The 1,144,578-nt window shown below is 40.2% G+C and overlaps 5 protein-coding genes, 3 long non-coding RNA genes, 1 other non-coding gene and 6 pseudogenes across 13 annotated transcripts; 8 read left to right on the forward strand and 7 right to left on the reverse strand.

The window, feature by feature from the left end:
- The first annotated feature begins 134,823 nt into the window (after positions 1 to 134,823).
- On the forward strand, positions 134,824 to 187,524 carry LOC122211222. The gene is made up of 3 exons (XR_006198569.1): positions 134,824 to 135,062; positions 184,999 to 185,210; positions 186,839 to 187,524. It is a non-coding gene; the product is annotated as an uncharacterized LOC122211222 (long non-coding RNA).
- Positions 187,525 to 191,141: 3,617 nt separating this feature from the next.
- On the forward strand, positions 191,142 to 196,969 carry LOC122211223. The gene is made up of 2 exons (XR_006198570.1): positions 191,142 to 191,190; positions 196,748 to 196,969. It is a non-coding gene; the product is annotated as an uncharacterized LOC122211223 (long non-coding RNA).
- An 8,153-nt stretch (positions 196,970 to 205,122) lies between these two features.
- On the forward strand, positions 205,123 to 283,138 carry POTEA (POTE ankyrin domain family member A). The gene is given in 19 exon segments (XM_042924386.1): positions 205,123 to 205,327; positions 205,330 to 205,372; positions 209,949 to 210,063; positions 210,225 to 210,398; positions 216,394 to 216,424; positions 216,427 to 216,499; positions 238,953 to 239,095; positions 239,322 to 239,444; positions 242,494 to 242,707; positions 244,710 to 244,905; positions 245,106 to 245,243; positions 246,938 to 247,046; positions 265,902 to 265,961; positions 267,642 to 267,730; positions 267,733 to 267,918; positions 268,451 to 268,493; positions 268,496 to 268,668; positions 269,849 to 270,073; positions 282,944 to 283,138. Coding segments are annotated over 19 exon segments (2,535 nt in total).
- A 57,407-nt stretch (positions 283,139 to 340,545) lies between these two features.
- SPIDR (scaffold protein involved in DNA repair) lies at positions 340,546 to 820,168 on the forward strand. 2 transcript variants are annotated; one of them, XM_042923261.1, is made up of 22 exons: positions 340,546 to 340,669; positions 369,387 to 369,542; positions 370,213 to 370,279; positions 374,134 to 374,319; positions 381,736 to 381,899; positions 514,507 to 514,751; positions 530,838 to 530,938; positions 556,938 to 557,151; positions 559,069 to 559,132; positions 560,048 to 560,166; positions 682,724 to 682,919; positions 684,361 to 684,608; positions 753,078 to 753,218; positions 786,912 to 786,999; positions 788,415 to 788,558; positions 788,649 to 788,708; positions 796,522 to 796,708; positions 797,413 to 797,565; positions 812,958 to 813,051; positions 814,108 to 814,222; positions 814,513 to 814,566; positions 819,778 to 820,168. In XM_042923261.1, the coding sequence occupies exons 1-22, from the start codon at positions 340,637 to 340,639 to the stop codon at positions 819,940 to 819,942; spliced, it is 2,994 nt and encodes a 997-aa protein (XP_042779195.1). In that variant the 5' UTR covers positions 340,546 to 340,636; the 3' UTR covers positions 819,943 to 820,168. The 2 variants fall into 2 exon arrangements, with proteins under 2 accessions (XP_042779195.1, XP_042779196.1); XM_042923262.1 differs by lacking the exons at positions 340,546 to 340,669; positions 369,387 to 369,542; positions 370,213 to 370,279; positions 374,134 to 374,319; positions 381,736 to 381,899 and adding exons at positions 468,957 to 470,786; positions 476,666 to 476,759 and having other exon boundaries at positions 514,589 to 514,751.
- LOC122210540 lies at positions 351,858 to 352,617 on the reverse strand (annotated as a pseudogene).
- On the reverse strand, positions 356,261 to 359,439 carry LOC122210796 (annotated as a pseudogene).
- On the reverse strand, positions 419,533 to 420,571 carry LOC122210538 (annotated as a pseudogene).
- On the reverse strand, positions 420,856 to 432,504 carry LOC122211242 (annotated as a pseudogene).
- Positions 698,153 to 701,091, forward strand: LOC122211243 (annotated as a pseudogene).
- On the forward strand, positions 740,991 to 741,094 carry LOC122211361. Its single transcript, XR_006198658.1, has one exon. It is a non-coding gene; the product is annotated as a U6 spliceosomal RNA (small nuclear RNA).
- Positions 820,169 to 821,552: 1,384 nt separating the features above from the next.
- On the reverse strand, positions 821,553 to 822,538 carry CEBPD (CCAAT enhancer binding protein delta). Its single transcript, XM_042923263.1, has one exon. It carries the CDS (start codon positions 822,472 to 822,474, stop codon positions 821,653 to 821,655), a length of 822 nt encoding a protein of 273 aa, XP_042779197.1. The 5' UTR covers positions 822,475 to 822,538; the 3' UTR covers positions 821,553 to 821,652.
- A 33,018-nt stretch (positions 822,539 to 855,556) lies between these two features.
- LOC122211214 lies at positions 855,557 to 863,030 on the reverse strand. The gene is made up of 3 exons (XR_006198562.1): positions 862,885 to 863,030; positions 862,599 to 862,671; positions 855,557 to 855,931 (listed from the first exon to the last, which is right to left on the reverse strand). It is a non-coding gene; the product is annotated as an uncharacterized LOC122211214 (long non-coding RNA).
- Positions 863,031 to 876,040: 13,010 nt separating this feature from the next.
- On the reverse strand, positions 876,041 to 1,090,631 carry PRKDC (protein kinase, DNA-activated, catalytic subunit). Of its 3 annotated transcripts, XM_042923148.1 has the most exons (86): positions 1,090,478 to 1,090,631; positions 1,088,937 to 1,089,013; positions 1,088,752 to 1,088,844; positions 1,086,299 to 1,086,373; positions 1,085,210 to 1,085,318; positions 1,084,537 to 1,084,649; positions 1,084,348 to 1,084,447; positions 1,078,107 to 1,078,162; positions 1,077,996 to 1,078,026; positions 1,077,351 to 1,077,508; positions 1,072,632 to 1,072,778; positions 1,070,897 to 1,071,061; positions 1,070,284 to 1,070,452; positions 1,064,207 to 1,064,256; positions 1,063,214 to 1,063,339; positions 1,061,530 to 1,061,682; positions 1,059,933 to 1,060,048; positions 1,059,237 to 1,059,396; positions 1,058,183 to 1,058,269; positions 1,057,613 to 1,057,732; positions 1,057,017 to 1,057,176; positions 1,043,407 to 1,043,510; positions 1,040,772 to 1,040,862; positions 1,039,812 to 1,039,975; positions 1,038,948 to 1,039,100; positions 1,034,349 to 1,034,456; positions 1,031,604 to 1,031,830; positions 1,023,560 to 1,023,654; positions 1,021,758 to 1,021,857; positions 1,020,512 to 1,020,645; positions 1,016,536 to 1,016,790; positions 1,012,264 to 1,012,487; positions 1,011,341 to 1,011,552; positions 1,010,784 to 1,010,916; positions 1,010,191 to 1,010,346; positions 1,009,143 to 1,009,346; positions 1,001,982 to 1,002,167; positions 1,001,508 to 1,001,606; positions 1,000,258 to 1,000,425; positions 997,074 to 997,201; positions 991,018 to 991,225; positions 988,057 to 988,235; positions 986,243 to 986,411; positions 985,932 to 985,997; positions 984,528 to 984,600; positions 983,287 to 983,435; positions 980,637 to 980,774; positions 980,085 to 980,204; positions 968,080 to 968,223; positions 966,403 to 966,554; positions 965,708 to 965,839; positions 964,103 to 964,214; positions 961,306 to 961,430; positions 961,071 to 961,220; positions 959,462 to 959,635; positions 958,693 to 958,791; positions 957,469 to 957,676; positions 955,331 to 955,520; positions 953,517 to 953,729; positions 948,303 to 948,415; positions 945,959 to 946,090; positions 942,853 to 943,032; positions 938,103 to 938,308; positions 935,831 to 935,969; positions 934,769 to 934,957; positions 933,844 to 934,068; positions 932,505 to 932,613; positions 930,815 to 930,926; positions 915,479 to 915,668; positions 910,218 to 910,392; positions 908,603 to 908,793; positions 907,639 to 907,819; positions 906,680 to 906,840; positions 899,452 to 899,663; positions 895,607 to 895,694; positions 895,361 to 895,504; positions 890,846 to 891,050; positions 890,370 to 890,437; positions 884,102 to 884,322; positions 883,704 to 883,796; positions 880,780 to 880,869; positions 880,493 to 880,564; positions 880,216 to 880,417; positions 879,175 to 879,363; positions 878,474 to 878,613; positions 876,041 to 876,572 (listed from the first exon to the last, which is right to left on the reverse strand). In XM_042923148.1, exons 1-86 carry the CDS (start codon positions 1,090,629 to 1,090,631, stop codon positions 876,368 to 876,370), a joined length of 12,393 nt encoding a protein of 4,130 aa, XP_042779082.1. In that variant the 3' UTR covers positions 876,041 to 876,367. The 3 variants fall into 3 exon arrangements, with proteins under 3 accessions (XP_042779082.1, XP_042779084.1, XP_042779085.1); XM_042923150.1 differs by lacking the exons at positions 1,084,537 to 1,084,649; positions 1,088,752 to 1,088,844; positions 1,088,937 to 1,089,013; positions 1,090,478 to 1,090,631 and having other exon boundaries at positions 1,086,299 to 1,086,371; XM_042923151.1 differs by lacking the exons at positions 876,041 to 876,572; positions 878,474 to 878,613; positions 879,175 to 879,363; ... (10 more) ...; positions 906,680 to 906,840; positions 907,639 to 907,819 and having other exon boundaries at positions 908,633 to 908,714.
- Positions 903,053 to 904,397, forward strand: LOC122211245 (annotated as a pseudogene).
- Positions 1,090,632 to 1,091,323: 692 nt separating the features above from the next.
- MCM4 (minichromosome maintenance complex component 4) lies at positions 1,091,324 to 1,108,412 on the forward strand. 2 transcript variants are annotated; one of them, XM_042924107.1, is made up of 17 exons: positions 1,091,324 to 1,091,413; positions 1,091,575 to 1,091,658; positions 1,092,047 to 1,092,211; positions 1,092,542 to 1,092,705; positions 1,092,800 to 1,092,901; positions 1,093,095 to 1,093,190; positions 1,093,270 to 1,093,365; positions 1,094,314 to 1,094,452; positions 1,096,808 to 1,097,028; positions 1,098,885 to 1,099,005; positions 1,101,240 to 1,101,499; positions 1,101,943 to 1,102,308; positions 1,102,758 to 1,102,885; positions 1,104,107 to 1,104,314; positions 1,105,335 to 1,105,563; positions 1,106,066 to 1,106,199; positions 1,107,738 to 1,108,412. In XM_042924107.1, exons 2-17 carry the CDS (start codon positions 1,091,589 to 1,091,591, stop codon positions 1,107,828 to 1,107,830), a joined length of 2,592 nt encoding a protein of 863 aa, XP_042780041.1. In that variant the 5' UTR covers positions 1,091,324 to 1,091,413; positions 1,091,575 to 1,091,588; the 3' UTR covers positions 1,107,831 to 1,108,412. The 2 variants fall into 2 exon arrangements, with proteins under 2 accessions (XP_042780041.1, XP_042780040.1); XM_042924106.1 differs by having other exon boundaries at positions 1,091,384 to 1,091,443.
- The last annotated feature ends 36,166 nt before the right edge of the window (positions 1,108,413 to 1,144,578 follow it).

Here is a 1,144,578-nt window from a genome sequence, read left to right on the forward strand (position 1 = left end):
GCATGGAGCACAGTGCAAGTCCACATCTCTCATAGCTGGGGTCATTGCTTACACATAGCCAATAGCAGAAAAGGAAGAGAGACAATTTAGTGTATTTGATAACATTACCATAAGCATTAAAAGTGCTCCAATTCTGTGGGCTCTTGTGTGGCACAGTTGGTTCAGCGTCTTACTATTTCGGTCCAGGTTATGTTGTCAAGTTTCTGGAGATCAAGTCCTACGTCAAACTCTATGCTGACAGCACGAAGCCTGCTTGGGATGCTGTCTCTCATTGTCTCTGATCTTCCCCATCTCATGCACTTTCTCAAACTAAAGAAATAACCATGAACACAAAAGGAAAGAAATACCACAAAACTGTAAGCACACACCCATAGGCCATTCTGAAACAGGAACTCAAAATAAAACTGGGTAGTAAGCTACGTGTCTAGCACTTTTATTTCAAACCTCCTGCATGGCAATGGTAGACGTTTTCAGTGCTCATTTCAGACCTCACCTCCACAAGGAACTTGTCATTTGTTGGATGGCATGGGCCATGAAGGACAGCACTGACACCCTGGACACACGTACATCTTACAGACCAAAGAAAATTGGGAGGAGTATAGCAAGGGGATCAATAGTGTTTCCTTTCACATGATGGGATGTCAGTATTTTCAAGGCTTCTAGATGTAATAATCTTTATGACAAAATGATTCATGAGGAAATCTAAGAGGATTCTTTTCCTAGGATGAAATACACCTTCACATTTAAAGTTGCATTTCGTCAAGGACAAATTCCAAAGTAGACATGATGAATACAAAATCCTAGTAAATACACGATGGGGATTCTGGCAGAAGAACAGATTTTCAAAGAGGCAGACAGTGATAAATGGGCTGACCTTCAAACAATCAAGAGAGGCCAGGAGACTCAATCTTGACATGCAAGGCACTTCAGGCTTTCCACGACTTTCATTAACTATCTCATCTCCCTCAGGATCGTCTCTGCTGGAAAGACAAACCCCCTGTAACCCATTTGTTCCCTGCTCCTTTTCTGTGCCATCCTTGGTCCCCCTAGAGAATGCCCAGCTGCAGCACAGTCCATAATTACTCTTCACCCACAAGCACACGCTTGCCTCATGTTCAATCAATAAAACCTCTGACTAGTTCCTGAGCTGCCCCACCAGTGTCTTGATGGTTGCTCTGATTCTTCCTAGCTGCCCCTGAAGACCTGATGCAAAAGTTTCCCAGCACAAAGGTGGAGGAAGCACCCATAACTCTTCCTGAGGTAAAGATATTTTCTGTACCTGAAAGAGCACGATTGCTTTACTTTGATTTCAAGGGAATTAAGATATGAACATCTGTGCTTGGCCATCTGTGAGGTTATATCCAATTTATTACTGCTGAAGGTTTTTCCTGTGATTCTATCACCAACTGATGTGATTTTCCTAAGGGAAAAAAGTAATAATTACACCACCAGTGAGAAACTGTATGGTAGTCAGCATTTGTCAGGAGATCATTTTCCTCTGTGGAAAAGAATTTTGTATGTGCTGATTAAACTGACTTGGGAGATGTGACCTTGAAAACGGAAGCCTTTTCACAGGTCACCTTTGTATGATTGTTTGAAGTCATTGACTCAAAACCTGCATCCCGACTAGCTGCTAACATCACCAAGAGAACAAAATCCATGTGTAAACCCTGTGCACAGTATGATGTGAACCTCATACTGTTGCCTATTCTGTAATTACAGGGTGAAGCCACAGTAAACGTTCATGGTATATATTCTGGAATTGGAAACTTCTTGAGAAAGACTCTCGATGACTCTGAGGGTGAGGCTTTCTCATCTGTTTTGGTCTGGAGAGAATCCCTGATTTCTGGGTTCCTGCTGGGAGTGGCAGATGGGGTTTTGTGAGGAAAACGGATTGTACGGTAAAACAAAACCCTTGTTCTACAGGTATGGACAGCACGTAGACCATTTAGCTGGTGTGTTTTTTGTGTATGAGGGTGGTGGATGTTTCTCTGTGATGTGTGTGTGTGTGTGTGTGTGTGTGTGTGTGTGTGTGTGTGGAGTGGGTGTTTCTTCAGAAGATATGTGCTACTCACACACAACAATTCAGGTGACCAATTTCCAGGACTCTAAGTCAGGGTCAGTGCACACTGCCTACAACAGTACATTCTTCCCTCAGGACAGCTACACCTGAAAGTTTGTTTGGTATTCCCTCTAGGGAGGTGGAGATAAAGAAGAAAAAAAAATGGCCCAACATCTTTCACACTTAACAGCATCTCTCATATGGGGTCTAGGCAGCGAAGAATCAGGAAGATTTCTACTCAATTTCATAACAGTATCATAAGCCTTAGGAAGTACTCAAACCTTGGCGTGCACACTGAAAGGACCGTGGTAAACAGGAACCCAGAGCAAACTTTGGTAGTGAGGATTGTTCCCACCACCCTGGTTGCATATGTCCTGCACAGTCAGGGCAAACACATTGTCTTGAAAATGTCCGCAATGCAGGATCATTTCCTGATCTTGAAACAAGCATTAGGATCATTGGAATCCATCAGCAAAACATAGCATGCATCTCACTGTTTCCAATATTTCCCATTGATTATATTCCCTGCAGCGAAAATTCACAGGCCTTGTTTCCATTTGCTTCCCTGCTCCTTTCCTTTACCTTCCTTTATGTACCAAGGATGACCCAGCAGCAGGTCAGTTGATACTCAGGAACCACCGGTCTCCATATACTTGTGTCAATAACTCCACGAAGCAAAAACCAGGGAACACTCCTGAGCACTCCCACTGGTGTCCTGAAACTATCTGTGTATCTTCTTAGGTTCCATCAGTGACCTGAATGATGGAATTTCCATGGAGAACAGAGATGGAGATTCCACATCGACTTCGGAGGTAAGCTTCCCTTTCCTTATGTAAGAATGAAGATTATTTTCTTTCTCCTTCAATAGAATTAAGGTATATGACTCTAACCGTGTGCACACTGATTGTTATATACCACTTAGTCAAAAGTGACAATGTCCAGTGACAGTCCATTACCAACAGATACATGATTACAAAGGTGTTGAAAAATAGCAGAATCAGTTACTGTCTGCAGGATCCTGAGCTTTTCACGAGCATCCAAATTACATTCTTGGATATCATTTTTCCTAACCAACTTGTGGAGTGCATGGATGGCCCAGTCTGTTAAATGCCCGAACTTGGTTCACGTCATGATGTCACGGAGCAAGAAGACGATCCCTGCATAGGGGTTTGTCCTGAAGCTCAGAACCTGGAGCCTACTTTGGATTCTGTGTATCCCCGTCTCTAGGCCCCTATCCTGACCTCACTCTGTGTGTCTCTCCCTCTTAAAACCAAAACGCATTAAAAAACAAAATTTAAAAAGGACTAGAAACGCACATCCTGTAGGAATATATATGATATCTTTGTCTGTGACTATATTTGCTCTGCTCTTACTTTGAGGTTCCCTGGCCTCTATCACTCTTTCCCATCTGGTTTTTTCCTGTCACTAACATAACAAAAGAGATGTGCAAAAAAACACAGCATGATCTGTTCCTCATAGTGTTTTCTGTTCTGACACTGCAGAGCACACTGCGGGAATGTGAATGGGGAATGTATTCTGCAGCCCCTACCTATGTGAAGAGAAATCTGGAATATGAGAAAGGTGGGGCTGTTTTGCAGGCTTATTGTGCAGGGCCACTATGATTATACCTCCTTTTGGAAAGAGAATAAGGGACATGGCAGTCCATAGGGGTTTCCCAGGAAAAGAACGATGGTCACATTGGAGTTTTTCTCACTTGGGAGTGTCCCTGGCAGCACATTAGTGTCATTAGGTGGTGTGAGTTTGTGTGCAGGGAAGTAGGTGTGTCTACATGTGAATCCATGTGCTGTAACTCTCATTGTGTGTGTGTATGTGTGTTTCTGCCTGTGTATGTGGAGTTTGTGTTTCTTCCCAAAACATCTGCAGCCTCCAGAGCCATAAGAAATAAATTTCTTTGGTCTATTTTGTTAGAGCAGTCCAAATGAACGGAGACACCACCCAAACAGATGTTGACAAGTTTAACAAGATGAGATGAAGAATGTTAATGTAAAATAGAATTACAATAAATGCATTGACCTCAATTTCAGGTTTTTTTTAACGTTTTATTTTTGAGAGGGAGAGACAGACAGATGGACAGAGCATGAACACGGGAGGGGCAGAGAGAGAGGGAGACACAGAATCTGAAGCGTGCTCCAGGCCCCCCACAGAACCCAACTCGGTGATCACACAAACCGCGAGATCATCACCTGAGCCAAGGTCAGACGCTCAACTGACTGAACCACCCAGGCGCCCCATTTACAGTTTTCAAAAAATGTAAATTACAGTATACATCTCCACAACTGTTGTGAGGATTTGTGGGTTACCAGGAGCCCTTGTCAAAAGATTTTAATGTCACTGAAAACTCAATGTGAATCTCTTGGCTTATCTTATCTGCATATGACAAGGTCCACAGGAGGTTTGTGATAAAGCCAGTCAGATCACATCTATAGAAGAGAGTGTCCTGAATGTTCAAGTAAGACACAATCGGGAAGACATAGGAGGCAAGCCAAGGGCTTCATGACAAAATATACTTACTGATGAACTCATTCTTTCTTAGTAGTGCACCAACAACCCAGCCCACTTAATTAAAGCAGCTCTAGAATCAATCTCTGGCAACAGGATCATAAGAAAGTACAACACAAATACCATACAAATAGACACCAAAATGATCTCACAGATCTCACAAAGATGCAGTACAGTACCTCATGAAGCCTATTAAATGGACAAAGAATCTGGCAGTTCAGCCATAATAATGACCCAATAGATGCTCAAAGGAAATGGTAGCAAGAAAGAAGACCGAGAGAAGCTAAAAGAGGGCAGTGAAGGTAGAGGGTTCATTACTAGAGCAACTGATTCTGGAAATATATATACATATATATGTACATATACATATACATATATATGTGTATATATGTATGTATATACATATGTGTGTGTGTGTGTGTGTGTGTGTGTGTGTGTATGTAAAAGTAAGACAGTACCTAGAGGCGCAATCCAGACATAGGCAATCAGAATCCTAGAAGTGTCCGCTGATGAACATAAAATTGCCCAGATTCTTCTAGTGTCTTCGGAATAGCTGTTTTGTTTTGTTTTCAAGACATGGTATTGTTCCTTCCAAGGGCTGATTTGGACTGCAGAAATCTCATCCAAAGTACAGTTGTGGAGGAACTGAAGGGAAGGATGAGGTGTGCCTGGAACCCGGCTCACCTCCTGCTGTGAACTCTCAGCTGGGTCTAGAGGGGAAGGTGGGATTGTATCCTTTATACATGCCCTTGCCTCAATCCTGGGATCCTTGTGCGCCTCCCCCAAGAGGCCACGAGGGGCGCCATGGTCCTGCTCTCGGAACCCACAATGTAGAAGCAGGCACCCAATGTTCAGTGCGTGGAGATTTTGCAGGCAGATGTCATCCTGAATGCCCGGGGCTTCCTGACTCTTGGTCACCCTTCCCCCAACATTGGCCTAAGACCTGTCATGCCTAGTCTTGTAGGGGGAAGGGTCTGGGGGCAGGTGGCCATGAATGCTGCGCTCCCCAGGATCTGATCAAACAGGGAGAAAGATTAGTGCTTTTCTTGCTGGTGGAAAGTTTTCCTTCATCTTCCCCTCAGGCTGACACAGCATTTCCTGTGTTGGCCTGTGTCAAAGAAGACTTCAAGGCGGAGCCAAGCAAACCTAGATTAGCAGAGTACCTGTGCCTGCCCAAATGGAGCTGGTGGCCATGAGCAGATACACCTGCGCTGGAACAGACTGTCTTCTCCCTCAGCCCACAGTGCCATTGGCCTGTGCATGTTCTTCCCACCTGAGTTTTCATTTGCGAGATCACCTCCACTAAGCACACTCCGGCTATCTGCAAAGAGCTCCTTATCTGCTTGGTGAACTCACACTTCACGGACTTTGAGGTCCTCTTCTGCTGTGCTGGCTTGGCATCTATGTAAGAGCCTCCAGGCCTTCAAACCTAGAGGCTGCACTGAATCCTTGCTTCTATAAATTATTATTATTATTATTATTAATATTATTATTATTTACTATTGCTGGAAGTGTCTCACTGCTGCTCCTAGAAAAGGAAATTTTTGGCCCTCAAAAAAGTGGAGTGCGAGAGGGGCTCTCATCCTCAGCTTCTTTTCCTCCCACATCCTCTATAATTCCATCCACCCCAACATGCCCTGATTCTGGGGATTCTTTCCTTTTCAACTGTGGCTCCCCAAGACTAAGCCCAGCTCCCTCAACAGTAGTCAAATACATGTCTTGTGGTTCTGGAGAGTCAGAAGCACAGAAATTTTCCAAGAGAAAAGGAAGAGCATGCCATGTGGGGTCAAGGAGTCACCCTGCAGAATCTGGATCTAGAATTCCCAGGTCATTCTAGGTTGATATTTGAGGTCAAACTTGATCAAAAGAAAATCCAAGAAGATCTTTGGTCTAGGTCATTCCCACATGTGATAAATTGTGCTATGAAATCATCAACCATGTGACAAGTCACAGGTCAGTCACACCTGGCTGGCTCCATTGATAGAGCACGTGACTCTTGATCTTGGGGTCAGTGAGTTCAAGCCACACATTGGGCATAGAGCTAACTTAAAAAAATAAATTCACAGATCATTCTTCACAAAGGGAAAGTGGATTGTGAGTGCCAGTTCCGGAATATAGACAAAACTGAGTTCGAGTCTGGAAATGCCCAGGTAGGATAAGCTGCTGAGGCCAATGACTGAGTGAGACCCACATTAGTCAGCTTGGGCTGCCTTCACAGAATACCACATATTACATGGATTTAAGAGACAGTTGTTTTCTCTCAATTCTGGAGGCTGGAAATCTAAGATCAAGACTGGAAGTTCTCAGCAATTCAGGTTTGAGTGAGAGCTCTATTCCTGTCCTCACAGAGAACCCTCTTTGCCGTGTGGTCTCATGTGTCTTTTTCTGGGGGCTTGTGCTCGGGTGGGAGGTGGGGAGCTTAAGCTCACTGTTTCAGAGACATTAAACCTATTGGATCAAGGGCCCCATTCCCTTAACTTCATTTAATCTTATATCTTCTGTAAAGGCCTTTCTGCAAGTACAGTCACACTGGGCATTAGAGTTGAACGTATGAATTTTAACAGGACACAGTCAATCCATACCCACTCCCTCAGCCCTGGCCCCCCTTAAAACTGCTTGCAGCACACAGCTCTGATCCCTGAGAACCTTTGAAGCACAGGATCCTCAGATTCATCTCACCACAGATTTTCTCCTTCTCTCTCCCCAATTCAAATGCCTCAACACTGGTACGTACATGGTCTTTCTTTCTCTTTTCCCTTTCATTTAGTTATGTTCTGGTAAGTGTATACACATAATACTGAAATATGCTGAAAAATGACAATCTCTCCTCATAATTTCTGCAGCACCAAGCACAGAGCTGAATGTATTGCTTCCTTCAGGAAGGACAAGCCCCGTCAGTCACTCACGGTCTCTCTGAACTGGCCACACTGCTGATCTTATGTAGAATTTTTGGGAAGTGTGGAGTTCTGGAAATGGTGAATGTCAGGGACATAAATGAGCTGGTGTCAGCTGCTGACAGGTTGGCACTCAAAAGCAGTAGACTAAGATGTGGTAACGTGCTGATTTACAGTAATGCGGAGACTGCATTGATTGACATGCTTTAGAAATGTGTTCACTGATGGGGGTAGCTATGGTAGAGTAGAGCTTCCCACAAATGTCCACATGATCACCCCATGAATTTGGTAATATGCTACTTTACATGGCATAGAGACTTTTTAGTTGTGATTAGATTAAGGAACTTGATCTGAGGAGATTAGCCTGGAGGGGCCAATGTAATCACAAGGGTCCATGGAAGTGAAAGAGGGAGAGTCAGTGTCAAGATACCGTATTTTGAGAGTAACTGATCAGCCATGGCCAGCTTTGGAGATGGAACGGGCTCTGAGCTGATAATGTGGGCATCTTCTAGAATCTGGAAGGGACAACAAACAGATACTTCCATGGAGCCTCCAGAAAGAAACGCAGCCCTGCTGCCTTGTTGACTTTAGTGCAGTGAGCCTCATTGTGGACTTTTCATGTTCAGACCATAAGAATAAGTTGGTGTAGTTTTAAGAAACTAAAACTGGTAATCTGTTACAATAGGAATAGGAGGCTCCTAGAGTGGTCATTGACAGATACAGATGATTGAAAAATGAACCGAGTCCCTGAGAACTTTCCCAGGCTTTGGACATTTCAACGCAGTCTGTGTCGTCCTGCTCCTGAATTCACAGCCACTCTTCCCTGTTGACTAAAAGCGCTTGATGAAGGGGAAAATCTCCTGAGATCTAAGGTCATACCTCAGAATACATGTGTCCCAAGCTCACCAGACCTTGAGTCACATCTCACAGGAAACTGGCAGGAGGGGGAACTCCCTGGTCTTGCCTGGTACCTGCAAGGCACACCGCCAGGGCTGGGACATTTTTGGATGGGGACTGCTGCGACATCCAGGGTTGTACAAAAGCCAACAGATACCATAAGCAATTCACACGAAGGGCCTCACTCATACTTCCTGCCGCTCCCAGCCTTTAGGTACATTAGAGCTAAACACAGACCAATGAAATAAGAACAAATGGACCAGAGGCCCACTTGGAACACTGAACTACAGGACAGAGAAACCTGAGGGCAGGAGGGGAAGGCAGAAACAACGTGCACAGAAAGTGGCTTCTGTGATCACACAAAGAGGCTACATGAGAGCTGTTCTAGACATTGGACATTTGAGCATAGTCTGTTTCCATCCTGAGTCTGTAAAACGAAGCCACAGTCCCCCGTTCACAAGTATCCCATGATCTAGGGACAATTCTCGTGTGATATAATGCCAAATCTTGCAAGATCTCACTGTTACTCTCAGGAGATTTTGGGCCAAATCTCCCAGGAACACAGCAGGAGGGGGAACTCCCTAGCCAAGTCTGCTTTGTGCATGGCAGGGACATTCATGGATTGGGGACACCTAGGTGAACCTGGGTCCCACAAATGTCTTCAAACTCCACCATCAAAATGCCATAAAGTGTCTCACTAGTAGTCCCTATCCCTCCCAGCATTCTAGGAGCAGTGGGGGTAACAAGGACCACTGACCTAGGAGAGAATGGCTGTCAGAAGAAAAACTAGGAAAAACAACAACAACAACAACAACAACAACAACAACAAGATAAAAGGGACCAGCCAGATGCCTGAGGCTGCATGCTTCCCATGCCTTCATTTGGCTTCTTCTGTAATCTTGTTTTCCTCCTGCCTCCACCAACTATCCATGTAGCACCACTAGTAAGGACCCCTCTATTTTTCCATTGTCTCTCAACTGCCTAGCATAACAGCCAGATAAGGAGGTGAATGCCAAGGTACGGGGCTCAGCCTTTGGAGGTGACTCTGCTGGGGCGTCATGGGTGCACAATAAACAGTTTTTCTGATTCCCCGAGTTCTGTGGCTTGTCTCTTTCTGGGCACAGCATTTGCTGTAACAGCTGGACTTCATATTGTTCATGCTAAATAAGAGGTGATACAAAAAGGAGGTCAGGAGGTACAGAGAGAAAGAAAGTGCCGCCTCTTCTGAACACACAGGCAGTCTGCCATTGCACCTCTTAGGGTGCAGGAACTTCAGGGTATTCTGTGTCTCTCCTGCCGCCAGAGAACACAGCCACCTTGTCCCTGTTGACAAGTCTCCTGTGATCTAGGGGCAGATCTCATGAGATCTATGGCCAAATTTGGCAAGATCTCTTCCAACCTCCTGGGAACTTGACAGGAGCAAGAACTAGGTAGCATAACCTCTTTTGTGCAGGATAAAATAGTAGAGTTGTGATATGCCTGGGTTGGGGACACCTTGGAAAACCTGTGGTCCCACAATAGACCCTGCCATGTCACCAGCACCAAGACACAAGGGGTCGTGTTCATATTTCCTGTCTGTCTCAGCATCCTAGATGTGGTGGGTGAAACACCTGGACACAGAAACAGGGGCTGCTGGACCAGACTAGCCTGCTATTCCCAGTAAACTAGAGGCACAAGACACAGGAGAGAAGGAGGAGTGGGGTGAAGCACAGTGCACAGAAATTGATTCCTGTGAACACAGAAAAAGTATCGCTGAGTGCTGTCCTAGGCCATGGACACTTAGTGCAGTCTGTGTCTGTTGTGACTCGAAAAGATGCAACCACCTCTGCTCTGTTGACCAATCTTATGAGATCCCCAGGCCAAATCTCATGAGATGTCAGGCCAAATATAGCCAGAAGGAGGCAGGCATGAGAACTCCTTAGTGTAGTCACCTTTATGAAGTGTAAATAGGTAGGTTGGGACACTCCTGGTTTGTGGACTGCTACCAACACCCAGGGTCCCACAAACAACCCAAGGCCACCACCAAAAGGATAGGAGGTCCCTGGCTCATACTTTCCAACTCATCCAGTATTCTAAGAGCAGCGGGGGTAAGAACCACCACTAAAATAAGGAAGACTTGGCCTGGTGAAGCTAGAGGGGATTGAAACGGGAGGTGAGGAGGCATAGGGGAAAGGAAAGTGTGCAGGACCTGGCTCCTCTGAACACACAATAAGCCCTCATTGATTCTCTCAGGCTATGGAACCTTCAGGGGAGTGTTTCTTCTCATCTCAGAGCAACGGGCCAACTCTGTCCTGTTGATAGATGTCATGAGATATAGGGGCAAATCTCATGAGATCTTAGGTCAAATATGTAGAGATCTTGGGCCAAATCTTACAGGAAGTTGCGGCAGCCACAACTTCCTTGCCTAGCCAGGTTTGTGCAGGGGAATTAGGGAGGGTTGTAATATTCCTGGACTGGGGACACCTAGGAAAACATGGGGTCCCACAATAGCCCCCTCCATGTCACCAGCACCAAGACACAAGGGGGCTCCTTTGAACTTCCTCTGTCTCTCAGCATTCTCACTACCCAGAGATCATGACCTGAATAGAAACAAAGAGTGGGGTGCTTAAGTGTAAGTGAACATAGATATATGTAATTATTTCAATTTAACTGGCTAATTGTGCTGGAGTTTCAATATTTACACTATACTTACAGTCAAGTGGTTTAAAGAGTTTTCATACTTGAAAACAATTTTAAGAGGCACTTAATTGATTTCTCAACCACCAATCGTTTAATTCATACTGTCATTTATCTTAATGTAATTTCTTTAAAAATTTTTTAATGTTTATTTATTTTGAGACAGAGGGAGGCAAAGTGTGAGTGGGGGAGGGGCAGAGAGAGAGGGAGACACAGAATCTGAAACAGGCTCCACGCTCTGAGATATCAGCACAGAGCCCGATGCGGGGCTCAAATCCACAAACCATGAGATCATGATCTGAGACAAAGTCAGACGCTCAACCGACTAAGCCACCCAGGCGCCTCGATACTGTCATATATCTTAATACTATATGTCTGTAAGCTCACTAATTCTTATTTTTAACTTATTGTTTTACTAATTATTCTATTTAAAAGTCAATGATCATTCACTTAAAATATTCATATATATTCATTAAACGTCATATTCATTAATATGTATAAATCACACACAAACATACACATATATTTTTACTCTTCTTATTTCCTTCATAAATGTTTACTGGAGGGAGAAAATTTTCCTTCAGCTCAGGAATTACCTTTTGTATATTTTGTGGTGCATATCTAGGGATGCATTTTCTATGTTTTGTGGGACATAGTTTCTCACAGATCATTACTTAAAAACCCTTGCCTTTAAAACAAGGAATGAGTATAAAGGCAGATATTTTAGGCACTCTAGACCTGGCTGATAACATGCTCCCATGTGGATTTCTTTGTTCCCTTTCCCCTTTATCACCCCTTGTGCCACTGGTTGTGGAAGTACCTGATATCCTCAGGAGGGAGACGGGACAAAATGGAGGAACACTGGGTTCCTGAATGACCATATGAAGAAGTTTAGTCTCCAATCTAAACACGCACCCAGCACTGTCATGTGAGGAAATCTATGGGGACAAGCTATTGAAATTTGGCCCATTCTCTGGTAATTCAGCATAACTTAATGTACCTACAAAATGTTAACCTTTAAGATAACTTAGAAATCAGTCTAGTTCCATTAAAATTGCCTGTTTCACTCAGCAGGGCATGAGACTCTTGATCTTGGAGTGTGATTTTACACCTCAAGTTAGGAGTGTAGTAGACTGAAAATATATAAAATAAAATAAGTATTGAAAAATGACCCAAGTAAATCAGGCTATAATGACTGGGCTGCTAAATGGTGGGATGGATCCCCTTACCTCTTCATTCAGCCACTGGGAATGAACATCTGAGCATTCAGATAGTGCTAGTGCTGGTAAGGAAGCCAGGCCTTCCCTCTAGAAGCTCAAGATCTAGACAGGAAGATGGAAAGAACATGAAAGAAAAATGTGAATGACATGAGCAATGACTCCATAGAAAAAAATCAAGGTGCTAAACAGGGTCCTGAGCTCCACCAGGTGAGGGTCTGACAAGTCTGTGCTGAGGAAACATTAATACCTCCTGCAGCAGTGCAAGAATGAGTCAGCCCTGCACAAATCCGAGTATATGCAGCCTGGCAGAAGGCACAGTGGTGCAGACCTTCGGAGGCAGAGGTCGGTGTTGTCAGGGTGGACATGTGAAAGGATACCAGGGAGACCGGAAAGAGCTGGGGAGGAGAGCAGAGAGGGAAGGTGAGGAGGGCCAGGGCCTGGGGCAGGAGGACATTTTCAGTACTCTGCTCTAGTGCTGTGTGACAATATTCCCTCACCCTTAATGGCTTCCCCATAAACTTACCATCTCACAGGCCCAGGGGACCGGGAATTCAGCAGTGCTCAGCTGAGGGCTCTTGCCAGAGCCTCTCAGGACATTGGGGCTGCTATCATTACTGAGACAGAACCTGCTTCACTCAACCCCTGAGCTCACTTCAGGGTGGTGGCAGGATTCAGTCCACATTGAATGCCTTAGTTCTTCCCTGTCTGTTGTTGTCTCTCAGGGCTAGGGTGTGTGTACTGTCTGTGTTATTACTCAACACAGGCGTTGTTCCCCAGTGTGAGGATCCGAGAGACAACACAGAGAGTAACAGTGTGCACGTGGCTGTGTCATAGACATTTTATCATCAAACTTGGGTGGTGTGGGGGGTCACATTGCCATCTTCTTTGGAACATAAATCAAACACTAAGTCCATACCACACTCCAGGGAGGAAATTACACAAGGATGTGTTTACAAGATGTGGGGATCCCAGGGAGCCACTGAGTGGAGGAGAAAGTGAAGACCTTTCCAGGGTCAGTGCCTTGCCCAGAACCAAAGACTGGTAAAAAGTCCGAACCAGGCATGAACCCAACTCCATGTCCTCAAAATGGGGTCCTTGACTCGACCCAGGTTTTCTGAGGGGGCTCTGGAAAAGGTTGTGTTACTGTAACTGTGTGCAGACATGGAGGTGGCGTGGGGGTGAGGCTGAAGAGGAGTGTAACAGGAGGCATTCCAGCATGTTCTTCTCTGAGGAGCACTCCAGGCTATGGCAACCCACTGAGTACAACCCTGTCCCCACTGTACCCAGTGGAATGGGAGGGAATGGCTCATGGCACACAACTAACAAAGTCTAGGTAAATTGAGTTCTGTCATACTAGACCACAACTGCAATCCCATCTGTAGGGATTGCTTTAGAAATTAGAGAACCTAAGCTTTTAAGAAATTTTTGGCCATCCTTCCCTAGGTGGGGATGTTGTCTTCTGGGACTCCAGAAAATGAGCACTGGTAAACACACATACACGCACACACACACACTTGCACGCACACACATATGCACACACGTATGCACACTTGGGATCAGAGGAGCAGCAGAATCAGAGGAGGTGAGAAGTTGAAGTAAATGTGGTTGGATAAATTTCCAATGGGTGACACCACTCCTCCAATTTCACAGGTATCATCCCACATATGCCTGAGGACATCCTAAGGAAGTACATGCTAGAATTATCTCCATTGGGCAGAAAAGACATGGACCATACCTGAGAAGCACAATCGCGAATCTGGGACCAGAAAGAGGTAAGAATGAAGAGTTATGTCTCAACCCAGATATGTCTCACGGCTGGGACCCTGGCTGCCCCTATACCTTTCCAGGGGGCTGTGGAGAGGGGTGCATTGGTGTAACTGTGGACCGATGTGACAGTTCATGGAGAAAGGGGTGAGCAGTCAGCAAATAGAGAACTATTTGCATAGGTGTTATCCTAGGAGGGGACCATCTCAGGAGGTGGATCATAGGCAGTGCCATCACTTTGTTCACAATAGGCCCCAGGAGATCTTGGGACTCCTGTAACCTGTCACCCATGTTCTAGTAAGGTCCCATACCAGGCTCACTTGTGTACAGACACAGAGAGTTTGGGATGTTCTCTTGTTGTTTTCCCAGGTACCGGGGCTCTGGATACCAGAAACCCCAGTGTGCAGTATCATTTGGATGTTGGAGAGGGTTACTTAACCCACACTGGCAATGTCTCAGGATGTTTTCCAGGAGGTCACATAAGGTAACACAGAGCACCTAGAGCATGGCAGGTCAGGTCAGGTCAGGACACAGCTATGAGCCATCTCTGGGCACCCCTATCCCCTCGAGTTCAGTTCCAGGGAAAGGGGGACATGTGAGGCGCTCCTCTCCTGGACTGAGGGAGGTTGGATGGCAGTGGATGACCTGGTGGACCCATCATGGCCATGTAGATGTGATGCTGGGAAGGAGGGAAAAGGGATCTCTTAGATGCCGCTAGCCGATTACAGGTTTAATCCAAGGTCCTCAAACCACATTGCTTCTCCTTCTTGGGCGAGGTGTGTGCACACTGTGGTGTCATATCTGGAATGAATTCACATGGGTCTGAGGAGAAGCAAAAGCAAGCACACAGGGCTTTGAGGACTCCTGCCTGCCTGCTGGGCACTGTCTTTACAGAGCCACATGACACAGATGGAGGAGAAGCTGAATGATGAGAGCCCCTGCTCTACTTCCCTGAAGGACAGGAAGAAGCCCCATGCCATCAGGAGGATGCTGCGCTGGTTCAGGGTGAGTGCAGGTACCAGGGAAACCCAACACCCAGGCCCCCAGGCAATGAAAAGAATCCCAGGGCACAGAAAACACACTGCTACTCTCCTGGTATCTCTCGTAGACTCCTGTTCCCAGATGAACCTGGAACCCCATGTGCTCCCCAAACATGACCTCATGGCCCAGCCCCTGCCATGGCCAGATGCAACGTCACTCTCCACTTATTTGTAGGAATATCAGAAAAGAGATGTGAAACCATTTCACGTCCCATTCTGTCTAGAATATATTGGCATTGTCTTACATGTTTCCTCAACAACTGTTCCCAGGTGTCCTGGTTCACCTGACCATCCTTCCACAACTTCTCCATGTCTGACACATGTTCATGATGAGCAGGGAGATTTTTACACAAAGGGCATGGGGCTCATGGTATTATGTCTACTGCTCTGCACTTTGGTTGCCAAGGAACACACGCCTGGGGCCCCTCCAGATCAGGAGCAAAGGCCTTACCACTGAGACTACATTCTGGAAATGAGATCACTTACCTCACCCATTCAGCCCTTCACAAATGCGGGACTGTGACATGATTCCCTCTGTTGCCATGTTACAGTGCTGCACTGAACATCCTACATGTCCTATTATCCTGACCCAACCTCTGCCAGGTAATGTTCCTGTCTTCTGGTCCCTAGAAAGGGCTGTACTGTTAGAAATCACAGGGACAATGCTGTTAATGCAGGGGGATGCTGTCCATACTCATCTAAGAATCTGACTTGAGATCCTAACGTGTTCAGTCATTCCCCACCTCAAATTCTCGTGTGAATGCCAAGATCCTTTTTCCTACTCTGGGCACCCAGGTCTCACGCTTGCCACAAGTCACTGGGGTCTGGGGATTTGGTCTGCATTCTGGACTCCAACCCTCCTGTTGGCCATAGTGCTGTGTCTGATTCTGTGTCCTTCCTGTGTTCTACCTCAGGGTACAAAGGTCACACCCGGGAATGAGAATGAGAACTGTGTGGGGTGGACCATCGAGGCAGGCCTGCTGAAGCAGCGAGTGGAGCACCTCGTGCCTGCCTTCCTGGGGAGAGACCCCATGTATGTCTCCACATTCATGGGCACGTACACAGCTTTTGCTACCACCCAGCAGGTCCTGGAACTGTTGTTTATGAGGTGAGCACCTTGCCCTTCACAGCCCAGTGTGATTCAGCCCCTTAAAGCTTTGAGTCTAAGGAAAGTCACCAAATGTCCTTGAGTCTGATTTTTTTCCTCTCATAAGAGTAGAATAACTCCAGGCACTCAGTGGGGGCACTGCAGGGAACGTCACCCTGGCCCTGCAGAAATGTCTGCTGGAAGGGCTGTGTCTGTGCTGGGTGATCTTTGTCCTCTTCCCCATGATCAAGTTTCTGCCTCATCCCTCACTGTCACCAGGTGTTGTGTTGTGCTGTTTCCCCATTTGAAAAGGAGATTGGAGGTTCTATCTGTGTGTCTGAGTCCTGGGTCAAACCAGTCAAGGATGCCCAGGATAAGCAGCAGGCCCAGACCCACACCAATATGTGTGATGGAGCTGATTGGGGCCCTATCATTCATCAAACATACAGGAAGCCCCACTACATGCAGGCACGTCTGTAGGAGCTGACTGGGATCCAATGCACAGAGCAGACAGCACCCTCCCCTCCAGAGCTCCATTCTAGTCAGCAGTCAGTGACTCTGGATATGACAAGAGGTAGTATCCACAGGACAGCTGATATGATGTCCTTCTGGCCTCCTCCAGATATGACTGCTTCCTTCCTGAGACTGAGGAGGATGGCGGACCCTGGGAGCAGGAGAAAATTTGAGTAGGCTGAGCTCATGCTGGAGGGCCTTCCTTCTCCAAGATTGCAATTCTGAGACTGTGCGTGGGAGGGCCTGCAGGACCCAGCATCCCACACATCTGAGAGTCCTGTGAGAAGGCAAAGGCCTGAGGGCTTCTCCTTGGAAGCAAGGAAAGGGGTCTTGTCCTGTCTGGTAGAGGATGGGCTGTGGGCACAGTGAGACAGTAGACAGCACCAGAGGACAGCATCAGCCCCTTTGAGAGTCCAACCCCATCCCTTTCCCACTCACAGCCTTGCCTCCACCCCCATCAGGGGACCCAGATAAAGGTTTTGGGGAACATCACACTCACCACCTTGTAGAACATCAACAGTGTGTGCTTAGCATGAGTTCAGGAGACACAGTGAGGGTTCAAGGAGCACATATCACCCACACTATGGGAGACCAGTGTCAGTGGGAGGACACCCACATGTGCACTGAGTGAATGAGGCAGCATAGAGGCACAGGTCGCCACGTTGAAGGTATGAGGAGGGTCCCAGCAAGCCCAGGTAAGAGACAGAGTCCCTTTGTCCCATATTTGTTCAGATTTTCATGGAGCGCTAAGGTATGCAGTGAAGGCACTGACTCATCCTGACACAACCCCTTCACTCACGCACGGAGTTGAATTCTAGTAGGAGGTAGGCAGGGGGACACACTGAGGAGTCTGGCTGGCTTCCCCAAGAGGGACAGACTTGGCCACATCATTGGTTAAGGGGTTCCCATCAAACAGAGTCTTGACAGTCCCTCTTCAGTGACCAGGACTCTCTTAGGTGGGACTGCCAAACCCCAGGTGGACAAGGTATAGAACCACCCTCTGTACATCCAGGAGCAGGAGTATAGAGGCCAGGCCCCACAGGGCTGTCCTGAGACATCAGGGAAAGAGGAACACCCCATGTTGATTGTTCTGGCTACTTTTGTATCCCCAGAGCCATGTCTTCCATCCTGGGCACCTGGCTGGACCACTACCCGGAGGACTTTTTCCAGCCCCCAGATTTCATCAGCCGTAAGATGTTGCAGGAATATGTATGGGTCCACATGCCAGGCTCCGAACTGCAGCACCACACTCGCCTTCTCTACTCATTGTGGAGAAACCATGAGCCCAATGAGCCAGAGTCCCTGGGTGAGGAGGACTCTGGGTGGGAGATGTGGGGATGTGGAAGTGACAGGGTATGCCACACAGAGCACGTTTTTTGAGACTGCGGGTGGGCTAGGAGTTGTGAGTAGTCTCAGATCACTGTTCCATTAGCCTGCCATCTGGGAGATTTCCTCCTGGTGGGTTCTTTGACTCAGTTGACAATGTCTATGGGAGAGGTTTCCTTTATTTGGAAGGGCCATGGAATGGCAATCACGGTGATGACACTTTCTATTCTTGAAGCTATGACACCAGCTCCAGAGCAAGATCCAGACATCACTCAGGAGCTAGCCCCCACTATCTCTGTGGTGCCCACTTCAGCTTCACAGCCCAGGTTGCCTGAAGCCACCACTCATCCTGGAGCTCAGCAATTAGAAGCAGTGATGCTCCCTGCAGAGTCACCACCAGTGCAGGTGGTAGTCCCAGCTCTGCTTCACTGTCAGGAGCTGGAAGAGCCACCTGCCCCTTTGGTGGACTCACAATCTGAGCAGCCTCCAGCCCCAGCTGGCGGGGTCACGGAAGGGCTGGAGCAACCACCTGCTGCAGCTGAGCAACCAGCCTCTGCTCCCAAGCAGTGGGTCATGTTGGCTGCAGCCCCAAACAATGAATTCCCTGACCCTGTCATTGTGTTCTTTGTAATTTTTGTGGTTTTTATAGAGGTATTTACTGTCTTAGGTATTGTTTTATAAATAAAACATAAATTAACTTCCAAAAATTTACTCTTATCCTTTTAATTTACAAATTCAAATCTCATTACGTACATTCGCAGGATTTTACACCTGTGACCACTATGTACTCGAACATTTGCATCACAGAAAAACGTATACCACTAATCACCCACAGCTCATTCCCTCACCCCAGTACTCTGAAACCACCTATCTAGGTTTCTGCTGCTTTAGCTCCTCTAAAATTTTCAGGTGTGTGCAAACACACAACATTTCTTGTTGTGTCTGGCTACATAACATGAGAGCGATTAATAATTGGTTAAATATTTAATGAAACTAATATTTTTATGACAGAGGAATATTCCCAAAAAGACAAAGATTATGTGAAACTCCTACTTGAAATATCTTCTTTATCTGACATGGGGACCCTTTGAGGTTTGACACAAGAGCAGAAGCCAGAAGAGAAATGTGTGGACCAGAGTGATACCTTGAAAATCTTTCATTTCCCTGGACAGGCCATGTTGATATCGGTCTAATGTGTATATTATAAGAATACCCAAATGAGATATTCAATATCCCATTTATGCTAATCTATTAGGCAATAAAGTATAAAGTTCTTAAAGGTTTTCTATAAGTGACGTTTAAGTAGTAAAATTAAGATTTAAATAATGAGGACAGGCACCAAGGTGGCTCAATCGTTTGAGTTTCCGAGTTGAATTTGGCTCAGGTCATGACCTCATGGTTCTTGAGATCAAGACCCAAGTCAGGCTCTGCAATGACAGCTTGAAGCCCTGGTCAGGATTCTCCTTCTCGCTCTTTCCAAATAAATAAATATGAAAAAATAAATAAATACGGAGAAAAAAATTATATTATTCAAAGAAATAATTGCCCATAAGACATGGTGTCATCTTCACAGTCCTTTTGCTTTGAGTGTATCAGGTGTCTGTGTTTGTGTCTACGAGTGGTGTGACAGGTTGGGCGTGTAAGGATCCAGGACTATGGTCTTGTAGTACGTGATGTCCCCACAGTGGGCAGGCACAGTCCTGTCCCCTTCTTCATTCTCAGTGGCCACACATCATCATTTACTCTGCGTTTCCAGAAGCTGAATGACTGGGCCCATTCCAATATTTTGACTCTCATCATTGTACAAAAGGTTACATCTGTACCACAAATCTCTCTTTCTTTAGGCATGTACACCGAGCACAATTTTTGGAACATTATTCATATCCATTGTTCGGGTGCTGCTTCCACTTTCAAATATCTACAGACTCTTTATACATTGGGGCCTTATGTGAAAAGCAGGGACCCCTGGGACTGAGTGGATACCTGAAGAAATAGGAGGACAAGCCAGCACTGAGGCCATCAGGGTACTTAGGAGTGACCCATGGGGCAGGAAAGAAACCACACTCCCTCATTCTGACCTTCTGCACAGCACCCCTGCCCCATGTCCTGGAACACACTCATCCAGGCCCCATACCATGACAAACCCCAGCCACCTGTGCACCTCCTGTTCCATAGCTCTGCTTCTCAGTAGAGCAGCCAGTCCCTGCTTTCAGGCCAGTGGAGGATGCAGGCTGGGCCACTGCTGTCTGCTTGCTGGCCCTCCACCCAGGCTGTGTCCCTTACTCTCTGGAAAGTACCTGTAAGTGCAGGTCAGGTCAATGAGTTAAAGACCATGACCTGAATGTGTTCATCCTGAGGATTGAGTGACAACAGCAAGAACCACTTGAACCTCGGCAAGGAAGAGAGTCCTTTACAAAGCACATCAGGAGCTCAAGGAGACTGCAGGATGGAGACTCAGTCAAGGGTTTGATACCGAGTAAAGCCCCTCCACCCTTCAGGCTCCTCCAGCAGTGACGCCCTGCACCTGCCAGCCCCATCTTTGGGGAGCAGTGTCCTTGTCATGAGCAGCTACACGACACCCTCTGCTGACCACAAGACACACAGGAATATTTCAGGGCTCCCTGATCTCTCAGCAAAGAAAGTGCCATTCCAACTTAGACATCCTCAGAGGATTCCAGGCAGATCACTGTAAAATTCAATGATTTTTCAGGTGCCTTTCAGGAAGCCTATGAAAAATATAGGTCTCTTCCCAAATGCAGTATTCTGAGATGAATTCACTGAGTGGTTGAGTCAGGCACTGGGTTCCAGGACAGAAAATAGAGACAGGGTGGCTACCTCCCAAGATGCACAGGGTGTGTTGTGGGAATGTGTTGGGAAGCATATGCCTATGTTACAGCTCTTGTGTCTGGTAAAAACAAAAAACAAAAAACAAAAAAACAAACTTATATCCAAACAAACCTTATTTATGGAGTTGTTTGATTATATCAACCACAAAACATTTCAGAAAATTTGTATAGTATCGCTCCATATATCTGCTTACTCTCGTCTAAATTTGATCACATCATCCTATATTCCCAGATAACATTTCACTTATTAGGAGTGCATGATATGCTATATAGAGACTGCAGTGACTCTAGAACATTACTGGTAGACCTAATAAATGATTTCAGTAATTAAGATATGTATGTTGATGTATATAATGTGCTTCATTTCTATACATGAATCAAACTATCAGAGATAGAAATTAAGAAAATAATTTAAAATCACTCCAAAAGAATAAAATATTTAAGAATAAATTTAGCCTACAGGCACCTGGGTGGCACAGTCAGTGAAGCATCTGACCTTGGCTCAGGTCGTGATCTGATGATTTGTGTTTTGAGCCCTGCATTGGGCTTTTTGCTGACAACTCAGAGTCTGGAGCCTGCTTCAGAGTCTGTGTCTCCCTTTCTCGCACCTCTTCCCCACTCATACACGCTCTCTCTCTCTCTTTTTCTCTGTCTCTGTGTCTATGTATCTCTCTCTCTCTCTCTGTCAAGAATAAACATAGAAAACTCAAAAAAGAAAAGAATGACTTTAACCAAGAAGATGAAGACCTCTGTACTGAAACCCAGAAATCAGTGGAGAAAGAATTTGGAGACAGAAATAAGCGGAAAGACATTCCATGCTAGTGGATCCCAAGAATTAAGATTGTCAAAATATTCACACTACTTAAAGCCATCTGCATATTCCCTAGCTATGATCCCTATCAAAGTTTAAGCACGTCTCCAAAACTAGAATAATCCTTCAATGCAGACAGAACCACAAAAGGCTCTGAATACCAAAGTAATTTTGAGAAGGAAGAACACAGTTGGATGCATCATGCTTTCTGATTTTCAACTAGCTCTCAAAGCTACAATAACCCAAGCAGTACGGTATTGGGGTAAAAGCAGACACACAGATCATTGGAACAGAACTGAAGGCCCAGGAAGAAACCCACACATATGTAACCAATGAATTCACAACAAAAGAATCAAGAATATTACATGAGGAAAAGGCAATCTCCTCAATAGGTGGTGTCAGAAACACTGGGCACAGAAAAACAACACGCAAAGAAAAACAACTTGACGCCTATTTAACAACACACACAGAAACGAATTCAAAATGTATTAAAGACTTAAGGTCTAAAACCAGAAATATCCTGGATAAAAACTTGGGCAGAAGGTGTGGGATCACACAACTATGTCCTGAGTTAGGAGATTATAGGGAAGGCTTTGCAAAGCAGATCACTGCTCTCTGGCCTTGGTGCAAACAGCCAGCAGCAGTTCACTTACCTAGTTGGTGTGTATCTGGGGGGCAGGCTAGACTTCACTGATCCAGTGGATGTGTATCTAGGGGTTGGGTTCTGCATGTGCTCACAAAGTGTTTAGATCATGTTGTTGCATGGAATATTTTATCTTATCTATATTTGGTTTTCACCATGTCTTCACTACTTTCTTTCCAATATGTGGCCCACTAACGTGTTGTACGTTGTATGTAGGCTTAATGAATAAGGGAGCTTGAGAGCAGCTCATGGAGATGTCCCTTAAACTCCCTTTCACCTCTCTTGACTTGCATGAAGTCTTAAGCAATCCTTTCTGCTGTCCTTGGCTCTGCTGGACAAATCCAAATGCCGAAACCCGGACAATGTTTTTCATCTCAGTCTAAACACTGAGTTTTTGGATTCGACACCAGAAGCCAAAGGTACAAAGGAAAAATAAAGAAGTGGGACTACATGAAACTAAGAAAAATGAGTTCTGCACAGCAAAAATATCTTCAAAGGAATGAAAAGGCAACACAGTTAATGGGAGAAAATACTTGCAAACTACATACATGGTAAAGGGTTAATACACAAAAGATATGAAGAACTCCTACAGGACAACAATGTAAAAGCAAAGAGCAATGATGAAACTGGCAGAGTCCTGAAGAGGCATTTTTCCAATGAAGACATGCAGATGGCCACCACATACATGAAGAGATGTTCAATGTCACTCCACATTAGGGAGATAAAAAGCCAAAGCCAAAGAAATATCACCTGAAACCTGTCTGAATGATCTTATCAAAAAGACAAGAAATTACAAGCGTTGGGTAAACTGTGGAGGAAAGCAAATCATTGTGCACTGTTGGTGGGATTGGAACTTGGTGCAGCAGCAGTCGAAAACATATAAAGTTTCTTCAAAAAATTCAAACTAGAACATCCATATCATCCAGCAATTTCCCTCAATAACCCCCCTAGGTAATACTCAGAACACATGAAATCACTAACTCCCCAAAATACCTTCACACCTGTATTATGCCACATTGTTTTTAATAGCCTGGAGGGCATTATGCTAAGTGAAATACATCACACAGAGAAAGGCAAATACCAAATGCTCGCACATATATGTAGAAACTGAAACAAAAATAAGAAAACAAAATACAAAAATCCTCAAAACATAATAAAACAAACTCATAAATACATAAAGATTATTGCAAAGGTGAGGAGCAGGAAGGAGGGAAATAGACAAAAGACATAAAGGGCAAAAGACATCAGCAAATAAAAAAAGACCATGTCAACAGGGAAATAGAGAGTAAATATGACTTCAATAGCTCAAATTCTAGCTTCCTCTATTTCAAAGACCTTAGTTCATTCCATTACATTCACCAGACCTACCTGAATAATAAGGAATTATGATGACTCAGAAGTTTTTGAAAGATGATTTCTTTACTTAGTATTTCATATCAAAGAGGACAGAGTGCTTAGATTACTAGCTATGTCAGATTTGCAATTATTTTTATGGTGTATTGAAGTATCATTATATCAGAAAAATCTCCTTAGATCTATGTGGACACTCTCAACAGTCAACATATGTACATACCACTAAAACAGTACAATAAAGATAAGGTACATTGTCCATCGCACAACAGTGAGTTTTTCCTCCTTGTTGTAGCGAGCATTTTGTGATGAAAACATTTCGGGTATCGAGCACATGTATCAAATTCCATGCGATGGGATATGAAGAAAATAGCAATCATGGTAATCATGAAAATAACAATATTCAAGATAATCATAATCTCCTTAATTTCTGAGAGAGACAACTTACCCTCCCACCCCCCAAGGACAAAACAGATGCTTAGGAGCAGCTGCTGCTGAAAGTGGCCTACACCACACCATGTTACTGAAAACCTAAAGTACCAACCATCTTGATATGTAAGTTTGTGAAAGCCTCTGCTCTTAGGCTTTTGCTTTCAGTGAGGTCATGGTGCTGCCTTCAGGATGTTTTCAACCTTTGAGACAAGATTGGAACAGTCTATTGAATTGAGATATTCCCATGCAACAAAACAGTGTCTTTGGAAAGAACTGGGACCCTATCGTGGTCCAGACTACATACAGTCCACAACACCACACACATACACACACACACACACACACACACACACACACCAACAAACTGGGAGAGGGAGAACCCATGGAATGAAAGAGCATTTGCTCAAGAGCTGATTTCAAAAGGAGGCTGAGAGGTGAGCACTGCCTGCTGACATACACATGCACTGGTTTCTAGGGACATGGTGGTCTCAGAGTCAATTCTCCCTCGTGCTGCCTGGTGAGTCCCAGAGGAGATGTGATTCCTAAGGTATGAAACTCTTGGAACACGGGATGAATGCAAGAGAGGAGGCGCTCCACAGAAACATGAAACACCACGCCCCCCAGATATGAAGAACAAAACCGACAAGTCTGCCTGGAACAAGGAGCTTTTCCATCTGCCTTCCTTGGGAGACTGTGAAGAAGACGTTCCCACCGAACTTTTCCCAAAGATTATTTTGTGCTGAATCCCAAAAACCCAGTCCTCTCCAGCACACAACTCCAAGTATGAAAGAGTCTGGACCACCCTCTAAAAGAACGAAGCTCCACTTGTTCATCACCCATTTGCTTTGAGTTCATTGATTGAATGCAAATTGCCTTCAGAAATGAAGAGCTCAAAGAGAGTTGCACAACCCCTAATTCAGACTCCATACCCCATAGTCCCATTAACTCCCATGTTAGAGGACCGCCTTTAGCCAAAAGCAGGGTGGGATCTCCCTGCCCCATCAGAGGGTGCAACCTTGCTGCCAGGGGCGGGGTGGGGCAGGGCAGGGGGTGTGGAGGGAGGAGGCAAGAGGCTTGTGTTGACCTGCCGCTTCCACTCTAAATGGCTTCAACAAGTTCCCTGGCTGGGCTCCAGCAACTCAAGCCCACCACCCTGACTCTCCCTGGAATGTTTCTCTGCAAACTGAGGTCCCTGCGCTTCATTTTCACAGGCAGGATTGTTTCATCCTGCTCATGACTGTGACTTCCCTGGCCCTGCCTTGACATTTTCCGACAACCGCAGGTCCACGCGTTCTTTCCTTCGTTTGTTCGCACCTCCACCCTCCAGCCACCAACCCAGTCAGAACTCCAAGGGCACTCAGGGCGTCCCCTCTCTGTACCTGTGCTTCTCTCCACCACCGGAGCCTAACCCCCTACTCCATCTCGGACCCTCCTCCTCCAGGGAACCAGGGTACAACCCATAAAGGTCACTCCTATGACCGCAGCCAGAAAGGAGCCCAAGAAGAACCCCGTAGCATGAGGGAGGGAGGTGGGGATGAAAGGGGAAGACAGAGAGGGGCAGGGGGAAGTCCACATGGCACCTTGTCACTAGGATCCCTACCTTGGCAGCGCTGCGACTGAGGCAGGTCTTGGAGGGAGGCTGTGGGTCTCAGCTGCTCCACCTTTAGGCTTCTCCAGATGGTCTTTTGGGGGCACCTGGGGGCATCGCATCATGCTCAGCCCCTGGCAGTGTTGGTGCTCCAGGAGCACAGCTGCAGCTCAGAGGCGCCTTTGGGAGCACGTCCGGGGACTTGGCCTCTGCCTCCAGGAGCAGCAGGAGCAGCAGGGCCGCCACCCTCCGGGGCTGGAGGCTCATGGCTCCCAGTCCTCCCTGCAAGTGCCCCACTACTCTTACCTCCACAGCTACCTGGACACAGGTGCCAGGCAGCAGCCATGTCCCTGGTGGGGGAGTGGGTGGGCAAAAGCCGCTGGCTGGCAGAGACTTGGGAGCTTGGGGTGGCAGGTGGTCTGGGAGCCAGGATGCACAGCACAGCTGCACCCTCAGCTGCATCCCTCACCGGGTTCCGCTCCTGACCCATGCGCCTATGCTCACCCGTGGGCTCACTCCTGCACACCTCTTGGATCCAGGATCCAATTCCCACCCCGCCTCCCCCTCCCCCTGCAGGGGACACAGCTGCTGGGCGCCAGGGTCTGCAACACCACACCTCTGTGCGCCCACCAGATGGTATGATGGCCTGCCCACCAACCTGACAGCCAGGAGCCAGAGAGAGGGCTCCAGAGACCAGGCTAGTGGGAGAGGGACTGTCAGGTGTCTCTTTCCCAGGTGGAGACCTACCTGTCATCCCTGAAGAGACCCAGGAAGGTTTTGAAAAGCTGGTTTCACAGGGAGGTGGCTGTACATGAACCTAGTGCTCCCTCTTGCATCCTAGGCCTCTGTGTTTGTTCCTCAGTCTCCCTCAGATTCCTGCTAACTAACATCTGCAGCTAACATCTGCAGCTGTGCACCCTCCCCACTCATGACTCATGACTGAAAGGGCAGCCCTGAGGGACAGGGAGACACTCTGGGAATACGAGACTCCTTCCACCTCCCTCCTCCTTGAAATGTCGGTGCTTTTCAGCTCTGCATGCCTTTCCCATGGCTCTACCTGGACTACACCACCATTAAGTCCACCCTGCCATCGCTGACTTTGTCATGTCCTTCAACTCCGTGGAACTGCCTTTCCACCTCCACTACCTCCAACCCCCATGTTTTCTTCACAGTGTGCCTCGGATCCCAACTCATCCGTGTGATTTTTCTTTTCTTTTTTTTTCAATTTCTTTTCAATGTTTATTTATTTTGGTGACAGAGAGAGACAGGGCATCCTACGTGCAATTTTTCAACAAGCATCTATTGAACGTGTAAGGTGTACCAGACCCTGATCTGGCGGACCAGTGTGCAGAGGTGGGCAAGAAAACTTATGCCTGAGGTTTCAAGGGTAGCCACAGGACTACCATACAGGGTGAGGAGGAGTAGAGAGACCAAGTAGTCAAGGGTTTATATGAAAGGAGCATCAAGGGCATGAACCTACGCAGCACTGGAAGGAGAGCAGGGAGTCATGGAAATATAGATCATCGAAGGCTAGTCCCAATCTCCAGCCTTCATCACATGTCCTCACCTGAGGACTTGCAAATAGGCATCCCCAGACTGGACAGGTTAGAAACAGGACTTACAGGAAAAACACAAAACTCGTCTGTGGACATCATGGTCATGGTAAGGGCACCATCACACAAGCCCACCAAGGGACTCTGGACTCTGGCAACTTGGACATACTGTGTACAATGAGGACCTGTTAGGACTCTTTCAAGTGCACAAGTGAAGAGAAAACTAAGCCACAAGCCTAGGAGAATAGGGATGCAAAACCTTTCTCCCCCCAGGGGCAATGTAAATGATCTCATGCTATACAAAAGCCAATGACCTCTGCTAGCATTAAAAACTTTACCAGTTTTCTGCCTCATTTATCAGTCTCATCCCAGAAGTGGACTCCTGCTTCATTGGCTCTATACACAGCATTTGCCTGCATTCTTCTTGGAAGCAGCTTCCTACCTACCAGAACCCTGACGTGTGTCTCCATGTCATGGCACGTATTGAAATGTAAGTGAATGATGTTTCCATTTCATTTTGAACATTATGCTGATGCCTGCCTCCTGGCTCTGCATCTCCACTGAGAAGACTGTTTAGCTGAGTTTACTTTGTGTGTGTGTCTGTGTGTGTGTGTGTGTGTGTGTGTGTGTACGTATATATGTATATATGTTCTTTATCACTGTGTAGGGCTCCCTAGTGTGGATGGAATGCTTTGTTTATCCATTCGAGGGACATTTTGTTTGCTTTCAGTGGTTTGGCTATTACACATTACCCTGCAGTGAACATTTGTGCTCAGTGTTTTGTGGGATTTTAAGTTTAAATTCTCTGGGATAAATAAATGTCCAGGAACCTGACCGCTAGCTTGTAGGGTTTATGTTCAGCTATCAAACTGTCTTGCAGAGTGGCTGTGCTATTTACATTCCCACCAGCAATGCATGAGAGAGCCGCCTCTTTCCAACATTTTATCTTTTCACTGTATTAGTTGAACTAGCTCTTCTAACAGGCAGGGAGTGATTACTCAGTCAATTGTCATTTGTATTTACCTCATGGCTAGTGATGTAGAACATTTTCTCATGTGCTTATGCCACCTGTATGTTGTCTTTGCTGAAATGTTTCTTCATGTCTTTTGTCCATTTCCCATTTGGAAAATGTTTTCCTTATTATTTTTTGTTGCATTCTGAATTTTTTTATACTGTGTAGATATAAGTTCGTTGTCACATGTGTAGTTTGCAAACATGGTCGCCTAGTGTATAGCTTGCATTTTTATCATATTAACAGGATATTTTTTTAATGTTTATTATTTTTTTTGAGAGACAGAGTGCAAGTGGGGGAGGGTCAGAGAGAGAGGGAGACACAGAACCTGAAGCAGGCTCCAGGCTCTGAGCTGTCAGCACAGAGACTGATGTAGGGTTCGAACACATGAACAAGGAGACCTTGACCTGAGTTAAAGTCGGACACTTAATGGACTGAGCCACTGCCCCTACATTATTTTTAATATAATTTACATTATAGTATCATCATTATAATTATAATAATTATATTTATTATTTATATAATTAATAAAATTATAATATATGTTATATTAAGTTAGCTAACAAACAGGGTCTTTAAAGAGCATAATGTTCTCTCTCTCTGACACTCCCCCGCTCATGTTCTGTCTCTCTGTGTCTCAAAAATAAATAAACATTAAAAAAAATTTAAAAATGGGGCACCTGGGTGGCTCAGTCGGTTAAGCGTCCGACTTCGGCTCAGGTCATGATCTTGCGGTTCGTGAGTTCAAGCCCCGGGTCGGGCTCTGTGCTGACAGCTCAGAGCCTGAAGCCTGTTTCAGATTCTGTGTCTCCATCTCTCTCTCTGACCCACCCCCGTTCATGTTCTGTCTCTCTCTGTCTCAAAAATAAATAAACGTTAAAAAAAATTTAAAAAAAAAGAGCAAAATGTTTTAATCTTGATAAAGTCCAATTCACCATGTATTTTAGTTTCTGAATCTTGCTTTATTGCAATGTGTAAAAATGCACTAAGTTTAAGCCAATGGATAAATATCCATAATGCACTTTCTTACAGTTTCTAGGATAGAAATCCAACAAGGGCACCAGTGTGGTCACGTTCTGGGGAGACTCATCTTCTTGGCTTGCAGATGGCCACCTTCTGGCTTTGTGCTCACATGACCTCTCTCTGTATGTGTGCATGGAGAGAGTGTGCCAGCTCTCTGGCATCTCTCCTTGTAAGCATGCTAACCTCATCATGATGGTCCTTAACTTGTGACCTAACATAACCTCATTACCTTCCAAGTTCCTACATGCAAGTTCATGGGGATAGAACTGGAAAATTGTGAATGGGGTGGGAGCATAGTGTAGTCCATAGCATGTTTCTTGGTGGACTTCCTGAGGTTTCAACTCTTTGGTATTTACTCATTTTCTTAGATCATTAGGTTCACCGAGGCTTCTAGGGACAATTCCTGGATCTGTGCACAGCAAACCCCAATAATGCAAGAGGTTATGGGTCATCTCAGAGGCTTGTTGCCATGTTGAAATAAGCAAACCTATGCAAACTTTTAATTTTCATGTAAGTTGTTATGGACTAAAATGCTGCCACAGGGTTAATACTGTAAATGCTAGCTGTCACTATTGTTGGGTTTTAAATTGTAATTTTCTTAGATCCAAGTTGCCCCAAAGCAGCCAGAAGACCTCCTGAGCATGCTGTCCAGAGCCACATGATGGAGTATCTTGCCTTCAGTCCCTAACACCCCTGGGGGCAGGCAGGGGACAGGCTGTTGCATTCAGTATACAGGTGAAGAAGCTGAGGCTCGTGCAGGGAGTGTCCTCATCCCCAGGGGACACTGCTCAGGCCCTTCCAGCCTGCCTGAGTGACCCTGACATCTACCAATGCAGCTTCTATGTGAGGGGCTGGGTGGGGGGGTGTGCAGGTGTACAAATCCCACCACTCCCTTGCTCCCTCCAGGACTTTCAGGCTCTGAAGCCAAATAAAGCACCAAAGCTCTCTCAGAGCATGTGGCCTGGACAAGGGATACGAAACAGGGTTTCTTCTCTCCCAAATCCAGAGGGCTGGTGTCTATGGGAAAATCCCTAACTCTGCTCACCAAGTAGCTGCAGGTACACACACAGCTAACCTGACTCAGCCACCCCTGGTCGAGTGGACAGACACTGCATATAGCCCACACTAACCCCTGTTGCGTGCTGACTCTGCCACTGTGAGCGGAGCCCACGGAAGGCCAGCCCTCATCAACAGTACCCTTCCTCCCTTGAGGAGGTACCAGTCCTGGGTGGGCAGAGGACCCAACGGGGCACCTGTCTCTTCCTCTACAGTCCATAGGCCCCACCTGGACCACGCCCAGACCCACCTGGGCAGGCTTGATCGCCACTGTGTTCCCAGCAGCCAGACAGTCAGCCGTCTTCCAGGAGAGCATCATCAGGGGGTAGTTCCAGGGGATGACGATGCCACAGACCCTGTGGTACAAAGAAGTGGGTCTTCGTTTCTCCACTTGGCCTGGGTGCCAGACTGCACCTGCCAACTGCTTCCTCTCCCCCAGCCTGACCCCTTTTCCACTACAAGCATCTTGATATGGTGCCCAAGGTCCCCCTGAGAGAGTTCACCCCTGGCCTTCCAGTCCCTGATGGGCAGTATGTCCGGCGTGGCAATAGCCCCTCTTCCTGGCAGGGCACAATGCCAGGGAACATGTTTCTCATTGGAACTGTCAGACCTGCCTAAGGACAGTCCAGTAGGGCATGACACCAGGCAGTGAGGGGTTGACAGCAGGCAGGGCCAGGGAGAAGGACAGGGATCACCCAGGTGGGCAGAAAGAATATGGGAGGGAGTTGGAAATGGGTGGGCCAGGAGGAAGTCAGCTAGGGTCCTCTTGGGTGAGGCCAGGGTGTAGTTCCATGGAGAAAAGGAAGCAGTCAGCTGAGGAGGCCTAACAAGGCTTGTCTGCTTTGCATTAAGAGATGGTACCCAGCATCTCTGTTCCCCCTTGGTCCCAGAGAAAGCCTCTGGGGGAGCAGTGTCTCCATCAAAGCGAAGCCCCTCATGGTCCTGGGGGGCCTAATGATGACACATGTGGTCCCAGCAGCCTACTTTCCCCTGACTCCTGTAAAACACAAGGCACTGTCTTTATCAGTGTCAGACAATTAATAAGCCCATCCACACAGAGCTGCTCAGGCTACCTAGCTTGTATTCTTCATCATATTAATGATCATCATCACCACAGAATGTTTCCCAAAAGAGGACTTAGCTGAATGCAGGAAGGGGGAAGATCGTGTGTGAAGGCTGAGGTCAGGACAATCTGGGGACCAGCACACCATCCTGGGAACAACATGGTACACTCAGGGGTTTGGAGAGCCACTCCCCACCCCATGTACATCCAGTAGACCCAACAGGACGAGAAAGAGGATGGAGCACGGTGAGTGTGTCTAGAGAAGAGGGTGAGGTCATCAGGATTGTGGAGGCTCCAAAGGAGAATGGACGTCAGAAAGTCCCACTGTCATGGCTGAACTGTACTCCCCAAAATTCGCAGTTGAAATCCTAACTCCAGAATGCCCTTATTTGGAAATTGGGCCATCCCAGATGTAATTAGGTAAGACGAGGTCATACTGAAATAGGGTGTGTACCTAACCCAATAGGACTGATGTCCTTCAAAAAACAGAGCCATGTGAACAGACAGACATGCACAAGAAGGACACCAAGTGAACATGAGGGCAGAGATTGGGGAACACCCAAGACTGCCAGTAAGCCACCAGAAGCTGGGGGAGACGCCTGGAGCAGATTCTCCCTCATACCCTTAGAAGAAACCAACACTCTGACAACCAAATCTGGAACTTCCAGCCCCAGAATGCTAAGGCAACAAATGTGTGCTGCTTGAGTCTCTTAGTTTCAGTACTTTGTTATGGCAGCTCTAGCAGACACATAAACCCGCCCATATAGGGACAGCTTTCCCAGTCCCCCAACTCCCTGGGAGGCTCTGCATTAGTATCCTCCTCAGTCTGATGGGGACAGACTCCTCAGGAGGCATCTGGAAGAGCAGTGACCATGAAAATTCCTGTGACTGGCAGCCAAGTGGGCCCTGGTCCCCCTGTCCAGCCCTTCTCAGGCCTATGCCCCAGGAAAGGGCTCCAAGCACATGGGCTATGCAGGGCTCTCACTCTACACTCTGACACCTGGGCAGGGGAGTTCCTCCAAAAGTTCCTTTGCAGCCTTCCCATTTTGAGTAGAGACCGCCCCACTACAGTCTCTGGAGGGTCTCCCACTAAGGGGATGTCGCCTCCTGAAGCCTGTTGCGTGTTTCTACTTCTCATAGTCTGATCTTTCCCCTCGATTAGCCCCAAATCCTTCCAATTCTTCCAAACAATGTCACCTGCACGTGCACATGATGCCATGTCATAAAGCCCTGAAGTAACTATCACCTGAGCACGCCATTTGGGAGGCTCAACGAGAACTGAGTAGGATTGTTCACTGTCAACTTTGTTGAGCTGTACCTCTGCCTCCAGCATCCTGTCTACAGAAAGCACCAGGGGGAAGGCAGTGAAGCAACCACCATCATCCCAGAGGTCCTCAGGACAGCCATGAGGAAGGGCAAGTGTGTGGTGCCACACAGGCTCAGCCTCACTCCCATCAACCTGGGCCACCACCAGATGCTTGTCTGTGAACCTAAGGAAGTGTCTAAAGAAAAGGTGACAGCTTCCTACAAACTCTGCCACCAGCTCTTGGTGGCCCCACTCTGGCAGCTGTGGACACTAGCCTCTAGGTTCCTGAGAGGCTCTATCTTCTCCCTCAATGGTTCTTGCGGCCTGTCTATTGACTTTAACTACTTTTCTGGGTTTTTCTTCCTAGTATCTCCCACAATTGCATAATGTCTCAACCCTCTAATGTATTCTGTATTCCATAATATGTATCCATGGTGGTCTAGTTTCCTCATTGAACCAGGGGCTGCTCCATTCTGAACCAGCAATGGGTGAACCTCCACCATGGGGACTGGGAGATTGAATGAGGCAGCAAGGCCAGCACCCTGCTTGTTACCACAGGCATGGTACACCCTCCCTGCCCAAGGGCCCAGAACCCAGGCAACCCTGTCCAGACAGCTTCCCTTCTGGGATTCCCCAAACAGGCCTCAAGGTGGTAGCAGCTCATGTTTCTGCCTGAGGATCCCCTTGTTTGTGTCCCCACACCCGGTATACTCCTTTGTCAATTATTTTCTTTAAGCTACCTTCAACTGACCCATTTGATTGTGCTGTTTTCTGCCGGCCCTGAGGGATGATATAGGTAGGGCAAAATGGAAAACTGAGTATGCACCTGTAGGAATAAGTGTTGTTTCAGGTAGGTGTGTGTATGTGTGTGTGTGTGTGTCTGCGTGTGTGCATGTGCGTGAATATGATATGTGCATACTGGGTCATGACATAAAAAGGCCAAGGTCCAGAAAGTCTGACAAACATGGGATTCAAGGAAGAGTTCTCAACAGTGGAGTGTCACATATTCAAGAAGGGAACACCCATGTTGAGATTATTGTTGACACGTGGAAGGGGAAGGAATGGCTTCATTTCTTCCATGGGGATGTTAGGTCTGGTCCCAGTCTCTGAAGCAGGCTCCAGACCTTTGGAATCCTCCCTCCTCCCAGCTCCAGCTCCCCTCTGAGCCATTCCTGTGGAAGGAGTGTAAACTGACTGCAACCATTCTGTGTGCAAGTAGAGGCTCCTTAATCCAGCATCCCAGACAACAGGTGGAGTAGATGAGAGAGGAGGCCTTGCAGGGGGAAGGTGGAGGGAGAGCAGGAGGGAGTGCAGGAAGTGTACTTACCCATCAATCTGTTGGGTTGACGGCCTTCTAGGTCTTGGCACCCCAAACACGTCCCAAGTGAAGAGCTCTGGGCATCTGGAGGGTCAGCTTTTTCACCACCTTTTCCACCTGGGAAGGGAATTTTTGCACAGATTTACTGCAGTGTGGAGTCTTCACAAGGTGCATTAGTGACAGATATGAACCCACAGAGAGACACAGAAAACACAGATAGATAACCACTCATGCACACATGTGCGCGCACACACACACACCAAGGGGTCAGGGCTCAAGGCCCCTTGGCCTTGTCAGGTCTCTTTAGCCAAATCCAGTCCTGCTGCCCTCCTTATCCCAGGGAGCTGTTATGTAGGCAGTGGTGGCAGCTGAACAATAAGAAGCGATGATGAGCATGGAATCTGAGGTCAGGCTGCTTGGGCTGCAACCTCTGTCCTGCCACTTACCCGCTGTGTGATCTCAGACTGGTTGCTAGGCATCTGCAAGTAGGAAGTGCCAGCTGGCAGACAGACACTTGTGAGTCACCAGACATGACACCAACTCCATCGCTCATTTCCCTGTAGACCTGAAATTCCAGACGGAATGGCATCCTCTGAAACACCATCTGTCTCCTGAAATCTGTTCATCAGTCATCTGACCACAATCCTAAGGCCAACCTGGTATCCATCCTGGCCACCTACACTTTCTTCATCAGCTTTTGATCCAAACAAACTATCCCAAATTTAATTCCTATGGCAGCTTGTAGCCTGCCAAGACACCTCAGGATGATTTTTCAAGAGTTTCTTTTAAAAATATGCTTGCAGGGGTGCTTGGGTGATCTCAAGATTCGTGAGTTCGCGCCCTGCATTGGGCTCTCCACGGTCAACACAGAATCTACATCAGATACTCCACTACCTGCCTCTTTGTCCCTCCCCGCATACTCTCTCTCTAAAAATTGAATAAAATGTTTAAAAATTAAAAATAAGTTTGCAATTATACCATCACACTTCCATATATGCAAGTTGAATGTATAAGATCACTTGTTTCCCTTATTGGGAAAATGTTCTCAATTACTCATTCTCTGTCTCTTTCTCTCCTTCTCTTTCCATATAGCTACCTCACTCTCTCCCTTTCTTTCTTTTGACGTTTCAACAAAAATAATTTAATGCATGCAGTTCGTTACAGAGGTGATGAAAGAGCTGAGAAGCTATGAGTCAAACCAGAGATTGATAACAGCAGGAAACCCCTGTCATTAATAGATTAAAAGGACAAATGGAGGAAGTGGTGGTCCCAGAACTAGGGTTTAGGGTCCGCCAGCAAAACTAGAATACTGGAAGGGTGATCTGGCAGAGGCTGGAGCCACAGCAGCGAGAAGGCAACTACTTGGAAAAATCACCATAGGACATAGAGGGTAGGAAGTACTCTGTAAATGTCACTTCTTAATATCCTACTCTCATATCTTTGGGGGTCAAAATTTGTCCCATAGACAACAATTTCCTCTGTTGCATTTGCCTACCTGTGCTGGCAGCCTCAGGCTATCAGGGTTACCAGGGAGAGTTTGGGACATTGAAGGTGGGCTCTTGAGTGCCCTGGATTCTGGGATGCTCAGTTTTTCCCCATGTGTCATTGAGATCACGGATGTGAGTGTTTGAGAGGTCTTCAGGGCCAAGGCCACATGGAGGGTCCCAGGACTCACATAGCCAATGATTCACTCGCTCTCTTTGTTGTCCCCTTGTAGCTTCCTCACTAATAGTTGGATGAAGTCCCCAAAGGTCGTTGCCACATAAACATCCTCATTTTCTAATTCCAGTCCATCACACATCTCCTTCATTTCCTCAACCAGTCTGGAGAAAAGAAGATGGGAAAGTGGGTGCATGGAAGAGGCTTGGCAGACCTGCGTCATTCTAGCGGCAGAGGTTATGGTGCCAAACATTTACCCAGAAGGAAACTTCATCTCAACAACCAAACTGTCGGTGTTAATCTTGAACTGGGGTTAAGAGCCCAGTCCATGGATTCACAAGGCCCTAGTTTCAACCTATGGCTCCACTACTTACTAATACATGACCTTGCACAAGTGGAAAACTCTGAGTCTTAGTTTCTTCACCTGCAAAACTACAATAATAGCTCCTCTACTATTTTCTGATAAGTAAATGAGATAATCTACATTTTGAGAATAATCAATAGCAGATTAAGAATAGTCATTGAAAGATATGTTAAAAGAATGAAAAGGTTGACACTCCTCAGCAGCTCAGGAGGTTAAGAGTTCAAATCTTGATTTAGGCTCAGGTCATGATCCCAGGGTCATGGCATAGAGCCCCACACTGAGTTCTGCATTGAGCGTGGATCCTGCTTAAAATTCTGTCTGTTTCTCCCCCTCCGCCCCTCTCCCCCAATCTCTCATTCTCTCACTCTCTAAAAAATAATAATAATAAAAAGAATGAAAAGGCAAACCACAGTTTGGGGGAAAATATTTCCAAATAAAATATCTAATAAAGGATTTTCACTCAGAATATATAAAGATGTCTCAACTTTCAATACTAAGGAAAAAACAAACAATCCAAGTGAAAATTGGCAAAAGATTGAACAGATCCTTCGCCAAAGAAGAAATGCAGATGCAAAAAGCATATGAAAATATGTTCAACATCACAAGTTATTAGGGAAATGCAAATTAAAATGACAATGGGATATGTCTACACACTTACCAGAAAATCTAAAATTAAAGTCTGACCATATGTATCACTGGTAAAGATACAGAGCAACTGAGCTCTCACACACTGCTGGTGGATTTGTTTAAAATGGTACTTTGGAAACCATGCTGGAGAGCAGTTTGGCAGTTTCCCAAAAATTAAACATGTACTTCCCATTTCACTCCCAGATATTTACTCAAGAGAAGTAAAAACCTACCTACAGAAAGAAAATGGTAGAGTAGGAAGCTCCAAAGATCCATTCCTCCATGTAAACAGGTATTGAACTGGCATAATTGTCTGAATCAAATGTTCTAGAACTCTACGAGTCAGTCAAACATTGTCAACACCCAGGGAAGAAGATGATGAAGAGGCTGATAAATGTTAGCAAATTTCAGCATTTGGTGGGGTGTTACTCCCCATCCTCCTGGTAGGAGGCATTGGGGGAAGCTGAACTTGTTCCTGGTACAGCTTTCTGGAGCCAGGGTGGGCAGTAAGGACCTTCCCCTCCCTACATCTAGATTGTGTGTTCTTCGGGCCCATGTTCCTTTTGATCACTGAGGGGCCAGCACAAAAACTGGCAGCCGCAGTTTTAACCCTCAAAGACTGAAGCAGCTCCCAGGAGATTTAAAAGGCAGTACTTTCCCCATGCTCTTTTGGGAGTCAGACATTTAAGAAAATTGTTTTTAGGCCACTGGCTGATCACAGAGGTAACAGAAAATAAACTTCAATTACTACATACAATGAGGAATAGACACTTTACAAAAAAAGAAAAGAAAAGAAAGAAAAAGTTTGGAAAAGTCACAAATGGATAAATTCAACCCTTCACAAGCAAGACTTAGCAATCACTGAAGGCTGAGAGGATTACTTTTTCAGAATTACACAACACTCAAAATGTCCAGTTTTTAACAAAAAATAGTAAAACATACAAAGAAACAGGCAAATACAGCTGATTTACAGGAAAAAATATAAGAATTTAGAAATAATCATCCTCTAGGAAGACTAAATATTAGAATTATTTGTCAAAGATGCTAAATCAACTCTCTTAAAGATGTACAATGAATTTAAAGGAAACCTTGGACAAAGAACTAAAGGGAATAAGGAAAATGATGTGAGAAAAACAGGAGAATATCAATAATGACATAGGAAATTTAATAATAAACCAAACAAATTCTCAAGCTGAGTACAATAGCTACAACAAAACACTCAGTAGAGAGGTTCAGTGTCAATTTGAGAAAGCAGAAGAAAGGATTGGTGAACTTGAAATTATCCAGTCTGAAGAAAAGAAGGAAAAAAAAGGATGAATAAAAATGAACAGAGTCTGTGAGACATCATCAAAGTCATCAACATTCTCATTTTAGGAGTTCCAAAGAAGACGAGAGATAGAAAGGGCAGATAAAATATTTGAAGAAATCACATTCCAAAAGTTCTTAAGTCTGAGGAAATAAATGAATGTATACATCCAAGAAGATCAATCAATTCCAAGGAGGATAAACTCAAAGAGATTTACACCATGACACATTTTACAGTCAACTTGTTGAAACATTAAGAAGGAATTTAGAAAGCAGGAAGAGAAAACTAATTCATCACCTACAAAGGATCCTCCCTAAAATGAAGAGCTGATTTCCCTTGGGGTGCCTGGGTGGCTCAGACGCTTGAGCACTGAGTTTGGCCCAGGTCAGGATCTCATGGCTTGTGGATTTGAGCCCCATATCAGGCTCTGCATTGACAGTGCAGAGCCTCAGAGCCTGCTTGAGATTCTGTCTCTTTCCCTCTCTCTCTGCCCCTCCCCCACTACCAGTTTCTCTCAAAAATAAAATTTTAAGAACATTTAAAAAGTTATACATACGAAAAAGGAGCACTAAAGAGAATTTCTTGGGCTAAAATGGAAGGACATTAAAGAGTATAACTCCAAGTCATAAGAAAAAAGGTAAGGTTACCGTAAGAACACTGGTAAAGGTAACCACAGGGGTAAATATGAAAGCCAGTATTAGTGTACTTTTGGTATCATTTGCAACTTCTCTCTTTTTCCTATATAATAGCCAAATGCAGAACACAATAATTTTAAATCAATATTAATGTCTATGAAATGCATAAAGATTAATCTGTGACAATACTAGTTGGGGTAGGAATAGAGACATACAGGATCAGAGTATACACTATTGAAACTAAATCAGCATTATGTAAATTACACTGTTATATGTTAATTGTAATCTCTAAGGTCATTAAGAAATAACTTTTAAAAAGGGAATCAAAGTGGTATAGTACCCAGAAAAGGGATGGCAGTAATAAAGAAACTGAGGAACAGAAAGCATAAAAGATGTACTAAAAACAAACAGGTAAAGAGAAGTAAATCCTTCTTTATTAGCAAACTTTTTAAATGAAAATAAATCTCCTATTAAAACATAAATTGAAATGTGGGATAAAATACATCCTCCATCCAGATGCTAGACATTCACTTTAGATGTAAGTACACACAACAAATTGAAAGTAAAAAGATGGAAAACGTATCTCATGCAAAGAGTAACCAAAAGACAGCTGGGTTTCTATATTACTATCAGAAAAAAATAGACTTTAGGGGCGCCTGGGTGGCTCAGCCGGTTGAGCATCTGACTTTGACTCAGGTCATGATCTTGGGATCCAAGAGTTCGAGTCCCACTCGGGCTCTGTGCTGACAGCTCGGAGACTGGAGCCTGGAGCAGGTTTCAGATTCTGTGTGTCTCTCTCTGCCCCTCCCCCACTCATGCTCATGCTCTCTCTCTCTCTCTTTCTGTCAAAAATAAATAAACATTAAAAATATTTTAAAAAAGGAAAAAGAAAAAATAGACTTTAAATCAAAACAGGTTATGAGAAACAGAGACTATTAATAAAAGGTTCAACACAACAAGAGGATATAACAATTATAAACATACAGGCACCAACAACACAGCCCCCAAGATATATATAGCAAAACCTGAAGGAGAAATAGACTTTTCTACAATAGTAGTTGGAGATTAAAATGCCTAACTTTCAATAATGGATGCAACAACCAGAGAGATGATAAAGAAACAGAGGAATTAAACAATGCTATAAACCAATTGTATACATACAGAACCAACATATACAGAATACTCTACCCAAGAAGAGAAGAATTCACATTCTTCTCAAGAACACATGGAATATTCTCCAGGATACTATTTGTTAGGCTATGCAATAAGTCTTTTTGCTGTGTTTTATTTCATTTGTTTATTTTTCTGAGAGAGAGAGATAGAGTGCAAGCAGGGAAGGGGCAGAGAGAGACACACACACACAGAATCTGTAGAAGACTCCAGGCTCCGAGCTGTCAGCACAGAGCCCGACATGGTGCACAAAGCCACCAATCAAGTGATCATGACCTGAGCCAAAGTGACATGCCTAACCAACTGAACCACCCAGGTTCCCCAGGCTACACAATAAGTCTTAATACATTTTAAAAGATTCCAAACTTATACAACATCTTTTCTGATCTCAGTGGAACACAGCTCGAAATCAGTTGCCAAAGAAAAATTGGAAAATTCACAAATAGGTAGACATTGAATGGCACACGCTTAAACAACCAATGGGTGAAAGAAGAAATGACAAGGAAAATGAAAATGCCTTTAGTCAAACACAAACAAAAACACAACATACCAAAACTCATGGGCTTAACAAAGGTAGTGCAGGGAAATCTGTATCTGTAAATGCGTACACTGAAAAAGATCTCAAGTCAATACCGTAATTGTACATCTTAAGGAATTTTTTAAAAGGGTAACCTAAACTCAAAACTAGTAGAAGGAAGGAAATAATAAACATCAGAGCAGATACAGATAAAAGAGAGAATAAAAGGACAATACATAAAATCACTGAAACCAAAGTTGGTTCCTTGAAAAAAAAAAAATCAACAAAACTGACAAACAGGAATGACCAAAAAAAGAAAAAACAGAAAAATACTTAAATTACTAGAATCAGAAATGAAAGTGATTATACCAATTATACATAAATAAAAAGGATAAGAGAATACTGTGATAAATTATACACCAAAAATTTGATTACCTAGGTGAAATGGACAAATTGCTAGAAACATGCAATCAACATAAACTAACTCATGAAGTAGTAAAAAATCTGAATAGACCCATAAATAGTAAAGAGATTAAATCAATAATCACAAAACCCCCAACAAAGAAAAGCCTGGGGCTGAATGACTTCACCAATCCTTCTCAAAATCATCCCCCCCCATAGGGGCGCCTGTGTGGCTCGGTCGGTTAAGCGTCCGACTTCGGCTCAGGTCATGATCTCCCGGTCCGTAAGTTTGAGTCCCGCATCGGGCTCTGACAGCTCAGAGCCTGGAGCCTGCTTTGGATTCTGTATCTCCCTCTCTCTCTGACCCTCCCCCGTTCATGCTCTGTCTCTCTCTGTCTCAAAAATAAATAAGCATTAAAAAGAAAAATTTTTTAAATCATCCCCCCCATAAAAACTGAAGAAGAATGAATATGTCCTGATTAATTCAATGAGGGCAAAAATACCCTGATACCAAAGCCAGAAAAAGACACTACAAGGAAAGAAAACTCCAGGCCAATATTCCTGATGAATAAAAATGCAAAAAAACCTCCATAAAATACTAGCAAGCTGAATTCACCTTGAACAAGTGGAATTCTCAGTTGCAAGGATGGTTTACCTTATGGTCAGCGGGGCAAGGTTTCAGTTATACACGATGAACAAGTTCTAGAGATCTGATGTACATCAGATTGACTATAGTTAATAATATTGTATTGCGTACTAGAAATTTGCCAGAAGAGTAGCTCTCAGGAGCCCCTGGGTGGCTAAGTCGATTAAGTGTCCGACTTCAGCTTAAGTCATATTCTCTCAGTTCATGAGTTCGAGTCCCACATCGGGCTCAGAGCCTAGAGCCTGCTTCAGATTCATTTCCCTCTCTCTCTACCCCTCTCCTGCTTATGCTTTGTCTCTCTTTGTGTCTCAAAAATAAATAAATGTTAAAAAAATTTTAAAAAGAGTAGTTCTCAGATGCTCTCACTGCCAAAAACTAAAAGTAACTATGTGAGATGAACATGTTAATTGGTTTGATTGTAATAATCATTTAACTATATATATATATATATATATATATATATATAACTATATATATAATCATTTAACTATATATATATAGTTAACTATGTATATATGTATATATATAACTATATATATAATCATTTAACTATATATATATAGTTAACTATGTATATATGTATATATATAACTATATATATATAACAATATGTAGTATAGTATATATATATAGTTATATATATATACATAACTATATATATGTATATATATCTTAAAGTATAATATTTTATACCTTAAATATTTACATTTTATTAAATAAAGTAAAAATAATAAAATGACTTTTATGCTATGAAGCAAGAAAAGGCAGTAATGGAGGAAGAAAGGCTTATTTGCTCACATAAGAAGCACAACTGGGTTCTGTCCTCAGTGCCTCTTTCACGGTCAGAAAAAATTATCCCCAGTTTTTTTATTTAAGGCAGAAATCAGTTTGCTACAGCCTATTTTTATAAATAAAGTTTGATTGGAACACACACATGCAAAGATTTAACATCCTCCCCCCGCCCCCCCCCAAAAAAAACCCGGCATATTATATATTTAAAAAAGAAAACTTGACATATTATTGGTGCTAAAAAGCAAACACCACAGTGTTTCAGGGTATAAAAGCAATATGTGAAAATCAGTAGCATTTCTATACAGTAGAAATGAACACTACAAAAATGAAAGTAAGGAAACAATTTCACTTACAATCGCATCAAAAGGAATAAAATAGCAATAACGTACCAAGGAGACAACAGAGTTGTGCACTGAGAACTGTAATCTATTGCTGAAGGAAATTTTAGAAGACCTGAATAAAATGAAAAAAAAATCTTCATTTCCCTCAATTAGAAGATTTAATATTGTTCAGATGAACCACTACACAAAGTGATCTTCAGTTTCAATGATACCTCTATTAAAATCTGAACACGTTTGCTGGTTTTCTTTTGTTTTCCTTTGTTTTGTTTTTACCTACCCAGGCCCACTGATTACCCAAGACAGCTCACAGAACTCATGATACAGTCATACTTGTCGCTCAGATTTATTACACGAAAAGGAAATAAGGGAAAAATAGCAAAAGAAGTAGGCATAAGATCAAAGCCAGGGGGAAGCCAGGTGCAAGGTGCCAAGGACTGTCTCCCAGTGGAGTCACAAAGGCAATGCTTACTTCTTCCAGCAATGAATTGTGACAACACAGGTCTTTACACCGTGTCCCCAGAGACTCAACACCTTAAGGTGCCTTCTAGCCATCTAGACACCCGCTGCCTTGTACTTACCAAAACGACTCCCCAGTGCAAGGCAAGTGCTCAGCATAAGCCACGTTGTTTGCATGATTTAGAGGCGATTGATTGTAGACTTCCAAATTTTGGTCCAGCATGTAAAGAGTTAGGAGGTCATCACTCCCATTCTCACAAAAAGAAAAAAAAAACTTGAAATCAAAACTCTTCTAGGATCCACAAGAGAATTGAGGTCACAGGGCAGAGTGCTGCCCCCAACACAGAGTGGCACACAGTTTACTTGAGCAGAAAGGCACAAGTAGAAGTTGCTGACAGGAACACTTTAAACCGTAATTCAAGAATTGCTGGAGGCACCACGTGAATTAATTGGGAATTAAAATTATTGAGAACCAAATAAAAGTAAGTTGAGAACTAGTTGAGAATTAAAAACTCCTGGGGATCTGGTCTTATGGAGGACCCACGCTTTTGTGAGTTTTACCTCCAGGAGTCGCAAATCAAGTTCTCATGTGAAAGATGGGAAGAAAATCCCTTAGTGCTTCTGGCAGGAGGAGGGGAAAGTAACCATTCTGAAATACCCCCTCACAGCATTATGCCCTTAACAAAGCCTGCCCTCAAGAGAAACTATTTTATTGGAAGTTAACAAACCTGAGGGAAGAGTAATACCTATCTGTGGCCCTCTCCGCATTTCCTGAAACCCCAGAATAGAGAACTGAAATAAAGATACTTGTGAAGGTCATAACCCAGGGGTACAGAATAACTAAAAGACTGAGACCTAATCATACAACTATCCAAGGTTTCCTTTCCCACCACATCTGAACACTGTATCAAGAGCACTCCTGCAAAAATAATAGGGGGTTATTGTGAAAAGAAGGAAGCTTCTCGTTAATTAGTCTCTAGGAAGACCCAAAGACAACAGGGAACACACAAAAAAAGATGCCCCCACAGCCTTCTGCTCTTAAAAAGGCCTGCCCTCAAGAGAAACTGTTTTTTTGGAAGGTAACAAATGTGAGCGAAGGGTAATACCCACCTCTGGTCCTCTATACCTTCCCTGCAATACCTCTAGACCTTCCCTGCAATACCATAATAGAGAACTGAAAGGCACTTGTGAAGGTCATATCCCAGGGGTACAGGCTCACTGAAAGACTGAGACCTAATCATACAACTACCCAAGGTTTCCTTTCCCACCACATCTTAACACTGTATGAAGAGCACTCGTGCAAAATAATAGGTGGTTATTGTGAAAAGAAGGCAGCTTCTCTTTAATTAGTCTCTAGGAAAACCCAAAGACAACAGAGAACACCAAAACAAAGATGATAGAAGTTTTATTCTTTGACACCTACAGCTATAACACAGCCTAACCCCTAACCAGATAAACATAAAACTTCACACTAAAGGCCTATGTACTCTAGTTTCTATCATTCAATATTGTACATCCACCTTTCAACAGAAAAATACAAGCCATGCTAAAAGTAAAAATAAACAGTCAGAAGGGACCAAGAAAGTATAAGACCCAGACTCAGATATGGCACATTTTGAGAATATTATATGCGAGAGTTAAAGATTAATATATGCAATATGATAAGGGCTTTAATGGGAAAAGTGGACAATGTGCAATAAAGCAGTAGCAATGTAAGCAGGGAGATGGAAACTTTAAGAAAGAATGAAAAGGAAATGCTAGAAATAAAAAGTATAGTAACAAATGAGGAATGCCTTTAAGGGTTCATCAGTAGACTGGACAGAAGGAAGAAAAGAATCAGTAAGTGTTAAGGCAAGTCAACAGAAACTTCTAAAACCAAAACACAAAATGAAGAAGGAATGAAAAAGAGCAGAATGTCCAAAACTGTAAGACAATTACTAAAGGAATAACATAAACATAATTAGAATATTGGAAGGAAAGGCGAGACAGGAATCACAGAAATATTTGAAGTAATAATTGCTGAGACTTTTCCAAAACCAAAGAGAGACACTAAATCACAGATACAGGAAGCTCAAGGAACACCAAATACTATTTTTTTCAAAAACTCCATATATACATAAGCACATCATATTCAAAGTGTAGAAAATCAAAGATAAAGAGAAACTCTGGTAAGAAATGAGAGGAAGAAGTGTCTTACTTATAGAAGAACAGGGTGATATTTACATTGGACTTCTCTTCAGAAACCATGCCAGTAAGAAGAGAATGGAGTGAACTATCTAGAGTATTGAAAGAACTTAACATAGAATTCTGTATCCAGAAAAATATTCTTTTTTTTAGATGTTTATTTATTTATTTTGAATCAAAGAGTGCACACATATGAGCAGGGGAGATGCAGAGAGAGAGAGAGAGTGAGAGAGAGAATCCCAAGCAGTCTCTGCACTATCAGTGTGAAGGCAGACATGGGGCTAAGCCTCATGAAACCATGAGATCATGATCTGAATCAAAATCAAGAGTCAGACGCTGAACCAACTGAGTCACCAGGCACCCTGACAGCAAAATTATTCTTAAAAAGTGAAAGAAGGGGTAAGTGAGTGGCTCAGTCAGTTAAGCTTCTGAATCTTGGTTTTGGCTCAGGTCACGATCTCATGCTTAGGAAGACTGAGCCCTGCAATGGGCTCTCTGCTGTCAGCATGGAGCCTGCTTTGGGATATTCTCTCTCTCTCTCTCTCTCTCTCTCTGTCCCTGGCCAGTTCTTTCTCTGTCTCACTCTCAAAATAAAAATAAAAAAAAAACTTTAAAAAATGCTTTGAAGTGAAATAAAAATAAAGACTTTCTCAGAAAAATAAAAATTGAGGAAATTTGTTGACATTACTTGCTTTGTCTCGGAGTCCCTCACACCCTCATGATAATACACACAGATATACTAGATATAGAGGGGGGAATAAATATACATAAATGTGTGTGTGTGTGTGTGTGTGTGTGTATGTATAGATAGATAGATACACATGGGTATATATACAGAGTGATAGCTATAGATCTATTTTCTTCTCTGTCATCTGGGAGAGCCAAGATACAATACTACATGAGTAGAGAGGAGCACACTTGTCACCCATATCTTGGTTTCTAATTCCATTCTCCAATAAAAGGAAACAAGGGTCCTAGGAGAAATGCCTGATTCCAGGGCTATGGCAAGGAATATACAAGAACATCTTGTAGTGCCACAAAGAAAGAAGAGCTTGGAAAAAGATGGGGGACATGTCAAAGGTATACAAGAGACAACTGAAAGAGCTTGCATTAGACAAAGCTTAAACAATCTGAGGGGGGAAAATCAGTAAATTAGTATTGGATTTAACCCAAGAATAAGACATATTTAAAGCTCCATACTGATATAAATAAATGACTGACTGAATAAATAAATAAATAAATGGGAGAAAAGAGACAACTCTCCATGTAGGAAATTTTTAAATAATTTAGGTAAATACTCTGTTTTCAGGAGCCTTGAACATGGGCTGCAGATAGTAGCTTCCTTCCAAAGAATACAGTATGGAAATGTGAGGAAAAGAGTCAGTTCACAGTAGAGACACCGACAAGCATGAACTCAGCCAGGTGATTATGGTCACTATCAACAGTGATACATCGTGTTGATAGCATGCTCCCTTGATATGTGAGGAGAATGACACTTGATCTCTGTATTTTCTCAAACCCATACCCCTTTCTAATTATGAGGGAACACATCAGATAAATCTCCACTGAGGGATAGTTTTAAAGGAGGCCAAGATGGCTGAACAGCATGGATGTTCTCAGCTTCTGAAACGCAGCTACAGCATCTCCAAACCATTTTGCCTACCTAGGAAATTGATCTGAGGATTGACATTAACAATCTGCATAACTTGGCCTCAGAATTCAGCAGGTATGTGCTCTGGAGAGGTGAACTGGGAGAGAGAAGCCATGGAGGGTAGGGAGCTGTTTTTTCAGCAAGAGGACAGAGAAGGGGGGGAGGGTATGGTACAAAGGGACAGTACAGGAAAAGTACTCCCCACAAAAGTAGCTGGACAGAAAGAGAAAGAGTAGAAACAGTCACAATGGACTGAACAAGAAATATGTTCCCCAAAACCACTGACAGTGATAAAGGAGATAGTTTGAATACCATTAGGACTCTATAAACAGGGGAGTGCAAAGTCAGAAATTCTGGAGCTCAATACCAGGTGGTTCTCTGGTGAGGAAGCAAGGCAAATCCTCAGAAGCACGCAGTGAGATCCAAGGGGTCCATAGGTCACATGGGGAGAAGCCCTTCCCCTGCATGGAGGTCATTTTTTATTTTATTTTTTGAAGGTTTGATTTTTTATTTTTTTAATATTTATTAATATAATTTATTGTCAAATTGGTTTCCATACTACACCCAGTGCTCATCCCAGCAAGTGCCCTCCTCCCTGCCCATCACCCACTTTCCTCTCTCCCCCACACCCCCATCTACCCTTAGTATGTTCTCAGTCCTTAAGAGTCTCTTATGGTCTTCCTCCCTGCCTCTCTGTAACTTTTTTTCTACTTCCCCTCCCCCGTGTTCTTCTGTGAAGTTTCTCAAGATCCATATATGAGTGAAAACATATGGTATCTGTCTTTCTTTACCTGGCTTATTTCACTTAGCAAAATACCCTCTAGTTTCATCCACATTGCTGCAAATGGCCAGATTTAATTCTTTCTCACTTCCAAGTCATATTCCATTGTATATATAAACCACATCTTCTTTGTCCATTCACCAGTGGTTGGACTAGGATCTTTCCATAATGTGGCTATTGTTGAAAGTGCTGCTATAAACATTGGGGTACAAGTGCCCCTATGCATTAGCACTCCTGTATCCTTTGGGCAGATTCCTAGCAGTGCTATTGCTGGGCGATAGGGTAGTTCTATTTTTAATTTTTGGACTCAACTCCACACTGTTTTCCAGAGTGACCGCACCAGTCTGCATTCCCACCAACAGTGCAAGACAGTTCCCTTTTCTCCACGTCCTCACCAGTACCTATAGTGTACTGATCTGTCCATTTTAGCCACCCTGACCAGCGTGAGATGACATTTCATTGTAGTTTTGATTTGTATTTCCCTGATGATGAGTGACGTTGAGATCTTTTCATGTGTCTGATGGTCATCAGTATGTCTTCATTGAAAAAGTGTCCATTCATGTCTTCTGCCCATTTCTTCATTGGATTCTTTGTTTTTCGGGTGTGGAGTTCGGTGAGTTCTTTGGAGATACCAGATACTAGTCCTTTATCCAATATGTCATTTGCAAATATCTTTTCCCATTCCATCCTTTGCTTTTTAGTTTTGTTGATTGTTTCCTTTGTAGTTCAGAAGCTATTCATCTGGATGTGGTCCCAATAGTTCATTTTTGCTTTTAATCCCCTTGCCTTTGGAGATGTGTCAAGTAAGAAATTGCTATGGCTGAGGTCATAGAGGGTTTTTTTTCCCTGCTTTCTCCTCTAGAGTTTTGATGGTCTCACATTCGGGTCCTTCATCCTTTTGGAGTTTATTTTTGTGAATGGTGTAAGAAAGTGGTCTAATTTCATTCTTCGGCATGTTCCTCTCCAGTTCTCCCAGCACCATTTGTTAAAGAGACTGTCTTGCTCATTGGCTCCTCTTTCCTGCTTTGTCAAATATTAGTTGGCATACATTTGTGGGTCCAATTTTGGGGTCTGTATTCTATTCTATTGGTCTATGTGTCTGTTTTTGTGCCAATACCATACTGTCTTAATGATTATAGCTTTGTAATAGAGGCTAAAGTCTGGGATTGTGATGCCTCCCACTTTGGTTTTCTTCTTCAATATTACTTTGGCTATTCGGGGTCTTTTGTGGTTCCATACAAATATTAGGATTGTTTGTTCTAGATTTGAGAAGAAATCTGGTGCGGCAAGGTGAGCCATGCAGTGTGCAGGAGGAAAAGGTGGTCCTTTAGATCACCGGGTTTAGAAAGAATGCATGGCCTGGCAACTTGAGAGACAATAAGAAATGAAAATGAAATAGGTCAGTTTGTGTTCATGGCTTAGCATTGCATTTAAATTAAAACACAAAATCATAGTCTTTTTTTTTCCCCCTTGTGGTCCAGCATGTTAACTGGTGGATTACTCCAGCTCACCCAGGGGATGGATTGGGGGGATGAGGTCAGCATGTGACACATTCCGCCTCCTTTTTAGGTTCACTGAGACCCAGTGCAATCCTTCCAACCGTGGTCATTCCTAAGCTCATGAGGAAGGAACAGTCCAGAGTCATTTCCTCCATCCAAATCTGGCTGCAATGCCTGATCCCGCACAACAACTGCAGGCATCTTCCCAGGGGTCTGAATTGAGAAATCTCTCCGGAATGCATGGAAGTTGTGAGTTTGGGTCCAGAACACTGCAATAAAATGAATGCCACCACAAAGCGGCTCAAATGAATCATTTGGTTTCCTAATGGGCATGAAAGTTATCACTAGACTGGAGTCTATCATGCACAATAGCATTATGTTGAAAAAATAACGTACATACCATAATTAAAAAGCACTTTATGGTTGTTAACATTTTTAATATATTCAGTTTACTCTTGAAAGAGAGATGGATGGACAACAGGCACATGAAAAGATGCTCAACGTCGCTCCTCATCAGGGAAATACAAATCAAAACCACACTCAGATATCACCTCACACCAGTCAGAGTGGCCAAAACGAACAAATCAGGAGACTATAGATGCTGGCGAGGATGTGGAGAAACGGGAACCCTCTTGCACTGTTGGTGGGAATGCAAATTGGTGCAGCCACTCTGGAAAGCAGTGTGGAGGTTCCTCAGAAAATTAAAAATAGACCTACCCTATGACCCAGCAATAGCACTGCTAGGAATTTACCCAAGGGATACAGGAGCACTGATGCATAGGGGCACTTGTACCCCAATGTTTATAGCAGCACTCTCAACAATAGCCAAATTATGGAAAGAGCCTAAATGTCCATTAACTGATGAATGGATAAATAAGTTGTGGTTTATACACACAATGGAGTACTACATGGCAACGAAAAAGAATGAAATATGGCCCTTTGTAGCAACGTGGATGGAACTGGAGAGTGTGATGCTAAGTGAAATAAGCCATACAGAGAAAGACAGATACCATATGTTTTCACTCTTATGTGGATCCTGAGAAACGTAACAGAAACCCATGGAGGAGGGGAAGGAAAAAAAAAAGCGTTTAGAGTAGGAGAGAGCCAAAGCATAAGAGACTGTTAAAAACTGAGAACAAACTGAAGGTTGATAGGGGGTGGGATGGAGGGGAGGGTGGGTGATGGGTATTGAGGAGGGCACCTTTTGGGATGAGCACTGGGTGTTGTATGGAAACCAGTCTGACAATAAACTTCATATATTGAAAAAAAAAATAGACATGGGAAAAAAAAATAAAGAGAGATGAAGCATGAGTGGGGAAGTGACACAGAGAGAGGGAGACACAGAATCCAAAGCAGGCTCCTGGCTCTGAGCTGTCAGCACAGAGCCCAACACTGGGCTCGAACCCAGGAGCTGTGAGATCATGACCTGAGCTGAAGTACATGCTTAACCACCTGAGCCAACCAGGTGCCCCTTAAAAACATGTTATTTTTATAAAAATATGCTAACCTTCACCTGAGCTTTCAGCAATAGGTAATCAGTGATTGTAGATCACCAGAGCAGATATAATAATGAAAAGAATATAATAAGGGGCAAAACTTAGCAGAGACCTAGAGGCAGCAAATGCTCTAGGAAAAGTGGCCCCCATAGACTTGATCTACTCATGGTTGCTACAAACCCTCAATTTGCACAAAACGTAGTGTCCTCAAAGACCGAGAAAGCAAAGCACAATAAAATGAGGTAGGTGTTTCCTGGGTAAATTGGAGGGGGAGGAGTTGTCTACTTCCTTATTTGGTTACTTCAGGCCCAATAAGGTGGAGGCACATCTCTGCCGATGTCTCCTGCATCTGCTCTCAGGGTATGGGGTCACCATGGGAAAGAGAGAAAGTGGGGGGAGATGAGTGGGGTTATTCTGGAGCTGGGGTGCAGGGAGAGGAAGAATTCCCAGTAGGTAACTACATACTTGACCACTGGCTGTCCTTCTGGCCCATTTTTGCTTGTATCATGTCCTCCTCATTTATATGGGTCCTATGAAGACACTTCTTTCAGATCGTGAGTGGCCAGCACAGATGCATGGACACTCTGAGGGACAAGGGATTTTGCAAGTGTTTCTTTTGTAAGCTCCTGGTCTAAGCTTGGATTTGCCAAGACAAGTGAGACATTAGGTGCCTTCTTAAGGTGAGATCCTGAGTTGCAGGCAGGGCACAGCTGAGATCCCCTCTGCTGTGAACTGAGTTGTGTTGCCCACAAGCGCCTGTGTTGGAGCCCTAGCCTCCAGTGGGAAAGTATTAGGAGGCAGGGCCTTGGAGAGGTGGTTAGGGTGGAGCCCATGGGATCAGCAGCCTTATAAAGTCAGTACACAGCTTGCTCTTTTGTTTTCTCTTTCTCAGCTGTGTGAGCTTTCCCCAGAACCCAAGCATGCCAGTATGCTGGCATCCTGGTCTCAGACTCTCAATATCCAGACAGTAGGACACCTTTTCCCCCAAACCAGAGGACCCTACCTCTGTCAGGTCCTAGAGAAATAATTTAGCTAAAGGACAAGTGAGGTGAGACCACAGACCACACAGAAGCTGCATGGGTGGGCAGGAAATTGCTTCTGCCTGACCTCTTCCCCCAGCTTTTGCGGGATGAGGACTGTCTGACATCTTGTGTGGGCTACCATGGGGAGCTTTTCTGCTGCCTGCTGAGTCAGCAAGAAATCTTGCAGCAGGATAGGGAGTGCACTGCTTCAGAGACCCGCCCCTTCACTGTCTGATGATCCCACAAATTAGAAAGGTCTTCCTTGTTCTAAGTCTTAGGTTCCAGGTACTCACCTGATGCACCAAGATCAGAATCACACTTTGGCAATTCCAAGTGTCAGGTTCTATCTCGAATCCCCAAAACCCTATGGCTCACATGATTAACCCTTACAGCCCTTGGTACAGATGACGTATCCAAAGCATGCAATAGGTTAAAATTGATCCCAAGCTGTGTGGCTTGTAAGTGACTGCCAGGCAGCCAGGCTTCTGGTGGTGCTCCCACTCTGCACTGGGGTGAGTACCAGATGACCAAGGACTCTTAGCTGTTTCCTCCCAGTAGGCCCATTTGGTTTTACTTCCCTCCTCTGCATAAGATGCAAAAGGGGCAACAGTAAACAGTGACTGTTAAACAAGAGAAGATATGTCAATTCTAGGTATGAAAACATATCAAGGGGAACATGGGTGGCTCAGCCAGTTAAGCATCTGACTTTGGCTCAAGTCATGAACTCATGGTTCATGGGTTTGAGCCCCACATTGGGCTCTGTACTAACAGCACTGAGCCTGCTTTGAATCCTCTGTCTTCCCTTCTCTCTTCCCCTCCCTCTCCCTCTACCTTCCCCTCCCCCTCTTCCTCTCTCTCTCTCTCTCTCTCTCTTTCTCTCAAAACTAAACACGCCAAAAATAAAAACACACCTAGCATTAGGAATCATGCATGTGCTGGCAAAGGAAAGTCATATGTGTTGGGATCTGTGTGCTGTATGGAGACAGGACTCAAAGAGAACTCCAGATGTGTCACAGACCTGTATAGGAGAAATCACACCACGCCAGCTGAACAGGCAAGTGAGACTTTATTCAAGACTCCTGCAACAGGGAAGAGAGAGAGAACTTTACTTTGAATACAAGATGGGTTTTACAGCCACAGGCAGGGAAAGGGAGTGGATGGAATATTACCCAAGACTGGGCCTCCTGGGTGGCTTCCGACATTGGCTCAGGTCATGATTTTACAGTTTGTGGATTCAAGCCCTGTGTCGGCTGTGTGCTGACATCTCAGAGCCTGGAGCCTGCTTCGGATTCTGACTCTCTCTCCCTCTGCCCCTCTCCAGGTCATGTTCTAACTCTCTTACAATAAATAAATAAACAAATAAATATTTGAAAAGATAAAGGAAAATGATCCAGGTCAACCTGAGGGGCACTTCTGTCACTAGCCTGTGTGTCCACTGGACCAAATACATCATCTTCATGCTCAAGGACCCTGCCCCTGGGAAGGGATTTTATTCCAATATTCCCATTTCACCATCCAGGAGCTCTTTAAAGAACAAAGAAGCTGTGGAAGCTGAGGGTAGTCTTCATTCTGTAGGTCATCAAAGGCAGTCTAGGGTAGATAACTGTCACCACACACACCCTTGCTGTGTGCCTGGATTTTACCATGCCATTTATGGGGCATCACTCAGCTGTGCACTTCGGTGTTCATTGTATGGAGTGAATGAGCTGAGATGCTGCTTCTTTCTCTAAGCAATTTGCCTTCAGGAACTCCAGAGAAACAGAACCAATAGTAAATAGTCATCTATCTATCTACCTATCTATCCATCCATCCATCCAACCATCCATCCATCCATCCATCCATCTATCCATCATCTATCTATTATCTATCACCTATCTTATCTAGCTTCCTATCACCTATCTATCACATATCTATCAATCTAGCTAGCTAGCTCTCATCCACCTGTCACCTATCTTTCTTATTCTTCTATCTATCTATCATCAATCATCTATCAGCTTATCTATATATCTACTATCTATCTATGTATATATTATCTATCTATTTATCTATCATCTATCTATCTATCTATCTATCTATCTATCTATTGGAGATTCTTTTAAAATAATGCACTCTTGGGGCTGTGGAAGTTTGGTGAGTCCTACGGTTGAAGGGGAAGTCTTGCTGGCTGAGGACTCAAGAGAAAGTTGCAGTTCAAATTCGAAGGCTTTCCACCATGGAACTGGGAAGAGCCAGTGTTGCAGATGGAACCCAAGGGTACTCTGCTGGAGAGAGCCTCATGGCCTGTGAGAGTTTGGCCTTTTATACAGACATTCAACTAATTAGATGGGGTCCACCCACAATGGGAAGAATGGTGTGCTTGACTCAATGTCTACTGATTTCACTCATAATCTCATCTAAGTATCATTCGCATTGAAACATTCACAATGATGTTTGAACAATTATCTGGCCACTTGGCCCAGACAAATTAAAAGCAATCAACTACACTGTTTCCTAGAGCATGACTGTTCCAATTGGAGCGACTTCTCCTTTTCTCCCTCTTGGCTTGGCATCCCTCTGGATCCATTTACTTTGGGGACCTTAGCATGCTGCATTATTGATATATTCTTCTGATTTTCCTCTCCTTGATTTAGCTCCCATGCAATGATTCCCCACAGCAGAGAATGGATTTTGCAAAAATGCAATCATGTAGAATGAAATCTGTTCCTCTGGCATGCAAGTATTCTCTTTATGGCCTGTCTCTGAGGCCATTGAAACTCTGGCCACATTTGGGATTTCCATGCCTCCCTCTCCCACCTCCTTGTCTGATGCACACAGTGATTTTCGTGCCTCAGTAACCCAACTTTTCTTGGCAGATTGACAATATTTTACTCATCTTTCTGCACTCTGAATGTCTGTGTTCCCACAAATTCATCCATTGAGATGATAACCCCCAAGGAGATGATGTTAGGAGGAAGGGGCTTTGAGAAATTAGTAGGTCATGAAAGTGAAGCCCTCATCAATGAGATTAGTGCCAACTTCAGAGAGGTTCCTGAGAGATCCCTTGTCCCTTCCACCGTGTGAAGACACAGCACGTAGTCAGTCATCGGTACCTTGAAAGAGGGCTCTCAGAAGAACCGGACGTCACATTTCCAGCCTCCAGAACTCAAAGAAATAAGCCGATTTTGTTCCTAAGCTTCTGTGGGCCAGGAACTGAATTGGTGCTCATGGCCACCTGAGATTTCTTCAGGGAGGAAGCCAGAAGTTTGTCCTGACAAGTACAAGGCTGTATGGCTCTGCGGAAACTCATCATGAGTCCAGACCTCAGTCTTTCAGAAACGCTTGGCCACACCCTGGAGCCAAATGCTATGCCTGACCAGAACACTAACACGCACCCTCAACTCACTCCTCTGGGAAGGTTAATCCCTACACGGCTGTTATTTCTGAGGCTATGTCCTCCAGTGGCTTGATCCTAACCCTACCCATGGTTTTGGCCCTCAGGGGCACACCCACTAGGTCTCATCAAAGAACTGAATCAGGACCCATGCCAGGCACACAATGATTCAGTGAGAAGCCCAGAAGTTCTTCATGCCACATCCAAGGCAATGATGGGCTAGTAAATCTTTACTAGACATTGCAGAGGAGATACCAAAATAATACCAACACAATATTCATGAATCACAGTAAACTGAAGGGTGCTTGGGTGGCCCAATTGGTTAAATGTAGGACTCTTGATTTTGTCTCAGGTCATGAAATCAGGGCATGTGAGATCGAGTCCCGTGTGGGGACAGCACAGAACCTGCACTGGATTCTGTGTCTCTGCCCCTCCCCTGCTCCACACTCTCTCTATCTCAGGTGTGACCAGACAGTTTGAAGGAATGAAGCCCCAGGAAACAGCAGCCAGATACCTTGCTTGCAAGGTTCCCAGCAGCCCATTCAGGTGAGTGAAGGACCCACTTCTGGGAAAGTGCCAGAACTTCTGGATATTTTGGAGACCTTGAGAAGAAAAGAGTGAACCCAAATCAGTGGGAACTGTAGGCAACGTCTGATGGCAAGTATCTGGCTTGGCCTCTGCCATTGAGCAGCTGTTAGAAATTAATCTGAGATTTCATAGGATAAGTTCCAGCAAAGTGGGTTGAAAATAGCCTGCATGATCGAGGGCTATCCTTGTTGCACTTATGTAAAGAACCAGGACAAGAATCGTGAAAATACACTTACTTTGCAAACAAATTCGTCTCACTTGCACCATAGTTGGAAGTAAGGGAAATAATTTAGGATTTCCTAGTTGTGATTTCAGCATTTACCATGACCTGAGTAATTGCAAATAGAGTTTTTTTGTGTACCGACCTTCCTACAGTTGCTGTAAAGAAAACCCTCAATTGACAGAGACAGAGGATGAGTGGACACAGTACCACGGTCCTCAGTCCCCACAGGCAGGACGGGGATCACAGAAAATGGAATTCAAGTCATGACAGAATGAGTTTGGAGACCATTAGCATGTATATTTGGGGTGATTAACTTAAGAGAACAATGAAGATTCACCACACAGTCGTGTGGATGTTGGATTCTAAACCTGTTCACTGTAAACTGTTTGCTGTAAACTATGTGAGGGCTGGATCCTTCCAGGCTCTTGCAACATCTCACAAAAAGTCTCCAAACCCATGTGTGCAATTTTCTCCTATTTCTGATTTGGAATCGCTGAGGACTAAACTGGCCTTTTCCCAAAGCCATGCAGGCTGAGGTGGGACAACAGGAGGCTTCCAAACCAACATCTAGTAATTTCCACATGCTGACTTCAGAACTCAGAACTGGGGTTATAATCTGCCCCAATATTTAACCTTTGTCCTTTTGTTTCCACGGAAACACCCCTTAACATCCTGACACAAACATGTACACCCCAACTTTGGTGCACCTGCAGCCCCACCTCCTGAAATGAGACACAACCACAGGGCGCTGACCTCTTTGTAGTACTAAATAACCTGCCTTGATGACAAAGGAAACACCACGACTGCAGGGCATGTCCAACCCTGTTTACACCACATCTCCCAGGGCCTGTGAGCCTCAGGTCACTGACCTCACCTCCAGTTTCTCAACTGGGACAGGAAGGCTGGGCCACAGGGGAGAGAAAGCCAGGCTCTGTGCTGAAAGAGGACGCTCAAGAGGCTGTCGTGTGTCCTCTCTGCACTGCGGATCCAAGATGACCCCTGGGGGAGGAAGGGAGGAGGGCCAGGTGAGAGCCACCAGGTGACTGGACACCTGGTTAAGATCAATATGAGAGGCTCTTAGTGATTGGGCAAGTGAGCAAGATACATTGAGAACTTCCTCTTGATGGATACAGGAGTGACACCAAGATGAGAGCCACCTGGTGATTGGACACAGGAGTGAGCCCACCCTGAGAAAGTAGGAGATAGAAAAGGGAGGTCCACTGTAAGTGGGGAAGCGCTTATAGAAGAACTTGAACAAAGAGTCTGGGTCTTCTTAAGAATGTATATTAGGGGGAGTCAAGCTCCTTCTTCCCCCGCCTTGCCAGAAATTGCTCTCTGGGACTGCCACGGAGGCGGGGGTGGGGGGGGAGGGGTGGGCGGTCCCTGCTCTCTGCTCCCTGTCACTGCTCCTCAGCCAGCCAGGTCCAGGCTGCTCTGCCTGCTGAGGAGCCTGACACCGTTGCAGGTTGAGGCCTGGTCAGGCAGCTGCGCCCCACCCGCAGTCTTGGTGCTGCTGTGGGTGGGGGCTGCTGGTTCTAGTGGCCCCTGGTGAACCGCCCCAAGGAGCCCATGGAGGTGCCAAACACAGCTCCAGGCATGCATGCAACTTCATGTACAACCTGCACTCCAGAGAGGAGCTGGCTGCTGAAGGAGCTGCACCCCTTCCATTCCATTACCATCGCCCAGGAAAAATTGGAAGCGCCATCACCCACAACAGGATGAGAGAGGTATTCATCCACATTGCAATATCTTTCATAGTGCTTGGCTTCTTGGATAATGCGATTACGATTGTTGCAGGCATATTGAGATGTCTATTGGAATTTTGGGGGAATATCAACTATGGCAGCTGCTGCTTTGGGAAATCTTGTTGTCAGATTTATCTGGACTAGAATTTGCAGGCACAGTTGAAGCTTTTGCTTCCAGATTAGGCTTGTCAGTTCCTGATTTTACACCAAAACAAGTGGACACGTGGTAAATACGTGTTAGTAGAAACATAGCAAAGCTGTTGGTGTGAGTATTCTAGGAATGTTTCCTTTGTTTTTCTTTGGAGGAGGTGAAGAAGGTTAAAAACTGGAAAAGAAAAATTAACCCTCTTAGATTATCTATAAAAAGATGTAAACTAATGTATCCTAGTTACTAAACATGCTGTCACAACATTTAGGATTTAACACAATAACAGTGTATGGATATGGGATCAAATAATTCAGCATGTTTAATGGAAAACAGTAACTTATTGTGGCTTGGTTTTCACAGGACATCTTTTAAAAAAAATGTTTAGTATCATTTGTATGAATTGGTGAAATGCTTTTTTATCAATGGCAGTCAACATTTTAGCTTTTCTTTATATATCAAAATATCATTTAAGTATCAGTCATTGATGTACTGTACTGAGTTGGGGTTTCCTTATTTGTTATTTCATGTGTGTGCATGCATGAAAGGGTCTTCCTTTGTGGCTGTTGTTCTCTAGTTACTATTCAACCTTGAGACATTTTTCCACAGTACTGAAGATATTTAGTCTAAGTTAAAGGTTTTTCTTTTTTCCCCATTTGACAACATCAATCTTGTACTGTTTTAGAATAAACATTTATAATCATATAATTTCAGTCACTTTATTAACTCATCCTATTCAAGATAGATGCACACTTCAAGTATTTTACGTATCTATTACTCATTTTAATTTTCTGACCTCACTATCTCAGGAGCCAGAGGTTAATCAGAATGAGTTATTATGTGCTGTCCCTACTACATAAAAGTATAAATGTTAATAAGTGTATTTTCAGTTGATTTTTTTAACCTTTAATTTCTCAATTTTGAGTCAATACATGGTCATTTCTAACTTCTTAGGTGAAGAAAATGATTACTTTAGGGTCTTTTATAAATGAGGAGTATAGAATTAGGGTGAAATAAGGGGGTTGAAATGCCACTGGGAAATTAGGACTCTAAAACTTTTTTTTTTTTTTTTTTTTTTTTTTTTAGAGAAGAAGAAAATGGGAACTGTTGAGAAAGCTTATGGTATAAGCGGTGAAGTTGTGGTGTTTAGAGGGTTGATGAGATAAAATTATATTGTTTGGGATGGATTTCATTTCCCCAAAGTGTCTTCTCATCTGCTTTGAACGATTCTGAGTACTCCATACTCATAATCCTGGTGTCTTATCTCATTTAGTGAATTTTATTTCTGGATAATTACATGGAGCTGAAAACTATATATTTTATATTTTTCTTTTTTTCTATGAATAGTCTAGTAGTCCAAGTGATGTGAGGAGAAATCTTTTTTGTCTTCTTTTTTCTTTTGTGATGTTCAAGTAATGTTCTAGGTTGAAATTACTTATGTTCAGCCTTCCATACCTGAAATATAGCATAACTATATATGAATCATAAGTTTTACTTTTAGCGTACGCTAAAATTACTCTTAAGTAAACACCATGGAGAAGAAAAACTGAAGTGAAAGTTACTCTTTGGACTTTTAAAAACTGAGAACAAACTGAGGGTTGATGGGAGACGGGAAGGAGGGGAGGCTAGGTGATGGGCATTGAGGAGGGCTCCTGTTGGGAGGAGCACTGGGTGTTGCTTGGAAACCAATTTGACAATAAATTTCATATTTAAAAAAAGAAAGTTACTGTTTGGGACACTGAAATTATTTATATTCTAAATAGAGACAACAGAAGGGACATTTCTAAGAAGGATGTATTTTCAGCTACCTTATTTTGAAGTTTTATTTGCACATAATTACTTAGACCTCTTATATTCAGAGGGGCTGTTTTTTTTCCTACAAAGCCATTTGATATAATTTCTGATCTGTGAGTTTCAAAATAATTTAAAGCTATCCTTTAATCATAGATTTCAAGTAAAAAGAAGAAAATAAATCATATAATGTAAAAATTAATGTATAACTTTCTTATTATGAACACGTAATACAACAGACTCATTTGATCAAATTAGAATTACAGAACTTGACTCCTTAAACGGAATTGTGGTTTTATCTTCCACCTCGTACTACACACACACACACACACACACACGCACCAAAAGAACTTCTTTGTTACTTTAGGTGATAGGATCCAAGTGCTTATTTAAACAATTTGGGGAGTGGGGGTAAACATATACATGCTTTTGTTCCTAACTTGTATATTGCCAGTCCTTTCTGTTTTCTAAAAAGTATTTTATTGTGATACTTAAATTTTCTTCTTATTCATTAGATCCCATATCCAGAGTCCTTGCCTGTGAGTATAGAAAGGGCTTTTGATTGTTGGTTTCCACTTTTTGCTCTTGAAAGTAGTCCTACAGAAGCTTTCAGCTGAGCTAAATGTCTGCAGAATTATTTGAGGTGTCAGAACATAGTATATATTTCCTTCATGTTGAAAGATCTTTTAATTTATTAAAAGAAAAATTCAAATCATTCAAATAATTAATTTTCAAAAAATGGAGCCCTTTTGTCTTAAGTTTACATCTTTTCAAGATCTTGTTCTAGATGAGTATTGGTGCTTTGTAACTTCTGAAAAATGGTACCCTTTAAGATAATGATGTCATAAAATCATTGTTTCATGGTACTTGTCACAAATAACCTTACTTCAGATTGAAATTGGAACCTTATTTCTCATGTTAGCTCTTTCTTTGTTGAAAACACCATAATTTTAGTTAAACAGAACATGAGCTACTTTAGTACTGTTTGTTCAAAAATCATGTATTACGATTTGTTGACGTGTTGATTCATGTAAATTGGGTGCATTGTAATTATCAGGGAATACTATGAAAAATTATATGCCAACAAACTGGACAACCTGGAAGAAATGGGCAAATTCCTAAACACCCACACATTTCCAAAAACTCAATCAGGAGAAAATAGAAAGCTTGAACAGACCCATAACCAGAGAATAAATTGAATCAGTTATCAAAAATCTCCCAACAAGTAAGAGTCCAGGACCAGGTGTATTCCCAGCGGAGTTCTACCAGATATTTAAAGCAGAGATAACACCTATCCTTCTCAAGGTATTCCAAAAAATAGAAAGGGAAGGAAAACTTCCAGACTCATTCTATGAAGCCAGTATTACTTTGATTCCTAAACCAGACAGAGACCGTTACGAGACCGTTTACGAGACAGAGTAAAAAAAGAGAACTACAGGCCAATATCCCTGATGAATATGGATGCAAAAATTCTCAAGAAGATACTATCAAATCGAATTCAACAGCATATAAAAAATTATTCACCATGATCAAGTGGAATTCATTCCTGGGATGCAGGGCTGGTTCAACATTCGCAAATCAATCAACGTGATACATCACATTAATAAAAGAAAAGATAAGAACCAACTTATCCTGTCAATCGATGCAGAAAAGGCATTTGACAAAATTCAGCAATGTTTCTTAATAAAAACCCTCGAGAAAGTCAGGGTACAAGGAACATACTTAAAGATCATAAAAGCCATTTATGAAAGCCTACAGCTAACATCATCCTCAGTGGGGAAAAACTGAGAGCTTTTTCCCTGAGATCAGGAACACGACCGGGATGTCCACTCTCACTGCTGTTGTTTAACATAGTGTTGGAAGTGCTAGCATCACCAATCAGACAACAAAAGGAAATCAAAGGCATCAAAATTGGCAAAGATGAAGTCAAGCTTTCACTTTTTGCAGATGACATGATATTATCCATGGAAAATCCTATAGACTCCACCAAAAGTCTGCTAGAACTGATACATGAATTTAGCAAAGTTTCAGGATACAAAATCAATGTACAGAAATCAGTTGCATTCCTATACACTAATAATGAAGCAACAGGAAGACAAATAAAGAAACTGATCCCATTCACAATTGTATCAAGAAGCATAAAATACCTAGGGATATATCTAACCAAAGATGTGAAAGATCTTTATGCTGAAAACTATAGAAACCTTATGAAGGAAATTGAAGAAGATATAAAGAAATGGAAATACATTCCGTGCTCATGGGTTGGAAGAATAAATATTGTCAAAATGTCAATACTACCCAAAGCTCTCTACACTTTCAATGCAATCCCAATCAAAATTGCACCAGCATTCTTCTCGAAACTAGAACAAGCAATCCTAACATTCATATGGAACCACAAAAGGCCCCGAATAGCCAAAGTAATTTTGAAGAAGAAGACCAAAGCAGGAAGCATCACAATCCCAGACTTTAACCTCTACTACAAAGCTGTCATCATCAAGACAGCATGGTATTGGCACAAAAACAGACACATAGACCAATGGAATAGAATAGATACCCCAGAACTAGACCCACAAACGGATGGCCAACTAATCTTTGACAAAGCAGGAAAGAACATCCAATGGAAAAAAGACAGTCTCTTTAACAAATGGTGCTGGGAAAACTGGACAGCAACATGCAGAAGGTTGAAACTAGACCACTTTCTCACACCATTCACAAAAATAAACTCAAAATGGATAAAGGACCTGGATGTGAGACAGGAAACCATCAAATCCCTAGAGGAGAAGGCAGGAAAAGACCTCTCTGACCACAGTAGTAGCAATTACTTACTTGACACATCCCCAAAGGCAAGAGAATTAAAAGCAAAAATGAATTACTGGGACCTTATGAAAATTAAAAGCTTCTGCACAGCAAAGGAAACAATCAACAAAACTAAAAGTCAACCAGCGGAATGGGAAAATATATTTGCAAGTGACATATCAGACAAAGGGCTAGTATCCAAAATCTATAAAGAGCTCACCAAACTCCACACCCGAAAAACAAGTAACCCAGTGAAGAAATGGGCAGAAAACATGAATAGACACTTCTCTAAAGTAGACATCCAGATGGCCAACAGGCACATGAAAAGATGCTCAACGTCGCTCCTCATCAGGGAAATACAAATCAAAACCACACTCAGATATCACCTCACGCCAGTCAGAGTGGCCAAAATGAACAAATCAGGAGACTATAGATGCTGGCGAGGATGTGGAGAAACGGGAACCCTCTTGCACTGTTGGTGGGAATGCAAACTGGTGCAGCCACTCTGGAAAACAGCGTGGAGGTTCCTCAGAAAATTAAAAATAGACCTACCCTATGACCCAGCAATAGCACTGCTAGGAATTTACCCAAGGGATACAGGAGTACTGATGCATACGGGCACTTGTACCCCAATGTTTGTAGCAGCACTCTCAACAATAGCCAAATTGTGGAAAAAACCTAATTGTCCATCAACTGATGAATAGGTAAAGAAATTGTGGTTTATATACACAATGGAGTACTACGTGGCCATGAGAAAGAATGAAATATGGCCCTTTGTCACAACATGGATGGAACTGGAGAGTGTTATGCTAAGTGAAATAGGCCATACAGAGAAAGACAGATACCATATGTTTTCACTCTTATGTGGATCCTGAGAAACTTAACAGAAACCTATGGGGGAGGGGATGGAAAAAAAAAAAGAGGTTAGAGTGGGAGAGCGCCAAAGCATGAGACTCTTAAAAACTAAGAAGAAACTGAGGGTTGATGAGGGGGTGGGAGGGAGGGGAGGGTGAGCGATGGGTACTGAGGAGGGCACCTTTTGGGATGAGCACTGGGTGTTGTATGGAAACCAATTTGACAATAAATTTCAAAAAAAATTTTTTAAATTGGATTCATTGTGTTGCTACTGTATATTAAATGGTGACCAATGTTTTTACAAAGGAATTGAACAAAACATCTTCGAAGAAATTTGAAGGAAAAAAAAAAAAGAATGTGTATCAAGGGCTGGTGATTTTTTTTCCCCAGGGATGATGAAACCAAGCAAAAGAAACAAATTTTATGTGTTTGTCATCAACCTTACATGTGCACAAACCTTAAAATACCAGTCAGGAGTCTACAACAGTCAACAGTATGTTTTCCTACAGGCAGCCGCTTTCAACCTTTGCTACTTTGTGAGCTATTTCGTCATTTCTCAAAACAACTTCTTATGCTACCTTGCACCTTTTTACTCTTGGGTGTTACCTTTGACCACAGTGTTTTTAAAACAATCTGTTTATGTATCTGCCTCTCCCACTATATGGGCCCTTCGATAGTTCAGATATTAAATTTCTTTATATCTCCAACTCATGGTGGTGTCCTGTAGCCTCAGTAGATGAGAAATGAGGGCACTTGTCTTAAGCTGTTTTCCAGACATGTGTTTCCCAGTACACCACGGCCACAAGCTTCATGACCACTTTACCTGGACCGAAAGTGCAAAGCCAGGATGCAGTATAAGACACCAGCTTCTCACTATAAAACTGACCCTGCTAATGTTAATTGGATTGTTTTAGGAAATGCCCTACAAATATGAGACAGCATTTTACAACATTCTCAGTTCCTTAGGTACATCTTTTAATTAAGGGAATTGATTCTGGAACTGGATTTGTATCATGTTTTAGAGTAAGAGTTCAGAAGAGTTCTTTCCTTCTCTTACTATGTCCATGCTGTGATTTTTTTCTGAGCACTCAACTCATCCTGTATTCTGGCTATTGCACCTATTTCTTCTCTAGACCAGCAGTGAAACAGGGGACCATGTCTGGAGGACATCTGTCTTTGAACTTACACATACAGGTTATGGATTGCCAACTTGCTGATTTTAAGAACATTGAAAATATAGGGGATTAAAGTGAAATATAAAAGGAATTTTTTTTCAATCATTATTTCCCAAAGTGACCAGTTTATGCCTGGTTACAGAATTAGGTTTGACTATCTAGTTTCCTTTCATGCAGTGCCTATAAGCACTAATTTATGATGTCTTTAATTATCAATGTATTTTTCAACTGGTTATCAAAATTTTGCATTTTTTTTGAAATCTAAAGCTCATTTTACATAAATGGTAAGGGAAAGAGTTGAGTAAGAAATAAATTCATGAACATTGACAAAAGGAATCTAGAATTTATCTTTTATTGCTTAAAGCTCTTTCTGAAAAGAAATTTTCTGAAAGTCATTTCTGGGTTAAATTCTGAATAGATCTCATAAGTTTGACTTTTGCTCTATGGTAATAGAAGCTCCTTAGTAAGAATGGAGTATCTGAAAGAAGTGTTTAGTTCACATTTACATGGGATGAAATAATGACCTTTATCTTTCTCTTCCTATGTGCAGGAGCATGTGCAGTGGCATCATGGGGTTAGGGTTTGGTTCCCGGAGGTGGCAAGGGGAAAACAGCCAGCTGTGCAGTGATCTCCAGGGCAGGGTGAGTTGGGGGCAATGTGAGGGTGCCGGTCAGCCTTAGGATTTGGGTTCAGGCTTTGGTTGATCCTGTGGGAAAGGCTTATGCTTTAGCTGGGGATCCCTTTCTGGAGCTCCACCCCATACATGAAAATGTCATGGTGATGTTTCCCCTTCTTCCCTGACAAGATTTGCAAGGTCATGGGTCTCAATTCAATTGATTCTTCAGAGCTAGGACGAGAGACACCTAAGGCCAGAGCCAAGGCTATGGTTAGGGTAGGTCCTGGGCGGAGACATGATCCAAAGCAACAGCACGCAGTGGTTCCCCAGGATGCCAGAGATGAGGGGAGGTTCATGTTGCAGTTCAGGCTGAGAGCTTGGGCTCAGGGGCCGGCCGAGTATGTGGGCAGTGTGTAGGACTGAGTTGAAACTCCCCTTCTGTAGCCCAATCATTGCCTTGGAGGCAGCATGGGGAACGTCTTGGCTTCTCACTCCATCATTCTGTGCCAGGCTTGGGCCCTGATTCTGTTCTTTTCATAGATCTAGCGTGTGGGAACCCTGAGGGAAAAATACATTGTTAGGGTACGTGTATTTCTGGGACACAGCACACCTCAGGGTTCCCCTTGGCATACCTGCCTTCTTGAATATATGGAATCAGAGTGTGACCCAGTGGGTGGATGAGAATTCCCCTCCCTGTACTTACATGAGCACAGAAGGTGATTGTGAAGGACAAGTGCCTTGACCACTGCAGTGTAACCCCTGTACTTCCCAGTGTTATAATTAAAGACTCTCAGTCTTAGTGACATAAACTTCAAAGTTGTCCCAACATAGAAAGGGTTAAGGGCATTTCTGGTTTTACCAGACCCCTTACACAAATTAGTATTAATAGTATTAAAAACAAAGAAAGATGGAATGAAATCCAAATAGAATTAATTTAAAACACTTTGACTTCAGTGGTTTTTTTGGAAACAGAACTATTATTTTAACATGTTTATTGAATATATTTGGCTTACACTTGTGAAAACAAACAAACAACAACAATAAAACAGCAAACAAAGTTTTCCTGGGCTAGGTTTAAATAAGGAAGGGATGTATCAATATAACAGGTGTCCCTGGTGGAGAACCTCATCATTGATTACTTAACTGTGTATCTATGGGTGCCTATCATTTACAACAAAATTGTATTATATGCAAAGAAAAAGAAATCTGTCTAAAACTATTTTTTTATTCTTTAATTTTTCTCTGTTCTCTGTTAGTAACTAATTTCCCCCTTCCTGTCCCCAATGGTTTTCTGTTAAGTTTCTCAAGATCCACATATGAGTGAAAACATATGATATCTGTCCTTCTCTGCCTGACTTATTTCACTTAGCATAATGCCTTTCAGTTACATCCATATTGGTGCAGATGGCATGGATTGGTTTATAGAAGCACATTCAGCAATAGCCAAATTATGGAGAGCCTAAATATCCATCCACTAATGAATGGATAAAATAGATTTGGTTTGTATATACAATGGAATGCTACTTGGCAATAAGAAAGGCTGAAAGCAACCAGTTCATGTGTACAGGGTTAAGGAGTTTCTCCTCACGCTTAGGGGAAACAGCATCAGTTCATGTGGGTTGGGGCTAAGGATTTCTCCTCACACTTAAGGGAAACAGAATCAGTTCATGTGTGCGTGTGTGCCGGGTATAAGGAGGTTCTCCTCAAACTTAGGGGAAAGAGCATCAGTTCATGGGTGCTGGGGGTAAGGGATTTCTTCTCAGAATGAAGAGAGACAGCATCAGTTCAAGTGTGCCTGGGGTAAGGATATTCTCCTCAGACATGAGCGAGACAGCATCAGTTGAGGAAGCCAGTAGTACAGAGTTTCTCCTCAGACTTAGGTGAAATAGCATCCGTTCATGTGTGCTTGGGGTAAGGAGTTTCTCCTCAGATGTACGGGAAACAGCAGTAGTTCATGTATGCCCTGGGTAAGGAGTTTCTCCTCAGAATTAAGGGAAACAGCATCAGTTCCCATGTGCAGTGGATAAGGAGTTTCTCCTCAGACTTAGGCAAACAGAATCAGTCCATGGGTGCCGGGCATTTTGGAGTTTCTCCTCACACATACGGGAAACAGCATCAGTGCATGCGTGCTGGGGGTAAGGAGTTTCTCCTCAGACTTAAGGGAAACACGTTCAGTGTTTGTGTGCTTGGGCTACGAGTTTCTCCTCAGAGTCAGGGAAATAGTATGAAGTCGGGTGTGCTGGGGGTAAGGAGTTTCTCCTCACACTCGAGGGAAACTGCATCAGTTCATGCGTGCTGGGGGTAAGGAGTTTCTCTTCAGACTTAGGGGAAACAGCATCACTTCATGGGTGCTGAAGGTAGGGAGTTTCTCCTTAGACTTAGGGGAAAGACCATCAGTTCATGTGTGCTGAGGGTATCTTCTCCTCAGACTTTGGGGAAACCGCATCAGTGCATGCGTGCTGGGGGTAAGGAGTTTTTCCTCAGAATGAAGGGAAACGGCATCACTTCATGGGTGCTGAGGGTAAGGAATTTCTTCTCAGACTTAGGGGAAGCAGCGTGATTTCATTTGTGCTGGGGTAAGGAATTTCTCCACACACTTGAGGGAAACAGAATCAGTGCTTACGTGCTGGGCATCAGGAGTTTCTCCTTAGACTTAGTGGAAGGATCATCAGTTCATGCGTGCTGAGGGTATCTTCTCCTCAGACTTTGGGGAAAAAGAATCAGTTCATGTGTGCCATGAGTAAAGAGTTTCTCCTCAGATTTAAGAAGCACAGGAGGTATAGATGTAGGAAGAATGGAAGTTCTTTGATTAGACTTTACTTAACTTCTTGCCCTGAGAAATGGTTTGATTTTGAATAAATTCAATTCATGGTTTGTGATGTATTCAATTCATGGTTTGTGATGTATTGCTATAAAGACTCCAATTAATAATTTATTGCCTGTATGAGCTGGGGCACCAGGAAGGCACGTGACCCATTTCCCCTTAACGTTTACCTATATATTTGTAAATGCTTGATATTTTACCTTCAGAACTTTCATGTGTTGCTGGTTTAACCTCTTGATGCTTATGGAATATCTAACTATTCCTTTATTAAAAAAAAGAAGTAAGGAAAGGAATAGAGGAATAAAGAGAGAAATAAGAGGAAAGAAGTAAAGAAAGAGAGAAGGAAGGAAAGAAATAAAAGGAAAAGAAAAGACCAATCCTTACAGAAAGATGAAATCCTAAGTATCTCTTGAATTTCCTCATGCTCAGAGAACCAACAGCTATGTTTGTGGCTAGGTCCTTAAATTTGTACACACTTCTAAAAAGGTGTCTGGAGGTCAAAATAGTGAAAGTGTGAATAACTGAGTTAATGTTGTAATGGGCGATTACATTGCAGAGAGTTAAAATATTTACTGTTGCACCAAAAAGAATAAAATACCTAGGAATTATCTTAACCAGGAAATAATAGCTCTGCACTCTGAAAACTGTAAACACTGATGAGAGAAATTGAACACAACACAAACAAACAGAAAAATATTCCATGCTCATGGATTGGAAGAATTAATACAGTTAAAATATCCACACTACTGGAGCACCTGGGTGGCTCAGCTCATTAAGAGTCTGACTTCTGCTCAGGTCATGACCTTGCAGTTCATGAGTTTGAGCCCTGTGTCAGGCTCTGTGTTGACAGCTCAGAGCCTGGAGTCTGCCTTGGATTCTCTGTATCCCTCCCTCTCTGCCTGTCCCCCATTTCTCTCTCTCTCTCTCTCTCTCTCTCTCTCACTCTCTCTCTCTCAAAAATAAATAAACATTAAAAAAAATGTCTACACCATCTAAAGTAATCTGCAGATTCAGTGCAACCCCTATAAGATGCCAACAGCATTTTTCACAGAATCAGAACCAATAATCCTAAAATTTGTATGAAACCACAGCAGACCCTGAGTAGCCAAAGCAATCTTGAGAAAGAACAAAGCTGGAGGTATCACAATCCCAGATTTCAAGATACATTACAAAGCTGTAGTAATCAAAACAATATGGAACTGGCACAAAAACAGACATGGAGATCAATGGAACAGAATAGAGATCCCATAAATAAACTCACATTTTTATGGCCAACTAATCTATGATGAAGGTAGTGGGGAAAAGAGTCTTTTCAATAAATGATATTGGGAAAACTGGACAGCTACATGCAGGAGAAACTCAACCACTTTCTTATACCATGCACAACACTAAACTCCAAATGGATTAAAGACCTAAATGTTGAGACCTAAAACCGTAAATTTATTAGAAGAAAGTATAGGCAGTAATTTATTTTGACATGGTCTGTAGCAGCATTTTTCTACGTATGTCAGAGAACAAAAATATATTATAAAATGGCTCTCATTGTGTCTTGTTGTTTAGATACTGTCTTTAATCCTATTTCTAGCATTCTTCTCCTCTTGGTCATTTGGGCAACCTGTCGACCTGTTTACAGGCTGGGAGGGTCCAGCTGAAGCTAACTAGGGGCCTTTGCAGCCCCCTGAGGACCCTTTGCTGATTTGCTATATTAGAATCTATTCTCCGAAGTAGAAAAGATGTATTTTATCACAAAGGCCGATATTCTCATTTTTTCTTACTATTATTTTTATTTAACAACAAAAAAAGCAGGAAACAGCAAAATATTAAAATAATTGCAAAATCACTTTCTTTAGACTCTAAGTTCTATGGAGGCTGAGACGATGTCTGTTTTGTTCTCTACCTTCATGGCCTCACACAGCACCAGGGTCCACGCATACTTAGGAAATGTTTGTTGCATGAATTAATGAGTGACGTTGTCCAGGTAAGTATGGTGAAGGCGTGAAGGTGGCACAGTGGCTTGGCAGGCAGAGAACACCACTGTGAAATGCGATTTCAAGCTGTCAGCCGAGCATCCATGTGTGTTGTCAGAATGCGAAATGTATGGATGCCCAGAACTGCCTGTCATAGGTGGGTTTGGGGTCAGCAGGGTTGTCGGCCAAGCACCTGGAGCCTGTAAGGCAGACTTCACCTGCCTAATTACAGGTGTCTGTCTAGCCACTGGACTTCTCCCTGGCTGTAATTATGGCCTTTGAAGCCACTATACTGCCAGGCCAACTAGAAAGACCTAGCTTGGACTGCAGAAGGACCTATTTTGTTTTTATTTTTAATTTTTTAGAACATAAATCAAACCAGAGTACTTTCAATTTCCTTCCCATACTGCCCGAGGCCCTCACCAGACTGTCTTGCCTTAGAAAATGAAAAATGATAATTTCTTGGTTTGACTGGAGGAAATAATACCCTCTTGTGATCTGTTTCCCTTGTATCAATCTCTCCTTTGAGGTTAATTTAAATCAGCCTTACACTCTCTCTCTCCCTTACTCTCTTCCCACTATTTTTATTTGGAAATTATATATTATATATCATGGGTCATATGTACCTATGATCCAGATAGAGAAAACGCACATTTCTGGTGCCTTTGTAGCCCCCTGTGACCCTTTGCTGATCTTGTCTTCACCATTTATCCCCAAAGGTAACTACTGTCCTGAATTGTGTGTTGTTTTCTCCCATTTCTTTATGATTTGACCACCTGTATGTATGTTTCCCTAAATAATACATTTTTTTACCTACTTTAATTTTCTTTTCTTTTCTTTTCTTTTCTTTTTTTTTTTTTTTTTTTACTGTTTATTTATTTTTGAGACAGAGAGAGAGCATGAGTGGTGGGAGAAGGGGAGAGAGAGAGAGGGAGACACAGAATCCGAAGCAGGCTCCAGGCTCTGAGCTGCCAGCACAGAGCCCAATGTGGGGCTCAAACTCACGAGCCGTGAAATCATGACCTGAGCTGAAGTCAGATGCCTAACTAACTGAGCCACACAGGCACCCCTGTTTTTACTTACTTTTGAAGGTTTATTTAAGTGGTAACATCCTATGTAAATTATTTTGTAGTTCATGCAGTGTTATATTTTTGAGATTCATCCATATTGATGTGGGTGGCTGTAGTTCATTCATTTTCTATTCCATTATATTAATATATTAAAATTCATTTAGGTATTCTATTCAGGATACCTGGGTCATTTTTAAGTTTTTGCTATCAGAGACAATACTGTGTTCTGGGGCATACTTGCTTCTACAGTTTCTTTAGGTTTCTTTTCGTGTGGAAATGATGGCTCAATATTTTTGTGTATGTTCAACTTTACTAGGTAATGATAAATTGTTGTCCAAACTATCATGCCAGTTGCTGCTACCACCAGACATGTTTACGGTTTCCAATCGCTTTATAGCTTCATAGTTGGTATTATCAGACTTTTACATTTCTGCTAGTATGGTGGGGAATGCTTCCTTGGAGTTTTAATTTGTATTTCTCTGATTATTAGTGATATTGAGAAACTTTTTATGTATCTACAGGTTTTTGATCACTCCTGAAAGATAGTTGTTCATTACTTTTTAAACTTTTGCATAGCTTTTTTCTAAATCTTATAGCTTCAGAGTCAGTTACATTTGTTGCAAATATCTTCCCCTAATGTTTATATGAGGCTGATATTTACATTCTCTCTATGGCCATGTGTTAAATAGAGATCCTAGGATTGAAACGTGTGGACCTAGAACATGTCATTTCACACTGTTGGGCGTCTGTTTCTGTTCAATCAGGTGAGCGTCCTGATGCATTCCCATCCTACTCACTAACAGAGAGTGATGGCGGGAGGGGTTTATATGCATGAAAACCCACTTTGAAAGTAATGCACCATACACATAGATGGAAAGTGTACTTTTTTCTACATTGTCAGTCTTCATTTCTATACCATAACATCATCTCTAGAAATCTTTTTTGTTGTTGAGTTGCTTTTTTTTTTTTTAATTGCACTGGGTGCCTTTTGAAATTATTATTGACATTTTTTTCACTTGTTATCTATTTGCTTTTCTATTTTTATTTTTTTTAATGTTTATTTTTTTGAGATAAAGAGAGACAGAGCATGAAAGGGGAAGGGTCAGAGAGAGGGAGACACAGAATCTGAAACAGGCTCCAGGCTCTGAGCTGTCAGCACAGAGCCCGAAGCGGGGCTCGAACTCACAGACCGCGAGATCATGACCTGAGCCAAAATCGTCCGCTTAACCGACTGAGCCAGCCAGGCGCCCCATCTATTTGCTTTTCTAGCATACAAGCTGCAGAGGGCAAATATTTTATCTTGCTGGGTTGTCATTGCATTCCTGACAATCTGGATTAGTGCCTGGCACAAACTACGTGCTCAAAAATGTGCAGTGAGTTTGAGCCAGTGGTATTCGTAGCAGTCATGGTATCATCGCAGTGTGATCGTCCCAATGCTGTATTTAGGATTTGCTCCCTGTTCAGATAACTTTCCAACTTGTGTAGGGCATTATTCAGTGTATTCTCTGGCCTTCTTCTTTCCAGGGAGGGTAGGTGGAGCCAAAGGAAGGGAATTGCACCCTTGGGAGCAGAGAGCTCAGTTTTTAGATTTGTAGCTCCGGCCCCTGGTGGGCTGGCACTCCTCTGAGGGCAGATTGCTAGGATGAGGCCAGAGTTTCCCAGCATTTTTTCTCTGCCCTTCTGCATGGTTGCCATCAAGTTTGCTGCTTTTTCAAACCCTGTGGGTTTTGCTTTGTTGCTATAGAAACCAGAGCTGGTAGTTTGGGGAAAATGTTTGTGCATGTGAATTCTGGGGGAGGGGTGTCATGGAAGTGGCAGAGCTCCAGAGCTGGGTGGTGGCCCAGGACACAGAGTGAGGACCCTGCAGACCTCTCTATGAAGGCCCTGCCTGCTTTGGAGGGCGCTCTCCTCAGACAGCTTGTGATTTAGAATGGTGCACACTTGGGGAACAGGCGTCCCTTTGTAGGCCTGCAGGGCTTTCCTGGAGCTGGTCCAGCCATTCCGTGGAACATCTGGAAAGACTTGGCCCCTCCTGGTGCCAAAGCCACTGAGCCCTGGAGACAGAGATCAATGAACTCTTCTTGGCTGCTATTTAAGCTGTGTCCCAGACAAGTGCTTTTCTGGGAACCAGTGAGTAACACGGATCTTTGAGGCCAAGGCTTGTGTGCTGTGGCAGTGACTGTCACTTTTGATCAAAGGGTGGGGGCAGAGAAAGGGTCTGTGTGGGGAGAGCTATGAGAATTTGGCTTTGTAGGAAATCAGAACCCAAGTGCGGAGCCCTGCTTCCTACTCACTGGTTTTCCAGCTGGAAAATCAGCAAGCTGAGCTATTGCCTGATGTTAATGTTCCTTCATGCTGGGGCTGGTATGAAGGGTGGGAGTGGGTTTGAGGCTACAGACTAATTTGGTTCTCCCCCACAGGCAATCCTTGCAACCCCTGGGAGAGAATTCTAAAAAAGTGCAGGGTGATTTTTTTTTTATGCACATAATTTCATCTCACACTGGGTTGTGCTGAAGACAGTGAAAAGAATTTATGATGTATACTAGATTGGGGTAAATATGCACCTGATATGCACTGATGTTTCATAACTCACATGTTAGAATGCACATTTAATATTTATAATAAAATATATATGTGCATGAAATAGAAAAATATATACAAAGAGTAGAAAGGCCCTGAACTCATCCCTCAATAAATGGTCTCCTCCTTGTTGGGGTCAGTAGCTGAGGATCAGTTTACTTTCAGTGCCATTAAAATAAAAGCTGTTTTATTTTACTGCTTCTGTACACATGGTAAATGCTCAGTAAGTTCCATTTGAACTGTTGGTAGGAATGTACTTGGAGTTGCCCCTGACCCAGAAATTCTTCTGTAGGGTTATCCCACTGGCAAAGACAAATTGCTGGATTTGAAATAGCAGACTATTGGAAGCAAGCAAAAATCCTACAGCTAAGGGGCATTCCATACCCTCCTGTAATGGAATAAGCAACCATTACAAGTTTTCAGGCTGATTTTTATATAGTAACAGGGAGAGATGTTCAAAACTAATGGTTGAGTAAAGTAAGTAAGTTGAAATCATAGATATGGTATGACCATGCAAAAAGAAACACACACACATATACGTGCTGGACATGTGTACACACACAAAATTTTACCTCTGACAAGTTGGAATGGGAGCAAAGGACACTTTCCTGCCCCCATGTCCTTTTTATCTTGAGCATATATTTGTAATCTGCTCATCTGCACTCCTCACCATGTTGTCTCCTAGCATACATGACTACTACCTCCTCCGTCACATTTGCAAGTTTCACCCCCCCCCCCCCGCCATAGCACCCCGGGACCCCTCCGCAAGGTGCAGCTTGGCCTCATTTCTGAAGCCCCACAGGACTCTCTGACTACACAGCTTAGCAATACATTAGGCCTCTCTTAGGTTGTTCTCTGCCTTATTTCACGGTTATCACTGCTCTTCAAATAGACTGTCAGGAGAGAAAATGACACTGTACGAGGAGACATCAAGTTGCAGCCTGAGTGGCAAGGATCTCTTTGCCTGGTCCTTTGGGCTGTCTGTGCTCCTGGAGCTGGACTTGAGTCACAACCTCTGAGGCCCATTCCCAAGAGCTGCTGTGCTGGGAAACGTATACTACCTCATCCCCTTACAGGTGATAGGAATAAGGGTGCAATACCCAGGGCTTTGCTTGCTGCTAGGACTCAGGGTAGGCAGCCAGTTACTAAAGTCAACTGTGTTCCAGCTCCCAAGACTTGTGCTTGTACATGCTTGTGCACATTCACGCACACACACGTGCATTCACAGTTACCTGTGTGGTGTGCCCCTGGGCTCCAAGGTTGCCAGATGCCATGTCCTCCGCAAGCTCTACAGAAGCAACATTGGTGCTGGAAACACAGGCACCCTCCCACCCCAGGTCAGAGCGTGATGGATGAGAACAGTTTTGCAAAGAACAGCCTTCTGGGGCTCTGCTGGAGGAGAAGAGAGAAGTTGGGGACAGTGTGTGTGGTTTGAGGAGCTGTGAGGCTGTGGGAGAGGGCAGACTGACCTGCAGTTTGTCCAATTAATGTGTGTTTGGGGTTCCTGAAAGGTGGTGTGTAGGATTAGGCTCCCCATTTCCTGATATCTCGTTAGCATTCAGCCTAGACCCTATGGCTACTTTGTTTGGAAGAACTTGACTCTTCAGGAAAATGGAGGGTCTTAAGGCCACCCGCTCTATATATAACACCTATACAACATGGCCCTTGGTACTTCTCACATAAAGATAGGAAACTCACCTGTGTCCTCAGGGGCTTAAAGTTTAGTACTGGAGATAGCCTTGTCTGCAAACACAATACCAGGGTAAACTAACACTTGCAAAGGCCTGAAGTCTTCTCCATTATTAATCTCCACAGTCTGGAGTGGTGTCTGGCCTCCCTGCCTCATCGGTTGGTTGAGTGCTCACTGGTCAACTCTGGGGATGCAGAGATGAGGCACATGACTCTACTCGCAAGGATCTCATGCTTTTAGTTGTGGGAAAAGGCATTACAACAGTCAGCGCCAGAGTGTCATTGATTTAAGACTTCTTCCTGTTCAGGATTCATTGAGGCTTCAAGGATGGGCTGGCCAACACTACCCAGCTTGGAATAGAGGCTTGGAGGCAGAAATGGGCTTTCCCTGGTCAGGAGGCGACAAAGGGTAATGGATGGCAGGCTGTGACTGTGTGGGAGATGGGCTCTAAAGGGTGGGCAGTAAAGAGAGAGAGACCGGTGTGCCTGGCAGTCCTGGAGCTGTGAGGAAGGCAGAGTTCTTGCATCCTAGTATGCAGGAGATGGGCCAGTGGAAAGGTCGAGTTTGACTGTCACTGGCCCACCTAGACTAGCCTCTCACTGTTCTGGATTTCAGTTTCCTTACTCGTAGATGGCAGCAGTAAAACTGGCCTTCCTGCACCCACTTTTTCAGTGGAATATGAATCTCTGATTGTTGTTTAGCTGGTGAGAGAATAAGCTAGGATTTGGCAGGGGTCTGAATGGTTCTGTCCTGGAGACAGCTGCATTCTCTTCTCTCTGCCTGCTTTCTGTACCGGAATAGGCATCCTCAGCATCATACCCATTGGCCTAAGGGCCTTGACTCCTCTGACACTGTGAAAAATTTTATGTACATTCTGGACACGCATTTTAAAGGCAGAAGGTCTTTGCTCCAGTTCTCAGAAGAATTCAAGACCTCAAAAAGCTTAACAGGAGCTTCTCCGGAGAGTGGTGTTGGGTCCTCCCATGCCATCCTAGAAGGACTTTTCTTCTTGTGCCCCTCCTCCACCTCCCCATTTTAGGAATGAACTATGTGACACAATAGACTATTCTAAGCAATTCTTTTTTGCTTGGAAGAAATGTACAACATTGTAATAGAACTATTTCTAAAATGTAAACTTGGGTGCCTTCTCAAGGAGAATGTATGGAACATCACCGACATGTTTAGTATCTTGGATGCTTTTATGAACATCAGTTATTGGCCTATACTTTCCTAAGGATCCCAGGTTGCTTTGTTTTTAATTGCACTCCTTGCTTTCATATGTCAAAGAGAGTTAAAAAGAGATATCTTAATTTATGTAGAATTGTTTGTGTAGAAGCCCAAGGATGGCTTCAGCTTCTCTTTTGAAGTGAAGTGTTGTTTTTGTAAGCAGTACTTGCTGCTTGGGCAATACAGTCAAGTTCTAGACTCCAGAGCAGTGGGTCTTGAACTAGAATGTGCATCAGCATCACCAGGAGGGCTGGTAAAAGTACAAATAAAGCTTGCTCTGCCTGACCCCCAGCGTTTCTGATTCTGTAGGCTTGGGATGAGGCTCCAGAACTTATACTGTTAACAAGTTTGCAGCCCAAGGGTCCTGGTCAGGGGACCACACTCTGAGAACCACTGCTTTAGAGTAGTACTCCTTAAACTTCAGTGTGCATGTTCAGTGTGCACCTGGGGAAGCTTGTTAAAATGTAAATTCTGATTCAGAAGGTCTGGGTTGGGCCCCTAGATTCTGCTGTTTTCAACCAGCTTCCAGGTGAGGCTGGTCTGTGGAAGATGCTTTATATAGAAAGACTTTTAAGCAGTGCTTCTCAATTCAGACTGCACATTAGAATCACAAAACGAGCTTGTGGAAAAATGGGGAAGGAGCAAGAGGAGGAGGGAGAGAAAAAGTTATCTCCCCAAATCCAGATCTCTGGGAGTGGAGTCTGGGCTCATCAGGTGATTGGATATGCACTCAAGGTTAGAACCTGGTTGTCAAGGTTGTGAAGTTGCTGAAAGTCCCCAAATTAAATGAAGTGTTACAGTTTTGAGTATTTGATAGACTAGTGATTGGTTTCCAACCGTGGTTTCACAGTTAAATCATCTGGAAAGCTTTAAAAGATATTGGTACATGGATTAAATAATATGTTTGGGATTTGCTTTAAAATTTTTTTTTTTTCCAACATTTTTTATTTATTTTTGGGACAGAGAGAGACAGAGCATGAACGGGGAGGGCAGAGAGAGAGGGAGACACAGAATCGGAAACAGGCTCCAGGCTCCGAGCCATCAGCCCAGAGCCTGACGCGGGGCTCGAACTCACGGACCGCGAGATCGTGACCTGGCTGAAGTCGGACGCTTAACCGACTGCACCACCCAGGCGCCCCTGGGATTTGCTTTAAAACAACATGGTAGTATGTTAACTGGAATTTCAATAAAAACTTAAAAAATGAAAAACGTGGTGGGGAGAAATGGGTGAGATTACTGATCTGGGGTATCCAATACATAGCCACCAGCTGCCTGTGACTTTTTGAATTGAAATCAACTAAACATTTTTAAAAACTAAAAAAGCAGTTCCTCCACAAAGTGTTTTAGTTTTTTTTTTTTTTTTTTTTTTTTTTTTGGGACAGAGAGAGACAGAGCATGAACGGGGGAGGGGCAGAGAGAGAGGGAGACACAGAATCGGAAACAGGCTCCAGGCTCCGAGCCATCAGCCCAGAGCCTGACGCGGGGCTCGAACTCACGGACCGCGAGATCGTGACCTGGCTGAAGTCGGACGCTTAACCGACTGCGCCACCCAGGCGCCCCAATTTTTTTTAATGTTTATTTATTTTTGAGGGAGAGAGACAGAGCATGAGCAGGGGAGGGGCAGAAAGAGAGGGAGACACAGAATCCGAAGCAGGCTCTAGGCTGTCACCACAGAGCCCGACGCAGCGCTCAAATCCACGTACTGTGAGATCATAACCTGAGCCGAACTCAGACGTTCAACGGACTGAGCCATCCAGGTACCCCTATCGTGAAGTTTTTTAAAAGATACCCAGGCATTAGGAGTGGGGCCCAAGCCTCAGGGGCTTTTGGCAGCTCTCCAGGTGATCCCAAGTTTCAACCACTGGACTAATTGAACAGGTGGGCTAAGGCATCATGAAAGCCAGCTGTGTTCTTGACTCTCACAGTCTTGGCTCCATTGCTTGGTGCTTGTCTTCGCCCTCTCCTCTGGTTAATGAGGGTGGAGATTGTTGTCTTGTTTTCCTCTCAGACATGTAGCAAATCTGGAGAAAGAGAGTTGAAAAAGCTTTGAAAAATATGAAGCACTGGGTACAATAACAGGTTTGTTACTTTGCCTTGTCTTCCTTCCTCCCACCCCCAGTCTGGCTTCAGTGAGGCCTTGGAGTAGGGTTGCAAGATACTGCAAATAAACATACAGGAGCCCCAGGTAAATTTCAAATTTAGCTAAAGTACAAGTTACTGTTAGGATGTCCCTGGAGGGAGACGGCCCTGTCGCCAGCCCGCAGGAAGAAACATCGCCAGCGGGCCAGAAGAAACTGAAGGGCAAGCAATCACCAAGCGCCAGCACAACCCAGCGGAGAGCCCCCAGCGGCTCTCCAGAACAACTGAAGGTCAACCAATTACCGAGCAACAGCACAACCTGGCACGAGAGAAAGACCCACCGGAGCCTAAACCCAGAACTGCTACAGCTTAAAAACCCTACCCCACCATACCTGGGTGCAACTTCCCTGACTCCCTCCTTGAGTCATGGAACCTCGCCTGGAACCTTAGTTCCCAATAAGGCCTTATACTGCAAAAATTGTTTTGACTCTCACTCCTATCTTTACCCCACACAACGCCTGACACTAACAGTTACCTTCTAATTTTTAGTGTAAATATGTTCCATGCAATGTTTGGGACGTATACATACTAAGCACTTGTTTGTATTTTATATGCCTTCCCCGTTGGGCACCTCTTTCCCTGCCACAGCCCACAGTAGGCAGAGGGCCTGAACTTTGTGTTTGTAGCAGCACATCCATGGGGCTACATCTGCTTGGAGATTTTGTCTGTTAACTATTGCTACAATTTGAGATCGGGGTAACAGAGGGAATTGGAGGATTTTCTCTTAAAGTTCAACGAAGGAATAGCCATTTATGTAAATCTTTGATTTCTTTCATCAGAGGTTTATAGTTTTCCTCCTATAGATCATGTTAATATTTTGTTAGCCTCATATCTGTTTATACCTGAGCATTTTTTTGGTTTTTGTTTGTTTGTTGCTAATGTGTTTTTAATTTCAAATTCCAATCGTTCATGACTAGGATATAGGAAAGCAATTGCTTGTATTAGGCAACCTTGCTCTAATTGCTTATTAGTTCCAGGGTTTCTTGTCATTTGGGATCAGTGGTTCCCAGAGGGTGGAGTTGTGGAGGGGGGTGGTAGGGAGGAATGAGCAGGTAGAACACAGGGGATTTTTAGGGCGGTAAACTATTTTGTATACAGTAATGATGGACACGTGTCATTATATATTTGTCCAAACCCATAGAACATAATACAGAGTGACCCCTAAAGGAAGCTGTAGATGCTAATGTATCAATATCGGTTCATCAGTCATAACAAATGTACCACACTAAGACAAGATGTAAATAAGAGAGGAAACTGTGTTTCTGGGGACAGGGTGTTTTTTGGAACTTTGTACTTCCTGTTTAATTTTCACATAAAACTAAAACTACTCTAAAAGCTATTTCAAAGATGATAGAGGGCCTTGGTGAAATTAAGGTGCACAGGGTCGGCATCTAATTTTGAGTCATATCAGCTGAGAGGCTGACCTGCCACATTATTTATTCCTGTGATGAACCTGAGTTTCTTCAATTTCTTTCTTGGTGTTTAGGCTAAGCATGCTGTGGGTTTTTTTTTTTCTTTTTATCCCTGTCTTTGAAGACTTTAGTGTGTTTACAAGTGCTAGCCTGTGTTTCTAGAATAAGAGGTAAAGAGATTACTGTCATGGTTGCAGCGTTCCTAAAATAAAATGCCGCATTAGAACCCATGTCACAAGGAGAGTGGCTAGGAAGGGATGGAAGTAGTGGAAGCCTCCGTTTCCCCATCTGAAAATGGGGATGGCAATTCTCTCCTCAGACTAGAGTAATTAAATGAGGTAAATTATGTAAAGTGCTGGGCACAGTGTGAACACTCAGTGATTACAAAGACCCAGGATCTTTGAAAAGAGTAATCCCGGGGGACCAATGGCACTTAGGAAGAACAGGCTTTCCAGAAGATGGAGAGTGAATGCCCTATCCCCAGAAGCATTTGGGAAAACAGTGGACCTGGGGTCCCGGTTGTCTGGGATGTTGTGGAAGGGACTTCTCAGAGAGTAGAGTGCCTCAGGGCCTTCCAGGTGCTTCTTGTCTTGAGATCCTCTGGGGTGTCCTGCTCCTCTCAGAGGGAATGCCATTGGATGTGGAATGAGACAGCAGACATCCCATGAACCACAGAGATGGAAGAGACCCTCTCTGCCCCCCACCTCCTACCCCAAAAGAGAAAGTTCTCATTTGTGAATGGCTCTGCCTTTGAGAGTATTTCATGACCTCCATGATGAGGTCAAATGGAAGGTCCAGCAGGTTCACACACAAGCCTGCAAGTGGGGCTCGAGATCTTTGTCTGAAGGTGAATTTGCCTGGGTAAAACCCTTTACCTGTTGGAGATTAAATGCTTTGAGACCCCTGGTTAGATAATCCAGCACTGAGGAAAAATATGAATAATTGCTCTATTGCTTTGTACTTCTCTTGATGGAAATTAAATCCTGTTTTCTCAGCAGCAGGGTGATAAAAACATTTTCTGAGGAGGAGTTGGTGTTCCCCACCCCCCCCCCCCCGAGTCCTTGAGAGCTGGTTATTTAGTGGCATCTCTATAGGAGATTAAAAGGAATTCAGGCAAACAGCTGAAGGGTTTACATGGGACTTGGTTTTTAAAGACATCCTAGGGGGTAATTTCCTTTGCAGAGATGAGGGTGCACAGCAGCAGCTGTGGAAGCTGGGGCATTTGTGAGGAGCGGACATCTGTGCAGTCCCCTCCCAAGACCGTGCCCAAGCTATGGGGATGGGCCTTTATCATGCCTTGCTGGAATTGTCCCCTTAGGCCTGAGATGTTTGCTGTCTGGGTCTGGTGACCAAGTGGAGAAGGGGCCACCAGAAGACCTTGGACCAGCTAGACCAGTGACCCGCAGAACTCCTTCCCTTGTTACACAGATGTGTTGACCACCTACCTTGTTCCAGGCACTGTAGTAGACCCTGGGGCTGGACCCTGGACAAAACACAAAATCACTGCCCTCGAGCGCTTACATTCTGGTTCGGGAGACAGACCGCGAACAAGATGAGGGATCATTACCTAATTGTAACTGCTAAGGAGAAAACATTAAGAAAGTGGGATATGAATTTTAGGGGTTGGCGGACCCTGAGATGTTAGGGGACCAGGGAGATCTTTGGGTACATTCCTGAAGGAAATCAGGGGATGAGTTCTGCGGAAATGGAAGAAGAACATTCTGGGCAGAGAGAACAGCAAGTGAAAGACTGTAAGGGAGCCTGTGTGACTGGAGCAGAGAGAATAAAGAGGCAAAGGATAAAAAGCAAGGTCAGAGGGCAGCAGAGAGTCCGCTTACATAGGGCTTTGCAGATTACAGTTGGGACTCTTGCCTTTGCCCTGAAGAAAGGTGGGGGGTGCGTGGGGAGCCTGGAATGTTCTGAGCAGAGGAGAGGTGATCTGGGTTTTAACAGGATCCTTCTGGCTGCCGTGCACGAGTGGAAAGCAGAGGAGCAAAGGCAGAACCAGAGTCATGAGTCAGGCCAGCAGTGGAATGGTGTGGCCTGGATCATGGTGGTGAGGATGATAAGGAGTTGCATTTGGGGTACATGTGAGCATGTAAGTTGAAAATTTTATTTATATGTTGGAAGTTGCAAGATAAAAGGAGAAATCAAGGATGATTCCAAGATGTTTGGTGTGAGCAATTGCGTGGATGGAGTTGGCCATTAACTGATATGGGAGAGACCGAGAGGGATGGTGGGTATTTTGGAGCTCTGCCTTTGTTACGTTTTAGTTTGAGATGTCTGGGAGATCTTGAGGGTAGGCATCAAGTAAGCCACAGGATATATGGCTCTGGTGCTCAGGGAATAGGTCCAGGCTGGAGATATGAACTGAGGAGTCGAAAGCAGGTAGGCAGTCTATGGAACTGTAAGTCTGGAGGAGAGCTGGAGGAGAGCATGACACCTGGGAGCTTTTTTTTTTTTAATACTTATTTATTTTTGGAAGAGTACAGCAGGGGAGGGGCCGAGAGTGTGGTGGGGACAGAGAATCCGAAGCAGGTTCTATGCTGACAGTAGCGACCCTGATGCAGGGTTTGAACTCCAGAACCTCGAGATAATGACCTACAGGGGGTTTGGGCAATGCCTGGAGGGTCGAACTTAATGAGTTCTCAAAGGCCTCACAGCCATTTTGGAAAGCGAATGACATAACATCTCTTCCCAGTTAAAAGTGCTAAGTCTTTTGTATTTCCCACCATGTTAGCAGATACCTAGTCCTCAGAAAATGCTAAATTAATGTTTGCTAATTAATAGTACAGTGGGTAGATTTTATAATTTCAAAATTAAGCAATTTTCTACAGTTTGGTACCATGGTGGGAATAATCTATGGGTGCTTGAAAATCCATTTCTGCTTCTCTGATTTTGGTCCCTCTAGGGAATGTGAGATAATAATGCATGCTTCTTGGGGTACCTGGGTGGCTCAGTCAGTTAAACACCAGACTCGATTTTGGCTCAGGTCATGATCTTAAGGCTCTTGATTTTGAGCCCCCCATTGGGCTATGCTCTGACAGTGCAGAGCCTGCTTGAGATATTCCCTCTCTCTCTCTTTCTCTCTCTCTCCCTCTCTCCCTCTCTCCCTCTCTACCCCCTTCCCTACTTTCTCCCTCTCTCAAAACATATAAATACATAAACTTAAAGAGTGCTTGTTTCTCTGTACAATGCTGAGTATGAGAGGTAGTAAGAAAAATGACAGTGGCTCTGAAATCATGAGTGGTCTAACTCGTCTCCCTACTTCCATTCCCCCTCTTATTTCATCTTCCACAGTCATGCCTGATTAGTTTTAAATGCACTTCTCATCAAATTACTCTACAGCTTAAAATCCTTCAACAGTCTCCTATCACCTGCAATGTACAAATCTACATTCCCTTATCAGAATACAAGCCCTCCATCATCCCTGTGGTTCTTCCCAGGTCACTTTCAGCTTATCCTCACCTCTGAAATCATAGTTGAACCACACCATTTCACAAATGGACCAAGGTGCCCTTAGAAGCACTAGCTCTTTTATTATTTGTGCTTAAGTCGATTGCATTGCAGCTTGAGATCCTAGATTGTGTCTTGTGTACTTCTTCCAATACTTTTCAGCCATTTAGGATAAATTTTGTTGTTCTTTTCTGCCTGCACCTGTGTGGAGTGGCTAAGCCTACACCTCCAGCTCAGTTAAGACTGTATTTCTTTTTAATCTCTACACCTTTCCACACTGACTTCCTATCAGTTGGGCTTTCCTACTGCTGGTCTTTTGTGTATGTTATTCTTTCTGCCTGGAAAACTATTGTTGGCCAGATCAACTTCTGATTCTTTATATTATACATTGTCTCTTGTGAATATCATACTGCGGAATTTTTTTAAAAAATCCAGTCTGATAGTTCTTGCCTTTTAACTAGAATATCTCTATCTACTCACATTTAATGTAATTGCTGATATATTTAGATTTAAACCTAACATTTTATTCTTTCTACATGTACCCTGGTATTTTAACCTCCTTTCTTGATTTTTTTTACCATTTTACTTTTGCCATTTAATAGTTTGGAAAATGTCTTTTTCTCTTAGTAATTACCTTGGAAATTAACACTTAATTTTTCAAACTTTCAAACTTTAAAGTTTAATCAAACTTTTACCCTCTTTTCAGATAATACGAGGCTCTTAGAATAATTACACTTATTTTCCCCATGCTCATCTTACATGCTATTTATTGATGATAAAAATTTTAATTAAAGGAAACTATAAAACATTATTGTTATTGTTTTACATAGCCAATATTTTGTTGATAGTACCACATATTTATCACTTTCTTTGCTCTTTGTTCTTTCTTATACTTCAAGTCTATCATTTAGGATACTTCTGCCTAAAGTACATCCTTTGTAATTGCCCTTACAATTCACATTTCAGTATGCTGATGGCAAACACTCTTAGTTTTTTAAAAAATATTTTGATGACCTTTATCCTTGGATGATTTTGTTGCTTTCCTTGGTATAGAATTCTAGGTAGGGAGTTATTTTCTTTTGGCACATTAAAGGAAAAATTCCACTATCGTGCATTGTCCTCACTGAGAGGATACCCGTCAGGCTGTCACTATTGAAGGTAATATGTTTGGCTTTATTTCAGGATCCCTTTAAGATTTTTCTCCTTATCTTTAGTGGTGTACATTTTAATCGTATTGTGTTAAGGTTTGGCTTTTTATTTTTTCCTTCTTAGAACTGAATGAGGTTTTAAAGTTACATATTAATGTCTTTCAAAAGTTCTGGAAGGGCACCTGGGTGGCTCAGTCTGCTGGGCATCTGACTTTGGCTCAGTCATGATCTCAAGTTTCGAGCTCTGTGTCAGGCTCTGTGCTGACAGCTCTTTGGATTCTGTGTCTCCCTCTCTCTCTGCCCCTACCCCGCTCATGCTCTGTCACTCAAAAATAAATAAGAGACTCTTAAATGCCGAGAAAAAACTGAGGGTTGATTGGATGGGGGTGGTGGTGGAGAGGGGAAAATGGGTTATGGGCATTGAGGAGAGCACTTGTTGGGATGAGCACTGGGTGTTGTATGTAAGCGATGAACTGCAGGAATCTACCCTAATAGCCAAGAGCACACTTTACACGCTGTATGTTAGCCAATTTGACAATAATTATATTAAAAAGTAAACATTAAAAAAAATTTAAAAAGGGGCACGTGGGTGCCTCAGTGGGTTAAGTGTCCAACTTCGGCTCAGATCATGATCTCACGGTTTGTGAGTTCAAGCCCCACGTCGGGCTCTTTGCTGATGGCTCGGAGCCTGGGGCCTGCTTCGTATTCTGTGTCTGCTTCTCTCTCTGCCCCTCCCCGACTTGTGCTCTGACTCTCAAAAGTAAATGTAAAAAAAATTTTGTGATTAAAAAAAGAAACAAAAATTCTGGAAAATGATCAGCCTTTATCTCTTCACGTATTACCTCTACCGCATCCCCTTTTCTCTTTCTGAGGTCTTGATTACAGAACACTTCATTTTCTCTTCCTCTGCATTCTCTATCCTGTCTTCTGTATTTTCCATCCTTTCTGTCTTTAAATGGTATACTCTGGATAATTTAGTCTGATTTTTCAAATCTCTCCCCAACTGTATCTAATTTGGTATTAAAATCTTGAGTTTTAAATTGTTGGTACTATATTAATTTCTAGATTTCTATTCGGTTCTTCTTTAAATCTTTTAGGTCACTGGTTTTCCTATTCCTGGTACATATTTTCCAAGTGGTCTTTTTAAAATCTTCCCATGTTGTAAGCATAGTTTATGGTCTGACAGTTCCAATACTTGAAGTTTTTGTAGTTCTGTTTTTATTATTATTTTTTTCAACTAGTTCTTACTCATGGTGCTTCTTTCCTTATGGACTTAGTTATCTTTGGTTTTTTGTGCTGATTTGTATTTGGGACCTGTTACGAAGGTGCCTTCCTCTAGTATTTGTTTCTGCTTAATGCCTCATATCCAGAGCCAACTTAAGCCAAGTTTAGGGCTGGAGTCTCTGTCTTATCCCATCAAGGCTGCTATTTCTGTCTTAGTTTCTTTGGGCTGCTATAACAAAATACCATAGATTGAGTGGCTTGTAAACAACAAATTTTTCAGAATTGGCAAATACCCTCAGGGCAAAAGTGGCTCCTTGTGTTCCTATTTCTCTGAAATTTCCCTAGTTCTTCACTACTATCTCATCTACACTTTGATGCTTTATTTATTTATTTTTTGTCTCAAATATTTATTTATTTATTTTGAGAGAGAGAGAGAGAGAGAAAGAGAGAGAGAGAGTGCTTGCTCACACAAACAGGGTAGGGGCAAAGAGAGAGGGAGAGACAGAATCCCAAGCAGGCTCCACGCTGTCAGCACAGTGCCAGACGATGCAGGCTCAATCTCATGGACCACGAGATCATGACCTGAGCGAAAATCAAGAGTTGGATGCTTACCTGATTGAGCCACCCAGGCACCCCTATACTTTTCAGTGGTTTAAAGAATAATTTTATCTGACATTTTTTTTAATCTGCTCATTATTTTTGGTGGTACAGTTGGCCCAACTACCATTACCTAGTCTACCATTACCAGAAAATGGAGGTCTCACTTTGGATGTCACTTCTCCAGCAGAGAATTGGCTAAGGCCAGTGTCCATTATGTCTCTTCCATATACACTTTCATAACCCTGTTTTTATCTTCATACATTTATCTCAATTTGTACTTTTATGTGTATTTTCATGATTAAAAAAATCGGCCTGGATGGCTATGTGGGGGCAGAGAGTGTACGTATATCAGTGTCTAGCACAGCGTCTCATTCATAGTAGGTGCACAGTAAATATCTGGTCTCTAGGAAAATGAATGCAGCGGAGTATTTGTTGGGTCTGTAGGTTCTGGCTAGATGCAAAGGACTATGGTGGTTTGAATACAGTTCTATCAAGAAGCACCATTTGTCACATTCTCATGGATCAGTAAGTGAGAGCTACATCCTAAGGGCTTGGAACAGGTCTTTCAAGATTTCAGAGACTGCAGCTGGCATTTGAACATGCCCACCTTCTCTATGCAGCATCTGCCAGAAGAGACCAAACCACAGAATCAAGGCAATCCACATATAAGACATGCTGTGTTTGAATTTTGTCCCGTACATCCTGAAAAACAAAGGGTGAGCACATCTGGAAGTCTAGGTGTACACCTTTAAAAATATCTAGGTGTACACATTTCAAATCGACAGAATTTGCAGGCCTCACTAGTATATTTTGATAATGCATAGCACCAATAACCTTCAAGTACCCGAGTCAGAAATTTATGAATATAGTTATTATTGCAATTTAGAAGCTTTTGTATTCACAGTCCTTAGTAGGCCCTCAGTGCATTAAGCAATTCTAGCTAATAATGGCCAGTGCTTAGGGCACCTGGGTGGTTCAGTCGGTTGAGCGTCTGACTTCGGCTCAGGTCATGATCTCATGGTTTGGGAGTTCGAACCCCACATCGGGCTCTGTGCCAATGCAGCTCAGAGACTGCGGCCTGTTTCGGATTCTGTGTCTCCCACTCTGTCTCTGTCCCCTCTCCCCCAACTCATGCTCTGCCTCTCTCTCTCAAAAATAAATAAACATTATTTTAAAAAAAATAATAGCCAACACTTATATCATGCTTGCTATATCTCAAGAAGTATATTAACTATGTTCTATAAATTTATCTAATCATTTCAATATTGTGGGGTAGATGCTCTTATAATCCCCATTTCTATAGTTGAGGAAACTGAGGCCCAGTGTGATGGAGTAACTAGATCACAGAGTAAGAGGCAGCATCAAGATTTGAACAGAGTCCTTCCCTCTGGCTCTGATGTGTGTCTTCTTAATCTCCCACTCTAGTGTTGCAAGGAACAAGATTGAATTCTAAGTGGCTTTTCTGAGGCTATCCAGGGCTGTGTGACACTGTGCATGTGAACCAAAGACTAAGAAGCTCAGTGGTAGCTCCAGGACCTCTGGAGCTCTGTGCATCTTTATGCCATGGCCTCTGCAGGGGCATTTTCCTGCCTTCCATTGGATTTTTGAGTTATTTCAAAAAAAAAAAAAAAAAAAACTAATGTGTCAGGTCTGGCTGGCTTAGGGAAATGACATTTTTCTGTGGAAAGAAAAAAAAAACAAAAATAAGTATTTTTTTTTAACGTGTAAAGAATAAATGGCTATGTTAGAAGGGGTTCTCTTCTTTGGTGACATGTCTTGCCTACTTCCTTTGTATTTTGTGGGGATGCAGTTACTCCTCTGTGGAGAGCAGGTTCCAGCTTTCATGGTGGGGCTGTCGCATTGTACATGACTATGTAGAAGCTGGGAAGGGACATGTGGGAGTTAATGCAACAGCTTTGCCCTGACAGTGTAAGTCACACAGCGATCTGAGGCTGTGGGATTCTGAGGATTTCTTCGTTGGGAGGGCTACTCTGTGGTGTTGGGTCCTCCTAAAACAGCTGGGCTCCAAGAATACAAAGAAGTCTTGGGGATTTGCATTCAATGATGGGGGAAAATGATGCTTGGAAAATTTCTGTTGTGGGATAAAAAGTCATTGATCGCCTTTTCCCAAATGCCTTTCCTCACCTTGATATTTTGGTGGGCATTTTTCTTTTCCTGCATTACCCCCAAAACCAGCCTAATTCTCAGCAACTCTCTGACCCTGGGGACCTGTCCACAAATGGAGGAAAATGATGAGGAGGAAAGTGAATGGAAAGTGCCTGGTGAGTTAGAGTTCAAGATTCCACCTGCCCCTTTGGAGCCTGCACTGCACTTTCTTCTGAAGTCTTCATGTGGCACCTCTGAGTTCACGGGTTCCTGGGTATCTCTGGCTTCTGTCGCTGGCCCTGGCAGGGCCAACCTGTGTGGAGGAAAGCAGGCTTCCTTCAGAAGGACTTGGATATTGTTAATAAAGCTGGCCACCATTTGGAAATCTAAAGGTTTGCCATTTGCTCCTCCAGACCTGGACGGAAACCACATGCCACAGCAATGTGTAGCAATGACCAGTCACCACAAAACTATTTGGCTATCTGGGCTTTAAATCTTAGTGTGGAGAAAACAAAACGAAACAAAACAAAACAACTCACATATACAAGTGAATGTCTTAGTCCCAGTCTTAGGTATTCACTGTCACTGCTGTAGCCAGACACTGTGCGTGGTCATTGTGTGTGTTCACAGCATTTCAGCTGGCCATGTGGGGGCTTCCCTACAAGATTGCTCATGAATAGAGCCAAGTAGAGATTTTGATTTTGTAGAGATTAACTGGACATTGAGTTTGCATTGATTGGAAACTGTAGAGCAATTGCAGGGCACTTGGGAGAGGACTCTGAGGGCCCTGCAGGGATGACCCTCGGCTGGCCCCAGGGTGTGGGTGAGGGCCACAGGCCCATTACAGGATCCTGAGCTGTGGCCAGTGGCTGATGCCCCAAGGGAGCTAGGCCTCAAGTGTGAAAGGTTCCTGGGGTGAGCTCCCTGTGTGTTAGGGTTACAGATGGAGCTACTTCCCTCTGCATTGGCCATTCTGATGGACTCCTCCTCCCGGCTCTTCTGGATGGGGTTTTGCTTTTCCTGGGCAGGAGGAATTAAATTTATACTGTACTTTTCACACATTTATAGCTGTTCTCATGGCATGTGCTAAAAGTGAGCCCGTACGACTGTAGTGCCTGTCTCCCATCCCTGCGCGGATCATGTCCGGTCCATATCTTAGGAGGGACTTCTCTTCTCTCCCTGTCACACTGTGGGGAAGGGCAGGTAGGGCTGGCAAGTCTGTCTCTGCACAGCTGGAGTGGGCACTGGAGATCAGGGCATAGCTCAGGCAGGGGAATGGGGGAGACCATCATTCTCCCAGCATCTCCTGGAGGAATGTGCAGGCTCCAACTTTGGGGAAAGGTCCTGAGAATCTTTCCTTGGAAGTTTCTGCCCTAATTGTCAGTGTTATGCAGAGCTGAAGTTTATTTTTTCCCTTCCTGCAGAGCAGCTTGGAATCCTTGAGCTTGCTTGAGGTCTTCTGGGGCACGGAGCAGATTTTAGGCAAATGCTTTAAGAGTGGGTGACTCTGTGGATGGGTTATCAGCACTTGTCCCTGCCATGAACGTTCTAGGACACGTATTTTTGAAAATCAAGACTGTTGTGAACATCTGGGCGCCTGAAACCAGCCCTGTTTTAGGTGGAAGGGACAATTGGGAGAGATGTCTGGAATAGCAGCCAGGAAATGGAGTGAGAGGGCTTCTGGGTTCAAGTGCTGTCTGTCCCTGGACAAGAAGTTACTTGACCTGAGTTCAGTTTTGTCTTTAGTAAAATAAGCTACTATTTACTTATTTGTTGAAAGGATGCCTATGATAATGTCTCCATTTTATTGATTGGTGGTCCAAGACCCAGACGTGACCTGCACAAGGTTTCCAGAATGAAGGCAGGATGGCAATGATGCAGTTGGCCTGGGTTCAAGTGCAGCTTCCCCAACTGTAGCCCCTGTGGCCCCGGGCAGGACATTTAGTCTTCAGAACCTCCATTTCTTTATGAGTGAAATCAGAGTAGTGTCTTGTCTTGACACCTATGACAGTGTTACAGGAATAAAGGGGGGCAGTGTAGGCCCTGGAAACTGTAGGGAGTGTTACAGCTGTAGAGCGTTTCTAGCTTCATAGCTTCCTGGTGACTGAGCAGGGCTGAGACTGAACTTTCTGGGATTCTTGGCCTCTGGGCTCTTAAAGTGATTTTTAAACATATGTTCATGGCTAGTTTTTCTACTATAAAAGTAATACTTAGCATAAAATTTCAGCTAGGACAAAAGGGTGTAAACTGGAGAGGGAAAGACACTTCTCCCCCAATCTGTTCTATTCTCCAGAGATGACTTCTGTTTACTTCTTCTGTAACCTTCCAGAAACTGGGCACATGGACACACACAGACATTAACTTCTATAAGTTATGTAAACAGATAATCTCTTCTATATGGGCTATGATTTTTTTCCACCAGGAGCCCAAATGATGAAAACCCAGGTCACTCCCTGGATTTGGTTATTAAGAAGCAGTGCCATAATGAGCAGAGATTTTTTATCTTGGTACCTCTAGATTTTAAAAAATGCTGAAAGCAGTTCTTAGCAGCTCACCACTTTCAGAATTATCTCCTTTGCACTTGGCAGAAAGAATCTCTCCTCAAAAAATTATGTTGTTAATGCTATGGTTTTCCACTGGTCCACCCAGTTAAATTTAATCACACGATGTGACATCCAAATAAAATGATGTGTGTGTATGGAGGGAAGGACCTGACAAAACTTCCCTTTTTGGATCCGAGAGAATATAGCAAAGCTGTCTTCAGGCAGCCCTGTTTGCAGAGCCCTCCTTCTTGGGACATTTATATTTCCAGCTAACTCTTCAGTGTCCTTGGATAAAGCTGTTGCCATTAATTGGATCGTAGAAGATGGCTGCATGTATTTTTAAAACATGTCTCTCTACACACAAATCTAGCCAACTTTGTTTTAAAAATCAGTTAATCTACATGAATTCATGTATCCCTTTGATTGTATTGGACCTGCCTGCTCTTTGAGCACTACACAATCATCCCCTAGTCTGACTTCTTTGCCTGTCATTGGCAACAAATGGGGTTTAGTTCCATGGTTAAAGCAAACACTTCACACATCCTAAAGTGAATATTTTAGGGTTAGAACACCTCCTAGGATTTCATTTTGCAATGTAAAATGTTTTCTCTTATGGCTCAAAAAAAATCCATAGATTTACAGGGTTTTGGTGCTTTGGTTTTTATGTTATTTTCCAAAAATGTTACATGTAAGACCATTTAAAAAAGCTAAATCCTATTTTAAATGCGCTAGGGAACCTTAAAGGAATCCTGTTGAGTTATGTGTTTTGCTTTGTCTCACTGAAGTCTTTTTGGTAACATAAGTGCAAGAATCAGGTGTGGAGACACTGTTGGGCCCACCCCCTCTTTAGGGTCTGGATCCTTTCCTCAGGGCTCCCTGATCAGAGACCTCCCCAGGGGCCTCCCTTGGCCTCTTGTGATGGACCCAGCTCTTGCTGGCAGGTATAACCCTTACCTGCCATAGCCCATGGGCTCTGGGCTCCACTCTGTGGCTGACTTCTGTTCTGGGTCCTGGAATGCATGGTGAGTTGATTTCAGAACTGTCCTCAGCCCAGGGAGCTCTGGCTACACGACTCTCGGTCCCCTTCTGTCACTTGTCCCAATTCCTACCCTGCTGCTCTGCTGCACACTGACAGCACTGACCTCCTTCCCCTTGGTCTGGCCACTGCCTGCTTTCCTGCCTGTTAGTCTAATTCTTCCCAAGAACTCCTTGCCTTGTGGCTCTCTGTTATCTTAGAGCAGCACTTTGAGATTGTGTCAAGAGCATTTGCTTCAAGGGGTCATGGCATTTTAAGGCTAGCAGTGATACAAACCTGCCATATTAATTTCCTGTTGTGTCAAAAACTGAAGAAACAGGAATGATTCTTGCTTAAAAACAAAAACAATAGCAACAACAACAAAACACAAACAGAGCCATGGAGGTACAGGAAATATTCCAGCTATCTTGTGGGACAGCACAAAAGGATAACTGACCTGAAAATAGTAACCCTGCGATGGGTCTTGATAGTACTGTTGAAATCAGATGATTTTTGAGAAAAAACAAACATACAAAAAACCTTTCCAATGCTTGGCTGTAATCTAAAGGAAGCATTGCACTTTATTGCTCTGATTTTCTTTTTATGAGGCTCATAAAACTTTGTCTCTAAATTCCAATGTGCTGAAAAGTTATGAGTATTAAAGATTTAGCCAGTATATTTCAAAGTATGGAAAATATACTTTTCTTGGTTATGATTTCTGGATCCTAATAATAATTAGTAGTAATAAATACCACCCTTCAATAATAATAATAATAATAATAATACTCTTCTTCATCTCCCACCAACACCCTTCCCCCTACCCCACCCCTGCTGCCCAAAGACCTTTCAGGTTACTCTTCTTTTCTGTCTCCCTTTGAGGTGGGTGATGTCACTGCCCCCACTGGGAAGAACAGGGGGTCTGCAACTCACAGTTTAAATGGCATGGGTTGCAGTTAGAACCCAGGTATATTTCTTCTTCTGGTAAACTCTGCTGCCTGGGATTTACATGGTTTCAACTTCTGGTGGCATGCAACATATAGTTGCCACTCCAGGAGTTTTGGCATCATTACTTACTTGAGAGGCAGGCATCTATGTCGACCGGACCCAGGATGCACGCTTGGTTTCAGAAGGCCAGGTTTTCATCATTTTTCCCACAGTCATCCATACAGGAGGCTTCCTGCCTGGATGGAATGTAGTCTATGACTATTTAGAATCCCAGTCATTACAGTGCGACTGAGAGGTTAGGTCATCCTTGCAGGAACACAGAGCTGGAGTATGGATCAAGATTCAGTTTTAGGAAGCAGAATACTCTATAGCAAACTGCAGGAGGAAGGGATTTGTTGCAGGGAATTGACTGGCTTGAATTATTAAGAGTTCTTATGACGCTGTTCTCCAGATCGAGGTTTCACAACTGAGTGTCCGAAAGCCATACTAGAGAGCTGGACCACCAAGGAAGCTGCTACCTCTTCTACAGTGATGGAGTAGCATCCCCAGGACCACGTTGGCACTGCCATGCTTAAGAGGCTGCCTCAATCAAAACCACCCACACTGCTGTGATCTATACCCACACATGGGTGTTTTAGTCCTGCTCCTGGCACCCATGAAGCTGGCATCTTCATGCTGGAACCTTGGCTAAAACCATCATAGAAGAACTGAGTGCCTCTTGGACTTGGCTTGCTGTGGAAGGAGTGACAACAGAACTATGACCTCTGCCTCACTTTTGCTTTCCAAATTTCCCAACAGTACATCTAAATGGCCCCGCTCAACTCACATCTGGAACCTTAGCCCTGACAGATCTGGGAGATGTGGTTCTGGCTTTGCATCCCCTGTAGAACAGGTGGGCACACTGGGAGGAGAATAGCATGTGTGCTGAAAGCCAATCCTTTGCGTCCTCCATGCTTGATGGTCAGTAGAAATGGGCCTTGATTTTTGAGTCAGCTGACGTGGACAGAAATGAAGTTATAGCCAGAGCATGGAATCATCATAAATCTTTCGGGGTTTATGTGTTAATGACTCCAGATAACAGATGGAAAGGAGTTAAAAGCAGCAAAGGCCACAGGTTTGCCCTCTGGTTTCTGCTTAGCTTCTTTGGGACTATTAAGCTGTAGCTGCAACATCCCAAGGGGGAGTTCTAGAAAATTCTAATCTCACTGGATGCTATTAGGGGAAATGATACATTACAGTCCTAGTTTTAGTCTTTACTATACTAATATGTGTGTGAATCTCTCCTCAGCGAGAATACAGAATGCAAGTTTCTCCCAACTTGGTCACAGGAAAGCCCTGCTTTTAAGAGACATAGAAGTAGTGTTCCCTAACATATGTGGGGGAACACACATTCCTTCTAATTCAAAGAGGAAGCAAGGGAGTTCCTTGGAGGAGGGGTTTATTTCATTTCCAAGGAACTGAACCTTTTCTGTAGCCTCAATCAGGAACATTTACCATCGAAATGATAGGGTTTCCTAAAGGTAGGGTGATGCTGTGTCCTTCAAGGAGAACCAGAAAGGAGGGGACATTCACCTGCTTCGTGAAATGAGCCTGTGTGGACAGAGAGGGTTCCCTTAGGCACCCAGATGGCACATTTAGGGGCCTCTAAGGAAGTAGGCTGGTAATCACTAGAAGTTACAACAATAATACAGTGTTAATCAGCGATAGGCCACATCTCATGTGTGTTGATCTGTTACACAAGCAGGTGGTGCTGCAGGGAAGGAATTGCATTTAGCTCAAGGAAAATAAAGTCAGCAGGAGAGGGAGCTCAGAGTCTCTGCTGAGTGTCCTGGGTAGAGAGGGGGAGGCAGGGATGAGTGCAGGGGACCTCTGTGAGTGACAGCTGCAGCTGAGGGCAGGGGCAGACAGACCCTGCTTAGAAGAATTTGCAGCCAGGATGGCGGCAAAATCCCAGTGATGGAGATGAGGATTGGACCAGTAGTAAATGTAGTCAGTAAGCACCTTCTGAAACTCCAGTGATGCAGAAGAGGGTAAGAGGAGAACCCTTCAGAGATGGACTTCTCTCTTATAGCTCATCTTCCATTGATTTTAATTTTCTGCCTTTACCATCTGACACAGAGGTCATCTGTGGCAAGGGTGTGTCATTCTCAAGCCAGCCCTTTAGGAAGTTTCGGTCAAAGCACTGAAATGATGCACCAGGTTTTTTAAAAAATCTCAGTGTACACCTCTGTTTCTGAACACCAGGTGGGTTCCCACAGGAGGTCAGTCCGCCATGCCTTAAGTAGATTTATAGGCAGCTTTCCCAGGGACGGGGACATGGGATTTACAAGATCAAAAGGTGGAAGTTACGTCTCTGTGGTCGTGAGCATGTTTCTGACTCCTTATATCTTTACGTGCTCTGGTTCACTGACCCTGAGATTACGGGATGGATGGCAGTTTCTTATGTCTACAAAGGTAAATCACGGGTATCAGTCATTCTCCTCCAAGTCACCCTGAGGAGCAGATGGGGCAGGGAACTGTATGCACTACACAGTGGGTATTGTCACCACTGCTTCCCCTTGGTGTGCTCTTTGGGCTGAAATCCCTCCATGCTGATTCCGTTACTGAAGCACTATCTCCCACCTCCCACCCCTGTAAGCTCTTTAATAAATGGAAGTTTTTGCATTATGACTAAATGTAAGCTTTTCCTAAATGCATGGAGCTCGCTGCTTACTCTCCATCCTGAGCAATTATCACACGGTCATGGGAGATTTCAATCCCTTCTCCATTCATGCTTAGACTCTCAAGACAGCCATTAAATGTTGATATCTTGAATGTTTTAAGGTTTTTTTGTGGAAATTTTCAACATCAAAACTACAGAGAATAGTAAAATAAATCCCATGTTGAATCTATACTTGTACGCAGTTCTTCTTTCCCCTGGATTATTTTGAGGACAAAATTATTAAATATATTTTGATGTTACTCTATCAGCCCTCTTCTTTCTCTACCTTATCTCTCAATATTTTTACAAAAAATTTTCCAAACATTGCATCATTGTGGACTTTTAACTCCTGTGAGAGGCTTTTCAGATTTTTCCCAGAGTGACTAAATGAAATTCAGATCCTTCTGTAGGTGTATCCAGAGTGCCTGCCCTACCCACAGAGTTGTGCTATTGTGAGAGTGGGCCAGGTTTTGATGGGTGGGGTAGAGAAAGGCAACGGAGGTAAGTTTAAGAGAAGATGTGGGGGCGCCTGTGGGGCTCAGTGGGACTCTTGATTTCGGCTAAGGTCATGATCCAGGGATGCAGGATCGAGCTGCATGTTGGGCTCTGTCCTGAACATGGAGCCTGCTTAAAATTCTGTCTCCCTCTGCCCCTCCCTACCCTTAAAAAATGTGGGTTCTGTCCTGGCTGCACCTAAAGCCTAGTCAGTGTATCTCTGGCTGATAGAAGTGAGTACAAAGGGGGTACCTAGTGAGCATCTGTTCAGAGGAGATAGAAAGGTTCAACTGACAAGAGGCTGTGCCATCTGGGTGTTTGGGGACAAAGGCTTTGAGGAAGGGCACAGAGAATGGATTTGATTTGATTTATTTTATTTTATTTTTTAAAGATTACATCAAATTAGCATATAGTGCAACAAGGATTTCAGGAGTAGATTTAATATTTTTACCAGTATGATTCTGACTAAAGGAATCTGTTGGGGGCCTATTGAGTAACTCAGGAATCTCCAGGCTGAAGCAGGGCTGGAGAACCACAGTCTGTCAGACTACAGGAAGCCCGGCCCAAGTCAAACCACAGAAGCTCTCTGGCTTGATTATGGCCCCAGGTTCAGCCCTGATCGCTGCTGGATGCCTCCCCTGGGACTGAATCCTAAACTGTCCCTATGTCCTTGTCACCCCTTGAGTTTTGCAGTTCAGGTGGGACCATCTGGGGGAGGTCATACCTCTGAACATAGGCTGCCAAGGGGAGAGGGAGAGGACAGTCTGTCTCCTTCAACTACTCTAGAAGATACAGGCTCTGCCTTCCGTCAAGAAGCATGCGATGGGGTGGGGGATGTTCTTCCGAGATAGAAAAGGGTTTCGATGCTAAGCCCCTCAAAACAGAAGTGTCCACTCTGAGCATCACTGTCTTCATGGACTGTTCTCTCTCCACTGCTCTCAGCAGGGACACAACACCTTCCTTTTCCTTAAGAAAGCCATTTACATTCGTCACTCCTGTTTTTCTGTTCCCATGGCAACCTCAAGAGCCCAGGGCCCCCTCACCAGCAGGTGTCTCAGAGCATCTGAGCAGGTTCCTTCTGGTGGCTCCCACCTGCAGGCCTCCCACTCGGGGCCGCTGCTGCACCCATCCCCACGAAACAGCACGGTGGCTCGAAAATTCTTTGCTATCCTCCTGTTGCCTGGGGGATGAAGACTGACTCCTTCCATTGGCCCTGCCTTCCACAGTCGACATCTGGTCTCCATTTGCAACCTTGTCTGTCATTCTGGAAACTCTTCTCCCTGACTAAGCAGGTCCCCAGGTACACCCTGTGCCTTGCTGGCTTCATGCTTTGTCCACTGACTGTTCTGTTGTCCAGAAGACCTTAGTTGCTGCTGCCTACACAGCAAAGTTCTCTTCCACTCAGGTTCCGTGTACATCCCCAGAGAGAGGGGACTGCCTGCATTTAGCCTGTGGCACGTTTGTGCATTTACTGGGCCCCTTCATGCCCCACGTGTGTTCATGTAGACTGATGAGCTCATCGGACAGCATGCTGCAGCTCCTTGTATTTCTCTTACATTCCAGCACTGTGCTGAGCACATGGGAGATCCCCAGACATTTGATGCTTTGTTTTTTCAAAGAAGGAATGAAGAGTGGAGGGGACATTAGACGCAGGGAAGGTCAAATGTAAAACGCAGAGGTAGAAAACCATGAGCCTAAGTTGAGGTCAGGCAAGCTGGCATGGAAGGTGAGTTTGGGAAGATGGGGCGGTTGTGTATCTGCTCTGTTTGTGGAGTACACTTGGGTTGTGTGCTCCAGGCGTACTCTGAGCACCACCTGGTTTGAAACGATGTTCTGAAGGAGGCCAAGAGTCCAGCAGCGAGGCTTTCTGGAGATTTCAGCATGTTTTTGTTTAGATAGAGGCAAGAGTGGCATGTGCTCGAGCAACAGTGGGGAACTTTGAGATAGATCATTGTGGTCTTTGCAGCAGGAGGGTTCAGAGAGCTCAGAAATGCATAGGTGTCACTAATTCACCTTCCCACTCTGCTGGCTGGGCTTTCTGATGACAGGTGACTTCTCATGGGCAGCATCCTCAGGCATTCAGGAAATCATCTTGACACAGTCCAGGGCCTTCTGCCCACTTTCCCATAACTCTCATTCATCTGTCCAGAAAAGTGTTTAAAGGGGGCCCTCAGTTTGGGCTGATGATTTACATCCCTCACAGAACCCTCAGGGCCATGTCCACAGCAAAGATCAAGTAGGGAGGAATGAGAAGGAAGAGTAGGGGCACCAAGAGAGTGTCGGGCTGGGCAATTGGTGGAAGCAGAGAAGTGACCCGTGCCTCCTGAGGCCTGTGGTGAGTGGGCAGTGGAAGGAAAGGCCCATGAGAATGACTGCCATCCGGTGGGGTCAATGTGCTGGGGCTCTGAAGTGAGGTTGTCCTTCAAGATCAGCCTCTATCTCCTTCATCACAGCTGGCTCGTGTCTTTTCTGCTCAGGGCCTCCCCAGAAGCCCATCTTCTCCTGCCTCAGGGGCAGGCCCCTTCTTTGCAGACAGCCATTCATCCCTCTGCAAACACTCACTTGAATTATGGGCCCTATTTTTTTCAACAGCCAGGCTGGTGCTTGGAGCCTGGAACTGGCTTGTTCTGTGTATGCCCTAGGGTACTTAGCACTGTGCCAAACAGCATGGGGGGAAGGGGGAGGGCCCAGTTCTAGGGCCATAATCCTGCCTCTCTGCTTCCAGGTGAAGATCTTTACCTTCAGTGTGTTCATTTGTAAAAAGGACACACATGTATCTCATTAAAGTGGTCAACCTATAGTGGGCATTCAGCACATGCTGTCCAAATGAGCACCCTCTCCCCTCCCCTGAAGCCCATACAGGTAACCACACAGGTTCCGTGCATAATAGTTGTTCTGTCGATACATGCTGGTAGATGGTGATGAGAGTTTAATGACATCTGTTTTTGAAGGTTTCTTTTAGGGCTCTGACTTCATCCTGCTAGCATTCGGATCTAGAATCACTGGGGGGACCTGGAACTTATGCTGAGGGATTAAGGATGCAGGTTTGATGATAAAGGAAGATTAAGGTAACTAATTGCTTTGCTGAGAAATGAATATCTGGTGAATGCCAGGTAGAGGCCTCTTAAGAGAGAGGAAGTTAATCATTCAGTAAATGGAAAGATAAAAATTAATAGGATAGGGGCGCCTGGGTGGCTCAGTCAGTTGAGCGTCCGACTTCAGCTCAGGTCACGATCTCACGGTCTGTGAGTTCGAGCCCCGCGTCGGGCTCTGGGCTGACAGCTCAGAGCCTGGAGCCTGCTTCTGATTCTGTGTCTCCCTCTCTCTCTTCTCCTCCCCGTCCATGCTCTGTTTCTCTCTGTCTCAAAAATAAATAAATGTTAAAAAAATTTAAAAAAATAAATAAAAAATAAATTAATAGGATAAACCTAAGCAGAAGAATAGCTGGGATGCATAAGGCAGCCTGGCAGGGTGTCAGGGAGGCAGCTTTCTCACCTTTTTCAGTGTGCCAGCTGCTTTTATTAACCCTGGGGTGGGGGTAATTCCAGTGCTCAGAGTTGATGCGAATACAGACTTGGCTGTGTATGTGAGACACTCTCCCCATTGCCTGGCACACACAGTTTGATGATGTGACCACTTCCCTCTGAAGGGGAAATACCTGACCATTTTCAAAGTGGGTCCAATCCTGTTATCCATGCTCCTTTCTGGGTCTGGGTAGACTCAAGAACTTAGACGGACAGGAGTGCCTGTTGACAGAATTAAGTTGTAAGGGTTTGGCTGCATGCTGAGCAGAATGTCTGCCAAGAAATAAAACTTTTGTAGCATAAAGGGTGTAGATTGGCTGTGTTTTCACAAGTTGATTTCTGTTCTGGTTCATTTTCACTCGTGGTCACACGATAGAGTGTTGGTGTGTTCCTCCAGAACACAGACAGCTGCGACGGTAGCTCCCCAGCGGCGGTGAGAGTAGGCCTGGCTGTCTCCAGGTACTCTAATGGCATTTGACTGCCCTCAGACTGTGTGGGTAAATAGTGCATGGGACCAAGAAAGACAGCCATGTGGTGATTTTAAAAAGAGTAACTGTAGGACACGAGGAAGGCCTAATTCATTCTTTACTTCTTCAGTTTGGTTAGGAGAAAAATGCTTCTCTGAATTTATGCAAAGTGATCATGTTTTATTCATCATTTGGTAGAAGTCACTCTTAAGGCATGTAGGGCGGGTGATGTAAGCTTTGCCATCTCAGCTGAGTCACATGTTACAGAGCCCTTCTGCTCTGTTAAGGGCTGGGGAACCCAAGTGGAGGAGGGCACGCTTCCCATCCCAGTGTGTCAGGGAACCAGGACTTGTCTTGGCAAGATGAGATAGGTACAGGGGTACAGAAGTGCTGTGGGGCACGGAGGATGGAGCCACTAATATGGAAAGGTGGGGGCATGAGCAAGGGTTCCAGAGGAGCCGGTGTGTGGGCCATGGCCAAGGCTCTCTGCATGAATATGTGTCCATGAGGAAGGCCTCAGGTGTCGAAGGCACTTGACAGAGAGTCACAGCACTTTAGGATGGCTGTCCTGGAAATGTCTGAGCCGGGGCAGTCTGCCACAAAGTTGTGTTTATTACATGGATGTTGCCCCTGCATGGTGCCCAGCACCGTTACCTCATCTGAGTCATGGTAACCTCTTTCAAATACATGTAGCTCTGCCTACAGGTGGTCTACACAGGCTCAAGCACCTCTCTGCTCCATTCTGTCTCCTGGGAGTCTCACCTTCTTATCCTTCTTCAAGGATAGTGTGACCAACCACCTGAATGCTTGTTTTTCCCCTTCAGCTTCTTTTCTGTATTCCCCTTCCCTGGCTTTGGATATATATCGGATTTATACTTTTGAATCAAGACATTGGCTTTTTTAAACTGGCAAACAGCACAATATATATATTTTCCATATAAGTGTATATCAACTCAAAATTGCCTCTTATCAAAGGAGTAAAATACACACACATTTTTATTTGAATGGATTATGGAGAAAATATACACACTTGGTAAATAATCCTGAGATAAATATATACGTGTTTGTAGGTGACCAGCAGTGAACCACTGTGGCCCATAGCTTCATGTGCTGCAGGTGTATACAAGAGAAAAATAATGACCATTAACTGGATTGGTAGTATCATTACATGTAATATTATGTCCTTTGAAATAGCTAAAATTATATTAAACATACATTTAAATAATTTAGCAATTTTTTTAGTTCCATAACTAATATAGGCATTTCTATTCGTTTCATCTATCCATCCATCCATCCATCCATGTAATGTGAGCATCCCCCAGATTCTTATCTCCTACCTTTAGACCTCTTGTAGGATTTTCCACAGAACACTGCCTGGTAAATACTGTTCAAGGCTGCATGTCCATGGGTCTGAGGAATCAAAGCTCCTCCTTTTGGTCCGCCTGCCCATCTTGGTCCATGCCAAGAGAAATAAGTCATTTGGTGGCTTTTATTTAAAATTTTTATTTTACAAATCAGAGAATGAGTTTATGTAGGCTAAAAGGATGAATGAATAACTAGTGTTAGAGAATAGCATGCAGTTGACGATCTTCAGAAGAAAAAGGTGCATTTTGTCCAAGATAACTGCTGTCTGTCGTGAGGGGCACCAGAAGATGGTGCCACATTTTCTACAACTGCATTTGGGGACTTTCATGGCAGAGATTACCTCTGCCTCCTCCCCTGGTCTGTGCAGCTGAAGTAAGAGGAGCCAAGGGGAAGCTTAGAGGGACATAGATGAGAGGGAATATTGCAGTATGGTGTATGATTGGAGAGAGATCCTTTCTCAGCCGCCCAGATATCTTTTTGTTAGTCTTCTATAAATTCCACCACTAGGGATTCAGTTCATTTAGAATTGGCCATTAATGATTCTGATGAGCACTGCTGTTAGCCAGGGTATGGTGGGAGAAACACCCTGATAAATTGCTAGAAGGATCTAAATTTGCCCAATATTTTATGTAATTTGGCAATATGTATGTCAATCATTTAAGAAGTATGTGCGTTTTCTTACCCAGCAGTTGTACTTCTATCAATCACCGCTAAGGACATACCTGGGCAAGCACATAAGAGCCACATGGATGGCTAGCCACTGGTGATAGCCTGAATCTCTTTAAAAAATTAAGTATATTTTGTGTACCTATCCAAGAAAATACCATGCACATAGTATGCACTATTCCACATATTATTCTAATTTTCTTTGACTTGAAATATTATTCAGTATTGTTGAATGATCAAGCAGATTCCAAGTAATATGAGTTCATTTTTGTAAGAAAAACATACACAAATAGAAAACATGAAACACTATATATTAAAATGATAAAATTAGTTATCTTTGAAGGAGAATATGGATAATTTTTTTAAATGTGTCTTTTTTCTCATGTATACTTAAAATTCTAATATAAGCATACTTTAATGGTATAAATATAATTTTTTTTATGGACAACCTTTCTTAAAGTATAGTCCCAAAGTGGCAGAAAACTGTCTTAGGTACCTATCGCTGTACAAAAAAAAAACTACCTTCAAACTTAGCTACTTTACACAAAAGACATTATCTTACAATTTCTGTGGGTCAGGAATTCAGGAGCTTAGTTTTGCTGGTTCTCACTCAGGGACTCTCATGAGGTAGTCAGTCTTCTGGCTGGGACTGCAGTCATCTGGACGCTTGAGTGGGGCTGTTGGATCCACTTCGCAAACACTCTTTCATGGATGTTGGCAGGAGACCTCAGGTTTTGCAATGTGACCATGTCCATAGAGCTGTTTGAATGTTGTCACAATATGGCTGTTGGCTTCCCCCACCGAGAGTGAGCTGAGAGAGAGCAAGGAGGAAGCCACAGGGGCTTTTATGACTTAGTCTCTGAAATCACACATCATTTCAATTTATTCATTAGAGGCAAGTCACTGAGTCCATCCATCCCACACTGAAATGTAGGGTAGTAAACTCCCCCTTTGGAAGAGAGGGGTATGAATTTGTGGACATATTTTTAAAACAACCATGAACATGTGAGATCATTCACAGTCATTAGTATGGTTAGGATCTCTTCACTGGGAGCCATCTTTCCTCTCAGAGGGTAATTGAAGATATTCCTAAAGAATGAGAGTTTTGGTTTTGAGATTAGTATGTGCTTGGGTAGTATTTAAGGAATAAGAAGCCACTAACAAGAAAGAGGAGTGAGTTTTTGGAATCTAGAAACTTGGTTCTACCATATATTCCTCACATACCATTGGTAAATCCAGTTTCTCTTTGGTTTTCCTGTCAGGTTATGCCGTGGATCAAATAAACTAATGCACTTGAAGGCCCTGTGTAAACCATAAAGCAATAAAGGAAGCTGGTTGTTGCTGTCATTATCACCATGACCATTGTTGTTGTTGGAAGGAGGTACTGCTGTGAGATGAAGGAGTGGGGCATAAAAATGGACTGGGGATTGAAAACTATTCTAACCAGATTAGTATTCCCTAGAGCTGGCTCCAAGGCAGGAATGGAGAAGGCCTGTCTTGACCATAAACTCATGTGAGACTCTGACAGTTATAGGAATTTCTGTGAAGGACTGCTGTCTTGGTCTTTACAGAACACTGAGGCTTAGTCTGTGAGAAAGGGAACAGTTGGGATAGAAAGTACCAAGAAGGCAACATTGTCTCACCTTTGGAACCAGAAAGCCCCCAGTTTTCTTAGACTTGTTATCCATACATTTATTGCTTCAGGAAATATGTATTTATTCCCAGCTGGGTATCAGGCCCTCTACTAAGGGATGCGGCAACATGTTTGTGTAGGCAGGAAAGACTGATATGCAGTCATTTCGAGAAGACTGAGCCTTGACTGGTGGCCTCACCCCTGAATCCTAGGTTTGAGTTGCAGGAAATAGTTTTCTCAGATGGCCATATACTCTCAGAGTTCACATAGCCCTAAAAATTTTATGTCTTTAGAAATTAAACCTTTTTCCCTCTGCTGTTTTTTCTGGGCTCTCATAGTGTCGGGCAAAGATAAAGCCAGGCAGTTGCATTCAGATGGCCATAATTTCACTCCTTTTTCTTTCCAAGTCTTAATGACCCATACCACACCATTTCCAGAGGCCTTTTCATGCTCGCCCACAAGTGACAGGCCTGAAGTTAATGCTGCACAGAGCAGCTACTGCCTGAGGTCCCTCTTGCTGTTTGCTGGGGCTGTTTGACACTAGTATGAGGAGAAAGCTATTCAGCAAGTGGTTCTCTTTACTTTCACTTGCTGGCAGGTATAGTGTAAGGTGAGTCTAAATATTCAGAAGTAATCCTGTGCTAATTAGCTCAGGCTGACCTGTGGAAGTTAAATTATTTTTGTTTAGTGGCTTGTGACTGCTGACTATGCACTAGGTGGTAAGCCAAATAATGTGCAAAGGTTGTTCTCATTAGATCCATTAATCTACAAGAGACATAAGGAGGAACAATTGGTGCAAGTAAAATGCAATTCACAATCCAAAATATGAAAAACCAAAACAAACAAACAAAACAATGGAAAACAACAAGTTTCGATGATGAGAAATTAGAAGCCGGTGGAAAACAGAATGATGTTTCCTCAGAAAGTTAAACCTAGAAACTACTGTTCTAGATTCAGCAGTTCTGCCGCCGAATGGACACCCCAGGGGATTGAAAGCAGGGGATTGAGCAGATACCTGCACACTACTGTTGATAGCAGCATTATTCACAATAACCAAAAGGTGAAAACAATTCAAATGTCCATTGATAAATGAATGACTTGAGAGGGTGTGGTATATGTCTGTAATGGGATTCTCTTCAGCCTCTAAAGGAAGGAAATTCTGGCACAGGCTACAGTGGGGATGATGCTTGAGGACATACTGCAAAGTGAAACAAGCCAGACACAAAGGGACAGATCTTGTATCTCTCCACTAATATGAGGTACCTAGAGTGGTCACATTCATAGAGACATAAAGTAGAATGGTGGTTTCTGGTGGGGGGTGGGGGAAGGGATGGAGAATCAGTGTTTAATGGGTACAGATTCAGTCTGGAAAGATGAGAAGGTTCTGGAGATAGACAGTGGTGATTCTTTGCACAATAAAGTGAACGTCCTTAATGCTTCTGAACTGTATACTTAAAATGATTAAATTAATACATGCTATGTAATATATATTTTGTCACAATAAAGTTAAACGTTTTTTAATGCAAGTGGTTTACAAATTGATGCTGCTAGGCCCAGACCTAGGCACTGGAGACACAGCATTGCACCGAACATTCTGCTGTGGGTCCCATAATTGTTGGGAATTTTTACATAAACTAACTGGAAAGTCGCTGGAAAGCTGATGAAAATCAAGTCTTTCTCATCCCCGGGCATTTGGGTCAGAGTTGGGGCTTCTGCCAGGGGAGTAGTGACTGATGTGAGGGGTACACTGTGCATGGCTCAGGAGACAAGTCTGAGATTGATCTTTGATCGTTCATGGTGCAGGAGAGAAGCCAGCTCATGGCTCTTCTAGGGAAACCGTCCATCCGCCCACCCCCAAAATTTGCAACAATTAGAATATGGGTGCATGAATAGACATAATTCTGTCAACAAACATTTACCAAGGCCCATTGGATGCCCAATCCATTTTGCACTAAGTGGCTGTAGTTAAGCAAGACGAGTCTTGCCCCCAAATAGCTTCAAGTCTGGTTGGAGAGCCAAAATATATAGAAATGAAAGAATCAGGAAATAATAGCTAAAAAAATCAGGATATGTGGATCATATCAAGGCAAGCTATCATATCAAGGCAAAGCAGGATACGTGGATCCCTCAAGGCAAGCTATATGTGTCGACAATAGGTTCTGATTGAAAGATCAGATAAGCAAGGAATGGTCACTTTGGGCTGGAGAGGTATGAGGTCAGGGACCTTCTCAGAGCATGTAGAGCTTGGAGAAGGCCTTGACAGATGGCCATAACTGAACAGGTCTGTAAGCGAGGCTAGGAAAAGACTTTGGAAGAACCCAGAAGAACCCCGGATCCAAGTAAGGAATAGAAATACTAACTCAAGGGTTAGTTGTTAGTTAACGCAAGCATTCATCTGTTTCTAATATCTAAAGTGTTATCTGTAGGGCTCATAAGTATTAAAAGGGGGAATTGGAGACCAGTGGGCTCTGTGGTCAAATAAGTTTGGATAGTGCTAGAATAAGCAAATGAGATTTTCCTTGCTGCTTTACTCCTCAGGCCTTTTATATGATGACATTCACAGTGACTTTCCCAGATGGGCATACATAACATGCAGTTTCCTGTTTATTTGACCACAAACCATGTATTTTCTCCAGGAGGTTCCTGAAGGAATAGGGTTGCAAAGAATGTAATTGAGTTGGGGAAATGCTAACCTAAATGATTTTACTTCCATGTGTTTTTTTTCAGTGCAAGTCACTAGCAATAAAGTCATGTTTTCAGTGGTCTGAATGCCCAAGTGGATTCATTGGAAGGATTTTAGAGGGACTTCATTTAAAGAAACCAGCAAATAAGTGGCCCTTCAAGGATGGAGCTTGGATTTAAATACCATCTTTGTTCAGAAGTTATTCCCCAGGATATGAATACACACATAACATAGGCTTCACAAAATATTGTTTCTGTTACTGTTATGCCCTTGCTTCTCTTAAAATATGGGGAAGAATTTTGTATCCACAGCATAGCCTCACTATAGAGACAGAGCTTTGGAGGTTAGCTGGCACAGAGGACTTGCCAGATAAAATACAGGATGCCAGCTACATTTGAATTTCAGGTCAACTCTGCATAATTTTTCAGTATAACTGTGTCCCCAATACTGCATGGGACATAATTGCACACAAAAATTATTCATTGTTACCTGAAATTGAAAGTTCACAAGGCATCTGGTATTTTTATTTTCTAAATCTTACACTCTTGTCCGAGATGCTCGGGGAGCCTAGCCACTCTAGGACCAGAAAGTGGCTAACAGTGTAAAGGCAAGGTAAAGTGGATGTATGCCAAGTTCCTGAGAGCCTAGGCCCTCCCTCCAAGGAGATGTGTGACTACAGCCTCAAGCCCCCTCCCTGCGCTCACCCCCATTCTCCTGGGCATGGGAGAGTTTGTATGTGAGAGGTCATAGCCTTTAGTTGGTTCACACAATTTGGCAAACAAATGTCACTATCAAAAGTTTACTCCCAAAAGCACAGATCTGAAAATGAAAAAAGCCAATAGTTTTGTAGGAAGAAGCCAGTTGTGTCTGAACCTAAAAGTCTTGAAACCAAAAGAACTGTAAATTGGAGGTTGGCCAGGGAGAGCTATCCTTGGTTGGGATACACAGACTCTGGTGTCCCTTTCCCTGTTGAGAAGTGGAATATCTCTGTTCCATATTTAGTGATGGGATGGTTGTTACTAAAAGGTCAGGCCTTATCAGCGGTCTCTGCTCAGGGATATCATCAGGAGGAGAAAGAATCAAACCAAATTCTTTGTGGGAAAGGTCTCCCCATGACCTGCTGGGTAGCTGGACTGCCTACCACAGCTCTCCTCCTCTTCCTGATGAAGTCATCAGGAAGATGACTTACCCCCCCCCCCACTTCCTCTCTGCCCCAGGAGCCCACCTTTCCCCAGCTGTGTGTGGGACATGCTCCTGACAGCAGGGACTTATGAGGTTGGGGACAGCTCCTGTGCAGTGAATGGGTGTTGCTGGCCCTGAGTGAGGAGTCAGGGAACACTGGGAAACTAGGCTGTGGGGGCCATATATGAGGGTTGGGGCATGGAGCTTCTGTTGATCTTTGAACAGGCACTGGCATGGACTCCAAGTCGCCTCTGCAGGCATTGTGACACACTGGTGCCACCCATGTTAATCACACCACTGGTGCTTGCTGTATCCTATGGCAATGGCAGCTGCTTGTTAATTCAGTGAATCTGGGGCCAAGCAGTGGGATAGGCCACTTCATGTGGGCTCGGGGGAAAACCCTGGATTATGAGCATTCTTGACTTATGGTCAAGCCCCAGGAAATTCTTTGCTTGTTCTTCAACATCCCTGCTGCCCCACACCACCACCCGTTTTGGAATTTGGTAGTGGAAAGAGAGGGGAGCTCCAAAAAAGTTTATTCCAGAGGTCAAGCTGAATCCTAAATAATGAGTCCATTAAATTCCACAATCAATATCCCAGCTTCTAAACATGATGTATATTGATGAGCTGACTGCTAGGAGACTAGTACTAAGGGAATTGGAATCCATTTTAGTGGGGCCAAATTGGTTGTTGATGGGCCATAGTAGACCATGACTTTATAGTCAGCTAAATATATCCTGAAGTCTAGCAAAACACAGCTCCTGCACATTGGAGCCCTTTGTGCTTTCCTGAAAGCCTGCCAGAGCAGGCTGAGCTGAGCCCTGTATCATGACCCTGTGGGCTCTTCCTAAAAGACAGAGGTGTTGGCTTGGGCCCCAGCTGAAGCCTCTGCAGGTACTGGGGTAAACAGGAGCCTGACATGAGGGTGGAGGCTGGGGGCAAAGCCCCTCAACTGTGATGTGAAGGCAGGATGTGTATTGAAGGGCTCACGGGGACTGACTCTTGCCCCTTGCAGTCCAGAAGCACATGTCTTTCCCTGAACTGCTTCCCCAGCTCTGTTCTCAGGATCCCAAGCTGGGTGAGACATTGCATCTACACTGGAAAGCCATTTCCTTTAAGGCCATTATTCCAAGAGTCTCAGTGGGAGGAGGGCAGTTTGTGCATAGCATGATGTGTGTGCATGTGTGTGTCTGTGTGCGAGTGTGCATGGGCTGAAGGGAGTCTGGAGGAGGGCTGCCTTCAGTGGAGCTCCTCCCACCTGCATGACCCTAGGTCTGGAGAGTGACATTCTTTGTGGTAGTACGTGGGAATCTCATATGGATTCTCCTAATTAGCTGTGCCATGGACACTTGAACAGTCTTGGCCCCTGGACTATTGGGCAACTCCTGCCCATCGGGGTCACTGCTAGGCATGACGATGCTGAGTCTGAGAGTCTAGCCCAGCTCACAGGGTACAGGCAGCTCTGCCTGGGCCGAGACCGCAGGGCCAGGTCACTGCCAACGTTTACAGAACAGGTTTCTGGAGGCAGGAAGTTGAAGGTAATTAGGCTAATTAAACCCCTATAGCTCACCAGCTGCAAAATTGCTCTGAGAGACTCTGAAGATTTAAAATTGTGTGTTTACTAAAAGAAAGCCCAAACTCCCACAGTTAAACCAAGGTGAGCCCTTTCTATCTGTGGGGCTATGCACGCCTTGGTTTAACACAGGTGGGAAGGAGGGTGCAGGGTGCGTGTTTTCCCTGATTGTCTTTCACTTGGTTCTGAACACAGGCCTGGATGGTGTTTATCTCTGGGTCACCCCTCGATCTTACTTCTGGGAAGTAGGGGGGGTGGCTGTCTCTGCCTTGACAGGGTGGTGTGCTCCTCCCCATGTCCCTTGATTAAGGGGCAGCAGGAGCAAATACCATGATGTGTTGCTGCCTCTGCCCCTGGGTGTCAGTATTCCAGCAGCTTCCAAGATGTCTGGCTGAGCATGCAAGCCTGGTGGAGGGGCCCAAACCAGCACTGACTGAAACTCCTGTTGGAGACTGTCCCACCATTGGCTGGGGCAGGGTTTTGCAAGGTGTCTGCCTATTGTCCTCCATGCAGGCCACACTGGATTCTGCTGGTCAGTCCAGATCCAGAGAACCTGGTTGGGGGCCCCTGGTGAGTTGTAGGGGGCACATAGGGGGAAATCTCTCATGGCTCCCCACAGGCTCCATGTGGGGAAGCCTCCTTGGTCAGCCCCAGAACAAGACAGGGGAGGTATGTGGTAAGAGACAGATGAAAGGAGTCCAGGGGGCATCTGGGAAGTTAAATTGCTCAAGAGGAAATGTCAAATGATGGGCTCTAGAAGTAACTGGATCAGCAATGGAGGAGAAAGCCTGAGAAAGAAGAAAGTCAAGGCTTACATATCACAGAGCATCAGACTTGGAGTAACAGGGTTTTAATTGGATTGGCAGTTGGCAAAGGGAAAAATAAATCAACCCCCTGTTGAGCAACTTTCAGGAGTCAGAGGCAAGAGCAATTAGATACTGAGGAAACATTTGAATGCTCCAGATTGGATTTGGGTTCAGAGGTCAAGAACTTCTTTGAGGCTGTTGTGTGTTTTCTAAAGAGCTCCTGGGGGTCACTCTCCTGTGCATTTAGGGAAAAAAAAAAAAAAAAAAAAAAAAACTAAACTTGCCTGGATTTGTCCCAGACCAGGTGGTAGCCAAGGATGGAGCACATTTCTCTGAGGGCTTCCTGGTGGAGGAGGATGAAGAGGGTGTGGCTGACCTTTATCATGCATCTTGTGTATTCCCCCAGCCTGAGAGCCAGTCTAGACAATTGTCAAGGCAGGACTCCTCTCTGAGTCCCTGTGGAACACCAGCCTGGAGCTCCACCTGGAATCACAGCACCCCTCTGCCCGTTTCCACAGGGGTGATCATGGGCAAACTCCTTGACTCTGGGTCTCCGGGTCTCATTCTAAACCAGGCCCTGTTGTGCCAACTCAGGTTCAGTATGCTTAAGGTGCTGAGAGCTGTGCCCTCAGCCTATCTTAATGGATAAAACACCTTGTCCAGAATGATCTGTTCATCCAAGTTTTCACTTTCTGTAATTCTGTTTCATCTTCTACAAACCTCTAAGGTGTGGAGGGACTTTCACCCCATTTTAGAGATGGGGAAAACACAAGGGGACTTTGGAGAACTTGCCAGAGTGTCCATGGTTGGTTAGTGGATGGGCAGGGTGGAAACCAAGGACCCGAGCCATCGACCATACCACCTTCAGAGGGGAAGGAATTGCATCCGAGTTTCTCTACTTTCCCTCAGTTTCCCAGTCTCGTCATCCACTGTAGGGGCCCAACACCTGGGCATGGGATGAATACAAACTAACAGATGAAAAAGTCAGTCCTAATCACCTGGAGGAAGTAAGTGCCCAGGAAGCAGCCAAGCCCCTGATGGGGGAGGGGACTGCACTGCAGGCCAGGCACTGCACAGCCTGTAGAGGGGACCAACCCCATAGTCTAGGCTTAAAGGCCCAGGGTGCAGCCTGCTCCCAACTGCTAAGGAAGTGTGACTGGAAGTGACCGCTCCAGCCCCTCAAGTTCTTTGGACAGAGGCTTAGTGAACAGGAAAGGTGAATTTCCCACAGCACTGAAGAGGCTGAGGTCACCTATTATTCCTGGGTGGAGAGGATGAGAAAGCTGATCTGGCCTATGGGCTTCTTGCCGAAAAGTGGCACACTCCGGGTGGTGCTCCTGCTCTGTACCAAGTGATCAGGAGGCAGGGGCTTCCAGAACTCATCAGAATCAAAGCAGGTGGGAGAAGCTCACCAAACATGAGCCAAGGAGTGCTCACCCCATCTCCTACCCCTTGGGTACAAGAGCAGTGCTTCTTGGACTTGAATTGTACTGGGGGAGCCCGGGCATCACATTACAATGCAGGTTCTGACTCAGTGGGTCCAAGTACATCCACAGGTTCTGCATTTCTCCCCAGCTCCCAGTCTTGCCCATGCACTGTTCATGGACCTGGTCCAGTGGTGAGGGTGTAGAGGGTGCATGGGCATGGGCCGGATGTCTTTTCCCATCAGTGTGCACTGCTTCTATTTCTGTTGTGCATGGCTTTTATTTTCCTTCTTGGGCTCACAGGTTTCTCAACACCAGCCAGATGGGAACAACTCACTCAGGCTGGTGAGGTCCTACTGGTGAAAAGTGGAGGACCTCTCTGAGAGCGTATTGCTCTGCTCTTCCCAAGAGGGAAGGGTTATCCTCCAGGGCGGGTGCATCCCTAGAGAGAGGGGAGTGGCCTGGCTGTGCAGCTTGCAGATTGGTACCTCCTGCTCCATCCTCTGAGCCCTGCAGTCATCTGTTCAGGTAGCTTTCTACTTAGCGCTCTGATTTCTGTGTTCAATCAATTGGCCACACTTTGTGCCACAAAAAATGCATGACTGAGCTTTGACCTTGAAGCCAGCCAGCCAGCCAGCCAGCCATGCAGGTTTCTGTCTTTCACTGTCTCTTTGAACTCTGAAGAAGGTTAGGGAGGAAAAACAGCAAGCTGTTTGACTAAAATAACGTCATTAGTAATGCAACCTAATTGCATTAAACCCTGCATTTATTAATAATACGATATAATAAGATATAGCACTCTTTTCCATTTGTCAGTTATATTCTATTTTACAAAGCACGTTCACCACCATTATCTTATCTGATACTCAAAAAGCCATTATGAGATAAAAGATTATCATCTTCAGGAAACTGAGGCTCAGATTGGTTTATGAGCTTGCCAGGATCACAGGGAGCTGGGGGAGACAGAATTGGGATGTGGGTGCATATTCATATGGAGTGGAATTAGTTGAACCAGATGCTGATCCCCTGGGTCATAATTCACCCCAGCCCAGGCATCGTGATGCCATACCAGAGACGACACTCATAGTGTGGCCTTCCTGCAGCTGTGTTAAGAGTCTTCTTGAAATGACAGTGGTCACATTGTTGCTTAAGTGCATAGCTGAGAATGCTCTGAAGTTTAAAAAAGTGTTTTTAGAAAAAGTGAATAGAGTGAACAAAGTCAGAGAAAACCAAGCCATAGAGAAATAAGCTAGAAAACGTGTTATAAGTTAGTTGTTCTCTCACTTTCTCTCAATTTCACATGTGTGCACACACACTTTGCCTGGTTTTCCCGGCAAGGTTGACATCCCTCAGGGAAGCATTTAGAAAAGCCAGGCAGGGGGTCATTTGTGTGGTGCATGTTGGACTCCTTTCTGGAATGGTTCCTCCAGGTCACCACACCTTTCTTTTGCCTTCAGGCAGGCATTTCAAGCCACTGGCCTTGACAAGGTGGGATGGACATGTGGCCAGCCACAACTGAATTTTCCCCAAACCTTGTTTAGGCTATTTCACATGCTGCTTCCAGTTGCCATAGAGACCGTCTACTACCTTCTCCCTCAAATAGAGCTGGAATGACACTTGTGAGTATGTGCAAAGTGGAAGTGACAGAGCTGCATGTCTGTGAGCAGCCCCTGCTGGTAAACTTGCCCCCATCCGAGTGCCCAGGAATGTGTGAGCAGGGCCCTGAAACTCACCCCACAGGGTACTTACAGCAAAACAATACACTTGAAAACCATCCCTTCTAAGCTTCTTTTGTAGTTTATGATTCCAGGAAAGTACTGCTAAGTTGCTGTGTAAAAAAAAAAAAAAAAAAAAAAAAAAAAAAAAAAAAAAAAAAGTGACCAAGCACAAGGAGAGCCTCACCATAAAATGGGCTCTGAAGGCCACTGTTACTGGCACCCAGTTCTTTTGGAGTCCCTACAACTGCCTGCACTGTTCCAGGTGGGGTAACTGGGAAATGAGAGGAGGTGGTGGTGGGGAATCTAGAGAGTACTCAAACAGGAATCCTGCTCTGAAAGGATTTGCCATCTGGAGGGAAGACCATAATGTACCCATTCTCCAGCACTGCATATGGGTTCCAGCTGTGCAGTGGAAAGGAAACTGGGAGCGCCTCTCCTAGAGGCAGGCTGTGGATCAGATCATAAATCTTCCACTCAGGAGCTCAGGGACTTTGTTGGCTTCTTGGTACCTGGGCGCCTTGACTTCTCAGTCAGGTGGCTACCATTGCTAAGTGAAATGGTGCACACTGAAGAGCCTAGGATGGTCTTGCATGTAGCAGGCCCTCCCTGAACACTCCTAGTTCCATCCTTCTTTTCCTTCCCACCTATCAGAGGAGGGCAGAGCAGTGGCTGAGGGGGAGGAAGGGTGTAAGGGCAGGGGAGAGTTGGGAGTGGGGAAGGGGTTGGAGTGGATCACTGTTTTCCACATTAGCTGCACCAATTGCTGTAGGTGGCCCACAGCAGTGCACTGTTGCTCAAACCTAAGCAAAGGCCTGTGTCTTCTGCCTTTACCAAAGAGATATGCACCTTCAGCACTGTCAGCCTGAAGGGATTTTCCTTACAAATTTCCTCTGACTGGAATCTAGGGAAAAAGCTTATGAATCAACGTTAGGAAGTGATGCATTCTTTAAATAACAAACAAACAAAAAACCCTGTGTCTTTTTTGCTGTAAGCACCTTCCCCAGCCCTACTGCTACACAACCTTCCCCAACATTTCTCAAAACAAACAAAAACAAAAACAAAACCAATGAATCACTGCAGAAACAGGCCCTAGGAGTAGATCACGCCTGCAGAGGGCTAGGGGATGAGTGTGCTGCTGGTTCAGAAGTGCATTATGGATGCAGAGCATGATGGTCCCTTGGGACAATGGGTCACCAAATCCTAAGTGTGATTAGAAGCAGCTGTGACTCCAGTCCCGGCAAGGCCATGCATGCTCCTGGGCTGTATGTGGTTTTGTTTCCCCTAAACCCTGGAGGCCAGATGAGAAATTGATTTTAAGGAGTATTCTTTGTAAGCCCTGCCCAACGGCAGAGGATGGATTGGTTAGATGACCACTCAGAGCCTCTGTGCATTTTCTGAGACTTTGGGAATCTGAACTGCTAATGGTATCTGGCTTCAAGGACTGGAGGCAGTGTGGCTCAGCGGTCACAGGAATGCACATTGACAAAGAAAGTAGAGAAAAATAGGGAATGTTTAGTTTGCTAGGGAGCCAGGAGAATATTGCCTAAACCTATTGGTAACTGAATTTAAGGAAGAACCCTGAGAGTGGCTTCTCACTAGTGGGGCATATTGGTCATAGCAATACGGAAAACACCTGGATGAAAGCAAGTGTTTCCCAAATGTACTCCTAATCTCACTGGATCCTTACAACACTCTGAAAGGCAGGAAAGGTGTTATCTTGCATGATAGATGAGATGCAGGGTACTTGTTCTACCTGAAGCCATCAGGCTTGTCAGTGACAGATGGAGGCCCGATGATCCATGCCACTCTACTGCAGGTCAGTGGCACTTCCCTCTGAGCATGCTCCAGGTGCAATGAAGGACAGAGAGGAAGGAAATCACATACAGCTATCACCCCCACCACCTTTCATCTGCTTTGCCTTCAGTTGAGGGAGGGGGGCACTTTGCCTTGGAACCTTAGCTTCCTGCGGGGTGGGTGGGGGCCAGGTTCTGCCAGACACTACAGAGCCTGACTACAGAGGGGTTGAGACTCCTAGCCCAAGCCTTTGTCAGAGAAGAAGTCATCTGACAGCTCCTGGTGGGGGTGATCATTCAGGAGGCTGGAAAGAGCCTCCATGGGGGCATTTGAGAGACAGGCTTTTCAGGTGGCCTGGAGTGGCCTCAGAGACCCATCTTAGAAGCATATCTCACCAGAAACGCTACTGGAGGAGCCAGGACCCATTCTTGGCCCCTGGCTTCAGCCAGGTGGGGGCTTCTAATACAGAATAGCTTTCAAAGGAAAAGCTTTAGAAAGTCTGTGACGTGGAAGGTTTGGAAATGACAAAACAGACTTAGTTAGCTCAGGTGTTGGGAAAGGACCCACCTGTACATTTGTAGTGTACTGCCTGGGAGCCTCCTGGGGGCTGCCAGCTGACTCCCACCAGAGCTGGAGTGAACATCTTGTTGAAGTTCAAACCAATAACTCACTGGGCCACTCAAGATAGGACAATAGCAGTGATGTTGCTGCACTGTACGGAATCGGCACTCAGGAGCAAGTTAATGAGGGAGCTAGACAAGTACCCCATGATATATGTACTCTCTAGCCCCTGGATTTATGGAGAAGACAGAGCCTGTGTTTGCTTTGTGTAAGGAGAGATCATGGTCGGACACAAAGAGGATTATTGGGTTCTGGTATTCATTGAATTAGATCATCTCATCTGAGAGCTTCTTGAAGTGTGAGGCCAGTTTTAATCTCTACAGCCCATTTTTAGGACTTAAGGTGGAAAGGCCTACTTAAGAATCAGTAGATCAGTTTTTTGTCTACTTGTCCATCTACTCAGTCAGGCAACTCTAATACATTGAGCACAGCTCTGGGCTTCTGGGACTGTAACCTGTCGTCTACCTAGTATATAGTCATGGAAAGAAGCCAGGTGTATAAATAGACATGTGATTGTGCAATACACTGTGTACCCCTCATCTGTGATAATTCCAGGACTATAGTGATAATGCCGCAGCCAAAACTCGAGTGTTTATTCAAGTCCTAGGAAACAAGGATCCCTCACCCCCCACTTTTTTATTTCTGAGATTTTATTTGTGACCTACAAACTTAATGGAACCTAGTACTTTTCTTCCAAGTAGAAACATGAAAAAAGCCAAGAGCTACTAGTGGATGCAGTTTTCTCTGCGTTTGCAGCAAAGTGTGATTCACACGCTGGTTTCTGAAATAACTTATTGGTGACTTAAATTAGAAGTGTGGGTATAGTTTAAGTGTTCTGAAGGCATTAGGGAGTTTTACTACATAACTGTTAGGGAGATAATAAATCCATATGTGAATTCAACAAGTAATGATACAGGCCGGTGTAGGATAAATGCCACAGCCCCTCAGATAGCTAAGATGGGTGGATTGCAGGTCCAGGGACTGAATATGGGAACACAAGAAACAAATTATGTTCAGTCTGTGAAGTTGGGGGTGTCTTGAGGACAAAGAGCTAGTGGCTCTCTGGGTCTGGAGCTTTGAGGAGTGTTCCATGCTGTCGATCTAGATTTGGGAACTGCCAACATTTGGAGAATCCCAGTGTCAGATGGTCAAGGAAGTGTGTGGAGAAGAATCTGAAAAAAAGCAGGAGTCTAAGGAATCTCCAGATGCTTGGACAGGGAGAGGAAGAAGAATCTCCAAAGGAGGAGGGCTGACCAGAGGAGCTGAAGAAAAACTGGGAGGTGGAGGTGGGGGCTGTTCCCCAAACCAAAGAGCTTTTTGGCACAAAGAGGTAGCTAGTTTCTGATGTTCATGAGGGATCCAGATGACAGCAGGGCAGCAACACCTGTTGGAATCTAGCATTCTGGGTGAGAGACATGTCAAAAGGAAATTGAGGGCAAGGTCAGGTGCACTGAAGGGACTAGGAGGGACCACCTTCAGGACTGTAAGGGGAGGAGAAAGTACAGGTCAGAGCTTTTAATATCCACCACCCCCCTGAAGTGGGGGCTGTTGTTTTCTGATTACAGAGGAGACTAGGCCCAGAGAGTTGAAATATTTTGTCCCTTTTCACATTACTATTACAAACAGAAACCCTGCTCTCACACACCCCCTTAAAGGTTATTCAGTGTTTCCCAAACGTACTACAAACAGAACATGGCGGCGTGGGGATTCAAATCCCAGTATGTCTGGCTCTGAAGTCTGGGACTTTACTACTCAAAGTGTGGTGTGGGGACCAGTAACATGGGCATCACTTGGGACCTGATGAGAAATGCAGCTTCTCAAGCCCCACCCCAGACCTACTCAGAATCTCCTGAATAAAGTTCAGGTGAGATACATGCACTTTATTTTTTTTCTTTTATTAATATTTATTTATTGGGGGGAGGGGAAGAAAAAGGAGGAGGGGCAGAAAGAGAGGGAGAGAGAGAATCCCAAGCCGGCTCCACGCTGTCTGGGCTGTATATAGCACAGAGCCTGGCACAGGGCTCAATCCCACAACCCCAGGATCATGACCTAAGCATAAATTAAGGGTCAGACATCACAGACCAAGCCACCCAGGTGCCCCAAGATTAAATTTCTTTGAACTGCTAAGGGGCCTGGGTGGCTCAGTCAGTTAAGCATCCAACCTCAGCTCAGGTCATGATCTCATGGATATGTGGGTTCGGGCCTGAGTGCTGACAGCCCAGAGCTCAGAGCCTGCCTCGGATTGTGTCTCCCTCTCTTTCTGCTCCTCCCCCACCCAGGATCTGTCTCTCTCTCTCAAAAATAAATGTTAAAAAATTATTAATAAATAAATACATTTCTTCAAACTGTTAAAAGGTCACCTGTTCCCTCCTTCTTAGAAAGCTCAGCCTCAGTGGTAGAAAGGCTTGGATGTGAATCCCAGCACTACTGCCTATTCAAGGTTTTGACTAGGTATTGACTGGTTAAGTTACTTTAACCACTCAGAGCTTCAGCTTCCTTCTGTAAAATGAAGACACCTGCACAGGGTTCTTATGAGAATTCAGCGATGTGACACTGGTTAAATGTGAATAGATGCTCAATAAATGCTCCCTATAATTGTAGAAGGAATTCATCTTTTGACCTAGTTGCCTCGAACAGAACTCTGGAGCAAAGAAAATGCTTAGTAAAGGAAATAAACAGGGATATGTGCCCTACCTGCCTGAGGCCTCCTTACTACAATTCTACCCCTCTCTCCTAGATGAACAGTCTTCCCATAAACATCTCCCTGTCAATCCATAATGCTCTCCTTAATCCACTCCTATTTTGTCTGCCTATCCTCCAAAATACAGCTTAGCTCACTCAAAGCCTCCCTCCTCTATTCTATTCCCTGAGGTTGTGTGCTTCCCATTTTAATATGAAATCTCTTGGCCTCCACTGTCCCATGGCTTTTCCTTGATCTGAAGTGAAAATGCTGGAGGGCAGAGATTTTATTTTGTACCTCTTTTGTGCAGCACCCTCTCAACCCTCATTTCTCTTCCCCACCCAGAAAAAGACCCAATAGTGTTAAATGAAAACCCAACAAATAATTAGTATTTAATGCAAGGCAGGGGGGGCAGGGCAAAGACTCCTGTTTTATATAGGATGAAGAGGTGACCACCATGTAGCAAAAAACCAAAACTGGCGACGGTTGAAATCTCCCAGAGAAGGGGAGTGGTTTATGTTTACTGGGTACAGTTTCAGACCTGCAAAATGAAAAGAGTTGTGGAGACGATGGCTGCACAACACTGTGAATGTTCTTAATGGTGCTGAACTGCACACTTAAAAATGTTTATGAGGCTGGGGTGCCTTGGTAGCTCGTTGATTAAGCATCTGACTTCAGCTCAAGTCATGATCTTGTTCATGGGTATGAGCCCCACAAAGGGCTCTGTGTTGACAGCTCAGATCCTGGAGCCTGCTTCAGATTGTGTCTCCCTCTCTCTTTGCCTCTTCCCTGCTCATGCTCTGTCTCTCAAAAATAAACGTTATTTTTTTTTAATAATGCTTATGATGCTAAATTTCATGTTATATATGCTTCGCCACATACAATTATTCTTTAAAAATATTAATTAATTTTTTTAAATAGTTATTTAAGAGGTGCCTGGCTGGCTCAGCCAGTGGAGCATGGGACTCTTGATCTCCAGGTCATGAGTTCAAGCCCCACTGTGGGCCTAGAGCTTACTTAGAATTAAGTAAATAAAAAGTTAAAAACAAAAAGCCAAATTAAAATATCTAAAATTCCTTTCTAACATAAAAACAATGAAAATTGTAAATTAAAAATTTTTACTTAAAAATTCTCTTAAAATACTGAGGAAAACGTAGAAAAAAAAACAAAAATCTCAAAGCTCCTGGAGAAAAATGAACTGACCAGTTGTATCTCCGTCTCTACTCTAAGACCAGTCTTTAACTTGCTCTTCCCTGTATTCCTAATACCTCGCATGCAACAGTCGATTCTGCATACAGAAAAATCAGTGGATGAACACATGGTACATCAATGAATGCACGATTAGTAAAGGTACCAAACTTCACCGCAAATGCAAGCTATCCCACCAGTCAATACCGTCTTGTTAAAGAGTTTCTCACGCCGCATTTGGTTGTAAACAAGTATCTCTAAAATCTCTCCTCCCTGTTGCAGAAAATGGTATGCCAGAATGCCAAAGCCCCCCCCTCCCCCCCGCCTAGACTAAAGTTGCTGACCACGAGATGTTTTGAAGAGACCGAAGAGCCTGGGCCTAGACAGGCATCGTTCTTCCTCCAGTTAGAAGTCTAAATTTAGCAAACTACTCATTCAAAATAGCCCAGCGAGGGGCAAGGGTAGGAAAGTGAAAGAAAGATTATCTCATGAAGACATACGATGTTTGGTCAGATCATCTTATTCCACCACCTGCATGCCCCCAGCTTATTCTGGACAGGAGATACATGCACTTTAAAGTGTGAGAAGCACTGCTCTGCACTTTCCTCCATACCACGTGTTAATAATCCAGGTATCAGGTAAGAAGGACACAAACTACCTTGGGAGAAGAGAAATGGAGCAAAAGGTGTGCATTTCCCTTCTCTGAACAGTGTGAAAAGCTGCATATGCTCAGGTGGCCTTGAGGAGCTCCCTTTACCAGGAAGGGCATGCACTGGCTACCAAGCCATGGGACTGGGGCCACGATGCCCACCTTGACCAGACACTGATGGAGCACCCTGGGCTCTGGGTGAGTTTTCCTGCATTTTTAATTAACAACCATTTTCTTCAAATAATAATTCAGATGCAAAGGAAGGAAACACGCTTTCCATTGCTAGTGTAATTGAGCTGTGTAGATTAGCCTGATCTTTGTTGCCTCTTCAAAGCTCTCCAAAGGGAAGATAACTCTTGTGCAAGAGGTGTGTTCAGATGTTTTGCTTCTGAAAGATTCTGTAGGTGCCTACCTATGAGGGGTTTTTGGGGTTTTGCTTGCTTGTTTTTGTTTTGTTTTGTTTTGTTTTGTTTTTAGCAGCCACCTCCTTAAATACTTTTTTTTAATGTTTTATTTACTTTTGAGAGAGAGAGAGAGAGACAGAGTACGAGTGGGGGAGGGGCAGAGAGAGAAGGAGACACAGAATCTGAAGCAGGCTCCAGTCTCTGAGCTTTCAGCACAGAGCCCAATGCAGGGCTCAAACCCATGAACCATGAGATCATGACTTGAGCTAAAGTCGGATGCTTAACCAACTGAGCCACTTAAGCACCCCTGAATATTTGTTTTTTGAGTGAGCTGTTTCCTTCAGGGTTCTTCCTGATCCCTTCTCATCTATACCTAAAGCAACCAAACCACACGCAAAATTACTGAAAGGATGTGAGATTTTCAGTATTTTTCAAAGTGACCCATAGTTGGTTGTGAAGTGAATTTAGTGAATCTCAAAGAACTTTATACACACAAACACACACACACAAATAAAAATAAAAAAAATCAAAGCGCATCATACACAGTAAGGGCAACATTTGTTCTGTGAAACTTCTCTTTCAGTTATATAAATGTGTGTGTCCTGAGTTTCTGTGCCAAAAATAGTTTTTCATACTCTGGAGTCGTGATCAAAAAGTATGGGAGCCACTGACCCGTTTCATTGGCTCCCTATTTGTACAATCATTGAAATCAGATCATTTTTTTTAATTACCCTATTTCCAGGCTGATATACACCCATTGTTTTCAGTAATTGGTATTAGAAAGCATTCCCAGAGAGCCCAAACATCAACCATGTTGAAGATCTGCTTGTCTGCTTCAAACTCGCAGCCAGAAGAGGATCCCCTTTTATATTACTTTTGGCCAGTGATAACCAAGACGCTGGATGCCAGCCTTTCTCTTCCTGTTTGCCAGCAGGTATGTGCATGAATAGCCTCATTTGTAAGCTGCTTCCTCACAGAACAGCAGGTATTCCATGCATTGTGGGATGCACCTTCTTGTTAGAAACTTATCCTGGGGGTTGACCCAAACCTGGCTTGCCTAAAGCTTTCACTCTGACAGGCTTTGGTCAATCCCCTGGAGCTCTACAGAGTGAATCTGTCATGCCCTTCACACAGACAGCCCTGCAAAAAAGAAAAAAGCGGGTTTTGTTTTCTCTGAAGCTTTTCCTTTTGTTGACTTAAGCGATTCAGGGTATTATGGGAGCAAGAGTCTTCATGAGCCTACCTTAGCATCTCTGAACCGTTTGAACTTTTTTGAACGTTTGTCAAAAAGAGAGCACACTTCACTAAATGCAGTTCAAATTAGTGCTCTGAGCGAGGACTTCTGCTTCTGTCAGTGCTAGTGATATGACCCTGGGTTAGCCATCTCATCTCTGGGCCTTGGTTTCCTCATTTGTAAAGTGAGGTTGCTTGGCTGCGTGACCCACTTTACAAAGTTCTGGTTTTGGGGTTAACTAGGAGGAGGGGGTATATGACTCTCAACATCAAATATTATTCTCAGTTTCCTGTTAAAGTGGTTGATGAGCCATAATCAGATTAGGAATTTTTTAAGAGTCCACAGATTCTTTCATTGATGGCAAATTATTCAAGTGTTGCTTTTATTGCCTTGACATACATAGAAATGAATTAATACCATGCATAGCTCTCCCAGAGCACCCAGCCCTGGGGATTACACATGTAAACTCAATAGCGAAATCTTTATTGGGCTTCCTTCCTCAAATTTATATTTCCCCTTATTATCAGCCACCAAAAAAAATATACATTTTTCTTAGGATTTACCATACTGTATAATTTCAGACTGAAGAGATTTTTTTTTTGATGTTTATTTATTTATTTTGAGAGAATGAGAGAGAGAGAGAGACAGAATCCCACGCAGGCTTCTGGCTGTCAGCACCGAGCTCAACATGGGGCTCAATCTCAACGAACGTGAGAGCATGACTTGAGCCTAAATCAAGTTAGATGCTTAACCGACTGAGCCACCCAGGGTCCCCTCAGACTGAAAAGATTTTTGTTCATTCCCTGCACCTGAAGTTTTGTGCAAAATAATTCAAAACAATGGAAGAGTAGGGCATGCTGTTCTTTCAGCCCAATGAGAGTCTTTATTTTTTTTTAAGGAATGAATAGATGTTTTTTTTTTTAAAGTGTTTAGCTTGTCCATCCGTTGTTAACATCTAAACACATCTTCAATATCCATGCTATGAATTTATAAAAAGAAAGGTTTTAAATATTAATGAAATTGAGAATTGGCTGTTCTTATGAGTATTCTAGAATTCACTAAAACTCCAGTGAACCCTAAAGAACTCAGCCCCTCATCATTAGAGATTAGGTCCCCCTGGGACCTCTCTAGGAGCAAGCATTTTTTACATGAGGAGTGAAAAAAAGGGCAAATGAAAGTCACCGTAGCCTCCTAGAGATGGACTTAGATTTTCAAACCTTCCCAAAGTGGTACCAAGCCCACACCATCTTTCCACATTTTCTGGTTAGCTCAGCGGGGGATGGTGATAGTGGGGCTGTGTCCTGGCCTTGTTTGGGTGTGACTCAGCCCTGTGTGCTCTTGGTCTCAAAGGGGAGGTCACAAGAGATGTGGGTGGGATGAACAAACCTGGGAGAAACTTTTCCCTAACCCCCCTCTCCGGCAATGGAGACCTCTGCAGCATCCACATCCTCTTAGAATTGTCATCAGCCAGAAAATGTAAGACCATGTTCCAAATCTTTCTAAAGGAGCTCACCCTTTACTGTGAAAAGAAGGTAGAACTTGAAGAGTTTAGGGTGGTTCTTGGGCTCATGAGAGGAGAGGCCGCCAGGTTGAGAAGGAAACGTAGACACAGAGAAGGACCCCTCTGCTCTATGGTGGGCTTGTGGTGGTCTCTTCCTGCATGACTTACTTTCCCTTGAAAGTTTTCTAGGACGTAGTATTTTTATGGCAGGAGAGTGTCATGGGTTTCTTCTGTTTGCATTGGGGAAATTTCTTATTTGACAGATGCATGTCTGCAGTAATAGCATTTTATCTGGGCAATTTCCACATCCTCTCACACTGAGTTTTTGTTTAGCCAAATAGAGAATGTTCAATGTTCTGGTCTCTCTCAGCTATACTTTTATAAGAACATACTGTCCCAACACAGTAAAACCCCATCTTGTTATTCATCAGCTCACTTAATATTGCACATGCAACCTTGCCTGCTCTCCATGGAAGGGGTGGGTGGGCACGTCTTCCCCCAACCTGTGAGGGAGGAGGTTTGTAAGGAGGCTTCTAGCTTCACCTCTCTGTGTCTGCTCTCTGAAAGCACTTCTCTCTAACTTTTGTTCAAAATCACAACTCCTGTATTTTTAATGAAGCTCTGATCATTGTACCAAACATGTTGCATTATGCCTGTATTATTTGGTTACCATTGTGCAAGGACTGTGGAACACAGCATGACCAGAACCAAGAAGTATCTTGACTTGTCAAGGAGCCACGGCAGAGGTAGCTCTTCTTATGTGAAGGTCTGTGAGTATAAACACACGTACGTAGGTGATGACCATAAAGGCTATGTGGGATTAAGGACCAGAAAAAGGTTCAGACAATAAATGGAATTTCAGGAGGGAAAATCACCATAGAAATCATTTTTAGGTTTCTATAGTTCCTTTAAAACCAGATAATTAAATTCAGTCCAAATCCCTGAAACTTTCATGGATTTCATGTGTATAGTAAACCAATCTGTACACCAGCTGGAAAGTAAAGGCATATATAGGAATTATTTTCCATGGGCCATGTTTATTGCCAGCTTGAGTCCTCTGTGGCAAGGCTGGCCAAGGCTGACAGAGGGGTGGGGCACACAGGAGCCTGTTGGGGGGCAGTGCAACGCCTCTGAGCCTGAGTCCCACAAGCCTGTCTGTGTTTTTGCAGAAGCCGAGAGGACAGACACTGTTGTTAGGCCAGATGTCAAAGAAGTTGGAAGGCCTCACAGCTCTTTCCAGGGCCCAAATTATGTTGTCCTTCCTCTCAAACAGCCCTTGTCTTCAAGGAGCATCCTTTTCAGATAGGTATACAGGGAGGGCAGAATTGAAAAGCTAAACAAGGCAAGATCTGTGATGTGAACACATACACAGATGGCCCTGAGAGGAAATACTTCCAAACACTAACAGTTCTGTGTTTGGATGGTGGAGTTTTTGAATAGCTTTTCTTCCACACCTGTTTAATTGGCCAGATTTTTTCGATAATCTTATATAGTGTTCATGACGGAAATAAAAAGGTTGCTATTCAAGAGATGTCACAGACAGATGAAAATGAATGTCAGAGCAGGTGGTAGGGACAGGCCAGTAGAGAGAGGGAGGGGGATGGAGTGATTGTGGGCCAAGGCCCCAGGAAAGGCATCTGTGGGCTGGGCTGGAGAAGGGGGGTTGGGGCTGCTAATGGGTGCAGAGGGAGGAGAGTGTAAGCTACTTAAGGGCCCTGGAGACTCTCACTGGGAAGAGCTGGCAGGATGTGGCAGTGGCCAGCATGTCCCAGTGGGAGAGACAACCACCCAGAGAGTGTGTCAGAACAGACATGAAGCCAGCTGGTTCTGGCTTGAATAAGGCTTATGTAAATAAAGGTGGCTCTGCAGAGATAGCTGGTTTCACTTCAATTTATTTGAAAATGGGAGCACATCAGGACCCAGAGAGGAGGAAGGGAGGGGGGTGGGTGGACCATGGGAAAGAAGCCTGGTCTGAGCTGGGGGCAGGGGTGATGCAGCACAGAGAGCCAATCCAGAGATCAGAAGCAGAAGCAGGCTGACACTTGTCAGCACCAGTTTCCTCTGGAAGACCAGCTGTGGGCAGGCCATGTTGGATCTTCAGGCACTGGCTTGGACTCAGAGACCCTCTTCCTTTCCAAGGCATGTCATCTCCAAATTACTTGGTGAGGGAGGCCGCAGGGAAGCCCATGTGTGTGAAGGTGTTTGCCTCTACCCTCCAGTCTGGCTCAATATGCTCGACCTGTGTCTGTCAGGCATGGGAAGGCTTCAGACGGGTGAAGGAGAGACACTGGTAAGGGGAAGAGGAAGGCACTTGGAACCAAGACCTGGCTTGTGTCACCCCAACCGTGCCAGTTGCCCGGTGATCTCAGGCCAGCCAGCGGGTCTCAGGCTTTGTTTCCACATGCCTGCATGGTGGCCAGCCACGGCAGTCCACCCCTGTCATCTTCATCTCCTGCAGCCTCAAGACTGGTGGGGCAGGGGCCAATGGCCCCCCTGGGAGGTAAGGACACTGCTTTGCTCTGCAGTGTTAAGGCAGGGTCTGAACAATCTCACAGTCAAGTTTCTCTTTGGCAAGAGAAAAGCTTCATTCCTAAGGTCTCATGGAGGAAGTAAAGTGACCTTAGCTTGAGGGTAAAACTTTAGAAGGTGAAGGGGTGTACACTAGGGCTTCAACTTTAGGCTTTCTAAATGGCAGCTTGATAATTAATCACATAGGGGAGTGTAAATGGTGCAGCTGCTTTGTAAATGGTCTATCAGTCCCTCCAGTGAATAAACAGAGATGTACCTGACCCAGCAATTCCAATTTCTAGGTATGTTCCCAAGAGCAATGAAAACCTATGTCCACACAAAACTTGTAATGGTCTTCGTGGCATTATTCACAATAGCCAAAGAGCAGAGACAACACACATGTCTGTGAGCTGTTGAATGGATAAGTGAGATATGGAATATTCATACAAGGGAATGTTATTGAGCCATAGAAAGGAATGAAGTATGGATACCTGGTACAGCATGAATAAACTTGAAAATATTGTCTAAGTAAAAGAAACCAGACACAAATACTGGTATTAGAGAATTCCACCATGTGAAATGTCCAGAGTAGGCAAATCTGTAGATAGGAAATGCATTAGTGGTTGACTAGGCTGGAGATGGGGAATTGGAGAGTTATGGGGATGACAGTTTAAAAGAGGCTTTTTTTCAGGTGAAAAAGTGCTTTAAAATGGACTGTGGTGATAGTTGCACAAGTCTATATGCATTGCAAAGTATAGTTTAAAGGGATGAAATTATGGTAAAACGATCTGGTTACAAATTTATGAAATTTGTAAAACGATCAACTCAATAATAGTTCCCTCCCCTCACCTTGCTTGGGCCTATGGTTAAACATTTCTAACAAGCAGCCAGACACTCAGCCCATTCCTGCTAAACTGAGCTTCAGAAATGAGAGACGCACACTCTAAGATGGACGTCAGACACGAGGAAGTCTGCAGATGGCCCCTGCCCTAAAATATTGACTTAAAAATATATCACAGAAAAGAAGTCAAATGATTGGGCAGAGGTCTTCAATGAAGCAGAGGCTATTGAAGAATATGGGCCAAATACAGCTGTGTGCGTGTTGGGGGCTGGGGGGGGGGCATCTTACATGTCAAAGCCCATGATAGAATCCCCCAGTTTTTGTAAATAGGAGATGTAGTATATGTGGGGTTGGAGCTGCTGAAATTCCTATGTCCTCCGAGAGAAACTGACTGGGGATGATAGAAAATATAGATGAATAAGGTGCAATTGCCTAAAAAGAGTTAATGGGATCCCCTTAAAAGATGGGGAAAATTGGTGATTGTTGGCCTTAATGGAACACTTATGCTTTTCCAGACACTGTTTTGTATGTCTTAGTGTATTTGTTCCTCACAAGCCAAGCCAATGAGTTATTTGCTATTAGCATCCCCGTTTTCTAGATTAGGAAACTCAAATAGTTGGGTCACTTGCCTAAGATCATACAGCTGGCAAGTGGCAGAGCTAGGATAAATTGACAAGCCGGTCACAGTGGCCAGAGCCCCTGGCCTGCTGTCTCTGGCCATAAGCAGTTTCCTCCAGGTACGTGTATGTGCTAACCAAACACTATCATTTCCCACATGTGCCATTCCATAGCAAAGGTACACTTGTGTGACACCCCTGGGCCATAGCCCTTCTGTATGACCTTGGAGGGCACATCTGGTATTGTCTTCATTTTGGTATCTCCTCCTGGTGTGATGCCTGCTGGCTTAGAGAAAGGACTCGATACATAATTTGGGTGTATAACAAATGAAGGTGGTTAACTGATTTCTAGATTGGTTTCTATATTTGTCAGCAGAGGGGATAGAAGTATAATTATAAATTATATATATATATATATATATATATATATATATATATATATATATATCCATTTGCACCCTTATATAGGAAAAGTGAGCCTAAGATTCAAACGATATTATAAGTGGGCAGGTACTCTGAGATCTCAAAAACCTTTTCTGCACAGAAGACATCTTCCGTTTAGGGACTTGATTTTCTTAAGGATATCAGATGACATGTGTGTGGTTGCTAATGAGCTATTGTTCCTCTGGGAGGTCACACCGAAAGCTGTGGAGTGGAGATGGCATGAGTGTGTCTCCAGTGACATCCACTTGAGGCTGTTTCTGACTCGGGGGGGCTGCAGTAGCCTGGATAATTAAAATCCATAGAATTGGTTCAGGACAGGGAACAGTTAAGCCCTATTTCAAAGGAACTGTCCCCAAGGACTCCTCTGGATTAATGTAAATTGTTTTTCCGATACTTTTCATTGCCCAGCTTTTAGGCAAGTGGTTAGGAAACTGGGCAATGGAAAAAAGAGACTCCAGTCTCCATTCCATTTTCATACAGGTTTGCGAGCCGCCTGGTCCCTAGTTCACATTATATCATACATTGGTCTCTCTCTAGCTGAGCACCCCTTGGGACAGGTGTCTTGATCTATGATACTATCTTTTTTTAATTTATTTGAGAGAGAGAGAGAACACAAGAACGTGAGTGGGAGCACAAGTGGGAGATAGGGGCAGAGGGAGAGACAGAATCTTAAGCAGGCCCCTTGCTCAGTGCAGAACCCAACATGGGGCTCGATCCCACAACTCTAGGATCATGACCTGAGCTGAAATCAAGAGTGGGGCGCTCACCCAACAGAGCCACCCAGGCGCCTTGCATAGTATTAATACTAGAGCTCCACAGACTTCTTGCAGACACCCATTTTCTCATTTAACCTTTGCAGCAACACTGGGATGAACAAGGCAAGTACTTATTATCCCTCTTTTATAGATGAGATTTGGAAAGCGTTTTTTTCCCCTGGTTCTAGAGTTGGTGAGTGGTAGTCTGATGTCCACCCCAGGTATCCTATATTCCAAATCACAGCTTGCTTTCTGATCCTATGTTCTTGTTGCTTACCCCTCAGAGCATCTGGAAAACTTGAGTTCCATAGCAATCTGTTAAATAGTGGTTTCAGGAATCCCTATCAGTTTTACACTTAGGTTTAGGTGTGGTCCAATGGAAAATAGTTGCAGTAGAGGCCCCAAAATTCTTTGTACTGGCTGAACGACTAACCAACTCTGAGACCTTTCTGAAGCCAGGGTCCCCTTGCGACCTCAAGGGGTTTAGTGTCCAGACAGGGAAATGGAGGAATAAGAAGTTAAGTGCAAGGCAGTGTTACAGAACCCCTCGAGGGGGTTAAGTGCCCTCCCTGGAATTGTAGCCAGTGTCTCATTTGGAATTCCTTCCTTAAATTCCGGGAAGTCTGCCACCCACTCACTTCCCACTAACTGTCATCACTAAACCCTTCCTCCTGGTATGCCCTCACCCCAAGCCTGTGTGCCCCACCTCTGCCAGTAATTGGGGCTGCCCAGGGCACCTGCAGTGCAGACCTGTGCTAAACAAGAGGCAAGATCCTCCAGCTTGTGTCGCTAAGTAGCTGGCTTTTGGTTGCCTGGAGATTATCATGGAATTGAGGCCACAGGTGGGTATCTCATCTGGTGCTGGGATATGCTCAGGTGCCTAAAACCCACCAAACCATTCTCTCACAGGTCTTCTTTTATTCTAAATCCCTATAACTTCAGGGTAGGTACATCCTTCATGTACTTGTCATTGGAAATAGCAAGTACACAAAAGATCGTGTTCGATATTACAGGGATTGGTGATTCTTCAGGACATAAGAGGAAAGCAAATACCACACATTTGTAAAGCAGGATAAAGGAAAGAACCAGAAATTGAGTGGTGTGTGTATAAAGGAGGGGAGGGAAATGGTGCTTTTGAATTTTCCTCAGAGTGACTATTCATTTGTATGGGGAGGAATAAGCCTCCCCGAGTGAGGAGCATTTCAGGAAGGTTCTGTTGGAGAGAGGGTGGCACTAAAATTATTTTAGAAAATGCAGAATGTATAGATCCCTGGCCCCCTGAGCTGATAGTTACCTCTTCCTGAGGTTTTGACAGCTTTCAGATATGCAGATAGGAGGGCTTGATCATTTGGGAGGATTTAACTAGTCCTTTGACAGACAAATGTGCCTGTGTGCCCAGAACGGCACCTTAATGGGACAGCTGTGAGCCCAACTCCCTGAGGCTCACAGAAGAGGGCCCGAGGATCAGAGGAAGAGATACTATGTGGGGTCAGTAGGATCTGACCGGCAAATTGCCGAGTTGACACCATTTTTGACTCTGTGGAAGATACAGAAGCGTAAGACACTTGATTTCTATCCCTAGACTAGTTGAGAAGACACATGTAAAACAGTGCATGAAGGTGTATAGTTATTTCAGTGCCGACTTGTGTAGCATGGACTTCATGAGGTAGGAACCAGATCAGGGGCTCTTGCTCAGACTTCACAGGGTTGGTAAACCTCCATGGGGGAGGTGGGGTTAGGAATATGTGGGAATCTCACTGACCAGAGCTGAATGTTCTTGGGCTCTGTGCTGAGAGTGGAGAGCCTGGAGCCTGTTTCAGATTCTGTGTCTCCCTCTCTGCCCCTCCCCTCCTCATGCTCTGTGTGCCTCTCTCTCTCAAAAATAAACATTAAGTTTTTTTTTTTAAATAAAAAAGTGCACTTTTATATACATCATCCAGTTTAATCCTCACACACACACACACACACACACACACACACACACACACACACCCATGAAGTAGGAATTATCTTCATTTTACACAGTTGGGAACTGATGCATAAAATTAATAAATACCTCCCTCAAGGTCACCTGGGAAAGTCATATGAATCCAGGCCCATATGACTCAAAGGCTATCTTTCTATAGCACCTTAGTGCCTAGCCAAGACCAAGCATGCTATGTGCCAGTCTGTGATGGCTGGTCCACAGATATGCAGCCTGGCATATGTTACTGGATTCTGTGCCTCAGGCAGAAGGACATTAGAGAGAGGAACTGCAAACCAACAGGAGGTACCATAGTTCTCCTCTATGCTGGTATGTTCTCTTGCAGTGGATTTGAATATCTGTCTTCTCATTAAACAGATAGGCATAAAATTGCCCGCTGCTGATACATGCTGAGAAAAAAATACACCTTTATTTCTCTTCAGTTCTGGAAAGACTTTTCTGTAGTGACTTTGAGTATTTGGAGACCTCTGAGGTTTCATTCAAATGCATGTCTTCTGTAGTAACTGCTGCCTGGTACATAAACTATAACCTGTTCGGGGGGGGGGGGGGGTGGGCAGGCAGGGGGACAGAGGGAGGTGGGCTGAAGCAGACTTATCTTCCAAGAGCCCAGGACCTGGGGAAGGGTGTTTGGCTTTTGCATGTTCTTTGGGGCTCTAAGACAGTGTCACGCCACTAAACTCCTTGACTTTAAGATTTCCTCTCCATTCCATCTCTAAGTTCTAGTTCTAGAGTATCTTACTCCATGTTGTGACCTCTGAAAGGAAGTGGCTTAACCCCTGTGTCCGCCACAAGTTTTGCTTTGGGTGTGTAGTCATGGATTACAGTTCAGGCTCCTAGCATTAATGCTTTGCATTGGAATGTAACTTTAATAACTTCCTGGACACATCCATTATTTCATTTTAGTCCTTCCACAACCCTGCGTCTAGAATAGATGGTAGAGAAAAGAACCAAAGTGGGGTTTACTTTTGAGAGAGACAGACACACAGAGCACAAGCAGGGGAAGGGCAGAGAGGGAGAGAGACACAGAATCCCAAGCAGCTCCAGGCTCTGAGCTGTCAGCACAGAGCAACATGGAATTTTCTACAATTGTTGGTCTATTGTTTCCTTAATTTCTGAGAGGGATTTGATCCCTTAGAATATAGTCAGGGATGGCAGGATTCCCTTGCATGTAGTGAGGCATAAAGAAGTGGGGGAGGGGAGGACTGTGCATAGATGGATTCTGAGAGCCCTCCTGCCTTATTTGTACCACCCTGGACCTCACATGGGATTCCCACCCAGGCACCCCAATCCTGGTATTGATCAATTAATAAAGCAATATAATTTAATTCTACCTGGAAAAATATCATATATATGAAAATAACACAGACACATATGACATATAAACATAAAATAGAAAACACCCCACCATAAGAAAGCAAACATATTTAGCATACTATAGAATGGAGTGTTCCTTGAATAAATCCCATCACTATCTTATCTAGGGTTTTGTAAGATTTCATGTCTACCCACAATACACAGACACATTATAGAGCTGTCATGACTCTGTTTGTTTTGATGATCTTCAGAAAGAGGTTCTTCTGTGTCTTTCATGCCAACGGTGGTTCCTTACATATCTCATCAATATCAACTTTGGTACTAGGCCTTGTTAGATTCAGTTGAATTATGAATAGAAAATGCCTAGTACTCACCAGTGTTCTGAAGCCCATTGTTCACAATGGACAATTGGTAATGTTAAGATACTCAACAAAGTGGCTCTTTCATTTCAATCTGCAGTCATTCAGATAAAAGGAGTTTACAACCATTTCCAAAATTTTGTTATAAAGGTTCCAATGCCTATATTCCCATATAATTCAAATAACCAGTATCGTGTAAAGACATGTCAGCTTCTTTGCATATAATCCTACGTTGTTGTCAATGCTAGGTACCCATAGATTGACATTTAAGTAAACCATGATGAGGTTTTCCACCAAGGTCACCTATCTTATTTGTATATCCCTTCCTTTATTTACACCTACCCCAGGAAAACAGTGTTTGTAGTTTTTGTTTATTTGTTTGTATGTTTTCACAGAAGTCAGCCAAATATATTCAATAAATGTTATAATAATATTTCTGTTTCCAAAACAGACTGAAGAAAAGGTGATATAATTTTACTCTATTTGGATTTCAATACAGCTTCCTTTGATTTTGAATTCTATTAATACTGTTTTTTGTTTGTTTGTTTGTTTGTTTGTTTGTTTGTTTGTTTGTTTTGCTTTGTGTGTGTGTGTGAGTGGCCTGGCGAAAACAGAAATGTCCTTCATTTTTTTCTGTGTTGGAAACACTCTGAAGTTTATGTAAGTAAGACTGAGAGTCTTAATGATAACAGCACTGAAAGGACTGGGCTTACACTGCAGTGACCCAAGCACTTGTCCATCTGAAACACTCCGTGCTCACATAAGTACAGGGAGGGGAGTTCTCATCCACTCCCTGCCTCCCACTCTGTTTCCATATATTCCAGGAGCAGATATGCCAAGGGGAGCCCTGAAATGTGCTGTATTCCAGAAATACACCACAGCACTAGGGGCGCCTGGGTGGCTCAGTCGGTTAAGTGTCCGACTTCAGCTCAGGTCATGATCTCACAGTCCGTGAGCCCAAGCCCCACGTCGGGCTCTGTGCTGACACCTCAGAGCCTGGAGCCTGCTTCACATTCTGTGTCTCCCTCTCTCTCTGCCCCTCCCCTGCTCATGCTCTGTCTCAAAAGTAAATAATAAAAACATTGTTAAAAAATTAAAAAAAAAATACACCACAGCACTGTGAAAACTTTAGTATAAACATATCAAAATGGATTGAAAATAAGCGCCCCACTTCATCAGATGTGTGTAAATATCCTCTCTATGTGGATGCCTTTTACTTCCCTTTCTTTCTAACTTTACCCTATATCTGTGTTCCTAGCTTATCAAAGCATCTGACACAGGTTGTGTGTGTGAGTGTTGGTACTTACACATTTCTATGATCATGGCTCCTAACTGAAAAACTGCTGTAGAAAAGTGTTTTATATTTCTCTTTCATAAAAACATTAAATTATGTTTTTACCAAAGAACCAGTTGTACCTAAAAAAGAAAACCATCCCATTTGTTTGTTTATGGTGGTCAATAGCAAGCCAAAAAGATCATTTTGGAAATTATTATTGTTAATTATGATAAATTACTGAATTCTTGTTGAAAGCCACAAATTGATATTTTGTGCCTGCCTGCTTCTTTTTGCAGACTTGAACTTATACATAAGACACCTTCAGGAAAGTAAATGCAATTGAAAAATCACAAATTACACTCTTCAATTGCCAGCTACTTTTAATTAGAATCCAAGATTATTTATTTATTTGAGATAGAGAGATAGAGCAGGGGAGCGACAGAGAGAGGGAAGGAGCAATAGAATCCAAGCAGGCTCCACACTGTCAGAACAGATCCCGATATGGGGCTCAAACACAGGAAATGTGAGATCATTACCTGAGCTGAAAGAGCTAGGCGCTTAACTGACTGAGCAACCAAGGCGCCCCTTGCAGTGCATATTTTTAGTACTGAGAGTGGTAAATTGGGCATTTAGACACACACGTCACAAGTTTTGTGTCAGACTTCCCACTTGATGTGTTCCAAGAGTTTCAGTGTGTACTGTTAGTAGTGTTAGTGCACATTAGTGCACATGCCAGCATATGTACTTAGGTCTGCTGTTGTGTGTGCTAATGTGTCCTAGGTGTGCCAATGGGCATACAGCTAGTGCCAGTGTGTAAATGTGTGTATACTAGTGTGTGTAATTGTTTCTTTTATTGTGTGCTAGTACGTGTTCTAGGTGTGCCAGTGAGCCTACAGCTAGTGCTAGTGTGGAAACTTTTGTATACTACCATGTGTACTTGTGCCTGCTAGGGTGTGTGCTAGTATGTGTCCTAGGTGTGCCAGTGAGTGTACAACTTCTGCTTGTGTGTGTTCATGTGTATACTAGCATGTGTACTTGCATATGATTGTGTGTGCTCATAGGTGTACTCGTGTGACTAATATTTGGGAACTAGTACGTGTACTAGTGTGTGTTAGTGTGTATGAGATGTGCTAATGTATGCTAGTATGTACTAGTGTGTATACTAGTCGATGCCAGTGTGTTCACTAGTGTGCACTAGTACTAGCATATGTGCTAATGTGTAATAGGTTTGCAAGTCTGTGTGCTAGGTTGAGTATAGCATGTGTGTTATTGTGTATTGATGTGTAGTAGTATGTACTGAACATACTACTATGTGTACTGACATACACCAGTTGTATATTAGTGTGTACTAGTGCGTGTACTAGCTGTGTACTTATATTTGTCCTAGTATGAGTACTAGCTTGTGTGCTATTGTGTGCTAGTGAGTAGTAGAGTGTGCTAGACATGCTAATGTGAACTAGTCTGTGTACTGTACGCCCATGTTTATACTAGCATTTACTAGTTTGTGTGTGCTACTGTGTGCTCATGGACACTCATTAGAATAAAGGAGGATTGCATCACAAATACCATCTGGCAGCATCCCAGGCGGATGTCCAGTGCACACATGATGTCATAGAGGACCAGCCAATCAGAATCTCCCCAGCCTGGGGTTCTCAGGTGGGCAATGATGTTTGGAAGTGAAGACAGAGGTTGAAGCAGGAGACACCCGCGCCCCCCCCCGGCTCCCACAGTCACAGGCTCATGACCCTCCCCACAGCAGGGATGCTGGCATAGCTCCTGTGGTTCTACCACCTGGAATCCCTCCCTCCTACCTCCCTGCATGGATCCTGGCAGCTGAGTTTGCAGTTACCTGCTTCAAGTATGTTCCTTTTTAGGGAATGTCCATCACTTGTGCTCTGAATTAGTTTTACATGAAATACCTGAGACTGAGTCTTTGCACTACCATGTGCTGTCTTAAGACAATTTCTTAATTTCAGTAAGCCTGAGTTTCATTCTCTATAACATGACATCATGTGCATATCTTGTTAGGGTTGTGTGTGGTTTAAATGAGATCATGCATATGAAACCCTGTGCACAGTGTCTATCTTTAGAATGTGCCCAGTCAGGATCACCATTATTATTACCTTCAATGTCACTAAATATTCATGTTCTCACAATGTATCTTCTCACACATTACATAGTAGTTTCGTTTGTTTTTCAGATATAATTGGTATATAACAGTATTAGGCATACAACATAATGATTTGATATTTCTATATAGTGTGAAAATATCAACAGAACATGTACTTAATATTCATCACCATGCGTATTTACATTTTTTCTTCTAGTGAAAATCAACTCTCTTAATATCTTTCAAATAGACAAGATCATTAGCTATAGTCACCATGCTGCATGTTAGCTATATGCCCAGGATTTGTGTGTCTAACTGGAAGTTTATACTTTTTGACCACTTTCACCCATTTTACCCACATCCTGACCCCACGTCGGAACTACCAATCTCTTATTTGTATCTAGGAGTTTTATTGTTTTTTTTTTTAATTCCACATATAAATGATAATGTGTATTTGTTTCTGACTTACTTCAGTTAGCACAATGCACTCAAGGTCAATTCATATTGACACAAATGGCCAGATTTAATTATTTTTATGGCTAAATTGTACTCGTGTGTGTGTGTGTGTGTGTGTGTGCGCGCACATGCGCGCGTGATGTTTTCTGTACCCATAATCCATCTATGGTCATATAGGCTGTTTCCAGAGGTTGGCTATTGTAAACAATGCTGCAGTTATTGTGGGTGTGGATATGTATTTTAGGATTAGCATTTTTGTTTACTTCAGATTAATACCCAGAAGTGAATTTCTGGAATGTATGTTAGTTTCAGTTTTAACTTTTGAGGAAACACCATGCTGTTATCCAGAGGGATTGTACCAAGTTATATTCCCACCAACTGTGCACAGGATTGCCTTTTCTCCACAGTCTCGCCAACACTTGTTATCTCTTGTCTTTTTAGTGAAAGCCATTGGGATAGGTGTGAGGTGATAGCTCTTTGTGTTTTTTATTGTGATGTTCCTGCTGGTCAGCACTTTCCATGGTTTCATTGGATGAATGGTTGTTTTGCTATTGAGTTGTAGAAATTATTTTATTTTTATATTTTGGAGAGTAGACTCTTTTTTAGATTAAAATTTGAGAATATTTTACCAATTCATTAGGTTGCCTTTACATTTTTATTGGTGGTTTCTTTCGATGTGCAAAACTCTTTAGTCTGATGTAGTCCCACTTGTTTATTTTTACATTTTTTTACTTGTGGTGTGAAATCCCTCCAAAAAATTCATCGCAAACACTGATGTCACAATGCTTACCACTTACATTCTCTTCTAGCAGTTTTATGGTTTCAGGTCTTATGTTTCACTCCTTAACAAATTTTGAAGAGACTTTTAGGTGTGGTTGAAGATAGGGGTCCAGGTTCATTTTTCAGCATGTGGCTTGCGATTCTCCCAGCACCATTTATTGAAGAGACTGTTCTTTCACCATTGTGTGTCCTTGGCTTCTTTGTTGTAAATCATTAACTCTATGTATATGGGTTCATTTCTATTCTCTATTTTCTGTTCCCTTGATCCGTGTGTTTATTTTTATGCCAGTACCATGCTGTTTTGTGCACTATCTCTGTAATTGGAGCTTATTTGTGATTTTTATAGGAGTTATTTTATGAGCATATAGTGAAATTTAGTAAGTGGCACATGGTCAGGTTGTCTCCTTAGTGATTCCCTTGTCTGGCTCACAAATGGAAGATAGTCTCATGGAAGAAGAGTCATTCCTGTGTACAAATAGTCACTTCTAACTGCAGCCACCATCCCCACATCCTAAATCCTGGTCTTGTGGATTTCATGCTGTGTATAAAAACACATTTGAGCATGAATACAGTTGAAAAATGGATGTGTGGTTCAGGCTTCATGGGCAAAAAGCATTTCCTGGTGGAGTATACATTTATAAAATTTGAGATAACTGATTTAAAGCACAGAGGGACCTGTTCTGTCTAGGAGGAGGATGGGATACATTTGGGGTGTGCTAAGCCATAAAGCAAAGGGGTGAATGGGATTTAGAGTGGAGTCTAGCTTTGAGGTGAGGTGGCTCTCAGTCATGAGTGTTTGATGAAAGATTGGCCCTGTAAAGTCATGGCCAAAGCTACCACCAGGGCCCTAATACTTAAAAACCTTTAATGGCTATGTGTTGTTCTGAGATAAGGTCAAAAGGTAGTCTCCTTGGCTCTCTGTGTTCCACTTTCTGCTCCAGACCCAATCCCTCCTCCTCTGGCCAATGAGAGTTTTTTTTTTTTCCCTTTGGGCTACCAAGCACCTCCCCCAACTCATGTATCACTCCCACTGTAAACATGTCCCTGGTGCCCTTTGTAGCACTTACCAGTTAAACAGGCTCCATGAAGGCAGTGACCAAATGTGTCTCCCCTGCTCCTGATGTATCTATACTGTTAATACAATGGTAACAGATAGCAAGTGCTTGATGCGTGCTTGCCAAACAGAGAAGGAACCAGTTGTGTGTCAGGCTCTGTCTTTGGTACTGACAATACAGAGAAAATAGTGTCTGTCTTCTAGGAGCTCCTGACAGAACAGTGGAAGAAACAGATAGCTGACAGGCAGTTGCTGTGCTGTGGAACAAGTGTTCTGATAGGAGAAAAACCAGGGTATTCTCAGAACACACATGGACCTGGCTGTCAAAGACAACTTCCCAGACAACAGGAAACTCAAAAGGGCATTTGGACATAGCCAGAGGAAAGGGAGGGGAAAGATGTTACCTGTAGACTCCCTCTGCTGGTGGGTAATCATCCACCCTGTCTTTTCTAAAGAGGTACCTTCATGGCCACATTCTCATTTCTTGTCTCCTTACCTGTGGTCTCTTGAAGCCTCTATTCTACTCCCTCCAGTGGCTTATGGCATCTGCTTGCAAGCTTTTCATTTCTATTAGTTCACTGTCCCCTGTGGTCTCCGGTCTCTAATAATAATAAAATATATAAGCCAAAGAGAATGGTGGTGCATCCATACAATTGGGTAGTGTTCCACAATGAAAAGAGATAATATCTCACATGGCACATATGAACCTCAAAAGTACATGATATTAAATGAAATAAACCATATAGAAAAGACCATATAATGTATGATTTCCCTGACAAAAGTTATACATTAAAATAATCCTTCAAAAAAGAATGTAGGTTTGTCCAGCTATGTAGGTCAAAATATTCTAAGTTTATAATCTTGCTATGTGAGTCACTACACATTTCAAAAGCATTGAATTGGTTTTTTAATATCTGTGATTGTATTTAAATTATTGATTAATAAATCTAATAAAATAAATCTACAAATACACTTAAAGCATTGAACTGATTATGTTTTGCTATATTTTAGATTCAGTTTATTTTGAAATGAATTCTTAACATTAAACTGATCCTTTTAACATAGTTTTGTGTGTACAATGTATTATTGTTGAATATAAGTAGAATGTTGTACAGCAGCTTTCTAGAACTTAGTATCTTGCTTAAATGAAATTTTGTGTTTACATGCTCTTGGTATCATGTATGAAATAATTCCCAAAGATAAAATCATCAAGTTTTTCCTCTATGATTTTTTTCTAGTAGATTTACATTTTTAGGGGTTTCATTAAATCTTAATTAGTATATATTTGTGTTTATGTATAGTATAAGGAAAACGTGGGATTTAATTCATTTACATGTTATTATTAAGTTTCCAAAAATATATTTGTTGTGGAGATTTAGCTTGGCCATGATATGCTCTTTAACCTACTGTCAAAGATCAATTGTCTCTATATGTGTGCATTAATTTCAGAATCCTCTTTGGTCTATCGTGTATGTCTATAGGCCAGTGCTACACTTTAGCCTGTAATATATATTGAAAAGAGGAAGTGTTATTCCCCCAATTTGCTTCTCTTTTTTCAAGACTGATTTGCATATTCATTGTAATTCATGGTTCCAAAAAACTTTTAAGTGCATTTTTTTATGTGTGTAAAAAGAGTCATTGAGGTATTGATAGGGTCTCTGCTGAATGTGTAATTTACAGTGTTAGTACAGACATTTCGACAATATTGATTCATCCAATTTATAAACCCAGAATATATTTCTAACTATTTCTGTCTTTTTTAAATTTTGCAATGTTTTATACTTTTCAGTGTACATACAATTATTTTCCTCCCTGTATAGGCTTATTCACAAGTATTTTACTCTTGTTGATGCTGTTGAAAATGGGATTGTTTTTGTGATCTACTTTTCAGATATTTCATAGGTAGTATAAAGATTTTATGTGTTGACCTTGAATCCAGAAAACTTACTAAGTTTGTTTATTGATTCTATGTATAATTAAGTGAGCTGCAAATAAATATTAATTTAAAATTCCCTTTCAGATTTGGATGCCATTTATTTTTTTGATACAATTAATTTGACTAGCAATAACCATATGATATTGAATAGGAGGAATGAGAATGGGGAATTTTGTCCTTAGTAAAATTATACAGGAAAAATAAAACTTCAGTTTATCACCATTGAGCAGGAGGAAGATGTGAGGTTGAGTTACATGGCATGTATTGTGTTGTGCTGACATACTACTATAAATTATTTCTTGAAAATTTTTATCATGAAAGGGGCTGCATTTTGTCAAATGTTTTATCTGCACCCATTGAGATAGTCCTGTAATCTTAATCCATATTTCTTTAAAGTTTATTTATTTATTTTGAGAGATAGCAACAAAATGAGTGGGTGGAGGGGCAGAAAGAGGGGACAGAGAGACAATTCCAAGCAGGTTCCACACTGCCACCACAGAGCGAGATCCAGGGCTCAAATTCATGGAGCTGGGAGATCATAACCTAAGCTGGTATCCAGAGCCAGTGGCTTAACAAACCAAGCCGTCCAGGTCACCCCTCCATAATTTCCTAATGTGGCTTATCACACTGACTGATTTATATATGTTGTGTATTAGGAAGATATTCTGCTGATCATGATATATGAATATTTTTATGTGCTGTTTGTTTTTCTTCTATTTTGTTAAGAATTTCTGCATCTATGAGCTCCTTGGTGTCTTAGTCGGTTAAGCATCTGACCTCAGCTCAGGTCATGATCTCAGGGTTCATGGGTTTGAGCCCCGTATAGGGCTCTGTGCTGATAGCTCAGAGCCTGGAGCCTTCTTCAAATTCTGTGTCTCTCTCTTTCTCTATGGCACTTCCCAAGTTGTGTTCTCTCTCTCTCAAAAATAATTTAAGAAAAAAAAACATAAAGAAAAAGAATATCTGCATCTATGTTCATCAGGGTATTGACATGTAACTTTCCTATTTTGTAGTGTAATTTTCTTGCTTTGGTATCAGTGTAATAATGCCACATAAAATGAGCTCAGAAATGTTTCCTCCTTATCATTTTGGAAGAGCTGAGAAAGAGTCAATGTTAAGTGTTGCAGGGAGTATGGCTGGAGTTTCAAAAAATGAGTCCGCAAACAATATGCAGTTAAGTGAAGGTCCTCATACTGGAGTCAGAATGAGGCCCTGACTCCAGAATGGAGTTTCTCTTTATTAGGATAATTGCTAAAGACTACGTGAATAAAGTCAGCTAAGCAAGTGTGTTAATCAGTCTAGCAGTTTAGCTTTTCAAGGTTGAATTTTGAGTTAATTGGTTTCTATAACACTAGGAAGGGTCAGGTATGAAGGAGAATCTGGCCCTGGAGGATGTTAATGTCTCTAGGCCACAGCCAAGTTCAGCTATGTAAACATGTCCTAAGGCCTTACACCTTCTCCAGCCCTTCCCTTTTGAAGTCTTTTCCTTTGATGCTTCTCTCCTGCATCTCCCACAATTAAGTATTTTTAAAATTATTTAATAGAATTATCCTGGAATATATATAGATTTGGCTTTGGTTTATTGAAAGATATTTGATATTGTTTCATTGATTATTATTGGGTTGTTCAAACTTACAACTTCCTTTCAATTCAATCTTGGTAGGTTTTGTGTTTATATGAATTATTATCTTTATCTAAGTTGTATACATTTTTGACATGTAGTTATAATAATCTCTTATTATATCTCTCCTTCCTTCCCATCCTCCTTCCATTTATCCTTTCTTTCACTCTCTGTCTCACTCCAGGAAAAACAAAACAAAACAAAACTGAAGCTGCTTATATTTCCAAGAAAAAAACAGATCTCTTAATTGGATTGATTTTCCTTTTTAAATTTGTCATTGTCTTTTTGATATTTATGATATACACCATGTTAATTCCCTCTGCCAACTTTGACCTCAGTTTCCTCTTTTTCAAATGTTGTGAGATGTAGGCATCTTATTTATTAAAATGTTTTTTTTTTAATGTAGGCGTTTTCCATCTTTACTACTTTTTTATGTTGAATCTCATAGGGTTAGTATGTTGTGTTTTAACTTTTTTTTTTTTTTTTCATGGTCTGGAGACAAATTTTCTTCTGTTATTTTATTTTACCCTCGTGTTTGTTCAACAGTGTGCTGCTTAATTTTCATATAATTTTGAATTTTCTCTTTTCCTTATCACTATCATTTTTCATTTTTTTTTTCATAAAAGATCCTTGGGATAACCACATTCCCTTTAAATCACTTTATATTTGCTTTGTGACCTAGTATGTGATACAATTTAGGCAATGTTTTATTTAAGTGTGCTTGATAGGAAGATGTATTTTGCTGTTGTTGGGTAGAATGTTCTGTATGGAATTGATTCACACATTTGGTTTATATCTTTTTCAAGTCTTGTTTTTAAAACGATTATTATATATAGTCTCTCTGGATGATATACCAATTATAACAAGTGGGTTCTTGAAGTCTATTATATATGATGTTGCTGTCTATTTCTCCCTGCAGATGTATCAATATTGGCTTTAAATATTCAGGTGATGGGGACACATGTATTTATAACTGTTGTATCATGCTATTGATTCAAACCTTTAGTCATTATGTAATGAACTTGTTTTCTCTTGTGGCAAATATTGACTTCCTGTGTATTTTAAGCATAGCTGACTCCCCCTGCTTTTTACTACCCCTGTTGTAAAATTTGCATAAAATATCTATTTCTGTACCTTCACTTTAAGATTTATGTGTTTATAAATCAAAGATGTTTCCTGCAAATAACATATTTTTAGTTTGCTTTTGTTTCTTTTTCATTGAACAATCTATATGTCTGCATTGATTGACATAATTCTCCATTTACATTTGAAGAAACTACTCAAATGTAAGAACTTATTATTTCCATTTTATTAACAATTTTCTTTATATTTTGTAGTTCTCTTGTTCCTAACTAGGTTCCTCCTGTCTTTCTTAGTGGTTTGATCATCTTTGGTGATACAATTTGATTTTTTTCTCTTTAACCTTTGTGTATCTGCTATTACTGTGTTGAAATACAATATAAAACTATTATAGACATAAATGTCTATTTAATCTGGTAACAAGATAACATCAATGTCATTAAAATACTGTGCACTACTATTAATCCACATTATTTAAGTTCTGATAGCAGAATTTATTTCTTATGTTGTGTATATATTAAAGATTTTGTAGTTATTATTATTCCCAATACATTTGCTCATTTTCTCGTTTACTAGTATTATAATTGATTTACCCACCACCATAAAACTATTTCAATATTCTATTTATTTATATATTTATTATAATCAGTGATATTTTTACTTTAATAAGATCTTTTTTTTCCCTGTCCATTTATTTCAATTAAAACTATTGCTTTTATCCCATCTTTAAATCTAGTGGTGATACATTGCATCAAATTTTGTTTAACGAGGGCAATTGTGATATCTCCTTGTTTAAAGGACAATTTTGTCCTATGTTTGATGGACAATTATTCTGGTAATAATATTCTTGTTTGGTAGTTTTCTTTCTCCTAGGATTTTCCACTTATTATTCCATTCCCCTCTTGCATTAAAGTTTCTAATGTAAAATCTGCTGTCTCACTTGTAAGGGATTGTTGGATGGTAATTTTATTATTATTATTGAATTATATTACATACAATACTTTATTAGTTTCAGGTTCACAACATATTGATTTAAAAATTCTTTTCATTGTTTTATTCTCACTAATATAAATGTAGTCAACATCTTTAATCATACAGTTTTATTACAATATCATTAATTATATTCCCTATGCTGCACTTTTTAAATCCCCGTGACATTTATAGTATAACTTGAAGTTTGTATCTCTTAATACCCTTTACAAATCCTACCATCACCACTTATGTGGCAGCCACCATTTTGTTCTATTTATAAGTCTGTTTGGTTTAATTTTTTTTTAATTTTTTGAATTTCATTTACTTTTGAAAGAGAGAGACAGAGCATGAGCAGTGGAGGAGCAGAGAGAGGAGACATAGAATCTGAAGCAGGCTCCAGGCTGTGAGCTGTCAGCACAGAGCCGGATGCAGGGCTCCAACCCATGAGCAACAAGATCATGACCTGAACCTAAGTCAGACATTCAACCAACTGAGCCACCCAAGTGCCCCTATTTGGTTAATTATTTTATGTTCATTTTTTGTTTGTACGTTTTGTGTTAAATTTAATGTAATTAACTAATATGGTATTTGTCTTTCTCTGATGTATTTCACAATACATGATACCCTGAAGGTCCATTCATGTTGTTGCAAATGGCAGGATATCATTATTTTTTATAGCTGACTAATATTCCACTGTACATACACCACATTTTTATTCATTCATATTTGGATGGGCACTTGGTTTCCTTCCATGTCTTGGCTACTATAAATAATTCTGTAATAAACAAAATAGTCACATATATTAGAATTAGGTTTTCGTTTTATTGTATAAATACTCATGGTGGAATGACTAGATCACTTTGTATTTTCTATTCTTCTTTTTTTGAAAACTCCATACTGTTTTTTATTGTGGTGGAACCAATTTACATTGCTGTCAACAGTGTATGATAATTTATACACTTTTTTCCATATCCTTGTCAATATTTATTATTTCTTACAATTATTTTAGTCATTAAAACAGGCCTGAGGTGATATCTCATTGTGCTTTTCACTTGCATTTTCTGGACAAACACTCATGCTGAGCAATTTTTCATTTCATTTCTTTTCATTTCATTTCTTTTCATTTCATTTCATTTCATTAACTTTTTATTTTTTGGTTGTGGATGTCTTCTTTCTAAAATATTCAGGTCATCTGCCAATTGTTTAAATCACTCTGTGTGTGTGTGTGTGTGTGTGTGTGTGTTAGAGTTGAGTTGTATAAGATCTTTGTATATTTTGATTATTAACCCGTGTTTTTGAAATAATTTTTGCCAATATCTTCTCCCATTTGGATGTGGTCCTTTTGTTAAATTGCTTTGTGTGTGTGTGTGTGTGTGTGTGTGTGTGTATGTGTGCATGTGGTTTTAGTTGTGCACAATGTTTATTTTGATACAGTCACAATTGTTCATCTTTGTTTTTATTGTCATTGAATCCCATGAGTCATTTATTAATTGTTAATGTCAATGTCTAGTTTACTCCTGTTCTTTATTTATTTTAGGAGACTTATAATTTAATTTTATTCTATTTTTTATATTTTTATTAAAACGTATTGTCAATTTAGCTAACAAACAATGTATTCAGTGTGCTCCTAGTTTTGGGGATATATTCCTGTGACTCACTGCTTACATACAACACCAAATGCTCATCCCAATAAGTGCCCTCCTCAATGCCCATCACATATTTTCCTCTCTCCCTGACTCTCCTCCCCATCAAGGGGAGTCCCCATCAAGGGAACTCTCCTCCCCATCAAGCCTCAGTTTTTACTCTATATTTAAGTGTCTCTTATGGTTTGCTTCCCTCTCTGTTTGAAACTCTATGTTCCCCTTCCCTTGTCCCATGGTCTTCTGTTAAATTTCTCAAATTCCACATATGAGTGAAAACATACGATGTCTGTCTTTGTCTGATCGACTTATTTCACTTAGCATAATACCCTCTAATTTCATCCACACTGTTGCAAATGGCAGGATTTCATTCTTTCTCATTGCCAAGTAGTATTCTATCATTTATACAAACCACTTTTTCTTTATCCATTCATCAATTGGTAGGCATTTGGGCTATTTCCATAATTTGGCTATTGTTGAAAGTGTTGCTATAAACATTGGGGTACATTTCCCTTGAATCAGCACTCCTGTATCCTTTGGATATATTCCTAGCAGTGCTATTGATGGGTCATAGGTAGTTCTGTTTTTAATTTTTTGAGGAAACTCCACTCTGTTTTCCAGAGCAGCTACACCAGTTTGCATTCCCACGAACAGTGCAAGAGGTTCCTATTTCTCCACATCCTCACCAACATCTGTTGTTTCCTAAGTTTTTAATTTTAGCCACTCTGGGTGGTGTGAGATCGTAGCTCAGTGTGGTTTTGATTTGTATTTCCCTGATGATGACTGATGTTGAGCATCTTTTCATGTGTCTGTAGGCCATCTGGATGTCTTCCTTTGAAAAGTTCCTATTTGTGAATTCTGCCCATCTCTTCACTGGATTATTTGTTTTTGGGTGTTGAGTTTGGTAAGTTCTGTATAGATTTTGGATACTAACCTATTGTCTAATATGTCATTTGCAAATATCTTCTCCCATTCCATCGGTTGCCTTTTAGTTTTGTTGATTGTTTCCTTTGCATTGAAGAAGCTTTCTATCTGGATGAGGTCCCAATAGTTCATTTCCGCTTTTATTTCCCTTGCCTTCAGAGACATGTCAAGTAAGAAGTTTCTTTGACCGACATCAGAGAGGTTGTTGCCTGTTTTCTCCTCTACAGTTTTGATGGTTTCCTGCCTCCCTTTTAGGTCTTTCATTAATTTTGGGATTATTTTTGTATATGGTGTAAGAAAATGGTCCAGTTTCATTCTGCATGTTGCTACCTAGCTCTCATAGCACCATTTGCTAAAGAGACTGTCTTTTATCCAGTGGATACTTTTTCCTACTTTGTCAAAGATTACTTGGCCATACATTTGTGGGTCCAATTCTAGATTATCTATCCTATTCCATTGGTTTATGTGTCTGTTTCTGTGCCAGTACATACTGTCGTGTTGATTACAGCTTTTAGTAGAAGCTCAAGTCCAGAATTGTGATGTCTCATGCTTTGGTTTTCTTTTTCAATGTTACTTTGGCTATTTGGATTCATGTGTAGTGCCATACAAATTTTAGGGTTGTTCTAGCTTTGAGAAGAATTCTGGTGCAATTTTAATTAGGATTGCATTGAATTTATAGATTGCTTTGAATAGTATTGATATTTTAACAATATTTGTTCTTCCATCCATGAGCATGGAATTTTTTTATTTCTTTGGATCTTCTTCAATTTCCTTCATAAGTTTTCTATTGTTTTCAGCACACAGGTCATTACATCTTTGTTACATTTATTCTTAGGTCCTTTATGTTTCTTGGTGCAATTGTAAATGGGATCAATTTCTTGAGTTCTCTTTCTGTTGTTTCATTATTGGTGTATTGAAATGCAACCGATTGCTGTACAATGATTTTGTACCCTGCCACTTAGCTGAATTCATGTATTAGTTCTAGAAGCTTTTTGGTGGAGTCATTCAGGTTTTCTATGTAGAGTATCATGTCATCTAAGAAAAATGAAAGTTTGATCTCTTCTTTGCCAATTTGGATGTCTTTTATTTCATTTTGTTGCTGATTGCTGAGGGAGCCTAGGACTACCTACACTATGTTAAACAACAGTGGTGAGATGGACATCCCTGTAGTGTTCCTGATCTCAGGGGGAAAGCTCTCACTGTTCCCCTATTGAGGATGATATTAGCTGTGGGCTTTTCATATATGGTTTTTGTCATGTTAAGGTATGTTCCTTCTATCTCGAATTTCTTGAAGATTTTTGTTAAAAAATGATGCTAAGTGAAATAAGTCAGTCAGAGAAAGACAGATACCATATGTTTTCACTCCTATGTGGATCCTGAGAAACTTAAGAGAAGACCATGGGGGAGGGGAAGGGGAAAATTATAAACAGAGAGAGAAGGAGGCAAACCTTAAGAGACTCTTAAATACAGAGAACAAACTGAGGGTTTATGGGGGGGTGGGTAGATAGAAAGTGGGTGATGGGCATTGAAGAGGGCACCTGTTGGGATGAGCAGTGGGTGTTGAAAGGAAACCAATTTGACAATAAAGTATATTAAAAATAAAATTTTAAAAATTAAAAAAAATCAAGGATGCTATATTCTGACAAATGCCATTTGTGCATCTATTGACAGAGTCATATGGTTCTTATCTTCTATTAATGTGTTGTTTCACTTGATTAATTTTGTAATTTTAAAGCAGTCCTACAGCCTAGGAATGAATGCCACTTGATAACGGTGAATAATTTTTGTGTACTCTTGATATCAATTTGATATTATCCTCTTGAGAATTTTTGCATCCATGTTCATCATGGATATTGGTCTGTAATTCTCCTTTTTGTGAGGTCTCTGTCTGGTTTAAGAATCAATGTAATGCTCACTTTATAGAATGAGTCCAGAAGGTTTCCTTCCATTTCTACTTTTTTGGATCCTATCCTTCTCAAAGAAGCAATATTAAATCTGCTTTAAATGTCTGGTAGAATTCCCCTGGTAAGCTAACTGGACAGGACGCTTATTTTTTAGGATATTTTTTATAATTGTTTCAATTTATTTGCTAGTGATGAGTCTGTAAAAATTTTCTATTACTTCCCATTTTGAGTTGTTGTAGGGTGTGGGTGTCTAAGATTTTGTCCACTTCCTCTAGGTTGTCCAGACTGTTGGCATATCATTTTTCATACTATTCTATAATAATTGATTATATTTCTGTGGTGTTGATTGTGGTCTGTTATTTTTCATTTGACATTTCATCTATTTGGGACCACTCTATTCTTTTTGAGAAGTCTAGCTATACCATTATCAATTTTTTTTTCCTAAAGAAAAAAGGCTCTTCGATTCATTGATCTGTTCTACTGAGTTTTCTTGTTCCTTGAGATAGGAGTGGATTGCAGTGTATTTTCTTCTTAGGACTAACTTTGCTGCATCTCAAAGGAAAAGAAAAAAAGGAAAGGAAAGTAATTGAAAGGAAAGGAAGGGAAGGGAAGGGAAGAGAAGGGAATGGAAGGGAAGGGAAGGGAAGAGGGAAAGGGAAAAGGAAAGGAAAGAAAAAAAAGAAAAGAAAAAAAGAAAAAAAAAGAAAAACGCTGGTGCTATTTCCACCACACTAGAGCTGATAATTTGGAGCACTTTATGATCAGAAGACTTGGTGCATCCATGACAGGAAGGACTGTGTTGGTTCCCTGGGGGAAATGTCTGCTGGCAGAACTGTCCTGGTAAAGAGACCCCGCACGGCATGGGGGTGGTGGGTGAATAGAAGGTGGCTGATATAAGCAGCCCCAGCCTCCACTAGGGGTGTTGCATTGCTCTCTGAATTCTGACCTTGCAAGTGGGCAGTGGGTGAAGAGTGAAGATGGCATCACCCTGCTCTTCTGTCCCAGGTGGGAGATCTCACACCCACTGTTGTTCAGGGATCCCTAACAGAAAAGCAATCTCCTCTTCTATGCCTCAGGTTTCCATCATATCTCTGCCCTCAACTCATCTCTGCCCTCAACTCATCTCTGCCTGGGACATTGACATGCCTGGCATCACAGCTCTCCTGTGTTTTATCTCTGGTGCATGGCAGGTATTAAAAACTCCAAATCTTACAGGACTCAGCAAGCTGTGGACCCAATCCCCTCCTCTGGAGGAGAGCTTCTCACCACTACACCTGGTGCAGTTCTGTGCCAGAAAAACAATTGCATGCCCGAGCAAGGGCCTGGAGTTTATGGTAAAGCACAGGGAATTCTGTGACCAGGTTATGTACCCACTGTGTGGGACTCTGTCCTTGCTGTTGAACAGTTGCTCAAAGGTACCAGGGGGTCTTTTGTTCTTGAGAGACTATAAACCTTCTTCCAAATGTACTCCAGGAAGGGGAACATTCTCTGCCAGCGCAAACCAGGATTTCCCCCACAGCATGCTTTCTGCTCTGGGCCTCTGCCCCAACCCCAGGAGCATCACATCCCACCATGTTTGATTCTGGAATATGACACACACTTATGAAATCTCATAATTTGTACTCCAATGTTTGCAAAAATTTGCAATATTAAATTCCTCCCAATTCCCAAGTTAAATTATTTTGGAGGAGTGCTTTGATTAAGTGAACCCAATGCAGTACTCTCTCTCCCCGTCTGTCTTTCTCCTCTCTGCAAAAAGAGTTCTATCCCCTCTTTGACACTGAGGCTTTTCTCACCCCCAATTTATGTCTCCACACAGAATGGCTGCCACGTCTCTCACTCAAATTATGTACATTGCTTTCTTAATTATAAGATCTATTTCCTAGATGTTCAAAATGATTTGTAGTTGATGTAGCTGTGTACTGTGTACAAGGGAGAAGACAAGTCCAGGGTCCCCCTACTACTCTGCCATTTTGACTACTTTTGCTATTTAATATCTTATGAGTTCATATTTCTGTATGTGGCCAAAGAAAGAGGCCCATTCTTGGGGCATCTGGGAGGCTCAGTTGGTTAAGCATCTGGCTTCAGCTCAGGTCACGATCTTGGAGTACGTGAGTTCAAGCCCAAGGTCAGGCATTGTGTTGCCATCTGAGAGCTTGGAGACTGCATCAGGTTCTGTGTGCCCCTCTCTCTTTCACTTTTCCCCACTTGCACTCTGTCTCTCTCCAATTAATAAACATAATCCCTATGTATATAGATAGAGATAGAGATAGAGATATAGAGATATATTGATATATAGATATATACATACAGGAGGATCCAGGCGCTGAACCCACAGCAGGGCAGGGGTCTCCCCGAGGGCTCAGTTGAGGGCACAAGGGAGGGTGCTGGTCAGGATCAGTCTTTGGCTGCCAAGGCCACACAAGTCGGTGGGCACTGGTCGGGGAGGCCTCTGGAATCCTCTCAGGCAGCTGCAGCCGGGCCTGGGAAACAACATGCTGAGCTTCCAGGTTCCATACCGGGTAAGCCTGCACTGCTTCTGGACCCCAGGCGCGTGGTGTTGTCAGATTTTGGGATTGGGTCCCCATGGGGAGAGAGTCTTAACGAAGGTTAGGGTTCGGTCCAGGGACGTCGCCAGGGCCAAAGCGGATCAGGTCTCATGATCTCCCTCGAGGGCTGAAGTGAGGGCCCATGCGATGGGGTGGCTCAAGTGAAGGGTTAGGGCTCGAGACTGGCTTAGGTTTTGGTGGAGTGTTCTAGTTCGGGATAGGTTTAGGGTTAGGATCAGGTCCCAGGAGGCTCCAAGCACTGAACCTACAGGAGGGAAGTGGTGTCCCCGAAGGGCTGAATTGAGGGCACAAGGAGATTCCAGTCAGGATCAGTCTTTGGCTGCCAAGGCTGCACAAGTCAATTGGTCCCTGGTAGGGGAAGATTCAGGTATCCTATCGGGCAGCTGCAGCCGGGTCTGGGAAACGACATGGTGAGCTTCCAGGTTCTCTGCCGAGTGATCCTGCACTGCTTCTGGACCCCAGACCCGTGGTGTTCTCCGACTTTGCTATTGGGTCCCCATGGGGAGAGAGCCTTAGCTAGGTTTAGGGTTTGGCCCATGGAGTTCGCCAGGGCCGAAGAGACTCCGGACTTGTGATATCCCTCGAAGGCTGAAGTGACATCCCATGCGATGGGGCGGCTCTAGTGGAGGGATAGGGTTCGAGGCTGGCTTAGGTTTCGGTGGAGTGTTTTGTTATTGGGGTAGGGTTAGGGTTAGTGTCAGGTCCCATGAGGCTCCTAGTGCCAAAATCAAATCAGGGCAGTGGTGTACTGGAAGGGCTGAGTAGAAGGCACAAGGGAGGGTGCAGGTCAGGATCAGTCTCTGGCTGACAAGGCCACACAACCTGATGGGCCCCTGGTCGGGGAGGCCTCAAAATCCTCTTGGGCAATTGCAGCCGGGCCTGGGAAATGACATGGTGATCTTCCCGTTCCATGCGCAATGAGTCTGCACTGCTTCTGGACCCCAGGCACGTGATGTTGTCAGACGTTGGAATTGGGTCCCCATGGGGAGAGAGCCTTAGGTAGGGTTTGGGTTCAGTCCATGGAGTTCGCCAGGGCCGAAGCGACTCCAGACTCGTGATCTCCCTCGAGGCCTGAAGTGAGGGCACTTGTAATGGGGTGGCTCAAGTGGAGGGTTAGGGTCGAGGCCGGCTTAGGTTTCAGTGGAGGGATCTGGTTCGAGGTAGGGTTAGGGTTAGGGTTACGTCCCAGTAGGCTCCAGGTGCGGAACCCACAGCAGGGCAGTGGTCTCCCCAAAGGGATGAGTTGAGGGCACAAGGTAGGGGGCCGCTTAGGATTAGTCTTTGGCTGCCAAGGCCACACAAGTCGATGGGCCCTCGCCGGGGAGGCCTCAGGAATCCTCTCTGGCAGCTGTAGCCGGGCCTGGGAAACGACATGGTCAGCTCAGGTTCCATGCCAAGTGAGCCTGCACCACTTGTGGACCCAAGGCACGTGGTATTGTCAGAATTTTACATTGGGTCCGCATGGGGAGAGAGCCTTATCGAGGGTTGAGGTTCAGTCCAGGGACGTCGCTAGGGCTGAAACGACTCCAGTCGTGATCTCCCTCAAGGGCTGAAGTGAGGGCCCATGTGACAGGGCGGCTCAAGTGGAAGGTTAGGGTTTGAGGACGGCTTAGGTCTCGGTGGAGAGCTCCAGTTTGTTGTAGGGTTAGGGTTAGGGTCAGGTCCCATGAGGCTCCAAGCGCCAAACCCACAGCAGGGTAGTGGCGTCCTCGAAGGATTGAGTTGAGGGCACAAAGGAGGGTGCAGGTCATGATCAGACTTTGGCTTCCAAGGCCACACAAGTTGATGGGCCCCTGGTCAGGGAGGCTTCAAAAACCTCTCAGGCAGCTGCAGCCAGGCCTGGGAAACCACATGGTGATCTTTCTGTTGCATGCCAAGAGAGTCTGCACCGCTTCTGGACCCCAGGGTCATGGTGTTGTCAGACTTTGGTGTTGGGTTCCCATGGGGAGAGAGCCTTAGCTAGGGTTAGGGATCAGTCCAGGGACGTCGCCTGGACCGAAGCGACTCCAGGCTCGTGATCTCCCTCGAGGGCTGAAGTGACTGCCCATGTAACGGGGCGGCTCAAGTGGAGGGTTAGGTTTCGAGGCCGGCTCAGATTTCGTTGGAGGTTTCTGGTCCTGGGTAGGGCTAGGGTTAGAGTTAGGACCCAGGAGTTCCAGGCGGTGAACTCACAGCAAGGTAGTGGTGTCCCCGGAGGGCTGAGTTGAGGGCACAAGGGAGGGTGCTGGTCAGGATCAGTCTTTGGCTGTCAAGCCCACACAAGTGATGGGCCACTGGTCAGGGAGACCTTAGGAATCCTCTCTGGCAGCTGCAGCCGGGCCTGGGAAACCACATGGTGAGCTTCAGGTTCCATGCCGAGTAAGCCTGCACCTCTTCTGGACCCCAGGCACGTTGTTTTGTCAGACTTTGGGATTGGGTCCCCATGGGGAGAAAGATTTGTCGAGGGTTAGGGTTCGGTCCAGGGACGTCGCCATGGCCGATGCGACTCTGGTCTCGTGATCTCCCTCGAGGGCAGAAGTGAGGGCCCATTCGACGGGGCGGCTCAAGTGGAGAGTTAGGGTTCGAGGCCGGGTAAGGTTTCAGAGGAGGTTTCTGGTTCGGGATAGGGGTAGGTTAGGGTCAGGTCCCAGGAGGCTCCAAGCACCTCACCCACAGCAGGGCAGTGGTGTCCTCGAAGGGCTGTGTTGAGGGCACGAGGGATGGTGCAGGTCAGGATCAGTCTTTGGCTGCCAAGGCCACACAAGTCGATGGTCCCTTGTCGGGGAGTCCCTAGGAGTCCTCTGGGGAAGCTACAGCTGGGGTGGGAATGATATTTTGAGCTTCCAGTTTCCATGACGTGTGGGCCGGCATTGCCTCTGCACCCCAGGAGCGTGGTGTTCATAATTTGGGATAGTGTCCTTATGGGGAGAGAGCCTTAGCTAGGGTTATGGTTTGGTCCAAAGACGTCGCCAGGGCCGAAGCGACACCAGTCTCATGATCTCCCTCAAAGGCTGAAGTGACGGCCCAAGCGACGGGGCGGCTCAATGGAAGGTTAGGGTACGAGGCCGTCTTAGGTTTCGGTGGAGGGTTCCGGTTCGTTGCAGAGTTAGGGCTAGGGTTAGGTCCCAGGAGGCTCCAGGCCGATCCCACACCAGGGCAGTGGTCTCCCTGAAGAGCTGATTTGAGGGCATAAGTGAGGTGGCCACTCAGGATCAGTCTTTGGATGCCAAGGCCACACCAGTCGATGGGCCCTTGTCGGAGAGTCCCAAGGAATCCTCTGGGGCAGCTGCAGTCAGGGTGGGAAATGATATGGTGTGATTCCAGGTCCCATTAGGAGTGATCCAGCACCGCTTCTGGCCCCCAGGCGCATGGTGTTGTCACACTTTAGGATTGGGTGGCCATGGAGAGAGAGACTTAGCTAGGGTTAGTGTTCGGTACAGGCAAGTCGCCAGGACCGAAGCGACACAAGTCTCGTGATCTCCCTTGAGGGCTGAAGTGACGGCCCAAGCAACGGGGCGACTCAAGTGGAGAGTTAGGGTGCGAAGCCCACTTAGGTTTCGGTGGAGGTTTCCGGTTCGGTGTCGGGTTAGGGTGCGAGGCCCACTTAGGTTTTGGTGGAGGTTTCCGGTTCGGTGTCGGGTTAGGGTTAGGGTAAGGGATAAAGAGTTAGGGTTAGGGTTAGGGTTAGTGTTAGGGGATAGGGTTAGGGGTTAGTGTTAGGGTAAGTGTTAGCGTTAGATTTAGGGGTTAGTGTTAGGGTTAGGGGTAGGGTTAGGGTTAGGGTATAGAGTTAGGGGTTAGTGTTAGGGTTAGGATTAGGGGTTAAGGGTTAGTGATTATGGTTAGGGTTAGGTATTGGGATGGGGGTTTGGTTAGGGGTAGGTTCCAGGAGGTTCCAGTCGCGAAACCACAGAAGGGCAGTGATCTCCCCCAAAGGCTGAGTTCAGGTCGGAAGGGAGGGTTCCAGTCAGGAACAGTTTTTGGCTGCCAAGGCAACAGACGTCGATGGGCCCCTATTCGAGCAGGCCTACGGAATCCTGTTGGGCACCTGCAGCCGAGCCTGGGAAATGACACGCTGAGCTTCCAGGTTCTATGCCAAGTGAGCCTGCACCGCTTCTGGACCCCAGGTGGTGTTGTTTTCAGACGTTGGAATTGGATTCACATGTGGATACAGCCTTAGGTTTGGGGATCGGTCCAGGGATGTCGCCTGGGCCGAAGCGACTCTGCTCTCGTGATCTCCCTCGAGGGCTCAAGTGAGCGCCCATGCGACAAGGCACAAGGGTGTGTGCCGGTCAGGATCAGCCTTTGGCTGCCAAGGCCACACACGGCAATGGGCCCCTGGTAGAGGAGGCCTCTGGAATCCTCTCAGGCAGCTGCGGACGGGCCTGTGAAACGAGATCTGAGCTTCCAGGTTTCCATGCCGAGTGAGCCAGCACCGCTTCTGGACCCCAGTCGCATGGTGTTTTCAGACGTTGGTATTGGATCTCCATGGGTAGAGAGCCTTAGCTAGGTTTAGGTTTCGGTCCAGGGACTTCACCAGGCAGAGCAACTCCGGACTCGTGATGTCCCTTGAGGGCTGAAATGAGGACCCATGCGACATGGTGGCTCAAGTGACGGGTTACGGTTCGAGGCAGGCTTAGGTTTCAATGGAGGGTCCAGGTTCAGGTTATGGTTATGGTTAGGTTTAGGTCCCATTAGGCACCAGGCCCCGAAACCACAGGGGGGCAGTGGTCTCCACGAAGTGCTAGTTGAGTGTACAAGGGAGGTTGCAGTTGAGGATCAGTCTTTGGCTGGCAAGGGCACCCACGTCGATAGACACCTGATCGAGGAGGCCTCCGGAATCCTCTCGGGCAGCTGCAGCCAGGCCTGGGAAACAACACGCTGAGCTGCCAGGTTCCATGCCGAGTGAGCCTGCACCGCTTCTGTACCCCAGGCACGTGGTGATGTGAGACTTTGGAAGTGGGTCACCATGGGGAGACGGCCTTAGGATTCGGTCCAGGGATGTAGCCAGGGCCGAAGCAACTCCGGTCTCCTGATCTCCTTCAAGGGCTGAAATGAGGGCCCATGCAACAAGGCGGCTCAAGCAGTTTTAAGGTTCCAGGAAGGCTTAGGTGTCGGTGGATGGTCCCGGTTCAGGGTAGTCAGGTTCAGAGTAGTTAAGGGTAGGGTTAGGTCCCAAGAGGCTCCGGGCACTGAACCCGCAGGAGGACAGCAGTCTCACCGAAGGGCTGAGTAGAGGGCACAAGGGAGGGTGCTGGTCAGATTCAGTCTTTGGCTGCCAAGGCCACACAGGTATATGGGCACCTGGTCGAGGAGGCCATCCCAATCCTCACAGGCAGCTGCAGCCACGCCTGGGAAATGATATGGTGAGCTTCCAGGTTCCATGCCGAATGAGACTGTACCGCTTCTGGACCCCAAGCGCGTGGTGTTGTCAGATGTTGGAATTGCGTCCCATGGGGAGACAACGTTAGTTAGGTTTAAAGTTCGGTCCAAGGGCGTCGCCAGGGATGAAACGACTCTGGTCCCCTGATCTCCCTCGAGGGCTGAAGTGAGGGCCCATGCGACAAGGCGGCTCAAGTGCAGGGTTAGGGTTCGATGCAGGCTTAGATTTTGGTGGAGGGTCCCGGATCGGGGTATGGTTGGGGTTAGGGTTAGGACCCAGGAGGCTCCAGGCGCCAAACGCACAGCAGGGCAGGAGTCTCCCCGAAGGGCTGAGATGAGGGCACAAGGGAGGCTGCCGGTCAGGATCAGTCTTTGGCTGCCAAGGCCACACACGTCGATAGGCCCCTGGTCGAGGAGGCCTCCAGAATCCTCTCGGGAAGCTGCAGCCGGGCCTGGGAAACCACATGTTGAGCTTCCAGGTTCCATGCCAAATGAGCCTGCACCGCTTCTGGACTCCAGGCGCATGGTGTTGTCAGACGATGGAATTGGGTCCCCAAGGGGAGACAGCCTTACCTAGGTTTAGGGTTCTTGACAGGGACGTCGCCACGCCGAAGCGACTCTGGTCTCGTAATATCCATCGAGGGCTGAAGAGACCGCCCATGAGACAAGGAGGCTCAAGTGCAGGGTTAGGGTTGAGGCAGGCTTAGGTTTCGGTGGAGGGTCCTGGTTCAGGGTAAGGTTAGGATTAGTGTTAGGTCCCAGGAGGCTCCAGGCGCCGAACGCACAGCACTGCAGTAGTCCCCCCAGAGGGGAGAGTTGAGGGCACAAGGGAGGGTGCGGGTCAGGATCAGCCTTTGGCTCTCAAGGCCACACAAGTCGATGGGCCCCTGGTCGAGGAGGCCTCCGGAATCCTCTCGGGCAGCTGCAGCCGGGCCTGGGAAACGACATGATGAGCTTCCAGGTTCCATATCGAGTGAGCCTACACTGCTTCTAGACCCCAGGTGCGTGGTATTGTCACACATTGGATTTGGGTCCCCACGGGGAGACAGACTTAGCTAAATTTAGGGTTCTTAACAGGGTCGTCGCCAGGGCCGAAGCGACTCTGGTCTCATGATCTCCATCGAGGGCTGAAGTGAGAGCCCATGCGACAAGGTGGCTGAAGTGCAGGGTTAGGGTTCGAGGCAGGCTTAGGTTTCAGTGGAGGGTCCTGATTCGGGGTAGGTTTAGGGTTAGGGTTAGGTCCCAGGAGCCTCCAGGTGCCGAGCGCACAGCAGGGCAGTAGTCTCCCCAGAGGCCAGAGTTGGGGGCACAAGGGAGGGTCCCGGTCAGGATCAGTCTTTGGCTGCCAAGGCCACACACGTCAATGGGCCCCTGTTCAAGGAGGCCTCCGGAATCCCCTCGGGCAGCTGCAGCCGGGCCTGGGAAACCACATGCTGAGCTTCCAGTTTCCATCCCCAGGGAGCCTGCACCGCTTCTGGACCCCAGGCACCTGGTGTTGTCAAAAGTTGGAATTGGGTCCCCACAGGGAGACAGCCTTAGCTAGGTTTAGTGTTCGGCCCAGGGACGTCGCCAGGGCCGAAGCAACTCTGGTCACGTGATCTCCCTCGAGGGCTGAAGTGAGAGCCCATGCGACAAGGCAGCTCAAGTGGAGGGTTAGGTTTCGAGGCAGTCTTACGTTTCGATGGGGGGTCCCTTTTCGGGGTAGGGTTAGGGTTAGAGATAGGACCCAGGAGGCTCCAGGCGCCCAACCCACAGCAGGGAAGTAGTCTCCCCGAAGGGCAGAGTTGAGGGACAAGGGAAGGTGCCGGTCAGGATCAGCCTTTGGCTCCCAAGGCCACACACATCGATGGGTCCCTGATCGAAGAGGCCTCCGGAATCATCTCGGGCAGGTCCAGCCGGGCCTGGGAAACCACATACTGAGCTTCCAGGTTCCATGCCAAATGAGCCTGCACTGCTTCTGCACTCTAGGCGCGTGGTGTTGTCAGACGATGGAATTGGTCCCCACCGGGAGACAGCCTTAGCTAGGGTTAGGGTTCTTGACAGGGACGTCGCCAGGGCCGAAACAACTCTGGTCTCGTGATCTCCATCGAGGGCTGAAATGAGCACTCATGCGACAAGGTGGCTCAAGTGCAGGGTTAGAGTTGACGCAGGCTTAGGTTTCGGTGGAGGGTCCCTGTTCGGGGTAGGGTTAGGGTTCGGGTTATGTCTCAGGAGGCTCTAGGCGCCGAACGCACAGCAGGGCAGTAGTCTCCCCGTAGGGCTGAGTTGAGGGCACAAGGGAGGGTGATGGTCAGGATCAGTTTTTGGCAGCCAAAGCCACACACGTCGATGGGCCCCTGGTCGAGGAAGCCTCCTGAATCACCTCGGGCAGCTGCAGCCAGGCACGGAAACCACATGCTGTGCTTCCAGGTTCCATGCCGAGTGAGCCTGCATCACTTTTGGACCCCAGGCGCGTGGTGGTGTGAGACGTTGGAATTGGGTCCCCACGAGGAGACAGCCATAGCTAGGGTTAGGGTTCGGCCCAGGGACGTCGCCAGTGCCAAAGCGACTCTGGTCTCGTGATCCCCCTCGAGGGCTGAAGTGAGGACCCATGCGACAACGCGGCTCAAGTGCAGGGTTAGGGTTCGAGGCAAGCTTAGGTTTCGGTGGAGCGTCCCATTTCGGGGTAGGATTAAATTTAGGGTTAGGACCCAGGAGGCTCCAGGCGCCGAACGCACAGCAGGGCAGTAGTCTCCCCATAGGGCTGAGTTGAGGGCAGAAGGGAGGGTGCCGGTCAGGATCAGCCTTTTGCTGCCAAGGCCACACACGTCGATGGGCCCCTGGTCGAGGAGGCCTCCGGAATTATCTCGGGCAGCTGCAGCCTGGCCAGGGAAACCACATGTTGAGCTTCCAGATTCCATCCCCAGGGAGCGTACACCGCTTCGGGACCCCAGGCACGTGGTTTGTCAGACGTTGGAATTGGGTCCCCATGGGGAGACAGCCTTAGCTAGGGTTAGGGTTCTTGACAGGGACGTCGCCAGTGCCGAAGGGACTCTGGTCTCGTGATCTCCCTCGTGGGATGAAGTGAGTGCCCATGCGACAAGCAGCTCAAGTGCAGGGTTGGGATTCGAGGCAGGCTTAGGTTTCGGTGGAGGGTCCCGGTTCGGGGTAGGGTTAGTGTTAGGGTTAGGTCCCAGCAGACTCCAGGCCTGAACGCACAGCAGGGCATTAGTCTCCCCGAAGGGCAGAGTTGAGCGTGCAAGGAAACGTGCCAGTCAGGATCAGTCTTTGGCTGCCAAGGCCACACACGTGATTGAGCCCCTGGTCGAGGAGGCCTCCGGAATCCTCTCGGTCAGTTGCAGCCGGGCCTGGGAAACCACATGCTGAGCTTCCAGGTTCCATCCCCAGGGAGCCTGCACCGCTACTGGACCCCCGGCTCGTGGTGTTGTCACACGTTGGAATTGGATCCCCATGGAAAGACAGCCTTAACTAGGATTAGAGTTCGGCCCAGGGACGTCACCAGGGCCAAAGCGACTCTGGTCTCGTGATCTCCCTCAAGGGCTGAAGTGAGGGCCCATGCGACAAGGCGGCTCAAATGCAGGGTTAGGGTTCAAGGCAGGCTTAGGTTTCGGTGGATCTTCCCATTTCGGGGTAGGGTTAGGGTTAGAGTTATTCCCAGGAGGCTCCAGGCGCCGAGTGCACAGCAGGGAAGTAGTCTCCCCGAAGGACAGAGTTGAGGGACAAGGGAGGGTGCCGTTCAGGATCAGCCTTTGGCTGCCAAGGCCACACACATCGATGGGTCCCTGATCGAAGAGGCCTCCGGAATCCTCTCGGGCAGGTGCAGCTGGGCCTGGGAAACCACATGCTGAGCTTCCAGGTTCCATCCCCAGGGAGCCTGCACCGCTTCTGGACCCTAGGCGCCTGGTGTTGTCACAAGTTGGAATTGGATCCCCACCGGGAGACAGCCTTAGCTAGGGTTAGGGATCGGCCCAGGGACGTCGCCAGGGCCAAAGCAACTCTGGTCTCGTGATCTCCCTCGAGGGCTGAAGTCAGGGTCCATGCGACAAGGCGGCTCAAGTGCAGGGTTCGGGTTCGAGGCAGCCTTGGATTTCGTGGAGTGTCCTGGTTCGGTTTAGGGTTAGGGTTAGGGTTAGGTCCCAGGAGGCTCCAGGCGCCAAACGCCCAGGTGGCCTGTGGTCTCCCCGAAGGGCTCAGTTGAGGGTACAAGGGAGGGTGCGGGTCAGCATTACTCTTTGGCTGCCTAGGCCACACACGTCCATGGGCCCCTCGTCTAGGAGGCCTCCGGTATCCTCTCAAAGAGCTTCAACCGGGCCTGGGAAACCACATGTGGAGCTTCCAGCTTCCATGCAGAGTGAGCCTGCATCGCTTCTGGACCCCAGGCGCGTGGTGTTGTCACACGTTGGAATTGGTTCCCCACGGGGAGACAGCCTTAGCTAGGGTTAGGGTTCGGCCCAGGGACGTCGCCAGGGTCGAAGCGACTCTGGTCTCGTGATCTCCCTCGAGGTCTGAAGTGAGGGCCCATGCGACAAGGTGGCTCAAGTGCAGGGTTAGGGTTTGAGACAGCCATGGGTTACGTGGAGTTGGTGGTTCGGGGTAGGGTTAGGGTTAGGGTGAGGTCCCAGTAGGCTCCAGGCACTGAACGCCCAACAGGCCAGAGGTCTCCCCGAAGGGCTCAGTTGAGGGCACAAGGGAGGGTGCCAGTCAGGATCAGTCTTTGGCTGCCAAGGCCACACACGGCAATGGGCCCCTGGTCGAGGAGGCCTCCGGAATCCTCTCTGGCAGCTGCAGCCGTGCCTGGGAAACCACATGGTGAGCTTCCAGGTTCCATGCCGTGTGAGTCTGTACCGCTTCTAGACCCCAGGCGCATGGTGTTGTCACACGTTGGACTTGGGTCCCCATGGGGAGACAGCCTTAGCTAGGGTTAGGGTTCGCCCCCGGGACGTCGCCAGGGTCGAAGCGACTCTGGGCTCGTGATCTCCCTCGAGGCCTGAAGTGAGGGCCCATGCGAGAAGGCGGCTCAAGTGCAGGTTTAGGGTTCGTGGCAGGCTTAGGTTTGGTGGAGGGTCCCAGTTCGGGGTAGGGTTAGGGTTAGGGTTAGGTCCCAGGAGGCTCCAGGCACTGAATGCACAGCAGGGCAGTAATCTCCCCGAATGTCTGCGATGAGGACACAAGGGAGGTTGCAGGTCAGGATGAGTCTTTGGCTGCCAAGGCCACACACGTCGATGGGCCCCTGGTCGAGGAGGCCTGTGGAATCCTCTCAGGCAGCTGCAGCCCGTCCTGGGAAACCACATGCTGAGCTTCCAGGTTCCATGCCAAGTGAGACTGCACCGCTTCTGGACCCTAGGCGCTGGTGTTGTCACACGTTGGAATTGGGTCCCCACGGGGAGACAGCCTTAGCTATGGTTAGGTTTCAAGCCTTGGACGTCGCCAGGGTTGAAACGAGTCTGGTCTTGTGATCTCCTTCGAGGGCTGAAGTGAGGGCCCATGCCACAGGGCGGCTCAAGTGCACGGTTAGGGGTCGAGGCCGGCTTAGGTTTCGGTGGAGGGTCCCAGTTTGGGGTAGTGTTAGGGTTATGGTTAGGTCCCAGGAGGCTCCAGGCGCCAAACCCACAGCAGGGCAGTAGTCTCCCTGAAGGGCTGAGTTGAGGGCACAAGGGAGGGTGCCAATCAGGATCAGTCTTTGGCTGCCAAGGCCACATAAGTCGATGGGCCCCTCGTCGAGGAGGCCTCCGGAATCCTCTCGGGCAGCTGCAGCTGGGCCTGGGAAACCACATGCTGAGGTTCCAGGTTCCATGCCGTATGACCCTGCCCCGCTTCTGGACCCTAGGCGCATGGTGTTGTCCCGCGTTGTAATTGGGACCCACGGGGAGACAACCTTAGCTGGGGTTAGGTTTTGGCAGAGGGACGTTGCCAGGGCTGAAGCGAATCTGGTCTCATGATCTACCTCGAGGGCTGAAGTGAGGGCCCATGCGACAAGGCGGCCCAAGTGCAGGGTTAGGGTTCGAGGCAGGCTTAGGTTTCGGTGTAGTGTCCCAGTTCGGGATAGAGTTACGGTTAGGGTTTGGTCCCAGGAGGCTCCAGGCCCCAAACTCACAGCAGGGCAGTAGTCTCCCCAAAGGGCTGACTTGAGGGCACAAGGGTGGGTGCCGGTCAGGATCAGTCTTTGGCTGCCAAACCCACACAAGTCGATGGGCCCTGGTCGAGGAGGCCTCCGGAATCCTCTCGGGCAGCTGCAGCCGGGCCAGGGAAACCACATGCAGAGCTTCCAGGTTCCATGCTGAGTTAGCCTGCACCGCTTCTGGACCCCAGGCGCATGGTGTTGTCACACGTTGGAATTGGGTCCCCATGGGGAGACAGCCTTAGCTAGGGTTAGGTTCGGCCCAAGGACGTTGCCAGGGTGGAAGCGAATCTGGTCTCGTGATCTCCCTCGAAGCCTGAAGTGAGGGCCAATTTGACAAGCCGGCTCACGTGCAGGGTTAGGGTCCGAGGCCGCCTTGGGTATCTTGGAGTTTCCCGGTTCGGGGTAGGGTTAGGGTTAGGGTTAGGTCCCAGGAGGCTTCTGGCGCCGAACGCAGAGTAGGGCAGTAGTCTCCCCGAAGTGCTGAGTTGAGGACAGAAGAGAGGGTGCCGGTCAGGAGCAGTCTTTGGCTGCCAAGGCCACACACATCGATGGGCCCCTCGTCGAGGAGTCCTCCGGAATCCTCTCGGGCAGCTGCAGCCGGGCCTGGGAAACCACATGCGGAGCTTCCAGGTTCCATGGCGAGTGAACCTGCACCGCTTCTGGACCCCAGGCGAGTGGTGTTGTCACAGGTTGGAATTGTGTCCCCACGGGGAGACAGCCTTAGTTAGGGTTAGGGTTTGGCCCAGGGACGTCGCCAGGGCCAAAGCAACTCTGGTCTCGTGATGTCCCTTGAGGGCTGAAGTGAGGCCCCATGCGACAAGGTGGCTCACGTGCATGCTAAGGGTTCGAGGCAGGCTTAGTTTTCAGTGGAGGGTCCCGGTTTAGGGTAGGGTTAGTGTTAGGTTTAGGTCGCAGGAGGCTTCAGGCACTGAACGTACAGCAGGGCAGTAGTTTCCCCGAAGGACTGGTTGAGGGCACAAGGGAGGGTGCCGGTCAGGATCAGTCGTTGGCTGCCAAGGCCACACACTTCGATGGGCCCCTGGTCAAGGAGGCCCCTGGTATCCTCCTAGGCAGCTGCAGCTGGGCCTGGGAAACCACATGCTAATCTTCAGGTTCCATGCGGAGTGACCCTGCACCGCTTCTGCGTCCCAGGCGCGTGGTATTCTCACACGTTGGAATTTGTCCTACAGGGAGACAGCCTTAGCTAGGGTTAGGGTTTGGCCCGCGGATGTCACCAGGTCCGAAGCGACTCTGGTCTCGTGATCTCCCATGAGGCCTGAATTGAGGGCCCATGCGACAAGGCGTTTCAAGTGCAGGGTTAGGGTTCGAGGCAGGCTTAAGTTTCGGTGCATGGAACCGGTTCGGGGAAGGATTAGGGTTAGGATTAGGATTCAGGTGGCTTCTGGCGCCGAGCGCACAACAAGGCAGTAGTCTCCCCGAAGGGCTGTGTTGAGGCACAAGGGAAGCGGTCGGTTAGGATCAGTCTTTGGCTGCCAAGGCCACAAAAGTCGTTGGTAACTTGGTCGAGGAGGCCTCTGGAATCCTCTCACGCAGCTGTAGCCGGGCCTGGGAAACCACATGCTGAGCTTCCAGGTTACATGCCGAGTGAGCCTGCACCGCTTTTGGACCCCAGGCGCGTGGTGTTGTCACACGTTGGAATTGGGTCACCATTTCAAATATATGTTCCAACGAACATATATTTTCACTAAGTCAGAAGTGTTTGGCAACCTAGCAGGCAACCAGAGGGACGTTGCTCTAGGCAGGCTGAACTCTATGAAACAACAACACTGTCACAAAAACATCTTTCAACTGACATCTAGTTTCACTTAGAAGGGTTGGGAAACCTAGACCTAGAAGTGCAACCTTAAGGGATGCCACCTTTCCACTCAGTGGAAGCCACCTTTCCACTCAGTGATGGTTTCACTCAGTTAGAAGTGTTTCAGAACCTAGACCTAGAAGTGGAATGAAGGTGCCTTATACCCAACTCTCTGAAACAACGTTGTGGAGAAACCGTTTTTGAAAACAATAGCTTGTTTCACTAACAGAAGTGTTTGAAAACTGCTGCAGGTAACTGTAATGGAAGTTCTGTGCACTCAACTCCGTGAAAACACACTGGTGAAACCATCTTTCACTAACTGCTTGCGTCCCTCAGAAGAAAACCTAGGCCTAGAAGTATAAGAAACGTGTCATCAATTCAACTCGTGTGAAACGAGACCGTGGAGAAGGCATCCTTCAACTAACTTCTTGTTTCACTCAAATAAACAAGAAATCTGTGTGGACATCTGTGCAGGGAACTACGAGGAATGTGTCCTATACTGAATTTAGTGAGAAAACACCCTGGAGAAACTGTCTTTCAACTAACGTCTTGTATCACTAAGGTAGAAGTGTTTGGAGATCCATGCAGGTGACTAGAAAGGAAAGTGCCATACACTTCACTCTGAAACCGCCCTGTGTGGAGAAACTGTCCTTCTACGCACAACTTGTTTCATTCACTAAGTTTTGAAAACTTGTGCAGATAACTGTAACGAAAGTCCCGTGTGTTCAACTCTGTGAAACAACAACGTGGGGAAACCAGCATTCATGTAACATGTTGGTTCAGTAAGTAGGAAGTGTTTGAAAACCTGACGGGGAACCCTAAGGAAGTGTCCATAGCCTCAACTCTGTGAAGCAACATTGTGGAGAATGCATCTTTCAACGAACCTACATTCTCCCTAAGTTGCAATTGTTTGAAAACCTAGTGGCGAACTGGAAGGAAAGAGCCAAGGACTAAACTGTCTGAAACAGCATGGTCTCAAAGCATCGTTCCGTTAACTCGGAAGTATTGGAAAACCTAGGCCGAGAAGCATCACTTCAGTGACATTTGCTCAACTCTGTGAAACCACACTGAGGAGAAACGATCTTTCAACTGACTTCTCGTTTTACTAACTTAGAAGTGCTTGAGAAACCTACCGACACAGATGGAGAACTATAAGGATAGTGGCACATACTCATCTCTGTGAAACAACACGGTGGGGAAACCATCTTTCAACTCGGGTTACCCACATGAGTTTCAAACACTTCTCACCAAGCGAAACAAGATATTAGTTAAATGAGGGTTTCTTCACAGTGGAGTTTCAGATTGAAGTATATGGCACTTTCCTTACATCCCTGAATAGGTGTTCAAAGACCTCTAACCTAGTGATACAAGATGGTAATTGAAAGAATGGTTCTGTTTTCCCGAGTTCAGTATGTCATATACCAGCGATCTTTAAAGTTCCCTACATAGCTTTCCTCCCATTTCCAATGTAGTGAAACAAGACGTGAGTTGAAGGATGTGTTCTCTACAGTGTTGTTTTAGAAACTTGACTACACAGCACTTTTGTTATAAAGCTACGCCTCTCTATCCCAACAGTTCTAACTCGGTGAAGCAAGAGTTAGATGTTCAATAACGTTTCCGACACACTGTGGTTTCACAAAGTTAAGTTTGCGGCTTTTTGTTACAGGTCCCCGCATAAGTTTTCAACCACTTCCTAGTGAAACCAGACGTTACGTGGATGACGTGTTCTCCACAGTGTTGTTGCAGATTGAAGGATATGGCACTTTTTCTTATGCTTTCCTCCAGATTTTAGACCTCTGCCTTACAAGTACAAGATGTTAGTTGAAAGATGGTTTCACCACAATTTTATTTCACGGTATTGAGTATACACATTCCACTTTTCTTTATAGTTTCCCACATAGGCTTTCAAACCCTCTGACTTAGTGAAACAGGATGTTAACTGGAAGATGGTTTCTCCACCATGTTTTGTCCCAGAGTGAGTATTGCCCACTTAGGCTATTCCTACAGGCCTAGGGTCTCAAGCCCTTTTAACTTGAGTGCCACAAGAGGGTAGTTGAAAGATGGTTTCAGGACAGGGCTGTGTCACAGAGTTTAGCATATGGTAATTTGCTTCTAGTTCCCTGTTAAGTTTTCTTACACCTCTAGCGTAGGGAAGAAATACATTTGCTGAAAGAGGCATTCTTCCACAATGTTGCTTCACAGGGTTGAGTATATGGACATTTCCTCACCGTCCCTCCCATACGTTTGCAAACGCCTCCCACGTACTGATTCCAATGTGACTTGCATGGTGGTCTCTCCAACACTGTTGTTCCACAGAGTTGAATATATGGCACTATTGTTGCCATCACCCACCTTAGGGTTCAATCTTCTAACTGAGACAGGGTGTTCCTTGAAAGACGACTTCTTCACAGGGTTGCTTTGCACAGAGTTCAGTATAGGACGCCATCCTTATAGTTCCCTGCTCGGCTTTCCACACGTTTCCAATTTAATGAAACAAGATGTGAGTCAAAGGATGGTTTCTCCACAGTCTTGTTTCACCGAGTTGGGTGTATGGAACTTTCATTAGAGTTACCCGCCAAAGTGTTTCAACAGTTCTAGCTTAGTGAAACAAGTTATTAGGTTGAGAGATGTTTTCTCCACAGCGTTCTTTGACAGAGGTGAATAAGCAGCACGTTCCTTATAGTTCCACGCATATGTCTTCAATCACTTCTAGCATGGGGAAACCGTATGTTAGTTGAAAGCTATTTTTTTTCCCGCTGCGTTGATTCACAGGTCACTTTCCTTATAGTCCCCGCATAGGTTTGCAAACACTTCCAACTTAGTGATCCAAGATGATAGTGGCTAGAAGTGGCTAAAAACTCATGCGGGGACTACAGCCAAAGTGCCCAGTACTCAACCCTGTGAAACGTTTGCGTGGTGCAAACATCTATCAGTTACCATCTGGTTTCACTAGCTTAGTGTGCTTGAACACCCATGCGGGGGGCGACATCACAAGTGCCACATACACACCTGTCTGATACGTTGCGGGGGAAACCATCTTTCAAGTGACAGCCCATTACGCTAACGTTGAAGTGTTTGAAAACCTATGAAGGGCCTAAGCGGATGGTGCTAAATGGCCATCTCCCTGTGAAACAACACTGTGGGGCAACCGTCTTTCAACTAGTACCTGGTTTCACAAAGTCTGAAGTGTTTAGAAACACTTGAGTGGCCTCGGCAAGGTGCCATATACACAACTCTGTGAGGAGACCACTGTTCGATTAACATGTGGTTTCACTAAGCTTCAAGTGTTTGGAAAACTGTGCTTGGGATACATGAAAGTGCCATATACTCAATTCTGTAGAGCAGCAGTGTAAGGAAAACCATCGTTGAACTACCATCTTCTTTTGCGAGGTTCGAAGTGTTAGAAAATCAATGCAGGGCTTATGGTGAAAGTGACACAATCTCAACTCTGTCAAAATACACTTTGTGGAAAGAGTCTGTCAATTAACCTGTCATGTCATGTAGAAGTCTTTGAAGGTCTAAGTGAAGGTCAGCAGGTCGTTTCCAAACCCTACTGCAGCTGCCCAGCAGGATTCCTGTGGCCTGCCTTATCAGGGAACTATCGACTCTTGAGGCATTTGCAGCCAAAGTCGGATCCTGACCGGCACCCTCCCTTGTGCCCTCAACTCATCCCTCTGGGGACACTACTGTCCTGCTGTGCGTTCGGCCCCTGGAGCCTCCTGGGACCTAACCCTAACCCTAACCCTACCACGAACCAGAACACTCCACGAAACCCAAGGCTGCTTCGAACCCTAACCCTGCCCTTGAGCGGCCTTGTCCATGGGCGCTCACTTCAGCCCTTGAGGGAGATCACGAGACCAGATTTGCTTTGGCCCTGGCGACGTCCCTGAGCCGAACCCTAACCCTACCTAAGGCTGTCTCCCCATGGGGACCCAATTCCATCGTCGGACAACACCACTCGCCTGGGGTCCAGAAGTGGTGCAGGCTCACTCGCCATGGAACCTGGAAGCTCCGCATGTGGTTTCCCAGGCACGGCTGCAGCTGCCCAGGAGGATACCAGGGGCCTCCTTGACAAGGGGCACATTGACGTGTGTGGCCTCGGCAGCCAACGACTGATCCTGACCGGCACCCTCCCTCGTGCTGTCATCTCAGCCCTTCGTGGAGGCTACTGCCCTGCTGTGCGTTCAGTGCCTGAAGCCTCCTGCAACCTAAACCTAACCCTAACCCTACCCCAAACCGGGACCCTCCACTGAAAACTAAGCCTGCCTCGAACCCTAAGCATGCACTTGAGCCACCTTGTCGCATGGGGCCTCACTTCAGCCCTCGAGGTATATCACGAGACCAGAGTTGCTTTGGCCCTGGCGATGTCCCTGGGCCGAACCCTAACGCTAGCAAAGGCTGTCTCCCCGTGGGGAACCAATTCCAACGTGTGACAACAACACGTGCCTGGGGTCCAGAAGTGGTGCAGACTCACTCGCCATGGAACCTGGAGCTCCGCACGTGTTTTCCCATGCCCGGCTGGAGCTGCCTGAGAGGATTCCGGAAGACTCCTCGACCTGGAGCCCATCGATGTGTTAGGCCTTTGCAGCCAAAGACTGATCCTGACAGGCATACTCCCTTGTGCCCTCAACTCAGCCCTCAGGGGAGACTACTGCCCTGCTGTACGTTCGGCGCTTGGAGCATCCTGGGACCTAAACCTAACCCTAACCCTACCACGAACCGGGACATTCCACGAAACCCAAGGCTGCCTCGAACCCTAACCCTGAACTTGAGCCGCCTTGTCACATGGGCCCTCACCTCAGGCCACGAGGGAGATCACGAGACCATAGTCGCTTCGAACACGGCGACGTCCCTGGGCCAAACACTAACCCTAGCTAAGGCTGTCTCCCTGAGGGGACCCAATTCCAACGTGTCACAACACCACGCGTCTGGGCTCACTCGGCATGTAACCTGGAAGGTCAGTATGTGGTTTCCCAAGCCAGGCTGCAGATGCCCTGGAGGATGCCGGAGGCCCATCGACCAGTGGCTCATCGACATGTGTGGCCTGGGCAGCTAAGGACTGATCCTGACCGGCACCCTCCCTTGTGCCCTCAACTCAGCCCTTCGGGGAGACTACTGTCCTGCTGTGCGTTTGGCGCCTGGAACCTCCTGGGACCTAACCCTAACCCTAACCCTACCCCGAACCGGGACCTTCCACCGAAACCTAAGCCGGCCTCAAACACTAACCCTGCACTGGAGCCGCATTGTCGCATGGGCCCTCACTTCAGGCCTTGAGGGAGATCACGAGAGCAGAGTGTCTTTGGCCCTGGAGACCACCCTGGGCCGAACCCTAACCCTGGCTAAGGTTGTCAACCCTGGGGACCGAATTCCAACTTGGAACGACACCAGGTGACTGGGGTGCAGAAGCGGTGCAGGCTCACTCGGCATGGAACCTGGAAGCTCAGCATGTGACTTTCCAGGCCCGGCTGCAGCTGCCCGAGAGGATTCCGGAGGCCTCCTCGACCAGGGGCCCATCGACGTGTGTGGCCTTGGCAGCCAAAGACTGATCCTGACCGGCAGCCTCCCTTGTGCCCTCAACTAAGCCCTTCGGGGAGACTACTGTCCTGCTGTGCGTTTGGCGCCTGGGGCCTCCTGGGACCTAACCCTAACCCTAACCCTACCCCGAACCGGGACCTTCCACCGAAACCTAAGCCTGCCTCGAACCCTAACCCTGCACTGTAGCCGCCTTGTCACATGGGCCCTCACTTCAGGCCTCGAGGAAGATCACGAGACCAGATTGGCTTCAGCCCTGGCGATGTCCCTGGTCTGAACCATAACCCTAGCTAAGGCTGTCTCCCCGTGGGGACCCAATTCCAACGTGGAACAACACCACGCACCTAGGGTGCAGAAGCAGTGCAGGCTAACTCGGCATGGAACCTGGGAGCTCAGCATGTGCTTTTCCAGGCCCGGCTACAGCTGCCCGAGAGGATTGCGGAGGCCTCCTCGACCAGGGGCCCATCGACGTGTGTGGCCTTGGCAGCCAAAGAATGATCCTGACCAGCAGCCTCCCTTGTGCCCTCAAGGGAGAGACTCCTGCCCTGCTGTGCGTTCAGCGCCTGGAGCCTCCAGGGACCTAACCCTAACCGTAAGTCTACCCCGAACCGGGACATTCCACGAAACCCAAGGCTACCTCGAACCATAATCCTGCACTTGAGCCGCCTTGTGGCATGGGCCCTCACTTCAGGCCTAGAGGGATATCACGAGACCAGAGTCGCTTTGGCCCTCGCGACGTCCATGGTCCGAACCCTAACCCTAGCTAAGGCTGTATCCCTGTGTGGACCCAATTCCAACGTGGGACAACACCACGCGCCTGGGGTCCAGAAGTGGTGCAGGCTAACTCGGCATGTTACCTGGAAGCTCAGCATGTGGTTTTCCAGGCCAGGCTGCAGCTGCCCTAGAGGATTCCAGAGGCCTCCTCGACCAGGGGCCCATCGACGTGTGTGGCCTTGGCAGCCAAAGACTGATCCTGACCGGCACCCTCCCTTGTGCCCTCAACTCAACCCTTCGGGGAGACTCCTGCCCTGCTGTGTTTTCAGCGCCTGGAGCCTCCTGGGACCTAACCCTAACCCTAACTGACCCTTAACCGAGAACTTCCACCGAAACCTAAGCCTACCTCGAACCCTAACACTGCACTGGAGCCAGGCGCTCACTTGTCGCATGGGCGCTCACTTCAGGCCTCGAGGAAGATCACGAGACCAGAGTCGCTTCAGCCCTGGCTATGTCCCTGGTCTGAACACTAACCCTAGCTAAGGCTGTCTCCCCATGGGGACCCAAATCCAACGTGGAACAACACCACGCGCCTGGGGTCCAGAAGCCGTTCAGAATCAGGCATGGAACCTGGAAGCTCCGCATGTGGTTGCCCAGACCCGACTTCAGCTGTCCGAGAGGATACCGGAGGCTTCCTCGACCAGGGGCCCATTGACGTGTGTGGCCTTGGCAGCCAAAGACTGATCCCGACCGGCACCCTCCCTTGTGCCCACAACTTAGCCAGTCGGGGAGACTCCTGCCCTGCTGTGCTTTCGGCGCCTGGAGCCTCCTGGGACCTGACCCTAACCCTAACCCTACCCTTAACCAAGACCTTCCACCGAAACCTAAGCCTACCTCGAACACTAACCCTGCACTGGAGCCGCCTTGTCGCATGGGCGCTCACTTCAGGCCTCGAGGAAGATCACAAGACAGAGTCATTTCGCCCCTGGCTACGTCCCTGGTCTGAACACTAACCCTAGCTAAGGCTGTCTCCCCGTGGGGACCCAATTCCAACATGGAACAACACCATGCGCCTGGGGTGCAGAAGCAGTGCAGGCTAACTCGGCATGGAACGTGGAAACTCAGCATGTACTTTTCCAGGCCCAGCTGCAGCTGCCCGAGATGATTCCGGTGGCCTCCTCGACCAGGGTCCCATCGACGTGTGTAGCCTTGGCATCCAAAGACTGATCCTGAATTGCATCCTCCCTTGTTCCCTCAACACAGCCCTTCGGGGAAACTCCTGCCTGTTGTGCGTTCGGCCACTGGAGCCTCCTGGGACCTAACCATAACTCTAACCCTACCCCGAACTGGGACCCTAAAACGAAACCTAAGCCTGCTTCGAAAACTAACCCTGTACTTGAGCCACCTTGTGGCATGGGCCCTCACTTCAGTCCTTGAGGGAGATCTCGAGACCAGAGTCGCTTCGGCCCTGGCGACGTCCCTGTTCCGAACCCTAACCCTAGCTAAGGCTGTCTCCCCGTGGGGACCCAATTCCAACGTGGAACAACACCAGGCGCCTGGGGTGCAGAAGCGGTGCAGGCTAACATGGCATGGAACCTGGAAGCTCACCATGTCTTTTCTCAGGCCCGGCTACAGCTGCCCGAGAGGATTCCGGAGGCCTCCTGGACCAGGGGCCCAAGCACTTGTGTGGCCTTGGCGGCCAAAGACGGATCCTGACCGACAGCCTCCCTTGTGCCCTCAACTCAGCCCTTCAGGGAGACCACTGCCCTGCTGTGGGTTCGGCCTCTGGAGCCTCCTGGGACCTAACCCTAACCCTAACCGTACCCCGAACAGGGACCCTCCACCGCAACCTAAGCCTGCCTCGAACCCTAACCCTGCACTGTAGCCGCCTTGTCGCATGGGCGCTCACTTCAGGCCGCGAGGGAGATCACGAGACCAGAGTCGCTTCGGCTCTGGTGACGTCCCTGGTCCGAACCCTAACCCTAGCTAAGGCTGTCTCCCCGTGGGAACACAATTCCAACGTGGAACAACACCACGCGCCTTGGGTCCAGAAGCGATGCAGGCTAAATCGGCATGTTACCTGGAAGCTCAGCATGTCGTTTTCCAGGCCCGGCTGCAGCTGTCCGAGAGGATTCCAGAGGCCTCCTCGACCAGGGGCCCATCGACTTGTGTGGCCTTGGCGCCAAAGACTGATCCTGACCAGCAGCCACCCCTGTGCCCTCAACTCAGCCCTTCGTGGAGACTCCTGCCCTGCTGTGCGTTCGGTGCCTGGAGCCTCCTGAGACATAACCCTAACCCTAACCCTACCCCACCTGTGACCCTACAGCGAAACCTAAGCCTGCCTCAAACCCAACCCTACCCTTGAGCCCCCTTGTGGCATGGGCCCTCACTTCAGGCCTTGAGGGAGATCTCGAGACTAGATTTGCTTCGGCCCTGGCGACGTCCCTGGACCGAACCCTAACCCTAGCTAAGGCTCCCTCCCCGTGGGGACCCAATTCCCACGTCTGAGAACACCACGCACCTGGGGTCCAGAAGCAGTGCAGGGTCACTCGGCATGGAAGCGGGAAGCTCCACATGTGGTTTCCCAGGCCCGGTTGCAGCTGTCTGAGAGGATACCAGAGGCCTCCTCGACCAGGGGCCCATTGACGTGTGTGGCCTTGGCAGCCCAAGACTGATCCTGACCGGCACCCTCCCTTGTGCCCTCAACTCAGCCCTTTGGGGAGACACCTGCTTTGTTCTTTCGGCGCCTGGAGCCTCCTGGGACCTAACCCTAACCCTAACCCTACCCCGAACTGGGACCCTCCACTGAAACCTAAGCCTGCCTCGAACCCTAACCCTGCACTTTAGCCGCCTTGCCGCATGGGCCCTCACTTCAGGCCTCGAGGGAGATCACGAGACCAGAGTCGCTTCCGGATGCCTCCTCAGCCAGGGGCCCATCAACGTGTGTGCCCTTGGCAGCCAAAGACTGATCCTGACCTGCAGACTCCCTTGTGCCCTCAACTCAGCCCTTCACGGAGACTTCTGCCCTCCTGTGCGTTCGGCGCCTGGAGCCTCCTAGGACCTAACCCTAACTCTAACCCTACCCTGAACTGGGACCCTACAGCAAAACCTAAGCCTGCCTTGAACCCTAACCTTGTACTTCAGCCGCCTTGTGGCATGGGCCCTCAATTCAGGCCTCGAGGGAGATCTCGAGACCAGAGTCGCTTCGGCCCTGGCGACGTCCCTGAGCCGAACCCTAACCCTGACTAAGGCTGTCTCCCCGAGGGGGCCCAATTCCAACGTGGAACAACACCACGTGCCTGGGGTCGAAAAGCCGTTCAGGATCACTCGCCATGGAACCTGGAAGCTCCGCATGTGGTTTCCCAGGCCAGGCTTCAGCTGTCCGAGAGGATACCGGAGGCTTCCTCGACCAGGGATCCATCGACGTGTGTGGCTTTGGCAGCCAAAGACCGATCCTGACCGGCAGCCCCCCGTGTGTCCTCAACTCAGCCCTTCGGGGAGACTCCTGCCCTGCTGGGCATTCGACTCCTGGAGCCTCCTGGAACCTAACCCTAACCCTAACCCTACACCAATCCGTGACCTTCCACCGAAACCTAAGCATGCCTCGAAACCTAACCCTGAACTGGAGCCGCCTTGTCGCATGGGCCCTCCCTTCAGGCCTCAAGGAAGATCACGAGACCAGAGTCGCGTCGGCCCTGGCGACGTCCCTGGTCCGAACCCTAACCCTAGCTAAGGCTGTCACCCTGTGGGCACCCAATTCCAACGTGGAACAACACCACGCGCCTGGGGAGCACAAGCGGTACAGGCTAACTCGGCATGGAACCTGGAAGCTCAGCATGTGCTTTTCCAGGCCTGACTTCAGCTGCCCGAGAGGATTCCGGAGGCCTCCTCGACCAGGGTCCCATCGACGTGTGTGGCCCTGGTGGGCAAAGAGGGATCCTGACCGGCAGCCTCACTTGTGCCCTCAACTCAGCCCTTCGGGGAGACCACTGCCCTGCTGTGGGTTCGGCCTCTGGAGCCTCCTGGGACCTAACCCTAACCCTAACCGTACCGCGATGCGGGACCCTCAACGGTTACCTAAGCCTGCCTCAAAACCTAAACCTGCAATTGAGCCGCCTTCTGGCACGGACCCTCACTTCAGCCCTCAAGGGAGATGACGAGACCAGAGTCGCTTCGGCCCTGGCGACGTCCATGGCCAAACCCTAACCCTAGCTAAGGCTCTCTCCCCAAGAGGACCCAATGCCAACGTCTGACAACGCCACGCGCCTGGGGTCCGGAAGACGTGCAGGCTGACTCGGCATGGAACCTGGAAGCTCACCATGCCGAATCCCAGGCCCGGCTGCAGCTGCCGAGAGGATTCCGGAGGCCTCCTCGACCAGGGGCCCAATCACGTGTGTGGCCTTGGCAGCCAAAGACGGATCCTGACCGGCAGCCTCCCTTGTGCCCTCAACTCAGCCCTTCGGGGAGACCACTGCCCTGCTGTGGGTTGGGCGCCTGGAGCCTCCTGGGACCTAACCCTAACCCTAACCTTAACCCGAACCGTGACCCTCCACCGAAACCTAAACCTGCGTCGAACCCTAACCCTGCAGTTGAGCCGCCTTCTGGCATGGGCCCTCACTTCAGCCCTCGAGGGAGATCACGAGACTGGAGTCGATTCTGCCCTTGCGACGTCCCTGGACCAAACCCTAACCCTAGCTAAAGCTGTCTTCCCGTGGGGACCCAATTCCAATGTGTGACAACACCACGCGCCTGGGTTCCAGAAGCGGTGCAGGGTAAATCGGAATGGAACCTGCAAGCTCAGCATGTGGTTTCCAAGGCCCGGCTGCAGTTGCTTGAGAGGATTCCGGAGGCCTCCGGGACCAGGGACCCATCAACTTGTGTGGCCTTGGCAGCCAAAGAGTGATTCTGACCGGCACCCTCCATTGTGCCCTCACCGCAGCCATTCGGGGAGACTCCTGCACTGCTGTGCGTTCGGCGCCTGGAGCCCCCTGTGACCAAACCGTAACCCTAACCCTACCACGACCCGGGACCCTACAACGATACCTACGCCTGCCTCGAACCCTAACCTTGCACTTGAGCCGCCTTGTCGCAAGGGCCCTCCCTTCAGCCCTCAAGGGAGTTCACGAGACCAGAGTGGCTTCAACCCTGGCGATGTCCCTGGAGTGAACCCTAACCCTAGCTAAGGCTGTATCCCCGTGGGGACCCAATTCCATGTGGGATAACACCACGCGCCTGTGGTCCTAAGCGTTGCAGGCTCACTCGGCATGGAAATTGAAGCTCAGCATGTGGTTTACCAGGACCGGCTGCAACTGCCTGAGAGGATTGCAGAGGCCTCCTGGACCAGGGGCCCATCGACATGTGTGTCCTTGGCAGCCAAAGACTAATCCTGAACGGCAGTCTCCAATGTGCCCTCAACTTAGCCCTTCGGTGTAACTCCTGCCCTGCTGTGCGTTCGGCGCCTAGAGCCTCTGGGACCTAACCTATCCCTAACCCTACCCCGAACCGGGGCCCTCCACCGAAACCCAAGCCTGCCTCGAACCCTAACCCTGCACTTGAGCCGCCTTGTCTCATGGGCCCTCACTTCAACCCTTGAGGAAGATCACGAGACCAGAGTCGCTTCTGCCCTGGCGACGTCCCTAGGCCGAAACCTAACCCTAGCTAAGGCTGTCTCCCCGTGGGGACCCAATTCCAACGTCTGACAACACCACGCGCCTGGGGTCCAGAAGCGATGCAGGCTCACTCGGCATGGAACCTGGAAGCTCAGCATGTGGTTTCGCAGGCCCGGCTGCAGCTGCCCGAGAGGATCCCGGAGGCCTCCCCGACCAGGGGCCCATTGACGTGTGTGGCCTTGGCAGCCAAAGACTGATCCTGATCAGCAGCCTCCAATGTGCCCTCAAATTAGCCCTTCGGTGAAACTCCTGCCCTGCTGTGCCTTCGGCGCCTGGAGCCTCCTGGGACCTAACCCTAACCCTAACCCTACACCGAACAGGGACCCTCCACCGAAACCTAATCCTGCTCGAACCCTAACCCTGCACTTGAGCCGCCTTGTCGCATGGGCCCTCACTTCAGCCCTCGAGGGAGATCATGAGACCAGAGTCGCTTCAACCCTGGCGACATCCCTAAGCCTACCTAAGCCTACCTAAGGCTATCTCCCCGTGGGGAACCAATTCCAACGTGTACAACACCACGAGCCTGGGGTCCAGAAGTGGTACAGGCTCACTCTGCATGGAAGCTGGAAACTCAGCATGTGGTTTCCCAGGCCCGACTGCAGCTGTCCGAGAGGATTCCGGAGGCCTCCTCGACCAGGCGCCCATCAACGTGTGTGGCCTTGGCAGCCAAAAGCTGATCCTGACCTGCACCCTCCCTTTTGCCCTCAACTCTGCCCTTCGGGGACACTACTGCCCTGCTGTGCGTTCCGCACCTGGAGCCTCCTGGGTCCTAACCCTAACCCTAACCCTAACCCTAACCCTAACCCTAACCCAACCCCGAAACGGGACGCTCCACCAAAACCTAAACCTGCCTCGAACCGTAACCCTGCCTTGTCGCATGGGCCCTCACTTCAGCCCTCGATGGAGATCACGAGACCAGAGTCGCTTCGGCCCTGGCGACGTCCCTGTCAAGAACCCTAACCCCAACTAAGGCTGTCTCCCCGTGTGGACCCAAATCCATCGTCTGACAACACCACGCGCCTGGGGTCCAGCAGCGGTGCAGGCTCATTCGGCATGGAGCCTGGAAGCTCAGTATGTGGTTTCCCAGGCCAGGCTTCAGCTGCCCAAGAGGATTCCGGAGGCCTCCTTGACCAGGGCCCCATCGATGTGTGTGGAGTCGGCAGCCAAAGGCTGATCCTGACTGGCACCCTCGATTGTGCCCTCAACTCAGGCCTTTGGGGAGACTATTTCCCTGCTGTGCATTCAGCACCTGTAGCCTCCTGGGACCTAACACTAACTCTAACACTACTTCGAACCGGGACCCTCCACCAAACCCAAAGCCTGCCTCGAACCCTACCCGGCATTTGAGCCGCCTTGTCGCATGGGCTCTCACTTCAGCCCTCGTGGAGATCACGAGAACAGAGTCGCTTTGGCCCTGGAGATGTCCCTGACAAGAACCCTAACCCTAGCTAAGGCTGTCTCCCGTGGGGACCCAATTCCAACGTCTGACAACGCCACGTGCCTGAGGTCCAGAAGCAGTGCAGGCTCACTCGACATGGAACCTGGAATCTCAGCATGTGGTTTCCTAGTATCGGCTGCACCTGCCCTAGAGGATTCTGGAGGCCTCCTCGACCAGGGGCCCATCGACATGTGTGGCCTTAGCAGCCAAAGGCTGATCCTGACTGGCAGCTTCCTTTGTGCCCTCAACTCTGCCCTTCGGGGAGACTACTTCCCTGCTGTGCGTTTGGCGCCTTGAGCCTCCTGTGTAATTACCCTAACTGTAAACCTCCCACGAAACGGGACACTCCACTGAAACCTAAGCCTGCCTCGAACCCTACCCCTGCACTTGAGCCGCCAGGTCGCATGGGCCCTCACTTCAGCCCTCGAGGGAGATCACGAGACCAGATTCTCTTCGGCCCTGGAGACGTCCCTGGGACGAACCCTAACCCTAGCTAAGGCTGTTTCCCTGTGCGGACCCAATTCCAACGTCTGACACCACTCGCCTGCGGTCCAGAAGTGGTTCAGGCTCACACCGCACGGAACCTGGAAGCTCCGCATGTGGTTTACCAGGCCCGGCTGCAGCTGCCCGAGAAGATTCCGGAGGCCTCCTCGACCAGGGGCCCATCGACGTGTGTGGCCTTGGCAGCCAAAGGCTGATCCTGACCGGTACCCTCCCTTGTGGCCTCAACTCTGCCCTTCCGGGAGACTACTGCCTTGCTGTGCGTTTGGCGCCTGGAGCCTCCTGGGACCTAAACCTAACCCTAACCCTAAACCAAACCGGGACACTCCACGAAACCCAAGGCTGCCTAACCCTAACCCTGAACTTGAGATGCCATGACGCATGTGCCCTGACTTCAGCCCTCGAGGGAGATCAAGAGACCAGAGTGGCTTCGACCCTGGCAACGTCCCTGGACTGAACCCTAACCCTAGCTAAGGCTGTCTCCCTGTGGGGAGCAAATTCCAACGTGTGACAACACCACGCGCCTGGGATCCAGAAGCGGTGCAGGCTCACTCGGCATGGAACCTGGAAGCTCCACATGTGGTTTCCCAGGCCCGGCTGCAGCTGCCTGAGAGGATTCTGGAGGCCTCCTCGACCAGGGGCCCATAGACTTGTGTGGCCTTGGCAGCCAAAGACTGATCCTGACAGGCATCCTCCCTTGGACCCTCATCTGAGCCCTTTTGGGAGACTACTGCCCTGCTGTGCGTTCGGTGCCTGAAGCCTCCTGGGACCTAACCCTAACCCTAAACCTAACCCTTCCCCAAACCGGCACCCTCCACCGAAACCTAAGCCTGCCTCGAACCCTGACCCTGCACTTGAGCCGCCTTGTCGCATGGGCCCTCACTTCAGGCCTCGAGTTAGATCACGAGACCAGAGTCGCTTCGGCCTTGCCGGTGTCCCTGGGCCGAACCCTAACCCTAGCTAAGGCTGTTTCCCCGTGGGGACCCAATTCCAACGTGTGAGAACACCACGCGCCTGGGGTCCAGAAGTGGTGCAGGATCACTCCGCATGGAACCTGGAAGCTCAGCCTGTGGTTTCCCAGGCCCGACTGCAGCTGCCCTAGAAGATTCCGGAGGCCTCCTCGACCAGGGGCCCATCAATGTGTGTGGCCTTGGCAGCCAAAGACTGATCCTGACCGGCACCCTCCCTTGTACCCTCAACTCAGCCCTTCGGGGAGACCACTGCCCTGCTGTGCGTTCAGCACTTAGAGCCTCCTGGGACCTAACCCTAACTCAGACCTTACCTCTGAACCGGCATCCTCCACCGAAACCTACCCTGCCTCGAACCCTAACCCTGTTTTTGAGCCGCCTTGTGGCATGGGCCCTACCTTCAGCCCTCGAGGGAGATCACGAGACCGGATAGCCTTCTGCCATGGCAACGTACCTGGACCGAAATTTAACCCTAGCTAAAACTCTATCCCCATGGGGACCGAATTCCAACAAATAACTACACCACGCGCCTGGGGTCCAGAAGTGGTGCAGGCTCCCTTGGCATGGAACCTGGAAGCTCACCAGGTTGTTTCCCAGTCCTGGCTGCATCTGCCTGAGAGGATTCGGGAGGCCTCCTCAACCCGGGGCCCATCGACGTCTGTGGCCTGGGAAGCCAAAGAAGGATCCTGACCAGCACCCTCCATTCTGCCCTCAACTCACCCTTTGGAGAGACCAATGCCCTGTGTCGGGTTCGGCGCCTGGAGCCTCGTGGCACCTAACCCTAACCATAACCCTGCCCCGAACAGGGACCCTCCACCGAAACCTAAACTTTCCTCGAACCCTAACCCTGCACTTGAGCCGTCTTGTGTCATCGGCCCTCACTTCAGCCCTCGAGGGAGATCACGAGACTGGAGTGCCTTCAGCCCTAGCGTAGTGCCTGGATTGAACCCTAACCCTAGTTAAGCCTCTCTACCCATGGGGACCCAATTGCAACATCTGAAATCACCCCCCGCCTGGGGTCCAGAAGCAGTGCAGGCTCCCTTGGCATGGAACTTGATAGCTGAACATGTCGTTTCCCAGGCCGGGCTGCATCTGCCCGAGAGGATTCCGGAGGCCTCCTCGACCCAGGGCCCATCGACGTGTGTGGCCTGGGAAGCCAAAGACTGATCCTGACCGGCACCCTCCATTTTGCCATCAACTCAGCCCTTCGGGGAGACCACTGCCCTGCTGTGGGTTCGGCGCCTGAGGCCTCGTGGCACGTAAACTTAACCATAACCCTGCCCCGAACAGGGACCCTCCACCGAAACCTAAGCCTTCCTCGAACCCTAACCCTGCACTTGAGCCGACTTGTGGCATGAGACCTCAATTCAGCCCTCAAGGGAGTTCACGAGAACGGAGTGCCTTCTGCCCTAGGGACATCATCTGGATTGAACACTAACCCTAGCTAAGCCACTCTCCCCATGCGGACCCAATTCCAACATCTGAAAACATAACGCACCTGGGGTCCAGAAGCGGTGCAGGCTCCCTAGCCATTGAACCTGATAGCTGAACATGTCGTTTCCCAGGCCGGGCTGCACCTGCCCGAGGGGATTCTGGAGGCCTCTTCTACCAGGAGCTCATCGACCTGTGTGACCTTGGCAGCCAAAGACTGATCCTGACCGGCACATCTCCCTTGTGCCCTTAACTCAGCCCTTCGGGGAGACTACTGCCTTGCTGTTCGTTCGGCGCTGGAGCCTCCCGGGACCTAACCCTAACCCTAACCCTACCCCAAACCGGGACCCTCCACCGAAAGCAAAGCCTGCCTCGAACCCTAACCCTTCACTTGAGCCACCTTGTCGCACGGGCCCTCACTTCAGGCCTCGAGGGAGATCACGAGACGAGAGTCGCTTCGGCTCTGGTGACGTCCCTTGGCCGAAACCTAAGCCTAGCTAAGGCTGTCTCCCCGTGGGGACCCAATTCCAACGTGGAACAACACCACGTGCCTGGGGTCCAGAAGCGGTGTAGGATCATTCGGCATGGAAAATGGAAGCTCAGCATGTGGTTTCCCAGGCCTGGCTGCAGCTGCCCGGGAGGATTCCGGAGGCCTCCTAGACCAGGAGCCCATCGACGTGTGTGGCTTTGGCAGTCAAAGACTGATCCTGACCGGCACCCTCCCTTGTGCCCTCAACTCAGCCCTTCGGGGAAACTACTGCTCTGCTGTGTGTTCGGCACCTGAGGCCTCCTGGACCTAACACTAACCCTAACCCTACACAGAACCGGGACCCTACACCGAAACCTAAGCCCGCCTCGAACCCTAACCCTGCACTTGAGCCGCCTTGTCGCATGGGCCCTCACTTCAGCCCTTGAGGGAGATCAAAACACCAGAGTCGCTTCGGGCCTGTCGACATCCCTGGGCCAAACCCTAACCCTAGCTAAGGCAGTCTCCCCGAGGGGATCCAATTCCAACATATGACAACACCACACGCCTGGTGTCCAGAAGCGGTGCAGGCTCACTCAGCATAGAACTTGGATGCTCAGCATGTGGTTTCCCAGGCCCGGCTGCAGCTGCCCGAGAGGAATCCGGAGGCCTCCTCGACCAGGGGCCCATCAACGTGTGTGGCCTTGGCAGCCAAAGACTGCTCCTGAACAGCACCCTCCCTTGTGCCCTCAACTCAGCCCTTCAGGGAGACTACTGCCCTGCTGTGCGTTCGGCACCTAGAGCCTACTGGCACCCAACCATAACCCTAAACCTACCCTGAACCGGGACACTCCACGAAACCCAAGGCTGCCTCGAACCCTAACCCTGCACTTCAGCCGCCTTGTCGGATGGGCCCTCACTTCAGCCCTCGAGGAAGATCACGAGACAAGAGTCGCTTCAACCCTGGCTACATCCCTGGGTCGAACCCTAACCCTAGCTAAGGCTGTCTCCCCGTGAGGACCCAATTCCAACGTCTGACAACACCAGGCACCTGGGGTCCAGAAGCGGTGCAGACTCACTCGGCATGGAACATGGAAGCTCAGCATGTGGTATCCCAGACCCGGCTAGAGCTGCCCAGGAGGATTTCGGAGGCGTCCTCGACCAGGGGCCCATCGACGTGTGTGGCCTTGGCAGCCAAAGATTGATCCTGACCGGCAGCCTCCCGTGTGCCCTCAACTCAGCCCTTCGGGGAGACTACTACCCTGCTGTGCGTTCGGCGCCTGGATCTTCCTTGGACCTAACCCTAACCCTAACCCTACCCCGAACCGGGACCCTACAACTAAACCTAAGCTTGCTTCGAACCCTAACCCTGTACTTGAGCCGCTTTGTGGCATGGGCCCTCACTTCAGGCCTCGAGGGAGATCACGAGACCAGAGTCCCTTTGACCCTGGCGACGTCCCTGGGCCGAACCCTAACCCTAGCTAAGGCTGTCTCCCCGTGGGGACCCAATTCCAACGTCTGACAACACCACCCGCCTGGTGTCCAGAAGCGGTGCAGGCTCACTCAGCATGGAACCTGGAAGCTCAGCATGTTGTTTTCCAGGCCCAGCTACAGCTGCCCAAGAGGATTCCGGAGGGCTCCTCGACCAGGCGCCCATCGACGTGTGTGGCCTTGGCAGCCAAAGACTGATCCTGACCGGCACCCTCCCTTGTGCCCTGAACTCAGCCCTTCGGGGAGACTACTGCCCTGGGCTCCAGAAGCGGTGCAGCCTCACTCGGCATGGAACCTGGAAGCTCAGCATGTGGTTTCCCAGGCCCGGCTGCAGCTGCCTGAGAGGATTCCGGAGGCCTCCTCGACCAGGGGTACATCGACGTGTGTGGCCTTGGCAGCCAAAGACAGATGCTGACCCCACACTCCCTTGTTCCCTCAACTCAGCCCTTCATAAAGACCACCTTCCTGCAGTGGGTTCGGCGCCTGGAGACTCCTGGGACCTTACCCTATCCCTAAACATAACTGGAACCGTGACTCTCCAATGAATCTTAAGCCTTCCTCGAACCCTAACCCTGCACTTGATCCGCCTTTTCGCATGGGCCCTCACTTCATCCCTGGAGGGAATTCAAGAGACGAGAGGCGCTACAGCCCTGGTGACGTCCCTGACCGAACCCTAAACCTAACTAAGGCTGTCTCCACATGGGGACCCAATTCCATGTTTAACAACACCACGCGCTTGGGGTCCAGAAGTGGTGCAGGCTCACTCGGCATGGAACCTGGAACCTCAGCATGTGGTTTCCCAGGCCAGACTGCAGGTGTCTGAGAGGATTCCGGAGACCTCCTCGAATAGGGGCCCATCAACGTGTGTGTCCTTGGCATCCAAAGACTGATCCTGACCGGCACCCACCCTTGTGCCCTATATAAGCCCTTCCGGAAGACCACTGCCCTGCTGTGAGTTCAGCGCCTGGAGCCTCCTGGGACCTAACCCTAACCCTTACCTACGTCAAACTGTGACCCGCCCCTGAAACCTAAGCCGGTCTCGAACCAAAAACGTACACTTGAGCCGCCGCATCACCTGAGCCCTCACTTCAGCCCTCGAGGGAGATCACGAGATCGGAGTCGCTTCCGCGCTGGCAACCTCCCTGTTCCTAACCCTTACCCTACCCAAGGCTCTCTCCCCATGGGTTCCCAATACCAAAGTTGACAACACCACGCGCCTGGGATCCAGAAGCAGTGCAGACTCACTCGGAATGGAACCTGGAAGCTCACCATGTTGTTTGCCAGGCCTGGCTGCAGCTGCCCGAGAGGATTCCTGAGGCTTCCCCGACCAGTGGCCCATCGATATGTGTGGTCTAGCAGCCAAAGACTGATCCTGAATGGCACCCTCCCTTGTGCCCTGAATTCAGACCTTCGGGGAGCCCATTGCCCTGCTGTAGGTTCGTCGCCTGGAACCTCCTTGGACCTAACCCTACCCTAACCCTACGTTGAACAGGGACCCTCCACCGAAACCGAGCCAGCCTAAAACCCTAAATGTTCACTTGAGCCGCTCCATCGGCTGAGCCCTCACTTCACCCCTCATGGGAGATCACGATACCAGGGTTGCGTCTGCCTTGGCGACCTCCCTCTTTCGAACCCTTACCCTAGCCAAGGTTCTCTCCCCATGTGGTCCCAAAACCAAAGTTGACAACACCATGCTCCTGGGGTCCAGAAGCGGTGCAGGCTTACTCGGCATGGAAACTGGAAGCTCAGCATGTGGTTTCCCAGGCCCGGCTGCAGCTGCCAGAGAGGAATCCTGAGGCCTCCCCGACCAGGGGCCCATCGACTTGTGTGGCCTTGGCAAAGACTGATCCTGACCCGCACCCTCCCTTGTGCCCTCAACTCAGCCCTTTGGGAGACCACTGCCCTGCTGTGGGTTCAGCACCTGGAGCCTCCTGGGACCTAACCCTAACCCTAACCCTACGCCGCACCGGGACCTTCCACCGAAACCTATGCCGGCCTTGAACACTAACTGTACACTTCAGCCGCCCTGTCGCATGGGCCCTCACTTCAGCTCTCGAAGGACATCACAAGACCGGAGTCTCTTCGGCCCTGGCGACATCCCTGGACCCAGCCGTAACCGTAGCTAAGGCTCTCTCCCCATGGGGACTCAATAGGAAAGTCTGACAACACGCCCCAGGGGTCCAGAAGCGGTGAAGACTCACTCGGCATGGTGCCTGGAAGCCCACCATGTGAGCTAGACAGGTCTAGCTGTGGTGAGCTCTCTCAGCTTTTGTTTGTGAGGGAAAGTCTTTATTCTGCCTTCATTTCTGAAGACAACTTTGCCAGTTAAGTCTTACTTGTTGGCAGTTTCTTTCTTGTAGTACTTTGACTATATCACTGCACTCTCTCCTGGCCTGCAAGCTCTCTGCTCAGAAATCTGCTTTAGCTTTACGGGGTTTACCTGGTATTGGAGTTTTGTTTTGTTTTGTTTTGTTTCTCTCCCATTGCTTTTTAACTTATTTCTCTGTCTTTGATTTATTCAGTTTTATTATAATGTGTCTTGGAGAGGATTTTTGTGGAATGAAACTTCGTAGTAATTTATTTGCTTCATAAACTTGGACGTCCAAATCTCTACCCAAGTTTGGGAAGTTCTTAGCCATTATTTCTCTGAATATGCTTTTTTATCCCTTTTTCTCTCCTCCTTCTGGGACTCCAATGATACATTGTTTGTTTTGTTTTTTGGTGGGGTCCTTCAGTTTCATAGGTTTTCTTTATTCTTTGCCATTCTTTTTTTTCCTTTTACTCTCCGATTTGGATAATTTCTGAAAAAAAAATTTGTTTATTTATTACAGAGTGAAACAGAGCACGAGCAGGAGAGGGGTAGGGACAGAGGGAGGCACAGAATCCAAAGCAGGCCCAGGGTTTGAGTTGTCAGCACAGAGCCCAATGGGGGAATCTCACAAACTGCGAGATCATGACCTGAGCCAAAGTCGGACATTTAACTGACTGAGCCACCCAGGCGCCTCCTTATTTGGATAATTTCAAATGATCTGTGTTTCAGCTCACTGAGTCTTTATTCTGCTTTGTCAAGTCTGAGAGTGAAGCTCTCTACTGAACTCTTCATTTACTGCATTCCACCAAGTCCCAAAGTTCTTATTGCTGTATTTAAAAATATTTTCTAACTCTTCGTTGAATTTCTCAGTTTCTTCTTGTATTGTCTTCCTGATATTGTTAAATTGCTTATATGTGTTTTCTTATAGCTCCATGAACATCTTTAGAACAACTGCTTTGAATTATTTGTTGAACAATTCTTGGATCTCCATGTCTTTGGGGCCAGTTACTGGAAGTTTAGTCTATTACTTTGGCGGAGACATGTTTCCCTAATTCTTTGTGATTCCTATAGCATTTTGTACATCTGTGCATTTGAAGAAGTAGTCACCTCTTCTGGACTTTATGGCCTGACTTTGATAAGGTAAGACTTTCACCTCAGAGTGGGCATGTTGACACAGGACCCCAAGTGTAGGGTGTGGATGACACTGGGTCTTTGGCTCAGGCCACTGGGATCCACAGCATCTACAACACTGTGGTCCTTGGCAAGCGTTCAAGGCGTCCATAGTGGTTTAAAGGGCAATTGGGGCTCTCAGTGGCACCTCCACATATCGTGGTTAGGGACCAGGCAGGTAGTGGTGGTGGCCAGAACTTGTGGTGACATACTTGGCTTCAGGGTCCAGCTGTAGGTGCCTGGGTAGTGTCATGTACCACTTGGACATGCATTGTAGTGGTGGGGGTCAGGGTAGGCATGAATGGACGGACCTAACTACAAGTCACTGGCATGCATACTGTGGCTGCTGGGTATTGCCATGGGTGTACAACAGTCTAGACTGTTGGCAGAAATCAAGCCTGCGGTGCGTGGGTGCACAGCTGGAGAAACTAGCTGCAGGTGATTATAGTGGCACAGGCCAGTGACAGAAGACAAGGCCTAATTCAAGCCCACAAGCAGTTGCAGAAGCCCTGGTTTTTGGTGTCCTCTCCTGTGCCTCCACAGTCTTCCCCCAAGGCATGCACACTACAGTGGAGGACAGTGACAGTTGGCAGGCTGGCTGTGTGCAAGTGCACAGCAGAGTGGGCTAGCCCAAGTACACACCTGGTGGTGGGTCAGCCTCAGGGGCCTAGGCTGGCTGGCATCTTACACTTGTGCAACCACAGAGACCTGGGATGGCTGCTGGTGCAGTTTCCAGGCCCTTATGGGAACAGGACAGGGGAAGTAGTGGGAAGAGACTCAGGAAACTGGTATCAGTGAATGCCAGTACCTGTGGAGTGAAAGCTGATGAAAACTGCAGGGGTTCCATGGAGGCTAAGTTGGTCACTGATTTCTTCAGTGGCAAAAGCTGCTGGGTTTTTCTGGAGAGTAGGTCCTGCTGCGTGGCTTCTATGAGTAGTTTCTGCACTTGTTTTTTGTTCCTCTGTACATGTCAGCTCTTTTGGTCTCTGGGTGGGATGAAACTGAAGTGGGACCTTCCAAAAGGCAATGGAAACTGGTCACTCACCCTGCTCTTCTTTTTCTGGTAAGTGGGACTCTTGTTAGCTGGGAACTTCCCTCTTGGCACTGAGCAGTGCCAACTTGAGGGATGAGATGATGCAGGCAAAATGAAGTGTCCTTTTCTTTTTCTGTAGTTATTCTCAATTTGTTTTTGTTTTTTGTTTGTTTGTTTGTTTGTTTATGTTTTGTTTTGCCCCACTGTGTTGCTGAAGTTTCTTAGGAGGACTCTTGGGCTCTTCCAGAGCCAATTTTTTGTTTTTTCATGGATAGCTGTCTGTTGATCATGGTGATGGGATGGAGGTCTCCTACATTGTTATTTTGGCGACATCACTCCCAAGTTTCCCAGATCTTAAATTCACTCCAAAATTTGTGAATGATTATGCTAGATAGTAAAGAAGGGAGAAGGTAAAAACCATGTTTTATTGATCCTGAGTTAGCACAATTCACCATATTCACACTCATTACAAACTGTTACATTATTTAGTTATCATCACTGTCACCGTTACAAATTAATTTTGAAAATGAAAGCTGAAATGCTTTTTATTATTTCCTTTATGAAGCACTAGAAGACCAAACCGCAGTCTGGGGAATCAAGATGATTGTCAGTCAAGATGATCAGCTCCTCTCATCACCAGACCATCTCAGAGGCAGCAGGGGAGGCCCCTATAGAGCATCTGTTTGACTCCTGTTGACCCATTAAAAGTGCAGCACATCGAGGCTCACAGCATTGGAATGTCTGATGGAGATCTCACTGAATTGGACACCCTTCTTGGCAAACACCACTGGAAGAAACAAGCCATAAGGGGCTCCTGGTCTGAAGATTGGATCAGTGAAAGGCAACAGTGACCACTGAAATCTTCAGTGGAAATAGCAGGCCTCATTAAGTTACTTCTGATGATGTCCATGAAAAGATTCTTCCATCTTTGCACTAGTGAGACAGTGTAAACAGCATAAGTGGTTGGATCTGCCCATTCTAGGAAACCTGGAGGCTTGGGAAGAATCCCAAGAATTTGGCAGAGGAGCTTGGGTTCGCAGTTTTGGGTCTGGGGTAGCCAACATCCATGTTGTCATCAGTTGAAACAGCAATCTCAGAATCTTAGGAGGCTGTATGAAACATTTTCATAGTCTGCAGCTTTAAGGAAATCCCTCCAGCTCCCAGTGGAAGACACTGCTCATCATCTGGGCCCAAATCACTGCAAAATCTGGCCTATACAGCATCCTGTAGAAGGAACCACACAAGCTACCTATACAGGAAAGCATTTGTAATAGCTTCCTCAGAACATCTAAGGCAACAGCTAGAATCAGCAGCCACAGAGGGAACAGTTAAAACTTGGGGTCCCCCCAAATAATACTCATATTCTGTGGAAATGGACTCCACTACCAATGGATGGGCAAGATCCCACTCACATGTGAACCAGTATTCAGAGAAAAATCCCAGGAAACGGCCAAGTTGTTTCTCCAGTATAAGCCCATCAGTCTCCTTGAAATAATGGAGAATGGCCATGAGCAATTTTCAAATCCTGAAATAGTCCAATCTCTTTTTTGTAGACCCTAAGTATCTTTGATGACTGTCCGTAAATACTGGGGCATTTTTCCTAATGCCATATTAGGTTCCTCAGTGGAAGACTTTGCTGCTGTCCACTGTGCAGGGGTCATTTCCCTTGAAGATGCTGTGAAGGTGATCCACCGCTAGAGCAGGTCATAGGCAGAGGCGGATGGAGGGAGAATGTTGGTGGTCAGAAACATTCCTGCAAAGGAGATTTCGGAGGCGCTTTTCTCTCTTTCCATAAAGGTGTGCATTGTATCTTTAACAGTTCTAGTTCATGTACTCAGGAGAAGCAAAAGTTATAGTCAGGTGTGAAAAGCTAGCTGAGCATTTTGAGAAAAGGAATATATTTCTGCCCATCATATCAGCTCTAGCTGCTTATCATAGTTACATAATGGATCCCATACTCAAGCATGCACTGGGAATGGGGTGAGGATGGAATCAGAAATGGAAATCATTTCAACAGTTAAAAGAAAAAGAGCTTCTGGAGAAGATTTTGCTATTGGCAAATATAGGTCTAGAAATGTTTGAGAACCAATTGCTTTCACCCAGGTTATCACAGCTGCAGTCAAAGGAAGGGAAAATGCTGTATTTGTCGAAATAGCTCTTAAGAGAGGACTCCAAAGAAATAGGGAAATCTTAAGTGGAGAAATACTAACTTTCCTTCTCTAAAACCAATTGAAGAGTATGAGACTCTTTTTGATTTGGTAAAATCTCTATCTGAATTTGGCTACAACCATAATTGGCCATCCTTTTATGAAGGTTTGAAAACAATTCTACTAGGTTACCTAAAATATCGGTTGGAACACAAATATCTTAAGACTTATTTAAAAAGCCATTCAGCTGTAGAACAAAATTGCTTACTTCAACATCCTCTTATTGTCGTGCCAAGGCAGCTTAGATTTTACCTGTTTCATAACTCAAGAGAGAACACCCAATGTTTTTTTTTAATTAATTACTTTATTTTTAATTTACATCCAAGTTAGTTAGCATATAGTGCAACAATGATTTCAGGAGGAGATTCCTTAATGCCTCTTACCCATTTAGCCCATCCTCCCACTACCCCTCCAGCAACCCTGTTTGTTCTCTATATTTAAGAGTCTCTTATGTTTTGTCCCCTCCCTGTTTTTATATTCTTTTTGCTTCCCTTCCCTTATGTTCATCTGTTTTGTATCTTAAGTTCCTCATATGAGTGAAGTCATATGATATTTGTCTTTCTCTGACTGACTAATTTCACTTAGCATAATACCCTCTGGTTCCATCCACGTAGTTGCAAGTTTCAAGATTTCATTGTTTTTGATTGCTGAGTAATACTCCATTGTATGCAGATATAGATATATAGGTATATATAGACATATAGATATAGATATAGGTGTAGATATAGATATAGATACACACACACACACACATACATACATACCACATCATCTTTATGCATTCAGCCGTCGATGGACATTTAGGCTTTTTCCATACTTTGTCTATTATCGATAATGCTGTTATAAACATTGGGGTGCATGTGCTCCTTCAAAACAGCACACCTGTATCCCTTGGGTAAATACCTGGTAGTGCAATTGCTGGGTCATAAGGTAGTTGTCTTTTTAACTTTTTGAGGAAGCTCCATACTGCTTTCCAGAGTGGCTGCTCCAGTTTGTATTCCCACCAGCAGTGCAAAAGAGATCCTCTGCATCCTCACCAACATCTGCTGTTGCTTGAATAGTTAATGTTAGCCATTCTGACAAATGGGAGGTGGCATCTCATTGTGGTTTTGATTTGTATTTCCCTGATGATGAGTGATGTGGAGCATTTCTTCATGTGTCTGTTAGCCATACAGATGTCTTCTTTGGAGAAGTGTCTATTCATGTCTTTTGCCCATTTCTTCACTGGATTATTTGTTGTTTGGCTGTTGAGTTTGAGAAGTTCTTTGTAGATTTTAGATTCTAACCATTTATCGGATATGTCATTTGCAACTTTCTTCTCCTATCCCCTTGGTTGACTTTTAGTTTTGCTGATTGTTCCTTCCCTGTGCAGAAACTTTTTTATCTTGATGAGGTCCCAATAATTAATGTTTGCTTTTGTTTCCCTTGCCTCCAGAGAGGTGTTGAGTAAGAAGTTGCTGTGGCCAAGGTCAAAGAGGTTTTTGCCTGCTTTCTCCTTGAGGATTTTGATGGCTTCCTGTCTTGCATTGCGGTCTTCCATCCATATTGTGTTTATTTTTGTGTATGGTGTAAGAAAGTGGTCCATGTTCATTCTTCCGCATGTCGCTGTCCAGTTTTCCCAGCACCACTTGCTCAAGAGACTGTCTTTATTCCATCAGATATTCTTTCCTGCTGTGTCAAAGACTAGTTGCCCATACGTTTGTGGGTCCATGTCTGGGTTTTCTATTCTGTTCCATTGATCTGAGTGTTTGTTTTGTGCCAGTACCATACTGTCTTGATGAATACAGCTTTGTAATACAGCTTGAAGTCCGGGATTTTGATGCCTCCTTCTTTGGTTTTCTTTTTCAAGATTGCTTTGGCTATTCAGGGTCTTTGGTGGTTCCAAATTTTAGGATTGTTTGTTCTAGCTCTGTGAAGAATGCTTGTGTTGTTTGAAATTGAATGTGTAGATTGCTTTGGGTAGTATTGACATGTTCGCAATATTTATTCTTCCAATCCAGGAGCACGGAATAGTTTTCCTTTTGTGTGTGTCTTCTTCAGTTTCTTTCATAAGCTTTCTATAGTTTTCAGTGTATAGACTTTTTACCTCTTGCTTTATGTTTATTCCTAGGTATTTTATGGGTTTTGGTGCAATTGTAAATGGGGTCGTTTCCTTGATTTCTTTCTGTTGCTTCATTATTGGTGTATCGTTCATTGATGTTATATCCTGCTACTTTGCTGCATTAATGGGTTAGTTCTAGCAGTTTTGTGGTGGAATATTTTGGGTTTTCCATATAGAGTATCATGTCATCTGGGAAGAGTGAAAGATTGACTTCCTCCTTGCTGAATTGGATGCCTTTTATTCCTTTGTGTTGTCTGAGTGCTGAGAACTAAGAGTTCCGATACTATGTTGAATAACCGTGGTGAGAGTGGACATCCCTGTCTTGTTCTTGCACTTAGGGGGAAAACTCTCCGTTTTTCCCCATTGAGGATAATATTAATGGTGGATCTTTCCTACATGGTTTTCATGATTTTGAGGCATGATCCTTCTATCCCTGCTTTCTTGAGTGTTTTTGTCAAGAAAGGATGTTGTATTTTGTCAAATGCTTTTTCTGCATCTATTGAGAAGATCATGTGGTTCTTGTCCTTTCTTTTATTGATGTGATGTATCACATTGTTTTGCAGATATTGAACCAGACTTGCATCCCATTATAAATTCGGCCTGGCCATGGTGAGTAATTCTTTTCATGTATTGTTGGATCCAGTTGGCTAGTATCTTGTTGAGGATTTTTGCATCCTTGTTCATGAAGGAAATTGGGTCTGAAGTTCTTTTTAGTGGGGTCTTTGATGTTGGAATCAAGGTAATGCTGGCTTCATACGGTGAGTTTGGAAGTTTTCCTTCCATTTCTATTTTTGGAACAGCTTCAAAAGAATAGGTGTTAACTCTTCTTTACTGGAAAGCCACCTGGCCCCAGACTGTTAGTTTTTGAGAGATTTTTGATTACTAATTTGATTTCTTTACTGGTTATGGGTCTGTTCAAATTTTCTTTTTATTTATTTATTTTTTTAACTAAAAACTGTAATGCTTAATTATTTTTGAGAGACAGAGATGGAGAGGGAGAGAGAGAGATAGAGTGAGCATGAGCAGAGGAGGGTCTGAGAGGGAGACACAGAATCGAAAGCAGGCGACAGGCTCTGAGCTGTCAGCATAGAGCTCGACCGGGAGTTTGAACCCATGAACTGTGAGATAATTTCCTGAGCCAAAGTCAAACGCCTAACCTATTCAGCCACCCAGCTGCCCAGTTCAAATTTTCTATTTCTTCCTGTTTCAGTTTTGGTAGTTTATAGGTTTCTAGGAATTTGTCCATTTTTTCCAGACTTCCCATTTTTTTAGCATATAACTGCTCATAATAGTCTCTTATTTTTTTTATTGCTGCAGTGTTGGTTGTGATCTCTTTTCTTCTTGATTTTATTTATTTGGGTCCTTTCCTTTTTTTTTTTTTTTTATCAAACTGACTAAGGTTGTATCAATTTTGTTCATTCTTTCAAGAACCAGCTCCTGGTTTCTTTGATCTCTTCTGGGTTTTTTGGCTTTGATAGCATTGATTTTTTTCTCTAATCTTGATTATTTCCTGTCTTCTGCTGGCTTGGGGTTTTATTTGCTGTTCTTTTTCTAGCTTTTTAAGGTGTAAGATTACACCTGAGACCTTTCTTCCTTCTTTAGGAAGGCCTGGATTGCTATATACTTCCCTCTTATGACCACCTTTGCTGTGTCCCAGAGGTTTTGGGCTGTGGTGTTATCATTTTCATTGGCTTCCATGTACTTTTTAATTTCCTCTTTAACCTCTTGGTTAGCCCCTTCATTCTTTAGTAGGATGTTCTTTAGTCTCCAAGTATTGGTCATCTTTCCCAGTTTTTTTCTTGTGGTTGATTTCGGGTTTCATAGCATTGTGATCTGAAAATATGCACTGTATGTTCTAGATCATTTTGTACTTGTTGAAGGCTGGTTTGCGTCCCAGTATGTGATCTCTTCTGGAGAATGTTCCATGTGCACTTGAGAAGAATGCGTATTCTGTTGATTTAGGATGAGATGTTCTGAATATATTTGTTAAGTCCATCCCATCCCATGTGTCATTCAAAGCCATTGTTTCCTTGTTGGTTTTTTGATTAGATGATCTGTCCATTGTCATAAATGGGATGTTGAAGTCCTCTACTATCCTGGTGTTAGTGTCAGTGAGTTTCTTTCCGTTTGTGATTCATTGATTTCTATGTTTGGGTGCTATCACATTTGGAGCATAAATGTTTACAATTGTTAGATCTTCGTGGTGGATAGACCCCTTAATTAAGTTATAATGCCCTTCTTCATCTTTTGTGGTCTTTATTTTAATATCTAGATTGTCTGCTGTAAGTATTACTATTCTGGCTTTCTTTGGCGACCATTAGCATGATAGATGGTTCTCCATCCCCTTACTTTCAACCTGAAGGCGTCTTTAGGTCTAAAACGTGTCTCTTGTAAACAGCATAGAGTTATATAGTGTTTTCTTATCTATTCTGTTACCCTATGTCTTTTAATTGGAGCACTTAGTCCATTAACGTTTATAGTGAGTACTGAAAGGTATGAATTGATTGTCATTATGTTGCCTGTAGAGCTGGAATTTCCGGTGCAGAACACCCTATGTGTTTGAGCACAAAAACAATGAGACTCCTTTGGTTCCTCATTCCTGGTTTGTGGAACCTGGTCTGGCCTATGTGATGGACAGGTACTTCCATGAACCTCTGAGTACATATCAGATAAGCGTGGATTTCTTAGTTCTCTGTGTGGTGAGCCAAAACGTCTTAAATATAAAGATGCAGTTGGAATCAGGAGAAACAGAAACAAAATTTGACATGATCTCTTCAGCAACAGCAGTTTATGCAAAGGAGGAAGTTAAAAAAAACTTAGAGTGAAAAAAAGCATATTTCCCTTGGGAGAATCTTGCAACTGTGTTTGTTGATTTTGGTGATAAAGTTTATGAAATACTCTTCTATGTTGGTTTTCAATATGGTACCATTTTCAAATAGTTCAATATCATTTTCTTTTCCTTCTTTTTTTGTAATAAATAATAAATATTTAATATATAAATATTAAACAACACACTACTGCGCAAGCAATGGGCCAAATAAGAAATCGAACAGCAAGTCAAAGTATGTCTTAAAATCAAAAAGAAAACACAATATTCCAAAACCTATGGGATGCACCAGAAACAGATGATAGAGTGTAATGGATACCATAAATGCTTGTATTAAGAAAAAACGTTCAGGGGCACCTGGATGTCTCAGTTGGGTAAGTGTCCAACTTCAGCTCAAGTCATGATCTCATAGTTTGTGAGTTCGAGCCCCACATGGGGCTCTGTGCTGGCTGGCAGTGTGGAGTCTGCTTGGGATTCTCTCTCTTTGACCCTCTCCCACTCACGCTTTCTCTCTCTTAAAATAAATAAATAATAAACAAAAAAACCAAACTTTAAAAGAGTTCAAATAAGCATTGTACCATTACACTATAAGGAACTATAAAAAGAAGGAGCTTGGCTGAAATTTAATAGATGAAGGAATAAGAAAGAAAAATCAGAAATAAAATAGAAACTAGAATAAACAATAACATATTTAAAGTAATGACCATTTTTTCCAAAAACAAACAAACAAACAAACCCAAATTTTGGCAATGTTTTAACTACACTAAGCAAAAAAAGAAAAAAAAGAAAAAAAAAAAAGAAAAGAAAAGAAAAAAAAGAAAAGAAAAGAAAAAGAGAGAGAGAGAGAGAAGACTCAAAAATGAAAATGAGAAATGGAGGGAAAAACAATAGAACAGATAACCACAGAAGTATAGTGTGATTACAGATTACTATAAGCAGTTATATAGTAACAAATCAAATAATTTAGAAATAAGATAATTCTTTAAAATGTGCAAATTACCAAGATAAAATCATGAATCTTGAATCCAAGAAGTAAGAAATCTTCTTAGACCCATGACAAGAATGAAAGTTGAATTAGGAATCAAAAATCTCCCAGCACAGAAAATCCCAAGACCATCTGGCTTCACTGGTGAATTCTACCAAACATTAAAAAGAAATAATGGGGGAACCTGGGTGGATCAGTCAGTTAAGTTCCAACTTCGGCTCAGGTCATGATCTCGTGGTTCACGAGTTCGAGCCCCGCGTCGGGCTCTGTGCTGACAGCTCGGAGCCTGGAGACTGCTTCCGGTTCTGTGTCTCCCTCTCTCTCTGACCCTCCCCCATTCATGCTCTGTCTCTCTCTGTCTCAAAAATAAACACTAAAAATTTTTTTGAAAAAAAAAGAAATAATGGATGACAACCTTAATCAAAATCTTACAAATAATGGAATAGAGGGGACACATTCAAAATCATTCCACGAGGCCAGTTCTACACTGATAGCAAAGCAGGATAAAAACGACAAGAACAAAAAGTCTAGTTTGTCCAATATAAGTATCAACCCTTGGGCTTTCTTTTGACATCCATTTGCATGATAAATGTTTTCTCCAACCCCTCACATTCAATCTGGAAGTGTCTTTAGATCTGCAGAGTCTTGCAGGCCACATATAGATGGGTCTTGTTTTTGTTTTTGTTTTTTATCCATTCTGGCACCCTATGTCTTTTGATTGGAGTATTTGTTCCATTTACTTTCAAGGTACTTATTGATAGATAGGTATTTATTGCCATTTTATTGCATGTTTTGTCATTGTTCTGGAGATTTTCTGATCCTTTCTTGTCTTTGACACTTTTGGCCTCTGCTTTGCCCTCAGAGTCCCCTTCAGTCTATCTTGTAAGGCTGGTGTAGTTATCATGAACTCCTTTAGTTTTGGTTTGTCTGGGAAACTCTTTATCTCTCATTCTATTCTGAATGATAGCTTTGCGGGATGAGTATTGGCTGCAGATTTTTCCCATTCAGCACTTTGAATATATCATGCCACTTCCTTCCTGGCTTGCCAAGTTTCTGTTGAGAAATCTCCAGCTAGCCTTATGGGTTTTTCTCCTGTAAGTGAAGGACTTGTCTTGCTGCTTTTAAGATGTTTCTTTTATCACTATGCTTTATAAATTTAATTAGAATATGCCTTGGTGTGAGCCTGCTTTTGTTGATTTTGATAGGTGTTTTTTGTGCCTCCAGGATCTGGATGTCTGTTTCCTTCCCCAGATTAGGGAAGTTTACTGCTATTATTTCTTGAAATGAATTTTCTGCCTCCTTTTCCCTCTCTTCTGATGGGATTCCTATAATATGAATGTTATGACTTTTGATGGAGTCACTGAATTTCCTGTCTATTGTTCTGAATATTCATCTTCCTTTCTTTTGTTCAGCTTAATTTTTGCCCATTATTTTATCTTCTCGGCCAATAATTCATTCTTTTTCCAGTCTGCTGTTCATTGCATCAAGCCTGTTGCCAGTCTCATTTATTGCATTCTTCATCTCTGATGGATTCTTTTTTTATATAAAAGTTATTTATTTATTTGGAGAGAGATTGAGACAGCGTAAGTTGAGGAGGGGTAGAGAGAGAGGGAGACAGAGAATCCTAAGCAGGATCCATGCCATCAGCACAGATGGGGCTCGAACTCATGGAACTGTGAGATCACGACCTGAGCTGAAACGAAGAGTTGGACGCTTAACTGACTGAACCAACCAGGCACCCCAATCTGATTGATTCTTTTTTTAACTCTTTGATCTCTGTTGTTAGCGTCTCACTGATGTCTTCCATTCTTTTCTTAGGTTCATTGAGTATCTTATGGTTGTTGCTTTACATTCTCCAATAAACATGTTATATGTTTTGCTTAGATCTCTGTCCATGGCCTTTGTCTTTTTCTTTCATTTGGGATAAGTTCTTCTGGCTCGGCATTTTGGCTAACTCTCTACCTTCTTCTCTGGGTTAGCAGCTTTCCATTTTATTTTCTGATGAGCTAATGGAAGCCATAACAACCATCAAAGTTAATAAAGGTCTGTAGAGAGAAACTTATGAATTTCATATACTTTAGACTACAATGTTAGACTATTTCTTAGAAATGACAGTTGTCATGGTCACAAGAGAGAAAAATTGGAGGAAAACTGGTGTTTCATCAAAGACAAATTGACAGTTTTCAAAAATCTGGAAGGGGAAATGAATATATAAAGGTCGTCGAATGTAAAGAAAACTATTTGGAAGGGTGTGGGTTCTTTATGGACAAATATGGTTACATTTTAGCAAACCTAGAAGAGATAAGATTCATGTATAGTAAACAAAACACAATCTAATGATACTTTTCTTCTAGAAACCATTGGAAACACGTATCGCACACTGAGATGCATGGGGCTGGTGAAGTGCTTCTATTACTAATTCTAGCTGACGTATTTGCAATAGCTCAAGAGATTACAAAATATTTGCCTTATGATTCTGAGTATGTTAGGTTTCAGGAACGAGAAGCAAGCCAAGATTCTGAGATGATAGTAGGTGATAAGATAAAGACCGAAATAAAAGACTCTGTCATCTTTTATTCATGTGTGGAATTAAACAGCTAAGTGAAGAAATCCCCGGTATACGTCTTCAGTACCCACCAACGTGCTGTGAGGAATTTCATCAACTTATTTTGGCCACAGAAGACCAAAGTGCTGATTATTTTGTGATAGTAATCTATTCTTATAAAGCAATGAGAAATTTGGGTCACATTATTCCAGGATTTGTTCTCTGTAGCCTGACAAGTGTCTCTTTGATTGAAGTGCCAACAATCACATTTCAGATGATACATATTAAGGATACAAGCCCATAAGACATGGCAAGTATAGCAGAAGCTGTTATTAAATGTAAGGGGAAGGATTATCCAGAACTCTATTGATCAGAGTAGATTATTTACTCCTGAAACCAGGTGTACTCTCCTTGGAAAGGCTTATGATAGTAAACCTCACAAAGGCAAACAGAACTCAGATGTCTACTCACTACACCTTGGATCCCTACAGTGTAGGGGAGGTGACTGCTGAGACAGAAAGGCACAAGCACATTGCTCAATGATCCGTTGCGGAAGCTGAGACTGATAAAATACGTGTCCACTCAGATTATTTTCCTGTCAGCACCTCCAGCTAACATTTCAGCAATATTTTATATGGGGCTGATGACACAATAGAGAAACACAAATTACTGGCGCTGAACTTCAGTGGTACAGTTACAGCCATAAGCAAGGATGTTAGAGAACTGAAGACTGGTGATCATATTGCCACCTCTTTTCCTGTTGTGGCATCATCAAAGGTCTTAATTCCTGACCTCGTGTGTTTTCACAGCAAAAATTTTCCCGTTAGAAATGTACCATGTACATCATATTTTATAATAGCTTGGAAAATTCTCACCCAGATATTACCAAATGCCAGGTGTCTCTCCATGCTTGCTGTTATGTCCCCATAGCCAAGGTCAGTACTAGCTGATGTGCTGACTTTGGCTGCTAGGGAAGTATGTTGGAGGTGGGGCACTCTTCTATGGCAAAAGGTAGAATGTTACCAAGCACTTATTTTTCGGTCACCTCTAGAGAAACTCTAGAGTTTTTCTTCAAAGAAACACTCACTGTCCTTCCTTATGTCTCGATGCTGTCTTCCTAAGTGACCAATGCCAGTCTGCAGTATACAGCAGTCACTGCATAATGGTAACTATCATGCCCAGATCCACATTCTAAATCTTAGCCATCATGCTAAATAGGCTGCCCTGATAAAAGTCTGCATGCAAGGATTTCATAAGAACAGAAAGAAAAATCCATGAAGATCTTCAAGGATTCCATCAGAAACACACAAAAAGTGGCCTGCAATTCTGGACAGTCATACTGAGAATAATTAGATTATAATATGCATGGTTATAGATTTTGGCAAAGCCAGGTTGGCCATAAGGTAGTACCAGATAAATGTAAATGGCTACTTGTTAAGAGTTTCCATGAGATAACCCATCATGGTAGGGACAAATTGGCTGTGATACAAAATAAACATGGATAGGGACACTTTTTTTAACGTTTATTTTTGAGAGAGAGGGGGGAGGGGCAGAGAGAGACAGGGAGGCACAGAATCTGACACAGGCTCCAGGCTCTGAGCTGTCAGCACAAAGCCTGATGCAGTGCTCAAACCCATGAACCATGAGATCAAAACCTGAGCCAAAGTCGGACACAACTAACTGAGCCATCAAGGCGCCCCCTGATGCGGACACTTTTTAAGGAGGACAGAGGATATGGACCACTCATGTCACACCTGTAAACCAATACAATTATGGAAAAGCAGAGAATTGTGAGTCATGGACTAGTACCATGTCTAAAAGGCCCCTTGAACATCTCCAGATAAATTTCCTACAATTTTCTCTTTTTAAGGTGTTGAATATCTGTTATTAATGCAATATATATTTGGGAGAATGCTGACTGATCTCCGAGCCATAAGTAAAATCATACAACCTATGGGGTTGGCCTTCCTAAGCCTGGCCTTCCGACGCCTGCTGCTATCCCTGGAGATTGGAAACTTATAATTATTGATCTTAAGGATTGTTTTTTCTCCATTTCCTTAAACCCTAAAGATTCGTAGAGATTTTCATTTTCTGTTCCTGTAATTAATCATGAGGAACCCATAAGCAGATTTCAATGGAAAGTTTCACCTCAAGGAAAGTTAGATAGTCCTACTCTTTGTCAGCTTTTTGATGCAGAACCTCTCCGATGTTTATGATCTCAGTTTCCTCATGCTAAGATTATCCATTACATGGATGACATCCTACTAGCTTTACCCAAGCGACATGATTTACATGCACTCTTTTTAGCAGCTCAGGCAACCCTCTCAAAATATGGCCTCATTATTGCAGAAGACAAAATTCAATTTGAAAATCCCTTGTTCTATTTAGGTCAAAAATTAGTACAAAATTCAATAATGCTTCAAAATGTTCAAACTCGTAGAGATCCTTTGCATACTTTGAATGATTTCAAGAAGTTATTAGGAGACATTAACTGGTTAGGTCCTACTCTAGGTATACCTGCTTATCGACTGACTCTTCTTTTTGATGTACTTAAGGAGGATTCCTATTTAAATAGCCCTAGAAAATTAACTCCGGAAGCATCACAAGAATTACAATGGATTGAACAAAAGATTGCTTCCAGTCAGCTTCCTCGAATTGACTCCTCGCTACATGTTTCCTTGTTCATTTTACCATAACCTCCTTCTCTTACAGGAGTACTTTGGCAGGCTAATGGAATCATAGAATGGATATTTCTTTCCAACAAAGCCTTTAAAAAATTATCTACATATTTAGACAAAGTAGGAAAGTTAATTTTTCAGGGTGGGGAGAGACAAGGAAATAAAAACCCAAGGGCCTGAGACAATTATAGTACCTCTGTCTCACGCACAAATATCCATGGCATATTGGCAATGCATTTCATGGCAATTTGGAGTTGCAGATTATATAGGTCCTCACAGAGACAACCATTAACCTAAATCCAAATTAATTGAATTTATCAAAACCACCTCCTTTATCATGCTCGAGTTGTACAATCAGTACAGGTACTGTACAATCAGTACCTGTAAATTCCATAGGATGATCCCTCTTTCCCAGTTTATGCAAATGATTCAGCTTGGTTCCTTGGACCTTATGATAATAGAGGTCCATTTAAACCAGAAGAAGAAGGAAAAGTAATCCCTGAATATTCTGTAGGTGCAAATTGGCCACCTATATGATTGGAACAGGCAACACTGTGTTACATTTCATTCACAGGCATGGATAGCAAAAATATGCAATGGGACGGTCTCTACATTGTACTTACTAAAGGGAGTCTCCATGAGAAGTCAAAGAATTATATATGAGCACCCTCCTTAATTGCCTCGATGTCAATTAAGAAAGATGATAAATACTGAGGAGTGGGTTAATTGGGAGCTCTGTCGAGGAGAGGTTGGTAGAGTTCTTCTCAATACTTCTAAAGGAAGCGTCTTTAATCGGGACTCTGTGGGCTCTGCTCGGACCAAATGCTCCAAAAGAGAGCTCTCATGGCGTCGATATCAAGACGACATCATTTCAGATGTAACATCTGAACCCACTGTATGGCATGAAGGAGGGAGGGCTCCCCCCTGCCCACGTTTACTTGATGGGCCATTTGCAGAACTTTGGAAAAGTGGTACTAGATTATTAGGCAAGGCCACTTGGAAAGGCCACTTGAATATTTCAAATAAATTCTCCATCTCTTTTAGATTAAATGAGACTCATAAAATTCAAGCATGTGTCAGACTTCCTTTTCTGTTTATGTTAGGCATGCCTCATTGGGACCCTGATAACAATCATCTTACTTGCCATAATTGTTCTTTTGATACTTGTCTTAATTCTATTATTTCTTTTAGCCAGGAAAAGTAAAACTTATATATCCTTAAGGCACGTAATGGGGTTTGGATGCCTGTATTCATGGATCGGTCTTGACAACACTCCCCTGAAATGTATCTCATAGATGAAATATTGAAACCTGTCTTCCACCACACCCGAAGGCTTCTAGCTTTACTGGTAACTTCTGTACTTGGAATTATAGCTATTACAGCTACAGCAGCAACAGCCGGTTTTGCGCTGCGTCAGACTGTATAAACCACCCACTTTGTACAAAACTGGGGTCAAGATTCAGAAAGGCTGTGGAACAGCCAACGGCTGATTGATAGCCGAACAGAGAGCCAATTATCTGACTTGTAACAAGCTGTTCTTTTTCTAGCAAATCAATTGATTAGTTTACAACAACAGAGAAAACTTCAGTGTGATTGGAACATAAAACCTTTTGTGTCACCCCCCCTTCCCCCCCCCCCCGTGTATGTAATAAATCTAAGATATGGGACCTGGTGCATCGACACCTTCTTATTCAAGGTAACACCTCTGCTGATATAGCTCAATTGCAAAAGGATATCTATGAAATGTTCAAAAATAAACTTGAGATGATTTCTGGTGCCCCTTCTCTATCTGAGATAACTAATCGAATCTTAGAATTAAAACCAATGAATTATATAAAGCCCTTAAGCTTTTCTGCCATTGGTATTTTTATATTAATCTTTGTCTTATTACTTTACATGTACCTAGTCTGGAGAAGAGGACAGCAACAAAGCTGAGACTGCCTCAGGAGCCTCTGTCTTTGCTCTCCAGGTTTTCCAAAGGGGGAGAGGTGGGAGGTGCAGGAGAAAAGCATCCAAAGAAAAGACTTCAAAAGGGAAGGGCTGGAGAAGGTGCAAGGCCTTAGGACATGTTTCCATAGCTGAACACTGCGGCTTCTAAGGAACGCCTAGAGCCTTTAACATTGTCCAAGGTGGGACACATCTGACCTTCACACCTGACCCTTCCTAGTGATAGAGAAACCAGTTAACTCGAAATTCAACCTTGAAAAGCTAAACCATTAGAGTGATTGACACACTTCTTAGCTGACTTGATGCACATAGTCTTTAGCAATTGTCCTAGTAAAAAGAAGCTTCGTTCTGGAGTCGGGGCCTCGTTCCGACTCGAGTATGAGGAACTTCACTTAACTGAACGTTGTAGACTCATCTTTTGCGACTCCAGCCATGCTCCCTGCAACACGTGTGAGGGAACAAAATCGTAATGACTTCATGGTGTCCTTGTACTCTACAATTGTACTATACTTTAATCATTTAGGTTGAACTTTTACATGGTTTCAGTGTTTTGCTGTTAAAATGAGCACATTGGGGGCTGGGCAAAGTGGGCGAAGGGGAAGGGAGAGACAAGCTTCCAGTTGTAGAATGAATAAGTCAGAGGAATAAAAAGCCCAGCATAGGAAGTTTAGTCAGTGATACTGTAATGTAGTGTCACATAGTGACAGAAGGTAACTACATGTGTGGTGAGCATAGCATAATGTGTAAACTTATCAAATAACTATGTTGTATACCTGAAACTAATGTAACTGTGTGTCAGCTCTACTCACATAAAAATGTTTAATTACGATAATAAAATCAGTGATGTGGTGATCATCCTAAGGTCTCAAGGTTTGCCCACATTCTTAAATAACTCCTTAGAATACACTGGAAATTTACTCATGTGTTTTTTATTCATTTATCTAGATTCCAATTCTAGAAATGGAATTGGTGAGTTAAAAGGGACATTCCTATTTACATTTGGTTTTGTGCTACGCACTGTCTCTACTGAGAATGTTCAGAAGTTCCTAGAACTACTTCCATGAGTCTGCTAATTTAGGGTTCATTTAAGTCAAGATTATAACATCATAAAGAGCGTGTTTAAAACCATAAAGTAGTTACACTTTTCTTTCCAGTCACAAGGGGTATTGTATAAAATTGTGGGAAAATTCTCAGCTACCAAAATATATTCTATAAGAAATTGATACGGTGAGGAGTTAAACCAGCTAGGAATAACATGGGCAACAAAAGGGGACAGTCTGAAGGGTATTTTTCCGCTTTCTTTTAAAGAGTGTTTTATGTTAAAACATGGCATGAATATAGTTTTTTTGCCTTTTTAAATATAGTCTGAAAAGTTCAAAGTTGTGGAAACCAAAGAATTCTGTTATTTCAATTGGAAGAACGGACAGCGGTTATGAAAATTTTCAAACACATGAAAAAGTTTCAAAGCTGTAGACATAAACTCCTTTACATCGAAAGCCTTTGGTATGCATTACCTAAGACAAAGCATATTTGCCCTAAATAAAGAGAATAATTTATCCTACTAAAGAAAACTAAATACTATTTCCTTAATATCTGGTACTCCAAGTTTTTTTTTTTCAAATTTTCCTCAAATGTCCCTAGAATTTCTTATGTATGTTTTTTTATGAAATATCATCAAGTCAAGGGTTCGGGCATTACATTTGGTTGGTCAGTAAAATAAAGTTTGATCAGTGTAAGTCTAATTCCATTAACACAAGCTCTATTATTATCTTTATAAACAATGGTAATATTTCATTCCACCCTGTTTGTGGTCCTTACTTGATCGATATCTCAAGAGACCAGTTAGTTTTACATGTCCTTTATTTCTCTCCATTTATATGTCCATTTTAAAGTTGATTTATTAATTACTGTATATGCAAGAGACTTTATCATTAGAATCCTGATTCTAAAGGAAGCTTTCCTGCAAGTTTTCAGATAAGTAATACTTGAAGATAAATGTATGTATAAGTGCTTTTAGGATGAATGTAAAATATGAAATACTAGAAAGCATAATCACTTTGGGGCTAAAGGAGGCAAACTGGAAAACAAAACACATGAAAAGGTTACAGACTCAATAAACACAGATATCAAGCTGTACTATTTTCAAAGATAGGTGAATTAATTTGTTAAACCAAATATGTTTCTTATAATAAGGATAGTTTTATAAATGTACATAAAAGACTAAATATGTATACAGAATTTTTAGATGAAATTCAGAAAATAAAAAAATATTGTCTGTGAGTATACTTTATCAGCTTGTGGTTAGGCTAGGAACAATTTACGTCATAATCTGAAGGTTTATAAATCATGTCTGGCAACTGTACATTTCTTTGTTTTTCACAAAGTTATTTAATTTAAGAAATTTTGTGATTTGTCCCGTTGGCAATATTAATAGTATATTTAATGGCAGTTTTGGCTTTTTGCCTCTAGATTTTAATAAAGGGAACTTATTTTGTAGTTGCAGTGAGATATTTTAAGTGCTATTTGAGGATAGCGTTTTCTTTTGGAATGTCAGTTGTCTGTGAAGAGCTCTTTTGGAATTTTAATGGTGTCTTCTATTTTCATAGCTGTTCACCCAGAAATCATAGCTTTAGGTATTGTTGGCTTCTCTGGAACAGAGTTGGAGAATCTTGTGAACCAGGCTGCATTAAAGGCGGATGTTGATGGAAAAGAAATGGTTACCATGAAGGAGCTAGAGTTTTCCAAAGACAAAATTCTAATGGGTAGGTTCTTTGTTTCCCCTGTCTTACACTGTTCATTATGTTAGATAATAAATTCTTTTTGAGAAAAAGTTTGTAAAAAAGAAAGGTACAGGAGCAAGAAGATAAATATATGCTCAGAAATAGCCATACAATTGGGCTTCTTACGGAATAAATATAGTTTGTATGATTATACTGTGGGCTTCAGGGGTGTCATGTGTTTACTCTTATCTGACATTGCTGATAAAAGAGTAATTTAACTGGGGCGCCTGGGTGGCTCAGTCGGTTAGGCATCTATGTCTTGATTTCAGCTCAGGTCAGGATCTCAGTGTTCGTGAAATCAAGCCCCCAGTGGGGATCTGCCCTGAGAGCACGGAGCCTGCTTGGAATTCTCTGTCTCCCTTTCTGCCCTTCCCTTGCTCTCATATACCTGGGGTCTCTCCTCTCTCTCAAAATAAACTTTAAAAAAAGAATAATTTTACTAATTTTCAGTATTTGACTTTAAATCTTGATTGACTTCAAAACAGGTTAGGACATTCCTGTTAAATTCTAAATTTATTTTCTAGAATTAAACTTCCCTGGTTGATAGGAAGGATTAAGATGATAGCTCTTACGATTTTGTCTTCTGAAGTGTGCAAGCCGGCTTTTTTTAGCATTATTGCTTCAGTTACTAAGAAGTGGCAGATACCCAAACTCGGATCCTCACTGCTGGGGTGTTGTGGCCAGGCGGGTTTGGCCTATCTCCAGCGCTAGTGTTGGGCTCAGGAGGTAGTGGAAAGGGAGGGTGGGGTGAAGTCTCTGTGGAGCCCGCAGGGTTCGCAATGAAGAGGATTTGGGGGTTCGGGAAGGAGAGGGGCGTGTCGCCCTTGGGCTCCACTTCTGGCTTGCAGAGGCAGGGCAGGGGCATTGGGCAGAAGAACAATAGAATTGACAACTTGCTGCTGGGTTACCATGTCCAAGAAACAGATCTCAGAAAGATCCGCAAGGCTGCTTGCGTGGGCAACGCAGCGCAAGGGCAACAGATTCTGTTCTTCGGGGAAATGGCGTGGATGATAGAGACAAGATGAACAGGTATTAGGGGCTTGGAGGCTGGCAGGGAGGAGGCGGGACAGACGTGGAGAAGAGCACACCAGGCCTAGCTCTACCTGTGCATCTGAGCCCTCCCTCGGGGAGCTGGGTTCTCTTCCCTCCTGAGGTCCCGCTGCCCCTCGGTCGTGGGAACCCTACGTGGTCTAGCACCAGGCCGACAGCGTGAGCGGCAAAAACAAAGTCTTCAGCTGCCCTGGCACGTACCCGTTAATTCCTGAATAGACCATTTGACTCTCAAGTTTGACGTGATTTACCCAAATTTCAATAGTAATACACACGAAATGAAGTGTCGACATGTTGTTTTTAATGGACTCATTTTCATAACATAACGTCATAGAAAAGTGCATAATGGGAGAAATAATTCCTGTAATCAACTTCTGGGCTAGAAATTCTTGGGACAAAATCCAGTATCCAGTTTATGTCTGTGTACACTTAGGTATGTGTGCTATTTCCTGAGGGACCTTGGAAGGACATTTTCAAGTGGAAGTTGGCTTTGAATAGGAGGACTCCTTTTTCTCAAAATGTGTACCCTTCCTGTATTTGTCAGTTTTAAGTAAAGCAAATGAAAGCATCCTGGTTTTAAGAATTTTGAGCTACACATGCTCTTCTTTGATGTCATTAAGGAAATTTTTGGACTCACTATCTTGTACATCTGAAAGTGATAGAACACTGTATGTTAACAAACTGGAATTAACCTAAGAACTTAATGTTTTTGTATAGGAGGTAGATTTGCCCTTCCAGATATCAAAATGTACCTGAAATTTCCACAAATTATTCATTTACAAACAGCTGAAAAGACCGATAAAGGAGTGGTGCAGAGTAGAACATGACCAACGCTCAAATATACATAAGACTTTTGAATTTCATACTGGTGACATTGCATATTAGTAGGAAAAGGTGAACTATTCGTAAGTAGTGGAGAAACAGCCGATTTGGAGAAAACTTGTTAGAATTTTATCTCCCTAAAATAAGTTCCAGATGGGCTATAAATTGAAAAATTGTAATATGCAAAATAAGAAAAGTAACAGAAAAAAATCCCACAAATGCCTATTTACCCATCCTAAGAATGACTTGAAAAGCAAGACTTTTGGGGGGGTGCCTGGGTGGCTCAGTCAGTTAAGTCTCTGACTCTTGATTTCGGCTCAGGTCCTAATCTCAGGTGTTCGTGGGTTCAAGCCCTTCGACGGGCTCCCTGCTGTCAATGTGGAGCATGCTTGGGATTCTGTGTTGCCTCTCTCTCTCTCTCTATTTCTCTCTCTCAAAAAAAAAAAAAAAAAAAAATTTGGGCCCCTGGGTGGCTCAGTTTGTTAAGCAGTCTGACTTTCGGAGTCATAATCCCGTGCTTTGTGGGTTCGAGCCCCGCTTCAGGCTCTGTGCTGACAGCTCAGATTCTGTGTCTCCCTCTCTCTCTGCCCCTCCCTTGCTTGCACGCTGTGTCTCTTTCTCTCAAAAATAAATATTAAAAAATATTTTTTTAAATCAAGAATTCTGGAGATTTATTTAGCAACATAAAAAACTAAAAGTCTCTATCAGAAAATATTATTAAAATAAAAGACAAGGCACTTGCAAATATTTACAACATATTTGTATCCGGCAACAAAATTTATCTTCATTTTACAGGGAAGTCTTTGAAAACAAAACGTACAAAAATCTGTAATTTGAAATCGTGCAAAGTATTTCTTTGCATATCTACAAGGGGCCAGTGGACATAGGGAAATACAGTGTCCGTGGGAAAAAGAAATCTAAGTGAAAAAGGGACTGAAATAGTTTTTCATCTACAACCTTTGTGAAAGAGTGATGTTGCTTATACTGCGGCTTAAAGTTTAGGTTGTTTTCAACTTCCCAATAGACAATTTGGTGTAAGTACCCCTTTTAAAAAATATGTATTCCTTTTACCCATCAATTTTAGTTCTACTAAAATATCTTTAGGAAATCACTAGAGATAAATGACATATATTTTGCTTTTCTCAGCACTATTTAAAATAGCAATGTTTTAAGAAACACTCGTACTATGGCTTTTATAAGTAAATGTCATTACATCCATAAGATGGATCTGTGATCATTGAAAGTGGCATAGATAATAAATATACACAGAGATGCAAAGCTGTGCTTTAGTTTTTCAAGTAAGAAAAAAATCAGTGTGATCGTAGGTACACAGCCCAAAAATGCACAAAATGTGATGACACTTATTTCTGAGCCTTTGTATTTACATAGATTTTTCTCTGCCTTCAAAGAAACTCTGTGCTTTCTACAGGAAAAGGTGTATAAAGGTCCTATTAAAAGTTTATTATCAACAGAAAGGGTTTATTATCGTTGAAGTAACCCTGGAAAAGAGCAAGAATATAAATCTTATAAACATAAGAATAATTTCTCATTTTGATTTAAAAAATATTGTTGGATTTAATATAAGCCAAGTGAGTTAATTAAAATGTATTTTGAAGATTGGCATATTTGGACAACTTTGTGCTTCAGAAGTAAAGTGAGTATTTTTATTTGCACTTGTAGATTTTATTATGCATATATTAAGAAGATACATGTTTTCTGTTTTAGGTAGCTTTATTACATGTAATAGGTAAATGATTTATATTAATCATGAAAGTAAAATATATTAGTTGTGTGCTTATGAAAAAAATAAGTCCTAGCAAATATAAGTGATTATTTACTGTTTCAGAAGTATGCTTTCCTTTATATACATTTTCTTTAAAAATTTTGAAGTCTCCTACTGTATTTATCCACTCTTTCCATCCATTTATTTATCAACTAGAACCTGCACATATATTATATAGCGGACATAGTCTACCCAAGATCCTTTTCTCAAAAACTTCATTTTGCACAGTATGAGCAAGATGAGATATTTTGTTTTTTATTTTCTAAAGATTTTATTTTTTTAAGTTTATGTTTTGAGAGGGATGGGGTGGGGTGGGGGTGGGGGGAATAGAGGGACAGAGAGAGAATCCCAAGCAGGCCCCATGCTGAAAGCAGGAACTTTTCCAATACACTTTTCAAAAAGTCCCAACACGGGGCTTGAGCCAGTGAACATGAGATCGTGACTTGAGCCCAAATCAAGAGCTGCACGCTTAACGGACTGAGCCACCCAGGTGCCCCAGCTTTTGTGTACTTTATGTTTTAAGTGTTATTTATTGTTGAGGGTGAAAGCATGAGCAGGGGAGGGGGAAGGGAGAGGAAGGACAGAGCATCTAAAGCAGGCTCTGCACCAGATTTCATTTTAAAGTAATCTCTATACCCATCGTGGGGCTCAAATTTACAACCTTGAGATCAAGGTCCTATGCTCTACTGACTGAGCAAGCAAGGCACCCCTAAGATGAGAAATTTTACATTGAAGTATTAAGACTTAATCTCAATGGGAAGTTTTCTTCCTTCCTTTCAAAGTTTCTGAAGATAGGAAATTGTAAAAGATAACCTTTACCTGCCCTTCTGAAATTTATGAGAGTAGTTAGTACTAATATTGATCACTGGAAATGATTTTCGTACAATCTGTAGACCTCAATATTTAATAAAATGAACTGTTCCTAGTCATTGGAATCCTGAGTTTCCTTTGTCTTAAACTTTCTTGAGAGGCAAAGTAAGAAATCCTTAAAATTTTTTTCTTTTGTTAATTTAGTCCTATTTTGCTATAATGCTTTTCAGAACTAAAATTTATTTAAGTGCCAATCATATTAGAACTGCAATAGACCTATTGTATATACCATCATTTCACATAATGGAAGGCACGAAGATTCTATGGTATCCCACTATTTTATATACCAAAAATTTTTTTAAAGACCGGCCATTTACAATTGTAAGACAATTTGAGTTATAAATTGCATTACAATGTCAGAGATATTAAAATGTGACAAAATGAGCATCTTAGAATCACTGAAACGCAGTATTCTTGCTAATCCTTAAAACTTGTCTGCAAAGTAGGTGTAATTGTATCAAGATACCTAATTGAAGTGTTGTCTATGTACAGCAGTAGTAATGGTAAAATTATCTTATCCAACAACTATTGAGATGTTATTTGTGCTAGGAATTGTTCTAATTACTTGCATAGATCCTCTTTTAAGCATCACAACAAGGTCTTGTGAGATAACTACTCTGTATTTCATTTCATTTCATTTCATTTCATTTTATTATTTATTTTTACTAATCTCTACACGTACTGTGGGGCTTCAAACTCATGACCCTGAGATCAAGAGTTACATGCTCTTCAGACTGAGCTAGCCAGGTGACCCGAGACAACTACTATTTTTATCCCCTTTTGTTGAGGACATTGAGGATAAGTCTAAGCAATAACTACTGAGTGACAGAGTTAAAACTAGGATTCAAACCCAAGCGGAGGTGAATCCCGAGGACATGTTCTTCTCTTCAAACAGGCTGTTCTTTTATTAGTGTGATGAGTAATCACTACTAAATATTGTATTTTCTCCAGGGGAAAACTGAATCTTTGTTTTGGAGGCATAGGAATAACATGCTACTTAATGTTTACAAATTCCTGAATTAACTGCAAGTTTTGAGAGAGTGCACTATCATTTCCTAAAAAGTCCTCTCACTTTTTTAGGACTTCTCTCCATTTGGCCTGTGCCAATGGCCATCCAGAAGTGGTGACCCTCCTAGTAGAGAGGAAATGTCATCTTAACTTCTGTGATCATGAAAACAGGACAGCTCTCATGAAGGTATGTAGTAGCAGCTATGTCTGCCTGAGATAGATTTGATGTCCTTACTTAGAATGAAAATGAAGTTATTGCCTTGAAACAAAACTAATTGGTGAGAACCGTGGCAAGCTTACTTTAAATTCTCAGAATTTACACTCTGTTTATTGGCATATCACTGACAGGCCGTACAGTGCCAGGAAGAGAAATGTGTAAACATACTATTGGAAAATGGTGCCTATCCAAATATTAGGGATATGAGTGGCAACCCTGCTCTCCACTATGCGGCCTTTGGTGATAATATATCCATAACAGGGAAGCTGCTGCTGTACAATGCGAATACTGAAGCAAGAAATAAGGTAAAGAACTAATTTATACAGTATTTGAAATTTTATATATATATGAATATTTTAGCCTCAAAATGTTTTATTTCACACACACACACGTACACTCACTCACTGAATTCTATACATCAGGCCCTGTCATCATGGAAATAACTCCAATGCCAAGTCAGAGAGGGCTAGAAAAAGGTAGTGCCTACAGAAAGGGCAAAGTTTTATCTCCCAGCCACCCTTCCACCTCAGAAAGAAAATGTTTCCATTAGTGCCTACAAGTGGATGGTAGTCTCAGAGCCCATAAAGGGCTAAAAGGTCTAGAGGGGAGTGAGGTGATGATGGAGGCTGGGTGCTATGCAGGGGCTTAGGCAAGGGATGCTGCTGGGGATAGGGGGGGGGAGGAATAGAGACCCAGACCCATCAGGGAGAGCTTGGATGTGTGCAAGCGGGAGGAGAAAGCAGGTTGTAGGTGCTGGGCACTGCAGGCCCCGGTGCTCTGAAGATGAGGGCATTGGGGTCAGGTCATGTCTTGACATCCAGCAAAGGCATCTACTTGTGTTAGTAGCCACTCGTCCAGCCATGTACCATGTTGGGTGTCCCACTTCAGAGAGTAGCTCCTGCCCAACTTTGTGTAGCTCCTCAGCAGGGTTGTAACTGTACATGGGGAGTAGATGATGGCCACACTTGCTGGCCCACCGGCCTTTTCTTTGACATGCATTACCTCTCACTGTTGAAGCCCTTAGAAGAACACCTTTGGTTGACAAGGGTAGGGTCAATTTTACGTATTTGGAAGTTCAAGTATTCCCTGAATGAAAATATTTGGCAATAACTTATTTATCTAAGATTTCTTTGTTTCTTTTTTCCTTATTATTTTTTTATTTATTTTTGAGAGAGACAGAGACAGAACAAGAGCGGGAGAGGGGTAGAGAGAGAGATGGAGACACAGAATCTGAAGCAGACTCCAGGCTCCCAGCTGTCAGCACAGAACCCAATGCAGGCATGAACTCATGAACCATGAGACTAAGACCTGAGCCAAAGTTGAATGCTCTACCAACTGAGCCACCTAGGCACCCCTAAGATTTCATTTTAAATAAGGATACTTGTAAAGAAACATTAGAGAATTCTACTTTGTTTTCTGTTTATGGCGAATAATTATGAAAACAATATATTTGTTAAAGGTAAAACATTCCGTTTTCAAACAATTTCCCATCAAATTTTTTTATTAGTGGAAAACAACACGGGAAAGCAAAATTTTCCCTAAGCTTTGTCTTAAAACTCAAAGAAAACAAATGTATTTTACAATAAAAAATATTGCTGCTGTTGACAAGTTCCTATCTGATAAAAAAGTGATTTAAAAAAATGGGATTTTTTTATTGGCCAAGGCTTAAGAGAAAAAAGGGGAAAGGAGGGAGCAGTCAGAACTAAGTAGGCCAATTTGGAAATTTGACAAGTGAGAAAAAATAACAAGAAGAAGTTGTTTATTCTATTTTTTTTCCCCTTCATTTCAAGGAGTCTTCAATTTTTGAGGGGAATAATTGTTACTTAGGGAAAGAGTGAGTTGTAAACCTGCCTAGAGACCAAGTGTAGGAGGACTCAGAGGAAATCAGATTGGCAGTGAACAGGTGGTTGATTACAAGTGGGCAAGGAGAAGAAAGAACAAATAATTAACTGTCATATAATCCTATTCTGGCAGAAACAGCCACTTAAGAGTCTAAACTCTGCTCTGAAATCTAGAATATCTTGGGAAGTAAGAAGTTTAAAAGTAATGAAATCAAGTTGCACTTTGACTTTACATTTAGTCCCTGTTCTACCTCTGCTCAGGGAAATTAAATGCAGTTTTGATAAGTCATTCTTTTGGCTAAATCTTCAAATGATGGAGTTGGCCACATAGATGAGACTGATGTGATTGCTGCACCAGCTCTCAGCTAGAATTGTGGTGGTGAATCCCCGTGCCCTGGGGAAATTTCAATTTTTTTTAACAAGCCTAAACTCTCCCCTGAAGAGTTTGAGTAAATCTAGTAACATGTATACATAGACATGGATATTTAGAAATATTTTTTTTGAGACTGTGCTACAACTCTTGGGTAAGAAATACTGGGGTGTGTGGGTGGCTCAGTCAGTTAAGTGTCTGACTTCAGGCTCAGGTCGTCATCTCACAGTTCACAAGTTCTAGCCCTGTGTTGGGCTCTGTGCTGACAGCTTAGACAGAGCCTGGAGACTGCTTCATATTCTGTAGTCTCCCTCTCTTTTTGCCTCTCTCCTGCTCGTGCTCTTTCTCTCTCTTCCACAAAAAGTGGACATTTTAAAAAAAAAGAAAGAAAAAGCTACTGAATGGAGAGGTACCCAGGTTGTTCGGTTGATTAAGCGTCCGACTTCCACTCAGGTTGTGATCTCATGGTTTGTGAGTTCGAGTCTCACACTGGGCTCTGCACTGATGGTGCAGACACACATGAGAGTCTCTCTCCCTGCCCCTCCCCCACTCGTTCACGCTTGCTCTCTCTCTCCCTGTCTCTCATATTAATAGCCATTTGGTTATTACAAGCAATGTTTTCCTGATTGCAATAGGAGAAAATCTTGATTCTTCTTTATTTGTTGAAGATATGTTAACGACTGTCTTATGAGGTCTGTTAAATTCATATAGGCCTGGCATAATCCAAATGGTAGTTTTAAACTTGGAAATGTAGTTAGTGACAATACAGTTGAGAATTCTTTTCATAATTTAGTTTCAGCATAGTTTTGAACTAATTTGTCTATTTGATTAACAGTCTGGGAGAATTAAACACAGATTGCAGTTTTAATAAGCGTTGGAAAAATTCTTAAAGTAGGTGCTACGTGTTTTATTGTTGTGATTCTTTTAGACAGAGAGTGAGTGGGGGAGAAGGGCAGAGGGAGAAAGGGAGAACATCAAGCAGGCTCCAAGCTCAGTGCCAAGCTTGATGCAGGACTCAGTCCCACAACTCTGGGATCATGACCTGAGCTGAAGTCAAGCATCAGATGCTCAACTGACTAATCCACCCAGGCTCCCCTCTTATGAGTCTTAATAGCAATGTTTATTACATGTTGGGGCTTAAGATTTTGGTAAAGGTGATACTGATACTTCAGGAAAGATTTACATACATAAATTTGCTTTATACACAACCAAATTACCCTTGGCCTGACTAAATTTGGCCACTGGGTGTGTTTCGTTTCCTCCATAAATTGAGTCATTTAAAATTATGACACTCATGCAGAAATCTGGATTTCAGACTTTTCTTATACAATCATACCTTGTACTTTGAGTCCATACCACTGTTTGGTATGAATTCCAGTGGCTGCCCTTTTTTTTTTTTTAACGTTTATTTATTTTTGAGACAGAGAGAAACACAGCATGAAAGGGGGAGGGGCAGAGAGATAGGGAGACACAGTATCGGAAGCAGGCTCCAGGCTCTGAGCCATCAGCCCAGAGCCCGACGCGGGGCTCGAACTCAAGACCGCGAAATCGTGACCTGAGTTGAAGTCGGACGCTTAACCAAATGAGCCACCCAGGCGCCCCGTGGCCGCCCTTTTTATATGAGGTGTGTCTCCAGTTTGCTATTGTCCCCACTTATGTTCTTCACTTACTCGAGTCACCTACTTTGCCTCCATAAGCATTGCGTTTACAATTACTGTTTTATGATATATATATATACACACACACAAACACACACATATATTTATACACACACATATACATATATATATTTTTTAGACTGTGCTAATCAGATCTCTTTTGGACACCAAGAAACCTTGGTAATTTTTTTTAAAGTTAATTTTGAGAAAGAGAGAGAGAGAATCCCTAGGAGGCACTGGGTTTGAATTCATGAATCATGAGACCTGCCTTGAGCCAATATCAAGAGTCAGATGCTTAACTGACTGAGCTACCCAGGCGTCTCTCTTTTATGGTCTATTTTGATAAAGATTTCAAGGTTTTCAAGGCAGTCCATATTGATTCATAATATATATTTTGTATTTTATGTTAATATCTTCGGAATAAAATTGAATTTTCCAAGTTAGACTTTCTAAGTTGTTTTTGTATTGTATTTGTTTTTTTTAATGTTTATTGATTTTTGAAGGAGAGAGAGCACGTGCATGAGTGGGGGAGGGGCAGAGAGAAAGGGAGACACAGAATCCCAAGCAGGCTCCAGGCTGAGCTGTCAGCATAGAGCCCAATGCAGGGCTTGAACTCACAAACCATGACATCATGACCTGAACCGAAGTCAGCCTTTTAACTGACTGAGCCACCCAGGTGCCCCATAAGTTAGTTTGAAAAGACAATTTTCCTTCTGTATACTATAAATAATCGTATTCCTGGGGCGCCTGGGTGGCTCAGTCGGTTGAGCGTCCGACTTCCGCTCCGGTCATGATCTCGCTGTCTGTGAGTTTGAGCCCCGTGTGGGGATCTGTGCTGACAGCTCAGAGACTGTAGCCTGCTTCGGATTCTGTGTCTCCCCCTCTCTCTACCCCTCGCCCACTCATGCTCTGTCTCTCTCTGTCAAAAATAAATAAACATTAAAAGAAACAAAATTTGAATAATCGTATTCCTATTGGAATATTTGCAAACCGTATTAGATTAATCATGGTTACAGTTGAATAGGTTATGCCTATTGCAGACAATATTCTCTTTCTCCTCAGCATTGTTCCCTAAAAATGCAAATAATGTAGTCACTTTCATTATGCTAAAAATGATCTGTATAAATCAGTGTTTGAATTTTTATTGATAAGCCATTATATTTTTATTTCCGATTTATAGTTTCCCTAAAATATAAAGTAAGTAGCTATTCCAGTGGAAACTGGAATACAACTAGAATACAAACAGATTTTTTTAGAAGTAGATACGTATTAGGGTCCCAGGATTATTATAATTGACAATAAAATTTCATATGGAGCTTCCTAACAGTTAAGATAAAAATTTAGCATTTTATAATACGAGAAAGCCCATGGGCTATTTAATATTAAGTAATCAAAGTTCATTTGAAGCTTAACTCTTGGAGTTCTGAGCCCATCCCCTTAGTGACCCATTTGGAGCAGTGATGCCTTATGTTGACATCTCAGATGTCAGTGGATCCTGATACCACTGACAGAAGACAAGCAAGTTTGTATAACTTGGGGAAAAGCTTCACCTTTATGGAAATCTCTCCAAACTATATCCCTGAAACTCTGATTCCTCAAATGTGAATGTTTGCCACAAAAAGGATTGTCAAATGGGGACTGAGCAGATTTACATGGATTTCTGTAATGCCAGACATATAATGCAGTTTTATAATATATCTCAAACATAGATGATCATGAAATCTTTCCATTGGGACATAGTACTTACCTTCTGGGAAAGTAGGTATTCTTTGGAAGATAATTTAAGAAACACTACTCCAGAGATCGTCATTTAGGTTATTAATTTAGTAAAAGTACTTAAAGCATTTACTGCTGTGTTTTGGAGTTTGGAGATATACAGATAAAAAATAGTCCCTGCTCTCAAGAAGCTCTTGGTTTAGATAGGGAACTATACATTATACCATAAGTGCTGTGATAGAAGCAACGATCTTGGAACAAGTACTGTTTGAAGTGAGTTTGGGAGAATGACTTCATATAATCTGTTGAAGAAGGTGGAGAAGGGCTATTTAATTAAAAACAATTTTTAATGTGTATTTCTTTTTGAGAGAGAGAGAGGGCAGAGAGAGAGAGAGAGACAGAATCTGGAACAGGTTCCAAGATGTGCGCTGCCAGCATAGAGCACAATGCAGGGATCGAACTCACAAACCCTGAGTTCATGACCTGAGCTGCAGTTGGTCCCTTAACCAACTGAGCCACCCACGTGCCCCAGTGGAGGAGGGCTATTTTAAAGAGAAGCAGCAGCAAGTGAAGCACAGTGGTAGGAGGGAAGAGGCCATTTTTTATTTACTTTTTGTATTATATGTTTAAGTTTAGAGGATATTTTGCATGGTTTAAAATTCTGTATGGAAAGGTGTCATTTTGTAAATTCTAAATTGTTTTTGCTCTTTTACAGGAAAACATCACACTACTTCTAGTTGCTGTAAATGAAAAAAACAGCAAATAGTGGAAGTTTTAGTAAAAAAGGCAGCAAATATAATTGCAGAGGATAAATTAAAAAGGTAGTTTTCTTTTAAACCTTAGTATGGTTCTAGAGTGGTAATAAATATTCAATTCAGGAAGATTAACTTCAGAAGATTAATTTATAATTATATAGTGAAAAATGTCAACACATCACCAGTTAGGCAGAAAGCAGTTATTCTGACTGGGCAAGATGAAGAACAGGGTATAGCAGAATTCATATTCCTTGGTGATGTTGACTCATGTCATTTGCAGTGTTTAAGTAGGTTCCATGTTTGGCGTGGAGTCCAACGCTGGGCCTGAACTCATGACTCTGAGATCAAGACTTGAGCTGAGGTCGAGTCTGATGCTTAACCAACTGAGTCACCCTGTTGCTCCTGCAATGGTTTTTTTGTTTGTGTTTTTGTTTTTGTTTTCTGCCACATGATTTTGTGTTAACTAAAGGGATTTCATTTTAGTTTTATAAAGGGTGGACTCTCAGCTCTTAATTTACTTAAGGGCAAAATATTGGCTTTATTAAACCTTTTATGGTATTTTTTAAACTTCTACTTCATAGAGGCACCTGGGTGGCTCAGTTGGTTAAGCATCCGACTTTGGCTCAGGTGATCTTCTTATGGTTCGTGGGTTGAACCCCACATCAGGCTCTGTGCTGACAGTGCACAGCCTGCTTCAGATTCTCAATCTCTCTCTGTCTCTCTCTCTCTCTGTCTCTGCCCCTTGCCCACACTCTCGCGTGCACTCTCTCTCTTTCTCAAAATAAATCATTAATTAAAAAAAAAAAAACCTCTACTTCATATACATTTTTCCTTCAAAGATGTATACTGGGGTGCTTGGGTGTCTCGGTTAATTCTATGACTTTGGCCGTGGTCATGATGTCATGGTTCATGGGCGCGAGCCCCACGCCAGGCTCTGTGCTGACAGGTCGGAGCTTGTAGCTGCTTTGGATTCTGTGTATACCTCTCTCCCTCTCCCTTGCTTGAGCTCTGTCTCTCAAAAGCAAATAAATGTTAAAAAAAAAGATGCATATTAAACATAAATAGGAGTTGTGTCTTTTGAATGACTTTTTTTAAATTGCTTTTTTTTTCTTTTTTGAGTAAAACTGATGTCGTTAGGTGATCTCTAAGTGATGATTAATTACTATTACCAAGTCTCATCAGGTTTTATCCTTTTCATGTCCAGTATATGTATTTTTGATTTTATTTTCAATTGGTAGGAGTAGAAATATGAAAGATAACTTTAACTCTATAGACTTTTCTTTTAATGAGGATGTTATAGGTGGGTGATAAAGAAGGAAGAGATGTGCTTTAGATTCACACAAGACTAGGTTCATTCATAGCTTTCCTACTGGCTAGGTGTTGTGACCTTGGGAGTGTTACGTATCATCACTAAATATGTTTCCTGATATGAAAAGGAGGATAATATTCTATCCTTCAAATGTGGTTGTGCGTAAATAATATTTTATATACATAGCATTTGATTTAGTGCCTACCATATGCTTATCAGCATCGTTAACTATAATTATGCCTATTTTGTTAGCATTCACATTAAATATTATCATTTTAAGCCTGCAGATAGTTTTTATACTTACTTGACCTCTAGATGGCTTTGAAGTGCACTATATCAGATTAAGGAAGAAATGAGGAATTATTTTTTTAAAATCTTTACCTATACAGATAAGTGACTTAGCATAGTTTCTTGTTTATCAAACGACTTTAAATTAGTAAGCCTATAATACATTACCCAAGTGGAACAAGAAGCTTCTTTTTTTCCCTTCATTTTAGTCTTGGAGATCTTTTACACAGATGAACACTGAAACATGTAAATGGTCGATTCTGAACAGATAGGCAAGATATTAACCTGTTAAAGTATATCAAATTAGCTGTTTAAATAACTCTAAATTCCTAAGAGTGAAGTTATCTGTTATTTTAGAACAGCCTTCATGTTTGCTGTAAATTATGACTCAAAAAATGTAGTCAGGCTTTTTCTTCTGCAAGTTATTGACCTCTTTCCTCAAGATGTATATGGATGGGCTGCAGATGAATATGCTTATATTAAGGGTTTTAATCTGTGTATTAAAATGCTAGTTATTACTAAACAGGTTTAAAATAATTTAACTGTTAACTTCATAACAGATGGGATTTCTTAGTTTGGTCAGGCAGTTTTGGAATGGCAGTCAGTCTACAACAGCCAGAAATCAAGAAAAGGACTAGAATAGTTGGAAGTAGGAAGGTGTGCAGGATTCTTTATCTCAGGACTTTTGAGACCTTTATCCTCCAGGATCCTAACCTAATCCATTTCATTTCAAGTATAACCCCTCTGCATGGGACACAAATAATGTTTCATCTGTGTTTTCTAACTAGTAACTTGGGTCTTGAAATGTTCAGTTTTGTAGAAGACCCTCTACTTTCCTTTGAGGGCTATCTCCTGTACTCTGTCCCTTGAATTTTCCAAGAACACAAGGAGCACCCTAAGACCAAAGAGACAGTCCTCTTTCACAAGTCATTTAGAGGGGAAAAAAGTCATCCTGAGCATTCTACAGTATCCTTTGATTCTGTTGCTGCAGCATTGCTTTTGATATTCATGATGCAGTCTTGTCATGATTGACCTTAACTCCCAGGATTCCCTTGCTGATCCAGAGTTTTCAGTCTTCATGGTGATCCACACTTGGATTTCAAAGCCACAAAGTTTCTTTGTTCACTGCATATGCACATATGCTCAGCAGCTATCCCAAAGACCCGGCACCCTGTTGGAGCCGCTGGGCTTCCTGGCTTTTGCCATACACCCCTGTCCCTCCACACTGAAAGACTTTATGTGGAACTCATATCTTAGCATAGACTTTCTTTATGAGTTACCATTTGAGGATATTTGTCTTTTTTTTTTTTTTTTGCCAGAAAATATTAGTTGGGACCATTCTAAGCTCTCAGAGAGGTTCAAATGATGCTACAGCAAGAGATCGGACTTCCCTTTCTCCTATGTTAGTAGATCTGTACCCGTGCCTTTTTTTTAAAGTAGGCTCCATACCCACCGTGGAGTCCAACATGGGGCTTGAACTCACGAGCCTGAGATCAAGACTCAAGCTGAGATCAAGAGTTGGATGCCCAACGGACTGAGCCACCCAGGTGCCCCTGGACCACCGCTTTAAATCCTGTGGAGCATCGTTTCTGAAGTCATGGAAGGTCTCATCTTGCCCTTCCCAGAGTAATGAGCATCACCTAAGAGGCCATGGCTTGATGTCATGTTTTGGGTATAATTTCTCACTAAAAACTCTTATCAACCTTGTAAAATAAGGCAGTAATTTCCCTTCTTTTATAGAGGGAGATTTTGAGCCAAAGAGAAGTGGCTTCTCCAAGAAAAAATAGCTATAGGTTATAGAGCTAGGATTCTGAGTTCCAGACACTTTCCATTCTGGCAAGCGATTTCTAATTATTGTCATTTCTATTTGATGTGTATTTACTTTTCGTAAAGGGAGACGGAGTACGAGCTGGGGTGGGGGGGTGGTTGCAGAGAGAGAGGGAGACACAGAATCTGAAGCAGGCTCCAGGCTCTGCATTATCAGCACAGAGCCCGACATGGGGCTCAAAGCCATAAACCGTGAGATCATGACCTGAGCTAAAGTTAGAGGCTTAACTACCCAGGTGCCCCTGGCAAGCTAGTTCTAATTTACTAAGCTAGAATGACTTCAATTCATGACTGGTTCATCTTCCTGTTTTTTTCTTCTTTAAGCACAGACCTGATGAAAATCTTCTAGAACGTACAAATTTGAAGTGTATAGGGTAATTCAAGTTTTGATATTTGTTCTGATATTATTTGAAATACTCTAAGAATTTGATGTATTTGGTAAATGTTTTTCATATCAGCATTAAAATAGTAATATTATTTATCACCCTTTTTTATACATAGCAGTTACAAAATAATTTGCCGACATAAAGAAGAAATCATGCTTAAAATTCTTTGCAAACAGCAATCCTGGTAAGACTTTACATAGTAAATTGTTCTTGGTGGTCCTAACATAAGTCAGAGTAACCGTGTTTGATAATGAAAGAACAATGAAGAAAACACCAGTGTGTAAATTGCATGTATATTTTTTTTCTTAATGTCTTTCTTTAGAGTCTAATGTTCAGAATGATTTAAGAAGTTAATTGTAGGTAATTGAAAATATGAGGCAGTATTATCTGAAAAGAAATTCATTATTTTAGTCATGACCCCGAAAATACCATGTGACATCTTTGTGTAATAAATACGAAAATGCTTTAACTGTTTATTTAGAGAGAGAGAGAGAAGGAAAGGGGCAGAGGAATGTAGACAGAGGATCCAAAGCAGGCTCCACCACTGACAGCAGAGAGCCCATTGTGGGGATCGAACTTGTGAGCTGCGAGATCACGATCTGAGCCAAGGTCAGATGCTTCACAAACTGAGTCACCCAGGTGCCCAGAGAAAAAAAAGATTTTTTAGTATGTTTTATGTTTCCTCCATAAACATATTATAACAAATTGCACTTGCTATAAAAATTGATCTTTTATAAAATGTTTACAAATGGATTATATTTAGTAAATATTGTTTCCTAGCGATTTGTCTCATTAAAAAATGAACCAGCCCTAAAACTGGGAATTCTACGGGAGTTTCCTGGTACCAGAAACAAATGGCAAATTAATAACTGCAAATCTTAGCTAGTGTGCAGCATTGCCAATGAGATTGTTTTTTACAGATAGCTTCCAGGAGTACCGAAGAAAAGCAATGCCTTGATGAGAGGCTTACGTTATTTCACATATTGTATCAACAAGGTCTCACCTTTGTCAACTTCACTCCTCATAAATCAAAACAGAATGAGAGGGGCGCTTGGGTGGCTGCGTCAGTTAAGTGTCCAACTCTTGATTTCAGCTCAGGTCATCCATATCTCACAGTTGGTGAGTTGGTGTCCTGTGTCAGACTTCTCTGTCGGGCTCTTTGCTGACAGCTCAGAGACTCTGTGGCATTTTCCCCTTTCCTTCTCTCTTTGCCCTCCCTTGTACATGCATGCTCTGTCGTTCTCTGAATAAACATATAAAAACAACAGAAATCCAGAATGAGATATGTTGACTTCATTAGAACAATGTTTTCTTCTGTTTGTTGGAGAATTGTCATGACACTGTAATTTGGTTAGAATAAGATAGTCTATTGCCATTAGTCAAAATTTTATCTTCATAAGTATTCATATAGGGCAACTTGGGCTCCAGAAATTATAACTGCACAAAGATGTTTCACAATCACATACACAAAAATTGGTACAGTTGCTCTCTAGTGGTGGCACCTAATGCACTGTACAATGTGAAAAGTAGGAAGAAAGCTTTAACTTGGTAGACTCTTACCAAAGAACTTCTGTAGGTTAGTTTTGGAAGTTACAGGAAAGTCAAAGAACAGACAGCGTTTTGATCATTAAGGTGCTCATGACAGAATAGAGCTGTCCCTGTGGTTTTTGAAACAGAAAAGTTTCTGTCGTTTTTAAAAATAATTTTCTAAAGAATCATTTTTATTCATGTAGATTTGTTCACTTCACAAGTAACTCTTAAGTGCCTGTTAGCTACTGTTATCTTGTTGTAGAATACAAACATTAAAAAACCAGTCTCTGCACCCCAGTTTTTTGTTACCACTGCCATTTTTATTATTTACTCTAGTGCTTACTAGGTGCCAGAGTCTCGTAGAGCTTATAATTATCATTGTTATTTTGTATTGGCATTTGTTCCAGTTACCGTAAGTTCACGGTGAGGAATCCGTGTTTTCAGAGACTGGGTAGAATCTACCGTAAGCGTGCAGAGTGAGTAGTTCAGTTTGCCAGGTAGAGAGGCAGAAGGACAAACATTTGTATGTTTGAGACTATTTGTAAACTATCATGATTAAGTGTTTGGGGGAGTACACAACAGTGCAGAGGCAAAGGTTTACGAGTGAACTTAGCAGGATTTATGAGCAGTTGGGTTTTGTTGGTAGAAAACGTGTGCTATGGCCATGGTTGGGATTGAGGTGAATACATAGGTAAGACAAGCTTATGGAAGCTTGTTAGTGCTATAGAAAGGAGTAGATCTTACCCGATAGGCCTTGGGAAATTTCTTCGGTAGAATGCTTTTAGCGGCAAATAGGTCACTTCTAACAGTGACTAAAACAGTAGGAACCAGAAATATTTTGATGGTTCAGTGATGTCATCAGGGTCCCAGCCTTTCCTTGTCCAGTTTTGGAGTTGGTGGTATTTTTATTTCTCTTTTCCAGGGTGGCTAATTAGCAAGAGCTCCAGGTATCATATTCTCACATGGCAACATCCAGTGGGTGGGAAAGACTGCTTTTCTTTAGGTGTTTCTTTTCACTAGGAAGAAGCTTTTTGTAGACTTTTTCTAACATTTTAAAGACTAGGTTACATCACACACTCATTCAACTGGTCCCTGGTAAATCAGGTACTGTGATTAGCTTAGAATAATCCTTACTCTTTTTGAAGCCAGGGTGAGGCCACCTTCTTTGTGTATGGAGACAATAAATATCGAAATAAAGTTGTGATTCTCTAGCAAGAGTGAAGAATATGGAATGGTTCTTAGGGAGGGGGCCAGCAGTATTTGATGCAGGGATTTTGGAGAATTTGAAGCAGAAGACTAATAAGATTAGATTTGAGTTAAGACACTCTGGTTAATGCATAAAATACAGATTAGCAAGCCTTTTTCCTAAAGAGCCAGTGAATATTTTAGGTGATGTGGTCTCTCAGCTCTGCCCTTGTAGTGTGAAAGCAGCCATAGCAATATGTAAGTGAAGACATGGGACTTTGCCCCAATATAACATTATTTACAGAACAAAATGGCAGGTTGGATTTGGCCTGTGACCGTGGTTCGCTGAACCCTCATATGGAGAATAGGTTATAGGAAAACACATAAAGAGACTGGGAGGAAAAGGAAGCTCTTGTTTTCTTAGCCTAGTATTAGTCCATTATGAAACTTTCAGCTGTGAAGATTGAAAACTTCAGAGGGTTCAATTTATTCCATTATTTTTCTTTTCTGGGCCTTGTGTCTTTCTCATTTGTTTTTCTCAATTTTTTTATTCGTTTAAGAAATAATAGTATTTGGTGGCTTTTTTTTCCCTGCGAAACTCATCAGTTAAGAACTCATGTTGGACTAAGGCAGCGGCAGCGGAAAAATAAAGCAGAGACCGAAACAATATAGATAATACGAATTTGTGATTCCTGAATATAAAAAGTTCGGGGGTTAGAGAGAACTCTCAGAAGATTCAGAGGTTTCCAGGTTGTGTGCAGGCATATAAATTGGACATGAAGAATGTGTACGACTTTATCATATGAACAAAAGAGAGCAGCAGGAATGAGGACACAAGTAATTATGACTTTTTTATTATTTTGGCAGTAACTACCTTTAATATATGAACTATATTTTTAATTTTCTAAGAAATTAGGGAAAAACAAACAAAACAATATAATCAGTAGTATGTTTTTATACTGCGTCTGATCTGTTTTTTCTCGAAAAATCCCTGTTACTTCTTTTGATTCCTATATGCCAGAAAAATGAACTAAGTCCTAGTTAGTTGGAAAAATTAACTGATTTTTCATATTTGAGAGGAACTTGTATATAGTAGAACATAGTGGCAACCACCAGGATTCTCTCTTTTTTTTCTGAGTAAAATAGGATTGTTTTTTCACAATTTCTGACATCATGATTTCATCTATGCCTTTTAAACCTTTCTTCAAATGGATATATAGGAATGTAGGAATTTTCAAGGCAGAAACCAAGAAAAAGAGTTTCCAGGAAAGGTATTCTGTGACATAACCTTCTGACTGTAACCACGTGTAAGACATCAACCCAAATAATAAAAAATTCATAAAATGCATTTGTCCTAGAGGCACACCAACGACACCCAGAATTGATTATTCACTAGAAGATCTCACAGGACTCAGCCTATAGTTGTTGCCTATGTTTTGTTATGCGGACAGGCTAGAAAGGCCAATCAGCACAGAGAAAAGGTGCATGGGGTGAAGTCCAGAGGAGACCAATCACAGTCTTCCAGGAATCCTTTCTCTATGGAGTTAGCAGGATGTGCTTAATTCCTCCAGCATCAATTTAGGACAGCAAAAGTGAAATATCTGCCAGTAAGAGGCTTATGGATACTCAGTGCCTGAGGTTCTCATCAAATGCTAATCACATAGGCATCTTCTTAGCATGTCCCAAAATTTCAGGTTTCCAAAAAGAAATCAAGTGTATGGCCTTAAGCACACTGATTTTACCAACACAGGCGCAGTGAGATTCTCTTACCCAGCTGGGGAATGGTAGAAACCTTCCTTAAATCCAAGATCCCAAGGAACATCACAGGGCCAGTCATTCAAGCACGATATTCTGAGGCTAGCCATTTTTGGCCTGCTTGATGAAACCTTTTCTGCATAGGAATTACAGCCCTCACTTAATTTTTGGCGGAGTCTTAAAATTTTATTTTAATAGAAAGTAATATGGTTAACATGGTACTGGTTTCAGTTTCATCATCCATATGAAGTAGGTATTTGTACAAAAAAACGGGCAATATTAGGTCATTATAATCTTTTTTTATGTGATTAAGCTTTCATTATGATTCTTAGATACAATGATAATGATTTTTGATTTAAAATTAGAATCAAATCTCCTAATTATATGTAAAACCCAGGTTTGATTCATATGGTGCTGAATCCCTGTTTATAGTTATAAGATATTGGATCATATTCATCAATTGTTTCTTGCCTAAGTATATATATAACTTCTGGATTTTTGTATTTTGCTTTATGTGTTTTCATATACTTCCATATGGGAGAGAACCCTATTGTGGTACTTTGATCTCTATCTTAATGTTCAAGGTGACTGTTTCATGCGTTAATATATGGTAAGAGTAGCTTCAATGGATACCGTGTTTGGTTTTTTACTTTGTTTTTTACAATTAATGAGCCTTATTTTTTCAGCAGTTTTAAGTTCACAGCAAAATATAATAGAAAATACAGAGATTCTCCATATACCATACCAGGCTCCCATACATGTCTAGCATCCCCTGTTTTCAACATCTTGCAAGACAGTGGTCCATTTTTAGTAGTATTTTTTTCAGTTTCTTTGTTTAGTTTTGAGTGAGAGAGCATGTATGCGTGTGAGCAGCCAAGGGGCAGAGGGAGAAGGGAGAAAAAATCTTGTTCTGTCAGCACAGAGCCTGATGCAAGACTTTATCCCCTGAACTGAGATCACGACCTGACCTCAGATCCAGACATGGAGGCTGAACCAATTGAGCCACCCAGGCTCCCTGACAAGAGTGGTGCATTTTATATGGACACTAACTCATCAAATTCAGGCAAAGTCTCTAATTTGAATTATTGTTAAGCCTTGGTGTTATACGTTCTGAGTTTTAACAAATGTGTTATGATGTGAATCCACCTTTGTGGTATCGTGTGAAAGGGTTTCACTGCCTTAAAACTCCTCTGTGTTTGGGCGCCTGGGTGGCTCAGTCAATTAAGTGTCCGACGTCGGCTCAAGTCATGATCCATGGGTCAAAAGTTCGAGCCCCATGTCGGGCTATGTGTGAAAGATCAGAGCCTGGAGCCTGCTTCCGATTATATGTCTCCCTCTCTCTGACACTCCCCCTATTCATGCTCTGTCTCTCAAATAAATAAAGGTTAAAAAAAATTTTTAAAAGTCCTCAGTGGTGTGCCCCTTTTCCCCTACATTCACCCAAACACTTACCTCCATAGTCTTGCTCTTTCCAGAGTGTCATATAGTAAGAATTATACAGTGGATATCGTTGAATGTTTAGAAAATTAAAATTCCCCAGTAATTGAATGTAGGCATTCAAGATTTCTTTGCACTTTGATTTGTTTTGTTGCTCATCAGTAGAGGATCTGATGATCTCTGTCTTCCATGAAAAAAAGCATGATTTCTCTAGATGTGTGTCACCTAATGGGGAGGGTTGAGAAAAATGACCTCATGAACCACTACAGAGCACTCACATTGGGATCATCCTCCTCTGTGATGTTCAGTGGGTCTAGATAGACTCTCTAGCAATAGAAATTAGAACTTTATCAATTGGAAGGCCAAATCCTTTCTACTTACCTTGCCTTTGGAAATAAGGCCAGAGAGCGTCTGTTTGCTATGGTTTGGCCATGCTGCAAAGTACCATAGCTATATAGAGCATATTTGTGAGGGTTTTTTTCATCCTAAAACTGAATATACTCTACTAAAGGACTGGGGAAGTTCTGCCGTGTAACAGCAAAATAAACAAACTCTCTTTTAACTTCTCTAGGAGTGGAAGTCCCGAAAAATCATGATAGTTTCAGTTTGACATTGTCAGTTTGTGATATTCTCCTAATGATAAAATTTTCCTCCAGTGTCATAGAGTCGGTCAGTGATGGTTATTGTAAACATCATTTCACCTGTAGGTGTCAAATTCCGATAAAACCCATTCTTGCTTTTGGTCAATGTAGAAGAGAAAGTAAGAATTCTTAGTGCTTTAAGCCTATCAATGGTATAATTACCATATAGTGTAGTGAAGTTTTCCAGGTGTGGTTCCAAAGCAATACTTTTTAACAAATCATAAGCCGTACACTTGTAATTTCCTGTATTTTCGATTGTTGATTAAACAAGTATTTTGCTTTTTTCTTTAGGAGCAGATAAGAATGCTTAGGAAGACTCTATAACCAGGTAGTATTTTTATGGATTTGTAAAAATGACATTTATTGGGGCACCTGGGTGGCTCAGTCGGTTAACGATGTGACTCTTGATTTCAACTCAGTTTTGTGACTTCAAGCCTCATGTCGGGTATTGCGCTGACAGCCTCCTTGGGATATCTTTCCCTCTTTCTGTGTGCACTCACACTCAAAGCATAAAGGAATGAAATGAAATGAAACGGAAAATCAAAGGAAAGGAAAGGAAATGAATGAACTGAAAATTATGTGTCTTCTAAGGGAAGGCAGAGAACAAAAGCAGTTTTTGAGTGTTCTACCCTGGATTAGACACAATATCATATGCTTAACATCTGTTCAGTTAAATAGTCATTGCATAGCTTTGCAAAGGTAGCTGTGTTATGTTAGCCTACTTTTTATTAGTTTGGCAACTGTGGTTCAGGGAGGTTGATTACTTGACCCATGATTCCATAGTTAATGGGTAGCTGAGGGGCTTTGCCTGTCAGCCTGTGTAGCTTCCACATCCATTCTCTGGTTCCTCAGCAGCACTGAGATGAAGATACAAATCCTAGGGCAGATCAACTCAGAGTGTCAAAGGTAATGATGTCGGAACTCTAATTTAGGGTTTTCTTAAGAACCCAGGTTAGTCCAAGCATTTGCCCTTATATATTTGACCACTAGTGCTAACAAAAGTCATTAGTGCAGTGGTAACTAGTCCCTTGTTTTTACCATCAGAGATTTTGGGGTGGATGTCAGCTATGGTCATGGTGTCACGGCTTTTACATTAGCAAGATCTCCTCAGGCAGCTCCTTAGATGTAGGGATATCCCCTCTTGAGACAGATGAGTTTTCTGTAAGGGAAGGTTATCTAGTTGTAGACCCTGTTACATTAAATTCTGCCTCTATTTCGAGGATATTGCTATATGATTCTCTGTTGCCTAAGTTCCCAGTCTGGTTTCCCTTTGGGCTAGTACACTTGTCTAGTTCTAGGAAGCTTTTTCTTTTTTTTTGGAGATTTTTTTCCCATGAATTTTTTGTACTATTTTTGCCTTTTTGCTTTCTTTTCTGGTTTTCTTGGTATTTCTTTTTTTTTCCAATAATTTTCCCACTTCTGCCAGCTAAGGACTCTACGTTTTTCCAGAGGCCCAATCAAAAGAACTTAGAGTCTCAAGATTTAGGTAACCTCACAGATTAGTTCCTCAAAATACCCTGTGGTAGGTCAACCTATGTTTAACCTCCTTGCCCAATGGTTGTTTCCATGGAGAATTTGAAACTCAAAAGAGATTGAAGTGATCTATTTGGATATAAGTGACAGAAATGAGATCAAAATTATAGTTTTCTTTCTTTCCTTTGTTCCTTGTTTTTTGTCTTCATCTTGCAGGCAACTGTTTAAATAATAGAAAGCTGGAGAATGGGTCTAATGAATACAGTGAAGGAGGGTAAGAATCGAATTAGCAGAAGAGACCAGGGTTCAAGAACAACAATGAGTTGGATAAGTATAAGGGTTTTAGCAAAGATGTCAAACTATGGGGGTTTATGCCAAGTGAGGTAAATGTGAAGGACAAGAATTAAGGACCCAGGATTAGGGGAGTTGTTTAGAAAGGCATATTCAAATAGAGAGTTCAAGAGGGTCCTGACCAGGTTTCTGCTTTTGTGTGTGTTGGTTTCATTGAAGGTGCGAGCATACTTCAGATTTTCTGATGAGAGAGATTAAAAATCATTTGAGCTGCTGTGAAGAGTCTGTTTACAGCAAGTAGAAATATATCATCTACTTCCACCCCAACTGAGGGAGGATGGCTTAGATCCTCTGAAGGAATTGGGGCTGGGGGGGTGGAGATTCCAAACAGCATAGATGTATGGCCCAAGGCAAGCTGTCTCCTCACTCCACCACTTTTCCTAAATCTGTGATGCCCTTCCCATGTACTTGTAGGGCTCGGCAGTGGTAGGACTGACTTGTCAAATCAGTAAGGGAGCTTCATCTGGATAGGTGATAACATGCTTATGTTGAGGTGACTGTGTGGATGACTGAGACTCCCAATTAGCTTGTTCTCCAGGAGCAGGACATGGCTCCTACCCTCGGTCATTTGAGCCCATCCTTGTAGGAGTCTGTGCCTTCATAGGCTAAAGATTGAAAGGTTGGGGAATGCCACAGAACCGTGCCGAAGAGTGATGTAAGAGTGGGAGTTGATAGGGAAGAAATTATTCAGACAGTGTATAGAGAAATAGCGGCACAACTACCAGGACCATTTTTGATCCTTGGGTAGTTGAAAATCCCTGAAGGTTTTGAAGGTCTTGCTAGTTATTATGGACCTAAATAAGGCAAGGCCAGTGTAGGAACAAAGTTGGCCTTTGGAACTTTTCTTCTTTTAATCTCTAGTTAGCACTTCCACTCATAACATAGAGACCTAAATTTTGATATATTTACTTAAACTGAGGTCTACCTGACACACAATGTAATATGTGATGCAACAACTCTAGATGGTCCACCATCCTCGCCAGAAGCGTAGCTCCCATCTGTTAATGTATGATGCTATCATGATACCACTGACTAGATTCCCTATGCTGTACCTTTGAGCCTTGTGATTTATTCATCCTATAACTGGAACCCTGAACTTCCCTCTCCCTTTCACCCATTTTGTCCATCCCCCCACTTGCTCTCCTTTCTGGCAAGAGTCAATTCTCTGCATTTATCGGTCTGTTTCTGCTTTTTCTCTGTTTGTTCATTTATTCCCCTTTTTATATTCTACACAGAAGTGAAATCATATAGGATTTGTCTTTCTCTGACTTATTTCACTTAGCTTCATACCATCTAGGTGTATCCATGATGTTTCCAGATGGCAAGATCTCATTCTGTTTTATAGCTGCGTAATATTCCATTGTGTGTGTGCGTGTGTCTGCGTCTGTGTGTATGTGTTTGTGTGTTTGTGGTCTGTTCATGCATTGTGGACACTTGGGTTGCTTTCATATCTTGTCTATTGTAAATAATGCTATAATAAACATAGGGGTGCATTTATCTTTTCAAATTAGTATTTCCATTTCCCTAGGGTAAATAAATAGTAGTGGAATCACTGGATCCTATGGTATTTGTATTTTTAATTTGTTGAAGCCCTTCCATACTGGCTTTCACTGTGGTGATACCAATTTACATCCCATGACCGGTGCACAAAGGTTGTTTTTTTCTCCACACCCTGAGCAACCCTTGTTGTTTCCTGTGTGTTGAAACAGAGCCATTCTGACAGAGGTGAGGTGAGAGGTCATTGTGGTAACGTTTATACATTTAATTTTCAACAATTTCAGAGAATTCCCTGCCTGTCACCCTTGGTTATGGAAACTCAGACTGGGTCTTTCCTGGAGATTTCACAGGTTAGGAGAGGTGGAGGCAAAATAGAGAACTGAAAGCTTTTTTAAAACATTGTCCAAATTTTGAAAGACCTGTACTCTGGAAACCGTAAAACCCTGATGAAAGAAAATGAAGGTGACGGAAAGAAAGAGAAAAACATCCGATGCTCACGGGAAGAATACATATTTTTAAAGTGTCTACACTACCCAAAGCAATCTAAAGATGTAATGGGATCCCTGTCAACATACCAACAGCATTTGTCACAGAGCTAAACAATCCTAAACGTTGTATAGAACCACAAAAGACCTTGAATGGCCAAAGCAATATTGCAAAAGAGGAAAACTGGAGGTATCGCAGTCTCAGATTTCAAGTTGTATTCCAAAGCTGTAGTAATCCAAACAGTATGGTGGGTACTGGCGTAAAAAATAGCCACATAGCTCAGTGGAATAGAACCGAAAACCCAGAAATAAATCCACCACTGTATGGTCAGTTCATCTTCCACAAACAGGAAAGATTATCCAGTGGGGAAAGGAAGTCTCTTCACCAAATGGTGTTCGGAAAACTTGACAAACCACTTGCAAAAGAATGAACCTGGACCAATTTCTGTACCCTACACACAAACTCAAAATGAATTAAAGACCTAAGTGTGAGACCTGAAACCATAAAAAATCTTTGAAGAGAGCACAGGCCATTTCTCTGACTTTGGCTGTAGCAACATTTACTAGTTATGTCTCCTGAGCCAAGGGAAATAAAGCAAGAATAAAGTATGGGTACTCTATCAACTTACAAAGCTTTTGCACAGTGAAGGAAACCGTCAAAACGAAAACGCAACATCTGGGATGGGAGAACATATTTGCAAAGGTTTTGCAAATCCAGTAAAGGGTTAGTATCCACAATGTATAAAAAATTGATACAAGTCAACATCCCTCCAAAAAAAGCCCAATTTAGAAATCAGCAGTAGACATAACCAGATATTTTTCCAAAGACAACATACAGATGTTCAACAGACACATGAAAAGATGCTCCCCAAAACTACAACGAGATACCACATCACACCTGTCAGAGTGTCTACACTCCAAGACACAAGAAGCAAGTGTTTGTGAGGATGTGGAGACAAAGAAACCTCTTGCACTTTTGGTGGAAATGCAAATGGGTGCAGCTCCTGTGGAAAACAGTATGGAGGTTCTTCAAAAAATTAAAAACAGAACTCTCCTATGATCCAGTTATTGCACTACTGGATACTACCAAAGAGAATACAAAAACAAGAATTCCACGGGACACACACACCCCTGTGTTTATTGCAGCATTATTTTCAATAGCCAGCTCAAGCCTCCATTGACATTGAGAGAACGAAGAAGAAGCCCTGTATGTGTGTGGATATGTATATCCATACACACACAAAAAAACATATTACTCCGCCATAAAACAATGAAATCTTGCCATTTCCAATCACCTGGATGGAGCCTGAGAGTAGTATGGTAAGCAAGGTCAGGGAAAGACAAATACCATATGATTTTACTCATGTAGTACTTAGGAAACAACGAATTAGCAAAGATGAAAAAAAAGGGGAGACAAACCAAGAAATAGGATTTTCACTGCAGAGAAGAAACAGAGGGTGGCAGAGAAGAGGTGATTGGTGGGAGGGGTGAAAGAGATGATGGGGATGGAGTTCCCTTGTCATGATGAGCACGGGGTCAGTATGTAGTTGGTGAATCACTATATTAATAAAAAAAATAACCCTGGATGTTACTATTACTGGAATTAAAATAAAACTTAATGAAAACACCAGAGGCCACCTTTTAATTATACCAAGAAACTTTGTTTAATAAACAGCTGAACTTTCATTTAATTTTTGAAATTTTGTTTTTAAATAAATGAACATGTTTTTGTTGTATATTTTTGCTCTAAATGCTTTCTGACAAAACTTGTCCTGATGATTCATGGCGTACATCAGCTAGCCAAGACTTAGATTTTGGTACCAAGGTAAAGTACCCTCCTGTGAAACTCACTTTCCTATGCTGAATTTAGTTTTCTCCCTTTTTTACTCGGAAAATATGAGAGTAGCCTGTGTATCATCATTTTATGTGTGTAATGGAAAGTTAAAAAAAACCACTCTACAGATATATGACGTGATGAAAGTTTTTTTTGTTTTGTTTTGTTTTCTTTTACTTTGGTAAATCCTAGAGGTAGAGGCTGATAAAAGAATGGGCTGGAAAATATTTAATGACCCTCAAATTCTATTGGGAAAAGCTTTCCCATAATGGAGGAAATATGACATTTGGTTAAGGATAAGGATTCTTACTGTGATAGTAACATGACTGATAATAGTCATGCCTAAATGAAATCTTTTCGGGTCCTAGTATCTATTGTAGGTTGCCCCCCGTCCCGGGCATGTTTTATTTTGGTGAGATACAGGATTTTCCTTTGGCTCTATCTTTTGTTCTACATTTAGACAAAAATAACATTAGAAAATGTAGACATTTAGATGTTTACATTATTTCTCAACAATTACCTTACAAAGGTGTTCCCTTGTTTTGAAATAACTCCATGAAGAGTAAGTTAAAATTGTGCATCTCCCCGAAGAATACGTATTTTGCTGAAATGAGTAGTTTTATGAGCAGGGGTTTTCATAGCCAAGTTGTCAAATTTCTAATTTCAGAAATCTTTCCTATTCTAGTTTTGAAAACTATCTCCTCTTTGTCCTTGTGTCAGATTCTAAAATTTAAAGTTTCAGACATCTGATATTTATTTCAATATTCATTTCAAAGCCCCTAAATCATTATAAGCTCCTGGAGGTGAGGAATCACACTTGTTTGACTCCTGGAGCTCCTAGAATAAAGTCTTGCTTGGAAAAAGCAATGTCATAGTTGTTGAATGTGAATAAACGAGTAGGGAAATGGAATTCCATAGAATGGAATTTGAAAAGTAACAAAGTACGCATGATATATCACAAATATGTGAATTTGAAAAGCAAGGCTTCAGTTTTTATTCCGTTTTAGTGTTTAGCATGTATACATGCAAATGAATTCTATTGAGGAAATCAGGAGTTACATAAGAAAGAAGGTTACAGTATATTTTTGGTATTCTCCCATTTTGAGCTTAGAATTGCAGAGAAAAAGTCCTCAGCCTTTGTTTTTTTAACCCCTTCAGTGTCCCATTACATAAAACCTTTGAAGGTCCCTATTTATTCCTAGAATTCTCATTCCCAATTCTTTCTCCATAGTGAAAGATGATGTGTAAGGAACCTCTCTTTTTCTTTTTTTTGTTAGTCTAGTAATAATTTATAGCTTTTCGGAAGTGATAGGTGCCATTAATTGAACAGTTTATTTTATAGTGAAAAAAATTAAATTCTTTATTTCAGTATTTATAACAAGATAACTGTAGAGTGATAAAAGTCAGTATTATTAGGGATAAACTCCGGGTCAAGGCCTCTGTTTTATGTATAAATTATATATATCTTTAAAAGGTTTAAAAGAGACTATTGTTCATTGTATATTCCCAGTAATACTTATGAACCTGCTGAAAAGTGTGTTTTGTTTCCATTTACCTTACTTGGCTCACATTTCCCATTTTCTTCCTTGTCTTAAGCTCATGCTTGATTGGTCATGTCTTATTTTTTTTCCTATTTCCTCTTCTCCCCCCATGATTTTAAGGTATTTTTGATGTTTTAAAGTTTATTTCTTTTGGAGTATGAGAGAAAGACACAGTGCAAGCGGGGTATGGGCAGAGACAGAGGGAGACACAGAATCCAAAGCAGGCCCCAGGCTCCGAGCTGTCAACACAGAGCTCATGTGGGGCTCAAACCCACAAACCTAGAGATCATGACTCATGAGCTAAAGGCGGATGCTGAACTGACTGTGCCACCTACGTGTTCCCCGCACCATGCTCTTTTTTAATGGTTTACCCCTACTTTAATTTTTCCTTGCAGAAACCATTCCTTTAGTATCTGTTCTTTTAGTTCATCACTTTCTGTCAGCTCCACTGTCAACATATTTGTTATGGAATTCTACTGTCTGTGTGTGGTTTTCATCCAGGACTCATTGCCCCACAAGGTTTATTCTTTTTTGTCTTTCCTGGAAGAACCTGAGAGAAATTTTTTTGTAATGTTTGTATTTCTCTTGGAAAGGGAGGGAGAGAGAAAGAATGAGCAAGTGCTCATTGTGATCTGAAAATATGCAAGATATGATCTCTGTCGTTTTTTATTCATGGAGGGCAGTATTGTGACCCAGGATGTCACTTGGAGACATTGGAGAATGTTCTATGTACACTTAAGAAGAATGTGCGTTCTACTGCTGTTGGATGAAAAGATCTTAATATATCGGTGTTGATATCCATGTATATAAATGTATATATTAGGCCAATATATATCTATGTATATCTGAATACATCTGGCCCAATGACACATTGGATCTGTGTGTCCTTACTGATATTCTGCCTTGATGATCCGCCTATTGCCATGAGTGGAGTCTTAAAGTTGTCTACAATCATGGTATTTGTATGTATACATTTAATCATGTTTGTGAGTAATCGATTCATATGTGTGCGCATTTTACTTTGGGGCCATAAACATTTGCAATTGTTAGCTCCTTTTGATGGATAGACCCCCTTAATTATGATCCAATGCCCTTCTGAATCTGTTACTACAGTTTCTGGTTTAAAATCTAGTCTTTCTGGTGGAAGTGTGACAACTCCAGGTTTCTTTTGACTTCTAGTAGCTTGATAGGTGGTTTCCCATACCTTCACTTTGAACCTGGAGGTGTCCTGGGGTCTAAAATCAGTGTCTTGTTGACAAAATATAGATGGATCTTGTTCTTTGGTTTTGTTTTGTGTTTTATCCATTCTGATTCCCTGTGTCTTTTGGTTGGGGCATTGAGTCCATTCACATTCAGAGTGATTAGTTAAAGATATGGATTTAGTGTCATTGTGTTATCTGAAGGTTTCATGCTTTTGGTGAGGTCTCTGGTCCTTTGTAGTCTCTGCTGCTTTCCACTCATAGAGTCGCACCTTAGGATCTCCTGCAGGACTGGTTTAGTGTTCATGAACTCCATTAGGTTTTGTTTGGGAAAGCCTCTCTCTCTCTATTCTAAATGACAGGCTTGCTGGGGAAAGGATCTTTTGCTGCATATATTCCCATTCAGCACATTGACTGTTTTCTACCCCTCTCTTCTGCCCTGCCAATTTTCTTTGGACTGGTCTGCTGCTACCCTTGTCTTCCCTTGCAGATTAAGACCTGTTTGTCCCTACATGCTTTCAGAATTCTTTGTTTATCTTTGTATTTTTTCCGGTTTCGCTTGGTATGGACCTGGTTTTGTTGATTTGGAAGGGAATTCTCTGCTGCCAGGACTTGGATGCCTGTTTCCTTCCCCAGATGAGGGAATCTCTCAACTATAAGCTGTTGGTATAAAATTTCTGTCCCTTTCTCTCTTCTTCTGAGTCTCCTATGATGTGGCCATTATTTCATCTCACCGAATCACTTAGGTCTCTAGTACCTGCCTCGTGGTCTAGTATTTTCCTTTCTTTCCTTTCTCTGGTTAATCTTTGTCCACATTGTCTCTTTTGTTTCACCGATTCTGACTGCTGCTTCTCCCTTCCTTGCTGACACTGCATCTAATTTATTTTGTATCTCGTTTACATTTTATTTTCAGGATTCATGGTGACGAATCCTTATGTCCTTGATCTCTGAAGCAGTAGATTGCTGTCTTCTATGCTTGGTTTCGAGTGCAACTATGCGTCTTATGCGTATTATTCCAAAAACATGCTCAGATATATTGTTTCTGTCTCTTTTGAGCACTTCTCTGGCTGTCCTTCCTGGAATTTTTTTGAGAATTCCTCAATTTCATCGTTTTGGCTAGATTCCTGTCCTTTTTGTGTTTTAATAGCTTGTTCTGTGTCCCACACCTGCGAGTACTACTATAAAAAAAAAGGTCCTACACGGTCCAGGGCCTGGCCGTTAAACCAAAGTTTTTGGAGTGTGTTGTGTGCACTCTTTTGGTGCGTCTTTGGCTGCTTTTCTCGCTACTTGGATTGGTGGTTTTGGCCTTCCACTAAGTGTGCTTTGATTTGTTTGTTGAAGTAATCTTGGAAAATAGAAGAGAGTGGTGAAGAATCAGCCCAAAGAGAGAAATGACAAGAGTGGAAAAAAGATCAGGCAGTGACTCAAAGGAGCTATAGGGCTTAATCCAGAAAGAAAAGGAAGAAAATGAAGAAGGAGATCTGGAAAAGCATAGAAAAAAGGTTCGATCAAACAATCAGAACAGAGGAACAAAGGAAAAAATATATATATATAATTAACTTTGACTCAAAGTCAATTTGATACTAGTAGGGTGAATTCAAAGGGAGAAAGAGGAAATAGAGTAGAAAGAGAAAAAAGGGAAAAGAGAAGAAAAGGAAAGCAAAGGTAAGAAAAGATGGGGGCCTGGGTGGCTCAGTTGGTGAAGCGTCCGACTCTTGAATTTGGCTCAGGTCATGTTGCTGTTGATGGATTCAACACCCTCATCAGGTTCTGCAGTGAGAGCCTGGAACCTGCTCGGAATCTCTCTCTCTCCCTCTCTCTTCACCTCTTCTGCTTGATCACTCACTCTCAAAATAAAGAAATAAACATTAAAAAAGAAAAGATAAAAAAAATAATACAAATGAAAACAAACTAAAATAGAAAACCAGAAGATTGTTGTCTACTGGTGTCTGGTACTGGTGTCTGTCCCGGTCTAGAGGAGGGGCTGTCCTGTCTCATCAATGTCAGTCTCACTCCCATAGAGAAGCAGTTACCAGGCACAGAGAGGCAGGGTTTGGTATAATGGGCCTGCCTCCACAGAGTCTCACTGTCCATTCCCTGAAGCCGCACGACGTTGGTCATGGGGAGAAAAATGGTGATACCCCAATCTTTCCTGCCCACACGAGGTGTCTCAAAACTCACTGTTTAGGTCGTCCTCACTGAATAGCCTGGAGGGCCGGCTTGCCTTGGTGCACAGTCCCCTGTGTTCCCTGAGCCTTGAGCTGGGTTTCAAAACCCTGTAGCATCCCGCTTTGCTCGGACCTGGTAGTAGAGTTGCACCACTCTTCCCAGTGAACAGAGGGCTTCTGGCTCGTGCCTGCAGGGTCTTTTCCCTTGGGCGGGGCAATACTTCCCCTTTCCACCATACTCAAGGTGTTCTCTCCCAGGGTAGCTCTGAGATTGCTACCAAGCCTAGGGGCGGCTCCCTCCCCACCAGTCATGGGAGGTGGCAGCTCTTTTCTAGAGAAAGTCTGGCAACCTTGAAAATTCTGTTTTTTAGCTTCGAAGGCTGTTTTGCAAAGTAGAAACTGGCTCTCTGGACCTCTCTTTGGTCTGTGGTCCGGACAGGTTTTCTCTTATCCAAATAAACTTCCCACAGCCTCTCTCTCTCTTTCATTTCTCCACCAAAATGCTTCCCCCACTCTATGTGCAGACCATTTTATTTCTCCCAATTCGCATACACACCCTTCCGTCCCGCCAAGCTGTCTCTTTGCACCTGTGAAGATATTTCTGTCCCTCTGCGGCCTGTATTTCTCGTATTCCAAATGTTGTGACCTCAATACTGCTGTGTTTGAGGGACAAGGGAAATTCTGATCCCACTCCACTGCCATCTTTTCTCTTCCCACCTCCTTTACTTTCCTTTTCACAGTTTCACAGTTCTGTGTAGGTTTGCATTATTATCAGTTTAATATGTTTCATAGAGTGTTACAATGGGCTTTTCATACTTGAACTGTATTGATCTGAATTTTCTGACTTTTTTTCAAATTTTATTCATTTATTAATTGGAGAGAGAGACAGAGAAAGCACACGTGGGGAGGGGCAGAGAGACAAAAAGTGAGAGAGAAAATCCCAAACAGACCCTGCACTTTGCAGAACGAGAAGGGGGGCTTGAACCCATGAACGATCATGACCCAACCCAAAATCAAGAGTCAGGTGCTAACTGACTGAGGCATTCAGTACTTCATATGCTCTATTTCTGAAAATCACTCTGTACCTTAGGACTATCCTTTGGTTGGTAGGTTCGTTGGTTATTTATTTATTTACTTAGTATTTATTTACTATTGAGAGAGAAAGAGACGGAATGCAAGTGGGTTAGGGGCAGAGAGGGAGACACAGAATCCAAAACAACCCCCTGGCTCCAAGCCTTCAGCACAGAGCCCGACGCCGGGCTCCAACCCACAACCTGTGAGATCATGACCCAAGCCAGCGGAAGTTGGACGCTCAACTGACTGAGCCACCCAGGCGCCCAGGGTTATTCATAATCCCAGGTTTCATACGGGCCACCTTCTGGATCATCTGCAAGTCCCTTTGTTCCGTAATTGTCATACTTTTCCCACAGAAAATAGAGCATATGAAGTTCTCTACTGCTTGCAGTGCTTGATACTCCAAGTAAACTGTAAAAATTCTGATCTGTGCCCACTAAAACGACCATATACACTATTAGGAAACAGAATTACCCTTTTCAGGTCCCGGACATAGTCATTTTTGTTGAAACAGACTCCCGTCCTTTCTCTTATACAAGTTCTGATGGAAGTGAACATTCAGGTATACAGCTGGTTCCAGCTGAGAGATTATGCAGGTTTGAGAACTTGTGTTCACGTTACTCCAAGAGCGGAATCAAGCATCATGAAATTTTCTCCAAAAATGTCAATCTGTGTAGGTTCAGTAATCTCCACTTCCTCAGATCACAAAAGATATCAAAATACTTTGAAGAATCTAAACTTCTTAACATTCTTTTTGTCCTTTCTTCCTTTAATACTAAATGTCTAAATCTCCTTACCAGCGAATGGTCTCTGGCTCATTTCTAACTCCTTGTCATGCAACCAAAACATACGTTTGTAAATTATAGTGGTGGAGAGTAACAAATATTCAGACTAAAATAAACAACCAGAGGAAAATCGAGAACATACTGTCCAATACCACCATGGGACAAGTGGTTCTCCTGGAGTCCTTCTCAGCGTGGGTGTGGTGGACTTGATCTGCGCCAAGCTTCAGGGCCAGGTGGAAACTGCCGGTAAACACAATAGGAAGGATTTCTGGCTGCCATCAGCCCAGAATAGGATGTGGGGAGAGGGGAAGGATGGGGACATCCCATGAAAGAGACTGCTGGCATATGAAGTCTCCGGCAGGACTAGGGTGAAAAGAGCCTGAATAACTGCGGCTTAAGTGAGAGAAACGGTCGCAAGAAGCTGGGAAGCGAAGTCGGAAGAAGGGTGATGATGTAGGTAGTGAGAAAAAGATGGGGAGCTAGAACACACAACTCTTGGCAGGGGAGGAGAGGAAGGGAGGGGAGACAGGTGCACAGGCATTGGGCTCTCCCTTCCAGAAGGGCCCATGACTCTGTCACCGCCGCCGCCTCGGGCTCCAGCAGAGCCCGGGGCCCAGCCCAGGCCCACCTCAGTCTAGGCCTCCTACAGCTATCTACAGCTACTCCCCCATCTTCAATTCCCGGCAGGGGGCAGACCACGCCCCCACCCGTCCAAGTGCCTGCTGTGCGCTGTGAACAAAGAACCTGCTCTCCAGTCACTGCCAGGGTTGGTCGGGGCATGGCGGGGCGCTCGAGAAGCTGGGGGAGGAGAAACAAAGGCAGCAAGAATCACTGCACTTCCCTCTTCTTTTTTAATGTATACATTCAGTGCTATCAGTCTTCATGTGAGTGCTACTAAAGCAGGACTCTACAAATTCTATGTTTTCATTTTCATTCTGTTCAGAATCCTTTCTAATTTTTTTTTATTACTTCTTTGACCTAGGGGATATTTCGATGTGTTCTGTAGTTCACAACTAGAGTATTTTCCAGAGATAATTTTGTACTTGATTTCTGATTTGATTGCTTTGTGGTCAGGGAACACACTATTATGACTTCAGGCCTCTTGACTTCTTCCTTTTATTAAGATTTATTTTTGACCCAAGACCTACTCTTTTGGTAAGTGTTCCATAGATCCTTGAGAATAGTGGCAGCCAATTCTACTATGCCCTTGATGTTGAGCGTGTTGAAATATCAGACTATAATTGTGAATTTGCTATTTCTCTTTTCAGTTCTATCAATTTTTGCTTCGTTTACTCTGAAGCTATTAACAGATACATGAACATTTAAGATTGCTCTTAATTGACTCTTTTATGATTATACAATGACCTGTTGTTTATTGCTGGTAATAATTTTTTGCTTGAAACTGTTTTGTCTGGTATTCATATAGCCACTCTAGCTCAGCCTTCTTTGGTCAAGTGTTAGTGTGGTATATCATATTTCTGTCTTTTGAATAAATTTCTGTCTTGACATTTAAAGTGCATTTTGTATAGGTGGCATATAGTTGAGTCTACTTTTTTATCCATTCTGACAGTCTGCATTTTAGTTGAGGCTTTTAGACTGTTTTCATTTACTGTGATTTTTGAGATCGTTGATTTTAATCTGTCATCATGCTGTTTGATTTGCATTTGCCCTATCTGCTCCTTGTTCCCGTTCTCTTCTTTTTTCCGCTTTCTTTTAATCGAGTAATTTTTATGATTCAGTTTTATCCATGTATTTATTTACTCATGTATTCATTTATTCATGTATTCATTTATTCACTTATTTATTTAGGCTTCCTAGCTAAAACTTTTCAGTTTTGCTGCTTTAATGGTTGGTTTAGGGTTTGTAGTCTATGGCTTCAGAATCACAGTCTCCCTTCCAGTAATGATATACCACATCGCATATAGTTTAGGCAAATTACAAGAGTTGACTTCCAATTCTCTTTCCTAAACATATCCTTCCTGGGTCAGTGGGAATATAGTTTTCATGAAGTTTAGGAAGATTTGGGCCATTTTTTTTTTCCTGTCCCTTTCCCCTACCTCTTTGGGCAATTGTATATTTCCTAGTTAAAGTTTTCTCCCAGGTTTCCAATGTTAAACTTCAGTTTTGTTAAACTTTTGTTTTGTGATGTCTAATATGTGTTTATTCCTACCCATCGTATTGTTCATGGCTAACATAATTTACATCTCTGTAAGTGCTATTTGGTTTTTAAAACAATAGCTTCTATGCCTCTAGTTATCTTTTCATGCTTTGTTTGCAGATATAGTTAAGTTACTTACAAACAGTTGGATCCTTTAGTCTTGCTCTTACGAATTATTGGCTGAATCCAGAGTGGTGATCAGACTAAGGCAAATTTTGAGTTTTTCTATCTTAGCTAATGTGAATAGATACTGTCCCTCGTGCTGTGGGAGCACCAGGCAGTGTTTCCTCTACTCTTTTCAGATTTTTTTTCCCTTGATGACTTCCTTCCATGTATGCACTGGTTGTTACTCTGCTGAATAGCCAAAGGGGACCCTGTGCAGATGCCCAGGGTTCTTTCTGTGTCCTGCTTTCTCCTCTCCTGGATGCTGACCTGTCGTCTCTATCTGTCTTGACTTCACCACACTCTCAGTTTTGCCACCTTGACACAAGGAGTATGGTGAAATCTACTTAAATAATTTATGTCTCCTGTGTCGTAGCCTGAAAACTCTCTCAAGGCAGTGAGTTTGGGCATACGTGTTAAGCTAACGTGTTTTGTTTTCAGGGATCATTGTCTTTCATTGCCTGAAGTTCTGCGTCTTGAAAATCATGTTAAAATTGTATTTTTTCTGTTCTGTTTTTGCTTGTTTCAGGAAGATCAATCAGTACGTGTTACCCCATCTTGTCCAGAAGCAGATTACAGTGGAACTTCAGCACATGCTCTAGACTGTCAAGAGTGCTTGTCTTCCTCCTTTGCTTAATTGCCTCCTGCTCATCCTTCATTCCTCAGTGTAGTTATCTTTTCTTCAGGGATATCTATCTTCCTTGGGCCCAGTCTAGATCAAGTTATGATCACAGAACTCTGTCTTCTAATAGGAACTATCTGAATTTAGAATTACCATTTGAGTTGTCTTTCTCCTTCACTAGACTTTAAGCTAATCGAGAGCCAAGGGTCTTCTCTATTGTATCTGTAGAGCTGAGTATAACATCTTCCATTGAAGGTATATATTCAATGTATGAATGAGTGAAATGAAGTTGCACAGGCCTGTGTATGCAAAAAGTACTCATGTATTTTATTTCTGTTTCTTCTCTGATGCAGATTATGCTGGCTTCTTGAAAATCCAAGATATTCGTGTTTCCTATGAGAAATTAAGGAAACTTAACAAAAATCACTGTAAACTTCTTATGGGAAAAATGACAAAAATGGACAAAATGGATAGCGCACTACAAAACGAGCTACGAGAAGCCAAAGACATGATATCACGGTTAGAGCATCAAAAAGTGGAATGGGAACGTGAATTCTGCAGTTTTAGGTATAGCATCTTGGCTTTAAGGAAATGTTTCAACTGTTTCTTTTATACTACAGATGTGTAGGGGCAGTTTTGTAATTGCTGACTTACCTTATGGGATTTTCCTGGAAAGTATTCTTGTTTAGTGTTGTGAGGTGCGCGATCTTGGAAATAACACAGCAAGTTCTTAACAGTGAATACTTATAATAATTTAATGTGTATTCCAAATCAAAATTTTAATGGCCATATAAAAGTCCACCATAGTCCAAGAAACATTATTTAAGAGATTGAATTCTGCTTGTTTTTCATCTTTCAGTATTATTTAATCCTGGCAGGAATGTCTTTTATATAAATCTGTTTCTACATGTCTGGTTACTTACTTGGAATCAATTCTTCAATATAATATAATCTGGTTAAAGTATAAAAATTTTTTAAAAAGTCATTGATCCATATTTTTTAAATTGTTCTCAGGAAAGTTTATATTACTTTGTGTATCTACCAACAGATTATAAAATGGTCATTTTTCTCAAGACAGTAAAATTCCCCCAATTTATTCCGTTTGCTTCTTAACATGCAGGGGTTAAAAGGTAAAGTGGGGCTGCCTGGGTGGCTCAGTTGGTTAAGCATCTGGCTTCGGCTCAGGTGATGATCTCGTGAGTTTGAGCCTTGCTTTGGGTGAGCACGAGCCCCGCGTCGGGTGAGCTCCTCTCTCCCTCTCTGCGCGTCGTGGGATTCTGTCTCTATTTCTCTCTGACCTCGCTCACTTGCGCCATCTCTCTCTAAAAAAATTTAAACAAAGTAAAATGGGGGCGCCTGGGTGGCTCAGTCAGTCAAGCGTCCGACTTTGGCTCAGGTCATGATCTCAGGGTGCGTGAGTTCGAGCCCCACATCGAGCTGTGTGTTGTCAGTGCAGAGCCCACTTCGGATTTTCTGCTTCCCTCTCTCTCTCTGCCCCTCCTTTGTTTGCATGAACTCTCCCTTTCTCTCTCAAAAATGAATAAACATTAAAAAAAAGTAATACGGAAAGTGATTACTGATGTTTTTTCAACATCTCTGTCATAGGTAGATAAAATTAATTCAAAAGTGTAAATTAATTCAAAAGGTCATATTACTCTTTATTGTTTATTTAATACGTATCCTGTGTTCTAAAAGGGATGTTTAAGTGATTCGTAAAGTAGGTAATCACCCTCAACAAGGTAAGTTGCAAGTGTTGTGGAAGAAGAAACAAAAAGTATAGGCAACAGATATTAGACTCGTCAGCGTAGTCTTGGATGACAGTAATCTGCATGTGTATGTTGTGTAAACAACATCCACAGATGCTCTCTTACACTGCACATCATTTTTGGAGGTACCTGTAAGGTTTCTTCAAGTGGAAATTTTATTTCCAGTGAATTGATAAACTTGCTTATAGACAGCAAATTCTCTTTTTAATGAGAAACTGAATTATCTGTCCTATGGAGGAATAATTATACCTGTGGGAAAGGGGGTAATTTTCAACTCTAACTTTCCTGAATAATTTTGAAACTTCCTCTCCTACAACATCTACCAGAGTTATTACTGACTAAAACTAAGTTGCATAATGCTTTCTCCTGGCTTTTTTTCAACTGTATATACGGTTTGGAAGAGATTGAAGTGACAAATTAAAAACGTGAGCCCTACAAGGAAAACAATTGGAGAACATAGAAATTTTTCATTTGGATAATAAGCTAACTTATGTGGAACCAGATCATAAAATGAAATTTTTATGTCTAACAAAACAAATTTTAAAAGAAGCACATGTAGGGGCGCCTGGGTGGCTCAGTAGGTCGAGCGTCCGACTTCAGCTCAGGTCACGATCTCGGGGTCTGTGAGTTCGAGTCCCACGTTGGGCTCTGGGCGGATGGCTCAGAGCCTGGAGCTTGCTTCCGATTCTGTTTCTCCCTCTCACTCTTTGCCTCCCCCGTTCAAGCTCTCTCTCTCTGTATCAAAAATAAATAAATGTTAAAAAAATGAATTAAAAAAATAAAAGAAGCACATGTAATTGCAGATGTACCTTAAAACAAGAAAAAGAAGAAAAAAGAAATGCTGATATGTTATATGAAAACATTAGGGAAAAGTTAAGAAGAAACGAAGACGATTATAAGAAAGAAGTTGAAACAAAACAAGTTGAACTCGCTCTTAGAACGCTAAACATGGAATTGAAGGCCACAAAAAATCAGGTAAATCAGTTTTTGATAAAAACTGTATTTCCATCATTATTACATAGTGCAATACATATATGTTTTATAGTATACATTTCACTCAATATATATTATTTAGGTTCAAAATAAATTAAAACAAGGGATCTTGTTCTTTTGAGCATTTTTTTAAAGTTCTCCTCTTCAGTTTTTGACCTTTTTTTTTACCGGTGTGAGACCAGAATCATAATGAAATGTGTCTCCAGGTTGTAGAAGAGTGCAGTGACACTCAGTGACAGCTTTCTCCAGGTCAGAAGGCCAGAGTCTTACAAGATGGAAGTCTAAACAATCACATTTACAAGCAAAAGGAGCTAGAAATGGCTCATAAGAAAACTAATTCTAAGGTATCTTCTTTAGTTATTTTGAAGTACATGTGTGTATGTATTTGTATACATTCTATTTTTTAGTTACTATTACTTTTTTCTCCGTGTGTGTATAAATATATATATGTATATATGAAACTGAACTCTGTTCATCATGGAAAGTATAAAGGATTTTAAAAGCACATATATTTTGCAGAAGGGCATGGGGGATGGTGGCATTTTTGCTTCACTGGATAAAATAATATTCTTGATTAAATGCATTTGTGTGCAACAACTAGTGACATTCATAATGTCCTCATCCAAAGGAGAGGCTTTTATTACTTTCTTTAGGCATTGATGAGCTTTCCCTAATCTCAAAACTATTTCTACTGGCAATATGTGTTTTGATTTTGAACAGTTACTTCACTGCCTTGATACATTACTAGGTTAGTTGAGCACTTCTGCTAATGGACAGGAGGACGAATGTAGCCAGTTCACTGGTCATATTTTCGGCATCAAGTCTCCAACTTTTGAGAAATATAACAGTTTTGCTTCAAGTAGCATCCTATTTCATTACAAGGAACTTTTGATAACAATGTTATGCTGTGGCATATACTTAATGATAATATATTGATAGGTATTGTATTCCTAATAAAATGGTTCAGTGTATTTCCCCACTTTTATATTTATTACTGTTTTCAACATGAAGAGGAAATACAAGTTATTGCAGCAGTAAATCCTCTCATGATTTTCTAAGAGATGTATAAATTTCACCTTATTTCCTATGAGTAGTTTGAAATACAAGACTTCTTTCGTACTTGTGTATTTACACTAGAGAAGTGGCAGTGGTTGGTGCAAGAACACTAGTTGTGGAGTGAGAAGACCTGGGGAAAGTCCTGCAGCTCACTCTTTTAATCTCTCCATTCTAGAATTGTTATAACCAAATGAGTTCATTGATGTATGTAGAAGGGTTTGTATTATACTACAGTGCCTAGATTTTTCAGTTATCAATAGATATAATTCTTATAACTGACTACAGAAATGGTAGCAAAGTAGATATCTCTGGAATATTCTCAGGAAAGAATAATTTTAGGAAATTTAATCTGTCCTAGTATATGCAGAGCTAAGGATTTTACTGTGGGGTACCTGTGTTCGATATCTACCATAAACTCAATATTTAAGTGTAGGCTGATGTATTAATCTTTTATTTTAGGCCTTCTGGTTTGTTGTAAATCAGAGAAAGCCTTTTCCAATTCTAAGATTCTGAAAACTTTTCTCACAAATTCTTTTTTACTTTCATGCCTTCTTTATCTTCAGTTAAAGTTCTGAAATTTTGGGAACTTATGCTTGTATAAAATTTGGGATTTGGAGCCAAAGTTATTTTTTTCCACTTGGATATTCACTTACTGTAATCTTCCTTCCTTCCTTTCTTTTTATGTTTCTTTATTCATTAGAGAGAGACAGAGAATACAAGCAGGGGAGGGGCAGGGAGAGAGAGAGCGAGAATTCTGAGCAGGCTCCTGACTGTCAGCACAGAGCCTGATGCAGGGCTTGAACCCACAGAATGTGAGATCATTCCCTGAGCCAAAATCAAGAGTCAGTCACAACCAACTGAAACACCCTGGCACACCCGGCAACCTTTTCATTGTTTAAACATAGATTATACCTTCATTTCAAAAAAAATCATGATAATGCCATTTTGAGTGCTATCTGAAAATGTGCTTTGTTTTACTTAGCATTCTGATAATCATGAGAAAACCCAAGATCTGTTGCATAAAAGCCACATGCTGCAGGATGAAATTGTCATGTTAAGACTGGAGACAGACACCATAAAATCAGATAAAAGTGTTATCAGAATCAGATAACAACTTTTGTGTCCTTAACTGAATTCAGTGAACAGGATTGTGTGTTTTACAAAAAGACGGTGAAATGATGTATGTGTTGATATTTCTCAATGTATGCATGTGAGAGTTGTCTATTATTAACATAATTTAATAAGAGGATTTAGAAAATCAGTAAAGAAATGTCTTATTAGGTAGGTGTGAGACAACTTCAATAAGAACTGGCTGATACTCTGAAAACACAGTATATGTCGGGGGCTTCCCCAGAGGTTATGTCACATCTTCTTCTGGAAAATGAAACACGGGATCTCAAGAATAAATTTGGTCAAATCAGAAATCAGGTAACAAATGTAACCTGTAAACAGCTAACTTATAGGTGGTTAAATAATATAAAGTGTTTTAGGATAATAATGTCCATGGACCGCTTTCTTTGGTATTTTCATTATAATTAATTTATTATGATTTTAGTATCTTTACAATGCATTTATTTTGTAAAATCTGCCTTCCCTTCTACTATTTGTGTTATACATTTTTTTCTTATTATACTCTTAAGAAAGTTGAGGCTTTTTTATCCTTCCTCACAGAAATTGAGAGACTTCTTTCATTCTTTAATTTAAAATTTTTTCAGTTTTTTAATTTATTTTGAGAGAGAGAGTGTGTGCGTGCATGTTAACAGGGGAGGGGCAGACAGAGGAGAGAGAGAGAATCCCAAGCAGGCTCCATGCTGTCAGTGTAGAGCTAATGTGAGGCTCAGTCTCATGAACCGTGAGATCATGACCTGAGCTGAAAGAACAATTGGATGGTTAACTCACGTAGCGGCTAAGGTGCCGCAAGAGACTTTTGTCCCCTACTAAACAATGTTTTTTAACGATATCTCTATTACCATGATGAGGTGAGCTAGATCAAATCAGAAGATAATGTTTAATGGAATGTTTCAGATAACTGTCTTAGTTCTCATCTTCACTTTTGGGAAGAATATGTATTGATTTCAGGATGACTTGTACAGAAAGATCACTTCACAAACCACTTGAACTTAGGCCTTTCCTTCGTTTTCTTTTAGACATATTGTCAAAGCACGGAAATATTCAGATCATGTAGAGTAAGGAGGACCAAAAGCGAGAATTAAGAACACTGTGTCCTGCCATTGAGCACTTTTGAAGTAAAATATACCATAAAAATCACCCATTTGCCACGCACAGTTCACTCTCTCTGTGTACACTCATGCAACCATCACTGCCATCAAGTAGAATATTTTCCTCGCCCTGAAAGGAAACCCTTACACGATGCCCCAAGCCTCAGGCAACCACCAGTCTACTACTTGGTCTCTCAGTGGAGTTGCCTCTTGTGAATATTTCATATAAATGGAGTTACACAACGTGTGGTCCCTTGGGAGTAGCTAGCTTCACTTAATGTTTTCTGGGTTCATCTGTGTTTACAGCTTATATCAGTGCTTCATTTCTTTTTATTGTCAAACAGTACTCCATTTTGGGCTAAGGCCCTTGTTCATTCATCAGTTGATGGACCTTTGGGTTGTGTCCACTTCTTGCCTATTAATACTGCTGCGTAGTTCTTGTGTGGACAACCGTTTTCAATGTATCTGCCGTCAGATTTATCCTCTGAGTTAATTGTGTTGATTTCACCATCTCTCAGCCGTTACTCATGCTGTCCTTACTGTCTTTTTAGTTTCTGTTCCTCTTGAGTAAACCTGTTATTCGGACTTGGCTCACAGTCTCCTTTCCAATGAACTTTCTCTGACTCTTTTAACTCCCATTAGCTTTAACTCTCTTGACACTTGTCATCTAACCTGTGCAGAACAATTCAGTCCTTTATTTGACATTGTTTTTATTTTTTTCGTGACAGGTAATTTCGTCTTCCTAAGTATAAATTTAAGGGATAATAATAATTGATACGTGTGGTACTTATCCTTGCATAAATTGAAAATATTTTAACTTAACAGTCTTTCCGATAAAATTAAGTGCTTTATACTGTATCAATAAATTCTTCTTGGAAACTTTGGTATAACAAAGATTTTTTTTCTAAATATATGTTAAGAAATGAAATACTAAATTGAGGGGTGACGGGCTCCAGTCGAATCAGAGTCTGCCTTTGGCTCAGGTCATGATCTCCACGTTCTTGAGATGGAACCCTGCAGTGGGATTTCTGCTGTCAGCAGAACCTGCGTTGGATCTGTTGTGTCCTTCACGTTCTGCTCCACTCAGACTCATACTCTGTATCAAAAAATAAAGGTTAAAAAATGTGGGTATATCTCTATAAACACAAAAAACTTATATAAGTAAAACTATTAATGAAAGTACTTTATTAAATAGAGGAGAAATATTCAATCAAATGTTTATTTTTTGTTTCCCTCTCACTATGATAAAGCACGCTAAATTTTCTTTCTTCCATACACAGCCAGGAAAGGGATTTACAGATTTATAGCACTTTACCAACTGCAAATATCTGGGGACAGCTTTTCTGATATGCTGTACAACAAAGCCTTAATCTCTTCATCAGATTAAGAAAAAGAAATATCTGCTCCCTCAGGGCCTTACCTAGTAACATAGTGCTCCTACCATTGCAAGTTCAGAAACTCATTTTTTTCTATTCACTTGAGTTAATTAGCCTTTCAGAGATTTCACAATTCAATATCAGAAAAGACTAATGTGCCATTCAGGATTCTAATTTATTGATATATAGTGAAACCCCAACTGTTTTCCAAGCGGAACAGTTAATGTCATCCCACTCTCACTTTCCTTTTTAGGATTCACATTGTAAATCCTAATTGGGAGCAATGAGGTAGATACACTGACCAACTCTTTTCTGTCAGTCACACAAGCTATATAATATATATGCAAGTTTCATTAGAACTATACCTGTCAGGGGAACTAGAACATTCTGTTGACTTGTCCTTTTTGTAGCCGAAGAGACATTGAAAATTATTTTCTTTTCTAGATGTCTTATAAATGAGCCAATTTTCATGCAACATGACCAATCTGTTGATCATTCTTCTATGAAGGAGAGTGCTAAGCGTTGTCCTGCTACTATGCCCTAAAGAAATAATTAAGGTCTCAAAAACTAAAATTTGTAAGATTATCCAAAACTGATGAAGCTTATTAAAGAATAATGAGGGATTTTCTGTAGATCACTATAGAAAGGAATTAGGGTTATGGCATGAAATTTTCTGCCACTTTAAGGTCTTTCTTGTGAAACAAAAATTTAGCTTTCAGCCAACTCAGTCCATAGCTCTGACTTCTCTAGAAGGTTCTTATCTCCTGAATCCCCAAACAAGGGGCTACCTGGGTGAAAATATTTGATGCACACAATTTTGAGGTGAAGATTCTGGATTGGGAAGAAGAGGTAGCTCTAGCCAACTTAACCTTCCTAACAGTATAGTCCAGTAGGCGTCTGAAAGGAACTTCAGAAGACTTCCGTAAATTCAAATCTCTATGTACTAAGAAATTACTCAAAAGGAAACAAAGGCAAACCAGTGATCATCCAGCCCTTGAGATAAATGTCGTGTTATAAAGAAAAGCGAGACAAACTATGCTGGTCAGCACTCTAAGGGCAAGGGTGTCCCCCAAGACTCAATAAGAAAAACACACTCAAAATAACACTGAAAGAGTCTAAATAAAATGTACACGAATAACTGTCTACAAAGGTAATCCATGTCAAATAATGATTTTTGAGTGTGCGGTTGAGGATGTTGTCTACGAGCACCTAGACGCAAGAACGAAAAGTACACAGGGCCTAGGTAAAGGGGTCAATGCTGGAAATGTGAATTAGGGAATCTGGTTTTGAAGCCTCTAGAGCAATTCAAAACACAGATAGCAAGGCGCAAGGACTTAATATCAGGGGTTGCCATCCTTTAGAAACAAGGTGGGGTCAGAAGAGCAGAGGGAGGGCATGGTCATTTTTCTCAGCTGCTGCTGAGAAGCGAAGCAGGATAAAGACCTTAAAAAATTAAAAAAAAATAAAAAAGAGGTACTTGATGACCCTCAAAATATAATAGTGGAATGGTAGGAGTAAAAGTTAGATTTTAGTGTAAAAGAAGGAAATAGGTGAAGAAGAATCTGTGAATGAGACGATACATTAAAGAATGTTCGAGTCCACTGCAAGGGGAGAAGCAGCGTGATAGATGGACAAAGCCTCAAAAATTAAGCAAATGGTTAATAGGAAAGGAGAAATTGAAATCTTTCTTTCTTATGCAGCCAGTGCTGAGATTTACAGATTTATAGTACTTTACCAACTGCAAAGCTCTGAAGACAGCTTTTCTGATAGGCTGTTACCACAAAGCCTTAATCCCTTCATCAGAGTACCTGCTAAAGCAGCCTAACATAAACAGTATGGACATGAAATGATTGAGGCACTTTGTTTTAGCAAGACTCCATTATTTCCATGTCAGTGACTTTCCCTTGCCTCTACTGGTCACGTAAAGCATCCATTACTCAATCTAGGAAGTGCTATTTGTACTGTAGTCCGTGAGTATTGTCCACTGTGTAGTATAGAGAGGGAGTTAGTTAAAAGTATTATAAGTGGAAAAAAAAATACTGTTTTTTGGTAGCATTGGCGAAAGATGTGTGAAGTACTGAGGAGAGATTCTGGGCCTCATGCTCCCCATTTGCTGCCACTTGCAGTGGTATGAAGAATGACGTCAGTATAATTTGTATAGAGGACCACTTGTATTGGCATGCCACCTGCCTAAACTATTTCATTGTATTGGAACGCAAAATACAGCCACAGTAAGCATGCTAAATGCATACACTTAGAACTGACATTGTGTATGTACCCTTCTAAGTAGTTCATGTATTATTTCCTAATTTTAAATTCCCAAGATCCCAGTGAGGTAGATCCTATTATTATTTATGAGATCAATTTTATAAGGTTCTTTATTTTTAGAGAAAGAGAGAGAGAGAGAGAGAGAGAGAGAGAGAGAGATTGCCAAGCAGGCTCCTCGCTATCCACACAGAGCTCTATGTGGGGCTCAATCACATGACTCTGAGATCATGTCCTGAGCCGAAATCAAGAGCCAGACGCTGACCCGACTGAGCCACTCAGGTACCCCAGTGGTACTGTTATTACCTTCATTTTACAGATGCAGAGACTGAGACACCGAATTTTAGGTAGTGTGCTCAAGGTCATACAGCTCATAACCAGCAGAATTGGGAATTCAGACCCAGGCTTTCTGGCTCCTACTAAGATACTGCTTGTCAAACTCTTCCATGAAATATTTTGTAGTCACTGAAAACAGCATGTTCAGTTTCATAATCACGAGAATACCAATGTCATTCACCTATGTGAATATTTAAAATCATAGTTGATATGGTGCTTGGAATATGAAAACTGAAATGTTTACCATAAGGTAAATTCCTATATTTCCTCCATTTGACCAGTAGATATATGTCTATCTGATCATATGTAATTTAAAAACATTAACAACGTTATGTTTTGTAGGAGAGTAAGATTTGTAAACTATTCTGTAACCGTATTGAGATGTTTTCATCTCAGGTCATAGTTTCTGTTGTAGAAGCTCAACTCTTGTTATGACCTCATACTAGCCATCGATCAGCATGTAGAGGAGGGTGTGGCTGGGGCCAATAAGATTTTAGTTACAGCGGCACTTGGACGGCTTAGTTGGTTGAGCGTCCTGACTCTTAATTTCCACTCAGGTCATGATACCAAACCCGACATCATGAGACCGGTCATGAGACCGAGCCCCACATAGGCTTCATCCTGAACTTGCAGCCTGCTTACCATTTTCTCTGTCTCTCCCTCTGACTCCCTTCCCACTTGTTTGTGCCCTCTCCCTCTCTGTCTCTAAAGTTAAAAAAAAAATTTAGTTACAGAAATAGGTGATGGTGTTCTACAAGATCAGTATTTAAAATTATTTTTCTTTATTTTAGTTGCAAGAAGCACAGGAATGACATGCCGAGGCCATAAGATATGCTAAGATGAAAGATCATATGCTAAAGTATAATTTAAACCTAACAGAAAATAGCTTATTTTTAAAGCAGATAAGCAGTGTACTAAGAGGAATGTATTACTTATGCCAGTATATCATTGTTAAGCTGGATACAAATTCCAGATTTGACCTATTTTGAAATGCAAAAATTTGGCATCTTATCTCTCAATTCTGCACCATTACCACAAAACACGCGAAAATTGGCACAATTCCCAAAACTTCCTCTTGATACAATTTTAAGAATTTCTGAAATACCTTCATTTGTTCAGAAATTACACGATACTGTTTTAAAATTATGTGTGAGAATAATTATCTTAAGATCTGCATTTTAGGCTAAAGGTTAAAAATGCCAGGCAAGAAGAAACCATCAAACATCAAGCGGCCCAAATTCAAGATCTTCAGAGCAATATGCTAAAGGCAAAATTGGTAAGTCGATCTCTTAATGCCTGTCTTACTGAAAAGGAATCCTTATTTCACTAATCATATGGAAAATCTCACTGACAAAAATATTTGGTTGATATTGTTCCTCCTTGCTACTAGTGATGTAATTTTTCTATAGAGATGAAGCTGATTGAATTCATAAAGCATTGTTTGTAGTGAGATTTAAATAAAAATATTGTGAGAATCCAATAAAAGCAACATTTTATATATACTTCAATGAGCATTTGGTTTAGTCCTCCTTTTGGCTACTGTATATAATGCTGCTGTGAACGTTGGCATACAGATGTGTGAGTCCCTGCTAATATTTTTCAACGTGTTTCAAACCTCTGCACACTTTGAGTGATCATTTCATCTTGAATTTTGACTTTCTCTTGTAGTCTCAACACTTCAGTGAGAGTTTGAGAAAGGGTTATGTCAATAATGATTAGTTGTAATTCACAATTACACGTTTGCAATTTATTGTGTTCATCAAGAATTACTTAGCAGGTCGTTATGCAAATGTCCTTCTCAAAGGAATGGACTTTTTGTATTTGGAAAGGAAAAGAAATGCCAGTAAAAATTTAGAAATGTGTGCTCACTAAGGGCCTTACCTAGTAACATAGTGCTCCTACCATTGCAAGTTCAGAGTTTTCACTCACTTGAGTTAATCAGCCTTTCAGAAATTTCACAAATCAATCTCAGGAAAGACTAATGTGCCATTCAGGATTCTAATTTATTGGTATGTAGTGAAACCCCAACTGTTTTCCAAGCGGAACACTTAATGTCATCCCACTCTCACCCTCCTTTGTAAGAATCACTCTGTAAATCCTAAGTGAGAGCAATGAGGTAGATACACTGACCAACTCTTTTCTGTCAGTCACACAAGCTATATAATATACATGCAATTTTCATTAGAGCTATACCCGTCAGGGGAACTAGAACATTCTGTTGACTTGTCCTTTTTGTGGCCGAAGAGACATTGAAAATTATTTTCTTTTCTAGAGGTCTAATAAGTCACATTGTATCAGGGAATTTTCATGCGAGTAACATGACAATCTGTTGATCAGTCTTCTATGAAGGAGAGTGCTAGGCGTTGTCCTGCTACTATGTCCTAAAGAAATCATTAAGGTCTCAAAAACTAAAATTTATAAGATTATCCAAAACTGATGAAGCTTAAAGAATAACGAGGGATTTTCTGTAGATCCCTACAGAAAGGAATTAGGGTTATGGCATGAAATTTTCTGCCACTTTAAAGTCTTCCTTGTGAAAAAAAAAACTTAGATAGCTTTCAGCCAACTCAGTCCATAGCTCTGACTTCTCTAGAAGGTCCTTATCTCCTGAATTCCAAAACCAGGGGCTTCCTTGGTTGAGAAATTTTTTTGTGGTGGGCGCGCGTTATTCTTGTTGTATCTTTAGTTTTTATTTTTTTCAAATTTGTATCCAAATTAGCATTTAGTGAAGCAATGATTTCAGGAATAGATTCCTTAATGCCCCTTACCCATTTAGCACACCCCCCCCACAACCCCTCCAGCAACCCTCAGTTTGTTCTCTATGAGTCTCCTGTGTTTGTCTTCCTCCCTGTTTTTATATTATTTTTGTTCCCCTTCCCTTTTGTTCATCTGTTTTGTCTCTTAAAGTCCTCATACGAGGGAATTCATATAATTTTTGTCTTTTGACTAATTTCACTTAGCATAATACACTCCAGTTCCATCCACGTAGTTGCAAATGGAAGGATTTCATTCTTTTTGATTGCTGAGTAATAATCCATGGACTATATATACCCCATCCTTTTTTTTAATTTTTTTTTAACGTTTTACCCATTTCTGAGACAAGAAGAGACAGAGTGTGAACAGCAGAGGGTCAGAGAGAGGGAGACACAGAATCTGAAACAGGCTCCAGGCTCTGAGCTATCAGCACACAAATCGACGCGGGGCTCGAACTCACGGACTGGGAGATCAAATGACGTGAGCCAAAGTCAGCCGCTTAACCGACTGAGCCACCCAGGCGCCCCATACCACATCTTCTTTATCCATTCATCCATCGGTGGACATTTCGGCTCTTTGCATACTGTGGCTATTGTTGAGAGTGCTGGCGGTGCATGTGTCCCTTCAAAACAGCACACCTGTATCCCTTGCATAAATGCCTAGTAGTGCAATTGCTGGGTCGTAGGTTAGGTCTATTTTTAGTTTTTTGAGGAAACTCCATGTTTTCCAGAATGGCGGCACCAGCTTGCCTTGCCACCAGCAATGGAAAAAGATCCTCTTCTCTGCATCCTCGCCAACATGTGTTGTTGCCTGAGTTGTTAATGTGAGCCATTCTGACAGGCGCAAGGTGGTATCTCAGTGTGGTTTTGATTTGTATGGCCATCGGGATGTCTTTGGAGCAGTGCCTATTCATGTCTTTTGCCCATTACTTCACTGGATGACTTGTGTTTTGGGTGTTGAGTTTGAGAAGTTCCTTGTAGATTTTGGATACTAACCCTTTCTCTGATATGTTATTTGCAAACACCTTCTCCCATCCTGTAGGTTTCCTTTTAGTTTTGATTGTTTCCTTCGCTGTGCACAAGCTTTTTATTTTAATGAGGTCCCCCTAGTACATTTTTTCCTTTGTTTCCCTTGCCTCCGGAGACGTTTTGAATAAGAAGCTGCAGGCAAGATCAAAGAGGGTCTTGCCTGCTTTCTCCTCGAGGATTTTGATAGGTTCCTGTCTTCCATTGAGGTTTTTCATCCATTTTGAGGTTATTTTTTGTGTGATGGACACCTTTTTATGTGAACATGTTTTGATTTCTCTTGGGTATATACCTATAAATACAGTTGCTGGTTCATATGGTAACTCTGTTAAATAAACTTTTCTGTTTGTTTTTGTTTTGTTTTTTCAACTTTTTGAGAAGGGGCAGGCAACTGGGTGGCTCAGCCAGTTGCGTGGCCGGCTCTTGATTTCAGCTCAGGTCATGATCTCAGGGTTGTGGAATCAAGCCCTACATTGGAGCCTGCTTGGGATTCTCTCCCTCCCTCTCCTCTGTTCCTCTACCCCACTTGTGCACTCTCTCTCAAATAAGTTTAGAACAATTGTTTTTCTAGATTAACCTTTTGAGGAACTGCCAGACTGTTTCCAAAGTGGCAGCAACATTACATTTTCATCAGCAGTTTTTGAGAGTACCCATTTTCCTGATTCTTGCCAATATTTGTCATTATCTGTTACTTTTATGATAGCAATTCTAGTGGGTATGAAACGGCTTCTTGTGGTTTTGGGTTTGCATTTTCTTAGAACTAATGCTGTTGAACATGTCTCCTTTATTTTTGAGACAGACAGTTTGAGCAGGGGAGACGCAGAGAGAAAGGGAGACACAGAATCTGAAACAGGCTCCAGGCTCCCAGCTGTCAGCACAGAGCCTGATGCGGGGCTCGAACCCAAGAACCGTGAGATCGTGACCTGAACCCAAGTCAGAAGCTTAACTGAGCCACCCAGTCACCCCGAACATCTCCCTTTGAACGTTATTATCCCTTTCTGTATCGTCTTTAAAGAACTAATCCATTCTTTTGCCCGTTTTTCTATTGGATTGTCTTTTCATTATTGGAAGAGTTATTTAAATATCCTACATACAAATCCCTTAAGAGATATGGGATTTTCAGGTATTTTCTCCTATTTAGTCACTTGCCTTTTCACTTTCTTGATGGTGATACTTGAAGCATAGTATTTTTTAATTTTGATGAAGTAAACTCAATCTGCTTTTGTGTTTTGGTGTCATGTCTAAGAAATCATTGCCAAATCCAGTCACAAACATATACATGTAAGCTTTTTTCTAAGAGTTTTATCATTTTAGCTCTTAGATATTAATTTTTTATATATGCTATGGGGTAGAGGTCTGATTTTATTACTTTGCCTGTGGGTATCCATCTGTCTCAGTACCGTTTGTTATAAAGACTATTCTTATTCTAATTGTCTGGCACCCTTGTGGAAAATCCGTTCACTATAATGTGAGAGTTTATGTTTAGATTCTCAATGTTAATACATTGATCTATATGTCTGTCCTTATGCCAGTACCATATCAAATTTTATGAAAACTTTTTCCTAGTTATCTTGCAAATTACCAGTCACTTGTGTAATAATAAAAAGTCAATGTAGTAGAACTTAACTTTGCTCCTACAGAGATTTTTGCTTCTTGAAGGACACTTTCGCCAGCCTATGCTGGCTACGCCAGCCATTGCTGACCCCATGACTCAATGTGAAGTCAGGCTCAAAAAGATAAAATGCTCTTTCTTTAGTGTGTTCAGACTTTTATCTATTTATTTATATTTATATGTATTTTTAGAACATGCACAAGCAGGACGAGGGGGTGTGTGGGGAGAGAGAGAGGAGAGAGAATTTTTAGCAGGCTTCACAGTGTTGAGGCTGACAGTGGTCTTGGTCCCATGACCTTGGGATCATGACCTGAGAGGTTGAGGCTCAACTGACTGAGCCACCCAGGTTCCCCGCCTGTGCAAACTTTTAGTGTCTCAGTGGTGCCCACTTTCATTTCCATCAAATCTTGGCCATAGGATCTCTTGACTCAGTCTACCGTTTACTTCATGTTTTATTATCTCATTATAATGCATAGACTCATCCATAGTTTTCACCATCTAGGAAGGAAAAATTAACTCTGAGCTATTCCTCTTTCCTGTTAAGCAATCTTGCTAATCCATCATCTTGCATTTCACAATGAGATCCTCTTCTGACCTGGTTCTTTTGTGTAACACTGGTGTTAATCCTGTTCTTGGCACAGATCCTACATTCTTGGAAACACAGTAGTCTGTATCCCCTTGTTTCACTTAAATAGAAAGATATGCATAGCTATAGGTTATAGCTCAGCATATAATTAATGGAATAATCATTACATCATTCAAATAATACAGCTGTACATAGTGAGTTAGTATTAAGTTGATTTATCAGAGACAGATAGTAAATTGGTAATTTGAATGACAACAAACTTTGAAGCCAACTTGTATGATATGGAGAAGCATTGTGGGACAAGACAAAGAGGTCTTTGTGGTCTTACCTCCCCACAAAAACAAGGTTGGAATAAAGTAAAAGAGAATGTGCAGTTAATTTAAGTAGTACTAAAGGACAGTACATTTGTTTTGCTACTGAAAAGATGAAAAATGATTCTATAACATTCTCTTTATTTCCTCACTGAGGAAAGGAGAATGAAGATTGAGTATTCAATGGAATAAAAAATACTAAAAGCTGCCTATTTCCTTTAATTGAAATCAGATCAAAGGCCCAGTTTTGGTTATCACATTGACTCTTTATAGTTTTTCAACTATTGTGCTTCAAATCGTATGTCTCTGTGCTTCTACCTTGGGAAATTCTAAAGAGGCATTTCTGCCTACCTGTAAGAATTTTGGAATTGAAGGGAGTCTTAGCAAAAGATCTTAGAGACAGGAAGATGGCAGAGGAGTAGGAGGACTCTAGGCTTCCCTCATCCCACGAATACAACTAGGTAACAGTCAGCTCACCCTAAATACCCCAGAAATCGACCTGAAGACTGAGAGAACAAACTCCACAACAAAAGAGAGAAAAGAGGCCACATCAAAGAAGGTCCTTGATGCAGAAATGTCGCCTAGAAGAGAAACAGATCCTGGCTGCTGCAGACGGGAGTCGAGGTTGTGGGTAAGGATGAGAGAGAGGAATGCACAGGGGAATGCACAAAGAGAACATATCCCCATACCCACTGGCTTGGAAAACAAGAAGGGCTGCATTTCGTGAGTTCTTGCAACCAGTAGTGCTTCAAGTCTGGAGTTTAAAAGGGTATCCGGTTTAGATGGCTTAGAGCCCAGAAGTACTGCACTGCTCTTCGACAGAAGGCAGGCAAACAACGTGGGAGCATACAGCATGGATACAGTGGTCTGAAGAGTGCCTGGGGCACACAATGAGGAGATTAGTTGCTCTTCTCAGAGCACGTCCCTCAGAGGCAAAGTTCAGAGAGACCTGTGTGTAGGAACAAAGCTGCTGGCTGGCAACATCTCCTTCTGCCCGTCACCACAAATATAAAGTCACCTGCAGGAAGCAGTGCATTGCTAACACTGGCTACCTAGCTTGCTTACATCAAGCACTACTCCCTTGCACTCTGGTGGAACTTCATTTTTTAATCACTCTTGCTTGAGGTCCAGCACAGCAGACCCATCTCCCAAACCAAGAAAAATGCCTGCCCACACCACATCTCCCAGCCAGAGAGTTTCCCTTGGCCTCAGTTCCAGGAGAGGTGGTGACAGGTCTCATTTCATAAGCAGACCAGAGCACACCTAGTTAAAACTCGCTATGTTCAGGCCAGGGACCAAACACTCACCAGACCAGGCAAGGAGAGCCTCTGCAGACGACTGGCCTGAAGGATAGCATAGCCAGAACACAACAGCAGAACACATGCAGCACACACTGGTGACACTCCCTGAAGTGCTAGACCCTGGGCATTACATGACGTCTTTTTCCTAAGTCCATTACTTTCTGAAGCAGGTGACATAACTGGCTTCTCTAACACACAGAATCTGGCAGACATTTAGACAAAATGAAAAGACAGAGGCATTTATCCCAAATGAAAGAACAGGATAAGGCCATGGCCAGAGACCTAAATGGGACATATGTAAATAACACGCCTAATGGGGAATTTAAAAGAATGATCATAAGGCTATTCACTGGACTTGAGAAAAGAATGGAAGACATCAGAGGGACCCTTGCTACAGACATAAAAGAGTTCCAGAATCAGAGATGAAGAGTGTAGTAAAAATAAACAGCAAGCTGGAAGAAGCAGAGGAAAAAATTAATGACTTAGAAGACAAAGTAATGGAAAGCAGTGAGGCTGAAGAAAACCAAGAAGAATTATCAATGCAAGAATAGACTTAAGGAACTCTGTGACTCCATCAAATATAAAAACATTCATATGATAGGAGTCCCAGAAGAAGACAGAGAGAAGTGGACAGATAATTGATTTGAAGACACAATAACTGAAAAATTCCCTAATGTGGAGAAGAAAACAAACATCCAGATCCAGAAGGCACAGAGAACTTCCATCAAAATCGACACCCAAGACATGTTGTAATTAAATTTGCAAAATATACTGCTAACATCTTTGTTTTTAGTGTTTTCTTTTTTCTTTTTTTATTTCCGTGACAGAATGCAGACACAAGCAGGGGAGGGGCAGAGAGAGAGAGGGAGAGAATCCCAAGCACTCTCTGTGTTGTCAGTGGAGAGCCCACTGGAGGGCTTAAACCCACAAAATGCGAGGTCACAACTTGAGATAAGATCAAGTCATGCTTTACCGACTGAGCCACGAAGGCGCCCCACTGCTACAAATCTTAAAAGTAGCAAAACAAGTCATTAACTTCCAAGGGAAAACCCATAAGGCTAGCAGGAGATTTTTCAACAGAAACTTTGCAAGGCAGAAGGAATTGGCATGATATATTCAAAGTGCTGAATGAGAAAAATCTGCAGCCAAATACACTCTATCCAGTAAGGCTATCATTCATAAGAGAAGAAGTGATAAAGAATTTCTCAAACAAAAATGGAAGGAATTTGTGACCACTAAATCCGCCTGTAAAAAATATTATAGGAGACTCTGAGTGGAAAGGAGAGATCAAAAATGACAGTATAAAGGCAGGAAATGTAAAAGTAAAATATATATTTCTGTAAAAAAAAATCGTCAAGGAATGACCCAAAAAAGGATATACAATATAATAGCTTATCAAAACATGGGGAGGAGAAAAAAAAATGAGCTCTAACTTAAGTGACCATCAACAATATAGACTGCTACACACAGAAGAGGTGATATACAAATTGCCTATCAACAACAAAGCCCACTAATAAGCATGCAAAGAATAAAGAGAAAGAAATCAAATATATCCTTAAAGCAAATTAGAAAGACATTGAGAGAAAAACAATAAAGGATTTGAGAAAATCTCCAGAAACAACCACAAAAGTAGTAAAATGACAGTAAATACATAACTGTCAATAATTTGGATATAAATGGAATAAACACTCCAAACAAAAGACCTAGGGTGACAGGATGGATTAAAAAACAAGACCCATCTGTATGCTGCCTATAAAAACCTCATTTTAGACACAAAGACACATGCAGACTGAAAGCGAGGGTATGTTTGCACTGTTGGTGGTAATGCAAACTGGTGCAGCCGCTGTGGAAGAATGTGTAGGTTCCTCAAAACAATTGAAAATCAAACTACCCTACGACCCCTCAATAGCACTATTGGGAATTTATGCAAAGGATACAGGAGTGCTGATTACTAGGGGCACATCTACTCCAATGTCTCTAGCAGTGCTTTCAACAATAGCCAAATTGTGGAAAGAGCCTAAATGTCCATCAACTGATAAAGAGATGTGGCTTATATATACACCGGAATACTACCTGGCATGGAGAAAGAGTGAAATCGTGCTATCTCTTGCAATGTGGCTGGAACTGGAAGGTGTTATGCTGCATGAAACAAGTCACAGAAAGACAGATATCATATGTTTTCGCTCATTTGTGGAACTTGAGAATCTTAGAAGACCCTGGGGGAAGGGAAGAGGAAAATTAGTTACAAACAGAGGAGAGGGGCAAACCATAAGAGACTCTTGAATGCAGAGAAAAAATAGAGGGTTGATGGGGGGGCGGTGGGTGAGAAGGGAAAGTGGGTGGTGGGCATTGAGGAGGGCACTAGTTGGGATGAGCCCTGTGTGTTGTCTATGATGAACCACGGGAATCTACCCCCAAAACCAAGAGCACACTGTGGCTTTGAGCCATACAGAGAAAGCAGATATCATATGTGTTAACTCATGTGGATCCTGCGAAACTTAACAGGAACCCATGGGGGAGGGGAAGGAAAAAAAAAGAGGTTAGAGTGGGAGAGAGCCAAAGCATAAGATAATCTTAAAAACTGAGAACAAACTGAGGGCTGATGAGGGGTGGGAGGGATTGGAGGGTGGGTGATGGGTATTTAAGAGGGCACCTGTGGGATGAGCACTGGGTGTTGTATGGAAACCAATTTGGCAATAAATTTCATATATTTAAAAAAAAAGAAAGGATACAATATGACTTGAAGGACAGAGAGGACCAGATTGGACTTAAGAGATTTTTTCAGAACGTTTCATCCTAAAACAGAATACACGTTGTTTTCAAGTGTACATGGAATACTTTCAAGAATGGATCACAAACAAAAAAACAGGCCTTAATTTTTAAAAACAATACATGCAAGTTAAATAGCGTGCTACTACACTGGAATGGGTTAAGCAGGAAATACAAGAAGAAATTTTAAAAATTACGTGTATACAAATGGAAATGAAAAGACAATGTCCTGAAACCTTTGAGATGCTGCAAAAATGGTCCTAAGAGGGAAGTACAGAGCAATATAAGCCTACTTCAAGAAGCAAGAAAAATTTCAAACAACCTAACCTTACACCAAAGGAGCTAGAAAAAGAACAATAAATGAAGCCCATAACCAGCAGAAGAAAGCAAGTAATAATGATCAGAGCAGGGGGACTTTGGGTGGCTTACCTGGTTGTCTGACTCTCGATTTTGGCTCAGGTCATGATCTCACAGTTGTGAGATAGAGCCCCGTGTTAGGCTCTCTGCTGCCAGCATGGAACCTACCTGGTATTCCCTCTCTCTCTCTCTCTCTGCCCATCCCCCACTCTTTTGTGGTCTCTCTCAAAATAAAATTTAAAAAAGAGATTAAAGCAGAAAAGAATGATAGAGAAACAAAAAACAGATAAAACTAGAACAGATCAATGAAACCTAAAGCTGGTTCTTTGTAAAAATTAATAAAACTGATAAGGCGTTAGCCAGAGTAATCAAGAAAATAGAAAAGACCGAAATAAATAAAACCACAAATGTGAGAGTAGAAATAAGAACCAACACCACACAAATGCAAATATGTATGAGAGAGTATTGTGAAAAAAATGTATGCCATAAATTTGGACAACTTAGAAGAAATGAAAAAATTCCTAGAAATATAAAACTTACCAAACTTAAACAAGAAGAAATAGAAAATCTGAAAAAAAAATCAATAACCAGCAAGGAAACTGAATCAGAAATCAGAAAACTCTCAACCAACACAAGTCTAGGACCAGATGACTTCAGACGTAAATATTAACATGTAAAGAAGAACTAATACAGGAAAACAAAAAGAAAAGAAAAAAGAAAGTTTAACCTGTCCTTTTCAACTTTTTCCAGAAAAACATAAAAGGAAGGGAAACTTCCAAATTCATTCTATGCCAGCTGTACCCTGATACCAAAACCAGATAAAGACACCACAAAGAGAATTACAGGCCAGCATCTCTGATGAACATGCAAAAATCTTCAACAAAATAAGCAAACTGAATCCAACAATACATTTAAAAATCATTTCCGGGGGGCAGGGGCAGCTTGGTGGCTTAGTCAGGTAAGTATCCAACTTCAGCTCAGGTTACAATCTCATGGTCCGTCGGTTTGAGCCCAGTGTCAGGCTCTGTTGACAGCTTGGACCCTGGAGATTATTTCAGATTCTGTGTTTCCCTCTCTCTTTGTCCCTCCCCTGCTTGTGCTCTTTCTCAAAAATAAATAAATATTGAAATTATTATTCACTATAATTAAAATTAATTATTCACTATAACCAAATGGGATTTATGCTTGGTTTGCAGGGGTGGTTCAATATTTGGAAATCAATGAATGTGATACCTCATAATAATTTTCAAAAAAGAATAAAATATTGCAATATATGCAGAAAAAGAATTTGACAAACTATAACATCCATTCATGATACAAACCTCAACAAAATAAGCTTAGAGAAACCCTACCTCAACATAATAAAGGCCATATATGGAAATTGAGCAGCTAATATGATCCTAACTGGGGAAAAACTGAGAGAAAAACTTCTTAGATCTTGCTTCTAGTTATCTGCTTCTTCTCATTAGCACCATTGGTTGTTAATAAATTAATCTTAACATTCATTACATCCTACTTTAATGGAGACCAATTTCTCCTATACAGGTTTATGTGTCTTCTCTTTTTTTTTAATCCACTTTTCAATTTATCATTTTTGTTTTTTTCTTAACAAACTCCCCAAAGATTAAATTTCTTTTGTTCACAAATCTGTTAGGAAAATGTGGTCAGGACAGCTAGTCTCTGCCCCGCTCAGCTTCAGGTGGGGCAACTGAAAGGTTTGGGGCTGGATCCATTTGAAGATTTGTTCACTATCGTCTGGTGGTTGATGCTGGCTGTTGCCTGGGACTTCAGTTCAGGAGGCAGCAGAAACACTTAAACTGACACACTTAGACCCTCTTTGTGGCCTAGACTTCCTCACTAGATGGGGAGCTAGATTCCAAGTAAGCAGCCTGAGATACAGAGCAAGGCAGGAGCTGTATCGCCTTTTGTCACCTAGGCTTGGGATACACACAAGATCATAGTCACATATTCTGTTCATTAGGAGCAAGTCACTAAGGTTGTTCCATGGCCTTTTTTTTTTAATGGAATTAATATTTAAAACCTATGGACACCTTTAAAAAGCAGTATAATTTACCCACTGGCCACAAATTTTTGTATTCCTCCGACTTGAAAAATACATTCACTCCCCTCCCCCTCCAATACCTCCTGCAAGTCTCAGTTATCATGGCATCAGCTTCAGGGCTTGAGTCCAAGATCTCACCATCTTAATCAGGTGCAGTGGGGATAAGCTGCCTGGGTTATGGTATCTAAAGTATAGCTCCTCGAGTGCAAGTGTTCTCAATATGAGGACTTGAGAACGAAAGAGACAGTTATTTACCACTCACAAATGCAACATTCTAGTCAACTGCTGAAGACTCTCCCATTCAGAAAAAGAAGATGGGAAGCACCCTAGTCCATAAGAGTTTTGAAATATAGCCTGATGCATGCTGTCAATTCTTAAGTTGGGACGTAGTCCTAACCACGGGAATACTTTCTCCATGTCTCTTCCCTTTCTTTACTCTTTAAGCTCTTGGTTCCTTTCTTTTCATAAGGAATGACCTGTATTTGCAGCTGTTTTTTCATCCTGCTTCCTCCCTGTGGGACTTCTAAGACCCAAAGGCCTCTTTTCATTTTGCACTAGTTGGTCTCTTTTAGTCCAAGGTGGCAAATAGTATGTTTGCTACTATAAATCCCTTACCTTTTTTTTTAGTTTCCTGTAAATATTACTGGATTTCATGCCGTGTTTTAGCAAAGCGACCCTCCCAAGTCCTTTTGAGATAAGCTTTTCGCTTCAGGTTTCCTGTGAAGCTCTTATAGGACAATGCCTTTAAAATTTGTCTACTCTTGGGGCTCCTGGCTGGCCCAGTTGGTAGAGCATGTGACACGATCTCTGGGTGCTGAGTTTAAGCCCCATGTCGGGTGTGGAACCCACTTTAAAAAAAAAATCTTATACTCTTAAGATCCTTAAAGAAATTGGAGGCATACCTCAAATCTTTCTGTTTTCCTGATAGCACCCTGGATTTTCTCTTAACCCAAAAGCCATTTCTTTATTTTAGCATTATTTGACAGTTCAACATGTAAAGAGGCCGTAAATGAGAAACAGATACTTGAACCCAGTAAGTCCTGGTTCCTTTCAGTTGCATAGTCTTTCTTTAGTTTCTCTTTCCTATCCGTTTTACTTTCAGGTATTTTGTAGCATGACTTCCCTTTCCTCCAGTGTCATTTTCTTTACTTGCTTAGAAACCCTTGCTGTCAGCCTCTTCACAGGCCATCAGGTTTCCACTAAGAGTCTTGTGGAGGCCGTTTTTGGGTCTTATTCTTACGCTTTTCTACATCTTTCCAGGTTCCACCTACCTCCTGGTTCAAAGGAAGTTTAGTTTTAGGTTTTTTTGAATAGCAGCACACCATTTTTAGTATCAGTATCTGTGGTAGCAATTTACTGCTGCATAATAAGCCACCTCTAAACCTAGTAGTTCAAAACAGCATTTATCTTGTTCACCAATCTTTAGACAGAGTAGAGCAACTCATTTCTTCTTCATTTGGCATCAGCTGGCATAACTGGAAGCTGGAGACTAGAATCATCTAAAGGCTTGTTCATGCACGTGTTTGGCTGTTGAGGCTGGCCTTTGGCTAGGATGTTGGCTAGTCTCAGCTGGAGTATCTACATGAAGACTCACTAGGTAGCCTGGGATTCCTCACAATGTGGTGGCTGCGTTCTAAGTGTGAGGTTCCCTAGAGAAAGAAAGTCAGATGGAAACGGTATCACATTTTCTCAGCTGGCCTTAAAAATCACAGCAGTTCTGCATATTCTGTTCACTAGAAACGAGTTACTGAAGGCAGCATATATTTAAGGGGAGGGATTTTCACAGAGGTATCAACAAATTTATAAAACGACCACATCCACTCACCTTGTCTTACCAATCATATAGAATGAATGGAAGTCCTTCCCAACTCAGCATCACTGAAACTCTAGCCAGTTTTGTTGTTTTTGTTTAGTATGATCTCTTATTTTCTAGAAAGTAACAAAGGATTACAAGATAACAGTATTGAAATAAAAATTTTTTTGCCTCAAAAACATATGTGGATCATCCAATTAAAGTTTTATACTGGGAGATGTGATTTCTTAACACATCCTGGAGAATCATTTCTCCTGGGAATGCAGTTCAAATTAGCATAAACATTTGCAGTTCAGAAACAGGTCGTGGCATTAGAATCATTACTTATAGATTCATGAATTAGTCTTATTTCCAGAGTCTTATCATGGGACGTATTTTTTGACTTGGGCATACATAAGTCAATATGATATTGCTAAAACTTCTTTAAAAATTATGGAGTGTTAAGATGGGGAAGGGCTAAGAGATTTTCTCCTAAGAGGGGACTTATTTTATGAAAGAAAGATATGGAAAAATCATAGAAAGATAAAAGTATAGAATGAAGTGCAAATATTGTGTAGTAAAGACAATGATAGCAAAAATCTATTTCAGAAACACCTGATGGCTTTAACGTGTCTCTTGATTTTCTGAGTTGTTTAAGGTTCCAAATTCTAACACAGGTAAAATTTTGTTGCAAATGAGTTTATTTAAATTTTGAGTCCCTGGCTGGCTCAGTTACTCTTGATCTTGAGATTGTGAGTTCATGCCTCACAGTGGGCTTAGAGATTACTTAAAATCTGGAACAAAATTTTGATAGTAGTTTTTAGTTAGAGACTGTTTTCACTCCAATTCCAAACTATATTGTTTTATTCATGCAGGCTGATGTCATTACAACGGAACTGGAAACTACATCATAAAAATGAGTTTTGCACCTCAATGCAAAATATCAAGTTCTTCAACAAGAGTTATTACCAATGAAATCTTTCAAAGAACGTGAAAAACTAGAGAGCAATAACAAGAAGTGAGCAGTAACAAGAAGTTACAGCAAGAAGTAGTCAAATGGAAACAATTTATGGAAATGAATATGGTAGAACGCAGTCAAGTGGAACAGTATAAACGGGATATTGAAGAAAGAGCACGACTGGACATAGTCCAGAAAAATTACATAGAAAAATGACACGAAGTCAACATGTTTTTACAGGTTAATTTATTGATCTGTAATGTGCTTTAATTCATTTCACTGAAAATTACATTTTGGATACATGTATTGTATGTGTTTCCTCTACTTGCTTTATGGTAATTTGTAGATTTCTGGAGGCATATGTTCCTGCCTTTAAAGATTTGTTTTCATCTTTATTCCTACTAAATCAAGAGGATAAGAAAAAATGATGATTTAAACAACTAGTCTCACTATTAAGAGGAAAAGAAAAAATGTGATTTAAAATTTGCATTGTACTTGGATTATTCTTAAGTTTATTGTTGACTTTTAAAATTTTGTCATTGATTCTATTATTTGAATTATCAGATTGCATGAATACTAATACAAGAATGATTGAACTTTAATTTTATAAATCATGTTTAATTCAGTTGACATTGATGATAAATATTTTATACTTGAGCTTTTTTTCATTTAAAATTGCTCTCTGAATCATTGACTCAGAACTAAAGGAAACATTTATAATTAATTTTTCAGATTATAGCTATTTTAAAACTATCCTATTAATTTGCTTTAGGCACAAGCAGCAGCTCAAGAAAACTTGGACAAGTTAAGGGAAAATGCTCATGCTCAACGAGAAGTCAAATGGAACTTAGAATTAAAGATCTGAAATCTCAGATCTCTACAATGAAGACTCAAGAAGATTCTACTAAAACAGAGTTAGAAACCTACAGGCAACTCTACCTAGAAGAATGAAAAGTTAGAAAGTCCTTGAGAAATAACCTGAACACGTAAGTCAAAACAGAATCATAGAAAAGAAATTAACTTATTATTTTGCCTCTAAAGCATAATTTCTGTGGAGCCAAGATCATGAGATGAGTTGGAAGTGAAAGCCAACTAGATCGTGTCATTTTGGAAAATGATGTTTCTAAGTGAACTCACCTTTGAAATGTTAGTGCAGGACAGTTTGCATCCCTCCTCTTTTTTTCGGTTTTACAGGGACTCTTCCCCCACCCCCACCCCGCACCCCCCGCCCTGTATATTTTCCATTGATCGGATCTGCTAGTCTTTAAGTGCATTGTTTGAAGCTTTCTCATTTAGAAGCATATTATTATAAAATTGCTTGTCAGATTTACCCTAAATAAAAATGTTGATGAGTTTCTTTTTGGAAGATTACATCTTTAACCTAAAAGGTCAAGTACTACTACTCATCCTGGCAGCTTGGTTCATTTATTCTCTTGATTGTGATCTTTGGTATGATTACTAGAGTGGGATTGAGACAAACTATGCTTTATGCTTTTTCTACTTTACATAAAGGCATACAGGTGAAATACAGAAAGACTCACTCAGGGCTGGGGGTAGTATAATTCCAATAGTGGCTAAAAAGAGCACCATAGTGGGAGGGAGGTATTTGGAAGACTGAAGACAGGGCAGATTCTGCCTCCAGTGCCTCGGTAACTGTTACAAGCTAATTGCCTCTGTGGCTGTTTTAGTTCTTTCTGATCACACCTCTGCCATCTAATAACTCCTCAGTGTCAAATTCTCAGTTTCTTTGAGATAATAAGTGAAATGTACAAGAGTGGTGAAAGCAAACGCTTGAAAATGTCTTTGAGGGATGGTTTAATTTTACATCAGAAAAATGTTTATAAATATATGTATATATAATGGCATCCTGAAGGATCCTGTCAGTACAGCCATTCCAGAAGAAGCATTATTTGTTAAGCCATGTACATCACTGATAGCCACTTCTCTCCCTTCCCTGGTTTGAATTGTTAGGAATCCCCCTGGAAACATTATTTCTTTAGAACAATTTTCAAAGTATAATTTTAGATAGTAGGTGTGCTCTGTCACATGTTAAGTGTTAAAACACTGTTCAATGGCAAATGCTATTTAATATTACAGAAACTTAAAAAATATAAGGAATTTAGGAAAGATTTTGGGAAAAAGAAAATGTATTTGGTTTTGTAATCTTCAGACTAATGAGTGACTGTCAGAGAGCAATACAAAACTTCTTGTGGAGAGACAGCAGCACCGAAGTTTACTCAGGACTCTTATGAGTCCAGGCCTGGAACCACCTTATTATGGACATTTTGAAAATAATTTAGTGCTCAGTGGAAACCTTATTCCAAGAGGAAACTTAGTGATTCCTACCTTAAACCCATGGACGTCATATGACTACAGGGAGACTTCCTTGTGGAAGGTTATTTATATTATCTGTTTCATTTTGGGTTTCATATATCTTATATAATTGTTCCTTTTAATTTGGTGAAATTCTGAGTTAACTAATACATAATAAGTAAAAGTCATAATTATGTGTGCTAAGAACTGAGGTAAAATTTATATATATATAAATGTATATTTTCTATATATTTCATAATTTCCTCTCTAACTGCCTGGTTGACTCATTCATTCTTTAGTAGGGTGTTCTTTAACCTCCATGCTTTTGGAGGTTTTCTAGACTTCGTCCTGTCGTTGATTTCAAGCTTCATAGCATTGTGGTCTGAAATTATGCATGGTATGATCTCATTTCTTGTATAGTTATTATAAAGGGCTGTTTTGTGTCCAGTATGTGATCTATCTTGGAGAATGTGCCATGTGCATTCGAGAAGAAAGTATATTCTGTTGCTTTGGTTTGCAGAGTTCTAAATATATCTGTCAAGTCCATCTGTTCTGATGTATCATTCAGTGCCCTTGTTTCTTTATTGATCCTTTGTCTAGATGATCTATCCATTGTTGTCACTGGGGTATTAAAGTCCCCTGAAATTAACACATTCTTATCAAGAAGGTTGCTTATGATTGTGATGAATTGTTTTATCTTTTGGGGGGCTCCCGTTTTTGGCGCATAGACATTTTTAATTGTTAGCTTTCCTGATCGATAGATCCTGTAATTATTATATAATGTCATTCTTCATCCTTTAATATATAGTCTTTAATTTATTAATTTATTAAATTAATAGTCTTTAATTTATTAACTTAAGTTAAATTAAATTTATTAAATTAATCTTCAGCCTTTAAATTTATAGTCTAGTTTGCCTGATATCAGTATGGCTACTCCAGTTTTCTTTTGAGTTCCAGTAGCATAGTTTTCCTTCCCTTCTCTTTCAATTAGAAGGTGTCCTCAGGTCTAAAATGAGTCTCTTGTAGACAGAAAATAGATGGGTCTTGTTTTTTTATGCATTCTGATACCCTATGTCTTTTGGTTGGAGCATTTAGTCTATTTACATTCAGTGTTATTATAGAAAGATATGGGTTTAGAGTCATGATCTCTGTAGGTTTCATGCTTGTAGTGATGTCTCTAGTACTTTGTGGCCCTTGTAACATTTCACTCACAGAATACCCCTTAGGATCACTTGTAGCGCTGGTTTAGTTGTGATGAATTCCTTCTTTTTTTGTTTTTTTTTGGGGGGGGGGTGGAATACCTTTATCTCTCATTCTATTCTAAATGACACTTGCTGGATTAAAATTCTCGGCTGCATAGTTTTCTCTTCATCACATTGAAGATATCCTGCCATTCCTTTCTGGCCTGCCAAGTTTCAGTAGATAAATCTGTCACTAGTCTTATAGGTCTCCCTTCATATATTAGAGCATGTTTATCCCTAGCTGCTTTCAGAATTTTCTCTTTATCCTTGTATTTTGCCAGTTTGACTATATGTGATGCAGATCGATTCAAGTTACGTCTGAAGGGAGTTTTCTGTGCCTCTTGGATTTCAATGCCTTTTTCCTTCCCCAGATCAGGGAAGTTCTCAGCTATGGTTTCTTCAAGTATACCTTCAGCACCTTTCCTTCTCTCTTCCACCTCTGGAATCCCAATTATGCATATGCTATTACATTTAATTGTGTCCCTTAGTTCGCTAATTCTCCTCTCATACTCCTGGATTTTTATCTTTTTTTCTAAGCTTCCTTTTTTCATAATTTTATCTTCTGATTCACCTATTCTCTCCTATGTCTCTTCAATCTGAGCTGTTGTCACATCCATTTTATTTTGCACCTCACTTATAGCAATTTTTGCTGCTCCTTTTTCTTAGTCCCTTGATCTCTGTAACAATAGTTTCTCTGTTGTCCTTTATGCTTTTTTAATCCCAACTATTAATTTTATGACTATTATTTAAATTCATGTTTTGTTTTATTGCTTAAATCGTTTTTGATCAATTCGTTATCTGTCACTACTTCCTGGAGTTTCTTTTGAGGAGGATTCTTCCGTTTCATAATTTTGGATAGTCTCTGGAGTGGCGCAGAACTGCAGGGCACTTCCCCTGTGCTGTCTGGAATAACTTGTGTTGGTGGGCGGAGGCACAGTCAGACCTGATATCTTCCCCCAGCCCACCGCTGGGGCCACAGTCAGACTGGTGTGTACCTTATCTTTCCCTCTCCCAGGGGCAGGACTCACTGTGGAGTGGTGTGGCCTCAGTCTGTGCTAATTGCTCACTGCTAGGTTTGTGGTGATGCTACTGCAGGATCTGGCATATTTGCCGAAGCAGATCTGCAAGGTGCACAGGGCGGAAGGGCAGGCTTAGCTCGTCTGCAAGATTTTTGTCTTGCACTAATTTCACCTAGCATAATACCCTCCAGGTCTATCCATGTACTTGCAAAATGCAAGATTTCATTCTTTTTGTTTGCCGAGTAATTATCTCTCTCTCATATAGATTAGATATAGATATAGATAGATATAGATATAGATATAGATATAGATATAGATATAGATATAGATATATAAAGAAGATTATATACATATAATCTTATCTTCTTTATCCATTCATCCGTCGATGGACGTTTGGGTCCTTTCCATCCTTTGGCTATTGTTGATAGTGCTGCTATAAACATGGTGGTGCTTGTGTCCCTTTGAAGCAGCACACCAGTATCCCTGGATATTGCTTAGCAGTGCAATTGCTTAGCAGTGCAATTGCTGGGTGATAGGGTAGTTCTCTTTGTAGTTTTTGAGGAACCTCCACATTGTTTTCCAGAGTGGCTGCATCAGCTTGCTTTCAACCATTCATTCTTTAGTAGGATGTTCTTCGGTCTCCAAGTATTTCTCTATCCAAATATTTTCTTGTGGTTGATTTCAAGGTTCATAGCCTTGTGGTCTGAAAATATGCACGGTATGATCGTTATCTTTTTGTACTTGGAGAAGGCTGATCCATGTCCCAGTATGTGATCTATTCTGCAGAATGTTCCATGTATCCTGGAGAAGAATATATATTCTACTGCTTTAGGAGGAAATATTCTGAATATATCTGTTAAGTCCATCTGGTCCAGTGTCTCACTAAAAGCCATTGTTCGTTTGTTGAATTTCTGTTTAGATGATCTTTCCATTGCTATAAGTGGGGTATTGCAGTCCCATAGTATTATGGTATTATTCTTTAGCTTCTTTATATTTGCGATTAGTTCATTTATATATTTGGGTGCTTTCACATTTGGAGCATAAATGTTTACAGATTTTAAGTCTTCTTGGTGGACAAACACCCTTAAGTATGATACATCTTTCTTCATCTCTTGTTACAGTCTTTATTTTAAAGTCTAGATTGTCTAATATGAATAAGGTTACTCTGGCTTTCTTTGGTGACCATTACCATGATAGATGGTTCTCCATCCCCTTTTTTTCAATCTGAAGGTGTCTATAGGTTTAATGTGAGTCTCTTGTAAACAGCCTATAGATGGATCTTGTTTTCACCCCCCCCCCACTCTGTTACCTGTGTATTTTTATTGGAATATTTAGCCCACTGACTTTTAGAGTGAGTACTCAAAGATATGAGCTTATTGCCATTATGTTTCTTGTAAACTTGGAGTTTGTGGTGGTGTTTTCTTGTGCTTTCTAGTCGTTGGTGTTCTTGGTCATTTTTTTTTCTTTTTTCATTTTTTCACCCCCCAGAGAGTCCCCCCGAAATTTCTTGAGGGCATGTTAAGTGGTCTCGAACTCCTTTAAATTTTTTTTGTCTGGGAAAATTTTAATCTCCTTTTATTTTGAAAGACAGCCTTGCTGGATTAGGAATTTTGTCTGCATATTTTTCTGATTCAGCACATTGAATATTTCTTGCCCCTCCTTTCTGGCCTGCCAAATTTCTGTGGATAGGACTGCTGCAAACCTGGTCTGTCTTTCCTTGTAGTTTCCTGCCTTTTGATGGTTGGCTTTTGTTGAATCTTATGGGAGTCCTCTGTTCTTCCTGTGTTTTGAAGTCTGTGCCTTTCCACAGGTAAGGAAAGTTATCCACTATGATTTGCTGACATAACCCTTCTACCACTTTTTCTCTCCCTTCATCTTCTGGGACTCCTATGATTCTGATGTTTCTTTTTAATGAGTCACTGATTTCTCTAATTGGTAATGTTTTTTTGCATTATTGTCCCTTTTTTATTCTGTTTCAGGATTCTCCATAAGTTTGTCCTATCGCTGATTTCCTGTTCTGCCTTATCCATCCTTGCCGCCGTGGCATCCATTGGAGATTGCACCTCAGTTAAAGCATTTTTTTATTTCATCCTGACTAGCTTTTACTTCTTTTGTCTCCACAGAGAGGGATTATAACCTATTTTCGGCCTCAACTGGTATTCTTATTATTGTGATGTTAAATTCTGGGTCAAACATCTTGCTTGTTCCTGTGTTGATTTCGTCCATGGCTGTCTTTTGTTTCTGCTGTTTCTTTTGGGGTGAATTCCCGTTTTGTTGTTTTGAAGGAAGAAAAGGAATTAATAAGGTAAAAAATTAAAATTAAAAAATTAAAAACTACACACACAAATCAAAAAAATGCTACACCCTAGGTGTGTTTTTTTCTGGCTATTGAACTTGATAGATTAGATTAAACATGAGGGGAAAAAGGAAATCTTTGGAAAATTTGAGAAAATGAATATATTGAAATAAAATGAAATGAGGGATGTAAAATAGAATTTGAAAAGAAGTTGCAAAAGTTAAAAAATATAGCAGAAAATTAGCGAAAAATATTTTTAATAAAAATGACAACAAATATAATTTTTTCTCTTTCTGTATGAAGAAAAAAAAAGATTCTAAAAAAGAGAAAATTGTATAGATGGACCAGCGAATAGACTGAAAAACAATTGATATTACATTGTTTTCCCTTAGAAGTCAAACGAAGAATTACTTTGTAGTCCATAAACTAAGCAGGTGGAGAGATTTGTGTTCCTGAAAAGTGAGTTTGGCCCATTCAGGCAGGGCTTAGTGTAACGGATCTGTTCTCCACTAGATGGTGCTGCTTAGCTTACTGAGGTGGAATATTGTGGCGCTTGTTGGTGTGTATGCACATACATGTGAAATTTGAAAATGCTCTCACCCAGCTACCCAATCTCTAGTATCGGAACTCTGTGTTCTTCCCAACCGGCAATTGCACACCCATCCTTTCTATTTTCTCTCTACTCCCCATTTAACATTATTCATGACGAAGCCTTTAAGTTTCCAGGCGCCGCCTCCCTCCTGAGTTTCATCTAAGATGCAGTTTTGTTTCCCAACCCCTCACTCTGAGGCACTGCAGTTTTGATCTGCTCAGATCCTCTGGGGGATGGTCTCACCGAGCAATGGCTTGTTTCCAGCCACACCCAGGACCATGTTGCTGCCAATGCCCAGATCTGTGGCTGGGTGCCAACCCGCCCCAGAAAACGTTCACCTGATCCTGTAGCAACGACATTTCAGGAATTATGGCAAATCACCACACATCTGGCACCAGACTTCACATTCAATGACCTTGTTCCAGCAAGAGCGAATGTGTTCACTGGGGTCTCCTGGGACCAAGTGGTCACACAGCCTCTACCAAATGTCCTTCCAGCAGTGGAACCGCTTCTCCATGGGTGGCCTGAGGACTTCCCAGACCCCACTCTAATCCTGGGGATTTGCCTTTCCCACCAGAACACTGCCAGGTATTTTGCTGTGGAGTTTCAGACTGTGTACTCCCCCTGTTTATAGAGTGTTAATGGATTTTAGCCCACTCATTTCTCCCTTTGTATTTCAGTCCCTGTGATGCTTTCCACTTTTCCTCTATCTCTCTGGCTGCTTTGAAGGGGCTGCTTTTCCCGTAAGCTCCCCCCATCTCTGTCCTCTCTCCAGAAGCCAAAACATTTCCCAGCACTCTGCAACTTCCCCCTCCCCCGTTCACCTATTTGCACTGTGTACCTGCTGAGTTCTGTTGTTTAGGTTATACAGATCATTGTGTTAATCTTCAAATAAGTTTTCTAGGCGTGCAGGATGTTTCAGTGTTGATCTAGCTGTATTTCATGGATGCAAGACATACAAAAAACTTCCATGCTGTTCCACCATCTAGGCTCCTCCCCTAGTTGGCTAGGTTTAAAGAGCAAAGTTTGTAATTTTTTGGTCATAAGCATAAGGTTTAGATACCACAAAGCCCATATCTCTACTAAAAACTTTTAGCCCATCATATTCTTACCCAGCAGAGTTTTCTCTCTTGTAAGCCCAATTAAATTATACCATTGCTCTGCTTGACAAGCAGGATTAGCTTCCCTTTATCTCGTAGGTTGGAGGATAAAATACTTAATAGGGTTTTATACTGTTCAACAATCTTCCAAATCTTTACTCTTGCCTGTTCGTTCCCCGTCTTTTCAAGCTGCTTGGTCTCATTGAAATTCCTACGTGCTAATATTAAATAGGGGGTGGTGCCGCCCTGCTATCCTACTGCATTTCTCTGTTCCACTCACCTACATGACTGATCCATAACCTTCCTTCATTCCTCCAATCTCTAATACAACAGTCTTTATTTTTTAATGTTTATTATTTTTGAGAGATAGAGAGAGATCAAGCAGAAAAGAGGCAAAGAGAGGGGAAGACACAGAATTTGAAGCAGGCTCCATGCTGTGGGCTTTCAGCACAGAGCCCAACACAGGGCTTGAACTCATGGACCGTGAGATCCATGACCTGAGCCAAAGTCAGTTGCATAACCCACTGAACCACCCAGGTGTCCCTCTAATAATACATCAGTCTTTGTCATTCGTCTCTGATTCCTTTGTTCTCTATTCCACTGAAAAAGCAGATTAATTAGTATGTATATCTTTCTGCTCCTAGAGAGGAATTGTCCATGCTCCTGCCCGATGCCAGCTCCTCCAGCCTTACATTAGATCCCATTAGATTCACGACCTTCAATTCCTTCCCCTTTCCTTAGGATGTTGGCAACTCTCACCTCCTTGGCATGGTCAATTTTCCCCTCTTGACTGCATCATCCCTCGAAGCATATAAACATGTTTTTTGCTTTTCCCCTAAGAAAAATATTCCTCTCCTGATCCCATTGGTCATTCTTAGATCCCATTCCATGTTTCTATTCCCCTTTCTCTGCCCAAAACCAGAGATATATTCATTTTTTCCAGTTTCTCTCATCCATGACCTCTAGAATCTAGTAAATTAGGCTTCTTTTTTTCAACGTCACCAAAGACCTCCATATTGCTAAGTCCCTTGGACAATAATAGACTTCTTTATTCCCAGTCTTCATCTTACTTGACCTATCATTATTTAGATCAATGCAAATGTTCATTGTTAGGGACTGAATGTTTATGTCCTACCCTGAATTTATATGTTAAAACTCTACTCTCCAATAAGATGGTATTAGGAGATGGGACGTTTAGGAAGTAATTAGGATTAGATGCAGTCCTTAGGATGATGTCTTTAGGGATGGGATTAGTTGCCCTTGTAATGAGTCATAAGAGAGCCTGCCTCCTTCCTCTGCTTCTGCCACATGAGGATACAAAGAGAAATATGTACCCTAGAAGAGAGCTCTCACCAGAACCTGACCATGATGCTCCTTGATCTTGGTCCTCTAGAATCGAGAACTTTGAGAAATAAGTTTGTATTGTTTATAAGCCACTCATGTGTGGTATTCTATTAATCAGAACTGACTAAGACACTCTCCTTGAATCAGCTTCATCACTTAGCTTGCAATATACCACATCGATCAAGTCCCTTCTACCTCAGGGTTTACTGGTTCCTGTTGTCTCCCTAAACCTTAAATATTGGAAGAACCCCATCTCAAACCTCACAGCTTTTCACTGTTACCACTCTCTTAAATACTTTTTCCCCTGATGATCCTCAAGTTTAAATCACCAGCCCAGACCTCCCCGTAAACTGCCATCTCCTATTTCTCCACTTGATGCCCTTGCTTGTATGACTAACAAACCTCTCAAACACATTATATTCAAAACCAAAATCGTGATCCTCCTACAACCTTCTCGTTCCAAATTCCTCTTCCCATAGTAAATATAAATTCTGGGACAGCTGGGTGGCTCACTCAGCATCCGACTTCAGCTCAGGTCATGATCTCTTGGTCGTGAGTTCAAGCCCCATGTTGGGCTCTGTGCTGAGAACTCAGAGCCTGGAATCAGCTTTGGAGTCTCTGTCTCCATCTTTCTGCATCTCCCCCACTTGCACTCTGTCATTCTCTTTCTCAAAAATAAAGAAGCATTACAAAAATTTTAAAAATATATATAAATTCTATTTTTCTATGTGTAGGCTTTTAATATCTTGTAGTTTTTTTGACTCCCCACTTTGTTTTATACCCTACCCTCATATCCAGTCTGTCAGCAGGTACTGTTTGCCATACCTTTAAAATATATCTAAATCAGACTTCTTTTCATCCTCTCTGAAATGACCACCCGGGTCCAAACTAGATTCTTCATCTAGAGCATTGTAGCTGTTTCTCACTGTGATCCTCCTTTATCCTTTTTGACTCATAATTTGATCATAATTTTAACCCAGAAGCCAAAATGCTCCTTTAAAAACTGAAGTATGACTATGAGACTCTTCCACTCATAATTCTGCATTGTCTTCCAGCTCTCTCAGAGTAAAACCCAAAGTCATTACACTGTGGCCTATGAGATCTTATAGTATCTGCCCCCATCCTTGCTAGTCTTTGACCTTAGATGATTGACCTGATTTTTTTTCTTGCTTTATTGAGATAAAATTGACAAATAACAGGTAGGTTCAAGATGTACAATGTGATTTGGTACAAATATATATTGTGAAACATATATCACCATAGTAAGGTTGGTCGACACATCCAACACCTCACATCATTACCTGTTTGTGTATGTGGAGGTGGTAAAAATACTTTATTAGCAACTCTCATGTACACAGTACAATATTGTTAACCGTTGTCTCCCTGAGGGACAATCCCCAGAACTTACTAATCTTATACTTAAAGGTTTGTGCACTTTGACCAACATCTTTCCAACCCTAGCCCTTAGCAATCACCAGGTTTCTCTCGTTTTCTATGAGTGAATATGACTTTTTGAGAATCATAAGTGGTATTATACAAGACTTGTCTTTCTGACTTTTCACTCAGCATATTGTTCTCAAGGTCCATCCATGTTGTCACATATGGGAGGATTTCCTTTGTTATGGCTGAAGAATATTTCATTTTATATATGATACTCATATTACATATCATATATCCATATGATATACCATATATATAATATATAATATATATAATATGACATATATTAATATGTATGCATATAATATGTATGCATATATATAAATCACACATACACACACATTTATTTAAACACACACATATATACGTGTACCTATACATTTTTACATGTAAACTTACACACATATACACACATCACATCTTCTTTATCCATTCATGTCTTGGCTATTTTGAGTAATACTGCAAAGAACATATAGGGGTGGATATCTCTTTGAAGTAATGATTTTGTTTCCTAAGAAAATAAACAGATTTAGTTGTAAATCCAGACTGGGTTTGCTGGATCATGTGGTAGTTCTATTTGTTTTAAGTTTCTTCGTTGTTTTTTTTTTTTTTTTTTTTTTTTTATGCCATCTCTGCATCCAGCATGGGACTCAAACTCATGAACCTGAGACCAAGAGTTGGATGCTCCAATGACTGAGTAAGCTAAGTGCCCTGGTAGTTCTATTTTTAATATTTGGAGGATCCTCCATACTGTTTGCCATAGTGGACATACTCATTTATATTCTTAACAGCAGTGCACAATTGTTCCCCTTTCTGTACATTCTCATCACTTGTTATTGCTTGTCTTTTTTTGTAATAAGAATCCTAACAGTTGTGAGACAATATTTCATTATGTTTTGATTTGCACTTTCTTGATGTTCATGATGTTGAGCACTTTTCATGTACCATGGTGTATCTGTGGAAATATCTTTGGGAAAATGTCTATTAAAGTTCGTTGCCCTTTTTTAAATTGGATTATTTGTGGGTTCTGCTATTGAGTGAAAGCGGTTCTTTATATATTTTGGATAGTAACCACTAAAAGGACATATGATTTGTAAATGTTTTCTCTCATTCTGTATGTTTATATTTGATTTTATTGAGTTTCCTTTGCTGTGAGATGCATCTTAGTTTCATGTAGTTCCACTTAATTTTTATTGCTTGTGCTTTTGGTGTTACATCCAAAAAATGTTGTCAAGACCATTATTAAGGGCCTTTTCCTGTTGGTTTTATTCTAGGAGTTTTACAGTTTCATGTACAAAATTTAAGTACTTTGAATTAATTTTTGTGACTAGTATAAAGTATGAGTTCAATTTCATCCTTCTGCGTGTAGCTAGTTTTTCCAGTGCCATTTATGGGAGAGGCTTTCCTTTACCCAATGTATATTCTTTCCTTCTTTCTTATAAGTTAATTTACCACATATACATGGGTTTATTTTGGGGATCTTTATTCTGTCGGTCTATGTGTCTTTTTTTATGCCAGTACCATAATGTTTTGATGCTGTAACTTTGCGATACAATTTCAATAAGGAAGCATGATGCCTCTAGCTTGATATACTTCCTCAAATTGATTTGGCTCTTTGGAACCTTTTGTGGTTCCATACTCTTAAAGAACCAGGCTGGATCCCTGGAGGAAAAACCAAGCAACACTTGGAGATCTTGGTGGATCGGAGATTTATTTAAACGGGCGGGCTCAGAGGAGATTTTCTCCAAAAATCTGAGCACCAAATGCAAGTGGGGAGAATAATTTATAGTCCTCACCTTCCACATCTGTCGGAGCTTTCCCATGAGCAGCAAACAAAGGAATAAGAACACAGAGGAAAGGTGTCCAAGCCAGAGACCAGACAGAGTCCATTTTAGCCCCATTATCTTTCTTTGGCATACTTTATTCACTTGTGCAACAATACAAATTTTATGTTTTTTTTTTCTACTTATGTGAAAAGGCCTTTGGAACCTTGATAGAGATTGCATTGACCTAAAGAGGGCTTAGGTACTATGGACATTTCAATGGTATTAATTCTGATCCATGAACATGAGCTATCTTTTCATTTTTTTCTGTCTTCAATAATTTGTCATCAAAGTTTTATAAGTTTCTGTGTACAGCCCACTGTCTCCAGAAATGTGGGTGCTACTGGGTCCTATAGAATATGTAGATCCTTCAAATGTCCCACTCATTCATGTAGTGGCCCCTGTGGCCAAAGAAGAAATGGGGGAAATTTCCTCTGATGCCTAATATACAGACAGGTATAGCTGGGGAAACCTACAAAGAGGAACTCAAGTTGTTATTCAAGCCAATACTGACAGCATTTAGATGGAAAAAGGAACAAGCTAAGCAGTCACTGGGCTGAACTCAGAGGGGTTTCACTGGTGATCACTCATGAGCTATAGTAATTAACCCTTTACACTGATAGGTAGATGTTCTAAACATCTAGAACACTCGGTTCTAAGCCCAGTGGTATCAGGATATGGTATCAGGACATTTGGGCTCACCTGCAAGAGCCTGACATGATCCTCACTGTTTTCCAAGACCTGGCTAATAAAACTCTGGTTGGTAGAAAGGAAAAACAGAATATTAAAGGAGATTAAATTATTAACGGGTAAAACGACGTTGGCCCAGTGTACTAATGTTCTGTCATAGACTTTAATGCATTTGATTGATCAAACAGTAAGGTCCGTGCCCCCATATGCCAGACTAGGAACCCCTGCTGAGGCACCCAATATTTTAAAGGTATAGAAGTCTAGGGAGATAGTTATGGCCGTGCTGAGAACACCAAAATGTGTTTTCTACTGGAAATTGCCATGGGATGTCCCATATAATAGGTGAGTTACTTTGTATCCCTGGGTGAGGGGAATCTACTCAATCTCTAATGGGATCCTGTTGTTCTGCTGAAAGGCAGACCTATGGAAATTCACTATACCTGTAATGGAGCATAACACATTGAAAAAGGGGAGAAAATGGGGGTCCTCGTCTGGCATATTCTGCCCCAGTCTATATTCTCATGCCTAACAGTGCTGCTTCCTTCTGCCGACATGTATGGAATGCAAAACCAGGTTAAGTTCCTAAAGCTGCTGGTGTCCCTCTCCTTCAAGGCCATAACGCACTGACACCCCCTGGCAATCAGGAGGCTGATCCCTAGCCTGGGTATAAGCCCTAGCAACTACTCTGCAGTACATACAGCAGATTAAGTGAAACTACTGTAGAGCCTTGGAATGGATGGAATGGCATATTGCCAGGATTTGCCCTTAAAATACAGTGACTTGGTAAATGTATGAACAGCATGTACTATGTTTCTTTCTTTCTGTATTTCTTTTCTGCTGGAGCCTTTGTGATTTCTCTATAAAATAAGATCACATTATTTGCAAATGGGTGATTTTACTTCTTCCTTCTTGATTTGGAAGATTTTATTTTTCTTGCCTGATTGTTGTAGTAGGACATCCAATACTACGTTGAGTAGAAGTAGTGAGAGTGGACACCCTTGTCTTGCTCCTGATCTTATAGCAAAAGCTTACAGATTTGACTACTGAAAGTAATATTTGCTGGGGGCTTGTCATAAATATCCTTTATTATGTTGAAATAAATTTTATATCAAATTTATTGAGAATTTCGAATTTTAAGTTCTTTTTCATCTAAGTCCTCCAAGTCCCTGGGTAAGTAGTCAAATATGGCCTGGGCAAGAAAACACTGACATCAGCAACCAAGGTGACCTTGTTTTGATTTGTGATTCTGTGAATCTGTGATTTGATTTGATTTGATTCTGTGAATGAACTGGCACTAAATGCTGTCCCTCAATTCTTCCTAACACCATTGGAGAAGACTCTGGGGCCAGAATCTCCCTCCTGGTTCCAAGGTCCCTGGCTGACTCCTTATGCCTGTACAAAAACTAGGACAAAGAGGTCAGGGGGTACACTCCTGTGTCCGGCTCTGCCTGCCTTTCCCATGCCCTGATGGAGGGTGTTAGGATGTCCCTGGAAGGGGACGACCCTCTCGCCAGGGCGCCGCAAGAAACTGAAGGGCTACCAATCACCAAGCGCCAGCACAACCCAACGGAGATCCCTGAACAGCGCGCTGGAACAAACTGAAGGTCAACCAATCACCGAGCACCAGCACAATCCAACGGAAAGCCCCGAGCGTCTCTCAAGAACTAACTGAAGGTCAACCAATTACCGAGCAACAGCACATGGCACGAAAGACCCACCCGAGCCTAAACCCGGAACAGTTACAGCTTAAAAACCCTACCCCTAAATACCCAGGCGCGACTTCCCTGACTCCCTCCTTGAGTCACGGAACCTCGCCCGGAACTAATAAAGCCTTAAACTGCAAAAATTCTTTTGTACTCCAACTCCTATCTTCACCCCGCACAACGTTTGACAGTAACAGAGGGTAAAGCCAGGGCCAGAGCTAATGGGGTGGATGGGGAAGGGGGAATAACCACACACACACACTTTCTCTCTCTCTCTCTCTCACACACACACACACACACGTTACAACCTCCTCCTGCCATCTGCAGCTCTCCCAGCTGCTGGCCTGTGATCCTGAGCTGACCCTTCACTCCATCCTTGAAGACTGAGATTATGGGAGGATGAGAAAAAAATGGGTAGAGGGAGCTGAGCCTGAGGTTGGGGGAAGCACATATTGTCTCTTGCTCACCCACCCCAAGAGTCACTCTTGAGGTGTCCCCTATGCAGCTGCTCATTTTTGATGTGCACAAAAGTACACATGCACAGAGAAAGAAACAGACACCACAAGCACAGAGTCACACAGCCATGGAACCACGCAAAGCCTTCTCTGAGGACTCAGGTATGGGGTTCGTGGACAGGCTCACACACAGACCCCCACTGCAGACATAGACACCCTGAGAGGATATCTCTCTCTCTCTCTCTCACACACACACACACACACACAGATACAAACATTCAAGGACATGGGCAACTCTCCCATGAAACACACCCTACACATACTGGACACACAGAAAACACACACACACAGGGTTGTTGATCAGAAACACCCAAAGTGAGAGCAAATTCGCACATGCAACCAATACACACAGAGTAACGTAACACAGATACACACAGATACTCCCGCAGGGAGACATGTACCCAAAAGAGACAGTACTGTCACAGATACAGAGATTTGCATAGTGGATATATGCTCATTCAGAGACACAGGCACAGATACACAGGCATACAAACAACATAAAAATTATGAGGGATCATGAGGCAAGCTGCAGGGCCTCAAACCACAGCTCCCACCCCCAGGTGGTATATGTGTGATATCCCCTGGGCACTGCTGGCTGCCCAAGAACAAAGGAAAAGGAAAAAACAAATGGTTAACTGATAGAGATCATAGTCCTGCAGAGCCTTTCTCCATCTATTTACAAATAACTTAATAAATCACAAGAAAAACACAATCTTAATAGAGTAATCTCCAGAAATCTATGGACATGGTTTCCTAGAACCCCAACATCATCCCTCCATAGTGATGTAGGAAACAAAGGCAAAAGGAAATGGCAGAGAGAATGAAATTTCCTTATACCCTGCAGCCAATTGACAGATACTTGAGGCCTACAGACTAAAATATTTCTCTAGGATCTCCCTTTGTCTTGATGCTAATGCTTTGTTAGAGGGCAAACAACCTTAGTTTGACAATAGATAGGCCTCCAGTATCCTGGGAGTCTCCTTTAGCATATGAAAGTCTCATTGGAAACTTCCCCGGACCTGACTTCCCTCCAGATCCATGTATTACTAGTCTTTCCTCATGGTGTCTGGCCAGCCCTTTGGCCAAGAGTCCTGTCCCAGAGGTTTAATGAAATCACCTTTTTGCAACAAAGAGGACCAAGAATTCTTTCTTGGCCGTCAGCTCCAGACACTACGAACCCCATTGTCATCCAAAACCTCATCAGAAAACATGGAAACAACCAGATAACAGGAAATTCATGTCCACAGTCAATATACCCACACAGAACTCAGACTCACAGGTGCATAATGCAGATTACACACACTCTCTCTCTCTCTCTCTCTCTCTCTCTCTCTGGGACAGCTCTGGTGCTCCAGGACAGGACATTACAAGAAGGGGGTCCAGAACCTGGCATGACCTGTCCTCTCGAAGTTGTCATGGAAAGGGGTGTTTTCCTGGTTCCAACTCTGGGCTGGTCATCAGCCCCATGTCAGTGCTTTATGGAGGGTTGTGCCCAAGCCTGGATTCCAGAGATTGGCCAGGGTAGGGTGGGCACAGGGACAGGGGACAGGGAAGAGACAGGGTACACTTAGAGTGGGGGTGTTGCATGGGGCCAGGTCAAGTGAGGGAGACAGACGAGCCTCTCCAGAATCCTTGGGTGTTTCAAAGTGGGCTGTACTTGTAATGCCCCCGATTTTGAATCCGAGAAACCACCAAAGAACCGATAAGATGCAAACACACGAGGGTTTATTTACAAGCTCGAGCTTGGGCCCAAGTATACCCGACACAGTGGAGCAGGGACTTGGACCTTAGATTAAGAGGTGTTGCAGTTTTTTAGGGGCCTGTGGCCAATGAGATTGTAACACACAGAGAAAGTTGCATAGTCATGTCAGTCCACACGCAGGTGGCCAATTGAATTACAATTTACCCTATACTGACTGTTTGAACTAGCCTATCACTCTGGTCAGAATTGGCATGCAAGTTTGGCAGGCAAGAGACGGGTTTACATTCTTTGGCGGTTAGGGGTTCCACATTCCTATATGAGCCGGTTTCCAGTAAGGGTGTGCTCAGCAATTTGACTAGGGTGGGGGAGTGTCTTAAGCAATAAGGTCATGTGGGGGTTATACATAAGATGGTGGGTGTAGCACAAAATGGAGTTAGTCTTGCTCTGTTTGTCCAGGGATAGGGAATTTTTGTTAATATCCTTGGGTCCCACACCCCATCTGTGCAAGGGGTTAGAGATGGTACTGCCGCTGGGCCCTGAGCGCTGATGTCTGCAAAGGCAAAGTTTTGGCACAGGCCTGCAACTGGAGGGAACTGCGGTTTTCACCTTTGTTGCCTTTAACAGCGGTGCAATTTTTTAAGGCACCAGACTGGGAAGACCAGGCCCCAGGGAGGTGATGTCGTTGATATCCACTAGTGCTCAGCACTTGCCTTCATCTTGTCCTCAGCACAGTTCTGGACAGACATGGACACTCCCGTTTTACTGAAGGAAACCAGCCCAGGCTCACACAGATGGTAAGCTGCACACTGGATTTCAAACTCTAGGCTCCTGGCTCTGCTGCCAGAGGCAATGAGAGGCTCCCCATATAGGAGGCTGACATTGGCTTTGGGGACACCTCCACGAATGATCTCACTTGTTCAAGGCTGCCACAACTCTGTTCACTGCCTCTACTTTCCCTGTTACCTCCTCTATATAATAGTGTGACCCTGGCCACCCCTCTTGGAATTCCCTAGGTCCCCTTATAGTCAAGGCCTCTCTCCCATTCACTTTTGGGCCAGGCGGACTTCACCCTTTCTGGAACTGGCCTGTCCTTGTATAACCAGGACAGCCCAACACTGGGGCTCTTTAGGCAGACAGCAGGATCTAAAGGGAATGTAACACTATTGGTTTTTCACTCCTGTTTTGTTTTGGTTTTGGTTTTGCTTGTTTTGTATCTTTTCTTTATACTTAGGTTGGAGACCTTGCTTTGCTCTTTTAGCAGCGCCAGAGTGATTCCTGTTACAATTTATATAAAGTGAAGGGATTATAACAATGTTTTTCAGATGGGTAATCATTGAGTCAATGACGTAGAGAAACTAGGAAGCTGAGTTCAGGACAGAGCCCAGGAGAGATGACCATAGTAGGTTTGTCTAACCATCTGGGTCCCTGGCCCCTGCCCAGCTGCTTGGCCCTTCCCGCTCATCACACCTGGTGCTGCCAACAATCTGGGTGTTGTTGTGGGTCCCCCAAGAGAGAAGCAGATGAACTATTTCTCTTAAAATGCTGTCATTCCTGGAGATCGCAGGAGATCCCTTGTGAGATCCCTTCTGACGACCCCTCCACCCCTGTAAAGTTCATAATTTACAGCCAATGCCAATAGGTAGGAGGGTCACACAGATAAGTGACAAATCTACCACTGTTTGTGGTGTTAAAATGTCTAGGTCAGAGATGATTTGGGGATGAGACAGTCTTCTCCCACCAATATTCCAGAATATCGCAGGCCAGGAGAAATTTTGGATTACAATTTCTTCATGCTTCTATCATTCAGGTCAAATAGAGCTCTGTTTCTTTGGGATTTCTTGACTCATATTCTACTAGAGGAATTTTTTCAATTTTTAAGCATATGGGAATTTCTAGTTACCTCTCTATTAGTGATTTCTGGCACATTCTAATACCAAACCATGCTTTGTGTGATTTCCTTCCTCTCAAATCATTATATTCCTTTGAAATTTCCCTTATGGCCATAATAAATAGGGTGAATGTAACTGTATGCTCTGTGCCTAAAGTGAATGTGTCCTCTGCAGTGTTATGTCCATGTGTACACATATATGGATATAGCTATGGGATTCAGATGGTTTGCTATCAAGTTCTTTGTCTTACGGATTTTCTATCTGCTTTGACTTACTGAGAGAGGGTTAAACCTTCCTGTCTGCGTATTTGTTCTCGCAGTTCTGTCCTCCTTTGCTTCCTCGGTGGTTCAGCTATTGCCCATGGGAGATGGGAGTTCAGAAAGGACCGAGAGAGCACTCAGAAGAGGTGAGAGGGAACTGGGTTAGGAGGGACCAGTAAGCAGAAGGTCAGCCATGTTTCCAGAGAGGAACTGTCGTTGGGATGGCACGTGGTGATGCACCAGGTGGGAAGTCGCTTTTTAAAAGTGAGGTCCCATGGGGGTGTCTCTATTGCTCTACCGGGTTGGTACAGAGAGTATAAAGGTTCTGAGTTGCTAAGGCAACACCCAGAAAGGTCAGAGCTTGGAAAAACAAGGATCTTCCTCTGCTCTACCTGATTTTGAGAGTCCACTTAACCTGCTGTATGTGTCCTGCTCACCTAGTGATTTACTGACCTGCTAACCTACTAACCTGTCTGAACCTTCCTCCCTCCCCTCTTGCACTTGATCTGATCCTGGTACTGTCTCTGACCCTCTTCTTCTCCTGACACTCCCCTTCCCTAACCCCACCCTGTTTTTACACTCCTCCCACATCCCCAAATACCACCCTCCCTTGTTTCCCACCGTTCCCCACTCCTCTCTTTCCCACAGACACCCCATCCCCCATGTCCACCTCCTGCGTGGAACCCTAGAGTCCCCTTAAAGGACAAGGACAAGAAGGTGTAGAGGCTGTGTTTCTAGCTCCTTGTGCTTAGGTGTCCGGGTTCCCCACAAATGTGAGTAAACATGGGACATCGTTGGATTCTTCCTTCCTATTGGGTTCTTTCACCCTGGTTAAACAACAGCTTTTTTATGGGGCTTTTGATGGGAACTTCAGAAGAACTTCATTTCTTCTTGAAGACTGAGGACCAAAGGGCAGGTTTCTCCACCAGCCTGAAGTGGTTGTGGCCAAAGCTGCCCACATCAAATTCTGTGTCCTGTCTGTGCTACTTGGTCCAAAAATAGCAGTGTGGACAGGATGTAAACCCGAACATAGTAGCTTTATAGTGTCAAAAAAGAAGGATTTGTGAAGATACTAAAAGCTATTGAGTTGATTCACTGAAATAGGTGTTTTTATGATATGAATTATTTCATTAAAGTTGTTTTTAAAAATGTCAAAACTCTTCTTTAATAGGAACTAAGGGTGTGGGACTGTCTCCTGAAAACCCTGTTAAGATCCTGCTTCAAGCTTGTAAGCTTAGGGTCCATCTTATATGTAGTTCATTTTCCTTTCAAAACATTGTTCATATTTGTCATGTTTGGTAGGCTTGGGAACAATGATCATTGGATTGGTGTTAGTACTAAAGTGTTAAAAAGTGTAATGACTTTGGGCTCCGTACGTCCCGGTGTGTTGACTTTTAGCAACTTCTGAGTCACCCTTTTGCCTCTGGTCTTAGAAGCTTCCCCCAGGGACTGTGTACAAATGTGTTGGGAGCCTTATAAGCCCAGCAGAAATTAAGTGACTGCATCTTGCTTGGACATTTGCAGTAGGAAAATCGCTAGGAGCAACATGATCAGGAAGTGAAAAAATTGTTGTCCTTTCTTTAGCTAAGTATGTGCAGAGTGTTGATTTACTCGAAACAAGAAGGATTTTGAATGTCCTTGGGATAGTCCAAATAAAATGTAATACCTGGTACCCAGTGTGACTAATCAAAACTCGTACCCCTAGGAGAGTGAGAGAGGCAGACAGGGAACACCATAGAGATAAGTAGGTTTTCTTAGATTGGCATGTACCAGATCCGTAGAGAGAGATCTGAAAAGTCCCAGTAGTCAGGAATAACCCTAGCACTGAGACAGAATCATTCCACATGAATGCCTCCAATCTAAATGGAATCAATTCTGTTTCTTTTGAGACTGCGAAGCAGGAAAATTCTTGATCGTCTTTATTAGAATTTCCCCCCTGTACCTGCCTCTCACAGATAGGTTCAACTCTCTCTCCTTACCTCATCTCTGAACTATTCCACCAACTAACTTGTCTTGCATTTCCCACCTCCAACTACTCATGGCCATTGACTATGAGAACCTAGTGTTATTGGCTCCAATGGATCTAATCTAGTTCACTGTCAACTACCGATATCAGTAGGTAGACAGTGGCCAGATGAGCCAAGAGTGCCCACAGCTGAAGATGATTTACCTTCGTGACAAGATGGCCTGTGTCTTTGGTGCATTTGAGCCCCATGACCAACCATTGTGCTGACAGCTACTGCTTTCTTTCAGGCACTGGTTAGACAAAGACTGTGTATATTTCCCACCATTACACATTTTTGTGACCTCACCTCTGACAGCTGAAGATGAAAATGTTACAGGTTTCAGAGGCTTCTTTCTAGACGTGTTCATTTGAACAAAATTAACGTGGTTTGAGAATTAGTGTGAATTGCATTGTGAGTGTTTTGCTCCTAAAGTTCTTCTAAGTCCAGTTTTTGTAGAATGATAGTGTTCTGTTGTTTTGGTGACCATATCCTGGAATTTTGTATTCTTTATTAAAAAAATTTTTTAATGTTTATTTATTTTTGAGAGGAAGAGACAGAGTGTGAGCAGGGGAGGGGCAGAGAGAGAAGGAGACAAAGAATGTGAAGCAGGCTCCAGTCTGAGCTGTCAACACAATGCCTGATGTGGGGCTCGAACTCATGGACTGTGAGATCATGACCTGAGCCAAAGTCAGTTGCTGAACCAACTGAGCCACCCAGGCGCCCCTATGTTCTTTTAGAGATCAATTTTCAGAGTTGCTATGGATTGATTTTAGCACAATACCATGAAATAGAAACATGAATTCCTTTCACTGGCTATCTGGAGATGTGTGTTCAGGATACTTAAATTCCCACATATATCATCAAAATATACATCCTGATTAGGCAAATCTTTTTTTTTTTACCTCGGAAATCTGACTTTTTCAGCTGTGATTCAGAATCAAAGCGAACATTGAAAGAAAACATCAAAAAGTGAACCATAATGTGTAATTCCTCTTCTTGGAAAAATAATCATATATTAGTATAATAAGAGTTCCCCATCTCTCTCAGATATATCCGTATCTGTAAATATCTTTCTCTAGAACAATCTCATTTGCCTCACTAGTACATTTTTTGTTTTTACTTTCTTCCATTATTCCATGAATTTGGGGCATAGTTTGGAGATATTCCAAAGGATTTTATCCAAGTATTTCGTGAATGTACAATAAAAGTCATTGACTTCTTATCTACTATAAATTTGCATTTTCTTAATTATTCTACTTTACATTGGGTTACAAATTCTTACTATTAAAACACAGTTCCAATATGTTTGTCAGCAAAATAAAAGGTCTCAGTGTTGCCAATTATATCTTTCCTACAGCTTCAGTGTCGTATACTTTGTATAGAATAACAATACTTTTTTAAAGAATACAATTCATTGATATTTGACAAATGGTAAGCAAGAATGAAACCATGACCACAGTAAGATAGCAAACGCAGTCATCACCCCCATAAGTTTGTTCCTGTTCCTTTGTAAGCCATCTGTCCTCTGGCTCTTCCATGAGGAGACATTTAAGAAGTGTGTTTATTAACCTCCTGGAAGCTGGTAGAGGGTTTATAAGGATGATTATTTATGAGAGATATATTGTAAAAGCCTTTAAGATTCCTCATCATCTCCAATATTATTTCAGCCTGTCCATATTTTGCCTGACCATTTTCCTCTGGGCTGTGATGTGTTTGAAATTCACTGGAAACATAGCATTATTCCTTCCTCCATGGGAACTAATGCTTGTCTAATTTACCTCTGGTGAACTGGTTTTGCTGTGTGTATACCAAAGTGCCTTACAGATAGACCTGTAATCATAAGCACAAAATTCTATACTAGATGGACCTTTTATATTCACTCAGTATTACAAATTTCCCTCTAATAAGTTGAATTTTCATTATTATTTAGACTAAATATGCTAAAATTTCTGCAGAAATGTCTTCTTTGAAATATATGGACTTTTTAAAAAATTAACTATAATTAACATACAGTGCAATATTAGTTTCAGGTGTTCCATATGATTCAGTGATTTCCTGCAGTTCTCGTGCTCTTCACAAGTGTATTCTTGATCTACTTCACCTATTTCTGCCATCCCCCCACCCAACTCCCCTAGATCCATGTCTTTTTAAGAAGGTTGTTTAATCTCATTTTTTTTGTCATTGTCCAACTAAGAACTTTTTGTTTTTTATGTCTAACTTGAGTGATTTGTGGTCTGAGAACATATTTCCTATGATTTTGTTTACTTTGTTCAGATCTCTCGATAACGTCTCAAGTACCTGTTTAATTTTATAATGTCTTCAGGGAATGACTCCAGTCAAGGAAACACCTTTTGCACTTTCTGGAAACTTTTGTTTTTATTTCTGTTGTTGCTTGTGTGTTTTCTCTAGCCATCTCCTACTTCCTTTCTGATTTGAAAACCTTTGTTGTTTGTGATGTGGGAAAATCATAGGACCTGATTTGACAGAATTGCTTGTCAATTCAGAAAATAGCCAACTGCAGCAGACATTTCTCCAGTGTTTCTGGTGAGTCAGAGGCATCTCTTAGTCCAAACATTTTACCTTTACTTTTGTTTTGTCTGAATCTCTGAGATATTTGTGGTTCTTGTTTTTATTATGGCTACTGGACTTGACAAAAAAGAATTGGAAGTAATTGGTGCATTGGTTATTAAAATAAGTCTGCGATTTCCATTATTGAAGATTAGTAGTTTTGTATCTGTTTCATAGAATGGAAACAGAGCTTTTGGTCAAAAATAAGATATCTACCTTAATTCTCTTCCATAGAAATGGTTGTGGAAATATCAGCAAGTAGAAAGGAAATTATTTCTGTAGGTTATTCTACATCTAATGTTTTAGTATGCTAGGTCATGGGTACACTTTTCTAGAGTGTTTCCTGAGGCAGAGGAAATAAAAACAAAATTAAACTATTGGGGCTACATCGAAATAAATCACTCCTGCTCAGCGATGGAAACAATCATAAATCTGAAAGACAACCCACTAAATGGGAGATGAGATTTGCAAATGACATAGGTGATAAAGGGCTAGTACCCAAAATATACGAGTAAATTATACAACTCAGCCAGAAAACAATACAATCTACAAATGGACTAAAGTCACCAACAGATATTTCCACGAGGAAGACATTCAGAAGGGCAAGAAACACATGAAAAGATGCTCAACATCATTCATGGTCAGGGAAATGCAAGTCAAAACCACCACGTGATATCACCTTACACCTGTCAGAATGGCTAAAATCAATAAGACAAGAAAAAAACTAGCATTGGCGAGGAAGTGGAGAAAAAGGAACACTCATGCACTTCTGCTGGGAATGCAAATTGCTGTTGCCATTTTGAAACAGTATGGAGTTTCCTCTGATAATTAATAGAACTAATCTGTGAGGCAGTAATTACACTACTGGGTATTTACCCAAAGAATACAAAAGAAGAAAAAAAACTACTTCTACAGGATATAAGTACCCTGTATGGGAAAAGCCTAGGAATCCCCTGGGCTTACGCCAATGGGTTAACAAGGCACAAAGAATACAGTCAATATAATACAACTGAGTTTGGGTAAACCAGATTGGCACTCCAAGAATGGGGGGGGGGGCGGTGCAAAGACACCCTGAGAATAGGGAGGAACAAAGGTGCCGGTAATATGAAGGTGCAAAAGTATCCGAAAATAGGGAGGGGGTGCTGAGCCCCCAAAATATATAGAGGCAGAGGACTGAAACAGAAATGGCTCAAAGATGGCCAATACACAGAAATAACAATATTAGATATTCCGGGTGAAGCACCCCAAATTTATTACTATAGCAGAAAGCTGCTTTCCTAGCAGAATAGGGCCAGGATAGGTATATTGGTGAATTGGACTTTGGACCACTGCGATACAGGCAAAGCAGCCTGGAGTGGAGATGGTTAACAAAAAAAAGGCAGCTTATTAACTCTGAGGTTATTCTCCCTATCTGTCTCATCCCCTAGCCTGGCAAAGATAAACAGACACAGCATCTCCTGTCTGCTGTTAACAACCATCTATCCATCTGCCCAGTGCCTGGATTTTGTTTTATGTCAAACCAAACCCCAGACACTATATATCCTCAAAATCCCCTTTTCCCCCTCACATCCACCAGTTAATGTTCTCAGTTTCTTTGTCTCTTTGTACACACCCATCACGTTTGCAATCCTTCTGATCTGAATAAATGTGGGGCAAGCACCCTTATTCGGGGCTCTTGTCCTTTTCCTGGACATTGCCATCTCTAGTTTGAATCCTGCATCTGCTCTTTTGCTGGCCAAAAGAGAAGTATAGACTTAGAGTCTATGTCATACCCCTATGTTTACTGTAGGGTTATTTACAATAGCCAAATTGTGGAAGCAGCCCAAGTGTCCATCCATAGATAAGTGGATGAAGAAGAAGTGATATATACATTAACACACACACACATACACACACTAGAATATTACTCAGCAAAAAAATGAATGATATCTTGCCATGTGCAACAACACAGATTGATAGGATATAATGTTCAGGAAAGATAAATACCATATGATTTCACTCATATGTGGAATCTAAGAAACAGAGCAAATGAGAAAAGGGGGAAAAAGAGAGAGAGAGACGAACCAAGAAACAGATTCCTAACTTTAGAGAACAAAGGGATGGTTACCAAAGCGGAGGGGGGTGGGGGGATGGGAGAAATAGGTGATGGGAATTAAAGAGTACACTTACCAGGATGAACCCTGAGTAAGGTACAGCATTGTTGAATCCCGATAAGTGCACCCGATCAAATATAACACTGTATGTTAACTATACCATTTGCAACAGTTACAAAAATTATTTTGCTGAATCACCCTTTATTTTAATGCACATTTGATTATGATTTTGACACTGTTGTCATGAGTTATACTTTTATAAAAAATATTGTTTCTACATCAAATTTAATTTTCTTTATCTCTCTTCTAGGTAGAATCGAGTATATGAAGGTAAGATTTCAGGCTTCTATTTTCCTTGTAATCTATTGTTTTTAAATTTCTTTTTAAAAGATTCAAAAGCCTGACGCGGGGCTCGATCTCACAACCCATGAGATCATGACCTGAGCCACAGAGTTCGATGCTCAACAGACTGAGCCACCCAGTTGCCCCTTAAACTTTTTTTTAACACAGTTGTTCACCGTGGTTTCTAATTCAGCTAGAAGTAAAGACATTGACTTATCAGGTCTAGTTAGTCCCTTAACTTTACAGTGACTTTTCCTTGTTTGCATCCTATGTGATAACACAGATTGACTTGCCAGCAACTGAGACAGGTGACAGAGGAAAAAATCAGACAAAAAGAAGTGGGTGAATTTAACTCTGGTCAGAAATGTTTAAGAATCCAGTGGCAGGAGTATTTTGACATGACCTGCCTACTGGGGGAAATATACAGATTAAGGTACTATCTGAGCCTGTCAAGAGGCTCAAGGCTTAGAGAAGAGGTCAGATATTGCCAGGCCACGTGTGTCACTAGCGAGGTATAAACATGTGTTATGAGTGCTAGGTGGAGAGAGCCTTTAATGCCAGTGGAAAATGTGTGGAAGTGAACAAGATGCAAAATGGGGCTAATGGATTGTGTATGGGCTTCATGGACTGTGCTGATTTAGTGACCCGGCATATACTGGGTCCTCAACTGCTGGTGTTGCTATGGAGAATACAGCACTGCTGGTATAGACAAAGGTGACCTCAGGGCAGCAGAGCTCTCACATTGTACAAATAGAAGGTAAGCTTGCAACTTAGGATCAAACAATAGAATTCAATGGCTGTCAGAAGATTCTGGAGTACTGGGCCTTGTTCTAGGTGCTTTCCATATGCTATCCACGTGTAAGGTGAGTTTTTCCTGCATGCATGCTGTTTACCAATAACGCAGATGGTAAGGTTTGCATCTTGGGCTTTCATCATCTTGTGATTTGGGGACATGAGGAGTTATCCATGGTTCTAGCTACTAAGCAGTCAAGCTGAGATTTTTACCCAAGTGTGTTTGATTCCAAGGCCATATGCACCTGAGCATCCCACCCTGGGTCCCATGGACGGGACTCTGTGGAACAGCAGAAAAACATTGGAGGCCTCTAGTGCCAAAAAAGTGACATTTAGAATAATTTCTCTCTCAGTATTTGTTTAAGTGTTTATTTACTTATTTTGAAAAAGAGAGTGTGTACAAGAGTGGTGGAGGAGCAGAGAGAGAAGGAGAGATAGAGAATCACAAGCAGCCTCCATGTTTTCAGTATAGAGCCTCACATGGGGCTCAATCTCACCGACGGTGAGATCATGACCTGAGCCAAAATCAACTGATCATGCACCCAGAAGCCTGTCTTGTTGTTTTTATAGTTATAGTTACAGTTGTTATAGTTATTTATGTATCCATTTATTTAAAAGATTTATTTATGAGAGTGAGGGTGCAAGTGAGGAGGGGGCAGTGGGAGAGGAGGACAGAAGATTTGAAGTAGGCTATGTGTTGACAGCAGGGGGCCTGATATGGGCTGAAACTGGTGAGTGGTAAGAAGATGACCTGTACTGAAGTTGGATCTCAATTGACTGAGCCACCCAGGAGTCTCTTTATTTTTAAAGTGTGAGTGAAAGTGGGGGAAAACCTGGATGAAATTAGGTAGGTTATTTTTTCTGTTTGACTTTTGTTTTTAAAGAAATTGCACTGATTTGTTTATTTGATCATGAAATACAGAATATAAGTATGTAGGATACTTTATTTTCTCCATTTCTCCTCCAGTGAAATCAGGGATATTTGAAGTGTTCATATATTCTAAGAATAATCTTGCTTAATAATGGCATATTAGGGGACACCTGTGTGGCTCAGCCCGTTGTGTATCTGACTTTGGATTTTGGCTCAAGAAATGATCCCAGGGTCATAGGATAGAGCCCTGACTTGGACTCCCGCTGAGTCTGGAATATGCTTAATATTTTGTCTCTCTCCCTACCTCACCCACTCATGTGTTCTCTCTCTCTCTGAAAGAAAAAGAAAGAGGAGAGAGACAGAGACAGAGAGAGGAGAGAAAGGAGAGAATGCCACTAAAACTTGCTTTCTTCAGGGACCACAGAAATGCCAAAATGTTATATGTGACCAAAGTGCTGGATCATGTGCCTTTCTGTTGACATAATGGGTAATTTGATTTTACTGGTTTTGGTAATAATCTTAAGAAATTGCTTTATTAATCTTTTTGGTTAATTTCGGTCAAATTTCTGAGAACATTAAGTACTACAAAAGGAAAATGCAAAATGTTCAGAAAAAAAAAATATCCATTTGTGAACCGCACGTATAACCATCCCCCCCCCCGTTTTTTCATTTTCATGATTTCATCTAGAAGTGCGTTCACTTATGGTTCACTGATTTTGCCATCTCCTCTTTTATCCTGATGTCCCATTTCAACCCATTCTCTACCAGGCTAAATTCAAAGCAATCATCACCTATGTAAAATACCACATCCTTTATTTCTGTAATGACTTACCCACAAGAGATAGGTTTTATGTCAGCATAATTAATGTTTTTTGAATTCTGAATCCTTTATTACATATTTGTGTAGATCAATGGAGCAAAGAAATGTACTCAAGAAACCATATGGAAAAATAATCTTCCCTCTTATGAAGCACGTAGATATAAGATAAAAATCCCTTCTTTGTCCTGGGGCGCCTGGGTGGCTCAGTTGGTTAAACATCCAACTCTTGGTTTCAGCTCTGGTCATGATCTCATGGTTCATGAGTTTGAGCCCTGCATCAGGCTCCATGCTGATGGTGGGGATCCTTCTTGGGATTCTCTCCCTCTGTCTCTGTCTGCCCTTCCCTTGCTTGCTCGCTCTGTCTCTCTCTCAAAAAATAAATTTAAAAATGTATAAAAATCCCTTTTTTGTCTTTTAAAAATGGAAGTAAAAGTAATAAGTATTCCTGGTGACTATGTGTTTTGTTGAAGAATAACCGTGAGACACTTGAGCGCACTAATGAATTTTTTAGGACATCGTTCCAAGTGTGCACGCTTTGTTGCAGTCTGAGAGAAATCAGAATGTCAAGAATCCGGGCTTCCTGACCTACCATAATTTGATGTTTCAGCCCTTTTGGTCATTGGGTGAATTGAGCCCCTCAACCTTCCATGCTGTTCACTGCTGTTTCAAGCAGTAACACTACAGTACCTCTCTTAGGTAGGAGTGAGGAAGAATTTGTTTTCATAACCCTGGCTTAAGTTTTATATCATTCATTTCTTTCAGGAGAGACCACTAGAAGTTTCTCGCCATGTTGAACAGTTGTGTTCCTCTTAATTCCGAGAATTTTGAAAGTGAATGTGGTGACAAAATTTCTCTTCTGTAAAGAAAAGTCATTCATTGGAGTTTTTTGGTTTGAAAGATTTTACACTTTCTTCGCTTTTTCATTGTCATCCAGTCACAGTTCCATTGTCTCAAAATCAAGACTGTTGCTCTGAAACATTTACACCTTCCACCATTCTCCTCGTCCTTCATTTATTTATGTGTCTGGCTTTTCCCTTTGTCCCAAACTGGATGGACTGTTTTTAATGATACAGAGACTGACGGTGGGGCATGTTCTATTGACAATGCTTCCTGGTGACACATTGTCCAGTGTATTTTTGGAAAGCCTAGTACACGTTTTGTTTCTATCTTACTTGCAAATCAAGGAAAGGAAAAATCTACAAAGAACTTGAAAGGTGCTAATTTAGTAAATACTTCAGAAGTTTCAGAAGTAAATTCCCTCTAATTCCTGAAGAATTTCCATTGTACACTTTAGCTTTGAAGAAAAACAAATCTTCATGTCTTAGAATATTCGATTTATATGTGATTTACTGAGTGATCTTGGGAAGAATTCACTAGAGAGAATATTTTGTTCAGGTTCACCTCTCCTTTAATGAAGTTGATACCAGCGAAGTGAAATCGAAACCTGAAAACAGCCTCTGCAGAAAGAAAATGGTCAGTTTAAGATCCAAAGGAATCAGGTAACATAATTTACTATCAAATGTTATAGAAATCAAAGAAATGAATATCATTACTTTCTTAAGCTTCTCTTCTTTATGGTAAAATACATGCATTAGAAAGATTCCTATCATAAACATTTAAGTGCACATTTTAGTATTGGTAAGTACATTCGCTATACTGTATGTTCTTCTATAGTCATTCCACCTTTCTCAAATATGTCTTAAAGTCAGGAGACACTACTGCATGCATCTAGGATTTGATGCAGGGAGTCTTGACGCCTCATAATGTAACCTGAAATAGGTGTTGCTTTGGGGAGGAGAAAACCGCACTTGGTAGAATGAATTTGCTCTGGGAAGGTAAAAAGTGGCTTCCTGTTTTGGGAATCTTGTCCTTTCTCCTCACCCCCTTCATGGCCACACTCGTGGAAACAGGTGTGCACACTCAAGTAAACTGATTTGTGCCTGACAGTCAGCAAAAGGCAACTGGGGGACAACCGTGATGCACTTAGGTGTGTGAAAGGGACAAAGGACACCAAATGGGACACGCTGAAGAGGAATATAGACGTTCGTGATGGAATGTATGGACAAAGACAGAGGCTCTCAGAAAAGTAAGATTTTCAGGAGTTAATTGTTACAAACACTGTTGTAAGAACGAATGTGTCAGACAGTGGGGATAATTTTCTTTCGTTGAGCACATTTAACACCAACCATACTTTTACTGTAGTAATAAGTAAAGAATTAAGTTTCTCCCTTCTGCCTTGATTTCTGTGATCTGCACCTTCCTTCACTTTGTGGAAACCTCAGGGTTCATTTTTATTGTCTCTTACATTTCAGCCCCATCGTAGCGACATGACTGCCATATGTATATATTTTTTTGTTTAAACTCTAGAAATTAGGTAGGAAATATTGGGAGGAAAATTCAGGTGTACTGTGATGGTATCTTGCTGCAGATGATATGGGAGTTATGTCTGGTAGGAGATCAGGAGTGCCAGCATTACTGAAACCTGTGAACTCAGTTTTCCTTCCTTTCCCTCTTTCCCTTCCCTACATTCCTTTTTCCAGCAGACAATATTATGAAGGTGTGCAATTCACATCATTTTCTTTTCATCAGTGTATTTTACATTCTTCTCAACTGGTGTATTTGAGGCAGGAGGCAGCAGTTCCCTCGTGAACTGTAGAAATATCCAGGAGGTCATTGTACACTGTCAATGTCACCATGTCCTGGAAAGATGTCTCTATGGCAATGTCACGGCCCGAGCCTTGATTGAAAGTTCAAGGCTCTTTGGAGAAATCAGTCAAGTCAGAAACCCCTGCATCATCCTTATGTGTTTAGTTGTGATGAGTTGACCAGGCTCAATTTTGTACATTGAACAGAAATACAATTTTGCCATCCCAATCAGAAGAGCCTGAGACTGGAAGGGCTCTTAGTGCATCTCATGTGGGCTTTTTATATTTATGTGTACTGAGTATGAATAGAGAGCTGTGAAGAGAAGTTCAGAGATGCCAAACTCTTGCCCCCATGCTGGAGTTGCGTTTGTTTAGATCCTTAATGGGGGGCATCATTGCTTACCCCTGGTTTGTGCATTTAGATGGAAGTAGAGAGGGGACATTTAAATCCTGCCTTTAGATTTCAGGGAGAGGGAATAAAGGCAGAATTTTACATGGGTTACCAGGTAATATATGTTTCTTTCCCCTCATAGGAAGCTGGGACTGAAAGAATGGGAGCAGTGGAAGGGGAGAAGCAGCTATCAGCTACAGAGGAGAAAGGGAAATTAGCTGCAGAAGAGCTTCGGAACTACAAGTGAGTTCAGCTCCTACCAGCAGCTCACACGACGGCCAGTGTATTACATTGAATCTTTGTACAGTGTTTAGAGCCATGTAGCACTTAAATGTACACAAACATCCAGGAGACATTCATTTCTATAGAGACTTCAAGAGAGATGTGACATTTTCCAGATGTTAAGTTAAAACTACTAATCTAAACAAGTTAAGTAACTAAAGATTTCCTGATCCTCAATCCTGGCCAGACTATGTGGAAATGGTTCCTGAACATGTTTCTGGAGGTGCTGGAAATGATTACAAACCTCAGGAAGCAGTTTGGTCGAAGACAAATCACAGCGACAAGTATGAAGATCCCATTTTAGAGACCAACTTGTAACCATAAGAAATATAAGGATACAAGGTAAAGAAGATTTGAACTTTACAAAGAAAGACCCTCACTGCAGAATTAGCTATGACCACAGTTGAGACAGTGTCAACATGGAGCCCCACAGGCATTAAATAATAAATCCAAGGTGATGGGGCGATGGCTTTGAGCTTTCTGTACTCTCCTCCTCATGTGAAATGTATCTTCTATGATTGGGTCATGTGTATGAGAATTCAGTTCTTATAATGGGAACGTGGGCCAAAAAACACCCTCAACATGGTGCTTCATCTGATGAAAGCCATTGCACACCCAGAAGAGTAGAAGAACCACAAGAACAGCTGCAGCAGTCAGAGCTCACCTTTGGATACCAGGTAGCCTGCACTCTGCCTAATAGTTCCTGAGTGCTTCAGCAGAAGATCTAACGCAGATGATCATAACAGGACACTGAATCTCTTCACATGGGTTTTATTGATGTGCTGACCGTTTCACATTGCTCTTTGTGAGAAGGCATTTCAGGACAACAGGTAAGAATATTTTCTCTCCTCTTGTGCACACCGTGCCACAGCTAAACGTGGATGTGTTTCTCTCTCCAGCTCAGGGCTCATGATCTGGAGAGGGCAGTGGCGGAGCAGAGCAGAGAGGTCGCCTACTTGAAATGCAGGTACAGGATTTTGACATATTTCTTTTAAGGGCGCTGTGATGTTTTTAAAAAAGGCTAAACCGTTTGGTGTCCAATAGAGGCCTGGTTGTGGTAACTCAGTGAAACTGATTCATCTTGATCTTCACGACTGGAAGTCATCCAAAGACAGAGGTTTCCAGAGGAATTTGGGAGGCACAAACCAATGACACGAGGACCTGACAAGGAGATCCCTCCATGGAGAGGTACAGAGCACATTGTGAAATGCAATAGCTTAACTTCCGCAGCAACACCCGCACAATCAGCTTCTTTTTTGAGTGGGTGTCATTCGTCTCATGCAAAGAGTCCCAGGTGGTTATAGAGGGCACAGGTTATCTCACAGTGGTGACATGACACTAGTTCCCTCAGACGCACCAGCCAGAAGAGCTCTTTGGGTCTGTCTCTTTTGTGTGGTGAAGCTCACACCCCTCCACTGACTGTGGGTCCCCCTGCCACCTCCCAATTACACTTAACTGGAGCGAGGGTGCTAGAACGATCGTGGGTCAGTGCCCCTTCCACCTTGAGAAAATGTTGAAGGCTGTTTATTTTTTTTCTCATGAATAACGTGAACAACAACATGAATTGGAAGCTGTATGTCCTGATGAGCTTTCTTGAATTGGCTTTTGGATAAAAGTCCCATAGAAAATATGCTTTGTATAAAGAAAGCAGACATTTCTTCCTCTGTTTAGAGGTCCCTTTATTCTTTAATTATTTTTTGTATTGTGAATAGTACTCCATTAGTAAAGAAAAGTCTTGTGAAATTTCTCTCCTGTAATGTTATTTTATTAGTGTAACTCTGAAACTTTGCCGCTCATTCCACATAGCATTAACCTTTCCCTTCCTTATTACTACAGTATTAGTCTCTTTAAGGTCATTTTTTCATGAATACTTACAAAATCCCTTGTCAGATACATAAGGCAGATAATATATATACAGTACACCACTTGAAAAATCCCACCCATGCCTTGCAGAAAAGGGCAGTGTGCTGTTCACGGTGACATTTGCAGACATTATCCTAAGCCATTCATATTTTAATGTTTAATCTGACAAATTGACGTTTCCCATGATGTGTATTAGGAAACCCTTCTTTTGGGACACTTGGGTGGCTCAGTCAGCTGAGCGTCCGACTTCAGCTCAAGTCATGATCTCGCAGTTTGTGAGTTCGAGCCCCGTGTCAGGCTCTGTGCTGACAGCTCAGAGCCTGGAACCTGCTTCGGATTCTGTGCCTCTCTCTCTCTGGCCCTCCCCTGCTCATGCTCCGTGTGTCACTCTCTCTCAATAAATAAACATTTTAAAAAAAAATTTAAAAAAAGGAAACCCTTCTTTTAGTGTTGATTTCCAATGAATTGAGCCCTGACCTGTCCGCAGTTGGCTGATTAGAAACTATCCAAACAAAGCCTTCTGGTGCCTTCCTCAAGGCTCCCCTGAGTCCCAAGGAGACTCAGAAACCCTCTTAACAGAAACCCTTTGTTTCTGGTAATGGACCTGATTGTAGGAAGTGGTGCAAGATGGTGGAGGAAGGCACAAAGTTTCTTCTGTTTGTTTTTTCATGCAGTCTATGCAAACTGGAATAAACCTCCATCCCTTCTTTGGCCTCTATCAAATGCAGAACCTCGTGCAGATTCTGTAACAAGAATTCAGTCCCTATTATGGACACAGAGAAGGTCAAGGGAAATGATGTGACAATTTTCAGTTGTAACTCTCTCTCTGGAATCTTTTGTCTCTTTATACGGCACGCTCTCCTGGTGTTGTCTCTAGGTTGTGTTATTTACTTTACCAAGTAAATAACTTGGTAAAGTATTTACTTGGTGTATTTACTCGATGGTGTTATTTACTTTACCAAGAATAAAACTCTTTCCCAAGAGCTTACAGACCTTTCTGTTTTTAGCTTGTCATCTTTGGTGGTGCCTCCAGAAGCCATAAGTGTTTAGAGGCTGAGGACCACAGGGCAGTCACTGTGAGTTTGTGGAAATAACATGAGGAGGATGACATCTCACTCCAAATTTACGTCTCCTGGCCTGACTCGCTTCTTCCAGACCTCCTTTCATGGGAATATTCCTGAAAACTGAAACAGTTTAATTGTTGTTATTTTACTCCTTTTCTGTAGTCATTAACCTGGTTAGAACATTGGTTGTGATCCTCGCTAACTGAAAAACACGAAAAGTCCTACTTTCTGAGATGTGCTTAGCAATTTTGAATGCTCTTAGTCAAAGGTTATTTTTTTTCCAATTTTCATAATTCATCATTTTTCCCTTCTCTGGGAAATGTGCTTTTGCAGAGTCACTGCAGCTGTTCATGTAGTAAAAATATGAATTCTCAGGGAAGACATATTTGCAGAATACTGCAATGTTTGCAGTGAGTAAACCCTGCATTAATCCAGATGTTGTCGACTTTTCCCAACCATCAGCTACCTCGCAGTAGCACCAATCCAGGTGGGAGCTGAGGTAGACTTATGGTAGTAGTTTTTGGGGTGAGACGTATGGTGTCTCATATTCCTCCCAGTGTTTATTTTTTATTTTCTTTGCAATGGTTGTTTATTTATTGAGCAGGAGAGAGAGACAGGACACAAGAGAGAGAGGGGCAGATTGAGAGAGGGAGACACAGAATCCAAAGCAGTCTCCAGGCTCTGATCTGTCATCCCAGAACCTGATGAGAGGCTCAAGCTCATAACCCATGAGATCACGACCTGAGCCGAAGTCAGACACCTGACTGAGCTACCCAGGTGCCCCCCCCCCCAACTGTTTTCTTAGTGACAGCTGGGCAGGGCAGAGGTCGAAGACATGATACCCTTTCTTCCCTCATCACCAAGGCGGGATTTTTTGTAAGCATCAGGTTCTTTCCAGGTCTTCAAAGCCCATGCATTCTGCTTTTGAGCCCCTGATGCCTGCAGGGCCCTCCTTCCTCCCAGGTTGTGGAGGCAACCAGCCTTCCAGCAACTTTGGCGTCATGGCTGGGCCACCAAGGGGTCAAGGTCTGGCTGTCCAGATGCTTTCCAGGAGTGGCTTGGAACAACAGTGCTGCAGTACAGGTCAGCATGAGCAGCTTCAGTAACAGGATTCACATACACTGTGATGAGTGCCTGGGCTAAACATGACAGGAGAGAGGAGGACACAGGATATGTGGTGCCATGCTTCATGGACAAGGCTGCATAGAACAGAAGGATGAAGGTCTGGGGAGAAGCAGAGAAAGAGGGAGAGAGACACTGAGTCAGTGATGGGGGAATTGGGCATGTCTGAAGGAGTGAGAGGAAGAAACAGAGGGAGACGGGAGTAGAGAGAAGCAGAGACAAAGAGGAAGCAAGGAGGAAAGGATGAAGCTGGTCACAGTGTGTGGAGGGGGAGATGGGCCATGCAGGAGGGGCTCTGTGACGATGCTCTTAGTTTTGGAGACAGAAAGTGTAGGAACCCTGGGTATGACAATTCACTGAGTGCAAGGCTCCAACCTCACTGGGGCAACCTCTGTACAGGCCATTGCCTTTGGGAAGATGCGTGCCCCACATTTTTCCTGGCATGTTGGGGCCTGTTATGCCCAGAATTTGTGATCCCCAAAGACCACCAGGGAGCCGAGTCCGATGCAAAAGCAAAGAGCCTTTATTCGAGCTAGCTAGAGCTCAATCCCCTACCTGCACCGATGCAGCAGTGAGATACCGGGGAGAGAGAGCAGGTTTCAAGAGCACAAAGGTTTTATAGGGATCGTGGCCTTAGCCAATTGGCTGGAGAAGGATCAGAGTGCCTTCACAAAGGTTGCCGGGTGTGGTTTGATCAGGAAGTTTAAACAGGTGAGTGGGAAGTACTCAAGGGGAGGAGTCATGGTCTGAGGTTTGAGCAGGAATTTCTTTACAGAACAAGATGGAGTCGGCCAGCCTAGGTCTGCTCTTTCATTCCCCCCTTGTCATGTAGCTTGCGAACCCAATGATGGGACTGGCTGCATTTCTATTTTGTCCTCTCCTGTTATTAGGGGCTTGTACTGAGCACAGAGGACCAATAGTTGTATGGCCCTCATGCGGTCCCTGAGCTGGTGTCTATGATCTGCCAGGTAATGTTTTGGAGGGTGTGGGGACTCCTGGCAGCATGAACAATGACAAGCAGACTTAACAGAGTTACCAATATCAGGTGGGTCGAATGTGCTGTAACTTGACCTTGAGCGGGTTGTGTTGGTCCCGATTGATGGCCCATTGTGTGACGAAGTCCTTCTGGATTGAGGACGGGTCCACTGGCTGAACGTGGGTGTGATGGACACAGGTCACGATGCCGTCTACTTTGAGAGCGGTGGGGGTTGTCAGCACCATGAAGTAGGGTCCCTTCCAGCGTGGCTCGAGGGTCTCTCGATGGTGCCTCTTTATGTAGACCCAGTCTCCCGGCCTGTACTGATGAGGTGTTGGAGTTGGGCCAGCCTTGTAGATGGCACGGAGGTGCGGCCAAATGTCCTCGTGTGCCCTCTGGAGCCCTCTCAAGGAAAGAAAAAGTTCTTGATCTTTAAACTCAGCAAGAAGTTCAGCTCGAAGTTTGGGAATAATAGGGGGTGACCTGCCAAACATGATCTCGTAGGGAGTAAAACCCAGAGTGTAAGAAGTGTTTCTAACCTGGTAAAGGGTGTACGGTAGGAGAGTCACCCAGTCCCCGCCAGTTTCCACGGTTAATTTGGTAAGGGTCTCTTTTACGGTTCTATTCATTCTACCTGTCCTGAGCTCTGGGGCCTATAAGTACAATGTAATTTCTGGTTTGCCCCCATAGCCTTGGCTATTGCCTGCATTACTGCGAGATAAAAGCTGGTCCATTGTCTGATCCTACCATGGCAGGAAAACCATACCTGGGTAAGATGTCTTCTAGTAGCTTCTTAGCCACCGTCTGGGCCGTTTCATGCTTGGTTGGGTATGCCTCCACCCAGCCAGAGTAGGTGTCTGTAAATATTAAAAGATATTTATAACCATACTTTCCTGGTTTTTCAGTGAAGTCGACCTCCCATTGTGTTCCCGGTCTGGTGCCTTCGAGCCTGGTTCCTTTTTTGATGTGTCTCTAGCATTGGTGAGTTGGCGGGTCTCATAGGCAGATACAACTTTCTCTATTTTGGTGTTCTGTTGGTGAACCTTGATTCCAGCATGTCGGATTAAGTCTTAATTTTTGTGCCCCCATGTGAGTAGACTGATGCATGTGCTCTAATACTGAGACTCCAAGCCGGTCTGGCAGCATGAGCTCCTTGTTAGGTGTATACCACCGTCCCTTTATCTCCTGGACCATGGGGAGTTTCTTGATCCTCTGTAACTCCTCCTGGGAGTATTTGGGCTGGTCTGGTAAATCTGGGTCTCCTGGGTCTGGTAGTTGTATTGTCATGGTGGGGACTGAAGTAAGGGCTACTGCCTTGGCTGCCTGCTCAGCCTTTCGATTGCCTCTAGCTACCGGGTTATCAGTTTTCTGGTGCCCTTGGCAGTGGATAATGGCCAGCTTGGCAGGAAGCCAAAAGCCATGTTTTATAGTTCATCCTTCTACCATCAGTAACCCCCTCTCCTGATAAATTGCCCCATGAATATGAGCTGTGGCAAACACATAACGGCTGTGTAGATGTTAAGCTGTTTTCCACCTCCCAGCGTTATCGCCTTGGTAAGGGCGATGAGCTCTGCTCACTGGGCTGATGTTCTGGAGGGTAGTGCCTCCGCCCATACAGTGTCCGTTTCAGTGACCACCGCTGCACCCGCATACCTGTGTCTGTCCCGCACAAAGCTGCTGCCATCAGTGAACCAAGTAGCCTCGGCATCAGGGAGGGGCCGGTAGGTCAGATCCATCTGGAATCCATGTACTTGCTCCAAGATCCCGGCACAGTCATGTAGTGGAGCATCTAGTTCAGAGTCGGGCAGCAGGGTTGCAGGATTGAAGGCCGCACTGGGGTGGAACCGCACCCGTGGAGGGTTGAGTAGGAGGCTCTGGTAATGAGTCATATGTGTGTTGCTCATCCATCTGTCAGGAGGCTGTTTCAGGACCCCTTCAATGGCGTTTGGGGTCGTGATCCAGATCTGTCCTAGGGTCAGTTTGTCTGCGTCCTTGACTAGGAGTGCTGTCGCCGCAATAATTCTTAGGCATGGTGGCCAGCCGGCAGCTACTGGGTCTAGCTTCTTGGACAGGTAAGCCACCGGGCAGTTCCAGGGGCCTAAGGCTTGAGTTAGAACCCCTTTTTCTATTCCCTTGTGTTCGTCTACAAAGAGGTGGAAGGGCCTCATAATGTCTGGTAGACCCAGGGCTAGGGCACTTAGGAGGGTCTTTTTTAACTGATTAAAGGCAGTTCCTTCTTTTTCAGTCCATTTAAATGTTTTCCCCTCTTTGGTAGCTTCATATAGGAGCCTGGCATTCTCAGCAAAACCCAGAACCCAGAGGCGGCAGTAGCCAGCCGATCCTAAGAATTCCCTTACTTCCCTTCAGGTGGTGGGAGTAGGGATCTTTAGGACAGTTTCTTTTCTGGCATCTGATAACTGCCGCTGTCTGCCCCCAGGATGTATCCCAGGTAACTTACCCTCTCCCTGCATATCTGAGCCTTCTTCACGGATGCCCGGTACCCCAAGGCCCCCAGGGTAGCCAGCAGGTCCTGGGTCCCTCGCTCTTAGCCCTTGGCCATGTCAGCAGCAACCAGGATGTCATCTACATACTGTAGAAGGGTGAGGCCAGGCTGCTCCTTTCTGTACTCACCGAGGTCCTCGTGTAGTGCCTTTTCGAAGATGGTGGGTGAATTTTTGAACCCATGAGGCAGCCGTGTCCAGGTGAGTTGTCTGCTGTAGCCCTCCTCTGGATCATGCCACTCAAAGGCAAACAAGTGTTGGCTTTGGGGTGCCAGCAGCAGACTGAAGAAGGTGTCCTTTAAATTTAGTACAGTATACCAGACCCTGGAGGGCGCCAAGGAGCTCAAGAGAGTATATGGGTTGGGAACAGTTGGGTGTATGTCCGTAACCGTCTTATTTACTTCCGGGAGGTCTTGTACCAGTCGATAGTCATTTGTGTGAGGCTTTTTGACTGGCAGTAGGGGGGTGTTCCAGGAAGACTGTCAAGGAACTAGTACCCCTAGGCTTCATAGTCTCCAGATGTGTGGCTGGATCCCCTTCCGGGCCTCCTGAGACATGGGGTAGTGTTTGATCCTTACCGGACCTTCTCTTGGCTTGAGCTCTACCAGGACCGGGGTCCTATGAGTGGCTAGTCCTATTCGCCCCCACACCATTTCTGCCCAAACCAAGGGAAATTCTTGTAGCCATCTCTTTATATTATCCTCTCTCGGGAGCACTTCCTGGTGGAGGCAGTATTCATCCTCTAGTTTCATGGTCAGGACCTGGATGGGGTGGCCCTTGCCATCAGTGACCTGAGGCCCCCCTTGTCTGAAAGTTATCTGAGCTCCAGTCTTGGTCAGTAAGTCCCATCCTAACAGTTGGTAGGGTCATTCAGGTATTACCATAAAGGAGTGGGATACCATCCCGTCCCCAAATCTACCGTTCTTCGGGTAGTCCATGAAAACTGGCTCATACCAGTTGCCCCTTGTACCCAGGACTTCTTGCTGGCTAGCTTTCCTTGTGGGGTGCAGAGGACCGAATGTTGCGCTCCAGTGTTGACAAGAAAGTCAACAGGCGTCCCCTCCACTTTAAGAGTTACCCTGGGCTCAGGGAGAGGGTCCGGAACCCTGATTCCCCTAATCACTCAGCTCATCTAGCTCTAAGACTTTTACTCGATCAGTCTTGCTTCCCTTCCCGCCGGCGTTTTTCAGACACTCTCGGGCCCATTGCCCTATCTCCTTGCAGTATGTGCACTGATCTTTCTGCAGCCTCCGCTTCCCCCCCCCCCCCTTGGTGGTTCCTTTACCTCCTCTTGAGTCACCTGCCAGCTGCTGGAGACGGCAGACTCATTCCTCGGGGGAGTCAGTGGTGGTAGCTAGTAGTATTCTGGCCAGGTCTCGAGTCTGCTTCCTGCTGGCAGCCGCCATGGCGCGAGACTGCTTATCTTCAGGAGGCTCCTGGTTATATACCTTTTCGGCTACCACTAGTAAGTCCTGCAGACTTTTTTCTCCTAGCCTATTTTCTGTAATTTTTTCCTAATGTTTATGGCCGATTGGTTTACAAAGGCCATGATAACAGCTGCTTTGCTTTCCAGAGCCTCTGGATCCATGGGGGGTATAGGTACAGAATGCCTCCATGATCCGTTCTAAAAAGGCAGCCAGAGATTCATCTTTTCCTTGTTGTACATTTCCTACCTTGGCCAAATTGGTTGGCTTTCTAGCAGCCTTTTGGAGACTCCCCATGAGAGTCTGGCGGTAGACCCAGAGCCTCTCCTTACCTTCTGCCGTGTCAAAATACCACTGGGGCCAAGTAAAGGGGAAGGAGGCATCTATCTGAGCCTTGTTGGTGGTGGGATTCCCGTCTGCACCTGGAACTAGTTTTTGGGCCTCATTGAGGATTCTTTCTCTTTGCTCAGTCGTGAACAGGATCTGCAAAAGCTGCTGGCAATTGTCCCACGTGCTGATGGGTGAAAAGAACAGAGTCTAATAACTCAATAAGCCCTGCCGGTTTCTCAGAAAACTTAGGATTCTGAGCTTTCCAATTGTAGAGGTCACTAGTGGCGAAAGGCCAATAGTGATAGGGCTGATTCCCCTCTGCATCTGGGGGTCTAGTGGCTCACAGGGGCAGAATAGTGGAGTCTGTGGCAGAGGCAGATTGCTCCCTCTGAGCCTTTTGTCTGGTAAAGGGCGGGCTTCCCACCGGAGTGTTACCACCTCGCGCTCTTGGAACAGTGTCTGCCTCCCCTGGAGGGGGAGGATGGTGTTCTTCCGGCATCCTAGGGGATTATATGGGGGAGGAAAAATTAATTCTTCTTCAGTCCCCCTTGTAGGACAGGGTAGAGGGGTGCTGAAGGCTGGGTAAGACTTTTCTTGTTCTCCTTCTTCTCTGTCCCCTGCAAAGCAAGAATGGGTTTTGGCTCCGGAGGGCATGGGGCTAGAAAAGGCTTAAGCCAAGAGGATGGGTCTTCTACAAGGTCCTGCCAAGTGATAATCTAAGGGAGCTAATCAGGATGGCCCGTCTTTGGCTGAGAGATGATACCCCTGCCTTGGTGGATTGTAGGGAGGTCGAAGTTTCCCTCTGGTGACCATCTGACATTGAAAGCTGGCCACTCGCTAAAACAAAAAACCTGTCACCGACCCTTTTGGACTTCCACACTGAGATTGTTAGCTCTTTAGCTGACATCCTTAAAGTGATCATTCATAATGGTTAGAGGAGTAGTCTGAGTCTGTCCCATAACGTCCGTCCAGTAAGTCCACAGAACAAAACAGAGAAACAGAGAAACAGACAAACAGAGGGCCCTTAGAAACAGTCTTCCTACTCCGTGGAAGCAAAACCAAAAGGTAGACGACGGCTCACGCCGACCAGCGGGAGCGACCCACCTCGTCTCAGACCTTTGAGGGGATTCCACGTCCCTCCAGAAGGGAGGATCGGAACGTCTTCCAAAACTCCCAGCCCGTGGTCCTCCAGTGCATCCACTTAGACCACTCCAGGCACCACCAGAATTTCAGAAATGAGCTCACACAGAAGAGACAGGGAACGAACAGACACTAACCTTGGCCAATCAGCCTCTCCGGGTCGGGGGTCCCTCAGGGGTCTTGGGGATCCCAGACGAGCCCCCAAATGCTATGCCCAGAATTCATGATCACCAAAGACCACCAGGGAGCCGAGTCCAATGCAAAAGCAAAGAGCCTTTATTGGAGCTAGCTAGAAGTCAATCCCCTACCTGCGCTGATGCAGCGGTAAGATACTGGGGAGGGAGAGCAGGTTTCAAGAGCACAAAGGTTTTATAGGGATCATGGCCTTCGCCGATTGGCTGGGGAAGAGTCGTGGCCTCAGCCGATTGGCTGGGGGAGAGTCGTGGCCTCAGCCGATTGGCTGGGGAAGGATCAGAGTCCCGTCACGCAAGTTGCCAGGCATGGTTTGATCCGGAAGTTTGAACAGGTGAGCAAGAAGTTACTCAAGGGGAGGAGGCGTGGTCTGAGGTTTGAGCGGGAACTTCTTTATAGAACAAGATGGAGTCAGCAGCCCTAGGTCTGCTTTTTCAGGGCCCAGTTTCAGTATCAGACTTGGAGAGAAATGGCTTGAGGCAGAGTGCACAGCTCGTTAGCAGGTAACGTCCAGAGTATGCCCCATGGCACACTCCAATTGGAGCTGTTAACCTGGGAAATGAGGGAGAATCCCTCACATCTATTAAGCAGAGGAACAGGGAGAGGCAGTGTCCACTTTTAGTCGGCTTCTATCTCGGCTAGACCAATCAGGGCCTTTCTGGAGGTTCTTCCTGATATCTGCTGTGTTTTTGGGACTTTCTCTGGTTGGGACACTTATTCTAATGTCCTTTCCCCTTGCAGTAGGATCATTGACCCCTTGCTAAGGAGGTTCTCGGCCTTCCCCTTTGCTGCTGGGCATAATTATGGCCTTATAAGCCCCTTTTTGTGATCTCCCTGAGACCCTCTTGATACCAGCAGATGAGGACCTGCATCTGGAGAGCACCTGCGCCAGGTGGGGGCACAATCTGGCCACAGGGCATTGTGGGGGAGTGTTGTCTGGCATGGAAGCGGAAAAACTAGGCGGCTGCAGGGGCAGCACCCTGGCTGGGGAGGCTGCAGTAGTGGCAGCAGCCAGCCTGCCGGGGGAGGAATTTCAAGCTCAGGGGAGGGGGGGGGAGCCTAAAGTGTCATGAAGAGGGGAACATTAGGGGAGCAGTCTGTCGCTTCCTTGGCTCCCTGGGTGAGTCTCTGGATAAAGTGGCTAAAACCTTTGCCTGGTTCTCCTTGCTCCATCCCAACTCCACAATTCTCCTGTGAGGTGGAGTCACAAAGAGGCACAGGGGCACCCCCTCCAAGAGGAGACCAGCCAGATGCCTGCCTGACCATGTCCTGAAGGAACCAAGGTGACAGCCCCACAGGTCCCAGCCTTGTGACACACGATTGGAAACCATTCTGATACCACCACAGACCAAGGGCCATTCATTATGGAATCCCAGACAGGCCCACTCAGTCTCCATGGGCCCCTGGGGACTCCAAGGTTACCTGTCTTTGGAGCCACAGAATTTTACTCAGCAGGCAAGCTAGACCGAATCACATATTCACATTCACATACATACCAGAGGTTATTATATTCCCTACCATAGAATAACTACCTATGAGACTTCTGAAGTCTTGGGGAGTGATTAGGTCACCCTTCCACTCTTGTGAGTGGCCCTGACTAGATTGGGTCCCAGCCTTACCGGTTCCGACCTTCAGGTCCAGTACCTCACCTGCCAAGTGTCTTCGAGTACGGTGGGAACAGTGGAGAGGTGCTGGCCTGAATGGGACAGAGAAGGAGACTGCTGACATTTAGGCAGGTTGCTCACTCTACCTTGTGATCCCTCATTCCGTCACTGCCTCGCTGTTCTCCCAAACCCGTGGTAACAATGAGCCAGCGTGGTTGGGTTTCCCTGGTGAGCAGGGAACCAAATTTGTTATGGGACCAGGCTGGAACACTGGCGGTAAAACCAAGTGGCACTCAGAGACCTTGAGGTATTGGAGATTTATTTAACACCAGCAGGCTCAGAGGAGACCGTATTTCTCCAAAGATCTGAGCCCCGAATGCAAGCAGGAAGGGTAATTTATAGTTATCAGCCTCCATATTTGTGTGTGTGGAGGGGCGGTTTTCAAATGTGCAGCAAAGGAAGAAGAACCCAGAGGAGGGGGTCTCTAAGCTAGAGACTAGAGTTTGTTTTAGTCCAATCAGCCATCTTTAGTGTCTTTTCTCCACTTCTCCAACAGAACTAGTTATGTGCAACATGATAGTGTGTTGCTATTCTTACATGTACTGCTGATCTCTGGATTCTGGATTGTAAGTGAGCAGTTTAAAACACCACCGCCTTCTCTTACATGAAAAGAGAAACCTATGTCTTCACCCAGCCTTCCTCTGATTGTGAAGACATGGCAATTATTATTTGAAGGCACAATTATCTACCTATGAGTCTGATGGAAATTATTTCATCCATCTTCATCCCTAAAGCACTTTTCATAGAAAATATTACCCATATAGAGGCAGGAAATTCATAACAGATGTGTAGCTCCCTCTAGGTATGCATTCTGACCTTGTCACATTTGTGTCATCAAACATATTATTGACAACGTGAAAAATAAGCTCTCAACATCAAGATGGTAACATTAGAGAATATGGTGTCAAAGGAATTTCATGTGTTCTCAATTAGAAATAAATTTTAATGGTGGAGGAGAAAGTTAAAGTATTGTCAAATTTTATTGACATATAGTAGACACACCATATTGTATTAGTTTCAGGTGAATAACAGTGATTCCGTGTATATACAATATGCTCTCTATATACCTAGGCAAGCGTGGTTATCATGAGAAAGCATGCAACACTTTCTTACAGGATTGACTATATTCCATAATCTGTACATTGTATCCCAATGACATATTCATTCCATAGCTGGAAACCTGTATCTCTTTCTCAAGGGTGCCAATTTTTTATTCAACCCAAGAATTTTCATGGTAAACACCACTGCTTGTGGTTCATTCAGCATGTGTCAATTTGCAGTCTCTATTTCTGGGAATGTTGCTTAAAGCATTACAAATTACATCATTATATCAATAAATTCGGTTTCATTCCTCATTCAGTAAAAAGGAGAAGGAAAAGATTTCTTTGTGTCCCAGGCCCTGTCACTAAGACCCTTCCCAATCTGGAGGACAGGCTTAACTGGACCAGCTACACCCTCAGTACCTCCAGCTGAGCGGCCATGGCTTTGAACAATGCAGGAATTCCCAGGGCGACCAGCAGAGGGAGCGCACACAGCACGCCCATGGAGGGGCCGGTCCTCTGCAGGCTCAGCGATGGCCAGACAAGGCGTCCATTAGGCTTTTCTGATCCAGGGTGCCTCAGAGCTGGAAAGGCTTCCTTGATACTGAGGACCCAGTGCTTCTGAGTGTGGGCAAAGACACAGAGCTGGGTTACCAGCAGGCTCTGCCCCTGGGCCTGGGGGGGGGGGGGGGGGGGGGGGAGACTCTGGAGGCTTCCCAGCCACTTGGTGTCTCCTCAGTGGTGGGGCTGAGTACCAGGGAGGGGAGCTGGGCAGCTTCCAGGAAGGGCTGGATGGTCAGTGAGCAGCACAGTCCCTTGCATTGTCAGGGCTGTTCCGTGGTTTTTTCCTCATTTCCCCTGCCAGTATGTGAACAAGATGTATTTCAGTCAAGGATCTGTGGATTCAGAGGGTCCCACGATGCTACGTCACAGAGGCTAGGGTTTTTTTGTTCCAGATTCAGGTTTGTTTTGGGGGAGAAATCCTGTCACAAATTCAGAGGAACAGGAGTCGCATTCAGTTTGGAAGTAAAGACACCAAATGTTGACTCTCGGGACCTTCTAGAAGAAACAGTTGGGACCCACTCTCCGAGTCCTGCTGGAACCAGAACCAGAGGTAAAAACACAAGGTGCCCTCCACATCATACATGCTTTTATTAATTTTCAGTGGGTATTTTTCCACCAACAATGTTGTAGTCGCTGAAAACAACTGAAAATCTGACAGGTACCTTGTGTCAGGTACCTCCCGTTATTTGTTCAATATTATTCCTGCGACAGAATTTGTTACAGTTATCTTTCTTGTCTTCGTTGGAAGGAATCTCATCAATAATATCTTAAGAACATACTAGTTACCTTATCTCTTTTTCAGTTGAGACTTGGCATGTTTTCTAATTTCTCATGAACTTGTGAAAAACTGAATACTTTTAAATTGCAGATTTTACTAAAAGCTGATTCACGGCATCCGAGACTGCTGCTGGTCCAAGAACTTACAAAGACCACTTCTCAGTGTGAGCAAGATTATACTAAGCAAGCATTGTGAATCAATTTTACAAGAAAAAGCCCAAAGATAGTTTGTCTTTATGAAAATGGATGCTTAGATCCCCTGTCTGATACATTTCCACTTTTTTTTTATGTTTCTTTTTTTGCCCATTTTCTCTTCAAGAGATTCGTAGACTTGCCTCAGTTTTACATTCACCACCCACTTTATGCTGGTGGACTATTTTTTTAATACGTTGTTAGACTCTGTTTGCCAAATCTTGGTTGAGGACATTTGCATCTGTATGATTGAACGATATGGACCCCTAGTTTTGTTTTTTCGTGGTGTCTTTATCTGATTTTGTTATCAGGGTACTGCTGAATTAATTTGGATATTTTCCTTCCTGTTCTATTTTCTGGAATAGTTTGACAAGTATAGGCATCAACTTTTCTTCAGATGTTTGATAGAATGTGCTTGTGAAGTTGTCCGGTCCTGGTCTGTTAGGTGATTTGTGATTACTGAGCCTGTCTCCTTGCTAGTAAACCATCTGTTCAAATTTTTTATTTCATTCTGCTTCAGTTTTGGTAGGTTCCATGTTTCTAGGAATTGATCCATATAATCCAGTTTGTCCAGCTTGTTTGCATATAGTTTCTCATAAAATTCTCTTACAATTGTTTGTATTTCTGTGGTGTTGGTTGTTCTTCTCTGTCATTGTTATTTATATGCATCATTTCTGTTTTCTGATTAGTCTGGCTAGGGCTTATCAATTTTATTGTTCTTTTCATGGAAGCAGCTCCTAATTTCATTTACCTTGTTTCACTGTAGTTTTAATTTCTATATCATTTATTTCTCCTCTGCTTTTAATTATTTTCTCCATTCTGCTGTTTGGGGGTTTTGTTGTCCTTTGTCTGGCTTTTACAGTTATAAGGTTATGGAGTTTACTTCAGTTTTTTTTTTCTTTTTTTCCTGAGGCAGACCTGTATTGCTATAAACTTCCCTGTTAGAACCAGTTTTCTTGCTTTACAGAAGTTTGGATTGTTGTGTTTTCATTTTCATTTGTTTCCATGTCATTTTGGATTTTTTCTTTGATTTCTTGGTTGACCCATTAATTGTCTAGGAGCATGTTATTAAACTTCCATGTTTTTGTGTCTTTTCCAGATTTTTTTTTTGTTGTAGATTTCTACTTTGATAGCATTGTGGTCTGAAAAGACACATGGTATGATGTGATCGGTTTGATTTTGTTTTGACTTGTTTTATGACCTAATATTTTATCGAGAGTGGGGAATGTTCCATGTGCACGTGAAAAGAAGGTGTATTGTGCTGTTTTAGGATGGAATGTCCTAAATATATCTGTTAAGTCCATCTGGTGTACTCTATCCTTCAAAGTCACTACTTCCTTGTTGATTTTCTGATGGAATGATCTCTCCATTGATGTCATTAGGGTGTTAAAGTGCCCTACAATGATTGTATGACTATCAATTATTGACTTTAGGTTTTGACTGTTTTGTGTATTTGGATGCTCTCAGGTTGAGCGCATATATGTTTACAATTGTTCTTTTTTGGAGTGTACCTTTTATTATTATAGTGTCCTTCATTGTCTCTTGTTACAGTTTTCATTTTAAATCTATTTTTTCTGATATAGGTATGGCTACTGCAGTTTTCTTTTGATACTTTAGTTCTATAATTAGTCTCTTGTAGGTAGAAGTTAGATGGGTCTTATATTTTATTCATTCTATCATCCAGTGCCTTTTATTATGAAGAGAGAGAGTACAGGCATGGGATGGCGGGGTGGGGGAATGGGGGAAGATAGAAGGAGAGAGAGAGAGAAGGAGAGTGAGAATGTATCTTAAGCAAATTCCAAGCTCAGTGCAGAGCCCAGTTGGGGCTCAATCCCAGGATCCTGGGATCATAGCCTGAGCCAAAATCAAGAGTTAAAATCTCAAGCAATTGAGCCATCCAGGTGCCCCTATCTGTCGCCCAGTGCCTTTGATTTGAGCATTTATTCTGTTTCCATTCAAAGTAATTGATAGACATGTACTTGTCCTTTTATTACTTGATGTTGGTTGTTTCTGATCTTTCTGATCCTTTCTTCTCTTTCTCTTTTTTATGGTTTGCTGGGTTTCTTTAGTAGCACAGTTGAAATTGCTTGTCTTTATGTTCTGCATATGTATTAGCGGTGTTTGATATGTGGTTACTATTAGATTTATAACTAACCACTTGTGCATACAGAAGTCTATATTAAGTTGATAGTTGTTTAAGTTTGAACCAGTTCTTTAATCCTCTCCTTCCCGTGTTGTAGCTATGTAGTGTTCCTATTTCAAAACTTTTCATATCGTGAATACCTTGGTGAAGTACACATATACTCATTTTTATTGCTTTTGGGTTTCACACTTTAATAATGTGACTTTAGGTGTTTCTTTTCCACTTAAAGAGTCCCCTTTAACATTTCTTGCAGGTGTGGTTTGTTGGTTGTGAACTAGCTTAGTATATATTTGGGAATCTCTTGATCTCTCCTTCCATCTGAATGATAATGTGGATAGACTCTCTTAGGCTGCAGATGTTTTCCATTCAGCAACTTTACCATACCGTGCTGCTCACTTACGGTTTCAAAGTTTCTTCTGAAAAACATCCAGTGATAACCTTATGGGGTTTCTTTTGTAGGTAACTGTCATCTTTTTTTTCTTGCTGTTAAAATTTTTCTTTACCACAACATTTTGCGTTTTAATTACTATACGACTTGTGGATCTGCTTCTGTTGAACATATTGGGGGTTCTTTGTTCCTCCTGCTTCTGGATCTGTTTCCTTCCCTGCATTAGGGAAGTTTTTATCTATTGTGTCTTCAAATAAATTTTTTGGTTCTATTTCTCAGAAATCTGAGAATGAGAAATAGGACAGGAAAGACCTATTGAAGTTTCTCTGATGAGTCACTGGATTTACATGCATGGAAGATACATTTGGGACTCAAATGAACAACCTACCTTTAACTTTAAAGAACTAGAAAAAAACAACAATCTGTGTCCAATGTTCTCAAGAAGGAGAAAGTAATACATATGAGAGTGGAAACCAATGAAACTGAGACCATGAAATCAATAGAAAATATGAAGAAGTCCCAAAGTGGGTTTTCTGAAGAGTGAAACAAACTTGTCAAGATTATACATAAACTATGCTAAGACAGAGAGAGGACCCAACTCAAAAGAACTATAAATAAAAGAGAAGACATTACATCTGATACTAAAGAAACATAAAGGAGACAAAGAGGAAACTATGGCCAAATTATATGCCAGCAAACTACCTACCTAGAAGAAATGGATAGGTTCTTAGAAACACACAACCTACCACGACTCTATCAGGAAGAAAGAGAAGGTTTGCACAGACCCATTAAAGGAAGACTGTATGAAAACGAGAAGATAACCAATGCAAGTAAATTGAATCAGTAATCGAAATTCTCTCAGGGAAGAAATGCCCAGGACCAGGTGGATTCACTGGTGAATTTGACCAGACGTTGTAGAAGAAAATAACAGCAGTCCTCTCACTGATTAAAAAGGAATAAACACCTCCAAACTAATTTCATGAGACTGGAATTACCCTGGTAAGAAGCCAGAAAGGATACTACCTGAACAAAAAACTATAGGCCAGTATTCCTGTGATGAATATAGATGAATTGTTCCCAATAATATACAGGCAAACTAAATTCAGCATCACCTTACAAGGATCATTGACTGTAATGAAGTGTTTTTTCCCTGTGAAGGAAGGATGTTTCAGAAATGCAAATCAATAAATGTGACCCCTCACATAATTGAAGGAAAGAAAAAACAACCAGAAACCAGACTCTTAAGTATAAATAGCAAATGGAGGGTTACTAGAAGGGAGTTGGGCAGGGGGATGGGTTAAATTGGTGATGCGCTAAGGAGGGCGCTAGTAGTGAAGATCACTGGGTGTTGTAAGTGATGGATGACTACTTTCTATACCTGAAACTAATGTTACACTGTATGTTAACCAACTGGAATTTAGATAAAACTTTGCAAAAATAAATGCTAAATAAATACATAAGTAAATTTAAGCTAAAAAAAATAAATACATTTTAAAATTTAAAAAGAAAACTCATGTAACGATGTCAATAGACACAGAAAAAAAGTTCTGAGAAAATTTGGTACCCATTTGTGCTAAAAAAAAAAAAACTCTTTAAAATTCAGTGTAAAAGAACACAGCTCAACATAAGAAAGGCCATGTAGGTGAAGCCCACAGCTAATATCATACTCAATAGTGAAATTGTGAAAGAGTTCCCTCTAAGATCAGGCACAAGACAAGGATGCCCTAGATATTTGAAAGGGATTGGTTGATGCAGGCTTCTGGTTATTGAATGAATAAATCATGTAAAAGATATAGCATAGGGAACATAGAGAATGGTACTGGTGTAGTGATGCATGGTGACAGATGATAGCTACACCGGTGTTAGTGTAGCAGAATGTATACAATTGTCCAAAAACTATGTTGTTCATCTGAAACTAATGTAAAATACTGTGTCAGCTATTCCAAATAACATGATTTTTTAAATAAGGTAAAGGAATGAAATAAAAAGTTTAATGTAAAAGAACCTGTTAAAATCTAATCAAGAAATGCAGTAAGTTTCCAATATAAAGTCACCATATCAAATTCTGTGGCATTCCTATACACTCACCAAATTAAGAAGAAAAAAATCCCAGTTCCAATAGCATCAAAAACAATAAACTTAGAATAAATTTAGCCAAGGAAGTGAAAGATCTCTCTACAGAAAACTATGAAACCTGTGTGCAGAAATGGAAGAAATTCAATGTGGGTGAAAGAAACAAGAGAACCCACAAGTCACTGAAAAGCCATCCCATGTCCATCTTTCAGAGTAGTCAATATAGATACAATGCCCATAGTACCCAAAGCCCTCTAGAGATTCAGTGCAATCTCTATCAAGACTCCAATGTAATTTTTATGCAATTAGAAACACATATCCTAAAATGCATTTGGAAGCAAAAAATACCCCAAGTAGCCAAAGCAAGAAAGAACAAAACAGGAGGCATCACACTTCTTTTTTTTTTTTTTTTTTTTTTTTTTTTTTTTTTTTTAATTTTTTAATATATGAAATTTACTGTCAAATTGGTTTCCATACAACACCCAGTGAGGCATCACACTTCTTGACTTCAAGCTGCATTCTAACACAAAGAAATCAGTTATGTCACTGGCATAAGCACAAACACAAGACAATGGAACGGAAATTGAGAGCCCAAACTAAACCCATGCATGCACAGTCAACTAGTATTTGACAAGGGAGTCAAGAATATACAGTGGAGAAGGGTAGTCTTTTGAATAACTGGTGCTGGGAAAAATGGATATTCACATGTATAAGATTAAAGCTTAGCACCTTATGTTACACCACTCCAAGAATTAACTTGAAATGGATTAAAGATGTAAATGAATGATACAAAAACAAAATTCTTCCTTATCATTTCAGCTCTTATTATGCCAAGATGAAGCTGTTGAGGTGGTGAAGGCCCGGATGGAGAGAAGACCTGGAAATAGAAGCTTGTGTGTGTGAAACAGACTTTCTTTAGTAGTCTGGAATTATCCCTCTGATCCTTTAAGACTAGCCACTTCCTTCCCTACATTTTCAGGCACAGCTAGTACCATGCTTGCTGCCAGCAATGAACTGCTTTGTCTCCTCCAACTCCTAGAAGCTCTAGGTGGGACCCAGTGGGAAGGGTGGAGTTTTGTGGCACTGATGCTGCCAGGTGGAGGGGAAGGAGACAGGTACCATTCTGACTTCATTGGGGTTCAGGTATGTTAGTGTTGGTGTTGGATTTTTCACCTTTTACCCTAACACATCTCAAAAGTTTAATTTCTGTCCTGCAGGTCAATGTGGTTTCCAGGATATTTCCTCCTTTCCCAGAAGTGCCCTCTATGTCATACCCCATGGGCTGCCCTTTATCACTATCCGTGGACTTAGAGCCACCTCCACCTTCTCCATTCTGGGGTCCTCTGGAACCTTACCTTCCTCCCCCACCATGTAGAAGATGATATAACCAGTATGAGTTGACTTTTAAAACACGTTTTGTCTTTTACTTGTTATGTGTTTGGAGAAGATGCAGTGATGGCACCACAGGGCTTTCAGGTCAGCCTGAGTGAGGATGTTGTAATGTACTTCAAGTTTCTCAGGACATGCATGAAATGAGCAGTCATTTACACATAGTGAGCTGGTCAACACGTGTGTCTGATAGAGAAGGAAAAAGGCCTTATACATGCTGACAGACATAGCACTCCCTAAGATGTAGCTTGTACAGAGACCATGTGCTGGGCTCTCTGAGGGATGAGACACACCCCTGACCTTATTTCTAGCAAGTTGAGACCTGAACTGCTCACAGCTGCTTGATTAGTTATAAAAACACCTGAACCAGAGCCATGTAGACATTCGTCAAAGGACAGGATCAGATCTCCCTCTTGTCCTCAAGGGTCATCTGAGGCACCTGAAAAACCCTCTGTCTCTGGTATGGGATGTGAGAGTATGAAAGAGTTGAATATAATGAAACATGTTGTGGATGGTTTGTTTTTCTTCCACACAGTCTATGCAGTGATGCCTTATGGGAGTTTTACACCTGAAATTAAGAGATGTTTCTGTTCATTCTTTTGGGTAGAATTTCTATTTCCCTTTTACAATAGGACAAACTAGCTCTGCAACTCATATTGTATTTAAAAACTGCATTACCTGTGAATTAAGATAAACATACCTGAGACCAGTGAATGTGCACAGGTAATGTGTTTCTCTCAGAAAACACATTTCCAGCCCTCCTGCAGGACTTCAGGAGTCTCCATCTCCTCAGAGGTCTCTGTGGCCTTGTGCAGAAGATGTCTCTGTCAGGGAGGGAAGCAGAGGTAGGGCAGGCATGGGATCGCAGGTTGAGCTATGGCACTGGGGTGGCCCTGAATCTCTGTGTGGTGATTGGCTTTTCTTTCATTCCTTCATGTTCTGTCTTTTCTCAATGTGCAAATAAAAAGTCTGCAGATCTGGTGGAAGAGGACACCAGAGGGGTCGTGGACACAGATGCCTGCCTCTCTGGAATACGCTCCTTATTAGACTGGCATTACTGCCATCAATCTTCTAGAATAGGATTCCTTGGCTTTCTTCATTTGTAAACATGGGCAGTGATGTGTGGAGACAGTAGTTTCTCCTTGTGATATCTGGTACCTTCGGGCTGTAGGTGGGACCTCTTAGGAGGGTAGAGTTTTCTGGCACTGAGGCTGTGTTCTACTAGAACCCGTGAATGATTAAGGGGCCAGGTGCCGACACCATTGTGTTTCAGCTCTTGTGGGCGTTCTGCTTCTGTCTATCATACCAACATACCTGTCACCCCTGCACTGTAGGTCCCTATGGATGCAAGAGGACCTCCTCTTTTACCAGGTCCACCCTGTAGGCCCTTCTAAAGAGATCCCCTTTATCACTGTTCATGGACTCTAGAAGCCACCACCAGCTCCTTGGTGTCCACAGTGACCTCCACCTCGACTATTTGTAAGATGATCTGAACAGTATGAGTTGACATGTTCAGCATGTTCATCTTCTGTCTTGTTGAGTCTTTGAGAAGATGTAGAGATGGCCTTACAGGCTTTACAATGCAAGGGTGCTGCTGGCTGAGGACACTGTTAAGATTCCTCAAGTTTCTGGGGCGCCTGGGTGGCTCAGTCGGTTAAGTGGCCGACTTCGGCTCTGGTCATGATCTTGTGGTTCGGATCGTGAGTTCAAGCCCCGCATTGGGCTCTGTGCTGACAGCTCAGAGCCTGGAGCCTGTTTCGGATTCTTTGTCTCCCTCTCTCTGACCCTCCCCCATTCATGCTCTCTCTCTGTCTCAAAAATAAATAAACGTTAAAAAAAATTTAAAGATTCCTCAAGTTTCTCAGAACATACATAGGTTGGGCTGTGTCATTTTCCCTTACTGAGCTGGGCTGCAGGTGTCTCTTGTGGAGAAGGAAAGAGTCTTTTTACAGAAAAGCAGGCTCTGTGAGAGATGAGGCACACCCCCCTCAGGGGCTTCAATTGTCCTAATGTGGAGAGAGTTACACACATTAAATGACATGGAGCTTCTGATCTACAATAGTGGAAGCTCCAGTAATGGGTCCTCAAGTACAAGAAACGGAGACAGGAATCTCATGGGAATGAATTGGAGGAAGAGCTGAGATGGTGCAGAGGGAAGTGTGTTGGACTCAGTGAGAGGGAGTTAGAGGCCATTCCTGGTAGGGCCCACAACCTAGGCAGGGAGAGTGAGTGCAACGTGAGGTCCACACAGAGCTGCTGTGTGGGTTCAAGGACAGTTCATACAGGTATCAACTCTGAAATGTCATTGTGGCCAAAGTGTACCTATTTCATTATCTAAATAAAGACTGTTGTTTCCCTTGGTTTTCTGAAGGTTTTGGATCTGTGTGAAAGAATGGCCTGGAGAATTGTAGTTTAACTTGGTTCTTATGGGAGGCTTGTCGGCCTAAGTTTGTGTATGTCTGTGAGACCAAATGTGATGAAAGGTGATGAAAGATCAGCTGTGTGGCTTCCTTGGCCTTCAGCCTGAGTCAGACTCTTAGCAGGGAATTCAGGGTTGACCAGGAAACACCCCTGCTGGACTCCTGTCACTGCAACCCTGAACCTGCTTTCACCACCCTGCCTGAAGGTTTGCATCTCTGAAACTTTCCTCACAATTTTCTGAGGCTTTGTGTGTGTTCCTGTTGTCTCAGGCCTAATGCCAACTCTCAGTGGGGAGAGCCTCAACTCAGAGCATCAGCTTTGTGATCTGAGAAGCAGGGATAATGTTGATCTCTGAGGTCAGTGAGATGAAGAGGTGGTTAAGCACACAAGTAATTTGTAAAATATATGGGATTAGTGGGCACTCACCCTTCTCAGTGTGGAAATGAATGTATCCACACACAGATCATCAACACATGTTCATTCAATTTCATGAAACTAAGGGTATAATGCCTGAGGCTGAGAGATTGGCAATTCCTGTTTCACAAGATACAACAAAGGCCCCTTTGTGTTTTCTATTAAAATTCAGGTCCTACTTTACAAAGAAGGAAAAGATAAGTATGAGAATAAGGACGTTTAGGGATCTGAAGATAATCCTCTTCCATTACAGTTAGACACACAAATGCAGCCACACAAATATGTGCTCATCCAAGGCCACAGATGTAGAGGAAAAACGCCTAGAGGAGAAGATTCCTTTGCAATAACTCAAAATCACGTTGACATAGAGGATAATCAGTTTGAAATTTGAAGAGGACACTGAACCATTACAAAGGAGTTGTGGTTGAAACAGATTTCAGAAGATTGTGGCGTAGGAGGATGCTGGGCTCACGGCATCCTGCTGACCACTTAGATTCCACCTACACCTGCCTAAATAGTGCAGAAAACCACCAGAAGACTAGCAGAATGGACTCTCCAGAGCCAAGTATAGATGAGAGGCTCATGGAAGAGGGTAGGAAGGGTGGAGAGGCGGTGCGCGCCACACGGACTGGCGGGAGTTGGCAGGGGTGGTAGAGGAGCAGCCCAACGGCAAGGCAGAGCCCCTAAGTCTGGCTAGCAAAAGTGGAGGGGCCAGAAGCAGTGTGTTCTGACAATCAGTGGGACTTAACATCTGGAATGTCACAAGTCAATGTCTCTGCTCCGAGAGTGGGAGGGCTAGAGGACAATAGGAGGGAGAGTTGTTGAGCCCCGGAGGACAAGAGCTCAGCTTGGCAGGGAACAAAGACACTCACAAGAGCCATCACCCTCACCCTTCCCCCAGCCAAAATCACAAAGGGAACCAGTCCTGGCATAGAACTTGCTTGCACCTTGCAAACACCCAACACTGTGCTTCTGTGGATCCATGCCTCCGATGGGTCTGCCTCCCTCCTGGTGCCTCAGGGCCCCTCCTGAGGCAGACCACTGAAGGCAAAGCTAGCTGAGTCTGCTCCTCCCGCCCCTGTGCACCTTGCGGATCCACCCTGCCTAATAAACCAGATCCCATCGAAGCAGCACCACAAGCCTGGCAGTGTGAAAGAAGCCCAGACAGGGGCCACACCACTCCACAGTGAGTCCTGCCCCTGGGAGAGGGGAAGATAAGGTACACACCAGTCTGAATGTGGCCCCAGCGGTGGGCTGGGGGTAGACATCAGGTCTGACTGCAGCCCCGTCCACCAACGCAAGTTACTCCAGACAACACAGAGGAAGAGCCCTGCAGTTCTGTGCCACTCCAGGGACTATCCAAAATGATGAAACGGAAGAATTCTTCTCAAAAGAAACTCCAGGAAGTAGTAACAGCTAACAAACCTGTCAACAATGATTTAAGCAATGTAACAGAAAATGAATTTAAAATAATAGTCATAAAATCAATCGCTGGGCTTGAAAAAAGTATAGAGGACAGCAGACAATCTATTGTTACAGAGATCAAGGGACCAAGAAACAGTCAGGAAGAGCAAAAAAAAGCTATAAATGAGCTGCAAAATAAAATAGAGGTGAGCACAGCTCGGATTGAAGAGGCACAGGAGAGAATAGGTGAATTAGAAGATAAAATTAGGGAAAAGAGGAAGCTGAGAAAAAGAGAGATAAAAATTCCAGGAGTATGAGGGCGAAAATTAGAGAACTAAGTGACACAATTAAAGGTAATAACACAGGCATAATTGGGATCCCAGAGGTGGAAGAGAGAGGGAAAGGTGCTGAAAGTGTACTTGAAGAAATCATAGCTGAGAACTTCCCTGATCTGGGGAAGGAAAAGGCATTGAAATCCAAGAGGCACAGATAACTCCTTTCAGACGTAACTTGAATAAATCTTCTGCACGACATATCATAGTGAAACTGGCAAAATACAAGGATAAAGAGAAAATTCTGAAAGCAGCTAGGGATAAACGTGCTCTAACATATAAAGGGAGACCGATAAGACTCATGACGGATCTCTCTACTGAAACTTGGCAGGCCAGAAAGGAATGGCAGGAAATCTTCAATGTGATGAACGGAAAAATATGCAGCTGAGAATCCTTTACCCAGCAAGTCTGTCATTCAGAATAGGAGGAGAGATAAAGGTCTTCCCAAACAAACAAAAACTGAAGGGATTCGTCACCACTAAACCAGCCCTACAAGAGATTCTAAAGGGGGATCCTGTGAGCCAAGGTACCAGAGACATCACTACAAGCATGAAACCTACAGACATCACAATGACTCTAAACCCATATTTTTCTATAATAACACTGAATGTAAGTGGACTAAATGCTCCAACCAAAAGACATAGGGTATCAGAATGTTTAAAAAACCAAGACCCATACATTTGCTGTCTACAAGAGACTCATTCTGGACCTGAGGACACCTTCCGATTGAAAGTGAGGGGATGGAGAACTATCTATCATGCTACTGGATGTCAAAAGAAACCTGGAGTAGCCATACTTCTATCAGACAAACTAGACTTTAAATTAAAGGCTGTAACAAGAGATGAAGAAGGGCATTATATAATAATTACAGGGTCTATCCATTGGGAAGAGCTAACAATTATAAATGTCTATGCACCAAATATGGGAGCCCCCAAATAGATAAAACAATCAATCACAAACATAAGCAACTTTATTGATAAGAATGTGGTAATTGCAGGGAACTTTAATACCTCACAACAATGGATAGATCATTTAGACACAGGATCAATAAAGAAACAAGGGCCCTGAATGATACATCAGAACAGACGGACTTGACAGATATATTTAGAAATCTGCTTCCCAAACAAACAGAATATACTTTCTTCTCAAGTGCACATGGAACATTCTCCAAGATAGATCACATACTGGGTCACAAAATAGCCCTTCATAAGTATACAAGAATTGAGATCATGCCATGCATAATTTCAGACCACAGTGTTATGAAGCTTGAAATCAACCACAGGAAAAAGTCTGGAAAACCTCCAAAAGCGTGGAGGTTAAAGAACACCCTACTAAAGAATGAGTGGGTCAACCAGGCAATTAGAGAAGAAATTAAGAAATATATGGGAACAAATGAACATGAAAATACAACAATCCAAACACTTTGGGATGCAGTGAAGGCAGTCCTGAGAGGAAAATACATTGCAATCCAGGCCTAACTCCAGAAACAAGAAAAATCCCAAATACAAAATCTAACAGCACACCTAAAGGAACTAGAAGCAGAACAGCAAAGACACCCCAAACCCAGGAGAAGAAGAGAAATAATAAAGATCAGAACAGAAATACACAATATAGAATCTAAAAAAAAAAAAAAAACTGTAGAGCAGATCAATGAAACCAAGAGTTGGTTTTTTGAGAAGATAAACAGAATTGATAAACTTCTAGCCAAACTTCTCAAAAAGAAAAGGGAGATGACCCAAATAGATAAAATCATGAGTGAAAATGGAATTATTACAACCAATCCCTCAGAAATACAAACAATTATCAGGAAATAGTATGAAAAATTATATGCCAACAAACTGGACAACCTGGAAGAAATGGACAAATTCCTAAACACCCATACACTCCCAAAACTCAAACAGGAAGAAATAGAAAGCTTGAACAGACCCATAACCAGTGAAGGAATTGAATCAGCTATCAAAAGTCTCCCAACAAATAAGAGTCCAGGACCAGATGGCTTCCCAGCGGAATTCTACCAGACATTTAAAGCAGAAATAATACCTATCCTACTCAAGCTATTCCAAAAAATAGAAAGGGAAGGAAAACTTCCAGACTCATTCTACGAAGCCAGCATTACTTTGATTCCTAACCCAGACAGAGACCCAGTAAAAAAAGAGAACTATAGGCCAATACCCTGATGAATATGATGCAAAAATTGTCAATAAGATACTAGTAAATCGAATTCAACAGCATATAAAAAGAATTCTTCACCATGATCAGGTGGGATTCATTCCTGGGCTTCAGGGCTGGTTCAATATTTGCAAATCAATCAATGTGATACATCACATTAATAAAAGAAAAGATAAGAACCCTATGATCCTGTCAATCAATGCAGAAAAAGCATTTGACAAAATTCAGCACCCTTTCTTAATAAAAACCCTCAAGAAAGTCTGAATAGAAGGAACATACTTAAACATCATAAAAGCCATTTATGAGAAGCCTACAGCTAATATCATCCTCAATGGGGAAAAACTGAGAGCTTTCCCCCTGCATTCAGGAACACGACAGGGATGTCCACTTTCACCACTGTTGTTTAACATAGTGTTGGAAGTTCTAGCATCAGCAATCAGACAACAAAAGGAAATAAAATGCATCAAAATTAGCAATGATGAAGTCAAGCTTTCACTTTTCACAGAAGACAGGATACTCTACATGGGATACCCAATAGACTCCACCAAAAGTCTGCTACTACTGATACATGAATTCAGCAAAGTCGCAGGATACAAAATCAATGTACAGAAATCAGTTGCATTCTTATACACTAATAATGAAGCAACAGAATGACAAATAAAGAAACTGATCCCATTCACAGCTGCACCAAGAATCATAAAATACCTAGGAATAAGCCTAACCAAATATGTAAAAGATCTGTATGCTGAAAACTATAGAAAGCTTATGAAGGAAATTGAGGAAGATACAACAAAATGGAAAAACATACCATGCTCATGAATTGGAAGAATAAATATAGTTAAAATGTCAATGCTACCCAAAGCAATCCCAATCAAAATTGCATCAGCATTCTTCTCAAAGCTAGAACAAGAAATCCTAAAATTTTTATGGAATCACAAAAGACCCCGAAGAGCCCAAGTAATATTGAAGAAGAAGACCAAAGCAGGAGGCATCACAATCCCAGAATTTATCCTCTACTACAAAGCTGTAATCATCAAGACAGCATGGTATTGGCACAAAAACAGACACATAGACCAATGGAATAGAATAGAGACTCTAGAATTGGACCCACAAACGTATGGCCAACTAATCTTTGACAAAGCAGGAAAGAATACCCAATGGAAAAAAAAACCAGTCTCTTTAACAAATGGTGCTAGAACTGGACAGCAACATGCAGAAGAATGAAACTAGACCACTTTCTTACACCATTCACAAAAATAAACTCAAAATGGATGAAGGACCTGAATGTGAGGCAGGAAACCATCAAAACGCTAGAGGAGAAAGCCAGAAAAAAACTTCTTTGACCTCAGCTGCAGCAATTTATTATTTGACACATCTCCAAAGGCAAGGGAATTAAAAGCAAAAGTGAACCATTGGGACCTCATCAAGATAAAAAGCTTCTGCACTGCAAAGGAAACAATCAACAAAACTAAAAGGCAACCAACGGAATGGGAAAAGATATTAGCAAATGACATATCAGACAAAGGGCTAGTATCCAGAATCTGTAAAGAATTCACCAAACTCCATACCTGAAAAACAAATAATCCAGTGAGGAAACGGGCAGAAGACATGACTAGACACTTCTCTAAAGAAGACATCCAGATGGCCAACAGGCACATGAAAAGATGCTCAACGTCACTCCTCATCAGGGAAATACAAATCAAAACTACACTGAGATATCACCTCACACCAGTCAGAATGGCTAAAATGAACCAATCAGGAGACCATAGATGCTGGCGAGGATGTTGAGAAACGGGAACCCTCTTGCACTGTTAGTGGGAATGCAAATTGGTGCAGCCGCTCTGGAAAACAATGTGGAGGGTCCTCGAAAAATTAAAAATAGATTTACCCTATGACCCAGCAGTAGCACTGCTAGGAATTTACCCAAAGTATACAGGATAGCTGATGCATGGGGGCACTTGTACCCCAGTGTTTATAGCAGCACTTTCAACCATAGCCAAATTATGGAGAGAGCCTAAGTGTCCATCAACTGATGAATGGATAAAGAAATTGTGGTTTACATACACAATGAAATGCTACTTGGCAATGAGAAAGAATGAAACATGGCCTTTTGTAGCATCATGGATGGAACTGGAGAGTGTTATGTTAAGTGAAATAAGTCAGGCAGAGAAAGACAGATACCATATGTTTTCACTCCTATGTGGATCCTGAGAAACTTAACAGAAGACCATGGGGGAGGGGGAGGGGAAAAAAAAGTTAGAGAGGGAGGGAGGCAAACCATAAGAGACTCTTAAAAACTGAGAATAAACTGAGGGTTGATGGGGGGTGGGAAGGAGGGGAAAGTGGGTGATGGGCATTGAGGAGGGCATCTGTTGGGATGAGCACTGGGTGTTGTATGGAAACCAATTTGACAATAAATTTCATATTAAAAAATAAATAAAATAAAGCTAAAGATTAGGATCAGGGTCAGTTTCAGGGTCAGAGTTCAGTAGATGAGTCAAACTCAGGTATAAATCAGTGTCAGGATGAGGGTAGGTTTACTTGAGAGTTGAGTAATGATTAGGATTAGTGTTAAGAATAGCCAAATTATGGAAAGAGCCTAAATGTCCATCCACTGATGAATGGATAAAGAAGATGTGGTTTATAAATACAATGGAATACTACTTAGCAGTGAGAAAGAATGAAATCATGCCATTTGCAGCAATGTGGATGGAACTGGAAGGTATTATGCTAAGTGAAATAAGTCAGTCAGAGAAAGACAAATACCATATGATTTCACTCATATATAGACTTTAAGAAACAAAGCAGATGAACATATGGGAAGTAAAATTAGCAAAATTGCCGTATGAAGTCCTAATTATGAATAATTGTTTTAAAGATAAATGGATTAAATTCTCCAATCAAGACATACAGAACAACTGAGTGAATTAAAAAAAAAAAAGATCCAATGATACACTGCTTACTACTTTAGCCTTAAACAGTGATAGGCTGAGAATGAAACGATGGAAAAATATATTCTAGGCAAATGGCAGCAAAAGAAAAAAAAGCAGAGGTTGCTACACTTATATCAGACAAAATAGACTTTAAACTGAAAATTATAAAAAGAGAAAAAGAAGATCATTATATAATGAAAAAGAGGGTCAATCTATCAAGAAGATATAACAATTGTAAATATTTATGCACCCAATATTGAAGCACCCAAATATATAAGGTAAAAACTAATAAAGCAAAAGGAGAAATAAATAGCAATACAATAAGAGTTGGCAACTTAATATCCCACTGTCAACAAGGGATAGAGCATCCAGACAGAGAATCAACAAAGGAACAGTGAATTTGAACAACATAGATCAATGGACCTAACAGACATATACAGATATTCTATCAAGTGCACATGGAGCATTTTCTAGGATAGATCACAGGTCATCTCACAAAAACATCCTAGCAAATTTAAGAATATTTTCCCTGACCACAATGATATGAAGTAGAAATCAGTAACAGGGGGAAAACTGGAATACTCACAAATACACTGATAAAAAACAACACTATTAAAACAAACAAACAAAAAAACACCACCACCATTATGACAACCATTGAATCAACGAAAAAGAGGAGATTAAAAGTATCTTTACACAAATCAAAATGGAAATAGAACATTAAACTTTTATAGCACAGCAGAAACAGTTCTAGGAGGCAATTTCACAACAATAAATGCCTACATTAAGAAATGAGAGAAATTGCCTACATTAAGAAATGCCTGGCTGGCTCAGTCAGAAGAGCATGTGACTCTTGATCTTGGGGTTGTGAATTCAAGCACCACATGGGATGTAGAGATTACTTAAACAAAACTTAAAAAAATAAAGCCTTTAAAAATGAGAAAACCTCAAATAAATAACCTAATTCTGTGACCCAAGGAAGTAGAAAAAGAAAAAAACTGACCACTAAGTTAGTAGAAAGAAATAATAAAGGCTAAAATGGAAATAAAGGAAATAAAGAACACATAGATATGTACAAACACACATATAAACAGAAAAGATAAACAAAACCAAGAGTTGATCCTTTGAAAAGATATATAGAATTCACAAAACTTTAGCTAAAATTGACAAAAGAGAGAGGAACCAAATCAACAAAATTATAATGAAAGAAGAGATATTACAACAGATCATACCAAAATGTAAGGATCATAAAATGCTACTCTGAACCATTATGTGCCAATGAACTGTACAGCCTAGAAGAAAGAGAAAAATTCTTAGAACATACAACCTGCAAGATTACCAACTTTGGTAAAACCTACCAAGAAATAGAAAATTGAAACAGACCAATTACTAGTAAGGAGATTGAATCAGCAATTAAAAATCTCTCAATGAAGAAAAGCATGGCTTCACTGGTGAATTTTACCAAACATTTAAAGAATTAGCAGCAATCATTCTCAAATTCTTCCAAAAACTAGAAGAGGAGGGAATGCTCCCAAACTCGTTTAATGAGGTCAGCATTACCCTCATACCAAAGCCAGAAAAGAACACTCTAAGAAAACTATCAGAAAATATCTCTGATAAATATACATGCAAAATTTCTCAGTAAAATACTAGCAATCTGAATTCAGCAGCACTTTAAATGGATTATTCACTTTCATCAAGTGGGATTTATCTCTGGGATGCAAGAATGACCCAACATATGCAAATTAATAAATATGATGTATCACATTAATAGAATGAAAGAAAAAAAATCATATAATCACTTTAATAGATGTAAGAAAAGCATTTGATAAAATTCAACATCCATTCATGATAAGGGCACCTGGATGACTTTGTTGGTTAAGCATCTAATTTTTTTTTAATGTATATTTATTTTTGAGAGAGAGAGACAGAGAGTGAGTTGGGGAGGAATAGAGAGAGAGGGAGACATGGAATCCAAAGCAGGCTCCAGGCTCCAAGCTGTCAGCACAGAGCCTGACGTGGGACTCGAACTCATGAACCATGAGATCATGACCTGAGCTGAAGTTGGACACCCAACCAACTGAACCACCCAAGCACCCCAAGCATCCAGTTCTTGATCTCAGCTCAGGTCTTGTACTCAGGGTCATGAGTTCAAGCCCTGTGCTGGGCGTTAACCCTACTAAAAAACAAAAAACACCCAACTCCTTTCATGATAAAAAAAAAAAAAAAAAAAACTTTTCACAAATTAGTTATAAAAGGAATGGACCTCAACATACCGAGGCTATAATACAACAAACCCACAGCTAACATCATACTCAATGGTGAAAGGCTAAAAGCTTTTCTTTATTCAACATACTACTGGATGTACTAGCCAGAGCAATCAGGCAAGAAAAATAAATAAAAGGCATCAAAATTGGAAAGGAAGAAATAAAATTGCCTCTATTTGCAGATGACATGATTTTATATGTAGAAAATCCTAAAGATGCTACCAAAAAACTGTCATATCTAATCAATATATTCAGTAAAGTCACAGGATACAAAATATAGCATACAAAAATCAGTAGCATTTCCATACTCTAACAACAAATTATATGAAAAAGAAATAGATAAAAATTATCTCAATTATAATAGTAAGAATAATCCTATTTATAATACAGAAACAACAAAATACCGAGGAATGAATTTAATTAAGGATGTGAGAGAATACACGACACTAAGGAATACAAGATATCAATGAAAGACACTTTGAAGAAGACACAAATAAATGGAAAGGTATCCCCTGTTCATGGATTATAAGAATCCATGCACATAAAAGAATGCACTAGATCCCTATTGTACAATACTTACAAAAATAACTCAGAATAAATGAACAATTTAGATGCAAGACTGTAAACCATTAAACTTCTAGAAGAGTACTTAGAGAAAAAACTCTTTGACATGGGTCTTGACAGTGATTTTTTTGTATCTGACATCTAAAGCACAAGCAACAAACTGAAAAGTAAACAAGTGGGACTACATCAAACTAAAAAGCTTCTGCAGAGCAAGAGAAAAAAGTCAACAAAATTAAAAGGCAACCTACAGAATAGGAGAAAATATGTTCAGATCATATATCTGATAAGGGATATCTGATATCCAAAATATATGGAGAACTCATTCAATTCAACAGCAAAATAACACAAACAATCCAATTTAAAATAGGCAAAGGACACAAACAGACATTTTTCCAAAGAAAATATGTGAATGGCCAGCAAATACATGAAATGTTACTCAGCATCAGTAATCACCAGGGAAGTGAAACTAAAACCACAATGAGATATTATCTCATGCCTGTTAGAATGGCTATCACCAAAAAGTCAAGAGATAACAAGTGCTGGCAAGGATGTGAAGAAAAAAGAACGCTTGTGCACTATTGTGAGAGTGTAATTTGGTACAGCCACTGTGGAAAATAGTATGGAAGTGCCTCAAAAGATGGAAAATGGAAATACCACATGATCCAGCAATTTTATTACTGGGCATATAGAAAATGAAATCATTATGTCAAAGAGATATTTGCACTTCCATGTTCATTGCAGTGTTATTTACAATAGCCAAAAGTGGAAGCAACCTCAGGGCAGTGTACAATGACAGGTGAATGGATAAAAAAAGCTATGGTGGATATGGCATACACACACAGACAGACACACATATATGGTGTATATATAGACTATTGGAATATATATGCAATATATACTGTATATTACATGTGTGTGTATGTGTGTATATATGAAATAATATTCAGTCACATAAAAGGAGAAAATCTTGCCATTTGCAACAACATGGATGGATCTTGAGGGAATTATGCTAAGTGGAATAAGTCAGAAGAGAACGACCATACTGTATGATCTCACTTTTATATGTAATCTTAAAAAAAGGAACCCCAAACTCATAGAAATATAGATCAGATTTGTGGTTACAGAGGTAGGGGGTGGGAAGAGAGAGAATTGGATGAAGGTGGTCAAAAGATACAAATTTTCAGTTATAAGACAAATAAATACTGGAGATGCATTCTGAAAGTTTTCAAGAATGTAGACCCTAAGAGTTCTCACCATAAAGAAAAAAACAATTTTTTCTCTTTCTTTTTTCTTTTATATCTATATGAGATGATTGATATTAACTAAATTTATTATGGTAACCATTTTAGAATATATGTAAGTCAAATTAGTATGATATACACCTTAACCTTATACAGTTCTACATGTCAATTATATCTTAATAAAACTGGAAAAAGAGATGCTAAAAAAGATCTAAGGCGAATAATAAATTATAAAATAATAATAAATCTTAGGTAAACAAATAGCTAACAGCTTTTGAGCACTTATCTGGTTATGTCCTAATGTAGGAGGTTACACACTTATTTTCATTTCGTGTAAAGAGATTAATAATACAGTGCCTGCACAAATATGTTAGATATTATTATGATTTTGACATTATTGTTGTTCATGATTTTAAGAAGTTTGAGAAGGACTTCTCTTCCTATCCTGAGTGCATGGATGTAGTAGTAAGATGCTTTCAGATTACTATTGTGCAAGAACTTGTTACCTCTACCAACTTCCATCTAGTCAAGAGGTCTCAAAATTGAGCATGCTTCAGAATCACTTGGACAGCATGTCAGAATAGATTGCCAGGCTCCACCCATAAAATTTCTCATTTAGTCAGTCTAGGTCTAGGAGAGGGCCCCCAAATTTTCATTTCTAACAATTCCCCAGATGATGCTGATGCTGCCAGTCCCTGACCACATTTTAAAAAATAACTGTTTTATTGAGATATAAGACAAACAGCCTAAAATTCACCCTTTAAAGTGTACTATTCTGTGGTTTTCACTATATTTACAGTTGTGCAACCATCATCACTCCAGAACATAGTGCACATTTTTCTTAAATTTTCAATCTATATTTTTTGAATGAGTATATGTTCAGCTCAAAAATCAAAATAATATAGGGGCACCTGGATGGCTCAGTCGGTTGAGCATCCAACTTTCAGCTCAGGTCATGATCTCATGGTTCATGGGTTTGAGCTCTGCATCGGGCTCACTACTGTCAGTGCAGGGCCCACTTCAGATCTTCTGGCGCCCCACCCCCACCCCCCCACCCCTTCCCTGCTTGTGCTCTCTCTCCAAAAATAAATAAATCTAAAAAAATCAAAATGCATAAGTCTTATTCCTTTCATGCCAATTACCTGGTTCCTCTCCTCTCTACAGAATAAAACTCTGTATCAAGTTCATTTTTTTCTTCTATATTTCTAGTATTTCTTCATGCAGACACAAGCAACACAAATATATGTCTTTCTCTGCTTTCATACACTAAAAAGGCAACTCACTATGAACCCTAGTCTGTCCATTGCTTTTTTTCATTGAATATATCCTAGAGATCATTGTGAAGGTATACCATGGTTTATTTAACTGTCTACTTTATGTAAATGAGTATGTCAGTTATTTCTAGTCTTTTGCTATTGCAAATAATACTGCAGTAGATATCCTTCTATACTTATCAGTTCATGTAGGTGCAGGTATATCTGTAGGAATAATTCCCAGCAGTGAGATTACTAGCTTAAAGGATAAATGCACTTGTAATTTTGAAAAAATATTACCAAATTCCCTTTGACAGGGATGCCATGATTTTGTACTTCCACTAGCAATTTATGAGAATGCCTTTACCCTAATGTGTTTTGTCAAGTATTTAGATTTCAGCCAATATTTTAGGTGTGCAGTTTTAATTTGCATTTCTCACTACTGAGGTGCCACATTTTTCATAGGTACAAAGGCCATTTGTGTCCCTTTTTCAGTGAACACTTTAAGTCTTTTGCCCATGTTCTATTGGGTTGTTGGTAATTTTTTCCTGACTTCAAGCGCAATTTATACTTTAGGGGAGTAATCTTTTTATATGAGAGGAGTACCAAATAGTCTTCCTATTGTGTCATTTGTCTTTTACTAGCTTGTAGTTTTTGCCATGCATAAGTTAAGGCTTTTATGCAGTTGAATTTATCAATATTTTCTAAAATGAGTAGTGAATTTTGAGTCATAGTTAGAACCCCTCCCAAAAAAAATTATAAATGAATTTTGATCAGGTTTATTCTAATACATTTACAGTTTCATTTTTTCACATTCAAATATTGTCTTCACTTGCAGCCCACTGCACTCTTAACTACTAGGCTAGAAAAAGGTATAGACTAGACTAGTGGATTTCAAACATTCTTTCCCCAAATTTATTATTTTTTTTAAGTGAAATCTCACCCTATTTTTAAAACAGAGGAAAGAAGACCTCCCCTGGTGATATAGGAGAGATCCTGTTGTGACTCTTACCCTCAACAGACTCCATGTTCCTTTCATGGAATCCTTAGGATCCTTGTAAGCAGAGTGAAAACCACAGATATCTGCAAAACAAGAACTAGGGCAAAAATTTTGATGAGAAGAGTTAATAGAAAATTTTTCCCACTTGTTTTTATGTTTTGGCATTGAATATTTGTTGATAAGATAGGACTGGGTAGGAATCAAAAATCCATTCTAGCACAGGCTTATCTTTCTTATGGGTAATTCACTTTTGCTGAGTCTCTGTTCAACTGAAAATTCCTCATAATTATACTATGTTATGAATGATATAGTGGAGAAAACATGAACCTCACAACAGTTCTAATCCTAAACACTTTGTAGCTGTGAGACCTCAGACAAATTATTAGAAATAATTATTTCATAATTATTAGTTCATTACAGCAAATATTTATTTGAGTGCTTTGTACATGGAAGACATTGTGCTAAGTGCTGGGGATATGAATGTGAAGAAGAAAGAAATGTTACTACTTTACGGTTCAGAGGTGGAGCCAGATGATAATTATAATAATTGTTTAAATTATGCTTATTAGAACATCTTCAAAGTATCATAGGATATGTAAAAATGAACAGGGGGTTTTAGCTTTGGGAGTTCAAAGAAACTAAGATCAGATTCAGGTTTTTTTGTTTGTTTCTTTTTTTTTGGTTTTTGGTTTTTAAAAATCTCAACTTAAAATTTTATTTTTGGGGCGCCTGGGTGGCTCAGTCGGTTACGCGTCCGACTTCGGCTCAGGTCATGATCTCGCGGTCTGTGAGTTCGAGCCCCGCGTCGGGCTCTGTGCTGAATGCTCAGAGCCTGGATCCTGTTTCAGATTCTGTGTCTCCCTCTTTCTCTGCCCCTCCCCCGTTCATGCTCTGTCTCTGTCTCAAAAATAAATAAACGTTAAAAAAAATTTAAAAAAAATTTATTTTTAAACATATGAATAGTAAGGAATAATATTATAAACCTCCTTGTATCCATCTGTCAGCATGAACAATTTTTAATAGCTGTGTATGAAGTGACATGGCAGAAGGAGGCCAAAGCCTTTCAGGCAAATGGAGTAGCAAATCCATATACCCTGAGGCCTCAGAGTACATTTGGCAACTGAAAGGAAGACTAATATGGACAGCATAGACATCATTAGAATGTTTACATGGAGAATGGATTCTATGTATGTGGTAGATGAGGGCAAGAGTAGATGAGGAAGTACTGATTAGAAGCTACTGGGTAGTTTGGGCAAAAGAAATTATGACCTGGAATATGGCAGTGGCAGCTGAGAATGAGTGGTTAGATGACAAAATTTACAAATGGAAAGTGGGACAGACAGGACTGGGATAAGGGACACAAAAGTGTTCACGAAAATCCCAGGTTTCAGCATGAGCTATTGGGTGGATGTTAGTGCCACTACTGAGATGGAGAATTATCTTATTTGGGGAGGAGAAAAATTTAGGTTGAAGAGTTTCTCAGACATTCAAGTGGCGATTACAGACAGGTAGTATAATGAGGCTATAGCTGAATGGCATAGAGAAGTCTGGTGGAGATATATAATAAAGATCCAAAGGATAGACACGATAAATGGTCAAACTGTGTCAGAAGGCCTAATTGAGGCAATAATGGCAAATGAATAGGGAAAATGGATAAATTGCAAAGCAATGTATTCTTACAAAGGCAAAAAAAAAAAAAAAAAAAAAAAAAAGTGCTTCTTTGAAGCAGAAGACCAAACTCCGCTTCCACTATACTTATAAGGGTACAATGAAGAATGCTTTTCTCTTTCCCTAGCTGATACTTTGTCAACTTACTGAAATCATTGTTTTAGTTTTTTCTACAACAGATGCTTTTATTTTGGAACATTCCTACCTGGTTAGACTTTGTGATCTAATTGGGTTTCTACTCAGTCCTGGCTCCCCTTCCCATTGTATTCCATTTTAAATTTACTTCTCAAAGTGATGAGACACTTAAGTATACTCACTTGTGGGATCTAAGAAATGGCGGTTGCCTGTCGCTCTCAAAGTGAATTATAGGACCAACACCAACAATATTGATGTCTTCCATGCAAAAAGGTGGTTTTATTAAAGCACGGGGACAGAACCAGTGAGTAGAAAGAGCTGCACTGGGGTTGTGAGGAGGAGTGGCTGATTATATAATTTCAAGTTAGCAGGGGGCTAGGGATAGTTTAAGTCTCTAAAGAATTTGGAAACAAGGTTTCCAGGACCTTAAGGGGCTAGCTGTTGTTAGGAAAAGATCACTTACTAACTATCTAATAAAACCTTAGTCATGAGACCCTTCAGATACGCATCAGTGGGCCATATGCTTGGAGGATGATTGCTAGCATGCGTCTTGGGGAGATAGAAAAAAGGAAGTTTCCAAAGGGAGTTTCATATGTTAACCAAAACTTACAGGATCCTGGAGGTCTGGCTAATGACAAGCTAAGGTTGCCTTTTGCCTCTAACAAAGAATTGACATAGAGGCAGCCAAGCTCCTTGAGGAAGGTCACTCTGCTTGTCTCAAGTATTTGTCGATGGGCTGTAAATTTAAGGAATTTTTTCCCCCTATATTTCTTTTACCTTCGTTCTCCACATCAAATATCATCTGGGAACTTGTCAGAAACACACGTTCTCTGGCACCACCCTAGACCTACAGAATCTGAAATCCAGTCATGCCTCGTTACAATAAATCTTGGCGATTTTAATGTCTCCTATATTTGAGAATTTCTGCTCAGGATACCTAACCTATCCCCGGCCCCGCCCCAATACATAGGGAAAGAACACTCCTTTCTTGGGAGTTAGGCAGCTAGAACCATTCCTTAAGTATTGATTATTGAATTTGTAGCGTACTGCGAGTTTTCATGTAAGGTCAGTTGTTGCTTGACAAAACAGACCACATATGAGCTTCTTTTGAAAAAACACTTGGCGGCTGACCCCGCGAGAGGCACCCGCGTACCAGCTCCCAACCAGGAACTCAAGGACAGCACTGTAGCCTGTCCAGAGTTCGCTCTGCACAACCTCTACCCCAACAAGGAAAGTGCGATAAACGGCACTAACCCCTTCCCGTTCAGAGCTGGTGAGTAACCGACTACCCACGTTCACAGCCCAGCTTTATTAAACCCATTTGTGCCCAGAAAGCAAGGAGTGGCGGAGAAGCCCCGCCCCACCGCCGACAGCGCTCCAATCCCAACGCGCGCGTGGCGCGCAGCGCGGGGAGGGCCTTGTGTCCGGAAAAGCCCCGCCCCTCGCCCGAGCACCCGCCAATTGTAGCGCGCAGTGCGGCGCGCGGAGCGACTTCGGTGGCGCGCTGCTTTCCGGCACCTTGAGGAGACAGCGAGCTTTTGCGAAGGCTCCGCGCGGGAGGTGGCTGAGCGTCTAGAGATGCCTGGCGGCGGTACCTCGTGTACCCGGAAGGTAAGTTGTAGACTGGGAACCAGTGCCACGCCAGGCCTGCTCTCTCTGCTTTGTCTTCAGCGGTCTCCCCGTAGCCCTCCGGCGCCAGTGTGTCCTACCCCCTCCCGTTCCCCATCGGCCGGGCCGGCGGGGCGCAGGGAGCGCTTGGGCCGGCCAGAGGCTATGAGGGGTGAGAGGCAGGCGCTGTGCTGGCTCGTGATCTCTGGCGAGGCTGCGGCTGGTTCTGTCGGTGAGCGTGGATGGAGCCTGCCTCGCAGTGTGCCTCTCCTGAGGTCGGTCTGTCGCCCAGGTGTGCGGAAGCAGCCCCCCGCCGGCCGTCCGGCGTCTCGCCTTCCCGGTGAGATGCGGAGGGCAGGGGGAACCGCTGGAGGTGCGGAGCGGAGAGGTCGCAGCTGGCGAGGTGACGGAAGTGAGCGACGGGAGTTGAATCTGGAACTAGCGTGGGAGCTGTATTTACCCTCGCTAGCGTTTGGCATTGTCTCTTCTTGACTGTCGTAGAACACATGACAGCGGTGGATGTTGGAATGGATGTGCCATCCGCCACCCCCCCCCCCCACCCCCCGTTATCTGTGTTGCCACACTTCTCCTTTCTATCCCAAACTGTTTCTGAATCTTTCTATTCCTGCGTCGGTGGGAGAGGAGTCCGAAGCCAACCGCTGCCAAACTGTGTATACCAAATTACACCACAGTATCTGGGCACGGAGTGCGTGTGTAGGAATATTACATTAATGATATGTAAATGATTGTACTTGCGTTTGTGAGTACATCTTTTCCTTCCGAAGATTGTGTTTGCCATGGCCTTTTTAAAGCTGTTTCTGGGGCGCCTCGGGGACTCAGTCCGTTAATCATCCGACTTTGCCTCAGGTCATGATCTCACGGTTCGTGGGTTCGAGCCCCGCATCGGGCTCTGTGCCGACAGCGGGGAGCCTGGGTCCTGCTTCACATTCTGCGTCTCCCTCTCTGCACCTCCCCCACTTGTGTTCTGTCTCTTTCTGTCTCAAAAATAAACTGAAATATTAAAAAAAAATTTGAAAAAGCTGTTTCTAAGTTCCTTGCTTACAAACATGCTTGTCTCATCATACTAAAATTTAAAAAAGCAAACACAGGCCCTCCTTTTTTGACTTTTTCCTTTTACCAAAAACTTCTTGGCAAAAAAGAGTCCACATATACTGGTTCAGCTTCCTTATCATTGTTATGTTTCTTTGCTTCTGGAAAGCAGAGAAAGATTGTCAGTCTCCATTTTGTAACTGTGTGGAGTAAAAGAAACCTCTGTCAAACACACCTATTGATTATGAGACATCCTGATTCCAGATATAGTCAAATGTAAAAAAAAAAAAAAATCAAGGAAATATATGAATTTGTTAAATCATGGTCACTCTAGCATTTGACACATTTATCACGTGCTTTTATTGATTTTTTGGGGGGGCGGGAGGGAGGAGCATCCCTGTCTGTTGCTTATCCTGATTCCCTCCCTGTCTGGCATCTGCTTGTTTACTTCTCTTTACTCTGTTCCTGCCATGTTCTAAGTTTTGACCTTGTGCTTTTTCTTACTTTACACATTTATTCTTGGCAACCTCATACTTTGAGTTAGCTGTCACAGCTATATAGCTTTCAGATGTGTATTTGACCTTTTCCTTGAGCTCCGTTTAAACTCAGTGTATCATGAAATTATCAATTTCTTACCCTTAATCCACTAAGCCCTGACAGTTTCTCCTGCAAGTTGTTGGTCTCAGTCTGTTGACAGTGATGCTTGACTAGGAATGCCCGAGGCACTTGCCTGGGCCCCTGGATTACTTGTACTGAGCCGTTTTCCCTGAGCAGGGCCAGTGTTGTGGCTGGACCAGACCTTGTGGTTATTGTCATGATTGCAGGATGCACTTCAGCAACAAACATCAGGGACGTTTGAGGAGCAAGATTTACAACTCCCAGGTCCTGGAGGGTACCTTGCACACCCACGTGCTGCCCAGTGAGGTGGAGGGGGGCTGGGGGAAGAGGAGAGCAAGAAAACCTGAGGTCTGAGGGTGGGGTGTCTAGGGTTTTGGAGGTTCATTCTTTATTGGCTAATTTAAAGCCTAAGGGTGGGAATTAGAGCACCAGAAGGGAGAAGTGAAGTCACTCAGATAGTCAGTTATGTAGGTTACGGAGGGTTTTCTGAAAGACGGACCTTCGTGGGTAGGGGCAGCTTAATTCCTGATCTTGTTGGTTTGTGTCATATAACTGGTGCTGTGTTTGTTCAAGATGGATGTCTTCTGAAATGGATGCCTTGGCAACCAAAAGTTAATGTCAGGCATTCACAGTACATCCTTAGAAATCCTAGTGTTTGACTTGAGACTCAGTTCTGCCCTCTGATTCTATTAGTTTTCAAGAACTTACCAGTTTTTCTTGTCAATAATTATATGAGTGATCTATTGCTGTTTAACAGATTGTCTCAAAACTGAAGCAGCTTAAAATAAGTGCTTGTTTTTTCATATAGTTTCTGAAGGTCAGAAATCTGGGAATGGCTCAACTGGCTGGGTCCAGCTTAGTGTCTTCTACAAGGTACAGTCAAATGAAGGGTCACAGAGCCTGGGGATCCACTTCCAGACTCACCCGTGTGTTTGTTAGCGAGTGTCAGTTCCTTGCCACTTTCGTAGGGCAGTTCTCACAACATGGCGACTGGCTTTCCGAAGAGAAAGAGACAGGGAGGGGCTAAGCCCTGGTGTCTTTTATAACAGTCTCAAAAGTGACATCCCACCTCTTCTGTCCTATTCTTTTTGTCACATAGATCAACCATGTACAGTGTGAGAGGGGCTACAGAGGATGTGAATGCCAAGAGGTAGGAATGATAGGAAGTGATCCTGGAGGCTAGCTCCCCCAATACTTTTTTCCTTTTTCCTTTTCTTTTCTGTCACCCTAGGTCAGGCCCAAAGTAATTTGTGTTTGGAGTTTTTTTGTGGTACCAGCCATGTAGCTTGCTTCTGTTCCATCTTCAGAGATGACTTTCCCTTAGACACCACTGTAATTAATACTGTTGTTCCTGTGCTTAAGCATTTCACTTCTTATTGTCTACATAATCAATTATTTTGGACCTAACTTGTGCTCAAAGCCTTATAGATGTATTAATTCATTTATAGATGATTCTCTCTCTCTTTTTTTTAAGTAGGCTCCACACCCAGCACAGAGCTTGAACTCATGATTCTGATGTATTAATTCATTTATAGATGATTCTCTCTCTCTTTTTTTTAAGTAGGCTCCACACCCAGCACAGAGCTTGAACTCATGATTCTGAGATCAAGACCTGAACTGAGATCAAGAGTCAGACACTTAACCAACTAAGCCATCCAGGTGCCCCTACAGATGGCTCTTTTTTTTTTTTTTTTTTAACTCATTTAATTCAACAATCCTATTAGGTACTATTATTAGTCTCATTTTATGGACAAGAAAATTGAGGCACAGTAGAGAGGTTAACTAATTTTTCCGAAGTCACACAGCAGTTAAGTGAAGAAACCAGGATTTGCACTCATGTAGTCACTTCCAGACCTTGCTTTCTTTGTTTAGGCTCTTATAGCCTTTTATTCACAGCTTCCATAATGTGGCCATACCTTATTCCTTAACTTTATAACTTTGTTCATTATTATTTATCCTTTAGGCTGTTTTCATTTGCCTCTTGGTATTTGTTCATGTTCTTAGTTTGGAGTAATGCCATTTCTTCCATTTTTGCTTACTGGAATCTTAATTATCTGTCAAGTACCACCTCAAATCATCTATCTATAATCATCTATTATCTCTAATCATCCCAGTTGTAAATGAACTTTATTTTGTATTCCTGTGGAACTTTGTATTATTCTTAATAGCTTCATGTCTTACATTATTAGGTTTACCTGTACTTATCCTTATGATGTAGACATTTTAAGATTATGTTCACCCCATGTGCCCCAGAGCACCTGCCATAATACCTTGTACATATTAGGTACCTATTAAGTATCTGATGAAGGAATGAAAATGGTACTAGTTTAAAAGATTTGCAAGTATTCTAGATCTGAAGAAACATAAGGAAATACCTTATTCAGAAGACATGAGTACTAGCCTCAGCTGTGCAACTGAGTAATTTTGTAATTTTGGGCAAGCTATATAGATCTTTCTGGACTCTTAAGATGAAAGCTGATATGGTCATGGACTAAAGTGGTAGAGTTGGGAATGGTATTAGGAGAGGACTGAGTTGATTAATTATAAAAAGAAGATGAGATTTATGCACCTGACATTGAAAGATGAAAAGAGGAGAATCAGTGGTGACTCAGAAATTGAACTTCTGAAAAACGGAAAAGTTGAGGGGAATTAGTTGCTTCTTACCTGATGTTAGGATATACAGATAGGTGAAAATTCAGCCCAAGGGAGAGATTGGGCTGTTGGAGAGCAGGCAGTTGCTTCAAAGACTGGCACTATTGTAGTTCTTTTCTTCCTCTTGCCTTAGGCCCCTCACTTCAAGTTCTTTTTTCTTTTATCCTTTGTTTCCTTTCCTTGCTAAATAGCCACGAATGACTGGCTAATACTCCCCTTTCCTAGTTGCTTACCTTTTGAGATTTCCCGATACACCCTCTCACTCCTTTTGCCTCCCCAGACTAAATTATAGCTCTCCTCCCTGAATCGTAGAGCTCTTTTCCCACTGAAGGAAAAACCATGTCGGCAACATCCTAAAAAAGAGAAAAGGAAAATTACATCTTCCTGATGGCACCTTCCTTCCCTAATCCTTTGCGTTATCATCACAAAAACTTAATTTCTGGTGTTTCTTGCATAATGACGTGGGCATGATGATAGATATTAACTAAATATAATGTATATGTCAGTTTGAACTGAAGAGTACACAAGGCTCCATTTCAGGTGAAAGTGTTTCTCAAGAAAGGGAGATATTTGCTTCTTTGAAGCCAGAGGGATGGAGCCCGTGGAGAAAGTAAGGACCCTTTACTACAGAGATTGGATTCTGTTACAGAAGGTTAGTATGGAGAACAGGAACATGTTTCCTCTGAGACCATAGGGAAGGAGAGGTCAATAGATGGGAGGTTGGCTGGTTTTTACAACGGCAGACTTTAACCTTGGGGAAGATGTGATGGCTTGAGCTATGACAGTCACATGGAGAGGTAAAGGGAAGAGTGAGTATGGAATTCATGAATGTGTGTGATTGTGTGCATGTGTGTACGGAAGAAGGACTAGGGAATGACCAAGGACATGCAATAAGAAAATAGGAAGTTCTCATTTGTGGGTCTTTTTACGATAGCCCTGTGGATTGGTGATTGGTAAAGTGAGTTGGTGGAAGGAAAGGAATTTTAATGCTTGAAAGGCAACATTGGAGCCGTTGGGCATAGAGTGCAGACATTATGATAAAATGAATGGACTTGAGACTTAAAGTCTTAGTGAATTCCCAGATATTCAGGGTATTCCCAGATTCACAGATACTCAGTCAGAAACAAGGCCAGGGTACCTTCTTTGTGTGGAAGGTGCACATGATAGTTATTGTCAGGCACTTTTGTTAAAATAAGACCATGCAGAGTTGGTGGCTAGAATATATTTCCTAGCATGAGGAAATACATGAGGAAAATCTTGACATGGTGCCCTTGACTATCTCTCTGACTAGGTCAATATACCTAACATTTCTAAGTTGTAGTTTGTCTATAAAATGGGGATAATACCTATATGTTGCAGCATTAGCATGGAGACTAAATGATAAGAATGCATGAAATGATGTACTGAACATAAAAGCACTCAATGTTAGTGGTGATGAAAGCAGTTAATAATAAAACCATGATCATGAAAGGATTTTTATATGACGGCAAATCTGTTGTATGTGCTCTACTACTTTGCCTCTAGATTTCCCTGGAATTACTTTTAGCTTGCTGAAGAAGGACTGGAAAGAGGGCTTTGTTTTAAAGTTGTTCAGTCATGGTGAGAGATTCTCTCATAGTTATCTTGGTAGGAATACCTTACGGTTCCAATTTTAGCCCTTGGTAACCTCATCAGATGGCTTACTGGTGGCTCTGCTCAGAATCAGGCTACTTAGTATTGACATCTTAGTCTGTCTACATTGTCTTGTTCTTCAAATGGAAGGGAAAGAGAGCTAACATTATCAAAGATGTTCTATATGTCAGGTACGTCACACATATACCTTATTTAAGGGCGAAGATATTCTTTCTTTTTAATCAATAATATATGCTTACAAATAAGATAAAATAGTACAAAATAGTTTCTCATGAAAACCAGCAATCACTGCCCTGTTCTTTCCTGTACTTAATTCTGTGCCTGAGAGGCATTTTTTTTTTTTTAAATTGAGATAACTGTAGATTTATATTAAGTTCTAAGGAATAATAGAGATATTATGTATCCTTTACCCAGTTTGCTCCAGTAGTAACATTTTGCAAAACTGTAGTACAATATTCCACCAATATTTTGACATTAATACAATCTAATTATCTTATTCAGATTTCCCTGGAGGTATGTGTATTTACGTTGGTACATTTTTACACATGTGTAGATTTATGTGCCACCACCACTAGAGATACTGAACGTTCTGTTAGCTCAAGGATCCCTTTGATAATCCATCATACCTTCTCGCTTCCCACTGCTAACCCCTGGCAGTTGTTAATCTGTTCACCATTTTAAACATTGCATCATTTCAAAAGTGTTACAGAGATGAAACCATGCAGTTTATAATATTTTGGGATCATTTTCTTTTTCTTTTTTTCTTTTCACTCAGCATAATACTCTGGAGATTAATACTAGTTGTTTTGTGTATTAGTAGTGTTCATTTTTATTGCTGAGTAGTATTCCATGGAGTGCACGTACTACAGTTTGGCTCAACATTTTACTTGTTGAAGGACATCTGGGCTATTTCCAGTTTTGGTTATTATGAATAAAGCTGCTGTGCACACTTATGTGCAGATTGTTGTTTGAACATAGCTTTTCTTTTTCTAAGATAAATACCTAAGAATGTAACTGCTGGGTCATATGGTAATTGGATGTTTAGTTTTCTTTTTTTCTTTTTTTCTTTTGTTAAGATTTTATTCTTAAGTAATCTCCACACCCAACGTGGGGCCCAAACTTGCAACCCAGAGATCAAGAGTCACATGCCCTGTCAACTGAGCCAGCCAGGCTCCCCTGGATGTTTAGTTTTATAGTAAACTAACTGTTTCTCATAGTGACTGTACAGTATTACAGTCACGCTGGCAATGTATGAATGATTCAGTTTCATAGATAATGAATTTATCCTTTTAAAGTATAAGGTTCACTGATTTTTAGTGTATTCACAGAGTTGGGCACATATTTCTAACTATAGAACATTTTCATCACCCTGAAAAGAAACCCCATGGCAACCAAAAGCTATTTTCTGTCTTCATGGATTTGCCTACTGTATATATTTCATATGAATGGAATAACATGTGGTCTTTATGACTGGCTTCTTTCACTTAGCGTAACGTTTTCAAGGTTCACCCATTGTTATTGCATGTATCAATACTTTATTTTTCTTTGAAGGTAAAATAATTTTCTATTGTATGGATATATCACCTTAAAAAATCCATTAGTAGATGGAAATTTGGGTTATTTCCACTGTTTGGCTATTAAGAATACTACTATGATCCTTTGCGTACCAATTTTTGGATAGACATAAGTTTTCATTTCTCTTAGATATAAACCTACTATTATAATTGCTGGATCATATGGTAATTCTATGATTAAATTTTAGGGAACTGCTAAGCTTTGTTGCAAAGAGGTTGCATCATTTTATAGTCTCACCAGCAAGGAGTGAACATTCTAATTTCTCCATATCCTTGTTAACACTTGTCATTGCCTATCTCTTGATTTTAGCCATCTTAATGGGTAAAATTGTTTTGGTTTTGGTTTACATTTCCATAATGACTAATGATTTTGAATGTCTTTTCTAGTGCTTCTTGGCCATTTTTATGTCTTCTTTGAAGAAATATCTATTCAAGCTATTTGCCCATGTTTTAGTTGGATTATTTATCTTTTTACTGTTGTTAGTGTTCTTTATAAGTTCTTATACCACTCCTATATGAGATATATGATTTGCAAATATTTTCTCCCATTCTGTGCACTTTCTCTTTTCTTGATGGTATCATTTGAAGCACAAGTGTTTAAAAATTTTGAAGTCCACAATCTATCTTTACTTTTGTTGCTTATGCTTTTGGTGTCATATCTAGGAAATCATTACCTAACCCAAGATCATGAAGATTTATTTCAGAGAGTTTTTTTCTAAGAGTTTTATTATTTAGCTTTTACATTTAAACCTGTGGTTCATTTTGAGTTAATTTTTGTGTGTGGTGTAAGGTGTCTAGCTTCATTCTTTTGCATGTGGATATCCAGTTGTCCCAGCACCATTTGTTGAAAAGATTATTCTTTCCCCACTAAATTGTATTGGTTTGTTTGTTTGTTTTTTTGAAATTCAATTGACCATAAATGTAAGAGTTTCTTTCTTTCTTTTTAAAAAAAAAATTTAATGTTTATTTATTTTTGAGAGAGAGACAGAGCGTGAGCAGAGGAGGGGCAGAGAGAGGGAGACACAATCCGAAGCAGGCTTCAGGCTTCGAGCTATCAGCACAGAGCCCAATGCAGGGCTCGAACTCATGAACCATGAGATCATGACCTGAACTGAAGTCGGACACTTAACTGACTGAGCCACCCAGGCACCCCTAAGAGTTTACTTCTTAACTATAAATTCTCTTCCATTAATCTATGTGTTATCCTTTTGCCATTACCATAGTTTCCTAATTATGGTAGCTTGTGAAGTCTCTTTTTTTTTTTTTTATTTCAAGATTGTTTAAATTGTTCTGGGTTCCTTGAATTTCCATGTGAAAAATAGCATCAGCTTGTCAGATTCTATAACCAGCCACCTGGGATATTTATTGGATTAAGTCTGTAAATAAATTGTAGAGTATTGCCATCTTAATATTAAGTTTTCCAATTAATGAATGTGGGATGTCTTTCCATTTTATTTAGATCTTTAATTTCTTTCAACTGTATTTTATAGTTTTCACCGTGAAAATCTTGTACTTCTTTAGTTACATTTATTCCTTAAGTATTTTATTCTTTTTCATACTGTTAATGCAGTTTTTAAAAAAATTCATTTTTGTATTGTTCATTGTTAGTATATATAAATACAATTGATTTTTTATATTGAGATTGCATTTTGCAGCTTTGCTGAACTCAATTATTTTATTTTATTTTTGAGATTTATACTTATTCATTAAGCTAATATTTAGTAAGCAAATTCATTTGTATCAAACACAAACAAAAAAACCCCATACAATAACATGAGACAGTTTTAATATACATGGGGAATATAGCATTTGAAATAAAGTTTCCTTTTCAAAGATCAGTGCATCTAGATTGGTTAGCCTACAAAATTATAATCCTTGATTATCAAAACAAAACTAAACAAAAAATGACATTTTAAAAAGAAAGGAAAATAATAGTTTCAAAAGCATAGATTTTTTTTCAAAAACGTCAAGTAGAAAAGTTAAATATTGCATACCCTAACTGAACAAACGTGGAGAAAATCTTTACCTATAGACCTAAAATGAATCCATGCAGATTTTAAAAACTTATTCTACCTTGTCTTTATTATTTTATATATTTCCTAATATATATTTAACAAAAATGATAATGCTTTCAAGATACAGAATATGTAAAGCAAGATCATTTTTATCAGTAATTTAAAGGAGAAAAACCCCTAAAGTATAACTCTATAGAGATGCAAAGCAAGCTCTGAAGCAAAGAGTGACCATGATGGTCTCAAAGTAGAAATGTGTGACTTTTATTTAAACTTTAAAATGGCAGGCTGCTGGGCTGCCTGACCTGCTCAGTTGGAAGAGCATGTGACTCTGCATCTCAAGGTCATGAGTTCAAACCCCACATTGGGTGTAGAGATTACTAAAAAAAAAAAAAAAAAAAAAAAATTAAAACTTAAAAAAAAAAATAGGCCACCTAATTAATCTAGACCCTAGGGAAAGCAGGATGGGACAGGAAGTAAGATCTGGGACAAAAGAGACTAAACTGCTAAGAAAATAATCTTCTTTGTCTTTAGTATCTCTTTTGACTTCTCACCGAGTACAAAGATAAAGAAAAACTACTCATTCCTAGTACAGGGTCAATAAAAAATAAAATGGAAAAACTTATCTTTTGCTATGTTCCACTAATGTTTTACCTATAAAAATGGGAAGCAATTTAAGGAAATCTATACTTTCACCTTAAGTGAATTAAAGACAATTAAATTTTAAGCCAATCCTTTAACTATAGCAGTAATATTCTATTCTAAAAGAATTGTCTGAGAAGGGAGAAAGTAGGTAGCTATAGATAGTAAGCTCCATGTGCATTGAATCTTTATACTCATTTGTCTTTTAAGGACAAAAACATTTTAAGTTATCATTTCCTCTTTAATCCTCTAAAATCCAATGCAAAAGAAGATGAATCTAGTCTCACCCATGCCACAGATGTAGAAACAAAAGCAGAAAAAGATTAAATGACTCATAAGCTAGGTTATGCCATTACAAAATGGGAACAAAGTCTGACCTGCTCCTTTACTTATTAATGTGTTATAGACACATTAGTAAATATCAATGAAGTGATTAAATACTAAACTGGTCTTATCTTCCATATAACTTAAGATGGAAGGGGAAGCACTTAATGAAAAATACTTAAAATAAAACTTTATAACTCTTTTGTAGGGATTCCTTAAATTCCACTTTTCAACTTTTAATAAGTGTGCTAATTTACACAGGACACATTACCATTTACTATGTAACATTAAAGTTCCCAGTGAAGAAACTGGTCACTAGTGCAATAAGAAGCACCAGGAAAAAAACAAATAAACAAATAAATAAAGGCCAGCCTGTTGAGAATAATGGAGGGGAGAGACAGGAGGAGACTGGGTCCTTTATGACAGAATTTAGCCTGTACTTACTTGGAACCATCTTCCTCCAGACTCTCTGTTGTGAAAGATAATTAAATGTCTTTATTTTTTTTAAGCAAAAAAGAAACTGCTCATAAACTCTTATGTAGAATTCATCAAAAAAAATTTTTTTTCTTGGAACAAAAATGGTAGAAATCCTGGGTTTTCTAGAGACTTGAATGAATATGAAGCTATGAAGGATACCCAAAGCTGAAGTACCTGGAATCATTTGGTTGCCTGTAGTCTTCAGCAAGATCACAAAGTACTCAAAGATTCTTTGGCCTTTTCAACCATATTTGCCTTGAAAGTCTTCGTTAATATCCAGTGTTAAGATAGGGATTTCTTGTAGAAAATCAAAGTTGATTTTCAGTGTTCTATGCAGGACTCAGCTTTCATGCTTATGGTGAAGCTTCTGTATATATTCAAGAATGCCTTGGTCTTCATTTCTTTCCCATATTCTATTCAAGCATTTCTCTGCAGTGGCTCAAAGATAACTGATTCCATCCAGTTCAGAGCTTTGGCCAAACTTTAGATTCATCCACTCATACCAGTCTTGATAAATTGCCTACTCTGTTTCATTCATGTAGTCATACTGATACAAACTAGATGCAAAACTATGCCTATACCTATATAGAGGTTGTTCAAAAATTGATACAGGCTTTTCTGCATCTTTGAGCTTGCTATTGAGACAAGCAAGCTAGGCTCATATTCGACTGAGGCAGGCATATGATTGGAAGGTAAAAGACTGTCATTCAGGTTTCTCATATATCATCTGAAGAACATTCCCACCACTTTTTTAAAATGTTAGTTCCTCAATGTCGTCTTGAGTACTTTGAGCATTGCACCATCTGGCAGCAGGTTCAGGAACCACTTCCCAATCTTTGCAGACCTGTTTAAGTATATTCACAAATGTCTTCCCTGAAGCAACGTTCCTTTCGATGACAGTTTTCTTCGTGCAGGTCCCCTCAGAGCTGGTCATGGGAGATGGGCGTCTCGTCTTGGATGGGGTGGCCATTCTGGTCTTGTGGTAGCCTGAGCACATTGGGCAGGGAAGGGTGGGAAGTGGCCATAGATGTATGTACTGGGGCTCACGCCACCAAAGAACATGATTTGACATGCAGGCTGAGCTCCCGCCTGCAGCAGCTGAACTCATTTATTTTAATAGTTGTGTGTGTGTATTCCTTAGAATTTTCTACATATAAGATCATATCATCTCTGAATAGAGATAATTTTACATTTTCCTTTCCAATCTGCATGTCTTTTATTTTTTCTTGCCTAATTTCATTGGCTAGAACCTTTAGTACAATATTAAATATAAGTGGTAAGAGCTGACATACTTTTCTTGATCCTTAGGAAGAAAACTTTCAGTGTTTCACTATTATGTATGATGTTAGGTGAGTTTTTTGCAGATATTCTTTATCAGATTGAAGAAGTATTCTGTTGCTAGTATGTTGAGAATTATTATCATGGAAGGCTGTTGACTTTTGTTAGTTATTTTTTTACAATTTAATTAGATAATCCTATTTTCCCCTTAATATAGTTTATTACATTGACTTTTGGATGTTACATAAATCTTGCATTCCTAGGGGAAAAACCCTAATGATTATGGTGTATAACCCGTAGTTTATGTTGCTAGATTCATTTTGCTAGTATTTTGTTGAGGATTTTTTTTAATCTATATTTGTAAGAGGTACTGGTCTATAGTTTTCTTGTGATGTCTTTGATTTTGTTATGAGGGCATTTGATTTCATAGTATGAATTAGATATTCCCTCTTCTATTTTTTGGAAGGATTTGTGAAAGATTGGTATTAATGCTTTTTAAAATGTTTGGTATAAATAACCAGTGTAGCCATTGGAGCCTTGGATTTTCATTGTGGTAAATTTTTAAATTATGAATTCAAGCTATTATACTTATTCATACATGAGTATTTTTATTTCTACTTGAGTCTGTTTTGCTAGTTTGTGTCGTTCATTTTATTTCAGTTATCTAGTTTGTTGGCATGCAGTTGTTCTTATATTGTCCCTTGTAATCCTTTCTGTAACTTTGATAGGACTCCTCTCTATTTTTCGTTCTTGATTTTTGCAATTAGAATTTTTTCTCTTTTTTTCTTGGTTAGTCTACCTAAAGATTTGTCAATGTTGTTGATCTTTTCAAGGAACCAACTCTGGATTTTGTTTATTTTGTTTTAATTCTGTTTTACCTATTTCTGCATAATTGTTCTCATTTCCTTCCTTCTGCTTGCTTTGGATTTAGCTTGCTCTTTTCAAATTTTCCAAGATGAAAGATTTATTAAATTGAGATCTTTCTTTTAAAAAAAATAGGCATTTACAACTATAGATTTCCCTGTATGTAACTACAGCTTTCTTTGCCATGAGTCTTTTTTGTTTTTTTTTTTAATGTTTATTTTTGAGAGAGAGAGAGAGAGCGAGCAGGGGAGGGGCAGAGAGAAAGGGAGACAGGAGACAGAGAATCCCAAGCAGGCCCCACACTGTCAGCGCAGAGCCTGATGCAGGCTCGAACTCACGAACCACTAGTTGATGACCTGAGCCAAAATCAAGAGTCAGTCATTTAACTGACTGAGCCACCCAGGTGCCCCTCCATGAGTTTTTTAAAGTAACTTGTTGAATTTACTTATGTGTTCTAAACATGTTCCCATTACATGTTGTGTATTTTAATACATTGCCTATTAATAACTAGGTTCTGTAATTTGTGATTTGAAATTTACTTTTTTTTTAAATTGTATTTTTAATTTTTAAAAATTTACATCCAAGTTGGTAAGCATATAGTGCAACAATGATTTCAGGAGTAGATTCCTTAATGCCTCTTACCCATTTAGCCCATCCCCCCTCCCATAGCCCCTCCAGTAACCCTCAGTTTGTTCTCCATATTTATGAGTCTCTTCTGTTTTGTCCCCCTCCCTGTTTTTATAATATTTTTGTTTCCCTTCCCTTATGTTCATCTGTTTTGTCTCTTAAAGTCCTCATATGAATGAAGTCATATGATTTTTGTCTTTCTCTAACTAATTTCACTTAGCATAATACCCTCCAGTTCCATCTACGTAGTTGCAAATGGCAAGATTTCATTCTTTTTGATTGCCAAGTAATACTCCATTGTGTGTATGTGTGTGTGTATATATATAAGTGGTAAGATATATATATATATATATATATATATATATATATATATTCATACATATATATATATATCACATCTTCTTTATCCATTCATCCATCAATGGACATTTGGGCTCTTTCCATACTTTGGCTATTGTTGATAGTGCTGCTCTAAACATGGGGTGCATGTGTTCCTTCGAAACAGCACACCTGTATCCCGTGGATAAATGCCTAGTAGTGCAATTGCTGGGTCGTAGGGTAGTTCTATTTTCAGTTTTTTGAGCAACCTCCATACTGTTTTCCAGAGTGGCTGCACCAGCTTGCATTCCCACCAGCAATGCAAAAGAGATCCTCTTTCTCCTCATCCTCACCAACATCTGTTGTTGCCTGAGTTGTTAGGTCATAAGAGGAAAGTGTATAGCAATCCAGACCTTTTTAAAGAAGGAAGAAAGATCTCAGATACACAACCTAACCTTACGCCTTAAGGAGCTGGAAAAAGAACGGCAAATAAAACCCCAAATCAGCAGAAGACAGGAAATAATGAAGATTAGAGCAGAAATTAATGCTATCGAAACCAAAAAAAAACCAGAACAGATCAATGAAACCAGAAGCTGGTTCTTGGAAAGAATTAACAAAATTGATAAATCACTAGCCAGTTTGATTAAAAAGAAAAAAGAAAGGACCCAAATAAATAAAACCAAGAATGAAAGAGGAGAGATCACAACCAACACAGCAGAAATAAAAACAATAATAAGAGAATATTATGAGCAATTGTATGCCAATAAAATGGGCAATCTGGAAGAAATGGACAAATTCCTAGAAACATATACACTACCAAAACTGAAACAGGAAGAAATAGAAAATTTGAACAGACCCATAACCAGTAAGGAAATGGAATTAGTAATCAAAAATCTGCCAAAAAGCAAGAGTCCAGGGCCAGATGGCTTTCCAGGGGAATCCTACCAAACATTTAAGGAAGAGTTAACACCTATTCTCTTGAAGCTGTTCCAAAAAATAGATATGGAAGGAAAACTTCCAAACTCTTTCTATGAAGCCAGCATTACCTTGATTCCAAAACCAGAGACCCCAGTAAAAAGGACTATAGACCAATTTCTCTGATTAACAAGGATACAAAAATACTCAACAAGATATTAGTCAACCAGCTCCAACAATATATTAAAACAATTATTCACCACGACCAAGTGGGATTTATACCTGGGATGCAGGGCTGGTTCAATATCCACAAAACAACGTGATTCATCACATCAATAAAAGGAAGGATAAGAACCATATGATCCTCTCAATAGATGCAGAGAAAGAATTTACTTTTTTTTTTTTAAGACACATTTATTCAGCGTCATGATCAGACTATGATTAATATTTAACAATCAACAGCATGGGTGCAAAAAAAAAAAAAAAATCTACATTAAAACCCTTTTTTGGAATGCTTTAAACTTTCCAGAGAACAGAAACTAAAATAACCTGTTATACAATTAATCACAAATACAGTCCTCAGATTTTTTGTCAATGTACATTGTCTAAAACATGTCTTCTTTGTAGCAGCTAGACCCTGCCATCACTGTGCTTGGCTGAGTTCACAAATCTGTTGTAACCTGTAGCTTCCCTGTCACTTCTCTGGCTCTCCTCTCCTGCTAAGCCTTGTTTCCTGGCAGTAAACATAGTAAAACCTTCTGCCACTGCCATAGCTACTGCTGCTGCTGGAACCACCATGGTCACCTTGGTTTTGTGGTTTGGCAAAGTATTGGCCTCCACCACCACAGGGGCCAGAGATTCTGTCTCCAAAATTTCCTCCTTTCATGGGTCCAGAATTTGAAGATTGATTGTTGTAATTTCCAAAATCATTATAGCTTCCACCATCTCCATAGTTGCTTCCATCATTATCAAATCCATTATAGCCATCCCCATATCCACCACCCTGTTGACTGCCACCAAAGCCACCTCACCCTCTGAAGTTTCCTCCACAACCAAAGTTGTCATTCCCACCAGAACCACCTCCATGACCACCACCAAAGTTTTCAGAACCACTTTGACCTCCTTGGTTGGATGAAGCACTAGCCATCTCTTGCTTAAATAAGCTCTCCCTACTTCACCGTTGTGGCCATTCACAGTATGGTATTTCTGAATGACAGTCTTGTCTACAGAGTCATGATCATCAAACGTTACAAAAGCAAAGGCTCTCTTTTTGTCACTGCCTTGATCAGTCATGATTTTAATCACTTCAGTTTTCCCATACTGTTCGAAATAATCTCTTAGATGATGTTTTTTAGTGTCTAATGCCACTGACAAAAATCTTTCTCACTGTTAAGTGGGCACCAGGTCTTGAGAATCTTCTCTTGAGACAGCCCTCTTTGGTTCTACAACTCTTCCATCCATTTTGTGTGGCCTTGCATTCATTGCTGCATCCACCTTTTCCACAGTGGCAAACGTGACAGACCCAAAGCCTCTGGAGCGCTTGGTATTTGGTATCTGTCATTACCACACAGTCCATAAGTGTTCCCCATTGCTCAAAATGGGGACTCTCATCGGACTCTCAGACTCTCATCGGTTGTTTGAAAGCTCAAACCTCCTATGAAAAGCTACCACAGCTGTTCAGGCTCTTTGGGAGATTCTGACTTAGATATGACAGCAGTGGGTGGGGAGACTTTACCGATGCTTACTTGGCGTTGTCTACGGGCAGAAAAAGGTGAAATTTACTTCTTTATAGTTTACAGGAATTTTATTTTTTTGTGCCTATTTATTATTTTTTATTTCTTATTTTAGAGAGCGAGTGTATGCGAGCAGGGGAGAGGGGCAGCTCCTGACACGGGGCTGGATCCCATGACCCTGGGATCAAGACTTGAGCCGAAATCAAGGTCTGACACTCCATTGACAGAGCCACCCATGCGCCCTATGCCTATTTGTTATTACACCTATGTGAACCACTATGGAACAACTTAAATTTTGTGCCATAAAAATATTTTTGTGGTAAGGTACTATTTTTTTCGCACTAGGAATATATCAGCAAAAATCCGCCTTACAATTTGAAAGACCTAATTTTATGTTGAATGAGCACAACTTATAAGCTGAAGCATTGCAAGGAGATAACCAGACAGCAGTTAGATGCTCTTGTCTTTTTCATTGTTAATTTATTGTCCTACATGGGTTTCAGATTTATAAAGGCATCACAGGCTCATTGCACTTAATACCTGCAGTGTTTGCTACCATACCACAACTCATTTTCAATACTCTATTACAGAGGATGAGAAATTGTAATGTTTTATTAACAATCCTTCTGGAAATGAATGCATTTTAAAGCAAATAAATCTTTTTGATAGACCTTTTTCAAAAAAAGTTTTGGTATATTTTTGTTCTTCCCAAAGCATCTTCTAATTTTTCTTGTGATTTTTTTTTCTTTTATCTGTTATTATTTAGGAATGTGTTGTTTAATCTCTACATTGTGATTTTTCAGTTTTATTTCTTTTTAGTTTTTAATTTCATTGTGTTCTTGTTCAAGAATGTTATTAATCTCACTCTTTTTAAGTTTATTGAGGTTTGTTTTATGGCCTAAAATATGATCTGTCCAAAAGAATATTTCATGTTTATGTGGGAAGAATGTGTATTATGTTGTTTGAGGGCATCTTCATGATTTCTCATGGGAAGTCAGCTGTTAATTTTATTGAGGCTCGTTTTACATGATAATTCATTTATGTTTTTCTGCTTTTGTGATTTCTCTTTGTTTTTCACCAGTTGGCATGATGTGTCTGTGGTGAGTCTCTTTGAGTTTATCTTAGTTGAAGTTCTTTGAGCTTTTTGGATGTATGATATTTCATGAAATTTGAGGTTTTAGGGCTCTATTCAAGTAAAATTTCTGTTGCTTATTTCTCTCCTTTTCTTCTGAAATTCTTAATTTGCATATATTTGTATACCTGATAGTGTCCCACAGGTCTCAGAGGTTGTGTTCATTTGTCTTCAGCCTTTTTTCTTTCTGTTCTTCAGTTCAGATAATCTGTTTTGTCCTGTCTAAAGTTTGCTGATTTTTCTGCCAGTTCAAATCTGTTGAGCCTATCTAGTGACTTCATTTTAGTTTTTGTATTAGTCAACTCCTAAACTTCTATTTGATTGTAATATTTGTGGGTTTTTGTTGTTGTTGTTGTTGTTAAATAATTGCTACGTATTTATATTTTCTATTTGGTGAGGCATTTTTATAATTAAAGTATTTTAGACATAACTTCCATATTTTTAATTTTGAGCTTATTTGTAATAGTTGACTTAAAGCTTTGTGTACTGATTCAAACTTCTGGGCTCCCTCAAGTACATTTTCTCTTGCTTGCTTTTTCCTTGTCATACTTTTCCTATTGATTCATTTGTCTTTCAAGTTTTTGTTGAAAAGTAAAGATTTTAAATAATATAATGTGGACATTAAGTTCCCCCACTTCCTCCTCAGAGTGGTGTTTTTGTTGTTGTTGCAATTTGTTTTGTTTGTTTAATGACCTTTCTAGGCTAATTTTGTAAAGTTCGTATATCCTGTTGTGTGTAGTTACTAAAGACACTACATGGTTAGTTTACTTGCCTGTGAATTATTGCACAGCGATTTCTTTAAGTACCTAGAGCCAATAAGTCTTTCATCCTTTACCAAGGGATTCTGTGTTTTTGAGGCATGCATTCTATACTCTGGCAGTATATAATCAACTATTACTTTCTCCTTGTGCAGGGAGGGCTTCATGGTTATCCAGAGTTGAGAGATTTGGGCTTTCTTAGTTTTTTTCCTCAGCATGGATACAGTTTTGTACATGCAAATAGCATTCTAGATCCCCAGGAATATGTCAGCTCTTTTCAAGCTGCCTATGGACAGCATTCTCCAGATCTTCCTTTTAGGTATATTTGGCCAGTCTTGGTTCCTTAAACCACTATTGCTGCTTCACACATCTGCAATAATAATTTGTTTAGCAATAATTAATTAATAATTAATTGCTGCTGACTCTTTTAGAGACATGCCCTGGGGATAGGACTTTTCCCATTGAATGAGCTGCTGAATCAAATTATAAATTCTGTTTATAAGTTTTTTCCTAAAAGCTGCCAGGCAGGTCAGATTATGATAGTACTCTGGGGATAGGGCCTTTTGAGGAGCTCTAAATGCAATTTCCTCTCTCCTGTGACTGCTAGGCTGCTGGTTTACACAGCTACTCTGGTTATGAGGCTACTGCTTTTCAAAGCTGCCATGAAACTAGAGAGGGGGGTATGAAACTAGGGCAAGTTAAAACACACGAAGTTTATTGTTTATGTTGAGATTTAGTTGTTTTCTTGGGTAAATTCTATTCAGATTGTTGCAAGCCTATAGTTGTGAAAAATTAGATGGACTATTTTTGCTATTCTTCTTATTCCTTTTATGAAGGAGTGGGTTATTAGAGGTCCTTACCTCTAATAAGATTATTCTGCAAGTTTGACCATCACATTTTTTATTTTAGTCACTCTGATAGGTGTGTGTTATTAACTAATTATTATTTTAATTTATATTTCCATGATGGCTAAGGATATTGAATCTGTTTTATGTGTTTACTTGCCAAATCTATCCTTTTTGGTGAAATATCCATTCATGCCTTTTACTTATTTTTTTAAATTGATGTATAATTAACAATATATAGGTTTCGGGTATATAGCATAATGGCTTGATATTTGCATATACTGCAGAATGATCACTGCAATAAATCTAGTTACCATTCATCCCGATACAAAATTACAAAAACTTTTTTTCTTGTGATTAAGATTTATTCTCTTGGCAACTTTCCATTATTGACATGGTCACCATGCTGTACATTACACTTCCATGACTTATTTACTTTATAATTGGAAGTTTATAGCTTTTGACCCCCTTCACCAATTTTACCTACCCTCAACCCCTGTCCCCTCTGGTAACCACCGTTTTAGTCTCCATATGTACAAGTTTTGTTTTGTTAATTTTTTTGAAAGATTCTACATATAAGTGAAATCATACAGTATTTGTTTTTGTCTTTGTCTGACTTATCTCATTTAGCATATTAGCATATTATATAGCATATTATATAATATTAGCATAAAGTCCATTCATGTCATCACAGATGGTGAGATTTTTATCTTTTTTATGGCAGACTAGTATTCCATGTTGTGTGTGTGTGAGATGTATATGGTGTACGTGATATTTATCCTTTCTCCATGTTTCTTCAAGTAGGGCATGTATCACTGTCAACTTTCCTTTTAGAGCTGCTTTTACTGCATCCTGTCTTTGGTATGTAGTATTTCCATTTTCATTTGTCTCAAGTTATTTCTGATTTCACATTTGATTTCTTCATTTACCCATCAATTGTTCAGTGGCATGTTTAAGCTCTACATATTTGTGAGTTTACCAGTTTTCTTCTTGTAATTGATACCTATTTTGTGTGAAAGAGCTCATACCATTTTGGTTGAAAAAGATGCTTGATGTGATTTTAATATTTCTAAATTTATTGAAACTTGTTTGCGTTCTGACATACGATTTATACTGGAGAATGTTCGAGGTACACTGGAGAAGAATGTGTATTCTTTTGCTTTTGGCTGGAATGTTCTGTATTTATCCATTAGGTCTTTCTGGTCTAATGTCTTTTTTAGGGCTGATGTTTCCTATTGATTTTCTGTCTGGACGATCTATCCATTGATTTAAGAGGACTATGAAAGTTCCTTACTATTATTGTATTGCTGGCAATTTTTCTCTTTAGATTCATTTATATTTAGGTGCTTCTTTGTTGGGTGCATAAGTATTTACAAATGTTATATCTTCTTGTTGGATTAGACACTTTTATCATTATGTAATATCCTTTTTTTTTTTTTGTCTTTTGTTACACTCTTTTAGAGTCTATTTTGTTTGGTATAACTAGTCACCCCAGCTTTCTTTTGGTTTCCAATGCATGGAACATCTTTTTCTATCCATTCAATTTCAGTCTTTATGTCTCTTCACACTTAAGGTGAGTTTTTGTAGGTAGTACAGATTTTTTTTTTTTTTAAATCAATTCAGCCATTCTGTGTCTTATGATAGAATTTAGTCCACTTGCCTTTGAAATAATCATCGATAGTTATGTATTTACTTCTCTTTTGTTACTTGTTTTCTGGCTGTTTTGTAGTTCCTCTCTGTTCCCTTTTTCTTGTCTTACTTTCTTCCCTATGGTTTGATGATTTTATTTAGCGTTATGTTAAGTTCCTTTCTCATTATCTTTTGTGTATATACTATAGGTTTTTGCTTTGTGGTTATATATATATATATGCCTGTGCATATATATAATATATATATGTGTGTGTGTCTATATATCTATATCTATATCTATATCTATATCTATATCTATATCTATATCTATATCTATTAGCCTGTGCATATAGCAGTCTATTTAAAGTTGATAGCAGCTTCAGTTTGAATGCATTTTAAAACTACATTTTTGGGTGCCTGCATGGCTCAGTTGGTTGAATGTCCAACTCTTGATCTTGGCTCAGGTCTTGATTTCATGGTTGTGAGTTCAGGTCCCGCATTGGGATCCCCGCTGGGTGTGAAGACTACTTAAAAAACAAACAAATCAATCTACCTTTTTATTCCACACACACTCCCCCACCCTGGCTTTTTTTTTTTTTTTTTTTTTTTGATGTCATATTTTACATATTTTTGTGTTTGCCTTACCTGTTTTAGTGATCTTGTTATTACTTTTGTTTTTTAATGTTCACACTAGCTTTATAAGTGATCAATCCACTGTTGTTATTACATATATACCTTTCCTAGTAGGATTTTACTTTTATGTTTTCTTGTTACTAATTATGCCTTTTCTTTTCAGCTTGGAGAAGTCTCTTAATATTACTTCTATTACTGGTTGCATGGCGATGGACTCCTTTAATTTTTTTGTCTGGGAACTCCTTATCTCCCCTACAATCCTGAATGATAACCTTGCTGGCTAGAGTATTTTTGGTTGTAAGTGCTTCCCCCCCCGCCCAGTTCTTTTAATATATTGTCTCTTTTATCATTTATTATATATATTACAGTATAGTATAGTATCTTTTAATATATCATATCATTCCCTTTTCCTGGCTGAAAAATCTGCTGATTTCCCATGGGGGTTTCCTTGTACATAACAAGTTGTTTTTTACTTGCTGCTTTTGAGAGTCGTTGTCTTTAGCTTTTGACATTTTGTTTTTAATGTGTATTGGTGTAGCTCTTTTGGCTCATCTTTTTTTTTTTTTTTTTTTTTTTTAATTCTCTGGGTTTCCTGGATCTGGATGTCTTTCTTTACCCAAACTAGTGATATATTCAGCCATTATTTATTCAAACAGTTTTGTTTTTTTTTTTTTTTTTTTTATCTCTTTCACTCTCTTCCCCTTCTGAGACCCTTATGGTGCAAATGTTATACCACTTGATGTTGTCTTATAGGTAAGCTATCTTCATTTTTTCATTCATTTTTTTTTCCTGCTGTGATTAGGTGAGTTCATTTGCTCTGTTTTCCAATTCACTAATCTTTCTGCTTCATCTAGTCTGTCGAGCCCTTAGTGTATTTTTCAGTTCAGTTATTTCTTCAGCTCTGAGACTTCAATTTGGTACTTTTCTTACCCTTGTTTAAGCTCTTTTTTGAAGTTCTTACTCTGCTTAGTCCATTTTTCTTCCCAGATCAATGAGCTTCTTTATGACCATTACTTAGAATACTTTATCAGGTGAATTACTTTTTCCTGTTTCATTAAGTTTTTCCTAAAGTTTTATCTTCTTTCATTTGGTATATATTCCTCTGATTCCTCATTTTTCTTGACTCTGTTTTTGTGTTTATGTGATAGGCAAAAAGCTACTGCTACCATTATTGATAGAGCGTCCTGGTTTAGGAGATGAATCTTAGTACCATTCAAATTTGTTCCGTATTTTGAGTTAATTTTTGTATAAGACATTAGGTTGAAATCCTTCTCATTGTTGTTATTTTTTTGCTTATGGATATTCAGTTGTGTAGTACTGTATGTATACACACACACACACACACACACATAAAGTTTTGTTTTTTTGTCAAAAAACAATTGAATACTTCTGTCAGTGTCTGTTTCTGGTTTTTGAAGTGTTCCACTCATCTGTGTTTCAGTTTCTTTGTCAAAATCACTGTTTTGATTATTGTAGCCATAAGATAGTCCTTAACATTGGGTAGAGTAACACTTCTCACTTTATTTTTTGTTAAGGTAGGTTGTTTTTTTTTTAATTCCAGCTACAGTTAACATACAGTGTGTGTTCGTTTCAGGTGTATAATATTATGATTCAACAATTCTATATATTACTCACTGCTCATCATAGTAAATGTACTATTTAAGTCCTATCCACAATTACCCCCATTCCCCAATTCACCTTCCCTCTGGTACCCATCAGTTTGTTCTCTTATAGTTAAGAGTCTGGTTCTTGTTTTGTCTCTCTTTTTTTCCCTTTGTTCATTAGTCTCTTTAATTCCACATGAGTGAAATCATATGGTATTTGTCTTTCTCTGACTTATTTCGCTTAGCATTATATCCTCTAGGTCCATCCATGTTGCTGCAAATGGCAAGATTTCATTCTTTTTGATGGGTAATAGTCCACATTACCCATCACATATATGGGATGTGTGTACATATATATATGTACATATACATATATATATGTACATATATATGTACATATGTATATGTATATGTACATATGTATGTGTACATATATATATATATATATGTACACACACCCCTCACATCTTTTTTTTTATATTTAAATACAAGTTAGTAAACATAGTGTCATCTTGGTTTCATGAGTAGAGCCCAGGGATTTATCTATTACATATAACACCCAGTGTTCATCCCAGTAAGTGCCCTCTTTAATGCCTATTACCCATTTAGTCCATCCCCCCACTGACCTCCACTCCAGCAACCCTCATTTTGTTCTCTATATTTAAGAGTCTCTTATGGTTTGCTTCCCTCTCTGTTTTCTTATTTTTCCTTCCCTTCCCCTATTTTCATCTGTTGTCTTTCTTAAATTTTACATACAAGTGAAATTATATTTGTCTTTCTCTGACATATTTTGCATAGCATAATACACTCTAGTTTTATCCACGTTGTAGCACATGGCAAGATTTCATTCTTTTGGATCACTGAGTAGTGTTCCATTATATACATACATATGTATATGCATATGTATATACATGTGTGTATATGTATGTATATGCATATGTGTATATGTATGTATATGTAGATACACACACACACACACACACACACACACACTACATCTTCTTTATCCATTTGTCGATAGATATTTGGGCTCTTTCCATACTTTGGCTGTTTTTGATAGAGCTGCTGTAAACATTGGGAGTGCATGTGCCCCTCCGAATCAGCATTTTTGTATCCTTTGGATAAATTCCTAGTAGTGCAATTGTTGGGTTATAAGGTAGTTCTACTTTTAATTTTTTGAGGGACCTCCACACTTTTCCAGAGTGGCTACACCAGTTTGCGTTCCCGCCAACAGTGCAAAAGGTCACATCCTTGCGAACATCTGTTGTTTCCTAACTTGTTAATTTTAGCCATTCTGACGGGTGTGAGGTAGTATCTCATTGTGGTTTTGATTTGTATTTCCCTGATGATAAGTGATACTGAGCATCTTTTCATGTGTGTTAGACATCTGGATGTCTTCTCTGGAAAAGTGTCTGTTGTCTTCTGCTGATTTCTTCACTGGATTATTTGTTTTTTGAGTGTTGAGTTTGATAAGTTCTTTATACATTTTAGATACTAACTCTTTATCCAATATGTCATTTGCACGTATCTTCTCCCACTCCATCAGTTGTCTTTTAGTTTTGTTGATTGTTTCCTCACTATGCAGAATCTTTTTTTTTTTTTTTTAATGTTTATTTTTATTTTTGCGAGAGAGAGGGAGACACAGAATCCGAAGCAGGCTCCAGGCTCTGAGCACAGAGCTGAACGCAGGGCTTGAACCAGTGAACTGCGATATCATGACCTGAGCCGAAGTCGGATGCTTAACTGACTGAGCCACCCAGGGGTCCCTGCCGAAGCTTTTTATCTTAATGAGGTCCCAATCGTTAAGTTTTGCTTTTCTTTCCCTTGCCTCCAGAGACTTGTCAAATAAGAAGTTGCTACAGCCAAGGTAAAAAAAAAAAGGTTGCTGCTGGTTTTCTCCTGTAGGATTTTGATGGTTTCCTGTCTCACATTTAGGTGTTTCATCTGTTTTGAATTTATTTTTGTGTATGGTGTAAGGAAGGGGTCCAGGTTCATTCTTCTGCATGTCACTGGCCCGTTTTCCCAGCACCATTTGCTGAAGAGACTATTTTTTCCAATGGATAGTCTTTCCTGCTTAGTTGAAGATTAGTTGGCCATACATTTGTGGGTCCATTTCTGGGTTCTTTGTTCTGTTTCTATTCTGTTCCAATGATCTACGTGTCTGTTTTTGTGCCAGTGCCATACTGTCTTGATAATTACAGCTTTGTAAAACAGCTTGAAGTCTGGAATTGTGATGCATCCAGCTTTGATTTTCTTTTTCAATATTACTTTGACTATTCGGGGCCTTTTCATGTTCCATACACATTTTAGGATTGTTTGTTCTAGCTTTGTGAAGAATTCTGGTTTTAGTTTGATAGGGATTGTGTTGAATGTGTAGATTGCTTTGAGTAGTATAGACATTTTTTAAAAAATATATTTTATTGTCAAATTAGCTAACATACAGTGTATACAGTGTGCTCTTGATTTAGGGAGTAGATTCCCATGATTCATCACTTACATACAACATCTAGTGTTCATCCCAACAAATGCCCTCCTCAGTGCCCATCACCTCTTTTTCCTCTCTTCTGCCCCCGCCCCCAACCCTTAGTTTGTTCTCTGTGGGTAGTATAGACATTTTAACAATATTTGTTCTCCCAATCTGTGAGCTTTTCCATTTCTTTGTGTATTACTCAGTTTCTTTGATAAGCTTTCTATAGTTTTCAGCATACAGATCTTTTACCTCTTTGGTTAAGTTTATTCCTAGCTATCTTCTGATTTTTGGTGTAATTATAAATGGGATTGATTCCTTGATTTCTCTTTCAGCTGCTTCATTATTGGTGTATAGAAATGCAACCAGTTTCTGTACTTTGATTTTGTATCCTGTGACTTTGCTGAATTCCTATATCAGCTCTAGTAGTTTTTTGGTGGAATCTTTCAGGTTTTCCATATAGAGTATCATGTCATGTATAAAGAGTGAAAGTTTGACTTCTTCTTTGCCAATTTGTATGCATCTTATTTCTTTTTGTTGTCTGATTGCTGAGGCTAGGACTTCCAATACTATGTTGAACAACAGTGGTGATAGTGGACATGCTTGTCGTGTTCCTGACCTTAGGGGGAAAGCTCTGTTTTTCCCCATTGATGATGATATTAGTTGTGGGCCTTTCATTTATGGCTTTTATGATGTTGAGGTATGTTTCTTCTATCCCTACTTTCTTGAGGGTTTTTATCAAGAAAGCATGCTGTGTTTTGTCAAATGTTGTATCTGAGAGGATCATATGGTTCTTATCCTTTCTTTGATTAATGTGGAGTATCACCTGGAGTGATTTGTGAATATTGAAGCAGCTCTGAAGTCCAGGAATAAATCCCACTTGATCATGGTGAATAATTCTTTTAATGTACTGTTGAATTCGATTTGCTAATATCTTGTTGAGGATTTCTGCATCCAGGTTCATGAAGGATATAGGCCTATAATTCTTCTTAGTGGGGTCTTTGTCTGGTTTTGGAATCAGGGTAATGCTGGCTTCATAGAATGAGTTTGGATGCTTTCCTTCCATTTCTATTTTTTGGAACAGTTTGAGAAAATAGGTATTAAGTCTTTAAAAAAATTTGTTCTATCCCATTATCTTGGTTTTCTTCTTCAAGGATTGTTCTTATCTGTATGTTGGATCCTGAGAGATTTAATCACTCTTTCTCTTGAATCCTTTTATTTTCTTCATCGGAGGCGGGTGAAATTTAAAATTTCTACCTTATTACTTTCTATATCTCTTAAGATATTATCTGTGATAGCTACTTGTTCTTGGATTCCTTCCAGTTTAGTCTTTTTTTTTCCTGAGCGGATTTTTTTTCCATGTTAAGAGAATATGTCACTTTATTTTTTGTTTTAAGCTTTTAGTTAAATTTTTTAGTTAATGTATAGTGTAATATTAATTTCAGGAGTAGAATTTAGTGAGTCATCACTTACATATAACACCCAGTGCTCATTACAAGTGCCCTCCTTAATCCCCATCATTTAACCCATCCCCCGCCCATCTCCTCCCTACCAACCCTCAACTTGTTCTCTATATTTAAGAGTCTGTTTGGTGTCCCTGCATGGCTCAGTCAGTTAAGTGTCTGACTTCAGCTCGGGTCATGATCTTGTAATTTGTGGTTTTGAGCCCTGCATTGGGCTCTGGAGCCTGCTTTGGATTCTATGTCTCCCTTTCTCTCTGCCCCTCCCCGACTCGCTCGTGTATGTGCTCTCTCTCTCCCCTCTCTCTGCCATATTCATCTGTTTTGTTTCTTAAATTCTACATATGAGTGAAATCATATGGTATTTGTCTTTCTCTGAGTGACTTATTTCACTTAGCATAATACACTGTAGTTCCATCCATGTTGTTGCAAATGGCAAGATTTCATTCTTTTTTTATGGCTGAATAATAGTCCATTGTGTGTATATACAACGTCTTCTTTATCCATTTATCAGTCAGTGGACATTTGGGCTCTTTCCCTGAGCTGATTTTTAAACTTTATTCTACCTCTTAGGTTTTGTTACTTCATTTCTGAGTTTTTATAATCTGAATGTCTTATTTTCAAATAGTAGGTTACACTTTTTCTGTTTTATGAATATGTCTTTGTTGAGCTTTGTGTGTTGGGATGTTATTCTACTCCTTTCTGTTTTTTGTAATAATAATTTTGTATGGGATTTGAACTTGATCTCTTTCTATTGCTTATTTTTATGTTACAGTTTTTGTGAATTTTTAGAAGAAGGCAGGATTCAAAATAACTTTTCTAGTTTCTGTTGTTGTAGTTTGCAAGTTATGGCCACTTGTTAATTTGTTATTTAGATATTTCCTGGCTCATTTCTCTTCCTCAACTCCACTTGGACCTTTTCTTTTTTCTCTGTACCATCCCTGTGCTGCTAGCAGATTCCACTGCTAGCAGTTTCTCCACGGTATGGGGTCCTGTCCAAGAACGTAGTCCTGGCTGACAAGTACTGAGTATCCTAGACTGCCCCCACTCCTTTGGATCTTCTTGAGTGGAACTCTTGCCCTCACCCTGTTTTAGGTACCATTTCATTCTTAGGTCGCCTGCCCCACTTCCTAGTGAACACCACATGTCTCTGTGATCAAATTCTCCTTTGCTCCTTCACTTGTCACAGCTTTGCTCTCAGAGAGGAGCATATGCAGGACTTTGCAGGGTTGAATGTTTGTCCTTACCCATTTTTATTTTGGAATTTATTCTCTAGTTGTACATGTTTCTGTGCTTTTTGTTTTGCTTTCTTGTTACTCTTTTTTACATGGGGATTCAGAGACCTTTAAAAACTATGCCTTCACCATTGCCATTCCTATGTTTCCACATTGTTAATTGTCAAGTTAATATATATTTATGAAGGTGATTTCATTTTTTTTTTTTTTTTTTTTTTTTCTTTAAAAACAATCTCCGCAGAGAAAAAGAATTTGGGATATAGAATACCCATCCTTACCAGGAGGGAGTCCACTGAAGTTCAGAAGAGCAGGTCTCAGGACAGTGGGGGCAACTGCCTCTCTCTCTGAAGCATGGCTCAGGTGTGGAGAAGGATTTCAGGACACTTCTGGGACCCTGGTAAAGTAGTTGTAAAATTGTTTCCTTGAGTGCCAAATTTGAGATAAATCTTAGATTCCTGAGTGTTCAGGCCACTGTATTTATATTTCTTTGGAATTCCTTTCCTTATTTCAGGATACAGTAATTACTACATTCTTCTTTTCTCAACCTTGAATTCATTTTTGTCACTTCTTTATGCTAGGCACAACCTTTGTACTTTTTTGTAAATGAAGGTTACATACTGAGAAGTTTCTCAGAAGATAAAATCTTTGAGCATCCTGCTCTTCACAAGAAATATATTTATGAAATGCTTTTATATCCTTAGAATCTTTTGGCAACAAGATATTCTAGTTAATTTTTGTATATGTGCGGATTTTGAGATACTGATAATATAAATATGTACAAAATGGAATACTATTATAAACTTTTAATGGTTCTCTGTTTAGATTCTGGAAAAATATAAAAATACATTTATATATATATGAGGAGTATGTGCTTTGGGAATACTTACTGGTACATATAAATAAAACAGGGATATTTTAAGGAGGGTATAGTTTAAGGTTTTGAGTATTACAAAATAGTTTTGGTTTTAGCCCTTGTTATAAATTTCTTCTTCTTCTTTCTTCTTTCTTCTTTCTTCTTTCTTCTTTCTTCTTTCTTCTTCTTCTTCTTCTTCTTCTTCTTCCTGCAGTTGTTAACGGCTGAAAAGAAGATTGTTACAGAGAATCACCTTGAATTATCCCTGAGACCCAAGGAAGGTAATATTTTTGTTGATTTATTGACAGAAAAGGTATAAGACTAATATATCCTTCTTTGATTTATTTACTTTCTTTTAAAAAGTTATTTAACATAGTTTGGGTAGACTGTATATTTGTGTTTTCCAAAATGTAAAAAACATATTTTTGAGAAATCTCTCTCTAATCTTTGTCACCCTCTGTCACATTTTTTCTTTCTTCCTATAAGTAATTATTAAAATTTTTCATGTGTCCTTCCTGGATTTACTCTTAATGAGCAGAGCCCGGTAGGTTAGCTTAGGCTCACAGCCCCAGAATTTAAAATTTCTGATTTGGGAAATAAAGTTATGACCTATTATATAAGGACTGTACTATTTCAGGCAGTGAAATTCTTAACTTGGTGAATTAGTTAGGGAAAGCTTTCAGTTACAATACATAGAAACTGTTAGAGTGTGTGAAGAAATGGAGTTGAATTTATCTCCTGCAACAAGAGGTTCAGGGGGTCAGACTTGTTCTGAGTCCGGCAGCCTTAGTGTGGAGTTTGTTCTTGCCGTCATGAGGTGGAAGCTGAATTCTCCGGGCCCAATTCTTAGGAGGAGTGTGGGCTTTGCGGATTCTCTCCAGGTATACTTTTCTTCTGGAAAGGAGTCCCCTCCCCAGGACCTCAACCTTTGGCCAGAACTTGTTGTATAGGGTCACTTCTACTAAAGGGACTTCAGTGAAATTAAAGATTTTTAAATATGTATGTTGCTTCTCAAATAAAATTGGGGTTTTGTTAGTAAGGAAAAAAGGGGATGGATATCAGGGAGGCTGCTGACTGCTGCCGTACTCAGTTACCCTGTGGGTGGGCAGGGAGAGTCAGGGCTTGGGACCTCAGGGATCTCCTTTGGCCCCTTGGTGTCCTGACTGTATCCTGTGAGGGCACTTGTCATATTAGAATAATTTGACACCTCTGTAAAGACCCTGTCTTCAAATAATCACATTCTGGGATGCTGGGATGTTGGAACTTAAACATATGAATGACCTTTGGGGCAACACAGTTCAGTCCGTAACACCACGTGCTAGCACAATGCCTGCATGCAATGGTTACCCAAAATGCTTACGTGTTGTGACTATTCTCAGTCTAGCTGATGTTCCTCCTAGAAGTCATTTTATCTGTAGTGATTTTATCTATATAAATTATATAAAGTACCTATAATTCATGGGTTTATGAATTCCATAAATTCATTATAGAATCTGAAAATAGCAGTAGCTCTACTTCCTGTCTCAGTCTGTTCAAGCTGCTATAACAATAATACTACAGACTAGGTGGCTTATAAACACCAGAAATTTATTTCACACAGTTCTGGAGGTTGGAGGTCCAGTATATTCAGTGTCTGGTGAAGACTCACTTCAGGTTCATGACAGTATCATCTTGCTGTGGACTCACATGGAAGAAGGGGTCAGCAATCTCTCTGGGGGCTTCTTTTGTAGACTACTAATGCCATTCATGAGGGCTTCACCCTCATGACCTAATCACCCCCAAATCCCCACCTCTTAATCTCACACATTGGGGATTAAGTTTCAACAGGGTAAATTTTAAGAGATATAAGCATTCAGTCTATAGCATTCCACTCCTTCCTTTTCAGTTTACTCTTCCTGATGCATAATAATATAAGGGTTTGATAATGTCTTTTGCAATATATACACAGTTTAGTTTTTATTAGCTATTTAAATCTATATGGATGAAGTTTAGTTTATTTTTAATTTTGTATTTTGAAGGTAGACAACTTTAGTAATTCTGGGTGTTCATGGCACAAAGTAAGTGTCAATAAATGTATATAATTATTTTCTGGTTTTGTGCCTTTGTAAGTACTGTATTTTCAGACATCATCTTGTCAGCGAATCTCCTTTCCTGATCAACACAAAGTGGAGCAGTTGCATTTTTTCATACCTTTCAGACCATGCATTACTTGAGGGAGGAGTTTTCTTATTTTTCTGTTTCCTCAAGGTTTACTATATCAGAGTTGTTATGTAAATATGTATTAAATGAAGCCATTTAACTTCTTTTTTTTAATGTTTATTTATTTTTGAGACAGAGAGAGACAGAGCATGAGCAGAGAAAGGATAGAGAGAGAGGGAGACACAGAATCCGAAGCAGGCTCCAGGCTCTGAGCTGTCAGCGCAGAGCCCAACACGGGACTCGAACCCACAAGCTGTGAGATCATGACCTGAGCCGAAGTCAGAGGCTCAACTGACTGAGCCACCAAGGCGCCCGAAGCCATTTAATTTCTGAGCCTGTTTCCTCTTCTGTAAAACTTGAATTATAATATCTAATCTCTTAATCTCATTGTAATGTGTCTAAGGTACTTTTTTTAAGTTTTAGCATTATAACTCAATTAGATAAATATAAGTAGAAAAATTGATTTTTATGAAGTATATATTCCTTTTCTGATCACTATCAGAAAAATTTTCTGTGAACTTCCTATTACACCAAGATGGAGTAGCCCCATTCCTTCTAGGTTTTCCACCTATCAGAATGGCTAAAATAAAAAGTGGTGACAACATCAAATATTGTAAGTGATATGGAGAAACTGATACATTGCTGATGGAACTGTAAAATGGTACAGCCACTCTGGAAAATAGTTTGGCAGTTTCTTAGAAGACTAAACATGCAATTACTGTACAATCCAGCAATTGCCTTTTGACATTTATCCTAGAGAATGAAAATTGCATTCACATAAAACTCCATGTGCAATATTTATAGCAGTTTTATTCATAATAACCCCAAGTTAGAAACAACACAGATGCCCTTTAGTTATTGAATGGATAAACAAGCTCTGGTGCATCCAAATCATGGAATACTACTTAGTAATGGAAAGAAAGGGTTGCTACATAGAACAACTTGGATGAATGTGCAGGGAATTATGCCACATAAAAGCCAATCCTGAAGGGTCACATAGTATGATTCCATTTGTATATCATTCTTGAAATGGCAAAATTACAAAAGTGTAAAAACTGATTCATTTGCAGAGGTTCAGAATTGGGGAAAGGAGGGTAGCTATGATGTGGCTTTAAAAAAGGTAATACAAGGGGCACCTGTGAAGCTCAGTTGCTTAAGTGTCTGACTCTTGATCTCAGCTCAGGTCTTGATCTCCGGGTCATGAGTTCAAACCCACATTGGGCTTTGCACTGGGCATGAAGCCTATTTGAAAAAATAATAATAGATAAATAAAATGAAAAGGTAACACAAGATGTCCTCATGGTGATGGGATTGTTCTATGTCTTGAGTGTATCAGAATCAACATTCTGGTTGTGATGTTATGTTTTGCAAAATGTTACCATTGGAGGAACTGGGTAAAGCATGCAAGGGCTCTCTTTATCGCTTCTTATGTCTATAGGTGAATCTATTATTACCTCAAAATAACAAATTTAGTTAAATAAAAGTTTGCTGTTAAGTGTTTTTAAGCACAATACTGCTACCAGGGCTCCCAGTATGGCAAAGGAGGCACATAGAAGCATTTCTGTTGTACAGAAGTATTGGATTTATGGTTTGTTTTGTGTTTTTCTTTTGGTTCATAAAATATTCTAGGAAGTTATACTTCTGTAATTATTTCACGGTTAATTTTTTGAGTTTCTCTTTGTGCCCCAATTTCCTTGTCTTTTATAATTTATCTCAATTTGTTCTACTTCTTTTTCTTCTTGTAATTTGGTTTTAATTCAAAGAATCTTGTGCTGCACATAGAACTTCAGGCAGGAAGATTTGGCATAAGACATTGCTTTCATTATCATTAGAATTTTATTATTTGTGATTTCAGCAAAGTAACATGCATAAAATCTTATTCTGATAAAGAACTATCAGTTAATTGTGTTTATGTATTTTCTTTTTTCTTTAACAGAAACTGCTGCATCTAAGAGTACCAGTGGACTTACAGATATAACATGGAGTTCCAGTGGAAGTGATGTGTCAGATGAGGATAAAACGCTTTTTAAATCACAAAGAGATAATGGACATAGTTCTAGGATAGACAGATTTTCTAATAGGAACAAGAATATTTTATGTACAGAAGATGGGGCCAGTGAAGGTAAATTGAAATTTGTTTCTTACCTCTTTCTGTTATATATTGGGTTCAGTATTGGAAAAAACATCAATCCTTTTATAACATTTAGTATTAGTGATGACTATACTGAGTCTTGGCCTCTATGCTCAGCCCTTTAGAAACATTTTCTCATTTAATATTTCTCACAACAACTCTAAGAGATAAGTATTACAAGTATTATTTTTACAGCTAACAACTTAAGCTTGAACATGTAGAGTTGATTGGGATTCCACTTAGGGTCTCTGACAGCAAAGCCAGGTCTTTCAACTACTGCATAGTGCTGCTCCTATATTGCCTCCTTGCTGACCTGATTTGGGTAAATACTGTGATAGCCAATGTGTGGTAGAAGTATAATACAAGTTTCTGTTCTGATGGCATTTTATATTGTGGGTTTAAAAAATTTTTTTTTATTTATTTGAGAGAGAGAGTGTGAATGGGGGAGAGAGGCAGAAGGAGGGAGAGAATCTTAAGCAGGCTCCATGCTGAGCATGGACACGGGCCCGATCCCACAACCCTGGGATCGTGACCTGATCCAAAATTAAGAGTCAGATGTTCAACCAACTGAGCCATTCAAGGTGCCCCATATTGTATTATTATGTTTTTGACAATTTGAAGGAGAGTTTCTCAACCTTGGCACTAATGCCATTTGAGGCCAAAAAATTCTTTGTTGGGGGAAGAGGGACTTTCCTGTGTAGTGTAGGGTGTTTAATAGCATCTCTAGCCTTTTTTTTTGCTAGATGACAGTAGTTCCCCCAGTCCCATTTGTGACAGCTGTGAATGTCTCCAGATGTTGTAAGATACCCCAGAAGGACATCCCCAGTTGAGAACCACAGACTTTTAGAATTAGGAAAATCAGTCCTTTTACAATTTTTAAAATATAGCTTATCTAGAGTATTTAAAAGTCTTAATGCTTTCAAAATAAACTTTGACTTTTAACTCTTTGAAGTTCATATGAGTTAGGTACTTGGTCAAGGTTAAATTTATGCAGACAAACTCTGTGGAAGGTCATTTTATTCCTTTGACCACTTTGTATGTCATCTTGGTAACTACCAATTGACATTCTAGTAATAAACAGGTGAAGTGGTATTTTAAGGTTATACATAAGCTGGCAGGTCTTTTTTTTTTTTTTTTTTTTTTTTTTTTTTTTTTTTATTTATTTTTGGGACAGAGAGAGACATAGCATGAACGGGGGAGGGGCAGAGAGAGAGGGAGACACAGAATCGGAAACAGGCTCCAGGCTCCGAGCCATCAGCCCAGAGCCTGACGCGGGGCTCGAACTCACGGACCGCGAGATCGTGACCTGGCTGAAGTCGGACGCTTAACCGACTGCGCCACCCAGGCGCCCCAATAAGCTGGCAGGTCTTATATTGTTAATTCAATCATATTAAATGATATTCATTGTTATGTAACTCTTGGTTTGTCTTTACACATCTCAGAACATAATTTCATTATTAAAAACTATGCTTTTTATGGGTGGATAGTATGGTATGTGAATTATATCTCATTAAAGCTGCTATTAAAAGAAATAAAAACTGTTTATGTCCTTTATTAAAAGAGATAGTAGTTTTCAAAACTATTTAAGACTAGAAAGGTATTTTGAGCTGATTATATTTGTCATTAGTTAATTTATATATTTGGGTGCTGTCCAGTTGGGGGCATAAATATTTACAATTGCTTGATCTTGGAGGATAGACCTCTTAATATGATATAGTGTCCATCTCTTGTTACAGTCTTTGTTTTAAAATGTAGTTTGTCTAATATAGGTATGGCTACTCCAGCTTTCTTTTGACGTCCATTAGCATAATAGATGCTTCTCCATCCCCTCACTTTCAATCTGCAGGTGTCTTTAGGTCTAAAATGAGTCTCTTGTAGGCAGCATATAGATGGGTCTTTTTTAAATTTTTTAATTTTTTTATCCATTCTGATACCTATGTCTTTTGATTGGAGCATTTAGTCCGTTTACATACAGAGTGATTATTGATAGATATGAATTTAGTGCCATTGTGTTACCCATAAAATTGGTGTTTCTGGTGATATTCTCTGGTCCTTTCCAGTGTTTGTTGGTTTTGGTCTGTCTTTCTTACTCATAAAGTCCCCCTTAAAATTTCTTGCAGGGCTGGTTTAGTGATCATGAACTCTTTTAGTTTTTGTTTGAGAAATTTTCTGTCTCTTCTCCTATTCTGAATGACAGCCTTGCTGGATGAAGAATTCTTGGCTGTATATTTTTCCCATACATGATGTACTTTGATCTGCTGTGAACCTGATTTGTCTTCCCTTGTAGTTTAAGGACTTATTTTCCCTTGCTGCCTTCAGGATTCTTTCCTTGTCTATGTATTTTGTGAACTTGACTATGATATGTCTTGTTGTGGGCTGGCTTTTGTTGAATTTAGTGGGAATTCTCTGTGCCTCTTAGATTTGGATGTCTGTGTTCTTCCTCAGATTAAGGAACTTTTTAGCTGTAATTTGCTCAGATAAACCCTCTGCCTCTTTTTCTCTCTCTTCTTCTTCTGGAATTCCTGTGATACAAATGTTATCACTCTTTATGGAGCCATTGATTTCCCTGAGTACATTCATGATCCAATACTTTCCCTCTTCTTTTCAGCTTTATTATTTTCCATGATTTTATCTTGTATATTACTGATTCATTTTTCTGCTTCGCCCATCCTCATTGTCATTGCATCCAGTTGGTTTTGTGTCTCAGTTCTAGCATTTTCTTTCAATAAATTTTTTCTGAAGTTTATTTATTTATTTAGAGAGAGTGAGAGGAGGGGGGCAGAGAAAGAGGAAGAGAGAGAGAATCTCAAGCAGGCTTCACACTGTCAATGCAGAACCCAGCATGGGGCTTGAACCCACCAACCTTGAGATCATGACTCAGTTGAGCTGAAGTCAAGAATCGGATGCTTAACCAAAGGAATCACATAGGTGCCCCTAGCATTTTTTTTTTTTTTTTTTTTTTTTTTTTTATTTTTGGGACAGAGAGAGACAGAGCATGAACGGGGGAGGGGCAGAGAGAGAGGGAGACACAGAATCGGAAACAGGCTCCAGGCTCTGAGCCATCAGCCCAGAGCCTGACGCGGGGCTCGAACTCACGGACCGCGAGATCGTGACCTGGCTGAAGTCGGACGCTTAACCGACTGCGCCACCCAGGCGCCCCTTTATTTCATCCTGACTAGTTTTTAGTTCTTTTATCTCTGTAGCAAGGGATTATCTAGTATCTTCAAGCCCAGCTAGTATCCTTATGATTGTTGTTTTAAATTCTAATTCAGGCATCTTACTTATATCAATCTTGATTAAATCCCTTGCCAGTACTTCTTCCTGTTCTTTCCTTTGGGGTGAATTCCTCCATCTTGTCATTTTGTCTAGGTTAATTTTTTTTTTGTATGACTGTTAGGAAAGCCTGTTCTATTCCTGCTCCTGAGAGTAATGGCTATATTAAGAAGAGGTCCTATATTATCTTGGGCCTGGTGCTACAGGAAGTGTTTGTGTGTGCACTTTGCTGTTATATTTTGGCTGCACCTTCCCTGAGGTCAGTCTCCTGCATAGTTTCTCCTTGCCTGCAGTGCGGGGTTTTTGGACCTTGTCCACTGTATGGCAAGTTTTAACTAGCTGTATTTTGGTCTGCTTGTTAAATGAAACTAGAGCCTATCTCCCTTAGAGCTGAAGCTTTGCAGCCTCTATGATCAGTAGACTAGGTGTGTGCAAGGGGTTTGTGCTGGTCTTCCGGGGGAGCAGCCTGCTGGGCTGATTCTCAGGCAGATTTGCTTAGTGGAGATGCCCCTGCAGGGCACAGGGGGCGGGGCTTGGTGTAAGTGGCTCTGGCCACCACTTAGTGGCACTGTTTTGCTCACTGAAGTTGGTCAGTGCTGATGGGCAGAGGAAATGATGTCACCCCACCTTCTTATCCCTAGAGCAGAGAGTTCGTGCATACTACTCTTCAGGAAGTTCTCACTTCTCTTATGTCCCTGGTGTCTGTCTTCACCCTGTCTGTGTCCAAGCATCTGTCTGTGCCTGCCAGTACCTCCTGTGTTTTATCTCAGGCATGCAGCTGGCTTTTAAATCTCCAGATTTTACCGATCTACGTGGCATGGACCTGCACTGATCCTCTGGGGGAGGGTCTTAGCACGCTGTGGCTGGTGCAGGTTTGTCCCAGGAAAGCAGTCGCACGACCACACGGTGGTTTGGAGTTTATGGTAAAGCACAACAAAGAAGCTAGCAACCAAGGTCTGCTGCCCTCAATAGATGTCTCTGTTCTATGCTGGTGTACAGGGCGGCATGTTGGCTCTTGTTAGCTCTCTTATCCCTTGAGAGGCTGTGCCACCTTTCCAACTGCACCCCAAGAAAGGGAACTGTTTCTCCCCTTGTGACCCAGGGAATCCTCAGACCACACTTCCTGCTCTGCAGCCTCTGCGTCCTTCCCCACAGAAGCGCTGCTAGTCCTACCACACATGACCCCTGCAATGGTGGGGCTTTCTTTTTTTTTTTAATTTTTTTTTTCAATGTTTTTTATTTATTTTTGGGACAGAGAGAGACAGAGCATGAACGGGGGAGGGGATGGTGGGGCTTTCTAAAACTTCTGCAGAATTCAGCCCCTCTCCTTTTCCCAGTTAGTGATTTTGGGGAAGAGTTTTTCTTGTGCAGTCCCCTGGGTGCTGCTTTCTCTCTCTTTTTTCTTTTGCTCCTTTCTCCATTATCATGGCTCCCTCCCTTTCATGGCCTCTGCAGTTCTTTCCTCCTCCAAATCAACTTGCTGTAGCTCCTACCTTCCATGATGTGGCCATTTTTCCACCGCTAGATGTATAGTTTGTTCTCTTAGTTCTCAGATCAATTTTTTGGGTGTTCGGAATGATTTGATATTTATCTCTATTCAAGGGAGGAGACAAGCATAGGGTCCCACTACTCCACCATCTTAACTCTTCCTCCTTGAGTTAACTACTTTAAAATGAGTTCACATGGGGTGTCCGGGTGGCTCAGTCTGTTAAGCATCCGACTTTGGCTTAGGTCATAATCTTGCAGTGGGAGGGTTTGAGCCCCGAGTCTGGCTCTGTGCTGACAGATCAGAGCCTGAAGCCTGCTTCAGTTTCTGTGTCTTCGTCTCTCTCTGCCCCTCCCCTGTTCATGCTCTGTCTCTTGCTCTCTCTTTCTCTCTCTTTCAAAAATAAATAAACATTAAAAAAATTTTTTTTTAAATAAGTTCACAAGTTGTTGACTTCTGTTAAGCAAGTTGACTGTTGGGTAAAAAATAAGTGATCCCTTGGAGTGTATCTTATCATGTGTGTAAATGCTGGCTTATCTTTCTCTTCCTTTTCCTTCTCCTCCTCCCTCCCTCATTTTACCTTTAATTACCATTTATCAGTTTCTTATTTTACCCCAGACACGTGGGGCATATGTATATTATTTCCTTTTATATCAACTACATCCTATAAGCTGAGTACCCTTATTTTATAGAAGGAAATTGGGACTCAGAGAAGTCAAATTGCTTGCCCAGAGTCACATATTTAACAAGTATGCCAATTGATATTATTGGTTGGGATGTGTAACTTCAATGCTGTGTGCTTCAACACTGTTCTGGTGCTTACCAAACCTGGCTTCTTATCATAATTTCCAAGTGAACTTTTAAAACAGTATACCTAGGGCATCTGGGTGGCTCAGTTAAGTGTCAGCTCAGCGATCTCATGGTCGTGAGATTGAGCCATGCTGAGCGTGGATCCTGTCTGGGATTCTTTCTCTCCTTCTCCCTCTGCCTCTCTCTAAATAAATGAATGAATGAATAAATAAGTTAATTAATTAAAAACAATATATTCAGACCTCCTTCCAGCTGTATTGGATTAGACTGTCTGGGCCTTAAGGCCAGAATTGGGATTGAGAGGGAAGAGCTCTGAGTTAAAATTGTCAAAATATTTTCGTCTTTAAAAAAATCTTTCCCCCTCCATATTTTATATAACTTGGAGAAAACTTCTTAACTTTTTGAAGACTCAATTTCTTCATCTATAAAATGCAAATTTTAGTCTAACATTAATTGTGTTGACTGCTTCATAAAAACATTGTGAACAATGAAGTCTTATTAGTTTTGGTTGTGGTCTGTCATTTTCAGGGTAGGAACAGTGTTCTGTATTATCTCCTATATTTATTTGTTTGCTTGTTTTGGTATTGTGAGTGTCTAGAATGGTACAGTAGCCCCTCAGTAGGCACTGATTCTACTGAATAAATGAAGAATGATTGAACAAATGCTACAAAAGTACAGTAGCTTTGAGGGCACTTGTGTTCCTCCTCTGCCTTTCTGTGGCTTTCTGCTGTGATGCTTCAGCAACCTGGAGAATTTCTTATGCATTCCAGTGCCTGGCTTCCATAGTAAATGTGTTGTTACATGTGGGAAATAATTGCCATTATGCACCTGCTTCTCTTAGACTGGTCTGACCTCTAGTCTTTTATAATTACTCTAGTGGACTTCTGTTTTCTGGAACAACAGTGTTAGATAAAAGAAGACTTCCATTTTTGTTTACTTTATTCCATATTTTTAACTTCAGCTGAAATTTTTCTTTGTTGTTCTTGTTGTTGTTTTTATTTTGAATTTTCTTCAATTAAAGCTAGTAAGTTATTTTATTTTAATATGACTTCTATGTGGAAATAAGATTGTTGCTGTCAAACCTCTGAAATAGGGCTGAGATATCTTACTCGTCTTCTGAGTTGCTGAAGTAGCTGTAAGGGGGAATACTTGCGTTTTGTACTGTAGGAAAGGTTTATGTTATATTCCTCAGAGATACCTCAGATTAATTTATCCTTAATAACTAATTTTATTTCTTTAAATACAGATTAAATTTGGTTATTTAATATATGAAAATAATTTAACTTCCAAATTAAATTTTGCAGAAGTACTACCTAGATAAAAATGCTTATAAAGTAAACCAAACAGTAAATTTACTTGTTTCTTTATTGATGAGAAATATATAGAAAAAGTTTTAGGTGAAAATCCTTGAATAAGTCTATTAGTAGAAGACTGATTAAATAAACTGTAGGTTAACTGTGTAATGGAATACTATGTTATTAAAAAGAATGAGGATGTTGCCTGTTAATTGATGTGGGAAAACCTCTGTTAAGTAAAAAGAAATCAAAGTGTATCAGAAAAGAGGAAAAAATAATAATATATTTTATTTGCTTGGATATGCTAGAGAAACTCTAGAAAGATACAAAAACAACTAATGAAAGTAGTTACCTGAGAATTGGAGTAGGGGCAGTAGGAGAAACAGGATGGCTAGAGATAAGAGTAGGAATGTAGTTTTCACAGTCTTTTAATATATTTTTAAAAAATGACTCAGCAATATGGATGTTTTTAACTACTGAGAATTAAAAAAATGGATTAATAAATATTAAGGATTTTAAATTGTTTAAAATTGTATTTTTTAGATGAACTACAGTTTATTGACTGGGAGATTGACAGTGACAGGGAAGATACTAGTGAGTATAATGAATTTGAAGACTGTGAGAGTGTTGTGGAAATATCAGACTGTGCTTCTTGTTCAAGCAATCATTCTTCGACTAGTGAAGAGGGGTTCTCTGAGCTCTTGAAGGTAAGAACCAGTTGTCTCAAAATTTTTCATTCTGTTTGTCACATTTGTCAATCAGAGCCGTTTAGTGTTTGACTTTTAACTCTTTTTTCCAGGACGCTTTTGATTCTTAGGGATTCTTTTATTCTTTACTTCCTTGTCTCTAAATAACATGCTTGTAATGTACTTATAAACACAGTAACTCTCCTCACCCACTCCTCCACCTGCACTTTTGCACTTTTCCCAATTCTCCATTCTCCCAGGACACATGTGTCATGGTTTGCTTAGATTAGTATTCAGCATTACGTAATATTCACAGCCATGGCAAATATTAATTATGATTATTTTTCCTTCAAAACTTTTCATTTTCCTTGGAGTTAATTATTTTGGGTTTTTGTTTGCCTAGCTTTATTTATTGATATTAAAACTCTAACTTTTTGTCCTCATTTGGCTCTCCTGTTAAGGTTTTTAGGCATAGCAGACATTCTGTCAGTTTTGTTTTCTTGGAGAACTCACTCTCACGGCCTCCTAGCTGCTCTAATTTGTTCCACTGCTTTGTGGATGTAGCCACCCTTTGGTCACTCCTCACCATTTTCCAGTAATTCCCTTTACTTCTCTTCTGTGCAGAGCAACTTTATCCTGGATTCCATGTCTTCCTCTTTCTTGGTTTTTATTCTCAGTTTGATTAAGCACATCTTCTAGGAAAGGATTTATGGAAGATAAATGGCATGCCAGAGATGTATTTATCATACTTTGATAAGTGGCTAACCATTTATGTAGAATTGTAGTTTGGAAATCATTTTTCTTCAGTATTTTGAAGACATTGCTTCATTGTCTTCTAGTTCCAGATTTGCTGTCAAGAAGTGTGAAGCTATTCTCATTCTTGATTTTTTTTTTTTTTTTTTAACGTTTATTTATTTTTGAGACAGAGAGAGACAGAGCGTGAACAGGGGAGGGGCAGAGAGAGAGGGAGACAGAGAATCCGAAACAGGCTCCAGGCTCTGAGCTGTCAGCACAGAGCCCGACGCGGGGCTCGAACTCACAGACCGCGAGATCATGACCTGAGCCGAAGTCAGACACTTAACCGACCGAGCCACCCAGGCGCCCCTCTCATTCTTGATTTTTAAGGATTTTCTCTTTGTCACTTCTTTTAGCAGCATGATTGTGATATGCCTATGTGTGGTTTTCTGCTTGGAGTTTATCAAGCTTTTTGGGTATGTGGGGAATCAGAGGTCCCCAAGCCCACCCCTAAGTTTGGTAATTCACTAGGAGGACACTCAGAACTTAGTATATGGTCATACTCATGACTATGATGTATTACAGTGAAATGATACAAAGCAAAATCTGCAATTTTTCAAGAATCCTAGTCTAGTGGAGTCACATAGGATACGCTTAATTGCTTCAACAATGAGTTTTGACAACATCTGTAAAGCATTGCCCGCCAGGGGAGCTCATTAGCGACTCAGTGCCCAGAGTTTTTATTGGGGGGCTGGTACCAAAATTTTAGTACCAAAAGCATGTACCAAAATTTTAGATTTCAAGAAGGAAAACAGGTATTCAAACTAAGCCATATTGTTAGCATGGTTTAGGCAGAGGGAGACAGTTTCACCATTTAGGGGAGGTTGGGAACTCTCTTGGTGTCTAAATAAGCAGAGGTAGACAAGGACCAACATTGCAAGCAGGCCTTTCTGAGTATACCCTCAGGTCAGCTATGTTAACTTTCTTCTTCGTATGGATTTAAAGTTTTCATCACATTTAGAAAGTTTTTTTGCCTTAATTTTTTTTCTGACTTCCCTTTTCCTTTCCTTTTGGACTACAATTATATGTATATTAATGAGGCTGCTCCATGTTATATCATGGGATCATTGATGCTATATTCATTTTCCCCCCTCTCTTTTTAATTTATGCTGGCTTTTATTGCTATATCTTCAAAGTTTAATATCTTTTTGCTCTCTGTGTCTAATTGTCTGTTAATACTATCCAGTGTATTTGTCATCTCTTAAAGTTTGATATGAATCTTTTTGTATTGTCTTGTCTTAACCTCATCATATCTTTTCTATGTTTTGAAAATATAGAGTGTATTTATAATAGTTGTTTTAGTGACTTTTTCTATAACTCTATCATTTGTGTTATTTTTGTGTCTATTTCTATTGATTAATATTTCTCTTTATTGTGGATTGTATTTTTCTCCTTCTTTGCATGCCTAGACATTTTTCAGTGGATACCAAATATTGTGAACTTTATGTTGTTCGTTGCTGGATTTTAAAAAATTTCTTTAAATATTTTGTAACTTTGTTCTCAGGTGCCGTTATTTGGAAACAGTTTCATCCTTTTGGGTGTTGCTTTATGATTTATTAGGTGGGTCTGGGGAGTGTTATGTCACTACCCTCCTGAGCATTCTATGTAATACTCCTAATTATGGGTTTTTCAGGTCTGGCTGGCAGGAGTAGCTGCCGTGGCCTGACACTGGTGTGGCATTGGGAACTGTTCTCTAGATGGTTCTTTCCCTGGTCTAGAGTAGTTTTATTTTTATGCACATTCTGATCAGTACTCAGCTGAATACTTGAGGTGGATTGCTGGAGTTTTTTGTGTAGCTCTGGTTTTTCTGTTACTCTGTCCTACGAACTCTAGCTACATTTGTCTGCCTGGACTCAGCTCTGTCTCTTCAACTCAGGGAACCCACTGGACTCAACCTCAGTTCCTCTTTTCTGTTGTGTGGTTTGGAAATTCTCTTAAGAAAGTAAGCTAGGGCAATTGTAGAGCTCAATTTTTTATTTCCTGACTTTCAGGCATTAGTGTTTTTGTCTGATGTTCAGTGCTTGAAAACCATTGTTTCATATATTTTGTCAGGATTATTTCCTTTCTTCCTACCTGCCTTCCTTCCCCCCCCCCCTTGTTTTTTGTTTGTTTTTTGTTTGTTTTTTTCATTTTGTTGTTACTATTTTTGGTGTTTTAGGTGGGAGGATAAATCCATTTGCTATTATTCCATCTTGGCCACCTTTCTGATCTTTTATGCAGTCCAGTACATGATAAGATGCTCATCATCATTAGTCACTAAGGAGTTGCAAATCCAAACCATGATGAGATACCACTTTATACCTATTAGGATGGCTGTTATCCATAAATGGGAAAAAAACAACAGCATTGAGATATTGGAACCCTTATACATTGCTGGTGGGAATGTAAAATGGTACAGCCACTGTGGAAGAGTTTGATGGTTTCTCAAAAAGTTAAACATGAAATTACCATATAATCCAGCAATTCTGCTTCTGAATATATATACACAGAAGAACTAAAAGTGGAGACTCAAATATATTTGTACATCAATGTTCATAGTATCATTATTCACAATGGTTGGATGGTGGAAACAATCCAAATGTCCATCAACAAGAATGGATAAGCAAAATGTTGTATATATGTACAGTGGATTATTCAGCCTTAAAAAAGAATGAAATTCTGGGGTGCCTGGGTGGCTCAGTTGGTTAAGTGTCTGACTCTTTGATTTGAACTCATATCATGATCCTAGGGTTGTGGGATCAAGTCCCCTGTCAGGTTCCATGCTGAGTGTGGAGACTGCTTAAGATTTTTTTCTCTCTCCCTCTGCCCCTCTCCCTTGCTTGTGCACTCTCTCTCTAAAATATAAAAAAGAATTTCATTCCTTTTTCTAAAATTTTAAATGTTTATTTATTTATTTTGAGAGAGAGAGAGGCCATGAGAGCAGGGGAGGGGCAGAGAAAGAGGGAGAGAGAATCCTAAGCAAGCTTCCCATTGTCAGTGCAGAACCCAGCTTGGGGCTTGATCTCATGAACTGTGAGATAATGACCTGAGCCAAAATCAAGAGTCAGATGTTTAACCTACTGAGCCCACCCAGACACCCTGGAATGAAAGTCTGATACAAGTACAGTATGGATGAACTTGAAAACATTATTGTAGATAAAATAAGCCAGACACAAAAGGACAAGTGCTGTGTACTTCAACATATAGGCAGTACCTTGAATAAGCATATTCATAGAAACAGAAGGTAGAATAGAGGTTACCAGGGGCTGAGGAGTAAGGGGAGTTATTGTTTAAATGTGAATAGTTTCTGATTGGGATGATGATGAAAGGTTCTAGATGGTTAGTGGTGCATTTATAAACATCATGAATGCATTTAATGCCACCGAAGTGTACATCTAAAAATGGTTAATATGGTAAATTTTTTGCTGTGTACATTTCACCACAATAAAAAAAATTTAAAAAAAAACTATAACATATCTTTAAAATATTTCTCTACTATTAAAATTTTTGTTTTTTAGAACTTTTTATTGTTGGTGTGGTAAAAATGTTTGTGGAGAAAATGCTAAATGATAAAGCAAAATACCAACCTGTATATACAGTAAAATCTTAACTAAAGGATCACAAAGGATCATTGAGAGTCCCGAGACTGCCACCAAACTCCCCTTGGGATAAATCATATCTAACCAGACCAGGAAGTGTTGTGCCATGACTTAAAATTTTTTGTTAACCTTTCAGTTTACAGACCGGACTAGTAACCCTTTACTTCTATTAACTTCTACAGTGTGAAAGAAGGCCTTCTGTGATAGCATGATCTTATGTCACATTATACTAAAAACATACTCCTTAAAGTTTTTTCCTAATATTTACTTATTGTGGTAGTGGTTTCAGTCACTGAAATATCTGTTACCTCATGTGCCTGGCTTTTTAAAGCACCTCATTTCTGTTCAGAAAGATGGGATTTTTGTTCATAGCTTCATATCATAGGCTACCTGTTTTTATAATTTTAGAGTTTTATCTGATATTTGATGAGCAGGTTCTGTATTGATAGGATAATAAAGCATTTAATATGATGGATTCATAAATCTTAATATAGATTATTGCCATCACCAAAATAAAAATCTGGTATTTTACTCTTATCAGAAACTTTAATTTTTTTATTAGGAAATAACAGTTTATTAGTATTTTTAAATTTTTTGTTGGCTTTTTTTGGGAGAAATATTCTGTGAACTGAGGATATGTTTATCCTTTGAAAGCTGCTGTAAATAACCACGACTTTTAGAAAGACTACTGCCGCATTGATCGAGATGCTGGGTGATTGGTTGTGTTCACTACCTGAGAAACTCTTGCGCTCAGGTTTTGTAGTGCTTGCAGTTCATTTCATACCTTGTTAAAATTACAAATTACAGTATGACACAGGTTTTTCAGGGAAGCTCTTGAATAATAAAATATGTAGTTATAAGAAGTAAATGTTAAGCATCCAATAGTTCTTCAAAAGGTAAACAGCATATCTCTGGGTAGTAGAATTATTGGAGAAATTTATTTTCTTCTTTGTTGGAACAAGCAAAATGGCAGTCAGTAGTTTCTTCCTCAAAGACAGAACAGAGAGGAACAGATCACATATATTGAACATACACTGAACCTTATATTTTACTAGTTTCTTTATGTACATGTATCAGCCTGTTTGAGCTGCTGTAACAAAAATACCATAGGCTGGGTGGCTGAATCAACAGAAATTTATTTCTCCCAGTTTTGGAGGCTGGAAAGTTCCATGATTTAGGTGCTGGCAGATAGGATGTCTGTTGAGGGCCCACTTCCTAGTTTGTTGAAGGCTGACTTCTCACATGGTGAGAGAGAGAAATACTCTCTGGGGCCTTTTTAAAGGCCCATTCATGAGGGCCGATCCAAAGGCACCAAATACCATTACATTAGGTATTAGGTTTCAATATATGATTAGGTTTCAATATTCAGTTTATAGCAGTGCATTTTCTATTTGAGCCTTAAAACACTTGTGAAGTAGATGTGGCTATGCCCAATTTTCAGACAAGGAAATTGTTAGAAAAGATAATGTAACTACGAACAAGTTACTCATGTAGTAAGGCAGCTGTGATTGAAAGCTTGCCATAGAAGTATTCAGGTGTTGGTTGAATGCCTCCAAATCTACATTGATTGCTTTCTTATATCGGAAGAAGCATGCAAATGGTCAGAACTTTGAAAGATATGGTCATAGAAAAGGGAAGACTTTGGCTGGCTTTGTATGTAAAAAATTCAAGACTTCTTCCATGTAAGTCATCATGAAGTATGCTGTTTTTCTTAATAAACTTGTACATTAAAGCATAACATACTGCATTGTCATTGGAAATGAGTGAATTGAATCCATTGACTCAAAAATGGATTTCTCCAAGTAGATATTGAGAAGCATTCCTACAATATAACAAAAATCCTTCTGGATTTGTGGTCTAAATACAGTGGTATTCTCTATGACCTTAATTCCTGTTCCTTTTCTTATTTGTTTGTTTGTTTATTTATTTATTTATGTACTTATTTATGAGAGAGAGAAAGAGTAAGCAAGTGGAGGAGAGGGGCAGAGGGAGAGAGAGAGAATCTTAAGCAGGCTCCACACAGCATGGAGCCCAACGTGGGACTTGATCCCACACCCTGGGATCATGACCTGAGCCAAAATCAAGCTCCAGACGTTCAGCCAACTGAGCCACCCACATGCCCCCCTGTCTCCTTTTCTTCCATTCTTTTTCTCACATGGGATTCAATTTTATTTTCTTCTCAAGCATCATTCTCTTCTAATGCTGATAACTGTTAAATCTTCCTATAAACTGGTTACTATCCTGAACTCCATGTGGATTTCCTGCTGCCTACTGACATCTTTGCATGAATGTCCTAAAGTTACTGTAAGTCAAAAGGGTCCCAAACCATATCTTTCTTTTCTTTTTAACCTAAGCTCATCTTCTTTGTGTGTTTTGGTCGTAGTTAATAACTTTCCTTTTTCATTGCCTGAATCTATGCCATTACCATGTCATGGAGATTTGGCCTCTAAACTATAACATCCCTACAATTTCAGCCCTAAGTTGGGCCCTTTCACTAATTCTCTGTATTGTTTCAATTGCTTCATAATTGATTTCTTAGCGTATGTCTTTTTATTAGATATATCTTAATAAAAATTATGACCTTATCACCCACTTACTGAAACACTTTTGATGGTTCCTTATTGCTTGAAAATCAAGGTCCATATAACTTAACATTCACAGTTTGGCCTCAGGTCCCTCAAATGAATGAGACTTAGAAGAATATATGTACATGAATATTCATTGGTAGCATTGTTTATAAGAGAAAAGTCTTTGGGATGTAACCTAATTTTATATGAACATATGAAAATTGTTGTGTATATGATAATGAAGAAGTAAGCCAGTTTGCCAAAGGATATGTACAGTTTGATACATTATAAGAAGTGTATAAACATGCAAAACCATAGTATGTATTGGTAACGAACAGTCTTGGAGGAGAGGAAGTTTTTCTCTAGACACATCTTTCAAGTTGCTGAGATAATGTCACTTTACGTCATCATTCCCTGCAGTGCATCTGTGGAAATGTGCACTTATATCTTCAGTTGCAAGGAACACAGTTGATTGAAAGCCCCACCTACCATCCTTCAGGATCCATCATTTTTTTATATCGGGACCATACCACTGATGGGCTACTCTGTAGTCTGAAACTCTTCCTACCCTATCTTTCCTTCTTGTCCTCCTTTCATAGTTTTCAGACCTGCACTGCAAGCTCTCCTTGACCCCTTTATCCTTTGCAGGTGTGTCCTTCAGTAAGTCTCTTCTATAGCTGATGTTGTCTTGGCATCTGCCTCTCAGGAGACTAACTCATACTGTACACTCTGCCCAGCATCTTGCAGTCACACTAGCACTTCCTTCCTAATACTTAAACTAATACCTAAGCCTTTCTCTTCTGTTTATTCAACATTTCAGGTAGGTTGAAAAGAGTAAAATATGTGATGTGTGGTTTTTGTGGACTTGCCTCTCTCACAGTTTATTGTTTGTCTTTGAATTTGCATAGAAGCATGTCCTCAGAACACCTGCTCACCTAGAGGTGAGTGAGTGAACCTGGGAAGGGATAGCAGCTGATTAAGGAATCATTCACTAGCAGTTAACCATCATGGGCACCTGGAGTTTAGCACTGCTGGAAAACACTGGGAGACTGTGAATTATCTCATCAGAGGGATGAGGAAGGGGCAAGGAAGCTGGATTATTTATATGTAGATCCCTTCATTCGTTGGTTGTAGGCTAGTCCTTGGAGTTGGGGAATGGAGTATTTCCTAGTTCTTGCAGGCCACCGCACAAGTGGAAAAAATGGCTTCCAGCACCAGAGAAATCCCTAAAGCAAAGAAATGGAAGCACTGCAAATTGGAAATGGGGCCAGCAACACTGAAGATAGGGCAGAAGATATGAGTAGGGTGTCAGCAGCGTCTGCTATACTGTTAATTTTATTATTTTTTTTTAAATTTTTTAAATTTATTTTTTAGCATATATTAACTTTTTATGTTTTTAAATTTTAGTTAACATATAGTGCAATATTGGTTTCTGGAGTAGAATTTGGTGATTCATCACTTACATATAACACTCACTGCTCATCACAAGTGCCCTCTTTTAGTACCCCTATCTAGCCTATCCCCCTCACCTCCCTCCACCAACCCTCAGTTTATTCTCTATTGTTAAGAGTCTCTTATGGCTTGTTTCCACTGTTCTTATTTTCTTTGACCCCTACCCATATGTTCATATGTTCTGTTTTCTTTCTTAAATTCCACATGTGGTGAGATCATATGGTATTTGTCTTTCTCTGGCTGACTTATTTCACTTAGCATAATACACTCTAGCTCCATACCCGTCTTGCACATGGCAATATTTCATTTTCTTTTTGATGGCTGAGTAATATACCATATATCTTTATCTAGTCACCAGTCGATGAACATTTGGGCTCTCTCAATAGTTTGGTTGTTGTTGATAATGTTGCTATAAACATCGTGGTGCATGTACCTTTTCACATCTGTATTTTTGTATCCTTTGGGTAAATACCTAATAGGGCAGTTGCTGAATAGAGGATAGTTCTATTTTTAACTCTTTGAGGAACCTCCATACTGTTCTCCAGAGTGACTGTATAGGTTTGCATTCCCACCCACAGTGCAAGAGGGTTCCCCTTTCTCTGCATCCTGGCCAACACCTGTTGTCTCTTGTGTTGTTAATCTTAGCCATTCTGAGATGTGTGAGGTATCTCATTGGGGTTTTGATTTGTATTTTCCTGATTATGAGTGATATCGAACATCTTTTCATGGGTCTGTTAGCCATCTCAATGTCTTCTTTCTTTTGCCCATTTTTTTCCTGGATTATTTGTATTTTGGGTGTTGAGTTTGATAAGTTCTTTACAGATTTTTGGATACTAACCCTTTGTCAGGTATGTCGTTTGCAAATATCTTCTCCCATTCCATAACTGCCTTTTTATTTTGTTGATTGTTTCCTTTGCCATGCAGAGAATTTTTATCTTAATGAGGTCCCAATAGTTCATGTTTGCTTGCCTTGCCTCCAGAGACACGTCTAAGAAGAATTTGCTCCGGGTGAGGTCAATGAGGTTTCTACCTGTGTTCTTCTCCAGGATTTCGATGGTTTCCTATCTCATATTTAGGTCTTTCATCCATTTTGAATTTATTTTTGTATATGGTGTAAGAAAATGGTCCAGTTTCATTCTTCTGTTTGTGGCCGTCCACTTTTCCCAACACCATTTGTGGAAGAGACTCTTTTTTCCCATTGGCTATTCTTTCCTGCTTTGTCAAAGATTCCTACTGTGTAGTGGTGGGTCCATTTCTCGGTTTTCTATTCCATTCCATTGATCTGTGTGTCTGTTTTTGTGCCAATACCATACTGTCTTGATGACTACAGCTTTGTAGTTTAAATTGAAGTCTGGAATTGTGATGCCTCTAGTTTTGTTTTTCTTTTTCAGAATTGTTTTGGCTATTCAGGGTCCTATACAAATTTTAGGATTGTTTGCTCTAGCGTTGTGTAAAATGCTGGTGGTATTTTGATAGGGATTGTATTAGAAGTATAGATTGCTTTGGGTAATATAGGCATTTTAACAAAGTTTGTTCTTCCAATCCACGAGCATGGAATGCTTTTCCATTTCTTTTTTTTTTTAATTTTTTTTTTTTTAACATTTATTCATTTTTGAGAGACAGAGAGACAGAGCACAAGTGGGGGAGAGGCAGAGAGAGAGGGAGACACAGAATCCGTAGCAGGTTCTAGGCTCTGAGCTGTCAGCACAGAGCCTGATGCAGGGCTCGAACTCACGAACTGTGAGATCATGACCTGAGCTGAAGTCGGACGCTCAGCCGACTGAACCACCCAGGCGCCCCTGCTTTTTCATTTCTTTGTGTCCTCTTCAATTTCTTTCACAAGTGTTCTGTAGTTTTTAGCATGCAGATCTTTTATCTCTTTAGTTAGGTTTATTCCTAGGTATCTTATTGTTTTTGGTGCAATTGCAAATGGGATCAATTTCTTGATTTTTCTGCAGCTTCATCATTGGTGTATGGAAATGTAACAGATTTCCCACACATTGATTTTATATCCTGCAACTTTGCTGAATTCATGTATTAATTTTAGCAGTTTTTTTGGTGGAGTCTTTCGGATTTTCTACATAGAGTATTGTGTAATCTACATATAATGAAAGTTTGACTTCTTCCTCAACCAAATTATATGCCTTTTTTTTCTTTTTGTTGTCTGATTGCTGAGGCTAAGACTTCCGGTACTATGTTAAATAGTAATGGTGAGAGTCGACCTCCTTGTCTTGTTCCTGGCAGTAGGGGAAAGCTCTTAGGTTTTCCTCATTAAGGATGATATAACTTGTGGGTCTTTCATATATGGCCTTTATGATGTTGAGGTATGTTCCATCTATCCCTACTTTCTTGAAGGTTTGTATCAAGAATGGATGCTGTATTTTGTCCAGTGTTTTCTCTGCATCTATGGAGAGGATCATATGGTTCTTGCCCTTTCTTTTATTAATCTGGTGTATCACATTGATCGATTTGAGAGTATTGAACCAGCCCTGCAGCTCAGGAATAAATCCCACTTGATCATGTTAAATAATTCATTTAATGTAGCATTGAATTCAATTTGCTAGTATTTTACTGAGAATTTCTGCATCAGTGTTATTCGGGGATATTGGCCTGTAATTCTCCTTTTTTAGTGGGGTCTTTGTCTGGTTTTGGAATCAAGATAATGCTGTATCATAGAATGTGTTTGGAAGTTTTCCTTCCATTTCTCTCTTTTAGAACATTTTGAGAAGAATAGATATCAACTCTTCTTTAAATGTCTGGTAAAATTCCCCCAGGAAGCCATCTGACCCAGGGCTTCTGATTGTTAAAGAGACTTTACTGATTGAATTTCTTTGCTGGGTTATGGGTCTATTCAAATTTTCTATGTCTTCCTGTTTCTGTTTTGGTAGTTTGTAGGTTTCTAGGAATTTGTCCATTTCTTCTAGATTGCCCAATTTGTTGGCACATAATTTTTCATAATATTCTCTTACAATTGTTTGTATTTCTTCAGTGGTGGTTGTAATCTCTCCTTGTTCATTTGTGATTTTATCTATTTGGGTCCTTTCTCTTTTCTTTATGATTAATCTGGCTGTGGGTTTATTAATTTTGTTAATCCTTTCAAAGAACCAGCTCCTAGTTTCGTTGATCTATTCAACTGTTTTTTTTATTTCTATATAATTTATGTTTGCTCTGATCATTATTATTTCCCTTCTTCTGCAGACTTGGCTTTTTTGCTGTTACTTTTCTAGCTCCTTCAGGTGTAAGGTTAGGTTGTATATTTGAGACCTTAAGATAGGCCTGTATTGCAGTATACTTCCCTGTTAGTACTGCCTTTGATGCATGACAAAGATTTTGGATAATCCTTTTTTCAGTTTCATTGGCTTCCATGTATTTTTTAATTTCTTTCATTTCTCAGTTAGCCCATTAATTTCTTAGCAGGGTGTTCTTTAACCTCCATATATTTGAGGGCTTTCCAGATTTTTTCTTGTGGTTGACATCAAGTTTATTCATAGAGTTGTGGTCTGAAAATAGGCATGGTATGATGTTGATCTTTTCGTACTGGTTGAGGCCTCATTTGTGACCCAATATGTGATCTATTCTGGAGAATGTTCCATGTGCACTTGAAAAGAATGTGCTTTAGGATGAAATCTTCCGAATATATCTGTTAAGTCCATCTGTCCAGTGTGTCATTCAAAGCCATTGTTTCCTTGTTGATTTTCTGCTTAGATGATCTGTCCATATCTGTAAGTGGCGTATTAATGTCTCCTACCGTTAAGATATTATCAATGAGAGTCTTTGTGTTTATTATGTAAGATTTATATATTTGGGTGCTTTCAAGTTGAGGGCATAAGTATTTATAATTGTTTAATCTTCTTGATGGATAGACCCTTAATTATGATATAATGCCCTTCTTCAGCTCTTGTTGCATTCTTTGTTTTAAAATCTAGTTTGTCTTGATATAAGTAAAAAAATTTCTTGCAGGACTGGTTTAGTGGGTATGAACCTCTTTAGTTTTTGTCTGTCTGGAAAACTCTTTATCTCTTTTCTGAATGACAGGTTAAGGAATTCTTCACTGGCTGTTTTTCCCATGCAGCATGTTGAATATTCCTGCCAGTGCTTTATGGCCTGCCAAGTTTCTGTGGACAGATCTGCTGCAAACCTGATTTGTCTTCCCTTGTAGATTAAGGACTTTTTTTCCCTTGCTACTTTCAGGATTCTTTCCTCTTCTGGTGTGTGTGTGTGTGTGTGTGTGTGTGTGTGTGTGTGTGTGTGAATTTGTGACATGCCTTTGCAGTGGTTGACTTTTGTTGAATTTAATGGGAGTTGTCGTGCTTTTTGGATTTTGATGTCTGTGCCCTTCCCCTGATTAGGGAACTTTTCAACAATAATTTGTTTGAATAAACCTTCTGCCTCTTTTTCTCTCTCTTCATCTTCTGGTACTTCTATGATACGAATGTTATTATGTTTCAGTGAGTCACTGCATTCCCTAAAATAAAGTGAAAATAAAGGAATAGAAATATATAAAGTATATATATATATATATATATATATATATATATATATATATGTAATTACTACAAAATTAATAAAAATTTTAAAAAGGGAATTGAAAAAATAAATGAAAAAAAATAATAAAGTAAAGAATAAAAGCAAAAAGGGAGCTAGTCCCTCTTTATTCAGAGCTGAAACTTTGCAGCACTCTATGAGCAATAGACTTGGCCAGCAAGGTGTTTGTGCTGGTTCTCTGGGGGAGCTCCTGCTGGGCTGACTGGTTTCAGTGGAAATGCACCTCTAGGGCGCGGGTGTTGGGTCGGGAGAGCTTTATGTAATCAGCTCCAGCTTCCACTGGGTGGCGCTGTTTTGCTGCCTTCAGTGCTGATGGACGCCATGAATATGGCCTTGGACTCTCTCTAGGCGAGGTGAAAGTTTGCGCGTCTTCCTCTCTCCCCCCACTCTTCATTGAGCCCTCACAGAAGAATCATCCGTCTCCCTTTTTGTGTCCCTGGTTCCCATCTGAACGCTGTGTTCATCCTGCCCGTGTCTGAGGTTTTTTATCTCAGGTGTGCGACTGAGTTTCAAAACTCCAATTTTTAGAGACTCTCAAGGAGTGGACCTGCATTTTTCCCCTGGGGGGCGCGAGGGGTAGAGTCCCCCTTTGCTGGCTGGTCGCAGGAGAACCATTGCGCGAGTGCACAGCATTTCACAGTTTATGATAAAACAGAGCAGAAAGCCAGCACTGAGCTTCTCTCAGTCAGCTTCCCTGCACCTATGCTTGGTAACAGCGCAGCACGTTGGTGCCACCCATTTTTCTTGCCATCCAGGGGATCTTCAGACCATACTTTCACTCGTAGGATTCAGCCCTGCTTCACCACCTGAGCACCTGTAAGCCAGGCATGCCCGCTAGGGTAGCAGACATAAAATTCAGATTTTGCACTCCACTGCTTATACTACTTTGTGGTATCCTCTGTAAGCATGCATCCTCCCACCGCGGTAGCCATAGCTTCATCTTACCCAAGGAAACTTTCTGCAGCTCCTACCTTCCCAAAGGTGGTCACTTTTCTACTGGAAGACTTGCAGTTTTTGTTCTCTCAGACCTCTGATTGATTTCTTGGGTGTTTAGAATAATTTGATAACTAGCTGTGTTCAAGGGAGGAGACAAGGGTAGCATCCTCTTACTCCTTCACTGTCTTCTGCTATAATGTTTAAATGAGCCATGTACATTGAATAACATGGAAGAGAGGAAGATTTATACTATAATTAGTAATTTCCTAACTATTACTTAGCTCTCCAGAAGCAAATTCTCCCTTATACTCCCACTATTGAGTAATTATTATTTTATGAATGAGAGGCCATTTGTCTCTCATTCACATTTGTAGAAATAGAAGATATATGGTGTGTGGATACTTACTCTATGGGAATACCATACTTCTATTCAGTGGGAAGCATTGATTATAATTCAGGTCTTTCTTGAATCCCTTACCCAGGATGGCATGAGGGATGCTGTTGATTTAGGAAATAGTCTTGCTTGTGAGCATAATTCTGCCAGTTCTCTAGAGCAGAGTTCTTCTAGTGCTTATATAATGGCAACTGAACTCATCATGATAGTAGCAGCTAACATTATGAGTTCTTCCTTGTGGTGTATTCTTCTGAGTGCTGTGCTATGTACATTAGCTTATTTAAATCTCAAAATAATTTTGTGAGGTGGGAGTTCTATATCCCTAATTTTCAGAGGATTTTGAGGCACAGAGAGATTAAGGAATTTTTATATGGTCATAAAGTAGTATGTGACTCAGTTGGGATTTTAACTCAGGCACTCTGGCTTCTGAGCTGTGGTCTTGGCCATTTTGTTACTATCAATAATAGTAATAGCAACAATAACATTAACGACAACATGATAACCCTGTGTTCTTACTGTATGTCAGGCAGTTTGCTAAGTGCTGATTATGTGAGGTAGATGTTATTATTAACCCCATTTTACAGATGAGAGAATGGAAATATAGCTAATAAATGGCAGAATAAGATTTTATCTCATATAGTCTGATTCCAAATTATCTTAATTGCTTCTCTTGTATTCCTTGGAGTATAACATGACTACATGTTCAACCAATTGGAGGAAAAGCATGATGGAAATCAAAGACAATAAATAGCAATAACTTCTCTTTGTAATGTCGTCTTTTAGTATATTTAACAAATGTAGTTGATTATTGATGTGACTGTCCGTACTATTTAATATTGCTGTCTGGGTTTTCACAATTTATCAGTGTCTTCCAAGAACCCTTTATGTAGAGGGCAGCAGAGACACAGCAGTGATGTCTCCTCATAACCTACATTTTTCAGGAAGTATGAAGGAAGTTGGATTTAGGTGACCTTTGTTAATTCTCATGTATTTTCTGTAGTGACTCCTATGCAGATACAGGTTAATAGGCGTAGTAAATATCAGTTGACCTAATTAAGATTCAGGCTTTTGTTGAAGCTATGTAACAGAAGCTGGCTGGCACAAAAGAAAGATCTCAAAGTAGTTCATGAAGTTTTTAAAGAGAAAGCAAATGTGTTTTTCAAATTTGAAATGTGAAGTCATTGTTATGAAACATGTTTTCTTTGTATACTTAACAGTATTGGTAGAACAAATGATTCGATATCTCATAGAAGATGAAATACGGAAAAATTTCAACAAAGTAAGGATAAACAAAATTTTGTATCCCTACATAGGGTGATCTGTCAAACTTTGAAAATGTTTCTAAATTTAATGATCATGTTTGTTTTGTTTCATTCACTTATACGTATATAGAAATTTGAAAATGATACATCTTATGTTACTTTCAATCAGTTTTAATGGTGAATTGGAATGAAATGGTATGACTAAATATGTCCTAATTGTTAATGTGTGAGAACTGTCCATTGCATACATTGCATATGGACTTGAAATAATTTATTATGATGATCAAAAACACACATTTTGGAAACCAGCTCTCAAATATAATAACGTATATATAAAAACTGACAAAATTGAATGTTTATAAAGGAAAGCCTGGAGTTTTTTACTCATGCATTTTCTTTGATTATATTTTAAAGATTTCACTATAGAAACATTGCACTTCAGAAGAAGTCCATATTCTAGTGTGTTCTCAGTAAAAAAAGGAGGGATGTTAGAGCTTGTATTGAAGAGTGTGGGGTTTTTTGTTTGTTTATTTTATATTATAATTTGTGTGTATACAAGACAAACCTTGGAGTTATTTCAGGTTCTATTATAGATCACCACAGTAAAGCATGTATTGTAAGAAAGTGAGTCAAATGGATATTTTGGTTTCCCAAGCCATGTAGAAGTTGTATTTACACTATACTATAGTCTATTAAGTGTGCAATAGCATTATGTCTAACAAAACAATCTATTACCTGAGTTAAAAAATACTTTATTTCTGAAAAGTGCTAATCATCATCTGAGCTTTCACAACTTATAATTACTGATCACAGATCGCCATCACAAATACAATAATAATGAAAAAGTTTGAAATATTGTGAATTTTGAAAAATTACCAAAATGTGACCCAGAGACACAAAGTGAGCACATACTATTGGAAAAATGGTACTGATAGACTTGCTTGATGCAGGCTTGTCACAGACCTTCAGTTAGCAAAAAAAGTATAATATCTGTGAAGCTCAGTAAGGTGAACTGCAATAAATGAGGTAATGCATGTATATGTGATCTACATCTGTCTCTATATCTATGATAGATATCTGGTGTCTATTCCTGATCTCATGACAAAGTATATTTTGGTGTTGTTTCTTTTTATGAAAGTGAGTATGTGGTGATATCATTTGTAGCATCTGTTTCAGAATTTCATCCCTGTTTTTCCAAAATCTCTCTTCTTGTCTAAACTTTACCTAATGAGATGCCAGGACAGTAACTATCAATTTCTCTTAGTATAAATGTTTTTCCTCTTTCACTGTCACCCTATTATCCCAATTCCTCTCCTCTTTCTTCTCCTTCCTTTTGTTTGTCAGTAACTTATATTTTCTGATACAAGGAGTGGAATAGAAAAAGGAATCTCTACGAAATATTATCACCACTATGTAATATTAAAAAGTAATGATATAGTGGTGGCTAGGTGGCTCAGTTGGTTAGGGCTCCGACTTTGGCTCAGGTCATGATCTCAAGGTTTGTGAATTCAAGCCCCACTTTGGTATCTGCACTGACAGTGTAGAGCTTGCCTGAGATTCATTCTCTCTCCCTCTCTCTCTGCCCCGCACCCATTCATGCTCATGTGTGCACTCTCTCTCAAAACAAATAAATAAACTTTAAAAAAGTAATGATATGTCATTACAAGCATGACTTTTAGAGTCCTCTAGTTTTCTAATATTAGAAACAATCTTTAGGAGTTCTGCTTTCATTAATCACAGAGTAGCATGTGTCAGACTACGTTTCTCACAAATAACAATGACAAATTTGGGACACAATTAAAAAGTAAAAATGCGGGGCGCCTGGGTGGCTCAGTCGGTTGGGCGTCCGACTTCAGCTCAGGTCACGATCTCGCGGTCCGTGAGTTCGAGCCCTGCGTCGGGCTCTGGGCTGATGGCTCAGAGCCTGGAGCCTGCTTCCGATTCTGTGTCTCCCTCTCTCTCTGCCCTTCCCCGGTTCATGCTCTGTCTCTCTCTGTCTCAAAAATTAATAAATGTTAAAAAAAAAAAAAAAGTAAAAAAAAGTAAAAATGCAAATATAAAATATATAAATTATATTTTATAAGTACATACAGAAATATAGAAAGGATATAAAACTATTTGGAAAAAAAAGAGGTTAGAGTGGGAGAGAGCCAAAGCGTAAGAGACCCTTAAAAACTGAGAACAAACTGAGGGTTGATGGGGGGTGGGAGGGAGGGGAGGGTAGGTGATGGGTATTGAGGAGGGCACCTTTTGGGATGAGCACTGGGTGTTGCATGGAAACCAATTTGACAATAAATTTCATATATTAAAAAAAAATAAAAGAAAAAAAAAGAAAACTATTTGGAGGTGCAGTGAAAGGACATAGGCAGAAACTGGAGGTTGTTGACATTTGGAACATTTCACAAGGTTGAGCTTTTCATTTTTCACAGCTTTTTGCCTGAGGGTAGGCCTCCATCAATGTTGTACAAGGTGACTAAAAGTTGTACAGAAATCAGCACAAAGTTTGGAGTGGCTTTAGGAGCTGGAAAGTTAATATAAAGTAGTACCAGAGGAACGTGCCCCCAAATTCTGCATATAAATCATACAGGCTAAGAGAATTAAACAGGTTTCAGTTGCTATCTACCACAGGGGAGAGTTTGGAGAGTGTAAATACTCTTCAGAAGAGCGTAATAGAATCCAGAGTCTAAAGATGTATCATTTGTAGGGTCCAGGATACAATCCACATTTATTAGACATACACACACACACACATCCAGAGAAGTATGACTTAAATGAAAAAGCGATTAATTGAGATGGGCCCTGATATGACTCATATGTGCATTAGCATCTGTTGTAACTGTTTGGGGACATAAAGGAAAATGGGCATATAACGAATGCGAACACAACAGCATTAACAGAAAAACAGAAACTACAAGAAAGGAGCCAAATGAAATTTTATATTTAAACGTACAATGCCTGAATTAAAAAAAAATCATTATATAGGATCAAAGAAGATTGAGAAAGAAGTCAATGAACTTGATATATGAATAGAAATTATTTAATCTAAAAAGTGAAAAAGAAGATTTTAGAAAAAGAAATTAGTCTTAGTGACTGGTAGGATAGTATCAAAAGATCCAACAGCACATATTCAATGGGAGTCCTAGAAGTATAAGAAAGGAGAAATTGGAGCAAAAATTTTTGGAGAAATAATGGTCGAAAATTAACCCCAAATTGGTGAAAGGCATAAATTGACGTGTTCAAGAAGCACAGTGAACTCCAAACAAGCTAAGTTCAAGAAAATCACATACATCATAGTTAAGCAGTTGAAATGTCAGATGAAGAAAGAATCTTGAAAGTACCCTGAGAACTGATACAGTAATAACAAATGATAGCTGAATACTTAACAGAAACGGTGCTGGTCACCAGGCAAGGAACACCTTTATATTGCTGGAAAAACAAGTCAACCCAGAATTCTATTATCAGTGAAAATATCATTTAAAAATGAAGACAAAACAAAAACCTTTTCAGAGAAATAAAAATTAAAAGATTTCATTGCAGGGGCGCCTGGGTGGCTCAGTCGGTTAAGCGGCCGACTTCGGCTCAGGTCACGATCTCGCGGTCCGTGAGTTCGAGTCCCGCGTCGGGCTCTGTGCTGACAGCTCAGAGCCTGGAGCCTGTTTCGGATTCTGTGTCTCCCTCTCTCTCTGCCCCTCCCCTGTTCATGCTCTGTCTCTCTCTGTCTCAAAAATAAATAAATGTTAAAAAAATTAAAAAAAAAAAAAAAAAGAAAAGATTTCATTGCAGCAGGTATGCACTACACGAATGATAAAGGAAGTTCTTCAGGCTGAAGGGAAGTAATACCAGATGAAAATTCAGATCTTCAGGATGCAGTAGAGGATACTGCAATTGGTAAATATGTGGATAAATAAAAAGTCTCCTCCGTACCAATTAAAAAAACCCTGTCAATTTAAAGCAAAAGTTACTTTATGATATGGCATTTATGGCATACGTTAATGTAATATTACAACTGTAGAATAAAGGATTGAGCCAGGTAGGTGGCATTATGTGCCGTATTGGTTTCTTATTTTACGTGAAGTGGTAGAATAGGAGCTCTAAGTTCACTGTGAAATGTTAAAGGTGCATGTTATGATTCCTACAGCTAACCCCCCCAGAAATAAAGTGTATACAAAGAAATACAGCTTGAAAACAACAGAGTAATCAAAATCAAAATAGAATTAAAAGTGTATCCAGAGAATATGAAAGGAGATGTAAAGGTAGTAACAGATTAATATAAACAGATGAGATGAAAAGAAAACAAATAGCAAAATTATAGACTAGATTAACCCTCTCAAGAATTATATTAAATGAAAACAGATAAAGTATTTATTGAAAAGTTAGAGATTGACACATTGGTAAAATGCAAGACCTTCACATATGCTGTCTACCAGAAATTCATTTTAAATGTAATGACATAGATAGATCAAAAGTAAATGCATGAGGAGGTGGAGTTAAAATGGCAGAGAAGTAGGGGGATCCTGGGCTTTTCTCATTTCTCTAACATAGCTGTAATGAAGTCCAGTCACTTGGGAGACCCAGGAAATTAATCTGCAGAGTGCCAGAAGGATTTCCACAGCTAGAGGGAGACAACTTGGCAGGTGTGAGGTATGTGGAAGTGAAGTGGGAGAGAGAAAAACAGCAGTGCCCTGGAGAGGAGGGAACCCTTTCTGTGGAGAGACCAAGGGAGAGAAAGAGAGGGGTTGAAAAATGTGGCATTGAGTTCACACAAGAGGAAAACGTCTCTGGACCATGGACTGGGGAGCAAAAAGTCCTGAGTGTCCCAGTTTTTTTGTTTGTTTGGTTTTGTTTCTTTTGTTTTTGTGTTTTTTTTTTTCAAATAGCATTTGGAGCTCCAACTCTGAGGTTTTGGAGGTATGTGACTTTCTCCGCAGTAGAGCCATGGTATGCACTCCTGGGGAGGAAGGAGCTGGCCCCAGAGTGCGCAGGATGGTGTAGAGAGCTCCCGGACACACTGGGAGAGAACATTCCCCTTCCCGGAGTACTTTTGAAGACAGTTTATTCCCTCCCCAAGGACAAAAAAAAGTCCTGCGTGTGCTATGGATGGAGGGTGGAGAGGGTCTGCTCCAGAGAAGGGGAGCAGATCCACGCCATGCCAGGGCCTTTAAGACTTTGCATTTTGAATCCCAGCCACGCACCAAAGAAAAAACACAAGACAGATTTGGTGCAAGCCAGGCTGACTTCCCTTGCTATTCTGTGAGCGCTGCCTGAACACTGTAGGTGTGAGATCCCCTGTCTGGGGACAAGACATTGGGGTGGCGCTATTTTCTCTCCAACACCAACATGATAGGACTTCAGAGAGCAGCACAGCAGTTCCCCGTGGAGAACTTACACCAAGCTCTTAAACCAAGCTCTGCCCCCCGTGCCTGGCAACTGCTTATTTACTGAGGTGAGACTGAGTCTGAGCCAACACAGCAGGCCTCTCCTCCAGACCAGCATAGCCAGCACTTCCCTTGCACCAAGTGCACTGAAAATTGAGCGCCTCAAAACAACACCATCAGGTCTCTTTTCTTTTCTTTCTTTCTTCTTTTTTTCTTTTGGAATCAGGCTCACAGTGTCTGTTCTTTTGATTTCCTTTTCTCTTTTTTTGGATCAGGCTTTTTCATTCTTTTCTTCCTTTTGTTCTCCTCCCCCACTCCCTTTCTTTAGAATCAGCCCTAAATTCTGTTTTTTTTTTGTTGTTGTTGTTCCCTTTCCTTTTCTCTTTTTGGGGATCAGGCTTCCTCCCCTCCCCTGTTTTCCAGGGTTACTTCGAGAAACAAATCAAAGCACACCTAGTTAACAGTCCAAACACTCCACCACTGCAAGCAAGGATGAACACTGCAGAGGACTGACAAGTGGGAAAGAGTAGCCAAAATATAACTGCACAATACAGACAGCATATACCAGAAACACATCCTGAAGTGCCAGGCCCTGGACAGTGTATGACCCCTTTTTAATATAGCAGTACTCTCAGGTAAGGACACATATCAGGCTTTAAAAAAAAAAAGGACAGAAACTTAACAAAAATGACAAGACAGAGGAATTCTCCCCAAAAGAAAGGTCAAGAAGAAATCATAGCCAGGGACTTGCTCAAAACAGATCTAAACAATATATCTGAAGAAGAATTTATAGCAACAGTCATAAGACTACTAGCTGGGCTTTAAAAAAAGCATAGAAGACACCAGAGTAAACCCTTGCTGCTGAGATCAAAGACCTAAGAACTAGGATAAAATAAAAAGTGCTATAACTGAGATGGAAAACAAACTGGATAGAGTGACAATGATGACTGAATAGGCAGAGGAGAGAATAGGTGAAATAGAAGATTAAATTATGCAAATAATGGATATGAAAAAAGAAGAGGGAAAGGAAATTATTAGGTCACGAGGGGAGACTTAGCTTAAGTGATTCCGTGAAACAAAACGATATCCATATCATAGGAGTCCCAGAAGAAAAAGAGTGGGTAAAAGGGGCAGAAGGTTTGTTTGAACAAATTATACCTGAGAACTTACCTAATATGGGGAAAGAAACAGGCATTCAAGTCCTAGACACACAGAACTCCACTCAAAATCAACAAAAACAGGTCAGAATCATGACACATCATAGTGAAACCTGCAAATGCAAAGATAAGGAGAGAATTCTGACAGCAGCTAGGGACAAAAGGTCCTTAATCTATAGGGGCAGACACATGAGGTTAGCAGCAGATTTGTCCACTGAAGCTTGGCAGGGTACAAGGGAGTGGCAGGATATATTCAGTGTGCTGAATGGGGAAAAGTATGCAGCCAAGATTCCTTTATCCAGCAAGTCTGGCATTCAGAATAGAAGGAGAGATAAAAGAGTTTTCCAGACAGAAATTAAAGAGGTTCATGACCAACAAACAAGCCCTGCAAGAAATTTTAAAGGGGGATTTTTTAAGTAGAGATAAAAAGACCAAAGCAACAAAGACTACAAAGAACCACAGGACATCACGGAAATACCAACTCTGCAGGAAACACAATGGCATTAAATTTATATCTTTCAGTAATCACTTTGAATGTAAATGGGATAAATGCTCCAATCAAAAGACATGCGGTATCAGAATGGATAAAAAAAACCAATATCCATCTATACGTTGTCTGTAAGACTGGTTTTAGATCTGAGGACACAGGCAGATTGAAAGTGAGGGGATGGAGAACCATCTATCATGCTAATAGAAGTCAAAAGAAAGCTAAATAGTCATGCTTATATCAGACAAACTAGATTTTAAAACAAAGACTGTAACAAGAGATTCAGAAGGACATTGTATCATAATTAAGGGGTCTACCCATCCAGATGATTAAACAATTGTAAATATTTATGCCCCCAACTTGAAACACCCATATGTAAACTAATTAATAACAAACATAAACTCATTGATAAAATCATCTGAGGAGAAAATCAAGGAAACAATGGCTTTGAATGACACACTGGACCAGATGGACTTAACAGATACATTCAGAACATTTCATCCTAAAGCAGCAGAAGACACATTCTCCTCAGGTGCACATAGAACATTATCCGGAATAGATCACATATTGGGTTACAAATCAGTCCTCAATAGGTACAAAAACTTTGAGATGATCCCATGCCTATTTTCAGATCACAATGCTTTGAAACTTGAAGTCAACCAGAGGGAAAAAATTGCAAAGCCCTACTTTGCAATCCTACTAAATCCTACTAAAGAATGAAATCCTTTCATCCAAGAAATTAGGAAATAAAAAAAAAAATACATGAAATCCAATGAAAATGAAAACACGACAGTCCAAAACCTTTGGAATGCAGCAAAGGCAGTCCTAAGAGGAAAGTACATTGTAATTCAGGCCTAACTCAAGAAGCAAGAACAGTCCCAAATACACAACCTAACCTTACTCCTATCAGACATAGAAAAGGAGCAGCATAAAAAGCCCAAAGGTAGCTGAAGAAAGGAAAAAATAAGGGTTAGAGCAGAAATAAACTATACAGATACAAAAACAAAACAAAAAACAAAACAAAAAAAAAACACCCAAAAAACAATAGAACAGATCAATGAAACTAAGAGTTGGTTCTTTGAAAGAATAATCAAAATTGATAAACCTCTAGGCAGACTTATCAAAAAGAAGAGAGGACCCAAATATATAAAAATCACAAATGAAAGAGGAGAGGTCACAACCAACGCCACAGAAATACAAACAATTCTAAGAGAATACTATGAAAAATCATATGCCAACAAACTGGGCAATTAGGAAGAAATGGACAAGTTCCTAGAAATTTGCATACTACCAAAACTGAAATAGGAAGAAATGGAAAATATGAACAGATGCATATCAGCAAAGACATAGACTCACTTATCAAAATTCTCACAAAAAACAAGAGTCCTGGGTTAGATGGCTTCCGGGGTGAATTCTGACATTTAAAGAAGAATTAATACCTATTCTCAAGCTGTTCAAAAAATAGAACTGGAAGGAAAACTTCCAGACCCATTCTATGAAGCCAGCATTACCTTTATTCCAAACCCAGACAAAGACCCCACTCAAAAGGAGAATTACAGGCAATATCCTTGATGGACCCAGGTGCAAAAATTCTCAACAAGATACTAGCAAATTGAATTCAACAGTACATTAAAAGAGTTATTCACCATGATCAAGTGGGATTTATTCCTGGGCTTCAGGGCTGGTTCAGTATTTGCAAGTCAATCAATATGATACATCACGTTAATATAGAAAGGATAAGAACCATATGATCCTTCCAATAATTGCAGACAAAGCATTTGACAAAATACAACATCCTTTCTTGATAACCCTCAAGAATGTAGGTATAGAAGGAACATACCTCAGCATCATAAAGGCCCTATGTAAAAGGCTCACAACTAATATCATCAAGGGGGAAAAACTGAGAACTTTCCCCTTAAGGTCAGGAATATGACAGGGATGCCCGCTGACACCAGTGTTGTTCAACATAGTTTTGGAAGTCCTAGCTTCAGCATTCAGACAACAGAAAGAAATAAAACTTTCACTCTTCGCAGATGACATGACACTCTACATGGAAATCCCAAAGATTTGGCCAAAAAACTTCTAGAACTGATATCTGAATTCAGCAAAGTTGCAGGATACAAAGTCAATGTATAGAAATTGGTTGCATTTTTATATACCAATAATTAAGCAGCAGAAAAAAAAAAATCAAGGAATTGATCCCATTTACAATTACACCAAAAATCATAAGATATCTAATAATAAACCTAACCAAAGAGGTAAAATATCTGTATACTGTAAAGTATAGAAAGCTTATGAACGAAATTGAAGACACAAAGAAGTGTAAAAATATTCCATGCTCATGGATTAGAAGAACAAATATTGTTGAAGTGTTGATACTACCCAAAGCAATCTACACATTCAGTGCATTCCCTATCAAAATAACACTAGCATTCTTCACAGAGCTAGAATAAACAATCCTAAAATTTGTATGGAACTAGCAATGGCCCCGAATAGCCAAGGTTATGTTGAAAAAGAAAAGCAAAGCTCAAGGCATCACAATTCCGGACTTCAGGCTGTGTTACAAAGCTGTAAATCATGAAGACAGTGTGATACTGGAACAAAAACAAGACACATAGATCATTGAAACAGAATAGAGAACCCAGAAATGGATCCACAAATGTATGGCCAACTAATCTTTGACAAAGCAGGAAAGAGTATCCATTGGAAAAAGGATAGTTTCTTTAGCAAATGGTGCGATGAAATCTGGATAGTGATATGCCAAAGAATGAAACTGGACCATTTTCTTATACAATACACAAAAATAAATTCAAAATGAATGAAAGACCTAAATGTGAGACAGGAAGTCATCAGAATCCTAAAGGAGAAAACAGGCAGCAACCTCTTTTACCTCGGTTGCAGCAACTTCTTACTAGATCTGTCTCTGGAGGGAAGGGAAATAAAATCAAAGTTGAAATATTGGTGGGCGGGGGAATGGGCTAAGTGGGTTGATGGGCATTAAGGGATGGGCACTTGGGATTAGCACTGGATGTTGAATGTAAGTGATGAGTCACTGGTTTCTACTCCTGAACCAATATTACACTGTGTGTTAGCTAACTTGAATTTACAAAACACATTTCAAAAAAATAAAATAAATGTATGAAATAAGATGTAGCATGCAAATAGTAATTATGAGAATGCTAGAGTGGTTATGTTAATATTAGATGAAGTCGATTTCAACCAGTATTAATGGAGATAAAGAAGGGCATTTCATAATGATAACACTTACCAGGAAGACATCAGCTACAAATTTGTAAGTGCTTAAGATCTGTAATCATAGGCAGAAATTTTAACACCATGCTGCCTATAAATTATAGAAAACCTAGAAAAAAGCTATCACTTTGAACATAGAAGATCTAAAAAATAGTATCAACCACTTTGACCTAATGACATTTTCAGAACATCACATGTAACTGGAATACAACAGATTGCACATTCCATTCAAGTGCACATGATATGCATACCAAGATAAATCATAAATCTATATAAAAATAGATAAATCTATTATCTATCTATAAATCAAGATCTATAAATCTTTTCAATAAATTTCAAAAGATTGAAGTTCTAGAGAATGTAATTTCTAACCCTGATAAAATTTAAAATAGAAATCATTAACAATATGATATGCATGGAAAATCCAGATATTTGGAATTAAAACAATATAATTTTCCCTAGTTAATCTACAGATTTAATGCAATCAAAATCATTTTTTTCCCTAGAGCATTTTTAAAATGTGTGTGACTCTCTTCATTATATTACTTTAAGGCACTCTAAGCTTACATTAATTGTAAAAGATCAGGTCCATGTTTGTAATAATGATTTTTCTCTTATTTCAAGTTCTAGGAACACCACTTGATATAGCTTTAAATTTTTATTTATTTTTTATTTTTTATCTTTTATAGCATAGTTGTATATGCTTATGTAACTTTTTAAAATATAATTTATTGTCAAATTGGTTTCCATACAACACCTAGTGCTCATCCCAACAGCTGCCCTGCTCAATGCCCACCATTCACTCTCCCCTCTCTTCCACCCCCCATCAACCCTCAGTTTGTTCCCCATATTTAAGACTCTCTTATGGTTTGCCTCCTTCCCTCTCTGTAACTTTTTTTTTTATATGAGTGAAAACATATGGTATCTGTCTTTCTCTGCCTGACTTACTTCACTTAGCGTAACACTCTCCAGTTCCATCCACATTGCTACAAATGGCCAGATTTCATTCTTTCTCATTGCCAAGTAGCATTCCATTGTATATATAAGCCACATCTTCTTTATCCATTCGTTGGTTGATGGACATTTAGGCTCTTTCCATAATTTGACTATGGTTGAAAGTGCCGCTATAAACATTGGGGTACAAGTGCCCCCATGCATCAGCACTCCTGTATCCCTTGGGTAAATTCCTAGCAGTGCTACTGCTGGGTCATAGGGTAGATCTATTTTTTTTGAGGACCCTCCACATTGTTTTCCAGAGTGGCTGCACCAGTTTGCATTCCCACCAACAGTGCAAGAGGGTTCCCGTTTCTCCACATCCTCGCCAGCATCTATAGTCGCCTGATTTGTTCATTTTAGCCATTCTCACTGGCGTGAGGTGATATCTCAGTGTGGTTTGATTTGTATTTCCCTGATGAGGAGTGACATTGAGCAGAATGCTGGTGCAATTTTGATTGGGATTGCATTGAATGTGTAGATTGCTTTGGGTAGTATTGACATTTTAACTATATTCTTCCAATCCATGAGCACGGTATGTTTTTCCGTTTCGTTGTATCTTCCTCAATTTCCTTCATAAGCTTTCTATAGTTTTCAGCATACAGATCTTTTACATCTTTGGTTAGGTTTATTCCTAGGTATTTTATTTTATGATTCTTGGTGCAGTTGTGAATGGGATCAATTTCTTAATTTGTCTTCTGTTGCTTCATTGTTAGTGTATAAGAATGCAACTGATTTCTGTACATTGATTTTGTATCCTGCGACTTTGCTGAATTCACATATCAGTTCTAGCAGACTTTTGGTGGAGTCTGTCGGGTTTTCCGTGTATAATATCATGTCATCTGCAAAAAGTAAAAGCTTGACTTCATCTTTGCCAATTTTGATCCCTTTGATTTCCTTTTGTTGTCTGATTGCTAATGCTAGAACTTTCCAACACTGTGTTAAACAACAGCGGTGAGAGTGGACATCCCTGTCGTGTTCCTGAATGCAGGGGGAAAGCTCTCAGTTTTTCCCCATTGAGGATGATATTAGCTGTAGGCTTTTCATAAATGGCTTTTATGATGTTTAAGTATGTTCCTTCTATCCAGACTTTCTCGAGAGTTTTTATTAAGAAAGGATGCTGAATTTTGTCAAATGCTTTTTCTGCATTGATTGACAAGATCATAGGGTGCTTTTCTTTAATTAATGTGACGTATCACGTTGATTGATTTGCTAATGTTGAACCAGCCCTGCAGCCCAGGAATGAATCCCACTTGATCATGGTGAATAATTCTTTTTATACGCTGTTGAATTCAATTTGCTAGTATCTTGTTGAGAATTTTTGCATCCATATTCATCAGGGATATTGGCCTGTAGTTCTCTTTTTTTGCTGGGTCTCTGTCTGGTTTGGGAATCAAAGTAATGCTGGCTTCATAGAATGAGTCTGGGAGTTTTCCTTCCCTTTCTATTTTTTGGAACAGCTTGAGAAGGATAGGTATTATCTCTGCTTTAATGTCTGGTAGAATTCCCCAGGGAAGCCATCTGGGGAATAAGCCCATCTCTTATTTGTCGGGAGATTTTTGATGACTGATTCAGTTCCTTCACTGGTTCTGGGTCTGTTCAAGTTTTCTATTTCTTCCTGTTTGAGTTTTGGAAGTGTGTGGGTGCTTAGGAATTTGTCCATTTCTTCCAGGTTGTCCAGTTTGTTGGCATATAATTTTTCATAGTATTCCCTGATAATTGTTTGTGTTTATGAGGGATTGGTTGTAATAATTCCATTTTCATTCATGATTTTATCTATTTGGGTCATCTCCCTTTTCTTTTTGAGAAGCCTGGCTAGAGGCTTATCAATTTTGTTTATTTTTCCAAAAAAACAAGTCTTGGTTTCATTGATCTGCTCTACTGTTTTTTTAGATTCTACATTGTTTATTTTTCTCTGATCTTTATTATTTCTCTTCTGCTGGCTTTGGGGTGTCTTTGCTGTTCTGCTTGTAGTTCCTTTAGGTGTGCTATTAGATTTTGTATTTGGGATTTTTCTTGTTTCTTGAGATAGGCCTGGATTGCAATGTATTTTCCTCTCAGGACTGCCTTTGCTGCATCCCAAAGCATTTGGATTGTTGTATTTTCATTTTCACTTGTTTCCTTACATTTTTAAATTTCTTCTCTAATTGCCTGGTTGACCCACTCATTCTTTAGTAGGGTGTTCTTTAACCTCCATGCTTTTGGAGGTTTTCCAGACTTTTTTCTGTGGTCAATTTCAAGCTTCATAGCATTGTGGTCTAAAAGTATGCATGGTATGATTTCAATTCTTGTATACTTATGAAGGGCTGTTTTGTGACCCAGTATGTGATCTGTCTTGGAGAGTGTTCCATGTGCACTCAAGAAGCAAGTATATTCTGTTGCTTTGGTTTGCAGAGTTTTAAATATATCTGTCAAGTCCATCTGATCCAATGTATCATTCAGGGCCCTTGTTTCTTTATTGACCGTGTGTCCAGATGATCTATCCATTTCTGTAAGTGGAGTGTTAAAGTCCCCTGCAATTACCACATTCTTATCAATAAGGTTGCTTATGTTTGTGAGTAATTGTTTTATATATTTGGGGGCTCCGGTATTCGGCGCATAGACATTTATAATTGTTAGCTCTTCCTGATGGATAGACCCTGTAATTATTATATAATGCCCTTCTTCATCTCTTGTTACAGCCTTTAATTTAAAGTCTAGTTTGTCTGATAGAAGTATGGCTACTCCAGCTTTCTTTTGACATCCAGTAGCATGATAGATAGTTCTCCATCCCCTCACTTTCAATCTGAAGGTGTCCTCAGGTCTAACATGAGTCTCTTGTAGACAGCAAATAGATGGGTCTTGTTTTTTTATCCATTCTGATACCCTGCGTCTTTTGGTTGGAGCATTTAGTCCGTTTACATTCAGTGTTATTACTGAAAGATATGGATTTAGGGTCACTGTGATATCTATAGGTTTCATGCTTGTAGTGATGTCTGTGGTACTTTGTGGTCCTTGCAACATTTCACTCACAGAGTCCCCCTTAGGATCTCTTGCAGGACTGGTTTTGTGGTGATGAATTCCTTCAGTTTTTGTTTGTTTGGAAAAACCTTTATCTCTCCTTCTATTCTGAATGACAGACTTGATGGGTAAAGGATTCTTGGCTGCATATTTTTTCTGTTCATCACATTGAAAATTTCCTGCCATTCCTTTCTGGCGTGCCAAGTTTCAGTAGATAGGTCTGCTACTACCCTTACATGTCTACCTTTGTATGTTAGGGCCCGTTTATCCCTAGCTGCTTTCAGAATTCTCTCTTTATCCTTGTATTTTGCCAGTTTCACTATGATATGCCGTGCAGAAGATTGATTCAAGTTATGTCTGAAGGGAGTTATCTGTGCCTCTTGGATTTCAATGCCTGTTTCCTTCCCCAGATCAGGGAAGTTCTCAGCTATGATTTGTTCAAGTACACCTTCAGCCCCTTGCTCTTCTGGAATTCCTATGATACGGATACTGTTCCGTTTGATTGCATCACTTAATTCTCTAATTTTCTCCCCTCGTACTCCTGGATTTTTTTTTATCTCTCTTTTTCTCAGCTTCCTCTTTTTCCATGATTTTATCTTCTAATTCACCTGTTCTCCCCTCTGCCTCTTCAATCCGTGCTGTAGCCACCTTTTGTTTTGCACATTTATAGCCTTTTTCAATTCATCATGACTATTTGTTAGTCCCTTGATCTCTGTAGCAGTAGATTCTGTGCTTTCCTCTATGCTTTTTTCAAGCCCAGCGATTAATTTTATGACTATTATTCTAAATTCTTGTTTAGTTATATTTCTTGAATCGGTTTTGATCAATTCATTAGCTGTCACTACTTCCTGGAATTTCTTTTGAGAAGAATTCTTCCGTTTCATCATTTTGGGTAGTTTTCTGTCCCTTATGTGTTTTAAAAGCTTGTTGTGTGCTCTGCACCTGTGAGCACTGCTATATTAAAGGAGGGTCATGCACTGTCCAGGGCCTGGCCCCTCAGGAGGTGTTTTTTCGGAGATTGTTACTTGCTCTCTGTTGTTGTCACTTTGGTTATTTTATTGCCCTACATAGTGATATTTTGGACCCTACAGCAGGTGTGCTTTGATTTGTTCCTTGGAGTAGTCCTGTAAAGGAAAACAGACAAACACGAGACCAAAACACACAAACACACAAACAAATAACACAAACAAATAAACAAAAACAAAAAACTAAAGATGAAAAGCAAAAACCCAAAACCACTGACTGCAAGTAAAGAAGAGGGTGGAGGCGGTGCTGATGGAAGAGCACATATAAAGAGAGAAATGACAGGAGCTGGGCGGGAGGATAAACATTGATTAGGCAGAGAGACTAAAATGCTTAATCCAGGGAGAGAGAAAGGAAAATAAGGAAGGAGGCGGGGAAAACAAAACGAAGAGAAAGCTACCCAGACAGAGAAACCATATGGCTTGATTGTTCCAGAGAGAGAGAAAGGAGTGTAAAGAAGGAGGTGTAGAACATGTGTAAGACAGTGGATTAAATATGTCTGTTTAGACAGACAGTAACCAGAGTAACCAGCCTAGGGGAGGGAAGAGATAAGGAGGAGAATGGGGGGGGGGGGGGTGGGGAGAATATATCTACATATCAAGAATTGATCTAGAGTCAATCCAGGCCATGCTGCAGAGTTTGTCGGGAGTAGCTGTCTGCAGGGTCTGTGCTGCTCAGGTGGATATGCAGTTACCCAGTGCGAAGGGGCGTGGTTTGGCGTAATCTGGACCCACCTCCACTATGGTCCCGGGAGTGATCCCTGAGTCCCATCCTTGGTGGTGGTGGTGGGTTGGGGGGTGGAGAATGGTGATTCCCCAGTCTCTTCTCATTGGAGCCAGACCCGGTGAGTCGTCCTCACTGTGCCGGGGGTGCAGACAGGGTGGTCCTTCTCTCTCCACCAACTCCCTGACCCTGTGCTTGGCTAGGATTCAAAGTCCCGCTCCGTGCGCTCAGACACTGGGGAAGCACCTCTCAGTACTGCCGTATGTGGTCCCCCCGGCTGGCTTTGTCTGTGCTGAGGCACTTCAGGGAGGACCGCCTTCTCCTACTGCAGACTGAGAGCCACTGCCCTTGCCGCCGCAAGCCCCTGGAGTGGCGGAGGCAGGCAGGCTTTGTCTTTTCCCACAGCACTTCAGGGAGACGGCAGCCTTTTCCTCTTGAAGACTGCACCCTTGGCCCAGCCACTGCACCCTGGGTGGCAGACGCAGGCGGGTTCTGTACTATTGTGCAGCCCTCCAGGGAGGGAACCACTTTTCCCAACTGCAGACTGAGCCCCTGACCTACCACCACACCCAGGCCCCTGGCTCCCCTCCTCCCCAGGTGCAGGAACAGGGAGCCGGCCCCAGTCCGAAAAAAGCCCCGCAGTTAGAGATCGGATCCCTCTCAGTCTCAGTCCCAGTCTTTCTCCTGTCTAGATAAGGTCCTGCACTTCCCTAGCCACTCTTTCTCTTCCCTTTGTCTCTCTGCAGAAGGGGGTCCCTCCCCTCCATGCCCATGCGGCCTTTTTTTTATATCCCCCAGTTCGCAATCACCCACCTATCTTTTTTTAGCTTTCCCGTTTTCTTCCTAGTAGATTCAGTCTCTTTTCCTCTTTTCCACCAGGCTCTGGTGTTCAAAGTCCTTTGGCTTCTACACTTCTTTGTTTGAGAGATGTGGGAAGAATGGATCCCCCTACTTGTCTGCCATGTTGGCCCCTGCTTATGTCTAAATTTTTATTAAGTTATAATTGACATATTCCATTATATAACTATTAGGTGTGCAACATAATGATTCTAAATTTGTGTATATTGTGAAGTGATCACAACAATGTCTAGTTAACATCTGTCACCATGTATGTAGAAAAAAACCTTTTTTTCTTGTGATAAGGACTTTGAAGATTTACTTTTAGCAACTTTCAAATATACAGTACAACATTACTAACTGTAGTCAACACATTATACATTACATCCCCATAATTCATTATTTTATACCTGAAAACTTAAACCTTTACTGCTTTTTCCCACCCAAAGTGCTGCCTGTGGCAACCACCAGCCTATTCTTTGTATCTGTGAGCTTGATGATGTTTTTTGTTTTTTAAACTTCCACATAGAAGACTTAGTATTTGTCTTTCTCTCTTTGTTTCACTTAACATAATGGCCTCACAGTCCATCCATGTTGTCACAAATAACAGGATTTCCTTTTTTTGTGAACACTATTCCATTGTATATACATACCACATCTTTATCCATTCATCTGTTGATGGATAGATTGCATCCATATTTTGTCTACTGAAAATAACGATGCAGTGAAAGTTGGGGTAGCATATATTTTTTCCAATTAGTGGTTTTTGTTTTCTTCACATAAATACCCAAGAGTGGAATTTCTGGACCATATGGTGATCTGTTTTTAATTTTTTGAGGAACTTCCATACTGTTTTCCATAGTGCCTGTACCAATTTGGATTCTCGCCAACAGTGCACAAGGGTTTCTTTCCTTTTTTTACACGTTCTTGACAATACTGTAAAACCTTGGGTTGCAAGTAACTTGTCCTGCAAGTGTTTTGCAAGATGATCAAACATTTCTAATAAATTTTAACTTGATAAACAAGCAAGTCTTGAAACATGAGTAGTAGATGACACCGAATTTTACATGATCACAACTGAGCCAGTGGTTCTTCTCTCTTTCTCACTGAGGGATTGTGGGTGATCGTCTCCCATGCTTGGATGCTCAGTCTCAGGCTGCAGTGTTTGGCAGAAATCAGTGGTTTTTCAGAACGTTGGAAGGTACCCACAACTGGTACTAGTGTGTTTTTTGTCACTTCAAAGCACTTATGGGTAGCCCCTTACTTTTGTGTATAAGAGTAAGCTTAGGAATGCTCTGCTTCATTCTAGGTCAGGCTGCCTGCAGATGTAGACCCTTTCCTCTGCTGCCTTATTGCCAGTTACATTAAGTACAGTATATGACAAGAGTTTATTAATACTGCATTGTAGTCAACATGCGTGTGAGCATATACAATGGCCCCCATGCAGAAAAAGGTTGAAAAGAAAGGCGGAAGAAGGAGATGATTATGGTGGAAGTTAATAAGGAAATCATTGAGAAGTACAAATGATGTATGTGAGCAGCCAAAATTATAAGATTTTATAAGAAGTCTACGTCTGCATCTAGTCTACAGAAGAGGAAGAGAAGGCAGACGAATCCCTCACTTCAAATGAGATTAGGGAGATGTATAAAATGTGGGAAACAGTGCAAAATTTTGTAGAAAAGCACCACCCAAATAAGGCCGTAGAAGTGTGAATGATGAATCTGTTTAATGACAATGCTATGTTACATTTACACGAAATCTTCAAAAGGAGGCAAAAGGAAGTATCATTGAATAGGTTCCTTGTTAAAGTTACATGAAAAGAAAAAGTTTCCATCAAGCCAATAGATAGCAGTGATTCTGTTAGTGAAAGTTGTCCTACACAATAATCCACCTCTTTTGTCTCCCTCACACCACCCACGAAAGTTTTTAAAGGTAAGTGCAGGCTAATTTGTTTATTTTCCTTTATATTTTGTATTTTGTTTTTTATTTTGTATTACAGTATTGTAATCATTTTTTATATGAATATTTTTGGGCTGTAGATTGAATCATCTGAGTTCTTATGGGGAAATTGCTTTGATATATAAGTGCTTTATTACAGGCATGTTTCTGGAACAAAGTATGCTTGCAAACCAAGATTTTACTGTACTTCTTATCGTTTGTATTGATTATAGCCATTCTAACAGGTATGAGGTGATACCTCATTGTGGTTTTGATGTGTATTTCCCTGATAATGAGTGATGATGAGCATCTTTTCATGTGTCTCTTGGCCATCAGTATGTTCTTTGGAAAAATGCTCAGTTTTTAGTCAGGTTGTTTTTCTACTATTGAGTTGTATGAATTCTTTATATGTTTGGATATTAACCTTTATGAAATATGGGATTTACCACTTAGTGTATTGCCTTTTCATTTTATGGATGGTTTCCTTTGCTGTGCAGATGATTTTTAGCATGATACAGTTGTACCTGTTCATTTTTGCTTTTGTTGCCTTTACTCTTACAGTCAGATCCAAAAACTCAAAGGCCAAGACCAGTATCGAATAGTGTACCATGTTTGTTTTCTTCTAGGAGTCTTACAGTTTCAGGTCTCACATTCAAGTTTTTAATCCATTTTGAGTTGATTTTTGTGTATGATGTAAGATTGTAGGTCTAATTTCATTCTTTTGCATGTGGTGGTCATTTCCCCACAATCATTTATTGAAGGGAATGTCTATCCTTTCCCTGTTCTATATTCTTGACATTTTTGTTGTAAGTTAATTGATTAGTTGACCACATATACCTGGGTCTAATTCTGGGCTCTCTCTGATGTGGTCTCTTCATCCATGTGTCTGTTTTTAAGTCAACACTATACTGTTTTGATTATACCTTCAGCCCCTGGTCTCTCTTCTTCTAGAATTCCTATGATACAGATATTGTTCCGTTTGATTGCGTCACTTAGTTCTCTAATTCTCCCTTCATACTCCTGGATTTTTTTATCTCTCTTTTTCTCAGCTTCCTCTTTTTCCATGATTTTATCTTCTAATTCACCTATTCTCTCCTCTCCCTCTTCAATCCATGCTATGGCAGCCTCCATTTTATTTTGCATCTCATTTATAGCATTTTTTAATTCTTCATCACTATTTTTTAGTCCCTTGATCTCTGTAGCAATAGATTCTCTGCTGTCTTTTATGCTTTTTTCAAGCCCAGCAATTAATTTTATGACTATTTAAAAAAAATTTTTTTTAATGTTTATTTATTTTTGAGACAGGGAGAGACAGAGCATGAACAGGGGGAGGGTCAGAGAGAAGGAGATACAGAATCTGAAACAGGCTCCAGGCTCTGATCTGTCAGCACAGAGCCCAACGCGGGGCTCGAACTCACGGACCGCGAGATCATGGCCTGACCCGAAGTCAGCCGCTTAACCAACTGAGCCACCCAGGCGCCCCTCAGCTTTTCACTATTGAGTATGATGTTAGTAGGGCTTGTCATACAGCCTTCATTATGTTCAGGTACATAACATATACCCACTTTATTATTTTTATCGTAAATGGATGTTGAATTCTGTCATGTTATTTCTACATCTTTTGAGATGATCATAGGATTTTTGTTTTCTTTTGTTTATATGATATGTTGATTAATTAGTAGATGTTGAACCACCTTGCATCCCTGAAACAATACCCACTTGATTGTAGTGAATGAGAACTTTAATGTATTGTTGAATTTGGTTTGCTAATATTTTACTGAGAATTTTTGCATCTACATTCATTAGGGATGTTGTCCTATAACTGTCTTGTGGTATTCTTGTGTAGTGTTTGTATCAGGGTAATACTGACTGTGTAAAATGAGTTTGAAAGTATACCTATCACTTCTATTTTTTTGAAAGAGTTTGAGAAATATTTGGTAGAATTTACCAGTGAAGGCATCTGGTCTTGGACTTTTGTTTGTTGGGAGATTTTTGATTACTGATTCAATACTAGTAATCAGTCTGTTAAAATTTTTTATTTCTTCATGATTCAGTCTTGGATGGTTGAATGTTTTTCTAGGAATTTATCCATTTCTTCTAGGTTGTAAAATTTGTTGGCATATAATTGTTCCTTGTAGTAGTTTGTGCTTGTTTGTATTTAGTTGTAACTTCTGAGTTTGAGTCCTCTTTTTTTTTTTTTTTTTTTTTTTTTGTTGCTGAGTTTTGCTAAAGGTTTGCCAATTTTATTTATCTTTTCACAGAACCAGCTCTTAGTTTCATTGATCATATCTATTTAACTTCTATCCACTCTGTTGTTTCCTTTCTTCTACTAACTTTGCACCTAACTTGTTCTTATTTTTCTGGTTCCATAAAGTGTAATGTTAGATTGTTTATTTTAGATTTTTCATCTTTCTTGAGATTAGTATTTATCTCTGTGAACTTTCTTTGAACTACTTTTGCTATATCCCATAAGTTTTGGTACGTTGTATTTCCATTTTCAGTTGTCTCGAGGTATCTTATTATTTCTCCTTTAATTTCTTCATTGACCCATTCGTTGTTCAGTAGAATGTTGTAATATCCACATATTTGTCAATTTTCCAGTTTTCTTTTTGTAACTGATTTTTAGTTTCATACTATTGTGGTTGGAAAAAAATGATTGATATAATTTCAATCTTCTTAAATTTAGTAGAACTTGTTTTGTGGCCTAAAATATGATCTATTCTGGAGGTTGTTCCAAATGCACTTGAGAAGAATGTGTATTCTGCTGCCCTGGATAGAATATTCTGTATATATCTGTTCAATTAATCTGGTAAATGTGTTGTGTAAGTCCAGTGTTTCCTTATTGATCTGTCTGGATGATCTGTTATAAAAATCAGGTATGAAAGTTCCATACTATTAATGAATTGCTGTCTGTTTCTCCCTTTAGGTCTATTAATACTTGCTTTATATATTTAGATGCTTCTAGTTTGGGTGCACAAATATTTACAAACGTGACATCTTTTTTATGGATAGATCCCTCTCCCATTATCTAATGCCTTTTTGTTTATTTTTTTATTATAATCTTTGCTTTACAGTCTATTTTATCTAAGGATAGTTACTCCAGCTTTCATTTTGTTTCCATTTACATGGAATATCTTTTTAATCCCTTTACTTTCAGTCTGTGTATGTCCTTATCTGAAATGAGTCTCTTGTAGGCAGTATATAGAGGTGCCCCCCTCCCCGCTTTTAACCCATTTAGCCACTCTTGTCTTTTGATTGTAGAATTTAGCCCATTTGTATTTAAAGTAATTATGATGGGTATGTGCTTATTGCCATTTTGTTCATTGTTTTCTAGCTGTTTTGTAGTTTCTCTTTTTCTGTTCCTTTCTTCTCTTGGTTTTTTCCTTTGTGGTTTGTAATTTTGTTAGTGGTATGCTTAGATTCTTTTCTCACAAAACTGTTTGGTTGCCACAGCTGGAGCCTGGGTCCTCTGCATGGAGACTCTAGTATGGGTCTTTACAAGCTGGTCAGTGAATTCCTTATTGATAGGGAGACTTGGTGAACACAGCCTCTTTCCAGAGGTCAGGAGTGAGCTAGCAGTAGGTCTTGGAAATGGCATCAAAAGTGGCCTTGGTGAAGTTGCCCAGAGTGGCAGTGTAGCCTCTGGCCAGGATGTAGCAGTTGTCAATACCAGCCATCATCAGTAGCTTCTTGGGCATGGGCTGAGACAATACCAGTGCCTCTGGGGTCAGGGCTGAGGTGCACCAGCACAAAGCCACAGCGGCCAGTCACCTTGCATGGGATAGTGCGGGATTGCGGGTCTTGTTCCCCCAGTAGCCTTGCTGCATGAGGATGTTGGATCACTTGACCGGGATGATGGCCCTACAGATGGCAGTAGCTACCTCCTTAGAGCACTTAACATCCAGCTCAATGTGTCCATTATAATCTCTGATGGCAGCAAATGCCTAGAACCTAGTCTGCTTACTGGCAGGAGTCTGCTTTTGCATGGGCAGAATCTTCAAAATTCAACCTTAAGGGATGTCCCCAGGAAGATAATGATCTCAGATTCCTTGATGGGCAGGGAGAAGAGATAGATCTCCTCCAGGGACTCAGTCTTCATGTTTGTGACCAGGTGGCCCAGGTTGGTGATGAGCAACCACTCCTCGTCCTCTGTGAGTTCCATGGCCTCGTCCCTGGTCCAGTTGCTGCAGCTGAAACTTCCATGGAAGCCACTGCGACCTCCCATTCCAGGGCCCCTAGCCCCTTTTAGAGCACTGACATCATCTGCCATTTGTTTGCTTGGAGAAGAATCTCCTTTCTCACAGTTTTTTGGAAATCAACTATAGATTTTTGTTTGGTGGTTCCCATGAGGCTTAGTATATTAACCTCCACTTGTAACTGTATTTTAAGTTGATAACTTAAGTTTAAATGCATTCGAAAACTCCTCATTTTTACTTCCTCTACCCCATGTTTTATGGTTTCGATGTCACATTTTACATACTTTTATCTTGTGTATTCCTTAACTAATCATTATAGTTATTTTTACTACTTTTGCCTTTTAACCTTTATGTTAGCTTTATGAGTGATAAATCCACCATTTTTACCATGTGTTTACCTTTACTAATGAGAGTTATACTTTCATATCTTTTCTTTCTTTCTTTTTTTTTAATTTATCAAAATAGTTTTCTTTTAAAAAGCTCCCACTGCTGACAGCCCCACTGGCTGGCTCTCCATCATCTCCCTCCCCAGCCTGGACATAGCTGGAGGGGTCCTGAGCGGCCCAAGTGCCTTTGCATCTTTCCTACCCAGGACATCTTGGAGGGCAGGAAGGAGAGTGCCCTGAGGTCCATAGTGGATGGATGCTTGTCTTCATGACTATTCCATGCCCAGGATGTAGTTGATGGCTACACCAGGCCAATGATGACAGGCTACCAGGCTACCAAGTATTGAAGCCAATCCAGCAGTTGCCCATACATGATGTGAGGCCTCTCCCAGTGGGTGCTGAACATCCTTTTGAGGTTCACCTTCTCTTTGCAGTGGGACATGTCTGCTTATTTCCCATAATGCACCAGCCAAGGATGCAGAACTCCTGGAATACGTGATTGCAAGACAGCTTATATATGTTCTTGATGACACATTCTTCACTGACATCCACAAAGATCTGCTGCCCACACACGGCACATACACTGTCAGAGAGGTGTTTAATAGGCATGCCCAACTCACTATAGAACCCTACGGTAGATGCCATGTAATCTGAACATGTTTCTGCAGAGTCTTCTTCAAGTACCCCATAGTAGTGGCCACTGAAGAGGAGAGAAATGCCAAAGTCCATGGCATCTTCTGATTTGATTTTGAATAATAAGTTGAGATCAAAGAGGGTAAACATGAAGCCACATAGCCAACAATGATGGCGGTATAGCTGCTTTTATAGATTAATAGGAACCGCTTACAAACTAACCTTGGAGTTGTCTGTACTAGCAATGAAGATGGTGGCAGTGTTGGAGGTTGAGGTTGGAGGAGTGTTGCCGGGGAACAGGAGCTGGAAGAGGTTGATATGTCAGACCTCTCCCCAGAGGAGCAGTGGAGGATTGAGCACACGTGTGTATACCGAGTACTGTGGCCATGAAGCCATGCACACTGAAATGATCCTCATCCTCATGGCTACTTTGGTGGTGGCCCAGCTGCTCCTGGTGCAGTGGAAACAAACACTTTTGCTCCTACTAAATGGTGACCCTTTTTCAGATGTGGGTTGTTCCCCTTTTATTTCACAGTGAAACTGCATAGGTGGAGGTTCCTAATGATATGGATCTTGTTCTCTGCTGTCACAGCTTTTGTCACCTTCCAAGCCACCTGAGAACTGCTGGTACAGACAACCCCAAGGTTGATTTCATATATTTTCTTGTTTTGAATTTGCACTTTTTATTTTCAGCTTAAAAAAGTCCTGTTAACATTTATTGTAATGCTGGTTTAGATTAAGTCTTTTAGGTTTTCTTTGTCTGGGAAACTCTTTATCTCTCCAATTCTGAATGATGATTTTGCTGGTAGAGTGTTTTGCTTGGAAGTTTATTTCCTTTCAGCACTTTGAATATATCTGGCTTGAATAGTTTCTGCTGAAAAATCTGCTTATAGTCTGGGTTGTGTTTTGTTTTTGTTTTAGTTTTTTTGTACTTATAGTTTTCTCTTGCTGCTTTTAAGATTATCTCTCTCCCTGTCTTTAACTTTTGACATTTTAATTATAAAGTGTCTTGGTGTGGATCTCTTTGGGTTCATCTTATTTGGAACTTTCTGGGCTTTCTGGACCAAGATGTCTCTTTCCTTCTCTGGGCTAGGGAAATTTTCAGCCATTATTTCTTCAAATAAGTTTTCTACCCTTTTCTCTGTCATCTCCTTCTGCAACAGATATAATGTGAATGTTAGTCTGTTTTCCAATTACTTCCTGAGGCTGTCTTCACTTTTTTTCATTCTCTTTTTGCTGCTCTGATTGGGTGATCTCCAGTGCCCTGTCTTGAGTTCAATTGATTCCTCTGCTTTATTCAGTCTGCTGCTGAACCCCTCTGGTGCATTTTTTTTGGTTCAGTTATTGCATTCTTCAGTTCTATGACTTTCGTTTGGTTCTTTCTTATATTTTCTAACACTTTTTTTGACATTCTGACTTCAAAAAAGTGTTTATTCTTCTCCCAAGTTCAGTAAGTATCTTTATGATTATTACTTTGAATTCTTTATCAGGTAAGTTACCTACCTCTGTTTCATAAGGATTCTTTTCTGAGGCTTTATCTTAATTTTTCACTTACAACACATTCCTGTTTCTTCATTTTGCTGTGTATTAGCTGAAACAGTCACCTCTCCCAGTCTTGAAGGAATGGTCTCTTGTAGGAAATGAACTTTGACATTCAACCTTATCCTAGTCCTTTGTTGTCTCTTGATTTTTTTATGATTGTCCAAACAGCCTAATTTATTTTATTTATTTTTTAATTTTTTATACGCTTCATGCCCAGCACAGAATCCAACACTAAGCTTGAACTCATGATGCTGAAATCAAGACCAGAGCTGAGATGCTCAAGAGTCAGATGCTCAACTGCCTGAGCCAACCAGGTGCCCCCAGCCTAACTTATTTTTAATAAGTTACTCAGGATGTGCCAAGACTGGTCAGTTCCCATAGGGGAATATCTCAGCTAGCACAAAATCCAGGCTGATTGGAAGCCAGATCTTTAGGCAGGAGCTTTTCAAGTATGCAAATATAGACAGTTCTGAGGGACCACAAGTGTAAGCCTTCCTGGCCACCAGAGCAGGAGATCTATAGTAGTCCTCTAGATAGCAGTTGTAAAACTCAATACTCCAGGCTAGTGTATAAGCTTCCTTTGGGGAGATACTGGCAAGCTGTAGTGAGGGAGAGGGAGGGCCGAATGATGGTGTCCACCTACTTATATTCTGTTTGAGTCCGTATCCTCTAGATGTATGTCAACCTTGAATTTGTTCATCAGTCTAAAGCACCAGGACAAGCAAATAGGTCTCTTTTAACAGACTGGGGGTTTTATTCTATTGTTTATACAGTGCCCTGTGGGTTGGCACCCTGCCAAGAACTGCCCCTCAAATTGTTAAAAGTCCCATGAGACTCAGGAATAAAGGGCCCCCCGGCCAGAGTCAGAGCCTGACCAGAGCCAAGCATTCAAGGGCCCTGCCCTGTGTGGCAGCCATAAACACCGGGACACCAGATACAAGAAGTGGGACACAAACACATGTAAGAGCTCCCTTCTAAGAGACTGTTGCTCTGGATTGCAACAGAAGGCGAGCATGAACATAGCACCTGCCTTCTGAGATATCTGGTAAGGTTTGCAGTCAGCTCTTAGATGTGTGTTTAATTAGCAGCCTGTCCCTCAGGCTGCAGCTCTGATGATATGCTTATAGGCCTCTTTCATAGATGGACTTAGCTCCTGGGTCTGTTGCCTCTTGCTGTGCCCTGAGCTGTTTAAGAACTCTTTCACCATTGGTTATAGTCTTATGAAACCTGTGAACATAAGCCCCATTGGCCACTTGAAGCAGGTGATGTAGACATATTCCCAGGCAGCAGCTGTAAAGGTGCCAGACAAGAATATAAGCTTCTCTCTGAGAAGCTGGTATCTGAGAGATACCAGTAAGCTAGAGCAAGGCAGAGGGAGAATACAAAGATTGTACCCAATGGCTTTTGTTTCCTGAAAGCATGTCTATAGGGACCTACATGTATATTAGACCAGAAACCTGTCCCTCAAGCCAAAGCTCCTGGACAAGCAAATAGACCACTTTCTCAGAAACACTAGTGTGTGTTTTACTCTGCTATGTGTGCAGAGCCCTCAGGGTAGTATTCTACCAAGAACTGCCTCCAATTGTAGAGTGCCTTGGGATCTAGGAACACAAACCTCCTTGACCATAAGAGCCAGGCTATCAAGGAGCACCCCTGGGGTGCAACTACAAAAACTGAGGCACCAGATGTGTGTAAAAACTCCCCTTCAGGAGATAGTAGTGCTGCAGAGAGTGGAAGAGTGAGTGTGCTAAGATGGTACCCTCTAAGGAAAAAGAAAAATGGCTCCTAATGGCTTTAGCAAGGTGGAGGGAGAGCACAAGTAGAGCAACAACTACTTGTTGGAGGTTTAAAATGGCACTCACCATGAACAAAAAAATTCTAGTGTTAAAAAAATAAGAAAGGAACTTTGCTTTATAGCAGGGTTGAGGGAGTACTTAAAAATGGCACCCAGCAGCAGCACTTCCCTATTTTGAGAGTATCCCAGTAGGCCCCAGCCCCTCGGATGACACTCAAAGATTAGCAAATGTATTTCTTTGACATCGGGTCTGGGTGCTTTTCAAACAGCTGTGTCTGGGCTGGGTGGTGGGGTGAGTGAGTCTGAGCATGAGCACTTTAGGAGATGTTTCTCAGTTTGGTACAGCTCTGTCGGTCTTGTGGATCCAAGTCCAGTTGTTTGTCAAAGCCACGTTTTATCATCTCTCAGATGCAAGTCTGAAGAGTTGGGGTACCTGATGTGGGATATGAACCACTGGCTCCTCAGGGAGAAGCTTTGGGTTTCTTAGTTCCCTCCCAATTATGGTTTGCTGCACTGGGGTCAGGTTTATGGCAAGACTGCATCACTGCCTCTCCCACCCACTTAGTGTGGCTACGTCATTATTTTAGCAGGCCTTTTCCCTTCAGGGGGAAATTGACAAGTTGATTGTGAAACTTGTAGAGCAGTGTTGAAGAATTACAAAGTGGATGGCTTATACTACCTGAAGTAATCAAGATAGCGATAGTATAAATGATATACAGATAGTGGCTAAAGATATACAGATAGCTCAGTGGAACAGAAGAGAGAGCTGAAAATTATTTTTGATGAAGAAAGCAATCCAATGGGGTAAAACAAAGGCTTTTAAATAAATAATGCCAGAGCAATTGAATATTCATATAAATAAAGTCACCTTGACCCCCTATCTCACATACATAAAAGTTAAGATGGATCATAGATCAAAATGTAAAAGTTCAGCCATTAAACTTCTAGGAGAAAAGGTAGAGAATAGCAAAGCTTTCTTTGGTAGGCTACAAAAAGCACAAGTATTTTTTTTAAAAAAAGCACTGTAGATTAAAATCCATCACAACAAAAAAAAATTTTAGCACCATTAACAGATAGAGAAAATAATAAACATTTATCTGTAAAGTACTTGTATCCAGACTGTACAGAGAACCCCTACAACAATAAAAGGACTACTTGATCCACTGGAGAAATATTACAACAGATGCTTCGTAAATGATGCTATGTGCATAGTCAGTGAGTATAATGGACTTCAACATATGAATTTTGGGGGGACACATTTCAGCCCATAGCAGTTTTATAAAGAGAAATAAAAAAATAATTTTATTTTTTAAGTTTGTATTTAAATTCTAGTTGTTAATATACAGTGTAATATTAGTTTTAGGTGTCCAGTGTAGTGACTCAACACTTACATACAGTACCCGGTACTCATCACAAGTACACTCCTTAATACCCATGCCCCTGCCCACCTGCCCTCAGGTAATCACCAGTTTGTTCTCTATAGTTAAGAGTCTGTTTCTTGGATTTTCTCTCTTTTTTTTTTTCCTTTTGCTCATATTTTTTGTTTCTTAAATTCCACATTTGAGTGAAATCATATGGTATTTGTGTTTCTTTGACTGACTTATTTTGCTTAGCATAATACTCTCTAGTTCCATCCATGTAGTTGCAAATGGCAAGATTTCATTTTTTTTAAGGTTGAATAATCCGTGTGTGTGTGTGTGTGTGTGTATGTGTGTATGTATGTATGCGCATACATACTGCATCTTCTTTACCCATTCACCAGTCGATGGACACTTGGGCTGTTTCTATGATTTGCCTAATATAGATAATGTTGCTGTAAACATTGGGGTGCATGTATCCCTTTGAATTAGTGTTTTTTCTATTCTTTGGGTAAATGCTAGTAGTGCAATTGCTGGATCATAGGGTAGTTCTACTTTTAACTTTTTGAGAAACCTCCATACTGTTTTCTAGAGTGGTGCACCAATTTGCATTCCCACCAACAGTGCAGGAATGTACTTCACATCCTTGCCAAAACCTGTTGTTACTTGTGTTGTTGATTTTAGCCCTTCTGATAGGTGTGAGGTGATATCTCATTGTAGTTTTGATAAACAGAGAACTGGTTATTCTTAAGTATATGAGTTTCCAGTTAGAGTGTTGGGTTGGGAATGTGCAGCGGAAGGATGCCTGGGTGGCTCAGTCAGTTAGCCTCCAACTCTTGATTTCAGCTCAGGTCATGATCTCACAGTTTGTGAGATAAAACCCCACTTCGGGCTCTGTGCTGACAGCCTGCTTTTGGGATTCTCTCTCTCTGCCCCTCCCCCACTCATACCCTGTTCTCTCTAAACATAAAAAAAAAACAACATTAAAAAAATGTACAGTGGGTTGTTGATGTCGCTTGGAGTGTTTGGGAAAGAACACAGCATTGGATGCTGATTTGGAGAGCAGTTGCTTAGAGGTACTATATTAAAATGAAAAGAACATAACGGGGGACACCTGGGTGTCTCAGTCCATTAAGTGTGGGGCTCTTGACTTCGGCTGAGGTCATGATCTCATGGTTTGTGGGTTTGACCCCCCACGTTGGGGTCCCTGCTGACAGCACAAAGCCTGCTTGGGATTCTCTTTCCCTCTCTCTCTGCCCCTCCCCCACTAGTGTGCTCTGTCTCTCTCAAAATAAATAAACTTAAAGAATAAAGAACATAAGGAAATTTCTTTTTCTCTTCAGTCTGAATCTATATTTTTGGGAGCAAGAGGAAAAAATAGCATAAATAATGTAAAAATTCTTAGAATGTATGAAGAATTGAGCCCACAAGAGAAATTAGAATAATAAGATTTGTTATTCATGGATTTATTTCAGTAGTTTTTTCACAGTTTATTTTTCCTTTTTCAAACGCCAGCAATTTTTAAAACATTAATTATAATGAAAATGTTTTTCAGATTATAAATGTTTTGGGAAGGATTTACCTACTTCTGATTAAACAAACTTTTTGAGGTACCAAAGCCAAAAAGACATCTTCTGTGGTGCTCCAGAAAAATCCCACCCCTCCCTTTTTCCCTTGCTGCTCTAGTTACGACAGCTATGACTGAGGCATCTGGGATTTGTGCTCTTTCCATAAGACTGGAAGACTCTGCCAGTCTTGGTTCCCCTGATGTGCTGATGTAGGAGCACTGTCTTTTTCTGTTTTTCCTTAAACGCCTCTGAGACCTCTAGGTTGTTGAACTTTCCATGGCTCTCAGCTCTATTTCAGAGGTTATCCAAGGAGAAGAAAGGCAGCTTCTTGTAGAACTAAAGCTGATAATAAGATGATGGTCAAATGACTTTACTATCTCTCTTCTTTTGACCATTTCTGTATCTTTGCACAAAAGAATTAAGCTACGTCCACTCACTTTCTTTTATACAATAAAGTGCAAGTGTTTGCTTTCCATCTGAATGAACCCTTTTCCAGTAGTACAGCATTTAAATATAAATTTAAGAACTGGTCCCAGGTTCACCAAATTAAAGACTAACTTAGCTGACTGTTTATCCTTAGAACAATCACACTATGGATTTTATTTTCCTAAACATTCTGGGTTTTTCAGGTATTGCCTTCTGAGAGGGCTGGAAAGGGCTGCCTGTTATGGTTTAAAAGAGGAGATTCCAGGGCTCTGCTGCTATGACTACAATTTAAAACTAGCCCTTCAGCAGACAGCTGGAGAAACTAATCACTGAGCGGAGTAAGCTGGAGCTGACAATAAGTGTCAAAGAAGTTAGGGTAGAACGAGTGGAGGCAATTACTAGTGATATATGGGAGACTCATTAACACTAGTGCCACCTTCTGAATTTGAAATTATTATTCTACTTTTTGAAGTTCTTTTCATGAAATCCTATGTGTACCCCTTCATTCAGAAAGTCCTCTGATGTCAGGTCATTTAGTCTGATACAAGGCAATTGGTTTATTTCTAAAGGTTAGTACTTAATCTATATAAATGGTGAAAAACATTATTTCGTAATCATCAGTTTTAGTTGTTAGCACTCCAGTTGCTCCTGACTTTCTTTAAAAAATAAATAATATACTGGGGTCAATGAGATGATTATATTTTTTGTCTCAAGTAAAAGTATGTTAGTTGTTTAATATCAAAATGATAAATATATAACACATATTAAAATAATACTTTAATTATTAAAGTTGCTTATCTCACCAAGGAGATGGTGCAGGTCACTGGCCATAAGTAGCCTTTCAGTTAAGAACAATAGTGTAAGACTTTATCCATTTCTTTTTTCTTATTTTGTAATATCAACTGTAATGTCTCCTCTTTCATTTCTAATTTTATTTATTTGAGTCTAGTTAAAGGTTTGCCAGTTATTTATATTTTAAGCAAATCAGCTTTTAATTTTATTGATCCTTTCTGTTGTTTTTCTGGTCCCTGTCTTATTTATTTCTGCTCTGATTTTTTATGATTTCCTTCTCCCAACTTTGGGCTTAATTTGTTGCTCTTTATTTAATTCCCTAATGTTTAAAGTTAGATTGTTTATTTGAGATCTGATTTTTTAATATATGAGTTTATTGCTATAAAATTTCCTCTCAGAACTGCTTTTGCTGATCCCACAAAATTTGAATCATTGTATTTTAATTTTCATTTGTTTTGAGATAACTTTTTGTTTCCTTTTTGCTTTCTTCTTTGACTCATTGGTTGTTTAGAAATGTGCTGTTTAGTTTCCACATATTTGAAGATCTACTCACTTTCTTCTGGTTGATTTCTAATTTTATACCTTGTGGTCAGAGAAGACCACAACTATCTTCTCTGATAGTTGGTATGATTTCAGTGTTCTTAAATTTGCTAAGATTAGTTTTGTGGCTTATTATTTGATGTATCCTGGAGAATGTTCCATGTTCAGTTGAGAAGAATATGTATTCTGCTCTGTTGAGTGGAATGTTCTACATGAGTCTGTTAAGTCTATTTATTCTAAAATATGGTTCAATTCCAGTGTTTCCTTGATTTTCTTTCTGGATGATCTATCCATTGTCAATAGTGGGGTCTTGAAGTCCCCTACTATTATTGTATTGTCTATTTCTCTCTTAAGATCCTGTTAGTATTTGCTTAAGTATTTTTTGTGCTTACACATTGGGAACATATATATTAATGGTTGTTACATCTTCTTGATGTATTGATCCATTTATTATATACTGTCATTCTTTGTCTCTTGTTACCGTTTTGGCTTGAAGTCTATTTTATGTGATATAAATATGGTTACAAATATGGCTACACCCACTTTGTTTTGGTTATCATTTGCTTGGAGTACCATTTTTCAGCTCTTCACTTTGAGTGTTTGTCTTTTCAACTCAAATGAGTCTCCTGAAGGCATCATATATTTGGGCTGTTTTTTTTTTTTTTTTTTTTTTTTTTTCTTTTTTAAATCCATCCAACTATTCAGTGCCTTTTGATTGGTGACTTTAATCCATTTACACTTATGGTAATTATTGATGTATGAGGACTTACGCTGTCATTTTATGTTTTGTGTTTGGTTGTTTCATATATTCATTCTTTCTTTTTCTTTGTGTTTCTGTTTACTTTTAAGTTGGTGGTTTTCTAAGATGATTTCTCAGAGTATCCCCCTTTTTTACATTTTGTGTCTTTGCTCTAGATATTTGTTTTGTGGTTACCATGAGGTCTGTATAAAATATCTCATAGGTAAAATAATCCTTTTTCTGATGATGACAATTTATCTGTCTTTTTATTTTTTTTTAATGTTTATTTTTGAGAGAGAGTGAGAGGGAGCAAGCGAGTGTGCATATGAGCAGGGAAGGGGCGGGGTGGCATGCGGTGGGAAGAGGAGAAAGAATCCCAAGCAGACTCTGTGCTATCAGTGCAGCGCCTGATGCAGGGTTTGATCCAGTGAACTGTGAGATCATGACCTAAGCGGAAATTAAGAGTCGGCTTCTTAACTGACTGAGCCACCCAGACACCCCTCTTCATTTTTCTATACAAATTACATCACTTTTCTTCTCCTCTTTTAATTTTGTTGCAACAAATTATCCCTTTTTATGCTTTTGAATTTGTTACTAAATGTAGTAGCTATACTTATTGTTAATAATGTTTTCCCTTCAACATGTATGCTGTAATTGTTTAATGCCCTATTCTAAAACAGAGTTAAAATGTTCTGGTTCTGTCTGTTTATCACCTTTCTCAAATTTGGGGATCCTTTGTCTTTTATTTCAGGTGGAAAAGCTCCTTTCAACATTTCTTGTAAGGCAAATTTAATTGTGGTGAACTTCTACAGTTTTTGTCTGGGAAGTCCTACATTTCTCCTTCATATCTGAAGCATAACTTTGCTGGATAGAGTATTTTTGCCTGGCAGTTTTTATTTTTCAATACTTTGGAATATGTCACTCTACTTTCTCCTGGCCTGTAGGGTTTCTTTTTTTCTTTTTTCTTTTTTAACTTTTATTATTATTATTATTATTTAATGTTTATTTTTGAGAGACAGAGTGTGAGCAGGGAGGGACAGAGAGAGAGGGAGACACAGAATCCGAAGCAGGCTTCAGGCTCTGAGCTGTCAGCACAGAGCCTGACATGGGGCTCGAACTCAAAAACCATAAGATCATGACCTAAGCCGAAGTTGGACGCTCAACCAGCGGAGCCACCCAGGCACCCCGTGACCTGTAGAGTTTCTGATGAGAAATCTCATAGTCTAGTGGGGGTTCGTTTGTAGGTTAATTTTTTTTCCCCCCTGGCTGCCTTTAAGATTCTTTGTTTATTATTAACTTTTTACAGTTTCATAATAATGTGTCTTGGAGAAGGTCTCTTATATTGAGATAGTAAGATGATCTTTTAGCTTTGTGGACTGTTTATTTCTACTTGTAGTTTCTCAGGTTTAGTAAATTTTCAACTGTTTTAAAAATAACCTCTCTGGGGGGGGGCGCCTGGGTGGCGCAGTCGGTTAAGCGTCCGACTTCAGCCAGGTCACGATCTCGCGGTCCGGTCCGTGAGTTCGAGCCCCGCGTCAGGCTCTGGGCTGATGGCTCGGAGCCTGGAGCCTGTTTCCGATTCTGTGTCTCCCTCTCTCTCTGCCCCTCCCCCGTTCATGCTCTGTCTCTCTCTGTCCCAAAAATGAATAAAAAAAAAAAAACGTTGGAAAAAAAAAAATAACCTCTCTGGGGAGCCTGGGTATCTCAGTTGGTTAGGCGATCGACTTTAGCTCAGGTCATGATCTTGCAGTTCATGGGTTCAAACCCCGTGTCGGGTTCTGTGCTGACAGCTCAGAGCCTGGAGTCCGCTTCAAATTCTGTGTTTCTCTCTGTCTGTCTCTCCCCCACTAGTGCTCTCTCTCTCTTTCTCTCTCTATCTTGAAAATGAACACTAAATTTTTTTTTTCTTTTAAATAGACCCTCTTCCTCCTTCTAGTATACATTTTATTCTGTTTTTAATTTTAGAGAGAGAGAGCACAAACGGTGGAGAGGGCAAGAGGGAAAGAGAGATCTTAAGCAGGCTACGTGCTCAGCATAGAGCTTGACACAGGGATCGGTGCCATGACTGTGGGATCATGACCTGAGCCAAAATCAAGAGTTGGATGCTCAACCAACTGAGCCACCTAGGCACCCCCATTTTATTCTAATGTTAGCTCTCCTAATGGAGTCTGATAGTTCTTCTAGGATTTCCTCATTAAAAAAAATTTTTAGTTCTCTTTCTTCTACCTGAATCATTTCTAGATTCCTGTCTTCCAGAGAGCTTAGTCTCTCTTCCATCTCATCTGCTCTATTACCAATGCTTTCTAATGCATTCTTCTCATTGATTGAGTTCTTCATCTTAAGAATTTCTCTTGGTTCTTTTATAGGATTTTAATCTCTTTGGTAAAGTACTTCTGTTTATTAATTTTATTGACATCTGAGTTCCGTTATTGCCTTTCTGACTTTTCTTGTAGTTTATTGATTTCTTCATTATAGCTATTCTGAAATTTCTATTAGATCCCATTCTTACATGACTTTGTGTTTGGTTGTTGTGGAATTGGTGTTTTATGTTTGTGATACCATATTGCTGTGATTTTTCATTATGTTTCATAAAATGTGCCTCTCCCAGTGCATTTGAAGTAGTGAACACCTTTTAAAAAAATATTTATTTATTTTGAGAGGGAGAGAGCAAGTGAGCAGGGGAGATGCAGAGAGAGGGAGAGAGAATCCCAAGCAGGCTCCATGCTGTTCGTGCAGAGCCAGATGCAGGGCTTGAACCTCCAAACCCTGAGATCATGACCTGAGCTGAAACCAAGAGTTGGATGCTTAACCAACTGAGCCATCCAGGCACTCTAAAAGTAGTGAACACCTTTCTTATACAGGTAAAGTTTTGTTTTTGCTTTAATTTTTAACAATTTAACAGGTTGGCAGTCAGAAGCTTTTCTGCAGTCAGGTGGCACTATAGCACAAGTTTTTGTTTCTCTTACCTGGCGTGGCTTCTGGCTATATTTGGGAGCATGTTTTCCACCCCTATCCCCTCTGCCATAAGGTCACTAGCACCCTTCTCATTTCTTGTGCTGCTGGGGTCTCAAGGCTGCAGGCCCAGTCCCAATTCCAGGGTTGCTGGGGTCATGGGCATGGGGATAAGGGAGTCACTGGCCAGCTACCACTGCTAGGGATACCAGGGTCAAAGGCACTGGGGTCATGGGCACTGCCATTCCTGGAATCACTGGGGTCACCAGGTGCTGCTTCTGCTCTTCTCCAAGTTCTGCTGCCTCCACAGGTCCAATCCACCCATATTCAGATGTACATGTGTATAGATCTCAATTCTGGCATGCTGTGCCAAGGATCCTTTGTTGGTCTATGGAGATACTACTGGTTGTATATTGAAGGAGGGAGACAAAGGGAAAGACTCATGGCACAATGATGCTGATGTTACTCAGAACCTTTTTATTTTCTTGATAACGTTCTTAGAAGCAAAAAAAATATATATATATATTTTAAGCCCAGTTTTTATCTATTTTTTCTCCTGTTGCTCACGCTTTTGGTGTCATATCTAAGAATTTGTTGCCAAATTCACAGTCTTGAAGATTTACAGCTGTGTTTTTTCCCTAAGAGTTTTATAGTTTTTTCTCATATAGTTAGGTAATTGGTCCATTTTGAGTTAATTTTTGTGTGTTGTGTGAGGCAGGGATCCACCTTCATTCTTCCCTGTGAAAATCCTACTGTCCAAGCACCATTTGTTGAAAAGACTATTCTTTTCATTGTTGAAAAGACTTTTCTTGCACTGAAAAGTCATGAACCCCTTGTTGATAAAATCATTTGGCATAGATGTATTGGTTTGTTTTTGGACTCTCAGTTCTGTTTAATAAAACAATAAAACAGTCTGTATATCCTTATGCCAGAACCAGAATGTTTTGATTACTTGTACCTGTATAGTAAGTTTTGAAATTGAGAAGTATGAGTCCTCTAAGTTTGTTCTTCTTTTCAATATTATTTTGGTTATTCAGGGCCTCTAGCAATTCCATATGAATTTGAGAACCAGCTTTCCCATTTAGGTGAAAAAGGCTATTGGAAGTTTTAGGGATTGTATTTAATGTATATATCATTTTGGGTAATAGTGCCATTTTAACAGTATTAAATTATCCAATCCGTGAACATGGAGTGTCTTAACATTTATTTAGATCTCCTTGATTTTTTTCCAGCAATGTTTTTTTAAATTTTTTTTAATGTTTATTTATTTTTGAGAGAGAGCGCATGCGCCCGTGCGCACAAGCTGGGGAGGGGCGGAGAGAGAGGGAGACACAGAATCCAACGCAGGCTGTAGACTCTGAGCTGTCAGCACACCAACTGTAAGATCATGACCTGAGCCAAAGTCGAATGCTTAACCAACTGAGTCACTCAGGCACCCCTCCAGCAATATTTTTTTAATTTTCAAATGTATATATAGGCCTTTTACCTCGTTGTTTAAATTTATTTCTCATGTATTCTTTCTGATACCCTTTTTTATGGATTTTTAGGATTTTCTGTATACAAGATTATGCCACCAGCAAATAAGAGAGTTCTGTTCTGTTTGCCATTTATTTCTTTTTTCATGTTTGCTTTGGTTAGAATATCCAGTACAACATTGAATAGAAGTAGCAAAATGGTCATTTTACCTCATTCCTCACCCAAGGGGAAAGCTTTCAGTTTTTCTCTATTGGATATGATATTGTTTTTGAGTTTTTTTTTTTTTTTTTTTTTTTTTTTTTTAACATTTATTCATTTTTTGAGAGATAGAGAGAGACCGAGTATGAGCAGGGGAGGGGCCAAGGGAGAGGGAGACACAGACCCAAAGCATGCTCCAGGCTCTGAGCTTTCAGCACAGAGCCCAACGTGGGGCTCAAACTCAAGAACCGTGAGATCATGACCTGAGCCGAAGTCGGATGCTCAACCAACTGAGCCACCCAGGTACCCTGAGGAAGTTCCTTTTTATTCCTAGATTCTTTTTAATCATGAAAGGGTGTTGGATTTTGTAAAGTGCTTTTTCTACATTAATTGAAATGATCATGTTACTTTACCCCCTTCATTCCATTGATGTAGTGTATTACATTAATTGTTTTTCATATATATACCACTCTTTGCTGGGATGGATCTCGCATGATCATGGTGCATATTCTTTCAGTATGGTGCTGGATTTATTTTTAAGGGATATTAATCTGTAGTTTTCTTTTTCTGTGATAGGGTCTCTGTATGGCCTTTGTATCAGGGTAATTCTGGTCTTATAGAGTAAGTTAGGAAGTTTTCCTTCCTTTTCTGTTTTCTGAAGGGGTTTAGAAGGATTGGTGTTGTTAATTCTTCTTTAAGTGTTTGGTAGAAATAATAACCAGTGAAGCCATCTAGGCCTTGCATTTCTTAACAGGAGCACTTTTTGATTATTGATTTAACTTCTACTTGTTATAATTCTGCTTAGATTTTTCTGTTGAGTTAGTTTTCATTTGGTGGTGTGTATGTTTCTAGGAATTTGTCCATCTCTTATAGATTATCTAACTTGGTGTACAGCTTGTTCGTGGTATTCTTATTTTTTTTTTTTTTTTTTTTTTTTGGAGAGACAGTGCAAGTAGGGGAGAAGGAAGGGCAGAGGGAGAGATAGAATCCCAAGCAGGTTTCATGCTCAGCACAGAGCCTGATGCAGGGCTCTATCCCATGGCCCTGGGATCATGACCTGAAGCGAAATCAAGAGTCAGATGCTCTACTGACTGAGCTAACCAGGTGTCCTGATTGATGGTATTCTCTTATAATTCATTTTATTTCTTTGAGATTGGTAGTACTTCTCCCATTTTCATTTCTGATTTATTTGCTTTTTTGTCTTTATTTGATTTATTTAGGGTGATCTAGCTGAATTTTGTCATTTTTAATGATCTTCTAAAGAATCAACTTTTGGTGTCATTAATTCTATTTTTTTTTCTATTTTAATTTCCTCTAATATAATCTTTATTATTTTTCCTTCTGCTAACCTTGGGTTTAGTGTGCTCTTCTGTTTCTAGTTCCTTAAGATACAAAGTTAGATTATTTATTTCACATCTTTATTCTTCTTTTTCTTAAATGCAGACATTGCAGTGCTAAATCTCCCATGAAAACATCTTTCACTGAATCTTACAAGTTTCAGTATATTGTGTTATTATTTTCATTTTTCTTGATGTGTGTTCTTATTTTCTTGTGATTTCTTCTTTGACATGTAAGTTGGTTAAAAGTGTATAATTTCGGGGGTGGCTAGGTGGCTCAGTTGGTTGAGCATCTGACTTCAGCTCAGGTCATGTTCTCATGGTTCGTGAGTTCGAGCCCTGCATTGGGCTTGCTGCTATCAGTGCAAAGCCTACTTTGGATCTTCTATCCCCGTCTCTTTCTCTGCCCCTGTCCCGCTTGTGCTCTCTCTCTCTCTCAAAAATAAATAAAACATTTTTTAAAAATGTAATTTCTACATATATGAATTTTCTATTTTTTCTTCTGTTACAGATTTCTAGTAATTCTATTGTGGTTTGAGAAAATGCTTGGTATAATTTCAGTCTTTTTTAAAAGTATAGATTTGTTTTGTAATCCAAAATATGATGTTAGTCCAAGATCAAGGTGTCAGCAGAGCCCTTTGAAGGTACTGTGGAAGATTTGTTTCCATCCTCTCTCCAAGCTTCTGGTAGTTCATTGGCTTGTGGCAGAAAATTCCAGTCTTCATATGACCTTCTCTCAGTGGGTGTATGTCCAAATTTCCTTGTTTTATAGTGACATGAGTCATATTGGGTTATGAGCTTACCTTATTCCAGAATAACTTCATATTAACTTGATTAATTGCATCTGCAATGGCTCTGTTTCCAATTAAGGTCACATTTTGATGTACTGGGAGTTGGGATTTCAGTATATGTATTTTTGCAAGACAAAATCCAACCCACAACTGGAAGTGTTTCTCTTGAAATTTTGTAAGACTTTGTAACGAATTGGTATTTTCTGTAAATGGTAGAATTTACCCGGGAAGACAGGATATACTAGGGTTTTCTTTTTAGGAAGTTTTAAAATTATTTATTCAATCTATTTACTTCTTATAGTTCTATCCCAGTTTTTTTATTTCCATTTGATTCAGTTTTGGTTGTTCATGTTTTCCTAGGAATTTGTCTTTTTCAAAGTTATCTAATTTGTTTGCATTCATGTCTTTATGCTATATCTTTTTAACTCTTTATTTCTGTAAGGTCAGCATTGATATCTCAGCTTTCATTCCTTATTTTGCAATTTGACCTTTTTCTCTTTTTTTCTTCATCTGTCTAGCTAAAGGTTTGTCAATTGTATTCATCTTTCCCAAGAATCAACTTTTATTTTTGCTAACATGTAGTATTTTTGTCTTCACTATTTGATTAATTTTTGTATTAATCTTCTCTGTTTTTTTCTCTACTTAGTTTAGGTTTCATATGCTCTTAAAGTCAAAGGTTAGGTTATGGATTTGAGAACTTTCTTCTTTCTTCCTTCTTTCTTTCCTTCCTTCCTTCCTTCTAATTTTCTTCTTTTTCTTAATATATACATTTCTAGCTAGAAACTATAATTTCTGTTGGTTTATTGGGTTAGGTTAATTCTGATAAGGCTTGTTTTAGCTATATTCCTATAAGTTTTGGTATGTTGTGTCTTCATTTTGATTACTTTCTAATGATTTTCTACCTTCTCTTGTCATCTTTTCTTTGACCCATTTGTTATTTAGTACTGTGTTGTTTATTTTTTCTATACTGGCAATTTTTCCAGATTTCTAGTGGTTATTGTATTTTAACTTTATTCCATTCTTGTTTGAATAGCATACATAGATTTCAGTCCTTTTACCTTTATCAAGCCTTGTTTTGTGCTTAATATATAGTCTGTCCTAGAGAATGTTCTTTGTGCAAAAGAAAAGAATGTGTATACTGATGCTTTTGTGTAAAGAGTTCTATAGATGTATAGATATTATAATGCTGTTAAATTCTTCTGTTTTCTTATTGATCTTGTGCCAAGTTTTCTAATCCATTACTCAAAGTAGAGTAGTTAAGTCTCCAACAATTATTGTACTATTTTCCTTTTCAGTTGTCAGTTTTTGCTTCATATATTTTGATCCTTGTTGTTTGGTACAAAAATGTTTATAATTTTTATATCTTCTTGATGAACTACTTTGTATCATTTTAAAATGTACCTCTGTTTCTAGTAATATTCATTTATTTTTTAATGTCTTATTTTTGAGAGAGAGACAGAGCATGAATGGGGAGGGGCATAAAGAGAGGGAGACACAGAATCTGAATGAAGCAGGCTTCAGGCTCCCAGCTGAACCCGATGCGAGATCATTACCTGAGCCAAAGTCAGATGCCTACCCCAACTGAGCGCCAAGGTGCCCCTCTAGTAATATTTTTTAAAAGTTATTCTTGTTTGATATTATTACAACCACTACAGCCTTCTTCTGGTTTATGTTTGCATGCTACATCCTCTCCTTATTACCTTATTAGTTTATTTCCATTTAGTTGGGTTTATTCCTATGTATATTACTATTTTTGGTGCATTATAATTGGGATTGTTTTCTTAATTTCTCTTTCTGCTGTTTCCTTACTGGTGTATACAATTGCTTCAGATTTTTGTACATTGATTTTGTATCCTACAACTTTACTAAATTCATTTATCAATGTAGCAGTTTTTTTGGTGGAGTTGTTCAAGTTTTCTAGATCGAGCATCATGTCATCTGCAAATAGTGAAAGTTTTACTTCTTCCTACCAATTTGGATGCCTTTTATTTCTTCTTGTCTGATTGCTGTGGCTAGGACTTCAGTAGTATGGTAAAAATAACAGTGGTGAGAGGAGACATCCTTGTCTTGTTCCTGATCTTAGGGGCAAAGCTCTTAGTTTTTCCCTGAGTATGATGTTTGCTGTGGGTTTTTCATGTAAGGCCTTTATTATGTTGAGGTATGTTCCCTCTAACCCTACTTCTTTGAGGGTATTTGTCATGAATGGATGTTGTATTTTTTCAAATACTTTTTCTGCATCTCTTGGAATGATCATTTGGTTCTTACTCTTTCTCTTACTGATGTGATGTATCACAGTGATTTATTTGCAAGTATTGAATCGCCTTTGTTTCCTGTAAATAAATCCCACTTGATTGTAGTGACTGATTTTTTGTAAAGTATTATTGGATTTGGTTTGCTAATATTTTGTTGAGGATTTTTGCATCTATGTTCATCAAAGATAATGGCCTGTGGTTTTCTTTTTTAATAGTGTCTTAACCTGGTTTTGATATCAGGGTAATGCAGCCACCTCATAATGCATTTGGAAGTTTTCCTCCCCCTTCTATATTTCAGAATAGCTTGAGAAGTATATGTATAAACTCTTCTTTAAATGTTTGGTAGAATTCACCTGTGAAACCGTCTTTTCCTGGACTTTTGTTTGTTGGATGTTTTTGATTACTCTTCAGTTTTATTGCTGGTAATTGGTCTGTTCAAATTTCCTATTTCTTCCTGATTCAGTTTTGGGAGGTAATGTGTTTCTAGGAATTTTTCCATTTCATTCATATTGTACATGGTGCATACTTTGCATCATAGTGTCTTATAATCCTTTGTATTGTGGTGCCAATTATTTCTCGGTTTCCTTTTTGATTTTTATTTGAGTCCTCTATTCTTTCTTTCTTTCTCTTTTCTTTTATTTATTTATTTATTTATTTATTTTTTTTGTGAGTCTGGCTACAGTTTTATCAATTTTGTTGATTTTTTCAAAGAACCAGCTTCTGGTTTCATTGATTTGTTCTATTCTTTTTTTAGTTTTTATTTTGTTCATGTCAATTTTAATCTTTATTGTTTCCTTCCTTTTATTGGTTTTGAGTTTTGTTTGTTCTCTGTGTACCTCCTTTATGTGTAAGGTTAGTTTGTTTACTCAAGCTTTTTTTTGCTTCTTTTTTTTTTTTTTTTAATTTTTTTCTTTCAACGTTTTTTATTTATTTTTGGGACAGAGAGAGACAGAGCATGAACGGGGGAGGGGCAGAGAGAGAGGGAGACACAGAATCGGAAACAGGCTCCAGGCTCCGAGCCATCAGCCCAGAGTCTGACGCGGGGCTCGAACTCACGGACCGCGAGATCGTGACCTGGCTGAAGTCGGACGCTTAACCGACTGCGCCACCCAGGCGCCCCTTTTTTTTGCTTCTTGAGGTAGGCCTACATTGCTATAAACTTCCTTATCAGAATAGCTTCTCTGCATCCCAAAGATTTTGGTCCATTGTGTTTTCATTTTGTCTCCATGTATTTTTTTATTTCCTCTTGATTTCTTGGTTGACCCATTCATTATTTTGTAGCATGTTATTTGACCTCCACATATTTGTGGTCTTTCCAGATTTTTTTTCTTGTGATTGATTGATTGGTGTGCGGGACCTGTAGTCAGACCACTTGTATGCCTCCAGCCCACTGCTGGAGCCTTTTTCTGACTGGTGTGTTGTTATCTTTCCTTCTCTCCAGGGCAGGAGTCACTTTAGAGTTGTCTTGGCCACTGCAGGGGCTGTTTGCACACTGCCAGGCCTGTGGCACCACTCTACAGGCTCTCACCAAATGCATATTGGAGAGGGTCGATCCCAGGAAGCACAGACCTTGAGAGTGGGAGGGTGGGGGGTGAGGTGGAGGCAGTTGGCATTGGGTTGGCTGGCAGTGCTAGGAAACTTTGTATGTTGTTGTTCCTTTGCAAGAGGGGGCCTGCCATGCCCAGAATGAAGCTGTCCAGAGGGGTAAATTGATGTAAGCACAGTAGGGGCTCTGGTAGGGGGGAAAAGGGGGAGTGGGGTGGTAGTGCTGACAAGTTATGTAGCAAGTCCCTTAGGTGACCATATGTTTAAGCCTACTGGAGGGTAGGGGAGAGAAGTGGCACCTACCTGTTCCTTTGTTCCTGGAGGAATTTCCCAGCAATTTTTGTCCCCTCCAGGTCAGGCTCTGAGATTAGTAAATAACTCTCACTTCCATTTGCCCCAGGCACATTTCCAACTGCTGCTTCTAGGCTGCATCTCCAGGGGACTGTTTGTTATGCTATTTAAGGGCAGGGACCCAGTTTCTTCTTGTCCTCCTAGTTCTCCCGGAGCCAAGCTGGCTGATTTTTAAAGACTAGGTTTTAAGTCCCGCTGGTTGTAAGAACTCATGAAATTCGATGTCTCTGGTCTTCAAATCCAAATGGTACTGGGTTTTGTCTTCCCCTGTGGGCACCCCAATATGAGAGTCTGTTTCTTTTCTCTTTCCATGCTCCAGGTGTTCCCCCAGCTCCAGTCCTGACTGCTCATTTAGCTTCCCACTTTGTCTCTGCCCTTCTTACCCTCTTTGATGTGGCCTCTTCTCTACATCTAGTTGTGGAGTTTATTCTGCCAGTCTTTGGGTTGTTTTCTGGGTTATATACAGTGGTGTGAGTAGTCCCTAGTTGTATCTGTGGGCCAAGGTGAGCCTACTCCACCATCTTCCCTGGAAGCCCCTATACTCTTTTACTTTTTATTTTTTTTATGTTCTAGGGTTTTTTGTTTTTTTTTTAATTCTTTCTCTGTTTTTTTCTTGATTTCTTTTTTTGCATGAAAGTGATGTTTTCTATTGTAACATAATTCCTTTAATGATTTTTTTCTCTAAGTGTTCTTACATTCTCAGAGATTGCTCTAATGTTTACCATATATATATTAGTTTAGCTGAATGTCCTTCAGATATATAATAATTTTATTCCAGTGAGACAGAAATACATATAGCTCTATTTCCTGTCACCCTTTATTGTGCTGTTATTGTTACATATATTTGTCTATGTTGCAAATCCATTAATACCTTTTTCCAATTATGAATTAATGTAGTTTTATGTATTTTATAGAAGTGGAGAGGAGAGCAAGAATATATTTACAGAGTGTAATATGATCTCTCTTATCATTTATTGTTCTCTTCATTTGTTTCCATGGAATCACCTTATCATGTGGTGAACATTTCCTTGGTTCAGTACAGCTTGTTTGTATCTACCATCTTCTTATTATTGAAACATCTGTTACATTTCTATATGTTACAGGTGCAGCAGTACACTTACATACAGACTGTGCATTTGGTTTTCAAATCAGTTAAAAGAAAGAATAAACATTATATTTTTTAAAAATTACTTTCATTGACAATATTTTTTCATGTGGGTTTGTGTGTGTTCTGAGGTCGCTTGCTTTCAGCCTAAATATCTTCTATTAACATACTTTGTAATGTGAGTCTGCTACCATTGATCAGTTTCTTTTTATCTGAGAATATTTTATTTTCCCTTTATTTGATAGCTACATTGTATATGAAAATTTTGGTTGATAGTTTTTTTGTTTTTGTTTTTGTTTTTAATTTAGCACTTTTAGTGTGTCATCACTCTTCCTTCTGGTGTTCTTTCTGATGAAAAGTCAGCTATTAATCATGTGAGGGTTCACTTGATATGATAGTGATTCTTTTATTGTTTTTAGGATTTTTTTCTTTCTCTTTCACCATTTTTAGTATGATGCATCTGGATGCGTATGTCTTTGTATTTATCCTGTTGGGATTTCTAGAGCTTCCTAGGTGTATATTTTGTATTAAATATTATTAAATATTTCCTATTCCTTCATCTCTTTTCTCTCTTTGTACTCCCATTACAGATATGCTGATGCATTTAAAAGAGTCCATAGTTTTCAGACTGTTTATTTTCATTTTTTAAATCTGTTCTTTATATTGCATAATCTATATTATTCAAGTTCATCAATTCTTTTTCCAGCGTATTTCTACTGTTAAGCCCTTCTGGTGAATTTTTCATTTTAGTTATTGTGTTTTTCAGCTATAGTATTTCTTTCTTTCTTTCTTTCTTTCTTTCTTTCTTTCTTTCTTTCTTTCTTTTTCTGTGTGTTTATTTATTATTTTGAGAGAGAGAGCATGCATGAGCAGGGGAGGGGCAGAAAAAGAGAAAATCCAGAGTGGTTTCCACACTTGTGGGGCTCAATCTCACAACTGTGAGATCATGACCTGAGCCAAAATCAAGAATCAGATGCTTAACCAACTGAGCCACCCAGGTGCCCTTCAGCTATAGGATATCTATTTGGTTGTACTTTATAGTTTATCTTTAGTGATAGTTTTCATTTGATGAGACATTTTCATCATACCTACCTTTACATTTAAAATATTGAAATATAATTCAAACAACAAAAAAAATTCCTTTTTGAGATGTACAATTCAGAAGTGTTTAGTTATATTTATCAGGTAAGGTTGTGGAACTATCACTACTTTCTAATTCTAGAACATTTTTGTCAGCTGAGAAATAAACCCTATACTCATTCGTAGTCAATCCCCATTCTTCCCTTTCTTTATTTGCAGAACTCTAATCTACACTCAGTCTCCATGGATTTGTCTATTCTAAAATTTTCATGTAAATGGAATTATAAAGTATGTGGTCTTTCATTAAGCATACTTTCAAGGTTCATCTATGTTGTAGCAGGTATTAGTACTTCATTCTTTTTGTGGCTGAAGAATACTCCATTGTATAGATGTACCACTTTTTTCAAAAAAAAATTCTATTTTTCAGTTGATCTACATGTGGATTTTTTCTACTTTTTTGGTTGTTAGGAATACTGCTTCTCTGTAATTCAGGTACCAGTTTTTCTATGACCATCTGTTTTATGTTCTGTAGAAGTGGAATTGCTGATTCATGTGGTTACTCTATGTTTAACCTTTTTTAGAGCCATCAGATTGCTTTCTCGAGTGGCTGCACCATGTTCCCTTCTCAGTAGCAATTTATGAATGTTCAGGTTTCTCCACATCCTTGACAAAGCAGCTATTCCCCACTTTCCAAGTTCTTTGTTTGTTTGTTTGTTTTTGTAAACAGCGCTCCTGGTGGGTGTGAAGTGTTATCTCATTTTGGTTTTGATTTATACTTCTCTAATGGCTAATGATGTTTAGCTTATTGTTTTACATATACTTTTTGACTACTTGTATGTCTGTTTTGGAGATATGTCTATTCACATCTTTCACTCACTTTTCACTTGGCTTATTTGTGGTTTTAGTGTTGAACTGTATGAGTTCTGAATATATTGTGTATATAAATAAGCTTTACCAGATATGTGATTGGAAATATTTTCTCCCATATGCTAGAGTTGTCTTTTTACTTTTTGGTACTGTATTTTGTTGCACAGATGTTTTTATTTTAAACAGTTTATTTTATCTATTTTTCTTTGGTGGTTGTGTTTTTTGTGTTATATGTAAGAAACCGTTGTGTAATATATGGTCATGAATATTTAATCTATATTTTCTTCTAAGGGTTTTGGAGTTTAGCTCTTTTTTTTTGAAGTTCACTTATTTGGGAGGGAGGGCAAAGAGAGGAGAGGGGGAGAATCCCAAGCAGACTCCATGCTCACTCAGCATTGCGGGGCTCGATCCAACAACCGTGAGATCACGACCTGAGCCAAAATCAAGAGTTGGATGCTCAACTGACTGAGCCACCCAGGTACCCCTGGGTTAGCTCTTAAATGTAGATGTGTGGTCCATTTTGAGTTGATTTTTCAGGTGGTGTTAGGTAGGTCCAAATTTATTCTTTTGCATGTGGATATACAGTTGCCCCAGCATCGTGTGCTTAAAAGACTATTCTTTACCCATTTAAATATTATAGCACACTTGTTAGAAATCAGGTTACCATAGATGTATAGCCTTATTTTGAGGTTTATTTCTAGGTTCTGTATTCCATTCTGTATGTGCATATGTATGTGCATCTTTATGCTCATTCCATAGTTTGTGGTAGGTTTTGAAATTGGGAAGTTAAGAGTTCTTCAGTCTGTGTTTTTGTTTGTTTGGTTGGTTTTTTAAAGATTGTTTTGGCTATCGTAGGTTTCTTGCATTTCTGTAAGTATTTTAGAATTAGCCTTTCAATTTCTGTCCTCTTGTCCCATACCCCTCCTGTGGGTGAGTAGACCCATGTCCTCCTCCTGGTGGTGATGTGTGAGAGGCAGACTTGCTTTCCACATTGAAGGAGGTCACATTCTAGTAATGGTGTGAAGAGTTTAAGAGTAGACGTGGTTAGAAGATGTGTTCTACTTTTGTGCTTTGAAATCCTGTTTACTGTTAGTAAATTTAACATGACCAGAAAGCAAGTTCTCATTCATACATTCTTGTATATTTAGTTAAGACTTGAGATTTTCAAATAAACAAAAATCTCACAAACTTTGACAGAGACAATGGAAATTAGTGTTCATAGACATTATAATGAAAGATAACAGTGTCCTTAGTAATGATGTAACCAACATTAAATAAATGGTATTAAGGAACTCAACAAATGTATGTTGTTTTAATGCTAACATGTCCTAAGAGTCATGGCATCCTGAGTAACAACAGTATTGTTACCTTTTTCTTGTGTGGGTGTTACAAAATTAATCAGGAATAGCATATAATAATGAAGGAACATGATAATGAAGAACACAGAGATGGTGTTTAGATGAATAAAGAATATTCATGGATATGATTAGACAATAAATAAGCAATAAGTATTTCCACCCAGTATTTTAAAACTTCATTGATGAATCACTATAGCTCCCATGAGCCCATGGATTTTTAAAAATCAGATTATTTATTCAGACAGATAAAAATTATTTTCCCATGGCCTCCCCATATCCTAAGGGTAACACTGCTTAAGGGTACATTTAATAGATATGATCCAAGTTGTTGGTGGGATATCAGCACTGGCATGCTTTTAACCTAAATTGTAGCCAACTGAGAATAGGGAATGTTTATAAAGGACAGAACTAATAAAATCAATTGAGCTTGAATTGTTCTACTTTACATAAAAGTATTACTTACTTTGAATGAAGAGTGAACCTTCGTGGGTGATTTGTTCACTGTGAGGAAGTAAAAATTTTCTTAAATGTTTGTTTATTTTTGAGAGACAGAGAGAGACAGAGCGTAAGAGGGGGAGGGGCAGAGAGAGAGGGAGACACAGAATCTGAAACAGGCTCCAGACTCCAGGTGCCTTACTGTCAGCACAGAGCCGGATGCGACACTCGAATCCTCAAGCTGTGAGATCATGACCTGAGCCAAAGTCAGACACTTAACCCACTGAGCCACCCAGGAGCCCCTCAGAAGTAAAAATTTTCTTAACTAGATCTGTGAACCTTATCTCAGTGTGAGTGCCTGTGAGGGGTCCTGGACTATGGAGAAAAGGAACTATTATAGGATATTAATAATTACAACCTTCAATAGACTTACAGATTTAACACAAATGCTAAAATAATTTCAAATGTAGTATTTTGCTTATTTCTATTTTAAACATTTTGTAGGAGATTTACCACTCGTAATTAATATTTGACATAATATCATGGGATTATATTTTAGAACTTTAGAAATTTTGTTACTACTACCCCCCTTTTTAAATTTTTTTTTTTTTATGTTTATTCATGTTTGAAAGACTGAGAGAGACAGAGCACAAGCAGGGGTGGGGCGGAGAGAGAGGGGGACACAGAATACGAAGCACGCTCCAGGCTCTGAGCTGTCAGCACAGAGCCCCATGCGGGGCTCAAACTAAGGAACTGCGAGATCATGACCTGAGCCGAAGTCTGACGTTCAAATGACTGGCCACCCAAGCGCCCCATTACTACCCCCTTTTTAAAAAAAAATTTTTTTATGTTTATTTAGTTTTGAGAGAGAGCTAGAGAGAGACAGAGCGTGAGTGGGGGAAGGGCAGAGATAGAGGGAGACAGAATCCAAATCAGGCTCCAGACTCTGAGCTGTCAGCACAGAGGGGCTTGAACCCACGAACTATGAGGTCATGACCTGAGCTGAAGTCGGACGCTTAACCAACAGAGCCACCCAGGTTCCCACCCCCCCTTTGTTTTTAAATAAAAAAAAGGGGTGCCTGGGTGGCTCAGTCTGTTGAGCGTCCGACTTCAGCTCAGGTCAGGATCTGACACTCTGTGAGTTTGAGCTCCACATCGGGCTCTGTGCTGACAGCTCAGAGCCTGGAGCCTGCTTCAGATTCTGTGTCTCCCTCTCTCTCTGCCCCTCCCCTGCTCATGCTCTGTTTCTCTCTGTCTCAAAAATAAATAAAAACATTAAAAAAATTTTTTTTAAATAAAATAAAAAAGAAACCAAAAATATTTCAGATTGTGCTTTGATAAGATTACTTCTTGTGTCTAATTTCCTATCAAGAGCTTATTTACCAGGATCCTATTTAGCATTAACTTATCATTTTTTTTCATCAAGAACTAACTGGTCATGGTCTTATTGGGAACTGATAAACCATGTCTGTTGATAATTAATTTACCCATGATGTTTCTGTGATTTTAACCAGAGAAAAACCAATATTTGAAGGTGACAATTATCCATAATACTTTTTATGAAGTTAGCTTTTATTTTTCTTAATGATTTCCACATTTTTCTCATTCATCTGAAGATCATTAGATCTAATACTGAGGCCTATGAAAATGGATATTTATTTAAACAACCACAAAATAGGTATTCTTTACCATTTTTAGGATCTATTTAAAGGGGTGATACAAGCAACCCACTGTTTTTATTTAAAACAAAACAAAAAAAGTTTAATTTCAATAGCTCTTGAGTGTAACATATTTATATTCTTTTACTGTTGTTTTAATTTTTATCCATGAATAAATGTAGTCTTTGCATAATTATAATCTAGTTGTGGTATAATTTTGTGGGTTTTTTCCCATTTTCATGTGTGTCATTTTTAGTGATGGTTAAAATTTTGTTATGCCTTCATTCTTTACTTTCCAACTGGATGAACAGTTTGTATCACAAAAGGGGACATGGGGCTTGACTAGTGAATGCATATATTTGGGGCATTGTCTTACATGGCTGGAAGTTCTGGAGGGATGATATGACCAAGTGTCTCAAGTTCAGTTTTTGGCTTCTTCTAAATACTTGTTGTACATTAATAAGCCATTTTTAACTTAACCATTATTCTCTCACTATAATTAAGAAATTATTTGTATAATATATTTTCCCCTAGAGCATCAATTTCATAAGAGTGGGGAATTTGTCCATTTTTATTCAGTACTTTATTCCCAGCCCCAAGGTACTTAATAAATAATTGTTAAATTAATATTTATTGGACTGAATTTTCCATTTTTCACTGTTATTAAATATGTCTGCATACACGTGTGTGTGTGTGTGTGTGTGTGTGTGTGTGTGTGTGCACGTGTGTATGTGTATATATATATGTGTGTTTATCTGTTTTCTTGTTAATTATTTCCTTAGAGTAGAACCAGTGAGAATAGAGACAGGACTGTGAATGAACTTATGCCTTAGGGTATCAGACACATCATAAGTATTTTTCTGTAACCTCTCCTTGTTTGTGTATTTTTTTTATCCTGTTATCCATCTATGTCTGTTACGTATCTTATTTGGCATTTTTATTATACCAATAAGTATTATTTAGAAATGAATAATACACAGATGATTGTTAGGGGATTTATAGTCAAAGGAGAGATGTAGAAAAGTTGAGCAAAGAAAGCATTTCAATAGATTGAGAGTGACTAGAAAGGCATTCCAGAGAATGAGGCTTTGGATCCAAGTGAAAGGTAAATAGGTACTAACCGATTGAACATTTGGGGGAAAGAATGTTCTGTATGTTTGCCCAAAGGCAGTGGTCCTTTCATTTTGGGCTACTTTGATCAACTGGATATTAGAGAAGTCTATTATTCATACCAAAATTTTGCATGAGGAGGAGGATTTTATATAGTTAGGGAGTGATTTCTGTATACTTATTTTTATATAGAATATTATGATTTTTAAAATAAAGTATATCCACTAATGTATGCAACTCCAAATTTCATTAAATCTTAACCCATTCAGTGCCCTCAAAGGAAATCCCCGAAAGTATGTGGGTAAGACCAGAAAACACCATAGATCAGCCCTATTCTTCTAGGTTGGAAGTGGCAGTGAAAATAATTTTCTTTCTTTTTTTCATTTAACAGACATAGAATGTAGCAATAGTTGTTTTGATAAGTATTTTTAAAAGTTTAGTGAACTTGAAATTTTTGTTTGCTTTTTGATTTCTCATTATGTTTTATATACTCATTTGGAGATATATATGGAGAATTATGACACATTTAGATAAATACTTTAAAATATAAATATCTTATAAAAGTATGCACAGTGGCACAGTGGCACAAAAACTTGTAATATTACTATGGAAGTTTCTTTCATAATTTTTTTCATAGTTAAGGTAATTGCTGAGATAAATATTCTATTTTGTTAATCTTTTTTAGAATACTTGGATTTGAAAACATTTAAAATTCTTTGATATACTTGGGTTCAGGAGCATGTGCCCCTTTGAATCAGCATTTTTGTATCCTTTTATGTGCCTGTTGGCCATCTGTATGTCTTCTTTGGAAATGTGTCTATTAAAGTCTTCTGACCATTTTTTTAAGTGGATTGTTTGTTTTATTTGGTATTGAGTTGTGTAAGTTCTTTATATATTTTGAATATTAACTCTTTAGTGAATATATCATTTGCACATATTTTCTCCCATTTCCTGGGGTGCCTTTTGGCTTTGTTGATGGTTGCCTTTACTGTGCAAAAGCTTTTTATTTTGGTGTAGTCTCAATAGTTTATTTCTGCTTTTATTTCCTGGCCTCAAGAGACTTATCTAGAAAAATGTTGCTAAGGTCAATGTCAGAAAAGCTACTGTCTACTTTTTCTTCTAGGATTTTTATGTTTTCATGTCTCACATTTAGGTCTTTAGTATATTTTGAGTTTATTTTTTCTGTATAGTATAAGAAAGTGGTCCAGTTTAATTGATTTACCTGTAGCTGGCCAGTTTTTCCAGCACCATTTGTTCAAGAGCTTGTCTTTTCCCCATTTTATATATTCTTGCCTCCTTTGTCATAGATTAATTGTACTTGTAGGTTTGGGTTTATCTCTGGGCTATCTATTCTGTTCCATTGACTTATATGTCTGTTTTTGTACTAGTCCCACACTGGATTACTGCATCTTTGTAGTGTATCTTGGAATCTAATACAAGCCTTCTTCTCCAGCCTTGTTCTTTTTTTTAAGATTGCTTTGGCTATTAGGGGTCTTTTGTGTTTCCATACAAATTTTAGGATTGTTGTAGTTTGTGAAAAAAAAAAAACTATTACTAATTTGATAGTGATTGCATTGAATCTGTTGTTGCTTTGCATAGTATGGACATTTTAACAATATTTCTTCCAGTCTTTGAATGTGGTACACCTTTCCATTTGTTTGTGTTGTCTTCAATTCCTTTCATCAGTGTCATATAGTTTTAAAAGGATAGGTGTTCCACCTCCTTGGTCAAATTTGTTCCTGTGCATTTTATTCTTTTGGTGCAATCGTAAATGGGATTGTTTTCTTAATGTCTCTTTTTGCTACTTTGTTACTAGCATATAGAAATACATCAGATTCATGTGTATTAATTTTGTATTCTACAACATTATTAAATTCATTTATCAGTTCTCACAGTTTTTTTGTACAGTCTAATATTTTCTTGTATGTAGTATCATGTCTTTTGCAAATATTGGCAGTTTTACTTCTTTCTTATCAATTTGCATGCATTTTATTTTTTTTTTCTTCTGATTGTTGCAACTATTTACGGTACTATGTTGAATAAAAGTGATAAGAGTTAACATCCTTGTCTTGTTCCTGACTTAGGGGAAAAGCTTTAAATTTTTACCATTGAGTATGATGTTAGCCATTATTGTATATGGCCTTTATTGTGTTGTGGTATGTTCCTTCTTTACCTACTTTTTTGAGAGTTTTTATCATGAATGGGCATTATATTTTGTCAAATGCTTTTTCTGCATCTATGTCGATGACCTTATGTTTTTAATCCTTTCTCATTAATGTGACATTGATTGAATTGCAAATATTGAACCCCCCCTTATATCCCTGGATAAATCTCATTTGATCATAGTGAATGATTTTTTTAATGTATTGTTGAATTTGGTTTGCTAATATATTGTTGAGGATTTTTGTATTTATGATTATCAGAGGTAACAACCTGTAGTTTTCTTGTTTCATAGTGTGTTTGTTTAATTTGGCATCAGGGTAATGCTAGCCTTTTGGAATGAATCTGACAAGTTTTTTCTCCTCTTTTTGTTTGGTAGAATTCACCTGTGAAACCACCTGGTCCTGGACTTTGTTGACAATTTTTTTTTAATTATTACTAATTCAATTTTATTACTAATAATTAGTCTGTTTAAATTTTCTATTTCTTCCCAATTCAGTTTTTTTTTTTTTTTAAGTTTATTTATTTAAGAGAAAGAGAGGGCACAAGTAAGGGAGAAACAGAGAGAGAGAGAGAGAGAGACACACACACACACACACACACACACACACACACACGGAATCCAAAACAGGGTCCAGGCTATGAGCTGTCAGCACAAAGCCCAACATGGGGCTTGAACCCACGATCCATGAGATAAAACATGACCTGAGCCGAAGTTAGACACTTAACCAACTGAGCCACCCAGGTGCCCCTTCCTGATTCAGTTTTTGAGGATTGTTATGTTTTTATGAATTTATCCATTTTTTTCCAGTTTGTCCACTTTTTTGGTATATAAATTTTCATAATATTCTCTTATAATCCTTTGTATCTCTGTGGTGTTGGTTGTTATTTCTCCTACTTGATTTCTGATTTTATTTATTTGAGTCTTGTCTCATTCTTTTCTTGATGAATCTGACTAAAGGTTTATTAATTTTGTTTATCTTTGCATAGAAGTAGCTCTTGATTTTATTGATATTTTCTATTATTGGGTTTTTTAGTGTTTATTTATTTCTGTTCTAATCTTAATTATTTCCTTCCTTCTACTAGCTTTGGGCCTTGTTTGTTCTTCTGGCTCCTTTAGGTGGAGGGCTAGTCTATTGTGATTTTTCTTTTTTCTTGAGGTAGGCCACTATCACTATAAACTTCCCTCTTAGAACTGCTTTTGTGTTCCAAAGATTTGGTCCATTGCATTTTCATTTTCGTTTGTCTCCATGCACTTTTTAAAAAATTTCTAATTATTTCTTGGCTGACCTGTTAGTTGTTAAGTTGCATGTTGTTTTGCCTCTCTATATTGTGTTGTTTCCAAATTTTTCTTGTGATTTATTTCTCGTTTTATACCATTGCGGTCAGAAAAGATACTTGTTATAATTTCAGTCTTCTTGAATATTTTGACCTGTTTTGTGGAGTAATGTGATCTATTCTGGAGAATGAGTGTTCTTTGTACACTTGAAAACAACGTGTATTCTACTGTTTGGATGGAATGTTCTATATATATCTTTTAGGTTCATCTGGTCTAATGTGTTGTTCAAAGCCATTGTTTCCTTATTGATTTTCTGTCTGGATGATCTATTTATTGATGTAAGTAGCATGTTAAAATCCCCTACTATTATTGTATTACTGTAATTTTCTCCCTTTGTTAATATTTGCTTTACATATTTAGGTGTTTCTATGTTGGGTGCATAGATATTTATAATTGTTATATCCTCTTGTTGGATTGATCCCTATGTCATTATGTAGTGTCCTTATATGGCTCTTCCTATGAAGACTTTTTTTTTTTTTTTTTAATGTTTACTTATTTTTGAGAGAGTGAATACGAACAGGGTGGGGCAGAGAGAAAGGGAAACAGAGGATCCAAAGCAGGCTCTGTGCTGACAGCAGAGAGCCTGATGCAGGGCTCATACTCACAAACCGTGAGATCATGACTTGAGCCAAAGTTGCTCACTTAACCAACTCAGCCACCCAGGCACCCCTGGACTTTGTTTTCAAGTCTGTTTTGTCTGATACAAGTATTGCAACTCAGCTTTTTTTTGTTTGTTTGTTTTTGTTTTTGTTTCCATTTGCCTGGTATATGTTTTTCCATCCCTTCACTTTTAGTCGTATGTGTCTTTAGGTCTGAAGTGAGTCTCTTGTAGTCAGTATGAAGATGGATCTTGTTTTTTTATGTATTCAGTTGCCCTGTGTCTTTTGATTGGAGCATCTAGTCCATTTACATTCAGAGTAATTATTGATAGGTATGCACTTATTGCCATATTTTGTTATCTGTTTTTGGGTTATTTTTGTATTTCTTTGTTCCTTCTTTTGCTTTCTTTTTTTGTGGTTTGATGGCTTCTTTTTTTAGTGTTATGCTTAGCTTCCTTTCTCTTTTGCTTATCTACTAAAGGTTTTTATTTGTTTTATTTTTTATTTATGGTTACCATTGTGTTCCTATACAACATGTATATTAGGTTAATGGTTGCTTAAGATTGAACACATTCTAAAATCTGGGGAAATTTACTTTCCCCTTAATATTTTAAATCTTTTTGTGTATCTAATTTTTGTAGATATGATTGACTATTTTTCTGTTTTCTGCTGCATCCTGGCTTTATTTATTTTTTTTTTTTTTAATTTTTTTTGATGTTTATTTCTGAGACAGAGACAGGGCATGAGTTGGGGAGGGGCAGAGAGAGAGGGAGACAGAATCCGAAGCAGGTTCCAGGCTCTCTGCTATCAGCACAGAGCCTGATGCGGAGCTTGAGCTCACAAACCCTGAAATCATGACCTGAGCTGAAGTCGGTCGCTCATCTGACTGAGCCACCCAGGCGCCCCTGCATCCTGGTTTTATAAGTGACTAATTTACTACCTTTACTATATGTTTGCTTTTACATGTGAAGTTTCTGTCTTTTATAATTTTCTTATACTTAGGGCCTTTTCTTTACACTCAGAATTTCCTTTAACACTTCTTTTTTTTTTTTTTTAAGTTTATTTATTTATTTTGAGAAAGAGACAGAGTGCATGAGCCAGGAGGGACTGAGAGGGAGGGAGGGAGGGAGAGGGAGGGAGAGAAAGAGAGAGAAAGAGGGAGAGAGAGAGAGAATCCCAAGCAGGCCCCACTGTCAGCATGGAGCCCCATGCAGGGCTTGAACCCATGAACCGTGAGATCATGACCTGAGCTGAAACCAAGAGTCGATGCTTAACTGACTGAGCCACCCAGGTGCCCCTCCTTTAACATTTCTTGTAAGGCTGGTTTAGTTGTGATGCACTTTTATAACCTGTGTTTGTTTAGGAGACTCTTTCTCTCCTATTCTAAATGATAAATTTGGTAGTAAGAGTATTCTTAGATGCTGGGTTTTTCTTTTCAGCCCTCTGAATATATCATGCCACTCCTTTCCAGCTTGTAAAGTTTCTGCTGAAAAATCAGTGTATAGCCTTATGTGGTTTCCCTCGTATGTAATTGTTTTCATTTTCTAGCTGCTTTTGAAATTCTCTTATTTATCATTATTTTTTGACATTTTAATTATTATGTGTCTTGGTGTAGACCTCCTTGGGTTAATCTTGTTAGTGGCTTTCTGTGCTTCCTGGCCCTGGGTATCTGTCCCCTCCTCCCCAACCCTTCCCCCCCCCCCCCCAACCAGATTAGGATAATTTTCAGCTATTATTTCTTCAAAGAAGTGTTCTGCCTCCTTTCGTCTCGTCTTCTTGGACCCCTATAGTGCAAATGTTGTTTGATGATGTCTCTGAGTTTCTTTAGCCTTTTCTTGTTTCTGTTATTATTTTTTATCTTTTTCATTCTTAAGCTTGGTTGCTTTTCACTATCCTGTTTTCCAGATTGCTGTTTTGGACTCCTACCTCTTCTAATCTGCTACTGATTCCCTCTAGGGTACTTTTTCTTTTAGTTTTTAAATTCTTTATCTCTGACTGGTTCTTTTTTATATTTTTGAATTCTTTGTTGAAGTTCTCACTGAGTTCATCCACTCTTTTGTCAATTCCAGTGAGCATCTTTATGAACATTATGTTAAATTCTTTATCAGGCATGTTGTTTATTTCCATTTCATTTAGCTCTTTTGTTGTGATTTTGTCTTATTCTTTCATTTGGGAAAGAATAAGTCCTCTGTGTCCTCATTTTGTCTAACTCTCTGTCAGTTTCAATGTATTAGTGAGGTCAGCTACATATCCTGGTCTGGAAAGTAGTGCCTTTGTGTAAAATGAGTCTCATGTAGACAGCAAATAGATGGGTCTTGTTTTTTTATCCATTCTGATATCCTATGTCTTTTGGTTGGAAAATTTAGTCCATTTACATTCAGTGTTATTATAGAAAGATATGGGTTTAGAGTCATTGTGATGTTTGTAAGTTTCATGTTTGTAGTGATGTAGTAGTGCCTTTGTGTAGAAGTCCAATTGTGCTCTGTAGTGCAATCCCCTCTGGTCACTAGAACCTGGTGCTTTAGGGGTGTTTCCTGTGTTGGCTGCTTGTGCCCTACTGTTGTGGCTAAGTTGCATTTGCCTTCAGCCCAGGCAGCTGCAGTGATCCACTTTGCCTGCTTTGGGTGTACTGGGTAGGGTTTGATCACTGTGCTGTTGGGAAGCCTGTCTAAAGCTACCACCGCCTTGATGTGTGGAGGGCCAGCAGTCAGATTAGGTGTCTGTATGCAGCCTCTCTGCCACAGTTTTGGGCTCACCAAATAGCAGGGCATAATCCCTGTGCACCCAGCTAAGAGGCTTGGCTGATGGAACCACAGGTATGTTGGTATGTGGAATTATCTTCCCTTCTTCCCAGGGCAAGAGTCACTTTGGAGTTACACTGGTCTCTGCCATAACTGCTTACAAGGTATGGTGGGTAGAAGCCACTTTGGAGGAAGCCTACAGAATTCATCATGTTGGATGCAGTGGATCTGCAAGGTAAATGGAGAGTGTTCACTTTGGCCCCTGCAAGTGTTTAGCTATATAGGCTGGGGGAGGGGAAGAGAAAGGGCACCTGCCAGCCCTTTTGTTCCTGGGGAGATCTGAAGATCCCTGCCTCTCCAGCTCATGTTCTGAGATTTCATAAACAGGTCTCCTTCGTATATACCCCAGGTCCTTTCCAAACTGTTGCTTCTGTGCTGTGTCTTGGGCCAAGTTATTTATTATGATAGCTGATTAAGATTGGGTACTCAGTTTCCTATCAACTTCTGGTTCTTCCATAGTTAAGCTCTATGATTTTAAAGTACTTGGAGTTAAGCCCTGCTGATTTTATAAGCTCCCAAAGTTAAGCCCCATTGTTTTTCAAAGCCAGATATTATGAGGACTTGTCTTTCCAGTGCCAGTCCCCAGTGCCTGGGGTCCCTGGTGTGGGGCCTAATCATTTTGATTCTCTGTGCTTGTTGTGGCTCTCTCACTTTTGGTTAGTCTCAGCAGAAGGTTTGGTTCCCAACATTGTCTCTGCCCCTACTACCCTTTTCGTTGTGGCCTCTTCTGTGTGATCAACTGTGGAAGGTCTGTTCTGCTAGTCTTTAGGTTGTTTTCAGAGTTAGTTGCATATATGTAGCTATTATCTTGTGTATTCTTGGGATGGGGTAAGCTCAGCCTCCTCATACTTTGCCATCTTACCTAAACTTCTCTATATGCTTAGTTTCATTTAGAATCATCTGAATATTAGGAAAGTAAACTCTAAAAGACCCAGGAGTTATCTGGACAAAGAGCAAGTCCAGCATTAGAAGTGGATTGGCTACCTCATGGATTTTTCTTTGTCCTCACTGCTTTCCTTTCTAGAGTTTCTTCTATATGTTATCTAGTCATAATGCAAGCATAAATTAGAATTTCTTTCTCATGTTCCTAATTTATCCTCTATTCTCTTTGAAATAAGTCTTGATTTTATATTTAAAAAAATTTTTTTTAATGTTTATTTTTGAGAGAGAGAGAGCGAGAGAGAGCATACAAACAGGGGAGGAGCAGAGAGAGGGGGAGACATGGAATCCAAAACAGGCTCCAGGCTTGAGCTGTCAGCACAGCAGGGCTTGAACTCATGAAGTGCAAGATCATGACCAGAGCTGAAGTTCAACACTTAACTGGCTGAGCCACCCAGGCGCCCCTTGATTTTGTATTTTTTAAAGATATTTTTGGGAATACATTGTAAATTCCCTTTCTTGTTATTGCCTTTTTAACGTTTATTTAATTATTTTGAGAGAGAGAGAGAAGAAGGGAGAGAGCATAAGTGGAGGAGGGGCAGAGAAGGAGAGCAAGAATCCCAAGCGAGAATCCCATACTGATAGCATGGAGCCTGATGTGGGGCTTGGTCTCATAAACCACGAGTTCATGACCTGAGCGGAAATCAAGAGTCGTCGGATGCTTAACCGACTGAGCCTCCCAGGTGCCCCTGGGGCAATAACAGCCTTTCTTATGCCTCCTGGCTTTGCAATATTTACTTATCTTTAGTGCAGATGTCTCTCTTGCCTACCTTTCCTTTCTACCATTAGGCAATAGTGTATTAACATAATATTGTGGGCCTAATCCTTTCATGTTCATAAAACCAGACTGGTCATACTTATGAACAGACATTTCAGAATGTATAGGTAAGTTGTAAAGAATACATTTATTGGTTTCATCTAGGGTTCCATTGATTGGAAATTGTTAAGGCATATGCACTCCAGGATCATTATCTAGCTATCCTAACTTTGTTATGCTAGTAATTTGATATTATGTCTAATTAAGTGGATGCTATGCTATCTATTGTTAATTCCTCAATTAGGAAATGTTTTAAAGATTGTAGCCTTGATTTGTTTTTTGTTAGGTTAGATCTTTGTTTTCTTCACTTTTTAAAACTGCTTTATAGTATTTGTGGATATAGTATCTTCACTGTACAGGTTTCCCTAAATAAATTATTTCCAATATAAAAATTTGATGATGGTATTAAAACTAAGAAATAAAGAGGAAAATAAAAGTGGTCTTATTATCTCCACTATTTTTGGCTTCCAGGTATTTGAGAGTTAGATTTTTTTGTATTCAGGAAGAGATTAAATCCCTTCATTAGTCTGACCCTTGTTTTATTTGTCATTCTTAATACCTAGCACAGAGATTGACATGTGGTTGACACTCAGCAAATGTTGACTGAATCAATGAATTGATGAAGTGGAGGGAAAATAAAATGCTCCTAGTACATTTATTACATATTTAATCTGTCTGTAGCAAACACTCTGCTAGGTCATTTCATGTATATTATTTGTTTTTTTTTTTTTAATAATAATCCAGGAACTTTGCTATTATTATCATCCCCATCTTAAAGAATGAAATTTGAATGAAGAGAGATTAAGTAAATTATAACAAAGAGAATTTACATATTCCCAAGAAGAAACTCTGAATGGAAATGGATTACTTGTGGAAATGTTTATAGTATAAAGGCTAAGAATGGTGGTTCTAAACTACTTTTTAAATTTGATACATATGAAGGATAACACTTAATATAATTTATGTACCATACTTTCAAAGTTATGTGCGTTCCTGGTACTAGCTAATAATTCATGCCTGACTTTGTTACTCAAGAAAGCCTGTTGGAATGTAAGGGAGAATATGTGATGTGATTCTATTCTAATTTCTTAAATAAGGGGACAAATGTAAACCTTTGAACTATATTAATAATGGCTGTATCTTACATTACTTCACTGCTGTTGACCACATCCTACATCATATTATGGTTGAGGATTACTGGTTTAAGTGAAAGTTTAAATTTGAAAGCAATTGTACAGCATTTGAGAAATAACTTTTTTAATAAATTGATTCTTATTAAGGTCCCAGCCATCAAAAGAAATGTGCAGAAACTAGGTGAATTCAGAGAGGAAACAGAGTTAGATTTGAAGACTGAGCAAGATTTCATAAAGTAGGAAATATGGGATTCAGAGGCATAAGAGTTAGGGATTGAGAAGTATATTTAAGTATCATTGCAAGCTAGAGTATAAGATTCTAGGATGGAGATGTTACAAGATGAAATTATAAAAGTGGTTTGGGACAAGATTGTGAAGGGACCTGAGTATGTGGATTTAAGTTTTGGGGGTTTGGCTGGGTGTGGCACACTAGACTTCCACCAATACTTGTATGTGGGTCTCAAACTCAGGTGGCAATGCAGATCAGACAGATAACTTGAATATGTGAAGCAGACTGACATAGACAATTGGGAGTGGTAGGGTTGTGATATAATGGAAAGAATATGTTTATATAAAGGTAGCAGTAGTTCTAACTGGTTGTTGCCTCATAGGAATGCTGATACAGTGTTATCTGAACTTCTGATTCTCTAGGAGAAAATAAGATATAAGATTCATATATGTGATTTCACATGTGTAAAATACACTTGCTACAACACATGTGTTAGAATGGCTGAAAAACCAATAAAAAACAGAAAAACTGACAACACATAATGCTGATGAGACTGAGGAGTTACTGGAGTGCTCATACATTGCTTTTGGGAATACAAAGTCATACAGCTATATTGGAAAACACTATGGCAGTTTCTTACAAAGTTAAGGATATATTAATGAGTAATGTCAGCACCATGGGCATATGGGTCATTCTTCCTTACTTTTAACAAAATAATTTTAACAAATTATTTTAACAGGTAATTAGACATCCATTCACAAGCACAAGTGCCTCCAGCACCCATGCCCAGGGCCCTGGGAGATTTCTAGCCCACCTGTGCATCTGAAAATAAACAAGACCTCCATAAGGACTATGGATCTAAGATAGTCAGTGCATGTGCCCCATTCTGACTTGCCTGGCCAGGGAAAAAATCTGGAGACTGCTTACCTAGGCAGATGCCCATGAGCAAAAAAACATTTGTAGAAATTTTGTCTGCTTGAGAGGACATTCCAGCACAGTGTCAGAGCTGTATAGAGACAAGTTTGCATGCAAAGGACAGGTACTCTGCCAGAGCCTCCTCTCTCCTCAAGGTGACACTGGTAAGCTGTCTGGAAGTGGAGACTTATGTAGAGGTGGTGTGAAATGGTGAGTGAATACACAGCTATCCCAGTTGTGTGTGTTGCAGCCAGTTAAACCCATTTCTCTATACAGGCACCCTTACTTTGAGGCAGGACCTCCATGGTGAGAGGGGAGGGAGGAGAAAGAGAAGGAAGCAGGTAAGAATATCACAGAGTATTCAATGAACGTAGTTCTTGTTATTTGCTTCAGTACTTCAGTGGGAATTCCCCACCAGCTTTTATGAAGTATTCCACTTGAGGGTCTCCCCGCCAGGCACACAGTCACCCCCAGTGCCCTGAGTGCTAAACCCACACCTTCCCCAACTATGCAGCCAACTCTTTGAAATGTACTTGTAAGTGTGGCAATAACAGCAGGTATCAGGGGCGCCTGGGGGGCTCAGTTGGTTGAGCGTCCGACTTCGGCTCAGGTCATGATCTCACGGTTCGTGGGTTCAAGCCCCACATTGGGCTCTGTGCTGACAGCTCAGAGCCTAGAGCCTGCTGCAGATTCTGTGTCTCCCTTTCTCTCTGCCCCTCCCCCACTCATGCTCTGTCTCTCTCTTTCTGTCTCAAAAATAAATAAACATTAAAAAAAAGAGAGCAGGTATCAGAAAAATCAACCAGGGTTAGTGGGCAGGGGGGGGAACCGCAAATTTGGGCTATACACTGCCTTCTGAAAAATAAAGAGATTTCTTGCAGCCAGGCTGCTGAGTTATAAGAACTGGAAGAAACACAAAAGTTAGAAATTCTGCCACAAGAGGGAGCAAGAAGAGTGGAGTAGATCTATCCATGATAAATCCAGGAAACCCCAGTGAAGCAACACCAAGAAACAGAAACCTAATCTAAAGATAACCAACAAAGACACTTTATTTTATTTATTTATTGAAATTTTTTTTTCAGATTTTATTTTTTAGTAGTCTCTACACCCAACATGAGGCTCAAACTATCATCCCCAAGGTCAAGACTGAGCCAGCCAGGTACCTCCCCCAATAAAGATACTTAGAGTGTGAAAACAGCAACACAAAAATATAAGGTACTGAAAAAAAAGGGGGGGATATATGTAATCACCAGATGTCATTAATTTTCTTTTTTCCAATGTATTTTATTTATTTTTATATTTTTAAATTTTTAAATTTTTAATTTTTAAAAATTTTATTTTTTTAATTTACATCCAAGTTAGTTAGCATATAGTGCCACAATGATTTCAGGGGTAGATTCCTTAATGCCCCTTACCCATTTAGCTCATCCCCCCCTCCCACAACCTCTCCAGTAACCCTCTGTTTGTTCTCCATATTTAAGAGTCTCTTATGTTTTGTCCCCTCCCTGTTTTTATATTATTTTTGCTTCTGTTCCCTTGTGTTCATCTGTTCTGTGTCTTAAAGTCCTCTTTGAGTGAAGTCATAAATTTGTCTTTCTCTGACTAATTTCACTCAGCATAATACCCTCTAGTTCTATCCACGTAGTTGCAAATGGCAAGATTTCATTCTTTTTGATTGCCAGATAATACTCCATTGTTTGTATGTGTGTGTGTGTGTGTATATATATATCATATTTTCTTTATCCATTCATCCATCGATAGACATTTGAGCTCTTTCCATATATTGGCTGTTGTTGTAGTGCTGCTATAAACATTGGGGTGCATGTGCCCCTTTGAAACAGCATACCTGTATCCCTTGGATGAATACCTGGTAGTGCAGTTGCCGTGTCGTAAGGTAGTTCTATTTTTAATTTTTTGAGGAACCTCCATACTGTTTTCCAGAGTGGCTGCACCAATTTGCATTGCCACCAGCAGTGCAGAAGAGATCCTCTTTCTCCACATCCTCGCCAACTTCTGTTGTTGCCTGAGTTGTTAATGTTAGTCATTCTGACAGGTGTGAGGTGGTATCTCATTGTGGTTTTGATTTGTTTTTCCCTGATAATGACTGAGGTTGAGCATTTTTTTCTTTTATGTGTTGGTTGGCCATCTGGATGTCTTCTTTGGAGAAGTGTCTATTCATGTCTTTTGTCCATTTCTTCACTGGATTATTTGGTTTTTGGGTGTTCAGTTTGATAAGTTCTTCATAGATTTTAGATAGTAACCCTTTATCTGATAGGTTGTTTGCAAATATCTTCTCCCATTTCATCAGTTGCCTTTTAGTTTTGCTGATTGTTTCCTTTGCTGTACAGAAGCCTTTTATTTTGATGAGGTCCCAATAGTTCATTTTTGCTTTTGTTTCCCTTACTTCTGGAGATGTGTTGAATAAGAAGTTGCTGTGGCCAAGATCAAAGAGGTTTTTGCCTGCTTTCTCCTCAAGGATTTTGATGGCTTTTGTCTTACATTGAGGTCTTTCATCCATTTTGAGTTTATTTTTGTGTATGGTGTAAGAAAATGGTCCAGGTTCATTTTTCTGCATGTTGCTGTCCAGTTTTCCCAGCACTACTTGCTGAAGAGACTGTCTTTATTCCATTGGATATTCTTTCCTGCTTTGTCAAAGATTAGTTGGCCATACGTTTGTGGGTCCATTTATGGGTTCTGTATTCTCTTCCATTGATCTGAGTGTCTGTTTTTGTGCCAGATATCAATAATTTTCTAACTGAACCCAAACATACAAAATACTATAACCTAGTTTATAAAGGATTAAAAATAATTGTATTGAAGAAATTCAGCAAGGTACAAGAAAACTCAGAAAGACCATTCAATGACATTAGGAAGAAGAAATGAACTCATTACAAAAGAGGTAGAAACCATAAAGAAGAACCAATAGCCAATTCTGGAGCTGAAGAACTCTGTGAATGAGGTGGACAATACAATAACTAGTGTCTGTAATAAAGTAGAGCAAATGGAAAATTGAATAAAGGAATTATAGGGTAGGAATTTAGTAAGAACTAGTTAGAAGAGAACAAAGAGAAAAGAATGAAAATGAATGAAGAAAGCCTGTGTGATTTTATGGGACTCAATCAAAAGGCAAACATCAAAATAATTAGGATTCCAGAAGGAGATGAGAAGAAGGGGGTAGACATTTAATTAAGGAAATAATAGCTGAGAACTTCGCAAGCTTGGGGGAAGACTTGAACATCTAAGTTCAAGAAGCTAATAGATTATTAATGCCAAAAGACCTTCTCCAAGACATATCGTAATGAAACTACTAAAAATCGAAGATAAAGCCTACTAAAGCCAGCTGGGGAGAAGTAGAGGGAAAGAGTATAATCTACAAAGGAATCCCTGTTAGGTTATCAGTAGATATGTCAGCAGAAACCATGAAGGCCAAGAGAGAGGACTGACATATTCAAAGTGATGAAAGACAAAAATTCACAGCCACCAGTACTCTATCTAGTAAAGTTATCCTTCAGATATGAAAGATAAAGACTTTCTCAGAGAAACAAAAGCTGAGGGAGTTGATCACCACTAGAACTGCCTTAAAATAAAAGCTGAAAGGAGCTCTTCCAATGGAATAAAAAAGATACTACTCAACAAGAAAATATATGAAAGTATACAACATGCTAGTAAAGATGAAAATATAGTCAGATTAGAAAATTCCAATACTGTAATAGGTTAATGTATTAACAACTTAACTATATAGTATAAGATTAAAGGCAAAGAGTCTTAAAAATAACTACAGTTAACTATAATTTGTTAACAAATGCACAGTATAAAAAGAGGTAAATTGTGACATCAAAAATATGAAAGGGGAGGAATAAAAGGATGAAGATTTTATGAGCAAGTGAAGATATGTTGCTTTCAGCATAAACTGGACTGTTTTATTTTGAGAGGTTCTATGTAAACCTCATGGTAACCACAAAGCAACAATCTAAGTGTGGATTCACAAAACATAAACCAAAAAACAAACAAACAAACAAAACCCACCAGAGGTGGGGGACAGAGCATGCCACCAATTTACAAAGTTACAGAGGGAGAAAGAACAAATGGAGCTATAAGGCAAACAGAAAGGAAACAATTAGATGGTAGTAGTAATTCTTGATGTATCAGTAATCATTCTACATGTAAATGGATTGAATTCACCAATCAAATGGAACAGAGTGGCTGGAAGAGTAAAAAACAAAACAAAACAAAAAACAAGACCCAACCATTTGCTGCCTTTTCAGCTCTGAAGACACGCATAAGCTCAAAGTGAAGGAATGCAAGAAGATATTCCATGCAAGTGGAAATCAAAGAAAGTGGAGTAGCCAAACTTCTGTCAGACAAAATATATTTAAAGCCAAAAATGATAATGAGACAAAGGACATTTTATCACAATAAAAGTTTCGTTATATAAGGTATAATTTTATATCCTCCCAGCCTCAAAGCACCTAAATATATTAAGCAAATACTAACAGATTGGAGGGGAGAAATAAACAACAATACAATAATAGTCGGGGCTTCACTAACTTTTAACAATGAATACATCATCCAGACAGAAAATCAACAAGAAAACATTGGAATTGAAACATACTTTAGACCAAATGGACTTAACAGGCATGTAAAGAACATTTCACCCAACAGCAACAGAATGCACAGTCCCCACAAGTGCACATAACATTCTCTAAGATCATAATGACAGGACACAAAACAAGTCTTAGCAAATTTAAGAAGACCGAAATCATACAAATTATTTTTTCAGACAACATTGGAAAGAAACTAGAAATTGACAAGAGAAAAGTTTGAAAGTCTACAAATATGTTGAAACTAAACACACTTTTGAACAACCAGTGAGTGAAAGAAGAAACCAAAAAAATTATCTCAAAATAAATGAAAATAGAAACACAACCACCAATACCTGTAGGATGCTACAAAAGCAGTTCTGAAATAAAAGTTTATGGCAACGTGCATATGTTAAATATTAGAAGGATCTCAAATAAACAACCTAATTTTGTACCTCAAAGAACTAGATAAAAACAAATTAAGCCAAAGTTAGCAGAAGGAAGGAAATAATAAATAGCATGGCAGAAATAAATGAGATAAAGGTCAGAAAAATAATTGAAAGGACCAGTGAAACTAAGGAGCTGGTTCTGTGAAAAGATAAAATTGACAAAACTTAAGCTAGAGTAAGAAAAGGAGAAGACTGAAATAAAGATATACCTCAGAGGTATTGCAACGTTGATTCCAGACCACCGCAATAAAACCAATATTGCCATTAAGTGAGTCAAATGAGTTTTCTGATTTCTCAAGACATTTATATAAATGTTATGTTTGCAGTATACTGGCAGTGTAATGTGCAATAAATAGCATTATGTCTAAAATAACTGTACATACCTTAATTTAAAAATGCTTTATTGCTAAAAGTTGCTAATCATTATGTGAGCTTTCAGTGAGTCGTAATCAGTATTATAGATCACTGTAAAAACTATAACTAATGAGAAAGGTTGAATTTGTGAGAATTACTAAAATGTGACACAAAGATATGAAGTGAGCAAATGCTTTTGGAAAAATGGTGCCAATAGATGCTTGACAGAGGATTGCCACAGACCTTCAATCTTTAAAAAATGCAGTATCTGTGAAGTGCAATAAAATGCAGTGCAATATAATGAGGTATGCATGTAAATAAAATTAGAAGTGAAATTGGGAGCATTATATAACTGATGCTACGGAAATACTAAGGTCCTGGGGCACCTGGGTGGCTCAGTCAGTTGAGCAGTTGACTTCAGCTCAGATCATGGTTCAAGCCCCACGTCAGGCTCTGTGCTGACAGCTCAGAACCTGGAGCCTGCTTTAGATTCTGTATCTCCTTCTCTCTCTGCCCCTCCCCCACTCGTGCTCTGTCTCTCCCTCTCTCAAAAATAAACAAACAGTAAAAAAATGTTTTTAAATAAAAAAAGAAATAACTAAGGTCTTAAGAGACTACTATGAATGATTATATGACAGAAATCAGATAGCCTAGAAGAAACTGATATGTCTCAGCAAACCTACCAAGACTGAATCAGGAAGAAATGGAAAATCTGAACAGACCAATAACAAATAAAGAGATTACAGCCATAATCAAAAATTTCACAACACAGAAAACCTTAGGGCCAGATAGCTTCACTGGCAAATTCTACCAAACATTTAAAAGAATTAATGCCAAACCTACTAAAACTCTTCCAAAAAATTGAAAAGGAAAGGATGCTTCCAACGTTATTCTGTGAGGACAAGCATTACCCTAACACTAAGCCAGATATGGACAATATAAAAAAGTTATGAACCAATATCCCTGATAAGTATAGATGTAAAAATTCTCAACAAAATACAGCAAACTAAATTCAGAAACACATTAAAAAGATTGTACATCTTGATGAAGTGGGATTTATCCCTAGGATGGAAGGATAGTTCAACATATGCAGATTAGTAAATCAATAATGAAATGAAAGACAAAAATCAGACAATCATCTCAGTAGATGCAGAAAAAGCATTTCACAAAATACAACATCATTTATGATAAAAACTCCCAACAAAGTATGTATAAAGGGAACATACCTCAGTATAATAAAGGCCAGCAAGCCCACAACTAACATCATACTGAGTGGTGAAAAGCTCCAATGTTAGGATGAAGACAGCTTTTACCACTGTTATTCAGTATAGTACTGGAAGCCCTAGCTAGAGCAGTTAGGCAACACAAAGAAATAAACAGTATCCAAATTGAAAAGGAGGAAGTAAATTTGTCATTATTTGCAGATGACATTATTTTTATGTGTAGAAAATCCCAAAGACACAACCAAAAAACTGTTGGAACAAAACAATGAATTTAGTAATCTTGCAGAATACAAAATCAACATACAGAAATCTGTTGCATTTCTATATACTAATAATGAAACATTTGCAAAAGAAATAAAACTATCCCATCACAATAGCACCAAAACACATAATATATCTATGAATAATTGCACCAAGGAAATGAAAGATGAGACAAGAGAGCTGTTTACAGAAATCAAAAAAAAGACAAAAACAGGTAGAAAGACATCTTGTGTTCCTAGGTAGGAAGAATTAATATTGTGAAGATGTCCATACTCTCTAAGGTCATCTATAGATGCAACACAGTTTCTATCAAAATTCAATGGAATTCTTCACAGAAAAAAAATTTCCGAAAATTTGTATGGAGCAAGACCCTGAATAGTCAAAGCAATCCTGAGAAAGAAGAACAAAGCCAGAAGCATCACACTTCCTGATCTCAAACTATACTAGAAACATTTAGTAATTAAAACACTATGGTATTAGCATAAATATAGGCACATACCAATGGAACAGAATGGAGAGGCCATAATTAGATAAGTCAACTAATATTCCATAAGGGAGCCAAGAATACCTAATGGTGAAAAGATAGTTTCTTTTACAGATTTGGGAAAACTGGATAGCCACATGCTGAAAAATGAAATTGAATCCCTGTCTTCTCACAAAAATTAACTTGAAATAGATCAAAAACTTACATATAAGACCTGATACCAGGGGCACCTGGGTGGCTCAGTTGGTTGAGCGTTGGGCTTTGGCGCAGGTCATGATCTCCGTGAGTTTGAGCCCTGCATCGGGCTCTGTGCTGACAGCTTGGAGCCTGGAGCCTGCTTATGATTCTGTGTCTCCCTCTCTCTAACCCCACTCAGTCTCTGTCTCTCAAAAATGAATAAATATTAAAAAAAAAAAAAAAGACCTGATACCATAAAACTTTTTGAAAAAAATACAGGGAAGAAGCATTGGTTGGCGACAATTTTTTGGCTATATCACCAAAAGCACAAATAACGAGGGCAAAAATCAATAATTGGAACTACTTCAAACTTAAAAGTTTTAGCACAGCAAAAGAAATACTAAACATAATGAAAAGGCTACCTACAGAATGGGAGAAAATATTTGCAAATCACATCAGATAAGGGCCAATATCCAAAATATAAAAAATAACTCCTACAGCTCAAGAATAACAACAACAGAAACCAATTAGATTTAAAAGATGGGCAGAGGAAGTAAAGAGACATTTTTCCAAGAAGACATTCAAATGGCTAACAAGTAATGAAAAGATGCCCAAGAATACTAAGCATCAGGAAAATGCAAATCAAATAGCGCAATGAGCTATTGCCTCACACCTGTTAGAATAGCTGTCATCAAAAAGATGAGAGATAACAAGTGTTGGTGAGGATGTGTAGAAAAGGGAGCCATTGTACACTGTTGATGGGAATGTAAATTATTTCATCCACTGTGGAAAGCAGTGTGGAGATTCCTCAAAGAGTTAAAATTAATCTATATGCGCCAATAATTCCACTTCTAGGTATACACCCAGAGGACATGAAAACAGAATATCAGAGAGATTTGCACTCCAGTGTTTACTTCAAGCATTCACAGTAGCCAAGATGGAAAACAACTTAACCCATGAAACAGTTTAATGGATAAAGAGGATGTGGTATCATATATGCAATGGAATATTATTCAACCACAAGAAATAAGGACATGTTGCCTTTTGTCAAAACATGGATTGATCTTGAGGACATTGTGCCTGTGAGATGAGTCAGATAGAAAAATACAAATACTGCGTGATAGTACCTATATGTGGAATCTAAAAAAACCTAAACTCAAAAACAGAGTGAAATGGTAGTTACCAGGAGCTGGAGTATGGAGGAATAGGAGACATGTGTAAAGGTACAGACTTGTAACTAGATCAAAAATAAGGCCTGGAGATCTAATGCACAGTTTAGTGAATAGACAACCATATTGTATTATAATCATCAACTTACTAAGTGACTAACATCTTGATTATTCCTATGACAAAAAGAAGAAATTATAAGTGTGGGATTTAGTAGAGGTACTAACTATTGCTACAATGACAGTTACATTACAGTACATAAATGTATCAAATTAACATGTATATCTTAAATTTAATGATGTTATATGTCAAACATTTCAAATAAATAAACACATACACACATACATGTTAAGGACATACTCACCATATGACCCAGCAGTCTTTATTCTAAGCATTTACCCGGATGAACTGAAAACTTAGGTTCTCACAAAATCTTGAACATGGAAGTTCAGAGCAATTTTGCTCATAGCCTCCCCAAACTGGAATTAGCCCAGAAGTCCTTCAGCCAATGGAATATTCTCAGTTAAAAGAAAACAAAACCAAAAAAAAAAAACAAACAAAAAACAAAAAACAAAACAAAACCTATTGATCCATGCAACAATGTGGATGAATCTTAAATGTATTTTGCTAAGTGAAAGAAGTCAGAACCAAGTATATTATAATTTTGTCATGATAGAAAACAGATCAGTGGTTGACAAAGGTTAGACTAAGGGATTGATGGCAAAGGGGCAACATGAGCTTTTAGGGAACTGTCCTTTATGTGCTATAACAGTGGACACATACTTTTGTTAAATCCTACAGAACTATGCACCCCAAAGAGTGAATTTTACTCTATGTACATTTAAATAAATCAACGAAATAAGGGGTATGTCAGGGGGAACTCAAGACAGATATGGACTGTAGTAGATGATATAACTTCACTGAAGGGTTTGAGGAAAAGGAAGCTTACCTAAGTAACTTTGTAAAGCAGTCTTGGGTGAAATTCTGTAAGGCTAAAGACAAAAAACTATATACAAGCATGTTATTCTAGTTGGTAAATTTGTTTCTCATAGCTTCATGGCTTAGCAGTTTTGAAAGCACGTTGCATATGTACTGTTGTTTGAACAAATAAGTAAATATATATCACAATGTAGAAACTGAGAGCCAGGGAAGAATGAAGTTACAGATAAGCAATGGGAAATACTAAAATGAATTCTGTGGTGCTGTATTGGAGTTCAGTCTATCAGTGTGAACTTATGTGCTTTATATACACACACATATACATATATACGTACAGGTAGACATATTTAAGCAAGCAATGTACAAATAAATGTATGTTTACTTTCCTATGTCTGTCCACTGAGGGGGCGTAGAAGCAGTGAGCAACAAGCACACTTAGTGCCTAGCTCTTGGATTCCAAAAGCATACTCCAGTGAATCAAACGAGGGCTCCTTGGTAAAATGGAGCTGTGACCATGGCAGAGAAAATATAAAAAATGCCTGACACATCTTGTATTATCAGGAAATAAGGAAGTGTTCAGAAAACGTTGGGAGGGGAAGATCCAAAGGACCCATTTAATCTGAAAGTGTTTTGTGGGGCCAAAGCTGGAATGATTGGAGCAATGAAATAAAGAATGATAATATTGGATTATAACCCACAAAATAAAATAAATATCCATGAATACATATTGATACAGATACATGATTGAATAAATTAACAGTAAAAAAAACCCAGCTTTTCCTTAGAGAAGAATTCCAACAAATGTAGAAGGAATGAAGGAAATAGAAAATCATCCTTTAGTTTATGACAGTAATAATTGCTGAAGGCAAGATCCATCAATGAGTGTTAAAATTAATGAGAAACAGGATATATTTGTATGACTTTGAAATATTTTCCCTCCAAATATGTGTTAATTACACAGGTCTGAGGCCTGTAGAAGTAGTAAAGAAGTAAGACTGAAAACTAAGTTGTTTAAGGGTGAAAAAAACCAAACGTTTGTCATTTTGTTAGTTACTTTGTGTAGACTGCTGACAGTTTTGTGGTTTCAGTCTTGTTCACGTTGAACACACTAGGACATGGGTAGCTTTCCCCCAAAGTATGAGGTGAGTGTGGACTGCTTTTAGCCAAGGATGAGAGTCAACTATCCTAGTGGTATACTGGATGGCATTTTTGGAGAGCTGGATTTTGGAGCAGGAGAAAAGGAGGATGGCAAAAATTAAAGAAAAAGACTAATTTTTTTTTCACAGAGAAAGTGTATAGACTCCCTGCCAAATTGTGCTTTAGTTGCATCTTGCCTTTGCAGATGATTTAACATAACCTGTTTGGGAATGACGTAACTTTACTACTCTTACCTGTTTTGACTACATCGCGTGAGAGAAAGAACTGTGGCCCACATCTTTCTTCAGGGCTTTTTGCGGAAGTGACTCAATACATTGTTTCTGGATTTACTTGCTGTCCCTCCCTAATATGCCAGCTCAGTGTGCTTTGGAATTTTCCAGGTACGTTATTAGAGGATGAAGTGCAGGAGGAAGGCCAGAGCATGGGTTCGTTGTGGTTGGGGGAGGGTTCCAGTGATTGTCCAGGGAAACACTGAAAGTGACCCAAATGGAGTAAGGATAAAACAGTTACCTGAAATAAATACGTACCAAACACTGAAAATTACTAATCATATTTAAGTATCTTTTATGATTATATTTAAAAATTTATGAATTTAAAAATCATAATTTTATGATTATATTTAAAAGTTAAATTATATTTAAAAAATTATGTTTAAAATGTAAGCTGAGGTTCTTTTTAGCATGCATGGATCTCAGCGCCTTTTTTTTGTGTGTGCCTGTGTCAGGAACACAGTGTTCTGTTAAGTCATTCAGTGATGAAAATTGCTGTCTTGCTGCCAGCCAGGGCCAAGTTCATTCAGATAAGTTTCAATGTAGGTTCTGAACAGAGTGAGGAATGCTCCTCTTGTCTTTGCATGTTAGGTGAATCTGGAGGATTGTTTTATTTTTCAGGGATATGGTTTTTTTGTTTTAAGACTTCAGATTGCAAACAGTGCTTGATACTGATAGCACTGAAATACCACGACTCACCTAACCATACCAGACAAGTATATACTACACACTATATGGACTCTGCTGTGTCATTTAAGGTATTCGGTTTTACCACCGAAGAAAACATATATTCAGAAAGTGCTTTTCTCAGTCACATATATGAATTAAAAATTAGGAAAGGTGGATTAAGAAGCAGGAAAAATGCAGTGCCTGATAACAGATGTATATCATCAAGATATATTAAAAGTATTTTATTCATTTCTTCATTTATTGGAAGGAATGGTTCTTTCTCATTATTTTTCTCATTTACTATCTGTTTTCCAATCACAGAAATGCATTCACTCTGTTGTGTTCAGTATGCAGTAAGTATATAGGAAGCTAAAGATTAGAACAGTTTTGCACGAAAATTATACATATTTAATCTAATTTTTTCCCCAAATATTTAATTTGCATATGTGTAAATGAGTGAACAAACATATCTTGCCGTATAACTAGCTCATTAGATCATCAGAAGATAACTTTTTTCCTATTCATTGCAACATGTAACCAAGGTGATTAGTTTGTGTGGATACTGATGAAGGTTTTAAAGAAGGCCTTAGTGTCTGTTGGAATATGTGATTTCTTCGCTAATGTCTGATAATGTTTCTTTTTTTGTGATTAATCACTGTCTTTCTTACTCATTAATGCTTTTCTAAAATCTGGCAGGATGCCTGTCCTCAGCTGCTCACTGTGTACTCATCATAACCTGGCTAGTCAGTGGGTAATGGTCATAGGTCAGAGTTGTAATGATGGAACAGTTAGGTCTGGGAACCTATTCTATAGTATAAAGAATACATAAAGCAAATAAATCATAAACATATACTTTTACAGACACATGTTAAGTATTTAAAACCAAACATGTTATCAAAAAGCTATAAAATGAACATTTCTTTGGGGCATTGTTTTGCAATGGGTTATGTTGGCTGGGCTTCCAGTGAAGCTTGAATAGAAGAAATTTTTTTGCCCGTTAAGTCTTCCTTTGGCAAAAATAGTCATTTATTGTACTTTTAAGTGCCTCCGAACAACATTAAATATTTTTTATGTAGATTGAATATGTGCGAATTTCTCAGAAAATCTTAGAGTGGTAAATATTGGAAAGAGTATATTACTGCCTTCCCCTCCTTCCTTATGAGACACAGTGTAGTTGTTAGTTGAGAGTTAGGATTTGGGTATTTCATCACCCTAGTACTCTTCCTGCTTCCACAGTGCACTTTGTCATAGCTTCCAGTGATCATTGCTCTACCTGCCTTTCTTCCCAGCTAGGCTGCAGGTTTCTTATGGCCTAGCATCGTCATGGATAAGTGAATAAATAAGTGAGGTAGAGGCAAGGCTTGCAGATCGATAGTGGCAGTGATTTTTTTAAGACTTATATACTCATGAGTTAAATACCTACATACATGGTGAAAGCATACATAACTAAATGTACCTAAATATTCAAGTCTTATGGAAATAGAATTGGTGATATTATATTTTTTATTCTATATTCCTTTAAATTTCTCTACTTTTATCATAATTTTATGCCTGTAATGAGGATGATCCCTTACTTTACAAAGTAAAGGGATTGAAGTTGCTATCATGGGCACATAATTTGTCATTTAGTGACAGCTTCTTCTGAGTGTCCATCAATACACAGTTGAGAATACTTAAAATATGCATCCTGATATAATAAGAATTTTCAACCATGAGAAAAATTAACTGGAAAAAGATTCTGTACCCAATTAGGAAAAATAGTTAAAGAAATGAGTGTGTAATAAGCATGCATGATCACATGGCTCAGTGATTTGAAAACCTATTACAGGGTTTTATGTAATAATTAAATTTTAAGTAGACTGCTCATTAACAAAGCTAATGTATCCCATGGGTTGAATGTGTGATTATGATCTGTATAACTTATATTTCCAGAAAAAAATTTTTTGATGAAAAACATTACTGAACAAACAACACATTTGTCATGGGCAGCAGCATAAAGCCCTAGAAAATTTTGGATGCTAAACTTCAGTTTTAAAAACTTATATTTTGTGTAAGGGTGCTGCAGAATCTATTTTACGTCTATTTTGTCATTCAGTTTTCACAGTGACCCTGTTGAGATGAGTATTACTGTCTTCATTTTGCCTCTTGGATAACATGGCTATATCCCAAGTTAAAAACTTGCCTGGCATATTACTCTGCTGGTAAGGGGCAGATGAGAACAACAGATGGAATCTTTGAATTAGATCATAAAAGAAGAAGCATCTCCTGTGTTCTACTAGTCAGTTTAAGTTGAGTGCTCATGTAAAAGGTTTTGAATTCTTAAATAAATAGGAAATTAAGGAATAGGGGGGAAAGTATGAATTTATCAACCAAGCTTCTAAGAGACACATTAAATTTTCTATCTTCATCTTTTACTTAGACTCTTCCATCCAAATTTCTGGCCCTTGGCACATTTTGCTATTTGGATCTAAGGGAGGGAAAATCATCCACCATGGTTCCATGTCCTAACACCCATTCCCTCGCTATGTGTCAAAACTGGCTGTGCTTATCTTGCCTGTGTGGGAGACAGTGCTGTGTTCTGCTCAGTGTATATCTGGTAGTTTTTCAAGACATCCCACTTGGTTCTAGGGTATCTACCTGAAAGAATGACCGAAGTTGAGGGGTTTAGGAAGGTCAAGAGAAGGAGAAAATTTGCTTAAGTCAAATTTCTTTTATTTTTTCTTCATCATTTCACGGTGGTTATGGATTACATTCTTTCTGTAGTATCAAGATAGCATTTCTTTCTTACCATACAATTTCTGGTTCTTTTATTTTATTGAGCTGAACGTCTAAGAAGGAATGCAAATTGAGCCTCAAACACATTTCCATATATATGTGCTTTTATTTTGTTTTTCACTTATAAGAAGGAAATTTGCAGTCTGGAATTTGGAATTCTGAAAAAAATGGGGAAGGAAATGAGGAGGAAGTAAAGAGAAAGAAAAGAAAGGTCTCTCATGTGTTGATACAGAGTTTTAAAGGTGCATGAAAGTGAGTAAATGACATTACAGAACATTCAATATAAATATGTTTATCTGTGGTTTAAGCAGATTTGTGTGTATTTAGTCACTAAAATACATGTGACTCACATGTGTTTTATTCTGATAATCTTTGTTCTCCAAAAGAAGTGACGAGTTGCCACCCTTACTTAACAAATCTGTTGACAAGTAAATTGGGCTTTTGCCAGACCTTTTTTATGTTTTTAATTTTAAAGACATAAATATTGAGAGAATATCTTACGTTTCCCCAAAATAATTGTATATCAAAAGTGATAGCTTTAAATTGAAAGCATTAAAATACAAAGTAGCTTTCCTAAAATGCCCCCCAGAAAAGTTGTAGCGGGTAGAAAGGTGGGTGAACTAGAGGTGAAGGAGTTGAATAAGCTGAAAGTATGAAGTAGCAAAAATAGAAATAGAAGAGGCAGAGGTAAAAGATAGCTCCAGGCATGGGGGCTAAGGGAGAGGGGATTCTTTTGAGGATCATATATTGACATCTTTGAATCTTTGCTTATGCTGAAATATCCATCCCAAACCCTCCAGCGTCATCTTTTTCTCACCCAAATTACTGTTCTCTCCCACTTGTTTCCACAGAATTGTTTTTATAGTTAATACATCTCTATAGTCCTTGATGGTGAAGTTGTGTGTTGTAAAGCTTTGTATTTTTGAGGACTTGGCAAGTTGCCTACAGTGAGTGCACAATAAATATTAAAAAACAAAACAAATAAAATGATAGCTTTACAATGTGCAATTACTCCTGAGTTTGGCCCATTTTCCTGTGGTGGCAGGAGACAGGACCTAACACAAATGTTCTTAATTTAATCAATCAACATTAAGATTTGAGGCTTAGAACTCCCTATACCCACCCCCAGCCCCAACAGTCTTATGAAATGAAAATGATTAAATAAAATCACTTTTTTTCCCCCTGTCTGTAGTTGTCTCTAAACATGGAGTGGCATTGGTTTAGACTGTCTGATAACAATTTCTCAGGTCAAGAGCACTCACATTTTGATCCTTATATTCACTGGGAAAAATTTTTTTTTTCAATATATGAAGTTTATTGTCAAATTGGTTTCCATACAACACCCAGTGCTCATCCCAAAAGGTGCCCTCCTCAATACCCATCACCCACCCTCCCCTCCCTCCCACCCCCCATCAACCCTCAGTTTGTTCTCAGTTTCTAACAGTCTCTTATGCTTTGGCTCTCTCCCACTCTAACCTCTTTTTTTTTTTTTTTTTTCCTTCCCCTCCCCCATGGGTTTCTGTTAAGTTTCTCAGGATCCACATAAGAGTGAAACCATATGGTATTTGTCTTTCTCTGTATGGCTTATTTCACTTAGCATCACACTCTCCAGTTCCATCCACGTTGCTACAAAAGGCCATATTTCATTCTTTCTCATTGCCACGTAGTATTCCATTGTGTATGTAAACCACAATTTCTTTATCCATTCATCAGTTGATGGATCAGTGGGAAAATTTTAAAGATTTTGTGTTCCTTTCTTTTTTGTGGGTTTTTGTCCTGCCCATAGATGTTTACATTTAGAAGTTATAATGTAGGATGCACACACCTATCTTATTGAATTTTTTCTGTATTGTTAATTCATAATCATAATAAGCTTACTATAGTATATAGCTGGAGATAATTAGCGGTAACATGTTTGTGTAATTTATTTTCATTTTAAGATACTAAGTCTAGTATGACTGGGATTTCATAGATATCTGGTGATGAGAATTAGCCACAGAGGTTTCAGACCTTCTATAAATTTTAGTGTGGTTCTATTTTATATTATTAACCATAGCACTATCACTTCTGTCCCACTCTGTTGGGACATTCTATTAGTTCCAAACCTCAACAACTTCTCTTCTTTGAAAAACACCACAGGTCAAGGCTGTTTAGGAGTCCCAAGTCCTAGTTTTGTGTACCAGAGTACTTTGTAACGGAGCCTGAGAGAGCCTTTCTTTTTGGGTACACCTACAGGGGCAAAAATGAAAAGAGAGGTGATAAATACAGGATAGTGATTTTATGTCTTATATTTTCTGTAGTGATGAGGGTGGGGTATGCATTTGTTTTAATTATTTTTCCTATTTTCCTAGACCGTAACCACTGTAGGTAAACTTGAGATTTTGATCACGTAACATTATGCCCTGTAGAGTTTATAAATGTTCTGTAATTTAGGGTGGAGATCATCCCTTCTCTGAAGAAAATACAGTCATTGTGTTTTGCGTATCTCTTTTGTGCCTCAAAAATATGTCATGAATGGTGGTTCTCATTTTGGAATATACCACTAGCCTTATCCTCCCAGGTACCCTTCCTGCTCCGAAAAAATGGATCCTCAGTAACAAGCCGTGACAGTGTGATCAGGATTGACTTTCATACCATGTTGTAAGTATATACGTCCGCATGTATGTAAAACTGTTTGAAAGAGGGCGGAGTGGTCCATCACTCTGTTTTACAGGAATGGAGAGACTGGCTCTCCCAGAAGACAGGCAGTAAGAATCAGGTGCTCCATTTCATTGCTATGTGGCTAGTTATTTCTCAGTAGTCCATAGGCAGCCAAGCCAGATATCACCCTCAAACTGTAATTCTGTAAGCCTGGAGAAGTTTATTCTGCTCACCTTGTTTGTTACTGATTCATTTTAACTATTTAAGAACAAGTTCCAGGGTAGGAAGCCTGCGAATGCCTGTGGACCCAGGTGGCTGGTACCAGCCAGGAGGGTCCAGAGGGCCTCCCTGGCTGAGCACAAGGACCATGAACAAGCTGCAGTCAGCTGTTGCTTTGTAAGAATGTGATTCCAGCTTTGCCACATCCTCTCAATTTCAAGAGAATCTGTCAATCCAGATCTGTATGTGTAATCTCCCAATTTCTACATGTAACTAGTTCAAATGAAAAATAGAAACCACATGTGAAACACTCTTTAGGGAAAAAACGAAAAACAAAGCCTTATCCACTGGTTGCTGGTTTGCATCTTGTGCTTTTTAAAAATTTATTTATTTTTTTATTTTTTGAGAGAGAGAGAGAGCGTGCACAAGCACAAATGGGAGAAGGACAGAGAGAGAGAGGGAGAGAGAGGATCCCAAGTAGCCTCTGCGCTCAGCGTGGTCTGACACAGAGCTTGAACCCACCATTGTGAGATCATAACCTGAGCCGAAGTCAAGAGCCAGATGCCCAACCAACTGAGCCACCAAGGTGCCCTGTCTTGTGCTTTAAAATATCTTGTGGTGCCCATCAGCCTTGTTCTTGGTACTGTCAGATCATAAACATGGCTTTGGTGTTGTTTGCGTTCATGGTAGGATAAGGCTGATTAGCCAGCATTTATTGTTTATGGTGAGGAGACATATATTTTTTTCACAATGCCCTCGTGCTTTTTAATACTGAAAATAAGTGATGAATGGAGTGCCTGGGTGATTCAGTTGGTTAAGCTTCCAACTACAGCTCGCACGATCTCATGGTTTGTGAGTTCAAGCCCCACATTGGGCTCTCTGTTGTCAGCACAGAGCCTGCTTTGGATCCTCTGCCTCCCTCTATCTCTGCCCCTCCCCTGCTCTCTCTTTCTCTCTCAAAAAAATAAATAAAAACGTTTAAGAACAACAAAAAAAAGGTGATGAGTGATACTGATGACACTAAAAAAATACAACTGATAAATGAATGAAATGACCACAGTTACATAAAAGGAGGTATCTAAAGTACTAGTGCTGTGACCTTACACAGTTTCATAACCTCTCTGACTTCAGTTTTATCATCCCTAAAAGGGGCTAGTAATGTCTGCTATCAGAGCTCCTTGTCAAGTTCAGGTGGGGCAACATAAGGATGAAAGTGCTTGTAAATGATAAAGTATTACAGGAGTTTGTCATAGCAGTAAGTCATTTTATTAATAATTCAGTTTTTGTGGTGTAGCCACTATAGAAAACAGTAATGGAAGTTCTGTAGCCTGTAGCCTGACAGATGTGGAAGTGGAGTGCTGGGGTGCAGTGTGGAGTGTATGTGTGCATACATGCCTGGATGAGTGTGCATGTACGTGCACACTCCTCTGATGTTGGCATAGTAGAGGCCTGCCTTGCTGGCTCAGAAAACAGCTTGTGATGTTGTGCCTGAGAGGCTGTGAAGTGAGTTGGCCTCCCTCTTTCGCATGGTACTGACAGAACTGCTTGCAGCGTTTTTAAAGACCAGCAGTGATTGTGATGTGCAGCAGGATCCAAAGCTCCCATTTCAAATGCTATTACAGCGTTAGTGGGAGTCGGACCAGTAGGTCTTCCTCTGTGCTCTGTAGTTACATGTTAGCCATATTAGATTCTTTTTTTAAGCTTGATTTTATTTGTTTTGGGAAAGAGAGGGCAGGCATGCACACACAAGTTGGGGAGGAGGAGAGAGAGGGGGAGAGAATCCCAAGCAGTCTCCATGCTGTCAGTGTGGAGCCCGACTGGAGCTCAGTTTCATGAACTGTTGGATCATGATCTGAGCTGAAATCGAGAGTTGGACACTTAACCGACTGAGCTACCAAGGTGCCCCCATGTCAGGTTTATTCTATTTGTAGAATATACATTGGGTTTTCCTTTTTTTTTTTTTTAAAGAAATGAAGTAGGTACACAAAAAATGTAAAAAGAAAAACACCCACAAATCTACTCAGCCTGAGAAATAAAACAATTGAGGGAAATTCAGGCTCTTTCCACCCATCTTTACCCATGTTCTTTTTTACTGGCGGGGATCGCCATTATAGACCAAATCCTGTCCCACCTTCAGGTGGTCGGCTCACATGTCTTCTTCTCTACCCAATGAGCTGACAAAGCAGTGAGTTTATTGGGGGTCATGTCACAGTAAGCCCTAGGGGAATCCTATAGGCTAATTCATGTGGCAAAAAAGTAACTGTAAAGGAATTACAAGACATAGAAGCTTCAGGTAGGATTTTTTGTTTATTTAGGTAGAAAAATATTTCGGACTCTTCACTTCTTGATTTCTCTTTTTTCCTTGTCCCCTGCCGTAGCCTCTGGCAGTGTCTCAAGAAGAACACTTGTTGGATGGCTACGTTCCATGTGCATGTTTGGAAGCATAATAGGTATTCACGTTATCCTGTAATATTTAAAAAGATACTCACTTTCTGATTTTGTTATTCAGAAGAGCAGAAACATGCTCTGTGCAGCAATTCCATGTGGGGGCCACAGAGCTCACATTTAGTGTTGAGAATGTGGTGACAAGCTACCAGAATCTGGGTGATTTACTGTACTGTCTCTCTCATTCCTCCCCACCTCCCTTTCTCTCTCCCTCTCTCTCTCATTGGGTTAAAGGAAAATCACTCTCTTCCGGCAAAGTTCTGCAAGCTATTCAGGGGACATAAAGAAAGGTGGCTGATGTGTCGTAGAGTCTACAACATTCATTGAAAGGTAGGAATTTGTGTTCCAAGTATACTTGGATTACTATTTCGTGGAGAAGGGGGAAAGAGGGAATAAGCTCTCAGTGTCTGTTATTGCTCCTATGAAAGAGTTGTTCTTCGGTTAATTATGAAATAAAACATTTGGTTTATGATAAGAGTATATTACATATTTTTCCTAGAACAGTAAGTGATCACCTTAACCCTTGTAGACTACACCTGACCCTAGCTCCTCCCAAACTATTGCATGGCTTCTGCTTTTTTGGCCATCAAACCAAGGGTCCTGTGAGCTGAGTGTTCTTGTAGGTGCCTCTTGCTTCCTTGATCCAGACTCAGGAGCTTGAGCCTCCTGGCGGCTCTCAGTTGAAATTCACTTGAAGAGCCATTGCCATCATTGTACTAATCTGGGCTGAAGGTTATCAGAACAACCCTAGCTATTGTTCCAAGCAGTGTTCTGGTTTTACTCCTTGTTTTTCTTTTCTTTTAATTGATGTATAATTGGCATATAATACTATATCACTTTCAGATACATAATGTAGTGATTTCATATTTGTATATATTGCAAAATGATCACCACAATAAGTCCAGTTAATATCTGCCAGGCAGTGTGTTTGATCTTACAGCTTCAAAGCCACTTTTGTTTTTCTTACACTTAAGGTATAGAACCTACCCCTGGATGAGGGACTAATCCACTGGTTGGCTAGGTCCACTCAGTTGTTTAATTACCAATTGGCAGGTGCCACTTTCTCTTCAGTTCACGGATAGAATTCTCATTTGGAAAATAGCCAGTCTTCCTTTGATTTCTTTCAGTTCTGACAAATCTTACACTCTATGATTTGAATTTCCAAAATTCTGTATGTTTTTCTGCAAGTCTTTTTAGTGGCATTTCCGGTAAAGCAAACCTTATTATCCAAGAATGTTTATTAAAGTGCATCTTCATCTTTAATAAGGAAGTGAGTTTATTTTATGGTCAGAGCTTGTCTTAGATCCATAAATACTTCAGAGCCTCAAGTGAGTTTCCAAGCTTTCCCTGCATGCACATAGGCAGGTAGCAAATGGATACTCTTATTAATTTGTTTTTAATTAAAAAAATATTTAATGTTTATTTTTGAGAGAGAGAGAGAGTGTGAGCAGGGAAGGGGCAGAGAGAGAGGGAGACACAGAATCCAAAGCAGGCCCCAGGCCCTGAGCTGTCAGCACAGAACCTGATGTGGGGCTCGAACCCACAAACTGTGAGATCATGCCCTGAGCTGAAGTCAGACACTTAACTGACTGAGCCACCTAGGTGCCCCTTGTTTTTAATTTTTTTAATTGAAATATATTCTGAGAGCTGTTGGAGGGGAGGTGGGTGGGAAGATGGGCTAAATGGGTGATGGGTATTGAGGGCACTTGTTGAGATGAGCATTGGGTGTTGTATGTAAGTGCTGAATCACTGGGTTCTACTCCTGAAACCAATACTATGTTGTATGTTAACTAATTTGAATTTAAATAAGTAAATTAAAAAAATAGAAGATAAAATGTCATATAAATGTGTACAGAAAGCAAAATTGAAAAAAATTTAAAATCAATTTCAACCAAAAAATTGAAATACATTCAACATACAGCAGTGTGTAAATTTAAGGTGTACGTGGTACTTTGATACATTACATATGTAATATGATTGCCATTGTAGCGATAGTTAGCATCTCTATAACCTTATATAATTCTCATTTCTTCTTAGAGGTTAGGATAGCTTCTAGTTTTTTAGCAAGTTTGGTGATTATAATACAATGTTGTTGTCTATTTTCACTCTACTGTACATTTCAGTCTCTAGGACTTATTTGCTACTTGTTGTAAGTTTGTACCCTTAGACAATATCTGCCTTGTCCCCCCTCATTCCCTGGGAACCACCATTTAGTTCTCCATTTTTATGAGTTTAGCATTTTTAGATTACACATATAAGTGACATCATTCAGTGTTTGTTTTTCTTTGCCTGACTTATTTCATTTAGCATAATGTGCTTTACATCCGTCCATGTGGTTGCAAATGGCAGGATTGTGTGTGGGTGCCACCTAGGCAGAGCCCCCTGCAAGCTTCCTCCTCTGCCCTCATGCACCTGTGGCTTGTTCTCTCAGCTTGTGTCTGTGCTGTGTACATACAGCACAGCACTTGTAACTAAAGAAGGAGTCCACAAATGTTTGGGGCGTATTATTTGTATAGCTTGCTTTCTTCTGCCAGAAGACCTGTATCAGGAAAAGACATATATGCATATTTCTGGATGTATCAAGCTTCTTCTGGGCCATTGCTTTATGGACAAATTTGCCCCATTCCCACTTTGCAGAGGTAGGTTTGCCCCAGCCTCCTTAGGTATCAGCTTCATAAGGTCTGCATGCCTCACTCCTGATGGCACTCCTCACTCCTGTACCATTTACTCAGTTTCCTTCCCCCATAGGCAAACAGTATTATTAAATTCTTCCAGAAATTTAAGTAGATGCATGTGAAGATTTATTCTCCAGCCCTTTTAAACAAATGGCAGCATGCTTGTCACTTGAAGTACACGTGTAGTGTGCCCAAATCTTTTCATGGTGACACAGGAAGTCTCCCTTTTATCACCCTGGGGCAGCATTCTAGCATGTGGTGATACCCTCATCTATTTAGCCATTCTTCTGTGGGTGGACTTTCAGATCATTTCCCATCTTTTCTTAACGAAGCTGAGTTATTTACTCTTATGCACATGCCATTCTGCATGTGAAGTGTTTTTCCAAGTACCATTCCTCTTCCTACTTTGAAATTTCCTTTACCCTGTGCCCTTAATGTCTAGAAGAAGTGGTTTATTTTCCTAGTCTGTTTTCCATATACTCCCATTACCTGCATTTAAACATTAGATAAATTGACTTGTATGCAACTCTGGACTGTTATGTGTACTACTGACTCATTCCTGTAGAGACCAGAGTGGATGGCCTACTTTATTAATCTCTATTTTAAAGACTGCTCTTCTAGGCAAGGGGAGAGAGATTATAAAAAGAGATGAAATTAGGAATGGAGATATAGATTGGATTGTGGGAGAAAACCACTGTTTGCTTAACTTCTTATGTGTGCTGCATAAGAAACTGAGGGATATGAAAAAGAATATACAGTTATCCCTTGAAGAACACAGGGGTTAGGGGCACTGAGCACCCCCCCCTCCTCCTGCTCAGCTGAAAATCTGAATATAACTTTTGACTTGCTAGAACTTAACTATTAATAACCTGCTGTTGACTAGAAACCCCACTCATAACATAAGCAGTCAGTTAATACATATTTTGCATGTTATATCTATTATATATTGTATCATTACAAATTGAGCTAGAGGAAAATATATTAAAATCATGGGAAAAAGAAAATGTGTACCATATTAATAAAATACATGTGGACTTGCACAGTTCAGACATGAGTCGGCTATATATGTATGTGTACTTTACACACACACAGGTCTTGATAATAGCAGGGAAGGTAAATGGCCCTACTTAACAGTGGTAGGAGTGGAGTGAGACAAAGAGAACACCAGATGGCAACAGGTGTGGAGGGCTTAAGGCGACTGTGGGTGAGAGTAAGAAAAGCCTTTGTGGAGCTAACCCCCCAAGGCTGAGATGTGTCTTGCTGCGAGAGCCCTGAGCAGAGGCCTGTGGCTGGGATGAGAGAGGGAGGTGGCCAAGAGGTGGCTGTGTGCTGTGTAGTAGGATGATAGGGTTCCAAGGTGAGTATGGGGCCCAGGGAATGGCTGGGTGTTGGAATGAGGGGCCACTGTGGTTCTGGAGTGGATAACACTGAATGTGGGGGGGGGGGGGTACTTTACTGGTAGGCCTGTTAAGATGGGGCGTGTGTGCACATGGACAGAAAGAATAGAAAGTGTCAGGGAGGTCAGGTTAGGAGACCAGAGTTTTTAATGGACTTGTTCTAGACACAGTATACTTGAGAATGGAGGGAGGAGTGAATTGTTAAGTTTATTGATGAATTAGTTTCAGTTCAGTTTGATGTCAAAGAGATTATAGAGTAAAAGAATAATCACACTAAAGCTGAGATCCTGGAGCACTGGTTACTTGGTAATGGAAATCTGAGAAAGGGGTAACTCTGAAGGGATTTATCAGTTCAGTTTTATCATGTGACATTGACTAAGATACTCAAGCATAAATGTCTCTTTGGCATTTGCAAAGATGAGTGGATTAAGTGTAAAAGGGCTAGAGGTAGAAACTTTGAAAGTTGTCCGTAATTTTTGGATTTTGCACTATAAGGACTGAAAAATAAAATCCTTATATAAAGAGAACTCACATACCCTATTTCCAATCAGTGCTATAAAATTCTTGCTTCATTCCAAGAGTATGAGTGGGAGAGAGGGGCAGAAGGGGGGGGGGAGGGTTGGCAGAAAGAGAGAGAGACAGAGAGAGACAGAGAGAGAGACAGAGACAGAGAGACACAGAGAGAGAGAGAGAATATCCCAAGCAGGCTCCATGCCCAGTATAGAGCCTGATGTAGGGCTCGATCCCACAACCCTGGAACCATGGCCTGAGCCCAAGTCAGGAGTTGGACACTCAACCGACTGAGCCACCCAGGGGCCCCTTGTGTTTTCTTTATAAACTGCAGTACGTGGAATTCTAAAATGACTTCCAACATCCCCACTCCCTGTTGTGCCCTGCATAATCCCTGAGACTGTGTAAGATGGAGTTTACTCTCACGATTAGATTTTGTTGTGTGGCACAGTAGACATTAAGAAGAGAATCCTCGGTGGGTCTGACCTGATCCTATGAGCCATTTAAATCTGGGTCTAGAGGTCAGAGACAGAAAATCAGAGCAGGAGAGGGATTTATGTACTACTGTTGGTTTAAAGTTGGAAGGGGCCACAAGTCAAAGAATGTGGCAGCATCTGGGAGCTCAGTGTGTACCCTGGCTGACAGCCAGCACAGAAATAATCATAAAACCTCAAGGAGCTGAACTGTGCCAACAGAAGAGTGATCTTGGAATTGGATTTTTCTCCAGACCCTCCAAAGGAGACCTAATCCCACCCAACACCTTATTTTCAACTTGGTGATACCCTGAGCAGAGGATTCAGTTAGAACATGCAAGACTTCTGGCCTATAGAACGATGAGCTCATAAATGAGTGTGGCTATAAGCCACTGAGTTTGTGGTAACTTGTCTACACAGTAGTAGAAAACTAATACAGTGTTTGTGAACAGCAGTTGATGGAGACAACAGGTATACATCATTGTATAAACCCACATATTTAAGGGGCACCTGGGTGGCTCAGTCGGTTAAGCGTCTGACTTCAGTTCAGGTCATGATTTCACAGTTTGTGAATTTAAGCCTTGCATCGGGCTCTCTGCTCCGAGAGCAGAGCTTGCTTCAGATCCTCTGTCTCCTTCTCTCTCTGCCCCTCGCCTGCTCACATGTGTGCACGTGTGTGCACTCTCTGTCAAAAATAAACATTTATTTAAAAACCTACCTATTTAAGATAGGGGGAGTATGTCAATAAAAGGAAGTTAAATAGCTGACAAAAAAATTCTACCACCCTGGTGTGTCCTAGCATATTCACAGGTTCATCTCTACCACCCAAACCTCTTATTTGACCCCCCTGGCTGATAAGTGCTGATATAGCACTTATTTGAGCCCCCTGGATCTGGCTTTGTGCCCTATGGCACTTAGTGCTCCTTCCTTTAATAGCACTTAATATACTATGTTGTAACAGATTATTCCTTGTCCATAACCAGCATGAGTTTCACTCAGTATTGTAGTAGGATCATCTAGCAGAGTACTTGGTGGTCAGGAAGCATTTATTAAATGAATGAAGGTAAGGAAGGAAATACTAGTTGGAGATAAAAGGGCAGCTGAAGAAAAATGGGAAGAAAGGAAGATAGAGATCATAAGAACACAGTGATCCAAAAGCCAAAGTAGAAACTGTAGGATGATGGACATCAGTGGTTATTACAGAGTCAGAAGGAATTGAGAAGTCAAAAAGATGATTTTGCTAGGGAGATTCCCAGTCCTGAATGCAGATTGTTCATAGTAGAATAGTGAATGCTAAAACAAGATTTGAGTGATAATTAACCACAGACCCTCAGTGCCTCACAGTGTCTTGCAGAGGTGATTGTGGTGTGGTCTTGATGTAAAGAGAGAAGGTGGCATGGTGGATACACTTCACACTCACTTTCCTTACACAGGAAAGAAAGTCACATGGTCTTTTATGAAAAATTGTTAGCAGTTTCTTTCTTTTTAATATATGGAGGCTACTATGGACTAAAAGCAAACATGCCTGTAATACTGTTTCTGCTTAATGGTAGAAAAGATCTGCTCTATGCAGATCTATAATTTACAAGCATCAGAAAAAGAATTCTGGGCATGATAAAAAAAAATTAAAAGAGAGATAAGCAGCCAGGATATGAAGTCCTTATTGAGTTCCTAATATGTACCAATTATAGGGATAGAAACAACTCTCACTAAAGTTTCCTTAAGCCTTATTATGTGAAAGTTGTATTACAGTAAAAACGATAGCTTGGGCTATTTCATATAACACCAAACAACTGACTGGTAACGTGTCCTCTGTGATAGGGTACATTTTGTGGGCAAGTGGAAATAAACTTTAGGAGAAGTTAGCCATTTGGTATACAGAGACGAGAAGCTTATTAATGGGATGGGCTTGTACATGAAGAGGACATTGCAGGACATCATAAAACAAAGAGAAATATGACTAAGATTCTTACAGTGTGTAGGAGCAGATGAATGCGTGTTCTTCCTCTGTTCCTTTCAGTCGGTATCATCATCAGACATCTTTCCAGAAGATCTTTCTGTAAGGAACAGAAGATACTGACAGATCCTAACAGAAAGACAGTTAATGTAGACATGATTTGGCTTTTGTGGGCGAACTTTGCCCCAGACTGCATTGGGAAAGCTTCATATTTACAATTAATGATAACCTGAATATACTACTTAATGTTTTAGTATGTTTGAGATCATAAGTAGTTTTTTCAGATTTTCTCAAGTTCTTGAGACACTTAATTTTCCCTCTTGACTTCCTCTTCATCTTAGAAACTGCAATTTCCTTTGTAGGAACAGCTTCCTGCTGGGTGCTGTTCTCTTTGGCCACTTCTGTCTTGGATGCCCTGTGTTTTTACCTAAACCCATAAATGCATTGCAACACTATTCCATTTCATCATCCTATGAATTGAGAAAGTCTAGCAGGAAATCACAAGTTGACTGTCTCCAACAAAAGCCTCATGTTTCTTGGTTGCTGTGTCATGGTAGGCAGTTGGTATTCTGAATGGCAGTTATTAAGAGGACACTTTGTAGAAAAAAACTTATTTTCTAAGGATATATTTAAGAGGCTAATCATCTTGGAAACAGAGTACATGTGGAAAGAAAATATTTTCACCAGTGTCTAAAAAAGATCCTATTTCCAGTGCTGTTTTCCCTTATGGACATATTAAATTCCTTAATTTACAACAGTGACTTTTGATTTGTCTATTTGTTTTTATTTTTACAGATGTTTTGTGTGTTTCCTCACCCTCCCAATTTTGAGTCTTTTTCTTTAACAGAGTGGAAAGAGATCTCCATTAATTTTATATTTCATCCTCTCTTGTGTTCTGCACACTCTGTTGTGTACTGTTAATCTTTTCTGTGCAGGAGCTGATTTCATTATTATCTTTTGGAAAGGTAGTTTCCTAGATATAACAATGGGTCAGAACAGAAGTGGTCAACCTTTCAAGTGAATAGTCTCTTAAAATTTTTGTTGTGGTCTCCTGGGGCCTTCTTTTGTGTGTATGACATCTAATGTAAAAAGAAATGTCTCCTCACCCTCCAAAGCAGAAGGAACCTCTTTAGTTTCCTTCTCTATCAACTGCAGAAGTGGTGTAAAGTTTATTTCCCCTTTGTTGATATTCAGATGGAACAGTTGTCCCTGGGGCTCCCAACACATTAGGGAAAGGTATTTGTGAAAAAAACATATTTTTCTGCTGTTGTTATTCAGAGATCAGATAGAGAGAAGTTTTCAGTAAGTAATATGGCCAAAGTTAATTTATTTCACATTCTATCCTATAGTAAATTCCTCTAAGTTAATCTATATTCTTAGAGCCATGCAAACCAAGTTGGGGTTTCATGAAGCTAAAAGTCTCAAAGAAAGGACAGACATGTATACAGATACTTTTAGTACATAGAAAAGGGTGCAATGTATGGTGATTAAAAAAAAAAAAAAAAAAAAAAAAAAAGCTCTCTGTGGGTTAGGAAAAAACTCCATGGTAGTTACATGCTAAAAGAAGTATAGGAAAATATCAGTGGTAGAATCTAGATGATAGATAGGTGGGTGCTTGCTATAAAATTTACTCATAGAATGTTGGGGTTGGAGAGAAAGGCTTTGATGAAGGATACTTGAACAAAATCTTCAACATTGAGTAGAAGTGGCCAAGTAGGCAAGAAGGAGGAAGTACATTCCAGATAAAAGAAATAGTATGAGGAAAAGAGAAGGGAGAGGAAGGGAGCGGAGGGGAAAGGGAAAGAGAAGGGGAAGGAAAGGAAGAGCATTCTGGGGAAATTCAGTATTTTGGTGCAACTGAGTTAGGTTTTTTTATGGAAGAGCAGTACGAAATGAGATTAGAGAATTAATATCATGAGGGCCTTGAATGTCAAACTGTTTGCTTTTTATTTATGCCTGCAAAAGACAGAGTTCTTTCTCCATATTTAACAAAACAAAACTCACACCTTTCTTGACTATGCTTTTCCTGCAGGTTCTGCTTCATTCCCCAGACCCCATGTAACATAAAATTTCTTGAGACATGTGTCTAAGTTTGCTGTCTCTAATGTCTCTCTAATGTCTCTCCTCCGTCTCCTGTGTAGCTTTATTCCTTCCCCAATGGTGCTATTCCCTAAGGCCACCAAGGACCTACACAGGGTTCAATCCAAAGGCAAACTATCTATCATCATCCTACGTGGCTTATCAGCAGCACTGACACTACTGATCATTTGTTCTTCCTTAAAAAGTACAATTAGAGATTTTTTTTTTGAGGGATGACGATGAAAACCATCAAAGTATAATTGTTGCTTCATGAAACTGTTGTTTCAATTGTAGATGTATGTCTTGCCAGCTGAAATGTATACTGTGGTCAAAAGCAGTTTGAAAACATTAAAAAAAATTTTTTTTTAGTGTTTATTTTTTAGAGAGAGAGAGAGAGAGCGAGAGAGAGAGAGCGTGAGCGTGAGCAGGGGAGGGGCAGAGAGAGAGGGAGACACAGAATCCGAAGCAGGCTCCAGGCTGAGCTGTCAGCAGGGCTCGAACCCGATGCAGGGCTCGAACCCATGAACTGTGAGATCGTGACCTGAGCTGAAGTCGGATGCTTAACTGACTGAGCCACCCAGGTGCCCTGAAGACATTTTAAAACTCTAACAGAACATAAGAGTTAAGAGCATGGATGACATGGTTTCACGTGAGCCAGGTTGGAGTCCCAGTTGTTGTTACTCTGTACCTGGAAGCAAATAACTTAACCTTTTGGGCCTTCTCTGTAAAGTGTGTATAAAAAAAAAACAAAAAAACCTATCTTATGGGACTACAGTAATGATCAAAAGAGATCATGAAAATAAAGCCTCTGGCATATAGTAGGTTGCTTCCAAAGGCGGGTGGGAGTACGCATCACTCATAAATGGCTAAATTCTACCAGGTGGTTAGAAATCTCTGCCTGGAACTTTCTGGGTTATGGTAATCACCTTTTATCCTAATTCCATATATCATTTGCCCTCTGGCTCTGCCATACTGATTACATCACAGCTTCCCAAACCTGATAGCCTCCTTATTCCTCCATATTTCTGCTCTTGCTGTTGTCTTTGCTTAGAGTGCTCTCTTCCTGCCAACCTCTGCCTCACCTGTGAAAGATGGACGCATTTTTAAGTCACTTCTTCTGGGAAGACTTTCCCATCAAACTTCCTTGCCCATAAACTTGGTCTTGCTCCCTGTGTATCCTCCCCTGCCCCATGTCTTCTGTAACACCTGTTACTCTTTATGCCACTGATATGTTTGCTTTTCCTTTCCTTCCTCAACATTGTAAGTTTCTTGAGGTCAAGCTTAACTGTCTCATTTATTTTTTGTCCCCAGCTAGAACAATGCCTGGTATATAGTATACATGTAATTAAAGTTTGCTTGGCAGATAAGGATAGAAAGTTTTGCAATTTGCATAACCAGTGCTCGGCATCAGGGATACTGTCCCTGTTCTTAAATACCTTACAGTGCTTTTTATGCTCTTTTAATCCTCATGATGACTTTGTGAAGTAGATATTATTGTTCTTCTTCTCTAATTTGAGACATTGAGGCTCAGAATGGTTAAAAATTTTATCCAGGTTATACCACTAGTAGATACTGAAGCTAGAATTTACTACAAATTAAGTCAGAATTTACAGGTCTCTGACTCAAGTGGCAGTTCATTTTCCTCTGCATCAATAGGAAGATGTCTTGTTCACTCGTATATTTCCCATATTGACTAGAGCATTTCTTTTTATGTACATGACAATGAATTAAAATTTCTTTTAAGTGAATCAGTGTCAAAAGTCGGTCATTTTCTGCCAGGAATAATACTTTTCCAAATGATATGTAATCTGAAAGAACTAACACAATGTCCAAAATTCTTAGCTGGAGTTAAGTACTGTGGTAGGTGTAAAGAAAATGAAAAGGAAGAGGTATTAGAATTAGAATAAGGTTCTTCAGGAATGCATTCCTTAATTATCAAGCTACTGATGTAATTGTGGGAAATGGGGGTAAACAGTAAAATATTCAGATCACTGCTATGGAACATATTCCTGAAATGGAATTATAAAACTTGATTGAAAATCTGTAGTCATCAGAGAAGTAGTATTTCAAATAGTGCTGCTAGTTTTAATTAAAGATAAATCATGAAGATTACAACTTTCTCTTAATTGAAAGTCCTAATTAAAAAAAAAAACATGTTTTTAAAAAATTCCATGGGCTAATCCCCTAAATTAACCGTTTTTATTTCAAAAGTTATAGGGACTATCATGTGTAACACTTATTTAGAGCACTCCACCAAAAGTCTGCTAGAACTGATCCATGAACTCAGCAAAGTCGCAGGATACAAAATCAATGTACAGAAATCAGTTGCATCCTTATACACTAATAATGAAGCAACAGAAAGACAAATAAAGAAACTGGTCTCATTTACAACTGCACCAAGGACCATAAAATACCTAGGAATAAACCTAACCAAAGATGTAAAAGTTCCGTATGCTGAAAACTATAGAAAGCTTATGAAGGAAATTGAAGAAGATACAAAGAAATGGAAAAACATTCCATGCTCATGGATTGGAAGAATAAATATTGTTAAAATGTCAATACTACCCAAAGCTATCTACACATTCAATGCAATTACAATCAAAATTGCACCAGCATTCTTCTTGAAGCTAGAACAAGCAATCCTAAAATTTGTATGGAACCACAGAGGACCCCAAATAGCCAAAGTAATATTGACAAAGAAAACCAAAGCAGGAGGCATCACAATCCCAGACTTTAGCCTCTACTACAAAGCTGTCATCATCAAGACAGCATGGTATTGGCACAAAAACAGACACATAGACCAATGGAATAGAATAGAAACCCCAGAATTAGACCCACAAAAGTATGGCCAACTAATCTTTGACAAAGCAGGAAAGACTATCCAATGGAAAAAAGACAGTCTCTTTAACAAATAGTGCTGGGAGAACTGGACAGCAACATGCAGAAGAATGAAACTAGACCACTTTCTTACACCATTCACAAAAATAAACTCAAAATGGATAAAGGACCTGAATGTGAGACAGGAAACCATCAAAACCCTAGAGGAGAAAGCAGGAAAAAAACCTTTCTGGCCTCAGCCACAGCAATTTCTTACGTGACACATCTCCAAAGGCAAGGGAATTGAAAGCAAAATGAACTAGGGACCTCATCAAGCTAAAAAGCTTCTGCACTGCAAAGGAAACAATCAACAAAACTAGAAGGCAACCGATGGAATGGGAAAAGATATTTGCAAATGACATATCAGACAAAGGGCTAGTATCCAAAATCTATAAAGAACTCACCAAACTCCACCCCCGGAAAAAAAAAAAAATCCAGTGAAGAAATGGGCAGAAGACATGAATAGACACTTTTCTAAAGAAGACATCCAGATGGCCAATAGGCACATGAAAAGACGCTCAACGTCGCTCCTCATCAGGGAAATACAAATCAAAACCACACTTAGATACCACCTCATGCCAGTCAGAATGGCTAAAATGAACAAATCAGGAGACTATAGATGCTGGAGAGGATGTGGAGAAACGGGAACCCTCTTGCACTGTTGGTGGGAATGCAAACTGGTGCAGCTGCTCTGGAAAACAGTGTGGAGGTTCCTCAAAAAATTAAAAATAGATCTACCCTATGACCCAGCAATAGCACTGCTAGGAATTTACCCAAGGGACACAGGAGTGCTGATGCATAGGGGCACTTGTACCCCAATGTTTATAGCAGCACTTTCAACCGTAGCCAAATTATGAAAAGAGCCTAAATGTCCATCAACTGACGAATGGATAAAGAAGATGTGGTTTATATATACAATGGAATGTTACTGGGCAATGAGAAAGAATGAAATCTGGCCATTTGTAGCAACGTGGATGGAACTGGAGAGTGTTGTGCTAAGTGAAATAAGTCAGGCAGAGAAAGATACATATGTTTTCACTCATATGTGGATCATGAGAAACTTAACAGAAGACCAGGGGGGAGGGGAAGAGGGTAAAAAAAAAAAAGTTACAGAGAGGGAAGGACGTAAACCATAAGAGAGTTTTAAATACTGAGAACAAACTGAGGGTTGATGGGGGTGGGGGAGAGGGGAAAGTGGGTGATGGGCATTGAGGAGGGCACCTGTTGGGATGAGCACTGGGTGTTGTATGGAAACCAATTTGACAATAAATTATATATATATGTATATATATATATATATATATATATATATAAAATTAAGTAAAAATTAAAAAAAAGAATGAGAAAAAATAAATAAACATATCTAATCAAATATAAGTTTTACCCTATAAGTGTGGAGAAAAGTGAATATATGAGTTGGTATACTTTAGTAATTAGCCTGATTTTGGTTGTTTGTAGGGGAAAAGCATTCAAAGCATTTGAGATTTCCAGGTGTAAAATTTGACAGTAGTCTAGTTGAAAGTAATTGTTTGTTTATTTTTAGAAAAAAGTCAATGCTTTTCATTATGTAGGCTTTCCAAGTATTTGCTCCAAACCAGATCAATTCAGTGATTTTCAATAGATTCAAAATAAGTCAGTCATTGTATTGAATTTACAAATTAAGGAGGATTTTAATGGTAGGCCCAAGTTACCATTGTTTAAAATTTCTACTGAACTCATGTTAATATTTGATTGTGTTGAAACATTTTCTGGCATAAGTTCCATTTCTTGAAATTCCAAATTAAGAGAAATTGTGAAAGATAATGACATTCTGATAACAATAGATGTTCAGGGGCATAGGCCTAGGAGAAATAAATTGTGGAAAGTGCTTAACCCTGAGGCTTACTTTTGAAGTGCTATTGTCAATTACGTTATTGTTTTTGATATTGTTTTTTTTTCTTTAATAAAAGTTGACCTGTTCTTGTTGCCATGTGCTCTTGTAGGTTAATTTGTTTGACTCATTTTAGGTGTGTTGGTACCTTCAACTGAGCCATCTTTTTCTTTTTTTAAAAATAGTATTAAGGAGAGTCAGTCAAAGAGGATTTCCGAAGAAGAAAATAAAATAGATAAATATTTCTCTAGAAGTTAAAAATGGCATAATAGAAACCACTTCTATTATAAACAGCCACCTCATTTTTTTGTGTGTGTGTATATCCTTTGTTGTCTATATAAACTTCTGAAGTAAACTGTATTTACTCAAAAGCAATTAAACTTTATTACCTAGAAAACAATAAAAATATAAATTTCCCCATTTGGGTTATATTTCCAAATTGTTTGGGTTTAATTATTTTACAAGTCTTGTTTATTTCAGTTTGAAGTCTAGATATCTATCTAGGTTGACTTTTGTTCTTTTTTTTTTTTTTTTTTTTTTAATGTGTGTCTAGCAGAAAGAGTATCTTCCTATTTTTCTCTACCCTGGTCCTTGTTGTGACAGTTTAGTTTTAGATGCTTTCCTAAAGAGCTGAATTTTAATCTTCTGATTTGTTCTGGACAAGTATGCTTTCAGTTATACCTATTTTAATCAAGGAGGCAAAGCCATCCATTTCAAGAAAGCCATTTTAAAAATAGACAATGTTGGGGCACCTGGTTGGCTCAGTCAGTTGGGCATCTGACTTCGGCTCAGGTCACGATCTCACAGTTCATGGGGTTTGAGCCCCGAGTCAGGCTCTGTGCTAACTAACGCTCAGCCTGGAGCCTGCTTCGAATTCTGTGTCTCCCTCTCTCTCTGCTCCTCCCCTACTCACACTCTGTCTGTCTCTCTCTCAAAATAATAAATAAACAAAAAAAAAATAGACAATGTTTAATTTTTAATAGATGAGGCCAGGTGGATTTGTAGCCAAAACTGGTAGGCAGTTCTCTAGGCATGTGATTCTCTTTGTCTAATGTCTCTTTATTTATTAATAGCCATTAAGAAAACAAAAAAAAAAAAAAATTTTAAGCAGGGCCTCTAAGGAAATATCTCTAACAGTTTTACATTCTCAAGCTATTAAAAATTTCTTATTTTGTTCCATTTCTTTTATGACGGTTGTCATTAAATCAGTAAGATGTGGATGATGAAGGAAGGGATTGTATAAATTTTGGATTGTTACAAGTGTTATTAAGAGCCTACCATAATAAAAAGGCTTTTTCAGTTTGACTTTATTCAAAGTTACATATTGCCTGCATGCTTAGATTCATATTAATGTTGGTCCAGTGTTCCAGAAAGTCTGTTTCAATCACAGGAAATCTATCATCTTAAATGTTCTTAAGATACGATCCTTTCTAAGAAAAAGCTCATTTCAAAAATCTCTCACTAATTTTTAGGGGCTTTAATTTTATTAGGCATACTTTGAGATATTCATTGAGTAATAATGCAGTTATTGGGCAGATTAAATGTTTTAAATTTTGATTATAAGAACCAGTTATAGGAAGCTATATGAGGATGCCAGAGGAAAAAGATTATCTCTTGTGGAAAGTAATATGAGCTGAGAGCTGCCCGCAGATGACTGCCATTAAGAAAGCAGGGACCTCAGTCTGACAACTACAAGGAATGCAAGGAACTGAGTCCTGCCTGCCACAACTACATGAGCTTGGAAGAGGATCCTGAGCTCCAGATGAGAAAGCAGCCAGCCAGCACCTTGTTTTTAGCCTTGGGAGGCTGAGTAGAGTACTTACCATGCCATGCCTGAACTCCTGTTTGTCCACATAAAGGTTGAATAATAGAACAAAGCTAATAAATGGGTGTTGTTTTAAGTGACTGAGTTCAGTGCTTTGGTAATTTGTTAATAAAATAATAGAAAACCAATATAGGAGAATGTCAATCAGTCTAGGGATATCCCAGTGCCAGTGACCAGTCTGATATTTGGGTTTTCCCTTCATAACTTCTGTTGTGCTGAGGCCACAGTGGGTACAAGTAAATACTAAGTTGAACTTTAAAATTTATTTAGACTTCTGGGGTACCTGGGTGGATCCGTCGGTTAAGCCTCTGACTTCAGCTCGGGTCATGATCTTGTAGTTTGTGAGTTCGAGCCCAGTGCTGGGCTCTGTGCTGACAGCTTGGAGCCTGCTTCAGATTCTGTGTCTCCCTCTTTCTCCTGCTCCTCCTGTCACGCTCTGTCTCTCTCAAAAATAAATAAACATTAAAAAAAATAATAATAAAATAAAATTTCTTTAGACTTCTAATTTAGGCAATTTAGTTTATTGCAGTATATTAAAGGTGCACTGAATGATGAGAAAAGAAATCTTGGTATTTTCCTTAGTTTCATTTCTCTTGTTGTTGTTGTCGTCATTTTATTATTTTTTTTTATCTGTGGTTTCCCTTACCTAGAATAGAAATTGAGAAAAGTCATTTTTCTTGAAACACAATCATTCTGCAATGGGGTTGGCAAACTATAGCTTGCATGCCAAATCAAGCCCCGTGCCTGTCTTTGCAAATTTTTATTGGAACTCAGCCACCCTCACTAGTGTAGGTGTTGTCTGTGGTTGCTCTCATGCTACAATGTCAGAGTTCAGTATTTATAAAAGACATTGTATGGCCCAAAAGTCTAAAATAGCGACTGTATGGTCCTTTACAGAAAATTTGTAGATGGCGATTTGCTTTAAAACCATATTCATTTAACCTTAAATGGCTTCCATGGATGGGGACTGATACCTTTCGAGGTCTTGAATATACTTTATTAAAAGAAATGTATCCAGCTATCCCTGATTACCTGGATTAGATTAGTTGGTACCCCTGACTCTACTGAAGTGATGGAAATGTGTTAAAATTAATAAAATCCTATAAACTATGTGTCTGGGATCCCTAAGACCATCCTCAGGCCTAGGGGTTTGCTGGAAGGAATCATAGGACTTGGAAGTCATTATTCTTAAGGCTGTGGTTTATTATAGCAAAGGACACAAAGAAGTTAGCAAAAGGATAAGGTACATCAGAAACAACACAAATGGAAAGCAGGCTCAAGTGTTCAAGAGTCCTCTCCTAGGGGAATTGCAGAGTACACACTTGATTCCTCTAGCAATGAATTTTTCAGCAACGTGTGCAAAGTGTTGTCTACCAGGGAAGCTCACTTGGTTTCTGTTGGGGTTCCATCATGTAGGTAACTGTGCTTGTGTGACTGACTGCAATGACTGAAACTCCAGTCCCTCAGAAGGAAAGCAGATGTTCACCATAAATTACATTGTTTGCACAGACTGTCTAGACAAAATTGTACAATGTGGCCAAGGCACTGAGTGTGCAAAACATTTCTGTCAGAATACTCCCAACAGATCAATTCACATGTGCCAGTCAAGGGCCAGGCAGGAAAATAGGCCCTTCTGAAAATGCACATGGTTGTACCAATTCAACCTGAGTTAACACTTCATGAACACCCCATAATAAGTGTTCAAAAACACAAAATTTGTGTTCAGAAGCAAACACAAAATGGTTGCTAGTTGTAAATTTTCTGCTAGTTATAATTATATTTCAAATATATTCTTTTAGTGATTTGATTATTTTAGTCAGCATTATCTTTTATTTTCAAGTAAGAAATTACCTACATGACTTCATAAAAACCCCAGGATAACTTTATAACATCATGGGTCTTTAAAGTTTCACCAAAATAAACATTGTTTTATATGAATTTACAGTTTAAACCAAATATGTTCTCAGGAGTGAGGTGTCCAGGACTACTTTTGCTCTTCCTCATTTTTACAGAGACTGAAACACTCTGGCACTCTTTTTCACAGTTCATGTTCTTGCATGAATGTCAAAGATTAATCGTTTTCAGAGATGACTTATCTCCATAATATTGTTTTAGCTCATCGTGGCCAATAAAATTCCCAACACTATATTAAATATTATCTCTTAGTTTTTGAAATAATGATGAAATAAGCATTATGAAACATTATACCTTTTAAATTCCTTTATTAAAGTCCTTGATGTATCACCTTTATTGAACCTCATAGTTATGGGAAAGTACACAAGACAAATTTCTTCTTTAGAGATCATTGATTTTGCCTTTTTTGCTGAAGTTAAATGTATATACATGCATATGTATATATGAGTATGTGTGTGTGTGTGTATGAGTATAGCATTTTTCCCCTATTCTTTTGGCTGGCATTTTCTAGACAGAGCCTGGTATTATTTGTGTAGGATACTGTGTAGATAGTGGGGATTCCCGAGATTATTCCCTTAACTTGTATAGCTCTGGGCATTAACAAATAAATCATTTAATCTTCCTCTGTTTCAGAGTGCCTATTTTGCCTTTCCTCACAAGAAGTCTTGTGAGGATTATTTGATCAGATTTGATTATTTTAAGGAAGCGTCTTCATGTAGGTATATGTTATGGTTAGAGTCATCTGACTGAAATCTGATGAGGGCCTTTTCATGTAACCTTGGACTAGAAGGAGGCCCTGGGCCTCTGAAATAACTGATAGTTGATTTGCTCTGCAGTTAGTATTTTGGGCTATTAGTGGCTCAACTCAGTTGTGAAAAAGTAGCCAGATATACATCTCTAAATGGCAAAATCCGTATCTTACTAATTAGTCTTCTGATGTCCAACACTGAGCCTTGCTGTTTCCTGGTTTCTAAACCCCAGGCAAGCAAGAGTTCCATGAGTTTGATAGTCCATCAGAAAGGCTGCTAGGAGCAGACTTGGGCCAGGTAAGGTTGAGGCCAGCCAAAAGCCTGTAGACAGAGGGAAGGAAACCCATCTGGCATATGCAGAAGCACATTACTTCACAGTCTAAAATAATGGTTATCCACAAGAATAATTGTAAGTTGTCGAGAAAATATTAAACTGTATTGATAGAAGTAGAGTAAGTTATGGAAAACTCATTTCTGAGGTATTTCCATTAAAATGATTAAAGTATAAAGTGTTTAAAATTTTCCGTTTCACAAAATGCTCGGTGAAAAACTGGGCAAACCGTAGTCAGATATGTTTAGGAAACACTGCATATTACAGCCCCCTCTTAGAGTTCACAATGCTTAAAAGCTCTTGAGAAATCTTACAGCAATTCAATTTTATCCAGCCTAGTTTATTCAAACTGATTTGATACCTATTAACATCTCATGGAACTTGTGTTTGGAGGTGCACATCCCGGTCCACTGTATAGGGCTGTGTCCTTGCAATTGTACTGTTTTTGCTTTTGTTTATGGCCTTTGTTCTCTCAGGACACTTACCTGGCTTGTTTCTGTTAAAGCTTTCTGCCTTCTCTAGGCCCCTCTGAATCTCTTCCCTTTTTTTCCCTCCCCAGTCCACCATTGTCTAAGATTTCAATTCTTTATCTTGAATAAAAACAGAGCCTCGCTTCTAACCAGAAACAACCCGTGTGTCCTGCCTCTGGTTCCATTCGCATTAATGAACAGATTGCTTTTTAGAACGTGCTGTGATTTGGGCTTCTCTTAATTTTGAGGCCCCGGTTTTGAGGATCAGTTTTGAGGACCCTTCAGCCTCCAGCAGACCAGGAACAAGGTATGCTGCCACTGCCCGGGTGTGCTGGACGGCAGTGTTGCAGAAAGACTCACGCTGTGTCTGTCTCTGAACATATTTTAAAACAGAGAACGGCCGAATAGGTTGTGTCACAGACCATTTCCATTTTCCACAGTTATACGCTGTCTTTCTTGGAGAAGGAGGTACTTCTCTTGTCCTCTGTAATCACAGTAGCCGGGTTACGGCGGCCTTGTTCTGAGCAGGTCTCCACTTGTCTGCGGATTTCTGCCCTTTGGCCTATGCTCAGAGCTGCTGCTTGGTGAACTGTGACTGACCCAGCAGGTTCCTTCTAGAGCATTGTAATTTCTGTCTCCCTTTCTCTTAAAGTGCACCTTTGCCCTGCTGTTTCTATTTCTCTTTGGGTTCCTTAGAGCAGACTCTTTGGACCTTAAGATGAGGTGGAATGGTGCTTTTGTGAACCAAGGTGATAGGACTTGAGTTCTGTTGTTCTCATCGGGCTGGAATTTGAGGTTGGAAACATATTTGAGGAAGGCAAGCCAAGTGGTTTACAGAGGCGTGACCATGGGTGTAGCTTGTTAAACCTGTTTACCTCAGAAAAGATTTGTTTTTTTTCTTCAGTGTGAGAAAACCTATAGGTCTTGTTTTTCCTCACTAGCTGGCTCCAGTTTTCATGGATAAAGTTTCAATCACAAATATATCAAGCAAATGGCGAAAGTATATCTCCTATCAGTAGTTTAAGACCTTCTTGTCTAGAATTGTGCTGTGTTCATTGATTTTTAATCCCAATAGAAAATAAAATTCTATTAGCTGGGAGTCTGATATATATATATAATCAATCCATTTTTGGTGGTTTTGCTATCCTTTTCCACACAGCTGAGCAGTTCTTGATTAATAGCCAGAGAAGAGCCCAATTCAGGTGTGTGTGTGTGTGTGTGTGTGTGTGTGTGTGTGTGTGTGATTGCATTGAAATTTAAAGACCACTTGGATACAAATTTTGGTGCCCCCCCCCCCCATTATATCCATTGTACCCAGAATGATACACAGGAGGCACTCAATTAATTTGTTAAATGAATGAATCCCATTTTAGTCTTGGGAGTGGAAATGAAAGCATTTGCTAACTAATTTTGTTGGTTTATTAGCCACCAGTCGTCTTTCATTCCCCTTAATTTTTAAGAGCTGTCTTAGTTTTTGTGATTTTATTTGCCACAGCTGCCGTGGCTTATTTTCTGTGGCGTTTTTGCTGTTGCCCTCACTGTCCACCTCTCATAACAACATTTAGTGGTTAGGGGCACCTAGGTGGCTCAGTGAGTTAAGTGTCCGACTCTTGATTTCACCTCAGATCATCATCCAGTTTGTGGGATTGAGCCCCGCATCTCGCTTTCTGCTGCAAGTGCAGATCCTGCTTGGGATTCTCTCTCTCCCTCTCTCTCTGCCCCTCCCCTGCTTGTGCTCTCCCTCTATCTATTTCTCAAAAATAAATAAATAAACATTTTAAAAAAACATTTCACGGTTATTATTAGATGTAAAAGCTTCTAGGCAGTCAGGGTCTTAGAATTCTTTTGTTCTTTCTTTAAAATGCCATTGACTGTTCTCATTTGTAGTGGGCTTTAAGAAACAGAGTCTGAACACAGGCTAAACATGGTGACTTTAGTATAGCCCGGCTCTTGGTGATCTCATGAGATCTTACAAGGGCAGGCCTGGACCTGGTCAGTAATTGAGTGAGAGTCCTCAGCAGAAACCATGACTACAGGATGTGGCATGGGGAACACGCCTGGCCCTGCGAGTCAGGGTGCAGCCAGCACCTGCCCCCTCACCTGCAGGTATACGAGGGGTCTTCCATGACCCCCACTCCCAGCCTGCCTCCCTTCCTCTCATGGACACCTTCTCATCTGGGCTGTGAAAACAAGGGCTTGGGACTTTTGTTTTGCATGAAATATGAGTCAGGTGAGCCGTTTAGACTTATAGTTGGTTATCTGAAAGAGTGATTTTAGTTTAGTTCCTATTTCCTTTTCTTTGTTTTACCAGCTGAGTGAGTAAGTAGCTATAAAGGTGTCATTTAAAAATAAAGAAGTAGTTATTTATTACCAGTATTGTGCTGTTGCTTTTGGTGAGTTCAGAAGTAAAAGCTTTAATTTTTAAATTTTAGAGAGCAGTGTTTTTTTACCTGGCCGATTTGTTTCATTTGTCATTGTAAATTTACCACGGAGGCACTATTTAAATCTGCTTATCTTCTGCTTTTTGATTTTGTTAGTAGACACAATTTTTATCTAAGAGGACCCTACTCATGTAGACATGCATTTAGATTTAGATTTGATTTACATCAAATCAAGAAATTGGGACACTTCAGTTCAGGGGTAGTTCTTTAATTATTCAGGGATATCACTAACAAGAATCTTTCCTGAGCATTCCATGAAGAAATTTGTAGATAGGATTAAGTTGGCTTCAAGGTTATCAGATGAATTGCAGAGAGCATTGTTTAAAATTTATTATAGTTACTTAAAATTTATATTTTTAAAGGAAAAAGATAGTGATTGTGGAATATCCACCTATTTAGAAAATTGTAGGATTTTTTTTATTACTATTCTTTAAATCAGTTTACCTAAGTATGTGTACATGCTTCTTATTTTATCCCAACTCTTCCTGTTGCCCAAATGTTGCTTGCATAACCAAATAACTGGCAGATTTTAAAGGAGAGAAACAGTGGGGTCTTTTTATTCTTCATTTTGCTGTACAGTATTAAAGAGTATCAAAATAAAGAATCCCTGAAAGTAATGGAAGTCATGGAGTCATTGTGGTCCCTATCATGCAACCTGAGGGAGGTTGCCTCTATGATGAGGCTACAATCACATAAATATACCTTCATGTTCAAGGAGCTCAGGAGGATGAATGCTGTGGCTGGTTTGTTCTCACCCATGTCCACAACACAGGTATTTTAAAGATCAGAGTCTTGGATCATTTCTTCTCCAGTGACTTTTTTGCTAAGCAGCTGCATTTCAGCCTCCTGCCAGATGGCTCTCTCTGTGCTAGTTCTGTGATCATTTAAAACTCCCTGTCTTGGAAATAATATTTTCTTTTCCCTTTCTTTGTTCCTGAATGTGTTCTCTATTTCAGTTAGTAGCACCACTATCCTTAGTGGCAAGAAATTTGGCCTCTTGGTTCACTTGAACCAACTGACTCTTCCTCTGTCGTATTTAATTAGCACTGTTTGGTTACCAAACAATTTTAGAATAGTGATTATTAAAGTAGTAGGCCAAAAAAGAATTAACACTTAGTGTGTTGAATTACTTTCAGTACATGAAGATGTTGTCAAAACTTAATTTGTTAGAGCATTTCATTAGTGGGGTTGGGAATAGAAACAAGTCTGAATGCATGGACTTTACCACTCACTCAGATCAGTTACTGGTACCAAGAAGCCACATTCAAAGGATGTGAATGAATTTGCCCAAATTCATCATCATAATGATGAATTTAGAGCGTGTTCCCATGGATGATGGATCTGTTGGTTTGTCTTTATGTAAGGGAACGTGTGTGCTGTCTCTCTCTCTACACACACACACACACACACACACACACACACACACAATCTGTAGGGTTATATTGTTCTTATTATCTTTTGCTTCCCAGTGTGAACTGTAAACTTTCGTTTGTCTAGACTTGTTTTTATATATCTTGAATATCCATTGTAGTTTACTGCCTTATGTGCTTTCTTCTTTCTTCCTTCTCTCTTCTCATCTTCATCATTTAAGAATTTTCCAATGCTTTGAGACCTGGTATAGGTTTTATCTCTTTCAGTATCTATGCTGGTTTCAGATCGGACAGAAATAGTTCTTCACCCATTTGGAACATTTAATGTGAGCCATGCTTATAATATCTCATTTATTTGATTTCAAGCTCTTTAAGAAACTGTTTCAAATTATATAATTATGTATAGCAGCACTATCAACAATAGCCAAATTATGGAAAGAGCCCAAATGTCCATCAACTGGTGAATGGATAAAGAAGATGTGGTTTATATGTACAGTAGAATACTAATTGGCAATGAGAAAGAATGAAATCTTGCCATTTGCAACAACGTGGATGGAACTGGAGGGTATTATGCTAAGTGAAATAAGTCAGTCAGAGAAAGACAGATAGCCTATGTACAAAAACTAAAGGAGTTCGTGACTACTAAACTAGTCCTGCAAAAATATTAATGGGGACTCTTTGAGTGGACAGGAGAGATCAGAAGTGACAGTATGAAGGTAGGAAACACAAAAGCAGTAAAAATATGTCTGTAAAAAAATAAGTCAAGGAGCTCACAAAATAAGAGGTTGTAAAATATGACAACATATACCAAAAACGTATGAGAGAGAGAGAGAGACAGAAATAATTAGTTCAAAATTAAATGACCATCAACTTAATGCAGAGTGCTATATGCAGAAGAAGTTATATGCAAACCTAATCATAATCAAATACCAAAAGCCACTATAAATATCCAAAGAATAAGGGGAAAGGAATCCAAATATATCACTAAACAAAATCAGCAAACTATGAAAGACAAGAAAGGATCAGAGAAAATCTTCAGAAACAACCACAAAACAAAATCACAATGAATACATATTATCAATAATTACTTTGAATGTTGATGTACTAAACTCCCAATCAGAAGACTCATAGGGTGACAGAATAGATAAAAAAAACAAGACCCATCTGTATGCTGCCTACAGAAAACTCATTTTAGACCTAAAGACACCTGCAGATTGAAAGTGAGGGGACAAATATTTATCATGCAAATGGATGTCAAAAGAAAGCAGGAGTAGAAATACTTATATTGAACAAAATAGAATTTAAAACAAAGTCTATAACAAGAGACAAGGATTTTATATAGTAATAAAGGGAACAATCCAACAAGAATATCTAACAATTGTATATATGCACCCCAACATAGCACCCAAATACATGGAACAGTTAATAACAAAAGAATTAATTGAAAATAATAGAATAATAGAGGAGGCTTTAACGGCCCACTCACATCAACAGGTAGATCATCTAAACAGAAAATCAACAAGAAAACAATGGCTTTAAATGACACACTGGGCCAGATGAATTAAACAGATATATTCAGAACATTCCATCCTAAAACAGCAGAATATACATCCTTTTCAAGTGCATATAGAACAGTCTCCAGCATAGGTAACATACTAGGCCACAAAACAAGCCTTAACAATGTCAAAAAGATCGAGGTCAACCATGCATCTTTTCTAAAAGACCACAATGCTATGAAACTGGAAATCAAACACAAGAGAAACTCCAATAAAGACCATGAATGAGTCAACCGAGAAATCAAAGAAGTAAAAAAGTACATGGGGAAACAAATGCAAATGAAAACACAACAGTCCAAAACCTTTGGGCTGCAGTAAAAATGGTACTCAGAGGCAAGTTTATAGGAACCCAGGCTTAATTCACGAAGCAAAACAGATCTCAAATAAACAACCTAACCTTACACCTAAAGGAGCTAGAAAAAGAACAACAAACAAAACTTGAAACCAGTGGAAAGAAGAAAATATTATTAAAGATTGGAGCAGATATAAATGCTATAGAAAATTTAAAAAAAGATAGACCAATGAAACCAGGAACTTATTCTTTGAAAAAAAAAATCAGTAAATTTGATAAACCTCTAGCCAGACTTATCAAAAAGAAAAGAGAAAGGAACCAAATAAATAAAATTACAAATGAGGAGAAATAACAACCAATGCCACAAAAATACAAATAATTTGAACATTATGAAAAATTATATGCCTATTAAACAAGCTTAAAGAAATGGATAAATTCCTAGAAACATGTAAATTCTGAAAAATTAATCAGGAAGAAATAGAAAACTTGAACAGACTGAGACCTAGCAAAGAAATTGAATCAGTAATTTAAAAAACTCTTAACATATAAAGGTCCAGTTCCAGTAAGCTTCACAGGCACATTCTACCAAACATTTAAAGAACTCTTCTTCTCAAACTATTCCAAAAAACAGAAATGGAAGGAAAATTTCCTAATTCATTCTGAGACTAGAGTTACCCTCATACCAAAACCAGATAGAGATACCATTAAAAAAGAGAACTATAGGCCAGTGTCTTTGATGAACACAGATGCAAAAATTCTCCACAAAATACAAGAAAACAGAATTCAACAATACATTAAAACAGTCATTCACCACTATCATGTGCTATTTATTCAGTATTTGCAAATGAATCACTGTGATACATCACATCAATAATAGAAAGGATAGGAACCATATGATCATTTCAATAGCTGCAGAAAAAGCATTTGAAAAAGTGTAACATCCATTCATGATAAAAACCCTCAAGTAGTAGGGTTAGAGGGAACATATTTCAACATAATGACTATATATGAAAAACCCAGAGCTAACATCATTCTTAATGGGGAAAAACTGAGAGCTTTTTCCCTCAGGCCAGGAACAAGACAAAGATGTCCACTCTCTCCACCCTTACTCCACATAGTACTGGAAGTCCTAGCCACAGCAGTCAGACAACAAAAAGAAATAAAGGGGATCCAAATTGGCAAGGAAGAAGTCCAACTTTCACCATTTGCAGATTATATGGTACTCTATGTAGAAAAGACTCCACCAAAAAACTGCTAGAACTGATAAATGAATTCAATAAAGTCACAGGATACAAAATCAGTGTACAGACACCTGTTGCATTTCTATACTTTCCAAAGAGAAAGAGAAATTAAGAAAACTTTCCCATTTACAATTGCACCCAAAATAATAAGATACCAAGAATAAACCTAACTAAAGAGATGAAAGACCTGTACTCTGAAAACTGTAAAACACTGATGAAAGAAACGGAAGATGACACAAAGAAATGTGGACACGTTCCATGCTCATGGATTGGAAGATCAAATATTGTCAAAATGTCTATACTACCCAAAGCAATCTACACATGTAATGCAATCTCTATCAAAATGCCAACAGAATTTTTCATAGAACTACTACAAATAATTCTAAAAGTTTTATGGAAGCACAAAAGACCCCAAATAGCCAAAGAAATCTTGAAAAAGAAAAGCAAACTTGGAGCCATCACAAGTTCGGACTTCCAGTTACATTACGAAGATAGCATGGTCCTGGCACAAAAATAGACATATAGATCAATGTAACAGAATAAAGGACCCAGAAGTGAACCCTCAACTGTATGGTCAATTAATCAGTGGCCAATTGACAAAGCAGGAAAGAATATCTACTGAGAAAAAGTCTCTTCAACAAATGGTGTTGGGAGCACTGGACAGCTACATGCAAAAGAATGAAACTAAACCACTTCCTTAGTCTATACACAAAAATAAATTCACAATAGATTGGAGGCCTTAATATGAGACCTGAAACCATAAAAATCCTAGAAGAGAACACAGGCAGTAACCTCTTTGACATTGGCTGTAGCAACTTTTTCTAGATATGTCTCCTGAGGCCAGGGAAGCAAAGGAAAAATTATTGGGACTTTATCAAATTAAAAAACTTTTGCACAGCAAAGGAAGCCAATCACAAGACTAAAACACAGTCTACAGAACGGGAGAAGATATTTGCAAATGACATATCTGGTAAAGGGTTAGTACCCAAAATATATAAAGAACTCAACTCCCCAAAACAAATTATAACAAACACTTATAAACAAACACTTATAAAATAGGCAGAAGACATGAAAAGACATTTCTCCAAAGCAGACATCAAGATGGCCAACAGATGCATGAAAAGATGCTCAGCATCACTTATCATCAGGGAAATACAAGCAAAACTACAATGAGATAACACTTCACACCTGTTAGAATGGCTGAAATCAACAACACAAGAAACAATGATTGTGAGGATGTGGAGCAAAAGGAATCGTCTTGCACTATTGGGGGGAGTGGAAACTGGTGCAGCCACTGTAGAAAACAGTATGGACATTCCTCAAAAAGTTAAGAATAGCTCTACCCTATGATTCAACAATCTCACTACTGGATTTTTACACAAAGAATATAAAGGCACTAATTCAAAGGGATACATGCACCCCTGTGTTTATAGAAGCATTATCTACAATAGCCAAGACATGGAAGCAGTGCAAGTGTCCACTGATTGGTGAATGGATAAAAAAAGATGTGGTGTGTATATACAATGGAATGTTAATTCAGCTATAAAAAATAATGAAGTCTTGCCATTTGCAGTGCCACGAGTGGAGCTACATAGTGTAATGCTAAGTAAAAAAAGTCAGTGAGAGGAAGAGAAATACTATATGATGTCACTCATATATGGAATTCAAGAAACATAACAAAGGGAAAATAGAGAGAGAGAGAGAGAAAAAACAAACAAACAAACCAAGAAGCAGACTCTTCATTAGAGGAGAAACTGGCAGTTAACAGAGGAAAGGGTGGTGGAGAGATGGGTTAAATAGGTGATGTGGATGGCAGTTGTCGTGATAAGCACTAGGTAATATAGGGAATTGTTGAATTACTATATTGTATACCTGAAAATAATATAGCACTGTTTGTTAACTATTTGGAATTAAAATAAAAACCTTAAAAAATGTGGAAGAAGATTGCTATGTCCTGAATTTTGTTCCCCTCCCCAAAATTCATATGTTGAAGCTCTCTCAGTGGGATAATATTTGGTGATGGGGTCCTCGTGAGACAGGAGGGAGATGTCTCTCTCTCTCTCTCTCTGCTCCTTGAGGACACCGCCAGAAAGTGGCCATCTGCAAGCTAGGAAGAGCTCCCTCATCAGCAACCAAATTGACTGTCACCTTGATCTTAGATTCTCCAGCCTCACAGATATCAATGGTTTTGTTTGTTTGTTTGTTTGTTTTTTTAAGCTACCTACTCTATGGTGTTTTGTTATGGCAGCCTGAGCTAAGACAGAAATTGGTACCAAGAGGGGGGATTCTGCCATAACAAATAGCTTGGAATGTGTCAGTGGCTTTCAAACTGTGTAATGAATAGAGACTGGAAGAGTTTTGAGGTACAGTGAGGGAGCTTCTAAAAGTGATTCTGGTGAGAGCCCTGACAAGAAACAATAATCTTTTGATATATTTGGTTAAGTAAAAAGTATTATCACAATTAACTTCACCTGTTTCTTTGTATTTTCTTAATGTTGCTACTAGAAAACTTAAAATTACTTATGCTTCTTTAATTGGGTAGCACTGAAATAGAACTACATGTGTAAACGTGGATAAATATAAAAAAACAGAATATTGATTCAAAAAAATATAGGTTATTCAGAGCTGTGTTCAGAAGACACCATTTTATATACAATTTAAAAACTTGAAAAAGAATACTAATCAGGGTGTGTGTGTGTGTGTGTGTGAGAGAGAGAGAGAGAGAGAGAGAGAAAGTAGAATGCTAATGAAATACCAAGTGCAGGAGAGAGATATCTATAGGAAGGAAGAAAAGAGGAGCAGAAAGAGATACATAAAATTTCAGTTGCATCATTTAAAAGAAACTGTGAAGGTAAATTTGTATCCTTTTAATATTGACATAGGGTGATAGGGTGATTAGTGTATGTATTTTTATATCTTTTTAATACTTTTGTACATTTAGAGATTTGCCAGTGTCTTTTTTTTTTTTTTAAGTTTATTTATTTTTGACAGAGATAGAGTGTGACTGTGAGCTGGGGAGGGCCAGAGAGACAGGGAGACACAGAATGCAAGCAAGCTCCAGGCTCCGAGCTGTCAGCACAGAGCCTGACGTGGGGCTTGAACTCACGAACTGTGAGATCATGACCTGGGCCGAAGTCGGACACTCAACCTACTGAGCCACCCAGGTACCCCATAAATAGCCATTATCATTAATTCTTTTAATATTTCTAAAAGAATTTTTCATTTTTGGAAGCTTAAACTGAGAAATGGGAGAGTCTATGAAGATACTTATCCAAAGTCACAAAACAAATAGCTGAGGTGCAATTCATAATCATCTTTCTTGTTCTAAACTCATAGCTCTTCCTTCCCATTAGTCCAATTCTGTAATATAAAGATGAAATGTAAATAAGCTTATGAACTGCAGGCTCTTCCGACCTAACTTTGTCTTTTCCCCTTCTCCCAGTGCATGCACACATACACCTCTGCACACATGTGCATGCACACACCCACATGCACATGTGTGTACATGCACACACCATCCTTTCTGAAGGAATATGTGTTCCTTACTGATAGGCTTGGGCCAAAACAGGTGGTGTCTGGGGCGCTGTATTTCCTCTCTGTGTCCTTGTGAAGAGACTTTGTACACATTCTTCAGGGATTATCAGCTCAAGAGAGCTCAAAATATGATATGCTAAAGTGATAGTTTCTATTTATCTTTTCCTAAAGGTGTTATTCCTTTTTTGTTTTCTCTCAGAAATGCCTACATGAAGAATATATGAATTGTTCTGCTGGTTAAGGCATTGCTTGTGTGTTTGATTGGCTGCTAAAGACATTTGTTGTGTTCCTCATTGTCCTTTATATACAGATCCTCTTACAAATCAAGGAAAAAAACTTTATGTGAAAATAAATGCAAGCTTAAAAACATAAAATTTAAAACAAATTCTTGAATTAATTACTGGAAGGGCTAAAAATAATAGCTAACATTAACTAAATGCTTAATGTGTTAGGCATTATTATATCTCCAACTTATAGATTAAGTACCTTGCCTAGGGTAATCAGCTAGTGAGGGACAGGGCTGAGGCAGAGACAGTGTTGGGGTCAAATCCTGCTTTTATTGGTTAAAGATTTTCTAAGCTGTGCTACCCCAAGTGATCATTCTTTTCCACTCATATATCTGCTATATACCCAATGAGTCTGGAATTATCCATATACTGCTTTATAATTTTTAGTTTGGCTTTTACTTATTTCTGTTTTGAAATTGATTTGCAAATATGCAAAAGCAAGGACAGACTTGAAAATTTCCTTGAATTAGCTTTAGCAGCTTAGGGAGCATGTGGGTAGTAGGCTTTCAATGTATTCTTACATATTCGCTAGTTCTCATTAAATTTGTGACTGCCTAAATCAAAACTACTTAAAATTGATTGTCATGGATTGATGCCAAGAAATTCTAAAGTACTACCTAAACTTCTACTAAATCTTACCAATCTTACTGCTATTAAATTCTTCCTTGAGGAAATTCATTTAAATTTTGTGGCTGTGGTTGGAGGATAGACTAGAGTCTGGAGTACATTTTTATTTTAATTATTTAACTTCAATTTTGTCATACAAGTTGTGCATACTTGAGCAAATGTGTCTTTTTATGCTGTCCTTTCTATCTTTGAAAGCAATTAAAATATGCATTTCCAAGCTTCCTGGAAGAATTTTCAGGTCTCCTATTTTCACCTCACCTTCCATTTATTCCTTTTTTTGTTGGTTTTTTGACTTACATTTTTAGAGCAGTTTTAGGTTTACATTAAAATTGAGAGGAAGGTTTAGAGATTTGCCATATACCTCTTGCCCTGACACGTGTATAGCCTCCCCCATTATCAACATTGCTTACTGGAATGGTACATTTGTTACAATTGTTGAACCTGCATTGATGCATCATAATCACTTAAAGTCCATAGTTTATGTTAAAGTTTACTCTTGGTGTTGTCCATTCTGTGGGTTTGGACAAATGCATAATGACATATATCCATCATTATATCATACAGAGTATTTTCATTGTCTAAGATTACTCTTTGCTCTGCCTATTCATCTGCCCCTGCCCATAACCACTGGCAACCAATGATCTTTTTGTAGTCTCCATAGTTTTGTTTTTTCCAGAATGTAATATAGTTGGAATCATACACTATATAACATTTTTTGGTTGGCTTCTTTTACTTAGTCATATGCATTTAATGTTCTTCTGTGTTTTTTCATGGGTTGATAGCTTACTTACCTACAGTGCTGACTAATATTTCATTATGTGAATGTACCACAATTTATTCATTCACTTACTGAAGTACATCTTAGTTGCTTCCATATTTTGGCAGTTATGAGTAATTAATTGCTCTAAATATCTGTGTGCAGGTGTTTACATGGACATAAGTTTACAGCTCCTGTGGATAAATACCAAGGAGTGTGATTGTGGGGTTGTATGGTAAGAATATATTTAGTAAGAAATCTCCAATGGTCTTCCAAAGTTACTGGACCATTTTTCCCCATTTATTCTTCATAGCACACAATTTCCAAGGTCCCATAGGTTTCTTGTATCTGTGCAATCACTTTTTTCTCAAATCCCAAACCCTTTTCTGTCTCTTTTCATCTGAATTCAGCTTAAATGTTGATAATATTCCCACAGTTCCAGCCTGGACCTTCTCTTCTCACTTTTACAGAATTTCCAGCGACAGTCTTTTCCAACTGACATACTTTCATGCAGTTTCTATTTTGATGATTCTTGAATCCCACATGACTTTATTAAAACTCCAGACCTGTAAAGACAACTGCCTATTGGTCAATTTTACCTCAGCTATTCCATAGACATCACAACCTTAACATATCAAAACCAAATTATATTAGCAGCTACCCCTCTCCAGATTATTTCCTCAAATCCCTTTCTGGGTGAGCACATTTTTTTTGTTGCCCAAACACATGCTTGGGGTCTTCTTTGAGTCTGCCTTCACTTTGACTTTTCACGTGTGAGAATCCTCTAGTATAGTTACATCTCTGCCCTCATTTTCTTTCAAGTGCACCTCTCCTGTTCTTACTCCCACTCACATCCTCTGTTTTCTGCTTTGATTATGAAGACCCTCTAGCTAACTGCTTTCCCACTGGCAGGCTTTAGTACCTTCCCTCTCCCATATTAGAGTCTGTTATTCAGAATGTGGTTTGGATAATCATTCCATATTAACATCTGATTTTGTTAGTCCTTGTGGAAACTGCCAGTGGTTCCCTCACGACCTCAGATTAAAGCCAGATGCCCTGCTATGGTTTGCACGGTTCTCGTGCAACCTTTTCTCTTACTGCTGCTTGTAGGTTTTCCTGCATGTGCTGTGTTCTCTCTGGCCTCCTATTAGTGCTCCTCTTGTTCCTTTTCCCTGGAACATGCTCTTCTCTCTGCCTGATTAACTTACACTTAGCATTCAGCTTTAGGTGGTGGCTCTTCTTCCCTTCTCCCTGTGCCCTCCCTGGATTTTTTGTTACTCTTACATGTTCCCCATGGAGCCTGAGCAGTACTTTGGTTGCAATACTTCTAGCACGTTGTTTTATACCTATAGTAGTCCCTCTTGTCTGTGGTTTTGTTTTCCGTGGTTGATTACCCATGGTCAACTACAGTCTGAAAGCAGATGATACTCTTTCTGCCTTATCATCAGAAGGTCATTAGTAGCCTAATGCTACATTCACAGGCCAACATCATTTACCTCACTTCACCTCGTTAAGTAGTCATTGTATCATCTCACATCATTATAAGAAGAAAGGTGAGTACAGTACAATAAGAGTTTGAGAGAAAGACCACATTCACATAAATCTTATTATAATATATTATAATTCTATTTTATTACTGGTTACTGTTATTGATCTCTTACTGTGCCTAATTTATAAATTAAGCTTTATTACTGGTATGCGTGTATGTGAAAAAGTATAGTCTGTGTACGATTCGGTACTATCCATGGTTTCAGGCATCCACTGAGGGTCTTGGAATGTTTCCCCACAGAGAAGGGGGTACTGTTTCATTTCATTTTGACCCTCCCTCCCCATGAATCGCCGTGTTGCCTTCACTTCTGCATGTGAGTCTCCAGCACAGACCAAATGTGGTTGGTTATTTGCTGACATTTTTCTAGGATAGTGGTTCATAATTGGGGGTGATTTTGTCTCCCAGGGGACATTGGTGATGTCTCGAGACATTTTTGATAGTTATGACTGGTGGGACCATGCTGCTCTCATCTAGTGGGTAGAGGCTAGGGATGCTGCTAACCAGCTCTACAGGGGACAAAAGAGCCCCCACACATTATCCAGCCCAAAATGGCAGTAGTGCTGAGGTTGAGAAACCCTGCTCTAGGATGAAGTGTAAAACTTGAGGGTATTAAAAGACTTTTCATAGCAAAAAAATGAATTGAGTTTGGAGTTCTCAAGTAATGTATGCAAAGTTTTAGTGTAAAACAACTTAATTTTCAGTCTAAACTGCTTTGGTTCTTTTTTGTAGCCTACTGTTAATATATATTCAGAATTTGTGTTGTTGGGAAACATGTGACTTTAGTGCTTATTAATGGGTTATCAGCTACCTGCAGTAATTTAAGCATGCAACTGAGATTGTGAAAAGGGTAGTGGAACTAAGCTCTATGTTTGAGAAGTTTTTTTCATTTACTTCTCTTATTTTAAATGTATCTAGGAACAGGTGACTACCCAGGCAGGTTTTTGGAGGTGTATGGATGAATGATATCCTTTTTAAGCTGTTAAATAAGGATTTAGGTATAAAATCTTCATAAAAGGCCAAATGTAATAAACTTTTTGTTTTACATAGATTAGCAAATGATGAACATTCTAGTGCTACCCTGCACACTCACACATGCATGCACTTGTAACCATCGATAGTAACCCTCATGTACTTGTATTCTCTTCACTCTCTTTAGCCAAGTGTCTCCTATAGTGCTAGGGACACAGTCCTTGTTGATCTGTCAAAATAGGGCTCCTCATGAGGGATCCTATGCCTACACTACAAACTGACCAGGTACAGAAGATCCATTTCAACTGAATGTACTGTTTACATTTAAGAAATTTAAAATTTTGTATGAGTATTCCATTAGAAAATGTTACTAATACACTGGAAAATTAGAATGTCAAAGGATAAGTTATTGCTATCATTAGAACAAAACAGGACTGACCTGTACAACCAAGTACTGGGAAAATAAAATACATACCACACTTAAATATTTTAGTGTGTGTCTAGGCAAAGACAGAAGTCATCATAGAAAAAGTTTTGATTCTCTCCAGGATGGGCTATGTGATCCGATCTACTGTTTTTTAATCCAGTTTTCTTTTCTCTTGGCGGAGGGTGGGGAGGGGTGGGGAGACACTGCAAAAGCATTTTATTTTTTTTTTTATAATCCAGTTTTCAAAAAAAATTGTAATTAGAATTCTGAGTAGGAGAAAATAAAAAACATTTTAGGAAATGGTAGGAAAAAGTGGCAATAACTCATATTCTTAAAAAGTACAGTTGTTATTAGCCATTTCAAACTCGTCTCTTGAAAATATTATAATGGAATTGTGCTGGAAAAGTCAAGTTTTTGTCTTTATCCTTGGAGAATCCTTTGGTAAGCTTACACCTGAAGAGGCAATTTTCTTTGTATTTGGTTTGTTACAAATAGCATTATTTATCTCACATTAAATTTCAAAATCCAAAAAATACTTTTTTCCAGTAGATGTTAGATTACAGTGACTATCATCAGCCATTTACTAGTTCAGTTTTTGAGACTGACTGTATATGGGGCACATTTCTTTTACTTTACCAAAGGAAGATTGAAATACTTGCACTGAATTTGGTGGATTTTATGAGATAATATCTGGCTTACAACTGGCTTAACACTCTCTTGTCTTTGTGTATATGGCTTTTTTTACTTTGGAACTCATGTCAAAATAAAAGTTTAACCTACAAATAACTGTATTTACAAAGTTATATCAATATAAACAGAAGAGAATGGAATAACAGGTGTATGTAAATATGTACTTGAATAAAGACTTCTCCAAATGTAATTGCATTTCTCTTAATTTTTTTTCAGAGAAGTTCTACAGAAATTTTGGAATATTCATCAGATAGTGAAAAGGAAGATGACTCAGAAAATGTCTTGTTCATTGATTCAGAATCCTCTCCCAAAAACCACATGGATTTTGGAACTGATGTTAGAGAGGTGATGGAGAGACCAATAAGGCGGAAGGTGAAATCTGCAGAGACCATTTTGTACACGCCCCAGAAGCAGACGTTTCCCAGGACTCCAGGACCATCAGCAAAGATGAAGCTTCTAAGGTTAAATTACATCTCTTTAAATACTTGTTTAGAAAGTTGTTATCTTTCTTTAAAAATCTAATCCCTGGGGCACTTGGGTAGCTTGGTTGGTTAAGGTCCAGCTCTTGGTTTCAGCTGAGGTCTTGGTTCATGGGCTTGATCCCTGCATCGGGCTCCGTGCTGGTAGTGCAGAGCCTGCTTGGGATTCTCTCTCTCTTCCCTTCTCTCTCTGCCCCTCCCCTGCTCTCTCTCTCTCTCTCTCTCTCTCTCTCTCTCTCTCTCTCTCTCCCACTCTTGCTCTCTCGCTGTCTCGCTCTCTCTTTCTCTCAAAATAAATAAATAAAATTTTTAAAAATACAAATACCTAAAAGGCTAACTTAAAAATACTTAACTTGTTTACTTGGAGAGGAAAATTTGCAGAATAGAACTCTAAGTTCAATAAGCAATTATAGAAGTTCTAATTTCTGGAGATGAGTTAGGGAACTGTTTATCTAAGTCAAGCATTTACTGTTTCAGTCATAACAGCTTACATGACTGCTTTCCTTAGTGGGGTGGGTTGTTAGAGTTTATCAAATTTTATTGAGCATCAGTGTTCCAGATACTTAGACAATTAAGACAAGTAAATGACTATTTCTGTTTTTGAAAAAGTTATAAAGAGGAAAACAGAAATAAATATATTCAAATTACTTTTACAAGTACAGTTATAGAGATTATCCAAAGGAACACTTGCAAATGCAAAGATGTACAAGAGAGCAAAGATGCAGATAAGAAACCAGCTGGTATGTGTGTGGAGAACCACAAAGGCCAGGCCATAGTGGGTGGAGCAGGGCATGGAAAGGGGCTCAGGATGTGCCTTATGAGAGCCATGTACCAACCGTGTGTAATACATGGTCTCTTTGTGTTTTAAATTAGAACAAAACAATGAAAGTAAAATTTCAATGAAAGTGAGAACTTGTGGGAAGCAGTGCCACAAAAGTAAACTTAGTAGAGAGATTCAAGGAAAAAGGAGTTTCGGTAGAAAGAGCAAACGTGGCAATGAAAAGCACAGGTTTTGGATATGTTTAGGAAATGTTTAAATAATGAGGCAGAGGATGTGATGCATATTGAGAACCCAATGGCATAGGAGTGGGGACAGTGCTGTGACTTCTAGGATGGGGACTTGAGGTGAGAGGTCAAATGTGGAGATTATCTGCTAGTGGCTTGAAAGGGATCTTGGGTCCAAAGAGACATCAGATGAAAGGTGAGGCCTATTTAGAAAATAATGGGGAGGACCCAGTAGAGACAGAGTGATTGGAAATAATTGCTCTGTCAGTGTCTAGGAAAAGGAAGTAGGGGAGGGAAGGCTGAGGAGGAGAGTCCTGTCTTAAGCATAGGAGTAGAGGGAGGAGCATAAGGATGTGACAGAGTCTACTGGGATGGATGTAACATGGTGAGTTTATTGATGCTTATTCACCATATATATTATGTTATGTTTATAACACAAAATAACTCAGAAGGTCTTATGCCCAGAGTGGATGTGTTAAAGCCTCAAAAGAAAATGGTGGTGGTTTAATAGTCTCTGGAAAGAACAGGAAAGGAAGACAGTTGGAGGGATTTGAATGTCCTTGTTTTTGAAGTTAATGCCATATAATTACAGAAAGCCATGTCCCCAACCCTACTGAGGGCCTACTATGTGCTGAGCACTGTTGTGTGTCCTGTGTTAGGAGGATGTATGATGAGGGCCCAAGAAGTAAAGTGGAAGTAATGTCAAAAGGAGACAAATTTTATGTCAAAGAAAAGCAGAAAAGAAAACAGAAAAGGATCAAGACTGGTCATGAGGTGTGGGGAAGGACATTTTGTGGAGCTGACATTGCCTGAGATAAGGCAGGAGGGTGATACAGGGGATCAGATGGTTTTGTTTTGTTTTGTTTTCTTGATGAGAAAATCATGAGGCTCCCCCCCTCCCCATCCCTGTGGGAGGGAATTGTTAGCCTCTTACTTTCTCTGTTGTAAATTGACCATACACATTTTTTGTACAATTGATATACTGGGGTCTGAGTTTTTATTATTGTTTTGCTTCTATACTTTCAAACAAAACTTGAAGTTGTTTTTTCCACTTTCTGTTTGGCATTGAATTCTTTTATATGTGTGTAGATGTATTTGGCAAGAATGCATGAAGGTGTCTATTTTGTGTGGTTAGTTCTATCACTTGTTCATGTTGTGTCACCCATCCCCCATTACTTTTTTTTTAAACAATTAAAAAAATTTTTTTTACATTTTATTTATTTTTGATAGAGAGAGACAGAGCACAAGTGGGGGAGGGACAGAGAGAGACAGAGACACAGAATCTGAAGCAGGCTCCGGGCTCCAAGCTGTCAGCACAGAGCCCGATGCAGGGCTTGTGCTCACAAACCACAAGATCATCACCTGAGCTGAAGTCGGACGCTTAACCGACTGAGCCACCCGGGCACCCCCCCCCCCCATTACTTTTTAAAAGTAGAATGTTGGTCTGCATTTTAGTAGTAATAATTTTTTTTCCTTTTACATTTATTGTGTTTTTTCTTTTAGTTTTATGAAAATATAAATGATATAAAGCACTGTTTAAAGTGTATAGCGTAATGTCTTGACTTACATATATTGTGAAATGAACATCATCACCTCATGCAGATACCAAGAAAAAAAGAAAAAAAAAAGGTTTTTTCCTTGTGATAAGATCTTTTAGGATCTACTCTCTTACCAGTTTTCAGATAATACCATACAGCAGTGTTAATTAACCATCATCCTCCTTATGTTGTACATTACATGTCCATTACTTACTTATCTTATAACTGAAATTTGTACTCTTTGACCACTTTCCTCCAGTTCCACCCCCCATTGCCACCTCTGGTTACCACAATTCTGATCTTTTTCTCTGTGAGCTTGTGTTGTTTTTGTTGTTGTTGTTGTTTTTCAGAATTCCACATATAAGTGAGATCATACAGTGTCTTTCACTGTCTGACTTATTTAACTTAACATAATTCCCTCAAGGTCCACCTATGTTGTCACAAATGACAGGAGTCCCTTCTTTACAGTGGCTGAATAATATTCCTGTGTGTGTATGTGTGTATGTGTGTATGTATACAACACACACACATACACACATATACACACACCACATTTTCTTTACTCATCTGTCAGTGGACTCTGGTTGTTTTCTTGTTTTGCCTATTGTAAATAATGATGCAATGAACATGGGGGTGCAGACCTCTTCAACACAGTGATTTCATTTCCTTCAGATATATATTCAGCAGTGGAATTGCTGGATCATACAGTAGTTCCATTTTTAATTTTTTGAGGAACCGCTGTACTGTTTTCTGTAGTGACTGAACTGACTCACATTCCCACCAGCAGTGCACAAGAGTTTCTTTTTCTCCATATCTTAACAAGAATTTGTTATCTCTTGGCTTTGTGATAATAGTCACTCTAACAAGTGTGAGGTGATACCTCATTGTGGTTTGATTTGCATTTTCATAAAGATTAGTGATGTTGAACACTTTTTCTTATACCTGTTGATCATTTAAATATCTTCCTTAAAAAAATGTCTATTCAGGTTCTTTGCCCATTTTAAAAATTGGATTATTTGTGCGTGTGTTTTGTTATTGAGTTGTACAAATTCCTTTGAATATTTTATATATTAACTGCTTATCAGGTATGTGATTTGCAAACATTTTCTCTTATTCTGTAGGCTGCCTTTTTATTTTGATTATTTCTTTTGCTGTGCAGAAGCTTTTAGCTTTTTGTAGTCCCACTTGTTTTTTTATTCCTTGTGGGTTAAGTGTCATATCCAAAAAAAATTATTGCCAACACCCATGTCAAGCCACTTTTTTCCTCTGTTTTCTTCTTAAGTTTTGTGGTTTTATGGGTTAAGTTTTTAGTCCACTTTGAGTTAATTTTTGTGAGTATTGTAAGAATAGAGGTCTAGTTTCATTGTTTTACATGTAAATATCCAGTTTTCCCAGCACCATTTATTGAAGATACTGTCTTTTCTTCTTTGGGTATCCTTGCTCCCTTATCAAATTTTAGTTGACTGTGTATACATGGGTTTATTTTTAGGCTTTGTATTCTGTTCCATTGGTCTATATGTTTGTTTTTACTTGATTGGTATAGCTTTATTGTGTAGCTTGAAATCAGCATGTGTGATGTCTCCCACTTTGTTGTTCTTTCTCAGGATTGCTTTGGGTATTTGGAATTTTTGTGGTTCCATACAAATTATAGGGTTGCTCTTTCTATTTCTGTGAAAATGCCATTGGAATCTTGATAGGGATTGCATTGAATCTATAGATGGCTGTAGGTAGTTGTGGACATTTAACAATATTAATTCTTCCAATCCATGAACATGGGATATCTTTTCATATATTTGTGTTGTCTGCAGTTTTTTTCATCATGATTCTATATATAGAAAACTCGAAAGACTCCCATCGAAAAACTCTTATATCTAATCAATGAATTCAGTAAATAGCAGGATATGAAATTAACATACAGAAATCAATAGCAGATCTCTATGTACAGTAGCAACTAATTAGCAGAAAAATAAATTAAAAAGATGATCTCATTTACAATAGCATCAAAACAATTAGGGATGGGCTGTTCCTCTCCCTCTATGCATCACAGCTGTAGTAGAAGGGAAGGTGTAAAATTGGAAGCCTCTGTAAAGAGCAAGACCATCCCTTCCTGGGATGTCTGTTGTGTGGACATCCCAGGAGACACAGGAGGGCAGGATGCCCTCCATGTCTGTTGTGTGGAAAGGAGAGGAGAGATAGCAGTTGCATTCAAGATCACAGCCAGGGAGCCCTCAGGGGAAGAGTAAGAAGATGAAAGGAGCATTTGGAGTTGAGGACACAGAGTTTTTGCTAATGACTGAAGCAACTCCACAAATATGCAGACGATTGTTTTCTTCTTGTGATTTCTAAGTGATAACTAAATAAGGGATATACAGGGGCACCTGAGTGGCTCAGTCAGTTAAGTGTCTGACTCTTGATTTCAGCTTAGGTCATGATCTCATGTTCGTATGATTGAGCCCTACGTCAGGCTCCCACTATTCAGTGCAGAGCCTGCTTGAGATTCTCTCTCCCTCTCTCTCTGCCCCTCCCTCGCTCTGGGGGCATGTGCGCATGTTTTCTTTCTCTCAAGAATAAATAAATAAACATTAAGTGAGGGATGTCTGTTTTGTGGCCATTCCTTCCAAGTTGATAATGTGTTTAAATGTTAAAAATGAGTTTGATGTGATTAGGGTTGTCAGTCTCAGGCATTCAAACTGGAAGACTATTGACAATAGGAGCCAGCTTTCTAAACTGACTAGGATAGCTTATGATTGCCCATGATGACAGTTTGTTGACTTCCTTCTGAAGGAGGAGAAAAGGTAATATATTTTGATTCATATGCTGTTTTGTAATGAAAGCACTAGAGCATCATGCTTAGAAAAATCTCTTAGCTAGTTATCTCATAAGGATCAAAGAAACAGTTTTGCATTAAGAAATTTGGTTTGTTGAAGTGAACTCCTATGAAAATGCTGAGAATACTGATGTCCTGATAATCCTCACAAAGATCACCAAACAAAACAAAATGAAACAAAACAAAACCCAGTTACTGACTTTTGTCAGACAGAGTACAGAAAAATACAGGTCTGGGCATCTGGGTGGCTCAGCTGGTTGAGCGTCTGACTTTGGCTCAGGTCATGAACTTATGGTTCTTCATGATCTTCAAGGCCTGCATCAGGCTGCTCACTGCTTTAAGTGCAGAGCCTGCTTCAGATGCTGTGTCCCCCTTGCTCTTTGCCCCTCCCCCACATGCACTGTCTCTCTCAAATATAAATAAACATAAAAAAAAGAAAAATACAGGTGTAAATAATAGATTTTCCTTATCTAGAATGACCATAGCTGTGATTAAAAGAATTGTTGCTTTTTTGTTTGTTTTTAACCAGATTGTGGCTCATTAGCAAGGATCAAGTTAAGTAGTTGTTGGCAGTTCAAGTTTGGAGAACATTGAACTTTTCCCTTGTGTTTGCCCCATAGAGAAATGTTACTCTTTGGGCTACCTGTTTTTTTGTTTTAAGTTTATGTATTTATTTTGAGAGAGAGAAAGAAAGAGTGTGTGTGCACATGCACACTTGTGAGGAGGGGAGGGTCAAAGAGAGAGGGAGAGAGAGAATCCCAAGCAAGCTCTGCACTGTCAGCAGAGCCCAGCACGGGGCTCAATCCCACAAACCATGAGATCATGACCTGATCCAAAATCAAAGAGTCAGATGCTAAATGGAGTGAGCCACCAAGGCGCCCCTTCCCTTTTAAAAAAAATTTTATCTTTTTGATTCATGACTTTATTCTGTTTAAGTCATAACTAATGAAAGTCAATGCAAAATTGTTTTTATATTTAAGTATGTTGTCAATAATAAAGCCATATCTCCCTATTCTTATGATAAAGTTATTTTTCACAATGCCTATTATATCTAACAGAAAACAAAACTTAAATACATTATACTACATTTATTTAAATTATTTTTCCTCACTTTATATAGTTTATTAAAAATATTTCAATGAAGGGCACCTGGGTGGCTCAGTCAGTTAAGCATCCGACTCTTGGTTTTGGCTTGGGTCATGATCTCATGGTTTGCGAGTTCGATCCCCACATGAGGCTCCATGCTGACAGTGCAGAGCCTGCTTGACATTCTCTCTCTCCCTCTCTCCCAGCCCTTCCCCACTCACTCTCTCTGTTTCTCTCTCAAAAATAAATAAACTGAAAAAAAATACTTTAATGAGCTTTTTTGGGAAATGTTGGAATATTTTTCAATTGTTATTCTTTTTCCCTTCATATGGTTTTTGTAGCAATGTTTAGCCCTGTTGAACTAATGCCAGGAATCTTTTCAGATAGGTTACCCGTCAATTTTTTTGTGTAAAAGATAATTAAAATATCTTAACTTTCTTAGTGAATTTTTTATTCTGCATTGGTGTTTTGGATTTTATCTGTGAATAACTTTGCTGACTATATTGACAAGAGTCATTTGGAGGCTCTCATCCAAGATGGCAGTATGAGAACCTCTTAGACTCACTTTTCCCTTGGACATGCCAAATCTGTAGCTACACATGAAACAATTACCCATGAAAGAAATCCAGAAACTGAGTGACTCCTATGCACTGGATGAATTAGAAAATAGCCACAGTGAAACAGGTAGGAGAGGGTAAGACACAGTCTAGCCATAAATTTCACCCCAGGCATAGTGATACAATAGGTAGGGATTCATAACTCCCAGGTTTTCCATAAGCAAAGAGTTTGAACCCAACATCTAACACCCCAGTTTTTAAGACTTTTGCTCATCTTTAGATGAGCCTCCAAAAAACACCTAGCTCTGAAAGCTAACAGGGCTTGTGTCCATAAGACCCGCAAGACTATAGCAAACAAAGAAATAGTTGTCAACCTGGCTTGGACTTGCTGTAGTTTTTCCTCCACGGTTCAGCACAGAGGGAGTAGATAACACTCATCTTCCAGTCTTTTCTTAAAAGCTGCCTATTTGTGTACTTTAAAAGCTGCTGCTGCTGACTGAGGGTCAGGCTTCTAATTTAAAAGACATACCTAGGTGCTGACTGCCATCCTCCCCAGAGATCAGGGAGGTCAGCAGATGACATCTCCCTGTACACTCTAGATCTCCAGTGTCTCCCAGAGGGCACATCTCTTGATCTCCTGGCCCTGATGGCCAGGGGGACTTGTGATTTGTGGGTCCCACAGGACGGTGGCAAACAAGGAAGCAATTCTTACCTGATGGTCCCTTGAGGACTCAGAGCAGAGGGAGCAGAGAAAAATGCCCAGCTTCCAGTCTTTCCATGAAAGAGGTCTGTCTGCTTGGATACTTTAAAAGTTGCTGACTTTAAAAGCAGCTTTTAAACAGCCTATATCTAGATGCTGACTGAGATCCTACTCTTTGGCACACTGACAGGTATTGGCACCCACAACTACTGGGAGCTACTAAGAACAAAGAATGCAGCTTTGCCTTCCACAAGGTTTGGGAGACAACTAAGAGCTCAGGGCAGTCTGAACAATAAGGTTCATCACCTACATAAGACCACTCTATAAAGACTCGGAGAGGTGGCTATTTTACCTAATGCACAGAAATCAACACAGAGACTCCAAGATAATGAAGAAACAGGAATATGTTCTCCAAAAAGAACAAGAAAAACTCCAGAAACAGACCTTAGTGGAATGGAGAGAAGTGATTTGTCTGACAAAGCGTTCAAAATAATAGTCATAAAGATCTTCACCAAGGTCAGGAGAATAATGCATTACCAAAGTGAGAATTTTAGGAGGTAGAAAATATAAGCATGCACCAAACAGAAACAACAGACCTGAAAACAATATAGTGACTGTAGAAATTTCAAAAGCCTAGATCAGCTGGAAGAAAAGATCAGTGAATTCAGAGACAGGCAATGGAATTCATCTAAACATAGAAACAAAGAGAGAAAAGAATGAAAAAGCATGGAGATAGTTTAAGGAACTTAAAGGATACCATGAAGTGGATGAATATTTGTGTTATAGTTGTCCCAGAAAGAGAAGAGAGAGAGAGAAAGGAACAGAAAGCTTGTTCAAAGAAATAATGGCTGGGGCGCCTGGGTGGCTCAGTCGGTTAAGCATCCAACTTCGGCTCAGGTCATGATCTCGCGGTCCGTGAGTTTGAGCCCCGTGTCAGGCTCTGTGCTGACAGCTCAGAGCCTGGAGCCTGTTTCAGATTCTGTGTCTCCCTCTCTCTCTGAACCTTCCCCGTTCATGCTGTCTCTCCCTGTCTCAAAAATAAAATAAACGTTAAAAAAAAAAAAAAAACAACAAAGAAATAACGGCTGAAAACTTCCATAATCTGGGGAAAGAAACAGGCCTCTAGATCCAAGAAGTTTATAGAGTTCTAGATAAATGAATCCAAGAAACCCACATCAAGAAATGTAATTATCAAAAGCTAAAGAAGAGAATTTTATTTTTTAAAAAAAAAATTTTTTTTAACGTTTATTTATTTTTGAGACAGAGAGAGACAGAGCATGAACGGGGGAGGGTCACAGAGAGAGGGAGACACAGAATCTGAAACAGGCTCCAGGCTCTGAGCTGTCAGCACAGAGCCCGACGCGGGGCTAGAACCCACAGATCGTGAGATCATGACCTGAGCCGAAGTCGGACGCCTAACCAACCGAGCCACCCAGGCACCCCAGGAAGAGAATTTTAAAAGCAGCAAGAGAAAACCAACTTGATATGTGCAAGGTAACCTCCATGAGACTGGCAGTGGATTTTTAGCAGAAACTTGGCAGCAAGAAGGAAGTGGAATGATATATCAGTGTTCTAAAAGTAAAAAATCTGCCAACCAAAAATATTCTACCCAGCAAAGTTGTCTTTCTCAACTGAAAGAGAAATTAAGAGTTTTACATACTTGCAAAAGCTAACGGAGTTCATCAACCTTAGCCTAGCCTTAGAAGAAATGTTAAAGGGGCTTGTTCATGCTGAAACAAAAGGACAAAAGTAACAGGAAAGCATGAAAGTATAAATCTCACTGGTAAATATAAACATGTAGTTAATTTCAGAATACTCTAATGATGTGTAATGCTGGTGGGTAAATCACTTATAGTATGAAGATTAAAAGACAAAAGTATTAAAAAATCTGTAACTACAAAAATGTGTTAATGGCTAAACAAGGTAAAAAGTTGTAATTTGTGACATCAAAAACATAAAACATCATAACAAGAGGAAATAGATATATAGAGCTCTAGTATGCATTGGAACTTAAGTTGTTACAGCTTAAATATAAGATGTCTTATAAGCCTCATGGTAACCACAAAGTAAAAACCTGTAATAGATATATAAAAAAAGATAAAGGGAATCAATACAAACAACTGTAGAAAATCATCAAATTAAAATGGAAGAGACAAAGAGAAGAAGAAAGGAACAAACATAGTACAAAAAGCCAGAAAACAATTAACAAAATGGCAACAGTAACTCCATACCTATCAATAATTACTTTAAATGTAAATAGATTAAATTCTCCAATCAAAAGACGTAGAGTGGCTGAAGAGATAAAAGAACAAGACCCAATTACATGCTGCCTGTAAGAAATTCACTCCTTACAGGATCATATAGACTGAAAGTAAAAAAATATAAAACCACATTCAATGAAAATGGAAATCCAAAGAAGGCAGGGCTTGCTATATTTATATCAGACAAAACAGACTTTGAGACACAAACTATAACGAAAACATGATCATTTTGTAGTCACAAAGGTATCAATTAATCAAGAAGATATAACAATTATAAATACTTACGTACCCAACATAGGAGCACCTAAGTATATGAAGCAAATTTACCAGATATGAAAGAAGGCAGAAATACAATATTAGGGGACTACAGCACTGCACTTTCAACAATAGCTAGATCATCCAGACAAAATCATGAAGGAAATATTGGACTTAGAGACATTATATCAGATGGACTTAACAGACATTTATAGGACATTACATCTAAAAACAGCAAAGTACACATTCTTCTCAAGAGCACATAGAACATTTTTCAGGATAGATCATATGTTAGGCCACAAAGCAAGTCTTAACTACTTATGAAGATTAAAATCATATGATTTGGGGAAAAGATAAAAAAAGACAAAACCTTATCAAGACATACCAAGAAATGAAAAAAGGTACAAATAAATAAAATTAGATATGCAAGAGGAAGCATTACAATTATACCACAGAAATTCAAAGGGTCATGAGAGACTACTGTGAACAATTATACACTGACAAATTGGACAGCCTAAGAGAAATAGAGAATTTCTAGAAATATACAATCTGTTAAGACTGAAGCAGGAAGAAAATGAAAATCTAAACAGATCAATTACTTGTAAGGAAATTGAATCAGTAATCAAAAACCTCTCAACACAGAAAAGTCCAGAAACAGGTACCTTCACTGGTGAATTCTACCTAACAATTAAAGAAGAACTAATACCAATCCTTCTCAAAATCTTTCAAAAAATAAAATAGGAAGGAACTTTTCCAAACTCATTTTACAAGGCCAGGATTACTCTGATACTAACATCAAAGACACCACAAGAAAATTACAGACTAATATCTCTGATCAACATAGACATAAACATCCCCAATAAAGTTTTAGCAAACCAAATTAAAAAAAGTTTCATACACCATGGTCAACTGGGATTGATTCCAAGGATGTAAGAATGGTTCAACATACACAAATCAATCAACATGATATGCATACCACATTAACAAAATGAAGGAGAAAAATCATAGGGTATCTCAATAGATGCATAAAGTGCTTTTGACAAATATCAACATCAATTCATGAGAAACAGTGCCAATAATTTGAGTACAGAGAGAATGTACCTCAACATAAAAAAGCCACATATAGTAAGCCTACAGCTGACGTGATACTTCTAAAATAAGGGAAAAGACAAGGATGCCAACTTTTGTCACTTTTATTCAACAGATAACTAGAAGTCCTAGCCACAGCAATTTGGCAAGAAAAAGAAATAAAAGGCATTCAAATTGTAGAGGAAAAACTAAAACAGTCTCTATTTACAGATGGCATATTATATGTAGAAAACCCTAAAGACCACCAATAAACTGTTAGAATTAGTAAATGGATTGAGTGAAGTTGCATGATACAAAATCCATATACAAAAATCAGTTGTATTTCTATATACTATCCAAAAGAGAAATGAAGAAAATAATCCCAATTACAGTTGTATCAAAAGATTAAAATACCTAGGTAGAAACTGCACCAAGCAAATAAAAGTACTGTACACTGAAAAGTATAAGACACTGATGAAAGAAATAGAGGAAGACAAAAATAAATGTGTTCGTTGGTTGGAAGAATTAATATTATTCCAATGTTAATACTGCCCAAAGCAATCTACAGATTCAACGCAACCCCTTTTGAAATTCCAATGGCTTTTTCCCCAGAAATAGAATAAACAATCCTAAAGTTTTCATGAAACCACAAAAGGCTTGAAACAGCCAAAACAATCTGGAGAAAGAACAAAGCTGGAGGCATCACACTTCCTTATTTCAAACTATATTACAAGGGAGTAGCAATCAAAACAGCATGGTATTGGTATAAAAACAGACACATATTTCAATGATCATAATAGTCCTTTTGTATATATGGTCAATTTTTTTTTTTGTGACAAAGGAGCCAAGAACATACAATGGAGAAAGGACAATCTCTTCAATAAATGGTTTTGGGAAAACTGGACAGCCACATACAAAAGAATGAAACTAGACTACAATCTTATGCCATACACAAAAACCAACTCAAAATGTGTTAAAGATTTGAATGTGAGACCAAAAACCATAAAGCCCTTAGATGAGGACATGGGGTAAGTTCCATGACATAGGTCTTGGCAATGATTTTTTTTTTTTTATTTGATGCCAAAAGCAAAGGCAACCAAAGCAAAATTAAACAAGTGGAACTGCACCAAATTGAAAAGCTTCAAAACCACAAAAGAAAACCATTAACACAATGATAAAGACATTCTTACAGAATGTCTGCCTTACAAGGAGAAAATATTTGTAAGTCATGTATCTATTAAAAGATTGATATCCAAAATACATAATGAACACCTACAACTCAAAAACCAAACCAACAACAATCCAACTAAAAATGAGCAGAGGAACTGAATGGATACTTATCCAAAGAAGACATACAAATGGCCAACAGGTACATGAAAAGGTGCTCAACATCACTGATCATCAGGGTAATGTAAGTCAAAACTCAGTGAGATATCACTCACACTTGTTAGAATGGTTATCCTCAAAAAAACCAGAGATACCAAGTGCTGGTGGGGATATGGAGAAAATAAAAACCATGTGCACTGTTAGTGGAAATGTAAATTGGCACAACCACTATGGAAAGCAGTATGGAGGTCTCCAAAAAACAAAACAAAACAGAAAACAGAACTAACGTATGATCCACCAATTCTACTTTCAGTAATCCATAGGAAATGAAAACAGGATACCAAAGAGTTATTTGCACTCCTATGTTTATCATAGGATTAGTCAAAGTAGTTAATATGTGGAAACAACCTAAAGTCAGCCAGTGGATAAACTGATAAGAAGATGTGGTGCATGCACACACACACACACACACACACACACACACACACACACACACACACACACAATGGAGTATTACACAGCCATTAGAAAGCTGGAAGTCCTGCCATTTGTGACAACATAGATGGGCCTCGAAGGCAGTATGCTAAGTTAGGTAAGCCAGACAGAGAAAGACAAGTACGGCATGGTATCACTTATAAGTGGAATCTAAACAAAAAAAGAAGTCAAACTCATAGAAACAGAGGGTGATTAAAGTGGTTGCCTGTGCCAGTTGTGGAGAATTTGGTAAAATGGTACCAGGTATAAGATGAATAAGTTCTGAAGATTTAAAGTAAAATACAGTAATAGCTACTACCTTTGAACTTTGATAAGCTGTAGTAGTTTTCAGATTGTTTGAAGAACAATAAAAATCTGGTATTAGTGTAAAAAGAAAATAAAGGAAAACACAATGATGACTGTTGATAACATTGTATTTTGTAGTTGAAATTTGCTAAGAGGCTGGAGCTTCAATGTTCTCATACACACAAAAGTTAAATATATATGGCAATGGATTTGTCAATTAACCAGATGGGAGGAATCCTTTCACAATGTATACATATATCAAATCACCACAATGTACACTTTAAATATTTGTTTTATTTGTCAATTAGACTTCAGTGGAACTGTTAACAAAAAAAAAAGAAAAAGTAAACACAGAAAACAGAACATGTTTGTATACAAGCAGGGCCTTCTTGAACCTCCTGCATGACTTTTTTTTTTTTAAATAATGTGAGATAGGTTTTCACTGAATTATGATTGTTGGTCAGAGGTCATGGTGCTTCCATTTCTAGGCTTTGGTCCATCTGATGATAATTTCTCTAGGCAGATGGAGCAGAGATGCTCTGTGAAGCACTACTACATCTCCGAATGACTAAAAACAAGCTCAAATGCTGATTCTGTCTTATGGCTCCAGATACTTCTACATGCAGAGAACTGTTCCACATTTATTTTTACTCTTCCTTTTCATCTTATAATTCCTACAGTTTACTTGGGAGGTTATACAGTTTACTTGGGGATGTGGCCTTAACCGTATACTGCTTTCAGATTGCATTTTGTCTTTTTTTTCTTTTTTTGATAGTACTAGGATTGAAAACCAACATTTGACAAGTAACTGTCTAGATCATTGTACAAAGAATAGTGTTTTGCTTTTTTTCTTGTGTTTATTAGGAGTTTGTTTTTAAGAGGCAGTAAGTATATCATTGACGCTGAGTTTAGGAACTCTGGAGATAGACTGCTAAGGTATGCCTCCAGGTATGCCACTTATCACATGTGTCACCTTTCACAAGTGTTTGATTTCTCACTGCCTCCCTCACTTTATCATGTGTAAAGATGAGGATGACAATAGTACCTACTTTTATAGTGTTTAGAGAAGGAGTATAATGAGCTACTTTCTGTAAAGAGAATGATATGAAGAAGAGCTTACACATATATTAAGCAGAGGTAGACATGTATGTAAAGTTGAGGTTCTTTGGCATATTTGTGATTATGAGAATTTTAAAAAATTGTTATATGTCCCACACATTCAGAAACAATAGTGCCTATAGGAAAACAAGTGTCTATACAAAAACAATGATAATATACATAATATGTATGAAAATGAGATATTTCAGTCATCTCAGTAGAAAGAGCTTGTAGGGTACAAGTAAAAATCATGACAAAATCATAATACCAATGACTCGTGTTTCTTGAGGGTTTAAATGCCAGGCACTATGCTAAGTCTTTTCTGGTTTCAACAACTATATCCTCATCTGGCTAGTTACATAATATTGGAGAATTTCCTCTTTCTAAGCTCTGATTTTATCATCTGTGAGGTAGTTATTGATATCTGTTCTTAATAAAGGTATATTATTAGAATAAAATGAGATAATGTAATGAAATGATCAGTGAGCTGGTACGTAATTATATGAAATAATATATTGATAAATTATGTATAATATAATCATAATGGTGATTAACAGCTGATCCTGATTTTTCTTGACAGCACAGATGTTTTAGGAGCTGCTGACTTCTCTGACCCTAGGTAGTTTACTGAATCAAAAAAATATATATAATATGTATGTTTATAATATACATATCAATGAATATACATATTATATACGATTTAATAATATATTAGCATAATATTAGCATTATATTATGTTAATATGCAACATACTTACATTATGTTTATTATATAAGGATATATAACAATGTAATTATATAATAATTTATAATTGTAACATGTATAATGTATGTTATATATAATACTTGAATATTAGTGTAATAATATAACTAATGTATTAGTGTAATAATATGTAATAATACAGTTGTATATATTATTCATTGATAGGTAAAGGTTTTTGTGAAGTATGTCCATTTTAATCATCTTCCTGCCATACATGGAAGGTTTTGGGTTTTTTAAAAATTTTTTTTATAATGTTGGTACCCTTGTGGTGTGCTTGTGGTTAATAGTCAGTTGTCTCTGTGGTCCCAATAATGATCCCATACCTAAATTCTCTTATTTGAGTGTTCTGCCTATCAACAGTTTGCAGGTTTTATTCTTGACTACAATTCTGACCATGCTTTAATTTATATGTTTTGTCCCTGTCTGCTGAGTAGATTGCGAGGCTCCCCTGTGGCATGGTTCATTGCCTTCTTTTGATTCCTGGCATCTAGCACTTTGCTAGGTAGAGCAGGAAACAAGTGATCAGTATATATTCATGGAATACGTAAATTAGGAAAGAATAGGAAGAAAGTCAAATTGACATGAGAGTAACCTGTATTTCTAAGAATCAGGAAACTGAGCTTCAAGAAATCTTAAAGAATATTGATCTAGGAGGATTCGGCCTCTAGGAAGATAACATGATGCCAAATAAGTTAGAAATCGCATGTTCTATTTGTTTCTGGCTGGAGGGTATAAAATAGAGAGCTCCAACTATTCTGAAGCTTTTCTTTTAACTAACTTAATACATTGTAATTCATTAAACAGAGGCGGGCTAGCAGAAAGACTAAATGGACTGCAAAATCGAGAGAGATCTGCCATTTCTTTATGGAGACATCAATGTGTTTCTTACCAAAAGACACTTTCAGGTAAGGTCTGCACTGACATCTGAGACTGTGGATAAAGAAGATGCTAGTCAAAATTATTTTTTGTTAAGATATATTAATTTAATCATTACTGTTTTCATGACGTTTTCTTTTTCTCCAGGTGTCCTATGGGTCTCAAAAATTGTTCTGAAAGATGAGTCCATTCTTACAAGGTCTACTTATCCCTCCCTATAGAGCTTCTCACAGTTCAATAGAAGACATACTCTTGATCTGATTTGGAGAGCTCTGTGTTAGGCTTTTCTTTTGCTCTTAGCTTTTTGCCCATAGCTTTCAGACTTCTGTGACTGTGATCCCTAGTAAAAAATACACCTTATGCATTGAGGAGGGCACCTTTTGGGATGAGCACTGGGTGTTGTATGGAAACCAATTTGACAATAAACTTCATATATTGAAAAATAAAAAAGAAATAAAAAAAAAAGAAATACACCTTATATAATCTCCCAGTGCACATATGATTTACATGCATGCACATACCCCTGAAACGTTTTTTAAACAACACTAACCTTAATATGTGTGATATACTCTGCATTGTCTTTTATTTTTCCCATAATCCTAATCTCACTAAATTGATATAGGTCCCTTCTAATAAATTGCAAGATGTAGTTTGAAAGTTGCTACTACAAGCAAGTGACTGAAAACTTGTTTTTTAACAAATTGTTTGATGTTAAGAATATTTCATATACCTGGAAAAGCTCCCTCTTCTGTGAGACTGTGTTTTTTTTTCATGGTTTCTTCTTGAGTGGTCTTTCCATTAGGAGTGGGGGAAGAGGTAGGTGGGAATGGTCATCTATTAGTTTTCTCTCCAGGGGGTTCCTTGGAATATGCATCTCAATAGGCTCACAGTTTATTTTGGCACATGTTAGCATGCAAAATAGAACAGCAGTGTTAGATAAAATACTCAACCAGTATGTTGTCAACTGTTGCACTTTTCTCTGGAAGACTTTTTAATTTTGATCTCATTCATTATCTTTAAAATCCCTCCCAGCTGGCACCTGGCTAGTTCAGTCAGTGGAGCATTTGACTCTTGATCTCGGACACGTGAGTTCGAGCACTGTGTTGGGTATAGAGATTACTTAAAATTTAAAAATCTTAAAAAATAAAATGAAGTAAAATTCTTCCCAGCTATCTTCTAGCAACTGCCTTCTCTCACGTTCTTGTATTAGAGAGTATTTTAATATGACATATGTTATCAGGATGACCTGATACATATGACCCAAGAATACTTTTTTTTATTACAGGATGCTATGAATCAGCCCATTGTTACATTTATTACTTTGTATCTTATCTTTTTTATATATAAAAGATTATATTAAATAATCATCTTCACAACTCATTTGATTAGTCAGAAAACCAGGTATACATAAAGATTGACAATGAGTTTTATTACTCAGGGAAGTCAGTAATAAATACTCTGGCATAAGCACAAAAAGAATTTAATAGTACTTATACCTGAAAGCCACAGGGAGAAAATTTCACTTCAGGCATATTGGTTTGAAAAGATTGGTGGGTCTTTTCCACATGGTAATTCACAGCTTCATGTCTGATAAAAAGAATGCTTTCTTTTCTAATATTTTACCAATGATTTTCATTGATCTGCAGAGACATGTACCCCTCCTTGAACTAATCACTATTGAGGTGGAGTATAATAAATAGCCCTGTAATTAACTTGTGATCTTTTTCAAGATTTATTTAATAAAAATAAGTATGCTTTGTGATTTTAGAATATATTTTTTCATTTTAACCTTTCAGTAATCTTTCATATTCTATTTATAAATATTTACCTGTACGTACGTAACCTCTCAAATGTGAATGTCCTTGATTTGGAGTGATCATTTTCTCCTATAATCTATCCACTTCCACCTCTAACTAGTTTCTGTTTAACTTTGTGTCACTCATCATTTTGAATTTAATTTGGGGTTTTATGCATTGTAAATTTCTTTTGTTCTGCTTCAACCAGAAAAATATGGCCATGCCACCTAAATTCTCAAACTTACCCTTCTTTCCTATTCTGCTTTTGCCTCCATTCTTTTGAAGTAATTATATAAGAGAATGGTAAGCTTGGATTTCTTTCTGACTTGATATAAATATTTGACTTGGTCGGGGCACCTGGGTGGCTCAGTCGGTTGAGCGTCCGACTTTGGCTCAGGCCATGATCTCACAGTTTGTGAGCTCGAGCCCCGCATTGGGCTCTGTGCTGACAGCTCAGAGCCTGGAGCCTGCTTCAGATTCTGTGTCTCCCTCTCTCTCTGCCCCTTCCCTGCTCATACTCTGTCTCTCTGTCTCTCAAAAATGAATAAACGTTAAAAAAAATATATTTGACTTGGTCAATTTCAGTGAAGCAACTTTTATTTTAGTGATATAGGCCAACTTTGTATTGAGAGGTTGGGATGAGGTCATGAGCCACAGGATGGAAAAGACAGGACAGGAAGAATGGAGGACAGGAGGATAGCAAACAGAGTGACTGGAATACCTAGCTTTTCCTTGGAGTGTGGCCACTGCACACTTAAAAAGCCAGAACAATTGTGGGGCCCCTGGGTGGCTCAGTCGGTTGAGCGTCTGACTTCGGGCCAGGTCATGATCTCATGCTTCGTGAGTTTGAGCCCCACTTCGGGCTCTGTGCTGACAGCTTGGAGCCTGGAGCCTGCTTCGGATTCTGTGTCTCTCTGCCTCTCTCCCGCTCACACTTTCTCTCTTTCGAGAATAAATAAACATTAAAAAATAATCTTTTAAGAAAACAAAACATTGAAAGTACCACCTATATGCTACGTTAGTGTTCATGCCACATCCTATTTTCTTTTTCCTCATGAAAAAGTAGAATGGTAATTCTTGAGGGTTCTTAGAGATCTTCCAGTCTCAGCTCCTCTTTGGGGGATGGAGACAGTATGTTGCCTAGAAGAGGGAAGTGACTTGCTCTGATTATTCAATTAAAGGAAGAAACAGGGCTAAAACCATAGCCACCTGACTGCCAGAGTCATGCTCTTTCCATGGTACCACATCCTGCCTCATGAAAATAATTTTTTTCACTTCTCTACCAATTTGCTCTCTTTTTTTAATGTTTATTTATTTTGAGAGAGAGAGAGAGAAAGAGAGAGGGAAAGAGACTGAGTGCAAGCAGGGTAGGGGCAGAGAGAGAGGGAGTCACAGAATCTGAAGCAGGCTCCAGGCTCTGAGCTGTCAGCACAGAGCCTGACGCAAGGCTTGAATTCAGGAACCATGAGATCATGACCTGAGCTGAAGTCAGATGCTTAACTGACTGATCCACCCAGGAGACCCTCTACCAATTTGCTCTTGATACTACAATCGAGGAATAAACAAACACCCCAGGTTGAATTTTATGTGTCAAATAAGGTATCTATTTTGAATTTTTGTTGACTTTATAGTCTTGAAATATTGTAAATATGCTCAAGGTGAGAGGAAGACTTGGACAAACTTTAATTTGAACCATAAATTCCTAAGAAACTATTGGGGGAAAATAGCTTCTGTCTGTCTTTTTTTCTCCTTTGACTTTGTCCTTATCACTGTTGTATCACATTTGGAGGTTTACTGTATGGCAGGTACAATGCTGAGGCTTACTACATATTAAACCATTTAGTATGCAAAATAATGCTCTAAGATTCAGTTTGCTTTTCTTATTTTCTAGATGAAAAATTTGTAGATTGAATATATGGTATAGATGCGGAAGCCCAGGTTTGATGTTATCTCTGTTGTCCATGTTCTTAATCACTAATCCATGTGGGCCTTCATTAGATTATGTGCTTGGGCTGGAGAAAGTTAGGATTAAGAAGGCAAGTGATTAAGGAACCAGCAAAATTAGAAATATTCATACAAATGTCATTTTTGTTTGGGAAAAGGTAGTCTTTCAACATGTAGTTAGTTCCGTGTTGCATTCTTGAGACGACACTAAGCATAGGACGTAAGTTTGAAGGTTATCTAAATAATGAATCTTTTGTAGGATGCCCTCAAATCTTATTATTTTGATAGGGAGATGGCAGATTGTCTTCTTAATTATTCATGTTAACATATAATAGAAATCACTCTACATTGTTGTCCTACCTTCTCATAGTGAATTGACCACAAATTGTTAAGCACAGAATAGAAAGTATCTTCTAGAGGTTGAAATAGAAAAATACCAGGTCAAATAAGTGTGACTGGGTGCCTGGAATGAAGAGAGGGAATATGACCTTTTATTTGGTTCATAAATAAATATGACCTTTTATTTGGTTCATTCCTTATTTGGAATGTTCCTTATGATTTGCCTTCTTTTATTTTTTTTATTTTTATTTTTTTTACTGTTTATTTATTTTGAGAGAGAGGTAGTGGGGGAGGGGAAGAGAGAATCCAAAGCAGGCCCTGTGCTATCAGCACAGAGCCCAAAGCAGGTCTCTATCTCACAAACCATGAGATCATGACCTGAGCCGAAATCAGGAGTCAAAGGTTTAACCGACTGAGCCACCCAGGTGCTCCATAATTTCCTCTTTGAATTTGGGGATAGAGGTTATATAAATTATACCACAAATAAAAGACAAAAGCAAACGAAAACAAAAACAAAGAGCTAAAAACTAATCCATTAATTTCATATATGAATGGCCCATCTCCAATAGATTTTTGTCTTAAAGTCTGAACATCTTTAGATTTAGATTTTATTTTTTGTTTCTTTCTCTTAGATGAATTTCTTACTTTTGAGATCTCTTAGATCCTCTGCTTGGTGTCTTGTAATACATTGTACTATTTTTCTCATTCTTTTTGATATAACTTCTATTGTATTAGGAAGAATATTTCACTGTGCTTTGTGGCCTGGCAGAAGAAATTTTTTCTTTCAGTATACAAAATTATATTTTCTTATTTCTATATATTTATAGTAACTGGGTAAGTAAAAGAAAAACTTAAAAATATTAAATAGAAATAGCTCCCACTACCCCCAAATCCCAAGAAAAAAAAATTTAGTAAACAGCTGAGATTCAGTGATGGATTTATTAAAATATCTATATTATTAATCTCTCTGAGCCTTTTAATTTCCCGATCATAAGTGAATGTAATAGTACGTCACCTAATGAGCTTGTGCTGACAATAAATCTGATTCTGCATGTAAGCACAAACAGCTGTGAGACAGAGTCAGCACTCAATAGGTGGTGAAAATAAACAGACACTGAATTATTCTGAGGTCATTTTCATACCAGACTGGTAGTTCAGAAGCAACCAAAATCAGCTTCTCCTTCTCTTCCTTGGGGTTTACATGTACCTTTGGGTTAACAAGGTACTGAAGTCACAGTTCCATTTTATTTCTTACACACAGAAGTGGCTTGTTCATCTTAGGTTAATTTTGACTGAATACATTGGGCGTGGCTTTCCCTTCTTCTGATGGGTTTACTGAGAAACCTAGGAATTTTATGAATCAGGTCTTAATTTTTGGTTTAGAAATTAAGTGTAGCATCTCTCTTAGTCTTTATTTCCTTCAGATATGAGAAATAATGGTTTATGAAATTAATATGTAGTTTGTAATTATTTAGTTTGTGGCCTTCTTACATTTGTTCCATTTGAGGAGTATCATCCAATTAATCCATAACAAGGAGGGGTGTGAACTTGCTTATTGATTTGAAATGTTTGAGTGAATGTCTCCAACGTATCTGTCTGCCTTTAAAAAAAAAAGCAAAACATTTTATTAGGAGATAGTTGTAGATTGACATGTAACTCATACATTTAAAAGAAATAATACAGAATGATTCTCTGTGTCCTTTGCCTGCTTTCCCCCAATGATGACATCTTTCCTAACTGTACTATGACAGCACAACCCAAATATTGTTCCAGGATACAATTCACTGACCTTATTCAAATTTTACCAGTTTTACATGTACTTGTCAGTTTGTGTATATATTTTGTTTATGTAATTTTATCATGTATAGATTCACATGCCCACCACTATAGTCAGTATACAGAAGCATCCATCACCACAAGAATCCCTTCATGCTACCCACAGCCATCTCTTTCCCACCCTTCTCTCTAATACCTTAAAACCATGAATCTTACCATTTCCATAGTTTTGTCATTTCAAAACTGTTATATAAATGGAATAATATGGGGGGGGGGCGCCTGGGGGCCTCAGTTGGTTAAGCGTCTGACTTCAGGTCATGATCTCACAGTTTGTGGGTACGAGCCCCATGTCGGGCTCTGTGCTGACAGCTCAGAGCCTGGAGCCTGCTTCAGATTCTGTGTCTCCCTCTCTCTCTGCCCCTCCCCTGATCACGCTCTGGTGTGTTCTCTCTCTCTCTCTCAAAAATAAACATTAAAAAATTTTTTTTAAATGGGATAATATGGTGTGTAACCTTTCAGGATTGGCTGTTTTCACTCAGCATAATTCCCTCAAGATTTGATTGTGTATATATCAATAGTTAACTTCCTTTTATTAGTGAGTAATTTTCTATGATGTGGATATACCAGTTGTTTAACTGTGCAGCTACTAAGGGACATTTTGATCATTTCCAAATTTGGGCTATTACAAATAAAGGTGCTATGAATGTCAGTGTACAAGTTTTTGAGTGAACATAGGCCTTTATTTTTCTGCTACAAATGATCAAGGGAGCAATTGCCAGGTGTTATAGTAAGGGCATGTCTAGTTTTATAAGACAGTGCATATTTCAAATATTCCAGTGAATATTTCTAAAATAATAAAAAAAATTTTAACACCTTTGCTTTGTGGATTTTAATTTTTTCTTTTCTTCCCTCTTGTATAGCTTACTTTTCTGGGCTATTTTATAACAACCACTTATACCGTTTAATAATCAGTTTTGTTTTCCCTGTTTGTTCCTCCAAGTACATTTCAGTATAAAAGACATAGTTCAAGATTCTTCAAACTTGAATAAATTTTAAATGTGTGTCTATTTCCTTGGCTGTTTTTTTGTGATCACTAAGGCCGGATTGACCTAGCTAGCTGCTTAGAGAACAGAGACAAACATGTGTGCTGCACACGAAGGCTAGTGCAGATGGGCACGTGAGATGACAGGCAGAGAAGAGGCGGTGCAGGGGCCTGATCACTCAGCTCCTGGAGTCTGTGATTGGATTTTCTTAAAATTTATTGAAGTGTAATTAACATATGTTGTATTAGTTTCAGGTGTACAACATACTGATTCAGCAGTTCTGTACATTACTCAGTGCTCACCATAAGTGTAGTCACCATACAACGTTATTACCTTGTATTTATTGTTGACTGTACTAACTGTATTCCCTATGCTGTACTTTTTATTTCCATGAATTATTTACGTTATAACTGGAAGTTTGTACTCCTTAATCTCCTCTACTTTGCCCATCACCACCGCCCCCATCTCACCTTCCAGTGTGATGCCTTCGAAATATGTATTTTAAAAGGTGTCTGTGGAATAGGGAATGGAAGATCACAGAGTCAGAAGAAACATATTTCCTAGATTTCTTTTCAGGAACCATTCTATTTTTCTTCTTTTTGAAGGGAAACAGTTTTCCAACACTGCTTTGCCATGGCCAGTTTTTATTACGTGATATCCAAAGCATTTCGTGTGTTTATTGACCCATTAAATCCTCACAATAACCCTTCCGGTTGGATCTTCTGTTTAGAGACAGGCACAGCCCTGTGTGTTCGTGTCAGTCTGCCTCAGTGGCCTGTGATAATGGCCCATCTTGTTCTAGGTAGTTTGTTGGGAGGCAGATCCAGGCAGGCACTGAGAGCGTATGCTCATGGCATGACTGAGTTCTGGAGACATGAGCATAGCAAAGTCTGTCTCCCAGTTCTCCTGTTCATCCTCTGTTCAGTAAGGGCATGACAAGAAGTTTCTCAATGTGGTATCTAAGTTTTTAAACTAAAAATTGTTAAGGATATTCTTAGATGGACAAAACCAGTGAGCTCCTTGTAATGTTTAAGAATACAGAGTAGGAGTACTGATGCATAGGAGCACTTGTACCCCAGTGTTTATAGCAGCACTCTCAACAATAGCCAAATTATGGAAAGAGCCTAAATGTCCATCAACTGATGAATGGATAAAGAAATTGTGGTTTATATACACAATGGAGTACTATGTGGCAGTGAGAAAGAATGAAATATGGCCCTTTGTAGCAACGTGGATGGAACTGGAGAGTGTGATGCTAAGTGAAATAAGCCATACAGAGAAAGACAGATACCATATGGTTTTACTCTTATGTGGATCCTGAGAAACTTAACAGGAACCCATGGGGGAGGGGAAGAAAAAAAAAAAAAAGAGGTTAGAGTGGGAGAGAGCCAAAGCATAAGAGACTCTTAAAAACTGAGAACAAACTGAGGGTTGATGGGGGGGTGGGAGGGAGGGGAGGGTGGGTGATGGGTATTGAGGAGGGCACCTTTTGGGATGAGCACTGGGTGTTGTATGGAAACCAATTTGACAATAAATTTCATATATTGAAAAAAAAAAGAAAAATTTTTATGTTTATTTATTTTGAGAGAGAGCAAGCATGAGTGGGGGAGGGAAAGAGAGAGAGTTAGAGAATCAGAAGCAGGCTCCGTGCACTGTCAGCATGAAGTCCAACAGGGGGCTCCCTCTCATGAACCGTGAGATTATGACCTGAGCAGAAATCAAGAGTCTGCCACTTAACTGACTGAGCCACTCAGGCATCCCAGGACAAGGTTTCTTTTTAAATATTTCTTTTATAGAAGAAAAAAATTGTCAAAATCACATACATTGTTTTTATAATTAAAGAAGGAAGGGGACACCTGGGTGGCTTGATCGAGGTGTCCGACTCCAGCTCAGGTCATGATCTTGCAGTTTGTGGGTTCAAGCCCCACATTGGGCTCTGTGCCGATGGCTCAGAGCCTGGAGCCTGTTTTGGGTTCTGTGTCCTCTCTCTCTGCCCCTTCCCGGCTGGTGCGTGTGTGTGCGCTCTCTCTCTCTCTCTCTCTCTCTCTCTCTCTCTCTCTCTCTCAAAAATAAACAATAAAAATTTTTTTTTAAAGAAGAAGGGAGAAAAATGTGAAGTAGCAAATAGCACCTTAGATTTTACTTATGAACTCCTAAAATGTGTATCATTGTGTCAGGAGGTGAACAATTCAATAATTTATTGAGACTGGTTTTTCCAGTGAGACAGTTTTTCAAAATACAGAGTACAAGCTGTTCTTTGTCCTTGAGCATGATCAGCAGTGAACATTCTCAAAGGTTTGGTTTTGTAATCTCTGATGCCACCACAAGTTCCCATTAGGCACTCCCCCTGGAGCTCTCCTTGTTACTTGCACAAACCTCACATAGGCATTTCTGTGCTCCTGATGCAAAGGATGGCTGAGACTGGGAGAACACTGACCCTGAGGCCACCCACTGCCCCCAGGGTCCCTATAGCCAATCCCAGGAGTGGTGGCTGCATGACTTGAGAAGTGGGGTCCCATTGGCCTTGTTGGGAACAGGCAGCCAGAAATCTGGCCCCTGCCTCTTTCTCATTGCTTTCAAGGGACCCTTCTGAGGCTGGGGAACCCCTGAAAATGAGGTCATTTTTCAGACTCACCCTTGAGTGGTCAAGAGAGGAAGAAGGAATGTCAGGGCCAATATCTTCTATTTGGAAATAGTGGTGTGAGCAGGAAGAAGAGCCAAGGTTCCTTTGTTGATATGTGTGTCCAAAAGTCTTATCTAATTGCTTTGATACAATATTTTCTCACAATTAAAGAAACTTGTGGTAGAAAATGTTAGGCTGATTATTTCTAGTATAGCAAATTGATTGGTAAACTAAGAGCCCTCTATTTAGATGAAAAATAATTGTTGGAAATACATGTGGTTTAATCTAAGTGTCTTAGAGTTGTGTTTTTAAAGTTAGGAAAGAGAGCTATGGTGAGCTGTTACTTTAATTTGTCCGATTTGGAGCAGTATTTTATACCTTTTAAATGTTTTGTTTCTGTGGGGACATAAGAGATTTTTGGTATAATAGGACAGGTTTATAAAACAATGTATGTTTATTTAGATTTACAAGATGAAGGGTGCCTGGGTGGCTCAGTTGGTTGCGCATCCGACTTGCTGACAACTCAGAGCCTGGAGCCTGCTTGGGATTCTGTCTCCCTCTCTCTCTGCCCCTCCCCACTCGAACTCTGTTTCTCTCTCTCTCTCAAAAGTAAACATTAAAAAAAATTTACAAGATGAGAACGACATGGATTGAAGAGTTGTTAGTTTTATAGTTCAGAGTCTTTAAAAAGTCCTTTGAGTTTTTTTCTTAAACTTCCGATCTACCTTATTTACCACCCTAGTTTCAATTGAAGGAACTCTACTATGACCTACTCAGTATGGGTCAAGTCCAGTTTGGCTGGAGAGGGTTTGCTGCAGTTCCATTTCTTAACTTCCCCTTTCCTTTGGGGTCAAGGGAGCTGTCTCTGGATTATCTCCAGCTTCCCTCTAGCCAATAAAACCAGAAGGCCAATTACATGTTTAAGCTTTATTTTTTTCTTCTCTTTTCAATCCCTACCCACATTTAATATGGTTCTTTGCCATGATGTGCAAGAAGAATTCACAGGAATACTCTTTGCTGAGTTAGGTTAGGAAACAAACTATGATGTTAGTTTCTCCACTGTTAAAGCTGTGATTTCATGTCCTAAGTAACTATAATTTCCAATAATCATTTTAAGTGTAAGTTACCAGAGAAGTAAAGAGTTCATATTTAACTTTCATGTTGTCAAGTTATTTCATAACTTTATTAAAAATAAATGATGGTATCTGAGAAATAGAGGAAGGAATGCTTAATACCAAATTCAGATTTCTGGCTAATGTATCTGTCACACCTTGGCTGCTTCTGCCACATCCATTTTTACCATATTTAATAGAAGTAAATAATTTTTTGTGACTTTTATACATAAAAAATCTATAAAATGTGGTTTGGTGACACAGCAGAATTCAGTGATGCTTTTGGGTTCCCTGTAGATTTACTTAATCTCCACTTCTTTTTATATGAAAAGAAAAACAGTAGTTTACCGTTTTAAGATTGTTTACTCATTGGCCTGAGGTTTAAAAGAATCTTTATTTCTGTTTTCTGTTGTAAGTTATCCAAAAATAAGACTGCACAGTTAGCCCATTCTAAATGAATTATATAGTGTAAAACATGTTTCCTGTTGAATTCCATATGTGGTTCAATAAATAAAAATTAATTCATAGTGTTAAATTGGGACCTTGTCAATGAAGAACATTATGTACATCTTAAAAACCCTGATTTCAACCATTAGGAAAGTATTGTCATTGGCAAGGCAACATTTTCGTTGGCTTGTTCGAACCAATTGTCATTTTTACCCTGTATCCTAGTTCAGTATCCCACTGGCATTTATCCATGCTGTGAAATCTTGTTTATGTCATCTTAACCTTTCTACCAATCTAGTTTTCCAAATTTCTTCAGCTCATTTTTATTTTCAAAGGGATTATAGGTTTTTCACTTAGGATCCTATTGCCTGGAGAAGCCTGTTTCAAAGTACAAGCCCAAACTTGACTTTTCCTCATCTTTCAGTAGAGACTGCCAAGGAGGAATAAGTTGGCAGGACGGTGGCACTGCTCTTGGCAGCCCATGTGGTGTGAATCTTACTTAAAGAAGGTGCTCTAACAATGGGCTTATCACACAGTCCTATGTATCTTTCTGAACAGATGCAGTTGTAAATTTTTCTGTGACCAAATAAGAACCTTTTCAGCCTGCAAACTGAATAAACAAGTTCTTGGATTAGTAAAATGCCTTGTAAAGTTGTAAAAATTGGAAGTTGTGCTTTTGTACTTTGATAGTGATTTAAAAGAGTAACCAGCAGGGGCACCTGGGTGGCTCAGTAGGTTAAGTGTCCGACTCTCAATTGTAGCTCATGATCTCACAGTTCCTGGGATTGGGCCCTGTGCCAGGCTGTGCTCAGCATGGAGCCTGCTTGGGATCCTCTCTCTGCCCCTCCCCTGCTTGTGCGCGCGCGCGCACACACACACACACACACACACACACACACACACACACACACACTCTCTCTCTCTCTCTCTCTCTCTCTCTCAAAATAAATAAACATTAAAAGGAAAAAAAAGAGTAGTCAGGAGGCCTACTTTCACATCACTTTTCATCCCTGTGATGCTTCATTTCCATTAGTTGCTGTCTTCCTGCAGTGCTCACACAGCTGGTCACCCTTCCCTTAAGAAGAACAGTGCTCCCTCATGGATTGCCCCTTCCCGTGTTCATGTGCCTTCTTGGTTCTTTGCTGAACCCTTTTTTTGTGTGCAACTTCAGCCTCCTTAGGCTTCTGTCCTGGCCCTCTTCCTGTCCTATGTGCCTTTTGTGGGCAATCAAAGTTCTTCATGCTGTCTCCCCCAGGACTGCCTGGAGGTTTGGTAACTCTGTGTCCTGCTGCCTTTCTTGGCCCAGCCCTGGCCCTGCCGGCACCTAGGAATCCTGCAGGTCCCATAGACCCAGCATGCCCTAGCACTTGCATTCCTGGTCCATTAATTGAGCAGTCTTCACTTGGACTTTCTTATGCATGTTTTCAGTCCATCTCAACCCTAGATTCTGGTGATTCTGCCTCAGAACTGTCTCTCAAGTCACATCTCTTCATTTATCCCATCTGCTACTATTCGGGCTCAAATTCCCTTGTGCCTGGATGATTGTGTCAGTCTCCTTCTGGTCTCCCTGCCACTGACCTTTCCTCATTTTCAGTCTATCAGGGTCATCATCCTAAAGAGGCAAATCTGATAATTTCACTGTTCTGCTTTAAAAGGTTTCTTTTGGAGGGCACCTTTTGGGATGAGCACTGGGTGTTGTATGGAAACCAATTTGACAATAAACTTCATATATTGAAAAAATAAATAAATAAATAAAAAATAAAAGGTTTCTTTTCACTGCCACTTGTCCTTGGAATAAATGTTCACCACCTTTAAGCTGTCTTGTGTGGTATTCTTGGTCATGTGCCCAGCCTACCCAATGGTAGACTCATTTCCCACTGTTCTGTTTATGTGCTACCCCACGCATGTGCACAACACTGAGTCCCTCCTTCAAAGGTCAGTTATATCCTTCATGAAATGTTTGGTAACTGGGCCTAATATACTTTTCTGTCTTTGGGTGTAATTTTACCTCCAGTATCCTGTTATACTGTAATTACACAAAGTATAAGTAAATAGTAGCTGAGCAAAGTGCTGCAAAGATGTACAGGCCTTACCTACCAACTCTGAGGAGTGCCTGCTATCTCAGGAAGTGTTGTAGATGTCAGTGGTGAATTTAAACACATCACATGACATCTGAGTGCAAACATGGTCCTAGTCGGGAGATGTTGGTTTTGGTCCCAGCTCTGCCAGAGCCAAAAGCATACGTGAGTCATGTGATCTGTGCCTCACTTTCTTTACTGATAAGAGTGGACTTTGCTAGACCTTACATTCTTTCTACTTTTAAAACTCTGTTTTGCTCTTTTACCTTGTCTTGTGTGGTGTTCCCATGTACAGGCACTCCAGGCGTTTTTCGCTAAGTAGTCCCTTTAAGTGTTTTACTTCCCTCGCACTTTTTCTGTGATTAGAATTCCCTGGTCTCTTACTGCCTGCCTTTCAAGAGAGGCACTTTCCTGACATCATCTCATTTTATTCCTTAAGCTGATTTCCCTTCTCCTTTCCTTCCCCCTTCCCTGTTAGTGTTTGTTACAATGTTGTTGAAAAGAGATAGCACGCATGACTAAAATACCTACTTTTGTTTAGTAGTTGTGAATTTGCTGTACTCCTATTGGGACATGCACAGCTCTGGCTAATTATAGATTTTGCCCATTTTGCTGTAACTTAAAGTGACTTGACTAATGAATTAGAAGTTGTTCATTAGAATATCTTTTATGAAGAGTTGTAACAACAGAAGGGGCGAGGGTTGAAGGTTGATATTGGAATAAATATCAAAAATAACGTGGCAGCAGAGGCACCCTTGATTGTATTTTCAGCTCTTTGTGCCACACAGATTTATAGTATTTCCACATGCAGAGGGTGTGCTGTTCTGTGCAGACGCACGTGCACTTCGGGCCTTCTTCAGGACTGTTTAGAGGAGGGTGGGTATGAACCCCTGAATCTCTGGAGCACTTTTCTAATCGTCCACAATTAGTAATTTACTATTTTATAATTTTTAAAATTTTTCTCATCACACTTATTTTTCAGTTGATGTTTCATTTATAAAAGAGATATTTAAATATTTCTGTACTTTCTCTTTAGCCTTATGATCTTTTAAAAGTTGTTTTCAACTTTTAAATTGACAATAAACTTTTTGATTTTATTTGTGATTTTTGGACACCAGTTTAAACCTATTTTCCAAGCTAAAAATACTACCTACAGTGCTACAAAATAAGGTGGTTTAAATGAGGAAGTTTTTTTTAATAAGGAACACCTTGCTTTGTGAGTACTCAGAGTGGAAGGAAGCAGTTATGTACACTCAGTGGTCCTATACACTTCACACCTTGGAAAGGCTAACCTATAATAGCCCCTGTCTCAGTCATCTCAGGTTGCCATAACAAAGTGCCACAGACCGGGCGGCTTAAACGACGGACATTGACTTTTCACAGTTTTCGAGCTGGAATTCTGAGATTAGGTTGTCAACCAACATGATCCAGTTCCAGTGAAAGCTCTCTTCCTGGCTTGAAGGCAGCTGCATCTAGCTGTATGCTCACATGACCTCTTTGTGCACAAGAAGAAAGAGATTGCTGGTGTCTCTTCTTATAAGGATACTAATCCTAATGAATCAGCCCCCCCTATCTTTATGACCTCAATTAACCTTAGTTCCTTCCTTAGAAGCACCATCTCTTATTATAGCTACACTGGAGATTAAGGTTAGGGCTTCACATATGAATTTGGGGGGACATTCAGTCCAAAGCATTCTGCCCCAAGCCTCCTAAAATTCATGCCCTTCTCACATGCAAATGAATTCATTTCATCCCAACAGCCCTGAAAGTCTTAACTCATTCCTGCATCAATTCTAAAGTCTAGTGTCCAAAATCTCATCTATATATCATCTAAATCAGAGGTGGGTGGGAGACTAGGTACCATTCGCCTTGTGGCATGATTCCTCAACAGCTATGAGCCTGTGAAACCAGACAAGTCAATGTGTTTCCAAATACAATGCTGGGACAGGTATAGGATAGACATTCCCATTCCAAAAGGAAGAAATAGGAAGGACGAAAGGGGTAATAAGTCTCAAATAAGTCCAAAAACAACCAAGGAAAATTCCATTAGATTATAAGGCTCAAGGAAAATTCCCTTTGGTTCAGTGATCTGTTTTCCAGGTCTGCTGAGATGTCAGTGTCACCCTCATGGCTCTGTGGGGCCTTTCACCCTTATGGCTTTCTGCAGAGACCTCCACCACTGAGGGAAGGAGGGGGCATTTTAGCCCACCTAAACCAAAAAGGTAGACCCATCCTTTGAAACCCAGGAGAAATAATCAACCCTGCCCCCCAGGGCCTGTGGTGAGTGGCAGCCCTGATGGTCCCCTAATCGCCTTTGGAGTCCTACCGTTTTTTCGATGGATGATGCACAGTCGCAAAAGAATACCTCTAGGGGCGCCTGTGTGCTGCAGTCCATTAAGCTTCCCACTTGGGGACTTGAGCTCCATTCATGGTCTAGCAGTTCGTGGGTCAGGGCCCTGCCTCAGGTTCCCTGCTGTCAGCACGGAGCCAGAGAGCCTGCTTCAGATCCTCTGTGCCCTGTCTCTCTCTCTCTCTCTCTCTGTCTCTCTCTCTCTCTCTCTGTCTCTCAAAAATAAATAAACACTAAAAGAAAAAGAATAGCTTTGTTGTCATGTCCTGCAGAATGAAAGAAGTCCAGCAGCCTTCCTTCATTCTCTCTGGTATCTTTCTCCTTTACTTCAAACTGGTATTGTGTTTGCTGGTCCATCCCACAATCTCTTTATCAAGTGGTAGTCTAGCCACACCCTTGGTGTTCTCTTCGAACATGCTTCCTCATATTTTGCAGTGTGGGCAAGCTGAGAATTTTCTAAGTATTGAAGTTCTGCTTCCTTTTTGCTTAACAATTCCTTCTTCAATTCACCTCTCTCCCATATTTTACACTTAAGAAGTCCAGAGAACCCAGGCTCTGCCTTTTACATTTTGGTTACAAATTTCTGCTGAATATCCATAATCTTGTTGCTCATAAGTTCCATCTTCTACAAAACACCTAGAACACAATTGAGCCAAGTTGTTTGCCACTTAATAACAAAAATTGCTGTCTTAGTTTGGATTATTATAACAAAAATATACTGGGTGGCTTAAACAACAGGTATTTCAGTCTCATAGTTCTAGAGGCTGGGAAGTCCAAGTTCAAGGTGCCAGTTGATTTGGTTCCTGGTGAAAACCAACTTCTTGGTTTGTAGATGGCCACCTTCTTGATGTATCCTCACATGGCGAAGAGAGAGAGAGATCATCTCTCTTGTGTCTCTCTTTGTAAGGGACTAATCCCATTCATAAAAACTCCATCCTCATGAGTTAATTATTTCCAAAAGCCCCACCTTCAAATGCCATCCCATTAGGGATTAGGACCTCAATATATGAATTTTGATGGGATACAAACATTCAGTTCATAGCAATTACCTTTCCTCCAGTTTCCAGTCATCTCTTCATTTGTTTGACACCTCACTAGAATTACCCTTAACATCCATATTTCTAGCATGTACCTCAGAACTCCAACCTCTACCCATTACCCAGCTCTAAAGCTACTTCCACGTTTTTAGATATTTGTTAGAGCAGTACCCAGCTTGAACTGTCATAACAAAATACCATAAACTGTCTGGTTTAAACAACAACAGAAGCTGGAAGTCCAAGATCAGGATACCGCCATAGTCCGTTTCTTGTGACAGCTCTGCTTTTCCTTGTTTTTAGGCAGCAGCTATCTGGCTGTGTGCTGTTGTGGCCTTTTCTCTCTGCTCCCAGTGAGATGGGGATTTCTAGTGTCTCTTCTTACAGGGACACTAATCCTATCAGATCTGAGCCCCACCCTGTGGACTCCTTCAAACTTAATTACTTTCTTGGAGGTCCTCTCTCTAAATACAGCAAAACTGAGAGTTAGGACTTCAACATATGAATTTGTAGGGGACACACATTCAGTTCGGAGTACCCCCTCTTGTCCAGTTTTGTATAAGCTTTGCTTAGGAATCTCTTGTCTTCCTGGAACCTTTGTATACTTTTTTCTTACTTAGATTCTTTAAAAACTGGACCTTCTATTGGCTCTTCACCCTCTCCTAAACAGTTCAGACTACCTCTGCAGAACAAGTCACAGTGACATTCCTGGTGGTAGCACTGTGACACTGTGATCCCAGGTGGCTGGTGTGCCCTGCTAAATTCTGATTGTTCTCATTGCTATAGACTGTGGTGAATATTCCAATCGCCCGGTCAGTATTGTCTAGTCTTTTTTTTGTATTTTTTTTTTTTTTTTTTAGAGTTGGGTTTCAGATTTCTGTTTCATGCTTAGGATTATTGTGGTTTTTGGCAAAGAATATTTTCAACTGGGTGAAAAGGCAAAAAAAAATGTAGAATCAAGAAGTGAAAGCACAATTGTTTATGGTTCAGTAAGCACTTGTGGTTAAGAAATGTGTCTGTTCATCATTGCCAGATGACTTAAAATTTTATGGGAGAACATAAATTTTAAACAAAAAGTAATTGTACTGTTTACAGAATATAAAGATGTGAATTTCTTCAGAATTTAGTTTTTAGGTATTGTAACCTAGACTTCCTGCTTGGGGCTTTCTGAATTTTATTGTGAAATTATATATGAAATGAATCTGATGGCAGCTTATCAAAATATTTACTCAGAAACTAAAGTTTTGACTTAACAAACATTAATAATGATGCAATATTGCAATTAATAAGAGTCTCACTCATTGAATACTCACAGGAGCATAATATTGCCAGGTGTTTGGGAATCCTTGATAAAATTAGGCATAGTTATAATCTCTCAAAAGAAAAGATAGTGTGATTATATACAAACAAATACAATTCATATTTCAGTGCATAAAAAAAGCATTTGTAAAATACAGTGAATAGATAAAGTAGATCATTTGGATTTGATTTTGGAATGTATTGTTTGTTTATTTTTCTTCTTAGAGCATTACTTGAATCACAGTTAATTTGCATTCTCTAGGTGCAGATCATATCCAGTTGAGGTAAGGTGGATTAGTTAAAATCATCTTGGTCAGCAGTGAAATTAAGGCTAGTGAAACAGTCCTCAGAGTTCTTGACATCAGTTTGAATTAAGGTTCACTTAGCTCATATATATCTATTGGTACTGATCCTGATACAGCACTGAGTTTATGGTTTAATGGACAAAAGTATCCATTTTATGTGTGAAAGTGTTGGTAAGAGGAGCAGAATGGCATAAAGGAGAGTAATAAACTCAGCTGGATGGAAAAAGAAAACTGTGTTCAGAAAGTTCAACTCTTTCTTAAAAGTATGGTCTAGTTTTTACCTTATTATAGAAATAATTTAAAGATATTAGAGTAAAGCTGGAGAATTTGAGGCTAGAGCAGTAAAAAATAACAGGTAACAAAGGTGTTTCTATGTAATGGAAAGTAGTTTGGATTTTTTCTAGTGGATAGCCATTGAAAGCTTCAAGCATGGTGGCAATTGATAAATTTACACTTAAAAAGAGCACCCTAGTGGGCCTTATGTACAATAGTTAGAATGACCAGGTACTGGACTGGAGAGGTCAGTTAAGGTCAGGCTATTGTATTAGCTAAGAGGCATCTCAATATATCCAAAACTGGTATCTTCATTACCAGTAGTATCCCCTGTTAAGGCCACCCCCCTACACACACACACACACACACAAAGATACCTGGTCATCTAGAAACCTTGCCTGTCTGAGTAGACATTAACTGTGTACTTCCCCTTTCTTAAGCCAAAACAATGGAGTCCTTGACTGCTTTCTCTCATTTCCCACTTGCAGTTCATCAATAAAATTTGGTGGCTCTACCTTCAAAATATGTCTAGTTTTCAACCATTTCTTATCACCTCTGTCCCCACTTCCCAGGTACAAGCTACTATTACCTCTCCTGGATTGCCACAGTAACCTTCTTTTTTTAAATTTTTTTATTATTTTTTTTTTACGTGTATTTATTTTTGAGAGACAGAGTGAGACAAAGTGAGAGTGGGGGAGGGGCAGAGAGAGAGGGAGACACAGAATCCAAAGCAGGCTCCAGGCTCTGAGCTGTCAGCACACAGCCTGACACGGAGTTCGAACTCACAAACTGTGAGATCATGACCTGAGCCGAAGTTGGACGCTTAACCGACTGAGCCACCCAGGCACCCCGCCACAGTAGCCTTCTAACTGGTTTCCCTACTTCTTCCCTTCTGCCCTCAGTCTGTTCTCAGCAAAGCAAATTATGTGCCTTCCTCATTGGCTTCTTCTGATCACACTCACCGGAAATACCCCAAGTTCACACAGTGGCCTTGACCTGTCTTCTTTCTGACCATTGTTCTTTAATCTCCTATCTGCTGCCATTCAGGGTCAAGCAGACTACTTTTAGTCCTAGCCAAAATAGGAGTGGACTCTTCTCTGAAATGGTGGAATGAACCTTTGCGGAAAGCTGAGACTTCTAATGGGGATATTAAAGCCACCAGAAAACCATCCTGTTTCTTTTGGCATTTGGAGGGCCTGAGCATAAGAAGTACTATAGACGATCATTTGAACTTGAGGCTAGGGATATTCTCATTCAAATGTATTCCTAGGACTCTAGCCCTTCATTTTATAAGGCTGGGATTTCCTGGATAAATATCAGAAGTTGATAGAATAGGACATAGAATTAGTTAAAGGTATTATTTAAAATTTCACAGGTAACTAACAGACGCACCCACATAAGACCATTTTGGTACTGGAGGTATGTATCATTTTGGGGGGTGGGGGGAAAAGCTATAAAATACCTTTACTAAGAGTAAAATGTAAACTGATTATACCATGGTAATCCAGAGTGAGTAACAAGGAGAATTGTAATAATCATAGCCAGTGGTAACTGTATCAGAGTATCTGTTCAGGACAGAGGTCCTACCTGTATTGGAAGCAGGTGGACATTAAAATCTCCTGATGTCCATTCCTGAGCCTTGCTGTGCTATTCCCCCAACCTGTGTGTGTGTGTGTGTGTGTGTGTGTGTGTGTGTGTGTGTCTGTCTGTCTGTCTGTCTGCATGTGTCTGTGTGTGCATGTACATGATGGGTGAGGACAGGATGCTGTATAGATTGGGATATCTATGAAGATAAAGAGAGACAGGGTAATAATACAGGGGGAAATTCCAAATTACTGTGTAGCCAATGTTTGGATAATTAAATGGAGTAACTTAAAGTTAGTGCAACATTATATTATGTAAAGTATTTCTCTTAGAAAAACTTACAGATGCTTCTGTCTTCTATAGGCGGATCATTTCAGTATCTCCCCACATACTAATTTGTTTCAGCTGGTACTTACTTATATAGTGTTCATTAATTTCTTATATAGTATTTCTTGTGTAAATGTTTGTGAAAGTTATCATAGTATTTATTAACTTATCAACATAACCTACTTAAGAGGATTTGAGTTGACTTGTATATAAATGGACCCTGGCAACCTGTACATTTCAAGTAAGTCCAGTAGTCTCAGATACATTTTGTTCTTATATCATTTACTTGATTCTTTTGTGGCCTCTTGGTCATTTAAAACCAAATACTTTTAAGAGCAGTTAGCTGATAAAATAACTCATTCTTTCGCATATTCATTTGGCAAATGTTAGCCTTAAATATTTTCCATTTTTAACTAAGAACTGTTTTATCTGTTGTTCCTACACAGATAGAACTTACAAGACCCTGTAGTATACCTTCCGTATGAACCTGCTATTCCTGTTTCCTAATCATTTAGTCTTTTTTGTTTTATGTTAATATTTGTGCTCTGCAGTTGACCTCTGTGGTACTCTTCAGTATTTAGAACTATGACAAGTTACAGTGCAGCAATCAGTATTGACACTCTGACCATGTCCTGCCAAAGCAAGAGCAACCATTTCTCAGCTGGTTATGCTTTCTTTATATTTTAAATAAGTCTCATGTTTTAACATAACAAATTAGGAAAAAAAGCATCACTCACAATTTCCTATCTTTAACCAGCATTTACCTGAGAGAAATTTTGGTCCATGTCTTGCGATAACACTCGATTTCTAGGATTCGACCTACCAGTAATTCTCTCTGACCTTAAGAAAGTCATGTGAGCAAGTAACCTTTTCAGTTTTCTTATCTGCCAAAAATGGAGATTAATATCTTCCTTACCTATTTCATAGGGTTGTTGTAGGTCAAGTATGATAATAGATTTGAAAATGCCTTGGAAAAAGTTAGTAACAATGACAGTGACCATGGTGACAGTGGCTGCTGTTGTTTCATGTGTGATGGACTAGGCCCTGCACTGTGGTCTTTCTGTGTTCCCTCTCTCAATATTTGCAGTGTTCTTGAGGATGGATAATACTGTCTCTATTTAAAAATAAAGATAGTGTTGGGTGTCTGTCTTCGGCTCAGGTTGTGATCTCTTGGTTCATGGGTTCAAGCCCTGCATCGGGCTCTGTGCTGGCAGCGCAGAGCCTGCTTAGGATTCTCTGCCTCCCTTTCTCTGCCCCTCCTCCACTTGTGCGCTCTCTCTCTCTCTCTCTCTCTCTCTTTCTCTTAAAAATAAATAAGTAAACATGAAAAAAAAAATGAGGACACTGTTGAAAATAAGGTAGGTATAAATAAGGTATTTGAGGATTTCAAAAGGGAAGGAGTAGTTGCTTCTGGCTGGGATTCAGTAAACCCTTCCTGGACAAGGTTATATTTTGGCCGAGACTCACAAATTTTTGGAAAATTTTGCTTTGCCAGCACAGAAATGCCTTTTATGTATCATCCATTTAATTATAAAATAATCTTTGTTTGTAAAACCAGTATCTCTTATGCCCAGATTTAAAGCTTGTTTCAAATTCACCATTTGTCCTAGGTTGCTTTTTGCTTTTTTATCTCTCACACAAAGAGGAAATTACACTGCCTTATTTTCTTGAGGGAGGGTAGGCTGCTGGTGTGTCCCTAAAACTGTATTGGACAGTGTTCCGTATGAGAGACTTGAGAGTGCTTCTTGGAGAACATTGGAGCCCCGTAGTACATCCAGGATGGCACTGATCACCATCTTCGCCAAGCCTGTATGTAAGTCACCAAGCCTGTTGGAGTGCACCAGGATTTGGGTGACAGTCAGTGCTGTTATGCTGCAGTGCACAAGAGTGATCATCAATAGCATCTGGCATGTTTGTTCTACATTGCAGTGCACCAGGGTTCTGTTGGTGGTCCCATAAGGCATGTTTTTTCTATTTTGTCTATACTGCAGTGTACCGTGGCTGTGGTAATAGTGATACCGTGCAACACGTTTTTATTCCATCCACAGTACACCAGGGCTGTGGTGGTAGTACCATTGAGTGTGTTTATTCTTGGGGTGGCTCAGTTGGTTGAGCATCCTACTCTTGATTGTGGCTCAGGTCATGATACCAGGGTTGTAGGATTGAACCTTGCATCAGGCTCCACACTGAGCATGGAAGCTGCTTAATTCTCTCTCTCCCTCTGCCCCTCTCCTCCACTCATGCACTCTTTCTCTCTCTAAAATAAAAGTGTGTGTGTGTATGTGTGTATGTGTGTGTATATATATATATATATATATATATATATATATATATATATATATATATATATATATATATGTTTATTCTGTGCTGCAGCGCACGGGCTGTGGTGATAGCCAATACCGTGAAACATGTTTATTTTACAAGTCATTTAGTGCTCCAAATCTTCAGCAGAAATCATAGTTTTAGGAATATTGACAGGATTTATCATAAAAATCTTCAAAGAGAGTGTGGTTAGTAGCAATATGATTCATCTCAGATATGTAAGTATCCCTGGGGTAATAACTGTGTGTTTCTGTAATGTCTTGCCTTTATAAAATCTGTTGGAGGTTTATAGGGACTATAGAGTTTGGCAGACTACTGAAAACCTATCTCACTTTTAGAGCCACACAAGACAATAATTAGTGCCTGAGGAGAAAACTCAGGTTGCTCAGGCGAGCCACTGAGCGTGGCTGGAGGGTGCTATGGCAGACATGCAGCCACACAGAGCCAGGCCACCTGATCTCATGGGCCCTGGAGCTCCAAACAGCAACTGTTGTCAGTGGTTGATGGGGTAGGTGCCACGCGTGCTGCACAGTTTTGGGGGATGAGCTCTGAGCACAGGTCCGAGTTTTAAAAATTCTTAAAATATGTCCACCAATGCTCCTGTGGTTAATGCAGCCCCTAAACTTAGGGCATTTCCCTTTGCTGCTGAAGACCCTAATTCTCCAACCACTGATCTGGCTGCCCTGCATGGGAAAGATGGTGTGTGCACCAGAGCGATGTCTTACGTTGTCCTGAATTGTTTTCCTGCTCACCAACTGAGGATGAGCTACGTTTTACTAAAGAAACAACTATCATGGTAGAGGAGGCGCAATGCTTACTTCCTACTTAGTGCCTTTCTGTAATACTTGTTTTCATTACTCCACTTCCCTCCCCCATAGTGACTAGTACCAGCCTGACATTGTGCTTGTTCACATCCTTCCCCCATTCTGTTTCCTTCCTTACCTTAAGAAATAGTAGCAAGATAGGTACATACCTGAGGAAACAGTAGTCGCAGGCAGTGCTCTGGAGCAGTGATGTGGCCTTGCTTAATATGCGAACACATGTTATTGACACTTAGAGAAAGGAAGGAATGGAAAATTAGGGATGAGTGGAAAATGAAGAAAAATGAAGAGGAAAAAGAAATGGAAATGAAATGAAATTATATAACTAAAACTTTGATGTTATTTAAATATTAATTTTCATTATTCACTGTTAACCAGTTGGCTAAAGTGGTAGAGAAACTAATATCAGTATCTATTATATAAGTAGCAGGGTACTATGTTAGATACTTAGCTTTTGTTATTTCATTTAATTTTTTTTAATTAAAAAACAGAAAATAGAAAAACATAAGTGTACTCGCCACCTAGAATTAATAACGTGTTTTAATCTTTGGTCTTTTTTTGATTCACATTAAAAAAAAATTTTTTTTATGTTTTTATTTCATTTTTGAGAGAGAGAGGCAAAGTGCAAGTGGGGCAGGGGCAGAGAGAGAGGGAGACACAGAATCCGAAGCCGGCTCCAGGCTCTGAGCTGTCGGCACAGACCCTAATGCGGGGCTGGAACTCACGGACTGTGAGATCATTACCTGAGCCAAAGTCGGACGCTTAACCAACTGAGCCACCCAGGCGCCCCCATATTTTTTAATAATAGAAACGATATGAAGTGTGAAATGCTCTTCTTTCTCCTTAGGTATGTGTTTCTATGTATCCTGCTGGCCATATTTATATACTCATATTACATATATATCTACAACAATGATTTATTGTTTTCTATGTTTCAAAAAATAATAACATTATGCGTATCATGCTCTGAATATCTTGTTTATCCCCTCTCGTTTATGAGATCTCTACATGCTGATACATAGACATCTGGCCCACTAGTGTTAAGTTCTGTATGGTGTTCTGTTGTATGAACACAACATGGTTTACCCTTCCTCCTGTTGATTTGTGTTCGGTATACTTTTCTGCTCTTATAAATAGTCCTGAGGTATGCATCCTTGTTTAGGTCTCCTGGTGCTTGTGGCAGTTTCTGGGACACATCTGGGTTTTAGGTTACATACACTGTCAACCTCAGTTCTCTTGCTGAATTCTTAAAAATGTTCTTTGAGGTACACGTGGGAAAATGGAGGGGTTGAAATGTTATCTAACTTGGCCAACTTAATTAAAAAAAATTTTTTTTAATGTTTTATTTATTTTTGAGACAGGGAGAGACGGAGCATGAACAGGGGAGGGTCAGAGAGAGGGAGACACAATATCTGAAGCAGCCTCCAGGCTCTGAGCTGTCAGCACAGAGCCCAACACGGGGCTCGAACTCACAGACTGCGAGATCATGACCTGAGCTGAAGTCGGCTGCCTAACCGACTGAGCCACCCAGGCGCCCCTTGGCCACCTTAATTAATCAGTAGTTAAATTCAGATCAAATTCTACCCATTAAAATTTTTTTTAATGTTTATTTATTTTTGAGAGAGAGAAAGAGAGAGAGAGCATGAGTGGGGGAGGTATACCTAGAGAGGGAGACACAGAAGCCAAAGCAGGCTCCAGGCTCTGAGCTGTCAGCACAGAACCGGATGCGGGACACGAACCCACAAACCACGGATCATGACCTGAGCAGAAGTCAGACACTTAATGGACTGAGCCACCCAGGCGCCCCTCCACCCATTTAAATCTCAAGCCCTAGCGTTCAACATTCCTCAGAAATCCTCCCCTTTAACCTTTATGATCATTAGAACAGTTGCAACCAGCCCGTCTCCTGTAGAGTCAAAGCAGGTAATGAGGTGGAGGGAGCATATAAGAAAGAAGAATCAATAAGTGCCCATACTTCCCTTGTTGTGGTTATCAGAAGAGTTCAAGATTTGGCGTAAAACCATGCTGTGTGAAATCATGGCTCTAAGTTTTCTGTGTGTACAAAAATGTTTCTTTATGATGGAAGACTATCTTTTATGTTGCTTAAAAGAAAATTTTAATTAAAAGATGTTACAGTGAGTAGGTTACTATCTGTTCTCTACTTTGCAAAGTATACACACCATTTTCTATAGGTGGAGAAAGCTATCTTATTTTTTTTTTAATTTTTTAAAGTTTATTTATTTTAGAGAGAGAGAGAGTGGGGGAAGGGCAGAGGGAGACAGAGACACAAAAATCTGAAACAGGCCTCAGGCTCCAACTTGTCAGCACAGAACCTGACAAACTCTGTCAGTACAGAACCCGACGCAGGGCTCAAACTCACGAACTGTGAGATCATGACCTGAGCCAAAGCCGGACGCTTCACTGACTGAGCCACCCGGGTGCCCCTAAAGCTATCTTAATGTGATTCTTTTTTTTCATGACATTTTATTCACAGTTGGACCTTATGTTTATTAGACTTCATTTTGCTTGTTTTTTTCTTCTTCACCTTCTAGGTAGAAAATCTGGCATATTAGTTGTGAAAATTCTAGAGCTGCATGAGGAATGCACCATCCAAGTTGCTATGTGTGAGCAGTTAGCAGGGATGCAAGCCGACAGCTCTTCTCTAGGTCAGGCCCCCAGCACTGGACTGAAGGTGCTGTTCACCAAGGAGACTGCTTGCCATCTCAGGGGACATCCCCAAGACATCATCCATATTTACCCTCCCTGGTGAGTAGATAGAACTGATTGTAGCAGTCACTAACTGAGTTTGTCTCAAAATGTATTTTTATCATGAACATTTTTGTCACCTTATTATGGAGAAATGCCAGGAGAAAGAAGCCAGGATTTGACATCGATTTTATGTAACAGAAGCACTGAACTGTCTTTGAATGCTTGTTTGTACTTTTGTCAGGAAATTTTTTATAATTTAAGGGCAGAGAGGCAAGGGAGAAGCAATCATATCAATATTCCTCTCTAAGTGGTCTATTAAGAAATATGGCTTTTTTTTCTTAGAAATTCAATTTTAGTAAGAGGCATTAATGTGACCGTATGATAATACACATTAATATTTCTTTGCTAATCACTTTGAAAGGGATAAAAAGCATAAATTAAGACATAATAGGGTTTGAATCTTTAGGAGCATAAATGGTCATTAATAGGTCAGAAATATTTTTAAGGATACATGTTTGCTTTCTTTTCCATAGGGTGTTATTTTTTACTACAAGAAAAAGAAAATCATATTATTTTTGAGAGAATGTTTGAGCAGCCTTGTTTTAAGAACTATTAATTTTGTTGGCACATTTTTAAGAGTTTCATTCATCTGTCAAATTCTTAGCTTTGAAGTTGACTTACAGGTCTTTAAAGTAAAACTTCCTTCCCAGAGGAGGGATCTATTTTCACTGTGTCCATAGTGAGTTCTCAGTGTTTACTCAAATTCTTCCACAGTCTGTGGATATCATAGGGTAACCTACATTTTATTTTATTTCATTTTGCTTTGTTGTGTTTTTTTAATGTACCTTTTATTGAACAGTATAAGACACCTACAGTGTCATATACACATTATAAGTATACATTTCTTCAAATAATCACAAAGTGACTATGTAATTGCTGTCCAGTCCAAGAACTAGAATACAGTGCACACCTGGGACCACCCCAGTCCCCTCTCATTTCCCCCCTTTTCCTCCTACACCAGTTGACTATCATCCTGATTTATGATGCAGTAGACTCCTTTAGATGTTTGAGAACTTCATATAAATAGAACCATACAGTAATCACAAAATATGCATTCTCTTTTGCCTGACTACTTTCACTTAATATTATGCTTGTGAGATTCATCAGTTTCCTTGGCATTTAACAGTTTGTCCATTTTTATTGCTAGACAGTATTCCATTGTATTAATTTATGCAACTAAATCCATCTATTCTTCTATTGACAGATAGTTAGGTGCCTTCAGTTTGAGGATATTGTGCATAACGTAATGGCCAACTGTCATTCTCTGCGGCTTCCTCAAGAATATAATGCCCTTAATTCTCTTCTTTCTGAAATTTCTCATCATCCTAAAACCATGCCATTATTTTTCTACCATGTTAAAAAAAATTTTAATTAATCTTGACGGTGCTTCCTCTTCCCACTGTGGCCAAATTGCCCCCCAGTCTCCACCCAGCACCCCCCACACCACACCTCCGGCATCTGCAGCCACCTCCGCGCTGCTCCTCTCGTGGTTACTTGTGTGGCCATCATGTCTCCCTGTAGTACAGTGCTCACTCTTGCTCCTCCTCGTGCATTCCTCTGGCTTCTCAATACTAAAGTGCTACCAGGCTCGTCCTGGACCTCTTCTCTACCCTGTCTACCTCACTCACCCCTTTGGTCCTTCCATTTCATCTTTTGCTGTAAATACTAGCCGATCACTGACGCCTCTTAAAACTGTCTGCAGCCCACTCTCCACCCCCTCATCACAGCAGTACCCCACAGCCCCCTTACTGCCACAGCCGTGGCTCTACTTGAGTACTGATGGCGTGGCAGAATCAAGCTCCTAACCCTCCCTCTTCTTCCTCACCCTTCCCCATCTCAGGACATGGAAACCACCTTCTTGAGTACATGCACGTGTCCTCAACTCTTCTTTTTCTCGTAACCTCCCTTCTGCAGCTCCACTTCCAAATGCACACGGGTCCAGGACTTCTTGCCACCTCTACTGTCAGGACGTTTCCAGGTACTCATTCTCCTCTGGGTTGTTGCAGTCTCTTAAGTCATCTCCCTGCTTCCTTCTTTGCCCGCCTTCTGTCTCTTTCAAGATGATCGAAGGAGCAAAGCTATGAATATGCGAGTTGTCTTACCGCTTTTTGGCGCCCCATGCCCCAGTGTCTGCTCACCTCATGCACAAACCCATCCCGAGCTTTGAGGCCGCATCTCCCATCTCTGTCTCCTTCCGCAATTCCATCCTAGCCACCCTACACTCCACCCTGGTCCTCAGATACCGTGCAACTCTCCCCCTGGGGCCTGGATTCTTGCCACTGCCTGTGCTGGGGTGCTCTGTCCCACCCCTCCCTGTGTCTGCATGGTCTGCAGTTTGTCTTCTCTGGGCATTTACTCAGCTGTCACCTTCTCAAGAGTCTTTCCCTGGGTTCCATATCTGCAATTGGAAAGTATCCCCTTCCAGGCCCTTTATTGTCCTTTTCCTACTTTATTTGTCCTTTACTGTCCTACTAGACAGTGCTCCTCCTGTCTAGGGCCTTGTTCCTGTAATTTCTTGTGTTCTTTTGACTGTTTTATTGGAAGTTCTTTTTGGAAGCTTATAGTAAAACTTAGTGATATTGAGAGTATTTGATTTTTACGGTGAATTCTAGTTTTATCTTCTTTATCAATATACACCAGTTTTTGTTTTTATTTATTGTATTTCAACAAAAATATGTATATTGCAACTATGCTGCGTTTATTACAGTGAGACACAGAAGATTCCAACATAGTTATGTTGGGAACTAAATTTAGAAACATTAGTAGACTCTGGATCCTAGCTTTTGCCCTTATAGCTTTTCTTTATTTTATTTATATATCTATTATTATTTTTAAATTTAATTTTGTTTTTTTTTTTTAATTCCAGTATAATTAACACACCATGTTATATTAGTTTCAGGTGTGCAATATTGTGAGTCAACAATTCTGTACATTACTCAGTGCTCATCACAATAAGAGTACTCTCAAACCTCTTCATCTATTTCACCCATCACCACACCAACCTCCCCTCAGGTAACCACCAGTTCTCTATATTTAAGCGTCTGTTTTTGTTTGTCTTCTTTTTTTCTTTGTTCATTTGTTTCATTTCTTAAATTCAACATATGAGAGAAATCCTATGGTATTTGTCTTTCTCCAACTGACTTATTTGGCTTCACATTATACCCTCTAGATCCATCCATGTTGTTGCACATGGCAGGATTTTATCATTTGTATGGCTGAATGATACTCCATTATAGATATACACCACATCTTCTTTATCCATTCATCTATCAGTGGATACTCAGCCTGCTTCCATAATTTGGCTATTGTAAATACTGCTGCAGTAAACATGGGGGTGGCATGTATCTTTTTGAATTAGTGTTCTCATATTCTTTGGGTAAATGCCCAGTAGTGGAATTACCTGATCCCATGGTAATTCTGTTTTAATTTTTTGAGGAATCTCCATATTGTTTTCCACTGTGGCTGCACTAATTTGCATTCCCACCATCAGTCAAAGAGGGTTGCTTTTTCTCCACATCCTCACCGACATCTGTTTCTTGTGTTGTTGATGTTAGCCATTCTGACAGGTGAGACAATTTGCATTTCTCTGATGGTTACATGAGCAATCTGTTCAAGTGTCTGTAAGCCATCTGTGTGTCTTCTTTGGAGAAATGTCTGTTCATGTCCTCTGCCTGGTTTTTAATTGGATTATTTGTTTATGGTGTTGAGTTGAATAAGCTCTTTATATATTTTGGATACTAACCCTTTATCCAATATGTCATTTGCAAATATCTTCTCCCATTCAGTAGATTGCCTTTTAGTTTTTTGACTGGTTACTTTGCTGTGCAGAGGATTTTTATTTTGATACACTCCTAATAGTTTTATTTTTGCTTTTGTTTCCCTTGCTTTGGGAGACATATCTTGAAAAATGTTGCTATAGCTGATGTCAAAGAAATTATTCCCTGTGCTCTTTTCTAGGGTTTTTGTGAGTTCTAGTCTCACATTTAGTTCATTAATCCATTTGGAGTTTATTTTTGTGTATGTTGTAAGAAAGTGGTCTAGTTTCATTCTTCTGCATGTTGCTGTCCAGTTTTCCCAACACCATATCAGGAAAAAACTCTCTTTTTCCCATCGCATATTCTTGCCTCCTTTTTTTTTGTAGACTAATTGACCACATAATCGTGGCTTTATTTTTGGGCTCTCTATTCTGTTTTATTCATTTATGTGTCTGTGTTTGTGCCAGTGCCATACTGTTTTGATTTACTATAGTTTTATAGTATATCTTGAAATCTGGGATAGTGATACCTCCAGGTTGTTTTTTGTTTTTTGTTTTTTTTTTTTTTCAAGATTGCTTTGGTTATTCAAGGTCTTTTGTGGTTCCATATAAATTTTAGGATTATTTGTTCCAGTGCTGTGAAAAATGCTGTTGATATTTTGATAGGGATTGCCTTAAATCTGTAGATTGCTTTGGGTAGTATCGACAGTTTAACAATATTTGTTCTTCCAATCCATGAGCACAGAATATTTTCCACTTCTTTGTGTCATTTCGGTTTCTTTCATCAGTTTTCAGAGTATAGGTCATTCACCTCTTGGGTTAAAGTTTATTCCCAGGTATTTTATTCTTCTGGGTGCAATTGTAAATGGGATTGTTTTCTTAATTTCTCTTTCTGCTACTTTATTATTAATGCATAGAAATAAGATAGATTTCTGTATCTTGATTTTGTATCCTGCAAGCTTACTGAATTTACTTATCAATTCTGCTACTTTTTTGATGGAGTCTTTAAGGTTTTCCAAACATAGAATCATGCCATCTGCAAATAATGAATGTTTTAGTTCTTCCTTACCGATTTGGATGACCTGTGGCTAGGACTTCCAATACTATGTTGAATAAAAGTGGTGTGAGGACATCTTTTTCTTGATCCTGATCTTAAAGGAAACGCTTTCAGTTTTTCACCATTGAGTAGGATGTTAGCTCTGTGTTTTCAGATGACCTTTATTATGTTGAAATATATTCCCTCTAACCCTACTTTGTTGAGGATTTTTATCATGAATGGATGTTGTACTTTTTTTTTTTCCTTTTTAATTTTTTTAAATTTTTTTTATTTTTGAGAGAGAGAGAACAGAAGTGGGAGAGGGGAAGAGAGAGAGGGAGACAGAAAATCTGCAGCAGGCTCCAGGCTCTGAGCTGTCAGCACAGAGCCTGATGGGGGGCTTGAACTCACGAACCATGAAATCATGACCTGAGTCAAAGTCGGACATTTAACTGAGTGAGCCACCCAGGTGCCCTGGATGTTGTACTTTTTCAAATGCTTTTTCTGCATGTATTGAAATGAACATATGGTTTTTATCCTTTCTCTTGCTGATGTGATGCATCACGTTGATTTATCTTTTCCTTAAATAAGCAGATAAACTCTTAGAATCATTATATAGGTCCATAAAGCATCATCGTGCCTCCAAATCTCTGTGTCTTTAGTATGGATTTTTCTCCTCTCATTTCATTTAAAAAGCATTTAATTGGTTTTTCTAGTAGGTATTTATATATATGATACAGATTTCAAAAGATATTGAAAGATACGCAGTGAACAGTGAGTCCTTCCCATATTTGTTTCCCAGCCATTCAGTTCTCATCACCCAAAGAACCACTGATACCAGTTCTTACACACCATCCAGAGATGGTGTTTGTGTATGTGTGTGCATATGCATATATAATATAAACTCATTTATGTATTTCCTGCCACTATTCTTTTTTTTTTTTTTTTTTTCAAAAATGGTATCCAACCGTAATACCCTTGTACCATGCTTTTCTATTTTAAAAATGCATGTTGGAGAGTATTCAGTAACAATATGCTAGTATAGAAATAATTGTTACATTCGTTTTGCATGGACTTCTGAATGAAAGATACCATTATTATTCAATCAGCCCCTTTGGATGGACATATTTGTTGCTCCTCCTGTTTGGTTACTGCAAACAGTACTGCATCATTACCAACATGTGTGAGGGAGAGCTATAAGATGTATGTCTGTAAGTATTATTGCTGGATCAGAGGTTATATACCTCTTTAACTTTAGGAAACATCGTCAGATGGCACCATTTTACATTTCCACTAGCAGTGCATAAAGTGCCTATTTCCCTGTATTGATCTTCGCCAATTTAAAAACTAGAAAATGGAATTTATCATTTTAAGTTTTTTACATTTCTTTTTTCTTTTACTGTAATGTAAGCTTGGGCTTCATTCCCTGTGCTTAAGAACCATTTATGTATTATTTTCTATGAAATGCCTGTTGATGACTTTAGACCTTTCTTCTCTTGGATTGTTGGTCTTCATCTTATCGATTTGTATCAACTCTTCAGAAATGCTAAAAATAGCTCTTTGTCAATCGTATACATTACAATGAGTTTTCTCCCCATTTGTCATTAGTCTTTCAGCTTTTTTAGGCAGGAGGTGTCTCTTTTTGTTTGTTTTTGAAAAGCAGGGTAGTGTGCTTTTCCATGGCTGAATTTATCCATCTTTTGTAGTTTCTGCATTTTATATCATAGATAGTAAAGAAGTCAAAACTTTCTTGCTGTGAGATTAAAATTTTTTCTGTGTTTATTCTAATACTTTATGGATTGATTGCTTTCAAATTTTTTATATTTAAATCTTTGACTCCTGAAATTTATATTTATGTAATAGGTTAAGTAGGAAATGAATTTTTTTCAAATGACCGCTCAGGAGTCCCGTCAGCATTTATTGACATCATGTTAAATTTATGAATTTCTGGAATAGGACTTAAAAGCAGTCTCTGGGTAAGGCTCTGCTAGGATACTCCTCCCTTCCCCATGCTGATGCAATTAATGGCAGCATGTATCAGAGCACCAGGGCGCTAATTGGTTACCTTAAATCTGTCTTCCCTCAGAAATCTGTTCTCATTCAGCATCTTCTCCTTTCTCACTCTAGTTTTTGCTTCATTGTATAATTTAGGTTTTGCTTTCAATAAAGTCTAAGTTCATTGCTGATAGGAAAGGCAAGTTGGTATTCTTTGTTTTTAATCTCCTCCCTCCTCAACTTCTAATATTTTTGTGCACCTCTATGTATTTCAAAACATATTTATTAAATGATACTTTTTTAATAAAAAAAATTAGTGTCTAAGTATGAATGTTCTTTAGGAAAGATGTTTTAGAGGTATTGAAGTTGGGACACTTTCTTGGGCTCATGAGAAGTAAAATTAAATCAAGATTATCTGCAAAGATAATATATTTACAAAAAATTTTCAAATCCCACTGGCTCCTTAGACCTCATAAGTGGATGAGTTATTATCATTTGACTTTGGGATGTTTTTAGTTTTGGGTTGTATTGACGAAGCTGCCTTGGTGGTTGCTTCTTTCATTCTTTCAGGGGAAATTTTCTGTGTGAAATTGTATGGAATTTCCTGTGTGGTACTATATGCAGAGATTATTAATTCTAACCTTGATTTGGATATTTTCTTTTTCTCTGTTATGTTTTTGGTTTTCATTCTTTGAGGAGTTTTGCTCTGTGAATGGAATGTAGATTATAGAATAAGAGTGAAATGAAATCCTGCATTTGCCCATTTTAATATATGAGACCTAACTGTTTTTATATGTTATGCCATCCAATGGAAAATGAATTTTGATCTCTAGGAAGACAACTTAGAATGCTTGTGTTGTTATCCAAGCCAAATGGTACCAGATATTAATGCTATGTAAGAATTTTATTACCTCTATAAAAGTGAAAATATCTGAAATAGATATAATTTGATATATTTCTCTGGAGTCATTGTGACCTTTCTCAAAATGACCATCTCAAAAGAAGGAGAAATATATATATATATATATATGTGTGTGTGTGTGTGTGTGTGTGTGTGTGTGTGTATAAAGTAAGATACCTTGATGAAAATTATAAAACACTGATAATTCCCAAATGTTGGTGGGACTGTAATTTGGTACCTTCTTTGGCAATATGTCACAAATGTTAATGTGAATACACTTTGATACAGAACTTTTGCCACTGGTACTTTATCCTATAAAAATACTCAAATATGTACAGAAAATATAGTCATAAATGTTTTGCTTAAAACCTTAAAATCTAAATCCAGCCTAAATAGCTATTAGGTTGAGGTGGATTAAATAAGGTTCTGCACATCTCTGCTATGGATGGTAATTTAACATAGTGATAGAGATTTTTATTTCCTCTCATAGAAAAATATCTATATCACAGTGTTATTTTGCAGAGAGCAGGTCACAAGAGAGCAGTTAGGGTCACTGAGACAGGAGGAGCAGTCTGGGTCACTTGGGTAGGAGGACTATTACCATTTCTCCTTCCTTGGCCACCTCATTACCCAGCAGACAAACTGATACACTATTGTTATTAGCTTCTAGGGCTCTCCTAAAAGCAAATACCACAGATTGGGTGGCTTAAACAACAGAAGCTTATTTTCTCATGGTTTTGGAGTCTGGAAATTTGATATCAAGGTACCAATGGTTGGTTTCCACTGAGGCCTCTCTCGCTAGCTTGTAGATGGCTACACTCTTGCTCTGTCCTCAAGTGGTTTTTTCTTTGTGTGGGCACATGCCCCTGATGTTTCTTTGTGTACCCAAATCTCCTCTCATTATAAGGATATTAGTTAGCTTAGGGTCCTTCCTAATGGTCTCATTTTAACTTAATTACCTTTTTAAAGTCCCTATCTCCAAGTAGTCACATTCTAAGCTACTAGAGGTTAGGACTTCAACATATGAATTTGGAAGGGACACAGTTCAGTCCATAACACTATCATAAATATTAACACTTTTCTGCTGGATATTTCAATTTTGTGAATTTGATCAACCGCCTGATTTCTCTGTTTCCATGTCTCCAAGAGGACTTGACAACCTTCCAAATAGCTTCCTGAATTGTATTATGTCTTGTTATATATAGAGATTTTTCTCAAAAAAAAAAAAAAAAAAAAAAGATACTTTTTTAATTTAAAGAAAATGTAATAGTATTTTTTAGGTACTTTAGGAGGAGAGATGAATGGGAAGTGTTTTGAAAGATGAGTTTATTGATATGCATGTATAGGTGATTTAGGCCATCTATCTTAATAGTTTGGAAGTTTCTGCATTTTAATTAAGAATTTATTTCTTTTATCCAAATGTTAACTGAAGTTAGTCTAGATGTCACTTAAAAATAGCTCATAGTTAAAGAAAAAAAAGCCAAAATAACAAAAATGACTAGTCTTTTTTTAATATAATTTTTTTGAGATAGAGAACGAAAGAACGCATTAGTGGGAGAGGGGCAGAGAGCGTGAGGGACAGAGGACCTAAAGTGGGCTCTACGCTGACAGGCTGACAACAGCGAGCCCAGTGTGAAGCTTGAACTCACAAACCACGAGATAATAACCTGAGCTGAAGTCAAATGCTCAACTGACTAAGTCACTGACTAAGCCACTGCCCCTAGTCTTTTTCTTTTAGTGGAAACTTACCATTATAAATATTTTGTCCTTGGGGGCGCCTGGGTGGCTCAGTCGGTTAAATGTCTGCCTTCGGTACAGGCCACGAACTCACAGTTTGTGATTTCGAGTCCCGCATCGGGCTCTTGCTGTTGTTCAGAGCCTGCTGCCTGCTTCGGATTCTTTGTCTCCTTCTCTCTCCGCCCCTTCCCCACTCACACTCCATCTCTGTCTCAAAAAATGAATAAACGTTAAATTTTTTTTAATTAAAAATTAATTAGTTAATTAATTAATTAATATTTTGTCCTTGTAGCCTGTTTGCTCTTTTTCCACTAAAAGTATTTTGTGTTCATTCAAACTTGTTTTCAACATGGAAACAGTTTTTAAAAGAATCAGTAGAAGGGAGCCTGGGTGGCTCAGTTGGTTAAGTGTCTGACTCTTGATTTCAGCTCAGGTCATGATCTCATGGTTCATGGGCTTAAGCCTCACGTTGGACTCTGCTCTGACAGTGTGGAGCCTGCTTAGGATTCTCTCCCTCCCTCTCTCTTTGCCCCTCCCCTTGCTCTCAGGCATGCATGCTCATTCGCTCTCTATTTCAAAATAAATAAATAAACTTAAAAAGAAAAATAAAAGCATAGAATTTTAAAAGAAGAATTTATAAAAAGCAGAATCAGTAGACTTCTGACACTTCCATTTGTCCTTTAGCAATAAATGGAGTTTAGTTGAATAATGGTTACTTATCCAAAGGAGATTAGAGCCTTCTCTATGTATTGAATTCCTATAAGATGTCATTGTTATCTTACCTCAGCAAATCTGAGAATGAAGGTAGAACTAAAATGCCTTGCCTAGGATTAATTGTATTATGATACAGTGATAGAATTGTGTTACCAGAAGCAACCTCTAAAAAAAAGGTCATGAATGTATAAAATCTCAAACATATAAAAATATAGTAGTCTAATGAATCTCATGCCCCCACCACAGTTTTAAATTTTATCAACTAATGAACAAACAGAATTTATTGCTAAAGGAAACTGAAAGGTTTCAATATGATTCCAGAGAAACATTTTAGCAAATTGAACAGAATTTTTTTTTTATGTGAAGAAAGGAGTTTTCTGTGATAGTAGTTATAGAAAGAGGGAGATAGAACTCATCTGGCTGATAGAATATGACCCACTACCAAATCTAAAGCCAGGATGAGCACCAGAAAAAGTTGAATATGTGATAGTGTATCAAGGGACAACCAGGACACCTCCTGGGACACCCACTCACTCATTCAAAATATCTGTTAACGCACTGTGTGCCAGATAATTTTGTCCTTCCTTACGATATGCATCATAATCTGGGGAAGGAGTGAAATCCTACTTTCTGCATTATAATGAATACCTCTCTGTATCAGTAAATTCACATCATTGTCTCTTTCTTTTTAATTTTTTAATGTGTTTTATGTATTTTGAGAGAGAGCGTGTGTGCATGCGAGTGGCGGAGAGACGGAGAGAGAGGGAGAGAGAGTCCCAAGCAGAGTCCATGCTGTCAGCGCTGAGCCTGACGCAGGGCTACATCTCATGAACTGTAAGATCATGACCTGAGCCAAAACCAAGAGTCAGAGGCTCAACCGACTGAGCCACCCAGGTGCCCCTCACATCATCATTTTTAATGACTACTTTGTACTTTGCCATATGTATATGTCATAATTTAAATAGTCTCTTCTATTGAGATTTTAAGGTTGCCTCCTATTTTGGGAACTTGTTTCCCAGCTTGAAACCGTACCTGAATGAAAGTGCTTATACTCCATTCTCATTATATTCTTAGAGTATTTCTAAAAGTGGAAATTCTTGTTTAGAGAATATGGGTGGGTTTTGAGCTCTTCAATATATTGTCACCATAGTAACCTATGAAGGTTATAAATGTTCCCAATGCTGTCAGTTTCTCAGCAGTCACGTCAATACACACTCAACATTTTTAATGACTACAGGTTATATAATTTCTTTATTCTTTTCCATATTCTCAACATATAGTGTATATTCACTTTTTTTCTAACACAAATTAATTTTTAATAGACATACACACACACACACATATATATATATAATTTAGTATATATTTTAGATTTCTTTTCAGAGTGGATTTTAGGAACTGTTTTAGTGGGTTAAAGGTATGCATTGTTGCTGTCACTGCTATAATTTCTTGATACAGTTACTTATAAACTTCATAGAGTATCTGCATCTGGTCATTGAATACTTTTTCTTATATTTTCTTATATATAAGAAAATATAATCTTGTATTTTCTTATATATATTATGACAGGTTATCTTTTGAGAGTTGGTTTTCTTAACCTTTACTCACATTTGTTGGGGTTCTGCAGACTTTCTTATCAATTTGATGCCTGTTTTGTATAATAAAATGTTTCTGTTTATAGTTATATCATTTATGATAATACTTTTGTTGTTTCCTTCCTAATAGTTATATCTCTTGTTTCTGTCTTATTACATTAGCTAAAACTTTTAAATCAGTCTTTTTTCCTACAGTATTTCCAATGACTAGAATAATGCTAGGCACATAGTTTTATGCTAGGTTTGTTATGCTAGCATAGTTTTATGCTAGAATGCTAGGACATTCAATATTTGATTAGTGTTGAGTATTAAATAATCATCAAGACATTGTCAGTTTTGTTATGCTCCCTATTTGTCTATTTTTTTTTTGAGAGAGAGGAAGAGCACAGGGGAGGAGCAGAGAGGGAGAGAGAGAATCCCAAGTAGGCTTCATGCTGTCAGTGCAGAGGCTGACACAGGGCTTGATCTCACAAACTGAGATCATGACCTGAGTTGAAATCAGGAGTCTGAGGCTTAACCGACTGAGCCACTTAGATGCCCCACTCCCTATTTGGATGACAGGATGTATCCGTATATTTTGCTGATTTGTACATTCATTAGGAAGCATTTATTGAATGTTTACAGATGCTATAATAAGCCTTGTGCTGGATGACGGGGTTACAGTATTCAAAATGACAAATCATCTCTGCCCTTGAGGAACTCAGTGGTGGAAGAGAAAGGCAATATAAACAAGTTATAAAGGACGTAGAAAGTATACCAATAGCTCTTTGTACAAGGGATGTGAGGACAGTGAGGAAGGCAATACAACTGATAGATCAGTAGAGGGGTGTGTGTGTGTGTGTGTGTGTGTGCGTGTGTGTGTGTGTACACCACATGCTGGGGAGAATATAGATTGAGAGTGTCAAGGGTAGCTTCCTGGAGTTGGTGATCCCCTATCCAAGCTATGGAGGCTAAGTTGGAAAGAATAAAGGAAAAGACTGTGAGGGCATTTGAAGTAGCAAATGACTGAGTGAGCAAAGTCCAAGAGGCCAGAATGGTATGGTGGTGTAGGGTGTGTGCGGGGATATATGCCTCAGGAAATTCTCAGGCAGAGGTAGCAGCAGGTGAGGCTGGAGAACCTAGATACAGTGTTAAAGAGGTGATACTGAATCCTTCCTTCGTCCTGGAAAGGAGCAATGTGATCTGGTTCACACTTCGAAGTTGGTGGAGACTAACTGTAGAAGGCTGGAGTAAAGGCATCTTGGAGGCTTTGGAAGTAGCTAAAGTGTGAGAAAGACGATGACTTGGACTGGGATGGTAAACAGCAGATGTGGGATCTGTTTTGCAGTCAGAGGCAACAGGATTTCCGGTTGGGTTTGATGTGCTATATGAAAGTCAAGAAAGAAGGGAGACTCCTAAGTTTTTGGTTTGAGGAGGAGGTGAGTTATGGCACCATGTAGTAAAATGGGGAGACAGGGTTGATTTGGGGGGCACAGTCCATAGTACCTTCTTGACACCAGCAATAGCTAGAGCCCTGAGAGATTATGATGCCAAAAGAGAAACTCTTGTCCGCTGGTCTGGGTTTTCAGTGTAACCTATGTTTGGTAAGTGCCAGAGGGCCAAGGTAGAGCCCATAGGCTTGTTCACGGCTGGTTTTTTCCTCTTTTATATTTGCTACCTGGGATTCTTTGAGATGAAGATATGGCTGACTCTTATTGCTAGGAGTAAAGCAAGGCCAAAGATGAAAGGTTTGTTTACTGAGTGGTACTGTCTTTCAGTTGTGACAGCCAGAAAGCCAATTTTTTCCCAACACAAGTACAGGATGTCCTGAAAAGAAATAAATAGAAAACTAATGCAGTGATAAAAGGGAAAAAAATGAACACCATGATGGTAATCTAGAAAATCTAAAACAGGAGAAGGAAATCAATCATTTATGCTTATATGAGGAAAGAAGTAAAGCAGATATCAGCAGTGCACCACAGAACACTTTTCCATGGGATTCCATTATATTCCATTATATTCCACTTCGTAGGAATATAACCAAAAGGTTTTCATTCAAATAACTTTGGGAGAGGCTACTTAAATGTGGACTGGTTACTATACTGTTGGGCTCCTCAGAGACTAATGTGCAATAAGCAAATGCGCATTATGTTTTACAATAGAGGAAAACAAAACAGAGGGGATCATGTAAGCAACAAATGACCACATTCTTCCTAATCTAAGCAGGTGGGTCAGGAGAACAAGTAAGGGGAGTGATGTCTCAAAAAATGGTGGAGTAGGAAGCACACTTCTACCTAAACAACTAGTGTACTGGTAAGAACTGATTCTAGTTGAACGCTTGTAGCTCCAGGGAAGACTTTTATAAACAGTAAATTGGGGGGAATTTCAGCCTTTCAAGTAGTAGCACTACCATTCCACATTCTCAGCTTTACAAGCCTGGTGCAGAATGCTGGAGCCAGGGTGGGCAATATATCAGGGCTGTGTATTGATTGCTGAGAACTGCTTTTGATTGCTGAGGAACTGGCAAAGAGGTTAGTAGATGTTTTTTTAACCTCCATAGGCTGACGTGGTTTCCAAGACACTTAAGGAGACAGTATTTGTCTACTTTCCCCCTTTTGGGAGCCAAACATTTAAGAAATCGTTATCAGTTCACTAGCTGACCACAGAGATAATGGAACAGAAATAACAGACACAACAAATGACAAAGAACACACATCTTGAAAAAATAATATTGAAAAGTCAAAACAGATTAATCCAGCCCTCGACAAATAAGGTTCAACAATCCCTGAAGAATAGGACAATTAAATTTCCACATTTACCACAAAATAATACTCAAATGTCCACTTCTCAACAAAAATTACAAAACACACAAAGAAACAGGAAACAATGGTCTGTTAACAGAAAAAAAATAATAATTTGGCAGAAACCATCAATGAGGAAACCCACTCATTGGAATTATTAGTCAAAGATGTGAAGTCAACTGTCTTAAATGTGTACAATGAATTAAAGGAAACCATTGATAGAAAACTAAAGGAAATAAGGAAAATATATGAACAAAAATGAAAATTTCAGTGAACATATAGAAAATTTTTTTTCAAAAAAAATTCTGGAACCGAAAGTACAATAACTTAAATTTTCAAACTCACTAGAGAACCTCCATAGCATATTTAAACAGGTGACAGTTTAGATCAATGAACTTGCAGTTAAGACTGTTGAACTTATATAGTCCAAGGAACAGAAAGAAAAAAGAATGCAGAAAAATGAACAGAGCTTGAGGCACCTGAAGGACACCATCAAATGTAGAACATATGTATTATAGGAGTACCAGAAGGAAAACAGAAAGAGAAAACATGAAAAAAAAAAAAAAAAAAAACCTATCTGAAGAAATGATGGCCAATAATGTTCCAAATATGAGGAAAAACATAAATATACATATCTAAGAAACTAAACAGTCTCCCAAGAGAGATAAACTGAAAGAGATCCATACCAAACCATATTCTAGTAAAATTGTTAAAATCCAAAGACAAAGAGAAACAAGAGAGAAAATACTTGTCAGGTACCAGGGATCCTCAAAAATATTAGGAGATAATTTCTCATTAAAAAAAAAAATTGGTATCAGAAAGGAGTTGGATGACATATTTAAAATCCCGAAAGGAAAAAAACAAAACAAAATTGTCAACCAAGAATTATATGTCTTGCAAAAGTATCTTTCAAGAATGAAAGAGATATTAAGACATTTATAGATAAACAGAAGCCAAGGGTGTTGATTACCAATAGACCTGTCCTATAAGAAATAGTAAAGGCAGTCCTCCATGTTGAAATGTTTAGCAACTTGAACCTAAGAAAAATGTGAACGCTGGTGATGGTAACTACAGAAGGAAATATAAAAGCGTACTTTTGGTATTGTTTGTAATGTTCTCTATGATTTAATAGGAAAATGCATGCACCAAGAATTTAAAATTTATGTTAATGGGAATACAGTGTATAAAAATGTAATCTATGACAATACAATGTAAAGAGGGAGGGAAGGAGATGTACTACAGGTACAAAGTATTTGTATACTATTGAAACTTAATTGGTCTTTTCCAAAATAGGTTGTTATAAGTTTAAGATTTTAACTGTAATTTGCAAAGTAAACATTAAGAAAATAAAAAAATAGAGACAAAGGAAAAGAAGAAAGGAATTAAAATGTTACACTACAAAAAAATCAACTAAATATTATATACATATTATTGACATTAATATTTAATCATTGATATTTTGATACAAAAAATGTTGAAGGAACTGAAAAATAAAGAACAATAAGGTATACAAAAACAATCCATAGATGGCAAAAATAAATCCTTCTTTATCAATAATCACATTAAATGTAAATGGATGGAAAAAACTATTAAAAAAACTTTTTGGATTTCAAAAAAAAATAACAGGATCCATCTATATGTTGTCTACAAGAGACTCAATTTAAATATAAGGTCACAAAGTGGTTGAAAGTAAAAGGATAAAAAGTATATAAAATTCCATACAGATTGTAACTAAAGAGAACAAGAGTGGATATATTATTGTCAGACAAAATGGACTTTAAATTTAAAAAAGCTGAGACAAAGACAGATATTATATATTGATAAAAGGTTCAATACAATAAGATGTAACAATTCTAAACATATACATACCTAATAAAGTAGCCCCAAAAATATATGAAGCAAAATTGAAAATTTTTGAAGGGAGAAAAAGGCCTAAAATACTTCAGTATCCCACTTCCAATAATGGACAGAACAGAAGATCAATAAGACACAAGAGGACTGGAACAACACAATAAACCAATTAGACCTAATATATAGAATACCACACCCAAACTGCAGAGTGCACACATTCTTCTTAAGTGCACATAGAACATTCTTCAACCTAGACAATATTGTTAGGCCACAAAGCAAGTTGTTATGGACTGAATTGTGTTCCTCCAAAATTCATAACCACTCCTGGGCAACTTAAAATTTGACAGTAGAGGTAGGGCCTTTAAGAGCTAATAATAATAAGGTTAAATTAAGTCATGTGGTGGAGCCCAGATCAATGTGATAGGTATGGTGTATTAAGACAGCCAGGAGTGATGGACGTACACAGAGAAAGTGTTATGAAGATGCAGTGAAAAGGTGACCATCTGCAAACCCAAAGAGAGAGGCCTTCGGAGAAACCAGACTTACTGGTACTTTGATCTTGGACTTACAGCATCCAGAACTATGAGAAAATAAATTTCTATTTTTTAAGCCACCCAGTCTATGATATTTTGTTATGGTAGCCCTAGGAAACTAATACACAAATCCAAATTTAAGGAGATTCAAGTTACAAAGCGTCTTTTATGTTCACAATGGAATAAAGCTAGGAATTACAAATGGAGAAATTAGAAGATACCTTGAGACAAATGAAAATAAAAACAAAACATGCCTAAACTTACAATGTGAAAACACTGCATTAGAAATTCATAAGTGTAAACGTACACATTTAAAAAAGAAATTTAGGGGTGCCTGGGTGGCTCAGTCAGTTAAGCATCCAACTTCGGCTTAGGTCATGATCTCATGGTTCCTGAATTGGAGCCCCACATCAGTTCACTTTGCTGAAAGAAATTAAGAAAGATGTAAATAAATGGAAAACATCTCATGTTCATGAGTTGGAAGCCTTAATATCGTTAAATTGACAATACTCCCCAAAGAAATCTACAGATTTAGTATAATTTCTATCAAAATTCCAAAAGCAGTTTTTTTTCTGGGAGGAGAAAACCCATCCTAAAATTCATATGGAATATCAAAGAATCCAAAACAGCCAAAACAATCTTCAAAAAGGAAAACAAAATTGAAGAACTCACACTTCCTCATTTGAAAACAATACAAAGCTACGGTAACTAAAACTGTATGGTATTGCATTAAGACAGAGATATAGAACAGTGGAATAGAATACAGACACCCAAAATAAACCCTTATATATATGGTGAAATTATTTCTAACAAGGGCACTAAATCCTTTCAACAAATGGTGATGGGAAACTGAATAGCCATATGCAAAAGAAGGAAGTTGGGCTGTACACAAAAATTAACTAACAATTAATCAAAGACCTAAACTTAAGAGCTAAAACTATACAGGGGAAGATCTTCATAACATTGGATTTGGCAGTGATTCCATAGATATGACACCAAAAGCACAGGAAATTTTTTAAAAAATACATCAATTGAACTTCATCGAAAGCTAAAAACATTGTGCATCAAAGGACAGTATCAAGAAAGTGAAAAGACAACTGACAAAATGTGAGAAAAGATTTGCTAAGGGATTAGTATCTATAAGTAGAATAGGGATTACCAAGAAGTAAGAGGAATGGAGAGTTACTGTTTAATAGGTACAGAGTTTATGTTTGGGATCTTTATAAAGTTCTTTTTTTTTTTTTTTAATTTTTTTTTTTAACGTTTATTTTTGAGACAGAGAGACAGAGCATGCACGAGGGAGGGGCAGAGAGAGAGGGAGACACAGAATCGGAAGCAGGCTCCAGGCTCTGAGCCATCAGCCCAGAGCCCCACGCGAGGCTCGAACTCACACACCGCGAGATCGTGACCTGAGCTGAAAGTTGGACACTTAACCGACTGAGCCACCCAGGCGCCCCGGGATCTTGACAAAGTTCTTGAAGTAGATAGTTGTGATGGTATATATTATGCACATATTTAGTGCCACTGAATTGTCCACCTAAAAATGGTTAAAATGGTAACATTCATGCGTGTTGTACCACAATAAAAATGAACTTAAAAAGAACTGCTAAATGAGTTAACTTACTCTCTAGTGTTTGTTTTAGTTCATAAATTAATTATTTTACATGTGGATGTGGAGGCACATTGTATCTAAAAATACATAAATCCAGGCGTGTCGGTGGCTCAGTTGGTTAGGCATCTGATTTTGGCTCAGGTCATGATCTCGTGGTCTGTGAGTTTGCACCCCACATTTGGCTCTGTGCTGACAGCTCAGAGCCTGGAGCCTGCTTCAGATTCTGTATCTTCCTCTCTCTCTGCCCCTCCACCGCTCATACTCTGTCTCTCTCTCTCCCCCTCTCTCAAAAACAAATAAACATTTACAAAATTTATATATATATACATACACACACACACACACACACACACACACACACACACAACTTAAGTAGAATAGTTAGTAAAACTTAATTTGATGTTAATATTAAGAATGTGTACATTGAGTTAAGGTCAATTAATCCCTTCATTGTAAAGTCTAAATATATAAGTTCATAGGATTCCAAATTTCCAGTGATGTCCCAACAAATTCATCATTAACTTATAAATAGTACAAACATGATCATTGCTAACACTTATGTAAGTGGTCATTATATACCAGGTACAGTGCTCAGTTCCTGAATCTTATGTAATTTCACAGTAGCCCTTCAGGATTGTTGCTCTTTTCTTCCCCCATTTTCTGTCCCAAAAAACCTAAGCATAAAGACTCAATGAGAAAGCCCATGGTAAGACCTTTTTCTGTCTCACAAAGCAGAACTCTGCAAAACTGCTTGTACAAGTACTGTTTTAGGTACAAGTATTGAACAGGGCTTACCCCTCCCACCCCACTATCCCTCTCTGAGAAGAGACTGGAATAATGGATTGTCACCCTGCAGAGTCCCATCATGAGGCTCAAGAAGCTTTAATGAAGAGTTTGTAATTGATATGACCTGACAATAGACTGTGTTATTGATGAGGTGGCAGCAGAGAGAGGAGTGGTGACCAGGATCCAGGAGAATGTTGCTGAGTTGAGTGGCCTGTGGGAACAAAGAGATATGTCAGTTCCTTAGATTCAAGGAGTGCTGGTGGCAAGAGTACTGAGCTTGCACTTGCCAGAGTTTAAAGCCCAACACTACATTTCTGGTCATATCTTTGAGATGTCATCACGTTTGTTTGTAACATGAGACAGATGATATCATCTGTGCCTTTTCACAAGATGACTGAGGGTAAATGATAAATAGCCCATTATGAATCCCACTGTTTCCACTTAGGTTTCCTTGTGACACTACAGAAACCTTGAACAATGTTGACTCTTGAATTAGAGGTGGCCCTTGAACAATGAAGGGGTTAGGGGCGACTCCCCACACAGTCAAAAATCTGCATGCTTGACTCCCTGAGAACTTACATAGTAATATCCTACTGTTAATCAAAAGCCTTACCAATAACTTAAACAACTAAAATATTTTGTTTGTTGTATTATTTACTGTATATTTTTATAATAAAGTAAGCTAGAGAAAAGAAAATATTATTTTTTATTTTCTTAATGTTTATTTTTGAGAGACAGAGACAGAGCGTGAGAGGGGGAGGGGTAGAGAGAGAGGGAGACACAGAATCTGAAGCAGGCTCCAGGCTCTGAACTGTCAGCACAGAGCCCAATGCAGGGCTTGAACCCACAGACCGTGAGATCATGACCTAAGCCAAAGTTGGACGCTTAACCGACTGAGCCACCCAGGCACCCTGAGAAAAGAATATATTATTAAAAAATTATAAAGAAGAAAAATACATTTATAGTATTGTACTTATCAATACCATAAATTTAAGTCATCTTTTTACAAATGGGTCATCTGTCAGAACCTACATCAATATTGTCTTATATGATATAAAACATTGTAGATGTTATACATTTTACTAACACTAAACATCAAAAATGAAAAGACAATATGGAAAAAATTCACATTTATTACGGTTTTAACAATTCACATATTGATAACAAGCCACAATACAATTGCAGTTTGGTGACCTACTATAATGGATAGGATTGCTTCATGTAGGCTAGCCTATATACACTAATGAGTGAATCCTTATAAAATCTTGATGGTGTACCATATTATAGTCATATTTATAATGCAGTATTAGAGACATTGATCATTTATAAAAAAAAACTCACCTCTGATGATAGACTAAAATGCAATCTCCAATTATTAGAGAAAGAGGCATACTGTACAGTAATAGAATTCTTTGAAAGAAAAGTTATAAAGCAGTATGAAAACTAGCACATTATTAATTTTATATTAAATATCATTCACTTTATGCCTATGTAAGAATAGGTTTTCCTCTTCCATATGAGTCTTGCAGGTTGATGTTCTACACAATGTGTATTTAGGCAGTAGTGATGATGATGACACAAAAACGTCTTGTATGCTTAATAGATTTTCATACAAAGATACACACATACACACCAGCTAAGGTTATTAACCATACATCATGATGAATATTTGTTATTCGGTAAGTAGAACTGGATCATCATAAAGTCTTCATTGTCATTCTCTTCACATTGAGTAGGCCAAGGAGGAAGAAGAGGGTTTGGTCTTACTGTCTCAGACGTTGCAAAGGCAAAGGAAGTGGAGGAGGTGGAAAGGAAAGAGGGAGAGGCAGGCATGCTTAGTGTAACTTTGTGGAAATAAATATACTATCCGTGTGGCATTTTTGCCTTTTCCTTCTCTAAAAATGTTTTCTATGGTACCAGTCCTTCTTCCGCCATTTGCTTTAGTTTCAGTGCCTGTATCATAGAAGGGTCCATGTTGTAAAAGTAGTCTTGAGTAATCAGAATTCTCTGCCAGATTGCCTGATGTCAATTTGTTTTTAGGCACTGCTGCTTCTATGTCTTCTTCCTTATCATCTGATGCTGATTAGGAATCATTCATTTCCATCAGGTCTTCGGTTAATTCCTCTGGTGTCATGTCTGTTAGCTCTTTAATTTCTCCAAGATTCATAGTTTGAAACCCTTAACACTGCTCACCTTTTTTGCTATATTCACAATCTTTTTTTATGATCTCCTTGATTGGCTCTGTCATAAATCCTGTAAAGTCATACACAACATCTGAATACAGTTTTCTCCAGCAAGAATTAATTGTTTCAGCTTGATGGCTTTCATAGCTTTTTCTCTAACATTGATGGCATCTTCAATGGTGTCATCCTTCCAGGCTTTCGTGATGTTCTCTCTTTTGGGGTTCTCTTCCACTGTGTTGACAATCCTTTCCATAGAATACCCTGTGTAATGAGACTTAATGGACATGAGGACTTCATGGTCTAGAGGCTGAATTAGAGATGTTATACGCAGATAAGTAGACTACTTCAGACCTTCATTGTTGAACTCATGAGGTTCTAGGTGGCCAGAGCCATTTTCCAATATGAAAAGAACTGTAAAAGGCAGTCCCTTATTGGCAAGGTACTTCCTGACATCAGCATCAATGGAACCAATCCAGGAAACGAGTTCATTGTCCAGGCCTTCTTGGACAACCAAAAGACTGGCAGCTGGTGTTTATCTTTTCCCTTCAAAGATCAGGGGTTATATACATAAGGGTAGTCCTGATTATAAACCTGACTGCATTTGCACAGAACAGTAGAATTAGCCTGCCCCTTCCTGTCTTAAATCCTGGTTTTCACTTCTCTTCCTTACTAATAAATGTCCTGGTGGCTGCCCCCCCCCCCCCGCCCCCCACCAAGGATAGGGCACTTTTGTGTTAAAAACCTGTTCAGGCAGATATCCTTTCTCCTTGATAATTTTCTTAGTGGTATCTGAGAACTCATCTGCTGTCTTTTAGTCAGCAAAAGCTGCTTCTTTTGTGATCTTGACATTTTTTTTAAGCCAAACCTCTTTCTAAAATTATCAAACCATTCTTTCCTGGCATTAAATTGTCCAGCTTTAGGTCGTTCACCTTCCTTTTGCTTTAAGTTGTCATATAATGACTTTTTCTCAAGTCATATTAGAATGTATAGGCATGCCTGTCTTGAAGCAATCCTGCACCCACATAAAAACTGCATTTTCAATATAAGGTAGAAAGGTATCTTGCACAAAGTACAAGATTTTCATGCCTACTGGCATGGCTGCAGTGACAGCTTCATGAATTTCTTTTTTTTTTTACGATAGTTCTTAAAATAGTGAGTAACCTCAGCTGTAGACCTCAGTCTGGAGTACATATCAAGCAATTCAGCTTCTTCTTATAATGTCATAACTTTTCTCTACTTTTTGGGAGCACTTCCAACATCACTACTAGCACTTCCTATGGGTCTCTTAGTGTTATCTAAGGTTTACAATATTGCCCTAACCATGAAGAAAAATACACGAGAACTGTGAGAGCTCACTTTTTACTGCCATCGGCAATTTACTGCAGATACCAGCTGCTCATGTGCAGGTAATTAGCATCACACAGCCTTTTAAGTGGACACTCTTGAGCTCACCACGATAGCAACAGGAGGTGGCTGGGAAATTATTACAGTAGAACAGCATGTATTAGTGTTAACTTTACGCAGTTATGACTTAATACTACACCTTTATGTCTGTTTACATTTCTTTCAACTACGAATGGTACCATGTACAATCTGTAAAAATGTGTGTGTTTTGATAAGTTTTAACTTTTTGTGATAGATTTGTATATGTTTTACAGTAGCAAATGATAAAATAGGCTAATATTTACATATATTTTATGCATTCATGACATACCTAACTTTTTAAGTTTTTAGATGTTTCCAGGCTAGATGGTTTGTCTGGAAGTTGTTTCAAATTGTCACAAATCTCCAAAAAAATTTCAACATATTTATTGAAAAGAGCCCATGGATAAGTGGACCATTGCAGTTCAAACCTGTGTTGTTCAGGGGTCAGCTGTTTAACTGTATGATTTGGAGGCTTCAACTTTCATGTGGTGATTGAATATGAAAATCATGTAAAACTCAGGTGAAAATTTCATAGAAAACTGTGAAATTATTTTGCAGAATATTATATAAGTATCAAAGGATCAACTACGGCACTGCTACTGAGAATATACATGTGGGGCAAACTACATGAAGTCCTAGAGATGAGATATACTATTGACTTGTTTCTGAAAATGTGTGATGCATTAAAGTCAGAGGATTCTGTACTTTTTTTTTCTATGTAGAGCAAGGTTTATTTACTTTAGAGAGGCTTGACATCACTGATCTTAACATAAGTAACTTTGATGCAACCTGAGTGGCTACTTGCCCGAGACACAAGCCAAATTTGATCTAGCTTTGAAGCCCTGTTAAAAACATTACAGTTAAAGCAATCAACTTGTGGTTAAATATTAAACATTATTGAATGAATGGAATGTCTCATATCTAATGCAGTCTCCCAATTGGCCCATGAGTACTTTTTATCGCAAAAGTAAAGACTGGAAGAGCAAACAAAAAGTTTCACTGTTTAAAAAATTTCTGCTCTCTGGCCACGGTCTTTCAAAGGTGGAGTGTTAGTGAGCATGGCCCCTGAGTTCCCTGCCACCAAGGTACACTCACCTGCGAGCTCCTGTGCAGAGAAGGGGTGGTAGATGTCACTGCATTGCTCTCCTAGTGTGTGTCCCTCTTTAAGAACACTCCAGTGAGCACATTAATTCTTTCAGAATCACAAACACGTTGGCAACCATCAGGTTAAATAACATATACGAACAAAAATGTATTTCACAGTTTACAGATTTCTTCTTGCTTAAAACATCTTGGATACACTCGTGTTCTTCACCTTCTGGGTATTCACATTATAGAAGTATAACATGCTATACCCATACAGGCCTCAGCTAGAATAAAGAAGTTTTTCTTAATTTTTCTTTTTTATTATTTTCAACATAATAACCTAGAAGATAACACAAAGGTTGGAATAGAGGTGGCTTTTGGTCTTACTGTCTAAATGATAATGACTTATTGTGGTCACTCAGCATCTACACTGTGTCCTACTCTTTGTGAGCACTGTCCTTTCTGCCTGGAGCGTTTTTTCACACTCCCCTGGTACACGTCAAAACATACTTCTGCTCTTTTTCTTTGCACCTTCCTTGCCATCTTTTTCCCAACTCAAGGCAAACTTGGTTGCTCTCTCTTGTGTGCCATCATGGTTCCTTCCATATGCCTCCATTATAGCACATTCAATAGAAAAACCACCTACAATGTACACCTGTCTTTCCTTCTTCACTGTGAGCATCTTGAGTGCAAGGCTGGTGTTTATAGCCTAAGTGGAAATTGGCTTTACAAGACCTGTATGACCATACATGATCCCCGTGAAATTGGAAAACCAACTCATTTTTTGAGGAAGCAGAAGTGGGGGTGGGGATGTGTACACTAGTATTTGCAGCTATGAAAGCACATAGTGCTTTCATAGTAGATCTTCATCCTCAGCTAAGATAAAAATTCTCGGGAAGTTTTCATCCTCTGTCCACAGCCTTATAGGACAGAGGGATTACATAGTATACAGCAGTAGTATGTAGTATGGTGTATAGAATAGTGGCAGAGACAGGTAGTTGTCACTTAAAAATAGAGCTCTCCTGCTAAATTATTGCCAAACAGACAAGGAAAGTAAGTACAAGCAGGCATGATCACCAGGCTTCCAGTTGATTTTACAGGAGACATTCTCTTGCACAGCCTTAGATGGTGACACTGTGAAAAGTCCCTTCAGCATCAGCATTCCTTATTGAGTGAAGAAAATTGATCGGAAGACCCACAAGTTTGTGGACAGAATTAATGGAGATGACTTATGTGGAATTTATATGAGCTGGTGCCACAGCTGGCCCTTAGCACTCAGTAAAAGAGGTTTACCTTCCACTCACTTGTCCAAGAAACAATTGTGTGTTTAGCCCAATACAGGCTTCATTACCTGAGCAGGTTCCCGGAGACCCCCACAAACTGGCCACTTGACCTTGCTTCATATGTGGCTACTATAAAGTCTCTGCCTGTGCAGAGCAGTAGCTCTTATTTATTAAGCACCTGTGCAGACGAGGTTCTGTGCTGGTGCTTCAATCCCACAAGTCCATTTAGTGCCCACTAACCTTGTGTGAGGCAAGACGACCTCATTTGCAGGGGAGGAAGCTGAGGCTGTGTCCTGCCTGTGGTCCCAGGTTGTGGTTCTGGGAGAAGAGCCAGGATTTGTGCCAGGTTGCACCCACTCCACCCTCCAGGTGCCTGTGACAAGGGCTGGATTCAGCAGCACAGGACCCTTCTCTTTAGTACAGTGCTTGCAACTTGCAAAAGTGACTCATGCACATTTGCAAAGATGCCCACTCCTACAGAGCAGGGGCAGGTCATTCCCCTCCTCTGAACTCACCTCTGGAGAGCAGCGTCCAGGCACAGAAGCTACCATCCTTAGGGATACAATCTTACAAGAATAATCCGAAGAGTGAAACAGTGGGAGTGTCAATGCCTAAAAGATTATGCCCACCTCAGTCACTTTATCACATTGCCAGTGCTGATTCTCAGCATTGAGCCTCTTTCCGATGGAACTGAAGGTCAGCTCTTTGCCTTTGAGAGATCTGTGAATAGGTCAGGTTGCCATTTTGCATATTTTCTCTTTCAGACAAGTCAATAATTGTAAAAACAGAGTTCTAAATCTATATTCCCTTTACACAGTTTACCTTAGTCCCCTGGCAACAAAAAATATAAATGCCTATTTGATTTTGTTCTGGCATCTAGAATCCTACGATCTTAGAAATAATTGTTTTAATTTAAGAAATGAGAATCCGGTCCAACAGAATTAGTTTGTTACTTGCTCTCTTTTATGCGATGCGGGTAGAATTTTCACTTTCACTTTACAGATGAGAATGCAGAGTTTAAACAATTTAAGTATAGTTTGATGAAACCAACTGAGTCATCTGTGGCTGGCTTATAATTAAAATTCAAAATTCCTGGCTTTCAGATCCGCTTGAGTTGTATCTAGTATTGTTTTTACAGTAGTGTCATAGACACTTTTTTTTAAAGTTTATTTATTTATTTTTAGAGAGACAGAGTGAGAACATGTGTGCAAATGGGAGAGGGGCAGAGAGAGAGAGAATCCCAAGCAGGCTTTGCACCGTCAGCACAGAGCCCGATATGGGCTCAAACCCATGAACCATGAGATCGTGACCTGAGGTGAGATTAAGAATGGAAGCTTAACCAACTGAGCCACCCAGCTGCCCCTGTCACAGACACTTTTATAGAAAAGAAGTCTTTAATATTTTGCTAAGTTACTTTAGATCTTTGAGGAAGCAACTTTATGTTCTGGAAGTGAAATCAAAACCACAGTGAGCTATCACCTCCCATCTGTTAGAATGGTTATCATGAAAAAGACAAGAGATAACAAATGCTGGTGTGGATGTGAAGAAAGGGGACCCTTGAATAGTGATGCTCAGCACCTTTTTATACCTCTTGGCCATTTGGATGCCTTCACTGGAAAAATGTTTCTTTATTTCCTCTGCCCATTTGTTAATTGCTTTTTTGTTGTTGTTGTTATTGAGTTATAGGAGTTTGTGATATATTTTGCATATTAACACCTTATCAGATGTGGGATTTGCTAATATTTTCTTCCATTCTGTAGCCTCCCTTTTCATTTTGTTAATGGTTTCCATTGCTGTGCAGGAGCTTTTTGGTTTGGTGTGGTCCCACTTACTCATTTTTGTGGTAGTTTTATGGTATCAGATCTTATATTCAAATCTTATTCTTCTAAGGGTTTTATGGTATTAGATCTTACATTCAAATTTTAAGTCATTTTCAGTTGATTTTTGAATATGGTGTAAGATAGGGGTCCAATTTTGGTTCATTTCTGGCCTTTCTATTCTGTTCCATTGATCTACTTGTCTGTTTTTATGCCAATACCATACTGTTTCCACTGTTGCTTTAATTTAGTTTGAAATCAGAGAGTGTGATGCCTCCAGCTTTGTTCTTTCTCCAGTTTTCTTTGGCTGTTTGGAGTCTTTCATGGTTTCATACAAATTTTAGGATTTTTTTTTCTATTTCTGTGAAAAATGTCACTGGAATTTTGACATGGATTGTATTGAATCTATAGACTGCGTTGGCTAGTATGGACATTTTAAAAATATTAATTATTCCAGTCCATGAGCATGGAATTCTTTGTATTTATTTGTATATTCCTCAATTTCTTTTAATGTCTCACAGTTTTCAGTTTAGAGAGTTTTCACCTCTTTCATTAAATTTCTTCCTAGGTATTTTATTCTTTTTGATACAATTATAAATGGGATTGTTTTCTTAATTTCTCTTTTGGAATGACTGTTGTTAATGTAAAACACTTAACTGATTTTTGTATAATGATTTGTATACTGCCACTTTACTGCATTTGTTTGTTAGTTCTAACAGTCTTTTTGGTGGAATCTTTTCTGTTTTCTATATATGAAATCATGTCATCTGCAGATAGAGACAGTTTTACTTTTTCCTTTCTGATTTGGATATCTTTTATTTCTTTTTCTTCCCTAATTGCTCTGAGTAGGAATTCTAGTACATGTTGAATAAAATTAGTGAGAGTAGTTTCTGATCTTAGGGGGAAAGTTTGTAGCTTTTCTCTGTTAAGTATGTTGTTAGCTATGGGCTTATTTATTATATATGGCCTTTATTTTGTTGAGTTACATTCCCTCTATATCCAGTCTGTTGAGAGTTTTTGTCATGAATAGATTAGGAATTTTGTCAAATTCATTTTCTGCATCTACTAAGATGATCGTAAGATTTTTTCACCTTCCTTTGTAAATGTGGTGCATCATGTTGATTGATTTGTGGGTGTTCAGCCATCCTTGCGTTCCTGAAATCAGTCCCACTTGATCATGACATATGATCCTTTTAATGAATTATTGAACTGGGTTTGCCAATATTTATTGAGGATTTTGGCATCTGTGATCGTCAGTAATATTAGCCTATGATTCTCTTTTCTTGTAGTGTCCTTGTCTCATTTTGGTATCAGGATAATGCTGGCTACATATACTGAATTTGGAGGTGTTCCCTCCACTTATATATTTTGGAAGAGTTTGAAAAGGATTAGTATTGATTCTTTAAATATTTGGTAGCATTCACCCATGAAGCCATCTGGTCCTGGACTTTTGTTTTAGATGTTTTTAATTATTGATTCAATCTCCTTACTAGTAATTGGCCTATTCAGATTTTCTGTTTCTTTATGATTCAGTCTTGGTAGGTTACACATTTCTAAAGTGTATCCATTTCTTTTATGTTGTTCTATTCATTGACATAAAATTGTTCACAGTAGTCTCTTATGATTCTTTGTATTTGCATGGGATCAGTTGTATAGCATCTCTGACTTTATTATTTTGATTTTATTTATTTAATTCCTTTCTCTTTGTTTCTTTTGATAAATCTAGGTAAATCTTTTCAACAAAACAGCTCTTAGTTTCATTGATTTTTTTTCCATTGTCTTTTCAGTCTCTATTTCATTTATTTTTGCTGTAATCTCTGTTGTTTCCTTCCTCCTACTAATTTTGGGCTTAATTTGTTCTTTTCCTAATTCCTTGAGTTATAAAGTTAGGTTGTTTATTTGATTTTTTTTTTTTCTCATGTAGGCATTTACACTCTGAACTTCCCTCTTAGAAGTGCTTTTTTGCTGCATTCTTAAGTTCTGGTGTTTTGTATTTTCATTTGTCTCAAGGTATTTTTCAAATTTCTCTTTTGGTATCTTTTTTGACCCATTGGTTATTCAGTAGCATGTTGTCCATAATTTCCACTTTTGTGAATTTTTCCAGCTTTCTTCCTCTAATTGATTTCTAGGATCATAAGATGCTATATATCATTTCATACTTAGTGGCCGAACATATGATCTGTCCTGGTGAATGCTTCACATGTACCTGAGAAGAATATGTGTTCTGCTGCTGTTGGACGGAATATCCTATATATACTGAGGTCCATCTAGTCTAACACTTCATTTAAGTGCAAAGTTTCCTTACTGATTTTCTGTCTGGATAATCTGTTAATGTTTATTTTTTTTAATATATATTTTTTTAACGTTTATTTATTTTTGAGACAGAGAGAGACAGAGCATGAATGGGGGAGGGTCAGAGAGAGGGAGACACAGAATCTGAAACAGGCTCCAGGCTCTGAGCTGTCAGCACAGAGCCCGACGCGGGGCTCGAACTCACAGACTGCGAGATCATGACCTGAGCCGAAGTCGGCCGCTTAACCAACTGAGCCACCCAGGCGCCCCAATGTGTTAATGTTTAATGTACGTTTACATTGTATTTTTAGGTGCTCATAAAAGTGCATAAATATTAACAATTATTTTATCCTCTTTTTGGATTGTCCTCTTTATCCTTATATAATGACCTTCTTTGTCTTTTGTTGCAGTTTCTGGTTTTAAGGTCTTTTTTGTCTGATGTAAGTGTAGCTAGCTCTGTTTCTTTTGCTTTCCGTTTTTTATGGAGTATCATCTTATATCACTTCATTAGTCTGTTTCCTACAGCTGAAGTGGGTCTCTTGTATACAGCATGATGTTTGTTTTTCTTTGTTTTATCAGCTACTCTAGGTCTTTGGATTGGAGAATTTAGTCCACTTACATTCAAAGTTATTTTTGATTGGTTACTATTGCCTTTTTGGTTCACTGTTTTCAGGCTGCTTTTTTCTTTTCTACCTCTTTTGCTCCTGCTGTGTGATTTGATAATTTTCTGCAGTATTGTGTCCTGATCCCTTTCTGTTTACCTTTGGTTTAACAACTATAGGTTTTTGTTTTGTAGTTACCATGAAGCTTACATAAACATGTCATGGTTACAACAGTCCATTTTAAGTTGATAACTGCTTAGCTTGAACATATAGAAAAACAAAATGTTTACACTCCAGTTTTGCTTTTAATGTCACAGTTTGCATCTTCTTACATTGTGTATCCATTAACAAATTACTGTAGTTGTAGGTATTTTTAATACCTTTTTTTAATTTTTGTACTAGAATTCTAATTTATCTACAATAATTAGTTTTAGATTATTTTGAACTAACTATATATTGACTTTTACCTCTGAATTCTATACTTTCATATGGTTTCATGTTACTAACTAGAGTGCTTTCATTTCAGTTTAAAGAATTCCTTTTATTATGTCTTACAAGGCCAGTCTAGTGGTGATGAACTGCTTCAGCTTTTGTTTGTCTGGGAAATTCTAAATATCCTTCAGTTCTAAAGGAGAACTTTGACAAGCAGAATATTATTGGTTGGCAATTGCTTTATTTCAACACTTTGAATATATCATTCACTTCCTTTTGACATACTAGGTTTCTGTTGAAAACTCCATTTATGGGTGATTTCCTTGCTATACTATGCTACTCTGGCTGTTCTTAAGATTCTCTTTGTCCTTAACATTTGACAGTTTAACTATAATGTGCCTCATTGTGTGTCTCTTTTGATTATCCTGTTTTAATTTTTTTGGGCTTTGTTTATCTGGGTATTTGTTCCTTTCCCTAGGTTAGATGAGTTGTCAGCCATTATTTCTGTGAATATACTTTCTGTTCTTTCTTTCTTTTCTCCCTCTGGGACTACTCTTATGCATATGTTACCCACTTGATGGTATCCTAGAAGTTTCTTAAACTATCTTTACTCTTTTTCATTCTTTTTTCCTTTTTGTTTCTCTGTTTGTTTGTTTTAATGTTTATTTATTTTTGAGAGAGAGAAAGACATGACATAGCATGAGCGGAGAAGGGGCAGAGAGAAAGGAAGACAGAATCCAAAGTAGGCTCCAGGCTCTGAGCTGTCACCACAGAGCCTGACGCAGGGCTTCAACTCACAAACTGTGAGATCATGACCTGAGCTGAAGTCAGTTGCTCAACCGACTGAGCCACCCAGCTGCCCCTGTTCCTTTATTTGGACCAATGTTATTTTATTTGGATAAATTCCACTATTCTGGTTTTCCCCTCACCCCCACCCCAAGTGCCCTGTTTGTTTGTTTGTTTTTTAAGTTTATTTATCTTGAGAGAGAGAGAGAATCCCAAGCAGGCTCTGCACTGCCAGCACAGAGCCTGATGCAAAGCTTGAACCCATGAACCGTGAGATCATGACATGAGCTGAAATCAGGTATTGGTTGCTCAACCAACTAAGCCACCCAGGTACCCCCCACTGCTCTGTTTTTTAATTCACTGATCCTTTTTGCCACTTTAACTAGACTCTTTGAACCCCTTTAGTGAATTTTTTCAGTTTAGTGATTATATCCTTCAGCTTTTTGTTGTCTGTTTGGTACTTTTAAGATATATTCTATCTCTTGTTGAAATTCTCACTCAGTTCGTGCGTTGTTCTCAGTTAGTATCTATATACCCATTGTGTTGAACTCTCGTCAATAAGTCACTCTTATCAATTTCATTAAGGTTAGTTTCTGGAGCGTTTTCTTGTTCTTTTGTTTTAGGATGTATCCTTCATTTCTTCATTTTTCTTGACTCTCTGTGTTGGGTTCTATGCAGTAGATAAAATAGCCACCCCTCCCAATCTTAACAAATTGGCCTCATGGAAATGTACTTTGCCAGTCAGCCTGGCCTGAGCTCCAAGTTATCTCTCAAATTTTTGTGATTTCTAAGCCACCATTGTTGGCTTTCAGTGGCTTTCAGTATTTGAGGGTGTGCCAAAACCCATTAGTGTCCCAAAAGTGTGAGAAATGACCATATGCCTTTCAGACTCAGAAGACTATGAATTGCCTGCCCCATCAGCTCCCTAATGCAGGCTAATTGAAAGCCTAAATTTCAGGCAGCAGCTGGAAAAGTCAGGACATTTCATGTGCATGGACAGGCTCTTTGATTGCCATGATTTTTCTTTTGCATAGCTGTGACACAGAGCATTAATAGCTATGTCACTAGCTTGTTCAAGGAGTTTATGAAAATGGCACCCAGAAGGATGCCGGTGAGTAGCAGAAGCTCAGCAAATAGTAACTGAAGTTGAACTACAGTTGTTAAGTTGGAAGCTCCATTCAGTGACATTCTGAGTTATTAAGTTTCCCACTTACTGCCTTCTGTTTCTTCTGCCTGTCAGGCACTTTGCACCTCACTTAACTTGCCTGCCTAGGGACTTGTTACCCCTAGACCACCACCTCTGCCCAGTACTTCTCATTCTTCATGGACGTAAGTGAGCAAATCACATTTATTTGTTTGTTTATATATCCTATCTTATTCCAAAATGGATTTTAGATGGCTTAAAAAATATAAAGTTTCAAGTATGGAAATCTACATGGAAGAGAAGCAAGCAAACAGTGGTAAAGGAGGAAACAGTGTTAAGACTCAAGGCTGTATATGCAAACGGATCCAGCACACTTGAAAAGCACTACGATTATCTGCTAGTGATACCTTAGGACATTTTCCTTATAAGGACAAAGCTGTAATACAGAAATAAAATGATGTAGTATAACAAATATAACAACTGGGTTAGTAGGAATTATTCCTCTTAATATCTGTTGGTGCAAGCTGCCGGCATAAGGGCTTGAGGTTACTCCGAGAGATTGTGGATTTTATACTGTCCATTGGCTGTTTTAGCATGGGAATGTTTTGAGCATCTCTGAGCATAATTCCTGAGTGAAATGAAGATAAAAATATTTCAAGTATGTTAAATTTAATGAAAGAGTCAGTGTCTGTATAATAGATGTTTAATGAATTTTAACTATTTAATTATTCACATTAACTTATTTCACATTAAACTAATTCACATTAACCTGATTCTTTTTACATACAGATTAAAAAAAAAAAAAAAAAAAAAAAGCCCGTGGTCTTCATATACTTAATCCAGGAGTACTCTTTAGGATATCTAGAGGAAAGTATAAAAGAATAAAATCTTAAAGCTAATTCTCAACAGATATTTCTTTTAGCCTATCTCTTGGTAAGTGTTAGGTGGCAGTGAGTTTAAAGTTGTTCTGCTTTCTTTTGTTTCATTCAACAGATGTTTTTTAGAGTGCCAAGTACAGGGGATACTCTCATGTCAGTACCTTAATGGAGCTGACAGTCCCGTAAGCAGCCAGCTAAAGCAGGATGGGTGGAGAGAGTACCAAGAACCACACAGGGAACCTGGGAAGGCAGAGAGAGCCCCTGACACAAGCAGCCTCAGGAGGGTGGAGCTGTGCTGATATGCAAAGAATGAGTTGAAGGATCCAGCCAGGATTGGGGACAGCAAGTAAAACTATTTGTAGCAAGATAACTCATTTGAGGAAAGTGAAAGAGGCTCAGTACAGAGAAGAGAGGGTGTGGCCATGGGTGAAGCTAGAACTGTCAACACCCAGAGTCTGAGGGGCCTGTGCTGTGTGCTAAGTCAAGACTCAGTCCGGGGGGGCAGAGGAGGGGGCACAGATTACATTATTACGTCTGTGGTTTTGAAAATTCACTCAAGATGTGAAGAATGGGTTGGGAGCAGGATAGGGCATCAAGGCTAGAAACAAGCATAGCAGTGAAGAGGCTCTTACAGTGACCAGGTCAAGGGCAGTGAACATGCCAGCTAGTTGAGACAATAGTGGTGGCAGAAGCAGCTGGGTCCTGAGAGCATCCAGGAAAGATGAAGGATTAGAAGGGAGATTGAATTTTTTTAGCTTGGAAGTTTGGGGTTTTTATAACTGCATAGTTGGTTGCACCTTCACAAAGATAGAGAAGACATGAGGAACAGGTTCAAGATATTGTTTGTTTCTTGGTTAGGCAGAAATTGGCCATCTATACTTTAAAAGCCAACTGAACTGAGACTGGTGAAAGTGAGGAGTCTAAAAGTGATATGTGTCTGAATGGAGTGCCCAGTCGGCTCTGTACAGAAGAGTGCTTTCTTAGTCCATCCAGGCTTCTATAATAAGTTACCATAATCTGGGTGGTTTATAAAGAACAGAAATTTATGTCTCAGATTTCTGGAGCTTGGGAAGGCCAGGATCAAGGCCTGGCATCTGATGGGAGCCTGCTTCCTAGTTCACAGAGAGTGCCTTTTCAGTGTCCTCATATGGCAAAGGGGAGAGGGAGTCCTTTGGGGTCCTTTATATAAGACCACTAATCCCACTTATGAGGGGTCCACCACTGTGACATAATGACCCCCAAAGATCTGACCTCCAAATACCATCACATTGGGCGTTTGGATGTGAAATGTGAATTTGAGGGGGACACAGACATTCAGTCTGTAGCAGGCATAGGGTCATACCTGCAGCAGAACCACAGTTGTCCTCAAAGAGATATTTTGGGTTTACCCTGAACACATGGGCACTGTGAGTGAAGTCCTTAAAGTTCTATCCCATGAGGCTGTAATAAGAGATGAAGAAGGGCACTATTTCATAATCAAAGGGTCTATCCAACAAGAAGATCTAATAATTATAAATATTTATGCCCCCAACTTGGGAAAGCCAAATATAGAAGTCAATTAATAACAAAGAGGGGTGCCTGGGTGGCTCAGTCAGTTCAGTGTCCATATTCAGCTCAGGTCATGATCTCATAGTTCATGAGTTCGAGCCCTGCATTGGGCTTTGTGCTGACGGCTGAGAGCCTGGAGCCTGCTTCAGATTCTGTGTTTCCCTCACTGTCTTCCCTCCCCCGCTTTTGCTCTCTCTCATTCTCTCTCTGTCTCTCTCTCTCTCAAAAATAAATACATATTAAAAAATTATTTTGAAATAACAAACTTAAAGAAACTCATTGATAATAATATAATAATAGTAAGTGACTTTAACATCCCACTTACAGCAATGGATAGATCTTCTAAGCCAAAGATCAACAAGGAAACAATGACTTTGAATGACACACTGGACCAGATGTACTAAACAGATATATTCAGAGCATTTCACCCTAAAGCAGCAGAATACACATTCTTTTTGAGTGCACATGCAACATTCTCTAGAATAGATCACATTCTGGGCCACAAATCAGGCCTCAACCAGTACAAAAAGATTGAGATGATACCTAATGCATATTTGCAGACTACAACACTATGAAACTTGAAGTCACCCACAAGAAAAATTTTGGAAAGACTAGCAATACACAGAGGTTAAAGAACATCCTGCTAAAGAATGAATGGATTAAGCAGGAAATTAAAGAAGTACTAAGGAGGAGAAGAAGAAGAAGGAGGAGGAGGGGGACGGGGAGGAGAAGGAAGAGAAGAAGGGGAAGAGGAGGAGAAAGCAGCAGCAGCAGCAGCCACCGCCAATGAAAATGAAAACATTACAGTCCAAAACCTTTAGGATCCAGCAAAAGCAGTCGTAACGGGGAAGTATACAGCAAGTCAGGCCTATCTCACGAAGGAAGAAAAGTCTCAAATGTACAGCCTAACCTTACACCTAAAGGATCTGGAAAAAGAATAGCACATAAAGTCTAAGACCAAAGGAGAGGGATATCAAAATGATAGAAATAAATAATATAGAGATTAAAAACAAAAACAGTAGGACAAATCAGTGAAACTAGGAGCTCGTTCCTTGAAAGAATTAAAATTGATAAAGCCCTAGCCAGACTTAACAAAAAGAAAAGAGAAAGGACGCAAATATGTAAAATCACAAATGAAGGAGGTGAGACCGCAACCAACACTGCAGAAATACAATTATAAGAGAATATTATGAGCAATTATATGCCAACAAAATGGATAATCTGGAAGAAATGTATAAATTCCTAAAAACATATAAACTACCAAAATTGAAACAGGAAGAAGTAGAAAATTTGAACAGACCCAAAACCAGTAAAGAAATTGAATGGTGATAAAAAATCTCCCAACAAATGAGTACAGGGCTGGATGGCTTCCCAGGGGAATTCTACCAGACATTTAAGAAGAATTAATACCTATTCTTTTGAAACTGTTCCAAAAAAACAGAAACAGAAGGAATTGGAATGAAAAATTCCAAACTCATTCTGTGAAGCCAGCATTACCAAAACCAGACAGACTCCACTGAAAAGGAGAGTTACAGACCAATATCCCTGATGAGCATTGAGCAAAAATTCTCAATAAGATACTAGCAAATAGAATCCAACAGTGCATTAAAAGAATTATCCACCACAATCAAATGGGATTTATTCTTGGGCTCAGGACTGGTTCAATATCTGAAAATTAATCAACCTGATATACCACATTAATAAAAGACAGGGTAAGAACCATATAATTCTCTCAATAGATGCAGAAAAAGCATTTGTCAAAGTATAGCATCATTTCTTGAAAAAAGAAAACTCAAGAAAATAGGGATAGAGGGAACATATCTTAATATCATAAAAGCCATATATGAAAGGCCCAGAGCTAATATCATCCACAGTGAGGAAAAACAGAGAACTTGCCCCCTAAGGTCAGGAATACGACAGGAATGTCCACTCTCACCACTGTTGTTCAACATAGTACTAGATAGAAGTCCTAGTCTCATCAATCAGACAACAAAAAGAAGTAAAAAGCATATGAATTTGGCAAGGAAGAAATTAAACTTTCACTCTTTAGAGACAACATGGTACTCTACATGGAAAACTCAAAAGACTCAAGAAAAAATTGCTAGAACCAATACGTGAATTCAGCAAAGTTGTAGGATAAAAAAAATCAACATACAAAAATCTATTGCATTTCTATAAACCAATAATGAAGCAGCAGAAAGTGAAATCAAGTAACCATTCCCCTGTATAATTGCACCAAAAACCATAAGATACCTAGGAATAAGCCTAACTAAAGAGGTAAAAAGATCTATACTCTTAATAGCTAACACACATGAAAAAATGCTCACCATCACTCATCATCAGGGAAATACAAATCAAGCAAAATGAGATACCACCTCACATATGTCATAATAGCTAAAATTAACTCAGGAAACAACAGATGTGGGTGAGGATGCGGAGAAAGGGGACCCCTCTTACATTGTTGGTGGAAATGCCACTCTGGAAAACTGTGGAGGTTCCTTTGAAAGTTAAAGATAGACGTACCCTATGACCCAGCAATTGCACTTCTTGGTATTTATCCAAAGGATACAAAAATACCGATTTGAAGAGGCATATGAACCCCGGTGTTTATTGCAGCACTATCAACAATAGCTAAATCTTGGAAAGAGCCCAAATGTGCATTGATTGATGAATGGATAAAGAAGATGTGGTATAGGGAGAAATGGAATATTACTCAGCGATGAAAAAGAATGAAATCTTGCCACTTGCAATAATGTGAATGGAACTAGAGTGTATTATGCTGAGTGAAATAAGTCAGTCAGGTATAAAAAAAATACCATAAGATTTCAGTCATCTGTGGAATTTAAGAAACAAAAGAGATGAACATATGGGAAGGGAAGGAAAAATAAAATAAGGTAAAAACAGAGAGGGAAGGAAACCATAAGAGACTTAACCAGAGAACAAACTGTGGGTTGCTGAGTTGGGGGGAAGGAGAGGGTACTTGTGATGTGCACTGGGTATTATATGTAAGTGATGAATCACTAAATTTTAGTCTTGAAATTAATACTACATTATATTTTAATTCACTTGAATTTAAATAAAATCTTAGAAGAAAAAACAATAGCTTGTGTTCAAGACTTGAACAGCATTTAATAAACAGTTTAAGTCCATAGTGCTATGAGGACTGTGATAGTTTCTTTATTGTTTACTATTCTGTGTTTTTAAAATGATGCATGTTTTGATTACCTGGTGTAAAGGCATTTCAAATTCCAGACCATTGTGTCTCACTATGCTTTGAACTGTAAAGTAAATCACAGTAAAAAATGAATTTGACCACCAGCTTAAAAGGGTGAATTCCTTTCATTTGAGCCAAAGGGCAGAAGAAAAAAATATCTTGAAGAATGTATCCCTTTGTTTTACCACTAGTTGCCTGTTTTGCATCTATCTAAGGAATCAAAATACATCCATTCACTATTAATGAGAGCTGCTTGGTATTAGACACTGTGCTAGGCACAGAGGTGAATATAAAGAAAAGACAAGATGATTTTAATATCCAACGTAGAGAATGAGGAAGAAGGTGATTTAAGTGGTTATTTTATTTGTGTTATCAAGCAGTGTTTATAGAGTTGCTTAAATGTTGTATCTTACACACAAACATGTATCTCTTTCTGTGTGGGTTAAGTATTTGATGAAATAAGTATGTCCTCATTTAATTACCTAAGGTAGGAAATGTTGTATGTAACAGCACGCATCATTTTATTTTTTTTTTATTTTTAATTTTTTTTAATTTTTTTTAATGTTTATTTATTTTTGAGACAGAGGGAGACAGAGCATGAGCAGGGGAGGGGCAGAGAGAGAGGGAGACACAGAATCTGAAACAGGCTCCAGGCTCTGAGCTGTCAGCACAGAGCCCGACGCGGGGCTTGAACTCATGTACTGTGAGATCATGACCTGAGCCAAAGTCGGACGCTTAACCGACTGAGCCACCCAGGCGCCCCTACGCGTCATTTTATTAAAGTGAATGGTTTGTCCATGAATTCTGTGGCTCTTAAAAGGAAGAAATTCCAGCATTCTGCATGACAGACAGTGAATGTCTAGCTGGGGGATGACATCAAATGTTGAAATGGTGAACAGCCTCATTCGCATAAACTGAAAACGTACAATCTTGCATCAACGTCCTAGCTGTTTCCACTGGTCTGCAGGAAGCCTGTGTGTGCTTCCCCATGTGGTCTAGCTTGGATTTCAGTCTCTTGTTACTGATGCTTTGCCGAATGAGCAGGAAAGGTCCAAATACCTGAGTCCTGCGTCATTTGAGAGGAGTCCTCTTCATTTCTTCACAGTGATTGATCCTTGTGTTGGGAATGGTGCAGGTTTGTTGGAAGAAAACTACTCAAGTGTTCACCAGATCATTTGATGTCCGAACTTTAGAGGCTTTAATACTAATTTTATTAAAGTTGTCAGTACCTTTCTAATGGAATGCTGATAAATACAACCTATCTTTGTTATAACAGCAAAAGTTGGGGCGCATGGGTGGCTCAGTTGGTTAAGCGTCTGACTTCAGCTCACGTCACGATCTCACAGCTTGTGAGTTCGAGCTCCGCCTCCGGCTCCGTGCTGACAGCTGGGAGCCTGGACCCTGCTTCAGATTCTGTGACTCCCCCTCCCTCTCTCTGCCCCTCCCCCGTTCATGCTCTGTCTCTCTGTCTCTCAAAAATAAATAAACATTAAAAAAAATTAAAAGCAAAAGTTAATTCAATATGACTGGCAATGATGGATCTGCAGCCACCTGCATTCATGGGATTATTGAACAGGATGCATGGTAATTGCAGAAAAGACTTTACCACAAGAATCATCTGCACTGGAGCTATCTTGGAACATTGCTCTGTAATGTGTGCTGGGTGCTGTTATCTTCTGACTTCCCTTTTTTAAAGGAAAAGGATATGTTTATCTTGAGAGGAAGAGAGAAGGAGAGAGAGAGAATCCCATGCAGGCTTCATGCTGTGAGTGCAGAACCCGAAATGGGGACATGGGGCTTGAACTCATGAACTGTAAATTCATGACATGAGCCAAAATCAGGAGTCCGACTGAGCCACCCAGGTGCCTATCACTTACTTCCTTTTAACATCACGATGTTACGACTAATGTAAGAGGTAGTGCTATTTTTGATCATTACATTTCATTTGGAGTTTTAGTTATGAGAGAGATCTGAGGAAATTGAGGAATCTGAGGAAACCAAATTTGATATTTGTTTCATATGCCAAGTGAAAAATAGAGAATTGTAATACAGCTCTTAGATTCCAAGATTACTGGTGAAAAGGAGGACTTAGAGCCTGATGGGCTTTTCTGGGGATGGTGGAAATGTTCTGTACCTTGATAGGTGCTTGAAGAATGCAAGCATGTCCATGTGTTAAAACTCAGTGAAGTTTCATTTAAAATTTATGCATTGCATTGTAGTAAATTTTACCTTTAAAGAAACTTTAAACTATTGAATGTCATATGCAAGCTAAAGTATTTGAAACAGATATTTACTGATATCTGTAATTTATTTTGAAATGCGTCAGAGGTAAGTTAACTGATGATGTGTTAAATATGGTAAAATGTTAATGGTGGAGTCTAAGCAGTGGGTACATAGATATTGCCTGTAAGATTATTTCAACTTTGCTGCATATTTGAAATTTTCCTAATAAAAGCAATAGAAGTGATTATTTTTTAACTGAGGATGTCCAGAAAACAGGAAAAGTAGAGATGTTTTATGGTCAGGGTTTTAGCTAGGAAGTAATGCTGGGAGGTGGTTTTATCTACAAATGAAATTTGAAGCCATAAATCCCTGGAAGGTAGTGGAGGTCATCCATGTGGCTAAGGACAGGGCCCCAAGGAACACCAAAAGCTGGTGCTCAAGACAGTAAGCTCCTTTACGGCATTATATTGTTTTTGTTTGCTTTTTATTTCAAGTTTTTATTTAAATTCCTGTTAGTTAACAGGCAGTGTATTTTTTTCTTTTTTTCTTTTTTTTTTTTTTTTGAAGAGAGAAAGAGCACGTTGAGTGGAGGGGAGAGGCAATGGGAGGGAGGGAGACAGAATCTTAAGCAGGCTCCACACTCAGTGCAGACATGGGTCTTGATCTCACAACCTTGAGATCATGATGACCCAAAATCAAGAGTTGGACACATAATCAACTAAGCCACCCAGATGCCTCAACATGTAGTGTAATATCAGTTTCAGGAGTAGAATTTAGAAATTCATCACTTACATATAACACCCAGTGCTCATCACAACAAGTGCCCTCTTTAATATCCATCATCCATTCAACCCACTCCCCCACCACCTTCCTTCCAGCAACCCTGTTGTTGTCTATATTTTTATGCTTTATGGTTTATGTTCTCTGTAGTTTTCTATTTTATGGTTTACCTGCTTTTTCTTTGTCCCCCCTAGGTTCATCTGTTTTGTTTTTTTAATTCCACATGTGAATGAAATCATATGGTATTTTTCTATCTCTGACTGACTTATTTTGCTTAGCATAATACACTCTAGTTCCATCCACATTGCTGCAAATGGCAAGATTTCTTTTGTTTTGATGGCTGAGTAATATTCCATTGTATGTATATGTATATATACACATACATTATATATTATATTCCATTGTGTGTGTGTATACACACACACACACAACCTCTTATTTATCCACTCATCCATGGATGGATATTTGGATTCTTTCCATAATTTGGCTATTGTTGATCTGCTGCTATAAACATTGGGATGCATGTGTTCATTCGAATCAACATTTTTGTATCTTTGATTAAGTACCTAGTAGTACAGATGCTGGATTGTAGGATAGTTCTATTTTTAACTTTTTGAAGAAGCTCCACACTGTTTTCCAAAGTGGCTGCACCAGTTTGCATTCCCACCAACAGTGTAAGAAGGTTTCCCCTTTCTCCACATCCTTGCCAACATCTGTTGTTTCCGGTGTTGTTAATATTAGCCATTCTGACAGATATGAAGTGATATCTCATTGTCATCTTGATTTGTATTTCTGTGATGATGAGTGATGTTGAGCATCTTTTCATGTGTCTGTTAGCTATCTGGATGTCTTTTTTGGAAGTGTCTATTCTTGTCCTATGCCCATTTCTTAACTTGGTTATTTGGCTTCAGGGTATTGAGTTGATAAGTTCTTTATACATTTTAGATACTAGCTCTTTATCATATGTCATTTGCAAATATCTTCTCCCATTCCATAGGCTGCCTTTTAGATTTGTTGATGGTTTCCTTCACTGTGAAGAAGCTTTTTATCTTGATGAAGTCCCAGTAGGTTCATTTTTTATTGTGTTTCCCTTGCGTCCGGAGAAATATCTAGTAAGAAGTTGCTGTGGCTGAGGTCAAAGAGGTTGTTGCTGTTTTTTCTTCTAGGATTCTGATTGTTTCCTATCTTACATTTAGGTCTTTCATTCATTTTGAGTTGATTTTGTGTATGGTGTAAGAAAGTGGTCCAGGTTCATTCTTCTGCCTGTCGCTGTCCAGTTTTCCCAGCACCATTTGCTGAAGAGACTGTCTTTATTCCATTGGATATTCTTTCCTGCTTTGTCAAAGATTAGTTGGCCATAGGTTTGTGGGTCCATTTCTGGGCTCTCTATTCTGTTCCATTGATCTGAGTGTGTTTTTGTGCCAGTACCATACCGTCTTGGTGACTACAGCTTTGTAATACAGCTTGAAGTCTGGAATTGTGAGGCCTCCCGCGTTGCTTTTGTTTTTCAACATTACTTTGGCTATTCGAGGTCTTTTCTGGTTCCATACAAATTTTAGGATTGTTTGTTCTAGCTCTGTGAAAAATGCTGGTGATATTTTAATAAGGATTGCATTAAAAGTGTAGATTGCTTTGGGTAGTATAGACATTTTAACAGCATTTGCTCTTCTAATCCATGAGCATAGAATGTTTTTCCATTTCTTTATGTCATCTTGAGTTTCTTTCATCAGTGTTCTATGGTTTTCAGAGTAAAAATCTTTTACCTCTTTGTTTAGGTTTACTCCTAGGTATCTTATGGGTTTTGGTGCATTTATAAATGGGATTGATATTTTTAATTTCTCTTTCTGCTGCTTCATTACTAGTGTCTAGAAATGCAACAGATTTCTGGGGTGCCTGGGTGGCTCAGTGGTTGAGTGTCTGACTTCAGCTCAGGTCATGATCTCATGGTTTGTGGGTTCAAGCCCTGCATCGGGCTCTTTGCTATCAGCAGATAGTATCAACATCAGAACCTCTGTCTCCCTGCCTCTGTCTCTCCCTCTCTCTCCCTCTCTCTCTCTCTCAAAAATAATAAATACTAAAAAAAAAATTTTTAAAGAAATGCGACAGATTTCTATACATTGATATTTTCTCCTACGACTTTGCTGAATCCATGTTCTAGCAATTTTTTGGTGTAGTCTTTCAAGTTTTCTATATAGAGTATGATGTCATCTGCAAATACTGAAAGTGTGACTTCTTCTTTGTCAGTTGAACACCTTTTTTTTTTTTCTCTTTTTCTTGTATGATTACTGAGGTTAGGACTTCCAGTACTATGTTGAGTAACAATGGTGAGAGTGGACATTTTTATCTTGTTCCTGACTGCAGAGGAAAAGCTCATTTTTCTTAATTGGGGATGATACTACCTGTGGAACTTTCATATATGGCCTTTATGATGTTGAGGTGTGTTCCCTCTATCCCTAATTTGTTCAGGGTTTTCATCGAGAATGAATGCTGTACTTTGTCAGATACTTTTTCTGCATTTATTGAGAGCATTATGTGGTTCTTACCCTTTCATTTATTAATGTGGTATATCACATTGATTGATTTGCGAATATTGAACCACCCTTGCAGCCCAGGAATAAGTCCCACTTGATTGTGATGAATGATTCTTTAATGTACTGTTGGATTCTATTTGCTAATATCTTATCGAGAATATTTGCTTCATTTTCATCAGGGATATTGACCTGTAATTCTTTTTTTTTTAGTGAAGTCTTTGTTTGGTTTTGGAATCAAGGTAATTCTGACCTCATAGAATGAGTTTGGAAGTTTTCCTTCCATTTCTATTTTTCGGAACAGTTTGAAAAGAATACGTCTTAATACATCTTAAAATGTTTAGTAAAATCTCCCTGGGAATCCAACTGGCCTTGGACTTTTGTTTGATGGGAGATTATTACAGATTCAATTGCTTTGCTGTTATCAGTCTATTCAAGTTTTTTATTTCTTCCTGTTTAAGTTTTGGTAGTTTATATGTTTCTAGGAATTTATCCATTTCTTCCAGATTGCTCAATTTGTTAGCATATAATTTTTCATAATATTCTCTTATAATAGTTGGTAATTCTGTGGTGTTGGTTGTGGTCTCCTCACTCATTTGTGATTTTGTTTAGGTTCTTTCTGTTTTCTTTTTGGTAAGTATTGCTAGAGTTTATCAATTTCATTAATTCTGTAAAAGAACCAACTTCTGGTTTCACTGATGTGTTTGGTTTTTTTCCCCATATTAATTTATTTCTGCTTTAATCTTTATTATTTCACTCCTTCTGGTTTTAGGCTTCATTTATTGTTCTTTTTCTAGCTCCTTTAGGTGTAAGGTTAGATTGCATATTCGAGACATTCCTTGCTTCTTGAGGTAGACCTGTATTGCTATATATTTCCCTCTTATAACTGCTTTTGCTGCCTCCCAAAGGTTTTGGATTGTCGTGTGTTCATTTTCATTTCTTTCCATGTATTTTTTTTTGTTGTTTCTTTTTTGATTTCCTGGTTGACCCATTCAGTGTGTAGTAGGGTATTCTTTAACCTTCATGTATTTTTGTCCATCCCAAATTTTGTCTTGCAGTTGGCTTCAAGTTTCATAGTCATGTGGTTTGAAAATACGCACGCTATGATCTCAGTCTTTTTGTAAAGGTTGAGCCCTGATTTGTGACCCAGTATGTGATCTGTTCTGGAGAATGTCTCATATGCACTTGAATAGAATGTGTATTCTGCTGCGTTAGTATGAAATGTTTTGAATATATCTGTTAAGTCCATCTGGTCCAGATATCATTCAACCCATTGTTTCCTTATTGATTTTTCTGCTTTAGATTATCTGTCCATTACTATAAGTGGGCTGTTAAAGCCCCCTACTTTTAATGCATTATTACTAATTAATACCAATTATTACCAGCTATATTATTACCAGTTACTACCAATGAGGTTTTTTTAATCAATTTATTTATTTTTGAGAGAGATTGGAGTGGGGGTGGGGAGGCAGAGAGAGAGAGGGGGAGAGAGAATCCCAAGTAGGCTCCACGCTCAGTGTGGAGACCCACCTGCGACTTGATCTCATGAAATGTGAGATCATGACCTGAGTCAAAATCAAGAGTTGGATTCTTAACCAACTGAGCCACCCAGGTGCCCCACCAATGAGTTCCTTTATGATTGTTATTAATTGTTTTATACACATCTGTGCTTTCAGGTTGGAGATAAATATTTACAATCATTAAATCTTGTTGGACAGATCCTTAGTGTTCTTCATCTGTTGTTACAATCTTTGGTTTAAAATATTGTTTGTCTGGAAGGGAGGGACCAAAACGGCAGAGCAGCATGGAAGTTCTTGGCTTCTCTTGTCTCTGAAATGCAGCTAGATCGGCACCAAACCATTTTGTACACCTAGAAAATTGATCTGAGGATTAACACAACAATCTCTGTAACTTGAGCCACAGAACTCAGCAGGTACATGGCGCAGAGAAATGAACTGGGGGAGAGAGAAGCCACAGAGGATAGGGAGCTGAGTTTTCAGAGAGAGGACAGAGAAAGGGGGGAGAGTAGAGGAAAAGCACTCCTCCCCAAAAGTAGCTGGAGAGAAAGAGAAAGAGTGTAAACACCCACAAGGAACTGAAAAAGAATGGAGAAAGGAGAGGGTTTCAATATCATTAATAGTCTATAAACAGGGGAGAGCAGAGTCAGAAATTCTGCAGCTCAATACCTGGTAGTGCTCTGGTGGGAAGGGAAAATCCCCAGGAGCAGACAACGAGGTCTGAGGGGTCCAAAGGCCACACGGGGAGAAGTGGTTCCCCTGATAAGAGGGCATTTGGTAGAGACTGTGCGGCCTCCCCACAGGCAAAGGTCCCAGGGGACCCCAGAGAACAGCACATTTGCTGGCATTAGAACAAAGATGCCACAGTGCAGTGAAACCTGTCGCTGCCTCTGTGTTGTGTTTTGCCATAATCTCTGAACCCCTGCTGCTGCATGATCGCATGAACTTTTCCTGGGGCAGGCAAGCACCTGGCCACAATCTCTGAACCTCTGCAACAGCATGGCCGCTCAAATGTTCCTGGGGGCAAGCTGGCACCCAGCTATTGCCCGGGATGACACTCCCTCAGCAAGTCAGAGTGGGTCCAAGCCACAGGGCTCTCAGAGTGGGGGGTTTGGAAACACAGCCCCATATGAGATATAACATAAGGAGAGAGGTGCCGCCTGACACACTGACAGCTTGGATGTGGACAATCTAGAAGCAGGGAGTGGACGGAAGCCAGAGACAAAGGAGGGATGCTTAATTGTTGATTGGTGAGAGCACAGAGTTCCAGTGCCAGAGACTGGAAAGCTGGGTGATGCTATTTTCATCTCTCCTGTTCATGTGCATTCATGCACACGTGAACACTGGTCCACCACAGTAAGCTAAGTAACACCACCTAGCAGAGAATGGATCTGTTACACCAAGCCCGGTCCAACTGCGCCAACCAAGCTCAGGCCCTAGAGGACCAGCAAAAGTCTCTCTGCCTATTTAGTGTACAGATTATACAGTGTCTCATAGTTAGACTTCTAGGGAAACTGGATGTAATTTCGTTCAGATTTCATTCTGTTCGCTGATCCATCTATTCATTTTTTTTGTTTTTTGTTTTTTGTTTTTCTTTTATTCTTCCATACAGAAAGAGAAAAATTTATTTTTATTTTCCATTTTTTTAAGTTTTTAAAACGTTTTACTATATGTTTTGTAAGTTGTTTTATTCTATTTTCCTTTCCTCGTTTCATTTTATTCTATTTTATTGTATACTTTTTTTAATGTTAAACATTTTTTTTATTTCCTTTTTTTTCCTCTGTTCTATCAAGCTTCTTTCAGCAACCAGTCCAAACACACTTAGATCTAGCTCCCTTTATTTGATTTTTTGTTGTTTTTAATTTTTTTTTACTTTATTAATTTTTTCTTTCTCCAAAATGACAAAATGAAAGAATTCACCCAAAAAGAAAGAACAGGAGCAAATAATAGCCAGACACTTAATAAACACAGATATAAGCAATATGTTTGAACTAGAATTTAGAATAATGATAATAATACTAGCTGGGGTTGAAAAAAAGCATAGAATCCCTTTCTGCGGAGATAAAAGAAGTAAAATCCAGTCAGGACAAAATTAAAAATGCTATAACTAAGATGCAATCTTGAATGGATGCCACAGCAGCAAGGCTGGATGAAGTAGAGCAGCGAATTAATGATATAGAAGACAAAATTATGGAGAATAATGAAGCAGAAAAAAAGAGGGAATCTAAGGAAAAAGAACACTATACAAGAATTAGAGAACTCAGTGACTCATTAAAAAGGAGTAACATCCAAATCATAGGAGTCCCAGAAGATGAAGAGAGAGAAAAAAAGGGAAGAAAGTTTATATGAGCAAATCATAGCAGAAAACTTTCCTAACCTAGGGAAAGATACAGAATCAAAACCAGGATGCACAGAGAACTCCCATTAGATTCAACAAAACCAACCATCAACAAGGCATATCATAGTCAAATTCACAAAATACACAGAGAAGGAAAGAATTATGAAAGCAGCAAGGGAAAAAAGTCCTTAATCTATAAGGGAAGACAGATCAGGTTTGTGGCAGACCTATCCACAGAAATTGGCCAGGCCAGAAAGGAGTGGCAGGATATATTCAACATGCTGAATTCGAAAAATATGCAGCCAAAAATTCTTTATCCAGCAAGGCTATTATTTAAAATAGAAGGAAAGATAAAGAGTTTCCCAAACAAAAACTAAAGGATTTGTGACCACTAAACCAGCCTTGCAAGAAATTTTAAGGGGGACTCTCTGAGGAGAAAAAAGACAAAACAAAACAAAAAAGACTAAAAGCAACAAAGACTAGAAAGGGCCGGAGAACACCACCAGAAACTCCAACTCTTCAGACAACATAATGGCAATAAATTCATATTTTTCAGTACTCACTCTAAAATGTCAATGGACTAAATGCTCCAATCAAAAGACATAAGCTATCAGAATTGATAAGAAAATAAGATCTACCTATATGTGGTTGCAAGAGACCCATTTTAGACCTAAAGACATCGTCAGTTTGAAAGTAAGGAGGTGGAGAGCCATCTATCATGCCAGTGGTCACCAAAAGAAAGCTGGAGTAGCCATAGTAGATTTTAAAATAAAGACTGTAATAAAAATCTTGTTTGTCTGATATAAATCTGGCTACTCCCAGTTACTTTTGATGTCCATTAGTATGATAAATCGTTCTCCATCCCCTCACTTTCAATCTGCAGGTGTCTTTAGGTCCAAAATAAGTCTCTTGTAGGCAACAGATAGATGGGTCTTGTTTTTAGTTTTTAGTTTTTTGTTTGTTTGTTTGATCTATTCTGATACCCTATGTCTTTTGATTGAAGCATTTATTCCATTTACATTCAGGGCAAATATTGATATATATGAATTCAGTGCCATTATATTACTTGTTAAGTCATTTCTGCAGATTTTCTCTGTTCCTTTCTAGTCTTTGCCTCTTTTAGCCTTTCTTTCCACTCAAAGAGTCCCCTTAATATTTCTTGTAGGGCTGGTTTAGTTAGGTCATGGAATCTTTTAGTTTTTGTTTGTCTGGGAAACTCTTTATCTCTCCTTCTATTTTGAATAACAACCATGCTGGAGAGTATTCTTGGTTGCATATTTTTCCCATTCAGCACATTGAATATATGCCACTCCCTTCTGGTCTGCCAAGTTTCTGTGGAGAAGATTGCTTCTAACCTTATTTGTCTTCCCTTGTAAGTTAAGGACTTCTTTTCTCTTGTTGCTTTTAGGATTATTTTCCTTATTTCTATATGTTGTAAATTTAACTATGGTATATCTTGGTGTTGACCTGCTTTTGTTAATTTTGGTGGGAGCTCTCTGTGCCTCCTAAATTTGGATTATGTGTTTCCTTCCTAAGATTAGGGAAGTTTTTAGCTATAATTTCCTCAAGTAAACCTTCTGTGCTTTTCCCCCATCTCTTCTTCTGGAACTCCTATGATATAAATGTTACTATGCTTTATGGAGTCCCCGAGTTCCCTGAGTCTATATTTGTGATCCAGTATTTTTCTTCTCCTCTTCTTTTCAACTTAATTATTTTCTATAATTTTATTTTCTATATCAGTGATTCATTCTTCTGCTTCTTCCATCCTTGTGGTCATTATACCAGTCATTTTCACATCTTGATTATAGCATTTTTTTTCAGTCTGACAAGTTTTTAGGTCTTTTATCTCTGTGGTAAGAGGCTCCCTGGTGTCTTCTATGTTTTTCTCAAGGATAGCTAGTATTCTTATGATTGTTACTTTAAATTCTGTATCAGGCATATTACTTATATCTGTTTCGATTAGATCACTGGCCATGACCTCTTTATTTTGCAATGAATCCCTCCATCTTGGCATTTTGTGTAGGTCTCTGTCTTCTTTGTGTAGGAAAGCCTATTATGTTTCCTGCTCCTGAGAGTAATGGCTTTATGAAAAAAAGGTCATATACTGTCCAGGCCTGCGGCTTCAGGAAGTGTTTCTGGCGTATGCTGTGTGCAGTCTGCTACTGTTGGTTTTGACTCCTCTTTCCCTCAAATCAGTCCTCTCACAGTTTCTCCTTGCCTGTAGTGGGGAATGTTTGACCTTGGTCAGAGTGTGGCAAGTTTTAACTAGGTGTGCTCTAGTCTGCATGTTAAAAGAGACCTGATGCTGTTTCTACTGGTGCTGAAGCTTTGCGGTAATCTCTATGGTCAGTAGTTGTAGTGTGTGGGGAATTTGTGCTGGTCTTCTGGGGGAGAGGCCCACTGCTCTTGTTCTCATGCACACTAGCTCTAGGAAAGCAGCACCTGCAGAGCACAAGGAGGTGAGGCTTGGTATAAGTGGTTTAGACCACCACTATGGGCACTGTGCTGTTTATGCTGGGTGATGGGGAAGGGAAATGGCCCTCCCTCATCCCCAGAAAGGAGAATTTGTGCCTGCCGCTGTTGGGGAGTCTAACAGAAGAGCAAACAATCTCTGCTCATGTGTTCCAGGTGCCCCTCAGATCCCTGTCTTCACCTTGTCTGTGTCCAGGCTGTCTGCCTGCCTGCCTGCCTGCCTGCCTGCCTGGTCACACAGTGCAACCTGTGTTTTATCCCAGGCAGACCGACTTAGTTTTAAAACTCCAAACTTTAGGGAGCTGGCCTGGCATGGACCCACACTGGTCTTCTGGAGGAGGGTCTCATTGTGCTGGGGTGGGTGCAGGGTTTTCCCAGAAGTGCAGTTGCACCATGCACAGGAGCTTGCAGTTTGGAGTAAAGCACAGCAAAACGCCGGTTACCAGGTTAGCCACCTTCAGCAGGTGTCTCTGCGCCCATGCTAAGGGGTGGGGGGGGGGGGGGGGGAGGAATAATGACACCCGCCCACTCTTTTGCCCCTTGAAAGGCAGTGCCCCCTCTGCCAGTTGAGCTCCATAAAGGGAGAATCATCTCTCCCAGTGACTCCTTCACAGGAGCACTGCAGCACAGGCAGGCTCCACACTGGCCACAGCATGGACCTATAAAACTCTAGTCTTTAAGCCCTGCTCGTTGTAAAAATTCACGACAATCAGTCCCTCTCATTTTCCCACTCACTGGCTTTGGGGAAGTGTTTTTCTTGTGTGATCTGCTGTGTGTGCCTCTCTCTGTCTTGCCTCTCTCTGAGAGGGCTCCCTTCCTTCTGCAGCACCCGTGATTCTTTTCTCCCCGAAATCACATATCCGCAAGTCCTGACTTCCACGATGTGGCCTCTTCTCTCCCTCTAGTTGTGCAGTTTGTTCTGTCAGTGGCATAATTTTGTTTACCACTGAATTTCTGACCTTTAGCATATTTCCTGTTTTATAGTTTGTGCCCTACCTATATTTCACCTAAGGTGAAAAGGAACTGTTAGAGGCAAGAAAGCAGTTTGGGGAGACGAGCATATGTGAATAACTGGGCTGAATATATGGTCCACAAGGCTAACTATACATAATTGAGTTTTTAAAAAATGTATAAAAGGACCATTTGAAGTTGGTTAAGAGGAAGTCCCTGGAAATAGAGTTCTTAGTCCCTGTTTTTCATTCTTTTTTTATTGAAATATATTTATAAATTTAAGATGTACAGCATGTTGAGTTGATACATTTATATATTTGTATTATGATTATTGTTGGAATAGTTAGCACCTACATCACCTGACGTAATTATTCTTTCTTTTTCGTGGTTGCAATAATTAAGATTAGTCCCTTAGGAAATTTGATGATCATAGTACAGTATTGTTGTCTATATTCACTTTACTCTTCAGTAGATCTCTAGGACTTATTTACTACTCACTGCAAGTTTGTACCCTTAAACACTATCTCTCCTATCCCTCTACCCTCAAGCCCCTGGTAACCACTATTTTACTCTCTGCTTTTACAGAGTTTGGGTTTTTTTAGGTTCCACGTATTATCATACAGTATTTGTCTTTCTCTGACTTATCTCTGTTAGCATAGTGTCCTCAATGTCCATCCATGGTTGCCACAAATGGCAGGAGTTCCTTTCTCATGACTGAATAATAGTCCTCTGTGTGATTTAGAGAGAGAGGGTATGTACATATATATACACATACATACAGAAAGAGAGAGAGGGAGAGATTTGGGGGGGAGAGGTAGATATATATAGACATATCTAGATGCATATGTATTATTTTCATACATTGGCTTTTGTGAATGTTGTAATAAACATGGGTGTGCATATATTTCTTTAGTATGCTGTTTTTATTCCATTTGAGTATATACCTAGAAGTAGAATTGCTGACTCACAAAGTGGAAGTATTTTTAATTTTTGAGGGACCTGCACATTGTATTCCATAGTGACTGAGCCAATTTACATTTTCACCAGCAGTGTACAAGGGTTCCCTTTTCTCTAAATCCATTACTTGTTATCTTTTGTCTTAATGATAGTCATTCTAACAGGTATGAGGTGATATTTCATTTTAGTATTTTAGTTGCATTTCCCTGATGATTAGTGATGTTGAGCATCTTTTTATGTAAATTTCTGTTTGGTTCCTCTGTCATTTTATTTTATTTTATGTATTTGTTTGTTTATTTACTTATCCATTTATTTTTGAGAGAGAGAGAGCTGGAGAGAGTATGTGCATGCAGGGGAGGGGCAGAGGGAGAGGGACTGAGAGAATCTTAAGCAGGCTCCACACCCCAGCACAGAGCCCAACGCAGGGCTTTATCTCACAACTGTATCATAACCTGAGCCAAAATTGAGAGTTGTATGCTTAACCGACTAAGCCACCCAGGCGCCCCTCTCCTTTGTCCATTTTTAATCAGGTGTTTCTTGTTGTTGAGTTGTATGAGTTCTTTATGTATTTTGAATATTAACTTCTTATTCAGTATATGGTTTGCTAAAATTTTCTCCCATTATGTAGGTGTTGTCTTTTATTTTGTTGGTGTGCAGAAACTTTAAGTTTGGATAATCTCTTCAACAAATATTTTAGGAAGACTGCTAATGTGTTAATAACACATGCAGAAAAGTGAAATTGGACCCCTGTCATATGCTACTCACAAAAATTGACTCAAAATGTATCAAAGACCTGGTATCCTGAAACTCCTAGAAGAAAACATAGGGAAAAAGCATCTCAACATTGGTTTTACCAATGATTTTTTTATTATTTAAAAAAAAATTTTTTTAAACATTTATTTATTATTGAGAGACAGAGAGAGACAGAGCAGGAGCATGGGAGGGGCAGAGAGAGGAGGAGACACAGAATCTGAAGCAGACTCCAGGCTCTGAGCTGTCAGCACGGAGCCCAACGCAGGGCTCAAACTCACGAACCGTGAGACCATGACCTGAGCCGAAGTTGGACGCTTAACCAATTGAGCCACCCAGGCGCCCCAGCAATGATTTTTTTTATGTAACACCAGAAGCACAAACAGCAAAAGCAAAAATCAACAAGTGGGACTACATCAAATTACTCTTCATTCTTAATATATCAAGTACATTTTAGGTATGGCAGTGATCTTCCTTCCTTTGAACAGTAATTGCAAATGGATGACAATGTCACTTTTAATGTAAGCGAAACCAACAATGATCATATTACTCTCCTCAGAGTAGATAAATATTTTGGGGTGATTCTTTATGTCCAATGTCTGTCACCTTTAATATGAGTACTCAGTTTATAGTTTATGTAATGTACAAGGTGAATGTGGCACACAGATATTTGAATCTAAAGTATGCATTTTTCTTCTGTTGCTCATGCCCGTCCAGATTACTGTGGCACCTGAAATTTGCAGCTCCATCCCATGTTTACCTTTACCCTTTGAAATTTTATTTTAGACATTTATTTGTTTCTAAGACCCAGATACCCTTTAATTGACTCTGCTGACCTTTCTCATTTTACCCTGTGGCAGTCTTATTCTCTTCAAGCTCCTGTAAGTCCTTAAATTTCTCATTACTTCTCATCTCCTGCTAGTGCCTTTGCTTTTCATTCTCGTGTACAAGACCAGCAAACATTCATGGGTAACTGTTCTGTATAGGGTACATGGGTGTGCACCTTATTGACTAGTGAGGGAAAGAATAATGGAATAGGCAATTACAAGTGAAAGATGTTGTTAAGAGTGTTTTATGTTGGGCTCTACTGGAGCACTGATCCCAGATACAGATTTTAAGATGCTTCCTAACAATGAAGAGATTAATAATCAAGAAAGTCTCAGCCCCTGGATTCCTCTGAACTTCCTATTCTGGATTTGTTTGCCTCTTTGATCAGCTGAGTCTTATGGGAAGCCATTTTTTAGGAAGTTTTTTTGCACCTTTTCTTCCTTAGTCCTGTAAATCTTAGCATGTCATCTCTAACCCTATAAAACTTCCATTTGGTTGATGGTTTATTGGATAATAAATAATTCCTTTTTTTTAGAAAGCAGGTTGTAGATTGGGATGAATGTTGAAAACATAAAAAGAGAAGACAATTAAATGTATTTAAAAACAAATGTCATATGTGGCTTATGGTAACGTATGTGTGAATGTGAAAGCTGCTTCTTCTAGAGCTATTTTGCCAAGGATACAGACCTCAGGGCCCCTTTGCAGTGGGACATTGTCCAGGGTCAGGGTAGCAAGTCCAGCTTTGCTGTTCTTTGGCTGCCTCAGCCTTAAAGATCTTACTTGTTTAAGAGGCCATACTACTTGATTTTTTTTTAAATCACTGTTGCATTTGTGTGTGCTTTTTATTATATTCTTGGGTTTGTCTGTTTTTTTTTTTTTTTTTTTTTTTTTTAGAAAGAGAGTGGGTGAGTCAAGGAGAGGGGGCAGAGGGAGAGATAAAGAGAATCTTTCTCTGGGATCATGACCAGAGCTGAAATCAAGAATAAGACGCTCAACTGACTGAGCCACCCTGGCACCCCAGGCTTGTCTTATTTTTGAACAGATTGTATTATATCTTTAGATCTTTGTTCAGTTATTTCTTTTAATGTTAGCTCCTTTTTTTTTTTTTTTTCTTAAATCTATTAAAAGTCCTCACAGTTTGGGGCACCTGGCTGGCTCAGTCAGTAGAGCGTGCAACTCTTGATCTTGGGGTTGTAACTTTGATCCTCAAGTTGGGTGGAGAGATTACTTAAAAATAAAATCTTTTTTAAAAAGTCCTTATAGTTTATATCATCTAGCTTATATTAACTTTATCCTTTTTACTTCCTGCCATTCAACAGAGTTCATAGGAAATGTCAGCATAACAGATAAGCTATGAAGCCAGTCCATACCCCAAACAGGCAGGCTAATTGCTTTTCTTGACACTAGTAAGTCCTGAATAATATTCTGTGTGGTACCAAGTGCTGATCCTTGGGAGTAACTGCCGTCCCAAAAGCAGTCAGCCTCGAGGAATGAATAGACCAGTTAGGATAGGTGGTCACGTAGATAATGCCCAAAGGACATGAGTGAGAAGCTGAACTCCAAAGACAAGACAAGTAAATTGATGAACAGTACCGCTCTTTTGTCTCTAAAACAATTTGTGAAATTCATGTGTATGTTACTTTTTCTAGGGAGAGGGTCCCTTTATCCAATTTTCACAATGGTCTGTGATCCAAAATTAAATCAATAACTGCTGCTGTAAGGCCAAGGCATATTATAATTATAGAGTTATGATCTAAAACTATTTGTCTCTGATCAATCAAGTGGCTCATTTGCATTCTTAGAAGTATGGTTAGGAGAGTGTTGGGATGGAGATAGGATAGAGTTGGAGTTTTATCTTGGGTATTTTGATAACCAAATTTGAATCTGGTAAATCACCATGTAGAGCCTCCCACTAAAAATACTGGTACTTCTTTGTGAAATTAGCAAACTATTTCTGTGATTGTCATGTGTAGAATAATTTGATTCAACTGGTTTTCAAGAATGAATTTCTATAGCTGGGGATTGCCTTGGGGAATCTGCTATTCTCTTCACCGAAGTCAGGAACCGAATAGAATTACAAAAGTAGCAACGATAATAACAGTAGTCTGGCTCTACCCTAGTTGTTTTACTTTCTGTGGTTTCAGTTATTCACAGTCCACCCCCATCCAAAAGTAGATGATCCACTTTCTGACTTACTGTCAGAAGGGAATAGTAGCCTAACACTACTTCACAAAGCACTCCTCGTCACCTCACTTTAGCTCATCACAGAGGCATTTTATCATCTCTCATCATCATGAGCAAAAGGATGAATACAGCATAGGATATTTTGAGGGAAAGAGACCACAGTGATATAACTTTTATTACAGTATATTGTTGTAATTATTCTGTTTTATTATTAGTTATTATTGTTAATCTCTTACTACGCCTAATTTATAAATTAAATTTTATGATAGATACATATGTATGGGGGAAAACAGCATATATAGAGTTTGGTACTATCCATGGTTTCAGGTGTCCTTTAGGGTCTTGGAAGATATACCCCGTGGATAAGGGGGACCTACTGTAGTAACTTTGAGGACAAGTGAAGCAGTCCCTCAACAGCACTCAATATGGGGAGGTCTTTTGCTTTTATTGCTCTTTGGAACTGCTGTGAATTTGTTAGTAAGACTAAGTGAGGTGGTCCTGCTTACCTAGGATGGGCTTAGCTGCTCCTGGCTGTGGAGGATGAACCTCATAATCCTGTGTGCAGTGCTCCCATCAAGGCAAATCCAGCACCAGCACTGCCCTTTCCCCAGGGCAGAACATGGTGGAAGAAGACCAATGACATTGGCTCTTTGTTCTCCTTATGCAGTGCCTCTTGATGTCCAGTCACCTAAGGCTCAATCGTCCCAGACAGATGTGCGCTGGGAGAAAAAGCCTTACAGTTTTGAATGTATAAAAGATAAAGAGTCAACACTCAGTATCAAAATACTGCGACTAGCCACAGTTGTGATCGTAGATTAGAAAAGAATTGCTCTAAAGGACATTATTGGGATACTTGGTGAAATTTGAGTATGGACTGCATATTAGATTATAATAACAATGTCAAATGTCCTGAATGTGTTCATTGTACCATCGTTTTCTAACGAATGACCTTGTTCTTAGGGAATACATTCAGAAGTATTTAAAATAAAATGATCATTCAACAAACTGATTCTAATGTTTATATGGAGAGACAAAAGACCCAAAATACCAAACACAATATTGAAGGAGAACAAAATTGGAGGACTAATGCTATCCAACTTGAAGACTTACTGTAAAACTATAGTAATCAAGCCAATATGGTAATAGTGAATTAACAGAAAAATAGATCCAATGGAATGGAATAGAGAGCCCAGAAATAGACACACATAAGTAAAATCAACTGATCTTTGTCAGAGGAGCAAAGGCAATATGATGCACCAAAGATAAACTCTTCAACAACCAGACATCCACAAGCAAAGTAGGTAAATAAATATATTTAGACATATGCCGTATACTTTTCACAAAATTAACTTAATGGTCAGAGACTTAAATGTTCAATGTAAAATTACAAAAGTCCAAGAAGATAATATAGGGGAAACCCTAAATGGCCTTGAGTGTGGCAGTGACTTTTTAGATAAAACATCAAAGGCATGATCCATGAAAGAAACAATTAATAAACTGGACTTCATTAAAAATAAAAACTTCTGTTCTGCCTAAGACTATATCAAGAGAAGGAGAAGACAAGCCACAGATTGGAAGAAAATATTTACAAAAGATACATCTGGGGCACCTGGGTGGCTCAGTCGGTTAAGTCTCTGACTTTTGATTTCCGCTGAGGTCATGATCTCACGGTTTGTGAGTTTGAGCCCCATGTCGGGCTCCATGCTGGAGTGCAGAGACTGCTTGCTGTTTGGGACTCTCTCTCTCCATCTCTCTCTGTCTCTCTAAATATGTAAGTTAAAAAAAATAAAAGACACATCTGATAAAGGACTGTTATCTAAAATATACAACAAACTCTTAAAACTCAACAAGAAAACCCAATTAAAAGATGGGCGAAAGACTTTAACAGACACCTCATCAGAAAAGATATACAGGGGCGCCTGGGTGGCTTGGTCGGTTAAGCGTCCGACTTCGGCTCAGGTCATGATCTCACGGTCCGTGAGTTCGAGCCCTGCGTCGGGCTCTGTGCTGACAGCTCAGAGCCTGGAGCCTGTTTCAGATTCTGTGTCTCCCTCTCTCTCTGCTCCTCACCTGTTCATGCTCTGTCTCTCTCTGTCTCAAAAATAAATAAACGTTAAAAAAAAAATTAAAAAAAAAAAAGAAAAGATATACAGATGGCAGTCCACGTCATACATATGTCATCAGGAAAATGTAAATTAAAATCACAGTGGGACATCACTGCACACCTATTAGAATGGCCAAAATCTAGAACACTGATAACATGAAAGGCTGTGGAGCAACTCTCATTTGTTGCTGGTGGAAATGCAGGATGGTACAGCCGCTGTGAACACTTTAATAATTTCTTATAAAAATTAAAATACTCTTACCATACAGTCCAGCAGTTGTGCTCCTTAGTATTTACCCAAAGTAATTGAAAACATACATCCACATATGAGGTCCTGGGTGGCTCAGACAGTTAAGTGTCTGACTCTTGACTTTGGCTCAGGTCATGATCTCACTGTTTGTGAGTTCAAGCCCTGCCTTGGGCTCTGGGCTGACAGGGCAGAGCATGCTTGGGATTCTGTCTCCTCCTCTCTGCCCCTCCCCCACTTGCTGTCTGTCTCTCAGAAGAAAAATAAACTAAAAAAAAAAAAAAAAAAAAAAAAAGAGGGGCACCTGGGTGGCTCAGTCGGTTAAGCGTCTGACTTTGGCTCAAGTCATGATCTCACAGTTCGTGGGTTCCAGCCCCACATCTGGCTTTATGCTGACAGCTCAGAGCTTGGAACCTGCTTCAGATTCTGTTTCCCTCTCTCTCTGCCCCTCCCCCACTCATGTTCTCTCTCTCTCTCTCTCTCTCTCTCTCTCCCTCCCTCCCTCCCTCCCTCCCTCAAGAATTAATAAACATTAAAAAAAAATTTAAGGGGCACCTGGGTGACTCGGTCAGTTGGGTGTCCGACTTCAGGTCATGATCTCACACCTCATAAGTTTGAGCCCAACCTCAGGCTCTGTGCTCAAAGACTGGAGCCTGCTTCGGATTCTGTGTTTCCTTCTCTCTCTGCCCTTTCCCCACTCACACTCTGTCTCTCTCTCCTTCAAAAATAAATAAACATAAATAAATATTAAAAAATGAAAACGTATGTCCACATAAACACCTGCTCATGGATGTTTATATCAGCTTTATTCATAATTGCCAAAACTTGGAAACAGCCAAGATGTCCTTCAGTAAGTGAACAGAGAAACTATAGTGCATCTAAAAAATGGAATATTATTCAACACTAAAAGAAAATGAGTTTTCAGGCCATAAAAAGATATGGAGGAACCTTAAATGCATATGACTAAGTAAAAGAAATCAATCTGACAAGGTCACACATTGTATGATTTTAGCTGTATGGCATTCTTGAGAAGACAAAACTAGGGACATAGTAAAAAGATCAATGGTTGCCAAGGGTTATAAAAGAGAGGAAAAGCACAGATAATTTGTAGGCAGTGAAGATACTCTGTATAATAATACTGTAATGATGGGGTATGTATCACTCATTGTATGTTTGTCTAAACTCAGAGAATATACAACAGCAGGAGTGAACCATATTATAAGCTATGGACTCTGGCAATTATGATGTGTCATTGTGGGTTCATCAGTTGTAATAAATGTACCTGTTGGGGGAATGATGATAACGGGAAGCTATGCATGTGTGGAGGCAGGGCATATATGGAAAATCTCTGTACTTTTCCCTCAACTTTGCTATGACCTAACACTTTAAAAACTTTTTTTTTTTAATTAAATGACCATGATGTCTGTAGTTTACTCTCTGTCATTCAGCAAAATGATGATAGTAACTAACAACCACAGTGGTAATATGTAGGTGCATATGTGTTTGGAAAAGGTGACAAAGCAAATGTGATGAAAGGTTCACCGTTCACAAATATAATCAATAGTACAAGAGTGTTCTTGCATATTTTCTGAAAGTCTGAGAATATTTCCAAATAAAACTTTGAAGCAGACTGGCTATCTTGGGAAGTCACAGAACCTAGTTTCAGAGAGCAAAGAATGAGACTTAAATATAAACATGGAGGTCCTGGGGCAACTATTCAGAGTGGCTGTTCTTTGCTGTTTATATTAGTGTTCCCAGAAGGGTATGAGATGTGGGCATGCTGAGATTTCAGGTAGCCTATTATTGAGCCTTTTGTTTTTTAAAGTAATTCCATATCAAGGTCTCTTAGCACACAACCACCTGCAAAATGATTGAAAGAAACCAGACCACAGAAGGCCAGGAAGTTTAGGAGGTAGCAAGGTCTCCACCTTTAACCAGTCTGACTCCTTCCCTGGATAGTTCCAAGGATAGATCTCCAGGAGTCCTTGCTTCCTAACTTGATACATGAAGTCTGGGTAACTAAACCTGGATAACTAAAGAAACAGGACACGGTGTGGTAAGAGTGGCCCATGCTGCCCACACACCTAATTTTATTCTTCCCAAATTATAAAAACAAGTATCTTGCAAAATAAACAAACCAAGGAAAACCTTTACATAGGGGTTAGTTTTAAAAATCTGTCTGCTCTCTCATCTCTGAGAAATAGGTCAGCCATGGTGCATTTTAGCCCCGATGAATTTATTCCTTGTTCCTGGTGATTAGGAGAATCTGGTTAACATGGCATACCAAATTATAAGGGACAAATAAGTGCCTAAGCTTTCATAGACTGTCCTTCCAGAATGACTCTGTAGTCCTCTTTCTATTTCATTTTCACTGCTACCTTTTTACTCCTGTTTTCTTCAAACCATTTTGTATCCTACCAGTGACATTGCCATAGTCCTGATATAAATTTTGGAAACATAGCTTTGGCCATGCTGCCCATATGCACAATCCTTAGGTAGTTCGTTGTAGTGTACAATAGACTATGCTTCTCAGTGCACAAGTTATGATTCCCTCATAGAACTTTTCCAAAGTGTATTTCTGTTGCTCTGTTACTTATTCTGTGGCCCAGTTAATGAACCAACTCAATATTCCTGGCATTTCAACCCTCACTCTTCCTGGAATGTCTTAACTCTTCATTTAAGACATCTCAAATTCTACTTCCTCATGTGATTCTTTCCAGCTGGATGAGCTCTCCCCAGTGTTTGAACCCTTATAGTTTTGTGGTTTTTTTTATTTGTTTGCTTGTTTTTTTTAAATTAGTGTCTCTCATTTAGCATCTGCCATATTCTCCTAATATAAGAGCTGTTACATAGGTTTCTCCTATCTTCCTATTTTGTAGATTGCTAACTCCTTAAGAGCAGGAACTATGGATATAGCATATTGCCATATACAGAACAAGTATTCAATTATAGAAGTTGCTATAATTTGGAATGATATTGTAGAAAGACTCACTTATTCCATGTAGGTTGAAAGGTGTTACCTTTAAACCTATAACCAAAAAACAACAGCAACAACAACAACAAAAACAGAGTTAATGCACAAATGCCACAATTAGCTATTTTGAGATATAATTTAAATAGGTTTTAAAATTGTATTTCCTGGAAAACATTTAAGACAGAAAAGTAATGCTATGAGACTCCAAAAATAGATTGTTCTTAAAGTATTATACTTTATTTTTAACGCTTCAGAATCAAATAGGGACATGTTAAGTGTTAATTTTGAGACTTGCCTTTCTTTCTCTTCCCAACATTTCTCAGGCCTATTTATTTTTCAGCAGTACTACAAAATCTGAAAACTCGTACTAGTCCTGAGGACAGACCTGGGGCCTGATAGAGGCCAGCAGCCTGCCCAGTCGTAAGCATGCAGGGGACCCACTCACTGTGCTCAGATGGTGAGGAAATTGTATTTTTTCCCATTGTATCATTGGATTTAAAATGGCCCATCTACTGACAACTACTTAAAAACAGTTTTCATGTAGGAATTGGTAGTTTTAAGATTCTGGTCTTTATTGTAAGATTTTGGTCCTTTAGTAGCTAGATATTTATTATCTGGAATTAAAAACAAAAGTCTGGGTTGTTTTTAAGTTAATATAAAGCTTCATTAGTTATTAAATAGACCATCCCTTTAAAAGAATGTAATATTCCCTTCAAAAAGCAGAGAGGGAGGAGTAAATAACAGAACTATTCTTTAAAATTTTATTTTGAGGGGGCACCTGGATGGCTCAGTTGGTTAAGTGTCCGACTTTGGCTCAGGTCATGATCTTGTGGTTTGTGAGTTCGAGCCCCGCATCAGGCTCACTGCTGTCAACACAGAGCCTCTGTCCCCACTCTCTCTCTGTCCCTCCCCCACTGGTTCTCTCTGGTCGGGGGGGGGGGGGGGGGGGGGGTGGGGGCTTTAAAAAAAAAAAACTTCATTTGGGAGCCAAAAAGAAAAAAAGAAAAATTTTCATGAGTGTGAAATGCATACATGTCTTGCAGTTAGCTCTTAGGTAACTCATACATATCAGCATCTTCAACTCTGAGAAGACTTTTTTCCAAATTCTCTTAGGCCAGCTGTAGCTTTCTCTCACTCCCGGCTGTTTCCTTGCACTGGAAACATGGTCCTCATAAGGCCCTCCATGAATACCTCAGTGGTTGGGCTCTGTAACACCAGGTGAATCAGGAGAATGGGATTCTGGACACATATGTTAGGGCTGTCTCTTGTACCAACTGCTTGGGTGTTGTGGTTCATTTTTAGATAGTATTTGCTGTTTTCATCAGTTATTTATATATGTATGTATTTTTTTATGATTTTTTTTTTAATGAACTCAAATGAGTCTGACTTTGGATATAACATTTTTGCTACACCTCCACAGTTCTGTTTTTTGGTGCAAACTCTCCAAAGGGCTCTTATGAGAAAAAGAAAGGAATGATAAATCATTAAATACTTCTTTCTGTTTTCCTTTTTAAGTTCACGTATCTATTTTGAGAGACAGCATGCATGCAGGAGCAGGGGATGGGCAGAGAAAGGGAGAGACAGAATCCCAAGCAGGCTCTGAGCCACCAGCAGAGCCCATAGCCAGCTCGAACTCAACGAGCCTTGAGATCATGACTTGAGCCAAGATCATGACCTGAGCTGAGATCAAGGGTCATTTGCTTAACGAACTGAGCCACCCAGGCGCCCCTAAGATTTTTTTATGAAGAACTTAAATTTGGACCTCCTGGGTAGCCCAGTTAAGCATCCAACTCTTGATTTCAGCTCAGGTCATGATCTCACAGTTCACGGGTTCAAGCCCCACATCAGGCTCTATACTGACAGCGCAGAGCCTGCTTGGGATTCTCTCTCTCCCCCTCCCCCACTTTGCGTGTTCATGCATGTGCTCTCTCTCTCTCTCTCTCTCTCTCTCTCTCTCTCAAAATAAACAAATAAACATTAAAAATAATTTAAATTTACCTTTTAAAGATTTTAAATTCTGCCATTTTAGTGAGAACTCCATTTTTTAAAAATAGACTCCGTTTTTTAGAGCAGTTTAGGTTGCACAGAAAATTGATCTGAAGATACAGAGATTTCCTATATATCCTCTACTGTCACACATATATGGCTTCTGTCATTCTCAGCATCACCAATAAAGTTCTGGGTTGCAGTAAATACCTTCAGTGTTTATAAATCTTTCCATGCAGTCTCTAGAAAGATTTCCTATTTTCTGTTCATAAAAATAATACCAAATTCTTTGAGTATCAGTCTTCATTTGGACAGGCATTCTAGGCCTGTCCTAGAAATTCTTTGCTGTTTTCTGGACTTTTCCTTTGCTGTCTAAGGGAGAGAGTATTGTATCTACCAGGTCAAGACTCATATGTTTGCCACACCAACTTAAACCTAACTGGTAGCATTTATTTCAACCAACCCATAGCATGTGACTCTGCTCCATTATCTTTTCCATAAAAGACATAATAAGAATATCTTTTATAACTATACTTGAATAATTATTGTGCCTTTACATAGATGGGTCATTCAGATCCCAAATTCAGTGTATCTTTATTTAGCATTTCGATGGATTAGATGAATTTAATATTTGTTTTTTGATAATACCTTCAATTGTGACATTTTTTTCTAAAAATTCAAATCACAAAAATTACCCAAAATTCAGCTCATGGAGGACTCTTCAGTCTCATTATTAATCAGAAAAGTATAAAGTGTCTTTGACAAATTATTATGTGCCAAGTATATCTGCAACTATTTGTGCATATACATATGAATGCTGACAAAGTTACAAGTACAATGGATACAGGAAGCTTACAATTGTCTTATAATTGAGTATTGTTCTTTTGGAAATTAATGTGGCAGCGTGTAGCTAATGCCATTGGAAATTTCATAATTTAGTTATCTATACCTGCAAATTTATTCTAAGGATATCATTTAGCAACAACTACAAAAGTTATGTGCAATTTTTTTTGTAATAGATGCCCTCTCACCTCCCCAAGAAGCACTTGGTAGTTTTAGAGTTTCATAAAGTATAGAAGATCATAATATTCCAGGGGAAAATGTATGATACAGTATATGCAAAAAGCAGAGTACAAAACATCATGTGTAATATATTTGTAAGTATGTTAAAATACACTTGTTGACAGAATTTAGGAAATTACAAATGAAAATTGTATGTAAGAGGATTATATTTGTATTTTCTTTAGACTGTTTAAATCTTTCAGTCTGTATCTTATTTATCTTTAAAGAAAATGCATCTACTACTTTCTTAATATGTCTAAAGCATCTTTCAACAGGACTTTGTTCTGTAAGGGGCTTTGGAAACCAGTTTGGGGGTTAACCGAGAAATGTCTGCCAGTTGAAGCCCAGACTGTTCTATTGTTCATCTTGCCCTGTCTACACACTAATGCCTAATGTGATCCGTCTGCTGACATTGATGTGAAATCATCTTTTCCTTGTTTTCTCCTCCAAGGAACAAATAAACAGTTTTGAAGATGAACGGTAAACGTGCCTTATAAAGCCAGCTCTGTTCTCTCTCCCTCCCTTCCTACTTCTGTGTGTGTCTCTCTCTCATTCTCTCTTTAACTGTCTATCGTTAAAGCAGAACATTAAGGAGTTTTTAGTATGATTTAGTGCAGGCCTCAGCTGTTATCTCATTTGAGGGATTTTGCTAGAGGCTGGAGTTTCCCGACAGCCCTAACCGCGGAGAGGTGGAATGTGGTGCTGACGTCACAGCCGCTCCTGGGAATGTTTTGCATTCCTCTTCCTGGCAGTGGTCAGGTGGCTTCCAGCAAGAATGAAGGACAACAGCTTCCAAAGAGGAAAAAAAGAGAGGAGGAAAAGAACAGTTTATAATCAAACTATTGTGGGGGAGGCGCTTTTATTCTGAGCCAAAATTGAAATTAGAACCAGATGTCTTGCATTCTGATGCTGCACGAATGTTAAATACATTTATTAATGACTGTAATAGCTGAGCTATTTGGCTTTTTACTGAACTTACATTTTGAAAACAACTTCTTGTAGCTGACATTTTAACTACGAAAGCAGCTTTCTGAGTGCAAAGTGAGGAAAAGACACCCTGGTGCATGAGCTTCATGTACAGGCTATCTTAGAGTCTGTCAATCTTCTAAAAAGTCGCTTTTGAGACATAAAATCTCTGGAATCTGCTAATGTATTTTGTGCTAATTGAATAACTTCAAGCCATTATTTGAGGGGAGAGGTGTATCTGTTAAAGTATTTGCTGCAGAGGGTTTTTTTCTCAAAATAATTTACATTTCTATTGTTATTTCTGTATATCACATTACGGGCCAAGCCAGATTTTCAAAACAAAATTTAGCAGACTCTTAATATAATAAACATAGGTTTTGCCAGAGTCGTGCAACAGAAAATTGGGCGGTAATTGAGTTAAATTTTAAACTTAATTTGTATTTTCCTGTCTTCTATCCACTTAAGTACCTTTGTTCAAATTCATTTTTCTGGTTTAGCAAATCAAAATTTGTGCCTTTGTATTTCCAGATTTACAAAAACTATTTTTTAAACGGATGACTTTTTGTAGATTTTTAATTATTTTGACGTAACAGCAGTTATATTAACAACATCTCTCCAGTTTAGGTGAAATGTGTTTGAATACTTCCTGTTATACATTGAAATGGAAAGTTGGCTTCCTGTTGTGGGTTCCTGTTGCTGGTGAGGAATTTCCAGAAATGTGGAGAAGTGCTGACTCATAGTATACAATGGACTGATCCAGCTACAGTAGGGCTTGAGGGGGTTTTCTGAGCTCTTGGCTGAAGCAAGCAAACTATGCCGCTGTTATGTACTATTTTATTTTTAGACGTAGGAGTGGGGATGGAGGAGAGACTGTTGCTTGGGATAAGATCCTCACTAATAGCTTTAAAATGGCTACAAGTTCTAGGGTTAGGTGTGTGTCTAAATCTGTGTTTCTACAGTCTGTTATTAGAATTTGGAAAACACGTTGTTTTTTGCTATAGTCACCTACTGTTGTTCTCTTCTGCCTCATGCCCCATGGGTGAACCCTGTGGCACCACAGTCTGGGGTGGTGACTAACTGAGGGTCTATAATATGTAAGTCACAGTGGTGCTTGCAGCTAGTGGATTGGTCCAGATAAAGGCCCATAGTATGCATACACTTTGCATATGCCATATACTTTTATAAAAGTCTTTGGTTAGAAAACCCTAAATCTAATAGCAAAAATTTACCAAAAACTAAAAATATCATTTGGCAAGATTTAAGAGAAAAACTAGGATTTCTTGCCTTTAATGTGCCTGGCTCTGTCCTGGATATTTTACATTTGTTAAATTCCCTAAATCTAAAATTACTGATTAAAATTTCTATTTCATTCATTTGGTATGGAAACGACTGCTAGATTTGGGGCAGAGGGGCTTTCTGTAACAAAAATTCACCTTCTATAGTGATCTCTGGTCTCATAGAGTTATTAATATATCCCAGATGTGTTCACCCATAAATTCTATAAATGCTTACTGGGTAACTTGCTCCGTGTCAGGCCAGGGTGGGTGCTGAGGATGTAAAGATGATTTCCTTTTACTCTATTTGAGGGAATATGTGTCCATAAATATGTATAGTATTTCTTTACAGTTGCTGCAGTAGAAATCTAAGAGTACAATGAGGCATACAGGAGAAAGGCATTCAAATCTATGCTAAATTCTGTGGGATCAGTTTCTTTTGATATGATTCCAAAGCTGTCAGAGTTGATGATTGAAAGTAACTTGAGTAGGCAACGCTAAGAAAACAATCTAATGAGGGAGATGAGGGAAATATAAATATGTGTATGACAGGGATATTCAGACTGCTTTAAAGGAAGAGTTAGTAAATACAAATATATATTGTAAACCATATCCTTTTGTGCGTGCATACAGCTTACAAAACAGCATGCCAAGTTTCTGACATTTACGACTGCTGTTCAAAGAAGCCATGATGCCCTTCATTTCTGAAGTCTACCTTTCTCTTATACTTCTGAAGAATTTAAATGGCTCTGCCTGCAAGCAGTACGAGAATCAGAGAACACTATTTTCCAACACCGTTTTCCTGTATGTTTGCTTTAGAAGGTTGACCAAAGGAAGAACACATGTCCTCCTTTTGAACTGATCGCTGTGCAGCGAGGAGTGACGCAAAGCCACCACCTTTGTGGTGCCTGTCATTCTAGTGTGTTTTTGTCTTTTGTTCCCGATTACTTGATTCTATTCTAGGTACTAAGTTACCTAAACTATTTTTCAATGTACATCTCATAAATGTAGATATTTAATATGTTTGTTGACTGGTTTACCTGAAGTTGCTCTACTTTGAGGCAGAAATACATCCTTTACTCTGTAAACTCTCACGTATGTACACACTTAGTCCATGATATGCTTTTTAAAATTGTGGTAAAATGTCCATAACATAAAATTTACCATTTTAATTTTTTAGGTAAATTTAGTGTCATTAAGTACATTAATAACATGATGCAACCGTTACCACTGTTCATGTTCAGAACTTTTACATCATCCCAAGCAGACACTCTGCCCCCATTAAACAATAACCCCCCGTTCTCCCACATCTCCTGCAACCCCAGCTCCTGATGATCACTGTTATACCTTCTATCTCTGTAAATTTGCCTCTTCTGAGTAACTCCAATAAGTAGAATCATACAGTATTTGTCCTTTTGTGTCTGGCTTGTTTCACTTAGCTTAATGTCCTCAAGGTTCATCCATGTTATAGCATGTATCAAAATTTCATTCCTTTTTAAAGCTAACTAATATGTCATTGTATGTATATACTACCACCTTTTGTTTATCCATTCATTTGCTCATGGATATTTGGGTCGTTTCCACCATCTGACAATTGTGAATAATGCTGCTATGAACATTTGTGTACAGGTATCTGTTTGAATCCCTGCTTTCAATCCTTTTGAATCTATATCTCGGAGTGAAAATTCTAGATCATATGGTAATTCTATGTGTAATTTTTTGAGAAGCCACCATACTGTTTTTCCATAGCAGCTGCATCATTTTATATTCCCATTGGCAATGCACAAGGGTTCCAATTTCTCAATTTCCTCACCAACACTTGTTATTGTTATTTATTTTTAATAGCCATCCTAATGGGTGTGAAGCAATATTTCATCATGGTTTGTTTGTTTCTTTGTTTGTTTATTTAAAGTTTATTTTTTACTTTTTAATGTTTATTTTTGAGACACAGAGACAAAGTGTGAGCAGGGGAGAGGCAAGAGAGAGGGAGACCCAGAATCTGAAGCAGGCTCCAGGCTCTGAGTTGTCAGCACAGAGCCTGACGCAGGCTTGAACTCACGAACTTTGAGATCATGACCTGAGCCAAAGTCAGTGCTTAACTGACCAAGCCAGCCAGGTGCCCCCATCAGGGCTTTGATTTGCATTTCCCTAATGACTAATGATGTTGAACACATAATATACTTTTAAATTCTGAAATATCCCTGGTAAACAGTTACTGTTACCTGCAAAATAAAAGTGTGGACAAACATACAAGAAGTTCCTCATCAAGCCTTCTTTCCTCCAATTCTAGGCCTCCCTTTGACCACAAACACGTTACTTGATGTGATGTGCACATCTGTGACCACAGGTCACCCTCGATGGCCACTGTTCTGTAAGGGTTCAGAGAGAGAGAGTGAGTTCTCCTCTAATTAGCTAATCTTGCTACAGCATAGTCTTTTGCTATATTTATGTCAAATTCATAAGTATCTAAAATGATTATGTTTACTTTCACTGATTTTAGTTTTCTTGGATAAACCAAGCTTTTAATCTAAAGCTACAATGTGTAGACATTAAATAACTAGAAAAGAAAATTGAGGATATCTTGATATAGTGAAATCAACAAAATGCTCATTTCTCTACTAGTAATTTTATGGTCTCATTATTTGTAGGTAACTCTAATATATCTACATTGTATATTGATGTATAAAATGAGGTAGGGATCAGTTTTCATATTTATTTCCAAATTGTTTTATCAGCATCACTTTCTGAATAATCCCTCCCCATTTTAAATGTCTCTCTTATCACATACTGTATTCCTATACATTGTAAGATTTATTTATTTGCTTTGTTTCATTGTGTTGGTAGTCTGTAAACCTTGCCCTAAATTAGTGCCTTGTTTCTTGTGTATATGAATAATTTAAAAGTAAATGCTTGATTGTGGGACATGATCTTAAAAAATTAAACCCAAAGTATATGATCAGTTTCAAAGACAAAGACAACTAACCTAGTCAATAAGCACACAGTCTGACAGATTTTTTAACTTTGCCCTTTGCCATTGTATTAAACCCTTGCACCCTCAGTGTAGCACAAATTCATTTTGAATTCTGGTGGAAGGAGGAGAGTTAGCTACCAAAGTATAACCTTTACTGCAGATGACACAGACTTATTGCATGGATTATGAATATGGAGTATCCTGTTACTTGATTTTTAGTTTGTTTTCTTTCTCAGTTTTCCTGAAATATTCTGAAAAGGAATTTTAAAGTGATATGCCTCACTATCATGGGGAGACAAATGTTTTATAAACATTCTAGTGATCACCTACCTCAATGATGAGTCCCTAGTTTGCTAGTGGTTAGTTTAACCTGTGTGAGTGAGCCCCAGGGGCAGCAGGGACCTGTTTGGTTGATCTTTTACTTCTATTGAAACTGCTACACATTTTGAGTCTTTGATATAAACTGAACAAAACTTGAATTGTTTAATTTTATGCTTGTATCAGGCAAGTTTCAAGAAGTGTGGCTCAAGATTGTTTTGTTTGTTCATTTAAAATTTTAACCTTAAGAATCTTTGCACTCTGACTTTTTCCTTCTTGGTCTGAGCAGATTCCCGTCTCTCTCTGCATCTAATCTTTGGCAGCCCAACAGTGTGCTACAGATGGCATGAAAATTCTTAATGTGTTCCTTAAAAAAATATGCCAGTCATATTTAATACTTTGTATAGGTTATTCGGTCTTTTAATCCCTAATACAGTGTAAGGGAGGCATTATTATCTTAAACCTGCAGATGAGGAAGCTGAAGTCATATTAAATAATTTGCTAAATGTCCCACTACTAGTAGAGGTAACAAAGCTGTGTGGCACTGGCATATCAGACTTCAGAATGGTATTCTGGTTAACTGGCTTCGGATGAAAACCCCACTTTTATCTCAGACTTGCATTAGTGCTTAGCACACAGGTAACCTGCTCAAGTTTTCTTGAGTCTCCTGTAGTCTGTTAATGACAGGAGAGAGTATCAATGACCCTGAGAAAATGTAAACAAACTGGATGAGGCTCAAAAATTTTCCAGGGTCATGCCTACAGAACTTTCCTTTTGAAAGGACAGCATTACCTTGTCTTGCGGTGCAATGCAGCTTCCATATAAATGTGGATATGGCCTTGCTCTGAAGAAGAGTAAAAAGGCTTCGCTTCGTCACAGGACAATGCATGTGTGTAGCATTTCAAGAGTGAGTGTTGGAACCAAGTCATCTGCCACCAGAGAGGCTCCTGAGTGGGGTGTCAAATCAGAGGCAAATCACACAGAATCCACTTAGGCATCAAAACCTGACTTGTTTCTAGCGGGATGGTTCCAAAGTAAAAGTTGAAAATAACCTCATTCAGTTTTACTGTAGAAATTTGATTGAAGTTGCTTTGGCTAATAAACTAGTGATAACTGTGTGATACATATCTTCCTTTCCTTACTACTTAATTCTTAAGAACAAATAATCAAAACCAGAAATTTCTTTCTTGGGTATTATGGAATGTGGTGGCTGTAGATAAAGAAGATACAGACAGAACCTGTGAGGAGGATACTAGAAAAAATGCTCAGATGTTTTTCGTTTTTCTAATGAAGGAGAGATGCATTTCCTATTTGGAAGCATTCCCGTTAGGTTTCGTAGATGGAAATCTAATCTAATCAGCAAGATAGGGCAGTATTTTGTGTTAATGAAGGATGTTCCTAGTTCTTAGAAATGTATGAGCAGGAGAAAAAGAATTTTAGTACTAAAAGGATCATCCTGTTCCCGCCTGCTTCGTTGTTTTAGATTCGGTGTGTGCTTTGGCTCTCTGGTTCCGGCAGCATCCATAATAATATGTGACTGTATTTACCCACATGTGTTTCTCCTTACATGGTTTCTTTCCCCAAATTTGTGAAGACAATAATCATTTTAAAATTCATTTATTTTCCCCATTTGGTTGTCAGCAGCAGGAAAAGCTACTAAAGGTTTGGTCAGAGCCAACTTGGAAATGCAAGGGCCTGTGAGCTCAAAGGCAAAGAGGAAGTTCTGCTGTTCTTGGCTGCTAGAGTGACCTTAGGCTGAACAGTGCCCCTTTCCCCACCCCACTTCTCCCTGTCCCCATTTGCAGAGGTTAGGTAGGGTACAAATGTGTCCATATTAGAAATCACAAAATATCATTGTGTTGTCTGTGCATATTCTATTGCTTTGCTCTTTTCAAAAAGACAGTTAAAAGTGGAGAGTATTAAATTTTTAAAACATGATTTGTCTTTATTTTTTAATTCTAAGAAGTGTTTTATTTACTGGATATCCTTGTTTTGGGATGGATTTTTTTTTTTTTTTTTCTCCTGGCACTAAAACTACTTCTTTTCTTCCTTACTATTTTTTTCTTTTTTTAAGTAAGCTCTACTCCCAACATGGGGCTTTAACTCATGACCCCAGTATCGAGAGTCATATGCTCTACCAACTGAGCCAGGCAGGTGCCCCTAGTATTACTATTTCTTTCTTTTTTTTTTTTTTTTTTTTTTTTTTTTTTAATGTTTATGTTATTTTTGAGAGAGACAGAGTGTGAGCGGGGGAGGGGCAGATACAGAGGGAGACAGAATCTTAAGCAGGCTCCATGCTCTGAGCTGTCAGCACAGAGCCCAACTCCGGGCTCGAACTCACAAACCAGGAGATCATGACCTGAGCAGAAGTCGGATGTTTAAGCAACTCAGCCACCCAGGCTCCCCATATTACTATTTCTAACAAAACTCTTTAATATGTATTTTGTGTGAAATCTATAATAACGTAATGATGTTTTTGCCAATTGTTTTGAAAGCAACATTTAACATTAAGAATTAGGGGGTTTTTTAAGATTTTCTTTTTTTTTTAATTCTTTTTTTTGTGTGTGTTTATTTTTGAGAGAAAGAGAGAGCGGGGGAGGGGCAGAGAGAGAGGGAGGCAGGATCTGTGCTGTCAGCACAGAGCTGGATGCAGGGCTCAAAGTCACAAGCTGTGAGATCATGACCCGAGCTGAAGTTGGACACTTAACTGACTGAACCACCCAGGTGCCTCGAGATTTTTGTTTTAGAGTTTGAACCTGGCGCACCTGGGTGGCTCAGTCAGTTGAGCATCGAACTTGAGCTCAGGTCATGATCTCGCGGTTGTGAGTTCGAATCCCACATCAGGCTCGCGGCTGTCAGCGCAAAGCCTGTTTCAGCTCCTTTGTGTCCGTCTCTCTGCCTCTCCCCTGCTTGTGCTCTCTTAAAAATAAATAAACATAAAAAAAAAAAAAGTTTTAGAATTTGAACTTAGTACTACTTTGGTGTATGTTCACCTAATTTCCTTTTTGTGAAGTTTCTTGGCATTTTACTGAAAACTTATTTTGTTCTGTTTGACCCTAACCAACCCAGTAAGATTGAGGCATCACACAGAGGTGGTCTTTAATAGGACTGTAGCCTGGAATGTCAGTTCTGTGGCCAAATACAGAACCAGTGTAGACTGAGAACTGATACAACAGAGCAAGTCACATTCCCGCTGTTCATGGAGGTTTGAAAACTGTGTGTGCTTTGGGAGAAAAAAACCAACTGAATACAGAGGTTTAAAAGGTGTAACTTTAACACTTGAGCTGTCTAGAAATTCCTCCATACAGCCACCAACTTCAGTAAATTCTGTGGAGTCCAGAGCAGTACAGGCTGCAGTTCCAGGGGGCTGCTGCCCTCTTGACTTCAGTGCATATCTGTGTTCATGTTGGTTGGTAACACAGATGGCGTTTGATCCCTGATTGAAAACACGTTGTGTCCGGGTTTGCCACTCTTTTCTCTTTATTACATACTGCTCTGTAGTCTGAGAATGCAAAAGAACGTGTTTTCTTTTAATAGTAATAACAGCACAACGAAGCCACAGCCTTCTCAATAAGAAGTGCTAACTTCCTCAAGAAAACAGAAGTGTGGTACACGCCATTACATAACCTAGTTTCTCTGGTGTTAAAATTTTAGTATTCAGGAGCTGTTGCAAAGTCTTTTTACAGAACTGTGGGCCCCTCTGTTTTCCTGTCTTTGGGTGAAGACATGCCATCTTTGTCCACATCCCCGGGAGAAAATCATTATAGCTGGACTGAATGCCATGAAGGCTCAGGTACAACTTGCCGGCATTGGTTTGATTCACAAACCAATGGGTCTAGAATCCCAGCACTCATTTTTTTATTTGTGTTTAGAGACACAAGTTATTTTAGGGATCAGTTCAGTAGAATTGACACCTGAGTAGGATTGCCAAATAAAATAGAGGGTACCCAGGGAAATGTGAATTTCAGTTAAGATAGGGGACATACTTACACTAAAAAGTTACTCATCATTTATCTAGAATTCACATTTAAGTGGCCATCCTATATTTTATTTGGTAAATCCGGCAACTCTACATCTGAGGCTAAATCACATAAAATGTTTAAGAGTTCACATAAAATAATCCCGTTGTGGGGATGAGAAATATCCACCACCACCACCACCACCCCCACACAGCTTCTTGCTTCTGATTCCTCACTAAAACCTTTAAGTTTGCGAAGCTTTTATTTCATACTTAATTTCTTCTGTTCTCTCCTCCTATACATCCAAATGAAAATGTTTGTAACTGGAATTTAGCTCACTGTTTCACGTGCCTGACAGCAATCCCTGTGGGCTCCTATAACCACAGTGTTGGTAAGGCCCCACCATGGATAACTGGGTGTGAAGTTCTGACCTCTCCTGATGCTCCCCCGCAGGAACCGCAGGCTCTTGGCATTTGCGTTTGTCCCTCCTGTCCCTCCCTCATCAGAGTGCCATCCCCTCCAGCTAGAGGCATAAGAGACAGGCTTCTAAACCTCCTGCCACATTTAAGGAGATATTTGGGCCAAAGTATGTGACTGTCCTCATTCTCTCAGGATCTCAAAGAGTTCTCATATTCAGGTATTCAAGTGACCCAGAGAACAAGAGTGGAGTTGATAGTTACATGATGTAAGAGAGGGGTCAGAGGTCGGAAGGGAGTTGGGATAGTTAAGTAATCATTAATGTCTTCTAAGACTAACAATCAGTATCCAAAGGAGAGAGAGCACAGCTAACGTCTCTGCCAAGGGTAGAGTTGTGGGAGTTGTGGGAGTTGCGAGTTGTGGGAATGCAGACATTCCTGCACAACATTTCTGATAACATTGAGTGAAATTTAGGCTTTTGTGTGGACCTTTCACAGAAGGAAGCATTTATTTCCAAAGGACTTCATTAAAGGTGTAAAGGCCATACTGTGAATTAAAAATGACACACCCTATTTTGAATTGGATTTCCTGCTAGTTCTGATCCGAGGCATTCTTCCCGGACTAGGGTGAATTCAGTTCCAGTGTTTGCTTGTAAAACTGAATCCAGTCATTGTATTTGCAGTTTGGCTTCCTGCCTGCTCTTAAAGTACAGAGCAAACTTCATCTAGTTCCTCCCTATGATTCTGTGTCCTCCATAAAGAGCAGGGAAAGAAGAGGGGAAAACCCAGAGGGTGACTGAGTTCATTTACATACTGTGCCAGAGGGCAGCTGTTTGCTGCCTCGTGTCACATGATTCTGTGGAGAATCCTGATATTCCATTTACCAGAATAGGAGAGAGCCTAAAGCAAAACCAAACAACACAAAAGCTGGTCTTTTTCCTTATCATTGTAGTTTTCGCATTAGCTGAATCACCCACTTACCTCTGCTTTGCTAACAAGTGCAGTGAAAAAGCAGGAAGGAGATTTTATGTTTTCCCTCTCTTCAAAGTTTTGTGTATAAAGAAAGAACTTGTGTAAGGAGAGGTCACAAGGCAGGGCTGTGGCACTGCTGGCTCGTCCACCCCGAGTGTGCCCACTGAGTGGTGCTAGAGCGAACCCCAGTTCATGCAGGCTCCCCTCTGGATTGGTGGGTAGGATCCGTGGGGCTAATCATCCCTGGAGTAATAAAGGATATGACTCAGTGCACTCACTGTCACTTCAGGTACCTCCATGATGACACCTGACGAAACTTGGCAGAATGTGTATTAGAAAAGATAATTTCTTCACTGAACGTAAGGATAGATTTCCAGAAGGATACAAGGGCACCGGCCTGGGTGCCCCTAGGAATCCTATATTTGGAGTTATTCTCCTGAGTTACACTTAGAGCCTCCTAATTTGGAGAATGAGCAGAAAGGAAGGCTGGCCTGTCTGGTAGTTGCTCCCAAGGTCTGCTTCCTCCCACTGAGGTAGTGCCATAACGAGTGTGGAAATGATGCCTGAGGGTCAGTGGCACAGTCCTGCCCTGGTGACGTTTCAGTTTATCTGTTTCTTCTTGCCCTGATTCTATTATTCAATTCTGGTCTGGCCCAGTGAACTAGAGCCGGATTACCTTTTCTTTAGACTCAGTTTTATATAACTGGAAGAAATTTGAATGTTTAATTGAATAAATACCAATACATTTTGAGTTTACTAACAGAACCAACAATGCTGCTGCCTTGCTACTGCTTTGCTAGGTACTAAGGAAAGAATCAGAACATTTAAGGCACAGATTTTGGTCACAGGGATCCTTCTGTCCTCTTTTGAATAAAAGCCAGCCAACTGTCATATAGCAGCAGAATGTGAACAAAAAGAAAAAAAACAGGTTCCTGCCTGGATGTTTTATGGAAGTGGTACATTCAGCTGCCTGTTGTTCAGAGGAACCAAAAGCAAATGAAAAGAAAATGCCAGAAGTGCAAAACAACATAACGGAAATGAGGAATGCCTTTGATGGGCTCATCAATACACCGGACATGGACAAGGAAAGAATCAGTGAGCCTGAATAAATGTCAGTAGAAACTTCTAAAAATGAAATGCAAAAATCAAAAAAGAATGAAGGGAACTTAATATCTAAGAACTGTGGACCAGTTATGGTCCACAGAGGTGTGACACACACATAATGGGAATACCAGAGAACAAAGACAGAAAGGATTGAAAGAAATATTTGAAGGACTATGTGTGATGACTGAGAATTTTCCAAAATTAATGATAGCCAACAGACTACAGATTCAGGGAGTTCAGAGAACATCAAGCAGGATAAATAAAATCTGTTCCTAGGCATATCCTACTCAAATGCAGAAAATCAAATCAAAGAAAAAAAAAAATACCTTGAAACAAGCCAGAGGGGCGGGGAAAAACATTTTACCTACAGAGAAGCAAGGGTAAGAATTTCATCAGACTCTATTAAGAAATGATGCAAGCAAAAAGAGGGTGTAATGAAACATTTAAAGTATTGACAGGAAGAAAGACATCAGTGTAGGATCTTAATACAGCTAAAATATTCTTTAGAAGTAAACGAGAAATAGGGGCGTCTGGGTGGCTCAGTTGGTTGAATGTCCGACTTTGGCTCAGGTCATGGTCTCGTGGTTTGTAGGTTTGAGTCCCACATCAGGCTCTGCTGTGACAGTTCAGAGCCTGGAGCCTGCTTCAGATTCTGTGTCTCCCCCTCTCTCTTCTCCCCTGCTTGTGCTCTCTCTCTCTCTCTCAAAAATCAATAAATATTTTTTTAAAAAATTTTTAATTAAAAAAAAAGTAAAAGAGAAACAATAGCTCAGACAAACAAAATAATAAGGAATTTGTCAACATAGACTGCCTTCTAAGAAATATTAAAAGAAATTCTTTAGAAATAAGGAAAGGTCAGAAATGAAGATCTATATAAAGAAAGGAAGAGCATTAGAGAAGGAATAAATAAAGGTAAAATTAAATACATTTCTTATTCTTAAATGATCTAAATAACCATTTGTTCAAAACAATAGCAACAATGTATCCAGTGATTTGAGCTTATGTATATATATATGCATATGTAAAAATGAATGACGGCGATATTATAAGGGATGGGAGGGAGGAATTGGGAATACTTTGATATAAAGTGCATGCACTACCCATAAAGTGATATAGTGTTTTTTGAAAGTGAATTGAATTAGTTGGGAATATATATTGCAAGCTCAAGGGCAACCACTGAAAAGGTTTTAGAAGGAAGTATAATTGATATATTAACAGAAGAGAAAAGAAAAACACTCACTTAAAACCACAGAAAGTAGTAGGTAAGACAACAATAGGAACAAAGAACAAGAGCAATAAATAGATTACAGTAACAAATACAGCAGACATTAATCCTATTGTATCAGTATTCACTTTAAACATTGGTGGTTTAAATTCACCAATTACAAGGCAGTGACTGACAGTGGAAAAAGCAACCACGTTACCTGTTAGAAACTCACTTTAAACATAAAAACACATTAAAGTAACAGGATGGCACTATTGGTGGGAGTGTAAATTGTTGTAGCTGCTGTGGAAAACAGTATGGAGGGTCCTCAAAAAATTGTAAATAGGAGTTCCATGGGGCACCTGGGTGGCTCAGTTGGTTGAGCAACCGAGTCGTGATTTTAGCTCAGGTGATGATCTCAAGTTTCATGAGATCAAACCCCAAGGTGCACTGACAGCATGGAGTCTGCTTGGGATTCTCTCTCTCTGCCCCTCCCCTGCTCATGCTCATACACAAACACAAACTCTCTCTCTCAAAATAAATAAACACTAAAAATAATGGGAATACCATATGACCCAGAAATTCCACTTCTGAGTATTTATCTGAAGGAAGCAAAAACACTAATTCAAAAAAATGTATGCACCCCTATGTTCATTACAACATTATTTACGATAGCCAAGATACAGAAACAACCTAAGTGTCCATCGATGGATGGATGGATGGATGGATGGATGGATACAAAAAAGTATATGATGGAATATTATTCGGCCACAAAAAATGAAATCCTGCCATTTGTAACATGCATGAGACTTGTTATCCATGGAAGGCATTATGCTAAGTGAAATTAGACAGAAAAAGACAAATGCCATATGATTTCATTTAAATGTGGAATATTAAAAAAAAAAAAAAAGCTAAGCTCATAGATACAGAGAACAGATTAGTGGTTGCTGGGGGAGGGGGGTTGGCAGTTAGAAGGGTTGAGCAAAATGGGTGACCGGGGGTCCAAAGGTACAAACTTTGTATATAAGTAAGTCAGGAGTATATAATGTGTAGCATGATGAATATAGTTTTAATATTATATTGCATATTTGTAAGTTCCTAAGAGAGTAGATCTTAAAAGTCCTCATCACAAGAAAAAAAAAATTTTTTTGCAACTATATATGATGACAGATGTTAACTAGAGTCACTGTGGTGATCATTTTGCAATGCATACAAATATCGAATCATTATGTTATATACTTGAAACTAATACAATGTTATATGTCAATTACACCTTAATTTTAAAAAAGTAAAGAGATCCAAAAAGCTATACCATGCTAATAGTGATCAAAAGAAAGCTGGAGTAGCTGTTTTAATTTCAGACAAAGCAGACTTCACAGCAAGGAAAATTATCAGGGATAAAGAGGAACATTTTGTAATGATCAATGGGCCACTTCTCCAAGAAAAGATCGACAGACCTTTGAAACATGTGAGGCAAAAACTGATAGAATTTCAAGAAGTAGGTGAGTCCATTGTTGCAGCTTAAATACCTGAGTGATATTTCAACAGCAGGCTCTCTGACCCTTTGATGGAGGGAGCTTGGAACAGCGATGGAGTAAGAGGAGCACAGGTTTGTAAGTACAATAGGCATCTGGCAACAGCAAGAGGGAGTGAGAGGTAGGCAGAGTGGCCACTGAGAAGGCTGTTGTGAGAGAAGCCTTAGGAAGGTGATTAAAGTTGACAATCCTCCCTTGGGGTTGTTTGGTTGGGGAAGAGGAAAGAGTCTAAAACAATTTCCAGATTCTGACTGAGACAGTTGCAAGTTGATGGGGGGGTGTTAACCAAGACAGGTAATACTGAAGACAGTGAAAACGTCTAGTTCCATTTTGACAGGTTCACTTGTAATTTGTATGATACAATCAATTTTTGGACAGAGTAGAGGCCCGATGTCCAGGCCCAAGTTGCAGATCAGCAGGTAGGGATGGAGCCGAGAAGCAAATGGGGTTGACCATCGTGTGGGGTGAGGCTTGCAGGGCGCAAGCAAGAGAATTGTGCAGAAGGGGAAGAGGAAGGAAAGACCCTCAACATGAGCCACTGTTAGGGGGCAGCAGGAACCAGAGGGGATGATAGTCATCCAATGTCTCAGGAGAAGAAGGTGGTCGACAGAAAGACGAAACAAGAAAAGACGGTGCCCCTTTTAGGTAGCCACCATGGAGTCGTCAGAGACTGGACTGCGAGGTGTCTTAATGGACTGGCTTGGGGGAAGCTATACTACTGAAGGTTGAAGCAAACAATTATTCTTTCAAGATGCTTGACCAGGAAGAAACCTAACAAATGGGATGATGACTAGTGGAAATCACAGTAAAGAAGACCTTTTTCTTTTCTTCAACTTGGAGAACCATGGACATTTATTTCTCCCTGAAAGCAAGAAATTTTTGCATAAGAATAGATTGAACATGGAGAAGAGGCAGAGTTACAAGAGAAGGTCAGAGACAGAGGTGCACTGAGGAATTTCATCTTGGGTAAGAACACCATCTCTCTTCCAAGTCAGGAGAAGGGAGGACAGGAGGGCTGGACTTTTTGAGAACACATACTGTATTTTATTCATCTTTATATCTCTGGCAGCTGTTATAGAGCCTAGAACATGATTGCTGTAAGTGATATTTTTTCAGTGAATGGGCAGATTGGTTAGGTCCAGGTAAGCTTACAGGTGCTAGAGTATGGAAATTAAGCCTCACTTTTTCCTCTACAAAATTGTGCACAATGCTCTTGCTGAGAGAAAGAAAGGGTTAGAGGTATGGGGTAAGAAGCTTAAGGGAAATGGCAAAGCCTGATAGAACCCACCTGTGGGATTTGCAGAGAGGACTAACTGGAGATGAAAGAAACAATTAAGATTAGAGATGGTAATTTTACTACATTACCAGCCTTGTCCATCATGTGACTTTTTTCCTAGCTGGACCCAGATATAAGGGCAAAAACAATAACAAGCTTGGGGGCTGTGGGCCTTTGTGGGAAGGATCAAGGGCTCAGGACATTGACCAGAAGATAATAAGGGTGATCATGAAGCTGGGAAGAAAGATCGTGAAGTCCTGTCTTTAACCTCAGCCCTCTCTTTCTTTACTCCCTTCCCAGACTCTGTGTGATCTCGCCCCTTCACACCACACACCTCATCTCTTCTCCCCCTCCCCAGGAGGAAGGGTGTGATCATTAGACTATTAAACTTGTGAATCAACTGAAGAAACTTATGTATACTAAAGCATTACCTCAGCTGTATAGTCTAGTAATTATGAAATAAGAAACTAATCATGAAATGCAAGAGCCATGTTCTAAGCTGAATTCCCTGCTTTTTAAAAAACTGATTCCTGGAAGTCTGAAGAGTCAGGTGCAATGACGGGTACATGGAACTTCCTTGGAGATTCCTATCCAGCAGTCCTGAAAAGTGGAGTTTGGTACTTAACAGTCTACTTAAGAATTGCTTTTCCTGAGGCACCTGGTTGGCTCAGTCAGTTAAGTGTCCGGCTTCAGCTCAGGTCATGATCTCACGGTTCGTGAGTTCAGGCCCTGCGTTGGACTCTGTGCTGGCAGCTCGGAGCCTAGAGCTTGCCTCAGATTTTATGTCTCCCTCTCTCTCTGCCTCTCCCCTACTTGGACTCTATCTCTCTCTCAAAAATAAATAAACTTTAAGAATCCCTTTTTCCTAAGGGAAGCTGTCTTTTAGTGGCTCAGACCTGAAGCCCAGTTAGGACTGCCTATTAGCAGCTGCATTCTCTTTCCAGGGTGGGGACCCTGCCTGTGCCTAACTATGCACTGGACCAACTTTCTCCGTATCCTAATCCACGTTTTAAAGGAAGAAGTAAAAAATTCTATAGACGAGAAAGAGCGAGAATTAAGAAGGAGAGTGTCCAACAACTGATGAATGGATAAAGAAGATGTGTGTGCGTGTGTGCGCGTCCGTGTGTGTGTATGATAAAATATTACTCAGCATAAAAACATGAAATCTTGCCATTTATACCAACATGGATGGACCTGAGAGTATAACACTAAGCAAAATAAGTCAGAGAAATTTCACTTATATGTAGAACTTAAGAAATAAAACAAAGAAACAAAAAAGATACAAACAAAAACCAGACTCTGAAATGCAGAGAACAAACAATTGGTAGCTAGAGGGGGTTTTAAAGTACACTTATCGTGATGAACACTGAGGAATGATGTATAGAATTGCTGAGTCATTATATTATACACCTGAAACTCACATAACAGTGTAGGTTATATTTGAATTAAAAAAATTATTTAAAATATAAAATGAAAAAGAGTAAGTTTTTTTTTTAAAAAAAAGGGAGAATTCTTTATGGAATAAAGAATCGGGTAAGAAGAATTTTGCTGAATTTATCACTGTAAATTGACTGTTTTATTTCCCCCCCAAGTTAATGTTTGATAGGAGGTCATAACAAAAACAAAAACAAAAAATACCTTTGGAACCTGTTTGACTGAATGAGGGACTGTACTGAGATAATGTTTGAGTTTTAAACACTCTATGAAGAATATCATGAAAAAGTCATAAGACTCATTCATGACCATAATTTTCTTTTTAAAAAAAAATTTTAATGTTTATTTTTGAGAGAGAGAGAGAGACAGAATGTGAGCGGGAGAGGGGCAGAGAGAGAGGAAGACACCAAATCCAAAGCAGGTTCCAGGCTCTGAGCTCTCAGCACAGAGCCCAATGTGGGGCTCAAACCCACAAAACTGCAAGATCATGAGCTGAGCTGAAGTCAGATGCTTAACCAACTGAGCCACCCAGGTGCCCCAATGACCATAACTTTCTGATGGAACAGTCAATAAAACTGTTCTCTAGATTTTTCATTTGGTTGGGAATGGGTAAGCTGGCCTACAGCACAGAGGAAAGTGTTGACGTTATCCAAAACATAATATGCTTTTTATAGTCAAATAAGTGGAAAAGTCAAAGAAAACAGAAGAGTTATTTAAATTTATTTGTTATTTATAAGATTTTTATTTTTAAGTAAACTCTGCACCCAATGTGGATCTTGAACTCACAACTCCAAGATCAGGAGTCACATGCTCCACCAACTGAGCCAGCCAAGTACCCCCTTTGTAATCTTATTTTTTAAAAGTATCCCTAATTAGTATTTCTGTAACTATAGGATGACTTTTTTGAAAGCTCATATTATGAGGAAATGTACTTAAGAACTATAGTTGTAAAAATATACTAAAGTATTTTGACTTCTTTTCAACAGTCCTCAGCACTCTTCTGCTCCAGTAGCCAGCCTACCATTCTACTTTTTATTTCAAGTCTGAGGTCTGGCTTCACTCCTTTTGGTAACTTTCTCTAACTCCACTCTGCATTAAGACCAACAGTTCGTAGAACTTCTAAGACATACCTCTTACCTGCATGATTTACAAATATTACCCTATACCATTGGCCATACTCTATGGAAATTTTCTCCTCCCCCCCCCCCGCCTTCCCCCGCCTTCCCCCGCCCCCACCTCCTTTACTGTCCCTGGAGAGTAGGCAACTTCAAGTCAGGGATTGCCTTATGAAACTTTGTGTCTGGGAAATAGTAGGTACTCATGAAATCGTTACGAAGTGAATTAATGAATAATGGAAAATTTTCGGATTTTAGTTAACAGTGAAAAACAAGAGTCAAAATTAAGATTTTTTTTTTTTTTTCTGAGAGAGAGAGAGCTCACACCAGCCTGAGCAGGGGCAGAGCAGAGAGAGAGAGAGAGAGAGAGAGAGAGAGAGAGAGAGAGAATCCCAAGTAGGCTCCACACTCAGCATAGAGCTGGACACGGGCTTGATCTCACAACCATGAGATCACGACCTGAGCCGATATCAAGAATCTGACGCTTAACCAACTGAGCCACCCAGGCGCCCCTAAATTAACACTTTTACTTTTTTTGTTTTAATTATTTTTATTTAGATGTTTTTATTTATTTCTGAGAGATAGAATGAGAGTGCCTGTGAGCAGGAGAGGGGCAGAAAGAGAGGGTGGCCCAGGATCTAAAGTGGGCTCTGCACTAAGAGCAGAGAGCCCCATGCAGGGCTCAAACTCATGAACCACGAGATCATCACCTGAGCCAAAGTCGGGCACCCAATGCGCTGAGCCACCCAGGCGCCCCTAAATTAACACTTAAAAGAACATACCATAATTATGTCTTTGTACTGAATTCTTTGCATGAATGATCTCATTTAATCTTCCCAATAATCCTACATGATAGAAACTGTGGCCACCCCTATTCCATAAGTTGGGAAACTTGCTCAAATGGACACTGCTGGTAAGTGGCCCAGTTGGCTTCAGCTCATTCAGATGCTTCTGCTCATCACCACGGGACTGTACATATCTTCTGATGGTGAAGGGAAATGTTTTTGAAACAATTTAAAATGTAGTAGTGAGTAGAATTTTTTTAAATACTGTACTTAATCATTTTTCTTTATATTAATATTAGCAACATTCAGAATTAGGTATACGGCAGTATTGCACATTCAAATAAAGATTCTGGAACAGCAGTTTTATCTAATTTTCACAGTAATTAAAATTATTAGAAAACATGCACACATATCACATACCTACATCTGATCTTTACTGAAAGAAACCAAGCACCCAATTCTGGGGAACTTTATCAAATGAAGGTCTAGAAAATCTTAACAGGAAATTGAAGCAAGTTTTCTTAATTTCTTAAGAAAGAAAACTTTTATAAACATTACTGTCTTACCTTTTTTTTTGTTGTTTCTGTTTTCAATGTTTATTTATTTTTGAGAGAGAGAGAGAAACAGAGCACTAGCCAGGAAGGAGCAGAGAGAGAGGAAGACACAGAATTCAAAGCAGGCTCTAGGGTCTGAGCTGTCAGTAGAGAGCCTGACATGGGGCTCAAACCCACTGGGCTTGAACCCACAGACTGCGAGATCATGACCTGAGCCGAAATTGGTTGCTTAACCGACTGAGCCACCCAGGTGTCCCCTTACCTGCTGTTTTTAAATGATCAAGACTGTTGAAGAGGAAATATGGGGGTGGGTAGATGAGTGCTCAACCATTTGTGACCTTTTGGATACCTGGATTAAGAGTGCTAATGAATGCAAACAAGGAGATAAATCTGAAAAACATCAGGTATCATGTGAATGATAGTTGTTATTTCAAAATGTATGAGTTGTGGTCTTTTGTCTTTTTTCAAGGAATTGGTTCATTTCATCTCATGTGTCATATTTATGTGTATAGAGTTATGTGTTACCCTTATTACTCTTTTGATGTCTATAGAGTCTGTAGTTATATGCCCTGTTTTATTTCTGATAATTGGTAATTTGTGTGTTCTGTTTCTTGGTCTTGCCAGAGGTTTGTCAATCTTATTGATCTTCCCATGAACCCGTTCTTTATTTCATTGATTTTCTCCATTTTTTTTTTTTTATTTTTAACTGTATTGATTTCTGTTCTTATCTAGATTATTTCCTTCTTTCTGCTTGCTTGGGTTTAGTTTGCTCTTATTTTTATGGGGTCATTGATGAGAGAGCTTAGGTTATTGATTTGAGACTTCCCTCAAATATGCATTTAATGCTATAAGATTTCTTCTCAGCACTGCATTAGCTGCATCCCACCAATTGTGATGTAGAGTTATTTTCATTTTCCTTTAGCAGAGCATATTTTTCAATTTCCTTTGAGACTTCGTCTTTGAGTCAGATTTTTCCTAAATCTATAATACTTATAAATAACAAGTGGTATAATCAGTTCCCTTTTATTGTATCTTTTATCTACTCTTTGCTGTTGTTTTCTCCCAGTCTCCACTCAGGATCATTATTTCAGTGCCCTAAAAGCACAGATTTCAGAAGAGGTTGTATATATACTCTTAGGAAAAAGCAATCAGAAAACACATTAGAAATGAATTCAGCCATAGCACTCCATTATGTAAAACCACAATTCCAGGATAATGACTTTTTGAAGGAACTGAGAAAAAATTCTTCCGACGTGCATCTGTGGGTGCCAACCAGGACTCCAAGCACTTACTACATACCTAAGACGTGAAAAAAACATAGGAGATGGGATTCCAGTCTGTCACATCACTGAAATCTCCTTGGGGAAATAGGCACACCGCACAGCGGGACCTGGGGAGAGCAACACCTCCGTATGATGATGTGGTGTGTTCACCTTTCATTTTGTCCACCAGCGATAATTCTCTGACAGTTGGAATATAATGAACAGAGTCAGATTCCTTTCTGTGTACACTGCATTTTAATGGAGCTGACAATGGTTGGGAATGGGATGGTATGGTTTCCCTCATGAAGGGAAATCTGTGCTTTGCTATAGATAGTCTGTCTCCTCTCCTGTGGGATTGGGTATTCAAGGCACTCAGTGTATGTGAGCTTTTACTACATTTGCTAAAAATCACTGTAGCGTGGAAAGCACATCACACTGTCACTGACAGCAAAACTGTGGTAGACAGTTCTCATCTATCAAGTAAGAATGTTAACAGTATCTTATCTACCTGACAAGACTGTTATCAAAACTGAATAAAATAGTAGAAGCAAAATTCTTAGACAAGTAGACATGGCTCAGGCATGTTAACGAGTTTTTACGTGACCTTATATAGGTCACATAAGGTCTTTGAAGCTCCTTGAAGCCTAAAGCTCCTTGAAGGCCACACCCACTTCTGTTACATTATCTTTTGTCAGTCAGGGATAACTTTCCATATCTGCTGGGCCAAAAAAGAGACAGCTAATGAAAACTAACCCATAGGCCTAGTGACCTCAAGTGTAGAGCCACAACTGTGATCTGAAGGCACGCTGACCTCAGATGGGCTCCTGGGGGCCTGGGAGGGGGGCTATTTCTCTGAGTCACTGGTTTAACTCGCCCTTATGATTGTCCTGCACTGATTCCCAGCTTGCCTCCACCCACTCCCTCCGCCCACTCACTGGCCTCGTTCTCCAAGGGAGATGCTGGGTATGATCTCCTGCTCCAACTGCAGGGTGAGCCCTCCCTCCCCCCACCAGCTAGAACTGTCATCTGGGGCCTAGATATTTAGGCTGAAAAAATTCCTGCTTTTTGTTTTCCGGAACACATGTATATTATAGGAACATATCTGCCCTTCACATTACTCAAAGGATGAGATCCTCTGCATACACATATACAAATAATGCCCAAACTACATGTTGTAATTTAAGCCTCTAGGTTGGGGGGTGGGGTTCGGGTGCCTGGGTGGCTCGGTCAGTTGAGCATCCGACTTCAGCTCAGGTCAGGATCTCACGGGTTTGAGTCCCGTGTTGGGCTCTGTGCTGACAGCTAGGAGCCTGGAGCCTGCTTCAGGTTCTGTCTCCCTCTCACTCTGCTGCCCCCCCCCCCCCGCCCCATGCTCTGTCTATCTCTATCTCTCAAAAATAAGTAAACATTAAAAAAATAAAAATAAGCCTGTAGGTGAATGTTTAGGACTAAAAGTTCTCACAGGTAATTATAGTGATAGGAAAGAAGATTAGTGAGTTTGTTTTTTAATTTTTTTAATGTTTATTTTTGAGAGAGAGAGAGACTGAGCACAAGTCGGGGAGGGGCAGAGAGAGAGGGAGACACAGAAACCAAAGCAGCCTCCAGACTCTGAGCTGTCAGCACAGAGCCTGATGTGGGGCTCAAACTCACAAACTGCAAGACCATGACCTGAGCCGAAGTCAGACGCTTAACCGATGGAGCCACCTAGGTGCCCCAAGATTAGTTAAGTTTAGAGTGTCCTCATGTCCCTGACCTTCTACTTTTTCCTTCCTGACCCCAAAGTATATAGCCATAAAGTATGAATGAGTTGCTTCCCAAAACTTCTTTTTTTGGAATTTAGACTGCATCTGCCCAAAGAACAGTAATAGAAATCATGGCTTCATTCCCAGGCCAGCTCCCAAAAGTCTGTTTCACACTAATGTATTGTAACATTTTACTGATAACAAAACTTCTTCTCTTCTTAACCACATTATAACATTATTTCTGTGAGAACAAGAATTTTGAATCCCAAGTTCAGATACTGTGGGCCTATGTCCCCCCATAGAATGGGAAGAATGAGAGAGACAGGGAAGAGAAGAGAACTCTGGGTATTTGGGGGCAGGAACATCTTAATGAATTGGAAAAATATCCCTGAACACCAAAAACTAAGCCTTTATGCCTTCTTAGAGCAGGCCAGCCACTGATCCTCTGTTATGAACTCGTAATAAAAAGGGCAGTCGCAGAGAAATTATGAATGGTAGCGAGTGAAGGATAATGTCTTTTTTGCTGATCGTCCACTGTGTTTGGTTATTTCCTAAACTGGAGGCAAGTCAGAAACTGGTTATACAGTCTTCAATGTATATATTTCTCATTGGTTAAATATCTTAAGCTGCATTAGCACTACTATATTAAATTGCAAATAACCAGGAGAGCAGAAACCAGTATTGGCTTAACTCTTCCTAGATAAACTGAATGCTCCACTACACGGATACCATTTAAATTCTTAATTTCTGTTGTTGGCCAACATTGTGCATAGGTTCATCTCAGTTTGAAGTTGATGAATCTTTGATGTATTACTAAAGACACCTATCATCTCTTTATATATGTACCAAACTTCTAAGTTCTGTAATTGATTGAAGGAACCAGTTTTATACATTGATGCTTCTATTGCAGAAAAGTGCTGCTTTTACCTAGCTCCAACTGAACACAAATTATTTTCCCCCCAAAGAGGAAAAGTCCCATGCAATGTCTTAATTCCAGTAAGATACCAGTAGGTAATGGGCAAGTTAAGGTTACACTCAGAACTTACGGATGATTATTGTCATTACAAACTCAGTTCTAGATAATTAACAAACTTTGATGTTTTTAAAACACAAGGAAAAGTTTGAATTCCCCATTAACCTTGTAACAATCCAGTGAATATGCACTGGTATATCTTGGGCAGTATCTGACCCTTATCATAGACCCTTATCGTAGACTTTAATATCCTTTGTGGTTGCTGGTGACGTGGTTTGTTTTAGTCTTTGAAGAATGTTTGCTCTTACTCATTTTTCTGGTTTGTCACTACTTTATCGTGGAGTGTTCCTTTAAACAATTTGCTGTGTAACACAAAAGGAAAATAAAGTTTGGTGTAAAGAGTTGAAAAAGTCACATAAATAGTGGACATTTTTACATTACATAGTTTTTGGAACAATAACAATTCAGTACGGAGCAAATTTGTTTCTTTTAATTATCTCTACCTATATTCTAGTGTGCTAACTAAAACTACATGTATTTTTAAAAAGTAATTGGGGAGGCAAACCATAAGAGACTCTTAAATACTGCAAACAAACTGAGGGTTGATGGGGGGTGGGAGAGGGGGAAATGGGTGATGGGCATTGAGGAGGGCACTTGTTGGAACGAGCACCGGGTGTTGTATGGAAACCAATTTGACAATAAATTATATTTAATATAAAAAAAAATAAACAGAGTGTGGAGCACCAAAAACAAATAAATAAGTAAAAAGTAATTGCACCCTGCCTACATGTGGTTGTCTCACTTAACTTCACACATACATTCCACTGGAAACAGATGCTTTGCACAGCCCTGCCGACCTGAGCCCGTCCCCTTCCACAGCTCCTGGACTCCTTGTGGGCCAGTCACCTGATCATTCTGTGCCTCTGCTTTCCCGCCTGTAAAACGTCCATGACAAGGTAGGGAAACAATTGCACGTTCTCCTAAGGAGGGCTGGTACTGCCAGTTGGTGAGGTCTTCCGGCTTTTACACAGTGGTTGGTGTTCGAGCAGACAGGGGACACAGTACAGGCTGACACGCCAGCATCCTCTGTGTGTGTCTGGAGCACTGTAAAGATGGGGACTCGGGGCAGCAGCACATGCTGCCATGTTCACAGGATCTTGCTCTCCTTGTGAAGAAATGAAATGAAATAAATCATGAAGGATGTCTTAGTGGGAAAGACTCGGTATGGAAGCATCTTGTATCTTCTATGACCCAAATTCAGGTTTTCTCTTTTCAATCAGGTTGACTTTCCCAAATACAAACAGAAACTTTGGTTGTTGATTTTACTTTTATGTAATCTACCCGACCACCTTCTGATAAGAATAACATTTAATGCAATGCTATCTATTTAGAGTGAAATGCTTATTGCCTTTGGGGAAAATAGACACAAATACTAACTCTTAAAGGGGTAAAGTTTCCTTGCTTATGTTATATTGATAGGCCATACCTGATTAAAATTTCAGATGATCTTACCAGAAGTGGTCATTTTTGTTGACTGAACTAAAGAAATTTTGTAATTTTCCCTGGTATTAACTCTTTCTTAAACTATAAAATGCAAATGTCAATGTGAAACTTGACATTTACCCGACTCTCCTGATGGGAATTGCTATCCTTTTACCTTGTGAGACATTTTTATGGTCTTGACTGTTCTTTCCAAATATATCTTTTCACACATGGTACAGATGTGTCAAGGGGAAGGCTTCTCCCCACAGGTTGTACAGATTCTTAGGGTGCAGCATCTTTTCTAGAGGTCCTCAAGTTAGCCACTTAAGTTCTATTCTTGGGTCTTTAGGTGCCAGACAACTCAGCATGTCCTTCCTCTCTCGTCCAACTTGCAGCTGTCCTCTTGCGTCTGGCAGTCCCTTCGGGATTCTCAGTTCCCTGAAAAGCCTTCCAGAAGTTCAGACTATAGGGGCAGTTTGCCAAAAATCTCTTGGGTTTACTTAGGGACAAAAGTCCAAGGAGTCCAATGTAATTACTTCTGCATATTACACCAGAATTACAGCATTGCACCAACATGTTCATTGTGGTTGGCTGCCTCCTGATTTTTTTTTTTCTTCTTTCTACTTTTCTGATTTTCCCAAGTTATTTATAATGGCTGTCGTGTGACTTTTTTGTGTGTGTGAGTTTATTTTGTTTTGCGAAAGAGAGATAGAGGATGTGTGAGCATGAGTGGGGGAGGGGCACAGAAAGGAGAGAGAATCCCAAGCAGGCTCCACACTGTCAGCCCGGAGCCTGACATGGGACTCGAACTTATGAAACATGAGATCATGACCTGAGCCAAACCAAGAGTCAGAGGCTTAACTGACTGGGCCACCCAGAGGCCCCCTACCATATGACTTTTATAATCAGAAAAAACACTTATTTTTTTCTTACTGCTTTCCTGTTCTCCCTTTATATTTATCTTGGGGTGATCTGTCCACTCTTAAGTCCACAGTGATTCTCATATTTTACCACTTTAAAAGCTAGTACCTGTGTTTGTTTTTCTCCAAAGAAATGAGCGTTTCACGTTAAACAGTCTGTTTGGACTCGGCTGTAAAATAAAATGGAGTCAATTCTTTTGTGCCTGGAACGTGTCCCTTCTAGGTATAGTGTTCAATTGCTTAAAGCAGAGTTAATTCAAACCCAGCTTCTCTGTTCCTGTTTTTGCAGTCTTGGGAAATTAATCTGTCTCCACCTTGGTTTCCTCAACTTTAAACTTGTAATACTAACAACAGCCACTTTGTAGGATGGGCGTAATGGTTCATTGAGGTAAAGCATGCAGAATGCCTGGCATGGAACAAGTGCTTCATAAGATCTTTGCTATGAATTTAATAATGACTTGAAAAGCACAAAAATTCATACCAAGCTCCTGACATGCACCCTGGTTACACTACCAAGATCTATGAGGTGTTGAACATATCTGCATGGCAGCATATCAATGTTTCTCAATTGAAGTATTGCATTTATTTTGGAGTTTCCACATGCATCCAGGCAGAATTACTGAAACATCCTGACATTTAATCCCCAGACCTTCTCAGTGCCTGCTCCATCACTTACCTGGGGTCCTTCCCTCTCTCCATCTCCCGATGAGCCATATTCCCTCAAGCTGTGTCTCTTACCTCCCCTTCCCTTTGCAACTTGAAAAATCAGGCAGCAGCCTCTCTTACCATGTACAGAATTACATTCTGTTCTCAGCCCATTGCAACTGATCTTCAGTTGCACTTATCTTCTGAGATCGATTCCTCCATAGTAAATTCCTGACCAACTAATTTTTAGATTCATTGGCTTTTTCCGGATTGCTTTCTAGTTGCAGTGATCAACTTTGCCTCTCCCCTGCTTCATCCCTGCCTTTCCTGTAGGCCCCACACCCTATCTCTCTTTGTGAGTTCCTTACCCTGTCTGTCTGTCTGGCAGGCCCCTCAACTCATCTCTTCTGAAATCTGTTCACCTCCTGCTCATGCCATGTGGAAGGGACCCTGTAGGTCAGACTTATAAATAAATATTTGTGTAATAACATCAAGAGGTAGAATACTGATTTTTCTTTGTGAAGCATGATTAAAACTGTGAAACAAATTCAAAGAAAGAGGAGAACCAATTATACTATGGTGTTCATTGCTGTCTGCCTAATGATTTTTTTTCTCCTTTCTAATTTTTCCAACCTTCATTTAATGGTCATTTATTACTTTTATAACAAGAAAAAGATATTTATTTCCTCTCTTCTATTCTTTTTTATATATATCTTAGAATACTCACATCCATGAAAGTACTATTTACCTAGGTTTTTAACTGCAGCCTTAGACATAACTTTCTTCTCTTTCTTTTTGGCATTATATAAAATACATTTCTCCATTCTTCTGAGTTGTATTTGTGACTATTCTTATTGATGCCATAATATTCCATTGATTTAAAAAGATACTCAGGGGCGCCTGGGTGGCTCAGTCGGTTAAGCATCTGACTTCGGCTCAGGTCATGATCTCGTGGTCCATGAGTTCTAGCCCCGTGTCAGGCTCTGTGCTGACAGCTCAGAGCCTGGAGCCTGCTATTCTGTGTCTCCCTGTCGCCCTGCCCCCTCCCTGCTCATGCTCTGTCTCTCTCTCTCTGTCTCTCAAAAATAAATAAACGTTAAAAAAATTTTTGAAAAAAAAAAAAAGATACTCAGGGCACCTGGGTAGGTCAGTCAGGTAAGCATCCAACTTGATTTTGGCTCAGGTCCTGATCTGACGGTCACTAGATCAAGCCTGCATCAGGCTCTGAGATGGCAGCGTGGTGCTTGATTGGAATTCTCTCTTTCTGCCCCTCTCCTGCTTTCTCTCTCTTTCTCTCTCTCAAAATAAATAAACATTTAAAAGGATAGTCAATTTAAATAACTTTTGTTTATATTGATCCTACCTATGTAACAGATGATGGGCGAGGCTATGAATTCTCCATTTCAGCAGAGGCCAATTTCACACTTAATTTTCTTAAGGTGTAAAATGAGAACAGTTGACATGATCTGGAAATGTAGCCATGCCTAGAGAACTGACACAGTTTTCTCTCCACTCTCCACCCTCACCCCCCAGTTGAGACAGCTAGTTGGGACCAAATATAGAGGACCCTCCACATCAGTAGAAGGCCCTGGGGTCGGCAAAGAGAAAGCTAACCTGTGCCATTGTCATCTCAGGTGACTGCTGGTGTCAGAAGGCTGCAGACAACATGCAGTCCAGAATTGACTTGATGTTGTATTTGCCACTTTCTAATCTCAAAGGGGAAAGAACCCATTTTTCTATTTTTCCCCATACATGTATGCATAGAGATTTGTTTAAAGGGGAAAAAACGTTCTAAGACAAGTTGACGTTGTTGTTGTTTTAGTGTTTATGTTTGTTACAGGGTATTCCTGTTTTTAGGATCGAGCTGCAGGAAACATTCGCACTCTTTTGTCACAGTCCCATCCATTGTCTGCTGCTTATAAACCATCCCTCCAGCTGTGCTCTGACCATCCAGTCTGAATGCACTTCACATTGAGTCTCTGTCCATTTTATCAGGAAAGTTTCTGACTGCAGTTGAGAGAGAATTTCTCAACTCTCTTTGGAATTATGACTTTTTTTTGTTTTGTTTTTAGCAAATATGCTTCCTGGTATTTAGAATCATTGAGCTAATTAGAAACAGTACTGGTATGCCGCCTTCATCAGTGAAGGAAAAAAATAAGTTGTCCTCATCAAAGACTATTACATCTTTTGTTCTTTTAAACGTGTTATTACATTAAATTCTCACAAAAGTCCAGGGAAAAATGGGTCAGGGTCACACAGGCCTTCTCGAAGCTCAAGTCTTTCTTATTCCAACACCCATATTCTCTCTACTAAAACACAGCACTTGTTATTCTGCCTTCGGGTTCCATGTGACCTTTGGGCTCCTGTCCACAGTAAATCAGGACAGTTACATGCTGGGGGTAATGGTACAAAAAAATAAGGTTTGGGATCTGGAAGGACCCAAATCTTTATCTGAAAACTTATCTGTCTTATCATAACACTCCTCAAGCTGGGAAGCTCACTGTCTCTAAGTTGATCTAACTTTTTTCTCATTCTGTGAGAGACTGATCAAGTTTCCAAAAGTCAAGTCAGGTATTTCAATAGGGACATTTCGGGGTGGTTACTATTTGAAAATTTTTTTAGTTGCTCTTGTTGGAAATAAGAGGGAGGAATACCTATTTAATGCGGTCTAAGACTTAATCCTTTTAGGAAATCATATTCAAATATTTACTTGCTACAAATTTGGTAGTTAAGTATATTTTCATAATTCATTGCTACAAATTTGGTAGTTAAGTATATTTTCATAATTCATTGCGTCCATGTGCTTTTCTTAAATACAAGGATTTAAAATCAAATAGTTTTGCACACATATAATGAATATATTATTTCATCGTTTCTCAGATAAATTTACTAAAAGTATTTCCTTGCTCAACTTAAGCTATTTATTTGTTTGTTTAGCAGTCCTTAATAGTCAGGATATTAAGTAAAATGGGGTACAAATTTCTTTTATTTTAGGTTTATTACCTTTGTGTAAAAGAAATCGAATGACCAAGGCTAATTTGCTCTTTGGGTGATTTGCATACGTTGGGCAGTAAAAAGAAACATCGGGCTGCCTGGGTGGCTCAGTCACATTAATTGATTTGTAGATGTTGAACCATACTTGCATCCCTAGAATAAATCCCACTTGATCATGGTACATGATCCTTTTAATGTATTGTTGCATACAGTTTGCTAGTATTTTGTTGAGGATTTTTGTAAATATGTTCATTAGGGATATTGGCCTGTGATTTTCTTTTCTTGTGGCCATCTTTGTCTGGTTTGGGGATCAAGATAATGTTGGCCTCGTAAAGAAATATGGAAGTGTCTCCTCCTCTTCTAATTTTTGGAAGAGTTTAAGAACAACTGATATGAATTCTTTGAATGTTTGGTAGAATTCACCAGTAAAGCTGTCTGGTCCTGGACTTTTGTTTGTAGGGTTTTGGTTACTGATTCAATCTGAGTACTAGTAATTGGTTCATTCAGATTACCTTATTTCATCATGGTTCAGTCTTGGTGGGTTGTATATGTCTATGAATTGATCAATTTCTTATAGGTTGTCCAATTTGTTGACTGGTATTTTTAATAGATTCTTAAGACCATTTGTATTTCTGTGGTAGCATGTTGTCTAATCTCCACATGTTTGATTTTTTCCAGTTCTCTTGTAATTGATTTCTAGTTTCATATCATTGTGCTCAGAAAAGATGCTTGGTATGATTTCAGTCTTCATAAATTTATTAAGACTTGTTTGTCACCTAATATATGATCTGTTATGATGAATGTTCCATGTATGCTAAAGAACAATGTGTATTCTCTTGCCTTGGATGGAATATTCTGTATATATATCTGTTAAGTCCATTTGGTCTAAGTGTGGTTTAAAGCCAATACTGCCTTATTGATTTTCTCTCTTCATGATCTATCTATCCATTGATGAAGCTGAGGTGCTAAAGTCCCTTATTATTAATGTATGTTTCTGTTTCTCCCTTTGGGTCTGTTTATATGTGCTCTATATATTTAGGTGCTGCTATGTTGGGTGCATAAATATTTACAAATGTTGTATCATCTTGTTGGACTGACCCATTTATTATTATGGATGTCCTTCAATCTCTCTTATTACAGTCTTTTCTTTTTTTGAGTCCCTTTTGTCTGCTAGAAGTATAGTTACTCTAGCTTTCTTTTAGTTTCTATCTGCATTAGTATCTTTTCTCTATTCCTTCACTTTCAGTCTGTATGTTTCCTTACATCTGAAAAGAGTTTCTTGTAGGCAGCATATAAATTGGACTTTTCTTTTTTTAATCCATTAAGCTACTGTATGTCTTTTGATTGGAGAATTTCATTCATTTACATTTTAATTAATCAATAATAGGTATGTACTTATTGCAATTTTGTTAATTGTTTTGGTTATTTCATACTTCATTTGTTCCTTTTTTCTTCTCTTGCTCTCATTGTGATTTGATGATTTTATGTAATGGTATGCTTAGATTTATTTCTCTTTATTTTTTGTATTTTTGTATATATAATAACTTACATTTTTGTAATAGAGTGTTTTAAGTTGATAAAAATTTTGAAGATGGGGCGCCTGTGTGCTCAGTTAGTTAAGTGTTGGACTTCAGCTCAGGTCATGATCTCATAGTTCATGAGTTCAAGCCCCACATCAGGCTCTGCAGTCACAGTGCAGAGGCTGCTTGAGACTTTCTCTCTCTCTCTCTCTCTCTGCCCCTCCCCTACTCATGCTCTCTCTCTGTCTCAAATAAACTTAAAAAAAAAAAAAAGACTTTGAAGACACTCTAAGGGTCCACACTTTTACTCTCCTTACCCCTGTTTTATGTTTTTGATATCACAATTTACATCTTTTATCTTGTGTATCCCTTAATAAATTATTTTATTTTATTTTTACTACTTTTGTCTTTTTAAAATATTTATTTACTTATTTTGAGAACGAGAGCATGCACACATGAGCAGGGGAGGGGCAGAAAGAGAGGAGAGTGACTCCCAGGTAGGCTCTGTGCTGTGCTGTCAGAGCAGAGCCCAGTGTGGGGCTTGATCTCTACAAACCATTGAGTTCATGACCTGAGCTGAAATCAGGAGTCAGACACTTAACCCACTGAGCCACCCGGGTGTCCCTTACTACTTTTATCTTTTAACTTTCATACTAGCTTTATATATGATTAATCCTCCACTCTGTTGAATTTTTGATACTATAGATATAACGCAGAAAAAATGATTTTGTACTTAAAATTGAAAAAGATACCTAATTATCCCACTATTATAATAAAACTATTTAGATTTTGTCATGTTTTCATCTAATCTTTACTAGTTTGTATTTTTTACTATTGCAATTAACCATGCCATGAAACATTATTTTTTCATGTAATATTTTATTAAATGTTTTATGTATGATTCTAATCTTTATATAAAGCTTTAATACTTGTATAATATTCTTTCACATTGCTTAATTATTGTTTAATATTTATTTTGTTAACAAGATATTGGTATAAAAGTTTAAAACATCATAAAATTTCATATGGGAAATGAGTGGCTAATATGCAATTTTAAGTGTATAGTCCTAGAATTGTAAGAGTAGACGGGACTTGTAGAGTCCAGCTTCTTGTCTCCAGACAGGGGTGACAGTCACCTGAGGCACATATATGTCTTTTTTATCTTTGAAGATGTCCTGGGAAAGAGATTTCAAATGTCTCTGAAAACAGTTACATATATTAAATCATTCTTTTGCTGTTTAGATATATTTTAAATCACATTTACTATAGTTTAAGCCTCTGTCACTTCATAACTAGTCATTAGGTACCTGCTACGTGCAAGGCACATTAGGTACTGAGAAATGTATGACTTAAAAGTTTCAGCCGTGAATACCATGAAAGCTACTATTGGAGACTGAATGGGCTCAAATACCACATTAAGGACTGTGGACTTTTATTCTGTGTATTGGAGCCTTCAAGGATATCTTAGTGTAGATGTGACATAACAGAAGTGGTATTTTAGGTAGATTTAATCTGTGGTCTTAGATACAAAGTTTTAATTGTTGCTTATTCAGCAAATATTTGTTCTATTTTATTTGTAAAGATGTGGAACAGATAAATAGAAAACACAATTTCTTTTTTCTTTAAAAGGTTTTAAACACATAAGTACATAAATAATTGAGTATAAAGCAGTGATTTCCATGCAGGTAATATAGACAAAGTAGGGACTGCCTTTTTCTGGTTGCACTTAACTCATGAGAGCAGGTTTCCTGGAGCAAGTAAGGATCAAGCTGGTTTTGGAAGATAGGCAACATTTCTAAAGACAATTAATTCTGGACTCTACCATTGCTTATGAAGATCCTTCTACCTCGAAAAACATTTTCATTCACACTCCAAATGCCCAGGTGTTCAGAGAAATAAGGATGTATACTAGAAAAAGGCTGGAAATTAGTAAGCCAAGTTATAATCATGCATTACCATTAATAGACTCTGTTTGACCTTTGGATAGTTCACTAACTTCCTTGAACTTTTCTTATTTACAAAATGAGTAACTCAGACTTATGATTTTTAAGGCTCTTTTGAAGTTCTAGATGAAAAGTATAGCAGTTAAAAGCATGAATCTGATGATAAATTGCCTTGTGTACTGGATCAACCATTTCCCACCTCTCTGGGCTCTTTATTTGGCCTGGTTTCCTCATCTGTAAGATAGAAATGCTAACAATACGCTGAAATGAGGACGAAAAGTGTTTAGAGCACAGACAGCAGTACAGTATACAGTTACTACAGCATAATACTCAAAATATCCAGCTCTCAATAAAAAGCTAAAAAACGTACAAAGAAATAGGAAAGTATGGCCTATTCAAAGGAAATAAGAATTTTAAAGAAACTATTCCTGATGAACTGCACAGATTGGAATTAGTGAAAATTGTTAAATCAAATGTCTTAAATATGTTCAATGAGCTAAAGAAGACCATGAACAAAGAAAGGGATTTAGGAAAACAATGTCTGAATAAAATGAGAGTGTCAATAAATAGAAATTATAAAAAGGAACCAAGCAGAAATTCTAGAGCAGAAAAGTACAAAACTGAACTGAAAAACTCACTAGAGAAATTAAACAGCAGATTAGAGCTTATAGGACAACAGATCAGCAAACTTGAAGATAAGGCAAGTGAATTTATCCAGTCTTGAAGAACAGAAAGAAAAAAGAACAAAGGAAAACGAATTATAGGTCTATGGAAAAGAATGAAAGGGGAGGGGCACCTGGGTGGCTCAGTCAGTTAAGCATCTGACTCTTGGTTTCGGCTCAGGTCACGATCTCACAGTTGGTGAGTTCAAGCCCCACATTTGACCCTGCACTGAAAGCTCAGAGCCTGCTTGGGATCTCTCTCTTCTTCTCTCTCTGCCCCTCCCCTACTTGTGCTCTCTCTGTCTCTCTCTCTCTCTCTCTCTCATAAATAAATAAATGTATGTATGTATGTATGTATGTATGTATGTATATATGTTAAAAAGAATGAAAGGGACAAAAAATATATATATTTGAAGAAATCATCACCAAGCTTCTCAAGTCTGAGGAACACGAACACATATTAAAGAGCTCAATGAACTCCAAGCAGGATAAACTCAGATATCCACACTGGGACACACGATAGTCAAATTGTCAAAAACCCAGTGGCAAAGAGAGGATTCTTAAAACAGCAAGAGAGAAGTTGCTTATCATGTAGGGGATCCTCAGTAAGACTGAGAGCTGATTTCGTATCAGAAATCATTTGGCCAGAAAGCAGTAGGATAACATATTTTAAGTACTGAAAGAAAAAAAATGTTGAATAATATTGTATACCCAGCCAAATTATACCTTAAGAATGAACAAATTGAAACATTTTCAGATAAACAAAAGGTAAGGGAGTTCATTACCAGTTGACTTGCCCTATAAGAAATACCAAAGGTACTCCTTCAGCCTGAAATAAAGGATATTACACAGCAACTTGAAAAACCATAAGAGAAAATGAAGAACACTGATAAAACTAACTACATAGGTAAATATAAAAGCCAGTGTTACTGTACTTTTGGTATTGTTTGTAATTTCTCTTTTTTTCCTATATTAGAAGCAAATGCATATACCAATAACTATAAATCTTTGTAAGTTGGCATATAATGTATGAAGATGTGATCTTTGACAATAGCTATATAAAGGGGAAAAGATGGAGATGTATAGGAACAGAGTGTTTGTATAATATTGAAACTAAGTTGGTATTAGTTCAACTAGGTTGTTACAAGTTTCAACTCCAAATGAATCAAAGACCTAAATGTGTAAGAGCCAAAGTACAGAACTCTTTGGAGAAAAGATAGGACTATATCCTCATAAGTTTGGATTTCATAATGGAGTCTTAGATCTGTCACTGAAAGCATAAGCAACAAAAGGAGAAAGAAGATAAATTGCACATCATCTAAATTAAGAAATTTGGTACTTCAAAAGACACTATCAGTAAAGTGAAAATTACATTATGTTAAGTGACATAAGGCAGACACACAAAGACAAATGCTATCTGATCTCATATGTGGAATCTAAAAATGTCAAACTCATAAAAACAGAGTAGAGGAGTGGATACCAGGAGGTGGGGGTGGGGGAAATGGGGAGATATTGGTCAAAGGATTCAAACTTCCATTGTAAGATAAATAAATTCTGGAGACGTTAGGTACAGCATGGTGACTACAGTTAATAGTATATCATATACTAGAAATTTGCTAAGAGAGTATATCTTAAGTGTTCTTACCACCAAAAAGAAAACAAAATGGTAATTATGTGAGGCGATAGATACGCTAATTAGCTTGACCATGATAATCATTTCACAATGTGTATGAATATCAGAACATCAGGTTGTACACCTTAAATATATGCAGTTTTTGTCATTTATACATCAGTAAAGCTGGGGGAGCAAAGAAGGTGAACCCACAGATGGGAAGTAATATTTGCAACTCATATCTGATCAGTGACTTGTAGGTAGAGTATACAAAGAGCTCTTACAATTCAATAATGAAAAAGACAATCCATTTTTTAATGCAAAGACCATAAATTAGACATTTCTATAAAAAAGATATGCAAGTGCCAATAAGCCTGATGATTAAGGTCATAGGTTGTCAAGTCACACTGCCTCTATTCAAATTTATTTATTTATTTATTTATTTATTTATTAGCAAATATTTATTTATTAACAAATAAGAGTCCAGGACCAGTTGGCTTCCCTGGGGAATTCTACCAGACATTTAAAGCAGAGATAATACCTATCCTTCTCAAGCTATTCCAGAAAATAGAAAGGGAAAGAAAACTTCCAGACTCATTCTATGAAGCCAGTATTACTTTGATTCCTAAACCAGACAGAGACCCAGTAAAAAAAGAGAACTATATCTCTTTTTAGAACTATATCATCAGGCCAATATCCCTGATGAATATGGATGCAAAAATTCTCAGTAAGATACTAGCAAATCGAATTCAACAGCATATAAAAAGAATTCTTCACCATGATCAAGTGGGATTCATTCCTGGGCTGCAGGGCTGGTTCAACATTCACAAATCAATCAATGTGATACATCACATTAATAAAAGAAAAGATAAGAACCATATGATCCTGTCAATCGATGCAGAAAAAGCATTTGAGAAAATTCAGCATCCTTTCTTAATAGAAACCCTCGAGAAAGTCTAGATAGAAGGAACATACTTAAACATCATAAAAGCCATTTATGAAAAGCCCACAGCTAATATCATCCTCAATGGGGAAAAACTGAGAGCTTTTTCCCTGAGATCAGGAACACGACAGGGATGTCCACTCTCACCGCTGTTGTTTAACATAGTGTTGGAAGTGCTAGCATCAGCAATCAGACAACAAAAGGAAATCAAAGACATCAAAATTGGCAAAGATGAAGTCAAGCTTTCACTTTTTGCAGATGACATGATATTATACATGGAAAACCCAACAGACTCCACCAAAAGTCTGCTAGAACTGATACATGAATTCAGCAAAGTCGCAGGATACAAAATCAATGTACAGAAATCAGTTGCATTCTTATACACTAATAATAAAGCAACAGAAAGACAAATAAAGAAACTGATCCCATTCACAATTGCATCAAGAAGCATAAAATACCTAGGAATAAACCTAACCAAAGATGTAAAAGATCTGTATGCTGAAAACTATAGAAAGCTGATGAAGGAAATTGAGGAAGTTATAAAGAAATGGAAAAACATTCCATGCTCATGGGTTGGAAGAATAAATATTGTTAAAATGTCAATACTACCCAAAGCTATCTACACATTCAATGCAATCCCAATCAACACTGCACCAGCATTCTTCTCGAAGCTAGAACAAGCAATCCTAAAATTTGCATGGAACCACAAAAGACCCCGAATAGCCAAAGTAATATTGACAAAGAAAACCAAAGCAGGAGGCATCACAATCCCAGACTTTAGCCTCTACTACAAAGTTGTAATCATCAAGACAGCATGGTATTGGCCCAAAAACAGACACATAGACCAATGGAATAGAATAGAAACCCCAGAATTAGATCCACAAAAGTATGACCAACTAATCTTTGACAAAGCAGGAAAGTATCCAATGGAAAAAAGACAGTCTCTTCAACAAATGGTGCTGGGAGAACTGGACAGCAACAGGCAGAAGAATTAAACTAGACCACTTTCTTACACCATTCACAAAAATAAATTCAAAATGGATGAAGGACCTGAATGTGAGACAGGAAACCATCAAAACCCTAGAGGAGAAAGCAGGAAAACACCTCTCTGACCTCAGCCGCAACAATTTCTTACTTGACACATCCCCAAAGGCAAGGGAATTAAAAGCAAAAGTGAACTATTGGGACCTCATGAAGGTAAAAAGCTTCTGCACTGCAAAGGAAACAATCAACAAAACTAAAAAGCAACCAACGGAATGGGAAAAGATATTTGCTAATGACATATCAGACAAAGGGCTAATATCCAAAATCTGTAAAGAACTCACCAAACTCCACCCCTGAAAAACAAATAATCCAGTGAAGAAATGGGCAGAAGACATAAATAGACACTTCTCTAAAGAAGACATCCAGATGGCCAACAGACACCTGAAAAGATGTTCAACATCGCTCCTCATCAGGGAAATACAAATCAAAACCACACTCAGATACCACCTCATGCCAGTCAGAGTGGCTAAAATGAACAAATCAGGAGACTATAGATACTGGCGAAGATGTGGAGAAACGGGAACCCTCTTCCACTGTTGGTGGGAATGCAAACTGGTGCAGCCACTCTGGAAAACAGTGTGGAGGTTCCTCAAAAAATTAAAAATAGATCTACCCTATGACCCAGAAATAGCACTGCTAGGAATTTACCCAAGGGATACAGGAGTACTGATGCATAGGGGCACTTGTACCCCAACGTTTATAGCAGCACTCTCAACAATAGCCAAATTATGGAAAGAGCCGAAATGTCCATCAGCTGATGAATGGATAAAGAAATTGTGGTTTATATACACAATGGAGTACTACGTGGCAATGAGAAAGAATGAAATATGGCCCTTTGTAGCAACGTGGATGGAACTGGAGAGTGTTATGCTAAGTGAAATAAATCATACAGAGAAAGACAGATACCATGTTTTCATTCTTATGTGGATCCTGAGAAACTTAACAGAAGACCATGGGGAGGGGAAGGGGAAAAAAAAAGGTTAGAGAGGGAGGGAGCTAAACCATAAGAGACTCTTAAAAACCAAGAACAAACTGACAGTTGATGGCGGGAGGGAGGGAGGGGAATGTGGGTGATGGGAATTGAGGAGGGCACCTGTTGGGATGAGCACTGGGTGTTGTATGGAAACCAATTTGACAATAAATTTCATATTTAAATAAATAAATAAATAAATAATAAAATTATAAATTAAAAAACAAATCTATCTACATTTATTTATTTATTTTACTTATATTTAAGTTAGTTAACATACAGTGTAGTCTTGGCTTCAGGAGTAAAACCCTGTCATTCATCTCTTACATATGACACCCAGTGCTCATCCCAAAAGGTGCCCTCCTTAATGCCCATCACCCATTTTCCCCACCCCCCACCCACTCCCTTCTTCAGCAGCCCTCAGTTTGTTGTCTGTATTTAAGAGTCTCTTATGGTTTGCCTCATGAATATTTTCATTTTTGGTCCCTGATCAGCCCTTTTTTAGCTGTGTGACCTGCAGAAAATACTGCATAGCTCTGGATGACCATCCCCTTATCTTTATAGTGAGGATGACAGTAATCAATCAATTTTTTTTTAATTTACATCCAGATTAGCATATAGTGCAACAGTGATTTCAGGAGTAGATTCCTTAGTGTCCCTTACCTGCCTCTATTCAAATCTTGGTCCACTGCTTATTAGCTGCGTACTTTTAGGCAATTAACTTTACTTGTCTTTGCTTCAGAGGATCTTCTATGAGGCGTACAGGAGTTAATGAGTTGGAAGGTATCAGGGACATAGGAAGAATAGATTGTTAGCTGTGGTTAGCTCCCTTTAGTTGCCATCATAAGCTCTGTCATATCATATAGTATCATCACTACCAGTTTAGGAGTCTGAGACCTTAGTGTCAGTCCTGGGCCTTTACACTGATCTGCTATGCAAATCATGCCGTCTTCACTTCTAAAATGAAGATAATTCTGTATAGTCAGCTTTCTCCCAGGGTAGTTATAAGAATCATATCAGGTCATTTAAGGAAAAGTAATTTATAAAGTGTTCATTTAAATTAATGTATAAAATATAAAGTGTAATAATAAACATAATTATTAAACAGGATTATGATAAACATAATAACAATCTACATTATTATGCTTTCCCCCTCCTAACAGACTAAATTTTTTATCAAGCTAATCCTATTATTTATAACTGTTGGTATACTAAGTAATTTCTTGTATATAATATGTGCTCAATAAATGTCCTTGCGAAGAATGTAATTGCAATAGTCCAAACTTTGAAATAATATAAAATACTTGGATATTACTTGGTTTTCATGAGAAATGCTACAGACTATTTAGAATATAGTATCAATAACCTATTTTATTTATTTTGACAAAGGTAACCTAGATAATCTTTACTGTTAAAAATTTCACCAAGCTGTAAGTACTATAGCTATATAGTGTATAGACATATACATCATATCACTATAGTGATAGTTTACAACCTTAACATACATTTATCTTTATGTGTATATAAGTTTTATAAGGCCAAGAATTCAGTCAGTAGATATTATCAGTAATAAACTTGTAAAAGAAGGTATAAACACTTGTACAACTGATTCCTATATTGTTTTTCTTTGGAGATCTGCTTTACAAATGAGAACTATTTTAAAGACAAAAATTGAATATGAAAAAGGCTTCCATTCAGCTGGGTCTGTTTCTCTCTCATATTCTCAACACACATTGACTCACTGTCTCTGAGGGAGCTAGAGCTTTGCCATTACCTGCCCTGAAGGAAGCCCACTAAATAGCATCCATAAAGAGAAAAGCATTAAATGATCGATACCCTATGAATAGAAGAAAATAACTCTATCATTGATGAAAACGAATTTTTATGGGCTTTGTCTTTGTATTAGCAAACAACATTTTGTATTTGCTAAGCAGAAAGCCATTCACAGTAATTATTTAGATAAGTTTAGCACAGATAAGCCTATAGTATAGAATGACTTGAAGTTCTTTTTTATTTTTTATTTTTATTTTTTGACATTTTTATTTATTGTTGAGAGACAGAGAGAGAGTGCAAGCAGGGGAGGAGCAGAGAGAGAGGGAGACACAGAGTCCGAAGCAGGCTCCAGGCTCTGAGCTGCCAGCACAGAGCTCAACACTGATCCCGAACTCACAAACCATAAGATTGTGACTTGAGCTGAAATCAGACACTCAGCTGAGCCTCCCAGATGCCCCTGAAGTTCTATTTAAAATAAGATACCTAAATTATGAAGTGAGGCTGCTTCTGCATGATGAGCTTTTGAGAGCAGTCCGTCCAGTTGCTCCTTGTCCTGATTGTCCCCTAGAGGGCTCAGCACAGTTCTGAACAGTCTCACACCTGGGGAGACATGGAAGTGTGGGTGGATGCAGAGGCGGGTGATGGTAACTAAAAGTCTGTGTTGTAAGCTGACGTGACTAGCCTTCAAGGTTGGAGAGTTGACAGTGTAATGGTGTGCCGATTTCTCTGTGTAGTCACAGCGAAATCTCCTTCAGATATGTCATGGTTAGGAATCCTCCAGGGTAACCTGGGAGTGTCACAGTGTGTTGAGTCTGTCATGAGGGTGGTGTCTGCCCAAACAAGCCCCTGTTCTACACCCACATCTGTGGGGACCACATGACATCTGAGGCCAGAGCCAGGCCGCTCTCAGAAGGACATGTCAGAGGGGCCAACTCTGCTAGAAGCAAGTCAGGAGAAACTAAACTTGGGAGGTTTCTCCCTTCCCCCAGTCAGTCCTTACCAGGACTTGGAAGAGTTGCAGAGTCTCAGAGAAAGTTTTCCTTTTCAGGGACACAGTCTCACTTTCTCAGGGTCAAAAATTGTTTTTCTGACTCTGGTCAGGGTAGTGTCTCTCTTACAGGTGGTTGAAGCTCACCTTGGGGTATTATTTTGCTTTTAGCGTATGACACACCTTGCTATGGTTTTGCTCTGGTTGCTATGTGTCATGGTGAGGTGTCTGCTGTCCTTATTTGCCCTAATTTCTTTGTTTGTGTAAGCGAGCTGTGCCATTCAAGAGAACTTATGCTTCCTCTGTAATACACAGTTTTGATCTTGGAATTCTTATTCCTTGTATAATTTAAAGCAGTGTCCTTTAACCTGAGTTGCACATTTATCTAGTTTAAGTGAGGTCTGTTTTGTTTGAAGCTAGACTAAGCTTAGTATTTGCCTGTTTGTGGTAATAATTAAACCTAGGCTTCATGATTTTTGAGGACAATATTTCTTGGTCTTATTTTACTGATTCTTTTATTTTAGCAGTGTCAACCTCCGCTCTTGTGATCACTGTCTTCCCAGATTCCTTTTAATTGCCATTTACTGTGAATCCTTTTGTCTGAATTTCACACGTTTTCAACTGGAATTTCAATTTGGGACATTTTGTGGATCTTAGGAAAACAATTTTCCATCCATTTCATTTACTTTTATCCCTTTCTATTCTCAGTACACTATTCAAATCATGTAGTATTTCTCCTTGTGAAATCAAAGATTGAACCATTAAAACCTTGTTTACCTATGAACATTGTCTCTTCTGTTGAGCTGATCTACATTATATGTGGTGACCATTACTAGAATTCCTTTTTAACACCTTTTAAAGTATGTTGTTACCTTGTTGCCTTTGTTGATTTTTAGTGATCTGACTCTGTTTGCAGATTATTAAATTATTCATGTGAATAGTTACTATGATGTTTATTGATAAAGTGCGTTTTTTTTAATTTTTTAAATGTTAATTTTTGAGAGAGAGAGAGAGAGAGAGAGAGAGAGAGAGAGAGAACACAAGCGGGGGAGGGGCAGAGAGAGAGGGAGAAACAGAATCCAAAGCGGGCTCCAGGCTCTGAGCTGTCAGCACAGAGCCCGACTTGGGGCTTGAACCCACAAACCATGAGATCATGACCTGAGCCAAAGTTGGACTCTTAACCGCTGAGCCACCCAGGTGCCCTGATAAAGTGTTTTTTTAATCAACTTTTCATCTCTATTTGAGTTTAAAAACTAGAGAACTAGACAAACAACTGCCTAGCTGTTTTTACTGATATGAAATCAGTAAATGCTCAGCCTACCCTGAGCCATGTTCTTCCTCCCAGAGCTCTTCTAAAAATTAGTGTAAGTGAAAACTCAGTCGCCAACTCTGACCCCTTGCTTATCTTGGATATTGGCACTTCTTTTTGTTTCTAAGTTTCCGTGTTCCTTGAAGATGGTTCCCACAGTTGAGGTTTGTGGTTATTGACATCCTAGAGTTGATGTACCTGTGTGTTTAGAAATGTACATATTTCTGATTAAAAATGTTACACCAAAGACTTCTCAATTTCAGTTAAAAAAAAAAAAGGGATCATTGTTTTGTTTAAATGACATTAAATTGTATTGAAATGATAGTTGTAAATGGTTTGTTATGGAGAAGATACTATTTTGAAAATTTTCTAGAATAACTTTTTTATAAATCCAGGGTCTTTGAAGAATAATAAATATCATTTTATATAAAGCATTTTAGTATATCAAATACTTTCGTATCCCTTATGCTCTAACATAAATGTTGCTATACTCGTATACAAGACAAAATGGATTCTATTATTTTAGGTGATATAATCAAGATCATTAGTCTTGTACGGGACAAAACTGAGACTTGAACCCAAATCTCTAGACTCATATTCTTTGTTCTCTCTGCTATCCCACCCTGCTACTCTGAATAGACAGTTTATACCTAGAAAAAAAAAATGTGAAATGGTGTATTGGATGTTTCTAAAAATATGTATATTGTTGACTTGTATACTGCAGATGAGACGCATAGGAGGCTTCGTTAATCAAGTGAAGAAAAGTGTTTATCAGATTGCAGTTTTTTTCTGCAGTAATTGAGCTGCAGGCCCAGAACTTACCGTGTAATTTTTATCTCTTTATTCTGTGGCATAGAGTAAGATCTTTATTGTTAATTGGGGGATGAGAAAGCCAAGCTGTTCATGTCAACAAGTTAAAGCAGTAAAACACTATAGCTGTAATGATTGCAAAGCTCCACCAGCTGTGATGGAACTCAAAGGAGGAAGTGCTACTTTCCTACAATACGGGCCAAACCAGAAAGCCTCCTTAGAAGGAGTGCTTAGAAGTGCTTCCTGTCACTCATGCCAAGTCCTAATAGCTGAGCAGGTGTTTTGTCAGGGTAAGCTTGAGGTGTATCATAGATACTTGTGTAAATGGTCGAGTGTGTTTTTCTACAGTAGTAATCCTCACCGTGTGGTTGTGGGACCAACAACATCAGCACTACTTTGGAACTTGTCAAAAATGCCAGCTAAGAGGACCCACCCTAGACCTATTGAATCAGAAACTTTGGAGGTGTGGTTAACAATTTGTGTTTTAACAAGCTTATGGTTCTGATTCATGTTAAGGTTTGAAAATTTCTGTGCTAGAGTCACACTGAGAGATAAAGACCAAAAGATAAAGATTTAAGATTGGCCTGGGAGGAGTAGTGCTGACAAGCATGCAAATACATTCAGGTTTGTATTCAGAAGATGACTTACAGCCAGTGTCAGAATGATCCTTAAAGATAGAGACCAGTCATAACTGAGACTAAGGTATCCAGTTTTCTTTCCAGACTGTGCTATGCACTCAATTCTTTTTTTTTTTAATTTTTTTTAACGTTTATTTATTTTTGAGACAGAGAGAGACAGAGCATGAATGGAGGAGGGGCAGAGAGAGAGGGAGACACAGAATCTGAAGCAGGCTCCAGGCTCTGAGCTATCAGCACAGAGCCTGATACGGGGCTCGAACTCACAGACCGCGAGATCGTGACCTGAGCCGAAGTCGGACGCTTAACCGACTGAGCCACCCAGGCGCCCCTTCAGTCTGTTTCCCTAATTCAAATGTATAACAAGAGCTTTACCCACAATTTCATTAAGTGTATTTTTTGAATTAGATTTTTAAGTTTATTTATTTATTTTGAGATAGAGAAAGAAAGAGCACGAGCAGGGGAGGGGCAGAGAGAGAGGATCCCAAGTAGGCTCCTTGCTGTCAGTGTGGAGCCCAGCGTGGGGCTCAAACCCGTGAACTATGAGGTAAATCATGACCTGAGCCGCAGTCAAGAGTCAGACGCTTAACCGAATGAGCCACCCAAAGACACCCCTTTGAATTAGGAATTTTAATGTTATCATTTGTATCACTGTTTTCATGATTTTTCTACTTTTTATTAGAAATTTAGATTTTTTGTTATGTCTCTCCTATTGTAAATGAGTGTAATTAATATTTTATACATAAATGTTTTAGTGTAAATTCTTTATAGTGACTTTGTTGAGTAAAACTGTGTGAACATTTCTAAGACCTTTACCCAGTTGTGTATAGAAATGGATATGTTACAATAACTCAGAGAAAACTTAATTTTTCTAAGATATCCTGTCTTGTATTGGAAAAATTAGATTAGCTTCTAGAGCCTCTAGAAAATAGTCAGTTTCTAGTAATATACTAGCTACTGTTTTAAAGAATAGCTAGTGTGTGTGTGCCAAACACTGTATGTAAGTATCTGCATGTGTGCCTTGTATATATGAATATATGTACCTCATCTCACAGTAACACCATTGGGTATGTATGATCCCCATTTTAGATATGAAAAAGTTAAAGTTCAAGACATTGGAGTAATTTGATTAAGACAAAATAGGAAATAAGTGACAGAGCTAGAATTAAAACCAAGCCAGTGAGACTTCAAACCAGGCTTTTCCCCCTGCTTTGTTCTTTGTATTTTCTGTCAAGTTCTGGCAGGATTTTCATTACCAATAAAAGTGCGGGATCTGTGCCTTGAACATAAAATTTATAACCACTGCTAGAAACATGGTGGTTCTTTCTTTAAGTTGCCATTCCCAGTGACCCTTTGCCTCAAAAAAGGAAATGATACAAGATTTATGGGTTTGCCAAGAGAATTAGACTTCTGGTTTACAAAGGAAGTTTATTCTCATATTTCATACCACCCTTGTATGAATTCATCTTTAATGTTATTTACTATACTATTCACTTTCAAACAAATAAATTGCTCCTCAATGTTGTGTATATTGGGATAAAAGAATTAGACAAACTGTATTCTGGGAATTTAAAAACAGCACACACAATTATAAATATCAGTGTTCCACTTCAGCGGTTTTTTTATCAGTTTCTTGGTCTGATTTGGGTAGGAAGCTAGAAGAAAGGGATTTGAACACAGGAGATAAATCTTGTCAAATAAAAAACTGGAAAATAAAGTATAAGCCTGAAATTTCTTATTCCTAAACTTGGCTTAATTCTTCAGCTTAGAGAAATTTCTTGGGACTTGTGTTTTTAAATTTTTCTTAAAGTAAATCTGATTTTTGGTGGAGAGAAAGAGTGCCCATTCACTCTTTAAATGAGTAAGAAGGTAGGCAGGATATTTTGCTATTTTTAAAAATTCATAATAAAGATAATTAACATTGTCTTGTCACTAACTTGGATTTAGTGCCCATGTGCTGGTGTAGGTGTCTACAGCAGGGAGCATGGGTGGTGCTTAAGCTTGTGAAGTTAGCCCTAGAAGTCACTGGGGCATAGTAGCCCCTTTCAAATCCAATTAATCAATCAACTGATCAAAAAGCATTTACTAATGACAGGATGTGGTTTATTGTTTATCCTGAAAATGAGAATTCTCACATAGCTTCGTGGAACTTTCTGCAGTAACAAAAGTGTTCTTTATGATGCTATCCAGTATGGTAGTCACTTGCCACACTGAAAATACTAGAAATGTGGCTCAGACAATTTAGGAATTGCATTTTAAAATTTATTTTATTTTATTTAAATTTGATTAGCTACAAGGGTCAGTGGCTTTATAGGCACAGGTGTAGAAAGTGGGTCTAAATGTTCTGTTATCATCAGACCTTTGTGCAGTTAAAGTCCTTCCATTGCAGCTTGTCACACTGCCCAACACTTGATAGCTGTGAACAGGAAGTATAATCTCCTACAGTCCCACCTAAATTTCACGCTTTTTTTTTTTAAGTTTATTTATTTATTTTTGAGAGAGAGAGCATGAGCTGGGGAAGGGCAGAGAGAGAGGGAGACAGAATCCCAGACAGGCTCCTTGTTGTCAGCACCGAGCCAGCCAGAAGCAGGGCTTGAACTCATGAACTGGGAGATCATGACCTGAGGCGAAACCAATATCAGAAGCTCAACTGGCTGAGGCACCCCGGGGCCCCATTTCATGCTTTCTTGTCAGCCTGATCTAATCCTGTGGGCTAGGCTAAGCAGCTCCTGTCCATACGGGTCACATCCCTTTCTCATGCTTTGATTCCTCCAGGAACAATGGCAACACCTTTCTTGCCATTGTCAAAGTGGTGAGTCCCACTCTTCTTCCAGAGAGGTAGCTTCGTATCTTGGAAAAACAATAGACTAGCTTTAAAGCCAGTTTGTTTGTATTTCAGCCCTGGAATGGACCAGTGGTATAGAAATGGTTGTTACTTAGCCTCCTCTGAAGATTGGGGTAGTTGTATTTACCCTGTACAGTGAAGACTGAGAGACCTGAGGACTAAGTAAGAATTTAGGCTAGCGTTATAAGACCCAGCAGAATCTAAGCAGCGAGTATCGATAGCAAATAAGGCATTATGCAAATAAACATGTGAGCAGGTAACGGAAAAGTAATATTTGCTGCTAGTGGCCTGTAATTCTCATTAATCTTTAGGAAGAGAAAGAAAACAGGCCTTGGAAATGACACTAAATAATCCTAGTCTTGGCTGCACAGTAGACAGTGACTAATGTGAAGTGACTGAAGATGAGACTCAGAGCCACAGAAGCAGCAGCAGCACTGACAGCCTCACCCACTGAGCCCTTATGGGTGTGAAGTTCATTCATTTCATTCTCACAAGAAATCTGTGGAGTACCTTTAGCTCCTGTTAATACTCTCATTTCATAGAAGCGGAGTCACAGATTGAATTTGTCCACAGTCACACAGCTAGTAAGTGGCAAAGCCAGGGTTTAAATCTAAGATGTCTTAGATCCAAAACCTGTATCTTCCTTTCAAATCACTCTGTGCCATGCAGTGGACTTGCATGGGCCTGGATCCTTCCCCTTAGAGCTTTCATTTTTCCAAGCCCTTATTTTAAATTTGTACAGTTCCCAGAATCCCACTTTAAAGCTCATGGAACTCAGTTATATTAGGTCTGATTATCTATGTAAAAGGCACATTCACTTCTTTATATATACATCTGATAAATAGGAATAAAAAATATTTTTCCATTAGTTTAGAAAACATCTGTTGGGTTCCATGCAGATGTTAGGTACTGTTTGGCACTAAAAAACAAAGATAAAAATGAAACAGCTGAGATATTCTAGTAGTTGAGGGTTTCATTGTAGAGACAGACACAAGCAAACCAGTGTGAAAAGCACTCTCAGAGCACAGAGAAAAGAACAGCTTCTCCTGTGAGAAGGATTGACATTCATTCAAAAAACATTGTTTTGTTTTTGTTATTGTTGAACCAGCCCATCAAGACTTCTCACAGAGACAGCATTTTAGAAGGGTCTTAATTAATATGGAGAAGTCTGTCCTCTGCCTCCGTGCAGAAGCCAGTGTTCCCTCTATTGTAGCACGAAGAGTGTTTTACTGCACTTACCGTTTCCTGGTGTATGGCCCTACATACACCCTTAAGCCCTCTTAACTCCTCATGTTATGACCCGGCCTGTCCTCCAGGTGGTGGAAGAAAGACTGTACAGTGGCCAGGTTTGGGCCTGGGGTGGGTGAGGCTTAGAGTTGAGACTAAACTGTAAACAAAATTGATTGGTTTATCCCAAGCATGTCTTCAGTGAAAAGAAAAATTAAACCTACATTATGTTTTTCTGGCAACTATAGTTCCTAGTCCAACCTTGTTCGCTAGCTAGCCATTAAAATAAGGAAGGAAAGAAGAGGAAATTCTGTTTGTCTTTGTTTTCTTTGGGTCACTGCATTAATCCCATTAATCCACTTTGCTCCCACCACAGATTTGCATGAATTCTTCCTACATGGTAAACAAGCAAATTGATATTATTTTATGGTTTGGAATAGAGAGTTTGCTTTTTAAGGGAATCGTGTGTCAATCACAATCATCCTTATCAGCATGTTCAGTGCAAAGCACAGTTTTTATGTAATCGGGTGCTAGAGGCAAAAAATCTGAGAACACATAACTAGTGGGAAAATAAAAAGAAACATTGCTCACAAACCTCAGACTTCCTGAAAAGTTGTTTACAGGGTATTTCACACTTTGTCAGTGTTGATATTGATAGAACTGTGAACCTTTGAAATTATAGAAAATGAAAAGATTTTTCATTTTATTTTCCTTCTCTGGTCCCAATGACATTTAAAAACAAAAGTATTGTTTCCTGTTTACTTGAGTTCTATATAGAACAATCTCCGGTGAGGAGAAGTGGAAATGGTTCTTAACGTAAAACATGTGTGTTTGAGCAGCCATTTCTATTTTCAGAAAACATTTTGACAAATTGTCATTTTTATTATACATAACAGTATTCTCTATTAAAAAGAAAAAAACATTTACACCAGAAACCTTAGTACTTGGACTCCACTGAAGACTGTTACTTTCTAGTTGTTGTGTATTTCATATGTGTGTGTAACTCTCCCATATTTTAGCCTATTCTGCCACTATTTCAGGGATGCTCTGAGAGTTTATTGGAAAGTATATGCATATTCTTCGAATTCCTTAAACAGAAAAATCAGTAGGAGCCCAGTGTCATGATAATGTTCACTGGTGTCGTTCATTGTATATGTGATTTATCAAGTGAGGTTTAACACTTAGGTTTGTTTTTATTTTCAGTTTGATATTTAGAAATACTAGTTAAATATAGTACAATATTAATCTCAATACATACATACTCTGTAAACCTTTTTTAGTTGTCACATAACATTTGTGGCAGACACATCAAGAGGTGATTGTAAGGTCTACAGCAGCTAATATTGGATTGCAGTATAAAACAAAATTGGGGGCACCTGGTGGCTCAGTCGATTCAGTGCAGGACTCTATTTTGGCTCAGGTCATGATCCCAGGGTCATGGAATCAAGCCCCAAGTCGGGCTTCATGCTAAGCGTAGATCCTGCTTAGGATTCTCTCTCTCCCTCTGCTCCTCTCCCCCACTTGCTCACGTGCTCTCTCTCCCTTTCTCTCTCTCTCTCTCTCTCTCTCTCTCTCTCTCTCTCAAATTTAAAAAGAAAATTAAAAAACAAGTCAAGAGGTCATACTACCTAGAGAAATAATGATGGAATCATAGATATAGATACTGAAAAGTTCTAACTTCTTCCTACTAGTAAAGGAAATTGAACGTGTAAATTTTTTTTGCAGAGACTCAGTGATGTGGCAATGAGACATATTTGCTCACCACATTGAAATTAAATTGTGGGCATTGCCACTGGGCAGCCTCTGGGAGCCTCTGTGCCTCTCTTTGCACTTTTGCCCTCATTGACCCACGACGGCCCTTACCTGGCTCCCTCTCCTGGGAAGCCTTCCCTAACCCCAGTGGGCTTACTTAGTATCCTGTCTGAGTTGGCATGTCCTAACTCAGGAACACCCTTTTCCTTTGCAGTAAAACCATCCACTCAGCCTTCTTTCTTATCTCTGGCTGGATTCCCAGCTCCCTAGCCTACTACCTGGCACATGAAATGTATTCAGTAAAAAGAGTGAAATGAACCAAATGGACCTAGATAAGAGTTTTAAGGTCTTTCCTATATCAACTAGCCTTCCAAATATATTTTACAAGGTATGTTATTATTTGAATTAATTTCCCAGACCCTCAGAGTAACATCTGTAACTAAAATTTCAGACCTCCCATTTTATGGTAAATCATTTTAAACCTTATTCAGATTCCCTAATTCAGAAATTATCATCCTATGGATCTAGTTAGATTATGCTTACCTGTATAGTTATTTTTGCAAGGTAAAGGGTACTTGTGAGTATGTGAGAAATTTGAACAAGATTTCAAGTATGTTTACCTTAGAGAATCAATTATTTTCAAATCTTAGTACTATTTGTAAAGAAGCAAGTGATATGCTAGTAAAAAATTAGTCATGTCTGCTCATAGATGCAGAAAACAGATTGGTGGTTTCCGGAGGCAGGGTGGTAGGGGCAGGAAAGATGAATGAAGGGGGTCAAAAGGCACAAATTTCCAGTTATAAAACAAGTCTTGGAGATGTAATGTACATCCTGGTGACTATAGTTAATAATATTGTACATTTGAACGTTGCTAAGAGAGTTGACTTTAAAAGTTCTCATCACAAGAAAAACAATTTTGTAACTATATATGGTGAGGGATGTTAACTAGACTTACTGTGATGATCATTTCACAGTATATACAAATCCTGACTCATTTTGTACACCTAAAACAATATAACACGATATATCAATTATACCCCAATAATGAAAAATAGTTGTATCTATTTCAGAAGACTTTCCAAAACTTTCTCTTTTCTAAGGACTATGGTTTTAATTTGTAATTTGAAGTAATGAACTAAATTTCCTTACAAATCCTTTCTCTCCTAGACTTAATTCAGTTTGACTAACTTGAATCAAGAAGAATTTTACTAAATGTGTACAGTCAACATTTTTGTTTTATGTATTATTAAATAAACATTTGTGTCATCATTAGTATAAATGCTCCCCCTATTTTCTTGCAGAAGATACAGGACTGGATGAGCTGGCCACGTGCTGTAATAGCATGGCCTGAGTTCTTGTCTCTCTCAGAGCCCCGCAGCTGGGCCAAAGAACCTTTATTTCTGCCTTGGGTTTTCCTTCTTTTAAGCAAAGCTAACAATGTTTGAAATACATATGTAAGTGCTTTTTGAAAATATAAAATTACTCAGCCACATTTCAAAATAGAGTTTTTTGTTTTTTTTTTTTTTGCTAAATCTTTAGTGATTCGTTTAATTATAAAAGAAGTCCAGGTTTATAGTTACCAGGTAAATCTTTTTTAATGATTTTAAATGATTTTAAAAAGTTCTTGAAACTTTTAAAAATCTGCCTGTTTAGTAGGACACTGCATATTATCATCTCCATCCCTGGGAATCTTGAAGATCTGACTTTGGGTCAACCACCAAGGTAGAGGGCTGAGTGAGTAAGCAGAAATGCTGTGTATTGCAAAATGATACACAATTAAGAACAATACCACTTTTTCCAACTGCATCACTTTAATGTTTATTTTTGTTAATTGCATATCAGCAAACTCCATTTGAAACTAAAAGAGTTCTATTTTTTATTGCTAAAAAGGATTCCTATCAAGTCAACCTTACTACGAATCACAAAATTTCAAAGTTAATTTTTTTATCAAGAATATGTTTTGAGGGGCTTTAGTCAGTAAAGTATCCAACTCTTGATTTTGGCTCAGGTCATGATCTCACGGTTCATGGGATCAAGCTCCGTGGCAGATTCTGTGCTGACAGCATGGAGTCTGCTTGGGATTCTCTCTCTCTCTGTGTCTGTCTCTCTGCCTTTCTCTCTCTGTTCCTTCCCCCATGCACTAGCACATACATGCGCACTCTCTCTCTCAGAATAAACTTCTAAAAAAAGAATATGTTTTGAATATTTTTATGTAGAACTGAATGTTAAATATTAAAATTAGGATAAGGGAACTATTAGCATTAAAGAGGCCTATGTTCCTATTAGGTAAATATTAAAATATGGAGTGTTAAACTAATAGCTAATAAAAATACTAGCTTTATAATAGTGATTAGCAAGGAATTTGAAACCTTTAAGAGGCCCTTAAATAAGGGCCTCTTCTATTTATGTGCCCATAAATAAGAAGGAAATGGAGTAAAGTAAGCAAAAACACCAAGAATGTAATGCTTGAGATCATGGGTATATTTGTACAGTTATCTAATGTAGTTGTATTGAGGGCAAGCCAAATACATTAATTGTTTTTATTCATTTTGATGTAATAATCCTGCATCTTGCATGAGTTTATTCACTTTGTCAACAAGAGATCAGAAAAATGGGTCCTTTTAGGGTTTGCATTGTGTGTGTGAATTATGCCACCTTGTAGATAAATTACTCATAATTAACCATGTGGTCCTACCCAGGAGACAAGGAACATCTAATGCTATAGAAATCAGTGAATTAACCTTCTTTTGAAATAGTGCTTATATTAAGTAAAGAAGATATCCTTTTTTGGATTTGAGCTACATAGAAAAAATAGAACGTTGAACTCATTAAAATAGCTTTGAAAATTGTAGTGATTATTGGTACCAGAGAAGAAAGGCTAAAGTAAGCTTTCACTTAGTTGGAGTGGTTTGCTGTTTTTAATTCAGTTTAACCTTAACGGCCTTAAAGAAGACTGAATTGAGCAGAACATAGTTCTAATATTGGTAATGTTTTGTTTTTTATTTTTTATATTTTTTTTTTTTTAATTTTTTTAACGTTTATTTATTTTTGAGACAGAGAGAGACAGAGCATGAACGGGGGAGGGGCAGAGAGAGAGGGAGACACAGAATCGGAAGGAGGCTCCAGGCTCTGAGCCATCAGCCCAGAGCCCAACGCGGGGCTCGAACTCGCGAACCGCGAGATCGTGACCTGAGCTGAAGTCAGATGCTTAACCACCTGAGCCACCCAGGTGCCCCAGGTAATGTTTTGTTTTTTAGAGAGAGAGTGCACATGAGCTGGGGAGAGGGACAGAAGGAGAAAGAGAATCTTAAGCAGGCTTCACACTCAGCACAGAGCCCTACGCAGGGCTTGATCCCATGGCCCTGGGATCATGACCTGAACCGAAATCGAGAATTGAACACTGAACCAACTGAACTACTCAGGCGCCCCTAATATTGGTAATGTTTACCTGTAAACTGAAAGGTTCTAAATAGAAAAACTTTATCTAGCACGTTCTTCTTCTTAACTTAGTTATTAAAATGATATTACTTGATCATAATTTTTTAAATTAACTTGAAAGAAAAAGCTGGAAGTTTGTGACATCTTTCATCCATCTGGGTGTGGGAAGCATATTTGCATTTGTACCCAGACAGTGCAAGACACTGTACCCCACCCCCACCCTCTGATTTTCTTACAGCCTCTTCTTACTGTCTCTGTCTCTGTTCCTCCCTTCCTCCTGTCTCTTTTTGCATGTATGTGTCTAGCTCTGTCTCTGTCTCTCCATCTCTCACAATTTCTTAACTTCTGAGTTACCATACCTATAGCCTATAGGCTTAAAACCTCACTATTACAAATTTATTTTTGGATAGAGTTTGTGGGAATATACTAGACCCCTAAACCTTAGCAAGCACCAGTGTCTTCTGTATTGCTTTAGGGATTGTTTTTCACTCAGCAGAATTCCTTGGAGATTTATCCCTGTTGTCATGTGTATCAGTGGTTCCTTCCTTTTTATTGCTGAATAGTACTGTGGTATGGATGGATTTAACAGTTTGCTTAACCATTCATACCCATTGATGATATTTAGGTTTCCAGTCGGGGCTATTATGAATACAGCTGCTACAGACATGCCTACATAGGTTTTTATATAAACATAAGTTTGCATCTCTCTGCAATAAATGCCCAAGAGTGCACTGGGTTGTATGGTAATTGCAAGTTTAGCGTTTTTAAAAATTGCCAACCTTTCTCTGATTGGCTACATAATATAGCTTTACATTCCCAGCAGCAATGTTTGAGCAATTCAGTTTCTCTATATTCTCATCTGCTTTCAATGGTGTCACTATGTTTTGTCTTAACCATTTTGATAGTATAGAGGTACTATATAAGTCTGGTTTTAATGTGTGTTTTCTTAATAGCTAATGACATTTAACATCTTTTGAGGTGCTAATTTGCCATTCTTATATCTTCGGTGAATTGTCTGTTAGTGACAGCTGTCCGTGTTTTATTTGATTGTTCATTTTTTCACTGTGGAGTTTTCAGATTTCTTTATATATTCTAGGTCATAGTCCTTCTTTGGATATGTGATTTGCAAATATTTTACCTCTGTAGGTTCTCTCTTTGTCCTCTTAAAAAGGTCTGGCTCGAAGCAAAAGATTTTAGCTTTGATGAAGTTCAGTTTTGTAATTTTTTTTTCTTTTTATGGGTAAAATTTTTTTTTTATCTCAAGTCTAAGTACACTTTGCCTAGCCTGGGTGCTGAAGATTTTCTCCTATGTTTTTCTAAAAGTGTTATGGCTTTATTGTTTACATTTATGTTCATGATCCATTTTGAGTTAAATTTTATATAAAGTTTGAGACTTAGTTTGAAGCTCATACTTTTTTTGACTATGAATATCCAGAGTCTGCTTCTTTTATTGTATTGCTTTGGCACTTTTGTGAAAAATCAGTTGGGCAGATCTGTATATGTATCTGTATACTTACATATAGTATAGCGTGGAGTATACTTAATAGGTTCTCTATAATGTTTTATTGATCTATGTCTATTCCTCCAACAATATCATAGAGTAGTGATTATTGTAACTATATAGTAAGTCTTGAAAGTAAAGAGAGTAATTCCTCCCACTCTATTCTTCTTTTTCAAAATTGTTTTAGATGTCCTAGTTCCTTTGCCTTTCCATATAAATTTTTTTCCAACTTTGTTAAGGTGTACGGGTAATAAAAATTGTATATATTTAAGGTGTATACATGGTGATTTGATATACATTGTTAACTAACTACCACAATCAAACTAATTATATATCTTTTATCACACTCGGATGGCTACCAAATTATTGCTCTTAAGGGGAAATATGAGTAGTGATCTTCTATTCTGCCACCTTGCTAATGTCCTATATAAATTTGAGAGTAAGCTAATGTACATCTGCAAAAAATCTTGCTAGAGTTTCAATAGGAATTGTTTTAAACCTATGTATCCTTTTGGGGAGAATTGGCATCTTTATGATAGTGAGTCTTTCGAGCCACTAAATATGGTATGTCTCTATAAGATCCTTGATTTATTTTAGCAGTGTTTTATAGCTTCACACAAGTAATATATATGTTTATTAGATTTACATGAAATGTTTTTTGTCATTATTTGCATTTTTAAATGAATTATATTTTCAATTTTGGTGTCCACGTGCTCATTGATAGTATATAGAAATACATTTTTTATATGCTGTAATCTTGCTGAACACACTTATTCCAGAGTTTTTCTGTCGATTGCTCTCTTGTAATTTTCTACACAAGCAATCATGTCATTTGCAAATAGGGAATGATTTATTTCTTCCTTTTTGTTCTGTATGTCATTCCCCTACCCCTGTCTTGCCTCATTGCACTGACAAGAACTTCCAGCTCTCTGAATAAAAGTGGTGAGAGCAGGCGAGCCAGTGGCCCACTGCTGCACAGGAAAGTCAGCTGGTCCCTCTGGAAACTGTGTTCCAGGTACCCTGCATGGGAGGCACACAGTGGAGTGCCATGGAAGGGTGAGGACCCCACTGGCGTGGGCTGCATGCAAGCCTGCCCTCCAGAACTGCCTGGACTTGCAGGTTCCCTAACATGGCCCCCTTCTCCAACACACCCTACTACTCTGCAGGAGCGGCAGTCTGCAGGTTGGCTCAGAATTCATACGCTAGGGTGAGAGTTGCCAGGTTGTGGTAGTAGTCATAGCCATGTAGCCAAACTGCATCCATTATCACCTGCCATGCCATCTTCTCTTCTGGGCCCTTCCAGTGTCCCAAGGCATAGGTAGAGAGGTGGAGGTAGATGATGGGCTCAGTGAGCAGCAAGGGGACAAATGTCAAGTGGGTCCTGGAGTCCCCAGGCCTTGGCCATCTGGGGGCCTGGGGGCACTTGAATTCTATGGGCGTAAGAGGATCTGCAACATTAACCCAGCACAGCAGAAGTCAGTGGAGTATAAATTTTGCTCCTTCTTTACCTTTGGTAAAGGTGACCTCATATGCCCTTGGGAGTCTCCTTCCCTCAATTTATAAAATGTAAATAATTGTCATGACCTCTTTTTTTTCCATTTCCCTTATTCTTTGTGGAAAATGCTGTGAAAAGTATTCAATGGCCTATGTGTGAAGAAAGAACATAGGCCCCTTTTTAACAACAAAAAAAATAAAAGAAAAAATAGAATGAATATTCTTGCCTTGTTTCCCTTCTTAGATGGAAAGCATTCACTCCATCACTATTAATTATAATGCTAACTGAGGGAGTACTCTATTTCTAGTTTTCTGACTTTTTGGTTATAAATCAGTGTTCAATGTTGTAAAATAGTTTTTCTGCTTCTACTGAAGAAATATAAGACTTTTTTTCATTTTTAATGTGGTCGAGGTGATTTTCAAATATCAAATGAGACTTGAATCCCTGGAGTTAACCCCTTTGTCATGTTGTATGATCCTTACATTTACTTCTGAATTCTATTTACTAGTATTTCATTAAGGATTTTTCATCTGTATTCCTGAGGTATGTTGGTCTGTGGTTTTTCTTTTTCCTTTTCCTCCTTTTCCTCTCCCTCCTCCTCTTCCTCATCCTTCTCCTTCTGTACTTTTTCTGGTTTTCTTATTAGAGTAGTACTATTTTTATAAGGTGAATTGGGCAATGTTTCCTCCTCTTCTGTGGTGTCTTCATAGTCTGTAGTGATATCCTCTGTTTCATTCTTGATTTTGGTGATTGTATCTTCTCTGTTCTTTCCTTTTGAAAAGATAGTATAAAATTGGTGTTAATTCTTCTTTGTACATTTGGTAAAATTCTCCAGTGGAACTGTCTGGACCTGGAGTTATCTTTCTGGGACTTTTTAATTTACATATTTATATATGTAATAAAAGATATATACATATCTTTATTATTTATAGGTCTGTTCAAATCATCTGTTTCATTTTGGTTGAGTTATGGTAGTTTGTGCTTTCGAGGAATTGGTCCATTTCATTTAAGTTATTGATAATTTCATATATATAGCAGTTAATAGTAATCTCATACTAGCTTTGTGATGTCTTCATAGTCTGTAGTGATATCCTCTGTTTCATTCTTGATTTTGGTGATTATATCTTCTCTGTTCTTTCCTTTGTCAGTTAATTTTATTAATCATATCAAAAAGTCAACTCTTCATTGCATTTTTTTCTATTATTCTTAATTTCATCTATTTCTGTTCTTTATTATTTATTTCCTTCTATCCACTCTGGGTTTATTTTGTCTTTTTTTTTTTTTTCATATAGGTTTTTGAAGTCAGAGCTTAGCTTACTGATTTGAGATTTTTCCTCTTCTCTAATGTAAGCTTTAAGTGCTATAAAAATTTCCTCTCAGTATTGCTTTAGTTGTTTCATACAAAATTTGGTATATTAAAGTTACATTTTCACTCAGTTAAATGTTTTATTTTATTATTTTTTAAAATTTTCCTTGGCACTTCCTCTTTGACCCATGGATGACTTAGAAGTGTGTTGTTTTTATTACTGTTTGTTATTTTATTTCTTTATTTCTTAGTTCTCTTTTCTTTCTGTTGATTTTTAGTTTACTGTGTTTCAGTTCTTTTAAATTCATTCAGTTTTGTCTTATGGCCTATAATATGGTTTTTCTTGGAATATGTTTTATGGGCTCAGTAAAAGAATGTGTATTTTCTCTGTTGTTGGGTGGAATGCTCTATAAATGTCTATCAGATCCTGTTGATTGATGGTATTTTTTACTCTTTGGTATCTTTACAGACATTCTGTCCAGTTGTTTTATCAGATGTTGAGAGAGAGCTGTGTGGTCTGTATTTCTAATTGTGGATTTGTCATTTTTCCTTTCAGTTTTATCAGTTTTTACTTTATGTATTTTGAATCTACATTGTTTGGTGCATATTAAGATGGCTGTGTCTTCTTGGCAGACTTACCTTTTTATTATTATGTAATGTTCCTCTGGTCTCATAATTTTCTTTGCTCTAAAACTGACTTCATCTGATACCCTGCTATATTTTCATATTTTTCTTAATGTTTATGTGATGTATTTTCCCCATCCTTTAACCTGTATCTTTATATTTGAAGTGAATTTTTTGTAGACAGCATATAGATGGATCATAATTTTTAATCCAGTTTGCTAATCCTTGTCTTTTACCTAGTTTATTTAGATCATTTATACTTAGTGTAAATATTGATATGTTAAGACATAGGTCTACCTTTTTACTTTTTGTATTCTTCATGTTGTTCTCTTTATTTTCATTTCTGTTTTTTTTTTTTCTGGCTTCATATGGGTTATCTAAACAATTTTTAGAATTTTCTTTTGATCTATATATAATTTTTTTGTATGTATCTTTCTTACAGCTATTTTATTGATTGCTCTAGGCATTATATTTTATACATATAACTTACCACAGTCTACTGGGTCAACATTTTGCCAGTTTTTATGAAGTATATAATAAACCTTATCTCTTATATCCTTTTAACTCTTCTTAATTAGAATATAATTTTTTAAAAAATATTGGTTTTGCATGTGTTTAGAACTATATCAGACATTGTTATAATTTTTGCTTCAACTATAAATACAATTTTGAAAACCCTGCAGGAGTAGGAAAGCCTATTGTACTTACCTGTATCTTTCCATTTTTATTTCTTCCTTCCCACAGATCTTGAGGTTCTGTTCATTGTTTTTTAAGTCTGGTTTTGTTATTGTTATTGTTGTCCACATTGTTTAACTTCTATTTTTATCTTCAAGTTCACTGATTTCTTTGTTTCCTCCATTCTGCCATTGAACCCATTGAGTTTTTATATTCACTATTTTATTAATTGGTTCTAAAATTTCCATTCTAAAAATAACTATTTTTTGCTGAGACTTTCTATCTTTTCATTTGTCTCATGTGTGTTCATAATTGCTTACTGAAGCGTGTTTATAATGGCTGCTTTAGAATCTTTGTCAGATAATTCTAAAACTGTTTCGGTGTCATTTCAGCATTGCCATGTATTATGTTTTTTTCTTTTGAGATTTTTTTCCTTGTTTTTAGTATAAGAAACCATCTAAACCATCTAAAGTTGGTAACCTGTACATCGAGGTATTATGATATGAGAATCTGGATCTTATTTAAACCTGTTTTAGGGGAATTTGTCTGACACTGCTCTGAGAAGAAAAGTGGAGGGAGCTGGAGGTGGGGGGCTTATTACTGCCAAGTGGAGGTAAAAGTCTAAATTCTCTTCTTGATCCCCATTGATACTTGAAGGGTGAAGAACTCATTGTTACTGCTGAGCAGATGTGAGTTCCGGCTTCCTGCTAGACCTCAGCTGACATAACCCTTGCTGGGAGGGCCAGGGGTGCTGCTTCCCACATGGTTTCCACTGATAACACTGGAAGAAAGTGTGAGGATAGAGGGTAGCTACAGTACCACTGGGTGGAGTTGAAAGTCCTGACACTCTGCTGGGCCTACTCTGACTGTACACCAGAGGGGCAGGGAAGGGTACTTGTTACTGATGTCAGGTGGGAGTGGAAGTCCAGACCCCCAGGTGGTCTCCACTGTCATTGTGTGTGTGTGTGTGTGTGTGTGTGTGTGTGTGTGTGTGTTGCAGGGGCGGGGATTGATCAGGGAAGGCTATTATAAGCCTGCAGGGATGGAGGTCCCAACACTCTATCCTGCCTTCTCTCACACTACCCCAACTGGGCTTTAAAGACTTTTTATTACAGCCTGATGAGGGTGCAAGTCAGGGCTCCCCACTCATCCTTTTCTCATGTGTGTGGTAGTGAGTCACAGGTCTTCTGTGATGTTTGCCTAGAATAGAACAGTCATTTTCTAAAAGTTTTGTGTCTCACCAGGCTGCCCCTTCCCTGACCTTTGGTTGGAGAGAGTAAGCTTTTGTAGGGGCTTTTTTATCTGTACGCATCATTGTATTAGGTTGCCACCTTCTTCAGTTTGAAGTCTGGGATATAAGAGACAAACAGAAAACCCAGAAGCTCACCAGTATGTTGTTCCTTAGGTCCCAAGGTCTCTAGGGCCTAGCTGGCATGCCTTCTTCCCACCTCTCAGTATCTTCTTATGTTTAGTTGATATCTAATGTCAGGCATTTTAGTTGTGCTTAATGGGATAAATTAGAGAAAAAGATGTCTGCTCCTAAATGGAGTGGAAGTGGAAGTCCTAAATTTTCCTTGATGTGTAGCAGCATTACCTCTTTTGAGGAATGAGTGTTGAAGAGTCTTCTCAAATCTGGTATTTGAATGGAACCAGGAAAATTTTGTCTTTTATGTTCCCAGACTCCTTTTCTACTTAAACATGAGGCATTTCTGTGACTGTGCTCCATTTGATAGTGAAGGTGGAAGCTTCTTTGGGACTTGATGCCATGTTCTTTGAAAGATTAGAGCCACCAAAATGTCTAAAGGTTTTATTTATAAATAACGTTTCTTTTAATGTCTGGGCAATTCTTTGAGCCTGTTGATAGTCTTTGCTTACTCCCTTAATTTCTTCATGAAACATCCTAAGGCCATCACCTACCAGACTAGGAGATCTGAGGAAACTTTAACCCAGGTACTGACATGGTCTTCTTCCATTCCCCTTATCCCAACACAGGACTTACACTGGAAAAGTAGAATTCATTCCACTGACATTCACTCTTCAGTGTGTGAGGGTGGGTTTCACTTTTGTTTGTTTGTTTGTTTGTTTTATTGAAGTATAGTCAACATACAATATCCTGTTAGTTTCAGGCATGCAACATTGTGATTTGACAGTTCTGTACATTATACAGTGCTTACCATGATAGGATACCATCTGCCATCATACAAAGTTTTACAGTGTTATTGACTATGTTCCCCATGCTGTACTTCTTATCCCCATGGCTTATTCATTTTATAACTGCAGGTTTGTACCTCTGAATGCCCTTCACCCATTTTGCCCATCCCTGCAAGCCCATCCCCTCGGATGACCACTAGTTTGCTCTCTTTATTTATGAGACTGTTTCTGTTTTTGTTTGTTTGTTTTTGCTTTTAGATTCCATATATAAGTGAGATCATATGGTATTTGCCTATCTTTGTCTGATTTATTTCACTTAACCCTTTAAGTCTATGTCACAAATGGCAAGATCTCATTCTTTTTATGGCTAAGTAGTATTCCATTGTATATGTGAACCACATCTTCTTTATCCATTCATCTGTTGCTGTCGCTTAATGAGCTGGCTTAGTTTTGTCTTTCCTTAGCAGGCGAGTCATTGCCCTTTGTATTCCTGATTTAGCAAGAACATGAGGGGAATCCAACACGGTAAATAAACTGTTATATTTCTTTCTCTTTTCCAGGCAAAAGCTTGTTATCCCAAATGGAAGTTGCCCTGTTATTCTGAATACTTATTTTTGTCAGAAAATTGTCACCAAAGAAGATTCAAAAATAATACATGAAGTGCACTGTTGGGACACACCCCTTCCAAGAAGAAGTATCACCTTGGCCCAGATGTTTATATTTAAGAATCTAACAATTAAATCTCCTGAAGGCCAGGTAAACTTTCATTGGTTTAGAGGTTTTATGCTTTGTAATAATATTGGGATTGAAAGTGAAGATGTTTACCTTTGGTTTCCCTTCAGATATTCAGCAAATGTATATGCCCAAACAGCTTGTTATTATTGTTATGCCTGCTGTAGTTCAGTGTTTAGCTGTGAGCTTTCACAGTATTTCATCTAATTGTTCATTTTTAATCTTTCTCCTAATCTGTCAAAATAAATGAGTTTTCATTTTTTTTAATTCTCATTTTGTAATTGTCTAAGAATTTTGTTTAAGCTTTTAAGTTCTTAAATACGAAAAAAGTCACATGTTTTTCTTTTTCTAAGTATCTATATCCCCTGGGACAAAAAGAACCGCATAAACTTGAGATTATACACTGAGATTATACATTGCTTTTTGGAATTTTATTGGCTTTCCATCATGATCATTTATCAAGATGAATTTAGGGAGCCCCTAAATTTCCCTTACAGCAGGCATGAAAGGCACTCTGGGGACCATTCCAGGCTCTAAGTGTCTGTGACTCCAGGTGTACCATCTCAGGTTCGCCTAGTTAGCTGAGTTAGCACCGAACAGAAGGCTGAGACTGACAGGTAGTGTGAGGGGACATAAGAAAGAGAAACGTACACAGACTTTCATGTTGCTTGTAAATGTCGTCAAGCATCCTCCCCCTTTGATAACCAAAAGAAGTGTATGAAGGGGATTATGGGAAAAGGAGGGCTCTCTAATCAATTAATTTATGGCTCAAAGTGCATTACTGCTTTAACATATAGTTGTAAACAGCTACAGGATATTAAATTCATGAAATACTTAATTTTTCTGTGTCTCAATATTTTTATCTTTAAAATGGTAATAATGATAATCTACCTGCTTGGGTGGCTATGAGGTTAAATATGTTTGTTATATAAGTAAGCACAGTACATAAAGAAGAGTGCCTGGGATGTGTCCTAGAAGTGTTATCTTATTACAATATCTAATATTATTGTAAAGCGTTGTTGGGAGGCTACATGAGCCTATAAAGTACCCAGCATAGTACACTGCATATAAAAAGCACTTAATAATATGATTTATTTTTTAAACCCTAGTCATTTTTTGTTTTTCACTTTGTCCTGCTGCGATTGCTACCTCATACAAGAATTTTCTAGATTACCATGAAGTGCGGTAATAGCAGGACTTTCTGCATGTTTTCAAAGACTCAGGACAACGTGTGCTTCCACTGACTGGAAACACTTTTTGCTGTTTCCATGTGATTTCTCACGTTGCCCGCCTCAGCAGCATTAGTTATGGGGCAGACACAGAGACCCACACCATGTCTTTTGTCTTCATCGTTCCTTCGGTGTTGTACAGTTACATCACAGAATTACCTGAGAATATCATTACTTGGTGTGTGCCATGCTGCTATTAGTTAAACTGAGATTGTTCCTTTGCATGTCTTGGCCAGGTTATGTGTAGTGATCTCACTACCATGAGGACAGAATGCACCCGTGGACATGAGGAAACCAAGCAATGCTTCCCGGCTCAAGCTCCCCTGAGGGACTCTCTTCTGGATGCAGTGGAAAGCCAGGGAGCTGCCCCAGGGTCAGGAGTCAAGGTCCGAGTGGTGGTACAAAGAGTTTACTCTCTTCCCTGCAGGTATCATCAGGGAGGTGGCTCAGCTGTTCCACCAGGCCCAGACCCATCCAGAGCTCGGTGAGTGACAAGACACAGGCATGTGTGCTAGAGTCACTTAGACAAAGTAGAGACCCTTCCTAGAGAAAGCAGAAATTCTTGGCTACATTCACCATATACATGAGTTTTGGGTTTTTTGGGTTTTTTCTTGCATCAAAATTTGGGACATGTGGTGTAACAAAGGAATCCCCCTGTTTACTTAATATAAAAAGTCCTACTAAAAATTTAATTTGTTGCATTTACTTTTACCTTTAATGGTTCATATTACTGAAAGTGATACAAACAAGAAATACCGGTATTGTTCTAGAAAAGCCAAGATATGTGATCATGATACCTAAAAAGACCACTGCAATGTCTATCAAGTTTTATATATCTTAAAAACCTAATAAATGGCAGTTGGTAAATCCGTGGCTTTCAGAGAGTGCTATTCTAACCTATATCAGCACTACCTAATAGGACTTTCTACAGTGATGTAAATGTTGTATATCTGTACTATTCAGTGAGGTAGCCACTGACCACATATGGTTACTGAGTATTTGAAATATGGCTAGTGGAACTGAGGAACTAAATTTTAAGTTTTATTTAATTTTAATTAACTTAATAGCCCCATGTGTCAAGTGGCTACCTTCGTATATAGTGTAGCTAGCTAGCTACATGAGCCAAACCTATAATTCAAAGTACTTTGTTTATACCAACTATGGGAATGACATCTTTCTACTCGTTTTTAGGTCCTTCCTGTGTTTTTTCAAATAGCTGCAGTCATGTCATTGACTGAAGAGTTTATGTCAGAGCCTTGGCATAACCTTTTGAGATTATATTTCTTTCTATGTGACATTGCCCTCAAAGCAGTGAGGTGGATTTACAACATAATAGAAATTAAAAGAATGGATATCAATTTATCAATCATTCTTTTCTGTCTAATTTTAAAAGAAAACACATATTGAAGAAATAGTAACTACAACAATATCCTATTTTTATAATGCCTTCTGATGCCATTCAGACAGAGTAACAGGAAACAGTTCTTTGTTAATTATGAATCCTCCTCAGGTGGATGAGCACTTTATTTGAAAGTCCTACGGATTTCAAAGTCTCCTTCAGATGTAGTTAGAGAACATTTCTTTTGGATTTATAGGAAAAGATTTATTTTGTTTGCAATATGTGCGTGTGAAATGATTTTATCATTTTCAAGGTTTTTATCATGACTTATAGCTATAGACCAGTCTTATACTCTTTATCTGAGCCAGTTATAGATCAGCCATAGGTTTTGTTTTGTTTTGCTTTTTTCATGGAATGTATCCAGCATTAGGCTTTGGAGAAGGAACTACTGAGTAAGCTAGGCAGTGATGATCTTGGTAAAGCTCCTCCAGCCCAGCACACAGACCACCCTCAGAGGAGACTGGGGACAGTTGAGACTGAGTCACAATGATGAGAAGGCAAGGTGAAAGTGACAGTGAGTTTGCTTTGCTTAATTATGAGTGGCACCTTGAAGTCTGTCCCTCCAGCTCCTTTGGTGGTACTTGTTTTACTTGCTGAGCATGAATATCAGAGAAGGATTGGAGACCAAAGTCTGGTGAATTGCTGCTGGTGGTTGGCATTATGAATGCTGTGGGTTGTGCCTGAGAACATACACTGGGACATGTCACATGAGACTGGGCTCAGTTGTGGATTGAAAAACGGCGAGGCATAAACCTCAAAAACAAGAAAATAGCCTTCAGTTATTCAGATGTCATTAATATGCATCGTATGCGCTGTGTTTCCTGCAGCACACTTGAGACCGTACAGTGCCAAGGGTACAGGGTATTAGTCGTATCACAAACAAGGAAACTGAGCTTCAGAAAGGTTCTTACTTGCTGACAGTTATACAGGTGGACAAAAATAATAGCATCATGAGATCCAGAATCCTAAAATGCCAGGGTTGCAGAGAGTATGGAGCTGAAAGAAAGAGGGTAAAATTGAGTTAGACCAAGCTCTGCTTAGTTTAAAGCTGACGGGGGGGGGGGGGGGGGGGGGGGGGGGGGGGGCGGTCAGATCACCCTGGGCAGCAGGAGTGGTAAAAGTGCCCAGCCCTGAGGAGAATTGTCTGGACTGTGTAGGAAAATGAACCTTTGGACAGAAAATCATGGCATCTGAGCTTGGGTTTGAGGACAAGACTTCTGAGATGTCTTTGGGGTACAAAACGGTATTATTGTATAATGATTATTAATATTTTATAGATTCATAATGCTATCACAATGATCAAGCTCCAGTTTACACACAAAATTAATGTAGAAGTAAAATTATACTTAACATTGTACTAATTCTTTGCTAATGTATCTACTTAAAAAGCACATCAAAATATCTGCTTTGGAGAATCAGTTAGCAATATGTTTTATAATGTAGAATTTTTAATTTATACACATGTAACATGTATATAAGAGAAAACATTATTTAAAAAACTTAGGTTTAGGGGCGCCTGGGAGGCTCAGTCGGTTGAGCGTCTGACTTCGGCTCAGGTCATGATCTCGCGGTCTCTGGGTTTTAGCCCCGCGCTGGGCTCTGTGCTGACGGCTCGGAGCCTGGAGCCGGCGACGCCTGCTTTGGACTCTGGGTCTCCCTCTCTCTCTGCCCCTGCCCCGCTCAAGCTCTGTCTCTCTCTCTCTGCCAAAAATAAATAAACATTAAAAAAAAATTTTTTTTTAAAGACTTAGGTTTATAGCTTGGAAGATTCCTATCTTTTCTACTTGCAGCTTCTGCCTGTAACTTTGGGTGGACTCCTGTGCAATCCACGGAGTCAGTTTGTCCAGAGGCATGACTGCAGCAGACAGGAAATTGCACAGTGACACCTTACACTGAAGGCAGCCCCCGGTCTGCTCTCTCGTCATAACCTGCTATACTCCAAAGATCCAAAGATCTTTCTATCAGTGAACTGAAAGACAATCTTGGTCACTATGTGTTTTCTGTAAAGTGCCAGAAATTAAGGCCTGCAGAAAAAGAAATGACTGACGTATAGTAGATATTTTGCCACAACAAGTTTCCCTTTTCTGCCCAAATGAGGTCAGATGACTCTTCATGGAGCACTGTAATGAGTCTTATATCTAACTTTGCTTAGCACCTCAATCATAGATGTCAGTCTCAGTCTGTTCCCTATACTTTAGCAGTATCACTTTTCTAAGATCAGTAACAACTTATCTATCTTCTGATGGCAGACCCCCAGATTGTTGCCAACTTTGAAATTAAAGGAAATTTATTTGAAGGTAATCAGTCCTGAACAGAGTCACATAGATTCAGTCAAGAGGCTCATTTCCTCTGAGCTGTGAAACGTTATCAAATATATACTTTAGATTTCAAAAATATAACATCTGAGAGCCTCCTGTCCCTTGTTCCTCTGGATGACTTCCTTTAACTCAGGCTAGTAAAGAAAACACTTGCACAAGATTTCTCAAAGTGTTACAGGTCAGAATAACCAATACAAACTTAAGTTTTATAAATCACTAAAATCAATAGTAGCGAAAACCCAGCTTCAAAGGCACTCCCTAACCAATAATCTAGGCAGACTGTTCAGAGCCCAGATCCACCTTTATCTAGATCCACTGTATATTGAACGAATGTTAAATAAATGCATGACTAATAAAGTAACAGGCTTTTTTTTTAGTGGAATGGGAGCACTGGTCTTGCAGATAACTTATAGTGGAGGAAACTGAGGAAAAGAAAAAGTAAGTGAATTCCCTAGTAACTGCCTACCTCATGGCAGAACAGAATCTGGACCATGTTACCTCACTCCCAGTCCATGTTGGCTGCCATTAAACATTGCCTTTCTTTCTCCCTTTCGGAAACATTGGCTTCCTTTCTCCTTCAGATATTTAACTTAGGGACAAGTAGTTTAATTTTATCCTTTAAAGATGCACATTTTTTCTTGCCTGTCATTACAGAAATATTGATAATGGGAGAGTTTTTTGTGAGGGTATTTAATTCAAACAACTTGCTCAATGGTCTTGTGTTTGGACAAAAAGCTGGAAGGACAGAACCTCCCATTTACAGTTTTTTAACATCTTTTTTTTTTTTTTTAATGTTATTTATTTATTTAGTTAGTTAGTTAGTTAGTTATTTTGAGAGAGAGACAGAGACAGAGTGCAAGGGAGGAAGAGGCAGAGAGAGAGGGAGACACTGAATCCGAAGAGGCTTCAGGCTCTGAGCTGTCAGCACAGACCTGTCAGCTCACGACCTGAGCCAAAGTCAGGCGCTTAAACAACTGAGCCACCCAGGCGCCCCTCCCATTTATAGTTTTAATAGCTATTGTGCATTGTAGTTGTATGGAAATTCATTGAGCTGAAGTCAGGGAAAGAGCACATTTTTCTTTCTCTGTATCTTGATATTTTATTTTCTCTTTTCATCTTTGACCTTTCCTTTCGTCTCTTGTCCTGCGTTTCTTCCTCCTTTTCACTAAGGGCGAAAAAATCCACCATTGTCCTAGGACGGGTTCTAAGTCTGCAGTGATGAACAAAATCAAACATTGTCCTTATGCTCATGGAGCATATTGCCGTCGGGAAGTCCTGCACAGAACAATTAAAAACAAATACATTCATGATTATAAGTTGTGATAAGTGCTCTGGTGAGAAAAGTAGGACGCCATGAGGGAGGCCAGGGGAGGATTCAAGGATGGGTATTGTAAGGCAGTACTATCTCAGGTGGCACCTGAAAGGTAAGTGGATGTCAGATAAAAACCAGATGAAAGAGAATTACAGTGGAAGAGAGAATACCTTTGGAATCTCCTAGGCAGAAGAAGGAAGCGGATGTGGCCAAGGTGTGTGGGCCAGTGGGGGAGCCAGAGAGGCAAGCCAGCTGTAGGCTGCACTCACAGTCCGCAGGGGTGTTGCCGTGGCTGCCCACTGACCCCAAATACAGTTCACAGGGTTTGAAGACGACTTTAGCGGCCAGGTGGAAAATGGTCAGGGCGGGGGAGGCACATGGAACACGCCCCAGTGGAAGCTGAGAGACCAGGAGGAGGCGCACTGCAGGAGTACAAGTGAGCCTAGGTTCCAGAGTCTCAGACTCCGACATGGCACACTGAGAAATGGAGACAAGGGTCACCTTCTGGAGGCATGTGATGACTTAGGGGTGGCTTGGGTGTGGGGCGAGTGAAGTAGAAGGCAATATTAAGAATGATCCCCAATTTGATTGCTTGATGGAATGATGAGCTATTTACTGAGGTGAGAAAAACTGGGATGAGAAGAGGTTTGGAGGGAAGCTTGAGAGTTCAGTTCAGGGCCTGTTTAGTTGGAGATTCCTGAGACATCTAAGGAGAGGTGTCAGATGAGAAAATTGGATATAAAGATCTCACATTCAGAGAAGAATTTTAGGTTGGAGATAAACATGTCAGCCTACAGCTGGTCAGTATGTATGTTTTGTGTGTATGCATATTTTATTTGCTAACTTGAATAGGTTATATTTGTCCATGGTGCTGCGCTAAAGGCACTAGACGGCATACAGTGAAAGGCACATCCCCCAGCCCTCATCCCAGGTGGTGCCCCCTGCTCTTCCTCCCCACACCTCTTCTAGGTATGTTGTGTCACAGCTAGTAAGTCTCTAAAGCCAGAGCAGTGGATAAGATCGCATTAGGGAAAAGGTAGACACAAAGAAAAGAAGAAGTGATAGCATGGACTTACATGTCCTATAGCATTGGAGGACTGGTAAAAGAGGGGGCCAGCCAAGGGAGACTAAAGAGGAAGAGCTAATGATAGAAGAGTGAAACCCAGTGTACTGTGACAGGCACTTAGAATATAGGATTTCCCGTATGTGCCAGTGGACAGCCAAGAGTGGTGGTGCAGAGAAGCCAATAAAATAAGGAGTGAAAACATGCAGTGCATTGCTGAGAGGCTCCTATGTAACTTTATGAACAGGAGATGCAGGGGAGAGGTGAGGCTAGAAGCTAGCTGGGGGGAGATGAAGAGTGAATGCGGTGTGGGGAGGAGGGACAGATTTTGATAGCAAGTGCTTTCTGATGCATAAGGGAATGAGAAAGTCAAACATTCAGCAGAATAACAAAACCGGGGAGGGCATTCTGGCTATCACTTTCGACACAGGTACCATTTTTCTTTTGAAAATGCATTGAGGTCCACTTATTGTGGTAAGCACTGAGTAATATATAGAATTGTTAAATTGCTACATTCTTCACCTGTAACTAATATAACACTGTACATTAAATATATTGGAATTAAGATTTTTAAAACTGCATTGAGGTAGAGGCAGGCCATTAATGGGAAGAGCAGAAGACGGTCTGGAATCAGACTGGTGCTGGGTTCAAATGCTGATTCTGCCACTAAGTAGGGAGACTTGGGGCAAATTCTGTTTCCTTATTTGTGAAATTTGAATTATAATACTTTCCACAGTTCAGGTTCATGATGAAGATTAACTGAGGTCATGTATGTAATGTGTTTAGCATTACATTGTAATCTGATGCTTCCAATATAATAAGCACTCAATGGAAAGTGGCTTGCTAGCTCTTTAAAAGCAAGTGCGGGGGCGCTTGGGTGGCTCAGTCAGTTGAACATCCAGCTCTTGAGTTCAGCTAGGGTCATAATCTCAAGGTTCGTGGGATCAAGCCCTGTATCGGGCTCTACACTGGGTGTGGAGCCTCCTTGGGATTCATTCTCTCTCTCTCTCTCTGCCCCTCCCCTGCTCGCATGTGTGCATGCTCTCTATCTCTCAAAATAAATACACTTAAAAAAAAGTTTTAGTAAAAAAATTTTAAAAAACAGGTGCAAATACTTAAAGATTGTAAAATACTGACAAATAATGTTGTTATAATTATAGAAACGTAAAATAAGCGAAGAAGATCCTATTACAAATCAGCATTCTTGTTAGCAGTGAGTCTGTTGCCTTGGCTATAGGGGAAGCTTGATTGAAGGTGGTTTTTACTTCTAACCTTTTGCACCCCACCTTGCCTCACCCCCCTCATCAACAAGGAGCTGCTGCCCGTTTAGTTGAGAAAACAAACATTTATGTAAATTCATACATATGACATGTGACTACGGCCTTCTAAATGATGGAGGAATAAAAGTTCCTCTGTAATAAACACCTTGCAAAAAAACTGCTGTAATGCTGGGTCCAGTACTGGATAGTGCTGATAATTATGGTTGGTATATTTTTGTCTTTGTCTAGAGCATTTAAAAATATCCCATACTCCTGGAGCACCTGGGTAGCTCAGTCAATTAAGCATCCGACTCTTAATCTTGGCTCAGGTGATCTCATGCTTCCTGAGTTCAAGCCCTGCTCCCTCTCTCTCTGCCTCTCTCTCTGTCTCTCTGTCTCTCTCTCTCTCTCTCTCTCAAAAATAAATAAATAAACATTAAAAAGAAGTAAAAAAAACATCCCAGATTCCTGATGGTGAAAATGATCCAGTATTAGAGCAGTGTGAGGGACACGAACTAATAGATAGTGGATGAGATGATTTTTTTTTTTTTTTTTTGTATTGTAGTTAGTTACAGATGTGTCATTCTTTACTATAAGGTTGTAAATTCCTTGCCGGTAAGGATTATGTGTAGTAGTGTTAATATTCGTCAGTGCATTTTCTGCATATGCTGTTCCTGCTCTATATGTTCCTAAGTATATTTCTGTTATACCCGTCTCTTTTTTTCACATGGGTAACTTTTGGCACCATATTATGTCTGTGTGAGTGTCACTTCTCGCATTCTAGATGGCAGAAATGAACCCATTTTTCTATCCTTTATCTCATCTTTAAACTTTTATATTTTATTGATGGAGTGTCAGGTTTGTTAGCTGACTGAAATTTTAAATGCTTCCGAGTAGAATTAGAATTGTAGATAATTTGAAAACAGCATGTTTAAGTTCTTAACTATTTTCTAATACCAACCCATGTCATTTGATTCATCTTTATAATGGGCATAGCTTGAATATGTATCCTTAATGAGTTTATTGATAATGTGAAATTGAAATGAAAGTTTCCATGTTCTTTTCTTATACATTAAATCATTGGTAGACTTGAAGAAAAAGATCAAAAGAAATGACAACAGCCTAGTGATGTGAGTACAGACACTCATGAAAATAAAATTTTCATGCAGGATGAAGATAGCTAAAGTAATTTTCCAGATTCATAGCCAGACATGGTATGTGCAACCATAGTTCTAAGTTTGCATCCCAACCTGGCCTTAGTGATTTTCCAGTGCCTGTTATTCATCAAGATGGAGAATGATTTCAAAGTGACCCTATACAGAAGGCATGGAATTTTCTGCCTGTTCTTGACCTCCTTTCCCTGGAAACTTTTGTTGCTGAAAGAGGCTGGAGACCTCTAATGGTCTGCACCCCTGCGCTTCCGTGCCTGCAGCTGCAATCTGGAGCAGTACTGTGGCCGCACTAGAACTTTCCTATGAGCTAGATTGCAGTTCTGGAATGTACTTTTCTGAGGTGACAGCATAAAAAACTATGCGAGACGGAACACAGACTGGCAGAGTCTGTAGGGGCAGCCACGTGCAAGCACACAGCGGCACGTGGCTCTGTAGCCCAAAGCCAGACAAGGTGAGATCGGATGCAGTATCCAAGTTGGCTGTGGCTCTCGCTAGGCTGCTGCACTTTGCTGTCCCCTTTCCACCCTGTCTGGCTCTGTCGAGTGACCGGTTCCTGCCTTGTCTTCCAGCTGCTGCCAGGCCCAGGGCCCTTGGGGCAGCCAGCTGGCCGTCTTGGCAAGCTCATCCTTGTGCTCGTTTCCTGGCTCTACAGTTCTAATTAGCTAGCGCCAAATCAACCCCATGCTCCATAGAAGACTGAGCAGACAGAACCTCCACAGCAGTTCTTGGCAAGAGTGTCCTGCTTTACAAGCAAGACATTGTGATATAGGAGCAGGTGCCCTTGTTTTGTTTTGTTTTGTTTTGTTTTCTGGACCTTTTTGCCTGGCAGTGATATCATAAATGTTCTGAACCTTCACATTTATTCGCATAGGTACAAAAAGAGAGCGACAGATAAAGATATCTAGACAGGTGCTTGATTACATAGTGACCGTAATGGTCAGGTATTGCACACTCCGTGGGTACTTGTCAGTGCCTTCAGAATAAGCTCGTACATATTTCCTTAAATTTTGCTTTTCCTGTTTAACCCTTTGGAATCAACCACTGTGACTCATCATCTTTTGGTACCAGACCATGAATGTAGTGGAGACTTAACAAGTACATGCAGATGGCGCCAAGTAGTAGCTGAGTGAGCAGCTGAGGGGGCGATGTGAAGTTGTGTGTTCTCCCCCTTTCCTTGGGATGTGCTGGTCCAGGGAGATGTACGACAATGCTGTTGTTTCTCTAAGGACACTGACAAAGAGGCTAGTGCAGTAAGAATTGCCAGAAATCCTCTGCTTTAGGAAAAAGGTGAAGTCTGGTCTGCACCAGTCTTATAGAAGATGAGACACTTGGACCAGAGGCCCCTGTACAGTGTTAAGTCAGTGTAAAAGAAGGAGGGGAGTGGAGGAGGAAAGAGGAGATGGCAAAGAGGACTATTAGCAGCTCTTGACTGAGGATGTTTACAAAGAAAGGAGAAGAATCCGGTTGACAGTGATTTAAGGGTTTAAAGCATGTGTTACAATTAATGCAGAACTAAGAGAGGTCAAGAAAAAACTAAGCAGCCATGGGTAAAAGATGAAAGGATGAAAACATACCTTTTGACATTAAACAAAACTGAATTACCGGAAAAGGAAGGAACTGATGATTTGAATTAAGCGAAAAAGAAGACTGAATCGTCCAGCGGAAAACAGCAGGGGTAGGTTTTTAGTACAGGTCTTCAGTAGCCTTAGATCTCACAGCTGCCGTGTGAGCTGTGTCCTGGGCTGCCATTTTGTTTCCTTTAAGTGCATGACTATCCTGGTATGGAATCTGATGCAGATGTACCAAGCTCTGGGGGGTGGGGGGTGGGGGGGTGAGGGAGGGAAGCGGGGGCAGGGAGGCAAAAAAAAAAAGACCAGACTTTACTTGTATGTTTGGGAGTGGGAAGAAGAACGGAATGGATGTCTTAATCTCCTGGATGTTCTACCATTTAAACACACTTTTGGAAAAGTTAAAAGTTATTTTATTCAACTCTGTACCTCAAGTCTTTGCACCCAGATGACTTATAATGTAAGAACACTGGCTATCCAAGAAAACCACAGACATTGAATGGGGAAAATCCAAAGGTCTTGTGGGCCTGTCTTTATGTGAGCTATAGATAAGCGGAAAATTATGTTAACCAACCAGAATTTAAATAAAAACTTGAAACAAAAAAAAAATAGTGGAAAACTGCAGTGACAGCAAGGACACTAGTAAGTCTTATCTCTACAACTTTTGGATGTAAGTAATCCAGTTTTTATTCTGCTCATTAAGGAATCTTCTTCAGAAAAGATTAGAATGACATACCCTGAAATGATATACTTTGCACAAAGGTTACTATATACAGGTATTCCTCGCTTTTCTTTGCTTTTACAAAAGACCTACTTTAGTGCCTGTTTTTACTAACCAAAAGAAATCCAAAAGAGGAGTTTCGCTTTTACGGAAAAAAGTGAAAATGAAAAGCAAAAATAGCCTTCAGCGTTTGTACTACAGCTAGCTCTTCTAGACGTAGTACGTGCCCCCCAAGAGGGGCACTGCGCAGCGCCTTCCTCGGAACTACACCCAGCATCTCAACATCAAGCCACACAGCCTCCAACTGGGTCTGTGAGCATCTGTGCTTTGTCTTGATGTATTTTGTGCATCCCTTAGCAAGGTGTCCAAAGTATCAGAAAAACCTAACAGAGGTTATTTTGGGCGTCTGAGAACACTCAGAAATTTTTCATGTAAATTAGTGGTGATTGCTTCTTCACTTGATGAAGGTTTTCATAGGAACAGTCTACTTCCAGATAGCAGAGGAAACCTGTGTTTAGTAGCAAGTGTCATTCCTCACACTAGGCTCTCTGGCAGTTTCTTCCAGGTGGTTCTTTTTGTTGTTGTTGTTCATTTTTTTTTAATGTTTATTTATTTTTGAGAGAGAGGGAGAGACAGAGCATGAGCAGGGGAGGGCCCGAGAGAGAGGGAGACAGAATCTGAAGCAGGCTTCATGGGGCTTGAACTCACGAACCAGGAGATCATGACCTGAGCTGAAGTTGGACGCTTAACCGACTGAGCCACTCAGGCGCCCCTCTTCCAGGTGCTTCTTAAAGAAGAGTATCTGGTGTCTGTCTTTTGGGTGGGTGGAAAGTGGGGGAGAGTACAGCCTGAGGAGTCAGGGTGGAGCAATGAAATCCCATCTGCGAGGGCTTTCTGACCCTGGGGTAGTGTGACTCCACCATCTCCTCTGTTTGGGGAGAGCCTGCTCAGTTAACGTTTAGTAAAAACACCAACTATGCTCATTTTCATATATATGTTCATATATGCCCCCTTATGAATGCTTAGAAGTTTACATAAGAAGAGACTGTTTGGGGAGCCTGGCTGGCTTAGTCAATAGAACATGTGACTCTTGATCTTGGGGTCATGAGTTCAAGCCCCATGCTGGGCATGGAGCCTACTTAAAAAATAAAAACAAAATAAAATAAAAAATAAAATGAAAAAGAAGAGACTATTTCTAGTCCCTGCCTCTTGAGGAGAAACTGGATGCTGTGGGACAGGCTCCCTAAATACCTGTTTAGAACATATGAATTTTGTGTGTGTGCACACATTGTCTTTTCTTTAAATTTTTTTAATTGAGATGAAATTCACATAACATAAAATTAACCTTTAAAGTATACGGTTGAATAAAGTGCCTGGGTGGCTCAGTCAGTTGAGCATCTCCCTTGATTTTGGCTCAGGTCATGATCCCAGGGTCATGGGACCAAGCCCCTCATCAGGCTCCACACTGAGTATGGAACTTGCTTAAGATTCTCTCCCTCCCTTCCTCTACTCCTCTCCCGCCCCCCCCCCCCCCCCCACCAATTAAAAATTAAAAAAAAAAATTTAAGTATACATTTGAGTGGTATTTAGTACTTTCACAGTGCTGTGCAACTTCCATTTCTGTATAGTTCCAACACATTTTTATCATGCTAAAGAAAAGCCTGTACCCATTAAGCAGTCCCTCCCTATAAACCCCTCTCCCAGCCCCTGACAACCACTAATCTGCTTTCTGTGTCTATGTATTTACCTTTCTGGATATTTCATTTAAATGGAATCTTACAATATGTGGTCTTTTTGTGTCTGGTGTCTTTCAATTAGCATAGTGATTTCAAAGTTCATTCATGTGGTAGCATGTATGAGTACTTCATGTCTTTTTATGGCTGAATAATATTTCATCATACAGATACATCAAATTTTGTTTGCCCATTTATCAGCTGGTGGATATTTGAGTTGTTTCTACTTTTTGGCTATTATGAATGATGCTGCTATGAACATCGGTCTTGAAGTTTTTCACTTCTCTTGGGTATATCCCTAAAAGTAGAATTGCTGGGTCATATGGTAATTCTGTGTTAACTTTTTGAAGAACCAACACCATGTTCCCACTGTTATATCCGAGGGTTCCCATTTCTCTACATCCTTGCGAACACTTATTATTTTCTTTCTTTCTTTTTTTTAAATAACAACTGTCCTGATGGCTATGAAGAGATATTTTTACTTATTCCTTTCCAAATTATTTACCATTTATTTCTTTTTCTCAACTAATTGCTCTGAGTGGAATTTCTAGTATAACACTGAATGGTAGTAGTAAACACTGCACCTTTTTTTATTCCCAACCTTAAGGGTGAAAAACTTTCAGTCTTTCACCATTGTGTAAATGTGTTTTTTATTTTTTATAAATATCCTGTGTCAGGTTGAAGACATTCCCTGTCCTACTTTGTTGTGTGTTTTTATCATGAAAGCACATTAGATTTTGTCAAATTCTTCTGCATAGCCTAAAACACGTTTTTTGTATTATGCATTATATGGTTAAGAATCAGAGAAGTTAGTTACATATGATGATTCTTAGTAGAGAGTGTGTTATAACCAAATTATTAAAAATAACTGTTTTGAGTCATCAGGTTATGGAACTCGTTCCATTCTGCTTGATCCTTCTTTGCAACAGTATTTTCTGTAATAGGAGTTTATAAATGTATCTTTGCTTTTGTATTTAATTAGATTTGATAAACTTTTTATTTTAGAGTGGTTTTAGATTCACAAAAGTAATAGAGAGTTCTCACATACCCCACACACACACACAATTTCCCTATTGTTAACATCTTACATTAGTGTGTGAGACTAATAAGTCTTACGCTTATTAAACCAATATTGATATTATATTATTACCATACTATATTAAAGTACTTTATTATGCTATACTATATGCTATAATATTACTATACTATATTGATACCATATCAACTAAAATCCATACTATATTCCGATTTCTTTAGGTTTTCTCCACTGTTGTTTTAACGTTCCAGGATCCCATTCAGGACACCACATTACATGTTATTGTCATCTCTTCTTAGACTACTTTAGACTGTCAAGTTTACAGATAGTCTTTGTTTTTGATGACCTAGACAGCTTTGAGGATTTCTGCCCAGGTATTTTGTAGAATATCCCTTAATTTGTGTGTCTTTGATATTTACACCAGTATAGGTTTAGGGGTGGAAGATCATGGAGGTAAAGTGCCATTTTCGTTGGATCATATGAAGAGTACATACAACATGATATCAACAGCATATCTCTGTTGTTGTTGACTTTGATTGTTAACGAGTTATTGTTTGTTAGGTTTCTACGCTGTGAAGTTATTTTTTAAAAAATTAATGTATGTTTTAACACCCATTTCATAAAGTCCTGGGAGCAAAGCTGGAGCATACACGGCTGCCTTCGTTGGTACCTAAGGGAATCTGAAGCAAGAGCGTCTGTGATTTTTACAGGATCAGAGAAGTAACATACAAGCCAAATTTCTGAGAAGTCTTTGAAGGTCATTTCTTATTCATGTTCATTTCTGTATTGAAAGTATAAGGTTGGGATTTCTTCCTTAAACATAAGTGTGTAGTGAGAAGAACGTTATTCTGGACATCAGAATACCCAACATCACCCTTTGGTAATGTCAAATGGGAATAATAAGGCCTATTTTTGCATGGGTTAAATAGCATAATAGATAAGAGGTATTGTTCAATTAGCAGACCTTTATCTAGTTCCTATTGTGGCAAATCACACTGCAGTGCAAAAATTAAAAAAAAAAAATGGCATTTACAAGAAAGAGAATATGGAAACTGGAACTCCTGTCCTAATATAGTTGTTTTAGGACATATGAGCAGAAGTCACCTCCATATCAAGACGTGCCCTGGATGACACACTAACCTTAGATTACTTAATGCCATTTGAGAGATAGGAAATACTATGTTGGAATGAATGTCATGTCTCTGTTTGAGCAGCTGTGCGCACACTCCTGGAGCTACGTTGCTGCTTTGTAGGCCTGCACGCCAGAGATGCACCTGAGTCTGCAGGGCAGCTGCCCTGAAAAATTGCCTTCAGGCCCCCTGGTGTATTTTTAGTCACCAAGTAGCAGTAAAAATTTAGTGTTGGATGAAAATCTCCAAAGTCAAGAGATCACTGCAGAGTTAACAGGCTTTTATATTTGTGGTTTGTGTTTCAATCAGAATCCCTCCCCTGTGTCATTTCTAGTTTATTTGTCCAGCTCTTTTTTTAATGTTTATTTATTTTTGACAGAGAGACAGAGCATGAGTGGGGGCAGGGGGAGCAGACGGAGAGGGAGACACAAAATCCGAAGCAGGCTCCAGGCTCTGAGCTGTCAGCACAGAGCCCGACGCGGGGCTCGAACTCACGGACCGTGAGATCATGACCTGAGCTGAAGTCAGACGCCCAACCGACTGAACCATCCAGGCATCCCTGTTTTTTTCTTTTCTTTAATTAATGAACTAGCTTCCATTTCTTCATCTTTTGTAAGAAGCTGTATCTATCACTGTAAGACTTTTCCTTCATCCTATTAGTTCAAAACATTTTAGCGGCTTTTATTCAGTCTTGAAAGAAAACCAAACTGAATTTATTCCAAATTAGAATCATTTGAGTTATAAGTGTGTTGTTCCTTTTTAGGTGCATGCATTAACTCAAAGTGAATAAAATACAATGTTTCCAAGGATGATAGGCTGCACACTGAACAGGAGTTAATTTTTTTTTAACAGGAGTTAATTTTTCTTCATAGAGCTATATTTTTTCATGATTTAATTTTGTGACTAAACTTTCAAAAACATGTTTTACAAAAACAAGATAAACAAATGTGTTATTTTCCCATAATGAATTGGGAAGCAATTTATTACTCTATACAAGGCCTTATTTTTTAAATGGCTGTAGATATTATTTTGCATAATTATAATTTTTTTTTAAAGACAGCTGTATGCTTTGAGGTAAGAACAAAAAAACTGACTCTGAAGGTAATAGTTATTGGAGCTGGAAGTGAGGTTGGACAGATTAGCCCCGGGGGTGGGGAAGCGGAGGCCCAGGGTGAGGGGAAAGAAGGTGGAGGGTCCTGGCTGCTGCTCTGAATCGCTACCGACTGTCTTAAACCCAGAGACACAGAGAAAGGGAAGGGTGTCTCACCCCCTTCTTCCCCTCTGCCCTCTCCTCAGTCTTAGCCATGGGGCCCGGCTGAGTGAGACCTTCACTGAGAGAACTGAGCCAGAGAGACAGAGAGAGGACAGGAGCCTAACCATCAAACTTCAGAAACAGAAGCCAGAGAAGACGGTAGAATGGACAAGCGACACTGTGGACAACAAGCACACGGGGCGCCACCCATCAAAGGCTGCTGTTATTCATGAGAAGCCTCGGGCGTTTGGTGTGAGCTCCATGGACAGTGATGAGGAAGAGAAGGGCTGTGGTCTTGCTGTGTGCAAGACCACAACAAAGGACAGTGTCGTAGAACCCCAGGACCAAGTCCCAGCACCCTCCCCAGCCTCCTGACCCCTCCCAGCCCCCTCCAGGGTCAGTGCAGCACAAAATTCCTCTCTCCCCCACCATTCCTGTGTCTGTCTGGCCCTGAATGTATTCATGTGGCTACTTGGGGACTAAACCCATGGTTTGACCCCTTCTCCAGCCCCCTCCTGCCCTCTCTTCTGCCTGATGGAGGGAAAAGGAGAGGGTACACAGAGATCCTGGAATTCTGACTTGCTCCTATGCCAGAACCCAGGCTCCTGGGTTCTCCCAGCCCTCGTTTCTCCTTCTCATCCTCTTCTCTCCAGGGATCCAGGCATCTTGAGTCTCTTCCCCTCGTTCTCACTGCCAAACTGCCTGTCCTGGTATCCAGTTATCTTGGCCCCTTGCATTCTCTGTTTGAGTCCAGACGCTTAAGTTGGGTTTTCAACAGTCCCAGCTTTCACTGCCAGGGTCCCAGTCAGATTCTGGGCAATCTTGCCCCAGCTATGCTTGTTAATCCTGGCTTAGAGCTCTTCCAGTAATGTGTTTATATAATCCAAACTCTTAGTCCTTGCTGTGGGATGTGCAGCCTCATGGGAGACCTCAGGGCTTCCAGCCCTTCTCCTCTCCTGCCCTCTGCTCTCATGCCCTCCAGAGGAGTTGGGAGAGAGAGAGGTCTTTGTTTTCTCACCTTTCATAGAAAATGGAAAAGGAAATAGTCATGGCCTCTCCTCACCCTTCTCATATGATACAGGATCTCCAACAAAGCTGGCTTAGACCCTGGCTCCTTAGAGCCAACTCTCTCCTCCATCTTTTGGCTTCAGAGACAGATCTAACATAATCCCAGGGGCCTGGGTCCGTGGGAGAGAAAGGAAAAAGGAGGAAGCAAAGAGACAGGGGTGCATCCCCTCCCCTACACTCTTATTCCTTCCTTCCTAGGCTTTGATGTTTCTGCTATCCCAGATGTCCAGCTCTCAGCCCTCCCCACTCCTTACTGGGATCTTGATATCATTTTCTAGGCCTCATGCCATGCTCAGTTGCAGAGCTGAGTCAAATCCATACCACCACTGAGATCTTAGTAATTGCCACAGATGCACAAAATAAATAACCTAACATCACAAAACAAATTTTAAAAAGTAAAAGTAATGGTTATTATTTAATTCCACTGGTCTTCAGCTTTATTCATGAGGAATTATAGTCTATTTTAGGAACCGTATCCATGTCAAAAATGAAATATTATACTGTCACTTAGAAATAAGGAATGTGAAAGCTCTTTATGTATTAACATGAAATGATTTTCAAGGATGTACTATTAAAACAAGTGAACAAAGTCCAAAACAATGTACAAAATATACTACCATTTAGTTAAAACAGCGGTTGGGCACAAAATGGATTTAAATGCTTTAGATGCATAAAATATCTCTGGAAGTATACACAAGAAGCTAGAAACTTTAGTTGTCCCATGGGAGGAGAACCAGGTGGTTGAGAAGAGGGAGAATAAGAACGTATTACCTATTTTTTTTTTAAAAAAACTCTCATAATAAATGATCTAAAACAGAAGTCGATTGCCAGCTTTAAGTTTTGTTGATAGCGGAACCTCACTTTCAATTATTCTTAGTCCTGGAGTCAACTTTATGTCCTGTAAGGTACAGCTCAACACAATGAACCTCTGAATATTTGTTTCCAGGTGGTAGGATTTTTCAGCCTTGGTTTGGTTTAATGTGGTGTTCTGGGTTTAAATGTCTTTTAATAAAAATGTTACAGAATCATGGAATCTTGGAGTTAGATTGGCCCTGAGATACCGGTTGCAAGTTACTGGTTTGATAGTTGAGTCTCGGCTGCAGCAGAGGATTGAACTCGTCGGGTGCCAGACACCAGACTCTGACACAGTCCACTCATCGCATGTACAGTTCTCACTCCGAGAAATTTCTCTCCTGTCTTGAGGCTACATCTCTTTTCCTGGCTCTTCTGACCCTCGAAACCGACACTTCTTCTTTGGGTCATGTAGAATCTGTTTGCTTTTATGCATGATGGCCCTAACTATGCTGCATATTACACACATGATACATGGTTCTCATTATAATCCTACTTCTTCCCCTGTATTAAAGCCTCTGAAGTTGCTGGTGAGTGTCTCTATACTTGCCTTTGGAGTTACTGTTGGAGCACCTTATCTCTGTTAAATTTTGTTTTTGGAGATTCCGCCCATGAATCAGTTCATGTTTTCATCCTGATTCTAACATCTGACAATTATGTTATTCCTCCCCACTTTCTTTTTTAAGAATTATTGTTTTAGAGCAGCTTTAGGTTTACAGCAAAATTGAGGGGAAAGTACAGAGGTATCTCATATACCTTCTTACTAACATTACTTGCCAGAATGGTACTTTTTTTTTTTTTTAACCAAGGATTAACTCTCACTGATGCATCATAATCACTCAGAGTTCATACCTTACATTAGGGTTCGCCACTGGTATTTTATATTCTATGAGATTAGAGGGACATATAATGACCAATATGCATCATTATAATATTATGCAGAGTATTATCACTGCTGAGAGTCCTCTATACTCTGCCTGTTCGTGTCCCCTGCCCTACCCACCAGTCTTTTAACCATCTCCATGGTGTGGCCTTTTCAGATTGGCTTCTTTCACTTAGTCACAGGCATTTAAGTTTCTTCCGTGACTTTTCATAGCTTGATAGCTCATTTCTTTTTAGTGCTTCATTATATTCCATTGTCTGGATATACTACAGTTTGTTTACTTTACTCATTTACCTACTGAAGGATATCATGATTGCTTCCAAGTCTCAGTAATTATGAATAAAACTGCTATAAATATTTGTAGGTTTTAGTGTAGACATAAATTTTTACCTCATTTAGATAAATATCAAGCAGTGTGACTGCCAGATCTTATGGTCAGGGTAGGTTTACAAGAAACTGCCAAACTGGGAGCACCTGGGTGGCTCAGTCGGTTAAACATCCAACTTCGGCTCAGGTCATGATCTCACAGCTCATGGGTGTGAGCCCCGTGTTGGGCTCTGTGCAGATGGCTCAGAGCCTGGAGCCTGCTTTGGATTCTGTGTTTTCCTCTCTCTCTCTACCCCTCCCCTATTCATGCTCTGTCTCTCTCTGTCTCTCAAAAATAAATAAACATTTAAAAAAATTGTTTTTAAGAAACTGCCAAACTGTTTTCCAAAGTAGCTGTACTGGGGGATCCCAGGGTTGTGGGATCAAGCTCTGCATCAGGCTCTGCATTGAGCATGGTGTCTGCTTAAGATTCACTCTCTCTCCCTGCCCCTCTCCCCCACTTGTACTCTCCCTCTCTCTAAAATAAAATAATAATAATAATATTCAAATAAACATACGTTATACCACATACAAAGAAAAACATCATCCAAACTGAATCAATCATCTGACACCACCTAGACGGGTGAAATATGTGTGCATAGACTACAGTAAGTTCTTACACAATGGAGTAAAACGTCCTACTGTAACAGCAATGTTATGTTTAATAGAAAAATATTTTTTGAAAAGTAACCGTACTATTTTACATTCCCACCAGCGATGAATGAGACCTCCTGTTGCTGCACACCCTCACTAGCGTTAGGTTTGTCAGTGTTCCTGATTTTAGCCATTCTAATAGTGTATAGTGGTGTCTGATTTCATTTTATTTTATTTTATTTTATTTTATTTTATTTTATTTTATTTTATATTTTATTTTATTTTTGTTTGGGGGTTTTATCTAAATTTTAGTTATTTAACATACAGTGCATTATTGTTTCAGGAATAGAATTCAGTGATTCATCGCTGACATTCAACACTCAGTGCTCATCACAAGTGCCCTCCTTAATCTTCATCACCCATCCAGCCCGTCTTCCTCCCATGTCCCTCCATCACCCCTCAGTTTGTTCTCAATCCTTAAAAGAGTCTTTTGTGGTTTGTTTCCCTCTCTCCTCTTCTCCCCCCTTCCCATATGTTCATGTTTTCTTTTTTTTTTTTATTTTGTTTCATGTTTATTTTTGAGAGAGAGAGAGAGAGTGAGGGAGGGACAGAGAAGAGAGGAAGACACAGAATCCAAAGCAAGCTCCAGGCTCTGAGCTGTCAGCACAGAGTCCCACATGTGGCTTGATCCCACAGAGCCACAAGATAATGACCTGAGCTGAAGTCAAGACACTTAACTAACTGAGCCACCCAGGCACCCCTCGTGTTTTGTTTCTTAAATTCTACATACGCATGAAATCATATGGTATTTGTCTTTCTCTGATTGACTTATTCGCTTAGCATAATACATTCTAGCTCCATCCACATCATTGCAAATGACAAGATTTCAGTCTTTTTGATGGCTGAGTGAAATATTCCATAATAAATAAATGTGTGTGTGTGTGTGTGTGTGTCTGTGTGTGTGCGTACACACCACATCTTCTTTATCCATCCATCAGTCGATGGACATTTGGGCTATCTCTATAGTTTGGCTGTTGTTGATAATTCTTCTCTAAACTCTGGAGAGGTATATACCCCTTCGAGTCTGTATTTTTGTATCCTTTGGTTAAGTATCTAATAGTGCAATTGCTGGGTCATAGGGTAGTTCTATTTTTAGTTTTTTGAGGAACCTCCATACTGTTCCCCAAAGTGACTGCACCAGTTTGCATTCCCACCCACAGTGCAAGAGGGTTCCCCTTTCTCTGCATCCTCACAACACCTGTTTCTTGTGTTGTTAAGTTTAGCCATTCTTACAGGTGTGAGGTGGTATCTCATCATGGTTTTGATTTGTATTTCCTTGATAATGGGTGATGTAGAGCATCATTTCATGTGTTTGTTAGGTGTCTGGATGTCTTCTTTGGAAAAGTGTCTACCCATGTCTTCAGCCCATTTCTTAACTGAATTGTTTGTTTTTTGGATGTTGAGTTTGGAAGTTCTTTATAGATTTTGGATACTAACCCTTTCCTAGGTATGCCATTTGCAAATATCTTCTCCCATTCCATAGGCTACCTTTTAGTTTTGTTGATTGTTTCCTTCACTGTACAGAAGCTTTTTATCTAAATGAAGTCCCAGTAGTTCATGTTTGCTTGTGTTTCCCTTGCCTTTGGCGACGTAAGAACTTGCTCCTGCTGAGGTCAAAGAGGTTGCTGCCTGTGTTCTCCTCTAGGCTTTTAATGGTTTTCTGCCTCACATCTAGGTCTTTCATCCATTTTGAATTTATTTTTCTGTATGGTATAAGAAACTGGTCCAGCTTCATTCTTCCACATATCACCATCCAGTTTTCCCAACACCATTTGTTGAAGAGATGGTCTTTTTTTCCATTGGATATTCTTTCCTGCTTTGTTGAAAATGAGTTAACCATATAGTTGTGGGTCCATTTCTGGGTTTTCTATTCTGTTCCATTGATCTATGTGTCTGTGTTTGTGCCAGTACCATACTGTCTTGATGACTACAGCTTTGTAATATAGCTTGAAATTCACAATCATGATACCTCCAGTTTTGTTTTTCTTTTTTGGGATTGCTTTGGGTATTCAGGGTCTTTTGTGGTTCCTCTTATCTCTGTTATAATTTGTATTTTCTTCATGACATATGATGTGAAGCATCTTTTCATACGCTTATTTGCCATCTGTGTGTGTGTGTGTTTATCCTGTGAGGTGTCTGTTAAGGTCTTTGGCCCATATTTTAATCAGGTTGTTTTTGTTCTTATTGTTGAGTTTGTAAGAGTTCTTTGTAAATTTTGTATATGACTACTTTGTCAGATGTATCTTTTACACATATTTTCTTATAGTCTGTGGCTTGTCTTCACATTTTCTTCATAAATTGTTTTTCACAGGTCAGAAGTTTTTTATTTTAATTAAGTCCAGCTTATAAATTATATCTTTCATGGATCATTTATTTGGTGTTGTATCTAAAAAGACATCACTGAACCCAAGATCATCTAGGTTTTCTTCTATGTTATCTTCTAAGGGTTTTATAGTTTTGCATTTTGCATTTAGATCTGGATCCATTTTAAGTTAATTTTTGTGAAGGATTTAAGGTCTGTTTTTAGATTCTGTTTTTGCATGTAGATGTTCAGTTGTTCAAGCATCATTTGTTGTAAAGACTGTCTGCTCCATTGTATTGCCTTTGTTCCTTTGTGAAAGAGAAGTTAACTATGTTTATAGGGGGTCTGTTTCTCAGCTGTCCATTCTGTTCTATTTATCTATTTGTTCTTTCACCAGTTCCACACTGTGTTGATTACTGTATCTTTATATTATAAAGTCTTGAAGTTGGCTACTGTCAGTCCTCCAACTTTGTTGTTCTTCAATATTGTGTTGGCTGTTCTAAGTCTTTTGCCTTTATATACAAACTTTAGAATCACGTTGTCAGTATCCATAAAATAACTTGTTGGGCTTTTATTGGGATTGCTTTGAATCTATAGATCAGGTTGTGAAGAAATGATATCTTGACAATATTGAATTTCCCTACCCATGAATGTAGAATAAATTTCCATTTATTGTTCTTTGATTTCATTCATCACAGATTTGTAGTTTTTCTCATGTATATTTGTGCATAATTAGTTACAATTACAACTAGGTATTTTCATTTGAGGGGGGTGCTAATGTAAATGGTATAATGTTTTTAATTTTAAATTACACTTGTTTGCTGTAGGTGTATAGGAAAGCAATTAATGTTTGTATATTAACCTTGTATCCATCCTGCAAGCTTGCTATAATGACTTCTTAATTCCAGGTGTCTTTTTGTTGATTCAGATTTTCTACATAGATGATCACATCATCTATAAACAAAGGCAGTTTTATTTCCTTTTCTTTTTTTTCTTTCTTTCTTCCTTCCTTCCTTTTTTTTTTTTTTTTTTTTTTTTTTTTTTTTTTTTTCATTATTTCATTAGCAAGAACTTCCAGTAAAATGTTAAAAAGGAGTGGTGACAGGGGGAGTCCTTGCCTTGTACTTGATCTTAGTGGGAAAGCTTCTAGTTTCTCACCATTGAGTATGATGTTAGCTATAGGTTTTTTGTAGATACCCTTTTATTAAGTTGAGAAAACTCAACTCTTCCTACTTTACGGAGAATTTTTATCATGAATGGGTGATAGATTTTGTCAAATGCTAATTCTGCATCTATTGATATGATCACATTTTTCTTTTTTTAGTCCCTTGATGTAATGGATTGCGTTAATTGATTTTCAAATGTTGAACTAGTCTTGCATAACTGGGGCAAAATCCCACTTGGTGGGATCATGGTATTTAACTCCTGCTCTACATTGTTGGATATGATTTGCTAATATTTTGATGGGAGTTTTTGTATCTGTCTTAGAGAAATATATTGGTTTGTAGTTTTTCTTTCTTGTAATATCTTTGTCCAGTTTTGGTATTAGGGTAATGCTGACCTCACAGAATGAGATAGGAAGTGTTCTCCCTGCTTCTGTCCTCTGAAAGAGATTATAGAGAATTGGTATAATATCTGCCTTAAATGTTTGATCAGATTCACCAGTGAACCCAGCTGAGCCTGAATGCTTTCTGTTTTGAAAGATTATGAATTATTTATTCAGTTTCTTTTATACATACAGGCCCATTCAGATTATCTGTTTCTCCTTGTATGAGTTTTGGCAGATTGTATGTTTCAAGAAATCGGTCTTTTTTATCTAGGTTATTAAATTTGTGGCATAGAGTTGTTCACAGTATTCCTTTAGTGCCCTTTTAATTTCCTTGGGATCTGTAATGATATCCCCTCTCTCATTTCTGATGCTAGTAATTTGTGTCCTCTCTTTTTTTCCTTAGTTAACCTGGCTAGAGGCTTATCAACTTTATTGATCTTTTCAAAGGATCAGTTTTTGTTTTCATTGATTTTGCTCTATTGTTTGTTTTTTATTTCACTGATTTCTGCTCCCATCTGCATTATTTTCTTTCTTCTGCTTACTTTGTATTTAGTGTGCTCTTTTTCTAATTTGTTGAGGTAGAAACTTAGATTTTATATTACTCTTTTTTTCTAACGAATGCATTCAATGACATAAATTTCCTCTAGGTACTGTTTTGGCAGCATCCCACATATTTTGGTAAGTTGTGTTTCCATTTTCATTTATTTAAAAATATTTTTTAATTTCTCTTGGGATTTCTTCTATGACCCATGTGTTATTTAGAAGTTTGTTCTTGAGGTGCCTGGGCGGCTCAGTCAGTTAAGCATCTGATTTCGGCTCAGGTCATGATCTCATGGTTCGTGAGTCCCGCGTGGGGCTCTGTGCTGACAGCTCAGAGCCTGGAGCCTGCTTCGGATTCTGTGTCTTCCCCTGTCTCTGCCCCTCCCCTGCTCGCACTCTGTCTCTCTCAAAAATAAATACACATTTAAAAAAAATTTTTTTAAAAAGAAGTTTGTTCTTTAAGCTCCGTGTATTTTTGGATTTTCAAGTTATCTGTTACCAAATTGTAGTTTAATTCCACTGAGAGCAAACACTGCATAGTTTCTATTCTTTTAAATTTGTTACAATGTGTTTTATAGCCCGGTCTGTGGTCTGTCTTGTCTTATATACGTGTCTTTATATTTAAAGTGGGTTCTTGGGGCGCCTGGGTGGCTCAGTCAGTTAAGTGTCCGACTTTGGATCAGGTCATGATCTTGCGGTTTGTGAGTTCGAGCCCGGCATCAGGCTCTGCTGACAGCTCAGCCTGGAGCCTGCATCGGATTCTGTGTCTCCCTCTCTCTCTGCCCCTCCCCTACTCGTGCTCTGTCTCTGTCTCTCAAAAAAGAATAAACGTTAAAAAAAAATTTTTTTGAGTGGGTACGTTTCTTTTTTTTTTAAGTATTTATTTATTTATTTGTTTGTTTATTTACTTATTTATTTATTTTGAGAGACAGAGACAGCATGAGTGGGGGAAGGGCAGAGAAAGAGGGAGACAGAGAATTCCAAGCAGGCTTCATGCCTCCAGCAGGAGCCTGATGTGGGGCTTGAACCCAAGAAACCGTGAGATCATGACCTGAGCCAAAACCAAGTATCAGATGCTTAACCCACCGAGCCATCCAGGTGCCCCTAAAGTGGGTTCTTTTTATAGTCGGGTCATGTCTTTTGATCTACTCTCATAATCTGTCTTTTAATTAGTGCACTTAGACCATTGACATTCAGAGTGATTAGTGATAGTTGGATTAATATCTAGTATATCCATTGTTTTTTTCTGTTTTGTAGTTTTATTTGAGCATTTTATATGATTCCCTTTTTTTCTCTTAGCATGCCAGTTATACTTCTTTTCTTTAATTGAAAAAAATTTTTTAGTGATAGCCCAAGAATTTGCAGTATACATTTACAACAAATACAAGTCTACTATCAAATAACTCTGAGCACTTCACAGATAGTGTGAGTACCTCATAAGAAAATAATCCTAATTCCTTCTTTGCTGTCATTCACTTCACTTATCTATAAGCATGCATGAGCATATATATACATATACATGTGATATATATATATATATATATAAAAACATATATAATTGAATACATTGTTGCTGTAATTATTTTGAATACACTGTTATCTGTTAGATTAATTAAGAATTAACATAATTTTTTTAACTTATTTCTTTCTTGGTGTTCCTTCGTTTCCTTAAGGATCCAAGTTTCCCACCTATATTCCTTCTTTCTGAAGAACCTGTTTTACCATTTCTTACAGGGTGGGTCTACTGGCTACAAATTACTCCAGTTTTTCTTTGTTTGAGAAAGTCTTATTTCTCCTTCACTCGTGAAGGATAATTTTACGGAGTACAGAATTCTAGGATGGTGGGTTTTTTCCTCTCAACACTGTAAATATTTCATTTAACTCTCTTCTTGCTCGAGCAGTTTCTCAGGTAGACATTAGGTATAATTCTTAGCTGTGTTCATCGATAAGTAAAGTTTTTTTTAATCTTTATTTTTTATTTATTTATTTTTTACCCCCTCTGGCTCTTTTAAGGATTTTTTCCTTATCTTCATTTGCTGTGATTTGGGAATAATATGGAGAGGTGCAGGGTTTCAGGGTTTTGTTTTTTGGGTTTTGGTGGGCTTTTTGGCATTTATCCTGCTTGGTGTTCTCTGAGCTTCCTGGATCTGTGGTTCGGTGTCTGACATTAATCTGCATGTGGGTGCCTCAGCAGAATGTACAAATGGAGGTGATGACAGGACACCCTAGTGGGACGTCACACAGGCAGATGGAAGTACAGGACTGGAGTTCTGGGGAGGGATGGTGATGACATATGAATTAGCATCCGCACTGCAGATTAATGCCTCTGGCACACGCATCAGCCCTGCACATCCAAGGCAAAAACTCTTTTATCCAGCAGAATAGTTTATTGAATAACACTTTCAGCCTATTCAAGACCGTGAAGAAGTGCCAAGGAAACTCCCTAAATTTTCAGTTGACGTTGCAAATAACCTCATACATTAAAAGACTCAGGTCAAAACCCATGATTTTATGAAGTAAGCCAGGCTCTCTGTTCATTTTATTCTTGGCTATGTTCATTTAGCCACATCTAGCACAAGATGGAATAGAGAAACAGTTTGGGGTGCCAGGATATCCAGGTTTTTTATGCCACCAAGCAGTGTGGTCTAAGGCAGGCGGGCTAAGGATCCTTGGAGCCCCAGATGATCCCTTTGTGAGATGACAAGACGGGAGAAAATCACCATGATCCCTTCTTGCACTAAAAGTCTGGACCTTTTAGCTTGTATAAAGAATTAAAATAGTGATAATTTCTTCATCAAAAGATTGCTTCCTCTTGGAAAGTAACTCACTTAATAAGAAGTTATTTACATTTACTTAAGAATTTAGAATATCTGATAAGGCATCAGTTTATCTCAGCTTTAATGATACATTTTCATAACAAAAATCTAAGTATTCAAAGTGTATATTTGTGTGTGTGTGTGTGTTTAAGAAATTGCTCAAAGTACTTTAGCCCTGCTGTTGAAAATTTTCTCTGCCCCCTGTTTATTATAGAACTAAATCCAAGATCATCTGGAAAGTTGGCTTTTTGCACTAATAGATCATGGGATTCCTGCCCTCCCCCACCTCAGTGCTCAGTGAGTCCTTGCACACACTGTTCAGTAAACAACTTCAGAAAACCAGGCCCAGCCAGTTCATTCACAGAGAATATTTGGAAAGGGTTGTCTTTGTGCAGGCTTGACGTCCTGGCTGAAGTGGAGTAGAGATTTAGTGTTTGTGTTTTCATTAGTTCTTTTTATAGCATTGAACCAGCTGTAGCTGGTTAATGTTAGCCTGGGCCGCCTATTAGTGTACAGGTCTCTTACGCAGGATAAAGGGCTTCTGATGGAAACAGATTTTGTTACTCATGATACCACTGACTGTGTTTACATGAACTCACTCAGTCTGTCATGGGATGTGATTTAGAATGGCTCTGTTAAAATACAGGAACTCCCTAAGGTCCATCCTTGAAAACAAACAAGGAACTCAAAAATATAGATAGCTTTCCCTATTAAACTAGCCATCCTTCACAGATTTTGCTTCCTTGGATGACACTTTTGAAGAGAGCTAGAATGTTTTCCCATCAGCATCTTAAAAATTGGGTGGAGAAGTTGTTTTTCCTCTAGTCACAACAAGGAATCATCATCCTATAGGGGGTGGAAAATAATTTACCCAACCATTTCTGAATAAGTTAAATAGAACTGTTCATATTGCTTTAGCTTTTCACAAGTTGAACTTTGACTAAAGGCAAAATTTAACTTTTTAGGAATCATTAATAGCTAGATAGCAGTGAAAAAATATATATGTCTGTCTATATATATTTCTATTTAAATGATTTCTAAAAAGTTAAATATAGAAATGTAGAAATAAAATAGAAATGAATATATATTATTTACATTATATTTATTAATTATATATTCATTTCTATCTAGAGATATGGAAATGGGAAATGGAAAACATTTGAATGGACAGTGTTTATTTGAATTCATGTGTACCTTGTTTGGGGATTAAAGTAAAAACCAATTTAGCCAGTATTCTAATACTGGCCAAGAATCTGTGGAGCTCAGCTACTTCCTAGATCAGTCTCATTAGAAAGTAGAAAATATATCCTCCTTTTAAACTTAATTTATATGCAAAAATGAGCTTAGGCCTTTGAAAAGCACTGAATGATTAAGTCATGAAAATATGAAGGCTAAGATTTTTTTTTTTTTTAACGTTTATTTTTGAGAGAGAGAGAGAGACAGCGCAAGCTGGGGAGGGGCAGAGATAGAGGGAGATACAGAATCTGAAGCAGGCTCCAGGCTCCAAGCTGTCAGCACAGAGCCCAACATGGGGCTTGAACCCATGAACCATGAGATAATGACCTCAACTCAGCCACTCAACTGACTGAGCCACCCAGGCGCCCTGAGGGCTAAGATTCTTTAAGCGAGCAGCTGTTTGAAGAGATACAGCCACCTCTCATAGGATCCCAGCCTGAATAGGTCTCCTAAGAAGAAATTGTCCTTGATTCTTCCCCTCTCTCCTTCCACTTTCTTTCTCCCCAGAAGAGAGTATGACCGTATTAGAGATTTAGTAATTACATGTGTTATTCTGATAATAGGTACTCAGCTATCACCTAACTCACAGGATTGTTTAGGAAATTAAATGAGATAACAAAGATGAGATGCCTGCCACACAGTAGGTCTTAATTTTTTTTTTTTCATTTATGTAGACCAAGAGTTGGCAAACACAGTATTTTAGGCTTGGTAGGCCATACCACAGTTTCTGTTACTCAACTCAGCTATTGTAGTGTGAAAGCAGCCATAGACACACAATATGTAAACAGATGAACATTGCAGTGTTCCAATAAAATTTTATCTACAGAGATAGGTGACAGGCAGTATTTGTCCCATAGGTCATAGTTTGCCAGCCCATGACCTATACAAATGGATAATTTTTTTATGTCTTGTATTTCCTTTGAAGGGTAAGAGAATTTTCAGCCACTGTTTACTACAGTTTCAACTTCCCACCCTACACATCAAAATAATACTTGAAGGTACAAGTATATGCTTGTGTGTTTTTGAACTACATACAGAAAAGAATGTGTAAAATTACAGGACTTAATGTATTAATTTTCAGATAAAATAGCTACTGTCCCATGTGGTAAAATTATGTGACATTTAGAAACATTGGGATTTCTCTGCATACTTTGTCTCTCAAATATGTTGAACTACAAAATGATACAGAGGGTATACCAAATTTGTGAACCAAAGTAAGGTAAAAATCACAACTGTTATGCTGGGACTTCTGGTTTGCAAGTGAGAGAACGAACACACCAGGGCAAATGGAAAGCACATGATGAAAAAGTGTAAATAGTATAAAAATATGGATGAAAGCATTTTAATGTACATCCTGAGAAAAGCAATAGAGATGGGTGGGAAAGAATAGCATTTGTATTTAAAGTCCCTAAATTCCAGTGCCAGCTCTGGTACTCCACATGGTCTTATGACATGGGGCAGCTTAATTACTGCTTCTGAGCTTTAGTTTTCTCACTATTAAGCAGAGAGAACAATATTTTTATTACACATTTACACATTGTTTTATAGTGTTGAAGAGATGTGTAAAGTGCTTTGTGGGCTTTAGATTGCTGTGGAATATCATTATTGATTGTACATGTAACAGTATACTTACCAAGGGCAATTTGGAGCTGCCTTCTGATGAGTGTAGACCTGATCTTTCCAGAGGGGTAGAACTTGAGAGGAAATGTAGCTTCTCTTAGTTACCTACACGTGTCATCATGGCTCACATATCCAAACTTGAGAGGTACGTATGGGCTAAGTGTTCTACAGAAAAGATGACTAATTTCTTATTCAGCAAATGTCACTTGACCTGTAACCCCCTGCACTTGGGTGAACCTGTGTGGCCTATGTGGTTCTTATTCCTGTGGAGTATAGATCAAGTCCATTTATTAGCACTTCGGAGTGAAAAAACAGAAAACTGTAACCAGTGGAAGGAAGACACAGTGCCGTAGTCTGAAATGAGACCTTAAAGGGAGACCTACAGACTAGTAAGAGCGAAAATGTGACCAACCCCAGGCATCCTCAGGGAAGGGGGAGGCAGGAGGAATGAGGGGCTCCATAGGAAGGGAGGGAGCCATAAAGAGACCAAGGCGCACCCCAGTGAGAGTGCCAAAATTTCCCAGCACTCAAACTGCTGAAGCTCATGTAGGTCCTGGGTGGTAGAGGGTAAGTATGAGCCCAAGTCTCTGCTCCTCCCTGGGGCAGACTCCAGACCAGAACCTCGACTGCCCCAGGGCCTGGTAATACTGGGAGAATGAAGGACACAGTCTTTGATTTAAGGCTTTGAACTTAGTTATAACAACAGATTTTAAGAAAAACCTGTATTAGGATTAATTTACAAGCAGCTCTTAAAATCAAAATGTAGGCGTTTGTTTATAATCACTTAGGTCTTACCTCCTAATATTGCATACTTCATGAATTAGTTAATTAATTTTAAAAGCACATAACTATGACTGCATATTTTTAGAGTAAAAAGTAGCACAGAAGAATACTGGATTCACAAATCATCACAATAAATATATCAGGCAAATGGTGAAAAAGGAAATTTGTGTCTCGAAAATAGACTTAGATTTTATTTGCTTAGAGTACATAAAAGGAATGAAGAATAGGGGCGTCTGGGTGGCTCAGTCGGTTAAGCCTCCGACTTCGGCTCAGGTCATGATATCACGGTTCATGGGTTCGAGCCCCATATGGGCTCTGTGCTGACAGCTCAGAGCCTGGAGCCTGCTTCAGATTCTGTGTCTCCCTCTCTCTCTCCCCCTCTCCTGTTCACACTCTGTCTATCTCTCAAAAATAAATAAATGTAAAAAAAAATTTTTTTAATAAAAAAAAGGAATGAAGAATTGACAAATAATTTTTGTTTGATTTTTCAGAGTTCACAATTCATCAAAAATTCAGAGAATCAAAACGCAGTTTTCATTGATACTTGTAGCTTATTTTCTGGAAAGCCAGTGAAATACAGCTCCTTGGTTTATATGAAATTTACTCTGTGACAAACTAAGTCTTAATAATGAGACCAGAGGCCACCATTCAGCCGTTACCTTGGGATGATATGAGAAGACTAAAGGGCCAACAGTTTTATTGCTTTAGATTAGTTAAGTGATGATAACCATGAGCATTTATAATATTATTTTTAAATTGGCCCTGTGAGGTTTTAAGACACAGAACTGAATGTACTGCCAGATATTTTTGCAGGAGTCACAGATGTAAAAGAGAATTCTGCACACACATCCCCCTCCCCAACACCCAAATGGAACATATTTTGAGTTAAACCCTTTGGAATGGACTATTTTTAGAAAAATGGCAGGGGGTTAGGAAATGTTTTTTCACAACTTTTTTCATTACATACCATAACAGCTATTTACATTTTAATTCCATTTTGACATGTCCTGTAATGTGATTGACTCTACTGATAGTGAAATACCCAGTCGAACTACCATACCATCTTTTTCAAACAAACGACAAAGTTTTGCCTGCTCTGAAATTTGAGTTAACACATAGTACCCAAGCATAGACTAGGCTTGGCAACACTCAAAATACAAACGGCATTGCTCAACACTGCACTCTTTCACTGTTTGTGCATGAAGTAATAAGACCATGCAAGTGACAGCCTGGTCCATTAATATTTTTAGTGTAACCTTAAATGATAAAAGCAATATAGTGACACTATAGAAAGTTTCAAATTTTGCACAAATAGAAAAATTGTTCTAATTCCACCATATGTATAATCATTTTGTATGTTATCTTCTGTTTATTTATTTTAATTTATTTACTTATTTTGAGAGAGACAAAGACAGCATGAGCGGGAGACGGGCAGAGAGAGAGGGAGACTGTGAATCCCAAGCAGGCTCTGCACTGTCAGCTCAACGCCCAATGTGGGGCTCCAACTCACGAAACTGCAAGATCATAACCTGAGCCAAAACCAAGAGTCCGATACTTAACCAGCTGAGTCACCCAGGCACCCTTCTTTTAGTCTCTTTTGAAAATTATTTATTTATTTAAGTAATCTCTGTACCCAGTGTGGGGCTCAAATTCATGACCAAGCTGAGCCAACCAGCCACCCCTCTTCTAGGCTTTTTTATACTACTTCTTTTAAGTTCAGGTCATGAAACATTTTGTTCCTAGCCCAAACAATGTCAGCAAACTATAATTGTCTTCATTCATTCTATGCAACATTTCAATTTGACTATGTACTGGGTGGGGAGAAGATAACTTGGTTGGAAATTTACGATATGCCAAGTACTTGTGTTTTTCTTTGTTTGTTGAGGAACTAATGAAAGAAAGCACATAAACTATCCATGTAGTACCTGCTGGTAGCACTCTGCACTGCACTAATGGAAAAGGCTAGCAAGTTGGAGATGTGCGTGTGAGTGTACCCCTTGCTCAGTCTGCTGAAAGGGCAAGAGGCTGAAGTCTCGTCTCAGGCTAAGGTAGAACTCAAAACCAGGTCCATTTGACTTTGAGCCTTTTTTTTTTAATTTTTTTTTTTTAATGTTTATTTTTGAGACAGAGAGAGACAGAGCATGAACGAGGGAGGGTCAGAGAGAGGGAGACACAGAATCTGAAGCAGGCTTCAGGCTCCGAGCTGTCAGCACAGAGCCCGACACGGGGCTCAAACTCATGGACCGTGAGATCATGACTTGAGCTGAAGTTGGACACCCAACCAACTGAGACACCCAGGCGCCCCAACTTTGAGCCTTTAAAGCAAATAAGGGCATAGAGTAATTTGATTTTATAAATATAGCAGCTAAGTTGTTTCACATTCTGTAGCTCACTAGAACAGTGATCATATAGAACCACTGGCTAGAGCATAAGAATGGTTATTCTTTTTCACTAGAATGGAAACCTGCACTGGTACAGGTAATAGAAAAAACAAAAGTTATGACTTTTTATTTGAAATACAAGTAATTTACTGTCAGCTCCACTTGTAAAGAACCCGGATGTTGAAACAGGTGTCTGAAACAGTCAGTCAGTCTGTAGTCACAGTCAGTCTGTGTTTGGAAAAATTAATATGAATAACACTGTCTTATGATGTCTAAAACATTTTTATTTATTTTTATTTTTTTAAGCTCCATGCCCAACACAGGACTTGAACTCATGACTCTGAGATCAAGAGTCACATGCTCTACTGAGTCAGCCTTGCTCCCCTAAAACATTTTTTTTTTGAGAGAGAGAGAGTGGGGGAGGGGCAGAGAGAGAAAGAGGGAGAGAGAATCCGAGGCAAGCTCTACACTGCCAGCACAGAGCCCAACACAGGGCTCTAACCACAAACCATGAGATCATGACCCGAGTTGAAATCAAGAGTCAGACACTTAACCAACTGACCCACCCAGGTGCCCCTCCCCCAAAACATATTTTTGAACCAAAGTCATCTTTTCAATCAGAATGTTGCTCAGACCGCTTGATGAAGAAAAAAAGTAAACGTTACTGAACATTTCAGTGTCACACCTCTTGCTTTTCGTAGCTGTGTGAGTAGCAGTTAAAGGACTCAGATGGTTTTTCGTTGGGAAAGGAATGATAACAGAACCAATAGGGCCAAGTGTTACTACTTGCTGTTGTTAAGCCTTCATGCCGTGCTACCTATTGTGCATGAGATGATGTAGAAAGTTTGGTTTTTTTTCTTTGTAAGGTTAGACATGGAAGTGATAATTTAAAAAACAAAACAGGTATAAAGATGTGGAAAAGTAGATTTCAAATGTGAAGTAAAGAGGAAAAGTAAAAAAAGAAAAAGATGGAAGGAAATCCCTTCTTGTCAGATATCACTGCATGGCACTATTACTCATATATTTTAAGAGTAAAGTGTTACCACTTGGGTCAAAACTGGAAGAGATGAGTCCACATGTCCACATTCTACCTCAGACACGTGGACACATTGCCTAGACTGTCCTGAGCCGTAAATGAAAGCAGCTCACATAATACCACGGAGGGACATGACTGGAAAGGTTCCAACATGTCCTTTGTGAATAAGCATCTTGGGTTCTAAGTCTCTATAAATATTATAGATGCTTAAACCTGCTTTATTACCAAATCAAAGTTGTGATAGAAAGATACTACTTGGACAGATGCTCACTTTGAATCTCACTATTTCTTGTGTCTTGTTGGTAGATGTGTGTATGATGGAAACAATAGTAATTTTAATTATTGCCTGACGCAGAGCCCACAGGCATGTTTTGGTAGTGAAAGCTATAGAGGTGTTCAGTAAAGTTTTAACGCTGTGTTATTTTTGGTGTTTTTGTCTTTTTTATTATTTTTATTTTTATTTTTTGAAAGAATGTGATCAATTTTATTGTTGAGAGACTTAAATCAATAAATTTGAAAACTGTCACTAACATATTAAATATTTATTTTATTTTTTATTTTTTTAACGTTTTATTTATTTTTTTAATTTACATCCAAGTTAGTTAGCATGTAGTGCAACAATGATTTCAGGAGTATATTTCTTAATGCCCCTACCCATTGAGCCCATTCCCTGCCTCCCAGAACCCCTCCAGTAACCCTCTGTTTATTCTCCATATTTAAGACTCTCTTATGTTTTGTCTCCGTCCCTGTTTTTATATTATTTGTGCTTCCCTTCCCTTATGTTCATCTGTTTTGTCTCTTAAAGCCCTCATATGAGTGAAGTCATATGATTTTTGTCTTTCTCTGGCTGATTTCACTTAGCATAATATCCTCTAGTTCCATCCACATAGTTGCAGATGGCAAGATTTCATTCTTTTTGATTGCCGAGTAATGCTCCATTGTATATATAGACCACATCTTCTTTATCCATTCATCCATTGATGGACATTTGGGCTCTTTCCATCCTTTGGCTATTGTTCATAATGCTGCTATAAACATTGGGGTGCATGTGCCCCTTCGAAACACCATACCTGTATCCCTTGGATCAATACCAAGGGATTGACCAGCAAATGCTGGGTCATAGGGTAGTTCTATTTTTAATTTTTTGAGGAACCTCCATACTGTTTTCCAGAGTGGCTGCACCAGTTTGCATTTCCCACCAGGAGTGCAAAAGAGATCCTCTTTCTCCACATGTTCCTCACCAACATCTGTTGTTGCCTGAGTTATTAATGTTAGCTATTCTGACGGGTGTGAGGTGGTATCTCAGTGTGGTTTTGATTTGTATTTCCCTGATGATGAGTGATGAGCATTTTTTCATGTGTCGATTGACCATCTGGATGTCTTCTTTGGAGAAGTGTCTATTCATGTCTTTTGCCCATTTCTTCACTGGATTGTTTTTTGGGTGTTGAGTTTGATAAGTTCTTTATAGATTTTGCATACTAACCCTTTATCTGATATGTCATTTGCAAATATCTTCTCCCATTCCGTTGGTTACCTTTTAGTTTTGCTGATTGTTTCCTTCACTGTGCAGAAGCTTTTTATTTTGATGAGGTCCCAGTAGTTCATTTTTGCTTTTGTTTCCCTTGCTTCCAGAGACGTGTTGAGTAAAAAGTTGCTGCAGCCAAGGTCAAAGAGGTGTTTGCCTACTTTCTCCTCGGGGCTTTTGATGGCTTCCTGTGTTACATTTATGTCTTTCATCCGTTTTGAGTTTATTTTTGTGTATGGTATAAGAAAGTGGTCCAGGTTCATTTTTCTGCAGGTCGCTGTCCAGTTTTCCCAGCACCACATGCTGAAGAGACTGTCTTTATTCCATTGGATATTCTTTCCTGCTTTGTCAAAGATTAGTTGGCCATAGGTTTGTGAGTCCATTTCTGGGTCCTCTATCTGTTCCATTGATCTCAGTGTCTTTTTTTGTGCCAGTGCCATACTGTCTTGATGATTACAGCTTTGTAATACAACTTGAAGTCCATTTTTGTCTTTTTTAAATTAGAGTTTTTATTGAGATAGTTGTAGAGTCACATATAGTTGTAAGAAATAATACAGAGAGACCCCATGCTTCCTTTACCTCGTTTCCCCTGTAGTTAACATTTTGTGAAACTATAGTACGATGTCACAACCAGTATATTACATTGATATAATGTACTTGTCTTGTATGTGTGCTTGTATGTTTAGTTTTATGCAGTTTTATTACATGTATAAGTGCATGTATGGGCCACCACAATTGAGACACTAAACGTCTTCAATACTACAATGCTCTCTCCTGTTGCCTGTTTATAACCACATCCACTTCCCTCTTGTCCCACCTTCCTCCCAGTGTACTTCCTCATACCCTACCCTTCTGGCCACCACTAAGCTTGTTCTCCATTTCTCTAATTTTCTCCTTTCAAGAGTATTGTATAAGTGCTATATAAATATACAGTACATAACCTTTTGGTATTGGCTTTTTTTCACCCAGCATAATTCCCTAGAGATTCATCCAAGTTGCTGCAAGTATCAATGATTTGTTTTTGTTTTTGTCTTTTGCTGAGTAGTGCTCCATGGTATAGACCTACTACAGTCTGATTTAACATTCCACTGTTGGAAGACAGCTGGACTGATTAAAGTGACTATGAACATTCCTGTACAGGTTTCTGTGTGAACCTGAGTTTTCGTTTCTCTGGGATAAAGGCCCAAAAGTGCAGTTGCTGACTCATGGGGTAGTTACACGTTTAGTTTAGTAAGAAACTGCCAAAATGTTTCCAGAGTGGGAGGACCAGTTTACATTCCCAGCAGCAAAGTATGAGTGACCCAGTTGCTCTGCATCCTGAACAGTATTTGGTGTTTTGGTGGGGTTTTTTTGTTTTTTTGGTTTTTTTTTTTCAGTATTTTTTCATTTAACCATTCTGATTCATGTCTGTGTGTTGAATTTTAAACTAAAAGTTTTGGAATTTTTGGTATTTTTTTACTTTTCCCCACTTGGGGCATATCATATGAGCTACTTTAGAATAAAATCTGAGTTTATCTTTCTGTAGATCTCCCAAGACTACAAACTTCATCAGTATAAGAAATTTGTCTCATTGAGGTTTGCATCCCTAGCCTAGGAAGCAGGGCCTGGTGCATGGCAGACACTCACTAAATGTGGTTGAAAAGAGAGGGGAAGGAGACAGAGAGTGTCTTTTGACTAACTGCATTCATCATTACTATCACTTAATATGTATGAGACATATTCAGGGTACATGGCACAATAGTATGATTTGAAAAAAGCATAGTGAACTTAAGTTAAAAATAATCTCAAGTCTAGTCTAGATTCTCATCTAGATCCCAGATGCAGCTCTTAAAAGCAAAGAGAAAAGAATTTTTTTTTCAAATAGAAAAGTGAGACAGAAGACTTCATATTCTGACTCACTGTGTCCCTAAGGGGAAAACCTGCACTCTTTATGTACCCTGAAATCAGCAAAAATATTCATTAAAGACACTATTTCTCCTTGAGCATCATTCCCTAGCCTGAGCCAGAGGATAGCCTGACTGCTGGGCCCGGGCTTGACCAGCCCAAAGGAACTGTGCTCACCTGGCCCAGGACCTGTGCGGGTACCACCTAGTCTATGCAACATTCACTGACTTACGTTCACAAAACATTTGTCAACTAGATCACTGCTTCTGATTTCTGCTGTAGTTCGTCAGTCCCACAGAAATAGAATAACGAAGTAGCAAACAGCTAGAGGAAAAGTTTTATCATCCATGAGGATAACTAAAGTTTCCTGTGAATGTCTTATATTTCTGGCTATAAAAGTTTGAACACCTTGACCCAGAAAGCATATACAGTATATCATCAGGTAACATGTTAGCTGAGAGTAGGACCCTGAGGTTTGCTCTATTCCCAGGTAAAAGAACTGTGGAAGAACTATAAGCAAGCATCAAATAAAAAAACAGATTACCTTTAAGAAGAAGTTGTTTGGGCCAAGCTGCCTTGACCTCTGGGAGGGAATAGGAAGCTAACATGCTCACCTACTTCCCAGTGGGTAAAAATCAGGCATAGTTGGTGGCGGTCTGTGCTGCCTTGGGCAAGAAAACCCACCCACAAAGGGAATGATTTCCCTCTGTGTAGAGAAATTTAGCCAGAAATGCTTTCTAAGGAATTGATGAATGCTGTACTAAGAAATAAGATTGGGGTGGCTCAGTCGATAAAGCATCCAACTCTTTTTTTTTTTTTTTAATTAATTTATTTATTTTGAGAGAGAGCACAAGCAGGGGAGGGGCAGAGAGAGAGGGAGAGAGAGGATCACAAGAAGCCTCCATGCAGTCAGCGCAAAGCTTGCTTGGGAATTCTCTTTCTCTGTCTCTCTCACAAAATAAATAAATAAACATTTTTAAAAAAGAAATAAGGGGCGCCTGGGTGGCTCAGTCAGTTGAGCATCCAACTTCGGCCCAGGTCACGATCTTGCAGTCCGTGAGTTCGAGCTCCGTGTCAGGCTCTGTGCTGACAGCTCAGAGCCTGGAGCCTGCTTCAGATTCTGTCTCTCCCTCTCTCTCTCTCTCTCTGCCCCTCCCCCGCTCACGCCCTGTCTTTCTCTCTCTCAAAAATACATAAAGATTAAAAAAATAAAAAATAAAATAAAAATAAAGTAAAATAAAGAAATAAGATTGAATCTGAAATTGTAGCAGTTTGGAAACATATTAGTGACAAAATAGTAAAATAGTCATGCCAGTCAAGAAAAATATTATCCCATTATGCTGTACACTTTTAACTAATACAGTGTTGAATATCAATTATATCTCAATAAAACTGGAATATGATAGAATTATCCCTTCCCAGTGTACTGATCACCAAATGTCTACCAGAAGCCTCAGCTTTAGGGCTAATGTCTGACACAGACCTGGACTAGTTTTTGAACATATGTCAATGTGCTTTTTTTAATCATCTGAAATCCTTGCTTTTTTCACATTTTTTAGGTTTTTACCTATTGTTTTATTTATTATTCATTGTCCCAGGGTCCTGCCCAGAATAGTACATTACATGTAGTCATCAGTCATCAGTCTCCTGAGGCTCCTCTTGGCTGTGACAGTTTCTTAGACTTCTCTTGTTGTTTGATGACCTTGATAGTTGTGAGGAGCACTGGTCAAGTATTCTCTAGAATCCCCTTGATTGATATTTATCTGGTTTATTACTCATGATTACACTGGGGTTCTTGGAGGAAGATCACAGAGGTAAAGTGACGTTTTTATCACACCATGTCAATGGCATATACTGTCAACATTAATAATTGTTGATATTGGCCTTGATCACTTAGCTGAGGTATTCTTGTCAGGTTTCTCCACTGTAAAGTTACACTTTTGTGCCCTTTCCATCATGAGGTCTTTGGAAGGAAGTCACTATGTGTAGCCCACACCTAAGAAGGGAAGGTTTCTGATCCCCCTCCATGTAGTAGAATGATTGTTTGGAATTCTTCTCCCCCACTTTTTTAACTACTTTTATCAGTATGGACTTGTGATATTTATTTTGTAATTTGGGTGATGTTTCAATACTATTTGATTTATTTTGTTGCTCAAACTTCCATCTTTTGCCACTGAACCCCTTTCCGTCTACTCTCTTGTCTCTTTGCCTTAGCCCTGTCCTTGTGAGTTCTCAGCTTTGTTATGAGTACTTTCTTACTTCCTGGCACCACAGGATACTCAGGCTCATCTTGTACATTTCCTGTCTCAGTCCAAGAATCAACCATTTCTCCAAGGAGTTCAGGTTCCTTTTGTTGAAGAATGGCTTAAGTACAAGTTCATTTTAAAGCATTATAGAATTGATACTAGCTTCAGTAATCATGGCCAGATAGAGACTTTGGAAGTAGGAATGCTCTGTTTTGGAACGTTTGATATGTAGCTCTGACTACTGGGACGGATTGTCTATAGCCCAAGGAAAAGATCTTTCACTCAAAATTGTTCTATAGATAGAGCTTTTGAAAATTATTGTACTCATTTATTATTTCTTTCCTGTCGCTCAGATAGTTTTCGGTATCACCACAACCATAAATGGCACTTTTACCATTTACTGTCATCATGAAGCATTTTGGGAGGAGCTTGTATAAGAACTTCTGTCTGTGAGCCTCAGTGACTGTGCCATTCCTGATCCCCAGGGGGCCTCTCTTCTCCTTCATCTCTGTTAGTCTTCCTTACATGGCAGCATTATCACATGCTCTAAATCATTTCAGGAGGTCATCTGCACGAAAAGTCCCTATTTGAAAGAAGTCTCCCCTGAATGGTTTACCATTTGTTTATGAGTCTCTGGTGCCTAGATGCTATAGTTTCTATGATCTGTGACTGTGGTATCGGAAGAATGTGCATTCTTAAATACTTCTTAAAATATTGTTTGGTCAGGTAGGAACTAGGTATTCTTAGCTACTGGCTATCAAATACTGAGAGCATTTTTAACATCAGAAATTGTTTTTATGAAAATGTGGGATCCTTAGCTGAGGAGCATTTTAGTTGTGGTTGCCTAATCAAAACTGTACTAAACAATAAATAGAAACATAGAATTATCTGAGTGTACTCTTCCTTTTTTGTGTGTGTCACTCATTTTGGCATTTTTTTCAGGATGGATTCCCATGTAGAAATTCTTTAATTCTTGATACACATTTTAAATAATGTTTTCTTGCAGATTTTTTCTTGCAAGCCATCAAAATTATATAGTAAGAGGCCCACGTCCAAAAAATTAATTAGGTGTCTGCTTTCTCGGCTAGATAAGTGAAATCGTTCATTTCTGATTTCACCTGCCTCTCAAAGAGATACACTATTTCTACAAAAGTGAACACCAAGTTTATTTTGTTTCTGATTTTGTTCTTGCCTTCTCAGTTGTTGATGATTTACCAGAGAAGAATATATAGAGTTCCCTCACCCCCCAATTCCACTTTTCAGTAGAATGTGCATATCAGAGAAAATCAGTCAGGCTCAGTGACAAAGAAGTCTACTATATCCAACTCAACAGAAAGATATTTATTGAAGGATTCAGAAGCCGTGTAGAATCATTGGGGAAACTAAAGAAACAGATGATACTGGATTTTTAAGAAATACTGTCAGAGCAACACTGAAGAACCAGGCCACCGTGGGAGCTGCGGTCTCTTCTACAACCTGGTACCTGGTGCTTCGCTTCTGTACCAGTTCCAGAGCCACTGCTAACAGTAGGCGGCTGTATTATCAGAAAACTCTCACTACCGCTTCCCACTCTAGAGCCACTCTGTGTGAGCTACAAGCTGAATCAGCAAGCCAGATGCCACATTCTTGCCTTTGACCCTCCAAAGCAATTCGTCAATCCCTGAGAGCTTTGTCACTGTTAGGCTTGCTGGCACAAGTGGCAGAATCGGGTGCTCGGACTTGGTATCACTTCTGACTTTGATTGACAGGCCCTCAGTCACACTGGGGACTTCAGCCACAGGGGAACCCCAGACACGAAGAGTTTGCTTCCCAGTCTCTGGAGTTTAGGGAGCCCCATAGAAGGCAACTGGAATCGTTCATATCCACCAAAAGAGTTAGAAAGAGCTCACTAGGAAGAGAGCAATAAAAATACCTGAAAGAAGAATAGGAAAACAGCAAATCTCCACAGTCTTAAAATTTCATTTTAGAATGCCAGTAGCTACGGAATGCAGAATATGCAAGACTAGATTTCTATCTTTTAACTTAGTGTTCTGTCTTTTTAAAAGATTTCAAAGTCCCAAAATTACTGGATACCTTACTTAGTAACAAGTGTTAAAACTATAAACTCTTATGCTGTAGACTACAGCTATTGAGCTGCGATTTAAAAGGGAAATTTAATTAATAGATGCTAAAAGTGGTTATGCACAGTTGAGGTGCACTTTAAGAATTTTTTTGAAATAAGCAAATCTTAGTGTGCATAGATATTCCATATATTAACAAATGTGTCGAGACAAGCTGGGGGCACCTGGGAGGCTTAGTCGGTTGAGCGCCCAACCCTTGATTCTGGTTCAGGTCTATGTATGATCTCACGGTCGGGCTCCATGACAGAAGATGAGTACAGAGGGGAGGCAGGCAGCTTGATGCCAAGTGTGATGAGGAAACTTTAAGGTTTTAAGTATGGGATTGGATTGATGTGATCTGATCTGTACTTTGGAAAGATTGCTCTGGCTGCTCTAGATCAAATGGAATGTTGAGGCACAAGAGTAGGAACAGGAAACAAGTTAGGAGGCTGTGTCAGCAAATCAGACAGGTGGGACTGGTGGCTGGACCAGAGTGCTGGTGAGGGGGTGTTGACAACTGAAAGGTTGGGATCTGTTTTAAAGATGGAGTGCATGTTATTTGCTGATGACTGGGTGTGGGGTGATAGAGGGAAAGAGGATGACCGTGAGGTTACTGGTTTGGTGGTTGTCAGTTAACTGAGGTGGTGGGCACTTGGGAGGCTCAACAGTGGGAGTCTAGAGTTCAGCATGGCTTTCTTGAAATAGAGGTGCCATTAAACACTGAGCTGAAAAAAATAAATTGGTTTTGAACTTGTAGTGGAAGAGAGACCAGAACATGAGAGTCAGGTGGGAAATAACTCCCAGGTGGGAGTTAATTCCTTTATTTTTCACAAAAACACATAAGATGGGTAACATCTGGCTATTAGAAGCAGAAATTCATGAAAGCCACTTCTTTTTTAATTTTTTTTTAATTTTTGAATTCTAATGTAGTTAACATTCATTTCACAGTATCGTGATTCAACAATCCCATATTTTACTCAGTGATCAACAAGATACGTGTACGTGTATTCTTAATCCCCTTTACCTATTTCCCCCACCCCCACCTCCTCTCTATTAACCATCAGTTTGTTCTCTATAGTTAAGAGTCTGTTTTTTGATTTGTCTACCTTTTTTTCCCTTTGCTTAATGAAAGCCACTTTTTAAAATTAAAGGGTTTTTCTCCCTTCATGTAATAGATAAACCAATGGAACAGAAAAAGAAAATCCCAGATATATGTAGGAATTCTGTAAATAATACAAGTATTTCAGAAAACTGGGAAAAGATTAATCAATAAGTGGCGTAAGGACAATAGATGAGTCATCTGGAAAAATTAAAATAAAATGGGATCTGTGTCCCTTATCCCACACCAGGGTAAATTCCAAGTGGATCAAAGATCTAAGGATAAAAACTAAAACATTCTAGAAGAAATCATAGGAGAGTTATCTTGAGGTGGAAGTTTTTCTAACTGTGACTTAGCATCCAAAACCTCCAAAAGAAAATAATAATAAATTCTATTAAATTTGCATGGTAAAGTCAAAAGTATGGCAAATTGGGACTATATCTTTGCAATCCATATTACAAAGCCAATTTCTCTAATATGCAGAGTGCCCATAGAAATAGAGAAAAAGCCAATACCCAACATAAAAATGAGCAAAGGATATGAACACACAGTTCATAGATAAAAAGAAGCATATAAAAGAGACAGGGAGAGAGAGGGAAGGAAGGAGAGGGGGAGAGAGAGAAACTGGGGAAGGATACATGAAAACAAACAACAGTGAGTATCTGTGAGGGTATAGGGGGACTAGGGGAATGGGGGACGAGAATGGGACGGAAACTTTGCGTCACATGCCTCTGTAATAATTTAAACTTTTGAATTATATATATTATTTAGAAAAACTATAGGACTTTCTATACACAATTATTGCTCTTGTAATTTGTAAACATTACAAGTATTTTGGAGAGCAGTGCATAACATATAACAATAATGATAAACTCTTTTACCCAGAAACTCCTAGAAATTTCATTCATGAAAAACAAAAAAATTCACACACGATGTTCTTCGTGATAGCAGTGCCTTATAATGGGGGACAAAAAGAAGCAGCCTAAACATCCGTTATAAGGAGAATTATTTAATTATGACATACTACATGACAGAATAGTAAGCTACCGTGCAGTGTAACTAAGAAGACCAGGAGGAAATGTTCACTCGCCAAATATTTACTGTGCACCTACTCTGTGTCACACATTGTTCTGGATGTTAGGGATACAACGATAAATGAGACCAAGAAAAAAAAGAAAACCTATGAAATCTATGTGCTAAAGGAACTTATGTTACTTTGGGGAAGACTGGTAGTAGGCAAAGAGATACAATATAAGAAAGTTGTAGTGGTTATGACTGTAAATAAAGTTGGATAAGGGGATAGTGAATGTCGAGGGGTGACTATCTTTACATAAGAATCAAGGAAAGCCTTGCTGAGAGGTTACTATTTGAGAAAAATCCCAAAGGAGGTGAGAGAACAAATCATGCAGGTGTTCAGGGGAAGAGAGGGCGAGTGCAAAAGGCTGAGAGGCAGGGGCATGCTTAGCATGTTTGCACAGCAGCAAGGAGGCCAGTGTGGCTTTCCAGACGTTGTAAATGAAGGCAGACGGAATAGGGGTTCTGGTCATGAGAAGGTCTGGAAAGCTATAGCAAAGCCTTTGGAATTTTTTCTGAGTGTGATACAAAAGCTCCTGGAAGTTTTTGAACGGAAGTGGAAGTAGCCACAAATGCCTGTGTGAAAAGCGAGAAGTCTAACTCATCCGTTAAGACAAGCTGGTGGATAAAAAGATGGTGCACACCTGGAGATAGTCGAGAAATGGAAAAGGCAGGACTCCGTGAATGATTGGATGTGGAAGGTGGAGGCAAAGGAAGAACCTAGAAAGATTCTAAGGTTTGGGCATCAAGATAAATGGTATTAAATGAGATGGGAAATTAGGTGGGTGAACAGATTTGGAGAACTAGAAAAGTTATGTTTGGTTTTAGACGTGCTGAATTTGAGGTACCTCTGAGTTACAAATGTAGAAAAGGGGAAAACTGAAATGAACCTGGTTGTAGTATAAACTCATAGTTTTCAAGATGGATGAATGGATGAATAAACAGAAGTAAATGTGTTTTACTCGTGTGTGTGTGTGTGTGTGTGTGTGTGTGTGTGTATGAGTGTGAGTGTGTGTGTGTACATTCCCTAGCTCTCTCTACTAAGAGGTCCTGAGGCAGCAATACTCCAGTATCAATGAGCACATTTAGCACCCAGATATTAGCTTTTACATATCTGAAAGAAACCAGGGCTCCTTGGTGAAATCACTGATTTCAGGTTTGGATGAGAGAAAATATAAGATGAGCTTTGAACATTTCATTAGGTCAGAAAGTGAAAACATTCTCAAAGAATGATGGAGACATAGCAAAAGGACACAGGAGCTAGCTTACAAGAGGCTACCACTAGCAAAATCTGGCACAATTAGAACATCAAAATAAATGATAGTTACGGATTGCAGCCCAGAGGATACGAATCCATGAGTCCACACTGATATATAAAAATGAATGAGTGAAAATTTTGATAAGGAATAGGATATTTACTTATTTTGAAAATATCTCCCACATAATATTTTTTAATTTCAGAAGGAAAAGTAACCTATAGTTGAGAAGCCTGGCAGACGTCATCTTAATCAAGTAGTAAGTGAACATTATCAGTACTGGAACAAATTGAAATAGTGTGCCAATGATTCAGAAGAACATAACACCAATTTTGTGTTATCCTTACCAGTGATACATAGACTAAATCTCCTCATGACAAAACATCAGACAAACACAAATGGAAGGCTTCTCTACTACAAAATTACTGGCCTGTATCCTTCAAAAATGTTGAGGTCATGAAAGTCAAAGAAAGACTGAGAAACCCTCCCAGGTTGCAGAGGATTAAAGAGACATGACAACTGAATGCAATACATGATTCTGAATTATCTCCTTTTGCTACAAAGCATATGATTGGAACAATGGGTGAATCATGAGTGGGGTTTGAGAATTAGGTGTAGGGATATGTAAATATTCATTTCCTCCCCTTGATGGTTGTATAACAGTTATGTAAGATATAGTCCTTTTTTGTACAAACTTACTCCCAAATGATTCGGGGAAAAAACATGCTTTGTACTGTATTTAAAACTTTTAGTAAATTTGGGATTGTTTCAAAAAACCTCTAAATTATCACAAAAGTGAATTAGAAGTGAGTAAATGGGAGTAAGTGAGGCACATCCATACTTTCTAGAAGGTTGACAGGAAAGAGGGCAGTGCAGGCTACCAGATGAGAGGAGACTGCTTCAAGTTTTCAAAGTGTGCTAGTCTGCTGGTCTACATGCAAAAGCTAGTGTTTGGAGAGCAAACAGATGTAGGATAGATGGTAGTCATTGCAAAACGAACACCTACCTGTAGGTGGTGGGTGTCCTGGGTGCCCAGGGTAGGTGAGAAGTTGAAGCTGGTTTATAAGCTGGGAGGAATGTCAGCTGATGTGGCTTGCAGTCCTGTGGACTGAGGTAGGCGGGCTGGAAATGGAACAAATTCATGCGTGAGAACCTTCCTTCTCTCTGAGTAATAGAGTTGTCTTCTAAAAACGACCCCTTGTCTGTTCTCAAAATGGTAAACTAAATATGGTTTGGTCTTTGAAACTGAAATTACCTTATTATAAAATATCTTAAAACAACTTAATATTTTTCTCAGTGATATTGTTCCTAGAACAGGTATTCTTAAGACTGCAGAAAAAATTAGAAAGTTTCCTTTGATATTTAAAAAAAATAATAAACAAGCTTTATGTGTATGCCTTTGCCTAGGTAATTTGTGTTTTATTTGGTAGGGTCAGAGCAGGTAAAATATGTCCATGTACTTCATAAACACAGATGATTTATAAGCCATTGCATGGGACAAGACTGGTTTGTAGGCCAATTAGCAACCTAGAATGTGAAACCCTGACTCAGAAGCAGGTCATCTAAGAATGATGATTAAACTCTGTTCCCCATTGTTTCAACAGGCCCTATACAGTAGTGCTGTTTACTACCAGGTCCATTTACTCTAGACTGGCTCCCTCATTGGGAGTACAGAACCCTGAAGCTTATTCAAATGACTGTCTTCTCATTTCGCCTAAGACTGCACATAACCAGTGCCATTGTAGATGCAATGAAGGGTCCTTATCTATTACTTGCAGTGCAGCCATAGAGTTTTAGGGTTTAATCCCCATTCAGAACCCTGGTTGAGAATATTATTTGGTGATCTGGAAGAAGCAATGGGATGCTGTAACTTATCTATGGCACCACCAAAACTATGCCCTTTGCTTGGTGTTTTTTTCTTTACTCTATATTCAGTTACAGACCCTTGTCTCTTTAGGTTTCAGTGCTGAGTAGACATGAAAAGTGGGAATACCAAATGACCCCTCATTCGAGAGTGAATTGGGGAATTAATGAGAGAAAACAAAACCACAGTCTTCCCAGGGCTCCTGGGTTAATTCGGTACGTTTTGAGTAATAAACTTTCTTAGCTAAGATCCCTCCTTCCCTTCCTCCCTCTCTCCTTTCCTTCATTTATCTTGTTCTAATTCAGTATTTCACTAGGATGCTAATACTTCCCTTCCCACACCTGTATGTTAGAACAATGTAGAAGTCTCACCTTGTGAATTACCTGTATAAAGCATTTTAAATACCTGTTATTGTTCCTGAGGGTAGGAACTAAGTCTTATACCTTGTATCCCCAAAAGCCTGAATAAATACTAATCAATTAACTCAACTTGGTGTACCAAGCATATGTTGATCACCTATAAAGTATAAAGCTCTGGGATAAGAGTTGTTTTAGGCACATAGGGGATAAAAAATATGATCCCTGCCCTCAAGAAACTTCCAGGCATGGATGTCTGTTGGTCATCTGTTTGTCTTCTTTGGAGAAATGTCTGTGCCTGTATTCTGCCCATTTTTAAATTGGATTATTTGTTTTTTGGGTGTTAAGTTGTATCGATTCTTTATATATTTGGGTACTAACCCTTTATCAGATATGTCATTTGCAAATATCTTCTCCCATTCAGTAGGTTGCCTTGTTGTTTTGTTGATTACTTCTTTTGTTGTGCAGAAGCTTTATATTGTGATGTAGTCTGCATAGTTTGTTTTTGCTTTTGTTTCCCTTGCCTCAGGAGACATACCTAGAAAAATGTTGCTACTGTTCATGTCAGAGAAATTACTGCCTGTGCTCTCTTCTGGGATTTTTATGGTTTCAGATCTCACATTTAGGTCTTTAACCATCTGGAGTTTATTTTTGTGTATGGCATAAGAAAGTGGGCCAGTTTCATTCTTTTGCAGGTAGCTGTCCAATTTTCCCAATACCATTTGTTAAAGAGACTCTCTCTTTCCCATTGTATATTCTTTCCTCCTTTCTCAAAGATTAATTGACCATATAGTTGTGGGTTTATTTCTGTATAACCAGGGAAATGCACATCAAAACTACAGTGAGCTATCACCTCACACCTGTTAGAATGGCTAAAATCAAAAACCCAAGAAACAACAAGTATTGGCGAGGGTATAGAGGAAAAGGAAACCTTATGTACTGTTGGGATTGCAAACTGGGGTAGCCCCTATAGGAAAGTTGAAAATAGAACGTAAAAAGTTAAAAATAGTTGAGAAAGAGAATCCCAAGTAGGCCTCTCACTGCCAGCACAGAGCCCAGCGTAGGGCTCAATTCCATGAACCATGAGATCACGACCTGTGTCAAATCAGCAGTTGGATGCTCAACCTACTAAGCCACCAGGCATCCCTATCCATGTAACTTCTACACAGATGTTCATAGCACCATTATTTCAGTAATGTAAAAAAAAAATAGAGACAACCCAAAAATGTGGTATATCCATATGGTGGAATATTATTCCACAACAAAAATGAATGATGTACTGACACATGCTACCATGTGGATTATCCTCGAAAACATTATGCTAGGTGAAAGAAGCCAGTCACAAAAGGACACATATTGTGTGATTCCATTCATGTGAAGTATCCAAAATAGGCAAATCTATAGAGACAGAAAGGAGATTACGTGTCTCTGGGTACTTGGGGGAGGGGAGGATGAGGAGGCTGCTTAGTAGACTGAAATTTCCTTTTGGGGTGATGAAAATGTTCTGGAATAAGGTAGTGTTGATGGTTGCAGAACATTGTGAATATACCTAATGCCACTGAATCGCACACCTTAAAATGGTTAAAATGGTAAATTTTATGCTATATGTATTCTGCCCTGTTAATAAAAACAGGGTGAATTTTGTGGTATGTGAATTATGTCTCAAAACTGCTATAGAAATGAAAGGCATAATAGCTTGGATTAATCACCAGGAAACTGTGCTGAGGGAAAAAAAATCCAATCCCAATGACTATGTACTGGACAATTCTGTTTTTATAACTTTTTGAAGTGGCAGAATTTTAGAAATGGAAGACAGATTAATAGCGTCTAGATGTTGGGATGGGGGTGGGGAGATAGTGGGAAGTGGGTTATAAAAGGCAGCATAAAGAATTCTTGTAGTGATAGAATTGGTCAGTGTCTTTTTTTTTTAGTGTTTTTTTAAATTTATTTAAGCAATCTCTACACCCAACATGGGATTCAAACTCACAACCCCAAGATCAAGAGTCTCATGCTCTTCTGATTGAACTAGCCAGGTGCCCTGGAACTCTTCAGTGTCTTGACTGGTACTGGATATAGGACCCTACACATGCAGTAAAACTGTAGAGCACTGAACACACACATGAACACGTGCACACGAGCACAAGTGAAATGTGTTTTTCTGAAATCTGAATAAGACTGGTGGATTGTATCAATGTCAGTGTCCTAGCTGTGATGTTGTACTATTATTTGCTAGTATAGTACTACACTAGTGGGGGAGACTGGGCAAAGTGTACATCCGAGCTCGATAGCATACCTTATAGTTGCATGTGAATCCATGGTTACCTTGTTAGAAATTTGCAATACAGGTTAGAGTCTGGAACTGTGAGGCCTCCCGCTCTGCTTTTCTTTTTCAACATTACTTTGGCTATTCAAGGTCTTTTCTTGTTCCATACAAATTTTGGGATTGTTTGTTCTAGCTCTGTGAAAAATGCTGGTGTTATTTTAACAGGGATTACTTCTTACTCTTGTCTTGGCCCAGTTACAGTCTTATCTCCACAAGCAGTACCCCAGATCATACTCCGGGATGGACCAAGCTTACAGCAGGTTTTGTTTTGGTTTGGCTTGGTTAATTTCAGTAATGCAGTATTTTCCAAAAATAAATAGGATGTGCAAGTAAAGAAAAGGCCTTTCTCAGGCTTTTTTGGCATCCTTTAGTTAAGTCACTTTTACCAAAGAGAGATTGTTATTCCTTCCCGTTCATTGATATTAGAAAGTTTGTATGTCACACCTGTATTTTAGCAAAGAGAAAATATCTTTTTTTAAATGAATAAAAACCACATTTCTGTGCAGTAGAAATCATCCTGTTAACATCTCGTCATGTTACAAAGATAAACAACAGGATTAACTGTTTACTTTAGGAGCGCAGTCTGGTTGTTTTTCAGGAGAAGAACACAATGTCCTGCTGTATCTGGTTTCCCGTCTGTCGAGCGGGTTGGTGGAGGTGGGGAAAGGCCCTCCACCCACTCAGCCCTCTGCTGTCCCTCTCTCCTCCTTTTCTTCCTCTTCCCTCCCTCCTTGCTTTGACTTTTCCTCCCCCTGTTCATGTTCGAACACTTCTTCTCTCTCCTCTCTTCTCTTCCCTTTTCCCTCTCCCCCTTCCTTTCTCCTGCTTTTTTCCCCTCACTTCATCCTCCGATTTCTTCCATTTCTTCCTTAAAACAGAGGCTTAGCAAGAAATCATAACGTGGAGGGAAAGATCCTGTTGATCTTTAGAGGCTGCTTAAGTTGACACTGACCTGGAAGAAAGCGGCTGGACTGACTCTGATTCCGGGAATTCTTGGTGGACTGCTAAGAACTGCTCCCATAACCCGGGCAAACATCCCACATGTTCACGTAATCTCCCCTCTCACTGTCCATGCGTACACACACACACACACACGCACGCACGCGCAGACACACACGAATCTACTGTTTCTCTCTCTTCTTCACTTGTGTTTCTGTGATACTGAGTCAGTGAGTGAAAAGAAAGGGAAAAATGAATATTTTTCCAAAGTGGGGGAGGGGCATTTAAAACTTCAAAGAATAATTAAATTACAGTCTCTCTGAAACTCCCTCTACAACAGTTTTGCTTTCCTTATTCCTAGTGCTTTGTTCTGTTGCTTTTGCAGATTGACAATACGTGAATTTTTAGAATTCTTAAAGTATTCCTCAATTGGCGTGATGTGCCATTAAGCTGGTAAGAGAAGGAAAAGAAATTCTTAAAGATAAATATTAACTCCATAATGGACTTTTATACTTCCAACATGATGTGGATGGGATTGAACAGTGAACCTCTTATCTGTATTATTTTATGTTGCTGGGAATGCGCAGTGGAATGTAGTTTCATTTGGCACCCGTTTTAGTCAGTTCTTCCAACATGGTCCTGGCCTCACCCTCATGGCTCAGAAATGCATAGAATCAAAGTCCTGCTGAATGACTCCTGATGGCTGAAACGGGAGACTCTTGAACTACTTTTTGACTGTCTTATATTCCCAGCTGGGAGGGGTGGAGCGTGGCTGACGGGGGGCAGGCGCAAGCTGAAGACCATGGGCATTTTCACGATTGTTTCTTGCTGTCCCGTGGATGACCAGGGCAGCATCGCAAGGCCGGGCACAAGTTGGTTTCATGTGTAGTAACACCATTTCTGTGTGGGATAATGCACCCCCGTGCTGCTCTCGTGCACTTCCCTCAAGCCCCTTCACCAAGGTGCACACGCCTACTACAGACTTAGGAGAGCAGGCACATGATAAGAGAAAAGAATCTTGTCCATGAAGTGCATTTGTAGTAGTGAATTTGCCTGGTGAGCAAAGGACACCAAGATTTTGAGCGCAGATTAGGTGCAAGCATTTACTAGGTGCGAAGCAGACTTCAGTTAATCTTCATTGTACCCGTGTGGAGCCGGGGACCCACATCCAGCAACAGCAGAGCTCGAAAGAGAGCCCGTCTTCTCCAGACCTGCCGTTCCCCTGCCCCACGTGCTTCCAATCATGAAAATGAGAGGAAGGATCTCATGTGGGGTCAGGGTCTACATTTTAGGCATGGGTGGAACATTGATTTTAAATAAGTGGCATCCACTTGCCAGACTTTTAGTCCAAGAATTTTGAATGGCAAAGTCTGTCTCATGGAATGAATGCAGTTCTGAGGCACTTATTCAAACCACTAACATCCTATTTCCTCCCTGTGACACATTTTCTCTCTGCTGTTGGAAGTTTATCGCTGCTAAGAATAGCAATGCCCCCCTCGGGCTAGGTGTATGGTACCCACCAGCAGTGCTCAGGGCTCAGTGCCACGTGGAGTACGAAAAGTCACCTAGGCCTGAGCCCTAGCTTGCACGGATTTGGGATTACTGATCGTGCACATCTTCCTTGCCCAGTGGGTATTCTGTGGCAGGAAAGCAAAAGGATGTACTCAACCTGCTTTTCCAAAGTGGAAGCCCAGTTTTATTAACACTGACCGTCACATCACTTTAAAATGTCCGATCTAATCTCCATGGGGCTTGGCTAGCAGCTGAGCTCACAGCATTTCAGACGTTACTAAGGACAGTACGAGTGTCAGCTGGTTCTCCCTCTGAGCATGACCACATGCCGATACAGTGTCTGCTCAGATGCTTCGGATGCTGGTCTGATATACCTTAGACTGAAATAATTGAGAAGGCCACCAGCGAGTAAGCGAGAGAGAGGTGCCTGGGTAGCTCAGTCAGTTAAGCATCCAAATCTTGATTTCGGCTCAGGTCGCAGTCTCATGGTCGTGATCTCACAGTCATGGTCTCGCAGTCGTGAGAGTGAGCCCCCAGTCAGGGTCTGAGCTGAGCATGGAGCCTACTTAAGATTCTCTCCCTCCCCCTCCCTTTCCCTCTGCCCCTCCCCCCACTTGCGTGTGCTCTTGCTTACATGTGCGCACTCTCTCTCTGTCAATAAATTAAAAAACGAAAGGAAAAAGAAAAAGAAATCGTAGGCCAGTGTAGACCCTTCCCTGACCCTCACCCATCATCGTGACCATGTTCTTCTGTCTCCTCCCTGAAATGCTTTTCTAATGCATTCTCACATGCTGACAGAGGCCAAGAGAGAACAGCAGTCGTACAAGGGTTGGGGATCAAGGGTGAGGGCCAGGGCCCATGGGATGAGCTCACAACCTGGTGCCTCATCCACGAGTGTTCACTCAGCGTTGCCAGACTCTAGGTTTCTTAAGACCACAGGAAATTTGAGGTTTGCGTAAAATCTCCCAATTTTTGTTATCTGTTAACTAATTTAGACAGTTTTATACAGTTTTAAGTTACACAGTTTTAACACCGTATAAACCAAAGAAAACCTATCAACCAGCTGGACTTGGCCTGTGAACACCACTTTGCAGCTTCACTATTTTCTGTGAGACAGTTGCCATTGATCAGAGCAGTGACCTCATGCTGGTCTAAGGAGACCCTCTGCAAAGTTCTCCGTTCAAGCCATCCTCCACCCTGTGCCAAGACTTCTGCTTCTGAAACAGTGATTTTATCAGACCTCGTCCCGTGTCACCCTGTTGTTGACTCATTGATGGCAGGAGGTAGGTGTGCTGCCTGGCACACATGCCCGCATTTGTCACCCCTGGTTTCCTCTCAGGTCAGCCTCCACCAGGTCGTCATCACATGGCTGTTGCCTCCAGCCACTACTGGGCGTCACGGTACCAGCCACGTCCAACCACGAGACGACTAGGTCAATGCCTCTCTTTCCTACCCCTACCTGGTCCTTTCCTTCCCGTCCCGTTTTCTCCTCTCTTTACAAATGCTGTCAACATTTTAATTGTATTATTAATATAACTTTGATTATAAATATAACTTAAATTTACAATAATGCATTGGAAAAAAAAAGAACAATGCAAATTGAAATCACAATTATTAGTCTTTACCCTTTTTACCACTTTGCTAATCTCTTCTCTTTCTTTGTTTTTTTTTTTTTTCTTCCTCTCTCTCTCTTTTTCTTTCTTGTTTTCTAGCTTTCTTTCAATTTCGTAGTCATGGAAAAGCTCTTTCCCATTACAGGATTTTGTATATGCTGTTTTCTATGTTTTAAGTCCTCTTCTCTCAAACTTTTGCATGATTGGCTTATCCTTCTTCAGGACTCAGCTCTTTTAAGAAACCTTCCCTGACCACCCTGGTTAGACCATCCCACCCCAAGTTGTATCTAAAGGCACTCTGCGTATTGCCTTGCTAGCACTCCCACGGTTTGTGATTGTATATTTATATGCATATTAGGTGTTTCCCGAAGGAGGCACAGAGGGCAGGGTCTATGTAGCTCATTGCCAGATTCCTAGCGCCTTGCAGGCAGCCTGAGCCAGCAGCAGTCCTGCTGTATTTAGCACATAAATAAGTGTATCATATTTACTAGATGCCACCCAAAAGCCAGAGCACTGTTGTAGTATACAGTGAAAAACCCACAAGTGCCATTGTTATTAAGAATCTTGTGACATTTATATCATGGCTCTGTGGACCTCTGTGCCTCACTGCATTTCTTTTGTCTGACATAGCAATTGTGTTCAAACAAATCAAGATGTCTTTTAAGAAAAAAGAACAACTCACACTCAAGTCTACAAATTTAGGATGGAAAGTTTCCAAATACTCTCAAAACTTATAAATAATGGCTAAAGAGCCATTATGTTTTCCTATATAGCACATGCAAAATATCCATGGGATCATAATTTCTCCTGGATGTAAATTGAAGAAAAAAATAGAAGACTGCCTTTGGAATAGCAGAGTGAGGACACAGTGAATTCTGTCCCTAACAAATATTTTAGCTGGAGAAAACTTTAAAAATCATTTAAAGCCTCAGGAAGTTTTCCTAAAGGCATACACCAAATGGAGAAACATTCCATCAATAGAACCAAGAAAGTTTACTAAGTGTCAGAAAGAACAAGGAGTCCGTGGCCCTTGAGCCATGATCCATGCCCCCACCAGCCCAAGTTGTCTTAAGAAGACTGTTCTGGGATTCTGCTCCAGGACTGCAGTCAAGAAGAAGCCCCCGCTCCCCTCAGCCCACAGTCTAGGGTACAGTTTCACTGTGGGAGATCTCCTAGCCCACGTTGCAGCTCTACCCCAAGTGTGGTGGGCCAAGAATACTGGCCCAGTTGTCCTATCCCAGCTCACCCATAGGACAGAGGCACCAGAGCAGAGAAGCAGTCCCAGATCAGTGTCCCCACCCCCACCCCAACACACACTCTGGATCCGAAGTGTAACTCCAGGAGAAGGGGACTCCATTCTCACCCCCGGGTCTGTGAAGTGGCACAGAGGTTCTGCCCAGAGGACAAGAGGTTATAAGGAAGAAGAGCCCTATGGCACTGCCTGAGAGAATTGACCTGTTTTGAAACAGGGTACAATCCTCTGCTCAAGGGTGCTGTTGAAAGTAATGGGGATCTTGGTGGAGAGCAATTCCAAGACTGCCTATAGCCCTGTGATACTGTGTCAATAAAGAGATGACCAAACAATCAGCAGTTTTAACAGAGAGCGTCAGGGAAAAGACATAGCCAAGAAGAACCCTCCTAGTATCACAGTAAAACTTTCAGACTCAGGAAGGGTGTGTTCAGCCGCCCCCACTCATTAGCAATCAGAGCAACCCACAGGGAAGATTTGGAGTGTGAGCCTCACTGGCACTGCAGGCCTCAGCACCCCTGCAACCATACTAGGTGAACAGTAGGCTGCTCTGACCCAGGAGCAGCTCCTAGGAAGCTAGACTTTAAAATAAAGGCGATGCATCCCTGGCAGTTTGGCAGCCCAAGGCCATGCCCTCCCAGGAGTGACTCCAAAGGAGTAATACAAGCCCTGGCTGATGGAGAGGCAGGAGCACAAAATCCTACCTCCTTGAACCATGATAGCAACCTCCAAGGTGTATACACCCAATGGCAAAGAGTAAAAATCTAACTTCCAAGCGGGCTTAAGCACAACCTTTCAAAGTAGCTTATGCTGACCTATGGGAAACCCCTAGGTAACCATGTGAAAAGATTAAAACCAAACAAACCAACAAAAAAAATCGGAGCAGGAACATCACATACTGCAGCCTGCAGGAAAAAGTTCAGACAAGTCACTAAATAACTGATTAACAACGGTACCAACCCCCTGAGGTAGGCGAGTTATCCATATCTAGAGTTGCCACAATACACTGTCAAAAATGCTCAGTTGTCAACAAAAAATTACAAGATTTATGAAGAAACAAGGAAGTGTGACCTATACACAGGAGGAAAAAAGTGCAGGCAATTGAAGGGGCCCACATGTTGGACCTAGCAGACAAAAATTTCTTTTTTTTTTAAATTTTATTTTTTTTTACATTTTATTTATTTTTGAGAGAGAGAGAGAGAGCACAAGTGGAAGAGGGGAAGGTAGAGGGAGACATAGAATCTGAAGCAGGCTCCAGGCTCTGAGCTGTCAGCACAGAGCCCGACGCAGGGCTCCATACCTCAGGAGTTAAAGGGTGGAATGTTGACGGTGTCTAATCAAATGGAAAAAATCAGTAAAAAGATACAACTCTAGGAACACTCGGATGGCTCAGTTGTTTAAGTGTCTGACTTCAGCTCAGGTCATGATCTTGCAATTCATGAGTTCGAGCCCCACATTGGACTCACTCCTGTCAGCGCAGAGCCTGCTTTGGATCCTCTCTCTCTCCCCCACCCCCCATTTTCTCTGCCTCTCCACCATTGGACTCACGTGCTCTCTCTCTCTCGCTCTCTCTCTCTCAAAATAAACAGAAGAAAAAGATACAACCTATAAAAAAGAACCACATGGGAAATCTAAAGTTAGAAAGTGTAATAACCAAAATGAAAACTTCACTAGATAGACTCAGCAGTAGATTTGAGCTGACAGAAGAAAGATTGTGAATATGAATCCAGAGTAATTGAGCTTGCACAATGTGAAGGAGAGAGGGAAAAAAATGTCGAGTGCTCACTTTGGCAGCGCTTACACTAAAATTGGAATGGCGCAGAAACTACTATAGCCTCTGCACAAAGATGACATGCAAATTTGTGAAACATTACATACTTTTTTATTTAAAAAAATTTTTTTAACGTTTATTTATTTTTCAGAGAGAGAGACAGCGTGAGCAGGGGGAGGGCAGAGAGAGACAGAGAGAGGGAGACACAGAATCCAAAACAGGCTCCAGGCTTTGAGCTGTCAGCACAGAGCCTGACACGGGGCTCGAACTCGGGAACACAGAGATCATGACCTGAGCTGAAGTCAGACACTCAACCGAGTGACCCACCCAGGCGCCCTGAAACATTACATATTTTTAAGACTTTCAAATTTAAAATTCTTCCCAAAAAGAGTATGGTAATTTCAATAGGATGTTAAAACTCAATCTCAAATTTATGAATACAGAGTATTTTAGAGATTCAGAGTACTTGTGAAGACTTTTAAATAACTCAATCTTGGCTCAGTTGGTTAAGTGTCTGGCTCTTGATCTCTGCTCAGGCCATGATCTCACAGTTCATGAGTTTGAGCCCCACTCTATTCTGTCTCTCCCTCCCTCTACTCTTCCCCTCTGCTCTCACTTTCTCAAAATAAATACATTTTAAATAAATAAATACTCAATCTTTATGAAGAAACAGGACACACCAAAATAAATCATTTCTGTACAATTATAGAAATCTCCCAAATAGCAAATATTCTTAGAGGGGAAATAAAAGAATGAAGAAAATGAGGGGTGCCTGGGTGGCTCAGTCAGTTAAGCATCCGACTTCAGCCCAGGTCATAATCTCGCAGTTCATGAGTTTGAGCCCCACATCTGGCTCTGTGCTGACAGCTCAGAGCCTGGAACCTGCTTCCCATTCTGTGTCTCCCTCTCTCTCTGCCCCTCACCCACTCGCACTCTGTCTTTCTCTCAAAAAATAAACATTTAAAAATATTTTTTTTTAAGAATGAAGAAAATGAAACGGAACCTCATAGAAATGTGGGACACCATTAAGTGCACCGACATACACGTAATGGGAGTGGTAGAATGGCAGGAAAGTTGGGAAGAGGGTGCAGAAAAACCATCTGAGTAAATAGTAGCTGAAACGTTTCAGATTTGACTGGTAAACTTTACTCATCTGGAAGCAGCTCAAGTGTCCATTAATAGATGAATGGATAAAGATCTGAGGGGGGTGTGTGTGTGTGTATTTACTAAATTTTTTCAAACTTTTGATAAATCATTCAAATCTCATACAGATTTTTCAAGGAAAAAAAAAAAGAATCCCTGTCAACTTATCATATGAAAATAATATAGTCAATTGCTTTCAGAAATGAAATTAAATCTACTATGAAAAGTAAAATTAAAGGTCAGTATCACTCATGGACATAGAAAAATCCCAAACAAAACATAGCAAATAGGATCTTGGCTTTATCTCAGGAGTAAAAAAAATTGTTTTAACTTAAAAAGCTATAATTGTCATTTACAACATTATCAGAGGAGATAAAATCATATAGTCATTCCAATTAATATGGAAAATGCATTTGATAAGATCCAATACCCAGGCATGATTTAAAAATTTTTTCAGCAAACTAGGAATGTTTAACCTGATGAACGATATCTGCCAAACATCATTCTTAATTATAAAACACTGAAGACATTTTATTCAAAATCAGGATAAGTATGCCCAATGTCACTAGCTTCTCTTCAGCACTGTGCTGAAGGTCCTAAAGTGCAGTCAGAAAAGATAAATTAAAAAAGGAAAAAAACCATAAGGGTTAGGAAGCCTGAAGGAAAGTTGTCATAATGCACAGAGGACATGATTACATAAAACTTCATAAAAAGTATCACAAATAATATTAATAAGATTGAGGGGTTAACAAAAATTTTCTGTATAAAACTCTAACTGTATTTGTTTACACCAGCAACATAGCAACAAACAAACAAAAAAAAAAACCCATTTAAAATAGCAAACAAAATTGCAAGTGATATAGACATAGATCTAACAAAAATGTTCAAGAACTGTATGGGGGAAAACCTTATTATAAAATTGGCCTAAGGACCCTGCCAAGGAAAAATTGATCTACTTGTGCCAGTCACTGTGCTAAGCCCTGTGTTACTGTTTAATGCTCACAACAGCCTCTCAATTAGGATCCTTTATTCCCATGTTAAGATGAATAAATTCAAGTTCATGCGGTAAGTAACTTTTTCAAGGTCCCAGAGTTACTCACATGGTATTTCTTTCCTCCCTGGGAAGCCATTTGTGTTCCCTTAACACATGATGTGCTTCATGGGGAATATCTATCTCTGGTGAGTCAGGAAAAACAAGTTGATCAGGGGGCCCTTCTCTGCTGAGACCTATCACACTAGCACTGATTTTAGGAGATGGTATCTACTGAGCAGGAAGCAGCAACGAGTGGGTGGAATTTTTTGTATGCTGCTGATAAGCTAACTCTGGTTTGGACTGTTGAATGCCACAGTTCCAACCCATTTGAACTAATGAGGACAGTGACTCCACCTCAGGCCTGAGCTGGTGAGCCCTGAGCTTCAGCTGAGTGAGCAGGACAAGGCGGGAAAGCGTGTGTGGCCAGGCATGAAGAAAAAAGGGAGAAGGGAAATATTAATAGCTCTTCTCTAGGGCAGAAGAGTAAGAGCACCATTCCTTGGTTATTTGAGATAAAGGCAAATACCAGAACAGGTTTAAGGAAAAGGTATTAGCTAATTCCTCTTCTCTCCTCAACACAAGCAAATCTCTCTAGTTTTATAAAGCAGATCCACGGAAGTTTTTATATTCATCTTGACTTTTGCATATATTATTAAGCAATAATGCTTATAAAACAGTGCAGGACACATCAGTATAGTCAAGCAGGCATTAACTGAACTCGTATAGGACCACTCTTACAGGAAGTCTAGGACTTCCTCCTTGGGAAATGGAGCCTGATTCCCCAAGACTCTGCCTTAGCCTCCCTAATTAGACATGGAACAGAGAGGCAAGTTGGGTGATGGGGTAATTAAAGGTGAATAGACCTTTGAGGAAAAAAAACAAAAAACAAAAAACAAAACATTAAAGCACTTACTCCCAAAGGTTATGATAGGAAATGGTCTGTGGACCAAAAAAGACATTATAAATTCAACACGAAAATGTATACTTTTATCCTTGCTTTCACATAGCATACTGTTTTAAATAGGATAATATTATGAAAGAGTAATCTTGTGTTCTTTCCCACTTGGGTCTTGGATTAAAGTCATACAGTATCAAACAGTTAATAAAATTATTTTCAAGTGATTTAAGAGTATTTCTTTTTCATTTTATTACACTAGCAGACTTAGAAAATAATTTAGCATAAATTCCTTACATTCTAACCTTAATATTCTAATACAATTCTTGTCAAAACATTTAAAAGTATCTTTTGAAAGTTGTAGAGTGGATAAAGTTCTTCTAGATATGATTTACGTATATTTTAAATAGTTTGACTTAGCAGTAGGAAAAATCGTTGCCTCTCTATAAAGATTAGATTAAGATATTCTGGAGTGTCATCATGCAGTTTGCCGTGAGCTAATTCCTTATTGCATTCTTGGTGCTTGCCTTGCAGACTAGAATGCTAGTTGCTCTCAGATGTTCTCTTCTGTTCCACTCCACAAAATTAATCACTCTTCTACATTCGTACAACTTGTTACTGTAACGTGATATTATGGCACAAAAATACCAAATCAAGTGCCTTGCATTTAAGACCTAGTTCAGTTATCTCCATAAGGTCTTGGCTAGGTTTTTTAAAAACATTCTAAGCCTCACTTTACTCATCTGTCAACAATGCCTAGTTTCCTCAGGTGAAGGATTAAATAGGCACTATGCCAATGCTGTAATTAGCCATAATACATTATATTAGTGTTAGGTGTTAACGTTGCTCAAATCTTTTGATTTTCAAGTATATTTCTATTCTATTTCTATTCTATATGTAAGGACTCCTTCCCTCCTTACATATCCTACAAAGTTTAAGCTCAGTGAGCTTTAAATGAACTCACTAGTGAGTGAATAAGTGATTGAATATTTCTGCGTTAAGTATTATATGAGTTTGCTGTGTGTGTGTTCACAACACAGCCTCATTCAATCTCTCAAGCATGGAAAGAGTTTTCATTGAGAGCCTGCTCAGATAGAGAACACGGGAGCATTTTCAACCCTAATGTTTTCAGGGTGGAATTAATAGTTAATTTGCTTGTGGTTCCTTGTAATGGAGATTTCATGAAAAAGGTAAGATTTTAAGTTTTGTTTCATGAAACACTAATAATGTATTTGTTTCCTTTTTAAAAATATCCAAATGTATTTATAATTTCATACTCTGAGAGTTGTCTCTAAAAGCAAGTGGTTTTCAGGGGCGCCTGAGTGGCTCACTTGGTTAAGTGTTCGACTCTTGATCTTAGTTCAGGTCTTGATCTCAGGGTCGTGAGTTCAAGCCCCACGTTGGACTCCATGCTGGGCATGAAGCCTACTTTTAAAAAAAGTGCAGAGAGCAGTCAATTTAAATAAATGTATGTATGTATGTATGAGATCGTTTTCAGTATTTGTTGAAGATGCACAAGAAAACATGTGCTTAAGTTATATCAGTTTTCCTTTGAAAGTTCATAATGACAAGGGGAAATGCCTTTTTGCAAAGGATAATATTTTTCTAATGGATTTTTAAGCATTTGATTCTTTCTCATTGTTTGCCTGTTGTTAGCGCAATGAGTTAGAACTGTAGCAACTTCCATAGGTAACAATAAGTTTTCCAATCTCTTCTCCATAATTATCCTATGTTTCTCCAGTGGAATTTTCTTCAAGTTGTCTCCTCTACCCTTTTTTTTTTCCTTTAAACAACTTTTTGAAGGTACAATTTATATGCAATACAGTTTACATACATACAATAGAGTGCACCCATTTAAGCATATAGTTCATTGGGTTTTGACAAATACATTTACCATGTAGAGTCACTTCATAGTGAAGTCATAGACTATTTCTGTCACCCCAAAAAGTTTCCATATGCCTTCTGCTGTCAATCCTGCCTGGCCCCAGTTCTAGGCAACTACAGATCTGTTTGCTGTTACTGTAGAGTCATTTGCCTTTTCTATAATTTGATATAAACTGTTTTTTATGTTTTTTCCACTCAGCACACTGTTTTCAAGATTCATCCCTGTGTCAGGTGTTTGTTTCTTTTCTCTACTGAGTAGTATTTCATTATAAAGATACATCACAATTTATTTATCCATTCAACTGTTGTCTTGTTACCACTTTGGGGCTATTATTTAATGAAGCTACCATCAACACCTATCTGTAATTTTTTGTGCAGATATATTATTTTATTTATCTTGGGAAAATCCTAGAGTAGAATGACTAGCCATGTGATTAGTATATGTCTAACTTTATTAGAAACTGCCAAAGTTTTTTCTAAAGTGGCTTTAACATACATATTTCCACCTAAAATCTGATTGTTTCAGTTCTTCCATGTCCTCAACAAAACATGATACCGTCAACCTTTTTTTATTTCCCCCTTTCCAGTATATATATACATATATATATATATATATATATATATATATATATATATATATGTATAGTGGTATCTCATTGTGGTTTTAAGTTGCATTTCCCTTATGAGTAATGGTGTTCTGCATCTTTTTATGTGTTTATTGGCCACATGTGTTTATTGGCCATACTCTTTGATGAAGCATTTATTCACATATTTGTCCAGTTTGTTTTACACTGAAGTGCGATTCACCTGATATAAAACTTACAGTATTATACAGTCACCATTTCCTTCTGTTCGAAAACATTTTTATCAGTCCAAAAGGAAATCCCATACATATAAAACAGTTACTCCCTATTTCTGTCTCTTCCTACCCCCTGGCTACGACCATTCTCTGTTCTGTCTCTATGGATTTAACTGTTCTAGATATTTCATAGAAATGGAATTCATGATATTTTGTATTTTTTTAATGTTTATTTATTTGAGAGAGAGAGACCATGAGCAACAGAGGAGCAGAGAAAGGGACAGAAGATCTGAAGCAGACTCTGTGCGCCCGATGTGGTACTCGAACTCACAAATGCAAGATCATGACCTGAGCCAAAGTCACACATTTAACCAACTGAGCCACCCAGGTGCCCCATGATATTTTGTATCTTTAACCCATTTTTGATTGGATTGTCTTCATTTATTACTCTTGTAATATAGAGTGTTATTATATTATTAATATCAATAATAAGCTCTATAGTTCTTTATGGAATCTAGACACAAGCTCTTTGTCAGTTTAGCGCTTATGGTTTGCCTATTCATTTTCTTAATGGTGTCTTTTGAAGAGCAGAAGTTTTAATTTTGGTAATGTCAAAATAATTTTTTTCTTTTATGATGTGTGTTTTTGTGTCTTAATTGAGAAGTATTTACCTACTCCAAGGTTAACAACAATTTTTTCTCCTGTGTTTTCTCAAGTTCTAGATTTTATATTTGGGTATATGATCCATTTTGAGTCAATTTTTGTGTATAATGTGAGATAATGGTTAAGGATTATTTTTCTTTGCATATTCAATTTTCCTACTACCACTGTGGAAGATAAAAAGGACTAAAATAAGAAAAACAATCAATTGCAAGTCTGTCCAGGAAGCGATCATATCCTGTCCCCCTAGCCTACACTGTTGAGTGGTCGTTCCTGCCTTACCCTGGTATATAGTGGGTATTTAAACACAAGTCTTTTCTGAGGAATTTTCTCATCAACAGAAGATATAAAGATAATTAACATCTGAGATTCCCCAACTATAAAATCACCCAGCTCATTCAACCCATGGTTGATGAGTTCCTCTTCCTACCCTTTGGGAGAATCCAGGAAGCTTGTTAGAGCTTGCTCTAACATAGGAACAGATAGCAGAGGCCTGAAGAAAGCTTCTTAAATGAAGTTACGATATTGCAACCATAAAACAAAAAAGAACACTGTCAAGGGGCGAGAAAACATCTTTCAGAGCTTAAAAGAGAACTGTTAGAAGTTAAACATAGGAAAAGGAGAAATTATGAAAGATCTAATTAGAAGCATTGAAAGCCAAATTTGAAGAAACTGCCAGAAAGAAGTGGAAAATAAGAGAGAAAAGTTAAGAAAATTAAAGAACTAGTCCAGGATGTCCAATAACCAGAATGAGAGAAAAGAAAAAATAAGCATTATCAATGAAATGACTCAGAGTAGATGTGATTCCACTGTGAAGGGTCTCAGTAAGGATACCACTCACCCAGTGTACCTAGGAATTGTCACTATTCAGTGTCAGCACCCTGGGAACTAGAACAGAGCTCATCTCCCCTACAGAAAGGAGGAAGACAAACAGTATTGGATTTGGAATGGAAAAATTATTTCCAATCTAGAAATCTATACTCAGCCAAACTACCCGTAAAGTTTGAGGATAGTTTAACAAAAATTTCATGAACGTTTAAAAACTTTTAGCTCCCTGGGGCGCCTCAGTGGCTCAGTCAGTTTAGCCTCCGACTTCAGCTCAGGTCATGATTTCCCAGTTCATGTGTTCAAGTCCCATGTCAGACTCTGTGCTGACAGCTCAGAGCCTGGAGCCTGCTTTGGATTCTATGTCTCCCTCTGTCTCTGCCCCTCCCCTGCTCTCTCTGTCTCTCTCTGTCTCTCTCTCCCTCTCTCTCTCTCTCTCAAAAAAAAAAATAAATAAATATTTTTTAAAAATTAAAAAAAAAATTTTAGCTCCCAATCCCCCCTTTTCAGGAAGTTAGAAGATGTGACCTACTAACTTATAGTCAGTTAAAAAAGGAAGATATGAGGGGTGCCTGGATGGCTCAGTCAGTTAAGCGTCCAACTTTGGCTCAGGTCATGATCTCATGGCTCGTGAGTTCGAGCCACAGAGCCCAGAGCCTTCTTCAGATTTTGTGTATCCCTCTCTCTCTCTGTCTCTCTCTGCCCCTTCTCCATTCGTACTCTGTCTCTCTCTCTCTTAAAAATAAATAAACATTTAAAAAAAAGTTTAAAAAGGAAGGTATGAGATATGGAAAATAGGACACTGAACATGCTAGAGCAGCAAAGGAAATCCCTCAGATTTTCTGACAAGCGATCCCAGGTTAACTACCATGCCACTGGTGGATGTTAACCAGTCTAGACTGGAGTCTAGAGGCTCCAGGAGCAGAGGCTCCAGGAGAGCCCTTTCAAGGCAGAGTACCTATAAGGTTCAGCACCCTGAAGGAACACTTTGGTAGTTGACAGAGGTATATAACTTATGATAAGTACATAGAAAACTAATTCAAAGAGCCACCTGGGTGGCTCATTCAGTTAAACCTCTGACTTCGATCCAGGTCATAATCTTGCTGTCTGTGAGTTCGAGCCCCACATCAGGCTGTGTGCTGGCAGCTCAGAGTTTGGAGCCTGCTTCAGATTCTGTGTCTCCTTCTCTCTCTTCCCCTCCCCTGTTCACGCTCTGTCTCTCTCTCTCTGTCTCTCTGTCTCTCTCTCTCTCAAAAATAAATAAACATTAAAAAAGATTTTTTTGGCTCTGTGCTGACAGCTCAGAGCCTGGAACCTGCTTCACATTCTGTGTCTCCGTCTCTCTCTGCCTCTCCCCTGCTTGCACTGTGTGTGTGTGTGTGTGTGTGTGTGTGTGTTTTCCTTCTCTCTCTCTCAAAATAAATAAACATTAAAAAAAAGATCTACATAGATCTTATAATGATTCTTTAGGGAATTTGTATTTTTATCCCGTAGTTCAAAATACTGTCTCTTTTCTACTGTGATTTCATATTTGACCTATGTGTTGAAAAGGATGCTGTGAAATTTCCAAATGGAAGATTTTTAAAGATACCTATTTTCACTTGGTTTCTCTTTTAATTATATTGTAGGCAGACAACGTGTCCCATACAATACTGACTCTTTGAAATTCATTCAGACCTGTCTTCGGCCAATTGGTCACATTTTATAAATGTCCTATGTGTGCTTGAGAATGCATTTTCTGTAATTGTGGGAAGTTTTTCTGATTGCCTATCCAACAAATCAAACTTTTTAGGTATATGCAAGTTTTCCAAATCTTTACTAATTTTTTCCTCAGATCGACTTAATACTTGGCAGAGGTATGTTGAACTCTCCCACAATGGTGTTGGATTTGTTCACTTCTCTCTGTACTTGTGTGACTTTATATATTTTGATGCTGAGAACATAAAGATTTAGAATTATATGCCTTCCTGGGAAATTAAGCTTTTTTTGAAATCAATTAGTGACCTCTCTATCCCTAATAATGCTTTCTGTCCTAGAATCTATTTAGTTAAGTCTCAGAACTACCTCCTCAGCTTTCTTTTGGTTAATATTTACCTGAAACATTTTTTTTCACCCTTTAAACCTTTCTGTGTTTTAGAAGATTTCCTGTTAACATTTTTTTCCTTCAAACCGACCATGACAAACTGTGCCTTTTAATTGACAAGTTTAAATCATTTTTATTCCATTTCTAATATACATAGACTTATGTCTACCATTATACTTATTACCTTACATTTTCCTGCCCTTTGTTTATGTGTGCTTTTTCTTTGCATTTTCTTGAGGTTGTATTGTTTCTCGTTTGTTTGTTTTGGGGGTTTTTTTGGTCTATATTTCTCATTCCATTTTTTTCCATCTAGTAATTTGGAATTTATACACCTATTTCTTTTCTTTTGGTGGTTATCCTTGAATTTTTACCAGATGTAAATATTTAATGAAATCTTGAGTTAATATCTTAATCCTGCTGTGAGTGATATGAGCACTTGGAAACATTTGAACTTCATCACCCCATTTGACCTATTTGCTCTCCATTTCCAGTTTTTCAGCTCCCCCACATTAATTGATGTTGTTGATGGTGGTGTTATTTTATTCTACTGTGTTTGTTTTGTTTATATTGTTGGTCAGTAGTCCTTGTATCTTCGACCTTTTTTTCCAGAATAATGTCCTTCTTCCTAAATTACATAATTTAGAAATTATTTTAGTAATTATCTTAGTAACTAGTAAGTATTTCAGGCTGTGTAGATGGAAAATGTAGCTAGTGTTTATCTAAAAATGACTTTATTTTACCATCATTCTTGAAAGATAGTTTTGCAGGTACACAGTTTTGAGATGGCTTCCAGAATTCTTAAAATGTTTCACAGTTATCTGGCTTCATTCATTGCTCTTGAGGAGGTTGGTGTAAATCAAATTTTTATTCCTTTGTAGATAGTCTGTCTTTTCATGCTTTTTGCTTTTAGAATCTTTTCATCGTGTTTGATATTCTCTAGTTTTATTACAGTGTGTGTCCTAGGATGGGTTTCCTTTTAGTTGTACTGCTTGGTATTTGTTTTTCTTCCTGGATCTTCGGATTCATTTCTTACATTAGATTTCCCAGTTACTAAATCTACAAACTCTTGCTTCTTCTTCCTCTCTCTTGTTCTTCTGAAATTCCTGTTAGACAAATGTTAGACTTTCTCATCCTATCCTCTGTACTTCTCTTTTCTCTCACATTTTTTATCTCAGCTCTCAACATATATTCTAGGTAATTTATTCAAATTTGTAACCCAATTCACATATCCATACTCTTCAGGTACACATGACCATTTGTTTACACCTATTTAATAACATTTTTTTTCAGTAAGTGGAGTGTTTCCTTTTTGAAAGTTCTAATTTTATTCTTCAAACCTGCCCAGTCATTTTGTACAGCTTTTTGTCTTGTATTACATCTTCATGAATTTCCTTTTTTTAAGATAGTTATTCCATACTTCATATCTTTAAATTCTAATATGTCAAGTTCTCAAGAGGTCTATTGTTATTTTATTTTTTTTTTTTTTTTACTCTTCCCATGTAGTGGTTTATTTCCTATGAGGTGATTTTCATTCGAGTGCATATTTATTTGATTTGGCTTTACTCCATGACAAGTAATGATCAAATTAAAGGTGGTTTCCTTCACACAAGATTTCCATTTGCTTTTTTTGTGAACCAAGGGGGCCCTGTGGGCCTGAGAGGGGAGACTTAATCATGAAGCCTAGTTTCTAAGCATGTTTAAAGTTCACTACTTCAGATTTAGTGTTCCTTTGTTCATTTGTCATCTTCTCTTTCCCAACATGCACTTTCCTGTACACCCTCATCTTTAAAATAGTTTTGTTCCTCACACTCTCTTTGGTGGTGTTATTTATTACCTAAATTTTCTTCAGGCTTCAGTAAATATTTTCTGAGAATGTGTCATATCATAATAAGTAAGACTTCATTTCCCTGAATTATGAAGTGAGAGGATTGGAAATTCAGTGATAAATAGGTTTTTATAGGGATGCCTGTGTGGCTCAGTCAGTTGAATATCGGACTCTTGATTTCAGCTCAGGTCATGATTCCAGGGTCATGGGATTGAGCTCCAGGTCAGGCTCTTTGCTGAGCATGGAACCTGCTTAAGATTCTCTCTTTCCCTCAGCCTCTGTCTCCTGCTTGTTCATCTCTCTCCCGAGAGAGAGAGAGAGAGAGAGAGAGAGAGAGATTTTTTTAAGAAAAAAGAAAAGAGGTGTTTATAAGTACTGCCCTTTGAACTTAAAAGTTGGGGGGAATCCCATCATGTCACTGGATATCCATCATGTCTCTGTTGCTGCCAGCAAGGATACTGTTTTTTATCCTACTGGGATATGCATGTCTGTGAATATGTACTTTCTCAGAGAAAGCCCCTTACTGTTCTCATCATAATGTTAACACTGGAGGTTTTTCAATGTTGAGCATCCATGCAAAATATAAATGTTTCCTGTTATAAAAGGCAAGATAAAAATGGGGAAGAAGGATACCCTTTTTGGGACAGTGGCAATATATTTTATTTGAAAGGATGATCTTCTTCGTGTGCTTTTAAACCACATTTGGCTTAGGGTTTAGTTTTATGCCAAAAGAGAATTCTGTTTCCTTCCATATGAGGTGGATACTGATCCAAACACCTGTAAGTACAAATCTAAAAGCGCATGTTTGAATTCAACTTCATTTACCCTGATTTATCCATTCAGGAAGATGATTTCAATGGATTCCTAGTGAAGAAGAAGGTAATCCTATTCTCTGTAGTGAATCAAAAACTATCTTCTAAAAAAAAAATGTGAATATTCTTTTGTAGAGTCTGCCTTCTCGTGCAAGATGCCTATGGAATGTTCAGTGAAGTATACTCTGAGGGCGCCATCTTGAAAGACCAACAGTTGGAAGGGAAATCCTGCAGCCTGATGGGAATGAAGGTTCTACAGAAGGCTACCAGAGGAAGGTGAGGACCCTCTGTAATTGCTGCAATGACTGGTTCTTTAATTAGTGATTTATTTCTTAGTTTTAAGGACAATAAACCAGGATCCTAGAGTTTGTCTATAAAACTAGGCCAGAGTTGAAGAAAGCCCATAAAGTACTTCTAGGGGAAAACATTATAATTAGCAACAAAAACAGTTATACAGGTTTAGTGACTCCTAATTTTATTAAAAATTAAGAAAATACAAAATGTTATATATATGTGTTTTAATCATAAAATTTATTTTCTGTATACTAATTAAGAAATAAAACAGCTTCGCATGAGCCAGTTTATATAAACGAAAATATAACTTAGTGTACAGGCAGTTTATAAGCTTTAAATAAAACTCTTTAAGTTGTCACATGTTTTTGCTTTCCATAGTAAGAAAATTTTGTTCTCTGTTAAGTTTCATGGTACCTTACCTTAAAATATGATTTTGGATAAGCAAGGTAGAATGGTACATAGATCTGGTCCAAACTGTGGCTATTATATCTCCAGTAATCATCTGAAATCTATGAATTAGGAAAAAGAAGGAACATTTTTAATCATACTATTCAATCATATAGAGAATTAGTATAAACAGTAAATTTGGGATTTTCTCTATTTTATTATAATCTCTCCTTCCTTGAATAGTGTGTTATTTTAACTCTTTTGATGTTAATTTAACTCTAATTGTAGGAACATCTGAGCTTATACCAGTATCTGGGAAAGAGAGAAAAAAACCATTATGAGTATATGATATTCTGATTTTAAAGCAGTTATGGATAGCATCCTCCACTGGTTTGCATAATGAACATTCTAGTCACAGTCATTCTAAATTGTGAGCATTTGGGGCACCTGGGTGGCTCAGTTGGTTAAGTGCCCAATTCTTGATTTCAGCTCAGGTCATGATCTCCCAGTTGTGACATTAAGCCCCTTGTCAGGTTCTGCTCTGACAGTGTGGAGCCTGCTTGGAATTCTCTCTGTCCCTCTCTTTGCCCCTCCCTACTCATTTGCGTGCGTGCTCTCTCTCTCTCAAAATAAATAAATAAACATTTTTTAAAAATAACTAAATTGTGAGCAGTCAGCATTCCCATTGGCCACGACTCTGTGTACCATCTGGCTTTCATATGGTACTGTGCAGGTGAGAGATGGCTCTGCCCAAGAGCTTGTTTTTCTAAAAGACACATATTTCATAGAAAGATCCCCTATAAGCCCTGGTTAGATAGATACGAGAACATTTTATTGAAGCATGCAGATTTATCTTATAACAAATGCTTCCTTTTATTTATGAAAGGGTGTCTGTATTATCATGCAGTTTCCTTATGGGTGGGGGGCAGTGCTCATTTGGAAAGCATATCTGTGTGTGTGAAAAGTTTAATTGGATCACATGAACCTTGTCTTTATTAAGGCTGAACCTCATCTGAGTCCTACGTTTGAGAACTGCAAACCCCTGACAGACCATGCAGTTACAGTAAGTGGTATCGCTGCCTTCACAGGTGGACCTGACAGCCTTAACGCTCTCAGGACCGTGTGGGAGGTAATCTTCCTTGACGTCAACTCTACACGAACCTCCACCTGAGAACACCAGGATACAAGCGGGGTCCCCATCACAGGAAATCCTCCCTCCGAGGCAGCAGCCTTGCTCAGGGGCCGGGTTTCCTGTGTGCTACGGGCCAGACAGAGGCTGCTCTGGGAGGCTGACTTCTTGCCAGAGACCACATAGCACACAACTTCTCGTGGCATTCTACCGGAGAATGACAGAGCCAGGACTGCCATCCAGGAGTCTTTGGCTCTGTAACGTTCATGCTCTTTTACGACATACACTCTACATATGTGTTCCTAATATTTAATCTACTTCTTTGAGGGTCGCACTGGGAGCCTTACTACTACCTACAACATTCCCATAGAAAATGTTTTGGTTTTTTTTTCCCCCACAGGAAATACACTGAGTGTGGCAAATAATTCATTTACAAACTTTTGGAACCCATACCATTTTTCAGTTGGTGGCTAAATATTTGATTTTTTAGGTTGGAATTAATTCCTTTACTTCTATATTTAATTTTATTTTGACGCACAGCTATCCAAATAAATGTTTAGACTGTCTTTTATTCTTTTAGAAGCTATATTTCTTCAAAACAAATTATTAGATCATTTAGGAATGCTGGATGTTATAATTGCCTATTGGTGATATCATCCATTGTCAGTCATCCATCCATGGCCCCGTCAACACAAATTGTCTCTTTTATTTTCCCCCAAATTATTGTGTTTCATAGCAACTCTCGTAAACTCTAACAAAATATACTTCTCATAAATCTGAACAAAGTACTTTTTCCCAAAATTGAAGCTAAAATGATTAATTGTAATTATATAATTCCAGTACCTAATACAGAAAATAACTTTTTTGCCAGTTGGAAAATAGTTTTTTGGGGGGGAAAAATCATGAAGTCTTTTTGATCTTGGCTACCAGAATTCATCTAATCCATACTTCCAGTGAGGGGGAAAATCACTACTCCCCTACAAGGCTGTGAAGGGGACTGATGGCCTCAGAGCTGTCCAGTCACACAGACGTGTTTTGGACCAGTGTGGGGGGGACACTGCTCTGTCCACCTGCCTCGTTTGAGAAGGCTTGCAAAAACAGAGCAATCATATATTTTGCACTTCCCTGACATATTTTTGGAGTCGTGTGCCCATACTGACTGCTTAAAGCAAAAGACATCAGAAAAATAGCCTGGATTTAAAGGGAAAGAAACATTATTTTCAAAAAAAAGAAAAAACCCACTGCTGAGGCATGCTCACTGAGCAGAATGTGGAGCTCTGCCTATGCTCTCTTCCCCTCCAGAGTTCTTCCTGCTCTTTCTCCAGTGACTTTCTTCTCCTAAGGCATGTCCCCTGACCTTTGTCTTCCCATGTGGCCTGTGCAGCAGTTTAGTAGGTCAAATAAGCTGAAAAGTCACATGACTTTGATGTCATGATTCTATGTATGACCTTTATCTTTTTATTGTTGATTATTATCTGTTTTTATTTTTATATGACAGAGCAATCCTGAAAAGGAAATTTCGTGAAATATATGTTAACCCTATAGGTATGGAAAATATAGCTAGCCAAATTTTTTGTGGGGGAGGGGAAGTTCTTTCAGTTCAAAATCCTACTATATTTATGTCCCAACTTGTTAAAAACCCATTAAGCTCTCTGTATCTAAAATGATTAACCTATAGGTGCTATTTGATTTAGATCTGCTGATTGGCCCTTTAAGAGAAAATTTTATATAAGAGCACTTAGTACTCACTATTTACAGAAGACTCTGCCTCAGTGCCCAGAATGACGAGGAAGCAGCTGGCATGATCTTTGACCTTGACTGGCATCCTACTGAACAGAAAACTAGACGGGCACAAGTATTGAAGCTGTTAATGTTTTAAGTGACTAGATCCGAACTGGCTGATGTCAGATTTCATGAAAGAAGTTAGTCAGAACAAATGCTTTAAACATTCTGACCTGCCAGGAAAAAAAAAAAAGCTGTCTTCAAATTGGTAACATGTTATCTGTGAGGACATATATATATATAGGATCAGGAAGGATGTTTGCAAAATAGGAAATGAGAGGGTTTATTGAAAAGATAATTCACTCATTTATTCTGTAACTATTTAGTGCCTCTTAGTGCTATGCCCCTGGCTAGTGGCTGTAGCACTGAGCTCTGTGTTAAATTTTTGGGATTTATCCTAAACCAGAATATACTAAGGTATAAAGTCAGCTAGATAAAGCCTTAGGTTCTATTATTAGGGATTCTGCATCAATCCAAGAGAAAATTAGGGCCTCTGTGAAATTTTGAGAGAAGAGGGAATAAAAATGAAAGTGGAGTTAAGATGCTCCTGCTATTGTACCTCTAATGGATTTAAGACAGAAGGAGAGCTTGTGGCAGGGCTACAAATTTAGAAACGTCTGGAGCAGTTGAGGGGAAAGAGAACAAAAAACTAGTTAGGAACTAATCTTGAATTTCTGGTACCTGCAAGCATCTTTACCAGGAGTATAAAAATAGACCATTCCCTCCAAGAGCTCATGGGCCATCAAGAGAGCCAGGGGTAACCCAAGCAGGCACTAAATTGGCAAGTGCCTGATACAGAAAGATGTGGGCTAATAGCTGCCACCTTTGAAGGGGGCTCAGAGGGCAGGTCAAGATTTCAGAACCCTGAACACAACAGGAAAGGCCCGGGGCTAAGGACTAGAATGAGGAAGAGAGAAGACAGGCTCCATTGTCTAAATATCCATTTACCTCCTTTGGAAGCCAGACCGGAGATCAGGAGAGCACGGCTGTCCCGTCAGCTTTTGTGATAGAGTAAGGAGGTAGGCACTATGTGTGAGCAGGTGCGTTTCAGAAAATGATCCAATTAATAGTTATTGTTTTATAAGTTTTTGGTTTTTTGTTTTGCTTCGTTTTCTTTTGTTTTTGAGGGAGAGAGCATGCTCGTGTGGCAGAGCATGAGTAGGGCTGGGCTTGGGGGGGCGGGGGTGGGGACAGAGAGAATGAGAGAGAGAGAATCCCAAGCTCCAAGCTATCCATGCAGAGTCCCATGCGGGGCCTGATCCCATGAACCATGAGATCATGACCTAAGCTGAAATGAAGAGTCCAACGCTTAACAGACTGAGCCACTCAGGTGACCCAATTCATAGTTATTGTTTAGAGGTCAACTTTTGTTTTCAAAGTAACAGATTAATCACTGATAAATTTTATACCAGAAGCCAAGCCTAGTCAACATGCTCAAATACTAACCCCAGAGCCAGGATACCAACGCCTTTTACAAGCCCCCATGCTGGTCCCCAGCCAGCTACATGTGTAGCCTTTTGTCCCACCACTCATGCATGCACCGTGTCCTACGCCTAGAACGCTTCGCTTTTCTCCTGGTCCTCATTGAAGACCTACCTTTCCCTCACAGGCCAGTCTTCAGGTGCTCCTTCATGAAGACTCCTGTCACCCGCACCCAGCACTGCCTCCTTTGTCTCCTGCAGCAGTTACAGCTGGGTCACCTCCTCCAGCAAGGCACCCAGTGGTCATCATGATACTCACTTCGGTGCCCATGCCCAGGGCACTGTGGGATTCCTGCTGACCTGTGTCCCACCAGAGAGTATACGTATACTCTAACGTAAATAAGAGTGACATCATAGGCATAAGTTTTAGGGCGTCCATTTTTTTTAGAAATGATATGCAAACATCAGCATTTATATGAGGAGTCTTAGATGGCTCTCCCAAGCTGGCCTGCACTATGTGCCTCGCTCTGAGTCACAGCAAGACATCAGACCTTGTCTTGGTCATTGTCACACTCCTTTGCATGGTATAGACATTGGTAAAAGTCGACATTGATTAAAATGCCTGGTAGCCGGTATTTCAGATTGGCCTGCCAACTGTTAGGCTTTATTAGCGCAGGTCCTATTTCTTGCTCATTTCAAGGCACATTGTAGGTTCAAAATATTTGTGAAATGGACATTAGTTGTTTGCTTGGGTTTCTCCTAGAATTTTCCTAAACAAGATTTGGATTTTTGCACATGATACATGGTAATTATTGAAGCTCCATTTTAGCAGGAAAAATGCAGACCATTTGGTCCCAAGACTTGGCATCCAGTGCAGGTGAGGATCATGCTCTCTGTGAGTCTCTGGACACAGACCTCTGGTCTCCTCACAAAGTCAAAGGAGACATGCGTGGGGTTGTGCTGTGAGAATACTTTATCAAGGATGGGGAGACTATGAATGTCCATTACTTAATATTTCACAGAAAAAAGTTTTCCATGTATTGGAAAAGTGGAAAACTTTCATTTTCCTATCCTTTCTAGTCCTCACAAGAGTCAGTGAGGGAAAAAGCTCTGTTCTCACTCCTGTCTTAGAGGTGAGGATGATTGGTTAGGGTTACACAGTGGGCCAGGGGTCAAGCTCCAGTGTGACGTGAGTCTGGGCAGTGGGCACCAGGGTGTTCAGTCTACTGTGGAGACCCTTCCCTCCAGCTGGGTGTGACCAAGAGTGCACAGAAGTGCAGTAGAAGGGAATCCTTAGGGATTATTCAATGCAAGTCAACTGGGTTGGGTTAGGTTATTACTGAAGAACCATTTCAGATGCTCCTTTAACAGGAAATATGTGGTGGTGAGAGTTGTCTTTGGGTAAGAAACTTCAGTAGTAATTCCCTTCCTTTGATTTTCCCTCTTCAAAAAGGCCACCCTTTTAAAGAGCCACACACTTCCCTTGAGGTTTGTCCAGAATCTCTTTGTAATTGCTGTGGTTGAAAACCCTCCTCTAAAGGACATTCTCAATCATTCTTCCATGATTTTGAAAAATAAAATTGTTCCTGGAGGTCACTTGAGTTTCTGGAAGGAGAACAAAATGTCAGTGAAAGAGAATGTACTTAAAACCAGTGATGCCCAAAGAAGCAAAAGAAAGCTGCCCGTAAACGAAAAGCGTGCTTAGTTCAAGCCCTCAATCAGTTTATGGTATGTTTTGTGTTTTCCCGATAGACCTTATTGTTTTCTCTCTACCAGTGTTTCCTGACATGAGTATTTTAATTCAAAATTAAATGTTTCTATTGTCCTTTAGAGTGGGATTATTTTTGGTCTCCATTTAACAATTGGTACAGGGAAGAATAAGCAACAATAGAATAGTAAATAGAAGTTCAAGTAAGCAGATCTCTTCAAGATTATATCCCCCCTTTGGGGCCCCTGGGTGGCTCAGTCAGTTAAGTGTCCGACTTCAGCTCAGGTCACGATCTCGCGGTCCGTGAGTTCAAGCCCCGCGTCGGGCTCTGGACTGATGGCTCAGAGCCTGGAGCCTGCTTCCGATTCTGTGTCTCCCTCTCTCTCTGCCCCTCCCCCATTCACGCTCTGTCTCTCTCTGTCTCAAAAATAAATAAATGTTTAAAAAAATTTTTAAAAAAAGATTATATCCCCCTTCAACTTTTCTTGGTTGTTAATATTGTGTATGTGTTGTTTTTGTGTTCTGATGAATTTCTTTCTTTATGTTATTTCTTAAAGAATTTCTTGTATATCTGTGCTGCCCACACCCTCTTCTTTTGTCCCCATGGTGTTCTCTAATTTGAGTGTACCCAAATGGACATTCTGCATAGACTGGAAAGAGTCTTAACTGGAAATTAGGACACCTGGATTGTGCTCCTGGCTATGCTACCAATACCAGTAGCCCTGGCCCCAATGCATCTGAAAATGAAATGACTACACCAAATAACCTTCAAGCCTCTTTAAGTTTGAGGCGATTGCTTTCGCTTTCAGGGTTAGGATGGGAGGCTTTTATTTTTAGCTTTGTACACAAAGATACTTTTTCTATTTGAACATCTTTTCCTTAAAGGAAATACTGAACCTGTTGTTTAAACAATCTTCTTACAGATTAATTTGCAAAGTTGCCATCTACTTGGTAGGTATGGAGCATACATCTTTGGCTGAGCATAATAAGCATAATGAACCTTGTAAGGTCTTCTACTGAAGTAAGGTTTCCAATCACCTAGATTGTGACTTTCAGTGTAGAGCATTTGGGAATGCAAAACAGGCTGTATAAAACCTTTCTCTGGAGTAGAAACATTGCAGGAAGATGAAGCCTCTTTTCCTAATTATTATTTGCTTTAATCACTTTATTTCTGAGTGTCTTTGTTACTGTGAACTGACAGTTATTTTTATTAGATTCTAATCAAAGGTTAATAGAAATCATACCTTTTTATTTAGAGGAAAGGTATTTTTTGAAGTCTGAGTTTATAATCCCAAATGACACAAACCTAAATAATTAGATTTATGACTCCGACTTCCACTGTTGAATTGCTTCCTTATATATTTGGTTGTTTTTCTGTAATCACACTAATTAATTCTGATACAAGGAGATCTTTATATACTTAATAACTTAATCTGTTAAAATAGTTTTGGTACAGTACATTTTGCATAATAACAGAAAAAATAGTCAGGAAAACCTGAAAAGTTTAATCTTTAACTTATGAAGACCTACTTTGTCATTTTAGTATAAGAAGGAAATGTGTAGAAAAAGGTAACCCACAAGGCACCTTGGTGGCTCAGTCGATTGAGCATCCAGTTCTTGATTTCGTTCGGCTCAGGTCGTGATCCCAGGGTCATGGGATTGAGCCCTGTGTCAGGCTCTATGCTGAGCGTGGAGCCTTCTTAAGATTCTCTCTGTCTCCCACCCTCTGCCCCTCTCCCCTGCTCACATGCTCTCTCTCTCTAAAGAAAAAGTTTAGAGACGCTTGGGTGGCTCAGTCAGTTGAGTGTCCAACTTCAGCTCAGGTCACGATCTCATGGTTCATGGGTTCCAGCCCCACGTTGTCGAGCCCCACCAACCTGGAGCCTCCTTCAGATTCTGTGTCTCCCTCTCTCTCTGCCCCTCCCCAGCTCATACTCTGTCTCTGTCTCTCAAAAATGAATATACATTAAAAAAAGATTTTTTAAGTTTAAAAAAGAGGGAGGTAACTTGATCAGAGTATCGTGCATCCAATCTTAGTGTATTTTTATCACCAGCTAAATAATCATGAGTAGGCAGTGGCTTAATTAAGAAAAATAAAAATAAAGGCAGAAAGGGATTTATTGGCCCAGGCCAGGAGAATACGGGCATAACGCCAATAATAAAATTCCAAAGTATACAATTAAATGAAACTGAATGCATGAGGTATAAGAAGGGAGGATGAGCAAAGCAAGTGGTCAATATGCGGGCAAACCCAGTGTCCCCGAGGAACAGTGACTGTGCAAAACATGTTTGCACTGTACACTGGAAGTTAGGAAAGGTTTCATGAGAACCTGTTTAAATAGTTTGGGACAAGAATACTCCCTGAGGATGTTGTGTCCTTCGTGTTGCATCCCGTTAAGAGGCACACAGCATCTAGTCAGTGATGGCAAGGCTGGGTCTGGGTGGAACAGCCAAACTTCTCTATCTCAAAGTCCTAATTTTCTCACTCTGTGGGGTGAGACCCTAGCTGAAGAAACAAGTACAAAGTCTGTGAGACAGAAGTGTGTATGGTGTGTTTGAGAAATAGTAAGGAGAAAGATGTCTTGTAGTGCAGCCCTTGGCTTAAAACAATATCTGAACAGTATATCTGCTGACAGTTCTTTTAAAACAAAAATGGATCAGAATCACTAAATGAATTATTTGTTTAATGACTGAGAATCATTTAATTAGAGTTAATAAATAAGTAGCAGACAGCTGTTGATATTGAACCCAGATCCCCTTAAAGCCCTTCGGCCATTTCTTTTGTACCCACCCCACCCCCATCCCCAGCTTCTTTGTGCTTTTGCATCTGTGGGCCCACATCTGTCCCTGTCTTCAAAGGACTGCCCTCAGCCACAGACACCACTTTGCCTGCCTGTGCAAACAGCTGGGAGCATCTGAGAATTTGGGTCCCCCTTAGTTTAGTTTAGGTAACTCTTAGTGAGTGAGTACTTACGAAAGCCCAATTCCTGTCCAAGTTGGGACAAGATATCAGCTATAATTCACTCTCCAAAGCTCTCCTGTATTACCCAGCTAAGGCTAGAACTTTACCAGAAAGAAACAAACTGGATGTCATCCCCAAAACATTACCCCTGTGCAAACAGAGAAGTTGAATCGCAAGCCTGTGTAATATTCCACTGCATGTATGTGTGTATATGTCTTCCTTATATATTCTCCTATTGATGGACCCTTAGATTGCTTAGATATCTTGGCTATTATAAATAATGCTGCAATAGACATAGGTATACATATATACTTTTTAGTGTTTATGTTTTCTTTAGGTAAATCCCCAGTAGTGGAATTATTGATTCATATGGTATTTCTATTTTTAATTTTGTGAGGAATCTCCACATTGTTTTCCACAGTGACTACACCCATTTATAGTTCTATCGGTGGTGCACAAGGATTTCTTTTTATCCACATCCTCGCCAACATGTTATTTCTTATCTTTTTGATTTTAGCCATTCTGACAGGTGTGATATCTCATTGTAGTTTTGATTTGAATTTCTTTGATGATTTGTGATGTTGAGCATTTTTGCATGTGTTTGTTGGCCATCTGGATGCCTTCCTTAGAAAAATGTCTTTTCAGGTCTTCTGCCCATTTTTTAATTGGACTATTTGGTTTTTTTGGTGTTGAGTAGTATAACTTCTTTACATATTTTTGGATCTTAGCCTCTTATTGGACATGTCATTTCCAAATATCTTCTCCCATTCAGTATGTTGCCTTTTTGTTTTGTGGATAGTTCCCTTTGCTATGCAGAAGCTTTCTATTTTGATGTAGTCCCAATGGTTTTTCATTTTTGTTTCCCTTGCCTCGGGAGACATACCTAGAAAAGTGTTGGCTATGGCCAGTGTCAGAGAAATTACTGCCTGTTTCTTATCTAGGATTTTGATAGTTTCAAATCTTACATGTAGATCTTTAATCCATTTTGAGTTTATTTTTGTGTATGATGGTAGAAAGTGGTACAGTTTTATTCTTTTGAATGTAGCTGTCCAGCACCATTTATTGAAGAGACTATCTTTTCCCCCATTGTATAGTCTTGCCCCCTTTGTCATAGATTAATGGACCATATAAGCATGGGTTTATTTCTAGGCTCTCTGTTCTGTTCCATTGATCCATGTATCTGTTTTTGTGCTAGTACTGTGCTGTTTTGACTGCTAGCTTTGTAGTATATCTTAAAATCTGGGACTTTGATATTTCCAGCTTTGTTCTTCTTTCTCAATATTGCTTAAAGGGTGAAATTTTTTCATTCACGACAACACGGATGGACCTATTATGCTAAGTGAAATAAGTCGGACACAGAAAGACAAATACCATATGATTTCACTCATATGTGGAATCTAAACAACAAAACAAATGAATAAACAGACTAACAGCAGAATCAGCCCTATAATATACAAAAAACAAACTGATAGTTGCCAGTGGGAAAAGGGGTGGGGAGATGGGTAAAACTGGTAAAGGGGAGTGGAGGTACAGGCTTCTAGTTATATAGTGAATAAGTCACAGGAATAAAGGCACGGCATGGGGGATATAGTCAATGATACTGTAATAGTGTTGTATGGTGACAGAAGGTAGCCACAACTGTGTTGAGCATCACATATAGAGAGATTGAATCACTGTGTTGTACACCTGAAACTAATATAATGTATGTCAACTACACACAAAATTAAAAAATAAATAAATGATCCCAGCCTTAAAAAAGAAAAGGAAATATAATTAGAAATAAAGGAAGGCATATATTCCAAAGAAGGAATGAAGTGGCAAACAAAAAGGGTTTTTAGTGAGTCAGAAGTAAACTGAGTAAAAAGAATGAAATGTTGACACACGGTACAATATGGATGAACCTTGAAAACGTGCTAGGTGAAAAAAAACCAGACACATATTATATGATTCCATTTATATGACGTGCCCAGAAGAGACAAATCCCTGAAGACAAAAAGCAGACTGGTGACTGCCAGAGGTTGGGTAGAGGAGAGAATGAGAACGACTGTTCATGGGTATGGGGTGCTTTAGGGGTGGTGAAAATATTCTGGAACTAGATAGAGGTGATGGTGGCACCACATTGAGAATATAGTAAATGAATCGTGTAATTTAAAATGGTTAATTTTATGTTATATGAATTTTACCTCAATTTTTTTTTTGAGAGAGAGAAAAGGTGCAAGTGAGCAAGGAGCAGAGAGAGACAGAGAGAGAGAGAAGCAGGGCTCATCCAATGCAAGGCTCAAGCTCACCCAGTGTGGTACTTGAACTCATGAGTTCCACATCATGAACTGAGTCGAAGTCAGATGTTTAATGACTGAACCACCCAGGCGCCCACCTCAATTTTTAAAAAGGAAAAAAGAAAAATTAACTGATTGCCTAAAAAATGCTTATACTGCGTTATGAAAATGGGTACAAGGAGCACCTGGGTGGCTCTGTCAGTTAAACGTCTGACTCTTGATCACTAGTTCAAGCCCCATGTTGGGCTCCATGCTGGTCAAGAAGCCTACTTTAAAAGAAAAAAGAAAAAAGAAGTTACAGATGTTTCCTAAGTCCAGTTGAAGAAGGTTTCTAAATGGAACCTCTGGGCATAATTTCACATATCTCAAAAAGACACAACTAGGGAGTAGGGGCTCAGAAAGGAATGCCAGTTATTTCTTAACTGTTATTTTGGGGAACTTAGGACAAAGATTTATTAAAATGGAAATTCCTCTAAATCATTCATTTCCTTTTCTTTCAATGAAAGATCCTTAATGTAAGAAAGCTATTTTCTATCTCCTCTAATTTGTTTTTATTATCAGTGATAGTGAAAATCAAGACATTGATTAAAGCATACAAAGAGAACAAAACAACAGATTGCATCGAGCCTTGGCAAGTTGATCACAGGAAGATGACAACCACAACCCACCTAAGAGATTCTCTTTGTCTTATTTATTTCTTTATTTTTAGAGAGGAAGAGAGCGTGAGTGGGGGAGAGGGACAGGTGGAGGGAATCTCAAGCAGTCTCCATGCTCAGTGTGGAACCCTACATGGGGGCTTGATCCCACAACTCTAGGATCATGACCTGAGCCAAAATCAAGAGTTGGGCACTCAACTGAACCACCCAGGTGCCCAGAGATTCTCTTTGAACTGCACAGGCCAAGCATTAAGCATTGTTAAGATTATTACCCTAACAGTCTTTAGAAAACCTGTTCTAAGTAACATAAATAATAAACATAAATAACATGATTTATGAATAAACATAAATTCACAACGTTGTCCATTAGATATAGATTCTGTTTTGACTGTGTATTTTTACATGTTGCTTTCTCTTCCCTTATCCATCCATTAACACACCAGCTTACTGTGTATACATGGATAGTGTCCTAGTTCCAGTCTTCAAAGATATTCTATCAGGTAGAATGAAAATAAGTGATAACAGAATCATAAGGTTTTTGCTGGATTGGATGGATATTCCCCTCATCTGCTTGGCTCAGTAGGAGGGCTTCAACCAAGAAGGCCTTCAGGGTGTGACTTGTAGGTTCATCAGGTTTCCAGGCAAACACCCATAAGAGAGCGTTTTCTCAGCCATAAATTTATTTTCCCATTATCTTTTGACCAAAAGCAGACTACCATTCAGAAGCCAAGTGTTATTTTCCCTTGTGTCCTCAGTAGCAGTTAACATAGTTTTCAATAAAAACCTGACAAATAAATGATAAAGTCAGAACCAAGACATTCACAAATATTTCTTGGCCATATAAAACAAAAATGTTAGTAGTACTCTCAAACCGGTCTTTGATCTTCCTCCTTCACTTCACTACCTGCTCCCTCATAACCAAGAGACAGAGTAGAACCAAGTTAACTTGGAATTGTTTAACGATGGCAGCCAGGCCTATGCCAGGGGACTTGCTTGTTAAAAACAAAACCCACATTCCAAGAGCTTTGCTGGTCACTGAGTAGAGACAATTGGGATTCCATGTTAATAAAGGGCACTGGTCTCAGAATCAATATGTCTGAGTTGTGTATTAGCTCTTGGGTTTGCTGATTGATTGAAACTGATCCTAGCCTTAGTTATCACTCAGGATAAATAACATTTACTTCCCAAGGTTGTTAGGGTAACTTTATGAAATAATACATAAAAGTACATGAAAATGTTTTGTACACTCTAAAACACTATATAAACAGGGTTCTTTCCTTCTTCCTCCTACTTTATTTTTTCTTTTCTAATTAACTGAAAAGTACAAATCTGGCCTAAATTGATCTAAGACTTTGTTGTCTTGTTTTTACAAACACAATGGAAAGAGAAAGACAATAGAGTAATTTAGAAGAATGATAATTAGAAGTTGGAAGTGGTCCACTTTTTTCTAAGAAAGAAGAGAAATCCAGTTGGAAATTGCCAGGCCTTGTCAGTTGCCCCATCATAATGGGAAAGGATGGATAGTGAAACCAATGGAATTAAAAGTACAGAGAGATTTAGTTAAAACAAGGATCAAAGAAACCAGAAGGAAGATCAGCTGATACATGAACGTAAAAATAACTTGTACCTGTCCCTCCAGCTTAGCAGTTTATCTAGTTAATTTGCATTGCAGCACAGTAAGTCTAGAATTCAGTAAAGGGCAGGAGTTTTGTTTTGTTTTGTTTTGTTTTGTTTTGTTTTGTTTTGTTTTGTTTATTCATTCCTTCTCTTGGAAATCTCAACAGTTCCACTTTCTTCCCCCTGCTGTTCTTTTCCTCATGAAAATCATAATTCTCTATAGTGGGAGGCCAGTAGTTTTCAAACTTTCGAATTTTTTAAAAAAATAGAAATCTAAAGTAGTGTTAAAACAAATCCGTGTGGGAGCTGTTTTGTTAAAAACTGGGAAGTGGATGGATCAAGGCCACCAAGCCTCCACCCATCTCCTTAGGGCTCCAGCAGCATAGTTTCAAAGTAATTGTTAAGGATTCTTTGCTCCTATGAACATTTTACATATCAATATATATATTTACCCCCCTTTCTCAGGTTAATAGCTTGTGATAATAGTTATTATCATGAGGGTATGGATAACAGTATGCTTGAGAAACTGAGTGAGAGTGTGTTCCTATGTTAATCTCAAATGTGAAATAAAAATACTTAGTTTAAATATGCTGCCATTAACTGGTTTTTCAGATTTGGAAAATCTTTAGGTTTTAATTTTATTTATTTTTAAAATTTTTTAAGTTTTTTTTAAAGTAATCTCTACATCCAGCATGGGGCTCACACTCATGACCCCAAGATCAAGAGTCACATGCTCTGCCGATGGAGCCAGCCAGGCGCCCCTTATAGGTTTTAATTTTAGATAGAATACTCTTAAATCTTTATGAATTTGCCAAGAAAATATCTGTCTGTTAATATGGGGCAAAGAAAGTGAAAAGGAAAGTTTCAGTGTCACTAAGGTCGCTCTTTCACTTAGCCCTCCAACTAGCTGCCAAATTAGGTGATATTATTCTGTTTTCAATGAAGATCCTGAAACTCACTGAAATTAAATAATCTGGCTCCAAGTATGTGAGCTGGGCCTCAAGCCAGTCCACCAGATTCCAAAGCCTGCATTTTTGGTACTGCAGCTGACATTTAATTGCTTCCAGTTTTAGGGGAATTCATTTCTGTAAATTTCCCATTTGCTGTATGGTTATAATCCCTGGCCCTTAAATAAGAAATCTGATTACTTCTTGTCAGTGACGTTAGTATTAATTTAGATTCTTGGTGTTTTCCAGTGTTTTCTCTAAATGATAGCAATAAGCTATCGATGCTAGAATTATCTTGAGTAACCAGGAATAGTATCAGATCCATAGTAAATACACTGAATGCTTCAGGTTTAGTTACAGATTTTCTGTTTCAGGTACTTGGATATTTATTAATGAAAACGTCAATTCTACGAAAGGTAATTTTCATTACCATTTTAGAAACAGGCAAGAGAATTTGCTTCTTTCCTAGAATTGCCAACAGTGGAATGGATCATCATGAAGGCCATTGAGCCTGGACCACACATTTATAAAAAGTCTCACATTAGGACTTTCAATATTATCTGTAGATGAGATAATAATATTAGCCACTGTTAGCTGTTGCTGTTCAAATAATTAATGTATAAAAGGTAAAGGATATTAATAATCTCCCTTTTCTCTTGTTATTCATTCCAGTGAGTGTGATCTTCCACACCTTTCTTCATGAATGTACACATATCTTTATTTTTTATTTTGTTTTTTTAAATGTTTATTTTTGAGAGAGAGAGAGAGAGTGCAGGGGAGGGGGAGAGAGAGAGAGAAAGAGGATCTGAAGCAGGCTCCAGGCTCCATGCTGTCAACGCAGGCCTCGAACCCACCAACTGTAAGATCATGACCTGAGCCGAAGTCGGATGCTTAACCAACTGAGCCACCCAGGCACCCCAACACATCTTCAAATAAGGAGATAGAACTTGCTTTTTTCACTTAATAATCTCATGAGGATGTCCCTTTCCTTGTGGACATTCAGGTTGTTTCCAGTTTTTGCCACTTGAAAGCTATGCTGCAACAAACATCCTTGTATGTGTGCATGTCTCCTTTATTGATCTTTTTAAGTTTATTTATTTATTCTGAGAGAGAGAGAGAGCACATGCACATGTGTGAGCGGGGAAGGGGCAGAGAGAGAAGGAGACGCAGAATCCGAAGCAGGCTCCACGCTCAGAGCTGTCAGCACAGAGCCCGATGCTGGGCTCGAACTCAGGAACCGTGAGGTCGTGACCTGTGAGATCACAACCTGAGCCGAAGTCGGACGCTCAACCTACTGAGCCACCCAGGCGCCTCGAGTGTAGAGTGATTATAAAGCACACCCATGAGACACCTGGGCAGCTCAGTGGGTTAAGCTTCCAACTTTTGATTTTCGCTCAGGTCATGATCTCACAAGTTGGTCACACTCTGCGCTGACAGTATGGATTTGGCTTGGGATTCTCTCTCTCCCCCTCTCTCTCTCTGCCTCTTTCTCTCTCTCTCTCTCTGTCTCAAAATAAATAAATAAAACTTTTTAAAAAAAGCACAGCCATGAAGCCACTACCAAATTCAAGAACAAAACATGATCAGTGTCCAGAAGCCACCCCCAGGATGTGACATCCTGGTGACATCTCCTGTCCCTCCACTGGAGATCATTTCATTCTTCAGATTTCTTCTGTTTTTCTTTATAGTTTTGACATTTTGAATACATTCTTAAAAATATGGTTAGCCTGGCCTATTTCTGACCTTTATAGAAATGGTACCATAGTTGTATATTCTTAAGTTGTGCTTCTTTCACTCACCAAAGAGATGCCACAGGCCACAGCTGTGTGCAGCAGCCATCAGACTCAGGGTGGGGTCCCTCACACTGAGCGCCTGTGTGTTGTTGATACTTGGTTACACCAATAAACTTTGTAAGATGCATCCATTGATTGTAGGAAACTCTGGCTTGTTCATTTTCATTCTAAACGTATGCATTTACCACAGTCTCTTTGGCCATATAATCATTCTCAGCATTTCTGGGCATTACAGACAGTGGCATGTGGCCCTCGTGCACAGGTGAGTTGCCTATCCTGGTGAGGTAGAGGGGAGGAGGGTGCTTCTTCACCCTGCGTTCCAGTCTCCTCACCTGTTAGCATTGTGAAGTATTCCTGCTGCCCTACTTTCTTTCCATCATTTGGTGTCTTTAGATGTCTTTTCCTGATTTTTTTCAGACTTTGTTATTTTTCAGCTTGATGACTCTGTAATGGAATGTGATTGTGGTTTAAATTGCAATTCCTTGATTACTTGCTGAGGCTGAGAAACTTTTGCTATGTTTACTGGTCCTTTCTGTTTCCTCTTTGGTCTTTTCCGGTCTGTTGCTTGTTTTCCTTTTGGAGTGTGGAGCTTTGTATATTCTGAATAGGAGTCTGTCAGTGGTTCTATATGACTTATGTGTCGTATAGGTGGTATGTCTGTTTGTTCTTTTTTATTAGCTGAATTACTTAATTTATCAAAGTCCTCAATCTTTTCTTTTATGGTTAGTGCTTTCTTTTACTTGTTTATGAAATCTTTTCACACCCCAAAGTCATGAATGACACTTCAATTTGGGATAGCTTTCCCAAAGCAGAACTGCTTAGGCCAAGAACACATAACTAGACTTGTTTTCATGACCTTACAGGCAGGGCCACACGAAGCATCATAAGTGACTTTGGAATGGCCCTTAGCTCTCCTGGGACCACCCCTAGCAGAGTGGGTGGCTGGGTCTCCTTCCCCCAGGTCCAAGAAACCTGCTTATGGGTAATGAGATTAACCGAGGCACCAAGGGAGACCATGAAATGTAAAGACGTCAAATGTGTGTTTAGAATTACAAGGGTTACCATTTAGCATATGTCACATATCATGCTGGATATGCACAGTGTGTATAATCCTCAAAATAACCCCTCAAAGCAAATATTATTTTATCCATTTCACAGATGAGGAACTTAAAGCTCATCAAGAGTAAATATTTTACCCTAAACCCACCTTTAAATGGCTCCAAGGCAAGTTCTGCTTCTGTTACAGCATCCTGAAGCATAGCTTGATTGTACTTGAGTTGCAGTTAGGGGTACAGGATGGTGTGGCGCATCACAATTACAGAGAAACCACCGTCCCTACCCTCAGTTACTGTCTGTGATTGGATGCAGTGGGGTGGAGGTAAGGCATTAGAGCTCCCCAGTTCAGGCTGCCTCTCCAATGACATATGCTCAGAAATGCCAGTTTCAGAACTGGGGGCTTACATTGCTTCCTGCCCCAGTAGTGTGGGGGAAAGGTCCTGTACCTCTGTGTTTCCAGCACCATAATTTTCTGCCTGAAACTGTGCACGCAGTAGTGCAGATTGATTTACTAACTAGGTTGGAGCCCACTCACTTGGTAAGTTTTGTTGTTTTCCTCTTTATTATTTGGCATGCCATTGTCAATTATTTCAATCATAAAGAGTATATGAAGAGAGACTACTTGATATGTAAAGTCATGATAATAGATTGTTAAGGAAGCAAGTTTTTCATTTAAGTGTCAGCACACTTGTGATAATGTTTGGTAAAAAATGTGTATCTATCAAAAAATATGGGCTGACAGATTTTGTGTGGAAACGTGGGTGTTCCTGCCTCCACACTGGTGAATAAGTAGATGACATGACACTTTTGAAATACCACCTGGGACATGAGAAAGACCTAGAACTTGGCAGAGTTCTAGACAGCAACATGTTGGAGGAATTTTTTATTTCCCTTATAATGGTGTGTGTGCATGATTTCCTGCTAAGGTAGACCAGAAACATGCAAGAACTTGTTCTATACAAAACCGTGCTAGTTAGTGTGTGTGTGTGTGTGTGTGTGTGTGTGTGTGTATTTTTTTTTAAGTAGGCTCCACACCCAGTGTGGAGCCCAACACAGGGCTTGAACTCATAACCCTGAGATCAACACCTGAACTGAGGTCAAGAGTCAGATGCTTAACAAACTGAGCCACCCGGGCACCCCTGCATTAGTTAATATTTTTATAGCCCAAATCTTGAAGAAAGAATAGAGATTGAGAAGGACATTTTTTAATAAAAGTAGATATCCTATAAACTAAGAGGCATTCCATATTTATAAATTTATCTTACATAATCATAGCAGTTTAATCAGTGATTGAAAGGAGTAGAGCAAAAGGCTTAATTTCAGGTGTGTATTTAATTTACTTTTTTCACTTTCTCCAACAATCTACAGTTTGAAAAGTACCTTCCTGAAATTCTGTGGACTAACCTTGGAAAATGTTATTCCCTACATCTATAAGGTATTTTGGGGATATTCTTAGTAGACAAATGTGTCTGGGGTCAAAGTGCCCCATTTGATGCCCTTGCTGGCTACTTGACCTTGGGAAAGGTATGTCCCTGCAGGAGACTAGCTAGAGGGCTACATAAGTATGTGTGTACAGGTGCTGAGGTCCAGGCCCAGCTAGTGGTACATCCACAGTAAATACAACCATCCCAGCAACATTACTAAAAAAGCTGCTATACAGTATGCATTGTTACTTTCAGTATCTCTCTCGTCACCAAAGAAGGTTTAAATCTGAAATTGCTTCTTGAAATTCAGCCATCAATTACAACAACCTGTTCTGAAAACTATCCGTGTCTTTTTACAGATGTTTATGTAAACTCAGATGAAAAATATGTCTTTTTCCTAATATTAATGTTCTCCTTAGCCTCAGCACACTTACAGCTTCTGTCCCAGAGTTCAGGGTGGGCCTGTGCAGGGCCACGGACTCCCTCCCGTGGGTCAGCAGCATGCCTGGCTCACCTGAGACGTGGAGGCACCCATGTGGGGGAACATGGAGCTAGTGCCCCATGTCCTGCCTGTCTTGGCTTAGAAAAGGAAGAGCGGACATTGTAAAGGAAGGGTGTGAAGGATTGTCTAGCTTTCCCCAGTCTCTCTCCTCTTTCCTCCCAGCTCTCATGCTGCCCACTGGGTCCCATGTAAACTTTCCAGTGAAGACGACAGCATCACTCTTTGATTACAAAAGTACTCAACCTTTTGTTTTCCAGAAGCTTTGGGATCAGCTTGGGTGAGAGCTTCTAGTAAAGGAAAGAAAGATGATATTTGTAGCAAAATAATTAAGCAGAGCTGAAGGGGGTGTGACACTGGACACATTTCAGGTCAGGGTTGAAGGTCTCTTTGCTAGAGATCCTTGTCTCAAGGTAGTTAGACTTTTCAAATAACCACTTTGTTGAGATGCAGTTTACCCTCCATAAAACTTACCCTTCTAAAATTAAACCATTCAGTGGGTTTTTATATTCACAAAGCTGTGTAAGCATCATCACTGTCTAATTTCAGAACATTTTTACACCCCAGAAAGAAACCCCGTACCCATTAGCGGTCACTTCCTGTTCCCCTCAGCCCCTGACAAACATCAGTCTGCTTTCTGTCCATATGGATTTGCATATACTGAACACCTCATACAAATGGAACCATGTGTACTGTGGCCTTTCGTGCCTGGATTTTTGCACTTAGTATAATGTTTTCGAGGGTCATCCATGTTGTGGCAGGTAGCAGTGCTTCTTTCCTTTCATGGTTGCCAGATACGCCGGACTTGCTTATGTTTTCACCAACTGATGGACATTGGGGTTGTTTCCACTTGCTAGCTATCGTAAATAATAATGACTTACCCTGTGAGCACTCATATACAGTTTTTGCACGGACACAGTCTATTTCGGGTAGATACCTAGGATCAGGATTGCTGGGTCACTGCCAAACTGTTTTCCAAAGTGACTTCCCCAATGTTACCATCTTACCAGCATTACATTTTAAATCACCGGGTTACCTAATCTTGTTAGGATCTCAAGGTTTCCATGGCTCCTATCGATTTGTTAAGGATCTCCTGAGCCATCTAATAAGGTCTTCTCTAGTGGATCAAACCTTTTTCAAGGAAATGCACTTGAGTGTCATGACAAATGCTTGTTTAATTCATTCAAAGTTCTCTTTTGACTTTTCGAAGGTGACATAAAAGGACACAATGGGACATAAGCTGCCTTCTGGAAGACAGTCTTTTTTCTTCTTAAATTAGGTCAAAACTGTATTTATAATTAGCACAGAGTCTGACACTGGATTAATTAAATGAATAGGTGTGATTAGGCAAAAGAAAATCAGAAACCATAGGTTTCTTAAAAGGAAAGTCAAGGGCTTATGAAAAATTCTCAAATGGAAGCATTGTGGGACAAGAAAGCCAGCCTCCTGAGAGTGGACCCGATGTGCCTGTCCTCTGCGGAATCCTCAGCAGCCAGATGGGGATGTGCCCAAGACGCACTTAATGCCTGGATGGTGGTGTAAAGGCATGTGGCCTGGCCACCCCGTGCTCACTGGAGCACCCAGCTCCTCCCCAGTCACTTTCCAGTACTGCATAGGGAAGGCACACAGCACACTGGCACCTGTCACACACAGTGAGTTGCTTCAGTGCTTCCATTTGAGAATTGTTCCTACACAAGCTGATTTCAGATGGCAGCAGGCCTTGGAAAAAAGAGGATGAGGTGGGGTTTAGGTGGGGTGGCGATGATGTGCTCTGGGCTCCTGGGCTCTGCTCTGCTGCCCAGGTCAGTGTTCTGAGTGCCCCCAGTGCCACCCCAGCAGCAAGCTGTCCTCAGGCATAAACAGCGTATTAGACAACGAAGGCACATCTTTAAAGAGCCTTCTTATTGAACCTTGAAGATACTTGACGATCCCTCTACAGTCTGAGAAAGACAGGGAGCGAATCACTTTTTATGCTGTATTCACTTTGGGTGTAGGAGATACGTAGTGAAGGTTTAACATTTCCTTCTTCTCTTCGAGCATTTTCACTTGTACCAAATAAAAGCAGTCATGCCTGGAAAGATGGCCTGTGCACGGTGACTTACACACTTGCCTTTATGGAGAGAGGCTGTGTTGTTCCCATCCCCTACCACCTGTAACATGACACATGACTAATTCTGTTGCTGCAGCAGGCATGTCCGCACACACCCCTCCTCCCAGCCTGTCCAGCACAAGTCTCCCAGGGCTCTCCTGTTACCATTCTCACTTCTAGGACCTCCTGGGGTTCAGTGATGCCCGTGTTTATGGAGCAAGAGGTAACTTTGACCCAGATCATACGTGTCACAGGAGAGTTTTAAATGTCACCAGATCCTGGTAGGTTGGTTTGATCTGGAGTTGGCTTCAGCCTCAGGCTGTTGGTGGTGGTGCCTGGAACTTCTGTGCTCTCCCCACGGAGTGGTTTGGCCATGGCGTGGGTGGTCTGCAGGGGGTGACATCCCATGGAGTGTGGTGGGGGTGCGTGGGTGCTCTGCAGGGGGTGACATCCCCTGGAGTGTGGTGGGCGTGGCGTGGGTGCTCTGCAGGGGGTGACATCCCCTGGAGTGTGGTGGGCGTGGCATGGGTGGTCTGCAGGGGGTGACCTCCTGTGGAGTGGCGTGGGTAGTCTGCAGGGGGTGACATCCCCTGGAGTGTGGTGGGTGTGGCGTGGGTGGTCTGCAGGGGTGACATCCCCTGGAGTGTGGTGGACGTGGTGTGGATGCTCTGCAGGAGGTGGCATCCCATGGACTGGTGTGGGCTTGGCCTGGGTGCTGTGCAGGTGGTTTTAACACTGCAGGAAAAGGAGCCACCCCTGCAGACCACAGGCACCTGGACGCAGGCAGTGGAGGACACGTGGTGGCTATAAGACCTCTGTAAGAAATACTTTCTTTTTATCTAAGTTAAACTGCTATATCTTACTAGAAAGGGTAACCTTAAGTAAGTCAATTAATTTGCTATGATTTTTTAAGCCTTCTTTTTTCATGTTTATTTCTGTTGAGAGAGAGAGGGAGAGAGGGAGAGAGATAGCACGAGCAGGGGAGGGGCAGATAGACGGGGAGAGAGAGAATCCCAACCAGGCTCACACTGTCAGCACAGAGTCCGACGTGGGACCTGAACCCACTTAATGTGAGATCATGACCTGAGCCGAAACCAAGAGTCAGACTCAACCAGCTGAGTCACCCTAATTTGTGCCCCTAATTTGCTGTGATTTTTATCTGTACAAAGAAGGTTGTAAGTGAAACTTAATATATGTAAATATGTTTACAAATTAAAACAGTCCTTGGCCCATAGTAAAATTACCAAGTAATTATTAGTAGCTGTTACTATTATGCTTATATCTGGATTTCCGAGAGGGAATACCTTTCTAAGAAAAGAGGATTTGGTGGCACCTGGGTGGCTCAGTTGTTGGAGTGTCCGACCTCGGCTCGGGTCATGATCTCAAGGTTCGTGTTTCGGGCTCCACATCAGGCTCTGTGCTGACAGCTCGAATCCAGGACCCTGCTTCGAATTCCGTGTCTCACTCTCTCACTCTGCCTCTTCCCCACTCATGCCCTGTCTCTCTGTCTCTGAAGAATGAATAACTGTTCAAAAAATTTTTTTTAAAAAAGAGGATTTGTTGCCTTTCTAGGATTTCTAGAGTGGTTTTGAACACCTACAAGTGATATTCCCCTACCCATTCTCATACCTGTGTTCTTGCACAGACGTTAACAATGGTCCCTGCAGGAGTAGTCACGTTAAGGCTGCTTCACCTTTGCTGTTCTCTTTGGCACGGACAAGATGTTCACGGCGTGGAGTGCAGGGCCTCCTCCCTTGGGGGAGCCGGTGTGCACCCACCCCCCAGGAAGACATCTTCCTCAGGATCTCCATAGGTCTGGCTCAACACTGCCAATTGGCCTGCTTCTAGAACTACTGTATTCTTTATTTTTTTATTTTATTTTTGAGAGAGAGAGACCAAGCACGAGTGGGTAAGAGGCAGAGAGAGAGGGAGACACAGAATCCAAAGCAGGCTCCAGGCTCTGAGCTGTCAGCACAGAGCCTGATGCAGGACTCAAACTCACAGACAGTGTGATCATGACCTGAGCTGAAGCCGGACGCTTAACCGAATGAGCCACCCTTGCGCCCCTAGAACTACTATATTCTTGTTGGGTGTTGGGCCACAAGAAAGTATAAAGTGATAAGAATTGTTATATTATTTGCAAGTAACCAGATGCATTGATCTAATTTTATAAAGAGTGGAAAGTTATCTTTATAACAAAATAATATTCCTGTATAAGTTGAGCACTATTAATAAGGATTCAGGAAAAAGGAAGAAATTATATCTTAGGCTGCATTGAAATTGTATGTAAACATACAACTGACCAGAAATGCCTGAAGCCTGTTGTCAGGCACATAGAGCCAGTGCTATGAGGTGGAACATGTGTGGCCTGTGTCTTCTCATGGTGGGCGGCCATCGTCCAGCACACAGGGAGACAAAGACATGCCAGGAAGGTAGTGGACTCAATCTTGAGCAACACTGAGGTTTAAAGAACAGTTGCAACTTCTTGGTCTCAGGAGCCCGTTATACTCTTCAAAATTAATGAGACCCCAAGGAGATTTTCTTTTAGTGTGGGTTATATTGATTAAAATTTACTATATTTGAAATTAAAATGGAGAAAACTTAAATATTGATTACTTCACCTAAAAATCCCAATAATAAGCCCATTAAATAATAACATAAATAGTATTTTTATGAAAAATGTTTTCTAAAACAAAACCACTTTAGTGAGAAGAGTAGTATTGTTTTATGTTTTGCTGATCTCTTTAATGTCTGGACTAATGGAAAACAATGGAATATCATTTCTGCTCTGCATTCAAACTGTTGTAGCATCATGCATCCTGTGGCCTCTGGAAAACTCCATTTTGCACACATGAGAAAGGAAAATAAGGTCTTAGAAAATAGTTCTGGCCATGTGGGCCACCTGAAAGGGTATCCCCAAGCCCCTCTTTGAGAAACATGGGTCTGAAGTATTCCATTTTTCAGACAATCTGTGTTGCAGAGTTTGAGTACTACTATAATAGTAGGTATGGAGAAATTACCAACCAATAGTAGGAATGGAAAAAAATTGCCATTTCCAATGGCAAATTTCAGGAACATTTTATACCCAAAATATATGCTTGATTTAAAACAAAACAAAACAAAACAAAAAACCCTAAGTATGAACTAACTCAGTGGACCAGGTTGCTTCCTTACATGTTGCCTTCCTATTATAGTTGATATCACCATTGTAGTTTAAATCTCCTGGAGCAAATTCCACTCTATCCGCAGCCAAAAGAAAGTGGTTCAGGTAGTCTTAGATTAATCAGGGAACACTTGGGAGTAGTATGTAGATGAGACTATATAAGATGGGGAAAATAACTGAGAAAACAGGCCAAGCAGGCAGGTAGTATCAGTTAACAATCTGGTATGCAGAGGGGAAAACCTGCCCCCTTTGCCTTCTTCCAGTGGACTGGAGGCCATGAACGTCTTCGTTTCCCTTGCTTCGAGTGGTTGGTTTTCCAGATAGCGTTAATTATCTACTAGTCAAAATAAAGAAGATTGGATATAATGAAACCAGAGGAAGTCAATCATTTGCTGCAGCAAAACATCTATAAAATTTGTGTGGAAATATGTAAATTTAGCATTGTTTCAAATGGCATTGAGGCTGGAACGCCAGTTCCAGTTGTACATGTTTCTGACATTCCTTTCTGATATCGTCCCCAGCCACCCTCCTTACTCTCGCAGCCTCCTTTTCAGACCCAGGCAGAGGGCCTGCTGTTGCTGCTACAGGACTAACCCCAGGACTCTTTAGCGCATCACATGACCCAGAGCACGGAGAGCTGCCTTTCTCAGCCACAAGTCCTCTAAGTGGATGTACCCACTGGTGTTCTCTGAGCATGCATAGCTTACTCAATTCCACGCACCGTTCTTGCACAAGGATGGGGTACATTGGCTCTTACTAACCCCAGGAGAGACATCCGAGTGTGGACACCATTTCAGATTCTTATGCCAAATTTATGAGACTTTTTTCTGGAGATGCCCTCAAGTTGGTCCCCTCCCCCTAGAAACTCCTTTGTGTCCTTTGTGTATAACAAACTATAGGCAAGAAAATGATTTTTTTTTTTCATTCTGAGAAATAAGTGACTTTGCTTCTTAACCAACACCCAAAGCCCTTTGCAGCATGAGAAGAAGTCTTCAGTCAGCCAGGCTTATAGATCATTCTGCAGAAGGCATTTAGCATAGATGGTCGGCTATTTCTAGCTGCTCCATACTGTGGCACTTTCATAGAAAGGACATATATCTTGTTCCCACTCCTCTATCAGCCACTGCAAACTTCACCTTTACCTAACACTGGAGATTTTGGAATCACATTTCCTTCTCAAGCAGAGACACATGTCAGCAAGGAATGCTAGCATTATAAATTGGAGAACCACCAAATCCTAGAAGGGAGGAAAGTGAGTCCAAGAGAGATTTCAGGACTTGCCCACATTATGTATGAAAGGTGTCCTCTCTATACCCCATTCTGCCTCCAGCACTCCATCAAAGCAAATCCCATCTCCAGCAGCATTGGTGGGGTTGGAGATGTGTACCCCAAGGCATGATGGGGCAGTATTCCCTTCTGAACAACCTTCACCTCTATTGCAATCCTAAGTTCCAGTCAATCTCTGGGACCTTAATTAGATTTAAAAAGTGTGATACTCTTCATTCTATTGTATCTCTCCTAAGGGGTCACTCCAAGAACTTTTTCCTAAGTACTCTAAGAAGGCACCTTTTATACTGTAACCAGTCCCAGTTAGGGGTGGCGCTTGCTTTAGAGAGAGTGGAAGAGTTGAAAACCATTTTAAAGTAAATCTCATGTCCCACATCCTGCTTATGCTGTTGGTCATAGGAGTAAGTATCTTCGAAAAGAGTATATACCTTGGGGGCGCCTGGGTGCCTCAGTTAAGCGTCCAACTTCAGCTCAGGTCATGATCTCACAGTTGGTGAGTTCGAGCCCTGTGTCGGGCTCTGTGCTAACAGCTCAGAGCCTGGATCCTGCTTCAGATTCTGTCTCCATCTCTCTGCCCTTTCCACCCCCCACCCATGCTCTGTCTCTGTCTCTCTCACAAATATGAAAAATAAAACTTGAAAAAAAATTTTTTAAAGGAAAAGAGTATACTTTGCAGTTATGAATAGTTGTATCATTAGTTTATTCTATGCTAGTACTTAACACACCTAGACTATTTATAAGAAAGTGGGTGAAGGCTACACAGGATCTCTGTACTATCTTTGCTACTTTCTATGAGTCTATAATTAGTTCAAAATAAGGTTTTTTAAAAAATCAAATGAATTACTGATTAAATAGTTTAAAATAGTAATAAGTAATGGTGAATTAAATTATATTACTTTTGGGGGACTTTATTTGAATGTACCTAAAAACACCAATAGTAGCAATAGCAGTTACCATTTATGCCACAGTCAGGCACAAAGGATACATTCCATACAGAATGTATGGAAACATGTCCACAGTCCGTGGCTGGGTGGATCACAGCTAGGCTCAGACCAGACCTGTGTGAAACTAAAGACGATGTGCTCTTCACTTTAAGATACTTCTCTCCATTGGTTACCACTGTTTTATTGTTTTGTTTTGTTTTGTTTTTTAATTTTACTTTTTATTTTTTAAAATTTACATTCAAATTAGTTAGCATATAGTGAAACAATGATTTCAGGAGGAGATTCCTTAATGCCCCTTACCCATTTAGCCCATCCCCCCTCCCACAACCCCTCCAGCAACCCTGATTGTTCTCCATATTTATGGGTCTCTTATGTTTTGTCCCCCTCCCTGTTATTATATTATTTTGGTTTCTCTTCCCTTATGCTCATCTGTTTTGTCTCTTAAAGTTCTCATATCAGTGAAGTCATATGATTTTTGTCTTTCTCTGACTAATTTCACTTAGCATAATACCCTCCAGTTCCATCCATTGCAACATAGTTGCAAATGGCAAGATTTCATTCTTTGATTGCTGAGGAATATTCCATTATACATACGTACCACATCTTCTTTATCCATTCATCCATCAATGGATATTTGGGCTCTTTCCATACTTTGGCTATTGTTGATAGTGCTGTTCTAAACATGGGGGTGCATGTGTCCCTTCAAAACAGCACACCTGTATCCCGTGGATAAATGCCTAGTAGTGCAATTGCTGGGTCATAGGGTAGTTCTATTTTTAGTTTTTTGAGGAACCTCCATATGGTTTTCCAGAGTGACTGCACCAGCTTGCATTCCCACCAACAATGCAAAAGAGATCCTCTTTCTCCGCATCCTCCTTGCCAACATCTGTTGTTGCCTGAGTTGTTAATGTTAGCCATACTGACAGGTGTAAGGTGGTATCTCATTGTGGTTTTGACTTGTATTTCCCTGATGATGAGTGATGTTGAGCATTTTCTCATGTGTCTGTTGGCCATCTGGATGTCTTCCTTGGGGAAATGTCTATTCATGTCTTTCGCCCATTTCTTCACTGGATTATTTGTTTTTTGGGTGTTGAGTTTGATAAGTTCTTTATAGATTTTTGGATACTAACCCTTTATCTGGTATGTCATTTGCAAATATCTTCTCCCATTCTGTCAGTTGCCTTTTAGTTTTGCTGATTGTTTCCTTTGCTGTGTAGAAGCTTTTTATTTTGATGAGGTCTCAGTAGTTCATTTTTGCTTTTGTTTCCCTTTCCTCCGGAGACATGCTGAGTAAGAAGTAGCTGCGGGCAAGATCAAAGAGGTTTTTGCCTACTTTGTCCTTGAGGATTTTGATGGCTTCCTGTCTTACATTGAGGTGTTTCGTCTTTCTGTGTCTGGTGTAAGAAAGTGGTCCAGGTTCATTCTTCTACATGTCGCTGTCCAGTTTTCCCAGCACCGCTTGCTGAAGAGACTGTCTTTATTCCATTGGATATTCTTTCCTGCTTTGTCAAAGATTAGTTGGCCATACGTTTGTGGGTCCATTTCTGGGCTCTCTATTCTGTCCCATTGATCTGAGTGTCTGTTCTTGTGCCATGGTTACCACTGTTTTAACAGAGCCCCAGCTTTTTGGTTTTCAAAATAGATTATAAAAGTGTTGTATATGTTCTGTTAAAATTTCAAAGCATCCGAAAAGCATAAAAGTGAATATAGGATAAAAAAACCAAGTGTTCTTTTATAAATCATTCCAGATATAAAATTTCATGTTTCCAAATTTTTTTAAATATGTGTAATAACTTACAAACAAAATTGGATTTATAACCCCACACATTGTTGGGATGTAAAATGGTGCAGTGCCAGCACTATGCACCACAGTCAGGTAATTCCTCAAAAAGTTAAACACAGAATTACCATATGACCCAGCAAATTACTCCTAGGTTATCTGCGTAAGAGAATTGAAAACATGTGTCCACACAGAAACTTGTACATGGGTGTTCATAGCAACAGTTTTCATTAACAGCTGAGAAGTAGAAACAACCCAAATGTCCATGAACTGATGAATGGATAATAAAATGTCATTTATCCATACCATGGATTATTCAGCCAAAAAAGGAATATAGTACTGACACATGCTATAACATAGATGAACCTTAAAAACATGATGCTGAGTAAAAGAAGCCAGACAAAAAAGACCACATTTAATATTATTCCATTTATATACAATGTCCATAAAAACAGCAAGGAGATCTGTAGCAAGAGTGACTGCTGATGGGCACAGCACAGGGTGTATCTGGGATGGTATTGGCATGAGGAAACATTCTGGAAGTAGACAGTGGTGAAAGTTCCACAAGCCTATGAATACACTAAAAACCATGCACTGTACACTTTAAAAGGATGAATTTTTTGGTATGTGACATATCTCAATTTTAAAAATTAGATTTAAGGGCACTCGGGAGGCTCAGTTGGTTAAGCGTCTGACTCTTGATTTCAGCTCAGGTCATGATCAGGTTCATGGGATAAAGCCCCGAGTTGGGCTCTGCACTGACAGCATGCAGCCTGCTTGGGATTCTCTCTCTCTTTCTCTCTCTGCCCCTCTCCCACCCACAAGCACGCAGTGTGCACACGCTAAATAAATAAATAAATAAATAAATAAATAAACAAACAAACCAACAAACAGTTTAAAAACTAAATTGAAAAATAAAATAAAAATTGTGTTCTGCTGTAAAGAATTTGGGATGCTCATATTATATCACATCTCACATAGAAGGGAGTATAACTCTTTCCATGAGCTGTCAACAATCCTCAGCCAAAATACTGGGTACTCATTTTCATGGTAAATATAACTTTTTTATGAAAAATGAGTATACATACATATATATATATATATATATATATATATATATATATGCATGTATATATATAACAAAATACAATTTTAACCATTTTAAGTGTGCATTTTGGTAAATATAATTTTAATATGTGCGTATATCTTGATGTCTTCCCATTTAAATATTACCCTGTTGCTATAAATAAAATATAGCTATGGAAGCTTTCTAGTTTTCTGAGATGTGACCCAAATTTTTCTGCAGATTCACTTTATGCAATCTATAAATTAAGATATATCCTAAGAAATTTATTCTGGCAAAATGATGTTTTCAGATTTTTTTTCATATTTTTTTACCATAAACTGGATGACTTTTTCTGTATGTCCTTTTCCCCCTCTATTTTAATTAAACATATATTTTACAAACTTTAAAAAAAATGAAAATATAAACTTTTGGTGGCATCTACCCATCAGATAATTTGTTTGTTGTTTTAAACATATTTTAAAGGGATGGCTTTTTAGAAAGAATGAGTTTCCTATGCAACAAAGTGAAACCTGATACAAAAATGAATGGGAAGGACTGAAGTGAGAAGAACAATACACTGTAACTGTGCCAAAAGTTAGCTTCAGCACAAAGTCTGTCCAATTAGAGGCTGGAGTCATTTCGAGGGATGTGCGTGCTGCCTGAGACGAAAGCTCTAGGTCACAGAGCCATCTGAATCATATCTATTTTTCAAAACAGTAGAGAAGCTGATTTTTTATAAGACTGTTTTTTATTTAATGCATTAAAGTATAAATGTGTAACCGGTCCAAACTTTTAAAATTAGCCACTAGCATCCTCTAAATAAGTAAGCATCATTAAATTCAAATAGAACTTTTCTAAGGCTATATTCATAGTATAGCACTTGTCAAAGAAAATTCCAAGGGAACACTGCTTCCAAAAAGGACTTCATGGTTATAAATTGAAGAAACTTCCATTTGTCCAGATCTTACATGTATCTTTTACACCAGGTTTTCCAGAGTCTCCCACTCCAGTGTGTCTGGCTAAGCCACAGGTAGGCTGCATGCGACAACCCTAACCCACCATAGAACCCTCTCTTCTTGGAGTTTATGGACTCCACACAACAGAAACTCTAAAAATTTAGGAAAATCGATAAACACTTGGTCACTCTCTGGAAAGTGTTATTTTCCTGTTCTGTATAAAGAATCATCTTTTCATCATACCTTTAATTTGACTCTGTTCCTTCACAAAGAAGGTCACTCTGGGGTTAAAATCTTGTCTTCAACTGGGAAATTTTTGAACAGAAAACAGCATAGAAGTTAATAGCCTAAGGGCGCTTGGATGGCCTAGTCGGTTAAGTGCCTGACTCTTGATCTCGGCTCAAGATCTTGGGGTCGTGAGATCCAGCCCTACGTAGGGTTCAGCGTGGAGCCTGCTTGGAATACTCTCTCTCTCTCTCTCTCTCTCTCTCTCTCTCTCTCTCTCTCGCTCCTACCCCCCTCAAAAAATAAATAAATAAACTTTAAAAAAAAGAAGCTAATAGCCTAAACAATTAGCAATATGAATAATTACAAGAGCATCAGATGCCCAACATGTTGAGTACTTATTCTGAGCATAGAAACCCTAGTAGATGCTGTACTCGCAGTATGTTTTTCACCCCTTGCAGTAACACAACAGGTGTGTACTGATCTCTCCCAACTTTACAGAAGAGGAGACGGAAGGTGCAGGAATTAAGCAAACTTTCTTAAGGTTTCACAGTATATAAAATGCAGAACTAGAACAAGAGACAGGTCTTGTTGCAAGGCCCATGCTGTACCCACTCCATCGTAAACGAGGGGCTTGAGCAAAGTCTTACCTTTGCCTTTGAAATGTAGTCAGGTCTAAGGTGAGAAATGGACATATTTATTGGTGTAGAAAATTACTGTTTGCCCGCCAACCTTGCATTTCACCAGACTGCAAATAGGAAATGAGCATATCAAATGTGTTAGGTCTGATTTCTGCAGTGAAGTATGTAGGTGTTTGTGATAGCTGGGTGTCAGTTCCTCATCCACCAAGTCTCTTGACCACTTTGTCTGGGCTGACACTTCTCTGCAACCAGGACAAATTGATGCCCACCCACTGGGGAGCTCACATCAAACAGTGAGAGGACGGCAGAGGAACATGAGTCAGGTGGCATGCTCCAGGAAAAAAAGGAGCCAAGCCAGGAGCAGGAAGTACTGGGCACGTGGCAGACAGAGAGCAAGAGGCAAGTCCGTGTCCCATGTCCTTCCTGCCACCCCACCCACCCCCGGGAGAGACATCATGGGCCCACCCCATTCCTTAGTCTTGGGGAAGGGCAGTGAGAGGTCAAATGAGCTTACCTCTGCACCTTCCCTGACAGCTTTTCCTGACCTTAGGTAGCCCTGGGTCCCCCAGCCCTGTCCGTCACTCACATAGAGAGCTGCAACAGGGTACTTCTCAGAATTAATCAAGAGAGGGAGAGAGTAAATTTTCACCAGGCAATCCCTTTTTACCATGTGTTACCCACATTTTGCTTATTTGTTTGCTTGATTTTGACCCAATACCTAAAAATTCACAGGAATGCTATTGAGCTTGGTGTTTGTCACAGGCTATGCCCTACGATTCTATTGAAATTGATTTGAGGAACCCAAAGGGGGTGGGGAGGTGCTTGTGTTGTCTAGTGCAAGCTAAGACCCTCATCTTCAGGTTCTGAGTTGTTCAGTTTTGTTAGCTGCTAGATCCTAAGCACCTAAAACTTGCTGTTAAACATTGAAAGAAATAAGAATATATAGATATTTACTCACACATGCATTCTATCTTGTTGAGAGAGCAAAATCTAAGAAGGCTTTGTGAGATGTGTGTGTATGTGCACGCGTGCGTGTATACCAACTAAAACGGGGGAGTTTTTTAGTGTGATAAAATGTAAATAACATAAATTTTCCACCTTAACCATTCACACTGTTCAACATCCATCACACCCCTCCAGCTCTAGAATGTTTCCATCTTCCCAAACTAAAACTCCATGACCATTCAACACTAACCGCCTGTTTCCCACCCCCTCAGCCCTTAGCAACCATCATTCCACTTTCCGTTTGTACAAGTTTGATTGCTCTAGGAACCTCATGAGTGGAATCATATAATATTTGTCCTTGTACGTCTGGCTATCTTTTTTACTTTAGATAGCTTATTGATAATTTTTCTTCTTATGAGTAATACATACCTATTTTGGAAAAAGATAGGAAACACATAAAAGCCAAAGGAAGAAAGTGTTACTTCTAAGCTGCACTCAGATAACCACTAAAATCATTTGTATATCTTTCAGTATCCTTTTCTTTTGGCTTATTACATGTAGGTATGTGCATAGATACATACATAGAGAAAGACATTATAGTTTGTTGCCTGCTTTTCCATTAGCAAGGTATCAGAAACATTTTCCCATTTTCTTAAACACTTCTGTGTAACCACTTCAATGGCTGTACAATACTTGATTGGGGAGCTGTATCACAATGTAATGGACAAACTCCTTCCTGTTCTTGCGCGATTTCAAAGGCCTGTTTGTGTGACAGTGTCTTCCCCATCCAAATCAGCACACATCCTGAATGGTGTCTCCTTGGCATTAGGGATAGTACCTGTTAAGCAAAACTGCACATGCCCAGATCATGAACGGGCACTGAAGTGACGAATACCATCAACAGCATCTTTTTTTTTTCCAGGACAGCAGGGCTTTTCAGCTTGATTGACACCATGTGGCCTCCAGCCATGCCTCTGAAAGCACCTGGCCGTGGCCAAGCCCATGAAGAGGTAAGCCAGCATCTGAGGGGCTTCCCCTGACTGACACCTGCACCATGCCAGGTGCTGAGTCAGGCCCCACCCACAGTTCACATCCCCGAGAAGCCGAGGTCCAGTAACTATCAGCCAGGAGGACAGAGATTCAGACTAGTTCACCTCAGTCTAAAGTCCAGCCTCTAGCTGCTTTCTTTGCTATGCCACACTCCATTCTTCTTGAGGTTAATTTATGACGATGTCTTAAAACCACAACCACTGCATGCCATTGTAACAATTAGGGTCTTAGCCTCGTACTAAGTAAGACACAGGGTGTTTTCCCCTCTGCCTCCCAGATACTGTTAGAACCAACATTCAGTTACCAATTAGAGCACAAACTCATATAATGTGGTAAATAAAACCCATGGTATTGGTACAACTACCCGGTTAGCCAGGGATTTCCCTTCTACTGCATCAAATTGTTTATGGTAGTTGCTCACAGGTAGTAAAACTGACTGATTAAAATGTGTCCCTTCTTCACCATCCTCAAATATATCCACCAGACTGGCCAGCGGCTGCTTTGGGCCATAGCTCTGAAAGCTGAAAACTGGGGGCTGTCTTGTTTGTGTGGTAGCTGAGTTCCTAGCAGACTGCTAAGACTATAACTCTGTACTGTGCTAGACCAGTAAACAGTTGTCAACAATACCCATTTTTTTTAAAAGGGAAGAAGTGTACTTATTTTTTTATTTATTTTTAATGTGTATTCATTTTTTGAGAGAGAGAGAGAGAGAGAGAGAGAGAGCATAAGTGGGGCAGGGGCAGAGAGGGGTGGGGGAACACAGAATGTGAAGCAGGCTCCAGGCTCTGAGCTGTCAGTACGGAGCCCGATGCAGGGCTCGAGATCATGACCTGAGCTGAAGTCAGACACTTAACAGACTGAGCCACCCAGGCGCTCAAAGAGGAAGAAGTTTCTAAATGGTGTTTTCAGATATACTCTGAAGAATGGTTTGTTTTTGTTTTTGTTATTTAATTTTTTTAAGTTTATTTATTTACTTAGAGAGAGAGCTTGGGAGGGGCAGAGAGGGGGAGAGAGAGAATCCCAAGCAGGCTCCACATTACCAGCGTGGAACCTGATCCAGGGCTCGAACTCACAAACCATGAGATCGTGACCTGAGCCAAAATCTAGAGTTGGATACTTAACCACCTGAGCCACCCAGGTACTCCTGAAGAATTTTTGTTTTTAATGAAATCTTGAATCCGTAGTAAATTCAAAAAGTGTAAAAGTTCTTATGTTTGTTCCCAGAGATAAACAACATACCAGTTTCTTATATAACCTTCCAGGGAGATAGAATGCATCTGTGAATAGATACCTATATATTAAAGAGTAGATTTTAATAGTATATTTGAATATTTACCAGCACACTTATGTTTGCCTTTGCCTTCATTTTAAACAGGTAGAAACTCGTGTGCCTCCTCCTAGCTTCTGTTACATCCTCTCTGCTCATCCAAGTGTGGGACAGATTGATGTCATAGAAGAAGACCGCATTTCTAAGCTTTACCAACCTCCAGTTACCCGCTGCTTAAGAGAAATTCTTCAGGTATCAGCTGTGTTTCTAATAGGGTCTTTAACTACTTTTACTGTATGTGTGTTTTGTGTCACGTTCTAATCATTTTCAATGCCTTTCCAGAGCGATGACCACAGTACACGTTGCAGTTTCTATGCCAGAGTGATTTATCAAAGATCACAGGTAATCGACCCCTCTCTCTCTCTTTCTGATAAGGTGTTAAAAAGTTTACTAAAGGATAACCTCTCATAGAAATTAATGGAGTGCTAAAATGGAAAAGCGTTTTTAAAATCCAGTTATGCGTGCTCCTAGCCTAGGCAGCAGTATATCCATTTCTTGTGCAGGTGCAGCCTGCCAGCCAGTGTGGTATGTCCTGGGTGTGAAACAGCCTAGGCATAGCCCGCCTGAGAAGTTCTCAGCCCCGCACTGTGCATTCCTTTCTGGCACACAGGCAGGTCGTAGGAAGGGGGTAAAAGGAGGACTCTCAGGACTGAGCTCGGCCCCTGCCAGAACTGTCCAAGAGCTCTGAGTTAGCGACAGGTGAAGGAAGCCCTGTGGCCCCTGGGAGGCTTTGGCAGTCCTGGGGAGATGCTCATTTGCCGCCTTGCCACTTAACAAATCAGCTAGGAGCAGAAAAGGGAAAGAGATGTTTTTGGTAAGCGGAACACCTGACGTAAGTTCTGCCAGAAAAAAAAACCTCTGCTGGACCTTAACTCAGAGAGGAACATCCATGCACATCTGTCACCGGAGGAATACAGACCATCCCACTGTTCAATCCTCGTTTTCCTTTTCTCCGTTCACTTCGTAATCATTTGACAGTGAATTGATACCCCTCCTGAGGAATAAGAGAGTGACTGACATCAGTCATTCACAGTGCTTCCTATGAGCCACCCAGTATTTGGCTCAACAGGCAGGGCGACAGGCCCTCACTAAGGGTGATATCCAAGTACCTGAGGTGCCTCTTACCTCCCAACCCTGAAGCAAACCGAAGGCTGACTGCAAATTCCCCCACCCACCGTCTGCAGGACACTTAGTGTGTTAAGACATGCTTGGCACCTGGCACATTGCCTATTATTCTCACACACATTCCAGGTCGTATGACTGTGTCATAGGCAGTGGTTCTCTGTGCGGCTGCCATTTACTCTGCAGATAGACTGCTGTCCTCGGGGGCAATATAGCACACGTTGGTGCCCGTAGAGGCTCACCTGCCCACAGCCCCAGCTGACAGCAGAGGTGGGAAGTAAAAAGAGCAGGTGTCCGATATACCATAGCTAAGTCTCACTGCTAGTCCCAGTGGACAGAGAGAGACAAACTACAGGTCGTCTGCCTCACTGCATGAAGGAGCCTTGCCTTCTGGCCAATTGAGAACACTGATACCCTCCTGTCCTGAGTTTTCTGCCAAGAAATAGGCTTCCATTAGCACAGGTGCAGCCTGCCAGCAAGCGTGGGTTTCAGTGGGAGTATGTACCGAAGGATTGGTAGTACTTAGGTGACAGGGGCTTGGAACCCAAAGGAACAGATTCCTCGATGCGTTATAATTCTCTGTACCTACTGTGTTCTGCTCTTGTGGGGCAGAGAATCACCAGAAACCAACTTCCTCAGGGAGGAATTGAAATAAGCTAGGTCCTGGGGCCACAGTGTGGTCCAGCGAGTCACCTGTACGTTACAGTGCTGGTTGACTTTAAGAAGGGCACTAGGAGTCGCTGCAAGAACCTGAGTTTTTAAAGAAGATTCTATTGTATCTCCATTATACAAATGGCCAAGTCATGCAGGTGAAAGAGATATTTACCTTTTTTTTTAATGATTTTATCTTTAAGTAATCTCTACCCCTAACTTAGGCTCAAACTTACAACCCTGAGATCAAGAGTTGCGTGCTCTACCCAACTTAGCCAGCCAGGTGCCCCCTTGACTTGTATTTTGAATAAAATTATTCTAACCTTTTAGATTAATGGTAATTATAGATTCATGTAGGCTGCAAAGAAATAGTGTCCTCCCATGTAGCCTGCCCTGTACTAACTTCTCATACCCAGAGTAGCCACCATTTAACACCCTAACCAAGAAAGTGACATCAGCCACTAATCTGGTGTCATCTTCATAATTAGGTCATTTCATGATAGTTACACAAATGAGACCACGCAATGTATATCAGTGATGTCTCCTAGGCCAGCTGCACAAAGTACCAAAAGCTGGATCTCTGAAAACAACGGAAATGTATCATGTCACACTTCTGGAGGCCAAAAGTCTGAAATCAAGGAAGGTATCAGCAGGGCCATGCTCTCTGTGACGGCTTCAGGGAAAATTTCCTTGCCTCTTCCAGCTTCTGGTGTTTGCTGGCAATCCTTGGCGCATACACGCATCACCCCAGGCACATGGCCATCTGTGTCTTCACGTGGCCTTCCCTCTGTGCCTATCAGAATCCAAATTTCCTTTTCTTTTAGGGACACCAGTCATATTGGATGAGGGCCTGCTGAAATGATCTCCTCTTAACTTGGTTACATTTATAAAGACTTTAGTTTCAAATTAGATCACATTCTGACATACTAGAGTTAGGACTTCAACCGATCTTTTTGGAGGGACACAATTCAACCTGTAACAGCTCCTTTGGGAGCTATTTGGTCGGGATTATTTTTCCCCCAATTAATAAAATTCTCTAGAGATTCATCCAGAGAACTAATAATGTTGAACATCTTTTCATGTGTTTTTTTGCCATCTGTATAACTTCTTTGATGAAATGTCTATACATGTCTTTTGCCTATTTTCTGTTTGGATTATTTGTTTACTGCTGAATTTTTATTTATTTTTTCAATATGGCATTTTCTTTCATATTTATATTTTTATTTTTTATATTTTGGTTAGATAACATACACTGCAATATTGGTTTCAGAAGTAGAACTCAGTGATTCATCACTTACATATAATACCCAGTGCTCATCATAAGTGCAGTCCTTAATGCCCATTACCCAAGTAGCCCATCTCCCACCCATGTCCCTCCATCAATCCTCAGTTTGTTCTCTCGTTAAGAGTCTCTTGTGGTATGTTTCCCTTTCTTCTCTTCCCGTCCCTCCTTTTCATATGTTCATCTGTTTTGTTTCTTAAATTCCGAATATAACTGCTGAATTTTTTAAGTTCTTTATATAATCTCTATACAAAGCCTTTGTCAGATATGTGATTTGCCAATATTTCTCAGGGTCTATAATCTGTGTTTTCATCCTTTCAACAGGAGTTTTGCAGGGCAGAGTTTTTCAGTTTTATGTGGTCAAATGTATTAACTTTCCCTCTTATGGATCATGCCTTTGTCATTAAGTCTAAGACAAGTCAAGTCTCTTTGCCTAGTCTTAGGTCCCAAAGTTTATCTTTTTTTTTTAAATGTTTACTTATTTTTAAGAGACAGAGAGCATGCGCTCAGCGCGCGCACACACACACACACAAACACACACACGTGAATGGGGGAGGGGCAGAGGCAGAGAGACAAAAAGAATCCCAAGCAGGCTTCTCACTGTCAGCACAGAGCCCAGGATGGGTCTGGATCTCACGAACTGTGAGATCATGACCTGAGCCCAAATCAAGAGTCAGATGCGCAACTGACTGAGCTACCCAGGTGCCCCCCAAATTTATGCTTTATGTTCTTTTCCAGAAGATTTATAATTTTACATTTGAGTATGCTGCATTTTTGAGTTGGTTTTTTAATAAAGTGTGTAGTTTAGGTCAAAGTTCATTTTTTTTTGCCTAGAGATGTCCAGTGTTCCAGCATTATTTGTTGATAGGTTGTCCTTCCTCCATTGAATTGCTTTTGCAACTTTGTCAGAAATTAATGGGGCATTTTTGTGTGGAAGAGATCTTTTTTGTTGTTGTTGTTCTTAAGTAGGCTTCACACCCAGCGTGGAACCCAACACGGGGCTTGAACTCACAACCATGAGATCAAGACTTGACTGAGATCAGGAGTCGAACACTTAACTGTCTGAGCCACCCAGGCGCCCCAGAAGAGATCCATTTTTAATAAAATTTTAGCAATAATAATGGTAGTACAGCTTTCAATTAGTTGGTTATTTGTGTCTTTTTACAGAGGATATTATTTGTTACTGATTTTATTCATAACCCCAATGGTAACAATAAATTGATAGTTAATTTCAAAGGAAGTTAGACCATTTTGGCTCATCAAGAAATTAAAAAAGAGACAGTAAGCCAAATCCAGGGTATTTACAAAGAGTATCTAAAATCTTTGAATGCTGTCAGAACTCCCAACTATAGATAATCTTATAGAAATCTTTGCCCTTCCTGAGATATCTACCATTTTTTAAAATGTGATTTTGCTAGTTGTTCCCCTAAAATCATTTATAATTCCATGGTCCAATACAGGATCTTGCATTGCACTTAGCTGTCATGTTTCTTTCCTCTTCAAATAGAACGTTTCTGCATCTTTGCTTATTTTTTAGGACCTTAACATTTTTGAAGAATAGAGATCAGTTACTTAGAATATCTGCCCCTTTGGATTTGCCTCATGTTAGCTCATGACTAGATTCAAGCTACGCATTTTTGTCAGGAATACCACATAAAAATACTGTCTTCGTATCAGAAAGCACACAGCTGATTTGTCCCAGTGCTATAATATTTTATCAGTTGATTACAATGGTGTTATCTAAGATGCTCAAAATCACTCACCATCAGGGAAATACAAATCAGGATTACAATGAGATACCACCTCACACCTATCAAAATGGCTAAGAGTAACAACACAGGAAACAACAGGTGTTGGCAAGGATGTGGAGAAAGGGGAACCCTTTTGCACTGTTGGTGGGCGTGCAAACTGGTGAACTCTGGAGAACAGTGTGGAGGCTCCTCAAAAAGTTAAAAGTAGAACTACCCTACAATCCAGCAATTGCACTACTAGGTATTTATCCAAAGGATACAAAAATACAGATTTGAAGGGGCACATGCACCCCGATGTTTATAGCAGCATTATCAACAATAGCCAAATTATGAAAATAGCCCAATATCCACTGACTAATGAATGGATAAAGAAGAGGTGATTGATATATATAATATTAGTTGTGAAAAAGAAATCTTCCTATTTGCAATGACATGGATGGAGCTAGTGAGTATTGTGCTAAGTGAAATAAGGCAGAGAAAGACAAAGACCATATGATTTCACTCATATATGAAACTTAAGAAACAAAACAAATGAGCAAAGGGGGAAAAAAAGAGAGAGGCAAACCAGAAAACAGACTCTTAACTATAGAGAACAAATAGGGTTGCTAGAGGGGAGGTGGACAGGGAATGGGCTTAATGGGTGATGGGTGTTAAGGAGGGCACTTTGATGATCACTGGGTGTTATATAGAAGTGATGAACCACTAAATTCTACACCTGAAACTAATAACATACACTGTATGTTAACTAACTGGAATTTAAAGAAAAACTTTTGAAAAAAAAATATGGTGTTTTCTAGTTTTCTCCACTCTAAAGTTAATAACTATCTGATCCATATAAAGGAAGATATTTGGGTGGGACATGGGTGGGAAGATATTTGTATGTAAGAAGATACATTGAGACTATGTAAATATCCTATTTTCATCAAACTTTTACTCACTCATTTTAATATCCATATGATTCTTGGCCTGAATTATTACTCTGATAGTGACCTAATGGTAGTTTTCTAGCTCTAGCTTACCTTCTATATTTATTAGTTGCATTCAGCTATACTTAGGAGCTTTTTATTTCCTTGATTTAATTATGTATTCACTTACTTATATCAGTATGGACCAGTGAATTCAGTTTTTATTCAATGAGTTATAATCTTCCTGTTGTTTATTTGGATGTTCAAATTTACCAGATTCAGGCTGGCTCATGTGCCCTTTGGGCATGTTCCTATATCCTTTTAAGTACTTCCTTGCTGTCTGACACAATGAGACGTTTCAGACTCACCTTGTGCTTTCTCTGCTCTGGAAACATCCATCTCTTCAAGGAGCCCTGGTTGATTTTAATGGAAAACAGCATTTAAACAAAGGTCTGGTAACTAGATGGGCTCATTGCCACTGGCATGTTATTGCCTTCAGACCCTCTCAGTGAACAGAACAAGGAAGTATTACGTGTGTAAACCCATGCACACATACACATAAATCTGTATTTCTTTCCATCTCTCCATCTATATCTGAAATCTTAATTTTACACCAATATCTCCAACTGTAGATCATTACCACAGAATTGACTTTAGGTTTTCCCCATTTCCATATTTATAACTCCCTTATCCAATAGTGAGAAACCTGGCTCTCATTTTCCTCCATATAATTTACTGTAATTTCCTATGTGTAATCAGCATTTCAACCATGTGAGCTCCCCCTTGACCCAAACCCACAGCTCCTACCATGCAAGTCACTTTCTCTGCCCATTCCTGTCAACCAGCCAAATGGAATCCTCAAACTGACCATGCCATCAATCCACGCAAGCAACACCAACTGAACCTCAAGCCAGCCAGGTTGTCATGGTCCAGCCCTACTGACTACAAGGGTCTTCCCAGTCAAATCCTTAGCCTCATTGGATCTACTAAATCCTAAACTCTGACCAAGGGTAAAGGGCAGAATACCACTATAATGAACTTTAAAAGACATTACAACTTTTGCAGAGGAAAGAAAATTATAGGGGTGCCTGGGTGACTCAGGTGTCTGAGTCTTGATTTCGGCTCAGGTCACAATCTCACAGCTGGTGAGTTGGAGCCCCATATTGGGCTCTGTGCTGACAGCGCAGAGCCTGCTTGGGATTCTCTCTCTCCCCTTCTGTCTCTGTCCTCTGGCTCTCTCTCTCTCTCTCTGAAAAATAAATGAACTTAAAAAAAAAGAAAATTATTATCAGGTCCAATTGTTTGCTAGTGACCAAGACACGTAGATTCTATTATATACTTGAAAGAATAAAAAAGAAAAAGAAAAATTGTTGCAGATACAACAGTTATTTTATACCTGCTTTATACCACGGCCCTATGCAAAGTCTGAGGGCAGTAATAAATATTCCTGTCTTAGTTTGGGCTGCTATGGATTAAACAGCAGCAGTTCATTTCTCACAGGTCTGAGTTCAAATTGCCAACATGGTCAGGTTCTCAGTGAGGCCCCTCCTGTTGACTTATAAAAGGATATGTCTTTGCATCCTCGCAGTGTGGAAGGCAGGAGGGGAGACAAACTGCCTCATGTGTTACAAGGACCCTGATTCCACCATCAAGGTGACACCCTCATGACCTAATTACCTCCTGAATACCACACCTACCATTACAATCACACTGGAGGTCAGGAATTCAACTTATGAATTGAGGATGTGGGAGTGGATGTGAACATTCAGTTTATAACAATCTCTGATCCCTAGGAAACCTACGTCTAACAGGAGAGAAGAATGTGTATGGACTAAATATAAGACAGTGTGGTAATTCACATTCTGGGTATGGGAACATGAGATCTGGACAAAAAGAGCAGTGAAATCTCCCTGAGTAGGTCAAGGACAATACATTAGTGCCAAGGAAGGGCAGACTGAATCCCAGCAAAGGAGCCCTTTAAACAAGTACAGGGTTGGGGTTCCCAGGGCTCAGCCGTGTCAATCAGGTTGGATTGTTTGCTAGTGACCAAGACACGCAGACTCTATTGCATATTTGAAAACATTTGTGGGAATGATATCTAAAATAGTGTTGTAATAATCATCTAACATTATTGCTTTTAAAAGTTTGGATATTAGGGGCGCCTGGGTGGCTCTGTCGGTTTAGCGTTCAAATTCGGCTCAGGTCATAACCTCACAGTTCGTGAGTCCGAGCCCCACATCGGACTCACTGCTGTCAGCCTGTCGGCTCACTTGGGATCCTCTGTCCCCTCTCTCTCTGTCCCTCCCTTGCTTATGCTCTCTCTCTCAAAAAATAAATTAAAAACATTAATTTTCTTTTAAGTCTTGGACGTTAGAATAGCTATTAAAGTTAATAGACTTGACTGTGTCTTTGAATTGTAACTAAATGATTTGCTTCTTCTGCAGCAAAGGGAGATTTGGCTGATGGTGACTGATGTCAGCCTGCAGATGCAGGATGAGAATAACTCTGGCCTCCCCAAAACCGTACCAGTCTGCGTGGCCCCCTCATGTGTGCTGAGCCAGGAAGTCGTGGAAGCGCTCGCCGAGGCTGCCCCTCACAGCTTCCTCTTCAGGGACACTCTCCGAGCCCAGGGTATGCTTTCTTCTTCCCAGTTTTGCCCCAGCAGCCACTGATAGACGCCACAGAATGGCACTGTGGCTTGTCAGTGCCTCTGACTTACTTGGAACCGCGTCCCTTCGTGAAGCCAACTGCGGACGTGCTGTGTGGAGTGGAAGGGACCCGTGGTAGCAGCCTGGGGCTTCAAATGACCCCTGTCATGGCCGCCTGGACAGAACTAGAACGCTGGCAGTGCTGACACCTCCTGTGAAAGATGCCGTCGGTCACTCAAAGATGGTCTCTTGGTGGCACACTTTCCAGGTGCAAAAGCCACCTGAAGCCATTGCCTGAAACATCACTTTTGAAAACGAACAAATGCATGGAACATTATAAATACATGCTTAGATCAATCAGCTCTTTTTTTCCAGGAATCAAATTAGAATCCTGCCTAAACTACATATTTTTTATTTGATTGAGGTGTAATTTGCATACCACAAAATTCACCTTTCCAAATTGAATCCGAATCTAGTATTTGTGTGCTTCTCCAGCTTAGCACACTGGTGGCTTTAGGACTTCCTTTCTGCACAGTGCACGTGTCGTGGGACACAAGGGAGGGGCCGCAAAACTGTGCCCTCTGCCCACACAGCCTGTGGGAGGCTGGCAAAGGACACTGTCCTCACTGGGAGGAAAACTCACTTTCTCTTCAGTGCTTCCATAATCCGAAGTGTCTCTGTCGGCAGGTCAGATCGTTTGTGTTGAACGAAGCGTCCTTTTGCTTCAAAAGCCCCTTGTGGGTATGGCCTCCAGCGCTCCCTCCTGTGAACTGACCAGCCCTGTGAAGCTCAATGAACTGGATTCTGTCACTCAGGTCAACTCCGTTTGCAGCGTTCAAGGTGGGTAGTCAAGTCAATCCTGGTGGAAATGGAAATGGTATTTACATTTTGTTCAATATCATACTTCATATTCGTTTCCTCATTCATTAAGCAAGTACTTATTGTTGTCTCACATGTTCCAGACTTTGGATGTATAAGGAACAAAATCAGAAGAGGTTCTTCCTCTTCGACTCACAGTCTCTATAGAAAGACATCAGTCAGCTATGCACACGATCAGACTTGGAACTGCAGCGTTCAGAGCGCTCCAAGTACTGATTGCCGGGACCTCACGCTGTTAGGGAGGTCACTGTAGCTGCCCCAAGGACAGGAGCTTTGTGCTGCAATCTGAAGCAGGAAGTAGCTAAGTAGGTGAAGGAGTAGACGCAGGAAGAAGGTCTGAAGGGAAAAAACCAGGACATGTAAAGGCTGCTGACAGGGCAGTGTCAGGGAGCACCAGAGTTTGGAAGGGGGCCAGAAAGGCATCTGGATGGAGGGAATGACTGGCTGAGAGGCCAACCACTGCCCGAGTGGGTGGCCCTGGCAGGAGTGTGCTCTGTCATTGACAGGAGGGTGATCCAGTGTTTGTCTCTGCAGAGCAGAGTGGAGGGGCCAGGGCCTTGGTTGATAGCCAGTGGGAGGGCAAGCAGCAGTCCCAAGGCATGAGATAAGGGAAGAGGTGAGGTAAACATGGAAGAGGGTTTAGTTGGGGGAAACTGACAGGTTGGGTAGTGAATTCAGTACAGAGGAAGCAAGGCACAGATGAAGGCTGGGAACATACCTGATGACGTCTGAGATCCCGGTTTAGGCTGCAAGGTGATAGTAGAGCTGTTGAAGGGAATCGGACATGGCAGAAGAGGCCGGCTTTGAGAGCACAATTTTAGCTATGTCTTGACGAGTTTAGACGTTTTGATCCATCTGAAAAGACATTTCAGTAGCTGATTGGATATGTGAGTCTGGGGCTCAGCATAGCATTAATATTCTCCTTTTTAACTTTTTAAATTTTTTAGTGAAAAAAGTAGCGCCTGTCCAGTGGAACTAGTGAAAGATGAATAAAGAGAAAGAGAAATTATTTCCTACTGTGCACCTGCCATGCTGCACTCTGTACACACAGGAGCACATGCGTTTGCCCCCTTCGGAGGGAGTGTGTGCGACTGCACGACTTTGTAAAACACATTATCCTGGCGCTTGCTTTCCTCACTTAGGACTCTAGCAGGGATGTCCATCCAGATGGGTAGATAAAGATCTAACTCAAGATATTAATTGTTGCATAATATTCCCTTCTATGAATAAACTGTCTCTCCACTGATGGACATCAAACATGTTCCCCTGTTTTTGCAATTATAAACAAGGCTGAAATAAACACGCTTTACATCAATCCCTACTGATTTCTTTGCAGGAAGATTTCAGGGTCTTAGGGTTCGTGTATTTTTTAAACAACTTTACTGAGGTATAACTTACATCACTACAATTCATTCATTTAAAATGTTTTAGTATGTTCACAGATATGCAACTGTCACTACAATCTAATTTAAAACATTGTTGGGGCACCTGGCTGGCTCAGTCGGTAGAGCATGTAACTCCTGATCTCCAGGTTGTAAGTTTGAGACCCACGTTGGGTGTATAGATTATTTAAAAAAAAAAAAAAAAAAAAAAAAAAGGCACTGTCATCATTCCAAAAATGCCCATTGTCAGTGCCATTATCCTCTCCCACCCCAGCCACTTCCCCTGGTCTTAGGAAAACACTGATCTACTTTCCGTCTTTATAGGTTTGCTTTTTCTGGATATTTCACATACACAAAGTCATACGTTGTATGGTCTTTCATGATTGGTTTCTTTCATTTGGCATAACGTTTTCAAAGTTATCCATGATGTACTATGGGGTCAGCGCTTTATTTCTTTTTATGACTGAATGTTTCATTGTATGGAGGCACCACATCTTCTTTTTTCCATTCATCAGTTGATGGACATTGGGTCATTTCCACTTTCTGGTTACTGTAAGTAGTGCCGCTATGGATATTTATGGACGAGTTTTTTGTTTGAACCCCTGTTTTCGAATTTTGGGTATGTATCTAGGAATGGAATTGCTGGGTCATATGGGAAACCCTGTACTTAGCCTTTTTGAAGAAATGCAAAAGTGTTTTCCAAAGTGGCCACACAATTGGCTTGTGTATTTTTAATATTAAAAGATATTAAGTTAATTTCCAAAAGAATACAGAAATTCATATTTCCAAAAGGCCTTCTAAGAGGACCTGTTCCCACCAGCCTTGCCCATCATAAGATTCCTGAGTCTTTTTATAATTTTTATAAACAGCAAAATCTCTGATCCCATTGTTGCTCTAATTCACATTCTCCTGCCTGCTTGTGAGGTTGAGCACTTATTCATTGTGTTCAGGTGATTTGGATCTTCTCTTCTGTGCATTTTCTTTTAGTGTTAAGGCCAAAACGTAACTAAAGTTGTGATTCAAAGTGAGAAATGAGAGCAGTATAGCCTGGTGGTCCCGAAGAAAGCAGACTCTTCCATTTTGTCACCTAACACAGGGCTAATAGAATCCACCTTAAAGCATTGTTGAGGGTTAAACGAGATAATGCACATGAGGCTTTGGGGGCTTGGAGTGCTCACCGACTAGTGGAGAAGGATGACTGCCCCTGACAAGGAGGGCTGGATGACAGCAAAAGCCCATGAGGCAGTGGGTGGGTGGCCTTGGGACCGTCGGGATTTGTCAGGCAGAGTTGGGGAAGGCCTTCCAGACAGATGAAGGCCATATAGAAAACCCACGGAGATGCCAAGGGCAGTTGTAAAAGCTTTCTATGCTGGAGGAGTCAGGGACCTCTTGGGATGGAGCTGTTTCTGTCTCATTCTGCTATTCCCAGTCATGCCAGCCACGGAGGCTGTGTGACCAGTTGTCTTAAATGAAGCAATTCTGTGAGCGCTGTAGGTAGACTGTGGTACAGAGCCAGGGTTGGTTGCTGGCAGGCCGTTTGGAAGCATGCCGGTAAGGAAGGGCTGGGAGTCTGCAGAGGCTGACTGGACTGTTGGGGCATCTGAGCGCTGGCTGCGCTGGGCCCCTGGGCACACAGGCTGTGAGGACCGTGCACGCTGCAGATGTATGCCCCGGAGCAGATAGATGCGTTGCGCATTTGTCCTCGTCACTGTGCCCACAGCGTGCTACCGCTTGCACATCTCCTCCACCTCCAGAGGCCCCCCTTGCACCCTCTTTCTCTCCAGAGGTTGCTCCTGTTCTCCCACCCCTCACCTCTCTCAGAGCCCAGGATTGGTCAGGGGCCCAGAGGAGAGAGAAGGGTGCGGGAGCGGTGTTCTCTGCCCCACATTTGAGGGGAACCACCATGCACCCACACTGCTTAAGCTGTTCAGGACCCTGTTATTGTAAGACCATAAGAATTGCTACCGCCTGTAGCACCGTTTCAGCTAGAACCGCAGTATAGAAGTGAGCAGACGTGGGGCCAGGGGGTTTCCTTGCTCTGTTCCTGATCTTAAGGGAAAAGCATCTACTTAGTCAACCAGCTGTAGGGGTTTTGCTTATTTGTCATTCTTTCTGGTAAAGATAGTTTCTCTTTATTCCATACTTTGCAAGAAAAAATATTAGCTCTTTTGTGCTTCTTTTACTCCACTCTTCCTTGCCACCTTCTTACAGTTGTTTCTGTACTTTATAGTATAAAGATTGGTGATATTCTCTTCTATAACCATAATTAAGCCTTGAACACTGTCTACAGATTGATTTTTTTTTTAGATTTTCAAAGGTGAAAATCAATAAATGGTATTTTTAGTGTTATGATTATATAAATATTTTTCACCGAATAGGAAAATAGTATACTGTACTTCTGTTTCCTTGTTTGTTTGGGTTTTGTTTGTTTGTTTAATTTACATACAAGTTAGTTAGCATATAGCGCAACACTGATTTCAGGAGTAGATTCCTTAGTGCCCCTTCCCCATTTAGCCCATCCCCCCTCCCACAACCCCTCCAGTAACCCTCAGTTTGTTCTCCATATTTATGAGTCTCTTCTCTTTTGTCCCCCTCCCTGTTTTTATATTATTTTTGTTTCCCTTCCTTTATGTTCATCTGTTTTGTCTCTTAAAGTCCTCGTATGAGTGAAGTCATATGATATTTGTCTTTTTCTCACTGAGTAATTTTGCTTAGCATAATACCCTCTAATTCCATCCACGGAGTTGCAAATGGCAAGATTTCATTCTTTTTGATTGCCGAGTAATACTCCATTGTATGTATATATATACCACATCTTTATCCATTCATCTGTTGATGGACATTGGGTCTCTTTCCATACTTTGGGTATTGTTAATGGCGCTGCTATGAACATTGGGGTGCATGAGTCCCTTCAAAACAGCACACCTGTATCCCGTGGGTAAATGCCTAGTAGTGCGATTGCTGGGTCGTAGGGTAGTTCTATTTTTAATTTTTTGAGGAACCTCCATCCTTTTTTCCAGAGTGGCTGCACCAGTTTGCATTCCCACCAGCAGTGCAAAAGAGATCCTCTTTCTCCACATCCTCACCAACATCTGTTGTTGCCTGACTTGTTAATGTTAGCCATTCTGACAGGTGTGAGGTGGTATCTCATTGTGGTTTTGATTTGTATTTCTCTGATGATGAATGATGATTTTTCATGTGTCGGCCATCTGGATGTCTTCTTTGGAGAAGTGTCTATTCATGTCTTTTGCCCATTTCTTCACTGGATTATTTGTTTTTTGAGTGTTGAGTTTGAAAAGTTCTTTATAGATTTTGCACTAACCCTTACTGATATGTCATTTGCCAATATCTTCTCCCATTACATTTGTTGCCTTTTAGTTTTGCTGATTGTTTCCTTCTCTGTGCAGAAGTTTTTATGTTGATGAGGTCCCAATAGTTCAATTTTGTTTTTGTTTCCCTTGACTCTGGAGACATGTTGAGTAAGAAGTTGCTGTGGCCAAAGTCAAAGAGGTTTTTGCCTGCTTTCTCCTCTAGGATTTTGATGGCTTCCTGTCTTACGTTTAGGTCTTTCATCCATTTTGAGTTTATTTTTGTGTGTGGTGTAAGAAAGTGGTCCAGGTTCATTTTTCTGCGTGTCACTGTCCAGTTCTCCCAGCACCATTTGCTGAAGAGACTGTCTTTATTCCACTGGATATTCTTTCCTGCTTTGTCAAAGATTAGTTGGCCATACGTTTGTGGATCCATTTCTGGGTTCTCTATTCTGTTCCATTGATCTGAGTGTCTGTTTTTGTGCCAGTACCACACTGTCTTGATGATTACAACTTTGTAATACATCTTGAAGTCCGGGATTGTGATGCCTCCAGCTTTGGTTTTTTTCTTTCTTTTCTTTTCTTTTCTTTTCTTTTCTTTTCTTTCTGGTTCCATACAAATTTTAAGATTGTTTATTCTAGTTCTGTGAAGAATGCTGATAGGGATTTTTTGATGGGGTTTGCCTCATGGAATTTTATATTGACTTTCATTTTCCTTGTATTGCCTGTACCACACTTTTTTTTTTCAAATCTCCAAAAATGATGACAAATCATTGGAGTTATCCTTTTCCTTTATAATTTCCCTCCTAGAGCTTTCTCCCCCACCAAGACAGTCTTAACTATTTGCTTAACTACTGTCCTAGGACTCCCTCATATTACTCATTTAAGTTTGAGTCACTGTTTCCTACATATGACTTCTTTATTGGTTTCTTCCACCTGTAGGTTTTTGTAGGTGTTCTTTACCAAGTTAAGGAAGATCTTCTCTATTCCTGGATTGCTGAGAGTTTTTATCATGGCTGGGTGTTGGATATTGCCAAGTTATTTTTCTACATCTTTTGATATGATCATATGATTTTTCTTCTTTAGTCCATTAATATGACAGATTACATTAATTGATTTTTTTAAATATTGAACCAGCCTTGTATACCTGGAATAAATCCCACATTTGGTTATGGTATATATTTTTTATATAGATTAGATTTGCTAACATTTTGTTAAGGACTTTGCATTTATGTTCATGAGAGGTGTTATTCTGTATTTTTCTTTCATGTAATGTCTTTATCTGGTTTTATTTTAGGGTAATGCTGTCTTCATAGAATGAGTTTAGGAAATATTCCTTCTGCTTCTATTTTCTGAAGAGATTGTAGAGGATTGGTATGATTTCTTACTTACAAGTTTGGTAGAATTTGCCTGTGAACCTTCTGGTCCTGGTATTTTCTGTTTTGGAAGATTATGAATTATTTATTCAACTTCTTTAATAGAGATTAGCTTATTCAGATCATCTGTTTCCTCTCGTGTGAGTTTTGATAGACTGTGTATTTCAAGGAATTGATCCATTTCACGTAATTTAGCAAATTTGGGGGGTGGGTAGAGTTGTTCATAACATTATTTTATTATCCTTTTACTGTCCATGGGATCAGTAATGATGGCCCCTCTTTCATTTCTGATAAAATTAATTTGTTTCTTCTGTCTCTGGTACTGTTGATTAGACTGTTAGAAGTTTATCAGATAATTTTTATTAATCTTTTCAAGGGATCAAATTTGGGTTTCTTGAATTTCTCTTCTTGATTTTGTGTTTTTAGTTGTATTGATCTCTCTTCTAATTTTAATTATTGCTTATATTCCCTTTGCTTTGGTTGTAATTTGCTTCTCTTTTTATTTTTCCTAAGATGAAAGCTATATATTAGATATTTTCTTATATATGCATAGAGTGCTATAAATTTCTCTCTAAGCACTGGTTTTGCTACATCCCACAAGTTTTGATATGTTTTAATTTTCATTTAGTTGAAAATATTTTAAAACCTCTCTTGAGATTTCTTCTTTGACCCATGTGTTAGTTAGAAGTGTATTGTTTAATCTCCAGTTATTTGGGGGTTTTCAGCTATCTTTTTGTTATTGACTTCTGTTTAATTCCGTTGTGGTCTAAGAACATACTTAGTATGATTTCTTTCCTTTTTTGAGAGAGAGAGCACATGAGCAGGAGAGGAGACAGAGGAATAGAGAGAGAATCCTAAGCAGGCTCCACGCTCAGCCTAGAGCCCAATGTGGGGCTCAATCCCACGACCCCGGGATCATGACCCAAGCTGAAATCAATAGTTAGACACCCAACTGACTGAGCCACCCAGGTCCCCCTGATTTCTATATGATTTCTATACTTTTAAATGTGTTTCATGCCCCACTTTGTGGTCTGTCTTGATGGATATTCCATGTGAGCTTGAGAAGAATGTTTATTCTGCTGTCATTGGATTGAGTATTCTATAAATGTCAATTAGATCCAATTGATTGATGATGCTGTTCAGTTCAGCTGTCTTTGTGATTGTCTGCCTTTGGACCTTTCAGTCATTGATAGAAGGGTATTGAAGTCTCAAAGAATAATAAATAAAATATAATAGTGGGTTTCTTTATCTCTCCTTGAAGTTTTATCAGTTTACTTCACATATTTTCACAGTCTGTTGTTAGGTGCATACACATTAAGAATTGTTATGTCTTCTTGGCGAATTGACCCCTTTATCATTATTTAATGCCTTTTCTGTCTTCTCTCTAATAATTTTCCTGGATCTGAAGTCTGCTCTGTCTAAAATTAATATACCTATTTTAACTTATTAGTGTTAGCAAGGTATATCTTTCTTCTATAATTTTACTTTAATCTCTATGTGTCTTTATAGTTGAAGTAGACAACAGAGTTAGCTCATGTTTTTTTGTCCACTCTGACAGTCTCTTTTAATTTATGTTTTTAGACCATTCACATATGAAGTGAATATTTATATAATTGGATTAATATCTATCGTATTTATAATTGTTTTCTATTCAGGGAACTTGTCTTCCACCCTCCTGCTTTTATCTCATTTTATTGTTTTATTTTTTTATTTTTTTAACGTTAGAGTGCGAGCTGGGGAGAGGGGCAGAGGGAGAGTGACAGGGGATCTTAAGCAGGCTTCATGCTCAGTGGGAAGCCCGATGTGGGGCTCAACATAGTGGCTCAGTCCCATGACCCTGGGATCATGACCTGAGCCAAAATCAAGCTGCTCAATGAACTGAGCCATCAGGCACCCCTGCATTTTCTCATTTTAATTGAGTATTTTATGACTCCATTTTCTCCTCTTTCTCAGCATATTGATTACACTTTTCTTAACATTCTTTTTTTTTTTAATGTTTATTTATTTATTTTGAGAGAGACAGAGACAGTGGGGGGGAAGGGCAGAGAGATAGGAGAGACAGAATACCAAGCAGGCTCTGAGCTGACAGCACAGTGCAGAGGGGTTGATCTCACAGATCTCAGATCATGACCTGAGCTGAAATCAAGAGTTGGATGCTTAACTGACTGAGCCATCCAGGCGCTGCTTTTTTTTTTTTTTTTTTTAACATTCCTTAGTGGTTGCCCTAGATACTGCAATATATATTTATAACTAACCAAGTCCACTTTGAAATAACACTATCCTGCTTCAAGGGTAGTACAGGTATCTTGTAAGGATATTCTCAATTCCTCTCTCCCATTCCTTAGAACATTGCTGACATTCACTTATCCATAAGGTATAATCAGTGAATACATTGTTGTTATTAATGACCTAAGCAAACTATTATGTTTTACATTAATTTTTATTATTCCTTCTCTGATGCTCTTCCTTTAGTTTATGTAGATCCAGTTTCTGACTTTTATCCTTTTCTTCACATGCCACCACTTTAATGTAGAGTTCCCTGTGGATCTCTATCTGAAGGTATCCTGCAGGCCTCTGGGTGGGTCAGGTGGATATGTAAACACTATTATCACAGAGCTGCCAGATCCCCTGATAAGAACCAGTTAACTAGGGATTTAGAGAAAACAAAACCCCAGCTGCAGAATAGCAAAGATTGGCCCAGTCTCCCATGCAAGAACATCCCAGGTAAGGTAGAGGCTGGGGCAGTGAACAGATCCCACTGATGGACGAAGGGCCACAGAGGCTTCCCTGCTTTCCAGCCAGCCGTGGACTTGTCCAGATCTGACTCCAATCAAAGCCACACAAGCCTAGAGTCCTTACTACTCAGTGAGGTAACAATGGCAGACACCCCTTTCTCCATAACTCAGCCTTGCTCTACTCTGCCCTTCCCTGTCCTGGAAAGTCCAGTGATGGCTTGTCCAAAGAGAGCTCCAAGCAGGCTCTTTCACCATCTGCGGGAGGTCAGTGCTGGGAGGTGGACAGCTCTCTGCAGCAGCTAAATCAGGTGGGCATCAGGGTCTCCAACAGTGGTGTGGACCTTGCAGAACATTGAGCATTTTCCCCGAGTAGAGCTTGAACAAAGTCAGAGTATGGCCCCGTGAGCTAGTCCTTCATTGAGAACAAACATCTCCACCTGCACGAGTGCTCCATCTGTTCAAGTGCTCCATCTATCTGCTAGAGTCCTCCATCTGCTCGAGTGCTCCATTTGCACGAGTGCTCCATCTGCTCAAGTGCTCCATCTGTCTACATGAGTGCTCCACCTGCTCGAGTGCTCCAACGGTAGGAGTGCTCCACCTGCACGAGTGCTCCATCTGTTCAAGTGCTCCATCTATCTGCTAGAGTCCTCCATCTGCTCGAGTGCTCCATTTGCACGAGTGCTCCATCTGCTCAAGTGCTCCATCTGTCTACATGAGTGCTCCACCTGCTCGAGTGCTCCAACGGTAGGAGTGCTCCACCTGCACGAGTGCTCCATCTGTTCAAGTGCTCCATCTATCTGCTAGAGTCCGCCATCTGCTCGAGTGCTCCACCTGCTTGAGTCCTCCATCTGCTCGAGTGCTCCATTTGCACGAGTGCTCCATCTGTCTACATGAGTGCTCCACCTGCTGGAGTGCTCCATCTGCTCAAGTGCTCCATCTGTGTGAGTGCTCCACCTGCTCGAGTGCTCCATCTGCTCAAGTGCTCCAACGGTAGGAGTGCTCCACCTGCACGAGTGCTCCATCTGTTCAAGTGCTCCATCTATCTGCTAGAGTCCGCCATCTGCTCGAGTGCTCCACCTGCTTGAGTCCTCCATCTGCTCGAGTGCTCCATTTGCACGAGTGCTCCATCTGCTCAAGTGCTCCATCTGTCTACATGAGTGCTCCACCTGCACGAGCGCTCCATCTGCTTGAGTCCTCCACCTGCAGGAGTGCTCCATCTGCTCAAGTGCTCCATCTGTCTACATGAGTGCTCCACCTGCTCGAGTGCTCCATCTGCGCGAGTGCTCCATCTGCTCGAGTGTTCCTGGAAAACGGAGCCCCCGTGGGGGACAGTGCTCACTGACGTGCTTGGGTTGCCAGGCCTTCTGGTGTCATTTCCCAATCATCAGCATCCACCCTATGCAAGGGCTCTTCCCAGTTCACTGTTTTTAGGATAAACAAGTTTTGCAGCATTGATTTTTATCTCATTGCGTTGCTCACCACTTGCTTACGTTCCCCTCGCTAGTGGGTGGTGGTCTCGCTCAATGCCAGGGGCACCGACACAGCAAGTGTAAATTTGTACTCTGCCCCCCTGGAAATGTGTGGCCAAGTCCTGTCTTCAGACAAGGCTTTGGCCTCACTTCTGAGCCCCAGCTTCTGTCCGTTAGAAAACACGAGTGGAGAGGAGGGTGGGCCAGAGAGTTGAAGGTCACTGAAGAAAATACCGGAGCCCGTAGCCGCCCTGTCCCCTACTGGAAAGGAGCCACTGCGCTTCCCAGGAAGGAGCCTGTGAAAGAACCTTTTTGAAAACATGTTCTAATGGATCTGTGATACACCTTTCCCAAACCTGATTACAAGAGATTCCTGTAAATAAGACAGGGAAAGTAAAAAGTTTATTTTATTTTATGTTTTAAGTAAACTCCATGCCCAGTGTCGAGCCCAATGCAGGGTTTGAACTCAGGGCTGTGAGATCAAGACCTGAGCTGGAATCAAGAGTCCATGCTTAACTAGCTGAGCCACCCAGGCACCCCAAAAAGTAAAAGCTTCTAATAGTGCATTGCAGCCAAACAATGAGTATGGTTACAACCCTCAAACTCTAACAAAAATGGGGGTTTTTTCCCCCTTTTGTTTTCATTTAAGCAAATGTTCTAGATGCTAACAGTTTAATAGTACACTTCCCAGCCATCCCTTGGAATTTATTTCGAGTTACTGGAAGGCATCTCCAGTGGTGTGTACCCCAGATGAAATATATTTCTTCAACTGTGTCTTGTTCCCTGCTGGAAGGAAATTGCTTAATCCCATCTAAATGTAAGCGCAGTTAACACCCAAAGATATCTTAGGATACAAAGGAACTTTAGTTGGTAGCAGTCTTCTTTTAATTAGTTCATGTAGCATACACTTAGCAAGTACTGCTGTGAACCAGCTGGCACTGGGCACACACACCCATGGCATGGGAACCCCTCATCCCGCTTGGCCCTACTTATGCGTCTGCCTCTTGTGAATTGGTCAACACTCCTTTCCGGCTGTATTATAAGCCGTTATTGACTTTACTTTTTATCCCTTTGACTCAATCTTGATTAGATTTGCAAGGACAATGAAATTAGCTGGGACAGCCTTTTCAAAATCAAGATCCATTATTTTCATTTTTAAAAAGTCATTCAAGTAGGCTTGCATGAATGCATTTTAATAAATCAAGCCTACTTAGTTGTAACAATTGTTTTATCCCCTACAGATATGTTTCTCCTAATGCTTGTTCTAGTGGAGAATGAAAGTCGTTGCTCCAGGACTAGGAGGGATGATTCTTCTATTTTTCTGGAAACTTAGGTCACACCTTTTCAAATGTCTAATCTCACCACTTTTCAACAAGAATGGTCTATGGTTTGCTAATGTATCTAGATGATATCTATATCAAGATATCTATATCTAATTGTCATTTCAAGACAATTAGAGCATCTCAATCTCCTGTTTAAAATTCCTCACTGACTTCTCATGCCTTCCAAGTCTAACATCCCTAGCAAGACCCTGAGTGACTTGCGTTCCCAACCTCTCAGCCATATCATTTGCCTTTCCTTCATGCCTGTTTGGCCTCCAGCCCCACCAGCACCTGTCACCCACCTACAACCACACCTCGTGTCTCTTCTTTTGGGAAACCTTCCCTGACCTCAAGCTAGCTGGAGAGCCTCTCTTCTCTACCTCCAAGGGTCTTTTCCATTTCTCAATTTAGCATTTATTTCATGATAATATTTAATAGACTATTTTTATTTATTTATGAATGTACTATATATTTGTTTATTTATTTTAAGTAGGCTCTGTGCCCAATGTGCGGCTTGAACTCACCACCCTGAGACCAAGAGTCATACTGAGCCAGCCAGGCACCCCCTTAATAGACTATTTTTAGAGCAGTTTTAGGTTTACAGCACAGTTGAGCAGAAGTTACAGAGATTCCCCATACCTCCTGCCCCTGCACATGCACTGCCTCCCCCATTATCAACATCCCCCACCAGGGTGATAAATTTGTCGCAGTTGATGAGCCTACATTGTCACATCATAATCACCCAAAGTCCAGAGTTGACATTAGAGTTCCTTCTTGGTATTGTACTTCCATGGGTTCAGACAAATGTACAACATGTATCCGTTATCACAGTATCGACTGAGTAGTTTCACTGACATAAAAATCCTCTGCTCCACCTGTTCACCCTCCCTCCCCTTTAACACATGGCAGCCGTTGATCTTTTTACTGTCTGTGTAGTTTTGCTTTTTCCAGAATGTTGTATAGTTAGAATCATGCAGTATATGGCTTTTTCAAACTGGCTTCTTTCACTAAGCAGTATGAATTCAGTTTCCATGTATGTTTTCATGGTATTATAGCTCATTTCTTTTTAGTGCTGAATAATATCCCATTGTCTGGATGTACCACGGTTTATCCATTCACCTGCTGAAGGACATCTTGGTTGCTTCCAAGTTGTGGCAATTAAGAATAAAGCTGCTGGGGCGCCTGGGTGGCTCAGTTGGTTAAGTGTCCAACTCTTGGTTTCGGTTCGGGTCATGATCTCATGGTTCGTGAGTTCAAGCCCCGCATAGGGCTCTGTGCTGACATTGCGGAGCCTGCTTAGGATTCTCTCTCCCTCTCTCTCAAAATAAATAAATAAAAACTTAAAAAAAAAAAAAAAGAAGAAAGCTGCTGTAAACATCTGTATACAGGTATTTGTGTGGACATAAATTTTCAACTCCTTTGGATGAATACCACCAAGCACAATTGCTGGGTCATATGGTAAGACTATGTTTGGTTTTATAAGAAATTGCCAAAACTGTGTTCCGAAGTAGCTGTACCATTTTGCATGCCCACCGACCATGACTGCGAGTTCCTATTGTTCCATATCCTTACCAGAATACGGTGGGGTCAGTGTTCTGGATTTTGGCCCTTCTAATAGGTGCATAGTGTTATCTCATTGTTGGGTATTTTGTTTTGTTTTACTTATTATAGTTGACTCACAGTGTTACAGGAGTTTCAAGTGTACAACATCGTGATTTGACAACTTTATCCATTGTGCTGTGCTCACTGCAAGGGCAGCTACCATCTGTCACCATACAGCTCTATTATCGTATCCTCATAACATTTATTCCATGACTGGAAGCCTGTAACACTTCACCCATTTTGCCCATCCCCCACCCCTCTCTCCGCTGGCAACTACCACTTTGTTCTCTGTATTTATGGGTTTGTTTCTACTTTGTGTTTGTTTGGTTGGTTGTTTCGGTTTTTAGATTCTACATATAAGCAAAATCATATGGTATTTCTCTTTCTCTGACTGACTTATTTCACTTAGCATAATACCCTCTAGGTCCATCCTTTTTATTGCACATGGCAAGATCTCATTCTTGTTTATGACTGAATAATATTCCCCTGTGTGTGTGTATGTGTATCACATCTGTTTTTTTATCCATTCATCCATAGAGGGACACTTGGACTGCTTCCATAAATTGGTTATTGTAAATAATGCTGCTATAAGCATCAGAGTGTATATATCTTCCAATTAGTGTTTTTGTATTCTTTGGTTAAATACCCAATAGGGGAATTACTGGATTATATGGTATTTTTATTTTCAATTTTTTGAGGAACCTCCATACTGTTTTTGAGCCACCTCCATACAGTGGCTGCCCCCGTTGGCATCCCCACCAACAGTACATGAGGGCTCCCCTTTCTCCACATGCTTGCCAGCACTTGTTATTTCTTGTCTTTCGGAGTTTAGTGATCCCAACGGGTATGAGGTGATATCTTGTTGTTCTGATTTGTATTTCCCTTTTAATCAGTGATGTTGAGCATCTTTTCATGTGTCTGTTGGCCATCTTGATGTCTTCTTTGGAAAAATATCTAGTCAGGTCCTCAGCCCATTTTTAAATGGATTATTTGGAATTTTGTGTGTGTGTGTTTGTGTTCTCCTTGTTTTAATTTGCATTTCCCTGCTCATATGATGTTTGACATCTTTCATATACTTATTTGCCATCTTATATTATCTTTGGTGAGGTATCTATGAAGGTGTTAGGCCCATTTTTTAATTGGGTTGTCTGTGTTATTGTTGAGTTGTAAGAGTTCTTTGTATATTTTGGATAACAGTCCTTTATCCGATATGTTTTTGTGAATGTTTTCTCCCATATTCATATTTTTCTCATTATTTGTTCATCTCTCTTCTCAACCAGACTGGAGAGTCCACAAGAGTGGGGATTGTAGTATTCATCATTATATATTTCATGCTACATGTATATCCCACACTAAGTAGCATTGTATACACATTTGTTTGTTGAATAAATAAATCACAAATATTGGATTACAAAAGAAATAAGGAAACCAAAGAAATCACATAAGAGGGTAACAAACCAATAAGAATACTTCTCTTTCCTTACCAAAGAAGTGGAAATGAACATCAGGAATTCCATTATACTTATCAAGGAAGCAAATACTGAGGTGAGGCTAACACTCTGTGAATGGATGGTGACAGTGTGAATGACTGTGAACCTCCTTGTGGGACACAGCTTCTAACAGGGTGTTTCTGTATCTCCAACACTCGTACTCTTGACAGAGTGATTCTGCTTCCATGAATCTAGCCCGAGAAAGAGATCTCAGTACAATAAGGACCTTACGTGGAAAGATTTCCACTGCCTCAGACCTGTATGTCCACTATGGAGGTAACCGTGACTTAAATGGAATATCAAATAAGACAGTCCTTGCAACAGCTCTACAGCAACCTACAAAGTAGTGTGAGACACTGCCCCGACAGCTTGCTTGTAATGATTTCAGTATGTACACATCTGGAAAAAAACGGAAAACAATGAGGCAGAATGGAAATACTTGGTTAGGTAGTAATATGGGCAAGTTTTAAACAACTTACTTTTTATTGTTGTAGTTTTGTTTGTGCAGTACATGGAAATTATAAAAAGCTTGGGAACATTTGTATAAACGCACAAGGGAGAGAACAACCTGAGGAACCTCACACTAGCATCTAGGGCCTGAGGGACAGAGAGAAGTTGGGAGGGCGGACACTGCCCCTGAGACTCCATCTTTGTTTCACGTGGGCCCAGGCACTGTGGTTGGTGTGGATGAGAGCACGGCTTTCTCATGGCCCACCTGTGACCTGTGCGGCAACGAGAGACTGGAGCAGAGCCCAGGAGACAGGTAAGCATGCAGCAGCTGTCCTGAAAGAGCCCAGGGCAGCCGCAGCCAGTCCTAGGGCCCCAGTGCCACGCTGCCTCGGGCCAGCTTCCCCTGCCAGGGCCCAGGCATGACTCCCACCCGGAAGCCAAGTAGCGGCACTGCAGCTAGAAGGCCGTGGTGCAAGGTGAGCTTGCTTCCTCATGGCAGGGCGTGTTGCCGGTCCTTGCAGTTCACCAAAGAGGAAAGAGCCCGGTTTTGTACTCGGCTCCTTTATCTCCGGTCAGGAGTAAAAAGAAAAACTCAGGGCCAATGTGAATGAATGAGACAAACTTGGTGACTCTACAGCTTGTCCTCTGCGGGGGTACAGACTTTTCCAGAGACCAGTGAACATCTGTGTAAACAGACATTCCTTCCCTGGACCAGCATTTCTGCATACCCTCCCTTGGGCCCCAGGGGGTTGGGTATCAATGTAGTTCTCTGAGCCGGTTCCCCAGCCTCCCAAGGTGACTTTGTCACCTGACAGGAGGAGGCCCGATTGTTACTTTTCTGCTTCTTAATAAGTAAAGGACGGCTGTCTCCTTGACGCCTCCTGGGCCGGTGGCCTTAGGTATAAACAAGTCATTACTGGATCATATTTAAGAGACAAGAAGAGTTTGAGTCACAGGCTTACTTGGTGGCAGTAAGGAGCATAGCTACTGGTGACAAGGAGGAGGTTGTCCTGTTGAGGCAGAAGGGAAGCCCTGACCTCTGCTTGCTGAGCCCAGGGCCTCCACTTGGCTTCGTGGGATGTTTGCTGTCCCCCCTCTCCCAGCTCGAATGAGACTGCCCTGCCCGTGTCCCTTCCGTCCCTTGGGGCATCAGTTACCTACGCAGCCCTTAGCGGGAGGCTGACACTGGTCCCTCAGAACAGGCTGAGCCTGGAGCTTCTTCTGGCCTATTTCAGGAATTTCGTTTCTGAGGGTAAATCCCCTTTTCTGTCTCAGCAAACACTCGTGTTTAGAAAAAATTGTCTACCACTAGACTCTTCTGATTTGTGCTTTCCGAGTCCTATCTTCCCTGTGTGTTTCCAAACAACAGAGGCGCCTTTTCCTGTGGGGACTGCTCCCGCGTGGTCATCTCTCCTCTTCCCAGAAGGCACTTGCAGGTGTTCCTGGACTGCCCCTCTCGCCCCCAGTGCACAGTGAGGGTCAAGGTAGGAGGCGGGCGGTGCTCGCGTGCGTCCCACTCTGTTGTCACAGAGCCCCTCTGCCGCACCGCCAGCTGGGAGCGCGGCCTCTGTTTTTCCTTCCCTGGGGGAGGGGAGGGAAGGGCTCCCCCTCAGGAACACTGTCTTCCCGTGTCTGTGACTTACAGTCACGTTGGACTTAAGACTTGGAGAGGGAAGCTACCGGAGAGATGAAGACTCGACATGGACCCCGGGCGCGGGGCTGAGCACTGGCACCCATCCTGGGGTTTAACCCGCCCGCCCCGCTGTCGTTGCAGCTGTCCCAGGCCAGTGTTTCTTCGCTCCTGAGGTTCGCCGCCTGCGAAGATGGGGTAAGTCCAGGGACACGCAGCCCCGGTGTCCAGCCCTGTGCGCTTCAGCCCGAGTCAGTGGATCGTCCCCAGGTGCAGACCCCCGCCTCCCGCACTCTCGGTTACAGCGGAGTGCCGCAGTGGAATCGCGCGCGTCCTCGGCGTGTGGAGTACGCCGAGACGTGGGCGCGCCACACCGCGGTCTCTTCCCGGCAAGGGCCGAGTCTGTTCACGAGACCTTTCCCTTGTGGGATTGAGGCCCTTTCCTAACCAGTCTTGCAGTAGATCCATGAATCTGTCTCCCTGGCTTTGATTTTAGGAAGACAGTTGACCCTTCAAGGCCTGCCATGGTTTTACCTTAAGAGAACGGGAATATCTGAGGCACACGTCTTGTGTTTGTTAATTGCTGGGTATTCCAGAGTCTGAGTAACTGGAACATTACCGTTATTCCTCAGAACCGTTTTGCCTGCCCTGAGAGTTGCTGTGGTGTGAGGCTTAGTGAAGCGGTGTGCTCCTTCAAGAACACCACCACCTAAACATACATAACTTACGGCCTAGAGACAGTTTCTTCCTTGTAAGATTTGGCCCTCATAAACAGGAAAGGTCTGTCCTTGACATGTCTGGTCAAAACCATCTGCTAGCAGCACAAGTGGCCCGTGGACTCACTGAACCCCGGAGAAGAGCACGGGGGACTGACCGCTGCGATGGTGCCAGGGCACAGTTCCCAGGTCACAAAAGGTATCTGTGGCCAGCGGTGGGGTCCACATCCAAGTAGCAGACTTGGGCCAGCCGGGCAGATTGTGGCGAAAAGCGGGCTGGCCATCTGCAGAACTTTCTGATGGGATCCCATGGCCAAATTCCAGCTCCGATTGCAGCCAGAACGCGGGGCTCCTCCGGAGGTGCGAGGGGCTTCTGCCTCCGGCAGCTGCCAGCCCCTCCTGAGGCGCAGAGGCCGGCAGCACAGGAGGTGGAGCAGCCATTCACACTCCTCCCTCAAAACCATGGCTCTCAAAGTTTGGACTAAACTGGGACGTGGATGAATCCACGAATAGGATCCTAGGGGATCACTGGTCCGACCAGGTTTCAGGGCGGAACTGCCCGTGGAGCCCTAAAAAGAGTTTCTGGCTCTCTCCCTGGGATACAGCGCACCGGCGGGGGCATAGCTCCCTAGTGCAGCATGGGGACACCTCCAGCCCCACGCCAAACCTGTATCCCAAGGGCTGCTTCACGTGTAGGGACTGATGGGAGGGCTCGTGAGCAAGTACTCCCTGACTGTGTCCAAGTAAAATGTGAGTCGGTAACTACAGCGGGCCACCAACTGTGCTCACCGTTTTTCTTCCACCTTTGCCTTATTTAACGTCCCCAACATCTCGGTAGTGCAGAATCCACATTTTACCGCCAAAGAAACGAGAGTGCAGGGCCCGCGGCCACAGTCTTCGTTGGGTACATTGTTATCCCCAGAAGTGACTACCTAGCAGAGTGTGGGAGGGTGACAGGGATCCTTGTGTGTATGTTTCTGTTCCCCCTGAACTTTCTGGGTGACAGGACAGCAGTACCTGCTGACTGATTCCTCGTCACCTTATCTCTCGGTCTCTGGGGTGGGTGAGGAGGAAGACAGAAGGGCGTGATCCTGGGTAAGGCTGATGGGATTGGAGGGGGCTTTAAACAGGTGCTAAACGTGGCAGATCTAGGTTATCTGGGCAAAAAGTTGGGAAGTGTTGGGAAAACTTCTGCTTAAGGAGAACACATAGCGAATGAACCCAAACCCACAGCCTCAGCAAACAAGAACCAACAGCACTTGGGATGGTGCACGGCTCCCTGCAGGCCCACATGGGCGCAGAGGCCCAGCGCCTGCCCTGCAGTTCCTCAGGCGGCCCTGGCTGGGCCCTACCAGGCTCAGGCCTGTTCTCCCTCCGGTTCCCCACAGGCGCCTCCAGAGAGCAGCCTGGTGCTCCCTCTGGGAAGCCTCCAGCCACGGACTGCTCTTGACTCCCCAACCTCTCTGTAGGGACCTGGGGATCAGGAGGAGGCCCTGGCAGAACTGTCTCTTCACTTGATTTCCTTCTGAGTGAGGCTGACTTGTGCCTCTTACACATCACACCTCTCCACTACGGGGCACCTGTAGGCAAAACCCTACTTATAAAGAGCTCAGGGGTGTGTGTGCAAACGTGTGTGTATCTGAGCGTGGGTGCGTTTGCCGGTGGGTTTGCCTGGGGGTGTGCTTGAGCGTGTGTACACACCTGTGTGTGCCTACGTGTGCACATTTGCACTGGGTGAGGGGCACAGGGTGGCAACAGTCCTGGGTGTCACCTTTCTGGGTGCTCTGTTATCCGAGCTGACGCCAGTAAAATTAGGGTAAATTGCAAGCCTGGAGGTACATTTTAGTCAGCTCCTTCCCCCTCCCCCAGCTTTATTCACAGTGGATAATCAGGGCTTTACATCTGACCTGCAAGGAGCTGATAGAAGATGGGTGTAAGAAGGTCCTCTGTGGAGACATGAGCATGAGTTTTGCAGTCCTGATTCTGTCCATTTTCTGGGTGAGAATGCACATTTGCCAAAATCCAAAGAATCAAATTAGTCTTTCCATGAGAACCATAGCTCCACTCCCTGGAACAGATGTACTGTTTCTGGTTAGGACACCGGAGTGTGAAGTTTTATACCGAAACTTTGACGTGTTCAAGCTACAGAGGTGAGAAATGGAGCGGCTGCTGTTGTGCATGTTAGTTGTCAAAGGTCACATTATAGTGATACGAAATTCGGAGTTTGTTTCCTAGCTTTCAGAAAAATAAAAGTTGAAGGGAAATGTAGCGCGCCTTTTAAAAACAAACACATTTCACACATATGTACATTCAGTCCGTTCATATGAACAGTGCACTTGCATTCGCTAGTGTGACTGTTCTGTACCTTTCCATCTTAATTCCCCCCAAACATAATTATCATTTGATTTCCACTTATCAGTGATATAGTTATTATTGACTATGATGTGTTTATTATAATCTATCGCTGCCAAATCTGATGTGGTAAGAAGGAATGATCTGTTCCTGACTTTGTTTACAAGCCAGAATTCTCCACCTTTACCTAAGTGAGTGTAGGAGTGCCTGGGCCTCCTACTTCCCCACGCACGAATGTACAAGTAGTGAGAGACAGCAAAGAAGTACCCAGCCGGCCTACCTCAGTCCTCCCAGCCGGGGATGGCGACCCCTTACTCTGCACGGCCCTATGGGCGCCCTCCACACCCCACAGTCCTGCGGCTGTCTGGTTCTCTGCCATCTCTCCAGGATCAGACCCCTCTTGGTTTATAGCAAGTCCTTGACGAATGATCAAGGCAGTGGGCCACGAACCTGACATCAATGGCACAGATGAGCTGGGGCTGAGGAAGGCCTCAGCCACGGTTGTCCAGTGAGAGACTTTAGTTCCGCCTCTTCATCTGTCTTTTTTTGTTTGTGTTTGTGTTTTAGAGAGGGAGAGAGTGCACAAGCGGGAGAGGGGCAGAGAGGGAGAGAGAGAGGGAGAGAGAGAGAGAGAGAGAGAGAGAGAGAAAGAATCTCAAGCAGGCTCCACACTCAGCACAGAGCCTGTTGCGGGGCTCAATCCCATGACCTTGGGGCCACGACCTGAGCTGAAATCAAGAGTTGGACACTTGACTAACTGAGCTGCCCTTTGACCCCTCTTCACCTGTCTTGGCTGCAACTCTTACTCCCCCATCCCTCCATTAAGCACTGAAGAAACCAAAACTACTGATCACATTGAATAGGCTGGGTGTGTTGCAATATGCCTTACTTCAAAGACGGGAAAGCAGAACGATCTTGTGGACTGGCGGTAGAGCAGTGTTCACATCCCAGGTTGATCCCAGGTTGAACATCATGTTACTGCTTCAAAACCAACCACCCCAAAGCTTAGGTGGCCTCCATACTTACTCTGCATACAGACCTGCAGTTTGGATAGGGCTCTGCCAGGACAGCTCTGCGGGCCATCAGTTGGTGCCCCAAAGCCTAGGCTGGACTCACAAAACGCCCTTCAGTCCCCAACTGACTGCTGTGCTCCTTTGCCTGGGACCTTCTCGGGCTCTGGCCACACAGTCTAGCTTCTCTCACGATATGTGTCTGGATCCCAAGAGATGCAGGCAGAAGCTGGGCTCCTTCCTGACCAAGCTGGGGATGCCACTCAGTGTCCTTTCCACCATACTTTCCGTGAGAAGTAGTCACTAAGTCCAGGCCAGGAGCCAGGGTAAGGGCAGTGAGGTGCCCACCTTCGATGGGAGGGCACCAGGGAGCCACAGACACGTGCCTACTTTTGCCACGTTGTCAGAGCCCTCCAGCCTCCATCTCCTTCGCGAAGGCACATTAACGATGGAAGGAGTGAGCTAAAACATACAGACCTGAGCTACCGTAGAGTTGTGTGAAGGGGTCTTGCGCAGAGGAGGGGTGGTGCGCCTCAGACAGCATTCTGCAAGTGGCAGCAAAGGAGCCTCTGAAAGAACCTGTTACCTTCCAGGGCTTCGGTCTCTGCTGAAGCCAGAGATGGGATTCATCCCAGCGAGTTTGAGCCGCTCTTTATTTTCAGTCCCACTTCCCCCCAACCCCTGGAAGAAAGCGTTCTGAGGTTTGAAACCTGCCACACCTTCCTAGCACAGTCATCTGGTTCCCATGCTGTCCAGTGCCCTGAGTTCTCATCTAGAGATGAAACCTGCCTGTAAGATACTCCTCAAACAAACAGTGTGAAGAAAAAGCTTTCTGTATGTTTGGCCTGAGAAGAGTTACTCTAGAAAAAACGGGATCCCGTTAAGGAGGGAAGTTCGGGGCAAAGTACCAGGCAATCCTTTGACCAGAAGTGTTGCTAGATTGGGGAAGTGTCCCAAAGGAAGTGGAAGACAGCTGCAAGCATGATGCGTGCCCTGCCCCCAGCCTTCCCACTAGAGACCGGGGCACATCCCTTTGTATGTCAGTCCCCAGTTCCTCTCCAAGGACAGCCAGCTGGGACGTCCTTGTCGTTGCATCCACTAACAGAGATCAGAAAACAGGAGCTCCTTCATTTGCCATAATCAACAGGGCTTTTATCTAGCCTGTCACTTTTTTTCTTCCTCACCCTGTTGTTCTCACCATTTGCAAAGTGGAAGGTCACAGACTAAGGGAAGGACCTTCTGCTCTGCTCTTTGGTGTTCTGTGTTGTTGGGAACAGGACGTCCGGGGCTAGCTCTATTTGCTTTAACCAGCATGCCTTCTGTCACTGCAGAGTTATGAAGTGCAGAGTGTCCTCGGAAAGGAGGTGGGGTTGTTGAATTGTTTTGTCCGGTCCGTAACCACCCACCCGGCTAGCTGCGTTGGATTGGAGGAAATCGAGCTCCTGACTGCAGGAAGAGCCTCTTCCCGACACTGCCCGTCGCCACAGGAGCTGTGAACTTTGTGATGCAGCGGAGGTGGTGGTGGTTTGGGGTAGTTATCTGTTAACTACGGGCAGAGTGAGTGTACTGTATGATCTTGAAATGGAACTTAGATTTTTCTAGGGCAAATGTTAGCAAGATAATTTTGTAAACTCTACCTCAAAATGCTTTTTTCTACAGTTCTATTTTACGACCTTTCTGCAAATTCAGGAACATGTTACATTAAAACTTAACTAAGCTTGAGGCCTTCATTTTGTACTTCATCTTAGGCAGTATTAAAACAGCAAGAAAAAAATTCTGCTCACTTGTAATTTTTAAGTGTTTAAAACCGTTACTCCTAAAGTATAGATAAGTTACCTGCTGTGATTCTCGCTATACCTATAGGCCTGTTTAATCATGCTGAGTACTGTGCACAGAGAGCCGAGATTACAGACTCAAGAGGAGTGATTGGTTATTGTTGGCTTTGTTGGCAGAGATTTAAAGTAACACGAAATGATGAATAAATTGTCTTTAGACAATAAAGATTTTGTTTCCTCCTTTATAACAAGACAATCATGATAGGCCACGGTTAAATTACATAAAGATAGACCTAGCAGTCCAGAGCAAGAAAGGGTGCCGAGTACCCGCTTTAGTTGGGGGAAAGGTGAACGGCTTGATTTGTCCTGATGAAGCTTTGAAACATTTCAACGACTGGCAGGACTGCTGCTTTTGAGGAGCTTTTTGACCGTCTTTTGCATCTACCACAGAACTATCTTATGTTTACACCCACTCGGAAAACCTACTGGAAGCTGTACCTAAGACTGAGGAAAGTGAAAGCAGAGTCCCATGGAAGCCAAAGACGACTCAGACATGCTGTGCGGAGAGCCGGATCCTTCCCCTCACCCCTCACCCCTCACCCCTGCAGCAGCCAACTGAAGTTAGCCCCGGGGGGGCTCTTGCCTACAGAGGAGCCCCTAAGTCAACTGCAGGACCGGTCATCCCGCCAGCCTCCTCCCCAAGTCCCGGAACTTCTCTGGGAGCACCTTCCACCGGAAAGCTACTAGTCTAGCACGAGTTCCTTTATTCGTGCTTCCTCGATCTTAAGCAAACAAAACATCTGGAGGTAGACTCTGGCAGGTTTCAAAGAGCAAAGCAGATCCCCTCTTCTAGGGAGCTCAGGTCCCCCCTCAGGGACACACACCTGAGTCCCGCGGCCTCCCCGGTGCCTTGCTGCACGCCTGGCACTGGAACGTGCCCTTCCCCAGCGAGGTCCTGGGGCCACCAGCATTCAGGAGTCACTGTGAATACGGGAATCGGGGGTGGTTTTAAATGCTTCTTTATTCTTACAAATGCTGTAAAAATTAATATAAAAAAGTGAGCATGCTCAGTCTTTTCCTCTTATCTACAATACAAAGGGTTTGTCTGAAAAGTTTGTTTCCTTTTTTTTTTTTTTTTTTTTTTTTTTTTTTTACAAATGTACCTTAGCTGCATCGACAGGAGTAAGATGTAGAAAAGCTACCATTATAAAAATAACTTAAGGGGAAAGAAACACGCATAGCTTCTCTCGAAGTTCAGTGGTGGTTCAGTCCAGGCCGTAGGTTCCTCCGTGGGCGCGTCCCAAAGACACTGCGGCCGGCGCCCAGCGGCTCTCGCGGCGTCCGGGCGGGGCGCGCTCCGCTCCCGGGCCCGTCGGGTCTGAGGTATCGGTCGTTGGTGAGTCTCTCCCGCCCCCTCCCCCGGGCCGCGCGTTACCGGCAGTCGGCGGCCCCGGCGGCCGGCAGGAAGGGCGGGCTGGGCAGCTGCTTGAAGAACTGCCGGAGGCCGGCCAGGTCCCGCGTGAGCTGCTCCACGCGCTGGTGCAGTTTCTCGTTTTCGGCCGACAGCTCCACCAGCTTCTGCTGCATCTCCTGGTTGCGCCGCTTGGCCTTGTCGCGGCTCTTGCGCACGGCGATGTTGTTGCGCTCGCGCCGCTGCCGGTACTCCGGGCTGCCGCGGTCCGGGCCCCTCTTGCCCGCGCTCTTCTCCCGCGCCGGGCCCGGGGCGGGGCTCGGCCCGGGGCTGCCGCGCGGCGGCTCGGGCGACGTGGGCGGCGTGGGCTGCGCCGCGGCCGCCAGGCTCACCACCGTCTGCGCGCACGCGGCCACCTGCGCCGGCAGCAGCGAGCCGGGCGCGTCGCCGTCGCCCCAGTCGGGCTCGCGCTTGAGCGGACGCGGGGCGGCGGTGCCCGGGCCGTGGGGGCGCGCGAGGCCGCCGGGCAGCAGCTCCAGGGCTCCCGCGGCGGCGCCCGCCGCGCCCGCCTTGTGGTTGCTGTTGAAGAGGTCGGCGAAGAGCTCGTCGTGGCACAGCTCTAGGGTGGGCACGGCGGCCATGGAGTCGATGTAGGCGCTGAAGTCGATGGCGCTCTCGTCGTCGTACATGGCGGGGGCTACGGCGCCCGGCTCGGCCAGGCTCCCCGGCTCGCTCCCGCGGCCTGGCTTGCCCGCCCGGCCCGGCTCGTAAAAGGGCGCGGGCTCCGCGGGCCAGGGCGCGCCGCGCGCCGGGCCGTCCAGGCTGAAGAGCGCGGCGCTCATGGCGGCGTCGGGCCGGCCTCCGTGTCCGAGCGCGGCTGTCACCTCGCTGGGCCGGGCCCCGCCGCCTTTTCTAGCTCGAGCTGACGCGCACGCCCCGCCCCGGCTCCAGAACCGCGGGGGCGCCCCGGGGCCGCGGGGAAGGGGAGGGGGAGGGGGGCGGCGGGCGGCGGCGCCCAGGGAGACCCCGCCCCGAGCACCCCGCCCGGCCCCGGAGCCGCCCCCGAGCCCCCCCCCCCCCCCCCGCCTCCCGCCCCCGGCCGCTGTCCTCTCGCTGCCCCCACCCCCACCCCCACGCCCCGGCCCGCGCGGGAGGGGAAGGGGCGCCACTTCCTCCCCGTCCGCGGCCCGGCCCGAGCGCCTCTGCTGGGAATGGCCCTCCCTCTGCCCGCACTCCGGCTCCTTCTCTCCTTCCTGTTTGTTGGGTTTGGAGCCTCTTTGCTCTTCGGAGCGGCAGTGAAATCAAAACCAGGACTTGGCTGCGGCGCGCGCGTCCCCGGCCGGTTCCCGTCGTCAGAGGGAGCGCAAGCTGGGGGAGGGCGACTGCGGGACCGAGGACAGAGTGCTGGGGCGTTCTCCAGACACGGCTCCGGCCCTGGGGACCCCGGTCCGCGCCACGAGCGGCGAGGAGGGCGCGGGGGGGGGGGGGGAGCGGGGGGAGGGGGGCTTCGCACGTTTCCGGAAACCCGGGGCCCAATTTGGCCCTTCTCCCCCCGGTTCCCGGGGCCCAGTCGGCCCTAGGGGTCGAGGCTCGGCGTCGCGGCTGGAGCTTCAAGCCGCAGGGACCGCGGGGCACAGCAGACGGGAGACCAGGAGTCCTGACGCACGTTGGAGCCGCCGGCCGCGCTAAATACCGGGGGCTGCCGCGCTCGCAGGCCCCGCCGGGCCCGACGGCCGGCTCGACCCCCGCAAAGTCCCGCGGCCCCGCGCTCCCCGCGAGCTCCCCGCGCCCTGGCGTTCACGCTCGGCCTGCTAAAGCAGTGCCATCTGGCGGTGGCGTCTTGCTCCAGTCCTGTGTTTAGTTCCGGGCTCTTTTCTCTGTGCCCGGTATTCCAAGAAGTCCTTCGGAGTCTAAAGCGGGTGGGTCCTCTTTAGGAGAAAGAGATTTACACGAGCAGCTCTGACAGCGTATTACGTTGCTGGCTCTTCGTACTGTAAAATGCACGAAGAGACGGTATGGATTGATTTTGTTCGTTGTTTCCTGCAATTTGGGGCAGGCGTTTTTGGGCAAGTGCACTTATTAAATCACTGGCCTTATTCCAACGTGGCCTCTTTCTCACATCTGTGCTTGGCTTCGGCTTCTCACTCACCAGACTTTTAACGCTCCAAAAACTGCACCGGAGTTAATGCAGGCAATTCCAGAGGTAACTTCTAATGATATACTATGGATGCTTTATAGGTTTTCTACAAGGACAAACATGTTGCTTTAGAATTACTTGGAGAGGGCACATGATGTTACACTATTGATTAATTAACTATGAAGGGTAAAACCCGGGGACACATACAGTGTGGGCTCATGCCTAACCGAAGAAAAAGCTGAAGACATGTCTCGGTTCTTATCTAGGAACCCATAGAAACACTATGGAAGCTCTCTCCAATCAGAGAATGTAAAATGAATATATGGAGGAACCATATTCGTATGAAAATAATTCAGTGAGGTGATTAGTCGATTCACATATCAGATTAGGACTGAGCTTGAAAGGGATGGAAGGCCAACATTTTTTTAGTGTATTATGCACCAATGATAACTTTTGGATTTAAATTTTTTTTCTTCCCTTTTCCAGAAGAAGGGAGAAGGGGAGAGATCATAGACCAGCAAACTATTGATTTGTGACATTTGAGGGAAAATTGAAGGCTTTTTTTAAAAATAACAGAGCAGTTGAAGGTTGAGGGGCTGTCAGAAAGACAGTAGTTGTTTGTAGTCCTTTCTTAAATGCCTCCACTTTCTGCCCCTTCCCAGCTCTACTATAAATTTATTCAAGATAAATACCGATCTGTTCATTTCTCATCGTTAGGGATCTGTTTCAAGTAATTACTTGAGCCTTCTCGAGTCTTCAGTATTCTGAGCAGAAGGGCCCAAAGGAAGGCGTCAAGAAAGCACACCTTCAAAACGTGGAGGCCTTGGCTTCCCCGTGTTTATGAAGGTGCTCCTGTGTTGCGCATAGTTGAGACGTTCCGATGAAGTCCCCTCCCTGTGGACTTTCTAAACACATCAGCCTTTTAGAAAAGCCAGGAGGCTGAAAATGCTTAAAATATGCTCGAGTATTGTTGAGCACTGTCAGAATTAGGAAGTCCTCCTGCGCATCCATAACAGAGTGACCATAACTCGGTTCTGATGAAAGATCATTTTGGGGTGCTTCGTGTGGCACAAGATGTGAGCCAAGAACAGGTCTCCTCCAAATTAAAGTCTGGAACGGTGCAAATGTTCCGGGAGCGGTGCTATCCAAAATGTAAAAATGAAGTTTCGAGAGAGAGACTGTTGACTTCAGCGCCCTCTTTAGATTATTATTCTCAACCGTCACATTAGATATTTTGTTGACCTGCCTTAGGACTAATTTTAACTTCTCGGTCTATTTTTATGCGTTTCATCTCAGTCAACAGTGAGGTTACAAATACAGACTTTTTTGGGTAAAACTTATTCAAATATATGTTAGTTTGAAAAGGCAAGACGGGTTAAAGTAATGAGAACACAAGGTCCATGTGAATTGGAGTGACATCCTTGGTGCCGTTAAGTCCTGTATATTTGTTAAAAACCGACCCCGATTGGTAAAAATTTCTGCATTCAGCCTCTGGAGACTGAGCCCTCGGATCACACAGTAGCCAGAGCTGAAAACAGGTATTTGGTTTGTCAGATTGTGTTGCTCATTTGTCCAACCTGCCATATATCTGCTCACGTTCCCAGTAATAAAAACACAGAGGAGAGGCGGTTTGCCTTCCCAGCCTGTTTTCTTGTGGACTTATCCCGCCGCCAGCCCACACCTGTCTGTCCTCCCTGCCACGACCCAGCTCCTCAGCCACCCCCTTGGTGGCGCTTGCCCACCCCAAATCAGTCCGTTTTGCACATGGCGTCCAAGAGGGCTTCGAAGAGGAAGACATCATCACATCGCCGCGTTCCTCAGAATCTCCTGAAAAGTTCTTCGCTACAATAGTGTGTCACTTTCTGAGTGTGTACCCTGCACAGCCCACTCTTTTCAATCCATTTCCTACCACGAGCAACTGACCTGTGACTCAACTCTATCCTCCAGACCCGCCTGGTCCCCTGCGGGTGATGCCCACGGTTCTGCTGACGGGGCTTTTCCTCTACTGCTTGGCTGGCTGCGTCCTTCCATCAACTCTCTAGCCTCCCGAACGGCACCTCTCTGTTGCCTTCTGTGACTTACTTTAGCCAAATTAATCATTTCCTCATCTGGTTTCCCGGAAAAGTACATCCCACATAGTGCCAATTGTTAGACGTTTTTTTTTTTGTTTTTTTTTTTTTTATTGAAATTGGGATTCACGTGACAATCAGCATTGGCCAACGAGTCCCTGGGTGGGAGTGACGTCCCGGGGATGACAGTGGAGCTTTCAAGGACTTGCACGTCCCAACTCTCACGGTGGGACGGACAGCAGTGTCGTGTAAAAAGCCCAAGCATCAGTGACTGAATTGAAAAGTGATTCAGAGGAGGAAAACGGTGAACGTGAAGCGTAGAAATGTCATAAGCAACGTACCCGGCTTGTATTTTCCTGTTTACCCATGCATTTGTGCCACAGATTGTTAAAATCAGTGTCTGTAGGAGACTAAGTTCTTCATAGGACTACAACCTGGTAATGTCAGGAAAAGGAGAGGAGCCAAGTGTCTAAAAGTCGTGGAGTAGGGAGCACCAGGGCTCTGTCCCTCCACAAAAACAGCTGGCACACCGTCCGAATCAACCTGCGTGGAAGTCTAAAATCTGGCCCAAAACCTGTACAGGAGGAAAGCGCAGTGAAGAAGCCGCTCCGCTGCCACTGAGCGAGCGTGGTGGCATTTTGCATTTCCCGCGTGCTGTCCCCCACCCTCCGGACCGCCGGCGGTCGTGAAGACGGCGGTGGGAGCTCCCGGTGCAGGCTGCTGGTGCCGGAGGCGCGATACAGACTCTGTTCTCAGTGGACTGACGAGCTGTGCATCTGTCCAGTGACCCCCTGAGGGACTGGGGCGAGGGGTGGCCTTTGGGCATTTGCCAGAAGCACGTAGGAGCAAAGCTACTGGCCGTGGCAGCCTAAGACGAGCGAAAGAGAGACCGAACCCCTGGGGAAAGAGGACTTTGGGAAAGGAGATACGTGGGGGGAAAGGCCTTTTAAAAGCCCCTGCATATTCCAGGAAATCAGGAAGTCCACAGGCATGCCCCGGCCGGGCTGCATACGCAGGACCGAAGAATGCCCCCGTCTTTCACTTCTGGCTGAACTTCATGCTCCACTCATTCGGGAAGTGAAAGCTGAAGCAGAATTCATTTTAAAAAGCCTAGCTAAGCATTGAAGGAGTATCCCAACACACAAACCAATCTGCAAAAACTACAAGTGTATTTTTTTCGTGTGTGTGTGTGTACATATACAGAGATACTTTTGGCTTCAGGCATTTAAGGTAACCATTAAAACAGACTATATTCACGAATCAACATGATACATTAGTAACAGGATAAAAACCTTGTGATCATGTCAATAGATGCAAAAAAAAAAAAAGCATTTTCAAAGTACAACATCCGTTCATGATTTAAAAAAAAAACCCTCAACAAAGTAGATTTAGGGGGAACATAATAAATGTCTTGCATGAAAAACTCCACAATGAACATCATACAGTGGGGAGAAACTGAGAGTTTTTCCCCTAAGGCCAGCAATAAGACAGGGATGTCCACTGTCACCATTATTATTTAACATAGTGCTGGAAGTCCTAAGCCACAGTAATCAATGAAAACAAATAAAAACCATCTGAATCACTAAGAAGTCAAACTTTCACTACTTGCTAATGACAGGATACTATATATAAAAAACCCGAAAGACTCCCCCAAAATTGCTAGAATTGACAAATGAATTCAGGAAGTCACAGGATATAAAATCAGCATACAGAAATCTGTTGCATTTCTATATTCCAATAATGAAGAAAGAGAAATTAATAAAATAATCCCAGCTACAAATTGCACTGAAAAGAATAAGATACCTGGGAATAAACCTAACTAAAGAGGTGAAAGACTTGTACTCCAAAAACCATAAAACACTGATGAAAGAAATTGAAGATGGCACAAAGAAATGGAAAGACATTCCATGCTCATGAATTGGAAGAACAAATTGAAAGGGCGGGCCTACGCCGGCCGACTCCATCGTGTTCTGTGTCCTCCACCTTGAGTGACTATGTCCCCGACATGACCCCTTTTCCGGGAAAATCGCAGAAACCTCAGACCGCGCCTCCTCCCCTTGAGTAACCTCCGGCTCACCCCTTCAAACTTCCTGATCAAAACAGCCCAGAGACCTGCCTACCAGGACTCGACCCTTCCCCAGCCAATCGGCCGAGGCCACGACCCTTCCCCAGCCAATCGGCCGAGGCCACAGCCATTACCTCACCAACTGCCCCTAGACCCCTATAAAACCTTTGTGCTTTTGAAACTCGCTCTCTCTCCCTGGTATCTCACCGCTGCGTCGGTGCAGGTAGGGGATTGAGCTCGAGCTAGCTGGAATAAAGGCTCTTTTGCTTTTGCATCGGACTCGGCTCCCTGGCGGTATTCGGGGATCACGAATTCTGGGCATAACACAAATATAGTTAAAATGCCAGTACTACCCCAAGCAATCTACACATTTAATGCAATCCCTATCAAAATACCAACAGCATTTTTCACAGAACTGTAACAAACAGTTCTATAATCTGTATGGAACCACAAAAGATCCTGAATAGCCAAAGCAATCTTGAAAGAGAAAAACAAAACCGGAGGTATCACAATTCCAGACTTCAAGTTATATGACAAAGCTGTAGTGACCAAAATAGGATGGTACTGGCACAAAAACCAGCACACAGTTCAATGAAACAAAATGGTAAGCCCAGAAATAAACCAATTATATGGTCAATTAATCTTCAAAAAAGGAAAGACTATCTAATGGGAAAGTCTCTTCAACAAATCGTGCTGAGAAAACCGGACAGTAACATGCAAAAGAACGAAACTGGGCCACCTTCTTATACCATACACAAAAGTACATTCACAATGGATGAAAGACCTTATGTGAGACCTGAAAACATAAAAATCTAGAAGAGAACACAAGCAATAATGTCTCTGACATCAGCTGTAGCGACATTTTTCTAGATACGTCTCCTGAGGCAAGGGAAATAAAGGCAAAAACTATTGGAACTACACCAAAATACAAAGCTTTTGCACAGCAAAGGAAGCAGTCAAAAAAACTAAAAGGTGGCTCAGTCAGTAAAGCATCAGACTTCAGTTCAGGTAATCAGCTGGTGAGTTCAAGTCCCGCCTGGGGCTCTTTGCTGTCAGCACAGAACCTGCTTCAGACTCTCTGTCTCCCTCTCTCTCGGCCCCTCACTCCCCCACTCATGCTTGCTTGCTCTTGCTCTCTTAAAAATAAATATTTAAAATAAAATTTATAAAGAAAATAACAAAAAGGTAACCTCTTGAATGGGAAAAGATATTTGCAAATGAAATATCTAATAAAGGGTTAGTATCTAAAATATGTAAAGAATTTATACAGTTCCACACCCATAAAACAGCCCAATTTGAAAAAATGGGCAGAAGACATGAACAGACATTTCTCCAAAGAAGACACACAAATGGCCAGCAGACACATGCAAAGATGCTCAACATCACAAATCATCAGGGAAATGCAAATCAAAACTACAATGTGATATCACCTCACTCCTGTAAGAATGGGTAAAATAAAAAGCTTAAGAAACAAGTGTTGGCGAATATGTGGAGTAAAAGGATCCCTTGTACACTGCTGGTAGAAATGCAAACAGGTGTAGCCACTCTGGAAAACAGTATGGAGGTTCCTCAAAAAGTTGAAACCAGAAGCACCCTATGATCCAGCAATTGTGCTACTGTGCCATCCACCCAAAAGAACACAAAAACATTAATTCAGACAGATACCTACACCCTTATGTTTATACCAGCATTATTTACAATAGCCAAATTATGAAAGTAGCCATGTCCATCAGATAAATGGATAAAGAAGATGTAGTACATATACACAATGGAATATTATTCAGCCATAAAAAAAAAGAATGAAATCTTTCCATTTGCAAGGACATTGATGGAGCTAGAGAGTATAATGCTAAGTGAACTAAGAAAGGCAAATACCGTATAATTTCACTCATGTGGAATTTAAGAAAACAAACAAGCAAAGGAAAAAGAGAAAGAGACAAACCAAGAAACAGACACTTAACTATAGAGAACAAAATGATGGCTACCAGAGCGGAGGTGGGAGAGGGGATGGGTGGAACAGGTGATAGGGATTCAGGAGGACACTTGCTGTGATGAGCACTGGGCGATGTATGGAAGTGTTGAATCACTATATTGTATACCTGAAACTAATATAAGCACTATATGTTAACTATACTGGAATTAGAATAAAAACTTAATTAAAAAAAAAAAAGGCCTACCAAGGGGCATCTAGCTGGCTCAGTTGGTAGAGTATGCAATTCTTGATCTAGGGGTCATGAGTTCATGCCCCATGCTGGGTGCAGAGCCTACTTAAATTTTTTTTTAATTTTTATTTATTTATTTATTTTTTTAATTTTATTTTTTATTTTTTAAAATTTACATCCAAGTTAGTTAGCATATAGTGAAACAATGATTTCAGGAGTAGATTCCTTAGTGCCCCTAACCCATTTAGCCCATCACCCCTCCCACAATCCCTCCAGTTTGTTCTCCATATTTATGAGTCTCTTCTGTTTTGTCCCCCTCCCTGTTTTTATATTATTTTTGTTTCCCTTCCCTTATGTTCATCTGTTTTGTCTCTTAAAAACCTCATCTGAGTGAAGTCATATGATTTTTGTCTTTCTTTGACTAATTTCACTTAGCATAATACCCTCCAGTTCCATCCACATAGTTGCAAATGGCAAGATTTCATTCTTTTTGATTGCCAAGTAATACTCTATTGTGTGTGTGTGTGTGTGTGTGTGTGTGTGTGTGTGTGTATACACAACATCTTTATCCATTCATCCATTGATGGACATTTGGGCTCTTTCCATACTTTGGCTATTGTTGATAGTGCTGCTCTAAACATGGGGGTGCATGTGTCCCTTCGAAACAGCACACCTGTATCCCGTGGATAAATGCCTCGTAGTGCAATTGCTGGGTTAGGGTAGTTCTATTTTTAGTTTTTTGAGGAACCTCCATACTTTTTTCCAAGGTGTCTGCACCAGCTTGCATTCCCATACTTAAAGTTTTTTAAAAGGGACTAAATGGGAGAGCATGCAAATAATATATCCAGTAGGGGGTTAATATCTAAAATATATAAAGAACTCATACCAATCAACACCAAAAAAACAATCTGATTAAAAGATGGGCATAAGACTCAGACATTTTTCCAAAAAAGCCCCATACAGATGGCCAACATACACATAAAAAGATGCTCAACATCATTCGTCAGAGAAATGCAAATCAAAACCACAAGATATCACCTCATATCTGGCAGAATGGCTAAAATCAAAAAAGACGAGAAATAAAAGGGTTGGCAAGGATATGGAGGAAAGGAAACCCTTGTGTACTGATGGTGGGAATGTAAAACTGGTACAAACAGTATGGAGGTTGTTCAAAAGTTAAAAATAGAACTGCAGTATGATCCAGCAATCCCACCTATGAGTACTTATCCAAAGAAAAACACTAATTTGGAAAAATTAATGTACCCCTATGTTCACTGCAGCATTAGTGAGCAGAGCCAAGATATGGAAGTGATTTAAAATTGTCCATCACTAGGGCACCTGGGTGGCTCAGTCGGTTAAGCTTACAACTCTTGGTTTCTGCTCAGGTCATGATCTCATGGTTTCGTGAGTTCAAGCCCCACATCAGGATCTGTGCTGGCAACACAGAGCCTGCTTGGGATTCTCTTTCCTTTTCTCTCTGCCCCTCCCCCACTCATGCTGTCTCTGTCTCTCTCAAAATAAATAAACAAAAAAATTTTAAAGTGCCCATCAACAGATGAATGGATAAAGAAAATATAGTGTGTGTGTGTGTGTGTGTGTGTGTGTGTGTGTGTGTGTATTCCACATGGAATGGAATATTACTCAGCCATAAAGGAGAATGGCATCTTGCCATCTGTGACAACATGGATGGAACTTGAGAGAATTATGCTAAGTGAAGTAAGTTAGACAGGAAAAGATAAATACCATAAGATTTCACACATGTGGAATCTTAAAAACAAAACAAATGTACAAACAACACAGGAGCAGAGTCATAAATACAAACTGATGTTTGCCAAAAGGGGATGTGGGGGAATAGGTGAAATAAGTGAAGGGGATTAATGGGTATAAAATTCCAGTTATAAAATGAATAAGTCCTAGGGATATAAAGCATAGGGAATACAGTCAATAATACAGTAGTAACTTTGTTGGTGACAGATGTTAAATAGATTAATGGTGATCATTTCATAATGTATAAAATATCAAACCACTGTTGTACCCCTGAAACTAATATAATATTGTACATCAACTATACTTCAATCATAATCATAAATCACCTGTATTAAAAATGTTTAAAGAGCTAAGAGAAACCATGGACAAAGATCTAAAGTAAACCAGGAGAATAACGTATCACCAAATAGAGACTATCAAGAGATTCAGAAATGATCAAAAAGGAACTAAATCCTGAAGCTGAAATTCAGTGAAAATTTTACTAGAGGGTTACAATAGAACTGAACAAGCAGAAGAAAAGACTCAGCAAATTTGATTATGGGACAATTGAAACTATCTGATCAGGGAATCATAAAAATAAAAGAATGAAGAGAAGTGAACAGAACCTGAGGGGCCTTGGCACACCATCAAGAACACCAGCAGGTGCACAGTGGAAGTCCCAGAAGAAGAGGGAGAGGCAGGGGTAGAAAGATTATCTGAAGAAACAAGGACCAGCAATTTCCCAAATTTTGTGAAAGATCTGAGTCTACACAACAAGCCCAACAAATGCCAAGTGGAATAAACTCAAAGAGATCCACATCAAGAAAGACTGTCATCAAATTGTGGAAAGCCAAACACAAAGAGGATCTTGAAACCAGCAAGAGTAAAGTGACTCATCACAAGCAAATGATTCTCAATAAGGTTCATAGTCAATTTCACCTCAGCAACCATGGAAGCCAGAGCATCATGATAAAAGAAGTATATGCCAATAAAGAATATGTCCAGCACAGATGAAGGAGAAATTAAGACATTCCCAAGTAAACAAAAAGCACTTTGGTAGTCTTTTGGGACTTAGTACCTTACTCCCAAGGAACCCAAGAAGTATCTCACCATCACAGCCTTACTAGAACCAGACAAACCTGCAAACAGACTGAAGAACAAGCTAAGCAAGCAAAGCAGCCTGGACTCTTCCCATCACTGTCAGACAAAAATTGGGTGAGTGCTGACTTACGCAGGCACTCACTCATGAGACAGAAATTGCAGAACATCAGCCTTCCTAAAGGGAGACTCCAGCACATTATTGGAGGGGAAAATACAAATATGGTTGCAGTGGAAGCACTAGGAGAAACTTTCCCAACACTATCCCTCCCCTAAGGAAACACTGAATATGGCTGATTTGTCTGGTGGAGACACCCTCTTCCATGGGAGAAATGGAAGGTAGTGAATAAATGTCTCGTTACCTTAGGCAGACAGGAACCCTTTTGTCTCCAACAGTACCTGGAGTAGTAAGGTGGGAGCTCTACCACTGGGGAGAGGGAGGATATTGGGAAAGAGGCAGATTAATTTCAAAGGCCTTAGAGGGACTCTACGTAGAGGTAAGTTCACTCAGTAACCTCTGGGAGTACCACCCCGTGGAGATGTCCCTGTAGGATACAAGGGCACCTCCAACATGCCAAGTGCTAACACCACACCTCCCCCCACTCTCCTGCTGGTTTCTTGTGCACACTCCACAGTATGACTTGAGAGCAAGCTCTGGTAGACAGGGGAGCACACTCAGAAAGCAAGCCACAGTCAATGGGCAAGATAGAAACTATAAACTTGAGCTATAACTATAGCACCACCTTCTAGAAAAAAAGGAGAGGTTTCCAATAGCCAGCTTGGTGACTGGTAAGAACCAAAGAAGATATAAAAGTTTAAAAATTTGGCAAGATAGCAAGAAGAGTGGAACAGGTTTACTTTCACAAACACAGAAGAAAACTCAGATAACAGTAATACCAGAGAACATAACACCTCATCTGCTAAAGGCAATCACCACAGAGTTAAGGAGGTGGGTGTCTGCTACTTTAAATGTGAAAGCATCAATGCATAGCCACAAGAAATATAAAAAAATCAAAGAAATATGGCGTCTAAAAAAGAAAACAACAGTTATCTAGCAACCAAGCTCAAAGGCATGGAATTTTGCAATCTAATGTATAAAGAATTCAAAATAGTGATTATAAAGAAACTCAACAAATTATAACAAAATTAAGAAAGGCAATTCAATAAAATCAGGAATGAAATATATAATCAAAATGAATTATTTCCCAAGGAGATTGAAATTATAAAAAAAGAACCAGCCATAAATTCTGGAGCTGAAGAATTCAATGGAGATGAAGAATGCAATAGAAAGCCTCTGAAGCAGAGCAGACCAGATGGAAGAAAGAGTAAGTGACTTCAATGATAGGAATTTTGAAATAACACAGAAGAGATGAAAGAACAGATTTAAGCGAGTGAAGAAAGTCTACATGAACCATAGGATTCCATCAAAAAGATAAATATCAGAATAATCAGGATGCCAGAAGGAGAAGTGAGGGAGAAGGGGCAGAGTTTACTTAGAGAAATAATAGCTGAGAACTTCCAAAATCTGAGTAGAATTGAACATACAACTCCACAAAGTGAATAGATCATCTTGTTATCTCAATGCACAAGGACCTTCTCCAAAATACATTGTAAAGAAACTGTCAAAAATCAATGGTATAGAAAGAATCTTAAAGGCAGCGAGAGAAAAAAAAAATGAATGTAACCTACAGGGATGCCTGGGAGGCTCAGTCTGTTAAGTGTCAACTCTTGGTTTTGGCTCAGGTCATTATCTCATGGTTAATGGGTTTGAGCCCTGTGTTGGACTCTGCTGACAGTGCTGAGCCTGCTTGGGATTCTCTCTCTCCCTCTCTGTCTCTCTGCCTCTCTAGGATACATGCTCTCTCTCTCTCTCAAAAATAAACATTTAGAAGAAAAAAAAAAGAATGTAACCTACAAGAGAACTTCCAGTAGGCTTCCAGCAGAATCTTACAGGCCAGGGGAGAGTGAAATAAGGTATGCAAAGTGCAGAAACATAAAAAGTGCCAGCCAAGAATGCTTTCTCTGCCAAGTTATCATTCAGATATGGAGAAATAACAGCTTTCCCAGAAAAACAAAAGCTGAGGGGAGTTCATCACCACTGTACCTTCTTTGCAAGAAAGATTGAAAGGAGTTCTTCAGGCCAAAATGAAAAGACATTAATCAGTGACATGAAAACGTATGAAAGTACGTAACACACTATGAAAGGTAGGATCATAAATATATACGCATCCAACATGGGAGCACTTGAATATATTAAGCAAATACAGAAATAAAGGGGAAAACAGACAAGAATACAATAATCATAAGGGACTTTAACACCACACTTTCAACAAATGGATAGATCACCCAGAAAGAAAATTGACAAGGAAGCATGGACTTGAACCAAACCTTAGACTAAATGGACCTAACAGACATCTATAGAACATTCAGTTCAACAGCAGAATATTATTCTCAAGCACACAGAGAATACTCTTGAAGATAGATCATGTGATAGGACACAAAACAAGTCTTTGGAAACTTAAGATTGAAATCATACCAAGTACCTTTTCTAACCACAGTGATATGAGATGAGAAGTCAACAACATGAAGAAAGCTGGAAAACCCACAAACACATTAAAACTGAACAGTATGCTCCTGAACAACCAATTGATCAAAGAATAAATCAAAATGCAAATCAAAGAATATCTGAAAACAAATGAAAATGGAAACACAACAAACCATAACTTATGAGATGCTGCAAAAGCAGTTCTGAGAGACATGTGTATATATTAAGAAATTTTAAAGACTGAAAATAACACTCTAACTTTACACCTCAAAGGATCAGAAAAAGAACAAATGAAGCCTAAAATTAGCAGAAGAAAGGAAATAATAAAGATCACAATGAAAATAAGTGAAATAGAAACCAGAAAAATAGAAGAAGATCAACAAAAATAAGAGTTGGTTTTTCAAAAAGATAAACAAAATTCGCAAATCTTTAATGGAACTAAGAAAAAAGAGAAGACTCAAATAAATGAAATCAGAAATATAACCAGTAGACACTACAATAGACACTGAATTCCAATAGACACTACAGAAATACATAGGATCATAGGTGATCACTATGAGCAAGTATATGCCAACAAATTTGATAGCCTAGAAGAAATGGATTAAGTATCTAGAATCATACTATCTACCAAACTGAACCAGGAAAAAATAGAAATTCTGAACAGACCAATAATGAGTAAAAAGAGTGAATCAATAATAAAAATTGTTCCAACATAGGAAACTTCAGAACCAGATGACTCCACTGGTGAATTCAACCAAACGTTTAAGTAATTAACACAAATCTTTTTTTTTTTTTTACATTTTATTTTTTCTAATATAATTTGTTGTCAAATTAGCTAACATACAGTGTGTACAGTGTTCTCTTGGTTTTGGGGTAGATTCCCATGATTCATCACTTACATACAACACCCAGTGCTCATCCCAACAAGTGCCCTCCTCAATGCCTATCATTTTCAAACTCTTCCAAAAAACTGAAAAGGAGGGCATAGTTCCAAACTTGTTCTGTAATAACAGTAATACACAGTAATAACTTTTGTTTAATGTTTATTTATTTTTTGAGAGAGACAGAGACAGATGCAAGTGGGTTAGGGGCAGAGAGAGACACACACACACAGAATCTGAAACAGGCTCCAGGCCCTGAGCTGTCAGCACAGAGCCCAATCCGGGGCTCGAACCCACGAGCTGTGAGATCATGACCTGAGCTGAAGTCGGACGCTCAACTGACTGAGCCACCCAGGCGCCCCCACAGTAATAACTTGATACCAAAGCCAGATAAGGACACTACAAGACAACTGCAGGCCAATATCCCTGATAAACATAGGTGAAAAACCCTCAAGAACTCATTAAAATGATTTACTACATGACCAAGCAGTATTTACCTCTGGGATGCAGGAGTGGTTTAACATATGCAAATCAATAAATGTGATATACCACAATAATAGAATGAACAATAGAAGTCATACTATTATCTCAATTGATGGAGATAAAGCATATGACAAAATACATCATTTTATAATTAAAACACTCAACAGACTCAACAAACCAACAGCTAACATTGTACCCAATGGTAAAAAATGTAAAGCTTTTCCTCTAAGATCAGGAACAAGACAAGGGTATCCACTCTCACCATGCATTCAACATAGTACTGGAAGTCCTAGCTAGAGCAATCAAGCAAGGCAAAGAAAAGGCATCCAAATTGCAAAGGAATAAATAAAATGGCCATTTGCAGATGATATGATCTTATATCTTGAAAATCCCAGACTCAATTTAAAAACTGTTGTATATAATCCATGAATTCCATAAAGTTGAAAAATATAAAATCAATACACAGAAATCAATTGCATTTCTATACACTATGAAATATCTAAAAAAATAAAAAATAAAACTATGCCACTTGCAATAGCATCAAAAACAACAAAACGCCTAGGAATAAATTTAACCAAGGAAGTGAAACATGTATACAATGAAAACGATAAGATTTGCTGAAAGAAATTAAAGAAGACACAAACGGAGTTCATGGACTGGAAGAGTTAATATTGTTAAAATTTCCATGATGCTCAAAGCCATCTATACAATCTGTCAATGCAAAGCTTATCAAAATCCCAGTAGCTTGTGGTACTGGCACAAAAATAAGACACATACATCAATGGAACAGAAAAGAGAACCTAGAAATAAACCTATGCTTATATGATCAACTAATCTATGACAAAGGAGGCAAGAATATACAATGGGGGAAAAGACAATCTCTTCAACAAATAGTGTTGGAAAAACTGGACAGCTACATACAAAAGAATGAAACTGGACCACTTTCTCACACCATACACAAAAATAAACCCAAAATGGATTAAAGATCTAAGCGTGAGACCTGAAGCCATAAAACTCCTAGAAGAAAATATGGGCAGTAATTTCTTTGACATTCACCACAGAAACGTTTTTCTAGATATGTCTCCTGAGGCAAGGGAAACAAAAGCAAAAATAAATTATTGGGACTCCATCAAAATAAAATCTTTTGCATAGCAAAGGAAACAATCCACAAAGCAAAAAGTCAACCTACTGAATGGAATATATTAGAAATGATATATACAATAAGGGGTTAATATCCAAAATATATAAAGAAATTATACAACTCAACAGCCCCCCCCAAAAAAAAAAACCCAAAAATCTGATTAAAAATTGGCAGAAGATGTGAATAGACACTTTTCCACAGAAGATGGATGGCTGGTCAACAGACACATGAAAAGATGCTCAACACCACTAATCAGAGAAATGCAAATAAGATATCACCTTACACCTGTCAGGGTGGCTAGAATCAAAAAAGACAAGAAATAACAAGTGTAGGTGAGGATCTGGAGAAAAAAGAACCCCTGTGCACTGTTCATGGGAATGTAAATTGGTGTGGCTAATGTGTAAAACAGTATGTAGGTTCCTCAAAAATTAAAAATACAGATACCATTTGATCCAGTCATTCCACCACTGGGTATTTACTGAAAGAAAACAAAAACACTAATTTGAAAAGATATATGCATCTTTATGTTTATTGCAGCATTATTTTCAGTAGCCAAGATATGGAAGTAATCCAAGTGTCCACTGATCGATAAATGAATAAAGAAGATATGATGTGTACCCACACGCTCGTGTGCACACACCACACACAGTGCAATATTAGCGATAAAAACAAATGAGACGTTGCCACACTTGTAACAACATGATTTACCCATTAGTGAAGCAAGTTTGAGAAAGACAAATACCATATAATTTCACTTATATGTGGATTCTAAACAATCGAACAAACAAATGAAAAGCAGAAACAGACACATACAGAGAACAAACTAATAATTGTCGGGGGTGGGGGGAAGGGTGGAGAGATGGGCAGAATGGGTGAAGGGCAGTGAGTGATACAGTCTTCCAGTTATGGAATGAATAAGCCATGGGGATAAAAGGCACAGCATAGGGAATATAGTTAATGATGACATTGTAGCTACACTTGTGGTTTACAGAGTTGTTAAATCACTATGCTATACACCTGAAACTCATGTAATATTGTATGTTAACTATACTTCAGTTAAAAAAATACAATGTAGGGGCACCTGGGTGGCTCAGGCGGTTGAGTGTCTGACTCTTAATTTCAGCTTAGGCCATTATCTCGTGGTCATGAGTTCAAGCCCCCATCAGGCTCTGCACTTGGGATTCTCTCCCTCTCTCTTTTCTCCCACTGTGCTTGTGCACACAATTGTTTTCTCTCCCTCTCTCTCTCTTTCTCTCTCTCTCAGAATACATAAAAATTTAAAAATACGATTTAAAATGTTTTAATTCTGGATAGATCTTAAAATAATGACAATGATAAAGTTAATATATCCAACTTTATACATACCATATGATCAGTATTAAAATTCCAATGGCATTCTGTATGGCAAAGACCCCAAAGAGCTAAAGCAATCATGAGGGGAAATAAAAACCCAGAAGGATCACACTTCCTGATTTAAACTATACTAGTAAGCTATACTAATTAAAACAGTATGGTACTGTAATAAAAATAGACATATGGACCAATGGAACAGGATAGAGACCCCAGAATTAAACCCCTGCATAAATGGCCAACTAATATTTATAAGAAAGCCAAGAATGTCCAATGGAGAAAGGATTGTCTCTTCAACAAACAGTGTTGGGAAATTGAATGAACATATGCAGAAAGAAAGAAAGAAAGAAAGAAAGAAAGAAAGAAAGAAACGGGACCCCCATCTTACACCACTCATAATTAACTTGAAATGTATCAAAGACTGAAACATAAGACCTGAAACCATAAAACTCCTACAAGAAAACATAAAGAAGCCCCTCAACATTAGTCTTGACAATGCTTTTGTGGACATGACACCAAAAGCACACAAAAAAATAAAGGAAAATTTCCATAAGGGAATTACATCAAACTTAAAAGCTTCTGTACTGAAAAAGGAACAGTGGACAAAATGAAAAGGCAACTCTGGAATTGGAGACACTTTTTTGCAAACCATATATCAGATAAGGGGGTTAATATCCAAAATTCAAAAAGATCTCATACAACTTAATAATGTTAAAATCTGATTAAAACGGAGAACAGAAACCATAGTCAAATTTTTTCAAAGAAGACATCCAAGTGGTCAACAGGTATATTAAAAGGTGTTCAACATCACTACTCATCAGATAAATGCAAATCACGACTAAAATGAGATATCACCTCACACCTGTCAAAATGGCTGTCATCAAGAAGACAAGAGATACAAGTGTTGGCAAGGATGTGGAAAAAAAAGGGAACACTGTGCATTGTTGGTGGGATCATATACTGGCTCAGCTATCACGGAGAACAGTATGTATCTTCCTGAAAAATTACAAATAGAAGTACTACTTCTGTGTATATATACAAAGGAAATGAAAGCAGGTTATCAAAGAGATATACACACCACCATGTTTATTGCAGCATTATTCACAATAGCCAAGATAGGACACAACCTAAGTGTCCTTTAACAGATGAGTGGTTGAAGAAGACGTAGTTGATATAGACAATGGAGCACTATTCAGCCATGAGATAAAAGGAAAGCTGGCCCTCGCAACAACATGGATAGACCTCAAGGACATTATGCCAAGTGTGATAAGTCAGACACAGAAAGACAAATACCGTATGACATCTCCTACAGGTGCAGTCTGAAAAGCACTGAACACACACACACACACACACACACCAGAAAATGGAATTATGGTTATCAGGGAGAAGGGGATGAGGGAATAGAAGAGATGTTGTTTTAGGGTATAAATAAGTCTGGAGATCGAATACATAGAACAGGAATTACACACAAAACTGTATTATAAACATTAAACTTGGCAAGAGACTACATCTCAATTTTTCCTACCATAAGAAGAAATGATAGTTTGTAATTTGACAGAGGTGCTAGCCAATGCTACAATGGAAATCATGTTGCAGGATGAATGTATCAAATTGGTATGTGGTACGTGTTAAAACCTACACAATGTTATAGATCAGTTAGATCTCAATTTTTTAAAAATTGTATATTGCAAATAAGTAAAAGAATAATTAAAATCTGTGTTAACAGGCACCAATTATGTAAAGATTCAATTTGTGATATTATGACATATTATGAAATAAAGGGAGGGACAACAGAGTTTAAAAGTAACAGAGTTCTTATATACTACTGAAACTTCATTGGTATTAATTAAAACTTTGTCATTATAAAGTTAAATGTTAATAGTAATCCCCCAGGGTAACCACTAAGAAAAAAACCTTAAAAATATATGGAAATAGAAACAAGAAAATCAAAATCCTATTTAGAAGATGTCTTTTACATAGATAAATAAACTGGTACACCCATGCAATGGAATACTATTCAACACTAAAAAGAAATGAGCTGTCAAGCCATGAAAAGATGTGGAGGAAACTTAAACACATATTACTAAGCGAAAGAAGACAATCTGAAAAGGGTACAGCTTGCTGTATGATTCCAACTATATGACATTCTGGAAAATATAAAACTATGGAGACAATAAAAAGGTCAGTGGTTGCCAGGGAACAGTGGGAAAGAGAGAGGGATTAATAGGCAGACCACAGAGGATTTGATAGGACTCTGTATGATACTGCAATGGTGGATACATTTGTCTAAACCCAGAGAAGGCAGAACACAAGAACAAACCCTAACGTAAACCATAACGTTTGGTCAGTAATGTGTCAGTGTTGGTCCATAGATTGTAAAAAATGGGGGCACCTGGGTGGCTTAGACGGTTGAGCGTCCCAACTCTTGGTTTCGGCTCAGGTGCCAGCGTTGCTCAAACCCTGCATCAGCCTCCACGTGGAGCCTATTTAAGGTTCTCTCTCTCTCTCTCTCTCTCTCTCTCTGCCCCTCCCACACTCACATGCACTTTTTCTCTCTCTTAAAAAAAATAAAATAAAACAGGCAGCTGAGGGCCCAGTCAGTTAAGCATCTGACTTTTGGTTTTGGCTCAGGCCACGTTCTCATGGTGTGTGAGTTTGAGCCACTCATCCAGCTCTGTGCTGACAGCAGATTGGGACTCTCTCTCTCCCTCTCTGCCCCTCCCCTGCTCACTCTCTCTCTCTCTCTCAAAATAAATAAACATAAAAACAACATAAAATAATAAAATAAAATAAAATAAGATTGTACAAAATGTACCATACTGGTACAGGTTATAGTGGGGGGAGATTGTGAGGGGGTGGAGAGAAGAGAGGGAATATATGAGAATTCTGTATTTTCCACTTACTATATCTGTGAACCTAAAACCATTATTAAAAATTGAAGTGTATTAATTTTAAAATATAAAATAAAAAGAGGAAGGCAGCAGGTAAACGTTGAGATTTAAATACAGAAGAAAACTTGGTCTCCTTTAATACATGCAAACATTAGGAGTTAAGGACTATGAGACTTTTTCCTTTAGTATCTCTAACTCTTCTGGTTACATATCTTGTACTCAATAAGATTTTCTGAAATAAAGAGAATTTTGTGTGACCTTAGGCAAATCATTTCACTTTTTGTACCTTATAACTTTTTAATGTAACAAATAAAGATGACACATGGGGTGGTGGGAATGGTACCTTAGAAAAAGATCATTTGAGGAAAAGAAGGCAGTGTTGAAAGAATTCAGTAACAACAAAGATATGAAACTTATAGAAAAAAATAGCAAAATAACAGAAATGCTTCCTAATCAATAATTATGCAAATAATAACAAAAGCTGGGGTATTTATTCTAATATCAAACAAGACAGACTGTCAAAACTTGTTATAGGAGACAAAGAAATACATTAAATTTAAATGTGGATTAAAAAGATCAATCCATCAGAAAAAAAATACCAATTTTATTTTTTTAAGTTTATTTATTTATTTTGAAAGAGAGAGAGATCAAAGGAGGGACAGAGACAGAGAGGGAGAGAGAGATAATCCCAAGCAGACTCTGCACTGCCAGCCCAGAGCCCAACGCAGGGTTTGAACTCACAGTGAGATCATGGCTTGAGCCAAGATCAAGAGTTGGACTCTTAACCAAGTGAGCCACCCATGCACCCCAAAAATACACCAGTTTTAAAAATGCATGAACAAAGCAATACAGCCCCAAAATATAGCAAGCAAATATTGACAGAAGCGAAGGGAGAAATCAACAACTTTGCAATAATAATTGGATACCAAATGCCTTATCTTTAATAATGAGTAGAAATATAGAAGGAAGACCAATAACCAAATAGTTACTTGAGGGACATATATACCAACTAGACCTAAAGGGCATCTACAGAACACTCCACCCAACAACAGCATTCTTATCAAGTACTAATGAAACACTCTTGAGGACAGACAACATGTCAGGTCATAAAAATACTTCAATATTTCAAAGACTGAAATAATGTCTTCTCTGAGCATAGTGAATCGAAGCTAGAAATGATAACAACAACAACACCCTGGGATATTCACAAATACGTGGAAATAAAACAACATTCTGTTAAAGCATCAACGGGTAAAAGAAGAAATTATAGTAACAATTGGAAAATAGGCATAAATCAACACAACACAGGATGCTCAGACTTACAGGATATGGTGAAAGCAGTGTTCAGAGGTAAATTTATAGCCATAAATGTGTACATTAAAAATGAATGAAGAAAGATCTGAAATCAATGACTTCACACCTTAGGAAACTTAAAAAAGAAGAGTAAGCTAAACCCAAAGCTGGAAGAAGCCAGGAAATAATAAAATTAGAGCCAAATATAAACAAAATATAGAACAGAAAAGCACTTGAGAAAATTAAAAAATCCAAAACTTGGTTCTTTAAAAAGATTAACCAAAAATGATAAACATTTAGCTAATATTACCAGAAAAGGAAGAAAAAAATATGACTCAAATTACTAAAATCAGAAAGAAAGTGAAGGATTTTGGACATAAGCAAGATGGCAGAGTAGGAAACCTTGGACCCTTCTTCCTTCCAGAAATACACTGATTCAGCAAAATTCATAGACAATTCATGGAGAAATTATGTGAAAATGTGAAAACTCATGTGAAAAATCAGAAAATAATGTTCCAGGTGCTCCTGCATCGTGAAACAACACAAAACCAAGCTTACAATAGCCTGTAGGGAGATTTTAAACAACCTTGCTGGAAATCCTGCCCCTAACACACCATATAATCAAGAAGAGATCTTCTCACTCCCAGCTTCATCCAGAGAGTTGGTTCACCCAAGGGAGTAGTTAGTTCATGTATCCAGTGCCCAAACTCTACTGATAGGCTCTCCATTCGACTGGCTTCTGTCTTGCCAATCTTGGATTTCCGACAGGTCCAGCACAGTCTAGCCTGAGGAGAACAGATGGTGTGGGCTGGTAGATGCCATTGATCCTCCTCCCTGCTCAGCACAGAGTGTACAGAATAAAAAAAAACCAAAAAACAAAAAAAACCAAAACCCTAGCTCTGAGTTTCCTCCTAGAGAGAAAAAGAAATCCTTGAATCCGGCACCCAACTTTTCTTTGGCTGCCCAAAGAACTGACATCTTACTCGCCAGTCCTGGAGTTCTGAAGGGTCTGGCACAGTCTACCCAAATAGTAGAGAATGGCAATGGCAGGTTGGGCTGGTAAACACCCTAGTTCCCTACTCCTGGCTCAGCAAAGAGAGAGCAGTCAACAAATACAGCTGCCTCAGAGAAAGCAGGCAAATTTCCCACCTCTCAGTTCTTCCTGGAAGATGCTGAACTACATATTTTCCTAGCTGTTGCCTGAGGATTCAGCTTCTAATCAGGCTGCATAATATAGGTGCTGACTGCAATACTCCCCATTTGCTCACTGGCAGATCTTGGCACATCCTCAAATACTGGGACCACTAAGAAAAAGGAGGAGGCTTGGACAACCACAAAAGTTTGAAAGACAATTAGTAGCTCATGCTGGCCTGACCACTAAGGTTCATCTCCTTCATGAAATCATTCTATTTAAATGATGAGTGGGAATGCAAGCTGGTGCAGCCACTCTGGAAAACAGGATGGAGGTTCCTCAAAAAAATAAAAATAGGTTGAGAGGGAAGATGGCGGCATAGGAGGACGCTGGGCTCACCGCGCGTCCTGCCGATCACTTAGATTCCACCTACACCTGCCTAAAGAACCCAGAAAACCGCCAGAGGATTAGCAGAACGGAGTCTCCGGAGCCAAGCGCAGACGAGAGGCCCACGGAAGAGGGTAGGAAGGGCAAGGAGGCAGTGCGTGCTGCACGGACTGGCGGGAGGGAGCCGGGACGGAGGGGCAGCCGGCCGGCCAAGCAGAGCCCCCGAGTCTGGCTGGCAAAAGCGGAGGGGCCAGACGGAGTGTGTTCCGACAGCAAGCGGGACTTAGCATCTGGGAGGTCATAAGTTAACAGCTCTGCTCGGAAAGCGGGAAGGCTGGAGGACAAAGGGAGGGAGAGCTGCCGAGCCCCCGGACGACAGAGCTCAGCTTGGCGGGGAACAAAGGCGCTCGCCAGTGCCATCTCCCTCGCCCATCCCCCAGCCAAAATCCCAAAGGGAACCAGTTCCCGCCAGGGAACTTGCTCGCTCCGCGCAAACACCCAACTCTGTGCTTCTGCGGAGCCAAACCTCCGGCAGCGGATCTGACTCCCTCCCGCTGCCACAGGGCCCCTGCTGAAGTGGATCACCTAAGGAGAAGCGAGCTAAGCCTGCCCCTCCTGCCCCCGTGCACCTTGCCTACCCACCCCAGCTAATATGCCAGATCCCCAGCACCACAAGCCTGGCAGTGTGCAAGTAGCCCAGACGGGCCACGCCACCCCACAGTGAATCCTGCCCCTAGGAGAGGGGAAGAGAAGGCAAAGATGAAGTCAAGCTTTCACTTTTTGCAGATGACATGATATTATACATGGAAAATCCGATAGACTCCACCAAAATTCTGCTAGAACTGATACATGAATTCAGCAAAGTCGCAGGATACAAAATCAATGTACAGAAATCAGTTGCATTCTTATACACTAACAATGAAGCAACAGAAAGACAAATAAAGAAACTGATCCCATTCACAATTGCACCAAGAAGCATAAAATACCTAGGAATAAATCTAACCAAAGATGTAAAAGATCTGTATGCTGAAAACTATAGAAAGCTTATGAAGGTAATTGAAGAAGATATAAAGAAATGGAAAGACATTCCGTGCTCATGGATGGGAAGAATAAATATTGTCAAAATGTCAATACTACCCAAAGCTATCTACACATTCAATGCAATCCCAATCAAAATTGCACCAGCATTCTTCTCGAAACTAGAACAAGCAATCCTAAAATTCATATGGAACCACAAAAGGCCCCAAATAGCCAAAGTAATTTTGAAGAAGACCAAAGCAGGAGGCATCACAATCCCAGACTTTAGCCTCTACTACAAAGCTGTAGTCATCAAGACAGCATAGTATTGGCACAAAAACAGACACATAGACCAATGGAATAGAATAGAAACCCCAGAACTAGACCCACAAACGTATGGCCAACTCATCTTTGACAAAGCAGGAAAGAACATCCAATGGAAAAAAGACAGTCTCTTTAACAAATGGTGCTGGGAGAACTGGACAGCAACATGCAGAAGGTTGAAACTAGACCACTTTCTCACACCATTCACAAAAATAAACTCAAAATGGATAAAGGACCTGAATGTGAGACAGGAAACCATCAAAACCTTAGAGGAGAAAGCAGGAAAAGACCTCTCTGACCTCAGCCGTAGCAATCTCTTACTCGGCACATCCCCAAAGGCAAGGGAATTAAAAGCAAAAGTGAATTACTGGGACCTTATGAAGATAAAAAGCTTCTGCACAGCAAAGGAAACAACCAACAAAACTAAAAGGCAACCAACGGAATGGGAAAAGATATTTGCAAATGACACATCGGACAAAGGGCTAGTATCCAAAATCTATAAAGAGCTCATCAAACTCCACACCCGAAAAACAAATAACCCAGTGAAGAAATGGGCAGAAAACATGAATAGACACTTCTCTAAAGAAGACATCCGGATGGCCAACAGGCACATGAAAAGATGTTCAACGTCGCTCCTTATCAGGGAAATACAAATCAAAACCACACTCAGATACCACCTCACGCCAGTCAGAGTGGCCAAAATGAACAAATCAGGAGACTATAGATGCTGGCGAGGATGTGGAGAAACGGGAACCCTCTTGCACTGTTGGTGGGAATGCAAATTGGTGCAGCCGCTCTGGAAAGCAGTGTGGAGGTTCCTCACAAAATTAAAAATAGACCTACCCTATGACCCAGCAATAGCACTGCTAGGAATTTACCCAAGGGATACAGGAGTACTGATGCATAGGGGCACTTGTACCCCAATGTTTATAGCAGCACTCTCAACAATAGCCAAATTATGGAAAGAGCCTAAATGTCCATCAACTGATGAATGGATAAAGAAATTGTGGTTTATATACACAATGGAATACTACGTGGCAATGAGAAAGAATGAAATATGGCCTTTTGTAGCAACGTGGATGGAACTGGAGAGTGTGATGCTAAGTGAAATAAGCCATACAGAGAAAGACAGATACCATATGTTTTCACTCTTATGTGGATCCTGAGAAACAACAGAAACCCATGGGGGAGGGGAAGGAAAAAAAAAAAAAAGAGGTTAGAGTGGGAGAGAGCCAAAGCATAAGAGACTGTTAAAAACAGAACAAACTGAGGGTTGATGGGGGTGGGAGGGAGGGGAGGGTGGGTGATGGGTATTGAGGAGGGCACCTTTTGGGATGAGCACTGGGTGTTGTATGGAAACCAATTTGACAATAAATTTCATATATTGAGAAAAAAAAACCTAAAAATAGAACTACCCTACGACCCAGCAATTGCACTACTAGGCTTTTATCCACGGGATACAGGTGTGCTGGTTCGAAGGGACACATGCACCCCCATGTTTATAGCAGCACTATCAACAATAGCAAAGTATGGAAGGAGCCCAAATGTCCATCGACGGATGAATGGATAAAAAAGGTGTGGTATATATCTACAACGGAGTATTACACATCAATCAAAAAGAATGAAATCTTGCCATTTGCAACTACGTGGATGGAATTAGAGGGTATTATGCTAAGTGAAATTAGTCAGAGAAAGACAAAAATCCTATGACTTCACTCATATGAGGACTTTAAGAGACAAAACAGATGAACATAAGGGAAGGGAAACAAAAATAATATAAAAACAGGGAGGGGGACAAAAGAGAAGAGACTCATAAATATGGAAAACAAACTGAGGGTTACTGGAGGGGTTGTGGGAGGGGGGATAAGCTAAATGGGTAAGGGGCATTAAGGAATCTACTCCTGAAATCTGTTTCACTATATGGTAACTAATTTGGATTTAAATTTTTAAAAACAAAAAATTAAATTAAAAAAAAAAACACTGTAAGAAAAAAAAAAGATGATGAGAAGTGGTCATTTTTTTCTAATGAACAGAAACCAACCAACAGAGAGTCAAGGAAAATGAAGGAACAGAGGAATATATTCCAAACAAAAGAACAAGATAAATATCCAGAAATGTAGCTTAATTAAATGGAAATAAGTGACTTTCCTAATAGAGAATTCAAAATAATGACCATAATGATGCTCACTGAGGTCAGGAGATCAATACATGAACAAAGCGAGAATTTCAACAAGAAGAAAAAAAAAACTTAAAGTACCAAACAGAAATCACAGAGATGAAGAATAACTGAACTGAAAATTGAATAGAAGGGTTCAACAGAAGACTACATCAAGCAGCAAAAGGATCAGTGAACTTGAAGACAGGGTAGTAGAATTTATCCAACCAGAGGAGTAAAAGGAAAAAAAGAATGAAAGAGTAAAGACGGCTTTAGGGTCCATCAAACAAACCATATTATTATCTATATGAATAATAGAGATAGAGGAAGAAGAAGAAGAAGAAGAAGAAGAAGAAGAAGAAGAAGAAGAAGAAGAAGGAGAAGAAAAAGAAGAAGAAGGAGGAGGAGGAGGAGGAGGAGGAGGAGGAGGAGGAGGAGGAGGAGGAGAAGAAGAAAACTTATTCAAAGAAAGAATGGCTGAAAACTTCCCTAACCTGGGGAAAGAAACAGACATTCAGGTGCAGAAAGCTCAGAGAGTTTCAAATAAGGTAAATCCAAAGAAACCTGCACCAAACTATAATTGTCAAAAATTAAGGACAAAGGAACCCCTATAAGACCATCAGCAGATTTTTCAGGATAAATCTTGCAGGCCAGAAGGGAGAGGCATGATATATTTAAAGTGCTAAAAGAAAGAGACTGCCAACCAAAAATACTCAACCCAGCAAAGTTGTCTTTCAGAACTGAAGGAGAGATAAAGAGTTTTTCGGTCAAACAAAAGCTGAGGAGTTCATCACTGATCCAGCCTTACCAGAAATGTGAAAGGGAGGGCACTTGGGCAGCTCAGTTGGTTAAGCATCTGACTTTGGCTCAGGTCATGATCTCATGATTCGTTAGAGTCCCACATCAAGTGAACTGAAGCCCCGCTTCCAGTGAGCTTGTGCCCTGCTTTTCTCTCTTTCTCTCTCTCTCTCCCTCCCTCCCTCTCTCTCTCTCTCTTTCTCTCTCTCCCCCTCACTCACTTGAGGACTCTCTCAAAAAAAAAAAAAAAAGAAAGAAATGTGAAAGAGAGTTCTTCAGACTGAAACAAAAGGACACTAAATTATTAACAGGAAAACATATAAAGCTCATCTGTAAAGGTAAATATATAGTTAAATTCAAAATACTCTAATGCTGTAATAGGAATAGGTAAATCGTTTATGACTCTAGTATAAAGGTTAAGGGACAAAAGTATTAAACAATAACTGCAAATACAATAAATTTAATGGATATACAATGTAAAAAGATGCAAATTGTGACACCAAATCATAAAATTTGGGGGTGGGGAAGTTTTGTGTGTTTTCAAAGCTATTGCCAGCTTAAAATAAACTATTATAAATGTTTTATGTAAGCCTCATAGTAACCAGAAAGCAAAAGCCTATAGTACATCTCAAACAATTTAACTTTACACCTCAAAGCACTAAAAAAAGCATAACGAACTGAGCCCAAATTTGGCAGAAGGAAGGAAATAAAGATCAGAACAGAAATAAATGGAATAGAGACTAAAAACACAATAGAAAAGAGCAATGAAACTAAAGCTTGTTTTTTGAAAATACAAATGACATAGACATATTGTTAGCTAGACTTAATTGCCAAGAAGAAAAGAGAGAGGACTCAGGTAAAATAACCATAAATGGAAGAAACGGACATTATGACTATGAACAACTATATGCTAACAAACTGGACAACCTACAAGAAATGGATTAATTCCTAGAAATGTAAAACCTACCAAGACTGAATCAATAACCAGAAAATCTGAAGAGACCAGGTTACTAGCAAGGAGATTGGATCGCTAATCAAAATCCTCCCAACAAACAAAAGTCCAGGACTAGACTGTTTCACTGGTGAGCTTTCCCAAAACATCTAAAGAAGGATTACTACCAATCCTTCTTTAGCTTCCAAAAAATGTAAGAGGGGATACTTCTGTACACATTTTACAAGGCCAGGTTTATTGCCCTATATGAAAACCAAAGATACCTTAAGAAAATTACAAGTCAATATCCCTGATGAACACAGACACAAAACGCTCACCAAGATATTAGCAATCGAAATTCAACAATACATTTTAAGGATCGTATACCATGACCACGTGGGACCTATTCCAGCGATGCAAGGATGGTTTAACATCCACAAATCAATTAATGTGATATGCTACATGAAAGATAAAAATCGTACAATCATCTCAATAGATGAAGATGACAAAATTTAACATCTTTTCATTATAAAAACTCTCAACAAACTAGGTATACAGGGAATGTACTTCAACATAATAAAGGCATATATGACGTGCCTACAGCTAACATCACACTGAACAGTGAAATCCTGTAAACCTTTCCTGTAAGATCAGGAATAAGACAAGGATGCCCACCCATTCCTGCCTCTTTTATTCAATATAGTAGTAGAATTCCTAGTTAGAGCAACTGAACAATTATTCAAGAAAAAGAAATAAAAAGTATCCAAATTGTAAAGGAAGAATTGTTCCTGTTTGCAGACAACTTGATGTTATATATAGAAAATCCTAAAGACTCCAACAAAAAACCTATTTGAACGATTCAATGAACTCAGTAAAGTTGCAGGATACAAAATCATCTTACAAAATCATTGCATGTCTATACACTCACAATGAACACTCTTAAAAGGAAATTAGAAAACAATCCCATATATGAAAGCACCAAAAAAAAAAAAATACTCAGACATAAATGTAACTAAGAAGATGAAAGACTTATATACTGACAACTACAACACATTGACAAAAGAAATTAAAGAGGACACAAATGGAAAGATCCTGTGATCATGGATTAGAAGACTTAATATCGAGGCCAAAACTAAGTTCAGAAGAAAATACGTGGGCAAAACCTTCATGACCTTGGATTTGGCAATGGATTTTATATCAGAAGTATAAGTAATAAAAGAAAAAAATAGGGGCACCTGGGTAGCTCCGTTGGTTGGACATCCGTCATGATCTCACGGTTTGTGGCATCAAGTCCTGAGTTGGGCTCTACACAGTGAGCGTGGAGCCTGCTTAGGATTCTCTCTCTCCCTCTCTCTCCACCCCTCCCCCACGCATGCTCTCTTTCTCTCAAAATAAATGATAAACTTAAAAAAAAAAAAAAAAAAAAGATGTTTTCTGGAGCGCCTGAGTACCACAGTCAGTTAAGTGTCTTGACTCTTGATCTCGGCTCAGGTCATGATCTTGTGTTTTGAGTTCAAGCCCTACATGGGGCTCTGAGCTGACAGTGCAGAGCCTGCTTGGGGTTCTGTCTCTCCTTCTCTCTACCCCTCCCCCCACTCATGCCTTCTCTCTCAAAATAAACTTAAAAAATAAAAAGATATTTTCCTATATATAAAAAAACAAAAACTAAAGTGAACTTTCTCAAAATTCAAAACTTTTGTGCTTCAAAGGACACCATTGAAAAACAGTGAAAAGAGAAGCCAGAAAATGGGAGAAAACATTTGTAAATCATATAACTGATAAAGGTCTAGCATCCAGAATATACAAAGAGCTGTTACTCTCTCTCTCTCTCTCTCTCTGTCCCTTGCTCACTTGTGCCCTCTCTCTCTCTCTCTCTCAAATATAAAATAAAATAAAATAAAATAAAAGCATGAGCCCCACTTTGGGTGGGCTCTAGCCCCACTTTGAGTGAGCCCCCCTTCTCTCTCTCTCCCTCTCTCTCTGCCCTTTGTGGGATTCTCTCTCTCTCCTTCTCTCTGCCCCTCACTCGTGCTCTCTCTCTCCCAAAAAAAAAAAAAACAAAAAACAAAAAACAAAACAGCTGAAAACCTGGTTTTGAAAATGGGCAAAAAATTTGAGTAGACATTTCTCCAAAGAAGAATATAAATGGCCAACAGGTTTATGCCAACAAAACAAAAAACCTCAGTGTGATTAAGTGAAATGCAAATCAAAACCACAATGAGATACCATTTCACACCTACCAGGATGTCTACTGAGTAAAAAAGGAAAATAAGTGTTTATAAGGATGTGGGGAAATGAGAACATCACACATCGCTGGTGGGAACGTAAAATAGTGCAGAAACTGCAGAGAACAGTTTTGGCAACTCCTCAGAAAGTAAAACATGATCCACCAACCCCACTACTGGTTGTATACACCCAAGGAATTAAAAACAGGCATTCACACAAAAACTGATACACAAATGTTCACTATTCACAATATCCCAAAGATGACAACAACCCAAGCAGCTGTCAATAGATGAATGCACAGAATCTGATGTATCAGTACAGTGGGATCTTATTCAGCCGCAAAAAGGAACAAAGTACTGATGAACCTTGAAGACATTATGCTCAGTGGAAAAACAGCCAGACCCCAGAAGTCACATATGGGATGATCCGTGTATGTGAAATGTCCAGAGGAGGCAAATCCATAGTCACAGGTGGCCCACTAGTGGTTGTTAGGGCTTGGCGGAGGGCAAGATGGGGAGTGGCTGCTTACTGGAAAGAGGTTTCCTTTTGGTGTGTTGAGAACTTAGAACTAGGTATAATGATTTCATAACGTTGTGAATGTACTATATACCTCTGAATTATACACTTTAAAATGGTTAAAACGGTGAGTTTAATGTTACATGGATTCTTTCTCAATAAAAATGTAAATACACATAAGTACACACAAGGCTTATAATTCAGCCATTAATGTAACAACGGAGAGCACGAGTCTTTAGGAAATAAACATAGTCAATTTTTTTTTTTTTTTTAGGATTTTATTACTAAGTAATCTCTACACCCAATGTGGAACTTGAGTTCACAACTCCGAGATCAAGAGTTGCACGATCCATCACCGACTGAACCAGTAAAGCGTCCCAACGTAATCAATTTTTTAAAAAGAAAATCGAAAGCTTCAGGTTACTGTTTAATTGGAAACCTTTTTTTCTTAGAGAATATAAAATTTTGATGCATCTCATAATCAGTTTCATCTTAGATCAAGTGTGATACCTCAATTATAGAACATATTTTTGTATTATTATTTATTGACATACATGGCTTTTACTAGGTGAATGCTCTGAGATTATATTGTATTGAGGTATTGCCCTCCCAAAGAGCCATGTCCCTCTGAGTTAAGTCTGCATGTCTTTTTCTCTCTCACGTAAAGTAAGTCCAGAGATAGGTCATTCGGGGCTGTTTTGTGCTACACGGTAAGGGAGCCATCACTGTTGTTTCTCTTCCACCTTTGGCACCCTCTCACCCTGATGCATGCTGTGACTCTGTATGACAGCCTGCAGGAAGGAGGCACGAGGATAAAGCCTCTCCCCGCCAGCATGCTTCCTCAACCTTGCAAATGATGCTGGGAAATAGACTTTATTCCATGTGCAGCTTCCAATCGGTGTTTCTTAGGAACAATAGGAACAATGAGCCTACCCCCAATGCAGATCTTGGTTTCTAATAACAGAAACTAGGGCTCCTTGGAGAAACAGGAAACACAAGAGGCTGGAACATCTTGTAGTGACAGAAAGAAAGTGAATTTGAACAACCAAATGACACGGTATCAGATTATACACCAAAGTATATAATACATACAGTAAATCTACACCGATATAGATTATCCCATATAAAAATAAAGGAAGAGGGATAAATTTTCCTCATTGTGATTGTCAGTTTTGTTTAAACTTGGCTAGGCTATATTTCATGATTATTCAAACACTATCTGGGTGTTGCTGTGAAGGTATTTTATAGATGAGATTAATAACTACAATCAATTTTTTTTAATTCCAAGTCATCCAAATTAGCTTCAATTTACTTACTAGTTTTAAGTTAAAGTTGTTTAAATGTTTATTTTTGAGAGAGAGGGAGACTGAGCACAAGACAGACGGAGACACAGCATCCAAAGCAGGGTCCAGGCTCCAAGCTGTCAGCACAGAGTCCCAGGCAGGGCTTGAACCCACAAACTATGAGATCATGACCTAAGCCAAAGTTGGATGCTTAACTGACCAAGCCACCTAGGTGCCCCTATTTTTTTTAATGTTTATTTATTTTTGAGAGAGAGAGAGAGAGAGAGAGAGAGAGAAGAGAGAGGGGCTGAGCACGAGTGGGGGAGGGGCAGAGAGGGAGACACAGAATCTGAAGCAGGCTCCAGGCTCTGAGTTGTTAGCGCAGAGCCTGATGCAGGGCTTGAACTCACAAATGGTGAGATCATGACCTGAGCTGAAGTCAAACAATTTAACCGACTGAGCCACCCAGGCACCACTACAATCAATTGATTTTAAATAAAGGAGAGTATCCTTGGTAATCTGGGTGGGCTTGATGTAATCAGCTGAAAGGATTAAGAGGTATCCCTGAAGAAGAGATTGTCCATGGGGACTGCTTCACTGCAAGCCTGAGAGTTCCAGCTGTCCTTCCAGACTGCTGCCCTACAGATTTCAGACTTGCCCAGCTGAACCACAGCATCACATAAGGCAATTGCTTGCAGTAAATCTCTCTCTCTCCATATATGTGTATACGTACGTGTGTACATGTGCCTACATGTGTATCTTACCGGTTGTGTTTTTTGGCTTGAACCTTGAATGATGCACTGAAGAATTTGAAATATTATCTATAGATTGTCCCCTCACCGGGAGCTTCCCCTTGAGTATGAGCTGGACTTAATGCTTCCCTTCCAAAGAATGGAGTATGGAAAGGGAAACATATTAACTCTATAGTAGAGGAAGCTGGTAGCACCACTTACCAGGTGATCAGGACCAATATCACCAGTGATGTCAGGTGATGTCACATAGCCCTGATATACTAGGATGAGAAGGGCACATCACCTCCATTGTTGTCTTCTCCAAAACCCATATCCCAATGCAACTATGAGAAAAACATCAGCACAAATTGAAGGACTTTTAAAAAAACTGCCTGACAAGTACTAGTCAAAACGGTCAAGGTCATGAAGACAAGTCTGAGAAACTGTCACAGATCATAGTAGACTAGGCATGACAACTATATGTAATGTATATTTCGTTCTCAAATGAAACCCAAATAAAGTCTTTAGGTTGTTTTTTTTTTTTAATTGGAGTTTGTGTTTTCTTAAGCTAGGAGGATTGAAACTGTGTCTATCCAGAGCTACCAGGTTCTGCCCCTGAGATAAGGGCCAGCTGCATAGCCAGGAGTCTGTAGAGCCCTGGGGGCACAGGGTGAGGCAAGGAGTTCGGCCTTCAAGCACAAGGAGCACTGTGGCGTCTGTAAGCCTCCCACAAGGAGACACAACGGAGCCATCTCTAGCCACTGGAGGCAGGGATAGGGTGGGGTCCACACTCCTGAGAGCCAGCTGACTGTGGAAGGAGCAGACCTTCCTCTTCCTCTGAACTTGGTTCCCTGTGGTGTCCTTTCTGCAAAAGCTTCAGGCAGTCTGAGGTATGCTCGGAGATGGAGGAGGTTATGGTGGGGTCGGGGTGATGGCACCTGCAGCGCGGTGAGAACACCCTGTGAGAAGGGACGACCCCGGGGCCTTCCCACTACCACTGCTACGACCGTCCTGCCCCGGTTTACTCCAAATGCGTCTGGTCTTTTTGCCCAGAAGACCCCGCCAAGGCAGGGGGGCCAAGAACAATTTCTGTCCTCAGGTGGAGGGAGGACCTTCAGAGACTCTGACTCTCAGGGGGCCTGGCCAGCACGCCCACGGGTGGTTCTAGATTTCTGAGGCAAGTGTGTTGGTGCTGGCTGCAAGTTCTGTCCCTCCTCTCATTTATATAACCTTTCCAATTTACTAAATCTGCCATAATTTATAACATTTCCTTCAGGCTTCATTTTAGTTACTTTATTTCCCACCATTGCATCTGATTTCCCTCATAACGAAATAGGAAACACCCAAATGGTTTGATCCTTTGGCTTTCTGTTGTCTACAACATCTTTCTACACAAGATTTTCATTTTTGATCAGTTCAACCCATTGTTTTCTTCTTCACCTCAAAGAAGAAAAAACACAATAATATTTTTCATTCACTACTTTGTGTGTCAATAGAGTTTAAGCAAATTCAGTTTATTGTTATGAAGTTAATGTATGAATTAATCCCACAGTTAATTAGAAACAATATTTTATCCATAATATAAGCAATTAATACATCTTCCACATGAAGGAATAAAATCAGCTGAAGGCAAAACCTTGGCTTCTCTGACTGACTGACTAGGGCCTGGCAGGTGCAGGATGGAACTGAGGGTCTGACTATTCACATTTAAAATTCTCCATCAAGGAGCACCTGTGTGGCTCAGTTGGTTGAGTGTCCGACTTCGGCTCAGGTCATGATCTCACAGTTCATGAGTTCGAGCCCCGCGTCAGGCTCTGTGCAGACAGCTCAGACAGAGCCTGGAGCTGCTTCGGATGATGTGTCTCCCTCTCTCTCTCTGCCCCTCCCCAGCTTGCACTGTCTCTCCCTCTCTCAAAAATAAATAAACATTAAAAAAAAAATTTTTTTTTTAAATAAAATTCTCCAACAAGAGACCGAGCTGTAACTGAGCAGAGGAAAACTGCCAGGTTATCTCAGGGAAGATTCAGTATCAAACTGCCTTTTTACCTTAAAAAAATTTATTTTGCACCTGATTACTGAAGGATACCATCACATGTTAGAGGTTTAAGAAAAATTAAGAACAAGAATTTAATAACGTAGAAGATGATTCTTAAAAGTACAAACACCAATTTTTAATAAAGCAAAATAGAGGCTTCTAAGTGGCCTAAAAATCCCAGCAAAAAGTAACTTAAGCTTGACTGGGTGTCATCTGCCTTATCCTAAAAATGCACAATCCAAGCTTATCCTCCTCTGTTCTTCCCTGCCACTGGATCAACTGCGGCTTACTTCTCTTTCCCAGCTCCCAGAGACTAGCTTTCCACTTTCTGCACTCATCACCAGTAGCTCTTTCCAAGAAAGATGCCTCTTGAAACTTTCCAGCTGATGTTAAGAAAAATAACTGGTGTCTAGAAAGAAAGAGAGAAAAAGAGAATGAGAAAGACTTCCTTCTTATTTTGCAAATAGGGAGGTAGCTGGCTTTAGCCTGAGAAATGGTAGGTTCATCATAGCCTGAGAATGGTAGGTAGGTATGGATTGTTGACAATGCAACTTTGACACACATAAAAGTGATTCATTTACACAACTGTGGTCATGAAGTCAAAGGGAATTATTTGAATGATACAGAGGAATTAAAATCATGTCTTCCACAAAGTGTCAGCATTGTGCTTGTAAAAGTTCCTATCTCCAGCAGCTTCCATAGTATTCTGTGCGCCCTCTTGCCCACTCAAGAAAAATCTGTGGCAGCATTTGAAGTGACACTCTCACTTCTTTTAACTGACTAGCTGGGGAATGTGACAACGCAGACTAAAAGTTGAGGGTGTAGAGTAGAACTCCAATGAGTTCTTTCAAAGTCATAGCCAGAGATTAATTTTATACCTAGTGACTTTTGCTTATCATATCACAATAAGGAAGTAAGGGTCATGAAACTGGCATAAATCTTAGTTTTACAGTTAGAATTTCAAAGGGTTATTCTATCTCATCTTTTAAAAAATTTTTGAAGTTTATTTATTTATACTGAGAGAGACAGAGACTGCATGAGTGGGGGAGGGGCAGAGAGGAAGACAGAATTCCAAGCAGGCTCTGTACTGTCAGCACAGAACCCAACATGGGGCTCGAACTCTTGAAACCATGAGATCATGTCCTGAACCAAAACCAAGAGTTGGATGCTTAACTGACTGAGCCACCCAGGTGACCCTCTATCTCATTTCTTAAGTAAAATACATCCATTCCTAACAATCGTAATTGAAACAATCATAATCAAATTCTATTTTTGCTAACAGAGTCACACAATATAAGAAACTAAATAAAATTTAATCAAGAAATAACCCAAAAGGGTAAAGAAAAGGAACCTAAATGGGTGAAACAAGAAAACCAAGAGAACACCCTAGTTTATACCTAATGTTCCCTCTTCCCGTGATTCTCAAATGCTTGACAAACACCTCAAAGGCAAAGTTAAACTAATACCTGGATTCAGTAAAATCAGTAAGTTCAGAGCCTTATTGACCTACTACTCATTTTCAACCTTTAAGAACCAGCCAGTCATAAACAGTGTCTATCATATATCATATACGATATACGATATCATATATCATCTACCGGTGGCCAAACAGAATTTTTTTCCAGAACTGTTCTTAAGCTTCAGTGAATACAAATACAAGGAGATGAGGCACCTGTCATGGGAAATATTGTAGAGAACATGCCAGAATAGTAGCCACTAGCCACATACGGCTATTTAAATTAACAATACTTGATCCTCATTATTTGCAGGTTCTGTGTTTGCAAAAATTCACCTACGCGCTGAAATTCATGTTTAATCCTCAAATTGATATTCACAATGCTTTGTAGTCATTCATGGACATGTATGGAGCAGCAAAAAAATGTGAGATGGAATGTTCCCGGTGGAGGTTGCGTAAGGCACAGTTCTGCCCTCTTGTTATTGTCTCATACTGTAAACAAGTTCCTTTTGACGTCTATTTAGTGTGATGTTTTTAGAATTTTTGTTGGTGCTTTTTCTGTTTAAAATGACCTGGAAGCATAGTACTGAAGTGCAGTAAAGCTGTGATGTGCTTTGAGAAAATAAGTGTGGTAAATCAGTTTTGTTCAAGCACAGTGAAAGTACTGTTGGCTAGGAGTTCAAGGTTAATGAATAAAAAATATATATTAAACAGGGTGTCTTTATGAGAGTTGAAACAGATGAAACAGAGGCTGAAAAGATAATAGAAAAGATAAAAGAAACTGAGAACTGAGTTTTAAAAAGATAAATAGACAAACCATTAGCAAGATTCACTGGTAAAACCTGAGAGAACTCAAATAAACTCAGAAATAAAAGAAATGTTACAATTGATACCACAGAAATACAAAGGATCATGAGACCACTATGAAAAATTATATTCTGGTAAACTAGACAAGAAGAAATGAATTCCTAAAAAGGTACAACCTGCCAAAACTGAATCATAAAAAAACAGAAAATCTGAACAGATCACTTACTAGTAAGGAGAAGGAATCACTAATCAAAAATCTCCGAACAAATAGAAGTCCGGGACCAGATGACTTCACTAGTGAATCCTATCAAAATTTTAAAAGAACTAATACCATTACTTCTTGAATTCTTCCAAAAAATAGAGAAGAGGAGGGAACTCATTTTATGAAACCAGCATTACCCTGATACCAAAGCTAGACAATGACACCAAAAGAAAAGAAAATTACGGGCCAATATCCCATAATATCCACAAAATATTAGCAAACCAAATTAAACAACAGAGGAAAAGGATCATATACCATGATCAAGTGGGACATATTCCAGGGTTGCAAGGATAGTTCAACATCCACAAATCAATCAATGTGATATACCCCCTTAACAAAACAAGGGATAAAAGTCATACAGTCATCTCAGGAAATACAGAAAATGTATTTGACCAAATTAAATATCCACTTATCAAAAAAAAAAAAAGCACACTATCATAAACTGGCTATAAAAGGAACATATCTCAACATAATAAAGGCATTTACGACAAGCCCACAGTTACCATCCTCCTCAATGGTGAAAAGTTGAAAGCTTTTCCCGGAAGATCAGGAAAAAACAATGATGCACACTCTTGCCACTTTTATTCAACATAGTATTGGAAATCCTAGCCAGAGAAAATAGGCAAGAAAAAAAAAAGGCATCCAAATCAGAAAGAGAAAAGTAAAACTGGTATTATTTGCAGATGCCTTATCATACACAGAAAACCCGAAAGACTCCAGGGAAAAACTGTTAGAACTAATCAATAAGCTCAGTAAAGTTGCAAAATACAAAATCAATATACAAAAATCAGTTGTGTTTCTATGGGCAAATAGTGAATATCAAAAAGAGAAATTTAGTAAATAATCCTATTAACCAATGCATGAAAAAGGGTAAAGTGGCTAGGAATAAATTTAACCAAGGAGGTGAAAGACCTGTGCACTGACAACTGTAAAACATTGATGAGAGATAGTGAAGAAGACACAACCAAATGGAAAGATATTCTGTGCTCATGGATTATAAGAATTGATATTGTTAAAATGTCCATACTTCCCAAGGCAATCTACAGATTCAATGTAAGTCCTACCAAAATTCTAATGGTATTTTCCACAGAAATAGAACAAACAATCCTCAAATCTGCACGGAACCACAAAAGATCCTGATTGCCCAAAGCCATCTTAAGAAAGAACAAAGCTGGAGGCGTCACACTTTCTGATTTCAAACTATATTACAAAGCTATAGTAATCAAAAAAGTGTGGTATTGGCATAAAAACAGATACATAAATCAATAAAATAATAGCTCAAAAAATAAACCCATGCAAATATGGTCAATTAATTTATGACAAAGGAACAAAGAATATGCAGTTGGGGAAAGGATAGTCTTTTTAATAAATAGTGGGAATACTGAACAGCTACATGCAAAAGAATGAAACCAGACCTGACATTACACCATATGTAAGAACCAACTCAAAATGTATTGAAGACTTGAACATAAGACATAAGGCCATAAAACTCCTCGAAGAAGACAAATCAACCATCACTCTTGGCAATGATTTCTTGGATTTGACAATGAAACAAAGGTAATAAAAACAAAATTAAACAAGTGAGATTACATTAAACTAAAAAGCTTCTGCACAGCATAGGAAACCATGCAAATGAAATGAAATGAAACTATGGAAATGAAAAGGTAAGGCACAGAAGAGGAGAAAAAATTTGCAAATGATATATCTAATAAGGCGTTAGTATATAAAGAACAGGAAAAAATTAGAAAACATGACTTATAAATGAGCAGAGGAACTGAATAGACATTTTTCCAAAGAGGTACAGATGGCCAACAGACACATGAAAAAAAGGTGTTCAACATCATTCATCATCAGGGAAATGCAAGTCAAAACCAAAATGAGTTATCACTTCACACCTCTCTGAAGGGCTAGCATCAAAAAGATGGGAGAAAACAAGTGTTGGTGAAGACATGAAGAAAAAAGAACCATTGTGTACTTTTGGTGGGAATGTAAATTGCTATAGCAACTATGAAAAACAACTAAATAGAACTACCATATAATCTGGCAATTCCACTTCCAGGTATTTATCCAAAGGAAATAAAACACCAACTTGAAAAGATATGAACACCCCCATGTTCACTGCAGAATTATTTACAATGGCCAAGACATGGAAGCAATCTAAGTGTCCACTGATGGACAAATGGATAAAGAAAAAGTGGTGTGTACGTACACACACACACACACACACACACACACAGGAATATTATTCAGTCATAAAACAGAATGGAAGCTTGCCATATGTAACAACATGGATGGACCTTGAGGGCATTGTATTAAGTGGAATCTGTCAGAGACAAATATCCTATGATCTCACTTATATGTGGAATCTAAAAAGTAAAACAAAATAAAACAAATTCACAGATACATAGAACAGAAGATTGGTGGTAGCCAGAAGCAGGGGTAAAGGGTGCACAAAAGAGATGAAGGTGGTCAAAAGGTACAAATTTCTAGTTAAGTCAGTCCTGGGGACATAATGTACAGCATGATGATGAATAAATAGTAAAGTGCTTTAAATACAAACACACATGAAGCAAGTTGTATACTAATCATTTGATGAAAATGTTCTGACCAGTGGCTTACAGAAACCTAATCCTATTTATTTCCCCTGGGATCAATTGTTCCATATTCACTAATCAGTGTTTGTGGTGACTTTAGAGAACATTAATCACTGTGAATAACAAGACTTGACTATACTTTAAATTAAATGATTTAAAATTCAGGCATTAGTTACAATAGTCACATATAAAGGGCTCAAGAGCCACATGTGGCTAGTGGCTAACATACTAGATATAGAAGATTTCCATCAGTGCACAAAATAAGTATTGAACAGTGCTGTTTTATAGTTATTCTAGAGAATTACTAGAGGGCTAGCAAGTATTCAGAGAACAAATCCTGATCCTCTAGGTCTGGTCACAGGCCACTTCTCCTAGTGGCAGTAACTTCTGGACTACCCTTGATGTAGTGTTTTCTCACTGTACATTATGGATCTTTGTATACAAATATTACCTTCATTTCCTGAGTTCTGAACACCTGTGGTTTGGCCTCTCCTATAATACATCTTCATTCCTCACCTAGTGATCTTCAAAAACAGATGCATATAAGAACTCAACTGCAGAAATTCCCAATAGCCAGGAGCAAAAAAAAGATAATCCAAGTTACGACATGGAAAATAAATAAGAACTCTCCAAGAATCAGTACCTCCACTGAAGCAACCAGTAAACTGAAAAAAAAAAAAAAAAAAAAAGGCAGAATCAATGGTTTTTGGAACTCTGGATTCTAATCAAGTACTTACAGAAATCAGCGTAGGACTCATTGAAGAGACTGAAAGTTGGATGGAAGTGTCGTACTGCTTTGTTTACCTGCCCACCACCCTCCACTTCCCAGGTTTCAGCAGTGACCATAGGGACAGGAGGCCATGTTCTTGATGTGGCTTGCTGGTGCTGGGGTCAGGGGTGGGGGGTAGCAACACGGACCTTGTTCTAAAACAATTGTAGTTGTGCATTTGACCTGTCTGGTGATGACCTGAGGGACCATCACAGACACTTCCCTTTGTTTTGCACCCTCAGCAGCGTTGCAAGAGGTGTCAGACAAATTTAAAGACATACTACCCATGGGTACCTGCGGCCAGGGAGGGTAATGGGGCAGTTAGCAGAAAGAAACAACAGCCTGGATAGGAGGAGGCTGAGAAGGATCATCCTTGGAGGAATAAGGGCTTTGAAGAGCTCCTGAGTGCACTGTGCTTGCCAACGCCTGACATATGCTCAGAAAAGACCTGAGAGAACCTAAGACATATACCTCTAGCCAGAGGGTTACCTGGGTGGCTCAGTTGAGTGTCCCACTTGTGATTTCAGCTCAGGTCATGATCTCGGAATTCATAGGATTGAGCCCCATGTTGGGTTCTGCACTGACAGCTCAGAGACTGCTTGGGATTCTCTCTCTTCTCTCTCTCTGGGCACTTGGGTGGCTCAGTCAAACAAGCGTCCAACTTCTGCTCAGGTCATGATCTCGTGGTTCATGGGTTCAAGCCTGGAGTCTGCTTTGGATTCTGTGTCTCCCTCTCTCTGCCCCTCCCCAACTCGTGCTCCGCCTCTCTCTTGAAAATACATAAACATTAAAAAAAAAAAAACCAAAAAACTTATACCTCTAGCAAGTCCTTGGGTTCCAGACAATCAGGAGGTGAAGGCTAAGGGAGAGTTGCGGGTAGGCTGGTTGAACATTCAAGAGTACCCCAGGTCAAAACCAACCTGCAAAGTATGGGAGAGGGTTTTTTCCTTTATTTTATTTATTTATTTATTTATTTATTTATTTATTTATTTATTTATTTTTTGGTGACAGATATTTAAGGAAATCTCTGTCATTGGCTCACTGCTGAAATAGTATAACAGTTTGATGATCACACATGACAAGGAATATAATCTCTGCAAAACAACAACAAAAAAAAGGTGTTTGGAAAAGTCGCTTTAAAAATAGACTCCTGGTAGGGGTGTGTGGGTGGCTCAGTCAGTTAAGCGTCCAACTCTTGATTTCACAGTTCATGAATTTGAGCCCTGCATCAGGCTCTGTGCTGACAGCGTGGATGGAGCTGGAGACTGCTCGGGATTCTCTCTCCCTCCTTTCTCTACCCCTCCCTCACTCATGCTCTCTTTCTCTCTCAAAAAAAAATAAAATTTTAAAAAAATTAGACAACTTCAGCTCTCAGGAAACAAAAACAGTAAGCCTTGGGGAGAGAGAAAAAAGAGTTTTCCAGCATTATGATATTCGAAATATCCAGTTTTGAAAAAAAAAAAATAGATCACAAAGCTTACCAAGAAACACTGGTAAAGATAACTATATACATAAATATTGGTTTGTAAATCCAGTTTGTGTTTATATAATTTAAAAGACAAATTCCTAAAATAATACTAATAAGACTAAATTAATGGAGATATAATATACAAAGATGTAAATTGTAACAACAACACAAAGTGGGAGAGAGGATGGAGATTTCCTGGAGCAAAGTTTTTGTACGCTATTAAAACTAAGTATTAAGTCAAACCGTGTTGTTATAAAATTAGGGTGCTAATTATAATCACCAGAATAACCTCAAAGAAAAAACTTGAAAACATACAGAAAAGGAAACAAGGAGGGAATTCAGATAGTACATTACCAGAATTCGTCAAACACAAAAGAAAACAGTGCTGGAAGAATTCAGGGGAAAAAGATGATACTTGAAATCAAATAGAAAAACGACAGAAGTGCTTCTTAATCACTTGAAATGTGAATGAATTACACTCATTAATTAAAAGAAAGAAACTGGCACAATGGATTATAAAAACATGATCCAATTATATACTATATACAACTGAATCATTTTATTTTTATCTTTTAAATATGAAATTTATTGTCAAATTGGTTTCCATACAACACCCAGTGCTCATCCCAACAGTGCCCTCCTCAATGCCCATCACCCACTGTCCCCTCCCTCCCACCCCCCCAATCAACCCTCAGTTTATTCTCAGTTTTTAAGAGTCTCTTATGGTTTGTCTCCCTCCCGCTCTAATTTTTTTTCCCCTTAAGTTTCTCAGGATCCACATATGAGTGAAAACATATGTTATCTTTCTCTGTATGACTTCTTTTACTTAGCATAACACTCTCCAGTTCCATCCACGTTGCTACCAAAGGCCATATTTCATTCTTTCTCATTGACAAATAGTATTCCATCGTATATATAAACCACAACTTCTTGGGGCGCCTGGGTGGCTCAGCCAGTTCAGCATCCAACTTTGGTTCAGGTCATGATCTCATGGTCCGTGAGTTTGAGCCCTGCGTCGGGCTCTGTGCTGACAGCTAGGAGCCTGGAGCCTGCTTCAGGTTCTGTGTCTCCCTCTCTCTTCCCCTCTCCTGTTCATGCTCTGTCTCTGTCTGTCTCAAAAATAAACATTAAAAAAATTTATAAACCACAACTTCTTTATCCATTCATCAGTTGATGGACACAGGCTCTTTCCATAATTTGACTATTGTTGAAAGTGCTGCTATAAACATTGCGGTACAAGTGCCCCTATGAATCAGTACTCCTGTATCCCTTGGGTAAATTCCTAGCAGTGCTACTCCTGGGTCATAGGGTACATCTATTTTTTCCTTTTTTGAGGAACCTCCACACTGTTTTCCAGAGTGGCCACACCAGTTTGCATCCCACCAACAGTGCAAGAGGGTTCCCGTTTCTCCATATCCTCTCCATCTATAGTCTCCTGATTTGTTCATTTTAGCCACTCTGACTGACATGAGGTGATATCTCAGTGTGGTTTTATGTGTATTTCTCTGATGAGGAGTGACATTGAGCATCTTTTCATGTGCCTGTTGACCATCTGGATATCTTCTTTAGAGAAGTGTCTATTCATGTCTTCTGCCCATTTCCTCACTGGATTATTCGTTTTTCAGGTGTGGAGTTTGGTGAGTTCTTTATAGATTTTGGATACTAGCCCTTTGTCCGATATGTCATTTGCAAATTATCTTTTCCCATTCCGTTGGTTGCCTTTTAGTTTTGTTGATTGTTTCCTTTGCAGTACAGAAGCTTTTTATCTTGATGAGGTCCCAATAATCACTTTTTCTCTTAATTCCCTTGCCTTTGGAGATGTGTCAAGTAAGACTGCTGTGGCTGAGGTCAGAGAAGTGTTTTCCTGCTTTCTCCTCTAGGGTTTTGATGGTTTTCTGTCTCACATTCAGGACCTTCATCCATTTTGAGTTTGTGAATGGTGTGAGAAAGTGGTCTAGTTTCAACCTTCTGCATGTTGCTGTCCAGTTCTCCCAGCACCATTTGTTGAAGACACTGTTTTTTCCCCATTGGATATTCTTTCCTGCTTTGTCAAATATTAGTTGGCCATACATTTGTGGGTCCAATTCTGGACTCTCTATTCTATTCCATTGGGCTATGTGTCTGCTTTTGTGCCAATACCATGCTGTCTTGATGATTACAGCTTTGTAGTAGAAGCTAAATTCTGGGATTGTGATGCCTCCCGCTTTGGTCTTCTTCTTCAAAATTACTTCGGCTATTCGGGGTCTTTTGTGGTTCCATACAAATTTTAGGATTGCTTGTTCTAGCTTCAAGAAGAATGCTGTTGCAATTTTGATTGGAATGCATTCAATGTGTAGATAGCTTTGGGTAGTATTGACATTTTGACAATATTTATTCTTCCCATCCATGAGCATGGAATGTTTTTCCATTTCTTTGTATCTTCTTCAATTTCCTTCATAAGATTTCTATAGTTTTCAGCATACAGATCTTTTACATCTTTGGTTAGATTTATCCCTAGGTATTTTATCCTTCTTGGTGCAATTGTGAATGGGATCAGTTTCTTTGTCATTCTGTTGCTTCGTTATTAGTGTATAAGAATGCAACTGGTTTCTGTACATTGATTTTGTATCCTGCGACTTTGCTGAATTCATGTATCAGTTCTAGCAGAATTTTGGTGGAGTCTATCGGATTTTCCATGTATAATATATCATCTGCAAAAAGTGAAAGCTTAACTTTATCTTTGCCAATTTTGATGCCTTTGATTTCCTTTTGTTGTCTGATTGCTGATGCTAGAACTTGCAACACTATGTTAAACAATAACGGTGAGAGTGGACATCCCTGTCGTGTTCCTGGTCTCAGGGAAAAAGCTCTCAGTTTTTCCCCATTGAGGATGATATTAGCTGTGGGCTTTTCATAAATGGCTTTTATGATGTTTAAGTATGTTCCTTCTATCCCAACTTTCTCGAGGGTTTTTATTAAGAAAGGATGCTGAATTTTGTCAAATGCTTTTTCTGCATCGATTGACAGGATCATATGCTTCTTATCTTTTTTTTATTAATGTGATGTATCACATTGATTGATTTGTGAATGTTGAACCAGCCCTGCAGCCCAGGAATGAATCCCACTTGACCATGGTGAAGAATTCTTTTTATATGCTGTTGAATTCAACTTGCTAGTATCTTGTTGAGAATTTTTGCATCCATATTCATCAGGGATATTGGCCTGTAGTTCTCTTTTTTTACTGGCTCTCTGTCTGGTTTAGGAATCAAAGTAATGCTGGCTTCATAGAATGAGTCTGGAAGTTTTCCTTCCCTTTCTATTTTTTGGAACAGCTTGAGAAGGATAGGTATTAGCTCAGCCTAAATGTCTGGTACAATTCCCCAGGGAAGCCATCTGGTCCTGGACTCTTATTTGTTGGGAGATTTTTGATGACTGATTCAATTTCTTTGCTGGTTATGGGTCTGTTCAAGCTTTCTATTTCTTCCTGTTTGAGTTTTGGAAGTGTGTGGGTGCTTAGGAATTTGTCCATTTCTTCCAGGTTGTCCAGATTGTTGGCATATAATTTTTCATAGTATTCCCTGATAATTGCTTGTATTTCTGAGGGATTGGTTGTAACAATTCCATTTTCATTCATGATTTTATCTATTTGGGTCATCTCCCTTTTCTTTTTGAGAAGTCTGGCTAGAGGTTTATCAATTTTGTTTATTTTTTCAAAAAACCAACTCTTGGTTTCATTGATCTGCTCTACGGGTTTTTCTAGATTCTATATTGTTTATTTCTGCTCTGATCTTTATTATTTTTCTTCTTCTGCTGGGTTTGGGGTGTCTTTGCTGTGCTGCTTCTATTTCCTTTATGTGTGCTGTTAGATTTTGTATTTGGGATTTTTCTTGTTTCTTGAGATAGGCCTGGACTGCAATGTATTTTCCTCTCAGGACTGCCTTCGCTGAATCCCAAAGCATTTGGATTGCTGTATTTTCATTTTCATTTGTTTCCATACATTTTTTAGTTTCTTCTCTAATTGCCTGGTTGACCCATTCATTCTTTAGTAGGGTGTTCTTTAACCTCCATGCTTTTGGAGGTTTTCCAGACTTTTTCCTGTGGTTGATTTCAAGTTTCATAGCATTGTGGTCAGAAAGTGTGCATGGTATGATCTCAATCCTTTTATACTTATGAAGGGCTGCTTTGTGACCCAGTATGTGATCTATCTTGGAGAATGTTCCATGTGCACTCGAGAAGAAAGTATATTCTGTTGCTTTGGGATGTAGACTTTTAAATATATCTGTCAAATCCATCTGTTGCAATATATCATTCAGGGCCCTTGTTTATTGATTCTGTGTCTAGATGATCTATCCATTGTTATAAGTGGGGTATTAAAGTCCCCTGCAGTTATCACATTCTTATCAATAAGGTTGCTTATGTTTGTGATTGTTTTATATATTTGGGGGCTCCCATATTTGGCACATAGACATTTACAATTGTTAGCTCTTCCTGATGAATAGACCTGGTAATTATTATACAATACCCTTCTTCATCTCTTATTATAGCCTTTAATATAAAGTCTAGTTTGTCTGTAGAAGTATGGCTACTCCAGCTTTCTTTTGACTTCCAGTAGCATGATAGATAGTTCTCCATCCCCTCACTTTCAGATCTGAAGGTGTCCTCAGGTCTAAAATGAGTCTCTTGTAGACAGCAAATAATTGGGTCTTGTTTTTTCATCCATTCGAATACCCTGTGTCTTTTAGTTGGAGCATTCAGTCCATTTACATTCAGTGTTATTATGAAAGATAAGGGTTTAGAGTCATTGTGATGTCTGTAGGTTTCATGCTTATAGTGATGTCTCTGGTACTTTGTGGTCCTTGCAACATTTCACTCACAGAATCCCCCTTAGGATCTCTTGTAGGGCTGGTTTAGTGGTGATGAACTCCTTCAGCTTTTGTTTTTTTGGGAAGACCTTTATCTCTCCTTCTATTCTGAATGACAGACTTGCTGGATAAAAGATTCTCAACTGATATTTTTTTTTCTGTTCATCACATTGAAGATTTCCTGCCATTCCTTTCTGGCCTCCCAAGTTTCAGTAGATAGGTGTCTTATGGGTCTCCCTTTATATGTTAGACTAGTTTATCCCTAGCTGCTTTCAGAATTCTCTCTTTATCCTTGTATTTTGCCAGTTTCACTATGATATGTCACGCAGAAGATAGATTCAAGTTATGTCTGAAGGGAGTTATCTCTGCCTCTTGGATTTCAATGCCTTTTTCCTTCCCCAGATCAGGGAAGTTCTCAGCTATGATTTGTTCAAGTACACCTTCAGCCCCTTTCTCTCTTTTTCTTCTGGAATTCCTATGATACGGATATTGTTCTGTTTGTATCACTTAGTTCTCTAATTCTCCCCTCATACTCCTGGATTTTTCTTATTTTTTTCACAGGTTCCTCTTTTTCCATGATTTTATCTTCTAATTCACCTATTCTCTCCTCTGCCTCTTCAATCCAAGCCGTGGTTGTCTCCATTTTATTTTGCAGCTCATTTATAGCATTTTTTAGCTCCTCCTGTTTCTTAGTCCCTTGATCTCTGTAGCAATAGATTCTCTGCTGTCCTCCATACTTTTTTCAAGCCCAGTGATTAATTTTATGACCATTATTCTAAATTCTTGTTCCATTATATTGCTTAAATTGGTTTTGATCAATTCGTTAGCTGCCGCTACTTCCTGGAGTTTCTTTTGAGGAGAATTCTTCCGTTTCGTCATTTTGGGTAGTCCCTGAGGTGACTCCAAACTGCAGGCACTTCCCCTGTGCTGCTTGGAGTAACTTGTGTTGGTGGGTGGGGCCACATCCCGATGTCTGTCCCCAGCTCACCGCTGGGGCTATAGTCAGACTGATGTGTACCTTACCTTCCCCTCTCCATGGGGCAGGACTCACTGTGGAGTGGTGTGGCCCCTGTCTGGCCTATTTGCACATTGCCAGGCTTGAGGTGCTGCTTCAGTGGGATCTGGCGTATTAGCCAGGGTGGATCCGCAAGGTGCACTGCGGCGGGAGGGGCAGACCTAACTAGCTTTGCTATAGGTGGTCCTCTACGGGAGGGGCCCTGCAGCATGGGGAGGGAGGCAGGCCTGTCGGAGGGATGGATCCAGAGAAGCACAGCATTGGGTGTTTGCACGGTGCAAGCAAGTTCAGTGAGGGGAACTGGTTCCCTTTGGAATTTCGGCTGGGGGATGGGGGAAGGAGATTGTGCTTGCCAGCGCCTTTGTTCCCCCGCCAAGCTGATCTCTGTCTCCCAGGGCTCAACAACTCTCCCTCCTGGCGTCCCCTCTCCCTCCCCGCTCACAGAGGGCAGGGCTGTTGACTTTTAACATTCCAGATGTTAAGTCCCACTGGCTGTCAGAACTCACGCAGCCTGGCCCCTCCACCTTTGCAAGTCAGACTTGGGGGCTCTGCCTTGCCAGGTGGGCTGCCCCTCCACCACCCTGGCTCCCTCCCGCCAGTCTGAGTAGCACACGCCGCCTCTCCGCCCTTCCTACCCTCTTCCGTGGGCCTCTTGTCTACGCTTGGCTCTGGAGAGTCTGTTCTGCTAGTCTTCTGGCGGTTTTCTGGGTTATTTAGATAGATGTGGGTGGAATCTAAGCAATCAGCAGGGAGGTGAGCCCAGTGTCTTCCTCCGCCGCCATCTTCCCAGAACTCCCAATCCAACTGAATCATTTGAGAGCCAAAGTCACAAACAGACTGAAAGTGAAAGAGTGGAAAAATATGTTCCATGCACTAGTAACCAACAGAAAGCTGACATGGCTACTAATATCGGAAAATAGACTTGAAGTCAAAACCTGTGAGAAGAGACCCAAAAAAGCATACTATATGTCAGTAAAAAGGTCAATCCATCAAAATCATTAAGATACACACACCAAAAAGCAATCCCCTTCCCCCAATATGAAGCAAACACTGACAGAATTGAAGGGAGTAACAGACCTACAATAACAGTTGGTGACCTCAAGACCCCAATTTCAACAATGGAGAGACAGAACATCTAGGCAGAATAATAAGGAAATTGAAGACTTGAACAGCACTATAAACCAACTAGACCTAACAGACATATAGAACACTCCACCCATAAAAAGAAGAATGCACGTTCCTCTAAGCAGGCATGGAGTATTCTCTAGGACAGACCACATGTTAGGCACCAAAGAAATCTAAGTAAACTGAAAAAGATGGAAATCTTACAAAGTATCTTCTCTGACAAAAATGCAATGAAGCTAGAAATCAATAAATAAGGAAGAATAGAAAATTCCGAATATTTGGAAATTAACACACTCTTAAAACAGTGAGTTAAAAAGGAAATCACAAGGGAAATTAGAAAATAGCTCAAGACAAATGAAAACAAAAACACAATACACCAAAACACAATAGTCACATTTCACACCTAGGTTAAAAAAGAAAGATTGCAAATGAATAACCAAAGTCCACACCTTAAGGAACCTAAAAAAAAAAAAAAAAAAAAAAGCAAACAAAACCCAAAGCTACTAAATGAAGGAAATAATAAAGATTAAAGCACAGATAGAGTATAGAAAAATAACAGAGAACCAACAAAACCAAAAGTTGGGGCTTTGAAGATGTCAAAGAAATTCATACACCCTTTAGACTAAGGGAAAAAATACATAAATAACTAAAATCAGAAATGGAGAAAGTTGAGGATACTATGAATCTTACAAATATAAAAATACTAACATGTCAGATAATGTAATTCAAAAGGGCAAATTCCTAGAAACATATAAATTATCAAAATTGACTCAAGAAGAAATAGAAAATCTGAACAGACCTATTATCTGACAGGATTGAACTAGCATAAAAAACCTCCCAACAGAGACATGAAACCATAAAACTCCCAGAAAAAAATAGGCAGTAATCTCTTTGACATGTCACAGAAACATTTTTCTAAATGTCTCCAGAGGCAAAGAAAACAAAAGCAAAAATAAACTGTTGGGAAAACATCAAAATAAAAAGCTTTGCACAGCAAAGGAAACAATCAACATAAGGAAAAGACAACCTACTGAATGGGAGAAGATATTTGCAAATGATATACCCAATAAGGGGTTAATATCCAAAATATATAAAGAACTCCTACAACTCAACACCAAAAAACCCCAAGTAATCCAATTAAAAATGGGCAGGGATGCCTACGTGGCTCAGTTGGTTAAGTGTATGACTCTTGATTTCGGTTCAGGTCATATCTCACGGTTCCTGAGTTTGCCCAATGTCGGGCTCTGTGCTGACACTGTAGAGCCTGCTTAGTATCCTCGCCTTCTCCTTCTCTCTCTCTCTCTCTCTGCCCCTCCCCAACTCACACATACTCTCTCAAAATAATAAACATTTTTAAAAAATGGGCAGAGAACCTGAATAGATATTTTTCCAAAAAAGACTTAAGTATGGACAACAGACACATGAAAAGATGCTCAACATCACTAATCATCATGGAAATGCAAATCAAAACCACAATGAGATATCACCTCACACCTGTCAGGACAGCGAAAATAAAAACACAAGAAACAAGTGTTGGCGAGGATGTAGAGGAAAAGGATCCTTTGTGTACTGTTGGTGGGAGTGCAAACTGGTCTAGCCACTGTGGAAAAACAGTATGGAGTTTCCTCAAAAATTTAAAAATAGAACTACCCTATGATCCTGTAATTCCACTACTTGTATGTACCTAAAGAAGACAAAAACATTAATTTGGAAGTATATATACACCCCTATGTTTATTGCAGCATTACTTACAATAGCCAAAATACGGAAGCAGCCCAAGTGTCCATAGATTGATGAATGGATAAAGAAGACGTGGTGTATATACAATGGAATATTACTCAGTTGTAAAAAAAAGAACAAAATCTTGCCATTTGCAACAACATGGATGGACCTAGAGGGTAAAATGCTAAGTGAAGTCAGTCAGAGAAAGAGAAATACCATATAATTTCACTCATATGTGGAATTTAAGAAAACAAAGAAAAAAGGCAAATAAAAAACCAGACTCTTAAATACAGAGAACTGGTGGTTGCCAGAGGGGATGGGATTGGGGGGAGGGTAAAATAGACAAAGGGGATCAAGAATACACTTATCTTAATGAGCACTCAGAAAGTACAGAATTGTACACCTGAAACTAATATAGCGTATTGTATTCAATTAAAAAAAAAAAAAAAAGAAAGAAAACCAAGACAAAAATAAATACAAAAAAAATCTCCCAACAAAGAGAAGGCCAGCACCTAGATGACTTCACTGGTGAATTCTACAAAACACGTACAAAAGAATTAATACCAACCCTGCTCAAACTCTTCTAGGAGATATCACAGAAGGGAAAACTTCCTAACTCATTCATCAGAGACCAGTATCTCTTATGAACTCTGATGCAAAAATCCTCAACAAATTACCAGCGAACAGAACCCAACAGCATATCAAAAGGCTTACTCACCATGGCCAAGAAGGACTTATCCCAGCAATGCTGAGATGTTTCAACATCTAAATATCAATCATTCTAATACACATTCATAGACAAGAAAAAACAGGTCCAACTCCATTAATGCAAAAAACAAAAAAACACTGACAAAACAACACTATTTGATGATGAAAACCTCAGCAAACTAAGAACAGAAAGGAACTTTGTCAATATGATAAAGGGACATTTATGTAAATGTCCCACAGCTAACACAGTACTCAATGGTGAAAGATGAAAATGTTCCCCTTAAGATCAGGAACAAGAGAAGGATGCTCATTATTCAACATTATACTGGATGTTCTAGCCAGAGTAATTAGGCAAGAAAAAAGAAATAAAAACACTCAAATTGCAAAAGAAGTTAAACTATATCTATTATCAGAGGACACGATCCTATGTAGAGAAAATCCCCCAAATATTCATATTGATATTATTCATATTTCCTTATAATAGGACAGATGTCTTCTTTTATTTCCTGGTTTCCAAACCAAATATCTTTATTCAGCAAAAACCATAGGGTTGAAGTCTGGAGATGAGGTATGGGTTAGACATGTAGTCTCCTGTGTGTAATGAGGTCCTTTACCATCCTCAGTGGTTGTGCAAGTGTCTCTGAATACTATATACAGTAACTTTTTACCACATTCTCATGGGTTCAGATATAATTTGAAGCAGACAGCTATGAAACTGGACTCATCTTGCAACAATGAACTTTTACTGATATGAAAGTAGTCCTTAAAAAACAGAATTTCTCATAACATGGGAATCTAGTTAATGAGTATATCTCACATCATCAGGACTCAAGCAAATATTATGGTTAATTAGTTGTTACAGAAAACAATATATTATAATCAACTCAACACCAAGGTAGGTTTGTTTTGGTTGTTTTTGTGCTTAGCAAAAAATATTTACTAGATCAGGTGTATACTGGATTTTTCACACACGTGATCACTTATTTTTCTTTAGAGATGAAATTTCTTTAGTTGAATCTGACACCATTTGTTGAAAACATAATGGTTTATTAAAAAAATTTTTTTTTTAATGTTTATTTATTTTTGAGACAGGCAGAGACAGAGTGTGAGCAGGGGAGGGGAAGAGAGACAGGGAGACAGAATCCAAAGTAGGCTCCAGGCTCTGAGCTGTCAGCGCAGAGCCCTACGTGGGGCTCGAACTCACAAACCAGAGATCATACCCTGAGCCAAAGTTGGACGCTTAATTGACTGAGCCACCCAGGTGCCCCCATAATGGTTTATTTTTAATGACGTAATGCATTCAAGCTGTATTTATTAGAATGACTTTGTCAAGTACATTTTATACATGAACATGTTGTTTTTGAAACTGCCTGAGAGCTATATATATAGCTATATAACGAGAGTTTCCAAATATAAATGTTTAAAGAAATAGTAACAAAAAGCTAAGAGCCAACCTGAAAACAGTTCAGGGGTTTGCCGGATTAGAGGAGGGGCAGTGATTCTATGAAGGAAAGAAAGCCATTTTTGTTTCATAATTTGATCTTGCTGTTTTAAAATGCATGTTCCCTGGGGTGCCTGGGTGGCTCAGTCGGTTGAGCGTCCGACTTCAGCTCGAGTCATGATCTCACGGTCCATGAGTTCAAGGCCCGAGTCGGGCTCTGTGCTGACAGCTCAGAGCCTAGAGCTGCTTTGGATTCTGTGTCTCCCTCTCTCCCTGCCCCTCCCCTGCTCATACTCTGTCTCTCTCTCTCAAAAATAAATAAACATTAAAAATTTTTTTAAAAAATAAATAAAGTGCATGTTTTCTCTCCAAATAAGGAATTCATTTCCAATAGGGATTTCTTTTTTCCCCTACAACTGAAATGCTCTGTGCTACCCCATCATCACACTTGCAATTTCTGAAGCTACTGGATGCAAAGCACATTCATCTATCTTCCTGTTGTGGATCAGGGTAGCAAAAGTGAGTGCTAAGACCAATGTTTTTCTCTCTCCTAAATACTTTCTCTTCTAGAGAACAATTCTATCATAAAATGTCTAAGTTAGAAGAGAATAAAATGAGAAAAAAAACTAGAAAAATATCGAAAAATATCGTAAAATATCAAATGAAATCATTTCTAAATATTATAAGCCATATCATTCCTTATTATTCCTGTATTGCTAATATAACATCGTATCATAAAATCTTAGTGATGAAGTCTTCTGGGTGTTACTTCCAATGCGCCAAATTACTAATGACAACACTGCATGGGATGTTCATACTTAAACCATTTATTAAGATAGCTGGTTTATCTAAGTCATAGCACTTGTAATATGCTATATTCTTGATTTAATACTTATACAAGCTTAGATATATTTTTCTATTATAATTCTAGTCTTTGTTTATAATCTAATCATTCATTTATACCAATATTCACTTATTCATCATCATCTTGATTAAACTCCTGCTACGAGACTTTGCCACTAAATAGATTTCTTTAGTGCATCAGGAAAATCAGCACATTGATTGCTGTAGGTGAGAGTTGAGATTCTTTAAACACTTTTCATGCTTTTTATCCACTGACTCCCATAGTCTTCACATCCAGGGCTCCCATCCTATCCAAGTTCTGCCAAGGATATTGGGGTCCGTTGCTTGGTCAATCAAGCACTTCACTTGAGCCTCTTCTGACAGCCCACTCTCTGGTTGTTGGGCACGGATGTTGTGATCTTTGTTCCCTCGTGCTACAGCCACATAATCTGCAAAGGCAAGTACGTTCTCATGGCCCAGGAGGAGCTCATCACTGGAAAAAAGATTAAACAAACTCAAAATCATGAACCATGCATTATTTTTCCTTTGTTGCCTTCATTCCTAGCTATCCTATCCAAACGTTTCCTCTCATCACTTATAGAACATTTTCTGTGGTTTATGATCTTGAAATCAAGAGACTGGATTTGTAGGAACACAGAACACAAATAATGTTGCTATTAATATTTGTCTACAGGTGCCTGGCTGGCTCAGTTTGTAGGGCACGTGACTCTTGATCTCAGGGTCATGACTTTGAGTCCCATGTGGGGCACAGAGATTATTTAAAAAAAAAAAATAAACAAAGCTCATCTACTAAAAAATCCTAAAAGAAATAAATATATATCTATATATGTAAACATTTGACTGCAAGTTTCTGTGTAAATGTATACTTTCATTTCTCTTTGGTGTGTGCATAAGACTGGACTGAAATTACAAGCTCAAATGGTGATTCTATATTTAACTTTCTGAGGAAATGCCAGACTGTTCGTAGCAGCTGCACCATTTAACATTCCCATCAGCAACATACAAGGGCTCCAAATTCTCCACGTTTCCCAACACATGTTATATTCCACTTTTTTATTATAGCCATTCTAGTTGGTCTGAAGTGGTACCTCACCTGCATTTCCCTCATAACTAATAATGTCAGGCATCGTTCCATATGCTTATTGGCCATTTGTACACCTTCTTTACAGAAATGCCTGCTCAAATCCTTTGGTCATTTTTTAAAGGGGTTGTTTGTCTTTTTACTGAGTTGTAAGAGTTTTTTTTAATGTATTCTAGATACAAGTCCTGTATCAGCTGTGACTTTCAAATACTTCCTCCCATTCTGTGGGTTGTCTTTTTACTTTACTTTCTTGATGGTATCCTGTGAAGCACAAAACTTAAATTCTGATATGAATTTACCTATTTTTTTTTCTTTTTTTTGCTGTGCTTTTTGGTGTTATACTTAAGAATGACAAAAGTCATTGCCAAATCAGGTCATGAAGATCTACCCCTGTGCTTCTGAGTCTTTTATAGTTTTAGCTCCTACATTTAGGTCTCTGATCTATTCTGCATTAATTTTTGTGTATCGTGTGGGATAGGAATCAACTTTTGTTCCTCTGCCAGAGCCATTTGTTGGAAAGACCACTGGTACCCCTGTCAAAAAAACAACTGACCACAGATTGCCAGCTACTATTACTTAATTGTAAAGTCCAGCTTTTATCCCTCTTGTGAAACATCTCTATAAATTTCTATTTGCTTTAGACCTCAATAAGAAAAATTTTCTTTTACGTTTATTTGAGACAGAGAGAGAGAGAGAGAGAGAGAGAGAGAGAGAGAGAGCACGCATGCACGTGTGACTGGGGAGGGGCAGAGAGGAGAGAATCCCAAACAGGCTTCGAGCTGTCAGTGCAGAGCCTGATGCACTCACGAACCATGAGATCATGACTGGAGACAAAATCAAGAGTCGGATGCTTAAGTGAGCCACCCAGGCGTCCCAACAAGAATATTTTTGAGGCTAACCTAAAGGCTAACTCAATTTGGATTCTTGCCAACAATGTGGATTCTCCACACCTGTGTGCTGTGCCAACCCAGATCATATTTTCTCCTAAAAAGGACAAAAGCAATTTTAAACTCTAAATCTCCTCTTACATACTAATATTATTGTAATTGCCTAAAAATGCTCCTGCTGTTCTTCACATTGGTACTGGTTATTCCAGGCACCGACTTGAAGCCTGAAGACTGTGCCAAGAGGGCAGAGGCCAAGTACACAGGCTTCAGAGATACAGACTCTGCCCGGCCTTGCAGAAGTTCACCTCCTTAAGCCATGCTTTTTTCATAAAGCCATGCTTTATGTTAGTCATTCTTTAGTAAATAGTAGCGTGTTGGTGTTTTGTTCACAAATAACCATCTTACCAAGTAATAACTGCCGGATTAGCACCTGCTAACTTTCTCTTAGCATAATGTATTTTCTGGCGGGGATACCAATTCTTTTCAGTTACGTTTACTTCTTGAATCCATGATCCTCCTTTTTTTAGCATTTTCTGTTCAAAATTCTAAAGGAAAAGAACATGATGTTCTCTGCTTATTATAACAGTATATATGATCACATTAAAACACTGAACCAGTAATGATTTTAAAATAAATATCTATAACTAGGGGGAGCTTTATAACTTTTTATACACATTCTAATAGTAGTAATACAAATAACAGGGACAACGACATCCCTATCAAGGAGGCCATCACTAAGCTTCATTCTTTTGGGGCTTACTATTTATGAAAGCATCATGTATCTTTATAATCAAGGAAGACTTCACATGAAACAGATTTTAAGCTAAAAGTTGTCTCAGAAATCAGACCTAAATCACCAATAGGTCTACATTAACTCCTCATTAGAAATACACTCATTTGAAACAACAGTTTTCTCCAAATGAAGATTATGTCTCTTATCTGGTTTACAGGTCAACTGACCCCAAATGTTAACTTTAAGAAATACTGCACAAAACAATGTAAATATTTTAATAAACAAAATTTGATACATTTCCAACATATGACAGGAGATGCCAGATCAGTCACTGGTATGTTGTAATGAAAGTAAAAAGAACAAATAACCCTACTTTCCAGTCGAAGGAAGGTTCCTTTACAAACACGTCCATGGTGTTGATAAGCAGGTCTGAGTGTGAGCGGAAGGCTCTCAGTGCATGCACCATGACACTGCACATAATACCTGCTTCTTTCATTGGTAACATCAGATTGATAAATTGGCGAGTCAGACGAAAAGGCATCAACTCAGGGACAGGCAGAAACTAAGGAGGGAAAAACATGGACAAGAAGGAGGACATATGAACTAGAAACCTCAGGGAAAAGGCACAGAGCATCTTCTCATAGTTATTGTTCACAGTGAGAAATGATATCGGCTGCACAGATGTGAACCCACTGCGCCCAAGAGTACCCAACACAATCATCTTTGCACAAACCTGTGTGTGTGTGTAGGACCACACAGCCTGCAGGGATTTATAAGTGCAGCTGAAAATATTCAGGGTTTAATGTCAGAGAAAAGATTTGTACCACATCTTGTGCAAGACATTTTGATTATGGGGCTTCATAAAACCTTATAGTCTTCCCTTTTAATAGGAACACATTTTATTCTTGGCTCTAGTTATATAACTCATCACACCTTTTTTTGTTGTTTATATTCTTTTTTCTTTTCAAATTTTTATTTAAATTCTAGTTGGTTAATATAGAGTACAATATTGGTTTCAGGAGAAGAATTTAGTGATTCATCACTTATATACAACACCCAGTGCTCATAACAAATGCCCTCCCATCTAGCCCATCTCCCACCCACCTCCTTCCATCAACCCTCAATTTGTTCTGTCTTTTAGAGTCTCTTATGGTTTGCTTCCCTCTTTATTTTCCCCCTCACATACGTTCATCTGTTTTATTTCTTAAATTCCACAAATGAGCATCATCATACCTTCTATAACCTGTCTGAACAAGGCCAAAACAAAGTTGAGATTATCCTTTATTCTGCAAGAATGTCAAATTTAATGACCATGACAAATCAATCTAATTGATTTAAAATCTATCCATTTCCAGAAGGTCCTAGGACTATGGTTCTAAATCAGGCAAGAACAATGAGAGCAAAGTGAGCATACCTGAGTAGCTGATCCAAATGCATGTCCAAAGTCGATTCCAATCATTTCGCCTGTCTCCATGCTTACCATGAAATTGTTCAGATGTCTGTCTCCAATGCCCAGAATCCAGTGGCTAATGCACAGAAGAGCATGAGAGCTGGCAAAGTGGGAGCGGAGTGCCAGGAAGGCCTCAGGGCCTGTGCTCATCTTTAGAAAGGCCCGCCTGGGGGAGGGAGACATGATCTCTGTAGTCTCTGCTACACCACCAGCTAGTTTGTAAAGTCAGAAGGATACTTACTTTAAGAGATCAGCTGGCACTTTACTTTCCCTTCTTCTAAAAGATGTGACTGTTTCAGTACGACTAGCTGCCCTATGATTTAATAATAGGAAATACCTAATTAGAACAAATTCCTATGACTTGAAATTTAAAATTTGAAGTAATTTACACTGAAGCTCAAATATCAAACAGCTAGATTTTGATGATCTCTCGGAAGCAAAACGTTCTAAGAAACAAAAGTAAATACACAACTTTAAGAAGAATGAACTAGTCACTAAAAAGGAAAATCAAAACAAAACAAAACTTACTTAAACATCGACACGTAAGCGCCCACATCATGTTTCCCAGACATCTTTGCCAGCCATTCTCTATATTCATGTGGTGGTGCTCTGGGATCACTAACAAGTAGGAAAAAGGGAACCAGCAGTAGGAAGATATTTAGCATTGTAATGATTCAGAGGCAAAGATCATCAAGAATTAATTGAAAAATAGTGAAAAGGCAGGGAAATAAATATGACTTTCAATCACATTTAATATTAACACTGAACGAATGTTACTCTGGATCTAGAATCTCAATATATCATCATTTATTCTTAGTTACTCTGAAAGAGACAAAAGCTATTTCCTATGCAAAAATTCAGGCACAAAGTGATCAGATACAATAAACTTCCCACCTCACATAGAGAGGAACAAGATGAATTAAATGTAAGTGCTAATAATCCAGGCATACAGTTCTAAAAATCTGGTAGTGGAAGAGAGCCTTAACAATAAGGCTCTTTTTGGCTTGCCACACTCTTTTGTCGCCATTTCCAGTATGCAGATACAAACAAAACCAATATTAAATACAATAAGGTATTTTCTTTTTTTTTATTATTATTTTTTAAAAATGTTTATTTATTTTTAAGAGACAGAGAGACAGAGTGCGAGCGGGGAAGAGGCAGAGAGAGAGAGAGAGGGAGATACAGAATCTGAAGCAGGCTCCAAGCTCTGATCTGTCAGCACAGAGCCCGATGCGGGGCTCGAACCCACCAGCTGTGAGATCATGACCTGAGCCAAAGTCGGACGCTTAACTGACTGAGCCACCCAGATGCCCCCCCTCTTTTTTAATGTTTATTTTTGAGACAGAAAGAGAGAAAGATAGAGTGTGAGCTGGGGAGGGGCAAAGAGAGACAGAGACACAGAATTTGAAGCAGGTTCCAGGCTCTGCCCTGTCAGCACAGAGGCGGACATGGACCTCAAACCCACGAACTGTGAGATCATGACCTGAGTCAAAGTCGGATACTTTACCGACTGAGCCACCCAGGTGCCCCAATATGGTATTTTGTTAAATGACAATGGTTTTGAATTGAATTGACAAAGCTGTTTTCAGTAATGTTTCACAGGCAAAACGCAGTATTGGGCTGTTGGAAACATTTTTTGCACGTTCAGTCACTTTGGGGTTGTGTCAAAAGCTTTAAGTTTTCCTAAAAAGAAATCTGAAGATAGAACTACATCATATGTTACTTAGAAGTTCAATCACTTAAGGTGAATCTTTTCTGAGTTACTACTAAGTTAATGTCACAACAGAGCTCTCCATTTCAATCTAAATTCTCTCCTAGTTTCAAATGGGATGTTTAGGCCGGGAAATGGCAACATATAAATTAAGAAAAAAAATAGCAACGATTTTACTAGTAGAGGGCAGAAGCACCTTGTTTTACAAAGGCAGTGGGAGGCGCGCCTGGGTGGCTCAGTCAGTTAAGCATCCAACTTCGGCTCAGGTCATGATCTCATGGTCTGTGGGTTTGAGCCCTGTGTTGGGCTTTTGCTGACAGCTCAGATATATATATATTTGAAGAGTACTTTAAACTCCATTGATACCTATGTTTACCTTATGTATTTTACATTACTATCCCATCTTAGAAATGGAGGCATGGGACCAAGGGAAAGGCAAGTCACTTTTTCAAGAGTCCTACTACGTGTTAGGACCACTGTCAGTTGGCACTGGAGTGAGATGTGGGCTGCCTGACCCCGGAAAGTACTGTCCATCAGTTTCCCTGTCTCCCAGGGAAGGCAGAAACAACTATGGGCAAAGGACTCAAATGACTGGAATTAAAAGTTCGTGAACAAAGCCTATGTAACAACAGCAAGAGTATGAATAAGAATATGCTTAATTGCACACAAATCATTTCTGACTGATGAGAATATTGCTCCTATGTAAATACTTTCAGGGCGGAATAGGGTATAATGAAGAGAAATGGCCCAGATTTATAGCTGTTTCCTCTTCCTTCATCGTACAGCTAGTCACCAAAACTTGTCAACTCCTTCAAAATCTCTTTCAATGTGGTCCTTTTTATTCTTCACAGAAATAAAAACACCCAATCCTTTGTGATTAAAAAACATGTGTTCATTGTAGGCAATTTGGAAAATATGAAAGGATAAAGAAAAATAAAAAGCACCAGTATCATAACCTAGAATTACTCACTAATAATTCTAGCTAGCCCACTTGCATGCTGGGCAGCCTAGGACTAGTTACATAACCTCTCTGGGCCTCAACGTCCTTATCTGAACAGAGGTGTTAACAAAAACTTGTAGGTTTTTGTAAGAAAGAAATGACTTCATACACATTAAGAACTTAGAATACTGCCTAGAATGCAGAAAATTTTTAATTAAATGTTAGCTGCTAATCTTATTATTTACTTTATTTCCTTCGAGTTTTTTGTTGTTGTTTGCAAAGCTAATACTTTGGTTCACTGTGGTAAAACGCACACAACTACTGTTTGGAACCCTCTGCTCCCTTTAGTTTATTCACCCAGCCAGAGGCAGAGTAAACAACTGGCCAAGGTATAGCTCAGAGGCCCAGTTGAAAAGGTGCCCAGGGGCACCTGGGTGGCTCAGTGGGTTAAGTGTCCGACTCTTGATTTTGGTTCAGGTCATGATCTCACAGTTTGTGAGCTCAAGCCCTGCACTGGGCTCTGTGCTGACAGAGCAGAGCCTGCTTGGGATTCTCTCTCTCCCTCTCTCTCTCTGCCCCTCCCCTGCTCTCACTCTATCTCTCTCTCAAAAAATAAATTAAACAAAAAAAAAAATCAAATAAATAAATAAGGGGCCCAGAAATGACACTGGAAACACGAGGTAGAGGAAACGTGATCTAAAACAACGTTACTCCGAGGTATTATGACTGGGGAGTAACAGGCTTGCAGGACATAAGTACCCGGGGAAGGGCTGAAGAAGGAGTATTGGGGCTCTAAGTCACCTTGTATAAGCTGCTTTCTCCTCTTGTGACATGTGACTCAAAAGAAGGTCCTTCAAGGTAAAAGTATTTTCAATCCACTCAATTAGTCCTAATCTGAAAAGGAGAATGAACAGTTTATGAACACAAACCCAAACTGTTCTTTCTAGTCCTGCAGAAGCAAAAGCAGAACAGATTTCTTCACGTCAGTTCTTCACTTACCTTCTCCACATTAAGTCTGAAAAGCAGAGGTTTACAAGTGCTTATTATTCTGTTTAGCTCTTTGTGAACACTAAATAAAACACTGAATTGTCAGTTGACTTTCAAGCCCAGCTCTGTAACCTTAAATGGGGATTGGGCTGAGTGCCAGAATTTCCATTCATGTAAGTCTGTTCTAGAATGACCATGTGCATTGGTCCCACCTGGAGGTCATGGGTATGACACGGTAGGTCTTCAGCTGCATGTTTCTTTGGCTACAGGCTGCATCCTGAGAAAGGAGGACATTCATGACCTCGAAGAGCTGCTCAATCCGCTGGTCCTGGCGCAGGTCTTCACCCCCCTTGACAAGGAAGGGGTACTCTTTCTCATCATGGCCTCGGATGATGATGCGCTTCGGTTTTCTGATAGAAGCCATTACTTTTACCTTTAAGATTTATTAAAATATTTTAGGTGCAGTCTAAAAAACTGACAAAACAACCGATCATATTATCAAAAGAGGAAAAGTAAGGCTGGTTGATACTCATTCCTCAAAAAGAGACCTCTCTTTGAAGACAGAGTCAAGCGACAGAAAAATAACAGAATCTAGGACCAGCAAAAGATGTGTTACCTGTTCAAGCCCTACTGCTGTGCCTCCGGAAACTTCATATTCCTTGCTACATTTAATTGCTTATAAATGTGGATATCCTTAATAATGAGCAAAATGTACACATGTTAACTTCCTAAAATTACTTAACCTAACCCCACATATATTTTATAGAAGATACATACATACACATGCATACACACAGTTTATGTTTTGAGTTTGTTACATTCTTAAATATGACAGATGTTGACACATCAAAACATTATATTAAGAAATTCAGTAGACTGTTGGAAAGGCGAGGAGAGAATATGGCGGCGTAGGAGGACGCTCACCACGTCCTGCTGATCACTTAGATTCCACCCACATCTGCCTAAATAACCCAGAAAACCGCCAGAAGACTAGCAGAACGGAGTCTCCAGAGCCAGGCGCAAACAAGAGGCCCACGGAAGAGGGTAGGAAGGGCGGCGAGGCGGTGCACACTACACGGACTGGCGGGAGGGAGCCGGGGCAGAGGGGCGGTCCGCTGGCCAAGCAGAGACCCCGAGTCTGGCTGGCAAAAGCGGAGGGGCCGGACAGAGTGTGTTCCGACAGCAAGCAGGACTTAACATCTGGGAGGTTATAAGCTAACAGCTCTGCTCGGAGAACGGGAGGGCTGGAGGACAATGGGAGGGAGAGTTGATAAGCCCCGGACGACAGAGCTCAGCTTGGCGGGGAACAAAGGCGCTCGCCAGCGCCATCTCCCTCACCCATCCCCCAGCCAAAACCCCAAAGGGAACCAGTTCCCGCCAGGGAACTTGCTTGGACCGCGCAAACACCCAACGCTGTGCTTCTGCGGAGCCAACCCTCCGGAGGGTCTGACTCCCTCCCAGTGCCGCAGGGCCCCTCCTGAAACAGATCTCTGAAGGAAAAGCGAGCTGAGCCTCCCCCTCCCGCCCCTGTGCACCTTGCCAGTCCACCTCAGCTAATACGCCAGATCCCCAGCACCACAAGCCTGGCAGTGTGCAAGTAGCCCAGACAGGCCACGCCACCCCACAGTGAATCCTGCCCCTAGGAGAGGGGAAGAGAAGGTACACACCAGTCTGACTGTGGCCACAGTGGTGGGCTGGGGGCAGACATCGGGTCTGACTATGGCACCGCCCACCAACACAAGGTATTCAAGACAGCACAGGGGAAGTGCCCCGCAGTCCTGCACCACTCCAGGCACTATCCAAAATGAGGAAACGGAAGAATTCCCCTCAAAAGAATCTCCAGTTAATAATGACAGCTAACGAACTGATCAAAAACGATTTAAACAATATAACAGAAAGTGAATTTAGAATAATAGTCATAAAATTAATCGCTGGGCTTGAAAACAGTATAAAGGACAGCAGAGAATCTATTGCTACGGAGATCAAGGGACTAAGGAACAGCCAGGAGGAGCTAAAAAATGCTATAAATGAGCTGCAAAATAAAATGGAGACCATCACGGCTCAGATTGAAGAGGCAGAGGAGAGAATAGGTGAATTAGAAGATAAAATTATGGAAAAAGAGGAAGCTGAGAAAAAGAGATAAAAAAACTCCAGGAGTATGAAGGGAAAATTAGAGAACTAAGTGATGCACTAAAGAGAAATAATCTACGCATAATTGGTATCCCAGAGGAGGAAGAGAGAGGGAAAGGTGCTGAAGGGGTACTTGAAGAAATAATAGCTGAGAACTTCCCTGATCTGGGGAAGGAAAAAGGCATTGAAATCCAAGAGGCACAGAGAACTCCCTTCAGATGTCACTTGAATCGATCTTCTGCACGACATATCATAGTGAAACTGGCAACATACAAGGATAAAGAGAAAATTCTGAAAGCAGCTAGGGATAAACGTGCTCTAACATATAAAGGGAGACCGATAAGACTCATGACGGATCTCTCTACTGAAACTTGGCAGGCCAGAAAGGAATGGCAGGAAATCTTCAATGTGATGAACAGAAAAAATATGTAGCCGAGAATCCTCTATCCAGCAAGTCTGTCATTTAGAATAGAAGGAGAGATAAAGGTCTTCCCAAACAAACAAAAACTGAAGGAATTTGTCACCACTAAACCAGCCCTACAAGAGATCCTAAGGGGGATCCTGTGAGATAAACTACCAGAGACATCGCTACAAGCATGAAACCTACAGACATCACAATGACTCTAAACCCGTATCTTTCTATAACAACACTGAACGTCAATGGACTAAATGCGCCAACCAAAAGACACAGGGTATCAGAATGGATAAAAAAACAAGACCCATCTATTTGCTGTCTACAAGAGACTCATTTTAGACCTGAGGACACCTTCATATTGAGAGTGAGGGGATGGAGTACTATTTATCATGCTACTGGAAGTCAAAAGAAAGCTGGAGTAGCCATACTTATATCAGACAAACTAGACTTTAAATTAAAGGCTGTAACAAGAGATGAAGAAGGGCATTATATAATAATTACAGGGTCTATCCATCAGGAAGAGCTAACAATTATAAATGTCTATGCGCCGAATACGGGAGCCCCCAAATATATAAAACAATTACTCACAAACATAAGCAACCTTATTGATCAGAATGTGGTAATTGCAGGGGACTTTAACACTCCACTTACAGAAATGGATAGATCATCTGGACACACGGTCAATAAAGAAACAAGGGCCCTGAATGATACATTGGATCAGATGGACTTGACAGATATATTTAGAATTCTGCATCCCAAAGCAACAGAATATACTTTCTTCTCCAGTGCACATGGAACATTCTCCAAGATAGATCACATACTGGGTCACAAAGCAGCCCTTCATAAGTATACAAGAACTGAGATAATACCATGCACACTTTCTGACCACAATGCTATGAAGCTTGAAATCAACCACAGGAAAAAGTCTGGAAAACCTCCAAAAGCATGGAGGTTAAAGAACACCCTACTAAAGAATGAGTGGGTCAACCAGGCAATTAGAGATGGAATTAAAAAATATATGGAAACAAATGAAAATGAAAATACAACAATCCAAACGCTTTGGGATGCAGCGAAGGCAGTCCTGAGAGGAAAATACATCGCAATCCAGGCCTATCTCAAGAAACAAGAAAAATCCCAAATACAAAATCTAACAGCACACATAAAGGAAATAGAAGCAGCACAGCAAAAACAGCCTAAACCCAACAGAAGAGAAATAATAAAGATTCAAGCAGAAATAAACAATTATAGAATCTAAAAAAACTGTAGAGCAGATCAATGAAACCAAGAGTTGGTTTTTTGAAAAAATAAACAAAATTGATAAACCTCTAGCCAGGCTTCTCAAAAAGAAAAGGGAGATGACCCAAATAGATAAAATCATGAATGAAAATGGAATTATTACAACCAATCCCTCAGACATACAAGCAATTATCAGGGAATACTATGAAAAATTATATGCCAACAAACTGGACAACCTGGAAGAAATGGACAAATTCCTAAACACCCACACGCTTCCAAAACTCAATCAGGAGGAAATAGAAAGCTTGAACAGATCCATAACCAGAGAAGAAATTGAATCAGTCATCAAAAATCTCCCTACAAGTAAGAGTCCAGGACCAGATGGCTTCCCAGGGGAGTTCTACCAGACATTTAAAGCAGAGATAATACCTATCCTTCTCAAGCTGTTCCAAAAAATAGAAAGGGAAGGAAAACTTCCAGACTCATTCTATGAAGCCAGTATTACTTTGATTCCTAAACCAGACAGAGACCCAGTAAAAAAAGAGAACTACAGGCCAATATCCCTGATGAATATGGATGCAAAAATTCTCAATAAGATACTAGCAAATCGAATTCAACAGCATACAAAAAGAATTATTCACTATGATCAAGTGGGATTCATTCCTGGGCTGCAGGGCTGGTTCAACATTCGCAAATCAATCAATGTGATACATCACATTAATAAAAGAAAAGATAAGAACTATATGATCATGTCAATTGATGCAGAAAAAGCATTTGACAAAATTCAGCATCCTTTCTTAATAAAAACCGTCGAGAAAGTCGGGATAGAAGGAACATACTTAAACATCATAAAAGCCATTTATAAAAAGCCCACAGTTAATATCATCCTCAATGGGGAAAAACTGAAACTGAGAGCTTTTTCCCTGAGACCAGGAACACGACAGGGATGTCCACTCTCACCACTGTTGTTTAACATAGTGTTGCAAGTTCTAGCATCAGCAATCAGACAACAAAAGGAAATCAAAGGCATCAAAATTGGCAAAGATAAAGTTAAGCTTTCACTTTTTGCAGATGATATGATATTCTACATGGAAAATCCGATAGACTCCACCAAAAGTCTGCTAGAACTGATACATGAATTCAGCAAAGTTGCAGGATAAAAAATCAATGTACAGAAATCAGTTGCATTCTTATACACTAATAATGAAGCAACAGAAAGACAAATAAAGAAACTGATCCCATTCACAATTGCATTGCACCAAGAAGCATAAAATACCTAGGGATAAATCTAACCAAAGATGTAAAAGATCTGTATGCTGAAAACTATAGAAAGCTTATGAAGGAAATTGAAGAAGATACAAAGAAATGGGAAAACATTCTGTGCTCATGGATGGGAAGAATAAATATTGTCAAAATGTCAATACTACCCAAAGCTATCTACATTGTAGTATCTACAATACTACCCAAAGCTATCTACCCAAAGCTATATCCAATGCAATCCCAATCAAAATTGCACCAGCATTCTTCTCGAGACTAGAACAAGCAATCCTAAAATTCATATGGAACCACAAAAGGCCCCGAATAGCCAAAGTAATTTTGAAGAAGACCAAAGCGGGAGGCATCACAATCCCAGATTTTAGCCTCTACTACAAAGCTGTAATCATCAAGACAGCATGGTATTGGCACAAAAACAGACACACAGACCAATGGAATAGAATAGAAACCCCAGAACTAGACCCACAAACGTAGGGACAACTAATCTTTGACAAAGCAGGAAAGAACATCCAATGGAAAAAAGACAGTCTCTTCAACAAATGGTGCTGGCGCCAGTCAGAGTGGCCAAAATGAACAAATCAGGAGACTATAGATGCTGGAGAGGATGTGGAGAAACGGGAACCCTCTTGCACTGTTGGTGGGAATGCAAATTGGTGCAGCCACTCTGGACAACAGTGTGGAGGTTCCTCAAAAAATTAAAAATAGATGTACCCTATGACCCAGCAGTAGCACTGCTAGGAATTTACCCAACGGATACAGGAGTGCTGATGCATAAGGGCACTTGTACCCCAATGTTTATAGCAGCACTCTCAACAATAGCCAAATTGTGGAAAGAGCCTAAATGTCCATCAACTGATGAATGGATAAAGAAATTGTGGTTTATATACACAATGGAGTACTACGTGGCAATAAGAAAGAATGAAATATGGCCCTTTGTAGCAACGTGGATGGAACTGGAGAGTGTGATGCTAAGTGAAATAAGCCATACAGAGAAAGACAGATACCATATGTTTTCACTCTTATGTGGATCCTGAGAAACGTAACAGAAACCCATGGGGGAGGGGAAGGAAAGAAAAAAAGAGGTTAGAGTGGGAGAGAGCCAAAGCATAAGAGACTGTTAAAAACAGAACAAACTGAGGGTTGATGGGGGGGTGGGAGGGAGGGGAGGGTGGGTGATGGGTATTGAGGAGGGCACCTTTTGGGATGAGCACTGGGTGTTGTATGGAAACCAATTTGACAATAAATTTCATATATTGAAAAAAAAAAAAAAAGAAATTCAGCAAATAATAGGATCAATAATAGGATCAGAAAACTGCATTTGAAACCAAGGTGGGAAACTGTCTTTTGTTTGGTAAAGACAAATACATCATTCTCATACCTGAAGAACTAAATACCACAGTTGCAATCCACACACTGGTACCTACCCGCTCATCAAACCCGGTGATTCGTGCATGGTATTCTGGCACTGGCTTTCCTTTGCCATCATACTGACCTAAGACAAACCATAGAAGCTTTCTTTAGGTACAGTTTGTTACAGAACCCTGTATTTTAACACATACCTGTTGATCTAATTTTAAAAAGTTATACAATAAAATTTTTTACTGAAAGTTGTCATTTAAAAAAATCTGACTTTTTAAAAATAATGCTATTATTTTTCGATTTGACTAATGGAAGTTAGCTTCCTAATTAATGGAGTAGACTCCTAATTCAAAGTAATTATAGATTCTCCTAATGACAAAAAAATATGGCAAAATTTTAAATTCTTAATAAATTTATTAAATTCTTAAAAAAAAAAAGGTAACTATCAAGATCCCAATATTACTATTTTAGAAATCAAAAGTCCTTGCTACCCTACTATTCTCCTTAGAGTCCAGTTTTGTCACCCTAAGGGTTAACTCACCAGGAATCTCCAGCTCATTTCTCAAGAATTCTACTTTGAAATCACTCATCCAGGGTGAACATTCTTTCAGATTCCCAGGTGGCTTTGAGTCTCTGTACATTTTAGATAGTAGTGAGTTGGTAATGTCGGTGAAGTCACGAAGTTTCATTCCAGGTAGCTTAGAACCTCCTTTTCCAAAGTATTTATCAAATTCTTTTCCAAAAGCCTGAAATTAATAATTTACCTTAAATATTAATGTTTAAACTTTGAGGAAGGTTCTAGGCTTATGTTTATAACAAGTATCCAATTATTTAGGCTTTTTTCTATTTTTAAGGTTTATAGTTTTGCTTTCCTTGAATGTTTCAATACTCTAAACATGAGAAGCCTGTCTTTTGTTTGTTTCTTTGTGTTCCTCTGAAAAGACAGAAAGGCGTCAGTGGGGACTTACAGTCATAAATTCTAATCATAAATTCTAATAAGGGCTTAAAAACCTTTCAACCTCTTTGTGTTCATTATCTAGTTACTGGTCTACATCGTTATGACAAGAAGAATACTTAGGAATGAGGTACTGAGGCGCCTGGGTGGCTCAGTTGGTTAAGCGCCAGACTTCAGCTCAGATCATGATCTCACAGCTGATGAGTTTGAGCCCTGCATCAGGCTATGTGCTGACAGCTCAGAGCCTGGAGCCTGCTTCCAATTCTGTCTCCCTCTCCCACTGTCCCTCCCCCACCCACATTCTGTCTCTCTCTCTCAAAAATAAATAAATATTTTTAAAAATGAAGGAATGAGGTACTAAATAGAGTAATTCAATCAAAATGAAAAGCCCATGATTCTTCATCACAGCTGAAGAACAAAATATAAAAATACTCCTTTCCTTAATAAGGGTTTTTCAAGCCATTATTCTGGATCATAAACCAGTACAAACATTTAGATAATTTATATTTCTAAAAGCAATAATTGTAAGTCCTTTATCTTGGAACCTAACAAATATTTCTTTGTATTAGTCTCTAATTGTATAGTCTCTATATTTTTGATACAAAATAAAAAAAACAAAAACAAAACTCAAGAGTATCATTAATAGTGACTTAATAATAGTCATCAAGATTTACCTACTCGTCTTTAATTAGAAATTTTTTACAAAATTTCAAACTCACCCCAAAACACAAATCTGGTATAAATGAAATATTTGCTCTATTTTAAGACAATCCATTATAGTAAAATTGACATCTATAAAACAAACTTATTCTTTAATCTGTAAATAGATTAAAAGTATAGAAACAATCTGCAATTCTTAGAATACATGGAAAGATTATCTATTTCCAAACATAATCAGTACCAGCAACATATGTGAATGGCATAATGCCCTCTGAAGTGAAATTCTGTTTTGACAGATCATTATTTTAATCAATTAGTGCAAATCGTATGCTGATTTGGTATGAAGCATAAAGTTCTAGATTGGTTTTCCAAGGTACTAGAAATCAACCTCAAAACAAGTATCATGCCTGGTAGGAATAATCGAGGTTCATTTCTGCTGCTATGATACGCTCCCTGGGTTAGAGTTGGCAGAAGCTGTGCTCAGCAGCAGCTGGGAAGAAGTGGTCCACCCTAACAGATTTCCAGCGTAAAGCCTTCCCAGCACACAGGGAAAAGCGGCCATGAATTCAAGGGATAACACACAGTCTTCACTGGGGACACAGGTGATAAACAGGGTCAGACATTCTCACACTGAGGAGACAGACAGGCAGCAAACTGGGGTGAGGGCAGGGGTCACAGCACCCTGAGAGCAGGGCAGATGGGGGAAGGCTGCAGAAGGACGGTACTGCTGAAACGAAGTCTTCTCCCAGGTGATGGATCGGTTCCGCTATGCTGGGGGACCTGGTGTCAGTTGCCATTCTGCCATTCTCCTCATTTGACACTGGGCGAGTCTCTGTTTTTCAGATCTAGCTTCTCTGTGTAGAACAAGGCATGAAGAAGTACAGTCTGCAAGTCAAAGCCCACTGCCTGTTTTTATAAACAAAGTTTCATTGGAATCCTGGCAACGATATCCTTTCAGTCACGTACCGTCCAGGGCTGCTTTTGTACTAGGACGGCAGATTTGAGCACTTGCAACATGAGCCTGGAATGGCCCAAAAGCGCAACATCCGGACCTTGACAGAAAATGCACACAGACTACCGGCTTAAGACAAAACCAACACAAACCCTTTTCCAAATCTAGGATTCTACAATCCTATAAATTGCATAGTACACCGATTGTAAGTAAAGTATGTATACTTGCTGTTATGAGGCCCTTGCATATTCAATACTGTGAGATGAGACAGACGTCATACAATGTGGAGCCTAATGTATGTCACAATATGGAATATAGAGAAGTTAGGGTTTTACCTTCACTTTCAGGATACATCCCTGGGCACATTCAGGCAACAGACAGTCCTGTACGTTCCCACATTCACACCATTAACTAAAACTACCCTAAGTAGGAAGTACCCACCAAAATCTATCTCTACTTACCAAAACTATATCAATTATTCACCTAATTCAAGATGCCAGTTTCACGTCAGGCAGTATTTAGTAGGCGGAAAGAAAAATCCCTGTCCCCAAGTCTAAATGAGGAGGCATAAATTAAAGAAAGAATTAAATATGGTTTCCCACTCCTGAGGATCTCCCCAGAAGAACCCATACACAGATACTCACAGCAGCAGTATTTATAACAGCTAAGACGTGGAAATACTCCAAATGTGCATCAGCTGACAAAAGGATAAAGAAAATGTGGCAGGCCCTAACAGTGCAATAGCATACAGCAATAAAAAGGAATGAAGTCCTGACACATGCTGTAGCACGGATGAACTCTGAAAACATTATGCTGAGTGAAGGAAGCCAGTCACATACTGTAAGATTCCATTTATACAAAGTGTCCAAAAGAGGCAATCCACAGAAACAGAAGGCACTTCGGTGGTTGCCTGGGAGTGGAAGCAGCGGGTGGGGGTGGGGGATTGGGAGCACCTGCTAACAGGTATGGGCTTTCTTTTTGGGGTGATGAAAATGTTCAAAAATGTGGTGATATTTACACAATTCTGAGTATAGCAAAACTACAGTATTGTACCCTTTTGCTTTTTAAAGTTTATTTATTTTGAGAGACAGAGCGTGCATGAGAGTTGGGGAGGGGCAGAGAGAGAGAGGGAGAAAGAGAGAATCTCAGGCAATCTCCACAACGTCAGTGTGGAGCCTGATGGGGGGCTCGAACTCACAAACCATAAGATCATGACCGGAGTTGAAGTCAGATGCTTAACCGACCGAACCACCCAGGCGCCCCTTCAGTATGATACACTTTAAATAGATGGATTATAGGGTGTGTGAATTATATCTTAATAAAGCAGTTACTTAAAAAAACACTAGGGGTGCCTCAGTTGGTTAAACATCTGGCTCTTGGTTTCAGCTCAGGTCGTGATCTTGCAGTTTCATGGGTTCGAGTCCCTCATTGGGCTATATGCCGACAGTGCGGAGCCTGCTTATGATATTCTCTCTCTCTCTCTCTGTCCCTTACCCACTAATGCTGTCTCTCCCTCTCAAAATAAACTTTAAAAAAAAGTCTTAAAAAATAAATAAATAAATAAATAAATAAATAAATAAATAAATAAAAAAAAAGATTCTCCTTTGCACTAGAGACTGAAACTGAGAACTCTGGCAGTATGAGTCCCAGGACTTCTCCACATGCTCTTAAAGTTTACTAAACAAAAGTAATTTGACCAAAGTTACAACAAAAATCAGTGTGATTAATGCTAACAAAGGCGTACATAAGGTGTGTTACACAACAGAGAAGGAGTATCTAATTCTCGTCCGGGAAGGAGGTTCAGGGAAGGCTCTACAGAAGAAATGATGCGTACGTCAAGTCTCGAGAGTGAGTTCTCCAGATGGACAAGGGAGAGAAGGTAAACCCGCTTAGAGGGAACAACAAGCACAAGGCCTGGCAGTATGAAATCTGGACATTTCAAGTTTCATTTTGATCTCCACTGGCTCCCAGGAGCTTTTCCTGAACTGAAGGGCAACTTTAGAAACAGCTCTCATGTATCCACACTTGTCCTCAAGCCACAGTTCTTTATATACTGTATTTGTCAGCCAATCCCTTTGAATTCAGGAACGGGGTCTGTCTTCTCTTTGTATGTCCTGTAGCACTCAGGAGTATGCCTTGGACAGATATTAAGTGCTCAAAATGTTTATCAACTATAAAATGCAAATATTTTCTTGATCCAACATACATATCATTATGAAAATTATAATTACTAAACTACACACAACCTTCAAATCTAAAAATCTGAGCATGAAGAAAATAATGCAATAAAAACTCCATGGTTTTTCTATTGCCTCACCTGCCACCATCTGACATAAATACATGTATCACTATCTCACAGAAAGTATCAGATCTAAAGAAAAGGTTACAAACTCAACAGACATTTTAAAACCAGAATTATTAACAAGCCAGCAAATGTACAAACTAATCTTCACAATGGTTCCATTATCATAAAAGCAGACTACCCATACCTGAATGAACCTCTTTCTGAAAGCTCCAAGGCCTGGAACCTTTGGGTCTCCCAAAGCTGCATACATTCTTTCATACATCTTTTCAATGTGTTTTTTATTAACAGGGGTTTTTGCTAGTTCAACCTTGATATCATCAGTCCAGTCCTGTGCAGAAAAAAAAAAAAAAAAAAAAGGGAAAAATCAAGTTGACTACAAGTAGATTTTATCCAAATTCTATGTTTTATGAACTGGAAGCTATTACATTACCTTAAAGAGCATTTCAGGATTAGAGAGCTGCTCTAGGGCACTAATAAAATCTTGAATCACTCCTCCTTGATCCAACTTAATTTTAATCCTATAAAACAATTACCAAGTTTAGGTAATCAAACATCTTCCAAAGATCAAAGCCTATGGTTTTTGTATATAACAATTACTTATATTTATATATAAAACTATACACATACACACACACACACACACACACACACAAACTAATAGTCTAGGGAAGGAGCAATTTTAAAATTCTGTTCAATATTAGATGAAGAACAAAGTATGTATTCTACCAAGAAGTGAGGTTCTTTTTCTTTTTTTAAATTTACATCCAAATTAGTTAGCATATAGTGCCAACAATGATTTCAGGAGTAGATTTCTTAATGCCCCTTACCCATTTAGCCCATCCACCCTCCCACAACCCCTCCAGTAACCCTCTGTTTGTTCTCCATATTTAAGAGTCTCTTATGTTTTGTCCCCCTCCCTGTTTTTATATTAGTTTTGCTTCCCTTGCCTTATGTTCATCTGTTTTGCATCTTAAAGTCCTCATGTGAGTGAAGTCATGTGATAGGTCTTTTGCTGAGTAATTTCGCTTAGCATAATACCCACTAATTCCATCCATGTAGTTGCAAATGGCAAGATTTCATTCATTTTGATTGCCGAGTAATACTCCATTGTATATATACACCACATCTTCTTTATCCATTCATCCATCGATGGACATCTGGGCTCTTTCCATGCTTTGGCTATTGTTGATAGAGCTTCTATAAACATGGGGGTGCACCTGCCCCTTCGAAACAGCACACCTGTATCCCTTGGATAAATATATAGTAGTGCAATTGCTGGGTCATAGGGTAGTTCTATTTTTAATTTTTTGAGGAACCAACATACTGTTTTCCAGAGTTGGCTGCACCAATTTGCATTCCCACCAACAAAGGAAAAGAGATCCTCTTTCTCCGCATCTTCCTTGCCAGCATCTGTTGTTGCCTGAGTTGTTCATGTTAGCCATTCTGACAGGTGAGGTGGTATCTCATTGCGGTTTTGATGTGTATTTCCCTGATGATGAGTGATGTTGAGCATTTTTTCATGTGTCAGTTGGCCATCTGGATGTTTTCTTTGGAGAAGTGTCTATTCACGTCTTTCGCCCATTTCTGCACTGGATTATTTGTTTTTTGAGTGTTGAGTCTGAAAAGTTCTTTATAGATTTTGGATACTAACCCTTTATCTGGTATGTCATTCGCAAATATCTTCTCCCATTCTGTCGGCTGCCTTTTAGTTTTGCTGATTGTTTCCTTCACTGAGCAGAAGCTTTTTTTGTTGACGAGGTCCCAGTATTTCATTTTTGCTTTTGTTTCCCTTGCCTCTGGAGATGTGTTGAGTAAGATGTTGCTGCGGCCAAGATCAAAGAGGTTTTAGCCTGCTTTCTCCTTGAGGATTTTGATGGCTTCCTGTCTTACATTGATGTGTTTCATCCATTTTGAGTTTACTTTTGTGTCTGGTGTGAGAAAGTGGTCCAGGTTCATTCTTCTGCATGTCGCTGTCCAGTTTTCCCAGCACCACTTGCTGAAGAGACTGTCTTTATTCCATTGGATATTCTTTCCTGCTTTGTCAAAGATTAGTTGGCCATACGTTTGTGGGTCCATTTCTGGGTTCTCTATTCTGTCCCATTGATCTGAGTGTCTGTTTTTGTGCCAAGAAGTGAGGTTCTTAGATAAGGTAAAAGCAAATATCCTTGCCAATGATGCTGACATTTTGATGCACATAATTTGATACATATAGTTTCTGAAGTTATAAAAGAAAAGGCCACATTCTTTTAAAAAAAAAAAATTTTTTTTTAACGTTTTATTTATTTTTGAGACAGGGAGAGACAGAGCATGAACGGGGGAGGGGCAGAGAGAAAGGGAGACACAGAATCGGAAGCAGGCTCCAGGCTCTGAGCCATCAGCCCAGAGCCCGACGCAGGGCTCGAACTCACGGACCGCGAGATCATGACCTGAGCTGAAGTCGGCCGCTTAACCGACTGAGCCACCCAGGCGCCCCGAAAAGGCCACATTCTCAACACACTTTCAAACCTTTCTCTTTTCTTTCTTTCAAAAAAAAATGAATCATGTTGCAGTAGACTGTGCTGAGAGACAGGCAGGGGGGTGGTAGGCAGGGCACCAGCAGTGGCAAATGGGATATGCACAGCCAACCCATCCACAAATCATGACAAAAGCTGTATCTTACTCGTCTTCTCAGAAACACTCTAAATAATGAAACAAATGAGGTCATGACAAAAAAAAAAAGCTCGTAACAGAGAATGTCAACTAGAACACCATTCCTTTTCCAAGTTTTCCTGTAAAAGTAATACACTATTGCTAGTTATATCAACAGTCTCCACTTACAACTCAAATGGAAAAATGAAAAGGACGACACTTCAGGCAGTCTACTGAATCTTCGAATTAAAGAATAATTTCAGTAACTGATTTCAAAAAGTATCTCATCCACTCTCAACCAACAAATTACTGTCAACTATTACTATTATAAGGACAGAATGTCTCATGAATAAAATTCTAAGATGAAGCATATTTTATTTTTTTAAGTTTATTTATTTTGAGAGACAGTGTATGTACATGCACAGGAGGGGTAGAGAGAGAGAGAGAGACAGAGTCCCAAACAGGCTCTGAATTATTGTTGCAGAGCCCAATGCAGGGCTTGAACTCATGAAACGTGAGATCAGACCCGAGCTGAAATCAAGTCGGATGCTTAACTGACTGAGCCAGCTAAGGTACCCCAAAGATGAAATTTATTTTAAAAAAGGAAAGGGGCACCTGGGTGGCTCAGTTGGTTAGGTGTCCGACTTTGGCTCAGGTCATGATCTCACAGTTCATGGGTTCAAGCCCTGTGTCAGGCTCAGTGCAGACAGCTCAGAGCCTGAAGCCTGCTTCAGATTCTGTGTCTCCCACTCTCTCTGTCCTACCCCACTGACGCTCTGTCTCCCTCTCTCTCAAAAATAAATAAACATTAAAAGAAAGGAATTTGGGGGCACCTGGCTGACTCAGTCAGTAGAGCATACGACTGTGCATTGTAAATTTGAGCCCCACGCTGGGCATAGAGTGCACTTAAAAATTAAAAAAGGAAAGAGGGACACCTGAGTGGCTCAGTTGGTTAAGCTTCTGACTCTTGATTTTGGGTCAGGTCATGATCCCATGGGTTCATGAGTTTAACCCCACACTGGGTTCTACTTTGACAACGTGGAGCCTGCTTGAGATTCTCTCTCTCCCTCTCTCTGCCACCCCACCACCTCTACCCCTGACTCAAGCACGCTGTCTCTCAAAAGAAATAAATAAAACTTGGGGCGCCTGGGTGGCTCAGTCGGTTAAGTGTCTGACTTCGGCTCAGGTCATGATCCCACAGTTTGTGGGTTCGAGCCCCTCATCGGGCTCTGTGTTCACAGCTCAGAGCCTGGAGCCTGCTTCGGATTCTGTGTCTCCCTCTCTCTCTGCCCCTCCCCATTCATGCTCTGTCTCTGTCTCTCAAAAATAAATAAATATTGAAAAAAAAATTTAAAAAACCAGAAAAAGAAAAGAAATTCTGTAACAACATACCAGGAGTAGGTACATTCAACAAATAGATGTCTAAGATTTTCTATTCTCCAAGGATGGCTCTAATTAATTTGAAGACAAACATAAGCTTCCGTGTGTTGTTTTTTTTTTTTTTTTTTTTTTTTTTTTTTTTTACATAAGCTGTACACCCAAGATCAAGAGTCACATGCTCCACTGACTGAGCCAGCTAGGAGGCCCCCACGTGTTTGCTTTTACCATACACTTTTTAAAATAACCTATCATATTTAACCAACCCACCTTGCCACAAACTCCTTATTCTTATGACCAGCAGAAGTATCTTTGAAGGAATAGCTTTCACTACTTATTATAAATGGGTAGATAATCGCCTGTGGATAGTTATCAGCAATTTCTTCCACAGTGTGCTGGACAGCAACAGCTTCCTCTTTGTCCAGTAAGGCCACCATATGGCTGATCCAGCCAATGAACTGCCAGCAAGGAATGGAAGACATCTAAAACACAGAGAAGTATAACTTAATGATGAATAAAATATTTAACAGTTTTATTATAAAAGTATTATGTGTTCATATAAAAAAATATATATCTATATACAGAAGTATAAAAACAGGCATAAGTCTAAAACAAAACATCTTCTCTCCCTCAGTCCTCTCAGTTCTTATTCCAGTGAGGCAACCATTCCACTGTTTAGGATGTTTTGCCTGCAAGTGCACCCATATTCTTTCTTTACTTGAATGGAATCAGACTCCATATACTGTCTGACAGAGATTCACCCCATTCCTTTTAACAGCTATATAGTATTCCATTTTGCTTAACTACTGCTATATAATCAATTTTTACGTTATTTTCCAAGTTTTTCTATTATAGATAATGCTATAATGGAAATCCCTACACATTTATCACTTGTGCTATGTGTGCCCACTGGATAAATTCCTACAGGTAAAACTACTGTGTGAACATTAATAATTGTAAAAAACGTTGCTAGATTTCCCTCCAAAAAGATTTTTCAAATTTTCATTTTTAAAAGTGTAATGAAAACTCCTAACTCAATACCAAAAACCCAAATAATCTGATTAAAAAATGGGCAGCACAGCTCAGAAAACCGAGACTCTCCCCCTAAGGTCAGAAACACGACAGGGATGTCCACTCTCACCACTGTTGTTCAACATAGTCCTGGATGTCCCAGCCTCAGCAATCGGACAACAAAAAGAAATAAAAAAGCATACAAATTGGCAAACTTTCATTCTTTGACAAAGAATGTCAAAGACAAAGACATACAAAGCAGACATACAAAGGAGACATACAAAGGAGACATACAAAGCAGACAAAGCACACAAAGACAAACTTTCATTCTTGACAAAGAAGTCAAACTTTCATTCTTTGCAGATAACATGATACTCTATGTGGAAAACCCGAAAGACTCCACCAAAAAACTACTAGAACTCATCCATGATTCAGCAAATCACAGGATATAAAAATCAATGTATAGAAATCGGTTGCATTTCTACACACCAATAATGAAGCAGCAGAAAGAATTGATCCCATTTACAATTGCACCAAAAAACTGTAAGATACCTAGGAATAAACCTAACCAAAGAGGTAAAAGAGCTGTATGCTGAAAACTATAGAAAGCTTATGAAAAAAACTGAAGAAGACACAAAGAAATGGAACAGCATTCCATGCTCATAGATTGGAAGAAGAAATATTGTTAAAATGTCTATACTACCCAAAGCAATCTATATATTCAGTGCAATCCCTATCAAAGTAACACCAGCATTTTTCACAGAGCTAGAACAAACAACTCTAAAATTTGTATGGAGCCAGAAAAGACCCTTAATAGCCCAAGTAATGTTGAAGAAGAAAAGCAGAGTGGGAGGCATTACAATTCCAGACTTTAAGCTGTACTGCAAAGTTTTAATCATCAAGACAATATGGTAGTAGCACAAAAACAGACACATAGATCAATGGAACAGAACAGAGAATGCAGAAATGGCCCACAAACGAATGACCAACTAATCTTAGACAAAGCAGGAAAGAATCTCCAATGGAAAAAAGGCAGTCTCTTCAGCAAACAGTGCTGAAAACTGGGCAGTGACATGCAGAAGAATGAACTTGGACCACCTTCTTACACCATTCACAAAAATAAATTCAAAATGGATGAAAGACCTAAATGTGAGACAGGAAACCATCAAAATCCTAGAGGAGAACACAGGCAGCAACCTTTTTGACTTCAGGTACAGCAACTTCTTACTAGACACATCTCCAGCAGCAAGGGAAACAAAAGCAAAAATGAACTATTGGGATCTCATCAAGATAAAAAGCTTTTGCAAAACAAAGGAAACAATCAACAAAAATAAAAGGCAAGAAATGGGAGAAGATATTTGCAAATGACATATTAGATAAAGGGATTAGTATCCCAAAATCTACAAACAACTTATCAAACTCAACCCCCCCCCCCCCCCGCCAAAAAAAACAATCCAGTGCAGAAATGGGCAAAAAGCATGAATAGACACTTAGCCAAAGAAGACACCCAAATGGCTAACAGACACATAAAAAGATGCTCAACAATACTCATCACCAGAGAAATACAAATCAAAACCACAATGAGATTCCACCCCACTCCTGTCAGAATGGCTAAAATTGACAACTCAGGAAACAACAGATTTTGGCAGGATGTAGAGAAAGGGGAACTGTTTTGCACTACTGGTGGGAATGCAAACTGGTGCAGCCACGCGGGAAAACAATATCGAGATTCCTCAAAAAATTAAAAATAGAACTACACTATGACTCAGCAATTGCACTACTAGGTATTTTTCCAAAGGATACAAAAATGCTGATTCAAAGGGGCACATGCACCCCAATGTTTATAGCAGCACTATCAACAATGGACAAATTATGGAAAAAGCCCAAATGTTCACTGACTGATGAATGGATAAAGATGTGGTATATGTATAAAATGGAATATTACTTGGGATCAAAATGGCGATGAGATCTTGCCATTTGCAACAATGTGGATGGAACTAGAGTGTATTATGCTGAGCGAAATATGTTGGAGAAACAAATATCATAGGATTTCACTAATGTGGAATTAAAAAAAAACAAAACATGAGAATATGGGAAGGGAAGTAAAAAACAGATAAAAACAAAGTGGGAGGCAAACCATAAGAAACTAAATACAGACAACAAACTGAGGGTTGCTGGAGGGGTGGTGGGTGAGGGGATAGGGTAAATGGGCAATGGGCATTAAGGACGGCATTTGTTGGGATGAACACTGGGTATTATATTTAAGTCATGAATCACTGGGTTATTCCCCTGAAACCACTACAACTGTATGTGAACTAACTTGAATTTAAATAAATACATCTTTAAAAATGGGCAGGAGAGCTGAATAGATATTTTTCCAAAGAAAACATACAGATGATCAACAGACACATGAAAAGATGTTCAACATCACTAATCATCAGGGAAATGGAAATCAAAACCACAATGAAATCTCACCTCACTAGCTAGTCAGAATAGCTAGTATCAAAAAAACAAGAAACAAGTGTTGGCGAGGATGTAGAAAAAAGGGAACCCTCCTGCATGTTGGTGGGAATGTAAATTCCGCTATGTAAATTTGGTGGGAATGTAAATTTCCACTATGGAAAACAGTAGGGAGGTCCTCAAAAAGTTAAAATTAGAAATACCACACAATCCAGTAGTTCTACTTGTAGGATATTAACTCAAAGAAAACAAAACACTAATTCAAAACGGTATCTGCACCCTCATGTTTACTGCAGCATTATTTACAATAGCTAAAATACAGAAGCAACCCAAGTGTCCCCTGATAGATGAATGGATAATGGAGATGTGATATATGCATTTAATGGGTTATCACTCAGCCATGAAGAATGAATTCTCACCATTTGCAACAACAAAGATGAACCCAGTGGGTATAAAGCTAAGTGAAGTAAGCCAGACAAAGATTTTACTTACATGATTTTTACTTATACGTGGAATCTAAAAAACAACATAAATGAACAAACAAAAAACAGAAACAGACTCATAAATACAGAGAACTAGTGGTTGCCAAAGGGGAGAGGTGTGGCAGGATGAGCAAAACAGTCGAAGGAGATTAAGAGGTACAAACTTCCAGTTATAAAATGAGATCCCCAGCCCCGTGCGGCCCACTCTGGATGCCTGCCCCTCACTGACCCGAGTCCGAGAACGTGGTGAACCAGGTTATCAAGTGCAAGACTGCAGCTGCCTGGGAGGCAGAAAAGCCTCTGTCTATAGCAGACATAGAGGTGTCACCCCCCAAAGGCTCATGAAGTTCAAATTAAGATTATCACCACTGCAGTTGGCCACACCAATGCCTACGAGTGGGGCTGATCCTTAGGGGAGTTTTCCAGGGATCTTGGGACACGAACGTGCTGCAATCGTGGAAAGTGTTGGCAAAGGAGTGATGAAGCTGAAGGCCGATGATACTGTCATCCCACTGACATTGCACAGTGTGGAGAATGCAAATTTTGTCTAAACCCTAAAACAAACCTTTGCCAGAAGACAAGAGTTACTCAAGGAAAAGGATTAATGCCAGGTGCTACTAGCCGATTTACTTGCAAAGGAAAAGACAACTTTACATTACATGGGAACCAGCAAGTTTTCTGAAAATACAGTTGTGGCTGGTATCTCTGTTACTAAAATGGACCCTTCGACAACTCTGGATGACGTCTGCCTTCTGAGTTGTGGCATTTCAACTGGTTATAGTGCTGCTATGAACAGTGCCATCTTGGCCTAGGAGGAGTTGGATCGGCGGTTATCATGGGATTCACAAGGGCCAAGGAGTCAAGACCCCCAGGACTTCGGGAAACCCATCCAAGAAGTGTTCACTGAAATGACTGGCAGAGGAGTGAACTATGCCTTCGGGTGTACTGGTAACCCGGAAGTCACAAGAGCAGCACTGGAGGCGTGCCACACAGGTTGGGGCATCGGCGTAGCAGTTGGAGTAGCTGCTTCGGGTGAAGAAATCGCCACTCACCCATTTCAGCTGGTAAGAGGCTGCACGTGGAAAGGCATTGCCTTTGGAAGATGGAAGGGTGTGGAAAGTGCCCCAAAGTTGGTGTGAATATATGTCCAAAAAGGTAAAAGTTGATGAATTTGTGACTCACAATTTGTCGTTTGACCAAATTAACAAAGCCTTTGAACCGATAGATGCAGAAAAGAGCATTCAAACTATTGTAAAGCTTTAATATTTATTTTTTTAATGTTTACTTACTTTTGAGAGAGAGACAGAGCATAGCGGGGGAGGGGCAGAGAGAAAGGGAGACACAGAATCTGGGGCAGGCTCCAGGCTCTGAGCTGTCAGCACAGAGACTGACCCAGGGCTCGAACTCTCGAACCGTGAGATCACGACCTGAGCCGAAGTCGGATGCTTAACTGACTGAGCCACCCAGGCACCCCAAACTGTTGTAAAGCTTTAAATTCAACAGAGAAAAATACATCCATCCTTGCACCTAAGTCTGCTGGTCCAGCTGGAACAGCAAGACAAGCAGGGAGAAGCTCTTCCAAGTTTAGTCTCTTAGACCTTCTCTACTCCTACTTCTAGAGTAACCTACTCTGGGGACCACTATGTTGTATATAATTCATAAATCTCTAATCAAGGACAAAGCTAATATAGTCATGAATTTATTTTCTGAACTCTCTTTTACATGAATAATTGCTAGCTCATTAAGGAATATTCTAACATAATAAAAGTAATTTCTTCATATGTGAAATAAATGAGTATGTCATGGGATAGTAAAGTATAGCATAGGGAATACAGTCAATAATACTGTAATAACACTGTATAGTGACATACGGGAATTATACTTATCGTGATAAGCACTGAATAATGCACAGAATTATTGAATCATTATACTGTATGCCTAACACTAATATCACATTGTTATGTCAACTTAAACTTCAATTAAAAAAAATGGATTAGATTGACTAGTTTCCAAAATCTTTTCCAATTCTGGAGACAATCAGTTTTTTAAATTTATTGTCAATTTGAGAGGTGAAAAATACCTAATTTTAATTTTCACATTTCATTATTAGTGAGGGTACACAGTCTGTTTATTTTCCTTACATATTTAATCATACATGTGTTTCCTCTGACAATTTTCTACTGTCTATTTATTTTATAGAGGCAGACATCAGCTCTTTTTTTGTTTGTTCCCCTGGATAGAAGTGTTGAATATTTTCCTTTATAGCTTCTGGTTTTTGTATAGCTTCACTCCAAGGCCATTTTTAAATTTGCTCATGTTCCCCACCGCCCCTGCCCCCGCCCCATGCTTTTTACTGTGCTAGTTTTAAGATAAAATCTGATGCACTTGGAATGTTGGTGTAAGAGTGAACTTGTCAAGCTTCCTCCTTTCAACTATTAAATGAGGAAAGAGCAAAGTGTGTGGGGATAAAAGGCATCAGTCCATATAGCCACAGGGAGTGCTCAATAACGGTTAGCTCCTCATCCCTGGTGCCATAACAACATTGACTGAACATTCCATTTATTTCCTCACAAATTTGAAATGCTATTTTTATCATATGTAAATAAAATATTATTTTGGAAAAACTAAAATCATAACTTATTTAATGATTTCTTCATTTGTCTTTAAGGAAAACACATACACATATATATACACTACATTTCTGAAGTTACTTTCATCTCCTTTTTAGGATCTTTTGGAAAAATCCCTACTCTTCCACAACCAGAAGAGGGTCAGAGGGTGTAGTATAAAGCCCTGCCAGGCACGGAGTCTCCACAGCTCAGATACCAGCATTGTTTAAAAATACACGATGTAAAGCTAATAGAGTACTATGCTACCCTTTTTAAACTATCATATTATTAACTCAAAGCCTGGCCCTATTTTCTAGTTAAACATCTAGAAAAGTCATTGAGGAGTCTTTCAGATGGCCCCTATGACAGGAAGGCAGCAGGCTGATGCAGACCTGTGGGGGAGGCCTTCATGGGACACACGAATGGTGAGCAGACCGTGTGGGGGAGTGCCCGCGCACCTGGTTGTTCGCCGCATGCTCAGAGGACTCAGAATCCTGTGAACACGGTGCTGCCAGAAGGCACTACGGTCACGGGGGTGGGAAGCCAGCTGAAATGTACTCCCTCTCCCTGAGATAAATAATAAACTGAGCATAAGGCACCAACAGATGTTCCAGACTACAGCTTACTCGTTATGGGCAGCAAATTGTGCTCCAGAAAGTTCCTGCCTCTGTCCCAAACATAACTCCTCCTCTTCCTGGGGTCCTTGTTCAGACACAGTGTTCTTATCAACACCCACAAAGGAAAACTGGTAAATGTGAACACTCTTTTATATAGCTGTATACAACTTTAAGTTCTATGTTTTTGGAATGTAGTAAAATTCAGTCTGGCTAGGAAAAAGTGTAACTTGTGCACCACACATACTAATGTGTTTAAATATAAACAGAAACATGTCTTCACGTACTCTAAAGTTGTCTTCACCAGAATTCAAATACTAACCTCTTTTGTCATTAGGCTCAGGGTCTCCTCAGGATATAGCTCTATAATCTGCAGCAGTCTGGGAAACTTCAGCCTGGCTTCACTGGAATGCAATTTTAAAGCTTTCAACATTTTGTCCACCACAAGGGCTGGATACATCTGCAGTTCTACAGACTCAATAACTACCAAGGACAGGAGAGAAGAAAAAATGGTCAATATATCCACTTATATAAACTGTAAAATTTAACAAATGACTATATTTCCCTTTTTAGTTTATATTTTGTATTATGTCACTGTTCTCTTTTTCACACGTATTTAGATCAACTAACACCAGACGTAGTTTTGGGCCATATGTGAAAGCATCCATCTTGAACCTGACTCTTCTGTTAGATCATGCATTCTGCATGAAGTGCAGTTTGCTTCCTGGGCTGGGTGGGAAAACAGGGCAGCTTCTGGTCACTGAATTTATTTCAGGAGCAAGAGGCAGGCCACGTAGCCAATATGACCAAAGCAACAAGCAAAATGTAGAAAGTATAAACTAAACAAACGGAAAGAAAAATGATAGCTAGACTCTGTGTTGTCTGAAGATGTCACTGCCTCTTAAAAAGACAAGACCTTGGGGCACCTGGGTGGCTCAGTTTAACGTTCGACCTTGGTTCAGGTCATGATCTCAAGGCCTGTGGGTTTGAGCCCCACGTCAGGCTCTCTGCTGTCAGCGCAGAACCCACTTCAGATCCTCTGTCCCCCTCTTTCTCTGCCCCTCCCCCACTCGTGTGTGTGTGTGTGTGTGTGTGTGTGTGTGTGCGCGCGCGTGCACTCTCTCAAAAATAAATCAACATGAAATAAAGGGCAAGACTTTTCTCAGAATAACTGTCACTTAAAAACAAACAAGCAAACTGGAAACCTAAAATATCCACAAAAGTCTTAAGACTGGTTAACACAGTGTGACAAACTAAATGGCTTTTCCTTCTGTGATTCACCTGAGGCACTCTCCTCCTCCTTGCGAAGCTGCTGGTCACAGAAATCCACCAGTGTCATGTAAGCCTCTGTCATGCTGGCTATAGGCCCCTGGCCCTTGATGGAAGGCTGGGCCTCCTCTTCAGCTGTCCGTACGGCCTCAGAAAGGTGATGGAATGCTCTCTGGTATAGACCTGCAATCACCTAGAATTCACAGAGGTCTCAGAAAACCTGTGAGTACGGCTGAAGTTTTCTTGAAGAATCCTACTTTCTACTTGTGATGATACAGAAAGATTACTTGTGATCACAGAAAGCTGGTTAAATGGAAAAGGGAGTTTGTCTGCCCTGATTGTGAAACAGTAAGTGATTCCAGTACGATCCTCAGTACTTCTAAAAATCAGATGGTCCACTAATCATGCAGAACTGGCACCAAAGGTCACTGGGGGTCATATGGCCTGTCCGAAGAAGAGACAGAAGATGGTGCTTTAACCTCGCCACCCTGCACAGATATTGCTAACACTGTGGAGGAAGAAGGCAAGGCTAACAACTGAAGTGAGATGGGCACAGTGAGATGAGAAGCTGCTAACTATGGAAAATAAAAATTCATTTTAAAAAAGCTAAGCAAAGCAGACACTACATAAAAAAGGGCAGAAAAGCCTGGTTTGCCCCACAAGCTAGTGGGATGTCTGAATGGCGGCTGGTGGTGAAATTTCATTAAAAAAATCCATGGAAGAACTGTTCCATTCAATCTGACACAAATTTCTGATTTTTAATACTAAAACAGTCTGTATTGTTCAAATAAACAGGAAACACATGGAGTGTGTCAGTTTTCCACATAAGAAACTTGGCTGTGCATAACTGTCAAATATATTTCCAAACACAAAGCAATCATCATTCTTCATTATTTCTTTCATGTAGCTAGAAGGCTGCACATTATAGACACACAACACACAAACATAACAAGCTCACTCTTCTTGTGTTCATTACCTTGTCTGTATTCTCTGAACCGGATCCAGAAAGGTCCAAGATTCTTCTAGCCTTGCTTTCCTCGATTTCAGCAAGGCAGGTTGGTTCCCTGCTGAGAGCATCAGCTATGATTCTGTAAGTTGTACCCAAGAGAATGTTCTGGTCATGGAAAGCCAGAACATTTTTGCTTAAGTAACTTGATATGCTCTCACCTGTTGGATTAAAAACATACAACACACATGATTTTCTCAGAAATAAATGAATGCCATAAATTAAAAAAAAAAGATATTCATAGCGTACAAAAGTTGTTTTCTATTAAAAAAGTAAAATAAATCTTGAAAGGATAAGAAACTGACTTCAAACATTGGTTAGGGAATTTCTTGAATTCACATTAATGAAAAATGTTCTTTGTTAGCAGTGGCTGTATCAACGCCTACAGAAGCTAAGCAATTAAAACGCTGAATAAACTTTTATTCAAGTACCATCGTTCTGCATTTTGTCAAAGCACCAAATTCTCTAATCATGCAGAACTGGCACCAAATTCTCTTATAAAGAAAATGGCTCTTTTTAATGTGATTTGTGCATGTATCTTAATAGCCCAGAGTACATTTTTAAGTTGATAATGTGGCCTATAGCTGATAACACCACAGATGCTACTACATTCAAAGGTCTAGTTCTATGTCTTACTGTGTGGTTCTAGGAAAGGAACTTATTAGCCCTGGTCAAGCCTGCAGCTTGCACAGGTGTGAGAAGGGACGCAAGCAAAAGAGAAAGGGCCGTCACCTAGCAAGTCCCGTCAACTACACTGCCATGTTCATCTGTCCATGAAAATTCTCTGCCAGATTTCCCTCAGATACATAATCAAAATTACTGGCCCTGTTATTTCACAAGACTGTTACAAACCACCGCCATACTAGGACACTAGAACTGGGTCATTATTATGAGCACTAATGTTTTCTCAGGATCAGCAAACTCCTCCTCCTCTCCCCTATTCCCCCCACCAAAAAACCCTAAAAATATTTAAGCAATCATAAGGGTGATGTTCTAACCCTGATCAAATGGAAGTCCTGTTTCCCCTATTTGCATTTTGACTGAAACTGATATCTGATATAATACCCTGTCCTATTGAAGAGTCAGATTTGGGAATAGGATTGTAAACACTGTCAATAACAGTGCCATGTACCCTTGGACACAGGGCAGCAGAGCAGGTGGAGCGGATCCAAAACTCTCAAAGAAAAAGGTTTTCTCCCCTCAGCCTTAAAGGCTATGTTATTATAAAAAGAGAAGAGCTGAGAGAAAAAAAGGCAGTTCATGTTCAACTTTTTACAAGGCAATTCTTATAAGTAAATGAGGTTTTCAAAATAATTAAGCTATTAGATTCATAATTTGCATAAGTATTAAAGAAAAAAAATTTAATTTCAATTTTATTTGATCGATAAAGAAATAAAATCTCCAAATACCACATTCAGTAGCATTACTAAGATAAAAACTACCTTGGCTCCAAAGAGTAAAACTATCACAAGATTTAATTCGCAAATATAAGATAAAGCAGCAAAAGAAGAGTTCTCATAGACACAGAGATGTAAGATAAAACAGTGCTGCTGCACGTATTTAGGTAGGAAGAGCATCCTGGTACCCAGCAAGGAGACTGTTTTCAGCGCCGTGAGGACCTGCTCGGGGCAGCTCTGGGCCCGGCTCCGGCTGTGGCTGAGCCGGGAGTAGCTGTGCACCCACTTCACCTGCCAGCCATCTCTTGTTTTGGAGTCTCTATGCAGCTCCTTCAGTAGCTTCATGGCAAGTGAGAAATTGTGCTACAGAAGAGAGAAAGAGCTACGATGACATACAGGTGGTAACTTAGAAATAAAACTATTTAACATAAGTTTTTAACTGGCCTGCTTTCCTTTTTGCATGACACAACTCACCTTAGAGCAGCGAACCCCTCCTCCACTTAAATTATGTAGATGTGTTCTTATTTATCGTGGGGATAGATTCACATTTAAAGTGTACAATTCTGTGTCTCTTAGTATATTCACAAAGTTGGGCGACCATCACCACTATCCAGTTCCAGAACGTCTGATCAACTCAAAAAGAAACCCTTTGTCCGTGAGCATTTGCTCCCCATTCCCCCTGGCCGTGGCCAAACCACTAATCTACTTTCTGTCTCTGTGGATTTACCTATTCTGGACATTTCATGTCCGTGAAATCAGAAAACATGTGGTGATTTTTACCTGTCTCCTTTCACTTAGCATAGTATTTCCTGGGTTCATCCATGTTACCGTTTGCATCAGTACTCTACTCCTTCACATGGCTGAATAACATTCTACTGCATGAATACAACACAGTTTATTTACCCATTCATCTACCAACAGATTCTTGGGCTGTTTACACCTTTTGGCTATCTTGAATACAGATACATACAGATTTCTGTGTGGACACACACTCTCTTTTCTCCTGGGAGTGGAACTGCTGGGTCACATGCTAACTCTACGTTTAACTTTTCAAGGAACTGTCAGACTGTTCTCCACAGCAGCCGCACCATTTTACGCTGTCATCAGCGTATGAGGGTTCCAATTTCTCCACATCTTCACCAACGCTTGTTACTGTCTCTTTGGTTCAGTGGGTGTGAAGTGGTGTCTTGTGTGGTTTTGATTTGCATTTTCCTAATAACTAATAATGTTGAACATCTTATGTGCTTGTTGACCATCTGTGGATCTACTTTGGAGAAATGTCGATTTAGATCCTTTGCCCTTCTTTTTGTTGGGTTGTTTGAGTTTTTGTTGTTCAGTTACAAAGAGTTCGTTAGGTGTTCTGCATAGTGGATCCACAGCAAATACATGATTTCCCAGTATTTTCTCACATTATAGGAGTTGTCTCATCACTCTTTGTAGTGTGTTATTTACGGCACAGGAGTTTTTAAATTTTGGTGTATAAATGTCGGTTGTCGTGTGGACGTCTTTTAAATCTTCCCTATCAAGGTTCAAAGACATTTTCCTCAAACTGGTGCCTTCGTAATTACCTCCCTTCCAACTGCAAAGGCTAAAATTCCGAGGCATCCTCAGCTGCACCTTCTCCATCATTCCCAGCGTCTCTGGGCTTCTTCTATCACGAACAGAGCATCTCGCACGCTGTCTGCGTTCCCACCACCACCTCCCTACATTGAGACTTCACAGTCTCTCTGCCTTTTCCCTGAGCAGCCAATCTTCCAAACAACTTCTGACGTAGTCAACATGTTCAGAGCAGACTTCAATTCCCAGTTTCTCACCTCCATGATTTTGTTTGAATTCATCTTGTATCTATAACATCTTTCTCTTTTCTTCACCTGCGAACCCTGCTGTTTCCATAAAGCCTTGCCCAAATGCCTCCTTCTCCAGGAAGCCCTCTTACCAGGCAGAATCTCTCTTGTTCCCTGGGCTCTCCTAGCATGGTGACCTCTCTTTTCTTTGCCCACCTTGAACTTTTGTTGGGTCAAAGTGCAGCTCTTGTTCTCTCGCCAGACAGTGATCACGGAGAGGAGGAACAGTAGCCTTTACCCAGACATTGCTGGGTACAGTTTCTGAGCCGCACCGTGCTACTCATCACTACTCACAACTTCCTCCCCACCAAATTCCTAACCTCAAATCACCCCATTATGACCACAAACCCAGTCTATTCACCAAACTCCTGTTATGTCTGCTTTATAATCTTAAGACCTCTGGTAACTTTACCTGCCTTCTTTCTGCTTCCACTTCCTTCCATGTGCAATTAAGCCAGCCACCACTTTCTTAGCAAGATCATCAGCCGTTGTCCCTGTGTTACACCCACCTGGCAAAACCACACTCCGGGTGTATCGAGGGCATGCCTCGTCCGCTCCTACACACTTACAGATGCACCAGAGACACAGTAGCCAGGCTCTCTGTGTGCCCCAACGGTCCTTCCGTGGCTTTCCAGGCCCTCCACCACAGTCCACAATAGCCCACCACTCTCTCACTGTCCTCAGCTCTCCTCAGCTCAACCTCTGCAGAGGGCCTCACTGCCAGTTCTCAGAGAGAACAGATGAGCTCTCCCACTCACCTTTGCCTGAATCCTGTCCCCGCAAACTCCACAAGAAATCCGATTTCCCCAGTGACGTCCTCTCTGTCCCCAGAATTAGGCTTTAAACACCCTCAGGCACCTCCACCCTAAAGACCAAACTCCTCCCTGAACCCACTGGCTCCTCTGCACCGTGGCCTCCTTAGGGACAGCCTGCGCTCACTGTCCCTGAATCTCTACCTTCATCTCTTCTTCCACCCATTATGATCTGACTTCTGCTCTCGTGAAGTGATTCTCACCAAAGTCAGCACAAGCCTCCCCTCAATGCAAGGGCACTTTGGTCTTTGCACACCCTTGCTCTCCCAGGTAATGACTTCTGCCCCTTCCTGCGGGCTCAGCCCCTCGGGGTCATCATCTAATGTCACCGTTTGGTTTCGGCCCCTTTGTGGGCACCTCTCCCTTTGCTCCTCCCAGAGCCGTCTGTCTGTTTTGGCAACTGGTCTTGGTCGCCTTACCCACTCCAGACGGTCCACGTGCCAGTCACACGTCATGCGTCTATCGCAAGCATAATTCTTTTTCTCCAGAACTTTAGATTTCCTACATATAAATTATCGCATAGAAATCACGACCCGCTTGTCTTAAACGCCTCACAAATTCAGGATGTCTTGAGATGAATGCACCATCGGCCACACAAAACACTCCTCCTCCTGCACCCCATCCACCAAACGACACAGGGGGAAGCAGAACCAGTCACACTGCCTCATCCACGCCTCCTCCTTTTTCTTGGCGGAGAACCTAGACTGGCTGCCCGTATCCATCACGTGGATTGATACTGGGCAAGCCTTTGCCCTTCCTCCAGTCTTTCTCCTCACTACAATCGGAATACTGTTTTAAAACTGCATATCTAGTGCTCGCTCCGGCAGCACATGTACTAAAAAACTGCATATCTGGTCACCTCGATCCCAGGGCTTCCTGCACAAAGAAGCACGGCCTTTAAGTAGGGGCTAAAGTTCAACCGTTGCTCCACTCAAAACACCAACTGCCCCGAGCCACTTCTGGGTCTTATATGTTATTCCCTCCACCCATCTCACCTCTCAATTCCCAACTTAGCTATGACCTCCTACTCCAGGAAGCTTTCTCTGTTTCCGTAAGGCTGGGTCAGGTGTCCTTCCCATGTGACTGTCCTTTGGTATTATTGTACTATAACTGCTCATCTGTATGTCTGTATTTTATTCACTTTAGTTCTCCAGCACCTAATGCTGTGCTTGGTAATGAAAAAAAAGGCAAAACTCAAATTTCAGTTCTGCTACTTTCGGAGAGTTTCAAAGAGCATGGGCAGGTAAACTGAAATGCACTGAAGGTTTTATGTGATCTTCAGACTAGAACTAGTTTTCTCTCTTCATGTCCAATATTGCTGGAACTGGTACTACCTCTCTCTAGCCCTTATTTATATGGGAACATATTGTTGACAACTTCCTAAGAAAAGCCAGCGTGCCACATGGAAGGGTCTTAGCCATCTTAGTAATTCGCACACATTTCTAAGCAATGCACTTGCAGCTCACTGCCTGCCCCTCTCTCACCAGAACCCTCTCCCAGTTTGGAAAGTCTGAGCCGTAGTAGGGAGCACACATGTCTCTCCGTCTGGCCCAAGCACCCTAACTTCCTGCTGACAAGCCACATGCACTCCTCTTTAGCCATGTGCCTTACAAGATGGCCCCAGGTGCAAGGAGAGCTAATGAAAAGAATCTTCCTTTTTTCTGCAAGGAATAGAAACTGTTGCTAATTCCAAGAAGATGTAGTAAGGAGGAAGGAAGATATGAAACAGCCACAGCCATTTCCAACTACAAAGGGTAAGCCTGGGGCTGCTAGACAGACCTACTACATAAGAATCTGAGAACGGGGGTGCCTGGGTGGCTCAGTCAGTTAAGCACCCAACTCTTGATTTCAGCTCTGATCATGATCCCACAGTTTGTGGCATTGAGCCCTGCATCGGACTCTGTGCTGACAGTGAGGAGCCTGCTTGGGATTAGCTCTCTCTCCTCTCTCTCTGACCCTTCCCCACTCATGCACACTCTCATCCTCCTTCCCTCCCTCTCTCTCTCTCAAAATAAACAAACTTAAAAAAAAAAGAATCTGACGACAAAATCAGTATGGTAGAAGAGAGAACTGAAGGAGAGAAAGCAGGCCCTTGCTGACAATATATTTCAGAGTATCTGAAAGCCAGATCTTCTAGACTTTACTCATAGGAACTAACAGATTTCTTTTATTCACCTAGACTGCTCTGGGTTGGGTTTTCTGTTATTTGAAATATACAAATCCCTATCTGATAAAATACCCATCTCAAAGAAAAACCGAGAAACTAGCACTTAAACTTACAGAAATATTAATTATTTCTACTAGAATAACATTCTTTGCTTTATAATAGCAATCTATCAATATAGAGTCATTAAAAGAGTAAGCTCCCCTAGTATATTCAAATATGATTTAAGTACATGAAAAATATGATTTAATATTTTATATACAAAAAATAAACCTAAATATATTTTATATTTTATTTTATAAATAAATAAATATCTTATTTCCATGAAATAAACCTAAATATAATTTGTAACTAACTGGCAAACATTCATTTTGTTAAACAGGATCCAATCTGATATTGGGTTTATTTTCTTTTTTTAATAACAGAAAATAATTATTTTCTAATGATTAACAAGTATGCAATAAACTTTAGAACTTTCTGGATAATTTTAAGTGTTTCTTCAAGTTTACTTTCTTTTAAAGAGAACAAAAATACTAAGTACTCAATTATCTTTGAGCTTCAGATTTTAGGGAAAAGTTTAAAAACCAGCTAATTTAAAGAAATAGAGGACTACAAATATGAGTACTCACCTGCTTTCTTGCACTTTCTACCATCTTCATTTTCATAGAAAACATACAGTTCTTAATCAGAGAACAGACCTCTTCTCCCTGTTCCTGGACTTCCATCCCGTCACTGGGATCTCCATCACCATCCATGGACATACTATGATCATCTGGAGGAAGAATAAGTTTCTCCTCGATTTTGCTGAGAAAGAAACAGCTACAAAAAACAAAGAAAAGTGAGAGTTAATGCCAGAGATTCATGAAAGAAATCTTGGACATACAGTAAGCTACTGGATGGTATTGATAGAAATTCTACAGCTATTAAATTTTTGCTCATTTTTTAGACTGTAAATGTACACTCTAGGCACCAGATTTAATATCTATTTTTAATTAACCAACTCTTTAAAAGATATTTTTCTAGATATCATTTACTGCATACACCTCCACAAAATAAAGCATTTAAACGCACAATGTTCTCTCCATGAATGGGTGACATGACTATGTTGGCTCAGAAGCCATTTCCCTTTTCATATCTTCCAATCTAAGGTCCTACCCCAAAGATGAAAATTGTAAAGCAGCAAACAGGTTATAATCACTGGGAATATGAAAAGATAATGCTATATTGCTACAGAATTATTTTTATTTGTATTGTAATTTACATATCTGACTCTGTTCCAGTGATTTCATTTTCATTATTTTCATGTTAGTAAACACTGACAAAGGCCCTTAACATATACAATCCATCCCTGATCAATATTGTGGTAGGGTCCCCTCCCTAAGGAAAAACAAACAAAAAACAAACCACAAGGCAACCTGGTTATATGCGTACATGAAAACATCTCTCACGACCTTGTAACATGAGACCACTTAATCTAATCAGACTACATGTTTGTGTTACCATATATGGGAGACAATAACTACACCACGTAGCACTCTGGCCTCAGTTCTTTGGGTAGGAACCCAACTGAGCTGTGCCAGCACGAATAAAGTTGCTTCCTGGAAAGACAAGCCTCAGGGTCACGACTCCCTGTGTGAGAATCCCGTGACATTACTTGGAGGCTCATCCGGGATTTGGAGATGGTGCGTTTCCACCTCCTTTGCCACTGGGGATACGAACCTCAGAGTGCCGGGGGAGGCAGCCTCACCAGGGGCTAGCAGACCGCTAGATCCACAGGAGACTAGCCCTCCTGGTGTGTCAGGATGAGGATGCCGTGTACACCAACGGAACCTGTGAGTCCTAAGAACCAGCTCAGGGAGTGCCGCCCATCAGACTGGTAAGAACCTGGGTTCGTTCTGGCAGACCTCCACTGAGAGGCAGAAGGGGAGCCTGATCACCTCCCAGAGTTGCCCTAATCATTCCATAGGGATGAGGAACAAAGCCACAACTCTAAGGTGCTGAATGTAGGATGGTGGGTTGGAGTTGCTGTGTGACTGTATGTGGGGACTTGTCTCTCATTCATTTCCTGGGTCAATGACTATGATAATTAGAGCCAATTGTCTCTGGTTATTCTACCTCAGAACAGGGACTTTAAGGAATATTCCCAAAGAGCTGCTGAAACTCCCTTTGTTTTGGAGAAATTCCTTGTCTCCTCCAAACTGACATGGACTGCCTAATTCCACTAGTGGAAAAGAGAACAAAAGAAACCTGGAGTCTGCTCCTTTGTCCGAGCTGACAAGATTTAAAACGGAATTCTCTTTCTCTTCCTTCTGCTGGCACCTTGTCTCTTCTGCCTTTCCTTACCAACACCCCCCCCCCTCCCCCCGCCCCCTCCTATTTCTGCGCCACCTAGGGTGAGGCCTACATAATTGGCTCCTCCTCCCACTCTAGAGATAGAAGTTGTGGAGCAAAGACCACCCATTTCAGATTTCCCCACCAGTTCTCTAGGTAAAAATTAACCATGGGGAACAAACTGTCTTACATGGACCCAAGTAAAACGTATTCAGTGTTTATGCTAATTTAAGTTTATTGGTTTCAGACAATTTTAGCAACATTAATTTAAAAAAAAATTTTTTCTACCTAGATTTGCTGAAGGTCAAATAAGCTCGTTATCTCTGTTCCAATTTATCAGCTAAAGAATGACTTAAAGTAATGGTTAACTTTACCTGTCTCATAGTTTTCATAGGTAATTGTTAAGATAGCTTTCAAAGTCTTTAGTAACCTAAAATGTTAAAGTTTTTGCTTGCATGATAAATTAGGATTACATTCACTGGATATCATGCGAGATAAGAGACTAAAGCACTAATTACCAGATGTAGGTTTGTGGTTCTGACTTGTTGCAGAGAAACTAAGGATATTTAGATCTCTTGGAAAATATGCCTCATGCTTAACTGATTCATAAGTTTGCCATCTAAGAAATTCTAATGTAACTGTTATAAAAATTATACCCAATACAATTGCCAGAGCTCTTAACTTACTAGCCACGCAGCAAACCAAAATGCGCAAAGCTATCTATCAAAATCTCTTGGCCTTAGATTATCTGCTTGCTTCTGAGAAAAGAGTATAGAAAGTTTAACCTGAGCAACTACTGCCTACAGATAGATAATGAGTAAAAAGTCATAGAGAAGATCACAAATCAAATAAAAAGGATTGCTCATGTCCCCATCCAGACCTAGAACGGTTAAAACCCCGGGGAGTTATTTGGAGGATGATTTTCAACTTCTGGGGGATTCAAAACTCTCATAAAAATTATCTTCCTAATTCTGGGAGGTTACTTAATCCTACCCTGCCTAGCTCCCCTGGTTACATGGTCTGTCTCCAGTCTCATTGAGGCCATGATTGAAACAAAAAAGATAGCCACTCATGTAATGATGTTATGAAAATATAAACCTCTAAACAAAGATGATACTCTTTGACCCAAAATAATAGAGGGGTCCAAGCATCAGAGGTGGGAATGTGACAGGGTCCCCTCCCTAAGGGAAAAAAAACAAAAATCAGGGGCGCCTGGGTGGCTCAGTCAGTTAAGTGTCTGACTTCAGCTCAGGTCACGATCTCATGGTTCATGAGTCCAAGCCCCGTGTTGGGCTCTTTGCTGACAGCTCAGAGCCGGGAGCCTGCTTTGGATTCTGTGTCTCCCATTCTCTCTGCTCCTCCCCCACTTGCACTCTGTCTCTCTCTCAAAAATTAATAAACATTAAAAAAAATAATAAAAACAAAAAACCACAAGGCAACCTGGTTATATGCGTGCATGACAGCATCCCTCATGACCTTGCAACATGAGACCACTTAATCAGATTGCATGTTTGTGTGTTACCATATACGGGAGACAAAGAAGTAGAAAATACATAAAAAACTACACTATGTGGCATTCGGGGCTCAGTTCTTTGGGTAGGAACCAAACTGAGCAGTGCTGGCAGAAATAAAGTTGCTTCCTGGAAAGAAAAGCCTCAGTGTCACGACTCTGTGAGAATCCTGCTACAATATCAATTAAGTTTTTGTTCATCTAGCAATTAATATCAATTTTCTTTTTTTTTTCTTAATGGTTATTTATTTTTGGGAGAGAGACAGAGCACTAGTGGGGGAGGGGCAGAGAGAGAGGGAGACACAGGATAATCTAAAGCAGGCTCCAGGCTCTGAGCTTTCAGCACAGAGCCCGACACAGGGCTTGAATTTAGGAACTGCAAGATCATGACCTGAGCCAGAGCTGGATGTCTAAACGACTGAGCCACCTAGGCACCCCTAATTTCAATTTTCTTAGAAACACTGTAGCCAGAGAGACTAGCACGTCCCACACATCTTTCGTTTTGTTGTTGTTATTCCCAAGGTACAGGTCTTTCTAGTCATCTGCTTCTGCGTTCCTGGCTCCCTACCTAATCTACAAGGGTCCCTGCCCTCCCAAGAGCTGCTACAGTTTAAAAAAAATTTTTTAATTAAAAAAATTTTTTTAAATTTATTTTTGAGAGACAGAATGCAAGCGGGGGAGGGGCAGAGAGAGAGAGGGAGACACAGCATCTGAAGCAGGCTCCAGGCTCTGAGCTGTCAGCACAGAGCCTGATGTGGGGCTCGAACTCATGACCTGCAAGATCATGACCTGAGCTGGAGTCGGATGCTTAACTGACTGAGCCACCCAGGCTCCCCTAGTTGCTACTGCTTTTTAAGCTTTCACTGGTTTTAGTTGAAAGCATAAACAAGCAAAAGTTGTGTAAGTAAAAGTTGATAAACATTTGAGGAAATAATTTATGAATGAAACATGAATGTTACACTATCAGAATGAGTCAAGTGCTCTGGGCTCTCAGAAATGGAGGAGTGAGGTGGCAAAAAGGGGAGGTGGATACGTTTTCACAAAGTGAGATGGACTTTTTCCTGGGCTTTGAAAAATAGCCAGGTATTTTTCGATTTCGATTTCAGGTATTAGAGGAGGTAAGGAAGTTCCGATAGAGGAAACAAATTAAAAAAGGCAGACAAATGCTGTGGTGTATGACATGTTGTTCTATCAGACTGGGGAGGATGGAACCAGGGAGAGAACCATCTTTCCACAAGTAACAAGAGTCCCCCTCTTATATGGCAATGTAAACATCTTACAGACCACCTTTCTGCTGATAATTAAAGCTCTAGATAAAATACCAAATACAACCACCTGAAGTCACGGAAAGTAAATACAGCGTGGGCAGGGAAGTCAAAGCTAGGAGAAGGTGCTGCCATTTGGATGAGTTTCTGGTTTTCTCTTTCTTTTTCCGGTTTTGCCTTGAGGATAACCTTAGCTGCTGAGGGCTATGGTAGCCTGAGTGACTAAGATTCTGACAGGAGCCCTGCTGTATTGTGCCCAGAGAAACCTAGAAGGGAGCCTAGGCAGACCAAAGGCTGCAGTGAGAATCCTCTAATTCTGTATATGAAGCCATACAAGTTTCAGCCTGCCTCCTGAAGTATGCATGTTCAACACTGACTGGAGACAGTGAAGAAAAGACTTGAGTACTCAACTGAGATGTGAATCAAGAAGGCAAGACAGAGTCCACTGGCCAAATCTAACTGCACTGATAGCTCACTAAAGCAGTTATTCCTGGGAATTATAAAAGGGATTAGAGTATACACAAGATAATATTAACAATTTCTAGATCCGAAATTAGTTGCTATACAAAGAACCAGGAAAATGTATCCATTGTCAGTGAAAAAGACAGACAACAGATGTCAACTCTGAGATGACCCATACGCTGGAATGATCAAGCAGCTATTTTAATGATGCTCCAAGAGAGCAAAACAAAACCATGAATAATGAAAAGGCAGCTATCTCAGTAGAAAGTATGAAAAAAAGACAAATGTAAATTTTACAACCCAAAAATCCACTAATTAATAAAAGATTCACTACACTGACTTAGAGAGGAATTAAGAAAATACAGGAAAATGACAGTGACTTTGAAAACAGTTCAACAGAAATGATTTAATCTGAAGAATAAAGAGAAAAAAGATTGAATAAAAAATGAATGGAGCTTCAGGGACATGTGGGACAATGTCAAAAAGTATAATATATGTGTAATGGGCACCCTACAAAGACAGAAAAATTATAGCAGAAGTATTTGAAGAAACAATAACCAAAAAGCCCCCACATTTAGTGACAAAAATGTAGATTTGAGTAGCTCAGTGAACCTTAAGTAGGTAACTTCAAAGGAAACTACACCTAAACATATCATAATCAAACTGTTGATTACCAATGATAATGAACAAAAATCTTGAAACCAGTCAAAAAGTATGATAGATTAAACACAGGGGAACAACAATTTGATTAATCATGACTTTCTTTTCAGAAACATGAAGGCCAAATGATACTGCTGAGGAGGAAGGAGGGATCCACCCAGAATTTCATATCCACAGAAAATAAAAAAAGTGAAATAAAGGTATCCTCAGATAGAGGAAAACAATAAAAGGAAAATAATAAAGCTAAATGAATGACAATAAAGATATGGAGATCTATGAAGCATCAGGAAAAGAATTCAAAATACTTTTATAGAAATTTAGTGAGCCAGAAGAACACAGACACAGACAATTAAATGAAATTAGGAAAACAAATGTATGAATAAGAAGTTCAACAACGACAAAAAAATAGAAACCATAAAACAAAACAAAAAACCAGTAATCCTAGAACTGAAGAATTCTATGACTGAATTGAAGAATTCAATAGAAATCTTCAAAAGCAGACTTAACTGGGCAGAAGAAATAATCAGTGAAATGATCCAGTGAGAGGACCAAAAATAAATGAATAAATAATAAATAAATAAAAATAAGTAAAAATAAAATAAAATAAAATAAAAAACAGAATGAGTGAAGAGAGTCTATGGGACAACATAAATGAAACAATAATACCCACTACGGGAATCCTAGGAGAAAAGGGACATAAAGTATATTTAAAATAAAAATGGCTGAAAACTTCTCAAAACTGGGCAGAGAAATGGATTTCCAGATTAATGAGGCCCAAAGAACCCTAAACAGGTTGAATCCAAACCAAGCCACACAAGACACATTATAATTCAATTGTCAAAAGTCAATGAAAGCAACAAGAGAAAAGTGACACATCACATACAAAGTAACCTCCATAAGACTAGAGGTGGAGTTCTCAAAATAAACTTTTCAGGCCAGAAGAGAATGAGATGATATATTCAAAATAGTGAAAGAAAAACATATCAGGGCACCTGGGTGGCTCAGTTGGTTAAGTGTCTGACTTTGGCTCATGTCATGATCTTGCGGTTTATGAGCTCAAGCCCCAGTTGGGCTCTGTGCTGTCAGCTCAGAGCCTGGAGTCTGCTTCGAATTCTATGTCTCCCCCTCTCTCTGCCCCTCCCTGCTCACACACTGTCTCTCTCTTTCTCTCTCTCAAAAATGAATAAACATTTTTAAAAAATTTAAAAAGCAAAGAAACAAAAACTGTCACCAAAGATTACTATACCTGGCAAAACTGTCCTTCAGAAATAAAGACTTCCTGAACCATCAAAAGTTAAGGGAGTTCATCACCACTAGATCTTGCTTATAAGAAATGATAAAGGGAGTTTTCAAGCAGCAATAAACCACTGCTAATTAATATGAGAACATATGAAGTTTGTACAAAGCTCACTGTTAATGGTAAATATGTAGCCCAAGTCAGTTTCTCTAATATGGTAATGACAGTGCATAATTCACTATTAATGCTAGTTTAAAAGTTAAAAACAAATGTATTAAGAATAACCTTGACTACAAAAATCTGCTATTAGATACACAACATAAAAAACAATAAATTGTAACATCAGCAATCTAATATGTGAGGGGCATGGGGAAGTAAAAGCATAAAGTTTAAAAATGCTATTGCAGTAAAGTTGTTATCAGCTTATACTAAGGTGTTATAAGCTATTTTATGTAAGCCTCATAGTAACCACAAAGGAAAGGCCTTAGTAAGTACATAAAAGATCATGATAAAGAAGTCAAAGTATACCAGTACAAACAGTCATCAAATCAGAAAAGACAGCAAGAAGCAAGGAACAATAGATCTACAAAACTGCCAGACAACAAAATGGCAAAAATAAGTCCTTACCTATCAATAATTGCTTTAAATGTAAATGGATAAAATTCTCCAATCAAAAGACAGAACAGCTGAATGGATAAAATAAACAAAAATCCAATATGTGACTAAGAGACTTACATTAGCTTTAAAGACAACACTGAGAACGGCTAACATTAACAACTCAAGCAACAACAGATGTTGGCGAGGATGTGGAGAAAAAGGATCTCTTCTGCGCTGCTGGTGGCAATGCAGACTGGTGCAGCCACTCTGGAAAACAGTATGGAGGTTCCTCAAAAAATTAAAAATGGAACTACCCTACAACCCAGCAATTGCACTACTAGGTATTGATCCAAGGGATACAGGTATGCTGTTTCAAAGGGGCACATGCACCCCAATGTTTATAGCAGCTCTGTCAACAATAGCCAAAGTATGGAAAGAGCCCAAATGTCCATCGATAGATGAATGGATAAAGAAGATGTGGTCTCTATATACAATGGAGTGTTACTCGGTAATCAAAAAGAATAAAATCTTGCCATATGCAACTATGTGGATGGAATTAGAGGGTATTATGCTAAGCGAAATTACTCAGTGAGAGAAAGACAAATATCATATGACTTCACTCATATGAGGAATTTAAGATACAAAACAGATGAACATAAGGGAAGGAAAGCAAAAACAATATAAAAACAGGGAGGGGGACAAAACATAAGAGACTCTTAAATATAGAAAACAAACAGAGGGTTACTAGATGGGTTATGGAAGGGAGGGATGGGCTAACTGGGAAAGGGGCATTAAGGAATCTACTCCTGAAATCATTGTTCCACTGTATGGTAACTAACTTGGATATAAGTTTAAAAAAAGGTTAATTAATTAATTAAAAAAAAATAAAGACAACACTGACTGAGAGTGAGGGCATGGAAAAAGATTTCAAGCAAATGGTAGCAATAAACAAACAAACAAATAATAAATAATAAATAAATAAATAAATAAATAAATAAATAAATAAAATACACCTTAAGCTAAAAATGGTAAAAAGGTCATTATATAATGATAAAGTGGTCAATCCTATAAGAAGATGTAATAATTATAAATATTTATGCACCTAACATTGAAGCATCTAAATATATAAAGCAAATACTAAATGGAAAAATCAGACAGCAAGACAATAATAGTTGGAGACTTTAATGTCTCACTTTCAAAAATGGGCAGATCATCCAGACAGAGAATCAATAAGTAACCAGTGGATGTGAACAAAACTGTAGACTACATACCTAAGGCACATGATCAAACAGATGCAGGAAAAAGCATTTGACAAAATTCAACACCCATGCATGCTAAAACAAAACAAAACTTTCAGAAAATATGAACAGCAAATAATTGGAAGGGTACTGAAAAACATAAAATACCTAGGAATGAATGTAACAAGACACCCAACACATCCATAAAAAAAAAAAAGTCATTGCAATTAAAGAAGTAAAACTTTCACTATTTGCAGAAGATATGACACATATATAGAAAACCATAAAGATGTCATCAAAAAAACCCTCTCAGCAGTATTAAAAAAATTCAGTAAAGCTGTAGGAAACAAAATTAATATACAGAAACCTGTTGTGTTTCTATACACTAATAATGAAGTAGTAGAAAGAGAAGTTACAGAAACAATCCTGTTTACAATTGCATCAAAAGGAGTAAAATACCTAGGAATAAACTTAACCAAAACAGTGAAAGATCTTTACTCGGAAAACTGTAAAACACTGATTAAAAAAAATGAATATGACACAAACTAATGGAAGATATTCCATGTTCATGGATTAGAAGAAACAAAATTGCTATAATCCCTATACTACCCAAAGCAATCTACAGATTTAATGCAATTCCTATCTAAATACCAACATGTTTCACAGAACTAGGAAAATAACACTAAAATATGTTGTAGAACCACAAAAGACCCCAAATATTCAAAACCTTGAGAAAGAACAAAGGTGGAGTTATCACAATCCCAGATTTCAAGCCATACTACAAAGCTGTAGTAATCAAAGCAATATCATACTGACACAAAAACAGACACACAGATCAATGGAACAGAACAGTAAGTCCAGAAATAAACTCACACTTATCATATGGTCAATTAGCCTATGACAAAGGAGGCAAGAATATACAATGGGTTAAAGACAGTCTCTTCAACAAATGGTGCTGAGAAAACTGGTCAGCTACATGCAAAAGAATGAAACTGGACCACTTTCTAATACCATACACAAAAATCAACTCAAAATGGATTAAAGACCTAAATGTGAGACCTGAAACCATAAAACTCCCAGAAGAAAACATAGGCAGTAATATCTCCTACAACAGCCACAGAAACATTTTTCTAGATATGTCTCCTCTGGCAAGGGAAACAAAAGAAAAATAAACTGCTGGAACTACACCAAAATAAAAAGGTTTCGCACAGCAAAGGAAACAATCAATAAAACTAAGAGGCAACCTACTGAATGGGAGAATATGTTTGCAAATGATATATCCAATAAGGAGTTAATACTCAAAATATGTAAGAGCTTATACAATTCAACACCAAAACAGCAAATGATCTGATTTTTAAAATGGGAGTAGGACCTGAATAGACATTTTTCCAAAGAAGACACACAGATGGCCAACATAGGAAAAGATACTCAACATCACTCATCATCAGGGAAATGCAAATCAAAACCACGAGAGGGGTACCTGAGTGGCTCACTCAGTTAAGCATCTGACTTCGGCTCAGGTCATGATCTCACAGCTCATGAGTTTGAGCTCTGCGTCAGGCTCTGGGCTGACAGCTTGGAGCCTGGAGCCTGCTTTGGATTCCGTGTCTCCCTCTCTCTGTGCCTCCCCTGCTCACGCTTTCTCTCTCTCTCTCTCTCTCTCTCTCTCTCTCAAAAGTAAACATTAAAAAAAAAAAAACACAATGAGATATTACCTTATACCTGTTAGAATGGCTAAAATAAAAAAGACAAGAAATAACAAGCATTGGTGATAATGTGGAGAAAAAGAAACCCTCATGTATTGTTGGTGGGAAGGTAAATTGGTGTAGTCACTGTGGAAAACAGTATGGAGGTTCCTCAAAAAATTAAAAATACAGCTTCCATGTGATCCAGCAACTTCACTACTGGGTATCTATCTGAAGAAAATGAAAACACTAATTTGAAAAGATATATGCACCTCTATGTTTATTGTAGCATTATTTATAATAGCCAAGCTATGGAAGCAACCCAAGTGTCCACTGATAGATGAATGGATAAAGATGTGGTGTGCGTGTGTGTGTGTGTGCGCGCGCACATGCACACACATATACACACAATGGAATGAATATTATTCAGCCATAAAAAAGAATGAGATCTTGCCATTTGCAACAAAAGGGATGGACCTAGAGAGTATAATGCTAAGTGAAATAAACAGAGAAAGACAAATACCATATGATTTTACTCATATGTGGAATTTAAAGAACAAAACAAATGAACAAAGGAAAAACCAGACCAAAAACAGACTCTTTTTTTTTTTTTAATTTTTTTTTTAATGTTTATTTATTTTTGAGACAGAGAGAGACAGAGCATGAGCAGGGGAGGGGCAGAGAGAAAGGGAGATACAGAATCTGAAACAGGCTCCAGGCTCCGAGCCGTCAGCACAGAGCCCGACGCGGGGCTCGAACTCATGAACTGTGAGATCATGACCTGAGCCGAAGTCGGACGCTTAACCGACTGAGCCACCCAGGCGCCCCAAAAACAGACTCTTAAATACAGAGAACAAACTGGTGGTTGCCAAAGGGGAGGCAGGTGGAGGCATGAGTGAAACAGATAAAGGGAATTTAAAAGTACACTTATCATGATGGGCACAAAAAAAAAAAAAAAAAAAGAAAAAGAGAAAGAAAAGAAACCTAAATAAATAAACCTAGATAAATGGAAGAACTATATACATATTAGAGAACTCTATATTGTCCAGATGGCAACTCCCAAACTTGCTCTATAGTGAAAATAAAATCCCAGACTCTGAGTTTTTGTTTTTGGCAGCAATGGACAAGCATTGTCAGCATTTCTCTCTCAAAATAAATAAATAAAATTGACAAGCAGATTCTAAAAATGTACATATAAATACAAATAACCTAAAATAGACAAAGCAATTTTCATAAAGAAAAAATTGGAGTACACATCCTATCTGATTCAAGACTATTTTAAAGCAACAGTAATGAGGACAGTTTGATATATGAAAAAAAAAAATGTATGTATATATAAATAAGGAATAGCACAGAGCATTCAAAACCAGACCCACACATATATGGTCACTGATTTTCAAAAAAGGTGCCAAGGCAATTCAATTATGAAAAGACTTTTGAACAAATGGGACTAAACAACCAGACAGCCATACAAAAAAAGCCATCAGAATATGTACCCCCACATCATACCATCTACAAATATTATCTTCCTTTAGATCATAGACCTAATGTAAGAACTAAGACTATAACATTGCTAGAAAAAATGCAGAATAATTTTGCAAGATGTGCCTGTACTGTCAGTTTGAAGGGGCTCCGGCTGGGCAAATCTGAGACAATTTGAACATGAGACAAATAAGAACAGCAACAGATTACATTCCATTAAATAAAACTGGAATACATGATTCTGTATTGATAACTAAAATTCAAGTAAATGAATAAACAAATAGATGGAGAAGGGAAGGCTCTTCCTTACACTAAGATGTATTCTGATAGAATATGGAACAAGGGCTGGAGTTAGAAAATCATCACCTTGCAACTATCATTGTTAAGACTGGTTTGGGCTAGGGGCGCCTGGGTGGCGCAGTCGGTTAAGCGTCCGACTTCGGCTCGGGTCATGATCTCATGGTCCGTGAGTTCGAGCCCCGCGTCAGGCTCTGGGCTGATGGCTCGGAGCCTGGAGCCTGTTTCCGATTCTGTGTCTCCCTCTCTCTCTGCCCCTCCCCCGTTCATGCTCTGTCTCTCTCTGTCCCAAAAATAAATTAAAAAAAAAAAAAAAAAAAAAAAGACTGGTTTGGGCTAAAAGTCATCCACAGATACAAAACACAGAGGGCTAAGTCTTAGGAGAAGCAGGATATATGCATGTTTCAAAGCTTCTCCCACCCTTTTTATTAGTGGCAAAGAAAAAAAAAACAGGCTTAAAACAAAAACAGGCATTATACACTGAACACCAGATAATATTTTTTCTGAGTTCTCATTTTTTATTATGTATGTATGTACGTATGTATGTATTTTAAGTCTGTACTTTAATTCCAGTTAGTTAACATACGGTGTTAATGTTAGTGTCAGGTGCACAATATAGTGATTCAACACCTCCATACAACACCCCATGCTCATCAAGCCAGGTGCCCTCCTCAATCCCCATCACCTATTTCACCCATGCCCTGCTCCCTCCACCACCCCCTCTGGTAATTCAGTTTGTTCTCAATAGTTAAGAGTCTGTTTGAGAGGTTTGCCTCTTTTTTTTCCCCTTTGATCATTTGTTTTGTTTCTTAAATTTCATGTATGAGTGAAATCATTTGTATTTGTATTTCTCTGACTGACTTCTTTACCTTAGCATAATAATACCCTCTAGCTCCATCCATATTGTTGCAAATTTCATTCTTATTATGGCTGAGTCTATTGTGTATATATATACCACATCTTCTTTATCCATTCATCAGTTGATGGATACTTGAGCTGTTTCCATAATTTGGCTATTATTGATAGTGCTGCTATAAACACTGAGGTGCATGTGCCCCATCGAATCACTATTTTTGTATCCTTTTGGTAAATACTAGTAGTGCAACTGCTGGGTTGTAGGACAGTTCTATTTTTATTATTTAATTAATTTATTAAATAATTTTTTTAATGTTTTATTTTTGAGAGAGAGAGACAGAGAGACACAGCATGAGCGGGATGGGACAGAGAGTGAGGGAGACACAGAATATGAAACAGGCTTCAGGCTCTTGAGTTGTCAGTACAGAGCTCGCTGGGGGACTTGAACCCATGAACCATGAGATCATGACCTGAGCCGAAGTTGGACACTCAACCAACTGAGCCACCCAGGTGCCCCTATTTTTAACTTTTTTAGGAACCTTCATACTGCCTTCCAGAGTGGCTGCACCAGTTTGCAGTGTATTACCTACAGTGTATTAGAGTTCCCCTTTCTCCACATCCTCACTAGCCCCTGTTGTTTCTTGCGTTGTTGACTTTAGCATTCTGACAAGTGTGAGGTAGGATCTCACTGTAGTTTTGATTTGTATTTTCCTGATGATCACTAACATTGAGCATCTTTTCGTGTGAAAGACCAGACAATATTTTAACCAGGCAATCAAAATTACTATTACCAGTAAAAAGCACATGTACATCCTGCTTCTAGATGTAATACCCTGAAAATATTTCACTTAAGTAGTATGTTAACTATGGATGTACCACCTGAACCTAACCGTGAGAATATACAAACGCAACCTGAGGAACATTTCTCTAAAACGTCAATGTCATAAAAGATGGCTAGGAAAGTGTCCCAGATTAAGAGGCCAGAAAGACATATCGATTAAATGCAATATGAGATTATGGGCTGGATATCGTCTTAGAAGGGGAGAAAATGCTTTAAAGGACACTAATGGGACAACTGACAAAACTGAAATTGGGGCTGTATTAAAAAGGAAAACAGTGAAGTTATTATTGTACTGGTGTTATATAAAACAATACTCTCTTAGGAAATGCACACTGATAAAGAGACACATATATGTACCTTAACTTCAAATGGTTCAGAACATAATTATGTATGTGTCAGGAGAGAAAATAAAAAAGCTAATGTGGCTACATGTTAAAAATGTTTGAAAACATTGGACTGCGTAAAAAGTACGCCGTTCATGGGAGTTCTACTTTTCTTTCAACTTTTCTACAGATAAGAACTTACCTCAAAATAAAGAGTAAAAAAAAAGAAGTACAAAAAATAAAAAGCAAAAACCAAACCAAACCAAACCAAACACCTGTAGTAGCAGAGGAAATAGGATATAATGGCAAGAACACCACACGGGGCCACAGTCCTTGAGTCCCACTTCCTGTGCATACTTGCACAAAATAATTCACGACCTCTCTGATTCTGGTGCCTTATCTCTGAAATACATGGCTAGTATCTGCCTCAGGGATTACCTGGGTTTCCACAGGGCAAGGAAAAGCTGAGCGTATGAAAATGATCTCAAATCTGGTAAAGTGATACATACAGTTATGAAATAAGAGTCAGGAGGTAGGAGGCATGAGTGTCAAAAATCCAAATTATAATAGAATAGTAACAAATCACGAAGCAGTGTTTTCTTTGCTGCCATTTCAGTTGCTAACATTTGGCCCTGAGACAGAAGCAGGTGGACCACTGCCCCCGCTGCTCCCCTGCTTTCTCTCACTGCCAACAGTGTGTTCACAATCAACCTCCCAGCACACGATGAATTCAATGTCAGTGGGCAGCAATTCCCTGGCAGGGGATAAGCTGGGACAAAGGACACACTGCTGACATGGAGAGCTGTATGAGAACAATTTACACGAGAAATCAGCAAGATGAGCCTGATCTATACACACTAGGCTCACACCCCACATTTTCCTAAACACCCATTTTGGAGACAAACCATTCTGGCAATTTCGTAAAAATCCACATTCAGTTCAAAAAGATCACATCTTGGGGCGCCTGGGTGGCTCAGTGGGTTAAGCGTTCGACTTCGGCTCAGGTCATGATCTCATGGTTTGTGGGTTCGAGCCCCGCATCAGGCTCTGTGCTGACAGCTCAGAGCCTGGAGCCTGCGTCAGACACTCTGTCTCCCTTTCTCTCTGCCCTCCCCCACTCACACTCTGTCTCTCTCTCAAAAATAAATAAACATTAAAAAAAAAAAAGAGATCACATCTTACCGATTTGTGATGATGTCATCCCAGATGTTCATTGGATCCATTGTAGCATCAGGGTATCTGTTTGTCCAGGTTTTTAGAAGTCTCCTAAGGGGAGCTTGAGATGATAAATTACCTAAAAATATTAGAAGATGGCTATATCCACAGCTCAATGATAAGAGCAACTTACAAAGTAGGGCTGCCATTAGTAAATAAAAACTTAATTCAAATTTCTTGACCAAATTAAACATTTTTGTTCTGTCTTTCACAACAGGAATACAAAGTTACCATAGTAAACCTAATATAGGTTGCCATTACAACTCAATTTCTTAAGACACAGAGTAAAAATGGGGAAATAAACATACACAACTTTTAGCACGGATCCACAGTCTTTCATCTACAATTCCAAAATCTATAAAGGATCGAAACCTGAAAACCTTTCATAGGGCTGCAGCCAATTTTCTTGTTGGCAAAATCTGATCTGAATCAGCATAGGGATACTTATATTATAGTCTTAGTTTACGCAATTTTTGTGAATTTTCATCACTTAAGCCGGAGACGCATCATTGTGTTGAATGACGAAATACTGCCTCCGACCTTGGTACCTGTACAAGGTTACATGGTAATAATAGTAACCAAAGCAATCGGGACTCAAGAGATTCATGACAACCCTCAGGAAATTTAAATTTCACACTGATAATGCTTAAAGCTTTAGTTTCTTTCTGTTGGTGGGAAAGTAGTAGTTAAGAGCATAAGCTTAAATCAGACAGTCCTGGGTTCAAAATCTGAGTCTTTCACATATTAGCTTAGGTAAGTTATTTATAAAATGAAAAAGCAAGGAATCTACCTCTCATAAGGCTGTCATAAAAACTATGCATTATAGAAAAAAAAAAGATTAACATACGTCCTAGAAAGTAGAAAACACTTAATGAATGATCTGTCAATAACATGCGCTTGAAAAAGAATTCTCCAAATTTAAAGCAGAGAATGATTAATTGTAGATATGTACGAATATCAATTTTTATCAGGACTCTGAGAGGGTCTTTCACAATTATTTTAAATTATTGAGGACACAAGTTGAACTTCCAGTTTATGACTAAGACATATTACCATTGTAAAGACGTACTCTTTCCCTTTGACTCTGGGTGGCCTCTCACAGGTGCCAGGATAAACTCCACTTGTTTGTAGCAGAAGACCTTCAGGGTCTGCACACTGCCACCAGGAGCTTCACCTCCCCTCAGGCCAGGGTGTGTGGAACCCAGTCACTGAACTTCTAGCCCCTCTGAGCCACTGCAGGCTTTCGAGAAGAAAGGTCTTCTGTGAGCCCCTCTGTTTCTCCACCCTCAACTCAGGCCGTTTCTCCAGGAGCCTCCTGCACCGTTCAGTCCAGGGCAGATTCTGTTTTACGTATTTGACATGGGAAATCCCTCTGCCTCGGTATGGGTCATATGGTGTGGGGATTACCCCACTCTTCTGAAAGCTTCTTCAAGCTAGGCAATATGTTTTATTTGGCTTTGCATCCCCAGTGCCTAGAATAGTGCTTGTCCATCTTAAACATTTATTTCAATGACCTCAAAATATGTATTTGCAGCGTGAACTCAAAGTATTTTCTAACCCACACATTCAGTACATGTTTCACTTTCACTAAGCAAAATAATCATACCAAAACCTTTCCGTAAGTATAAAAGAAAAAAAGGTAGTCTAAAAAAATTACCTTGTTTGCTTATAAAACTGATGAACTCCTGAATTTCTATAATAGTTTGTACAGACTGCACTTTGGTGAGTCTACTTCTGTGTAAGAGAACGTCAATACTTGAGTAATTCTAGAAAAAAGATATTTAACATTGTTTATAAATCAATTTCCTACTTTAAATTTTAATACAGTTCCCTAAAACATGAAATACAGCAACTACCTTACATCAATTACAAAAATGTGTCTCAGAATAGTTAATAATTAGCTCATAGAAGCAATTAACAAACGGTTTAAAATTTTTTAAATAATTCAGGTTTTTAATCACATTTTGGCTCAATGAAGTCAATAAAATCAATACAACTGGGCTACTGTTGCCTCTATTGACCACCAGTTTTTAAAAATCACAACATCCTATAAAGTAAAAATGCCAACTACAGAAGCCAACTCCTTCTTCTCCAATAAACTTCCTCTATTAAGCAAATTCAAAAAATTTTTAAAAATAACGATACTGAATGAATATGCTTCTATGATCAATATCAGCCAATGATAAATGTTAATTAATAGGCTCTATAAAGACACTGACTTTAAAACCAAATATCAGAAGATTCTCATAAAAGCAAAAAGGAAAGAAGGTATAATGGTGGAAAATGATCAGGGAAGATTAGTTCATACCCTCCACAAAGCAACCAAACTTCCATTCAGCCACTCTAGATGAAAAGTCTACTCTCAAGTGTTCTTTAATAGCACAACCCTATGTGTTAAGTAACTTGAATTTAAACAAAATCTTGGAAGAAAAAAATAAAACCCAAGGAAAAGCAAAAAACAAAAAAACAAACAAAAAAAGAACTTCTTAAACAGAAAACCAAAAGGGACTAAAAATGCATTAAGCCATTTGCAACTACGTGGATGGAACTAGAGGGTATTATGCTAAGTGAAATTAGCCAGAGAAAGACAAAAATCATGTGACTTCACTCATATGAGGAATTTAAGAGACAAAACAGATGCACATAAAGGAAGGGAAACAAAAATAATATAATAACAGGGAGGGGGACAAAACAGAAGAGACTCATAAATAATGGAGAACAAACTGAGGGTTACTGGAGGGGTTGTGGGAGGGGGATGGGCCAAATGGGTAAGGGGCTTAAGGAATCTACTCCTGAAATCATTGTTGCACTAGATGCTAACTGATGTAAATTTTAAAAAAATAAAAAATAAAATTTAAAAAAATGCATTAAGACAAAGGACAAAGTGAAAAGATTTTAGAAGAAACTTTTTGTGTGTTGATTTTTTTTGTTCATGAGTTTATGGACTTAAAAGTATCATAGAAATGGTACATTTCAGATGGGTGTATCTGTATTACCTGCATAAAAATCTGAATGCAATTTTCAATATAATATTTGGCTCTATCAACATCATCTTGTAAGATGTAAAGAAGACTCAATTCCTGACTATAATGCAGCTCGATAAGAGCCTTCTGAACCTCCTTGTTCACAGCCTCATCAATAAATGTCAGCAGGGACTGGTCAGCCTCCCCTTGAAGCAGTAACTTCAGCTTGCTGCGGATCATGTAAGGTAGATAGGTCTCCTAAGGAAGAGAAGACTACTTGTAACTTCAGAAAAACAATATGAGTTATTTTATTACTACAATATCCATTGGTATAATTTTGTAGGTCCAGATTTAGATCCAAAGTGACAATGTTTGATGTTTCAAACCTAAAACTACAATTCTTAGGACACATTCACTTAAAATTATTGATTTTTGTAACCACAAAATACACAGAAACATGTTGTATGGAAAATGGGAGCTACTTTTAGCTGAAAGATCTTTGGATGTTACACACAAGTGAGGAATCTACAAGCACAGCCAAGACAGTTGCATTGTGGGGACCAGGTGAGTCATTTCCCTCCAAGAGTTGGGGTGATCCCATGGGAGGGGAACCATGTCACCCCAGGGGTAAGGGCTACCCCATGTGTATCCTGTGTCTCAGGGCAGAGACACCAAGAAATATTCTTCCATGTAGTTATACTATGGATATTAATGTTTATTTTTAAATGCATCCCATTTACTTGGAAAGGAGTGGCCAAAAGTGGCTAAAAAAGAGATTAAAAAAATGGCTACAGAGATTTAACAATACTATGGAGTTGTTGGGGGGAGTCAGGTTACACAAATGTTCTATGCTTTATAACTACTACCTTGTTTTTGAAAAGTTTTAAACAATTTCATTAATTAGAAAACAGCTATCTATAATATTTATCTCAGTGACTTCAAATGTAATTCTACCCACCTGATAAAATGGTTCACTCCACATTTTATTTAGATCTGGAGGGTTTTCATTGTCAACGCTGACTATAGAACAGTATGCCAATGATTTCCACTCAGCAAGCTGGTTGTAACAGTCGAGGGATGCAAGTTCCCAAAAATCCTTCTCAGCTTCAGTAGGCTCACCATCTACCCATTCTTGTTTATTGAGAGCCTCATGAAGAAAAGTTCATACAGTTATTTTAAAAGTTGGAAGGAATATAAATGAAAACATTTGTATTATAGGTAGTAAACTATTCATGCTAAGGACAATAATTTTCAGATTTATGACAAGGGGAGAGAAAAGAGAAAACAGAGTAACACTAAATGGAAGAAAAAAAACCAAAAGAAATCTCACAGGAACAAATCAACGTAACAACCAAGAGGAAACGATTTCTCTGAGAAACTTACCAATGAAGCCAATTAATAAACTGAAGGTTCTGAATGACCCAAAATTTGATCTGAATCAGTACTGTGGATTATTTACTACTTAAAGAGCTCTTAGATTGAAAATTAGAAAATAGGACATTTACAGAAAATTGCAAAGGACTTTTACAATCCGGACTGCTCATTCAAGAATCTGATAGGTCATGGACTCTGAATTTAAACTACTTGCTAGACATCTATACCTAGATAGCCACTGGCAACTCAAAATACAAACTGTACAAAGCTGAACTTAGTCATCTCCAAACCAATTTTTACCTATCTCTTTATAAAGTTTTTACTTACTGAAGGAAAACAATCTACCCTTAGAGAAATTATAGAATAACAGCAGATACTGAAATAACATCTTAACAGTTTTACAGCATTTGGTATGAAATGCTTTCTCTTTTATTCAATGATGTTTTCTTAAAAAGAGTAAAAGATAAAGCAATAGTTATTTCACATTTTGTTGTTATGAAACTATTCTCTGCTACTAATTTTTGTGTAAAAACCAAGGAATAAAGTTGAAACATTACAAAACTCTAAATTCTAAAGGTAACAGTTTTTCCAATCAGAAAACAAAAGTGCTTAAGCAACTGGTATATTTGCTAGTGATCAATTTTACCTCATTATACTGTTTAGCAGCTTCAGAGTAATCGCTTCTTGCCTCTGCTAATACCGCATTCTGAGTGATTTGCTTTGTTCCTATCTCACTACTAAAAATACCACGGAGGACGTCATATTCTCCAATTGATCTATACAGTCTAAAAACAAGCCAAAAAGAAAGTCCAAATCAATGACTACGTCAATATTTTTTAAGTTTTTATTCTAATGAAATGATATTAAATCCAGATGTCACATTATCTTAGCCAAAAAGGATATATGTTTTTTTTGTTCTATAAATATAAAATCTTACACACTATGAAGTTACCATTAGGTTTTACTACTTTAGTCATACAGGAAGCAGAGATTATTCTAAAGAGCATTTAAAGTGAAATCTGAAAATATTGTAAGTTTACACTGGGTAAATTGTGCCATTAAATAAGACCATTCTGTGTTAATCCATTACAGTAATAATGCACATACCAGTGGGTGACCTATTTGAAATCCTGTCTAGACCTAAAATTTGGAACATAGCCAAGAGTCCAGAGTGAGTAAAAATTAATCCTGCTTCTAATAAAGCCATGTTTTAATCCACATTCTATGGGCCATCTTGATTCTACTGACAAGTAATTTTCTTACAGCCTTACTATATGCTTGAGCACCCATTCTTCTCTTCACATTAACAAAAATCTACTTTATCCCTTCAACCAAACTTCCTCTGTTAAGATATTCTCAAGTAAATTTTTAATAAGTTTGTTCCCTTCCCCTACAATTTTTTTCCCCCTCTTTTAAGTTTCAACACAAATGTTATCTCTTCCTGATGCTGCAGTCACCTGGCCAGCCAGTGAGGACTGCTTCCTCCTTGGCTTTCCTGCAGTTGGGTCCTTTCGCAGGTATGAAATCTCATGTACTTATTACATCAAAAAAGCCCCACGGGCTCTCTCAGAGCCTAAGGATTCCAAATTTAGATAAAAATCTAGTAGACACGGCCCTCTCTTTGCCCTGCTCATAGAGGCTTATGGGTAACAAGTCAGAGGCAGAGGTGGGGAGATGGGAGGTAGGACAACAGCTCACAGTCCAAGAGCTCAAGAGGAGATGAGAATTACAAACATTTTTCAGTAGCTGGAAAAGAGATCAGTCTCACATCCACCTTGCACTGGCCCCATGGTCCCAGGATGATACGCACTGTAACATGGTCAAAATGATGACCCAAATCATCAACAGGCAAAATTATGTTCTCACTACTCTGTTTGAAAGGAATGTAAAATATTATATGTAAACTATGAAGAAGTATTAAATAAAGTTAGAAAACAGTGTTTAAAGTTTAGGCTCTAAAAGTTGTGTGCTTCATTTACCCAGAAAATACACACGAGTTTCTCATTCTCTGAAAATATTAAATATACAAACTGTTACTGACTGTTCATCTACACATCTGGAACAACAGGATAACAACAGCTCCTTAGACAGAAGCAGTATTAGCCAAGACGCACCCTCTGAACTGCCCTCTGTCTTGCCTCTCAGAGATCTCACCACCTCCCATTTCATGTTATGGTTAGTTATACAGGAAAGTACATATATTTCCTACTGGTTGGCTACTTTTGTGTCTGGGAGATATGTTTAATTCTTCTTAGCACCTGACATAATGTCTTGTTCACACATAATGCTCAGTTAAGATATGAATAGTACAAGGATTCCTCACCTTTACTTTTATTCTCTTTTTTCCTAGAAACTGAAGATCTAAAAATCAGCACTAAAAAATATAAGTTCAAATTTAATTTTAACCTAATCTAACATCCTTCTCAGAATTAGACACTGGCTTTTTTATAATGAAACCACAAGTAAGGAAAAAAACACACATAATGCAAAATGGCATAGAATGACAAAATGGAACTTGTTTTTCCTAAATAAAGTAATTGGATTAAATTGTCTATAAGAGTTTGAGTCCTGCTGAAAATAAATTATCCTCAATTCCATTTAAGTAAAGCAGTAAAAACATACAAAACTAAGTAACGGCCACACTTTACAGGAAACTAAACTTGGTAGTTAACACCCTGAGTCCTTTTAAAAGGACTGTGTATGTTTAATTAATTAATCTTTCCTGGAGCAAGACATTCCTTGTTGTGACGACTATTCTTAACTCATGGAATGGTACTTAGCCAGAGAGATTTTTCAAAAAATTTCACAAAACTGTTATGATCAACTTTATTTGCTCATTTTCTGCCAAAATGAAAAGATTTTTGTGTATTACTTTAGTCAAATTTACTGTTCTCCCAACAGTGGATCACAAAGCTTACTTAGCAAGTTCCATCCATCTGACGACATCAGGTGAGAGGCGAGTCCTCCCCTGAAACCGCTTGGCAGGTGGCTCTGGTGGTAGCAGCTGGAGCAGGGCCTCTTCAAGGAGGCGGATGCCCACGGGCTGCTGCAGGCTGGCCAGGCAGCCAGCACTGACAGAAGCTGGGTTGAGGCTCAGCAAGTCTGTGTGTTGGCAACTGATTTCCTATGAAACCACAAACACATGCAGCTATTTAGGCTGTGATACTTTGACCGTATCTTCACAAGTGAATAACTCATTTTACTAAACATGAAAGAACATTTTGATGTAAGTAGTGATAGAACCAGAAAATTTCTCTGTGTAATTCTATTAACAAAATTTCCTCAACATTCAGCTTGCTCAAAGGAGGAAATGATCTTTGATTTTTACACCATCAATTTAGAGATTACTTTAAAGAAAAGTACTAGCAAATTATGAAAAATTATATGCTCTATATATCTAGGCATCAATTGCAGTTTCCAGGAATATTTAGCCTGAACGGGTGAGAAAAGCAGCTGAAACACAGATTTCATATCCAAACACCAGAAAGTAGGTACTTATTTCCATTACTCTAATTAACATCTTTTTTTCCATCTCCTTCCACCCAGGGGCTAACCTATTCACAATAATATTGAATAAGAGGATTTCAGGAATTATATTGGCCTTTACTTTGTAACTCTCAATTTGAGAGTCCTATATACACCAATAAAAAATAAACTACAAATCAATATGCAGAACAATATAAATAGTATGGCAGGGTCACCTGGGTGGCTCAGTCATTTGAGCAGCCAACTTTCAATTTCAGCTCAGGTCATGATCTCCCAGTTCGTGGGATTGAGCTTCCCATTCTACTCTGTGCTGACACCATGGAGCCTGCTTGGGACGCTCTTTCCCTCTCTCTCTACCCCTCCCCCACTCACATGCACATGCACACACACTCTCTCAAAATTAAATAAACTTAAAAAAAATACATTTGATTAAAAAAAACAGTATGGCAGCATCTTCATTAAAACACAGCTGAATGTATGCATATAGTTCTTGTGTGGGTGTGTACGTCTGTGTATGCACATATATGCAGGTATCTGGAAAAGACAGTAAAGACAGTCCCCACTAAGCCACATCCACACCACCTTCCTCCCAGCTGTGCCATGCATGGACTACTTACTAAGTCTAACTAAGCCAACTTAAATTCTACATTAGAGGTCTTGAAAGAATACAGATTCTCCAAAGTAAGCTAGCAAACAAAAATGTCTATTAGAAGGAACTAGTGGTACAGGAAAAAAATCCATATAAAATTAATTAATAACACAGCGAAGCCTCAGTCTTAGTTGAGGTGTCAGATTTTGAGATAACATCTGCTAATTTAGAGAGAGAAACCCTGAGTTACACAAGACTATTTTAAAATAAATATACTTTTAATTTTCAAGGAATCATTTCATTCTATAAATATTTATTGAATGCCTTCTATATTCTAGACACTGTAGTAAACAATGTTGTCCCTGACATTAAGATTTATTCCCATTGCCAATAGAAGTCTTTTGTGAAATAGTTGTAAATAAGTAAACAACTATTACTGGGATATTACTCCTCTATATGTAAATGCATTCTCACAATTTAAGTTGAGTTCTGCAAGTATATTTTCAAGAAGACTGACTCTTCTGTATAATCTTGTTGACAGTATCATTTTACTTTATAAAGAGTGATTTGCTAAGCCAAAAAAACTTCAGCTGACTGATTACACTTCTTATAAATTCCAAAAGAGAATAAAGTAATGAAGTCTAATTTGTAAAATGATGACTGCCTAATAGAATTAATAACAATATTTTTTGTTTGGACTCTTATCTCACTGTAGTAGGTGAAGGCAAGGGCCATTTCTTCATTTCAAATATTCCATAGTTGTTAAATAAAGATTTACACATAAAATATCCTCATTAGATGTTTTGTAAAGAAAGCCAAGGGGCGCCTGGGTGGCTCAGTCGGTTGAGCTTCCGACTTCGGCTCAGGTCATGATCTCACACTCCATGAGTTCGAGCCCCGTGTCAGGCTCTGTGCTGACGGCTCAGAGCCTGGAGCCCGCTTCTGCTTCTGCTTCTGCTTCTGTGTCTCCCTCTCTCTCTGACCCTCCCCCATTCATGCTCTGTCTCTGTCTCAAAAATAAATAAACATTAAAAAAAAAATTTAAGAAAGCCAAAAAAAGTTTTTTAAAGTTTATTTGTTTTGAGAGACAGAGAAAACAAGCAGGAGAGAGGCAGAAAAAGGGAAAGAAAGAAAATCCCAAGCAGGGTCCACACTGTCCGTGCAGAGCCCAATGTGGGGCTCAAACTCACAAACCAGGAGATCATGACCTGAGCCAAAGTTAGATGCCCAACCAACTGAGCCACACAGGCGCCCCAAGAAAGTTAAAATTTTATATGAAGTTCAAACAAGTGATGAATAGCATAAATGTATTTAACATCTGTTAAATTAAACCAAATTAACATCTGTTTGCCAGTCACTGACTGGGATACAATCAGGATAGTCTGACAAATACAGGATATGCAGCAGACAAGAAACTTACTCTGAGATGTCATGGTGGGGCAGTGGCATCTCAAAGAGACCCTACCCCTTGCTAGAACAAGAAGTCACATAAATGCCATACCAAATGTGCTAAGACGTCATGGAGAGAGGGAAAATAATCATAGTTTCAGAAATGAACCACAAACAAAGTTGTAACAGCAAATGCTGCAAATTGCAGGCACTAACTTGCATTCATGTTGCTTTTTCCAAAGGCAATGCCAAATTGCAAGCTCTAGAGCGAGTAGAAGTAATTTATTTACTTAATGACGGTTAATGACTCTCTTAAAAAACAATGGAAAAAAACAGCTTTTAAAAATAAATACAGGGACAAAACTAGGAATTCAGATTTTAAAAAATCACTTCAGAATACAGTGTAAAGAGAAACTTCTTTTGAAATACTGGCTGATTCAATGCAATTTCTCAAGTCTTATCTTTAGTGTAGCCAGGAGGAAAATAATGAAGGAATTCTACTTGTAAATTATAAACCAATAAAAATAGAACTAATATATAAAAAGAAACTATATTAATAGTTTCATGCTACATCAGAAAGAACAAAACAGGAAAACCAAGTGTTTCATCTCAGGGAATTATTACCCAATTAGTTTGCAAACCAAAGCTACTGATAAATAATATTAAATAACATTATTTTATTTTAAAGTTTATTTGTTTACTTTGAGAGAGAGAGCATACAGGCTGGGAAGGGGCAGAGAGAGAAGGAGGGAGAATCCCCAGCAGGTTCCGTGCCTTCAGTGCAGAGCCTGACACAGGGCTCAATCTCGTGAACCATCAGACTATATCCTGAGCTGAAATCAAGAGTCGGATGCTTAACCGACTGAACCCCCCAGGCGCCCCAAGAATATATATGTATTTTAAATTACCCCAGGGAGGTTACTAGTTATAAAAATACTAAAATGAATTGAAAAGGTTTTCCATTAGGGGTACCTACGTGGCTCAGTCGGTTGAGCGTCCAACTCTTGATTTTGCTCAGGTCATGATCTCAAGGGTTATGAGTCTGAGCCCCACATTGGGCTCTGTGCTCTCAGTGCAGAGCCTGCTTGAGAGTCTGTCTCCCTCTCTCTCTGCCCCTCCCTGCTCTCTCCCTCTCTCTCTCAAAATAAATAAAAAAACTTAAAAAAATAAAAAATAAAAAAAGGCTTTCCATTAGGGAATTTGTAATGATCGTGTTTTGAATGGCAGAGGAAACATTTCTTATATGAAAAAGTAACCTTCCAATAAGCATGTTTAAGTAGTAACTCAAAGTATGCCTCTATTAATATCTGCTCAAACTGTATTACCTTAGCATGACCTTCTCTGACCACTCGGTCTAAGTACACAGCCACCACCCCGATCAAGAGGCTGTCTCCCTCCCTGCTTCATTACTACCCTACATTACTTTAGTACTCCTGTAGTACTCAAGTTCGATGACACTACTATGTTATGTTATCTTCTGTATTTGTTTATTGTTTGTCACCCACTGTAATTCTAGGAGGGCAGAAATTTGTGCTTCTTCCATCACTCACTGTCCCCACAACTTACAACAAAGTCAGGAATGTGCTCAGTCAACATTTCTTAAAGGCACTCAGGAGGCAGGAAATAATTTGGAGAAATAGTACCTAAGGAAAAACTACTAACAACATACAGGGTTTAACCAAAACACTAAAGGGACTGGCGTATTAAAAATCAGAACACTTTTACACCAAGGCTGATTTCTAATTATCCTGCCATATATAAGTTTTTTTTTTTTAATTTTTTTAATGTTTATTTTTTTGAGGGGGGGAGAGAGAGAAAGAGAGAGACAGAGAGACAGAGACAGAGCGTGAGCAGGGGAGGAGCGGAGAGAAAGGGAGACACAGAATCTGAAGCAGGCTCCAGGCTCTGAGCTGTCAGCACAGAGCCCGACGCGGGGCTCGAACCCACAGACTGCGAGACCATGACCCAAGCAGAAGTCGGACACTTAACCGACTGAGCCACCCAGGTGCCCATATAAGTTTGTTTAAAAAACAAAAAAACAAATAAATTACACCTCATCAGGGAAGAGGTAACCATACAGAATACACCTAAATTGTTAAACACCTTGTGCTTTGGCCTGTGGAACAAATGAAGTTATTGTGACACAGTCAGGTCATGGCAAAGTAGATAATGCATGTTTATGAAGCACATGTGTAGATGCTCACCTGGATACAAGAAACAAAAGGTGGAAAGAAAGAGAACGTGGTGTTAAGAAAATGATTGAAGTCCTGGAGCAACTTTTGAGTAATGATGTTTTTCTCAGACATGGTCTTGTGTTTATCCATCTCTTTTATAATTCCAGAAAACAAGCTGCCAAAGAGCTGTTTTGCAATTATTGGGTCTCTCTGTAAAATATTCAAAACAGACAAATTAGGATCTGAAGTCAAAATGCTATAGAATTTACTACTACCATCAGAGCTTATCTGAAAACACAAACTCCTGAAAACATATCTAATTTACATCTCAGTTTTGTTTAGAAAGTTTTATCAGTCACTGACGTGGGGAGTATTTGAAATTTAACCACATATATCTGTGGTACCATGGATTTGGGGCCCACAAGTATATAAGCTAACTTAATCACATACGTAGACATAGCTTAACTCACGAGTGGGTCTGGACCTTTGGATTCCTTATCTTTAACGTGGGCATAACACAACACATCTCAGGGTTGTAGTGAGGATTAGCCAAGATACACATGAAGTGATCAGTGCCGTAACTGGGAAGGTCTCTCAGAGAGGTTAAGTGAAGTTTTTAGGTACTATCCTCACATCAGCATTACTGCAAAGCTTAAGAGAACTAAGCGATAAGCTTAAATAAAATGCCAACTTAAAATTTCAAAGTCCCATCATTATGACAATTTAAACTGTTAAAAACCATCAGTAGCCATTTTTGTGCTTTTCATATTTGGTGGCTTCAGCCCTAAAAGCATGCTACCTTTAAAGGCATCTTTTTTGGCATTAACCCTCACACTCCATGACCACAGGAACATTATCCTGTATCTGTGCCTATGACACCAGCATTAAGAATAGTCCTGGCGTGCAGGGTCTATATTTTTTAAATGAAGGCACAAATGCATGAATAAAATTTAAAAATTATTTTGCTTGATAAAACTGTCTGAATAAAAAGTACAATTTGATCTGTTCTTTGTTATTTATTTTAAGTAATGTATTTGTCTTACAGAAAGTTGTATGGTTGCAATGTAAAATTTCAGAAAATATAGATTAGGAAAAAAGAAAGTAAGTATCACTCATAATTCTACTACATGAAGACAGCCACTGCACAGGTTGGTCTCTTATGGACATGCACACATCTGCTGTTCGCTAACTTGCTTTTTTCACCGAACCTGTGGCAGACAGGCTCCCAGGTCTACAACCCCAATTCTTGAGTCTTATGCACAAATTCTCTCATTTCCCAGGGAGTCCCCAGATGCTCCTGCTGTTACAGTAATGCAGTGATGATTAAAATAAATAACATCTTCAGAGAACAGAATGCTGCTGCTGGACATGTGCCATCCCGGCTGGTTTCCAGGCTCCCCTTTAGTTCTCTCACATGCAAGGCTCATGATGAAGAAGGGGAGCCCCCGGACAGCAGAGGAAGCCTCATCTGTTTTGTCCACAGCTGCACCTCAGTGCTTAGAGGAGTCCCTGGCATCCAGAAGGATGCTCCATACAGAACATGTGTTGAATAAATAAAGTATTGGAATTTGAGAAATATAGGAAACACGTTCCTCCTCAAAGAACAGAAAAAATGTAGTCCTTTTTTTGAAACACTATTCAGCATCTTAATTTTTTCCAAGCACCAATGAGGTGAACTGACTTGGACGTGGGTCTCTACGCAGCATCAGGCTTTTAACCTGCTACCATCCGTACACACCATGTACCTCTCCAACATGGGCAGGTGCAAACCATGCCCAGGAGAGCAGGTGGCAGCACCGCTTCTGAGGCAGTGATGTGAATGCATGTGTGCAAGGCACGAGAAAAACTGGGAAATGGTGGGGGGGAGAAAAACACGGGGCCAGGAATCAGAACACAGGGCTGGGGTTTGTCTTAGTTGCACACCCAGCAAGACATGCTGCTTTAAATCATAACATCCATTCTTTGCTAACTTTAATTCTTCATCTGTAAATGTGTCTAACAACTGCCTTTATGTCACAAAATTACTGAGAGGATCTAATGAGAGAAATGTGAAAGCACTCTGTAACAAACAAGGGTTCTTTCTTCTGTGACAGTAGTTATATGAATCAGCGTGTATAATACAATCGCATAGACTCTCTCTGTCTCTCTACACACACCGCGTGCACGCGCACACACAAATGCAGGGGAAAATGCAGTCCAGTCAATACTCTTGTTCCTACGTCAATTTCTAGATCGAAATAACGTATTACAGTTATATAAGATACCACCCATGAGGGTGAAGGGTACATGGGAATATGTACTATTTTTGCAAATTCCTGTCAATCTACAATTATTTAGGTTAAATAAAAAGCTTAAAAAAGAATAAAAGGCGATGCAGACATACCTACTATATGCAACCTTAGTTCTGAAAATTTAATTACAATAAAATTTATGGCATTATATTTCAGCACCTAACATAATGCCACATATATATTATAGTACTCTTCAACTTTAAAAATTATTTTGATAAAAGTCAAAAGAATCTTAATTGGCCTTTTGGGGAATATATACCTGTTTTTGTCAGAGAACTCAGCTAGAAACTTCATTCACTCTCAATACTTTTATACCCTAATGACTTAGAAAAATATTTCCAATCCTCTACTATTAAGAAAATTAACAGAGAAGGAAGAATACTAGTCCCACCCATAAACTGATACTCCCTGGATTCCCGCCCCCCCCCCCCCATACCAAAAGGATCCCATATAAGCAATGATTCAAGTGGCTTAGCACTTTAAAGTTTATAGTAATTTTTTTATACATTATTTCATTGACCAACATTATTGGTAAGAAGAACAGATTTTGCTCCCTGGTTTTACAGATGAAGACACTGTGGCTCAGAGCATTAAGTGTCTTGACAAGGACCCCAAGTGCAGGGCTATCTTCTGGATGAGTTGAAGTAAGTTGCACCAGCGAGAAGAAGGTTTAGAGCCAAGACTTGGACCAATGTCTTTTAACCAAATCCACTGTTTAAGACAAATCAACACCTCAGTTATGTTACAGAATAGCATCAGCCATTTTTTCTTACACCTAGTAGATCCGTGGAACTGTTAAATAGTTTTTATCTGTCAAAAGAAGAATGCAGCGTTCAAGGACCAACCTGGGCCACAGCTTGCAAGGGGGTGATCAGGCTACTGTATTTAATCTGAATGTCAGGAAGGTCTCCTTGACGGTAACTTCTATACAAAATGACTTGGGCATCGTGCTTCATTTTTAACTCACTCTTGATCTCCTATAATCATTAGAACCAAAAAACGAAGATTAGAATTCTTATTTTAAAAAATCAGTAGTGCATGAAATATGATCCTTAACATAAAGGTGAACCTGATGACAATTTTTATCCAAAACAGTTTGGTCACTATGCTTTACCAATCTATGGTAGACAATAAATCCAAAATAAAAATCACTGGTAAATGAACAGCAAAAAGATTAATTAAATATGCATCACAGAGTAATGGGAATATCTAAAATCAGAGAACTTGAATTAAAACTTTTTAAAGCTATCTCAGGGGGCTGTATTTCCTATTTTTTTAAAAAAATGTTTATTCCTGAGAAACAGAGAGAGAGAGGCAGGGAGAGGGTCCGAAGCAGGCCCTGTGCTGAGAGCAGAGAGCCCGATGTAGGGCTCAAACTCACGAGCGGTGAGATCATGACCTGAGCCAAGGATGGACACTTAACTGACAGAGCCACCCAGGAGCTCGTTTTTCCTTTTAATTCTTAGAAAAATCTTGGGCTCCAAGGCCCAGTGAGATCACCACAGCCTCCAACGCCTGTTCAGCTGCTCAGGCCAGGCTGACCTTGCACCTGCTCTTGAGTCACCCCCACTCCCCACCACACAGGGCTGTGGGACCTGCTCATCTCTGCCTAAAATGTCTTTCCACAGCTTTTCACTCTTGGTTCCCACTGCAGACATCATCTGCAAAGAGGCTTCCTTTCCCACTTCCTCTTAATAGTCTCCCCTACGTGCTCATTACATTGGTTAATTTCCAACGCCGCACCTGTTATAATCTTAACTCATTCTGGGCTTGTTCTGTTTTACACGCTGGGCTGTAGCCCCGCGAGCGCGTACATCCTATTTACCCCTGTACCCCTAGCATTCAGAGTCGTGCCGGACACTGAGCACAATGCTCCCAACAAATGAAGTGCATGGCCTTCCGATGCCTGATCACCGCCACGCATCCTTACTGAGAGGTCAGCCCCTTCAGATGAGAACACGTGCCTCACAGGGCATGAGCAGCCCCACACGGCAGGCCGTTCCACATTTATTGATTATTAAAAGGACTTTCTTTGTGTCAGACCAAAATATCTCCCTGTGGTTTCTGCCCAATGATCCTGGTTTTATCTCTTCCCTCTGCTCAGAGTCTGCCTCTTACTTCCTTCAGGCAAGCCCAGCTGGGTTTCAGGTTTAATTAGGGGCTGTGGCTACCTCTCTGGTGGGCGAAGCAGAACGCCCTGCAGGTGGGGAGGAGCCGCTGACAGGTAGCGTAGGAGGATCCCGGGGCACTGAAATTTTGAACCCTCTTCTTCAAGAGAATAGCTGTACTTATAGAGACAAGAGAAAGATGCAAAGTGCATTTTCTTACCACAGACAATATAGTGGAACCATTCGGCCACTTCATACTCAGATGTGGAAGTTAATTAAGGGAATGAGGATTTAAACTGAATTAATACAAAGCCAGTTTTTTTTGTTAACTCACAATCTCATCTTTCTCGAAAATTCTGTCATAATTACTGATTCGTAAGTAATACTGAAGCTATGGCTAAACAACCTCTTTCATTATTTCCACATTTTGAGAAATGTTTAATTCATGCCACACAAGGTCCTCAAGTTCCTGCTTTCAGCAGATAGCCCTGAACCATCCACCAACCTGCCCACCCCTTTCTCTGGGCTCACCGTTCCCTCTTCATCCAGGCACCCCCCATGACAGGGGCTGGTTGTAATGTGGCCTCACCCCTCTCACTACAGCTTATTGATTCCACAGTAGCCCCAGACCAAAGGTGGGTCAAGGCTCTGGCCAATCCCTCCCAGAGGCTAAAGCTGTAAGATGATTCAGGAATGAGTGGGGGCTGCATCCGTCTCCACCACATGGAGAAAGCCAGTCTGTACACAGAGAAGAACAAAGCCAGACTGCAGTGAGAGTCTGAGATAAAGGGCAGAGGTGAGGTCCCGGCAGTGCCTGTGAGCCACACCGTAACGCAGACTCATGGGACTACCCACACGGGTCCCATTCCAAGATTCCCGCGACTTCATCAGTGAGTCATGACTGTCCTTTGCATCCACGTTAGAGGACTAATCTTTGGTTCAGAGGAACTTTAATTCATATAGTGGCTGCTTCTGTAATTTTGTTTTGGAACAAATATCTGATGGGAAGCTTATTTCCTTAGTATATATCCTTTGATATAAAATAAGTATTTCTGACCAAATTCTCAAAACAGATACAAACCTTCTCTCGTTTTTGTTCAGCAACACCTTTTCTGGCATAAATCAAACTGAGCTTTTCTTGGTCCTTTATAAATCGCCTGCGTAATCTTAATATTTCTGCCCGACTGTCTGTACCTGAAGAATATAAAGCAGGTTTGTTACAGATGGCCAATTCGCAGTTGGCTTTACCTCCTTTCTAGAATCTTCTAAAAGTGGAATTGTTTGCTTATCTCCATTTTTTACTTTCATCTAGTTGTTCTGTTTTGTTTGTTTTAATGACAGAGAACAGCACAGGAGACCACTAATCAGTTTTGGAAGCTAGAGAATAGAAAGTTATAACTACGCAGCTGAACCCACTGCCACCATGCAGAGAACGAGGGACAAAGCAATGACAGTGGAGAAGACCTGGAAGGCTCAGGGTCTGGCAGCACCCGGCACCTCCAGGGGAAGGGAGGAAAGTGAAGCTACAGCAGGAGGTGTGGTTAGAAAGCAATGCCCCCAACCCCTGCCCACCATGCTGCAGGTAGATAGCCTGGGAGAGGACACAGGGCCCATGGGTGCACAGGGTGGCATGGCTGCAGGCAGAGCAACTACTCCACCAGCGACCACAAGGGCTTCCGGAACCTGTAGTGCCTCCTCCTTCTTGGCCTCCAAGGGTGCTGGCACCCTGGCCTAAAGCCTGCAGACAAGAGACTGGAGATTTTGCCTCTGGGTAATCCACCAGCACAAAAGCAGAGACCAAAGTATTGACACATCATGGGGTTCCACGTCCTGGTCTAGGCTGACCTCCACACGCCCAACGTGCAGCTATTCCAAATGCCTTTTGAGTGCCCCTTCTGGGAGTATAAGCAAAAAGCCAAGTCACCAGACATTGTGAGGAAACCTTCAAACATGAAAGACAGAAATGAAATTAAATAATAGGGAAAGAGCAACCGTTGAAAGCAGCCCATCAGGGAAAAAAAATTTTTCCAAAACTTATCATTTATCAAAAAGAGTAGAAATTGCAACAGTGGATCAAGGACTGGAAGGGCATTCAGGGAACATAAAAAAAACTCATGGAAACTAAAAATATGATATCATAACTTAAAAGAATTACAAGGTAAGGTTGAAGTGATTTCCCAGAATACAAAGCAAAATGAAAAAAACGAGAAAATTACCAAGGTAATCCAGAAGGTCTGCTATCCAAGCAAAAGGATTACAAATATAAAACTGGGATGAGGAAATCATCAACAAAATTATCCAAGAAAAAATATTCCAGAACTGGAAAATGAGTTAGCAATGTGACAAGACCCTCCTTGTGCCCAGAAAACTGGACTGAAACAGACCTGCATGCACCAAAGGACACTTTTGTGAAATTTCCTAAAACTCTTAAGATCTACTGCAGAGAAAGGATACAATTCTTACAAAGGATCAACACAAAGAATGCCACCAGGTTTCCCTACCCAACCCTGGGGACTAGGAACCCCTGATTACATGTTCACACTCAGAATTCTATGGCTAAATTACCCAGCAGGGGTGAGTGTGATCAAAAGCAACATAAGGCATCAAGGCATCAAAAACAGCTTGGGGTGGGGGCGGGGGATGTGGGGGGGGGGGGTGCGGTGCCTGGGTGGCTCAATCAGTTGAGCATCCCACTCTTGACTTCAGCTCAGGCAAGATCTCACAGTTTAGTGAGTTTGAGCCCCCCAGGCTCTGCACTGACAATACAGAGATTTTCCCTCTCTCTTGCCCCTGCCCTGCTCACACTCTGTCTCTCTCAAAATAAATAAATAAACTTAAAAAAAAAAAAAAACCAAAAAACCCAACAGCTTACTGTTTCTGACCCTTTTTCTCAGGAAGCTACTCAGGGAGGTGATCCACCAGAAAGAAGGAACACACCGAGGAAGGAGAATCAGATCCAGGAGAGGTGAAGAGACCCTCAGGATGAGCAGGGTGTCCAGACCATGGCTGAACAGACTCCGAGAGCAAGCAGCCTGGAACAGGGCAACCCAAAAGCTCCAGGAAGATTTTTTTTTTTTAAGATAAAACATACGTTGGGACACATTAAAAGATAATTCAGAGGAAAACAAGTGATAAATATGTAGGAATCTAAACCAAAATAATTAATGCCCAGAAAAAATTATTGTACAAGAAAAGTAATCATAGTATCACTACGGCTTGAACACAAATAATATTTATGTAGCCAAAATAAGAGGAAAATATGATGAAACCAAGACCAAGACATAATATCGCAGGAGGAAAGCACAGGACGAATTCACTGTGGTGTGTGTGGTGGACGGGGGTAACAGACAAGCTGGAGCCAAGACCTCGATGTCCATAATGCAAAAGCCAAAAGAGAACGACTCATACCGGACGGGAGAAAAAAGGCAGGGTGGTAACATACAAATACTGTTCGGAGCTATGGAAGGGTGTAAGTGGTTGTGTGTGGAATTGGGGAAACGGGTATGGTTACTGTTTCTCCTTCTCCTTCTTCCTTTTTTTAATTAATTAATTAATTTTTAAATTTACATCCAAGTTAGTTAGCATATAGCACAACGATGATTTCAGGAGTGAATGGGTTACTGTTTCTTCTAACAAGCTTTGGCAAAGTATTTGGCTCTTTAAACTACATGCATGTATTACTCTAATACAAATAACTAAAGGAAACTGAAATAAAGAATTAAAATAATGGTTGAAAATGATGGTATTTTAATTAGGTTACAATTTCAAATTTTTAAGTTTTAAGGATAATAAATAGTATCACAATAAGGATTAATTTACCATTTTTTTTTTTAAAGTTTCTTTATTTATTTTGAGAGAGTGTGTGAGCAGGGGAGGGACAGAGAAAGAGAGGGAGACATAGAATCCCAAGCAGTCTCCTCGCTGTCAGTGCAAAGCCCAATGCAGGGTTTGATCTCACAACAGTGAGATCATGACCTGAGCTAATATCAAGAGTCCAGTGCTTTACCGACTGAACCATCCAGGTGCCCCCACCATATATTAATGATTTTCAAATATTCCTCTCTAGGCAAGAAAATACATAAACCCCAAAGAAGACAGTGTGCAAAATATTTTACATCAACAAAGGTACAAGGGGAGATTCAAATATATTAATCAAATTAAACTGGATAGCTAATAGTACTCATTTTACCTACTCAGTTCCAGCTTTTTCAAATTCATATATAAAACTTTTAAGGAAAATGGTTTAAAAGTTAGGTTTCACCTCTTACTGCCTTAATTTCTATACAAAGTCAGTGAAGACAGGGAAACACTGCTCAACAGCTTGAGTTGTGGACTATGCATCCTCAGCATTTCCCTGTTCCTGAGCCTCCTGCCCGTTCAGCAGAGTTGGCCACAGGCAGTCACCATGCATTAGCAGGACCGGAGGCTGCCCCAGATGCACACCTACCTCTTCGACAATCCCATGGGAAGGTGCACGGCCATGGGTTTGGGGTGAGCAAGTACAAAGGGTGTGAAAGACAATTCATGAACCGTGGGAAGGTGACAGTCACTCTGGGACTTCATTTTAACTTCGGGGCTTTCATTGTCAAAGTTACAGAAGGACAGAGAGCCGTGCACTCTGGTGGAAGACAGTTTGGCAAAGAAACAGCAGAGGAAGAAGATATAAAAGAAAGAAGACTGGTGGCAGGCAGACGAGCAGGGTCAGGGCACACCAGGAATGCGCTCATGAGCTCCCTTCAAACCCAGAGTGCTAAGCAAAAGAAGGCTGGATTTAGCTCTCCTACAATCCAGAGTTGTGTATGGCTACAGATTTGGGACTAAATGCGAAACAGAGTGGTTGGAAGCGAGGAAAGCATGTCATGCATGTGTTCAGTTCCTATGATTCCATTAAAAGGAATTTACCCTTATTTAAAATAAAGCATACCAGTGGCACTTGGCTGGCTCAGTCACTAGGGCATGCAACTCTTAATCTTGGGGTTGTGAGTTTGGGTGAGTTGGGTGTAGAGATTACTTAAAAATAAATCTTAAAAAAAAGAAAGCATATCAGAGGGGAGGGGGGGAGAATGGGTGAAACAGGAGAAGGGGATTAAGAGTACTTAAAACATCACGAGCACTGGGTAATGATGTACAGAATTGCTGAATCACTATAGTGGACACCTGAAATTAATACAGCACTGTATGTCAGCTACACTGGAATAAAATCAAAAACTTAATAAAAACATTTTTAAAAATAAAAGGAAATTACCCTTGCTCCTGATTTTACTTCTTTATACCTGAATTCATATGGTTGGCATTTGCCCAAGGTTCTATGTTGGGACCTTTTGTCTCTCCACCTTCTTCCTCTGGGCTTCCACTCACTCCCAGAGCTGCCCTTCTCCCAAAGAGCTGACTTGAACCCTGGCCCTCAGCATGGGGTCTGCGTGTTCTGCCAGCACTTCCCTGCAGCCCCCGTGGCGCGTCTCCCCTCATCTTCCCCACTGGGACCCTGGGTGTATGCGGGAGGTTGCCTGTGACCTCAGCCTCCCAGGCCCCCTCGGGCAACCCACATGCTGCTCCATGCGGGCCCCTTAAGGAGTCATCCAGAGACCCCTGCTGTCTGTCTGGGTCACTACAGACAGCTGTGGTTGCCTCCATATCCCCAGCTGTCTGCTCTATGCTCCCAGTGGGCATGTCCCACACCACCACTTTGGTCAGACTGCCACAGGGCCTGCCAGTCAGTACGTGTTCTCGAGCTGACCTGGGTCCCTTCCACTTCCCAAACATGCTCCATACTTCCTGCCTTGGTCCTTGTTCACCCTCCCTCTTCCCACACCCAAGTCCACAAGGCTAGTCCCAAAGGTGGCCTCTTCCTCAGGTCCTTTCTGGTGCTCTCTCACTCTCTCTCTCAGACTTGCTAATTCTGCCTCATCTCAGCATCACCTACCTGTTGCCTTACCAAGCCCTGATGTTCAGAGAGTCACCACATGAATGGACTGAGTCCAGTTTATTCTATAGCTTTTTCTGGTCCACCTAAAATTAGGCTTTCAACATGGCAAATGCCCATTTATTAAATTAAATTTTACTATTACTATTATTACTTTTTTTTTTAAGTAAACTCTACCCCCAACATGGGGCTCAAACTCACAACACCCAAGATTAAGAGTCACATGCTGTACTCGCTGACCCAGCCAGACGCCCCTGAATTAAATTTTAATGGTTTTATTTACAGGTTACAAGGAAATGTGAATGCAGTCAGAAACGCACTTTATCTAAGCCTCCGCATTAACTTAAATACATTTCAGCAAGCTTACTTTACCTTTTGCTTTGTTATCCACCTCGTCCCCTGGAAGTCCCAGTCTTTTTTTCCCAAAGTCAGGGCCCACTAACTTCAAGGGTGATCTCTGTGCCTTTTCACTCTTCTTGTGGGCAAACAGCAAGGAGGAAGATGAGGAATCCGAGGACGAGACTGTGTAATCCATCAGCGGGTCAATACTGCTCCCAGTCAGCCAATTAAAGGAGCTTCTGCCGTCTGCAAATGTCACAGCATGCTCATCTCTGCACAACCTGCCATACCCACACAGCACCACTGCACCTGCCACACTGGGAGCCACACTGTGGGACACAAGGTGTGCCTCATCCTGGGGATGACACCTGGGGCCTCTGTGTGCTCACCTGCCATAGGAATGGGGACAGCTCCTCCAGGGAGACAGCCATGTCAGGGTAGGGACACTGGGCAGAAGTTCTATCAGTTACTAGTGAGCGACCCGAGGCAGCTCAGGTGTCTGGGCCTCAGGGTCCTCATTTGTGAAGCAGGAAAATACTCCGCCTGCTCCTTCAAGCAGTAACACCTTTTCTGTGTTATAAGGTACCAAGATCCATGTCTTCTAACATCAATGTCATAAAATATCCATGGTAGTTATTCAAATCAATCCTACTTCTAGAACCAACAGACATGAAAAAATTGATAGAAAGGAAAAATGTTTGAAATATTTATATGAAATGATTTACGGGGCACCTGGGTGGCTCGGTCGTTTGAGCGTCCGACTTCGGCTCAGGTCATGATCTCATGGTCCGTGAGTTTGAGCCCCATGTCAGGCTCTGTGCTGACAGCTCAGAGCCTGAAGCCTGCTTCAGATTCTGTGTCTCCCTCTCTCTCTGCCCCTCCCCTGTTCATGCTCTGTCTCTCTCTGTCTCAAAAATAAATAAATGTTAAAAAAAAAAAATTTAAAAAAATTGAAATGATTTACGTGTTTTACTCTACAACTTGTACTTTGCTGATCAAAGGAAACAGGTGAACAATTTAAGAAAGAAAAATTTAATAACTATAAACACAGTAAATGATTTTGGTTTAGCTCTTCAGTACTTGCTTTTGAGATAAAGGATTTTAACTTTGTTGCATTAAACAGACTTTTCTGGACAAAACCAAAGCAAAACATAAATGTACTGTAACTTTTGCTTTTTCCAGTCAAAAATAATCCTTTTCAACTTTTTTTATTGTGGTAAAATTTAGAGAACACCAAATTAACTATTTTAACCATTTTGAAGTGTACATTTCTATGCATCAGGTATATTCACACAGTTGGGCAACCATCTCCACAATTTAGCTCCAGAGCATTTCCACCTTCTCAAACAAAATTCCGTATCTTTCTTTTTTTTTTTTTTTTTTTGAGAGAGAGAGAGAGAGAGAGAGAGAGAGATTGAGAATGCATGTGTATGCACTCACAAGCCTGCACAGGGGAAATACAGAGGCAGATGGAGAGAGAATCTTAAGCTGGAGCCCGATGGGGGGCTCGATCTCACAACCATGAACCTGAGCCAAAATCAAGGGTTGGACGCTTAATTGACTGAGCCACCCAGATGCCCTAAAATCCATATCCTTTAAATACTAGCTCCCTATTGCCTCTCACCCAACCCCTAGAGGCCCCCTTCCACTTTCTAACTCTAAGAATTTGACACCTCTAGGAACTTTAATCCTTTTCTCCTTTGACTGACATGACTTTTCTGTGGTTCTTACCACTTTTTTCTATTACTGTTTCACTACTCTTACAGCCAATGTTCTTGCAGTGGAGGCTGCTTCCATAGATCATACTGCCTGGTGCAAAGCAGGCACGTGTTCAGGCTGACAGGTACCTGCAGTTTGTGTAGGTGTGAAGTCATACTGCTGTTGGGTGGCCCGTATCTGCTTAGCCATCGCTCCTTGAACTGGGAGGGATCCCTCCTGGGTCCGGGTCTGGAGAACACTTTGGGTGGCCTGAGTCTCAATAAACATTGGAGTGAGGACAGTACTTCGGAAACGCCAGTCAGAATCAATGGTATATTCCTGCACGTAAGAGAGTTCCGAATGAAATCATGGTCCTTCTTTAGCAACACTGAAATAATTTTATTTAAAATCCAATGGTGCCATTAGCAGACAGGTATATAATTTCATATATCTGTGTGGGAAACAGCTGAAGAAGAACCCCTTCAAATTTAAAAATTTTAAATAAATTATTTGCCAATTAGAATATACTAATTAGTATTGGGGGAGGAAAACCATTTTTCTCCTCCATCACATTCTGCATTAAATGGCTTAATGCCACACCCAGTAATGGCACCACAGCTGCAACAAGCTGAGAAGTCAGGCTATGCTGCTCGGCTCAGCATAGACGAACTGAGCACAACTGTTATTATTTCAATCGTCACAGGCCGTTAAGGCTGCCGAGAGATAGCACAACCTTAACATCTACCAAACGGATTGGGGGGTGCTAATGGGGAAGGGGGATGGTATTATGGAGAAAGGAAAATCCAAGTGGAGGCTGAAAGGGGGACAAATGTGAGCATGTGAAGAGAGTGTGAGCAGATGAGGTTAAAGCAAATAGAAGTGTTTCAGAAAGGATGTGTGAGAATTCCAAATAAACTAAGAAGTCCAGTATCACTAATCACCAGGGAAACACAAATCAAACCCACAATGAGTCATCACTTCACATCTGTCAGGATGGCTATGCTCAAAAACGCAGGGGATAGCAAGTGTTGGCAAGGATGTAGAGAAGAGGGAATCCTCACGCACTGCTGGTGGGACCGTAAATTGGTGCAACCACTATGGAAAACACTATGGAAGTCCTCAAAAAATTAAAAATAGAAATACCATAAGGTCCAACTATTCTACTTCTGGGTAAAAAAACCACTAACTTGAAAAGATATATGCATCTCTATGTTAGCTTATTAGTAATAACCAAGACATGGAAGCAACTTTTGTGGTCTATCAATGGATGAATGGATAAAGACGTGATGTGCGTGTGTAAACATACATAGATACATATAGGTGCGTGTGTATGTACGCATATATATATATATACATACATACATATATATATATACATACATACATACATACACATATATATATGCGTACATACACACATACACACAATGGAATATTATTGAGCCATAAAAAAGAAGGAAATCTTGCCATCTGTGACAACATGGATGGACCTTGAGGGCATTATGCAAAGTAAAATACATCAAAAAGAGCAAGACAGATACCACATGAATCTCACTTACATGTGGAATCCAAAAAACAACAATAACAAAACAAAAAGCCTGAACTGATACATATAGAGAACAGACTGGGTACTGCCAGAGGCAGAGGATGGGGGAAAGGGACATGGGTGAAGGGAGCCAAAAGGTACACACTCCCAGTTAAAAAAACAAATGAGTCATGGGGATATAACGTGTGGTTATAATAATGTAATTAATAATAATAATAATAATAATAATGTATTGTATATTTGAAAGTTGCTAAAAGAGAAGATGTTAAAAGTTCTGGTCACAAGGAAAGAAAGTCTGTAACTCCATGGTGATGGATGTTAGCTAAGCTTATCGTGGTGATCACATCACAGTACATACCAGTATTAAATCAGTATGTTGTATACCTGAAACTAACATGTCACTTATATCTCAATAAAACAAAGACAGCCAGTTTAACTCTATTAGAAAATGTTTGCTGACTAACAGATAGGAAAAGCTTATAATATTTATTATTATTATTATTTTTTTTAACGTTTATTTATTTTTGAGACAGAGAGAGAGCATGAACAGGGGAGGGGCAGAGAGAGGGAGACACAGAATCTGAAACAGGCTCCAGGCTCTGAGCTGTCAGCACAGAGCCCGACGCGGGGCTCGAACTCACGGACCGTGAGATCATGACCTGAGCCAAAGTTGGACGCTTAACCGACCAAGCCACCCAGGCGCCCCTATAATATTTATTACTGTAGAGACAAATACTTCACCTGAAATTCACATTCTGACAGAGGATGTTCAAACACAGGGTTTGGATAATCTGGGCTCATGCTGGTCATTTCAAGCAGAAAATCTGTTGCTAAACTTAAAAAGTGCACTTCTATCTTTGGAGAATATAAGGAATTTAGTGCCAACAATCGGTCCAACGTATTTGAAGGTAATCTAGTTTCATGGCTCCAGAAATTTCGAATAATTAACCTGAAAAGCAGAGAGGAAAGATTTTTCAGATATTGTCAAATGAGAAAGAATGCCCTACACATGGTGTCATGTCGAGAAGATAGTCTTTCACCCCTATAAACCTTAACATGAGGAAAACCACATTCAAAATTGTATCAAGAGTGTAACATGAGTTATGAACACTAATATGCACTGAAGGAAGGGAATATTCCAAACTTCAGCATATTTAACAAGAGGTGAAAAACTAGATGATTTTATTCTTATCCCTATTATCTGGGAAGTTTTCAATGATGAGTATACAATATTAGCTATTTTGAAACTGAGAAAACACCTTAAGAAATTATATAAAATCCTTCACTGCCTTGCTAAAACAATTCACTCCAAAAATTAGTGCCATAAAATATTCAAAACTTAAACTAGTTAAGAGCCAGGTTAGGCTTTACAATTTATGAATGCTTATGAAATCCAAATGTAATTTGAAAAGCAAAAATGAGTTTAAAATTGTGACAGAATGGAAAATTAATTGATATACAGAATCATACAAAAAGCTTATGACCCTTCTTTTATAATTAGTACTTGACAAAACGCTCATAAAATTTAGAATAGATATTTTAGAGAAAAACAATCGTCATTTGTATTTTCCTATATAATCATTATAGTTTCCTCCTACTTCTGAAGTTTCAGACATTTCATTCAATATTAATATGTATAGTGTGATCTCAACCATGAGTTAAATGAGAAACATAATAATCAGCATTACAGATTTTTTTATTTTGAAACACTTTAATTCACTGTGTGAGCAGAGAGAGCTTTACCCACAGTTTTTCAAGAATTTTTTATTAAAATCACTTGTCAGAATTTTTAAGTCTTAATGTGATTCAAAATACATTTTTATTAAACATCATGAATGCAGAAAGCAGAGAAAATGGTAATACTATAAATATAATTCTAAAACTGTGGACAAATACTCAATGCTAGTCTAGAAAGAAACATCCCTAATTTATTTGTCTTGGCCTTATTATTCGAGGAACACATACTGAAGCCCAACGTTCTCATCGATCAACCCTTGAATCAACACATCTTTTGCCAACTTAAATATTTCCCTGGAGTCCTCATCTGCTTGACTTTCTGGATCTCTGAGAAAAATAACAAAATGACAAAACATTAATATTGTCTTCTTATCACTTTTGTTCAACCGTAATAACACCAACCAGATTAAAGTAAAATAATCTGGCTTTTCCCGTGGAACTTTAACTTCCCAAACCATAGCAGAACCTACCCTCATACGGACATACCCTGACACCTTCCTTTGGTGACTCTGCAAGCCCATCCAGGTGACTGTCATCACCCTTCCTACAGTGTGACAGGGCTCACGTGCACAGGACAGCATGGGGGGGGGGGGGGCGGATAATGGGAGTAGGCTGCAGGGGTTCCCTGGGAACGCTAAGAGGTCCTAGGATGGACTCAGACCCCATGGGAAGTGCTGTGGTGGCAGTCCTATAGGATGAAGACATCCCACAGAGTTCATTTTCTTAATTGTGTCAGATCTTAAAAGGAGAACTGTAAAAACAAATTACAGTATTAACTCAACCAAAAACTGCACATTCTGAATATTTCTCACGAATACATGAAATGAATTAAAATAAGGATAAATGTCAATATACTAAAATAAACTCGTTTTAATTAATAATCCTACGTTTAAAAATGTTTAAACATTTTATTATTTATTATAATCTACTCCAGATTGCTATTGGCACCCAAATGCTCCCTTGAAAAAAGTAATATAAAAATTAATGTACAGCTTACCGGTAATTGTCATGAACCCACATAAGAATATTATACATTTGTTCCCTACACACTGGAGAAGGATGAGAAATGAATTCTACAACAGGATTCAGAAGTTCCCGGAGTTCTACTGGTTTCAATTTTGCCATCATCTTATAAATTATGTCCAAACACACTTTCTGTCTTTCATCATCTCTACAGTAAGAGAGGGTTTTAAAAACATACCAATTTAATAATTTTTATTATACTTTCAGATGTGACAGGTAACTTTTTCTTCTTTGTGCTGTTCTGTATTTCAAAATTTGTTACAATGGAAATATAAAAATTACATCTTAAAAAATTACCATGAGCTACAGTATTAAAAATAAACAAATTAATTCAATATGGTACCCTGTATTGGATCCTAGAATAGAAAAAGGACATTAGTGGGAAAACTGATAAAATCCAAATAAAATCTAGTTTAGTAATCAATAATGTACTAATGTTAATTTCTTAGTTTTGACAAATATGCCACAATTATGTGACATGGAAAAAGTGGGTTAAGGGTATGTGGGAATTTTCTGTATTGTCTTTCAACTTTTCTGTAAATATTAAGTCATTCCAAAATAAAAGTTCATTTTTTAAAAATCCGAAATGTCAAACAACATAAACTAAATATAAAGGATTTCATGATTTTAAAACAATGATTTCAAGTGCTATTCAGGCTACCTGGCAGGTCATACAACGAGTCAAGGGTAGTCTGAGCCCCCAATAAGGTGCACGTCTATTTCCTTATTTTATGTATCTTTTCTTCCTACAGCACCCAGCTTAATGCTTCACATGCAGTTGATATTCAGTAAATGTCTAATGAAGGATATCACAGCGCCATAACATACATTCTTTGTTACTGGCACACTCTACATTTATCAATAATTTATCCCCATGTAAAAAAATACGTCCACAGACAAGGTTGGAAAACAGTACAGAGAAATAAAAATATTGTGAGCAACAGCATCTCTTTTCACACCTATTTTAATAGTATAATATGGGGGGCACCTGGGTGGCTCAGTCGGTTGGGTGTCCAACTCTTGATTTTGGCTCAGGTCCTGATCTCACAGTTCATGGGTTCGAGCCCTGCATGGAGCCCCACATCAGGCTCTGTGCTGACAGTATGGAGCCTGCTTGGGATTTTCTCTCTCCCTCTCTCTGCCTCTCGCCTACTCCCTCTCTCAAAACAGATGAATAGGCTTTAAAAAAATATTAAAAACTAGTATAATGTGATTTTGAAAATAAATGAACAATGTTAACAAATAATGGATGCCTCCTAGCTGGAAAAAATGGTACAGAACTCAAAATCATGCATTTTAAATCTGAGAAGAGCCTTAGGTAACACTTGAGATGTGGCTTCCCCAAGGTGCCAGGTTAAAGAAGACAGGAGGGGCAGGCCCCACCACTTTTAATTCTGATTAAAATTTAACAAGTACATATTTGTAAGTTTATCTATCTTGAGATGTACATATATACATAGTCGTATATAACAAATACATATTTTATGAAAACCTACAAGTTCTGAGTTGAAGGAGACAGTTGAACAAATCAAAATTTTATGTGCCAGCTGCATCTGAGAACACAGGGCTGGCTTTGCACTCACCTATATCTCATAACTTGAATGAAATCCTTGCTCTTTAACTGTAAGTAGAGATCTGTTATTTCCTCTGCACGACACAGCACCACCTCCAGACAGAGAGTCTTCATCACCCCATGAAATTTGGGCAGCAGGAAGAACACAGTGTTCATGAACCTAACCAGTGGACATGGCCAATGAGGGAGAGGGCCGTCGCAGACCCTCTCCCACAACAGGACGTCCACCATGACTGATATCCTACCTATCGGCAAGAGGAGGAAAGTTCTTCACAGCTTTGTTCAAGCACACAATAAATTTGTCCTCCATCATATTTTGGTGCTGCTTCAACTGTTTTACAATCAATTCATACACCAAATCTTCCAGTATCTGAAAAATTAAGTTTCTTTTCAAATACACAAATGCGAAACTTACGTTAGTTACTGAAAACAGGTTTGTCTTAAATAGTTAATTGAACCCATGGAAGATGTCCAATGCTATCACCTACAAGGTAAAGGTGTTCACAAGGTACAGTGCCAGGAGTGTGCACATTAACCACTGGACACAAGAGGCTCTGGGGCTGTGAGTTCAGGCAGGCCAGGCCACAGCCATGACTGCTCTGTGCTGTCACCACTGGTGGCGCCTAGCTCTTGTCAGATGGCAGGCTGATAAAGATTGGTGCTTCCTTTTCACATCCAAAATACTGCTAAAAAGTCATTTGAGAAGCTGAACTAAAATCAGTGATCAAACGCTGTGTAAATACATTTTTATGATGCCAGTGTTCACATACTTGGTCAAATATTCACACAAACCAGAATTTTCAGGCAACTTTATCTAAAAAGCCACCTCCACCATTGTCTACCTCCCTATATCCTGTTTTTTCTTCATCATGTACTACTATCAATGATGACAGATTTGTCTATGTATTGTCTGCTTCTCTTCATCAAATGTTAGCTTCCTGAGAAGGGGGGGTGGCCAGGACTGCTCTGGCTACACCCCCAGAGCCCAGAACCAGCCAATAAGATAACGAACATATGTAACTGACCAACATACATAACCAACATTATAATACAGGTAACCAACAGAAGACAAACGCATGCACATATATACTGACAACTGGAGACTACCTCTCAGGTGCCAAGAGCAATTCAGTGGTTGGAATAGGACTGATTCTCACCAACTTCTTTATATTTTACTCTGTTCTTCTAATTTCTACACTAAATCAATACCATTTTATATTCAGAAAAGAACAATGTAAAACCAAAGTGTTTATCATTACTACTAACTTGAAATTTAAGTGAAGAGAGATTAAACTTGGGATCTACTGTAATTTGTTCCATCTGTGCTGAAAACTTAGCATACTATGTAAATTGAAACCCAACATCTAAGGATATGAGAATCATGTAAAAATAAGGTAATTCGGAATTTAAAATTTTTAAGCGTGCCTGGGTGGCTCAGTCAGTTAAGTGTACAACTCTTGATTTTGGCTCAGGTCGTGATCTCAGGGTCGCTGAGATTGAACCCTGCATGTCAGGCTCTGCACTGACAGTGTAGAGCCTGCTTAAGAGTCTCTCTCTCTGCCCCTCCCCACTTGCGCACAGTCTCTCAAAAAAAAAATTATTTTACAAAAATAGCTGGTAATTCCTAAAATAAATTATAAGCGAAGACTGACCTCCCCAAGTGGGTCTATTTCCCTTCATTTAATTTTCTTTTAAACCCAAATAGATACCTGAGGTGCCTGGGTGGCTCAGTTGGTTGAGCTTCCGACTTCAGCTCAGGCGGTGATCTCACAGTTCGTGAGATCGAGCCACACGTCAGGCTCTGTGCTGAGAGCTCGGAGCCTGGAGCGGGCTTCGGATTCTGTTTCTCCCTCTCTCTCTGCCCCTAACCCATGCACATTCTGTCTCCATCTCTCTCAAAAATAAATAAATAAGCATTAGAAAAAAAATTTAAACCCAAATAGATACCTAATTGTCAAAATGGGCAGGGGCCCAATACACTGTGTTGGGGTACTCTGGGTGCCCTCGGGACCTCCCAACTTCCCTAACCCTTTACTCCTCATCCACTCAGACAGTGAAAGTAGCCCACTCTCCACTCTCCACCTTTTCTTTCAGGAGAGGATGTGGACTGGAGATAGGAAGTTGGGAATCATGAACACATAGGCAGTTTTCAAAGCCAGGAGGCTAGATGGTTGGCAGGGGAGCAAGGAAGAAGAGGACCAACATCAGAGCTGGAGAGGTAGCCGGGAAACATGAAGCTAAGGAAGGGAAACAGCCAGGAGAATAGGAAGAGAGCCAAGAGAGTGTCCTAGAAGCAGTGACAAAGGGAATCGGGAGGAATGATCAACTGTGTCACTGCAATGAGACCTGGCAAGAAGGGCTCATCACAATGAGTGACAGCGGTTTTGGAGGCTCCAAAACACACAGCCCCTCACTAACCAACCACAGGAGAACAGCAGTGTAGCAGGAAGCATCACTCCACTACCCTACTTTCAAGTAAGTTAGAACATGTAATTTACATACATCTGTAATAATTACATTCTATGGAGACCTGTAGTACTTTGAACTTACACTGCACTGAAAGATTCAGTTGGGTTCTTCTAACAATCCTGGAAAGTGGGCAGGGCTCCCAAGACTGAGAAAGGCTCCCACAAGTGCCCTGCCCTGTCTGATAACTATATTACGTCCCAGATTGGAAATGGAGTATTTTATTAGTTAACATAGCCCTAACCATAGCAAGTATCCACCAGAATAATTTGCTTCAAAAGAAACCCTGACACTACTTTCAGAGGAATGAAAGCTGGTTAAATAATCCTTTCCTGGCTTTCACAATATAAGTAAGTTACCCATCTTTAAATGTTTACCAAGTTTCCAAGTGTTTTAAAAATCCCATGTCCTCTTTAAAAAAAATTGAGCACTATATACGCTAGGAAAAAGCCAAGTATTAATAAATGCAGAATGCCCACTCTGGTTTGTTACAGTATAGAGGATATAAATAACAAGTGTTAGAAAAAATCAAAACTGAAAAAGCACTATTTATTTAAAATTGTATAACACACTTACATTTTCTTTCTTGGTAACATATTGAAGAATAAGTCCTAGAACTTCTGCGGCTGCTGCATACACCTCTTTATATTTTACGAAAGACATGTTACTGACCAAAGCTTGGAAGTATCTGTAACAAATACAGAAAATATGCATCACATAATACATTCTGTTGACATAAAAATGTAACAACTTTGCTCCTCATGCCGTATTAAGAGCATAAATTGAGAAAATACTAAACATAGAACATGATCCAAATTATTTGTGTGAAAACATATATCAAGATGTACTTAAGGCTCTGACATCATGACCAGGAAGGCACATGGCAGTCCACAGCTCAATCACACAGGACTGCTGCAGTCAAAGCAAAACACGATGCTGGATACTATAAAAAACACTGCAGTGAAAAAAAAGCTACTAACCAAGATCATGGCTTACTGACACCCCTTGAAAGCCTCATGACTTCCTGACACCTCTTGACTGCTGTGACAAGACGAGGACAATAAATGAGAAGGAGAGTGAGCACCAGTCCACGCTTCCAGGCTCTGTAGGCCACAGAACGTTAGCCTCCAGTTCCAGAGAAGCTCTATAGGCTTGTCACTGGGGGAATCAAAGCTCAAAAAAAGTAACTCATCTAAAAGCAAACTATTTCCCATGGACTCTTCACGGAGCCACCTGTTTGTCTATGATAGCAGGCAAATGGAGGAACCGGTGCCAGGAGGCTAACACAGGAGGACCGACCAGACGGAGTGAGACACTTCCAAAGAAACGGGAAAAGCTCGGAAGGGACATGCTGAAATCTACAGTCACATAATGTGAATGCTGACTTTTCAGAACTCCTAACACAGTAGGACAATGAAGTACCGGTCCGTGATGGTAGAGGATGAGCTCACTAGCGCCCTCCCTCCAGACGCCAGGCTGCGTTCACCCCCACCCACAAAAGGTCCCGACGGAGGGAGCAGGGGCTGTAGCTGAGGCAAAAAGCACAGCGACAGGGCAGCACCAGGACCCAGGCATCCATCCATGATCCTGTCGTGAATGGTCCTACAGAGCTCATGCTGGTTTGGGGGCAAACGCTGAAAATGCAGTTGTAGAAAATAAGAAAGAAAATACCTAACACCTATTTGGTGAAACACAATTGAAAAAAATATACTAATTTTGAAAAACTTCACTTCCATCATTCATTCCATTAACATATTTCTTCTCCCAAAAGACCTCTAAGCCCAACTTACTAAATTCTGGTAGAAATATTTTTAACATGGGTCTAGGTCTTTAAACTTATAAAAACTAGGGGCACCTGGGTGGCTCAGTTGGTTAAACGTCGGACTCTTGGGTCCAGCTCAGGTCACAATCTCATGGTTTGTGGGTTTGAGACCCACATCGGGCTCATGGTTCACGGGTTTGAGTCCCACATCAGGCTCTGCGCTGACAGTGTGGAGCCTGGAGCCTGTTTGGGATTCTCTCTCTCTTTCCGTATCTCTTTGCCCCTCTCATACTCGCACATGCACTCTCTCAAAATGAATAAACTTAAGAAAAAATGAGACCATACTCCAGTCCATCAATCCAATTCACATATACTTTAATCTAAAAAAGAAGCAAAGCAAAAACTCCCTTGATACTCACTTTATGCTCTCTATGCCACATTTTGGGTCATAGGGGGGCAAGTTATTGGCCATTATAATGCCTAATAATTGAATTCCTACTGAATTGTCTTTGGAATTAGGATCTTTACTGGAAAACTTTTCAAATATTAACCTGAAACATAAGCATAAAGGACAAGTACAGATTATCATATAATAAAATAAGCACAGCAAGAAGATAATTTGCAGGGTGAGAAATACCTTATCTTTCCCCACGACTAACACCCTTCTTCCTAATACCCTGTTTGTATACATTCAAGTTATTCTAGCAAGTCTGTATTTCTTACGATCTAACTATTTGCCCCAATTCTCTGTTAGTTGATTCTGAAACCTTTGGAAAGTTATAGCTTGCCTCAGGCTGCGCAGTCCGACAGTTCACCCCTGCGCTGGGACGATGAAGGGCAGAGTGTACCCCATATGCCCAGTGTCTGCTGGGCCAGAGGTGAGCTGGGAGACGGAGCAGGCCACCTGGAGGCAATGACCCGCACAGAGGTGCTTCGTCAAACTTTGGAGGCTAGGATTGTACTAGCAGCAATATTGTACCCTTACAAATGATTCAATTTCAAATTGTATTCCTTCTATCATTTCAAGTAATTAAACTTCACTGTAATCACCATTTACAACATGCTACATTTTAAAAATGTCTAAGCAATACTGCAAAATGTAGTAAATTTGTACCTGTAAGGGACAGATAAACAATCCTTCCAGCATTCAACAAGGGTTTTTATAATTTCAAGGTTATGTCTAAACACAGCTCTTTTTTGATGAAAAACATGTTTCATTAGGAAATGAAGCAATCGATTTGCTAACACTTCATCTTTAGGGACCCCCTAAAAAGGTATAGAAATTCTGTATTAATATGTAGCATTCCACTCTGGAAAAACATTTTTTTAATCCAACAGTCCATTTATAAAAGAAACCTGCCAGTATACTGAGGCTTCTGGTGTAAAACTATGTGTGATTTTTCAAGGACAACCACAGGCAATGACAAAGGCTTTGCTGGCAGGCCTTATGGACGGACAAGCTACCCTCTGGCACCAGGCTGGAACAGAGCCAGGGCTCTGCAGTCTCCAAGGGTAGATACAGTCAGACCCTTAGCCATCCACCCTCCACCCTCCACCCCCCAGACTGGTCACGCTTGTCACATATTTGCACTCGTAACCCCCGGCACCTTCATTTCTCTTCATCTTCTCCAGGCGTCTCCGCTGAGAGCTCCTTATAAGAGGAAGGGCAACTGTGAAAACACTTTTCTTCTGACTCCTTTTATGGTCTCATAAAACTGCTGGAGCCTTTAATTCAGGGGTCCCTCAACAGTGAGATGACCCTCGGATCTGTGCTAAACCACCTGACCCTCGGCCAGACTAAGCTGCAATGTTCCATGGGGGAAATGGACAAGGGGAGTCCACTTCCTCTGGCTTTAGCCCCTACCGCAAGTGACAAAAGGCTTCACTTGGTTCTTACTTTGACTCGTTGCTTTATGCAGCTATTCTGACACCTAGCAGTTCGGCTCTCTCAAACTCAACCCTGCACCTGACATTTAACTCAATCTTTCCCAATGGTTCCTAAGCTAAACTAAATACTAACACAATTTTACTCTGCTTAATAACATGAAAACATTTACCACCTTAAAGCTAAGAAATCCAAATTTGGTTTACTGTGAAATAAGATAGGCACATCCAGATACAAATGCATGTAAAAGCTCTATGTCCATATGTTATGTTTAGTAAGGAAAGTTCTCAGGATATTCCCACACGAAAACTCTTGGCGCTTATTAGTGCTAATGTTTCTATGTGAATGGCAAAGCTCCAGAGCACACAGATCTGTGCCGGCGGAAGCCACGAGACTGCCTCAGGGTGACACAGTATCATTCACCTGGTGGTTACTTTTTTGGCAATTTCAACCATTAACGGGTCCATGTCAATACTAGGGAAGTAAGTAAGCTGGCAAAACAAATGCCAAAACATCCACAGACTTTAGTTACAACAGAAGTTTTCAAGACCTAATATTCAGGGTCTACTGACATTTATTTCACACTTATTTTTAAGAAATCATTAGTCTACTTTCCAAGATCCTAGCAAATAAAAGCAACAAACAAAATAAATACCTGATAGCTTAAAAATAAAAGCCAAGTCAGAGGCATTATCGAAAGAAATCTAAGAAATCAGAAATCTAAGAAAACAGACCTGAAGCAGTACGAAGCCATTGGTATAACAGGACCACAGCAACATGACAATTAATGTTAAAAATGGTGACTCTTAAGTCATTAAGAGGAGCTTGGATTATCTGTCATCAATTTGTTTATGGTACCAGCAAGAGACTGACATACCACCCCATAAAAGACGTGTCCATTCTTACCACAGGAGTAGCTATTCCTGTCCACGAAAGAAGAGTCACCACTATCTCGACCACCATGTAGTGAATTCCTTCTCCTCCATTGTTTTCAGAAACCACCAGCTGCAGCAAGGGGCTGAGCCAATACTTCGCATAAGGGCGGAAGACCTGGAAGAGAATTTAAAAGTCAAACAGCAAAAAAATTATTTTGAATAACCAAATTATTAATTTAGGAACATATCCTCCATCAGCTAAAATTTAATATTATGACTTGACCTAAATCCAAAACAGATGTAAATTCCAACAATTACCCTGCTTCATCAGATCAGATTCTCTGTTGAATTCTCTCCTCATGGGTCCTTGAAACCACAATACAAGGCAAATGGACTTCTGATATTTTCTTTGTTGAAAACCTGATATAACTATGCTCTTAAAAATCAAAATGAAAGTACTCTTTATCAATCTTATCCTATCTGAATAATATGCAGCTCTAGAGAACTGTTATTTTATGCAAATGCATAGAGTATATGAAAAACGAGAATATAAAAATTAGGTAGACGCATGTGGCTGATGTTCTTTCATTTCTTATATTATAGAAGTTATTGTGTTATTGACTTCATTTTCTCAAGACCTCTGAAATCTAAAGAAAATGTACCCATATTCTAAATTCAATTTAGTTTATTTTAGAAATTGCACAAGAATGCTATTTTGATGCAAATGAACAGATTAAGATATAATTCAAGCTACCTATCTTATTAACCTTCGCCACTTTGTTTTTATTAAATATGTTTCCTCAGGGACTACTCTCACACCTTAAATCTGTGTGGTCTCAAATCTTTGTTTATACACCCCGTAAGTAAAGAAAAGTTCGAACACTCTCCATGTATGTATTGATTTATTTACAAATTACAAACACAAACTTCGTTTTGTTTTTTTTTGTTGTTGTATAGTTTTATTTTTTTCTTCTTTTTTAAATTTTTTTAATTTTTTATTTTTTTTCAATATATGAAATTTATTGTCAAATTGGTTTCCATACAACACCCAGAACTCATCACAAAAGGTGCCCTCCTCAATACCCATCACCCACCCTCCCCTCCCTCCAACCCCCCATCAACCCTCAGTTTGTTCTCAGTTTTTAAGAGTCTCTTATGCTTTGGCTCTCTCCCACTCTAACCTCTTTTTTTTTTCCTTCCCCTCCCCCATGGTCTTCTGTTAAGTTTCTCAGGATCCACATATGAGTGAAAATATATGGAATCTGTCTTTCTCTTTATGGCTTATTTCACTTAGCATAACACTCTCCAGTCCCATCCATGTTGCTACAAAGGGCCATATTTCATTCTTTCTCATTGCCACGTAGTACTCCATTGTGTATATAAACCACAATTTCTTTATCCATTCATCAGTTGATGGACATTTAGGCTCTTTCCATAATTTGGCTATTGTGGAGAGTGCTGCTGTAAACATTGGGGTACAAGTGCCCCTATGCATCAGTACTCCTGTATCCCTTGGGTAAATTCCTAGCAGTGCTACTGCTGGGTCATAGGGTAGGTCTATTTTTAATTTTGTGAGGAACCTCCACACTGCTTTCCAGAGCGGCTGCACCAATTTGCATTCCCACCAACAGTGCAAGAGGGTTCCCGTTTCTCCACATCCTCTCCAGCATCTATAGTCTCCTGATTTGTTCATTTTAGCCACTCTGACTGGCGTGAGGTGATATCTGAGTGTGGTTTTGATTTGTTATTTCCCTGATGAGGAGCAACGTTGAGCATCCTTTCATGTGCCTGTTGGCCATCCGGATGTCTTCTTTAGAGAAGTGTCTATTCACGTTTTCTGCCCATTTCTTCACTGGGTTATTTGTTTTTTGGGTGTGGAGTTGGGTGAGCTCTTTATAGATTTTGGATACTAGCCCTTTGTCCGATATGTCATTTGCAAATATCTTTTCCCATTCCGTTGGTTGCCTTTTAGCTTTGTTGGTTGTTTCCTTTGCTGTGTAGAAGCTTTTTATCTTCATAAGGTCCCAGTAGTTCATTTTCGCTTTTAATTCCCTTGCCTTTCGGGATGTGTCAAGTAAGAAATTGCTACGGCTGAGGTCAGAGAGGTCTTTTCCTGCTTTCTCCTCCAGAGTTTTGATGGTTTCCTGTCTCACATTCAGGTCCTTCATCCATTTTGAGTTTATTTTTGTGAATGGTGTGAGAAAGTGGTCTAGTTTCAACTTTCTGCATGTTGCTGTCCAGTTCTCCCAGCACCATTTGTTAAAGAGACTGTCTTTTTTCCATTGGATGTTCTTTCCTGCTTTGTCAAAGATTAGTTGGCCATATGTTTGTGGGTCTAGTTCTGGGGTATCTATTCTATTCCATTGGTCTATGTGTCTCTTTTTGTGCCAATACCATGCTGTCTTGATGATTACAGCTTTGTAGTAGACGCTAAAGTCTAGGATTGTGATGCCTCCTGCTTTGGTCTTCTTCTTCAAAATTACTTTGGCTATTCGGGGCCTTTTGTGGTTCCATATGAATTTTAGGATTGCTTGTTCTAGTTTCGAGAAGAATGCTAGTGCAGTTTTGATTGGGATTGCATTGAAAGTGTAGAGTGCTTTGGGTAGTATTGACATTTTGACAATATTTATTCTTCCAATCCATGAGCACGGAATGTTTTTCCATTTCTTTATATCTTCTTCAATTACCTTCATAAGCTTTCTATAGTTTTCAGCATACAGATCTTGTACATCTTTGGTTAGATTTATTCCTAGGTATTTTATACTTCTTGGTGCCATTGTGAATGGGATCAGTTTCTTTATTTGTCTTTCTGTTGCTTCATTATTAGTGTATAAGAATGCAACTGATTTCTGTACATTGATTTTGTATCCTGCAACTTTGCTAAATTCATGTATCAGTTCTAGCAGACTTCTGGTGGAGTCTATCCGATTTTCCATGTATAATATCATGTCATCTGCAAAATGTGAAAGCTTGATTTCATCTTTGCCAATTTTGATGCCTTTGATTTCCTTTTGTTGTCTGCTGATGCTAGAACTTCCAACACTATGTTAAACAACAGGGGTGAGAGTGGGCATCCCTGTCGTCTTCCTGATCTCAGGGAAAAAGCTCTCAGTTTTTCCCCATTGAGGATGATGTTAGCTGTGGGCTTTTCATAAATGGCTTTGATGATCTTTAAGTATGTTCCTTCTATCCCAACTTTCTCGAGGGTTTTTATTAAGAAAGGGTGCTGGATTTTGTCAAAGGCCTTTTCTGCATCGATTGACAGGATCATATGGTTCTTTTCTTTTATTAATTGATGTATCACATTGATTGATTTGCGAATGTTGAACCAGCCCTGCATCCCAGGAATGAATCCCACTTGATCATGGTGAAGAATTCTTTTTATATGCTGTTGAATTCGATTTGCTAGTATCTTATTGAGAATTTCTACATCCATATTCATCAGGGATATTGGCCTGTAGTTCTCTTTTTTTACTGGGTCTCTGTCTGGTTTAGGAATCAAAGTAATACTGGCTTCATAGAATGAGTCTGGAAGTTTTCCTTCCCTTTCTATTTTTTGGAACAGCTTGAGAAGGATAGGTATTATCTCTGCTTTAATTTGTTGGGAGATTTTTGATGACTGATTCAATTTCTTTGCTGGTTATGGGTCTGTTCAAGCTTTCTATTTCCTCCTGATTGAGTTTTTGAAGACTGTGGGTGTTTAGGAATTTGTCCATTTCTTCCAGGTTGTCCAGTTTGTTGGCATATAATTTTTCATAGTATTCCCTGATAATTGCTTGTATGTCTGAGGGATTGGTTGAAATAATTCCATTTTCATTCATGATTTTATCTATTTGGATCATCTCCCTTTTCTTTTTGAGAAGCCTGGCTAGAGGTTTATCAATTTTGTTTATTTTTTCAAAAAACCCACCCTTGGTTTCGTCAATCTACTCTACAGTTTTTTTAGATTCTATATTGTTTATTTCTGCTCTGATCTTTATTATTTCTCTTCTTCTGCTGGGTTTAGGCTGCCTTTGCTGTTCTGCTTCTGTTCCCTTTAGGTGTGCTGTTAGATTTTGTAGTTGGGATTTTTCTTGTTTCTTGAGATAGGCCTGGATTGCAATGTATTTTCCTCTAAGGACTGCCTTCGCTGCATTCCAAAGCATTTGGATTGTTGTATTTTCATTTTCGTTTGTTTCCATATATTTTTTAATTTCTTCTCTAATTGCCTGGTTAACCCACTCATTCTTTAGTAGGGTGTTCTTTAACCTCCATGCTTTTGGAGGTTTTTCAGACTTTTTCCTGTGGTTGATTTCAAGCTTCATAGCATTGTGGTCTGAAAGTATGCATGATATGATTTCAATTCTTGTATACTTATGAAGGGCTGTTTTGTGACCCAGTATTGGATCTATCTTGGAGAATGTTCCATGTGCACTCGAGAAGAAAGTATATTCTGTTGCTTTGGGATGCAGAGTTCTAAATATAACTATCAAGTCCATCTGATCCAATGTATCAATCAGGGCCCTTGTTTCTTTATTGACCGTGTGTCCAGATGATCTATCCATTTCTGTAAGTGGGGTGTTAAAGTCCCCTGCAATTACCACATCCTTATCAATAAGGTTGCTTATGTTTATGAGTAATTGTTTTATATATTTGGGGGCTCCTGTATTCGGCACATAGACATTTATAATTGTTAGCTCTTCCTGATGGATAGACCCTGTAATTATTATATAATGCCCTTCTTCATCTCTTGTTACAGCCTTTAATTTAAAGTCTAGTTTGCCGGATATAAGTATGGCTACTCCAGCTTTCTTCTGACTTCCAGTGGCACGATAAATAGTTCTCCATTCCCTCACTCTCAATCGGAAGGTGTCCTGAGGTCTAAAATGAGTCTCTCATAGACAGCAAATAGATGGGTCTTGTTTGTTCATCCATTCTGATACCCTATGTCTCTTCGTTGGTGCATTGAGTCCATTTACATTCAGTGTTATTATAGAAAGATATGGGTTTAGAGTCATTGTGATGTCTGTAGGTTTCATGCTTGTAGCGATGTCTCTGGTACTTTGTCTTACAGGATCCCCCTTAGGATCTCTTGTAGGGCTGGTTTAGTGGTGACAAATTCCTTCAGTTTTTGTTTGTTTGGGAAGACCTTTATCTCTCCTTCTATTCTAAATGACAGACTTGCTGGATAGAGGATTCTCAGCTGCATATTTTTTTTTTCTGTTCATCACATTGAAGATCTCCTGCCATTCCTTTCTGGCCTGCCAAGTTTCAGTAGAGAGATCGGTCACGAGTCTTATAGGTCTCCCTTTATATGTTAAAGCACGTTTATCCCTAGCTGCTTTCAGAATTTTCTCTTTATCCTTGTATGTTGCCAGTTTCCCCATGATATGTTGTGCAGAAGATTGATTCAAGTGACGTCTGAAGGGAGTTCTCTGTGCCTCTTGGATTTCAATGCCTTTTTCCTTCCCCAGATCAGGGAAGTTCTCAGCTATTATTTCTTCAAGTACACCTTCAACACCTTTCCCTCTCTCTTCCTCCTCTGGAATACCAATTATGCGTAAATTCTCTTTAGTGCATCACTTCGTTCTCTAATTTTCCCCTCATACTCCTGGATTTTTTTACCTCTCTTTTTCTCAGCTTCTTTTCCATAATTTTATCTTCTAGTTCCCCTCTTCTCTCCTCTGCCTCTTCAATCTGAACCGTGATGGTCTCCATTTTATTTTGCAGCTCTTTTATAGCATTTTTAAGCTCCTCCTGGCTGTTCCTTAGTCCCTTGATCTCTGTAGCAATAGATTCTCTGCTGTCCTTTATACTGTTTTCAAGCCCAGCGATTAATTTTATGACTATTATTCTAAATTCACTTTCTGTTATATTGTTTAAATCGTTTTTGATCAGTTCGTTAGCTGTCGTTATTTACTGGAGATTCTTTTGAGGGGAATTCTTCCGTTTCGTCATTTTGGATAGTCCCTGGAGTGGTGCAGAACTGTGGGGCACTTCCCCTGTGCTATCTTGAATAACTTGCGTTGGTGGGTAGGGCCGCAGTCAGACCCGATGTCTGCCCCCAGCCCACCGCTGGGGCCACAGTCAGACTGATGTGTGCCTCCTCTCCTAGGGGCGGGATTCACTGTGGGGTGGTGTGGCCCCTCTGGGCTACTTGCACACTGCCAGGCTTGTGGTGCTGGGGATCTGGCGTATTAGCTGGGGTGGATCGGCAAGGTGCACAGGGGCGGGAGGGGCTGGCTCAGCTCGCTTTTCCTTCGGAGATCCATTTCGGGAGGGGCCCTGCGGCACCGGGAGGGAGTCAGACCCTCCGGAGGGATGGATCCGCAGAAGCACAGCATTGGGTGTTTGCATGGTGCCAGCAAGTTCCCTGGCAGGAACCGGTTCCCTTGGGATTTTGGCTGGGGGATGGGCGAGGGGGATGGGCGAGGGAGATGGCGCTGGCGAGCGCCTTTGTTCCCCGACAAACTGAGCTCTTTCGTCCCGGGGCTCAGCCACTCTCCCTTCCGTTGTCCTCCAGCCTTCCTGCTCTCCTAGCAGAGCTGTTAGCTTATAACCTTCCAGATGTCAAGTCCCTCTTGCTGTCGGAACACACTCCGTCCGGCCCCTCCACTTTTGCAAGCCAGACTCCGGGGCTCTGATTGGCTGGCGGGCCGCCCCTCTGCCCCAGCTCCCTCCCGCCAGTCCGTGGAGCGCACACCGCCTCTCCGCCCTTCCTACCCTCTTCCGTGGGCCTCTTGTCTCCGCCTGGCTCCGGAGACTCCATTCTGCTGGTCTTCTGGCGGTTTTCTGGGTTATTTAGGCAAGTGTGGGCGGAATCTAAGTGATCAGCAGGACGCGGTGAGCCCAGAGTCCTCCTATGCCGCCATCTTCCCCCGATCTCCACAAACTTCTTTATTATTAAACTACAGACAGTACCTGACTTCTGATGGTTCAACTTAAGATTTTTGGACTTAATCATGCCATGAAAGCCACACACTTTCAGTAGAAACTGTACTTTTAACTTTTACCTTCTGGGCCAGCAGTGTGTGGGATGATAGCCCCAAGACACTGAGCAGGGGCAGCGGCACCTGCACTATAGCTCCCTGTCAGCTATGCTATCACGAGGGAGCAACTGATAACACTTAAAACCATCCTGTACCCATACATCCACTCTGGCTTTCACTTTCAGCACAGCACTGAATAAATTACATGAGATATTCAGCACCTCATTATAAAATGGGCTTTTGTTAGATGATATTACCCAACTACAGATGGACATAAACACTCTGAGCATGTTTAAGGTAGGTGAGGCTAAGCTATGATGTTCATTCAGCAAGGTAGGTGTACTACATGCATTTTTGACTTATGATAGCTTCAACTTATGCTGGGTTTATTGGGATATAACTTCATCATAAGTCAAGGAAGATCTGTATGATAAATGAATAAGTTTAAAAGTTGAAATTTTTAACTGAAACCAGAAAAAGATTCCATTAAAAAAGAGAACTAAAAGGCAATACCCTGATAAACATGGATGCAAAAATACTCAATAAAATATCAGCAAACTGAATTCAACAATACAATAAAATTGTGATTCATCACAATCAAATGAAATTTATAACTGGGCTGCAAGGGTGGTTCAATTTTCACAACTCAATCAATGTAATACATCACATTAATGAAGGGAAGGATAAGAACCATATGATCCTTTGAATAGATGCAGAAAAGCACTGGACAAAGTACAACATCCATTCATGACAAAAACTCAACAAAGTAGAGTTAAAGGAAACATACATCAACATAATAAAGGCCATACATGAAAAACCCACAGCTAATATTATCCTCAATGGGTAAAAACTGAGAGCTTTTCCTCTATGTTCAGGAAAAAGATAGTGATGTCTACTCTGACCACTGTTATTTAACATAGTACTGAATGTCCTAACCATAGCACTCAAACAACACAAACAAATAAAAGGCATCCAAATCAGCCAAGGAAGAAGCCAAACTTTCACTATTTGCAGATGACATGATACTCTACATAGAAAACACAAAAGACTCCACCAAAAAAACTGCTAGAACTGACAAATGAATTCAGTAAAGTCACAGGATACAAAATCAGTGTGCAGAAACCGGTTACATTTCTATATACCAATAATGAACTTGCAGAAAGAGAAATCAAGCAATTGACCCCACTCACAATTGTACCAAAACCCACAAGATACCCAGGAATAAACCTAACCGAAGAGGGAAAAGATCTGTACTCTGAAAACTATAAAACTTAATGAAAGAAATTGAGGAAGACACAAAGAAATGGAAAAACATTCCATCCATGCTCATGGATAGGAAGAACAAATAGTGTTAAAATATCGTTACTACCCAAAGTGATCTATACGTTCAGTGCAATCCCTAACAAAATAACACCAGTGCTCTTCACAGAGCTAGAACAAATAATCCTAAAATCTGTATGGAACTACAAAAGTCCCTGAATAGCCAAAACAATCTGGAAAAAAGAAAAGCAAAGCTAGACGCATCATAATTTTGGACTTCAAGTTGTATTGCAAAGAAAGAGTGATTAACACAGTATGGTACTGGTACAAAAACAGACACAAAGATCAATGGAACAGAATAGAAAACCCAGAAATGAACCCACACGTATATGGCGAACTAACCTTTGACAAAGGAGGCAAGAATATTCAATAGGAAAAAGACTGTCTCTTAAAAAAATGGTGCTGGGAAAACTGGACAGCAACATGTAGAAGAATGAAACTGGACCACTTTCTTACACCATACACAAAAATGGAACTCAAAATGGATATAAGACCTAAATGTGAGACAGGAAACCATTAAAATCCTGGAGGAGAACATAGGCAGTAACCTCTGACATCGGCCATAGGAACTTCTTACTAGATATTATCTCCAGAGGCAAGGGAAACAAAAGCAAAAATGTACAGGGACTTCACTGAAATAAAAAGCTGCTGCACGGTGAAGGTAACAATCGACAGAACTAAAAAGCCTTTTGGATGTCTTCTTTGGAAAAGTGTCTATTCATGTCTTCTGCCCACTTCTTAAATGGGTTGTTTTTTTAGAAGTTCTTTATAGACTTTAGATACCATCTATGTCATTTACAATTATCTCCCATTCCAAAGGTTGCCTTTTAGCTTTGTTGAGGCAACCTATGCCTAAAAGGCAACTTCCAGAATGGAGGTTTGCAAATGACCTATCTGATAAAGGGCTAGAATCCAAAGTCTATAAGAACTTCTCAAATTCACCCAAAAAAACAATAAGCCAGTTAAAAAATAGAAGACATGAATAGGCTTTTTTTCCAAAGGAAATCTACAGAAGACCGGCAGACACATGAAAAGATGCTCAACATCACTCATCAATCAGGGAAGTACAAGTCAAAACTACAATGACCTATCACTTCACACCAGTCACAATGGCTAAAGTTAACAACACAGAGGGGTGCCTGGGTGGCTCTGTTGGTTAAGAGTCTGACTCCTGGTTTCAGCTCAGATCATGATCTCACGGTTCGTGGGATCGAGTCCCATGTCTGCCTCTGAGCTGACAGCACAAAGCCTGCTTAGGATTCCCTCTCCCTAGCTCACACATGCTCTCTCTCTCTCTCTCTCTCAAATAAATAAATAAATAAACATTAAAAAACAACAAAAAGGAAACAAATGTTGGAGAGGATGGGGAGCAAGGGGAACTCTCTTACACTTTTGGTGGGAATGCAAACTGGTGCAGCCACTCTGGAAAACAGTATGGAGGTTCCTCAAAATATTAAAAATAGAACTAACTACCCTATGATCCAGCAATTGCACTACTGGGTATTTAACTAAAGACTATGAAAACACTAAATCAAAGGGATATATGCAGGTGCTCCTGGGTGGCTCAGTTGGTTAAGCATCTGACTTTTGACCTTGGTTCAAGTCTTGACCCTCAGGGTCATGAGTTCAAGCCCCGCACTGGGCTCCACACTGGGTTTGAAGCCTACTTAAGACAACAAAACCAAAAACAAACAAACAAAAAAAAACCCAAAGGGATACATGCACGCTGATGTTTCTAGCAGCATTATCTGCAACAGCCAAGAAATACATGCAGCTCAAGTGTCCATCAATTGATGAATGGGTAAAGAAGATGGGGGGTGTGTGTGTGTATAAAACTCACCTATAAAAGAGAATGAAATCTTGCCATTTACAACAATGGGGACGGAGCTAGAGAGTAATATGCTAAGTGAAATAATTTAGTCAGAGAAAGATATATGCCATATGATTTCACTCATGTGTGGAATTTAAGAAAAAAACCGCACAAAACTTGGGGGGTGGAAAAGGGAAGAAACCAAGAAATAGATTCTTAACTACAGAGAACAAACTGAGGGTTACCAGAGGGGAGGTGGAGGGGCGGGGAGGATGGGTTAAATAGGTGAAGCATATTAAGAAGGGCCCTTGTGATGAGCACTGGGTGCTGTATTTAAGTGCCGAATCACTAAATTCTACACTTGAAACTAATATTACACTGTATGCTAACTGGAATCTAAATAAAAACTTAAAAATATATCAATAAAGAAAATACATAAATGTTGAAATTTTAATAATAAATGTAAACGCAAGTTCTAATCTTTTCTTCTGTAAGACAACGGAGCCTCTGGAACATCTTTTGCAAACCCTTCCCCTAGTCACTCCTGAGCCTCCGACACGCACAACACCCCAGGAAATCTCTCAGTGATGTCTCAGAGGCAACTCACATCCACATGTGTGAACAAGTTCAGCATGCTTCCTTGTCAACCTGCTTACCCACTCCCAGGCTACCAAGAAATGACCCAGAAATAAAGACACCAGCTCCCTTTCTGGTAGCCATCAAGTCAGCACTCAGGAACATGAGCTAGAAATCACGTGTGACCCCAAGCATTATGGGTTGTTCTGTGTCTTCCAAAAGGATACTGAAGTACTAATTCTCAACATCTATAAATGTGACCTGATTTAGAAATAGGGTCTCTGAAGATTATCAAGTTAGGAGAGGTCATTAGGATGGGCTCTAATCCAATGACAATGTCCTTATTAAAAGGGAAAATTTGTACATACTGAGACAGATGCAGAGAGGAAAGCCAATGTGAAGACTCAAGAAAAACAGCATCTATGTGCTGAAAAAAAAAAAAAAAATGCCTGAGGCCACCATAAACTGGAAGAGAGGCCTGGAACAGATTCTCAATCCCAGCCCTCAAAAGGAACCACCCCCACCAACACCTTGATCTCAGGCTTCTGGCTTTCAGAACCATGAGGCAATCAGTTTCTGTTGTTTAAGCCACCCGGTCTGTGGTTCCACTGTTACAGCAGCCCTGGGAGCTAGAAATCAGGTGTGACCCTGGGGAACACGGGCCCTGCTACAGCCCCTCAATTTGCAGTGCTGCCTAAAAGGACTTTGTATGGAGCAACGTGGATCACATCATTCCACCTGGCACCCATCAGTGGCTCCTTATTGCTCAACAAATGAGCTGCACCCTCTACATGAATCCTGATGACCTGGCCTAGCTCACCCGCCCAAGCCATGTGGCCACACTTCTCTGGACCATGTGCCCATGGTCTGTGCTGTCAATGGAGACATGTCTGGCTCTGTCAGAGGCCGTCTCTGCCCACAGTGTTCTTTCTACACAGAATATAAATTCCCACTGCACTTTTCACGTCACTCAAGGGCTCTCTTCCCTAACTGCCACCGGTGGAAGAAGTCTCCCCTGATGTGGTGCTATACATAAACCAACTGATAAATTCAGCAATTATCTAAAAGTCGGGTCTTTTTCAAATATCATTAATAGGAATATTTTCACCATTTTTGCTCCTATAAACTAATTAGGCTGGAACCCATTAGAAAGTGCCAACACGTGCTTTATAAAAAGATCATTTCTAACACAATAAAATTTAATTTTCAAGTTGAAAAAATGATTAAAAGATTGATGTTGAACAAATTTGTTCAGAGAACAAAAACGTCATGCTCTGTTCCTTTACATCATTTCTTTATTAGGAGTTTTAAGTACATACATAAAACTGCAAAGAATTTTTAAAGAAATAATAAATTACTTACCTCTTCTGTATTAATAACAAGCTTGGCTAAGAAGAGACGGATATTTAATGATACTGATGGATTTCCTAGTTTGTCATGAAGAAATTTCATCCAAGGGGGAAGACTGCTTGGCACCGAACCCTGAAATAATCCATTCAAAGTTACCTTAAAAAGTGGAATAAAATAACTTCACACTTCGATATCATGAGATGACAAAATAAGAGACAAGTAACAAGAGGCTCCTGGGTGGCTCAGTCAGTCAAGCATCTGACTCTTGACTTCAGCTCAGGTCACGATCTCAGGGTTTGTTAGATCAAGCCCCATGTCTGGCTCTGTGCTGACAGCATGGAGCCTGCTTAGGATTCTCTCTCTCCCTCTCTCTCTCTGCCCCTCCTCTGGTCTCTCTCAAAATAAATAAATAAACATTAAAATTGTTTAAAAAATTTAAGACACAAGCAACAAAAATCACGTTTATTAGATACAGAATTTGGTATTTGATATTAAGTGTTCATTCTTACTGTGATAGCAATAAACAGTATTAAATGAGACACCATCAGATTAGCAGAAACAAACCTCTTCTCTTTTAGGTAGGATCTGATTTCTTTGCATGTGCTTAATCAGGGCTGTCATGGTTGCCATACATTCATGTTGATTAAGCTCATCCATTTCTAACTCCAGGACAGCATCTTGGATCACGGGATCTTTATAATCCTAGGAAAAGGGAAGAATCTGATGATGCAGAGTACACTGTTAGATTTTTAGTATACAGGGGCCTCTGGGTCGGTGGGCCAGTCGGTTGGGCATCCAACTCTTGATTTCAGTGCAGGTCATGATCCCAGGGTCATGGGATCAAGCCCTCTGTCAGGCTCCACACTGAGTGTGGAACCTGCTTGGGATTCTATCGCTCTCTCCCTCTGCCCCTCTCCCCCACTTGTGCTCTCTCTCTCTCTAAAATAAATAAAAAATTAAAAATAATAAATAAAATTTCAGTGCATGTGATATTCTGACTTTGGGGGCAATATCACAAAACACACACTTAGGTAACAATGATACTTGGGTAATAATATCAAATATACTTGTTAGGTTTTCTTATTAAACAACTTAGAAAAAATTACAGGACCTCATATCTTCCTTAAGTTATAGATACATAATTCTCCTCTGATCTCCTCATGGGGAGAGATCTCCTTGGGGGTCATGCTCAGGTTATAGCATCCATGCAGACATGTGTTGCTTTGTACAAACACAAAGATCTTTCCAAATGTTTCTGTCTAGGAGGCCCAAGAATGCTCAATATCTTGAGAACAATAGTCTCCATGATTCTTAGTTGCCATGTTATGGAGAATGTGGAGCTACTGACACATAATTTTAAGATAAACTTTTACCAACATTTCTTTTCTCAGTAAACTGAAAATGAGTTTTTCTCTGAAAAACTTCATAAAGTCCTTAATTTGCTTTGATACTTTAATAAAAGAACAAAATTTTTAAACCATTGTTGACCCTAAAATTCTCTTAGAAATTACAGCAGAGATAATTATTTTATAAATGTAATGAATTGAGGTTTTATATACATAGTAAATTTTACACACACACACACACACACACACACACACACACACACACACAGCTGAACAATTTATCTGGATATTTCCCAGGAAGATAATTTTCAGAAAAGAAAGATTTGAGAAATCCCAAGAAGAAATTTTTAGACAGTTAAAGTGCTTACAGAAACTGGGTAGAAAGAGGAATAAAATGGCCCTACATAATTCTGTAATTCTGTCTGCCCTGGTAGCAGGAACTATTTCAGAACATCACTTCCCAAAGATGTACAGTATTTGGAAAAGGAGTCTTCTTATAACCATTGTGGGTATGGTCTCTTTCCTCCCAAAGACAATGGATAATTTCTATAAACTGGGGGTTTTAGAAATGACAGGAAGTGATGTTATGTTCTACTAGGAACAGTGCTAAATGAGCACTGAAACAGTAAATTTTACACACTATCAGGTTTATAAGAGACAAGAAAAAACCACATTCAATCAGCCACAAAAATCAATTAGAATAATCTTAATGTCCCTTTTTCCATATACTTGGTAAGGTGTCAAAGGAGTTACAATATTTGACTGCATTCAGATCTACTCAACATGTTTTTCAGTAAAAATTATTGTATATCAAGATGCTGCTCACAAGGACTAGATACATCTGAACTAGGACTCAGTCATGCGATCAAACTGAAGGCACGAGGATTGAACCCAAGATGCCTCAATGTAAATGGCCTGTTCACAAAAGAGGAGTCTCACTAGCCAGTGTGGTCATAACAGAACAAAGTCACACTCTTTTATTGCCCAGCAGAGATGTATGACATAATCTAAGTGAAAGAACTAATGAATGGCTCCTCTTTGAAACAGTCATTAAAAAAGAGAGAAGCCAACCCAAGAGGCAACGTAAGGTACAAACTCAACTTCAAAAACGCTGCACTGCTCCCACCCTCCTCGGGCAAAAAGCCGCTGGGCAGACCAGAGGGGACAAGAGCTGCCTGGCAATGTCTGGGGATGGAGAAGGAGAGAGTGAGGTGCCCGCCTGTGGTTCAGGACCCACTCCGGGAGGACATCAGTATAGAGGAAAGAAAAGGGGTTGAGAGAAAGAAGTTAGTGCATATCAAAGAAACTGGAAAGGGAAAAAACTTGAATGAACCCTGGACAGGAATCAGATGTATCTGTGGAACTCCTGCTTTTACACATATGTACACATGTGTGTGTCTGTGTAGGTGCACAGGTGTCTGTGTACCTACAAGTTTCCTGTCTGTTTACGAGGTCAAGCTATTATCTGTGAATACAGATGCATTCAGTTATCTCAGTTAGATAACATCAAGTATTCAAACAGCTTCTTCGTTTTCTGTAGTGAGAGAATGCAACAGTCCTACCAGCAAGACCTCTGAGTATGGTAGTCGTCTTTCTCACTGGAAACCCTTAAATGCAGTTCTGATTTAAAACAGTAATCTCATGGACACTGGTTACTGTGAATCAGCCCTTGCAGACAGCTTTCTTTCCTGTACTGACAAAATCCAATTGCTGAGTCTAGAGGATGGAAAGCTGGGACTCAGATCTTGGAAAATTCTCCGCACGCTATTCTCTGAGGACTACTGACACAGAACTAGTTTCCCCTAAGTATGAAGCCCCATTCCTTTATAAATGCCAACAATATTTTTTAATATGTGACATGTGATCACCCGTCTCCGAAAATGACCAGTGGTAGATTTAGGGTCTTGGGAACCGTATGAATAGCTCTGAACTCCAGTTGAGAAATCAAATTGACTCATTTCCTCACTCAGGCTGCTGTCTGCCAAATACGACAAGGAAGATATATAATGAGGGCCACCTAAGATATAAAGAACAAAATACATTTATTCAAATTAGTAAAAAATGTATTTCTCTAAGCTCAAATGATATTAATAAAATTAAAAGACTGTGTTAACTAAGGCTTTTATCAATCCTGTGATTCTCCACTGATAATCCAGATTAACAAAGCAAAAAGGAAACGGGGAAGAGACACCTCCTCCTGCTTTTGTCATTAGTGAGCGGTTATTCTGTACTGTCATGGACAAAGAAATTAAGTTAAACCACATACAATTTTTGAATATGATGTTAACAGAATTTCTTTGCAGTTAAAATTTTGACGGGGTACATTCTGCATAAAAAGTCGAACATAAATGTGGGAAAAGATACTACTGAAAAACAACCAATTCACAAATGTAAAGAATTTACAAAACCGGTCCAAAATTTATCCTCAAGTCAGGAAAAAAAAAAGATATGAAGAAAAATTAAGCAAAAAAATGAAACAGGGAGCATGTGGAGCAAGAGACAGATAATTTTATAACAGGAAGCCAGGACAACTTCCTTCAAAGGCTGGCATTAAACAAAACGCTGATATCTGGGACCAAGATTATTCTAGGCTGAGGAAACATCATGTGCAAATGCCCTGGGGCCAAAAGGAGCCTGGTGCCTCCAGGTACAGGCAGGGGGGCAGTGCTACTGGAGCAGAGTGAGCAGGAGAGTAGCAGGGGGGCAGCAGGTGGGTCAGGGGTCTTAGGCAGCTCTGTCTTCAGGGAAGTGGGAGCTGACAGAGGTTTGGAGCAGAGGAATGGCAGGATGAGATCTGTATTTTAACACAGATTCCTGAATGTATTTAAACAACATACAGACATAGTCCATATACAAACATAGATAACTATCAACCAATCTTGCACTTTTAAGAAAAAGCATACCATTTCTCAGCCCTCTTTGGCCATTCTGAGATCTTTCTACATAGGTAAAAGTTTAGCTGATTAAATTTCTTTCAAAGTAAAATTCTACTTGCCACTTAAAACCTTTTCAAACTCTATTTCAATGTTTTGGTGTACTTAAAATATTTTTTATTTACGTAACAAATACCAACTATTAGAATCTTTCTCATCTTTTAAAAACAACCTACCTGAATCCCCATTTCCTGCTTCCCTGGCTTCTTTCCTAATTTCAATGTACTTTTTCCTTCTTTCCATAGGAACCTATCAGGCAAAACAAATACACCACTTAAAACTTTGTAAAATCCTGATCACGATTTTCTAGTTTAGTAGCAATTGCCTCAGTGGGGTTCTGTGAGAATCTGTGGGAAAAGCATTCCTTAAGGGCACTCACCTGTATTTCTTTGTGGATACTTTTTAAAAAGTAAATTTGATAAAAGTCTTGTTTAAAAATTAATTTTTTGAGGCACCTGGGTGCTCAGCTAGTTAAGCATCCAACTCGATTTTAGCTGAGGTCATTATCTTGCGGTTCCTGACATCAAGCCCCGAGTCGGGTTCTGTGCTGATAGTGCAGAGCCTACTTGGGACTCTCTCTCTGTGCCCCTGCTCGTGCTCCCTCTCTCTCTCAAAATGAATAAATAAGCATTTAAAAATAAATAAAACTTTGCCAACCTGCAAAAATAATTTTTTTGCCAAATTGCTTGGGGACCTAGGGTGGGCTAAGATGTGGCAGCCCAAATTACTAACAGTCTGTATTTTACTTACGAGCTCAGTTTCCTCAACTGCATGGTTATGGTATATCATAGCACCTCACAGTGCTTTTGCAAAGTTTAGAAGTGACACATACCAACTGTCTGAATGCTTAATACACTAGTGCTATTATTTTTTGGATTTTTAGTTCTTTGAACAGTGTTACACCTTGAGAAAAGTTCCCAGTCTTGTTCCAAAAGGGCACAAGGCAGGAAGCAACCATTTACATGAACTCATGAACGACTTAGATGTGGTCGAGGTCAGCAGCCAGGCAGGTGAACATGAATGATAGTTCCTGACCCAGACAACCCAGAGCTCTGGCACTCTGCCCGCCCAATTCCCATTTCCAATGGGCTGTGAAAAGCTGCAGTGACAATCTCCTACCAATCGCTGAGGTTGGCGTGTCAAACTCAGCTTGGCTAAAATCAAGCTTGTCACGTTTGCCACAGCAAGTTTTCCACTTATCCACATGACGTCAGCTCACAGCACCCCCATTATCCTGCCAAATCACCCAAGCAGGGCCAGAGCGTTATAATTCTGTATCTGGATGGATCTCAATTTCACTGAACAGATAAATTAACTCAGCAAAACACTGCTGGCATATGTCCTCCCAGCTCCTTTTATTGCCATTTTCTATCCTTTACTAGCTAAAAGAGCAAAAAGTCGAGTTATGATCATGTTTTTATAGGTGCCTGAGAGGCTGAACTACATTAAACTACCAGATTTTATAGTTCAAAGCAGACTTGATACTGGGAGTTTTTGTTCATCATAACATATTGCTTTTTCTTCTATAAACTCTTGGTAAATTTTTTAAACTTAGGAACACCATTAAAGATTTGACTCACCTCCACTTCTACAGGAAATGTGTAGCAGCGTTTCAGGTCAATCAGATTTTCAAAAATAAGCAAGTTCTGTAAATCCAAAAAGTCATAAAAATATCTGAATAGTGGAAATTGTTATTGCTGATGTTACTATAGAGTTAACGCTACTTATAATTCATGGGGAAGCATTTTGGCTTTAAAATACATATATACAGAACTCAAAGAACTACATCTTTAATATTATAAGAAGGTGCAAATTATGATACAATTTTAATTCATATAATCTAACTTGCAATCCTACAATGGCAGCAACAGTGAAAATTTCAGAAGCCTACCTTTTCAGGTTTTTCACTCAACAGAAAACCTTGGTAAAATTTTAATTCGGTGAAGACACAGCAGATAACAGAAATGGCACAGTTGTACGCAGCACAATGGTACAGTCTTCTCCTCTCTAGCAACTGATTCTCACCCGCCATGTTCTCTGTAAATGCATCGTAGCACAATCTGCAGAGTAGATCCAGGTGAAAAATCAATTCACCTAACAGGGAAATCATTGCTAGAGCCCAACAATGCCCGACAACAGGATCTCAATTCAGTTTAGCCTTTTCCGAGTGTCAGGTTTGCGCCCAGCACAGTACCAGGTACCAAAAATAAAAGTCAAGCAAGTCACTATATTCACGCACACCTCGAGGGAAGACAGTGCCTAGGGATTTCACCACACTGTGGTATGCACAGCAACAGCAACAAGCACGGTAAGTTAAGACATGGAAACAAGGAAGATGGACGGTAACCCAGGCAAAAGAGCCAACAAAGGTTTTAAGAGAAATTATCGGAACCGAATTTTGATTTCTAAGTTATGAGAGGATTATGAGCAGAGAGAAGAGTGTCACTTCCAGCAAGGCACAAGCCACACTGCGTGTTCAGAAGATGAGGTGGGAACTGGCAGTGCCTGGCAGTGAGCCGAAGGTGGAGAGGCGGTCGTTCCCGGAAGAGCTCGCCTGCCACGCTAAGGAGCCTGGAGTGAATTCTGCATAATGCGATCTCCAAACAATGCCCAGGTGGCCAACTACTTTTGAAAACAGTGTTGTCAGAACACAGCCATGCCCCTTCGTTTCCACATTGTTTATGACGGCTTTCCCAGTACACTGCAGTAGTTGTAAGAGACCATATAGCCTGCAAACCTGAAAATAGTTACTATCGAGTGGGACATTTACAGGAAAAGTTTGCTGGCCCCTGCTACTGAAGATGAGGTTCTTTTGAAGTGTTTCAGGTAGGAGGATGAAACAGCCAGGTTCACACTGCAGAGGTATTATCAGACTAGCAGCAGCACAGACAGAACTGACAGAGACAAGCCCGGGAACGGGGAGAATAACTGAGAAGGAGACTACACTGCAGTGGTTCCCCAGAGAACACCAGACGCTACAACTGTAGGTGAAGGAAGGAGGATGAGAAAAGGGCACCAGTCTTGGGAGTGCTGAGCAGATAACCCCCGCCCGATGTGATGACTGACAGGGTGGACATGCAGGCCGGAGAGATGAAGATGAAGGGAAATAAAACAGGACGCCCAAGTCTCGTTAGTGCAGATGAATGGATGCCGGGCACATCATTCCCCGAGGAGGTAAAAGAAGGGTGCGGGTAAGAGGACAGTACGGAACAGCTTGCTTGGGAAAGGCAAACGAGGCCTGGCAATGTCTGTGTCAATATTAACTAAGAGGGAACTTCATGAGAAGGCCACTTTTAGAGAAAATGTATTGGACTGCTTTGTATTTTACAGAAAACCTGCTTAAACATGCAATATTCCTTTAATTTCAAATGGAGGTCAGGAAAAATAAAATACATAAATCCCTTCGTGCTGTAAAACATGCCACTAAAAATATATCAACCTATTAAGGGAGGAAAATGGTAGGAAAAAACAATAAAAGAAAAGAAGTTTTATTCCTTATAAAAGATGAGTATAGGATAAAACACGTTACCCATAACCTGCTAAATTAAAGTACACCTAAGTAGTTTGTGCACAAGAAAAAAAACGAGAAAACCATAAAAACTCATATTTAAATAAACATTTATTCACATTATATACATGAATAAAATACATGCATCAAAAATATTAATGAATCAAATACAACCCCAAATTAACTAAAAATCTTACTTAATAAGTGTCTTTGTAAGTTCACTTCCTTCTGTAACACATGAGCCATGGAAAACCTGATTAATTTTAGACTCCTTCGAGTGAACATCATCTTTTGGAAGACGAGAATACATCACATCTAGGATCTTGTAACAGCCCATCTTCTTGGTGATTTGAGTATCAAAGGTAGATTCATTTAGCTAAGGAAAAGTAACAAGTAATTGTCTTTGGTCTCATCAAACAAGAAAAATAGTTTTTTAATATATCAAATGTTCAATTTAATACTCAATGCTCTTTACATAGAAAATAATTTTAACAAACATGTTGAATCACTTCAATAGGAGACTGCCAAGGGTCAGAAACATGGGTATACTGATGTGTTACGTTGAATGTGGCAGGAAATAACACATAATATCCAAATAGAGAACTTAGGGCATCAATATAGGACTTTTGCACAAAATCTTATCAAAGTCATGATGACAACAGGTGAAAACTCAATGTATTAAAAAACAAGATTTTCAACTATTTATGGTATTTCCTAAAGGTATCCAAGTCCTAACTCCCAGAACCTATGAGTTCTCACAAGGCAAAAAAAAGGACTTTGCAAATGTGATTAAGTTAAGGATCTTGAGATTGGGTGACAATTTTGGATTGGTCATGTGGGCCCTAGATGAAATCATATGTAACTGTATAAGAGGATACATAAAGGGATGAGACAGAAAGGAAAAGGCAATGTGATGACAGAATTAGAGGTCAGAGTGACACAGCCACATACAAGGAATGCCAGCAGCCACCAGAAGCTGGAGGAGACAGGAAGTAGACACTCAGAGCCACAGGGGCAAGCGTGGCCATGACAACACCATAAATTTAGGTCAGTAAAACTAATTTTGGACTTCTGGCCTCCAAAACTGGGAGAGAATAAATTTCTGTTGTTCTAAGCCACCAAGCTTATGGTAATTTATTACTTGAAGATTCAGGAAATAACACACATTTTGGCATTAAGAGTTTAATCTCCTGTAACAAATGCCAAAAATATGAAAGTGACTTTGGAATTGGATGATGGGTAGAGGCTGAAAGAAATTTGCCATGCATGACAGAAAAAGCCTAAACTGCCTGCAGAGACTGCTGGTAGAAATACCAGCACTGAAGGCATTGCTGGTGAGGGCTCAGAAGGAAGTGAAAAAGCATGCTAGCAAAACCAAATTGTCTTAGGGAGCATCTCAATCATCATAAACACATCTTTGGTATAAATATGGATGTTAAAGTAGCTGCTGGTGAGGTCTCAGAAGGAAATAAAGAACATATTTTTTGACACTGAAGGAAAGGAGATCCTTGTAATACAGTGGCAGAAAACTTAGCTAAATAGTGTTCTATGCCTGCACACACAGCAGAACTTACAAGCCATGCACTTGAATATTTAACTAAAAATTTCCAAGCAAATTTTTAGAAGGTGCTACCCCCTTTCTTCTTTGCTGCTTAAAATAAAATGTGAGGGTCAAGAGATAAATTGAGTTAGGAACTGCTGGGCAAAAAGAACCAAAACTTGATTTGAGAAATTCTCAGCTTATCCAGACTGTAAAAGATGCTAACATTAGGAGATTCACTGTTAAAAAAGTGGCTCCAAAGACAACAAGGGTGTAGCTGGACAATCTTGGACTACTGCTAAAGAAATTAAGCATGGGACTCATGGATGCCCTCAATTATTTCATCAGAACCAGGAACAGAGATGGAATTATCCAGCAAAGATCTGTGGAGGACTCTCCTGTTAGTAAACCTCTAAGGCATACATAGGAGAGCTACAGAGTTTTTGAGAATGTCATACCAGAAGAAACACCACCAGCTTGGACTGAAAGGGACAGAGACAAAATGAAATGAAAAAAGGCTGTTATAATCCCTGAATTCTACAGGCAAGAAAAACAAATGATTTGTTTTCTAGTTTCACAGGTCCACAAATGGAAAGAATTTTGCCCCATGATGGATCATACCCAGAATCCCACCCATACCTGATTCATATGATTTGAATGATGAAAAAGGACTCTGAGCTGATGATATTCAGATGCAAGCTTGGACTTAAAAGTTGATGCTATAATGCATTTAGACTTTGGGGGATGTTGGGATGGGATAAATGTATTTTGCAAGAGGGAACATTTGGTGCAGGTGGACTGTATTCGGCTGGATAATATCCACATACAAATACCCACATTTTAATCACTGAAACCATGAATGTTACCTTATATGACAAAAAAGGACTATACAGATGAAATCAAGTAAAGGATCTTGAGATGGGGAGATCATCCAAGCGGGTCCTCAACACAACACATGCAGAGAGAAATTAGACAGAAAAGGAGGAGGTAATGTGACCACAGAAGGAGGGAGAGGAGTGATGTGGCCACAAGCCACGGAATGCTGGCAGCTGCCAGAAGCTGGAAGAGGCAAAGAACGGATTTTCCCTTAGGGCCTCCGGAGCCTTGCAACACCTTGATTTCAGCCCGAGGAAATTGATTTCTGGCCTGCAGAACTATGAGAGAATAAGTTTTTGTTGTTCTACACCATGGTGGCGGTAATTTGTTATAGCACCCGCAGGAAACTAACACAGATCCCATGTAACTACAAGTTGTTACCAAACTGTTGAAGTAATGCTCCTTGAGCAACAGAGATCTTCTGACTGAACATATGGAAGTTTTTAAGAACACCAGCCAAGGAGATTTATCAATTCTTATTAATAGTCAATTTAAGGGGCGCCTGGGTGGCTCAGCTGGTTAAGTGACCAACTTCAGCTTAGGACACGATCTCATGGTTCATAAGTTTGAGCCCCACATCAGGCTCTGTACTGACAGCTCAGAAAACGGAGCCTGCTTCAGATTCTGTGTCTCCCTCTCTTTCTCTCTCCCTCCCCTGCTCACACTCTGTCTTACTTTCAAGAATAATAAATGAAACACTAAAAAAAATTTAATAGTACATTTAATAACAGATGTACAATACCTTTGTAAATCTAGACTTCAACACATCAATGGCATCCACCACAATTTTGCTAAAGAATTCTATCAAGGCATTCGGGCTACAGTGCCAAAGCAGAGTGAGAAGGCAGCGATCTACAAATGCTTGGCGAGTGACATTTGAAAGTAGGTCATCCCTCTTGAACATTCTGTACACACTTTCCAAAAGGGCTAATTGTGTGACACATGAACTCCTAAGAAAAAAAGAAAATTATATGAACATCCCTGCTTTGAACAAATGTTTTGAGTGCCCACACATAAAACAAGCAAAATAAATACCAATGACTACAAATTAAAAAATAACTTTAAAGATTATATATATATATATATGTATATATATGTGTGTGTGTGTGTGTATACACACACACACACACACACACACACCATGAAAAACAAGAAACATCTGTACATAAATCATATTATTATACTCATCCCCAGAAATCTTCATGCCGAATTTAGGCATTAAGAACAGTTTTCATTTACTTTCAAATCTGATGTTGTTTAGAAAACAGCTGAGGCTATGGGAGAGTCTCAGGCCTGAAGATGATCACAATTCCAGAATTTGAATCTCATGGATCATAATTTACAAATTCTAGTCTCTTCCTAGTAACAAACTGCCATTCATATTTCCTATACAGAGATACATTCATCTGGCCCTTTATGTTCTTATCTGGAATGAAAGATACTTGAATGATCATCTGTAAGATTCTGTCTATAAATCTATAAACTAAGAATACAGTTAGTTTCTTCACCTATAAAAATGTGAGGTTAGGACTAAATGATTATTAAAATCTTTTTCCGGTTCTAAAATCCTGATACTCCGAAGTTAACCAGAGTAAAAATATTAGATGAAGGTAATTCAGTCACAAAACTGTAAGGCTGCAGGACAGATGCTACATGGGCTTCTGTAACATTTATTTGGGCATGGTCTTAGATTTAAATTCTTCTGAAGAGCTTCCTGATACTGAGCACAATAGAGATGCACAGCCCTAAAACTATTACACAGAAAGTTAAAAAGAGGAGCAAGAAAAGAAAAGGAAAAAGAGCAAAAAGAACAAAAATGGGCCAGCAGATAGTTTACTTAAAATAAATGCAAATGAGATCTAAATATATGAGTATATGCTCTATTTCACTCATAATAAGAGAAATATAAACTAAAACAACACTGAGAGATCCCCTCTCACCTATATAATTGGAAAAAAATCCAAGTGTTTGACAATATACTCTGTTGGCAAGACTGTGATGAGACAGACACTCTCATACATTGTCGAGGGGATGCAAATAATTACAGCCTCAAAATAAGGGATGTGGTAAAAGCTAGCAAGATTACAAATGCATTTAATTTTTGAATTACGTATAGGAATCCACTCCAAAGACATACTGGCAAAATACAAAATGACATACACACATGACTATTCACTGTGACATTATTTTTAACAGCAAAAGACTGAGCCCAAGGGGGCTGCTTCAAAACAGTATGCTATAGTGAATAATTATACAGTTATTTAAATAAAAAAGGATTGAAGAAGATCTCTTGGTACCAACATGTAGTGATCTGTAGAAGACATGAGATAGAAAAAAAGGGAGGTGAAAAGGAATAAGAGAGGGGACAGAGACAGAAATAAGACTCCTGAATATAGTTCGTTATACAGATATGACCTTCAAATCATGTAAATGTTTTACATGTTCAAAAAGAAAATTAAATCAAAAGAAAAAACATAAACATTTCTAAAATCTGATAATTAAAATAAGCATACCTAACTAATTGGTATAACAGCTACATATTGAAGAAAACTTTACCAAGTGATTTTGGAACACAAAACTCAGAGAGTATATTATACTAATTATACTAAGTAAATTATAATTAAAATGAAAATTTTAAATTGCACACACACACACACAAAAGTCTTGCTGGAATTTTGACAGCGGTCGCATTAAATTTATATATCAATTTAACAGAATTGCCATGTTAACAAATATTGAATCTTCAAATTCATGAACATGGGATGTCTCTCCATTTATTTAAATCTTTATTTTTTTATTTCCTTCAGCAGTGGACTATAATTTTTAGTGCACAGGTCTTGCACTTTTGTTAAATTTATTACTAAATTTATTACTTTGTTTTTATGATGCTATTAAGAAAACAATTATATTCCTAGTTATAGTTTTGAAATGTTCTCAGCTCATATACAGAAAAGTTGATTTTTGAACATTGATCCGGTATCCTACAAACTTCTATAATTGCTTATTAGTTCTGAAAGCGTTTTGTAGATCTTAGGATTCTCTCCCTCATGCCATCTGTGAATAAGGACAGTTTTGCTTCTTTCTTTCCAATCTAGTTGCCTTTTATTTCTTTCTCTTTCCTGACTGCACTGGCCAGAACCTCCAGTACAGTGTTGAACTGAAAAGAGTACACATCCTTGCCTTGTTCTCAGACTTAGGGGGAAAGCATTCAGTCTTTTACTATTAAATATTCTGTTGGCTGTTGGTTTTTCATAGATGACCTTTTGTCCTTTTCATCATGAATGGATGTTGGGCTTTGTCACAAATTTATCTGCATCCACTAAAATGGGAATGTGATTTCTGTCCTTTATTCTTTTTAGTATATGTGCTGCCGAAGCGAGCACTGTCCTTTATTCTTTTAATATACTATATACTATTCATTGATTCTCAGATGTTGTTAGTTTTGCATTCCTAGGACAAATCCCAATTAGCAACAGTGTGTAACATTTATATGTTGTTGAATGTGTTTTGTTTTTTTTAATTTTTGAAAGACAGAATCTGATGGGGACAGGGTAGAGAGAGAGAGGAAGACACAGAATCCGAAGCAGGCTCCAGGCTCTGAGCTGTCAGCACAGAGCCCAACATGGGGCTCGAACTCACAAACAGTGAGATCATGACCTGAGCCTAAGTCAGACGCTTAACCGACTGTGCCACCCAGGTGGTTCCCTTGGCTGGATGTGTTTTTCTAATACATTTTTGAAAATTTGTGTGTCTATATTCACAAAGGATTCTGGTCTATAGGTTTCTTGCAATGTTTCTTTCTGGCTTTATCTGTGTGATACTAGCCTCATAGGATAAGGTGAGAAGGATTCCTTTCTTCTGTATTTTCTGAGGAGTTTATCAAGTGTTGGTATTTTTTCTTTAAATATTTGATGAAAATTCACCAGTGGAAGCTATCTGGGTCTGGGCTTTCCCTTGTGAGGTTTTATTCTTTTCTTTTTGTGAGAAGATTTTAATTCTATTTATTTACTTACTAAAGGTTATACTCAGATTTTCTATTTCTTCTTGAGTCACTTTTGGTATTTTGTGACTTTTTAGGAATTTGTCCATTTTAGTTAAGTTGAATTTGTTAGCATAATGTTATTCATATTTCCCTATAATCTTTTTAACTTCTGAGAGATCAGTGGTAACACTCCCTCTTTCCTTCCTAATTTTCATGAACTGTACCTTCTTTGTTACTCCTAGTTTGTCTAGCTAACAGTTCTTCATTTACCTTTTCAAAGAACAAATTTCAGTTTCACTGATTTTTCTCCACCATTTTTCTAATTTCGATTTCATTAATTTTCACTCTAATCTTTATTATTTCTTCCTTCTGCTTCTCTTCAGTTTAGTTTTCTTTTTCTTGATTTTAAGGTACAGGTTTATATTACTGATTTAGGATATTTCTTATTTTCTCTTTTTTTAATTATTAAATATAATTTATTATCCAATTGGTTTCCATACAACACCCAGTGCTCATCCCAACAAGTGCCCTCCTCCCTACCCATCACCCACTTTCTCTTCTCCCCCACCCCCCATCAATCCTCAGTTTGTTCTCAGTATTTAAGAGTCTCTTATGGTTTGCCTCCTTCCCTCTCTGTAACTTTTTCTTATTTTCTAATACAGGTATTAAAAAATACAAATTCCTCTCTAGGCACTGCTTTGGTTCTATCTCATACATTTGGATATGCTTTATTCGTATTTCATTCAGATCAAATTCTGATTTGATCAAATATCAGATCAGATCTGATCTGATCAAATATCAGATCAAATATCTGATTTCACTCGTAATTTCTTCTCTGACCCAAGGGCTACTTACAAATGTATTAATTAGTTGGTTATTTAGAAGTGTTTTCTTCCATTATTAACATATAAATAACTTCATTATGGATGGAGAACATACTCTGTAAGATTTAATTCCTTTTAAATTTATTAAGACTTGTTTTATGGCTTCCATATGTGCTCAAAAGAATATGTATTCTCCCATTGTATAGAATGTTCTATAGTTGGTTAATTATGGTTTTTTAAAATGTCAATAAAAAGGAATGAATTATTGATTCACACTACATCATGAACCTCAAAAACTTGCTAGAAAAAAAAAAGCCAGACATAAGAGATCACATATTCTATGATTCTATTTATATGAAATGTCCAGAAAAGGCAAAGTTATAAAGACTGAAAGTAGATTAGTGATTGCCTGGGGCTGGGAATGGGAATGTGAGTTAATATAGGATGTTATCAAGAGGATGAAATTATTCTATAGTGATGGCGGTACCACTCAGTAAAGTTACTAAAAATCACTGAATTCTAAACTTAAAATAGGTGAATTTTATGATATGTAAAATACAACTCAGTAAGATAAAATACCATGGATGTTTACAAATCAATATAAATAATGTTGATAAAAAAACAAAACAAAACAAAACAAAACAGGGCACCTGGGTGGTTCAGTCAGTTAAGGGTCCGACTTCATTTCAGGTCATGATCTCGTGGTTCATGAGTTCAAGCCCTGCATCGGGCTCTGTGCTGACAGCTCAGAGCCTGGAGCCTGCTTCAGATTCTTTGTCTCCCTCTCTCTCTCTCTCTGCCCCTCCCCTGTTCACGCTATCTCTGTCTCTCAGAAATAAACAAACAAACGTTAAAAAAAATGTTTTTAAAAAAGACTCACTGGCCACAATTAGAAGTAGCCACAGCGTCAAGCCCTAACTTTAAAAATTAATAATTAAAAAATTAATGATCAAATTCGTTCCATTTTGTCCACTGTGATTTCCTACAACACTAAAACTATATTTGGGTAACCAAATAGTCCTAGTAATAAAGGCAAGTTCATTACAACATAATTCTAGCTCTTAAATTTAGAAGGAATAAAAGGATTTTTTAAATGACCATTTGCAACTCCCGATAAAATAAATGATTTGGGGCAATGATCATAAATGGATGCTAGAACCTCAGGAAAAGCCCACGCCAAACATAACTGATTAATCTTAGCATCGTTAAAATTAAGACCACTTCACACCTTGTGCCAAATGCCATGAACACGAAATACAGAGCATCCACTATTAAGTAATCTTGCCAAAACTTGAACCTGAATCTAACTAAGCTTTTAGACCTAACTTTCCACTTACAGGAAACCAGGGTTAGAGGAACGAGTTAAAAGAACAGAGACAAAAATCAGGTAAATCGATCAGGTAATGTAACTAACCGTGTAGGCCAAGTGTCCAGGTTTCTTTAACAACAACAAAAAAATAAGAGGGTAGGGGACTGTTCTAGATGAAGACAGACTGAGATACAACAGTGAAATGCCATGTAAAAAGATAATCCAACAGTCTAGAGCAGTTAAGACAACTGGAGAAATCTGAAAACAGAATTACTGATAATTTTTCTCCGTTGATAACAGTACTATATAGCAACCCAAGAATAACAGTATAATTTTAAATATACATGCAGAAGTTATTAGAGGTGAAATGACATCAGGGATCTGCTTTGTTACAATAACTACAGCACAAGAGAAAAGAGGCTAAAACAGGGGTGATGAGGCCGGAAAATGCTGGAGTGTGTTTGATTTGGATGCTCAGTTAGAGTCTTACCCTTTAGCTTTGACTGTGCTTAAAATTCTCACAATAAGTTCTTTTTTCCTCCAAGAAAAACAAAATAAAATTTAGTTGTAAGAGTTGACTGCAATTGCCACTCAACCTTTTTTTTGGAACAGAGAAGATAATTTCCCAAAGAAATAAAATGTATATGGTTCCTGGGGTCCCAGACTAGAATACTATGACTTACTTTCCAGCAATCTTTTTGAAAGTAGATTGAAATAATCCTTCCATAACATGTTGCTGTTCCCGACAAAGAATTTCTGTCATTAACTGCAACAATATAGGACTTTGAGATAATTCCAATGCATCTAGGAACTAGAAGAAACAACAATAATAATAATTTCCTTGGGTTTTTATTTTTGTTTTGAACAGTTCTAACAAAATTAAAACAGGCTTTCACAGAGAATTAACAAATGCTAATACTTCCACCATTCCTGCAGCTATAACGAATACCTGGCACATAATAAATGTTTGCTAAATATTTGAGTTTTGATCCTTTTAAGGTTTTGCAGATATGTTTCCCTCTTAGAGCGGTCAGGATCTTCTAAAGATCTGAACCCAGATTCTGAAACTCCACGATGATGTGCCTTCACTGAGGACTTTGTCTTCACCATTCCAGGTACTCTGGGGCTTTTTCAGTTTGGAGACCTGTGTCTTTTCCACATGACCTTCATCGCACAGCAGCTGTTCTAGCTACTCACCCAATGTTCTCATCTCTACTCTCCCATCTTCCATCTTGACATCCGTTTGTTCTACTTTCTGGGAAATGTCCTCAATTTTATCTTCTGTTTTGCAAAGTTGCTTTTTTTTTTTTTTTTAATTTTGCTTTTATATATTTAATTTCCAAGAGCACTTGTTCTTCTTCATGGACACAATACCTTCTCTCCTCTCTGAAGTTACTCTTACAGTTTCTTTTATATGTTCTCATCTCCCATCTCCCTTTGTTGACTCAGTTCCCTCTGAGTTCCTTCTTCCTGTTGGTTTACATCTTTTTAGGCTGGAAGTTTTCTTCAAATGTTTAGTGACTGCACTTATATTTATATTAGAGCATTTACATTAAGAGAAAGTAATATGGATGCAATAATCATTAGGTAACAGACCGCTTGGGAACAGGATACTTAGATGGTATCACTACATCAATGATCTGCTAATTGCAGAAATGCACCATTCAAGAGAGATGAGGCAGTCACCACTTTAACCAGGCCTCCAGATTTGAGGCCACTACCAGTGGGACAATGACAGTATTTGCCTCCTGATACGCTACTGTTGCCAAAAAGATTAGCCTGAATCTCATGACCACAGATTAAGCCTAACTTCTAGTTCAGAGGAAATACAGGGGATGGTGGACAAGTTAAAGAACATCTCATGGAAACAATCAAACAGGGGACAACATCCAAGAGAAGTATTCAAGAGAAGATCTGGAAGTTTCCTCCAAAAACACAATGTCATGGAAAAATAAAAGGGATGGGGTGAACTAGTTCTAGATTAAAAGATACTAGAGACATGACAATTTGATGCAATCATTAATTAGGTACTAGTTTGAAAAAAAACAGCTAAACATGGGGACATTTAAAGAAATGTGAATACGCACTACATAACATAGTGTCAGAGGAGGGCTAATTTTCTTAGGTATACAAACATTATTGTGCTTATTATTATTATTCTTAGAACATGTATGCTGAGGTATTTAGGGGTGAAGTATCTTGATATCTGAAACTACCCTGCAAATATTTCAGTAACTAACATACCACATGCATACATATACAGATAAAGCAAGTATGACAAAATGACAAAAGATGGTTATACAGATGCTTGACTGTTCTTTCCATTTTTCTGTATGTTTGGGGAAAATTATATAAAACGGACCCATCTGGGTGGATGGATGGTGTTTGTAAAATAGCCTTTCCATGTAGCTACTTTGCTTCCTTACAGGATGGTGATGGGTCCCACAGATAAGAAATCCAAGAAAGACAGAGTCAAGAGAAAAGTATTAAGCCTTTTGTGACTAGCCTTGGAAGTCACATAGCATCACTTCCACTGCATTTTTGTTTGTTTTGTTCTAAGTGAGTCTTCAAGGCCAACCCATATTCATAGGGGGAAAATTAGACTTTGTCTCTCAATGGAAGAGTCACACCGTAAAAAGAACGTGTGGGACAAAATATATTGGTACAGTCATCTTTGGAAAATATAATCTGCCACACCTATACCCTACGTTTATCTCTACCTTAGCATTAGTGTATTTGAATCATCTGTTTCTTTCAGTTTCTTCCTTGTTTTACTCTAAGATAATATCTTCATCATTTTTGAGAATTCAGACATTAGCCCAGGGCTCAATCCATCACAAGTATGGCAGACCACTGTCCACCCTCCAATGGTCATTCTCTTAATTTTTTATGGGTTGAATCCAAGTTCCAGTCAAGTACCCATATCATCTGCTTTTCAAAAGTACGCGATATACCACCTTGCTCTTATGAAAGATCTATATTAGAACCTATTTTCACTAACTGAAAAAAAAAAAAAAAAGCAAAAATAGCATTCTGCATTTGTTGTGCAGTAAGCTGTTATACAGGCAGCATGTGCCCTGAGTAACGAGAGCAGCACCACCAAGCTCTTTCCCCAAGAACTATGCTAGCATCTCAGTCAGCCTCAAACTGCCATAGCTGTGAAGTAACCGTGTCTGTGAGCATCTGTGCTTTATCTCAATTTATTCTACGCAAGATGCGTCCTTTGGTATGAGAAGCACCTAAGAGACGGTATTTTTTGGGTCTAGGAATGCTCAAAAAATTTCCATATAAATTAATGGCAAATGCTTCTTTGCTTTATGCCATTCAGGCTTATAAAAGGTTTCACAGAAATGCTCTACTTTTGGATAGCAAGGGAAACCTGTATCTAGTTGCTTAAAAAAAACAACAGTCTAGTACTATACAGGAGAAACAAATAATCCATCACCTTGTTTAAGCCACTGATATTTTAGAGACCTTCAGCTGTACATTAAATAATATAGGTGATAATCACTAACTAATGAAATTTTCAAATAATCACTACTTAATTAAATTTTAGAAATTGAACCATATTGGTAATATTCCATTTCTTAGCTCTTGGGAATTATTTTTCTAAAAGTATATATTATGCATAAAATACTTCACAATATTTTTCTGCATAAAATATTTCAAATTAAAATGGGAGGAGGGTGAATTCTGAAAGATTTGGATATGCACCTGCTTCCACAGCTACCCAGCTTTCAAAATGAACTGAACTGAATTCTTACAGTTAGAATACTTCTCCGACTCAGAATATTTCACTTCTTTTCATCAAGAAATGTTAACAGAAAAGCATTGTTTTAATTTTACTTAGTACTACTAAAAACTAACCTTTTTCATGCAATCTACATAATTATTGTAACGCAGAGTTCCCGGGGGAAATTCTTCAGACTTCATGGGGAAATTAGAAACAATAAGCTTTTCCAGAACATGCTTAAGGTCCTCAAGACTGCCTCCAGTAAGATTGGTAAAGAATGGAAGAAGAATTACAGCTTGACCCTGTGGGAGCAACGCAGACATATGAAACTGCACCAGTTGGTGCTTACGAATCCTACAGAATAAATAAAATTTCTGCTTTCTAAAGGTTTTGCAAATAAAGCACTGTGTGGATTCAATGAATGACTCCAGAATACCTTCTAGATTACATTGAAGACCAACCTGAAGGCGATGCTGTATCTCAGCTTCTACTCTAGAGGCCAGTGGGCCAACTCAGGCCAATGTTAATTTAATTAACGTGTAATTAAACAGGATACTGTATATGACTCTGTGTGTGATTTTTCCTTCTACAAATATAGACTCTAGTAGAGATAAACTGGAAAAGTTTGGTGTGGAAAGTACATCCTGAACACCTATGGGGTAATTTATAAGTATTCCTTCACAAGACTAATTCAGAACTTCATAATAAAAGTAAAAGAAACTAGAAGAAACTAGATGCTGTTTTCTATCTCCCTTGTGTGGAAAGTAAGTTCTCAGACTCTCATATTGAGAAATGAGAAATTTGATTAATCATGAAACAGAAAATTCCAAAGAAACATCTTCATGACCTAGTAAAAAGATGGCTTTCATTAAGGCCACATTTTATTAGAGCATAAAATCTAATTATCATAGGACTTCAAAATCATAATATTAAGTTTTTGACCCTAAAAATTACCAAGATATATTTATTAATAGAAAAATAATTGAGTAATAGTTTAAATTCTGTCATTTGCTAATACAGCAATTCTCAAAAAAGCCAATTTAAATCATACATATGCAAAGATAAATGTTAATTTTTCTAAGTATGGTAAGCTCATTGTGATTATATTTATCTTTTAGAGACATACAGAAGTATGCACAGATCAGATAAAATGGTATCAGGGGTTTCCTTCAAGGATGGGAGTGACTGCATAGTTGAAGAGAGATGGCTATAGACAGACGGCTATTGAGGCTAAATGACCGGTATGTAGGGGTTATTCTCTGCTTTTGAGTATGTTTGAAATTTGCCATAATAAAAAACAGAAAATATCACAGGTATGCAAAAATATAAAATGGGAAAATAATGGAGAATGTAATCTAAAAGAAAAATCTTTTTCACCACTTACCTTTAAATGTAAACCCAACTTTGAATCACCAAGTAGACTAGCATATGTTGTAAAAACTTCAGGGAATGCACTGTGATTTGTATTAAAAGATGAATCAATCTAAAGGAGGGTAAATAAAAACATGATACATTTCTGTATTATGCCTCTAATTTCTTTTAACACGTTTTCCAAGTTTTTTAACTTCAGAAATAACCTATAAATTTGTTCTTGGGCTTCAATAATATTTTAACAATTCTTATCCTGAAATATTTTGAATCTATCTGGCAAGATGACATATGCAAAAACACTGAAAAGATAACGTATAAGATAAAGTATCAGAAAGGGAAAAAGTATAAAATGTAATCAGCAACTATCCAATAAAAATACTTTTTATTTATCAAACCAATGAGCTCTTAAGAAACCTCCATCACATTTTTAAAGATACAACTTAGAGATTCCAAAACAACTGCATTTTTAATAGGTTTCTCAAGATACCTGCAAAATTTTTGCCAGTAAGGTCAGCACTGCCGTTTTACTTTCAGGAGCAGAATCTTTGGCCCACCACGAGTCCCACTTCTTCCAGTTATGCAGAATTGTACTCGCAAGTTTCAGTCCTTGGTGTCTCTGGCTGGCTCGATCCCTGAAGCTCTGATCTAACATACCATTCAAAATGGCGCTCACCTGAAACAAACGCATGGTGCTTGAAGAAAAATCCTCAACATCAAGACTGGCAGGTATAGAACAAAATTTACTTTCGGTTCAAAGCTATTCTTGGGAAATAAAGATACTATTCCTATAACAGCTGTTTATTTCACAACTCCTCAGATTTGAGAAGAGCAACTTAACATGTAAATTTTCCCACAAAAGCATCAGGTGGTCTCCTTTATGAAATCATGCTCATCCTGTCTCTTGTTTTCTTAGCTGGGGGCATTCTCGATGAGAGGAAGAATTAGTGCTCTTCTGTTGCATACACACATGCACAGAAGCATACACAACAGGCTTGCACGCACACATTTCCTGTCCCACCACCTTTCCAATAGTGACATCCTAATTTTGGTTAGATTACTATTCAATATTCTTATCATTACGACAATGTAAACATTTTGCACAACACTTTGATCTCCCTGAAGTTAGTATTTCCCTGCTTTCTTTCCTGTTTTCAATGTGCCTATCATTATTTGTCATCAAATTCTCCCAAATTAATGAAACCTCCTCAAGACATCTACACACAACAAGAAGTCTATCAGCTCCATCTCAGTGGCAGCACAGCTGCCACTCTGGAATGTCTAAGGTCACTGTTCTTTGGGTGTCACCTCAGCATCCTCCAGGAGACTGGTCCCCTTCTCTGTGTTTGAGCTAACTTCCCAGATCCAACATCTTCCTCTTTCTTGACTGACTGATGAGAGTGCAGGGGAGAGAAGATTCCTTTGAGATCTGGCACATCTGAAACATCTGCATTCAACTCTCACATATGACTGATGGTTTGGCCAGATTCCAGGCCAGAACTCCAGGCTGGAATCTTCTTCGCCGAGTTGTGAAAGAAATTTGGCTTACAGTCTTCCAGTGTCCTCTTTGCATTTGGGAAGACAAACAGCATCTGATCTCTTGATCCCTTTAAATGTAATCAGGTTGTCTCCTGCAGAAACTTTTTAGAATCTTTTCTCGTGGTGAACCCCTGGGTTCTGAATTTTCAAGAAATTTACTCCATGTGGAGCTGCTTTCATACGCTGTGTTGGATATTCAATGGCCCTTTCCCATCTGGAGACTCAAGGCCTTCAATTTGGGCACTTTCTCCTGAGCTGTGTTATGCATAAAGGCCTTTCCTTGGGCCTGTCTTCCCTCTGGGGTGGAGGTCCTGGTGTTACACCTTATCAATGGATCCCAACATTCTCTCTACTATTTTCTGTTTTGCCTTTTTACTTTATTCTCTCTGAGAGTTCCTAAATTTTATCTTCCAAACCCATTTCATTTTTAATTTCTGATGCCTATGCTTAATTCCCAAAAGTTTTTTTTGTATGGTGTTCTTTTCAGTACCAATTCTTATTTTGTCAATGCACTGTCTCCTTTCATCTTTCTGAGGTTCTTTTCTCTTTACATTTCTATCTCACTGAATAGTCTCTGTCTCAAGTGGCTTTTTAGTTGCCTCTCCCTTTTAAAATCCATTTCCTCAAAGGCTGGTGCTCCTTGGCTGTTGACACATATTGAGGAACTGACTACAGGTACTGTGCAGTGGGCAGGGTTCACTGGCAGTAAAGATCTCTGTAGGTTGATCTGGCTGGGCAATGATGATACTTAATCTTTATTTTCTCTTAGGCTTGTCAAAATATTCTGATACCCTGCCTGAAGGTATATACCTAATTGACCATATTCTGGGAGCCAAACTGGGGGGAAAGAGCTAATAGCCTCAAAATTCAGACTTCAAGGAGGTTTTCAGTCAACTTCCTTGTTTCAAGAAGGTATTCCTACACCAAAGATATACAAAGCATCATAAGAGACCACTATGAACAATCACCAACAAATGGGACAACCTAGAAGAAATGGATACCCTAGAAACATACAACTTTCCAGGATTGAATCATGGGAAGATAATCTGAACAAACCAATTAATAGTAAGGGTAGGATTAATAATCAAAAACCTCCCAACAAACAAATGTCTAGAGCAGAATGGCTTTACTGGTATATTCTACCAAACATTTAAGGAGGAACTAACACCAATCCTTCTCGAACTCTTCTAAAAAAGCTAGAAGATAAGACAACACTTCCATACTTATTCTTTGAGGCCAGCATGACCCTGGTACCAAAACCAGATAAGGAAACTACAAGAAAAGAAAATTACAGGAAAGTATCCCTGATGAACATAGATGTAAAATACCTTAACAAAATATCAGCAAATCAAATTCAACGATACTTTAAAAGGATCATATACCATGATCAAGCAGGGTTTATTTCAGGGATGCCAGGATGTTCAACATCCACAAATCAATTGGTGTGATAAGCTACATTAACAAAATAAAGAATGAAAAGCATATACTCATCTTAATAGATGCAGAAAAAACATTTGATAAAATTCAACAACTACTCATGATTAAAACTCAACAAATTGGGGGCACCTGGGTGGCTCAGTCAGTTAAGGGTCTGATTTCAGCTCAGGTCATGATCTCATGGCTTGTGAGTTCAAGCCCCGTGTCGGGGTCTATGCTGACGGCTCAGAGCCTGGAGCCTGCTTCGGATTCTGTGTCTCCCCCTCTCTCTGTCCCTCCCCAGCTCATGTGCGCTCTCTCTCTCTCTCTCTCTCTCTCTCTCTCAAAAATAAATAAAAACACTAAAAAAAAATTTTAAAAAACTCAACAAATTGGGTACAGAGAGAACATGCTTCAACATAATAAAGACCATATATGACAAATGTACAGCTGACATCATACTCAATAGTGAAAAACTGAAGAGCTTTTTCCCTACAATCAGGAACAAGAAAAGATGTCTACTCTCACTTTTATTCACCACAGTACTGGAAGTCCTACCCACAGCTATCAGACAAGAAAATGGAATAAAAGGCATCAAAAAACAGAAAGGAAGTAGTAATACTATGTCTATTTGCAGATGGCATGATACTATATATAGGAAACCCTAAAGACTCCACCAAAAAACCTGTTAAAACTACTCAACAAATTCAGTAGAGTTATAGGATACAAAACCAATATACAAAAATCTGCTGTGTTTCTATACACTAATAACCAACTATCAGAAAGTGAAATTTAGAAAACAATCCCATTTACAGTTGCATCACAAAGAATAAAATACCTTGGGGTGCCTGGGTGGCTCAGTCCGTTAAGAGTCTGACTCTTGATTTCAGCTCACGTCACGATCTCATGGTTTGCAAGATCGAGCCCCATGTTGGGCTCTGCACTGACAATGCAAAGCCTGCTTGGGATACTCTCTCCCCCTCTCTGTCTTCCCCTCTCCCACCTGCAGATGCACACATGTGCTCTGTCTCTCAAAAATGAATATATAAGCATATACTAAAACAATAAAATACCTAGGAATAAATTTAACCAAGGAGGTTGAAAACCTATACGATGAAAACTAGAACACATTGATTAAAAAAAACTGAAGATACAAATAAATGGAAGGATATTCATGCTCATGGAATAAAATAATATTGATAAAATGTTGATGCCATTCAAAGCAATCTACAGACTCAATACAATCCCTATCAAAATTCCAATGGCATTTTTCACAAAAATAAAACAATCCTAAAATTTGTATGGAAGCACAAAAGACCCTGAATAACCAAAGCAATCTTGAGAAAGAACAACAATGCTGGAGGCATTATGCTGTAATCAAAACAGTATAGTATTGGCATAAAAACATAGGTCAATGGAACAGAATAGAGAGGCCAGAAACGAACATGTGCAAGGAGCCATACGATGATGACGGACAAAGGAGCTAAGAAGATACAATGGAAAAAGGATACTCTCTTCAATAAATGGTGATGGGAAAGCTAAACAGCAACATGTAAAAGAATGAAACTTGCCACATATTTTACACCATACATAAAAATCAAGACAAAATGTGTTAAAGACGTGCACTTAAGATATGAAGCCATAAAATTCCTGGAAGAAAATTTAGGGCATAAGCTATTTGACTTTGGTCTTGGCAATGGTTTTTTTTGGATCTGACATGAAAAGCAAAGGCAACAATAGCAAAAATAAACAAGTGGAACTACATTCAAACTATAAAGCTTCTGCACACAAAAGAAATCATCAACAAAATGAAAAGGCAAGCTATAAAATGGGAGGAAATATCTGTAAATCATGTATCTGATAAGGGTTAATATCCAAAATACATGAAGGATTCCTACAACTAAACAGCAAAAAATTAAACAATCTGATTTAAAAATGGGCAGAGGAACTGAATTAGACATTTCTCCAAAGAAGACAGATAGTCAAAAGGTATATGAAAAGGTGCTCAGCATCAAAATCACCAGGAAAATGTAAATGAAATATCATCTCATCCCTGTAAGAACAGCTAGCATCAAAAAGACAAAAGTGTTGGCGAGGATATGAAGAAAAACTCTTGTGCACTGTTGTTGGGAATGCAAACTGGTGCAGCTGCTATGGAATACAGTGTGACAGTCCCTCCAAAAATTAAAAATAGAAGTATGATTTGATCCAGCAATTCTACTTCTGGGTATACATCTGAAGAAAAGGAAACCACAACCTAGAAAACATATCTGCACCCCCATGTTCAGTGCAGCATTATGTACAATAGCCAAAGACATGGACACAATCTAAGTGTCCATCAACAGATGAATAAAGAAGATGTGGCATATACATATACAATGGAATATTATTCAGCCACTAAAAAAAAGAAAATTCTGCCAATTGTCACAACATGGGGTGGACCCTGATGACATTACGCTAAGTGAAATAGGTCCTACAGAGAAAGATAAAAAAAAAAAAAAAAGATTAAAAAAAAGATAGAAAAAAAAAAGATATCACTTATACGTGGAATCTACAAAATAGAACTCACAGATACACAGAACAGACTGGTGCTTTTCAGAAAAGAAGATTAATAAATTTAATTATAATAAATTAAATACTTCTGTAGAGAACAAACACTCCAAGTAAGATTGAAAGATTAATGGCCAGTAGGAAAAAGGACTTTTGCGAAAAGGTCTACTATCCTTAATATACAAAAACCCCTTAAAAACTAATAAGAAGGTTCACCCCAACAGAAAAATGAGCAAAATACCAAACATCAGCACACACCAGAAACATTTTGGTTGTTCAAAAATACTAGTGGGAGGGGCACCTGGGTGGCTCAGTCAGTTAAGTGTCCAACTTTGGCTCAAGTCATGATATTGCAGTTCATGAGTTCAAGCCCCACACTGGGCTCTCCACTGCCAGCAAGGAGCCTGCTTCGGATCCTCTGTCTCCCTCTCCCTCTGCCCCTCCCTGTTTGTCCTTTCTCTCTCTTTCAAAAATAAGTGAATGTTAAAAAAAAAAAAAAAATACTAGTGGGAGACAAAGGTCAAAAGAGTTCGAGAACTGACATTAAACTTGAGAGATTAAAATACAAAACAGAGTTTTCACTTGTGGAATAATAAAATGTTTTTCGTATGGTGCCAAGTATTTCAAACTTTACCTCATTACTCTAATACTGGTGTTATATACAGAACATGACTCTACTCTTAATTACAGGTCTTTCCCCAATAAACAACAAAAAAGACATCCTCCACTCAGCTCTGCCTAGGGTGCCCCAGCACAGAGATACCTATCCCTTGTAGAAATCTGGCTGCCCCGAGTGTCCTCAAGTGGGGAAGGATCAATCCCCTGAGGACAAGGCAAGGCCAGGTAACCTGGCAGGGGGGCAGGGGACAGCTACATTTCACACAGTCCTCCCCTCTTTGGTCTCTCCTTCACATCCTGCTCTTGGTACTCTGGAGGCCTGGGACTCTATTGCCAGACCCAAGAAAGCCTAGGCTCTACAGCACAGATCAGCTGTCTCCCCACTGCTATGTCATACTGCAGCTTTCTTGGATCCCAAAATCTGTTACGACTTGCCCTTTTGCTAGAAATAGCTTCCAAAGTGCTGTCTCTCTTCTCTTTTCTCCTTTAATCTGTGTCTTTTAAGACTGTGTTTAAAAAAAAAAAAACCACAAACCCATTTCTGTCACTTTAGAGGGAGCTGAGGAGGAAGTGGAGATAAATGTTTATGGCTTTTATCCATCACCTTCACCAGAAGCCTCAATAGCTTCGGAGATCAAAATGTTCTACTTATTAAAAGTTCATTTCTAACTTTAAAAAACATAAATACCTAGTACAATCTGACACAAAGTACTCTCCTACAACAGACAAACACTGTGTGGAATAAAAGCTTAATTCAATAGGAAATTATGTACTCTCCCTTAAAATGGCCATTCCCAATAGTTCCCAGTTCCTGACTGTCTACAGACTGGGTTAAATTTAAAAATTTTACAAGTTTAACAAACCAAAGTCAACATATACTAAACACTGAGCTCCAAGGTTCAATGTGAGGGGGCCTAGTGGACTACAGTAGGATCGCACAGGAAACGATGGCTCTCTGTGCCAACCTGTGAAAGGACCATAACTATAGAAAGGACACTGAATGTACGGGACCAACTGGCGGCTGGTGCAAACACAAAGGCGGGCTCAGGCCTCACGACGGGCTTAGGAGCTCCAACGCCATTTCTTCACAAAAGTCAACATCCTACATAGCTGTGCCTTGTAATATTAGGCCTAGAAATTCTGGGGGAATGAGAGATTAGAAAAAATAATCCACGTTTCCACATCCATTTAACATTATTAACTGTTCATAAAAGCTGTGTTTTCTTCCCTTTGATTTTGTTTTCAAACACTGGCAAAAGTTTTCAACCTTCCAGGAAGAGATCCTGTTTTGTTCTAATGACATTTTTCAAGAACATGGCAATCTTTTTATAAGCATTATATAAGAAAATATATTTCATTTAAATAAAAATTCCACAAACAACTCACAAGTGCAGGTAGTGTGGTACAGGAGCATGTCTTTAGCTAACACCACAAGGGTCTCTGGACCAATGTGTGGAGTTTGATGGTAATTCTTGCTACAAGAAAAAATAGTAAAAATAATAAAAATAAGAAATAAAAATTTCATTACCATTTTGGGATTATCCACAGACGATTTCAGGAGTTCCAATACTGCAAGATCTAGATTTTTCAACAATTCAGTGTTGACTGTCTCTGAGAACAAGCTATAAAAATACTCTCCATGACAGAAGCTGGCCATGTTTCTCTGGGACGCTCCTGAGGGTGGCAGAGACAACACTGCTGTATCCAGGAGAAGATTCACAAGGTGCTCGCACTGTGAAGAAGCAAGGAAAGGTACGATGATAAGAGTATGTATCTTACCTGCTATAGAAAGACTCCTGGGAAGCTGCTAACTTTGAGAGTGGAAAATCACACAGTAAGGTCTAAAGAGAACCTCGTATTTGAAGGTCTAGGTTCAAGTCTGAATTATATGCATTTCAATGACCCTGTACTTTCTAGGTTTCATTTTGGGAAAGAAATCTTCCCTGACTCATGTTTCCCCCAAATTCCCAGAGAATCTTGTTGTTTCTTTGAGGAGACAGGATAGTAAGAGTACTTTTAGACGATTTAAATACGTAACTTGTTGACATTAAGTGAACAAAGGGGCAAAGAAGAGCTTTCTGCTACAGGAGAAGGGAGGACAGATTGGAAGGAATGAACACATAGGACTGGTGAACAGATCTCAGCTACAGCAGAGACTGTTTGAGGCCAGCCCTATATGGTTCAAAAAGCCATGAAGGTATCTTTCTGTGGTGCCTCTGGAATTATCCTCCAGGGGTGCTCCCAAATCAGCCATCTGAGATCACTAAGGACAGGGGAAGAGGAAGCCACCGTGTTAACAGTCCAGCTTTATAGACACAAAATGTTCTCTGCCCTCTAAAGTCTTTTTGGAAACAAAGTGGGATAGACAAAACCCCAGTTTAAGAAGAATCTTATCCTATTTCTTTTATCTAAAAAACCTTTTAGAAAGTAAGTCAGATCATGTAAATCTATTAAAGTACTTATGGAGCTAAGAACTTAACTAAATTCCAACTAAATTCCTGTTTTTAGAAACATGTTACGAATGAGCTATATATTTCCATCAGCAGGATAGCACAGCGTGCAGCTACTGTTCCTACCTGTACTCCAAAAGCAAAGGCCAACTCCAGAAGTCCGCTGGCTAGTCGCTTACAACTGGGGTCTAGTGAAGGAAGGCACTGTTGTTCGTCCCCAGGTGCAATGCTTTTATAAACCAGGGAAAGAAGTTTTGTGCCAACAGAATACTGATCTGCAGACTAAAATAAAGTCAATACTAAAACATCCAGCAGTAAGATATTTTATAAAAACACACAATTTCATACCTTTCATTAATTAAAAATATCCATGGTCATTAACAGTGACAACTACCTTCTAATTGTCAGGAAAATTTTCACTCAACTTTGCTTTGCATGTTATATTTTTTCATTTATATTGCCTAGCCACAGGGCACAATAGCAGTCTCCAAAGTTCTTCAGAAGGCTGTGGGAAATATACATGTCCTTATTTTCATTTTACACTTATAAATTTGTATATCTGTACTCTAAGTCAGCACGTCTGGAACAAGTCATTATGTAATTCCCATTTCAGCATATCCCATGCATACAGGATGTGTGAAACACACATATATACAAGGAAATGGACTGCTTATGTTAATCAACTAAGAGAAACGTAAAAACACATTGGCTCTGTTTACCTGAAATGGTAAGACAACATGCAAAAAACCAGCTCTGTGAAGTTGTTTACAAGCCGACACAACAGAAGCCAGCTTGGCCCTATCCACAGAAGCATCAGGGCCATATAGGTCAACGGCACAAAGCTCCTCAATGCTGCCATGTGAGAAAAACAAAAAGAAACTAGATGAGTGCTAGCTCACCAAATTAGCAGGATACACCAAAAAACCGTGTGTGTTCTGTTATAAATGTGTTAACTGCCTGACACTCAAATTCATTACGTGACCTGGGAAAGCAAACACAGGTTAACACTGAACAAGGGGCCCAGGCACTAATCCAGCCATGGAAATCAACATGGGGCTGAGCCACACCTGAGACTTGCTTACCATAAGGTGCAGGGGAGGCATTTGTTAAATAGATGATTTTCAAACAACTAATGAGATTCTCTGCGTCAAACACCCCACTGATGAGATCCTTTACTTTAGGAAATGGGACTACAGCAGCCACACGTGTGGCTGCCAGAATACGCTGCAACCTTCAAGTGCCCAACACTGATCCCAAGCACGATCTGAATGCCCACCTCTGTGCTGTTAGTTCTTCCTTGAGGTGCATCTCCAGGATGTCTTTGTACGGGGACTTCTTTAGTGCTTTCATCAGGTCCACACAAACATCAGGAAGACGATTCATAACTAGGACATCACCGATATTGAAACCTATGCTTGAGGGCTCACATAGGGTTTTCACCAAGAGTTTCATAAGGTTTGTGTTATTACATAAATCCTTCTCAAGGAGCTGCAAAAGATGATTTGAATAAAAACACATCCGAGTCAGCATTTAGATTTTCAGTAGTGTAAGGTCCATGAAGCTGGGGATTTTTGCCTGGCTGAAGCAGGGGTTGGCAAACTTTCTCTGTAAAGGGTCAGACAATAAATGTTTTAGGATTTGTGGACCCAGTGGTCTCCACCGCAACTACTTAATGAACTGCCATTATAATATGAAAGCAGCCATGGACAATACATGGACAAATGGACTCAGATGTGTTCCAATAAAACCTTCCTTACAAAAGCAGGCAGCAAGTGGGAAGTGGGCTGTGGACCATAGTTCTATGGCTCCCGGTTTAGGGCAATGCTGTACCTGCAGACAGCCTTGCATACAGGAGGCACTCAGTATGTATTAACTGGATGGACTGACTGGACTTTGTTTATATAATAAGCTTCACAGATACATTTACAAATATTTGCTAATGTACATTTCCTAAGGCAAATGTTTGATCGATCGTAGCATAAAATGCAATATCCAATAGAACATTTAGAGAAACTATTTTGTACTTTATTCACACAGTAAGATAAAAACGCTGCATTTTATTACTTTCGAGAACACATAACTCCTACAGCAATGGGAACTTCTAAGGAAGCCAAAACCACTCTTAATAGGTACCGGAAAGTATTCTTCCAGTGCCAGGTGCTGACCTCAAACTAAAAGAGCAACAGCCAGTGACCCTACCTTCCAGCCTTCTGGGGAGATGCTGAGCAGTGTTGTGGTGAATTCCATAATCCGGACCACAATTGTGCATTTGCTGTAATTGTATCTTTCTCCCTCTTGGGGGCTGGGTCTGTGACCTACTGCCCCAGTGCCAAAGCACTTTTCTGCTGCCATAATATCATGCATAGCAATGCTTTCTAAAAAGAAAGTCACAGCTTTCCAAAGCGAAGACTGTGTTTCAGTACCTAGAAATAAAAATTACACTCAAATATTAACATATGCTTCCTTCCAAATCCACTAAAATTAACGTAAAATTCCTTCTTTAAGTATAGGCATGATACACATTTAGTCAAAATTCAAACTTACAAAGCTTTTAGAAGATTATGACAATTTCTATCAAATGTTTAAAAAGCTCGTATGCTTTGATCCAGCATCAAAATTTTATCCTAATGAAATAATGGCAGAATTATAAAGATGTGCTTGTAAGGATTTTCATTTTAGCAGCTTTTAATAATGAGACAACAGAAACAACCTAAATATCCTTCAAAGGGGCAAGAGAGACAAATCATGGCAGTGGTCTTTTTATGGAAACAACTGCATGAACTCCCAAATGGACTTTTTCATAAAAGTCGCCGTTCTGAAAACACAAAGGTGCTGGCTCTCCTCTCCCATCTCCACTCCTTTCATGATCACCCCAGTCTTGCTTACAGGAAGGAAGATAAAACACCCTTCTCCTCTCCTCAGTCCCACTGTAGTTTTTTTTTTTTTTTTTTTTTATTTTTTTTTATTTTTTAATATATGAAATTTACTGTCAAATTGGTTTCCATACAACACCCAGTCCCACTGTAGTTTTTATACCAGGTGTAAAGACCTCCCAAACAGAGGGACAATTTTAAAAAGTGGTGTACATGTTGAAAGAGAGAGCAAAGACAAGGACGAGTAAGAAATCCTTTTATAAGTCTAAGGGTTTCCAATTCTTTGTTTTCATAAAATTCTAGTTCATCAAATTGCCAACTTGACAGATCATTAAAAATAATTCTGGGGGCGCCTGGGTGGCTCAGTCGGTTGAGCGGCCGACTTCGGCTCAGGTCACGATCTCACGGTCCGTGAGTTCGAGCCCCGTGTCGGGCTCTGTGCTGACAGCTCAGAGCCTGGAGCCTGTTTCAGATTCTGTGTCTCCCTCTCTCTGACCCTCCCCCGTTCATGCTCTCTCTCTGTCTCAAAAATAAACGTTAAAAAAAATTAAAAAAAAAAATAATAATAATTCTGATGACAGGTCACTATCTATTCAAAAGAACTGAGAGAAAATATATTAAGAATTTCATTCTCAAACACCAAATATCCTTAAATTCAACGAACAATGTGCTGTATGACACATTCTAATTAACAGGTATGTTAAATGTGAAAAAAAAAAATGAACATTTTAGCATTATTCAAATATGGCACTCATTTAGGTAAGTTTTTCTTAGTAAAACCTATACAAAACAAAAACAAAATTCTAACCATATAATTTTACTTCTTATATATAATAACTATTTATCAAAATATTATATTTATATTGTTATGGTGGTAATACACAAAATGTGCCCTAATAACAAAGGCCACGATAACCCAACACAGAAGAAACTTGTAACAGGTAGACCGTTTTGTTGCAAAGATGTAGAGTTATAAGTAAATAAAAACATAAGCATAATAACATGATACTTAGGATAAAAAATGTGAAGGGTATGGAACAGTAATAATAATTCAGGAGCTTTGCAAAATTGCCATAAAAAACTATTTTAAAGCAATTAAATAAAAATAAAGATGTTAAACAAAAAATCTCTACAGTAGTTAGCCTCCACTGAATACATTTTTTAAGTAATGTTAACAATTTTATGTTAAATGCCCACATTTACGACACACACCAGAAATTAATTTTTTCAATTACTTAAAGCAAAGAGGATTTTTTTTTGGTCAAGTTTGAAAGAAGGTATGTTGTTTTTAATGTCTCCCACTCCTCACAAGGTAAATAAATAAAACAGTTTGAAGACTGCTTAATTGTGACACATTTGCATTATTTAGTATTACACGGTCATTTAAATTAGTTCAAGGTATATACACTGCCATAAAAGGACATCCAGTATGTTAACTTTCTGTTTAAAAGTTAAGTTTCAGGGCACCTGGGTGGCTCAGTCGGTTGAGCGTCCAACTTCAGCTCAGGTCATAATCTCACAGCAAGTGAGTTCGAGCCCTGCATCGGGCTCAAACCTGGGGCCTGCTTCAGATTCTGGGTCTCCCTGTCTCTCTCCCCCTAACCCACTCACGTTCTGTCTCTGTCTCTCTCAAAAATAAATAAACATTAAAAAAAACTTTTTTTAAAGTTAAGTTTCATTTTAAAAATCAAATTATAGCAAAGCATGCATATGACCCATTATGTTAAAAAATAAAAAAAATTTTTAAATATATATATTATACGCATAGAAAAAGTTTTAAAAAGTAGACACTAAACTGTCTTAGTGTCTGTCACTAGGGAATGCAATTAGGTTTTACATATTTCCTATACTTTTTTTTGTTTTCTTAAATTTTCAAAATGATATACGAGATCTCTTAAAACAACAAATTTAGGGGGCGCCTGGGTGGCTCAGTCGGTTGAGCGTCCGACTTCGGCTCAGGTCATGATCTCACGGTCCGTGAGTTCGAGCCCCCGTCGGGCTTTGGGCTGATGGCTCAGAGCCTGGAGCCTGCTTCCAATTCTGTGTCTCCCTCTCTCTCTGACCCTCCCCCGTTCATGCTCTGTCTCTGTCTCAAAAGTAAAATAAACGTTAAAAAAAAAAAATTAAAAAAAAACAACAACAAATTTAAGGTACTATTTGCAACTGAATAGCTACTATTGCTATTTTTAAAGTTTCAGAACTTTTCTGACCTATCCCTCTGAGAATCCCATACTAGAATCATGCAGAATCCCATCCTAGAGAGTCAGATCTTCTCAAAATGGTATAAAATCTGTTTTCCGGAACCCCAGTGTGTGTGCGTGCACACACATTACACACACCCCACCATGTTTGGTTCCAACTTTCTCAAGCTAAAAGAAAGACAACAAGACAACCTGGTTCTTTTTCCCAAATCCCCAAGACACCTCACCTCTGACAGAATTAAAGAGAGACTGGTAGTTCCTTTAGCCAACCAGCACCACTACCAGAATGGATGCTCTGTCTACACTGAAAATCATTGAAATAACATATCATGTTCTGAGTGGCAAGCTGGATATTTAGCCCACGAGAGAGGATTTCGGTGGACACCCCGAACAGCCTGCTCAGAGAACCTCGAAGCCTAGAGCGTACTTGTCAGCTACAGTTGGCTCCAGATGCTGTATTCTCAGAGATGCACCTCCCAGGAACCACCCCCTGCTTTCCCAGGTCCCGTTTAGATCACGTAAAGGACGGAGGCTGCCATCTCCTTCTTCCCGGCACGGGCCAAGGAGCACACCAAACACTCCACCCTGCATACTATCCTTTGCAAACAACACTGTTATCATCATACTACAGTAAAAACACTAAGGAATAGGAAAATGCAAGAAAAATGAAGACATGCTACTCAGAAACATACGATCACAGAGCCTCATGTTAGGAGGAACTCTTTTATCAACATTTTTTTTATTTTTTTTTTAATGTTTTTATTTATTTTTGAGACAGACTGAGACAGAGCATGAGCAGGGAAGGGGTAGAGGGAGGGAGAGACACAGAATCTGAAGCAGGCTCCAGGCTCTGAGCTGTCAGCACAGAGCCTGATGTGGGGCTCGAACTCACAGACAGTGAGATCACGACCGGAGCTGAAGTCAGACGCTTAACCGACTGAACCACCCAGGCGCCCCGATAAACGCTTTTTTTTTAATATTTTATTTTTAAGTAATCTCTACACCCAAAAGGGGCTCGAACCTACAACCCCGGGACGAAGAGTCACATGCTCTGTTGACTGAGCCAGCCAGGTGCCCAGGAAGAACTCCTGTAATGTGCTAAAGCAAATGACAGCCTCAAAAGGCCACTTGGTAAAAGGGCCATCAAGAACCTGTTCAGGACACAAAAGAAGTACAGATGCCAGACAGGTGTCCACGGCCTCAGTCGTGTGCACCAGACTCTCGCCCTCACGTGAGCTTAAAGGATAACGCAGCGACTGAATAAACGCTCCTCTTATCGCCCTTGTTAACTACGATGCTGCCAGGGGCATCTGTCTAGTCAAAGACCTCGCTGCACTTTTGCCCGGAATGGCTCCAGGCAGAACTGGACCGCAGCAACGTGCGTAGGTGTTACCCACCCAGGACCTCAGGTGCCGCGAGGGTTTTCTTCTCAGTGAAGGTGTTGTAGCACTCCAGCGCCGCCAGAAGCATGTCCATCCACTGCAGGGCAGCTCGCAGGCTGAACGGCCCTTGCAGATGGAAGAGGGTGGGCTGAGCAAGGATGCCTGACGGCCGACCACAGCCTCCTCCACCCCCCTCAAACATGTTTATGAGAAAGGAAGGATCTTTGCTCTTGAGAATCTCTTTCAGCCACAAAGAAGGTGATTTGTTGCCTTAAGAAAGAAACAAGATTAAAACACACATACAAATGACTTTCACATGATTAAAATTAATCACTGTAATAAATAATAATAATAATAATAAACAATAATAAAGCTAGAATTAAGTAGGATATGTTAACAAAAAGAACCAGAGCAGAACCAGGCTGGCAATATCAGAGTATTTCAAATATAGTTTCCATAAAAGTCCCATATGAAGCATCTACCAGAGCAGTAACATTTCAGAATGATAAGGGATAATCTTTTTTTTTTTTAACCATAGTAATCATAACTTGGTTCACTGTAATTACTGCCAAGGTCTTTCCACCAAAGCCATTCTCTTCAGTTACTTTAAACATTATAAAAATGGCTGGATACCATTTGCACAGCTATAAATGTCCTATCCTTTCCCTTGCCTTTTTTCTTGAAAACTATTGTCCCTTTTCTCAGGAGTAATTTAAAGAATAAACACAAAAAGAGCACTGCCACTCTCAAGTTCCTATCCTACTTCCTGGCTGTGTGGACCTTGCCTCTCTGTGTCTCGGTTTTCTCATCTTAACAATATTTACCTTTGAGGTTCCTTCAAAGATTAATGAAGTAGTTAATATTTGAAAAAGTGCTTATAATATCACACAGTAAGGGCAGTTTTTGCTAAATAAAAGACTCAAATTATTTGTTTTAAAAGACATCTTTTCTTTCAGGTATCAATCATTTTCTAAACTGAAAATGAAAAAACATTAAATTTTATTTTGCATGCTCTGAAATCAGGGACTCTCAAAAGGTCAAATCATCCTGATTCTAATGAAGTTAAAGAAGAATGCAAAAGAATAAAGTATTTCTGATGTAGTAAGAAACAGTTTCCCTATTGTGTTAAAAAAATACCTATTAGCTATATAAGCAAAGATTCAATATCATGTTTTCAGGGTTTGTTTCAGACAGAAACATCAAACTTTCCATTATTTTCACTAAAAACTGACAAAGAAAATAAAACTAATAATGGGTAAAAATAATATTTAAGTTCTCTCTCACACGCTAGCTAAGAGTCATAGAAGAGAAAGTACAGGAAGGACAGAGAAAGACAGGCATAGAGAAAGGAGAGGACAAGGGAACACAGAGAACGGATGGGCCTGGGAAAGCATATTCCGACAGCTGGGAATTGTCCCAGATCCCTGCCTCCTCAGTCTCCTCCTCAAAACTATAGCTGCTGTGACCCTGGCTTTCCATCCAACATGAACATCAGAAGTCAGAAGCCCCTGACACATGTCATAGGGACATGACTGCACATGTCATTACCTAGCACACCTGGTGACAGTGTACTCCTGTGGGGCACTAAAGAGTGGCTCAGCTGACTCTTGATTTTGTCTCAGATCATGCATGATCTGACAGTCATGGGATTGAGCCCCGCATCGGGCTCCACACTGAGTGTGAAGCCTGCTTGAGATTCTCTCTCTCCCTCTGCTCCGCCCCCACTGCATCGCTCTCTCAGTCAATCAACCAACCAACCAATCAATCAATAAAGAGACACTTAACACTGTCCCTTAAAAATCACTGGAGGCGGCTTTACTGACAACAGCCAAGATATGGAAGCAGCCCAAGTGTCCACTGGTTGATGAATGCATAAGGAAGCGATGTGGTATCAATATTATTCAGTCACAAAAAAGAATGAAATCTTGCCATTTACAATGACATGGACGCAGCTAGAGACTATTATGCCAAGTGAAGTAAGTCAGAGAAAGATAAATACCATATGATCTCCCTCAAGTGTCGAATTTAAGAAACAAAACAAATAAACACAGGGGAGAAAAAAAGAGAAGCAAACCAAGAAACAGACTCTTAACTACAGAGAACAAACTGATGGTTACCAGACAGAAGTGGGGAGGGAGAATCACTTAAACAGGTGGCGGGTAAGGAGTATACTTGGCTTGCTGAGCACCAGGTAATATATGGAAGTGTTGAATCCCTATATTATACACCTGAAACTAATACAACACTGTATGTTAACTGGAATTTTAAAAAACCTTCACAAAAACCCAAAATACCAGTAGGAGTTAAATATAGCAGAGAGAGGGGTGGAAGCACAACTGGAGGGCACAGAGGAGATAAGCCAAGGAATGCTCATCCCTTTTATGCAAAGTATATGTCGGCAATAGGCCAAGGTTCACCAACTACTTGGCATGCTTTGTGTGACGGAAACAATTCTGAGAGGCAGAGCTCCACTTACTTCATTGAAAATATGTGAGGTCCCTATTGTAGGCAGTTAAGAACAACAGAAATGTATGGGATCAGTCAAGCTGATGTCACTGGAAATTGTGTGGGCTACAGGAGAGCCAGAGACCCAACCTGGAGGGAGGACGGGTCTGCCAACTAGTTCCACTGACATAATATCTGGGCCGAAGTTTCCTTTAAAAATAAGGAAAACATGCCCCACCGCTCCACCTCGTCCAATCTTCATGGACTTTACAGGACTGTTGTGACAATGACAACATAAGAAAACTCACTTTGCAGGGGCACCTGGGTGGCCAACTCTTGGTTTCGGTTCAGGTCAAGATCTTGCAGTTTGTGAGTTCAAGCCCCACATCAGGATCTGCACTGATAGCATGGAGCCTGCTTGGGATTCTCTCTCTCCCTCTCTCTCTGCCCCTCCTCTAGTCATGCTCTCTCTCTCTCAAAATAAACTTAAAAAAAAAAAAAAGAAACTAACTTTGTTAACTAGAGGCAATAAGCAAATATATACTACATATTTGTATACCAAATAGTATATGTAGTACAAATAGAGTTGTAATATATGCTCTATAAATCTATAGCATATAACAACGTAATATATTCCATAGTATAAAAAATGTATAATCTTCTAAGTTTTAGAACTATACCAAGTAATTTTCACCTCTTCTTCCATGAGGAAAAAGCCCCAAAGTAGTACTCTACCCCATTTTCTAAAGAGACCGGCTCTTTCTCATGATTTGTAGTGCACTGTCACTGTTCTTATCCAGACACACACACCACAGCACATCTTGGTTCTGCACTCGTGCACAGTGCACTCTACAGGGGGAAGCCAGGGCCTGGGCCTGTCCTGAGGCACAGCCTCCCTACACCCATGCTCCCAAAGCTCGGTTCGGACTTACTGGAGAAAACAGAACAATACATTTATTCCTAAGAAATTTAGTAATTATTTCAAGACTATAAGTACAATTCAATGACTTAGGGTAATAGTTATTTAATAAGCACAAGCTCATTGCTTTCCTTTAATCTCACAGTAATCTGAGATCATTCAAATTTAGGAGTCTAACAATTTCTTATTAATCACATGGTGAAATAAAAACATTGCAGTATTTCATTAACTATAAATAAAATTTCTAAATCTTAACTGAATATCATGTTGACAACCGCAATGGTTATCCAACTCTTCTTCATTTCTTTTAAATGAGATAGAAAAGCAAAAATGTAGTAGAATAAAAAAGATACTGGGATATTCTAAATTTATTTCCTTTGTATCATTTGACATCAAATTAGCATTTTTTTCTTTCTTTCTGTAAATCTTTGTGAAACGTACAGCCCATAGTTTACCCTTTGCCATGCAAACGATCCATAATGGTTATTGAACATACTTATCTTCTTATTAGGAACATTTGTTACATTCATCTGAATAATAGAAAGCTTACATTTTAAATAAGTACACATCTCTAAACTGGTGGTAAAAGCAAAACCCATAATTTATAAGACTTAAAGATCACAATACCTGGCAGTAAAGGAACGAATTTATAAAACAGTTCTATGGATTTGTGTCGACATTCCGTCTGGGGCCTCCCACAGTGGGCTAACAGCCAGTGGACCACATCTAGTAAACACAATGATGCCGCGGGTGGAAATCCTCTATGTGGAGACAACACACTATATTTAATGCACGCCCCAACATTTAGTATTTAGCTAACTCAAGAATCTAGAAATCATAAACTCAATTTTGCCATACTAATACATGTAGAAACCTCATCCAAAGGCTTTCAATTTATTTTTAATGTATTATCATTAGCATACAATCAAAATGGCACAGGTTAAATAGGTCCTAAATGCTGCTTACCTTCAATTTTTTTTGAGGAAAAAATTTAAAAAACATTTCTTAAAACAACAGCACCAATATTTTCATGTTTCCTTTTCAATGTACCTTAAAACAAAAGGGGATCTGAGATCTAAAGTAGTGCCTCTCAAATTGTGGCCCCTGACCTGGCTGCATCAATATCATCTGTAAACTTGGCAGAAATGCAAATTACTGGCCCTGTTCCAGACCTGCTGGAAGATTCTGGGGCCAGGGCCCAGCAACTTGTGTTTTAACAAAACATTCAAGTAATGCTGATCACTGCTTCAGATTGAGAACCAATGATCTAGAGAGGTCAAAAGTTAACAACAGGATCTGAAAGAATCAATTTTAAAACAACAGAGGAAATACTAATATCCAATTTACATGTGCCAATACTTCGTCACAGTGGTAGCAGCCAGTGGACACCCCGGACACCCCGCACAGATCCACAGATCTAGAGGGGCTGATGCATGGCACATCCCATCCTGATGGGAGACCTTGCTAGAATGGAAAGAGAGAAGACTGGCTACCACTGGTTAATAAGCCAGTCTTAGCTTTAGGTAGCTTCATTTCATAATTCTAAATTTCCATGACTGTTAAAATGCTACCATTTCAATATTTCAGTTCTTATACTTCAAATTTACTCTACAATAGTTCATGAATTTTCTAGTCAAGTAATTCCACATCAAATCTGTACTCAAAATAAATGTTTCAGTTACAAATTTATACCTTAAACCAAGCATTTCCAAACACAAAGTTTTTAGTGTCCTAGAAATTGACTCCGCCTATTTCCACACATTCCTTGGTTAAATTCTCTATGCTTCCACACATTCCTTCCAGATTTTCTTTCGTTAACTGAGAATTAGTTTTATGCTGGAAAAAATTTTAAAAAGGAAGCAATATCACCTACCGTGGCCTACGTCTTTTTTTAACTTTGTTTAAAGATACACGCTTCTTTTCAATGATACGCCTCAGGTGATCAATGGCATCACAACACTGTTGAATTGTACCTGTTCTCGAGTATAAAAATACATTTCCAAAGGAGTTATATAGCTGGTTATTGTTAATAAATTGGTATTATACATTTATTGACCTAATTTTTTAACTAAAAAGGTAATTTTACAATAGAGTCAATATCGTTTCATCCCTCAGAAAACAAAATTTAAATAAACGATTTACACTGTCCCAAAACAAAACCTAAACCCACATTTAAGACTGCAGGAGAGTATAGTGCACATGCACAAACACACTCACACACAGCAACACTGTACCTACTAAGAAACTGTTCCAGCAGCCCTCAGCCAATCAAAGCACAGACTCACATAATGGATCTGAGGTGGAGGACTGTACAGGCATTACAAAACCCGCATGCCAGGCCAGATCCTGTGCACCTCAACTTAAGGCTATTATTTAGGGGTTATAAATTCCTTGACCTTGCCTTCTTTGTATGTAGGTTAAACCATATTGTAGCTTAGGGGCACCTGGGTGTCTCAGTTGGTTAGGCATCTGGCTTCGGCTCAGGTCATGATCTCACGTGGGTTCGAGCCCCGTGTCGGGCTCTGTGCTGACAGCTCAGAGCCTGGAGACTGCTTTGGATTCTGTGTCTTCCTCTCTCTCTGACCCTCCCCCACTCACACTCTCTCCCTCAAAAGTAAACATTAAAAAAAATTTTTTTTTAAATAAAAAAAAAAAAACCCACTTGTATTATAGCTTAATAATACAGCCGCTGAAGGAGAATCAAAGCAAATGAGTAAAACCATTCACAAACATCTTGGGTTATTTAGGAAAGGAGCCTTACCCAACCTGGGTTCTATTACTAAGAAAAAGTTTTCTTTCTATGCTTTGAAAACATGGCAGTGATTTTTAAGAGTCAAGTTTCACTTGTTAACAAAATACACCTATATAAGATGTCAAGATAAACAGAGCAATTTTAAGCTCTTTGATCGCAAGGGCCAAATCTTAAGCAATTTTACCCATAGCAGGCTATCAACATGAAGGATAACAGAGCTCAACCTGTCTTTCAAAAAAACAGAAAACAACAGAAAATAAAATCTGAGTAAGTCAAAGAGAAGTTCTGTCACACACAGCTATGTAAGCTACAGCAGTCACTTACGTTCTCTGGTAAGATGTCTAAGAAGCCTTCCAGCCCAGAAATTCCACAATACTCAGACTGACTACAGGACAGAATATAATTGTAAAAACGACCATCTATTACTCTCATAGTAAGTCTATTTCTGACTATTTTACATTATTTCTTAATTATGGTAGAAATAGCTTTATCACATTCTTGTAATGAGATCTATATTGCCCTTTTCAGTGGCTATTACAACCAGCTTTCTTTACATGGTGCAATCGTATATTCTCACATTTTGTGTCATCATAGTAACTGGTTGGCTTCGTTGGAGCTGCACAATAAAACTGTCCCACCTGCCCTGGGTGGGATCTCTGACCAGCCAGGGGTCAAGCTCAGTGGCCACCAAGGGCACAAGGTCTTAGAGGCGGTGAGCATTGAAGACTTACACAAACTGCATTAGAGGTACTGGAGGGGCATATCCCCCCCTTCACACTTATCATCCTAAAGGAGGAGACGGGAGAAAAAAAAGCATCATCTTATGAAGAACTACCTGAGGCTTAACTCCTGAACGGAAAAGCTCTTGAAAACTTGTCAGGCTAACAAGTGGCACGCAAACAAAAAGCTCAGGTAAGACCTACCTAAGGATTTCTCATCTGTGTGTGCTAAGGCCAGACTTTCCAGATATATAACCAATGCTTCGAACACAAACTGTTCTACTAGAGATTCTTCTTCCCTGTAAAATAAAGAGTAGTGAACTTCAATATTCTAGGAAAAACAATAAAGCAGAAGTGACAAAGGAAAAAAGTGTTATCAGAAAAATACACAAATTAAATTTGTCTTTAAAAAATGGCTCAAATGTTTTAAAACCTGTGACAACAAATGCTTTTCAAAGAAGAAAACTTCCTCAAGAGCAGATCAAAAACTACATAAACCAAAAGACGTGGTACCGGCTTTTTCTCTGCATACAAGTACCCTTCCATCTGTGGAACTGCTCAGAGCACATAACCTTGGAACCACTGTTCTGACCACACTTCCACACACCTCATCAAAATTAATAGAAAAGAAGATCTCATACCATATCCACATTCTTTCCAAATCAAAGAATTTCAAAAGCTCTCATCCAATCCAAAAGTAAGTTAACATCAACAGTAAACACTAAGCCTTTTAGAACCATGTCAGGCAAATGGAAATAATTAATTCAGTCAACAGTGTCTGTGGACCATCTTCTTATAAAGGGTAAACTCATGGGCGGGTGAAAGGCAGAGGCCAGATCTCTCCCTGGAAATTTTGTCCCTTAATAACACAGGACAGTAAATGATTCAGTATAAAGTGACAGGGCTAGGCACTAAATCTTAGTGGAGTTCAGAGAAAATTATGAATTGCAAGTTCTACTTGTGTGATGAAGTGCTGGGTCACTGTACCGCCCACTGGGAAGAAGTGCGTTCCTGGAGCAAACGAACTGGAGCGAGGTGCTAGAAGATGGAACCCTTACAGTAAGAATCACTAACTGGTGTTTGGTTTGGCAGGAGTACTGAACTCCTTTCTTTCTTTCTTTCTTTCTTTCTTCCTTCCTTCCTTCCTTCCTTCCTTCCTTCCTTCCTTCCTTCCTTCCTCTCTTTCTTTCTTTCTTTCTTTCTTTCCTTTCTTTCAAGTTTGAATCCTAGGAGGGGCAGGGCCCGTCAGAACTCTACAAGCTCCACATCTCCCCCAGTGTCGCACACCCAGACCTGACACTGAAAATAAAGGACAGTACCAATAAATGTATGCTATGGGCAAAGACGTGGAAGCAAGATGGAAAACACAGGAAACAGCAAGCAAATGAGCAGTACTGTAAGTAAAGAGGTTCATTTGGAACAGCAGTTTGGGGATGACACTGAAAAAGTTGGGGAGGTCTTGGAAGGCCGGGCTGAGTTCAATAGCTTTTATCTTAGGTATCAACACGAGGTAAAAGTAGGTAAGTAGAGAAATGGCATGACAAAATGATAACTCAGAACTGTGCTTCCAAAGAAAGGTGTGCAAAACGGTTTACCAGCATGCAGAAAGGAGACAAAACTTGTTTTTATATTACTCAACATGCAAGGTCTCAAAAAATTTGTCTCTCATGTACCTCTCTCAAAAAGCCTCTTGGAATGTGATCCAACAAATGAGAATATCCAAAAAAGAAGACAACAGAGGAAAATAAAACAAAAGATCAAACACAGGAAAGAAGTAAAGGGGATATTCAAGAGGAGACACAAGTTGATTCAGACATGAGACCCAAGAAAGAGACTGGTTAATGGCCGTCTCCACCAAAACACCATTATTATGGGTTTTTCTTTTTTTCTTTTTAATTTTTTTTTAACGTTTATTTATTATTGAGAGACAGAGAGACACAGAGCATGAGCAGGAAAGGGGCAGAGAGAGGGGGAGACACAGAATCTGAAGCAGGCTCCAGGCTCTGAGCTGTTACCACAGAGCCCGGTGCGGGGCTCAAACTCACAAACCGCGAGATCATGACCTGAGCTGAAGTCGGACGCTTAACTGACTGAGCCACCCAGGCGCCCCTATGGGTTTTTCAACCTGGAAGGAATATGGCCCAAATTCCACTCTTAACCTGGCCTGCCATGATCAGGTGAAGTTCTTCTGTCCAATTTCAGCCTGGATCAGCTGACAGTGCTCATTTATCCCACAAGAGAATTTTGCTTTGACATGCTCCTGACATATGGGGGATGGACTCCTGGGAAGTGAGATGCTGCAGTTCAAGGGCAGTCCACACCCTCAGACGATATTTCTCCCTGATGTCAGCTAGCGGTCTACTTCACACCATTCTGGAGAGCTGTGCTTTCTAAAACTGACATGAACCTTGTCACTCTGTTTCCTTGGAATGGGCTCCTGTAATCTCTCAAGGAGATACAGCCAACTAGTCTCCACGGAGCGGATTATCCCAGGATACTTCACCTAACAATGAAAACACTGACCTTCACACCTTTTCAAAATGCAAGAGTATATCGGTTAGGGCACATACACACAAAATGAAACAAAAAAGAAAGGGGAATAAGTAATACAAAGGAAGAATGATTAGTTCAGTGCAGAGGAGGGTATAAAATTCTGAAAATACTCTATTTCTTAACCTAGGTAGGAGTATACAAGAACTTGCTTTATTATTATTCAACAAACTTTACACAGTTTTTTTAAGTAAGGCATAACTGACATACAACATTATAATACTTCTAGGAGCACAACATAATGACTCCAGATTTGTGTATATTACAATATGATCACCACAGTAAGTCTAGTTAACATCCATCAACATACAAAGTCTTTTTCCTTGTGACGTGCACATTTAAAATCTACTCTCCTAGCAACTTTGAAATATGCAATACAGTATTATTAACTATGGTCACCATACTCTACAATATGGCACCTCAGAGGTATTATGAGTTTGATTCCAGGCAACCAAAAGAAAGCAATGATCTCAATAAAGGGAGTAAAGTGAATTTTTTGGTTCACCAGGGCATATGAAGTTATGTTCATACTGTACTATATATTAAGAGCACAACAGTGTTGTGTCTAAAAAAATTGTACATAATTAAAAATACTTTATTGCTAAAAAATGCTAACCATCTTCTGAGTTTTCAGCAAGTCATAATTACTTTGCTGGTAGAGGGTCTTGTCTCAGTGTTGACTGCTACAGTCAGGGTCATGGTCATGGCTGCTCATGGCTGGGTGACTATGACAATTTCTTCACATAAGACAACAATGAAGTTTGCTGCATCGATTAACTCTTCATTTCAGACACAATTTCTCTGTAGCATGTGATGCTATTTGGTAGCATTTTACCCATAGTTGGACCTCTTTCAAAACTGGAACCAATCCTCTCAAAGCCTGTTATTTTATCAACTAAGTGTATGTAGTATTCTAAATCCTTTGTTGTCATTTCAACAATCTTCACAGTATCTTCACCAGGAAGAGATTCCATCTCAAGAAACCACTTTCTTTGCTCATCCCTAAGATGTAACTCCTCATCCATTCAAGTTTGATCATGAGATTGCAACAATTCAGTCACATCTTCTGGCTCCACTTCTAATTCTAGTTCTTTTGCTATTCCTATCACATCCAGTTACTTCTTCCAGTGAAGTCCTGAACCCCTCAAACTCATCCATGAGGGCTGGAACCAACTTCTTCCAAACTCCTATGAGTGTTGATGTTTTCACCTCTTCCCAAGAATTGCGAATGTTCTTAATAAAGAAATGCGAATTCACTAATACAGTGAATTCTTTCTAGGCTTTCAATTTACTTTGCCCAGATTCATCAGACAAATCACTCTCTATGGCATCTATAGCCTTATGAAATATATTTCTTAAATAAAAAGTCAGGACACCTGGCTGGCTCAATGGAGCATGTGACTCTTGATCTCAGGGTTGTGAGTTCAAGCCCCACACTGGGCATAAAGCTTATTAAAAAAAAAAAAAAAAAAAAAAGACTTGAAAGTCAAAATTACTCTTTGATCCATGAACTGCAGAATGGATTTTGTGTGGCTGTCATGAAAACATATAATCTCATGGTGCCTCTCCATCAGAGCTCTTGGGTGACCAGGTGCATGGTCACTGAGCAGTAATATTTTGAAAGGAATCTGTTTCTGAGCAGTAGGTCTCAACAGTGGACTTGAAACATTCAGTAGCCAGATTGTGAACAGATGTGCTGGCATCCAGGTTTTGCTGTTCCATTTAGAGAGCACAGATAAGAGTAGATTTAGCCTAATTCTGCAAGGCCCTATGATTTCTGGAATGGTAAATCAGCACTGGCTCTAACTTAGTCACCAGCTAGGTTAGCCCCTAACAGGAGAGTCAGCCTGTTGTTTGAAGCCAGGCATTGACTCCTCTCTAGCTACAGAAGTCCTAGATGGCACCTTCTTCCAATAGAAGGCTGTTTCATCTTCATTGAAAATCTGTTGTTTAGCGTGGGCATCTTCATTATCTTAGCCAGATCTTCTGGATAACTTATCAGCACTTGCTGCTTCATCTGGCACTTTAATGTTATGAAGATGGCTTCTTTCCTTAAACCTCACAAACGCTCTGCTAGCTTCAGACTTTTCTTCTGTAGCTTCCTCACCTCTCTTAGCCTTCACAGAACTGAAGAGAGTCACGGCCTTGCTCTGGATTAGGCTTTGGCTTAAGGGAGTTTTGTGGCTGGTTTGATCTATCCAGACCACTAAACCTTCTCCATATCAGCAATAACCCGGGTTCACTTTCTTATCATCCAAGTGTTCACAGAAGTGGCAGCTTTAATTTCCTTCAAGAACATTTCCTTGGCATTCACTACTTGTCTAACAGGTGTAAGAGGCCTAGCTGTCAGCCTATCTTGACTTTTGATAGGCCTTCCTCACTAGGCTTAATGATTTCTAACTTTTGAGTTAAATCAAGGGACATGCAACTCTTCCTTTCACTTGAACACTTAGAGGCCATTATAGAGTTATTAAGTGGCCTAATTTCAATATTGTTGTGTCACAGGGAATACAGAGGCCCAAGGAGGGGGAGAGAAATGGGGGGACAGCCAGTTGGTGAAGCTGTCAGAACACAGACAACTTTATCAATTAAGTTGTCTTATATGGCAGTTCATGCCACCTCAAAACAATTACAATAGTTACATCAAAGATCATTAATCAGAGATCACCATGCCAAATACAGGAAAAATGAAAAAGTTTGAATAACATGAGAATTTCTAAAACATGACTTAGAGACACAAAATAAATAAATGTTGTTGGAAAAATAGAGCCAATAGTTAAACTCAATTTCTAAAAAATGCAGTATCTGTAAAGAGCAATAAAACAAAGCACAATAAAATGAGGTATGCCTCTATAACTGAAGTTTGTACCTTTTGACCTCTATCATCCATTTTGCCTACCCCTCTTCCTGGCCTGTGCAACCACCAACTGCATGAGCTTGTCCTTTTTTTTTTTTAGATTTTACAAATAAGATCATATGGTATTTGTCTTTCTCTGACTTATTTCACTTAACATAATGCCCTCAAGGTCCATCCATGTTTTCGCAGATGGCAAGAATTCATTCTTCTTTATGGTTGAGTAATACTCCATCATATCCATTTACCACATTTTCTTTATCCATTCATCCATGTTGGACACTTAGGCGGTTTTCATATCTTGGCTAATTTAAACAATGCTGCAATAATCATAGGAGTGCATATATCTTTTTGAATTTGTGTTTCATTTCCTTTGCATAAATACCCAAAAGTGGAATTGTTGGATCATATGGTACTTCTATTCTTATTGAGGAACCTCCATACTGTTTTCCATAGTCGTTATGCTAATTTACATTCCTACCAGCAGTGCACAAGAGTTCCCCTTTTTCTACATCCTTGCTAACACTTGTTACTTGTCTTTTTTATAGTAGCCATTTTAACAGGTGTAAAGTGATATCTCATTGTGGTTTTAATTTGCATTCTCTGATGATTAGTGATACGGAGCACATTTTGTTGCCTTTTAATTTTATTGATGGTTTCCTGTCAAGAGCTTACTTGATGTAGTCCCTCCCACATGTTTATTTTTGCACTTGTTGCATTTGCTTTTGAAGTCAGAGCCAAAACTGGCGTCAAACAGCTTACCCACCTATGTTTTCTTCCAGGAATTTTATGGTTTCAGGTCTTACATTCAAGTCTTTAATCCATTTTGAGTTAATTTTTGTGTATGGTGTAAGATAACAGTCTAGTTTCATTCTTTTGCATGCAGTTGTCCTGTTTCCCCAACACCAACATATACTGAAGAGACTCTCCTTTTCCCACTGTTTATTCATGGCTCCTGTGTCAAAATTAATTGACCATGATTACCTGTGTTTATTTCTAGGCTCTCTATTCTGTTGCATTGATCTTCCTGTTTTATGCCAATACCACACGCTTTGATTACTACAGCTTTTGTAGTATAGTCTGAAACCAGGCAGCATGATGCCTCCAGCTTTGTTTTTTCTCAAGAGTGCTTTGGCTCCTCAATGTATTTTGTGGTTCCACACAAATTTTAGGATCACTTGTTTGGTTTCTGTGAAAAATGCCATTAGAATTTTGATAGGGATTGCACTAAATATTGACTGCTTTGGGGAGTATGAACATTTTAACAATATAAATCCTTCCAATCCATGAACATGCTATATCTTTCCGTTTATTTGTGTGTTCTTCAGTTGCTGTCACCAACGTCTTATGGTTTTCTGTGGTCTTACATTTCCTTGGTTAAATTTATGCCTAGGTATTTTATTCTTTTTGATGCAATTATAAACGGGATTGTTTTCTTAATTTCACTTCCTGATAAGTGGTTACCGAAGTACAGAAATGCAACAGATTTTTTTATATCAATTTTGTATCCTGCAACTTTACTGAATTCATTTATTAGCTCTAATAGTTTTTTGGTGGTCTTTAGGGTTTTCTCTATAGAGTACCATGTCGTCTGAAAATAGTGATAGATTCACACTTATTTTTAAACGCTCCTCTGTACCTATAGACTTCACAGTTTAAAATGATAAAAATAACCTAGTGGGTTCAAACTCTAGTCAATTTTCATATAAGTGTGCATGTGCACATAAACACAGAGATTCCTATTCATCCATCTATATCCATCATGTCTCTACCTCTATCATCTATCTTATTTTTACAATTGCTTCCCTCATATCTTAACTGCCATTTCCTGAGAGAAGCAATCTGGACCAAACAAAGCTAGGTTCTTCATTATAAGATTATGTAGTAATCATCTACCACTACTTAAAAGAACTGACTTCAGCAACAAGTTTATAATTATGTGATTAATTATTATCTACCTCTTTTTTCAAATGCAACCCTCATGAATGGCTATATCTTTATATCACTAGCATAGCATATCACTAGCTAAGTCTTTACATCACTAGCATACAATATTCTTAGTAAGTAACAATAGATGAATGAATAAACGCTACTACAACCTTAGGTCAGGGATGAATGATCTTTTTCTTGGACTTCTTGAAACATCCCTTCTCTGGTGTCCTGGCCCCGTTTTATGTCACTTAGATCCACTCTCCATATAGCTATGGGCAGGTGAATTTTAGAAGGAAATTTAACCATGCAGCTCTCTGCTCCAAGGACTTGTTGCCACTAGAAGTGACCTATGTTTTTTAACTCTACAAACCAAGGCTCCTGGCCAATCTCACTATACTCCCTTCCAAACTTCAAACTCCACAGTTGAGAAATATAAAATGTCTTTATCTCCTTATATACCACCCTATTTCTTCTCTCTACCCCATCCCTTTGATATGAAATGCTCTGGCTGATTCCCATTTATCCTTTACGTTTCATCTAAGTATAAATGCTATAGGAAGACTTCTTTAAGCTACTCAAGTTGGATTACATACTCCCCTTCTGTGCTCCAAAAGACTCTGGATTGTCTTCTGTTGCATTTGCAAGACTGCTGTTTGTATGTATTTCTGTATGTATGTATTGCTGTATGTATGTATTTGTATGTATTTCTCAGTAGTTTCTGAGTTTCCTGAATGCAAACTGCATTTCAATTCATTTTTTAATTCCCAGAAAACAGCACAGCATCTGACACATAATTAACTAAATGTCTGATATATGAATACATTGATACATAAACACCAGTCACTTTACAAAATCACTACTAAAAATTTAAAGAACTTTTTTATACTCTTCCCTGTCACATGGCTTACTTACCTGAATTCTCTGTAGATATTATTAAAGGCAAGTGATGCTCCTAGCCTCTTGAAAGCATTGGGGTGAAGTGCAAAGCTGTACAGTCGCTTGAAAAGTGACTTGGTGTTTACTGGACTTTTTTCCTGCTGCTGCGGTGTTGTCTGCTTAATGGACCATTTGAGGAATTCACGAATACACCGGCCACAAAAATCTCTTAAAGTACTGTCAACAGGGTCTACAATTCCATCCTACAACAAAACGTATACGACAACTGAACACCCTGGTCTGCTCTGGGTGAAAATTCATTTAGAGCACTACTCAAGAAAAAATAAGCACTAGAAAACCAATCTGTCTAGAATCTAGACTCTAATAACAATGTCTTTTGGACGAAATGAAAACACTTTCCTTTAAACAAACTGATAAATCCATGAAAAAAGGAAACAATATTTTAATTATGTAGCAACAATACAGTCTCTCCTTTCCCTGAAGAAACCCAAAGGCTACATCCTAAGAGTTTTTGTTGCTGACTTTGCCTCATAACAGTATCTGTGATGCTTTACAGAGGTTAAAGAAAATAAGCTCCTTCTAGGTTTCAAGGGAATTGTAATGCTACATAAAAATCAGATGGAGATGTGGTCTGAAAATATAACTTTCTGTAAAAGCAGTCTCCATAAAAGGCATAGTCTCTAAATACCTGAAAAAAACAGCTAAGGAAATTTGAATATTTTTATTTCCCTCTAGACATAATTCCCTCTTAGATATGTATAGGAAAGATCTAACTTGAAAAACTACACTGAACACTGAAATAAGGGAGTTCTTCTACCTAACACCCCCAGTTATTTGCTACATGCAAAATCTCTGATTACAGTGCTTATTAGAATTCAAGAAGCAATTAACTGTGGAAATGTGAAGAGGTGATATTTATTGCTTCTCAGAGCAGTGGTGAGTAATGCATGTGCTGATATCAGGGAATTAGCAATTCTTACCGGGAAACCTACAGACATGCTTTCACTTGAGTGCTATACCAACTTCACATTTCCTCTTTTACCTTTCCTTTTCTCACCTATCTTACTTTACATTATCATGACCTTATCTGATTTCTTTCTGAAACCCTTACTTAAGCCCCCTTGGATGATCAAGAGGGGAAGAGAAACAACTAAGAAAGAAACTTCAGACTGGAAACATTAGAATAAATCCATCTGAATTGCAAATAAGCCACAAGTTAAATTTACCTGAACGTATTTATTCTAGGCAGGATTCTCTGGTAGACACTGTAGGGAATTAAACCACAGACATCAGGTCACTATCCTAATTTAAAATGTTCAGCAACTCCACTGCCACAACACAGCATCCACGTAGGGTAACTCTAAGAGTGGGAAGAGTCCTATTGTAATTACACACACAACAGGACTGTCATCAGGACGGTACCATCAGGACTGTCCTGGGGAATCTGGAGCATGTGTTCTGCTGCTCTGCGCAGCATGTCTTCCCAGCCCCCTCACAATATGCGCCCGTGCAAGGAACACACAACGTCTGTTTGGACAAACTTGCTATGCATTTAACTGGGGCTTCTGATTCCAGAGTCAGTGTACAACGAGACCAAATCAGGGATGAAGTAACAGGTAAAAATCAAGTAAAATGACATTTAAAGGAATCAAAGTAAACTTATTTGCAAAAACTCAGAAAACTGTAATAAAATCAGTGTCAAATGACACTAAGGCTTTAAGCTGACCTCCCTGCTTCTGTCCTCCGTGAACCAGTGATCAATCCTAATGATTCTACCTCTACAATCTCAGGACAGTTGTTGGAAATGGCCACTGTTTCTAAGGTTCCTCACTTGTTGAATCTGAATGCAGGAGAAAACTGGATAAGCTCAAACAAATTGCTTTTACTCTTAATTATTGTACTATAGATATTTTTTTAAAAAGAGCGTTCTGCAACTCTAATAAAAGTCCAAGCACATTCTTATTCACTCCTATTCTACACACACATACACACACACACACACACACACACACACACAGCCTTAATCTAGATGAAGTTTGTCAATTTATAACTATTCTCCAAAAAAAGAGGACAGGACAAAAAAATGTGCACACTGCTTGCAAATATTTAAAAGTAATACTTCAGTAGGGGCGCCTGGGTAGCTCAGTTGGTTAAGCGTACAACTTTGGCTCGGGTCATGATCTCATGGTCCATGAGTTTGAGCCCCACGTGGGGTTATATGCTGACAGCTCCGAGCCTGGATCCCACTTTGGATTCTGTGTTTCCCTCTCTCTCTGCCCCTCCTCCTCTACTCACTCTCTCTCAAAAATAAATAAACATTAAAAAAAAACTTTAAAAAAAATAAAAGCAACACTTCAGTAAATAATTACAGCACCCTGTCTGTTAAAATGTCATTTCACCTATTCACTAAAACAAAAGAAAAAAGACAATATGACCTAACTAGATGCTACATTTTGATATTTGGACAGGTAACTTTTCTTAAAGTTCTAAATATAGATCAAGTAAGGGTGCCTGGGTAGCTCAGTTGGTTAAGCGCCCAACTTCAGCTCAGGTCATGATCTCAACAGTTCATGAGATCAAGTCCCATGTCAGGCTCCACACTGATAGTGCAGAGCCTGCTTGGGATTCTCTCTCCCCTCCCCGCTACTCTCATTCATTCTCTATCTCTCTCTCAAAATAAATAAATAAATAAAACTATAAACATAGATCACATATAACTAGACAATACAAACATCAGGAAAAGAATCAACCATTACTCACCAATATTGTTTCTAATAAGGCGACAGTATCCTGACTTTCAAATTTCTTATTGTTAGTGAACCAGTGAATCAGTTGCATAACTAGTGGCTCATATAGTTGCCTCGTCACCTAAAGAAACAATACCATTAGAGTTTACTTTCTTCATGTTAAAGTAATTTTACATTGGATAGAGTTCTGTTTAAGTGACAGGAAAAATTAAGTGATAATACTCCTATGGTTTTTTATTAGTTTTCTTGTTAAAATTCAATGAGGAACATGCTCTTTCTAGCTCCTTTTTCTCTTTTTCCTAGAATCCAGCAGAGAAAAATATGCATATTAAAACTTACTGTTCTTCTAATATGGAGGCAGATATTGTTGTTTTTTTAATATTTACCTTTATTTATTTGATCCTAAACATGCATACAAGGTATTCTGGATCAGAGACATTATCATTATTCAACTACAAAGCAAATAGTGATCATGTTATTCCCTACATCCTGATTCACACCTTTGTGGTGACAAAAGGAAATCAGATCAATGCCCTACACATACAAACTTCAAAACCTATTTCACAGAAGAGATACGGGAGAAAAAAGCACCTCTCCCATCCTGCCAAAAAAGAAGGAGTAAAATCTTTACTACTTGGAGCTGGGATCGAAAGGATCCTGGGTTCTTACTCCAACGTTCTAGAATATAAACAGAGTTTCTCCAGGGGCAGAGAGTCTTGTGGGTCCCTGGCTTTTACAATCCAAGGAGTCTGCCAGGCCTGGACTCCTTCCTTCTGAAAGGAAATAACCAGGGAGACAGTACTTATCTTCCTGGAACCTTGGGAACTTAACCCAGTGGCCTCATCTGGTGTGACCATGTGAACATCTTGGGGAGATAAAAGAAGTCTTCTTATCTTTTTGGAACACAGCAATTACCTAGACAAACGGTTACACATCAGATCCTCATTATACATGAAAAGTAAAAAGTTTATAGCAGAAGTGAAGGCAAACATTCCCTATCTTTATATCCTAAACATTTCTGTGTCTCAAAATACTAAGAATAAATACCTACAGAATACCAAGAAATCTAGGGGAGTTTTATCTCCCCCACTGACACTGAGCTCAAGAATGAAGCACACTGGTGTGTATACCAGGCCAAAAATCAGGTGAAATGTCTTGGGATTCAGACTAAACACAGAGCCCTCTTGCACTTGGATACTTTTCCCCAAAAGAATAGCTTTCTAACCTTTGAAGCCATTTTAAGGATTAAGCAAAGTAAAAGCTCTTACCTTTCTTTCAGTTTGAAAGTTTAACTGGTCTTAAAGCATTATTTTTTTTCCCCAAAAGAATTATACACTCTTATTCATACTACATATGAATTCATACAATTATTCACAAAATCATATATATATGTCTGTGTGTACATATATATGCATAGACACATGCATACAACACATATATACACACACCTTACACAAATTATAGAAAATGTAGAAAACTATCCATCTGCAACCCTATATCCCAAAGGTAACCACTGTGAACATTAAGTATCACTGTTAACTTTCAAAATAATTTTTTAAACACATTTAAATATATGTATATGCACACTTAAAAATAATACACATTTTTATAACCACTTTTCCTCTTAATGTTGAATATTTTTGTATAAATATATAAGCTATAACAGCATTTTTATTAGCTATCTGGTATCCTATATATAGACATACCATGACCAGTTGCCCAAATCCTATTATTAGAAATGCAGGTATTTTTCTTTTTCTTTTTTTTTTTTTTTTAACGTTTATTTATTTTGAGAGAGAGAGAGAAAGTGCAAGCAGGAAAGGGGCAGAAAGAGAGGGAGACACAGAATCCAGAGCAGATTCAGGCTCTGAGCTGTCAGCACAGAGCCCGACACAGGGCTCGAACTCAAACCACAAGACCATGACCTGAGCCAAAGTCGGACGTGCAACTGACTGAGCCATCAAGGTGCCCCTAGAGATGCAGGCATTTCTAATTTGTGACTGTTCTAAAGAAATCACGGCAAAGTCCAATATACACTGGTCTGAGCACATCTCTAGTCAGGAAAGTGCTGGACCAGGGCTGCAGGTCACCCAGCGTTTTGTTCTGCTCACAGAGAACCTGTGCCCACCCACATTCTCTCCAGCCACAACTCCCAAGGTCCTTTCCATCATGCTTGGCAACACTTACCATTGTCAATTTTTAAAATATTTTACAACAGCTGAAAAAAATAGCATTTTAATTTTAATTTCCTTATTTACTAAAAAGATTGAATATTTTAAAATATATTTCATTGGCCATATGTATCTCTTCATTTATAAGCTGCCTATTTTTGTTCTTTATTTGCTCATTTTTAAATCTTTTCTATCTTCAGTAGAATGTTACAAAAAAATTCCCCACATTATGTATACATTACAATTGTGAGTTTTGTGCCATTCAGTATTTTTAAACATTTATAAAGTCAAAACTATCAAGACATTAACATTTTTTTCTATACATCTGCTTTCTGTATTTTGTCGGAAAATCTCCACTTCTACGCAAAACTTTAGGGAAAGACATGGAAGGCTGTCTACACTGTAACGATAATAAAATCCATCCGAGTAGCAGAAAACACATCCTGTACATAAAGAGTTTCTGAATGCTATGATCCTTTTTATAAGTAAAGCATATATGCACATTTGTAAAAACGTATTTTCACAAAGATCTGGGCATATATTCATGAAATTTTCAATAGAGGATAAAGTAGATTTTCCAGGGAAATAAGACTGTGAAAGGGGTGATGAGATGGAGGTTCACTTTTAGTTTCATGTGTTTCTATATTAAAAAACATATTTTATCATGAAAAAGACCATTCTAATCCAAAGATACACACGGACAGACAGCATGCTGTAACTAATTACATTTTTCTGTAATATATTCATAGTTTGTTTATCCTTCTCTTAATTTGAATTAATTTTTCAGGTTAGTTGACTGGCCTAAGATTATTTATTAAATGATCCACTTCTAACTTAAAAGCCTCTTCTACCATATATACAATTTTGATGTACACACATGAACCCACTTGGCAGCCACAAGACCCTCCCACTGGTCTATCTCTGCCTAGCTCAACCCTATTATAAATAACATGGCTTTAGCATCTGCTAAAGCAAGACTTCCTTCACTACTCTACCCTTTCAAAATTGTTCTTGGTGAGGCTCAAGCAATTATTCTTTCAGATTACTTTTTAGGTTCAAAATGAAATTAATTATGATCTTTCTGCTGGAATGGTACCAAACTTACTGATCAGTGAACAGCTGGTGTTTTTTCAATATTGATTCTTCTATCTCAGATACAGAGCATGCTCATTTTGTATTCATAAAACATATATTTACCTGACATATTAAAGTTCATTTATAGACATTTTATATATATTTTTGATGCTGCTATGAGTAAGATACTGTAGACCTATTTTCAAAGTGATCAATCCTAATATTTAAGATAAATGAGAACACTGATATATGAGAATTTTGTTTTGTAATTCGTCAGTTTCTTCCTTTGTTAATTCCTACAGTTTATCGGTTGACACTCTTGGGCTTTCCAGGTTTAAAAAAAATTACATTCAAAATAATAATCTCTTCTTCCTTTCTAATGCCCTTGCCCTCAGGGAACTCATGGCCTGGTGAGAGGCCCAAATACTAACCACTGCAAATAACTAACTGAATGCACATGAAGCAATACTGAGCAACCACTCCACACTGCAGGCACTGCCCCTCAACAGACCAACTCACTTCTCACCTTGGGCTTCTATCCTGGCCCGGGCACAAGGCGGCATTAGCGCTTCATGCCTGGGGATGATTCAACTCTAGAATTCAGGGAGACATTCTTTTCATATTAAAGAGAACACTAAACTACTAATAGTTTCAGCAGGACAAACACCTTTGAGGGTTCTATGGAGGGAATTACTGCTTCTGAAATCCGTTTCTATGGTAAATTTCCAATTTTAACCAAACATCCTATTTAATCACAGCACATTTGAATACATTGCTGGATTGTATTCATTCATATATGTTGAAGAATTTTCCATTATATTTAGAAATGAGTTTTCTTGTTTTTAATAAATGATCTTTCATTTAGCTTCCTCTTTTGTGTGTGCATCCTGGTACTGAAGATATCATAGCTTCATGAAATGAACTGAGAATTCTACTTTTTCCTGCTTCATGCAGCAATGGAGAATTTGCCACAAAGTCATCAGAAAGAGGCCACTTGTCATTATTTCCACTCTTGTACATGGTTACTTGTCTCTTCTTCATTCCTAGAGACTGTTAAGTCCCTACATGAGGGCAGACTGCAAATTCAGCTTTAGATGCCTATACTATCAGCAACTATTAGCTAGATCAGTGATTCATTCCCAAACTGTGGCACGTTAAAAATCACCAGGAGAGCTTTTAAAAGTCCTGATCCCCAGGTCATACCCCTGAAGAATTAAATCACAGTCACAAGGGGCAGCAGCCAGGCAGCGGCATTTATGTCAAGATCCCCAGGGTATTCCAACCCGCAGCAAGCTTTGAAGATCACTGAACAAGATCCAACTTTTTTAAGCTTTGCAACTGTGCCAGATTCAATGTCACTCACTTACCTGATCTACATCACATGCAAGTTGAAGTAGCACGGGGAAAGTTCGCTTGTAGAGCTGGTACATGGGTGGGAAACCCTGACCACTTTCAGGCATCTGAGTGGCTTTTCCCAACATAAACATAACTATGCTGTGTAAAAGTTCACAAGCTGCAACCTAAAACAAGCCAGGAGTTCAACAAGTTTAAGTTTCCAGGTTTACAAGAGAAGAATATTTTGAAATGTTACTCAACTTAGCCCTTTAAAAAGAAAAACTTCTGTAGCAGGTAACTATCATTCCCAAATATAAATTAACTGGAAGCAGCACTTCTTGCATAAAACTAATGCTTCTGTGCACTTTGATCTGCATCCAAGAGGTAAGAATGAAAACTTAAAACGATTTAGACAAACTGGGAATGGTACCTTAAAGAAATATGTTTCATTGCTACCATTACCACAGAACTTTACTTCATTTGTCAGCACATTTTTAACCTTCACTTTCAGTAAATGTATTTTTAAAACATTTTTTGGAAATTTACAAATGAATTTCATAAAAACTTGAGATTGTCTGTTTCTAACCTCCCAAGTTAAGGTGATAATAATGGTGCACAAATTGGAAATAAGTTTTAAGTACACTTTGTACTGCATTTTCTATTCTGGACAGTTTTTTGGTATATTAGTGTTTTACCAGGTTATTATCTACTAAGATTTATGTTTACTTTTTACTAGTAACATCTACTTCTGATAATTAAATCACTGTCTAATTGCTATATTACAGAATATACAGAATTAATAATATTGGAATGTCTGAAATATATTATCTATTTCCAAACAAATACAGGTCTTAAAAAGCATAGATTATAAATAAAATAATAAAAAATGAAAGTACTTTAGTTTGTCTGTCACTAGCTGAAAGAGCTAACTCTGTGACCCGAGGCAAGAACACATCCAGATAAATGACAGGCTTCATTTCTATAAATGGTACTGCAAAACTGAGTCTTTTTTCTCTGTCCCATGCCACATATTTCTTCATCATTTCATCTGAGGATGTGGCTGTTAAAAAAAATCAGGAAGAGCATGTTTTCATTCAAAATCTTTCTAATATCAATTGCTCTACAATTCATTAGTGAAAGTAGAATGCTTTTATACTTTTAACACATCATTCATCTTTCCTTTTTTGTTTTTACTTCAGACATGTACATGCCATTACATTATCACTGACATACTATTTTTAACTTTGATTTAAAGTAAAATTATGTTTAAGCAAGTTTAATAGTCCGGAATGTTTAGTTTCCATTTTCAGTAAGAATTATTTTAGGTGTTATGTGGAAAAATGGTAAATGAACAATAAAAATCTCCCCTTTGTAAACATTTATTTTCCCAACGTAGGTTCTAACTTCCTAAATAACCAAAAGTCATTAGTATACTTAATATGAAAGATCAAAACTCAAAATACAGATGAATTTTTAGTAATCTAAAATGCTGATTCTGATAGAAAAAAAAACACTCTAAATAAATATCCAAATATTAAGAACATCAGAATTTTCAAAGATTAACTTTGAATTCCTGACACAATGTATAATATTAAAAGTGTCAAATTAGATTCTGTTTCGAAATGGAAAATGTGTTTAACAAACCAGACTAGAACATCTTGTCAACAAGTATTGAGTTATCCAGATTGCATGGGTATTGTCAAAACATTTCATTTGGCAAAATATTATTCTTTGTAATCTCACTTGAAAATATATAAATCACATATAGGAGCAAATACTACAATATACCATGATCTGTATATACTCAAAGTACAAATACATCTACAGAGATAAATTTATTTTAAAGGAAAGTTTACCTGTTAGGAGATTTTTGTTTATTTGTCCTCCCAGAAAGCCAAGCATCTGTACTACTCTAATCCTTATTTCTTCTAAGGACAGTACTTCATTCTGCAAATTTGAACAATAATACACATGTGATGATAACGGAATTAAAGATTAAGAGAATTATGAGAAGAAAAAAAACGATTTTATGACCCTCTCTGTTATTAATTTCTTTCAATGGTTCATTATATCCTATACAGTACTGCTGTAAATATTACTGCAAATTCATGGAAAAAAGTCATATCTTTTCCAGTTTTGCAGTCAGATGTCCATTTTCAAGGCCAGTGGTCACAAAGTTTTGGCAGGATCCTTTACACCCTTAAAAAATACTAAGGATCCCCAAAGAACTTTTGTTTAAGTGGGTCATGTTTATTGATAATTTCTCCTACTAGAAGTTAAAACCTTGAAATTATTTATTGTTTTATTTAAAAATACGAAACCCAGGGGTGCCTGGGTGGCTCAGCTGGTTCAAAGTCTGACTCCTGATTTCGGCTCAGGTCATGATCTCAGTTCGTGAGATCCAGCCCCACGTTGGGCTCTGTGCTGACAGTGTGGAGCCTGCTGGTGATGCTCTCTCTCCCTCTCTGTGCCCCTCCCCTGCTCGCATCCTCTCTCTCTGTCTCAAAGTAAATAAACAAAACAAATAAACAAACAAAAAAAAAACCCCACTGAAACCCATTACATGTTAACAAATGACATATTTTTAGGAAAAGTAATTACATTTTCCAAATAAAACAAAAAACCTCAGGAAGGTGACACTGTTTCACACTTGTGCAAATCTCTTCACTGTGTGTCTCACTAGGAAACAACTATAGTGATATGTTGTTAGGCCACATTTGGAAGATGGAGGAGTGTTTTAATAGTCTTTTTAGATAACAGCTTGATACAAATTGAACAAGTCAAAATTTCTCTTTTTTAAATTTTTTTAAGCTTATTTACTTTGAAAGAGGGAGAGAATGAACAGAGGAGGGGCAGAGAGAGAGGGAAAGAGAGAGAGAGAATCCCAAGCAGTCTCTGCATGGTCAGCACAGAGCCTGATGCGGGGCTGGAAGTCATGAACCATGAGATCATGACCTAGGCTGAAACCAAGAGTCAGACGCTCCATCGACTGAGCCACCCAGACGCCCCCACCCCCTCCCCGGTTATTTCTTAGGTACAATGTGGAATCTGAAACCTTACCAATGAATTTGATGTAGTCTGTTATATTAAAATCCACTGGTCTATCCTGCACTTCAAGTGGATTTTTTTACCTATGCATGACTTGGTAACATAATGTACTGGTGATGTGAAAATACTGGTTTACTGGGTTATGCAGATCTTACAAATGTTGACACGTTTCATTATGTATGCAAAAAAGTCACATTGGTTAATATCAACAATATTATCAGAAAACTCTTTAAGTTAAAAAGCTGTCAAGTTCACGGTAACGGTTTCAAGTTTTCCAAAATTTAATTTTTGTTTAAAACCTTGCAATTTTATCATTGGCAACAAATACTCTCAGATGTTTTCTTTGAAGTGACAGTCTCACTCTATTTTAGATAAAATCTCTGCCAAATACCGAACAGCCACAGTTTGTCAGTTGTTCTTTCAAGTGAAAACGGTGTTCCTGAAAAAGTGCCTACTTTAGCTCACAGCTCAAAACATCACAAAGTGCTTTTCCTAAAGACAATTGCCACACTGCACTATGCAACAGACTGCTTTATGCACACTTCCTGTTTCATCACACAGAACATTAAGAAGACATGTGTTCAAGGGTCAAGATTTAATAAAGTGCTTAGGAATGAACAGCGTTACCCGTCATTACACCATAGTGCAAATGTCAATGAGTAAAAATAGCTTTGGCCTTGCACCCTGGAACCCACAGAGTCCTCACATCAAGAACCACTCTCCTAATGAGAAATTGTATATCTGTAAAGAAGTTTTATTTGTAAAACCAGAAATATGCTCAAGTAATTTTATTTTGTTTTATTTATATGTGATAAAAGAATTTAAATATTTTAGACAGCCATCTCCAGTTCTACGCAGCGTCTCAATCAAAAGCTGTCAAAAATAACGAGGTGGAGGCATTTACCCTAGAGCTTACATTATCAGTTCTAGACACTAAAAGTTTTTCAAATTTTAATTTTCACTCCATACCTAAAATAGGTATTTTCTCTATAGTCCCTTTTCTCTCTTTATTCTTTGTTTCCTATTACATTATAAGCCACATCTCAAAAACCTAATCTCAAGAAATCATCACCAAAAAAACAGAAACCCTGGCATCAATTAAACTTGACAAAATAATACATTTAAGGCCTAAATGAATCAATCTTACATATCCATAATATCAATATTCTGATTGCTTACTGAAGATGATCCATATTACTTTCTTTCAGCCACTAAATATATTTGAAGGTAAAGAAAACAAGAAAACATGATCAAGACAATAAACCAGATAGTTAATATTTCTTACATTTTTATGGCTCAAAATACACTGAAACTATTTCTATACTGTTCTCTACTTTATAGATAAGAATAACTAACATTTTAAACAAAGATTTTTACTCTTCATAAGTTTAGAATCTGATCTCTCCATTGTTTAAGGTAAAGAATATACAAAGGATTTCTTACCGATGAAATGTTCTTTGTCTTTTTCAGATGCTTTAACACAACTTTATTAAATCCTTTCTGGGCAGCCCGAGAAAGTGCTGACACTTCCCAGTTCTTGGTCTCATCTATCAACAATAAACAAAAATAAATTTCAAATAGCATCCACTCATTTATTTGATGCACACTAGGGAGTACACAGAATACTGCCAAATAGAGACATTAAAATCCTAATTTTAATTATGATTAAAATATTAAGTTTCCACAACAAAAATAATTAATAATGGTTGTCCTGGTTTTAAATATCATTGTCTACTAAAAGAAACATGGTTCCTTGAAGAAGTGGCTAACTCCAGACATTGGGTAGACCTATATTTATAAGAGGAGCCTGAATCACCTTTTTGGTTCTAGGAAGGAGCTGCTTGAAGCAGCCAATTCCCACTCCTTATATGGAAGCCAAATCTGGAACAATCTGAGCATAAAAATGAATAACAAAGATAAAAGACTAGAGCCACTGGAAAAATAAGAATCCACAAGTTCCTACTAATATAAAGAAGTGAGAAAATGAAGTAATTTCTTACAATAGAATGCCAACTAGTATGATGGAATGATGGAGTCAGAAAATCACTATTTTACAACCATCGCAGTAGTAAGAGATTCAGGAAGAATAATCAAGGGGTACTCGTGAGGAGCAAGAATATTTACAGTTGTGAAGTATCTCTCCATAAAATTTTTTAAAAATGATTACAAACTTAGAGAAAATTTTAAAGTATGGCAAAAACATACTTTTCTTTCCTGAACCATTTAAGAGTAAGTTACCAGCCTGATGCCCCACCACTCCTCAATACTTTAGGTATGTTTGCTACAAGGACATCCTCCTATATGACAGTCACTGCAACTATCCAAATTAGGACATTCATCTTGAGACATGACCCACAATTAACCTTCAGCCCCACTCAGGTTCTAGCATTGAGCTTAATAATGTCTTTATTCAAAACCACATGTCATATTTAGCTGTCCTGTCTTTTTAGTAACCTTTAAACTGAAACAATTTAGTCTTCCTTTGAATTTAATGAACACTCAAAAAATTATATGCCAGGAATTTTGTATACTGTTCCTTTATCTGGATTTGTCTAATGTTTTCTCGTGATTCGATTCAGGGTATAGAAGCCAGTTATAACATTTTACCAATGCCTTTACTAACTACTGAGTTAAATAAATTCTTTGAGGGGCGCCTGGGTGGCGCAGTCGGTTAAGCGTCCGACTTCAGCCAGGTCACGATCTCGCGGTCCGTGAGTTCGAGCCCCGTGTCAGGCTCTGGGCTGATGGCTCGGAGCCTGGAGCCTGCTTCCGATTCTGTGTCTCCCTCTCTCTCTGCCCCTCCCCCGTTCATGCTCTGTCTCTCTCTGTCCCAAAAATAAAAAAAAATAAAAAAAAATAAAAAATGTTGAAAAAAATAAATAAATAAAATAAATTCTTTGACACATGTACACTTTATTACCAGTGTAGAGCCCTAACTGTAAAGCTATAAAGTTATTTTTCATGAGTTCTGCAGATGCCCAGTAGATTGGCTGACAGAGCCAAGTAAGCTATGTTCGTTGGAAGACACCTCACAGGTGATTTAATCCCAGCACGTCTTTTCTGGGCTCCAGAAATGAAACCTAAACGACAACAGAACCTTACCTCTGCTTTGTCTAGTTTCCCTCTCTATAATTTTGTGCTTTTGGTTTGCTTATGCCCAAGAAGCAAGTCTCCATGGGTGGGAGCAATAACTAAGAATTTGTTTGCTGACCATTTGGTGACCTTTTGTGTTCAGATGTTAGAGATCTACTCTCTGATGGGCCAGAGATAAAAAGAGGATTTGTTTGTTTTTTGAGCTCAGACTAATTCAGAATTTTGTACAATGGGAACAAGAGCTCTTTGATATCTGAATTGGTCAATGTTTTACCTTACTATTGTGTCTCTGGAGCTAGGGCTCAAATTGCAGATCTAAAGCACTATGCTCTCCATCTGTTGTTGTAGCGATGTGCCTGAACTGACAAAGGCCTTTACTTCTCCTGAAGTGCATAATATTCTCCTGTATCTGAAAGGTATTAATAGATTAGATTATAAAGTATCTTCAAGGAGCTCTGTTGGGCCTCGTACATGCAAAATATAAAATGAATGTTCCTATAATTCTCTGAAAATGCTTTCAACGTTTACTATAATGCTTTAGATGCGCCATACTAAAATAAAAAATCTTAGAGAAACTAACGCAGAAACATTTCAGGAATCCATATTACATGACTAAGGCATATCTTTGTTAAATGAAACAAGTTTAATAATTTTAAGTTTAATTTTATTTTTAACTTTTTTTTTTTATTTGAGAGAGAGCACATGCGAGAGTGGGGAAGGGGCAGAGGGAGAATCTCAAGCAGGATCCATGCGGGGCTCAATCCCACAATCCTAGGATTATGGCGTGAGCCAAAATCAAGACTTGGATGCTTGGTTTAAATTTTAAATATGTCTTTTTATCTATTAGTGTTAATTATAATACAAGTGTACATTATTGTACTTGGGCTTGTTTTTCCCTATACTTATTCAGGCTTACTAAGCCAATGTGCTAACATACTTCTCATAACATTTTTTATTGCCATATAAGACACATAACATAAAATGTATTCTTTCAACCATTTTTATGTGTACATTTAAGTGGCACTAACTACATTCACAATGTTGCCTAATCATCACCACCATCTACCTCCAGAACTTTCTCATTATCACAAACAGTCCCATGTAAATTTTAAGTTATGAAAAACATTATAAATTTATGTACAACCTGAACCATGATTTGGACAAACTTTTTATTTCCCCAATACTTATGTTTTGTAGCATGACAGCAGCTGGAAGATAACTTCTAAGATCTTTAGGCAACTTGAAACCTTGGACTGAGTGAATTAATAGAAAATCACTACACATGCAGATAATTACTCAGTAAAATAAAATCTGAAACGATGATCAGTCAGCATCACTTTTAAGTTTGTGTGCTTTTGTTTGTTTTTATAGGATATAACAAGAAAGGACCTTGGGGTCATGTTAATGAATGTGTATATGCTGCCAATTGGAGTTGTATAGGGATGGACATGGCTGAAGACAATGGTGTCATGTGTGCTCACAAACTGAATTTGAGAAGTCCGTGAGTACGGAAGACAATTCTCAATTATCCACTCTGAGTTTTCTTGGTAAAAAAGAAATTTGTTTGGTAGTAAGTTATATTCGATAAGCTGTTGAAGCTACTGTAGAAGCAATACTGCAGAAATACAATTTGGGGTACGCTTCTCTCTTAAGGACAGTTTTCTCATAAAGCACAGTCTTGGGCTTTTTGGTGTCTAGAACACTTTTCACAACTGGGTCTTAGTAAGACCCCACATATCTTTGCTTATGTGGGTTTGAACTAGTAATAGTTACCATAGTAAAAGCAAATATTATTTTTTTAAGACTTACTGAATTGAAGATCATGTTAACATGCATACCACCTAAGATGTTAGTGTTACTTTGAAAAGTGATTTTATGAACTCCCTGAGACAGAACTGCTTCAAGGTTGTGCTTATTTTTTTGTTGTCCTTGCCTGAGGGCACAGAAAAAAAGTGTTTAATGTCCAAGAATTTACTACATATGTTTACTTCTTAGGCATTTTATGAATTCAGGTCTACATTTAGGTCTTTAATCGATTTTATTTTTGTGTATGCTATAAGAAAATGATCCAGTTTCATTCTTTTACATGCAGTTCTCCAATTTTCCCAATAACATTTATCAAACACACTGTCCTTTCCCCATTATATATTCTACCTCGAGCTTTGTCCTTCTTTCTCAAGATGGCTTTGGCCATTTGTGGTCTTTTGTGGTTCATACAAATTTTAGGATTATTTGTTCTAGCTCTGTGAAAGTGCCATTGGTATTTTGATAGGGATTGCACTGAATCTATAGATTGCTTTTAATAGTATGGACATTTTAACAATACTAATTTTTCCAAACCATAAGCAGGGTACATCTTTCCATTTGCTTGTGTCATCTTTAATTTCTTTCATCAACGTCATACAGTTTTCAGAGTACAGGTCTTTCACCTCTGTGGTTAGGTTTACTCCAAGATATTTTATTCTTTTTGATTCAATTGTAAATGGAATTTTCTTAATTCCTCTGACAGTTCATTAGTGTACAGAAATGCAACAGATTTCCACATATTAGTTTTAATCCTGCAACTTTAATGAATTTATTGATTTTTAAAAATTTTTTTTTAATGTTTATTTATTTTTGAGAGAGACAGAGACAGAATGTGAATGGGTTAGGGGCAGAGAGAGAGGGAGACACAGAATCCGAAGCAGGCTTCAGGCTCTGAGCTGTCAGCACAGAGCCCGATGTGGTGCTTGAACTCACGAACTGTGACATCGTGACCTGAGCCAAAGTCGGATGCTCAACTGACTGAGCCACTGGGGCCCCAGAATTTATTTTTGTTTCTAGTGGCATCTTTAGGATTTTCTATCACATCATCTACAAATAGTGACAGTTTTGTTTTACTTCTTACCAATTTGGATGCCTTTTATTTTTAGATCTAATTGTTCTGGCTAGGACTTCAGTACTATGTTGAATAAAAGTGGTAAGAGTTGACATCTTCCTTGTCTTGTTGCTGATCTTAGAGGAAAAGCTTTCAGCTTTTCACCATTGAGTATATTAGCTGTGACTTTGTCATACACAGACTTTATTATGTTGATATGTCTCTATACCCACTTTCTTGAGATTTTTTATCAAAAACAGATGAATTGTGTCCAATGTTTTTTCTATTATCTATTAAGATGATCTCATGATTTTTATCCTTCGTTTGGTTAATGGAGTGTATCACATTGATTGATCTGTGGATGGTGAACCATCCTTGCATCCCTGGAATAAATCCCATTTGATCCCTGTGTATGATCCTTTTAATGTATTTTGAATTCAGTTTGTTAATATTCTGATGAGGGTTTTGGTGTCTATGTTCATCACGGACACTGACCTGTAATTTCCTTCTTTTGTAGTGTCTTTGGTTGTGGTATCAGAGCAATGCTGGCCTTACAGAATTAATCTCAAAGCATTCCTTCTTCAATTTTTGAAACAGTTTGAGGATAGGTATTAACTTTTCTTTAAAAGTGAGGTAGAATTCACCTGTGAAGCCATCTGGTCCCAGACATTTGTTTGTGAGGGGGGTTTTTGATTACCGATTCAATTTCATTACTAGTAATAGGTCTGTTCAGGTTTTCTAGTTTTTCCTAATTCAGTCTTGGATGATTGCAGGTTTCTAGAATTTTTAAAAAAAATTTTTTTAATGTTTATTTATCTTGGAGAGAGAGAGACACAGAGACAGAATGCAAGCAGGGGAGGGGCAGAGAGAGGACGCAGAATCCGAAGCAGGCTCCAGGCTCCGAGCTGTGAGCACAGAGCCCGATGCAGGGCTGGAACCCACAGACCGTGACATCATGGCCTGAGCTGAAGTCGGATACTCAACCGACTGAGCCACCCAGGCACCTCAACATGTTTCTAGAATTTATCTATTTCTACTAGGTTGTCCAGTTATTGGCATATAATTATTTGTAGTAGTCTCTCATAATCCCTTGTAAAATTTTTGTGGTATTAGTTATAGCTTCTCTTTTATTACGGATTTGATTTGGGCTCTTAATGAGTCTAGCTAAAGATTTATCTTTTTTCTATTTTTTTAAAGTGTCCAAAGAACCAGCTCTGTTTCATTAATTTTTTTTTTTTTTTTTTTTGGTCTGTTTCAATTATTTCTGGTCTGATCCTTATCCCTTTCACTAACTTTGTGCTTTGCTTTTCTCTTTCTAGTTCCTTTAAGTGTAGGTTAGATTGTTTGAGATTATCCTTGTATTCTGAGGCTGGCCTATGTTGCTATAAATTTCCCTCTTAGAACTGTTTTTATTGTGTCCCATAGACTTTGGAATGTTGTATTTCCATTTTCATTCGTCTCAAAGTATATTTTTTAATTTTCTCTTTGCTTTCTTTATGGACTCATTAGTTGTTTAGGAGCATGTTGTTTAGCCTCCACGTGTTTGTCTATTCCAATTCTTTTTCCTTGCAATTGAGTTCTAGTTTTGTACTATTGTGGTAAGAAAAGATGCTTGATACAACTTCAGTCTTCTTACCTTTACTGAGATTTGTTTTGTGGCCTAACACATGATCTGTCCTAAAGAATGTCTTAGAGAATACTCCACATGCACTTGAAAAGAACACATATTCTGCTGGTTTTGGATGGAATGTTCTGTACATATCTGTTAAGTCCATCTGGCCCAGTGTGTCACTGAAGGCCACTGTTTCCTTTCTGATTTTCTATCTAAACGATTTATCCATTGATGTAAGTAGGGTGTTAAAGTAAATCCCCTAGTATTATTATTTCTCCTTTTGTCTATAAATATTTGCTTTACATATTTAGGTGCTCATATACTGAGTGCACAGATACTTTCAACTATTATGTGCCCTTATTGAATTGATCCCTTTATCATTATCGAGTTAGCCTGTCTCTTGTTATAGTCTTTATTTTTAAGACTATTGTACCTCACATAAAAGAGACAAAAAGTAAAAATTTTTTAAAATATAATTAAAACAAAGTTTATTTTGTCTGAAATAAGTACTGCTACCCTGGCTTTTTTTCTTCTTCATTTCCATTTGCATAGAATATCTTCCATTCCTTCACTTTCAGTCTGTATGTGTCTTTTTGTCTTCTGGTCTGACATGAGTCATTACCGGCAGCATATTAATGGGTCTTAATTTAGTTTTTTAATCCATTCATCCTTTGTCTTTTGATTGGAGCATATAGTCCATTTACATTTAATTATTGATAGGTATGCACTTATTGCCATTTTGTTCATTGTCTTCTAGTTGTGTTTTAGTTCTTCTTGTTCCATTCCTCTTCTCTTGTTCTCCTCCCTTGTGATTTGATGACTTTCTTTAGTGTTATATTTGGATTCTTTCCTCTTTATTTTTTACAGATCTATTACAGGGTTTTGAATTCTGGTTACCATGAGTTTCATATATAATACCCTACATATACAGCATTCTATTTTAAGTTAATCGTTACTGAAATCTGAACATATTCTAAAAGTGCCATATTTTTACTCCCCCGACATGTTTTATCTTTCTTTTGCGTACCCCTTAACTAATTATTGTAGATATCACTGATTTTACTTTTGTTTTTTAACCTACATATAAACTTTAAAAGCAATTAATCCACTTTCTTCACTATGTATTTACCTTGATCAGGAAGATTTATACTTTTTATATTTTTTTGCTACTAATTAATACCCTTTCTTTTCAGCTTAAGTCTCTTTTATAAGGCCTGTTTAATGGTGATGAACTCCTTTAGTTTGGGACACTCTCTCTCCTTTAATTCTGAATGATAACTTTGCTGGGAAGAGTGCTCTTGATTTTAGTTTTTTTTCCCCCTTTCATCACTGTGAATATATCATGCCACTCTTCTGGCCTGCAAAGTTTCTGCTGAAAAATCAGCTCAGAGCCTTATGGGGCTTTCCTTGTATATAATTAGTTGCTTTTCTTTTGCTGCTTTTAGATTTTATCTTTATTTTTTGCCATTCTAATTATGTGGCTTGATATGGACCTCTTTGGGTTCATGTTGTTTGGAACTCTCTGTGCTTCCTGTACCTGGATATCCGTTTCCTTCCCCCAGTTAGGAGAGTTCTCAGCCATTATTTATTCAAGTAAAATTTCTGCCCTTTTGTCTACTTCTTCTGGACTCCCATAATGCCAATGATAGTATGCATGATGTTGTCCCAAAGGGCCCTTAATCTATTCTAATTGTAAAAATTCATTTTTCCTTTTCCTGTTTCATTTGGGTAACTTCCACCACTCTGTCTTCCAGTCACTGATCCATTCTTCTATATCATCTAATCTGCTGGCTCTGAAGCCCAGCTGTGATTGTTCTAGGTACACTGGTGGTGGGGCTGCCCCCACAGGGCAGAAGCTGATGGGTGGGGGGCAGTCCTGGCTGAGGCTGCCCACAGGATGTGATGGAGTTGCATCTGCTTAGGGTGGGATCAAGGCCACCAGCCAGTACAGCAGGGTGGGAGCCATTTTGGAATGGTGCCTGCTGAGGTGGGTAGGTCGCACAAAGGTGGTTTGCTGGGAACACCGGGGTGGCATGAGTGTTGCAAGACAGACAAGGTGTCAGACCCGGCATCCATCAACACTTCTATTCCCAGAGAAAGTTACTAACAGCCCTGCCCCTCTGGCACACTCTAAAATCAGTCAATAAATCTCCCTCATATGTGGACCAGGTGCTTTTCAAACTGTTGCCTCCTTGTTTAGTCTCAGAGTGAGTAAGTTTCTGCATAGGCCCTTTAAGAGTACAGTCTTGGGGTACCTGGGTGGCTCAGTCAGTTAAGCGCCCAACTTTGGCTCAGGTCATGATCTTATGGTTTGTGGTTGGACATCCACGTTGGACTCTGCTGACAGCTCAGGGCCTGGAGCCTGCTTCAGATTCTGTGTCTCCCTCTCTCTCTGCCCCGCCCCTGTTCACGCACTTTCTCTCCCTCTCAAAAATAAAAATAAACATTAAGAAAAAAAAAAAAAAGGAGAAAGCAGGCAAAAACCTCTTTGATCTTGCCCGCAGCAATTTCTTACTCAACATGTCTCTGGAGGCAAGGGAAACAAAAGCAAAAATGAACTACTGGGACCTCATCAAAATAAAAAGCTTCTGCACAGCAAAGGAAACAATCAGCAAAACTAAAAGGCAACTGACAGAATGGGAGAAGATAACTGCAAATGACGTATCAGATAAAGGGTTAGTATCCAAAATCTACAAAGAACTTATCAAACTCAACACCCAAAAAACAAGTAATCCAGTGAAGAAATGGGCAAAAGACATAAATAGACACTTCTCCAAAGAAGACATCCAGATGGCCAACCGACACATGAAAAAAGGCTCCACATCACTCATCATCAGGGAAATACAAATCAAAACCACAATGAGATACCACCTTACGCCTGTCAGAATGGCTAACATTAACTCAGGGAACAACAGAGGTTGGCGAGGATGCGGAGAAAGAGGATCTCTTTTGCATTGTTGGTGGGATGCAAGCTGGTGCAGCCACTCTGGAAAACAGTATGGAGGGCCTTCAAAAAAACTAAAAATAGAACTACCCTACGACCCAACAATTGCACTACTAGGCATTTATCTAAGGGATACAGGTGTGCTGTTTCGAAGGGACACATGCACCCCCAAGTTTATAGCAGCACTATCGACAATAGCCAAAGTATGGAAAGAGCCCAAATGTCCATCGATGGATGAATGGATAAAGAAGTTGTGGTCTATATATACAATGGAGTATTACTCAGCAATCAAAAAGAATGAAATCTTGCCACTTGCAACTACGTGGATGGAACTGGAGGGTATTATGCTAAATGAAATTAGTCAGAGAAAAACATAATCATATGACTTCACTCATATGAGGACTTTAAGATACAAAACAGATGAACATAAGGGAAGGGAAACAAAAATAATATAAAAACAGGGAGGGGGACAGAACAAGAGACTCATAAATATGGAGAACAAACTAAGGATTGCTGGAGGGGTTGTGGGAGGGGGGATGGGCTAAATGGGTAAGGGGCATTAAGGAATCTACTGAAATCATTGCTTCACTATATACTAAATAATCTGGATGTAAATGTTAAAAAATAAAAAATAAAGTTAAATCAAAAAAAAAAAAGAATGCAGTCTTGGTTTCCCATAGCCCTCCAGCTCTTCCAGAATTAAGTCTCACTGGTTTTCAAAGCCATATGTTATGGGGCTCATCTTCCTGATACAGGTCCCCAGTGTGGCCTGAATCCTTCACTCCTCCATGCCTGTGATAACCCTCCTGCTGTGGGTCACTGCACTAGGGGTAAGGGTCTCAACAGTCTGCATCTCTGCCCTTTCTATGTGTCTCAATGTGGCTTTTTCTTGATCTTTAGCCATAAAAGAGCTCTTTTGTTAGTCTCAGGTCATTCTGAGTGAGAGTTGCTCTATATGTAGTTGTAGCCTTCGTGCATTCACAGAAGGAGGTGTGCTCAGGATTCTCCTACTCTACTGTCTTGATCCTCCTATGATTATCTTTTTTTGCTGATCCAAATTATCCCCAATTTTGCCTGTAACATTTCTCCATCATTCTTTGAACACCTTCTTAATTTCCTGATGTCTCAGAAAATATAACATTCTAGGTTCATCTTGTATTTCCCCTGTCCCAGGCTGGAGCCAGTCATCTCTCCAAGGAGTTCTGGTTCCTTTCAATGTAAAATGACATTTAGAAACCATGATCTGGGCACTAGGTTTGTTCATTACTATTAAGGTATCACTATTCCAAAGCAGGCCCTTTCAATGGACTGATTTGGAATACATGTGTGCATGTGCACGCACACGCACACACACACACACACACACACACACACACACACACACACACACTCTGTCATCTCTATTTTTACCCAACTCTTGACTCACTCTGTCGTCTCTATTTTTACCTTAATTTACCCATATGTGTGTATGTATATAAGTGTCTGTGTGTGTGAGCAAGAGAGACAGAGAGGAAGAAAGGCAGAGAAAAAGACGGGGAGAGGGAAAGAGGAAGTACCATGATCTCACACCAATACATCCATTTGCTATCCAATACCATAGGGTTCACTTTAGTTTTCTCTTTCTCTATTTGTAACTCCCTTCTCTAACAAAGAGAAATCTAGCTTCTGTTAGCCTTTATTTATTTATTTGATCAATCACCCATATGTCACCTTCCCCATCCCGCCTTGACCTCCACACCTTATGAAGCCCAACATGCGGGAACCCCCCACCCTGCTCCAGCTCCATGCCAGGCTGCCCCTCCAAGTTGCCCCCCTTATGTTCCTGGGGACGACCACTGCTACCCTAACACCTAACTTGCTCTGTGCTGCCTAAAGGCCTTAGGACTGAATACTTTAGGAGAAGAAAGGAAGAGGATTTCAAATGACTAACTCCCACAAAGGTAAAACTATAACTTTAGGGTTACATAAAGGTGGAGCAGAAACTCACTAACCAAACTGTCAAAATGAACATAACTGGTAATGGCACCAATTACTATCATGATGCTATGAGGAGGCCATGGCATCAGTTCTGGGTGTTTCTGCCAAAATAGCATCCCTGAACCTCATCATGAGAAAACAGACAAGCCCACACATGAGAACTAAGACAGGCTAAAGAGCTACCCACATTAAAGAAAGCTAAGGCATTATGATAATTAAATCCAACACATAGTCCTAGATTGAATGCTGTATCAGGAAAAGTATAGCTATAAAAGAAATTAATGGGACAACTGAGAAATCTACATATGGATTATAGATTAGAAAAAAATACTGTATCTGTGTTATTCTTCCTGATTTTGATAATGATACCATGGTTGTATGAAATAATGTCCTCACTCTTAAGAAATACACATTGTTGGGGCACCTGGGTGGCTCGGTCGGTTAAGCGTCCGACTTTGGCTCAGGTCATGATCTCACGATCCGTGAGTTCGAGCCCCGCATTGGGCTCTGTGCTGACAGCTCAGAGACTGGGGCCTGTTTCAGATTCTGTGTCTCCCTCTCTCTCTGCCCCTCCCCTGTTCATGCTCTGTCTCTCTCTGTCTCAAAAATAAATAAACGTTAAAAAAAAAATTAAAAAAAAAAAAAAAGAAATACACATTGCAACATTTAGGCATAAACATCCATGATGTCTGCAACTTATAAAGGGTTCAGAAAAAAATGTCATGTATAAATACACACACATATTATCACCTAATATAAGGAGAATACATGCAACAATAAAACAGGGAACAAAACCTTACTTGTGGAATCTGTGTAGAGTATACAGGAGTTCCTTTCACTATTAGTGCAACTGTCCTGAAAGTCTGATATAATTTCAAATAAAACATTACTAAAAATAGGAGTTGTCTTTAAGTTTATGGATTTTCTTTTATTATTTACTTTACCTACTCTCTGTTTTTCCCTATCTTCTAATTGTCTAAAGTACACATATTTATGAATAGCAATATCCTTTTGCTTAAAAGAATCACAGTATCAAGGTGCATTGGTGGCTCAGTTAAGTGTCCAACTCCTGATTTCAGCTCAGGTCATGATCTCGTGGTTGTGAGCTTTGGGCTCCGTGGTAGGCGTGGAACCTGTTTAATATTCTCTCTCTCCCCCCTCTCCCCTGCTTGCATGCCTGTGTGCACACATGCTCTCTCTCAAAACAATTTAAAAAAATAATCACAGTATTTTCCCTTATAATTTTTTAAAAAACATAAATCTTTTCTTTTTTTATTCTTTAAAAAAATTTTATTTACTTTTGAGAGAGAGACACACACAGAGGCATGAGCGGAAGAGGGGCAGAGAGAGAGAGGGAGACACACAATCCAAAGCAGGCTCCAGGCTCTGAGCTGTCAGCACAGAGCTCGACGCAGGGCTCGAACTCACAGACCACAAGATCATGACCTGAGCTTAAGCTGGATGCTTAACCAACTGAGCCACCCAGGAGCCCCGACATAAATCTTTTCAATGAGCTAATTGACAGAACTAAATTCTAGAAAACAAAAAGTACCAACAAAGTATTTGCTATGAGATATCTTCATTTTTTTTTTAACTAAGTCCATGTTTTTTAGTGATCTACTCAAATACAGCAATCCTTATATGATGTGAATTTTAAAAGCCTAAGTAACCTATAAACATTAACTTATTTTTTTTTGTCTCTAAATAAGCTTGTTATTGCTAACATTTACAGAAAAATCTCCCAAAATTGTGACTCTTCTTGAACTCTGAATATACATCAAGGGTGTCAGAAAAACCGACTCAGTGAACAAAATGTGTCACACAACTTTCACTTACTATTTCCAAATCAACAATACTTAAGTTGAATAATAAAACAGTTCATGTAGATAAAATTTTACAAATTTAATACTTAACTCACTTAATTTTTCATGACACTAACTTGTAAAGTCTTAGCAATGCTTCACTTTCTCCAGTCTGAATCTTTCTTTTTGCTCCATCTAAGAACAGTGTCCATGTTCATTCTGGTTCAAGTAAATCTGTCCCCCTGAACTCTAATTACTACTTTTCTTGACTGGTCACACTTTTGCCTGGCCCAATCATTTTTTTCCTTTGAATCTTTTCCCAAACCGACTATGGCAATTCTTCTAAACTGGCTAACATTAGTGTTTAATCAATTATATTTGGAAAACCAATAAAAATTAACAAAATATAAAATTACTGTTAAATTTTCATAGTTTTAATCCCTACTTATTTAACTATTTATTTATTTGCAAGGCAGTGTATTAGGATTTATAAGGAGTTCAATATATTAAAGACAGAGTTTTGTCCTTGAAGATTCTATAAATCTTGGTAGGATATAAGTGAATAAAATGAAAACAAGGTTTAATATCTCAAGTATTTTCTTATGTCCCAATTATATTGACTAAATTGGGAATATTACAAAAATCTCAAACATATTTTGAATACGTTAGGCTCAAATTACAGAAGTTGCAGAAATACAAATAGTCCTACTAAAGTTATTACATTGCCATTTTATTTAAGATACACATCACAATTCTTCCAAGCCTTACCTGACAAGGCTGAAATTTTCAGATATCCATCAAGGCTGGGTAAAATGTCTTTATAATAGGGCTGAATTACATGTTTGCAGATGTAAACGGACCATTCTTCTAGGGCATTCAGGCCTACTTCTGCCAGTGGGGGATAGCTCAGGCCCAGTTTAAAAGCCATCTACATATCAATACAAACAAGGTAAACTGAAATACAGGGAATTTAACATTTAAAGAGAAAAAAACACCAATTAGTTGTGGTTTCTAGTGAATAAGCCTTTCTACTGACAGATACTGCTGGAGGTAAGGAGGGGCATCCAAGGTCATTCCTGGGAAAAGGAGCACCACCAGTCTATGTAGCTGGTGTTCTACTGCAAACTTTCAACACAAGGAAAGTTTAATCTTCACATCCACCTGTCAGGGAAGTTCTGAGAGGCCAAGCCAAGTGTCCCAAGTCCCAAGGCTACTAAGTGGCAGAAGTAGAACTTGAACCAGGGGTGTCTGATGGGTAAGCACCTGCTATAACTATAGTGGCAAGACCTTGACAGTTCCATGTTTTCTAGAAAACATAACATTATGTGGGAAAAAAATGGATTTGCTTAAGACAATGTATTTACCTGCAATGCAGGAACATAGGCTCTAATATCAAGTTCAATGATGTCATGTGGCAGGGACAGAATAAAGGTCAAACAGGAGGCCAAAAGTTCATCTTTGTATTGCTTCATTTTAAATGAAACCTTAACAAAAAAGAAAAAGAAAAAGATGGACCTGTGTACCTGAATAGAGCCTATAATCTGAGAATCAGCTAAAAAATATTTACCCTTATTCTCAAACACAAAAATTGATCACGCAGCTTTTATATGACATGGCTACTGTTATTTACAAAGTAAGCACTGATCTCCAGGAAAAATTCATCTGTTGAAGTACTTAATTCTCATTATATGGAGAGCTAAAGAATCCATTAGTTTTGAGTTGACATCATACAAACTATTTAATGAAAACTCAAGGGACTTTTGAAATACAACGATTTCCTCTGTTAGTGCTTCCTAATCCCTTAACCCCAATCTGGATTAAGCAAACCAATTTTTAAGTCATTAGATAATTTATGATCACTAAGATTTTTTTATCAACATACTTTAATTTTTAAATAGCCCATGAAAACATTGGATAAATCATTTAAAAATTACCTCTTTACCAAATTTTGCAAACAAAGCAAAGCAAGAATACTTTTCTGGGTCCTCAGGAGACTGTGTCTGACTCTTTAGCCCAACTCCCTGTTGAATAAAGCAGTAAATTAGTAAAGTGAACAACATCATGTAATTCTGTGTCCTAATGTAGCAGTTCCCAGTCTTACTTCTTTTTTTTTTTTAATGTTTATTTTTGAGAGAGAGGGAGAAAGAGAGAGCACAAGCCAGGGAGGGGCAGAGAGGGAGACACAGAATCAGAACCAGGCTCCAGGCTCTGAGCTGTCAGCACATGGCTCGACGCAGGGCTCGAACTCATCAACCGTGAGATCATGACCTGAGCCCAAGTGGAACACTCAGCCGACTGAGCCACCCAGGGGCCCCTCAGTCTTACTTCTAAGGAGTGAATCCATTTTCACTTTGCCAACGTCTTGCGCGGAGGGGGAAAAAAACCCAGCTCTGATAACACTTTAGGCAGAGGCCAGAGAGAAACAAAACGTTAAGGTAATAGGTGAATGACTAGTCAAAAGCCAGAGGCCTGGGTAAGTCCACTTCCCCTTTCCCTTTCCTGTCTTCCAGTACATACACCTACGAACCAAGAGACCCTGCCCACCCTGTGATCAACCGATTGGACTGCTCGGGATAAACTGGAGCATTAGGTGCACTAACCTAGTTATTCTCCAATGTCACTAGCCACCAGATCACCTGGGTGGTCTACTAGCACAGACTGTGCGGCCTTGCCCCCAGAGTTTCTGATTAGCTAAGTCTGGAGAGGGCACAGATTTCTCAGGTAATGCTGATGCTGCTGGTCCTAGGACCACACTTTGAGAACCTCTGGTAATCTAACCTTACCAGCCAGATGCTTGTAAAGCAGAGCAGAAAATACCATTAACTTTTTTTACAGTCTCATCCAATTGCCACTCACACTATTTTTAAAAGCACAGAAAATGAGACTTTAAAACTGCAATATACTATACTATTTTATAATGCACTTATACACACTCGTGCAACCTAAAAAACACAGGAATATTCAATGTCCGCACAAAAAAACACTCACCTTAAAATATTTTATTTTCTTGGCATTTCTCACAGCAACAGAAAGCAATTTGTAAAAACCACTGATGAGAGGCAACCGTGTAGACTGCAAAATTAATTCATACGCAAATGAATATACCCATGGCTCAAAAAATTCTACATGTTTCTCAGGAAGAATCTCTCTGTAAAAACAAATTAAAAGCTTAATGTAGAAGTTTTTATCATATAATATTTTTTATTCTGCTTCAAAATTATAAGGGATATAATCAAAAAGGTATATGATTCCATTATGTAAATACTTTCATGTTCCTCTTTTCCCGAGGATATCTTTTTTTTTTTTAAGTTTATTTATTTACTTTGAGAGAGAGAGACAGAGAGAGAGCATGTGCACAAGCAAGCACAGAGTAGGGGCAGCAAGAGAGGGAGAGAGAATCCCAAGCAGGCTCCACGCTTTTAGTGCACAGCCCAGCATGGGGCTTGATCCCAGGAACCATGAGATCATGACCCGAGCCGAAATCAAATGTCAGATGCTTAACTGACTGAGCCACCCAGACACCCCTCCCTACCTGAGGATCTTTTAAACAGAAAACGACGATAATTCTAAGCTGGTACATTTAGATATAAAGATTCATATAAGCAATTTTAGATTTTAAGTCTTTTACTTTTTCATCTCATACATCCATAGAAGTGTCTAAATACTTAGAATTTTTTTAAATACCTGCAAATTTCCACCAGGTTAATGAAAGCTGAAAAATCTTTGGGTTTAGCAGGATGCAAGTTAGCAGCTGGATCGGAGGTCGGGATCACCCAAACACCAGTAGCTTCGTTTTCATCCTTGAAAGTAGATGTATCCAAAGACTTTATCAAAGTGAGAAAGGCATATATGGGTCCTCAATTACAAGTAATACAATTTAATAAAGTTTATAATTTAATAAAGATGACAAAGCTCAAAAACATTAAAGAAAAAGACAAAGGAAGTGCCAAAGTGAAGTGATAAAAGAATAGTACAAATACAAAAATATGAAGAGGGAGGGCTATACCTTCTTGAAGGAACTAGCAATGATGCCTTGACAGAGGTACACGTTCAGAACATTAGAACGTGTCCATAAGGACTTTGAGGTTTCAAACTGAGAAACAGGAATCATTAATAGTATTAAGTAACAGTAACTCACTATGAACAGACTATGTGTCACCAAACTCAGGTGGAAATGTAAAACAAGCAGTTAGAAATACACACTGGAAGCTATAAAGGAGGATTGGGGTGGATTCTAGGTTTAAATGGGAAATGGTCGCAGAGGTGACCACTGCCCTGCTGGAGGTGAAGTAAAAAGGGCAGGAAACAGAAGAGAGAAAACAAGAAGAGAAAGGAAGTACAAGGGAAGCCACTGAAGACAACAAAAGTGACAAAGATGCAAGTCCTAAAAAGCAGGTTTGTTGGGAGGACATAGTTCTAGAAGTCCCTGTTGGCAAGTTTTTCAATGAAATTATTTTAGACACGCGCAAAGCATGAAAAATACTGCTGTTCCCATCAACCAACATAAAAAACAGAACAATGCAAATGCAATACAGTTACTGCTTCCTTTATCTATCCTCTGCATAATCACTCCACTGTCTTTTGTCTAACTTCATGGTATTACAGTGCAAGTACGTATGCACTAACGAGCAGAATCTAGTCTCAGAAAAAATCCCTGGGCTGAAAAGCAAATTAGTATTTTCCACTGGAACTCAAGTCCTTTGACACTGGTGTCATTCCCATCGTGCTTTCCTAAAACACACCCTCAGATAAGAGCACAGTGGCTTCTAGCTGGCAGCCTTAAACCATGACTTATTTTTCACACAGGCCAGGAAATCTGAGTACAGGAAAAAGGGAGGGTGTATTTTCCTTTTCTCCCTATTGCCTATATTCTACTATCTCAAGAACACATTTAACCTTGAACCCAGAGTTCAGCGTTTCCTTAGCTATAAACAAGAGGAATCCCAGGTTTCCCTATCCCACTATAGTAAGTCACCCCTACACAAAGTAAGATCTGACTCTTTACTATTGCTAAGAAATGAGTAACAAGCCTAGGAAACAAATTTTTTAAAATAAATGGTTTTGAAATATTAAACATATAAATTACTTTTTGAACAATATAGAGATAACATTTTCTACACACTGAGCTATTCAGTTAGCAAAGTATCAATGACACACATGAATGCTGCAGAAATCAATTTCCTACAATATTCTACAAATGTGCTTATTTTCCCCTGGATGTTTACATACAAAGAGCTGCTATAAAAATGATGCAAAATTATTACTGACAAAAACTTCTAACCTCATATCCCCCAACATTCTGTTTTTCTAGTGTAAGATCCAGTTTCTCAATAATCTTCAAAACTGATTTGACAAATTCATCATATAGCAAACGATTCAGACTTTGAAGGGAGGAATTCACAAAGAGAAATACTTCATCTGCTAAAAGAAAATCCTTTAAAATAAAGAAAATAAGCTTCAAAATTTTATGCAAAAAGGTAGCAATATCCATATTAAATTATAATGCACATGTGTACTTGCATATTCAGATATTATAGCAACTTCTGTGTAAACTGGAGGAGATTTACCTGGAAGTTTTCAGGTGCAAAATGTAGACACTCTCCTAAATTATTAGGACAGTATCATTTCAGTCAGATAGGACTTCACCCACACATGTAACAGATACTTACTAAGTACAAAGTGGCAAATGAGAAGATTTAGGCCAATCCTCATCAAAGCATTCATCCCACCTAAAGCGTGTGTGTAAAAACACTTAGGTATATATACACACACACATATATTACATACACGTTTGTACAAATACACATGCATGTACATTTATATATATATGTGTATAAATAAGCATGCTTACACACATATCTGTATATACACACATACAAGCATACATACACGTGGATAAATGCACACCTATCCTCAGAATGGACTTAAAAATATAATTTATCATTTCTTTAAAAGTGAAACTATTCTGGTGCACCTGGGTGGCTGGCTCAGTTGGTTGAGCATCCGACTCTTGGTCTCGGCTCAGGTCACGATCTCACAATTCATTGGTTCAGGCCCCATGTCAGCTCTGCACTGGCAGACAAAGGCTGCTTGGGAATTCTCTATCTCCCCATCTCTTTGCCTCTTCCCTGCTTTCTCTCTCTCTCTCTCTCAAAATAAATAAGTAAACATTTTTTTTTAAGTGAAACTATTCTACTATTCCAAAAAATAGGCCAATGACTCTGCCTTTACTCAGGCAAATATTCTATGGAACTTAACCACAAAACATAGGAACACCTAACATCATATATAAAAAAGAAATATTGTAGGTAAAAGCACTAACACTGCTATACTATTTTACTTCAGTAAGAAAACAACTAAAAACTCCTAAGATAGGAGAACAGAAATTATCTATGGACACAAATTGTTTTTCCTAGGGTATAATGCTTTGTCAAAGTCTATGCTGAAATGGTGGCCAGAACCTGGCTTAAAGGAGACATTAGAGAAACATCTATCAGAAACATTAAGCAGGAGGCATTATTCTGATCATAAATGACGTAAAAAACCATATACCAATTGCCTTCACACTACTGAGTCAGTAACATTTCTCTTCATCTTTTTTTTAATCTTCATCTTTAACAAATAAAAAGAGAATAGCTCTTCCATGGTGATAATACTGTTATACTTTTGCTACCTAAGAGGCTGATCTGTCAGGAAAAATAATTTAGCATCAAACATACTACACTGGCTACTCACAGATGAAATAAGGACTCAGCTATGGCAATTATTAAGTTTATATGAGTTCTATGATTTTGTTCCTAACTGATACCACTTTAATTTTCTATTACATGAAGTACTTTAGCAATAAAACAACTGAATAGTTAGTAAAATATAATTCTGAAATTGGCAAGTCCTAAGGGTAAAAGTATGTAGACTAATAAAGAGGAATTAGAGTACTTTCATGGCTTTAAACGAGTCATTTTTACCATCATCTGGTCACAACTCAGGAGACTTCTAAAAAGATCCAGATAATCTTTATACGTGGGCACTTTCCATTTGCCAGTTCTAACTTCCCCTGATGCACGATAGTCTTCAGATTCAGACTCAGCACCCTGGGCGGGAAGACAACAAACCAATATTTACTGGTGGAATCACAAGATAAGCATGCCTGCCAGAATGTTCTGATTTTCAGAACTGCCTAAGCTAAAACATTCACTAGTCAGATACTAATTTGATTGAGGAAGATAGTATAGCATGAAAGCATAATAAGAAAGCAAGCTAAAAAAAAAAAAATCATGATTTTTCTAACTGGGACTAAAATAGCGATGAATTAAAAAAATATCTCGGGGCGCCTGGGTGGCTCTAGTCGGTTAAGCGTCCGACTTCGGCTCAGGTCATGATCTCGCGGTCTGTGAGTTCGAGCCCCGCGTCGGGCTCTGTGCTGACAGCTCAGAGCCTGGAGCCTGTTTCAGATTCTGTGTCTCCCTCTCTCTCTGACCCTCCCCCGTTCATGCTCTGTCTCTCTCTGTCTCAAAAATAAATAAAAACATTAAAAAAAAAAATTAAAAAAAAAAAAATATCTCAAAACAATGCCCAAGGAATCTGCTAGGGGTCATTTGTCTCATTTTCCTACTCAGGTCCATCTCCCACCTCCTCCTATTTCCTACAACTTCAAGCAACTAAGATATGTCTCCCATGATACGCCTAAGCATTCTGTCTCAGAGTTTCAAGAGAAGCCACCCCCTTCTTGTAAAAATGTGTATATAACAGTAAAGTTACATTTAAGGATGTCCCATAACTTAGGAATTTATTCACCTGAAAAACTACAGAGGCATTATGTCCTACACTTTTCACAATGCAAGGCATGCCTTATAACTAAAAAGGCCATTTTTGTATATTTACAGACTAAAAATCCCAGCATCACTTCTAACTTTAAGTGACAAAAGACTAATTTTCAAAACATTAGATTCAGACTTTACCTTTTGAAGGATCACAGGCTTAGAACATATTCTGATTAAACCCTGATGCACTGAAAAAAACAAAATGAAAACAAAAATGAAGGAAACATCAAAAAGTACACCCAAACACTCAGTGAAAATGACAGCCACTATTTTACTAAACATAACCACACCTCTCAATTTTCCCTCTCAAGTCTATTCATATCCGCAGTGTAAAATTTTAGACCATTAAGATTCAGGAGCAAAAGGGAGAAAAAAAAGATTCAAAAAAAAAAGGATGAAAAAGGAGATTTTGATCCACCAAAACATTAGTTCCCACCAGGCATCAAAAGATACAAAAGAGGGAGAAAGCCTTAGCTACAGTTAAGGTTTTGGCCAGGGAAATCTCCAATGCTGAAGTCACACCAGTCCTGTGATCTCCCTGTATCGATGATGTGAGTGCACATGCATGGTGCGAATCAGGTGTAGGGTGAGTGTTAAAGATGAGGTGAGGTTTACATTCACGTGTATATGCTGTGTCACCGTTAAGATTAGGGGTTGGTCGATAGATTTAGGGGGAAGATGGAGGCGTAGGAGGACGCTGAGTTCACCGCGCGTCCTGCTGATCACTTAGATTTCACCTACACCTGCCTAACTAACCCAGAAAACGACCAGAAGACTAGCAGAACAGAGTATCCGGAGCCAAGCACAGAAGAGAGGCCCACGGAAGACGGTAGGAAGGGAGGAGAGGCGGCGCGTGCTGCACGGACTGGCGGGAGGGAGCCGGGCGGAGGGGCGGCCCGCCGGCCAAACAGAGCTGAGTCTGGCTTGCAAAAGCGGAGGGGCCGGACGGAGTGTGTTCCCACAGCAAGCGGGACTTAACATCTGGGAGGTCATAAGTTAACAGCTCTGCTCGGAAAGCGGGAAGGCTGGAGGACAAAGGGAGGGAGAGTTGCTGAGCCCCGGGACGACAGAGCTCAGTTTGGCGGGGAAAAAGGTGCTCGCCAGCGCCATCTCCCTCGCCCATCCCCCAGCTAAAATCCCAAAGGGAACCAGTTCCTGCCGGGGAACTTGCTCGCTCCGCGCAAACACCCAATGCTGTGCTTCTGCGGAGCCACCCCTCCAGCAGCGGGTCTGACTCCCTCCCGCTGCCACAGGGCCCCTCCTGAAGTGGATCACCTAAGGAGAAGCGAGCTAAGCCTGCCCCTCCTGCCCCCGTGCACCTTGCCTACCCACCCCAGCTAAGACGCCAGATCCCCAGCACCACAAGCCTGGCAGTGTGCAAGTAGCCCAGACGGGACACGCCACCCCACAGTGAATCCCGCCCCTAGGACAGGGGAAGAGAAGGCACACACCAGTCTGACTGTGGCCCCAGCAGTGGGCTGGGGGCAGACATCAGGTCGGACTGCGGCCCCGCCCACCAACTCCAGTTATACACCACAGCACAGGGGAAGTGCCCTGCAGGTCCGCACCACTCCAGGACTATCCAAAATGACCAAACGGAAGAATTCCCCTCAGAAGAATCTCCAGGAAATAACAACAGCTAATGAACTGATCAAAGAGGATTTAAATAATATAACAGAAAGTGAATTAGAATAATAGTCATAAAATTAATCGCTGGGCTTGAAAACAGTATAGAGGACAGCAGAGAATCTCTTGCTACAGAGATCAAGGGACGAAGGAGCAGTCAGGAGGAGCTGAAAAACGCTTTGAACGAAATGCAAAACAAAATGGAAACGACGACGGCTCGGATTGAAGAGGCAGAGGAGAGAATAGGTGAACTAGAAGATAAAGTTATGGAAAAAGAGGAAGCTGAGAAAAAGAGAGACAAAAAAATCCAGGAGTATGAGGGGAAAATTAGAGAACTAAGTGATACACTAAAAAGAAATAATCTACGCATAATTGGTATCCCAGAGGAGGAAGAGAGAGGGAAAGGTGCTGAAGGGGTACTTGAAGAAATAATAGCTGAGAACTTCCCTGACAGGGGAAGGAAAAAGGCATTGAAATCCAAGAGGCACAGAGAACTCCCTTCAGACGTCACTTGAATCGATCTTCTGCACGACATATCATAGTGAAACTGGCAACATACAAGGATAAAGAGAAAATTCTGAAAGCAGCAAGGGGTAAACATGCTCTAACATATAAAGGGAGACCTGTAAGACTTGTGACTGCTCTTTTGAAACTTGGCAGGCCAGAAAGGGTTGGCACGAGATCTTTAATGTGCTGAAGAGGAAAAATATGCAACCGAGAATCCTTTATCCAACAAGTCTGTCATTCAGAATAGAAGGAGAGATAAAGGTCTCCCCAAACAAACAAAAACTGAAGGAATCTGTCACCACTAAACCAGCCCTACAAGAGATCCTAAGGGGGATCCTGTGAGACAAAGTACCAGAGACATCACTACAAGCATAAATCATACAGATATCACAATGACTCTAAATCCATATCTTTCTATAATAACACTGAATGTAAATGGATTAAATGCACCAACCAAAAGACATAGGGTATCAGAATGGATACAAAAACAAGACCCATCTATTTGCTGTCTACAAGAGACTCATTTTAGATCTGAGGACACCTTTAGATTGAGAGTGAGGGGATGGAGAACTATTTATCATGCTACTGGAAGCCAAAAGCAAGCTGGAGTAGCCATACTTATATCAGACAAACTAGACTTCTTTTTTTTTTAATTTTTTTTTAACGTTTATTTATTTTTGAGACAGGGAGAGAGCATGAATGGGGGAGGGTCAGAGAGAGAGGGAGACACAGAATTTGAAACAGGCTCCAGGCTCTGAGCCGTCAGCACAGAGCCTGATGCGGGGCTTGAACTCACAGACCGCGAGATCATGACCCAAGCCGAAGTCAGATGCTTAACCAACTGAGCCACCCAGGCGCCCCCAAACTAGACTTTAAATTAAAGGCTGTAACAAGAGATGAAGAAGGGCATTATATAATAATTACAGGGTTTATCCACCAGGAAGAGCTAACAATTATAAATGTCTATGCGCCAAATACCGGAGCCCCCAAATATATAAAACAATTACTCATAAACATAAGCAACCTTATTGATGAGAATGTGGTAATTGCAGGGGACTTTAACACTCCACTTACAGAAATGGATAGATCATCTAGACACATGGTCAATAAAGAAACAAGGGCCCTGAATGACACATTGGATCAGATGGACTTGATAGTTATATTTAGAACTCTGCATCCCAAAGCAACAGAATATACTTTCTTCTCGAGTGCACATGGAACATTCTCCAAGATAGATCATATACTGGGTCACAAAACAGCCCTTCATAAGTATACAAGAATTGAAATTATACCATGCATACTTTCAGACCACAATGCTATGAAGCTTGAAATCAACCACAGGAAAAAGTCTGAAAAACCTCCAAAAGCATGGAGGTTAAAGAACACCCTACTAAAGAATGAGTGGGTCAACCAGGCAATTAGAGAAGAAATTAAAAAATACATGGAAACAAACAAAAATGAAAATACAACAATCCAAACGCTTTGGGATGCAGCGAAGGCAGTCCTGAGAGGAAAATACATCGCAATCCAGGCCTATCTCAAGAAACAAGAAAAATCCCAAATACAAAATCTAACAGCACACCTAAAGGAAAGAGAAGCAGAACAGCAAAGGCAGCCTAAACCCAGCAGAAGAAGAGAAATAATAAAGATCAGAGCAGAAATAAACAATATAGAATCTATAAAAACTGTAGAGCAGATCAACGAAACCAAGAGTTGGTTTTTTGAAAAAATAAACAAAATTGACAAACCTCTAGCCAGGCTTCTCAAAAAGAAAAGGGAGATGATCCAAATAGATAAAATCATGAATGAAAATGGAATTATTGCAACCAATCCCTCAGACATACAAACAATTATCAGGGAATACTATGAAAAATTATATGCCAACAAACTGGACAACCTGGAAGAAATGGACAAATTCCTAAACACCCACAGTCTTCCAAAACTCAATCAGGAGGAAACAGAAAGCTTGAACAGACCCATAACCAGCGAAGAAATTGAATCAGTTATCAAAAATCTCCCAACAAATAAGAGCCCAGGACCAGATGGCTTCCCAGGGGAGTTCTACCAGACGTTTAAAGCAGAGATAATACCTATCCTTCTCAAGCTATTCCAAGAAATAGAAAGGGAAGGAAAACTTCCAGACTCATTCTATGAAGCCAGTATTACTTTGATTCCCAAACCAGACAGAGACCCAGTAAAAAAAGAGAACTACAGGCCAATATCCCTGATGAATATGGATGCAGAAATTCTCAATAAGATACTAGCAAATCGAATTCAACAGCATATAGAAAGAATTCTTCACCATGATCAAGTGGGATTCATTCCTGGGATGCAGGGCTGGTTCAACATTCGCTCATGGATTGGAAGAATAAATATTGCCAAAATGTCAATACTACCCAAAGCTATCTACACATTCAATGCAATCCCAATCAAAATTGCACCAGCATTCTTCTCGAAACTAGAACAAGCCATCCTAAAATTCATATGGAACCACAAAAGGCCCCGAATAGCCAAAGTAATTTTGAAGAAGACCAAAGCAGGAGGCATCACAATCCCAGACTTTAGCCTCTACTACAAAGCTGTAATCATCAAGACAGCATGATATTGGCACAAAAACAGACACATAGACCAATGGAATAGAATAGAAACCCCAGAACTAGACCCACAAACGTATGGCCAACTCATCTTTGACAAAGCAGGAAAGAACATCCAATGGAAAAAAGACAGTCTCTTTAACAAATGGTGCTGGGAGAACTGGACAGCAGCATGCAGAAAGTTGAAACTAGACCACTTTCTCACACCATTCACAAAAATAAACTCAAAATGGATAAAGGACCTGAATGTGAGACAGGAAACCATCAAAACCCTAGAGGAGAAAGCAGGAAAAGACCTCTCTGACCTCAGCCGTAGCAATCTCTTACTCGACACATCCCCAAAGGCAAGGGAATTAAAAGCAAAAGTGAATTACTGGGACCTTATGAAGATAAAAAGCTTCTGCACAGCAAAGGAAACAACCAACAAAACTAAAAGGCAACCAACGGAATGGGAAAAGACATTTGCAAATGACATATCGGACAAAGGGCTAGTATCCAAAATCTATAAAGAGCTCACCAAACTCCACACCCGAAAAACAAATAACCCAGTGAAGAAATGGGCAGAAAACATGAATAGACACTTCTCTAAAGAAGACATCCGGATGGCCAACAGGCCCATGAAAAGATGCTCACGTCGCTCCTCATCAGGGAAATACAAATCAAAACCACACTCAGATATCACCTCACGCCAGAGTGGCCAAAATGAACAAATCAGGAGACTATAGATGCTGGAGAGGATGTGGAGAAACGGGAACCCTCTTGCACTGTTGGTGTGAATGCAAATTGGTGCGGCCGCTCTGGAAAGCAGCGTGGAGGTTCCTCAGAAAATTAAAAATAGACCTACCCTATGACCCAGCAATAGCACTGCTAGGAATTTACCCAAGGGATACAGGAGTACTGATGCACAGGGGCACTTGTACCCCAATGTTTATAGCAGCACTCTCAGCAATAGCCAAATTATGGAAAGAGCCTAAATGTCCATCAACGGATGAATGGATAAAGAAATTGTGGTTTACATACACAGTGGAGTACTACATGGCAATGAGAAAGAACGAAATATGGCCCTTTGTAGCAACGTGGATGGAACTGGAGAGTGTGATGCTAAGTGAAATAAGCCATATAGAGAAAGACAGATACCATATGTTTTCACTCTTATGTGGATCCTGAGAAACTTAACTGAAACCCATGGACGAGGGGAAGGAAAAAAAAAAAAAAAAGAGGTTAGAGTGGGAGACAGCCAAAGCATAAGAGACTGTTAAAAACTGAGAACAAACTGAGGGTTGATGGGGGATGGGAGGGACGGGAGGGTGGGTGATGGGTATTGAGGAGGGCACCTTTTGGGATGAGCACTGGGTGTTGTATGGAAACCAATATGACAATAAATTTCATATATTGAAAAAAAAAAGATACAAAAGATATCTACATCAAACAACATGCTAGGTATTCATCATTCATCATCATAAAAACAAGGGTGAGTTCCAAACTCACCCACAGTACTGATGCAATTCCAGAGAACTGGTCCTTTCCCCACCAAGGCTAGGAAAACTTTTACTATGGCTTTACAACACACTGACTGCATTTTCGGACTATATTGTGGGAAACTGTCTATCTGTGCCACAATGAGATGTTCCAGAACTGGAGTATACACCTCAGGAACCTAGCAGAAATGGAGAGCAAACTAAAAGTTAGAGAAGGAAATAAATAAATATAGGAATGATATAAATATCTAAAATAATTACAACTCAAGTAGACACATACTAGATAAATGAAAAACCTGGCTTATACCTAATCTACTAATAAGCTTAACACTGTGACTGCCTAAAAAAATCAAGAGTAAAACTGTCTGATACTTACGGTGCAAACTACCCCAAGCAGCAATCTTAATCTTTTTATAAAAATGGAACAAATAACAAATAAGTTTTCCTGCTTTGGATAACAAAAAGTCAAGCTTCATGACAATAATTAACACAAAATACTAATTAAAAATGTCTTGATCACAACAGTGCCTATACTGAATGCATACAATTCCTATGACACCGTCGAATTATGTGAAGAACTGAGATTAATTAAAATAGTGCTCAGTTTAATTAATTTCACTTACTGTATCAAGGTAAAGCAAAACACTTCCAACAGACTGGAGGAAACTTGGCATGTGGTAAATGTGGTCATCAACAGTGTCTGTCTGGGTGAGGAACAGCTGTTTGCACCGCTGAATGAGCTCTACATACATGAAGTCAACATCTTTTGCATTTATAACCTTGCAAGGCTTTCAGAAAGGTAAACAAAAGTCTATCAATCTCGTCAATGTCAAAATAATAAGATTTAAAGTATCATGTTAAGCCATGTGATTATAAACTGAATATCAACAAACTTTTTAATGGAGATGAAACACAGTTATAAAATATATCTCATAAAGATGCTTTTAAAAATAATCTGTTACTCTAAATATTTATTTATACACAAAACATCTATTGATTGTCGACTATCCTAGATATTGCTTAGATGGCAGCTACCAAAGACCAGTAAGATGTGGTCTCTGCACCGTAAGGCTGGTCACCTAGAAGGGGAGACTGAGAAGTAAACACAAAGCTGGAATTCACTACTACACCGTGCTGCACACTACATCCGGAGCCACCTGTGTCACTCACAAATCTGATAATGCTACTATCGAGCTTCAGATTTTTCAAAGGCTTCTTTGGAGTTCAGATCTAATCTAGCTTCCCTGAGGATCTGACTAGTTCATCTTTGTAGACTCCCTCTCCCTTCATTCTTGACTATCACGTTCCAGCTACACTGTGAACATATCTAACCACAGTGAACAAGTTGAAGTTGGTCAGACCACAGTGTATAAAGTTGAAAATTCCATGTTCTTGGCGTGCCTGGGTGGCTCAGTCGGGATTGAGCACCTAACTCTCGATTTTGGCTCAGGTCATGATCCCACAGTGGTGGGATCGAGCCCTGAGTCAGGCTCTGCACTGGGCATAGAGCCTGCTTAACATTCTCTCTCTTTCTCCCTCTTCCCCTGCCCTGCTCACGCATGTGCATGCATGCAAAACTCTCTCAAAAAAAAAAAAAAAAAAAAAAAAAAAAAAAAAAAAAAATTCCTTGTTTTCATTTACATCTGAGCCTCTTCACATACAGGTTCTTCTGCCCTAAATATAAAGGACCCAACAGAGACAAATGGAAATGAAGATTTAAACAAAGCAAGAGGAGGAAAGATGATTTGGAAGCAAGTGAGGAAATTATCAGAAATGGAATGAGTAGTAAGAGTAGAAAGCTGGGAAGAGGGACTCTCCTTCCCTGAAAAAGAGAGTAGACACTGATTGGGCAGATCTGTAGAAAGAGAAGTAGCAAGCCATTTTCTCTATAAAGTAGAAGTCATAGAGATCCACTAAGAGGGAAATAACTATAGTTACCATCAATATTCTTAAATACACTCCTGTCATAAGAACCTTTCTAAAACACTGTGTAACAGCAATTAAAATTTTACTTCATAAATAACAGGCAGCATAGCGTAACTGAAAAAATGACTTCAATTTATATCATAGCTCTGTCAATTACTATGTCCTTTGACAAGTTACCTAATTCCTGTGGGTCTGTTTCCTCATCTGTAAAGTGGAATGATACTCCTAAAAGCTTATAGGAGAGTTATGAGAATTTGAGGTAATATGTGCACAAAATCCTAGTACATAGTTGGCACTGAAAAATCAAGTTAACAACAAAGCAAGTAACAATACTGTCACAAGTGTGAGATGCTGTTCAAAAACACAATAAATTATATTCCTTTAAACACTCAAATGAAAATAAAAAGATCAGAGTAAATTAACGGGCCATACTCCTGCAAAAAGTCCATATCCACGAATTGCAATGGATAAATCCTTGCTGTTTGAATCCGTGTTCCTGATGATTCCATAGAATTGCTCCATAAAGTACTGCAGTTTATTCTTATGCATTTCTGCATCTTTTGCCACCATAAAAGAAATCTGCAACGGCATAATATTTACTTTTTAGGAATATTTAACAGCAAAACAAAAGAATAAGAATCTATACAAACGTAAAAAGGGTAGATTGTTGAACTAGATATTATCAATATGTTGTTGTAATTCTACACAATTGCTTTTACTGACAAAGAACTACTGCTCTAATCTGCTTAGTCTGCATCAAGTACAGAAAAGACACTCTCTTAAACAAGGCTTTATTATACAGGATACATTTTTCCTACAGAAAGGGACTGAAGATGATCAGGCAAATGTAGAAAGCCATATGCACAAAAACAAGGTTTTGCATTTAGGTCTCCCAATGTAGCAGGAGGCCTAGTTAGACCTCATGTGTAACTCACAGTGTGTTACACTGTGTTACACATGTGTAACTCACCTTTCAAAAAAATAAGCTATACACTGAAGCTTGAATTGGGTGAGGCAAGGGGAAAAAGTACTCTGAGAAGCAAGTAGATCTCTATCTACCAAGGGACAGTAACCTAAATGCAAGAACTAACACAGGTATTCAAGAAAGCATTCCTAATTTCAACACAAAGACTGTCCAAGACAAGAACAGAGAGAATCTAGATAATTATCAGAAGCAGAAAACAGGTATCCACACTTCCATTGCCAAACTACCAACACACACCCCAATCCCACACAAAACCATTTATTTTAGAAGAATGGGATATCACATATACTGCCTCAGAATTTCCTTCTTCACACACATCAAGAACATGTTCCTCTGATCTCATGGTGTGGGAGTTCAAGCCCTGGATCAGGCTCTATGTGGACAGCTCAGAGCCTGGAGCCTACTTCCGATTCTGTGTCTCCCTTTCTCTCTGCCCCATCCCCCCACTCACGTTCTACCAAAAATAAACATTAAAAAAAAATTTTTTTTAAAAGAACATGTTCCTTCAAGAAGTAAACAAATACTTGTTCACTTTATGAATATATTTTAATGTTTTCACATTTATACACTATTTCTACAAAAGCAAAAATGAACTATTGAGACTTCATCAAGATAAAAAGCTTCTGCACCGTAAAGAATCAACAAAACTAAAAGGCAGCCGATGGAATGGGAGAAGATATTTACCACTGGCATATCTGATACAGGCCGAGTATCCAAAATCTATGAAGAACTTATCAAATTCAACATCCAAAACACAATCCAGTAAAAAATGGGTAGAAGACATAGACTTTTTTCCAATGACATCTAGATGGCTAACAGATACACGAAAAGATGCTCCACATCACTCATCATCAGGGAAACACAAATCAAAACCACAATGAGATACCACCTCACACCTGTCAGAATGGCTAATATTAACAACACAGGAAACAACAGATGTTAGCAAGGATGTCGAGAAAGGGGAAACCTCTTACACCATGGATGGGAATGAAAACTGGTACAGCCATTCTGGAAAACAGTATGGAGGCTCTTCAAAAAGTTAAAAATAGAACCCTACAATCCAGCAATTGCACTACCAGGTATTGGCCAAAAGATACAAAAATAGAGATTCAGAGGGGTACATGCACCCCGACGGTTACAGCAGCACTATCAACAATAGCCGAACTACGGAAAAAGTCCAAATGTCCACCAACTGACGAATAAAGAAGATGTGGTGTATATATACTGTGGAATATTACTCAGTCATCAAAAAGAATGAAATCTTGCCATTTGCAACACCGTGGATGAAGTTAGAGTGTCTTATGCTACGCAAAATAAGTGAGAAAAACAAATAGCATATGATTTCACTCATGTGGACAATTTGAGAAACAAAACCTATGAACATATGGGAAAGGAAAAAAAAAAGATTAAAAAAAAACAGGGAAGCAAACCATAAGAGACTCAACCATAGAGAACAAACTGAGGGTTGATGGAGGGAGGTGGATGGGGGAGGGGCTAAGGAGGTCACTTGTGATGAGTACTGGGTGTTACACATAAGTGATGCATCACTGAATTCTACTCCTGAAACCATCATTACACTATATATTAACTAATTAGAATTTAAATAAAATTTTTTTTAAAAACTTTCTAATTTATTATTATGCTTTCAGCAAACATCCTTTTTATACATTATTATCCAATTATTTTCTGATACAGTAGCAAAAAGTTGCAAATAATTATCCAACAGTAGAGGATAAACGGAACTCTAACTTAAATACAATTATATATATCAACTATGTTGCCATTATAAGTTAATCATGTAGATTTCAGTGTGCTATCAGGGAAACACACACAACATAGCAGAAAACCTTAAGGTCACAGAAATTATGAATATTCCTTTTGGTCAAGATATCTCTCTTCTTTTATCCCCATACCTTCCCCCTGGGAAGAAGGGGAATGAAAGGAGGTTAAGGGAGAAGAAAGAGAAGGAGACAGTGAGGGACAGAGAAAGGGAGGGGAAGGTTTAGAAGCAGTGCCACTGAAATAGTGATTTTTTTCTTAACGGTAGGATTTCAGGATATTTTAAATGTTGTTTGTACTCTTCTACATTTTTTTATACTTATATGCTACTATCTTATAATGTTTTTCATAAAAAATTTACATAAAGCTATTGAAAAATTTCTTTCCCTCAGAAGTAATGTTTAAATTAAAAAATGTAGGGGCACCTGGGTGGCTCAGTTGGTCAAGCACCCAACTTTGGCTCAGGTCATGATCTAACAGTTCATGAGTTCAAACCCCGCATTAGGCTCTGTGCTGACAGCTCAGAGCCTGGAGCCTGCTTCAACAACTTCTCCTTCTCTCTCTACCCCTCCCCTGCTCACACTCTATCTCTGTCTCTCTGCCTCTCTCTCTCTCTCTCTCCCCCTAAAAAAAAAAATGAATAAACATTAAAAATAATTTTTTTAATAAAAAAATTGGAAAACTGGTAAACTGGATGTAAACTTTAAAACATTTGCTCTTTCAAAGATGCTAAGAAAATGAAAAGCCAAGCCACAGAAATTATTTGCAATACTTTTAGAAAAGGACTTGTACCAAATGATGTAGAGAACTCTTACAACTCATTTATAAAAAGACATACAATCTAATTTTAAAATGAGCGAAATAATCTGAGTATCTCATAAGATATAAGAATGGCTGCAATCCCTATCAAAATAACACCAGCATTCTTCCGGCAATCAAAAAGAATGAAATCTTGCCATTTGCAACTACGTGGATGGAACTAGAGGGTATTATGCTAAGTGAAATTAGTGAAAGATAAATATCATAATGACTTCACTCATATGAGGAATTTAAGATACAAAACAGACAAACAGAAGAGAAAGGAAGCAAAAATAATATAAAAACAGGGAGGGGGACAAAACATAAAAGACCCTTAAATATAGAGAACAAACAGAGGGTAGCTGGAGGGGTTGTAGGAGGGGAGATGGGCTAAATGGGTAAGGGGCTTAAGGAATCTACTCCTGAAATCATTGTTGCACTATATGCTAACTAACTTGGATGTGTATTAAAAAAATTTAAAAATTAAAAAAAAAAGAATGGCTAGTAACTACAGGAAAAAAAAGATCATTATCAACAGTCACCACAGAAACTCAAATTTGTAACCACAGTAAGGCAATATTATACACCCATGAGAAGTGCTAAAATTGAAAAGACCACCAAAACCCTGTGTTGATTAGGATATGGGCTGACAGGAACTCCCACGCATTGCTGCTGGGAATATAAAATGGCGCAACCAGTTTGAAAAGAGTTTAGCAGTTTCTTACTGTTTCATATATACCTCCCACAAGACCCAGCAATCTTGCTTCTAGGTTTTCACTCAAGAGAAGTGAAAGCGTATGTCCACAAAAACACTTGGTCACAAATGTTCTTACTGTTTTATTTAAAAGGACCCCAAAATGGAAACAACCAGAGTGTCTGTAAACAGACTGTTATATCCCTACAACAGGATACTGTCTGTGCCACATTTCAGGTAGGTCTTCATGGACTAGCTTGCAAATTTAACTACCATTTACAACATTGCTCCAAACAAAACTTTTGGTGAATCTTCAGAGTTTTCCATCACAACCCACCCAAGCAGTCTAAATCTGTAACACCTGGCCTGAACAGCAGGTATTTCTAGACACCTCTGGATGCTGAGAGCCATAGCACATTCTCCCTAGCCAACATGTTTCCAAATTTGCAGGCTCAATTCTACAATCACATCCTATCTAGACAGAAAATACATAAGGGCAAATGGACTCTCCTTGTTCTTGAAGTAATGTGAAACAAACACAAACATCTTAACGTTGACAGCTGGCCCTCACCTCTAAGGAAATATGTTTTCTCACCCCAACCTGACTCAGAGGATCCGTGACCTTCCAGTCCTTCTTCCTTCTACCTCCTCTTTGCCACTTTTATGTCCATTAGACCTCCCAGTCTTCGCTCTGAGGCTGTGATCAGATCTGGTATCTTCCTATCTCTCAGTCCTGCTGCCACCCATGCAGCTGATTAATAACCAGGCTTTTTTATTTAAATACTACAAGAGCTAAAAAATAACCTGTATTCATTTTTCAAATGTGCATGCACAAGGTTGGAATTTAATTTTTTGCATGGAAGAAAATATTTTTAAACAAAAGTTGAATTAATACCTGTTTCAGAAAAGATTCCAGAGCTGAATGTGCAGCTTTTTTAATTTCACCATTCGTATGGCTACACCATTTTGACAACACTTCAAATACAGAAATGTAGTTGTCCAGGAGGCAGGTGCTAAACTGAGATGCATGCAGGGTAAACAAGCATAAGCCAGCTGCAATTGCAAAAACCATTATATTTAAAAAAGGAACAACAAAGGCAGAACAAAAAAACTAAGAAAGCTTCAGGTATATGTCAAAACTAAAACTGTTCGTGAAGATCCACTATCTTTATAATAACCTACAGATCCTAATCAGAGTTCTAATGCCGCCAACGTCCATTTGAATCAACAGGCCAAGGACCCCCCGCCCGCCCCCAAATAAAGTTCAGAAGTAGGATCAGGATTTATTTAGATAAAGTCAGAACCAAACAATCTGGATCCTCTGAAAGGTGTTCTAAAGCAATTTTTGTTTAAATCATGTAATCTAAGTGTGACCATCTAACTGGAGTTTGTGTGCTAAAAACAAAGTCACCAAAAGCCTCCCTGTAAGTAACTGCATGTGAAACATCACATACTTTCACGCACAGTTTAAGCAAAAGTTTACTCAAGACATTAACTTAATAATCTCTAATATTCCACGTTATTAATTACACAATCTTACCTAAGGGTACAGCATATCTCTTCAGATCAATCTATTAAAAAAAAAAATACCATCAATGTTTAACAATCACAAGTCTCAGTTATGGAAGAATTGGAGTAATATTAATCCTACCTGAGGACGGATTGCCTTTAATGTAAAATCAAAAATCTCCCTTGAAGTCTGGGGGTCTGGGTAAAAACAGAAAGAAGCCCGTTACAAATCCCAACAGCATCATCTGACAAACCTGCAAACACTTTACAACCAACAGTTTTGTTTCAGACAGCCTGAATTAAGGAATCGCGTCTGCTATCATTCATTGCAGCTGGTGAGCTGTAAGCTACGGCTGCAACAGTTACTACTGCAGTCAAGTATGAAGAAAATGTGGACTCACGACACGGGTTTCAATTCCAACTCATCACTTACAAGCTCTGTTAGGTAATCTCTCAGAGCCTCAGTTTTCTTATCTATAAAAAGGGACACTGTATAGCTTCTTTGAGAGTTGTATGCAGGATTACATAAGGCCACACACATGATCATCGTCCCAGTACTCCCAGGCATTCATTCAGCACGTTGTATACATTACAAATATGAATAAATATGATCTTTGACCTTAGCAAACTTATCTCCTAAAAGAGACGACAAAACAGGTGCCCAAGTATAACCCAAAGCTCTTATCCTGGCCTGATGGACGTCACAATTATTTAACTGTCTCCCACCGGTATTCACCGCAGCTGTCCAGATACCATGCTTTTCTCATCACTAAGTTCTCTGCCTTTGTAACAGTGACTTGCAAACCAGAGACGCTCAAAAAGTGTTTGCTTTGATGGACAGGACTGATACATTCGAAAACAGAGCCCAACTGTGACAGAAAATAGACGGAGAAGGGGTCAGAGAGGGTTTAAGAGGACAGAAACATCATATCTGTAGGATAATGCCAGAAAAGAGGTATTTAAAAAGTTCCTTTGGAGAGATTTCTTCTGGGTGTGAGGATTCAAGACAGGGTTTACAGACAAGGCAGCACTTGAGCTGGGCCTAAAAGAATGGAAACTCATGGTAAAAAAGTCATTCTAATAGAAAGTAACCGTGTAAACAGAGGTGTGCAGATTCAAGATACCAGGCACTTGTCAGCGCACAGCTGGTGTAGAATGTATAGACTCAGGTGAACACAGTGAGGCCCAGGGATGGAAGGGCCTAAGCTCTAAGGAGCGGGAATGGACACCACCTCCAGGCTCTGCCTCCCACAGTCCACTCTCCTGTGTCCACCTCTGCTTTTTTTTTTTTTTAAGTTTATTTATTTATTTTGAGAAGGAGCAACCGAGTACAGAAGAAGGGCAGAGAGAGAGGGAGACACAGAATCCCAAGCAAGCTCCACGCCGTTAGCGCAGTTTCCAACTCGGGGCTTGAACTCCCAAACCGTTGAGATCATGACCTGAGCAGTATCAAGAGTCGGACACTCAACTGACCGAGCCACGCAAGTGCCCCTCCATCTCTGCTTTCTAGCAGACCACTCCCTCTACAAGCATTCTCTTGTATTTATGTTTTTGTTGTAGTCAAATATATGTAACAGTACTTACCATGTTAACTATGTGTAAGTGTACCATTCAGGGGCATTAAATACATTCACATTGTCATGTACTCACCACCATTATCTACACCCAAAATGTTTTCATCATCCCCTATAGAAAGGATGTACCTTTTAGAGGCTGACTCCCCTGCCCCCCAGCCCCTGGTAACCTCAATTCTACTTTATGAACGTCCCTGTCCCTGCTACCTCATACGGTATTTATACCTTTGTGACTGGCTTACCTCCCCTAATGTAATGTCAAGTTCACATGCTGTAGTATGGGATAGTATTTCCTTTTTTTTTTTTAATTTTTTTATACATTTAATTATTTTTGAAAGACAGAGTGCGAGTGGGGGAGGGGCAGAAAGAGAGGGAGACACAGAATCCGAAGCAGGCTCCAGGCTCTGAGCTGTCAGCACAGAGCCCGACGCGGGGCTCAAACCCACAAACCGTGAGATCATGACCTGAGCCGAAGTCGGACAGACACTCAGCCAACTGAGCCACCCAGGAGCCCCAATTTCCTTTTTTTAAAGGCTGACTGATATTCTGTTGTGTGCATATGCCACATTTGTTTATCCATTCATGTGCTGATGAACACGTGTTGTTTCTCCCTTTTCTGCTAGAATGGAAGTGTATAAACTCTGGCATCTATTTCTAAAAACCCTCTCTTACCACCATGTCTCCCATCAGCTGTACCACATTTCTTTGGTCTCTGTTGTTAAGATTTCACTAAAGGGTTTTCTGCAGATAGCCTCCACTTCCTCCCTTCCATTCCAACCTTGTCTGTACCCTATTAACCCTCACACTGCTCTGTCTGGCCTGTCCTGACACTCAACTGAAGCTGCCCTTGTTGAGCTGGGTCCACTCTGCAGCTCTTAGCATTCAGACTCCTCCCAGGGCAAAGCACCTTACATCTGTGACCTGCACCCACTCCCTAGGTGATCTGGCCCACACTCACAGCCTCACATATTACCTCTAAGCTGAAGACTTCCAAATTTATATATCGGTGTCTAATTTCTCCTACAAGATTCAGCCTTACATTTACAACTGCACACTTAACATCTGAGATGTGCCATGTCACACATGTCCCAAACAAGCCAGATTTTTGCCTGAAACCCACCCTCTCCCATCCCGCCCAGCTTAGTCACCACTGCAGCGACTTCAATGCTCACAGCTACACTCAAGAGCAAAGTCTGTTAATCCTACACTAAAACAAATCTCACATACAATGGCAGCAGTCAAGCAGACCTTTCTAAAACACCAACTAGCTCATACCTATTCACTAGAGAAAAAACATGGCTTCCCATTCCATCTGGAATGAAATTCCAGCTCAGGAGGCCTCAGCCACTGACCTTACGTCCTGTGCCATCTTTCCCCCAGGCACTCTTTGTGTGCCACTGAGCTACAGACACGCCAACTCTCTTGAACCCCTCTGACCACTGTGCGCTGGCCAGACTGGAGGCCTGGTTACCTGCTGGTCCCTCTGCCTGGAATGCCCTTTCGAGCTCTTTCCCAGCTGGCTCCTTGCCACAGTTTAGCTTGGCCTCAGGCCTTAGCTTCTGGTTGTCTCCTCAGAAAGAACCAGCAAGCTGGGTACATCTTCCACCCTCTCCACACTCTGATATTCCTACTCACTGTACCCAACCTGTTTGCATGATTAAACCCTGAAATCTGTAATAGCTTTTTCAGCTGTTTAAGGTCTGTTTCCTCTACTTGACTGAGCTAATGATGGAAGGAACCTGGTAATTCTGATCACTACATCCAACACATCTAATTCATTACTCTTTAGATAGAAGGCACCCAGGAAACACATACTGTATGAATGAAAACATTAGTATTAGCATTTAGTGCTTGAAGTCACATGATCATGGCATGACAGAAAAACTATAAATTACAGCCTCAGACCAAGGCTTAAATCACAGTGTTGCCACTTATTGGTTATATACTCTATTGCTGCTGCAACAAACTATCACAGAGTGGCTTTAAAAATACAAATTGGTTACTGTACAGTTCTGTAGATGAGAAATCTGAAACGGGTCTCACTGAGGTAAAATCAGGGTGTCAGCCTCCTTTCTAGAGGCTTCAGGGGTTCAGAATGAGGACATCTTTGGGAGCCATTACTCTGTTATTGCATCAGTTGTGTTACTCTGGGCGAGTAACCTGTCTTAGTTCTAGCTTCCTAATTTAGAAAACAGAATATGACTCTCTATCTTAGAGAGTTATTACCGGAATTTTCCTTGCAACTATTCTAGCATGTGGTAAATGAGCAATAAGCACTGTTATTTTTCTTAACCTGCATGTGTTCACTGAATATCAATATACCAATCAAGTACAAAGACAATTCAGCAACATTTCCTGCCAGTATCAAGTGGCAAAAACATATAACCTGATAAGTTGAAAATACCTCACAAGGGGCACCTGGGTGGCTTAGGGCATGATCTTGCAGTCCGTGGGTTCGAGCCCCACATCAGGCTCTGTGCTGACAGCTCAGAGCCTGGCACCTGCTTCAGATTCTGTGTCCCCCTCTCTCTCTTCCCCGGCCCCACTCATGCCTGTCTCTCTCCATCTCTCAAAGATGAATAAACGTTAAAAAAAAATTAAAAAATACCTCACAGGAAGTGCTATAATAGGAGAATATAGAAAAACATAGAGAAATATTCTATAGAGAATATAGAAGCCAGAGGAAGTGACTCATCTCAGGGGCATCATAAGGGCTTCAAATGGGTGACTTGTGAGCAAGAACCTGATGAATGGGAAGCTGGCAACAAAATATGGGACAGAAAAGCGAGAAAATAAAGGAAGAGAAATATCATAGAGCTACCACAACATCCCAAGCAAGAAAGGGGTGAGTAAAAATATTACATTAAAACATGAAATTGCTGTTTTTGTAGATCAAAACTCATTAGATACTGAAATATAAAAATATTGGAGACAACCAGAATTTCATGTTCCAACCTAATAAAAGCAACTCACAGGAGATAGAAGAATTTGGTAATTGTTCTTAGCGTTAAAAGTTTCATTTGCTTTTTAAAAAGAAATGAATTTCGTAGTGCATATAATGCTATCCAAGATAGATTACCCTCCAAACCTTTCATGTTGATACTACAAGGAAACATTATCGATAGCTATAAAGAAAAATATATTAAACAGACTTTAAAATTGATAAGGAAGTATCTGCATCCCAAGAATTACAAAATGCTGATGGAAGAAATCAAAGACCTAAATAAATGGAGAGAGAAATTATGTTCATGGATTGGAAAATTCAACATAGCAAAGATGTCAATTCTCTCCAGATTAATATACAGATTGAATGCAATGACCATCAAAATCCAAGCAAATCCAATCCACACACTTATTCCAGAATTTACATGGAAAAGCACAGCACTTAAAATACTAAAATGATTTTGGAAAAGAAGAATAAAACGGGAAGACTTTACATTAAGGCTTACTATAGAGTTACAGTCAAAAAGACAGCGTGGGGGCACCTCGGTGGCTCAGTTGGGTGAGAGTCCAAATTTTCGGCCCAGGTCTTGATCTTACGGTTTGTGAGATGCAGCCCCACGTCAGGCTCTGCACTGACAGCACAGAGCCTGCTTGGGATTTTCTCTCTCTCCTGTCTTGCTGCCCCTCACCCCTATGCCAGGCTCTGAATGAATGAATGAATGAACGACAGCGTGGTTTTGGCAGAAGGATACATACATAGACCAATGGAACAGACTCGCACATATGTGCCCAAGGACTTTTTATGAAGGCACAAAAACAATTCAACGGTGAATACGGCAATTTCATGGACATGATAAAAGCACAAGCAACAAAATTAAAAACAGATAAACTGGACTTCATCAAAATAAAAAACTTTTACACATCAAAGGACACAGGGCAACCCATAAAATGGGAGAAAATACTTGCAAATCATGTATTTGGTAAGGAATTGATACATATACATAAAGAACTTCAACAATTCAACAACAAAAAGTCAAATGACCCAACTAAAAAACGGGCAGAGAACTTAAACGCACATCTCTTCAAAGAAAATATATAAATAGCCAAGAAGCACATGAAAAGCCATTCAACATTACCAGTCATAAGGGAAATGCAAATGAAAACCACAATGCTACCGCTTCACATTCTGAAGGCTATTATCAAAAACAGAAAATATCAAGTACTGGCAAAGATAAGGAGTAACTGGAACCCTTATGCATTGCTGGTGGGAATACAAAGCAGTTGCAGCTGCTGTGGAAAATCGTATGACAAAAAAATTAAACATAGAATTACAATATGATCCAGAAATTCCAAAAAAAATGAAAGCAGGGACTCCAACAGATATTGGCATACCCATTTTCCGGCAGCATTAATCACAATAGTCAAAAAGTAGTGGTTTTGCGGTGGAGGTGGGGAAGAGAGGTAGCTATGGCCATGAAAAGGTAGCAGAAAGGCTCCTTATGGTGAGCCTGTTCAGTACCTTGCCTGTGGTGGTGCATACACAAATGTATACATGATAAAACTGCCTAGAATGAAATACACACATGCAAAGGTGTGCACCTAAAACTAGTGAAATGTGAATAAGGTTGGGAGATTTATCAATGTCAGTATCCTGGTTGTGTTTATTTGTACTAGTTATAAAAGAGGTCATCACTAGTTATAAAAGTAGAAAGTGGGTAAGGAACATATGGAACTTCTCTGTATTATTTCTCCAAACTGCATGTGAATCCACAGTTGGTTTAAAGGTTCCAAAAACGAAACACACAATCCATTTTAGAATTATAATTTTTGAACTAAGGAAGAAAATCAAGTGAAGTCAATCAATACCTTCCTCCATGGATTTGGTAAAGTTACACATGAGTGAAGACAATCCCTTCAGACACCCTGCCAGAACAGGCAGTTTGGGCTCTCTTAGTGCTGATGTCATCTAGAAGCAGAGTTTTAAAAAAAGATACCATTAAAAGAGAAAAACACAATCAAATCTATGATATCAGAATAGCATAAAGTTTGTCATACCTGGGTCTTAAGTTCACCCAGAAAAGCCCGGAACAGGTTTTCCGAATTATTTATCATCTCACTAGGATGAACTTCCCCTAATACTCCTAGGAGCTCATATACTTTTTCTAAAACTAAAAAATAAATTTTAGATAAGTGAAGACTTAAAATTACATTTACATAAATTAAACAAAAATGTATGAATAACAAAAGGAGAAGACGTTTAGTTCAAAAGTAATTTTATAATAAGACATAAAAAAATAGTTTCATGTACTAGAACCTTCCCTGATAAATTTTATGCCAAGCTACTATTATAAGTCACATTTGACACGTGTTGTGAGTTTTCTATTTTAAAGAAATTATTTCATGGAGTGCCTAGCTGGCTCAGTCAATACATGACTCTTAACCTCAGGGTCTGACTGAGGTGTGACTCTTAACCTCAGGGTCATGAGTTGAAGCCCCATATCGGGTGTGGAATCTACTTAAAGAAGAAATCATTTTGTAAAGATTAAACTTTTTTATAAGCAGAAGTCTTCACATGTTTCTGTTTGCTTTCATTTGGGTTTGTTTTCAACAAAAAGGATTCACCTGTGAAACATATAAGTCCTTTCGTTGAGAAATCCTAGTTTTTACATTGATTTTTTTAACATCAATTTGTCAAAATACTTAAAAATAACATTTAAATGCACCTCACCTGTATCCTGTATTTTTGTTTTCGATGCAAGTTCTCCATAGAATTTGCTAAATAACTCTCCAATTCCAAATTCATCCATGAGTCTCGAACTTCTTAAAGTCCGAAGTAACTAAAATGATACAAACCAGCATTGTCTAAACAGGAAAATAATGACAAAGCTTCCTGTACTGCACTGTTTCTACACAACAAAGCTCCAAAGTCACGCGCCTCTGGGGGACTTCCTTGGCCTCTCAGGACACCTATGTAGCCTGATTATTTAAGAAGAGGTGGGTGGGGGCGCCTGGGTGGCTCAGTCGGTTAAGCGTCCGACTTCAGCTCAGGTCACGATCTCGTGGTCCGTGAGTTCGAGCCCCACGCCGGGCTCTGGGCTGATGGCTCAGACCCTGGAGCCTGCTTCCGATTCTGTGTCTCCCTGTCTCTCTGCCCCTCCCCCGTTCATGCTCTGTCTCTCTCTGTCTCAAAAATAAAGAAAACTTTAAAAAAAAAAAAAAAAGAAGAGGTGGGTGGTAGAAGAACACAAGGATTACAAAGGGGAAGAGGGTGTAGACTTTATTTTACCTTCCCGAGAAACCAATACTATGGTTAGAACCATTCTCTCTGAGGCACTTAAGGGAAGGACTAACAAGACCCAAATTCGAAAATAGAGATGCAAAACAAGAGATGCATCTGAGAGAGAAACAGGTGAGAGTAAGCCCCAAGAAGCACTTAAATACAACGTATAAACCCATTTTCAAGATAAGGTTTAGGAAAGAACTCAGAACGACAAATGATGCAAATTCCAGCAACTTTTGTAACATTAAGTTTTAAGACGCAGGGTGATGAGAGTTAACAGAGGAGCAATAAATTCCTTGCTTACTTGTCCTCTTAATTCCCCTCACAACCCAGTCCTTCCTCTACTTTCCAGAAGAGTCTGAGAGCAAAAGGCCAAGGAATTACCAGGTGATAGTTGGAAAATCTTGTCCATACATCAATGTGACGAAAGCCTAGCCTCCAACATCTCTCACCCAAACACAATTTAAAACTCCAATTTTCTGCTTTTGAAGTTATATGTATAATACAAACACACATACCTAGAAATAATAAAATTACCTTAATGAGAAGATCCAGGGCTGGGATTCTACATTTAGCAGCTTTATCTTTTGTGTAAACACTGGTACAAGTATTCTAGGTTTTAAAGAGACATACCAAAGTCATCAATAAGATTCTATTTCTTAGAAAACCTCACAAGAGCTAAAACTACACTTCTGAGAGGAGCAATACCAACATGACATACTATAATTTAGCAGTTATTTAAAATATATTAGAGTATATAAACATATAGACTAAAAATTACTGAAGAGGGCGCCTGGGTGGCTCAGTCGGTTAAGCGTCCAACTTCAGCTCAGGTCATGATCTCACTGTCTGTGAGTTCGAGCCCCGTGTCGGGTTCTGTGCTGATGGCTCAGAGCCTGGAGCCTGCTTCAGATTCTGTGTCTCCCTCTCTCTCTGCCCCTCCCCTGCTCATGCTCTGTCTCTCTCTGTCTCAAAAATAAATAGAACATTAAAAAAAATTTTTTTTAATTACTGAAGGTATTTATGCAGTATGTAATCGTAATGATGTCAACAATCACAAAAACACAAAGTAAATGAACACCTCAGCAAGATCAAAAACAAAAAAAAAGTTACACTTTCTTGCACACCTCCCATTGTACTTGTCGTATGTCAAGCAAGCAAGCATGAAAAATTTAAAAAGGTAACTAAAGCAATCCAGAGAAGAATGGTTGGGACTCCATAGGATGACCGCTCAGTCTCACAAAACCAGCAGGCACTCTGGACAGAGGCCACCTGGCTCCAAGTTTTGGGTGAGTTTCTCAACTTCTAAGTCTCATTTGTAAGCTAGAGTGATTAAAAATACCTACCTCATAGAGTTTTGGCCAAATTAAGTAAGACAAACTGTACATTAAAGAACTTTGTAAACTATGAAGCACACTACAAATGTTGGTTATTCCTATACTGAGGTAATTTTTTTAAAACACAGTGACTCTTAAACAACACAGGCTTGGGGCGCCTCAGTTGGTTGGGCATCCGACTTCGGCTCAGGTCATGATCTCGCAGTCCGTGAGTTCGAGCCCCACATCGGGCTCTGTGCTCAGAGCCTGCAGCCTGTTTCAGATTCTGTGTCTCCCTCTCTCTCTGACCCTCCCCCATTCATGCTCTGTCTCTCTCTGTGTCAAAAATAAATAAACGTAAAAAAAAAAAAAAAAAAAAAAAATAAACAACACAGGCTTGAACTGTGTAGTGTGTAGGTCCATTTATACCCAGATTTTCTTTGATATAGTACTGTAAATGTATTTTCTCTTATAATTTTTTCAGTAATATTTTTTCTCTTTATTACTCAATTATAAGAATATAACATACAAAATTTGTGTTAATCAACTATTTATGTTTATCAGTAAAGCTTCCAGTCAACAGTACGTTAGCTAGCAGTAGTTAAGTTTTGGGGGAGTCAAAAGTCAAACACATGGATTTTCAACTGCAGGCAGGAGGATGGGGGAGGAGGGGTCAATGCCCGGAAGCCCCCAGGTTCATGGGTCAACTGTGTTAGGATTCTAAACCAGCAAGACTAGAAATCAAAAGAGAATAAAATTAAAACCTATTAAAAAAAAAAAAAAAGACTGATGATTATTACTTTATATATTAGACTCAACTATAATTAATAAAATAACTTCTGGGGCGCCTGGGTGGCGCAGTCGGTTAAGCGTCCGACTTCAGCCAGGTCACGATCTCACGGTCCGTGAGTTCGAGCCCCGCGTCAGGCTCTGGGCTGATGGCTCGGAGCCTGGAGCCTGTTTCCGATTCTGTGTCTCCCTCTCTCTCTGCCCCTCCCCCATTCATGCTCTGTCTCTCTCTGTCCCAAAAATAAATAAAAAAAAAAAAAAAAAAAAAAAAGTTGAAAAAAAAAAATAAATAAAATAACTTCTTATACATTACCCCCAGGTTGAATACTTCAAATCTTAGAATATCCAAGAACTAAAGGCAATTCAGGACCAACTAAAAACAACTTACCTTGGCACTTGTTGAAAGTGCAAACAAGTCTGAGAAAGAAAATTAACAACTTAATTTATGATTACTAGCTCCATAGTAAATCACTAGGAAACCTGAGGAAGGCAGGTTGGAAGAAAATTGGAGGCTAAAGGCAAACTTTTCAGACTATGGCCAAAGGGAACACACGAACTACATGAAATATGAATCTTACCCAGAGGGAAAATTCTTTAAAATTGTTTTTTAAAGTGTTTTGAAATCTACCCACAATTCAAAAAACCAAATTTATTATGTATGACTTTTTATAAAAGACATTATTTACCTTATATGCCACAAATCAAAGTTGTTTTTGATTAGGGTCTTAGCTTATTAAATCTAAAAAGAATAACCCGCTTCATTTCTAACACAATCATGCACACTAAGTAAACTCCTCGATGAGAAAGGCAAGAATACAATACAAATGCAAGTTTAACTTACACCATAAATTACAATCAATATTGACATATGTTTTTTCTCCTTACCTTAATATCAAGAGAATAAGGTGTGATCTTCTGGCCAATTTTTTCTAAGAAAACACATAAAAATTTTAGGACTTCTTCTCTACAATCACGAAACTGTAAAAAATATAATAAATATGGGTAAGAAGAAGAGTCACTTCAACATTTAGGAATACACACGAAAAGGAAAATAAAAATCTTCAACTTACTTCATCAATGCTAAGTGATTTCCGAACAAATACAAGCAAACCGAAATCTTTGGAAAAAACTAAGGAAGTCTGTAATGCTGGACAAAAAAAAAAAAAAAAAAACAAGTAAGGTAAGAGAGTTGCCAAAAAGCACTCCATAAACCCACCCTAAATGGGATGCATATTTCTCAATTCAGCCTTATAAACAATTAAACACTAACTTAAGGATGCTGTATTTAAACAAAGAAAACAGGAAATTCTAGATGATATTCCATTGAGATGACGCAGGCAGAATAATGGCTCCGAAGATACTTGAGCCCTAATCCCAATGTCACACCTGTGACTATGCTAACTTTACATGGCCAAAGGAAATTAAGGTTGCAAATGGAATTAAAGTTGCTCATCGCTGACTTTAAAGAGGGGAAATTATCCCGGATTATCCGTGGGCCCAATATTATCACATGGGCTCTTAACAGTGGAGGAGAGAGAAAGAAGAGTGTTGGAAAGAGGGGGGCAGGAGAGAAGAGAGATTTCAAGCACAGGGGTTCCTGGACCCATGGTTGCTGGCTTTGAAGATGGAAGCCATGATCCAAGAAATGTGGGTGGTTTCTACAAGCAGGGAACATCAGGAAGGAAAAAGGGACCTTAGCCCTGCAATTGCAAGAACAGAATTGTGCCAACCTGAATGAAAAAGGAAATGAATTCCACATGACCCTGCCTGATGCCTGGGTTTTAATTTGGTGAACCCATGTTAGGCTTCCAACTACAGAACTGTAAGATTAACAAACCTAAACCACTAAGCTTGTAGTATCTGTTACCGCAACAAGAGAAAACTAATACACTCCCCTATAGTCTCACGTGAAAGAACACACACTAAATATTCAGAATAAACTTGGAACGGCTTTATCAACAAGTTAACTAAAGGAAGGAGAAAGGAATTCTAACTTAGAAACGCTGAGACTAGAAAACATTTACAGGTTAGTTTTTAAAATTTACTTTCCCGCTGATAATACACCCTTGGCAATAGATAGGTATTGGATAGCATCGCAAGTTTTCAAGCAATGATATATTTTTAAAGTGCTGAAAAGAAGCACTTACTACAAAGGAACAAAAAGTTCTCTCTGAGATTGCTCACAAAGATGTGACTTTTCGGTTACATTTCTGCAATGCTTCTCAAAAGCAGGAACCTTCCTTCTGAGGTTTCAAACCTGAGGGTATGAGAAAGGTACTGGAGGGTTTAGGCGCGTTTAAGGTGAAGGAAAATACTTTCCTTTGGTTCTCTCTGCCCACTTTGCATAGTAAGGATTGCTAAACTTAAGGCATTTTCACCAACTTTACTTTTAAAACATATTTCCTAACCACAAAAAAAAGCCGCATGACAAGTCACTTTTTTTCCACAAAAATTTCCACAGAAATTCCGACAATCCAGAATCAAAAGGCTGGACTTCAAAATACCGCTAGATGCACCCACGGCGGGAGAAACGCTAGGCTGTCGGGCTCCAGCAACCCCAAACGCGCACGCGCGTCTGCGCCCCGCTCGGCTCGGCCGGGACAGTACCCACCCAGCACTGAGGGCCCGGAGCTCAGCACGCACTCCTGCCCCAGGCCCCGGATCAGCTGGTAACTGGCCATCGCGGCGCGGCAGCGGTCCCCGGCAGACAAGGACTTCTGCAGCTGCAGTAGGGAGCCCTGCACACCTAACCCGGAGTCAGCCATGATGCCCAAACCCGGCACTGCGCGTGCGCAACCTCTGCCGGGATCCCGAGATGCCACGGGGCTCGGAGGCGGGGCTCACGGGTTCGGGGCTGGGGTTTCCGGGGCAGGGGCGGGGCTCGCGGTGACTGGGCTCTCGCGGGAGACCTTGGATGGAGACTTCTCTGGAAGAAGAGCCGCTTAGATGTGAATTAAGATATTAGAAGGCCAACGAATGTGTTACACACAATACACTTAGGACGCTTACATCGAAGCCTAGGGAGAAACAGGAATTCAACAATTTGGCCTCGAAATAAATGGGGCGGAATGTTGGTCACTTGGGGTCAATCAAAGGCAGGAAAAAGAAAAAACAAGCTAGAGGCTTGGGTCAACATCGACAAAGTTGTCCCTTGATAAAGAGTGAAAAATGCATGTGTAATGTCTTTAAAAATTAAGTGCCTAACGGATACAGAAAAACATTCTTAGCCAACATTACAGTGTAGAAAAACCCCTCCGTAAACCTGGTCTGGCCAGACACCTCAGTTTTCCCGCGAAAACGCCTTCTCGTAGGGGGTCAGACCACCTAAACGGAGGGGGCGGCACCGAGCGAGGCTTGAGTCTGTTGCCGTGAGGCGCCGAGGGAGGCTGCTCAATCTCCCCTGTAGGTGCGCAGTGGCGTCTCCCGGAGGCGGGGCCATACATGAGCGCCTCTGTGATTGGTGGCGCACAGCCGAGGGCGTGGACGACAGTGCCGCTGGCGCGAAATCTAGGCCCAGCCCCCGCGGTTTCGGGACACTAGCCTCCGGGTGCGTCTGGGACCCCTGCGCGTCTCGAAGGTGGCCGCGCTTCCCCAGAAGCAGCTAGAGGGCGGGGCGGTGCGGCGAGGTGTCCAGCGCGGGTGTCTGTACTGTGGGGAAGGGGAAGGTCGGAGGCGGACGCGGCGTGAGCCTCCCTTTTCGTTGCGCAGGTACCCCGAGCACCATGTCGTCTCCGGCGTCCACCCCGAGCCGCCGCGGCAGCCGGCGCGGACGAATCACTCCCGCGCAGACGCGTAAGTCCCTTCCCGTGGGTCCGGCTCGCCGCATTACCCTGGCTTCTCTTCTGGCCTTTTCCCGCCACCCTGGTCTGTGCGCAGGGCCCCGCGGGTTTCAGTTTCGGAGCGGTGTCTTTAAGTCTTGGCATGGAGTAAGATGTGCGGACTGCGAGCCCTTTGCCCGGTGTTCTGCCAGTTCTAGTGTGCAGGCACTTTGTTTGTGAGGCAGGCAGCGCTGGGCCTTCATTTCCACCCTTGCCAAGCTGTTTTTTATTTGTAAATATGTCCATGCCCATTTGTCTCCTTTTTGCTTGGTTTGTTGCTTGTTCCCAAAAGATTTGATGGGACTCGAGGAAGACCAAACGTGAGAATTAATGGCCATCTTTTCTGTTTTGTATGTCACAAGCTCGAAGTGAGGATGCCAGGTCATCACCGTATCAGAGACGTAGAGGCGAAGATTCTACCTCTACAGGAGAGCTGCAGCCTATGCCGACCTCGCCTGGAGCTGACCTGCAGAGCCCTGCCGCTCAGGACACGTTATTTTCCAGCCCCGCTCAGATACATTCTTCAAGTGTGTTTCTGGCGTTCTAAGTTATACTGTGGTTAATATATGATGATGCTTCTGCTGGTCAGATGTGCTGGTTTGTTAATGGGTGGTTAATGTATGTTCAGCAAGAGTACAGAGATAGTAGGTGTTAGGGCTTCGTGAGCAGAGAAAGAAAGTTTTGGTGCTTTTTTCCTAGAAGGTTTAATAGTCCTGGGATCTTCATCACTTCAGGTTGCAAGGAACGTTATTTGCTATTGTGTTTAGATGACTTAGATCAACCAATAACATGCTCTAGTTTTTGATTTGATAGGCTACCAGAATTTTATTGTAGATTGTCAAACTTTGTTTTTGTAGCAATCCCCCTTGACTTTGACGTTAGTTCACCACTGACATACGGCACTCCCAGCTCTCGGGTAGAGGGAACCCCAAGGAGTGCTATTAGAGGCACGCCTGTGAGGCAGAGGCCTGACCTGGGGTCTGCTCGGAAAGGCCTGCAGGTGGATTTGCAGTCCGATGTGGTGAGTACACAGTACGGTTTTCCGATAGAGGTTTTGGGGGACATGGGATGGGTAATTCCCCATTAACATTGTTCTATCGTGTTTTTGTGTATAGCCAGCAACAGAAGATATGGTGGCGAGTGAGCAGTCTCTAGGCCAAAAGCTTGTGATTTGGGGAACAGATGTAAATGTAGCAACATGCAAAGAAAATTTTCAGGTAAGCTGTACTTTAATATGGCTCTGAAAGTGCTGGGAGAAAGAGTTTATGAACTATATCTAAGTAGCCATAACACTTGGCTGTATAGGAATACATATGCCTCCAAATAGTGATGGGCTCATAATTTTTTGCATTTTGAGTAGTTGCTTATTCCTAAATGCATCAGATTTCATGTTTTTCTCTCTACATCAAGAGGTTCCTTCAGCGTTTTATTGACCCTCTGGCTAAAGAAGAAGAAAATATTGGCATAGATATTACGGAACCTCTGTACATGCAGCGACTTGGGGAGGTAATCAAATAGTCTTATAAATTCAAATTATGTATTTTAAAACAGCAGAGAGCAGAGCATAACTTGTCTTCTTTTCTAGATTAATGTCATTGGGGAGCCATTTTTAAATGTAAACTGTGAACACATAAAATCATTTGACAAAAATCTATACAGACAGCTCATCTGCTACCCACAGGTAAGAATTTGATTTTGACCTTGATGAACTACAGTAAACATCCAGAATATCTAGAGGATGTTTTAATAGCTGAATTTCATGGGTCTCCAAAATGGGCTTCCAGAGCACAAAAACTTAAGAAAATCATGTTTCTTCTCCTTTAAGATGAACATTTTTCTCATACTTTTACATTTCCAAAATAGGGATATGTATTATTGTTAGTGGCGTGTCATAGTTTAATTGGCAATATAAGCTTTAGGTCAGATTTTATTGAAGTATCAGCTATGTTGATTTTTTCTTTTTAACGTTCATTTATTATTGAGAGAGCACGAGCATGAGAGGGGCAGAAAGTGGGGGAGACACAGAATCCAAAGCAGGCTCCGAGCCATCAGCGCAGAGCCTGATGCAGGGCTCAACTCATAAACCGCAAGATCATGACCTGAGCCAAAGTTGAACGCTTAACCAGCTGAGCTGCCCAGGCGCCCCTGAGCTATATTGATTATGATTGTAGGTTTGGGGCAAGCTGACTTGGTTTTTGGTCAAGTTCTCTAGCCTCTCAGAGGCTGATTTTTCACCTGTAAAATGGAAAACAAATGTTAACAAATTTGAATGCGGTAATTACGATTTATTTATTCTGGTATCGTTATGGGGAAAAAAATAAGACACAAAAGTTTAAAATCCTTTTGTTACTAATTAAAAGCCTAAGACGTGGCAGTACATTGTGAAGATTTCATATGCGTGGTCACACTTAACCCAAATGAGAATATGCAAAGGTGAGATAGCTCAGTCTCAATGTACCCGAGGTTTTGTAAAATGCATGTTGTGATTATATACAGGTGATATTTTTGGATTATGCCATGTGTTTGTTTTTATATTGCCAATATGAAATGGTCTATTTTTTGTATTTAATTTTAAGATGGAAATATAAACATACCTTTGTTTCTATGTATTTTTTTCTATGTATTATAGGAAGTTATCCCAACCTTTGACATGGCTGTCAATGAGATCTTCTTTGACCGTTACCCTGACTCAATCTTAGAACATCAGATTCAAGTAAGACCATTCAACGCACTGAAGACAAAAAATATGAGAAACCTGAATCCAGAAGGTAACGTTTTTAATAAGAAAACACATAAACAAAATCTTATTTCACTATCAAGGAACTTTAAAAGAGTTGGTGTATGTGATAGTGATGATAATGGATTATAAATTGACTATATGGCAGATTCATTTACCTTATACACCTTTGAACCCACTGTACCTTTTTTTAACTTAACTGAAATTATATAAAAAATGTTATAATTCTTGACATCTATCTTAAGAAGAACTTGCCCAAATTATACACCTTTGAACCCACTGTACCTTTTTTTAACTTAACTGAAATTACATAAAAAATGTTATAACTCTTGACAACTGTCTGTCTTAAGAAGAACTTGCCCAAATATAATAATTTCACAGTTACTAAGTAAGCACTTTTTTCAAAATCACTGTAGAAAACAAATGTAAAATATGATCCCTGCCTTGGAACTTAAGAAAGAAATCTAGTTTGGAAAGTAATAAAAGAAAAATGTAGAACAGGAGATCAGTGCAGGAGATGTCTCAGCTGAGGGAGGGCAGGAGTTCTAGGCCCAGGTGGAAAGAGTTCACGTTGAGAGAGAAATTTGGGTTACAGTAAGGATTTGGAAAGCAAGCATGAAGGAATTCACGACACAGCACAAAGGGGGATGTAGGCAGAAGTGAACCAGAGCTGAGCATGAATAGCAAATGCTGGCTGAAGCAGGGAGTTAATGTTTGTGTGAGGGCTGGAAAGCCTGGGTCCTGAAGAACTTGGAATTCCAATTTAATACAGATTTTTACTCCAAAGTCAATAGGGAGCTATTGATACTTTTTCAGGAGAAAGCAAGAAGGCTTTTGCACTCTTGAGAAGTTTATGGTGGGTCGGTCTGGTGTGCAAGCTATGTTGAAATTCAGTTAGGAGATGTTAACAGTAGCTCCAGTGTGGAACAGCAGGGTCCTAAGCTGGACAGTGGCCATTGGAGTGAAAATACAGGACAAATATAGCGTTTGCCATGTGTGAAAATTGAGGTGTATAAAGTATGGAGAATGAGTAAATACCCCTGTAGGTGAACGTGCAAAAGACACAAATATCGGTAAAAGAAAATACAACGGCCAATAAGCAAGCAAGTGTTGGAATTCACTATTGATTAAAGGAATATATATACATATATGTGTGTATCATGAAATTGGTTCCTGACCTCACTGCTATGATCGGCCATTCAGTGGAGACGCAGAAGGAAGTAGGAGACTGTTTGAGTAAGAGTGCTACAGTTAAGTTTCCAGAGGCAGAGCGCTGGTACATGAAGAATTCGGGGTAAGATAGAAGATTATCACAGTTTTGGAGGAAGAGGAATTGCCAGATACTCAACTAATTTCAAAAGTGTTCTAACTTCTACGTTTATTTGTGTAACTAGTTACAGAGGTTACTTGTTAAGGTAAAGGGATTGGTGGGGAGACAAGAAAGGAAGATTTGTAAGTAGGTGGAAGGGAGGACTGGGCCAAGTGCAAAAGACCTCATGAATCATCAGTAAGTACTGGAAGGCTAAAACAATCTACACGGCCAGCAGTGGCTGACTATAGGCTGAGTTCTATTGACTACAGATAACAGTGTAACTCATTTGGAACCACCAGTGGGAATTAGTTGGGTAAAAGTTTTGCCAGGGAAGGCCCAAATTGTAGAGGAACCAGGAACAAGAGTGAAAAATATTCTGTATAAAAGCTTTCTTGTATAAACGGCAGTAAAGATTGCCTAGGTTTTATAGTGCTTATTACTGCAACGTACTGTTCTTATTAAGCTTGATGTATGCAGGCTGTTAATCTTCAACAACTTCATAAGGTAGGTGCCATCCTCACTGCCATCTGTAGATAGGCACAGAGTGGCTAAGGATATCCTCAAGGTCACACAGGTTCTCAGTCCTGATCATCTGGCTCCAGGGCCCATGCTTTTCACATAAAATGACACAGCAGGACTTCTACAGATACAGTGAGTGAGGTGGGGGGCCGTGGCACAAAGGAGGCAAAAGTGTAAACCTTCTAATCCAAAACCGGGAGGTGGAGCAGAACAAGAGGCAGACGAGCAGGGACGTGGTAGAGGCCTGTTGGAGACGGGGCCCTGGGACATAGGGCCAGAGGTCCATCAGAGTAGAGAAGAAGGAAGACAACACAGGAAGGGCATCCCAAGCCAGACCTGAGGGTACCCAGTGAAACATTTGTGCCTTGGCCACAGCACCTGTCTGTGACCCCAGCCATCCCCAGCTACCTCTGCATCTCCCAGTAGCATTCTCCTGGGCTTCACAGCATGCCCACACCTGCCCTGGCAGGCGTATAGCTCAGGGAAGACCACGTCTGGCTGGGCTGTGGACAGTGGCTGATGGACAAGCTGATCTCTCTCCCCAACCCCTTGCAGACATCGACCAGCTCATCGCCATCAGTGGCATGGTAATCAGGACATCCCAGCTGATTCCAGAGATGCAAGAAGCTTTCTTCCAGTGCCAAGTGTGCGCCCACACAACCCGGGTGGAGATTGACCGTGGTCGCATCGCTGAGCCCTCCGTCTGTGAGCGTTGCCACACCACCCACAGCATGGCACTGATCCATAATCGCTCGGTGTTCTCCGACAAGCAGATGGTGTGTGCTTTCTTGGGGCCCTGGGAGGCCCCTTTGGCATGTTTGTTCTACATCTCTGGATCCTCAAAAAGCCAAATTTAACATGTCCGTTAGTAAGGCTCTAAAACCTGGCTTCCTAAATGGAATCCAGCTATTTCATTCCTTCTTTGACACTAGATTTTGTTACAGGGCTTTGGGCCGGGTACTTGAAACTTAAGCCTTCAGCTTTGGGATGGCAGTGTTCCAAGATCAGTAAAAACCGGGCTCGTGGCTGGCTCGGTCAGTAGAGCATGTGACTCTTGATCTCAGTGTTATAAGTTTGAGCCCCATGTTGGGTGTACAGGTTACTTAAAAAATCTTTTTTAAAAGATTGGTAAACATTATTTGGTTTGATTTTGTCATTTTTCGGCTGTGCCAGTGGTACAGAATGAATTGACAGGTTTTCTAAAGTTTTTCTCACAGATTTTATTATAAAGGAAGTTTGGCCTTTTGCCTCTTTAATCCTAGACATTTTAAGGTGAAGTTATTAAGATGACTTAGAAATAAGTAGGAAAAGGCAAAATAATTTATTTGCTACCATTATGATTGTGTAAAGGCACACACAGGGTCAAGGACTGTTTTTTTGTTGTTGTTGTTACAATATTTAAACAACTTTTAAAAATTTAAGTAGAGAATGTGTTCAAAATACTACAAAAGGTAATTTCCTGTATGGGGAGTCAGTGAGAAAAATATTAGCCAATGTGAAAAAGTGTTCAACTTTTTACTAACCAAAGAATTGAAAATTAAGATAGAAATGTTTAATGTTGGTGAATATTGGTAAATCTTTAATATAAGCAAATATACCTCAACTCAATGCCAGCGTGGTGCTGAGTTGGAGATAAAAATTTGGCAACCCTGCTCCCTAGGTGCTTTAGTATAGTATTCTTAGAATGCTTTAAAGATTCCCAAACTGACTTGAAATAAAACCTTTAATATCTTAGAGTAGTCTCTAAACTCTGTGGCCCAACATCACCACAACACACTTTTTGTACCCACAGACCTCAATAACAGCGTCTCAACCATTTCCTTATACAACCATTTCCTTCCTCAGCCAAGCATAAGTTTGCCTCAGGACCTTTGCAGTGAATGTTCTTACCATTCAGAACACGTGGCTTCCTCTCTAACATCCTTACACCTCTGCCTAGAGGTTGCTTGATCTGAGAAAGGCCTTCCCTAGCCTTGCTTTACAAAAAGCATCTCTTCACCCCCACCACCTGTGCTCCTTATTCTGTATTTTCTTCTGTCTGTTGGATTTGTCACTGTCAGATGTTACGTACTCACTTGTGTGTTTGTGTATTGTCTGTCCTCCACTCTGAGGGAGGGAACTTCACTCACTGCAGTCTCCAGTACCTAGAACCAGGGTCCAGCACATGGCAGGTACTCAGCCAATACCTCTTAGATGAGTAACTAGGCAAGTATTTGTGACTAGGAGAGATGCACAGAAGTGCTTAACCATGAATCTGAAAAGTGTACTTCTCCACCTAGGAAATCTATTAGAAGTAATTTCTCAAAACATAACTAGAAATATAGGCAGACATTTAAACCAAGAAATATCGACTACAACCTTGAAATGGCAAAAAAAAAAAATGGTGACAAGTCACCAGACACTTCCCCCAATTTGGGTAATGTGTAAATAAACAATATCCTTCCAAAAATGTGATCGTGTCACATGAAAAGCTTTTAAGAAAATGTTAGCTATCTGGAGATAAAAGCAAAGAATGGTGTTTTAAAAACAAACACGGTAAACATCAAAAGTAGTTATCTCTAAGTAAGACTGGCAGTTTTGTGCAAATTATGCTTGTCATTTGTTGAGATTTCGGTTTCCACTGCTCTTTCAGATCAAACTTCAAGAGTCTCCTGAAGATATGCCTGCAGGGCAGACGCCTCACACCGTCATCCTTTTTGCTCACAATGATCTTGTTGACAAGGTTCAGCCTGGAGACAGAGTGAACGTTACAGGTAAGAACGTAAATTGTATTAATGAGAGAAGTCTTGTTTTTTTTTGTTTTTGTTTTTTTGACACTTTTTAGTCCTCTGGCTTGGTCCTGCCTGCAGGAGTCATTCGAGTCTTGAGGAAATGAGTCATGCTTTAATCACCTTTCTACCTAGCAGGATAGAACCTTTCCAGTCATTGTCCTTGCAGTTGCTTGCTTTTGACATCTCTGTGTTCCAGAGCTGTGAGTGTATTTTGACTTGATAGTGTTGGTGTCTTGAGAAAACGGCTCAGACAAGGCTGGTGTTGCTAAGATTGAAATCATACGAGCAGTTCCAGGAAGCGGCACTCACCAACTCTGGAATTTTAAGTAATTTGCTACTTATTTCCCAAATGCACAGCCAAGGGTTAACACTCACCTGTCATGGAGAAGAATGGGTCAGAGCACTTTGCTTCCACGCGCGAGTCACGTGGTATTTTTGGAGGGAGTGGACTCTGAGACTTGCAGATCACTGTAGCTGAGGTTCTAATTTGTGGCACAGGGCTCCTCCCCTCTTCTGGCCACGAGAGTGGTGTGTCACTGCGCCACGCACACATGCCAGTTTTTCTCTGCTTCCGAGCAGCATGAGCGCCTGGTTTCTCAAAGGGGGTGTGTTTGGACAGCAAGCACAGTTCTTCATTGAGGGCATTGAGGGGACTAAGTCCAGGGAGTGGCCGTGGCTCCCAGGGCAGCCTCTTGGTTGTATTCAGTGAGTTAGGACTTCTCATCCCGTGTCTCCCGGTATGAAGCCCAGCATTGTCCCTGGCAACCTGTTAACAATGTGGACGACTAGTTCTGCCCCTACTGCTTTGAAATCTTTGGTAAAGTATTTAGTCTGCTATTTTAATTTCCTCAACCACCAAGTGGAATTAATGTGATGATATAGGTGAACGTATTGCGGGGGGGGTGGTTCTGTGGAAAGCACCGTATGAATGTAAAGTAAGTATTATTTGTGCTGTTCTAAGGCAGTGAATCCCTGCAAGCACCAGTAGAGATAACTAGACCACTTTAAATCATCATCCATCCCTAATCTGGCTTGCCTGAAGAAGGGTGTGTAGTCTCAGAATACTGCATTTAAATTGGTTTTTACGTCTTGAAAACGAATCATGTGACCTGCTAATAAACAGAAGGACCAGCAATCTACGGAGGCTTGTCGTGAAGGCTGTTAGTAGAGGGCACAGATGCTTGCTCCTCAAGCAGCAGGAAAGTGGATTGTCCCGGAGTCCAAGCCTTCTAGCTTGAAAGTCAAGAAACATAAACAGATCTATCAGGTTGGGAAACACTTTTTTTTTTTTTTTTTATACGTTTATTTATTTTTGATAGAGACAGAGCACAAGTGAGGGAGGGGCAGAGAGAGGGAGTCACAGAATCCGAAGCAGGCTCCAGGCTCTGAGCTGTCAGCACAGAGCCTGACACAGGGCTCAAACTCACAAACCATGAGATCATGACCTGAGCTGTAGTTGGATCCTTAACCAACTGAGCCACCCAGGCACCCTGGGAAACACTTCTTAAAGAACAAATGAGTTGGTATGTTTGAAGCGCTGATTGTTCATTTACCTCTCATGTTCTTAAATTATATTTAAGAAGCACACTGGGGCATGGCCATTCACCTAGAAACACTTTTATTTTTCCTTTATCATATCTTCACCTTTGACTCCGTAGGCTGTCATGTCTAAGTAATTTTTGAGTAATTTGTAAAAGAGCTTTTAGGATTTCCTTTCTTTCCAAATTTTTGGTACAGGATTTTAGGACTTTGTTCTAAATAATCGTACTTTGTCAAATAATTATTAAGCAGATTCAGTACACTAAGCTTAAGAGAAATGAAAATAACTATTTCAGAATACTATTTACAGAACACAGCCATCAGCCAGCATTGTGTTAAAAGCAAAATAATTTCATTTAATCTCAGGATGATTGTATGCAGTGGTTATACTCAGGTGCTCAAGGTCATAGAGCTAACAGTCACAGATGAACACATTTTATTTTTGGGTCTGCTTTTTTCAAAAACCTGTGTTCTTCCCAACTTGCCTTGCCCCCTTCAGTGGGGAGCTTTGTAGCAAAGGCCTGAGCCCTTGATTCTAGGAGGGCCGCGAAGGCAGTGTGCATGGAGGCTCACTTCCCCTGCCAGCCGTCAGATCTCTTCAGTGCTCCCTGTTGTCCATGCTGGTTTATGAGCCATTGAGGAGAAGATAAAAGCAGGTGTCTTGGTTGTGTCCTCAGGCATCTATCGAGCTGTTCCTATTCGAGTCAACTCACATGTGAGTAATGTGAAGTCTGTCTACAAAACCCACATTGATGTCATTCACTATCGGAAAACTGATGCAAAACGTCTACATGGCCTTGATGAAGAAGCAGAGCAGAAACTGTTTTCAGAGAAGCGTGTGGAGTTGCTTAAGGAACTTTCCAGAAAACCAGACATTTATGAGAGACTTGCTTCAGCCTTGGCTCCAAGCATTTATGAACACGAAGATATAAAGAAGGTAACAATGGATTTTTAACTTTGATCAGGATTTGTAGTTCTTTGAGATCAAAAGGTATAAACATCCCCCCTGCCCCTCAGCCCATAAAGGATAAGAGTTGTTGCCTGTTCCACAGAGCAGGTGCTCGCAGTCTGATTTAGTTATGGGTCGACAAGAATCACAGCATCATTGTCCATTTCCTCATATCTATGTTGAACTTGGATGTTTCTCAACATAACCAGATGGGGTCAGAAGAGGGATTTGCATGGCCACTATTCTGGCACAGTGGTGTGTGCTTCTATACGAATTGGTTAGTGATCATTTAAAGCACCGTTGTGTCGTTTCCACCTTCCTTTAATTTCTTACTTGTAATTTTTGTATTCACAGAGTAAGAAAATCCCACTAACGCTTATACTGGATCTCAGTTACTATGTAGTAAGTGAATGTTTAACATGTTTGTTTAGGGAATCTTGCTTCAGCTCTTTGGTGGAACAAGAAAGGATTTTAGTCACACAGGCAGAGGCAAATTTCGTGCTGAGATCAACATCCTGCTGTGTGGTGACCCTGGTACCAGCAAGTCTCAGCTGCTGCAGTATGTGTACAATCTGGTCCCCAGGGGCCAGTACACGTCTGGGAAAGGCTCCAGTGCAGTTGGCCTCACCGCATACGTGATGAAAGACCCTGAGACGAGGCAGCTTGTCTTGCAGACTGGTGCCCTTGTCCTGAGTGACAATGGTATCTGCTGTATTGATGAGTTTGACAAGATGAATGAAAGTACGAGATCAGTACTACACGAAGTCATGGAACAGCAGACTCTTTCCATTGCAAAGGTGAGGCCCGTCCTGCATGCTTAACGTGGGTACACTTAGAAATCTAGAACTTTGGGAAACTCGTGAATACTTTCCAGTACTTTTCCTGCTAGGTGTCAGCTAAATGCTTTTGAAAAAGTATTTTCCGCAAGATCATCTTTTGTTTGCTGTACTGGCTCACTAATGTGTGGAATTCGTAGAACTTGAGTTTGTCCAAAATGTCCTGCAAGGGGTTTAGTTTGTGACAAAAATGCAGTTACGGCTTGCATTTATCTAAAACTCCGTTCTTGGCGTGAGTCTGAGGATGGGATTGTCCCAGGTGGATCTGCTGACGTCACCCTTACAAGGTGCTGTTGCATGGCTGTTGGTGACAGTGGATACATGGCAGAGGGCGTGCCAGCGGAAGATCGCTCACACTGTTCCTGCCAGCGTTAGGGTGAAGCTTCTAACTGCACTGTTTTCTCTGACAGGCTGGGATTATTTGCCAGCTCAATGCACGCACGTCTATCCTGGCAGCAGCAAATCCTATTGAGTCTCAATGGAATCCTAAAAAAACTACCATTGAAAATATCCAGCTGCCTCACACATTATTATCAAGGTATGAGAACATAAAAGAGATGTCCTTACTTTGCTCATTTGTAGAATTTTCAGGGTGAGATAAAATAATAGGGGCGCCTGGGTGGCTCAGTCGGTGAAGCGTCCAACTCTTGATTTCAGTTCAGGTCATGATCCCAGGGTTATGGGATCGAGCCCCGCATTGGGCTCTGCACTGAGCATGGAGCCTGCTTAGGATTGTCTTTCCTGTCCCTCTGCCCCTCTCCCCACCTTGTGTTTACTCTCTCTCTAAATAAATAATAATAATAGTAATAGTAATAATAATAATAATAATAATAGCATTCAGCAGCTACTAGTATCAAATTCTTCATTCTAATGCAGAGTTTTCTAATATGGTTGGTCAGGGTTTTCGTGGCAAGGACTGTGCTTCTCTACTCAGCTGTGAGTGGCATCTTAACATTGAAACTGTTGGGACATTTCACCTTGACGTCACTCAAGATACCTGTCCATCAGTCACTGCTCATCTCAGTCTTAAAGCCACTATAGAATATTAAGTACAGGGAACGGTGCTTCACATGACAGATAAGGTTCTGAAAAATTAAATTTGTGAAAGTGGAGTTCTGTGGTCCATGCTTTTTCTCAACCCCATTACTACAAGTATTGATGTATTTCATAAATGGATTTTGAGATTTTAATTACTCAACTTTTTTTTTTAAGTTTATTTATTTATTTGGGGGAAGGGTACAAGAGGAGAGAAAATCCCAAGCAAGCCCTGTACTGTCAGTGCAGAGCCCGATGTGGGGCTTGAACCCACAAATTGTGAGATTATGACCTCAGCCAAAATCAGGAGTCGGACCTTTAACCAACTGAGCCACCCAGGTGCCCCTAGACTTTTTTTTCTAACCAAAGTTGTTTTGTTCTGTTTGTTTTGCATTTTCCTTTAAATCTTCCAGTCTTCCAAATTACCATAACATTTCCCTTGGAGGAATCGTACTTCTTTGACTAGGCTATTTGGTGACAAGCCTTTTCCTGGGCAGAGCTAAGGGCCAGAAGAACAGGCACCTGCTGGGGCCAGAACAGGGAGAAGGGGTTGAACTGAAGGCTCACCGGACCACGGGACAGCAGACCCTTAACTGTCCCTTGGCAACCCTGACTACATGCGCACACGCTCTGCGTGTCTACGTGGCTCAGAAACAAATTTAAATTTGTGGGTACGTTGGTGTCCCGAGCAGGAAAACAGGTTTTTTTCACAATATTTTCTCAGGTTTGATTTGATCTTCCTCATGCTGGACCCTCAGGACGAAGCATACGACAGGCGTCTGGCTCACCATCTTGTGTCTCTGTACTACCAGAGTGAGGAACAAGTGGAAGAGGAGTTCATGGACATGGCAGTGCTGAAGGACTACATCGCTTACGCCCACGGAGCGGTCGTGCCTCGGCTGAGCCAGGAAGCCAGCCAGGCTCTCATCGAGGTAACACAGGTCCCTGTTAAAACCCTGAAAATGTGTCTGTTGAGCTGGTAGCCGGTTGCATCAATGGAATTGGCTGGTCATCCCCTTTAAAACAGTAATTTAGTTAATGACATACTATTTTCTATAACTCATTTTTTCTCCTGTGTTGCAAAATTAACTTTTCTAAAGGTAAAAGGGGGGAAAGGATTCATTTGTATATGTTGTAAAACCTTTCTGTAATTAAATATTTGTGAGCACATTGAATTTAAGATCAGAATACCTGATTTGAAGTACAAGAGATGCTGCTTACTAACTTTGTAACTCTGGAGAAGTCATCTAATTTCTCTGAGCTTCCATTTGCTTGTTTCTAAAACATAAAATGAATTGCAAGTATCTGATGTTCACTTTTCGGTGTCCTTTCACATGTATACAATGCATAATGATAGATAAGTTATTTATGATATTAGGAAAGTTCCTCGTGCTTTGATGGCCTGTATATCCTAAACCCCCGAAAAATGCTTCAATGAAAGTTATAAGCGATGCATAATTTTCCATTTGTATCATATACTTGAGGGTTGCTCAAAAAGAAATAAAATTATGTCATAAAAATGTGAGTTTAATACGACTCACCTTTGTAACATTATCCCAGTAGTCTGCCCGCCTTGCTCATTAAACGAACCCTCAGCAGGGGTGTAAATCAGAGAAGGTGCCTTGAGCATCTTTTTCAGACAGGCACCCTGATTAGTCCTCTGCTGTAATTGTGGCCTGCGCTTTACCCCCAGTACACTGTGTCCCCTGAGTGCCAACCCTTAGGCACCCCACTGCCCGCTCCCATTCTTCACCCTTCACAGCTACGTCAGATACCACCTTTTTGCTGAGCTAGCTTCAAGGGCCATGGCTAGATCTGACTTTAATTCCCCTCGGTGCTGCACCTGGCAGCTGGTAGTTTATTTAACAGAATATTAACTGTTCAAAGTTCAACCATGAAAGTAATTTTACTGTTAAAAGGAGTTTTGGGTTTTTTTTTCCTGTCTATACTAGGCTTATGTAGACATGAGAAAGATTGGCAGCAGCCGAGGAATGGTTTCCGCATACCCTCGACAGCTGGAGTCATTAATTCGGTTAGCAGAAGCCCATGCTAAAGTACGATTTTCAAACAAAGTTGAAGCAATTGATGTTGAAGAAGCAAAGCGCCTCCATCGGGAAGCTCTAAAGCAGTCTGCCACCGACCCCCGGACGGGCATTGTGGACATCTCCATTCTAACTACAGGTCTGTGTGCACTGAGCGTACACGTAATTAGTATTTCACATTTGAGCTAACAAATTGCTCGAAGCAGCAGGGGTTCTTAACCTTTTTCAGAACAGGGCCTCTTTTGAGAATGTATTAGAAATTGTGAGAAAAATATACGCTAACTTCTGAGAAAAAAATGCACTAGCACATGTGCATGCACACAGTGTTGTATCTAATTTCACAGGGATTCTGTTCTGTAGGCACCTGTGTTAGCCCATTTTAAAGAAGTAATTCGTTTCTTAATGAGCACTGCTTGCCTTTCAGATTATATGGACTGTGTTTTAGTGGAAACTAGCGGCTACTCACTTATAGAAAATTGGAAAAAACAGAGAATTCAGAACTCACAATGTTGAATATATTTTGGCATTCACCCAGCTGTCCCCTAACCTTTTTGTGGCAATACTACTAAAATACTTATGGAAATTTGAAATATTTCACTTCCCTGTAGCAGAAATATTTTCATTAATTTCTTTTAAATCAGGAATGAGTGCCACCTCTCGTAAACGGAAAGAAGAATTAGCTGAAGCATTGAAAAGACTTATTTTGTCTAAGGGCAAAACACCAGCTCTAAAATATCAGCAACTTTTTGAAGATATCCGTGGACAATCTGACATAGTAAGTGTTTAATTTTTTGCTTAATAGAGTTTTTCTTTTTTTTCTTTAATACTGCTTTTAGGGTTTTTTTTTAACTTTTTTTCTTAAATGTAGATATGATATTTTAAAAAGTAAAATCATCCATAAACCCATCAAGAAATAATCATAAAATTTATGCCTATTCCATCGTTTACTTAACCAGTTGTCGGACATTTAGGATGTTTGCAGTGTTTTGCTATTGTACATAGTGTTAACAGCCTTGCATCTTAATTTAATGATGAAATGCTCAGGTTCCCTGATGTAAGTAGAGTTGAGTTGTCCAGTGAAAAGAACTCCAGGGTCCAAGTCCAGCCCTTTGCCTGCTTTCATCATGCTTCTTCACTTGTGTATCTTCGGCTACATTGGCACCACAGGGGCAGAGTTGAGTAATTTCTACATTATATGGGCAGATGTCAAGCCTGTGTATTGCCATCTGGCCCTCTACGGGAAATAGTTGCCCATCCTGAGTTAGAACCTAAGGAATGTAGGGGCACCTGGGTGGCTCAGTTGGTTAAGCATCAGACTCTTGGTTTTGGCTCAGGTCATGATCTCATGGTTCGTGGAGCCTGCTTGGGATTCTCTCCCTCTCTCTCTGCCCCTTCCCTGCTCGCTCTGTCTCTCAAAAAGTAAAATTTTTTTAAAAATTTTTAAAAAAGAAAAAAGAACCTAAGGAATGTATACAGCCATCAGAAAGGAAAGAGACTAGTAATTCTTCAACATTGAAATCATTGTAGGGGTTCCTGGTGGCTCAATCAGATAAGCATCCGACTTTGATTCAGGTCATGATCTCAGGGCTCAAGAGTTCAAACCCCGCGTCAAGCTTTATGCTGACAGTTTAGAGCCTGGAGCCTGCTTTGGAATCTGTGTCTCCTTCTCTGCCCCTCCCCCACTCAATCTCTCCCTCTCTCTCAAAAATAAACATTTAAGGGGCACCTGGGTGGCTCAGTCGGTTGAGCGTCCGACTTTGGCTCAGGTCATGATTTCATGGCTTGTGAGTTCGAGCCCCACATCGGGCTCTGTGCTGACAGCTCAGAGCCTGGAGCCTGCTTCGGATTCTGTGTCTCTCTCTGCTCCTTTTCTTTTTGTTTTTTTTTTTTCTTTTTTTTTTTTTTTATTAAATTTTTTTTTTTTAACGTTTATTTTTGAGACAGAGAGAGACAGAGCATGAACGGGGGAGGGGTAGAGAGAGAGGGAGGCACAGAATCGGAAGAAGGCTCCAGGCTCTGAGCCATCAGCCCAGAGCCCGACGCGGGGCTCGAACTCGCGGACCGCGAGATCGTGACCTGAGCTGAAGTCGGACACTTAACCGACTGAGCCACCCAGGCGCCCCCCTCTCTCTCTGCTCCTAACCCACTCGCATTCTGTCTTTGTCTCCCTCAAAAATAAACATTAAAAATAAATAAATAAATGAATGAATGAATAAATAAAGAAAAGACATTAAAAAAAATTGAAATCATTGTATCTCTACAGGTAAGGAGTACTTGACATGTAAAATAATTGTTTTCATCTCTTCCCCAAAGGCAATTACCAAAGATATGTTTGAAGAAGCCCTGCGTGCCTTGGCTGATGACGACTTCTTGACAGTAACTGGCAAAACCGTCCGCTTGCTCTGAAGCTCTCCGGGACAGCGCTGTTTGTGGCTTGTCTGCACTTGGTCGTTGCACTTGCTTGCATATGTGTACAGCATAGGGGCCAGTCAGCTGCCACTGGTGGAAATAGATTCCTTAAAGTCATCTTTTTGGCTCCATAAAAATTTTCTAACCTGGATTCAGTTTTCATAGTGAAGTGTGTGTTTTCGCTTGTTTAACATTATAAGTAAAATTTCTGTGCCAATTGACAAACGTACAGTAAAAGTTATTGTAAGTGCCATTATTATAGCACCAGGATTTTTAATCTGTATTTATGTATATCACAGGATGTCAGTGCTGGATTTCCTAAGGGAATCAGGGAATATGCTTGAGGTTTTTGCAATATGAGATAAAACTTAGCCAGGGCATATCATTCAGTGTAAGGTAATGAAGGACCAGAGCCTTTCTCCCTGTTAAAACTCTCAAGTGTCATTCCTTCCAGAGGCTTGTTCTCATGGCTCCCATAAGACAAAAAAAAATAAGATGGTTGGAAATGGTTAGGTTCTAGGTTAATTTCTACTTTATCCTAATCTGTAAACTTTTTCCTAAATAAATGATTAAGTAATACTGGGTTACCTGGTATAATTTTTCATCAAGAAAAAAAGCTTTAATAAACACTCTATTCATGGAAATTCATGATAGTGCTTTAGAAGTCATAAAAGAAATCCCTATGATATAAGTTCTGTTGTATTTAAAATTGATTTCAATCCTCACAGGCATTCTTACAAAACCACCATAAGCTGAAGTCTTATATGGAAATAGGATTATAATAAATATTCCATGAAAAACCTAAATTGTTGTATGAGTAGGCCTTCTTTTTATAATGTAGGATCAACATTCACTAATACAGAATGCAAAGAAAATGATAGGTCCAAATGAATGGTTAAATAGCATTAAAATGTTAACCTTGGAATGATATTTAGAGGCCTTTTTTTTTTTTTTTTTGCAGGGTCTACAAATAATCTTATTGAAACTAAACAACACAACAGGCTTCTTAGAGTGGGGGCCACCCTTCTCAAGCCATTTCCCACACTCTTAAAAGCACAGAGCTTGCACAGTTAGGGATTAAAAAAAATCATTTAGAAGTAGAAACAGACTCTGCCCCAATGTCATGGACTAGACTATTTACAAACTTTCACCTTTTAAGTATTCTTTTATGGTTGATCTCTCCCTTCTGTCCCTACCCAGGGGCTCCAGTACCTTCCCTTGACCGATCTTGAAGGGATGGGTATACTTAGGGAAAGGGGTGGTGGGCTCCTTACAGCTATTGGCACCAGCCCTTGGGGGGAGGGGGGACGGGGCTCTGGGGGAAAGACTTCGTTGCAGTGGGGAGGAATCAGCCCAACCCTGGGTGGAGGGAGAATTCTACACCAGTCCCATCTTCTACGAACAGCTGGCCAACCGCCCATCCATCTGGGAGTGGGAACATGAGCAGGTGGGCAGGAAGAATCAGGCTTGCCCTGCCCCCCAACCTCTGTCCAACACAGGAGTCGTCAAGGTAGCAAACACAGCGGTAAGGGAAATGAGGGCAAGAAGTTCCCACTTGAATACAATTCCCACAGCCCAGGGGCTGGAGGAAGGCAGATGTTGCTTGTAAAGTGCAGCAGCCCCCAGCAGGGCTGGGCCCTGGGCCAGCCTGGAAGAAAGCAGACCAGGCAAGGGTGCAGGAATGAGGCGTCACCGACCGGCATATGCCCTGCCGTGCTCCTTGTAGGGATTGCTGGGGAAGGTGGGCTGGTGACTCCGCCATTAGCCCTCGCCAGACACCGGCCACCTCTTGTCCACTTACAAACCAACACCCAGCCAACGTCGCAGGACCGCCCGGCTCGCGACTGAAGGTTCCCGGCCAATGCGGTTTATTCGGGGTCGTGGCCCCAGCTTACGTTCCTTAATGGAAGCCGCTCCTCGAGCCTGGGGGTTTCTTCCTGGGGTAGGGAGCGCTTACCCCTGCCACTCCCCAGGCCCACGCCTCACAGAGGATCCCAGGAAAATCCACGTGGACGCGGGGAGGATCCCGCTTCACGAGGCCCTGAGGAAGCTGGTTCTTATGTACCCGCCTCGGCTTGGCCCGCTTCTGCCCGTTCCCGGTGACGACTGTCTCCTGGTGAGCCGTTCCCCTTCCTCATCACAGAACTCGGAGCCGAGGCGCCTAAATGCGAAAGGGGACCGGACGCGGCCTCGCGGCCGCACCAAACCTTGCTCAGCGACTGCCGACCCCGCGCCTCCGCCTCCACCCCCCGCAGCCGAGGCCAAGGGCCTCGGGCCCCGGGCTTTGGAGCCGCCGGTGCGCAGGTCAGGGCCGTCGCATGGCGAACCCCGCCGCCGCTTCCCTCCCGTGGCCGCGGCCTGCCCCGCCGCCGCTTCCCTCCCACGGCCTTGCCTCCCACGGCCGGCCTCCGCCACGGCCTCGGCTCCGGGTGCTTTCGCGCCGCCTTCCGCCCGGAGGCCATTTCCCTCCAACTTGTTTTTGTGAGTCGGCCTTCTTATTTGTGCTGCTCTTGCCAGGTTTGCAAAACACCTCGTATGTTGAAGGAGGCAGTGGTCAGGCTGGGGCGTCACCACAGGATCCAGGTCGACCGCCCGCCAAGTGACTTTCCTAGTGAGGTTTCCTCAAGGAATTCACCTGTGTGGGACACCCTTTTGTATGCAATCCTCATCCACTCCGTAGGCTCGATCTTTTAGAGATGAAGGAAGCAAGAAGCCTTATCTCTCGCCTGAAGACACAAAGCAAGAGATGAAGCTGCAATTACAGTCAAGGCTTCAGACTTTCCAAATTTCGCTTTCTGTAACTATGCCACACTCTGGCTATTATTACTCAGGTGTGGAACGGCTCAGGGCTTTTGGACATGCGGCTTACACTTCTCAAACCGGGCGGAGAAGTTTCCCCCGTGCCCGTCATGCCATACGTACGTCTTAAATGTTTTACTGAGAAGCTTGAATCTCTTAAACTGTGTTCTTGTAACCACGTGTTATTCAGACTAGAAGTGTTTTATTCACGTCCCTTGAGTTACTCAGAGATGACTGGTTCTTAGGCTGTATTTGAGCTCGCCACTGACATGCTGTAAATAGCATACATCATCATTATGGAAACTACATTATGTAGAGTTTTGTGAGGCAGTTACCTGAAAGCAGTAGCAAACTGTCCTATGGCCACTGAGAAAGAGCTCTTGACTTTTTCCCTAAATTGCATACAGAATAAAGTCACAAAGAAATGAGTCCCTTGCACAAATATAAACTAATTAAAAACGTTACATTGCTGCCACTACGTAGCTAGAAATCAAGGTTCATAAAGTTCCAGAGCTGATTCCTTTATTCATTTCTGTAGAGTTAGAATCGGTATAGGAAATGAAGGCAGGTTCTTTCTCCAAATTCTTAGCCTACAGCAATGACTAGAATACTGGAAGTCATATTTGAAATCGAATAATGTGTATTCAATTGATGAGTTAATGTGTATTGAATAATGTGTGTACCCTGAAATTGCTTGCGAAATAATGTATACTCAAATAGTTGTTGACTTAACGTTTTTCTCCCTGGAGTTTATACATTAGTGATTTTTTTTCTAAACCTTGTCATTCAATACCAAGATGGAAATTATATGCAATGTAAATGAAATATATTCATAGTTTGATTTTAAGGGAATTTTAGTTGAACGAAAATGTGGATATCCTGTTGCTGGCTGGTTCCATCATAGTTAATTTAAGTTTATTTCAGTGAATTTCTTGTTCACATCTATGACTTTCCAATGGTCTGTAGGTCTCTGAAAGCAGGAATGGCGACAACCTCTGTGCAACGCTTACCAGAGGACATTCTCGAAATCCGTGAACTCTTAGGATGTAGAGTGGAAGAATAAGAGGATGTGCTAAATTAGAGCTCTGCCCCCCTGAATTCTGACAGGTGCTCCTGGGAGGTGTGCCTCATGACTCAGCTGCAGCACATCATACCCCTCAGGAGTATGGGGAAGGAAAGGTCGAGAAACGCTGCCTTGGACTGAAGAGCGTCTTCTTTTTATATCAGATGGTTTAAGAGAGCACAGGCTGCCAGGCTCAAATCCTGGCCTACGGTTAACTGCCAACGTGCGGTGCATAGGACACTAGCGCCATAAATGCTCAGTACTGTTACTGTGAACAAAATAAGGACAATGTGGGTTTTTCTAACTAGGACAATACAGTTTCAGCTTAATTCCTATGAATGTGTGTGTGTGTGTGTATTTTTTTTTTAAACATGACAGTACAATATATTCCACTTGAATTCTCTCTGATTTTGACCCTGGAAGATATCCAAACTTGCTGGTTAGAGTGGCTTTATTTCATTTATGCAAATATACACGTGCCATTCTCCTTCCATTATACATCATAAATATAACCAATTCCATCCAAAGGAGTCAAAATTTAATAAGAATGAAGAAATCAGAACTTAATGACTCTTAGCACACAGGTCAGGACATATTTCCTTTAAGAGAGTGCTGTTACTTACTGAATCTAAGATAATTTCTTAAAATGCCTCTGCAATCCAATTTTTAAAACTTCTTGAAATAAATTTCAGATTTACACAAAAGTTGTAAGAATAGTAAAAATAATTCCTATATATTCTTCACTCAAATTCCTTTAATGTTAACATATTCTAAAGTCTGCTTTTATCATTCTCTATAAATGTTTTTTTAATCATTTGAGAGTAAGTTACAGAGAGGATGCCTCTTTACCTCTAAAAACCTCCTAAAAACCACATATATCCTAAAAACAATGACATTGCCTCATGTAACCTCAGAACAATTTCATAACATAATTTTAAAAATGAATACTGTAGGGGCACCTGGGTGGCTCAGTCAGTTAAGCGTCTGACTCTCCATCTCGGCTCAGGTCCTGACCTCACAGGAGTTCGAACCCTGCATTAGGCTCTGCGCTGGCAGCACGGAGCCTGCTTGGGATCTTCTCTCTCTCTCTCTCTCTCTCTCTCTCTCTCTCTCTCCGTCTCTCCTGCTTGCTCGCTTTCTGTCTCTCAAAGTAAATAAACTTTAAAAATAAATAAATAATAAACATGAACACTATTACCTAATCTACAAATGTTTAAATTTCATCAGTTGTCACAATCATGTTTTTCGGAGTAAAAGTAAAAAATACCTATTTCTGTTACAGGTTCATAAGTTGTATTTCCTTTTAATGTCTCATCTCCTTCAGTCTGGAGTATTCCTCGGTTATTTCTCTTTTCAAAACCTTGACATTTTTAAAGAGTACAAACCCGTTCTTTTTAAAATGCCCCTCAATTTGTGTTTGTCTGACGTCTTTGTGATTAGATTCTGGGTATCCATTTCTGGCAGGAACCACAGAAGGGACGTTGTGACCTCAGTGCATCATATCAGGAGGGTCGGTAAGCCTGATCCTTTACTGATGGTTAGCCTTGATCACTTGAATAAAGTGGTGTCCACCAGGTTTCTTCATTGTAAATTACTATTTTTTTTCCCCCTAGTAATTCTAAGTATCCTGTGGGGAGATAATCTGGGGTATCTAAGTGTTGTTTCCTATCAAATGTTGTGAGTAAGCTGCACACATGATCCCATTTACCCTTTAATACTGGAATTGATCTTTTTAAAACAAATCACATTACTGTGCCATACAAATTGGCATCTCGGGGCGCCTGGGTGGCTCAGTCGGTTGAGCGTCCGACTTCGGCTCAGGTCATGATCTCACGGTCCGTGGGTTCGAGCCCCGCATCGGGCTCTGTGCTGACAGCTCAGAGCCTGGAGCCTGTTTCGGATTCTGTGTCTCCTTCTCTCTGTGACCCTCCCCCGTTCATGCTCTGTCTCTCTCTGTCTCAAAAATAAATAAACGTTAAAAAAAAAATTAAAAGAAAAACAAATTGGCATCTCATTTCTTAAAACCTTTCAAAGGTTTCTGATTCTAATTAAAACAGAAACTCCTAATCATTCATAATTAATACACTACTGGATCTGACCCCTCTCTGCTTCTGGGAGCCTATGGCTCATTCAGCGATTTATGAAATCTCCTGGGTCCCCTGCTCATAGCTTTACCTACAATAGCCAAGACATCGAAACAACCTAGCATCTATCGACATGTGCATGGATAAAGATGTCTGGTACGCATACAATGGAATGTCACTCAGCTGTAAAAATAAGGAAATTCTGCCATTTGCAGCCACATGGATGGACTTGAGGGCATAAAGTTAAGTGAAGGAGAGAAAGACAAATATTGTATGATCTCACTTACGTGTGGAATTTTTAAAAAGGAAAGGGGGGTGCCTGGGTGGCTCAGTTGGTTGGGCATCTCACTCTTGGTTTCGGCTCAGGTCCTGATCTCACGGCTCTGGAGTTCGACCACCCTCTGCACTTACCGTGCAGCACCTGCTTAGGATTCTCTCTCCCTCTCTCTGCCCCTCCCCTGCTCACACTCTCTCTCTCTCCCTTTCTCAAAATAAATAAACTTTTTTAAAAAAAATTAAAAAGGAAAGAAAAGAAAAATCATGGGTGTTTATCCTTTGAACTCTGTATGTTGACCTAATTCTTCGGATAGTGATGCCTGCATTTTCAGAACAAAATGTTTTAAACATGTACTTCTGTGCAACAGAATATACCTTTATTTTAACATTATTTGAGAGACTGAATATACAGAGGGACAACAGCTAGACTATATATAAAAGTATAACTTTGACCCATAACCTGCAAGAACCTGTGCGGGAAACCAGTCCTTCATCTATAATAAACAGCCCAGGAAGCCCGAGTGCTGTAAGACCTGCAGAATGTCAGATTTCTATCTCTAGTGACAATCTAGGTGGCTAAGCTTCCCTAAGAGTCCAAAATGGCCAGCTTCCCTAGTATCTGTCCCTCCAGAGGATCTACAGGAGAAAGTCAAATACATTCCTTTAACCCATCACAGCCCTGTTACAGTGTCCTATCACCAATAATCAGGGCATAGGAACCTTCACTTTTTTCCACTATAAAACTTGCCCACTCCTTTACCTGGCTTTGAGTCTCTGACAAAAGAAAGTATTGAAAGTGACAGCAGCTGACTCCCTTGCAACATACCAAGCTATGAATAAATAGCCCTAGCTTTTCTCATTCGGGTGGCCTTCATTTATTTCCACATATTAATTAAAGGCTCACATAATTTGCTCTTTGAAAAAAAGTTAAGGGGCACCTGGGTGGCTCAGTCAGTCGAGCATCCGACTCTTGGTTTTGGCTCAGGTCACGATCTCGAGGTTTGTGAGTTCTAGCCGCACATCAGTCTCTGCGCTGACAGTGCAGAGTGATGGGCGTTTGGGGTGATGGTGGGGTGGTCTGGAGCCGATGGACAAGAAACAATTCTTGAAAACATCTTTGGTGCAAAAAGGTAATTTTATTAAAGTACAGGGACAAGACCTGTGGGCGAAAAGAGCTGCACTGGGCTTGTGATGCGTAACTGATTATATATACTCAGGTTTAGAGAGGATTAGGGATAGAATAGGTCTCTAAGGAATTTTGGAAGCAAGGTTTCCAGGACCTTGAGAGGTTAGGTGCTGTTAGAAACATGCCATTTATTATTGTTTAGTAAAACCTCAGTCATGAGACCCTTTAGATGTCTATCAGGGGACCATAAGCTTGGGGTATGATTGCCTGCGTATATCTTGGGGGAGTTGAGATAAAGGAAGTTTCCAAAGGAATTTTTATATGTTAAAGTAGACTTACAGGATCCTGGGTGGGGGAAGGGTCAGGATAATGTTAAGCCAAGATTCCCTTTTGCCCCCAGCGAAGTGTCATCATTGAGGCAGGTGAGCTCCTGGGAGGTTACTCTGCTGGGTTTCAAGGACTTGTCAATGGGTTGTTAGGCAGTAAGGGAATTTAATTTTTCATTTGCCTTTGTTTCCCACATCACTATGGCAAGCCCTTGAACCCCTTTCCTTTGCGCTTGGGCAGCTAGGAGTGGCCAGGGAATATCACACGGATCCCACCTGGGGTGGGGGGTGGGGGCTGTTAGCCTGCACTGTGCCCTCCCCACGTTCTCTCATCACTTGGGATTCTCTCTCTCTCTCTCTCTCTCCTCTCTCTGCCCCTCCCCTGCTAGTGTGCTCTGTCTCTCTCTCCAAATGAATAAACTTGAAAAAAAAAAGAAGTTAAACTACGCTATTCGTCTCTTACTACCCGTATAATTTAATGGGTTCATTTTTATTTTTTTATTACAAAACCACAAAGGCAAAAGAGAGTGGTACGCATATTCTGGGGGTTGAGAGTTACATGAAAATATTGTGTTTTGGGATTATAATTTAAAAACAAATATACATATATTTGCACTCACCTGTACATATATTTAACCAGTATACATGTTCATATACATTGATGCAATTATTTTATGTAGTAATAATGTGTAATTCAAAAATATTTCATAAAACAGGGCTATTTGTAGTGAACCCAGACTCTTCAAAGGGTCAGGCTGTTCCCTCCTGGCCATTTTCTGTGCGTGACCTTGAAGTGTGAGCTTGCACACAGTGGCGGGTTATTCTTGGAAAGCCCCTGGGTGCAGGCTCAGTGCTGCCCCCCCGGGGCGCTCTTTTGGCTCCTCAGCGCCCTTTCTGCCCCTTCCTCGCTGCCTTTTACCCCCCTTTGCTTTTCCTCCTGTCTCTACAAGCCTCGAGTGCTATCCCGCCTTTCACAGCAGTGCATGGCTGGTTGCCCCCCACCTTTTCTTCTTTGTAGTCTCCTCACATTAACTTTACAATAGCGGACTATTTTCTAAAAAAGGTAAGAAGTCGTTTATAGGGAAGGCCCCAGACTTCAGTAGCGTTTGCTATGTTACCACCTGAGAGCAATTAGACTAGATGGGGCCCCCTCCTTTGCCTCAATAAAATAGCATCAGCCTTTAGATTGAAATTTCTAATTAGAAGACATTTGCTGCTGATAAAATTCAAGTCTCAGATGCCCTCAGATGCCCTGTTACTTCTCCTAGCACGGACTCCCTGCTCTTTTAATGGGATTTCAAAAGGAAAGTGTGCCTTCTGATGTCTTTCAGCGCTAAGAAACTTGAATGCACCATCTTAAAAAATGAAAACAGTCCTTAGTTGGAAGAGTATACTGTAATATCATAGTTAATTAAAAATTTTTAAATCAGTTTGAAAATTGCATATAGCATCTGTCATGACAATGTCTATAAGCTATCTGATGTGATTATTAAAAACAGGGTTACAGCAAAAGATTTCCTGAACATTATAGTTAGTTTACTTCTTTGTTATCAGAGACATTCCGAACATTTGAGAGACCACATGGTCAACTTAAGCTCAGCAAAGCTGTATTTTAAAGTCTCTTCCCCGCTGAATCATAGAACTTTGGAAAGGGCTAAAAGCTCTAGAGAATTAAATAACTAATTAGCAAACACTCCTTCTCACAACTTTTGGTACTTTTACAGCAAAGCAATATTTGACTGAAGATTAAAATTTAATGTCTGTTTCTCATGAGACTCTTGGAAATTAAAAAAAAAAGGATAAAATAAAGGTAGGTAAAGAAATAAAAATTATGGACAAACATAGAAAAAAAAGCTTTAGAACCAGATGTAGTATATACTTGTTTGCTTATTCAATAAACATCTACAAACATTTATAACAATTTTGCCTTATGACCCAAATAATTCTCTCTGTGGCTTTGTCACAGATCCTAACATTATGAAATCATTCATGCCTAGAGTTTAACATTGAAGTTTGCTGTCAAAATGCAAAATATTTCTAAAGGGTTATACATCAAACCACTATCAAATGTGAAATTTTACTTTGTATGAGTTTATAAGTTAGTAAGGCTTCAGAAGAAAAAATGCCGGGTGAGCCAATTTTCAAGTATGTTAAACAACTTGCTTACTAATTCTCAATATCTGATTTCCAGATTGTAGGTAATCATATACAAACTCTAGTTCTTATGGACAAAGAACAGACAGTTTAATGAAATAGGCTATGAACGTGGAGTTCTAGGTACTTTTCAAACTGATTTTACATATTAATGATTCTCTTAGGATGAAAAATTTACTGTCATGTTAAATTATTCTGTTGCTTAATTAGTAGCTGTTATGAAAAAAAACAATAGAACTTTATCCACCAGGAAAAGACTAATTCATGGTGTTGATAAGCATGTTTGATTAAAATAATATTTCATTTTTACATCTTGTGTCTCCTGCATACGAAGACATGAAAGCTCTCAGATAAACTTAAAACGAAACATATGTCAAGAAACGGCAAAACAGAATTTTTCCCCCCACTCTGTCCAGCTCTAACGCCACTTTGAAGCAGTGCCCTGTGCCTCTGAATTGTCGGACTACTCTGGAAGGCAGAAATCGCAGCTTGAGCAGTCTGAGAGAGGTGAAGCATCTAGGCAGACGTACAGGGCTTCCTGGTCAGCTGCACACTCCTTCTCCTACCTCTGAGGAAAAGGCGTCATCCCTGGCCTGCAGAAACATCTTTTTGTGTATGTGACTAGCTCACTTACAGTCCTTCAACAATTCTCACAACTTTGTTAATAAAATCCGAATTCCCTGGGATGGCTGAGGTCCTCATCCAACTCTTCAACGGCTGTGTTTAGAATATTTATTTCCTCCTCAAATTCCTATGTTGAAAATGTAATGCCCAAAGTGATGATTCTAGTGCTTGTGGCATTTGTTGAGACCTACTGCTCAGAAACTAAGATTCCTTTCAAAATATGATGGCTCAGTGACAATGCACCTGGTCACCCAAGAGCTCTGATGGAGAGGTACCATGACATTGTGTGTTTTCATGCCTGTTAACGCAACATCCATTCTGTAGTTAATGGATCAAAGAGTAAATTTGACTTTCAAGTCTTTTTAAAAAAAAAAAAAAAAAGCTTTATTCCCAATGCGGGGCTTGAACTCACGACCTCGAGATCAAGAGTCACATGCTCCACGGAACCAGCCGGGTGCCTTGACTTTCAAGTCTTTTTATTTAAGAAATACATTTCATAAAGCTATAGATGCCACAGAGAATGACTCCTCTGATGAATCTGGGCAAAGTACATTGAAAACCCGGAAAAAATTCACCATTCTAGATGCCACTAAGAACATTCAGGATTCACGGAAGAGTCCAAAATATCAACACGAGCAGGATTTTGGAAGAAGTTGATTCCAACCCTCATGGATGACTTTGAGGGGTTCAAGTGGAGGAAGAAATTGCAGGTGAGGTATAAACAGCGAGAGGACTAGAATTGGAAGCGGAGCCTGAAGATGTGACTGAATGGCTGCAATCTCCTGACAAAACTTTTACGGATGAGGGGTTGCTTCTTAGGGATGAGCAAAGCAACTGGTTTCTTGCGGTGGAAACTACTCCTGGTGAAGATGCTGTTTGCTGTTAAGATTGCTGAAACAACAAGAAATGTTTTAGAATATTACATAAACTTACTTGATAAAGAAGCAGGAGGGTTTGAGAGGATCCACTCCACTTTTGAAAGGAGTTCTACTGTGGGTAAATGCTATCAAATAGCATCACATGCTACAGAGAAATTTTTCTTAGACATAATGCTGTTGTACACTTAATAGACTGTGGTATAGCGTAAACGTAACTTTTATATGCACCAAGAAACAAACAGAAAAAACTATTTGACTTGCTTTATTGTGGTGATCTGGAATCAAACCTGCAATGTGTCTGAGGTATGCTCGTATTTCTGCTTTCAAGATTCTCTCTCGTCTTTGTCTATGTCTTTTGACCGTCTTTTTCTCCCTTCGGTTCTGTCAGTATTTGGTTCATGTATTTGTGAACTTCAGTGTTCGGTGAATGCGATACACTGAATGTTTGTGTTCCTCCCAAATCTGCATGTTGAAACCTAACCCCCAATGTGACGGGAGAAGGAGACGGGGCAACGTGGTTAGTGCCCTTATGAAAAATGACCCGGAGAGTTCCCTTGACCTTTCCGTCCCATGAAGACACAGGAACAAGATGGTCATATATGAACCAGGAAGCAAGCCTTTGCTATGCATCAAATTTGCCAACATCTTGATCTTGGACTCTCCCGCCTCCAGAACGTTGGGAAATAAATTTCTGTTGTATATCAGCCATCCATTCTGTCATATACTGTGACAGTAACCTGAAGAAACTAAGACAGTGCATGTATGTCTGTAATTGTTATATCTTTTGGTGAATTTATCTTTTTATCAATATAGTATATCCATTGTCTCTTGTAACAGCTTTTGACTCGAAATCCATTTTGTCCGGGGCGCCTGGGTGGCTCATTTGGTCAAAGCGTCTAACTTTGGCTCAGGTCGTGGTCTCACTGCCTGTGAGTTGCAGCTCTACATCACACTCTGTGCGGACAGCCTGGAGTCTGCTTTGGATTCTGTGTGTGTGTCTCTCTCTGCCCCTCCCCTGCTTGCACTCCCTCTCTCTTTCTCTCTTTCAAAAATAAATAAACATTTTTAAAAATTGTAATCAACTTTGTCTGATATTACTATAGCCATCCCAGTTCTTCTGGTTACTATTTGCATGCAATATCTTTTTCCATCCTTCTGCTTCCAATTTATTAATGTATTCTGTACGTACGTATACATGTATGTATGTGTGTATTTTAAAGATTTCTTTGCAAGTAATCTCTACAGCTCACATGGAGCTCAAACTTAAAATCCTGAGATCAAGAGGCACACGCACTACTGACTGAGCCAGACAAGTGCCCCTTATTTGTATCTTTAGACCTCAAATAAGGCTGTTGTGTTTTTAAAAATCCATTCTTCCGATCTCTGCCTTTTGATTGGAGAGTTTAATCTAAATTTAAAGTAACTCCTTTTTTACATTTATTTTTAGAAAAGATTTTATGTTTTAAATAATCTCTACACCCAAAGTGGCACTCAAACTCATGACCCTGAGGTGAAGAGTTGCACATTCCACTGGCTGAGCCAGCCAGGCGCCCCTAAAGTAATTTGTGATGAGGAAGAACTTACTTCTGCCATTTGCTATTTGTTTTTTTATGTCTTACAGCTTTTGCCTCTCATTTCCTCTATTACTTCCTTCTTTTGAGTTTAGTTGATTTTTTTGTTGTTGTTGTTCTCATTTTCTTTTGTGTATATTATATAGATATATTTTGTTTGGGTTATAATGGGCTTACATATATCATCCTAAAGTTGTAACAGTCTACTTTAAATCAATTCCAACTTTGTTCACATATGGAAACTCTACATGTCTCCGTTCCCTCCTCTATGTTATTGATGTCACAAATTCTATTTTCATACACTGCGTGCCCAATGACGTAGATACGTAATTGGTAAGCGTTTCTCTTTAAAATCCTGTAGAAAATAAAAAGTGAAGTTACAAACTAAAATTTCAATATTACTGGCTTTTATATTTGCCTATGAAGTCACTTTTACTAGACATTCTCTTTTTTTTTTAACGTTTCTTTATTTTTGAGAGATAGAGAGACACAGGGTATGAGCGGGAGGGGGCAGAGAGAGAGGGAGACGCAGAATCTGAAGCAGGCTCCAGGCTCTGAGCTGTCGGCACAGAGCCCGATGTGGGGCTTGAACTCACGAACGGTGAGATCATGACCTGAGCCGAAGTCGGCCGCTTAACTGACTGAGCCACCCAGGCACCCCCACTTCAATTTCATTATTAAGAGAGTTCCAGTCTTCTTCTCCTTTGGTGCTGGTAAAACCTAGAAAACACACTCTATATCTTAAGACTTGCGTTTGGTTTTATAAAGAATGTGGTGTTCTAGCTGTGATTATTTATTTAGAAAGTGTTCTTGTATTACTGCATTATTTTGTGGAAGAAGTAGTCTTATTGATTGATTTGCTCTGGGAAAATGTGTCTAAATGAGGTCACCTGCACAGAACAGATGAGAAAATCTGCTCATTTATACAGAGCCACTTAAATTGCCTTTCCACAAAGCAATGAAACCTGTTTGTATCTTATGAACGGAGGCACTGGCAGGTACACTTGTTCATGATACAGTATATTGCTTTAAACATTCAGGTAGTCAGGCCCAGGTTTAAGTCTGGCTTTATTACCTGAAAGCTGTATGGTCTTGGGCAAATTACTTGATCCCTCCATGCCCCAGCTTTCTCATATGTAGAATAGAGGTAATGCTACCAAATTAGTTGGCAAAGGAAAAAACCTGGCATAAATTGGCTTAAAAAAAGGAAACGTATGGCTTGCATAACTAGAATGTTTATGGGCATATGGGTTTCAGTCTTGACCAGGTGTAGAGGCCTACTGATGTGGTTGGCTTCTGTCTCTACTGCACAGCTTTGCTTTCTGTGGTCTCCTCTGTTCAGGCAGGTTCTGTGGGGGTGGAGGCTAGGTGGCTACCACAGAAGTCACCAACCGCAAAGACAGACTTCCTTTCACAGTTAGAACTTTCCCCATTCACAGTAGGTGGCTGGAATATTCGGGTGCCCCAGCTTCAGTCCCTTGTCTACCTAAGTCTTGGTGGAGTAGGCACAGCCTTGCCCGCAAATCAGACTGAGAGCGGGGCAGAGGTCTTTCTCCAGAGGAAAAGCAGGGTGCTGTGACCGGAACGGAGATGGATGCTTGAAGGAAAACAAGAGGTATCCACTGCCAGTACCCACCTAGCCCACCAGCAGATCGGAAAATTTACCTGCACAGGTAGAAACGATGATGTATAGAAAGTACTGATTGGTACCGAGTAAGAGTTTGATAAGTGATTGCTCTTCACCGTCACGTCAGGAAGGCGATCTCCCAGGGCACTTATTTGCATGTAATGAAACTTATGCATCTTAGGGGCACGTGGGTGGATCATTTGGTTAAGTGTCTAACTCTTTTGTTTTTTTCTTTTTGAAGGCAGCAGGGAGGGGCTCAGGGAGAGATGGCAGTGTGGAGAATCCTAAGCAGGTTCCAATACGGGGCTCACGACCGTGAGATCATGACCTGAGCTGAAATCAAGAGTCTGATGCTTAACCAACTGAGCCACCCAGGTACCCCAAGCGCCCAACTCTTGATCTCAGTTCTGGTCTTGATCTCAGGGTCATGAGTTCAGGCCCCACACTGGGCTCTGTGCTGCACGTGCACATACACACAGAGAAAAATACTAAAAGGATGCATCTGAAAATGATACAGGGTGGTCTCTGGAATTATAGGTAATTTTACTCTTCCTCTTTATTCGCATTACCTTTTAAAGATACTTAAACTATATTTTTGATTAGGGAATGCATGCACACGGTGAAACACACTAAGGATATAAAATGACACACAGTGAAAAGTCTTTCTCTTATTCTTGTCCCTCCAACTCCCTTCCTAGGAGCTGAGCAATGTTGCCATATTTTTATGTATTCTTCCAGACATATTTTATACAATTTTACTTATTTTTAACCTTTCTACAATTAACTTTTTACTTTTCTAGTAAGAAAAACTCATAGGGGCGTCTGGGTGGCTCAATCAGTTGAGCGTCTGACTCTTGATTTCAGCTTAGGCCATGATCTCATGGTTTGTGGGTTTGAGCCCTGCATTGGGCTCTGAACTGACAGTGTGGAGCCTGCTTGGGATTCTCTCTCCCTCTGTTTCTCTGCCACTCCTCCGCTTGCTTGCACTCTCTCTCTCTAAATAAATAGATAAAACTTTAAAAAAAAGAAAATTTAAAAAAAGAAAGAAAAAGATTATAAAATAATGAATACATGCCATTGTGGGTTGGTTTGTGTCCAAATTCTAACTCCCAGTATTGGTGCACGTGACCTTATTTAGAATAGATTTTTTTTTTGGAAAGGAAATCAAAAGACTTTGGGGATTAAACAGGAAGATTCAAAAAGGATTTTCCATATCCTGCTGAATAACAAACATCATGTATACAGATGGTAAGTAGTGGGGGAGGAGTTTGAAAGTGGCCATGTGTGATTAGTTGGAAATACTTCCTGGGATAGCTGTAGTTTAAAGAAAAGATTTTGGGAGCAATTTTATTTGCCTATTAAAATTATTTTTTGTAAGTACAAGATAGAGGCACCTGGGGGCTCAGTTGGTTAAGTGTCCGACTTTGGCTCAGGTCATGATCTCACAGTTCATGGGTTCGAACCCCACATCGGGCTCTGTGCTGACAGCTCAGAGCCTGGAGCCTGCTTCAGATTCTGTGTCTCCCTCTCTCTCTGCCCCTTCCTCACTCCTACTCTGTCTCTTTCTCTTTCAAAAATAAGTAAAATTGACAGCATTTGAAAAGAAAAGAAAAGAGAACAGAACAAGGTAATATCTGGTTTAAAATTTCAAACATTACCAAAGGATATATTGCAAAAACATGTTTTGGGTTTTTTTCCCCCACACTCCTCCCCAGAGTGTTCTTCCTACAGGGTAACCAGTTTAACAGAAGGTTTGAAAATAAAGAGGAATTAAAATTTTGCGTAAGAGAGCATTTGAAAAGCATAGAATGTGCAAAATTTGAAACATGAAGATATTGCCAAGATCTCTTGTCTGTTTAGATTCTGAAAACATAATCCTTCCATCACTAGACTTGATGAGGCTTCCAGACTTAACTGGAAAGGATTTCTGAGTGATGGGACACAAACGGAAATCGCCTTCCATAACAAGGAATTCAGACATTGGAATCAGGAGGTGGTGACTGGGCTGTAGAACTGCTCAGCATCCTAGGGAGACACGTTGACTTCTCAGAATCTTATTTTCCTCCTTCTTAAAATATTTTACTAACTGCTTGTCCTGAGACCTGAAGCAACTATTAGTGGTCAATAATTGTTACGATGTAACTTGCCATAATGTATCACTGTGACTGTTTGCACAAAACTATTTTGTCTAAATACTTGCAGACATAAGAAAGGACTTATACACAAGATTATTGTATGTTGCTTACAACTGCAAAAAATTAAAAACAACCCAAATACACATTAGTAGAAACTGATTAAATAAATTATATATATCCATACAATGGAACATTATGTAAATAATACTATAAAAAAGAATGAGGCAGCTCTCAATGTACTTACATGGAAAGACCTCTAGGAAATATTGCTAAGAAGAAAAAGCAAGGTCTAACATAATGTATTTAATTATCCTTCCTGTGTATAAAAAACGCTGGGGAGGAGTAAGAATCTACATTCTAATTTACAAGAATGCATAAGAAATCTCTGGAAGGATATATAAAAACCTAATAAAAGTGGTTACTCGGAGAGTTGATGGGGCAGATGGTACACAGATGGAAGTAAGACTTTCTGCTATAGTTTCTTATAGTTCAATTATGAACACTGGGAAAGTATTAGCCATTCAAAAATAAAAGAGATAATTTAACTGGACATACACTATGATTTTCGTTGGTGATGTAGCTATTCTTGCCATTATAGAGTCACTTGAATACTTAAATTTACTTATAAATGCAACCAAACTTACAAAGAGGATGCAAGGGTCTAGATATATTGACAGTGACAAATGCCTATGTGAGATTTTGGAATATCATTTCTTGTACTTCCGGCACACGAAAAGATCTTTTTTACAATACTACCCTTGCAACACCATATTTCAGGGTGATGTCATGTTGCAGTGTTCTTAGTGTGTGGTCATTATTGCTGCTGGAGGTGACTCCACGGAAGATGATTTAACGATCTACCATAAAGCTGCAAACACCAAGGTGTGATCAGCACTAAGCATGCCGTGTCTTTTAATGAGTGACTGGGACTATACAAAAAGTGTTGTTGCAGACTACCAGTGTTCAAACACCACCTCTGACACCAACTGGGTGTCCCACAATTCAATTCAACTCTGACACTAACTACCCAGAGTTAACACAGACCTCACAAGACCGCTTCCATTTCAGACGTCGTTTGCAGCCTGTGGGCGTCCCCAAGCCTCCCGCACTTCTGCCCACCTTGCTACGAATTCCGAAATGCTATGTTCCCACTCCATCTGGGGGGACTGCAGTTCAGTTCTGGTACTAACTACCAGACTTAGCACAGATCCCACAGGAGAAAGACAAAGCCTGTGACAAGACTGTCTCCACTTGAGACCCCCCCTTCGAGTGTCGGAGGCCACCTGCACTTCCTACAAGCAGTTACAAATGTGGGTTTTCCTTCAATCCTTTCAGGCTTTATGATTCACCAGAGCTGCTCACAGAACTCATGAAAAGTGCTATTCTTATGATTGCAGTTTTATTACAAAGAATACCGTGAGAGTTAATATTATGTTATCAACTTGACTAAGCCATGGGTGTTCAGATGTTTAGTTACACGTTATTGAGGATGCGTCTGTGAGGGTGTTTCTGGATAAGATTAATGATTAATGTGTTCATTGTTAGACTGAGTAAAGCAGATTGCTCTCCCTACTGTGAGTAGGCTCTGTAGGGAAGGAATATTTTTCCTCCTATCCTTCTTATTAATTTTTTTAATGTGTTTTTTTGAGAGAGAGAAAGAGAGGGAGAGACAGTGGGGGAGCAGCAGAGAGAGAAAGGGAGACATGGACTCTGAAGCAGGCTCCAGGCTCTGAGCTGTCAGCACAGAGCCTGACATGCGACTTGAACCCACAAACTGTGAGATCGTGACCTGAGCTGAGAGGTCAGATGCTTAACCGACTGAGCCACCCAGGCACCCCTCCTTCTACCCTGCTATGTTCTTTGGCTGCTCTAATAATTGAATCGACATAGGACAGTTTAACAGGAGAAAACCAGATTTAATTTTATACATTTGGGAAACCCATAGTAATATGAAACTCAAGGGCAGGTTGAGGAGTTGAGGCTTCTATACCATCCTGAGCGAAGGGATGAGATAGGGGCCTGGAGCTTCAAAGAAGAGGAGGTGATTCACAGGCTGATAAGAAGAACAGGTGTATAATAATTACATCCTTGATTGGCCATATGCACAAGTCCTTCAGATTAAAGTTATCTGATAATAGCTCTCTTCCTGAGCCAGCCCCCCTATCTGAAATCTTTTAGGTAGTTAATAGAGAGGTAAATGTGTTTCTTGAGTCAACTGGGTCCTCATTGCTTTCAGCTCAAAATTATTCACATGCCAAATTGGCATATTTTGGGGTCATGTCTTCTGTTCTCCCTCAGCCACATCCAATCAGTTGAAGGCCTGAACAGAACTCACGGGTGGACCCCCCATGAGTAAGAGGGAGCTCCTTCTTCCAGATTGCTTTGAACTGGGACATCGGTCTTTTCCTGCCTGCAGACTTGAACTGAAACATCAGTTCTTTTTGGGTCTGCTAGCCTTCGTGCTGGAACTTACATCATTGGCTCTCCTGTGCCTCCAGCTTGCTGACTCAGACCTTGGGACTTCTTAGCCTCCATAACCGTGTAAGCCGATTCTTTATAATGAATATCTTTCTCCCTGTATATACATCCTATTGGTTCTGTTTCCCTGGAGAACTCTGGCAAATGATACAGATAGTAACAGTCAAATGAAGAGACACATACGGCAAGGTCTGGGGAGGTGGCAGAGCAGAGCTTCCATGTCCTCCCCTCATGGAGTCTAGGCATTGTAACCTCCATTACACCAATGTGTTCACCAACTAGGAGTCTCCATGGAGTCTCATGTCCAGAGATTTTTATCAAGGTTCCATTATATTGGCATAATTGACTAAGCAATTGGACATAAGATTGAACTCAGTCTCCAGCCTCCCTTCCCTCCCCAGAGGTTGGACTGTCCCAAAGTTCCAGTCTTTGAGTCATGTAGTTGGTCTTTCTGTCGACTCTTCCCCATCCCTAAGGTATCTTAATGAGTAACCTCATTAACATAGCAAAGGCACTCCTAACGTGCTGGAAATTCCAAGAATGTTTGAAGCTCTGGGCCAAGAACTGGAAACAAAGACCAGATGTAGCCTTTATTCTATCACATTAACAGGCCCACTGTTTCCACTGAGGAGCCCTACCATGCTGAGAGCTTTTGATGATGTTATATAATAGTACATTCTGAAGGAATTTGCCAGGAAGGGGGAAAGTATCATTATATACTTCAGGTCTATGCACCTAAAATTATGTACCTTAGGTTTGAGTGCTAATATTTTTGAAAGGTATTATTAGTATGTGAAAATTGTTTTCTAGTATCTTTATTTTCACATGTCGTCTGTTCTTATCTCAGAGCTGGGAACTCCTCAGGCAAAAAAAATTTTTAATTTTCTTATTCTTTAATTTTCTTCCCTACAATATTATTTATTAATAAAAATAGTAAGAACTCAATAAATACTTGTAGAGAAAATATTAAATTAGTAATATTCACATTTTATTAATAGTACAATAGTCTTTCTAGTATAGACTGTGAGAAGTGAGATGATTCATTTTCAGAAATACCAAACAAAAGCTGTGTGGTCTAGTTAACAATAGGTTTACAACCTATTGGAAATGTCTATAACACCCCACCCCCACCCCAACAATGGAGAATGAAGTGTCCCAAACCCTTAGTTCACTTGCTGGTTCTTCTTCCCCTCTCCATTTTGTGGGCTTATTTTTGTGGGCTTTGAAATGAGCATGCACCAAAGAGCTGAAGTCCCTGTGTCACCTCAAGGAATGTATATTTGTTCCAATCAGATTACTTTTTACCTTACATGGGCTTAGGGGACTTCTGGGTAAGGCTGTAACCTCTGTAGTGCTCAGCCAATGAGGAACCAGGGGAGGGACTTGCCTCTGTAGTGCTCAGCCAATGAGGAATCAGGGGAGGGACTTGCATTCTAAGAGATAAATCGCCAGCTATAACTGTCCCCAGTGTGCCTGTCCATCACATGCTCTCGCAAGAATGTTGATTAAAGCCTCACTTCACTGTGTTCCTAGTCTCCACATGCCTTATTTCATTGGGTCAGTGGGCTTATTTCTCACATAGACCTAGACTAATTTACTCATAAGTGGCTTGGATTAACACTTGTATAATTATTTTTCTAAAATTTTAAAAAACTTTGTTTTAGAGATAGGGCACGATTTTGAGCAGGGGAGAGGGGCAGAGAGAGAGGGACAGAATCATAAGGAGGCTCCATGCTCAGTGCAGAGCCCAACACAGGGCTCGATCTCACAACCCTGGGATCATGATCTGAGCTGAAATCAGGAGTCAGACACTCAACCAACTGAAACACCCAGGAGTCCCTTTAATTTTTTATGCCCAACATGGAGCTCAAACTCACGACCCTGAGATCAAGAGTTGAGTGCTCTACTGACTGAACCAGCTGGGTGCCCCAACCAACAATTGTCTAATTAAAGGCAAGATAATCTTATGGCCAGAAGTCACCAAAGGTCCATTTAAAAAATCATGTTATTGGAAAATCATTTACAAATAGTAGACTTATTTATGTTTCTGGACACACTGCTAAGCATTCTCTGAGTGTTCACAGTGCACCTGAAACGATACCACTTAGATACTGTATGAGAAGTGTCACTATAATCATCTGCTATGTAGCACACTTTGTTTTCTACTAAAATTCTAGGGAGGTTTTCCCTTGTGAAACACAGCCAACCAGTCCTCTGATTTCCCTGATCATGACCTAGTACACAATCCTTCGATTTGCTCAACCAGGTAGAAGTGGAAGGAGTGCCCATGTTTGTGGTAATTAGAAGTTAATAAATGTACTGGGTCCTCAGGATGCATTGTGGTGATAAGACTTTTCTGAAAAGGGTCCTATATGTAAAATCTTGTTGTCAGGTCTGGATTTCAAGTATGTTCTGCTGGTTAAAAATAAATAATTTTAAAGGAGGAAATAAAAACCTAACATAATGCAGAGAGATGGAAAACTTGATAGGAATGACTGAGTCATCGTCAATCAGTCAGGTTACTTTCCAAACCAAGATCTCCAACTATAGATTTTATCAGCTTAATTTAAATGAGAGAAGCATAGAAGCCTTGTTTATTGAAGATATTGAGGCATACTAGTCACTTAAAATTTTGACGCATAATCAAATTAATAATTTAAAGTATTTCTTCTTTATAACATACTCAGAAATTTGAGAATTTGTGGAGAATATAAATCTTGGAATGTACTATATGTTGTTAAGCTCACTGAATTATTTTATGATGACTCTATATTGGCACAGACTGCCATACCGCAGCTCTTTGTAGCAACATACAATTAAAATTTTAATATCTAATGTCAATTATATAGGCAGAGCTATGTAGGTTGTATTATCTGATCCAACTATTACATTCCTAAAAATGTATCCTGTTGTAATGGTTCAAAATAAGCAAAATGTGCTGACTAAAGACTTGTCAACAATAGTGAATATTGGAAGCAGCTGACAAATCTGAAACATTAAGAGAATGGCTTGATAATGTGATATGTATTTTAAAGCTTTTAGACTTGTATCTATGAAGACTGAATGGAAAAATATTTTTACTGGAAGTAGCAAATAATCTATGGCAATAAGAAAACATGTTTATGTGAAAGACATACAAGAACCAAAAGTGTATGTGTTAAAGTGATAAAGTTATAAATAAGTTATTACACTAGAATTATTAAGAAATATTTAATGTCGTTGTCTCTTTTCTTAAAAAAAATGGAATTTGGATATCTAGGAAATGTTTTTTTTGTCAGACCCTCCCTCTCAATGAATTCTGTGTAGCCTTAACTGAGTCAGCCCCCTACTTTGAGCATACAGAGTTCATGTTATTTCAGTAGCCATCCATTCTTCCCAGCTAAGGAACTGAAAACTTCAAAAATTACCTCTATTCCTAAGAATTCCCTTACATAGTGAGAAAACAACAACAACAAAAACAACAAGAGAGTAACAACAAAATCTGTATTATCTTGGGTTTCATCATCTCTTGTTTATTTAGGTTTAAGAATGCTTCAGATGCTGAATATGAGGAGGAAGAAGAATGGACCACTGAATTTGGACTTAACACTGTGACGATCAATCAGTATTCTATCAGAGGAGAGAAGGAGAATTGAGAGTGCTATGCAGTTTAACCTTGGCATTGTGGTGAAAGTGCTTATTTTCAGGGTTCTGGGTTTGAATAATCACCTCTCAGTAGGTGGTCAAGAATGACTCTACTTTCTCCTAACAGCTTTGTCATGTGTGGACTCTTCAGAAAAAAACCTCAACATCCAAGGGTGTTTAGAATGAGCAGCAAAAATGCATAGACCTTCCTGTGGGAGTTTCCCTTAATGGAACATAGTCAGCAATAATCCCTGTCCAGATCCCAGGTGATGGATCTGATCATCGTGACTGATAATGGGTGAACGTTTATGGACTTTGGCCAGAGGTACTGCCAAGAGACAATGGGCAGGGCTGATACCCAGCTGATAAGGACAGGGAGAAAAGAGGTCCAAGTGGACTCAATGGCCAGTGAAAAGACCCTAGAATCTACGTTGTTTTAGGGACAGTGAGGAAGCCCATGGGTTGGATATAAAAGAGCAAACAGGAGAGGAGTAGTAGATGAGGGTGGGATATAATGGGTTAGGCATGGGAACAGACCATATAGAGCTTTCTAGGCCCATTTCAAGAATGCTGGCAGTGCAAGAACATAAGATCAGTAAAATGGAAGCCACCAGAGGACTTTTTAAAAAATAGACCTTTTTTTTTTCCCCCCAGCATAGGTTCACAGCAAAATTGAGTTTCCCATATACTTCCCTGCCCCTAAACACACCTAGCCTCTCCCATTATCAACATCCCCCACCAGACTGGTACATTTTTTTACAATTGATAAACCCACATTGTTACATCATAATCACCCAAAGTCCATAGTTTACATTAGGGTTTACTATTGGTGTACATTCTATAGATTTGGACAAATATGTAAATGACATGTATCCACCATTATAGTATCATACAAAGTATTTTCACTGTCTTAAAAATCCTCTGTTCTCTGTCTATTCATCCCTCCTCTTCCGTAATCTCTGGCAACCACTGATCTTTTTACTGTCTCCATGATTTTGACTTTTCCAGAATGTCATACAACATGTAGCCTCTTCAGATTGGTTTCTTTTATTTAGTATTTAAATTTTCTCCATGTCTTTTCATGATTTGATAGCTCATTTCTTTTTTAGTGCTGGACAATATTCCATTGTCTGGATGTATCATAGTTTATCCAATTCCCTAGTAAAGCACTTCTTGGTTGCATCCAAGTTTTGGCAACTATGAACAAAATTGCTGTAAATATTCACATGCAGGTCTTTGTGTGGATGTAAGTTTTCAACTCCTTTGGGTAAGTAGCAAGAAGCACAGCTGCCTATTACATGGTAAGAATATGCTTAGTTTTGTAAGAAACCACCAAATTGACTTCCAAAGGGGTCTTGCTGTTTGACATTCCCACCAGCCATGAATGAGAGCCATGTTGTTCTACATCCTCATCAGTATTTGGTATTGTCAGTGTTCCAGATTTTTTTACCACTCTAATAGGTATATAGTGATATCTTATCATTGTTTTAATTTGCATTTCCCTGAGGGCATGTGATGTGGAGTATCTTTTCATATGCTTATTTGCTATCTGTATATCTTTTATGGTAAGATATCTGTTAAGGTCTTTCACCCATTTTTAAATTGGGTCGGTTGTTTTCTTTTTGTAGAGTTCTAGAAGTTCTTTTTATATTTTGAATAACAGTCCTTAACAGATGTGTCTTTTGCAAGTGTATCTCACAGTAGGTGGCTTGTCTTTTCATTCTCTTGATGGTGTCTTTCAAACAGCAGAAAATTTTAATGTTAATGAACTCCAGCTTGTTATTTGTTTCTTTAATGGATCATTCCTTCTGTATCATATGTAAAAAGTCATTGCCAAACCCAAGGTCATCTAAATTTTCTCCTGTTATCTTCTAGGAGTTTTATAGTGTTGCATTTTATATTTTAGTCTATGATCCATACTGAGTTAATTTCTGTGAAGGATGTACATATGTGTCTAGATTCTTTTTTTTTTTTTTTTTTTGCATGTGGATATGAGTTGTTCAAGTATCATTTGTTGAAAAAACTATCTTTGTTCCAGTGTATTGCCTCTGCTATTTATCAAAGACAGTTGCCTATATTTATATAGATCTATTTCTGGGTTCTCTAGTATGTTCTATTGATGTATTTATTTATTCTTTCACCAATACAACACTATCCTGATTACTGTAGCTTAGTAGTAAGTCTTGAAGTTGAGTAGTGTCAGTTTTCCAACTGTTTTTCTCCTTTAATTTTTTGCTTTTAAATAATTAAATTTTTAATTAATTTATTTTTTTAAGTATTTATTTATTTTGAGGAAGAGCATAAGAGTAGGGGAGGAGCAGAGAGAGAGAGAGAGAGAGAGAGAGGAGACACAGAATTCCAAGCAGGCTCTACTCTGTCAGAGTGGAGCCTGACATGGGGCTTGAACTCACAAACTACGAGATTATTACCTGAGCCAAGATCAAGAGTTGGATGCTTAACTGACTGAGCCACACAGACGCCCCTGCTTTTATTTTTTCTTAAAGTTTATTTATTTTGAGAGAAAGAGAGTGGAAGAGAGAGAGAGAGAGAGAGAGAGCGAGCAGGGAGGGGCAGATAGAAAGGGAGAGGGAGAATCCCAAGCAGGTTCCACACCATCAGCACAGAGCCTGATGTGGGGCTCTATTCCATGAATTGTGAGATCATGACCTGAGTCAAAATCAAGAGCTGAACACTTAACTGACAGCCACCCAGGTGCCCTGTTTTTCCCCTTTAATATTGTGTTGGCTATTCTGTTTTTTTTTTTTTTTTGTCTTTCCACATAAACTTTATTTTTAAAAAATGTTTATTTATTTATTTTCAGAGAGAGAGAGGCAAAGAGAGAGGGGGAGAGAGAATCCCAAGCAGGCTCTGTGCTGTCAGTGCAGAGTCTGACATGGGGCTGGATCTCACAAACCATGAGATCATGACCTGAGCCAAAACCAAGAGTTGAATGCTCAACCAACTGAGTGACCCAGGTGCCCCTTTCCACCTAAACTTTAGAATCAGTTTATCCATATCCATAAAGTAACTTACTGGGATTTTGACTGAGATTGCATTGAATCTATACATGAAGTTGGGAAGAACTGACATCTTCACAATATTGAGTTTTCCTACCCTTGAACATGGAATATCTCTCCATTTATTCAGTTCTTCTTTGATTTTGTTCATCAGAGTTTTTTAAATTTACTCACATAGATCTTATACACAGTTTGTTAGATTTATACTTGATTTAATTTTTAGGGTGCTTATGTAAATGGTATTGTGTTTTTAATTTCAAGTTCCACTTGATCATTGCTGATATTTAGGAAAATGATTGACCTCTGTACATTAACCTTTTATCCTGCAACCTTGTTAGCTTCATATTTTTTTGTTGTTTTTTTCAGATTTTCTACATAAACAATTATGTCTTTGGCAAACAGTTTGTTTCTTTCTTCTCCAATACAATGTTGAGGAGGAGTGGTGAGGAAGGGATCCTTGTCTTATTCTTGATCTTAGTAGAAAATCTTACAGCTGGTCACCATTAAGTATCAGGTCAGCTGTTGGTTTTTTGTAGATATTCTTTATCAAGTCAAGGAAGTTCCCCTCTATTCCTATTTTACTTAGAGTTTTTATCATGAATGATTGTTGAATTTTATCAAATGCTTTTCTTTTTTTTTTTTTTTTTTTTTTAATTTTTTTTTTCAACGTTTTTTATTTTATTTTTGGGACAGAGAGAGACAGAGCATGAACTGGGGAGGGGCAGAGAGAGAGGGAGACACAGAATCGGAAACAGGCTCCAGGCTCTGAGCCATCAGCCCAGAGCCTGACGCGGGGCTCGAACTCACGGACCGTGAGATCGTGACCTGGCTGAAGTCGGACGCTTAACCGACTGCGCCACCCAGGCGCCCCATCAAATGCTTTTCTGCATCTATTGATATGATCATATGCTTTTCCTTTTAGCCTGTTCATGTGATTGATTACTTTCATTGAATTTTGAATATTGAAATAGCTTTGCATTCCTGGGATAAATCCCGCTTAGTTATTGTGTAATTCTTTTTATACATGGTTGGATTCTTTGCTAAAATTTTGCATTTATGTTAAAGAGACATATTGGTTTGTAGTTTTCTTCTCTTGTAATGTCTTTATCTGGTTTTGGTGTTAGGATAATGCTGGCCTCATAGAATGAAATAAGAAGTATTCCCTCCATTCTATCTTCTGAAAGAGATTGTAGAGAATTGGTATAAATTGTTTCTTAAATGTTTTTTTTAAATTTTTTAATGTTTATTTATTTTTGAGACAGAGAGAGACAGAGCATGAGCAGGGCAGGGGCAGAGAGAGAGGGAGACACAGAATCCGAAGCAGGCTCCAGGCTTCAAGCTGTCAGCACAGGGCCTGATGTGGGACTCGAACCCACAAACCATGAGATCACAACCTGAGCCGAAGTTGGATGCTTAACTGACTGAGCCACCCAGGTACCCCGTTTCTTAACTGTTTGATAGAATTTACCATTGAACCCATCTGGACTTGGTGCTTTCTGTTTTGGAAGATGGATCTAGACCTCTTTATATTGTCTATTTCTTCTTCTGTGAGTTTGGCAGATTGTGTCATTCAGGGAATTAGTTGCTGAATTTGGGGCATAGAGTTAATCTTAGTATTTTTTTTTATTATACTTTTAATGTCCATTTCTGATAATAGTGATTTGTGTTCTCTTTCTCATTTTGTATTAGCTAGTCTGGCTAGAGGCTTATTGATTTTATTGATCTTTTCAAAGAACCAGTTTTTGGGTTTGTTGATTTTGTCTATTGATTTCTTATTTTCAATTTCATTGGTTTATGCTCTAATTTTTATTATTTATTTCTTCTGCTTACTTTGGATTTAATTTGCTCTTCTTTTTCTGGTTTCATAAGATGGGAGTTACTTAGGTTACTGAGTTTAGGTCTCTTCTTCTCTAATACATTTTTCAATGCTATAAATTTACCTCCAAGCACTGCTTTTACTGTATCCCACAAATTTTAATAAGTTGTGTTTTCATTTATTTCAAATTATTTATAGATTTATGTTGAGATTACTTCTTTGACTTGTGTTATTTAGAAGTATGTTGTTCAGTCTCCACAGATTTTGGGAATCAGTGGACACTTTTGAGCAGAGGAATAATTTAATCTGATTTATACTTTATTTATTTATTTTTTTTAACATTTATTTATTTTTGAGACAGAGAGAGACAGAGCATGAACGGGGGAGGGTCAGAGAGAGAGGGAGACACAGAATCCAAAACAAGCTCCAGGCTCTGAGCTGTCAGCCCAGAGCCCGACACGGGGCTCGAACTCACAGACCATGAGATCATGACCCGAGCCGAAGTCGGCCGCTTAACCGACTGAGCCACCCAGGCGCCCCTGATTTATACTTTAAAATGATAACTAGCTACTATGGTAAGAATGAGCTATTTGGAGTAAGGGTAGGTAGCAGCACAGAGGTTCTTGGAATAAACCGGGTGAGAGACAATGTAGGCTTATAGCAGGGCAGGAAAAGCAGACACCATTAAGAGTGTAGCATTTCAGATATATTTGGAAGGTAAGGCCAGCAGATCTTCCAGATGGACTGAATACATGATGTAAGAGAAGGAGAAATGAAAGACTTTTTGGAGTCAAAGCATATAGACACCACTTAAAATCATGAGCTTAGATGTGATCACTAAGTGAATGTGGAGAGAAAAAAACTTCCAAGGACTGAGAACTAGCCCTCAATGGTCTGATTCATACAGAAAAGGAAAAATCAGAAAAGGAGACTCAGAAGGAATGGCCAGTGATGAAGGAGGAAGATGAGGAGTATTAACCATGTCTTATTTTCTGTATTTTTAATGTTTTTTAAATGTTTACTCGTTTTTTTATTAAAATTTTTTTAAATGTTTTTATTTATTTTTGAGACAGAGAGAGACACAGTATGAACAGGGGATGGGCAGAGAGAGAGGGAGACACAGAATCTGAAGCAGGCTCTAGGCTCTGAGCTGTCAGCACAGAGCTCAATGCGGGGCTCAAACTCACGGACTGTGAGATCATGACCCGAGCTGAAGTCAGATGCTTAACCGACAGAGCCACCCAGGCACCCCGTAATGTTTATTCATTTTTGAGAGAGACAGAGAGACAGAGAGAGACAGAGACAGAGCATGAATGGGAAGGGGCAGAGAGACAGGGAGACCCAGAATCCAAAGCAGGCTCCAGGCTCTGAGCTGTCAGCACAGAGCCCGATGCGGGGCTTGAACTCACGAACCATGATATCATGACCTGAGCTGAAGTTGGATGCTTAACCAACTGAGCCACCCAGGTGCTCCTATTTTCTGTATTTTGATGCTTTGATATCCTTTGTCTTTGCTAGGACTTGAGGTATAGCTCCTACAGGGTTAGCCAATTCCTAAAAATGGTAAATACCTCTCTGGAGATTGTGCCTTTCAAAAGCAAACCAAGCCATCCAGAGTTTACACCTCCATCACCTCCTTTATCATGCTCTCACACTCTGGATCACTATTCCTTGCCTTAATCACTCCCGAGTGAGGGATTAATGTCCTGGAACCCACTGTTACTTAGATTAGCCAATCCTCAGCCTGCTTATCCTGCCTTTTCCATTCTTTCTTGTGGAATCCACAGTAAAGATTCTTTCCTACACTTCCCCCTCAGCTACTCTGCCTCCTAACTGACCCTGGTGCTTCCCCATGTGGCCCAAAATGGTATACCATGTCTACTTTTCCTAGGGAACTTTGAGTATAACAGATTTCTTCCTTCATGAGAGTCATTTCTGTATCTATGCGTCTTACCATATCTGATTAAAGCGAATCACAGTTACCCTTAAAATACCAGGAAAGTGTGGTGAGTTTGCAGCCAAATGAAAAAATTAATCCCCAGATAACATAATAGTCAATTATGCTATCATCTACATACAGGTCAAGTAGGATGAGTGCTGGGAATTGACCATCAAATTCCATAATTGGACAGCATTTCAATATTGGAAGGCCTTTAAGGGAAAAGATAACAACAGTGGAGAAAGGTAAGCTTTGGAGCAAAGACTTTAAGTGCTTGAAATTTGTGGGGCGCCTGGGTGGCTCAGTCAGTTCAGTGTCTGACTTCAGCTCAGGTCATGATCTCATAGTCTGTGGGTTTGAGAGCCACGTCGGGCTCTGTGCTGACAGCTCAGAGCCTGGAGCCTGTTTCTGATTCTGTGTCTCTGTCTGTCTCTGTCCCTCCCTCCCCCCATTCATGCTGTTTCTCTCTCTCAAACATAAACATCAAAAAAGATTTTTTTAAATAAATGGTTGAAATTTGTCCCAAACAAGGGGGAAAAAAAGCCCAGCTACAAAAGGGCAACACAGAGGAGATAGCATTACAATGTTGAGAAGAAAGAAATACTCCCAGAATGAATAATGAGGTTTTACATGTATATATGTGCATAAGTGTGTTTCAGTCACAGGTACTGAGCTTCCTACTTGTGATAAAGTCTATGAATGTATTGGTTTTTGAGGCCTCACAACTTCCTGAATCAACAAGTTAGTTGGCTTCAATTGGATCTTTTATGTTGCAGACAGAACATGTCTGCATTTTCCTTTACTGCCTCCCTAGTACAGACGAAAAGAGGCAGAGCAGTTTAATGAAGGGACAAGAAAAATTAATCAGGAAAGGATTCAGGAAAGTAGAATTTGAATTTGGCCTAAGGAAGGACAAGAAATTGAAAGGTAGAGGAGAGAGGGGAAACCTAAGGTAGAGATACAACCATGAAAGTGGCCATTAGCACATAGCAGTAGCATACCTGGGAGAAGGTTTGACTAAAGTGCGAGGTGTCCATTGGAGAGCGATGAGAAATAATTTAGGAGACGTCAGTGGAGGCTGGATTTTGGAAGTCCGTGAAGGCCAGGCAATGGTATTTGGGCTTGATGTCCTTGGCCTGGTTGTTAAGAGGACAGTTGTTTGCTGTGACTTCCTAAGGCAGACTTCCAGTTTTGATGACAGCACTTCTTTTTCTGCTAGGCTTAGAATTCTCCAAATAGCTCTTCAGGTAGCCATTATGAATTTATTAGAATTGACAATAAATATGAAACTCATTGCCAGCCCAGTGGGAAGCAAAAGGGGGCAAATGTATCCACTAGAATTCTATCTAGTGGATATTCTATCCACTAGAAAGGATAGAATAAAAGCAATGCTTGAGAAATATTGACATTTAGGATAGTTTGGCTGAGAGGCTGTTGCAATCTAGGTATGTAATATAGTGCTAAGGTTGGTAGAAATTAAGAAAACAAGCTTGGGGAAAGTGTATTTAATAATTTGATGATATTAGGTTTTTTTTTTCCCTCCACAGTGGTAAGAAATTCCAGTTGGGTTATTATGTCAGGCTCCTTTCAAAAAAAAAAAAAAAAAAAGACTCCCTCAGGCTTTGTCAAATCATGGGGACTTTATATAAAGATATGGTATTAGTTTTTATTGCTGTATAACTAATTATCACAAATTTGGGGGCTTAAACACACATATTTGTTTTTTCACAGCTGGGGCATGGTCCAACTGGGTGCTCTGCATAGCTTCAATCTATGTGTCAGTTCGGGGTCTGTGGTCTCATTTCATGGCTCGACTAGGGAGGGAGCTGCCTCCAGGTGTATGTGGTTGTTAGCAGCATTCAGTTTCTTGCACGCCATCAGACTGAGGGCCTCGGTTTATTGGTGGCTATAAGCCAGAGGTGGCCCTCAGTTTCCTGACACATGGCCCTCTCAAAAGTGAAGCTTGCTTTTCCGAATCTAGCAAAGGAAAAATCTTCCCTGTAAGATGATCATCACAATTGTATCATAATTGCATAGGTAACATCCATCATTTCACCATATTCTCTAATGGTTAAAGACAAGTTCCAGTGCAGCCACTATAGAAAACAACATACAGGTTGTTCAAAAAATTAAAAATAGAACTACCATATGATTCGGCAGTCCCACTTCTGGGTACACACCCAAAGGAAATAAAATGACCGTCTTAAATAATATCTGCACTTCCATGTCCGCTGCAGCATTACATGTACATGTAAACAACCTAAGCGTTCATTAACAAACAAAGAAAATGCGGTGTGTATACCTACAGTGGAATACTTTTCCTCTTCACAAAAAAGAGGAAAATCCTGCTTTTTCTGATAGCACTGATGAACCTAAGGGACGCTACGCTAAATGGAATAAACCAGACACAGGAAAACATTTTGTATGATCTCAATTCTGTGTGGAGTATTGACAAAAATCATAGTAACAGAGAGTAAATGGTGATTGGCAGGGGCTGGGATGGAGGGGTAGTGGGGAAATGCTCATGAAAGGTTACAGACTTTCAGTAATAGGATGAGTAAGTTCTGTAGACCCGGTGTGCAGCACGATGACTATAGTTAATAGTAATGTATCATACACCTGAAATTTGCTAAAAAGAGTTCATCTTAAGTGTTCTCACCACACACACACACACACACACACACACACACACACACACACACAAAGGGGAACTACGTGGGTGATGGATTGTGGCAATCATTTCACATACATAAATATATCAAAACATCGTGTACACTTTAAATGTACAAATTTTTAATTTATCAATAACACCTCAATAAAGCTTGAAAAAAGCCATAGGTCCTGTTTAAGCTCAAGGGGATGGGATAACACTAAGGAATGAACACCAGAAGGTGGGATCATGGGTTGTCTCAGACTACCCACCACAGACACTAAGGGAGGCAGAAACCTCATGGGAGTTGTACCTCTACTGTTGGAAGAAGAGGAACAGTTATTTTGGCAACTAGAGGGACCCAGCATGGATCTAAGGACCTGTCACCTTAATGCTTTCAAATTGCCATTAAAGGGATTCTGTGACTTTGTGTCTATGTGTCTTCTCGTATGTCATTCGTTTCTTTCTGCTTCCATCCATGGCTGTGTTTTCTGCATGTTCTTGGACAGATGGGGAGAGAGATAGCGATAGGAAGAGAGAGAGAGAGGGGAGGTGCCTGGGTGGCTCAGTTGGTTCAGAGTTTGACTCTTGATTTCAGCTCAGGTTGTGATCTTGTGGTTCATGAGGTTGAGCCCTGCATTGGGATCTGAACTAACTGTGCAGAACCTGCTTGGGATTCTGTCTCTCCCTCTCTCTGCTCCTCCCCTGCTCATGTGTGGGTGCACTCATGTGCATGCACTCTCTCTCTTAAAATAAATACATAAACTTAAAAAAAATAGAGACAGAGAGAGATGTTCATGTTTGACAAAGATGTTTGTTGTGACAGATCATCACATAGGCCAGTCTACAGAATGGACACCCTTGATTCATATATTACCCCTAGCTGGAAGGAGGTGGTTTAACTGTTGTAGCTGAACCACTTTTGTTCAAGGAACAGTTTAGGGTGTCTTTCACTAGAGCACATGATTGGGCATTTTAAGGAGGGATTAGGAAACGACACATACCAGTTATCCAGTGGTTATATAGAAATCAAAAGCCTATAAATAGCTAACTTATCATTTATTAATACTGTCCTTCTTTCTAAAGAATGAGAATTTGTGGTAGCTTACAGAGATATATTAAATACCACGATAAGGAATCAAATAAGTGTGAAGTATGATAAGGGAGAAATAAGAATGCAAAGTGAATTGATTGGTGAGGTCAGTGCATACATTATATACCATAAACATTTATTAAAGATGTGCTACAGATTTGGTTTTGAGTTTCTTCACAGCCAGAGCCAGAGGAAAACACAAAATGCCTATAAAAATGATTCGCATGGGGTGCCTGGGTGGCTCAGTCGGTTAAGCATCTGACTTCGGCTCAGGTCATGATCTCACGGTTCATGGGTTTGAGCCCCATGTCGGGCTCTGTGCTGACAGCTCAGAGCCTGGAGCCTGCTTCGGATTCTGTGTCTCCTTCTCTCTGCCCCTCGCCTACTCATGCTCTGTTTCTTTCTGTCTCAAAAATACATAAACATTAAAAATTTTTTTTTCAAAAAAATGATTTGCCTACTACTAAAAAGAATAATTTTCTCTGATGGTGTCATCATCATAATAATGGCAACCATTTGTTGTGCACATTTAATGGGGCCAGACACTATGTTTAATGTGTTAAGTATAAATTCTAACATTACCTCCATTTCACTGGTGGGAAATTGGAGATTACAAGATTAAATGTATCTTCTAAGGTCACAAGGTGAACAAGAGGTTGGACTGAGATCTCTCTGGTTCCAAATCCATCATTTCTCCATTGCACGCTGTGGGGCTGAGTGAGCTGTGGTGGGCAGGTGATGGGGAAAACTGCACCCGTTGCTTTCCTCGGCCTTTCCTGCCTCTCCTCTGTCCTTGAGCCCTTCATGCTGCTTCCTGCCTCATGCTGGTACCCCACAAATGCCAGACTTTGCTTGCACAGCTGTTCTTTGACTGTTTCTAACACTCCAGACTACCTTTTGATTTGCTTCTTCCTTCAATTTCATTTCCACATTGATCAATGTTCTATTCGATCAGTCCATTTTTAAAAATTTGATTTTATTCTTCTTTCATTTATTTTTCTTTTCTATTTTCTTCCATTTTGGTTCCTAAGAAATTTGAGGTAATTTTTTCCCCTTCTTTTTCCTGGTTGTCATTGAGGCTTGTTGCTTTATACACTATAGCGAATAGGCAAAAATTGAGCATTTTTGTTTTCAAGTTACACAATATCTGACTTCCTCCCATGTATTGTAATTTATTCTTCAATTAACAATAGAGACGGTAGGACTGCTATTGGCTTTGCAAGTCTTGTTTACAAAATGTGAAGCAATATTTACATATTTTAAGAGTTAAACATTTCCTGAGTAAATATTTATAATTGGTCAAGTAGAATTGAATTTGGTTATTGTTTTGCTAGTCATTAATTTTGATTCTGTTGTGAGGAGGACTATTTAATCTTGCCATTATCCATCTCTCTGGTCTAATAAGATGGTAAATATATGTCAGCAGAAGTTCATCAACATCCAAATGTAAGTGGACATTTGTGAAAAATGTATGGTAACGGTTATGCAAACAATGTTTGTAAGAATAGTTAACAGAATAAGCAGGGTGAATGTTATTAGTTTCCTATTGCCGCACAACAAATTGTCCCAAAACTTAGTGGCTTAAAACAGCAAACATTTGTTATCTTATTTTCTGTGGGTCAGGAATCTGGGCATGCCTTAGCAGAGAGGCAATGAAGGTGTTGGCCAGAACTACCGTATCATCTAAAAGACTTGACCAGGGCAAAGTCTGCTTTCAAGTTCACCCCCATGTTTGTCAACAGAATTCAGTTCTTCACGGCTGTTGAACTGTGGGCCTTACTTCCTCCAAGGCTGTTTGTCAGAAGCTGATATCAGTTCCTTGCTACCTGGGCTTCTCTGTAGGGTGGTCCTCTGTGTGGGAGCTGGCTACCTTTGGGGGAAGCAAGAATGAGTGCTGCAGTTGGAATCTAGTCTTTCTAAAACATAATCTCCAAAGTGATATCCCAGCACTTCTGTCGTATTTTATTCTTTGAAAGCCAGTTAGTAAACCCACAAAAGGCAAGGGGATTATAAAAAACAAGGGCATGAACACCAGGAGGGGATCATTGGGAGCCATCCTGGAGGTTTGCCTACCACAGAGAGTGAAACTAACACTAACTTAATGCTGCCTAGCATCACTTCATATTAGAGGACAGAACTGGGACTGACGAGGAAGAAAAAGCAGCTGGCACTCCAAGTTCAAAAACTAAGAATAGGGTCTTTCTCTTCCCAAAGTTTCAGAACATGTACTAGATGGGGTAAACAAGTATGTGGGATGGAAAGAACTAAGGACCACTAAAAGTAAAAACTTCAGACACCCACTACTATAGCAGAATCAGCATTTACTCTTGGGCCCAGCATTTTAAGGGCAACCAGGAATGAAAAGAACATTGACTTGGGAATCAGACTTCATCAGAATTCCAGCTTTCTTGTAACTACTGGTAGATTCACATTCTTAGGAAAGTCATTTAAGTTCTTTGGGGTTTATTTTCATTTCCTATAAAATGGGGATGATAGTATGAAATATTACTACCTATATTTGTGAGGCAGGTATTTAGAGCCATGATAGTTACACAATACTAGATGGCAACATAGTTCTACTGTGCCGCTATACTGAAAACTAAGGATGCAAAATCTTTGTTTTTTGAAACACATGGTGCTTTCTAACTACTTACAAATTTTATTTTATACGCTTTTGAAATCACTTTTCAGACTTAGACAAATATTTTAATGTTTCACTACCATGCATTATCTCAAAAGTATGAATGATATAAATTCATTTAATTCCAAGGGGTTCTTTCGATTTTTTTGTCCAACCCCTCTGAATCATTTTTAAACACAGAATTGCCAATGCCCTATTTAGTTACGACTTAATTTTTTTTTTTTTTACACTTATTTTTGAGAGACAGGGGTAGGGGGAGTGGGGCTTGAACTCACAAAACGTGAGGCCATGTCCTGAGCCGAAGTTGGAGGCTTAACCAACTGAGCCACCCAGGCGCCCCTAGTTACGACTTTTAATAGTATACTTCACTTAATTCAATATCAAAATAAATAGTTTCAATATTTAGTCAATATAAAACATTGTTTATGTTCTCTCTCTCTCTCTATATATATATTGGCTAACATATTAAGGTTTTGCAAACCTGCGCGGTCTTCCTTACAGCACATCACCTACGAACTATTAGGACACATGCCTGCCGTATTTGGGACTGAAGCCTCGCTGCACATGTCTTTTAATAAATTATTAAAAAAAAAATTTTTTTTTTCCCCTCCCTTCACAGAACATGCCTTTAAAAAAAATATTTCCCGTTGTCTTTTTGCTCTACATTATGGTGACCGCCACAACTCGGTCTCCTAATGAACTTTAAGTTTTTCTTTGAATCCACGTATAACCTTAGGAAGACATCCAGACCACAGCAAGGCCCTGTACGCCCTTGGGCTAGGTGGCTAGAGCTTGAGCCGACGGGGGCGGAGCCTATGGTGACG

Source organism: Panthera leo, chromosome F2 (genome assembly GCF_018350215.1).
Source record: "Panthera leo isolate Ple1 chromosome F2, P.leo_Ple1_pat1.1, whole genome shotgun sequence".
In the NCBI taxonomy this organism is placed as follows: domain Eukaryota; kingdom Metazoa; phylum Chordata; class Mammalia; order Carnivora; family Felidae; genus Panthera; species Panthera leo.

Excerpts from the sequence above, each read along its gene's own strand:
- PRKDC (XM_042923148.1), bottom strand. The coding sequence starts at position 1,090,631 with ATGGCTGACTCCGGGTTAGGTGTGCAGGGCTCCCTACTGCAGCTGCAG. Across the intron at positions 1,010,917-1,011,340 it reads GAAGAACTAACAGCACAGAG|CATTGAGGAGCTTTGTGCCG; the intron begins GTGGGCATTCAG and ends CTCACATGGCAG. Across the intron at positions 932,614-933,843 it reads GCATTCAGATTTTTATGCAG|AATTACTCAAGTATTGACGT; the intron begins GTAATACAGATA and ends TCTTTTTTCTAG.
- MCM4 (XM_042924107.1), top strand. The coding sequence starts at position 1,091,589 with ATGTCGTCTCCGGCGTCCACCCCGAGCCGCCGCGGCAGCCGGCGCGGA. Across the intron at positions 1,099,006-1,101,239 it reads AGACAGAGTGAACGTTACAG|GCATCTATCGAGCTGTTCCT; the intron begins GTAAGAACGTAA and ends TTGTGTCCTCAG. Across the intron at positions 1,102,309-1,102,757 it reads AGACTCTTTCCATTGCAAAG|GCTGGGATTATTTGCCAGCT; the intron begins GTGAGGCCCGTC and ends TTTCTCTGACAG.
- CEBPD (XM_042923263.1), bottom strand. The coding sequence starts at position 822,474 with ATGAGCGCCGCGCTCTTCAGCCTGGACGGCCCGGCGCGCGGCGCGCCC.
- SPIDR (XM_042923261.1), top strand. The coding sequence starts at position 340,637 with ATGCCTGGCGGCGGTACCTCGTGTACCCGGAAG. Across the intron at positions 381,900-514,506 it reads GGTTCTCTGAGCTCTTGAAG|AGAAGTTCTACAGAAATTTT; the intron begins GTAAGAACCAGT and ends ATTTTTTTTCAG. Across the intron at positions 788,559-788,648 it reads GCTTAAGAGAAATTCTTCAG|AGCGATGACCACAGTACACG; the intron begins GTATCAGCTGTG and ends ATGCCTTTCCAG.